The 1,153,433-nt window shown below is 35.9% G+C and overlaps 5 protein-coding genes across 12 annotated transcripts; 3 read left to right on the plus strand and 2 right to left on the minus strand.

The window, feature by feature from the left end:
* Positions 1-19,653: 19,653 nt before the first annotated feature.
* Positions 19,654-136,746, plus strand: Set1 (SET domain containing 1). 2 transcript variants are annotated; one of them, XM_081768803.1, is made up of 15 exons: positions 19,654-20,172; positions 53,866-54,113; positions 55,433-55,525; positions 59,650-59,827; positions 63,458-65,795; positions 68,930-69,059; positions 75,317-75,478; positions 83,394-83,504; positions 88,401-88,494; positions 97,088-97,298; positions 105,371-106,223; positions 117,802-117,924; positions 121,935-122,120; positions 124,324-124,581; positions 135,566-136,746. In XM_081768803.1, exons 2-15 carry the CDS (start codon positions 53,868-53,870, stop codon positions 135,737-135,739), a joined length of 5,157 nt encoding a protein of 1,718 aa, XP_081624929.1. In that variant the 5' UTR covers positions 19,654-20,172; positions 53,866-53,867; the 3' UTR covers positions 135,740-136,746. The 2 variants fall into 2 exon arrangements, with proteins under 2 accessions (XP_081624929.1, XP_081624930.1); XM_081768804.1 differs by having other exon boundaries at positions 19,654-20,031.
* A 759-nt stretch (positions 136,747-137,505) lies between these two features.
* LOC145692244 (histone-lysine N-methyltransferase SETMAR-like) lies at positions 137,506-137,880 on the plus strand. The gene has a single exon (XM_081767537.1). It carries the CDS (start codon positions 137,506-137,508, stop codon positions 137,878-137,880), a length of 375 nt encoding a protein of 124 aa, XP_081623663.1.
* A 16,930-nt stretch (positions 137,881-154,810) lies between these two features.
* Mhcl (Myosin heavy chain-like) lies at positions 154,811-700,431 on the minus strand. Of its 7 annotated transcripts, none has more exons than XM_081768806.1 (31): positions 700,199-700,431; positions 676,144-677,316; positions 652,220-652,354; positions 534,201-534,401; positions 520,581-520,757; positions 514,446-514,656; positions 510,884-511,026; positions 508,765-508,926; positions 508,026-508,170; positions 503,639-503,900; positions 499,528-499,720; positions 478,557-478,785; positions 477,411-477,573; positions 474,345-474,528; positions 470,129-470,293; positions 464,891-465,103; positions 389,059-389,187; positions 356,127-356,270; positions 304,407-304,496; positions 262,946-263,065; positions 257,243-257,482; positions 247,866-248,020; positions 245,794-245,917; positions 190,101-190,250; positions 183,901-184,066; positions 176,944-177,191; positions 174,577-174,774; positions 169,370-169,624; positions 162,702-163,024; positions 159,809-159,946; positions 154,811-155,838 (listed from the first exon to the last, which is right to left on the minus strand). In XM_081768806.1, exons 2-31 carry the CDS (start codon positions 677,299-677,301, stop codon positions 155,727-155,729), a joined length of 6,333 nt encoding a protein of 2,110 aa, XP_081624932.1. In that variant the 5' UTR covers positions 677,302-677,316; positions 700,199-700,431; the 3' UTR covers positions 154,811-155,726. The 7 variants fall into 7 exon arrangements, with proteins under 7 accessions (XP_081624932.1, XP_081624931.1, XP_081624933.1 ...); XM_081768805.1 differs by having other exon boundaries at positions 159,809-159,961; XM_081768807.1 differs by lacking the exons at positions 652,220-652,354; positions 676,144-677,316; positions 700,199-700,431 and adding an exon at positions 583,755-584,956 and having other exon boundaries at positions 159,809-159,961.
* A 164,394-nt stretch (positions 700,432-864,825) lies between these two features.
* LOC145692245 (zinc finger MYM-type protein 1-like) lies at positions 864,826-865,962 on the plus strand. The gene has a single exon (XM_081767538.1). The coding sequence runs from the start codon at positions 864,826-864,828 to the stop codon at positions 865,960-865,962; it is 1,137 nt and encodes a 378-aa protein (XP_081623664.1).
* A 282,344-nt stretch (positions 865,963-1,148,306) lies between these two features.
* LOC145692246 (uncharacterized) lies at positions 1,148,307-1,148,792 on the minus strand. The gene has a single exon (XM_081767539.1). It carries the CDS (start codon positions 1,148,790-1,148,792, stop codon positions 1,148,307-1,148,309), a length of 486 nt encoding a protein of 161 aa, XP_081623665.1.
* Between the last annotated feature and the right edge of the window lie 4,641 nt (positions 1,148,793-1,153,433).

Consider the following 1,153,433-nt stretch of genomic DNA (forward strand, 5'->3'; position numbering starts at 1 on the left):
ATACAAATGTAGTACCGTTCCATTTTGCTTAAAAGAGTTTCAAAATGTTTTAGGTCTCAATGTTGAATCTCATAGTTTCAGTAGAGTAGCGAAACTTGCAATTTGTGAATCTGTGTTCAATTTTAATTGTGAATATAGGAAAAACGTAAAAAAGAAGATCAATCTCCGCGTACGTGGTATTAAAAAAACTGCCCAGTACCAAAAATTGAAAGAGAAATGTGCTCGTGGCAAAAATATAGATTTTAACTATGTAGCTAGAAAGTTGAAACTTCAATGTGATGACATTAATGTCAAGAATAATGTTATTGAAATAATAGTGGAACGGTTACAGAAAAGGTATTCCAATGATGTTAGTTTTTCAGCAATCAGGATAGTACGTTCAATAAAAAGAAAAAAATATTTTTAAGTAGTGTTGAAAATTCTCCTAAAATTGCTCTTGGTGGTATCAAATCTATCCTTAAAAATCGTAGTAAAGATGTCAGTTTACATACTATGTCAGGTAATGTGGGTCAAACCGAAAAGAAAAAGAAAATTCCAAAAAAGGTTAAATTTGCAAATGAATTTAATGTGGACCCGTTAGCATATGTTTGTCATAGTTGTCCTTCCAAGGTTAGAGGCAGAAATCCTAAAAGAAAATTGGAAAATGTTACACATGATATTGATTTTTGTCCAAATCCTGTTAAAAAAGGTAGGTTATCTGAAGTCCAGGAGTTGCATTTTGTTCAAATTAATGAAAGTGAAAATGTTAGGTAGAATGAGTTTTTCAGTTGTTGAATAATAATACTGTACAATTACAAAGCATTACAACCAAGCTGAAAAGTATATCTGTTTTACATAGCAATAATGTATTTTCTCAGGGGAATGAAATAAGTAATAAACCAGCCAGTGTAAATACAAACACGGTGCAGGTTGACTTCATGGGGGTTACCTCCAACAGTAGTTCGAGTATGGTTTTGCATAACCAACACTAGGGAAATAAATGTGATACTGTTGTAATATTTTTAGACAAAATTAAAGTCTGCATTTGTCCCTTATGTAAAAAAGTGGGTAAATCAGCTGTTTCCACCCTCCGGCTCAATGCTACTTGTTCATAAAAAATGTTTGTCTATAAGTCCTGTATTTTTTGTGGTGTATACACTGCATATTGAAAGTTACCCTAGAGTAAGATGCATTAGCAACCAGTTCAGATTGATTAGTTCCGTTGTTTTTCCATTGGTGAGATATCTTTAGTGTTAGAATGTACAATATGTAGACTTGTAATTGTATGTTTTAGTAAAAATGAAACTATTTCATGTGCGCCTGGCATACATCGCACAAATCATAAATTCATAAAATTTAAATCCAGGAAAGGTAAGAATAAGCGTATTAAAATAAAAAAACGTTCAAATTAACTATCCACCAACCAATACTTTGTATTCAACTCGAAATGTTATTGAGAAATTTAAAAACAGTAATTTCTGTTTGGCAAACAAGAAAGGTAAGCAAAGGTTTTTCCACCGTGCGAAAATGAAAAATAACTTGAAAAGTTGCAAAGAAGTGCGTAAATTAGGAAATTATTCCGCCTACGTAGAAAGCATAAATTCTTCGCAGCCAATATTTGCAATGATACTCAATTGGTAAATGTTCTAAGTGTTCAAACCAATTACAAGGTATCAACTGATTCTTATGGTAAAATATCACAAATATCTAGTGCTTACAGAATATTACGTTCTTATACTAACAAAATCCAATGGATGCCCAGTACGGAAGTTAAAGCTAAAGTCTTTGAATGCATGAGAATTTTACTCTACGATGTTGTAATAGTGTAAATCCAATACGAAAAGAAATTGGGTAAACGACATTAACATATAGCCGAATTGCCCATTTTCCATATTTTTGACTCGCAATGAAAAATAAATCTTCGTTACATTGCAGAAATTTTTGTACAAAATTTCTTTTGTCGTTAGTAATTATTTTTCATACTATAAATATTTTTTAACATTGTTAGTATTTTAGAAAATTTTGAATGGTTAAAGCCGATAGATTCAGAAAAATTTTGAATATTAATTTTTTCGCTTCATACATTGTTGCACCTTATAATATATTGAAAATGTTGAATGAAAGATACCATTTAAAAAAATCTTTGATATTTCAAATATACATGGTACGAAATTACTTGTAATAGCATTTTTTTCGTTAACGCATTCACAACGAAATCTTATTTTCTGAATTATGGAAAATATAGTGTTTCTTTTTTTCAAAGTGCAAGAGTGAATTAGCGCAGTGAAAATAATTTCAAATATAGTAAAAGGAAATAAATTTAAATTGTGAAGATGTGGAAAATCTATAAAATATTCCAGCACAATGTTGTATATTTACAAAAAATGTTTCAAATCATAAATTCAAATATTTTGGTGAGGAACCATTCGGTAATAAACCTGAATGATTGTATTTTAAATCAACAAGTTAAATTTCTCAACTTTTAAATAACAATCATGCGTCAATTAATATTAATGTATACTTACAATGTGTTATGTCAAGTTATTTGTTTTACCAATCAGTATGCCTCTGGGATTACTAATCAGCTGAGGATACTTTATGTTTTGTGTGGTAAGTTATGGTAGTTACCTGTACCCACCTTCATGGCGCGTTGTTTAGTTAAAAAGAATATACTAAGAAACATCTTACTATAAATGAGTACCAAGTAAGTTGTGTATGTGATAATTGTGAGCAACTATTGTTGCATTCACTTTGTATTAATCTTTTCGTTAAAGAAGAAAATACTTCAAGCAGAACTTGAAAACATGGAAGCAAAAGTTCCTCCAATATTATGGGTTATTCATAGTATGTAATGCCCGGAGTAGGCAATTTTCTTATTAGTCTCCTCTATATTATTTTTAAATTGTAACCAAACATTCTATTTTTTCACTTTGCTTCGGGAATGGAAATATATTAACTAATAATTGGGGTAGGGTCTTGCTAACTTAATGCAGGCAGTATATTTTTATATACTTCAAGCGTAACAAGCTCGCATCCGCCCAGTTTATTTCATTTTTAAGTAAATGAAATATTTCCAGTGTTATATTTACACATGTTTTTAATATGTCATTTTAATAAAAATGAATCAATTGTGTGCATTATATCGTGTTTTAGTTGTATCAAATTACCTCGAATACTCTTGATAAATATTTTGTGTTGATATGTCAATGAAAGTACATATTTGAATTTCATGAATAATGTTAATATTTCAAATATATTAAATTTATCCATATAGCAGTAAGGAATATTTTATTTTCATGAAAAATAGAATCATGATTAGTTAAATTACTTAGTGATATATGCTATTCTTGAGTGATATTGTGTTTTATTTTAGAAATTAAGAAGTATTATTGCAAAATCTTACATTAATTTTACCATTTTAAATTTTTTGGTATACAGTTAGTCTGTACTATTCATATTTTGTTGTGCATTCTTAAATATGGCATTGAATACAATACCTCATTGAATACGATACCTTACCAAACTTAACATGTTATTAAATATAATATTTTATTAAATACATTATTGCAATAAATATATTCACATCTTTATACAATTTGGTTTGAATTTTGAAAAACATTATGAAGTACAATGTTGAATAGTATTTTAAATTACTGATAACTATTGTTTTATATTCAAACATTGAAATTAACTTTGTGTTTACATTCCAAAAAATAATTAAAATTAAAAACTAAAAAAACATTTACGCAATGGCCCTCGCGTTATCGTAAATGGCCCTCGCGTTCGTTATTCTTCGAATTTCGCGACCATGTGTGTCCGAGTAAGCTTACAAATTGTTCTTCTTCAATGTGAACGATCTTAAAATAACATTAACCCTTTATGGACCAATGGAGTGTTTTGATTGCGGTTGTGTTATTATGTAATTATGAAGATTTGAATTCCAGGGTTCTTGCCCACTTCTGTAATACCATTAGTGGACAGTCCGTTCGCCGCCATATATAACAAAATGGATTGGCATAAATTTTCAAATCAACCCTCGTATTTTTCCAACGTCAATTCTTAAAAATAAAATGCAACCAGTTAACATTTAAAGGAGAACAATGCTCAGGAATTTATTACCCAAAAGGTGCCTCACTTTTCCAGACAGTCTCGCTTCCTCCCGTCAGCCTATATTAGGAAGAAAAATTTAGCTACTCTCGTGCTAAACGCCCACGCAGTGAACTCTCATGACGATGACAGATTTTTACGTAATAATGTAAAATCGATCAATAATCGTCAATCTTACGACTTATTGGAACTATCAATGTTTTAATGTGATTTCTATTAACCTATAAATCATCTATTATATATTATTAACAATATAATAAAGCAAAAACTTAATGTTTTCTACAAACTATATTTCAGTTTGTTAGTGTATTCTTGCGCTATTAACTGGCAACTATGTGACGCGGAAAAAGACGCGTCAGAGCATATCCAAAACTCCGTAAAGCAAAAGGTTAAGGAATCTTGCTCTCATGTGAAATTAGTCAATTCAATTGAATACTCTTTCTAACAGTGTTACGCCAAATTCGTATACTTAACAGTTGTGATATTGTGAAATCAATAATGCATTTATCATATTATTGTAATAAACATCTTTACATTTAAAATGAATGAAGAAACTCATTAAAATTTCGTGCATTCCAAAAATGAAACCATATAACCAAGTCATCTTCAGTTAGCAGTGGAAATAAAATCTTTCTTATAAACATTTATCGGTGTTCACGTCATTACGTCCGCCTATCATAGATATTGTGCGCGTTAATAACATCGTAATCGTAATCTCGCCGCATAAGGGCCTAGTTACACAATTAATCCTTTAAAAATATTAGTGTTGTTTTATATCATATGTGGTTCATGTAGTAAAAATGAATATCAATACAATGTTTTCTACAATTCTTGTTATTTTTCTCAAAAATGAAAATAATAATAAAGAAATGCGTTTCATAAGTTATGTTTTCTTTTAGTGATTAAAGCGTATGCAATACAAAGTGCTTGTCATAAGGTAAGGAATCTATAAATAGAAAAGTTCAAACATTTATTTTCGTCTCCCACTACTCGTCTGGTGTTAACAATGCACGACCATCCCACCTTATATTCTTTTGCAAGCAGCGGGCAGCATATCTCTAAACTGACGCATCAGCGACGGTGGGTATACGGCAAATGTCTCTAATTTATTATAACACCCGAATCCTAAAACCGTAAAAGTGATATTATTTGTTTTGTTACCAGTTTCTTACTATAATCTATTAATTTGTGTAAATAAATAATATTTTAAGAAAAACTCTTTAAAAAATCCAAGGTTCAAATCCTAATTACATTATAAGTTGGTCTTCTCAAACTAAAACAAGCAAATATCAAACCCCAGCACCATTATACCCCCTCTGCCAGCCTGAATCGACATTATATTACCAAATGTTATCAATCTTTAAGTTCAAATTAAGTACTTTATGATTTTTTTGCAATTATAAAGTCTCATTAGTTTCTATCACCGTTGTCCCTTAGGACAAGTTATTATAACAAAGGAAAAATATATTAATGGTTCCTCTTGATTACTCTTCAAGGCTTTTTCTTATAATTCACTTAACACGTTAGCCGCCAAGCCATATTTCGGGGTATTTTTCACCCCACTATTTGTACATCAGAATTATGCACATGGCGGCCAACATCATTTTTTTTTTACAAATTATCATATCCACTTATTTCTTTTTTTTATAAAATCGTTTTCAACACATTATATTATCATGCGGTATTAAAACAAATCTGGAACAAATCTGGAACCTCCATCATTCCATCTGAAAAATTAGTGTGCTCTGTACACGAGGGAATGTTATCGGGCTGCTAAAATTAAGATTACTGGTGCCATGCTATAACTTTGAGTTTCGCCTTATCTCAAGTAGATGCAGACATGTCAGAAGGTTTGATCCTTGTAGATACACTAGTTCAAACGCTGTCCAAGGTGAGGTCTGGTGAATATGACTCTCAACGAACAATAATCGAACAAATTTATCAAGAATGTTTGAAGATGTGCAAAGAAAATGGTCTCGAATTCCAGAGCCGGAAACAAATAGAATATAGGGGTTCCTCGTGGAAACGAACTAGAAATCCGCCATCAAAATATCACAAATTCATTTTGGATGAATCTTTTCTTTCATTGGATGCAGAAAACGAATTTTCTAAATATATCTATCAAGAGACATTTTTCTCCCTACTATTGATAGACAATCACTGATATGGAAAGCTGCTTTGTATCATGTTGCAAAATCATCAGATCAATCACCACTCTACATTCAAAAAGTAAAACCTTTTTTTAAATTACAACATTGTCGAGCCTATAACCCAGCATTATGGATTGATATGCAAACATTAAAGTGAGAACTCAAAATCCTCCCAAACACAATTAATAGAGAAACCCAAAAGCATATAAAGCATAACAGCAATTTACACATATGGTTGGTACTTTGAACATGATTGTGATTGTCTAAGGGTCCAGAAGAAACTAGTTTTAAAAGCATAATTTTAGAAAATAAAGCATAAAGCATAATTTAAAATATATAGCACAATTCTTGGAAAATTCTCTTTAACTGATAGTTTAATATACTGTGTTAATACTTTTTAAAACCAATATTTACAATGCAAAATAATTGAGAACATAACAATGCAACAATGAAAAGCTCATTTTTATTTCTGTAAACTTTTCGGTGTAATCCTTTGATGTGGAGAAAAGAGAAAAGTAAAAGAAGAACTCTTTCCGCCAACAATGAATGCTACGCAAGAACTCCATACTATATTGTTATGTTTACTTTTTGAACTTAAGCACATTCTTTACTTTTTGGTGGCATCTTCTACTTTTCCTTTGTGTATATATGTACCTGTAAGGCGCACACATATGATAGAAAAAAATTATTCGAGCAAAGCACATCTCTTTACAATGAATTAAGTAGACAGTTCATTAAATATGAGAGAAACTAGTTGCGAAAAATATCAATAAATAGATCAAGATATTTAGAATATTTAATGTATAATAAATATTATACATTATACACGATTAATGTAAAATAATCATTGAAATTAACAATAAAGCATAATTTAAAAAAAAGCATAATTAAACAAGAAATAAAGCATAATGTGGGTTGATCTAACAATTAAGTTGTATGAAGACGAGAAGAAAACCAAAGCTGATTCCTTAACGAATTTCGTTGATCTTCTTTGTGTCTACAAAAACGCATTCCTAGAAACCTACAAGCTAGGTATCATCTCTGTGATTATATAAGTTTCTAGTGCTACATGTGAAAGGTCATTCTCTTCTTTGAAAAGATTAAAGACTTGTATACGCAATTCAATGACTCATGATAGGGTGAAAAACTTAGTGTTAATTTATATTGAGAAGAAAATTGCTAAATCGTTAGATCTTTAACAAGTTATGGATAAGTTTGCTGCTGCCCACACGAATAGAAAGATCCTCTTCAAGTAGAGGCATGAACCTATAAGTTATTTTCTTTACCTGTAAAAGTGTGTTTGCTTCCATTTAAGTCAACTAGCTACATATATTTTATACGCCATGATTAAATAACTCTTTACTTATATCAGAAATCAATTGCATTAATGAATCCTAGTTGTTTGAGGTACTAAATTCTTATATTTTCACTGTTTTCCAAAGAGTAAAATCATGAACAACAAAGATGGAAACATTCACCTTGAATACACACACACACACACACACACACATATATATATATATATATATATATATATATATATATATATATATATATATCTTTTTGGGCCCTTCATTGGCCCCCCTGAAAAAAATTCTAGTTACGCTACTGGGCGTGAATTCAAACCCGGCTCGAGGAGGGTTTCTTTTACATTTTTATAACACTTATTAAATTAAAATAATATGAAAATAATACTCAAGAAAGTGATTTACTTACTTTTCTGCAGATAAGTAGTAGTAGTAGGAATGGGTTGGAAGCCCCGCAGGGCTCGTTTTGTTCCCCTTGTACTCCATGATATAAATTTTGTGACCAATTTAAAACAACTGGTTAAGATAGCGCGTAAAGCAGTTGGCTACAGTAGCGAGCGGAAGAACGTACTTCCGGGAGAATTACTCTCCCGAGCAGGTCGTGTCAGTACCGCATATTTTGTGATCTATTCACAGACATTTACATACTCATCACTGCAATCTTTCAAAAAAGAAAAAAAATCTTGCGTTGCGAACACAAAATTCACATAGACAATAATAGGAGGAAACTTAATACAATAATAGTGAAAAAGTATAAATCGAATACGTACATATAATGAAAGTACAAACTTACGTATAATGAAAGTACAACTATATACTAGCGGGTCGAGGGAAGAGTATGGTTAGCAACCATTTCTAGTGAAATTGAGTTATCAAGTGGAATGGGTTGAGATGGAGTCTCAAAACAGTATGTAGGTAGCTTTATTTGGATAATGTACCTACTGATGATAGGGGAAGCTTGTTTGGTATGGGTGATTGCATTGAATTTCACCGTAATCTTGACTCAAAAATTAGAGAAAAATTCATTTATTGCTTTCCTTCGAGCCACACATACATAAATCCAATAAAACACTCATGGCAAATTACGTAAAGAAGAAAGAACAGATCCGCGATCACTACTCAAAATAAATATTAGGTTGAAAAATGATATGTTTAGCGGAAAATATGATAGTGTTGGAAAGTTCATATCATGTAAACAGCAGGGGCGTCATTAGGGGCAGTTTCCCCCCCAAGAGTTTGAGGAATACATATCGATGGTTGAGCGCCAAAAAGGCGTAACTGCAATTTTATTAGTTTAGAAGCTTAAGTGATATGTGCCTCTCTGGCACAGAACCAAATGCTAGTAACTCAGTTATACCTTTATATCTTTTTCGAATAACGTTCCAAGGATAGAGATTTTCATTAAGGCGTCTTGGCACAAGAAAATTCAATCCATTATACATGTCCTCATTGCATTAACTCAAAATATGAAAATTCAACAGTTACGCCCTTTTGGCGCTCAACCATCGATATACTTTAATCGATTGTCTACTAATATAATAGTACAAAATGTGAAAGTCTTATGTCGATGGTGCTCTTGCCTCCCTCTAGGTAATGCTTGTTTGTTGTAACCAGGTCCGTCACAGCTGTGTAACTAAAAGCATCGATGAGCACTGTAAGACATGTGGTGATAAGAGTGGAAATCGTTCGTTTTCTTTTAAGACGATGACAGCTTTTACTAATCATGTATTAGTAGAGCGTCCCGTCTTTAGCTTTGTAGTTTGCATCGGTCACAACACTAGTAGATACGATGGTCTCTTCTGCCTTAGAAATCTAATAGAAGAGAAGCATATTATTCCTAATGTCCTTATTCAGGGTCTGAAAATTTTTAATATTAACATTGGAAATCGTATTTTTTCAGAAATTCTTCTTTGTTTATCGGTTGCTAACTATCCAAATTACCAAAAACTTTAGGCCCTAGTGAAAATTTAAAGAAGGTAGATTTCCCATATTTATTTAACACAGAATAAAATCAAAATTATGGTTGTCCCTATCCCTCACTTGAATTCTATGACCCTGAGGGGCGAAGTACAGATGAAAAGAACAACTAACAGCCTGGCACAAATAACGTGCGTTAAGTGGCGAGGAGTTTAACCTGCAAAAGGAAATGCTCTCTTATTGTGAGAATGACGTTAGAATTCTAGCAGAAGGGATCATCAAATTTACAGACATTATTGAGGAGAAAACGAATGGTTTGGAATGTTTCATTACATCATCCACCATTGCAAGTCTTGCGGTGCGCACATATCGCATTTGTACTTGCCTGAAAACACTATTCCCGTAATTCCCGCGTTGGGTTTCCATCATAAAACAAAGTATAGTACTAAAGGTATGCAATGGCTTATGTATATGGAAGAATAATTAGGGATAGAAATTCAGCATGCTAGGTGAGGTGGAGAAAAGTGTATTGGTAGGTACAAAGTGGATGGATGGCACGAAGGACTCATCGCTGCCTTCGAGTTCATGGGGTGTTTCTGGTACAGTTGCCCACGTTGTTACCCTTTTAATCACGACGCCATTTTGCATGACGCTTATGACTTACAATACGATGGAAAAAAGATAAGAACAAACAATCCTCCGCCGGAAGTATCTCAAAAGTTTAGGTTTAAACCTATACAAAATCTGGGAATGTTCTTAGGATAAGAAAGTAAAGACGGATAAGGACTGCAAAGTTTTATTAAAGAACGTTGTAGTAATCTGCCTAATTTTCTTATTCCCAAGAATTGTGGTCGCACTGAAGTGTTTCAATCTTAGTCGAGTGTGGGGGGTGGTAATGCCATAAATTACGCCGATAATACATTGCTATACCGATTTGTGATGTCACGTGAACCTATGTCTGTTAAATCACCTAAGATACATACAGGGCCGCACTTTCCAGATGTGGAAAGTATTCATGGTGTAGTAAAATGCACTATTTTGTCCGCAAAATACCTCTATTTTCCAATCCTTTCGTATGTTGCGGGAGGCCGATTACTTTTCTGTCTTTGCCGTACATGTATGGAAAAGGAAAACCGTAGCGATTGTACTCATAGTGAAGCTGAGTGTGCTCTTACAGGGACATTTTGTACTCCAGAGTTACACATTGCTCTTCAAAAAGATTACAAAATACTCGATATACACGAAATATGGGAATTCGAACTCAATTGTCCTGAAGAGGGGCATTCAGGTGGTTTGATCGGAACTTATGTGAATTCTTTCCTTCAGATGAAGCAGGAAGGAAGACAATCAAAGATATATCGAGGAATATTATGCCCATCAAGACATACGGTTGAATTATGATAACATTAGGACGAACTCGTGATTGAGGCAATGTAGAAAATTTTACGTCAACTCATTATATAGCAAATGGGGACAGCGTACTGATATGTCACATAATGTAATCGTTAGTGATGAAGTCACGTTTCTTAGGTATTTAATAACGCCAGGGTATGATGTTGAAACTGTGGTCCCAATTAATGATGATCATTTAATTATCACTTACAGAGACATTAAAACTGAAAATTTCCTTTACAAAATGTCCTTTTTCTTTATTCGTTTGCTTCCTATGGAAGCTCTGAACAATCGTAGATTGTGAAAATATTAAAATTTAATTTATTACTAATTTATTGTTAATTAATTAATCAATTATTTTTTGTTGGATCGTTTCTTATAGAAAGTCGTTAATTATTTATTGGATCGTTTTCTGTGTAAACACCAAACAATCTTTGTGTAAATATTTAAAATTCTAAAGAAAGTCGTTGTTATTTATTTATTTGTTGGATCGTATGCATTGCATACTCATTGTTAATTATTTATTGGTTCGGTTTCTGCGAAACGTCGAGAGCTTTAATTTTTAATTCGAAAGCTTTAATATTCCTATATTCCCAGTGATTTTTCTTTCTTTCTGTGTTGGTGTGTATATAAACCAAATGCTTTATTATTGTATGCATTCATTTGAGGACATGATGTTAAAGTTTCACATGCCTCTACTATTTTAATCACTGGTCCGTCAAGGGCGGGGAAGACATGTTTTGTTAATCGATTACTTAGTGATCAAATGTGTAGTAATGAATATAATGATATTGCGTGGTGTTATGGTGCAGTAATATAGGGACCATTCTTTACAGCGGCTATAGAAACCATTACATAAGCAGAGAACCATTCTTTACATTGGACTATAGGCACCATTACATAAGCAGGGAAGCATGGGAGGGGTCTTGGATAGGAAACCATTGGATGGGTTCTGGGAACCATTGGGGGCCATCATACTGCGTACACCATGCGCCTAAATTGGCACAACAACCATTAAGGATCACAAAATGTCATTCACCCTTTCCAGGAAAAAACTCCCCACAGCTGTCCCGTTCCCTCCAACATTATTATTCCCCTATTTTTCAACAGTTTAAATTTTCTCAGCAGCTTTTACATACATAAAAAGAACACAGTAAAATAACAAATAATTGATTGCTCGTCCAGCAAAAGTGACTTACGTGTTAAGTTCTAAGATGACAATCTTCGAAAAATAATAATTCGGAAAATCACTAAACACACACACAGTATATAAACACGCTGATATCACAAAATAAGGATGAGGGATACGAAACAAGGGTATTCTATATATATATATTTGGGACAGTTGGTGGACCTTAATCCAATATTACTTAAATTTTTCTCTGCAAAAATTTATAGTTGATTTATGGTTATTACAAAAATATTAGAATATATTTTATTTGACATGTTAGGAGGACATCAACCTTCATTTTCTCTACATGTACATCATCAAATTTTTACTATAATTGGAAAATTGTATTTGTCTGGAAATTTTTCAAGATGTGATCTACAAGTTAGTTTAGGAATATTGCAGACATAGATTCTAATTTCAATCTATTCTATGGGACTTAATGCGTGCTCAATCAATGCGTTCCATCTGACATTGCTTAAAAATTTTCTCTACATGGGGAATTTCAACTTTTAACAGCAATTGGGAAATTGTATTTTACAACTTATCTAGACAAAATGACCCCTTTGTTAATACATATATATAAATTGGAATTTGATACAGTTTGTGTGATAAAATTTCATTCTAGTGTATGATCATCAGGGCCTCTTGTTGACCTAAAAAAATTTAAAAAGTGACCTATAAAATGACACTAAAATTCCTGTAAAATGGCCCTAAAAATCACAAAAATTGACCTTAAAACTTCCGTTTTCTCGAACTTTTATTTCATTAAACATTGACATTTTTTAATATCTATTGGATTTTTAATTAACATTTCTCACTCATATTCAAAAAGTTTTGTTTCAGTTAGTTGCAGTCCATTGATCACTTATGTTCATTGATCAGTCCATTGTACGGCATTGTAAGTATTGAAAGCGTCAGTTCACTCCCGAGTTGAAACTAGGAAGCACTCTTAAACAATAAAACTTAGCAAGTTTAGACTACATGAAAATAATAGATAAAACACGTTTAAACCCCTTGTACGCCTTCTAATGCATTTTTAGTTATTCACGTGATCACATTCTTTGTGGTCAATAACCCAAAACTATCTGTTTGGCCACCTACCAATCCCCACCTTTCGTTAACCAGCTACAGTTTAGTTTTCATTAGCTTGTTAAGAATGCAGTTTTTCCACTCCAATAGTCAGGAAGTAAGAAAAGAGATTATTCAACTTCGTCTTTTCCACATCTGTAAACCGTGTTCATTTAAAGATTTCCTTATGTAGAAAAAAAGAATAGAAAGACCATAAGTGACCTAAAAGTTACCTTAAAATATTAAAAATGACATGAAATTTCAAAACAGCAAAAAGAGACCAAAAGTTGATCCTAGAAAACTATACTTTAGAGTTGATAGATAACGTTTTTACTTGAACTTGCCTTCTCCTATGCGTAACAGAAGAAAGTTGACTTGTCAACAAGATCCGGGCCCTGATGATCATTATTTTTGTTGATTTGAAATGGTGATACTGTAATTTGTGTTTCATCTGGCATTGCTTAAAATATTCAAGTAATCGCTTTCTCTCTCTGTAGCAATACATATCTTAGTGCATTAATTCTGACATTCATCCAGTTCCGAGTATCCCTTCGGGTTCTCATGATGAGGGGGAAGGGGAAAGTTCTCTGGTATGTGGTGGCTGACGTACAAAAGAGAAAGTATGTCAGCAGAGGACATTCATATATATTCACCGTAACCAAGGAGGAAATGCTCCACCAGTACACGCATCAGAGGTCATTCCTTCTGAAACGTCATAGTCAACACAGATACTTTCACTTTCAAAAAAGCAAGCTTCCTCATAAGTTCAGTTTGTCTGAAGTGTTCGGCGATGAAGAAATGGTAGGCTAAGTTCTGCGTTCGACTAAGGACATGCAAAACCCATTCTCTGTATGTAGTATAGCCTATCATGCAAAAGTATACGTACACAACGTCTACCAACAACTTCTTCACATATTCACGCCATTTAGTACGTTCATATCGAAGCAAAGAATAAATAATTAATTGGAAAATCGTAATCATAGGCTGTTCTGAGTTTACACAGTAAACGAAACGGTTTAAAATAAAAAGGAATGAAATAAATGAATAAATAAAGATTTCAACCCTATTCGTTCCTTCCTTTCTTCCATATCATGGATTTTCTTCCTCCGCCACTCCATCTCCCGTGTTCGATTCCTGTTCTGTTAACAACGAGTGTTATTATAAATAACACGATAGAATAAAGAAATGCTCCTCCCTCCTCCACTCCAGCTCCCGGGTTCAATTTCAATTGTCAATACATAAGCAGGAACCAATCTTTACAGAGGCTATAAGAAATTCATTGGAGCCATTCTTTACAGGGGCTATAAGAAATTCATTGTGGGCCATTCTTTACAGGGGCTATAAGAAATTAATGTGGACCATTCTTTACAAGGAATAGGGACCATTCTTTATATTGGGCTATAGGGACCATTACATAAGCAGGAACCATTCTTTACAAGGGAACAGGGACCATTTTAAAGATTCTCACCAATACATAAGCAGGAACACTCTTTTCACAACCAAAGGTTTATGGAACGATTATCTTTATATGCTCACACAACAATGTTCAAAAAACCAATGGAGGGGACCTGGGAGAACATGGACCATGGTCCCTACACAGAGACACTCTTCAGGGGCTATCAATGGGGTCCATGCGGCTGCGTGGACACAACAACCATCAAGGGTCACAAAATGTCATTCACCCTTTCCAGAAAAAAAGACTTTAAGAAATCATGACATACTTTCAGATGTCAAAATTAACGTCATACACTTTCTCTAACGTGTCAAACATCTTAAATACATTAAAGTAACGGGATTCAAATGTCTTTGACGAACCGCTGCCATCATTCTACTATGTACTGTAACCGCTCCCCGGTTCTATAAGTACGTTTCCCCAATATATAATGCAACTTAAGGAAAATTCATATTAATAGATTTTCTTTTCTTTTTATGCTCAAAAGACGTGAGTTAATCTTTTATTTTCCTGGAATAATACTAACACTTTTCTTTAGTAAACTTGAATAAGAACCAAATCGCCTTTAGTTCGTTCCTATTCTAGCAGATAGTCAGTTTTGCCTTTTGACATGATGCTTCGTCATCAATGAATTGCATGATGTTCTGCGGCATTTTGTCGCTTTTACAGAAGAGTAGTAATGCATTTTGCAATACCTTTATGTATTTCGCAGGATAGATATGCCTATAGCAAAAAATGAGATTTCTAAGGCAATCCTTCAAAATTGTATCCTATATCGTGAAACTTAAGACACTATATTTCACTGGAGGATGGTTAAATTAGGTGAATCGTTATCTGCTCGAAAGCTTTTACGTCCAGTGTCGACTATCTGAGAATTGTCAACATCGGTAGTGTATTATCTACAAGACTTTTATTAGACCAACATCTATAAGTCTAAAGTATGTACTCAGTTCACATTTGTCAGTCAACAATCTTGCCATTTCCCCAGCAAAATTCGCAATGACGCTACTGCCTGTTTGTACTGCTCTAACATTTTGTTCACAGTTGCTTACGGTACACATAACCAGTGCTCATACTTTGCTGATGTCTCCCACAATGTTAATCTCACGTATTGCAATTTATTAAAGTGTCACTTTTTGGATACCCTAGCTCGAAGGTATGCACTTTCTCGTACAGGTTGAAATAAACTTTATTCTTATTTTAATTTGAGGTCAATTTATGTCTGCATAGTTCATTAGCATCCTGTGTAACTTTTATGTTTCTTTTATATAGTTTTAGGGATGACCAATTCCGGAATTTTTATTTTCCGGACCGGAAAATAAAATCGATATCATTCCAGAATTCAGAAAATTCTGGATTTCGGAAAAATGGAAAAAATCGATTTATGACCATTTCGATTTACTAAGAGTGTTACGGAACGCAATATGTTCGTAATTCGTGAGTCTACTGTATATACCAGTATATAAAATTAAGTAAAATTCTACCACTAGAAGCTGTTCCATACTCTTGAAATCGAGAAAGAACAGCGATGAGTAGTGATTTCGGGATAGGTAATAAGTCCTTGCGGACCACCTTTTGTACCAGTTTGAGTGAAAGGAATGAAAATCTGCTTCACGATAATCGGCATTACGATTACAATTACTTTTTGCATTACGTTGCAATCCACAAATTTGAAGAAGACCGTTACAGAATGAGGCCCTTTATTGTTAATTAATTGAGAATGAAATATAATGAAAAATGAAATAGGTGTAAAAGAAACCTGTTTTTCTTTATCTAAACTTATGAATAATTTATTAGAGCTGTTCAATATCTTGCTGATATTTTTGTTGGGTCCTATTATATATGAAGTTTGAGTTTTCTGGGTTTCATTATTTTTCTCATCTTGTATGTTTCTTAATACCAAACATGTGAAAACTAAGATTTAAATGATGGATATGTTATATATAAAGGTAACCAAGAAAGTTCTGTAGCTTTTTTTTCACTCACCACTTTCGAACATCGATATGCCACCTAAGACTACCTGGAAGATTTAAAATAGTCTCCATCAGTATCGACGACCCTCTGCTAACGTTATGAAAGGCCATAGATTCAATCGCGGTAAAAGTTCGTGGGCTGTGAAGCGAAGAAAGTATCAAGTGCAGTTTGCACCTCTACTAGGGATTTTAACTGGTGTCGTTTAAGATGATTGTACGAGGAATGGAACAGGTGATAATCGGATGGTACAATGTCCGGGGAGTATGGCGGATCAATGGTGTTTCCCAACCAAGGCATAGAATTGTGTCCCGGTCATCCTAGCCTCGTCGGGCTTAGCGTTGTCCTGTAACAGGAAGAGCCCTTTACGATTCAGAACTGCTGGCTCCAAAGTTTTGAGTTTTTCTTGAACACGGCTCAACCTCTCACAGTACACAGTTGCATTGATGTTTTGGCCAGCTGGTAGCAGTTTCCGATGCAGGATGCCGCGAGCAGTCCACCAAAAACACTAGGACCTTCTTCTGGTGCAGTGCTGTTTTCGGTTCTTTTTAAACTGGTTTTTGGGATGCTAACCAATTATGAAGGCGACGTGGAGCTTCGTACAGAATCCACTTCTCGCCATATGTCAACACCCTGTCCAGAAATGGCCCCTTCCTCAGACGAGACAGCAAAGAAACACAGATGTCTGCTCGCGTTGCCTTGTGGTCCGGAGTCAAATCATGTGGGACCCATCGACCGAACTTGTAGTGCTTCCCAAATTGATGGAGTTACTGCCGAATGGTTTCTCTACTCACACTGAATTGTAGTTCCAGTTCCTCAAATGTCTGGCCACTGTTCGTCTCAATTGCTGCCTGCAGATCTTCATTTTGTACATGTGTTGCTCTTCCGGGACGTGGTGCGTCTTCGAGTGTTTCGTTATCGTCCTTAAACTTGTTACACCACTGCTGCACTGTCTACGTAGTCTGGACACACCCTCACAAAGGCCTGAGATATCTTCCGCCCCAATGCAGTAGCGTTCGACCCCAGTTTGAACTCAGCATATATGCCCTTATGATGCTCTGTGGAGGTCCCATGTTCATTCTGCCCTTACGCAAGTTCACGGTGTAACTGAAATGCCACAAGATAGTATGTTAGATATACCAACACCAACAACTGAACTTCGCCTTTTCTCCATTCGCTTTCAACTCACGCTACTGCCTGTTTTTACTGCACTAAAATTTTGTGTGAGTTGATTGGTGTGAGCCAATTGAACAAAAAAAAACCTTCATAAAAAGCGACAGAACTTTCTTGGTTATTAATATAGAACAAACTGACAATTGATACGAAAAGAAAGAACTCATAACGTAATCATATGGTGCTATCTCAAGTAACTAAATGAGTGTTGGCCAAAGATTGATTTTTAGTTCATTCACAACCTTTTAACGTTTTTTAATACGTTGTTGATATCCGCTATGCCGCATTAGTTTTCAATGATTCCTACCGGAAAAACAACAAAATCGATAACCATAAAAAAATAAACGTTGGTTGAAATCAACTAAATTAGGATCTATAAATTGTAGTTCAAATTCATTGGTTGAAATCAACAGTTTTGACTGCTATAACATTTTTTGTATCCCGAGTTGTTTTACGCACGAAAAGTCAACTCCACGACAAAGTAACGTTGAGTCGGTCATTTTGGTTACTTCTGATGACTTCATTTCAAAAAAAAAAAAAAAAAAAAAAAAAAAGAATAAAAACATTTCAATTGAGACTGCAGGATTAGTAAATGCAATGAAGTTCAAAGGAATTGAATGGCAAGAGAAGTGTTAGAAATGAAGATTAGTAAGGATAGTCTTAATAAATAAAGTGGACTAAGCTTTAGTTTCACTTTTAACGATTGAATAGTAAGTGAAGAAATACTCAGAAATAAAGAGTTAGGCGAGAGAATAGGGAATAAATAATGCTTAAAGGAGAAAGCAGTTGCATGAAACAAATTTAACAGCAATGGAAAGTTAGTTAATAGCAATAGCATAATGAATGTTAGATTAAATTAAAATTGATCGTTAATCTGAAAAACCTAATGGGCCTTATGCATAGTAATTCTAACGTGTGATTAGTGACATACTAAATAGATTGACTATCATATATTTTCTGCAATACTCAGATCTTTAGAATTACGCTAATCATATGTCAAAACCGCTCTACATAAGACGGAATAAGATTATGTGCTTTCAGTAAAAGGAAACGATGAGAAATTAATAATGATAATAATGAAGTGAATAGTGAAAGAGCATTGTATAATATCAATGTAGCCTACTGAGCATCATCCAAACACACACAAATCTTGATATCGCCATCCTAATCACTTAGACTACTTGAAATCGTCTGCGAATAGTTGTAGAGTTTTTAACTAAACAATCGCGAACAAAATTAAAGTAAGCATAACGTAACCTCCCTAAATTACTGTGTTATTAAAAAGACATTGTAATTTTATTTTATCTCTACCATGTTCCTTGAGTCATATAATTTGAACTTTGTTAGTTTCCAACCCTGCGTCAATTTCTTTCTTTCTTTTTTTTTTTACTCTTAGATTGTGTATCGTCTGGAAATCCTGACAAGCTATTTTTTATGGACTTCGTCGTGCTATTAATTATTTAGCATTTGTAGTGTCATTAAACTATTTGTATATATTACTAAGTTATATTACTAAGAATCTACCTATCCATTTCAAACGGGCATGAAATAAGGAAAAGAAGAACAAATTAATTTATTATCCTTCTGAATATTTTTCAACCAACAACTTACTACTTTAGTTTTCCGGATAATAATAATAATAATAATAATAATAATAATAATAATAATAATAATAATAATAATAATAATAATAATAATGGAAGTTTTATAAAATGTCTATCCCTTAGCTAAGCTTAGACAAACGGAGTTACGCAATAGAATGCAATATTAAAACAAATTAGTTTGTATTTTCTTTTTTTTGTCTTACACAGACATTCCAGATCAACTCAATGAACATTAGATTGATTTCAATATGATTATCATGAATCTGTTAAAATACAATAATTTTCTTTTGAGGGAATTTTTTGTCAGCTATTATCCCGTTCTAAGACCGCAAGGGAATTTGTTTGGGAAGGGGTCGTTATAGGTTATGTTTGTGTTTATCACAGGATGAAAAGAATTGAAATCTTACTTTATTGTTTTATATATGTATTCATAACTTTGACTTATAGTAGTCTAAGTGTTAGTGGTCTTCTTTAAGAATACATGTATACCAAAATAATCTTAAAATGATATGCAATTCAAGAAAGATTGATTATAATAATATGGAAAATGGGCACGACAGTGGCAACACTGAATTGGATGTATGAGAGAAAACAAGATGGGAGGTGGATGTATCGTGTAATGATTGATGATCGAAGAGAGCTACGATCAGCCATGGGATGCTTTAAAATATTCCAGGGCTCACATCAGAGAATATTGTGTAGCATGGACCAGCACTTCAAGAGATTGAATGCGCCTCAAGTGAGCCATAGAAATTACTTTAATAATTTTATAGTTCGTAACAATTGAAAATCGCGTGTGTGTATGTGTGCTGTGACTTATGCATGGCTTAATGTATACAAGATGTGAAGGTGTTATGAGACGAAGGTGGTAGTGTATTGTGTACGTATGTTTATTTTATTTAAGATGTAATATATTTATTTTCACTGCCTAGTTTTTCTTTAAATGTATATGTAAAAATGGATAGCCTTATAAACAGTTCCAAGTAGAAAGCGTTCAGAAGAAATTGCATCAGGCTCGTTCACTTACTATTACTTTGTTTATTACGGTTTTGTTTCTAAAGAATGATGTCCTATATGGGAGTACTTCTTGATTATGTATGCCGTCTGAATATATTTTGATAGTTCCAGAATCAAATATCTCTCTGTAAAAGTTGCAACATTTTTTTGGGAAGCAGTATCTGGTTTTCCTTTGGATTAGGGTACAGGTATACTATTGATGTTAATTACTGCACAACTACATACAGGTAGTGCAGTAATATTGCATTGAATTTGAAACTCGAATTATTCACACCTAATGCATTCGATTTTTTTTCTAAACTTAAGATAAACAAACACTGTTGGGAAGTTAGGCGTGTTCATTTGTGGCCAAGTGGCTATTGCTCTTTCTTTGTGGATGGTTCTGGGTTTGAATTAGATGGGGTACTTGCCTCAAATAAAAACACAAATAGTGGTTCCGGCTTTAGTGTAAACAGGTGGCTGGATCTGGAATTTCAGTGTTAAAAGAAAAAAATCATTCCAATTAGTCGAAAGTTACAATACTATTTTTGTTTTCTCTGTTCAAACATTATTTTGGCTGCTTGAGTAATACTTCGGGAGATAGTATTGTAATGTTATAATACCACTATATGCTGTAATATTATAATAGTGCGTATAATGACCCTATATATTTTTGAAATAATTATTAATTTATTAATTCTAAGTAACATTCGTCTTACGAGATAGTCGTATCTCTTAAAGTGGGATCGGAAACTCCGTTTTATCCGAGGATAGTAGGCCTGCCTCTACTAAAATTTGAACCTGGGAGCATGGTGAACTTGCGCAGTGAGGAATTCTTCACTAGGCAGATACCAAGAATTTTTGATTCTAGTTCAAGTTTGTACCACATAAAAATGGAAATTTAATGGTTAAAAATTCAAACTAATGTGTACAGTATCAGAGGCAACTAGAAATAATTGGTGAAACAACAATACATAACATCTATGTCGTGAACGGAATTCGGACCCGCGACTGACAGGTCTTCCGATCAGTAGCCTAGTGCCGCAAAGAGCTCGATCATGCCACCTGGTTGTTTAAAATGCTCTGTGACGTAACTACTACTAGCTTTCCAGGTCCAGTAATATATTAACTTAAAAAAAAAAAACTAATTGTGCTACCCTTTGAGCCGTCCTGCAATCGCGTATCAGTATAACCTACAGGCAGAAGGCAGCACGCCTGTCATTGTCTGCTGATGAGTTCATGTCTTTGGAAGCAATCAGCTGTTCCATGCCACGCCAATAAACAAACGCCGTACAGCTGGGGGAGTTCATGGGTGTGCGCAAAGTTGTAACATAACATTAACCCACGTCATAGCCGTCTTTAGGAAGGCCCCGGCCTTCGGTGTGGCAACGCTGTTCCCCACACCACTCGACGTCCATCGCGAGCAACACGAGGACAAATCTTTTTCTGCAGATTGTTTTTCTTTCTTTTTTTCACTTCCTTGTGTCAACTTTTTGTGATTGTTTTGTCCAATAAACAAATGGAATATTCTTGTTGAATTTAATAAGCGATCTAATATAGCGAATGTTACCTAAGTTAGTAATAAGTAATCAAAGAGTGATTGACTAATACAATATAATTTGTAAGATATGTTTCAAGTACAGGATCATGACAACAAATTGACTAGAATAATATAAAATCCATTCATAAAATTACAAGTACACATAAAATAAGATTACAAAATATATTAAAAGATGTAAGTCAAAGCAAGAAAGGGTAAACGAACAGTAGGATAGGCTTATATAACTAAATTGACAATTAAATTGAAGTTCAGCGTCCTTTTCAGTACTGAGGCTATCTGTATGAATGACGATGATATATGCATAAATTCCTATTCTAGTTTTATATACGTTTACATAAGTATTCATAAAACATACGCACACGAAGGTGGGGGCAGGGAGCCCGGTGCCCCCTGGTTCACGAAAATGTGTATTATAACAACTTAAATTTCTTAAGGGGTCGCGGTGGCTCAGTGGTAGAGCGTTCATCTCTTGTGTTTGGGGTCCCAGGCTCGATCCCAGCTCGCACCAAGTGAACTTTGTGGTGGGTTTCCTCGTCGTTCTCCCGTTTCCTCCTATTTTCTTCATTCCACCATTTCACTCATTTCTCATCATCACCGTTTCCTTTAGCCTAACCGGCATTACCGTGGGACGTAAACCTCAAAGATTTCATTTTAAATTTCTTAAGGTTTTCTTAATATAAATAATAAAAAAAAAGTATCAAACGTAATATGGCAACCACGGAGATGTCCTCCTAGAAAATTTTCTTCGGTCGCCCATATTCTTAAGTATTGTAGATAATGCATATACAGTACATTTACAAATTTGGCAGAATTGTCAGAATTTTAGGTCTATTGAAGGCCGCTCTCATGCTGAAAAGATATATAACTTCCTTCTATTCCTTTCTTTTATAACTGATTGCTTCATTAATTTTGAATAGTTATTTAAAAGAATATTACACAAACATTGTTTGCTACCAATTTTTCACTGTTGTGGTGGCATGGATTTACAATAATATTACACAATCAAGCATGTTATTTTCTGTGCTTATCCCTAAAACACTTAAGCGATGCAAGGCTAATTTCTGATTATTGTTTGAAATTAACTTGTTTTCATATTCTTTAGACATTAACACCTGCATAATTGCAAATACATGTTTGCATACTCTTACAATAAAATCTGACTGTACCGAGAATTTGCTTCGATTTATGTTAGTGAAATATTCATCTTTTGATTCCTCTTTATGTATCAAAATATCATTACACGCATCACAGTTAAGTTTGTGTGCTGTCTTGAAACACATATTACAGCCACATACGTACAGAAATGCAGAATCATCTAATGTAACACTGCTCAAATAGTCTTTGTTTAGAATCTCAAGAAACAAACTATTAATATAATCTTTACTGTTTACAAATTCGTAATGATCACCCAATATTTCGCTTGAGAATGGAACGCTTTAGAAATCGGAAACTCTTTACATATTCTTCCTCCTTAATTGTTTTAGTGTAATTACGTTGATACCCAGGCATAATACATTTATCTGGCATTCTGTCCTCTAATTCCCATGAATGTGACACTTTACAGCATCTAAATACCAACGCCTTTTACTGACAGCGTGCGATTGTCACCATTTACTGAAAAGCAAATGTTCCAGCCGATAGGACGTTCGCGCTGCGTTGCCAAGTTTCTATGGCGGGGCCTTCCTAGAGATAGCTATGCCCACGTGCTTCCGGGTCAACGAGGATAAACAGGTGAGTTGGGCCAGGTCGGGAGTAGCAGCGGCGGAAGTATAACAGTCTTGCCAAGTAACTGTTTCAGCTCTGCTAAGGAAATAATCGATATTTTTTTCTGTGTTTTCATGGCCGATGTTATGGACAATGCTGTTGGGTACTCTATTGACAATAATGGTGATTAGGCCTATGTAGTCATAAGGAAAAACGTTTATGTCACTGGTTCGGGTTCCACTTGTCAAGATTTAACATAATATCATATATCATAGTTGGTGCCGTTGAATTGTTTACTTTTGAATCCATGTATCGTAGAGTACAGTAATCATGGTGTATTGTGTATAACATAAAAAATCATTCTTCCAAATGACTGAAATCGTGAATAGAATTATTTGGATGGCATTTAGTATCACCCCGAACTCTATAATTTGCCCATTTTATGACGAGAACAGAACCCAACCAATCCCTGCATGGCTTCTAACTCGTTCCTACTTGGGTCCGTATAGTAAAACTGCACGCTTATATGTGCAAGATTGGGGGAGATACTAAATATGGTATCACCCGAATTATTTCAACGATCTAAAGAAACTTAAAAGTAAAGAGCGATAAACAACTGAGTACACATCTCGAACTTTACAAAAAGTAAAGTTCGGTAGAATGGTAAATACAAAGAAAACAATGCCCTTGATACATTTATTACCAGAGATACAGTACAGACGACACTACTTTTCAACATATTCAGACACTTGTCATGCCGTGCAATCAACTTTTGTATTCTAGTGTCGTAAAAATCAGCGGACTGGATATGTCGGTTGCCTCAGCATCCCTCTTACACACAGTTTCTTGAAACCCAGATGTGACATTTCGGTGCAAGAGAGAGAGATAGATGGGGAAATTTAGGAGCTGGTTATCAGGGATGGCTGGTTTAACCAGCTGTTTAAAAAAAAAAAAAAAAAAAAAAAAAAAAAAAAAAAAAAAAAAAAAAAAAAAAAATCAAACCTAAAAAGAAAAAAAACGAAAAGATGCTTTAAATCTTGTGTGAACTTCATAGTGACGTTTCCACATCTCAAACCATCTGCATTAGTTTGATCTTTTCACCTTGTAATCAGGGCGTCCCATATTGAATTCTCGGTCGAACCACAACCCTCCCCCCCCCCCCCTTTCAAGTATAAACAAAGTAGCGGTTCGGATGTCATTTTAAGCGACTTATTACTTAAGGATGTTAAACCTAAACATACGAAACGAAACCAAATTGTATATTTCTGCTTGCCTGAATGCCTGTTGTTTTATAAGGAAGAAAATGTTGCTTAACCTTTCCTCCCTTTCAAGTATAAACAAAGTAGCGGTTCGGATGTCATTTTAAGCGACTTATTACTTAAGGATGTTAAGCCTAAACATACGAAACGAAACCAAATTGTATATTTCTGCTTGCCTGAATGCCTGTTGTTTTATAAGGAAGCAAATGTTGCTTAAACATATTGGTGGACATTGGCAAAATTTATCTACTGCCTACATAGCTTCCAACATTAGCTTGGGTTGGACTTTGTTTTAATTTTATTGAATGATATCTATATAATAATTTTTTAATTTAATACCTCAGTTTTAGCATACTGATTATTATACTTTGACCTTAAAATTTTACATGCAAAGTAATAACAGGATTTGCTTTGCATTTAAAGTAATTACAGGATTTTCCCAATGGCTAAGGGGGAATTCCACGATTTATATGTAATTCTTTATAATGCTTTCACTTGTGCAACTATATCGTTTCGTCCTTCTGAAATGACTCTTGACAATTATATTAACAAGTATGTTAAGATCGATACAACATATATTTATCAGGAGTCCTTCGTGTGTGAGTCGGCAGACTCATTGCATTTGTGGTCAATTTGTCTCGGTTTCGAGTCCAAATGGAGGACAATTTTTCTTGGATGTAAGCCGAGAGCGATTTGGATTCCGCTTTAAGTTTATGTGACCCCTTCCAGCATAACTCTGTTGTGTAATAACACCAAGGCGAAACAAACTTATTTCTGTCCATATGTAATATAAATACATAGAACAAATTATTTAAATAAAAAACCGGGTTAAAAAAAAGACAGGTTTAAACCAAGAAAACGTTTTTTTTTAATTAATAAAAACCATGGTTTTTGTCAACCCTGCTGGCTATTGAGTTGCGAAATGGGCAGCTATCTCTCGTAATAGAAGACGTGATGAACCTCGTGCGACAGCTCGTTCTAAAGAACTGTTACATATGATTAGCGTCATACTAAAGGTCTGACTACTGCAGAAAACGTATGTTAGTCGAACTCTTTAGTATGGCACTAATCACGCGTCAGAACGACTTTGCATAAGACCCACCGAGTTTAATTTTAGTTTAATGACTCAAATGTGTGATACTGATGATAGTCGAAATCATTGTTTTTGAAATCGGGCAAATAGTCAAATCAATCAGCTGACTTCGGAACAGCTCGACGGCAGAATTTTCTGCGATGAGCTTTTAAGTCAAAAATTTTCTGCAGAAGAAACACTTGTGATTGTAAAAGTACGCTTTACGCGACGGAGAAAAAGTTCAAAATATATTTATGCGAGTCGTCCGTGCATTTAAGACATCTACACATAGCAGGCATGTTTTTATACTTTTTCCCCTCTGGCAACTTTCCTGCACAGGCGCGGCAAATTTTCTGCGATCACATCGCAGATCGTGGCATGTTCTGCTATGGGCGGAACAGGTTCGCAGCCACAGTGACTATCTGGCAGAAATAAAGGTGGCGGTAAGAACCAAATCAGTGCATTTGTATCTAGTGGTGAGACAGGGCAAATAGTGAAGTATTTTCTAAGTTGGTGTACATTTATACATGTAAAATACGCAAATGAATTACGTAAGAATAAAAGGACATCAGCGCCTAGGTTTATTATTATTATTATTTCTGTATGGAGAGAACTGTTCTATTTGTTGAATAGTGAGAAATTGCTAAGTGTTGTGTTGTAATGCGCTTCAGCTCGGAAAGAAAAAGAAAAATATGTCATTATTCATAAAGCTACTAAAATATATTTAAGAGGGAGAAGGCGGCTATGCGAACATCACATAACCACGAGAGAAATTAAGTTAAGAGCCTATATTTTTCTGACATTATATACCCACTATAGGTATAAATTGGAAAGGTACTACTGCAAATGATAATTAAAACACGAGCAGCGAAAGGGCAGTATACCTAAGTTATGAACTTTCCTTAAGCATATTGTACCTAGAAAATTGTGTCGGAACCTTCAGCTGCAAAGGAGCTCTGTCTAGATCAAGTATCTGACTTCAAAGCTGTCAGTTTAATACCTATCACAGTTATGTGATACATCTAGAATCTAACTGGCGACAGTCGGCAGGAATTCCAGTGCTTATTTGTTGACAATTGATGCCCATACTGACATTTCCCAATATCACTCAGCTGGCAGATTTGTCAGAAATATTGGAAAAAGTCGTCATATAATAATAATAATAATAATAATAATAATAATAATAATAAAAAGAAATCTTTTTTTGCAATGAATAACACAATGAGGTCAGTAATTTACCGTGCAGAAGCCATCTGTGATAGTGCTCTCGTTGTGATTAGAATTAGTAATTAAATACATCGTGCACCTATAGTATCTCTGGAGTAAACACGTAATTCTCACTAGTGTCGTGAATTGCGTTAAGACGATAAGTATCATCAGCTTCGAAGTCTCCACCACCGAGAGATCAAGGGATTTCTTGAAGACTGTGGGAGTAAACATTCCGAACTGTCCAACATTATGAAGTACAGAAACGATGATGTTGGAACAGTTCTTTGAGCTGACAGAAAGAATAACAGCATTTGTGGTAGTTCTCGGTGAGCCAGTGCTAGAGTTAACGAAATGACAGATTGTTTTATGTTTCGTTTCTTAAGCAGTCTACGGAAAACTTAACGTAAGCTCAATGCTTTTTCTTGAGGAAAGAGACACATTATCACTGAATTGCAGGGTTGGCAAAAACCATGGTTTTTATTAAAAAAACCAAATAAACCGGTTTTTTTGGTTTAAACCAGGTTTTTTTGGTTTAAACCAGGTTTTTATGGTTTAAATAATTTGCTCCATATATTCATATCATATATGGACAGAAATAAGTTTGTTTCGCCTTGATGTTATTATGCGACAATCGAGTTATGCTGGAAGTGGTCACATAAGCTTAAAGCGGAATAAAAACCGCTTCTCGAGTTACATCCGAGAGAAATTGTCCTCCATTTGAACTCGGAACCAGGACTAATTGGCCACAAATGCGATACGTCTGCCGACTCACTCACGAAGGAATCCTGATAAAAATCGTTGTACTGATCTTTACATGCTTCTTAATATAACTGTCAAGAGTCATTTCAGAAGGACAAAAAGATAAACAGTTGCACAAGTGAAACCATTACACAGAATTACATATGAACAATTTCAAAGTACTACGGAGTACAGAAGAACTAATTTAGTTCAAGTTAGTTAACAACGACTTTTGTTGGTCCAAATTAAAGAAATACACCGACTTAATCTGCATATCAGTAAGAAAAGTGAATAAAGATACAAATTATTTGAGTCCACTTTGGCTCAGACTCATTTATACATAGATATATACCAAAGATACTTATTTCACCAAATGCCTCTCGTGAGGCCCCCCCACACACACACAAAAAGTACGGCATTTTCGATGTATTTTATCAATAGTAAACATTGAAACGAAACAATATTCAGAATTTTTCTTCGATTGCAATTACATAACAATAATAACTACAAAAAATCACAAAATAAACATTTATAAACTTATAAAAAAAAAGTTGCTTTTGTAGTATAATCTTTTTGAGTAATGAATGGAGAATTTAGGTCTGAATATAATACGAATAATATACGGGAGTGAAACGTGATAACCCACAAATGTGTGTTCATCAAGATTTTACAAACACTTACACTTTTACGAACATTTTTTGTTTTTTGGTTTAAACCAGTTGGTTTTTTTGAAAAAACCAGCTGGTTTAAACCTTGGTTTAAACCATGGTTTAAACCACCTTGGTTTAAACCAGCCAACCCTGCTGAATTGTATATAACAAATTGAAGAGATGTGAATTAAAATTTGGAAAGGAAGATGATTAGTGAGAACATCTATCAAATGTGGACAGGACGATAGAGCAGTGTACCAGTGGCTTTTGTCTGGCGCAGTGCATTAAAAATCAGAGATGATGTGCATTTTCTGTGGCACATTTATATTGGAGGTACAATACTAGTTGGAAGTTCTTAACGAACACAGTTTTCACAACAATTTACTCTTAGTTGATGTCTCCTAAACTAAAGTAGTAAAGCTGAACGAACATAACTGTGGATGTCACATCCATATAATCTTCTGTAAGAGAAACCTTACACGCAATATACACATTCCAACACAAAACTTTATATGTGAATGCACAGTATATAAAATTTAAGATGTTGCTGCAGCTTTGAAAACTTTCCAAATGACTGCTTCTAGGACGCCGTAATCCTCTCATGTGTTCATCTGTCAGTGAGACACGATACATCATCTTGCGCAAGCATATTATTGAAAATATAAGATTGCTAATAGAATAGGCCTTTTTATTTATTAAGACGTGTCGAATTTTTTTTTTTTTTTTCCCTCAAGAAACAGCTCATATATTGCCATTAATCCTCTTCACGTCTAAGCTGAACATGCGCGACAACTTTGTGAGGTACAAGGGATAACTTTAATTTGTTTCTTTGTTGCAGCATTCATTTGAGGAGTAGAAGTAGTTATTGTGGTAGGCTCACTTAACTTAAAATTTCTTTAGTAGAAATTTAAGTAATGTATAGTGTTGAATGATTTTTTTTTTTTTTTTCACTGTAACTTGTTGAGACAAGATTTAGTTTGGGCTACAAAAGTGTGTGGAATTTTACGAACTGCAGAATTATGCCATGGCTGATAGCATGATCCTGTAGTCCTGCTCTTGGAGGCGAGATTGAAGAGGAGTGACTTTTACCTTTCAGGACGGTTTGTTCATCTGGGAACTACATCGGATTCAGGTCTCAGTCGTGATTCGGAGCCGACGTTAATAATGTCCCATCATTCATAACCTCGGTGTTGCACAAGAAAAAACTGCAGAATCATGTATTCTTTTTAAGACTATAAAGACGTTAGTGTTACTGCGGTAAAAACAATGTAACGAGGTAGGCTATTACATCGATTATTATTCGATATTGTGCTGTAAAACATGAATCATTGTATATAAAAAAGAGTCGTATGAAAGCTTTAGAGACCACTGAGTATGGTCAAAATATTGTAGTGTCATTAATGGCACCTAAATATGGAATTGTTTCTTAATCGATTCACCGCGAAGATAGTACAGGTGAACTCAGTATATATGAGGAATGGAGGAAAAAAACAGTTGCTTTTTAGGTGTTAGTTCAATCTGAAGTTCTACAAAGAGAGACTAATTTGGTAGTGTTTCAAATTCTAACCCAGTCACGCTTTTTCAGTGTTAGTGTCATTATAATGAGTAAATAATAATCGGAATAGTTGGTAAGGCAAAAAGAAAGAAGAAGAAAATAAAACGCCTAAAATTGAGATGCTAGTCAAATACATAGTTTCATAATAATAAAACTACCAGGGACGTAGTTCCATTGAATGCCTTTCTCAGTCAGCGAATCTTGTGGAAATTCTTTTCACAGCCCTGATTCGTATGTTAATATCTTCATTCTAGCTACAGTTTATGGTTATTATGCTGTTGAATGTGTGAAATTGTTCCCATGTGTTCAAGTTAAGTATACTATTCACTTCCTTCCAATTCATTTACTGTAAACATCTCTTCAATGAGGAAGATGTAAATATGGTAATCCGTTTGACTAGGGGAGCAAATTCAGCAACATTTTCGTCAAAAAACTTAACGTTGTTTCTTTAGGCGATTTTTAGGTTTCTGACTATGCTGACTGTTTTATTACAGGTCACATTACACATGAGTCGAGTGTTTTTAATTTAGCGTTCCGTTTCATCTCCAAGGGTATATGAGACGATCTAAAATTCAAGGTGGAGCCTTCAGCAATCATGTCAAATGACAAGTACACTGCATTTCCGAGTAGTTACAGAAATCAGACTTAGGCGAGAGGGTAATTAATTTATAATTGAAGGAATCAGTTTGAACAAGAACATATAATTTATTGTAACTAACTAACTCTATGGCCTATGGAACCCGGAGGTTCAATGCCGCGTTCACAAAAGCTCTCCACTGACTTCTATCCTTAGCTAACTGCATCCAGTTTCTACTTTGTATTCCTATCTCTGCGAGATCCATCTTAATATTGTCCTCCCATCTGCGCTTAGGTCTTCCTAATGGTCGTTTTCCGATTGGTCTTCCAGTCAAGACTTTGAAAGCGTTTCTACTTTCTTCCATTCTAGCTACATGACACGCCCACCTAAGCCTCCTAGACTTGATGACCCTAACAATGTTGGGTAAACCGTATAAATTATGTAGTTCCTCGTTATGAAGTTTCCGCCATTCCCCATTCCCGTTCCTCTTGGGTCCGAATATTCGTCTCAGGATCTTGTTCTCAAATACTTTCAGTCTATGTTCTTCCCTCAGAGTAAGTGACCATGTTTCGCAGCCATACAAAACAACAGGCATGATTATCGTTTTGTATATTTTAAGCTTCAAATTCCTCGACAGAATTCGCGACGACAAGAGATTTTGAACCGAATAGTAACACGAATTCCCTGTTTTTAGTCGACATTTAATTTCTTCGTGGATATGATTTTCCTCTGTTAATATTGATCCTACATATTTGAAACTATCCACTTTATCAAAAGTATTATTTAATATTTTAACGCATCTATAATTTGCTGTATTACGGTCCCGACGCACTTCCATGTATTTAGTTTTCTCTGCATTTACTTCTAAACCCATGTCCCTGCAAACGTTTAATAAGATCTCTACATTTCTTTCTATTGTTCTCCTATCATCCCCTATTAAATTTACATCATCAGCATATGCTATAACCTGGTGAATACCGTTCAACGCTATTGGAGACCCGGGTTCGATTCCCGGCAGGAGCTCATGTGGTTCGGATTCCACGTTAATCAGTAGGTCCACGTCTCATATAGCCTCGCTGCTGAAAGGGACGCTAAACTAAAATCAACTCAACCGTTCAACTCTAGGCCCTGGTTGCTATCTTTGATTTTCCTTATAGCGTATTCCAGAACAAAGTTAAATAATAATGGCGACAACGCATCTCCTTGTTTCAGGCCATTTTCGACGTGAAAGCTCGTGGACAAAAACTTTCCTACCCGGAGTTTACTTTAGAATTCATTTAAACATATCTTAATTAGTCTAATTAGCTATCTCGGTATTCCAAGTTCTGTAAGAACTTTGTATAATGTTTTTCTCCTAACCGAGCCGTACACCTTTCTAAAATCAGTAAATAGTTGATGCACCGGGGTATTGTATTCCCACTTTTTTTTTCGAGTATTTGGCGAACGGTAAATATTTGGTCGATAGTTGATCGATTTCGTCTAAATTCGCACTGATAATCTCCAATAATTTCATCTGCGTATGGGGTCAGTCTTGCTAATAGAATATTTGAAAGGATTTTATAGGATGTTGACAGAAGAGAAATGCCTCGATAATTATTACAGTCAGATTTATCGCCTTTCTTGTGAATTGGAACAATGATTGATCCTTTCCACTCTTGTGGCAATTCTTCCTTGTTCCATATAAGGAGAATGAGTTAGTGTATCTTGTTCCACAATTTTTCGCCTCCAGCTAAAATTAACTCAGCCGGAATTTCATCTACACCCGGAGATTTGTGTTTCTTTAATTTCTTTACAGCGGTTTCTACTTCTATTCGGTTGGGTTCTGGAATATACGGTTCTGCGGTGTGTATCTCCTTTTCTCCACGCACACTAGTTTTTGGTTGCGTGTTAAGCAAATCGTCAAAGAAATCTTTCCATCTATTTAAGATGCTATCCGTGTCAGTGAGAACTGTACCGTCAGATTTCTTTAATATATAAGCACGAGGTTGATAGCCTTTCTTAAATTCGTTGATTCCCTTATACATGTCCCGGATGTTTTTATTTTTACTATTATCTTCAAGTTCCTTAATTTTAGTTTTCAGAAAATCGCGTTTCTTTGTTCTAAAAGTTTTGGAAGTTTCCCGCCTGATATCTGCGAAATTAAAACGTGATCAATTTGATTATGAGTTTTCCCGTCTGGTGATGTCCAAGTGTATTTATGAATGTCGCGATGTGGGAATTTTGTACTCTTCACGATTAGGTTTTTGGATGTTGCAAAGTTCACGAGTCTAACACCGTTGTCATTACTTTCCTTATGCAGACTTTCGTTCCCTATAATCGGTTTGAAAATATCCTCTCGTCCTACCTTCGCATTGAAATCCCCTAATAGAATTTTCATATGGTATCGCGGAAGTTGGTCAAATATCCGTTCCACTTCTTCGTAAAAACTGTCTTTTATATCGTCATTCTTATCTTCAGTTGGGGCATGTACATTTAAAACAATATCACACCGCCGTCCCTTAAGAGTAATAAAAGAAAGTCTGTCAGTAACAAATTCAACCCATTTAATTGCTGGTAATATACGTTTATGAATGAAAAACCCTGTTCCTAACTGGTGATTTTTATTTCCTTCTCCGTAAAAGAACGTAAAATTTCCGGAATTTACAGATCCATTTCCATCCCATCTAACTTCCTGAACTACTACTACGTCCATCCTGTATTTCTCTAACTCACTCGTTACGGATTTTAACGTGCCTGCCCTATAAAGACTCCTAATATTCCATGTTCCAAATCTCATGTCCATTTTCTTTTGCTGAGGTCGTGCCAAGTTATCAGTCCTTGTCCGAGGCTTTTGTGAATATTTCTGAACAAGTGCTTTTTTTTTACAGGATGAGGTGGTTAGCCCTACCCAAACCTTCAAGCTGGAGGACCACTCCTAGTCGGCTGTCCGCGACTGCTTATTCAGTATATTCGCAGCTAACCTCTATATCTAGAGGCCTTCTCCTCGATCCGCAACCTGAGGACGCGCCATGCCGTGGTGACAGGAACCCACGTTACACGGTATAATTTATTATAAACAAATTAAAATGATTCCTGTATTATAGTGTTCCGTTGACTCACGGTTTGAATGTCGGAAGATGATCAAACTTTAATATGAAAACAACATTTAATAGATAATTTAATATAAATTTTAAGTCCAATTTCTGATGTAAATAACTATAACTGATTATGTTAATTAGTCAATTATAACCAATGTTAACAGTAACAAATATTAAAGACCTCTGGTTCATATCTCGATCGAGTGCCCATTACAGGCTGTAATGTTAAGTCGAGTAGACTAAAAAATAAAAGGGTTAGATTTTAAAATAAGCATATATTAATCACTCAGCAAGATATCATCCTTAAAGCTTAACACGAACCAATCATTATCACAATTTATCGAATCATCATCGCGATACAATATAACGAAACACTTTTCGCTTTTAACACAAGTACTATTAGATGTTGAAATCAGCCATTACCTTTATGGAATGCAAGGTACGATAGGTCATCTCAAGCGACGTAAGTTCATAGGTGGCAGCACTGTTAAAAACAAAAGAAATGTTCACTGTTTCCATCTCAGATTCAAAATCCAAAACTTTTTTCTTCTTCTTTCAATTATGCTGCAAGCCCGAACCAACATATACGATCAATGCGCTCCCACTGAAATCGAACCTGTGACAACATGCACCGAAGGAGCACGTTACCACTATATACCAGTGGAGATGGCTGGAATTTACTCATATATCTATACGCTTAACATTTTAGTGCGTCTGGAAAGAAAACACTTTAATTGGTGTCATTAACCTTATTGAGTGGATTTCGTGCTGCAAAGCCCAACTCCCACTTTGGAAACTTGTTTCATAGGGAAAACATAGGAATTTGCAGTACATTTACTTTATTCATTCCAGTATTCTATTTACTTCTCACCATCACCCTCTCCTTAAGGCTAGCCAACATAATCGTGGGACGTAAAGCAAAACAAAAAAAAAATGTCAGTTGTTTCAAGTTTTAGTGATGAGATCAAGTGCATATCTAGTTGCTTCATCGTATTTGCCTATAAATATTTCTTTTGCTCCTCATTCACGGTCTGAGTATTGTACGTGTAAGACAAATATTCCTAATATTGATGTACGAGGTGAGAAACTGTCGTTTTTTTTTTGGGGGGGGGTTCGAGGGGGAGTAACGAGAGTCTTACTACTGATTTTAAAGTATTGATCTCTTAGCCATTATTTTCTTTTCTTTTATTTCCTGATATTTAATTATGCTTTTATCGAGTATTTCGCTTTTGGATTAATTAATTTCTATTTTTTTGTATCGTATTTGTATGAATCTTAACTGTGAGAGTTATTTTTGGGTTACATTTCTTTATATATATATATATATTATTATTATTATTTACTTAGTTTCTAGGACGTTGTTTTATTTCGGAAGATAGGCAGTATAGCGTTGAATTGCTGCCCTCCGACCCTTATCGTGACGGGTCGAAGTCTGGTTCATCACGTTTTCATTAATTTTCGTAATCAATAATTTTAAAGAAAAGTAAAGATTTATTCAGTTAGGATAATCTTTCAGTAGCTTTATTTGTGTTGGTACTTAAATTATTCAAACCTTCTTAATATATAACATGTCCTCTAATATATGAAACACTTTAATGAACGCGATTATATCTTTAAAGTAACTAGTTCTAAACCAGAAAATATTTAGAAATGTTGAAATGCAATATAAACAAGGTTATTACATCCCCCTAGTAATAACCAAATGCTGAGTAAAATTGTGACGGTAAATAGTAAACTGTCATACTTAAATTTATGAAGTCATCCCATATTGCCTTGTTTATTGATGTTATTTTACAGATAAAAGCTGTTATACGGTCTCTTAAAACGCGCTAACTGAGACATGTAGAAAGTGAAGTTGCACATTAATAAAACACAAACACTTCTAAAGAAGATAAATTAGTAGATATTTTAAATACCAGTAGACACAAAACAGCGACGGAATAGCAGAATAATCTGACTACGGAAGTGACGGAGATTTGAACCTCGGTATCGGTGCTTGGTGACCGATCTGTCCGATTGGACTTCCAGTAACAGGACCAGTTGTTACTAATTGACAGTTCGATATACAGTATATCAAGGTGTCTATCGGTCACGAAAGTCACGAAATCAGAAAACGGTCATGAAAGTCACGAAATTTAGCTTTTGGGTCACGATTTTATTTTAACTGTGCACATGTAAGTACAGATTGGAAAATTTTGTTCTATAAAACATCAAAATTCAACACCAAAAATGTCTATGGTCGGCTTTAGACGCTACCAAATCGCAAGCAAAGTACGTTTGTATCGCATGTATGAAAATTCGGCCTAATTCGCACCCAAATTCGCTCTTGAAAATGTTAGGAAATTTGATGATTTGGTAAAGAAAAGGTCACGAAAAAGTCACGAAATTTCATTGTGGAATTTTAGTAGACACCCTGTATATCTATTAACAGTAAATACAAAGCCTCATAGATAAAAGATCCAAGACACACAATTTGAGAATGATTTCGAAGCTTTTCTAATCTGTTTTCGTCCTATCTAAAGAAAACTTGCCGTTTCGGAAAGACGTGATGTATGAGAGTCGCGACTTATCCTTCCTGGAGAATAAAAGTGATGAGATAAAGTCTTGGTTTCTCAACCTGAAGGTCGCTAAGAGAGTTGAAATAAAGATAAATGTAATTAGAATATTGTAGCATTTTTTTTAAAAGAGATTATTTCAAATTTCGTGTTTTGATACACAAATTTTTAGTCAGTACTTATTGTGAAATGCAGCACAAAATTTTAAGCTGGTAAACAATCATAGGAGAGAGAGTTACTTTGTGCCTCTGTGTTTGTTACTTTAATTGAATATTTCCTTCTCCGGGAACGTCATCAGCATTGTTTTTATTATTGTATCACCGGATCCCTACTTTTACGTCTCCTATTGTAAGTTTTGTTATTTAAAGAAAGATAAGTGCAAAGTATTCAGTAAATTAATTACGATTTTTGATTGCCTGTAATAATTGTTCTTGTATTTCCCGTCAATTCATTGTGTTTACAAAAAACATTATTTACATTAATAACTTACGTTTGTGCTTTATATGGTGGTCTCAAGTTATTTTTGGTTTGGTTGTTGTAAACATTAATTTCACTGGCAAGTTTAATCGTTAAGTTTGTGAATTGTAGTAATAAGGTGATTGAACACTTATTTTGGCTTGTGTAGTTTGTCAATAAATTTCTTCTACATTTTTGTTGGCATCACAGGGTGTCCATGAGTCACGAAAAAGTCACGAAATCAGAAAATGGTCACGAAAGTCAAAAAACTTAGCTTTTGTGTAACGATTTTATTATCTGTACAAATATGAGTAGAGACTGGAAAATTTTGTTCTATAAAACATCAAAATTCACCATCAAAACTGTCTATGGTCGTATATAGACGCTACCAAATTGCAAGCAAATCACACTTCTATCGCATGCATGAAAATTCGGCTTAATTAGCACCTAAATTCGCTCTTGAGAATGTTACGAAATTTTATGATTTGGGAAAGAAAAGATCACGAAATTTCATTTTGGAATTTTAGTAGATACCCTATATTGGATGTAAATTTATGAAATGATTTTCAGTTGACATTTCAACTCCCAGTAAGGGTATTATGTCCAGGTCCAATTTTTGAAGTACTGTAATGTAAATATCCTCAGAAAACATATTGAAGTCGTATTTAGGTTCCTTAATAAGACTACTGATCTTAACGGTGAAGTTGTGTTAACTGGAACGATCTGTAAGAAAAATATAGCTTAAATATTTCTAATAAAATATAAATAAATATTATCCATAAATTTTCTGCTTTACTTCAGATGTTTATATTATGATCCATTGTGATCTAGGTTGTCCTTATCTAAGTTGAGTTTAGATCCTTTAATCCTAATGAAAAACGACTCAAAAACATTTTTTTTTTTTCTGTATTATTGGAACGTGGGTATAAAACTGGTGCATTCTATGTTATCCTGTATGTGTTTCGAAAGGCCGGAAGTGAGAGGTTATTCTCTCTTTCGATCTCAGATATTCTCTTTAACCTGGTTGAAATATTCCTCTTTCTCATATTTAGGTACCAATCACGACAATTATTAAAAGCATTCAAAAATCGAAATTAAATTACTGAACACTTTGGACTAATTGTTCCTTAAAGGAAACAAAATTCATAATAAGAGATTTAAATGTAAGGATATGATGATACAAGAATAAAAATGGTGCTGATGACCTTCCGAAAAAGGAGGAAATATTCAATTAAAGTAACAAACATGGAGGCATAAGGTGAACCACTTTTCTATGAATATATGCCCAATAACGTCTGTAAATAAATAGTAATGAATCGTCAAAGATATTTCAGTGTAATTTTCATCCCATGTTGATGTGTTTGAGAAAGAAAATTGATACTTGTCAGTTTATTTGAAATATTGAATTAAATAACATCGGTTGTCCAACTGCTATGAAATATAAGAGTTGGAGTAATTTAAAGGATCGAAGCAGATACGGTTTTATATTTCAGACTTACTACCAGGGTTGGCAAAAACCATGTTTTTTATTGAAAAAAAAAAACAGTTTTGTTTAAACCTTTTTTGTTTGTTTAAACCAGGTTTTTTTATTTAAAAAATTTGCTCTATGTATTTATATCACATATGGATAGAAATAAGTTTGTTTCACCTTGATGTTGTTATGCAACAACCGGGTTATGCTGGAAGGGGTCACATAAGCTTAAAACGAAGTCCAAACCGTTTCTCGACTTACATCCTCCATTTGAACTCGAAACCGGGACTAATTGGCCACAAATGCGATACGTCTGCCGACTCACTCACGAAGGATCTCTGATACGCTGTACTGATCTTTACATACTTTTAATATAATTGTCTAATTGTCAAGAGTCATCTGAGAAGGACAAATAGATAAACAGTTGCACAAGTGAAACCATTATACAGAATTACATATAGATAATTTCAAAATACTGCAGAGTACAGAAGAACTAATTAAGTCCAAGTTAGTAAATGAAATGAAATCTTTAAGTTTTACGTCCCACTGTTATACGGGTTAGGCTAAAGGAGACGGTGGTGATGAGAGATGAGTGAAATGGTGGAATGAAGAAAGAGGAAGGAAACGGGAGAACTCCAAGAAAAACCCACGAGCACGGTGTTTGTTCACCACAAAGTTCACACGGCGCAAGTTGGGATCGAACTAAGAACCCCAAGCACCGGAGGTGAACGCTCTACCACTGAGCCACCGCGAAGTCCAAGTTAGTTCACTACGACTGTTATTAGTCCAAGTTAAAGAAATGCAACGACTTAATTTGCATACCAGTAAGAAAAGTGAATAAAGATAAGAATTATTTGAGTCCACTTTGGCTCTGACCCATTTACACATAAATAGATACCAAAGATACTTCTGATTTCGGTAAATGCCTTTCTTAATGTTTGTATGACCCCCCACCCCAAAAAGTACGGTATTTCGATGTATTTTATCAATAGGAATTATTATTAAAACGAAACAATATTTACAATTTTTCTTTGATTGCAATTGCATAACAATAATAACAAACTATAAAAAATCACAGAAACATTCATAAACTTATAAAAAAAGTTGCTTTTGTCGTATAATCTCTTTGAGAAATGAATGGGGAATTTAGGTCTGAGTATAATACGAATAATATGCAGGAGTGACACGTGATAACCCACAAATGTGTGTTCGTCAAAATTTTTACGAAAATTTTTCGTTTTTTGGTTTAAACCAGTTTTTTTTTTAAACAGCTGGTTTAAATCATGGTTTAAACCAATCAACCCTGCTTATTACTGTTTTTTTTTTCTGTATTTTGAAGATATATATTTTACATGGCATCTTATTATATATACGTACTGTCAATAGTAGGGATGGCCAGTTCCGGAATTTTTCCGAAATCCGGATAGTTAAATTTTTGATTCCGGAAAATTTTGATCCGGATTCTGGAAAATTTTGGCCATCGCTAGTCAATAGAGATTCTCGAGATTATAAAATGAAGAACAATGCATTTATTGATTTTTGTGAGGGAAAAAAAAAACTTACGAGAAGCGAAGTTTTGAATTCAGTTACAAAATAGTAATGAATATACATATTTACTATAGGCAGGACTTGAATTCGCAAAGTGGGCCGCGGTGGCTCAGTGGTAGAGCGTTCACCTCTGGTGTTTGGGGTCCCGGGTTCAAACCCTTCTCCCTCCAAGTGAACTTTGTGTTGGACAAACACCGTGTGCGTGGTTTTTCTCAGAGCTCTCCCGTTTCCTCCCATTTTCTTCATTCCACCATTTTATTCATCTCTCATCATCACCGTCTCCTTTAACCGGCATAACCGTGGGACGTAAAACTCAAAAAATTCATTTCAATTTTTTGAATTCGCAAATACCATTCATGTCTTCAGCCTAGAGCTTTATACACTTTCCTGTCCGTTACACATGTTTAAATTTATTTGTACTAAAATAATATGCTGTGCATAAGAATAGTAAGTCTTGTAGAACTGCTCTTTTCGTGTCTGTCGACAGGTATCAGAACAAACATGGTAAGAGATAGTGGTAGGTTTTCGGATTCATCTCAGTGTCTCAAGAATAGGTTTCATTTTCTCCCTTAGTCGTCTACTCAATTCGGTAGTGACGGAGATCAGCCATTTCCGATTTCTACGTTGTTTATTATTTTGGTTCTGCGGAATGTCGCAGTAACAGGCTTATAACTGTGGAAAAGGAACACTTATGTCGAGAGAATAGTTCCTACCGTCCCTTTCTTGTACTATTATTTCAAAACAATCGTAAGCATACACACATACCAGCCGAAACCTTATGATCACTCTCTAGTTCTTGAACGAAGTCGTTGGGCAGATGTAAGAGTCACGGGGCACAGCAGGGCCGCTTGCCAGACAGTGACAGGGATCTGACTCGATCAATTATTGTGATGCCTGTGTGTAGAATGGGGAAAGCCGGTGATATACCAAAGTTTAATTGGGTCAGATTGTGATGGCAGGGAACGAGCATCTCGGAAATAGCACGACTTATCCGGTATTTGCGAGCAGGTTTGGTTAGCGTTTTCCAAGTGTGGGAAAAGGACAAAGAAACCAGCAACAAACAACAAAAAGTGAAGCGGTCACACCTGATTCACTATCTCGGACATCGTTGACTGTCGAGGTTGGTACAACAGGAACGGATACAAACTATGACATAGGTAATAACAATCTTTTAATACACCGTATACTTTAATAATGGACAAAGCATGAGTGTGTCTGAACACACAGTTCACCGTATATTATGTATGGGCCTCCGCACTCGACGTCTTACACGTGTACCAATGTTAACCGCACGAGATTGTCGGTTACGACGGGAATTAGAACGTGCCCATCGTCATTGGATCACCGACGAATGACACAACATTGCATGATCCAATGAATCAGCGATATTCCCTTCATGACATCGATTGTCGAATCAGAATTCGTTGTCTTCTAGGGAAATACCTGCTCAAGACGTGCATAGTCGATCGACAACAGGACAGTGGTGACTCCATTATGATTTGGTGAACCTTCATATGGTCATCATTACAGGACAATTCCTAGCTATCGGAGGTCTTTCCTGATCTTGTGCACCCATTTATAAGGGCTGAGAGTGGTATCTTTCAACAGGATAATGCACATTGTCACAAGACCAATGTTGTGGTGCAGTGCTTCGAGGAGCACAGTGGCGAATTTTATTACAAAAATAGCCCCCAACTCATTCAATATTATTCCAGTTGAACATCTTTAGGACGCCATTGAACGTCAGATCCGAGCTCATAGACTCTCTCTGCGGAATTTACAGAAATTAAGTGAATCCGGGTGCGGACGTGACGCACCATCCCTCCAGCCACCTATCAAGACTTCATTGCGTCCATGCCAAACCGCATTCCTGCTGTCCTGCGAGCCAAAGATAGACATAATATATCAGATATTTGGTAGAAACTGTGGATATTTGTGGGGAAAATTTCGAAAATTATTTCTATTGAGTTGAAGAGCTGATATTGCCCAAATCCTTTAATAGTAGAGAGATTTCAAAGATCTTTGCAACTAAACATTTTGATACAGCTACACTGTGTTTGTGTATCTTCTGTCCAAAATTGCAGATGTGTAGGTTATTTCCGAAATATGGTTCTGTGCCATTTTAAATAAAGGCGTCATAGGAACACTAGTTATATAAAAATGTCCTGTGCAAAGGCCTTTCAAAGAATATTACTCGTGCTATTTTGCTATTTAAAAATTTTGTAGTGCTCTCCGAGTACTCTGGTGATACCCTGGTCGACTTCAGTTAGATCAAAATAGCTTCTCAAATTAATGAAATTGAGTTATGTTGCTTTTCGTAACTAAAATTCATTGTTGGAGATTATTTGATAACCTCTGTTATTAAATACAACATTTATTTGTGTCTCTCTCCTGTGATATCTTTCGTAAAATATATGCGATTTTAATGAAGCTTGGTATGTATTTGGTTCTTTTTAAACAGGAACATTGTGGAGTTGGGTTCAGTGAAGAATAAGGATGAAAATTTTTCTGAAATAGGAGTTTGAGCATAAGTATTGGTGAAATTGGCATGGTATATTATTTAAGCTTTCCAGTCATCCCCAATGCGTAGTGTTGAAATCGTTTGAAAAGCGAATACAAGAGAGTAAATACATCCCAACTTAGAACGTTACGTCTATACATAAATGTGATTACAAAACAGTATCTCATAATAATTCATAACATCTCATAATAAAGTTATCAGTTTTCATGAAACGTGTCGTATACGTCTATATGTCCTCTGAGGTTTCGCAGTGAAGCGTATTACTCGCAGTTGAAATTAGTCAGGGGCAGAAGGAGTGATTTCATTCATTCTTAGAAGCATATTTAATGATAAATTAAAAAAAAATAAATAAATAAAAATAACAGTTGGAGTTTGCACTTTCGACAGCTACGGCTGTGCTTCCCGTCTCGTGTGATGGATGATGTCCCTTGGCGATTACACTACCTGGGAATTCGAATATAGGAAGTGGCTTAGTACCATTCTGTTAGGTACCATCCCGGGGTGTGTAATCTGAAAAAGCTTTTACACTTTTTCGGCCGACTGCCCCCACCGAAAATCGAACCTGGGACCACTTGTACCAAAGGCGAAAGCATCCGCATCTACACTACGCAAGTCCACTGGAAAAAGGGTTGTTACAGTTTTTATACTTCTCAGTAACGCCTGTTTCATTGTTTGAAATTAAGGTTCAGGTTATTCCCTCCCTACTGAACAAAATAAATAAAAGTGCTCTCTTTCGTTCATAAGACCACTAGTTGCCTTTTATAAAGTATTGATGTAAAATTTAATAATATATATCAAACTTAGACATACAACTTGCGAGTTCGGTTTACACTAAAATCATGAACAATCAACACATAACAAGAAATGAGACATAAGGTGAAAGACATGGACAAGGACCTGTAATAAAAGTCACTATCATAACACTCACCTGTTAGAAACTTAGGAAAACTTGGGAAAAATTAGCATTCTGCCGTCGAATTCGAACCTAGGACCTTCCGATTATGAAGCAAGAACACTAACCACCAGGCTTCTTTCATAAGGTTAGGACACAAGAATGGAAAGAAATCTTCAAGCACAAAATGACATATAATGTGATCAGAAGCGTCCTTACACTTCTCACAAAGAATGTTTTCCGATGTTGTAGGCATAGTGATGACATTTATAGTCAACGCGGCCAATCGATTCCCTGCCGGTTGCTTGTGTGTTCAAGCAAGATATATCCCGGTGACCGCAGCTCTCTTAACACAGATGATAAGTGTGTGGTGTTTTGGTGGTGCGTTGTTGTAGTCACTAAAGGCATTTTAAAAATCTAAGAATTCTGGAATCTGGACGAGTATACGTATGTGTATATACAAGTGCGGGGCATTCATAAAGTTGGAGTAGAGTGACCAGATATTTCTCCTGGAGTTTCAGATTGTATAAAGAAAAGAAACGAGAAGCTGTAGTGAAGAAATAGGGAGAAGATTAGTATTAGGGATACTACGTATACAAGAACAGTGAATATGACTTATCCACGAATTCACTTACACATTCAATTACTATTTATCCAATATAAGAGTTTCTGGAATAACCAGGAAGCCAGATCTTTAAAAGTTGTTTATGTGTGTATAGCATAACCAATAAAATTTATTATTATCCAGAGGCGTGATATTTGATCCCTGTTTTTTCTATATCTATTTTTGATCTAATTTGAAAACTTCTGAAAATGTCCTTTTTCATTTTTTTCCTCCATCATATTTGTACCCATTGCATACCGAAGTTTAACTTGGTTTGTTTGTAGTTTCGACCGAGACTTCATAACAGTTCATGCTTGGTTGAGAGTCACTCTCTAAGATTTGAAAGTTCTTTTATCCCAAGGCATATTGATTCTTTTCGCGCCTCGCGAGGATAGATGTGCAGATCGAAAAGCATCTCATATTCACATACAAGATAACTAAAGCAAATTGGAAGTTCGATTTTGAAAATTGTTTAGTGAAAAGGAAAAATATGGGAATCACATATCTCCTTTGTCATTAAAAAGAAAGGCCAAATCTTGTATACAAAAACTGTGTAAACTTGCAAAGTAATAACAGAATCTTACTTTGACGTCTTAACAAGTGTCCAGTAATTTCAGCAGTCGCCGTGCAACGGATTTAGTGTTTTTGTGGCTTATGGTATCTTATGCTTGACGAAGGGTGAACCGTCGTAGTTGATAACCGTCGTACTTTATACTTGTTAAAAGGTAGTTTTTATATGAAAATATGTTTATTGTGTTTCTAAATAACATTTCGTACTTTCAAACTTCGGAATTGTCCAAGGGACTCCCCAAAGAAAGGAGAGAATCCCCAAATATCTTGAAAGTAAAAGTAAATTGATGTTCCGATAAGGGTAGATCGCGATGAGGGTAAATTCATGTTCCAGCTCATCTTAGTTTTGTCATTTTGAAAACACTTAAGATTCACTACACCACTCTTTCTGACGTTGTTGTATTTGCGTTATAGTGCCCCAAAGCTCTTTTTCTCGATATTTTGGCTGCTTATTACACGAAAAGGATGTACTCTGCAGTAATTTTGTACCTCGGTTTTCTGGCTTGTTTTCCTGCATAGATTCATCCCTCAAGTGTTGTAAAACGGTATTTTGCAACAGCTTGTTGTACATATAACCCTATAAATAAAAGAAGTCTTGACTGACAGACTGCCAATGCTCAGGCTAAACCGCTTAAGCTAGAAACTCGAAATTTGAACAGGGAATAGGATTAGTAATGAAGTCCCACTAAGGAAGGATTTTTGGAAATTCGGCGGGTAGAGGGGAGAAAGAGAGGTCGCAATTATTATCTTAAAATGTCCATATTTGTGAATGTTAGAAACATGAAATTTGATATATGAACTTATCATTTAAATAATTAGACACATCCTTCAGAGTTTTTTGGTATTTGACGTTGAAGGGAAGAAAAGCGGGTGGGAGTTATAATTATTATAATTAGATGCCCATATATCGTAATCTCTTAAGGTTAGAAACTTGAAATTCGATATTAGAACTTCTCATTTGAAACAGTTAAGAACGTATTTAAGCGTTTTTGATACTTGTAGGAGGGAAGAAAAGGCGAGTCGGAGTTACAATTGTTGAAATTAGATGGCCATATCTTAAATTTCTGAAGGTTAGAATCATGAAAATTTGTGTTTAGGCTTGTAATTTAAAATAATTAAAGACGTGTTTCAGCGGTTTTTGATGTCCCTCTTAAGAGAAGGATGGGGGTTGTAATTGTTAAAATAACATGGCTATAACTCGAAATCATTTAAGAGAGTAGAGACATGTTAATTAAAGACATGTTTGAGGTTTTCCGGAGTTTTCCTTATAAGGTAAGAAAGAGGAGTGAGGGTTGTTATAAGATGATCATGTCTCGAAGTTCTTTAAGATTAGAGATATGTTACTCTGTTGGGGATATGGGAAGTGCAAATTCGTAGGCTCAGGAAATGCGGGAGTCTGGGGCCGAAGTTCCAAACTAGCCGATCTTTGTATAGCTCTATTTTTGGGGGCTACACAAAATCCTAGAAATGCGATGCAAACGAAAAATTATATCAAAATGCAATGCATCTATTATCATTGTAAACTTCGTACCGAAGTGGGCTATTTTTTGCAACAAAAAACGGTGTATCATTTCTTTCCTTTATGAGAGAATGGGTCACTTTCGATCTTACGTACAGTAAATCTCAGTAATTAATCATCTCGGAAATCTGACGTTTCTCTTTATATGTCTGTTATGTTCTCAAGAACACGATCTACTACGGACTACAAACCAAAATATTTGAAACAAGCCGTATAATTGACGATAGAAGCCATACCCTCTTTGACACTATTCCATCTGTAAAAAAAAGCGGCTCAGTGAACTCGAGAAATTCAAAACTCGAACTTATTTTTCGGAAACTGGATTACTAGTAGAAACAAAAGCCCTGAGAAGTACTAATTTCTGCCCTTCTATATTTTCATGTTTGTTTCATAGCATTAAACCATAAATATATATATATATATATATATATATATATATATATATATATATATATATATATTTATTTATTTATTTCTGGTCTAATGCTATGAATATATTCGTTGTGCTACGATCTCTTATTTTAGATTAAAATGACAAAAGAAAATTAGTGTTCGGTTTATAATGCTTAAAATATGCAAGAACGAACTGGATTCGAGTAGCAGTTGTTTACAATTGTTTACAATTTACATACGTTTGTATGAATGTAAGCTATTTGTTTTTGTCGCAGAAATGAAGGTTCACTTCGTAGACTGCGTGATTCCAATTCCCCGCTTCTTAAAGTCATTAAGAATTCAAAACTTAATTTTTTTAAAAAAAATCATATGAACGCATTTAAAAACAGGTAGTCCTACCAGCTTAAACATCTATAGAATTAGAAGCTTTTAAAATCAGTTGCTATTACTTTTTTTTCCTTTTCGTTATCATACCTATGACAAAAAATAGTTTATTATTTCATGTAAAAGAATAAAATAACTAAATAATAATAAAATTCCTTTTGTTAACGAAAATCGACACAAACGTTATATATAAATTGCGATGCAAATTTAAATTTGTTTCGCAGTTCGCTACGCAAAAACACACACACACACACATATATATATATATATATATATATATAAATGTAGGAGATTAAACTTAAGTAAGAACCTTCTGTGTTTATTATTACACTTTAATGCGTCCTCTTAAGTAGTTTACACTATTAAGCAGGATGTGTTGATTTAAATCACTTGATTTTTTTAAATAAAAATCATTAATTTAAATCAAATTCCGAAATAAATTAATTTAAAGTGAAAATAAGTAAAATTTCGTTTCTTTTCTGTTATTTTGATTATGGAAGATAATAATCATAATACAATAAGACTCAAATGTATGTACAGCACAGTATGGAAACGAGTATTTCATGCAAAGGATGATTAGGGAAAATCCAGTTTTGAGCGGGTAACTGGGGAATCCTGCTTTCGTCTCTTCGTAACATAGGATTTTTAAATCGTCAACTATTCCAACGGGGAGATCACCATGGTCATTTAAGACGAAAATTCTTTTGTGTGCGAGTCTTGTTTGTTTGTTCCCAGATAATAGGGGCGTATTTAGAGGGGTGCGATCCCCTCTCCAAAACTTAAATTTTTTTAGATTATATAACTTAAGATGAAATTTATGTACTTTATATGTATTTCGTGCCGCAAGCTAGTTCCGATTTTTTAAAAATATGTCCCTGCCAAATATCAGTAACGTTTGTGAAAAAAAAAAAAAGTTTTATGTTGATAAACGTTGCTGTACTTTTTCCTTAATGCTTAAGAAACATTGTTTGGGATTGAAATAGGTTAACGATTAGGGTTTAATTCAAAATTGAATCCCAATAGCTTCACTTAAATGACATAATTGACGTGTAATACTAATTCGTAATGTTTCGTCTTCAGTTCGCGACTTGTATTATATGAGGAGAAAGATTTGATTTAAATAATAAAAAAATCAATTTAAATCAAAAGATCAACAAAAATGTTTTAAGTACAATTTCTAGTTTCTATACAACTTTCTTATGATGTAGTGAAAACGTTACGAGATTGTTATTAAGCCGTAATTCTCAGACTGTCAGTTCATTTAGCAAGACGGTCAGTTCAGCTTCAGGAAGAGGACTGATTCGATCCTCGACCACTAAATCTAATATTCTACTTTCATTGTCTCTGCCGCCAGCGTACTCAGCTTGACGACTTTTTGAATCGTACATCGAGTGCTGAATTGATCCCGGTTATGAAAGAAACACACTCTATTTCTCCCTAATTTTATTTCTCCAGCTGCTTATACTGAACGTTAGTGTTAAAAAAGTTAAATCTAGAACGAAGATCCATTCAATCCCCGACTGGCTAAATAGATTATTTTCTAGTTATCAGTCCTAAAGTTTCTCTGAAAAGATAAAAATTGAGCAGCAATGCATAATTCAGATAAATAGAAAGAGAATCTTCGAAATACAATCGAGATAACTTCTTTCGAGATAAATCTAAAACAGTATCTCCACAAGTGACATCATTCAACCAACCGGATAAATGTTAAAAGGTTTTTTTAATAGTACGTCCCTTCATTAGAAAAGAATCTTATTAAAATCCGGAGTTGATACCATTCAGTCAACTAGGTACCATTAGAAACTAATGAAGAACACGGAACCCTCACTCAAGAGAATATATATATATATGTACATCATTCAGAAACAGTCCATAAAACTATAAGAAATAAAGTAAGAGTAGGCTTCCTTCTTATAAGAATTTGCTAAAAGTTGCTCTCTTAATATTAAACCTAGCTATCACGTACGTAACAGAGCAAAGTGTTTGTGGTTTAGGTATCTACAGTAACCTTAGAGATCTTAGAGCCAGCTACCATTCTGTAAATCCGATGGAGACAGTACAAGATTCATCCTTACGATTCCTCATTATTGGGACCCAAAGGGGTAAGGATCTTCAGAAAATGTTTAGAGGGCAATGATCAAGAAGAGAGTGCTTCACCCTCCACTTGCAAAAGCTGTACTTACGTTTTTGCCCATCGATCAAGCCACTACGCGTCTCAGAGCATGGTAAGGTGAATAAAAAAGAAGATTTCACCCTAAAAGTTCAATTAAATTCCAATCCTAAAGCAAACAAGAAAGTGCTAAATACAGAACAAGATTCAAAGTTATAAAACTAATTTTACTGTTATTGTCATTACACAGAGCAATTAATAATGAAAAAATAATTGTGTGATATATTACTTATTTATCTGTGCTTTTTTTTTTTAAGGGAACAAAAACATCTCAAGAGATAGTCTTAAACTCTTGAGAAAGAAATCCCCTTAAATTAAAATGGTAAAAGAATAATTACTCACGCTGTTAATATAATGTAATCTCAACTCGTTTCCACTCTGAAATATATGGTTTGACCAGGAATACAGTAAACTAGCAGAGAAGAAAATCAGATAAAACTGCATTGACTACAAAATCTGAACGATAGAACTGCACAAACTTCCATTACCATCAGGGGGAAATTTATATTTAAAACAAAGAAACCTGTTATTTTGAAAGCTAAAGCTATTAAAGATAATAGAAAAACAAGAATATTCGGGGCATGTTTAAAGGTATGAAGAATTTAAGAAAGGCTGTCAACCTCGCGGTTAAGAGAGCAGACGGAACAATTCTCATAGGTACGGATAATATTTTAAATAGGTAGAAAGATTTCTGTGACAATTCGCCCCAAAATAACGTTTGTGGAAAAAGTAAAATGCATACATCAGAACCGTATATTCCAGAACTTAGCTAAACAGAAATAGAAGTTGCTATAAGGAAATTAAGGAAACATAAATCTCCGGATGTAGATGAAATTTGCACCAAGTTAATTATAGCTGGGGAAGAATAATTGTGGTATGAGATACACATAATTCAACCTCCCCGTAATCCCCTAATTTGGAATAACGAGGAATTGCCATAAGAGTGGAAAGAGTCAATTATTGTTCCAGTTCACAAGAAACGGGACAAGATTGATTGTAATAATTATTTTGACATCACTCTTTTCTCAACCTCGTATAAAATTCTTTCAAACATTCTGTTAGCAAGATTGACCCCACACACGGATAAAATTATGGAAAATTGTAACTCTCCAACAAAAAGTAAATAAATAAATAAATAAAAATAATAAATCTTGGCTTTAAAAAAAAATGTTTGTATCTACCCAGAAATAAATAAATAAAAGAAAATGTAATTACGCATCTGACTTGTGTATTGTATGACGTTCACCTTCCCCTGATTGAGGTATGCCCAAATGCATTGCAGGTTTAACCAGTCACAGACCTGTTTGGGCCCCCACAGAAGTGCGCCTGGCAACCCACAAAACATTCGTGCACTCCACTATCATGTGAGAACGCTGAACTCAAACGGGGTAATGTGTGAAATATTTCTTTGATTCTACGCAACGACCGAAAGAAAGAAAAAAGAAATAAAAATAAATTTTGAAAAGGTTGTTATGTCTACTTTTGGGTTCCCCTCAAACGCTATCTGTACCGTTTCACTTTCAGTTGATCTTTCACTATAATTATTACAGACCGTTGTTACTGAATCTACCCTTTTACCATTTGAACGTACCTAAAATTCCCTAAACTACTGGGTTTCTCTGTATTTATTCGAAATGAAAATATTAAGTTTCATATTTTATCCATTTAATGGGTATCTCAAGAAAATTTTAATTAAAATAAACAAATAAAATAAAATTGTAATGTATACAGTTATGCTACATTTCTTTTGTTCAGCTGCACGTATGCTCACCTTCTCTATCTGTATTACATTTACTATATTGAACGTTATTACATGCTCTTTACCACAAAATAAAAAAAAAATCATCTTTACAAAAGTTCGCTTTCAAATCTTAAAAAAAAATCCAAATTGTTACTACATCGTCCCGGTTACTTATTAGAATCATTATGAATCATAGCATTCAGTTTTATATTTTATATATATTGCAGGGAATTAAACATCCTGCCCCTTCAAGTTTTGTGTGTGCTATATTACTTATTTTGTCATAAATTATTCATTACAAATTATTCAAGCAGGAATATTCAACTGCTATCACCACATTCATTAAATTTGCACACATCAACATTACATTCTTACCCTAACTTAACCTAATCTTAACCTACGCACAAGTACATACATAAACAAAACACAAAATATCACACTATATAGCTATATATGCACATATTAAGTATAGGGACGTGCCAGAAAGCGAAAACGGATATCTTACCATAGTCTAATTTTCATCATTTTATATCTAAAATTAGCGTTAAAAAAAAATCTTTCAAGGTGAACAGCAAACTGATGTTTTTAAATAAAAGTATCGAAGACGGGATACGAACTTCGTACCATCAGTGACGTGGTGCAGCTGTACACACAATAAATTTTCCTTTCTTTCGAGAGTGTACAAAATATTACTACAATGTAGATACTTTAGAACGCGTTACTACCGAATTCTCAAATTTTTCCTTGTATGAATCATTATGGTACTACCTAATTAATTTGGTACAGGATGATATTAAGTAAATTTTGTTATGCAAGCCTAAAGAGATATCGAAATTTCTATGGATTTAGTTACCTTCTACATTACATACGAAAATGAGAGACTGTATGTTACGTACATTTTTGATAACCCCCCCTTTTCCAAAGAGAAACTGTTTGGCTTACATGTGAATGATCGAAAAGTAGCTCTGTAGGGAACGGGGTTCTTTACTCGCACATCGTGAAAATAGTAGCTATCACTAACATAACTTCTAGATCGTCAAACTGTACTGTAAAGTAATATGAATTTGGTTCACTAACCTGGTTTCCTGTTTACACTTTCCAAACCACTGTTATACTCACAAACTCGAACACAATATTTTAGAACAAATGTTACATCAAAAACATTTTGGATTCCACTCCTCGGACATCGAACCTGGACAATCTGCAGGAAATTACTTTATTCCAGTATTCTGCCTCTACCCATAGTTTATTATCTAGGCATTTGGAGACGGGTATTCCTCTTTACGTATTCATTTTCTACGATTCGCTAAGTGCGAACAAAACCGTAGTTACAAAAAAATTTTATCCGAAGATACCAACTTCATCACAATAGCGTTACTGCGCCATGAAACCTTCAGCACCGAAACACCAACTTGCTATTTTGTCCTCGTTTCGCTCCGTCACTCGGTCCTTTGTGGGTTTTTTTCATAACTTCTTTTAACATTCACCACTTTGGTTTTCTTTCGAAGTTAATTTTTCACTTAAAATCATCCAAAATCTTTTGTATTTCGCCGAAAATTATTCACACTAATAAAATCCGTACCATCCACTATGGATGCTACTCTTCAAGGCGTCTGTCTCACAAAGATGATTACGGGGATTGGCTGATAAATCTCGACAACAATAGGATGAACAAATCGTGATTTAAGATGAAAAATACCGACCAATTAACTTTTGACACCTGATAATTCTTCGTTTACGTCAGATGATGCATGTAGAAGAAAGTAATGTTCGATTTAAAGGACTTTTTAAGAATTTATGTTAAGATGGCCGAAAATATAGAAACCAGAAATTATTAAAAATTTACGTAGAAAATTATGAAACTTTTATAGATGACTCCTAACTTCAGAATTCGATAGGAAAATGTTCTGAAGACATGAAAAACACTAAAATATGAAGTTTTTACCACAAAAAATCATAAAACCCAAGAAAATATACAAAATGACACAAAAATTCAATATACTACACTTCTACGAACTAAACTAACCTAACCAAGACACCATTTTTCCTAATGACGCGAAATACGAACAAAAATAAAATTTTATACCATGAAATACATATCTATCTACAATATCTAAATTATTTATATATATAGGGTGTTCCAAATTTTCGTCACATGATACCTGTCATCTTGGGAGGTATCAAAATTATCAATGCGAACTAAGGCGAAATCGATCAGATATTTACCATTCGCCGAATACTCGAAAAGAAATGGGAATACAAGATCCGCTACACAAATTATTTATTGAGTTCCAAAATGCCTTACGATTCGGTTAGGAATAAAACATTGTACAACATTCTCACCGCATTGGTATACCGAAAAGCTAGTTAGATTAATAAATATGTGTTTAAATGAAAATCAAAGTAAAGCCCAAGTAGGGAAATACTTGTCTACGATTTTTCATGTCAAGAATAGTCTGAGTCAGGGAGATGTATTGTTGTATTTATTATTCAGTTTTGTTCTGGAATACGATATAAGGACAATTAAAGATGCAACCAGAGCCTATAACTGACTGGCACTAATCAGGTTATGGCTTATGCTGATGATGTTAGTCTAATATGAGATAATACGAGAACAATAGAAAGAAATGCAGATTTATTAAACGCCTGCAGGGATATAGGTTAGAAGCAAATGCAGAAGAAACTAAATACGTTCAACTTATAAACACGTTAAAATTTCAAGTAATACTTTCGACAAAATGGACATTTTCAGGTATATAGGCTAGGATCAGCATTAATAAACCATATCTACGAAGAAATTAAATATTGACTGACTAGGGAATTCGTGTTATTCAGGTGGGCGTGTCATGCAGCCAGAATAGAAGAAAGTAGGGGCGCTTTCAGAATTTTAACTGGAAACCCAGTTTGAAAGAAACCATTAGGAAGATGTAGGCGCAGATGGCAAGACCATATAAAGGTGGATCTCACAGAAATAAAAATGCAAGGTAGAAACTGGATTCAGTTGGCTAAGGACAGAAACCAATGGAGAGCGTTTTCAAATGCGATATTGAGCCTTCGGGTTCCATAGGCCATAGAGTTAATTAGTTACAGTTTGTATGTTGAGTAATCCTAGTATTTCCTGCTGATATATTTTGTAGCTTTAATCTTTCTATGTAACATAAACTGTTCCAAAAATGAGAATGTGTGGATTGTTTAAAAACGAGTTTCTTTTGAGATATGCAAGGAGATATGCAATTTCTTGATTGGAGTACAATTGCATTCGTAATGGTAATACGAAGAAGATAGATTTTGTAAATGTAATTTTATTACAAATAATCTTATCTTGTTTCTAATTATGAAGTTTGTTTACAGTTATGAATGGTACAATGGAATCAAGTCATTCAGGTTCACGGACGGGCTCTCATCATCATAGAGCACGGAACTATAAGTTGTTAGTGGATCCTTTTCTAGTCAAAGGGGCTTCAAAGCTGTATCGATATGATGGAAATGTACCAAATGACCCCACTTACCCACAAGTTCAAGTAAGAGATCCACGTTCGGCTTTAACAAGGATATGGACAAGACTAGAAGTATTGGACCTCCCAGTACCAAGGTTTAAGGTGAGCTTATTAAGATGTATGGAGGAAGTATTGCAAGGTGTATTGCCCAGTATTCTAACTTTTAATATTTTACTACAGTGTTTCACAACCATTTTTGACTGACGATACACTTTACTGAGCGCCCACGGCATCGCGACACACTTATTTGATTTTTTTAAATAATAATATAAATTAAAATACAGTATTTCAAATTTCTGTAAACTAGTACTGAGTGTTGTTGCTCAACTGAAATTGATCTTAACTAAATATTATATGCTTCAGTATTTTTAAATTCAAATATTTCGCGACACCTTTTAGGAAGTACTGTTTTACTATATTTTGACAACCTCGTTAAGTTACCATAGAACCACGTGAGATGACGAAACGTGGATGAGACGAAGCAGTTCATTGGACGTTGCCCATCCCCACACCGATAGACAGCCTCCGTCGTTCAATCTTTATGGAGTAGCGAGCGTGAAACAAATCGGTTAACGACCAATGAACAGCTTCGTCTCATCCACGTTTCATCATCTTACGTGATTCTTTAGTAACTTAAAGGAAGTTGAAAATAATAGCCCACATATAAATAACATTCCCATATCAACTGACTTACGATTTATATTTTATCTTTTATAGATGACGTTTTAGTCAAAGATTTTGCCATATATATATATATATATATATATATATATATATATATATATATCGTTAATGAAGGTTTTAACTGTGTGTCCAGTGAGAGATAGTTTTTACATAAATTATACACGTAAGGATACATATTTCAACTTCTTTATTTTATTTTTCATCCTTTGACTTATGTACAAGGGCGTTGAAAAACGTACTTTTATGTACAATGAAATTCGTTTATGTTAGATACTCTTGATTTCAGAGAAGACAGACCTGCTTCTACGAGTCGCTGATAATAATTTATTATTATAACTTTCCTAATTAAATAAAATAATAGTTCAGCTTTACATCGCGTTTTGTTTCAATACTGATAAAAGTTGTAAACAGTAGTAGTGTCAACTCAAATATTCTACATTAAGAAAGGAGAACAAGATATTAAATACTATCTGTTTCCTATCATTAGTTTCGTTAGCAATTAATTTTCCTAGTTCATAATTTTATATATAAAATAAGACAAGTTTGGACAAAAGAAGACTCTATGTCATCATATTGACAATGTGGGAATTTGCTTAACGATATTCACAAATGAAATGTCGAGGACGCGATTTCTTTCTTGTTTCCTAACTCATTTTCGTTTTATTAGTTTGTATTTTGCATTTATCTCAATAATTGGACGCTTGAATTATTTAATTTATATTATTCTCTTATTACAGATTGACTCAAATTATGTCGGAACGCCACCACCTTTGGAAGTAACAATATGTAATCTCAATGACAATATTGACAAGGCTTTTCTTAATGATATGGTAAGCAATAGTAACTAATATAAAGAGAACATTACTACTTCAATCATAATATTAAAGACTTCGAAAATTCTTATTTTATTATTTAAATGAACGTTGTTATGTGTAAATTAACACTCTTCGTTATCAGTGTAATAGATAGCCAGGTCATTACTTGGTTTGAATTCCGTTCATTCTAGTTTTGGATCTTTTTTACCTAATTAGAACTAAAATTTAACCAAAGCAAATTACTTTTAACCTTTTTAAATTTTGGCTTTTTTCAGGTAAATTATAGATTTTCAGTCAAGCAGCTACAGCATCATCCCTATTTATCCTAGGATCATGGTTCGTACTTCATTCTCTTCAGAATGGAACAGCTTTTCAAATAGTATCATTCATATTTCCCTATCATGTCCCTGAGGTGGGAAATTTTGAGAAAAATCAGGATTTTTTTCTGATTTTCTCTTTTCAAATTTTAAACCCCTCTGGACTCTCCTGTTAACGCGTAGATCTAAAAAAAGCAGTAAAGGGTATACAAAATCTTAAACTTCTATCTTGAATAGTAAGGGTGGGAAAAATCTTTCCAATAAGACTCACAATGCCCCAGATTACTCCAAAAGACCCGGATGTAATATAAAGATTTCCTGAGACATCCCTATTTATCCTAAGGTCATGATTCGTACATCATTCTCTTTTGAATATTACAACCTTTTAAACCTTTTGACATGTCTCCATCGTGTATCTGAGGCGGGAAAATCGTGAAAAAGGGGATTTTTTGTTAAAAATATTACATTTTTTACCTTTGCCCCTTGTGTTAACACAAATATCTGAAAAAAAAGTGAAAAATACGAAGGGGTGCACTAAATGTGTGTGTGCAAAATTTCAGTCTTCTAGGTGCAAAAGTAAGCCCGCCAAAAAATATCCCCACAATACCCCAGATTCCCGTATAAAAGAGTATCTCAATTAAAAACTTCATGAGATATCCCTGTTTATCCTAGATTCATTGTTCGTACATCATTCTCTTCAGAATAGAACAGCCTTTCAAACGATACCATTCACATTTTTCCATTGTACACCTGAGGCAAGAAAATCGAGAAAAAAGGGATTTTTGTTTAAAAATATCCCATTTTCTAACTTTCTTTTTTATCATTCTGGATCCCCCTGTGTTATCGCAGAGATCTGAAACAGTCTGAAAACTACTACGGGGTGCACTGAATACGTGTGTAAAATTTCAATCTTCTAGGTGCAAAAGTAAACCCGCCAAAAATTTTAAAAATAGGTATAACAAAAATTTTTTGTAACTTATGACGTCATCCCCCCCTATGTCTCGACGCAGAAAGGCGTGAGACCTTACGTAACGTGTACTACAATGCCTCCATGCTTGAAAAAAAGTAAAAAGTTTCATTGGTTCTTTTTAATCGAATAAGGAAAACACTAACCAGTATACTAAAAATAGTATATATAATTTAAAAGGATTAATTAATAATAGTGTTACAGTTTCGGTATTGTACATTCCGCGGCAAAAAACCTGCAACATGAGGATGTAAGTTTATTGTGAAACTACGCCTAACAGCACAGGGAATGAACATAACGTCTAAGTGGAACGAATCACACCAGGATAAGTCTCGGCCTCCTTCCGTGCACACTTATTTTAGAGCAAAAGACTTCGTCAATTCTCAATAAACTTATATGCTCATGTTGCAGGTTTTTTGCCGCGGATTGTACCATTGCCTTCAGTAGATAATTTGTCTGCTGAAGGCAGTGATACATTGCTGAAACTGTAACACTATTTTTTAAAATTATTATTATTAAAAATGATTTTCTTTGGTCAGATTTTATTTTTAATTAAAAATTTGTAAGGCTTGCGTAAAATTAAGTGATTCAAAGATATAACTTGCTTTGTAGATAAATTCCCAACTTTCAGTACCACTTTAATAACCTGCTTTCGCTCTTCAAAGCTCAAACGTCCGTCAGCCATGTTCATGTTTTTTTTTCTTGCTACTGAGTTGCACAGCTAGACCGACGTTTCTGCTGCCACGTGTTGAAGAAACATAACGTTTTTTCCCAAACCTTATAAGTAGGGGGAAAAAATCTGTGATAGTCCTGTGTATACATTTTTTGACGCACCCTGTTATATAAGCGAATTTGATTGGAGTGATTGTGCTTCTATTGAACGAAAATTCGGTTAAGCCGGAATGAAGTTTTTTTTTTTTTTTAATGTATTTTACTGTATATTATACAAATCTCAACTCACATGTGTCTCTACCTTTAGAGTACAGTTTAATACTATGGTAATAATAGACGGGGATGAGGAGTTGATTAGTACAGTGAACGCATCGTAGAAATGAGCTTATCCTTTGATAAATAACCGTTAGACCAAAACAAATACTGTATTCATTGCTGATGTTTTAAATAAAAGTCGCGTACGAGTAAAGATTTTATATAAACAATTCGGTTAACTCAGAAATTCTGTTAATCGGGAGTCGGTTAAACAAGACCCTGTAGTATATACAGTCATTGTCAAGTCTGATCACATCACTGATTTTTCAAATAAAAAATAAAATAAAAATATATAAATAAATAAATAAAGTATCCATACAAAACCCAATTTGTTGGACTTGCTCGGTAAAATGAACATCATTGCTCATGTAAAGAAACTTAAACATATGGTACTGTTTCCACTGAGACAAATTTATTGAGTATGTTGTTTTCGCGACCCTTAGCTTTGATAAGAGCTTTACAAATTCCAGGCATTTGTTTGATTAATTTACCCAACTTTTGCGACTCTAGTAGCTTCCAAATATCTTCAGTATTCGTTGGCATCTATTTACGGACTGGCCTGTCAAGAGCTTGATGGGTAAACACTCCGGTGACAGTATCGAGTATTCCATTTTTTAATCATGTAAGCGTCTTTGTATTGCAGATAATTACTGCATAGCTTGGAAGAATGTTTGGGATGGTAATCCTGTTGTAGTACAAAGTTACTGCCTCAAATCCACGTTCTTGATGGAATTCTGTGCCGCATTTAAACGTTGTGAAACAAGTTTTTGTCCATTATTCCGTTAATTCGAACCTAATGGTTAACTTAGTAGTCTGTCAAGCATCCCCAAACTATGACAATACCTTCTCCGTGCCTTGCATAGGTATTACACGGTCGAGATGAAAGCTTCTTCGGGACGACGACACACAGACTAGCATTGGGAGGCAAAAAGTTGAAATTCAGATTTGTAGGTCCAGAGTACCCTTTTCCATTGTTTATCGTTGCAGTCTTATTTTATTTATTTATTTATTTTTGTAATGTTTCCTGCTTAAAGGAATGGTTTGTTTACTACAGTTCTACTGCAAAGACCATAGATCTGAAGGCGCTGGGCCACCGTTCTATTTGATATCAATTGGAAATGGCTTTTCTGTAGTTCTATTAGTTCTTCCGGAGCGGTTAATGTCTATTCTGTTTGCTTGTTTTTCCAGTGAACTCTCTTTAAGAGAAGTTATTATTTTGGACGATCAGTGAATTGCCGTGTAATATTTACTACGCTACTTTGAGACTATCTCTCAAGAGTACGACACACTGCTCCGCCCGATTACTGAGCGATTTTTCGTAGAGAATACCTCTTTTATCTCAAAATAACCACTTGAACACGTGCTTCGACTGTTAGTTAACAGTTCCTCTTCCTTGTTATATAGTATTTGCGTGTTCTTCATGCTATTCAGCAGGTTCACGCGAATGAAAACAGTAAGGTCACATGTCACAAATTTACATCGAATTTTGCCCATATTACGACACATTGAATAACACACACACAACTATTCGTCGTAGTAGATAACTAGTCACAAGGATTCATACACACACCACTAGGTGTCGTTGAAACGGTGCATTATCAAACAAAGCATGCGGTTAGTTGTCTGTTCATTAGTTACCTGTTTATTGCTAAGCAGCTTTCCTCAATAAATTTGTCTTGATGTCAACAGGACTATAAATCATCGTATCCTTATATGAACAACGTTGTTTATTTTCAAAAAGAGTAAACTTCGTTTTGTATGAAAACAGTATCTTTTATTTGGAAAATTTTGGAAAATCAATAGTGTGATCAGACTTTTGGCAACACACTATTAATTATATATTAATTATGCTCTTCTCGTTTTTCTAGGTTCAAAAATTTGGTATTGTGGAAGAACTTTACATATATTATCATCCAGTGACGAATAAACATTTAGGTTTAGCAAGAATTGTCTTCGACAATGTTAAGTCTGCGAAAACTTGTGTCGAGAAACTTAATAATACATCTGTAATGGGAAAGGTTTTAAAAGTCTTCCAAGATGCTTTTGGTAAGTGCAAGTGTTAAAATTTTGAAATTGCTTCTATTTAGTAAAAATTAGCATTACGTAAATTGTGGCAGGTAATAAATAAAAGTATAGTTCAACTGTAATGACTTGGTAGCAGATGTAATTAGGAATTGTATCAGTAGTAATAATAATAATAAACAGCTATATAATCAAGTTTAGGAAATTAAGCAGTTTTTTTTAAAATAATAATAATAATATATGTCAATACAATATTGTGTCTGTCTGTAACAGGCTTCAAAATTTCAGTGTTTTCAGCTTCTCAGGCATCGAGTCAGGGCGGTCGAGCTATAGCGTATGAGTAATTTTTTTTCTAAGTATCGTTTATAAGCTAAATATTGATTACTTGTAAAATATAAACTCTCGTGATTCCGGAGAGAAGGGAGAAATTATTATTCTGTTAGGTACAATACAGCGACGACCGAACTAACGATCGCGTGTTACGAAGACAACAGTGTCGTAAAGAAACTGCGTTGTATTTTATATTGTTATTATTCCTGATTGCTGCAATTAATTTAGTAGTTTTCAGTCAGGGCTGTAAAGTGGCTGTTTAGTCGTAATAACGGTATGTACTAATCGAACAGGACCTGAGCGGCGCGGATCATATGTGGAACTACTGTGTAAAGGCCACCTACGATCAGGAAAATTAGTTAGGAGACAAGGGAAGAGACGACATGGGAGCATACGAATTGAGGAGATTGGATAGTAATAATAATACATGCTGTTTGATAAACCTTAATTGCTTTCACTACGTGCAAGTTCGAGCTACATGATGTATTTCAGATCTGTATGGATAGTCTTAATGTATACTTCCTGGAATTACTGCAAAGGATAAGAAGGATGATGAATGGACGTACTGTGGATTGGAAGTTGACGTATTCGTATTTTACATAGAGCATTGTGTGTTGCATTTAACAAAAATTAAGTGAGGATTGGAAAATTTCTTATATGCTTTTTAGAACTTCAAGAATTCATATACAAGAAAAGGAGATTATGTGCATATTCACGTGTCAAATTTTTTAAAGTAGTTTTGCCGCGCACGCTTTGTGGAAGATGTATTTGGAGTTGTTCGAATACTTCAAGTACTGCTAAGGATTAGAAAATATTGCACCATTATATAAAACCGGAAAATGTAATGTCACAACTCCATTATGCAAAACTTTAATGTAACAAATACAAAACTAAAACTTGCCTGACGATCACCATTTCTGGAAGCAAGGTTAAGATTACTGAATTGTTCTTCAAAAGAAAAGTCAGAAGATGGCTTGAAATGTAAAGAGAACCATAACCTTTCATACTTACAGTCGTGTAGTGATAGAGTATTTTTGTTAAGTTACTACGGAAGAATTTCTTTAAAGCTAAATCTGACAGTATTGCAACCAGTGTATTTACCCTATTTGCAAGACCATCGACCCTCAATTGTGGCACGTACTATGCAGAGAAAACTTTCACCGTATGTTTCGATATGATCCTTGTTGACCGATTTCTTCTGATTAATTAAAATAATAGAAGTTCCTTTTGATTTCAAGGAAGGTAATTCCGTGGTCCGTGCTATGCTTAAATGAGGCGGGAGGGGGAGATTTTACTGAACATTAACACTGTAAGTCTGCCAACTGTATGATTTAGTCTTCTCTTCTCCGTGTATGTGATTTTTAATCTTCCTGGCAAATTGGAGAAAATCGTCTACTCAGTGAGAAACAAAGGATGAGAAAGAATGGAATACTAGAACATCACAGATACAGACTGAACAAATACACACTTAATATGTTTACTTCTTCGTTTGATTTATTTCTCTCCTTCTTCGATATAATTCAAGATACGTATCGTTCATAATATGACAACCGTGAAGAAACATTTTAGAAGATAGATAATGCAGTTACAGTTTTCTCCGTTGTGACTTAAGAGTCAGGCTTTTGTATGTTAGCTCCCATGTAGTCGTATATTCATCGGGCCTGCCCTCGATTCGAATACGGTTGAAGTCAGTGTTGACATAGCATCATGAGATAATTAGGTACTTAAATTATGAGATGTAACAAATCCCAATCGACAAGGCCAGAAATAATGGATTTGGAAGCTTTTATACGAACCGCTCATCACGCAGTTTATTACCCGTTTGGTTGGTTGTAACCTTTCATGGTTGTAATGGGTAGGAGTTAATGTTAATTATGAATTCCGTTTAGAAAGTGAAGCTCAAAAGGGGTGCTAAACTTGAACCGTTAGTAGATTTAGAGATACAAGCATATGTAGAGATGAAAAGTCTCGAACATATATATATTGCCTGGTAAATTTGGGCTGCTTTAAACATTTCAATTCTAATAAAGTAATGATACATTTCTCCTTTATTTTCCCATTACAACACTAAGAAACGTTTAAATACTGTAAAGAAAAGAAGAAAAAAACATGCAAAGTTGATGAATTGAAGAAAATCGGTTAGTCGATAGGAAAGGAAAAGATGGACGCAGCGACTTTCTAATCCCATTGAATTGTTTGTAGAACTATTAGAGTGAAGTTCAGCTGTAAAAATGTTTTAGTAAAACCTCTAATAACGTTGTAGTAGTTTGATTTTGGGGAACAAATTATCATTTACAGTTTATGCATAAACTGAAACTTCTGTAAGTTCAGTTAGTAGCGTTCCAGAAGTTAAAGAAACGTTTATGTAGGGAGTAAACGCGGAACAAGAATTGTAAACTTTCACTACCATTAAACTACATACTCAAGTTGCCGTTAGTAGCTGTAATTTTGTAAACTGAACTTACATTAAATTCTCTGAACAGAAAATGAGATATAAGGGACTTTAATACCAAAACGAAAACAGTTTTGTGTCTGTTTCATGGTATATTGTCCTATATTCTTGCATGCCAGCTAGAATTTAAGAAACCCATAAAATACATGACAAAAAAAAAAAAAAGTTAGAAAGGCACTTCATAAAATGGTTTGGCAACCAAGATTACACAAGTGATATATTGAACTACATAACTTACTCTTACTGGCGATCATTGAAGTACCAATTTGAAACCAGTCAAAATAGCCAGCCCGGACTGAACTTGGGCCTCAGCGTACTGAATGTTGTAAAAGCACTTGTAGAATTCACCACAGGAAATCAAAGGTGATATTTACTTCTCGCTTAATAAAATTCTTTTAATAAAGCTAAAACTCCGTTTTTTTGTGGGAGGAAAAAGCTCCATCCCAAAAGAGCTGTTCTTTTTATCTGTAGCTATAGATATTAGTCAGGTGAGGTTTACGCTAATTTTTTCTTTCTTTTACGTTCAATAAGTGTTCTGCATGATCGAGAGATACATTATTAAAATAATCTAGGATTTCTTAACCTATCTATAAGAGAAAGATATGTATTTTTTTTTTTTTTTTTTTAATAGTATTGCAAAACAGTTGGATATCATATTCTGAGTTACGTTGTAGAGGGAGATGTCAAAAGTAAATTTTGATATAAAATCAGATATTATTCATGTGAACATTAGTTACAATGTAGATATGTGACTTTTACAATAAGGATCAGTGTGTAATGAAGTAAATTAAAACATTTTGACATAGGTTTTGAAGATGAACATACAGGAAAGATTAAAGCAGGCTGAGTGACACTATAATTTTATTTTGTAGGTGAAGAATGTCGTCGCTTATTTGAAGAGAAAACGCAGGATAAGAAGGGTGAGAAGGAAGCAGAAGAAGAAGTGGATAAAGAAGATAGAAAGAAAAAGTTACTGAAGAAACCTGTGATAATTCCAGCGGAACGAGATTCTGCTGATGAAGTAGAGTTCGTAGGAGATAAGGAAGAAGCATCTAAGAAAGATCACGATGTGCGGGACTTTAATGGTGCTCGTGAAGGGGACCATCGATTTTCGCGTCATGATTTTCCTACTCCAAGTTCTAGTGTTAGTGATATAGGATATGGAACGGGACAGAGCGAATCAAGTTATGCTGGATCCGAGAGGAGCTATAAAGACTACGGATATCATTCCAATCACTCAGCGCGGTCTACTCCGGTGGGGTATGAGTTTAATCATTACCCGACAGGTGGATCACAAACTCCTCATCTTCCCTATACTTCCTATCCACCTGGTCATCCTCCACCTCCAACATCGCATTCTGTTGTACCTCCTAATCATCCTCCGCCATCTTTGCCGCCATCTGCAGGCCCGCATATTCCCGGCCTCAGACCGACATATCCACATCAGCCCCCTATGCCACATCAACCCCCTCATCCTGGCTTGCCACCCCGTCATCAGTTGCCTCCACATGCACTACCACCAACGCATCAACCACCTCCACCTCACGGTCATCAACCACCCCCCATTCATCATCATCCACTTCCACCACTTCATCAACCACCACCTAACGCCTCCATTCCTCCTCAAGTACCCATACCACCCTGTCATCCACCTCCCGGACAACATCATCATCCTCCAGCAGCCCATCATCCGCCCATTCCGCATCCATCGTATCACCCGCCATCATCGCATCCTCAATGGGGACAAAGTTGGGACACTTCTCAGCCGCCTCCTACTGTGCCAAGTGTTAGTATCCAGCAGAGTGATGTTCGAAAGTCCCTGGGGCATACTCAGGTTTCATCGTCAAACAATTCGTGGAATAGCAGCCAAGATACCGTAGTGAACAATGATCGAAATGAACTTTCTACGGATCATAAAGTAAAAACTCTTAATGAAATAAACTCTTCAAAAAGTAAGATGAAAAAAGAAAGAAGTGGAGAAGAATATGATAAACCGTCACAGGGAAGAGAAAAGAAAGAAAACTTAAAAACATGTAAAACGAAAAGTCGTAGCTCATCTCCTGAATCGAGAAAAGGACTAGATTTAGATACTAGAATAGAAATGTTACTGAAAGGGAAAACGCCATCAGGCATGGCGCTTTCTTTTCTACAGTTAAGTGTTAGTAGTGACTCTGACGAAGAAAGTAAATCATCCAGTAAGTCGGGTAAAAATAGGCTTAAAAGATGTGAGAGAGTTCCTAGCTGTCAGTCACCAAGTGATTCTGATTCAGAACACCCAGTTCCCCCGTTAGAGCCGCCAGTTCCGGCTCCACCGCCACCGGATGAGGAACCACCTCCACCACCACCTGAATGGTCTCACCCCGATGAGTTGGACCAAGAACCTCTATCGACACCACCCTCTCCATTTCTTTCGCGAGAAGAATATCTCAAGTGGCATAGAATTGGCATCGAACAAGCGAAGATGGCGCGAGAGCGAGAGAAACGGGAAACATCAGGACTATTGCTGGATAGCGTAGACAGTGTACTACAAAGATTACAACCTAGTAAACTCAAGGAAATATATCAGTCGGACTTGGAGCAAAAAATTAACAAATGTGAAAAATTTTGGCCCGGTAAACCTCTGAGTATGCTGGAGAATTCAGGTTATTATAGTCCACAACACAGTAATAGTGATTCGGAAATTGCCTTGATAAGGGAAAGTAGAAAGTCAACACCACTTCAGGATGAAAGGAGCTGTTCAGAAAAGGGAGATGATGATGATCGGATGAGTCTTTCAAGCTTAAGCTCAGGAGGTGAAAAGATCGTAGAGCATCAGGAGGCACCGGTGATGAGAACAGATGGTGGTCCGGCCACTCAAGTGACTTCATTTCCTACGTATCCCATGAATGCAGTGCAGAACCCATATCCGCCAATTCCATTTCCGGCAGTGCCTGCTGCATACTTTCCACCTGGTGCTCCACGCCCGCCATACTTAAACACATTGTATACGTCAGACCCTTATACTTGGAGAGCTGCTATTCCCGGCTATCCTATACCTCCTGGAGTCCCCCCTGCTCCGTATCCACCACCTTATCTTCCACCAATGTCAGGAATCCCCAGTCATTATCCTCCATTGGGACTTGGAGCGCCTCCTATGCCATATGGATATTCCGGGTTTCATTCACAAAAGCCACCACAGCCTTTGGATGATCCTCAGTCACGAACTATCCAGTAAGTTTATATTTTTATTTTGATTTAATATCAATGTTATGCGGGATGTAAATGAAGTACATTGACGAAATTTGAGAGTCTTTCTTGTGGTAAATGGAATAAAAAGATCTAAAAAATATAGATCGAAAATGCAGATCGCTTCTTAAAAAAATACAGTATTCCTATAAAATCTGTAACTATATTCAGAATCTCAGAAATGCCAGGATACTTAACTTTAAAAATAATCCTCACTCCAGTGAGTGTCATAAAAAAAGTGAAATAGCAAGAGGCTGAGTAATAAATCGTTTGAGAGGTTGTAATTTAAGAAATCGATAAATGTAACTCCGAGTTCGGTATGATGTTTGTGTCCAAACCATTTTTTTAACAAGTACTTTCATAGCTATATTATTTGATCCCTTGCTGTTTCAAATTCTGCAGTCACCTGCTGCGTCACGCTCCCGGTGATGGAATGGAGTTGTTTACCCTCCCTTTTTCGGGGGAAGTTATATAGATAAATTATCTTCTTAAAATAATAAAATAAGTATCTTGGTTTACTTATTTTATAAATGGATATACTTTACTTTTGTAAGAAGACATTTTGCAATCCTGTTCAATAGATCTTTTTGTTCCATTGGAAGGAAGAAATCGTTTCGAAGATTGCACGTTTTCTTTACAGTTTGTATATCATGACAGTTTTACTGCGTGTTAATACGAGGGCCCTATTTATATTTTGACCCTTGGCAACACTGATTGCAGGTAGGCGCTATTTTCGTGTGCATAGAAACGTTTGACATTGTTGACCATAACGTACTTCAAATGTTTTGTCAGCTCTATTTGTGTTGTTTACGTTGACTTGAAGATTGCGTGACAACAGAGAAACGGAATTAACTCGTAAAAATTTTCGTGCGATTTATTACGATTTTCGACGTGGATTATCAAGACAAGAGTGCATCGATCAACTTACTTCCACAGTTGGCGATAAAGCCTTATCCTTTGCCACTTTGAAACGCTAATATAACGATTTTACTCGTTATCGTAACATCTCGTCTAACAACCGACTATTTGAACACTCAAAAAATCGAATTGATGGGCCATCCGCCGTACATTCCTGATTTGGCACCCAGTGACTACTACTTGTTCCCGAATGTCAAGAATAATTGTGGACAACGATTTTCGGAAGAAGTTGATGCGTTCAAAAACTATATTATGAAGGTGTCTCAAGAAGATTTAAAAAAAAAAAAAAATGCTTTGAGAAATAGTTTGAACGAATGCAAAAGTGTATTGATCATAAAGGAGAATATTTCGGAAAACACTAAATTAATTTTCAATGATAAATTATTGTTTTTTGCATTGTTAGGCTCAAAATATAAATAGTGGCCCGTACGGAAGGTATTTCTGTATTAGATAAATACTAGTGCGGTAGCAGTTATTGAAAGAAAATAAAATAAATGTATAATTCATATTAAATGATTTGTTTTTAAAATTATATACAGCAGCATTTATAAGTTTTTGATAAGGGTGCCACCAGGAGTTTGTTAGAAATGCGCCAGGTGAAACGGCAGGTGTAGTATAGCAAAACTTATACTATATTCCGAAAAAAAAAATCAAGGTAATACCTCCTCTTTTCGATTAAATACAACTGTATAGGTCCCCGATGCTAGGGCAACGAGACGACTGATGTGTCCCACATAAAAGATATTTTCAGTCTAATGATACTCATACTCAAGACGACTATTCGAAGCAGCGAATATGGAGCCACCTGTCGTAGACTGCCCTAGCAAATACTTACTAGTCCTACTGAATATTTAGAAAAGTTTGTTTGTGTGTCATAAGTAAGTAAACACCCGCAAAGCAATACGATTTCGTGAACACTTCTAGCGCGTGGAATTCTTGGTTCGATCCCAGCTCGCCAAGTGGGCTTCTTGGTGGACAAACACTGAGAGGTGGGTTTTCTCGGTGATTACGGATTTCCTTCTGCTTTCGTCATTCCTCTATTATTATCCATCTCATCATCGCCAACTCCCTTAGCCTCGAAGCATATTCGTGGGACGTTAAACTCAAAAAAAGATTTCGAGGAAACACCAAGTGACTGCTAATGACCGATGACTATGCGTAGGTGGTGGTACGAGCATGCAGTGAAGTTGAATCGTGGTGCGCGAACATGTATGTGAGAAGCTGAAGGAGCTTACTTGAGGTCGCATAATTGAGAATTAAAAGTTTGGTAGAAGGCAGCGCACCTTCAGTACTGTATTATATGCCGCTAGCAAGTGGTAACAGGATGATAATGTAGTCCACCGAAGCGTAAACGTATTCTTTTAAATTATTCTTTTTCCATTGTATGTGTTCAACTTTAGAGTAACAAATCATGATTAGAACTTCAGTTTTAGATATTTAATGTATATATGGATATTCATATCGGCTGACGATTGTAACTTGTGGGTAACGAGTGTCTCTCGTATTTTCGTTGTAGACAAGATTTCACTTAATATAGATATATCTAACTTAAACTATGTAATTTATCTGTAGCAATGACTATGCGTAGCAAAGCCAGATAGGAATGTGGCAATGTTGTGCATAGCATAATTTATGTATTTTTAGCGCTATATATATTAGGTGAACATTAATTAATGTATCGATTGATATGTCAGCAGAACAAAATATGTCATTAGTGAAAAAGAATTTCGAAAGTATTGAAATGAACAGGGCTTCTTCATCTTCTTCCTTCAAAACGATCAGTAAGAATGAACTGGCTGAAAACATAGGCTTATTCAGCTACAATTCGTTAAGATGTTTCTTCTCTTTACGAAGTATCTGCACATATTCTATAAGTCACTATGAGTAATGGTAAAGGAAAGTCACACTTTTATGGTAGCACCATATGTTTTCTACTATTGAGTCAGAATAACGTTCTTTCCTGTTGAACGAGCTCTGCTTAGTATAGATTTAATATAATTGAATTACATATGAAAATTCCTGTTTTTTGTCATTCACTCATTATGTTTATGTCGCTGTTGAGGATAGAAGTTTCACTGTATTTTAATTCCCATGTGATTTCACTGAGACCTCTGTTTTAACGACACAGTATAATATATATTTAATGTATGTTTGTATGGTCCTAAATACAGCACGTATTAATTCTGAATTTTACTTTGCAGTGGGGTTATAGAGAAAATAATCAGTGAACTAAAACAAATTCTCAAGCGAGATTTTAACAAGAAAATGATCGAGAACACAGCTTTTAAGTCTTTCGAAACATGGTGGGATGATCAGGAACGCTATGCAAAGGTAACGTTATATGAGATGAAGGCTTCCACTTAGTTATAAGGATTTTGTGTCTAATATTTTTTGGTGTTCAGAGAAATTCTAAGCATTTACAATTACATCAACAAAAATCGTGTCATCAATTTCTCTTTTAAATATCGGTATGCTTCATTCGAAAGTAGAATTGAAGAAAATTAAAAGGTGTAAAATGCCATTCATATTTGAAGGGTAAGGGGAAAAAACAAGGAATGTCCATGTATGTGCTTTTGCCGGTGCTTTGTCCTATCTGTTGGTTACTCTTGGTACTATTTGACTGTATATGCTATGCATGCGTAGATGTAGAAATGTCCATGTAAAAAGAGGCCAAAGATTTAATAACCCTATTCTTTGAACGCGGTTTGCAATATTAAAACGCCGTTTTCTCGAAAATGCAGTTTTGTGACATTCCTTCTTTATTGCCCTTACCCTTCATTTGAAGTAGATTCTGTAAAAGTATGAATTATTATTGGCTATTTTTTTTTTTAATAATAATAATAACAACATATTACCAATTACCTCCACCAATCGCAAATCTTACACAAGTAAGTTGAGCGAACAAGATTCGTGAGGTATCTGTTGCACAAAGGATGAATGAAAGCAACTTCCTAGGGCTCTAATAGTCAAAGTAACAGGCGCTTAAAAACATACATTTATCAGATTCTTACCTGGGGACAACTTTGTTTAACGTGGTTAACTCAAAAGATCTCGGTTTTAAGTAATATTTTGTTTCAAAAAAGATTAACAAGAAAATAAAAAATACGTAATAATAGTAAAATAAAGCATTAACTTTATAATAATGAACATAATCATCGGGCACATTTTCATTAGCTATTTCCCCATAACTTTATATCCGGACCTTAAAGGCAGAGGGGAGTAAATTATTTTTGTCAAATTTTCAAGAGAGACATAAAAGAGTGTAAAGTTGTGTTTCACTCTAAATAAGTAGCAATTGACCTGAATTTAATTCAAAATAATTTGTGAATGTTCCCTACTAAGAGGTCTTATTGCGACAGTTGTCTGTATTTTCACCGTTTAATAAAAAATATTTTTAAAAAGTGACATTTCTTTCAAAGGCAGGATATTTATCTCATTTCCTCTATTTTTTGAGAAGGTTTGTTGAAAGGATTACAGAGATTTATTTTGAGGTTTGCTTTAAGTGAACAGCTACATATGTAAGAAACATGGAATGCAACAAAAGTGCAAGCAAACATCATTATTCAAGTTCTTGAGCTTTAGGATCATCGATCAATTCAATATCTTCTTCCTTCTGTCCTGCTTGCGGAAGTGTTTCAAAAAAGTGATGATATACATGGTGATCCACTTCTTCAAATTTTGTAAGTCTTTCCATTTGTTGTAACTGATTGAATGTTGCTTATCTGTAACAGGATTCAATGTTGTGGGTAAGATGATGATCGATCGGCGGTTGCGCTGAACGTTCACTGTAATGAAATCATGTGCAAATGATTTCTTGTATAGGTAACAAAATAGCAAATCTCTGCTGACACGAATACACACAGCGTCACTGATTCTCACTGCTTCTGCAGACACTGATATCTTGCGGTTTATTAACTGTCCTCCAGTTTGTGCAAGGGGCTGAAATTCAAAAACTGGCTCAATAGTTGTGTATGGACAGCTATAGAATTTTTTGTTAGCGGCAATAAAATTTGCCAACTTCTGACATATAGTAATCGTTTGGTGAGTTCTTCTGTTGTCTTTCTTAATAATGGCATGAGAACCATCAACTTCACTATGTGTATGCCTCTTCAGTAAATATTTGTGATCGATAACTTCTAATTCCGGACCTTGTGCAATGATCCGTATGCAAAACAAGATAAGTGAAAAGTTCTTGTTTTGAGCAGCACAGTTGTCCGACCATAAGATTATACTTTTCACATTGTGAGGATGTCCCTGAATAACAGAAAGCAATGCTGAAGCAAAGTCATCTCCACCTCAACCACCAATACTTTCATCTCAAACAACACAACAGTATTTTCCGTCTGTTGCATCAAAAACTGTGTAGTTGAATGTTCAGAGCTTCCGTTTGTAAAAACTTTGGAGTTGATAAGTTTTCTCGTTGGGGACACGTTTGTAAATCCACCAGCAGAGTACGATGAAACTTGTTTTCATTGGATCTATCTTTGTCCGTAGATTTAAACTTGTAACGAAGACGTACTTCATCAATGTGTTTCCTGTACCTTTTCTTCTCAACCAGTTTTTCATCTGTACAGCTTTTCAGTTTGATATTAAATTCTTCACAAACGATCACAAGAATCCTTGGAGGGAAATTTAAAAGGGATATTGAAATCTTCATTGAATAGTCGACGATAAATTGGTTCTTTTACTGGGGCCAGATTTCGTTCATTGCACATTTCAGTGTACAATTGATACATCTTTGCTACATTCAGATCACTTCTAAGGCAAAGCTTCTGACCTTTGTTTCTGGTGTAGTGGCTCTGAAAAGATGGGAAGCTTTTAATGTGTTCTTTTACAATAAAGATACTTTGTTCGCTAACTTTGCTTGCAGGTATATAATGTTCTCTACCATCTTTGGGAATTACTCCAGCTGATGAGCCGCACCTTTTCAGCATTACGTTTTCTATGAACTTGCTTGAAATTCTTAGTGTGGTAATACAAGTCTAGGCAACCTGTCCGGTGATCCTACCATAAACGTCCACAAGTCAATCTTGTGCCGCGCTGTGCAGCAGTGCAATGTGTTGCAATACAAGAAAAAGAAAGTTCAACCTCGACTCACCGCCGATCACAAGCGCAAGAGACTACGATGGGTGAAAGAGCATGTGCACTGGAAAGAGGAATGGAAGCGGGTTATCTTTATTGATGAAAAGAAATGTAATTTAGACAGATCAGATGGTTGGGCATATTATTGGCATGATTTGAGGAAAGAAGAAAATATATTTTCCAAACGGCAGCAAGGTGGCAAGTGTATAATAGACTGGGGTGGGTTTGATGCTTATGGTAAAACCAATCTTGCTTTCCTTTCTTGCCGTATGGAGGTCACTGATTCAAACTTCGCTCGAAAATAATCTGCTTCCCTTCGCTACTTTGTTAAATAATTGGTGAACCTTTATGGGTCTTTCAAAAAGATGATGTCTCTATACATGTGGTCAAATCCACCAAAGAATGGTTTGACTATAAAAACATGCGCGTAATGGATTGGCCTGCAATCTTCCCAGACCTGAATCCAATGGAAAATGTTTGGGGTGTGTTGTGTCGGCAAGTGTATGCTGGAGGTCGACGATACGATAGTATCGAGTCGTTGAAAGATGCTATTATTCGAGCATGAGATGCACTTGACATTTCCACGTTACAGAACCTAGTGAATACCATATTTGACCGCGTGTTTCAAATAGCAGTGAACAATGGTTCATACATAGGGTATTAAGTGCAGTGGTCGTATCACTTTAGCAGTGCATTTCTCTATATACCCATTGTTTCTTGTATTTCTACACACTTTGCCTTACAATGTAGGTACTACTTGCTTGATTTCCTGTGATTTATTGTCAGTGTTACATCAACTATCCAATGCAGTTCATTTCCCTTATTTTGCATACACTTTTCGTACCTTAATGCACTGGTCGTATCATTTTGCAACGCATCTTATGACGATTCCGAATCAACTAACGATTCTTCATCTGAAGACTGAATATTTTTTGACAAATTAACATCTTCAGTATTGTGTTTTTGTATCAGATTTCGCTTTAACCATTTCAAGTATTTTATACCCACGAATGAAACGGGTGGACACCTTCCACTGAGAACAAACGCGACTGGAATGTACAAAAAGTTATAAGTCAGATATACTTATGTATGAAAGCGCCATTTACAAATTACAGTTGTTTAAAAGCAGAAAGGAATGAGTCAGATCTTGTTGACTTACTTCTTTTTGCCTCTAAGTGCCTTCGGACTTATATCCAGTTTTATTGTTGCTATCTCCTAAAGTATGCATAATACAAGTACAAGCTTTCTAAGAATAAGAGATATCAGAACACGTGTCTCAAATCTGGCAATAACTCATTTTCATTAAAAAATAACTTACCTTTAAGGTCCAGATATGTATATAGTTTAAATAAACAGTTTTTAATGAGCTTGAAATTAAACACTGACCGGAGCAGTGTGATAATCAAGGCTACATTCATATCTTAGTAATTGCAAAGGCATGCCATATCTTTGAAGTCAAACTGGTCGTGCAAAGAAAGAAAAATAGAAAAGTAATGTCCTGACATTATATAGTCCAGATAACAAGTAATAGTTACATATAAGGCATGTCCAAATGAAAGTGGAACTGAAGGCAGCAATAGCCCAAAGCGGCCAGCTTTGGCCAATAGGAGAGACATTGTGTTCCATCAGGACAACGTCAGGCCACACACATCGATAGTGACTCGCCAGAAGCTCCGGGAGCTTGGTTGGAAGGTTCTTATGCATCCACCTTATAGTCCGGACCTGGCACCGAGTGATTACCATCTGTTCCTGTCCAGGGCAAACACGTTTGCTGCTGAAAAAGTCGCTTCAAGAGAGGCTTGTGAAAATCGACTGTCTCAGTTTTTTGCCACTAGGGACAAGGGCTTCTATGAGAGAGGCATCATGATATTACCTTCCAAATGGCAACAGGTTATCGAACAAAACGGCGCATATGTGACCTAAATCGGATAATTCTAACTATGGTAAGTCAAGCCTTCAATGTCATGCCAAAATAATGGACATATATATATATAATCAAAATTACCAATATCAGTGTCGAATTCTACTTTTCGGTGTCGCTGAGATGAACAATGACACTTCCGATACTGTGGCCCGCAACATGGGGAGGAGAGGGGATAAAAAAAAATTATCGAAAATGACCAATATCAAGGAGCGCTTTAGTAATAGTAAAAAGTGACTGACTAACGAAACATATTACTATTTTTTCTTAATTTAACCCAGCGAAGTGGGTAATTGATGCTAGTAAATTATAAATGTTTTAGAGTACGGATAAAAATATATGTACTATATTTCTGAACGTAGTACAACCATGTTAAAAGGTGTTGTTAATTTGTATCAGTTTATAAAGCTCCGACGAAAAGTATTTTTTTTGAAAATTAAACACTGTGTTCTTATAGTTCCTGGCTATTCATACAAAACCTACAACAATCTTCAAGTCTGCGAACTAGTACAGGTGGCATCATCATGCAAAGTAATTACAAGAAGATTGCGATATAAAGAGGAGTAAAATGATTCGTAACTAACTTCTTTGTATCAATTTTTCCTGTTCATGCCAACAGTTTAAGTTTGTTAATATTCGAAGATAATTGTTAAGATTTATATGGATATAAAAGATGCACTAGATTTCAAGTTCTCTTTAAGTGCGATTAATCACTTTTTAGTTGATAATCTCTAAATTAATTGACCTATTCGATCATAGTGTTGTTCTTTTCTTACAGGTAAGTCATAATCTTTTTACTACTGAAAATCATAATGAAATTGATCCACTCATTCGAAAATTGTTTGATGAAAAAGTTAATCTAACTACTTTTAATCGTGACATTTTATAAATGCCTCGGAGATAATAAGTTGGCGGAGTTGAATATAGGAAGTTAAGTTTGCTGTATATTAGTGAAGGAAATGTTCTGGAATGAAATGCTGTACTACATTAAAATAAAATACCACTCTTGGTCGTTCGTTTTACATACTAATAATAATGAGTTATAATTATTTATGTCGAGTTTCCGGAACAGGATGCATTAATAGAACTTCCGTCATGGTTAATATTTATGTACTGCCTAACACGAAGAAATGGAATTTTTTCTTAATAAAACTGATATTGTGCTTATATATTTATCTAGTTTTATATACATGAAGAATTCTTTAAATTATATCATTGGATACAGACAAAAGAATACCAGTCTTATTATTAAGTTCAGAATAATGCACTAGACATTTTCTTTATTGCATGTTTTCCTACTTGACATACAACGTGTATAGTGGAATAATAATAATAATAATAATTTATATATTACCATATTTACTGTGTTTTATCCGAGTGTGGATTTAAAAAATAACGGCGGTATTGTATGTTATCAGAATAGGATAATCCGCATAGCTACTTGAATCCCGATCACTTTTTTTTTATTATTATTATTTGTTATTATGATTGTGACATTTGTTCTTCATAGTATTCATAAATTCTTGTTGTTTCACTGGCGCCATTAATTTCCACTGTCTGTTAATTTCCTTTTTCTGTTTTTCAGAGCCAAGTTACCTCGTTAGAGATAGAAGAAGCTTCTAAAAAAGAGAACGTATTAGCGTCACTACTAGATACGAATAGAGAAAGCTTGGGACTGGATTCTGTAGGCCTCGGCGGTATTGGTTTAGGATTTCGTGCGGCTATGCCGAAAATGCCATCCTTTAGGGTAGGTTCAATTGTAATATTTAATCCATTTTGTAAAAGTTTTATTTTGTGTATCAAACTTTTTAAGTACTCAGTTTGAACTTCTGTTGCAATGATAACATGAAAAATAGCATTTCAGCATCACATTTCTTATTATATATATATTAAGGAAGAGCAGTGAAGTAAAATTTTAATTAAAGTTAAATTAATTTGTCCATCGTAAATAGACTTATCTTATTACTCAAAATATTTAAAAATTTATTGCTATTATTATTTGGAAGGGTTATCAGTGCGTTACAAGTAATAAAAGACTGTGTGAATTTTACTGTATCGTGTTTAGAAATGTTCTCAGCAGGGTTGAAAAAAGTCACGATTTTAAAAAAGAATTTTTGATTTTTTATTTAAATCACTTGCACTTGAATTTTTTGACCGGAATAAAATTTAAATGATGTCCATTTTCTTAATTGGGAAACTACAGAGGTTCCTTTGTTAAAGCGAAGTCTTCAATTTCCCGATATTTTTACTCTTTTCTGCAAGCAATTTCTTACACGTGGTAAGTTACTCATTAGCAGTACAATATTGTTCATCAAACATCTATGGTCCGTTATATGTATATGGTCCATTACATGCATTTCATTTTCTCCACAAACTTTTTTTTTTTCTTGTTTTTTTCCGTGTTAAGCAAATTATGAAAGAAATGTTTGCATCTATTCAATCCATGTCCATGAGAATTGTTCCGTCCGCTTCCTTTAATGTATAAGCGCGAAGTTGGTAGCCTTGTTTCCTATAATATATTTGAATTTGTTGTTGCTCTTATAATATCCCGAATATTTTTCATTTTACTATTGGTGGCTCAGTAGTAGAGCGTTCACCTCTGGTGCTTGGGGTCCCGGGTTCGACCCCAGCCCCCGCCAAGTGAACTTTGTGGTGGACAAACACCGTGTGCGTGGGTTTCCTCGGGGTTCTCCCGTTTCCTCCCACTTTCTTAATTCCACCATTTAATTCATTACTCATCATCACCGTCTCCTTTAGCCTCACCGGCATAACAGTGGGACGTAAAACTCAAAGATTTCATTTCATTTTCTTTTTACTATTATCTTCAAGCTCAGTAATTTAAGCTTTTAAAAAGTCACGTTTCTTTGTTTTAAAAGTTGTGGAATTTTCTTTTTAATGCTAACGGAGTTTGGTGTGTTTTCTCTTCTCAGCCAGTTTAGTGCATTCTTGGTCGAACATGGTTTCATCCTACGTATTTCCGCATGCTTCAGTTTTTCTTTGCTGAGACTTCAGTTTTTCTTTGTTGAAGTGTATCCCTAAGTTTAACTCAATTGTTCTCAACATTAATGCATTCGGAATATTTTAAAATCTATTCGACAATTCAGCGTGGTATTCCTCTCTCGCCTGACCCTTGATCTAATCTCTTTAAATTAAACCTCGCCGTTTTGAAATGCTGAATATACAGGTTGATTCATTTATATTGAGCCGAAGTCAATAGACAACTGTGCAGCGCATGCGCTCCCCCATCGCCGTGAGATTGTCACGAGGCAAGCAACAGTATCTCGTTTGTCACACAGTAGAGTAATGTGGTCAGGCGTAGTCCGATGCAGCCAAAACAGAACAGATTCTCAGAAGGGTTTATTGTAGCCCATTCTGACGCTAGGTTCACGGCGTCACATATCGTAGAAACGTGTAAAGTGTGTAATCTTCATGTAGGTCGTGCCACTATGAATCGTATTATACGGAAATATACAACACAGAATCCTGGGCCCACCACATCGACGCGAGCTGTTAAAAAACTGGCTTCCCAGGAAGAGAACCCCACCGCTTGTGGTAAAGTTCTTGCCATTACATATAGACCTATTGAGGCCAAGGCTGAGGCACGTTCTTCTGCTAGCACGCAGAGAGTTTCCCACAAGAGATCATTATTTGTTGGTTTCTCGTACAGGGTCGAACTGTGTCCCCGGAAGGTGGAACGATATGTCAAAATCAGTACTACGTACTACAAGACTCATGTCCTGACTGAAATATTCCAGCAATTTACGGACAAGACGTGAATCAGGTTGAACTATACCAAGACAAAGCATCCACCCTGACGTCGAAAACATCGCGGGAATTCTGTCGCCGTATGGAAGAGGAAACTCGAATTTCGACAATTCTCTTCTCTGATATCCCTGGCAAGAGTATAGATGCCAGCCTAATTGAGAATTGTGCTTTCGGGCTCCTCAAGCGGCGCTTGTCCCGTCATCGAGTCGTCACTGTCCCCGGTCTATGGAAAGCTTGTAATAACAATAATAATAATAATAATAATAGTAAAGTGGAATGCAATACCCATGATTCAGCTGCAACGCAGTGTCCTGCAATAGAAACTCCGATGCCAGTTAGTAGTTGGTAGAAGTGGCCAGCCGATCGTGGTGGAAACGCGGCATTTTTTAGGTAAGTGACACATTCAAATTCGACTCAATATAAATGAAGCAACCCCTATATTTCCTTTTTTGTCGATAATCTCTCTCTCTCTCTCTCTTTTATCACCGTTACCAAATAGTAGTAAGTGCCACAGTCAGCTCTTCTGAACAACCGAATATCGGTTATACTAGACTGTCTTCTTCTGTCTACTATAAACGTGATCACAATTTGATTGTTTTTCTATCTGCTCAGGTCCAAGTATATTTATGATGTGACTTGTTTTTCCTTTCAAGATTAGATTTTTTTGATTGTTGCGAAGTTCTCGAGTCAAATGCCGTTGTCACTACTTTCCTTATGCTAACTTTCGTTTCCTATAATCGATTTGAAAATATCTTACTATGTCTATCTTCGTATTGAAATCTCCCAATAGAGTTTTCATGTTGTGTCGCTGGAGTTTGTCAAATACACATTCTACTTGTTCATAAAAACTGTCCTTTACATCGTCATCCTTATCTTCTGTTGGGACGTTTAAATTTAGAACAATAATATCGCACCACCAACCCGTAAGGGCAATAAAAGGAAATCTGTCAGTAACAAATTCAATTGCTGATATTTTTCTTCTACGAACGAAAAAACCTGTTTTAGTTTATGATTTTTATTTCCTTCCCATAGCTTCCTAAACTCCTCCTACGTCCATCCTATATTTTCCTTACTCATTTTAATGCGCCTGCTCTATAAAGACTTATTATATCCCATGTTCCAGATCTCATGTCCAGTTTCCTTTGCGGAGATCGCGCCAAATTATCAATCCTGGTCTGAGACTTTACAGGATAAAATTGTTAGCTTCACATCAAATTCTCAGGGTGGAGGTCTACTCCTTGTCATCCGTCCACAACTTCTCATTCAACATATTCCAGCTAACTTCCATATCTAGAAGCCTTCTCTCCTCTATGCATAACCTGAGCACACATCATGTTGTGGTGACAAGAACCCATGTTGGGAATAAAGTTACGCCACTTGTTTCGTAATGAATGAATGAATGGGGACGAGCGAGTTGTTTTGTCACTTGGAACAAAAAGAGGGTATCCTCAGCATAGAATCAATATTCAATAAAACGAAACCCTGGCTTACTCCTCCCCGCTTGTCTAATGCTATCGTGTGGGATTGTGGTGATCGTGGTCCCTAGTTTGATTCTTGGAGGGAAAACACTAAAAATTATAAATGCATTATGGTGGTTCGGATTCCACCTCAAACTGTAGGTCCATGTCTATATAGTCTTGCGCTGAAAGGAGTTCTACACTTCAAAAACCAAACAAAAATCTGGTTTACTGAAATATTTTGTCCCAGAGACTTATATAATATAAAATGGTGGAGGAGGATTTCCCACTGCTAATTTATTTTGGAAATACGCTACGTTCTTAATCTTAAAGAAATAGATTTTTAACTACTTATTCAATAAGGGCAGGATTTCTTGTATTTCAGAAAAGGGCACGCCATATTTTAGCAATAACGCATTCAGATGTAATGCCAAAAGAAATACAGCAACCGATTAACGTCTGTCGTCACAATATATATAAAGATGTATTTGGTCAGAAATTTGTATCTTGAACTCACCATATACATATATAGGAAAGTGTGTTTTTTCATTGTGTAATCTTAAACAGCTTTCCGATCTTCAAAAAGCGTGAAGAAAAATTGACCAAATGTAAGAGCAATTTTACAGACCCTGATGTTCACTTGGGGGTATGGGGAAAGATATGTAAATATGGCGAAGTGGAACGTATACTCAAGAGCGAAGGTGCACGTTAGGTATTCAGGATTCGACCCCATCAGGCATAAGGGATACCTAACACAGTAAATGAGGAGGGGGTATTAAATAAAAGTAAGAATGATACAGAAATGTAAAGCTCCTCTACTTTTTTATTAAATTAAAAGATCTAGAAAAGTGGATGCAGAGCCCCTCAATAATATGATGTTTCCTCGTACCATCACACTCAAAAGGCACATTCTGGAAAGAAAAAGCTAGAGATTAACATGGAATATGCCTTCGCTGAAAATAAAATGTCTAGTTTTACGTAAAGAAACGGAAGAACTTTGATAAAATTAAGTTGTCCACCACAAACTCACTTGGCCTAGGACTTATAGCAGCAGAGGTGAGCGCTCTAGCACTAAGACCGCGTGCCTACGCGGTCACTGTCTGAGACATTCTAGACTTGGAGGTTTATTATAACGGTGTATGTTTCTGACCACATCATTTTCTCTGTATGTGTTGAAGTATAGAATGTGTGTAGCCTTATTTCCACTCTGCCTTGGGCCTCTATGGCTTCTGCAGATTATGTGTGTGGGGAGGGGGCTTCTTAAAGGCTTATAATTTTTGTGAGAGCTATTTTTCCTTTCCTTTTAATTATGTTAGGTCTCATGCTTTGCGTTTTCAGTTAGTTCTTAATATATATTTAATTAGTTATTGTTGTCAAAAGACTGAAGTTCGTGAATTGCTTTACGTTCTGCCATTTACTCGCGTATGGGTCCACTCTGAATATATCTATGTATTTGTGTTTAATTCACACCTTGGTTTTAATGCAGAAAAGCTTCGTAAATCTGTTAAACTATGTAAAGCAAATGCCTGTATAGTAATTTGCCTGTTGCTGTATAGAGCAAGACGGAATATTTCAGTCTGTGGGAATACTAAATATTCCCAATCAAACCTGTGGACGTAATTTGTACTAGGTTGGTGCAAATGAAATGTCCACACCATGTGCATCATTTCCAAAGTAACCTCCCAAATAAAATCTGCAATACTTGATTAATGAGAATAGTCGTCATCTGCAACCACATATTTTACCATCGCTCAGCCAGTGATTGGATTCCGTGGCTCAACTGCACGTTACATTCCCCGAACGTCAGTGAAAGTGATCGAGATGCCGGAAGAAGTACTGATCAATGAGAAAGATATCGGAAGAATACACTGGGCGAGAAAGGGTTTCATACTGCAACTCATGGAGAGCATGAACTGTATTTTGGGTGACATGTAGGCAAGCCTTGTCGATCAACATGAGGACATAGTGTCTGTTGACCATTGCTGGATGCTTGCGGACAAGTATGCAGTAGATTTCATGGAGTTCAGCTCTGTAGCGATCTGCTTTGATGGTTTCACCTTGCTTGAGAAAGACATGATAGATCACTCCCAACATAGACCACCATACCAGCAACACCACCACCTGTGGGTGGAGAGGTGGTTTAAGAAACTGGTCTGAAACGTTAATCACGATCCAACCATTGTCCTGACCATTGCGATTAGTCATAGCAGAGTCTTCTTTCATCTGAAGTAATATTTCGATGCAGGATACTCTTTCCGCTATTCCTACACCCACAGAACGTACTCCTCGAGATGACGATTTTTGTTGGCTAGTGTCAACTCTGTGTCAGGAGTCCAAGCCCAACCTTTCCACCTCACCAATTGCATGGAGCTGCCGTGCGTACACGGTGGTATTATGATGGATGAGCCTAACTCGTTTGCAATGGCACGAAGAATTTTCTAAGGGTCTGCTAGCATGGTATTTCTGAGGTGCTCATTCGAACATAATATTGGTCAATGCCCACGGGAACATTTCGCGTGTCGCCGAAGCGAAATTCGGTGAATGGTGCGTTCATTTGCCATTCGTGGCTCAAGTGCACTGTGAATGGTTGTGACTTGCTGTACAGAATGTCCCAGTTTGAAATCGTAATGAAATATGACTCGCCAGTGTGTGTTCTCTATGGTGCATTTTCACCCTGTTCGACAACGCTCTGACTGGCTGGGTACTCGTGCCTGTTTGCTGGACGTTTAAAGAGTTTGTGACGTTTAGACGCGTGACCTTAGTTGTGTCTGTTGTGTTGTGTTGTTGAGGCGAGTTTCCCATCAAACGTCAAAGCGGACATTTCATTAGCACCAATCTAATGTTCTTTATTGATAATTACGTGTTATATGCAGTGACCGATTATACCACATACATTGCCATGTAGGTGTTATTAATATTTCCATGCAGTGGGCAAAACTTGTGCTTTATACAGGCCGAAGTATAGTATGATATAATTTGTGGTTATTGCTTGTAAAGTAATAGATGAATAATGGTGAATTTTATTATTCATTCAATAATTGATTCTGAATTGTAAGTTTGAATTGAACGAATATTACGTATTAGTTCACTGTAACACATACAGTAGACGTGCTATGGCAACACGAAACTACGAGCAGAGTGTTCTGCATTAAAAGTAATTTTATTAAGACTCTCAACCAAAGCCAAGTGGAAAGAAAGAAAGAAGTTGCAATACACTCTCTCAATTAAATACTAATTTATTTAAAAGCGTTGTGTTAGTTGCTTGAGTAATCTGCGTGGTGTCGGTGGAATGCCATTATTTCCGTATCAGATGTTAAAAAATGAAATAGCTTCGAGTTTTACGTCCCACGGTTATGCCGGCTAAGCTAAAGAAAACTGTGATAATGAGAAATGAATGAAATGGTGGAATGAAGAAAGTGGGAGGAAACGGGAGAACCTCAAGGAAACCCATGCACACGGTGTTTGTCCAGCACAAAGCTCACTTGACGCGAGCTGGGATCGAACCAAGGATCTCATGCACCAGAGGTGAACGCTCCACCACCACCGCAGCTCCTATATTAGATGTTAATTTCAGTTATTGGTATTTTTTTACGTAATTTAATAATTAGCTTAGCAGTGTTTCCTTTCACTAATTTCAGTTACTATCCAATTATAGAAGACATATTTAAAATAACTGTTTAGGTGCTCGTACATGTCTTAAACTTCGCGTTCTATGGTGATTATATATATGTGAAAAGACTTGACACATTATAAAAATTTTACATAAAATATTAGAATATACATCATAAAAACTATAATACATTTCATTGTTTATCAGGAAGGTAATTTATAATACAGGACGTGTTAATGTTTACATCTGTGTATATATACTATTAGTTCAATTATTAGTGATGCAGTAACCTCCTCATGATTTTGTGTATTATAGTAAGCTGGGTACAGTTTAATTAATAAGGTTCTTTCTGTTTGTATAACTTGGTTTTGATATTGAATTGTGTTTCTTCTGAGTGCAGCGAAGTAATATAATGAAAAATGAGTAATGTACGTGATAATCCTCAAAAAGAAGTTCTAGTAAGCTTTAGTACAATATTCTTTTGCTTTACTGCAAACATTCTCAGTAATTTAGAAAAGGTTTCAGTGATAAATGATTGGATAAGTTTCAGTTAATGGATAATGAGAGTGACCTCAAGATATAATGAATCAAATTCCTATTTATATGTACAAGAAGAATCGAAGACAACATGTATATCGTGTGATTCTTCTCTTTATCATTTGTGGCTTGAACTTACTTTCAAACTACAGACGATGCTTACAGTAAATCAAGAAAAAATTATAGTGTATTAAGTTTATCAAGATTTCCTTTGGAGAATTAACAGGTACGTTATTTGTTTTCGTAATTATTTTTGTTGGTTAAAAAAGAAAATAAAAATTATCTATTTACAGAGGAAGATCCAAGTTCAGTCACCGCCACCACTCGATGAGGATGATTCTCGGAAAGGTCTGGATGACGAAAGTGATCAAGATGTCGTTCATCCTTCAGATTCGGAAACTCAGGTATGGATTTTTATGCTTTGTAAAATTCATTTGCTGACATAGATTCGTACTGGTTGTTACAAGAATACATTTGACTTAACGCTAAAATGACTCACGCAGTTAACTGGAAGAAACAAATGTATAACGTGACACTTGCTAACCGTAATCATAGTTTACATACAGGGTATCCCGAGAGGAAGTGGCAGTAGTTTGGGAAATGGTAGTATCCTTGATTCTAAGCGTTCAAAATCGGACCCATATTCATATGAACTCTTCTACTTAGAATCATACATACTAGCATTTCCCAAAGTATCGCTACTTCCTCCTGGGACATCCTGTATTTGTGTGTGTTTTAAAATCTATACACATGTAAGAATTTTGCTTCATTCCTCTTGGTTAATAGACTTTGTGCGTTGTTAAACAATATTGTTGTCGACATAGAAATTATTCTTTGCAAATAATAATAATAATAATAATAATAATAATAATAATAATAATAATAAATAAATTAATTAAATCAAATAAAATAATAAAATAAATCAACATTTATTTCTGATTTATCTATTTTTCACATTTTGAAACGACTGCTATATTTTTTGTCGTAAATAAGTGAACACGAGGTAGTTTTTCTTCGTTTTTAATATTATAACTTTTGATATTGGTCATTTCTGTACTATATTGTTGTTCAACGTTGTAGTCTTTAGTATTTGCAGATGTACGCTTTGGTGCTTCTAAGAGCTATTTACAGAGTTTTATGATTAAGAATTCTTGTTTTGAATGTTTAATTACATTTTTGTTTAAACTCGGGAATGGTTGCTCGCAATATATTAAAAAAAGAAATCAAACTTACCATTCAGCACTTGAATATCGTTTGCATTGAATTATATTACTCTTTGGTTTCCATCTTATAGATACCAAAAAGAGTATATAAAGAAATATGAATGATTCAGAAATTTAGGTGTCATTAAAGCTAAATTTGGAAACTATGCAAGAACCGCGTCAATTCAGTCTCTATCTGTCGGCTGACTATCACAATAGTAAATGTTAATAGTGTCTGGCAACTTGCATGCTTTTTATACTTATAAAATATATTACAACTTTTGTTGAGCTGTCCACTCTTATACGAGGGTGAGCTTTCGTAGAAAAACAAGTCAAAGTTTTATGATGGATCTATTCAACATACTTCCCTTTCAATTCGATGTATTTTTGCTTCGATCCTGCAGATTGTCAAGCCATACATTTGCAGCTGCAATCGCTTCAGAAATATGCTGATTTCTTGTCCCATAAGATACATGTTCTTTCTTTTTTCCAGTTTAGGAATAGGTGGTAGATGGGGTTAGGTTAGATGAATAGTGTGGGTGATTCAAAGGTTCAAATCCTAATGTATCCAACTTGTCCGGTACAAGATCGCTTTTGTGAGGTGATGTATTGTCTTGAAGGTAGACAATTTTCCGAGACAACGTTCCATAGCACTTTTTGTCAGCTCTGAGTGGAGCTTATCTAGTAATAATGCATAGTAAGGCCTGGTTATAATATTACCTTACTGTAGATAAACAATAAAGGTTATCTCCATCCTGATCCCAGAAAACACTAGCAAGAATCTTTGAACTAGACTTTTATACTCGAAACGTTTTTGTTCCCGGGGAACCACTGTAATGCATTTCTTTTGAATATTGTCTCTGGATCATACGAATGAACCCATATTTTACCCTCGGTCACCAAACGTGCAACACAATTAGTGGCATCCTGCTCAAAACGTCTCTGGAAGCAAGTCCCCTTGCATGCTTCTAGTTTGCATCCGTACATTTGAACACCCGCTTGACGGAAAGTTTTATCATGTCAAGATGATCACGAGTAATGATGCTAACACGTTCATGGAAGATGCTTGATCCTCTGCTATTCTTTTAGCAGAAATGTGTCGATCAGAAAAATTCATTTCATGTACCTTTTCAACTATTTCGAGCACAATCACTAAGGAGGTTCTCCCGGAGCGGGTTTCATCGTAAGTGCCAAAATGTCCTGTCCTAAATTTGACAACCAGTTCTTATCAGTAGCATAGCACGGAGCATGGACTCTGGCATAGCACAGGGTATGAATCTCTACTGTTTGTAGTATGTCATCGTGGATGAACTTTGCAGATTTCCTGGAGGAAGAGGAACTTGACTGCTCTAGTTTCAACATCATTGAACTTGCTGACCAGTCATCTCTACTCCTCACTAGCAACAAAAATAGGTCCATTAGTCTCAGTGTATTGATTTTGGGTCACAAACAGAAACATGTAGTCTTCAAACAAAAGAAGATTTGTTGAAATCATGCAATAGGAAGGGAGCAAAGCTAAAGAGTTTCCAGCATCTCCTCGTATTTCCACGGCTAGAAGTAGTCTGAAACGCAGTGCAAGTGATACTCAAGTATTAAGTGGTGAATAACTTTTAAAAAGTCGTAATTATTTACTATAAAGCTTGACGTATAAACATATGAATATTTTGCTCGAGTGTGTCATATATTTTTTTAAGAAAAAAAAAATATTATTTCCTCAAATCAGTTGTTAAAATATCTGAAATTGGAGAGGTGAAGAGAGCTTGGGAGTCAGAATGACGTCACATAATGCAGTATAAGTTAAACTAATCGTTATATGTCGGATGTTTTTGAGAATTTTTTCACCAGTCGTAACAGTGAATGTTGCAGCTGCTACGAAGGGTTAGCCATTTGCTGTTGTTACGAGGAGCAATAAAAATGAAATGAAATTTTTAGTCTAACATGCCTTTAGGCTAAAGGAAACAGATGATTAGTCAAAGTGAATGGTCATGAATTCTTTTTGCACCGAGAATCGAATCAAGGGCCACGTGCACCAAAATTACTCGCGAGACCAGTGGGGAGTACTGCAACAACTATGAATATAAAGAATTTTTTAGTTCCTTTTACGAGTGTTATTACAAAAGTTATAAGCCTAGCTATAAACGGAGCAGTAGAGAGTTTATGGTTGGTGTTACTTTTCAACGTAAGCCCTTGGCAAGTCAACACATTTTGTGCATCGATCTTCAAGTGCGTTAATGCTGCTGGTAAAAAAAATAAATAAATAAAAAATACATAAAATAAAATAAAAAAATAATAAAACTCGAAGGTATGTAACATTTCATCTGCGGCATGCATGACATCATCATCGGTGTCAACATTAGTGTCTTCCAACTTCTCTTTGAGCTTTAGAAGGTGGTGAAAGTCAGAAGGTGCGAAATCAGGTGAATAGGGAGAGTGGGGGACCAATCCGTAGCCGCAATCGTGAATTGCTGCTATTGCGATGACTGACTTGTGGCTCGGGGCATTGTCTTGATGGAGAAGCGTATTTACTGTTAGTTTCTCACGATGCTTCTGCCGAATATTATCACGCAGCTGTCGTAGATCTGCATAGTACTCTCCAGTCACGTTCCCCCCTTTAGAAAATAATCCACCGTCACTATCCCTTCCGAATTCCAGAAAACTATAGGCATCACTTTTCCAGCTGAAGGCACTGACTTGGCCTTCTTCGGAGGGGGATGAAAGGTGTTTTTACTGCTTGGAACGTGGTTTAGACTCTGGTTGGTAATGGTGGACCCAGATCTGATCAAATCGAGTGCGAAAGGCACCTGGATTTGTCCGGAAGAGATAAAGATTGTCCCTTGAAATGGTGCGTATGGTGAGCTTTTCATCACGTGTCAAACATTTGGTACCCATCTCACGGAAAAATTGCTAATTCCTAGATGCTGGGTGATAATTCGGTCAACACTTGCAGTAGATAAATCAACTATCTCAGCAATCTGACTGATGGCTGTTTGCCTATCATTCATAATGATTTCATGCACTTTGTCAATGTTCTTCTGAGTTAGTGCTTCCGCTTGTATTCCTATCGAATATCATCTTCAATGGAGGTTCTCCCTCTTTTAAATTCGGCTGCCCATTTCTTCACTGTGGCGTATGAAGGAGCACTATCACCTGAAGTAGCACCCATGTTGGCGAGGATCTCCCGCAGTTTTAAACCTTTCTTATGGAGATATTCAATAACAGCTCTCGCCTTCAATTTCTCCATTTGGTCACACTTCGCTCATTCTTCTGTTTTATTCTGTTTTACACGTCCAGAAAGATTCGATATTAATGCCAAATATGGTATGACATCATAGGTAGGTTCAATGAATACGACCTAAAAGTATTACATGTCTAGTTCGAAGATTTCTTTTTTTGATTTAGAATTTATGTAACAACGATCGTAAATATACACAGTCTTAGTGAGAATTAGTGAGCAAATGCGTGCTTGTTTCAAGTGGAAAATAGTGTTTTCAACTTTATTATTGGCCAAGGTTAGATTAGAAAAAGAACAAGCTTCCAAAAAACCAAGTTATTTGCTCTAGATTGACATATAAAGTAATTCATTTACTATCGTAGTTAGTCTACCTGATGTGCCTTCGAACTCACGCATGTAGTATAATATCAAGTATCAGGTAAGCACTGATTGCGCTTGTTCGATCACATTCTAATTCAGTTCCTATATGATGAACGTGACATTTTTTCTAATTAATAAATGTAATTAATTAGAGTAGTGTCTGCTTTTATATTAGTATTTTTCCCAGAGTTCCTTTGTAAATTACTTCTGAATTTCCAGTGGTGTAGACTGCTACGTTTTTCGAAGCATTGTAGCTAGAATAGGACTGGATTAAGCCTTAAGTAAACTTTAGGTAAATAATGAAAGGTACAAATTATAAGCTTTGCGATAAATCAGAATGTTGACTTTCAGGTAGTAATTCTTTTCACATTTCATCTCACTTCTTCCATTTTTTTCTTTCTTAATATTTTATTTTACAAAATTCAATATTTTTATGATGCATACTATCATTACAGCTGAGAAATTTTGCATGTTGGTTTTAAATTTGGTTATTGTTTTATTTGCAGTGTGAAACATCATTAACCAAGTTCCCTAATCAAGTGGCGTCATCTGAGGAATCAGAAGGAAGTGAGAGCGAGAGCGAGCAAGAGAAGTTCGCAGGTAAGTATTTATCTGTATATCTACGTCAGGAAAAATGACAATATTTCATCTCTGGAATGTTCCTTCCCTTGATGCGCCAAAACAACTTTACATAATATTTTATTGCTTAACACGTCAAATGACTTACTGCATAGAAGAGATTGCAAGCAAAATAAAGCTATTCTACTCTTTTTACTTTTAGCTAGCATTTAGAGTTGGTCGTAATTTTTTTTATGGGATTATTCTGCGCATTAAGATCGAGACACACATTGAATAGTGACAATGTCGAATGATATTGTTGAATATGCTTAGGGAAGTAATATATGATTTTACTTTTTTTTTTTTTAATTCTTTACCAACCCGATTGCTAATCCACTTGTAGAATGAATTACATTTTTTTTTCTCATTAAATTTGTCGTCATTTATTATAAGGCCTACTTGGCAGGTTCGTTTGCAGTGGTCCCTTGTGGCGTGCGAGTAGCATGGATCGTTGTGAACTGGTAACTCATCGTCTTTAGTGGCGGATCAAACACCTGGCATGGTCGAATGATCTGTGGTGCTCGAATAAAAGGAGCAGCAGATGTATCAGTTGTTATTTTTCTATTTGACAGTGTATATTAGGGTAGATTAAAATACATAATACGGACCACCGGTCTAAATTTCCTGGTTCTCACTTCTTAAATTGAATAATATCATGCTGTGTTATTACGGAAACATTTCTAACTAAGTATTTTTAATAAGACCAAATCAACTGAGAAGTTTGCGAGCAAATTGCCTGAAAAAGAATAACCCATCATGAATTTTTTCAGTAAATATGATTTACCGTATACCATAATGTGGATATATTAATGGAATATTTATTTGTGAAATCAGTACAAAATTGCCTGAATCGTTTGAGAAAATCATCCGGGAAAAACGTACCACCAAGAGTAAACTATCCCTTGTGATTTTTAAAATCAAAGATGATGTATACATATTGTAGATTTCTTAATACAACATTTATGAAATATGAATAAAGTTGTGTGTATCGTTTTTGAGAAAATAATCTGGGAAAGAAAACTCCGAAGAATAAACTACCTCTTGTAAATATTTTAATGAAAAATAATAATAGATTTCTTGATACAACTTTCCTTTACGAAATATGAACAAAATTGCCTGAAAAGAAAGCTTACTTCCAGGAGTAGACTATCTTTTCTGGATTAATTTAGTCCAGAAGTTTTTCCAGTTTAGTAATCCAGAAAAACTAAATTCTTAATTGATTTATGGAAAATTGTTAAAGTTATTTTCGAGAAAATTACATTTTTTTTTTCTTGATTTTCACCCTTTTGTAAATTACCCTTAATTTTAGGGGTAGGAAGAAAGCTCAAGAAACCTCTTAGTTACAAAAAAAAAAAAAAAAAGTTTAAAATTTGGTCTCGATACGTTGAACGCTATGGCCTTTAGGTAGTGCATATCAGGACGAACGGAAAACAGACGGACCAATATCGAAAAATCAATTTTTCGGTATTAGGGTCTTTGAAACTTCCGTTGATATATCGAATTCGATTTTTATTACGATCGCCATACGTTTTCTCCTATCGTGGCTCGAAAGTAAAAGAATGTGGGCAGAAGTAGATACGTATAGTTCGTATAGAGTATGAGTTTTCACTCTCTTGAATGAATACCTTTTATCTTCAAATTTAAGATGAAGTTTTAGAAGTCCTAAGAAGGCAATTCGTAAGAATTATTGTAAAATTGGATAGTTTTAACCACAAGCACTTTGGCAACACTGAGGGGTATGAAATACAAAAACGACTTTTTCTTTTCTTGAACCTCAACCACTTACTTAAGTAAATAAAGTAATGAGACTGGCAACGCTGCACACGAACCGGACTTGGAGGAGAGGTGGATGAACACGTGATAATGCACCATGTAAGTCATAGTCATTATAAGTGGGAATTCGCTAGCATCACGTTGGTTGTTCGTAGCGATTGTTTAGTAAAGTAGGTTTGCTTATCCGTTCTGCTAATGAGTGACACGAATATCGAGCAACAGTATGCGATCAAGTTTTGCTTCATACACAGCGGTAACTTCTGCAAAACTTCGCTAGGCCTATGAAGACAAGTGTTTTGTCAAGGGCCCAGGTGTTTGGTTAGTTTAAGGCATTTTCAGAAGGAAGAGAGTCATTTGAAGATGAAGTCGCTGAGAAAGGCCTTCGGTTGCAAGAACGGGTGCAAATATCGAAAGAATCCAGGAACTCGTACGTTCCGATCATCGGTTGACAGTGAGAATGATCAGGACAGAGTTGAATTTGAGTCACACTATCCTTCTTCAGCTGTTGACCAATGAATTGAGGATGCAAAAAAATCTGCTCCAAACTGGTTCAGAGAATCCGCAAGAATAAAAGGACATGCGGAGAAATGGTGCGTTGATTTTTTTGAATTCGATTGCAAATGATACCCATTTACTGGAACGTGTCATTACGGGTGACGAGGCTTGAATGTGCCAATACGACCCACAAACCAAGCGCCAAAGCATGGAATGACACACTGCAAGCTCTCCAAGGCCAGAAAACGCAAGAATGACTAAGTCAAAAGCACGTTGTTTCGCCTTTTTACTAGCCAGGGAATAATTCACAAAGAGTTCGTGCCTCCAGATCAAGGGGTTAATCAACGCTTTTACCAAAAGTTTCTGGAAAGACTGCGAAAAAGGATCATACCTGTGCGACCAAACATCGAAATGAACTGGATGTTGTATCACGACAATGCGCCTTGTTACACGCAATTTCAGTTTTTTTTTTTTGGGGGGGGGAGCAATAAGAACATTCGTGTGGCTCCTTAGCCTCCTTATTCCTTCGACTTAAGTCGTTGTAATTTTTTCATATTCCCGAGATGGGACGTTGGTTTGGGGACGTGGACAACATTCAAAGGGCGTAATCGATTAGTTGAAGACTATTCCAATATCTACGTTCCAGCACTGCTATGTGAAGTGGAAGAACCGTCTCCAGCGTTGTGTGGCTTTCCAAAACAATTACTTGGAAGGAGACAATGTTACATGAATGTTATTGTAATATTCTTGGAAGAAAACAGGAAAAAATCAATCTCATTACTGGTGAGAGACATACTTAAAACTTATTTTTTAAGAAAAAGAACATTTTAGCCATTAAAAAAAGGCAACACAGAAAGTAAGTGACAAGTTCATTTTTTTTCTTCTTCTAATATGCAGTGTAAATCTGTGTCTTGGATGGTGGAATTAGGGTAAACAACCTGGAATCCAAAAACCATCCACTTTCGCACAGATTATAGAGTATTAAGTTCGTATTGGTATTGCTAAAACCTTCGTTGAGGTCTCGTAATGTGATTACTATATACTATTACGTATCAATGTGATCTGCATATTATAAAGCTGTAGGGTATTACATTTTCATACACACGTTAAAATTAACGGACAGAGCAAACTGGTGGAAATGTGATAGTTGAGATATGACGAGTTTTTACTGAAGGATCAGAATTTTCACTCACACAAGAATACTAAGGACAAAAATGAAAATTTTCTTTGCCTGCCGTTATTGTGTTTATATAGACAGTTGTCAACTAATCATTTATTTTTTTTGGGGGGGGGGGGCATTTTTACGGGTTTTCTAAATCATTTTTACTTTATTTTAAAAATAAGTAAAATTTTGGATTCTTCAACGCACTTGCAGCTGAAGAACATTCAATACGAAAATGAATTTCTTGTTGCATATAAATTCGTGTATACTCTTTTCTTAGTAAAATTAATGTATAAAATTATTTTAAAAACTGCTTTCTTGACTATTTATTTACTCTTTCAAAAATGTGTATCAGATACGCGGAGAGGATATTATTTGAGGGTGGTAATTATTCCACTTTTAATATACTATAGTCATTTCAACTTTTTATCTCCTATAATTCCTTTATTTATTTATTTATTTACTATCCATCGTAGTTAGGCCAGTCGAATTAGAATTCGCTTTTATGGTCCACGTGGACATAATTAAACAATGAATTTTTTCTACGCAGAATTGTTGAAATTGTTTTCCTCATCAACACATTAAATGTACTTATTGGTTTGACTGGCGCTAAGGCCGTTATCGTGAAAAATTGGCAGACGAAGAGGCACATTAATGTTTTTAGCTATTTTCTTTTTCAAATACCGCTAACTTGAGAAAGAAAATAAACTGGACCAGTCAAAGAGCAGAAAATTTCCTATAAAATACAGTTAGTTAGATTTTTCTCAAAGTAGACTGTTCTCCAGACTTAGTAGTCACTTTTCGGAAAATCATAATAAATACCTGAGAATTGCCGCTTTTACCTGAAGATTGAAATACTTGTAATGGCCATTATTGTAAAACGTGAATTTTAGGATACTGCTTGTTTCTCCTCTTCTTCGTCGAAGTATCTCGAGTACTAAAGCTATAATTTAAGTTTCATTATTTAAAATAATAATAATAATAATAATAATAATAATAATAATAATGATAATAATAATAATGAAAACAGAAGTGCTATTTATTTCATTGTTCAAAGTGTTCGTATGGTTCTGTCGTTAATATCAGAGACGAAAAAGAACCTAAGAGGCCCCTTACTGAAACATTGAAATTTTTAACGTGATCGCATTGCCCGATAATGCCTCCAAGGCATAACTTGAATTACTATCGCAACAATACAATAAGTATCTTCTGTTTAAGTTAGTACATAAAACGTCAGATATGCTCGCCTCGAAAGTATCGTGAGGTCGACACTGGCCCCATCCTACTCAGAAAATTCCTGAGTACGACCATGATTCATATAAAATAATTCTAGTCGTAATCTTTTTTCATTTAACAGTCTTGACTAAAAGAAGTACTGTTGGCACATTGATATTTATACTGCATTTGGAAAGCACTGAATAAAAACTCTCAATTAAAATTGTAACATGAGTTTAATCGAAGTATAGAATTGAAGAGCGCTTATTGTGAGTCATTTCATCTCTTATTGATTAATAAGAATAAGAGATTTTGAGATACAGCTGTTGCAGAGCGCGAAAATTCCTTTCGCCATTAGCGACCAAATATTTTAGTTTGGCGTTTGGGCTTTTGTTTGTCGTACAGAAAATGTCGGCCACGCCCTTTAATGTGGCTATTGGATTCAGCCTTGAAATTTTGCGCCCTGGGCTTGTGGATATATGATACGATTTAACTAATTGCTATAATTAAAAAAGGTTAAGGAATTTAAAGATATATTACTTTGTAAAGGGCTCGATAAAGAAGTAAAAAACTTCTTATGTATAATTTATGTTACTTAGTGTTCGTGAACCTTCAATGAACATGTAAATACAATATCTAATTTTAAATTAAAAAATAAAATAAATTGCTGGCGCAACAGCCCTTAGGTGAACAGGGCGTATCAGATGACTTGTAGCACTCATCCCTTTAGGGCGGTGTGTGGTTAGCACAACGGCTCCTCTCACAACTACTAGTAGACCAAAGGCCAAGGGGGTGATAACTCCCCCCACTTCGGAACTAATGCCACTATATTAGGAATGTTCCTTAGGATCCTTAGAATAATAATAATAAAAAAATAGTTGTTGCTCAACATATACACTATGTGATCAGAAGTATCCGGACACCTGGCTGAAAATGACTTACAAGTTCGTGGTGCCCTCCATCGGTACTGCTGAAATTCAATATGTTGTTGGCCCACCCTTAGCCTTGGTGACAGCTTCTACTCTCACAGGCATACTTTCAATCAGATGCTGAAAGTTTTCTTGGGGAATGGCAGCCCATTCTTCACGTAGTGCTGAACTGAGGAGAGGTACCGATGTAGGTCGGTGAGCCCTGGCATGAAGTCGGCGTTCCAAAACATCCCAAATGTGTTCTATAGGATTCAAATCAGGACTTTGTGCAGGCTAGTTCATTACAGGAATGTTATGATCGTGTAACCACTCCGCCACAGGCCGTGCAGTATGAACAGGTGCTCGATCGTGTTGAAAGATGTAGTCGCAATCCCCGAATTGCTCTTCAACAGTGGGAAGCAAGAAGGTGCTTAAAACATCAGTGTAGGCCTGCGCTGTGAGAGTGCCATGCAAAACAACAAGGGGTGCAAGCCCCCTCCAAGAAAAACACGACCACACCATAACACCACCACCTCCGAATTTTACTGATGGCACTACACACGCTGACAGATGACGTTCACCGGGCATTCGCCATACCGACACCCTGCCATCGGATCGCCACATTGTGTACCGTGATTCGTCATTCCACACAACGTTTTTCCACTGTTCAATCGTCCAACGTTTACGTTCCTTGCACCAAGCGAGGCGTTGTTTGGCATTTACCTGAGTGATGTGTGACTCATGAGCAGGCGCTCGACCATGAAATCCAAGTTTCCTCAAATCACGCCTAACTGTCATAGTACTTGGAGTGGATCCTGATGCAGTTTGGAATTCCTTTGTGATGGTCTGGATAAATGTCTGCCTATTACACTTTACGATCCTCTTCAACTGTCGGCGGTGTCTGTCAGTCAACAGACGCTTTCGTGCTGTACGTGTCCCTTCACGTTTTTACTTCACTATCACATCAGATACAGTGGACCTAGGGATGTTGGTAGGAGTGTGGAAATCTCTCGTACAGACTTCTGACACAAGTGACACCCAATCACCTGACCACGTTCGAAGTCCGTGAGTTCCGCGGAGCGCTCCATTCTGCTTTCTCACGATGTCTAATTACTACTGAGGTCGCTGATAATAAGTAACTGGCAGTAGTTGGCAGCACAATGCACCTAATATGATAAACTTATGTTTTTTGGGGTGTCCGGATACTTTTGATCACATAATGTAAGTGCAACACCTGAATCCTTGGGCCCTTAAAACTTTAGCACCCGTACATTTACAGCCATCGATGGGATCTCTTTAAATGACCGTAAATCTGACCGTTAGTGCAACACTGGAACAAGTTATACCTCGATCGATTTGCAAGAGTGTAGCTTTCACTTTACGTAATGAAGGAGTCATTTCTGCGCACAAGGAAAAAGTAATTGAAGCATATATAAGAAAATTTCCCTTAAGAACGTCCCTTCTCAAGATACTTTTAGTTATTACGTGGTAACACTGCACACTAGGTGAATAATAAAATGTATTTGTGTGTTCTATTTTATGTTCAGGTTAAACTGAAAATTTCGTCTTGATCTATCAAACAGCAGCAGAGGAAATATGTTCTTTTATAGTTTTCACAGAGTTCATAATAATAGATTTTCATGGAAGTATGAGTATGACTGTGTCAATGTTCCGTTTTATTTTTCTATAGAAAACAAGTTATACAAATTATTCTAGTTGATTTTCTCATTCGTTATATTATGGCAGATTCCCAGTACCGAGAAATCTCCCAGGAAGGTTGTATGGTTTGTTGGTCCATGATATAATAGAAAATATTTCAAAGCAATTATTTTACTACTGTACGGTTACATTATGTTCTTTTGAAAATACTTGTTGTTCTGCTATTCTACAATGAATACAACTTCCAAACATGTCGGCTGATACGTGAAGTTATTAATAGCTCTAGAAGTTATTGCGTAGGGCATGTATTCCTATTACATGTGCACACAGATAATCGCACTTAATATAATATGTAATACGTAATTTTTTTTAATTGCCATAATATTAAACAATTCGTTATATTTTTTATGTTTTTGTCTGTCTGTAAGTTGATAATAGTAGCACATTCGCCCTGAAATTCACGTGTTCTCAGTTATTCTTGAGAATGGCAAACAAAAAGAAGCCAGTCAGAGACGACAATTGCAACAAAAAAGGGATTGCTGTTGTGAAAAATCGAAAATTCTTTGTAATACACTACGCATAAAAGGAAACTGACATGAGAACGAGAAATTTCATCGAAGAAAGCTTCCATAAAAACTTTCAGGTCAAAGAACTGCGGCAAGAGAGTGACACTGCAAAACTGCACCGCTTAACACCAATTTACATCCAAATTAATACGAAATATGACACAAACGAACACGGTCTATCTCTGGGACTACCAAGTTTCACAAAATTACCACGATTGCTAAATCATTCTGCTGAATAATGTGTGGCGGAAAAGTGTACACTCTTAGTGGGTAATTCACCATATTTGGAGCGTAGTGCTATACGACTGTATCTAGCAGACATCCTGTTTAACGAGGAGCAGTGTGTATTTTGCAAGAAATAGAGCTAATGGGGATCACGAAAAAAGGGAAAAGATGTTTCATGGAAAACTTTAGGGACATGTGTCACTAGAGCAGCTGAACGTGCCATTAAAGGAACACCTATTCGATAGGAAGATGAATCACTACTGTTACATATTCAAGAAGTGGATCTCTTACCGCAGTTCTTTGACCTGAACTAAATATTGCACATTATTGCAAAATAATTCACTGAAGGAACGATATTTACTCGAGTGATAAATACGACATTACTGTATCATTTGAAAAATCAAATCCGTTTCAAATAAGCTCTAAACGCAGTAACAAGTTAGTGAATATCTTCGTGCACTTCGCTGTCCTTTAAGATAGTGAAAAAAGAAAGTTATCATGTTTGCAGTCTGTGTGATCTTCTTGTCATGAGTCATCATTTGTAACTTTTTTGTTTCCTTATCCTTGTATAGATGCTAGTTCTGAGGGCTCGTCGTCATCTGAGTCCTCAGACGAAGAGTCTGATTCGGACGCGGAGAGCAGTTCGAGCTATGAAGAAGAGGATGAAGAACATAGGGAGAAAAAGAAGATGGAGGAAGAAGAAATGTTGGAAAAGAGAAATAAAACTATAGAGTCCCTTATTAAAGAAGGCTGGACCGATTTGGAGATACTTCAGAGGTTTAGGTGAGTCAAAGTATTTAACTATCAGGGTTAGGTAAAATCATATATATATATATATATATATATATATATATATATATATATATATATATATATATATATATATATATATATATAATATTAATTAGGATAATTCAGAAAGGAATGTAAACATACAAGGTGGGCCGTAAGTCAGTTGACAAAAATGCATTTGAAATGAAGTACACATCAGCTACGAAATTGTTACAAGTTCTGTCTTAACATTAAATTAGGTTACCCACATCAAATATTTAAAATGTCCTCCATCATTTTTAATGCACATTATATCACTTAAGCATAACATAACTAAATCACTAATGTTGTTGGATGATAATTTGTCAAATTTAGAAGTAATACGCTCTTTTAATGCTCTAAATGTTTAATTTTTTCAGTTTATTATCCAAGTTATGTCTTTCTTGTCAAATGTAGAGCTTCATTAATTAAACAATTACCAAAATGTGATTATGTAACCATCATTTTGAAGTAAGAACACACGTTCATCCTTTGGTAACTTTATATTTATTGAACTAACTAACTTACAAGTGTTACACAGTTTAAATTCTTTATAAAGAATTTAAAAGAATAATTTCTTACAACGCATTGGGCACATCAATCAGCTACTGCTACTCTAGTCAGTTGAGCTGAATAACTGCTAGTGTTGAGCGACTTATGGCTCACTCTGTATATTGTTTCAGCTAGTAGAGAGGGGAATTCCAACGCTTTCAGAATAGAGATATCATTTGGTGGTGCATCGCTTGACTGGTGAGCAACGTAATGCCTTCTGTGTTCGTACATTTTAATACAAGAGTAATTGCGTAAAGAAAGTAAAACTCCTAACTTTGTAGAACACCGAATTCATAATATGGACTGCAGTAAAAAATCCCAATAAATTATTGGATAATTTCTAGAGGAATGTTGTGGGTGCTTCGTAACGAATCCCCGTTCTCTCACACAGGAAATGTGAGCACAAGTACGTCGTCAACCATTGTGTGAACAATCTGGATGAAGTCAGAATCGAAATAGAATACAAGTGAATTGCAAAACTCACTTCCGTATGTGATGCCGAGGCAGTTAATTACAACAAACCAAATAATCATGATCAACAAACTTGTACTTTAATACTGAAAACATATTCAGGATGGGACCATTCAGCGGTACCGAAGCGTAAATCTAGGAAAAGAAATGTATCTTCGAATTGCTCCAAAGACAACACCATAAGTTAGGAAAGGCTAACAATTTCTCTTCAATACTACGGATCAATTGAAATAACTTTATATATGACGAGGGGAATATGAAACCTTTCTAGTTAATAATTAATACAAAATTAAGCAGACAGTTACCAACAAGTGAAAGTTTATCAAAGTATTAGACCGGAAATTGAATGGTAGTAATCAGATTATATTGATGAAAGAACAATTATTGAGTCTTGTTATAGTGTTTTCAAAGCTAGAAACAAACTGACGTTTGGAGAAGCACGTGGTACGCTGTTGCCACTTCGTGCGCATCGTGAATCATCAGCTGGAACTGTCCTGTGAGTCTTAACGAAAAAGAAAATCTCAAAAAAAAAAAATCATTTCCACGTACAAAGAAACGAAAGACTTCTTTCATTCTGAAAACACGTGTTTACTATTTAGTGGCAACATTGAAATATTGAGATCTGTTGCCAAGGAAACCCTCCACCCACTGTTGCTAAAATGACGTTTATGATTCGATCCTTGCTGAGTGATCGCGATAACTTTGTGACATAGATTCCCTTCTTCAAAACAAATCTGCACGTGTTTTTGAGCTTCAATTTGTTTCTAGTTTTGAAGACACTTTAGATAAATTGATTGCCAGTTGTTCAGCTATTCTTTAGTTAAAAGATAATACCTTTTCTACTGGCTTCTCCAACAATATTCTGTGATTTACTGATCAGACAGTTCATTAAATGCAACTGATATTAATTTATTTGATTCAACTGCAACACAATATAAGGGGCACAATGGTAGACTGCTCCCTTCTGGTGGGAGGATCCCTGGCTGTGTGAATTTGTGGTGGACAACATCGTGTCGTTGCATTCTCCGATTGCCTCACACATTCACATCTCACCAATTCTTTTTATAATTCACTGCCATTAATCACCCGTCTCCTTTAGCCTCAAGGGCAAAACTGTGGGACATTAAATTGAAAGATTTCATTTCACTTCAGTTTGCAATGCAATATACAGCAAGTTACATTCATATAATTTAATTGAAGTACATCAGTCAAACAAAATGTTTAAGACGTTGATTACCATGTGCATCACCAGTGATTCGTAGTGAATGTACTTTGCGAAGCCATGTGCATCATATGTGATTTACAGGCTTTACATCCTTGTTTTTGAAGCCGTGTGAATTACCGGTGATGCACAAGCACGTAAGTTTTAAATGGTGAAATAAATTGTCTGACCCCAGAAAGATGTTCGACATCCTTGGTTTCCGGCTTCTGCAAGGTTTTATATATATTTTTTAAGAAATTATTTGATCATTTTGATACATGCTTTTCTCCAATAAAAATGGCCCCACGATGTACCTTATCCGATTTCGCTCTGGCAGTCAACGTGTTAATAGCAAAATTGCCGATATTCCACAGCAGTTCTTATAAAAGCACAAGCTAGATATATACACAGTTATGTACATATATATCTTCAGATTTATTTTGTTTATCACAAGCACTTCGAACAAAAGAAATAAATTAACGATTTTCAACTACAAACTAAATTTCCAGAAAAAAAAAAAAGTGTTTTAAACTTGACGAAACTCTTCAGTGCTTTCAATGTAACATTGGTTTCATTCAGCTCTTCTATATATTAGCAATATACAGAGAATTCCATAGTTGTATAGGTATTCTCACTACATGCTTGTTCTTTGGCTGCCTTTCGACTGAAAGGCATTTTCACGTAATACAGGAATTTTGTATTGGCGAAGCAGATTAAATTGTTACAATGAAAAGTAGCCCAGTCTTGTCTTTTTGAAATGCATAGGTGTACTAGACAAATGATGATGAGGTGAACGTGTGAGTCAGTTGGCCCGGCTAAGAATGCATTACATCATTTTACGACTATTGTACTTAAGCATCATAAAATCGACTTTACACTAGTGCTAACCACAGTTATGTTGTGCTTCGTAGTCCAATAGAATCGAGTTTGTACTAATACTTACCACAGTTATGTGCACCGTAGTATAATTAACTCACTAATATAGAATAGTTCTTTAACAGCCTCGTTGAGTACCACATTTTATAACACTTTCCTGGCACATATGATATATTGTTTTTGCAACCTTTCTACAATCTGCATTTAAAAATTGATTCTTAGACTTCTTCAAACTCATTTGACGTCACTCAATGACGCATTTAGAAATATCTTAGAGGTTATTGGATCCATAACTGAAAGATTTTAATATCACTTGGGGAGTGCTATTATTGACCAAATTCGTTCAACGTACAGGACAGTCTTCTTTTTTATCCGTGAAAGAGTGAAAAACTTAAAGTGCAGAACCTATCACATTGTAGAGTTGCCTTCAATTCATTAATACCAAATGCCAGAAAACTTGAATTCCTTAAATTGAATTGATTGTATACGAATTGAATGTCGAAGTTTAAATCAAAAGATACTTTTATCTCAATTCAAGGTTTTTCTCATTTCATCAATATGTAATTTCTAGTATTAATGAGTTGCAGGCAACTCCATAATATGATGTATTCTGCAGTTTCAGTTTTTCACTCTTTCACCGATGAAGCCGAAGATTGACTGTTGAAAGAGTTTTCAATTGAATAATTTAACGCTTTAGTTTTTTCAATAAATAACACTGTTTATTACACTCAAAAAGTACAATATAACAGAGTAGCGGACTACAGTCTCTTTTTTCATGCAATTATAACTTTAGTATATATTCTGTTGCACGCGGGATAAAATACCATTAGCTTTATTTAAACGCATCTACATGCTCACAAAAGCTATAAATTTAGAAGTTTTACTTGGTAGACGAACATTCTAACTTACTAAACATAACTAATCCTCTGACAATCAGTATCACAAAAAGCGTAATAGCTGCGTTGGGAAAAGTGCGAATATTGGAGAGAATACAGTCACAACAATAAAATAGGCTTGGAAGATTTGTTTATACCAACGTCATTACAATAAAATTCAGTTCGAAATTCTGGATGATTCAAAACTTGATTGTCGTCCACTTACAGACTTTGATGTTGTCAGCGTTGGAACACAGTATTACGAAATTGGATGTACTAGCTTGTTGCGAAGAGGCTTGCTACGCTTTTCCTGGAAGAGTTAACCATTTGAAGAACTAGTCTTTCAGGAGTTCCGTTTATACTATGATATATTATGAAAGGATTCGTGTGAATTGATTTTTATTTATTTATTTATTTTTAGTTCAGTTTTCAATCTTATCTGATGATGTTCTCAAGGATAATAATTGAAGAATAATTGAAAGCACAGATAAAATCGATTGAGAAAGGAAGAATTTCGCGATCGTTGAAATCTATGCCAATAGTTATATGGTTTAGTAACCCACTGACATCGCGTAAAATTTCAACAGTTCTGATGCTAAGAACTGTTTGGTATTTTAAACCTGTGTCGGAAGTTTGGAAACATTCGTTTCAGATGTGTGTGTCTTTTTCATGGAGCAAATTTGATGACTGTTCTTGTTCACTTCTGCTGATTGTGGATTCTGTTGGTAGTGGAAGCATAGCCTGTTCCTACAAGGCAGAAAAATTAGTCAATATTAAACGAAATAATTAAGAATAAAAACATTTCTGAATCTTTACTTCGTATAAAATTTGTATAAAAACGTAAGCATTTGTTGGAAATGTGTTTAGTCTTAAGAGAGATACAGCAGATTTCTTATTCTTCTTATTTATTTATTTTTTAAAATGCAGTTTATGCAGTCATATACTTTTGACTTGAAGCGTTTCTAATAAATTATTGGCTGATCAATAATCACATTATTATTATTATTATTATTATTATTATTATTATTATTATTATTATTATTATTATTATTATTATTATTATTATTATTATTATTATTAGGTATATTCAAAATGCCAAACAAATGATGGTTCTCGTAAGCTGCTGGCCGCGTGTAGAAAAGTCGCTAACGCTCTTGCCTTCGGTGCGAGCGGTCCCGGGTTTGATTTCTGGTGTGGGCACTCGGTCGAAAAAATGTAAAAAGCTTTTGCAGGCCAGCCATCCTGAGGTTTTCGTCGGTTTTCCTCATTTACACTAGGCAAATGCCGGAGTGGTACCTAACATCGGTCCCAGGCCGCTTCCTTCCCTTTCCCTGGATAGTGTGCTTCCCGAGGGACGTTATCCCTCATACATGACGAGATGAAATGGCCATAAATGCCGAAAGCCCAGAAATCTAAATCCTAAATCCTTCTCGTAAGTTACTTCTCTTACTATTTTGACATCACGAACAGTGAAAGCTATACGGTATAGCTTTTAAACCCGTTAATTGGCAAAGCGTGAACGAGTTGTGTTAAAAATTTCAAATTTGGTTGATTTGCATATTTTAGGTACTAAATCAAACATCAGAAATTTAGGGAGAAAATGAATTTATTGTTTACAATAAATGAAATATGATAACGTTGCCCACAAGCAACAATTCCCTTTTGTGTGTGTGTGTGTGTGTGTGTGTATGTGTGTGTGTGTTTTCCCAAGTAATTACATTCTGATAATGTTCTAATGTAAAGATATATTTGGAATATACACATCATATAATATATATAAGTATACATTTTTGTAGCTATATTTGTCATGATATATCTTCTTCTGATTCTTCAATGACGGTTACATCCCTTGGTTCAGCAACCAATCTTTGCACTGTATCGTCATAACTATCTGGAGCCCAGTCTCCTGTTCATCTTCGGATGAACCACCATCTGACTGGGTTGCATTGTCGGGTAGTAGAAGTGTCTCCGTGTTTTCCGGTCCCATAAAATGAGATAGGATCCATTTCTGGAGCTGAAAATAGAAAAAAACATATTTTAAAATTTCAAAACTATAATAAAACCCTGCAAGTTATCAAGTAATGTTGATATCTAAAGACCAAATGGGGGATTGTAACCACTTACAATATCTCTTACCTGCGCCACTGAACTTTACTGAAAACACATCCTTCCTTGTAATTGATTATGTAGATATTCGACCTCATGAAGCCGTCCTCATCCTTATCACATGACCAAGGCTGAGGTAAGTGAGAGAGAGAAAAGTGGAAAACTTGAGGGTGAGTTTGAGTGAATGAGGCGAGCAAGAAGCGTGACGGTGAGGACCAAAAGAAGACATGAGGGTGAGTTTGAGAAGGTTAGAGGGGAAGTAGAAGACGCGAGCGTGAGATGAGGTCTAGTCAAAATGAACACCTATTGGCGATTATATCATTATATCAAATCGTTAGTAGTAAGTCATTTTGTAATATAAACAAGATTTACAAAATGAGGGCTGATCTATACGCACTTCCTTAGCATTTGCATTCTGAGACAGAAAAATCATAAATTACTATAGCCTCCCGTGAAATAATAAGAACCATCTCATTACGAGCAATGAACATCAATCATTACGCGATGTCAGCTTTTGAAATACTTTATTGCTCTTTTGGTGTGAGGAAACACTACATTGGTTTGCCCAGTAGCAACACTGTCTATATGTATACTGTGATGTTCCGGTGTTCTTCCCGAAGACAGGTTTTTCCCGAAGGTCACTGGGCAAGTTGAACCTCTGGAGGATTGCCATTGCTTTTCATTGAATGATGATGTCCTAAGGACGGAACTTTCAGTTCAACGTGAGATCTGAACCAATATTGTGCCCCACAGCGAATCGAACCCGGGATCCCTTGATAAAAGGGATTGAGTTAATCCACTTATACACCGGTGATATTGTGTATATAGTAGAAGTACGTAATGTATTGCTTTACTAACCATAAATTTATCTGAAACAGTTTTTTTCACTCTTGCTTGTGTTTCAAACAAGTGGTCGTAATAGATTCAAACCTCATGGACGAACCGAGAAAACCAGCGCTTGCGCAATCGTGCAATCGTAACAGCCTGGTAGTAGCGGGAATGCACTAATTTTACACCATGTGTAGTAACGTAGCCAGAGTTCTGATTTTGAGGGGTCATATTTGCAAATGGAAACGACTTGGTCCCTTAAATATAGTGAATTTACAAATAAATATATAGTAAACTCACGACATTTGCGGGAGAGCCAAGCGAAGTTTTTTTGGGGGAGAGGGCGTACCCCCATGCTCGCTCCCCCTCTACGTCCCTGACTATGTGGGTGATTGCTTCCAAGTCCGGGGGAGGAACAATTGTGCAAGCGCCGGCTTTTTAGATATGTTGCATGTCATTTTCATATAAATGGATACACCGACGATGGTTTTGAAATGCATCATATTCTGGCATTGTTGCTCTCGAGCAACACAGTTTTCAAACGCGTAATTGCTACTATAGTAAGTTAAGTACTGCATTACAATTTTACACAGATATCAAATGAACCATCACTTACCTTCTAGTTAAACCGCAAAACGAAACCGTTATTTCTTCACTGCTGCACACAACAAAACAAACAAGACGGAAACGCAAGGCGCCAAACGTTGGAAACACGTCACCACTCTAGTAACATTTACCGCTAAATTTTCGAATTTCGCGAGAAAATGTTCCGACAAAAAAGATCATTGCTTGTAGACATCATTGCCAATTGGAAAACATACAATAAATACGCTCGTGAGAAAAACATAAAACCTTTGTGTTGCTCAAGAGCAACAAGACCAAATAAAGGGTTAATTTAGATGTAATAGACTCTTGTGTTCGGAAACATTCTGAATTAAAATTGTATGAGGTGAAATTTTCGGTTACTTTTCTGAGGTACCTTTTTGCTTTATCCGTTTTTGAATCATACTAATCTTCGAGTTTTTTAACATGTCTTTTTATTGTAACAATATTTACTTAGAAACATTATCTTCAAGGAGATTATTCATTTGTGTGAAATATGTAATTTTTAAACATTATCATAATTTTAATTCCAGGGAAAGAACACCAGAGGGTAGTACAACTCCAATTCCACCGGACACTATTTCGGAAACTGAGACAGAAGATGAACTCGGTCCACCGGCAGAGAAGGAATATTCTCCACCACCAACGCCTGAACCGCAAGAGGACAGCCTCAAAAACGATCTGATACCATCTGGTCTGATCCCAGTATCAGATGAATCAACGCAAGATGCTCCTGAGACGCTACATGCTACCCAACCAGACGAGAGTGAAAGTGTGTTAGTGCCAAAAAGTGAAATTGAGTCCGCGCGGATAGATAAAGTGGTGAACGGTGAAGCTCTGCCTGCGGAGGTTTCACGAACGAAAAGTGACGATGAAATAGAGGAGGTGAGTTCGGGATCTCCAGTGCAACAGGTGGTAATGGAACATAGTTATTGTTTGCCGCCAGTGCAAAGGACAGAAGGTGGTCGGGATCGTACCACCAGTTGTAGCTTAGATGACGTGATTGACTCAGTAGTGAAGGCATCTTCGCTAAAGGAGAAGCAGGACTATAATAAAGACTACGATTATAGCAAAGCTTTCAACCACGATCATGGTTATACGAGAACTCATACGCCACCGCCGCGAGAAGTGGAACCTCCTCCCAAAGTGAAAAGGCACAAGACTTCATTGGAAAACTTGTTGTTAGACTTCGATCGGGCTCCTGTGAAACCTCAGTTAAAGTTCGGTAAAAGGGATATTTTAGCTGAAATGTCAATACTCTATGAATTCCTTACAAAAGGTATTGATAGTGAAGATATAAAATACTTAAAGAGAAGCTACGAAACGATGTTGGCCGACGATGCTCAAGGCTATTGGCTGAATGATACCCATTGGGTGGATCATCCTCATATCCTTTCAATACAATCGTTTTTAATAACGTAGTGCCTTGTGAAAATGAGTAAACACGTTTCATTTTTTTCTAAAGTTGTGTAATGTAACACTATATGGAGGTTGGTTAGCATTAAGCAGGCATATTTTATTATTTTTGTAACCAAAAATATGAGACCGCGTCGTGAATCGATCATCTACTAGTTGATTACAGAGCCGTAAGTAGTACATTAAGTGTAGTACGTACTACGTGCAAAGAGTTTTTTCTTCTTCTACTTCTTGGTAATTTATATTCTAACTTCGAGAGCGTAATATTAACGATTAATTAGAAACATAACCAATGAAATATTAAAATGAGGGAGATAGTGATATAAACATTTTACACATTTCATCGAAGTAGAAATTTACCTGATAGTATGTAATGCTTGATTCTGCAGTGAATTCTTAACACGTTCGCAGCGTTACGAGTCATCGGTGGCTCGTGCGATATCTCATTTCTGTACGGTGCCATTTTATGCATTGTATTACCTCTGTGCGTTTCCGGTATTTTCTTTTGTACAGATTTTTATCATTACTAGCACCAGGGTGGATTGATTTAAATCACGATATAAATCAAGATTAAAATCACTTGATTTTTTAAATAAAAATCGTTGATTTAAATCGAATTCCGAAATAAATTAGTTTAAGTGAAAATTAGTAAAATCCGGTTTCTGTTCTGTTCCGGGGAGTTTCTTCTTTTCGTAACATTGAGTTTAGGTTTTAAAATCGTTAACTATTCCAACGGAGAAATCACCATCGACATTTAAGACGAAAATTCTTTTTTATGCATGTCTGTTTTTGTTTGTTCCCAGATAATAGGGCGTATTTAGAGGGGTCTTATCCCCCTCTCCATTTTTTTTTTAAATTTTATAACTTTAGGCGAAATTTATGTATTTCATGCCGCAAGCTAGTTCTGAGTTTTTAAAAATAGGCCCCTGCCAAATATCAGTAACTTTTGTGATAAAAAGTGTCATTTTGATAAAAACCTTTTAAATTATACCACCTATTTTTAGGTGATAGGGTAGAGTCTTCATTATTCGATTAAAAAAGTACCAATAAGGCTTTTTACTCCGTTTTCTTCAAGACTGGAGGCATTTTAGAACACGTTACATATGCTTTTACGCCTTTCTGCGTTGAGGCATAGTGTGTGATGACGTCATAAATTTAAAAAGATATTTTTTGTTATGCGTATTACTACATTTGGGCGGGTTACATTTTGCATTCAGAGGACTGAAATTTTGCACACTCGTTCAGTGCACCCCTTAATAATTTTCAGATGTTTTCAGATCTGTGCGTGGAAACAGCAGGGTCCAGAGGGGCAAAAATTTTTTTTTAAAAAAGGATATTTTTAACAAAAAATTGCTTTTTTCGTGATTTTCCCGTCTCAGATGGAGACGTATGAATGGTACCGTTTGAAAGGCTGTTCTATTCTGAAGAAAATGATGTACGTACTATGCTCCTAGGATAGGTAGGGATGTCTCAGGAAACTGTTATCTGAGATCGTGTTTTATACGGGAATCGGGGGTATTTGGAGAATATTATTTTTCGCGGGCCTACTTTTGCACCTACAAGATTGAAATTTTGCACATTTACTCAGTGCACCCCTCAGTATTTTTCAGATTTGTTTCAGATCTGCCTTAAAACAGGGGAAGGGGTCCACAGAGGTAAAAATTAAAAAAAATAATAACAAAATTCCTTTTTTTCGTGATTTACCCGCCCCAGATACATGATGGAGACATTTGAAGGGTACCGTTTGAAAATTTGTTTTATTCTGAAGAGAATAATGTACAAATCATGATCCTAGAATAAATAGGGAAGTCTGAGGAAATTTTGATATTACATCCGGGTCACCTGGGGCATTGTGGGGTTGTTCTTAGCTCATTGTTAAATAGTTTCCTCACCCTTACTACTCAAGGTAGAAGCTTGAGATTTTGTACACACGTTTAGTACACCCCTTAGTATTTCCCAGTTGATTTTGAAATATGTGCGTTAACACAGGGAAACCCAGAGGGGATCTTTTTTTTTTTTTTTTTTTTTAAGTAAAAAAAATGCCGATTACTCTCAAAATTTCCAGCTTCAGGGACATGATAGGGAAAGGTGAATGTTACCGTTTCAAAAGCTGTTCTATTTTAAAGAGAGTGATGCATGTACCATGATCCTAGGGTAAATAGGGATGATGCTGTAGCTGACTGAAAGTCTATAATTTACCTTTAAAAAGAGCCATAATTTAAAAGGGTTAAGATACATTATTTGGGATTGATATAGGTTAACGATTGGGGATAATTCAAAATTCAACCCCAATACTTTCACTTAAATGGCATAATTAGCATTTAATACTAATTCCTAATGCTTTTTCTTCAGTTCGCGACTTGTATTATACGAGGAGAAAGATTTGATTTAAATCAAAAAATCAACAAAAATTATTATTAAAAAAAAAAAAATTTCCACCGTGACTAGCACCGACGGACAAACCTTCAACGAGACACACCGTGACTCGTATAGCACTGATATCCAAACTCGGTTTTACACTGTCGCAGCGAACGTGTTAAGCATTTTTTTTTCTTTTTTTTTTTTAAGGATAAAGTGCACTCAATTACATATTTAAGAAGAAAAAGAAAGACAAAAAGAAAAAAAAAGAAAAAAATGCTAAGCCGAAAAGTCAGTCAGAAGCAGGGTATTACTTAACGCAAGACAAAATATTGTACTTATAATTCCGTACTTGAAGTAAAAGGCTAATGATGTAGGTTAAAATACGGTGGGAATATGAATAATCAGTACAAAGATGAAAACTAGAATACGATGAATTCAGTTCAGTACAAAGAGCATGGAAAAAATTCCATTAAAATCTTCCTATAGTAGGGAAACAGTGTTGAGATGGTGGACATGGGTGGTGTCGTTCGAAAAGTCTGGGTCCCTTGAGCACAGCGGTAATATCAGAAATCGGGCCCTGAACTCGAAGCCCCAGAAATGGTCCTAAAGTTTTGGGCACGGGTCATTCTATTTCTCTTTTAAGCATGCAGTTGTTGAATTCGAGTGGTGGCATTGTAAAGGTCCGGATCTTCTGAACATAAGAGTGATATCAGAAATGGGATCATGGCCCAGAGGCCCCAGAAGGTTCCAAAGATTTGGATTCGGGTCCCTTTTATTTGCCTATTAAATATAGAGTTGTACGAGGGTGGTGGCGTTGGAAAGATCCAGATCGTTTCAACACAGCAATGATGTCAGAAATAGGGCCCTAGCCTGGAAGCCTGGAAATGTGGTACTGAAATATTGGGCCTAGGTTCATTCTATTCGCCTATTAAACAAGAAGTTTTTGGACGCAGGGGTTGGCGTTGGAAAAATCTTGGTTGTTTGAGCCCTGCGATTATGTTGGAAATTAGGTTCGGGCCCCGAAGTTTTGGGTTGTGTTGTAAACCTTTGCTGTGACTCAATCTCATTACTTGATAATGCGAGAGAAAAACGTCAATTCATCTGTGTATATATACAGGGTGTGATTGAAAAGTACCGGAACTTTTCCCGCCGGGCGGCTCCCTGGCGTTCGAAAAATGTGAGGGGTGGGAGAAAATGTGCGTGGGACCTTCCTCTTTCAAGCGGAACTTGGCCCAGTGCGCTGCGAGCAGCGGTTGAGAAAGCATCGCTGTCCGCGCGAACGTCGTTTTGGTCGTCGGTCACGTTTTTTGAGCGCCGTAAATGGAGTCAAAGATTGACCAACGCTACGCCATCAAGTTCACCGAGGGGTCGTACTCGTAGCACCATGTTCATCACCACTGATCACACTGTCTAATAACTCTTCGTCGGCTTCCACACAATCCAGCACTTCACGACTCATTTTCACTCGCAGTTCTTTTTGCTCCTCGGTCAACACCTTGGGGACCAGTTTGGCGCACACCTTCCGCATGTTCAATTCTTCAGTCACAATTTTTTTGCACTGCATAGTATGTCAAATTAAGTTCTTCGCTGATCTCCCGGAGAGTTGTCCGACGGTCCAGGTTCAGGTATTCGCGAACTCGGTCGACGTTTTCATCGGTTTTCGACGTCGACGGCCTCCCAGAGCGTGGTTCGTCATCGGCGTCCTCCCGGCCTTCCCTGAAGGCCTTGTGCCACTCAAAGATCCGTGTACGGGACATCACATCTTCCCCAAAGGCTTCCTTGAGCAGGTCCTGGGTCTCGATGAACGTCTTTTTTAGTTTGACACAAAACTTGATGGCGTAGCGTTGGTCAATCTTTGACTCCATTTTCGGCGCTCAAAAAACATGACCGACGACCAAAACGACGTTCGCGCGGACAGCGATGCTTTCTCAACCGCTGCTCGCAGCGCACTGGGCCAAGTTCCGCTTGAAAGAGGAAGGTCCCGCGCACATTTTCCCCCACCCCTCACATTTTTCGAACGCCAGGGAGCCGCGCGGCGGGAAAAGTTCCGGTACTTTTCAATCACACCCTGTATGCGCAATCAGGTATTGAAATTGAGCCACAGCAAAGGTTTGCGACACAGTCCAAAAATTCGGGGCTCGAATTTGTTTTTCTTCATCACCGCTGTGCTCAAAAGACCAAGACGTTTCCAACGCCACCACCTGCGTCCTAGAGCACCATGTTTAATACGCAAATAAAAGGAACAGGAGCCCAAGACTTCGGGATCCCATTTGTGAGGCTTCAGGACACGGGCCTGACTTCTGACATCACCGCTGTGCTCAGAGGTCTAGAACTTTTCCGATGCCACTACCCGTGTCCAACAACTCTAGGTTTAATAGACGAATAGAAGGTCTTGAGAGGAAAAAAGAGAAGAAAAAACTGGTGGACACCATTTCTGGAGCTTCAAAGCCAAGGCTCGATTTCAATTCAATTGCTTAGAAGACCCGAACCTTTCCAACGCCACCATCCTCGTACAACAACTCCATGTTCAATAGGCGAATAGTTCAAAACTTCATGACCTCATTTCTGGAACTACAATTCCGAGTCCCATTTCTGACATCACCGATATGCTAAGGGGATTCTGACTTCTCGAATGCCACCACCCACGTCTAAGACCTCTATATTTAATAGCGTCCAAGAACTTTAATAGGCGAATAGAGGGAACCCGAGCCCAAAACTTCAGGACTCCTTTTCTGGATCATCGAGTCAGTGCCCGATTTCTGACATCGCTGCTGTGTTCAGGAGAGACAGACCTTTCCAACACCATCATTCATATCCAACTCCATGCTTAAAAGAGAAATAGAACTCCGAGCGCAAAATTTCAGGACCCCATTTCTGGTCAAGCCCTATTTCTGAGATTACTACTGAGTTCAGACGACCCCGACGTTTTCAACGCCACCACGCTCGCGCAAAACTCCATGTTTAATAGGTAAATAGAAGGAACTCGAGCCCAAAACTTTCGGACCTCAGGTCTCGGGTTCCATTTCTGACATCACCAATGTACTCAGGGGACCGGACCTTTCGAACGCCATCACCGGAGTACAAGAACTCTTTGTTTAATAGGTGAATAGAGAGAACCCGAGCCGTAAACTTAAGGACTCCTTTTCTGGGCCCTTAGGGTGAGGGCCTGATTTCTGGCATCATCGCTGTTCTCAGGGGACCCGGACCTTTCCAACACCACCACCCACGTCTACCAACTCCATCTAACACAGTTTCCCTACCGTAGGAGAATCGGCTCCATCTCTTTTAAAGAAAAAAACAGTGTATTTTTTAATGATTTCTCGGGTTTCATTGTACTGCAGACTAGTCAATTCAGCATATCACTTAGCGCTTCTACACTAAGCGGTCGGATAGAAATCCTGATGATTTCCAAACGCACGAAATTTTATTATGGGAAAATTTATTACTACGAAAATTTATTAGCTGTTTTAATTATGTTGTACATATTTTGGTAAACTACGAGGGTTATTTTTTCAGTCTTCATTAAGCCACTACAGAAGAACTACATGAGGTAACAAAACTGGGGTAAAATAAAGTTGTTCATTGAACATCATATCACTCCTCATCCAATAGACAGATTCTTCCGTTCTAACATTGTTGAGTAACAGTTTGGAGCGAGCTAAAAAGCATCGAGTGCAAACGAAGGAGCTCCCTCCAAGTTTGAACTACATAATGCAGTCCGATTGCTTCAGGAGGAAGGGCACAATAAAGCTGTAATTCATCATCATCAGTGTAAGGGCTACGGCGGACACCTAATAAGTGATGAGTGTGTACACGATTGCTGTGGACGGTGGGTCAGTGGTAGAGCGTTCATCTCTGGTGCATGAGGTCCCTGGTTCGATCCCAGCTCGCGCCAAGTGGACTTTGTGGTAAACAAACACCGTGTGTGTGGGTTTTCTCGGGGTTCTCTTGTTTCCTCTCACTTTCTTCATTCCACCATTTCATTCATTTGTTATCACCACAGTGTCGTTTAGCCTATCCAGCAGAACCGTGGGACGTAAGACTCAACTTTTCATTTCATTTCAAACGATTGCTGCGAAGATTTTAAAGATGGACATACCAATGTACACGACGAGGGAGGCCAAGGGTGGAAAACTGTGGCGCGGATTACCTTGCAGAACACGTGAATCGTGTGGTTCGTGAAAGGCTTAGATTACGAGTTCTGAACTGTTTCCTGAGTTTCCAGTTTCAAGATCAGCATCTTGAGAAATCGAATTACACTTGGCGGGCGCTTCGATTACATTGAATGTGTTAAAACTCGCTACTCCACAACGATTGAATGGCAGTCTGTATCAGTGGTGTGAGGGGGGAACGTCCAATCAACTTTTTCATCTTATCCCTTTTTCGTCATCTCACGTGATTTTTCTCTGATGGCGTAGTGGAGGTCGGGAAAAAAATAGCGCTCGTACATGAGAGTGCTTTCTCTTCCTAGTAAGAGCTCATGTGGTTCAGATCCGACTGAAAAGGGATGCTAAACTCCAACCAAGCAGTGAGTTTTCTTAACATGAGTTTCTATTTTTACTGTTGGATATTCTGCAGGTACATTATTAAGAACTTTGTGCATATATTTCAAGTATGTCTTACATCGTAAAATCGGAGAACAGATGACCGAGTGTTTATGCCGAGTCTGCAGTGCTGTATAACTAGAACAGGAAACGGAAGTTTTCTTTCTTCTATCATGAATTGCGAGTGAATAATAATAAAATGAATGATTCATTTGTAAAATTCAACACACAAAATATGAAATAGTAAAAAAGAAATTCGTGTTTCGTTCAAAAGATGTTGGTGGAAACGCATTTAAGAACATTCATTATACAGAGGGTAATTTCATCCTAATGGTAGAGAATTGCACTTGCCTGCCATAGGCTGTAAAACCTTTTTTTCACCATCAATCATGTTCGCTATGGTGATCCTGGCGATAAACAATTGCATGAACTTATATTGAAGAAAGCTTCTGTTCAACATAGCTTAGTCTAGTTTAATCCACTGTGCATACTTCTAAAATCCCTCAGGCGTTGTGGCTTGATATTTTGTGATGTTCCGTTGTAACAGGCCAAAGGCCCAGAAGTTCATGGACGATGCATCTGGCGACTTCACAGTGTGTGTGTCGAAATGAGATATTTTCGATACTCATCTCCTATTCCATACAAGCCATATAACCTACAGTTATTTTGGCGGTGTTGGTGTTGTCTTGGTGGATGTGGATTTTTGCTGTCTCATTCTCACACAAATAAGGGGCATGTTGGCGATATATAGGATCTAAGACGTTGTATATAGTAAGCATTTCCCTTCACATTAGATGCCGTGAAGAAGCTTTCCAATGGCACAGAAACCCGCCATTACTATAAGCTCTTTGGGAAAACTTTCCTTGCACGTTTGAGTTCACTGTGCGCTCTCTTTTCCATCGGTAGGACCGGAAAATCCACCGCACACCTACTTTCATCTGGTCAAGTAGACCCATGTCTCATCTAGGATGATGACACATCATCATTCGCCCTCTAGGTAGCACTCTTGTGCCTTTGTCGTATAAAACGGAACATTACAAACATCGAACCACAACACTTGAGGAACTCTGGAAGTATGCAAGGACGAATGGGCTAAACTGGAGCAGGCTATACTGAGTAGTAGCTCCTGCAATGGAAGGTCTGATGTCTTACAGTTGTGTATCGCCAGGACCATCATATTGAACATGATCGGTGGTGGAAAAGGGGTTGCACAGCCTAGGAAAGACGGTGCGATTCACTATCATAAGAATGAAATTACCTTCTGTATATTGTCCGTTTCGAATGAAATTCGCATCACAGAATGTGCGTCTGTAGAGGACATATTCTATGATGCGAATTTCATTCGAAACGCGTCTGTAAAGGTCATGCTGGTGGTAGTTTGGAGACGGTCAGTCAAATGACGAATGTAGCTAGTTCGCGAATCCATGTGTATGGATCACAGTCTTTGTGAACAATAACATGACATCACCGAATGCCTATTGTCTAGTTAAATAACTTAGAGTGTAGCCATATAGCGGGCTATGAAAAGCAGGATGGTCGTTTTCTTGCGTGGGTCGCGACGGTGTGTGCACGATGGAAAGCAGAGATCCTACAACAGATACCTCCGAGACAAACCGATGAGTGCATGAACAGCTGGTCGTTTGAGTCGCTCTACAGTCGAGACAAGTTTACGGCTTTGCGTTCACTTGTACGGTTACCCTTGAGAGCTATTTTCCGCTGACATATTCCATAGTATCGGGAAAGAGTACACTGGCGAATGAATGGAGGACGGTGGTATTCTGTTTTGAAGTTATTTCTGTCTCGGACACACTGACAGTCGTATGCTTGTCCGTAGACCTGCAAGGGAAGGAGGAATGCAGCATGCGTAACTTTCTTGAAATACAAGAGTGTCGCTAGTGCATCATTCATTCGTGATGTGATCGATAATTTTTTTTTCTCCTATTACCGGGATTCCTCTCCTAACAAGATAACTCGTATCCGCTAAATTACCAGGACAACCCAGAATTCTGTACTCGGTGTGCTCTCTCATCAGGACTGCTACGTATGCGGACGTAAACTATGTCGAGGGGCATGTGTGAACCATGCTTGAACGGTGCCTAACAACTAGTTTTGCTCCTTTAATGACCATCACTCCATCTACGGTGAGCGTGGTATACCATACCCCAGGTAGACATTCCACATTGTGCACCCGACTAACTGCCTCAACAGGTACTTGTGTGTATGGTTGCACGTGCTAGAAAGATGAGTCTGTTTACTGTGTGTTTATTGAACAGCCTGTATAATATGTTCGTGATGACGCACGAGCGCCATGTTAAGATGACTACCATCGTTGTTACCAAGTTTTTGCTCTCTGACCTGTCTGCATTGATGTAATTGTTGTTTGGTCAGATAAGTGTTAATAAATCCATAAAAATTGTTTTAAAACTACAAATTAATGCTCTCGCGTTTATAGTTACTTTGTTGTATCAGCATCTATTACTAAAATTCGGGCACATAGATCTTAAATCATTTAACATATTATGAAAACGCAAAATTGAATAACAGATAGACATAAATGAAATCTTTAAGTTTTACGTCCCACGGTTATGCCGGTGACGATGAGAAATGAATGAAATGATGGAATGAAGAAAGCGGGAGGAAACGGGAGAACCCCGAGAAAACCCACGCACACAGTGTTTGTCCACCACAAAGTTCACTTGGCGGGGGCTGGGATCGAACGCAGGACCCCAAGCACCAGAGGTGAACGCTCTATCACTGAGCCACCGCGGTCCCACAGATAGACATAGCTAAATTAGTATAACGCGTTAATATGTCATTATTAGGTATGCATGTTTTCAGTTCATTTAGTAATTTAGGTAGACATACATTTATCTTGAATGACAGAAATAGCAGTATACTGAGTATACCTTACTTAACGTAGAATTGGATTTGTGTATACATGTTAAAAGAAGGGTCAAGGGCGCTTTACTTGATACGATAGATTAATAGGCCTGTACTTGAAAAATAGAATTATCTACCCTCTTACCATTGGCACTTGAATATGAAGACAGTTTCCTCCCAGATTCATGAAAGTAGGCATATTATAGTAATACATCGTTATACTTTATTTCAAATGATGATAAAATTTTCATTTCACAAGCTCACCTCATTCTTTTGTTTTAATCTCAATACATTTGATATCAAATTGCTCTTGAAGCAGCTTACATTGTAATGGATGTAAAGATTATACTTTATTGAACTGTCTCTGTTGAATGTGCCATTTTCAAATTTCGGGAAGATAGAAGCACCTGTCTAGTCAGAGCAATTCATGTTTTGCTGCCATACATTTGACATCCTTGTAGTAAAGGGTAGATTTCAAACTGAAACATGAATAAATTTTCTGCAGTGAGAAGGCAGTGGTGTCAGCAAATTTTCTGTGGCTAAGAAAGGATTGAGGTAGGAGAAGTTTTATTTACATAGGTGAAGATAATTCAGGAATATTGATGTGTTTCACAGTACAACTCATAAGATTGTCCATCATCATGACAGTGTGTCTCAATCAGTATGGGAGATGCTTAAAGGAAGTCAGCAATCCATCACGATTTGCAATACGATATTGATCTCAATTCGATAGATAACGACATGAAAGGGTACTGGGCAGAATATGAACTTGTTTCATTATGTGACAATTGCACTGAGTGTTTACGACCGTTGTACTAAAATCATTCCATCCCATCATACACAACACTAAAATGCTGAGAAGTCCACACTTCCATAGGATATGGCTTGTATGCCAGTGCCCAATTTCTTCACTTTGCATAGTGCCTTTAAATATTGAATAACTGTGATATGATGTGTACCAACCTTATCGGCTGTTACACAAAAACTTTATCCTCGAGCTTTTACTTTATTCTCGCAGCGATCTCTCTTGGTCTCGTAGTTAGAGTGCTTGTTTTTGGTTCTCTTGTCCACAGTCAGGTACAGTACCGGGAGTGCAACTTCTCAGGTACAATCCAATAATATCTGCAGCTAGATAGAACTGGTTTGAAATTTTTAATATAGACGTTATATTTTGTGCGATGGTAGGGAAATCACAAGAGGATCGCAGATCACAGCTCAATGTTCAGTTTTCCACCGGTTCGGAAACGTTCATATTACTGATTCATGGTATGCTCTTTAAACTCTGTGTTCATGTAATTCGTTGCTAGTCCTATACAATCTTTTCGCCTAATATTAACAGTATACTTGAAAAGAGCTCTTAAATCCACAGTTTGACCTTGACACGGTTCTTTTCGTTAGCAGTATGACTAACCGCTCAGATTGTACAGTATGTCTGGCAGTTCTATGGAAACATGGGCTAAAAGGTTCGTTTTAGGAAAGCGGCATTGGACATTCTACTCCCACCAACTCCACTTATTCAAAATACTTTTATTATTATTATTATTATTATTATTATTATTATTATTTGTTTTAACTCGTTATAGTATTAAATATCGTCTAATATCTCGTCCCCAGTTTTCTCGTACTTACATTTTGTACTTTATTGCTAAGTATCAGAAAGATGTAATGAAGTGTAATTATTTTATTACCTAATTCGTTTCTGTTTTATGGACGAGATATTAGTTTCCAATTCAGTTCTATTTTTGTTCCTTAACTTCTGAGCACCTACAGAAACGTCATATCCCACGAAGAAGAGGAAAAGAGACGACGGTAGAATACATGCTACTGGCTGTGCGAGAACTGAAGGATATTATAAAATCGACGTCAGGGAGAAGGCAAAACATAAGGTAATAATAATAATATATATATTTCAGTGTTCTTCATATTAAAAGTCTTATGAAATATACTTCATAAAGTAGCATGTAAGGAAAAAGTATTGAATAGGAATCATGGATGACGTAGGAGTAGGCTTACCACAATTTCAGAACACCAGTCCCGGACATTTTTTAGAATGGACTGGGGTGGTTTTTGAGAAGTGAAAAAAAGGTTAACTTTAAATTCCAAAAATGTTTTTACTCTTTTTCTTTACTTAAAATACATTTTTTACAGTTGCCGTAATTATTTTGTAAATTATTATTTCCTGATTAATAATGTCAAATTCAAGTACAAAAACGCCCAAACATTTGTTTTGAACTGGGTTCTACGATTTCAGCATATTTATTATTTGGTACTTGATATTGCCGTGGATGGATGTTATATTCTTGTGATGAAAGTATTTTCTAGAAGAAGATCGCTTGACCAAACAGAGCAAAATTTCTTGGCCTTCCATTGTCTAACCCGAAAATCTCTGACTGTCTGGTCTAGTACTGGATGTGTGGTTAGCCTACTTAAGGGGTATAAGGGGTATCTGACAAGGAATAGGTATATTTGAAAGCTTTAAAGCATTGGAAACTTTGCTTTATTGTTTCAAACGTTTTGGTTCATTAATGAAAATGTTATGTTACATTTATTTATTTGCGTGGAAAAGATCGTGAAAGATGTTTATTTAGAAATAATGTACAGTAATCCTACATATTTCCAGCAATACACTTCCGGCTGCTAAACAATTCTGTGAGATCTCGTAAACTTTATTGGAACATTTTCCAGCTACTTCGTCACATTTGGCAGATATGCTTTCCAATATATACATTTTCTTTTGACAATGTATTCAGAATTTATTACAACGTCAAATACAGTTTTCGGTAACACACAGAGAAACTTTTTATTATTATTATTATTATTATTATTATTATTATTATTATTATTATTATTATTATTATTATTAAGAAAATTACATTTAAATGATTTAATCTCAAAGCCAGTACGAACATCTAAGTTGGGATTTTCGTTTTTGCTTGATACTTGATAACCTGTACGTACAAGGTCTGTATGATAAGTAATGAGACTCGCCGCGCCGCGGCGCGCGTGTCGCTGGAGCGGGTTTGTCGGTGATGGAGGATGTAGGGGGGGGGTCCGAGCAAAGCAACGCACCGCGCGTCAGTTGGCTCCGAGCCTTAGTGGAGCGCGGACAAGCCTTGGACAAAGCCCTTGTGAACATTCTTGTCACGGCGGAAAATCAACAAACATGGAGGGTTCCATCGAACAGCGTTATGCGATCAAATTTTGCGTTCGCCTGGGGAAAACGGCTACTCAGACGCTTTCTCTCATCACGGAGGCCTACAAAGAGGAAGCCCTATCCAAAGCCCAGGTGTTTCGTTGGCACAGTGCGTTCCGGAACGGCCGGGAAAGCGTTGAGGATCTGGAGAGGGCTGGACGCCCGACAACAGTGACTACGGACGAAACTGTGGCAAAAGTGAGGGATCTCCTGAACTCAGACCGTCGATTATCGTTGAGATTGATTGCTGATGAACTCGATATGAACCACACAACAGTGCACAAGATTGTGACGGAACAATTGGGAATGAGAAAAATCTGTGCGAAACTGGTGCCGCGAGTGTTGACTGACGAACAAAAGCAACGACGTGTTGATTGTTGTCAGGAACTGTTGAACCTCATGAACAGTGACCCTAACTTTGAAGATGACGTCATAACAGGTGACGAGTCGTGGGTGTTCCAGTACGACCCTGAAACGAAACGTCAAAGCGCGGAGTGGCACACTCCTGCGTCCCTGCGCCCCAAGAAGGCCAGAATGTCGAAGTCAAAGGTGAAAACAATGTTGATTGTTTTTTTTGACAATGTGGGGGTGGTCCACAAGGAGTTTGTACCCCAAGGACAAGCCGTCAACGCCGCCTTCTACAAACAAGTCCTTGAGAGACTGCACAGGAGCGTCAAGCGGAAAAGACCGGCGATCGCTAGCCGGTGGAAGTTGCATCACGACAATGCCCCTGCCCACACCGCCTTCTTAGTGACCTCCTTTTTGACCCGGATTGGGGTGGAAGTCCTTCCACAACCACCCTACAGCCCAGATGTGAGCCCGGCCGACTTCTTCCTCTTCCCGAAGCTGAAGCCACGCTTGAAAGGAACCCGTTTTGCAGACGTCACAGCCATCCAAGCAGCCGTGACCACATTTCTAAAGGACATGCCGGCTGCTGACTTCCAGGGGGCGTTTGCAGCGTGGAAACATCGATTGCAGAAGTGCATCGACGCAAGAGGAGAGTACTTCGAAAGCTTTTAAGTCCCTGTACAGATCAGATCAATAAAACAATGTTTCCAGACCTGGTCTCATTACTTATCATACAAACCCTGTAAGTTGTTCTTTTTTTATGTCCTTGTAACTATATGTTTACTTTAGCAGTGTTTAACGGCGGTTTCTGAAGCGAAAATACAATCTTTGTACCAAGAAAAATTTTAAAATCCGACAGTATCATCTATACAGAACACTGTGCAGGTACTAAAATTGGATAGATCACCTGTTTTGTGACATTGTCAGATTAATGAGATATTAATTCTGTTCCATCATTATACACTTCTTGTCGAAATCCGAGATTGTTTTATGTTGCCTCTAACTAAGGAATTAGTGTTAATTGCCTTTGCTGAATATATAGCATTCATTCAGAAATTTCTCAGCTATGTGCATACAAAATCATTTGTCAAATTGAAATGTTACTTCACAAAGAAACTTATCAAAGTACTGTCCTAAAATGTAGCAAATCGTAAACAATATATTATCCTTAGCAGAGTGAATGTACAAAGAATGATCAAATGAAAAATTCTTTTTGCTTGTAGATACTATATTGCAGAAAATAATTACGCATACTTCCCACTTGCATTAAAATACTTTCCCACGGAGAAACTAAGTGATGAATACTCTAGAAGAAACTCTTCCTCTGGGATCGAACTAATATGTGGCATTATCGATCATTTCTGTAATTGACACTTGGTGGTGGTCTTTACTGTGTTTTTCGGGCGATAAAAAAATGTAGAAATCGCAAGGGTTGAGGGAGAGGTATAAGGTAGGATGATCAGGCACTTCTCAGCCTAATTTTGCAACTGATTCTGACGTGTCTTAGGCAACATACGAGCGAACATGATCATTGATGCATAGCATACCTTGCCACTTACTGATTTCTGCTCTCAGATTTTATACTGTCATAGTATTATGATTGTAAGTTGATGGCTTGCCTTTGCAGAATTCCAGTAACAGAGAAACCCGTTAATAGAAGAAGACTGTTAGTATAAATTCTATCCTCGTAATGTTTTGTTTTACTTCGTTGACAGACATTTCGCTACCTTTGGCTATCACTTTTTGTAGCATAGTCGTTTCTTCTCAATATGCTGTATTTTGTCGTAGAACACACGAAATGTGTCACTGATGGATGTCAGGGAAACTTATATTTGGGTGAAGAATTATGTGAATTTCAGCTTCCTCCTTATTAGGGATCTAATTAGACATCTGGCTAGGTCGTGCTTCGTTTTTTTTTTTTTTTTTTTTTTCCGCATATTATATCCTGTACGAAACCATCGGAAGGCAAGTATTCACTGGTTTGATCACCCATCATATATAGGAAGCAAGTTACAATTCGCTCTTCCCCTGTGGTGTAGTTCAGCAGTAACAATTATGTTAACTATGCATCACTACCCATTACGTGGGAAAGAGAGAGACAGTTGATGATTTTGCATGCTACATAGTAACTTACATCACTCGCATGCATCGGGTTCCACAACACCAATGTCATATATACGTACAATCATCCATTGTAAAAGAAATTAGCCTTTCATGAATTACATAATAAGCTGCATTTTAAAAGGTAACTTTTCACTTGGTCATGACATTTTTAAAAAATATCATATCCAATTGAAAACTTTTTACAAATTGATTTAATAAGATTCTCAAGACATTCTAAAATATTTATTTCAGCATCATTATGGTCAAACTATCCAGCAAGCAACGTCTGAACAAGCAGGAGTTCTTGACTTACCAAATAAAACTGTCTCAGGAAAGATGCAAGCTCTCTCTCGAGAAGCGAGGAGTAATCAGCGACGATTGTTGGCTGCATTTGGAAATGAGACTGATAGTGATCTGCTCAAATTTAATCAATTGAAGGTGAGTTTAATTCTTCGCAGATAATGGTTAGCATTACTTATTTCTATTACTCTTACACCACTGTATTATTCGAAGATTAATTCAATGCGCCATACAAAAGTAAAATATTAGTCCATTCTTTAAAAGGTAATAGAGTATATACCGACAACAATCTGTACGGATTATTGATTTTTGTTGATTCCAATGTATATTAAGGTTAATATGTTTGTTTTGTGTTGTAAGTTGACTGGTGTGGTAAGTAGACTGCTGACAAAGTAAAGCTACTTGAGTAATTTCAGTTTAGTTGGTTCGTGTAACTTACTGTAATTTGCAATATTTTCAAGCATAGAAATGTATACAGTAATTGCTTTTTTTAATGTATGTTTTTAGTTAAACAGTAAGTAATGGTTTTGATTTTATTGTATTATTCCGTCAAACTTTATATTTAAGTTTCGTTTATATTAAGTATTTCACATAATTTGTTATTGTACAGTGCTTGTAGGGCACGAACTAATTGCTTAATGCTGTAAGTAATTATCTCTAATTTGTTTCAAAGACTGGCTGATTAAATAGTTTAAAATTAATTGATTTCTGTTCTGTGGATTAGGAAAAAAGAAGTTGATGGCTACAGTAACGAAAGTATGCTAGTGGTTTTTAATTTTTACCGTTATCGAGTGCAATCAGAATAATTATTATCCTTATCTTATCTAAAATCCAACTTTATATTTTCTCGTATCGTATCAGCGATTCATAGACTTTCGAACTGACATTCATGTGCTTATTTTCAGTGAAAGCTTCGCGTTCTGTCCAACTTAACATTAAGTAAAAATAATAAATATAATTATGATTATCGAAAAAAAATCCTCTTACAATCCATGCTAATAACGTTATTTTATTGTGTTTTTAATTTTAAAAAATATTTTCAAATATGTTAATAACGACATTCGTAGATTACCATGTTAGCAACGACAAGTAACGAGTGATATAGCTTAGAAGTTCGAAAACGCAGTGGGTTCCAAACGGAAGGTGATCAGCAATAAACAACATGATCGAAAATCTTTAAGTTTTCACGACACTGAGTCCCCAACCATTGTTCTGGAATTCCAGAATTACATGATGACGATCTTTCATTTGGAATGTCCTGAAAAACATACGAAATATTTCTTTTAAGTCATACGTATTTAAAGGTTTTTCAGAATACATTTGTTTTAACAGCTCCGCAATGAAAAATCACAGCAAATCTGAAAATGTGAAACGAGAAATGGGTGCCCAATCCGTCTCTCACTGAGCTGTGTTCAGGTAATCTCATTTGAAGGACGAAGCATGGATGGAGAGTGCCCGTCTGCTTTCTCTGTGTAATTTTGGAATTAGAGATGATAGCAGCATTTACAAATGCTTATTTCTAAATGTCTTCGGGGAAGGGGGGGTCCATTAAATGTTCCATGGAAGTAACATAACACACATTAAATTTTGGGACTCCTGTTCATGTATTACGAACTCATGGATTCTTCTTCTCCAGGATTTTATCCTATGTCTATTCGTCTTACCCAACACATGAAAACGCAAATAAATCCAGCATTGCAACATCATGTCAAAAAATTTTTATGATTCCTACAGCGACCGGTAGATGTCGTAAAGCTAGATAAGATACCGGTGTAGTCAAAACGGAAATTTTGAGATACGCCTATTTGTTATTTCAACGACAATATATAAAAAGAAAGGGCATTAAGAAGCAAACAACTGACTCTCTATCATTCTCTTGCTTTCGTTCTTTCATTCATTTGTGTTTCCTTGCTTTTTGTTTTTATTTGTTTATAAATGATAAACTTTTATGGTCAGAAACTAACTTAGACAAAAAAGAAAAATAACAGGATGGTTAGCAGTATTTACCACTTCTAGTTCCTTACTGGAATGTTATACTTACTGAGGGCATACCAGGAGAGTATCATATTAATATATTTTAAAAATTTCTATGTGAAAATAAGAAAATGTATAAAAATATGTTACTTAGAATAAAAGCTATTCTTGTATAGTTCTAAAGAAATACTAATACTGCAGTGAAGTTTTAAAGGTTATCTCTGCAGTAGAGCGTAACGTGTAGGAGTGAAGCAAAACTAAAAATATTTTAAAGAAACAAAATAATTGCCTCTGATTTTATTTTACCAAATCAGTTTCAACTTTAAGTAGGCTTTCTGTATTAATGGTGTTTATTAATTTATTTCAGTTCCGTAAGAAACAGCTGAAATTCGCAAAATCAGCGATCCACGATTGGGGTCTGTTTGCTATGGAGCCAATTGCTGCTGACGAGATGGTAATTGAATACGTGGGACAGATGGTTCGTCCTGTGGTAGCTGATTTGCGAGAGAGGCATTACGAGGCAACTGGAATCGGCAGCTCTTATTTATTTCGTATTGATGTGGATACAATCATCGATGCTACGAAATGTGGCAATCTTGCGAGGTTCATCAATCACAGTTGCAATGTAAGTTCCTTTCATAATAGACTCTTCTGTTTTGCAGGTACATCTCTAGGTAGTTTGTAATAGGTAATATATTATATTTTCTTGCTTCTTTCTCACTATAGTATTAGCATCTCCGTATGATGGTTTTGATTATGGTTTACTCCAGATAAGTTAATAGGAGATCAGAACAAGTTTTCTTCCCACCATACTCATGCACGTGGTCTGAAAAACGTGAATTTTTGTGTCCTTTTTATTTGTATAATGAAATAAGTAACCTATCTTTAATATACAAGAGGGTATCAAAAAGTTAGTGCAATCACCTAGAAGAAATCCATTCTGGAGACCTGACACCATGATGGTGTAAGTACTTCCCTAAGTAGTCACCGTGCCTAGCGACACATTTTTACCAGTGGTTCTTCACTTTCCGTAAGCCCGTTTTATAGAAGTCTGCAATTTGGCATTGAAACCACAGTTCAACCTCAGAAATGATGCCATCCCTAGTGTCAAAATAGCGTCCTCTGAGTAAATGCTTCATTTCTGATAAGAGAAAGGAGTCACTTGGTGCTAGGTCCGGCAAATATGGGGGTAGGTCAATATTTCATATAATTACATTACCTTCATCATAGATGCATGAGCGGAATGAGCTGGTGCATTGTCTGCCAACAGCAGCACCCCTTCTTGTGATCAGTCCACGACGTTTCTTCTTCAGTTCCTTGTAACTTACCTAGGTAGTTAGGAGATGGGAATAACAGGTACTAGTAATAGTTTGCCCCTGTGGTAGGAAATCTGTCATAATGACTCCTTCACAGTCCCAGAAAGCGGAAAGCATCACCTTGGCGGTAAACCTGCACTCATGCCTTTTTAGGAATGGAGGAGGGATGTTTCCATTGTTTGCTCATTTCCTTTATTTCTGGGTCATGAGGATAAATTCAACTTTCATCCATTGTCACTAGTCTGCCGAAAAAGTTCTCTTCATCCTCCTCACATCAATTCATCATTTCTCTTGCAGCGTCCTCGCGATTTCTCTTTTGGAAAGGTGTGAGCATCGTGGCACCAACGAGCTGACATTTTGTAAAGATGCAGCTGGCTGTGAATGATATCCCAGGCAGACCATAAGTCATACCTATTGCACGCATTCAATGGTTATACTGCTGTCTTTCATTATGATCTTTTCAATTTTCTCCGTCAAGGTGACATCATCAGTGAAAGATGGTCTTCCAGATGTAGAAACGTCCGCGGTGGTCATGCGTCCAGTTTGGAATTGCCGTTTCCACTTGGATACCATCTCATAGGAATGGGCGTTCATCTCTTTCTGGACCTGCTTTGCTGATTTTCCGTGAAAATGGAGGAACTTAATGACGCTCTGTTCCTCAAGCTTGTCGATCATCGCACCTTCAGTAATTTACCTTTCTTAAAAAAGAAAAATGTAACGAGTCCAGAATAAGCATGGTTGACGAACAAAGACCTAACTATAAAATGCATGTCTAAGGGGGTTCATAGTTCGTCACCTTCTAGGTCAGCGTTTCCCAACCGGTGTGCCGTGAATGGGCCGCTGGTGTGCCGCGAGGAATTAAAACAAAATTATTAATTTTATAGCAATCAAATTGCAAAACGTAGGGGAAAATGTATATTTGTATTGCACATTACTATGAATCTGTGTTACTTTTCTATACACTTGTGATGTTGAAAAAGTATTTGTTATGACCATTATTGCTTCTTTATTGTTGCAGACTATTTCGTAACTTGAAAATTTAAAATATCATTCAATCCTTTCGACAAATTACCTACATTTGTGTTTTAAAAGTAAAGGAGATCTGTTTGTTCGTTCGTTATTTAGTGATCTTCCTTCGTAGTAAAATGTTGGATACAGTTTTCGAAAAAGAAAGCTTATTTTTAAAAACCTAAATCCAATATTTCATTGCAATTGTTTTTTGTTATTAAATTAAAATGAAAAATAAGCATAGTGATTTACCACGGAGGAAAACCAGTGATCGAGCTTTCTTCTCTGTGCGAAGGAGATCAGTAATCAAAGAAAAAATACCACTGTCTTTTATATTTACAAATAATAATATCTATAAGTGTGCCGCGAGAATCCAAGTTACATCCGTAGTGTGCCGCAAGTTGAAAAAGGTTAGGAATCGCTGTTCTAGGTGATTGCACGAACTTCTTGGTACCCATCGTAATGGTAGATTTAATTGAACAGGTGTCGTTGTTTTGGTAGTCGGGATTGTGAGATTATGTTGGAATTGCAAGCAATAACAAGGTTGGTAATAAATTAGTACTTACTATGGTCATACAATAATTTCGTATTAATATGGGATTTATGATCAAAGTATCTGTGTGGAGAAAAGTACCAGAGCACTAACATGATAGTGCTGGACAGCGGAACTAGAAATGATAAGAAAAAGTAACAGTATTTCGTCCGGCCCTCTTATAAATAGATGTTATTTCATTTTAAAAAAAGAAACATACACTGACAATATTGTTCCAGTAATAAACTTAATTGGACCTCTTCTGCTAAGAGAAATAAAGTGAACTTTATTGTTTTAGAAAGATCATCGGTCTCAGTCAAAAATAGGAGTAAATAACTATCTACGGTAATTTGTTTAGCAAGAGAGAAATAGTCATGACCTGCACAGTATTCTAATGTTGTAGCAAAGAGTGAAATTAGTGTATAAGAAAAAAAGGGTAAATAGCAAAATTCTAACTAGAGTAATTCACTTATTTATTAAAACTAAAACAAACAATGTGCAACAGTTTCAACAACTGAATTTGTCTTCCTCGGACACTGTGTTACACATTATTTTAGTTTTAATAAATAAGTGTATTACTCTGGTCAGAATTTTTTATGTAGCTAATAAGTTCCAAAGTCGTAATAGATAAAGAAAAGGTACACGACAAATACATAACAATTTACTCTTTGGCTTGAAGAGGCTGAAGGTTCATCGTAGGAGAAACACATCTTCCCATTAAATTCTATCCTGTGCCAAATCAATCAACTATGAGTGAGTGATTCGAAGATCATCGTTAAATTATCGTCTCATCTTCTTCCTGATCTATCCAAAAGTCTTTTTCTCATAGGGTCTTTGAGTAGAACTTGAAGATTCGACTTTAAGATTAACAAATTAGCACTTGAAATTTTGTTATGTCTTATAACTTACACTAATACCCTCAACGTGTATTATCCATGCAAGCGACGTTTCACACCTAGGTGAATTAACTGTATTATCCGTATAATATTCAGCGACCTATAGCTGTTGTAAAGTTCATCATTGTGTATCTTTCTAAATTCACCTGATTGTTTGCCTCTTTCGCGCCAAATATTTTTCTCAATATTTTATTTTTGGGAAACCCTCGGTTCATGTTCTTCGATTCATGTCAGCAACCAACTTTCACATTTATATAACATAATGGGCATAATTAGCTATTATTGGTTTCGATTTTTTCTATATTTGTGAAGACAGTCAAATGTTCTGCATGCAGTAGTAGACTAGACGAATTTCCCGCCATTAGTTTACCTTCATTGACGTCATCCGTATTTGTTACCTGTACACTTAAATACTTAAAATTGTATACCTCCTGTATATTATTGTTATGACGCGTTAAGAAAAATATTCGCGATTTCCTATACCGATTTCATGTCTATCAAATCTAAATCATACACGTACAAATATACACGAGAAGGCAATAATACCGAATAAAAAAATATTAAATACTTACTCTATCAGTCGCCAAATATCAGAGACTTTGCATTCATACTTTAGTCTCGTCACTGTTGTCACTAAGTCTTGAAGCTTTCGACTGAGTTCTCAAGTTTCTAGTATATATTTTATTTCCTCCTCCTCTACTATAATGTGCACACACACACGCTCCATTTTCCACCTTTTACCACATCTTATTCCTTCTATAAGTGCCTTCACTAAGTGTAAAATTTTTATTGTTACATGCTACAAGTCACTTTACGTAACTCAAAATCAGTTCAGTTAGATTAAATATGTAGTGGTATGCGGATATTCCGAGACCGTTTCCTGAAAAGGCCGCAAATTTCGTTGTCTATATACATGCAGCATTTATTTTTGACTGCAAGAGGTATAAGTCTAATTAATTTAAGTTTTAACAAAAGGATCTTCAAAAGAACGTTTTTACTATACAGACGTTCTTTTATTTTCTCCTTCGTGCAAGACATTGTGGGAAACAGATTTTCCTTCAAACTGTGTAAGGCGCGTTGTCCATGACTATCCCGCATTCGGTTCAGGATGTGGAAGTATGTTCTAAAACCAAGCGACAGATTTTGGTCCATCCATTCTTTCGTGACATCCCTTAGTGGATTTCGAATTGAAGAAACACTTTATTCTCATATTTTAATTTTCAAAGGTTTATTAAGGAACGTTCATAAATTAAAAATAATAATAAAATAAATGCAAATAAGAACACTGTCAGATATGGCCAGGACCACGGAACATACGATATATATATATATATATATATATATATATATATATATATATATATATATATATATATATATATATATATATATATATATAGGGTGGCCCTAAAGTAGGTATACAGTCCCATACTGATCAGCTCACTGTATTTCATATCATTTCTTATTGTTATCAAACAAGTAGACCTAGTTTCTTTATTATTTGTTCTTAATGTCTTTTTACTTATACCTTAAGTCCGGAATAGACGAAGCAAATAAACCCATAAGCTAGAATATTATACTTGATCAATGCAGGGTTGGTATATACTTACTTTTGGGCCACCATATATATATATATATATATATATATATATATATATATATATATATATATATATATATATATATATATATATATATATATAATATAAGGCAGGATTCTTAAAGAATTAAGTCCAGTCGGGAGTTCAGAAAGAAAGGTTTGTTGACTGAAATTCACAGTTTCATCTACCATTCATTGCATTTGACATCCTGTAAAAAGCATATATCCATGTCGTATCAAAACCCTATCCTATCTGAAGTTCGTAATAAAACGGAGATTTCTTTTCCACAACGCATTGTCTTTCCTATAAACTATAACAAACATCCTGTTGCGCGATACATACTTGAATTTTACTATTTTCAGCAGCAATAGAGTTCTGTGAGGAAAAAAGACGGAAATTTATCATTCGTGTTCGTAGCCGCAAGAAATTCGTTCGATGTTGGCAATTCATTTCGGAAAAAGAACTGAAACACCATCGATCGAATTGCCGATTATTCTACTTTTTCGAGAGAGAAGTACGTGCATGCGTGTTTTGGGAACTTCTAAATTGATTTTTTTATTAAGCAGATTGTAGGTCCTTCCACTCAATTCTGTAAAGAGTTGCCTTTCCTACGGCCGTCTATTTCCTACTCATGTAGGTGATTTAAGAGTTAAATTAAGGTGCTTTTCACACAAAGAATTGAAGACATTCAAAACAGTATCATCATTTCATACTTTTTTGCACGACTTTTATTAGTATATTACCATGCGTTTCATTAAAAAAAAAATATGTATTTCTCAAACTCAGGGTGGGACAATTGCCTTCCCCAAATAACGCCCCTATTTCAAAATACAGTGCTGTCACCACTACGTTTTTCAATATTCATATTCTATCAGAGAACTAAAAGACAATATGAATGTGTCGCTTTACTAAGCACTAAATATGTCTGAAAATTATTATACACTACAATTTCTTTCAAATAAATACAGGGTGATTTTTTAAAACACGGATTTCATTTGAGTCTAGAATTTCTAACTGAAAACCGATTTTCATGTGGTTTGTGGCAAATGATCAAGGAAGGATCGGAGATTTATGGGATTATGTTTGCTTGTTTAAATTCATCCGGGGTAATATCGACTACGCCTCAAGGAAAACGGCAAATATTCACCAGTGTACCTTACAATTAGAATGAGGCTTTGGATTTTTGAAGCGAAATTGCAGAATACAAATTAAGTGTTAGTGAGAACACAAATTAAATGTTAGTGGTAACACCCATAAATAACATGTTGAAAAGCTATACCCGGTTTCTTACGACAAACGACAGAGAGACTTCTTGGGCGACTACGGAGTCTATAATTGACATTTTCCACAACACCCTCCTGCGGGTTCCGATGCTTCCCTGTATCACTAACAAGGAGACTTACGGAAGTGTCTCTCAACGATTTGAATGAAACTTTGCATACTTGTAGAACATCGGAAAATAATCGACATGTATTTTGTTTTCTCGGCAATGGTGCGGGTTTAAGGGTAGAAACCACCCTTTGAACGGCAGGGGTGGTCTCCAAGCATATACAGAAAACAATCATTTAATGTAGAAGAAAAAATACTGCCAGGAGGGTTTAGGACAGCTAATGCAGAATCTGACGTCAAAATTACAAAATTCAAAATGGCGGTCCCAATATGGTGATTCCAATTTTAAAAAAGTCTTTAGGTTTGAAATGCTCAGTAGTTAAGCAAGAACAGTTATTGGCAGGGGTTACTGCGAGAAGGTTGCAGACCGATTTGAAAATCATTTCTGTACGTACTTTAACGGGATACTTGATTAAAGTGTGTCTCTGCACCTCTCACTATTAGAGGTGCTTATTTATAGCGTGCCCCTCGTCTCTCACTTTCGGGGTCCCTTCAGCTCTCACTAGTCGGAGTGTTTATTTAAAGTGAGTCCCCCCGCCTTTCACTACGTCAGAACTTCATATATCCTCAATTGTTATAATTATGAATTTATCAAGAAAATGTTTTTCAGTAATATTAAAAAAAAAAAAAAAAAAAAAAAAGAAAAGAAGAAAAAAGAAAGAAATGTGTGTAATGTTTAAACATCGTTTATACCACTCATACCTATTACAGAAATAACTGTAAATAAATCGCAAAATGCTGCAGGATCATTGAAACAAAATGTTACGGGATTTTCAAACGCAAGTGGTTTTTCTTCCAAATAACCGCATTTGTACCATGCATACCTAATAAGATATGCACATTTGGGAGAAGAAAACTGAATCAATGATTGGACCATAATTATATTATTACGAAGATGTAAATTTATGTTATAGTTGTGGAGAAGGACAATGTTAGAAAAATGTCTCAAGAAGTTTTTCCACGGCCTAAAAAAAATACGTCAAGAGGCTGAATCCTACCAGTTGTTCCTGCAAGAAGGCTTTCTATTTTGAAGAATTCTTTGTTCTTAAAATAGGTTCAAAAGTTGATGAACTGTGATCACTCCACGAATCAAATAACAAAATGGACTTTGCATTAGACGCTGAGGGAAAAACCTCTCCATGATTTCTCAAGACTTGTTCTTAATGTTCCCCAATTTGATGCTTTCACAAGGACATTTTCAGATTTAAAGAGGTTGTTTTGGACTATAGTGAGAGGCGAGGGGACTCACTTTCAATAAGCACCCCGGACAGTGATAGGCAAGAGGACTCACTTTAAATACGCACCCCTAATAGTGAGAGATGCAGAGATGCACTTTAATCAAACATCCCGTTAAAATACCTTCAGAAAAGGGGTTTCAAATCGGTCTGTAACCCTCTCGCAGTAACCCCTTCCAATAATTATTCTTGCTTAACTACAGAGCATTTCAAACCAGAAGACCTTTTTGTAATTGTAATCACCATATTGGATCCACCATTTTGAATTTTGTAATTTTGACGTCAGATTCTGCATTAGCTGTTATAAATCCCCTTGGCAGTATGTTTTCTTCCACATTAAATGATTGTTTTCTGTCTATGCTTGGAGACCATCCCTACCGTTCAAAGAGTGGTTTCTACCCTTAAACACACACCATTGCCGAAATAAAAAATACGTGTCGATTATTTTTCTGTGTTCTACAAGTATGCAAAGTTTCACTCAAATCCGTGAGTGACACTTCCGTAAATCTCCTTGTAAGAAGGGATTTTTTTTTTTTTTTTTTTTTTTTAATTTATTCACTAGTGACAATGTTATGTTCCGCTCTGGGGCAGAACATGATGCAAATTTGTTTCTAAATGCCCTTTGCGTAGCAACAACAGATTCCATTCTCCAAAATCTTTTAATGATAAACTCATGTTGTTCCAAAGATACACTATTGTTACTGTTGCCTGATCATACTCACACAGCAGCACAGAACTATACAGCATAATTCCGAATATAACGGCCCAGTTTTCTAATAAAACTCCAACTGACCAAAGCAGTATATACGTTTTAAGATATATATACTGCTTTGGTCAGTTGGAGTTTTATTAGTAATCTTGAATTTTCCAAAGCTACAATGAATAATTTATCCAGTTTCTGTTTCTTATTGATCTTGGTGAGGTTGCCACCTAACAAAGGAAACTCAAATTTCCACACCGCACCGCACCCCACCCCAATTGTAAGGTACACTAGCGAATATTTGCTACTTTTCTTGAGGCGTGGCCGTGGTTATCCCGGATGAATTTAAACCAGTAAACATAGTTCCGTAAATCTCCCATCCTTCCTTGATCATTTACCACAAATCGCATGAAAATCGGACTTCAGTTAGAAATTCTAGACCTAAATGATATCCGTGAGTTTTAAAAAAATCAATCTGTATATAAATTATAGAATATTGTGGATAAATGTATGCAGTAATTACATAGAATATTATATATAATATCTTTACGCTCGCTACACGCGCTAAGTACATATAATATGTGCATATGTCAGCACTTTGTACATTCGATTACTCAGCAACCTTTCTTGAAGTTGAAAAAAAAGTGGTAGAATTTGGACAGAATTGGTTTGAACCACTCCCGACTCTTAAATCATGAAAATTAATTTTATAATGAATGAGTACTTATTTTTTCAATTTATTGTCTCTTCCCTCTTACTCCCACCAGGTGTTTTTTTTTTTCTTTTGTTTAATACTTCGACAGTACTATTTTCAGGTTGTAATATGTGAACCAAATTTGGTTAAAATTGCTCCAGACGTTTGAGTTATGCTTGAACACACACACACAAACATACGTCCATTTATATATACAGGGTGTTTGAAAACAACACCGACAACGTTTGGGAAATATCTGACACCAAAATAAGACAAAAAGTACAGACCAACCTGTTTGCAAAAATGTTTCCTTTCAGAATTTAGGCTGCCGAAAACATGGAAAAATTAACTTTATAGGTCCATAGCTCTAATACTATGGGATCTACCGTAGTCGCGTCAAGATTTCACTTAGGAACTAATGTGTGCCCTATCCAAATATCGATGTTTCAGAATCCTACAGTACTCATGCAACAACTTTTATAGAAGTAGTTTTTGATCATTTCGAATTATATGCTCGTAGCCAAACTCCATAAAAATTGTGTGAGTGCCGCAGTATTCTGAAACATGTATTTTTGGATAGCGTACATATTAGATTCTGACGAGGAAACCGATTCAAGTGTGACACGAAATTATGGACGAGTTTACGAGCAAACGAAGTGTTTTTGTATACAATTAAACCCATTAGAGTTAAAAACCCTGGATCTCAACCGTTCCGGAGATATAGAGGGGTGAGGGGAAAGCTGACGCTTTGGTATTTTGTGTGTTTCGAGTGAATATGTTTGAAAATTGCATTTAAATGTTAAGAAAGATGCTTCAGAATGAATAAAAGTAGAGTTGAATGTTGAGGTGAGTGGCGTAGCTTTTACCCGGGGCCGGAAAAAGAAGCGGCTATGAGGAATAACAAAGACCATTGACTCGAAGAACAAAATTGTATGATATTACTTGCTAATATATCATGTCTTTAATTCGTAGAAAATGAGGAAAGGTGAGATGAAAATGTATTAAATTATATTGTCAAAGAACAGAGACGTTATTATTTGAACAAAAATACAAGATCATTATCTGTGCAAGTGCTATACAAAAACAAATCAAATAATATGTAATATACACATATTGTTGCAACGTTAGTACGACAGTGTGTAGTTGTGGACATATGTATATTAAAACGCAAAAGCATGAATCAATAAACAAAAATAGTATCTTCCGCTTAAAAAACGAAAACCTGTACGCCTTATATACTGAATATCACAAACAGTTCCGATTGATTAAAAATTGTAGAAATCATAAATGTTTGGAAAGGTCGGATAGCCACCATTTTTTACATTTTTGATCCTATTTGACTGATGATGCTTTTACTCGATTCAGCGGACTAAGATACCTGTACATAGACACCTTACACGCCTATTTTACGCAACAATGAAACTCCGGCATTTTCGCCTTTCCCCTCCAAAACATTCTTCCCCTAAGATTTTTATGGACTCTTCGGTTTTGTAACCCTCATGTCTAAGGCGATGTATTACTATAGTTTCGTGGATGAAGGAATTCCTCATTTCTAAAAATCTCTTTTACTTGTACTATCGCTACATATTCAAAAATTCGCAAAATATCAGAGCACAGCCTTCCCATTATTCCTCTGTATCTCTGGAATGGTTGAGATCGAGGGTTTTTCCGTCTAATGGGTTTAATTGTATACAAAAACACTTCGTTTGCGCATAAACTCGTTCACAATTTCATGTCGTACTTGAATCGGTTTCCTCGTGAGAGAAGTCTTACCCCAACAACGGTAGTTCCTATAGTATTGGAGCTATGGACCTTTAAAGTTCATTTTTTGATGTAACTCCGAAAGAAAGCATTTGTGCACCCAACTTGGTCTATACTTTTTGTCTTATCTTGGTGTCAGGAATCACCTCTCAAACGTTGTCGGAAATAGATATAGATATAATAAAGATACTGTGGGGTGAACTGTTCTAAGGAAAACATGAATGTAAGCTGTCGTGTGGCTAAATGACATGGTTCGAGAGTTAAGTGCTCATGTGGTTCGAATTCCACCTTAAAATTTAGATATGTGTGATACAGCCTCGAGACCGAAAAGAAAACTTACACAAACATACACTTCTTCCAATGGAGGTCTTAATTTGTCTAGTGTGTTTATAGTAGCGTAAATATAATGTACTTTAAAAACAAGATATTAAAATAACTGAACATGTGTTTATATTTTCTTCTTCTTTTTTTTTTCAGCCTAACTGCTACGCGAAGATAATTACTATAGAAGGTCAAAAGAAAATTGTCATATATTCAAAGCAGCCTATAAATGTAAATGAAGAGATAACTTACGATTATAAATTCCCAATAGAAGACGAGAAGATACCCTGTCTATGTGGAGCTATTCAGTGCAGAGGAACGTTGAATTAAGAAAATGAACTACCCTCATTGTTGATTGTGCACCTCTGTAAGAAAATGGCAAGCGTGGAGAAGGTAGAGGATTCTCTCGAGAAACAGTGGTAGTAGATGATCATTCACTTAGGTTGGATGGTGTTGCCACTGTTCTCATATGAAGCCTTTCGCGCAAGCACTCCATGTTAATTAATACCATTCAGGTACAAATTACCAGGAGAGACAGATGTGTTCTCAATGTGAAAAATGAAATTCCCCTTAATCTGAAAAATCAATTAATAAGAGACGAACTTAATGATGTATTTATGTGTAAGGATCTCTCGTAACGAAGAACTAGTATTTCGTTTTCATGTGCATATAATAATAATAATAATTCTTACTAGATAACCGTATGCTGTGAACATTTACAGCTCACACAATTTCAACAAAGTAAATACAAGTAAAAGAGAAAAATCTGTCCGTGGTACAATTCTGTACAAATTTACCAAGATGAACGTGATTCAGACTTTTGATTTTTCATTTTGTGTGTTGCAAATGTGTACAATGCAAAGTAAATAGTTGTTTTCTTTAAAAAAAAAATGTGCGTGTATGAAATTTTCATCCAATTTATATCTTTTCTACACCCTATTCCGAATTATTTTCAATGTTTTTTTTTTTTTTTTTCATCAATCAGTTTTTCATACAATACGTAAACATGTACATAGCTAAGAAAAGCATGGTATGTATAAAATTAATGTTCAATTGCGTCAAGCATAAGTTAACATAGTGCTCTGTAAAATATAACTTAACGTTAAATGTGAAAAATTATTTTGGTGTGATGTGCAGGATCCTTTTTTTTTTTTTTTTTCCGCAGTTTCAAATGTTTTTCTTTATTTGTTCTGTTACGAAAAGGAACTAGTCGTATATGTAATCGTTTTATATAGGAGTTAAATGTGCGGAAGTGAGCGTATGAGCAAAGTATATGTCTTAAAAAGCTTATTTGTTTTTTAGATACTCGTATTATATATATTTTTTTATTTCTATAACTTTCTTTCATTTATAACTTTCTTCTTTTTATACCATCTTTACAGTTATTACAAAAAGCTAACAGAGATTTGCACTTAACGGATATAGGGATTGACAGACGCTGATCAAAAAGATTTTACACCATGAAATTCTCTTATGCTTTTGAATCTGAACATGCAATCAGATCGCAATCGTCGTGTACACTTGTTCTTTTCTAATACATTCATATATCGTGACGTGCAACTGTATGCTGTTGTCACGTGACGAATTTAAAATAAAAGTGCTATTGACACTGATGTAATTTAAGTACAGTATCACGACATACCTGTTGCTTTTCAAGTAGCGAAAATTTTATTTTTTTAATATATATAACAAATTGTGTGGTTGGGTTCTGTAAGTGAATTCTGCAGCAAGCAAGGCAATTTTGATGTTTGTCAAAAAAAAAAAAGTTTATAGTGTGTTTATTTTGAGAGGAAAATTGGCTGTATATATACGAGGGGCATACTGAAAGTCGTGAGCAACATGTTTTCACAACTGTAATCTTTAGTTATAAATAAAACCAAGTATATCATCTCAATCTACAGGCCTTTCTTTCTTTTTTTTTCTTTCCAGATGTTGACGCTGTTTGTTGCTAGCACGTGACCACAGGCAGGATTTCCAAAATGACGGGCAGCGATGTTTCGGTTCGACAGCGTGCTGTGATTGAATTCCTCGATAAAGAGGACCAATCTGCTTCTGAAATTCACCGTAGACTGCAGCGTGCCTATGGATATGTGTGCATGAGTGCCAGCAGTGTTAGGAAGTGGGTGAAACATTTTAAGTATAGAAACACGATTATCGAAAATGAGCCTCGCAGCGGGCCCACTCGAACTGTCTCCACGGAACTCAATAAGGTGAGGGTTGAGCTGATTAGGGGAGATAGACGTATCACTGTCAATGAGATCGCTGGTGTTGGACATAGTGCGGTGCAAAAAATGGTTCACAGTTTAGGTTATCGGAAGGTTTGTGCCCGTTGGGTATCACATTTATTAACCGAGGACCACAAACTTCGGAGACTAACCATTACCCAAACCCTTCTTCAGAGATTTCCGCATGAAGATGATGACCTTTTGACGAGTATTGTGACTGGAGATGAAAGCTGGTTCCATCATTAAGAACCTAACACAAAACGACAAAGGATGGAATGACACCATTTGAATTTGCCCCGAAGAAGAAAGCGAAGACTGCAATCGGTAGGGGAAGTTATGGGGTGCGTCTTCCGGGATCCACAGGGTTGCATTCTGCTTAACTTTCTTGAGCTTGGACAAAACATAAATTCTGCCTGCTACATCCAGACACTTTTAAAAATCCGTCGTGCCTTGCGTGATAAACGTCCTGGAAAGATCATCCTTCAACAGGATAATGCGCGTTCGCATACTGCACACGCCACTATGGAGCAGATCAGGAGATTAGGGTGGGAAACACTTGCACATCCTCCCTACAGCCCCGACATGGCACCTTCCGACTACCATCTTTACTGTTTTGTGAAGGAGCGGATGCGAGGCCATCGCTACGAGACACTGGAGGATATTCGGCAAGCAGTGCGTCAGTGTCTATGGGCAGCTAGAATGGAATTCTATCGCAAGGATATTTTCAGACTTGGAGAACGATGAGGAAAATGTGTGCGAAAAACAGAGACTATGTGGAAAAGTAAAAGAAAGGTCTGTAGATTGAAATGGTATATTTGGTTTCACTTACAAATAAAGATTACGGTTGTGAAAAAATGTTACGATTTTCAGTATGCCCCTCGTAACATACGTGACTAGTACCTGTTCACAGATTTCTCACATGTAAGCTAAAAACAAAACTACACCATAACGTTAGTAAATTTCCCATAGCTTTCTGGCTGACGTAGCAGATTTCAGAGAAACTTATTACAACATTAAATTTGTTCTGGAGAAAATTTCTTTTGTCTGATGGGAACATGTCTTGGTTCCTTCGCAGATATCGTTTCGCTTTAAGAATGTAAATCGATTACATAATGGTTGGTTGTTTCATTCGCAGATCTATAAGTGGGATGAAAGAAGCATTGAATTTGTCAGATACGTTGATTTTGTGTGATTGAAAATTTGAATCTTAAAGTACTCGTACATTTCTTGCAACTCAAAATTACACTAAGCGTTTCTCCTCCAAAGTTGGAATGTAAAAGTAACAGAAGGTTGAAAGATTCTACCAGTATATTGCACACGATGAAAATGTTTTGAAGACTAGTAGATCTCTTCACATTCATTAATTGTACGTGAATTCTGAAGAGGAATGTTCCTTAAGTGAGACACAATTGTAGAACATATCGCACACCCGGTGGAAGACTGTTACAAGTCAAAAATACACATTTGTGGGAACATGACTTTTAAGTTCGTTATGCTATCAAAATTGCTCCCTGGAATACTGATATTTCTACCATCTAAGGTTTAATTTATTTAGTTACGTTTCTACGAAAATACCACTAGGTAGAGCTCGCTTCTCTCTCTCTCTCTCTCTCTCTCTCTATTCTCTTTTGAGCGATGATAACTCAAAATTTCCATTTTTTGAGTTGTAACACTCTTGCATCGGGTGTGCGATATATTAAAATGTGAGTAAAGTTTTTACATTTTGTTATATACAGTGGTGTCCAAAACATAAATATGATGAACATATTGATGTCTTATTCTATAATGGAGGTTTAATTAGTATTATTTAGGGACAAAAGTATAATACATGATGAAACACAATATATCACAGCCACTGACCATCTAGCAGTGCAATAGAGTACTACGAACTTTGATTAGGCAAAGCAGACTTATCCACCAGCTAAGCGTATGTCCTAAATAAACCAAAAATTCGCATAATAGTGACTGTACGAATAAATCACTATGAATATCTCTTCTTCTTACCCTAACATGGCGTACTGTAAACGACTATTAAGCAGTTCTTGGGACAATGCTTGCCACTCCTCCATAAGCGCCTTCAGAGCTTAGGAAGAGATTGTAGTAGGAGTCTCGTCTCGGGAACATATCTCCTCAGAGCAGCCCAAGCATATTCTGTCGGATTAAGATTTGGGAAGTAGATGGACCACACCATCAAGTGAATATTCTCTTCATGGAGGTAACCCACAACCGCTATCCGATGTGGACGAACATTACCATCCACAAAAATGAAATCCGGATCCACAGCTCCATGGTGAAGCGAACATGACTGACGATAACGTCATTATAATATCTTGCATTATCTCAAACCGTTGTTCCAATAGTTGCTACTCGCTACGCCCGTTGATTTTTGTGATCGCCTAAACCATGATGCTACCAAACGTTTTGTTCCATTCTACATTGTTTTCTTGGAGGTACCAAGTTCCAGGTTGACGCCAGACGTACTGACTTCCCGAATCAGATGTTAGATTAAATCTGCTTTCAATCATATTCATAACCCTACCCCATCCTTCATTTGGTAAGGCATTGGACTGGGACTGTTGACAAGGCATTGAACTGGGATTGACATCCCAGACATTTAATGGCATAGATTTTAAAGATTTATGTCCATAAAATCCTGTACCATTCAGTTATCTTGTGATAGTTTGACGCTATACATGCCCCAGTACTAGCATACATTTCATTACGCAGCTAATCAGCCATGCTTCGAAGATTCCGTTTCCCAGATAATACCAAATAATAGTCATTTGCTGATAAGGTACACTCATGTCCAAAATTATTGTAGCATGTCTATTAATATGTTTTTGTAGGAATATACTTTGATAACGAATTCGCCCGGTATTTCTTATAATATTAATATATGTATGGCAAAGACATGTATGTGGCCAAGTTCATGCCAAAAGAGCAGTAAATAAGAACAATAAAACGAAAATAAAATTTTCTTGTCCATTTAGCAACATTTTGTTTTACTCATTCTAATTTTCGAATTTATATTTCTTTTCCTATGAAATTTCCTACAAATATACATTTCCCAAATACACATATAGTATCAGTATTAAAAGTACCCTGCAAAATCATTATCAAATTATATTCTTACAAGAAGACAGTTATAGATATGCGACAATCATTTTGGACATGAGTGTACATCGCTCCTCCGGCATAACTCGAGACATTGCGGGTTATCTTGTACCTTCACTACACTCTTGACACTATACACATGTTATTAAAATAATGGAAATACGAAAATGCTACTCACTTACTTAATATGGTGTAGAGCCACCGTTAGCCTGAATAACAACTCTGATTCCTCGTAGAATGGAGGGATATAAGTCATGAATTATTTCCTGAGGAATATTGTACCATTCCTCATGTAGTGCAGCACTGACTTCTATGAAAGTGAGTGGATGAGGATTTCTGCTTCGTATTCTGAGCCACAGAAATGGATATAGGTTTAATAATATTTAGATTTGGGGATTGGACGGAGTAGGAGAGGTGTGTTAAGTCATTCCATTGTTCGTGAAACAATGTCATAGCAGTTCCAACAATGTAAATTGGTAAAAACACTGTCATCTTGAAAAGTTGCGTCATTAGTTGGAAGCAATATCAGGACCATAGGGTGCACGTGATCACCAAAAAAAATTAGTATAATCTTGGCAGTAATGATACCTGTGACCATAGTCACAGAACCTATGTAATATCAGGAAATTGCGGCTCACAGCATCACAAAACCGTTTCCATATTTGGAAGAAACAGTTCGTAGTATAAACTTCTTCGGACGTTCATACAGAAACACAAACTGTTGGAAATAAGGTAGAAAATGACTCGTCGGATCATTTTACGTGTTGCCTGTCACTTGTGGACGACTATGCATATTCCTTGTGCAATTGTCTTTACGCTAAACAGTTATTGGCAGCAATCAGTGATTTGGAAGTTGCAACAAGACCGCGGATGTTCAGGTTTGCAACTCGTGTCGGACTGTGATTGTGTCACAAGGTGTATAAATAAAATAATAAGGCTGGTAACATTGCACACGAACCGGCAACACTAGTGACGTGGGACTTGGCGCGGAGGTGGATTTAGTGAAGCAGGTTTTGCTTCAGACTTGGACATAATTCAGCAGAAACTTAACAAAACATCGCCAGACCTAGGAAGACAGTATTTTGTCAAGGGCCAGATGTTTCGTTGGATTAAGGCATTTGCAGAAGGAAGAATCAATTGAAGATGAAACTTGTCCTTTAAAAGACCTTTGGTTGCAAGAAATGATGCAAATGTCGAAAGAGTCCCTCCGCATGTCCTTTCCTCTTGCATGAAGATTCTCCTAACCAGTTTGAAGCAGATTTTTTGCATCCTTAATTCATTGGTCAACGGTTGATGAACGGTGGTCTGACAAAATTCAACTCTGCTGTGATCATTCTGACTGCGAACGATGATCGGAACACATAAGCTCCTTGATTCTTCCGACATTTGCATCAGTCTTGCAACTGACGGCCTTCCGCTGCGAGGTTCATATTCAATTGACTATCTTTCTTCTGCAATTTCCTTTTACCAACGAAAACCTAGGCCCTTGACAAAACACTGTCTTCATAGGTTTGGCGAAGTTTGCGAAAGCTTCCGTTGCACTGTGTTCAAGCCTGAAGCAAAACATAATTGCATATCGTCGCATGAGAACCAGAGAAACGTAACTCTAAAAATGCGGTTTTCGTTTTCTTCATGTTGGGACATAATTTTGAAAGTCCCATTTGGTGTTAATGGAACGTAAGGCCATCTGTTCTCCATGTCGATCATCTGTTGTAATATAGCTCAATTACCATCTTATTTAGAACACATTTTTCCAAGAAAATAATATTTTTGTTCTCTCCTGTAAACCTACGAAAATGGAGTTACGTTCCGCTAGTTTTCATGCGACGATACACTGGTCGATATTCGTGTCAATCATTATCAGAACGCACAAGCAAAACCTGTTTCACTAAAACAATCGCTACGGACAGCGAACGTGACGCCAGCGAGTTTTCACTTATACTGATATTGTATTACAATGTTCATTCATTTTCCTTCAGTCCCACGTCACCAATGTTGCCAGTCTAATTACTACTTGTAAGTTATTCCAGATGCTGATTGAGTTAAACAGTCACTTGACTGCATTCGTTCTACGGCATTTGATGATAATTTTCTTTAAAGCTCGACAATTACTGCCATTAAAGCTTGTCTTCCGTTCACAATTACAATTTGCCGATATTATTTTGCTTTGACATGCATTGTGTAGGTCACTATCACCTTGGATATTATTCTTCGCAACACACCGAACACTGGACACAGATATACTTGCACCAACTAATCGCGCACTCAGAATTTGAAATTTAAATTTAAAGAGGCCGATCTCCCGTTTAGTATCACTACCGTCTTCCCGCTTCATTACTACTCCACCTGATCACTCAACACCCCACTAACAGCGGCCATGCGCTGTACATGCATCCTCAGTATTATTACCTTATACTGTACATCTTATTTGTTGCAAACAGGAGGTGCTTCCATTATTTTGTTAATCATAATCACTACGGATAACAGATGTACTGATTTATTTATTTATTTAACTATTGGAAGAACTCGTGAAGTGTGTGAAGCAATGCGAGAAGTGAGTAGATTTCCTTTGTGCTGCTTTGGTTGCCCACAAATGACAAGGCGATATTCTTAATCTTGCCAGGTGTTCTGCACCATCCAAAGCATGGAGGATTTACTACTATGGATTTCTCGCTGCAAAAGATCGTTTAGCCTTGCACCTACTTTGATATACTTGGGAGTTTTTATGTATTACCCATTGAAAGAAATCAAGAATATAAATGTGAACTTAGCAGGTCATGCGATTGAACCTTTCTCAATCAGTCTCTGGAAATAGTTTGTTAAAGAAGCGTCATACCTGAATCACGTAATACAGTGAAACCTCTGAATAACGGACACCAATGGGACATGAACTTTTGTCCGCAATTGAGAGGTGTCCGTTACAGAGAGGTTATAGAAATGTAATTTCTCACAACTGTAATTGTATGCAGTAATATACAGTAAATACATTATGTATGAGCGTAAATACATAAAATTCAATATGAAAATACTCTGTTTAGTATGTATTTGAATTACTGGAAGGGATGAAGGAGAAATTCATTTCTGTTAAATAATATTATTTCTGGGAAATGTGTTAATATATTCGTTCTTTGGCGGAATGGATGAAAAAGGCAAGTTATTGGAAGTGCATATGTTTGTTGACCCGGTCCCAATCACAAAGAATATCCTCTTAGTGAAAGTGAAAAGGAAGCCGAGAAAACCCCAAACCCAGACTTGTTCCAGTATCATAAGTAAAAGAAAGATGTTGCTTTTCCAAAAAAGTAAGAGAGGAAATATTGTTCGTTGAAAATGTTATCAACAAACAATATTTCGTTATTTAAGAAATTGTCGGGAAAGATGCAAGGCCCAGATGAAAAAGAACTAAATTTGTTAGGGAAGATCTTTTGCATAGAATTCTTGGCCTTACGACTGACCCTGCATGAGTGTTATTACTTATTTGAAGGTTTTCTAGGATTTCCATCAGAAAGCAGTTTATTGCGGGCATAAACAAAGAAGAATTTCAAGTTCAGCTTGAAGCTGTTCTGTTTGATGGTTCATCAGGACTAGACTCATGATAGATACACTTGTGGAGAAAAGACTTTTCTGTCTCCTGTAATATATCGCAGAATCAAGAAAAATTCCTGTCCATTATGAAGAGGTTGTTGAAACGTTTGGGAAAAAAAAAAGGACTGTCCGTGTCCGTATCTGAGTGTCCGTTAAAGGGAGGGTTTTGTTTCGTAAGAGAACATATAATTTTGCCGGGACAAAAAACTCTGTCCGTATTATAGAGGTGTCCGTTAAGGGAGGTTTCACTGTATTGTGGAGTCTGTCTAGTTGAAATATGCATCCATGTGGTAGTTGAAAAACTGTATAATTTCATGGCAGATTAAGGTGTTTCTTTTGTAAGTGCTGCTTCGAAAAAAGAAAAAAAAAAAAAAAGAAAAAAAGCCCAATCACAGAATCCGAGGTCATAGCACTCCATACTCTACACTTTATCACAAGTATGGAAAATTACTCCATGGGAGAAGACAATGCTATTCAGAAATTGATTGTCATCATCAATTAGAAAATGAATTGCAGAGGAAACTCAATCCCAGTGGATTTAATATTTGCCTAACCTTCTGCAGGGTCTTTTGTATACAATGTAATGTGCAGTGGACTGTGGAATGCTCAGTTCTGCATTGGCCCATCACGGTGAAAGGCTTTCGAACCATTTATTTCAATCACTTAACACAACTCATTTCCAACAATTGTCGATGCAATTTCACTATTGTGTGTCACTCAGGAGAATTCGATTCATATTTCTGCCTGAATTATGAATATATCTGTTCTGATTTGAGCTTTTTCCATTTTTTAATTTCTCTTTGCAACATGACTCGGTCCATTTTAGTTCTTGCAGGTTCCCCAGATGGTAGACTTCAAACACGTAACAAAAGACATACATAACTTAATTAATCCATTCAGACTAGACCAACATATATCTTTGATGTAGAGAATATGAATTGAAAAGCATCTTTTTATACGCTCGTCGACAACATACATAAAAAGCAATAAATTGTACTATCGTGGGCTATATTCATAAAGAACATGTTCCTATGGACAAGTTTTTCTTGCGTTCATTGACCTTCCAAAGCAGTAAGGGTTCGTAAAATTTCTGCAAGGATTCCTAAGAAATGATGACCACGTATACTGTTGGATTTTCAAGTGAGTTTAGGATTGACAACTTAGAACACACGTTGATTCAGTGAGGTCAAGTTCCAAGCTAGGCTGGTGGACAATGTATCTTATGGAAAAATGTAGGTTCCACAAAACAGGCCAAATTAAGTAGGTGGCCAAGTTTACAAATTTTACTAAGATAATCAGTACGTATTAGATGCGAGCGAACACTGAAACCAACAGAAACCTATACCACATCTGCCACCAGATATATGCACAGATAATTATCAAAATAATGGAAATCTTAACAAAATACAACTCATCTGATTAATACGGCATTGGACTATCTTTACAGGGTTTGTCCAAGAAGTAAAGACTGAGTATATAAACATGAATTTATTTATCCGATTTTAACAACTCAAAATTCTTCAAAATAGTCCTCTTGGGCGTCGATGCACCGCTGCCAGAGAGATTTCCATGATTCATACGCTCCCTGGAAGTCAACTTCCGAAATGCCTTTTAAAGATTTGGTTACGGCCTTCTGGATGGTGGCAATGTAATCAAAACGACCATCTTTCAGGTCGGTTTTCACTTTGGAGAACAGGAAAAAGTCTGCTTTGCTTTCCATAGCCTCTCCCATTTCACAGCACACGTGAACTCGTCGTTGTTTTTGTTCATCATTCAACACTTCTGGTACCAATTTTACACAAACTTTTCGCATGTTCAAATTCTCAGTTGCAATGTTGTGTACTGTTGACTTGCACATGTTAAGTTCTTCCGCTATTAATCGCAGACGCAATCGACGGTCAGAGTCCAAGAGTTCTTTCATCTTTGACACGTTTTCATCCGAAGAATTCGTCGAAGGGCATCCAGATCGATCTTTGTCCTCAATTGTCTCCCATCTGTCTTTAAAGTCCTTGTGCCAGCGAAAATCCCGGGCTTTCGACATGGTACGGGAATCCTGAGTCGGGGTCAGGGCGGGGATCCTGGGTTGTCTTGAGTGAGGAAGTTTGGAGAACTCCGAAGCAAACACATTTGTCAAGTCTCCGTAGGCCTGCTCAATCAAGGCAAGAGTCTCTGAAGCAGTTTTGCTCAAGCGAACACAGAATTTGATGACGTATCGCTGCTCTATCGTCCGCTCCATTTTTCGGTTTTTATCCCGTGACCAAAATGAAAAAAAAAAATACACTTTGCGCAACGATCGATCCTCATTCTCTCACTGCTCAGAAGCGACTGCCGCGCGGTGCGATGCTTAGATAAGACTCCCACCACTGATACATCCATTGAGTGCGCTCTGGTGGCGGCCAATCTCATTACTTCTTGGACAAACCCTGTAGCTTGTATTTGTTGCGGAGCTGAGGTTTATAAATCGTTTTCAGTGGAATAATGGACCATCTTCATGCAGTGCAACACTCAATTGCGTCAGCGATGATGAAAGAGAAAATTGCGGCGGACTTGGTGATCCAATATTGACTGAAGATACTCATAATGTTCAGCTCAAGAATTGAGCGGGCCAAGGGAAGTGTTTCAGTTCATTATGGTGTTCCTCAATTCATGCCTGGATTGTCATCTTGGAAGGTTAGGTCGCTGGTAGGGAACATCATTTGTACCATAAAATCCACCTAGTCACCTAAAATGTCCAGATAATCGTTAGCAATAATTTGCCGTTTGAGAGTAATAGCAGGACAAACGGAATACATTAAATTACGGTCACAACAGCCAAAGTCGCCAACATGTTTAACAATATGTAATAGGTAGTACATAGTATGCGTCTCTTTAGCCAACCACCATACATACATCCGGCCTCTTGTTGGAAACTTGAAAAAGTACCATATACCCGTCTTCCAATTATCGGCGGCTCATATTCTTTGTTCTCAGCATGATCTTTTTGCGCTATTGCAATCTCGTAATGAGGGTGTGAAGATTGAGGTGTCTTTAGTGAATAAGTTTGGGTCGGGGCGGGAATCCTGGGTTGTCTTGAGTGAGGAAGTTTGAAGGACTCCGAAACAAACACATTTGTAAAGTTTCCCGTCATTGTCTCTTACCACCCATGCCCATGCCCATGTTCTTTCAGAACAGCTGCTCCCTTTCCTTCTCTTGTAACACTATTTAATCGAGCCATCTTCGCTGGGCTAGTAGCTAACTTGTGTGCCTTTGATGCACAAGGTTTGATTTTCAATGGGAGAGCATCGAACGGATTACAATGGTTCAAATCGAAACCATAGATGTATGAATATATCCTCGATGCTGACAGAGAACAACTCAATCAACTGTTGTCTTCGACCAAATACCAACGTTTCAACCCAAAATAAAACCACATCAGAGAATCGCAACGACTGTCACTCACATAAAACAAATAACTTGAACCAGTTCTTATTCTCTTATCGGACCCTTATTTACAATGCGAATGTAATATGTGGCGTTGGATAAGTTTTCGAGTTGAGAACGATTTTAGCGCTGTACACTTGCATGTCTGAACTATTATAGCAAACTCCTTTACCGTCACCTGATCCACACCCGAATTCAGCAACGTTGATGACTTGGCTAGTGCAACGGACATGTGAATTAGACGATAGAAGACTAGAACGTACTTTACTGCCTGATGAGTTGGGATATTTACTGTTTTACATGGGTGGGTGTATGTACGTATGATGGAAAAAATAATCAAGGCTGGATCTCTCGTGCTTGGTATCAACAGTTCAGGCCTGTATCGGCTACTGTATAGTGTGTGATATAAGAACTAGGCGCCTAGGTCATTGTAGACAAACCGATAACTAGTGAACGGTATTGTAATGTCTTGGTAGACTAGATATTCCTCCAAGTTGCATTTTCTTCTCATTGCGATGCTGTCTTGCAATATGATAATACGAGGGTCATTCGGAAAGTAAAGAACGTTTCTGTATAAACACTTTAATAACTGATATATAAAGGCGAAATTTGTGTTACATACTATGTGATACTTAAGTTACTTTTCGACATAGTCGCCGTGTAAATTTAAACACTTGTCATACCGTGGTACAAGTTTTTCTATGCCTTCGGCATACACAGTTGCCGCCAAACTGTTGAACCAATCACTAACAGCTTCCTTACGTTCTTGAAATTTCAGGAAAGAATTCGTGTAGCCCATTAATAGTGAATCGCCTATCCTCTTGAATTTTCCGCTCAATTCTTCCTTTGAGTTCGTCAGTCACAACAGAAGGCCGACCCGAGCGTTCCTCATCGTGAACATTCGTCCGTCCGTCATTAAACATAATGCACCACTTACGAACTGATGCTTCATTCATTACATTTCCATACACCTCAGTGATTTGTCTATAAATTTCTATCGGACGCACTTTTCTTGCATTCAAAAATCTTATCACACTACGAACCTCACACTTGGCGGGATCAGTAATTAAATCGCACATTTTACAGTCGCACAGCGAAGCAATAACGGACCGTAGCGGATCGCAGTTGGTGCCAGACTGAGGCTAAAGCATGCCCAGGTCAATAACCCAGCGGCAGCGGGGGTGGGGGAACACGCGCACGCGCTAGCGCAAAACGTTCTTTACTTTCCGAATGACCCTCGTACATTTTCCCTTCGCACACGCCCTGTGAAGAAATGATTCGAGAAACAGTGCAAACTTCCAAGATCTTCCCCTCGATCCTCAAACTCTCTGAATCTCAACACCGTTGAGCATCTGTAGAATATTATGGAATGAGATATCCCGTCTCGAGACACCTCCATATCCAAATTGAAGACAATATTAATCGCAGGTTGCTTGGCCATACGGATGGACAATAATCAGTACCGTATCTTATTGTATCACTATTAATCGTTACTGCGATGCAGTGCAGAATATGAGCTGTTTTGACTTGGGATTCCATAACGAGTCTTCGAAAAGATACAGTCAAGGTACACATTATGATATTATGTACACGCAATACGTAATACGAATGAAGTGGTAATACTGCGAATGTGTGTGCTACGACTAACCGATGTTGGTGGTATGCTAAATGATCAGGCCGAATATTGAAGAGGCTCCTAGAGCGTATGCGATGAAGAGGACCACGAAACTTAATTAGCACCTGAAACAGTTTATTGCGACAATCGCAGTCCGACACACCTTGCATACTCTGAACAGCAATGGAATTGAAATTTCCAAATAACCGATTATCTACAATACTATTTTTAGAGTGTGAAAAAACATGTGAACAGCCGGTGAAAGAAAACGCTAACTATGGTCCGATGAGTCTTCTTTTTCCTTATTTCCAACAGACTGTGCTTATGTATGGCTGACACCCAAAGAAGCTTTTGCTCCGAAACCACGAAGACTCTGTGATGCTATGGACCACAATTTCCCGGTATGTAGTGGGTCCTGTTGTCACGCTCACAATACGAATTACTGCTAATGATTACGTATGTGGACATTGTATGTGACACGTGCATCTTATGGTCCAGAAATTGTTTCCAGTTTTCAAGATGACAATATGCCTAATTCACACTATTGGAGCTGTTAAAGCGTGATTTCATGAACATGTGTGTTAACTAGGGTACCTCCTCTGGCCTGCCCAATCCTCGCAGCACAATATTATTGAACACCCGTGGTCAGGTCTGAAGCTCGAAGTCCGAAACAGGTATCTTCTGTAAACCATTCGTGACTTAATGGATTAATTCTACGACAAATGAGAACTATTTTGGAGGGTAACTGTTGTTCCACACTGTATGGTGCATTGTATTTTCTTTAAGTATTTCCATTATTTTCTTAGCCATCAGTAATGAATTCAAGCAATACATTCTCGACTTTTTATTAGTAGAAATTTGTTCAGTACAGATGGCTCACGCAACGACTTCGACTGTAACAATTGAAACATACTCGTAATCTTGACTGCGACAGATGACAACACAAGCCTAGTTTCCAACACGGCATCTGCAGCAGAAAGAATTCTGATTTGGAATAAGATTTTTTTTTTTTTTTTTTTACTGCATTCCGTAGATAGTTTACAACTGCACCGCTGGGTCACCAAAACATTCAGACATGATATCGACAGTTTAAGGACGTTGGCTGCCTGTATAAAGGAGAAAGTGCATGTGTTTGCTGCAGTGTCTAAATCAAAGGTGTAGGTCCACATTTCTTCAAGAAGAAGATTGTGAGGGGTATGTCATTCCTCGATATGCTATAATTATTGTTTCCAAAAAAGAAAGAGGACTCCAGTATCTCCATATTCCAACTCAATGGGGTGGTGCCCCATTTGCACATTGAAGTAAGTCATTACCTGAACGAAGAACTCCCACGTCGTTGGATTGAGCAATATGCTGAAGATGACTGACTACTTTTCCCATGGCCGTCTAGATCTCCTGAAGACAATGTATGCATCTCCACTATCAACAACTTTGGGAGAGCTCCAGGATCGCATTACAGCTGCATTTAGATCATTAGTAGAGGTATGCTAGAGTATATGAGAGGCGAACCAAACTACCAGATAGATGTGTGATGAAAGAAAGACATCAATCATTTGTAACACAATGTCTGAAACTTGATCAGTTTCTGTATATTTTCATGTATCATTCATTATTGTGTGTGTTAAATTTGTTTTAATATAGCCCATTCAAACCCAATGAATCATTTATTGTCGCCCTGTATTTCAAGTTTATACATTAGATAACACTATATTCACACTTCAATATCTAAAGTTCGAGCCAACTCCGTTTTGAGGAATGATACAAAATGGATTGTTAGGAATAGGTAGTTTTAAATCTATAATGAATTTTTCCAATCGCATCAGACATTTGAGCTCCACACCAGGGTGTCTACTAAAATTCCAAAATTAAATTTCGTGACCTTTTCTTTCCCAAACCATAAAATTTAGTAACATTCTCAAGAGCGAATTTTCATGCATGCCGTAGAACCGTGCTTTGCTTGCTATTTGGTAGCGTCTAAAGCCGACCCTAGACATTTTTGATGGTGAATTTTAACGTTTTATAGAACAAAAGTTTCGAGTCTATACTTATATTTGTACAGATAAAAAGATTGTGACCCAAAAGCTAAATTTCTTGACTTTCATGACTGTTTTCTAATTTCGCAACTTTCATGACTTTCATGACCGAAAGACACCCTGTGCACTGGTAAGGCGCCCTATGTTGAATAATAATAATAATAATAAGCAACGTTGCCAGCTCAGTGAATTTCACGCCCATTCAGCAACTAACGAATAGAAAGTTATTGCATACCTCCATGAGGGTGAAAACCTGTCGAACCGCATTCCTTCAGTATTACCATTCTAAAATTTCAAAGAATTTGTCTGATACTGTACTGTTTGTTCTTGGGAAGTTCGACTGTCCGTTCACTTCCTAACCTTCCTCATAATCCATACTCAATTAACGGCGTGTTTGCTATCTTACAGGGTTTCATTATTATTCTGTGCCACACCAAGAGTAATAGTGGTAATGATTGCTCAAGTGACAGGTATGAAAAGCAGTGTTGAATTCAGACATTTTCACCCGGGGGAGAATGTCAACTCCTGGGGAGGGAGGGTTGTTTTTCTGTATATTTGCAAGAAAGCAGCATATTTAACAATTCCATTCACATGCACATCTTACCTAATAGTGAGACTAATTGCTGATAAATATTCAATGTGAGATTATAATTTTAAAAAAATCGTTTAATTTTATTTATATCTAACACATTAAATAAAGACTGGCAAAAATATTCTAGACTAAACTTTAACTGCTATTTACAGTAGCTATTTTTATTATTATTTCCTATATTCAGTAGTTACTGTTTGTTACTAATGTAGAAGTTTTTAAAAAGATTTAAATTAACTCAAATATTTTTTGTCCTAAAACAAACATACATAGAAATGTCTTAACAAAAAGTTATCATTCTTTCTCACACTTCTGATTCTAAATCAAGCATATTAGCCTTGGTTTCTTCACTGCATACACATCAATAGTTTACTTTACGAAATCTTCAGTAGGATTAGTGCCGTGTTGTGGAAAATCAGCGCTTGGCGCGAGAGTATACGACGGCACCCCCGTATATATGAGTGAGGCAGTGATGTAATGCTAATATTTTAGGTGGATATACGCTCCATCCTTTGTCATATATATACTCCCTTATCATATGGACGTGGCAATGTCCATGGAGCTAGAAAGACGGAACAAACGCCACTCGTAAGCTTTTACCCAACTGAACCCAAACGAAAGAGGGCCTAATTGCTGCACCATGCGTACTTTTTTAGATCTAGCATGAAACATATCCGAACATTTCAATTTTTGCAGGCTACGATCATTGTCATGCACGTGCTTTCTTCGCATTTTTTACCATGTTCTTTTTCTCCATGTAATATCAGTCATGATTTTTTTTTTTTTGCAATAGTTTATTCACATACAGAATTACTTTGTGGCCTAAGCAGCAATTTTTAGCACTTTGCCCTCCTAAGATATTACGCCCCAAAAATGGCATCAAAATCACAAACTTCAACTTTCGGAACCCCATCTATGGTGCCAGTAGTATCATAGGTGTGGATATTTCTGCAGACTCTTCACATGCAATAGTATTCTAATCATGGGAACTTTCAACATTGGCATGAGTGGGTAGTTCCTTGCCTAACATTACTCTTCCACGAAACTATGTATGTAACATTCGTAGACATGAACTCAACGAGTCTACGTTGCTTTTTACCTCTATCAAGTAACTTTTTATATGTATTAATTTTTCTTTTTTTCCTGCAGAGTATTATAGGTAAAGGTCTTTCCTTGTTACAATGCAAACAATGACATGAAACAAACTTTGTTTTTACTCCTACAAGGATCGCCATCCCATAATCCTTACGCCTCTATGCAAACATACATATATCATGAAGTTGAAGGCTTGAATCATTCTGTCTTGAGAACACACTTCGTAATTATGGAAACAATACCGGGGAAAAAGAAAACGAAATATAACAGTCAAATTACGTAAGATGATTTAGTATGAGTGATCCAGCGGTCTAAACCTGAGCGTTGCTTCCTTCCTTAGCAACGCTGCAAAACAAGGGATGATCGAAAAAAAAAAGTTACAAAGTATAAAATTTTTATGTTACTCACTGTAACTTCAGGAAAATTTATTTGTATTTTAATAACATGTCTCTCTTGGTGCAAGTTTGAAGACTTCGGATATTAAAAATGATGACTCGTCTGGAAAATTGGTCGAGAGTAGAATTGAGGTCAGTAGTACAGTTCTTGTGGGTCAAAAACACTACACCTACAGACATTCATAGGCAGATTGTTGTACAGGTGTACGGAGAGGGCTAAATTTCAAAACAAAATGTAGGGAAGTGGTCTCTGTGCATTCAAATGAAAGACGAGCCAATACTGTTAATGACAACCCTGGACACAGTGGTAGACCCAGTACTTCAACCACTGAAGTTATGCTTGAAACGACTACAGTACTCCTACAGCCCTAACTTAGCCTCAGAGACTTTCACCGTTTCTCTGTTCTAAAGCAAAAAATGGATGGCCACCATTATCTGGCATGTGATCATGTCAAAACCGCTGCCTCACGGTGGCTACGAGAACCTGCCATGGATTTCTATTAAAATGTTATACGAATCTTTATTTGCCGTTGTGATAAGCGGTTGAACAAAACTGTGATTAATCGAGGATTTGTTGAGTGCCCTCTATCATCAGGTGTGTTGATCTAGCTGTGTCTCACACATAAGCCATAATGCACTTTGTATTTATTTTTCTTTCGATCATCCCTCGTAGTTGCATGGCAAGCGAGTTGTCAATAACCAATGTAATGTCTCCTAGAGTTTAGTTAATTTTAATGCCAAATTTATAAATTTCTCATGGGCACATCGATATTCGTTCCTGTAAACCCTTCCGCAAATGCAAGTTTTCTGAGTTTTTTCATACTTGAAGACCGACCTGCTCCAAATCGCAGACTGTGGTACGAGCTAAAATCAGAAGTCTTGTCAAAAACTAGCAACTAGTTAACTCATTGCGTAAAATAAACATAGGAATATAATACAAACAAACAAACAAATCAATATTGCATTGTGTCCCTTTGTTCCGTATCTTTGTTAATATTGATTTTATGCGAGATATTCTGACAGTGAGTAGTATGGGCGACCTCTACATATTGAGTTGATGCTGAGTTTCCCATTACACCCGGAACACCTATTATAAATGTATGAAGTATTAATGAGTAACATACAATTATTACAGTTAAGTTTAAATTTAATTGTAATTTCTTCTAGAATTTGCTGGCTCTGTGCTTTATTAGACAGTGCTGTTTTACGGAGGATGTCGGTTTTTTTAAAAGTTTACTAATTCGTACTTTGTTTAAGAAAAAAATAAAGACAATGGGACCATTGACACCTTGAAGAAAATATGGTCACAGAAAGAAAAAAAAAACAATCATCATTTATCATTTTTTTAATAATATTCCATGAATTCACACCAAACTTCACAATTAACTTCAAAATATCATACATATGTAAACATGTACACAGATTCGCACATATGTAATATATACATACATTCACACACGCTCACATACATTTCTTTCGTTATATATATATATTATATATATAATGTATACGCGCATATATATATATTATAATAATATATTACTCAAAGCATACATCTATAATCTCACTTATTTGTTGAACGGCAGTCGCTTATACATGTAAATATATCTGAGGTCTTTTCTTTGTTTCCGAAAATTCTTATTCTACAATAGAGAGACAGAGGAAAAAGGTGAAAAGAAATTGTATAACTTAGCACATGTACAATTCGAAATTACAATGAAATATATTAAAAATAAAATACACTTTTAAATACATAAGTACAGACTCCCTGCAAAATGAAAAAGGACTTTCTTTCCTTTTATATGTAACAGCTAGAATCACATCTTAATAACCATCTATATGATGATTAATTAACTTTGTATTACTATTTCTATTATTACTAAATGATGTTGGGAATGGAAATTACTTTACACTACTTAGGATTCCCAACTAATTTTTTTTTCTTGTCTAGCGATTTGTAAAAATGTAATATTGAAACGGGAAAAAAATTCGAATCATGTCGATTTTAAAAATATATAACAGATATATACAGACTTTATATATATATTATAAAAATTTAATACAAGAGCAAAAGAATCAAAATAGCCCTACTTATGTCTTTTAATTCAGTAGTGTATATTACAGGATTTTTTTTTCCCTAAGTGACCCCATTTTCATGCAGCAAAGAAGAAATGCTGAGCAGCTACGAGGCACTTTTAATAGGTTCCTTTGTATTGTCTAGTTAATATATAAATTATTTCTTTCGATTTTCACGCGTAGGATTCTTTGGTTGTTCCTTTGTCCACTTCTTTCAAGCCAACAGCCGTTTGGTCTCTTTCTAGAGGTGACAGGGGCCCAGCATCGCTTAATGCTTCTGGAGACCTAAAAACAAACAAATACATAAGTTAATTTGTCTATTTACTTTATTGAAAAAAGACAATTATACATACACATGGTGGCGTGGAGCCGACTGGCACATTTGAAAGTTGAATATTGCGCAGGCGAAAATGCTTGGAGTGGGTTGTGGGTAGGGGACTGGAATAGGATACGATGCCATTTCATAACAACCATAACAGTCATTATGGTCCTTTCAAGCAATATCAGGAAACAAATGTTGTTCAAACAATCGTTGCAGTTTAACTACTGATTTCATTTCGTAATATGCACGAACACAGAGAACACGTTGTTCAACGGTCCAACGTTATCTATGGTAACTGTTATGGTGTTCTTATCAAATGACATCCTATCATCTTCCAATCCCCCACCCGCAACCTACTCCAAACTATCGCGCCTGCGCAATATTAAACTTTCGAATGTCTCGGAACCTGCCACACTGTATACAGGATGTTTCAGAACAATATCGACAATGTTTGGAAAGTAATTCCTGACACCAAGATAAGAGAAAAAGTACAGACCAACCTGGGTGCAGAAATTCATCATTTTGGAGTTATAGGCTGCCGAAAACATCAAAAAATGAACTTTAAAGGTCTACAGCTCCAATAAAATGGGACCTAACGTAGTGGGGTTAAGACTTTACTTAGGAACTAGTATGTGCGATACACAAATATCCATGTTTCAGAATCCCGCGGTACTTCCGCAACAATTTTTATAGAGGTAGTTGGTGAGTACTTCCCATGATATGTCCGCAGCCACAACTTCCTCTATAAAATCTGTTGTGTGATTACCGCAGGATTCTGAAACATGGATATTTGGATAGCGCGCATATTAGTTCCTAAGTGAAGTCTTGACCCGATTACGGCGTAGATCCCATAGTATTGGAGCTATGGACCTTTGAAGTTCATTTTTTCATGTTTTCGGCAACCTATAACTCCGAAATGACGGGTTTCTGCACCCAAGTTGGTCTATACTTTTTGTCTTATTTTGGTGTCTGGAATCACCTCCCAAACGTTGTCGGTGTTGTTTTGAAACACTCTGTATATCCTACATATTCCCGAGACTTGTTCCCTTGAGAAGCGTTCTTCGTGATCCGGAGTTTGACTCCCGGTGGGGTACTTCCTTTGATACAACCTTGAGCAGTGCTTTGGAACCCTCTAAACAGCGGTTTTTTTTTTTCTCTCTCTCTCTCTCTGATATAACCTTGCTGATGAAAAGGGATGTTACACTCTAATGAACCAACAAGCGTTCTTTCTCGACACAATAGATTAACTACAACATTCTCAAATTTTTTTCAAGTGGACCACTTCTATTAAAACCATAGAATGTTTTACGGACCACCCTAATTTTGTCCCCTTTGAGAGCAAATTTGCATTTTTGTCTGTTTGTTTTGTTTTCATCGTACCTTAATACTAGTGCACTTATGTTTATAAAATACAGTGATGCCTTGGAGTACGAACTTAATCCATTCCAGAACCCTGTTTGGGTTCTAAGACAAGTTTTCGCTTTTAAAATAATAGAAACTTAATTAATTCGTAGCTGAGTCCCACGAACTCGAATGATTTTAACAGTAAATACACTGGATTTAAAGATAAAATATATTACCAAATAATATCAAAGAAAAAAAAAAAACTTTCGAGGACTCATGGTGAACAAAAATAGGCACACGTGCATTAAATTAGCAGCGAAAAGCACACGAAATGCTTTCACTCCAGCCTCTGTCAACGAATTGAACGAAAAGGAAACGGGAAATGTACGCAAAAGGACACGAAATACGTGCTGAACATTTGCATTCCAAAGAAGCTTTCGTATTCCAAGTTGTTTGAGTTCTGCGGCGTTCGGATTTCAAGGTACCACTGTACTATTAACTAAAATTCCCATAATTTGATATTGGTATTAATGGAGGAAAATACATTCAAGAATATTTTATAAAATGTATATACGATATCAGAATTAGAATAATCTTTACTTATTAAATTGTATCACCTATTATTTGTGTAATTTTGTAATCTTCACTCGTTTGAGATTCTCCACTATAGTGTGTGATACGAACATCACTTGAATTTTGTTTTCTCCTCTCTCTCTCTCTTTCTCTCTTTTGACTAATGTTTAATCTTAAAAGGATTACGAGGGCAGATCTCGGACCGGACAAGTAGTCCTCAGACTTAGCTTGAGAAACGCTGAATTAAAGTATATCCAATTATTTATTTCACAAGTTCCTCACAAAAACGGACAATAAAGAAAAATTATTCTGAGAGATAGAAGAGTGTCTATTTCTTCTATACGGAGACTTTCGGTGGTGTGGCGAAAGAAACATTCATCACAAGTATGAACATTCATCCACGCTGTGCATTACGAACATAAGCAGTAAGTTCTTTTCTTATAAAATGTATAATCCAGCTGATTGCAGAAGTTCAAATATTGTCATATTTTAAAAATTCTGACCACTCCTCTATCTATGAATGTCTATGTTACCTATAGGTGGAACTACAGGAAAATCATGTTTGATTGTGAGACCTCCATTAAAATAATACCTTTGCTTTTAACACATTTGTTACCAAAGCAATGACATTTTCGCATACAGTATTCTGATCGACCTATAACCCCTGTGAACACTGACCTCGAAGTTCAATATTTCATATGATACAGCATGCAATACTGCACATGACATATCGGATTTTCGTAGTCAGTGTGTGAAGTATCTAAGAACCTCACAGGCAGCAGATGAGCCAGAGAATCTTGGACCTTCCTTAGCATCCTTGGACAATTGATCCATTAAGTATATGAAGGGTGTAACTTCCTGAAAAGTGTAGTGATGCGCGACGAGTTCTGGTATTCCTTTTGGATTTCCAAAACACAACTGTCTAATACGGCACGAAACTTTCCGTCTTCCGAGAAATTCAAATCATCCATACTGCTCAAGAAGTATAGACAATACTGTGACAGCCATTTTTCTGGTGGAATTTCGTCTACGTAGGACCACTGCAACTGCACCCAGTTACGCTAACACAACGAAGTCGTGTCGTACCGTTTGTGATAAACATCCCGACAGATATGCTTTAAATGCCAGATTGCTTCACGGCAACGTTCGCTCCACGTTACTCAACAAGTTAATGTTAAAATTGTTCAAACTGCCTGGGAAGTGATCCAGCACCCATCATACAGTTTGGACTGGCTCCTTCAAACCTACCTCTCTAGTTCCTGAGATGAGTATGGGTCGTCAACGACTCGATTCGTCTGAATAAAATACATCTGTAATCTGCAGGTTGTTGTCAGAAAATCACTTTTAGTAAAAAAAAAATTACTTAAACTGATGCCAGGTTGGAAGAAAAATTCCTCAAGTATCATGATTCTTATTTTCAAAAATAGCTGAGATATGGAGTTTCATTGCATATATGTTTTCATTTGATTATCTTCAGGCACAAAAACTAATGTTTTCACAATCTTCTTTCGTATGAAAATGTTTTTCATGTATATTACTATTATTTCAATGAAACAGGTAACGAAATTAATGAATATGGTGACGATTGTTAAAAGCGAAGTGAAAAGGAGTGTGCTCTACACTTATTGGAATAACTATTTTTTCTTTCTATGAATCTATCATTCGACTACTGGGTCCATATTCTCGTCAGTCATGCTAATATCGAAAAGAGTATCACAAATCTACAACTTGGGAGAGACTAACATACAATATATAAAAACTTACTTGCATCAAGTAAGAATATAATATCTTAAAATGTACGGATGCAGGAAGTTCGTAGCTTCATTATTTTTTCAAAAAAAACAAAATTATATTCAAAATTGCTACATGCATCCAAACATCTGCAAGTATTCTTACACACTTTTAACCATACTTGTATCCTTCGAAATAGCTTTACCACTTCCTACTTGAAGCGTTAATATTTTATAGATAACAAACACTCAAATAACCATTAAAGAAAAAGTTCTTCCCGCTAACCTGCCACTGATATCCAAATCCAATGACTCAGCTCTGCTTCCTGCCCGAGGAGCAATGGCGGCCATGTGACGAGCTCGTAACTTGTGATTCGCCAGGAAAGTATCAATAGATTCGTCTGAACTATCGCTCTCCCCATCACTGCAAGAACGAAAACTGATTAAAAGGTAATAGGCATGCACGTTTGGAAGGTAATGTGTAATGTCTTTTAACACGTATAAAGACATGCACAATTAACACCCAGCCTTACCATAGCTGTAGCCAAGTGTAACCTAACCACACACTAACAACATTTTTGTATGTATTTCGATGTAAGGTGAAAGCGAAGAAAATTATTGCAGTTTTAATTTCACGAAGCACTAATTGTCACTGAGACATCTATCCAAACGTTTATGACCCGTTTCCTTCATATTTCCAGAAAAGCATCCCAGTCTCATGCCTCTCAGTCGCATCAGTTATTCACGTCCAGAGGGGCTCGATATGATACTAACCTCTGAGCCCAAATGTTCCATGAAGTGTTTATATACCAAATTTTTAGTTGGTAACTCATTTCATTTTTACCCACACACATGAAAGCGGCGATGGCTGAGTTAGTGGTCTTGATACGACGCCTAGAATAAGTAAATATATTATACACAGAGTTCAATCTTAGTAGCAGGTTAAACCATCCCAAGAAGCTACATAAGCAGCTGGTCGTACGAGTGCTGGGTATTTGGCGAGATATGGTATACCACGCTCGCTGTAAATCAGCATAGCTGGGAAACAACTAGAGGCCAAGCAATATCCACACATTTCTCTATCTACTCCATAACGCTTAATTCCGGAGACCTAACAGGCAATGCGGAAGACATATCGGGTAAAGCACATGAGATTGTCCCAACCTGATGGTAGGAGGACGCACATTATCCTCCCGGAAGATAACCTCGGAGGTCAGGAGTGAAGTCACATTGGTCATACTGTACTCAATGAAGACTATTGGTTTAGCTTATTGTTACCTACAACAGAATGTCACGTGTGGGTCCAACCTGACGACTGCTTCGTCACTGCAGTCTTCAGTGGGAATACAATGAACGCATCTCGTTAGTTCAATTTCCACGTATAGCCACGGTGCTCAAAAAGGACGCTCAATTTCAATGAACAACGAACAATCTTCTGAAGCTACTGAAAACGTTCTCAGCTAGGAGCAGCTGTAAAAGAGAATCGTGCAAAAACAACCTATCCTTGAGTTTGTGCACTCACATAAGGGAAGAGGGAGAACTTTGACAGACTGCATTGGCATTCGTAGTCTTGTCGTTAGGGCGTCCCGAATCCTTTAGGCACTTTCCGGTGTATCAAGGGAACTGCAGCATGTCTAATGTGGGATCCTTTTGCCTCTCATCGTGTATACCACTGGCTGCCCACTGACATGTCATGACCCACGCGAGCGACCATTCTGCGGAACAACCACCCGGTCTCTGACAGTTCCATTATATGGGCGCGCTCGAAGTCACTTAATTGCACAACGCCTTCGCTGGAATCCTTGCATTCCATCCACTCGTCGTGTTATGGCATCCTCTCACACGACATGAGAGATTTCACTTCGGTAACTATGCGGTAGGCGACAGGCCACGGAGATTTCTATTTTTACTCACAGGGTTGTTGATATACTCTGTCAACAGGGAACCATGAAGGCAAAAACGAAACTCTCCGTGACCCGTCGCCTACCACATGGCTACCGAAGTACGGAAATCTTCGCAGTTTCTCGTCAATGTGCTAATAACACCCTTTACACATTCTATTGTGCGAATTTTATTTTAGACACACGATATGTATACGGTGTTCTTAAATGCATTTCTACACCAGTGTATATGTTCCTGTATGAATCTTAGGAACTAGGTCTAAGGTCTAACGGTACGTTAGTGAGTTAATCCCCATAACTCCAGTTAAACTTCGCTATTTCAAATAATAATAATAATAATAATAATAATAATAATAATAATAATACTTATACTTTCCGAAACAGTGATAAACGGTCTCTAAAAGAAGTATTAGTGTATAAGTCCTTTCATCTTTGTATCAGTATATAATGGATCATTTGTTTTTGAACCATACCCTCAAGTCAAACACGATACTGAAAGTTTACGAATGGAACAGACGTAACTTCCTTCAGAATATAATATATCTGCGTTTTTGCAGCTTATTGTCCATCTGAAATTAACACAAACGACCAACGTAACTGAAGAAACGATCTGAAAAACGGACAATGCGAACCACAGTCTTAAGTACTGTATTTACATCCATGTGCCTTTCTAATCATATGTATAATGTATACATCCTTCAAAACAACCTATATCAGTGCAATGTGTTTGTGCTATCAACAAATAGTACGGTAAGACTAAGTGGAAAGAAACTGTTATGAATAACATGCAAGTTCGAAAGTAGGACTAAAATGATAGTTAAACAACGTATTTTTAAAATGAGATTTTGTAATGAAAATACCTTCAAACCAATACAGGCCACGGTTACAAGGAATCCATTAAAATTCATCTTCTCATGTATTTAGGCATATATCTCTAAGCATTATGACCTATATACATTACGTAAGTACATATTATTTACAACAAAAGTGTTACTATACATTGAAAGCTGAAATCCATTCTAAACTGTTACACACATTAAACAAGAAATGCAAATTCCTGAACAAAGCAACGTTTATTTTAAATAATATATATATATTTTTTTTAAATAGATAAATTATATTTTCTAAAATAAATTATATTATTATTATTTTAAATAAACGTTGCTTTGTTCAGTGATTTGTATTTCTAGTTTAAGCTATTCAGGATAGCAAAGCTAATATGAACCAGTTAGTATATTTTTTAAAAGCAAGAAACGAGTCAAAGGTTTGATATCTCACCTATCACTCGGTTCTTCCGAGTCGGTCTCTATTTCTCCTTGAATAGCAGACTGAAGATCTTCTATCCGTTTGAGCGCAAGCCTTAGATCTCCTTTGGCTGCAGTCGTTTCCGCTTCAGCAACCTCAATTTGCTTCTCCAGGTCTCGCTTCTTCTGAGCAGCTTCTGCTTCTCGTGCCTGTAGTGTTGCGTGGTCCTCCCACAGCTCTCGCATCTGCCGTTGGAGTTTTCGGATAGTATCCTGAGCTGCCTGCTCTTTGCCACGTAACTGCGTTGCTTCTTGCTGAAGCTTCTCGATAGTTTCTTTCAATCTATTTATCTGGACCTATGTGATAAAATATTTAGTAAGTTTGATTCAGATTAGCATTAGTGCTTAAAAATCACTATATTATTTGTACAGTTAATCAATAGAGTACCATGTGATCTATAAGTCTTCCCTCTCCCTAGAAATAAATATATATAAGATTTGAGGTATAGGGCAGTTTGTGTTTGTATCTATTATCTTGATTTGCAACAATTCTTATCCACGTATGTTTTTTGTTATTTAAATTTTGAAATCTAGACTACACGCAAGTTCCCTCGGTTCTGGAAAGAGATTATAGTTGCTGAGAGTCTTATCAAGGAACTAAAGTAAATGCGGGACTAATTCCCAGCGCAGACCATTTTAAATTTTATGTTATTTGGTGAGCAGTATATGGTGCTTTCGATGTTCAATAAGCACTTCTCGCAATGGACCGGTGAAAAGGTTCTCAGTTAATTGTGGTTTTCTTTGATACAAAATCCACCGAGATCATTCTAACAGTCCCACAATACTGTAATGATCACTCTTTACATACAGAAGGAACGAAACGTGCTTTAAGAGAAATAATTCTTTGGTCTGCACCACTCATTAAACTTTAATTTTATTTTTTTAAGACTAAGTTTCAATTAGTTAGATCGAATATTACTCTCGCGTTCACTTGATCATAGATCTGGTAGAGAGGCTAGTTTTTTTGAGATTTCTTTTTGTTTGTTTTTCCAGTAATTTTCCATTGCTGTAGAATTTTCCAGAACCGTTGCTAAGTTAAATTTTTCTTCATTTTTCCTGTCCCCGGCAACATATAAAAAGGCGGATTTTTTTTTTTTTTTTTTTTTTTAATGGCTTTCGCTGTTTCAGCTAGGGAGGCCTGTACGGTAGAGGTCTATACTGGTGGTTGTGCAGTCCGAAGGGAATTAGCAAGTGAGCTTTTTTTTCCGGGAATCTGTCTTTTAGAGTCCAGTCCCGCTGGCCATAACTTAAGTGAATTCTCGAGATAGGAGTAGGATTTAAAGAAGAAAGTAGGATTTTTGAGCTCTACGTCTGAATAATGGTTTAAATGGACTCTAGTTTAATGGTTAGAGAGAGTAAAAAGTAATTTGCTCTTGGGGTGATCCTAGGGAGAGAGTGAACCCAGGACACTTAGATTTTTGAAATCTCCAGGTGCTGAAGGTTTTTCCCATGAAATTTGAATCCAGGTTGCCATTTGAGTTCGATCCTCGTACGGTCAGGCGGTAGTGAAGCCTGGCTGGTGTTTCTATTTTCACACTACGACTTTCGTGCACGAAAGTATTAGTGTGTACGGTTTACATTTGTAACCTAGAGCCTTAAATGATAGAGGTAATATAATAGCTGGGCCATGAGTGACGGCTGCTACTCCTAATTCTCTAAGTTTACCAGTCCTTTAAGATTTTAGTTAGTTCCCTATCTGGATTTCTCTGCGTGTTGAGAGTCCAAACCAGGTGTAGGGCAGATTGTTACTGTAATGAAGTTTAACAGTCTTTGAAAGCAAGGAATATGGACCCTAGAGTAGAGAGAGTACTAGTTTCCATATTACCGCAGATCCCAATGTGCTCCTTGAACTCTTACGATGAGTTCTTTGGGAAGCCGAGCAAGATATTAAAGTTGTCTTTCAAGGGCAAAGTAAGGCCCTTTGAATCTATATATTACTAGTCAATCACCTTACCTAAATTAGAGGATACCTTAACAGTGTTGGGTAAGTTACTTGTAAAAATGTAACGCGTTACAAGTTACTTTACTTTCTGTTAAAATGTAACGCGTTACTTTCCCCCAAAAAGTAACTGTTACTTTACTTCGAAAATAACGCGTTACTTTTAGGTCCGAAACTTTAAAAGTGTGAAAAAAATTATGACTTCAATTTTCCGTACTATTATTACTAGCGCTACTAGTATTATTATTATTATTATTATTATTATTATTATTATTATTATTATTATTATTATTATTGATTATTATTATTATTATTATTATTATTATTATTATTATTATTATTATTATTATTAAATGATTCCCATGAATAAAAATTCTATAATTTTAAGAAAACTGACAAGTTCTTTTAATATATTATCGAGATAATTGTATTTATTGAACTGACGTATAGATTTTAATAGGTATGTATGTTTTATATAGTATATCTGTATGTTTGACGGCATCCTTACTTTAAGGACAATTTTAAGAAAATTGACTAACTATTTTAATGAATAATGAATTAATTATGTTTATGCAGACAAGATAGAAATAATAAAATTATATGTATATTATAAGATAGACAATGACCTCCTGTCGTCGAAACAAATGTATTGTTAATATTAAAAGGAATATAAGATGTGTGTTATAACCCTTAGTTCTATGACTAAGTGCTGTATTTTTGCTATCTGGCTGTTCATGGCACTAAAATAAATATATTATTATTATTATTATATTGCACGTTCTGAATCGCTTTATGTAAATGCAAGGACAAATTTTTACTTGATATATGAACATTTTCATATAATGTAACATTGATAAAATGCCATACTGCGTTACTCGTAGGGATGGGGACGAGCGAGTTCGAACGAGTTTTCTTTGACACTCGATTCGACTAGAAACAGACTTTGAGCTCGACTCGAAAAATTTCCTTCAACTCGACTCGAATTGGAGTCGACTCTAGCCAAATCCGCTGTGTACTTTCGGGTACATTCTTCAAGTATATTACATAGATAGTATAATTATTATCAATGACACTACTACTACTATAACTTATTATTATTATTATTATTATTATTATTATTATTATTATTATTATTATTATTATTATTATTATTATTATTATTATTATTATTATTATTATAACAACACTGTATATAAAAAAAGATAGGCGGTTTGTATATGAATACTAAAAAAAAAAACTAGTTGATTGCCAACCTCGGTAGTCGTGAAGTCTAGGAGTCAAGAACATTGTTCAAGAGCTTCTGAATTTGGGTTGAGAGTCTAGATTGAGTATTCGGGCTCGAGCCAAACACTGTTAAAAGTTAGAGGACACTGGCCAAATATCTTCAAAACTGCTTGGCCCGGGTTTAGAATTGTCAACGACTCGAGCAGCTCGGCTCACAGCTCATTCACTATCGACCCGAACTGTGAAGTGAGCCGAGCCAACAGCTCACCCAACCGACTCGGCTAGCGCCCTCAGCTCAGTTGAACCGAACCGAGCAAATGGCTCATCCCTACCAAGCCAGCTCGAGCCGGTGGTTCACCCCAAGTGAGCCGGCTCGAGCCATCTTCTCAGTTGAGCCGAGCCGAGCTGAGCTTGTTATAAAAAATCTCTTGTGGTCTTGCTATCAAGAGGAGACGAGATGCGAGCCGTTCCCACTCTCGTGAGCAACACTAAAAGTATTCCATATTACTGTTTAGCTTACATTTCTCATGGCTTTCGTTTTCCAGTGTAATCAGGCCATGATTTCAAGACGACTTAAAACGAACAAGCCATTTTTCAAACTCGACTGAACTCGACGCGAAAAACTGAATCGGCTCGGAACTCGACTCGAGGGTATTACCCTTGACTTGACTCGAAACTCGACTTGAATTCGAGTCGAGTCGAGTTTTAGCTTGACTCGTGCTCATCCCTATACGTTAGAAAAAATGGTTGCTTATTATTATTCTGTTAAAATAATTATATAATAATAACAATGTTGTTGTGTAAAATTAAAAATAAAGAATATAGAGAAACATTACACTACTCTACGAGGTATAATCAACGGGACTCTAGGATAAGCAAACTGATCTGAAAGAACTCCAATATTACATACCATCAGCAAACTATTTTCTAGTAATAAAGTAGGCTTGCTCATCAGAACACAGTTTATTCATATTAACACCTTACTGTAAATTGTTAATTATGGCACCCTAGTTGTTGATAAATATTTTCCGTCGGGGCACTTCAAACACTTTACTTTTAAACTCTGTCCACCATCATCTTCAGCTCTTAAGAAAAAAGTATTCTTTCAAATGTTCAAACAGTAAAATATTGTCCTTCTCCATCTTTATAAAAACAACACCAATCAAAGTAAAATAGACTACCGGTATCATTGCACTCCTAGTTCACTCACCGAATGTATTGATTTGGAGCTGTCAAAATCTACGACAAAATCTTCCAGGTGCTTGCAATCAGTACACGTGATTTCCCTAAGGCTGTCCTCATCTTCAGAAAACAGCAAGTGGTACTACCAACTTATCTGTTTCTCTGTGTGTCTGTGACTGTCGGTCACTGACATGCGTAGTTCATGCTCGATTGTTTTATTCTGAGAAATTCACTTACAGGAAAGAAACATTTCTTTCCGAAAAAATATATACATATATTGTAGTTACTCATCCGAAATGTAACGCGAAAAAAGTAACGCAAACTAGGTACGTTACTTAAAAATTTGTAACGCGTTACCGTTACAGTTACTTTGGAAAAAATGTAACGCGTTACTAGGAAACGTTACTTAAAAAGTAACGCGTTACAAGTAACGCGTTACTTGCGTTACGTTACTTCCCAACACTGTACCTTAATAATAAACTAGTTATCTACCATAAATTCCTCGAGTTTTTGTTTTAACTCAATCGTATTTAGAACCTGTTACCTAGACGATTTATTTCTTGAGGAGTTTATTTCTTTTGTTGTACGGTAAAAATGGCAGACTCATTAGTTTGAGTGGTGATAAAGAATCTCTATTAAATTTATAATTTCATATATATATAAAGATATACCAAAACTGGGAAAAAATATTTTAATTTTTTTTTTTTTTTTCACCTTACAAATGGTCTTTATATGTAAGATATTTTAAATGTGTTTTTATAGAACGATCTATTTGTTTCAAAAAATAAAGTTACAAATTTCTAATATTTGGAATAAGAGCATACAAAGCACACTGAAAACCATTAAAACTTCTTTATGAGCTTATGAGCACTAAAGTACCACTTCCTTCACTTCTAGAAATATATGTTTTAAACAGAAAGTCGAGAGGTTTTACGAGCAACACCAAAACTTCACTTACTCATTTCAGCACACCAAGCATACGTATCTGATTGCTAAACAAATAACAAAATATGTCGAGTTTTAGTTTTTGAGAAACGAAGCCAGAATATTTGATCATTATTAGTTGCTTATATATATTACAGGTAATTCACGTGCGAAGTTTGTTCTTATTCAACTATTTTAAACCTTCAACGTTACAAGACTACCTACTTGATTCTCTATTGATATGAACATACTGAAAAGCTCACAAAAGGCTATGTTTCGGCATTCTAGACATGACTACAATTCTTACTATTTTCATGTTAAATATATTTGAAATAATTATTTCATAATGTAATTGCTCTACATTATGAACTACAGAAAACTTTGCACAAACAAGCAGGCGTACATTTTTTAAAGTAATTATTTATTTAATGAATTTCCCGATACAATTTACAGGACACGGGATCATTAAAATTCAAAGGAAATTAAATCCGTCACGGCTTATATTTACGGATACTATTTCAAGTGAAACTGGCTAAAACCCTTAAAAAACATCACTTACGACGGCTGGCCACAGAATTCAAACTGATTGGATCCAACTTTCATACTTGTCCTTTTCATGGTCTTGATATTGATGGTACATTACAGCACAACACAATTTCTATACTGTGTTCAACAGCGAAAAATTAAGATTATGGATTGTCTTGGTGAATATAGTTCGTTCGAACAACAGATTCTTCATCTAAAGAAGCTCATACTATGGCAAGAGGAGGAGGAGGATGATGTCAAGAAAATGAGATTGTAAAGTTTGTCTAAACAGTTTTCTAGAACGGGGTTTCATGTAGTAATAATGAGTCAATGGAATTTGCTACTATTATATCCGTACCACATAACTTTGGATTAAACGTATCAGTACTATAGCAACAACTGAATAAGCTTGAGGTAGAATGAGATATTCTTGGAACATTACTCAGCATTTAAAGCTTTTCTTCCTTTTTTTAAAAAAAAATATATAAATAAATAGTACTGGCAGGACAGTTCGTGTCATATTTGTACGGTGAGTCTTATCTTATTTCTATTATTTATATATTTAACTGAAAAGCTTCTAAATTACTGTAACAGATTTTTGGGTATTGGTGTTTTCGCTGAGTCCACGTCAAAGCTCACTTCAAGTAATGTACTTCTTATAGCTACATGCAACAATTAACATTATGTATGCTGTAACACAATTCTGAATGTTTTAACATAAAAGAAAAAATCAGTTATTGTTCAATACATTAAAACAGTAAAACATTCGAAACCTTGAAAGATGCACTATGAAAGTCTCAATTTTACCTTAACGTGTGTACATTAACATTCTTAATGAGCCTACATACCTCCATTCTAGATTTCGTTGTCTGCTCTAACTCAAGCTTTGATTCCAATTCTCGGATCTTGAGTTCTAACCTCTTTTGAGCTAAAGATGACGATGGGTCTACTTCCATTGTTTCTAGCCTTGTGTGTAATTCCGCCAATTGTTCACGGAGAGATCCACGCTCCTGCTCCAACTCAGCGATTTGAGCCGCTTGCTCTTGCATTGTGATCTGATCGACAGACAGTTGTTGCACTGCTGCTTTGTACTTTTTCATCACCTATAAATAATTTATAAAAAAAAGGTAAGTATCCCACAAAAATAAACATATAAAACATAGAAACTCGCAATCACTGTTAAGTATCTTCACTGATAAATAGATCGGTTCTTACCTGCAACAAATATAGGGATTAGATTGTTGATGGGAATACAGGTAATTAGGTTTTTTTTTTCAGCTTAACATATTAGGGAGATGGTAATGAGATGAACGATAATGGTGGAAGGACGAAAGTGGGAAAATCGAGAGAAAACCCACACACACGGTGGTTGTCCAATACAAAGCTCTCATCCATCTCGGGTATCTGGGTTCGAACCAGGGACCTCACAAGGAAGAGGTGAGCGCTGCCACTGAGACACTGCGGGCCCAGTTAAGAATCCACGTCTCGTCTAGACTCCGCTTAAAGGGAACATCAAGCTTTTAAAACCAAATTATTGGCTCAATAACTCGAAACTTGAGGTATTTTTTTTATAGTAATTCGTGATGAGTCGTTAATATTATTTGAAAGAGTGCGTATCCGACATGAGAAAGTTAACATAATACAAATATAAACAAACAAAATGAGGTTTAAGATGTACTTATGCATGACGTATTGATTTAATTATTTTTTTTTTAACCTCTGTTGTTTTGGCAGCTAAATGTAGTAAGAGAATAAGACATAATTAGAAAACAACCACGTTGTACACTACTATCGTATTTTTTGGAAGCTGAATTAAATGTTTAAAAGGTTTTAACAACGTGCCAGACTTCTAACATATCTCAGCTTCTCTTTGAGATTTAAGAATTAACTCTTGTTTAACGCTGGCATCAGTAAAGAACAAAGGCAGTGGCGGCCGGTGCTTTGTGGTTTCGGGTGTTGCAGTACGAACGATCGGAGACAGAAGATATAAAGTGGACTCATTGACTAATCAGCATAAATTTAGATGCAAATACTATGTGACATGTTAAATTAAATAAAAATCTGTTTTTAAAAAATAAAAAATGCAGAACATTTAATCCGATTAATCACCTTATTTAATTAGTAAGTTCATTCTTCTCTCTTTGCTTGGAACAAATCTGCCTAATACATGCTGGTTGAACTCTAGTATTCTTATTGTCAGGTCTTTTTCGATGGAAAGCATAACCAATGGTGATAACCTTTCTTGGGACATTCATTTCTTGAAAGTGTCAATTCTTTTTGATGTGAAAAAGAACTTTTCTTCTTTTACTGACGCCATAGGTACAGTTAATATTAATTGCAGAAGCTTTGTAGATTCACTAAATATTTTTTCTAGATTTTTGTGAACAATTCATTCTAGCAAACTCAGTCCCTGACAGTGATCCGAATTCCTCTTCAGTGTAGACTGAAGAGTTCGTAGCAGATATTAATGTTATAAAAAAACTGTACATTGAACACGCTTTATTCACAATTTATCTAGGAAAATTTCAAATAAATTGTGGAAATGTACCTAGTGCATACAACATTACTGCCATAAGGTGTCCTGTAAACTTCAACCGTTTTTTTTTTTTTTTTTTTTCGAACACTCTCCTAAAATGCACTTTGCTTGTTTTGTCTAAGCCAAATTGTTAGTTTTTCCTCAGTTGAAAGCTGGGCATTTTTTTTTTTTTTTTTTTTTTTTGTAAGTTATTTACAGAAGTCATGATATGCAATTCATTCAGAATTTGTAGGTTATGTACAGAATTAAAGCACACACAATAAAATTAAATCTAATAACTAATAACCAAAACAGCTGATACATAAGAGATACTAGTATATGAATTGCGAATGTCACATATTCATACATAGGGCTGTAAACTGGCCGGGTTTTCATTGGCCTGGCCGGAAAAATTGATGTTATTTTGATTAAAGCCGGTAACGGGTACAAACTTCTCACCAGCCCCTTTAGAACCTTTTTTTTTTTTTTTTTTTTTTTTTTTTTCAAATTTGTATCTAGTTCGAAGTATAGATATTGAAAAGTAGCTGTCATTCTGTAAACTCAAAACTGTTACCTTTCACCATGTATCAACGATTAATATACTTTGTTCACCTGTTTAGAAAATTTTAGAGAGATGACAGGGACTGTATCAGGGAAAATTTAAAATTTACTTTCAAGGAATTTTATACATTTATTAAGAGTGGAAAAGGACTTCTTAAAGCAATTTCCTATAGTTGAAGTAGAGACTATATGTTTAAAGAGTGAATTTCATTTTCCAAATCCAAAATTGTCACGTAAAGATTAATCTGTTCATCTGTTTCGATAATTTTAAAGGAATGGTAGTTACTGGTAAATACAATAAATTGATCAATTTCAGTTTCTCATATATAGCACAATGTATCTATTAAGCTTATTAGTGGATGTTCTAAGGACATACAGAATATATGTGTTAATGCACTTTCGTTCACGATAGTACATTTCCTTTCCATGGATAGGTCCGAACAGAGATACTTCACGCTGAGATCTATATCACAGAGAATTTAGACGAAGTGTCGTTTTTTTTAATTTTTATTTTACAGAGTTGGCAACCCTATTCATATATCAACACGCATACTTGTGCGTAAAAGAAAATAAGAACTACATTCCAAATCATCCGTCTTGGTTGTTACGCAATGCACGATGAACACAATATACTGCCACATGAGGCGAAACAATATTTATCAACGCTCTGGAAAGCAACCTTGAAACCCGCCAGATATAGGAACAACTTGTTAGCTGGGAGGGGTCAAAAGTATTTGAGGAAGGTCCAATACGTCTACGTAATAACGAACCTGTCTTTTACTGTACCCGAAAAGATAAGTAATTCTTAATTACTGTCACCTACATTTTTAGAAAAAATGATAGAACGATTATTTCTATAATGAAAGAGTACATGATGAGGCGTAAAATAAAATATTTAGCTTACATCAATTATTTCTCTGTTAAACAAGTATAGTTCGTTAAGAAAGTCTACAAATGCTAATCGAGTTTCGAAATTTTGGGGAGGTCCGGACCCGGTGGACCCCCCTCGTGGCTACGCCTCTGAGCATTGCTAACTAGTCCCAAATTGAATGTGGCGTTCCCCACCATACAGTTCTATCAAGAGTATAAAATATACTTATTTTATAAAAGAAATATGTATATACTAAAATACTATCCACAGAGGGGTGGGGGGATTCTGCATATTGACTTATTAATATTTGGTTCACAAATTACTGTAGAAGAAACCTTCATTTCTATATAAGCTAAGAATTAACTTGTAAATGCGGATCTACTTTCATTTGATTTCTGCTCTACTATATATTTTCTTTTTTATTTTGTAATTCTGCTACCACTTTTTTTAATTGTCATTATATTGATTTGCTTCAGTATAAGTACCGTAATATAAAAATATGAATGCATAAAAACAAATTCCATTTGTTAACTGCTAGTGAAATAAAATTTAGAAATCTTATTTAGCGCGAAAAACCTTCTCGTTCACTGGAAACCGTGCTGTGTTGCACAAGCACTGCAACGACCAGACTCTAACTTCTGAGATAGGGGAAAGGAGACTTAACATTTGCTCCAATTCCCGCGCTGAAGGAATCTGGTCGTTGCATGCTCGCTGCAACACAATATAAATTAGAGAGACTGTGTCGGATTATTTTTCGCTTTTTAAAACGGATTAACGAAACGAACAGTTAGAGAAGTAAAAAAATATGTTATTTAAAGTATATATGGAGTATTAGAAAGTATTTTTTCTGTTCTTTATTACTATTGCTAATAATATTTTTTTCTTGAAATACTTTGGTCGTTGCGCAACGCTGCAACACTAACATTAGCCGCCACTGAACAAAGGGATTTCTTCACCCACTCAAAACGAAATATGTTCCATAACAACTTCCATAAAAATCGCCTGATTCTGATTAATCTTTATGTTTTCTTTGTTTAAGAATTACCCAAGTCACACAGTTTAAAAATTAATCTACGGGGTACAGTGGAACCCAATTTAGAAGTTCACGACATGAATTACAAACGACGATATAAATAAAAATAACTTTTACCTCTTGTGTTTCACTTTACCTCCTTGATTAATTTTAAAATTCAAACAATAACGATTGTTACTAAAACATTCAAAACATTAAAATTATTCAAGTTCGAGCAATTTTTTACGAAAGTAAAAGAAAAAAATGTTTATCCAATTTGAATATAAATATTGATTCTTTATTACTAATCCAAATTATTTTCAATATCTACTTCCAGACCAGTGATTCCCAATATTTTTTTGTTTTTTTGACTGACAGCACACTTTACAGTGCCCACATCATCACGACACACCTACTTTATGTTTTATTAATAATAATATAAATTCTAGTAGTGTAAGAATACAAGTTTTCATGAAATAGTGACTATGTAGTGTAGAGCATTGTTTCTGCTTCTGGAGGAGTTGACTGCTACAGTAGGTCTCAAAACTGATTTTAACTAATTATTAAATGCTTCATGATTTTAAAATTCTGAAGTTTCGCGACACACTGGTTGGGAACCACTGTTTAGTTTAATCTGGACTTAGCATTAGTACATCTTGACTAGAAAGAACGACATCTCTCATCTTAAGAAAATATTAATAAATTTCAAATTTTGTTGAACGCACCAGTTTGTCAATTACCTCGTTTTGACAGAAAATGTTGGTTTCGAAAATTTTTACATTGATTAATATGGGTGAACTTAATGTCAGTGGTTCGATACAATAAACGTTACAATATACCTACATCAATTGAAATACAATAAATATGCATAGACATGTTCGTATCTTTCTCAACATATCTCTCAACATAAAATTCGGAAATCTATCGTATTTTAAAGTGTTGCAATTTTCTCTCAAATATGAGCACTTATCAGTATTTACAATACATAATAAGACTGTAAACTGTGATCGATATTTTTCTCTTTGAACGATCGATATGTATAATTTATACTTTCGAGACAGTTGAATACATGGACGTAATATGAAAATATTCTTACTTCAGCTAATTCCTCTTCATTTTCCTCTAGCTGCCCTCGAAGTTCTGTTCGTTCTCGTGTTGCGGCCGAGGCCTTTTCTTCTGCCTCTGATCGCTGTCGCTGAGCCTCTTCCAATTGAGCCTGCATCTCATGGAGTTCCATCTCAGTACTCTGTCTCGCTTTAACAGCTGCGTTTCGGGCGAATTCTGCGTCTTCCAGCTACAATGACATCAATATAAATGTTTGTTACAGCACTAAACATAATACAGGAACAGGCAGACGGCGATATAAAAAAGAAAATAGTTTATGGTGCTACAGTCGACAGCATTACAACGTTAAGGAAGCTTTCTCAACAAAGTGTGGTGCTCGAACCACAAATGGTCCTCGGGATCTGCTTTTGTGGTCCTATTACACTGAACACTAGTGCAAAGAAAGAAGAAATAAAATTCAAGTGAATTTTATATCGCTGAGAATCTCAAATTTAGTTTGGAAATTACATAAGGAAATGTCTTTCACTTTCCCTCCTCGACTGACATTTTATGAAACGTATTATCCTTGAAAATCTTTAATCATTAAAAGAAATAAATGTGTGTTTTCATCTATTAATACCAAAGTAAAATTAGGGGAATTTTAATTAATTTTACTTTTAAAATATGAGTATGCTGGTATTACCGTTCGTTCAAAAGGAAGAAACAGTTGATAGATTTGTTTTCGAAGGGGACAAGGGTTTCGTGGTCCGTAGATCAACGTTTGAGAAACGCTGCGTTAAGACTACGTTGCTGGCATTGAGCTAATCATTTTTACAAAGTACGTAACAGATATTTGGCCATTATTTCACAAGTGCTATGCACACTACAGAAGTGACAACATTTAATGTTTACAAACAACGCATAGCGCAAGAAATTAGATACTAAACAAATTTCACAACGGGTAAAGTTGAGTTCAAAAACACGACTCCGCCAATTTCTACACATGTCAAACTTTCCCTATTTCGTATATCATGTACTCCCTTTTATCACATCCTCTTCCCAGCGAACCAAATATGTAATTTTCGGTTTGCAATAAGCTTTTTGGTTATTGCTGCTTATCACTTATATAAGTATGGAAATGAAAATACGTCTATCGAAATTAGAAATTCAAAATAATCTTTGGAAACATTTTTCTCTACTAGATCCTCATTACATTTATCTTGTTCACTTCCCTTCGCGACCTCAATGTATTTCTATTGCGACTCTCCTAGGGATTCTGACCGTAGGCTGATAAACCCCGAGATTATTAATACACCCATCAAGGTGAATTAATACAAGTAATGTATGTTCAAACTCTGTCTTTACAACTTCCTCACATGAGTTAACTTTTAAGTTACCTGGACAACGCTTTTAATCAATGGTTTACTACAAATTCGTAAACTGCGAAATTATTTTCCTGGAGCTACAGCTTATTCTCCCAGTTTCTGTGTTCATTGAGGCTCATAACTATCTTTTGTCCTTTTCAAACCTTCAACTAGTGTACTTTGTTACATCGGCTTAAGTTCACAAACATTATTTATGTAATACTTTTTCTACTGTTATTTCAAGATGATAATAATTTGAAAAGAAATTTTGTTTGAACTGAGTTTCCATCTCATTCTTCGGTAAAATCACATCCCACCACAAACTCTACGATAACCTCCACGAACACAACGGAAGTACTTGTCCGACAGTACTGAATGTAAGAACTGATAAACTTTTGGAATGATCGATGTGAACAAGACTTTCATAATAGACTCTCAGACTGGTCCACGTCAGTTTCATACATGATTTAATTTTCCGATTATCTGTATTGATAATAGTTTATTAGATTTTAAATTTCACATCGAATGAAACTATCTATTGTCTATCACTTACAGAAATTACGAGAAAAATTTCTAATTTTCATCCTAAAAAGGCAAATAAGACACTGTTGCTTCTAAGCTGTTACTAAACTCAATCTTCTACGAACTATCAAAATACAAAGTAGCTGGTTGATCCTACTGAGAACTAAATACATAAACAAATCACTTTTAAAAAAAGTCGTTTTGAACTATTTCGTTTTATACGTTTACCTCAACGTTAGTGATAACCATACTTTATAAATAATTACTTTTTTGGGGTGAGGGGAAGGATATATGACACTTTTCAAATTATTCTTATCCAGATATGAGTCTGTAACAACGTATAAATTATTTCTTTCCCACCTAGCACCAAAATAATGCATTTACATTTCCTGCTAACAGACAGCTCTTTTAATAAAGTACTACAGACGAATAGAAAATATAATCTATGGAAAGTTTTCCACTTTATTTTCTTTTGTACTCACAATACATTTTCCAATATAAATTACAGTAAGACCTATTCAAGACCTGCATACCTGATTTCGCAGTTGCCTTAGCAATGCTTTTCCTGGCGTCTCGTTCCGCGATCGTTCCAGCATGGTCTGGGCATCTCGTAGCAAAGCTTTCGTTCGTCTCAAGTCTCGTCGTAATCTTTGAAGTTGCTCCTCATCCGCTGCCTGGGAAGCTCTCTCCTCTACCTCACTCAGCCTTCGCTCCAGTTCATGCTTCTCTCTTAACAGTTGCATTCGCTCCTCGTGCTCATTTTCCAGCTGAGCTTCCAGAGCTAAAATTATTCAACACATTTCTCAAGTTACAATAAAATATTCAATACTGTTTCCAGTCACCAAAATTATGCGAAAACTTTTACACAAAAGCCGTAATGTACTTAATCAGCATTTCAATTCCTTGCTAGCTTATTCTAAAGCTAATAACAATTATATTTAAATAGTTAAATTTTGTTAACAGGTGTTTCTGGATTGTTCATAGCATACCAGTTAATATTTACATTCATATACAGTCAGGCCTTAATATCTAGATTTATATAATTTGACGACTACAAGACAATCATGTAAAACAAAATGTATGGTTTCCTACAACATACACATATTTTTTGCACTCATGTGAATCACTTCATATTCCATTATCCTTTGGTTATTTCATATAGTTCATTTCATACATTTGTTATTGGTTAATTTATATCAAGTTTAATTCCACCATTGTCATTTCGCTATTGTACTGGAAAGTTCAAAACCAGTTCATTGTATTCTACTTAACTACACAATAAATTCATAATATTTAAGTCTCGTCATAGAATATTTTCCTTTGTCATTGTAGGAATTGAGCAGGAAGTGTTATGTTTGAAATAAGAAATAAACTGGCACATTGGTAAGAGGTGTTCATCGTGTTTATCAGGGTTGGCTGGTTTAAACCAAAGTGGCTTAAACCAGCTGTTTTTTTTTTTTTTTTTTTTTCAAAAAAACAACTGGTTTAAACCAAAAAATGAAAAATGTTCGTAAAAGTGTAAGTGTTCGTAAAATCTTGATGAACACACATTTGTGGGTTATCACGTTTCACTCCCGTATATTATTCGTATTATATTCAGACCTAAATTCCCCATTCATTACTCAAAGAGATTATGCTACAAAAGCAACTTTTGTTCTTTTTATAAGTTTATGAAGGTTTCTTTTGTGATTTTTTAATAGTTATTATTGTTATGCAATTATAATCAAAGAAAAATTATAAATATTGTTTCGTTTTAATAATGTTTACTGTTTGTAAAATACATCGAAGTGCCGTACTTTTTTTAGGGGGGGGGGGAAGGAAGTACTACGACAGACATTTAATCAGAAGTATCTTTGGTATCTATTTATGTATAAATGGGTCAGAACCAAAGCGGAGTCAAATACTTCGTATCTTTATTCACTTTTCTTACTGATATGCAAATTAAGTCGTTGTATTTCTTTAACTTGGACTAATAAGAGTCGTAGTAAACAAACTTGGACTAAATTAGTTCTTCCGTACTCTGCAATATTTTGAAATTGTCCATATGCAATTCTGTATAATGGTTTCACGTCTGCAACTGTTTATTTTTATGTTCTTCTTAAATGATTCTTGAAAATTATATTAACAAGGATGTAAAGATCAGTACAACGTATTTTTTATCAGGAGTCCTTCATGAGTGAGTCGGCAGACGTATCGCCAGTTAATCCCGGTTTTTGAGTTCAAATAGATGACAATTTCTCTCGGATGTAAGTCGAGAAGCGGTTTGGATTTCGCTTTAAGTTTACGTAACCCCTTCCAGCATAACCCGGTTGTTGTATAATAACACCAAGGCGAAACAAACTTACTTCTGTCCATATGTGATATAAATACATAGAGCAAATTATTTTAACCAAAAAAAAAAAAAAAAACTGTTTTTTTTTGGTTTTTTCAATAAAAACCATGGTTTTTGCCAACCCTGGTGTTTATTATTTACATACTCATGATATAAATGACGCGACTATTTTCAAGATTAATGAAATATAGGTTTCTTATGTTGATTACTATCGCTTACAAGTTACCTAACTTTTTGGCATTGTTATTATCGAGACCGTATGCGCTTCTTCTCAAGAATAATAAATAATGGAACAAGATGGTCAAACTACATTTACAGTTTCATTAGAAGATATTTTTATCGGTAACGCTGTCACACTCAAGTCAATTTTCGCAATAAGCAAGTCCCTTTTAACCATATATATATATATATATATATATATATATATATATAAGGATAACGTTTTTATATAAACATTTAGAATTAATTTATTGTGTTACTTATTTGGGCATCGGAATAAATTTATTAGCAGCATAATATAATCTTGCACAAGCTTATAGTCCTTATTTAGGTATATTAGAATCACGTGATTTTTAAGATCATGTTATTACCTTCTCGATTATCACCATATACACTCGGATAGATTATCAACAATGAAGTATAGTCAACATCACAAAAACTCGCTATTTACAATGAGTGAAAGAAGTGGAAACTACGGAGGAAAATAAATCCGTTGTATGCGTAGTTGGGATTGTATCGCCAGTATTGGGACATTGATTGATCTGTATTTACACCCTCTGCTTGAAGAGATGCTATATACGATGAGACCTAAGTGGAATCTTAATGACTGTAGTGCATTCGCTGTTCTCTCCCCTGAGAATCAAACGCAGGACTACGTGTAAAAAGATAGGCGCCAGCCACTAAATTACATGAGGTTCCTGACCCTGAGACGCGTATTCCAAGGAAATTGACCATACAATATTATATGAAATAATATTATTCAGAATATATTTTGTCCTGTCCGCGAGGTAGTTGTACCAATCGGGACAGTAAAAACTTTTTTTTTTTTTTTATTTATTTATTTACAAGTGAAATTAAATTTAATTTCTAGTTTAATGTCTCAAGATTGTCCTTTAGGCTAAAGAGGACGGGCAGGCACGTATGCAGGGGTCCAAAGTTTATTTTAGGAGAGTCCAAATTCAGTGAGGATAAATTATATTTAAATTTGTAAAACCGTTCCTAAAATTAGACTAAATATACAAAAAAAAAAAAAAAAAAAAAAAAAAAGACAATTTTGGGGCGGCCCGGATTTCCAGGACTCATCTTTTGCGTATGTCCATGAGACGGTTAGTAATGAAAATAAATCATGAAAAAATAGTGAAAGGCGACTGTGGGAAGAAAGGGTGAACCTTGAGGAAACCCATGGACACGATGTTGCCCACCACAAACTTCATAGTCTAGTATCGAGCCAGGGATCTCTTGCACTAGAGGTGAGCGCTCTACCACTGAGCCAGTGTCCCCAGTTATTTCAAGTGAACGGAAACATACGATATACGATAGGTTCAATAAAAAAAAGTAGTTTTATTTTGTCTACTTTTCCGATGCGCAATATTTTTGCCAGCTTTTAAAGTCAAGATGTACGTCCATGAGTAATAATGAAGTCAAAAGGATGGATTCTACTACAGAGTGGGACGAAACATAATCCTGGTTGTTTCTCAGGAATCGTACTTCCAACAGGATTACAGTCTGTGGATACGCTAATCGTCAGATTTGTAGAAGAAAAGATCTTTGAAGAAAGAAAGAAAAAAAAAAATGATGAACTTAACACAACACTGTAACTATAAATAGGTAAACTGTACATTTTGTGAAACGTCAAATGTAAACAACGTCTTTGTGTGAAGTTAAACCTTAACTTACAGCATATTTTCTTACGTTTAGTGATTGGATGTTAAGCAAAATGCCTTTTACTTCAAGTTAGAGATACGATAAAAATGAACGTACTTAATTTTATTTAGGGGGTGTCTGTGCTTCAATTGCAGCAAAACTATTCTTGCTGTTTTGCTCTACATTGCCTACATTATTGCTTAAATGCATGATATTGCCCGTTCTTAGAATTTTCTTCAGTATTTAAACTTCAGTGGGGTAACTACATAAATCACTTGTTAAATAGAATGTTTCTGTCACTTCCTAGAAAGTTAAAAATAATAGAAACCAACTTCCTCAACAACAAGTTCCACCCTAATACATGAAAAGAACACTACCACAAGAAATGGGGCGAGTTACTGCGGCTAATATACAGATGATGATCAGAAAAATGGAAACATCTGTAGTTGGCAACACGTCAGATGTATGGGTTGGCAGTGGTGTCGTGGCGCCCGCAGCGCCGAACCGCTGGTGGTGGTGTGTTAGGTCGGTCTCCATACTACGTCAGGCGCAGTGGAACAGCAGTGTCCAGTGGCTGCAGCAGACGGAGGGAGTGTAAAATGGGAGACCTCTCAGGTTTTCAAAGAGGGCAAATTCTTGGTGCGCGGTTATGTGGAGTGAGTGTAACGGCAGCGGCTACTGTGTTAGGTGTGTCGCGTGGGACAGTGTCGAAGGTGATGACGGCCTACACAACACACGGGAAAATCACATCAGGGAAGCGGAACAGTGGGCGGAAGAAAATCATGAGTGACAGGTCACGCCGGGTATTAAAGCGCATTGTCACGCAGAACCGTCGTGCCACTGCGGAGCAAGTGACGGAGGAACTCAATCAACACCTCCCCCACCCTGTTTCGACAATCACAGTCCGCCGCAAATTGCATGACATGAACTTACGGGGTCGTGTTGCACGGGCCAAACCGCTCATCAGGGACCATAACGCTTTCGCACGCCGCAAATGGTGCCGCGACCATGCAACTTGGACCGTTGAGGACTGGAAACGTGTGATATGGTCGGATGAGTCATCCTTCACCCTATTCCCAACCACGGGCCGTGTTTATGTGTGGAGAAGGCCCAAAAAGCTTTCGATCTGCAGTGTCTCCGCCCAACTGTGAAACATGGCGCGGTTCGGTGATGCTGTGGGCCGCAATATCATGGTGTTGACTAGGTCCTGTGGTCACACTTAGCGGACGAATCACTACCAACGATTATGTCGCAATTTTAGGAGACCACTTGCATCCTATGGTCCGGATGTTGCTCCCGGACAATGACGCCATCTTCCAGGATGATAATGCACTCATTCACACAGCTGGCGTTGTTGCAGCGTGGTTTGAGGAACATCGGGATGAAGTTCAACACCTCCCCTGGCCCGCCCAATCCCCAGATCTCAACATAATTGAACATCTGTGGTCCGTCTTGGAAACACGACTCCGGCGACGATTTCCACCTCCATCCTCTCTCACAGAACTGGTCGATGCCCTGCACGAGGAATGGTGTAAAATTCCACTTGCTACCATTCACGACCTCTATGCCTCCATCCCACGTTGCATCAAGGCTGTTCTGAAGGCGAAAGGTGGCCCGACACCATATTAATCTGGTAAGTTGCAATTTCGTTCAGGTGTTTCCATTTTTCTGATCACCATCTGTATATCTGAACAAATTACAGAGACTTGGACAAGTGCTCAAAGGTTAAAGTGTACCAATCAATTCACGTTCTTGCTTATTTTCTGGTCACGTAGATGAAAATAGGAACATTGCTTTATTTTTACTTTTAATGTATTGTGCGAGTAACATTGGCAAATTTGAAGAAAGAAAAGAAAAGCTATCATGTGCAATGTTTCTTTGTAACCAACTACTACAATATATTAAAAATTAAAATAGGCTTAATAATTTACCTTCTCATTAGAAAGTAACCTACAATTTCTTTCTTTGGACAGTTGCTGTAAACTTCGAACTGCTATACGAAGTGACAAAATGCTATAATAAAAGTATTCTATGCACAAAGAGTGTTCAAAAAGTTTTGCACAGTGGTCTCTAATTTTTTTTATTTGTTGCAGGAGGAGAATATTTTTTTTTTGTGAACATACTTGGAACATTTAGTTATAAGTTGGTATATAAAAGTATTTTCTTTTATTTACAGGTGAGCCATAATGGACCGTGAAGTAGATGTCAGGTTGCGACAACGGTCGGTGATAAGAGTTCCTCTTCAAGACCGGCGATGACTCTGCCACATCGATTCACAGAAAGTTGCTCCCTGTTTATGGGGAGGACACATTGGATCGCAGCAGTATCCAGTGGTGGTTGCAGAGGTTTAAAGGTGATGATTTCTCTCTACTGGACAATCCACGATGCGGTAGACCATCGACGGTAGTGAGTAATGTGAATAAGGAGACCACTAATGAAATCATCCAAAATGACAGATGTGTGACGACACGACAGCTTGCTGAAATGACTGGTTTGTCATTGGGTAGTGTGGTATCAGTGGTACAGTCACTAGGGTACAGAAAAATCTCTGCACGTTGGGTGCCTAGATTATTGACAAGAGAAATGAAAAAGATGAGGAAGGATGTGTGCGAGGGTCTCATGACGACCTTTACTGAAGAGTGGAAACAGTGCTTTGCCGGTGTCATTACCCAGGATGAAACATAGTTGTTTTTGTCCGAACCTGAGAGCAAAACACGTCTGAAGGCCCACCTGCGCGGTAAAACATTTGATAGTGAGAAAGATTTTATTTCCTGTGTCAAGCGATGGTGTAAAAGTCAATCCCCAGAATTTTACCAAACTGCATTTACATCATGGAAAGAACGTTGGACAAGATGCATCACAGCTGATGGAGGCTACATTGCGTAGGCTCAGTGTATAGCTAAATGTTCCAAGTATGTTCACAAAAAAATTAATTTTCCTCCTGCAACAAATGAAAAAAAAAAAAAAAAATAGAGACCATTGTGCAAAACTTTTTGAACACCCTTTGTATGCTACTTTATTTAAAAGGTATCTACAAACACCACAGTTTTTGTGTGGCATTGTACACCTTTCTTCATCATTGTTTTGAGTTAGACTTTAGTGCCTATTTTCCATGTTTTTAAGAGCCTGGTCTCTACAATATATATATATATATATATATATAGAGAGAGAGAGAGAGAGAGAGAGAGAGAGAGAAAAAGAGTACTGTTTAATCAAAACCAAATTATATTTTAATGTTTTTAGTTTCAGTCTTTCTTATTATTTACTATAAGCAATGCTTCCAAACAAATTTTACCTTTTACTTTTTTCTGAGCGTTGCATCTTACGTCTTCCAACTCTTCTTCACGTTGAGCTATTTCTCGTCGGTTCTCCTTGTTTTGTTGTTCGAAGTTCATTTCCAACCGGAGCTTTGCTTGTTCCAACAGCTGAACTTGAGCAGCTAGATCATCTAATTCTTCTTCCTAATAAGACAATATATAACAACATATGAAACAATTTGTCTCGTTCAGGAGAGATTAAACTCAATATTTTACAGAAGAAATAATTTTCAATTTATCGTGACTAAATGCACTTTTGTCTCTATACCTTTTATACAATGTATGTGTAGTAGCCAATGTACAATGTATGTGTAATTTATTTCTAGTATATGAGGAGAGAAGAAAATACGATGAATATAATTGAGATTAAAATTCAAACTAGCGTAAACTTACTACTTTTCAAATAAATATAAAAATGTACACAGCAACTGCCAATTTATCTTTTTTAATGTCCATTCTAATGTTATTAGGTTGATGCGAAGGAAATGCTCGCCCCAAGTTCGTTATTTCCAAAGCCTCCCCCCAAATGAAATTACAATAATTGGTTAATCAAAATACTCGCCGTCTGCATCTACGAAAAAGTCTTTAACAGCAAGTTGCACCGCCTGATCATCAGGGAAGACCTTCCCTCCAAAAAGCTCAAGTTACCAGAAGAGATGGTAGTTGGTGGGAGAGACGGCAGGAGAAAAAAAAAAGAAATAAAATCTTTGAGTTTTACGTCCCACGGTTATGCCGGTTAGACTAAAGGAGACGGTGATTATGAGAAATGAATGAAATGGTGGAATGAGGAAAGTGGGAGGAAACGGGAGAACCCTGAGAAAATTTACGCACACGGTGTTTGTCCACCACAAATTTTACTTGGAGGGAGCAGGGTTTGAACCCGGGACCCCATGCACCAGAGGTAAACGCTCTACCACTGAGTCACCGCGGCCCCTAGAGACGGCAGGAGAATATGGTGGATGAGGAAGAGTTTCATACTGCAACTCTTACAGACATTTGTGCGTACATTGTTGTGCAACATAAAGACACCATATCTTTAGAACATTTCTGAGTGCTTGTGAGAAAAATTGAGGTGCATTTTATGCACGATCCGTAGTGATGATTTGATGAATCAATCCACCACAGACCACCATACCAGCAACATGTTCTAGCAGGTCCTGGGCATTGATCAAGATCTTACCACTGTCCTGTCCGTTTATGACTAATAGCATCCATTTTTCATTAGAAGTGACAATCCATTGTAGGAAATTATCCAGGTTATTCCTTACACTCAGAGAACTACACACTTTTAGACGTCAATTCTTGTTGGCCGGTGTCAACTCATATCGCACTCATGAGCCCAATTTTACCCAACTGATTTCACGAAGCTACCAAACAACAGTGATATGGTGTATCCGTAACTCGTCTGCAATGGTACGAATGCTTTCCCGGGAGTAAGTTTCCCCAGTATTTCTGCGGAGCTCATCCGAACATGATGTCGGTCAGTGTCCACGGGCCTGGTTCAAATCCACTATTAATATTTTTTTGCGACTTGATGCACAAAATGTCCAAGTTTGAATTCGTAAGGAAAACCACTCGCAATTGTGTGTTCTCTACGGTGCAATTACGTACGACCTAGTTTAACAACACACTGCCTCCTGACTATCTGGATAACTCAGGTGTTAGCTGGGCGTGCGTATAGTTTCGGATGTTAGACGCGTGACCTTAGTCCATCCTCAGTATTGTGTTGTCGAGGTAAGTTTCCCACCACATGAGATTGAGAAAAATTAACTTTTTATATAGTTTTTAAATAAATCATTCGATTAAAATTTTTAAAGTTAAATATAACGATACAGTTTTGACATGTTAGAGTTAATTTGTATAACAAACTCTGAAATTTCCTACATTCTTTGATTTAAAAAAAAAAAAAATTCTTCGTTTACTTGAAAACTTTCTACCATTCACTACGTTAATAACTAACTCTGTAACTAAGAGTTTTATGGTAAAGAATTCTATGAATAGTTGAGAGTTAGGGAGTACCTACTTCCGCTTTTATGAAAATTAAACTAATATTTGTGTATAGTGATTCGAGTTTCTTATCTTAATATATCCACATGTGTTCCTTGAGATATGGGAATTTTTACAGGAGACAGGTATTCAGAACACTGTAGCAAGACCTTTTATCCTAATTTTGGTCGCGGTTAGGTATGATGGTCAGGTTTATTTATGTTTTTCCAACTCATCACATATACTGTTTTCCTTACGATAATAAACCATCTATATACAGGGTGGCCCAAAAGTAGGTATACAGTACCGTTCTGATCAGCTCATTGCATTTTATATAATTTCTTATTGTTACCCATCAGGTAGACTTAGTTTCTTTATTATTTGTTCTTAATGTGTTTTTATTTATATCTTAAGTTCGAAAGAGCCGAAGCAAATGAGCCCGTAAACTAGAATGTTATACTTGATCAATGCAGAGGTGTATACCTACTTTTGGGCCATCCTGTATACATTTTAGATTTTAACATAGTACAGTGGATTCTCGTTAATTCGAACTTCGATAATTCGAAATATTGGATAATTCGAACAGAAGTCAATTCCCCTGGAAAACTGTATTGAAAACAATAGTAAAAAATCGTGGATAAATCGAACTTTTGAAACTATGTTTTGGATAATTCGAAGTAAATACAGTTGAAAATTTTTTTATGTTGGAGAGATGTAAATAGAGAAATACAGTTTTAACGTGTTTTCAGTTATCCAGATGCAGCCATAGGGAAGAGTAATACAAAAGATAAATAGAAAATCTATGTAATGATAAAGATGAAGGTGAGTTGGGGAAGAAGTAAAGATAGAGAACGTGTGCCAATCTCATCTTGTTTCAGAATTGGTTGAAAATTTAAGATGAATTATTGATGAAGTCAACCAAATGTTATTAATATCGTATTCCACGCAATGCATGAAATTCAAGATTTATTGACCGTACAAAAACAATCAAATTTAAGCAAATGAGGTTTACGACTTCTTAAAAGTGAGAACAGAATATTCAAATTGTTACTCGTATTTAATTGTTTGGGCTATTCAATGTATGTTGTAGTGTTGTACGTAAATATATTTTCCATTGTACACGTAGTTTGAATTATATGGAGTCAATGTCGTTTGTTAGTTTGCGGTATTTGATTACAGAAATAATAAGCTGCTTTAAAGGTAAAGTCTACATCATATGAATATGTTTTTGATGCACAGTGCTTTGGTGTGTTTGTTGTTATGTATGTGAAAATGAATGTTGTTGGATAATTCGAAATTTTTTCGTGTCCCCCTGGACTTCGAATTAAAAAAAAGTCCACTGTATATATATATATATGTGTGTATATATATGCATATACATACAGTGGACTTTTTTTTTAATTCGAAGTCCAAGGGGACACGAAAAAATTTCGAATTATCCAAAATTCGAACTATCCAACAATACAGGGGTTGATCAAAAAAATCTAGAACGTTTGCAAAAGTGTGAAAATCATACCTAGTATGGTGTGGGGCCCCGTTTACGTCCAAAACAGCTTGGATCCAACATGGAATGGACGTATACAGCTCCTGAATCGTGGTGTGTGGAATTTTGTATCATTGTTTCTCCAAAACATGCTCCAGTTCCTTAAGGGATGCTAGTGGAGGGTAATGAGACCGAACACGCCTTTCTAACTCAGACCACAATGGCTCAATGATGTTCAGATTTGGTGATTGTGGGACCCAGGGGAGGTGTGAGCTCATGCTCCTCAAACCACAATTTTACCGTTTTTGCAGCGTGACAGGGTGCCAAATCATCTTGGTAGATGACATCACCATCAGGGAACAATATTTGGGCCATGGGTAGAACTTAGTCCCCCAAAATGGCCTCATACGCCTTAGCATTCATCATTCCATACAGGGCTATGATGGGACCTGCGGTAAACCACGATACACTATCCATACTGTAACAGAGCTCCCTCGTGGCTAAGCGGTTAGCGTACACACCTTTGGCGTGGGAGTCCCGGGTTCGATTTCCGGCGGGAGCTCATGTGGTTCGGATTCCACGTTAATCAGTAGGTCCACGTCTCATATAGCCGCGCTGCTGAAAGGGACGCTAAACTAAAATCAACTCAACTCAACAATCATACTATAACAGAACCACCCCCATGTTTACAGTTGGGAGCAGACAGTCTGTATCATAGGCCTGCGATGGTGTTCTCAATACGTCAACACGACTGGTTGTTGGAAACAAGGTGAAGATCGATTCATCGGACCACATTATGTGTTTCCACTGCTCATAAGTCCACGCCTTGTGGTCCTTGCACCACTGGATCCGCCTCTTCGCATTTACTGCTGTGACCAGGGGTTTCGCGATAGCGGCCCTGCCATGAATTTTCATTTTATGAAGTTCCCGTTGCACTGTTTTCGATGAAACCGGGTTCTGTAGGCCGGAATTGAGTTCAGACGTAATTTTCATTGCAGTGGTCTTCTTTTTAGCTGCTACAATCCGTTTTAATGCCCTCCGGTCTCTACCTGACAGGATTGTCTTTCGACCACTGTTGTGCTTTGCAGACGTCGTTTGTCCATGAATTGTGTATGCCCTCGTGACATTGGACACAGTGCATTTCGATACCCTCACAACGTTCGCCACTGTTGCCACTGAAGTTCAACCAGACGGGCACCAACGATCATGCCTCTTTGGAAGTCTTGTCAGGTCACCCATTTTACCGCACCACTTTCACACCACAACACTCACAGATGAACGGGTTACTGCTGAGGGAAGAGGAAGGTCCACATGACACATTGAAAACAAAACACGATCGGCAACCGCAACACGCGTTTTACAGTGGAGGGCCAAACTTACGTGTCCTGTATGAAGTGTGTTTAGATTTTTTTTGTCCACCCCTGTATATATCTATCTATATCTATCTATCTCTCTCTCTCTCTCTCTCTCTCTCTCTCTCTCTCTCTCTATATATATATATATATATATATATATATATATATATATATATACTGATAGCAGTGTTCCAATAATAATGTTTGTTTGCTAAATCTCAATTGCAGAAGAGGAGAAATTACTTTTTAGAAAGATAATCGGTCTCCATTAATAGGTATAATACTTTGCAATAATTAACTTGCAAGAGAGAGAGAGACAGTTATGGTGTGCAGGGTAGTCTAATGTTGTAACAAGAGTTGATTGTTGTATAAGAATAAAAAAGTAATGATACATACGAGTTCGTTCAATTATACAAAAGTAACAAACGTTTTGGCTTATAGAGCTCAAAGGCTCATCGTAGCAGAAACAAACTTTTTCATTAGATTTTAACCTGTGAAAAAGTCAATGCACCATATTTGTTATCAACCATCCTTCATAGATCTTGCTTTACATTGTCCGCTCTTTCTCCCACCTAATAGTCTATTTGTCCTAGGCTGTTTGAATAGGACTTTGTGAATTAGTGCGTAGGCCCTATTTCTCATACAAGCAACGTGTCATGCTTATCTTACACGTAATAACTTTATTATTTCTATAACACTCGGTGACCTGTAGTTGTAGAGAATAAAAGAGTTTTAGGGTTAGTGAGCATTAGAAAAAGAAGAGTAATCTTCATATGCGGGGTATGAGCCCTTGTCAAATCAAGGCTTGTATAGCGTTTTAATTCACCTGAATGTTTGCCTCTTTCGCTCCAAATATTTTTATCAAGATTTTATTTTCGAAACCCCGCAGTTTCCGTTCTTGTATTCGTGTTAGGGACCAACTTTCACATTCATACAAAATCAGCGGATTGAGCTCTTATTGATTTAATGTTTTCAATATTTCTTAAGACAATATGTTAAATGTTTTACAGTAGGGTAAACTTTCGTACATAAATAATATGCAATACTTTTCTTCAAGACAAAAATTAAAAACAGTAATTGTTTGTTATTCGGAGTTGATAGCTAAAAGGAAAAGCAACAAGCTTTCCCAACATCAGGTGAGGGCAAATTGACGTACGAATTTAGAATTTACAGGGTTCTGTATTAGAAAAGCTTCCCTCCCTCTGAAGGTCAACGACTTGCTTTTCCCTTCTGTAGTGGAAAGTAGTGGGCGGTAGGGGAGTTTCCTATCAGGTTGCCTGAACAGACTTTAGTAAGCATATAGTACAATTTAAACATTTAAGATTACATTGTAAGTCTGACAATTAGTTCATACCTGTTCCTTAAGTTTTACTTCCAATTCATGTTTCGCTTTTTTCAACATAGCTACTTCTTCTTCTGTCTTGCCGCTGAACGTCAGGTCATCCAATTCCTTCGCCAGCGCTGTTAGCTTCTCATCTTTCAGCTCTAGTTCAAGCCTCATCGCCTGCGAAATAAACAAATAAAAATTACTTATTTTAAATGCAAACACTTACAAATGTTATGTCATTGTACTTATGATAATGAATAAGGGTAATGAATAATGGGTAATGATAATGATAATGAATAACATGCAAAATTTCTTGGGCTTATATGTACAGTCGTCTCAAAGTATATTCTCTTTAATTTCGGGACACTTCTCAGGCCAACTCGTACATTTGCGCTTGACGAGAGAAAATTTTATTATCCGTACACTCTAAAAATGGTACACATATTTGTCAATCGGTATCTCTGCTGATTGTATGGAAGTTTATATACAATCTGTAAATCCATATACGCTGTATACAAGGATTAGCGACAGTGATCACACAACCAGAAGAAATAAACATGGTATAACGTATTTTGAGAAAATTGCTACAAAAATCTCAAATAATAAAATAAACGACTAAACAAATGCTAGCACAAGCAACTATAAATCCTAGTCTACTTTAACAGAGAAAGTGCGCGCTGAAGAAGAAAAAAGAAAGCAAATTTCCTCAATTAGATGTAACAGCAATAAAAGTACGATTCAAAGGTCCGGTTGGTATACACTGTCTTTACAGAGTGACGAAATGTGCTTGGGGGTCAGGAAACAGAAATACTAAACTTTGAAGACCAGCAGCAATAATGCCAACCTCCAAGACAGGCAATAAGTAGAAACTACCGTGGATTAACACTAAAGGTCTAATTTTTGAAAATACTTTACAACAGTGAATCTAAGACAACACGTGGAATACAATATCCGACGAGCAACACAGCTTTAAGAAAGGGAGATCAACAACAGCTATCTCATAATGCACTGAGACATTTATATATATAAAATGGAATAATAGTACACAGTCATGATAATCATAGATTTAAAGAAAGCACATGACAATATTCCTAGGAAGCACATATAAAACTTTCGCAGATTGTGACCAAGAACGAACAATATCGTGAATCAAAACAACTCATCAGCGTATAGTTTCGTACAAATGAAACACAGAAAAGCACAAATGGTTCGGAGTGAATGTGTGAATTTTGCTATACTATTAAACGTCATTATGGACATAAAAACAAAAAAGAACAACAGAACGTGAGATTAGAATATATCAAGAATAGTTAAATGTCACTTTATAACACGCACATCGTACTCATAATATCTTACGATGCGGAAACGTGAATGAAGGTGGGAGCGAGAAATGAGGAGAAAGCCAGCAACGAAAATTTGATTTCTTAGAAGCATACACATAAAAGTTGAACAAAAAATACAGTAGGAATATACTCAACCAGAAGAGTGTCCTAGAAATAGAGAAATATCGATGTGGACATACATAAAGAATGAAATAACGTCGGTAAGAAATCTCGACACATAACCGTAAGAATGAGTAAGGAAACGTATGCAAAGATGAAATACAAAATCACGTGAGAAAAAAGTGTTACAATAAGGAGAATAAAATGGAAAATGATCCGTGATAAAACGAATAGTTCCTCTGAAGAAGTCTTGTACATGCACAGACCAGAAAGATATTGAAACGAATTTTATATATATGATATGATATGATTAGCATGAATTAGCTGAATGAGATCTTTACCACCTTAAGGTTTATAAACAAACTCTATGTGTTTTTGAATTATTTTTGTATTTAGTTACTTAATTTAATCTGTATTATTAATATTGACGATGCTCTTAGCCGCGCTGATCTACTCTTTTCCGTCTGGTCACACTTCAGTTCAGCGTTCACAACGTCGTGAGGATATACAAGGTGGTAATGGAATTAAAAATTATTTAACACCAGCAACAATGTGATGGCAATCGCGATGTGTTGGCTATACATTGTTCAATTTAAAACAGCTTAAGCCCTTCGGGGATTAGTTTGTCGAGTATCGAGTATCATTGTTTGTTGGTTTCGACTTTTTAACATTTCTTTCAGCGCTGAAGCTATACGAAACATGAACCTACAGCTTAATATGGGATCTGAATCACATGAGCTCTCGCCGGGTATCATTTACAGACCGACAGTAACGTGGAAGGGAAGGTCAGGCAATGGTTTAGTGTTTGGGGAAGGGGATTCAAATGTTCATGACAAACGTAGCGGAAGGCCTAATGTTCAGACGGAAAATCTGGTGGAACGCGTTAACGAGAAAGTGTGATCCAATTGCCGGTTCACAATAACTGAACTAGCCAAAGAGTTTCCAAAAGTGTCTGCGAAAACAGTACATCGACTTGACTAACAAGCTATGGTGGAAGGTGGGTGCCAAAAATGTTGACAGACGCTTATAAGGAGCAAAGAATGACAACTACACGTGATGTCTTGGTCCGCAGGAGGGAAGATGGGGACGACCTCTTTCCTCACATAGTGACTGTTGGCAGTTGGTAGAAATGGTTTTGGAGTTGTTATACAGGTCTGGTAGCTAAGATAAATTGTATGTGATTACTGATTTTTAACTGAACTGTATGAAATATGAATTAAGATTTAAATTTGTATGTATGGCATAATATTGTATTTAATATCTATTGATATAAGCTATAGAATGTATAATTATAGTTGAGTGAGCTATTGAATACAATGAAGTTGGAAGAAATGCATCCTTTTTATGATTAAATTGTAGCAGTTGAGTATCTATAATTTCAAATATATTCCACTGACTTGAACGTTTTGTGATTGGGAGTGTCTGGGTAGTTACATATATTATCTATTAATTTGATGAATGGCACCTGGAAAATATATACGTAGCTAGACATCGTTTATTAAAGATAACAGTGACGGGGGATGTAACCTGGATATCGTACGGCACTGGAAAGTCGAAGCAGCGGCAATGAATGACCGCACTCTGATTGTCCTAAAGCGAATAAATTTAAACAAATACCATCAGTTCACAAAATCATGACAGCTGTGTTTTGGGACGAAAGGGTGATTTTTTTTTATGGAATTTTTGGAACTAGGAGCAACTATTACAGCAGATGTATACTGTCAAACACTGAATAATCTGCAACGTGCCATCAAATATCGGCGGACAGGAATATTATGCTCTGAAATTCTGATCCATGAACAACGCCCACCCACACACAGCTGCTTGTACTGTTGAGACAATTCAACAAGATTTCGATTCATTCCCTCTCACAGCCCCGACCTTGTCACTAGCGATTTCTTTCCTTTTGTTCATCGGAAAAAGTGACTTGCATCGAAGTGTTTCAACATCAGTGAAGTGCTCAAGACATCAATTCTGCCCGACTGAGTTACCGAAGCTTGCAGCACGCTACCAGAAATGACTGGAGGTTCGTAGTGACTATGGCAAAAAAAGCATACCTGTACACCAATCAGAATAAATTTTTCCTTATATCATTTTTTTTTTTTTTTTTTTAATATCTGCCCTTGTTAGACATGTGTCTTATATTCAATCACAGAATTCATATTTCCAATTGAAAGAGGGAGAAAAAATAGCTTTATAATGTTACGACGATTCAGGATTTAAGTAACTGCTTCAATTGTAGCACACACTTAAAGTGGTTTCCCTGTATTTGTTGCTTTTTGATAATTATTCAAATACTATTTCGAAGAGTCAAGATTGTTTGAAACATATAGGCAATTCGTTTAGAAAACTCGACGCGAGTTCGAACCCAGTTTCCCTTCCCATTCGTCCTTAACCCTTAAAAGGAAACATGGGTGAAAATTCATCCATGACTAATAAATGTTACATTATTACTGTATATTTTGATGCATTTGCTTGAAATTAAGAATATATTTTCACTGAATAGAATCAAGAAAAATGGTGAAGAATTCAATATAGAAATTTAAAAGATTTTTGTATAATACTTATATTTCTGAGGTATTAAATTTTAGCTATATTAAAGTTGAAACAATAGTTTGTAGAAAAATGCTAATGTTTAACAACAGAGGACTTTCTTTACTGTTCACCTTGAAGCTGGTGAGGGAACATCTACAAGTCTTGATTAAGGGGTCATTTTTTTGCAAATAATATCCCGATGTTCTCCAAAAATTACTCACTCGAAAAGCAAACATAGGTGAAAACTCACCCAACAATTACGTATACAGCGTAAACAGAAAGCAGTATAAACAGGTTTGCACCACGATAATAAAGAGGCCTATACACGCGCACACATCCATGAAGAAACTGCTCAACTTGTATGAAAAATGATAAAACCACAGGCAAGTTGATAGTGTATGGCCTCGTTCATGCATGTTGAAAACTTTCAAAATCTTCTGTAAACTGCATGATAATTTTGCCGTTCTTCATGCATGTGTTTACCGTGTGTGTGCCTGTTCATGCAAGTTGGTTGTTTTACATTTAGGTCCGCCAATCACGATAGCGGAAGAAATCATGTGATTCTGTCCTCCGATTCATTCTTCTAGTAAGATGGACATTAAGTTGGTACGTGTGTGGAAAAAAAAAAATCCAACATGCACGATGAAACAAATCTTTCAAGCATGTTGATCACGCAAATGTGTGCGTCTATGTATCCCTTACAGTTACTACCAAGGAAGAAACATAGCATGGAGAACAAAGGTCAACGCAGCATTGCCAGTCTGCAGCAAAAGAAATAACTTTCATCTGGATGAATTTTTACCTGCGTTTCCTTTTAGGAGTTAATAATGTTGGCTACCTACGCCATCTTTAAGCCTACCGGTATTGATTTCTATGGAGAATTATTTTAATGTTTTCTTTGAAATGAACTAGAATTTTAATGCTGTTATTTTACTGGTTTCTTCAAATCTAGAACTCATGCTTTGTCAAAATAATTTGCATTTTATAGAAATTGGTATTACTTAAATTTAAGTTTTAGGAAATAAGGAACGTTTAAATAGGTTTGAAGAAACCAGTACACTCAAACCATTAAACTTCCAATTCATTTCAAAGAAAACTCAGAACTCAAAGATAACGCAGGTAGTTCACACCTTAAGTGTAGGGATGGCGAAAGTGCAAAACCTCGTACCTCCACTTTTTTTTTTTTTTTTTTTTTTTTAATGGAATTCTCCATTTTGGTTGCATTCAATTCCCCACATCTGAATCTGTGTGCAAAAGCTCGTAAACGAAAACCCAATTATATATATATATATATATATATATATATATATATATATATATATATATATATATAAACGTGAAAACCCCGTATCGCATATAAGATAATGTAAAAGCAGAACAGTTTTATTGCTCTCCTGAAAAGTTTGGTTTTGATGAGTTACGAGGTTTTACACTTTCGCCATCGTACCTCACTTCCATGTTTACGCAAATGATATATTCATTCCAGTGCGGTTCTTAAGGGATGTTACATCGGTAAAAAAAATGAATTTTATCGCTACTAAGGGAAGAAAACTCACATAATGTACTAATTTCTGTATTTCTGTGTAAGGCAAGCTTTGTTTCCTTAATTTGCAGCGATAAAATTCCAATTCTCATCGATGTGATTCCTCTAAAAGACGCTACTCTACAGAAATTAGACATTTAAATTGCAATAAATTACTCGAAATCTATTTACTGGGATTACTTCTGACATTATAGACTACTGCACAGTAACCAATCATCACTGAGATACTACTGAAAATGTTGATGAATATACCTTATTGAAATCGATCCAATAATTTTGAGTTAAAAAGAACCAAACATTCTTCTTTAGAGCAAACAAGCGGGATTGAGACACCTGACAGGGTACTGACAGATTGTAAGGATAGTTAAAGGAGATTAAAAAGAAATGTATAATGTATTCTGTGATTTCGAACCCGGGATTTTAAGTTTGAGATGAACGCAACATGGTAGTAGGCAACGAGAAAGGTACGCGGTTTGCAAGGTTTAGGTGGGGAAGCGCAGATGAAAACGGTTGCGAATCCATGATTACTTTTTCATAAAAGAATCAGGGACGTACGAAGGTATTTATTTCGAGAGGGGCCCAAAGCTTTTCGGGGGGTCCAAACACAATTTCAGGCTATATTATATTAAAAATGGTAAAATTGTCCCTAAAATTAGACTAAATTTACAAAAAAAAGTCCGGATTTCGGGAAAGGGGCCTGGACCACCCCCTGCGTAAGTCTCTGAACAGAATATATATATATATATATATAATCTTCTTTTCAGTTTTGCCCCATACTTATGCCCAGTAAGCTAAAGTGGACGGATAATTATTCAATTCTTGAATTGTTGGAGTGAGTGGGAGTAAAAGACAGAAATCCGAGAAAATCTACGGAGACCTACTGTCCACCACAAACTCACATGGCCTGGAATCTAATCAGGAATCCCTCGCACCAGAGGTGAGCGCTCTATCACTAAGCCGCCATGCTCCTTAAGAGCATAGAGCAGACATGTATGAATTAAGCAGGTAACATTATTGCACTATTAGTTTTAATAATAAATTTCGGGCTACATCTAAAATCTTAGAGTAACTCACGACAAAGAAAACTAGCCTATATTTTCTTGGCTATTAAAAAAGAACTAGAACTTCTTTAATTTAACGCACCTTAAATTCTACCTGTAAACTAGCTATTTAAACAGATTCCCTTTCGATCGAACAGATTACTACTACCAGAGATGGAAAGTTAAGAATTCGACCACTCGAAAACTAACAACAGACTAGAGATTATGACGAAATAGTATATACAATAAAGAAAGCCTTCTTCATGATCCCTTATGCTCACCGTTCTAAAATACCTTGAGGTGTTCCTACTAGATTGATTATCATGTGTTGTGATTAGTCGACTCACATTTACACATTAGTTGATTACTTCGATTTTGATTTAATCTGAATTTTTGAGTAGCGTCTCTTTCAGCAGCGGGCCTATATGAGACGTGGGCCTACAGCTTGAAAAATGAATCTTTTAAGTTTACGTCCCACTGTTATGCCGGCTAGGCTAAAGGAGACAGTGATGAGAAACGAATAAAAGTGGGATGAAACGGGAGAACCCCGAAAAACCCACGCACACGATTTGTGCACCAGAAAATTCACTCAGTGTGAGTTGGGATCGAATCAAGGACCCCATGCACCAGAGGTGAACGCTCTACCACTGAGCTACCGCGGATCGGCCTAAAGCTTAATGTGGGATTCGCATCATATGAGCACCCGGCGAGAATCGAAACCAAGTCTTCCACGTCAAAGGGGTGTACGCTACCCGCTTAGCCACGAGGGACCTATTCACTTCGATTTTATTAATATAAAGATGTAGCTAATCAAACTCAATAGGCATTTGAATGGGTGCTTATATGATGCCTAATAATAAATCGAATGAGTTTGTTGACATTCGTCTTAATCTTATGTCTGCTCTGGTTTTATTCAGAAATTTGACAGTTCTTTTAAAATTACCAAGGTTATTTTTTCTCTCCTCCAACAAAACATAAATGACCCTAACTTATGTGCAAGTTAATTAATTTAAAAAAGAAAGTTTCTGTTTTAGTGATTCTATGAACCAAATGACCTTTATTTTCATGAACATATTTTATCCATGGTCTTTTGGAGATGAGTCGTTATCATTCCCTTTTGTTTCTCTTTCACTTGTCAAACAGACTGACCTTGAAATACAACACGCATTGATAATTCGTGAGAGAGAGTAGAAGCTTGTTATCTTCCTATTCTACTAAACTTCCTGAGTTCGATTTCTCATCTGGTTTCCCGCTGTCCTTGACAGCTCGAGAATCTTACAATGTTTTCTGGTTTCAACGATAATTTCAAAATAAATGACCCAACAGACATCGTATTATTTGCTCCTGGGTAAATATAGTATACGATTATTTGTAAATTTAACTGGATAAATTAACAACAGCTCAGGCCCGCAGTCCGTCCAAAAAATATAGAAAAGGGCCAATCCAACCATATTGTAGATCATTTGCAAGTCTACAGTAAAAATTTAGGGGGTCTCTCTCATGGATAGGCCTACGGTCCTGCAACAGCCCATCTCAAATATCTCAAAATCCTGTGTTGCAGTTTTAAAAATAAAAATGATTTTACTTTGCTTAAAGTTGACAATTTATCAGACCTGCATATTTTATTTTATTAATAGTTTCCGTGTTTCCACTGCTCTTGAATCTGAGTACTACAAACAGAAATAAACTCAACTTCCTTGTACAAATTCGCGTACATTTTCACACGTTGATTTCCTCCTTTCATTCATTTTTTCCTATTATGAAACTCGATACACATTGTCTAAATATTATGAAACAAACAAGAAAAAAGTCATATAACAATTTATCGTAAGTTGTTTTGGTCAAAAATTATTATCCCATGACCTTTTACCCAATGTTAACAGAAACCCGTTATGCACTGCTTCACTTTTCTAGAACTAAACGCTACGCTGATCATACAAAGGTCTTTTTAAACACAATATCTACATTTTCATTCCAAGTGACTACTACACTCACTTCCTCTGTCCAGTAACGTTTATCTTCTGATCTTTCTGTTCCTATGGATTCCCACAATTCGATTCTTTGCGCCACGGTTTGCATTGGCATGGTGCTGTTGAAAGTTTCGAAACAAACACACAAATGCACAATCACTACCACTAACTATGTATGTTTTATATAGAACAATAATACTATTTTCATACAACTATTCACTATTTCCGTTTCTTGTCATTCAAGAATTGTCTCTTGTGTTTTTCTGGGACACTTCTTGCCACGTCTCTCTGTCCATCTAGAGTTAACGGACTAATCACACTACACTCTGCACAACACGCACGCTTTCCATCAACGACACACATTTCACATCGCCTCTGGAGTACCAGGAACGAAGGTACACAACACTGTGCAAGCACGAAGGGAAATTTCCCTGCGAAGCGAAATTTCTTCGGCAGCTTCTATACAACAGAGAGGGAGGGACTTGCGGCGAAGGTCTACCCTGCCCTTGCTACACGCAAACTTCAGTGAAAACTTTTCGTTAAATTTTTGTTCCACGACATGTAGTTTACCAGCATCTCAGATTTGAAAGCAAACATCTTCAGAATTGATTATACTTTAATACAATTTTAGTGTTTGAGACTTTTTACATTTTTTTTTTAACTTCTGAATATTTTTAATCAAGTGTGGTTACTAAATGTTCTCACTAATTGATTGGTTACCACATGAACATTACATCTTCATATGCGTAATCCGAAATTGACGCCTAATGCCGTAAGGAAATTTCCGGTGTTAAAATATCACAAAGAGCTAGTTGAATAGACAGCATATCCGGTTTGAAAAGCTAGAAATTGCGACCACTGAGACGTATCAAAGGGGTGGTGGTGCAAAATATAGAGGAGCTGCACTAGGACACTATTCAGCAAGGGACATGCCCTGCACAAAATGACATAATTGTAATTTAATACATTTTAGCTCTCGCGGGAAGTATGCATGGCTAATAATCCGACTGATTCTTGAAAATACAAAACACTTCATGAGAGAGAGAGAGCGTTATCCTCTTCATTCATGGCAATGTCTTCGACCTTCTTGCCGTGATTTAGGATAGCTGCGTACTGCAGCGTACGCTAATTTTATTAAGACGGCATCAGGAACGGGAGAATTTATTTATTTTTTCATAAGAACACAACACGCTTAATGCCCAGTTATAGTGTCGTATACATAATTATTTAACATACACTATTATACATACACAAATATACGTCGTCTAATTATGCATAAATTATTGCCTGACAATTCCTTTGAACTTGTTTTCTGACATACTAATTACATCTACTGTTCGTAACATTTGAGGTGTTTGATATACTGTACATATTTTATGGTACATGTTTAATTTTGCATAATATCTTGTTCAAGAGGGTGTTAAAACCTGGACCCCCTTGCGTATGACCATGGTTGTGTATACAATTTTAGAACGTATTTACTCATTTATTATCGCTCACAGCTAACGTAAAATATTTCACTTATCTTGGACTTCTGACGTTGAAATTTCTTTAGGCTTTAGGAAGACAAATGCTGTAATGTCACCTTAAGTACACAGGAGTACTTATTGTCTGGATTTGAAAGAAAGCTTTGTCATACCATTCTCCGGCCATACTAGGCGAATACATGTAAAAACATACTTCAACATCCGAGAAAATGGAAGGGAGTTCACAATCAAAAATTGGGAAATTAAGTAATATTCTCCAATGGAAGGGGATCTATGCTGTATAGTAGTGATCGCCAAAACCGCCGATCGCGAACTACTAGTAAATGGTTTTCGGTATATCGTTAACGCTCCGATTGGCTAACCTTGATGCCTCCACTGATTCCCCCATAAACATGTAGCCTAAGATTAAAAAAAAAAAGTACTTCTTTTGGTTGGTATCTCATAGCAGGTAGCTCAGAAGCTTCATAAGTTTGACGACCACTTCTCTATAGGCTAAATTGGAATGAAAACAGCAAGATGGAAGGAATAATAATAATAATAATAATAATAATAATAATAATAATAATAATAATAATAATAATAATAATAAAACTTGTACAACACAAGTGCTGCAATCGGAGTATTATGCTATTCAAATTTCTGCCCAGCTTTATAATATTAGCTCTGTCAAGTGTTAATTGTATGCGTATCAGATAGATGTATGTTATGAACTTTGAAACAAAACAAAACCAGACACATACGTATGAACGCATTCGTATCGTGTATCCTATCATTTCCAAAAGAGATGGTACAGCGTGGAACCACTGGCGATGTATACCTATCCTGTTGCCACGCCGACTTTCTCTTTGGACAACTGGTACGTCCGCGTTGATGGATACAACGGAACAATCAACTTCCATTATTACAATTCAAACGTAATTGATTAGCAGGACAAAATGAAATACAAAGGAAGTTCATCGCACTTTTTTTCTTTTCTAGAACTTTCACTTAGTTTCCTTTGGCATAAAACGTTGCAGTTAAAAAAGGTAGAATACTGACTTGCTTAGGTATATGTCTTTCTTCTTACCTTTCTGATCTGATGAAAACCCGAAACGGGACCATACGTTACGTGTTCATCAGTAAATCCTCTGGATCACTAGTCTTGTAAAAGAAACTATTTTACTTTCTTCTACTAGTTGTAATTTTTAAAGACCCAAAATGCATTCGATTTTTATTGTGCAAAGTCAGCCTAGAATGACCGCTAAAAACACAAAAGCACGTGCTGAAAATCAAGTCTACTCACGGAACTAATGGATTGGTAAGCTGGTTTGGAGTTTAACTCTCTTTCTGCACATAGTCTATGTAAGACATGGATCTACAGTGTACCGTAGGATCAGAATCAAATGAGCTCCCACCGGGGATAGAATCTGCTAAGCGTCGAGGGAGCTCCCTACGAAACCAATAGAAATATTACAGGCTAGTAATCCAAATGAAAAATTTACATAGGTGTAGTTATAACAAGAACAACGCTCTTTAAGAGGAAACTAAAAATGAATTAAGGCTAAGAAATGCCTGTACTGTTCCGTAAAAACCATTACATCTCGACTAATATCAAGTGAGCTTTGTAGTGGACAAATACCGTGTGCGTAGGTTTTCTTCCGGTTTTCCCGTTTGCTCCCACTTTCTTCATTCCACCCTCTCATTCATTCTCATCATATCTGTCTCCTTTTGGCCTAGCCGGCATAATCGTGGAACGTAAAACTTCGAAGATTTCGTTTTCGACTAATATCCACAAAATAATTCAAGGGACTAGAAAGAAAGAAAGAAAAATCTACAGCATACAAATTTTACTGCTAGTAAAGTAAGGCTACATCTGAATCACTTTAAAGTGAAGCAAATTATATTATAGGGCAACACTGCGTGCAACAAAATAGCATCACATTGTAACATTGCATAGCATGACCTTTGTCATATGAGTTAAGAAATGAAATCTTTGAGTTTTACGTCCCACGGTTATGCCGGTTAGGCTAAAGGAGACGGTGAGGATGAGTAATGAATGAAATGGTGGAAGGAAGAAAGTGGGGGGAAACGGGAGAACACCGAGAAAACCCACGCACACGGTGTTTGTCCACCACAAAGTTTACTTGGCGGGGGCTCGGATCGAACCCAGGACCCCAAGCACCAGAGGTGAACGCTCTACCAATGACCCACCGCGGCCCCATATATATGAGTTAAGGATTATACTATTAGAGTCAAATGTGCATTTAACCAAAACAAACTAAACGCAATACATGTTAAAAGCTTACAAGGGAGGGTCACGCAGTGGCTCCGCTGAGATCCGAATGAGACACTTGTGTTTGCATTTGATATGTTTATAACTAGACGAATCCCAAAGTTACACGTGCCACCGGACAGAATAAAGTGGGTTACAACATATTTCGTAATATAAAAACTAAACAAACACGCAAACAAACAAACAAACAAACACACACACACACACACAATACCTGGCAGAATAGTTTCAACCGAGTCATTTGTTCGGAAACGGTTGGGTAAATGGAAAACTCGCCAACACGTATCCCATCATTTTCAAGGACTAACTTTTTGGGGTTAGAAAAAAAATCTTTGTCCCAGGGTCCCCCGCAGGGTCCGAGGCGGGGTCCAACCCAAAATTTTCAAATGAGAAGGGGGGTTAAGTAGCACATCGTTTGAAAGCTGTTGTAAAATGAAAGAAAATGGAGCAAGTCTCGACTCTCTACGACAACCCTGTGCAAAATGACGGCGGGTCAAAACGTAAACAAAAACAACTGAAAAGTCCATAGTCACCCCTATAAATCGGAAACGGTGAGACAAATGTGAAAACAGGAAAGGAACTGTGGCATTATTTTTAAAGTACAACGATTTAAGTTAAAACATCTTGTCCCAGGGCCCCCACAGGGTCCCAGGTGGAGTCCAACTAAAAAGTTTCAAATGGCAAGAGGGGTTAAGTAGTAAATTGTTTGAAATCTCTTGTTAAATGAAAGAAGATGGAACAAGTCTCGACTTTCTACGACAACCCTTTGCAAAATGGCTGCGAGTCAAAAAGTAAACTCAAGCTTAATTGAAAATCTATGACCACTTTGAAACCAAGATGGGCGCTTAAAACCTATATCGAAAGGATAGTCATACCAAACTGCTGAAGCCAGGAAAACCACATTTGGCATTAATGTTGATTAGTAGGTGACGAAAAGATAAGAAATGTTTAAAAACGCGACATCTTGAGTTCAAAATGCCGCACTATCTATCGAACGCATGTTCTGCTCAAACCACTGGTGTTGAAGAAGCAAACTATATTTACGTTTATTGTTAATAGGAGATATTCACAAAATATCAAAGAGTATCATCTGTAACCCAAGATGGCTGTCAATGTGAAAAATGGGTTTGTATAAAAATATGCTATTTCTTGGAATATTGTGACCAAACCAACGAAGTTTGACGCAGCTCAATGTACTGAAATAACTTACACGTGGTTTGGTACTGCTCGCCAATTTTGTAAATGAAGGCTTTTTTTATATTTGGTATTGCTTGAAATATTGCGATCAAACCAACGAAAGGTACAGAAATGCAACCAGCATGAATACGTTACAACAGAGCCCCTAAGCTAATTGGTTCAGCAAGTCCTTTATGTATGAGCTACGTATACCCGAAATACCCGAAGGTATTCAACTTTTGTTTAGCAGTATGAGTAGGAAGTTATTTAGCAGTATGAGTAAGAAGTTATAGTTGTGTGTTCATCGCATATTCGTTATATTCACGTAAATGATATCGAGAGAACCGTGACGAATGTGCATTAGGAACAAAACATACGTTTGTTACAGAATGAAATAGTAGTTGAAGTGAATCGAAATTCAATTGTTCTTTAGTCTTCGTATTGTTTCTAAATACATAATAGAGGAAAATAGTGATTTAGATGTGTAGTGTTATGAATGACATAGGTTTTAAGCGGTCATCTTGGATTCAAGGTGACCACAGATTTTCCTGTTTTCACATTTGTCTCACTGTTTCCGATTTATAGGGGTGACCATGGACTTTTCAGTTGTTTTTGTTTACGTTTTGACCCACCGCCATTTTGCATAGGGTTGTCGTAGAGAGTCGAGACTTGCTCCATTTTCTTTCATTTTACAACAGCTTTCAAACGATGTGCTACTTAGCCTCACTTGCCATTTGAAAATTTTGAGTTGGACTCCGTCTCGGACCCTGCGGGGGACCCTGGGGCAAAGATTTTTTTTTTTTACCCCAAAAAGTTAGTCCTTGAAAATGATGGGATACGTGTTGACCGAGTTTTCCATTTACCCAACCGTTTCCAAACAAATGATTCGATTCAAAGTATTCTGTCAGGTATTTTTTTTCGAAGTTTTTACATTACAAAACATGTTGTACACTTTATTCTGCCCGGTGGCACTATAACTTTGGGATTCGTCTAGTTATAAAATATCAAATGCCGACACAATTGTCTCGTTCGGATCTCAGCGGAGCCACTTCGTGACCCTCCCTTGTTAGTAACTGTATGAGAAGTTAATATTTCCGTCCCGTTAAAAGAAAACCGAAAGGAAAAGAAAAACAAGAATTTTAAGAATGATAAAAAAAAAAGATAAAAGATTGCGATCTTGGCCAAGAATGTTAGGAATGATCCAAAAATTGCATCAAAAGATTGCGATCTTGGCTAATAATTAGTTAGGAGCTACAAAAATTTTTGAACGGCCCCTAAATCGAGTTTTCGTATTTTCTAAGGAATAAGCACATCATACTGAGTTAACTGATAGTTTGGGTTTGGCTATACTATATGTAGTTCTCCAGATATAAGGCGTATAAGAAAATTTTTTATTGAAATATATTGGATCGTTTGATCCCAAAAGACACACACACATATTATATATATATATATATATATATATATATATATATATATATATATATATATATATATATATATATATATATATATATATATATATATATATATATATATATATATATCAATACATGTGAGAAAATCCTTGCAGGAGCATTGACGACATGGTATAGGTTTTCTATCCGTATTCCAAAGAATATATAGATTTATCAATTACCTAAAAATTTGTCTAGTACACACTGAAATACAGTAATCAACACTTATCTTCACGCTTTAAATCACTCATTCTTGCAATACCAGAAACATACATGAATAATTTTTTGAGCTCTGTTCTCCCAACGAAGAAATGGTTATAATTTTCATAATAAACAGTGAAAAGTGAAAGCCTTTATTCCCGTTATGTTTGTTCCACTCTGGCAACTTCATAATTATTTTGTTTTTAAATATCGTTTATTCTTCTACGATCGTGCTACATGAATTTTAACATAAATGCTTCAGTTTTATTCCACGAAGAAAACATATAACTTGAGTTTCCTTTTTCAATTAATGAACATTTCTATTGTTTCAGATAGTTTTCTTATTCTTCATTCATAAAATTCAGATACGATTAACTGAGTCTATTTTTAAAAACCTGAATATAATTTGTTAATGAGCATATCTAGGAAGCGTTACCACGATCTTAATTAAAATTATGATCACCCGACCGCTAATTCTTCTTCTGTTATCAGGACTCATCTGTAGCAATTTGGCTAGTTCACATGCTTTCTATACAATTTCGACTTCATGTTAAACTGTAGTTCACTTGTAGACATTAATGCTGACATGGGACATTAAACTCTAATAAAACTCAATGTTTCATCACCAGACCTGAATTAAGAAATATCTTCCTCTGGATGGAACTTTTATTTGTAATTGAAATCATTTATAATATTCAATTAAACTATGCAGTTGTTTCAGGCCGCAAAATTTCCGGTAGCCAGGTCGCCAGTGGCGATTAGAAATTTAGAGCTCGCGACCAATATTCATTAAGAATGGTTTCAACCTAAACTCAAAGGGCTGCACAATTTCTGTTTCGTACAAAACTAATTGTCGCTGAGTGAGAGAAAACACGGAATGTAAAGTCTTTCTTTTTTAAACCAAAGGCCGTGGGGGGAGAATCTCATAATTTGTACGTAAAATACTGGCGACCATCATTTTTGGATTAGCAAGTGCGTCTGAATTTGAAATTTTGCACCCTGATGTAAGAAATGGTGTTCTATTTAATAGGACTATTGAAATTGTCAGCTCAATGATTCTTACGACAGATCAAAAGTCGATGATCTGGTTCTCGAAATCAACAATTGAGTACGAGCGGTGTTAAGTGGACACCAAGCCAATAGTGTTACTCATTAAACGAAAGCTAAGGTTTTATCGTCTCGTCTCGTCTAGATTCTCGAAGATTTTTTTTCGTCCAAATCAGAAAACTTTTCTCGAATCGTTTTGTAAATTTACGTATAATATTTTGAAATTTTCTTAATTTTATGTAGAAGTTATAGAATCTTTCCGTATATGAAGGGCGTGATAAAACATTTCAACAATATTTACTATTGGAAGTACATTGTATAAGCGAATCTTTTAAACGTTGATAAATGCTCTTCATTATGTTCGTGTAATTATTCTATCAATTTATAGTTTTTGTACTATGAATCGTGTAACACTAAACGAGTGTTGCTTCTCCTCTCGTCTGGGATTTGAAAATACAATTCACGTTCCCATTTTGTTGGACGGGAGCAAAACTAAAAGCTAGAGCCTAGGGCCGAGTGAACGCAAACCCAAATGTGATTGGAGAGTATGAACCAATATAAGCACCATTGAGCGTGAGAGCCTGAGCCCGCACGAACACCAATTACAAAATGGATATTTGTACGACACTGATTAAAATGCTGAAACGGTCGCAGTCTTGAACTGTTCTTGTTTAAGGCTCATACTTTGAATGACAGGTAGTGCTTTAATTTTTAAAGACAAATGTACACTATTAAGATTATTAACGTACACTATAAAATTATTTCTTATCACATTGCAACAAATCATTGGAAAATATTCTTTTACATCGTTGTTACGTTACACCCTAGAATAACAAGGAAAGTGTAGTTGATGTTAAGATTCTACCATAGTTAGCGTTTAACAACAAAATCCAAGAAGAAACATATATCAATTGATGATATATCTCATTGAGAGGAGTACTTGTAAAATGATATGAGTGAATATAAAACCTCATGAACAGTTTTTGAGAAACTGAATTTCTTGTAAACCTAAAAATTGATGCAGTACGAGAACCATTTCACTTATTTACATGAAACTGACACTGAAATATAAGCTCATCGAATAGCTTAAAATTATCATTATCTCTTACTGTTCATTAAAATTATTATTCACACTTAAGACATAAAACAATCGATAAATCACAGAACTGAAGAAAATTACATGGTTGCCACTAAGTTTTCATGTGCAGTTTTCGAAAAAATGAACGCATCAACTTTTGTGGGCTTAAAGTATGCCATTCCTAGACAATAACAACTGTCAGATTTTATTTTGCTGCTATAAATTAATTATCTGCTTACTGTATATGCTGCAAAATACATTAAGTAGTAAATTCTACAGTATCTATCGTTTATTTTTCTAATAGTGAAAAAAAGTTCCTTTACGCACATACTATTTTATATAGCCATTAACAATAATGACTCCTTCCTTATTCCTTTCTTCCTCTCCAATTCCCAAAGAAGTGTGATCACCGAGGGGCATCATCCCTCATATGTGACGAGGTAACATGGCCATAGATGCCGAAAGCCCAAAAATCTAGTTTCTAATCCTAATCTTATTTCAATATCAACCGTAGTTCTTACATAACTTTATCAAAGATGTTCTGGCAGCATGGATGTCGGCTTTTGCTCGTGAATTCACTAAAAATCTGACGGTATACATTACTGTAGTTGACTTCCCAGTTGTTATTTGTTCTATCTTACAATTGTTATTTTTTCTATCTTAAAATGGACAATATCAGGGTACTCAAGTACTTTGTTTTCCTTTTTCAACTGAAACAATATTTTAGTCAAACACCGTTCTTAAGTGTACTTATATTTGTAAGATACAACTTATCTGCAACTTAATCAGTTTTATGTTTGACTCGCAAATGACAAATTCCTGGTTCCTATTCACACACGTTATTACCGACTTTTTCTTTGTCATTCAAAGAAAACTATAATTTATTGTAATAAATAGAATCTATTAGATATGGACTTCAGAAAAGTAATAATTTAACGGATAATGTATATATATAAAAACTTTTTGAAATCGTTCTTACACAATTAAATTGTAATGCCAACTGCTAAACTGTCACTTGATACAAATTTAGTTTTGCGGGAACGTTAAACAGAGGTTGTTCAGCCTACATCTGGCCGATTTCGTTCCTTCCCCTTCCCGGGCAGAATGGATTCACCCGACCTGGCTCGTGGTGTCCTGCAGTGTTGTACCGTGGCTTCCTGGGAACGGAGTTGTTTTTCCGCGCGGACGACAATAACGCAGAAAACTGGACCACTGTTGGGAGTGCTGTGTTAAATTTGTTTCCAAGTGTGTGGGTTTCCGCTCTGACCAAAATGCCGCCCAAACTAAGCCGGTTTTGGGAAGGCTATGTTGCGGCTCTTTGTGACGCCCACTTCAGTGTTTCTGTTATTAGAAAACAGTGCAAAAAGAATGGTTGCAACATCAGTTTAAGTGGAATAAAAAAAAATGTTATTAAAAAGTGCAGGGGCAACGAAGCTCCACCATTTGAATCACCAACGAAGTTGCCTAGGAAGCGGGAATGCAACAAGAACACCTCCACCATGCAGAGGAAACTTCACAAAATGGCAATGCAAGAAAATCCGCCAACACAAAGATGTATGGCTAATCGTCTTGACGTGTCTTTGGGGATTGTGAGCCGGACGTTACACCATCAACTCAAGCTGGAAAAAGTCATGAAAGCTCGCGGCCATCTTCTCACGGATGCCCACCAAAAGGAACGAAACTGTATTGCCCGGAAGCTGTACGAACGGCATCTGGCAAAACAAAGGTGGATGTACGTCGTAACGCTCGATAAAGCATGGATTTACCTTTTCGACTGCGGCAAACCGAGAGACATCATGTACCGAGAGAAAGGCGCCAAGAACTTCAGAAGGTGGGTTCGTGTCTGTGAAGAATCCTTCCCAAAAGGGTTCATGGTCGTTACTGGCTACTGTTACCGAGTTAAACTGAAGATTCGTAGGGTGACGAAGAACTGCAAAATAAATTCGCAGTATTTCCAGGAGCAGATCATGCGGCCGATCTACGAGCATGAGATTCCAACAATGTACGGAAATGACGCCAATCTGGTTCTCATTCACATGGACAAGGCCTCATCACATACCTCAGGATCGTTCCTCGCATTCTACAGGGAGATGGAGGAGGCAAGTGGTATACAGGTGATACTTTTCAATGATGTACTTGTTAAATCTCCAGATGCAAATCCTATGGACTATTGTGTATTTGGATTGCTGAAGCGGGCTTTGGGAAAACGGCGTGTGACACTGTGGAAGGACTTCGGAAAGCTGTGCAAAGGGAATGGGACAAGATTCCCCGCTCAGTTTTTCAGTGAAGTCTATTACAGTGGAAATTACGCTGTCGGGCTATTGTTAGGAACCAAGGGAAACACAGCGAGCACTACGGACCTGGCGCCATGGATTCTTCTAAATTTTTAGGTAAGTCGAAATTGGCCAAATGTAGACTGAACAACCTCTGTAGAGTATGAGAAGTCATCTAATACAAACTCCGAACTATGTCCAAGTCTTAAATTTGAACGCCTTTTGCAGCTAAAAAGTCAACGCTTGTTATTCGGGTTCGATTCCAGGTAGCAACACAACACGTCAAGTAAAAATAAATGGTTCAACCACACTAGTATTAGGTATCATGTTATATAACCTGAGTAGTAAAAAGACACTTTAATTAATCAACTTTAAAAAAATGAATCGAGAGATTTTGTTCCCTGTTCACAATTCTGGGATCGCTTATGTTTATGGTTTCTTTGAATCCAATTCTTTCTCCGAATGGCATTATTAAATGCATAGGGAAAAGAAAAGAGTACAGTACTTCTGTTGCCTCTGTTTACTATTTTCTTCCGACAGGTTCGTGTACCTCTCTAAGAAACAAACAAAATTTTTGTTAACCATCACATGGGAGGGAAGACCTATCATTGGCATTATCATCTGAATTACAAGGAAACCTGACCACGCTGACACCCTTGGTTTCACAGAAATATTCTACCTTATTCAAGCACTAAGTTATTCAAGTAGTGAGCCCATCACTGTAAGCAATGACAGTGAGCTTATTCAAGTCGTGAGAACGCAGCTGTATCTGCGTGGTTTCACAATATGCAGCCGTATCTAGGAAGCAGACGAGAAAAAAAATCTGAATTGTCAAAAAGACGATTCATCTATACATGACATTATTTCATTAGAGGAGAATTAATCCTCTCCAGTGTTTTCCTGTTGTACGGTAGGGGCGGATTGAGGAAGGACTTCTGGCGGTGGGTTTTTAATACTCCTACTTAGAGCTACTTTTAAGAGCTCCGAACTCTGAGATGGGTTTTATTTATATATAAAATAAGAAAGTGTCCTCTTCAGAAGGGGGAGGGGCAATTGCCCCCCTCCCGGATCCACCACTGTCGTACGGTAGCACAAAGTTAAGATTCAAGATACAGTAAATAAGTCTAACTTCCAAAATTATCTTTTGAAATGAGAAGTGAAGTAAAATCTTTCATTTTAACGTCTCACAATTATACCCTTTAGACTAAGGGAGACGGATGATTAAGGCAAGTGAACGATGATTTAAAAAAATGGTGGAATGAGAATGTGAGAGGAAATTGGAGTACTCCAAGAAAATTATCTTTAAAAAGAATAATGATAAAAGTGAATAGAAAATACAATTCGGGAATTTCATTTTTCATGGATTATTATTATATAGCAGCAGTGACAAATCATAACAATAACCATAAAGAAAAAAAAAACTATATTCGTACTACATTGTAACATCAGACATTCAATAGCGGTGGAATACAAAAAAGAACAATCTGCAACAAAATTTCCCTTCTGTTGGGAAATTTCGTTGCTAAAATAACGTGATTTAAAATACAGTAATCCCTCTCTCGAGTTCATGCACATGTTTTGTTGCTCCACCAGAGGGCATCAACAGGTTTTCTTCATCCTCATCCTCCCTTCCGTTGCGCAGCTGTCACAACGTTGCCAACTCGTTCATTCCAAGAAACATGCATTCCAGTATGATTTTTCTTCTTTTTTTAATATTCATAATTCAGTGCGGGTCGCTGTACTTTAAGAGATTTTTATTTAAAGTTCAGACGGCAAAACCATCTTTGAGATATTCTTTCGATTTATTTGTTTAACTGTATGAATGAAAAAGCTACGAATTTGATTAGAAACTGGCCGGGCTAGTGTCCAGTACTTGACCTTGTTTTCAGAGTATGACTTACTTTTTATTATTGATTAGCTTGTTCTCAGGAAGTAGAATTTAAAAAAGAAAAGAGAAGAATATATATGAATAAACGGTAGTTGTACTTAATGTAATAACATGAACATGCTGCCTATATATTTAAATAGAAAAAAAAATAAATCTCACGTCTAGTTGACATATCCTTATTGCCCAGACTAACATTTCTCAGCTAATTCACTACGACAGTTCTCAATAATTTCGAGCTTAGTGTCTCCCTTGGGTGAATGCGAATGTCCTGAGCTCACCCTGGCATAACTGAACACATGACTTGGACGAAACAGCCTAAGAACTAGAAAAAGGCTTCAATTCTTAAAATTCTACCTTGAAGAATTAACATTATTGAAAAAACGATAATTTGTACAATTCACAATGACTTTCATACAATAATAATAATAATAATAATAATAATAATAATAATAATAATAATAATAATAATAATAATAATAATAATAATAATAATAATAATAATAATAAACGTCACGGAATCTCAAACGCCCCTAGAAGGCATTGAAGCTAACGTTGAAAACCACTGCACTAATCGACCACTAACACACCATTTTGACTACAGTGAACTAAAGTGATCCATGCAATAACTTCAAATAAATGAACTGGAGTGGAATAGTACTAAGAAACCCCATTTCAGATTATAAGTTAAAGAGTTCGAAAACTGACCTATCCATGGACATTATCATGGCTTTTCAACATACTCCAGTTTCCTCTCACGCTTTAACATGCTTTGGCCTGCCTAACTTTCACTTCACTTCACAAATTAAGCAACCTGTGCTACATTATAAAGAGGGTTTCTTCCATCAATACAATCTATTGAATATTGGGTCATGCCTCAGACCTTCTCTAAATTCACACATCTTCGCTCTATTTTACCAAAGTTCTGCAAATTTACTTCGCATAACAAATTAAGTATAGGAAAGAGAATCTATATTCAAGATACAATAGTTCCATTCTGAGTACGGCAAAAAAAAAAAAAAAAAAAAAAAAAAAAAAAAATCGATACAAGAAAAAATGTAAGATGAATGAAGAGCTTTCTATAGTATGAAAACAGCTGGTTTAACAGAGTGATCCACAGTTATGTCCCTATTTATAATGCACTATACAAATCTGTCATTAATGAACTTACATGGTTGCTTTCAATTGTACATTGTACTATGGTTCTCATCATTTCATGTTTCAACGTGAGTACCAGCACCAGTAACGAACATATTGCAGGCGGAGTCCAATGTTCATGATAGACTGTTGCTACATTTCGCTTGACATGGACGCACACTCCTCCCTAATCACTGCTTCCTAAGTTTCCAAATCATGCGGTTTCCTGACATAGGTCTACATTTTTTATTTAAAGTACCCCAGAGAAAGAAACCCAATGGAGAAATCTGGGTTTTTGGCAACCACTCAACATTTCTGCCATGTCTGATAACGCGGCATGGAAAAGCATTACCAAGCCATTCTCGCGAAATCAACGCAAAATGGGGAGGTGCACCATCACACAAAGTGCATTGTCTACATTATCTCAGGTTGCAACAATGGGATCAACAAAAATTTCTAGCATATGCATATACCTCTCTGTATTCACTGTTTCACGAAGAGTGTTTAGACCAACAAGAGTACCATCACGAATATAACACACAGTCAACGAAATACTGCCTGTGATTGCAATTTTTCAACTGTGGCACTAGGATTGTCTACATCAGAGAACGGCAGTTATGGCGATTTATGAACCCTCTCATATAGAACGCAACTTTGTCTGACCAGAAAACCGTGTGATTTGGACCCTTTACAAACAATGATTAGGAAGGAGTGTGCGTCCGTGCCAAGAGATATGTTGCAACGGTATATCACGAATTTGGACTCCACCTGCAACTGTGTGTTACTAATGCTGGTACCCACGTTGAACTATGGCATGGCCATATTAATCATCCATTGTGAATAGGACCGTACTATATCATACAATTGAAAGCAATCATGTAACTTAATTAATGACAGATCTATACTACATTAAAAATGGGGACAATAATGGGTCACCTTGTATACACTCTGCAACCATTTTTTTCAACTTACGTATTCATACAATATTGTCACGATATAAAGTATTGAAGGAATTCAGCATAATTAATGACAATATATGCAAAAGTAGTGTTAAGTGTGATGCGTTAATGCAACATTTCTCAAACTGTGGTCCACGGAGCTGTGTTTTTGTCTGTCCTTGTGGTGGATAGTCTGAGAGAAAAGTGACCATGTTTTCTACGAAACATAATAAGAAAAAGATGATATTGTAATTGTGAATATATATATAAAACAATCTGTCCTGAAAGGAATGCAATTGAGTGCTTGAAACCTCCTTTAAAAAAAAAAAATCTGCTTACGTCATTGCAAGCGATCAATGTGCGTCCTTTCGACAAACGTATAAACACAAAATGGAAAGCTATAACAACTGTCAATGCCTTTACAAGAAGATTTTAGTAAATCTATTTCAAAATTGCAAATACATGATGTTTAGTCTTTTATATTGAAAATTTTTACTCTTTGTTTTGATATACTATACGTACTGACATTGGACAACTGTAAAGAAATGTTGCGGACAGAAACACAAATTAAGAGAAAAAAAGTTTCATGAAGCAACTTCCTGAATAGTCAATAAGAAGTCTAACATTAGAAGTAAACTACTTTGAATATCTTACATCATATCTTCAGGCCCGTATTTAGGTAAGTGTTATTCTGTGCTCGAACACAGGGCGGCAGAATTTTGGGGGCGACAAAATTTTGGATCTCTTTAAAATTCACAATAAAGTAATATATAAAACTAGTAATCCGCAGGGTTCCGCGCAAGCGCGAGAAAATATGTTTAATTCGTTCTAATTACAGTACTTACTAATTAGCTAGCTTATCTGATTATTTTTAAAATGTCATCCTCTTCCAACACCCATTCCAAGGAGTAAGGATGAACTTGAACATCATGAAAACTGATACCGTTAAACTCAGTGACCTCGAAAACTATGAATTCAACACTAACATCTGTCGTTTTCGATTACGTTTAAAATCTCGCCCCCTCCCTGGCCTTGTAGTTGAATTGGATTAAAACTGTCACTACTCATCTCAGGGACACTAAAAACTGTGAATTCAAATCTAATATAGGTCGTTTTCGGAGGGCGGCAAATTATTTAGAGCACAGGGGCGCACAATATATAAATACGGGCCTGCATATCTTGTATGTACCCTATTAGATATACACAGAATGGAACTTTTGGTATTTTAAAGGACAATGAATACCACATTTCTACTTTCTGCCATTAGTAAATTAAGATATTTTTAATACTCGAAGCATTCGGTGGATAGAAACAGTGCCACTATTTTTGTATAACTTCGGGAAGAGCAAGCTACATAGATTCACAAGCAATCAACGTGGATTGTAATACAAACATGGCGGATCCAAGCAAATTTATTATAAGTGCCCGGGCCCCCTCGGCACATCCTAGGATTGGTGCCCATAAATAAAAGGAGTGATTTACTTATTTTCAATGGAAGTATAGAATGTTGGTTGTATAAACAAAATCTTTTGAGGATTTAAGAATTCAATATAATTTAAGTAATTGCCTCTATACTACATATAAGATACATATTCTCCTCTTAAAAGTCAATGCGCCACTCCATTTTATGATTTATCAACTGCTATTATGGACTATCATGAAACATTTATAAAAACATAAACCTCAACAGCGGTTTAAAATTTCCCAATGTAGGCCCCTTATGACTAAAATGATAACTTATCAACTTGGAAATATCCTTGTTTACATTAAGGAAATTTTTAAACAGATGTTTTGAATTCTTGTTTACGTGTGATAGGGAAATTATACTATCTTTTCCTCGTGAGTCATAATACATCTACCATCTACATCTAAACACTGAAGCATTCAATTATAAACACTTTATTGATTAGTATAACTAAAATCTTTTATTTAACCTACAGTAGCGAAACTTCAGGAGAGGCAGGTACATTGAGCTTACCAAAAAATATTTTGATGAATTGGTAAAATTTCATTCCATGACAAAGTTCCACGAACATAATAACAGATCTCCCCCAGCATACAAGAGTCGTTAGCCAGGATATTTTTTTTTTGGGGGGGGGACTAACTTGAGTTCAACTTACATTTATGTTTCAGACGGGCTGAGCACCGGCCACTCCCTAAGTACAGGCCTGCTCATACATACATACAAAATTAGCGCCACTGCCCATATATATATATATATATATATATATATATATATATATATATATATATATATATATATATATATATATATATATATATATATATATATATATATATAAAGTTTGAAACAATAAGACAACATTAAAATTTAAAGATCATATAGTGGTCTATAGCGTAGCATGTACTGTGAACTATAGTGATAGGACTTTGGATATGCTATTTTCAAATGAAAAATACGACATGATAACGTTGTGACGTTATAAAGCTATCATGTCATATTTCTTAGCGGAGAATAATAATGTCCGAAAGTTTATTTCAGAGTACACGCTATGCTGTAGTACATACGTTCATACGTTTTCAAACTTTTAATACTGTCTTGTGCTTTACGAGGAAAGAAGGAAATGATGTAAATTTTATGGCAAATAGTTCTTAACAGCAATTTTAAAAGGGTTTTTAATAGTGCTGTCGAAATCGGTTTTTAAAAAAAACCGAAAACCGGTTTTTGAAAAGTGAAATTTCATAAAACCGAAATGTCGGTTTTGAAAATCGATTTTGCGGTTTCAGAAAACCGGTTTTCTCAAAAACCGAAAACCGCAAATGTCACGAAAATTCAACAGCACTAGTTTTTAACTTACTTTCCACCTACCGGACCTTCTGTGAACTCCTAGCAGACTAACAAACGTGACTTCTAGTCACCCTAGATTCGATTTCCAGTGTGCGCTCTACTTCCAGCGTGTGCTTTGAGCAAGACGACCAGTCTCACAAAGCCTCCACGCTAAAAAGGCACGTTAAACTCACATTAAACTCCCGAGTTAAAAAGGGACGTTAAACTAATACATATATCCTACCAGATAGGTCCGAGTACTCATTCCAACAAAACCACATGAAATATAAACTGTGAGTGGCTTTCAGAGAACTCGTAGTTTATAGTTGAGCATGTTCTCAGTATGCAGTCGAAATAGCTCTTTTGGTTGTTCAATTTGTTGGATGACGTTTAGTGTTCCTTTTCAACATCAAGGTTAGATGAGACATGGACCTACAGTTTGAGGTGGAATCCAAACTACCGTAATGCGCTTAATGTTATTCACTAGGAATTGAACATGCGATTCTGTATATCAAAGGTGGATGTTAGCCACTTGATCAGCGGGGAGGACTAAAAGTCCCCAGAACCAACTAAAAAGCAAGTTTGGAATTATACCAGGCGTATCAAAAGTCGTGGGACATAAGCCAACTCGGTTATGAATAAAGATACAAAAAAAAAAAAAAAAATGGAAACAGAGGGAAATTATTGGGAATATGTGATTTTCAACCTAAAATAATGTACGTATGTAATTTTTCCAGTAGTTCCAGCCATTTGGGCTCAACACTGGTTAGGCGACGTTATATTAATGAAAAAGTAACGCTCCCAGTTCAGCAGGCTGATCGAACGGAACGTAAAGGACACTCAAAAATGACACAGTGAACACATGGATGTATGTGGGAACCCACAACACGTCAAATCCGTTTCCCTACTGCTGTGTTGTTGTTATGGCAAGATTCAAGGGAATAACCTGCTGAAATTGGCAACGTTACTTCTTTTTCATTTAACACAGGGCACATTACAGTGTGGAGTACAAATGGCTAGTGCAATTAAAAAGAAACCACCATTTTAGATTAAAAACCACCTTAAACAACTTCCTCTTTTTCAATTTTACCTATCTCTACTTATAACGGAGCTAACCTATGATCCTGGATTTCTGACATACCCAGATAATAAAAATTAAGATGGTTTCCTGGAGAGTTTAGTAGGTAACGCACGCGCCTTTGTACAAAAAGACGAGTGAGGATATACATTTATTCAAATACACCATATAGAATCGTCTAACGCACGCTTTGATTCAAATAGAGAGGTGGTGCAGTAGTCCAGTGATACAGCGTTCACCTCTGGTGAACAGGGTGCCTAGTTTGATCCCAGCTCGCGCCTAATGGGCTTTATGGTGAACGAACACCATGTGCGTGGGTTTTCTCGGGATTCTTCCGTTTCCTCCCACTTCTTATTCCACCATTTGATTCATTCTTATCATCACCATCTCCTTTACCCTACACGGGCATAATCGTGGGATGCAAAACTGAAAGATTAATTTCATTGATTCAAAATAGCCTTCCCGAATCAATAATTCTGGTTGTATTTATAAACATCTAAATTATTTGTTTAATGAATACCTTTAGTGCTGCACTTTGGGCACCTATGATTCGTGATTGATTGGGATCTTTTTCAGCACGGAGGCTATACGAGATATGGACCTACACTTGAAAGTGAGATCCAAATTGCATGAACTCACTCGGGTTTCCCGCACTGGATGCAGGTTTATAGTAAAGCTCAATCACCTTTGGTGCGACCGGTCTCGGGTTCGATTCCCGATGGGGATACCCGATTGAAAAAGTGTAAAAGCTTTTCCAGAACAGCTATCCTGAGTGAGGTTATCCTCATTCACACCAGGGAAATACCGGGATGGTACCTAACATAATGGTCCCAGGACGCATTCTTACTTCTCCACTCCTTTCTTCCGCTCCAATTCTCCGGGTAGTGTGATCGCTGAAAGACGTCATCCCTCATACGAAACGGGCTAATATGGCCAAAGATACCGAAACCCCAGAAATTTAATTCCGAACAATAAAGCTCAATATAAATTTCAAGATAAAAGTCGTTAATGACACGTCTTTTGACGTAAGATTGGCGAAATCGACGAGCATGCCCTCAACGATTGTCGTATTTTAAGTTTATACGCAAGCAAGTTGAGTTTTGTTGTAAACGATTCTACAGAAAAAAACTTTCAAAACTCTGAAAATCAACATATTTTCACGTTGTTGTGGAAAAGGGTAATAACGCAATGAAATGAGATTACGAAGCACGATGTCTAATGCAATAGCACTCAGACGTAAACAACAACTGAAGCAAAACAACTTCGCGATTGTTCTAAGTGTCTTTCATAATCCACGGATATAAAGAAGCGACTCTGTTTTACAGTGCAATAATCAACCGTAATCGCAGCTATGTGAATGTTTTCTCGAGCACAATGTCCACAATGGAAAACTCGCCGAATAACTTTAGCTTTTACTGTACTCCCCGCAACACACACACACACACATGGTCCAAACTACATCCTTCTAAATTCTCTTGACATGTCTGATGTCTCCTCAACAAACGGTATCTGCTTTTAATCTTACATCTTAAAACTCTTCCTAGTTATATCCTTGATTAAGATACGTTCTCGCAGCACTATTTATAAAACTTTTTTTTTTTTTTTTTTTTTTTTTTTTTTTTTTTTTAGGTATGGGGTGAACGTTAAATGGCTCTACGACTTGCTTGAAGGTGGGTTATCTCGTTATAAGATACACTTTGGACACACACATACAAAAGTTTCTTTCGCGCAATCAGTATACAGAACTATTCTATTACGGCACAGAAATGTTTGAAATATTTAATTTTTCAGGTTTAGGGTTGTGCGCGAGACGAGATGAAAATTTTCGTAGGGGGACAAAGGTCTTCCAATCCAACAGATACATCTTTGGATCAAAAGATCCAAAATATTTGAATCAAAAATTTTCCTGCAGGCTTATCACTGAACTCAGTATGATTCTATGATGTGCTTATTATGTAAAAAATACGAAAACTCGATTTAGGAGTCGTTCAAAAATTTCGTGGCCCCTGGTCTAAAAATTAATTATTGGCCAAGATCACAATCTTTTGATGTATTTTTTTGCATCATTCCTAAAATTCTTGGCCAAGATCACAATCCTTTGACCTTTTTTAAAAATAATTTCTAAAATTCTGTGATTGTACGATAAAGTTGGTTTTGACGTAGTTTCTATTCATTTCGCATTTGTTTTCTAGATCATAGATATCTAATCTAATCATATATCCTACTCAGGTTAACGTTCGCTAAGCATAATAATTCAAATTTACTTTGATAGTTATTACTCTTACACAAGAAGTCTCACAGTGCATTTTACATAAATAAAACAAAAGAGCGTATAATTTGTAAGGTCATGACTTCTAGACTAAATACCTATATTCAATTATTACAAGTATTTATAGACGTAAGCAATGTTTCAAGAACAAGTGCAAATGTTCGGATTAAAAGAGAAAGCTGAATAATTTTAAGTTAAAGGGAAAATGTGTTAGTGTAAAAATAGTTCGTTGTTCAACACAATTCCCAACCATATGTTTCTTCGACGCTAATTTTTGAAAGGTGAGTCGCTAGTTTATTGGCCCACTCACGAGGGAACCTATCCAAGTGCAACTCTGACTTCGAGTCGAGACTATGGTCGTTGGATACCTTGTCCCAAAAGAATATAACACGAAAAGTGATACATCCTCGATCGCAACCGTTGCAGAGATAGAAGCGTGAAAAGTTAGAAATTGAGCTCCATACTATACATTACAAAGTCAGCTTCCGGGTCAGATTTTTCGGAAACCGTCAGGTAAGGAAACTCAGCGAATACATATCAAATTAGTGTTGGGAGCCCACCACCTTTTGAATGAAAAAATGTTGCCCCCGGGGCACTCGCAGGATCCCAGGCGGGGTCCAACTCAAAATTGACAAATGGAACCGGGGGTCAAGTAGCATATTGTATGAAAGCTATTGTTAAATAAAAGAAGATAGAACAAATCTCAACTCTCTATGATGACCCTGTGCAAACGGGCAACTGGTCAAAATGTCAATACAACCTACATCAGAAAATATATGGCCACTCTTCTAAATCCGTTAAGTTGTGACAATGCAAAACAGAAAAACACGTTTAAAAGTGCAAGGTATTGAAGTTAAACAAATTGTTGCAGAGTCTCTCACAGAGTTACACAACGGACCTTATCCAAGTATAAGTGTGACTTCGAATGACCAATGGACCATAGAATGACCATGGCCATTGGATTGCGTGTCCTAGAAGAGAAAGGATACATTGTCAATCGCAACCGTCGTGGAGGGTGAAAAGTTCAAAAGGCAAAAGTTTCTGTTTTGTTATTGTCACAACTTAACGGATTTAGAAGAGTGGCCATATATTCTGATCGTCTAGATAAAAATAAGAAAATAACACGGCATAAAAATTAGTCTCTGATGTAGGTTGTATTGACATTTTGACCAGTTGCCCGTTTGCACAGGGACATCATAGAGAGTTGAGATTTGTTCTATCTTCTTTTATTTAACAATAGCTTTCATACAATATGCTACTTGACCCCCGGTTCCATTTGCCAATTTTGAGTTGGACCCCGCCTGGGACCCTGCGAGTGCCCCGGGGGCAACATTTTTTCATTCAAAAGGTGGTGGGCTCCCAACACTAATTTGATATGTATTCGCTGAGTTTCCTTACCTGACGGTTTCCGAAAAATCTGACCCGGAAGCTGACTTTGTAATGTATAGTATGGAGCTCAATTTCTAACTTTTCACGCTTCTATCTCTGCAACGGTTGCGATCGAGGATGTATCACTTTTCGTGTTATATTCTTTTGGGACAAGGTATCCAACGAACATAGTCTCGACTCGAAGTCAGAATTGCACTTGGATAGGTTCCCTCGTCAGATAGAAATGACGAATTGGAGCTGACGTTCTTTCCACCTTTGGTGCATCGTTACCTTTCTCGTCTTTTCTCTTCCAGTAAAGATGTTTCCATAAAGACTTGAGCAGAATACCGATTAAGTTTAAGACATCAATATTAACTATTTATCTAAGAAATAAACTTGGTATTTTGTTACCTCTTCACCTTGATGTAAAAATTAGTCTCTTTCATCACTGTTCATTAAATACGATTAGTGATGTCCACGAGAGGGGAAGGGCATTTTCAAATTCGAGAGGAGATGAGAAACGTGATAAGTCTCATCTCGTTTTCTAGGTGAGAAATTTCTCGGGTCTCGTAGGCAATACTAGCTCACTGAAGTCTTACATTTTAAATACTGTTTTAGTGTTACGTAATTATTATTTTAAAAAAAAAGATGACAGAGTGATTTGTACGAACATGAAGAAGAATATTTGTCAATGTTTAAAGATATGGAAGACCTTACACAACATACTCTAACAATAACTATGGTTTAAATGTTTTTATCACATCCTTTGTAGGCCTCTCGAGACGCAGAAGGGTTCTGATCGTCTAGATAAAAATAAGAAAATAACACGGCATAAATTTTGTATATACATTTACAAAACGAGATGAGAAGGTTTTCCGAGACGAGACGAAAAAATGTTATTTCTTGTCTCGTCTTGTGGGCTACACTAACTGTAATCTTTTTGGTCTCCGTATATTTCCTTCTATTAAAGCTCCTACTCACCCTTCTCACTTTTCCCAAGTAGTGTTCTTATCAGTTTCTCTCTCCTTTTTCTTATCTTTTTCCCAAATTTCTTATTTTTCTCTTCTGTTTATCCACATTTTGTCATAGACTGATTATGCCAGAAAACAAACATGGTGCAAAAATGATAAGTAGTTTCGTATCATTAACCCAGGGATGCAAATAACCACTCGCCCCGGGTCGAGTGGTTCATCAGTGCGGGGGAGTATTTAATATCATACCGAAGGTAAGCAAATGGTTTCTATTGTGGGATTTGGGCTAGTAGCTTTTTCCTTGGGCTAGTAAAGATTTGTTGTTTATTTGCATCCCTGCATTAACCCTTTCGGAACTGGGTGGCCAAAGTGGCACACACGGGTGTGTCACTTTTTTAATCCGCTCCAGTGTGGACACTAATTAAGATATTAGGGTATCTTTTTTTGGTCAAATATGGTTGGACCATAGTTTATCATATTAGTTTCTATTTCTTCTGGGTGTCGAATTTCCTTCTCAAATTTCAGCCTAAAGTAAAAAATTCGAGAATTTTCTCTTCTTTTTTACTTTTTTCCCTGTAGCTTCCTTCGTTGCAGTGAAATCTTAAGACTTGTCAGGTAGATATCTCGGATGGATACCTAATTGCTGACATCAATTGGACCGGCCCGCACGCAGTGTTCCCAACTAGGAAAATTAAAATTTCCCTAAATTTGGGTAAAAAATTTCGAAAGTTTTGTTTATAAATCCGTATCTATACGTCCAAGCGCAAGTCAACTTACGCCAGTCGAACATTGATCCTTATTGAACAAAAGCGGGTACAGATCGTTACAATGGGGTAATTAGGGGGCGCACAAAAAATTCTTATTTATGTTCTAACCCATGATTTTTCTAGTTTTTTTCGTAGTTTTCTGTTTACCGTAATCTATTTTTTGTAATTAGACGCTTTGTTTCTTAAATATCGCCATGATACTTGTAGGATATATCGGTGTACCAATGTTTATTTTAGGATAGTTTGCGTCTGTCTGGTAGCAGTGTTGCCAACTGCAGAAAATTCCGATTTTAGGGGGGAAATTTTTTGAAAATTTTCCTATTTGTCTCTATTATTTCTCTCGTGTTGGCTACAGTCGAACAAACGTACCACTGTCTGAAATCCTTGTCCTTATCCTACACAATGCACTATAATGTTTCAGTTGGATAATTATGGGAACAGCTGAGGTTTATAATAAAGCATGTTCTGTCAACGGTAAGAAAATGGTGATATTCTGAGGTAGAATGAGGATATTTTTTTTTTTAATTTCATGCTTACTTTGTTCGATATATCCATGGTACTTGTAGAATATATTAGTGGGGTACCAAGGTTTAAGGTTTATTTTCAGATAGTTTGCGTCTGCCTGGTGGTACTGTTTCCAGCCCAAAAAAGTTAATTCCCGATTTTAGATGAAAAATTCGAAAACTTTCCCCTTTTTCCCCCTCTTGCTAGCTACACTGGAACAAACGTATCACTATTTGAAAGCCTCCTCTTTGGCCTACAGAATGCACCATAAACAAATTCAATAGGATAATTAGTGAAGCTTAGCCTCGGCATATTTTTTGATTTTTGCTTCTGAGGCGTAAAAAGTGTCAAAATTTCATGTGTATGATGACAGAGAATCTTTCTTTTTCTGTTTGCATTGCAGCCAGCGACTTCAAGTTTTCACTGTACTTGTCAACACACGAAATAGTTTCTTTAGGTGACTTAGCCTATGTGATAAAAGCGGTGCCTGCTACAAAAAAAAAAAAAAAAAAAAAAAAAAAAAATCGGTTAGGGAATGTTTTGTAAATTTTTACCTTTACATTTCCCTCAATAATTTCTCTCCTGTTGGCAACCTTGCAATGTAATTTACACCAAAAAATAACCACATCCAAGGGCGCCCATGTTGCTTTTTCCAAGAGAGGGCAGTATAAGCGACATTTCAAATGTAGTCTCAAATTTTGAAGTAAATATTTTAAAAAATCTTTTGAGTTTTCGATCTTCCGAAGTATAATTTCCTCTAGAGGGCGAGCGCCGCACCTTGCCCCCCTCTGATGGGCGCCCTTGACTACATCCCTCTTCTAAAAAACAGTCCTTAACTATATCAATCGGTTAAAATTTTTTTGAGCAATAAGTCACTAACTGAAAATGTAGGAAAACGCAAAAAGTGACCTCGGTCCGAAAGAGTTAAAGCATTATTTGCCTCTTGATGTGATTATATCCAATATTTGCTAGCATTAATGATTAATTAGTTCAAACCACACCTGTAGCTAGTGCGTGCTTAGATCACAAAGAGCGATGAATAGGTTGGACAATGTATAATGGACAAGAACCAGAAAAGGAAGAGACGGTCTGTTGCTCCGCCAGACATTAGAAATCGAAACATGTAACACGATGGCTACAACAGAAGAACACATTATAGTACTTAATAATAATAATAATAATAATAATAATAATAATAATAATAATGTGATAATGTTGCCGAGTCCCCTCAACGAAAGTATCAAGATGTACTTCAGGAGCTCGTTTCTTTCTAAGTTATCAAAGCAATGGTATTTTCGCACAAAGTACAAAATAAAAATATTAGCTAGAAGCTAATTTATCTTCAGATTTAGTAACCGAATAACAAAATATGGCGGGAAATTGTTCAATAAATTTCGATTGTACGAGAAGGAATTAACACAATTTCCCTATAGCCTACGAAATATTTTGTGCGTAATATACACAAAAAAACAATATAGGTAGGGGTAATTGAAGTAGAACGCAGGGGACGTCGTACACCAACTTCCAAAAATATCTATGGCGTTCCCCTGCTTCCTAAAGTAATTACAACAGGCAAATTTAGGCACGGGGATGGAGTGACGTCTTGCGTACCCCTACCTTTTGAAATCCACTTTTACCCCTGAATATAGCCCTATAAATCTTTTTATACATGCTAATTTAAATAACAACCTTATTTCCCATCAGATCTAACTTATCAATAAATTAAGTCATACAGCAATAGTAATCCCTTACCTTATGTTGACTTGGAGAAGGCAAACGTACTTCTCTGGTGCCTGGCATTTTTACGACAGTTTAGTCTGAAATTGTATTTGGTTTCAACTGCTTAACATGACGGAAAGCTATGAAACAGGAAAAAAAGGTCTCGTTGTTTCGCTTGGTACTCGGAAAGAAAATTCCTCAGAACGATTAATTCAGTGCTTCCGTAACGTTTCTTCAAGGTTCACAAGCGGTGAGGTGGTTTCTTTGCGAAATTAATTAAAAAAAAAAATCTTAACTTACAAACAAAACGTTATTTGTTCGTTATATGACGAGCTAACACACACATACACATGACAAGAAACTTACACCGCGCTTACAGTTACCAAACGCCCACGTGCAGCATAATGCTTTCTTCTTTCCCAAAGAATACATGACTTCATACGATTTTCACAAATATATCGGTGAAAGAGGAAGGAATAAACAATCAAATGGTCTATAGTAATATTTATATACCTTTATCAAAATGCATCAACATTTGATAATATTACTATTAACGTAAGTATTTATCATGGTCAATGTTTTGTAGAGATTACAATTACTGTTGCAACGAAGCAAATATTTCAGTGTTCTTCCATTGCTTAAGTGAAAAAAAAAAAAACTTCCTTTCTTTAAAAGGTTCATATCCCCACAGGTGAAAATGTCTGAATTCACCACTGCTTTAAGATAAGAGTAGGGGAATAGATGTCAATTCCGTACTGTGAAAAAATAAATAAATAAATAAATAAATAAATAAATAAATAAATAAATAAATAAAACGTACACAGGAATATGCTCGTAGACAAGAATGTTTTATGTAACGGTAACTTAAATTTATTAATTTACGATCTTCATATTACATTTGTACTCCTTGGTAATTGTATTAAGTTTTGAAATCTTTGAGTTTTACATGCCACGGTTATGCCGGTTAGCTAAAGGAGACGGTGATGAGTATTGAATGAAATGGTGGAATGAAGAAAGTGGGAGGAAACGGGAGAACCCCGAGGAAACCCGCGCATACGGCGTTTGTCCATATTAAGTTTTACGTAATTAAGATTACATATTACTGAATTTTCGAACTTCCAAGATAATTCTCTATCAGTTGAAGGATCTGTGGCTCTTGTTTAAAATTATCGTATTATATATATATAATACTAATTATATATATTATTATGTGATTGATTGCGTGAGATACAATAAGTGATTCACGGACTTTACATAGAGAGAGTCTTAATGCTAAAAATTAGACAAATTTCATTTTCAACTGGATCTATGAACAAATACTTGTTTCACTCAGTTGCATAGAGAAGAGTATCATGAGTTACTCAAAGCTTCATTCGAAATTTACGAAAATTCCTTCTTTACACAGCAGAAATTAACCAAAATTCAACAGTTTAGTCTAATACAAATACAGTATTTCGTAAATCTGTTTTCGATGGGAGTTCATTTGGTTTGGATACTACATTAACGCATGGGTTCGCCCATGTCTTATACAGAGGTTGTTCAGTCTACATTTGGCCAATTTCGACTTGCCTAAAAATTTAGAAGAATCCATGGCGTCAGGTCGGTAAGTACTCGATGTGTTTCCCTTGGTTCCTAACAATAGCCCAACACCGTAATTTCGACTGTAATAGGATTTTCTGAAGAACTGGGAGGGGAATCTTGTCTCATTCTGTTTGCACAGCTTTCCAAAGTCCTTCCACAGTTGCCACACGCCGTTTTCCGAAAAGCCGCTTCAGCAATCCAAAGCCACAATAGTCCATAGGACTTGCATCTGGAGATTTAACAGGTACCTCATTGAAAGGTATCACCTGTATAACACTCGCGTCCTCCATCTCCCTGTAGAATGCGAGGGACGATCGTGAGGTATGTGATGAGGCCTTGTCCATGTGAATGAGAACCAGATTGGCGTCATTTCCGTACATTGTTGGAATCTCATGCTCGTAGATCGGCCGCATGATCTGCTCCTGGAAATAATGCGAATTTATTTTGCAGTTCTTCACCACCCTACGAATCTTCAGTTTACCTCGGTAACAGTAGCCAGTAACGACCATGAACCCTTTTCGGAAGGATTCTTTACAGACACGGACCCATCTTCTGAAGTTCTCGGCGCCTTTCTCTCGGTACATGATGGTTCTCGGTTTGCCGCAGTCGGAAAGGTAAATCCATGCTTGATCGAGCGTTACGACGTACATCCACCTTTGTTTTGCCAGATGCCGTTTGTACAGTTTCCGGGTGTTACACTTTCGTTCCTTTTGGTGGGCATCCGTGAGAAGATGGCCGCGAGCTTTCATGACTTTTTCCAGCTTGAGTTGATGGTGTAACGTCCGGCTAACAGTCCCCAAAAACACGTCAAGACGATTAGCCATACACCTTTGTGTTGGCGGATTTTCTTGCATTGCCATTTTGTGAAGTTTCCTCTGCATGGTGGAGGTGGCCTTGTTCCCGCTTCCTAGGCAACTTCGTTGGTGATCCAAATGGTGGAGCTTCGTTCCCTTGTACTTTTAATAACATTTTTTATTTCACTTAAACTGATGTTGCAACTATTCTTCTTGCACTGTTTTCTAAAGACAGAAACACTAAAGTGGGCGTCATAAAGAACCGCAACATAGCCTTTCGAAAACCGGCTTATTTTTCCGCGCAGACAACAATAACGCACAAAACATGACCATTGTTGTGAGTGTTGTGTTAAATTTGTTTCCAAGTGTGTAGGTTTCCACTCTGTGACTAAAATGCCGCCCAGACTAACTCCGTTCCCAGGAAGCCACTGCACAACACTGCAAGACGCCACGAGCCAGGTCGGGTGAGTCCATTCTGCCCGGGAGGGGGAAGGAACGAAATCGGCCAAACGTAGACTGAACAATTTCTGTATTAGCCTCGATGCTAAACGGGACGTCAAACTTGAAATCAACAAGCTATTTAATAAATTGTTACGATTTTATACTTGCAAAAGGAGTTAAATGTTGCATTTAGTAAAAAAGAAGAAAAAAAAAAAACACTTGGGTGCGTCATTTGCCTGTTGTTGGGAAATTAGATGCAAAGGTAGTTTATTAATTATACCAGGTCCTTGATGCCTAATTTGTTTTAAGCCGCTTCACTCTATGCACCTTTGAAAATTAATGGACTAACTCTAGAATCTAACAATCTCTAGACAGAACAGATATGAGGGAAAAGCTTGTATAACAATACACATTTCCCCTCATATCTATTCCGTCTATCAATACAAAACTTGGTATATACATTTCCTAAACCGTATAGTATTTTTAGAGATAAATTTGGATTGTGTGCTTTTAACCAGGGCCACTCCAAAGAGGTCCAAAGTTGATGGGAGGGATTTCTGGAGCTAATTTTCCAGACATTCTCACAATTTTTCCCGTTCAAGTACATTATGGGCCCCAATACATAGATAGCACCTCTGGAAAGCTTGTTTCATGCTGAAGAGAATGAACTATAAACCATGACTTTCCAATGAACAGTGTTGATACAATAGCTATTTCACCGCGAGTCTACGATTTTCTATACACTAACAGGGTTAATGGGCCCCAACGACTTACTCCATTGTCCATGGCACCTAATTTTTTGTGCATGAACATAGTGTTATGTTTACCGAATGGATTAGGTTTGATTTGGATGTCCGGATGATATGTTCATGTCCTTCCCTTGTCAGTTCTCGAACACCAGAGAACATCTGTTCCATTTCGTTAGTTCTCGTAGTTTTCATACGAAAACTAGTCTAGTCTTTGTCATAAACAAGTTACTTATCACTGAAGGTGAAAACAAGTTTTTTTTTTTTTTTTAAAAAAAAAGTTTTAAGAAATGTAGAAGGAAAATCAAGAAATAAAAGAGCTAGTTGCACTGGAATTGCAAACTGGTGTATTGGATTGAAGCTCGATAATGAATTCTATAAAAAGGATTATCATTTTTCCTCTGCACGTGTGTTTGTTTTATCTTTCACTAACACAATAGATTATTACTTAAAGAACAAATACACACACAACGAGATTGTATTTGTAGTGCTTAGACCTTTCTGAGTGCGCGTGCGTTTTCCTTCACCTTCGTTGTTCATGATGGGGTAGCATACTTAAAATTGTGGCTTTTAAGATTTGTTCTTTCTGGAGAAGAGGGGACTGCCTAGGAGCGATCCTGTCCAGGAGGGATGGATTGCAAGTAAAGTACTGCATATCTATTTCTCTTTCCGATCACTCCCAATAATGAAATCCTAATTCGCACCTAGCTGACAGATTGATAATTCTGAATCTCATATTACTGGAATCACAAGAAAAGCCCTCAAATTGTCGCAAAACACTGTATTAGCACAGAATTATTGTTCATACAAAGTTTTTCAGCTGATATGTTCATTGTGATGTTATCGTTCCATTATCTACTTAAGAATCAAGTATGACTGCAATTATTTTTTATGTCTTTTAAATAACAGCCTTTCATGCTTCACACCATGCATGAAGAGTAAGAATGCAACCATGAAAAAGCAACACAAAGCAGTGTTAATAACCTTATTCACTTTCAATAACTGATGAAAGCGAATCAGAAAGGAAAAGTTAACACAATCAATGACCAAACAAAAGTTATTTTCTTTCCAACAGTTTAGAATCACAGAGTGCTCACATTCAATGAATGCTACGCCTCAATTGGTAAATTGCTTACAACAGGAAGTGTCACATTGAGAAAGCAGACGCACAAAGGAAGAACGCAGACAGTCGGTATATGTCGCTGAGCTGTGCATTTAAATTAATTTAATTTACACAAGAAGCATTTCGTTGAGTGTTAAGTATTCAGGAATGTAAGAAATAAAATAAGTCTGCCAAGTGTAGCGTTTTCACTATGTTTATTTATTTCAGACAGATCTAGAATATACGAGGATCATACTAGAAATAAAAAGCGAAGTTCCGGTTTTACTAAAGAAAATGAAATGAAATATTTGAGTTTAACGTCTCACGATTATGCATGTTAGGCTAAAGGTGACGATGATTAAGGCAAGTGAATGATTATGAAAGAATTGGTGGAATAAGAAAGTGGGAGGAAACGGGAGTAGCCGAGAAAACTTACGAGCACGATGTTGTCCACCACGTACTTGACCGGGGATCGAGCCAGGGACTCTATGCACTGGAGGTAAGCGCTCTACCAGTGAGCCACCGTGTTCCCCGGTTTTATTAAAGAAAAAAACACATCTCAATCTACCGACTTCCCAACAAATTCTTTATTTTTGAACGCATTTCTCCCACCCTTATGGGCGCTTGAAAACACCTCGCAGTAGAACTCCTCCAGCTGCTCTCAAAAGACACAGAGACCGTTTTCTCTCTCTTTCATCAGCTTGTAGCATTGGTCTCTGGTCCTCCAGACCAGTGGTTCTCAACTGATATGCTGCGACACACTAGTGTGCCACGTGGTTTCCAAAGTGTGTCAAGAAAATTTAGAATTTAAAAAATCATGAAGAATTTAACAATAATTAGTTAAAATCGAGAGGACTGTACCAGTCAACACCTCCAACGATAGAAATAATGCTCAATTCTATATAGAGTCATTATAAAAACTAATTGGTTTCACTATTATAGGTATAAAGATATTATTATTATTATTATTATTATTATTTGTAATAAACATATCAAACAAGTGTGTCGCGATGTCCTGTACGTTCAGTAAAGTGTGTTGTCAGTAAAAAAAAAAAAAAAAAAAAAAAAAAAAAGAGTTGAGAACCACTCCTCCAGACAACCGAACAGGTTATAATCGGTAACTACAATGTTGGGACTATATGGAAGATTAGGCAGATTTCCTTGGTGTATTGGGCAGAAGTACCGGTACTTGTAAGTAAACAAATAAAAGTATCCAGTGGGACCTATTCGGTGTGCGGTGTCGAATACAATCAGAAGCTTTATTATTATCACTCGAAGAGACTGCTTCGTATTTCCTCCCGATTTCCTTTGAGCACATCCAAAGCTTTCCTTCCCACAGGTTTCCCAAAGAATTGAATTACCCGCATGTTTTCTATACAAGTGACATATCTTGCTCTCGTCAGCGCTTTCATTTACAAGTAGTATGCGCGTCACTGTTAGGAGTGTGTGTGTCATCGTTACATGAAAACAACGCATACGTATATTTGCTATTTAACAGTGTACTTTTTAAATATACAGTACATAAATAAATAAATAAACATGTTTCAGCAGTATAAAAATTATCAGTTTATTGGTAATGAACGACATACGTTTTAACGCCATAAAAATTAGTCTTCTCGAATACTATACACGAGAAATTACCCACCAAGCACCTCATTTTGTTCAGGTTAATATGGTCTATCCAATGATATATGTCTCATATCAGGACAATATTGCAATTACACAAAAATTAAAGATTAAGAACTAATTGTAATTTTGGGCTATATCTCATTAACCACATTGTGTACTCACATCTGAATGTCATAATGAAAAACCTGATGACAATCATTCCAGATTTTGTTTCATCTTAATAGGTATTGCGTGGCTAAGCGGTTAGCGTATGCGCCTTTGGCGCGGGAGACCCGGGTTCGATTCCCAGCGGAAGCTCATGTGGTTCGGACTCCACGTTGATCAGTAGGTCCACGTCTCATATAGTCTCGCTGCTGAAAGGGACGATAAGCTCAAAATCAATTCAATTCAATTAATATGTATGAATCTTTAAATTTACATAAAAAAGATTTTACCGATTTTCTTGAAAACTACGCATGAGGATTTACACTCACCTATGTCATTTTATTTACAAAATAAAAGGAAATCTTTGAATTTAATGTTCCACGATTATGCCCTTTAGGCTACGAGAGACGAATGATCAAGGCAAGTAAATAATGATGGTAGAATGATAATGTGGGAAGAAACGGGAATATCCTGGAAAAAACCCATGGACACGATGTTGTTCACCACAAATTTACTCGAACCAAGGACTCCACACACCACAAATAAGCGCCCTACCACTCAGCCCCGTGTCCCCCTCATTTTATTCAGGTCGATGAGATACATCGATTGGTTTATCATCATCTTTGGATATTTTTTCCCGTTAAATGCTAATAATATTGTAGAAATTATGCGCTAACCAGTACAGCTTGTTATAGAGGAGAAACACATTTTCAGCTGAGGAAGTGAAGAATGAGGATATGCTTCTTACTCTCCCTAAATGATCACAAGTAACGAACGAACGACACTATTTCAGAGTTGCCACGGATATGGTAAGTAACATGTTGCTAGTGATCATTACCTTTTCATTTCGTTTTAGTAGAACGTACGAGGCGTGTTCGGAAAATAACTTCCGATTGGTCACTGTGCGTGAAGTAGTGGGAGCAGTGCTACCATCTTTGCACAGATCTGCGCGTTAAATCAGTCTGCATCCAGCTGTAATAGAGCGAAGGTTGGCTGATCACTAGTTACACTTTTGTAGTAGCGTCTCAAAATATGTGCTGCAATAGAAAATCCCACCAATTGCGAGGTGCGAGCTGTTACACGCTTTCTTACGGCAAAACCATATTCATCGGGAACTTCGTTCTTCGTGAATGGGTTCGTTCATTTAAAAGAGAACGAACGAACATTTATGACGGAGAGAGAAATGGGAGGCCATCAGGGGTCAGTGATGAACTCGTTCAGAAAATTGATGGAAAAGTTCGTGAAAATCGACGTTTCACAAACTCGGAGCTTAACGATGAATTTCCACAAATTTCTAGGACTGTATTATATGACGTAGTGACACAGAAGTTAGGTTACAGGAAGTACTGTGGCTTAATGCACAGGCGGGAGATTTTTATGCTGATGGAATTTGTAAGCTAGTGCAGATATGATAAGTGCTTGAATGTTTACGAAAAAAATCAAGCAAAGTAGTAGTTTTCAGATGTATATAGCCTAATAATTTATTTTGTTATTTACTTTGGTGTTTATTTTTTAACCAATAGGAGGTTACTTTCCGAACGGCTCTCGTATAATAAATCAGGCTATAGTGACATTTCACACTATTCAGAGGTATGCGAACGAACAAGGGAACCAACTTAATTTAATCAATAAAAATGCAGCTCTTATTTTTATTAACTGGAACAAGTACATATTTCCATACATAAAATAGTGTTGGTTAAAATGCTACTTACAGGTTTTTGTAATGTGAAATCGAACCCAAGAAACACACATTGAAGTCATTAATAAAACTCGCATTTATTGTAGGAGGACCCGCGTGGCGTAGTCGCTAACGCTCTCGTCTTTGATGTGAGCGATCTCGGGTTCACTTCCCGGTAGGGACACTCAGTCGAAAAGGTGTAAGATTTTTCCAACCAGCCATCCTGAGTGAGGATTTCCTCATTCGTATCAGGCAAATGCCGGGATGGTACCTAACGTATAGGTCCCAGGACGCTTCCTTCCTCCTCTTTATTTGGATAGTGTGATCGCTGAGAAACGTCATCCCTCATATGTGACGGGCTAACATGGTCATAGATGTCGAGAGCCCAGCAATCTAAATCACAATTACATATATTGTAGTACCATGAAGATAATTAATAAAAACTTCATTAGGTTGATAACGATCAGGGTTGGCAAAAAACATGGTTTTTATTGAAAAAAACAACAAAAAAAAAAAAACGTTTTTTCGGTTTAAACCAGTTTTTTTTTTTTCGTTTAAATAATTTGCTCTACGTATTTATATCACATATGGACAGAACTAAGTTTGTTTCGCCCTGGTGTTATTATGCAACAACCGGGGTATGCTGAAAGGGTTCACATAAGCTTAAAGCGGAATTCAAACCGCTTCTCGGTTTACATCCGAGAGAAATTGTCCTCCATTTGAACTCGAAACCGGGACTAATTGGCCCAAAATGCGATACGTCTGCCGATTCACTCACGAAGGACTCGTGATAAAAATACGTTGTATCATACATACTTGTTTACTTTACATACTTTACATACTTGTTAATATAATTGTCAAGAGTAATTTCAGAAGGACCAAAGATAAACAATTGCAGAAGTGAAACCATTATACAGAATTACATATAGACAATTTCAAAATACTGTAGAGTAGAGAAGGACTAATTTAGTCCTAGTTAGTTCACTACAATTTTTATTAGTCCGAGTTAAAAAAAAAAAAAAATACGACGACTTAATTTGCATATCAGTAAGAAAAGTGAAAAAAAGATACGAATTTGAGTTCACTTTGGCTCTGACCCATTTATACATAAATAGATATCAAAGATACTTCTGATTTCAATAAATGCCTCTCGTGAGGTTTGTATGATCGCCTCCCCCCAAAAAAGGTATGGCATTTCGATGAATTTAATTAATAGTAAACGGTATTAAAACGAAACAATATTTAGAATTTCTTTGATTGCAATTGCAAAACAATAATAACAAACTATTAAAAAATCACAAAAGAAACATTCATCAAGTTATAAAAAACAAATGTTGCGTTTGTAGTAGAATCTCTTTGAGTAATGAATGGAGAATTTAGGTCTGAATATAATATACGGGAGTGAAACGTGATAACTCACAAATGTGTGTTCATCAAGAGTTTACGAACACTTACACTTTTACGAACATTTTTCGTTTTTTGGTTTAAACCAGTTTTATTTTTTTTTTTTTTTTAACCAGCTAGTTTAAACTACCTTGGTTTAAACCAGCCAACCCTGATAACGATCAATTTTAGTGTTCATTTATTCCAATTTTAATAACTTTTTCATAGTGACAGTTATGAAACAATTTTAAAAATACTCCCCTTGGTGTCCTTTTTTATTCTGTTACAAGGCAATAGGGAAAACAAACGCTTACGTCGAGTCGAATCTGACGTTCCCAGCAATTTCTCTCTTCCTTAATATTTCTCTTCTCTTACATATTATCCCCCTTATCCTCTTAACAAAAGAATTTTCTTGTTCCCTTATTACCAAGATTCTTGGAACTAACTAACTTTCTTTCTCTCTCTATTATCCAGATAAATCTGAGCTTTTCGGACTGATAAAAATAATGTAATAATTGGTCTTTCTCTCTCACTAATATATATGTTTAAAACACACGAAAATAAACCTTTACAGTAAACCACTAAAATTAGTAAAAACTTTCAAGTGCCTGGGTTCAGACATGACAACACATGGCCGAATGAGAGGAGAAATACTCAGCTATTCCAGCAAGGGGGATTTTACCACATCTGGTAAGACAACAAAACCCTAGGAAATTCAACAGCTACAATATAACGCGTACTTAATGCTAAAAACAGCTGACGTTGTGGAGACATTGATAATGATGAAATCAGAATGGAAGTGAATCCAAGCAACGCGCAAGATTCTAAAGAGTAATTTTGAAAAGGGAAGAAAAATTCGAACGAGAAATGAAATCAACAAGAATACACGCAACAAAAACAGTGTCGAAGAAAGAGTGGAAAAATGTAAGCTACACTTGTACGAACAAATAAAAGAATGAAAGAAGTTGCTACTTATGAAGAAGACATGAAAAAGAAGACCCAGAAACATCGCAGACTGATGAAATGAAAGAGGTTGCTGCATATGTCTCGCACATACGGAATTGGGGATTTATGGTGACAATGACCCGTACGTATGACAGATGCACGTTGGAATAAAATTTATTACGGTTATTAACTACAAATATGTTCAGACATTAGTCAGTCAAATGAGGTATCTTCCCGTTTGGCCTATTCTTGTTTCGCCTACTGACCTAACTACCGATTTACATTATGTTTATTTTATCTTAGATGTAAGTGAAATGGGTATCCCCGTTATTCCTATTCCTGTTTCAGTTACGATCACTCAACGAGAGATCTTTAATGTCTGAGGGAATTTCTTATAAAAATTGTAAGAAGATCCATTTTTCAAAGTAAACAACAGCAGCAACAGTCGTCTGTAACAATAGATGTGATTAGCAGTAAATCTAGGAACTTTTTACGCCCTCTCTGGAACTTAAAAGACGGGGCGTGTGATTCAGATAATTACAAGTATAGTTTTTCTTCCTTTAATAACAAGGGACTGACAAACCACTAAACAAGGAGGAACATCAGAAGCTATGGCAAGCCAGTATTCTTTTCGGGAATTGAATTATAAAGTTGAAATATTTTGAAGAAGGACTTCATCTTCTATGCTTCTTTAGCAGGGACATGTGTATCAGAGCGGTCCAGTAAGCCGCCTCCCAAACTGCATACGATTTTTTTTTTTAACTTTTACTTTACACTGAAATGTGTTCACTTATTGCTATTAAAGCTATTATTAAGTATTTTGCCTTTAGGCAGGTCCTGGGATTAATGATGCTTTATTTATTTATTTACAGTATTTATTTAAGTTTGGCTTGGAAATGTTTCTTCCACGTTTCTCGATCTTCAGCATCTTTTAACTCCCAATATTTTCTTCTATTCATCAAACAATCGATGCTCTTCTTCTTCCTTGTTGGCAAAACATCAATTAGTTGTCAGCAACTTTGAATAATAAATTCCAATGACAGTAACAAACTAAAGAGACGTACGTCCATTAAGCTAGTATTCGAATAATCTTCTGAGTAAATTACTGTTTAATTGTATAGATAATAAATATATTTTGCTTAGCTTCCCGTATTAGAGGTAATATGTTTTTATAGAGAATGGCAATACTCGATTTATCCCAGCCCCTTTGTTTCGTTACTGCTGTGCTCAGACTGTTTGATAATATACGCTACAATTGCTCAAAGTTATGCATTTTTCAATTTGTGCCAAATCACATTGGTCAAATTTAATATTGATCAGACTTATATTTGCACATCATCTGCATGCTTGAACAGTATCTTGATATTTAATTACTACTGATGTTACTAACTGCTGTGTAATGGATAATTGCATGCCAACTCCAAGTCTAACATTCAGTATGATGCTATATGAGACGTGAGTACACATATTGACGTGGAAACAAGATCTTAATGACGAAAGACAAAAAATCTTGCCAGTTATTTACAATGTAAGTCTAGTTAGTATTACTTTCTTTGTTTACCCCTGCTTTTGTTTACATTGGAAAGTGAGATTTTAATGAATCATTTAAAATGGCTGTTTCTTGCTAGTAAAACGTTATCTGAAAAGCCAACTTAACATTTCGAGGTATCATTCCTAAGAACGAGAGCAAATTTTGAAGTGGTGCACTTCTGAAACCACTAGTGGAATGTGATTGGCTGGAATCAGAACCAATCATGTCACAACTGTTGTTTGAGTTAAGAAATTAATATTCTTAATGAATCTCTGTAAGACGATGAATTGGTAGTTTGGTCAGTTGACGAAACGAGAATGAACTCCCAGATAAAGTGCGCAGACTGTCTTTTTATACCTAGGTATATATCATATACACCCTAAATACATTAATTGTGATTTGAAAGTAACATTGTGAAATTGTATATGCACTATTTTGTTCGATTATCTTCTGTCCTTACCCGACAACACCATATTCCTGTCGTTATAAAATTTCTGTAGTTTCTGGTATTTAAAAAACATGGGCATATGGGTTTTACAGGCCTCTCTAGAAACTTAACGCCATTTAGTGTGTTCTGTAGAGTTCGAATAAAATGATAGTTTGATGGTGCTAGGTCTGGCCTATATGATGGATAAATTAAAACGTTCCATCCAAATTCTCACAATTTCTGACGGATTGTGAAAGATGTATGTAATCTGGTGTTGTCAATGTAGCTGATACACATCCTTTCTGTTGGCCAGTTCCGGTTGTTTCTCTGTAACTGCTATGTGCACTCGTATTAATTGTCAACAGTGTGGATTCGAGTCTATAGTTCTAACCGGCGACAGCAGCTCGTGATGTACGACACCCTTCCAATCCCAACAAACATACAGCAAACCTTCTTCGGCATGCCATATGGGAATTGCCACAGATTGTGGAGCGTCTCTTCACTTCGACCATGATTCTTGAGACACACTGTTGTCGTAGGTTATCCACTTTTACCCACTTGTGACCAACAGAGTCAAAAACAGCTCGAGTTCCTAATGTCACAGGATATGGAAATCCGATCGAGTAAACGTTTTTGAATCAGATCATGTGTCACCCATATATCGCACTTCTTCTTATACCTAGCTTTCTCCAAATGATTTAATATTGTTTGGTGATGGATGTTTAGGTCCTTGGCGATGTCATGACTGTTAAACGCAGGTCTTGCTGGGCTTTTGTCAGAATATTATCCACTTTTGCTGTAGTTGGTTGCCCGTTGCGAGAAGCTACTTGGACATCGAAATTTCCACAACGATAAAGACTGAACTATTTTTTGACTGTTACTTTTGATAACTTGCTCATAAACAGCACAAGCTTCTTCACGGATCTGTGGGGCATTTGTGGCGTTGTCAACACAAAATTGTAAAATGTAGCGCAATTTTGCGGAAACATCACTCATTTTCACGGCGCAATACCGTATGTCTGCTTAAAAGAATTCCATCCCTTTTCTTACACAGCTACTAACATCAACTGTCAGCTGTCAAACGATGTTAGACCTGACCTGCTGCGACGCATACCCTGGGATTTTGAACACTAACGCCATTTCGTGTGCAAAAGATTTACTACTTTTTAGACTACATGATACAGAAATAGCACACAAAGGTTTTTCTAGGATTAAACCTCAGTTTTAATCTTTGCAAATTAAAATTTTAATAAATGATAATTGATCTTTATGGTAACTGAGAAGCAGTACTCATCGTTAGATTAAATATTAACACGAAGCAATGCAAAATATACTCCCACAAAATACTGAAAAAAAAAAAAGGCATAACTTTAGGGGAAGGGTAGAAGGAAGGAAGGGAGGGAGGGGGATAGTTATTGTGCAGCAAACTCTCTGAAAAGCAATAATCAGAAGATCAGAAACATTTATAAGTCACTAATCAAAACGCAATATTTTCTAATGAGAAAGAGAAGTTAAAATTATTTTCTCCTACGTATTTAGAAATTCCCAATCACGACACATTCTGAATCCAACAATTACTTAATTTCAAGTGGAATTTCCAATTAAAGTACAGGATATACTAAAACATTTATTACTTTTTAAAAAAAGTCAAATTGTTTTAGCGCGTCTGAGTGTTTTTCAATTTAATGAAAATTAACACAGCTCTGAAGTCGTTTTATGAATACTTTGAAGCTCAAAGATGCAAATTCGCTTTATAGGTATGTCAACCATATGGTGAAGGAATTTCGGTTTCCTGAGTTTTTCCAGCACTTCAATTTCTTCTACATTATTAAAACCTACCAATCATTTCACTATCATGTAACTGCGTTTACTATCAGTCTCCTTTAGTTCAGTAGGCTTAATAGTACGCTGCAACTTCTATTACTGAAGTAGATTTGACAAGTTTTACTTTTATTCATTTTTATTTGAGACTTAGCACGATATATTGTACAATGTCATACATCTTTCTATTCTTCTCTCATTGATTCTTTTCTTTCTTGGGCTTAATACCGGTTATTTTAAAAATGTTTCGAACTAAATGGTTCTACGAATATGGTAGAATTTATAATTTTGAACTGGCAGTCCAAAACAAACGGAGAATAGCATAATAATCGTAATTATTATTTCCAAAACAAACGGAGAATAGCATAATAATCGTAATTATTATTGAGTTATATTTTAATTATGTCTCCCCCATTTAAGTACTTCCAATGATGTCTCTAGTTGTAAAGTCATGTACCTTGAAATAGAGAGGTGTAGTGCTTGATTTGTACTACATGTTATCATATATACACGCCACTATTGATTTTTCTGTCAGACTACACACATATGTCGGAAGGTTAGGGCCTCTCTATTTCTTTTTCTATTTCCTCAAATACAGTGAAACCTCTACTAACGGACACCTCTATAAAGCGGACACCTCCCTTAACGGACATATTTTGTAATCCCCAAACACTGAAATAGGAAAAAACACATTGGCAAACCTCTCTAAAGCGGACACTCTCTAGTACGGACACGGACAGTCTTTTCTGTCTTTTATAGGTATCATTTACCTCCGTATTACGGACACTTTCTCTAGAAATAAGTTGAAAGGTGTAGTAAAAATACATTTTTAGTAATTCATACATGTCACCAAGGAAGCATTGTGACATTTTACCCCCTCAATTGTCTGCTCAGCAACCCAGACGAAGCGTCTCTGTTTAACAACACTCTTATGTCCTTTGCTTGCATCCCACTCCCACTCAAGCTGTTTTAGACACAATAGTGATTGACAGTTGCCCGCCGTTAGGGATGACACGTTATGCTACTGTCGCGTTGGAGTTTCTAACCAACCAGAAGACAAGTTTAGTATTTTTTGCCCTCATGTATATATATTGTCTCAAAAAGGACACTTCAGGACTGCAATTACCCCACAAATTAAAGCGTCATACTGAAAACGAAGGAAGTACTGATAAGTGTAAAGTGCAGAGAACTATAACATATTTCCATTTTGTGCCTCGAACATAGAGAATTGGTGACAGGGGATAATGCATGTAATATTCGTAAATACGTGATTTATGCAAAAATATTTTTTTCTAATTGTATATTACCTTGCTCACTAATTTATATAACAAAATACTGAAACCTCTTGAAGGCGGACACCTCTCTATAGCGGACAATTTTTGATTCCCCACGGCTGTCCGCTTTAGAAAGGTTTCACTGTATATATTTTCTGAAGGAAGCCTACTCTCATATTTCCTGAAGAAACCAACTCATACTTCCAACAATTTGACGGATTTTTAGAATTACAAAAATATCGAAATGGATATAGAATTTTCAAACACTGTGAATCTGCGAAACTCAATTAAGGACACTCTCGTGGCTATATAGTAGCACCTTTGGCGCGGGAGACTGCGACTCGATTCAAGATGGAAGTCCATGTTATTCGGATCCCACGTTAAGCTGTACGTCAAGTTTCATACAACCAAAAGGGACGTTACACTTAAAAACAATCAACAAAGCAATACCTCAAATACTTAATCTTTTACTTAATGGTTAAATCTGAAGAATAGATGCTTCATCCGCGTTGTAAATTATGTTCATTCTATTAAATAGTTAGTCGATTTTCTAAATAACGCACGTACTGAATCCAACTTTTCGAGAATTATAAAACCTCACGAAACACAGGACCTAGTCACTGCAGTTAATGTGCGGGAGATTCAAACACATGTTTAGAAAGAAAAAAAAAAATCTCCAAATCTGTTTTCGGTCAAAGATTTTCACAGTAACAACTATTACTCTGTTTAAAATCGACGAGTAAATTATTTCATGATAACGAAATTAATACAAAGGATTTTTACATTTGAAACTGTTCGACTACCCTGCAAATAACAACACAGCAAATATCTAGAAAAAAATCCTCAAACATATCCTTCATAACTTTAATATATTCATACACACTACTAGCTTACTATATATTTTTTCTCCAAGACCACCTTCGAGGTGGATGGAATTTCGTAACTTACACAGAGAGCGCTTACCAGAAAATCAAGACAGCTCTATTCACATCTTTCTACTCGCTACTAAGCTATTGACAAAACAAATTCTGAAAGGAAATATTCAATTCTATAGGAAACTATATAACAAAAATTAAATGAACTAGAAAATGTCTGCCTTCTTATTAGGGATGGGCAAAACTGGTTTTTGCAAAAACCGGAAACCGGTTTCTAGAAAACCGGTTCGGTTTTCACCGAAGCCGGTTTCGGTTTTCTTCAAAAACGGTTCGGTTTTTCACCGAAATCGGTTCCGGTTTTCTTCAAAAACAGTTCGGTTTTCACCGAAACTGGTTTCGGTGAAAACTTTTGGAAAACACACAAAACTATTTCTGTGGAAACTGAATCGGTTTCCGGAGAACTACGAAACACTATTGTGCTCAGAAGTAGAACAAATTTTGGAAAAAACCGGAACCGGTTTTGAAGAAAATCGAAACCGGTTTTTGTGTCCACCACTACTTTCTATGCTCTTTCAATGTCAAATGGAAATAAGTTAATCTCCGTTAATTTTAGTGGAGTAAGATGTATGGGAATCATAAGAAATAAAATATACGAGTGAATGTTAAAAAGTACAAATCACTTAATAAGGTTGAGAGAGTGATGGTGTGCTCTGGTTATTGAATGGTTATGTTGTTACAACCAGAAAACTTGTCACAACTCGTATCTCACCTCAGAATGGCAACATACAGCAATCTTCTGATAGTAAACTTTATTTCCTTCACTCCCTAACTTAGGTTATAAACACTGACCTTTCTTCAATACTCTTTAAGCGAATATTCATGCTACAACTTCGCTTACATCTCTAAAACACTATCACAATGTGGATACCATCGTGATTATTCCTTCTAACAACTCAACTGTTTCCACAGGATACATGTCAATTTCAAACGACAGAGCATGTGTCTACTTCACATAACACTTTCTACGAAACACATTACACCCACAACTAACTACTACATCCAACAGTGAACAAGAACTTTTGAGGCTTCAAAGTAAATGTTCCTGTTCCTTCTTTTGCAATTGGTAACGACGTTGAAACTTCAAATGATATTCTAACTTTTGTTCCGAGTGCTCATTTCGGAATTTAATTTTGATTCTTTTGTTCGGGTGGACAAGTTCTCGTATGCCTTTCTATGAATTATGAAGATGTTTTATCACTTCAATTTTATCCATGTTGTGCATTGTTAACTTGGCATCACGAATATATTCTTTCAGAGTGTGTTTCTTTTCGTCATGCCTATATAAGTGTCCTGGCATAGAGATAAGACTCCATAAGTACATGTAGAATTGAATGGATTAGAACAACAACTTTAATAACATGTTACGCTTATCTCTATGTTCTTTGCGAGCACTAACGTTGTGTTGAAATTATGATTTCTGAATATATATGGCGGAAACCCGGCGCGTGTATATGGCGAAAACCCGGAACGTATATATGGCGGAAACTTACCCGTTGTAAACAAATTCCATGGTCCCAGAAAAGAAAGAACGTTGAGGATGTTAATTTCTTTGCACAATACGGAATCTATCCAACTCGGAAACGAAAAGCAATAACTGAAGAACTAACCAGAAATTATATGCATAATGCAGAAATATTTTCAGAATAATCCACGACAAAGAAATTTATTTATAGTATACTACAATACTTATACTACTTTCATCTTGTTTGCATGTTACCCACTGTTTATGGGTAACTTATTATAAATCGTTTGCGAGAGTGTGGATGAAAGTGCATCGGTAAGTAGTGAAAGATGCAAGAATGTCCAAGTAGCACGATTTGGAGTGTTATACAAAATAAAATAAAATAATAATATAATACAAAATAATATATAATAACAGTCCAAATAAACAGAGAAATGTCGAGACTGGAAACTCGTTAAGCCTACTGATCTTCCAACACAATCCACTGAACTTTTACATACATCTTACCGAGCCAGTCTGTTTTCAAGTTTGTAACAATGAACATGGCTAAGTCTCATATCTCATAGTTTCTTTCTATTAATAATTTTTGATATCATTTATTATTATTATTATTATTCCATTTCTTAGTATTTCCAAACTTTTGGATGGCAGTGTATGTACGTGGACATTTATGTGACCCTTTTCTTTTCTACCTATAGTAAGGCCCAGGAAACAAAATACTACCGTCTTATAGACGATATGTTATGCGTATTTGTATACAGAGGATTCTAAGTTGGAATTCCTATACAACTATCTAAACTACATACATCCCTAAAAAGTTACTGAAATTAATAGCATACATTTACTAGACCTGACATCTCTGTATTATTTTATCAGCGTATTTGTAATGTTTTATGATTCTGAACTTTTTTTTTTTTTTTAATTTTATTTTCAAAATGGCTCACGACTATGTTTACTAGTAAAAACGGGTTAGCCGCGCTCAGTCCTTCTACCTGTTTCTGCACCTTGCCCTTGAAGATAATATAATTTACCTGTAAACACATTTCCAAACTCTAAAAAATTTCCTAACTTTCCAATTTATTAAATTTATTAGTTTTAACCATTGTTGCATAAATTACGAAGCTAAATTCTGTGAAAACGAGTTAAATAGGTCAACTATATGAATAGAAGCCAATTTTACTCTGTCCATATTGACTACGAAACATAAATTGATTTGTCGATTCAAGTTGTTGCCAACTGTATACTTAAACTTGTCAATGTTATTAGCATGGGTGTCGCCGGGGGACGACTAGGACAAAGAATATTTGCAAACCTAAACCAAAGTTACTTCAAAATCTTGCGGCGAATAAGAATCTACTTGAGTTAGCGGGATCGGGTTTTACCTTTACCAGTACAATTATTACAATTTTCTTCGATCACAGGTAGATCACTTAGTACATATTTAAAAGTTTCTACAGGAACTTCTCGATGTAGGAATAATACTATTAATACTATCCATTAATTATATATTTCTCTATTTTTCTTGTTTTCCTTCCTAAGTCACTCAAAGTACAATTTGTTCTCCAATTCTGAACATCATTTTAATTATTTTACATTAAATTCTTTTATCTTTATTATTACTGATGCCCCTTATTCGTGTATTGTTCTAATCAGCTAAGTTTTTCCGTTCTCCTCATCATACAAATTAAAGACATTATTTTTGTCGTATTTTCTTAATATAAGGTTTCTGCTCTGTGCAATGTAAAACTCCTTTGAGTACTTCTTATCGTTATGTCCCAATCATCTTACAGATATTTCACCATTTCTCACGCTGCTTTTTATTCAATACACATTTCACACCTTCGTTAATAATACCACCTAACTATAGAAAACACCCGTTCTACTTTCTTTCCTTAGACTTATACAATTGTCACAGACTCGATTAGCCCAGCCACTATTTCCTGAATCATTATTTATTTATTTTAATCTCAAGTAATTTTTACAGTTTTTCTTTTATAACATCATGTTAATTTTCGATTCAGATTCCGCAACGGAAGCTATATCATATAAAGATCAAATTAACCTGTACTCTAAACTATTTTTCGAAACTCTTTTAGATAGTTAATAATGTAATGTCATTGAAAGGCAAATCTTTTGTCGAACAAATTAACCTGTTCCCTAACCAAACTTTTTTTCGCTATTCTTCTAGATAAAATACTGTAATGCCATTGAAAAGTAAATCTTTTGTCAAACACCTCTTCCACCTTTTGCCAAATCCTCTTCTTCCACCTTCATTACCTTATGTAATTTTTTGTATTCTACCTCTTAATGGTTGGTTCATATGTTAGTCTGATCTTTCATTTTATCCGAAGCATCTTTCAAATTACCCAGCTCAAGCAGTCAAAACCCTTTTCTAAATCAACGAATTCTTCATTCACTTCCTTCTCTTGTCTGAAAAGTTTCATCTAATTTATTCGATGGAAACTAATTGCATGTGTACTAAGTTTCCTTCCGAATCTTCCTTACTTCTTGGTACATAAAACCTCTCTCATATTCGGAACTGAATTTTTGCTGCATATGATGTGAAACTAAGAAAATGGTGTTAAAGTATTTTAGATTTGTCAGTATATGGTACACTGCTCCACTCGAACGAAATTCGCACCACAGAATGTGTTTGTAAAGGAGGTACTACTCTTAGTTTGAAAATCAAAGTGCACTGGTTACAGTAAACGGTAAGCTGATCGTATTGTCTATAAAAAACATGCTGCTGGTAGTTTAAATGTCTGACAACAAGACAAGTGTAGTTACGCGTAGATCATTTCCAGGATGATACCAGCGAACGTTTATTGTATAATCAAGTGTCTTCAAGTATAGAGAAAATTTAAATAAAATGTTGTACTTACATGTATATTCTGATCCATGCTGTATTTTTCAGCTAAAATTAACTCCTTTTCTCTTGCTATTCTTTCCTTCTGTTGTTTCTCCTGCCGTAATTCATCCTGCATAAGCTGGAGTTCCGAATCGAATCTACAGAAAAATAAATAAGGAAATAAATAAATAAATAAATAAATAAATAAATAAATAAAAGAAAACTTTTCTACCATAGAAAATATATGATTTAAATACTCTGAATCATTATTACTTTCATGATGATTCATGGATTACTTCATATGAATGTATGAAAAAAAAAGGCATTTGAAAATTTTATTCGATATATTATGGCTACTACTTTTCAATACCGTGGTATATACTGACTTTCAATGAAAAATGAAAATACACAGTGCTAATGAACTATACCGACAAACTTTAAGAAGAAGTAATTCCTCACATCAAAATAAGAAGAAACAAAGTTCTTATGGACCTGTTGGAAGAAGTGCAGTTTCAAAGCTAGTGCCGTCCTAAAAGGTGGGGAGAAAAAATTGCAATACGAGTTATTTCGAACACGACGCACCGTGAAGTGGCGATCCCTATCGGTGTAAAGGAAATCACACATAACGCCATCCAAAAACGTATATATCAGCAATGTGCAATGAGTGCGCAAGGAATTCCTCACAGGGCATAATTCCCATATATGCATGGAGTTAAAGTAGGTTCAAAATAGGCACAAAGTCAGTCTTGACAACAATGAACACGCAAAGCGTCGGTAGGAAATCGGAAATGTTAGGAACTGCTATAGTACTCGCGCCCAGTCGTGAAGCTTGGGCTCTAAACCAATCCCAGCAATATTTTGCTTGAGCTCCGATGCATCGGAAAACTTCGGTACAATTCGTGGAATCGCTTCCCGAGCGCACACTTAGGAAAACGTCAAACAGCTGAAATTCACCAACAATGTTGCCAAACTTTGAAGAGAGAGAAAATGAGTATTGAGAAAAGCATTTAAAAATTACCAACAATAACACTGTACAACAATAACCACTGTAACAATTATTCTAAAACGGTAACAATAACACAAATAGTAACAACGAAAATATAACGCAAAAAAAAAAAAAAGTAAAAACGGAACTTGGCGCCAATTCGACAACACTGTACTCTCGGGAGATGTTTTCCGTGTAGCGCGAGAAACGACACTGACAAAATTTGATGGGTGGGGGTTGACGACTGGAACACCCCCTCGCGTTCTATTGGGTGGTGAAATCGATAGATCTAGGTCAATCTTCACGACTCGGCGCGAATACTATAGTTCCGCGGATTCTCATGTTCGGAATAACGCGCTTTGTGATGTATTTTTTCACGCTTTGGATGGTCCTAGCTTCGAAACTATGCATTTTTCCTCACAGATCTACATGAACTTCCTTTTTCTCTTCTTATTTTGATGTAAAAAATCTTTTAGTTCATTAACACCCTGTGTATTGAAGAAGATCACACTAAATCTAAAGATATTATAGCAAAAAACGTAACTTAATGAATATAACTGACTCTGGGGATCGGAGGTACGAGTATCTGATGTCAATGCCTTTTCAGATATGTCAGATCAATTCTAACGCCTATTTTGATCGTTATGAGTTGTAAAACATCAATTCTCTCTGGAAGTTTAATATTACAAGGGTGGGGTTCGCTCCACATCACAATAATCTTAAGTATTCTCATTTCAACACTTAATTACTACGTGGAATTTTATAAAGTTTCGGCTCTTCAAAAAGACAATAATGTGTATAGATTTAAGTTGAATATTCTATTGAGCATGTTTTCCAAAACACGCATTCTTCTTCTGCATTACGCATTACTCTTTAATTTTGTTGAAATTCATCTGACGGAAATTACGTAACTTGATTCAAGAAAGCCATTTGACGCACCAAATTTGCAAGTAACCTGAAACTCACAATTATGGACATCCACTACCAGTTTAACTTTCTATTTAGTTTTTCTGTTCACTTTATCTCAAGGATATACTGGTTTCTAATTTGGAATGATATAACGGACTTAAGGATAATAATATCAGACTTAAAAAGAAGTTACGTGAATAACCTTTACTTACTTTCTCTGTTTCTTTTCCAACAGATTGTTTCTTGAGTTCTGTTCCTCTAACAGAAGCCGTAAGTCATTCATTTCTCCGGTGAGCTTTTGAACCTTTCGTTTCCATTGTCCAACTACTTGTCGCTGTTCTTCCACCTCCTCATACGCATCTGACAACTGAAAAGAAGCAAAAACAGCAAAAAACATGATTATTTTATAAGCATTTAATAAGCAAAATTTATGCTAACACTTAAAAAAAAAAAAAAAATATCGTGAAATTTCACTTACCAACCAAGAATGAAAGCAAAGTATAGGCAGGACAACACTGATACCTACATATACATTTTTTCTTGTTTGAAACGGAAGTAAAGCAAGGTTAACGGTTAACGGTTACCAAACAATCATAGATTTAAGATTTATTTAGGACAGATCTAGACTCAGAATGTAACACCCCTCCTCCTCCTTTATATATACATACACATATACACTACATTCATCCTTACTGGCTCCAGAGTTTTTCACCTTTTTTATGTGGATTTTATTTGAGTTTAGCGTCTCTTTTAACAACGAGGGTGTAAGAGACGCAGAAATATAGCTTAACGTGAGATCCGAACCACATGAGCTCTTGCGGTGAATGGAACCCGGATCTCGCACGCCAAACGCGCGTACCCTATCCAGTCTTTCATTAATATTTAAGTTTTAAATCTAAGACTGATGTCTATGTAAGTCTTCATGTGTGGCCGATCTCGTGTGTTAAGGGCGGATAACATTGCAAACCTTTAATTTTGAAGACAAAACAGGTCCTTATTCTCCTAATATTACTAGTCTTTTCCATTTTCCATTAGATTTTCAGCGTTCATACTTTTCAACTTACTAGTGTGAGGTTGTATACTGTAACCTTCGTTTCACGTAACGGGCATGTACTTTCTTCGTACCTTTCCAATCAGGCCTATTTATTGTTTGGAGTTGAAACCGGTCAGTACACTCCCAACTTCCCTTTCCCTCCGCAAAAAGTTCGCAATAATTCTCGTAGTTGTTCTACACTGCTTGACAATTGCTATTCTAAGGAACAACTGATTTGTGCCACGTCCCGGCAGCCGACCAATTACAGTCAAACGCAATGCGGAGGGCGTAATTGAGAACGGCTTGTTATCTGTACAAAAGGCAATGCACGAAAGCTCGGTATTTTTAGTCGAAAGTGCGTGCAATGAGATGTTTGACGTAAATAGCGGTAGTGGAACTGAGTTCTGTAAAATTCAGTGTGGTGGGGCAATAATTAAATGCAAAATGGCTTCAAGACAGCTTTTGAGTGCGTACGATTGTGGACGTGCAGTTGGACGACTGCAAGCTGGTCAAAATATCAGTACTGTGGCGATAGCAATGGGAGTGTCGAAAAGTGTCATCTGGCGATTGAAAAAGGCCGCGGAAGGTGGATATGGGATGCGAAAACATGCCAGTGGTCTTCGAAAGAAGACCACACCTCAAGACGATCGATATGTATCCCTAGTGGATAAAAGGAACATACAACGCACTCCGTGTCAGATAGCTGCAGACCTTGCAACATCTACCAGTACACATGAATCTGCCAGAACCATTTCGCGGCGCTTAAATCAGGTTGGTATGTATGCACGGAAGTGTTAAATGCATCCCACTTCAACCACCCCATCTTCGCCAACGATTACAGTGGTGTCAGGAACATGTTGGTTGGGATCAGCAATATTGGTCCAGAGTGTTGTTCTTCGACGAATTCCGTTTCTCTGTGACAAGTGATTGTGACCGCCAGTTAGTGTGGAGAGAGTGGAAAACACGTTATGCACAACAGGATGTTCATGAATGTGATCGCTATGCCCAAGGCGTGATGGTGTAGGCAGGCATTATATACAATGACAGAACCCAGCTTAACATCTTTGAGTGAGGTAGCGTGACATCGCAGCGGTGTTGCAAAAAGATTCTTCTGAATCTTGTTAGTCGTTTTCAGATTGAGATAAGTTCGGACTTTCTCTTTACGGTTAACAATGCACATCCACACAGGAACGCTGAAGTATCGGACACATTCGTACGTAAAGATATTACATGTATGCAATGGTCTGCTTACTCTCTGGACCTTATCCTATTAAGCATGCCTGGGATGTCCTTGGAAGACGTGTTTCTCAATGAACTCTCCTCAAAAACTGACACACGCCTTATGAGAGGAGTGGGACAATATCCCCAAGTACCCCTCACAAGTTTAGTGGACAGTATGAATAACAGATGCAGAATGTGGATTAGTATCCACGGAGATCTCACATCTTACTGAGGTATTCACACGTGTGTCCTTCTGGCAGAAAGACCTATTTTGCGTGGCTGTTCGGACATCCTCCTAAGAGCATCTTTTTCGTTTTCTTCTTTTTCCATATGGCGCAATCTCTGCCTTCTTCCATTAGAATTATTGCACATTATCTCTACTGCATATGTACTGTGTTTCATTTCATTCCTCAATGTCTATTTTGAATTATTCCGAAAAATGGCACTGTTCCTTAGCATTTGTCAAGCAGTGTATTTTCACTATATTGGCATGTGTTCTCTTGAAGGCTTAAGAATTACCCCTCCCCTAACGTAAAAATAATCTCTGATAGCTTTTATCATGCACTAGTAGTGATACTTCAGTAATATATTTGTATAGGTGACTAAATAGTATAGGTGTATAGGTGTACAACTAGTTACTGGCAGCGATTTCTGTACATATCTAACTAACCAACTACCGCGAAGACTCAATGCTGCATTCACAAAAGTTTTCCATTAACTGTTCTTAGCTATTTTGTATTCCTACCTCTGCGAGATTCATCTTAATATTATCCTCTTATGTGTGCCTAGGTCTTTTTTCAATTGAGTTTCTAGTTAAAATTTTACACGCGAAGCGAAATTTTCAAACCTACTTTTTTCTATTCTAGCTACATGATCTGCCCAAATTAGCCTCCTAGACTTACTGACCCTAACAATGATAGGTAAACGGTATAAATTGTGCAATTCCTCGTTATGAAGTTTCCGCCATTTCCCATTCCTCTCTCTCTTGAGTTCGAATATTCGTCTCAGGATTTTATTTTAAAATATTTTCAGGTTTCAGAATACGTTCTTCTTTCAAAGAAAGTGACTATCTTTCGCAACCACACAGCACAAAGTGCATGATTATAATTTTATATACTTTAAGCTTCAAATTCATCGATAGAATTCTGCACTCATCTTCTAGGCAGTTTTCAAACTTCTGTACTCATTTTCTAGAACTTTTTTCAAATATATATAACGAGATTAAAATCCTGTCAAAACATATGTTGATATAAAGACCTTCTGAATCGACTGTATAAGTCAAAGATGAACTACCTACTGAAATAAACTTGGATGATTTACCATGAGTGATAACATGTTATAGTATCACAATAAATTAAGTCATCTACTTCACTTATAGCTATTTAAAACATAATTAGTAGTTTTATCGAGGACAAGAACAATAAAAATTATACAGGTCACAATTTATACTAAGAACATACAATTTAAGAGCAGTTATGTTTCAACTATATATAAATATATACAAAAAGTAAATACAGAACATACTTAGAATGTAAACTATTAAACTTTCAAATCTTATGAGCATTTATTTATTTATTTATTTATTTATTTATTTGAGATCGAAATATTCTTAAAATGAGAACTGAAGATAAACTTTTGTCACCGAATTAAATCTGTGAACCTTTTTGCTTCTAAGTAGTTGAAAGGTCTGTATGATATATGATACATGCAATCTAAACTAATGGCATTTTTAGTTTAATATCTGATGGTTATGTTCCGTAGGGCAAGGAAAACATTTTTGACACAAGTGAATGATGCGAGATGTAATGAAAGAACCTCGATGCTATTCTCCATAAACTTACATGGATTGGTGTCCACCATACGATCTAATATGTAAACTTGAATTAACTGAACCGATCCACGATAGCAAGAGAATGATTATTTATCCCAATTGTGTAACTTACCATTGTTACATTTTAATATCAATAAAATAAACTTTCACGGTTTTATTTAAATAACTGAATGAGTTGAAAGAAATTAACAACATTAAATTAATTTCACACACAGTTCATTCAGAAGTTTCCTACTTTAAGTTAGATTTGAGTGCATGTTTGAAATGATATGAAATCTGTAAGTTTTATGCCCCACAGTTATGCTGGCTATGCTAAAGGAGACGGTGATGATGAGAAATGAATGAAATGGTGTAATGAAGAAAGTAGGAGGAAACAGGAGAACCCTGAGAAAACCCACGCACTCGGAGAGTGCATATTTAAATTGCAGCATTTGTAGCTTTGCATTCATTGAAGAACTGCATTCTTTGCGAGCAGCCAAAGACAGCGACAGATTAGAGATAGGGTTTCCTTTGATTTAGAAGAGACGTGGAGGAAATTAATGAAGAAATAAAAAAATATGTAATTCATAAAAATATATGTATAGATTAATCTATGCTTATATATAAAGTAACAAGTATGTCTCTCTATTATCAGACTTTCGTATAGGAAGTAGTCACCTAGAGTCATCGAATTTTATACACAGATAAAGCTTCACCAGATTTAATCGCGCACAAAGACGTTTCTTCAATTTTCGACTCGAGGGAGATTTGGGGGGGAGTCACACATTCTGGATGTCTAGAAAGTATGTAGTATTTCAGGATCCATTAAAGTTATACGAATCAAACTATTCTACGTGTTTCAGGTAACATACTGTTCTGTAAGTAAGAATATTTGCATGAGGGGCGCGAAGAGGAGATATTGTGGAGTTTATCATTATATTTTCAGTGAAATTCATATTCTACGGGCAAAAAAGAGAGATCAAATACTTTCTAAAAACCTATTCTCCTCGTACCAAGAACGGGCATTTCAGCTAGTAAAGCATAAATGGTGGAATGAAGAATAAACACAGCGAATTGAAAACGGAAGCGGCAAAATAATCACACAACTAAATGATTTCATGAAGGAAAGAAAGATCTTTGAAACTGCTAAACGAAAATTCCACACGATAAAATGAAAAAGAGAACACACGCCAGCTCGAACAACTATGGATATTAGCCTGACAGAAGTAAAGATAGCACCAAAAAGATAAAAACAGGCAATGCTTCCGGGCTAGACGAAAGTGCTAAAAATTACACGAATGGCAGTTCCAGGAAGGAAATAAGAAAGAAATGTAGTAACTATTATTGAATAGTGTTGACGAGCTATTATACTTACATGTTTGAAAGAATTTCACAACAGCGAATTCATGTTAAATGGAACACACTACATACAAAAAACAACACAGTTTTAGGAAAGCAATATCAACAATGGAATTCATATTTATATTAAGGCAGCTAATTGAACGTGAAAGGAAATACAGTGAACTATTGACTATAACATTCATAGAGCTAGAAGAAACATGACAACGTACTTAGTGAACATATGTGGAAGTGCAAAGGATTAAAATAATATGATGGATTGTGTTTGGATTGATAGAAAGAAAGAATTCTATGAAGACTACTAGTTTAGTGTGTGGGCAGACCATGGAAAATGGTTTGAAGTGAAATGAGGCCTGTAAACTATTTCTTACATTATTCAACGTTGTTAGAAGTTATAAAACAGAACAAAGGAATAATTAAAAAGTTAATTATATTCAGGAATGCTAAAATGACCTAAAACGAAAAAGTACAAAACGAGCCTCACAGGTACAGAATAATATGTCCTCCGTATAAGTATAGACAGTAATGACACTGATTATTTTCAGAAAGAAACACCAACACGACAAGCAAATAAACTACAAAGAAAACCACTGAAAGAAGCAGAAACTTTCAACTACTTGGGTTCACAAGGATGGAATATAATCAAATGAGAGAAGAAATCACTAAGAAACTATGGTAGGAAGGAAAATTCTATCAAAGTGTGAAACACCTAGGACAGTGCTTTCCACCTTCTTCCTTACAGCGACACTATTGGTATACACAATTTTACACTACACCCACTCACTGGCACACATTATAAAACAGATTCTATTGCAATAAAGATGGTTTATATTAAAGAAACGTTAATTTTATAGAGTATTTTCCAACTAATGTAATACAATAAACACCTTTTTCACAAATACAAAACTTTAAGCTTACACATTCACAGTAATATAGAAATGTTACTTCTTCATCAGACATTGACATGCATCGGTTTGACGAGTTTTACAAACTCTTAGCCTCATGATTTGTTAAGGTGTCAAACCTCGAAGAGTTAAAGCATGAACAGAAAATAGCGCAAATATACTTAGAACGTACATGTCAAGCACCATCACTGAATGTCACTCCCACAAAATGGTAGAAACAACATCTTGATCACGCAATTTTAGCACCAATGGTATTTACATGAAGATATTTTTAATCGATTACTCCTCGCAATATGTTTACGTGAGACGAATGTTAGTGATACTAATTATTCTGTTAAGTTACTTGATTACATTTCATGTATAGATATACTTTGTGTTTTCTGACTTACAGTAGTTGCACTTATTGTAACTGCTCCATTGGCTTGAAAATTTCCAGATTGGGAAATTAGCTTCACAATAGATTGGCACAGATAAAGGCAAAGCATGATCTCTAAATGCATACCAAAAATGGCTTCTGTAGCAACATTTGAACCATTCTATATCGAAAATAGCAGAATTCAACCTTATATTGCATTGTTTGATCAAATGTCCAGAGCAGCAAAACAGGAAGAATATAGGGTATCAACTTTCCTTTTAGTGTTCGGCATTAGAACCTATCTACAACTGAGGAACCTTACCTTGCTAATACCACCGACAAATAAGAAGTCTGAGAAACTAAAAACGCTTATGTTAAATCATTATGATGTGGTTACAAGTGTAATTCCAAAACAATATAAATTTCATTTGATGAGGTAAGCAGATCATCAAAGTATTATGAAATTTGTGTTAGCTTTATGTAATTAGGCAGCCTATTGTGATTCTGAACACTACTTGGATCAAGCCCTGAGAGATCAGTTAGTTGTCAGAGTCAATAATGAAGTGGTACAACTATTAGCATCAAAAAGTTCACGTTTAGGAAGCTATTAATATCGCTGTATCAGTCGAACGTTCAGAACAGCAACTACCCATTTTCCGTCCGAAAGAACTGGTGATACAGATTTGATAGTGGTTAGTCGTGGAAATAGTTGTAAGTCATCGTTCAGTTCGTATCACATACACCGATTACAACACCTCCAATCTGTAAAATTTGATTTTTTAAGTGCTGAAGACGATAAAGATATTGCGTCTAATTCAGCTTCTACCTGTAGTACCTGTTCATGTGGTTCACATTGATTTAACGAAGATGAGAATTCATGTTGGAGTAGAGTAGAGTAGAGTAGAGTATTGTCGGGGTGCGTCCACAGCTAGGTCTTTTGCATCCAATTCATGTTGGAGATGTGAAAAAAAAAACATCCTTGTGGCAAGTGTAATATTTGGCAAGACTTGACTTAGATGTTCAGGGCAGAACCTTTTTGCGGACAAATGTGGTCAAAATGTAATTCGTCACGAAATGGAAACTCATGTTCATCTCTCATTTCTCAACGAAGAATCCGAAATTGCATAAGGGTTACTTAAAAGCATAACTACTGCTGAGCAAGTTGAGGATTTCCCTAATATTACACGATGGTGTTTAGAGTTTGATGAACGAAACAATGAAGCAGATTCCCCAAATGCAAAGAACAAATGTCTCGGAATAGTTCACTTGTCGTAAGAATAAAATTCTCAAGAACAAAACAAAGCGGACAAAGCAGAGTGTCTACAAACCGAAACGATAGACTATCTGAAGAATCAAAGTGAACATCCTAAAAACGGCAATCAAGACACAAGAGAGAACACATATACAAAGCTGGACAATATAGAAAGACGTCAGAGGCACATAAACTGGCTGACGTTGAGAAATATCTGAATACAAGAATAGTCAGAAGAAGAGAGAGAAGAAGGAAAAGCAGGACACAGTGCGGTAAAAGTTGATCGTTCAAGGTAGAGAAGCGTCGGCGAACCTGACTGGAAGTTTAATGCAAACGAAGTTGGCCATATATTTCAGAAAATGACAGTAGTAATAAGTTGCACAGTGAGGTATCAAGTCGATGTAGTTTGTGATGAGTTGTTATAAATATTTAAGGAAAAGCTTAAGAAAAGGGATTCCATTATCTTGCAGCTGCAGATCAAGTCTGAAGAATATGAATATCGACTGGAGAATGTTATTTGCCCTCAAAATGGATTCGAAAATATGCTCAGAAGTTCTACATAACTCACTAATTTTCAATGTCATTCTGGGGGCAAAAGAGACAATATCAAAAATATTTGAAACCAAGCAAAGATGAAAATTATTGCATTTCAGAATCATCGATTTCTAGACTGACTGACAGACAACTTTCGGTCTGTTGCTGAAGTTGGAAAATTTCATCATTTAATGCAGAACTCAGGATTTAGTTATCATGACATTTGAAATTTTCAAGGATCATACTTCTCAATTTTAGAAGCGATGAATGGGTGGTTTCCTGCGTACTACGCTAATTTTTCTATTACAATTTAATTTTGTACACACGGGAGGCATTTTAGAAATATAAGTTTGATACAAAAGTTTATGTTCTTGGGTATATTATTCGTTCTTCTTTTCTTCTTCTTCTTCTTCTTCTAATAATAATAATAATAATAATAATAATAATAATAATAAATCAGCACTTTCCATTTTGAAACAAAATGACTTTCGGTCTAAAGACCCATTTCCTATCTGTTTTAGAAGTTCAAAATACCACCATTAAACTTAGCATATGTAGCCTATTTTACATATATAAGATGTTTTAGTTTCTAGCCTCTACATGTATAGCCGCCCATATATTGATCAGACGACAGGACAACCGAGCGGAAGTTCAGTACTGTGACTAATGAAACAAAGCCTCGTTATCATATATTCACTCGAGGCACACAGCTGTAACTGAGGCACACAGTCAATGCACTCAGGCCTTTTTCTCCGCATCCCCTCCTGTTTCGGTTTGGCTGGCCTTCCCTTGGTCAATATGTGAGCGGCCAAATACTAGCGAAGTTAACGAGACTAGTACGAACTGACGACCTCATCCTTATATGTGTATCGTGTTACACAACTCAGAATAAATTGAGACAGTTTCGCGCAACTGCCGTGTATCTTAAAGATTTTGAATAAGAGAGAGGAGTAAAAATGCTGCACCTGTAGGACAGTGTTACAATGGATATTAAGTGGTTAGGGAACAACGTGCTGGATGCAAACCTTCAATTAACAAGTGTCCACGCACTGATGTTAGATCCTTTCTGATGATGTGTTTACACTGAAGAAAAAGAAACAACAAAACTTAGTTAAATTACCTTCTTTTCCAATTGTTTCTTAAGCCCTACTAGCTGCTCAAGATCGTCCTCATGTTGTTGCTGGAGCCTTCTTCGTGTGAATTCCAATTCTCTCACAGTCCTTTCGTACTTTTTCCTATATATACCAGCGTCTTCTGATTCTTCTTCAGATCCTATATCACCATTCATTTCTGCCGCCCTCGAGTACAATAATTCCATTTCTAATTTTTCACTGGTCTCTTGTAAAGCCTTATTTTTACCCTATAAGGAAACGTATATTACAATTAGACACACATCTGTTACTAATAACAAAAACTCACACATAACAAACAAAACAAAAAGTACTTTCTACTAACCCTTATTCTTGGTAGATGACATGATCGTCATTCTCATAATTAAAAAAAAAAAAAAAAAAAAAAATCGGACAATGCTTAGTTCTATATCATTAGATTATCGTACCAACAGAGTAACTGATGGTTTTGTTTAACAGAAACAAATTACAATGAAATTGATACAAGAATAAATTACATTGAATATTGACGGAAACGAGCCATCAGTAGGTCAGCTTTGCTCTTATACCGAATTGAATGAGACTAAAAGTGTATAGACATTGGTACTCATTTCAATAATGACATCAAAATTTTAGGGAAAAAAAAATATTTAGTCAAGGTCCACTTAGAAGGAATATATTGGGACCACACTCCCTAAAATGCCCAAGTTTACGCTAGATACATGGTATTTTAAGACAACTTTAAAAATATTTTAAAACATAACATCCCTCGATTTTTTGTCCGCCTTCAGCTTAGGCTGTCAAAGATTGTACTTAAAAAAAAAAAAAAAAATGCAATTAAAACTGTACAAGAAAATACTTTCAGTAAGTTATTTTCTTTATCCAATAAAACCTAAGAACTAAATTTATACAGATAAGCACAGAAGTTTTGTCTGATTTGCTTGTAATGAATTTCTCTGGTATGTTTATGATAGTTTAGTTCAGTAATTATGCACACCATGTTACGGAGAGAGATTTTCCCACAAGTTTTAGAATATCTCCAATTATTTTGAAGAAATAGTGTAGCATGTAGATGATGAATGTGGTCTCCACTCCAGAGTTTTAGTCTCTCCCCTTCTTTCGATATCGAGAAGATTATGTTAGTTTCGTTCTTATTTTAAAAACCAAATGGCCTCAGTATTATTATGCATTTTATATAACAAATTCTACTAGAGTTTTATCGTGACCACATGATTAGCATAGGGAAACTAGGGTTCGACTTCTGGTGGAAGCTCGTGTAGTTCGGATTCCATGTTCTGATATAGATCCATATTTCATATAGTCTCGGTCCTAAAAAGTATGTTAAACCCAAAATTAATTAATAAAGTCTATTAAAGTGTGTTTTGAGTTCTACAAAATTCTATATCACTCATAAACTATATATTCATAAGTTTTAAGTTTTAAAACGCTCACGCTTAGTTCTAAGGGTTGTGAGTACGAACCCAGTTCGTTTCATGTTTTGTTTACTATTGGACAAACATTACCTGTGTATGTGTACTCCTGTGTTCAGTTTTCTCTCCCTTTAGCATTAGCACAATTAACATATTTTAACATATACCAATCACTCATTTGTATTTATAATAGTTATTTTTCTCCTTAGATATAACCGCAGAGACAGATTCCAAACGATTTCAAATCAAACTTACAATTTCAGCTTTAACAAGTTTTTAAACCTATTTAGTACTTTACTGGTTACTTAATATATTAAAAATAAATCTACAATTAATATTTTACGTACTCAAACTGAAAACAATGACATGATTTTGGCAGATTAAGAAGGAAATAATGAATATTGAAAGATTAACTTATCATAAGATGCTACTACCAAAGTATCTCAATGATGTCTTACCCAACCATACTTCAGTTTAAAAATTAAGTTTCAGTTTGATGTACACATGTATAGAACTAAAAAATTATAACCAATATAAATTATTTCTCTTTTAGCAAAGGCGTATTTTGTTAGTAGTGTAGAGGACATAAAATGTGAATTGTAATTTAAGAGCAAAACTCGACTTTTTATCTTTACGTAAGTCATGAGTTGCTTAAAAATTGTAAATATAGTGTTTTCTAAAATAAATGCACAAGATACATAGTATTCTTTTATGCTTCACGCCATTATCTTGTCATTTTTTTTTTTTTTTTTTTTTTTTTTTTTTTTATCGTAGCTTTAGCCTAAAGGGCACAATTATGGGATGCAAACCGTATATAATACAATACAAAAGAGATGGATTATATTTACATATGAGTTTTATAAATATTTCATTTTCATCACGTTCGAATTTCAATGTTTAGTTTGCTGTTCAGGTACCTAAGTTTATAAACACGATTTTTATCACACTGACTTTTTGTTGCAATAACAGTAATTCATTTTAAAACTCTTATTTATTTACTTATTAAGACGTTAAAAATATGGTTGTGAAGCCATTTTACGCTGAAAAACAACAAAACATATAAAGGAAGTCTGCCAAGAGGCCATATATCAAACAGATTATCTCAGCATTCGCCCCGTGCAATGAGAGGAAAACTTCTGGGGAAAATTCAGTCAGGATGGCCAGTCGCAAGATTCGAATCCAGAAACTTCCACTGCAAACCAAAAATGCTAACCTTACATCTGCTCGGTATTTTTTATTTTATTATTTTTTTTATCAACATCTTTAGTATTATTTGGAACGAACAGTTAAAGAATGTTTGAAATCTAAGGAAGCTATTTAGTTTTAACTTGGGTTCTTAAGTAGTAAATGACAATACATCACGAAACTTTTCGATTTTCAACTTAACTCAGAAGAAATTAAACTGTGAAAGCATCTATGCATGACACCATGACACTTATATATATATATATATAGAGAGAGAGAGAGAGAGAGAGAGAGAGAGAGAGAGAAAGAGAGGGAGGAAAAGATGGTAGTATGGGGCGTGGTTGGAAAATGGGACACATGGGTATGTCTGAAAGTATTACTGCATTCTATTGGTGGTGCTGTCATAGTACGTAAAAGGCTACTAGAAGGTCCTAGAAGGCATAAGGCGCCAGTTGGTTAAGAAGTGTTGTTCTGGCAAGTCGACATTAATTTTTGCACGAGTGAAAACTTTTGTAGAGGATGATTGCAACACAAATATCTTGATTAATGCGTAAGTTGTAATAAAGAATTCATGTGTGTTTCTGTACTACAAAGTAGTGAGTTAAATGTAATATAATGTGAATCCGATAATTTAATGGATAGGTTAGTAGTGGTAGTGTGTTAAAATGTTATACGCGTGACCTGGTATTATGGGACACACAGGTAGGAGGTGTCCCATAATATAACCCAGTGGTGTCCAATTATAATGAGCCTGAGGGCCATAGCGTCTTTACTAGTAAGGTGGAGGGCCACAACTATTATTATTATTATTATTATTATTATTATTATTATTATTATTATTATTGTTTATGAAAGGAAGTGGTGTATTTCTTGCGCCTTATGGTTTCTAGGTAGAGTTCGAGGAAGAAAGGGCCTCCTTTTTTAAAGTTAGAATACATATATTGGTTATTGAAGTAATCGTCCCTTTCAGCAACGATATTTTGCCTGTAGCTACATTACCGACTGCAATGTTGCTGTGGATGCTCGCGCCTTTTTGTTGTACAGAAGCGCTAAATGGATGCCTTATTTAGAAAGAAGTGTGGAAACATTAAAAGAATGAATAAATATAAATGAAAATATTATTAGTAATAACACTCGTAAATCGTGAGAGCTTTGTGGGCCGCAGAAAATGGTTTGGCGGGCCGCATGCGGCCCACGGGCCGCCATTTGGACAGCTCTGATATAACCTCTTCTTTTATTTTACAGGTTGCCATGCTGGTGTCTGTGGATATGCCGATGGCTAAGTTAGGACCAGCGCCTACGGGAGTTCGAAAGAAATGGGGAAAGAAACAAGTAATCAAAAACTGAATGTCCGTAGTAAATTCACCCAAACAGAGTAATCATCTGATTCCGACGACTCAGATATGTCAGTATCTTCAGACGCCACAGTTCTATCAATTCCAATTAAAGTTGAAACAGGAATCGGTGATGCAGATGCTAAATGAATGTTTTGTGGCGTAAAGTACAATAATTCAAAACCTGGTGAAGTATGGATTCGGTGTATTGTGTGTAGCAGATGGGCGCATGTGGAATGCTTGGCCTGCAGGCGATGTGTTTTCGTATATGTTTTTGTTTTCAAGTAAGACTTTATTGTATATCCCCCATTCACAGTCCTTCGTGAAACACTTTCTTGTCCTGGCAGAGTAGAAAACATTTCTCTGCTTGATCTGTAGTTAAACACAGAAATGTAGTTCCGTAAAGTTACTATGTGCAGTTGCATTGCTTTATTTGGTCTACTGCAAGCATTTGCTTACAAGTATTGTAAATACATTTATGTTTTAGTTACATGTACGATCTGTCCCATATTACCACCTCTTTCTGCAGGATGTACATTTTGAAGCATGTTTAATTTTTTGTTGTATACTTCTGGTATTTTGCGATGTTTAAAGTGGAACTTTTCGTATATGATGCTCAGACATACGACAATAGGACTTTACTTAAATCAATACATTTCCCTTAATACTTCCGATTTTTGCCAAGGAATAAAAGACTGTCCCATATTACCAACTTCTTCTTCTTCTTCTTCTTCTCCTCTCTCTCTCTCTCTCTTTATATATATATATATATATATATATATATATATATATATATATATATATATATATATATATATCAGTGGTGCCCACCCCCCTCATGACCATGACGCACCCCCCCTCAATTGTCTATCCGTAGGTGTTCTTTCATGAAAAAAAAATCTTTTCGATTAATTTTGACACCTTCTCAAACATATTTATATAGATTTTTACCCCCCCCCCAAATATTTCAATGACGCAGTTTGCATCATAGCCTCCCCCCTTGTGGGCACCTCTGTATATATATATATATATATATATATATATATATATATATATATATATATATATATATATATATATATATATATACAGTGGTCCTTATTTTTCGACTTCCGAGTTTCTTTGAGTGTCACCTCGTAAAATGGTTTAGATTAAAGTTACCCATGAGAAAAATTAGCTCAACTGAATAATATTAAATAGTGTCCCAAACGACCTCAAGTTTTCAACGCATTTACAGTATATACTAGAGGTAAAGATAAGTTATAAGTTTGGAACAGTTAAAGGGAGTGACATCATACCTTGGATAGGGATAATATAAGTAGAACCGCATCTATTACTGTATAGTACCGTCATGACAGCCATCTTGAAGGCCGCCATCTTGGATTCAAATTCAAAATTTTTAATAGGAAGAGGATAATTTGACAACATTGAGGGGTAACGTTTCACCACAAATACACATCTGACGTTATTTCTAGCTTATCTAAAAATCACTTAATAGTTATTGCCTTCATAATATATGTTTATTAACTTACAATTGTCTTTCCAAACTTACATAGCAACTCTGCTTCATATTGTATACTGTAAATGGATTCAAAACTTTAGGTCACCTTGGACCATTTCATATTATTCAACTGAGCTAATTTTTCTCATGAATTATCTTGGTCTGATAGGTAACCACTTTAGCAGGTTAGACTCAAAAAAGCTTGGGAAGTCGAAAAATACGAATCACCCTAATATACATACAATTTTGTATGACAGTGCATACCTGAAGTTCCTGTAAGTCTTTCTCTAATTTCAGTCTTTCTGCCATCTCAGCCTCTAGCCTCTCGGCAGCTAGAGTGGAGGTAGAATGTTCTTCTGCCAAATCCGCTGTCATCTCACTTAACTGAAACAGCAAACAGAAAAACAGTTTAGAACTTCGTAAATATCTTCCATACAAACACAAGATCTATTACAAATGCAGAACCATATAATATAATTATTTAAACTGTATCACATTCGCTAAATCCAAGCATACACAATAATGATGGAACAACAGAAAAATCTGGTCACTACACCGGCGGAGACATAAACCTCTATTTCTCTCTTGCAAACGGAAACAATTTTGTTATTCCATAGAACATACGCAAAGAAAGTTATTGAGTGGCAACTCTTGAAGGACGTCCCATCTATTAAAAAAAAAAAAAAAAAAAAAAAAAAAAAAAAAAAAAAAAACCTCTATAGGCTACGAGAACAAAACTTACTTGTTCTAATTTCTTGTATAGGAACATTAGAACATTAGGTAAGGTTTCTTCCCTTAGTTTGTGAAGGTAATATTTTAATTTTTACAGTTGCAACTTCCCTCACGAGCCGCCACTGAAATAAGGACAGAAATTAGGACATACAAAACCAACTATCACCATTAAAACTTTCCCCTGGAAAATCAAAACCGATTATCTGTTTCGAACATATAATTGTATGAATTAAAATGAGTTCTGCACTACATATTAAGCGGTTTTTATTATCTGTGTTTTAAAAGGGACCTACTTTAACGGACACCATAGTACGGACAGATTTTCTTTTGTGCCGTATATGTATTATTACGGGACAAGGCACCCTTTTACGGACACTTTTCAGATACGAACACGGACAGCCTTATTTTCCCCCTAACATTTTAATAACTTCCCCACAATTGACAGAAATTATTCTCAGTTCATGCGTATTTAGCACAGAAAATACCGCAATGTAAAAATCAAATCTGTGATACAGTAGACAGTACAGCAGATTTCGAACAGAAGCTACTATTTGTAGGATGCACTCTCCAAACAAGTACTGAAGATTTCCCCCCAAGACATTCATAAACCGTCATGTTTGGTGAATTTTATCTTAATTGCAATATCTAATAAAATATTGCATACTTCTTATTACAGTGCTTTTTCTACAAGGAACTGTATATGAGGAGCAGTCAAATGAAAATTGAACACCTCCATACAACACATTCTTTGCAAAAGTTGGCAACGCTGCTGTTACTTATTGATATTGCCATCTCTCGGGAGGAGAAATGCATAGTGACAACGCACAGGTAAGTGTAGTGAAAAGTGTGTTCGCCCAGCACTAGAAATGGAGGCAAGCAAAGAAGAGCAGAGAGGTGTGGTTTGTTTTTGGTGGCTGAGCGTGCTATAACACGAGAAACTCATCGTTGCTGTGTATGGCGAACACTGCATGTCACTGCCAAGTATGCAAGAATGGCATAAGAGATTCCGAGAAGGGATGCACATGATTCGCGCTCAGGACAGGGTCATCGACCCATTACCCCTGATATGATTGCGCGGATTGATGATCTTACCCGTGAAAACCGACGAATCACAGAAGAGGAAATTCGTGTTCAGGTCGGAATTAGCCATGCCTCCGTGCATGCCATTATCAAAGAACACCTGCACTTCCGAAAATTTTACGCGAAGTGGGTTCCGCACCAACTGACGGAGGGACAAAAGGCTGACAGAATGGCTTCATGTCTGGTGCATCTGGAGCGTTACCATGACGAAGAGTATGCGTTTCTGTCCGTATCGTCACAAGGGCCGAAACATGGTGCCACCATTTTAAGCTCGAGAACAAACGTCAAAGCCAACAATAGAAACACCCGAATTTTTCTCCTCCAAAGAAATCCAAAGCTGTTCATAGAAATTCCGAATATGACCATTTTCTTCGGCTGCAGGGGCCCTCTGCTTGTTGACTTTCTCAAAGGTAGGGCCACAATAAATGCGAAGCGCTATGAAGACTCTTTGTAGAAACTGAGATGCGCCATAAAGTCAAAGTGCTCTGGAATGCTGTCAGACGGAATCATCCTTTTGCACGATAATGCCCATCCTCATACTTCCAATCTGGTTATGGATACACTTCAGACCTTTGGCTGGAAAACGCTTCAACATCCTCCGTAGAGCCCAGATCTTTTCCTGTTTTTGGTGACCTGAAGAAAGACATTCGTGGATGTCGGTTTCAGTAGGACGAGGAAGTACAAGAGTGGGTAAGGTTGTGGATCGGTCAGCGACCTAACTCCTTTTACAAGACTGGAATTGGTCGTCTCGTCTCTCACTGGGATAAATGCATTAACGGGTCTGGCAATTACTTTTGAGCAAAAAAACATTCAATTGCTACTTTTTCACTTGGGTTTGGTTTTCATTTGACTGCCCTTCATAGTAGATGATATGTATTTGAGAAGACAATTACCACACATGAAGCATATTCTGCAGTAGGCCTACATCGTTTTCCCAACGATACTTCTGTTCTTTACGGAGAGTATTTTCCTCTAATTTCCCCAGTAATTCGAACTCTGGGTACTATTTCAATATTACTCTATGTTTACATTTACAATTAATCTATTTTCTCCATTATACCAGCCTTGCCTATTATATACTATAATTAGATAATAAACTAATCACTGAGCAAAATAAACCGATTTTTATCATAAAACTAATATCGTGTAACAGTTTCACCAACTAAACACTTTGGCTTCATCAGCTACTATGGTTCTAGTATCGACTGTCTGATGAAGCCAAAGTGTTTAGATGGTGAAACTGTTACACGATATAAGTTTTATAATAAAAATCGGTTTATTTTACTCAGTGATTAATTTATCTAATTAATCTATTTATTGTATACTGCATACAATTACCGCGTGAGCTGAGTAATGTAATTTGTGTAACCTTCTTGTAAGAAGACTTGCCATTTATAGACGAATAATTGTGTCCCATTGGTGTCCATTATTCAAAAGTTTTATTGTAGATAGAAGAAATAACCAAATACTCTTTAATAAAAACAAAACATTTTCTGAAGGCCATGTACGTTAGAGTTGTCAGAATTAACACACCCAATGTCTTAAATTATGTCCGTATGGGTAAAACAAGCTGCATTTAACAATAGATCACATACGATATTATTGCACATGCACGAAAAATTATTTAAACACGTAACTATGAATCAACTGAAATTTAATTTTTGACAAGCTCTAACGCAGTATAGTTAATGCAAAGAAGACAGACATGACACTACATGCTAATTTTCATTGTTCACATACCTTTACATCTCGCTTTCTCTTATACATAATAGATAAATACACTAGGTACACTGATCACCCACTTCCGAATTTGGGTATCACAAAAAAAGAAAAAAAGATCGCCTACATTTTACACTTCAGAGCGAGGTATTATTAGGTCTTTCTCTACGCTAAGTTACAAATAAATTCAAGAAAGCAAAAAAAGAAAGTGAATTTACAATAAAATGGAACACATAATCCTTACTTGTAACACTTTGAATAAATAATAATATTTACAAACATACATACATATGCATAAGTTTATAACACGTGACTAATCATAGCATATATCAGCCACAAACGTCAACGGATTGATTCATAGTTCTAAGAGAGGAAATAGGATGTGGTACACTTGATACCGCGACGCTACAATCTAAGCAAATTTTTTGATGACAAGTATTTTCTTTGTAATTCTTTCGGAAGGGAATATACGTCATTTGTTAAACTATGTTGAAAAATTCGGTGACAAACATCAAGAGAAGATTCCTTACACCAAATATTCTTATAAACGTAGGTCGACTTGCCGAAAACAAACAAACAAACAAACATATAAATAAATAAATAAAACATCGTAGTTTGGAAACCAGTAGTCTTAATTTAGGCGGTTTAACGAATTACGAATTTTAGGAAGTTTTACGAAATTCATCTAAATTCCCTTTCAGAGTCCTGCCCTAATCGTGCAACAAAATTTACAAGGTTATGGGAAAAGTGCTTAGTAAGTTATAATTTGTAATGTATTTAGTAGATATGTAATGAATGTCATTTCCTCCCTTTGTTGTTGATCGCAAACAAATACCACCTCTTATTTTCATGGAACACCAAATTATTTTTTCCTATAGTCGTGGCCAGCCTAAGTTTACAGTGACGTAATTTCAGTAGCTCCAATATATTTACGACAATCCTATTAGGCAAATGACTTACAATGCCAAGTTCATACAAGTATTATCAACCTTGAAAATAACAATAATAATAATAATAATAATAATAATAATAATAATAATAATAATAATAATAATAATAATAATAATAATAATAAACTGGTTATTTGTCCATTTGGTACCATTTCTCAACAGATTTCACTTTCTTCCTCTTATTAAAAAAAGAAAAAAGAAAGAAAGAAAGAAAAAAGAAAAAAAGCTGTTGGTCACATAGACATAGGTACGGTTGTCAGGGCAATCCACTACATTTTGTTACAGGAGTTTCTAACCTACCCATTATTCGTCACACGTCACAGTTTGGTCCAAGAATGTCTTCTTTATGTGTTTAGAATAACTGCTGTGCAGTGCTGAAATACTGCCAACTTCTGTCTTTAAGCTAACTCACCGCAGAAGGAATAAAGATGTACAGGAAGCTAAACAATAAATTACGAAGGGAAACACAAAGCATATTATAGAAGTGAATGTGAAGAATTATTACCCTTAACGAGTTTTCGTTACCATTTGGCTACACATTTTTTGATCTTGCCTACTGAAGATTATTATTTTCAGGTATTGTTCGTTGTGCTTATTTGTCTACAAACTTTCTGTGATCGTAGAGCAGCTATTGCCCCCTGGTAACAACTCTGGTGAATTTTACACAGGAAGTAGTCTGTGGATATTTTGTTTTGCAAGCAAAGCCGGAAGCAGACAGAAAAGGTAGTGAATCACTAAGGTTAGTATTATTGAGTTTAACATCCCGCGATTATGCATCCAGATGGTGATGACAAGATGGATGATAATGGTGGAATTAAGAAAGTGGGAGGAGAGGACAACTCCGAGAAAACCCACGCATACGGTGTTTGTCCACCATGCACACACATGACGTTTTCTTCGTCGTAATCCCTTCAAATTAGTTCCTCCTTTCACGAGCTACCAAGCACCGAATTTCATAGACTTTCTACTGCTGGGAACAGCTCTGGAATCATACATTGGTAAGTCTATGAGCGCCGCTGTCGTGTTGCACTAGATCTTTCTCGAGTGCGAAAGAAGTTTCTTTCTGGTACCTTTTGATTTTTGGGAAGAGGTAAAAGTCTCACGAGGTTATACCCGAAGAGTAGGAAGCTTGACGAAACACGGAAATCTTGTGTTCTGGTGAAAAGGACAACCACATGAGCTGAAGAATGGAATCATTATCCTGGTGCAATCTTCGATGCCTTGAAGCCAAGGGCGCCAATTTCTCTGTAAATTTGGGGAGGGGGCATTCAGATACAGAAGGTATATATATGAGGATTTTAAGACAAATTGCATTCAAATTATGCCAAATATTGTATATTCATAAATACAATAGGAGCCCCACAAGAGCTTTGGGGGGCTCGATGCCCTTGTTTGAAGCCCACAGATTTGATCATTTCGGGCAAAAAGCGTCAGGTAGACGACGGGAAATGTCTGAAGAGAAGTCTTATATATCTATACGCAGGGGTGCCCACAAGGGGGGGCTATGACGCAAACTGCGTCATTGAAATATTTGGGGGAGTTAAAATCTATATAAATATGTTTGATGAGGGGGGGGTAAAATTAATCGAAAAGAAGATTTTTTTCATGGAAGAACACCTACGGATAGACAATTGGGGGGTGCGTCATACACATAAGGGGGGGGCACCACTGCTATACGTCCCTCCTGTATGTACTCATGTTGCACATTGCCTTGGCAATCAAACAACCAACACTGTGTTGATTTTGCTACGCAATGGCGATCTTCTCTGAGTCTTTGCGAGATTTGTCACGCCTTAGAGAAGTCGGATATTCACGGAGTCGATTGTGACTTCCTTGTCACGTTCTGTCCGTACACCCGTGTTTTTACCATTTTAGCCGCGCCGAGATCATAGAAGAGCACCCAACATAACCATTCCTCTACAACAGAAGATGCAAATGAAAGTAACGCCATCTGCAGGCTAAAGACATCATGGACCCCTCTTCCATGACCCAAAATTTGGCTAACCTATCCCCATGTAGTTCTCCCAAAAACAAAGATGGTCGGTTACTTTCTCGACAGACTTCGTATTTATTTTCGAATATATTTTATAAACTATAATCCACGATTAAATGTTTCAAAGACCAGTCTTTCAGGTTTCTTTTTAATTGGGTGACACGAGGTCAACCCACACATTTACTTTATGCTTGTGTAAAGTTTGTAAAGGAATTGTTATTAGTAAATTAACATGTTAGTATTGCTTGAGTATGCTTTGTAACAATACTACGTCATTATAGAAAAGTTAAATTTGCAGTTTTTGGGAATTTAATAGAAGAAACCACATTGAAAGGAAGAAAGCAGGTCTTCAGCAGTTGGGGTTTAGAGTTCATGGCTCCAGGACACAAGAGCTTCTAAAAATGTCCTCGCCACAAAGGAAAATTCTAAATAGGGCCTACTCTGTGCACGAAACAGGTGTAGCATCTGGTTTGTTATACATTTATTTTTATTTTGCTTTCTGTGAACGCAACTTGGCATTTGTACAACATAATATGTAGAAATATGAGATGTGAAAATATAAGCTTTATGGAAAAAGAAAAAAAATATTACATGGAAAACGCTTCTGACTGAAACTGAGTTGAGGTGTTTCAATAAGTTAACTTCACAGAAAATGGGCGACTCCGAAGAAGATAAATCCGGACATTATTTACAGATAGTACAATAATAGCGCTGTATTTTAATAGCGCAATACAAATAATTAATGTTAATCTACAACTGCTTCGTAAAAAAAGATATTAAATTATTTGATAGGGATTCATAGTGCCTTGAGGTCGGCGCCTATAGCCTCCTAAATCTCTCTAAATGATATATTCTCTCTCTCTCTCTCTCTCTCTCTCTCTTTCTCTCTCTCTCTCTCTCTCTCTCTCTCTCTCTCTATATATATATATATATATATATATATATATATATATATATATATATGCTGTGTATAGGTATGCTGTGTATAATTGCACGCATCGCTATTTACAAAGAAGCAGAAGGAGAAGGCCTATATGGTGCTCAACCCTACCAACAACGTGCCCAACGAACCTCACTTGAGTGGGAGAGCGCTGCAGAGAACGTACTGCGGAGTATGACTATATATTGAAAATCTTTGTTTTTCTTTAAAATTTTCACCAGTTTTCTTTAGTGGTTAAGTTCAAACTTACTTCTGGGGTACGGTATTTTTGTAGTCAATATGTATGAATAGTCAATTTAGAATAAATATAGGGTTAATATTTTGTTATAATATTTACGCATGCCAGTCAAAAACAAAAAAGACTGATTTGGGCCTGATTTGGGGTAATAGCACGCATGAACACAAGAGTGCGTGTGGTTAACAATGCCTCATCAGGCTTTGAAAAGTGTGGTACGTTCCCCATGAATCCAGAAGTTTTTATAGATGCTGATTTTGCTGCAAGTGATTATAGTGCTGCCAAAATGTCTTGAGCCATGGAACTTAAGCTCACCCCCTCGACACACCCACGCGTTGAGCCAATAAGGATTCAACTGTTGCTAAGCGACAGAGCCTTAGCGAAAGAGAGTGGAATTCCTTCTGCCGATAGCAGGGCTTGGAACGGAAGTCTAGGTGTCAAGTCAATGTGATATATCTATAATGCTGTAGCCAGACTGAGGAGAATATGGAAGCAGACCTTTCTCATGATGCAATGGACTCGACGAAACAAAAATTTAGTGACTTTTCTGAACTGTCAGTCGCTGGACCAGTAAGGAAAGTCACCAATTCCGAAAAATTCTCCGCAACAGTCCCGTTAACAGCAATTTCTTCAATTTCTAGGCAAAAACCACCAATAGTGAAGCAGAAGGGAAAGCACCAAAGTTCAGAAATTCTAATAGCAATGTGTCGTAAGGCTCTGCTGCAATAAAAAGAGCGAAGAAAACGAATACGTTTAGGGAATATGATCATATGGAAATTTAAAAACGAATTTAACTAAGAACTCAACTGTTGCGTGCTATTACCCTCAACTGCAGGGTAATTGCACGCAATGTAAGGTTTCAGATTTCTGTCTGTATTTTATAATTACGCAATAGTTCCGAGTTATTTCATAGTAAACATACGTAGGTATATACAACACTATTCATAAGATCCCATGGTGCTCTCTCATTGCTGTTCTGACAGTGAGCAATTAAACAAAACCGCTTGTCATTACCCCCTTTTCCCCTATATATATTAATAAATACATTTTAATTTTACGTGCTGCTAATCGTGAAATCTTATAACGGCATTATCCTCGCTGATCAATTCTATAATCATATTCTGTTAATACAAAATGTATAACATAAGACAGAAAGAATAGTAACAATAACACAAAGGATATGACACGGGACCTACTGATTAAACAACTACTCGAGTTCGTATCCGACGCAAGTAGTCCCATCGGGAATCAAACTTAGGGTCACACGCATCAACCACTCAGACAATCGAAAACAGAACAAGTACAATGCACTTTTGAAGAGTCATACATCAACCTCATTAATATATTTTTTTTTTTTTCGTTGGTTATAATAGTAAAACCTAAGTGTGTGAAGAGGTAAAGCATCAAACCGAACTTACACAAATATCACAAGGCATTTTCAAAGATGAAAGCACTTCAAAAACAGTAAAAGCATTACTGAAAATAGCGGTAGGACAAGTCTTAATTCAAGTCTACGGAAACAACATTCGACACACATATATCGTATCTACACACACACACACTTCATGACTTCCAGTAACCTTGGCAAGGTACACCAGAAATAGGAACTTTCAACAGACGCAAACGTTACATAACAGATATTACATAGCTGATTTATAATTTACAAACAAACTATCCCACAATTAAGTAATTACAATGTAGAAAGCGAATACTTCACAACAATTAAAACACACGGTGAGAGTGTGTGAAGAGGGGGAAGAGACAGATATCTCCAGAACTGAATCACCTGTCATTTCACTAGGGGTGCCCACAAGAGGGGGGATAAGACGCAAACTGCGTCATTGAAATATTTGGGGGAGATTAAAAATCTATATAAATGTCTGAGGGTGTGTAAAAATTAATCGAAAAGATTTTTTTTTTCATGGAAGAACACCTACGGATAGAGAATTGAGGGGGGTGCGTCATGGACATGAGGGGGGGTAGGCACCACTGATTTCAGCAAAGGCTGGTTCAGTTAATTAAAAGCAGAACCCCAACATTATAGGGGCATGGGGCTTCAGTGGTAGAACGCTCATCTTTGATGGTTCCATCCAAGGACATGAGAGTTGGAGTTTCTCGTTTTCTGACACATTCTCATTCCACCAATTATTTTATAATCATTGATTTTCATTAATCAACCGTCTCCTTTAACTTACCGTTTCATTTCACTTCATTTCCAACAAGAAATATCTTCAATTCGATAAAATGAACGTAGATATGGTGACTTTCAACATCTCCAGTAATACAGATCTCGAGTGGCTAGTTTCATTACGACTGGGGCAGTGTCTTGAATCTGCACAATTTTCTTTCTTTCATTTTTTTTTTTTTTTTTAATCTTGAGACGCTTAACAGATTTCAGAAAACCGCTTCTCACTATCTATTGCTATTTTTATTCTATAGCGATGAACGTTAAAACTGAAAGTGATTGATTTCTACTACTTCCGGTTTGAATAGAGGGTTAAGAGAACAGATAGTACCTATTCTTAAAACGCTAAATCAATTCTAAAAAAAACTACTTCTCGTTTTTGCTCGATGTAGATCAATATTAAAAACGGAAATCGCAGTGGGTTTGTCACTTCCGGTTCTACTAGACAGTTAAGGATGGAGAAAAATGTATTCTTAAGTTGCTTGATCGATTGCAGAAAACAGCTTCTCACTAGCTATTACTGTTTATGTTCTATATTAATCAACGTAAAAACCGGAAATGACTTATTTCTACCTCTTCTGGTTTAAATATCGTCTCCATTAACCAAATTGGTTTCTAACTCCTGACCTCTACATCCTGACAAAGTTTGGTGGTGATTCATGAAGTAGCTCCTGCGACTTTTGTCTCCCGGACGGCCAGATGGATACAAGACAGGGGAAATATATAAAGAAGTTTTGGTAAACTGAACTCCTTGAAATAATAATAATAAAAAAAATAATTTATCAAGAATCATGACAATAACTTTTTATGAACACACTAATAGTGTTGGAATATCTAATGTAATATTACTTTAAGACGCTAACGAAATTTTAACAACTTGCACGTTAAAAGAGATCCAACGAAGTAGGGGTTATTTCTTTATAAGTCTGAAACAGAACTAAAAGCAAAAATTCACTCCTGGCTTGGTTGGTTGAAATGAAATGAAACATTTCAGTTTTCGTTCCACGTTTATGCCGTGTAGGGTAAAGGAGATGACGATGATGAGAAATGAATGAAATGGTGGAATGAAGAAGAAAGCGGTGGGTAACGGAAAACCCCGAGAAAACCCACGCACACGCTGTCTGTCCACTACAAAGCTCACTTGGCGCGAGCTGGAATCGAATTAAGTACCTCATGCACCAAAGGTGAACGCCCTACCACTGAGACAACATGGTCCCCTTGGTTGGTTGAAGTTCAGTGTCCTCTTTCAGCACCGATGCTATATGAGACGTAGATCTACACTTTAAGGTTGAATCAACCACCGTAATGCATTCAATGCTCTCTTACCGGGAATCGAACCCACGACTTCGTGCACCAAATGCAAGTCCGCTAACCACTAAACCAGTAGGGAGGGCTGAAAGCAAGAATCACACACACATTGTTTTATAATTAATAACAAACTACATACATATATTGAGTAAAACTGTATTCTTTGTAGGTTACACAAATGTACATTGTAGCCGGCTGGTTTGGTCGAACCGTAAAAAGCATTAGGTTGGCAATTACTATACATTGTCTGACATGGGTTCGAATTTCGCTCAGGGGCGTCTTTTCACCATTCACTTCATTAGTATCATGCATTTCTTACTCTCTCCTGTAGTGTTGAGCAGTGATGGTCAATTTATAACTCCTTGATAGCCAGGATAAAATACAAATCATATCTGACCCCCCTTCCGCTGAATGTGTCATACATTTTCTGAATCTTTGATTCAGTTTTGGGTATTCTGCTTATTTCATGTGTCTAGGACAATTAGAGCAAAAGTTACTGACATCTGAGGGTAACTATATAAAAGTTGCATTTTCCCCATATACAGTGTATATAAAATCAGCGAAAATGTCAGAAAATAGATTCACTGTTAAAAATCAAGTCTCGAATCAGCTATATTATGATGGTCAGCAACATGCATGGAATTAAAAGAAGGGATAGATCACACACTTTAATTTTCACTCCCGGGTCGAATGAAATATACTCGCGTGCCGACATTTGGGCATCACTGGTCTAGAGAATATAACCTGGATATAAAACTAAAAAATACAATACCAATATTCCTACATAATACAATCATTAAATGTCTGTATATTGTTCAGGTCTAATGATAATTTCCATCAAAAATTTTCGATTTTGTAACTCCTAATTCAAGTGCCTTACGATGCTGGTTTACCGAAGGAAAAAATCCTAATAGAAACCGAACCTGGGCCAACACATCAAAGGCGAGCCTTCGCACAACTGACTGATATCACCTTCCTTACGAAGTCAAAGTTGTAAATACTACACCGCTTACATCTACAAAATGCAGCAAACTCGATCCTGGGATGAATACAATAAAATTGACGATGAATGAGTTTTCTTAGCGTAACTACTTCTGCTGGTTTATTATCCATTAGTTATATATATATATAAATTAGAGCAGAATGTCGAATACATTACATCTAATGAAATGTAAATTTTCTGAAAACTGAACGTGCTTTGCCTACAAACTACACAATAATTACAAGACGTTCAATGTGACATACTTAATTAAACACACACCAATGGAACCTACCTCATCTGCTTCTGATAATGCCCACTCACTTTGGTCATCTGAACTTTGAGACATTCGCGATGCACTTCGAGATCGGCCTATACTGCCTACAGACCCTGCATAGTGATAGCCTCGTATCAGTATATTTGTTGCACTACGGCTCTTCCCTAGATGTCCAAGATCCATAGTATCTTTATCAGACTTACCAAGACGACGCCATTCCTCCATTACATGATCAGTCTTTTTAAGGAATTCTTGAATTTTGCTACTTAACGCTGAAGATTTTGTGGTGGATTGCATGTGTGCAGCTTGAGGTTCAAACTGATGTTTCAAACGAGATTTGCAGTTGACAAGAAAACTCAACCCGGCGTTAAAAACCACAGGGTCTTCTTCCTGGTCATCAAAATCATCATTATTATAAGAACTGCTTGTTTGAGGATAAACGCGGCGAGGAAATACTCCAGAAGTGCTAGTAGGCGTACCACTACGGCTGCTGCGACCTGTTGTACTACATACGGATCTCGCTGGAGAAGCACGTGGGGTCAAAGAAATGGATCTCATAGGAGACCGTCGAAACGTCATACTTCTGGACGTGAACAACTGGGGTGGGTTAGAAGTCTTGGTTGACTGGAATGCACTTTTGAAGGGTCTGGGTTGAAAGCCCGGAGGAAGCGGAGGACGACCAGGCATTACTTTATCCATAAAGCTACGCGACGACATATTTCGATTAGAAGTTGGAGTATATTTCCGTTCAAACACATCGTGTCTTCCTGACGATAACATATTCCGTAGATTTCAGTACTCACTTCTCTCACGAAAGACAACCACATCAATCGAACAACGTTTGAGACGAACGATGTAGAACACGCGCGGGATGCGCCAGAGAACTCGTCCCAGGATCCGGATATAGAAGTCCCATCGTCTCAGACAACTAAACAAGACGCACAGAGCAGGCAGACAACGCTCTTCAATTGGCAAATTTCCATCGGGAATCCCCCCTTTCTTTTATTTTTTTACACACATGCACAGTAGGTCAGTATTATTTTTACTGCTACTTCAACAGATGCATCTCAGTGACAGACATCAATAGACAGATTCCGGCAACCTATTGACTGAACCACCTTAAGATTAAACCAGTACACATATTTGCTAAAATGAATAGTCAGAATGTTGACAGATTTGATAGCAATACATACAAAAATTCAACCCCCGGAAGTGTTGACAATGAAATCTCCTTCTGCATGTCAGACAACAAACATCATTCAAGTTCTTTGACATTACGACACAGACTGTCACCAAAACTTAGAAGAAATTCCAACACAAACAAGATAGCGCACAGACACTTCAAAGGCAAATTTGCTATAGGCCTTGCTTATTTAATTTAAGTTTACGTCTATTTTCCTGAAGATTCCGCGTCGATATGTTTGAAAGCAACAATTTATACAGTAAAATCTGTTTTAAATGGCCACCATTGATTCCACAGAAAATGTCCAATTTATATAAATAACTAACTTACAGAGTATACTCTACCTAAGTAGGTAAATCAGGCATTATCTGTTTGTACATGGTCATATGAACATGTTAGGTTTTTACTGTACTTGGTTTCCTTCTGGAAATATGCAGACAAGTGAACATCAAAAGAGTCCCAATCGCATTTAAAACTATAAATTTATAACTAATTATTAGAGCAACCCACATTATGCTTTATTTTTTGTTTAATTAGGCTTTATTTTTTTTCAAATTATGCTTTATTATTATTAATTTTAATCATTGTTTTACATTAATCGTGTATAATGTATATTTACTATACATTAAATATTCTAAATATCTTGATCTATTTATTAATATTTTATGCAACCAGTTTCTTTCATATTTAATGAACTTGCTACCTAATGCACTGTAAAGAGATGCTTTACTCGGGTCAGTTTTTTTTTTTTTAAATCACTTGTGTGCGCCTTAGAGGTACATATATACAGAAAGGGAAAGTAAAAGATGCTACCAAAAAGTACAGAAAGTGCTCAAGTTCAAGAGATGGTACACATAACATTATACAGTAGTGTGGAGTTCTTGTGTACTATTCATTGTTGGCGGAAGTTTCCTTCTTTTTTTTTTTTTCGTTTCTCCACGTCAAAAGATTAGACCGACAAGTTTACAGAAATAAAAATAAGCTTTTCATTGTTGCATTGTTATGTTCTCAATGATTTTGCATTGTAAATACTGGTTTTAAAAAAATATTAATACAGTATGTTGAACTTGTAGTTAGATTTTTTTAAGAATTGTGCTATATCTTTTAAATTATGCTTTATGCTTTATTTTCTAAAATTATGCTTTAGTATGCTTTTAAAATTAGTTTCTTCTGGACCATTAGGCAACCACAACCATGTTCAAGGTACCAACCATATGTGTTAATAAGCTATTATGCTTTTGGGTTGCTGTACTAATTGTTAAAAGAAATTTTAATATAGAATTGGTGGTAAAATTTGCAGAATTTTAGTATTGTATTCAACTTACGAGATAATTTCATATATGTGTACTTTTTTTTTTTTTTTTTTTTTTTTAGCTGACTAGCATGGACAAGCCATCAAGGCATAAGGGGCTGGCATAACACATATCTGTCATATGTTCAATCATATTCGGAGTATGGATGTTACGCACTGTTCTTTCATTTAATTATCTTAATTCATTTCTCATGATTTTCTTCAGCCTAGAGGTCAGAGCCGTAGGGATACAAATCTCGTATATATTTGAAGGTAAATTATAACGCAACATTGGCCTCATTACAGTAGCTCGAAAATACTGGATAACATGTATTTGCGAGATCGACTGAGCACTACATGTACTTTTTGTTTTCAGTGTTGAGTTGGACATGCATTCACATAGCCAGCTCCTTCGTGGTTAAGCGGTTAGCGTACGCATCTTTGGCGTGGGAGACCAGGGTTCGATTCCTGGTGGGAGCTCATGTGGTTCGGATTCCACATTAATCAGCAGGCCCACGTTTCATATAGCCTCGCTGCTGAATGGTACGTTAAACTCAAAATGAAATTAACTCATTCACATAATCTATACTCTAATCATAGGCATATATGGAAGGCTCTCTTCCAAAAGTTACTAGTTGATATTACTGTTTCAACTTGTACAGTCCGCAGCAAAAATCCTGCAACATGAGCATGTACGGTTATTGTGAAACGACGAAGTCTTTTGCTCCAAAATAAGTGTGCAAGTGAGGACGCCAAGGTTTCTCCTGGAGTGATTCGTGGCACTTAGACGTTATGTTCATTCCCTGCGCTCTTAGGCGTAGTTTCACAATCAACTTACATGCTCATGTTGCATGTTTTTTTGCTGCAGACTGTACCTCCCGACTAGCTTAGTTTAACTAACTCTGCCCATAGTACACAAACTAGGAACAAGTGAACAGTGGCGTACACAAGGGAAGTTCCTGGTTTTGACTCCCCCTTGATAAAGGTATGCACAAATAAACATGTACCATATTAACCCTGCAGTGGTTGCTTGCGGACTCTCAGTCCGCAGTCAACAATGGTTGAATTTTTTCCCCGCGTAAATCACCGCTCCCCATTCCTGTTTTTTATACCTCCCAACAATCGGCTTCTGCTTATCAGTACGGATTGCACTTCGAAGCGTGCACTAGTGTTGGAGATATTAGCTAATGCGGAGCGTGAGTCCGCAGCGACCATTAACGTTAGCTAAATATAGTGGTGACCAGAAAGATGTGGAAAGCTCAGTGGGAAATAAATATAAATATGACAAGGAGAAAAAGCGTATCCAGCGTTTGTTGGATGAGTGCTCAGTCGATTTAAACGATACCGTGTATGAAGATGATGAAGATGAGAGAGAAGACGACAATTTGACTACTGAAATCATGAACACGGACACCGAACAGGAAATATCTGATGAAGAGGAAGTGCCACACAACAAGCAGGTTAGTCCATTTTATCTGGGGAAAGATCAGAAGACAAAGTGGAGTGTGCACATACCCCCTAAAAACGTGAACAAGATCAGTGAACATAGTGACGCATTTACCTGTTGTAAAACAAGCCACGAAGGATTTGAAAGACCCAATCGAAACTTGGAAATATTTTTTCCGGAAGAAATAATGAACGCTATTGTAGACAATACACACAAAAAATTGAATGGTAGAGAGCCTTCTGAAAATTAGAGCAACTGTCAGAAATATTTCCGGCAGTCTGAAGGACCGAATTCATGAGCCTCTTGGAACGGAAGCTACTCAAAACTTACCTGAAACTTCCAAAGGCGCCCGGGGAAGGTGCAGTAAATGCCACAGAAAGAAGGACCGACCTACTAGGTATTTTTGCATTCGATGCAAAACATTTTTGTGCCTAGAACATTCATCAGTAGTGTGTGTAGAATGCATTGAAAGTGCCTCGTGGGAAAACTAAGTGATTGGGAAAATATTTCAGAATGTTATCTAGAACATACGTAGTTTGTATTGAAAGGCCTTCATAGAAAAAAATTCAGTGTTGACGGAAAATATTTTTTTTTTTTTTTTTTGTGAATGACACTATAATAACACAATATGCTTACTATCTCTTTTATATTGTTAAAGCTCTGAGTTACAATAATGCTAAACAATTGGGATTTTAATTAAACTTTATCACGTAAAACATGTTTTGTAACTCATTCTAAAGCAACGATTTATTACAAGAAAATTAATAAACAGAAATACGCTAGCGATAAATACAATCACTAAATCAAGTGATGAAATAATAATAGTTTTATAACGAGTGTTTTCGTGAAGGTGAATATTTTTTCAATAAAATAGTTAATATTCTTTGCGATTTTTGTAATATCATTTATTTAGTATGCAATTAAACACTTTAATTTACCTGCGGAGTGCCAGTCCGCAGCGACTACTCATGTCATAAAATGAGCGCGACTACAGCAGGGTTAAGATATATGAGGGGCTTGGTGGAAACAAGTCATTAAACATTTTAACCTGTTCCATATCAGATTTTGTGCTAGTAGCAACCATGGTTTTAATTACATACTTTCACTCAAGCTACCTACTATAATAATAATAATAATAATAATAATAATAATAATAATAATAATAATAATAATAATAATAATAATAATTGAAATGTTTATTGGGAACAAACAACTTTACAGCCACAAAGTGCCCCCCCAAAAAGATTTATACAAATATAGGGGGAATGCATATAAACACAACATACAAGTGAAAGCATAAAAAAAAAAAATCAATGGCTATTACAAATGAAAATACAATGAAAGTCATAAAGAAAAAGTATATAAGTATAATTATCATCTCAAGTAACATCTCGAATAAAATACACTCATTCATAAGACTAAAAATGATAACATAATGAGTATACAAAAGAGTAAAGAAATTGAATATGACATTAAAAAAAAAAGAAACAACTCGTGACCAACGTAAAAAAAAAAAGTAGTGTCCGAAGAAAAAAAGAACAAGGATAAAAGAGAAGAAAGATGATAGGAAAAAGATAAGAGAAAAAAAGCAACTTAAAAAGACCAAAAAAATATTCAAATGTCACCTTACAAATTAAATAGGAAAACATTATAATTATAAATCCTTTAGAATTTTAATTAATTGTGAGCGAATTTTAGCAAAGTTACTTTGAAAGATATCTAGAGCATAGTAATACTTGTTGGCTGTATCTATAGTTTTATAAATTGAACATTTCAAGGAAGAAACATTCGAAACAAAAGGTACAAAATTCCTGACATTGCGATAAGGAATTCTTATGGACCATAGACCATCAACAGAAAAAAAAAAAACACCTTGAAGAATATTATGAAAGAAACTCACATCAAAAATACACCGCCTATCAGAGGTAACAGATATGCAAGACAAGCTCATATCTTTGAAATTTTTAAATGTCCATCGTAACCAGGCTAAAAAATTGTTTCGAACAGATTCTATAGCATTTATAAAGTACTTAGCTCCACTATTCCAAATAACAGTGCCGTACTCCAAGTGAGAACGCACGATGCAAATGTATAAAGTTTTACAGGTGTTAATATTCGAAAAATTGCGGCAAAGCTATTTTAAAAACAACATAGCTAAGTGTTTCCTAGTCTTAGAAGTTATTACCTGTAAATGCTTACAAAATAATAGCTTGTTATCTAAAATTATCCCTAAATCCTTGGCATAGGTTCCAAAATCGATTCTCTGTTTACCGACTGTGTAGTTATATAAAAGATCAGTTCTCCTTGAGAAAGTAATACCTTTAGTTTTGGTAATATTCAAAGCCAAAAAATTGTTTTCAGACCACTTAACAACTCATTCAATATTCTCTTGTAAAGTAACTTATCTTGAAGGGTTTTAATTTCCTTTAAAAAAATTATGTCGTCGGCATACATCAAATATCTACAAGTTAACTTCTCATATAGATCATTTACATACAGCAAAAACAACAAAGGACCGAGATTGGAGCCTTGAGGTACACCAGATGTTATATTATAAATAGAAGACATATAGCCGTTATACCTTACTTTGAATTTCCTATTATTTAAGTACGAATCTAGCCACTTTATTATTTGATTCGATAATTTATACTTATACAACTTACTTATTAATAAGTGATGAAGTAATTTGTCAAAAGCTTTGGCAAAATCGAAGTAAATAACAACAGTCAGACCACCCGATCGAATAACAGAAAACAAAGTATGAACAAAGCATGACAAACTTGTAATAACTGATTTACTATTTATAACTAATGTTGATTTATGTCTAACTGATCACATACAGTATTATACAAGTAAGTGTACATTATTTTTTCAAAAATTTTAGGAATAACATTCATTATAGAAATTGGTCTATAATCATTAATTATGTCACCTTTAGTCTTGGGCATTGGTGTTACGGCTACAATTTTCCAAGCTTCAGGATAAATATCTTCATTTAAACTCCAATTAAACAAGGTGAAATTACCTCAGCCACATCTTTTATAACAAAAACAGGTATTCCATCTATACCAGGCGCAGATTTGGTCTTTAAGGATTTAATAGCATCTCTTACATTTCTAGTTTTAATAGGAGGTAGTTCCCTCTCACAGAAAGTTTCTGGTGATGCTGAATAATTATTTGTATTATTAATAATTTGAAATGTCTGGTAGAGTGATGCGAAGTACTCTGCAAATAAATTTGCCAACGACTCTCAGTCAGTAACCAAAGAATCATTTACTACAATTCCAGCTGCAGTTTTGTTTTTGCCCTTGGATACATATCTCCAAAATTTCTCAGGATTACTATTTAATTGATTCTCCATTTTAATATAGTAAATACGTTTGTCATCTTTTAATTGGATCTTAAATGCCTTGCGTTAATTGACAAATAATAAATAGTCTTCATGATTTGATGTAATTTTATACCTTTTGTGTGCTAAATTCTTTCCTTTTAATAAAGACACAGATTTTTTGGAGTACCAACAAGGATGTTTAGATGTTCTTGGCCTAGATTTCGAAATATTTGTTTCCACGCTAATACAATTGCTTTTTCAAAATCCAACGCAGCTTCGTTTATATCTGGTTTTAACAAAATATTATACCAATCAGTGTTAGCTAGTTGTTGATATAATGCGTAATAATCACCTTTAACAAATTGAAAACGTTCAGAGAATTTATTTATTTTACAACCCTTAGGTATAAACACAATGGTTTCAATCGGATAATGAAAAGTATCAGGATGCACCATAGAAGTAGGATTTGTGATAACAAGATCAAGAGCAAGGGTTCAACACACAGGTTAATATTTTCTTAAAAGAAAAAAAAAAGGACCATTGCTGAAACTTCAATTTGGAATAATAATGTATTACTGGAAGCTGTTCATTATTTAACCAATCAATTTTGGATATGTTGAAATCTCCAAAAATCAATATACGATTTTCTAGAGGATCCTACTAGAAATGTGGTTCAGGTAATTTTCAAAATTCACAGGGGAAAAGGTTGGTTGAAAATAAACACACGATATTACGAGATTATTTGCAGTATTCAGACAATTTTAGTTCAATTCAGACACATTCACTTATAAATTCAAGATCAGGCCTGCGATTCACCATAAAGTTTTTCCTTACTGCTATCAGAGATCCACTACCTTTTTGACATGACTCTTCGTTATATAATGTATGGGCTTTAAAACATATAAGTATCTGGGAAATAATCGTAGTCTCTATGAATATCGGATAACCATGTTTCTGTTACCGCGATTATATTATATTCACAGTAGGAGATTGAAGATATAAAATCATTACTTTTAGTTCTTAGTCCACGAACATTTTGATACCAAATTTTAAGGTTTAGGTTCGCCATGCCTAGTAGGAGAATTATGATTGGTAAATTCACCATAATTCCGTAGTTTACCATTGAAAGGTACAATGAGAATACCTGTAGGCCACACTTTAGGATCGTTGATTCGGGAGAAATCTGATTCATTCACCTCTATATGGAAGGTAGAGTAAGAATTATGTTTGGTTTTCAATCTGGTGCAAATCACTTCTTTCACATTGAGTTCCTTAACAATTCCTTCAACTTCTTTACTAGTAACTAACGGGTTAAATCTTGTAACTAAAAGTGCTTTTTTTCTTGATTTAGATACCAGGTTTGAGTTTTACCTGAGCTACAGCCAACGGTGAGTTTCCTTGGTTCTCTCTCAGAATCTGAAATCGGCAAATTGTTAACATTCCGAGCTTGAAATGGTTTCTTATTTTTAGATATTACTTGAGACCAAAGTGAAGATGTTATAACTTAGAGGATATTTGCTCATCTTTTCCAGTTTCACTATTATCCGTTAAATTTGGGAAACGATTTTGGTCATTGATGTTAGGAGTCAGTGTAAAGTCTTGTTCTAAGTCCTGGTTAGAAGTTGAAATCTTACGGGTGTACACTTGTTCTCCAATTAACAGGCCTCTCAACAAAGAGTTTTCTTTCCTCAAACTTACAATTTCATTTTTAAGTTCAAGAAGTTCGTGTAAAACTTCACTCTTGATCTTGTTTACACTAAATTCAAGTAATTTTGATATCATTTCAATATACATAGAAGAACCCTTACAACATGATAACTGGTCACCTTGTCTCTGTTCATTTTCAGAGATACGTAATTGCCTACCACTAGCTGAACTACCACAAACAAACAAACAAAAAAAAAAAAAAAAAACTTTTTGAACACAACCATTACATTTAATTTCACTTAATTGGATATGTTTTTTCTTACTTATTTGTTCAAAACAAGCTGAGTGACATTTTCTTTGGCATGCATTACATTTAACAGTCTTTGCTTTCCATATATACATTGATTACATTGTGGATAATCATCTGCTAAAGCTACCATTTAATATAAACATAGTAACACTAGTTAAAAAAATAAAGACAATAATAATAATAATAATAATATGGACATTTCAAAAACGTTTATTAACCCGTACAAAAACTCCTGTTATATGTTAACTCTTGAGAGATTTCCTGTAATGAAATGCTAGGATTTTAGTAGCGTAATGGAGCTATTAATTTTCTTTATCAACTTTTCTTTCACGTCCACAATTTCTTTAATCTCAAATATTAATATTGAAATTGTTTTATTATTAATCTGGGAAAGGTAAATATGGAGGACTCTTAATACTACTCTTACTAATTTAGTAACTTAAAATGGAGATAGTTTAGATTAAGTAAGCACAATACTCCTGACTTTTAAAAAACATTAAATTTATGATATCCCAGAAATATATTTACAATACATATTAATAGAGAAATGATGAAGATATGGGGGACATTCCATGTCAACTCAACAAGTCATCAGACTTGACCGTCTCAGATTTTTGAAAAAAAAAAATAAATAAATAAAATGCACAGCTTTATTAGAGTGGGAGACGAAAAAATCCCGAATATTATCTCTCTCCTCCTAAAAGTGTCCTCATATAGGGTGTTCAAAAATTTCAAAAAATGACATTTTTCCTTACAGTGATTATCACAAATTCTCATAAAATGGTTAACATGTGCAGTAGAGACACAGAACAAACACCATTAAAAACCTTAAAGATTGCTCTATAAATTGTACTAATTTTGAATCGGATCCCATTGAGTGCCCAAAATGGTGTTTTAGTACATATATGAGACTACAATCAGGACAATTTTGAACAAATTCACAGGGACATTTCTGTGCGAAATTCAAATTTTAGTTTGAATTTTGAAGTATTATTTTTTATTGTACAGATTTTTTCAACATAGTACAATTTATAGAGCAATCTTTAAGCTTTTCAATGGTGTCCGTTCCATGTCTCTAGTGCATAACCATTTTACGACAATTTTTGATGGTCACTGTAACGAAAATAAAATGTCATTTTTTGAAATTTTTGAGCACCCTGTATGAGGACGCTTTTAGGAGGAGAGAGATAATGGCCACTGTGAGAGACTCTGCAACAATTTGTTTAACTTCAATACCTTGCACTTTTCAACGTGTTTTTCTGTTTTGTTATTGTCACAACTTAACGGATTTAGAAGAGTGGCCATATATTTTCTGATGTAGGTTGTATTGACATTTTGACCAGTTGCCCGTTTGCACAGGGTCATCATAGAGAGTTGAGATTTGTTCTATCTTCCTTTATTTAACACTAGCTTTCATAAATATGCTACTTGACCTCCGGTTCCATTTGCCAATTTTGAGTTGGACCCCGCCTGGGACCCTGCGAGTGCCCCGGGGGCAACATTTTTTTCATTCAAAAGGTGGTGGGCTCCCAACACTATTTTGATATGTATTCGCTGAGTTTCCTTACCTGACCGTTTCCGAAAAATCTGACCCGGAAGCTGACTTTGTAATGTATAGTATGGAGCTCAATTTCGAACTTTTCACGCTTATATCTCTGCAACGGTTGCGATCGAGGATGTATCACTTTTCGTGTTATGTTCTCTTGGGACAAGGTATCCAACGACCATAGTCTCGACTCGAAGTCAGAGTTGCACTTGGATAGGTTTTCTCGTAAGATAAATCTTTATTTTTTGAGTGTTTTGCCCAATGAATACCATATATAACTGACATTATAATTAATTGTATATGTAATGTATTTGCTTATTACATACTGCATGCAAGAAGAAAGAAAACACTGGTCATACATGAACTCCAACCGGAAGTAGGCTCAAATCTTGCAAACGGTGCGAGATATTGAGAAAAAATCGAAAAAAAATCTCCCCTTTATGATACCCTTTTTCATATATATATATATATATATATATATATATATATATATATATATATATATATATATATATTTTAATCAAGACGTCTTTTACTTGTGTCTGTAATGGGACATGTACATATGTTGTGAGGAATGAGAAGGAGATCTATGCTCATATGCGAATGATGCGCTGTGTAGAGAGCGCAGGTTCAGCTAGTTTTTACAAAAATCTAAGATTGTCACGTCAGATTTTGCCATTTCATTGGTTGATTTCACATGGAATGCTCCACGGACCACTGTACTGAACTTTCTCCTTTCCACTTATTAAATTAAATCAAGTTATGTTAAAGTTATTACTAAAACGTTTATTTATGAAATATCAACAAAATTATAATGGAGGTTTCCAGAAAACTTATCCCAAGATTAAACTACTCCTTGTTAATTTTTCACTTGAAATCATAAGGGCCATATTGTAGGACTGTTATTGTGTTTATTTATAAAATATGAGTAAAAGAGTCAGAAGATTTTTTCTTAAAGAAAATTATCTGAAAACCTCCCCTCTCTAATAAATTAGTACTTGTGAATATTTTCAGAAGAAACTATTCACATCACATTATAGTGTTATTTGAGATATGACCAAACAGACTAAAGAGTTTTTGAGGAAAACGATCTGAAAACAAGATTTAGATTTTTGAGTTTAAGGTCTCTTTCAACGGCGGTATTATAGGAAACATGGACTACAGCTTAATGTGGGACTCGAACCATGTGAGCTCCTGCTGCAAATTGCCAAACCATGCCAAAAGTGCCTTCGGAGACCCGGGTTCGATTCCCGGTGGGAGCTCATGTGCGAAAACTTACTCCTAAAAACAAACTACCTGTTGTGTATATCTTCAGAAGATATTGCTTACGCTATATTATAGAGCTGTTAGTCAAATATTTATGCATGAAATTTGAACAACATGGCTTCAACAGTTTTTGATTAAATAGTCTGGAAAAACTCGTCCCAGAAGTTCATAACCCCTTGTTTTTCCAGAAGAAACAGCTTGAGAAAAATATTATACGGCTGTTTTTTGTTTCTCAAATATGTACAAAACCGGCTGATCAGTTTTTGAGGAAATCATCAGAATAAAATCATCCAAAGCTCCCTCTAGACATTTTCAGAAGAGACTGCTTACGCCACATTATAGCGTTGTTAACGAAATATACGTATCGTATTTATGAAATACAGTCGTCAGACGAACAAAATCGTCTCAGTTATTTGTAAAATACTCATCAGAAGAAACGCCCCAGAAGTAAAATAACGCTTGTAATTAAAAATAAATAAATAAATAAATAAAAAAGGGAGAAACGACTTAACGACTTACACCATATATCTATTAATGAAATATTTGTTTTTAAAATATGAACAAAATTACCTGAGCCGTTTTTGAGACAATCGTCTAAAAAACTTACCCCTTTTGGATATTTTCTAGAAAAATGATTGTCGTGCCGGACCTGTGAAATGTGAGTAGAGACAAATTCCCAAAAGTTCGCACAGGGGCGGCTCGGCAAAAATAAAAGAGTGGAGCAAAATCGTTGGTCTCTTAACACTAATGAAAAGCACTTAGAGTTCTTCAAGGTTCGAACTGAAACTCTCGGATTCCCTTTTGTTGTTTATTTCCAATAATATTTGACTATCTACAAAGTTATTTACAGAACGGTGGTGTTTTACAGAAATCTCACAATACTACGTAGGGATCCGCAAAACTGGCGAGGTACTCACATCATGATGCGTATTAGGAAGAAAAGAAAAGAACAAAAACAAATGAAGTAATTTTGATTAGCGAAACTCAATATCATTTGGCCTATGACCTGTCCTTCTTTAATATTGATATGTTGTTGCTCGCGTTGAATGACTTAACTAAATCTTTTATTCAAAGAAAAATCCCTATTGCAATATACGACTACCTGAAGAAAGAAACGAAAAATGAAACAATAAAAAAGTCACCTGCTCCTTTCTTTAGTTGTACCCACACAGGTGAGAAGCTGGGGGTGCGACATGATATATAACGTATTAAAGGTTGTGAATGGTATATTGATTTACGAAAAATAAAATTGTCAGAGCTGTTGCACAGAAAATACGGAATTTTGGTTTTCAGTCTCTCGCAAACTATTCTCTTAGGGGTAGAAAGAAAATTCGAAAACTCTTAAAACTGTCGAGAATCTTACAGAACCCGTAAGTTTAAATTTCGATCTAGATATGTTGAACGGTATGTCCTCCAAGCGAGTGTATATACATCCGGAAGAACAAACGAATGGAGGAACAGACGGACAGACATCCAAAAATAACTTTTTCGGTACAAGGTCCATGAAACGTGTAAGTTCGTTAATATCTCGTTCTCAATAACATTCACGAATTCCATACATTCTTCTTTCCTGCCGACATTTAAAAGTAAAAATACAGAGAAATAAATTAGCATATTAACAGGATCATACGTATGTACAAATTCCACTGAAATTGATTTTCCAAAAAGTAAGGAAAGCACAATATTGCACAATCTTCCCGAGGTAATGCATTCTTAGTCACATCAATCTGCACTACTGCAGTAGCACAATTTTTAGCTAAAGTAACAAATTTCTTCCAAAGTTCTGCAAATTTGGGGCTGGTGTTCGACAGTAGCACTTATTAAATCTGAAACTCAATTATCGCATTTTCATAGCTTCTAGCAAATAATAATAATAATAATAATAATAATAATAATAATAATAATAATAATAATAATAATAATAATAATAATAATAATAATAATAATAACGATGTTTTGAAAAAATATGTCTTCCCTGTTGGTTCTAATTGAGTTACCCAATTTCCTTTTCTCATGTTAGCTTCTTGATGACTACTCAGAAAGAACGTCCCAACTTCAATGAGAATTCGCAGGTTTGAAACTTGTTTTGTAAATCCTTTCCGACTTCGACCTTTCCTAAATCCATGTGTGTTTCGCGCCATTCTTCTTAGATAGTACAATTAGGTCTACCGTCATTCCACTCGCTATATTTTATTTACGAAGTCATTGAGATTTTAACAAGAAATTTGTAAAAGATTTTTAAAAACGCTGAAAAGACGTGTAAAAAATGGTGAGCTTCCTATCATTCGATCCTAGCTGTTTACATTTCCTCCTCTTGAATTTTATAAAAGGGATTAAAATGAATTTAAAATAAATGATTTTTTACATATATCTAAATTGTATTTTTGTACAGCACAAAATGACGCATTCAGGTCTGGGGAAGGAACGAAAATATAAGGAGTCCTACTCCCCGCCCTCCTGGTTGCGGGTTTGATACGTCACATTTCCTAACTTTCGAGTACCTGGGAAAGAAGGTTTAACATTCCCATGCAATTGAATGCAATGACATACCAAGCAAGCTTCCCCTGTCATCTGCAGTAGATTTCCGAAATTAAACTACCTACATACTGTTCTATGGTTCAATCCCAACCCATTCCACCTTATAGCTAAATTTCACCGAAAGTGGCGCTTACCATTATGTTAGTCCAAGACGCTCATATATAGAAATACATGGTCTTGGTAAACGAGATGTAAGCTGGAGCGAGTCACGTATAACATCGAGATTTGTAAAGAGTACAGAAATTATATGAATCTGGGAGCTTAAATACTTTCTTGATGAAACTCTGCATACGCCATTGCATTCGGCACATTTTAATGTTACGTATGAACTAAACCATGCTACCTATATGCAGAGTAAACCTCATTCGAATTGATGTTCCGGTAATAACATCAAAACAATATTAATTGAAATGAAACCCTTGTTAATTAAATGAAATCATATGAACTGCTATTCCCATTTGACGCAATCAACCGAATTTGCGTAACCACATTGCAATTTTTTGCCATAGTATTTAAAGATTTATAATATAGTAGTGTTTGTTATACATTGTATGTGAATCGATGTACACTCATGTCCAAAATTATTGTCGCATATCTATAAATATGTTGTGGTAGGAATATAATTTGATAACAAATTCGTTCGCTATTTTTTTTATAATGTTAGTATGTGTATAATCGCCAAAGACATGTGTGTGGCAAATTTCATGTCAAAAGAGCAGTAAATAGGAACAATACAACGAAAATAAAACTTTCTTGTCGATTTAGCAACATTTTGTTTTACTCATTCTAATTTTCGTATTTATAATTATTTTCCTATGAAATTTACTACAAATATACATTTCCCGATTATACACATAGTATCAGTATTGAAAGTACCCTGCAAAATCATTATCAAATTATATTCTTACAAGAAGACAGTTATAGATATGCGACAATCATTTTGGACATGAGTGTACATTTGTACTTCCTACATACGGTTAAGTGCACTATAACTGTATTCGTCTAGTGCAGTGGTCGCCAAACTTATGAAGCGTATGGTTTTTAAATCCTACTGCGAGCTACCAACCAAAATAACTACAAACTTTTTTTTTTTTTTTTTTTTTTTTAGATCTTACATTTGTTTATTTTCTATCGTGATCTACAGAATTTGTTAACGCGAACTACCGAAAATGTCCCCGTGAGCTACTGGTCTAACGGGACTGATCTGTGTATGGCCGAACACCAGATTTGAAACAACAATACCCGATCTACTAGCAGGGACACTATTTACATAGCGTCCATCATCATCTTCTCAGTAAACAGTCTTTCTTCAGTTGAAATTTAAACACTTTCAGTGGAACTACTATTGTTCAATTTAACTGCACGGATATCATTTCCTCAAAGTATAGTAAGTTCAAATTAACTTCAACTTACTCACTTTTATGTTCCTAATAACAGCCAATTGTTTTTCTAAGTATTTTGAAAACTACAAAAAGGTATAAACAATCTTAATTAGCTTCTGGAAAACATAACTTATTTCCACCGAATTATGGAATGAAAAAAAGCCATGTCCCACTGAGGATGAATTAACTGATGAGTTAATCGAAATATTAAGGAAGAAAGAAATGATTGGTTGTCATTAAAAACATAAAGGTGAATAAAGTGGATGTTAATAAATATTCCTTACATTCTATTAGTAATTATAATTAGTTTGTATATTGTAAGGCACAAATCAGCAAAATATCCAGGCTACACTTATTACACGATATTATATAATATAAAGTCGCGAAATACCTTACATTTACTGTATGATATTACAGGTATTACATAAATTATCCTAACTCATTTATCTCCTTAGGTGAAATCCGGTTCAGTTTACGATTAGTCGAACGAATGGGAGGAGCGCTGCAAGACCTTGAGATTCATAGTTTAAGGGCATTCTTAGTTGTTGTAGACAAGATAATTTGTACCTTTTTTCCCTTTCAACAGAAAAGCATCCTCCTCGCTCCTAGTACACAAAGAAAATGAACATATGAAGTGGCTATAATCAATTATTATCGATCGGCATATACAAGAATATTTTCCGTGCTTTGCATTACAACACAAAATTTCTAGACATTATTTGTAATATTTGATACGATAAAATGTTTCTTTTTCATTATTGTATTTTTCCTTCGAGAACGAATTTAATTGTGAAATGATTTTGGTGTAATATGTCGATTTAAAAAAAAAAAAATCTTAATCATTCACTCTGCATGAAGCTAAATCAGTAAAGAATAAAATAGGGGATTAACACCCCTTAATTTTTCTATTCTTCTTTTTTAGTATCATAACTTTGTAAAACACATTCGGTTTTGATACAATATTATGCATCCCTTAACCCTCAGTGCTTAGAATTGAAATCAGTTCAGAATGGGCGGTGAATACCCCCTAATATGGGATGGATTACTACCCTTCCCGTCCGATTAAGAAATATAATCTATGATTTCTTTCGTAAAAGATATTAGATTTTTAGGAAATATGGCGTATATTTTTTCACGCTTCACAATCAATTCCACTACTGGATTTAAAATCAGTTGAGATGAATAGAGTGAATTCCGTTTTCTCCTGGATTTAAAACAAATAAATTTTATATCATATGTTTTTATACAAAATTATATAAAAATTATCGATTTCAATGCAATATGATGTACGTGTTCATATATTCACCATATTGTGTCAAAATCGGTGAACTTATTTCACTTCACTGCTCGAAGTCAGTCAAATATGACGGCTCACTTAATTCTCTTCCGCCATGATTAAAAACGTGTTCTATAAGAACTTTCGTTTTTTTTTAAAAATCAATTTTGGTCGAATGTTACAATTTATTTTTCCTGAGGATTTCAAATCGTTTGAATTGCTTGGAGCTGAAATGAGTCAATAATGAGGAAGTGCATTCTCCCCGATTTCGTACAGGGAGAGGTTTCTTAAAACTTGAGACTGTATAATATCTCCAGAAGTAAACAGTAGACAAAAAAAAAAAAGTTCAAAATAAAATATTAGTTTGAATAAAAATAGCTAGAACCTGAATCCCTAGGAATAGAGTGGGAGCAACTTTGAAAACTTAAAAAGGGACATTCATTTTTATTGCAGATTCTGATTCTACGGAAAAGATAAGTAAATTTCATTCGAAATATTTTTTTTTCGACTCGTGATAGATGGCAGTGTAATATGTGGGAACTTGTTTCACTAAGGTTTCTTCAGTTGGGAGCTCCAACGTTTTATTCGAGAATAAATCTGGATAAACAGTCCCAATTTTTTGTCTTAAGTATTTTACTTGACTCGTGATAGATTGTACTCCGTTCAGCAAGTAGCAGTTAAATTTCTTCTTTCACGGGGAAAACCCATATTTTATTTGTTTATGCTTGAAAGTTGTTCAAAACTTGGTAAGACGAAAAGTGTTTTTTGTACGTTAACTCGGTATAGTGATGTTTGTTTCAAGTACATTCTCATGCTTCTCACTTTTCAGTTACAGTAAGTGCTAAAATTGGTTACCTTCAACTTCCCTCCATTTACTGATCCAAGTTTCGAATGATTATACACAATAAGTGTTTGCAGTAATTTGGGCGCAAGCATTTTTGATTCTCCGAGACCTTGCATCTCTAGATATAACCAAATTTAACCTTAAAACGGGTCACTGTACAACTGAATATTGGTTATGTGAAGATATTTACAATCATCTCCCAGAAGACAAACAATAGAATTTAGAAGACACAGGCAATATTGAAACAGAACTTGATCAAGAATCAATATAGGCTCTGTAAGTCAACCTTGATTATACATGAGTTAAGATTCCAATTTAAAGTAATTTCAAAATGAATATCTTTGCTTGAAAATACAAATAATTTTATAATAAACTGTCTTGTGAAAATTCCACCTATTAAGAAAAACAAGTGCGAGGACTGATTCTACCAAAATATTCTTGAAAACAGAGAAATGCTTCTTATGTGAGGAAAGGCATTTTAAGAAGAACAATGGTCAATTGCTTCCATGTCGTTTACAGAACGAGGCCTTGGGCAAATGCCAAAACACGCAATGCAACGACCTTGTAAGGCTTGTACTGATTTCTGCATGTGTCCCCTGTAAGGTGCTTCTCAGGAATTTGGCTTTCAGCTCTCATTGCGTAAAGCCTCCTACTTACTTCAGCCAAAACATATATCACTCCAACACTCACCTGTAGCAATTTCTTGACCCATTGGTTTAGCTTCCGTGTAGCAAACGTAACTATACTCACGTTTCAAAGTTGGATTGAATAATATTCATTATAACTTTAACAGCTAGGTATATAAGTACTATCTTTTAAATTTCTTTATTAAATAAATTTGGTTTAAAATCACACAATTGTGCTGCTTAAGTTAAAGGGAAAAGTAGACAAATGTAAGTGAATGATGGTAACAGATTTGGTGACAAGAAGTGAAGGGGGGAAGAAGAAGAAGAGGAAATACACGTACAAAATGCTGCCCAATGCAAGTTCACGTTGTCTCAAATTGATCATTTACTTCCCATTAGAAAACATCTTCGCTTAGCCACATGTTTCTTTAACATAATTCAATAATATAATGCAAACCATTTACTATATACTTTGTCAATGAATTCCACTCTAATTATGGCATCAGTACTCATTTATATTGAAATAACTCATAATACCATAATTCGAATACTATTTACTGGCAGAGTATGCAGCAAATGTTATTACATTTCTGACTTCCAGTATAGTTAATATACATAGCGAAACGTGTGCAGCAAAAAAAGATCCATAGGGAATATGTCAACCAATGAAATATCAGAAGAAATTAGAAATATATCAAATGATACTTTTGCTGCTGGAAAATTATAGTGTGCTTGGTTGATATATTCACATACCTTCAATGTGTTTGATTTTATCCAGATGAAAGCGTATAACTAAAAGCGAAAATTATTATATTATGCATAGCAAGTGTGTACTTCAAGTCGTTATTTGTTACATTTCGCATTCTGTACTTATAATAATAATAAAAAAAAAGTACTGACTACAGCTACTCATATTTTTGAAGGAAAAAAAAGGCTATCTACATAGTGAGAAAGAAGTTGCTGTACCCTTGATAATTATTAGTCCAGTGAATCTACATATAAGGCCTAAACCATCGTATTTTAATAGCAAAGCATCGCGATGTTCTTCGTGACGTGCAATGTAACGTTTCTGGCAGGGGCGGACTGGGATGAAAATTTCAGTGTGGAACAATTCCACCAACCGCCCCCCCTTTTTTTAAAAAAATGTTATCCAATAATAATTTTATATCTTTATGTTTTTAAATGGGTCCCTTATAAATTAATGAATATACTCTTTTGTAAATGAAAATATATTCAATTCGATAATGGTCTACTTTGTGGTTAGTATTCTCAATGTTCTGCACACAATCGTATAATAGTATAAGTATTCTACTGTTTTAAGAGAAAGATTTTTTTATGTATTTAGTTTTTCAGTTTCAACTCAATACAAAACAAAATTTTGGGAGTTGGCTTGCTGTTATATATTTTAGCAAGTTTTATGAAGTTGTGAAGTGAATTAGAAATATGAGCACAGAGCTACAGCCAGACATTGATACATACGTACATATCTTTCAGATTACATTTTCAAGTTATGAGTAATTTTCTTAGGACACCATTTTTTTGTGCTACACTATGATATGTTGTCTACATCAGGCATGTGCAAGTTTAACAGAGGGTGGGCGAATCACAAGGCCTTAATAGTGTCGAAAGCCGAACGAGAAAATGTATAACATTTTCACAAGAATTGAGTAGCCAAAATTGAGAAATTTGTTCAGCATACAAGCATAGGAACCATAAGAACAGTAAAAGTGCTATAACAGCAACCAAAATTCTTACTTACTAAAAAAACACACATAAATCTATTTACTTACTATTTTAGTGAGAAAATTAATCCTTCATGCTTTTTTTGAATTTGTCTCTCAATATACGATGATAAATTCGATGGTCGAATGCGAAAGATATTTTTAGGGTGGACATGTTATTCAGGAAAAAAATAAATTCAGGTTAAGAGGTTACGTAAGAAATACAATTACAATAAGGGGTCAGGCGGGTCGGATGAAAAGGTTCAGTGGGCCGCAACCGGCCCGCGGGCCGGTTGTTGCACATGGCTGGTCTACATCAATATGTTATGTATTGTTTAGATCTACGGGTCCCTTGAAATTGTAATAGACAGGCCTCTGTGGAAAGCTCCACAATTCCACTATGGCCAGTCCGCCCCTGATTTCTGGTCTGAGAGTGCGAAAGGGTCTATCATAAGCATCACGTAGATATTCGATTGTGACGTAGCGACTGCACATATAGAGAAAGGTGGGGTAACAACCGAGTAGTCGGGTCTAAACCAGGTACCTCTTTTTAAGGTGAACGAACGCTTTTATATTCCCCTAGGTGGGTGAACTAGATACTCCTACTGAAGAAGAAGCAGCCATTACAGTGATCGCCTACCATCAGTTGTGTTGTGTCCATGATGTGTTTTGTGTTGTAATGCATTTGCATTTGTACGTTAGATTTTAGTTTTCTTCAACGTTTGCTGCACAGAATGAACAGGTAAAACAGCATTACTCATACGGTATTTAATAAGGATAGTTTTGACACTAAGCAATCGTATGTAATCCTTTGCTAGGGTCGGTGATACCATGTTTTCTTTAACAAGTACAAGTAGAATGAAACTGGGTATCTATGATGGGGGCAGGACTGGGCAATGCCCGATTGTACCCCACTGAAAACAAAAACAGCTTAATTGTTTTACTGTTTAAGTAAGCCTAACTGTTCAATCTGAAAATAAAAGAAGTACTTCAATAAGTAATACAGTGAAACCTCCCTTAGCGGACACCTCTATGATACGGACAGACTTTTTGTCCCGGCAAAAATATATGTTCTCTTGCGGAACAAAACCCTCCGATTTACGGACACTCTCAGATACGGACGCGGGCAGTACTTTATTCCCCCAAACATTTCAATAACCTCTTCATAACGGACAGGAATTATTCTCGGTTCTACAATATATTACAGTAGACAGAAAAGTATTTTCCCCACAAGGTAAGTATCATGAGTCTAGACCTGGTGAACCATCAAACAAAACAGCTTCAAGCTAAACTTGAAATTCTTTCTTTCTGCCAGGCCCGTAGCCAGCCCCAAAATTTAGGGAAGGGGGCAGTAGAAGTTAGGGGGGGCCCGACCCAATCATATTATACTTCATCACCATATTATAGTTCACTTGCAAGCCTACCGTGAAATTCTATGGGGGCCAGCCAAAATTTAGGGGGGCCCGGCCCCCTCTTGCCCCCCGTGGAAACGGGCCTGCTTTCTGCCCACAATAAACTGCTTCTGGTGGAAATCCTAGAAAACCTTCAATAAGCAATAATCTCATGCAGGTCAGTCGTATGCTAAGAATTCTATGCGAAAGATGTTCCCTTCCCTAACAAGTTTAGTCCTTTTTCCTTTGGGCCTTGCATCTTTCCCGACAATCTCATAAATAACAAAACAAATATTGTTTTACAATAACATTTTCAACGAGCAATGTTTCCTCTCTTACTTTTTTGGAAAAGCAACATATTTTTTTACTTATGATACTGGAACAAGTCTGGGTTGAAGTTCTCCCGGTTTCCTTTCCACTTTCTCTAAGAAGATATTCTCTGTGATTGGGACTGGGTCAATAAACATATGCACTCCTAATAAATTGCCTTTTCATCCATTCCGTCAACGAAGATACCGCGCCACTACACAAACACATACAGTCACACACACACAAGAACACACATGTTTCTTCCGCAACCGTACTAAGGATTCTCAGAGGACATTTGCTAATGAGTTTTATTAGCCTTGTAGAGAAAAAAGCATGCCTTTTTCGCTAAACAACAGAGTTTAGCCAGTTAGTTGTTTCCTAACGCATCTTTTGAGAAGGTTCTGAGATTTGAAATAAATGAAAAACGCTTTCTCTCCCGCTTTCCCGTCTCATGAAGAAGAACATCTTTGGCATATTATTCTTCATCAGGTTCTTATTCGTCCCTCCCAGTTATTTAAGTATGTACTAAATAAAATACTTTCACATTGAATTTTACGTATTTACGCTCATACATAATGTATTTACTGTATATTATTGCATACAATTACCGTTATGAGAAATTAAAATTCTGTAACCTCTCTGTAACGGACACGTGTCAGTAACGAACAAATTAACTTATTATGTGTTTGGCTTATAAGACCGAAAATGTTGCAGACTAAACAATTTGTAACAATAACATCTATAAAGCATCAGAAGTGTTTTAATAAATGTATTAATTAGTTGTACAAACGTACAATATTATTTTAACAAGTGAGTTTTATTTCACCGTGTGAAATTACGGTAGACTTCCAAATTATGTGAATGGAATACTCAAACTTGAAGTAATACATCCACAACTACTGGTTGCAATAGAGTAATAAAATCAGATATATAAGCCCTGTTCCTCGAACGCTGAACTCTTACCACAAAACTATTACTCGCTATCCCTTACTGCTTCTGTTCTATGGCGATAAAGACTGAAACCACAAATCGAAAATTTGAATCACTTTCGGTTTGAATAGAAGGTTATGGAACAAGGTAGAAGCTAGTCTTGAGACGATTAAAAAAAAAATGTTGCTATCTGTTACAGTTCCTAACACAAATGTTAAAACCGGACATAGTTAATATAAACCACTTTCAGGTTGAATATACAGTTAATGAAAAAGATGGAATCTATTCTTGGAAAACTGAATCAATTACAAGAAAAACGCATCTCGATATCTCTGACCGTTTTTGCTCTATGGAAATCAGTACTAAAACCGTAAATATATATAAATATCTTTTGGCTTTAGTAGTGTTGCGAAAATTTGCAGTGCGCAACAGGCTTTCAACAATAATAACACAATAATGACAAACTCTATGACCAATAAGATCCGGATTAAAACAAGTTAAAAAGTGTTGCCATGATTATAAGGCACAGCACAATTGCTACGTACCGTGACTACACAGAATCAAGCGCACGCATCAAGGGTCGGGCAAACCGGGCAACCTGACGTTGGCGCCCAAATGAGCACTCGAAAATAAATTTTCAAACCTATTTTCTAAAATCATTGTAATAAAATGCAAAATATATGCTAGGAATAAGTGGAGAGCGAAGGAAAATTTTGCCTTCGTCTGCTCCTGATACTGACTATAAGATGACATAATGTAAAATGGATGAGGAGGATACTGACCTATTTTGGCTCTAATTTCAATATTATTGGAGAGTAATAATACTTACAATATTTTTGTGGACTGGACGACTTTTCGTCTTCTTCGTTTTCTTTTCTTTTCTTTCTTTCTTTCTTGTCTTTCTTTCTTTTTTTCTTTGATGCAGTTAGCGAAATCTTAGCCCTGTTTTAGCAGCAGGAAAAATCCCATGTTGGCAACACTACCCAAAGTTAGTCAAATGTGGGAAGTCATGCGCAGGATGTGATGCGTGCGCATAAGTTATAGACTGTCATGCATTGACCTATTCGATGGATGAGGGGGCGCCACTATGAATTTTGCCTAGGGGTGCCAAAGGACATTGTTACGCCACTGCAAAAAGCTTCTTAATATTCGTTTTTGCTATATAAAAATCAGTACTGAAACTAGAATAGTAAATTTGAACCACTTTCGGTTTTGGTAGAGTATCGTAGATAATATAATATGTTGTCTTGAGACGCTGATCATTTGCAAGAAACAGCTTCTCGCTGTTACCGTTTTTGTTCTATGGCGATAAAAGTTGAAACCGGAAACGGCTAATTTCAACCACTTCTAGTTTGAACAGAGAGTTAACGGAGGAAACAGAACATATTCTTGGGATGATGAATTAATTGCAAAAAAACTGCTTCTCGATATCTCTTACCATTCTTGCTCTGATATCTGTCGACAGACGGACGGATGGACAAAGCCATTCTATAAGACTTCCGATAGTTTGTAAGTTTAATAATAAATACAAATAATAATAATAATAATAATAATAATAATAATAATAATAATAATAATAATAATAATAAAATATTATTGTTGTGAATGTCTAAAATGCTACAAAGTAAACTTAAAAGCTTTATTTACATAAACCCTCAGAAAGAAAAAACGTTGAGCCTAGCCTAACTGTAAACTGAAGACTAGACCTACTGCATATTTTTCGTGCTTTTCTTTTGCACCTTGAAATCTACGTTTTCTTTCTTTTGATATTTGAAAATGCCTAGAAGTTACAAACGCAAGTCGAACCGACAATAATGGAGCTAAGGAAGTATGAAACAAGTAAACATGACTATTTCTCTTGTGGATTTTACGGTAATTTACCACTAAACATTAACTTTATTTGTGTAGACTAGACAAGCAGCTAAGACACAAAAACAGGGGATCTGAGGTCATTTTTGAATGGCCTAACTGAGTTAATCTTACATGCATACCCTACACAACTAGAAGTTTCAGAGGCCTGAACCCCTCTGTTCGCCCTTGGCTACGGCTCTGGAGCCTATTTCTCAAAGCTATTGTTGGTAGTACTAAAAGAAAAATACTAACTGAAAGCATAGCAAAGACAGAGGTAGAGTGTCACTAGAGAATCATTAGAGCTTCGAGGGGAATATACCCTTTGTTGAATGACTGCAAACTTTCATTCAGCTAGATCTATTATTATTATTTTTTTCTTAGCAAAGCTCAAGATTTATTTAACACTTCTTTGTATTTAGTTATGGACGACTGGCATGATCAAGTGGTCTAAAGCAATTGGATGGAGACCGTTCGAGTCCCACTCAGGGCATATGCTAGTATTGCTCTTGCAATGCTCACAATATAGGGGAAAAAACTTTTTCTCAAACTTGTAGGCAAAAAGGAAAGAATACTTCAAGGAATTAAAAGGAATTGTGGTTCACAGAAATTACAAATATGTTAAAAGAAGTAATAAAAATGTCAAGAAAAGTATAACCAGTTTCCCAGACAAGATTCACGTTTTGACCTCGTGATTGAACATTGTTATAACATATGTATAGCATTACGTGCTTTCAGTGCAATAGAACAATGTGGGTAGTCCCCGTGGTCTAGTGGTTAGCGTGTGCTCATTTGGTGCACGTGGTCCCGGGTTCGCTCCCGTTAAGACAGCATTAAAAATGTCAACGTACTATGGTGGTTGAAATCCATCTTAAACTGAAGGTCTATATCTCAAATACTCTCTGTGTTGAAAAGGGATGCTACAAACAAGACAAATACATGCATGAATCAATATAATGAAACTGAAACGTCAACATTCTCCTTGAGATAACAGGAGTCACTTCCCAAATTCAACCTTCAATTCAAATATAAAGTATGTCATCATATATATATGTATTTAAAAGATCTGAATTATTTCCAGAATCAAGCATGGGATGGTTTTAGGGAGATTTACAAAATGTACGCTACTAATTGCTTAAATCAAATTACCACCTTAGAAAGTAATCTCAATTAAATCAGTACAAAATATGTTCTTTTTATTATTAAAACAAAGCCGACCAGTTTATATTAAAATATGCAACTGTAACAGAAACAAATATTAATATTGTACTATATAGATTAGAACGGTTTAGATGTACCACTATTTAATAGTTTCGTGTCATATTTGAAACGTTAATAGTGCATATTACGAAACTTTCAATCTCAATAGTGAAATAAGTCCTTCATGGTTCGTTATTTATATGCTAATTAGACCTCATTGTTATGTATCCAGCCGGTAAAGAATGTTTTGAATATTCCAAATAATTTCCAGACAGTAATTTACGATGCTTTAAAGTAAGTTATAATATATAAAACTTACAGACAAGTAGATGAGTTATACTTGACATATTACGATCTATGGGTATGGCTATAATTAGCGAGATTAAAGATGATGCACTTTCCGTCCAAAAGACAGAACTCTCTGCTACATGCTGTTGCGGTATTGTTGTTGTGGAGAGATATGAAAACAGACGGAATTCTGACAAACTTACACACATCAACCATTCGCTAACCACTTTTAAATAATCTATACATGTATAGAAATTGGAATTGATGCTTCCTTCAAAATAACTTGATTGAATGGTAGAGAATTCACGAACTTCAGGTAAATACAAACAGAACATTATTATTTCCAATGTTTATTACACATCTAATGATTTTTATTTAATGCCTATTTTAGCATTGGGGCTATATGAGACGAGATCTGTTGCTTAAAAGTGAAATCCGAACCATCCCTCTATCTTGTATCCGAGGATAGTACCCAAACCGGAGATCAAACATGGGATCACGGGTATAGAAAACATGCACTTTAGCCACTTGACTGGGAATGAGCACTAAAGTTAAAAGTGATATATTTCTATATGATATACACAAACTCCAGGAAATTATTATTTTGAGCCTCACATTGTATTAATATATCAGCGGATGCGGAGTACGTATCAGTTTACAGAGTCTAGCTCACCAGCGTTCTGTTTGTAGACCCCAATAATTTCCTCTTTTTATTTAAGAGTAACTAACCATTCCATCGCTCCTGCTCCATATCCACTATATATTAAATGCAAGCTAACGACACGCTTTACTGAACGACCCCAACATCGCGTCACATTTTATTGATTTATTATTAATAATATGATTTTGTATTATAAGTAGATATATCTATAACAATCTAAGACAAATTTCTATATATAATTAAGTATTGTTGCTGTCATTATAGGGGTTGACTGGTATAGTCTGTTTGAATTTTTGTTATTGTTAAACGATTCATGATAAAATGTGTTGTACAAAGTGTAGCCTTACAGGCCTTCTGGATAAACAAAATTTATTTTAAATTCTAAAATATTGCGACTCAGTCGGAAAGGCTGCATTAATGAAATGTGATCTAAAACATTCATTAGAAACTTCATTCACAAATTATGACCCTTTTTGTCTCCTCTCGACATGTTTTCGGCGTGCTATAGCTTTGAAATGACTCATCCCGACTGTGTGTACCTAGATTCAAATCTTCGTTGTGAGAAGTAATTTCCCAGTGTTTGTCGCTGTTATTTCCGAACACACTGCATATAACTCAATCAGCTACTGAAACGAAATCTCGAGCTCTCTGGATTTCGATTCTCATTATAGATTATGAATCTGAATCTGAAACATGGCTTGGTTTTATGTTGTTTCGTAGGTAAGGAAAATTGGAAACATCAATCTAGAGTTAGATCTCACAGTCAGCACGAGTTACGCGCAAACGACATTTTTCTCAAGGCTCTTCGATAATTTCACCTCTACTTTTTGAATGTTAGTAAATATTTTGAAAATAACAATATCAAGTATAGTTGAACGTAGTTATAACAACACCAAAGGGATTTAAGAAATAAAGTCGTTGTAAACGAGTGTCATTGTAGCCGAGATGTATAGTATCAGTGTAAGTTATCGAAGGTGACCACTCAGTCAAGCCAATATTACAGATACCAGTTTGAAAAACGTTATATATGCGTTTGATGCATTTGTGTAGGTTCCACTAAGCACGATATATTATCGCTTGTCTTATGAGGAATTACCTTGTCTTACTGAATATTTGACGCACCAGACGAGGTGTCGCAGAAACCGATGTTATAAGAACCAAGTTCAACTGCATATGAAAAAAGTATCTACAAAACGCAACTAAATAAATGCAAAATGCAACCAAATCTTTTCTTATAGATCACAAATTTGCGTGTGCAATTTATGATGTTATAATTGTTGGATAACAAATTTATACACTAGAGAAGATCACTCTTAACTAGCAGGCTTAATATAGGACTAAAAAAGTTGGTCAAGTGCTATATATGGAGTATTGGACTGTATGGTTCAGAGTCTTGGACATTACGGAAGTTAGAGAAGAAATATTTAGAGAGTTTCGAAATGTAGTGTTGGAGGAAGATGGAGAAGATAAAATGGACAGACAGATCAGTAAAGGAAGATATAACTAATAGGAGAAAAGAGCTTTTAGCTAGCATTCTTCGTAGAAAGGTCAGTGGATTGGACATATTTTGTGAAGAAAGTTTCTACTTCATACCGCCATAAAAGGAAAGATGGAAGGAAAGCGAGGAATGGGAAGAACACAATTAATCGATGATTTGAAAATAGAAGAAAATATTGGGAGTTAAAAGAGGAAGCTGAAGATCGAGAAACGTGGAAATATTTCCAGGCCCAAATCTATTATTATTATTATTATTATTATTATTATTATTATTATTATTATTATTATTAAAGAACATTATAAGTCCCAGGACCTGCCCAACAGCAGAATACTTAATAATAATGAAAGGTCTTGAAAATATATAGAGTATTAGTTCAAGTAATAGTGTTCTGTAGGTATTAGCTACCTAACTTTTTTAAATTTTTGATGTTCTTCATTGCCTTTAACTAAAATCTTTGAAAAGTAAAGTGAGCTTAAAAAAAAAAAAAAAAACCTAATCTCTATATACTGAAAAGTTGTGTGTTTGGGAAATAACTGTGCCATGATCACGAAAACATTTGAGAAGAACTTAGGTATACCAATGTACTTGCGTTGGTATATTGTTGTTTTTTCAAACGTTGTCTTTATCGTTATTGAATACAGCGAGGAATACTTCTATGCCGTGCATTAAATATAATAATAATAATAATAATAATAATACACAGAGGACAAAAATCTGATTATGTATTAATTTACTTTTCCTTTTTTAAGTAATATCGATTTATAGTCAGAAGTGCATTGAAATTATTTGCTTACCTTTGCTTCCAGTTTGTCGTTCTCGTGCTTCAGCTGGCTTCTTTCTTGCTCCAGTTTCTCCACTTTGGCTCGCAGGGTCTCCAGCTCCTCCTAATGACAAAGGGAGAAAGTGATGTAAATGTTACGCTCAATTCCACTAACAACATAATACCGTATGACCAATTCCACAAGAATTATAACATTCATTCAATGAGTGCCTTACTTTCGACAATGACTCGTAATTCTGTACTTGTATTTACGTTGGAGAAAATAAATAGTTCAGACGTAAAGAGGAAGGTGAAGGAAAACGTGCTGTCAATGAAAAGAACTAATTGGGCGTTATTATTATTGTCCCCAATGACATTAATTATACTTCAAATAGGACACAACAAAGAAACAAACGACAACGTTCACAATACTCTTTCGTCGATAGCTGAAACTATGTGCATGATGAAAAAAAAAAAAAAAAAAAAAAAAAAAAAAAAAAACAATGAAACCTGCCTTTGGCTCCCGAGTGGCCAATTTACGGAATGATAATTGTATAGCCATATAAGCATTATCTTCACGATTTCAGATATTACCAAATAAAGTTGTTGGCAAATTTAGTATATTTTGCTATATTTTGTGCGAGTATTTTTTTGTTATGAACTTCGTGCAGTTCTATCGCTTTAGCTTATCTCTAAAACAATGAATAATATATTATGTTATTGAAGACGTTTATTTTTTCAATAAGACAGTGTGAGTAAAATCCATGAATTTTCATTAAAACTCGAATTAAATTAATTAAAAGAGAATTTAGGTACGAACCACCATATGATAGCTTCTTGGTCTAACGAATAAAATAGGTATTGAACTTTCACATCCGAACTTGATTCCTTCGCACGCTATCACACATATGAAGGATATGTTATTTCGGAAGCTTGATCTGCATCTCATTGTTACGCTAAACATTTTCAATTTTAGTCCTACTGATAACATAAACATAGTAAGTAAATATACAATCACGATTTAAGCTGGCTATAAAGTTTCATTTCTATTAGCAATGATGTACCCTATATTTTCAGTCAAAGATAGAACCTTGACAAATAATGGTGTATTTTATTAATAATAGCTGACAAATAAAATATTTCACTTAAGATCTGACAGAAGACTTTTCATTGGAGAATTATATGTGAGACGTTAATCTACGATTTAGTGTGGAATTCGAACGATCGTAATTCGTTCATATTTTAATGCTGACGGGAATCAAAACCGGAATCGCGTGCACGAAAGAAGTGCGCGCTATCTACTAGACCTACAAGGAAGGTAAGGGAAGAATTGATGTAATGAGAAAGTGCAAGGTACACAATCTTCACAAAAAATGGGTATAGTTTACCAATATACAACATAATAGATATGTATCTACATACCGTTGCCCTACTTCTCATGAATTCCTATGATATATTTCTTTTTTGTTCTTCATATTATTGCAAATCTTTCTGCAAGATCTCCTACAGACTACAAAAATATAATAGATTCGACATAGTTCTTGATTAGGAACTGCTCATTACTGACAAGGTGAGAAGCACATGTTAAGCCAATCATGGTACGATGAATTTAGCCAACAATTCGTCAATAATGATTCAAACACTCCAAACCAGTTTTTAAAAAGCTGCAAATTAATTAGTACTTCTTATTTTATTTAGAATATTGTATTCTGAATAACGTAAGAGAAAGAAAACATATTTAACGGATACAAAAAATATTACTATCTTTGAATTTCCATGCAAAAGCTGCAAAAATTCCAATTAAATGCATGCATCAATTTAAGCGGTGTACGTTTTACCTTGCAATACATTATAATGAAATACAATGCTTAAGCAAGATTCGTCACCATAATGTGAATAAAATGCAATAGAAATCTAGCTGCTATACTTAGCTTCAGATTAGTTTGTGAATATTTTTCACATGCACTTCTGAGTTGAGCTGTTTATTCATAAGCTGCACCATATGTGCGGTGGAGTAACTGTTTCTAAAAACAGACAGGAGAGAGATTCGTGACTTATAAAGCAGAATCGATAGACTAAACCGACCCACTTTCAAGTCTCAAGTTGCTGAGATTATTTCCTTAGAAATCAACTCAGATAGTTATTTTAGGCAGACATTTATTGACACAGGTAAGGTTCACTGCATTTATCATTCAAATCCAATAGTACACCTGTTCTATACCTCAAGTCAGAAACGTGATAATTTCACTTGTTTGTTATCATTACGAAACCAAGTTCTCAACCTTTCTTACCTGGTTCCTCCTTTTATAAATCCCGAATAAACATTGAACTGTATTATATTGTATTTTTGAGTTTCCCACAGCTCTACCCTTTATGCTAAAGGCAAAAACTGAGAAATGGATGATGGTAGTGAAACAAACATTTCAAGTATACTGAATATTATTTACTCCGAAAGGGAATTTGAACTGACGACAGGAGTCTTTGGATCAGGGGGTAAAAGTGTGGGGGAATGCGGGTGGACGCCGTTACCCTACTTCCAAAAAATATCTATGGCGTTCCCCCAATTCCTAAAAAATTACAATGTGCAAAGATAGGCAAAGAGGGGTGACGTGGCGTCATGCATCTCTCTGCCTTTTTCAGATCCACTTTTACCCCTGCTTTCGATCGCCAGCAGGCATAAATCCTATGAAGCTTCTTCTGTAGCGTTAAGTTTGAAATGTGGTCTTTTAATTTGTTAATTACTGATCATATAGACAAGCGCAATTAGGAAAAAAAAAAAGCTCAAACCGGAATTTTACAAGCTGAAATCAGTGTTGTGCTAAACAACATTCTAAAAGTCTTTTTTTAATTTTTTTTTAAAGTACCGTTTAGGGAAACCGAGATATGGCGTCATCAAGATGGTCGGCAACATAATGTATCACTTCAATTTTAAAACGTCATATCTTCTCAACATTTCAACTTTATTCTTAATTCATTTGACAGAGAATACATTACACATTGTTACTTATAACAACCGCTTGTCATAAACTCTCATCATCTCCAAATACGGATCTTTAAGTCAAACGAATGTATACCCTCGATTTGTGTTCTAAGATTTAACTATGCACAACTCTGAAACAAATGAATATACGAAGAACAAAATCCTGAAGCAATCGTTATTTGCTGTTTCAAGAAGCTTCTAACGAGCCCAAAATATTTCTAAAACTAACGGACCTAGTCAAGGTTTTGTTGAGCAACCAGTGATTGCGCGCGATACTTTATTGTGACCCTGTACTTGTTCCATTTGTTCAGCTGATCACGTAACAGCTTAAATCATCATAAACAAGTTGTGATATCAACTCTAAGACGGATATATCTCCTGCGATCTCCAAACTGTTCAGGTAAAAGATTTCAGCGCAACTCTCTCGCAACTACAAAGATAAAAGATCGACTGGTTGATCTATCCTGGATGTTGGGATTGTGAACGCAGCGGAACAATGCATACAATGAAATAAACATTCTTGTGTTATGAGTTTTGATTAGACGCTGCACGCTGAAACCTTAGATATGTTTCTAATTATAGGGAAAACAATCTCTCGCGCGCATGATTGTACGCCTAGGTGGGTTTAATCTACTAGGAGGTATCAAAAAGTTCGTGCAATCACCTAGAAGGTGACGAACTACAAACCTACATGGACATGCATTTTATAGTTCTTGTATGTTAACAATGCAAATTCTGGATCCGTTGCAACAACTCCCCCCCCCCTCTTTTTTCCCCAGGTAAATCACTGAAGGTGCGATTATTACCAGACTTGAAGCAAGGTGCGTCATTAAGTTTCTCTATCTTCATTTGAAATCAGCAAAGCAGGTCCAGGAAGAGATGAAAGAGGTTTATGGGGATGAAAGCCCATTCCTATGAGATGGTATCCAAGTGGAAACGGCAACTTCAAGCTGGATACATGACCACCGCGAACGCCTTTATATTTACTGTCGTGTATTGTTAGCAACTGTTTTCAAACTTATGGTGAAGTGATCGAGTTCACTGAGACCAACGCTACTTAGTTCCATAATGCAAGGACCCAACTATTCAAATATGCCGATGACATCGCAGCCAAAGTTGAGAAGTCAACACGAACAGTTCGCCAGTATATGCATACTGCAGGAATGCACTAACTGTCGAAGAAGAAGAAGAAGAAGAAGAAGAAGAAGACGAAGAAGAAGAAAAGGCCTTTGCTTGTGAAACTAAAATGTCACGGAAACAAACTGTAGGAGCCCAGATGTAAGCTGGATATTTTATCCAAATTTCAATTGTGAAAAATTAGGATGCTTTTTACATTCGCGATCTTATAGCAATTATGACATTTCGTCGTTACCAAATACTGTTAAAAATATGCCAATATGTAATATATACGTAACTTTTAGGAGAATCTGTGTCACTGTTAGAAGAACACAAACAACAAGGATACAATCTCTTAGTTATTACTCTATTTTTACATATAGAGTACATAAACAAACAACATTTTGTAGCAGAATATAAACTCCCAGTTAATACTGGCAACGAATAACATACTTTTTAGTGCCATGGAAATTATTTTTTCTCGAAACATATGCATTGGGAATTTAGGTCTACCCTGAAGCATGCCATTTTGTTTAGTATGATGCCATCTATCGACTGATGGTTATATGTGTAAACTTTTGACATTAGTTTAGTTAAAGAGAAATCAAATTGAAAGAAATAATTATCATTTTGGGCCAGGCACGTACGCAGGGGATGATGAGCTTTGGAGATGCAGACATCCAAGAAATCTCGTCTTTTCTGTAAATTTAGTCTCATTTTTGGGGCGATTTTACAAATTTTAATATATCCTCATATTGCATTTGGATCTCTCCCGAAATAAATTTCCGTGTATGTGCCTGTTCTGGGTTATATCTTACCAACCATACTATGCACTATCATGTTAGTGTCATAATAAATAATTTGATGATGGTAATTTTGATGTCAGTTTCACCTTAGGTAGCGTAATTCTCACGTAACATCAACTTTTAGGTTTACACACAAACCTGTTTTTTTCTTGAATATCTCGAGAATTACGCATGAGATTTTACACTCACCTATATGGTTTTGTTCAGTCTAATGAGATTTATCAATTGATATAAGTCTCATCTTTGGACCTTTTTTTCTGTAAAGGCTAATAATACTGCAAAATTCAAATACAAACACTAGCAATAGCTACGAGTAGTGTTGAAATGATAAGAAAATTTCTTGTTTCGAAATCGAGGCAACTGCATTTTCAAATCTGAGACGAGACAAGAATTCTCGTCTAGGTCTAAACGAGATAGGACGAGAAATTTCTACAGTGTCGTAGGCAACACTAGTTAACTGAAGTCTTCGAATTCACACACTGTTTTCGTGTTACACAATTCATTGTATAAAAACAATAAATTCATAAAGTGGTTGTACGAACATAATGAAGAGCATATAGCTTTGTCCATCACGACTCTGGAACTTACTATGAGAACAACTAAAACTTTTCTGACCGGAGTATATATATTTATTTATTAAAAGTATAATACAGTGTTACGGTTTCGACAACGTAACACTATATTTTAGTTTTAATAAATACCTGTATATATACTCTGGTCAGAAAAGTTTTAGTTGTTCTTAATGAAGAGTATTTATAAACATTTAAAAGATACACAAGTCATTATACAATATACTTCAATAATATACCCTACATATGGTTTAAGTCAGGGGTAAAAGTGAGGGGGAACGCGGGGGGACGCCGTCCCCAACCTCGAAAATATATGTACGGCGTCCCCTCAGTTCTTAAAAAAATATAATGGGCAAAGATAGACAGGGGGACGGCGTGATGCCATGCTCCTACCTACCGCCCCCTACCTTTTCAGATCAAGTTTTACCCCTGGTTTAAATGTTATGAACTTTGAAAATACACTTAAAAACGTTTCGAGAATAACTTGACAAGAATAGAAATGAGACGAGAGTTTACGTACAAGACGAAGGAGAGAGAACCTGATTTCTCGTCTCGTGTCGTGGGCAACACTACCTACGAGAATGAAGAACAACCATATTTTTAATTTTTAATTTTTGCTGTTCTCTTATATTCGTATAACAAAAAAAAAATGCCACACTGGTACCGTAAAGGACTCCATACAAGTAAAGAACGAATTTTATTCTGGAACATGTAAAGAACAGATGATAGATAGATATGATAGAATCATGCATTGCATGAGTTATTTTTAAAACTGCATTCCTGCGCTACTTTCAATACTATTATGAGTTCCGATTGGCCACAAATAACTCTATCATCATCGGATAAAGATGCACCGGGAACTGTGATGAGTTGGATCAAACTAACTTCCGTGTTAAAAGACACATAAACAAATCTGGTCACGCAACACATGTAAAAACATTTTTTATTCGCGGATGTTGAAAATACTGTACGCCCAAGATAGTATAGCCAAGATCAACCCTATGAGTCATTGCACGCTTTAGTGTCTCTGACCACATTTACTTCCCCAAACATGAAATGACAATGAATCAATATTTATGTAAATATTACATATTAGTGGCAGCTGCAGTCAAAAACTACAAGCAAGAGAATATAGATGTTACTGAGAATGTAAACAATACCTAGGGCATCCTTATATGTGTTTATTATTTTCTTTAGAAAAGAGTAAATAACTAGGTATATGTCAGATGTTGGAAATATGAAACAAAATTTTCTTTTTCAATGTGCTTTCATGTGCATCTAGTTGGAGAAAAAAATGTGCATAAGTTTTGTTACAACATCCAATTTAAACAATGGGAAACACTGAGCACGTATCGTTCCAGGAACAAATTCATGCATGAGCGAATACTTTATCTCACTATTTATTACTCGAGTTGTCTAAAATCTAATTCTAGATCTAAATTTTCCTAAAAATATAGGGAGAGGAAACATTACATATCGATTATTACATTGATCCACCTTTCCAAATAGTGTAAAATATTTTTTCGTGAATTGTACTTATCTTTTGCAAAGCGATGATCAATTATCCCTTATGATTTACAAAATAGTACATATTTTCTATCTCTTAACACAAAGGAAATCCAAGAGCGACAGTGGCTGATCGGTACAATGCTCCATTTGGTAGGAAAGCTCTCTGTTTCAGCCCACTTCCTTTTGGGTTGAATATCATGCTAGTGGATTTTCTTGGCGTTCTCTCGTTGCCCCATCTTCCAATTTCTCATTTCCTCAACTCTTCTATTAAAATAAACTCGCATGTATCTTCATCCCATTTATAGCACGGCCAACAAGAGATGGTCTCTGACGTTTCTTACCACATGCGGTGGGACATTGCAGCCCCTACTTTGAAACCAGTGTTACCAACCACGATCACTCTGTCTTATACCATTAATTAAATTGCCACTACAGTTGCACCGAAAAAAACCTTGACACGCGAGTAGTGGCAATGTCACTGCGAGCTGTCAGAGACGTTCTCTTACTGGACGCACTATAGCTTATGACAATGAAATGTAATTTATCAGTTTTACGCCCCATGATTATGCACTGTATATTCAAGGAGATGGAAGGTTCATCAGTGATTATAAAGAATCAGTGAAATTAGAATGTGGGAGGAGGTGGAAACTTGAATAAAACACGGCACGATGCTGTACACTAAAAACTCATATAAACCTGGAATGGAACCTGGGTATCAGAGAACCATGCCGAGAACCGTAATATCAGTGTAGTGCAGTGTAAATTGACACACTGTTTACTTGAAAAATTATATCATGAGTCGTAAACAGCATGTGGACCATTGCATGCACACAATCACCTTAAATGTCCATAATCTCAGGACGTAATGAGCCCTGTAAACGTAATCACAGGACCCACTGAATACATGCGGTCCACAGCATACAAATGCCGCTCTGTTTCACGTTAGGGAGAACATATTTTGGAGTGCAAGCTTCTTTGGACATTTTCCATATACAAACACAGGTTGGAAATAAGGTGAAAATAGCCTCATTGGACCATATTACACATTTTCCAGCAAGATTTTAGTCGCACTAAAGCGATGTCGGAAGTGATCAGCTGTCTGGAAATTGCAACCCGACCGGGAATTTCACGTTATATAACTCACACCGGACTGTAGTCGTAACAAGTGATGTGATGGCCAAGTGCCATAGTCACTTTACTGCATTCTTGGTGATAATTCTCTTCATTGTTCGCTGGTTCCTGTCACTAACTCTTTCGTCCACTATTATTCATCGACGATATTTTGCCATGTATTCCGAACAGGGTTGTGAAAAACCTAGGACTTAAAAAACAAACAAAAACAGTCCTGTGGATTTTCTTAAATTTTATACGTATATTTAAAGCAGTGGTGCCCCCCCCTTATGTCCATGACGCACCCCCCAATTGTCTATCCATAAATGTTCTTCCATGAAAAAATCTTTTCTATTAATTTTTACACCCCTCAAACATTTTATATAGATTTTTAACCACCCCAAATATTTCAATGACGCAGTTTGCGTCATAGCCCCCCTTGTGGGCACCCCTGATTTAAAGCCATATCCCTAACTAAAATATCATTTAAGCATTCATGCTTTATTACTTACAAGAAACAATGGAATTCCCTTGTGAAGCAGCGATGGCTCACCTCTTGCGTCGATTCCCGGTTCGATCCCAGCTCACACCAAGTGGGCTTTGTGATGGACAAACACCATGTGCATGTTTTTCTTGGAGTTCTCCCGTTTCCTCCCACTTTCTTCATGCCACTATTTTCATCCATCTCACCATAATCTTCCTTAGCCTCGGTGCATAATCGTAAGGCATCAACCTAAACTTATAAATAACAAGAAAAAATGTCGCAAAAGGGAATCCTTGAAGCCCCATCCCATTCGTGAAACTTTTCGTGGGACTCCGCACCATTCATACTCGATTATATTTTGATTTCTAAAAACAAGGAAGTAGAAAATTTTACAGAATAATTGGGTGATTCTATATAATGTAGAGTAGGAATAAAATCCCCTACTTCATTCAAGATTTAAACCCCTAAGCCAATCGTTATGATTGAAGATTCCTTTAATTTGTCTCAAAATACGCCAGAAAAATAGTGGAATAATACCTCAAGTCCAGGAACCAAAAATAACAAAAGGCTTTATTAAATGGATTTTTTAAAACAAAAAAGGTCAAAAGTAGTATTTTTTTTTTTTAAGAACTGATTTGTTGGAAATTATTAGACTATTATTATTTTTAAATTCTCGTTTCCAAGTTGCCAATTTGCTTTCTTTCAATAGATTTTACGATTAAAGCGGCCTTGTAATATACGATAATCATACTATACATCACATACTCCACTAGATGCGCGAAAAGAATTCGAAGTTCCAGAAACTGATTGCCGTTACTGATAGGAAGACAAAGATATTGGGAATTTCCTTTTTTAAGTGGTGTTTTCGACTCTAATTAACTGATACGAGGAGAAAGACATTTTATTATATATTTGTACTAATACGCGAGTATATACTACAAAAACAAAGGGAATCTAGTCGCACTGCTTTCCATTCTAGACTAGCCGAAATGCCTGTTCTTTGCACGGGAAGAACTAGGTTTATGGAAAATATGTGAGTCTCCTCTCCCCATTAGGTACGTATACTAATGAAAGTGTAATAATATAACCTAAATAACAGATTCTATTTTTGATATAAATTTTGAGCCTCTTCTTCCTCAGGATACGCCCTTCAAGCAAAGTTACACGATAAAATTCCAGCTTCAGGTAGGTACTACGTTCTAAACTTATTTCAAACTGCTACACAGCGATCGCAAACAAGCAACGTCAATTTAAATGTGAAGGAAGGTATTACAGAAAATCCCCCTCCAGTTAAAACAGAAATTTGTTCTCTTTATTTTTAGTAACGAGTTTATATACCGAGTTTCATCTTCGTAACTTGGGCAGATCATGACATACTCTTTTTCCTTACATAAATTTTGAATTTATTCTACGGTACCTTTGTTTTATCTTGGCACACCTCCCGTCAGTGCACTTGGTTGGCCTTTAGACTATTTTCTGCTAGCACTCATGTGAACGTTTTAGCCCAATAGACGTCTTACTGGTTTTGTCGTATAGGTGACGTTAGTTGTCAGCAGCCCATCAAATGAGGTCATTGCTATTTGGCGGGTATTTGATGTGCTTAGTTGCCACACGTCAACAAGTGTGTTACAGTGATCTGTGAGTGGTGTGGCGTTTTGCTGTGTTTCCTAGCGTATTGTAACTCTCAACTTAACTGCGGCGTGGCAACAACGTGTTGCAGACAGATCCATCTTTTAGGCAGGAAGCATGCTAAATAAAAACAAACGTACTCTAGCTACCACCAAACGTACAATGCATCCTTGAATAAAAGTGATATGATCAAGGCTCAGCTCAAGGTTCGCACTAACTATGTTTAAAAATTGATTTCAAAATGTTCAATCGCGTCCCCTTGATGCGATCACAAACAACACGCAACATTACTTTCAACGTGAAGAAATAAGTAATAGAAAATGTCCCCCTTTAAGACGTGAATTCTGAAGAACATTGAGATATAGGTCCACTTATTTTTAATGAGGAGTTTATGTATCGAGTTATCATCATCTTAACTTGACATGATGGTAAGATACTTAATTTTCCGCACAGATTTTGACCCTCCGCTCTCCCCTTAAAGTACGCATTTTAATCAAAGCAACATGATAATAATCCAGTTTAAGGTAATTTGATAACTACATCCTAAAATTCATTTCGAACAGTTTAGTCGTTTCCCCAAGATGCGATCACAAACAAGATTCTTCTTATTTTTATATAATAAATTATAGCTGAACACTTACAACCAATTTGATCCAGCGCAAACAAAATTCGTTATGAATTATTTTCAAACTTTTAAAAAAAAAATTATATTCTGTTCTAGTGGTGATCTCTTGATAAATAAGTACTTTAAGCCATTCTGATACAAGGTGTGCACTAAGAGACACGACTGAAAATAATTACGAACACTATTGAGCTGGTGAAAATTCCAACAACCCTGGTTCTGAAGGTTGTCACCAACTTGAACACTGTTTTTCACGACGCACACTTTTCATTCCAATCAATCAAGTAGAGAAGATAAATACATTTATACATCTCTAGCAACCATTTTGACAAAGTTTCATCAGCAAATCAAAATGCACGCTACTGATATATGAAAAATTTTATATCGCCGAGCAATTAAAAACTGAAAACCTACATACCCACAGTTTTATCTGTTGTAATGTATGAATGTAAACGTTGGACAATGAGCGGCATGGATGAATACGTGCTAGGATGTTCGAAACAAAACCTTGAAGTAAAATTTTCGTAACAAACTTAAAGTAACAAAATCAAGAGTGAGGAAGACTGCATAACCTGGAACTCCACGTTTGTGCGTATCGTTGAATATACTGTGTGACCGAGAACACTAAGATGGTGAGACATGTACTTAAAAAAAAATCCGAAAGGTGTAAGAGTGTTTGTTGTAAGACCAGTGAGAAAAAGATCTTAGGAGAGAAGGAGGAAATTAGAAAATAAATGAAGAGGATATCTGAGTTGTAACAATCTTAAATGGAATGGACTAGCACAATATATGATTTGATTGAAGACGGGTTTCTGTGACACTGAACTTGTAAATTACTTAAGTCAAGAATTGGGTTAATGTAACATTTTGTACAAAATCATTTTTGTTCTAATGTTATCACTGAAACTTCTTGGATATTAAGTTAAAATAGACTTTTCAATGTCACAATTTCTCTAGCAGATGATGTTGGCTCTTTAGTTTTAGGATATTTGTTTTGTTTCTTTTTCTTTAAATCTGTTTCTTTTCAGCACGTAGCTATATGAAATGTTGGCCGACACAAAGCAGAATTCGTACTCCACTCCCATCGGGAATCGAATTCGGGACCATGCGCACACAAAGCATGCACGCAGGTACTCGACAGCATACTATTCCAAGTTTAGCTCTCCCAGCTGGTTTACTGGCTAGCGCGTGTGCCTTTAGTGTATGTAGTCCCGGATTCGATTCCCGGTGGGAGCACAAAAATTAATTTCACTTCAGTCTCCTTTAGTTTAAAGGACATACGAGTGAGACGTTAAACTACGAAAATCATTTCAAGTTTAGTTTAAATTTAATGATCAAATATTATTTCCATTTTAAGAAAGTGGTTTTTAAAATATGCATATCACACAGACTTATTTTATGTAGAGTAATAATATTTCTTTTAAAGTGATCTTATTAACATCAAACATCTGGACAACATAACAGACAAAAAGAATAAATATTTAATATATAATTCTTGATTTAATTGATGCTGTGACATTTATGACGATGGAAAACAACATTACATTTGAGATATGGTAAAGATGAACTGAACTTACGAAACTGAATTTACATAAAAAGACATAACAAACATCTCTTGGATCTCAATACTTTTATCTTCCTTCCAAGCTTTCCTTTATTGCTTTTCCAAGTGTTCTTATACAAAATTTACTTTTACAATGTGGATTTCTCAAAACTGTAAATTGATACTTTATAACGAACATACATTCGTTTTGAAGTATACATTTTGCAGTTTTGAGAGATCTAGAGGATAAAATAAATTCCGTATAATTGCAACCAGATTCGATTCGATTTCACCTTATTAGTCAAACTGTGAATAGCCTCAGAAGGAGGATTTTAAAATTTTCAATTTGAGACAGTCTAAAGTGTTTCTGGTTGAAACAGAATTTTAAATACTGTACGTACTTTTTAATTTTCTTGTACTGTGGTTAAAAAAAAAAGAGTAAAATCATGTACTTTGCTAATAATCTTGATAAGAATAGGTGAATCTGTATGCGTTACTTTGGCATAGAAAAGTGTAATTCTTGACTCAAATTGATCTATTTTTTTCGGAAGTTACTGACAAGAAAACATATAGAAGAGGTATGTACTTCTATGGCGGCTATGCATCCGATTTTATCTCACTCTGCAATCGAAGTTTAGGAATCAATCTTATGGTTGCTATTATAACTTTTTTTTTCTCAGCAGGAAAATCCAGGTGGACCCTTTTGAATACAGACTATCCCTTTGACTCCTCCCTTCACACCGCTATTAATCTAAAATAATATAATATTGGCTTGTTATGGAATTTAATCCTAATTACACATTTACGGAAATATAATTTGTTTGGTGAAAGGTAATACACAGACTATGCAATGAAAAATGACGCAATACTTAGACACAAGGTTTCCATTGTAAGTAACCTACTTCAGGAGTCGACTGCACAAAAACAAATATGTGCGTCAATACACTACTGTTCTATTAGTGCCGCCTAATCAACATTGAAGTTAATCCTTTATCAACGTGCTGGCAGAAATGACCACATGTGATCTTGATCTGATGCATAAGGAAGTGCTAACTGTGTGGTTTTCATACACCATATTAACCAACAGGCGTGTAACGAGTGATAGAAAATTCAAGGAAGCTAATCCTATGCTACCACCAGGATTTCTGGCACTGTCATCGTCTTCCGGCAAATCTGCACTATCTATTTTGGTTTCTAGTCCATCATTCGTGTGCCAATACGGCTTAAAAAGAGAAACAGATTGAGGAAGTCAGTCAGTTTCAAGCATATACACATGTTCTTAGTAGTCTATGAAATCTTTCCACTTTAATTTGTTTTTATGCGAAATGCACCATCCAACTAATAGACAACTCCCTTGTTATATGTTGGCACCTTTCCCTGTACTCTCATCCTTCGACCTTGTAGTTCGAAGTCAGATTAATGGCATCACTAAAATAAGTTGAGTTGCTAGCGAAAGAGCCAACCAGATACACCGCTCAAACGGAAGTGTCCAATCTTCGTTTAACGCCCGGGTATTACCTCTTCAGCTCTTTCAAGTTCAGACTGACTTACATTGCAGTAATAATTTCTAAATAGTGCAAGTTCTACAATTTATCACTGCAATCAGTGATTTATGTATGTTAATTGCTCATGAGGTAACTCACATGATGCTTAATAATGACTTCTTTACAATTTCTTTCATTGCACAGAAAGAATTATGTAAAAAGCCTGCACCATACGCTACAGAATATTACTGTTGTAATAAATAATAAGAATAATAACTCAAGATTTCCAATGGCAAATGAAAATGTATCAGAAGTAATAATGGAACTGTATAAATTTTACTAAGATTTGTGTTTACAAGCGGATAAGACAACTGGAAAGATATGATTAATACACTTTCTTAAGTACTTGGTACTTTCGCAACTATTGTGTAAATCAATTTTTAAAATTAAAATAGTTCTCTTGGGAATTTGCATCGTGTATATTTGAGTAATTATGTATTCCTGACGATTGCCCCACTAGCATTTTCATATAGAATAATGATTTCAGGGATTATCCGGGGGAATTCCCTCCCAGAGAAACAAAATTCCTTTCTCGGAGCATATCACCAATTCTGCCTGGATTACCAGTATTTTTTGGAGTACTACTTACATCCTTGTGTACTGAAAGTTTCTCCGAAGAAAATCTGAAATCATCATTGCTCATGTCAATATAACGCATTAGCTTCTCACTAATTTTTATGATTTGCCACTTCCAACGATGCTTATGCATTTAAAAAATTCGCTAATTTACCGATAGTAATGTATCTTTGCACTTGTTTGCTACTCGTTTATGACATTTTCTCTTTGATTATTGTACTACAGCGAAACCTCAGAGTAACACTCTAATGGGACATTAATATTATTATTTGTCCATAAACGAAGGGTGTCTGTTACAAACAAATGCATTAATTATAAATGTAAATAAAACTACTACTGAAATGCTGTACTCCGTATTAGAATTATTGAGGAATGAGGGGAAAATCTCCACACACACACACACACACACACACACACACACACACACACACACACACACACACGTATACGCGTATTTGCGTACTTGTTAGCTCCGAGTTGGGAGACCGACTTGTTGGAACCAAATGTGCATAAAAAACTAGAAGAGATACAAAAACGAGAGTGAGATCAAAATGCATTAATTTTATTCATATTTGCGGTGGGAAAATACTTATGTCGCTATTTCTGGCAGTTTCTTGGGAAACACGTGTGGTGCCGTACTATATTTATTGGATCCTGGTGCCAATATCACCTGCAAGATATAATTGGTACCGGTACCAATAACATATCTGGATGATCTAATGTCACACACATACACACTATTAACATTCTTCTACAGAATTGCAGGCGCTGTTGGGACCTCTACAATGTTGCAATATTTCAGTTATCTACAGTGTAAAATAATAGCACAAAGTAGATAAGTACACGCAGTTTCGGGGAAATAAGTCTACAAGAATTTAAAAGTATGTGGAAAGAAACTACATATTATTATATTTAAATTACCAGATATTCGTCAAGTAAACTTCCTACACTATTCCTTAAGCCTGGCAACCACGTTAAACCGGGAGACACTCTGTATGTTTGGTCTCCACTTCGCTTTATCGGAGTAGAAGTGGGTATTTAAAACAAGTTCTACAAGGAAAGAAACAACTCGTTCGTAAACGGGCGAGAGGCAGTTTGAGGTTTGCTATGATTACAACTGCTCGCTGCATTTGTTAATAAACGCTCAGAAGAATATATCCACCTTTTCGATTAACTCTCCCGCCATTCAAACAGTTCCTTTCCCTTCTGCGTGACGATGACGTAGAAACATTCTCACGACAGTGAGACTCGTTTTATATCACATTCGTCGATAGAAAGGAAAAACATAAGATCTGAATTGTTTCGAAAGAAAAATGTTAATACAGAAACATAAATAGGATATGCTGAGAATTTTAACGCGTAGCTACTTTTTGCATTTTTTTGCTAAGCACTTAGACGTTCAATATGGGACATTTGGAATTGCTTTTCGAATAGATGAACTGGACTTTTGATCGGACTCTTGTACTGATCATATGAATTTAAATGTATTCCACATTTGACACTTTAAAGAACAACTTAATTACATTGAAACATGAGCACTCAGTACAAAAATTGCACATTAGAAAATGACTGTGACAACTTTGTTTCCACAGTTTGTATGTAAATTCTAGAATTAGAAAATATTCTTGTAATAATCCTGGTCACTGTGTAAGATTATTCTTGTGGCCATCATTATTACATTACTGAATACGTCTCTAACAAGGAAACTTACAGAAGTGTAACTCACCGATTTGAATGAAACTTTGCAGATTTGTACAACGTCGAAAAAGAATCGACACGTATTTTTTTTAAAAAAATTCGGCAATGGTACGGATTTAAATTCCCTCGTTAACCCTTTGAACGTTAGGGAAGGTTTTGAAGCATAGACAGAAAACAATCATTTAATATAGAAAACATACTCCCAGGGAGGTTTTAGGACAGCTGATTCAGAATTTGATGTCAAAATTAGAAAATTCAAAATGGCGATTCAATATGTTGATTACAATTACAAAAGTATTCTGGTTTGAAATGGTTTGCAGTTAGCCAAGAACAATCATAATTGGCATGAGTTATTGCGAGAAGGTTGCAAACCGATTTGAAACCCCTTTCTGTACTTATTTTAGAGGCATGTTTGATTAAAGTGAGTTTCTGCACCTCTCACTACTCGGGTGCTTATTTAAAGTGAGTCCCCTCGCTTCTCACTATTAAAGGTGCTTATTGAAAGCGAGTCCCCTCGCTTCTTACTAGTCGGGGTGAGTATTTAAGTGATTTATATTCCTATTTGAGTCCCGAGTTAAACCTCAAAAGTGTATCTCAAAATAGAAACCATTCCTGCAGGAACAACTGGATTTAGTATCTTGATGTATTTTCATTATGAGTCCCTGGAAAAACTTCTTGGGACATTTTTCTGACATTGTCCTTCTCTATAACATAAATTTACATATCCGTAATAATATAATTAAGATCCAATCATTGATTCATAAATAGCTTTTCTTCTCCCACATTTGTAAATATTAGGTATCTAGGATACGAAAGCGGTTATTTGTAACAAAAACCTCCTACATTTGACAATCCCGTAACATTTTATTTCAAAGATTGTGCATCATTTTGTAATTTGTGCGCAGTTATTGCTGTAATAAGGTATGCGTTGTGTGAACTATGTTTATGCATCACACATCTTTTTACGGAATATCATAACTGTAAAACGTTTTTTCAATAAATTCATAATTATAACAACTGAGGACATATGAAACTCGGAGATATTGACAAGCGAGGAGACTCACTATAAACAAGCACCCCGAATAGTGAGAGGTATAGAGATGCACTTTAATCAAGTATCTCGTTAAAATAAGTAGAGAAAGGTGTTTCAAATCGTTCTGCAATCTCCTCGCAGTAACCCCTACCAACTATAATTGTTCTTGGCTAACTGCATACCATTTCAAACCAGAAGACTTTTGTAATTGTAATCACCATATTGGATCCACCATTTTGCATTTTCTAATTTTGACGTCAGATTCTGAGTCAGCTGTCCTAAAACCCCCTGGCAGTATGTTTTTTTCTACATTAAATAATTGTTTTCTGCCCACGCTTCAAGATCACCTCTAACGTTCAAAGTTTGTTTCTACTCTTAAACCTTCACCAATGCCGAAATAAAAAAAATAAAAAAAAATACGTATCGATTATTTTTCGAAATTTTACAAGTCTACAAAGTTTCATTTAAATCGGTGAGTTTCACTTTTGTAAGTCTCCTTGTGAGATAAACATCTTATCCATAAATGTTTAATCTGTCTCTGAAATTAACTTTTTAGATTAACATTTATCTAAAACATGTATTTTATATAACGTTTGATAACATAGTGCTTTTCTCAATATTCACTATCGCTCCTGTGCCCTGGAAAAAAATAAGTTGTTTAATGTAATCTTTTGTCGTGCTGAACGTACATGGACATCTCATGTGCTTCTGCAGCTTGATTGATTGGTTGGTTGGTTCGGATTTTAACATGCCTTTTGAGCACTGAATCATTTGACACAAACTTCCGCCTTATCGTTACGTCCTAACCCCTTCAGTTCCCAGCCGGAATGTTGTTGATTTCAGCTGAGCGTCTCTTTCACCAGCGAGGCTATATGAGACGTGGACCTACTGATTAACGCGGCAATTGAACCACTTGAGCTCCCGCCGGGAATCAAAATTGTCAACTTGTGAGGTGGAAGTGGTCGGATCAAAATCACAATCTAAATCGTTTTTTGAATTTGTATCCGAGATCTGGAATTTAATCTAAATTGGAGATATAGTTCTTGTGATTCAGCGTGTTAGTAAACAAGTAGTTACCCAACTCTTTCCGGCATTTGAATCATATCAATATTAGTAAATGGAAAGTATTGGTAAGATACCGAAATAGAACATTTATATTTCTTTACAGGTAATTTCAGTGAAATTAGGGTTGCCACCCTTTCGGAGTTTGCCGAGCATGTCCGACATTTTGTGATTTTTCAATGTCAAGACATCATTTCAATTATTTTTGAATAGTCTGACATTTAATCATATTTCTATTTGTTCAATATTTTGGTTGAAACATTAGTATGTTTCTCAATTGCGTTAGAAAACTGTCCTTCATTGGTTTTTAATGAACTCTTTATTAAAATTGATTCTCGAAAATGTGTCGAAGTCCAAACTTCAAATTTGATCTCATCTAACTCGGGAACTAAAAGCCTGCAAATCATATTTATTTCATATGAATACAACGTTGTCAAGATTTACAACCATGCCAAATTTAATTCAGATCAATGAGTTTGATTGAATTTGTACTGAATAAGTCCCTTTGATCTTTCAGAAAATAATCAATGAAAGATGAAGCTATAAATGACGAAAGTTATGTAAGTAGTTATATAAGCATAGGCGTATCGCATATAGCCTAGTCCTAATAACTCATTATGTGTCCGTTATCTTATATGAGTTCTTAGTCTAGAATGAAAATTTAACTCTTGCTGAAGAGTAGTGATGGGCATTTTTCAGAAATAACAATAGCATTGAAATTTCCAGTGAACTTTATCAACTTTATTTTGCGATTTTAGCAGTACGGTAATGCAGAGAGTAAAGAGTGTTTTCTCTAATCAATGCTTAGTGTAAAAAAAAAAAGGTCGTTAATAGAGTCAGTTACGGGATCGATCATTGTCCTAAAATGTACGTAGTTTTATGCACATGAATTATGAAGAATTTTACAAATACTTGTTGCAACAACATAATGCATTACTTCGGTCAAAAAATGCTGGCTGGGGCAACTACAATTCTGATTTAAGAACCAATGCAGATTCAACATCATCCACACAATTATAAGGCAAAACGTTTTCAAATTTACATGTAAAAAAAAAAAAAAAAAGTCCAGCTTTTTAATAAAAAGTCAGCTATTTCCTGAAAGAATGTACATCAAATGCAGACTTCCCACTACCGCATCAGTTAAAAAAAATCATAATAACAAATCACTGTATGAGGGCAGATAATAAATAATTAACATGAATTTCGGTAACTTTCGGGATGAACCTGATAACGAAAGCACATGCATCAACACCAGGGCCGGATTAAGGGAGGGACTTAGGGAGGGGGGCCAGGCCCCCCAAATGATCTCTTGGCCCCCCTAATGACTAGCTTCTTAAAACATCATAGTGAGATTACCTCGCTTCAATCATTTAAAAATAACAAGGTTTACACATGATTAATAATTTACGGTAAAATAGTACGGAAAAATAGTATATAGTATTTTACCATACCGATCGGAAAACAGTATGGTATCTCTTTCTTATAGCGATCGGAAAATAGTATGGTATACTTTTTTGTGACAGCAGATTACACAATTTACGGTGATTTGTATTTGACAGTTTGAAGACAAACGTTTTAACAAGGTACTAGACATACTACCATTAAACAATGGTACTAAACTAAATTGTAAGTACATTACGTTATTTATATGCTGTAATTATTTTTTTTAAATTATCATATGGAAAATTTGGTGAAAATAATTTGGTAGTTTTTATTCAGTTTTTTAGTTTAGATTTCATTCGCTTTTTTAAAATGCTACTTCGTGTAAAACAGCTGTAATATTTTTTTTAGTCACGAATAATAAATAAATATTTTTTTTTAGAAAATCTTAAAGAAATTAAGTGCAATTTCAAACAAAACCAGTCTTATGTATAAAGGTAACCAAGGAAGTTCTGTCGCTTTTTGTGGAGGTCTGTGTTCAATTGGCTCTCACACCGTGAGTTAAACGAGAATGAAGATAATGCGAAGATCAGTTGCTGGGGGTGGTACATCCAACGTACTAGAGCCTTTCTATCTCAACTATGCCCTTTCTTGCGCTACTGTCGATGTGTGTTTTCCTATACCTTCCCTCGAAAGAGGAGGGACAAGTTGCTGCGACCAAGATCTTTCAATTATTGGATGCAGAATCGTTGCCAGAATGAATTATTTCATGCACTTCGCTGTGCGCTATCTTGTTAGCCATTCTAAGTAGCCTACGATCTTCACTCGTCAAGACCAAACGACTGACTTCTCCCTACGCAAAGGGAGGGTTTCATCAGTCAGAGGGTGGGGTCGAAGTACCGTTCACATAGTTTCCGAGGGCACAGGTGGAATAGACAGTCTCTACCTGCTTCTGGCAGTTCAGTTACACCGTGAACTTGCGTAACGACAGAGTGAACATGTAACCACCACAGAGCGCCATGTGCTGTACGAGTTCAAACTGGGATGAAAGATATGCCACGGTGCAGTAGAGTAGATATGCCAGGCGTTTGATGAGCGTGTCGTGACTACGCGGACAGTGCAGTGGTGGTTTAATAAGTTTCAGGACGGTGACGAAACACTCGAAGATACACCACGTGCCGGAAAACCAACACATGCATTTAATGAAGATCTTCAGGCAGCAATTAGGCGAACAGAGGCCAGACATGTGAGGAACTGGGGCTACAATTCAGTGTGAGTGGTGAAACCGTTCGGCAGCATCTTCATCAACTGGGGAAACACTAGAAGTTGGATCAATTGGTCCCACATAACTTGACTCCGGAGCAGAAGGCAACTTGAGCAGACACCTGTGTTTCTTCGCTGTCTCGTCTGAGAAAGGAGCCATTTCTGGACAGGATGTTGACTGTGATGAGAAGTGGGTCCTGTACGAAGTTCCACGGCGCCGTCATAATTGGTTAGCATCCCATGAACCGGTTCCAAAACAGCCGAAACCAGCACTGCACCAGAAATTCCTCCTGTGTGTTTGAAAAACTGCTCGTGGCATCGTGCATCGGAACTGCTTCCAGATGGTCAGATAATCAATGTATCTGTGTACTGTCAACAGTTGAGCCGTGTTCAAGAAAAACTCAAAACTCTGGAGCCAGCACTTTGAGTCCCAAAGGGGTCCTCCTGTTACAGGACAACGCTCAGCCCCACGTGGCTAGAATAACCCGGGATACAATTCTACGCCTTGGATGGGAAACACTATTGCATCCGCCATACTCCCCGGACATTACACCGTCCGATTATCATCTGTTCCATTCCTTGGACAGTCATCTTAAAGGACGCCAATTCAAAACCCTAATAGAGGTGCAAAATGCACTTGATATCTTCTTCGGAAAATGCAAGTTCTACCGCGATGGAATCCATGGGCTTTCAGAACGTTTGCAGAAGTTGTCGATGGTGATGGAGACTATTTTTGATCTTTCAGGTACGTCTTAGGTGACATATGAATGTTCGGAGGTAGTGGGTGAGAAAGCGATAGAACTTTCTTGGTTACCTTTATAGATAGGTTCTGTGTATTGAAATATTTATGCACAAAGGTATAATGTTTGGTTCGGGGCAGTAGTTCTTGGTTAAATATAATAAAAACTACCTGGAATATAATATATAAAAAAACAATAAATAAATAAATAAATAATCTAAAAAAGAGTGGTTTTAGTTTTCCGGAAGGATATTAAAATTTTCCAGTTTTTCAGGCTTCAAAAACACTAGCTGCAACACTTTTTTCTTTTTTTTTTTTGGTTTTGTATATTGTAGCTGGCTCCCCTTCTAAAACTACAGGCCCCTCCTACAGAAACCTGCTGGCTACACCCCTGGCTATAGCCCCGGGCGTCTAGGTGAATAGGGTCCTCCAATCTGATTAAAATCTCGGGTGATATCAATAAAAATAAGTAACTACTCCTGAGAAGTCCTGCTCGAGAATCGGAGTAACTACAGCTAGAGTAATATCCTCCCTCAATTTCGTATCAATAGAGCAAGCCACTACTCAGGTCTAGACTGCTCCAGATTTATGAACGTTCGCTCGCGTTTCCTCTGCGCGTGGCAGAGAGTCGTATCAATAAAAGAAGTGATTATTCATTTCTCCCATCCGTCGCGCGGTCATTTCGTTGTTTTTAACCTATGGCGTAGTATCCTAAACGCCATGGAACGGGCAAATAGCAACGATAGCTTCAAAGTTCATTTGTGGATGTTATAAAAGAGTTTCCAGTAGTACTTTAAAAGTCACAGTTACCAGAAAGTAAACGAAGGAAAGCCGAAGCTTTGAAGGCAATTACAGTGAAATGCAACGAAATATCAAATACATCGACGACTGAGACACAAATCAAAAAGAGAATATTTAATATTTGAGCGAGAATAAAACAAAAATAAAAAAAGAAGAAAAAACGGGAAACAAGAAAGTAACACCGAAACCATGGGAACGAACCTATTGGAGCTGATGGATGTTGGTTCGAATCCAGCAATATCAAGATTAACACGACAAGTGCATGTCACGTGTTGCCAAAGGTCTTTGTAGATTGTTTGGCTTTAAGAACGAAATCAGACACTTGGCCCCTTTGTTTTCTTTTTAAAAAAAGTTAAGCCAGTCACGTCATAAAGCACGTCCATCTGATTGCGTTTTCTACACCATACGTGTCCCCTTTCGCCTTGACATAAACAAAATACATTCTCATGTATATACCCTTCCTATCAACGTTGAGTTGAGTTGATTTTGAGTTTAACGTCCTTTTCAGTAGCGAGGCTATATGAGACGGGACCCACTGATTAACGTGGAATCCGAACCACATGAGCTCCTGCTGAGAATCGAACGCGGGTCTCCCATGCCAAAGGTATGTACCCTAACCGCTTAGCCACGAGTGAGCTCTTCCTATTAGTGTATTCGTCTCCAAAATACTAGGTTTCTCAGATTTCGCAATAATCGCATTCATTACACTTGTAGTAGTCATAGACACAGTACCTTGAGCCACACCAGAATCCCCTGACATTCCGATCTGGAATGCCGGATCACTCATGTAATGCAAGAAAACCCGCATCTTTTCCTCATTACGTAGTGCACCACCCCGAATTTCGGTTGATTCTCCTTTAAAAAAAAATGTTGTGCTAATCACTTTACATTTTCTTTCATGAACCTATAATGTTTTTTTGTAATTTCCATTTGCAACATTACTATGCAGTTTACAAGTTTTTCTACGTAGCAAAACAATCATATACTCTGTCATATTTCGCACGGAGTCACCTATTGAGCTTGCTCCACAAATTTGGAGAAGTTACTAGCATCACAGAGGAATCTTGGATTTTTATTGATATCAAACGCGGAGTAGTTACTTGGCTTGAGACTAAAGGTGTGGTTACTTCAAAAGGGCGGGGCTTGTCCGAGGTCAGCTGAGACGAATAGTGCTCAGTTCTCTTTTTATTGATACCAATGCGAGTAACTACTACAAAACTGGGAATAATGAGTAACTTCTCCGTTTTATTGATATCACCCCTCAACTTGCTTTCTAAAAAGAATCATGGATATATAATAATCATCATAAAATAAAATATGACCGAAAATATTAAACATATTCCATTAACTTTCCTACTGTACTTTAAGAGAAATTTATTAGGTGAAGTCAGCAGGGGCCACATATTTTTTTCCTAGCCCCGGTCCTCCAGATATGTTAATCCAGCCCTGACTAACATCTTCCGTACTACGGAAAAGCATTAGAAAAATGAAAATATTTCAATTCTTTTCCCTGTTAATCTATCTTAAACCAGACTCTTAATAAATTATCTTGAAATACGGAAACTGAAGTGACGTTCTATTAAAACAAAGATTCTTCTTCTCTTGTAAACTTAATTCCTTTCACATAGCACGAGTGCGGAAAAATCCGAACAGTGGAGAGAGTTGAATTGATTTGGCTATGTATTATTATGACTGTGTGGAACCTAGGTACATCATTGCGGTCCAGAGTCCAATCAACATAGCATGCAGTGGCGGCTTCATGATGTCCACCCCTCAAGAAATTCAAGATAATGCAATCAGATGGCAAGATTATGGCAATTATTTTTTTTCTGGGAGGGGATATAGTAAGGGCATACTTTTCATTGATTATCTTCAGGGTCCAACGACAATTACAAGTTACTACTATTCCCAACTGATTCCAAAAGTAAGGCAGGCAGTCAAGGGGAAACGCAGCTACACATGAAAGTGCTGCTGCTGCAGTACAATGCTTCTACTCACAAAAGTCACCTTTCCTCCACCGCTATTGCCGATGTCAGGTATGAAATACGTAAGCACCCTCCCCACTATCCAGATCTTGTCCCAAGTGACTTTCACGTGTTTCCCAAGATTAAGTAGCACCCGCAAAGAACAAAGTTTGCCAACAATGAGCATGTTATGCAGGCTGTCGAAGAATGGCTTCCAGTATAGCCGTTAAGGATTTTTTTAAAACTGGTATTCATGCTCTAGAACATTGTTGGGAGAAGTGCATTATAGTGAAAGGGGACTATGTGGGAAAATGGAAGATCTTCTATATCAGGAATTATCGAACACTCCTCGTTATATCATTCATCACTGCCTACATTGCCTAATTCACCTATATATACCGATTTCCCTTCCTATAGAACGTGAGAGGGGCGGTTTACAACTCCTATGCATGAAATTTTGCCTCTGCCGTCTCCCGCATTGTATGGAGAATATCTCACGAGGATACAATGTCTTTAGATTTATTTAGTATGTGTTTTTGCGAAACCAAATCATCATCACGTCTTCAAAGTTTGGTAATATTGTTGGTGAACTTTTGGTGTTTGACGTTTTGTCAAGCGTGCGTTCGCAAGACGGCTCCAAGAATCGTATACCGAAATCTTTCGATGTGTCAGAGGTAAAGCAAAACATTTATGTGATTGGTGTAGAGCCCAGGTCGTTTGGTCACTGCAGTTAAAGAAAGAAAACAATCTATAACCCAAGACAGCAAAGAATAGGAGTGCAGACATGCCAACACCTTACAAAAATAAACAAAAGTTTTCAGTGCATAACTAAGGTCTGACACTGATATTAATTATGCAGCAACTTGGCACAGTGGTGACGGAACCGGTTTTGTCTGATCCATCTGTAGACTAGAACAGTGATGGGCAAACTACTGCCCACGGGCCAGATGCCACCGGCTGAAACATTCTATCATGTCCGCAATATGAAAAATGAAATGAAATATTTAAGTTTTACGTCCCATGCTTATGCCGGTTAGGCTAAAGGAGACGGTGATGATGAGAGATGAGTGAAATGGTGGAATGAAGAAAGTGGGAGGAAACGGAAGAACCCCGAGAAAACCCACGAGCACTGTGTTTATCCACCACAAGGTTCGCAGTATGAGTCCTGATCTATAGAATTTAACTTCACTTCTGAAAATCCGTGAATCCCACTTTAATCAATATTGTGAGAAACTTGTAGAAATGTTGTACAAATTTCATTTAGCACTTCCACTTTACAGTCTTTCAATCATGGGCTTAGTATTACGTTTTTTTTTTTTTTAAGAAAATGTATAGGCCACTTAATTGTTCTTTTTCTTTGAATATTAGCCCGCCAAAGTGTTTTTATTGTTTCTTTTGGCCCCTTCCTAAATAAGTTTTCCCATCACTGGAATAACACCCAAGCCCTGTGCAAAACAGTTTCAAGCTTCACCCCTCCTCCAGGGGTCTGGAGGATCGTTACTACCACCTGTTTGCTTGATAATATTATTAGCACTGTGGGTTTAATTAATAATATGCATGCTTGCAATAGAAGAACACAAATTTATCGAATTAAAAAGTTGGTGATTTAAAAAAAAGTTGGATCATTATATAACAGTTAAGAAGCAGTTCTTATCAAAAACAGAAAACCATTATGGCAGCCAAGTTTTGCTTCTCATCGTTCCCTCTAACTAGACCTGATACAAAGAATGTATTGATTTTATTATATTTAAGTCAGATATACGAGGGTTGTTCAAATGGAAAGGTGAAATATGACACTGTGGATATAATCGAAGTCTTTGTTCGAAAGTAATTACCAGACGCCTGAGCACAACTATCCCACTGTTAATGCTATCCAGTGGATGTGATAGCAGCCAGTCTTCCACTGTTTCTTTCAGTTCTTGTTCGAGTTCAAGCGCTTGGCTTTGAGATGTCTTTTTAGCGGACCAAACAGATGGAAGTCGCAGTGAGATATGTTCAAACTGTAGGGCGGAGCTGCTCCCACTTCAACTTATTCAGTACACTTCGTGTGACCTGCGAGACGTGTTGACAAGCGTAATCGTGGAGCAGAATCACTCCACTTTCTCACTGACTTGTTGAACACACAATCTTTCCCGTATACACTCACCATCCGGCGATGAATATCGACCGATTAAACCTCTTTTCCCAGTCAGAAATCGGATAATACCTCGCTGCTCCTCACTCATCGAATGTTTCATTGTGAACGCTATTATTTCCTCACACACACTGCCGAGTCAATTGGACTTGGACGGAACACATAATTGCCTGATTCTCTCCTGCATCATGTGAAAGGCAGGCACACATGGGCACAACCAGGCCGGACACTACATTCTCTCCTTAGTTGTCGCAGTACTTAATTTCAAAGCGATATATTCCTATTTCAACATACGACGTTTGGTTTCTAGGACGTTTCGTGCCTTTTCATTTGAAAATTCCTTGAATATATGACCTCGGAGTACGGGTCATAACAATGAGACCGCGAATGCACTTTTGGTATACGTAGTCCCGCACACATTATCAAGAAATCCACATAATTACCGCCATTGTATGTCCTTCGTGACAGATTATGATTATGGTTCCAAATCAGTTATGCTAACTTCAAACGTTATAAAATTCCACTCGTGGTGTAGAAATTCCCATTTTGCTCTTGAATTTCCCATGTTATGCTAATTATAAATTTACGAAACTTGCAAAATAAGAAAAACAGAAGTTCTGAATGTTATTTTCTGCGATATATAATTAATTATCCGCAAATATAGATTTTCTACGTTTATCAAATAACTTTTAAAGAATGATTTTCCTTGAAAGAAGCAATTTAGTATGTTGACAGAAACAAATATATATATATATATATATATATATATATATATATATAGTTTCCAAAACTTATTATTTCTGCCTTTCCTTTGTGCCATCATCTTGTACTGGATGTAACAACAAAAATGAATATGAAAATAACAAGTAAAGGAAATAGGAAAAATAAAAAAAAAATCTTCATTTTGCAGTATATATTTTCAATGCCAGAGCACAATTTAAGTTTGTTGGAGGCCGATAGCAGTTTTTTAAAGACATTTTCCTCTACCATGTGTTTGTAGCAGAAAATTACAATTAGCCTGATTTTAGATTGAAGATTTATTAAACTATTTTCGGTCCATAAAATAATTGTTGGCGTCGATAAATTGTTAAAATCCCACATAAACCTACGCTGCCAATTTCGATGAAAACTTCCTTTATCCCTTTTCTAAAAGCAAATGTTAAAAAATCCTACAATAGGATTTATCCCACAAGTTTGTATCATTGGTTCAAGCTTTAGTGGTGGTAGTTGCTTCAAATACAAACCCGAGCAATGTGTTTTGGACATTACATTAGTGTGCCTCTTGTGATATAGCCTAGGTGCTAAAAAGGGAGACTTAATTCCAACCAGTCGATCAATGAGCGTCGTCAGTCATTGGTCACTATCACACATTAGAAAACCAAAAATAATTTGAGATTGAAACCATAGTGCTAATGAAATGTCATTATAAAAGCCCTCCAAATCTTCGTGGGTTGTAATGTTAGAACTTTTATCGTTATACAAACACCTAAATCAACTTCTTTTCTTAAAAACAAATCTCTTCTACATGAAATCTTATGTCAAATTTCCATTTTTAATATGAAGTTTTCCTTTTAATGAGCATTCTCCCGGTTTCTCCGCAATTTACCTATTACACTTCTAGGTTCGGTGATTTTTCGATATATATCCGTCCGCCCGTTCGCTAAGTTTTCTTCAAATTAGAGTAGTTTACTGAAGAGTAAAAATCGAAAAACACGATTTTCTCAAAAATGACCAACATTTTTTTATGTTTCATAAATCAATATTTAATTAAGAACCCTATATTGTGGTATAAGACATTTCCCTGGGAAAAATCTGCGAGGGGTAGTTTATTCTTGGGGTTGAGCTTTTTATCGATGCTTTTCTCAAAAACGGCTCAGGCTATTTTATTCGTATTTCATAAATAAGTATTTCATGAATAACATGGGAATATGGCATAAGTCATTTGACGTGAAGAAATATAGTAGGGGCAGTTTGTGAATTGGGGGTGAGTTGTTTATCGACGATTTTCACAAAAATGTCCCAGGCGATTTTGTTGATAATTTATAAATATTTCTTTATAACCCTATATTGTGGTAAAAATCATTTCCCTGGGAAAAATCTACCAGGGGTAGCATATTCGTGTATTTTCGGCTACTTTTCGTTTTAGAAAACAACTCAAGTGGTTTCATAAATAAGTATTTCATTAGTAATCTAATAACATGAAATAACTCATTGTTCCTTAAAAAAAAAGGTAGTTTACTCAAGGTTTTTCCCGACAATTTTCTCAAACGACTCAGACTATTTTGTTCAAGTTTCGAAAATAAATGTTTCATTAATTAGCTAAAATATATGGCTAAACTCGCAGGATCGAAAATGATCCACAATATGTAGTTTACTCTTGGGGTGAGATTTCTAACGATTTTCTCAAAAATGGCTCAGGTGCTTTAGTTCATAAGCATTAACCATTATTTTTATAATCATGCATCAAATTAAGCAATCATGTTGTAATTTTCAGCTGCGGTCGTGAGATTTATAATCAATAAAATCCTACTGGTGGTTTTGATTGTATCTAAATCAGTGACATAGTCAAGATATATTTAGGAATTTCGACTTTATACTGAAAATAAAAAGAGTTATCGAACCTACATTACAGTGTGAGTTATAATCTTCGCCTTACTAACGTATTTCCAAAGTCCTGACCTGTTTGGTGGTGACGTCGCCGGGAATCTATCTTGAAGCAGCTTTGACAATGAGTATTATATACGATATATACGGTATACTCGTATATCCTTCAAATTAAATAGAAAAACACTGTCAACGTTTAACACTGGATGCCTTACAGTGTGGAGCGGAAACGGCTGGAGCGATTGGAATAAATCCGAGATTTTAGATTGAAAACCTTCTATTTCCAACAACCTTCCTTTTTCTGTTGTTGCATCTTTATCATAACAAAGTTCCGGTATTTTGATGCACCCAGTATACTAAACGAGTGATCTGCAACCGCCGTACCTCGGCACCAGAGTGCCATGGCAAGGTGGAAAATGTGATACAAAATTTTAGACATCGTAAGAACTTATTTTTTTCGTTATTATTATTGTTATTAGAGTCTATTATTATTCCAGTTACTATGCTTCATACGCTTGTATAGTATTTCGTTCTCTGTCGTATTTTATTCTCTATATACTAATTTCGTCGGTTGTTGGAACAAAAAAAGACGTTTATGACTGCTACGCAGTGACGACACTAGAAGGGACCAGGGGAACGGGCGCCTTCCGATCACATCGTCCGCCTTCCGTCCTCGTGACAACCCACGCTTCCCAGGCAAGCTGTATTATCACACAGCAGTTTTTGGGTACACAAAATATAACTGGGTTTCCAAAAATGTATCTGCCTATTCACACACACCCCTTCCCCCAAGAAAGTAAAGCTGGTGTCGTCACTGCTCCCACGGTGCGTGTTTCGCAAAAAGTACAGATAGCTAATTATAAGATATCCGAACTTACCGTTAAGACCAATAGATCACACACAACAGCTGAAACGTTGTTAATGCTACTTGTAAATAGATGGTGAAAATAGTCCTAGGCTTAGCTAATAGTGAAATTCCAAACTTTCTCTCTCAACCGACAATCAGTCTCCGAGTTCGTTTTCAGCTAGGTAAGGGCACGAAAGATACAATTTTGTTATTTAACAATCAGTGAAATGCAGTTCGTAGAAGGAGGGACTATAACAGAGGCCAGTTGTTGCATTAATGTCATTCTCCGTTATGTTCGTTTGTTGCGTGGAGCTATCGGTTCGAAGTTTCGTTTTATGAATGTCAATGCTTGTCCGCATCGTACAGCTGCCGTGGCCGCCCTCCTTGCAAAAGAGGATATTCATTAAATCTGATTGCCAGCGTATTCCCTGGAGTTCAACCCATAGAGCATGCTTGGGATGCTCTAGGGAGACGTGTTGCCGAGCGTATACCTCTACCAAGTACTCTTCCAGACTTTCGAAAAACTCTTACGGAAAAGTGACAGACCCTGCAACAAGAACTGCTTGCCAAAATACGATTTTTATTAAATGGTCTGTATTTGTAAAAAAAAAAAAAAAAAAAAAAAAAAAAAAAAAAAAAAAAAAAAAAATAGGAGTGACAATTACCGTCTATGCCCTCCCAAAATGTAGTTCCTGGTGGTGAGGATTTTTGTCTTCTAAATCCGCGATTATTTTACGAAGCTTAAATTTTAATAAATTCACTTAAAAATTTGGCATTCTTAATAGATACCATTTATTATTATTTTCGTTTAAGAATATAGAACAGAGTAGAACGATAAATACTTATAGAATACTGATGGAGAGATATAGAATATAGAGAGATATAGTGATATAGAATACTGATACGAAGCTAAATCTACTGATACCTCAGTTGATTAAGTTATGATAAAAAAAGGCAACTGAAACTTTATCCAAACTGAAATGATCAACAAAACTTTTAAATACATTTTTCTTACGTATTGTTGTGTTTGAAAATAATTGAATTCAATGCTTCATAATGGCCTAACATTTTATGATAAAGGGAAATATTCCTGTAAAAACTAAAATGAGGAAACGTGTGAGCGCGTCCTGACACGGGTACTGCTGAAGCTCTAGGCTACTCAATCGAGAAATATGAAAATGTACAAAGTAAAAGAATAGCTCCTCATAAAAGACAAAACGTTACTGGATGAGCACAGAATAACTCCATATAAGCATGAGCGTCTCTTGAATGTTATAATTGATGGGTACAATAAAAGCATTATAATGCTTGTAGACTTAACTAAAGTTATGTTGAAATGGTAAGGCAATTAGATGGATATTTGAATTAAAAGCTAATGAGTTTCAATTTTTAGTCTTCCAAACTATGTAATACAGTAGAAACTCGATTAACCGTCACCCTCGGGACCGGGACCATGACGGTTAAGCGAATAGACTGATAACAGAAATATCGTTATAAACCTCTACAGTAAGTAGATTTAAAAGGTTCTGGAAGAAATAAATAACCTTTTACAAGTGAATAATACATGTCCATGCTTTTTTCCATAAGGGTTTCAATACTGTACCAAGTTTTATGTGGAAACTAGCATGACCGGAAGTGACGCATGACTATTTCAGTCCATTTCGCTTACACTTTATTCCGTGCTCTGTACGGCGCACAGCGTCAATTACGGCACATTTAAAGTACGGTGCTGTCCGGAGCAGTGACGGATAACAGAGAGTGACGGTTAAAAGGGTGACGGTTAATCGAGTTTCTACTGTACATAAATATCGGAAGTTTTACAAAATGGCTATACCCGTCCTTCCATTTGTCGACGGGGATTAGAGCAAAACTGGTGAAATATATTGAGAAGTGGTTTTCGAAAATCGATTCAGCGTCTCAAGAATAGACACCATCTTATCCTCCGTTAATCCACTATTGAAGTCCTAAGTGGTAAAAGTCAACCTTATGCAGTCTCAACATTGATCGCCTTAAAATTAACACAGTAATAACAGTAATAATCAAAAATCTTTTCAAGACTTTTCGCAATACTATGATTATTCTCAATGCCAGATGAGCTACCTGGAAACATCTCGTATCATTGGCTATCACTCATGTAACTTCTCACTTGAAAAGAGCTGCAGAACATGTTGTTTTCAGGAATAAATTCCTTTTTGAAAGATTTTAGAATCTTCATCCATATGGTAGTAAAACCGAAAGCATTATAAATTTAATGTTACTTCCGGTTGAAGTATTGATATCCATAGAAAAAACGGTAAGATATATCGAAAACCAGTTTTTTAATCGATTCAGCGTCCCAAGATAGGGTTCTTTTTACTCCGTTAATATGCTGTTCAAACAGAAATGGTAGAAATTAAGCATAACAAAAGCTGTCCTAGATATTGGCAAATAGTTTCCAGAAATCGATTCAGTTTCTCAAGAAAAGAATCTGTATTTCTTTACTATAATTCGAAATTGTATTATTTTACTACTGTTTCCGGTTTCAATATTAATCTACACAGAGGGATGGAGAGATAGAGAGCGAAAGTAAGATATAGAAAATGCGGTTTCTGGAATCTATTATGCTGCTGAAGAATAGATTCAATCGGCTCTGATAAGTCTCTATTCAAACTGGAAGTGGTAGAAGACAACCGTATCCGGTTTCAAGATTAATTGCCGTAGAATAAAAGCGTCAATATATAACGACAAGTTTTTTTGGAATGGATTGAGCGTGTTAAGGAAATATATCTGTCGTCTGTCTGCTAAAACCAGAAATTATTACTATACCTTTTTTCACATGAAAACCTACTTGAGCGGTAGCCAATGATACGCGATATTTCTAGGTACTGCGGCAGATATTGACAAAAATCATAGTAGTACGAAATTCTGTGTGTCTATATACTGTCTGTCATCTGCCCCACAATGATGACAACTTCGCTTCACTGCTATTAAAGGAGCAGGAAACCTTCTCAAAGGTATTTAACTTGACATTTGAAAAGAGCTATAGTCAGCGTTTCAATATCAATCTCCGTACAGGAAGAAAACCGTAAGGTATATCAAGAATGGGTTTTCTGGAATTGATTCGCCATTCCAAGAATAGCTTCCATTTTCTCCGTTAACACTTTTCTAAACCCGAAGTAGTGGAAATAAATATTTTACGGTTTCAACACTGATTACCATAGTAAGAACACAGTAACAGATAGCGCCAAGCGGTTTTCTAGAATTAATTGAGCATCTCAAGAAAATATACCATCTTCACTCTCTCTCTCTATTAAAGCGGAAATGGTAAAGGAATTACTACTGCTGCTAGTGTCAGTATTGATCTGCATTGAGATAAAACTAAAAGTTATGTATGAGAATCGGTTTTCTGTGATCGATTCAAGGTCCCAAGGATCCATTGAGTCTTTGACCATTTTAATTAAGAAGTGGTCAAAGTAGACAATTTCTGGTTTTAACGTTAATCTCTATACAGCAAAAATGGAAATAGATAGCAAAAATCTGTTTTTTGTATTCGATTCATCGTCCCAAGAATATTTTTTTCACTCTTACCTCGGCACTAAAGGCGAAACCAGTAAAACCAAATACTACTTCCGGTTTCATTGTTGATCTCCATAAAGCAAATACGATAATACATAGAACTTTTTTGTTGTGTATTCAGCGTCCGAAGAACATGTAACCTCTAATCTTATTCCTCTATTGTAATCGAAAGCTATATATCTCCTGCAACCAGTTTTAATATTGAATGTTCATAGTTTCAAAGTGTACCGTGTTCACTTTGCGACACGAAATACAGTTGTTGTCTCTACTACAGTATTATATAATTCATTATAGCTGTTTGCCATCTCAAGTAGACCACTTGAAGCGAATTTTCATCGTTGCGATTCTCAGCAATTTTATCGTCCTGATATGCGAATTGTCAGCTTTAATACCATCATAAATTGTAGTATTTATCCCTTTTCCTCTCCCATGTACTACCGACTCTCCCACAATACAATTTGTTCAGCAGTGATGGCCTAACCTATTTTTGTCTCCAGTTACGTTCATTTCTTCTATATTATTCCCTATGGGCTCCTGTGAGTAGGATCCCTGGTTTGATTACTCCAAATAAACTTCGTGGTGGACAAACACCGTGTGCGTGGGTTTTCTGGGGGTTCCTCTGTTTTCCCCCATTTTCTTCATTACACCATTTCATAACCATTACTGTCTCCTTTAGCCTAGCCAGCATAACTGTGGCACGTAAAAGTGAAAGATTTCGTTTCATTCCCAATGGGCTCTTTGGTTTTATGTTTTGCATAGCTACGGTCGCATTTTTTCCAACACAAAAATTTTGGATAATTTTAGTTTCCTTCTTAAGTTCCCTTGTAGCTAAATCACTGTCGTTACAGTCTTCGATGCAGAAAACCTGGATTCGAAAAACATTACTCATATTACTGAATAAACTAAATTAACCAACGCTACTATTGCGTATACGCGCTACCTACAAATAGCTTTAGAGCACCACCATACAAAGACAATCAGACGGCAAGGCCATTCGACAAGAAATACTGTCACTCATGGCGCAGACATAGGTCGAATGCTTTCATGTCGCAGGTATGCTTATCGTTTGCATGAGCTTGTATAAGGCTACCGAGTAGTCCCTTCTTAAATTGTCATAAATAAAGAGTCCAGGGGAAAAGGAGATGTCCATTTTTACAATTTTTTCAGGAAACGATTTTTAAAGTTCAAAACATTTTATTTTGGAAACTAGTCGTGGAAAATGCTTCAGATTTGGTTTACAAGTTATTTATTATATTGGAAACTAGCTTACAAAATCTTATGTTCAATGTATATTATTGTAAGTAAAAGAATACAAGAAAATTGACATGAGGTTGGTATATACTGGGAAAAACGGGTCTATTGCAGGCAAAATAACGGAAAAAAGAGGCAATTGTTTATCAAATTATAAATAATATTATTAAAAATATGACATCTTTGTTCTCCTTTACTCCGCTAATTACTTCTCTTTTGAGTTTCGTATAGAAGGCGTAAGCGTATAGGCTGCATAAGACATTCAAAGCATACAGATACTACCATTTTTCTTCCTAGATAGGCAACTTCCCTTTAAGAAAGAGGAAACGATCTTGTAAATCCCACCAATAATTGATGTTGGTCATAGCATCCTATTCAAACTGTTCTCAACCGATTTAACCCAGTTCCTTAATGTACAACGAAAATCTTGGAAATGTACTTTTATTCTCTAATCAATATCAAGTATGGAAGAGTGAAACAAGTATATGCGGTCCTTTGCGCATTATTGCAGTGTTATTGAGTTGTTGAGTTGAATTTCAGTTTAGCGTCCCTTTCAGCAGCGAGGCTATGAGACGTGGACCTACTGATTAACGTGGAATCCGATCCACATGAGCTCCCACCGGGAATCGAACCCGGGTCTCTCGTGCAGTGTTATAGTACTATATTTCAACATTAATACAATTTATGGTATAAGCGTCCAGCTTTCCGACGCGAGTCATTTATGGATTAAAGAATTCTCCCTCCAATAAATCTGGTTGTGGTGGGCCATTTGTTAATAGTAGGTGAATCACAGAAGAAAACCAAAGTCCATTATAAGTCTCCCTAGGTATCACAAAACATGGGTGACTTTTCTCTACTCGAAGCTCATTATTGGCCTAGAGTGGAATGAGCATTTTCCCAAGTACAGTGATTGTAAGAATGATATCCAATCTCGAATTATGAAACTGTACATTCACTTACTTTATATGGTGAACGTTTCACTCTGCTGCCTTTGATTACATTATTCCAATCCTCTGGTATTTGATCTCTTGATTTTATGTTAACCAGTCTCATGTTCTTATCACGTTCAAGGTAGGAATGACACGAACTGGGAATGTCACTTGAAAGAAAATGAACCCCTGCCTTTCATGTGCAATGCAATGAAGGCATCTGAATAAAGTATAATCCTTATTTTGACTACTGCAAGAGTAACAGAAATGCTCAAGAGTAACAGAAATGCTCAAGATGAATGTTGGGAGATGATTTGTCTTACTATTTTTTTTAAAGAAATAGATTGTTGAAGCTACATTTAGCTGTATGATCAGTCAACACTGGAACATAAATACAGTTGAACGTTATCGACAAGAGACAGAAAAATAAGAGTAAAATGAATTCCCCTTTCTTCCACTGCAAGTGATGACGATATCTCCTTCCATTTTAAAAGGATTTTTAAACTGCTATAGCAGGCTAACAGTAACCCTTTCCCCTTTTCGATATATTGAATGAAACTCACAGCGTGCTCAACAAGATGGCATGAAAATCGAAATTTCACCCAAAAGTGGACATCCCGCATTTCCCCGTGGACTCCTCAAACGTTAATTAGACGGTTGCTATCTTTTCTTTAGTCGAGTTCTTTCTATAAAATAACATTTTTCTTCGTTTCTAAATTTCTCAGCTGTGAACAGTTTCAAAAAATCATGACCTTCGTTGATAGTCGGATTTGGAATGCTTGGTTTACAATTTTGTTACAAGTTCTCAACGAAATTACTCGTTCTCCAGTTATTTTTTCCTGTAAAGATTTGTAACAGCGTGTTAATGTCTTTGCTCTGTCTGCAGGATGCTAGGAGGGTTGAGCTTTTGCATTACCTACCCATACCTCAGGTGCGGAAAAACTTCTTTGTATTCAATGTTTTTTCTCGGTGTTCTTCTGGTCCATAACGGAGACAATTGGACCATAAAATACCTGATTCCCAAAATTGACAATATAATCACGGGCACTGGCACAACCGGTATGCGTCAGCACAGAATCTACTGAAAACAGCATATTTGAGACAACAACGACACAGAACCGTCGACATGTTTCACTGTTGACATTGTGCCAAAGCGTCATGGTCCATTATGAAGGCCATCCATGTCAGGTCACATTCATGTCATGTAACTTGGCAGACTGATTGTCGACGCCGGTTGAGGAAGGTGCTATTTGTTTCTCCATTATTTGCTCCGCACTCAGACGATGATTCAAAGTGACAATACGCCGTAAGGCTTGGCGAGATCTGTCAACGGCGGTATTGTTCCATCCACTGTTTCACTTCGCGGATGAGGATTTGCCATCAGTTTTGTCGCGCTTGCAGAACGTGACGGAGAAACAATTTTCCTTCCTTCAAAACTAAATAGAACTCTCATTTTACACTAACACTGCTCAGCTCACTGTCCATTCACGTTCTACTACCCCTCACGTAGTATGGAGTTGCCCGTAACACGCCACTACCATCGTCTCAGATCTGTGGTGGAAGCGTAATCTTTGGTGACCCAGATATATGACGTGTTTCCAACTCCAGGTGTGACTGTTAAATAGTTAAGCATTTGTAGATCTGGAAGAACAAATATTGGTACGTTGGGTATATGGGCATTGAGTGGAAGCGTATTTAGTGAATTCGTTGATAGTCCATAGAAAATACAATTTTAATTTCGGATACTCTTAGAAAGACTTACTAGACTTCCGCTTTCATATTCTCTAGTGGTTACATGGTTAGTATGCGCGCCTTAAGTGCGTGAAACCTGGGTTCGATTTCTGGTGGGACCTCATGTGGTTAGGATCCCGCGTTAAGCTGCATTTCATGTTTTCTATAGTCTCGGTGCTGTATAGGATGCTAAGCCCTGAATCAACCAACAACTCTTGCGTAAGGATCTGAAGAAACGGATGAATGTGATGCAGATATGTAAAGAAAGAAAGCTGAAGACAAAAACTGCCAAAGATGGACTAAGGTTGGGTGTTCGAAATCAAAAAGTTTCAAGTGCGCTAAGTGAAAGATTTTTTGTGTATTGAGAAAACAGAAACTGTCCTGATGATTTGCATGTAAAGTAAAACAGATATGAAATACAGAAGAAAGAAGGGACATGATAATAATAACTATTACAATTTCAACACCAGACTCGGCTTCGGAGGGAAGTCATGTCCGTAAAGCTTAAAAGTTTTGTCGCATCAGACTGAGAGAAGAAATGTTACTTACTGTTCCTATTTTTGTAATCAACAGTCAGAACACGAGAAAGTAATACATCTGTTTGTTTTACGCAATATCATTTTATTTTTTACTGTCGTAATTTAACTTACAAGCCGCCTTTGCTAGACACCTTTAACATATTGTGCTCGTATTTTGATAGTTGAACAACTCTAATATACATAGTGCACTAGATAACAAATATACTGAAATTCACAGGTTTTTATTTTTTCGATTAGGCAGGTTCGGGTTATTTAAATAAATATACCTAGGTACTGTCTTCTTACAAAACGTCATTTCTATGTTTTATAACACTCCAATTTTAAAATATACAAATTTGCTTTTCCTACGATACAAATACACAAATATATAAATTTGTATGATTGCAGATAATTACCTGGGATTGAAAAGGTTAAATAGAAAATATCGTCTTATTGTGAAATATGGATATATTAAAGCATTAAAAGTATCGAAGAATCGTAATATCGTAATACTGAAAAATACCGAAATATTGAAAAATATTGAAATATTAAAAACACCGATCTTAAAAGTTTTCGATACTTAAAAATATCTACTAATCGATATATCGTAATATCGCACAGCTGTACGTGGGACCTGTCACCAAGGATTTTTTTAACCACTGTTCCTCTTCGAAGATGTGGTTTCCCCGTAAATTTTGTAGAATTTCATCACTTTGACCGTCACCTAAATGTTGTTACTCCTGACACTGTCAGCATACTTACCACTTTCACCACGCTAACACCATATATCCGAGCTTTAATAATTTGACCTGTTTGGAAATTAGTTAATTTATTTTACTTTATGACCGCTTGCTCGATACAGGCACACTACTATTCTACTGAGACTCACAGAATACGTAGTTAGCCCTATCACCCCCACCAACAATCAAGGGCTGCGGTCGCTGCCTATCCTTTGCCAACCCAGACATCTTACGTGTTTCCTATTCCATATGTTTGAATTAATTTAATTAATCTGTATGCGACATATCTGTAAACTATGGTTGTGCTTTTTTATTTGTTAAAGGTTAAAATAAATATTTAGTTTATTATTATTTTTAAACTAATGAGTTCTGTTTGACAAAAGAAGGAAATAAAATAGTGTGAAAGTTGGAACATATAGTATGTAGGTATGTATGAATCTGTGCTCTGTCAATGTGCTTGTAAGTCTTCAATCTTAGACAACTCTAGTGTACCTCTTAGGATACATTTGTTTTTGCTCTTGTTCAAATAAATTAACTTTCGCTTCAGACACTGGTCCCAGACCTTCTTACATGGAGCAACAGAAAATCGAACTACGCGTGTAGATAGAAACAATAATTGTGCCCCGATAAGATCACGCTCTGTGTATATGTTTTACGCTAGCCTATCTTCCATTCATTTATCACAAACTTTGTTTCTGTTCCCACCGTTTCTGGAAGTACGAGTTGTAAATATATGCATATACGTTTCTCCAATTGTGATCAATGCCTCCCCCTGATTTCAACCCACCTTCTGCTCTTTAACTATGTCATGTGACAGGCAGGCTACTGTGAGTAGACGCGACTGCGCAAACGAAAATTTCAAGGTTGCGTCGGTACCAACAAGCACTGTGTAAATTTGCTTGTGTGTTTATTCCCCCGCACGACTCACCTCCTCTTTCCACTCCCCTTACGTTTCTCCATCCCGTAAGCAGGGCAGTGCTAATAAATGCGGTATGCGTCATATTTACACACCGTTTCTTAGTTAAAGTGTGAGACCACCAGGAGGCAGCTAATTCGGTAGAGCATACACACGGTATACACAGATTCTCACATTTTTCTATAATTATTGGGACCTTCCCGAAATTCGGCCAGGAGGCCCAGGACGTCGCCACGAAGCTCCTGTAGGCTTAAAAATTGTTGGCACCGGAAAATGTCCCAACAATTTTTCCGGTCCCAACTGGTAAGGTGTTAAACCATATGCAGGTGCCAACAAGGATAGGAATGCGGGCACACACACACACACACACACACACACACACACACACACACACACACACACACACACACACACACACACACACACACACACACACACACACACACACACACATAGTATCGCTAGGGAATATTTTATGGGCATTTTCTGTAAAATATGCCGCATGTATCATTGCCTTCTCAAGCAGTACATCTCAACTCCTGTAAACATCCCTTAATTCACAACTGCTTTGGTGGTTCATCAGGCCATTGACTTATGACAAAGACATTTTATGAGGACATTATTTTCTGCTTACTACACTGTTGACCTATTTTTCAGTGCTAAATAGTATGAACTGAGAATTCCTATCCGTTATGAAGAGGTTCCTAAAACGTAGAAGGTTAAAAAAAAGTGTCCATGTCCTACATGAAAGGGGACTTTAAAAGAGAGGGTTATGTCCCATAATAATACATGTACTTTTGCCGGGATAAAAGAAAATCTCTGCCCGTATATGGACGTGTCCGTTACATAAGGTTTCACCGTATTATTACTGCTCTATAATTCTTTCTTCTCGGAATTCTGAGTCTTTCGTACAATGAACTTGCACGTTGTATTTTCTTGTAAAAGTTAGCTATTAACCTGAAGGGATGAATACAGGCAGACAGCGTCCGAAAAGGAAGTTTCGGAAAGTATTTGGAACTAAATGGAGCAAATACACTGATAAATGTGGTTACGTAGAGCATAAGACCACCATCTTTAGGTAACGTTAACTTGAGGAACTTGTAATTCGTATGGCATATACTCATACCTGTGTGTATGAGGTGAAATCAAGTTTAGTTTGGACGTTCCTGCAAAATTAACTTCTAAGCAAGCCACACGAAAGAAGGGACAATCACATAAAACAGGATGTGACCGAAGGTGGTAATCACAAGCGCCACTAGATTAGGTTGAACAGGACACAGTCCACAATCATCTGATCTCTCCGTCCTCAATTATTTTCTATGGTTACCTCTAGTTTCAGGTCTATGAGAGTAAGCCATGAACAATTTGTGAACTGAAAGGAAATACTGAATGCACCGCTGTGAATTTACTGCATAATATATGTGCAAAAGTGGACCTTCAGAACCCATTCCACTCACCGAAGCAGAGGAGTACATTTGGACGACACACAATGCCATAGATTGCTTTTAATAATAATAATAATAATAATAATAATAATAATAATAATAATAATAATAATAATAATAATTTATATTATTATTATTATTATTATTTCATTGCCAGTTATAATTTTCAGTCTACTTCATTTTAAACTTCTGATTTTTTTTTTTTTTTTGGTAAATCCTATACAAGAAAGATATTGAGTTTTGTCCGATTATAAAAGAAAATTTAACATGATTAATTAACGGCTTCTGGTTCTGGTGCTTGGCCTCGAAGATTTTAATGCAACTATTGGGTAAAAACTAGCATATAGAACCAATTAATATCAAATTAATTTCCAACCAAGGACTGCCACGCTACACCTTCTTATATCCTATGTAACTTGTTCTCAATTGCTTTTCAAGGACTGTTAGTTTTTTCTGCTCATATTGTAAATTAAATTATAACTTTCTGACGTACAAGTGTGCTCACAATGACTTCCTCTCGTCTAACATGATTCTTCTCATTTAAGATAATTATCTTTCACAATCTTTCCCAATGTTAATCATTTTAATAACTAAAGAGAGTACTGAAATTAAATTGTTTTCAAGTAAAAAGTAATAGTCTATGAATAGTATTAATCTATCTATATCATTATTTTTCTTTTTTTTTTCAGTTCAAACACACTGATTTTGATATAACTTTTTATTTGCACTCTAACTTATTTATCCACTGAACATAAAGTTTAATGTATATATGCAACCGTATTTTTATTTTTGCATTTAAGAAACAATATTATACGTACACTCCGAAAGAATTATACGAAAAATAACATTTTGTGTTTACGTTTATCTACGTTTGAATGCTAATGATGTTGCTATTATATTAATAGATACAGCAGCTAAAGTCCAAGATGCGCGTGGCCTTATAACTCCTAATTTGAACGACACTTACGTTAGAGATAAAAGTCTAAGCGGAATGAAATTCGGCGAAAGTCAGTACAAGAAAATGATTATATTCACATGTCAATACTCCTCGTCATTAATAATACACATTTCCCGTTGTGACACTAGGTGACGGATGCCTCTGAGGCTGTCTGAGAGGAACCAATGCTGCATCCTCTCTTACATTTCTTGGTCTAATCGAGAGCGAGTCGTCTTCAAAATTTCTTCAATTCTCCAAACAGAAGGAAATCGCCAAGAAAAAGGCAGAATAGAGATAGATTACGTATCAGTCTTCATAAAATTTGCGAACTGCAACGCAAAAAATGCAACAAGTAAGTACAGATATTATGCGGTTATTGAAAACTAAAACAAATTTTGTGTTGCATTGATGTCAGCAGATATAATGAGGACCACTGTCTTCCATGAAATTTCAGATTTCAATTTGTGTACTGCTTGCTACATAGGTTATAGCGTTGTCGTAATGAAAGATAATGCTCCTCGTTAAGAGGCCATATCCGTTTGTCTTGACAATGCAAGGATGCTGATGTATTGATAGGTACTGATATCTGCACATTGCATAAATTTCGTTAACCACAGATCTGCACAATAGTATACTATTTTGCCGGTTTTTCCTGAGTTTCATGTCTTCTTTTTAAATAACTAAACTCTCTAGCACAAAGGCTTGAAGAGTCTAAACCGACTAAAATGAAAAAAATGAAATCTTTCAGTTTTACGTCCCAAGGTTATGCCGGCTAGGCTAAAGGAGACGGTGATGATGAGAAATGAATGAAACGGTAGAATGAAGAAAGTGTGAGAAAACGGGAGAATCTCAAGAAAACCCACGAGCACGGTGTTTGTCCACCACAAAGTCCACACGACAAGAGCTTGGATCGAACCAGGGACCCCAAACACCGGAGGTGAACGCTCTACCACTGAGCCACCGCCCCCCCCCCACCTTCTAAGCCGACTAGCCGAAGATTTTAAGTTGGGGGATGTGTGATCAACACCTCGCCAATCTCATCGGTGCTGTTGCTGGCTTTCTTAGCTGGAGTCCGCTATTTCTTTCATTTCAGGAGCTTCCTGTCTTTATAGTAATAAATGAACGCCGCACTGCCAACTCCCTCTAGTTTCCCTAATGATTACTCATCTAAGTATTGAACAAAGCTGTTACTACTTGACTCATGAGAATCGGTACACCGCTTTGAAAATCTATTTAGATGAGAAATACTTAAAAACTGATTTTCATGCCACATTTTTATTTCAACTCTGGAAAGAAAGAAGGTAGGTTTGCACCTGTCCCGTCCTTTTTTATTCTATTGTCCACTTGAAAAAGAACCAACAACTACTTATATTCCATTTCTTCACTATTTTCATTATACGCATTTAAAACTGGGATCTCGATTTCGGGATTAAAGTTCCATTATCTCAAGACCACGCACCAGTCAGTCTTAGAACAGTGATTCTCAATATGTGGATCACGATCCGCTAGTGATCCTAAAGAAAAAATAATGGGCCATATAGTTTCGAAAGGAGCTAGAAGATCAATACGTCCACAGAAAATATGTATAGATAACTGAAACGCCTGAAAAAGTTATTAATATGGTGTTGGATCAACTTTCTCCCACAAAACATCTCAGATGGAACACGGAATGGAAGCAAGTGAATATTGCACCATTCCGCTTGCGATGCATTGTTAAGTTCGTGAGAGAGAATAAAGGTGAAAATCTGCGATGGATTCGTGACTGAAACGGACCAAGATGTTACATTGTGTTCAGGTTCAGGGATTGGGCGGGCCGGGGGAAATATTCAACTTCATCACAACGTTCCTCAAACAATGCCACAGTGTGAATTGACGTGTTATCATTCTGACATATGACATAATTGCCCAGAAACATTATATAGACCATAGGATGCACATTGCGCATGTTCTAAAATGGTGACATAATCACGGCCAGTAGAACTCAATATTTTCTTCTCGTCTTCCAACATACACATCACCTACATGTTTTGTTTGTTTGTTTGTTTGTTTATGTCTTCATTCTCTTTCTTATTCCACCCTAACCGTTCTCCTTTTTTCTCCAATATCTTGGGTACTTTCACACTAAAAGGAATCTAGCTCTAGCGCTCTCTCTCTCTCTCTCTCTCACACACACACACACACACACACACACACACATCAGATTACAAAAAGACTTTAGCTGTTTCTTAGTATTTAACCTTCCGTTAATTGTCAAGTAAGTCATAGTGTTTGATGAAGCAAAGTGGTTAATTGGTAAAACCGTCACAAGCTATTAGTTTAATAATAAATTGGTTTGCTTTGCTCTACGATTAGTTTATTTTTCGTTATACTATATAACAGGCAAAGCTGATATAATGGAGAATATCGTGATAGTTGATTTATTAATACTACTAGCTGAAATATCCGTTCTCCACATGAGGAGGATACAGTTTATTCAATAAAGCATATTTGAAGGTAAAACAATCAATGAAGATAAGTGAAATAAATAATCATGAGTGAAATATGACTTTTAATATGAATGAAATAAATACCGAAAACTCTGGATTCGATATTAATATCGGTCATTTTGAACATGTTATTTTCAATGCTCCCTTCATAACGATAGGAGGTAAAGCTGGACTTGAACTGCATCGGGAGTGTTACTCTCCGTCTCCTCGACCATGAAAAATGAATTTGACTTTAATATCGGTCTCTTTGAACGTATTTTTCATGCCTCTAACTCCCATGACAATGAGGACTAAAGTTGGACTTGAATGGCGCCAGGAGTGTTACTACTCATTTCAATGACCCCGAAAATCATGAATTTGACACCGATATCAGTTTTGGACACTTCTTTACGCCCCTCCTACCTAAATAACGACGGGGACTAAAGCTGGACTTAAAAGGAGTTGAGAGTGTTATTATTCCCACAGAGATATCGGAAACAATGGAACTGACATTAATATTGATCATTTTGGACATGTTACTTTACACGCTCTTCCCGTCGACGACTATGGGGGCTAAAGTTGGACTTGAACGACGTCGGGAGTGTTATTATTTATATCCTCGACCCCGAAAACTACGAATTTGACTCTACTATCCCGTGTCCTAGGTATTTATTATTTTCTGTATGGATACATTTGAGCCTTCCATGATATTCTCCCCGCGCCGAAATTTCGAAAAAAAAAAGGCTTCGTACAGAATTAGCTCTGGCGAAGATTTATCCGTGTGCCAAAGTTGGTGACTTTAGGTGACCCTTTGAAAAGCTGCTGACAGATAAACAGTTACACATTATTTTATTACTATTAAAGATAAAGATGAGAGCTGTGATTACTTATATTATTATGGAAAACGAAATAGAATTACGATGATCGAAACATCCTGCTTTGAATGAAAGAGTGTTACGGAAATAAATAAGATATATAGCGGAAATGTTTCTTTAGTTATAGTCATGGCCGCATTTAGAAGTATAAATTATAAATAGAGGAATTAGCAGCGAATGGAACAGTTTCGATAAAAAATCAAGTAATGCCGTATAGAGGTTAACTTCACACAATTTACATTAACGTAAATATATAACATAAGTAAATAAATGTCTGAAAAATCTATATCTTGGTACTTTTTTTTATTTCCGAACGACGATAGGAAGGAAGAGCATTTTAACAACGAAATACGAATTCAACTACACAACGGATTCCGTACCAACGGAATTTCTCGTCACTGTACCTGTTTTCGGATTATTGTTTTTGTTTTGTAAGTGGTAATTTAATTTGTGATTTTAAATCTTTGAATTGCGTTTTGTGTATATACAGGGTGTTTCAAAACAACACCGATAACGTTTGGGAGGTGATTCCTGACATCAAGATAAGACAAAAAGTATAGACCAAGTATAGGTGCACAAATGCTTCCTTTCGGAGTTGTCAAGACTTCACTTACGAACTAATATGTGCACTATCCAAAAATACACGTTTTAGAATCCTAAGGTACTCACACAGCAATCTTTGCAGAGACAGTTTGACTACGGGCATATAACTTGAAGTACTTACCAACTACCTCTATAAAAATTGTTGCGGAAGTACCACAGGACTCTGACGCATGGATATTTGGATAGGGTTGGCAAAAACCACGGTTTTTATTTTTATTTTTTTTAAAAAAACGGGTTTTTGGGTTTAAATACTTTGCTCTATGTATTTACATTACATATGGAGAGAAATAAGTTTGTTTCGCCTTGGTGTTATTATGCAACAACAAGATTATGCTGGAAGGGGTCGCATATGCTTAAAGCGGGATCCGAATAGCTTCCCGGCTAACACACAACAGAAACTGTCTTCCATTTGTACTCGAAACCATGACTAATTTGACCACAAATGCGATGATTCTACCGACTCACTCACGAAGAACACCTGATAGAAATACTGATGAAAGTTATACTGATCTTTACATACTTATTAATATAATTGTCAAGGAGTCATTTCAGGAGAAAAAGATAAACAGTTGCACAAGTGAAACCATTATACAGAACTGCATATAAATCGGGAACTCCCGCTTTAGCAATTGGGAAAATCCTGTTATTACTTTAGATGCACAGCAAATCCGTTATTGCTTTCCACGCAAAATTTTAAAGTGAACGTATCATAATCAGTACGCTAAAACTGAGGTATTAAATTACAAAGTTAGTATGTAGATATCATTGAATAAAATTAAAACAAAGTCCAATCCAAGCTAATGTTGGAAGCTACGTAGGCAGTCGATGAATTTTGCAAATGTCTATCAATAAATTGAAGCAACATTTGCTTCTTTATAAAACAACAGGCATTCAGGCAAGCAGAAATACATTTTTTTTTTCGTACGTTTAGGCTTAACATCCTTACGTAATACCGAGGTTATCAAGAAGAATACTTTCGCTTAAAGTGACATCTGAATCACTACTTTGTTTACACTTAAAAGAAGGGTTGTGGTTTGACCGAGAATTGAACATGGGACACTTTGATTAAAAGGTGAAAGGGAGATAAAACCAATGCAGATTGTTCGATACACTATGTTATCAAAAGTCTCCGGACTAACTAACTAACTAACTGTATGGCCTATGGAACCCGGAGGTTCAAGGCCGCGTTCACAAAAGCTCTCCACTGACTTCTATCCTTAGCTAACTGCATCCAGTTTCTACCAGGGTTGGAAAAAAAACGTTTAAAAAAAGAACGATTTTTATGTTTAAAACATGTTTTTTTGTTTAAAAAGTTTTAAACGTTTAAAACAAAGAGGTTCTACTGGTCGTCTGTATTCTTAATCTTTCAACGTCCATTGACGCAACTGCTGTGTCAGGGCTTTAAACCTCAATGGCTGAGTCTTAAACCTCAAATTAAGGCTGGAAGATGGTTTTGGTACCAATTTATTCCTGAAAGATGCAGCTTTGATGGTGTGCATTTTATGTGTATGGGAAGGGGGTAAATATCGTGTTTTTGTTTTTTCAACAGTTTTTTGGGGGTCATTCCCCCTCTTGGGGGATGGATTAATAAAAAAATTGTTACGTGAAGCAATGAAGTAGGCCACTACATGGTAATATCATCTATTTGTACTTCTTGCTTATATGGGGTAGCAGGAAGGGGACAAAGTTAGCCAATTTTTGGAGTTTAAGATTTTTGACGTAAATTATATTTATTTTTACAACAAACATCAATAGCTCAGTCCTTAATTAAGCTAGAAAGATGATTTGGTACCAAAGTATTTTTGAGGGATGAAGCTTTCCGTCAGTTGCATTTTATGTATATAGGGGGTACGTATGTACGGCTGAGAGAGGGAGGATGAAGTTTTTTTTTTTCATCAAATTTTTTTCATCAGGTTTTGGCGGGTACATCCATAAAACCTTTGTGGTACATCCATAAAAATTGGTATGTGAAGCAATGAAGTAGTCCCCTACATGATAGTAACCTGTAAGTGTACTTGTTGTTTATAGAGGAAGAGGATGGGTCAAATTTGGTTAATTACATTTATTTTCGGGACGGTCCCATATAACACAAGATATATTTCACTGAAGTGGTCTAGAAGCATAATTCTTGTTCGTATACATGATGTATGCAACACAAATGATTTGCATATGGACGTGGTACTATAGTGGGGGAGGGGAGAGAATGTCTAATTCAATGAATGTTTTCTGCGCATATTTTGTTTAAATATTTCTTACTCCTACATAAAACGAATTCATTACGCAATGGTAGCAATGGCTACCATTTCTTATATTGTTGTCACAAGTATGTGGCCTACACATTAGCATCATTTTGTCAGCGTAGGGTGACTGCAAGGGTTGCCAGGGCCCGCAAAGTCAATATTTTCATATTTTTAATGATTGTTTATGTCTGTTCTTTTTCTACGAATACGGCGGGAATTTCACGAATGTTACCTCGTTGGAATTTGTGGTCTATAAGCTTTCCAATGGTGTATAACTCATGACTCTGTGATAATTAGGGTGGTCACCAGAGCCCCAAACGTGAGAGTCTACCATTTTGTTAAAATCCCTGGCGGATGTCTAGAGTTAATTGTGTTGTTATGCCGTAGACACTAATCATTATTAGCTACCCATGTTGCAGATAGAGATGTATCTTGAAAATTGTTTAGTTAAAATATGTCATTTGTTCCTTGTAGGCTAGTCACTGCTCTTTTGTATGAGTTGTATTTGTCAGATCTTTCTTCCAGCTTATGATCTGAGAACTGTTCATTATTATGGAAACGATAGTGAACAAAAAATACCCAAGTTTTGAATTTGTGAATTTGGATCTTAGAATAGTGTATAGTGTGTTTAATCTCCGTTATTGTTGGAAATTAAGAAATGTTCAAATACTTCACTTCAATTCCTGTTGGTTTAGTTATACGCACACTGATGTGCAGAATTTCGTCCAGTAATTGCTGTTATAATAAGTATATAACTCTGCTTGTAATTTACTCCATGCACAAATCCTGCAGAGAATGGGTTGTTTGTTAGAAAATTAAAAATTAGCTTCTTCAATCTGATATTTTAGTTGTTTTAAACATGTCCAACCAGCATCGAAAAAAACACGTTTAAAACAATTTGTTTAAAACATTTAAAACAAACTGAATAAAATAACAGCCCTCGTTTTAAAACTGTTTTAAACACTTGTTTTAAACACATCAACCCTGGTTTCTACTTTGTATTCCAATCTCTGCGAGGTCCATCTTAATATTGTCATCTCATCTGCGCCTAGGTCTTCCTAATGGTCGTTTTCCGATTGGTCTTCCAGTCAAGACTTTGAAAGCGTTTCTACTTTCTTCCATTCTAGCTACATGACCCGCCTACCTAATCCTCCTAGACTTGACGACCCTAACAATGTTGGGTAAACCATATAACTTATGTAGTTCCTCGTTATGAAGTTTCCGCCATTCCCAATTCTCGTTCCTCTTGGGTCCGAATATTCGTCTCAGGATCTTGTTCTCAAATACTTTCAGTCTATGTTCTTTCCTCAGAGTAAGTGACCATGTTTCGCAACCATACAGAACAACAGGCATGATTACCGTTTTGTATATTTTAAGCTTCAAATTCCTCGGCAGAATTCGCGACGACAAGAGATTTTAAAACGAATAATAACACGAATTCCCTGCTTTTAGTTGACATTTAATTTCTTCGTGAATATGATTTTCCTCTGTTGATATTGATCCTAGATATTTGAAACTATCCACTTTATCAAAAGTATTATTTTATATTTTAACGCATCCATAATTTGCTGTATTACGGTCCCGACGCACTTTCATGTATTTAGTATTCGGACACCTGGCTGAAAATGAGTTACAAGTTCGTGACGCCCTCCATCGGTACTGCTGGAATTCAATATGGTGTTGGCCCACCCTTAGCCTTGATGACAGCTTCCACTCTCGCAGCCATACTTCAATCAGGTGCTGGAAGGTTTCTTGGGGAATGACAGCCCATTCTTCACGGAGTGCTGAACTGAGGAGAGGTATCGATTTAGGTCGGTGAGGCCTGGCACGAAGTCGGCGTTCCAAAACATCCCAAAGGTGTTCTATAGGACTCAAGTCAGGACTCTGTGCAGGCCAGTCCATTAGAGGGATGTTATGGTCGTATAACCACTCCGCCACAGGCCGTAGGACTCTGTGCAGGCCAGTCCATTAGAGGGATGTTATGGTCGTATAACCACTCCGCCACAGGCCGTGCAGTATGAACAGGTGCTCGATCGTGTTGAAAGATACAACCGCCATCCCCGAATTGCTCTTCAACAGTGGGAAGCAAGAAGGTGTTTAAAACATCAATGTAGGCCTGCGCTGTGAGAGTGCCACGCAAAACAACAAGGGGTACGAGCCCCTTCCAAGAAAAACACGACCACACCTTAACACCACCATATCCAAATTTTACCGTTGGCACTATACACGCTGACAGAAGACGTTCACCGGGCATTCGCCATACTCACACCCTGCCATCGGATCGCCACATTGTGTACCGTGATTCATCACTCCACACAACGTTTTCTCACTGTTCAATCGTCCAATGTTTACGCTCCTTACACCAAGCGAGGCGTCGTTTGGCATTTACCTACGTAATGTGTGGCTTATGAGCAGCTGTTCGATCATGAAATCCAAGTTTCCTCAAATCACGCCTAACTGTCATAGTACTTGGAGTGGATCCTGATGCAGTTTGGAATTCCAGTGATGGTCTGGATAGATGTCTGCCTATTACACTTTACGACCCTTTTCATATGTCGGCGGTCTCTGTTAGTCAACAGACGAGGTCGGCCTGTACGCTTTGTGCTGTACGTGTCCCTTCACGTTTCCACATCACTATCACATCAGACACAGTGGACCTAGGGATGTTTAGGAGTGTGGAAATCTCGCGTACAGACTTCTGACCCAAGTGACACCTAATCACCTGGCCACGTTTGAAGTCCGTGAGTTCCGCGGAGCGCCCCATTCTGCTTTTTCATGATGTCTAATGACTACTGAGGTTGCTGATAATGAGTACCTGGAAGTAGGTGGCAGCATAATGCACCTAATATCAAAAACGTATGTTTTGGGAGGTGTCCGGATACTTTTGATCACATAGTGTATGTGGAAACATCACCATGAAGTTCACACGATTTAAAGCATTTTTCGTCCTTTTTTTTTTTGTTTAAACCAGTTTAAAAAAACAACAGCTCGTTTAAACCAAGGTTTAAACCAGCCAACCCTAGAGCACATACTAGTTACTATGTGACGGTAGGTCTCATAGTATTGGAGCTACGGACCTTTAAAGTTATTATTTTTTTTCGTTTTCGGCAGCCTATTAACTCCGAAAGGAAGCATTTGTGCACCCAGGTTGGTCTATACTTTTTTTGTCTTATCTTGGTGACAGGAATCACCTCCCAAACGTAGTCGGTGTTGTTTTAAAACAACCTACATAACTGCTCTTGAGATTATACTCAAACAGCAATGATAGTACTGTTAGTATAGCGAGCCACTTTACGTTTCAGATCGAATAATTGCAAATATTTTGGTTACGACTATAAAGACGAAATCAAATTATTTTCTCTTCCATTTTTTAATATAACAGTTTAGAAGAAAATACCAGACGATTCGGAAAAGAGAAACAAACTCTTAGGGGTATACTCTGTTATGAGATTTGAATTCAGAAGCAACAAATTCCAAAGTACTAACACTATTAAAAATATATGTTGTTTGCAATAACTAAAAAAGAAATTCCTTACCGTCTTTGTCCGGAGTTCTTCTTCCGTCCGATGAACATTGAGCAGTGGTGTAACTTTGACAAGCAATCTCCACCATGGCCATTCCCGCACAGCCATAAATTTACGAACATTTCGCTGAATACACCGAACAGCTAAGTCCTGGACCTAAAAATACATTCAAAAATTTCATTTACATTAGACATGTATCTAATCGGCAATACTGAAAACAAAATATAATGATTACTGATTGGAGTTTACCATTTCTTTCTCAGCATCGAGATTTTATGAAATTGGTTTTACCACTCAAAGAAAGATTTGAGCCACTAATCGTAATGCATCTACGACAAGTGCATCTATAAAACTATCGATATTCTTATTTGACTGTTACGAATGGCTTTTATTAACGACAACTTTACTATCGGTTTATTTTTCTTTCTAAGAAGGGGAGCAGCACACGATAACGTCACAGAGCGTCCAGCTGGAAATGACTTGTCTAGTGCGTCTCAGTTCTTACGTTGAAAACAGGTCAGATATGTAGTTTCATTATGCATATATTTAGATTTGGCTATCTATAAAATTTTTGACAGGAAAGGACAGTGTGTAATATTTTCAATTTTCCCGTAAATAACTTTTTAGAAGTCCATGAAGCGGAAAAAATCCTGACGGTTAGATATGACAGTTCAAAATGGCGTTAGACGATAAAATTAATAAACATCCGTTCCTCTATACGACTTTGGTACAATATTCTTTCGGTAAGGGATGTGGTGAACTCGACCCGAAATCTATTTATTGAAGTATTCACCTCGAAAAGTAAATTAGGCGAAACAGGGTTTTTCAAGAAGCGTTGTAAAGAATATCAATGGTAGTCTCTAGTCTACAGAAAATGTCAATAATGGAATTCGATAAACCGAATATGGTGTTACAATATACAGGATGGATCATATTGTTGGGACATGTTTCTACTTTGAATACTGTGGATATGGGATCCGGTCAGTTGCTCAAGTATGTTTTGCCCAACCGCTAAAATGTTGGACATTTGCTGAACTAGCTTATCTTGCTATTGATCATGAACTGAAAATTCATGACAGGCACTAAAATCTTGACTAATGGCCAAAACGGGAGGTTGAGATTTTCATATATGATAAAATATACGCAAGGTTACCACAAGTTAGATAAAAAAATACTATGATTTTTTATTAATAAGATTGAATGTTTTCATGAATCATTTGTGTCAAAGATGATCTGAATATTCCTGAAGTATGTACATGCGCTTGCAATTTAGGACTCAATCCTAGCAGTTATTACGTTCTCACAAGTAAACCTTACGTTTGGGTGAATCGAGTTGCTGACTGAGACACATATGAGAAAGTAGTACTAATTGTGGTCAGTATTTCAGTGAAGTTATAGGTGCGAAGCTCCAGGGGTTTAGGAGATACAGCTACCAGAACATCACATGGAAGTACAGAATAGTCTTCATACAGTTGGAGGTAAAAGCTCTGTAAGACCTCTTGGAACGACAAAAGATGAATAAAAAATATATGGGTACATATTAGGACTAGGTGGAAGTCATATAGTAAGGGTATACCTGACGGCGGCCATCTTGAAAGCCGCCATTTTGAATTAAGGTTAAGTTTTTAAAATAGGAATAGGGTCATGTGATACATGATTTAAGGCGCAAATTTAATCAGAAGAGCAATGGTGACGTTAATTTTGATTTACGCGCAATTGGTAAAAAGTTACAGGGAAATTAAGTATTGTTGCAGCATATGTATTAGTCCTTTACCCCACCTTGTAAATTTAGTGTTAATGATAATAAATAAAAAGCAGGTAGATAAATGTTAGGTCTATGGTAAGAGTTGCTTTGCTGGCGGCCATCTTCAAATCCGATATTTTGAATCAGACAAAAGTTTTAAACAAAACGCATAACATTGACACCTTATTAATAGCAAATTTTACCATAAATCCAACGGTATAAGAATTTTTGCTTTATCATTAACCAGCATTTGTTATCGCGTAAACAAGTTGCTAATTTAAGGAAAAATGACCAAAGTGGAATTGAGTCATAATTGACCTTGGGTCTTTCTTCCAGAAAAATCCTCAATTAGTACAATCAATATGTAGTTCAGAAAAGAGTGCATGACTTGCACAAATGCTCTGCTCACAGTGAGCACACCTGACAAAGGCAATCGAGTTATACTTGACACATTTGTCGTTAACATTTCCGTCAAAGCAGTAGTCGTAAGGGGCGATCCATTTAATTTTGTGCTGGTTAATGATAAAGCAAAAATGGTTATACCGTTGGAGTTATGGAAATAATTGCTATTAATAAGGTGTCAATGTTAGGCGTTTTGTTTAAACCTTTTGTCTGATTCAAAATGGCGGATTTGAAGATGGCCGCCATCAAGGCAACTCTTACCATAGACCTAATATTTATCCACCTGCTTTTTATTTAATTATTATCATTAACACAAAATTTACAAGGTGGGGTAAAAGACTAATACATATGCTGCAACAATATTTAATTTCCCTATAACTTTTTACCAATTGCGCGTAAATCAAAATTAACGTCACCATTGTTCTTCTGATTAAATTTGCGCCTTAAATCATGTATCACATGACCATATTCCTATTTTAAAAACTTAACCTTAATTCAAAATGGCGGCTTTCAAGATGGCCGCTGTCAGGTATACCCTTACTATATGACTTCCACCTAGTCCTAATATGTACCCATATATTTTTTATTCACTTTTTGTCGTTACAAGAGGTCTTATAGAGCTTTTACTTCCAACTGTATGAAGACTATTCTGTACTTCCATGTGATGTTCTGGTAGCTATATCTCCTAAACCCTTGGAGCTTCGCACCTATAACTTCACTGAAATACTGACCAAATTTAGTACTACTTTCTCATATATGTCTCAGTTAGCAACTCGATTCACCCAAACGTAAGGTTTACTTGTCAGTATCATATTATAAAGTTAAAACACTGTATCTGAGCAATTCAAGATACAAACTGGATTTCTTTCATTGCTTAAAAGACTAACGAAAAAGGGAATAATTAGTCACAGATAATATTGTATTTAAAACAAACTGTCCTTTTACACCGTATGTACGAATTCTTCAATAAATCACATTAATTTTTTAGGTTATGTACAGTATAATTTAAATAAGCTGTATTGATGGAAATTATATTAAATTTTCCATTGTTTGAAACAAAATGTTTTATGCGTAGAGTACAATAAAGATTAAAAATAGTGTTAGACAAGAGATGAGATTTAAGGCTGTTTCGTCTTGAAAAGAAGGCGTGAAAGTGTTGTCTTTAAAAACGTGTTTATTGGAAGAGTTCGGTGTCATCTCGAAAATTCTCTCTCGACATTATGTTGGGTAATACCACTATCTATATAAAAGAGTGGAAGTGATTCGCTCATCAGCTCCTAGATCATACTTCTTTAGGTAAAAAATAAATTATCACTACGTGATCCTAATAGTTGTAATACTTCGACTAGCTGGGTGCTTCGCCCTCAGACTCTTGCATTTGTTCAGCAACTGCCTCACACCTTATAAACCTACAAGCATGCCGACTTTCAGTTCAAATACTAACCGTCCTGAATGCCGAGATACACAGAACATTTCAAGTACCAGGGGACTTCGCCCCCAAACCCGCGTTCGATCGGCCTACGGACTCAAATCCCATGAACCTATAGAGTACCGAATTTCAGTTCAAATACCAAGTTTTCTGCCTCTAATCTTCAGGGATCCCAAAATTATGAACATCTTATTGTAATTATGATCCTCACCTTTTTTCTATCCTTCTAAGCCACATATAAAAAATACGTATAGGGTGACATCTTATTATAATTGCAGTCCCTACCTTTTTTCCTCACCACTTTTCTTTCTCTTTTTACTAAAATATCAGAAAACGCTTGAACACATCTCAAATTAGTTTAAATGAGAAAGACAAACACCAAATTTTAAGTCTCCAACCTCAAATTGAGAAGAGGAGAGAAGGAAAGAAGGGGAAGACAAAACATGTCAAATGAGATGAGAATATTAGAAAGACGTGCGCAGAATATGAAGTTGACAGAGATATTAGGAAGTTCCTGAAAAAGATGGCTTACATTCGAAAATTAATGTAAAACCCGTGAAATTTCTTGAGGACCGCTTCACATGTATATAATTTATTAGAAACTACAGTAAACTAGTGAAAAATTTTTAGGACTGCTTCACGTGCAAATAATTTATTAGAAACTAGAGTAAACCGTGAATTTTTTAAGAACTGTTTCACATGTACGTAATTTATTTGACAAAGGAAATAGCTTGCAAATCTTGTAATTGTAGTTCCTGCAACTTTTAAATCGCCTGTTTTCTGTATCACATAGAAAATAGCTAGTCCCAAGCCTAGATAAAGTGTGAGGGACACTTGCAATAGCATTGATTTGTCTAATAAATTCTGCCAGAACGTGACGAGATGTTTTATATTATGAGGAACAATTTCCTTTGCAACCTGTGAAATTTAAAACTTTAAAGTTTTGAGTTCTAATAATTTCATATCTTCACTGAGATTCCCAGTTTATCCTAGATGCAACACCCTCGAAAAATTACAATTCTCGCCTTCCAAAAGTGATAGATGAGACAGGAATTGTTTTTGATTAAACCATGATAACTTGCTATGCAGACTAACTTTTATTCAATTTCGGGAATTTTTTTTTCCATTCTTAACAGCATCATTATGGTACAATTCAAGGTTGCGCCCTAAAACCTACCTGTAGATTTCTAAACAATAAAGAAAAAACAATAACAATGTACATCTTTTCTAAATCAGATACCCCAAATCTTGTTTCCAAGCAATACTTGTGGTGCATAAAGTAGCTCACTTCTGATCAGGGCTGTTTAATCCCGGCAAGTGCAAGTTATATTTTGTGGTAAGCAAACCTCTTGGGGATGGTCGCCCTTGGGAATATTGTTAACGTATCTTGCATTATCATAAATTCTTTCATTCATTAATGTCTCCCATAGCCTTTGAGCGTAATTGGGAGAAGTTAAATTTGAATATAAATACTACATAGGCTTAGGCAGAAATATTCGATGGGAAAGGATATGTAATAACTATGATAATAATAATATCTTCCTATTGTGTTTCGTAAAGTGCATGTTCACTTCTCTTCCTAACTCCCCCTCTCCACATAAGGATAGGTGCTGACTGCCACGGGTGCTGACTGCCACAGCCAATTATTGGTGCTGACTGCCACGACTGTCACTGATTGCAAATATAAAGGTGCTGACTGCCACGACGGCGTGCTGACTGCCACGAGCCTGGGAGAAACTGTATTTGGAAAGAGAGGAATTAATCCCTCATACTAAATTTATGATTATTAATTAATTTAGTAGGGATTAATTTAGTAATCATTACAGCAAATCTATGTGGCATCCTATAAGTTACAAAGTTGCTCACTAAGTGGAACGACATACACTTGGATGTTTATAAAGGGATTGTCTTTTCTGTAATATGTACAATTTGCACATTTCATTGTTTATATTAATTGTTTTATTGTATTATTTAATGGATATGATGGTCTGAAGCCAGCTGACAAGGGAAGTTTGAGAGAAGCACTCGCCTGCAGAGAAATAAGCATGTCATTTGAAGGACCGATTCATGCTGATTACAACAGGTAATAAAACTCCTCGAACAGATATTCAGCTTGGAAATTTATATGAGAAAATGAGTGGATGCACGTTTCAATGCGTTAAGTATTCTCACCCATGACGAAGCCTGATGGTTTGAACTTGCTATTGCTTGATCACTGGGGTCCATTCACAAACAATTTGTCTATTACAAGTTGCATGACGGATGGCAAAGACCTAATGGTTGAGAAGATACCAAAGAATTGCACACGATTTGTGCAACCATTTGATGTGTTTTGATTCCGATCAATCAAAGATTATGTAAGGAGATGTGTACATAGTATGAATCTTCTTCATCTGGACGTTATAATGTACCAACGAAACAATCAAATAAAGTTCGTGTCCATACGAATCACTTCCGATCACCGCGATACATTGGATTGTTTCAGTTTGCGTTCTGCAAGACAGGTTACGAACAAATTATAGGCCTATAACTTTTGAATCACTTGTCGAATTTGCTTTTTGCTTTGGTCCTGCGAACTGTTCTCTTGACGGATGCAACACAATTGCACACATAAAATGTTCATGGTGCAAGGGAGTATTTTGCCTGCGTCTTTCTTCATAAAACAGAAGAACAACAATGATCAATTTTTATCTACAACCTATGATAACTGTGAACAATGTAATGACTAATTGTATCTAACAAACCCGTTAGTTATTGCGAAACACTTTTTTCTGTTACTTCCGATAGCTTTCAATTCGTATGTCAATATTCGTTACTAATTACGTCGTACTTAACGCGTATAAATGTGTATATCCTCATTTTCTCATATAAACTTCCAAGTTGAATATCTCGAACCATTCTCAACCGTACAGGAATTTTATTAGCTTGTTATAATCAGCATGAATTGGGACTTCAAATGGCATGCTTAGTTTCTCTGCAGGCGAGTGCTTTTTCCTGAACTTCCCTTGTGAGGTACAGCCAGCAGTGCTTTTTTGATGGAACTTTCAAGAGCTGCTCGAAACAATTTGCACAGCTGTACACAGTTCATGCTGACATAGGACGTTCAATTGAGAATACATAAATCGTACTAATTTTATACGCACCGCTCCCTGACAAAACTGAAAGTACACTCATGTCCAAAATTATTGTCGCATATCTATAACTATCTTCTTGTAAGAATATAATTTGATAATTTTGCAGAGTACTTTTAATACTTATATTATGTGTATAATCAGGAAATTTATATTTGTGATAAATTTCATAGGAAAAGAATTATAAATACGAAAATCATAATGAGTAAAATAAAATTTAACTAAATGGACAAGAAAATTTTATTTTCGTTTTATTGTTCTTATTTACTGCTCTTTTGACATGAAATTTACCACATACTTGTCTTTGCCGATTATACACATACTAACATTATAAGAAATACCGGGCGAATTTATCAAATTATATTACTAGAATAACATATTTATAATCATGTGACAATAATTTTGGACATGAGTGTACATACAGAGACCTGTTTACCTTTGTTAGGTGTTGGTCTGAACAACACGATCCTAAGGATCATCTAGTTTCTTTCATGCTTCTTGGCGTCCGGTAATGTTACGTCTAGCAATTTTCTCTCAGGCTCGTGGCAGTCAGCACGCCATCGTGGCAGTCAGCACCTTGATATTGGCAATCAGAGCCAGTCGTGGCAATCAGCACCATTAATTGGCTGTGGCAGTCAGCACCCGTGGCAGTCAGCACCCCACCCCACATAAATATGAAGAGTACGTGGGACGAACGATGAAAGTCATATTTTTACATTTCTGAGATACAATTTTTTTAAAAAACGGTTTTACATGGGAAAATTGACTTTCATCGTTCTTCCCGTGTACTCTTCATATGTTTCTTCCACTCCTTGATATTCAGGTTCCAAATATCAAATCCCGATATTCCGTCTAGACATTATTTGTTTATTTAACTAAAATAAGTAAACTTGTATTTTCCTTCTTTATTTAAAAATGATAAAATATTTGGAATCTTATCTTACCTCCCCCTTTAAAAAGTTCTTGGGGTACACTATGCAATACAATACACCACTCTGGAAAACTTCGGAAATGTATAAAATACAATCGGGGATCTCATCCAGGTCTCCTGTCCAATGCAGTTATAGTGTGGTGCTTGAAGTAATCGTCTCTACATTTCCTTCACGGTTCGGTTAAAATATCCCTTTAATTCGTTTCCCTGGATAAGTATATACTGTAGCCTTTTCTAAACATTTGGAAGCGATGTAATGTAATGCCTATAAAAATAACCATCTTCCACACATTAAGATAGTCACTTTTCCAAAATTTAAGCCTGAAATCCATTCTATTTAAGTAGTACATGAAAGTTCAATGCAATGGGTTACAGCCCCCATCAACTTCCCTTAGATACGCCCCTGATTTACTGTTACTAAAGGAATTTCAACCGAGAAGCAAGGAAGAAATGTAGATAACATACATATACGGAAGGGGTTTGCAAAACATGTTGGATCCGTGTATTGTTTCAGTCTGGAAGTAGTATTTGAAATAAACTTAATTTTGAAAAATTATACTAAATTCCTTTGTTATTGTTAACCTGCAACTTTTGGTTTATCTAGATTGGACGCTAGTGATATGCGAGCACGAAGCGCAAGTATGAACCTTACTGAAGTTACAAGAAAGGATGTTAGTTACAATTAATAAATCTAAATTGAAATATAATACAAATAATATTTAACGTACGTAAAAATTATGCATATTATTTATTATTTCAATGTTCTGATATGCTGCGTGGTTAATTTAAAACTGCATTGTAGAATTGAATCAGTCATAGTTAAAAAGGATTATGTGTCATTTTGGGCCAAATTGAATTATGAATAGATTCGTAATGTAGTACCCGGCTATTTGGTAGCGTTTGCAAAGCGTATTTATTGCTCATGCGTTCGCTTGGAATATGCTGACTATGTATTTAAATGTGGATGGCTAATCACAAACGCGAAAGCAATAAAAAAGCGGAGAAAACTTCAGCTCGAGCGTATTTCGTGCGTTTCGGAACAATAGATCGCCTGCTGTTTAAAAGATGTCTAAAGGACGGACAAAAAGGAAAAACGTGTTACCAGGCAAGGGGGATTTTAGAAAGAAACAGCTGCTTGGAAGATGCTTTGTGCAGAGTATTGGAACTCTGCTATTATAGACCTGGACCTGGCAAAAAGACCCGGAAACCAGGCCCGTATCCAGGGGGTCTAGGCCCCCCCTAAATTTTGGCTGGCCCTCTAAAAATTTTACAGTAGGCTTGCAAAAGAACTATAATATGGTGATGAACTATCATATGGTTGGATCGGCCCCCCCTAACTCCAGCCGCCCCCCCTAAGTTTCTGGGCTGGCTACGGGCCTGCCGGAAACCCTGACTGGCTCACAGTATGATTCATTACTCTGGTGAAAGTAAAATTACCGAGTAGCCAGCTTGACCGCGTTCCATGCGGGGGTTAACGCATTCTCAAGTAGCCATACGCGTAGTGTATATTAGTAAACCTGTATGTCAATGTGAAAACTATGTTGTTATTTCACTCATAACTCCGTTTTTAAACACTGAAACAACTATACTTAGTTTACCACATTTTTAAAAACAACACAATTTTATCTGACACTCTGCAACCTTGTCTTTGGGAGATATTTCATAATAGCCTGCAGCGAAATATCACCCATTCCCTTTCTGATATTTGCTAAGAATGCAGCAGGTGTCCCTTCTGTTTCGGTTGATGATCATCAGATTAAGAAGAAAGATAACCACTGTAGGAATGACTCTGGTTTAAACCACATTGCCACGTTAGAAGAACTTGTAGCTGTCATAAAAACAAAAAAAAAAAAAAAAAAATTGAAACCCTACCATATTTCACCATGTACACACAATCTTGCAAGGGTCATAAAACGTTTTTTCCATCTTGCAAGGAGTTGAACGATGCGCAACTTTCTGGGACGTCTTGCTTGCTACCTGCTATCGCCCTCCCGCTGACATAAAAGAAAAACCAGTTTCGCCGCTTCCGAAAACAACGGATTCTTTTGGACAGGGAGGGGAAGTGCGCCAAAATACACGTTCTTAATGAGGAGGTTCACTGTTTGTCCATTAGAGTACAGTGCTGCATAGGTGGAGAAATCTTGCTTTCAAGAAGTTGTAAGATTTAAAGAGTAAATAGAAAGATCGGGTTGCATTTTTTTAAATGACAGCTACAAGATTCATTTAACGTGGCAATGTGGCTTTAGAAACTTGAGGAAATAGACACTTGGGCAAATGACCCTATTTCGTGGATATTTATACTCAGATTTCAGTATTTATATTCTGAGTAAGTCATGCATGTTTTTCACATTGCATAACAGGAAGTTCCTGATACGTTTTTTCATTGTTGCAGAGAATCATCGTGAAGTGGACCGCCGTTGAAATTTCGTACGTCGTGGCGGTGTTCTTCACTAGTGGAAGCACCATCAAGCACAAAGGCGTTTCAAACATTTTAAGAACTGGGTAGCACTATCCTGAAAGGTCATACTGCGTGCAGTTCACAACTTCCGTGTCACCGCAAAAGCGAACAGAAAAAGGATCCCTGGGAGACCTCGATTGTCGCGTCGTGCAATAAACATTGAACTTGTGTCGAATGTCATGGACCTGTGTCGCTAAGTACATATTCCACGCACCAGTCAGTATGCGGTAAACTCTTAAAAATGACTTACAATTGTATCCATACAAGTTACAGGTGGTAAATAAATTGTTCGAACAAGATGAGGTTCAACGAACCACATTCTGTGGTTGGCTAATGAGCAAAAGTGATGACACTTCCCAGGACGCCTCATCTCCAGATTTGGTGATATCTATTGGCCACCCCAATCCCGCGATATAACTCCAACGGACTATTTCCAGTGAGGTTACCTAAAGGAGATGCACATCACAAAGACCACTACTACCAATGAACTGAAGGACAGTATCCGAAGGAAGATAGCAGCCCTGCGAAAACCCTTCGCCAAACTATGCTGAACACGACTGTTAGGGCCAAGAATATTCTCATCAAAGTGGTGCCCATCTACGGGACGTAATCTTCAAACATTGTATACAGCGAAAAACTTCCATCTTTTGGCAATGTGTTCCTCAAAATGGTAATAAATGTTCAACACGTTTTACAAATACATTTTAAATGTGTTCAATATGACCTCCTCTATACAACATGGTTACTTACGGATATTTTCAATAATATTTGATAATATCTTGTACTTTTCAAGTATGCAGACTTGTCATTTCCGAACATCTACCGTAACTTAAAATTTACAGCATATATACATGAACATCGGACCTTTTTAGTTATTCATAAAAACAAGCTTACACCTGGAAATTCGGCAGAATCTGAGACTCAATCAGTGGTAACGATGCATTACTAGTTTTAAATACTAAAAGGGGGTTGCCACGTTAGAAGAACTTGTAGCTGTCATAAAAAAATCTTGAAACCCTATCATATTCCACCATGTACACATAGTCTTGAAAGGGTCATAAAACATTTTTTTTCCATCTTGCAAGGAGTTGAACAGTGTGCAACTTTCTGGGACGTCTTGCTTGCTACCTGCTACCTGCTATGCCAGCCCTCCCGCTAACATAAAGGAAAAAAAAAAAAAAAAAACAGTTTCTCCGCTTCCGAAACAACGGATTCTTTTGGACAGGGAGGGGAAGTGCGCCAAAATACACGTTTTTAATGAGGTTCACTGTTTGTCCACTAGAGTGCAGTGCTGCATAGGTGGAAATACCTTTCTTGCTTTCAAGAAGTTGTAATTAATAAGTATACAGTAAATAGAAAGACTGGGTTTCAATGACAGCTACAAGTGCTTGTAAAATGACAAGGCCTATTAAGACCCGCAATGATTTATTGCCTGCTAGCCCAAAATGTGTTGGTAACACATTGTAAGCTCTCGTTCAAAGGAAGAAGAACACAGTATAAGTAAAAGGTCAATGAACAGCAACAAGGAACCACGTTGTAGCCAGGGATGTTAATATCACGTTTTGTATGAATTGTGGCATGTTTCTTCATGGTCTGAAAACAAAATTGTCACTGATGGATATGCCGACGGACTTGGCAGTTGAAGCGCGGATCGACTCAAAGAGGAAGCACGTCACTTTCTCTCTCTCTCCCTCTTTTTTGGAACTGTGCCACACTCACAAATTGCATACGAATTGAGATGCAGACAGAAGAGAGGACGAGCAATAGTAGGAAGCACACAGACCAAGCCAACAGTTTACTTCCCATCGCTAGATTATACGGAATCATATACACTTTCATTATTTCAGTTTCACGTTCTACGAATATTCCTTGTATGATAAGGGGATAGATGTTTAATGAGATTTTATAATTATGGAAAAGTTGGCGAAATGACAATGTGGAAGAATTACGAGAAAACTCACTGACATGATGTTGCCCAGCACAAACTCACTTCATCTGAAATCAATCCACGGACTTCTAGCACCAAAAGTTTATCTGCACTTCCAAAACAGAGAATAACTGTTTTTTAGTTTATAACCAGAACTTTAAGAAAAAACTTTATTGAGAACATTTGTCTTTAATGATTAAGGTTGTTAGGTAATATTTACACTGTCGAATTTTCATAAAACAAGTATTTTCACGATTCTAATTCTTGAGTGGTACATCAATAAGTTAATTATGACATCACACCCTTTGGTGGATTGCTGTTTAAAATCGAAGAAACGCTTTCTACTGATTTAATACAGTAAACTTCCGATTATTCGCGGAATTGGGTGACGAGACAATCGCAGATAAGCGAATTCCACTGACATTCCGAATTAAACTCAATTTTTTGTGCCTACAAGTTTCTTAGTTTATTTTCTCACGGACACACAAATTGGTCAAATTTTACTGAGTTTGGTTTAACCAAAACTCTTTTATACCCATGTCCGTCCAAGAGACAAAAACATCTTGAACTACTTGATCAATCATCACGAAATTTGATCAGAATATAGAGGCTCAAACGATAGGAACTCAGTTCGGTTTCGGACCCAATAATTCAAATAAGAAGAAGTGGTAGAAATTAACAATTTCCGGTTTTAACATTGATCGCTATAGAGCAAAAACAGTTATAGATAAAGAGATGAAAATTTCTGCAACCGGTTAAGCGCTCCAAGAATACATTCCATTTCCATCCACAACTCCCTACTCCAATCGCAAGTGGTTGAAATCCACTATAACTTCTAGTTTCAATATTGCTCTATATATTGCAAAAACGATACAGTTCCATTTTAACGTTGATCGTCATAAGTTAAAATGGTACCAAATATCGAGAAGCAGTTTACTGCAATCGAAAAAGTGTTCCAAGAAAATATTTCATCTCCAGTCGCAAAGCTCTGCTACAATCGAAAATGGAAGAAATCAACCACTTTCGTTCTTAACATTGATAAAACTGGAAGTGGCAGAAATTAACCAGTTCCGGTTTTAATGTTGATCGTCATAGAATGAAAACACTTCCATATACCAAGAAACGCCTTTCTGCAATCGACTAAGCGTCGCAAGAATATATCTCCTCTCTGCTCTAAGCTCTCTACTAAAATCGGAACTGGTATAATTCAACTACTGCTTCTGCTTTCAATAATAATTGGGAAAATATCTCGCCATAAAAAAAAAAAAAAAAAAAATCTTTATGTAGTGTACACATGATATCGCTGCTTGCTTTGTTTATATTTAAAAAAAAAACTTCTTTATTTGTAATTGAAGTTTTACCGTTGTAAATTTTCTTTCAATGCCGTAATTCATTGTTGCAAATAATAATAATAATAATAATAATAATAATAATAATAATAATAATAATAATAATAATAATAATAATAATAATCGAGAATTTACTGTACAAAAAATGTTTTTTTGTCAATAATTTTGCTAGGATATTTTTTTCAGCGCTCTTAATATTACAAGTTTTTTCTTGCAACATCAGAACCTATAAAATGTCTACGAACAGACTAAAAAGTAATTTCTCGATAAATTATATATATTTAATCTACAGCAGTAGTACATGTGCTAATTGAGATTTAGTATTGAGTATTTGAAACGTGTTTTATTGGTTTTACACCCATTCCATTGGCAGTTCGAAAACGCTGTATATAGAAAGAATGTAAAACTATATAAAATACGAAACAAACACACAAAAAAATACTGCAATTAATAGTGTTATCTATGTGAAAACTTTCAAAGTATTTATATCTTAATACATCTCATCACAGTAGAGCGAAACAGTAGACGAGAACATGTGATCGAATTGACAAGCAAGTCGTCGTAATTCAGGGGTACAACACTTATTTTTTTATACTGGGGTCAATCCATTCTAAGTGATCAAGCATGTGCCGCTCGATCATCTCCAAAATATCTAATTTTTTCATGAATGATTATCCTATTTAAGGAGTATTTCAGAACACAATTAATTATTTTTCTCGACATCGCATGGCTAGACAGCGGCTGCCGCCATTTTGCGTCTTCCCGATTTTAAGCGTTTACGTTGTTTTGAATATCTCAGCATGTATTTGTCCTGCCAAATTGAAAATTGCTGGACGTCTCCAACTTGTGCAGAGATAAAATTTTGATCTCTTAACATTTTTGTCTAAAATCACTTAAAAGGGATGAAATCAGGGCCTATAGTAGCAACAATTTTGGACAATGAAGATATGTTTGGGAAGAGGAAGCAACTGACGTACAGGTCTGAATTTGTGTGTGCATGTAGGTGGGGGTCATAAGTTTATACTCAAAAATTTGCAGACCTGTACCTGTTCCCAAAGGCCTGAAAAAAATCGTAAAATTGGGGAATTATGCCAATTTAGCACATTTCACTGTCCAATATCTCCAATGGGCCTAGATAAAAAAAAATCTGAAATTTTGGGAATAGTTACTCTTTTAGTAGGTATACCATAATATACAACAAAGTAAGTTTTATGTTTTTGAGCGGAAGGGGGTCAAAATATTAAGGAATGATGTCATACTCTAGGAGGCGTTTTGTTCACAAATCAACTGGAAATTCGTTGTTGTGACGTAAAATAAAATAGGATGAATGTCTAGTCCAGTCAAGGTTCTCAAGCTCGTTTCTTTCCTTTAGTTGTGACTCACTGTCTTATCACATCAACAGCAGCACTAGTGAAGAATGACGCTATCAGCAGAAAGCGAAAAAGAAAAAAAAAAAAAAACATAATAACTGGAGGATGAAAGAAAAAAACCTTTATATTAAGATTCAAATGAGTCCTTTCTCATATATGAGGATTTATGAGTGAATTTTCGAGTCCTATCTCGTAGTTAGCAATGAGCGTTCATATCGCACAAAATATCAAATCACCCTTTTTGGGGGTCTAAACATTTCATTTTGCTTTAATTTGCGTATACACACAATAGTAGGTTGTAACTAGGGATGGCCACAAAGTTCCGGTTCCGGCGAAACCGGTTCTCGGAGATCTGGTTTTCAGAACCGGTTCTGGATCCGAAAACCCGGTTCCAGAACCGGATCTTAGAACCAGTTTTAGATCTGGATCTGAAAACCCAGTTCCAAAACCGGATCTTTGGAACCGGTTCCAGACCTGGATCCGAAATCCCCCAAAGACTCGAAAAGGAGGCACAAAGTTCACCTTCAAAACACTGCAAAGAGGACCTTGCGCTTGTGCCATCCCCGTTCAAACCCGCTTGTGCCCCCAGAAAAAAAATTGGTCCACCAGTGGCTGTTTAGCCAAATGAGACAAGCGGCCGCCGCCTGGGCGCCTGCCTGTCGCTTCCACCATTTCACCTAGCACATTGTTCACAGCCTGCCAGCACCTCGGGTTTAGCATAGGGATAGTCACAAAGTTTCTGTTCCAGCGAAACCGGTTCTTGGAGATCCGGTTTTCAGAACCGGTTCTAGATTTGGATCCTAAGAACCGGTTCCATACCTGGATCCGAAAAACCGGTTCCATACCTGGATCCGAAAAACCGGTTCCATACCTGGATCCGAAAAACCGGTTCCAGGGCTGGATCCGAAAAACCGGTTCCAGAGCTGGATCCGAAAAACCAGTTCCGGAACCGGCTCCGTTCAGGCCCGAATGTAAAAAACAGATATTATGTTTATAGGTATATGGTAAAGACGGGGCAAACGGACATGCTAAGCAGTTTTCTGTTGCTTGTATGAATACGAATGATCGAAGAGAACTCAAGATATTTCTTACAAACCAGTAAGTTTTGTACAAAGTAAAAGTATAAGAAAGAAATCAGTTTGTCAATTAGTCAATGATATACTGAACAATTAGTATACAAGGGTGCAAGATGTCCATATGCCCCATGGGGTGGGGCAAACGGACAGTTACAGTTACAGTTTATAAACCACTAACACTGTTACAATGAATGCGTACAAAGTATGCATCACGACCATTTGGATCGAATTTCACATGGAACCAGAAAAAAACATGTACACATTACCCAGTCTTCTCCATCGAGATATCGTTTCCACGAGTTAAACTTCTAGCTGTAGCATAGGACAATGACTGCGCTAGAAGTGCTTTGTGACGTATGAAACCATGCTCCCAATCTTTACCAGCCATTTTTGCATCATTATTGAATATGTTTTTGTATGTGTTCTCAACAGCAAAGTTGTACGACAACTTTCGTAATTCGCGTAGAGTTAGCCCAAATCCTATTTCGTCCAAGGCAAGTAGATAGATGCTTTTCTAATTCATTTTCTGCTGTGCTGAGAATGATGTATGATTTCCAAACTTTCGGATTATGTGCGATGACATAACGCTCGTCGTACTGTATTACGAGGGACATTGAAAGTTGTCGCTGTAGTTGACAGAGGCATCTTGTCTTCACGTACGGCTCTAACAGCAGCGGCTATGGACTCATTTTCCTATTTGCATCTATGTGTTGTACGAGATCGATAACGTACCATCTTTGGAAGAAATGGTAGTATCTACTAATAAGAAACCTCTTAAGTAATATACATACACAAAAAATATTGTTTTTCTAACCATTTAGGTCACTGTCCGTTTGCCCCGCTAATTGCGTGTCCGTCTGCCCCGCACACACATTGGTTTCAAATATTTCTGACCCTACTCAATATATAGCACGCAACATTCATTTACTCTAGTGGTGCGTGTGACTATCATCTATTGTCTGCTGCTCCTCCCGCGAATGTTTAGCAATTTTCCTTTCTTGTCAAATATTTAATTCCTGAAGTCGAGTTTTTAGAAATCACGTTTTGGGACACTTGCCTCCGCGTAATTGTGCCAATTTCTTCGCAATAGCGCTGTACACATACGATATTCAGTGAATCCTACTCCTGCGATGTGAAGCACGAACTATCACCAAACACCACACACGACTCAACTCACTGTTGCCAGGTTAGCATATTTCCTATTACTATATTTCTTAACTCCTGTCCGTCTGCCCCCACCGTCCATCTGCCCCGTCCTTACCATACTTATTAATATGTTTCTCCCACTTTTAGATTACAAGGACCAAGCGTCGTCTCTACTATTATGGCGATTATTTCACTTCTCTGGTCATTTCTATTACTTTACTGGTTCCTTGACCACGTTTAAATCACTATCACTTTTTATCATTAAATAATAATCACATTCAACGGTACATTCGCACAACTCGAAAAAAAAAAAAAAACTAGAAACAAGAATTTCTCAATTAAATCTCGCGGCATTAAATGTAATTTTATAATAGGATTTCAGTTTACTGGTCTGGGGATAGATTTGGTAGTAAATTGAAGTTACGGAGACCTGCCTTAAACCCATAATACATGCGGCTAGTACAAATGATGTTAGTGCTTACGTAGGTTATTAATGAATATCACAGAGATTGACGAGAATATACAGCATGCGCCGGTACTTTCAATAGTTACTCTTTACATTTATCGGATATTTCACCACCGTGGCAACCAAGAACCGTTTGGGGTAAGGTACTAAGATCCTCTTCACTTATATTCATTTACTCTATTCAACATTATATATTTTACTTCAATATTATATTCATATTCAATACATATTCATATTCATATCTCGACATATACATATATTCAACAATTATTCAATCTTTTAACTTATTAACCGTGACAAATCGAATTTTGCGGTTGCAACACATTACATTATAAAGCCGATATGTCGTACATATTCAAATGAACTAATTTCCCGCGCATAAAAATGGAGTTCATATTTTCAGGTATTTTAATTAATATAGTACACATTCAATGTGCAAGGCAGGCACGTAAAAAAAATGTAGATATAAATGCGATAAAAAAATATTGATACTATTTTTGGGCCCAAACAACTACAACAAGCTTTATATTCAGAGTTACCAGTGGAAAACAAATGTGGGAAAATTAATAATTTGACCAGAGATTCTACACGAATAATGATAGAAGGAAACGCAAGAAAATTTAATCATAGATCGGTCCATCGCTCCCTACTACAGTCTGTCAATATGGTGGAAAACGTTCGCTTTACACCTCACACCAATGAATACCTCTACGAATCGTGTCTCACAGTGTCTCAGCTGGTAATTTAGGTTCAAAAGCTATATATTACATGGTCGATATTTGTAAAGTTCAAAACTGGGGGGGGAGGTTAAAATAAGAAAAAAATTGAAGAGAGTAGAGGAATAGATAAGAAAGAGAAAGAAAAAAATGCGGCGCCAAAGGAATAAGTTAGGACACTAAAACTACAAAGATGAGTGGTCGAATTTCAACATACAACAATCCACAGCCAAATGTGCTTTTATATGCCGAAAATGGTTGGCTTAATAAAATGTGTAGCCAAAAATAAGTATCTCCAAAGCAACAGTAACTCTGTGCCCTCAAGGGTTTTTTTCATACAGACAAAAGCTTTAGGGAAATCCCCCTCCTCGCTGTAATCCGACTGAGATCTCGGAGACTCCGGCACTACCGGAAGGATGGCGTGGTCTCTAATTTAAAATTTCTAAAATAAAGTAAAAAATATCCGACCCTTCAGAAACTAAGAAGAGTTTCGAGGAAAAGTATGGGAAACTAGACTAAAGTCGATAAAACAGAAGAAATGCTAACAGAGAATTGCCTAATAAAAAAAACTAGATTTTGTACTAGTAAGTTGTCCGCCAAATGTTACTAGTCGCTCCCAGTACTCAAGATTCGCTAAATCTTGAGGCGTCAACTAATTTCAAACTCTATATGCTAGAAATAAAAGAAGTGAAAATTCATAGATATCGGGGTTCAGACGCTCTAGTACGTTATTACTAGAGTCTACTGTAATATATTTACTAGTTTTATTTGATCCTATCCACTCTGCCGCCTCTACGAACAATAACGAACTTCGCTTGGTCGGGTGACGTGAAAAAAAAATTCGAAGTTGCCAGGTATTGTCCTAAATACAAGTTAAACGCATATATCTAAACTGTATTAATTCTGCCAAATAGCTATTTTGTTAGGTAAATCACTGTGAAGTATCCGGGGTCATTTGTCATATGGCTATTATTTGTATTGTCGGGCCGGTTGACTAATTAACTGGTGTATTTACTTTAGAATAGTCGAACCGCTAAGTAAAAAATACTGTCCGTCATCTTTCATAATGTACTACTCTCATGTAAGATCTGACGTGGTAACTAATGCACTAGGGAAATCATTATATTTATTATCAGTTCTTCACAACCAACTTTATCATTGGTTACATCTACACATGGGCGTCTTGCTATCTACTAATATTCATTATTATATACATTCATATACTAATAATATTATCATTACTCATTTATTTATTTATTCACTTTTCTTTACGACGTCGATTTCTTTTTAGACACCCTATACTTCATTACTCAGCCCAAGACTGTTTAAAGCAGTCTAAATAACTATGTTAAAAACCAGCAATTGCCATAATCTATCAATTAGCACGTGTGATCCTACATGAACCAAATATAAATTTCTGTCGTAACAAACCACAGTATTATTCACTTCACAGCTTTAAAATTTAATTTTGTATGTAATGAAAGTTCAATGTTATGAATAAGAAGCAACTACATATCAGAAAAATGTCAATGGAATTACTCGCTGCACGCAACGGATAAAGAGGATTTGTATATGCCGTCCGGAGATAAAATAATGTCATAAAGACAAACTCCAAATTAAATAGAAATGTAAAGATTATTATTATTAATAATAATAATATTTTGGTTACTAAGTTATTTAAATGATCATGCTTTTCAGAAATGTTCAATTATAAATCAGTTTGTCCAAATACCAATTCGTATGTGCCTAAGCTAATGTTTACTTGTAATTTATTATAAAAGAAGGGTAATTTCCGAATAAACCAGACCACTAAGTATTTATATAATGGTACATTAGCAACGAATGGTTCTAAATTTGGACGTGATGGCGCTGGCAGTCTAAAAACAGCTTGTACATGACTAAATGATTTTTGCACTAGTAAACGTATTCAGGGGCGTCATTTAGGGGGGAAGGGAGGGGCATTTGCCCCCCCCCTGAGTATGAGATTTGTATAGATTTTATCAATATAATAGTAGTAAGTCAGTGAAAAACGCGAAATTTTACTTATATCAAGGGGCTTTGCCCCCCCCCCCAGCTAAATCTGAAATGACGCTAGTGAACGTATTTTGCACAATTATTATTATTCATAAGGAATGTCTATATAGTTACTGTACGGAATTTCTATGCAACTCTTCGAGAAGGAGTGATGCACTCATTACGACTGATTGAAGATGAATAAACAAACAATAATACACTGTCCAATGACACATATTTCACACGTTGCTTTACATTTTTACTACCAAAATCTATACTACTTACTTAAACCCCTGCACGCTACATTCCACATACACAAGAAAGTACATATTGATACTCATACTATACATGTTCACACACATTTTCACATCACTCAACTATATACGGACCAAATAAGATTATCTTATGTCAACAATCGGCTCTAAGAACTGAAGAAAAAGGGAGACGAAAGGATCAGGGCCAAGTGGCCCTTCTGCAAAACTAAATCATGTTTTCAAATTACTATATTAATGAGAAGGGTCCCCTTCCTGAAGGGAAAAGAACCTTTACGAAAACTCGTTTTAACCCATCTGGTTGGAAGTGTAATCAATTAAGGAAGGAATAAGAGCCCCTTTGTACGTTTACACTACCATAATGAAAATTAACTTAACTACAAGAAAATATACCGATACCGCCATATAATGACAGGCCTCACGTAACCGTAACACTGAATTTTAGGAGGGGAAAAGAAGATTTTTAAATGTTATGATCATTAAAACATCATCTGGAATCCCTTAAAATCAGAAGACTATTGCACTTTTCTTCTTGCCTGTCCTTAAACGATTTCAACTCCAAACATGGCGTCCCTGAGTCAGATTTTATATCTTACTAGTTTTTGACTGTTTTAATGCTGAATTTGACTATTCAAGGCTCTCTTTTGGCTTCCAACATGTTTATTTCTTAAATGAAATTAATTTTACCTTGGTTTTGCTGCTAATTCTTCTAGTTATTCCACCTTTTGAACGAGCAGCCGAATAGAGTTGTAGTTTGAATTGTGGCAACTTCTGGAATGAACGTTCTTACGCCTCGATATGAGAGCGTCAGAAAATAGTGCAATCAGAAAAGAGGGTTTTGGCGGCGGAAAATTTTAAAGCGAATGAAAAATAGAAAAAACTGGATAAAACCGGATCTTGGGAGGATATGGGCATCTCAGAGGGATAAAGGGGGTCTAAATTATTCTGCCAAAAATCACATTGGTGGATAATTTTAAGAATTTGTCCAATAGCGGGCCTATGTTTTTGTATAGCATTAACATGATAATTTCAATACTTATCCATCTGAAATGTCCATATACGGGATTCATAATGAAATAAAGAAATATGATTACTACTAGATTATTTAAAGATTCCACATTAATTTTGGTTTGCATACGCAACGAATGAATACACTACACGGACCGAAATTATATTTTGAAAATCACATAGTACAGTAGGTGCAAAAATTATGGGATCCCTCCAAACAAAAATTCCATTCACTGTAATGGTACATTATACCTTTGACCTGGAAATTGATTGATTTCATTTGCATTGCCCCAGCTGTCAATTTTGTCAAAGATAATATAAATAATGATTTGAACTACAGTAAATTTCACAATGAACTTGTGATTATCAAAGAAAAATTCTGAAACTACGTCAAATTCATTTTCAAGCAAACTTTTTTTTTTTCTGTTTTCAGATTTATTTTTTGATTGAACGATTGATTGAATGAGTGATTACCTATTTCTGTTTCACCTATTTCTAAACAACTGCGAATTTTTACTAAATTAGAAAGTATACACATTTAAATAATTTCTGTGCTTCTTTCTGGCGATACTGTAGTAGTGTAAAAATTTTGCCAAACTAAACAAGTTATAATTTGTAGCACTCAATTCGTGCTAGCAGACGTGATAAAGTAGCGTAACTTGTTTCTCAATTAATATAAAAATTCCAGCTGCCAACTACTGGAAAATATTATTTTGAAATTATGTTTAGAGCAAATGTAGAATTCAACGATTTCTTTCAATAACAACCAAAAGAATGCTGTACCATTTGAAGCAACAGTTGGCAATATTTCCTCGCTCACTGGTTATATATAAATTGATTTTTTTTTTTGTTGTTGTTGTTGTTGTTGCTTAGTAGTTAACATTTTCGCAATCTTTGAAAATTATAAAAGTTTATTATATTCAATGTTTGATTATCGATATCCAATTTTTTCGTATCGTTGCTTTGGTATCCTTGGTGTTTTTATACTATATACTAGTCATGCGTTGCTTGTCAATTTTATGTGGTCAATGTTATATGTATTCATTCTTTTGGAGTGGCCTCGTGTAGCGTACTCGCTACCGCTCTCGCCTTCGATGCGAGCGGTCCCAGGTTCGATTCCAGGTGGGGACACTCGGTCGAAAAAGTTTATCAGGCCAGCCACCCTGAATGAGGTTTTCCTGGATTTTCCTCATTCACACCAGACAAATACCGGGGTGGTACCTAACATAGATTTCAGGCCACTTCCTCCCTTCCCCAATCCTTTCTTCCTTCCCTTTTCCCGGATAGTGTGCTTGCCGAGGGACGTCATCCCTCATACGTGACAGGCTAAATGGACTGAGATGTTGAAAGCCCAGAAATCTAAATCCTAATCTTAATCTTTCTTTTGAATGTCGATCATCGCGAAGATAGGTCAAGCTGGCGCTGCACAAGACCACACACGAACATTTATATATACCTAGGTACGCCTACACGTATATGCAGAGAGAGAGAGAAGGGGAGGGGCGTGATCCAGCGCGTTCAGTGGTCAAAAAAATTGGCGCTCTCTGCTGTATCATTGCTCCGAAGCTTGACCCGTCACCCCATTATTTCACACTATGACTTACTTGACAGAAATCTGTTACCTCTTAATTCAGGGAGCTCTCCAGTTGCTTCACGATGTTGGGCCAACAGCGATAAATCTCTAAAATCGGGGATCGACCAGGAATCGACCCCGAGACAACAAATCAGGAAGGAAGATGCGCTGATCATTCAGCGAAATTAAAGTTTGCAGTAACAAACAGCGCCAGTAAACATAAAGGCGGAATGTTAGTTCTTGTTTGTTATCAAAAGCGTTCTGGAAGAGTGGACACACACATATTTAGGTATAACACAATAATTAAGGTGTAAAGAAAACTAATAACTGATGGTGTAAATTTTTAATTTATTTACATCACTAACGTGTTCTAGATTTGCTAACTAAATCAAATACTTACAAGAAACTACTCCTGAGGAAAGACACATGGGAAAAACTGTTTCCTCCTTTTGTTGGATTAGTGTTCAATTTAAGAGGACCTCGAGGACGTTTTGTGGTCCGCGAACCACAGTTTGAGAAATTCTGATCAAGAGCATTAAAGAGGAATGACGGAGTTCACAGGATATACAAGAGAGGCTAGTTAAAAAATAAACAGAAGAAAATACTGGAAATCTATGTTATAAGTCATCAAGCTCCCCATGCATTCAAATATTTTGTTATCCACTTAAACAGTAAAGTAAAGTAAAATAAATGACACAGCAAGAAGTAGAGACCAATTCGTTGCAAACTCAGCTCTGGGCAACAAAAGGGTACATTAAATACACATTCTCACTGTTTTTCAGAAATCAAGTTTCTAATGCAGCGTTTCCCAACCTTTTTCAACTTGCGGCACACTACAGGTGTAACTTGAATTCTCGCGGCACCCATATATATATATATATATATATATATATATATATATATATATAATTACCGTGGTATTTTAATGTGATTACTAATTTCCTTCTTACAGAGAAGAAAGCTCGATCACTGATTTTCTCCCCTGCTAAATCATTATACTTATTTTTCATTCTAATTTTAAAATAGAAAACAATAGCAATGAAATATAGGACTCGGGTTTTTAAAAATCCACTTTCTCTTTCGAAAACTGTATCTAACCTCTAACTAAAAGGGAAGATCACTAAATAAGGAACAAATAAACAAATCTCCTATACTTTTAAAACACAAATGTAGGTAATTTGTATGCATGCTTGCTTTGTTGAATTTATTGAATGATTAATAAATTCAAGTTACATAAATTCAACGTTAAAATTTCAAGTTACGAAATAGTCTGCAACAATAAAGAAGTAATAATGGTCATGACAATGATAAATACGTTTTTTAACATTAAAAATGTACAGAAAAGTAACACAGTATGAAATTTAAAATTGTAGATTTATAGTAGAGGTTCATAGTAATGTGAAATATAAATATACATTTTCCCCTGTCTTGCAATTTGGTTCGTATAGAATTAATAATTTGTTTCGATTTTCTCGCGGCACACCAGCGGCCCATTCGCGGCACACCAGTGTGCCGCGGCACACCGGTTGGGAAACGCTGTTCTAATGAGTAATTCATATTCAATTACTACTCGAAGTTGCAAGTGCTGTAATGCAATTTACATTTTAGAAAACAAGTTATAAAACAAATTTCCTTATTTAAAAGAAATGGGAAAATCTACTTGAAAATGTAATCTACAAATCCACAATTTTAACATTCATGTCTTTATTTTATAAGTTAGGAAACAATCTTTCTTTCTTTGACGGCGTGTGTTTAAATCACAGTCATTACTGAACAAACTACGCCTATTCACATTTATTTGCTTAATAAAATTCCTGTGTATCATGTCATAAAGCAATCGCTTTGTACGGTTCTTTGGATGCTGTAAATACTGCGAATGAAGCATTCCAGTTAACCGAAACCATTATACAAGTCAACTCATTTCTTTTTATTTATCCTATCGTATATACATTCTTACTACTATTACGTGCAGCGTTTCTAGGCAGAATTTATGTCTCTAGACATTCCAACCAATGTTTGTTTCTAGTTTCCTGACTCACATAACAGACTGATGAAGAAAATAAAGAGAGTAATCTGTTCGCCGTCGTTCTATTCATAATAATGCAACGCTTATATTATTATGGTCGTGCATACGTATCAACACGAAGATTCACATGGAAGGTCAAACTCCAATATAATTATGTATACACATTAATGAACGATATGCAAACACGAGTTCCACTTTTTTTTTCGTGTCAGAAGTAGCTCTTATGAACAAACGTGAGATACCTAACAGATCATCTTCCTCAAAATGAATTATGGCATGTCAAAGAAACGTGCGTTCCTTTCTAAAGAATGCGGATAATGATACCTCAAATTCGAATTTTTAGCATAACGCACTTACAAAGACCATAGCTTTCATCTCTATCATGAATACAACCAAATGAAAACAAAGAAAAAGTAATAATAAAAAAATAAGAATTGTTCTGATGTCTGCAAATTATTTTTCTGATCTATCCCAAACACGATCCTAACCTTTAATTTTCCCCTTTTGTTTTCATAATCTACGAAACGTGACGTTACAAGCTATTTTGACTGAAAAAGCGACTAAATTACAGTGGGTAAGAATTACGGAACAGTGGTAGGTGTACAGTATATCGCAAACAGGTGTGGAAAGGATGGAAATTATCAGTATGCTTGTCCCAATTTTTCTGACCCAGCTATGCAACAGTCTCCACCGTAAATTTGGGCCGAAAATTATAATCCAACTGGGACGGAGACAAGCTCATGCACACCATTTTCTAAATACTCTTTGATATTAATACTAAAATCTATAGTACCACCAAGGACTTCACATCAAAGGGAAAGGGTCAAAATAAATTCTTGGGAAAGATTTCATAACAATTGTTTGTATTAGACGGAGATATAATACTGCATTTTGAAGAAAAATACGAATACGTTGTACTATTACACTACAATTACAGAGATCATTTTTAAAGCTATACATTTATTAAATTTGAGAGTACTGAAAACAAATATATTAGTGAAAATATGTCGCTGAGAGTTTGTATTCCAATTTCGCCTTAATTTTATTATTATTATTTTTAAAAAATACCATTTACGTTAATGATCAATTCAAGTATTCAAAGTACTGGTTATATACGAGTCACATTGTAAAGAATAAAGGTAGATTTTTTACGCGGTTAGCGTACGCGCCTTTGGCGCGGGGGACCCGGGTTCGATTCCCGGCGGGAGCTCATGTGGTTCGGATTCCACGTTAATCAGTAGGTCCACGTCTCATATAGCCTCGCTGCTGAAAAGGGACGTTAAACTCAAAATCAACTCAACTCATTTTTTACGCGGGGTTGGCAGCACTGATGATGAGCATGTGCAGCAGCATGCCCTAGTATTCCGTGCCTGCAACAGAGGTGAACAGAGATGGAATCGTTCGAGTGGCGTTGCATAAGTGCAAGTACCAGTAAGGTGAAATGGCTGCCACAATATAAAATCGCACCAAACATGAATTGAGATCTGTTATACGATTTGTGAACGCCAAATGACAAAATGCAGTTGACATCCATCGGGAATTGTGTGCCATTTACAGACCGACAGTAATGAGTGATGAGAAGGTCAGGCAGAGAGTTTCAGCAAGGACGTTCAAATGTTCATGACGGTGAGCGTAGCGGAAGGCGCAGTGCTGAGACGGACGATCTGATGGAACGCGCAAACGAGAAAGTGCAATCCAATCGCCGGTTCACAATAACTGAACTCGCCAAAACGTTTCCAGAAGTGTCTGCGAAAGTAGTGCATTGAATTGTGACTGACAAGCTGCGTTATCACAAACTATGTGCGCAGTGGTACCGAAAGTGCTGACAGAAGCTACAAAAAGTAAAGAATGACAGCTCCACGTAATTTTTTGGTCCGTTGAGGGTGAGGATTGGGATGACCTCTTTTTTCTCACATAGTGATAAGGGATGAAACCTAGATATTGTACGCCACTGGGAAGTCGAAGCAGCAGTTACTGCAATGGCGCCACTCTGATTCTCCTAAAGTGAAGAAATTCAAACAAACACAATCGGTTTACATCATCACAATCGTGTTTTGGGACGACGAGGATGTGATTCGTGTGGAATTCTTGAAACTAGGAAGAACAATTACAGAAGATTTGCCAAACCTGAATAATCTGCAACATGCCATTCTAAATCGGCGACAACGTCAGCCTCCCCACACAGCTGCTCGTACTATTGACACAATTCGCAGATTTCGATGGGAGCTATTCGATTATTCCCCTTACAGTCCCGACCTTGCACTCAGTGATTTCTTCGGTTCTTTCTTTCTTTTTCTTTTTTTTTTTCTTCACCTGTAAACGTGGCTTGCATCGTAGCATTTCAACGACAGTGAAGTGCTCAAGACATCAGTTCTAGACTAGTTGCACTCTCAGGCGGCACATTTTTACAGAGGGAATACGGAAGCTTGTGTCACACTAACAGAAATTTCTTGATATACAAGTACGTACTTTGCTCATTTTTTGACGTCGTCACCATGAACCTCCAATCACAATAAATTTCTTCTCCTATCATTTTCTTTTTCTTTTCTTTCTTTTTATTTAATATCGGCCCTTTTCTGACATGTGTCTCGTAGGATACTACTTAAAATAACACTTCCTTCCACCGGGAAAGTTAAAAAAAAAAATAAATAAATAAAAAAAATACAACTTTCTGGAAAATAAAACTGTTCTAAAGGGAAACAAATTATTCAAGATAGATGCTTCTCAAAAAGTATTGGAGAGAACGTTAATCCAGTAATAAATCGACAATTGTTGATAATGGTAGGCCCTATGTATGCGATTCAAATATAAATAATCCTCACTACTACACTCATGTGATCCCAGTTCTCATTCTTGATATCAGAGCATTTGAGATTAAGAAATAAAACCTTATACCTTGTTTTGAGAGATCATATGTTTAACCTAGTAGCTGTAAGAATTTCTAAAAAACAAAGATAGTTAAACTAAAATTTACTGTTATGTCTGTGTATAACAAATGGTTCTGTGAACTCGAAATACTTTAACAAGCGGATTTAGCGAACCGGCTGAATAGCACCACTGGCTATAATTCTATATATTTCCCTCTTTTTACTTCCAGAACCAGCTCCACCAACCAAACTTCTAGCAATACAATTATTTTGAAACAGTGGCTAATGAAGTTTTGTTTCTCTTTTTTAATATTCTTCTTTTCCCCATTCCCTCGTTTTAGCACTTCCTCACTAGCTTTCCATTCCATCTTGTTTTAACTATTTTCCATCAACTCCAAATAAACACATTATATTTAGAAGACGCAGTACATGCAGCTTGTCTCCGGTCCAGCCGGATTATAATTTTCAGCCCAAATTTATGGTGGAGGCTGTTGCATACCTGGGCAAGAAAAACCGGGATAAGCATACTGATAACTTCCATCCTTTCCACACCTGTTTGCGATATACTGTACTACTGTTCCGTAATTCTTATCAACTGTAATTTAGTCGCTTTGTCACTTAAAATAACTTGTAACATCACGTTTCGTAGATTATGAAAAGAAAGGGGAAAATTAAAGGTTTGGATCGTGTTTGGGATAGAGCAGAAAAATAATTTGCAGACATCAGAACAATTCTTATATTTTTACTCACTGCTTCAACACCATACACTCAGGGGCGGATCCAGGGGGGGGGCGATCGGGGCGATCGCCCCCCCAGAAGAGGAAACTTTCTTATTTTATATATATAAATAAAATCCATCAAAAAGTTTGGAGCCCTAAAAGAAGCAGTATGACAACCCACCGCCCCCCCCCCAGAAGTCGGCCCTGGATCCGCCCCTGCATACACTTGCACTAACATTCCATGAGATTTCGTCGCAGCTTTCCTTAATATGAAGCAAAACTTTATGTTAATGTGTCGCTCCATTTAGGAATGAAATGAGTTCTTACACTGACTCCGTTAGCTTAGTCGCAAGTACACCGCTGCTTCACTTTGGTTAGTTGCAAGATAGAAGGTGCTTTCATATATCTTTCAATGCGTATTGCCCGGGCGCGTCATCTTAACCAGTGCGGTTTTTAACCCTACAATCACACCGTGGGGTCACCGGCGACCCCAATGCATATAAAATGCGTTCTGCGCCAGCGCCGTTGTGAGACGGAAACACAACACTTTGTCTAGCTTCAGTTCGGAGCATGCTGTTGACACTGCAAGTTGCATTGTTGTGTTGGTGCAGAAAGTTCTGTGTTATTTTGAGTGCTCGGGTCATATATGACCCCACGGTGTGATTAATGAAACATAGTTTGTTTTGAATAGCCATATAACAAATCATTTTCTAGTGGGCGATTTTTTATACGAATGGCGGCTTCAAGGAAGTTTTCTAACCAGGAAGATATTGTACGCATTCTAGAAGAATCAGATGATGATCTGACAGATGCTGATGAACTGTTAAGTGAAAATGAGGATAATGAGGAGCAGGATGATCAATCGGAGGATGAATTTGAAGCTGATGTTGATAACGATGATGTTGCCGACTTGTTACAACGTCATTTATGGGAAGAATGGCAGTAAGTTGTACACTAAACCCTTCAAAAAAAATCCACTAGAACGTTGAAAAAAAAACATTGTTATTCATCTCCCAGGGCCCAAGAAGGAAGAGAAACAAAGAACCAATGCAAAGGACATTTGGCTACTGTTTTTTTCAGATGACATTTTGAACACAATTGTGATTTTTACCAATGAAGAAATAGAAAGACAAAAGTGTGTCTTCAAATCAGATCAGAGTTATCTATCCTCCACTGACAAAATTGAATTGTGCCTTATTTGGTTTGCTTTATCTAGCCGGTGTTCTAAAAAAATCTCACCTGACAGTAAGTGATATGTGGTCTGAAGCGTTTGGTCCACCTGCCTTTTAGGAGCACTATGACAAGAAAGAGATTTGAATTTCTAATAAACTGCTTGCGCTTTGACGATAAAGCTACAAGGGCCCAAAGGAAATCTATCTAGTCTAATAAAACGACTTTCCAGACTGGGGTCGTATATGACCCCACGGTGTGATACATGTCCTAATAAAAGCACGGTGTGGTTGTAGGGTTAACATATGGGACCATTCACTGAACTTTTCAGAGGAATATATATATATATATATATATATATATATATATATATATATATATATATATATATATATATATATATATATATATATATGTGTGTGTGTGTGTGTGTGTGTGTGTGTGTGTGTGAGATCACGAAAAGGATTTGAAGGAAGGAATTGAGAAGTATTGACGGACGTTCTAAAGAAGAGTGGATTAGAATAGGAAGACCAACAAACAACTTAAATAGGAAACTTACATGAATCAATAAGTATCAGAATAGAGAAATAAATGAAAGGAAAATAGATTTGAAAGAGGAGTTCGGTTAATGTTCCATCTCATCAATACTAGTTAATATACGTATATCAACAAGGGACAATGAAGAAAGGGTTTACATAGAGGAAGTGTTATTGTTGTAGGAGTTAAAATGATTAGGTGTAACAGTTTACAGATGACGTGGCTTTTGTTGCGGAATCTGAACGAACTTAAGACTTAAAAGAAAAACTGAGATGAATTTTACAGGAAAATAAACGTTAGAAAGACAAAAACAATCGTGATTAAACGAAGCAGCCTGCATCATACATGTCCATCGAGGATACAGCAGAACAGACTAGCTTTCGGTGAAAGAAAACGTCATTAATGAAGACATCAAGCACGAACATAAAACAAAAGGAAAGAAAATTAATGAAGAAAGACTTTTGGAAGAAGAAAAAGTGTGTAGGTGTCTTTGTAAGGAAAAGGTTTCATTAAATGTTTTGTGTGAAATATCGTACTCTATTTAACGAAAATATGGACACTTCGCATGAATGACGAAAATTGATTGATTGATTGAGTTTAACGTCCCGTTCAGCAGCGAGGCTATATGAGACGTGGACCTACTAATTAACGTGGAATCCGAACCACATGAGCTCCCGCCGGGAATCGAACCCGGGACTCCCACGCCAAAGGCGCGTACGCTAACCGCTTAGCCACGAAGGAGCTCATGAATGACGAAAAATCGTTGGAGAATGTCGAAATATGGGTGAGACGAAGAATGAAGATTAGTAGAGTCGAACGAAGAATCAACGAGGAATTGTTGGAAAACAGGGAGGAAAGCAGAGTATAAGATATAATTAAAAAGATAAATACAAACTTGTCGGGTAATCGTCTAAGAAGTAACTGTAATTTTTTGGCCCACAACGATATTCCTAAAGATGATAATGGTTTACAACTTAATAGGATCTGTCTAGATCTTCCATCTTGATCTTTTCATTGCTCAAAATTTACAGCTTACACATACTTTTACACTGTTACGCTAATTATAATAATTAATAAAGTCATGATTTAAAATTGAACCAGTATCATAACAAAATATTATTTATAAATCATTAAAATATTATTTATAAATCATTAATCTTATAACCTCATTTGCACTACTGCATGTTTAGGAAATCATCCACTTTACAGGATTTAAACATACTAACAATAGTCAAAATACAATAGCAACAATTATCCTTAAGGATGTGATAGAAGACACGATGGAAGGAAGAGAGTAAAGTTGCGAAAGATGTTACAATCGATGGACGGTATATTATATATATAGAATATACATAAAAGGATCGTTACGCCAAGACAAAGAAGTTACTTAGTTTATGACAAAAGCTTTCCAATAATATAATAATACAGATATTTCTACACCTACGTCAACTATAACTCTACACGAAACATTTGACTAGTCTTTTTTGGTATTTCTTATTTCACCTAGACTGCTTACGAAATATGGAATTGGACGTAAAAGAAATAAACTCTAGTAAAGACAATAAAGAGAATCACGCGAAAATCTATGCTGGTAGTTGAAGCGCTCACAATAGCCACCATTATCCGTGAAAATGTTAACGGATGGACTTCTTTACGAACTCGATACTCTTCGGATAATCGATAATCGCTCTATCTATCTATCGCAAATAACAGAATTCACAAATTTGCTTTCGCTCAAGTTATCGTACGGAGTAACAGACGGACGGACTAATATTACAATCTTTAAGGCTCATTACTATGATCCTAGTAACAAATATGGTATTTGATAACAATAAGCACAAGCAATCGATCATATCACAAACTAAGTAAATATCCTATGTAGCCTATTATTGAAAATATCGCATGGGTTCGTTAGTTTTGCCCTAACTTGCATCCGGCTGCACAGTCGTGGGTGGAACTGATTGTAGATTGATTGACCAAAAAGTCTTATTTCATAATATATTCTATGCTTACAAAAATGTTGACAGTGGAATTCTTTGTGATTGAAGTCTCAAGTTCTTCCTACTCGTAGCCGCAGACAGCATTTTCTGATGTAAGTCATTGCTAGAATGACTTTATAGGGCAAAGAATATAACCCCTCGTGTAACCCAATCGTATCGACGGATAACAAGTGGGTATTCTTTCTAGTTTTCTTTTCGTTTTCTCTTACAAAGAGAATGGAAAATATTTTTCAATATAACTGTACAATTAAACGGGAATTTCAATACGTCGAGATTTATTTAATACCTACAATTTCTCGTCCCACATTATAATATATTCTTCTCGCTCTCAATTAGAAATGACGATGGATATTTTTTAAATGTTTGGGAATAAAACCGTGTAAGCTCTAATGCGTATTATATTTCCTTTCACTGCTTTGAATTTAAAATAAACATAGTATATTCCTCCTACAAGCACATATATAATCTTAGTTTTTATGCAATTCACGCACTGTACAATTTGTATACCAGGTACAATTCTCACAGTATACACACACATCATTGTTATGGAATGAAGATAGCATATACGGTTAATAAATCATCAGGAGATTGTTATTATCATACAAATGCCTTACCTTTAATTTAGCAAGTTTCCGCCTTGCTAAGTATCCTCGACATCTTGCCTGGAGCCTGATTACACGGTCTTGGAGCTTCTCATCTCGCTGGGACTCCAGCTGAGCTAGAACTCCTGACCGGAAGAATATCTGTAAGAAATGACATTGGAATTATTATTATTCAAATACCAAAAGGCACATATATTCAAATTAAAATACAAATAAACAAACATCAGAGTGAAATATTAATTGAAATATGGTACATAATTCTTTCTGTATTTGAATGGGAACATAACCAAACTACACAGGAAGAGACTCATGTTTATTTTCTCAGCATGCCCCTTTCAAAACTTTATACTGTTTTAAATTAGATCAAACTAACACGAATTTTGGAATGCATTAAAATCTTAAAGATTTAAGCATTTCTATAACTTGGCCAAAAGGTTCCCCACGAGACAATAGTTGAGGCTGCCTCGTCGTAAAAAGTGTATGTATCTCTTGGAAAAGCTCTGTCCTGTTACGAAAATTGTGTTTCGTTTCGTAAGTAATTCTACTTGGATATTTGGATAATTCATCTGCACATCTAATCATATTAATATAATCATTTATTCTTAGTGAACCATAATTTGGTCATCTCTGTAACTAAAAGTCATCATCCAACTCTGCAATAATAATAATAATAATAATAATAATAATAATAATAATAATAATAATAATAATAATAATAATAATAATAATAATAATAATAATAATAATAATAATAAAGGAGGATAAATGAGTGTGGAACATATTGTTATAGTATACAAGAAATAGTATGTGCTGTTATCTTGAAAATACTGATCGTGTTTGGAAAGAATTTTATTCATTTATTAACAGATACAGCTTTAAAGCCAAAAACACTGGACACAGAAACAACGGAAAATGAGAACCACGTAAGCTCATGTCCCAGCTGGAAATCTTATAATTATTTCCAGACGTGAGATTCCAACCAGGGTCCTCCCAAAGAAGTGAGAACGTAAACGATTTACCTGAAGCTCATCCATAGCTGGAATTGTATCATTCTCATACAATGTGTTTTTTCGACTTCTAAAACCAAGTGTTATAATATTCCACTTCTGACTAAAAGAACAACTATATTTTAAAGAAATATAATGTCAGATCTTTCAACCACTAGTTAGTTTCGTTGTCAATTTCTACACAACATCTTTCTTCAGTCAGTTATATGAAACGTATGCCTAAGACTTTAACGTGCAATCTAAACATGCACTCGACTCTCTCGTTGTTATACAATCAGGTACACGTCGTTGGCGTGGGGAACTGGGGTTCGATTCCCCGGTATACGCTCATGTGCTTCTGATTCGTTAAGCTGTAGGTTCAAGTCTCATGTAGCCTCGGTGCTGAATGGGACGCAAAAAACTTCAAACCAATCAACTAACAAACGAAAATCAAACACAGGTCCCCCTAACAAATAAACAAACAAAAGCTTCAAAAAATTAATGTTCACCTTTAATACTGATACCAGAAATTAGAGTTGTGCACGAGACGAGACAGGATTTTCATGAAGAGAGCCGACATGAGACACAGCTCTTCCAATAGAAACATATATATTTTCCAAAGCATCACATTTACCATACATTTTCGAGACGCGACAGCCTCAATTTTTGTCTCGTGCACATCCTCACAAGAAATCTTCATTAGGCAACAGTGTTAAAGAAGGAAATTCTCGTGTAATATTAAGGAGACATGTGCGCTTTCAACAAACGAAAATGTGGGCACACAGTAGTGCTGCTAAAATGATTTGTTATTCGAATATTTTTCTATTATTATTCGAATATCGGAATATTCATTTGCAATATTCAGCAATGAATTATTCGAATTTTAACAGCATTGTCCACAATGCCAAAACATTTGAGCACTGTAGGCTACTTAGAAGTTTATTCACTAATATTAAGTTTAGAGCGTTTCCAATTTAGTGCTACTAGTAAGGATGGTAGCTACAAATAGAAAGACGGATAAAGGAATTGTCCTTATGTAGATCTATAAAACTTGGAGGATAATGAAAATCAGTACTTGCAGAACTATACTAGGTGAAACAAGTTTCAGATAATGGAAACATATTTTTCCTCAATCTTATTAAGTATCTGGGATATGCCATTAAAATAAACAAATAAATAACTAAAGCTGCTCGAATTTATGAATGAACTGTAAAGAAGTGAGTTTCGTTTCACAATGTGAAACTACGCAGACTTTCAAACTGTGCAAATTCAATACTAAAACCGGAAGTAGTAGATCTATAACCGCTGGTTGTAATATATGGAAAAGGTTAGAAAGGAAATTTATTCTTAGGACACTGAGTTTCTCGCTGCCTCTTACCGGTTTTGCCCTATGAACACTAATATTGGATCCGTAAGTGGGGAGTAAAATCTGAGGTGGAACGTGTTCTTACGGTACAGAATCCATATAAACAAATCTGCTACTCGCTTTTTTCACCATGTCGATCAGCACAGAAACCGAACCGGAAATTATAGTGTCAACACTTCCGGTTTGAATATTTTTTTTCTGGGGCCCTGAAGTCATTTCTCGTTGTCTCTTACGGTTTTTAAAACGTAGGTACTAAGTTGTTGGGAGATAACAATAAGAGACTAGTTGTGATATAGTTACTGGCGGGTAACGAGTATTACAACTCTGCACAAAATATCTATGTTCTCGAATGGAAGTTGCGTGTTATGAACATAGAGTTCAAAAATAAACTCTTGTGGAAAATATTTGTAACAAAAAAAGAGATGAAAACAAATAACATGGTTACGTGAACTTATAATCTGTATTCATTACGTTAGCGAATAAATCATCATAGGTATTCTGCCAGTATTGGCAGGTCACTTGCCGCAACTGAGAAGTTTCCATGCTCCACGTTCTTCCGCTAACCTCTTCATGTACAATTTTTCTGTTTCGATATCGTCCATTAATCGTATTCTCCTTCGCCCCATCCCTCTACTGCCACCATACTCTCTAGGACGTCCTTCATGATACAGCTCCTTAGCGAATGTCCCAACCAGTTTTCCTTCCTCTTCTTGATAATGTCTAAAATTGTTCTTTTGTCCCCACCATTTCTAACATCATCTTATTCGTTTTCCGTTCGACCCACCTAATTCTCTTCATTCTTCTCCACACCCACATTTCTTGTCGTCTTTCATTTTTGCGTAATGTCCATGTTTCTGAACCATACAGTACAATACTCCACACGAAGCATTTTATTAGTCTTTTTCACAACTAACGAATAGATGATCCGAATAATTAGAGACGTCTAACAAGGAAGGGATATCAATTGGTTGGTTGGAATGAAAGGTTAGCGTCATTTTCAGCACACTCGTTACAGATCACTGAGACGTAGGCCTAAAATTTAAGATGGAATTTGAACTACTGTAATGCATTCAAATTTCAAGACTCTTCCCATCGGAAATGGAACCCGGGAACCCATATACAAACTGGCGCACCCTAGCCACTAGACTAGGGGAAGGGCATATGCGAGATAAATATCGTTTCAATGAAAAGTATGATGGGTGAGCACATCGTTTCCGTTATGACTGTTCTATCGATTTGCCAGGCCTGAAGCGAAAGTAAATTGCGAAGCCAATGATGTAGATGAGAATTCCGTATCTGACATGAATACTTTATTTTGCGCTAACTTTAATTTTTACAATGAATGATAGTGTTATAACACTATGAGTGTACTTCACGACATTAACAGCATAAATCATGAAAACGTTTTAGAAAATAATGGTTCATCATCACTAAATATTTTGAACTGCAATAACAAACAAATTAAATAATAAAGTAGATATAGTAAAATTGCTACTTTCCGTGATGGGATAACTCTTTTCTCCTTTGGCGCGGGGCTTGAAGCAATTAGCTCACTTCCCTACCCAGGATACCTTAGTTCTAGGTCAAGACGTCAGCGATTAAAAGATCTTCGGGTACGTCAACAACATAAAAGAAAAAAGGAGGGGAAAATAATACAAAGCAGGATTCTGAACAGTGTCAACAATCCAGAGAAGGTAAGATTGACAAAAAATGCGATTAAATCACGAGATTTTTTTCTGTAGTGATCAACTTTGGAGCTTCTTACACCATGAAATCAAAAGATGATTTCATCTAGATTAACATGATTTTGATTACTATATGGAACTTTTGATGTCTACAGTTTAACGTATAATTTAGTTGTTCGGCAACAGCAAAAAATTTACAACATACTGGCTAGAAGTCTATGTTATTTTTCTAAACACTAATGCCGATTCATTGGTTATTACAAAAACAAAATGTGCTTCCATTACCTCAAACGTGCTTCACTCAGTAGCTATACTTATGCAAGTAATGATTTTCATTAACTCGAACCTTTTATATTTTTATTTGACATATCTGGTGGCCATTAAATACATTAATGCTTTTCTTTTATTTTTCTATTTCATTACCCGTTACAGGTACAGTGATATCTTTGTTGCATATTAACAAATGACATAAACCGGTTGAGCGGGAATGTTTCTTTAACCTTTAAAACCACAGCAAAACTCTCAAGAAGGTATTTCTCTTTCCAGGTCACTGTTACGTGGGTTTTGTTTTGACACTGCAGAACTTGTTTGTGAATTCTTCCAACAAGAACAAAATAAATAAATAAATAAAAGTAGAGAGGGCGGGGAGACATTGCTGAATAACTGTATAGTAAAATACGTGATTAGGCTACTTCCGGGATAAGGTGAGTTGATTGATTCACGTACGCATCGATAAGATATTATATCCTTTCACTAACACTATTTCGACACACGCCTTTTCTTCACCCACGGATACCTTATAGAAAGACAACTCAGATGAGAAAGGAAAAGATGATGATAAATATTACTATCAAAATGGTAATCTAGGTCTACAAAATTAAAATTTCTATTTACATATGCCCATTTTACACACATTTCTCGCTGTTGAAGTGAACTGCAATTTCCATTTGTGAAAGTTGTGGTAGGTACTGAAAGAGTTTCTTTTCAGTCAAACGAAAGATCTTTCCATCTGCAGTGTCTTAACAATGAATGCAATGACCTACGGCTGTCATACACGCTTTCATTGGATTTTTATCCCACGGCTGTGTTTTCCGCTTTCCTTGAATTTTTGTAAATAACTTAATGGAAACATATAATCATGTTGAAAACTAAGTGGCCGACTTCATGCTCTTAAAAACGTTACACGTACTCACAACTAAAAATAGAATATTTTAGTGATGTACTTAGGCTTATAATTACGGTCTAAAACGTGTGGTTCGTGTGATTATATAGGCTGTTTCACAATTCCTGTTACAGCGCATAATTCTATGTATGACCCTGTGTTCGCTCTAGGTGGGGGCCCTTCCCTCGTACACAACACACGCGAATAATAATTGAAATTCTACTTTAACCAATGGATCTCGTCTCACATAGCTTTGGTGCTGAAACTGGACATTACACTACAATCAACATACAAGACTAGTTAAAAGGAAGAATCGACTTGGTAACATGCGGGAAAATTAACTGACAGTACATACCAGAGATAGAAACAATGCTTGCATTACTAGTAAGATCACTCAGCTCAATTTTGGATTTTGTGTGTCACTATGGAAAACGAATGAGAGAGTGTTAGAAATGGTGGGTGAGAAAAGAACACTTTTAGATATTATTAGGAAGAGGAAGAGAAACTGGTTGGGACATTGCCTAAGAAGAGATTGTATCATGAGGGACGTTCTAGAGGGTATGGTGGCGGGAAAGAGAGGGAGGGGGCGAAAGAGACTACAATTAATGGATGATATTAAAACAGAAAGATCATACGCGAAGACGAAAAGGTTAGCGGAGGATCGTGGAGCATGGAAGCTTCTCAGCTGCGGCAAGTGACCTGCCAATAAAGGCAGAATACCTATGATGATGATGATTACGTAGTATAGTATGAGAGATGAAATGAAATCTTTTAAGTTTTACGTCCCACGTTTATGCCGGCTAGGCTAAAGGAGACAGTGATGATGAGAAATGAATGGAATTGTGGAATGAAGAAAGTGGAAGAATCCCGAGGAAACCCATGCACACGGTGTTTGTCTACCACAAACTTCACCTGGCGCGAGCTGGGATCGAACAAAGGGTCCCAAGTACCAGAGGTGAACGCTCCACCACTGAGCCACCGCGGTCCCTTAAAGTGTGTTGGGTATAGGGTAAAGAGCGTTAGGTATCTCCGAATCCCTTATAATCGTCACCACATTCTACCTATTTTGAAAACTATTTGTTTTCTGCGTTCCACATAATTTTCACAGAGGCGTTTATAGTTTAGTAAATAATACTTTTCATAAAGCATTCATGATTTATTTTATTAGAATCAACGTTTCAAAGGCATCTGATTAGCTTCATCATCAGAGTTGCACCAATTTAGAGAACATTTGTATAATATTCCGTAATAATTTCATTTTTCAATTTGTAACAGTCACATATTGTTAAAACTTTCTGTTTAATTTAAAATGTACAATTTTGATCGCTTTTTGATAATGATGATTATTATAATTATTATTTTCCTTCACTCTTTTGTTATTTATTACTATTATTATTGCAACAAAATTTGCCAAGTGTCCCTCATTTTTAAATCATAATCTCCATTCATGGCACTATCCCTTAGTTATTTCCATTTCTTGTCTAATAACTAATGTGCTTTCAAACAAAATTTTATGATTTTCTTTCGTGTTGCCTATGCTGATTTTTCTGATTTACTTATTACTGATGCTATTAAGTCAAAATTGTAACGTTTAAATTACACTGGAAGCTTTAACAATATTTGATCGTTACATACTGAAAACTAAAATTATAACAACGTAACAAAATTGTAACAACATATATCACCTGTTTATTTCAAGGGTGACGTAACTAAAAAAATCGACCTTATTGACTTATGGACAGAAAATGAAAACTAATCTTGATGTCTATCTCTGGTGAAAATTTCACAGATATGTTTCCAAAGCTGGGCATTAGTGAGTAGTTTGTGTCGTTCTTGTGCCAAGTTTTTTTTTTTTTTCAATGCGCTTCAAAACTTTCAAGCGCTTCTCCTGAAAAGTTAGGAAGTTTGAGTTATGTCAGTCTTGAAATAAACAGGCGAATATATATATACAAATATCTTCTAAATTAGTATAACTCTAATAATGATAACTTTTGAAACGTTTGTTGTAGTAAAATAAAACATGGATGAAATATTGGAAGTCTTATTTATTGATTTATATTGTTTTCTCATTTAGTAATGAGTATTAAACAAACACTTTTCTAAATTCTTCTCATGGCCCAGAAATTTGTCGGTCGATCAAAAATAACTACAGCCTTATCAACTACAGGAGTTGTGTCGAGAACATTGCCAGTTTTTATTTTCTATTTCAATCTCTCTATTTATTCAAATGAAGAGTCTTCAGTAGATGAATAATCAGTATTTTCACTTTCGATGCCCAGGTTCTATTATTGGATCAACTATGTTCTGTAAGGGGATACCTAATATATGATGTAAATGCCAAGTTACAAGAAACAAATAACTGTCCTTCTTACGTTAGGCTTCTAACATTATGTTTGACTATTTGGACTAGCTGAAGCCATTACCTTTCATCGTCTCGCAGTTTTGAATATTAGAAGCACCATGTGTCAATAGTCTTCAATGGTTTATCATATTAATAATCTCCACACACGCACAGCCGTAAAATTATTTGTTTAAAGATAATTTTCATTAGGAATTTTATTTGCTGTTTGATGTCTCTCTTAAATACTGTTCTTCGAGGTAAAGTGTTCATCTCTCGTTCCACTTTTTTTTTCTTTTAAATAATCATTCGTTATTGTTAATTACTCATCATCTTTAACTTAAATCTTTTACAGTAGGTACTAAGAGAATGGAATAAGGAACATCGTAGTCTAGTGGTTAGAGCGTTTCCGGTGGTTCCCAATTTTCGGTGACCAGCCAGCGTCGTGAGGCAAACTGGGGAGTCACGTGAAAACAAGACGTGATGGCTACTAGTTCTAGAAAGCTCGTGATGCGCCTGTTACGGACAGGGCGTCGCAGCGTGTTGACCACGTGATAGACGCTAGGCTGGAAGTAGTTCAGCCTCTCGCTAGCGCAGCGTTTCCCAACCGGTGTGCCGCGAATGGGCCGCTGGTGTGCCGCGAGGAAATGAAAACAAAATTATTAATTATATAGCAACCAAATTGCAAGACAAGAAAAATGTGTATTTGTATTTCACATTACTATGAACCTCTACAATGGAAACAAATACTGTAATTGTAATATATTATTGTACATACATTACTACTACATAGATCATATTTTGAAAACAGAATTTTATTAATATTTAAAAATTGTGACGTATATTAAACATGCCAATAAATTATTAATTTCACACTGTGTTACTTGTCTCTACATTTTTAATGTTGAAAAAAGTATTAATTATCATTGTTATGACGATTATTGCTTCTTCATTGTTACAGATTGTTTCGCAACTTGAAATTTTAAAATCTCATTCTATCCTTTCGACAAGCAAACCCACATGCAAATTACCTCCATCTGTTTTAAAAGTACAAGAGATTTGTTTGTTCGTCCGTTATTTAGTGATCTTCCTTAGTGAAAGGTTGGATACAGTCTTCGAAAAAGAAAGTGTATTTTAAAAGCCTGAGTCCTATATTTCATTGGAATTGTTTTCTATTTTTGATTAGAATGAAAAATAAGCATAATGATTTACGACAGAGGAAACCAGTGTTCGAGCTTTCTTCACTGTGAGGTGGTCAGTAATCATGGAAAAAAAAATACGACGGTATTTGCTATTTACAAATAATAATAATAATAATAATAATAATAATAATAATAATAATAATAATAATAATAATAATAATAATAATAATAATAATAATAATAATAATTATTATTATTATTATTATTATTATTATTATTATTATTATTATTATTATATCTATGAGTGTGCCGCGAGAATTTAAATTACACTCTGTAAAGAAAAAATAGCGACACTTGCTCGGAAATGGTTTTCGCAACATACTTTAATTAATATGATTTTTTACATGAATTCCTGATAAAATTACAATTCATATTCCTAATGAGCAGTTCATTCTTAATACTTGCGCCAGAGGTTCAGGCTTTTGACATGAATTTAATGAATTTATATGCATATATAAATAGCTATGTGTGTTTTGAGCAAAATCGTTTATAGGAAGAGTTATACATAAAACGAAAAGACCAACAACAATAGCAGAAAACAAGAAATGGAATTCTTTAAGGGTAAGACATATTGTGTGCAAACATCGGGAAGTACGATACAGCAAACTACTATTTTGTATGTGCACCATGGGCTTTCCGCAGTGCAGCGAATCATCGGAGCCCTTTGGTAACAAAGCTATTGCAAAATGCAACCTCGATATCACAGAATAACACCCGGATTATCTGTTCCTTGAATTCCATTCAATTTGAGATAGTTGTCTATTGAATCTTCTACTCATATTGATCCACAAATTTTCAACTGGGTTCATGTCGGGTGAGTTTGTAGATACATGTGTCTCTAAATAGTCATATTTTTGAACTACGTATTAACGATTTTCGCTCGGTGACATGTAGCATTATCGTCCTGGAAAAGGAAGTAGTACAAATTTTCTTCAGAAAAGTCATCTTTTGCTGTTATAAGGACTTTTCGTACCAGAATTTGAAGATAGTTTTGTGCATCAAACGATCCTTCACATATATCCGTCGTTCTGACATCTTTAACGGTGAACCATGCCCATACCATCCCTCAGTAACTGAATATTTGTATCTCTTAAACAAAATCCTTGTCAAGTTCCTTGCTTGTTCGTATCCACAACTTCACACCACCATCGTTTCCCACTATTCTAAACTTCTTTTCAACGAAGAAAACGACGTGCTTTCAGTCGACAAACTCACAAAACTACATGTTGAAGTCCTCTGTGTTTTGTCAGTTTCGACTTTCTACGCGGTTTCTTCTGTGTAATATCCTCTTTATATAGTCAAGACAATATAGTTGTACGAGTAACTGCGATTCCAAAATCATGTCAAACTACAGAAGCGATTTTTGGGGAAATCACTCCTTAAACCTGCGGTGCTATTGATTTCATTTAGCAATCTGCTCTGGGTGATGCTTTCTTTTTTCACACTGTTGACGAAGGGACGATTTGTTATGCTGTTTCCACTTCTAAATTACTCTTCCTGCCGTAGAATGATGGATTTTCAGTATTTCATCTATTTCTTTAGAGAGTTGCCTTAGCTGCGCAAAGCAAGAATTATGTCTTGTTCAAATGGCAATAAGTCACATTTCTTACCCATCTTATTTGCTTACAGTCCACATGTAGCAACAATATCACGCACAAACAACGCTGCACAACAACAAATTTACCACTTGATACTGTCCAAACAATGAGAAAGCAAAGAACAATCATAAACTGCTATTTACGTCAGCCTACACATCACAAATGTAATGCAGAATTCTCACTACAATAATTTACGAGACGCACTCAGTGCCATCTATCGAAAATATTACTAATACACAAACAATTGACAAGCGATGTCGTACACCACAGGTGTCACAGATAACGCAAATGAATTATTCCACTCTTCATTTACTTCTATTCCTCTTCAAACGGGCTGCAACTATGGTTTTTTGTGCAAGTTAGCTTGAGAATTGAGGTGTCGCTATTTTTCCTTTACAAAGTGTACAACCATAGTGTGCCGCAAGTTGAAAAAGGTCGGGAAACGCAGCGCTAGCGGATGGCGCTGAAGCAGGCTTAGGCCCACAAAATGAGCTGTTACACCAAATGTTCTTTTTTTTTTTTTAAAAAAAAAAAAAAGAGTATGGAATTCAATTCATGATACAATCAGAAACATGCCAACTATTTCTCTATTTAAAAGAAAACTGATTTTTTTTTTCCGGACAGATCACAAGTAATCAGTACAGCCTAAATTGCTTCACCTTGTAATTTCTTCTTTATTTTTATTATTTATCTCATTTTAGTATTTTTATTTCTTTAGCTATAATATTCTTTCTATGTATGTTGTACATTTTAGACGAATGTATTAAGTGGCTAAGTGTAAGAGAAGGCAAGTGCCTTAACTTCGCCATTTAAAATTACACTCACTAAATACAGGGCATAATCGTGGAACAGTAAACTAGAAATTTAATTTAATTTAATTTTGATCATAGATTACTTTTGAACGCCACATAATGTTTCAGTATTTTCTTGTTCATTTGAGCTTCCTGTTATGCGTGATAGAGAACACTACGCAAAATGCAGATTAATAATTCTTATGTTTTAATTTTTCAACTCCTTTAAAAAGATCATGAATATTATTGTGTACTCATTATAGAGACGATGATAGAAATACTTGTGAAGAATAAAGGAATCGGAACGGAACTGCCTATCGCATGATGTTCTAATAAAGACAGAAATAACTACACCAAATTGTTATATGTATTTAATTATTCTATAAAACAGCTTTGTTTTCAATTGCATTATATGAAACATAACACGCGAGTTTTTGTGCCGAGAATGCATTAAAAACAAAAAGAACAATTCAACACATTTCTTGAACTAAAATGCGTTTATGATAAAGATATTACAAAGGAGCTTGCTAACTTACGTAATAGCATGCTTCCTTCAATAATGACTTGATTTCTTTATTTGATTTCCAGTCAAGGTCAAAATTACTTATTGCAAGTAAACCCATTTGTGTGTTTGTAGAAGAAAATAACTTAAGAAAGGTAAGTCGATCTCGTAAAGTAACATTCATAAGTGACGACAGGCAGGACCAACCCCAGGAAAGAACAAATCTTAAAAGCCACGATTTTTAAGTACACTAACCCATCATGAGCAACGAAAGGAGGGAAATTAAGAAATAGACTTGTTTCCGCCTTCAATGGTAAGGAACTTGTTTGTGACAAAGACTAGACTAGTTTTCATATCAAAATTGTGATAATTAACTAACTTGAACAGGTGTTCGCTACTGTTCGAGAACCGAGTTATTGTATTTGATAATCAAGCAATTAATGCTTGGATTTGACCATTTGCTTTAGCACTGTCCATGTGACCTTAAACTAACGCGTTCTCAACATGATTTATGAATGCCATATTCAAATAGAAGGGTAGCTTAATAAATTTTAACTACTATCACCATGAAGTCTGTTTCCAGCAAGAAATATTTATTTTAAATAATATAGTTATGACATATTTTGCCGCCCCTGGTAACAAATTTACAAAGAAAATAAAGAGAAGGGAGTAGTAGGCCCCGGCGTATATTGAGCCGAGTCAGCAAAAATTTTTGTGACGTCATAGGTCAAAGGTCAATGACCTTGGCCCGGGGTCAATGACCTAGGGGTACCTAGGACCACCCCCTCTAAATTTTGGCAGGGGTACCTTGGCCCACCCCCTAAATTTTGGCAGGGGTACATAGGACCACCCCCCTTAAATTTCGGAAATTGCCAAATCTAAAAATTTGGTATGGTAGCCTAGGACCATAGTATGTACCTCTATCAGTATTGGGGGTCTATGTCGTTCCCTTTTATGGGTAAAAAATTGCCAAAAATTCAAATTTCGGGGGTTTTTGACCTAATTTATCCCCTTGGATGAGGTATTATTACCCTATATAGTTATATGGGCGTATACAGGGGTTCATTACCTTTCATAAGACATGGGTACATTAATGCACCCCTTGAAAAATTTGGGAGGGGTACCTTGGCCCACCCCTTAAATTTTGGAAATTGCCCAATTTAAACATTGGGTATTTTAGTACAGGACCCTAATATGTATCATGATAAATTTGGGTGGTCCACCTCGTTCCCTTCTAGGGGTACAAAATTGCCAAAATATAAACGTAAGCAATACGTAGTACCACGTGTTTGGTTTTTGGTCGATTTTATCCCCTTTGATGACGTGTTATTATCCTATATAGTTATATGGTCATGTATAGGGGTCCATTACATTTCATAAGATATGGGTATATTTGTGCACTCCTTTAAAAATTTGGGAGGGGTACTTTGGCCCACCCCTTACATTTTGGAAATTGCTCATTTTATATATTTGGTATTATAGTACTGGACCCTAACATGTATTATAATAAATTTGGGTGGTCCACTTCGTTCCCTTTTAGGGGTACAAAATTGCCAAAATATAAACGTAAGCAATACGTTGTACCACGTGTTTGGTTTCGACCCAAGTTATCCCCTTGGATGAGGTCCTATTACCTTATATGGTTATATGGTCATGTATAGGGGTCCATTCCCTTTCATAACATATGGGTATATTGGTGCACCCCTTTAAAAATTTGGGAGGGGTACATTGGCCCACCCCTTAAATTTTAGAAATTGACCATTTTACATATTTGGTATAATAGTATAGGACCCTAATATATATATATATATTACTATAAATTTGGGTGGTCCACCTCGTTCCCTTTCATGGGTACGAAATTGCCAAATTGTTAGTACAACCACGTGTTTCGTTTTTGACCTAATTTATTCCCTTGGATGAAGTCCTATTACCTTATATGGTTATATGGTCATGTATAGGGGTCTATTACCTTTCATAAGACATGGGTATATTGATGCACCCCTTTAAATTTTTGGGAGGGGTACCTTGGCCCACCCCTTTAATTTTGGAAATTACCCATTTAATATATTTGGTATTATAGTATAGGACCCTAATAGAGATTACTATAAATTTGGTTGGTCCACCTCGTTCCCTTCTAGGGGTACAAAATTGCCAAAATATAAACGTAAGCAATACGTTATACCACGTGTTTGGTTTTTGGTTGATTTTATTCTCTTTGATGAGGTGTTATTACCTTATATGTTCACATGAGCGTATACAGGAGTCTATTACCTTTCATAAGACATGGGTATATTGATGCACCCCTTTAAATTTTTGGGAGGGGTACCTTGGCCCAACCCTTTAATTTTGGAAATTGCTTAATTTCATCATGTGGTGTCATAGTACTGGATCCTAATATGTATCATGATAAATTTGGATGGTCCACCTCGTTCCCTTTTAGGGGTACAAAATTGTCAAAATATAAACGTAAGCAATACGTTATACCACGTGTTTGATTTTTGACCTAATTTATCTCCTTGATGAGGTCCTATTACATCATATAGTTATATGGTCATGTATAGGGGTCCATTCCCTATCATAAGACATAGGTACATTTGTGCACCCCCGGGAGGGGTACAATGGCCCACCTCTTTAATTTGGAAATTGCTCAATTAAACATTTGGTATTACAGTATAGGACCCTAATATGGATCACTATAAATTTGGGTGGTCCACCTCGTTCCCTTTTAGGTGTACAAAATTGACAAAATATAAACGTAAGCATTACGTTGTACCACGTGTTTGGTTTTGACCTAATTTATTTCTTTGGATGAGGTCCTATTACCTTATATGGTTATATGGTAATGTATAGGTGTTCATTCCCTATCATAAGACATAGGTACATTGATGCACCCCGGGAGGGGATTCGGTATCATAGTACAGGCCTCAACATGTATCATGATAAATTTGGGTGGTCCATCTTGTTCCCTTTCATGGGTAAAAATTGCTAAAATATAAACATAAGCAATATGTTGTACCATGTGTTTGGTTTTTGGCCCAATTTCTTCCCTTTGATGGGGTTCTATTACCTTATATGGTTATATGGTCATGTATATAGGTTCATTTCCTATCATAAGATATGGGTACGTTGATGCATCTTTTAAAAATTTGGGAGGGGTATCTTGGCACATCCACTCGGTTTTAGAAATTGTTTAATATAAGCATTTGATATTATAGTACAGGTCTTCAATATGTACCACTATAAATTTGGATGGTCCACATCGTTCCCTTTTCATAGGTAAAGAACTACCAAAAATCAAATTTCGGAGGTTATTGACCCCTATTTAGCACGTTATATGGTTTATTACCTTTATATGTTTATGTTCCCTTTTAAATTTGGGAATTATCGAATAACAAAATTCGGTAAACGTTTTCTAGGACCCGTTGGTATTCCTCTTATGGCCAAATATTCAAAATTTAAAGGTTATTGACCGGCTTTATTATTGAATAAGTACAGGATTTATTACTTTTTTCATAAGACACAGGTGTATTTGTGTACCAATCTTAAATTTTGGGAGGGGGTACATTTCTTATTGTCATATCAATAATTGGTAAATGTTCTTTGGGTAAATCATTGTGATCACGTGATCAGTTATTGACCTATGATGGGATTAGGAGTCCAGGACATTGGTACATTGAAACTTTGTAGGATAATTTGAGAATGCGTCATTGGTATTGATTATTACAGCCAAATATAAACGTAAGCAAGACGTTGTACCACGTGATTGACCTTGATGAGGTAGTGTACAGGGATACATAGCTAACCTTATTGAAACTTATGACTCATAGTCTTAAGGGAATACATGCTACAACACTGGCAAAGTTATTGTTGATGCAATTTGATTGGCTGATCACTATCTTTCGTGCAATCTGATTGGTTGATCACTATCTTTCGTGCAATCTGTTTGGTTGATGAGTTTTAAATCTTTGCTGTATTCAGTTTTTAAGTTTTGTTTTACATTTAAAAATCTTGATTTTGTTCAACATTTTGCACTCAATGATAAATATGATCAAAACCGTTTATTTGTTAATCGAATAGTTAAAAACCGGATAAAGTTTGACGGTTAACCGTGAAACGTAAAAATTTTTTTTAGTTTGAAATTTTTTTTGCTTGAAACATTTTGTTTGAAAATTCTTGTTTCAAATTTTTTGTTTGAATTTTTTGTTTGAGAATTTTGTTTGAAATTTTTTTGACAACTTTTGTTTCAAAATTTTTTTTGTTTAAAATTTTTTTGTTTGAAATTTTTTCTCGTTTCAAAATTTTGTTTAAAATTTTTGTTTGAAATTTTTTCGTTTCCAAATTTTTTGTTTGAAAAAATTTTTGTTTGAAATTTTTTTGTTTCAAAATTTTGTTTGAAATTTTTTTCGCTTCAAAATTTTGTTTGAATTTTTTCGTTTGAAATTTTTTGTTTAAAAATTTTTCGTTTGAAATTTTTTCGTTTCAAAATTTTGTTTGAAATTTTTCGTTTCAAAATTTTGTTTGAATTTTTTTTCGTTTGAATTTTTTTTTTCGTTTCAAAATTTTGTTTCAAAGATTTTTGTTTGAAATTTTTGTTTCAAAGTTTGAGTTGACATTTTTAAAAGTTTGTGCACCTATTAGTAAAGAACCGGAACTGTTTAGAACAAAAACCTTTGACAACATTGTGGTGCAATAGTACACGTCAGAACCTGGGGTTGTACTTGAAATGAAAAAACACAATTCATTGAAATGGATCATTTTATTACACTCCACATACATCCATACCAGATAGTGGTTCTGGATATTGTCGATACAATGTATTTTGAACTTCTTGCACTAGTTTGTCTTTAGCATATAATTTTAATTCCAGTTGAAGTCTTTTAAGGTCTAATGCAATATCAATTGGTGGAAACTCAATGTCCATTTGATCACAAATAAACTGTTTATCAATACAGGTATGCACTAGCCGGAACTGTTTAGAACAAAAACATCTGGCAACATTGTGGTGCACGTCAGAACATGATAATGCAACGTCATCAGTTTTGCATCATATATAAGTATCGTTCGAGTTAGTATTCATGATAACGTCATCATGGCTACTTGTCTGCAGTTTCTAAACACACGTGATGTGATGAAATCATTTACCAAGATTACTGATTTACAACAGAATGTACCTTATAGAATCTTAGCTAGCCAAATGATCCCTACAAAGTTTGGAGTAAGAATCGTAGTGAAGCTTGAAAATGATAAGAATATAATTTTACCAGCAAGATATTTACCCATGGAGGCATCAAAACAAGAAGAACTGCTGCGTTTCTTAAATACTGGATCTGTATCTTTATGTTACAAAGGATTCTTGGGTCGAAGTCATCAACTTGAATTTAGTACACAGCCAGATTCGTCAGCAAAATCATGAATCAGCACATTTCTTTCCAATGACGTCAGCTGTAGTTGTATGAATGTGGTTGGTCGGCATGACGTCAGCAACTGTGATGAAATCATGAATCAGCACATTCCTTACCAATGACGTCAGCAATAACTATAAACCAGCAAATACAGTGTCATCCCACGAAATCATTTGAGCAAGTGCTTTTCAGGAGGAAAGATGTGTACTTCTAACGATAAAGAGTTCATCTTCGCAAGCTATTATCCAATAAACAAAACATGTGATGATTGGTATCAGTGGTAGAACATTTGAACCTGTGATTCGATTGGGCAAAGCAGAACAATTTGGTGTACAACTGACCTGTGAAGAATGGCAAATATTATGTTCACGAATCGACCAAATGAACGATTATTTTCATGATGAGCTAAATGTGACCATAGTCAAATCATTAGGCTCAAATCATGAAGTGGTGCTGCGTACAGTCCTCGAAGAGAAGATGGTGCTGTTACGTAAAAAGAGTACATTCCATGTCCCTCGTAACATGGTGTATCTAACACAAACTGAATGGAACAAATTTATCAGCGTATTTCAGTGTGTGAAACATGCAGTGGAAATGTGCAACAAAACAAGTATATTCCTGAAAAAGTACTATTTTGAAAAATGTGTTATGCATATTGTACAACATGTATCTAGATATTGTGATGGTTGTCAACATCGTTCGTGGGTGCATACATGTATTGATAAACAGTTTATTTGTGATCAAATGGACATTGAGTTTCCACCAATTGATATTGCATTAGACCTTAAAAGACTTCAACTGGAATTAAAATTATATGCTAAAGACAAACTAGTGCAAGAAGTTCAAAATACATTGTATCGACAATATCCAGAACCACTATCTGGTATGGATGTATGTGGAGTGTAATAAAATGATCCATTTCAATGAATTGTGTTTTTTCATTTCAAGTACAACCCCAGGTTCTGACGTGTACTATTGCACCACAATGTTGTCAAAGGTTTTTGTTCTAAACAGTTCCGGTTCTTTACTAATAGGTGCACAAACTTTTAAAAATGTCAACTCAAACTTTGAAACAAAAATTTCAAACAAAAATCTTTGAAACAAAATTTTGAAACGAAAAAAAAATTCAAACGAAAAAAAATTCAAACAAAATTTTGAAACGAAAAATTTCAAACAAAATTTTGAAACGAAAAAATTTCAAACGAAAAATTTTTAAACAAAAAATTTCAAACGAAAAAATTCAAACAAAATTTTGAAGCGAAAAAAATTTCAAACAAAATTTTGAAACAAAAAAATTTCAAACAAAAATTTTTTCAAACAAAAAATTTGGAAACGAAAAAATTTCAAACAAAAATTTTAAACAAAATTTTGAAACGAGAAAAAATTTCAAACAAAAAAATTTTAAACAAAAAAAATTTTGAAACAAAAGTTGTCAAAAAAATTTCAAACAAAATTCTCAAACAAAAAATTCAAACAAAAAATTTGAAACAAGAATTTTCAAACAAAATGTTTCAAGCAAAAAAATTTCAAACTAAAAAAAATTTTTACGTTTCACGGTTAACCGTCAAACTTTATCCGGTTTTTAACTATTCGATTAACAAATAAACGGTTTTGATCATATTTATCACTGAGTGCAAAATGTTGAACAAAATCAAGATTTTTAAATGTAAAACAAAACTTAAAAACTGAATACAGCAAAGATTTAAAACTCATCAACCAAACAGATTGCACGAAAGATAGTGATCAACCAATCAGATTGCACGAAAGATAGTGATCAGCCAATCAAATTGCATCAACAATAACTTTGCCAGTGTTGTAGCATGTATTCCCTTAAGACTATGAGTCATAAGTTTCAATAAGGTTAGCTATGTATCCCTGTACACTACCTCATCAAGGTCAATCACGTGGTACAACGTCTTGCTTACGTTTATATTTGGCTGTAATAATCAATACCAATGACGCATTCTCAAATTATCCTACAAAGTTTCAATGTACCAATGTCCTGGACTCCTAATCCCATCATAGGTCAATAACTGATCACGTGATCACAATGATTTACCCAAAGAACATTTACCAATTATTGATATGACAATAAGAAATGTACCCCCTCCCAAAATTTAAGATTGGTACACAAATACACCTGTGTCTTATGAAAAAAGTAATAAATCCTGTACTTATTCAATAATAAAGCCGGTCAATAACCTTTAAATTTTGAATATTTGGCCATAAGAGGAATACCAACGGGTCCTAGAAAACGTTTACCGAATTTTGTTATTCGATAATTCCCAAATTTAAAAGGGAACATAAACATATAAAGGTAATAAACCATATAACGTGCTAAATAGGGGTCAATAACCTCCGAAATTTGATTTTTGGTAGTTCTTTACCTATGAAAAGGGAACGATGTGGACCATCCAAATTTATAGTGGTACATATTGAAGACCTGTACTATAATATCAAATGCTTATATTAAACAATTTCTAAAACCGAGTGGATGTGCCAAGATACCCCTCCCAAATTTTTAAAAGATGCATCAACGTACCCATATCTTATGATAGGAAATGAACCTATATACATGACCATATAACCATATAAGGTAATAGAACCTCATCAAAGGGAAGAAATTGGGCCAAAAACCAAACACATGGTACAACATATTGCTTATGTTTATATTTTAGCAATTTTTACCCATGAAAGGGAACAAGATGGACCACCCAAATTTATCATGATACATGTTGAGGCCTGTACTATGATACCGAATCCCCTCCCGGGGTGCATCAATGTACCTATGTCTTATGATAGGGAATGAACACCTATACATTACCATATAACCATATAAGGTAATAGGACCTCATCCAAAGAAATAAATTAGGTCAAAACCAAACACGTGGTACAACGTAATGCTTACGTTTATATTTTGTCAATTTTGTACACCTAAAAGGGAACGAGGTGGACCACCCAAATTTATAGTGATCCATATTAGGGTCCTATACTGTAATACCAAATGTTTAATTGAGCAATTTCCAAATTAAAGAGGTGGGCCATTGTACCCCTCCCGGGGGTGCACAAATGTACCTATGTCTTATGATAGGGAATGGACCCCTATACATGACCATATAACTATATGATGTAATAGGACCTCATCAAGGAGATAAATTAGGTCAAAAATCAAACACGTGGTATAACGTATTGCTTACGTTTATATTTTGACAATTTTGTACCCCTAAAAGGGAACGAGGTGGACCATCCAAATTTATCATGATACATATTAGGATCCAGTACTATGACACCACATGATGAAATTAAGCAATTTCCAAAATTAAAGGGTTGGGCCAAGGTACCCCTCCCAAAAATTTAAAGGGGTGCATCAATATACCCATGTCTTATGAAAGGTAATAGACTCCTGTATACGCTCATGTGAACATATAAGGTAATAACACCTCATCAAAGAGAATAAAATCAACCAAAAACCAAACACGTGGTATAACGTATTGCTTACGTTTATATTTTGGCAATTTTGTACCCCTAGAAGGGAACGAGGTGGACCAACCAAATTTATAGTAATCTCTATTAGGGTCCTATACTATAATACCAAATATATTAAATGGGTAATTTCCAAAATTAAAGGGGTGGGCCAAGGTACCCCTCCCAAAAATTTAAAGGGGTGCATCAATATACCCATGTCTTATGAAAGGTAATAGACCCCTATACATGACCATATAACCATATAAGGTAATAGGACTTCATCCAAGGGAATAAATTAGGTCAAAAACGAAACACGTGGTTGTACTAACAATTTGGCAATTTCGTACCCATGAAAGGGAACGAGGTGGACCACCCAAATTTATAGTAATATATATATATATATTAGGGTCCTATACTATTATACCAAATATGTAAAATGGTCAATTTCTAAAATTTAAGGGGTGGGCCAATGTACCCCTCCCAAATTTTTAAAGGGGTGCACCAATATACCCATATGTTATGAAAGGGAATGGACCCCTATACATGACCATATAACCATATAAGGTAATAGGACCTCATCCAAGGGGATAACTTGGGTCGAAACCAAACACGTGGTACAACGTATTGCTTACGTTTATATTTTGGCAATTTTGTACCCCTAAAAGGGAACGAAGTGGACCACCCAAATTTATTATAATACATGTTAGGGTCCAGTACTATAATACCAAATATATAAAATGAGCAATTTCCAAAATGTAAGGGGTGGGCCAAAGTACCCCTCCCAAATTTTTAAAGGAGTGCACAAATATACCCATATCTTATGAAATGTAATGGACCCCTATACATGACCATATAACTATATAGGATAATAACACGTCATCAAAGGGGATAAAATCGACCAAAAACCAAACACGTGGTACTACGTATTGCTTACGTTTATATTTTGGCAATTTTGTACCCCTAGAAGGGAACGAGGTGGACCACCCAAATTTATCATGATACATATTAGGGTCCTGTACTAAAATACCCAATGTTTAAATTGGGCAATTTCCAAAATTTAAGGGGTGGGCCAAGGTACCCCTCCCAAATTTTTCAAGGGGTGCATTAATGTACCCATGTCTTATGAAAGGTAATGAACCCCTGTATACGCCCATATAACTATATAGGGTAATAATACCTCATCCAAGGGGATAAATTAGGTCAAAAACCCCCGAAATTTGAATTTTTGGCAATTTTTTACCCATAAAAGGGAACGACATAGACCCCCAATACTGATAGAGGTACATACTATGGTCCTAGGCTACCATACCAAATTTTTAGATTTGGCAATTTCCGAAATTTAAGGGGGGTGGTCCTATGTACCCCTGCCAAAATTTAGGGGGTGGGCCAAGGTACCCCTGCCAAAATTTAGAGGGGGTGGTCCTAGGTACCCCTAGGTCATTGACCCCGGGCCAAGGTCATTGACCTTTGACCTATGACGTCACAAAAATTTTTGCTGACTCGGCTCAATATACGCCGGGGCCTACTACTAAGGGTATATGGAGGCTCGAAAAATAGCAGTACTGTGCATATGCTTTATGACTATTGTTAATCACAATGTAATGATAATTTCATCAAGTCCATTTAAAATAGTAACGTTATTTCCTCCTACTTTTTCATTATACAAAACAATTTTTTAACCACTTAAACCTACTTTTATTTCTGATTCATAGCTAAGAATGTTCTTTAGATCTACTCATTCATTCACTCCAACTAAACTGGTGACTACTGGATTCAGAACTTATCGAGCTCGGGAAGTTCAACAGATACTATCGAGTGATGTCCCATGAACTGCCCCTAGCCCAAGCTTCTCAGATAATTTGTGAACGAAACATCAAATTAATTGTTACATGTGATGAGAAATTAAATTTTCTCAGCAATCCTGACTGCAGATGCCAAATGGTTGAACCTCTAGGACTTTCCGCGAGTGGTGGTCAAACGGGAATTATTTGAGCACAAGGGTAGTTTTGTGTAACTTCAAAGATATGATCCGTTATGAATTAGTCTCCGATGGTCGCACCATTAATGCCAACCTATAATCACAACTCGATCGAATATACGAATATCTGGGTCGAAAGTGTCCGGATTTAGTCAGCGGGAGATAGGCTTCTCCAAGAGGACAACGCTTTGGAAGATACTGCCGCTGTGCCCCCCCTCCCCCCCAAAAAAGTCCCGAGATCTGGAAGAAATCAAACTTCTCCTCAATCCTACTTTTTAACTCAACCTTGTACTTGCCCGATCGATGACACATTTTCCCCGTGCAAAATAATCTACGAACCTAAAGGGGACGAAAATCGCAATCCAAGTGTTCCTTATCTCTACGCCCGCTCAACGATGCCGAACCGGACTTGAAAACTTGGCTCAAAAATGGTTAAATGTTAAAAAAACATGATAGACTGTGCTTTGCAGATTAAACCTATCTATCTTGTTTCAATCTTAGCGTTTTCATTCTTGTTCAAGAAGTTCCGAACTTATGTAACATTCTTTATAACACCCATAGTCTTATTAATTATAATGACTTACTTCCATAAAACTTGGTCACCTACTTAAATGTCTTATTTGTGGCTATATCGATGACTAGGGTCCGGAAAAAGGTACAGTACATACTTTCAAAATAAGAACGACTTAGAAAACAAATGTAATGTCAGGTCGCCTGCTAAAGAACGATAATGTAACACATTTATTTCAACTGAGCCTTATATATTAATCTTTAATACAAATAACTATTAAGTTTCCCTATAGTGGAAAAATGCCCTTCAATGACTTATAGCCTATCTTAATTATAAATACACTGCTTGGTTCCCGTAAGCCCAAGCCTCAAATTTGGTCCCCAATAATTCGAAAACTAAAGGTCTCCACTTGACCAAATTTTAAAAGTTGGTAGACCTTAACAAGCTTAATATGAGTGTGAAACACCGAGGTGTGCAGGCTTTTGGTTCTTGAGTTTGGACTCAAGTAAGTTGAAACCTCAACTTCAATGGCCAGAAACAAAGTCTGCACACTATAATATTTCGTATGTGTACTAAGCTCGCGAAGTCCTATTATCATTCTAGTTTGATCAAAAGGACGAGTTTCGTTGATCACGTAAGATATATATATATATATATATATATATATATATATATATATATATATATATATATATATATATATATAGGCCTACTGTTCTAATGTCAATTTTTTTTTCACAAAAAATAAAGGCAGAGGCGGATCTAGAAGGCAAAAACTCAGAGACCAGCCAGAACCCAAACTACGATAAGTATATCATTACTTTACTATAAACTTTCAAAAATATATAAATAATAGTTTCTATTATTTTTGTCACAAAAAAAAAAACTGGGGGTCTAGGCTCCCCGGTTCCGGGCTAGATCTGCCACTGAATAAAGGACGACAGTTATACATAAATTCAATGTAAATAAAATACCCTGGAAGAAATTTAATAGTTTCATCCACTATGGAACTTCACTAATTTGTTTTAAAAAGGATTATGCTCTTCAGTGTCATCCATCAAGTGTCATTTTTCTTTAGCTCCCTTTTTTACTTTCTATAACATATAATATTTCCTTTCCAGCAGGAATGTTCTAACAAGTTTCTATTTCTTTCTTTGAGCGTTTTTAGTACTGTTCTTTGATTCCTAACTTTTACTAACTTATTGGGTTTTCGTTCCATCATGTTTTTTTTTTTTTTTCATTTCCCCTCCAAACCACATGAATATTCCATCATAACTTATCTATAGGTGGAATATTAAGGATATATAAATTCAGAAAGTATTGTTAAGATGTAGTTTGTTGAAGTTTAACGCCTCTTTTAAACGCCGTGGCTATAGTAGACATGGACCTACAGTTTAAGGTGAAGCCCGAACCATCATAATGTCTTAAAATGCTCTCCCACCGGGAATCAAACCCGGAACTCCGTGCACCAAAGAAGCATGAGCTAGCCCATAGAGCAGTGGTGAGGGCAAATTATTATTTAGAGATAAAAAAAAAAAAAAACTAATATGACTATGTAAACCGTATGCCATTTCATGTACGTCTAGAAATTTACAGTTTCTTTCTAAATAGGGACAGGCTTGTATCCACGGGGGTCCAGGCCCCCCCCTAAAATTTTCACGGTAGCCTTGCAAATGAACTATAATATAGTTGGATCGGACTACCCTACCTTCTACCGGCCCCCCCTGCATTTTTGGGCTGGCTAACGTGTGTGAATAGGGATCCTGCGCATTTGTAAATTTGACACCAGAAAACCTCAGGCAAAATATCAATTACACAACTTCTTAAAAATATCCGCGTTTCCCTTAATCTAATTTCCCTTTCTATCAGAAACAAATATCTATTAGAAAACGTGTTGATACAATGAACATCTTACCTCCAACTCAGTTCTATAACGCTGCTTTGAAATTCGACGTCCTGTGTTGGCGCGCACGACGCCAATGCCTCCAGCGTCCGATTCAACAGCACTTTCCTCAATCAAGGATTCACTTTTAACACTTGAAGACTGTGGTTTCCGGGTACCATTTTCTAACAATTTCACGTTTTCTGAAGGCGGTGGTGCCTCAATGAGGCTGTTATCTACTACCGAACAAGGACTATGAATTCGATCCAGATTCACCAAAACACATGGCATCTCTCTCACTTGTTCAATGCTTTCATAATGATCACTTACACTGACATTTTCCGGGAAATCATAAACGCTGCTAGGAAACTCATTCACTTCCAGTGATTCCGTTTGCGTAACTGTTTCATGGTTTATGTTTACATCATTAGAATCATTTACTTGTGGTTTTTCGCCAACTTTTTTACTTTTGTGTGTGCAGAAATCATTTACAAAGTATCCCGACACCGGAGTTCGAACTCGAGTTTCATTATGTGGGCGTCCTTCTGGTGGCCACCTCGTGGATTGTTTTTTTCCGAAATAGAAAACATGTCGTCGGCTTTTGGCTTTGGGAGATACTGACAGAGGGACGGGCAAACCATTATTTTCAGGAGGAATGTGTTGTATCAGAGGTTCAGCCGCAGGACGATCATTATTAAGGGGTGGAGGGATTGGTGGTGGGGGACAGCTGATAACATCCGGAACCTTGGTTACGTCTCGTGAAACACGACGATTTTTCCACAAAAAGCCACTAAAAGACGACCTTTTCGTTGCGGTTTCCGGTTTATCAATACGACTTGATGAAGACTTCTTTCCAAAATGGATGTACTCGAGGGACGGCATGCTGCCACTGTGACTGAACAACAGCAGAATACAATATAAGACTAACACCGCCCCCACCACCACCACTAAAGCAAATATGAAAGGATCTATGATAGCCAACACTATATATTCACTTGACACACTGATGATGATGACGATGATCACAACCGCCGGGAGATGATTGTGTTGTCTCGAGATGAATAGTAAACTATACAAGCCCACACACAGCACGCTCACTCACGCAGAACCTGCTCCGGACGGCGCTTGTCACTCCCTGACTGGTCTGACCACTTGTTGGTGCTCGTTGCGAATAAGTTCAATCGCTCCCATTTTTCCGAGCACGGTTGCATAGAGGGCAGGAGGAAATCTCTCAAGCATGTCATACCTTAGCTAACTGTATTTCGATTGCACACTGAATTTGAAGTCAGTAAGAGCGGCTCATCTACTAGGCTATATCATGCTGTACCTATACACAATCTCTAACGTAAACATAGACGTAAAGTTCACCAAAGAAAGAAAGAAAAAATGTTTTATGTATAAAACTTACATAAGTCTGCCAGTTCATTATATAAAAGCAACATTAATGTATGTGTAACACCTGTGCCCTCCTTAATAGTCAAACTACTTGGTGCCTAAAATATATATATATCTTTCCTAACATACGCTTAACACTGGGAAAGATTTTTTGTTTTTATTTACCACCACAAGCTCTCTCTCCTTCCTCGTGCCTTTCTTTTTCACTTTTTTTCAACACATTTCTCTTCAGGGTCACCGGCTGTTGATTAAGTATGTTTGTCACGAAAACCTCTCTCAAACGGCGAGAACTAAAAACAGGGAATTTTATATGGATTTCACTTATTCTTCTTATACGGTCCAAGTATTACTAATCGATCCAACTGACCCCTGTGACATGCTTTCGCACACTCAAAGTCACACACCTAATAAAAAAGTAGTTAAAGGTTTTTGCTCTTCTTAAATGAAGCCATACAAGTTATTTCAACTTTAATTTACTTTGCATTTCTAAGCTTTCACGGGATATTTGAGGACGAGGTTTGATGCCTTCCGACAAGTATACTGTACATTTTCAAAATACGGACATGGGATATGAAACTTTGCTTTGAAATCTACTGAGGGATAGATATGCAAGGGTTCGAAAAGAAAAGTCTTTTTTGAAGGAAAAACAATTCCTCTGCATTTTTGTCTGAAAAATTTTGAGCTTTTTAAAAAATATTACGATTTTAGAGGAAAAGTGAAATAAAATGCAATATTTCAATTTAACGTTCCACAGTTATGTCCTTTAGGCTAATAATATAGGAAAATTAGGCCCAAATTGGGCAAAGTGCGGAAAAATAGTATAACAAGCTGAAAATTGGTGGATGTGTTCTTTGAATACCCCTGATTAACATACTCAAAATCCCAAAAAATCCCACCTGGGCAACATGCCGCCATCTTGGAAAATGGCCGCCATTGATTTTTTTTTTTTTTTTTTTACTTAGGTTCCTTTTGAAGGCCATAACATCGGACACAAGAGAGATATTGATGTGCGGTTTGCGCGAGGTTATCGCAGACACTCCAGACTATTCACTGAAAACAACATTTAAACCTTTGATTGGAAATCTATGTAAACAAAGTATATAAAAATTACAACTGCGAAAATTTTTCGATACATATTTTCAATACAACTCGATTTTCGCTCTTTTCCGTCCGTGTTATCAAAAAAAGTAATGAAGCAAATGTTGTAGAGCACACAAAAATACACAAGAATATATCCTAGTTTTGTCCAAAAACTCAAGTCTGAATGGTTTAATAGAGCGCACAGTAAACGCGGCACCATGTGTAGTGCAGTATTTTTTCTTCGGTTGTTATGTGCCTTTTTCATTTATATGAAAAGCAATCAAAATATTTGCACTTGAAAGTACAAAACTATATCTTCACAAATTATAAGTTCGTTAGTTTCTTACGTACGAGAAAACCAAGTATGTGAGTATATTTATTTTCCCAAATATGGAAAAGAAAATTTGATAAGCTAGGTTCTTTAATAGTGCATACCTGGCAACGCGTAAATTTGGCAACAGCGTTAACACATGTTAGCGTTGTTGTATCTATTACCTGACCAGGATATTAGTGCGGTTTTTCGTGGAGGGCGCTAGTGTAGTGTTTACATGAGTTTGTAGGTAAGCGCGGTGGGACAGGGGAACGGAGAGCGTCACTCTGCAGTGTATCCAACGATTTTCAAAAGTTGCAGTTTACATGTTATAAGTAGCCTAATCGGTTTCGCTTAATAAAGAACTCCATAAATTATATAGTTGTTACTGAGTGCAGTAATGCAGATGTATTGTGGATAATGGCATATGCACGGAAATTAATAATTTAAGAACAAAATAGCATACAAGTGAGTTTCTACCGTGTATTAAGCAGATTATATATATATATATATAAAACTTGATTACGTTTTATTTGATTTCATTATAAAACAGTAGAAACCTGTAAAACTCAGTAATAAGATGTAATGACTAAAATATTAATTATGGGTTGGTAGCTTAGATCAGGGGCGGATCCAGGACCGACTTCTGGGGGGGGCGGTGGGTTGCCATACTGCTGCTTTTAAGGGCTCCAAACTCTGGGATGGGTTTTATTTATACATGTAAAATAAGAAACTTTCCTCTTCTGGTGGGGGGGGGGCGATCGCCCCGATCGCCCTCCCCTGGATCCGCCCCTGGCTTAGATACTTGCGCAATATCTTGTAACTGTAAGTTTAAATCAAGTTAAGGCTCGCGATGCTTGTATTTGTTTTAATGTAGGTCTATTGATTGACAACTAAATTATTTTCTTCAGTTGTAGCCAGGAAAGAATTCCGATACGTTTCCACTCGAGAACTGTGGAAGTTCTCTCCGTTGGTCTATTGGCTAGCGCATGTGTCTTTGTTGTACGTGGTTCTGTGAGAGCCCAACAATTAATTTTACAATGTTTCACTTTTATTAATCATCTGTATCCTCTAGCATAAAGAGCATAATCATGGGACGTTAAACTAAAGAAATTTCATTTCATTCTTTCATGTGAACCCTTTGGGGGAAAAGGAAATGAAGAAGGTTCAATACACAATAAATTCACAACTTTTATTTATGAGTATAGAAATTCCCTTTGAACTCCCTCTGAATTTCTTTCAGACCCTAGGTCTCTTGTGACAAAGAATTAATTCTATTATCTGTTTTCATACACTATAAGTTTGAAACTTAGGAGCCTAGTGTTGTCTTTGTGTCTGTAATACGTAATCATTTGTCTATTGACTTCAGAAGACTGAGTTTAGCCCGTGAGCATAAGTTGCATATAGTTCAAACATATCAGATGTACGGTCTTGTTTAACAAATCCTGTGTGCACATATGAAATTCAAAGACAAAGGTAATCAATCGTCTTTAAACAGTTGTATTTTTATTTCAAGTGTAAGTACTATAATGTGCTACGTAGATTTCCGGCCAATTGTTTCATCGCCGGTATCTTTGAGCAATGAGATAGCAGTGGAAGACAAACTTCGTTCTTTTAACTTGATATTTTGAAAAAAATACGCAAATGGTTGTGTTACTTAAATACGTATATATTCACTCTAATCAATTTCAAAAGTACCATTAACTTTATAATAACATAATGAATGTAAGAGTTACCCTGAAAATGTATTGTGTATTTCTTTTTTAATATGAAATTCATTTTTTCTGAATTTCACGAGCTATAAGAACTCAATTATCACGCTCCTCACTTTAAATTTTAATCGCTCCCCTACCGCCTCAATGTAACATTGGGTTTATTTCTTTTAAATATTTTTTTTCAAAATACGGTAGAAATACTGGATTTTTAAATTACCAAACCATCCTAAATAATGACAGGTTAGATATCAGAAAGTTATCTTTATCTACCTTGGGGTGGGCGGATCCAAATCTCCTTCGGAGGCGGCTAGATTAGCAGTTTCTCTCTCACCAGTCTTTTGCAGCACATCCGAAAATGATCTCAATGCAAATTTGTTACTGAAGATACTGTCAATCGATCGATCACATGGTCCAAATTGGTAGCAATTTCGAAGACGCCTTATCTCAAAACTACACAATAGAACTTGCTTTAAACAATGAAAGCGCAGTTGCCAAAGTATAACTTTGATTCACAAAGATGAACTTCGAGGTTTCGTTAACAGATGAATTAGGAATTCCTTACACTCTAATGCTACGAAGTTCTTAGTGTTCTCTTGTACAACACTGAGGTTAGTTTATTCGCAAGTTATTGTCATATTAATATGGAGGGTGTATGTACTTTTTTTTCAGTTCCTTAAAATGTCCTGAAAATAACTTCCATAACTTTTGAAATTGTGTTTGTCTTAACTTGAACATATGCGTGAAGTGGTTTATTATGAACAGGGCAAAAACAACTGTGATAGATTAATTACAAGTGATCCGGTTAGAAACACTGTTGTTTGTATTTTAGTTCCAAAATCGGCCGACCGCACTCGTTCGCTGGTGGACTAATACAACAGTTCGAAGTTTATGTTTGTAACTCTGTCTTTATATGCAGTTTCGACAGCGTTAAAAAAAAAAAAAAAAAAAAAAACTTGACTAGTGAACAGTGTTTGGTGGGATCAGTGGTTTTGGCTTGAAAATGAGTACCAAACTGTGCTAATTTTCTTGTTGAATAGGGTTTATAATGGATATGAAGGAGAGTGTTGTATGTGTGATATGCAAAGACCCGATATCCGAAAATGAGGCTGTGATCGTGACTAGAGGGTTAGAAACTATTCGCTCCATAAGCTTAATTCGAGGAGATGACTTGCATAAGAGTTTAGTGGACAAAGAAAAAGTGACAGTGCATAATAAATGTAGGAAAGACTACACACGTCGAATTAAGAAAGTTACAGATAAGGGACAAGATTTTAGCATAAACTTACGTAAAAGTGTCGATGCGTTTGATTTCAAGGCACACTGCTTGCTGTGTGGAAAACCAACCCAGTTTGCCGAATTGAGAAAACATCCCGAACGTTTTCTCGCAGTTAGTTGTGTTACTACATTGCCATTTAAAGAAACTGTCATTGCACAGGCAAAAAGAAGAAATGACGAATGGGGAAGCGAAGTTTTTCTACGGGTCTGCTCTGTGATTGACCTTGTTGCAGTTGAAGCTAAGTATCACCGAAAATGTTTCTCTACGTTTGCAGCGAAAAATCAAAATCGTCCATCTTTGGGTTATCACAGCAGGGGGCCTGAGTTGGAAAAGGATACAGCGTTTGAAAAACTGTGTGAATTCATGGAAAATGATGATGAGTGCCAATATCGTTTAGCCGATCTTCATCGGGTAATGAGTGAGTTGTCTCCTGGTGTAGAACTGTACAGTGAAAGGCGCCTTAAAGAAAGACTGCAGCAACATTTTGGTCCAAGAGTAATTTTCACACACATCAAAGGCAAATCGGGTATCGTAGTGTCATTTAGAAGTGTAGTGAGCCGTGTACTAACGGACGACACCACATCGACACCTTTCAAAAGAGGAAAAATACTCGCCTTTAAGACACTGGAAGCATCTCCAAACCTTCGCAAGAAAGTGGACATTTTTAATAAGGAGAATGCAGCAGTTGATGAGATCGTGACGCCTGGTGAAGAAATTCTTGTCGCTATGTACGGTGGAAAAATTTCCGATGGGCAGTGGCGTATTTACGATTTTGTTTCGGGGAGGGCTTTGCTAACTTTCGGGGGGGGGGCTTTGCCTGAAAATGTGAAAATTCTGCAAGATATTTCATATACTTTACTATAGTAAGTAAGATTTCGGGGGGGGTTAAGCCCGGAAGCCCCCCCTAAATACGCCACTGCCGATGGGCTTAACAAAACTCGATATAAGTGCTACGTCAGGACTGTTGCTAAACAGAAAATAGGTGCAACATTCGATTTAGCAACCTTTCCTCCAACATCAGCAGCAGCGAAGCAACATTGCTTAAGAGTGTATCATCAGGTTCAGGAATGGCGTGGTGTGTCCTTCCTCCAGTCGAATGGGGCTGGAAGAAAAACAGTAATGATGAGTTAATACATGTCCCTAGCACTCAACCTCCAGCTCCAGATATGCTGATGAACCTTGTAAGCTGCAATTGCCACGTAGGATGTGAAAAATATTGTGGTTGTCGGAAAGATGGACTTCGATGCTCACCAATTTGCAGCAACGGTGCAATTGAGGGATGTACAAATCAAGAGGATACTGCAGATTCAATCTATATATATAAAAGAGAACGTACAAAATCCTTTGTCCGCTCATCACGCTAATACGGCTGAACCAATTTCTTTCATTTTTGGGGGGTTATTAGGATTTGGACCCTAGATGGTTTTTATCATATCACTTTAATTTTTAATTACCAGTGTCTTGAGATAATTGACCATTCAGGTGTCCACAAATCCTTTGTTAGTTCATCATAGGTAAAAATAAACGTATTTATATGCAACCCGCATGACCGTGTCACTCGGCGGGTTAACATAAATGACAGGCGATATACAGCGGAAAATAGCTTGAATCTTCTGTTTAAAATTTTTTAATTGATTTGCTTATTTTTACAGACACTTTTACAATATGCCAGCACCGGGATGACCGCAGCGAAGCGGGGCGGGTTAACATAAATGACAGGCGATATAATGTTAAGATTTACTGCAATCTTCTATGGTTTTTATCATATCACTTGAAAGCGAAAAAGTAAAAATTATCTAAGTAACAAAGTTTATTGCGTTCCGGGGTGACCGCAGCGAAGCGGGGTGAACGCTGCTAGTGATCTATGAAGAAGAACATGAAGACCTGACCGATAAGGAAATGCCGAACCTGATATCAACCGCAAGCAAGCGACGTGGATGCTCTAAATCCGTAGGTTCCTTCAAAAGAAAATGCTCGAAGTAAAATATTTGGAAGTGTTGCCCATCTGGAAGTTGTTTTGTTACATTCTTGTTACTAACTAAGGCTAAGCAAGTGACACTGCGTTTACTGCGCGCTCTATTTAACCATTCAGACTTGAGTTTTTGGACAAAACTAGGATATATTCTTCTGTATTTTTTTGTGCTCTACAACATTTGCTTCATTACTTTTTTTGATAACACGGACGGAAAAGAGCGAAAATCGAGTTGTATTGAAAATATGTATCGAAAAATTTTCGCAGTTGTAATTTTTATATACTTTGTTTACATAGATTTCCAATCAAAGGTTTAAATGTTGTTTTCAGTGAATAGTCTGGAGTGTCTGCGATAACCTCGCGCAAACCGCACATCAATATCTCTCTTGTGTCCGATGTTATGGCCTTCAAAAGGAACCTAAGTAAAAAAAAAAAAAAAAAAAAATCAATGGCGGCCATTTTTCAAGATGGCGGCATGTTGCCCAGGTGGGATTTATTGGGATTTTGAGTATGTTAATCAGGGGTATCCAAAGAACACACCCACCAATTTTCAGCTTGTTATACTATTTTTCCGCACTTCGAACTAATTTTCCTATACTATAAGGCAAGTGAATGATAATGGAAGGATTGGTGGAATGAGAATGGTCTAGGAAACGGAAGAACCCTCAGAAAACCTACGGACACGACATTGTCCACCACAAACTTGGCCGGGGATCGAACCAGGGACCTCACACATTAGAAGTAAGCACTCTAGCACTGAGCCACCATACCCCTTAGAATTCAGTGGAGAGTGAGAGAGAGAGAACAGCACGTTTCACCTTTGTTTTCTCATTATAACACACACACACACACAAAACATTTAATTACTGTATTCGTGAAAATCCTGAAGAAAAAACAAACAAAAATTGGTCTTCCATAGAATAGAAAAGTGCAAATCGACTGAAGTGGGTTTTCTAGTTCTTACGAATTGTTTATATTCGTTATTGTTTTAACGTACAACGACAAAAAAGTTTTTTTTTTTTTTTTTTTTTAAACAATAACTTCTGAAAATGTAGTGGATTTCGTGGGAAAATTGTCATTTAAATTTTACGAATAAATTTAAACTTCATTACATTGACAAAAAATACATTAGGAAGGAACGTCTAATTCAACTAGTATTCGGTAGATGTGTAGCGCTATGAAGGGTGTGTAAACGATCAGTTTCAGCCCTGGTCGTGTCAGTAGTTGAGAGAGTGAGTAAGTACAGTGTAGGAAGGACAACAAATACACATAATGCCTTGTCGTAGCATTACCAGTATTTGACGGCGTTCGAAAGGTGCCGTATCATGAGATTTCACGAGGCCGACTGGGCGTTTCGTGAGATTATCGGACATACTGTGCATTCCGATGTCACTGCGGCTCGATCATGGGGCCAGTGGACAATTGAAAGCACCAACGCATGACGGAAAGATTACGGTCCACTACAACACGGAAGAATCGTTCTATTGTGCGTTAAGCATTACGTAACCCTGTGACGCCTGCACCTGCCATCTGGACACAAGTATAGTGGACTCTCTGCAACACTGTCATCTCGCACCTGCCTCGACGACTGGTATCAGCCGGGTTGCCACTGTCCTCTGCGTAGGTTACCATAAATGACAGCGTGTGGAGTGGTGTTGCTCTCGGGCACAATGGAATCGGAATCCTTATGAATGGCAAAAGATCGTGTTCGGTAATGATCCTTGATTCTCATCACAAAAGATGACCATTACTTCTGGCATCATGGTATAGGAAATTATTGCGTATGACTTTTCGTCACTTTTCATAGTAATTCCCGGAACCTTGATAGTACGTAGGAGAGGTTCTGCGTCTGTATGTGTCACTCCTCCTGCAAGAGCATGCTGGAACAATATTGCAAGACAACACTCGGCCACATGCGGCACGTGTCTTTGACTTGTTGAGATTCTTCTCTGACCAGCAAGGTCATCTGATCTCTCCCCAATTGAACAAGTTTGGGACAAGCTCGGACACCACTGCCGATCTACAAAATCTCGAGGCGCAGTTACAGCAGCCATAGACTGGCTTGATTCAGGCATTGATACGACGACACTACGACTCACTCTAAGCCGCATCAACGCATGTATCTATGCCCGAGCGGGTGTTACAACTTACTGATCTGCAACACGTATTAAACTCGTACAATCAAACCAGTTGTTGGATTAATCTGATATTATAATCACTACAACAATATTGTATGCCCTTGCAACCCGTGAAAGTTTCATCTAATTCCCTCCATTCCTTCTGGGTACTTTTTATTTATTTATTTATTGTCAGTGAATGTATAACATTTACCGAGGCTCTTAAAATGCGAAGTTTTCTCCTGCTAATCTTACTTGGTGCTTTATGAATTTCTTCGAAGTTACATAAGTTCAGGTTTTATTTGGAATTCGAATGTAGTGCCTTCGATTTATAAAGAAGAGCATATGCTGTTCAAAATGTTCACTCCAAAGCGAAAATATTTACAATAATACCTTGGACTTAGTTTCAAATTTAAGTTGATGTGCAAGGATCGTGAATAGTCTTTAAATTCGAAAATTCACACTTTAGCTTGCAATTTTTTAAAATTAAGGTTAATTTATTATTGTTAGAAACAAAATCTCAAATTTGAATTGACACTCATATTGCCGCACTACATACTAAAATTGAGAATATATGGTGTATATATTATGATTTGGAAATAACATTATGAAACCACATATGCACCATTTTGTTCGATGATCTCCTTTTTCCCGCAACACCACAATCCCATCGCTATAGAATTTCTATACTTTCTGGTCGAAAAGTTGTGTAGTTTTCACGGGCCTCTTTTGAAATTAACTTAACACCATTCAACGAGTTCTCCAGAGACCGAAACAAATGATAGTCTGACGGTGCCAGATCCGAGCTATTTAGTGGATGCATTAACAGCCCAACCAAGGTCTCTCAATTTTTGGCGGATTGTTAAAAATGCATGTGGTCTGGCATTGTCTGCGTGGTATATGATATCCTTTTTATTGACCATTTCCGATATTTCTTTTTCAATTAGTAGGTATATTCCCATTAGTTGTCGACATTACAGGTCCGAGTCTAATGTTCGGCCCGGTGGTGGCAGCTCGCGATGCGGGATACACAATTCCACAGCATAATCTTCCTGGGCGTGATTGTAGACTTTACCATAGTCTGTAGAGCATCTCCTTGCTTCGGCCACGATCATTTTCGCACATTGTTGTCACAGTCCACTTTTCATCAGTCGTAACAAACCGCTTCAGAAATGGTTCGAGTTCGTTACGTTTCAATAGATTCGCAGATAGAAATTCAACCGAGTAAATGTTTTATACTCAGACCATGTGGTATCCAAACGTGAGTTCTTTTTTATGGCCAGCTTTCTCCAAATGGTTAATTCTATTTGGTGATCGATGATGTTATGCCTGCTTACATGCTGGTCTTGTTCGACTTTTGACAGCATATCACCCACTTTTGCTGATTGGTCACCCACTGAGAGAAGCATCTTGTAATTGAAGTTTCCAGAACGAAAATGACTGAACCATCTTTTGGCTATTGCTCGTATGTTGCTCATCAACATGATAAATTGCTTACTGGCATGAGCAATATTTGCGCGTTTATCGAGATAAAATTGTAAAACGTAGCGCAGTTTTGCGGAAAGTTCATTTGTCTTCACTATGCAATACGTCTGAAGGAATTCCAACACTTTTCACACATTAGCTTCCGCTACGACTCATATACCCTAAACTGTGGGGCAATAACGCAATTTCATGCGCAAAAGCGTCAATACTTTTTAAACCCGTCAATTCAATGGACAGACGTCAGATGTCTAGGTTGGCAACGGTTAGGCAACGGCGGCAGCGCCAGGTTATTGGTAGTTATATGCAGCCGCGTAACAACATTTCCAATATAGGAGGGGGCAAGTCTTTTTGTTGCGCCCCTCTCTCAACAGCGCCCCCTCCCCATCAGCGCGTAATTTCCACTATTCTTTACAGTATAACCGTTATGTATTTTTTCGTGTGTGGGGGAAAATAATTGTAATTTACGAAAACAGCTATACATTTGAAAAATTAAAATATTATACTTACTTGAAGTAAAGACAGCTTCTTCACTCACCCAATGTATTCATTCAACACAAGAGTCGTACATTAGTAAAACTAGTAAACCTCATTTGATTTGCGTCGGGATACGTATGGAGTACAGTTTACTATTAATTAAACACTAAATACTACGACATGATTGTTCCGTATACGTTCGGCACTAAAGCCACATTCTCACTTTCCAGAACTCATAGGCTGAAGGCATATCAGAACCACAAAAATTTTTCCTAAAGTGATCAACAGATTCTCACAATACACCTACACGCACACTTTTTAAATTTTACTTTCACACCACATTAATCTTAAAATGTTTCAGTACATAGATTGAACTGCACTTTGTATTGATATACCGGGCTAGAGATGCAAAATAGCCGGATTTTTGAGCTTTATTTTCATTAAAAGAAAAACGGATTTTTCAAAGAAAACGGAAATTTTCGCTCTTTTGACACAACTAGCATCTCATAAGTCCCACGTTGGTTGTCTAACCATGATATCAAGTTCTTGAAATTTATACATCTTGAAATGTGTTGTTTGGGTTGCTTAAAGTCAAACTGGCAGACAAGAAAAAGTATCACACTATTGTTTCAGATACTCTTCAATACCTAATATTAGAGCCGAAAAGGCTTCATAATTTTGTTCATATTTCAGAAGAAAATGTTTCACTAATAGCAGCAGCATAATATGATTTAGTTTAAGGAACTGGAGCAACAAAGCTTAGTGTGGTGGCTCTTACCTTTTATTTTTCTTCAGAATACAGTATTTTTTTTTTTTTTTAAGTTAGACTATGATGGGAAAAGAAAGCTGGAACACACTGTTGTTTCTTCACTAAATATGAAACATTAAAAGAAAAAATCCCAAGCCAAAAAAGTATGGAAAGATATTCGTTTTTTTTTTTTTCGAGACCTTAAACCACTATTTAAAACAGTTACTGTTCCCACCACTAGCTTTTCACTAAAACTTTTTTTGTCGTTAAACATTATTCGAAAAATTGTACAAACAATTCGTTCGACTAGAAAACCCTATACATTAACCCTTTTGAGATTTCCACATTTTTAGGTGAATTTTAGACTTTCATTCAAGCAGCTATTACGTCGAGACTATTTATCGTATAATCATGGTTCATACACCGTTTTATTCGGAATGAAACAGTTTTTTCCTAATTTGTAAATTTTCCTAATATGTACCTAAGGCAATAAAATTCCTGTCCAAATTGGGAAAAAGAATTTTATTTTTAAAAAAAAAGAGTCCCCATTTCCTGCGAATTTCTTCCCTCCGGTACACAACACGTACATGCGAATGTTACAAAAAAAAAAAAAAAATATCTTTGCTTCACTCCAAACAAAACGAGGTATGAACCATGATACTGGGGTAAATAGTCTTGGTGCTAAAATTCATTTATACTATTTTTTCCTAATATCTACTATTGTTATTCAACAAGCTCTAATGTCAAGACTCTTTATCGTAGGATCATGGTTCATAACTCTTTGGATTTGTAATGAAGGAATGTTTCCAACTGTGCCATTCAAATTTCCCCATTATGTACCAGAAGTGAAAAAATCCCGCTCAAATTGGGAAAAAGATATTTTTGTTAGAAAAAAAAATATTTTTGAAAATTTCTTCCCCCAGATACATGCTAGTGCCACCGCAGTGGTACAGTTCGAAACGCTACTTAATGCCAAACAAAATGAGGGACGAACCATGGTCCTACAATGAACATTTTTGACGCTAGAGCTTATATAATAACAATACATTAGTAACTATTACCCAAAAATGGGGAGGGAAATTTAGTAAATCAGCTCTAACACCAAGACTATTTATTCTAGGATTATGGTTTGTACCTTTTTGTTTGTAATGAACCAGCGTTTTAAATCGTATCACTTGCATGTCCATATCATGTACATGAGGGGAGAAATTCCCGCCCAAAATGTATAAAGAAAAGCGGGAAATTCAAATTTTCAAAAATTAACTTTATCGGAAATTTATCTTCTCAGGTACATTACATGACAGCGCAATTGTAGTGGTACCGTTGGAAACGTTGCATCATTACGAACAAAGTGAGGTACAGACCATGATCCTACGACAAATAGGTATGACTGAGAATAGTAAAGTAGCAATTATGAATAGCTACTTTACTAAATACGTTGACTAAAAGTTTGTAATAGGAGAAAAATTCAGATTTTTAAAAATCACTATTTACCCTACGATTATGGTTTGTACCTTGTTTTGTTTGAAGTGATGGTAGGTTTCAAACGGTACCACTCACATGTCCCTGAGAGGAGGAATTCCCGAAAAAGGAAAAAGATCTGAAAAAATCCCTATTTCTACTTTGGGTGGGATATTCCCAATAGGGAAATTAGGGTGGTACAGTTGGAAATATTTCTTTATTACGAACACAACTAGGTATGGACCATGATCCTAGGATTAATATCGATGTGTTAGGATTTTTTTTTTTAAAAAAAAGCTCTAAAATGTATCCTTTTCTTTCTTCCTTCGTCCATGTTTGTGACGTCACTGCCCCCAGGCATCGCAAGCGTGACTGCAAAATGCCTATGAAACAGATTCTTTGATGTCTCCCTGCTTGAATGAATGCAAAAAACACAATGTGAAAAGCTTTACTAGAGATTTATAAAGCAAATCCCGAAGGTCGACGCCATGGTTCAGATCTGTACCAAAAGTCCCCAAAGGGTTAATATATTTGCCCTTCTTTTTCTTATGAGTGATCGATTATTCTTGATTGTTGAACATCTCATATTTATTTTTCATCAGAATGCAGTAATTAAGTCTCTTTTTCTTCTTATAATGGGAAACAAAGGTGGAAAGTACTTTCTTCATTAAAGTTGAAATATTAAAAAAAAAAAAAAAGTTCAAAATTTGACAGATCTAAAAGCGGTGGAAGAAACTTTCTAAAAGCCGTTTTTTGAGCCCTTGCGTGCATAACATCCAACTTTTAATATATTTAACAAGAACGGAATAATATAGTTTCAATTTGATTAAATGTTCAATGTAAAAAATTACGAGCCACTGTAATCTTATAGCTCATTTCGACACAAAAATTGCACAGTTCAAAGAGCAGAATTCACATTTTTCCGAAGACAGTTGCACGGTAGGAGCTATTTGTGAATTCTCTACACAGTTCCTTCACATCCAGTGAGTCAAGCCTGTATGGGTATGCATTAAGAACTGCAAAATGGTTCAGTCTTGCCTGGGTCATTATGGACCTCAGATAAATTTTGAGACGCCACAACATCGAGAAACTTCTCTCGGTTGTTGCAGGTGTCGCCGGGATGATAAGCAGGAGACGGACTTTCAACACTTCAGGAAACAACTCTCTTGTTTCTTTACAGAGTTTTTGAAGTTGTCAAGCAGGTCTCTCAGATTTTTTGAAGTGAGAATAGTGGTGAGTAACTGTTGCATCTGTAGTTGTAATCGGTCCAGATTGACGTGATATTCTTTTAAAATGTCACTAATGTCTTGAGAAAACTTACCTTCCAAAATTACATCCTCTACTGCACGATATTTCTTCAGTGCAGGCTGATCGAATCGACTACATTTTGCAAATGAAATTGTCCAAATATTCATAGTAGGTTGCGCGTAATTTCTCTTCTGCGGTATTGAATTGGTAATTTTTCGCGGATATCTGCGAGTGTTCTAGCCTTTTCGGGGTCTGTTTCCTGCGCGGTAGCTGAACAGATCCTTGTTTGTTCTATCGAAGGCCCCCCTATACAATCAGGGACGACAAAAGGAATAATTAATACATCTGCAGCCCCCTTGGCGCAATATTACATCCTTGTTTGTCTTATTGAAGGCGCCCCTATACAATCAAGGCGACAAAAGGTATAATTAATATATCTACAGCGCCCTTGGCGCAATATTACATCCTGTTTTGTTCTATCGAAGGCGCCCCTATACAATTAGGGGCGGCAAAAGGAATAATTAATATATCTACAGCGCCCTTGGTGCAATATTATTTCTTTTTTATTCTATCGAAGGCGCCCCTATCAAATCAGGGGCGACGAAAGGAATAATTAATATATCTACAGCGCCCTTGGTGCAATATTACATCCAGTTTTGTTCTATCGAAGGCGCCCCTATACAATTAGGGGCGGCAAAAGGTATAATTAATATATCTACAGCGCCCTTGGTGCAATATTATTTCTTTTTTATTCTATCGAAGGCGCCCCTATCAAATCAGGGGCGACGAAAGGAATAATTAATATATCTACAGCGCCCTTGGTGCAATATTACATCCAGTTTTGTTCTATCGAAGGCGCCCCTATACAATTAGGGGCGGCAAAAGGAATAATTAATATATCTACAGTGCCCTTGGTGCAATATTATTTCTTTTTTATTCTATCGAAGGCGCCCCTATCAAATCAGGGGCGACGAAAGGAATAATTAATATATTTACAATACTCTGTCATTGTAACATTATTTCCTTTTTTATTCTATCGAAGCATTATGTTGCCCGTACATAATGAGGGGTAAGAAAGGATTAAGAAAATGTTTATATCACTGCTTGACTGTCATATAGATAATTTTTATTTCTTTATTTTATTGTATCAAAGGTACCCTAGACAATCATCACAAAAGGAACGGAAAAAGTGCCCATTAGTTATAATAATTCAAAGCACTGCACTCTATATTTTGTCGAAGGTTTGGCAGTGCATACAAAACACTGCTTTTGTACGTAAACTTTTCATTCTTCAATCTGCTTTAAAAAAGGCAATCATTAGGCGCCTTCGGCGCCCCCAATAACTTCTACCAGAACTTTGGGTGGGGGCAATGCCCCCTTGCCTCCCCGTCTTGTTACGCCACTGGTTATATGTTACGGCGAACTCTGTGGTATGTGAGGAGCAGTAGAACGCCAGCGTGCGGTAAACTGAGCAGACTTCTCTGATATCCAAGAGGGCAAATTATTGGAGTCGGTTGAGGTGCGAGTGTGATGAAGGCGGTCAGTGTGTTGGGTATTTCGCGAGAAAGGTATCCAAGGTGATGATGGCGTACAAAAGTCACGGCCAAACCACATACACAAAGAGGAACCGTGGTCAAATTAAATCCTCAGTGACGAATTCTGATGAACATTAAAAGCATTAAAAGCGGAGTGTCACTCACAACTGTCGTGTGATTGCTGTGCAAGTGACGTAAGAACTCAAGAAGTACCTCCCACAGCCTGTACCGACAATCACACTTCGTCGCGAGTTACAAGGTCTGGACATACAGAGTCAGGTTGCACGGGCTAAACTACTGATACGCTTTAACAGGATGGCAATGGTGCGGCGAACATGCATCATGTCATGACTGGAAACGTGTGATATGGTCAGCTGAGTCACCATTTACCTTTTTTCAAACCATGAGTCGAGTTTATATCAGAGCCCTGCACGGGTCGGGCATGCCCGGTTCAGCCCGGTGCCCGGCCCGACCCGTTTCAAGTAATATCAAACTGGACCGGGCCCTAACCGGGCCGAACCGGGCCGGCCCGGATACTCTGAAAAGCGGTTCGGAAACTAATATTGTCAGCCTACTTGTTTTTTTAAATGTCCTCCACTGCCTCTATTTTTGCCGTGTTCGTACGTTCTTACTGTCAGCCTATGTCATTCGTAATGTGTTAGGGAAATTGACTCTTTATTCAAGACTGCGATGTACTGGTAATACTATTACTATTACTACTTCTACTACTACTATTACTACTTCTACTATTACTACTACGACCACTGCTAATACTACTACAACTACTACGACTTCGCGTCAGAGTTGACATGTCTGTTGGTACCGAATTTACCTTCTAAATACAGAATAAAATGGAGAAATGCTAGTTATTATGGCCGGTCTGCCTAGAATGTGAACCGATGCTTGATCTACGAGGGAGAACAGTGGCTTAGTAGAAAAAACACTCACATCTGGTGCTAGAGGTCGTCGGATCAATCTCTGCTCATGCTATGTGAGCTTTGTGGTGGACAAACACCGTGTGCGTGGGAGTTTCTGGGGTGGTCCCGCTTCCTCCCACTGTTTTCTTTCCACCAATTCATCCCATCATCATCCATACAGCCTGAGCCGTAGTTACCTAAAGAACGTATGATAAAGTCAAGCACTTGACCTAGTAAGTAGAATTTGGTACGCTACCATTGGAGCACGGAGGCCAAACCCATGAACTGGCGTGCTCATAAGATCAGTGCAATTTGTAATAATGTTCAATTAGCAAGCCAAATATCGAATGGTGTTACATGTTCATGTATTGTTTATAGTATGATGCTACAAATATAACAAAATATAATGATCAAATAAATCACCAAGTCGCCAGGGTCGATTAGGTGTTCCTGGAACGGTGGCTCAGTGGTTGAGCGTTCACCTCTGGTGTATAGGGTCCCTGGTTTGATCCAAGCTCTCGCCAAGTGAACTTTGTGGTGGACAAACCCGTGCGGGGGGTTCGCGGCGTTCTCCTGTTTCCTCCCACTTTATTCATTCCACTATTTCATTTATTTCTCACCATCATCGCCTCCTTTAGCCTAGTTGGCATAACTTGGAACCACCTGCCAAGAAGAATAAACTAATGGATTGGGAAGATAGACATTCAGTCTCTGATGAATTTGATGATGAAGTAGACATCTACCTCAACATGTCATCATATGTAAGAGAACTAGATATACTGCAGTGGTGGAAGCAACAAGAACAAACATTACCAAAATCGTGTAAATTAGCGCGTCAGTATCTCGTCATCCCTGCTTCTAGTGCGTCTACTGAAAGAGCTTTTAGTACTACAGGCTATATAGCTCAGGAACGGAGAAATTGATTTATTGATTTATAGACATATCAGGCACAGGCCTAATTACAGTGTTACATAGTATATACGTTATACAGATTATGTAGGTTAATAAAACTATTGGTAATAATTACATTCGGCTTACATAATTAATAAAATTCTTAAAACTACTTACATCCATTGCCAGTACATCAAGGTTGGAATTTTCTTTGACTAACTTGTTGTAGGCTGCACTAGTTCTCCATATAGGAGATCTGCTTAATGTATTTTTCGAAGCAGTGCGCAATTTAGTGGATGGTACATGGATACATATTTGGTCGTTAAGATCAGGACAGTCTATTTTGCCATGAAAGAGTTTGTGTAAAAATAATAAATCAATATTTCTTCTCCTGAGTTCTAATGTTTAAAATTTAAAATTTTCAACAAGGTTAATGTAGCTTTCAAATTTCGGGTAGAATTTTGTTTTCTTAAGTGTAAGAAGCCTTAAAAACTTATTTTGAGTAGGGGAAGGTCGTCTGGTATCGGACAGCGGGTAGTATCGGACAAAAGGAGTTTTCGTTATTTCCCGCTTAGGATTGCACCTAATAAGCTTACAGTGAGTTGATCGGAATGAATTAACCAAGCCCACACCATAGTGGATTTGTCCCATGAACGGTGTGTCTCGTGCTTCAAGGTTTTTGTATTTTTGCGAGTGATCAGGTGCATGGAGATAGATTTATGTGGCTATAACTTATTACAAAATAAGTGTTTTGATATATTATTGTTATCACAACATTTATTAGGATGTTATAGTTGCATTCGTGTTGTTACAATCCGGTAGATAGCCATTCATACGTTGCAAGTCATTCGGCTGGTATCGGACATTACATTGGTAAAGAAATATGACGTTTCTGGCTTTTTCAGGAAACCATTGGGAAAGTACATGGCAATTGGGATGAAGAAAATATAAGGTTGGCCATGGATTAAGTTATTTCCAAATAAATGGCACTACGTCTAGCCGGTTTTAGATTTAGTGTTCCTAAGAGTACATTAGGAGATTGTGTCAAAAAAAGAAAAAATCTGTTGAAAGGAAAAGAAGCCTTGCTTCTCGGATAACAAAGGCACGTTTAGTAGAACGTTTGATCGCGACCAAGAGGAAACACTATACAATCATGTAAAGGCATTGGATAGTCAACTAATGCCACTAAGCAAACCAGAATTATTAAAACTAACTTAAAAACTTGCTGAAAACTAAACAGCATAATCTGTGGGAAGTCTTTTGATGAAGATTGGATGTAGTGTAACGTATATAAAGACTGGGTCCATGAACAATATACCAATGTTGATGACAAACTGTTTTATCATTGTGATTTGTGTTACAATAAAAAAATAAGTGGAGATGAGACTAAGAAGTTTGAAATTTGTGTTTTACTTTTATTTTAGGCTGTTTCAAAGCCTAATAAAACTGTATTTTGTGTATAAGAACTCCGGTAAGTAAACAGCTAGCAATTGTAAGTGGTTCTATAAGTAATTGGTTTATTAAATTACCTCAAAAGAGCGATTATCTATAGTTTTATGTTTGTCCGATACCACCCTCCACTTTTTAAGGTCGTTAATTTCTATTATCTTTGATTTTTTACAAAAATAAATATTATTAGTTTCTACCTGTCAAATCACCTTTAGCATGTTCCGTATAAGATACCAAGGTATCGTTTTGTGCATTAAGTAATTGGATATAGGTATTTTTCAGCCTGACAGACTAAAAAAAGCTAAGGTGTCCGATACCAGACGACCTTCCCCTACACTTAATCAAGAATGAGTATTTCTGTATATTAGGGTTCCATATATTACTACAATATTCTAATTTCGACCTGACGTATGCATAATACAGTACAATTAAAGTTTGGTCATTTTGGAAATCTTTACTGACTCGATAAATATATCCAAGATTTTTGTAGGCTTCTTTGCAAATAGTTTCAATATGTTGAATAAAGGATAATTTTGAATCAAAAATAACTCCCAAATCTCATAAAATCAAGCTTTTTCAGTTTTTCCCCTAAAGCCTGAGACTGTTGACGTGCTATTCGATGCGTACAAGGACATACAGTAAAGCGATGTTCATTTTGCACTATTGGTTTCTTAAGAAACCTTATATTTTCATTTTCTTAATATCAACTATCCCTTCTATTATGTGTGATCTTAAGAGGCATTTATGATAGCTGATATCTATACATTTTTCATTCAGAGGACTTTTGAGGTATTTTTCGTTCAACAATGATATGTGTGGATTTTGTTTTGATTTACTGCCTCGCATTCTGTCATATAGCTCTGTTATCTTCTTGTTACGAACCGTTCCAGGAACACTTCATCGACCCTGGGGTCTGGGTGATTTATTTGATCATTGTTTTTTGTTATTATTATTGTAGCATCGAATTATAAAGAATACAGGAACATGTAACATGATTTGGAATCTGCCGTGCTAATTGAACATTACTACAAATTGCGATGGTTTCGGCTTCCGTGGTCTAATGGTAGGGAACAAATTCTAATTAGTAAGTCAAGGACTTGACTTTCTCATATGTTCTTTAGGCAATTACAGCTCAAGACGTATGGATGATGATGGATGAATTGGAGGAGTGAAGACAGTGGACGAAAACGGGCTAATCCGAAAACTCCCACGCTCACGGCGTTTGTCCACCACAAAGCTCACATAACACGAGGAGGGATCGATCCGACGACCTCTAGCACCAGATGTGAGTGCTTTACCTACTGAGCCACCGTTGCCCCTAGTCAAGCATCTGTTCGCATTCTACGCAGACTGACTATAATAACTAGTATTTTTTCTGTACTAAGATTGTAAAGTATGTACCACCAGACATGTCAACTCTGACGCGAAGTCGTAGCAGTTGTAGTAGTAATAGTAATAGTAGTAATAATATGAATAATAATAATAATAATAATAATAATAATAATAATAATAATAATAATAATAATAATAATAGCAGTAGCAGCAGTAGTAATAATAAGAGTAGTAGAAGTACAGTACTTTACAGTCTTGAATAAAGAGTTAATTTCCAAAACACATTACGATTAACACAGGCTGCCAACATTAGTTTCCGATCCGTCTTTCACAGTGTTCGGGCCGAGCCGGGCCGGCCCGGTTACAGCCCGGCTCGAGATTCGGGCCGGGCCGGGTCGAGCCGGGCACAGAATTCAGATCCATCCGGGCCGGGCCGGGCCGTCTTCGGGCCTGGGTTTGCAGGGCTCTGGTTTATATGTGGCGGATGCCAAAGAAGCGTATGATCTGCAGTCTCCGCCCAATCGTGAAACATGGCGGTGGCTCTTTGAGATTGTGGGCCATAATATTCTGGTATACATTGAGTTCTGTGCAGACGCTTACTGGCAGCGTCAATGGTCGTGATTTTAGGGGACCATGTGAGTCTTATGATCTAGATATTGGTTCCTTGCAATGCCATATTCCAGGATGGTAATACGCCTTTCACACAATTGGAGTTATTGCGGTGTAGTTTGAGGAACATCGGGATGAAGTTGAACACCTGTCCTGGCCCCCGAAATCCCTGAACATGTAAATAATTGAACCTTTTTTTTTTCGGTTTGAAGACCCGAAACAGAGATGTCCGCCTTCATTCTCTCTTACGGAACTGACTGTTGCACTGTACGTAAATATTTCACCTGTAGCACTGTACGAATGATGTAAATATTTCACCTGCTCCATTCACGACCTCTACGACTCATTTCACGTCTCATCAAAGCTATTCTGAGGGCGAAGTGGTAGAACGGCATATTAATCTGGTTAAGATCGACTTTTTTTCAGATGTTTCCATTAAATTCGAGGTATTATCTATTATCAATTTGCCGCAATTGTGTCGAAAGGTAAATTGTTTTCCTTGCGCTTCGTTTGGCTTACAGTTTGCTTGCTTGCTACGGTAAATTTGCTGCAAGCTTAAACTATTGTTAGAAATGTTTAAAGAAACATATTAATATGATAATTTGCATCTAATAACTGAAGAGACTGGATCGAGTTGGGATAACTTCCGACATATTATGCAATAACTTAGCGCACAATTATGCTTCTGATATTAATCGTCGTTTATTAATCTGATACAAATCAATTGTAGAACTAATTAAGCGTAAATATCAATTACCTTAGCAGCACTTTATTAACTTTGGTACAGCGGAAAGAGTTTATTGTGTTAACAGCATGGAATCCTTTTTATTGATATGTCTACTACAAAGGAGGAGTCGTGTTTATTTTTCTACCTGAATACAGTTTTGACCGCAACCACTTAGGAAGGGTTAAGAACTAGAATGTAGAGACAGATACATCATTCAGTCGATCGATTAATTTGTATGTACGTCTTTAGTTAGCTTCGCGACTACATATGACAAGACGTATAGTTTAAAGTGGGATCTGAACCACTGTAGTGCAATCAATGTTTTCCAACCGGGAATAGAACCCAAGACCTCACGCACCGAAGTCGCACACACTAGCCGCTAAATCAAGGGAGAGGAGAAAGTCCACATTACGGAAAGCAAAAAGGTTTATATAAAAACTCGATAATAATGACTTTATTCTCCTGCACGTATAAATTAATATTTCTTCGATATAATGCATTCCTACGTTTTAAAGTGTCAAGAAGTTAGAGGGTATCACTATACATGTCGTTGCTGTTGTCCTGTCACTTGTGAAATACAAATTTGTTTCTTGACATTTAGCCTGCCCATTGCATTTTCTGGCAAACGCTTGTGAATGAATAACAAACGGGAGTGCATTTGCCTTTTGTCTGTGTGAAGGGTAAGAAAAAAGGACGTTGACTGCATGCTCTAATGTGCCACATTTCAAATTCTATTCATGGATGTCAACTGCTGGAAACCAGGAAGTTCAACCAGCAAGAAACATAAATGGACAATCCCCAATTTCTTCTTATTATGTTGAGGTCTTCTTTATCGATCAAAACTTCTTTCCAGAAACAAGTTCTTACAACAGATGAGGAGAAAAATCATAACCTACACAGCAACAATAACAAGTTTTACAGTTCTACTGTTCCACATTTTACTACACTCGTTTTTATCGATTTAATTACCTATTTTCTGCTATCTGCAAAGTTAACTAATAATGTAACAAATTATGATTTGGGTAAATCGATTAGATATTTCAGTTTTAATGGAAAATACTAGACCTTAGTCTGTAACAACTGCGAGGGATGGGCTCCCACGTATTCGCTTCATGAATTTGATTATATCCCGTGTCCGAAGTGAAAAAAAAAAAAAAAAGCTTAGGAAGTATATTTTATTACGATTTTGACTCGACATACCAGCTAACTAAATGCTGAAATACAGTGAGGTGTGTTGCCTAAAAGATTGCATTTCTATTTATATAATGACTGAAAGCAACTGGAGAACTTCTCTTTAGTTACGGGAAAGGGGAGCATGGAGAGACTGATCCATCGCCAACAACTTTCCGAAAAAAAAAAAGTATATTGTATTATAGAGAATTATACACAAAAATGCTCACAACCCGAGTTTTTATATTAAAAATTTCCTGCGGGAAAACTCCCGGACCCCCCACTCAAATGAGGCGTTTTTCAAACTCCATAAGGTCCGCCCCGACAGCAGACAAGTCCTAAATCCGCCCATGCTCAAGAAGAGACATTTATATTAATTACGACAAGAAGACACATCCACACGAAGGAAACAATTCAATATGGGACATACTAGATGAACTTCTTTTTAGACATCCCATTTTAAAAACAAAAGGTAGAAAAAATGCCAGTGTTGTGAACTTAGAAATTATTTCTACATACGAAATTAAATCTTTTTACATGCAAAGCTATTCGTTAATTACCGTGCACAAAAATAAGTTTATTAAAGGTATTTAGCATCTACTCTTCCGTGACGGTGTGTTCTTTTCACCGAAAAACCAGAAGCGGTATGGCATATCATCGCACACCGCTTCACTTCGACCATTGATTACATCAGATCCCTTCAACAAGATATTCCAATATATTGTATTGATTACACAGTTAGAATAATGTTGTTACTAATTATCTGTAATATCACTATGGCGTTACAGAAAAGGATTAATCTTATATAAATCTTATAACAAGAACTTAAAAAAACACTGGGTTGAGTTGAGTTTTTGTATTTTACCCTTTTGTATCTCGCTTACAAAAGAGCAGGATCACACCACCACGAATTATAGGGAGGTAAAATCAGTGGCAATAGGAAAGGATTTGGACATAATAAGTATTATACTAGAATGTACAATTGGAAGACTTTATTCGAGTAAACTGATGTTTTAGATAGTTGCTAGAAAGAACTATATGAAATCGGCCATGTAGTGTAGGCACTAAATAGCGAAACGAAAGAAATAATAAACACTTCTGACCAGAGTAAATACACTTGTTTATTAAAAACTAAATTACAGTGTAACGGTTTCGACAACTTAACGTTGTCTTCATCAGACACTAACTCCTGAGGAAAGGGAAAAAGAATGTGTGTAGTATTTGTTCGAATGAAATGGAAAGATTGACGATTAATGAAAAATTTACCTATAAACCAACAAATGAGAGTCAGAATAGAAAAATAAAAAGGACCGAGAGAAATGAAATGAAATTTGAGGAGTTGAAGAAAAGAAATAGAATGTGTAAAATAAATAATAATCAAGGATTTGAGGAATATGACATTTTGACAGGAGATAGACGAGTTAAATGATATCTGTCTAAAATTAACGAAGTGTTAGGAAATTTGAGGAAAAGCTGTGAAGAGCATGAAACGAAAATACTAAGGAGACGAAAGGAATAGTAACTGGAATAAAGAAACAATAGCAACTATAAAGGTTGCAGGGAGAATGTAGAAAGGTGATCCCCTCACACAGCCAAATTATCGCTGATATTCTACAGGCGGATGGAAGCTAGGACTAGGATTTGTGTTATTCCCTTCACCGACATCCAGTGAAGAATATCGACGTTACTGTACCTCTGGACTTTTAAACTTCGTATTTCTTCTCATAAGGTGCACACAGTTTTGGACTGTAGAAAGTGTTCCAACAGGAGTGGAATAAAATACCACTTGTACACCTGCAAGGATATCTTCTTCGATGGAAAGTGCGTTGCCAGGCAAATGTCAAGAGTGTTGACCATCACATAGAACACAGCCGGTGGTGGGAACAAAAACTATCATAGTCAGTGGCGTATTTACGATTTTATTTCGGGGGAGGCTTTGTTAACTTTAGTCCTGGAAATGTGAAAATTCTGCAAGCTATTTCATATACGTTAATATAGTAAATACATTTTCGGGGGTGAGTCTTAAGCCCGGAAACCCCCCTTAAATACGCCTCTGGTCACAGGTTATTGAACACTTGAAAATTATTCACACGAAAGCTTTATCAGTCTCTGTACATTCGTTTTTAGGGTTGCCTACGAGATGAGAAGATACAAAATTCGTACCGAGATACAAGATGAGACATTACTTTCACGACAAGTTTTAGAGTTGATGCACTTTCAACTCTCGTAGGCAATCCTACTTGCTCACAGATAAAAAAATGATCAATCTACTGGTACACTGTGCTTTTCGATTCTATAGAATTACTATACAGGTTTAAAAATTTCCGTCGATTTTATGCTTTCTTTCCACAAAAAGAAAAAAAGTTGATCTTTAAGATTTTACTGCATCTTTCAAAGTCACAGTGTAAACATCTTAAAAACACGTCCGTACTTCCAAAGTGGTCGGGTTATACTGATCGGCTTCGAGGAAGATCGGTAGAAAAACGTATCAGAGCTTGCCTAGTGCCAATAATATTGTTATTAATAATCCAGTATTCTGTTATTTAGAAATGTACAGCACTTCAGTTACATCCATCGTACTATACAGAACAGAATAATGTACATTAAAAAATTGAATAAAAATATCTAGACATTTTCGAAATGTGGGAGTGGAGAATACATTAAAGTACTTGATGTGAGTCTCCCGGTATACTGCGGTCGAACGGAGAACCAATTAAGAAATACTACGAAATAATAACACACAAGAAGAATACTGGTGTAACTGAAAAAAAAAAAGAACAGATTAGAATACTACCTGAGAAGAAATTGTATATTCGGGGTAATGAGAGAAAGCAAGATAAAAGAAATCGGCATGGTGGTTCTCTGCAGTTAAATGACCTGTCAGCATTACCAGAATGCTTAAGGTGATGATGGCTTGAAGGAATTTTCATTTGTTTATATTTATTCAATATTGTCCTATTTATTTATCGGCTAATACTTGGCTATAACATGTATGTATCGGCTAATATTTTCAGAGATTTAAGAAATGTCCCAAGATAGGTTTCGTAAAAATAATTCGATTTCAATACAATATGATATATATGTTCTGTGAGGCTTTTCCACAATTTCTATTGTTTCCGGATTGTTTAATATACCGGTATGTTCTATGAGGTTTTCCCACAACCCTTATTGTTTCGGGATTGCCTGTAACGAAAAAATCCGCGAAAATTAAAAAAAAAAACTGACAGCAAAATTAGCAAAGAACAAGGTGATGAAAATTGCAATTTTTTTTTTTTTTTTTTTTTTTAAGAAAAACTTTAGGCTCATTTCTATAATATGCATACAAGGTTTATCCGGAAAGTAGGACTGAATTTAAACAAACATATATTCACAATTTTGACACAACGACTTAAGTTTTCCAAATATGCCTCTTCTGCATCAACACAGCATTTTCAGCGACTCTGCCAATCACTGAAGGCTCCCTGGAACGCAGAAACTGAAATGCTCTCAGCTCCCTCATTACGGTTTCTTGAAAGATCTGGACCAAGTCGTGGTGCCATCCTTTCTTGACCCTTTTTAGTCGGGGGAAGAGGAAGTAGTCTACAGGAGGCATATCTGGACTGTAGAGTGGCTGAGGGAGCTGTGTGATTCCATGTTTGGTTACGAAGTCCATAACAGCAAAGGCGGTGTGGCTCGGCGCATTGTCGTGATGAAGCTTCCATGATCCAGTGATTGCTGAACGGACACGGATGACTCGTTTTCTGAGTCTTTCAAGTACTTCCACGTAGAATGCAGCATTCACAGTCTGATCAGGCGGTACAAACTCTGTGAACTACTCCTTTGTTGTCGAAAAAGATTATCAACATCAATTTCATTTTCGACTTGCTCATGCGGGCTTTTTCGAGCGAGGTGAGACAGGAATGTGCCATTCAGAGCAGTCTTGATCATGTCATGGGTCTCACTTGCAGTTTTACGCAGTTTGACGCAAAACTTCACCGCGTAACGCTGCTCTAGCAAATGATTCATTGTTGAGATGACAAGGCACCTTGAAAGGGGTTCACCTTAAACTCGAACTACACCTGTGAAGGCTTTGAGACGACTAGTGACTGGTGCGTTAGTAGCTAAGACTCACCACTACCCAACCAGCACAGTAACAACCCCCTCCTTCACGTTTTGGCGGGAAAAAATCAGTCCTACTACTTCCCGGATAAACCATGTAGTTAAACTAAAATTTTTAAAATCTGTGATTTTCTAAATTTAAAAATATGATTACATCCTCTTAAACGTACACATGAAGAACTCGACACAAATTAGAATATATACTAACAACGAAGGATCTCGGTGGTATTACTGCCCATGAAAGGCAATGGTCGGCCAGGTGGAAACAACTGTGTAATGCACACATCACCCACAAAAACCATCACTATCATTTCTAGATTTCTAGACTAAAATTATCTATCTGTTAATTATAATAAACCCTAAATTGTCTCACAATAAGAAGCGAACTCCGAAATTTCAGTTTCCTGTCTGGAATCGAATTCGGGACACGCGTAGCAAATGTACGCGTGCCTACCATTTAGTTATGAGAAACCAATATTGCACGAGCCAAACGAAAGTCTTTCGACTTACTCGCTACACCTGCATTTTACAGTATTTCACATCGTCCAATTTAATTAGTATCCAAAATTACGCAATAATCGTGGAAGCGAGGTCGTGGAAACGTTAAAAAACCACATGAGAATGAAAGTAGGTAAACTGCCGCAAAAACGCATTCTTGTGTGCGCTGCAGTCTTGTTTTGTGCCTTATCATTGTAATAAAATTGTTTTCTGTGAACACTGGGAACTGCATTCATTTTCCAGTCAGTTGATTTGTATACTATATGCATAAACTTCCTAGGTAGGCATGTTGGTCAATGACCTTTTCAAGGGCATGCATTCAAAGTGTAAAGTCTTGTTTATACGTGTTCAGTATATTAACCTTATTTTTCCTTTTATTTAAAAAAAAAAAATCAAACTATTCATCACATTTACTCGATCAAAATTTGCTAATATATTACACAATTTGATATTAGTTTCACTGCAGCGTACATTGGCATACGGTTGAAAAAAGCTTATTATTTAGTAATATTAAGAATGCAGTTTCGCTAGAAAGTTGTGTTTGTAAACTAAGAAAATGCTCTACAAATAACAGGAAAAAGAAAGAAAGAAGAAAAGAAAAAAAAACAGTATTGAAATAATTTGCCGCGAGTTTCATTCAGTGGCAACGCTTTGTTACTTTCAACTTGCATGAATTACTGTATATTAAATTTTACACATGACTAATATAAATTAGAGAATCATGCCAATTCCTTATTATTATAAAATAAGCGTTTAAAGAATGATGAAATAATTGATACAATAATATGAAAACTAAAGCAAATAGCATAATAACACACATACGATATTAGCAAAATTCACCAAAACCAAATGTCACGATCTAGATCAAACTTGGTTTCTGCATTTTGCAAGTGGATGCTTTTTGAGCAATGTTATCTAAGTTGCAAGTTTAAGAATTAAGTACTTCTCCTACACTATTCTTTAAAAATATCTTTTGGTTTGGAACAATCAACCAGGAAATATTTCGGTTTAAAGATTTAATAAAGCATGAGATTTTATCCATGTACAACACTATAAATGATTCTTTTGCATCTGAAAAAAAGACTGGTTTAGCTTATATTATTCTGCAACAGATTACCCGAAACTCTAATTTTGTTTCTTTCAGTTTTAGTGGAGTAATATATTCATGAGTTATAATTAATTATTTTCCAGTTAAACATTCAACTAACGTATCTTGACGTGAATCAGAAGTAAACCGTACTGTTTTACACATTGTATTGTCAATTGTTAAAAATTCATAATTTCGTTTTTTTAAAGAGGAAATTATTACCGAACAGACATTTAAAAAAAAAAAGTAGAGTTGAAAATAATTAATTAATTTTGACTTGTTAATTTAGTAACAGACTTGATCATGATTGAAGCAAGTTAAGTCACGAACTGCCAGATCTTTGAGAACTATAATTTATAATCTTGGTTTTAATTTACGAAGGAAATAGATATTACAAAGCTTTAAAATCCTGATATTATTTTATATACAGCCTATTTCTATGAACTTTGACTTGCAATAATGAATTACAGATAAAATGAAATAGTAGGCTCTAACACATGCAGTTTTTCCTTGCGTATGTTTAATGCGAGTAAGTTTTTCTTGCGTGACACATCTGACCGAAGGCGAGTCCTTCCCAAATTTTAATCAGCATGTGTGGAGAATGGAAGCGGCAGCTGCTTCAATTCTGCACAACAAATCGGGTAAGTCAGTAGCTAGCTGAGACACATACACATGATCATCCGGTCTACGGCGATCAACCCAGAGGTTGGGGACTACATCATTCCCCGATACCCGTAATGAGTTATGCCAGTAAGGGGCGCAACATCTTGTTGACAAATAAAGTTTTCTGCTTCATCTTGTAGCTGCAAGAAGTTTTATATTTGTAGCATCTCTCTTACGTTGATTTTTCCTACGTGTCTGGACAATCTTGTGGAAAAGTCGTGGCTGGCCTTTTCCGATAAAAGTCGTTGATAACATAATCAATGTTTTTTTTTCTTTCTTTCTTAAATACGGACGTTAGCATCATGTGTTAGTCAAACACTTAGTACGACACTACCCACCCGTGAAACCGCTTCCGAATACGGCTGATTATGACTAAAAAATGTACATCAACTAGTCAAAAACATGTGCTGTGCAACACTTGTGTCAGCTTATACAAGGGTCGTTCAAGGTTGACCAGGATTTTCGTACGTAAATAATCGATGCTTGCGGGTGACGTAATGTATTTCTTCTCGAGTAACTAGCGCCCGGCACGATGTATTTGGCGCATGCGCAGCAGTTGCAGCGAACATGGCAGCAAGCAGTGTGTCTGTGGCTGTGGAGCAGCGGTGTATAGTCAAATTTCTTGTGAAAGAGAAAGTTAAACCAGCTGAGATTTTCAGAATATTGCAAGCACAATATGGTGAATAAACGATGTTACGGACAAGAGTGTACGAATGGTGTAAACAGTTTCGTGAAGGACGGGAGCTGGTGACAAATGAAGCGCATGGACACATTGGCCCGACTGCAGTCACACCAGTGAACATCGCACGTGTTGAGCAAATGATTCTTGAGAATCGGCGAGTAACAGTGCGGGATATGCTGCCGAAGTAAATATAGTGTCAGGAGTGTTGAGACAATCATTCACGACCACTTACGCTTCCGCAAAATCTGTGCAAGGTGGGTTCCCCGCCAGTTGACATTTGATCAGAAGTGGACACGCATGACGGTCTGTGAAAAGCTTCTGAATCGGTTCCCTACATTCCAAATTTAGCTCCCAGTGATTATCATTTGTTTGCACCGCTTAAAGACCATCTGGGACGGAAGAAATTCACGACAGATGAAGCATTGCGGAACAATGTTCTCCAGTGGCTACAACAACAACCAAGTTCTTTCTACGCTAAAGGAATCAGGGAGCTGCCACAACGATGACAACGGTGCCTCGACGTGCACGGAGAATACTTTGAAAAGCTAACATAGTTTGGTGCTTCTTGTGCTATCTGTTTCCTCTGAAGAAATAAAAGTCCCGGTCAACCTTGAACGACCTTGTACATACAATTCCTGAACTTTTGGAACTGTTACAATACCTTCAACTGGAACGGGAGGATAGTCTGAGGAATGAACTGATACTTATACCGTACTTAAACGTTACAAGATTGGTTGGTTGGTTGGAATAGAGTCTGGCATCCCTTTTCAGCACCGAAACTATATCAGACGTAGACCTACAGTTTAACGTGGAATCCAAACCATGAAAGCTCCCACTAGGAACCGAACCCGAGTCACCCACGCCAAAGACGCCTACGCTAACAATAAAAATGTAATAATAATTGCAAGTTTTTATCATATGTTGAAACCATGGCTCAAAAGACACGAAAGGATATCGTGCATGCAAAGAATTACTATCAAATAAGACGATCTACAAACACAATCATATACTCTTAATACTCAAAATACTGTGAGCTGTATTTAGTTCGAAACCAGGTAATGATCACGAAATGTACATCGACCAGGCGTTGGATTCAGGTCAATTAGTGAAAGAAAAACATTACTTGATTCACTTCCAGTTGGAACCAGTAAATATTGCTAGCAAGAGGGAACAACGGCTCCATTGACTCTATAAAGATGCTAATGGCAAGCATGGAACAGAAAATCTTCCTACTTCTGTACTTATCAATGGCATCTCTACTCTTTAATTTCCAAGACTGAACGCGAACGGAACGATTTGGTGCATGGAAACAGAATCAACTTCATTTAGTTTGGATAAATAAAGAAACACTGTTGATAATATACCACGGAGTCCAGTTTAAATTTTAACTAAAGCTTTACCAATAAATACAGCTTTCTAAATAATTATACTTTTGAAAGTTTACTGCTTCTTAAAAAAATACTGATTACGTTCAGAATTTTTGCAGCTTTAGTAATATAATTTGAGAAATACTCACTCAAATATTCTAATATAGATCATTTTAAGTTTTCACCTCGTTACTACTACAACTTCTATAGCACACTAATTTGAAATACTAGGAAATGCCCTTGCGTGCTACCGCGGACAATGTTTTGAGCGCTCTTTTCTTCTGGGCTCCCTCTGCGATTTCATCATCCATGTTAAATTCGTACAAGGTACGATCACTAAATTATGCACCAGGGTGTCTACCAAGCAAGCATAATCAAATTCCCTGACAAAATTATAATTTTCTCTGACTCTGTCATTCTTTTTTTCTTAGTATAACTCATGAAAAATATTTTATATTTAAAGTGAACTGTAAGTTTTCATCATTGTTTATATGCTTATACAATATTCTACAAACATACAAACGAACTAACGTACAAACGAACCAATACATTTACCTGTAATTTATGACTATTTTATTGACATTCCTTCACCCCTCACAGCCTGGGAAAGATTTTTCCCTGACACACAATGAAATTCCCTGACCTTCCCTGACATTTTTCTGACCCTGCAAATTCCCTGACTTTCCCTGACTGGTAGACACTCTGTGTACACTCATGTTCAAAATAATTGGCGCATATCTATAACTGTCTTCTTGTAAGAATATAATTTGATAATGATTTTGCAGGGTACTTTTAATACTGACACTATGTGTATAATTGGGAAATGTATATTTGTGGTAAATGTGATAAGAAAAAAAAAATATAAATGCGAAAATTACAATGAGTAAAATAAAATGTTGCTAAATGGACAAAAAAGTTTTATTTTCGTTTTATAGCTCTTATTTACTGCTATTTTGACATAAAATTTGCCACATACATGTCTTTGCCGATTATACACATACCAACGTTGTAAGAAATACCGGACGAATTCGTTATCAAATTATATTCCTACAACAATATATTATAGACATGCGACAATAATTTTGCACATGAGTGTACAATGCTGTCTAACCAAAACACAAATTAATGTATTATAATGTTATCAATGTAGTTTATATATACAAGACATTCTTCTTTTCACATCTATAATCAGATTTTTTTTTTTTAATTATTATTTTCTTTCAGTTATGAAGCCCGAAGTAAACGTCAGAATTCGACAACGGTATGTGATCGAGTTCGTAAGTTAGTGTGACCAGATGTACTGATTTTCGCAGTACAGTACTATTTTTCAAAGAGCTGTCCTGCGTGTTGCACACACACCTAGAAAATTAAGAAATGTCCTTTTTTTAGAATGTTCTGCTAAATGTCCTGATTTAATATATCTGCAATACTTTAATGTTTTATTCCTTATTCACATTTCAAATCACAGACACTCTTCTGAATAATAAACCGCTGGGTTTTTCAACACTACTCAAAAGATTACGGTTGAGAAAGGAAAAACTTAAAAAATATTGTTTTGCAATACATTGTTTTTACTGAGAAAGCCTAGTTGAGATGTCGGTAAGGCAGGAAAGGTTTCTTATTTCAAGTTACGACAGTAATGTTAACCAAGTTCCCTCTAAGTCGGTCTAAATTTTCCTTCCATTTCTTAAAATAATCTCATTCTCCGAAAATAGCTTTTAACAAATTAATAATAAGTCTTTAGCCCTGCACGAAGTTTCCATGTACGTTCAAAAAAATTAAATCACAAGCTCAAAAATATTGTTTACGTGTCTAATTAATTATAATACAAACGAAATTATTTGATTATAATACAAATAAATTTGATTCGCCCATTTACGACTTGCGGTGCAGTGTGCTTCGCTTCCGTCAGTAGTATTATTTGTTGAAGTATTGGTGACAGAGAGGGCGAGTTACAGCCTGCGAGAATTTTTTTTATGGTTTAATTGTGGCTTTTTTTTCTTTCTTTCTTTCTTCCTTCGAGAAAAGATGGGAATGGAATTCATGACTTTCTACCTATTTATTAGAGAATGAAGACAGATAGTTATGCACAATGTGAAAAACGTTCACCTCAGCTTCTCATTGCCAACATGGAACATCTGAAATAGAACGTCATCTAGAAACGAAATCATATATCGGCGGCCAATGCATCTACTCCTTGCAGTGCAACAGTTTCTACATTTTTTTCGGACAGAAGGAACAAATGCTCGCAAGAGCAGAAACATGTTTTGCGATTCACACAGTGATGCATAATGAGTCATTTCATTCAAAGACTGGTTCTAAGCTCATTTAGAAATGCTTCGAATCCCAGTATTCGTGCCCAAGAACAAATCTTCAAGCTATTGTTATGAATGTGATTAGCCTTTTGCGCGATTTCAGAAACGCAGAAAGACTTAGATCATAGTCCAATCAACATATGGTTTGACCCCAACAAACTCCAAGAAAACCTTTTTTTCAATTTTTTCTGGTAGAAAAAAGCATTCTGAACAACATATCAAAAATTAGCAAAAATTAGACGTCCATTTGGCCGCCATTTTGGATTTTGTTACTAAACACCTTTCTGACAAAAAGAAATTATATCTTCTCACAGAATTGAGATAGAAACTTCGTTCTTGTGTCAAATTGTTGGTAATAGATAACATAATCAAGAAAAGGTGGTAGTCTTGTGATGATGTCGCCATATTTAAATATGGCTTCCGTTCTTCCAAAAAATTAGTTGTATTCGGTTCGTTATCTGTCTTAATTGGCACATAACTATGAAACCGTTGAAGTTTCCAAAAAATCATCCGAAATGATCGTTATAGAGTAAAATGTCCTCTTTCCATTGACAGCAAAATCATTTCTGTATCTTAAAAACTAAGCGAGCTAGACCATTTTCTGTGACGAGAGTGTTGTCTTTTATAACACTGAACTCCCCTATGTAAGGCAACATGCCTTTCTTTTCTTTAAATCATGTAATACTTTAATTTTATGAAGAGAAGTACCTGAATAGTTCTTATAAATTAAAGAAAACAACTACAATAATAATAATAATAATAATAATAATAATAATAATAATAATAATAATAATAATAATAATAATAATAATAATAATTGTGATGCATATCGTAGGAGCATTACAAAGGGGTGTAATTATGATAAAAATGGTGTCAATTTTACGAAAGTGTTTCATTACCAGCTGTCACATTTACAATATGATGGTCACGAATCATGTTATAGAAATAAAAAAAATAATTGGCATGCGTAACACTGGCATGTTTTTTTATACATTAAAATACATGTACCTTACAACCTATGTAATGTTATTTATTAACAATCACTTTTTGTTTTATTGCTTTTCTCCTAATGTCTGTTAAAGAATTGTCTGCAACTAAATTCCTTTTATTTGTTCATATTACGTTTATATTAAAAAACACCCTAAATTTCTTCATTACCCACATGAGGTTTATTTATGTTGCTTTCACAGTTGCCATTATAGCAAGATCCATACGTTGCTGTGCAATCGAGACCATATTTCTTACACGTACATTTAAGTATGATACATCCACATGAACAGCTGCAGTGGATCATTTTTAGAAGGCTGTCAGGAGCAGGTTTATTATCCATTATTATTGGTATCAGTTTGTCCCCTTCATTAATCCAACCCCACTTAGTAGGATCCATGTCTTGATTAAGAACCATCCATGTCATGGACTGAAAGTGAGTGGTATTTTATAATAGAAGTTTTGGGTGAAAAGCGCTCGGGTGTTACAAATGAATTGGGATCCGCTTTTTTTTTTTTTGCAAAGGTATGTATACCTAAATGATTCTAATGTGTCGGATTCTTTCCCACTGAACAAAGCCAACATTGCCTTACACCACACGTGATAGTAGTTTCCACAATTTTTTGGGCTGTGTTTGGAGAACAGAAAATCTGCACATTCACGCAAAATACCATCTTTTAAAATCTTTTCAAAAACTGACTTTTCCCAATACCAAAAACTCGTGAAGTAGTATCTGATCCAGTGGAGGTATGTGCAAATAACAGGCTTGCACATATATCTTTCCCCAGCAAGGTCTTCACGGCAGTAATGTTGTAAACATGAGCTTTCTCTTTGTCCGATCGTAGATACAGACTCTTGTTATCTATACAGTATAACCATAATAGAGAAGCAATATTAGTAGAACCGTATCTTCTCCGACGAGGGTTGTTGACTGCGTAAATGACTTAGCAACTGTAGCTTTTACAATGTCAACATCTGCATCTCCCTCTTCTTGTATTACTTGAGTTATCAGGCACAGAATAATCATTTTTATCAATAATTGTTTGTCGCTTCCATTGGAGAGAAAGTCCTCCTTTTTCTCAGCAAATTTTGTTGCTTCCGTGACATTGACTACTATCCTTGTCTTCCTTCGTTCACGAGTACTGTCCGTTGGGATAGGTTTTCCATGGCCATCGAAAATGAAGTTGCTTTTCCATATCGATCTGCAACAAAACATGCATAATGATCTGCAATGAAGCTGTAAGTACTTCCTTGAGACGAGTTAAGCCTATGTAAGAGGGAACCTTCATCCGAAATATACTGTTCAGTATGGAGAAAAAGGTTGAAGGATGGCACCATTCCTAAGAGTAGAATGCTTGCTTATGGCTTCAAGAAGTGCAGGTTTGTCGGCCTTTCTAAGTTGTGGTTAGCTTCAAACAATGCAGATAAGTATGGAAAAAGCTCATATTTCATCACCTCATTTAAGAATGCATGTCTTGTCTCCAGGGTACATATCAATCATGGGTAGGAATTGCATAGATGATTGGCCTGGATGTGTACATGAGAGTGCGACACACTGCAGAAAAAAATCCTATGATATATTATTACTATTATATTATATTATTATTATTATTATTATTATTATTTATATTATTATTATTATTATTATTATTATTATTGTAGTTGTTTTCTTTAATTTATAAGAACTATTCAGGTACTTCTCTTCATAAAATTAAAGTATTACATGATTTAAAGAAAAGACATGTTGCCTTACATGGCAGAGTTCATTGTTATAAAAGACAACACTCTCGTCACATAAAATGGTCTTGCTTGCTTAGTTTTTAAGATACAGAAATGATTTTGCTGTGAATGGAAAGAGGACATTCTACTCTATAACGATCATTTCGGATGATTTTTTGAAAACTTTAACGGTTTCATAGTTATGTGCCAATTACGACAGATAACGAATCGAATACAACTAATTTTTTGGAAGAACTATCACCATATTTAAATATGGCGGCATTATCACACGACTGTACCACCTTTACTTGATTATGTTATCTATTACCAACAATTTGACACAAGAACGAAGTTTCTATCTTAATTCTGTGAGAAGATGTAATTGCTTTTTTTAGAAAGGTGTTTAGTAATAAAATCCAAAATGGCGACCAAATGGACGTCTAATTTTTGATATGTTGTTCAGAATGCTTTTTTCTACCAGAAAAACTAACAAAAGCTTTTCTTGCAATTTGTTGGGGGTACAGCCCTAATTTTCCTTATATTTACTGGACTATCAAGTAAATTATATTACAGTATAAACAGATTCTTCAAATCATAACTCTACGAAACTGTGTCCACTGTTGGTTCGCTACTTTCGACCTGAGAGTGGAATCCGAGTTAAACTTCTCGATTTTCAAAATCAGTGTGACGAAACATATGACTGTTCACATTCTTCAGACATTACAGGAATACAAAATTGAAAAGAAAGTCGTAGGTTAGTGTGTTGATAATTCCAACTGCAACTTTGGAGGTGCAGCAAGGAAAGCTAAGAATATTATTTACATTATTCTTCAGAATTCTTTAAACACACCAATTGCGGGTATTGGTTATGCTGCACGTATGGTGAATAACTGTAAAATGTTCTAGACTGTTTATCAGTTTGTATAGATAGTATGATTCAAAAGATGTGTTCCTACTTTTTTAATACACCTATATACCGTACGCGAAGCTAGATTATGTAAATTTTGTGACTTCGTGGAAGTCGAGTACTTGAAACTCCTTTTCTTCAGTAAACCTAGATGGCTTTCTTTGTTGCCAGCTATAGAACTTAAACTTTAACCAACCTTCTATCACAGGATATTTAGGATATTTTCTATCACAGGATAAGTGTGTCGCAATCAATTGCGGGTATATTTAAGATAGAGTGAACTATTCAAGCATTTTTTAAGAAAATTCTATTCCATATTCCTATGTATGTGATATTGTGGAGTTAACTATTTGCCTCCCTCCACACATGCTCTGATTGGAATGGAATTTTCTTTAGTGAAAGATTTGTTGACTGAGAAATCTCAGTTGAGAACTAAAACTCTTAAACATCTAACAATATCCAAATAAATAATAACTATAATTGCATGATATGATTTTGCAAAACAGTACGTTACTGCGCACTGCAATTCAAACGAGAAATATGTTAGCAAGTATTGGTGTTTAGTTGGTAAACGGACGTCACATGTTATTAAAAAATAATTTAACTTTTTGGAAAAAGTTTGCAATGTAGTCCATAAATAACCGTTTAAAATGAACCGCATTTTTATTTTTAATTAAAATTTTATGTTTCAACATACTTAAGTTTTATTTTTCATTAAAGTGACTTCTTTATGTTACTTCACCAAATTATTTTAGATTGTTTCATCAATCTTGTATTTGTCACTCATGAAATTATTTGGAATTGTGTTGAATTTCTTAATTTTTTTTTTTTTTTTTTTTTTTTTTTTTAAACCAAGATGAATGATTAACATAAGGTTAACGTTAAATGAAACATAGACAAGCGTATTGCCAACTCAGTAGGCTATCATATACTATTCAGTTACTATTCAACTACTGTTCAGTTACGTAACAGCTCAGTGATAATTACAGTTACACTAGATATAAGCACAATAAGAGATGGATTCAGTGCTTTCACATTGATGATTTTGATATGTTACATGGAGAGTCCAGGCAGACATTCCTCTGCAGCAACAGAACAAAATTTGGTTCGTGTGGAGAACATGTAAGTAAAACTGGACAGTAGCGACTTATCAATTGATGGGAAGATTGTTCATGTTGAAAGGAAGTGTTCTTACGCTTTTTTTGGATTTCGGATATCGAAAATTGTGCTCAAAATGGGCGCCATAGTTTCTAACACGAGAAAAGCAACTCGGAAGTAAATTTGTTTAGACCTCATCCAATCTTTCCCTGGAGCACCTACTGAGGCGTTTAAAGGTGTTATAACGTCTGATGAAACTTAAATCTATCATTATGACTTCTTCAAAGTGTAAATCAGTGTCATGGACTCTTATAACATCGCCAGTCAAGAAAAATATAAAAATAAGTCTTTCCCTTTTCAAAGACAAAACCATGATCACCGTCTTTTGCGACCAAGATGGGCTCATCTTCATGGACATTTACAAAAAAACACCTAGGAGCGACACTGTAAATCTTTAAAAAACTTCAAAGCTCAATTACAACTAAACGACTGGACCTAAAATACACTCAAATGGAATTTCATCAGGACAATGCAAGACTGCATATTGCGCACTAGACGTTGGTACGAATTGCAAGATACGGGTGGAATTTAATATCTCACTCAGCTTACAGTTCCAAATTGGCTTCCTTGCATTTTTACCTGTTTAATAGATTCACGAATTCTCTACGTGGTAGAACAATGACAAATTATTCCAAGAGATTAGAGGGCGGTTTCGAAAGCAAGACGTAGCATTTTAAAAGTGCGCTTGTGAGTTTCAAAGAACGCTCCACCAATTGTGAAGGGAAGAATAGTGGATATATTGAATGATCCTATCTGTAGCCAATAGCTGGCTTCATTTGTATCTCTTATCATTATTGTGAATTATCAATATATATATATTAAGGATTGTGGATTACTTGCTGACTAAACCTCGTACAAAAAAAAAAATGTATTTCTCTCTCTTTCTCTCTTGGAAGATATAACTTCGAACTCTTATCACCAAGGCTCGGGTTTCTATGGCATGTCATTTTTATCCTGATACCCTTTTCATCTATAATTAAATATCAACACATTCCTGACTCTTGTAAATCGAAAAAAGATAGTGTTTTTATTGCTCATATTTGCGACTGAAATGATATAACATATATATATCATATTTTAGCTGAGTTTAACTTCTTGCTCTAAAATATTTTTGTCGGTATTGTGAACGAGGCTATTTGAAACTTCTTTTCTTGGAAATATTTGACTTTGTATAACGCAATTTGAAGGTATACTGTACAATGTGAAGGTTAACGGCTCTTAATCTAACGTAGCATCACCCACTTTCAAAAGAGAAATGACCATCTCAGCCTATGTTTGCGTCCTTCTCCCCTGCAGTGATACCCAACGTTCAGTTTCTTTGCTCTATGTTAGTAGACAATGTTTTTATCTACAACCAGGGGAGACTAAATGCAGGAGGGATAAAAGTATAAAGTAGGGTAACCAAAAGAGTTCTTGCCGTTCTAGAGCACTAATAAACAAAGAGCAATACACTGGACGGTACATCTTTTAGGTTTCAAAGTAATTTCCATTAGCATCCAACAACTTCTGCCAAAGTTCCTGCAGCTACACATTACCCCGATAGTAAAAACTCGGCAGTCGTGAAGGCAAAGAGTTCGTGAGTCATTCCACAGGTCTCCCTCATTTGCGAATCTTCGACGGAGGTGGATGTCGAGGGAATGAACAGGTATAATCTGTTGCCTCAAGGTCTAGTGAATATGGTACATAGTGTCTCCCAGCCAAGTTGCTGAAAGGTTTCCCGCGTCCTCTTTGCCACATGTGGCTTGACACTGTCGTGCAGGAACAGCACATCCTTTCAATTCACTAATGCCGGCTCCTTCTGCCGCAATGCAGGGAGTACCATTTGCAACTACTGAGAGTACAGGTCAGCAATGGTAGTCTGACCAGGTGGAAGGAGCTCGTAATGCACCACTTGCCGACAATTCTACCATAAAGAGAGTATAACCTTTCGTGGGTACAGAGGTGGTATTGAGATTTAAGGAAAAGCGTGACGTGGCAACAACCAATGTCTGTTGCGCTTGGGAGTGTCATAGAGGACCCACTTATCGTCACCAGTCAGCAAGCGATAGGTGTGTTCACGTGCCGAATGAGCAAGGACAAACAGGCTGTGACTTGTTGTTCCTTATTGGCTGCTGACAATGTGTGGGGTACCCACTTGATTAATCTGTATGACTTCCTATCCCATGCAGGTGCAGTCTGATTATTTCTTCAGCGGAAACATGGAGCCTTCTGCAAGTTCATCACATGGCTGTCCTCGATGGCTGCTTTCAAAGCCTCGCTATCCAACACACGTGGTCGTCCACTGCGAGGTTCATTCGAAAGGCTTACATCTCCCGAATGGAATTTCTGGAATCAATGCCTGACGGTGCGTTCGTTCACGGCATTCTCCTTAAATGCCTGGCATATGCAGCTACTTGATGAGGCAATTGACAGGCCCACTTTCAGGTTACACAACAAACACACGCGAACGAACTACTTCAGTACCTCAGTTTCTCTTTGACACTGGACCAGTTACGACTGCTGCATATGCGCAACGTACCTGTATTACCGACGGTCGATGGTCAGACTAACTCCCAATCGCCTGGCAGGTACTGCGTCATTTCGTTTCCTCTCTGTGAGTGCATGATTAATGGGAACAGTTTTGGCTACCTTGCATTACTGCAAATATATTGGTAACTCACATTGAGTACGAGAGAGGAATGACTTGAGATTTTCCTCCGGGCTACCCACTAAAATCATCACTGGTACTTATACACCCTGGCTTTTTTTTCTGAGCGTAGGGATAATTTTCGAGTATGCGGACTTTCTGACATTCGTTGCACGTTTTTCTTTTCTTTCTTCTTTTTCTTTTTTTTTTCCCAAAAAATCCAGCATCATTGAGTATATAGTTTCAAGACGTTTAATTCAACTGTTCCACTAGTGTGAAGTTGCGTGTTTTAAGGTATTTTGCCAATTTTAGGGCAGGGCATAGATCTATACATCTTTACGAAGTTTTACGTGCCACAAATCCGAGCCCTATTCATCACATTACACTTTACCTGAAGAAATCACTGTTAAATGAGCAGGCATATATTTGCTCAACTTCAATGTGTCTTATCTATATGAACAAAGGTAGTTCAGTTTAAATTTGGCTTTCTCTTTACTCATGCTAATTTATGTCAATGCACTGGGATAGATTGTGTAGAATAGAATAGAATAGGGGGATTAATGGGGACGTCAGCATCGAGGCTATATGTCCCAGTCACGATCAACATGGTTGCTCAGAACTGTAAGATTAAAAGAAGAACAAGCTAAAACTAATAGAGTTTAATGAACCAAAGCGCTGCTAAATGATAAAAACGAAAAGCAAAAGAAAAAAGGAGGGAATAAAAGAATAAATAAGATAAAGTATATAACAATAACAATATATAGAAAAACAATAAAAGGTGACATAAATATAAAAGGCTTCCGAGTGAGGAATTATAACGAACAAATAGTAAGCGGACGAGAGAAGTAGACTCGCACCGCAACTGCTTGCAGTCGAGAGACAAGGTAAGTCTGCCGAGAATAAACAGAACCGGAGACACATATGGCCAAGCCGCCAGCAGCGTGACCAACATCCGGCTTATCACATCTGTATATAGTGTACCCAGAAAAAAGGAACGACTGGGTAGGCTTAAAATGGGTTTCTTGCAAGCAGACAACAACTGGCGAGTGGTCGGAGACCAGTTGTATCAATTCTTCACGATGACTACAGAAGCCATTGAGGTTCCACTGAAGGAGCGCCATTCTAGAAGAGATAAACGTTTGAGGCGAACTTTCCCACGGAGTTCAATCACAGCCCACTCCGTATCCATGAGTTCATCCTCCACCATGTCAGACTTGAGAGAAGCTGCAGGTGGCTACGAACTGGTGTAGATTTCGTTCTCCTCGGCGAGAGAATCGTCTCGTTCAGCCTACAGATATGCGACTAAGCTTTAGGCCAGCGATATAAGATAATCGGCGATGGACTGAAGTACGCCGAACACCATCACTAACAGAAACACGTGGGATCTTGGGATGTTCGCTTGTCGTAGCAACTGGGGTCTTGGGATGGTCGATTGTCGCAGTAACTGGGGTCTTGGGCTCATAACGATTCTCCGGGACCAAGTCTGTCTGGGTGGAAACGTCAGACGTCTGGGTTGCTACAGATTTCTGAGAAGTACCTGTAACTGTAGCGAATGGAACTGAAAGCGAGGAAGGAAGGCTCTCTTTCAAACGACGCTTCGCATCAGCAGTAGAAATCTTCTCAACAACCATGAGTTCTCGGATACGCTTCTCGCGCTGAAAGGCTGGACATTCCCGAGACCAAGCAGAATGTTCACCCTTACAGTTGACACAGAAGGGCTTGGTCGCTTTACAGGGTTCCGCACCATGACTTCGGCCACAATTTGCACAAAGAGCAGCACTCGCATTACACGACGTGCTGGTGTGCCCAAAATGTTGACATTTAAAGCAGCGCAAGGGACTAGGTATATAGGGACGAACTTTTAAACGATAGGAAGCAGCCTTGACATATTCCGGAAGCGTTGGCAAACTAAAAGTAAGAATCAGTGACTGGGTAGCAACCAGTTCACCCGACTTCATCGTCTGCTGAACGTTTCTAGAGGGCTGATATCGTGTTGGGATCTCCTCAATGCTACCGAGGAGGAGATTAGCGGACCAACACTTTATAGACGTAGCTCGTATCAAAAGTAAGGACTTCTACTGACACGTTCACCGGTCCAATAACAGTTAACTTCAGGAGCTTTGCCGTTTGCCTCTCGTCTGTCGTTTCCACCAACAAGGTACCATTCCGCAATTACTTGATGTCTTTTACCTGTCCGGCATTATATGTGATAACTTTATGAATGACAAAAGGGGATAAGCCCTTAATAGCACTCGGACGGGTTGTATTAGAATTGGCACTATCATCGTCATCTTTAATTACAAGATATCGGACAACAAGTGTCGCGATACTTGTCTTTTCCACTATCTCATTTTCATTCGGTTTGGGCTTCTTCCATGAAGGGGAGGCCGGATCAGTTTTTAAGTTATTTTTACCCGTAGAAGTATGATTATTTATAAACACTTAGATAGGAAAAAAGGGCGTTAATGAGGAGACCTAACGCTACCCTCTGTCAATCCTCTTGGCACGCCCGCACCGTAGGATCAACGTGAGGCCGACGCGGTCAAGGGGAATGGGAGTGAAAAAAAAAGAAATCCCGTCGACAAAAACACGTGGCCCCGGAAAAAGAAGTAAAACGAAAAGAAAGATCCTGGCCAACCAAAAGGTAGACCCCCACCAGCCCAGAAAGCACAGAACAAAACAAAAAGGTGCGGATATTTTTTTTTATTTTTATTTTTTTTTAATTTTTTAAAATTATTTTTTTGTTTTACGATTTTTTTTGGGCTTTTATATTTTCAAAGGCTCGACACACCGGACAACACAAACACTGGACGCACACAACAGTAGGCTGGGTGGGTCAACGTCCTCCCCAACTGGAGGAAGACGTCCACTAGACCTTCCTCTTCCCGACTCCCACCAACCACCCGCGAGTCCGGTAGAGTATTGGCGGCTGAGAGGGCATGCGAAATATGCAGATGAGGGGTGATATATGAATGAATAATGAAGCCGCCCTCTCAGCACCACCCCATCTCCGACGATGACGGTCTGCTACATGGAGGGGGTGGGATAGATTATGCTTTTAATATAATCAAATAATGATAATCCTCATACACTCAACTGACTAGTTATTCTTGAGCTACGTTCGGAATTTTGGCTGTCATTACTAGAAAATGTCTAAATAAATTTAAACTAACTAACTAACTGTCTAAATAAATTTAAACTAACTAACTCTATGGCCTATGGAACCCGGAGGTTCAAAGCTGCGTTCACAAAAGCTCTCCACTGACTTCTGTCCTTAGCCAACTGGATCCAGTTTCTACTTTGTATTCCTATTTCTGCGAGATCAATCTTAATATTGTCCTCAAAAACAATAATAAGGATTACTAAAGGAAGTCCCACATACGAACGTTTTCATTGTTGCGCGCTCAAATTTCATTCAAACTCAGTAGACATATTGGTGGTCAATTATCATGAACATGAAAATTGATTGTATTACCCAAGGCCTAAGGACGCAAAAATTCGAAAAAGTCTGACTCGAGGATTGTTTCTAATGAAGGTACAAATAGACACAATTTCATTTTTGTTTGTATAGGTTGTAGAGTTTCCAGTTGAAAACATGTGATTCGAAAAACAGTCATATTTCCTCAGAGCTGAAAAGAATTGCTAAATTTCAACCAAACAAAACACCTTACATATTCAGTACTCACGTACTCTTTTGTAGTCTGCAGTTAAGGTCAGACAAACACGTTAAACGTCGAAATTTTAGCAACAGCTATTAGCATTGTCACAATATAGGTAGGATGTATGGGAATAAGTTATATTTGAAATATATATTTATTCCTTTACACTGGTAATGAAAAGCTACAAAATCTGGCTAAAATAATAGGACTGGTGCTAAAAGAACGGTTTATTGTCAGAAACTTACAAATTAAATATGACTCCCTTTAACATACTCTCCTTCACGTTTTCATACGAAGTTTCCACTGCTGGAAGCTGTTGTGAAAATATTCACGTGTCACTGTCTGTTACTTCCTGCTACTGTTGTCTGCTTCACTTCTTCCAGTCCGAAAACGAGTTTCCTTGAGGACGGATTTCACTTTCGTAAAAGGAAAGAAAAACGGTCCCAAGTCCGGCAAATAAGGCCGGTGTTCCAACACGGAGTCTTCTTAGCCACTAGAAACTGCTGAACGGTCAAAGCAGTATGCCAAGAAGCATTGTTGTGATGCACAATCTATTCATTGTTCTCCCATAGGAGAGTTCTTTCTTTCTCACTCGTTTTCGCAGCTTTACCAAAACCTGTTGATAATACTGCTTATTCACTTTCTGACCTCATGGTGTGCATTAAATTAGGAGCAGGCTATTATTATCAAACAACGCAATGAGCATGAAAACGATTTGCTCTTGCGTGCCTTTATCATTCGTGGTGATGAGAAAGTTTTCTTCAGTGCATGGGTTGCCTTTTCGTTTCAGAATCCTACGGAAAATCTGCGATGTTTTCGAACAATGTCAGTCACTTTTGCCACATTTTCCTTTGGTGTTGCTGTGACAGGTTGACCCAGTCTTTCATCATCATCAACGTTGTCGTGTCCCTCGCTGAAACATAAGCACTCGCGTACGTGACATTGTGTTGTCACCATACACATTCCGCAACAGTTTCACACACTCACTCGGTGATTTCTTTAATTTCACATGGAATTTCAAGTTAATGCGCTGCTCAATTTTCACTCTTCCATTCTTTCGGCAACACGATTGTACATCTCTCTCTTCAATCGCTGCTCACAGACTAAAACCCACTGAGAGCGGCAACTCACGTACATCATTCTCTTTTCGAACGCCCAAGGTTGCTCTGCGCAATGCGCTCTCCACTGTTCCACGTATACTACTGGCAAGGTTGCCAGTCCCGTTTGAGGCAAGCCTCGTATCTGCTGTTGCATAGTATACACATCTTAAATCTTTGTTGTGTTTCTTCAACGGATGGTGACGACGATCAATGATGCTGCTCCAACTTCTGTCTCAATTGCTCATGTCGGAATTATATTCTGACTCTGTTAGGAAGAACGTTTCGTATGCCTGTCTTTCTATGGATAATAATGAGTTTTTTGATCATTCCATTATATCGATATTGTTCTCTGTATATGACATATGTTTGGAAGATCCGATGTCGAGGTATCATTGTGTTTATGTATGACATCACGAGTATTTTCTTTTTGTCCATATTCCTTTTCGTCATGTCTATATACAAGTGTATTGGCATGTACATGACGCTTCATAGGAACATGCAAAATCCAGCGGAGTACATCAAGCAACTTTAAAATATGTTAAGTTTGTTTCTATGTTCCTTAGAGGCACAAATGATGTGTTAAGATTCTTCTTCTTCTTGTTTACCTCAACCATAGGTTGGTGGGCAACACGGAAATTTTAAAACTTTTCTCTTGCTTGGGAGAGCTGTTTCATACTTTGATAAGGCCTCTTCTTCGTAACTGCATCTAGATATTCTATCCTTGGTCTTCCTCTTCCCGGTTTTCCTTCTGCTTTACCCTCTATCAGCACGGTGATCCAATCGGAGTGCCGAATAAGATAGCCAAGCATGGTGTTTCTTCTTTTTCCTATTATCTTCATGATCTGTCGTCTTTCATTAGCTTCCTTTAGTGTTAAGATTATACTTCCTAAAAACCTTTTGTAATCTGTTTGAAACAGAGTGAAATAAATACGTATCTATCCATTTTATGGTTTCATCAATTCCTTTAATACTATCCGTTCTGAGCGATTTCTCTAAATTCATGCAAATATATTGCAAAGTGCCAACACTGTAAACAACAATACTTTCTTTAGTCTGGTTTATTAGATATATATATATATATATATATATATATATATATATATATATATATATATATATATATATATATATATATATTTATTTATTTATTTATTTATTTATTTTAAGTGTCAATCCCGTAAACGAAGAACTTTCTCTACTACTACCGAATACATTAAACAAAAGAAAAAAAGACGAAAAGAAATTTGTATTTTTCATATACAGATACAGTGAAACCTGTCTATGTTGGCCACCATCGGTTCCATCCAAAAGTGGCCAACTTATAGAATTAAGTGTGATTTGTGTATTTTTAGAATAGGATTTCTAGTATAACTTGATTGTAAAATTTTAATAAGCAGTGACACGACAGCTACTTATAAATAATGTACATAGAGTAATCATAAAAATATACAGTACTAGAAAATATTACTATAGTATGCAAGAGCGCCGATTTCTCTGTAAATTTGGGGGGCCCATTCAGATGCAGAAGGTATATATATGAAGACAAATTGCACTCAAATTATACCAAATATTGTATACTCATAAATAAAATAGGGGCCATATGAGCTTTGGGGGGCCTGGGCCACATGGGCTTTGAGGGGCCCGGGCCCACTCGGTCCCCCCAGGATCGGCGCTCTTGATAGTATGTTTAATATATATGCACACCTTTCTCTTCCTGAAAACTAGTCTGGTACATTGGATTATTCGGATTGAAAACACAATAACACAAACAACCATGAAATGGAAGTTATGTACGCAGTTTATTAAAATTGATATTATAGCACACTGAGTTATTCAGATTGAAAACAAGAAAAGCTAAGTTATAAATTGAGAAATTCATATGCAATTTATATGACTTCCTTTCAGTAGTTACTGAATGGTGGTTCATTCTAGACATATTTGCGTTATTCTTTTTGGCAGATATGCACATTCTAATATTGTAGTTAACTACCTCTTGTTAATGAGCTAAGTGTTTCCCTCGGAGCAAAAGATGTTTTAAGAAAATCTTGAGGGAATTCATATCTCAAAACCTCCTCTACCTTTTGACATGCAGTCAGGTGCCAATAAATGACAACTGAGCTTTAACCTTGAGAATTTTCCGGAATTACTAAAGCTTCCCACTGATGAAAGGAGCCGATATACCTAATGGTTTTACCAAAACAGACAGGGTAAACAAATACATACAACCATTTCCTGAATTCCTGTACGTGCTTTTTCTTATTCACATCTTCCTTCACCACCCTTTTATGAGGGTAGTGTTCTGGCCACTGACCTCCAAGAACAAATCGTGCCAATCTATGCTTCTTTGTGTCAGTCACAAATACAGAACATCTGCCTCTCATATGGGAATTCGAAAGAGTTAAGAAAAATAACAAAATTGTATTTTTCGTGGCCAAGATACGCAGGTACATTTATCATTATCATCATAGGGTAAACATTGCTTCAGTGTGGCCAACTTCCAAGATAGACAGGTGGCCAACTTATAGAGTAGTAAGTAATGAATGTTTTATGGAAAAATGCAGGTTCAAGACGAACTAGGCCAAGATAAGCAGGTGACCAACTTAGAGAGGTGGCCAAGTTGACACGCAACTTATCTGATTAATACGCTGTGAAACTATCATTAACTACAGAGTAGCAATGATTGGTTGTGGGATGGAGGCATATAAGTCGAACTGACTACTCAATACACGTATTCAATATTGTTGGGTTTGGGCATGGGGCGGGCCATGGAATGTACTGTATTTTATCTTGTTGTTCACGAAACCATTGCTTAACAACTCTAGTAGTGTAAACTGGGGAGTTATAATCTTGGAATATTAGGTCACTGACTGCGAACATCTGGACTACAGTATGCTCGTGGTCATCTAAAATATCCATATAATGCGCCCTATGCACATAATAATAGGACTCATGGAATACCAGGAAACTGTGTCCCACAGTATCATAGAGCCGACGTCTAGTTTCTCAGTGAGGTAACGACAATTAGGAGCTTAAACTTGCTAAGCACACCAGAATGGAAATGCATATTACATATTTTAATTACAAAAAGCGAAGATATTAACGGAATTAGGAAGGATACTTTGCAACCTGCAATTCTAAGTGAGAGAGTACATTCTCCATTTGTGCAGTGCAAGTGATAATGAAAATATTGCTGTTCTATCAGGATTGTACGCTTACAGTAGAAATTTGCATATCACTGACGAAGGGAAGATGCTTTCTCGAAACCTTTTGAAATTTTTACAATTAATTCACTACTAAGCATACATTCGGTTGTTTATCGAACTACAGTTAGACTCTACTCTTTCCAACTCCCTTTACGACTTGTAAGTGTATATTTTAAAATATATAAATTATCATATTAATATATAAATTATCATATTTCCAATATTAATACATCCATGCTCAAGCGCTTAAGTCTTGAGTTGCTTTGCATAGTTCAGACCAAATAATGTATGCAATAGAATTTATGAATCTGACAAGAGCATTTACTCTTCAACAAGAACTCACAACGGGAAATCTACAAAAAGTTGAGGTTACATTGATAAACTGTCCGCAGCAAGTTTTGCAACTGGTACGCTTTGTTTTTGGTTTTCAATGCGTTCAATGCATTTTTCTTGATGTAAGTTTGAATTTCCTCAGCAAACATTCATCATTCATATTTGTATCAAATACATATCGAAGAATTAAATCTAGAGTCACGGTCAGACAGGAAGCAAGCGCTCTAACGAGGACGCTTCAAGAGAGATTTTTCATTTTAATGGAATCAGGCTTCGATTTCTTTCTTCCCCACAGAAAATGAATTATTTCTTATGGTAGAAAAAAGAAGAAGAAAGGAAAAAATTTCCATTCGAAGACTACTCAACTTTTCTGAAGAGGTGGAAGTAGTAGTAACAACTCCCATCATAGCTATCACACCATCACCTGTAATTTCTTAGTAAATCGAAAAAAAAAAAAAAAAAAAAAAAACAATTTTACTTTAAAAATAAATTCATCTATCAAGTTTGCCGAGGACTCACGAAAGTTAATTGAACGTGGCAGACCAACAACTTATCGATGAGATGTGCCTATCTTACTGAAACAAACATAGAAATACACATGTGACAAATTATATAAAATAATAATAATAATAATAATAATAATAATAATAATAATCCACCTACCTGGCTAAGGCCTACTCTGTACGATGAAAGGTCAAGGTCTATAGCAAGCAGCATATCTTCCACTGCTTTCTTCTCATCGAGTATAGGACTTGGTGGCCTTGAATCAATAGGAGCCAAAAGACGAAATCTTCGTCGGAACTCAGATAAAGGCATGTGATCCGGGAAGCCCTGCTTATACAGACGCACAGCGTCTAAAATCTGTGTTCCTCGTAACTAGAAAAAATAAACAAATAAATAAATATAACTTACATAAAGAAAAAGTAAATAAAACTTAGTACATCAGCACTAAGTTTTAAAAATTTAACATAAAAAAATATCAGAGGAAACTCATGTTATTTCTCTTGTTAATATTATTGCTTCTTTCTTTCAAACATAAAATATTAATTACGATTATAATGTTGTCAATATCATGAAATGCACTCTTAGATCAGGAAAAAGTGCTATTCCGCTATGATATAATTTCTTATGTGCAGTCGAATTTGAAGAAAACACTTAATAATAAATACTTTTATTTTGAAAATGAAAAATATTAGATCAAAATTTAGGAAATATACTCATCTTTCTTTACAAAACTAAACTTCTTAAAATCCTCCTTATCATACAAAATCCGGTATTTTAGTTACTAAATATAAATACAAATACAATACAATACATGCACTTCTCGACATAAACCAAGTAAATTGTTCATTCAAAGTTCATATATATCAAGCAAATTATTCAATTAGTATATGTGGCAACTTAAATCGCGACATATATACAGGATGTTTCCACGACCTGAACAAACTCAGATGATGATAGGTGATGACAAAGAAAACAATTTGAAAAACAGTAACAAGTGTACAGAATTGTGTAGTTCGGAACCGAAGCCACTGAAAATTTGTCGCAACGGAACAAAAAACAGACGTAACGCGAGAACGAAATGTCGGATTAAGGTCCAATCAAAGGCAATACGCATTATTCTTATTTGAGATTTCATTATTGTAAGAATGAACTGGAAGCAGGGGTGCCGCAAAGGTAGCCCCAAAAGTAAAGTAGGATATACTATACATCTGAAATACAAAATGTGACGAGAAATCGTAAACTGTATGAAATAAAATTCTTTCGGGTAGAAAGATGACCAATACCTGATCAAATTAGGAGAAAACATGGGTCCGCGAAAGCATACGCTACGGATTGGATAAGAACTGTGACCGTGGGAATCATTGACAGGGATTGTGGTCACCATTTGCCTGAAATGCTTCGTGACCGAGTATAAACTGCCGAAAAGAGAAAGGAATACACAATAACCGACAATAACATCTGGTCCAGTCAAAGGAAATACGAGGGGCGTTCTATATTGATTTACACTTATTTTCTTCTTTCAGGGTCCACCATTGAGCTCTTCATTACAGTTGGAAGGAAGTAGTACTTACGTCTGCCTTTACTGAAAGAACAATACAGAGAAGTGTAATCCCTGAAAACTACAGCACATTTCACCAACAGCTGTAAGTACGAGAGCGGACAATATGGAAGGTGATCAGCAAGGAAGCGCGCAGTGTGTGGAAAGTGCGCACCGTCACGCAAAACCGTATACAATTCGGAGCACGGAACCGTATACAACTGGGTGGACGGCTGCAAAAGTGGCCGAACATCAACGGAGGAGAGACCAGTTCGGGAAGGAAAGCGACTGTGACAACACCAGTGAATATTTCAAGAGTGAAGCGGCTTACTCAGGACAACAGGTGCATCACGTTCACGGAACTGGAGGCGGCCACAGGACTTGCCAGAATCACTTTGCACCGCATAGTTCACGAACACCTTAAGATGGGTAATGTGACTTCCAGGTAGGTTCTCACATCCCTGAGTGCGGTACAAAGACGTAAGCAGTGATCTTCTGCAACGGTACAGGCAGGATCCAGAAGGCTTCAGGTCCAAACTCGTTACTGGAGACAAGACTTGGCTGCACTACCATGAGCCACAGACGAAAGCCCAATTAATGTAGTGGAAGCATAAAGGCAGCCCCAAGCCAAAGAAATTCCGTACACAGCCCTCTGTAGGCAAACACATGACCACAGTCTTCTAAGACAAGGATGGAATCATCCTCATTGACTGGCTGGAACCCAGGACCACCATCAACAGCGAGTCATATGTGACAACGCTTCGGAGTTTACGCCATGCAATTCAGAGGAAACGACCAGGTAAATGGGCGAAAGGTGTACTCCTGCAACACAACAATGCTCGTCCTCACACGAGTCGGCCAACCACCACTACCATTAATGAGCTGGGGTTCCAGGTGCTATCACACCCAATTTATTCTTCTGATTTGGCCCCATCTGATTACCCCTACTCCGGATTGAAGAAACCGCTGCGCGATCATCATCATTTCATCGACTTCCAGGAACTGCAAGACGCTGTCCGGACGTGGGTGCGACAGACTTCGAAAAAGTGGTTCGCAGAGGCCATAAAGAAGTTGCCACATCGGTGGCGCAAGTGTGTAGTTTTTAATGGAGACTATGATGAGAAAGTGGATGTATCTGCTGAGGCATAAACTTTCTTACAAGTGTAAAAAAATAAAATAAATAAAAAATAATAAATAAAGAAAATGTAAATCAATATGGAACGCCCTTCGTACGTGCGAAACTGTTTCAGTTTTCCCAACGAGAGCAAGAGTACAGTTTTCTCGTTTCGTTTTGTAGATGTTGAAGGAAGTTTCGCCTCGTCTCTAATACGCATCTTTCAGATTTCTTTGTAGTCTCGTCGCGATTTGCATGAGCTGTTTCGCGTCTCAGTGAGGTTCAAAGCAAAAGATGTGTATAACAGTAGCAGTGCAGTGAACATGTTGTCTGTTGAAAACAAGACAAACACATGGAGTGTCAGGAAACGGCCAGTACATGGAGTGCTAGCCTGAACTAATGATAAAATGAATGTAATCACGTCTTTGCTACTACAATAGTGCAGTTCGTAGGGGTCACTTGCCCATCGAATCGGCATCACTTGACTGCGAAGAATTTTGTTTTCATTTCATGCAGTTCTGAAGGCTTGTAGCCAATCGTCTGACAGAATAGTGTAGTGCAGTTATTCCCTGTGTCGTTTGTGTGACGGAAATGGAATGGAGTTTGCAACTGATGAGCCTGGAGATACGGCGTTTACCTATGGAATGATTAATGAAACGGTTAGGTTACATCGTGAGAAATTTCTACAAAGGAGACATCTGAAGCATTCCATGTTTGCGGGAAACCAAGGGGGACGATGAACCATCGAGACTACTGCCTTCGAAAAAGCGGTGCTTAATCGTGTGGAGAAACAGCTTTCGAGAAGTAGGAGAACATAACACATGAGATGAATGTGACACAAGTACTGTGTAGAAAATACTACATGAACAGCAGTTTCATCTCTATCATCCACACAAAGTACAAAATCAGACAAGCGACTTCGACTTTCATGTCATATTTTGTGAATTGCTAGTGCAGCGCTGTGTGTGGCCGATCCTCAGTTTTATGTCTCTGTTCTGTTCACCGACGAAGTCTATTTTACTAGAGACAGATATTTAATAATTGGAATAGTCACGTGTGGGCCAATGAAAACCCTTACATAACTGTCAAGAGGCATTTGCAGTAAATATGAGGGCAGGTATCGTTGGTGATCACTTAAGCGGTCCTTATCTTCTTTCTCGGCGTTTAAATGCACAAGTATATGCACTATTTCTGCAGCATAGGACTCAGAATTAATTATCGATGTTCTGCTAGGTGTTCGTCAGCATATGTGGTTTCAACATAAAGGGGCACCAACCCACTTTGATCTTGTTTCTCGTGTGTATCTCAATCAACTTTCTCAGATAGATGGACACAGACGAGAAGGTAGCTTCCTGGCCAGCTCATTCACAGAATCTCACCCCAGCTGACTACTTCTTGTGGGGTTACCTCAAAAGTCTTGTCTACGAAAATTCCCGTCGAAAGCGAAGAGGAGCTGGGAGTGACATAATCAGAATGATGCCAGAGAAATTTGGGCTTGTGTGACAAAGCTTCCTATAATTCTATGCTCACATCGACGACGAGGACGTCATTTTGAATATCTGTTGTGAAGCTGTAAGTACATTTCATACTGCTTCAATGTACTAACATAGTAGAGCTTCTTCGTCGTTGTCTTTAGCCAGTGAGTAGCTACATTCCGTACTGTCTTTCGAAGGTATTTTCGTCTTCTTTGTTTACGATCAGGGCTGCAAACATAGGAGAGCAAGCAGGACACGTACCCCGGACGCGTAGTTGAAAGGGAGTTTTAAAAAGTCATATTATATATATATATATAAATTGGGGGCGCCGAATTTCGTATTTACCCGAGTGACACAAACCCTACATGCGGACCTGCTTACGATACCCATGGTATTATGTAGCTTGCTTCCCTTGTTGCCCAATTTTCTTTCCTTTCTCACATAGGTCTTCCCGTAGGGAACCAGCTTTCCAAAATCATTTTTGTTCTTTTGCGAAATGCATGTATTGACGTCACATGATGTACTGCTCTCGTAACCATTTATATCGTGTAACTGTTTTACCGTCGTATGCCCCGGTTGTAGTTCCGAACCTCAGATTGCTTTTCTTGTGATTACCCATCATGCCTATCAATGTATTCCACGGTCACAATTCAAATCCAATCCGCAGCTGATGCTTTCGCAGTCCCATGTTTTTTCTCACTTGATTCATGAATTTGACATCTTTCTACCCGAAACAACTTTACTGTGTACAATTGACAATGTGTTTATATATTTCAGATGCACGATAATATCCTATTTTTCTTCTGGTGCTATTCTTGCGCCACCCCTGCTTCCAATCCATTTCTACAATAATGAAATCTCAGGTACGAATAATGTATATTGCCTCTGACCGTACTTTAATCTGATATTTCTTTTTCAGGTTATGCCCATTTTTGCCCAGTTGCGACAAATTTTCGGTGGCCTCTTTATTTCCGAAACGACGCACTTTCGGATACTTGTTACTATTCTCAAAATGCTTCTCCTGTCATCGTCTATCATCACCCCGAGTTTGTTCCTAGGTGACGGAAACACCCTGTATATAATATATTTTTTTACGTTAATTTTGTGCTGTACCCTCCCCTCCCCAAAAACGGAATTTTCTTATGTACATATACATATAAGAGACTAAATATAATAAAGAGGTTCATGAAATGATAAATTAGAAATTCAGGAGGAAAAACTTATAAAGGATCTTTAATTAATAAACTAGAAAAATTTTGATTACTCTTTACCTGAGAACGAAGAAGTGGAATATTCAGAAGAATATCTTCTGATGTACTAGTCTTTCTAGGTAACAAAAGGGAAGTTTTCACATCACAAAGGCCTGCATTGTGTTGGGGTAGGAAACAGTGGACGAATTTCAACCTTGTTCTCCGCAACGTTTCGATAATGCCGTCCTGGAAAAGAGAGAATATACATATATACAGGACAAAATCTCATATACAGCCTCAATGCTAAAGAATTAGATTTACTAAATATTTTTCCCATAAATTTTTCTTTTTATTTCATGACGCTTTGTTACAAATTCAACAAATATTATAATTAAAATCTTCATATCATAATACACGAAAATACACGCTTTTTGGATCATGTTATCAAATTATATAACTATAGCCTACAACTTACTAATATCTTAATTTATGAAGTTACACCGGATCAATTCTCAATGAGAAAAATATACATATATTGTTAGAATAGATGTATCTCGAAGCAAGCATAGAAAACAAATTACTCACTAGAAATAGTACGAATATTAAAACAGAACACAGTTAAAAGAAACTATAAAATAGGGTTTAGCATTACATTTCATCGGATAGGGAAGGGGAGAAGTAGGAAGAAGAAAATGTTATAGAAGAGATAAGAACCAGAGAAGCGCCCCCATGATGGCATTTAAAGTCACGTGTTAATTTTTCAAGTTGAAAGTTGAAAGAGTGTAGTAGAAAATGATAAAATCCACAGCTCGATGGTCTGTAACTGTGCAGAGGAGGAAATAAATAATTAGCGAACAGACTATATACAGGATGTCTCAAAAGTCCCCTGACAGGGTTATTCCCAAAATTACAACAAAATGTAAGAGGGGAAACCGTCTCCAAATATGATGTTTTCAATCTAAAGTGAAGGTATTTTTTAAATCGAAGGAGCTGTTTGAGCTGTACCCTCTTTATGACCCAATGTTAAATGAAAAAGCAACGTTGCCATTTACCTGGACCCACAACATAAGTGAATAAAGTTACTGTCTTTTACGCTAACGTGTCGATGGCCAGCCCCTATACACCATACTCTTACAAAATTTATCTACCTTGCAATCCAAAATTATCCACTTATCCACATTTACAAAATTTATCAACGTTGCATTTTCATTTAACATTGGGCGCATAAAGAGTGTATAGCCCAAACGACTCGTCCGATTTAAAATGAAATCTTTGAGTTTTACGTCCCACAGTTATGCCGGTTAGGCTAAAGGAGACGGTGATGATGAGTGATGAATGAAATGGTGGAATGAAGAAAGTGGGAGGAAACGGGAGAGCCCCGAGAAACCCACGCACACGGTGTTTGTCCACCACAAAGTTCACTTGGCGGGGGCTGGGATCGAACCCGGGACCCCAAGCACCAGAGGTGAACGCTCTACCACTGAGCCACCGCGGCCCCCTCGTCCGATTTAAAATGATCCTTTCCTTTAGATTGAAAACGTCATATTTTGAGACGATTTCTCCTCTTACATTTTGTTGTAACTCTGATAATAACAAAGTTACCCTATGTCAGGTGACTTTTGAGACACCCTGTATATACAGGGTGTGTGGGAATTAAACTTTCTATTGAACATTGTTTATAACTTTTTTTTAATACTTAATCGATTTTCATGATATAAAAGCCATTTTGTTCCTTACAATGGTAGAATTTATTACATATCTTATTTATGTCACTGCAGGTATCAGTTACATACCATGGTGCAACGTCTAACTTTGCGTGAGCAGGCTCAGCTGCCATTCCGGTATTAAGTATGACAGTCTGTGGAATAAGTACAGAGACGGTGGCAAAGTGTGAATGAACCTCGTGCCTCAGTTGATCAAAAAACCATAAGCAATTTCTATTAGAAGCTAATGGACAGCAGGTATTAGGAGATACGATCGTCCCTCAACATTTAGGACGGACGAAAATGTGCAAGTGGTTCACGAAATGCTTACTCGAAGTCCTCAGAAATCACAAATAGAGGCATCTTGCGAAAGTGATTTAATCTTACACACAATCCGAGCTGTTCTGAAGGAAGTCTTTAATTCTCCTCCATCGAAAATATTATTGTTAGGAATTATCACCGGAAGACAGTGATCATCGGTTGGAGTATGGTGATCTTGCTTGGTATGAAGACTGATCCGATATTTTCGGTAATATTCTGTAGTCGATTGTCTGATAGATAGATAGTGTCTGATGAAGCCAAAGCAGATAGTCGGCGAAACTTTTACACGTTAGTATTTTTTTACAATAAACTTATTGTTTCGCTCAGCGTGTAGTTTAAATCCGATTTACGTCTGTTAAAAGCAAAGCTTGTGCAATGGAAAATATTTTAAAAACTGAAATCAAAGGAAAAGTAAACATTATCCAGGGTGTCTACTAAAATTCCAAAATGAAATTTTCTGACTTTTTCGTGACCTTTTGTTTACCAAACCATACAATTTCGTAACATTCTCGAGAGCGAATTTGGGTGCAAATTAAGCCGAATTTTCATGCGTGCGATAGAAGAATGCTTTGCTTGCAATTTGATAGCGTCTAAAGCCGACCACAGACATTTTTTGGAGATGAATTTTGACGCTTTATAGAACAAAATTTTCCAGTCTGTATTTATATTCGTACAGATAATATATATCATGACCTAAAATCTTCATTTCGTGACTTTTTCGTGACCAATAGACATCATGTTATCTTGAAAATATTACCACAAAATATACAGATTTGTCATTTCCTTGGCTTGGAAAATGAGATACATCGAAACCATTCTGAGTGATAAGGGTCCAACTAGTTCTGTACAAAGACTCATTAACACTGAGTTGATCACTGTTCTTTCCAAAGTCTTTAAGCACAACGAAAGACGAAATGATGCTTCTAAAACCCAATAATACCTCTAAAATCCAGTAATTCTCATTATTAACTCACGCATCCACTCTACGACTTAAGATTCAAAACAACAGAAACAATGGAATTTATCTTGTACCGATTCAATCTAGTCAGGATTATACAGTCATTCATCTCTCTAACACACATTTTTATATTATCTTGCCCTTAACTCAGTGTCCCGAAAGTTCCTCTTCCAAAGGCTTTCCAATTAACACTATAACATACCCCATGTGCATCCCGCCTATCTTAGACGTCTCAATTACAAGTAGCATGTGCGTCTTTTAGAATTGTCTACGTCACAGTTAGGATAATGTGTAACACTGTTACGAGAAATAAAACAATAGATACCAACTGCTACTTCATACTGATATTTTTCGTATGCAGTACATAAATAAATATTTTTTTCTAGTAGAATAAAATTTATCAACTGCAGGGGTGCGGTGGATCACTGGTAGAGCGTTCACCTCTGGTGCATAGGGTCCTGGGTTTGATTCCAGCTCGCGCCAAGTGAACTTTGTGGTGGACAAGCACCGTGTGCGTGAGTTTTCTCGGGGTTCTCCCGTTTCCTCCCACTTTCTTCATTCCACCATTTCATTTATTTGTCATCATCACCGTCTCCTTTAGCCTAGCCAGTATAACCGTGGGACGTCAAACTTAAGATTTCATTTGATTTTCATTTCTATGAACTGCATCGGACTGACAACGAACGACATTACTTTTAACGACATAAATATTCGTTTCTCTCGATTTTCTCGAAAATTACGCATGACAATTTATTCTCGAAAATATCATTTTATTCAGATCAATAATATAATCTTCTATTTGGACAATACAAGAGTTACAATCATAATTTTGGACTGTATCTCATTAACCATCTCATACACTGTCGTCTTGCTAGTGCTATAATGATAAACCTGATTAATGTATACTTTAGGATCAGTTTTATTTTAGTGAGCTATGTTCTTACCGTACAGAATCATCGTTTAGGTAAAAAAAAAAAGTGTTTTTTTTTCGCAAACTACGCATGAGAATTTATACTCATCAATATAATTTTATTCAGCTCAATGAGATCTATTAATTAGTACGTCTCATCTTTGAACAGTTTTGTTAAATGTTAAGAATAATATAGAATTAAATTCCATATTACATTTCATGGCCTGTTGCTACGGTAACATTTTTCATCACAAGGTCTATACCTTTTTTCCCTTTATCCATTTTTGTCCTCTCATTTCGTATCTACAACTATTTTTGGAAACCCTCGACATTTGTTTCTCTTTGCAAGTTAGCGCATAAACCTACATAATTCTAAATATATTAGTAACAGATTTTAACACTCACCACTCGAAATTTGACTTGCAAACACACTGATTTCCGCTTAATTCCAGCCATGCCCGTCGTATACGTGCGCCGAATACTGGAAGCTCTTCGTAATGACTGAGTCCCCTCTATTCCAACAACTGAACCTCCCAGAGTATTAGAAACAGGGCCTCGTACGGTTACAAACAGCTTACTTATCTCTTCCCTGTAAAACAAAGTCTCACTATATTACAAAACAGAACAAAACTGGATACAAAAACAATATCACTAAGGAATTAAACTGATGCACAATTATGACTATTAAATTAATCTCAGGAAAGAGTCTAAATGCCAAAATTATCATTGGGAATCCCACCTTCGTCAGTGGCTTATTTATTTACATAAACACACATTGCTGTTTCAATCACATCTTATGGCTTCCACTACACAATGAAAACTCATTTTAGGAATGCTTAAACTTATCTGTAACATTCTGAAAACAAAACGCGTAAACCGTATCATAATGAATATAACAGCTTCAAATAAATTAATGTTCCTGTTCCAGTTATTTATTGAAGTTTCAACTGTACTGTGAAAACATTTCCACCGGAATATTTGTATTTGTTGATAACATGCTGAGCAAGTTAAGTAGTTTTTTAAAAAAATACCATTAATATATATTTAGACGCATTCCTGAGTTTAATTTAATAATCACTACAATACATTAAAATTGATGCGAATACTGTTATAAAAGGAAAGGAACAAAATACAGACAATAAGTTCCATAAGATGTTTTTAGAAACAATATTACATTGGCTAAAGCATTAGTAACGTCTTTTTGTTCGTTTATCAACAAATGCTACGAAATGGACACATAGTGAAAGAAACTTATTCGGAGTTCTTAAGCAAAATCATAAGAATTTTTCCAGTATATTTCCGTCAAATATACTTCTCCACAGCAAATTATTACAGGGTAGTACATATTACTTACAATAATAAAACTCGTAATAAAACGAAGTATAGGAGATTATGATTATTGTATAATATATACACAGATGGTATTAAAATAATGGAAACACGTGAAGAAACGGCAACTTCAGTTAATATGTATTAACAGGTACTTTTAATGAAAATATGCGTGTTCATTCATTTCCAATTCCAGGAAACAATAAACATAATCCCTTTTGGTTGGAATACACACTATATTTGCATCACAGTCAGCAGATCCCGGATTAAGCTATTGGAGGCAATTATTTTGACCAACGTTTTCCTATTCTTTTTCTTTCTTGAATAAACGCTGGGGTTTTGTTGTGCATATATAACTATTTAAATTATTTGATATGCACTAACCACAGGTTTCAAAAAATTAAACAAATCAACAAATTCTTGATGTGTCTTATTAAAAGCATTAGAGATTTAAAAGAAAGTTGTCCTTTGCATTATTGAGGAAAGAAAAAAAAAAGAGAGAAAATTATTTATAAAACGTAAACAAAACATTGTACTACACATTAACCAGCCAAAATATTGTCCACCCAGTACTTTTTGAACTAAGTCATTGAGTGGAAATAAGAGGTACAGTGTACAGCAAAATCATTCGCCAGACAGTGACACGAATCTCACTTAATTAGTCAGTGTGATGCTTGTGCGTAGAATGAAGAATGCCGGCCATATATTAGTTTGATAGGTGCCAGACAGCTGGGAAAGAGCATCTCGGAAACAGAGCGACTTGTCGAGTGTTCGCGAGCTCCAGTGGTTAATGTTTTCCAAAGGTGGGCGGCCATACCTCATTACGTATGTCGGATGTTGTGGATTGTCGAGGTTGGTGAAACATGCTAGGGGGCACATTATGGTACAATTAACTACAGACTTTGATAGTGGACAAAATATGAGTGTGTCTGTTCACCGTACACTGTTAAATAAGGGCCTCTGCAGCTGATGTCCCACATATGAACTAATGTTAACCGTACAATATTAGCAATAACGACTGGAATGGATATATGCCCATCGTCATTAGACCTCAGAGCAATGGTACAACGTTGCATGGCACAATGAATCACAATACTGCCTTCATCGGATCGATGGCCGGGTCAGAATCCGTTGTCTTCCTAGGGAAACAGCTGCTCGAAACGTGCACAGTAGGATGACAACAGGTGGATTTATTATGATTTGGGGAATCTTCATATGATTATCCATGGTCCCGATAGTGCATGTGGAGTGCACCATGACTACTTCTAGCTATTGTCAGGTCATTGCTGATCACGTATACCCATTTATGTCGGCCATATTTCCAGCTGGGAATGGCATCTTTCAGCACGGCAATACTTCTTGTCATAAAACCATTGTACTGCAGTGGTTAGAGTAGCATAGTGATGAATTTCAATTGTTGCAATGCCCCCAAACTCACCCGATATTAACTCATTTGAAGGGATGCCATTGAACGTCAGATCCGAGCTCATTGACCTCCTCCACAGAATCTACAGGAATTAAGTGATTTTCGTGTGCAAATGTAGTGCGCCATGCCTCTATCCACCTACCAAGGCTTCATTGCTCCCACGCCAAACCGCATTGTTGCTGTCTTGTGAGGTAGATAGTCACAATTTCTGTTTGGTTAATGCATGCAGAAATAACTATCCTTCTTAGTATTACTGTGAAAACAATGTCATTACAACATTGATACTTAGTTGCTTTAATCAAATAACCATCGCTAAAAGGAAAGCTTAAAAAATAAAGCAAATGTTTCTTAGATGCTGTCAAAATCTTATTCTCATAAATAATTCCTTAATGTATTACTGGACACTTTATTTTCATTCAAGAGGAATTAAATGAACGAGAAATATTGTCACGAATGTGATAAAAGAAGTGACTGAAAGTAAAAAGGCAATTGAGGGACAATTAATAAGTAGTGGGTAATAAATACGATAAAAGGAAGCGATTAGATGATGTAGGTCATGGAAGCTTCTACATTTGTAATATCTGCCAGTAATGACAAAGTACTTCTAGTGACTAGTAGTTGGTCAGTTGTATGACTAGTTTAAAAAAATTATAAATTTATTAATTCTTAAAATTACAAAAGTTTTAAACAAACTGTAAATAAGAATCAGTAAGTACCTCGTGGATTCTTGAAGCAAGAAGATCGCATTTCTTGCAACAGGATTCTCCCGCGACGACTTCAGCCATCCTGAGGCAGTATATAAAACAGGATTTGTTCCCTGAAAATGCTGAAGGATGAACTGGTTGTTTCCTGGTGCTTTTCTGATTAACAATTGGTGTTCTGTGGAAAACGTACAATATATTATTAAGGGAAAAGAATGATCATTTCTTATTTAAAAAACTGAAGTAACTCCCCCCCCCCCTAAATCCGTGGTTTTATATTGTTTCAACAGCTTAGATACACTGAAAGTGATTATTCTGCTGACTCGAGATGTTCAACGAGTACAAGAGAAGGAAGAGATCGTATCCAAAATTAAACCACATACACATATTTTCAAAATAACCCAAATATCTCAATTACCGTGGAACGAAAAATGAATTCTTTAAAACGAAAAGTGTGGAAAAACTACTTTTGGAAGCTGAAACTCGAAAACCAAGGAATCTGATTAAAACGGTTCGAGAAATTATGACAAACTAATATTTATTATGTTTAAATAACAATCTTTCAAAATCATGGGGTACTTGCATAGAACCTCTATGTCAGTTAAGTCTAGGCATAACAATGATTTGCAAAACTGACTCAACTATTATAAAATTTGTTAAGTAATTACTGTGTGTTACGAAACATAAATATTCGCCAAGTGGGCTTTGTGGCGGACAACCATTACTGAGAAAAAGAACATAGCATAGATATGCATTTTTGCTAGGAATTTAAAAGTCTTAGTTAAATTCCGTACGCTAAACTGTAAAAGTCGAAAATAGACAAATAAATGAATTATAATTTGTCATGTAAATTTAAACATACTGTAGTTAAACCTAAAAATCCATTTTTTTTTTAAAACTGTTTTTCAGATAATAAACTACTTCCCTAGCTTCATGATACTGGTGTTAGTATATGCCATTTCAAGGCACCTTTACCAAAATACAGCAACATTCAACAAAAAGTATCTGTAGTTAAACGTGCAGTAAGTTTGCGACAATCATTAAGAGATTTCGCACCATTTGATTGGTATGGATATGAAAATTACACATAATTACACAAATATGCACTCAGTATCTAACCAAGAAATTGTTAATGTCAGGAGACTGTAAATAAAACAGTACCTCTATCTCCATAATGAGCAAACAATCTCTCGAGGAAGCTTTCGTCGCTAGCACCAGGGAACACAGCTTCTTCGTCCAATAACCATAGAAGTCCACGACGATCAATATCCCGCAAGTCAGTTTGTGATGTTCTCAACATTGCATGCTGTGAAGTTTTGTCCATCAATGATACTAGTGAAGCCGGTGTTGATAGCTCTCCCATGTCCTCGAAGTTGTAGTCGATGTTCTCCTAAAATTAAATAATGATAATTAAGTTACATACTAAAAAATCAAATAGGTTATTTCTCTTAGCAATAAACGTTAAGCAAATATGTATGCAGGATAAATTGCATTATTATTGTTTTAAAAGGACTATTATTCTTACAAAACCAGCTGCTTTTAACTTTTCTCCTATTTATTTTCCTTGTACCTTTTTCTTTTATTTAAGAGTATTCATTTGGCTCCCACCTACATTTTTACGTTTTCACCACATCACGTATAAACGTCGTGTAAATGGATTGTTCATATCACCCTTTAATACGGAATTCTCAAATCCAACCCAAAGTTTTAAGAAGGCTTTTATACGAATAAATAATTATTAGTAAGACAGATTTATGAGGTGCTGCTGTTTACTGTTTAACAATTCATTTACAAACATATGGCATGCAACTGACTTATTTAACAATATTAAATAAATTAACAATATTTAAGGAAAGGGAAGACACCCCATTTCTTTATAAACAGACTGTTGATATTTTCATTTCATTCTTGACTTTAGGTAAAGTTTCTGAATCTATACTATTATGCTGTTTCTTTTGAAGATTTCGAAACGACTTTTTCTCCTGTTTTAATTTTGCGTGAACATGACTTTACGGAGAGCAGAAAACTTAAAGTACAAGGTATTTTTAGGAATGAGAATTTCAAATAAATAAAACTAAATTAAATAGTTCATTAGCGGACCTGATTTGTGATTCACGTCCATTTTTAAAGGTTCATAAGTCTTTAGGTAATATTACTGCATTCTGTGAATTAATACCTCGACGGTCTAATTATACACTTGATTTATCATTGAGTTAAGCCATTATAATGAATTAAACCATTGTCTTTTATGCGTATTTGCCGCATTACTTTCCAATACCATTATTTCTATTTCAGTCACCAGCTCCCTATAGTCTCCCTTCATGATGATGAATGGACATCGAAAATCTAGCAGCCATCAAGAGCGAAACTCATATCCACATATAAACCACCAGAAAACGAGCTACCCACACGATTAAAGAAGTATGTTATGGTCTTATTACACGGTTTGCTTAATGAATAAGTGTCAATTGACATATGACTTTGGTTTTGGCACTAGTGGATCCAGAAGAATCACTTGGAAGGTGTGAATCGCCTCCTGGACGATTAACGTAGGTTCGAGATAAGGAATATAAGTATAAAGGTACATTTTAGCTTAAAATCCTCGAAACTATTTGTTGGACCCCTAAAAAAACACGTATTAGATGGGAGGGTCCATGTAGCTCTGTTTATCGCAAAACCAACTGGCCTTAGAAGAAAACAGCAGCTTTGAAGGGAGAAGGGGGAGGTTGCTCCTTCCGTTCTCCCCATGGATTCGCCATTGATTTGTAGAGATACAATCTATATTGCAAAGACTAAAAAAATATGCTTTCCATACTGACAAATGTTCGACAATTATAAACAACAAACTTTTCATGCTATTCTATTCTTTTAAGTTCCACTGAGTTAAGGATTATATATATATATATATATATATATATATATATATATATATATATATATTCTAGGCATTAAAAACTTCTATAACGTTTCGGCATTATTTTCAGATTGTCTTTCTTTCTTTCATGGAGGACTACTGATGAAAGAACTGTTGTAATGCCAAAACTTTACTAGAATTGCGTGTTTTTGTTATTTACAAGCTCAGTAGAGTTTACATAAAACTTGGGATATTGTACATGAAAGAGTATACATAGAATCACACTAAATTGTACACTGAGGAAATAAATTCACTTAAAAACTATAATTAAAAAAAAACTGTTTTCAAGAATCTTTTTGGAGATGAGAAATGCGTAAAGTACTTGAAGACGGTTCAATAAATTTAGACAGAAGAAACTTTAGCTGAAAACAAATATTGGTAAGGACTCGTAACTACGCTATTTTGAACGCTTCATGGGATTATCATAATCAATTTCCAACGCTATGGTTGTAGCTTAAATAGCTAAAAATGGAATAAAATGGTAAGCGAAAGCAGAATGTTGATAATTATTCCAATTTATTAGTTCTTAATGCTCTTTTATTTTGTGTGACTTAGATATTACATAAATCATTTACTGCTATGTATTATTATAAAATTTATAGAAAAGCTCCTTGTAACACATGCTAATTAATATTTCGTTTTGACTTCGACTACACTCACAAACTAATCAGCATATGAATACTGCTCATTCTAGTTTTAGAACTATGTGTAACTATATATAAATATAGTTTGTCTAAAGTAAACATAAGGACAAACATTCCGTATCATTTTCAGTAGTATTCATAAAACCAATCTGGGGCCACTTCCTCAAACCAGGCTTTTTTATATATGAAATCCTCCAGCATAGAATCTAATTATACACATCGAAAATTACAAATCCACTACTAACCATAGTACTTTAACAAAGTAAATTGAGTAATTGCACTGCATACAGGTATTTATGACATTTAAAAATCAAACAAAAATGAACTAAGTATTTTGAATATTTTATATTTAATAAATCATGAAAAAGTGTGTAATTTGTGGAGAATTAAAACAATACCAAGAGTTCTCTAGAAATGGTAATACAAGACGAGATGAGTGTAAAGCATGCCGGAATAAAATGAGCAAACAAAATGATGAAACAGAAAAAATGGGCGCGTTTGCTTATCATGTTGTAAATCCTGAACAATTATCTGAAAAAGAATTTAGAGACTTACAAAACGAATTGAATGATATCAAACTAATGTTTTTAGAATTTTACATCGACTACAAGAATGGGAAAGCTCAACTTGATGAAAGAGCAAAATATCATCTTAATAAAATACACGAGCTGTGGAATAATGCATTACCCTATAAGAATTTAGACTACTATTTTAGTTTTAAGAGCCATCATATTTTTATTAATCATATTAATAATAAGAAGTGGAGTGATTATATAAGTGCATTTTTGAAATGGAGGGTAAGGATGATGCCTTATTCAAATTGGGAGTAAAGATAAATAAACTACTGTTTTTATGACATTTAAAATCATAAAAACTTACATCTAAAAAACTTACAATGGAATCCTACACAAAATATATTTATTGCATCTTAATCTCCAGTTTATAAGCTTTCATTTGACACTTGAAGCATGAAAATCCGTTAATAATTAGCTTTAAAAACTCAATGAGAAGGGATACATACAAATACTATATCTACTTCGGAACAGGTGATCTGTCACTGATTCATTTTGAACGATTCCAGTATCAGCACAGGACCGTTCAATCCAATTCTCTTTCCTTCTTCCCACACCAACATACATATATACACATTAGCCTGTCTTCCTTCAACAAAACTTTTTAGCTAGCACTCGTGAGAGATGGAGCTGTATACCGATGACGTAGTATAATACCTGTTAGACAACGTCATATATACATATTCAAGCACTCTTTTTGTCTTCACCAGAGGGAGCTGTATACTGATGACGTTGTATAATAGCTGTTAGACTGCGTCACTGAATCCACAAAAAAATATCTCTCGAGTCTTTTTCTCTCCTTCCTTCCCATCAACACTCAGTGATAAACTACATGATATGGGACACCATCTATTGAGTAGGTGAGTAACTTCTTGATCATAGCCATCTAGCTGGTAAATATAGCTACACATGATTTCCTCAAATAAAAGAAAGAAATTCACAACTCACATGCTGTTCTCACTAGATCTTTTTACCATGCAGTGTCTCCAACTCAATATATTTTTTCGGAACGTTCCAGGATTTTAATTTTTCAAGATATCGCTTTAAAACATATCGGGATGAATTCACCCCATTACTAATAAATATGATAATTGTTAAAAGTGAGTTGGCAACACTTGCAGTCCCACCCCCAAATAACGTTATTATTTAATACCTCGGTCCCTAATTAACCGATTTTCAAAATTCAAACGACAAATGAATACTAATAACATAACGAATTTTTTAAAATGCATAAATGTTTGCATAACCCAAAGGATACTTTTCCTTTTTTCAATATCTCCACAAAATTTCAACAAATCGAAAAAATAAAAATACTACCATAAGTCAAATAAAATTTTAAGACTTTTTTAAAGAATAACATTTTCCCGAAAACTCAAAAATAAACCCGTAAAAAATTCCCAAAATTTTGAACTTGCTGTAACATCGTCAAATATTAACCGATTTTCAAAATTCAAACGGCAATCGATAGACAAATAAATTTCCTATCTACTGAATGTCTTATAAATTGCATAACTCTAAGGATATAATTACAAAAACTCAAATAAATCCCTTATTTATACATGTATCTTTAAAATTCAAATGACATTGTGTTCTAGGTCTTACACTCTAGGTTCAAAAAACACTTATACACTTAAAATTACAAGTTCGGATATTGATAATGAAATCATAAAAACACTTATACACTTAAAATTACAAGTTTTATTTTTTGGATTCATTTCTAAAATAAAACTGATGTATTTTATAACCATTATCTAAATCTTTCAAACCTTCATACTTAACAAACAGCTTACTGTTTTTCAAATCTTTCAATACTTGCTCAGTTTCATCATTATATCTTTGTGGTAATAACGTCTTATATTTCTCATCTAAATGTACTAAAACTTTTTGACCATAACGCTGTGTTTGAATCAATTTCCATAATGTTATCTCGTACGCTTTACCTTTTTCTAACTCATCTATGCGAAGGAATCTCAATGCTTTAACATCATTTTTTTTATTCAAATAATTAGCCATAGTTTATTTATTATAAGGAAAATGCTCGTTTTATGAGAAATTCATAAAACCAATCCTCATTTACATATAGAAAATTTACATAAAATTTACATACAGAACTCAACAGCTGGATAATTATCTTTTAAACCAGTGTATTTGATTTTTATTCCATCTTTAACGATCTCATCAATCATTTTATCTGTTAAGTGTTTTGTAAATCTAGGTGGAAGAAATACCTTAAACTCTTCACACTCAATTAATATGCTTTTTCCATACTTAGTTTTAATCTTTTCCATTTTCACAATCTTATATTCTGTATTTAATTCTAATTCTCTTAATCCAATAACTTGTTTTTGTTCAAGACTTCCAAGTTTATTTAAAAGCTCAATATGACTTGACATCGTATTTATTATATAGAAAATCAATGAACACTCTTCAATTTTTATCTTCACCAAAAAATATTTAATCATTTTTTATCAATTTCGTTTATGGAAAAACTTTAATACAAACATACATTTAACTATCTAAAACTCTTCTACTACTTTCTCATTCTTAGGGTCATATGTAAAGTTCTTTTCTCCAATTAAAATCGCATAACATATAGTATTAGCAGCCACAGCTTCTGCAAAGTCTACTACAATCTTTATGTTTGTTCTCTCATTTACCGATACATTCTTCCTCTTACTACAATTAATCACATACATTGGTCTGTTATCTATAAACTCTTTAGGATCATAGTACATTTCGGTATTGCCACATGTTATTCTCTTAAATGCAGTATAATCTTCGTACATCTTAAAATAATCCTTGTTAGCAATATCTAAGTTTCTTAATTCTTTTGGAAATACCTCATTCCTTCCATTCTTAAGATAGATATTCTTTACCTTACAATTATCAAACTTACTTGCATCTGCTGTTTGTTTGCCACTTCTATCAGTTTGGAACATTACAACTACAAAATCAGGCATATCAAATTGTCTAGAATTAAATTGAGTAGTAACATCAAACTCCAAGAAAGAACCTACAACAGTCTTCAGAACACATTGATAAGTATGGAATGAAAACATGATTTTAGGTTCTTTAAGAATATTCAACTTTAACTTGTTTTCATAATTAGATTCGTATTCAACAATAGGCATTCTTATCTCCATACTTTTTATTGTTATTTTTTTATCATGAGGAGCTGCTGCATCTGCCCCTGTTCCAACCCATTTGTACAAGACATCGTTATTGTTGTTAGCTTTTGTAAATGTTACTCTCAATCCACCTTTCCACATAACCTCTTTATAATCACTTAAAAAGCCAGGAATTAATCTTAATGGGTACAAAACACTAAAGTCCTTTCTTAGACCAAGTTTATCATCTGTTTCAAATCCTGCTTGTTTTAGATATTCAACTTCTGGTTTGGAAATCTTTAATGTTCCGATAGCTGTTGATGTTATTCCTGGTAGCTCAATCTTATCTATAACAACACCATGCTTTCTAACCTCAATTTGAGAAAAGAAGAATGGTAAGAAGTTATCTACAAGTTTTATAGTATCATTTGCACCAAATGTTCCTCCGACTGATGCACCAACAATTTCAAAAGTCAAATGACAATCTGCTTTGTGTGGATGTATAAAGCCATCACCCACATCGAAATCAAACTCAATATCTTTGTTAGCTTCATTCAAATTATTAAATGTTCTTGTGTTAGCTTTAAAGCTCTGTAACTCGTAACTCTCAACACTATCCATTTATTATAAAGAAAATCTTGAAACAACGCTTTTATGGGATATACCCATAAAAGAATCATACATAATAACAATTAAAAACTTATAATCCCCATCCTAACTTAACCTTAGCATTCATAGCAGTACCAACCCCAAAAGCAGCTAATCGTTCACCAATTGACGCATCACTACTAAATGCTCTTTTCCATGCTTTAGTTTCTAGTTCCTTATCTGCAATGTCTTGACTCTGTATCTTTATTATCTCTGTAGTATATATCATGTTCTTTACAAGCCTCATCTAATGGGTTAATACCTTCATCACCTCTCTCTAACCTTTCTTGTAGCTTAGTCCCAGGCCCGCAAAATCTAAAACCTGGAATATGTAATTCAAATGGGAGTTTATTAATCAAATCATTTACTAATCCTTTTCCAAGCTTCTCATCATTCCAGAATCGTGGTGGCAGCGTATTCAATATCTTTATCAAATAACCTATACCTTTTGGATCATTAGGAATAAATTGTGAAAGCTTATTATTAATCATACTCACTATACCTACTTTCTCATTATAAAAGTTATTATTACCAGCCTTTTCTTCTCCATCTATAACTATTAGCCGATCAATTAACTTTCTCACATCATCCATCCATATATATTCTTTAGGTATCTCTGTATATTGTTTAATTCCTTCGCCAGTCCTTTTAGGAGTTGGAGGTAAAGATGGTTTAATATAATTATCCCAAATAGGCTTGATAATATTAATGTACTTAGAACCTCTATTAGATGCTACTTTTTTATCTCGATTATATTTTTGGAAGGCAGCATCTGATTCTATTATTATTTCCTTGTACTGTTCAAAATCGTCATCATCATAATCTTCAATGGTTTTATTAGTGTTCGTCGTTAACAATTCCCATAGACCTTCTGTTCCTTTATAAGTTTTACCATTAATTATCAAATCATCACTATTCACTTTAACTTCAGAATTTCCTATCTTATTTATTATTTTTCCATCTTCTTCTACAGTTCTTATTCCAAATACACTATCATTTCTTTTACTATAATATTTCGTTGCAATCTTACCAAATGATTGTGCTGTTGTTAAAGGCTTTACTCCTTCAACTTTGTCTTTAATTTGTTTTCTCATTTGTTTTATTTCTCCCGTTATAGGTGTATCACTACTACTTGGAGAACTATCATAAGTTATCTTTTTAGGTGTTTCTAGTAGACTAGGATCTATTGAAGCCGTCTTATGTACAACTGGAACAAGTTCAGTTATTAGATTTTTATTTTGTTCTGCTACTTCTTTGATCTCACTTCCCAAGTTTTGAATAGCATCAATTACAGGTTGTTCTTGTGTTTTAAATTTATCATATATACCTGCTCTTTCTTTCTTCCAAGATTTGAAGCCCTTTATCAAGAACTCCTTTAACTTGATATTCTTATTAATATCTTTCTCATCCATTTATTATATAGAAAACGAACAAACGTCAATAAACGTCAAAGAACATCAATAAACGTCAAAGAACATCAATAAACGTCAATAAACATCAAACGTTTAAGAAGTGTTTTATCTTGTTCCTATACTTACCATTGTTTACCTTCCTTGTCATATCAATTACTATAAAACCATAATCTTCTTGTCAACATTTTGAACATATCTCTTTAAATTTATCATAAGACATATCTCCTCCAACAAACTCATTATACACATGTTTAAGATTAGTATCATCTTGTCTGAATATGCATAGGAAGTTAACGTTATCTCTTATAAGCTGTTTAGGCACTTTTGAATATGTTTGTGCAAGATAGAAACAGTCTAAATGTCTATGCCTACCTCTTGTAAAGTAATTTCTAACAGTATCTTGATTCTCCAAAATGTAATCATCAAACACAACAACAGAGTATTCTTCACATTCATCAATAGGTACAATAGAATCATTACCGCTTAAGAACGTTGCTATTTGCTTCTTAAACTTTAGTTCTGCTTTTTCAAATCGATCTTTTAACTGTTCATACTTTGGCTGATTCATGCTTTTAGAATATATGTAGAAGTAATTATTGTTTAACCAACCTGGCTGTAATAAGAAGTTAAATAACAAAAACGTCTTACCAACCCAGACGGACTCACTATAAGGCATCGAACATCAGGTATAAGCTCTCCATTTCTTTTCTTAGCTGTTGTTTCTTCTATCATCTCTTTTACATCCCAATTAATAGTTTTCTTACTCATTTATTATAGAGAAAATCGACTTTGTATGATCTTATATCTTTAAGTTGTTCTCTGATCTTAAGCAACGTATCTTTTATATATTCGTTATCCATTTCACCATTTAATGTTATTATCATCTCTAACTGTTCTTTAAATGAGTTAATACAAGTGACAATGGTTTTATATTCGTCTTTTCTTTTGCTTATGTTTAACTTAGAAGACAAACCTGTTATTATAGCACTTCCAGTTGCAAGAGACGTTGTTAATATTGAGTAAATTGTTACAGGTATAAAAATATTAATAAATCCAGTTGTTGCAGAAAGTATGACTGATAACGTGATCAAAGTGTAGTATGCATATTTAACAATTCGTAGTTTTCTCTTTTTCTTTAAACTGTATTCTAACTTTTGAATAACATCTTCTATTAACTTGATTGATTTACCTAGAGATATTCCAAGAGAGAAAGTAAACTCATTCATTTATTATATAATAAATGGCTAAGGTATTTAAGTTAACGAGTGATACTTCTGTTTTAAAGAAGAAACTCCACTACGAATTAGACAACAGTAGCAACTATTTAAGTATAGGACTAGTTGGGTTTTACAGTACATATCTAACTCCAAACATAACAACAGAAAAAAACAGTTTCTCATATGGTGACAGACAAGTTTTTATACCAGAAGGGCAATATAATTTAAAATCACTTAATGAATATTTAAAATCTCAATCCATCAACATAACATTATCAGAAGATCATTTAAGAAATAGAGTTAAAATTGAAACTGATAGTAATGATGTTACAATTGGGAGTATAAGCACTGTACTCGGGTTTAATGTTTTTGAAGTTTTAGAAAAGAACAAAACACATATTGGAAGTAAGTTGCCAAAGTTTCATCCGTTTGATACTATAAATGTTCACTGTAATATAGCAGATGGCATGTTTGTTAAAGATACAGAATACACACATAGAGAAACAGGGATCATAGCATCATTTAAAACAGATGCTGAGTTTAAACATAGCATCATTTACGAACCTACTTATCCATTATTTTTCCCTATATCCAAAGACAAGGTTGACAATTTTGAGATAAGGATAACAGATGAGAATGATTCCTTAATTGATTTTGGTGGAGCAACAACAACTGTATTTTTACAAACTAAGATTTTCTCTTAAAGATATGTTTAAGATTTTCTCTTAATGTTGTTGTTGATTTTCTCTTAAATAAATAGGAAGATGTGTTCTATTAAAGGTTGTATGTTTAGTGTTCCTTATAACGAACTAAAGGATTTAAATATTGATCATGTATTAACAAAGAAACAACTTAACGATAAAGCCAAGAAAATTAAAGAAGGTAAAGGAATGGATTTAACTTTAACTACTGCACAAATGAAAAAGATTAAGAAAGAGCATATGGGCGGTTTTATCTTTACAATTCCAGCCATTTTAGCAGCTTTAGGAGCAGTTGGCTCATTAGCAGGTGGTGCAGCAGCGATTACTAAAACTGTACTGGATGCTAAGAAGAATAAACAAGAACTTGAAGAACAAAAAAGACACAATATGGCTATGGAAGAAAAGCAGGGGGCAGGTAAACCAAAGAAGTCAAAAAACTAAAACCATTGACCAACTTCGATATAGAGAGGTTGGTTAAAGAATTAAAGATAAAACAATTTAGAGGCGTATTTATGAGTGATGAACTTCCACAAAAACCCTATATAAATGAATGTGGTGTAGTTAACTTTGATAAATCAGAAAACATTGGTACTCATTGGATATGCTATTGGAAAGATAACAACATAAAGTACGTGTTCGATTCTTATGGTGGTGTTCCTCCTAAGCAGCTAGTACAATATCTTGGTACCGAAAACTTATTTTACAATGATGAACGAATACAAGACTTTAATTCAGTTATATGTGGTCATCTTTGTGTTAAGGTTTTAAATCTTCTAAATCAAGGGTATTCTTTTAGTGACGTTATGTATATGATTAAAAATGATTAAATATTATTAAGTTTAAGTACTTTTATGGTTTATATTCATAAAAGTTTTGTTTTAAGATAAATATGGAAGCTATACACAATAGATTTTTAGATTATTTTGAGAAAAATGAGGATGAACTAGATGCACTAGTTAGATTTAATTTTAATTGGTATTTTCGGGATGTTAGTAAGATAGACTTAAAAGATAAAAACAACGCATATACAGTTGTTCAGTTATGGAAAATGTTAATACCTAAATTTTTGTATACGGAAGAAGAGTTGGTAAAGTTATATCCAATAATTACCTTAAAGGATATGTTATCAAATTATAACACCGGACCATTAAAATGCAGTAATTGTGGTAGTAAGTCATTAACAAAAGGCAGGAGTACATATATTTGTCATAATTGTTTTGTAGGGAATGGTTTTGTTTACAGTACTTGTGAAGGAATGAGAGCTGCTTGCGTAAGAAAACCATGGTATGATACTATAAAAAGATTTAAGTTACAGTTATCTCGTTTATACAAGCTTTACAGTATAGAATTATTCCTGAAGAGGTGTTCAAGGTGTTAAATGATGAATTTAGAAATATATCAAAACATTTAATATCAACAAAAGATGTTCTAGAAGTATTAAAGAAAAACAAATACACAAAATATTATGATGATGTTTATTTAATACACTATCACCTTACCGATCAAAAACCATTAAACTTACGACATATGGAAGAAACACTTATAACGGACTTCGAAAACTTATACAAAACCTTTAAAGAACTGTATCCGAAAAGAGTATTGTTTATTAACTTAAAATGTGTATTGTACTATGTGTTGAAAAAGCACGATGTTCATGTTGATATTGATTTTAAACACTCATCTAAACAAATAGAGATGTTAAAGAAATGTTTTGAAAAATTAGGATGGACATTTTCTGTATAATAAATGAGTATGGATATATTTGGTAATGTTAAAGATAGAAAAGATAATGTTGATATTAGTGAAGAAAAATTAAAATTGTTGGAGAATTTAAATGATGTTGTTAGCGTAAGTCAACTTAGATCAATAGAAACCCAATTAGAGAACGATAGAAAACGATTTGAAGATGCATTAGAAACGTTACAAGACACATACATAAAGAAAGAAGATCTTCAAAAGGTTAGGATGGATACTACTAAATTGATTATGCAGAAAGAAACTGTACCTCTACTATATCGATTAAGAGCTAAAAACGTTAAGGAGCCAATCTTTAGAATATTTAATCTCTCTAACGGTTACAAATTTCTCTATAATGGGAAAATAATGCACATGGATTTAAGTTTGGATAAATACTTTTTAGACATACATTTAGGTGATACTTTGATTGAAAATATACCTTTTGATTTTAAGAAGAATGATATAATAACGATTAAACCAACTAAAAATTCGGCTATGGAAGAAGGTCAATTATTGTTTGTTGTGATGTACATAGAAAGAGAGCTTTCCTAAAGACGTTTGCTATATAATAAATATGGATATTTTTGGTAATGTATCTAATGCTATTGATAAACAAGATCTTGTAACATTAGAACAGCTTGAATCAGTGAAAAAAAAGAGTTTAATTTACTTACAAGAAAAGAAATTGTTGAAGTTCCATGTCGATTGGCAGAAGATGATCTTGGGAAACTAGTCTTTTTTGTACATAATTTAGCTGCTGCCTATAAATTTCTTTATAGAGGTAGGTTAATGCATATAGAATCGAGTTTTAATAAACATCTTATAGACTTATTTTTAAATGACGTTTTAGTTGAAAGTTTTCCATTACACTTTAATATAAATGATCAGTTAGCAATTAGACCATCTAAAGATTCTGAATTGAAAGAAGGTAAGTTATTATTGATTATTATGTATGTAGAAATAGAAGATGAAAACGAATCAAGTGATGATGATGATAATGTTAAAAGTATAGTATTAGGTAATGATAAATTTTAATTTTTTTTTTTTTTTTTATTTTCTATACAATAAATAATGATGATGTATTGTGTTAAGTGTAAGAAGTTAACAGAAACGGAGAAAGATACCATTAGAATTGAACAAACAAAGAATGGAAGATATCTAAAGAAAGGTATTTGTTCTGTATGTGGTGTTAATAAAACTCAATTCGTTAAAAAGCCCGATTGACTAGAAGAAGGTAAAGGTGTTAGAGAAGACATTATAGAAGAAATTCACAAACCATCTAGAAAAAACTTTGACAGATTAAGTGTAGTTATAAAAGGTATCGATGATCTTTGGCAAGCTGATCTTGTTGAAATGAATAGTGGAGTATTAAAAGGTGTTTCCAAATTAAATAAAGGTTATAAGTATCTGCTAACGATTATAGATGTGTTCTCTAAATATGCGTTTGCTGTTCCTGTTAAAGATAAGAGTGGGAAAAATGTTACAGAAGCATTCGAATCCATATTAAAAACGAGAAAACCTAGTAACTTACAAACAGATCAAGGTAAAGAGTTTTACAATAAAGAGTTTAAGAAGTTGATGGAAGAAAATAAGATTAATCATTACTCAACCTATAGTGGTAAGAAAGCTTCTGTTGTTGAGAGATTTAATAGAACACTTAAACAAAACATGTGGAAAAGGTTCACAACACAAGGAAATTATAAATGGATAGAGATATTACCAACACTGGTTAGTGAGTATAATAATAGAGTACATAGAACAATTGGTTTAAAGCCTATAGAAGTTAATAAGAAGAATGAGCGAACAATATTGGAAAAAGTGTATAAAAAAGAATATAGGCGTGTTAAATCTAAATACAAATTAGGTGATTATGTTCGTATAAGTAAATCGAAAGGGTTATTTGAGAAAGGATATACACCTAATTGGTCAACAGAAGTATTTGTTATTAGTGTAGTTATTCCATCTAATCCACCTACATATAGAATTAAAGATTTAGAAGAAGAGGATGTACAAGGTAGATTTTACGAACCAGAACTATTACAGACGAAACATAAAGATGAATACTTGGTGGAAAAGGTGTTGAGAAAGAAAGGTGATAAAGTATATGTTAAATGGCTAGGGTTTGATGATTCACATAATAGTAGGATAGATAAGAGTAATGTTGTAGTGTAAAATATAAATGTTTGTCTTTTATGGTTATTATTCCATAAAAGGTTAGCGAACCGTTACTCTCTGTGTTAGATGATTATGTAAGGGTGTAACGATTTCGAAAGAGTTAATACTTGATATGACAAGATGGTGAATGAGAATTTATTTGTGTGGGTAAAAACTCCGAAAATGATTAAATCAACATTTTTATATAATAAAATATGAGTACTATGGATAATTCGTGTAGTTTAAATGATATTTGTTATGAACAGATTAAGGGTAATTATTGGTATGGTATTTTTGGTGATTTTAAATTGATTATAGATAAGAGTACAGGATACTTTAACGCTACTAAGTTATGTCAAGATGGTGGCAGGAGGTTTGATAGTTGGCTTCAAAATAAAGAATCAAGAACATTAATAAAAAGATTAGAAGAAGGGCATCAATCCCAAAAAATATATTACGTGGTTAGTGGAGGAAGAATAACAATAATCACGGGTACATATGCTCATCCAGACTTGTTCCAAGAAATAAAAAGATGGTCTCAATTGAAAAAAGATAATGATAAGTCAGGTTTTGTTTATATAGCAACTACCAAACAGCACCAAGAGAAGAATATATATAAAGTGGGTTATACAAAAAACCTTGAACAACGCCTAGGTCAGTTTAATGAGTTTAGACTTGACTTCGAGCTATTTCATTATGAAGAAACGTATAAGACAAATGATGCTAAAAAGTTAGAGTCACTTGTGCATAAACAATTAGATGAATTTAAATATAAAGGTGAATTTTTCAAGTGTGAACTCAACACGATCAAAGAAGTTATAGAAGAAATTCAGGATGATGAAGTAATCGAAAAATTAAAAGGATTGGAGTTAAAAGATGAATAGGTGTAAAAAGGTAAAAACAATGAGTTTTGGACATCACTATCAGAAGAAGAATTGATTTTTTATATGATCAGTTAATATCTGATAATTAAAGTTACAACTTTTATGATATAATAATCATAAAAGATAATTAAGGTTAATATCTAATAATTAAGGTTACGATTTTTATGATATAATAGTCATAAAAGGTAATTAGTTAAACATTAAACAAACCATCTGCTGTAACATCGAATGCTAAATTCAATATACCACCTAAATCAGGATTATTACGGTATTTTCTTATTATAACTCTCCAATCTACATAATGTCTATATAAATATATAAACTCTACAGAGAGGTGTTGAAAAATTGAAATGTTATGCCAATGAACTCTGTCTTTGAACTCTGCAATAAATCCTTCTGTTAAATTTTGAAATATTGAAATTATTTCCCAATCTACTTTGTCAGCGTAATCTCTTATAAGGTTTTCTGATAAATGTTGAGTTCCAGATAAGCGTCCCCAAGAAACTATCTGCATGTTCTCGTATAAAGACTTCAGAGAGTTTGTTTCCATAAGATATAGCATCAAAATCAACTTTATCTATAAACTCATTAATAAATTCTTCAGATAGCTTTTGGTTATACGATACTTCCTTCCAATCAACTCTATCTGCAAATTCTCTTATAAAGTCTTCTGATAAGTCTTGGCTTCCTGAAATAATCTCCCAATCAACTTTGTCAGCTAATTCTCTTATAAACTCTTCCGATAACTTTTTCCATAAACATATTTCGTTCAAATTAACTTTCTGCAGATATTTACGTATGAAGTCTTCTGTAATGTGATCATAGTTATATCCCCCTTCATAATCATCATAACCTATAGATAACCATTGTTCATTAGTCAGTGAATCTAATATCTCATCTGACAAATTCATAACATTTGCATAGAGAATGTTTTGTGTAAGAAATGAGTTGTTTTCTTTAGTGGCTTTCTTGAACAAATGATCTAACATACCTATGGAGATGCTAAAATTTATTTTGTCTTCATCATTATAACCACCAATATCTAAATATTTACATACACAATCAAATACAGGTTTGTAAGATAATATTTTCTTAGCACTAGTCATGTTTGTTTTTATTCTTAGATTTTAAATTTATTTCATTTTTTTTGTTGGTTTTCTATATAACAAATATGGAGAAATAATTTGATTTATTACATGATGGACTTAAACTTATTCATCATGATCTTAAACTCTTAGCAGCACTACTAGAGAAGCAAATAATGTTAAAGGAAAAAGAATTATTAATAATGCAACAAAAAAACATCTAATTTGAGTAGTGATGATGAATATAAATATGGTAGTGATGATTATGATGATTATAATGATGAGTAAGTTTACAAAAATGATTTAATTTTAATATGTGTATATGTGACTTTGATGGGTTATTCTCATCAAAGTCGTGTTCTAATACAACGTGTAATATGTAGACAATGGCAGGAGTGTACAATGTTAAGCGTTGTATTAGGATATATGGAACTAAAAATAGTACAAAAAATGAACCGAAATAATCCGGCGAAGATAAAAATTGAGTAGTAGAATTTTCTATATAATAAATAAGATGAGTAATTATAGTAAATTTACTGTAATAGAGTTAAGACGACAATGTAAAGAAAAGGGAATCAAAAAATATTCCCGATTAAGAAAAGCAGAACTAATAAACCTTCTTAAACAATATGATGATGAACAAAGCAGAAGGCAGATTAGAGATATATTCCCCTTTAAACAAGAAGTAATTGAAGAACCGAAACCGAAAAGACCTAAGCTAAAAGTTGAATTGAAAGAAACATCATTGAAATATAGATTACAGACATTTAGAATAGAAAACATTGATGGTTATAAAGATCCTTTGAAATTCTTAAGTGCAAGTAGTAGGATTGTTAAAAATAAAATCAAGGACAGTTTTAAACTTTTCAATGCGCTTAAAGTTAATATGTCATTTATTTGTAAATTTAAAAAAGAAAATACGATACAAGAACATAATTTTAAAACTTCAAATGAAATAATACTCGAATTTACAGATTTAGATGACTTGTAAAAAAGCTTCATACAAACTCATAAGAGAAATGGAAGAGTTTCAAAGTAAAAGATCTGGATGGATGTTACATTCTATAGACTTTTTAGAATTAAGAATTAATAAGTATGTATCAATGAGAGGTTCCTCTTACATAGAACTTCCATACATGATTAAGAAGAGAAGAGCATGTGTTAATATAAAGAATAATGATCAAAAGTGTTTCCTATACTCAGTCATATCTGCATTATATCCAGTTAAACATGGGCAACATGGAGACAGGGTCTCTACATATAAAAAACATGAAGATAAGTTTAGAGATGTTTTTAAAGATATCCCATTTCCTGTACAAATTACTGATATAGCCAAGTTTGAAAAAAGACTGAATTTCCATTAGTGTATTTAGTTTTGATGATAACTATTCAATTTTTCCACTTCGAATCGCACAAGAAAAGAAAGAAAAACATATTCATCTGTTATATCTTAAAAGTGAAAAGAAAACTCATTATTGTTGGATTAAAGACTTGTGGAAGCTTGTAGGCAATCAAATAACTAAAGATGGTCATAAAAGATTCCTATGTGAAAGATGTTTAGCTAAGCATTTTAAATCAGAAGAGTTATTAAAAGAGCATGAAAAATACTGTGGATTATATTCAGCTGCAAAAATCGTTTTACCAAAAGAATGGAATAAGGTACTTGAATTTATTAATTATAAACGATCTTTGAGAATTCCATTTACAATTATTGCTGACTTTGAATCACTATTAAAGGAAATTATTACATGCCAACCTGATCCAGAAAGATCTTATTCAAACGCATACCAAGAACATAAACCAAATAGTTTTACATACTATGTCAAAAGCACTTTAGATTCTTATAAAAGCAAACCAGTATAGGAGATAATGTATCAGATGTATTTGTAGAAAAATTAAAAGAAGAAGCTATTAAAATTGCAAAGATTTATGATACTTATAAACCTATGAATCACCTTACAGAAGAAGAAAGAAATATATTTGAATCATCTGAGAAATGTCATATTTGTGAAAGAACTTTTGAAGAACTTCCACGCTTATTAGAAAAGAAAATAGAGAGGTTAAATATTTTAACTAGATATTTAAAAAAGAAAATCGAAGAAGGTTATAAACATCTAGAAGAGGAATTGTATATGAAAAAAGATGATGATGATATTAATGATATAGATGACATATTAATGGATATAAAAGAGCAAAAGGAGGATATAGAAGTTATACTTGATGAATGTACTAAAGAATTGAAAAAGACTATAAACAATATAAAATCATGTATAACCAAAGTTGCTGATCATGATCATTTAACTGGAAAATTTAGAGGAGCTGCTCATTCTTATTGTAAGATAAAATATACAAACCCAAGATTTATTCCTGTGTTCATTCATAACTTATCTGGATACGATACACATCTATTTATAAAAAGTTTAGGAGGCGGAGAATTAGAAGAAAAGATAACTATAATACCTAACACAGAAGAAAAGTATATTACATTCTCAAAAACGATAAGATACAAGAATAAAGAAAATAAAGAACGATCAATCCAATTAAGATTTGTAGATTCGTTTAGATTTTTATCAAGAAGTCTAGCTGAATTAGCAAAAAATTTAAAACCAGAACAATTTAGAGAAACATTAAAATTCTTTCCTAAAAATGTAATTGATTTAGTAAAAAGAAAAGGTATCTATCCATATGATTATGCTGATTCACCTGAAAAACTAGATGAACCTGTTCCACTATCTAGAGACAAGTTTAAGAATAGATTAACAGGAGAAGATATAAGTGACGAGGATTATAACCATCATCTATTAATCTGTAAGATATTCAATTTAAAAACTTTAAGAGAATATACTCAATTCTACAACAAAACAGATGTACTTCTATTAACAGACATTATTGAAAACTTCAGAGATACAGCTCTTAATACATATAAATTAGATCCTGCATGGTATTTCACAAGTCCAGGCTTCTTCTGGGATGCAATGTTAAAGATGACACAACAAAAATTAGAATTGTTAACTGATTATGATAAACTGCTCTTTATAGAAAAAGGTATAAGAGGTGGAATTTCTCAATGTTCAAATAGATATGCAGTAGCTAATAATAAGTATCTAGAAAATTATAATCCTAAAGAGAAAAGTTCTTACATAATGTACATGGATGCAAATAACGAATATGGATGGGCTATGAATCATCATATGCCTTATGGAGAATTTGAATGGAAAAAGGTTATTAATGGTGTAAATGATAAATACTGGATAAATAAAATATTAGAGACAGACGATGAGTCTAATACTGGATATATACTAGAAGTCGATTTAGAGTATCCAAAAAAACTTCATAATAAACATTCAGATTTGCCATTAGCTCCTGAAAATTATATAAACAACAAGAAACTTCCAAAATTATTAACAACACTTTACGATAAAGAAAACTATATATTGCATTATCAAAATTTAAAATTCTATGTGTCACAAGGTCTCAAAATTAAAAAGATACATAAAATATTAGAATTTAAACAATCAGGCTGGTTAAAGAAATACATAGAATTAAATACAGAACTTAGATCGCATGCAAGGAATGATTTTGAAAAAGACTTCTATAAACTAGCGAATAATGCAGTATTTGGAAAGACTATGGAAAACATAAGAAAGAGAGTAGATATAAGACTAGCACATAATGTAGAATTAGCAGAGAAACTAATAGCTAAACCTACTTTTAAAGATAGAACTATATTTTCCGAAGATCTAGCTGCTATTCATATGTATAAGACAAAAATTACTTTTAACAAGCCTATCTATGTTGGGATGTCTGTTCTGGATATATCTAAAATTTGTCTATATGATTTCTATTACAATGTGTTGAAGAATAAATATGGAGATAAAGTCAAACTATTAATGAGTGACACAGACTCGGTTATAGCACATATAGAAACAGAAGATGTATATGAGGATATGAAAGCTATGTATGAGCATCTAGATACATCTGATTACAAAGATAATAACAAATATGGGATAAAACAAGTTAACAAGAAAGTATTAGGAAAATTCAAAGATGAACTGAAAGGTGAAATCATAGGAAAAGTCGTAGGTCTCAAATCAAAGATGTATTCAATACAAGCACCTCAAATAAACCTCAAAGATAAAGACTTTAAAAGTAAATTTGATAAAGACAAATGTTGTAAAAAGGCAAAAGGAATAAAATCGAATATTGTTAAATCAGAAATAACTTTCAAAGATTACGAAGATTGTGTCTTAAAAGATTATGAATTATATAAAATGCAAAATACTATTAGGAGTAAAAGACATAATGTATATTCAGTAGAAGAAAACAAGCTAGCATTAAGCTCTTACGATGACAAAAGATACATATTAGAAGATGGGATACATACTCTAGCTTGGGACCATTATTCGATAGATTTAAGGAAAGAAGATTTACTAACAAAGCTAAAAGAACTAATGGATAGCTATATCAAAGGGAGACAAGAAAAAGAAAAGCGAAGAATAGAAAGTTTAAGAAATGTTTAGATATAAGTTTTAGATGTAAGTTTAGGTGTAAAATTCTTTTATGGTTATATATCATAAAAGTAGATTGAAGATGTATCCTGTATGGGGTCAATGTGGGGAAGATGTAATTTTCGATGTGTATAATTAGATTATATGCTGGGGGATTTCATATATAAAAAAGCCTGGTTTGAGGAAGTGGCCCCAGATTGGTTTTATGAATACTACTATTTTCCAATTCAAAAATTTTAATTAGGTACACGTTTAACTTTTAAATCATTTTCAAACTTTCAATTTTTAAAAATTGCGAACATAAATTGCTAGAAATTACATAATATCATTTTCCGAGGTTTATAATCTGTAGCTTTAAGCTGTACCTTCATAACATGCCTCATGAAGGCAATGAATATTGTCCAAAACTGTAACACAGATTACTAATATAAGATTATTAATATAACTATTTGCTTTTGTAAGATTTTATTTTTATTTAAGTAATCAGTGTACTTTGGTTGTCTCTTAATTTCTGTCTATCAGTTGTAAAGGATAATAAAAACAACTGACCTGAGTATATCTATCCTTAGGAGCAACTAACGTAGTATGATGGAATAGAAGTTGGAGACGTTCCTGCAGGTAATTGTGACAGAGATCTTCAAACGTAGCACCACCCTGTCTGCCACACGATGCTGGATTCTGAAATCCAGGGGAGTCCACTACTATCAACGAAGACACAGTGTGGATTGGAGTAGATATTGCTCTGCAAAAATGACAATATTAAAGCTATATAAGCATCACATATCACGAAGCCGAAAACAAATACCAAAAACGTAAAAACACATTTATTTATACGAGTATTATAATGTTTTAAGAATTAGCACTAAAAGTTAATGCTCTACCACTGTGCGACCATGTTCAAATGTCTCTTTCAGACTAAATATTCATGCGTTGAAATATTATATCTACTTACAACATAAATACATGTGCTACCTGTAAGTTTCAAAAGAACTCTTGAACAATACATACAGCATATATACAGGATATGAAGAAAGGAAGAAAGTTCTTACTCTTCCATGGTAGAGATGTGCTAGTAATGTATAAATTTACACAATGATATATTGCCATTTCACTAATTACTAACATGTGCTCTTACGGATCCTGCTGCATTTATGCTACAGCCAAAAAACTAGGCGGCAGAACACCAAACTGATTAGATTTCTCCGATACATGAAGAGTTGGTAGCTGTGTATAGTGAGTTCTGTATCGGGAATTCTTGGATTACCGCAAAATATTCGTTGATGTGATTTGATTATATATGTGATATGATTAATATATTTCTGGTGCATCATATTTTAAAATGGTATTTCAACGGTTTATTTCACAGACAACATTTCTTTGTGACTAATCAAAAACAGATGATCACAATTAATTGAGATAATTAACTAAATAATAACAACGCCCTAGCCGCGCTGGAATACGATTTCTCGTGAAATCAGCGAAGTCAGGCAACAGCGGATCACGTCACAGGAAAGATGAGTGACGCTCGTCCTCACCAGTAGTGCTTACCCAGCGTCGTGAGGATAATTAAGGAGCTAATTGAAAAAAGGAGCGAACTATGATCTTGAAATCTAGCATTAACAGCGAGGGGAGCCGATGTGCTGAATACGTATCACCCTAAAGCATGAGTGACATAAGCTGGCTGGTAGTCCTCGGCTCCCTAACAGCTTTTGCACCAACAGTTTAGTTTTTAACTTTAAAAAATTATTCTCCCAGCAGCAAAAGGGAAAATCTCTCTCTGCCAACCAACTGAGTAATGTAAAAAGACTAGAATTAATTCTGATATCAACACTGATATTTCTTTCTTTTTGATACTATGGTCTTGATTGTTGCTTGGCCGAGCCTGTGGACAGATTTGGTAACTTACTGTTCCAGATACATGGTCAACTTCATACACATTTTTTTTTTTTAATTGTAAATACAAGGTTTAATGAATAAGTACTGGAGATTGCATATAACATATTCATTAACGCGGGTTAATGTTATAAAATCTCCTCTCTCATGCAGTGTCATTAGCGTGTACAGAGCACAAATTGATGCATTATACAATTTTGAAATTCGGAGTGTATTACATTATAAATTGTTTATTGTGAGAAGAACGAGTTATAGTATTTTTCAATTTGGAGTGTCTGGTTTATATAGCAAAAAAACGCTGAACAAACCTAGCACAAGCAGCATGAGGGCTCAGGATTCAAGAAGGGGTAATTGAGATGTACATTTTTATTTTATTCTATATTTATTATTAATGCGCATCGATCGAATCTGAAAGTGTGGATGATCCCGATGCTTGATCTCAATGAAGAAATACCACCATATAATACATAAATGCACTTTTACTTATGTTTCACAAAATAAAATCATACTCTTGATTTGGGCGGCATTGGCTCAGTAGTAGAACACTCACCCTTGATGTGTCACTGGTTGGATCCCAGCTCTCGCCAAGTAATGTTTGTGGTGGGCAAACACCTGTACGTGGGTTTTCTCGGAGATCTTTTATTTCCTCCCACATTCTTCATTCCACCAAGTCATTCATTAATATTACCATAGTCTCCCTTAACCTCTGTGAATAAAGGTGGAAGACTAAAAAAAATAATAATAAAAAAAATAAATAAAAATAAAATAAAATAGATTCCCCCTTTGAGCGCTGTAGGTTAAAGAGGATAGATAATAACCATAAATTAAGAATAATGAAAGAATTAGTGTAGAAGGAAATAGGAAATCCTCGAGAGAACCCACGGACATGCTTCTACCACAAGTTTATTACGGTTTAAATCGCCACTTAGCATCAGAGGTGAGGTGCTCAATCATTGACCCATCGTGTACTCCGTATTTATATTTCATGAATTGGTGCACAATACGTGATTGTTTCCTTGTACAAGATTTTCTATGTCTCGGGATAAAATTAATAAATATAAAAATAAATAAAATTGTAGCACGTGATCTTTGGTTTGAGGGTCCTAAGTTCGATCCTCACATGAATCTTAACGTGGTTATAAGTGACGTCAACTAATTTACAGCAAATTTACATTAACTTGCTTATCTCATGAACTTCCGAATCAAACGAAGTATATTATGTATTCGCATTTGTCACAAATAATAAATAAAAAAATAAATAAATAAATAAATAAAAATAAAACCCGCATGCTATGATGATGTTATTAGTGTCATATTTTTGTGTTGCTATAACATACTAGATGTTGCTAGTGAAACGAGTAGTGATGCAACATTTGTTCGCTGAAAGCTGACTTTCTCATAGGAAGTTTGGCAACAGCATGCTGCGGACTTATTGGTTGCAGCCATCATCCAGTTCAGCTGACGCGGACTATAGTTTACTTCTATCTTGGACAGGTATGTATGAACTCTGTTAGTACGAATTCTCTTATATGAAAAGTAATGTATCTCTAGGTCTTCTTTAATTGCATACAAGATTGAATTATAACTCCTGAGCTTCCTCACAGTCAAAAACTTAAATCGACCTTCTTGTCTCTGGCTCGAGATTCAGATCCGATTCCCGGTGTGAATTCATGTCACAATATTCAAAAATATGGCCACAGTATTCAAGATGAATGTAAATATCGAAGGCCTCACATAATTATTGGCTCTTTCCTAACTGCACTGTGTGTTATTCTATTAGAAACTAGCTACCCACATAAACTTGGTCTAACTACTCACACAAACATTTGTGAAAACACGAAAAAGTGTATCAACATATCTATAGAGCACTTCACAGAATATACCTAAACTATACTTATTATTACGTACAAAAATGTTCCAGATTTCCATATTTCTAAGAAATTGCTCCTATAGCTTCTTTGAGCATAAACAAGAAAAAGAGCAATTATGTAGGATTAATGTCAATGGAACCCAAATAGTTGAATGAAATTATTAATGACACAATCTCAGTACTTATCAAGACTGACATCATCCAAATTTAACTTAGGACTTTTAATTCAAATATAATAAGACCCAAACAGTTTCTTTCAATTTGTGATTTGGTTTTTCGAATTATTTTGACTCCTTTAATATTATGTTTGAACATACAGTGATATCTTGGAATATTAAGTTAATCCGACCCTGAATCCTTGAACTATGTTTCAGTTTCAAGGCAAGTTTTGCCCTTTAAAACGGGATTAATCCGATCCTGGGTCTTATGAAAATACACTGCATTTTTTGATAAAATATTAGCAAATAATAACAGTTCTTAAATAAAAATGAATTTTTTAAGGACCATATGAAAACACTATACAAGAAAATAACACAAAAGAGATACAAAGACATAACATTAGCAGCGAAAATCATTCGAGATGCTTTCATTCCAGCTTCGACAACGAACTCAACGACAAAGTGCATGGGTGCAAGGGAGAAATATACGCAAAAACAGACACGGAATAGTGCTGGGCGTTCGGATTACAAAGCAGTGTCCGTATTTCGAATTCTTCATTCGTATCCGAAATGATCGAGTTGTGAGGGGTTCGGATTCCGGGATATACTGTACTGAGATGTCTGAGAAAGCAGAGGACTGTAAAAATCTTTATCATATAATCATCAGAAGTTCATAAATGAAGAATGAAATTACGGTATTTTCCCTTTACCAGAGTAGTAAAGTTTTCCAAATAATTACCTATTAATCAAAGCAGCTAAAGCGTTGAAAACTTCTCCATAAAGGCCAACAGCCATGCCCTCAAGTGCCTCGAATCCTGTAACGTCTCTTTCGGGGATGTTCTCGGTGGGCGAAGGTGTACGGAAAGGAGTACGAGGAGTCGATGCACCCGCTTGGCTACCATAAAACAGATACCGGCTGAGCTCTTCTACTGTTGTTCCAAGAAGAGATGCTGCTCGCTGTGCAGCCTGCGGATTCGCAAACTGCCATCTGTTACTATTGCCTAAACAGAAAACAAAAGGATTCTTGTTTATTGAATTATGTACCGTAATTGCATATGGTGTGTATTGAAATCAGTCACTAAGTAACGAATTCAAATCAACCTTGCTTCAAAAAGTTCTTTACTTACACTCTTATTTTAATAACAAAGATTTGTACCTCAGAAAATAAATAACACTACTTAGAAATGAAAATACAATGCTTCATTTCAAAATGGTGAGTGTTCATGTTTCCAATATTACTATTAATCTTTCTGGTGTTACAATATTGCACACAAGATAGAAATGTATGAACTACTCACCAGATTAATTAGTAAACTGAAAGTACGAGAAGCTTGGCAGATATTACTGAATAAGACCATGAATCTCAAGGAAACGACCATACACAATAAAAAGAAAACACACCTTATGATCTTCTTGAAATTGCAGTGAACAAATCTCTGCTCTCATTCTAATTTTAACTAAGTTAAGTTCTTAATATCCCAAGAACCTGAGGTACTAAGTATAAGTTAGGTAGGCTCCTGTAGATCTAAAAGTTTAACTTAGCAAAAATCAGAGTTTTTAAGAATCATCCAGGTACGTTCTCTCTTGACTGATTCTCAGTAGTTCAATCATCATAGCTACATATATATAAACAAAATAGAAAGAAATTAATCATGACAGTTATCAATTAAATAAGACTCAATTTCCCACGATTATAAGCAAAATAGCATCTTATTTTATTCACATTTCGAAGTATATCTTGTTCTTAGCTTTATCTCACACCTGACAATAATATTCCTCACGATCTCAGAAAAATGTGAAAGAAGACAATATTCGAGGTAATCTCTCTACATGTGCATGAATGAATTAAGGAAATTTCTGTTAAGTCAATTAGAATGTTGACAAAGGCAGCAGCGTCTGAAGTACTTAAATTACATGGTGACGTAAATAATGTCAAGCCCATAACAAAAGGAGCTTGCCAAAAGTAGAAGCAATTCCATACTCTATGAATATTGCAAACTATGAACATGCAGCTATTTTATCTACTATATTAAATAATCCAAGGGAGATTAGTTGTCTGAACGTGCCCCCAGCACAAAGGCTACAGGATACGTAAACCTACAGCCTACTACTTTAATCGTCATGGCCCAAAATCAGATGTTTTATTCTGGAGCAAGCAGTGTTTACTGGTCTATTGAATAATACGTGGAATGTCCATAACATATATGCACATTACCTCCAGTAATAAACCAAATGTATAATGTACATGGGGCTAAAAGCGTTAATGCAGGATTTGAAACCCAAATCTCTCCATAATAACCATGCAATCACGAAAAAGCTTGGTAGACAGTATATATTCGAACTCTTCTCATTTGAATAAAACCAGTCAGCTGGAATCTTTAGTGTTTAGAAGAAAAATCTTCATTCAATACGACTAAACTCAACTTGATGTATCAGTGCATTGCTTTCACTTGATGAAACTTTTAACAGTCAATTGAAGAACGTATTGTGCTTCAAAGTTTAACAAGTATGAAAGGTCTCTGACAGAAATAAAATGTTTAGGCCATATTACTAACGAATCTAGAATTAAATTCGATTCTAAAATTAGAAGCAGTATTTCATATAAGAAAATAAATAAATAAGCTTTTAGGTGCTCGAGATATATATATATATATATATATATATATATATATATATATATATATATATATATATATATATATATATATATATATATATATATATATATATATATATATATATATATATATATATATATATATATATATATATTAAACGAATTTTGTAGCCACTGAATCTTCTCTTTTTCAGCTATTTAAGAAACAAAAATGGCCGTTTGCATTACAGAAACATCCGTTTGCATTACAGAGAAAAACAGATGTTGAGGGTTAAACAAACATTGGTAGAAGTTTCTACTTTAACTCAACAGAATTTACGCAAACATTGGTAGAATTTTAGAACCCATTCATAATATTGACTGATGCTATATTGCAGGGTGGGTTAAGAGTAGATTTTAGTACAAGAATTTCTGGAATCCAGCAATACTGGGGTTAGAACTATGTCCAGACCTTTGGTATATACAAGAAAATTTAAACCAAATGTATTATTTGATAACTGACACCGAATTCTCAGCTATTATATGTGCTGTGAAAAACTCAAATGTTCTCAAAGGTCCAACATTTTATATATACAGTATACAGACCATTAATGCTTAACGTGCATACTAAATAAATAAATAAAACTAACAAACGTACAAAATTGGATATTAATTATACAGTATGATTACGAAATTAAGTATTTCCTTAGGAATGAAAAAAAAAAAAAAAGTTACAAGTTTTAAGCAGATACTCCGTCTCAACAGTAAATGTAATACCTAATACGATATCTTTGGAAGTCAGTCAACGCTTCAAAAGGCAAAGATAAAATATCCTTTGTTCTTTGCTAGTCGACAAATTACAAAATAATCAAAGCAACTCAGAAGGTCACACACAAAAATATTACTCTCCCCAGAAAAGTTTGTGTATTACTAAGCTTCTGAAAAAACACCTTGGAAAGTAATAGTTCCTGAAGCATTTATACCTGGGTTGTTGTAACAATTTCATAATATTTAATCCTTAATGGTTGCGTTGGACTTGATCAAATGTATTCTAAATGTCAGCTAATTTTCTTTTGAAGCAATATGAAAAGCAGTATAAACAGGCATTAAAAAATCTTAGTTTGTGCCAGGAATAAATAGAAAACCATATCAATTTAAAGCAAAGTTTTGCATACAGAAACTTCATATGAGCATGAAATATTGTCAATAAACTTAGGCAAATTTCGCTTGTTTAAGGAATATTAAGCATATAAAATGTTATTCAAATTTGTTAGTTTATCATTTGCGTGAAGTCCACAAGAAAAACAGCTCACTTATTACGTCGTAACTATTTTACGTCGTCGAGCACAAAGGATCTTAATTTACACTTGTAGTTGGGACCATATCTAAAAACAAAGAACAAGAAATAGTACATACTATTGCTTACTTATAACCCGCAGAGGATAGTAGAAAGGACAGATAAGTAGGAAAGCTATAAAGATTTGAAAAGGGTAATTACAATGACTAAGTGACATAGCAAGTGGTTTATTTACTTCAGTATTTAGTATCTTTGACATGAGATTATGCCTAATGGAAAATCCGAAAAGAATTCTTTAGCAAGAAATAAATAAAAATACACAATTAAAAAAAAAAAAAGACAGGCTCTCAGTTTTATGGTCGAAACGCAGACATGAAGTTATTAATCAGAAGGCAAGAAAAGAAAAAGGAAAAAGAAGGAAAGAAGCGGAATGGAAGTATTACATGCAGAAACATTTTTCAAGAAATGGAAAAGACAAAGTTGTTTTTTCGATACAGTAATTAAAAGAAATTCTTTATGCTATACACGGCATTTATGAAGTATATAAGATAATCATGTAAAAATGAAAATAATAATTAAACAAGAATTTCTGGAAAGGAAAAAATTGTAAATACAAGAAACTCAAAGAAATTCAATCAAGATATCGAACGATTACAACCATATAAGTTTGTTACTGTAGGTATTGAATATTAATTACAATGTTTACAAATTTTTGCAAGCAGTACTTTGAAAGAAGGGTAGTAAGGATAGAAGTCAGTGGAGAACTTTTGTGAACTCGGCATTGAACCTCCGGGTTCCATAGGTCATAGAGTTAGTTAGTTAGTACTATGAAAGAAAATATCTGCACCTTAAGTAAAATACTTTTTTCTTAGATGTTTATTTGTACCCAAGGAATAAAAATGTTCTTCCCACAACAAAGAGGAAATAAAACCTGATTAGCTTTGGCAGAAAGTATTTTAAAATACTTGGAATAGTAATTAGAATAGATAAATTAGATATATTATCGATGTACTACAGTATTATGGCTATTAGAATTTAATTATTGATCTACACGTTAGTCAGGAATAAACACTGTTTTCAATCTGTAAGTTTTGATGTCTACGTGCGCCATTCTGGTTAATAATTGTGGTGTTAGATTATTTAACATTGTGTGTCAACAGTGTGAGGCAAGTTTAGCTCACCTTAAAACTCCGAAATTCTGTTCCATCAATATTTGGAAATAAAAAAAATTACCTTTCACAGCTCCAGCAACACCTAAATGGTAAATAGCTGCCACAATGGACCAAATTACTTTCGTTTCAAGCTGAGAAAATCCGAGTGTTTCTAAAGCTGCGCACACTTTAGTAAACTCCAACATAGCTCTTTGTTTATCTTCATGCTGTCAACAAATCAAAAACATTGAAAAATTAATGAATTTATGACTATAGTAGACGACTTTATATCTTATCTGATACTAAAAGGTACTAACAAACCTGCATTGTAACTTTTTGTGTATATGAAATATTACTCAAATAATTATGAATGATTATGGTAAGTTGTCAATTAAATACATTAATGACAGAAAGATAAAATAAGCATATATATATATATATACCTGTACTATCGGTATATTATGAACCAATATATGCATATTATGAACCAAAAATTTACAAAATATATTACGAAATTTCATATTGAACAACAATACAAAAAGCTTTAACATTTCTACAAAACATTAATACAAAAAGTTTTTCTTGTTTCTTTTATTTAACAGTTAAAATAATACACCACACCATCTTTAGGTTTTTAATTATTTTTTGGTTTAGTTTTCCCTTTGTTTGACGTATTAATTATTATGACATGTAATTATTATTATTTACAATAACGAAAAATGTCACCATCATATACAAAAGAAATTAGGGCTGCTTTTAGAAAATAACTAAGAGTATCATTTCAAGTTACTTATCAGATATGACAATCTAATTATGCTCACCCTTTGTAATGGAGTCATAAAAAGGTTTGGATCAGTAATATTTTCTAACTGTAGATCTCTTCGTAGTTGTCCTTCAACTCCAGCCAGTAACTGATAAAATATATGGAATGTAGGTTCGCCTTCGGGTCTCTGAGCAATACGTGAACGCTCAGGCATTAATACCTGGAAGATAATAGTAGCATATATAATGAAGTGAAATATAAACTCCACTCTTTACAGCATAAAAATACTTCTTATAATAATCCAAAACCGTAATTTCATTCTTAAGCAATTATCAATCAAATGAATTAGATGTTCATACTTAAATTATGGAGAAAGTACTACTTGCGACTTCAATGGCAGATCATAATTAGAACTTCAACTTGAAATTTTTATTTCTGTTTGACAGAACACCTACAATGGGTAAAAATGATATCTTAGTTAATTAGAATTTTTAATCTTAACAGTAGAAAGAAACATTACTAGTACAAGTTAATTCTGTCATTTTAGTAAAAATTATAATCGAGTCAAAAAACCTCTTACGATTTTAATTTTTGACTTCATAAAATTTATCATTCATTTTTGCTTTCAAACTGAAGTAAAGGAAACAAATAAATAAATAAGCAAGATTCTCTGATATCCATACTTTAATATAATCGAATTACAAATGATTTCTCGTAACAGCACACAAATAACCGGCAATACCAAAATCGATGGCACTTTTATATTCATTGTCGAAGTTTATAAGTCCAGTATGAACGCTTCGTATAGTAACTTACTCTATGCGTCTCACTGGCTAAGATAGATCACATGGGTTCCTTGTACGTTACACAGCCGGAACTCGAGCCAATAAACTTCATTCGCAAGTAGGTCAGCATATACCTCTATGCTGAGTTTACATAAAGACATTTTAAAATCTTAGTTCACGTGGTGCCGCTGTAGCTACTCCCGCAAAACGGAAATGTTAAAACTTGAATTGCTGGAGAAAATGGATATACAGTATATACAAAAAATATATGTAGTGTATATGCGGCAAAATCTTGTACCCGGAAACAGCCAAAACACTTTGTTGTCGGTTACGACATATCTTACTGTGGTACATCAAGCTACCTATCTTGATTTAACTGATACGAACATATATTAAGTACAGACATAAATACAAAATATGGCTCTTCTTTATGTTTTAATATTATACGATTACATCAAAAAATGAAATGAAATTTTTTAGTTTTACGTCCCACGATTATGCCTGTTAGGCTAAAGGAGACGGTGATGATGAGTAATGAATGAAGAAAGTGGGAGGAAACGGGAGAACCCCGAGAAAACCCACGCACACGGTGTTTGTCCACCACAAAGACGATTACATCAAATTATGTAAGTAAGTATATATTAAGAGCTGCTTTTCAATATAGTTGACAACTCAACTAAGCCATTGTAGGCTACGTTAAGAAACTTCTTCAACATAAGTTGCTTTGCCTAACTACCTTTCTATTTCCTTTCCTGTTATTTCGAATTCAAGTAGTCGGTCATCGCATTGCATCAGCACTTCTAGTTATGTTACAATGTTAAAGCACCGTAAAAATATATGGCTACTAACTGACAATTTCAATTGGTGAGATTTTTAATTCAATTGAACTTCTTACGTTCGTTCACGTAACATGCACATTCTTCGGTGTATTTATCAAGAACATATAACCTGAGTGTTAACATGAATCTGCAATCTATCTATAAAACGTGTACATTACGGATACTATTATCATGTCGGCACAAGAGGTATATCATACGAAACATTTTTTAATTTCCGTTTATCTTTATAGTTTAAACTTCGCTGTTAAAATTACACAGTTAATATTATGCAACTCGACCAGATCGTATAAATACATTAGGTAAAGCAAGACCTGAAATGTCGCCTTTTAATAATAAGGAACTACCACCTTAATCACGGAGAGACAGTCAGTGTGATATAGAGATGGAACTTTCCATATAAAATCTTAACACCCAATAATGATTACATCATATTCTTATTACTTCATTCTATACCAGAACAGTATAATAAAACATATATCACAAAAAATGCCACTTATCTTTTGTTTACGTGTTTGCATTAAAAATAATTAAGTTGAATGTAAAACTAACATACCTGAACTGAAGCTGATGCAATCTGTCCTGACTGATCGAAGTCTAAACTGAACATCTCAGTGAAACGAGTTGCATTTGCATTCATAACCGTCCTGCAGTTGCCAAACATTTCCAACACAGTTGAAATTGCATTGAGTTTTTCCACTGCGTAGAAAAGAAGGAATGAAAGAAAAAAAGCGAGAATAATATGTGATAATTTCCCATTTTCGAGATAAATATTTCATCAAACAAAACACACATAAAATAAGGAGAGAGGTAAACGTATTTTTCAGTAAATTCTTCCTTATGTTCAAACTAGGGAAGACTTCATTTCTACCACTTTTTCACAATTAAAAAAAAAAAAAAAAAAAAAAAAAATCACATTTTACTTCAATTGATTTTGCTAAATCTGAGGAATAACGGTCGTCGGTTTCCTACTCGAGAGAAATGGCAAGCAAGCAATCCACTTATGCTTTACGTTAGCAGTAATCTTCCGGAAGATGAACTGAGGGCCGCTCAAAGCAATTGTTACAAAGTGAATGGGTTTTAGCAGCAACAACTATCGAATATAGAATTTTAAGAAGATATTATCAACAAAATGAAGTAACAATTATTATTTTGAAACTAAATAAAATAATATCTTCCCCCTTCCGCAGTAAGATTAAATTAATGGAAAACTGCAGTACGGACGAATTACCTTAAAAGTGTAAAAAATGTAATGTTTCAGTTTACAAGAAAGGCGACAAAACTGATTGTAATAATTATAGAGTCATCTCGCTCTCTTTTGTCAACATCCTATAAGTCTTGTTCAAACATTCTGTTAGCAAGACTGATCCTACACACAGATTAAATTATTTTATATCATCAGTGCAGATTTAGGCGAATTCGATCAACTATCGACCCAATATTTACCATTCGCCAAATACTCAAAAAAGAAAAAATAAATAAATAAATTAAATAAAATAAATAAATAAATAAATAAAATAAAAAATAAAAAATGGAAATGCAGCATCCCAATTCATCAATTATTTATTGATTTCAGAAAGGCTCACGACTCGGTTCAGAGGGAAACACTGTACAGGGTGTTCGCAAAGTTGCGCATTACTCACTTTACAGTCAGAACTTTTGAACTGTAAATGGAATGAAATGAAACTCTCACCACGGAAAGCCTGCTTTGTAGATACTTTTGAGATATAAACCGTGAGGTGAGAGTTCAACGTTCGTCCTCACGAATGCCACAAACAGATGAGGGTAAAAACTTTTTTTCACAAAAAGTGAACAATCACGGAATAAAGGTAGTTCTTTTTTTTCGACGAATGGGAATGTTAATAGCTAGGCTGGATAGAAAAATGTATCGTTCTGAAGCAAGAACGACACACTAATACCAAGTCTAGATATCCTACAGCTGTTATAATGACATGTCGTAAAAAACATTTTTTTGCGGTATTATGGCGTAATATGGCAGCACTGGCGGTACCAGACAGTGTCAACACATGTGCCTGGTCACAAACTAGATTGCTGCAAACACATAAGAAACTTAAACCATTAAAGATACATAATAATCTATCTACGCCTCGCCATGACTTCCTGAATAATTTGCAATTTTCTTGCTTGTTTGTAGCTGTATATCTGTAGAATAGTTTGAAGCCAGTCACATGTGATGACACCGTCTGGCACCGTCAGTGTTGTAATATTATGCTGTAATGCCGGAATACAGGTGCTTTTTTGTCACGACATGCCATTATTATTTGGTATCAATGCGTCGTTTATTCAACGGGAGAGAGTCACTCGTGAAGTACCTAACAAATACCAAAAGATGAAACCAGTGAAGAAGAGTTAGACATTCATAATTATACGGAAACAATAACGGTATGAAGGAGATACATGCTATGAACAATTACACGAAGAATAGTTTGATAAATATAGGATGAATGAGTCGGGGAAATGTCTCTGTACGACAGATCAACGAACGAGTTGGGGTCCGGAAGTACTTACGGAAATCAGCGAAATATGGAGGTGTATTCTGGAAAAGAGTGAAGAAAGTTATACAACTTCTCTATACAGTAACTTGAAACTACAACTTCTCTATACAGTAACTTGAAACTAACTTAAGTATTCTATTTTCATATTCTAAATGAGAAATTATGATGATAATTTTTTTAAAAAAAAATAATTAATAAACTCTTCCAGCAACTCCTTGGAAATCTTAGTGAGTCACAGGATGAAACTTTTATTATCAGGAAAAAATCACACAAGAACGGCATAATAATAAAGAGAACAAGAATGGCGTAGAATGTGAATAGTGATACGGTTGCTTAATCACAATTGCAATACAAATTAATAAGATAATATAACAAATCATGAAATGTAAACTAATTAACTTATTAATATATATTTTCTTTCCCGAAAGTTTAAAGAGGAAACACTAAAATGTGATGGCTACAATGCCGTAAAGATAGTAAATTACAATAAAATATACACATTTTTTTCTAAAAGTTTCAATTTTTGTATGTAACAATAAATAGCATTTTGATGGCAAACGACTGAACATTGACAAAATGTTAATTTTATTGATTCAGAATAGAATGACTGAACCCAATCAATACGAGCTTCCGTGTTGAAATCCCATTTCTTTCTCTTTTTTTTCTTGAAGAAACAGAGAAGAATTCTTTTCCGCAATTTATAATTCTTAAAATTGTGTCATTATTCTTCATTTCATTTACCATCGTTTACTTAAGCCTACAGACAGGGCGCTCATCATGGACGACAGGATGAGGCTTGTCTCCTTACCTTAGCACAGGGTTGGCCATAACCATGTTAAAAATGGGAGGGGGGGGCATAGATTTCCTTTATTTATTAGATTACATACAGATAAAAAATAATTTGTTTGGCTTTAACGTCCTTACGCAACAATGGGGCTGTGAACAATGGGAACTATAGCTTAAATAGGGTTGCCAGATCTTGTAGTTTTACGGGGAAAGTAAAAACGTCTAACGTAAAACATACACACACACACACACAAAAAAAAAAAAAAAAAAACGTAAAACGTACAGAAAAAACGTCTCTTCCATCCATACCTATTCTATGCACAAATATCGGAAATTTTATAGAACGACTTTGTCCGTCTATCTGTCCATAGGTATGAAGAGCAAAAATGGTAGGAGATATCGAAATGCTGTTTTCTGCAATCGATTCAGCGTCCCAAGGATAGGTTCTATCTTTTCCATTAACTCTCTAATCAAACCGGAAATAGTTTGTTTCCGGTTTCAACGTGTATGCCAAAGAACAGAAAGTGGTATTGGAAAGCGAAAACGGCTGAAAGAAACGAAGATTTTTTTTGCAATCGGTTCAGCTTTCCAACAGTAAGTTTTATCTCCTCCCTTAACCCCCTATTGAATCCGGAAGTCGTTAAAATTAACAACTTCCGGTTTCAACATTTATCACCATTAGAGCAAATATGTTAATAGATAGCGATACGTAGAATGGATACCAAAAATAATATGTTTCTACTCGGAATTACGTAGGCAACGATTCATTAAACGAATTACAACATAGTAATATACTCATCGCTTATTAACCCTTACCTGTTAGAACCTTATTGACAGACCCTGCAGCCAAAACGAGGTAATGTAATACATGTCTAAAATTGGTAGTTTTTCCACTTCCACTCCTGCCAATAAATACAATAGATTGGTCACTTCTTGAAGCAAGCATATTTCTGTACGCAGATTGAGCAGTAGCGTATATATGAGGAGGCATATCTTCGTTCTTACAGCCTTTGAACATTTGAATGACCTAGACAGAAATAAATTAAAATTATTAATTTCGAAATTAATAATAACTTGGTTAGCTATTACAAGAATAGTTTTTGTTCAAATTCTTCCAATTATCTTTACCATCTTAACTATACACTGAAGGAAAAGATTACCTCAAACATCTTACAGAGTTTCGCTACAGCAAATAAGAGTATGAAGTATTGAATAGAATATTTATCTAAAGCAACTAATATTTGAAGCAGAAATAATAATAATAATAATACGCGGGAAGTTTTGAGCACAAAGAACATGGGATTGGTACCAGAAACAGAAGACGACGGACAAGAGATGCTACCACATTTGAGTGTGAAACTCAGATGAAAATGAAGCTACAAAAATCGTTCAGTACACGAAGAAAGAGAGAAGCTAGTCTTTACAGTGGAAAACATTGAAATCTGGATAACCCACAAGCAAAGAAAAGACTCTTGGTATCGGGAACCGTAAGAAAAATATTTATTGCGAGTTTTGTATGAAGTGTGGTTATATATAGGGTTGTTATGAAGTCCTTGCTACAAAACTAATGCTTATAACTTTTTTTTTTTTTTTTTTTTTTTTAAATAATGATATTGCAGTGAAATAAATGTTAAGAAATTTATTGAGACTTACATTTTGTATCGTTATCCATAGACAAACTGCCGCCATCATCGCCACACCACCAGATGGGCTCCGTTGACTTCCATACATTGCTGCAACCTACAACGAAATCCGTGAATGCTTTTCCGTCTGGCGTCGTCAGAAATGTCATGGATCACTTCATTAATCTTAGTTTTCAGGTCCTGTAGGTTCTTTGGTTTTTCCGCATACACTTGTGTCCTAACGTGACCCTATAACCAAGAATCAGGATGCTAAATCGAGGGACCTGGGAAGCCAAAGGATCCAAAGCCCAATCCACCTGCCAGGTAGCTCACCGTCAAGGTAGTGTCTGACGACTTGAGTAAAATGTGGGGGATGGGGGCTCCGTTTTGCTAGTATTGGATGCAATCCTTGATTCACAACCTAACCAATTCGGGCATAAGGAAATTTGTAAGCATTTGAAGGTATTTCTCCCTTGTTCAGTGTTTCCGTCGAAGAAAAACGGGCCTATGAGGTGGTCCACTGATACGGCACACCACACATGTACTTTCGGCCTGTCTCTTCCGTTTGTTTCATATTAATGAGGGTTTTCAGTTCTCCAAACAAGACAGGTGTGCCTGTTTACCCTCCCTGAAACATGGGAAGTTGCCTCATCTGAGAACATGAGTAACTGCAGAAGTTCCTTCTCATCACCCAGTTGTTTCAGCATCAGTTTACAGAACTCCATCTTGTGTCTTGGTCTTCTTCTGTCAGTTCATGCACAAATTTTGTACGGTTTGATTTTCAAATGTTTACGCATTATCTTGTGAGTTGTTAACTGAGGGATTCCCAACTCCAGCGACCGTCACGGAATCGATTTTCATGGACTTCTCTCCAGGCGGTGGGCAACCCTTCACACCGTTTGGGCTCACTTGCGACCGACCACTTCTCTGCATATCACAAACACTCCCGGTCCCAGAAACTTGCTCTGCCAATTCTTTATTCTTCTGACATCAGAAGTACTTTTTCGTACACTCGTCTCAAGTTTCGCTGCACTAAAACACCTGATTTCAGTTCTGAATACCAACACACACACACACACTGTGCTTTCTCTTGTACCGTCGCCATTTTCAGGACCTTTGTTGTCACCAATGTTGCCAACCTAATCATTATAATACCGTTGTCAACCAAAAATTTACAGACCATCGCACAATTTAAAATGTATTTCACTGCAATATCATTATTTAAAAAAAAAAAAAAAAGTTATAAGCATTTGTTTTACGGCAAGGACTTTAGAACAGCCCTGTATAGACCACAATTACGGAAATAAGAAAATGCTTCAAGTATCATGGATGGATAGAAGTACAAGATACGTACTGGAAGAAAACAAATGATAAAAGATAAAGATAAAGTAGGGGGGTTAATGGGGACGTCAGCAACGAGGCTATATGTCCCCGTCACAATAAACAGGGTTGCTCAGAATTGTAAAAAATAAGAACAGGCTAAAAATAATAGTGTTCAAGGAACCAAAGCGCTGCTAAATAAGAAAACGAAAAGCAAAAACAAAAAACGAGAATAAAAGAATAAATAAGATAAAATAGATAACAATAACAATATATAGAAAACAATAAAACGAGACAGAAATATAAAAATTTAGCAGCAATAAAATAGTAGGAACACACTAAAAGAGCTCAGAGAACGTGAGCAACCCCAGAAGCACGAATAAACGCAAGTACCCGGCTAACTATATCACTGTCATCACCCAACGCACGGGTAAGAATACAAGGCAGTCGATAACGTTCTCTGACATCTGAGTATTCAGGACATTCAACGAGAATATGCTGAATACTCAGGGGGACAATGCACTTTTCACAGTACGGACGGTCCGTGCCACGCAGCAGATAACCATGTGTTAGATGAGAGTGTCCGATACGCAAACGCGCCAGGAGCACTTCATCTCTACGATGCAAGCGTGAAGACGTTCGACAATTACCGAAAAGGGGCTTAACGGCGTGAAGTTTATTCTCATTTGCCTGGTCCCAAACTACTTGCCAGTGAGTGCGCATCAAGCTGGAAAAATGACGACAAATATCAGAGCACGGAAGGCTATGCTCCAAAGCAACCCCAGCCAAGGCGGCGTGCTTGGCAGCTGTGTCAGCACGTTCGTTTCCCCGAATGCCGACATGACCCGGCACCCAGCAGACAACGACGACACAACCCTGTAGCTGTAATTGATGGCACCTCACGAGAATGTCTTGAACGAGAGAATGCGTAGAGAAGACATTCTGTAAGCTCAGAACGACGGACTGTGAGTCGGTGCAAATAAGCACACGACGTAATGAAAGCGTGAGAGCATGGTCCAAGGCAAGTTGAATTGCAGTCAATTCAGCAGTGAACACGGAACACAGGCGATGCAAATGGAATTCTGAGCTGCCCTCGTCGGTGACAAAGGCACAGCCCACAGAATCCTCATCCTTAGAACCGTCCGTAAAGAACACACTAAAATCGGGGTACTGATCTAACAGTGCGGCAAACTCTTGCTGATACACCTGGGAACTAGTCTGCTGTTTGGAATGTATAGACAAACGTAAATCATGGCGAGGTAGACGAAGCAGCCATGGGGGAATAGCACAAAAGTGAACCAACTAAAGAGAGGGCCACACGAAATCGTTGGCAAGGAAACTCTCACACGCACGGATGTACCAGGGACGTGTAGAGCGAGGACGTGCAGCATAGCGCTCGTATATCCTATCACCACGGAGACATGGTCTACACGGGTGGTCTGGAATACAACGCACATGCACAGAATAATTAAGAAGTAGTCTGTTGCGACGATACGCTAACAAAGGTGCATCGGCTTCAACATACAGACTGGCAACGGGACTAGTACGGTAGGCGCCAGTAGCAATACGAATACCCAGGTGATGCACTGTGTTAAGTTGTCGTAACAGAGAAGCACGAGCAGAACCATAGGCAATACAGCCATAGTCTAACTTGGACCGAATTAGACTACGATACAAACGAAGCAGAACAGTACGATCAGCAACCCATGTGCGGTGGGAAAGAACACGAAGGAGATTCAGAGCACGAAGACAAGAATATTTAAGATTCCGAATATGTGGTGCCCACGACAAGCGACGGTCAAAGACCAGACCCACGAAACGGACTGTATCAACGAATGACAAACGGGTGCCATCGAGGTACAAGTCCGGGTCAACAATGCAGGTACGCTGCCGGCAGAAGTGAACACATTGGGATTTCTCGGTGGAAAAGCGAAATCCAGTTTCATTCGACCAGCGGACAAGACGACTGAGAGTCAGTTGGAGATGTCAAGTAACGCCGCGAAGGTGGCAGGAGCGACAGAAAATTACAAGGTCGTCAACATAAAGCAAACCAGACACAGGAGCCTGGATCTCCGAAAGAACGCTGTTGACGGCGACAGCAAACAACGTGACACTAAGGACACTGCCTTGTGGAACACCATTTTCTTGTACAAAGCGCTCTGAGACATTAGATCCCACATGCACTCTAAAGTGTCGCTCGTGAAGAAAATTCGAGATAAAGTGGGCCATATGCCCACGGAGACCCCAGTCATATAATGTTTTAGGATTCAGTAACGCCACGTGGTGTCATACGTCTTCTCTAAATCAAAAAATATAGCGACAAGATGTTGACCGTTGAGAAAGGCGTCTTGAATATGACCCTCAAGATAAGCGAGATTGTCTGTAGTGGATCGGAAACGACGAAATCCACTTTGAAGCTTGCTCAGAAGTGAATTGGATTCCAAATACCACACCAGGCGCTTGTTGACCATGCGTTCAAACAGCTTACAGACGCAGCTCGTGAGAGCAATGGGTCTGTAGCTCGTGGGGCTAGTTGCGACTTTGCCTGGCTTCAAGATAGGAAGAACGAGAGCCTCACGCCAAGCCGGTGGAAAAAAACTCCTCGACCCAGAAGCGATTATACAGTTGCAAGAGAGCAAGCTGTGTATCGCGGGGGAGGTTGCGCAACATCTCGTAAGAGATACGATCAAGACCTGGGGCAGTATTGGACGATTCACGAAGAGCAGAATCGAATTCAACAAGGGTGAAAGGAGCATTGTAATCTTCGCAGTTGTCGGTACGGAAGTTTATTGGTGTCCGCTCTAAACGGGCCCTAAGGGGAATGAACGCAGGAGGATAATGTGCTGACTCAGAGATAGAAGCATAATACTGGTCCAAAGTGTTAGCTATCTCCGAAGGGTGAGTAACTAAGACACCATTCACAGTCAAGGCAGGAACATCAACAGGAGTAGTATAGCCAGTAAGAGAGCGTACCCGACGCCACACTGTGGACATCGCTGTTCGACTATTGATGGACGAAACGTAATTCATCCAGCTTTGGCGCTTCGAAAGCTTGATAAGGCGTCTAGCTCGAGCACGGAGAATGCGGAAACGCTGCAGATTGTCGGCAGTGGGATGACGATTAAAAGTGGCAAGAGCGTGCCGACGAGCCAGGATAGCCTCACGGATTTCCGGAGACCACCATTGAACACGCCGGCGGGAAACGTCGCCACCGCATTCTAGAATGGAACCATGAGCAGCATCAAGAACAGTCTGCTCAAAAGCCGCTGCCACAACAGCTACAGGGAGATCATCACGACAATGAAACTCACTGAGCTCACGGAATTTACGCCAGTTAGCACGCTTCAAATTGAAGGGGCGGAGAGGAAAAGGAGGAGTAACAGGGAGACCTTCAACAAACAACGTGGAAGAAAACAAAAATCTACATTTCAGCTAAGATAGGAAAAAAAAAAAAAGCATACCTGCCCACTTAATACAAAACTCAAAATGAACTCACGCATTGCTGAAACAAAATTTGAATCAAAAACCGAACGTGAAAAAGCAACAACGAAGTGTCTGGACGATATCAGGAGCGGACTGGTATGAATATGGCGAGCACCCAGCACTAGATAGACAGAAAATTTAATATCAATCCTTTCGGAATGAAATGAAGAATACTTTAATATCATATTGTAAGAGTTTTTTCCAGTAAATAGACAAATACAATGTAAAATATTGAACTACACGGCTTAATTGGTAATATATTGTGCTTTCTTGTGACGGCATATAGACATACATATTATCTGTGTGCTTTTATGTGGTATCCACTTGCTTAGCGATTGGAATAACAAATGAATAACATCTCAGCACATTTCTCTCCTATATTATATATATATATATATATATATATATACAGAGAGAGAGAGAGAGAGAGAGAGAGAGAAACAATTTAAGTGAGAACAACTTCATCATTTGTCTACAATATCAGAAGGTATCAATCGGTTAAAACAAAGATGAAGAGGATACGTACCTTTTCTGAATATATTGCTAAGGGTGCCATTGGGTTAATGATGAGTGTAGAGGATCCTGCATTCGTGTGAATTAGGTTGCTGCCATACCTTTGGCGCAAGGTATGCAACACGCTTGATTCATTCAAGTATCTAAGCTCGGCTAAGTCTTCGACTCGGTCAAACTGCGGAGGATTTGCCTAAAGAAAGAAAAGAATTCAATGTTAATCATTATTTATATAATTTTCAATTGTCTGCTCAGCGTTTACTTCATTTTACTTTTAATGAGAAAGCTATTTGAAACTCAACTATCAAGCATCAAATTAATTTAAGGAAACATACAAATGACGAATTTTTAACCTTCAAATTACGATACTCGAAGCCAAGTCAAGAGCATCATTTCACTTATAAAAAAAATAATAAAAAAATAAAAATAAAATAAAATAAAATAAAAAGTGAAGGAAAAATTACAACTTTCCCTGAATGGTATCACGAGAAAAAAACAGGAATTTTTTCCACAATTATCTCACATACATATCCATAATTAAATATTAAAATTATTAATCTAATCATTTAATCTATATTTTAATCATTTTGGATGAATGAAATCATATATCTTGAACACATAAAGAAAAACAATCCAACCCCCCCCTCAAATGTTTCTTATTTCTTTTAAATAGTAAATTAAAAATACAAATATATGACAATAAAAATATGTAACGACGTTAACTTCAAAACGACAATGACCCAAATCTTATAAATACACACTGAATTAATACTTTATTTAACTCTCAATGTTTCCCGAAGTTTACTCTTTATTGTTAAGAAGTAAAGATATAAGAGATGGATTTGAAACATAAGGACAATGAATATCAATGAAAATGAGCGTTACGGCATACTGATTGTTTACTAATGCACTTGCACGAATGTCTTCCTTGTTTAAAATACAGTGTTCTAAATCATTTCTTTTGTAAGTTACACGCGATTTTCTTTAAAATTCCTTAAATATTGTGCAAAGTATGGTATGTAAAAGGTAAGACAGCATAATTAATGTGTAACAGAAAATGCTCTTAATATCATTTCTTATTTTCATGAATTACTGTCACTCAAAGTGATTTTCCCAAGTTATAGTTACGGAATGATTGTCTTCATATATCGTATTTAAATGAATAGCTACTCTTGAGTATTAATACTAAAGTCAGGCTTGTGTATCAACTTTTTATATCATTTACTAGCCGTGGGTAGCTCTATCGTATCATGAAATGCAAATGCAAGTTTTATTTAATAGTATTCAATCAAGAACATGCCTTTATTTTTCGCTCATTCTCTTTAAACGTGATGAGCAAGACTTCCTTTTAACTTCAAGGTTGTATGATTAAACATACTCTTTTTGCAATACCGAAGTGCAAAGCGTTCTAATAAGACTAATATGTCCTTACATGAATGCCACACAACTACCACAACAAACTTCACACCTCATACATGCATGCTCAATTCACTTTATCTTTCTTCAGCCTTCGACTGCATACCTGTATGCAAACTCCTTGTATTAAACAAAAAGGTAATTTACATGGATTTTTACATCACTCTGTCGTAGTAAACTTACAATTTTGTTGCTACGCGTCTTATAGAGCATTGACAATGAAACAAGCCTAGGAAAATAATCCACATTTGAAAATTTGTATTTTAAAATAATGGAAACACATGTAGTTTGTAACATGTCGGATGTACGAGGTGGTAATACTGACAATGCAATTGCTGTGCCTAACCACTGTTAGTGGTGCATTAGGTAATCGTCTGTAGTATGTCAAGCAGGGTAGAATGCAAGTGCTCCAAACGATGCTGAAGCGGGCAGACGATGGTGATCCAAAATGGGAAACTTCTTGGAGCTTCAAAGAGAACGAATTGTGGATGCGCGATTAGATTATGAGAGTGTACCTAAGGTGGCCAATGTGTTAGTTGTGTCACGAGGGACAGTGTCCAAGGTGTTGACGATCTACCTAATTCATTATAATTAATATAGACACACCGCAATAGTGGATGGGAAAAGAAACCTGAGTGATACGGATCATAGAGCGAATGCGGTGAAAGTAACTGCGAACTGTCAGCACCTGGAACAGCCTATTGCAACAATTACAAATCGACTTCTCGACTTGAGCTGAATAACTAGAACATACGCGGTAGGTTGGAATTTCCAAACCGCTGAGGGAGGCACTTACCTCTGGTGTATGGGGTCCCTGGTTCGATTCCCGGCCAAGTAAGTTCGTGGACAACAACGTGTCTGTAGGTTTTCTCGGAGTATTCCCGTTTCCTCCCACAATCTCATTTCGCCAATTATTCCATCATGAATATTTCATTTATTTTTTCGTTGATCAACACAACTGTTTGGAAACACGCAAAGTTATAAGAAATAGAGTAATGTTTTAGTGTATTCCCAATAATAGGTCGTATTTATGCATGGTGGACGCCCAGCGGTATTATTCAAAACTTTCAACAAGCGGCTCTAAGCTGATTTAGTATTAATATTATTACTATATTAGCTGTATGCACTCGTCAGTGTAGGGTCTTAATTCAGAATATCGATTAAGAGACAAAAAATGTTTTTACTCCATTCCCGTGTTTATCCTTTGTATAACACAAGCCTGCACAACCATGATGTAACAAGGTTTACATACACGCAAGGCGTTCTTCGAAACATGCAAACGTTTTCGTATAGTACACATTTTCACCTCCCTCCCCAAATTTGGTCCTTCGAGGCGAAAGTCGAAAAAAGGCCTTCGTACAGAAATAGATCTGTTGAAGATCATACGAGTACCAAATTTGGTAGCTTTAGGTCAGTCCTTTCTATGCGGCAATCTGACGACACATACACACGTTATATATTGTGTATTTGTATATTATTATGATTATTATTTACAATAACGTAACTAGAATTAAGTCCTGCAGTATGCTTATATTTGCATTTTATTGGCAGAAGTCACCAAATGCTGAAATAAGCATAGAATTAAAGAAGGGACTATCATTAGGGGAAGATTACTGTTCGTAAAAGACATAGCTAAATTGTAATATAATGTGTTTCAAAATTGCTTTACACAATGCATAGAAACTCGAGTAACTGTTTAAGTCCCAGCCCACTAAGAGTAGAAATCATCCTTCTGTCGTTATTGCATTAGGACAAAAAGTAAAATCACAAACCGAAAAATGTCAGGCAACGAAGACTTAGAAGTGTGTATTACTGTGGTTTAAAATCCTTTAGAAATGTCGGTACGTGATATTTCACGAAGACTTCCACCTATGAATTATTATATAGACTACACTATTCGTTGCATTCATCAGAATGAAGCAAGTATTCAATGTAATACGAAACTCTGATTTTTATTATAATAAAGATTGAACAATCTTAGACGGGGCAAAAGAAAAAAATGAAAAATGAAATTTTAAGTTTAAGGTTATGCCGGTTAGGCTAAAGGAAACGGTGATAATGAGAAATGAGTGAAATGGTGGAATGATGAAAGTGGGAGGAAACGGGAGAACCCCGAGAAAACCCACGAGCACGGTGTTTGTCCACCACAAAGTCCACAAGGCGCGAGCTGGGATCGACCCAGGGACCCCAAGCACCGGAGGTGAACGCTCTACCACTGAGCCACCGCGCTCTATAAAATGCTTATTCTTCCCTTGTACATACCATAACTATTTTTCTTCCTGCTTATTCGTATTTTATATATTCACCTCAGTAGTGCATTAAGGTTCGCAAGAGACTGTTGCAACTCTTTACCCTCTTCTGCTATAAGCGCTGACAAATGCGAATCTTACTGTACAGAACCATTTACCGTTCACTTACACAACTTCCGTTACTTGAAGAAAGAGAAAGATACTTCATTACCTCTTCTATGTAAATCTTCAATAAAAATTGTCGTAATATACATTCCTGTTTTATACTTTCCTTATTCTTAACCTCCGTTTTTCCTTTCCCTATTAGAGCTGTTAATTTGTATAATCCATGTTAAAGTTGTCTGTGCTTTGAACCTAATATTTAGTATTGCTTACGAGACGAGAACCACATTTTTAAATTTGAGGCAAAACACATGGCAATTCTCGTGAGAGAACAAATTTTTTGTCTCATGGACAACACTGAACACTAAATCTTAATTTCATTACTAACAGTAAAAAAGATTATAAGTACAATGTAAGAGCACTTATCAACGCTTAAAGATACAAAAGTCATAATAACTTAAACTAATATTAATATGGTTTAAATGAAGATCTTGCAACTTCATATATTATCATCGTGCTCTATTTCTTATATAATTTAACAACTTTTGAATTTTGAATAATTAATATCCTTTTGCATATAGGTTAGATAAGAACTAATGAAGAACCTACATATTAGATAAAAAAAATTAATATCATTCTAAACTATAATTACCTCTAACTCGGATTAATTCTTTTATGATGTATGCAGTGGTGCTATGCAGCCGGTTCGGGCGAACCGTTTGTTAAAATACTGCGAGCAGAACCGTTTGTTATACCGAAATAAACCTACATACACGTACACACACACATTACTAAACCAAACGGGAAAGAAAGAAGCCAAACAAAGTATGTGTTTAAACCTGGCAGAACCCATTTTCAGAATTTGAAAATTAAACCATGCAGATCGTTTGTTTACGATTGTTTTCATAAAATTTTCGTTTGTTCAGGATTTATAAACAACTTATATCAAAAGCAAAATGGGCGGTGGCAACTTGGCGCAGCAGAACCCATTTACTGCAATCGAAAATAACCATGCAGATAAGATTTCTATATCTTTAGCGTTTCAATTAGCATAGCAAATGTGTGCATTGCAAATTTCAGCTGGAAGGGAGAGCTTGTACAGAAGGTCGATCCGCGTATATGTGTTCAATTTTGAAATAGCACTAACCTTATGAAAATCCATGGGACCACCATCCGTTGGCCTCAATGTGATGGCCATGTGTTCTGGCAATAGCCCTGCACCGTAACTTCCACTGTAGAAGACTACGACGAAGTACAGGAAGTGGAATCTTCTCCCATTCCTCTCGGCAGACTTTCCACACGCCCCCGAGAGTAGTGACACGACGAGAAGAAAGTGCCCTTTTCAGTAGACCAAACCCGCAGAAATCCATGGGACTGGCATCTGGTGATTTCACTGGTATATCATGAAATGGAATAGCACGAATACCGGTGTCTGTCTCCATCTGCTTCAGACAGTTCTGGGTAGAACGAGATGTACGTGAGGAGGCCTTATCCATATGCACAAACACTTGCTTTATGGCATGCCCATATAAACGAGGCAGATCTTCTGTATAAATTGGGGGTTGCTGAAAGAATGCAGAGTTGATTTTACAGTTTTTTGGGACCTGACGAATTGTTAACTTGCCCTGATAAGAGTAACCGGCGACAACCACAAATCCTTTCGAGAAAGTTGCTTTGCAATGACGGATGAACGCAGGACGGCTTTTTGCATCTCGCGAAGTGTGTTATAGAGTGAATTTTGCCACAATCTGATAGATACACCCATGCTTCATCTAGTGTAGCCACAAACTTCCACTTTCCCAGATATATGGCGTTCATAGAGGCGCCTGCTGTTGGTATTTCTCTCACGGCGATGGGCCGCACTTAGGTAATGTCCATGACTTTTAAAGACCCTCCGGAGGTTTAATTTCCCATTCAGGGCGCGGTTAACAGTGGACTGTGGTATGTGGAGTCGAGCTGCCATCACACGTTGCGGAGGGGGATTTTCTTGTAAGGCCACTCGCCGCAACTTCTGAGCTACTTGTGGAGTCACTGTGGTACACGCTCGCTTCCTCGACCCCTTAGTGGGTGAATGCTTACCTGGTATGTCTTCTTTTTTATACTGCTTGATTATGTTCTTGATAGTCGTCGAACCCAATGCACAACCATTTCCTTTGCACTGCTTTTGAATTTTAAAAAACGAATATTTGGCGTGGAAAAGTCCAATTACGTAGCCCTTCCAAAAACGGTTCACCTTTGGAGCCATGATGCACACGATACATAGTTTCGCTTGGCAGACGATAGAATGGACCTCCAGGTATAGCAAACGCGTTTAACCACTTGGTTCGGTCGCTTCTGTGCTCAGGGGTACGGGTGTAAAATTGGACACATATACGCGGATCGACCTTCTGTAGAATACAATTTTTTCACAGCCAGAAACAACTGACCTATTTGTAGAACATTACTTTGCTCTGTACATACGAGAAGATTAATGGAGAACGGGGGGAAACGGTAAATTTTATTTTAAGTGTCTTTGTTCTTAGAAATTCTGACAGCTAAAGGGTTAAGTACGATCTCTCAAAAGAAGGTATAGACCTTTATTCCTTAATCTCAAATGCTCAGATATCAAGAATGAGAACTGGGATCACATCGTCCCTCTCGAGACAAAAGGGCATATCTCATTTTCTTAACTTTTCCAGAAGACAAGTTTAAACCTTTCTCATTATTTATTATATCGTCTTCTTTCAAAATTTAGTTTGATCTCGTACGTTATATACCAGAACGAAGGAAATCAAACTAAATTTTGAAAGAAGACGATAGAATAAATAATGAGAAAAGGTTTAAACTTGTTTCCTGGAAAAGTTAAGAACATGAGATACGCTCTTTTGTCTCGAGAGAGACGACATGAGTGAAGCAGTGACGGTTATTTATATTTGAAACTCATGCATACCATTATTAATTGTCAATCCATTGCTGAATGAAGGTCTTTTAAATACTTTTTGACAATTATCTACATTGGATAATTCGTTTTCAAGATATTCAAAGTGCAACATAATTACGTCACACCATTTGCATAAGTATGGTGTATAGATCGCTACATGTCACAAGATAATTATATCTATTTATCTACCTATCCGTCTCTCTCTTAGATACATACATATTATATATATATATATATATATATATATATATATATATATATATATATATATATATATATATATATATATATAGAGAGAGAGAGAGAGAGAGAGAGAGAGAGAGATTGTTAATACTTCATGTGTAGAATTGTGTTGAGTCTTAGTTACACGATTTCAACATAAGAAGAAAATCTCGTATTCGTACAGCTATGTATTCTAGTATCTTTACTGGACATATAATCAGTGTTCGAAGTGGAAGAAAAGCAGAAGCGGTATATTTTATTACGTTTTTGATTCGATATACCGGCTATCTAAATGTTGAAAAACAGTGAGGGTATGTTGCCTAAAAGATTGTATTCCTTTTTACATAGTGACTCAAAACCATGGGAGAACTTTTCGTAGTTACGGGTGGGTCATGGAGAGGCTTTGTCCCCGCCCCCAACTTTCTGCGAACAATAAAAAAAAAATCCCTTATGTTCTATTATAGACAATTAAACACAAAAGTGCTCTAAAAACCGATTTTTTTACTGTATAACTTGAACTAGAAAAGAAATCACTGAACAAAGCAACTTTTATTTTAAAATAATAACTGTGTGACAATTTTGAGTTTAACGTCCCGTTCAGCAGCGAGGCTATATGAGACATAGACCTACTGATTAACGTGGAATCCGAATCACATGAACTCCGGCCGAGAATCGAACCCGGGTCTCCCACGCTAAAGGCACGTACGCTAACCGCTTAGCCACGAAGGAGCTCTGTGTGACAGATTCATCAACTAACTGAACATATTGGCTTCATCAGACACTGTCACATAGTTATTATTTTAAAGTAAAAGTTGTTTTCTTCAGTGATTTCTTTTGTAGTTCAAGATAGCAAAGTTAATACGAACCACAAAGTTATTGGATTTTTTTTATATTAACCATTTCCCTAGGCTAAACTTCCGGACTCCCCACTTGACTGAAGTATTCCTGAACCCAAGAAGGTTGTTATCCAATTATTATAAAGACGCAAACATACGTTTTAATGAAAGTATATAAGCTCCATCAATTTAATATTCTTGGCACACTACACAATAACAGAACAATTAAGCAAAATAGCATTTTTTTTTATTGCATAAACTATATTTTTCCTCGTAAATAAAGTCCTCACTTGTCAGACACAGAAGTAGCCCCGGCGATCTCATAACAATACTTCCGATTTCAGTTTAAACGAGTAGCATCAATACACCGCCTTTTGTTTGAATTGGACCCTTGACTCATTCCTTTCTGTCATGTGATTTATCTGCAACTAACGCGAGTTCTTGTATAGGAGTAAGGGATGAACTTCTTTGTTCACCTGATTTTTGAAACAAAAGATAGAAAAAAATATAACAGAAACGTTGGTGTTGCCAATTTAGAAATTATTTCTACATACGGAGTAAAATCTTTGACGTGCAAAGCAATTCGTCAATTACTGTGTATGAAAATGGATTTATTATAAGTATATTAGCATTCATTTTCCAGTGACGGTATGTCTTGATCACTGAAAAACCAGAAGCGGTATGTCTTCATTACTGAGAAACCAGAGGCGGTATGGCATACCACCACATACTGTCTCACTTCGACCACTGTATATAATAATACGGATTTACTTATCTTAGCTTGCAAACATTAAAAAAAAAAAAAAAAAAAGGTTTGATTCTTAACAATTAGATTTTGTCTTATAACAATGGTAAACTTAATATTTTACTGCCCTCCCCACTAATTTAATGGTTAGCGTGGACATCTTTGGTGCACGATGTCCGAGTTTGATTCCTGGGGAGTGAGTATTGAAGCCATATGCGTGGTTCGGATAGCACTTTAAACTGCAGGCCCACACTTTATGTAGCCTCGGTACTGAAAAGAGATGGTAAACTTCAATACAAACACAAAACATTTCATTACGTTACAAATATGTTGAAACGCCATCGTTCTTTTATACCAATTATTTTTTTTTATTTTAGTTTTTTTAAAATTATTAGACTACTGCAATTAAATGTTTTTTGTGAAGGAGCGAAGTGTGAAGAGTGAGGGTAGTATTAGTTTTGTTCCTATCTGATTCAATAGCAGTGATGTATGCATTTTTCTAAGTATTATTTACACTGTGCTGCAATTCTTCAGTTATTTTAGGTTATCTTCATTTAACTTCAATGACATGGTAAGGATTGAGATATTGTATGTACTCTGCCTCGTACAGCTGAAAAATACTAGATTTTAAAACATATCTTTCCTGTTGGTTATGTTGTAGTTTTTTCTTTCTTCCTTTCTTGCAAAGGTTTAAAAAATTTAATGCATTTCTGATAACTAATTTATATTTGTCATTTTATGGTAAGCTTCATTCAACATGAATTAATTTTTAATGAAACACTTTTTTTCTAATATTTGATAAATTATATGCTATTACTTCCGTTACATTACTGATATCCATAAAAGGAGAGATATTTCGTGAGTATCTCTTTCATTTCACATATACAATTCATATAGTCCCAAGAAAATTTCCTTTTTAAAATTATTCACTAGTATGTTTATACTGTCAACGACTCTTATGTTCGTTTGGATATTGAACACTAATTAAGGAAATTGAGTAATGTATATTATTTTTAAAATTTTTATTTTAACTTGAACAGTTATCCATATTTATATTATTACTAAACGAAATATTCGTTCATGATTACTGACCAAAAGTCAAGTACATAAATTTACGAGACAAGAAGAGGTTTTCCAGAATCGGGATGATTCCAGAAACATTATTTTTCGTCTCGTCTCGTCTCGTGGGCAACAGTACTGTTATTTTAATCTACCTTATATTACGTTGGGGCGAATCAAATTTCCGCCCGACGAACGTACTGTTATTTCCAAAGGCCAAGAAAATGAAGACTACAATACATAACCAATATACTCGCCGTCTGAAACCACATACCGGTACTCTTGCCATCGCTAAGCCAACAATTTAATTCCATAACGAAAGAAGTCTGGAATGTGCGATGTGAAGGAGTCTGCAACCTATGTTACATTGCCTAATTATCAAGGAAACTCTCCCCCCCCCCCCCCTCAAAGAAGTGATTGAGATTTCGAAAAAGATTGTAGTCAGTCGGACAGGTATGGGGGAAATAAGGTATGCGAGGAACTCATGGAAAGCCTGCAACATCTTTTCCGCGATCTGTGGTTGTGCTACGTACGGTGGATGATTGCAGAGCAGCTTGCGGCGCATTTAATGGAATTCAGCACAATAACTATTAATGGTTTCACCTTGCGTGAAAAAGGCATTATAGATCACTCCCGTAAACCACCATACCACCAGCCATAAGCCACGTTTTGAAAGGAGTGGAGAGGTAGTTGAGGAAATAGTCCTGGACGTTGATTACGATCCAATTACTGTCCTGGCCGTTTAGGATTGTCGTTAACAGATCCATTTTTTTCAAGTGAAAATCAGCTATAGGAAACTTTCCAAGGTACCTCTAACTCAGAGATTTGCGAACTTCCAAATGATAATACTTGTTGGCCAGTATGTGGAGTGTCAATTACGACTCCAAACTTTTCACTTTACCGATTGCACCGAGTCAAAGAACGACTGTGGATGATGCATTCCTTACTCGTTTGCAATGCACGAACACTTTTTCTAGAGTCTGTTTCCACAATGTTTCTCAAGAGCTCATTCGAACACGATGTTGGACGGTGCCTACGGGGCTTATTTTGCAAGGAAATTTAACAAACTGACGGCGAATAGCGAGTTCATTCACCATTCCTAACCCAAATGCACAGTTAATGTTTTCTATGTGTGCAGAATGTTCCATTTTCAATTCACATCGAAAAATCACTCGCAATTTTGTGTTCTCAACGGTGCACTTCAGTACGACCCTATTCAACAATGCATTGCTTCTTGACTGTCTGTTTGTGGTACATGTACAGAGTTCTTAACTTTAATCGCGTGACCTTAGTCCAATCCTGTGTTGTGTTGGAGTTTTTCGGCAAAGACATCAAAGCGGACATTTCATTTCCGCCAACCTAATAGAAGCTTATTTTGATATCCGTGAAAGCTCTCAATACTTGCCTGTTGACTTGGAAAGCTTGTTGACTTAGAAATCATATTGGTAGATGTACATGGCGAGCAAGAGGGCAGTTACACTCTGAATTTTCAACCGCAGCAGAAATATTTTTACAGGATACATATTCATTCTCCTTTGTAGAGTAAAAATCTTCATGTGTTTATGATACAAATAATCAAGACCCACTTTATCATTGCAGTTTATTTTAAACACATTTTAAAATAAAGCTTATAACGTATTTTGAATTTCTTATCTATGGGCAAAATCACTCTTCAGGAGCCCTGTTGCTGATATAAACCAAAAATATCTTTTGTGGTTGAGACGAGAAATAAATATAATTATTTTGTTGTTATATAACTCGAAATATATTAGATCTAAAGTAAATTATAGAATAATAATTTTGTAACTTTTGAGTGATCACATAAAATAATTAAGTCTTTTGTCAATTATTTAAAAACAATAAGGAAATAGATTGTTATGTACAGTATTTTCCTTCCTACTGGAACTTAATATTCTCAAAGCGTGGAACACAGCTACAAAGAAAATTCGTTTTAATAACACTTTATCAATGGTTTGGTCGATAAAATAATGAGTATGCTGTGGACAAAATAACTTTACATGTCTGATCTTCCTGCTAATAATTGCTCCTAAACAAGCCTCAGCAAGGACAACCTGTTGTTTAAGAAACCGTGGCCGAAATTAAATGTTAAACCACACAAAGACAAATGCATAAAATTTGAATATTTTCTGGCATATATATTTCATAGTTTGCACAACAGTTTATTATACGTACTTAGCTGTTATTTGTTAAAGACATTATTAGAACTTTTTTTCCTGGTTCTGTTAGAGTTAATAAAGCATAGGCTATATTCACTATATTGCAGCATACACACAGTTACAAACTGTCTATAATTGAGTAATCAAGTATGATATACATTTTTTCACAATTTAAATATTTTACTTCCTATTATTCTGTGTGAGTAGTCAACAAATCAATGTTTTAATTATTTTCCACGAGAGCTCTGTAAACTGGGAAGAACTTAGAAAATTCACTCATAATAAGTATCTTCCGATTAGTGAACCATCATCTTGACAGTTCAGGACAAATTTAGTGTACTCTGACCCAATTCGAAACTCTGTTAATTTAAATTTTAAAGTTTAAATGTTAAATTTTAAATCCCGTGGAATTCAGGCTACGAAGACTATGAATAGCGCAGATTCTATTCTGCATAAAAATTTCTGTTCTACATTAGTCTATAATTTCCTTGCTTATTTAATATCAGTAATCAAATTTACTACTTGTTATTGCAGTAGATAAATTATGTACAAACACATGTTCTAGCGTAGTATAGAATTGAAGCCTAATTACAGTCAACAAATCTAATAGAAGATCTAAGTTCTACTCATGTAGACCTGTCTTGGTAATTGGACTGGATTGGATTTCAGTTTCGCGCCTTGTTCAGCAGCGAAGGTGTGTGAGATGTGGACCTAATGTCTCATAGCTTAACGTGAGATCCGAACTACATGAGCTCTCGCTGGGAATCGAACCTAGGCCTCCCATGCCAAAGGCGCGTACGCTATCCACATAACCACGAGGGAGCTGATATGGACTGGTAACTGATATGGAAATTCGTAAAAATGCTTACATTGTGTTTAAAACAACGTTTTATATGCACGACAGAGAACTTACTGCACAAGAAAGGAACAGTCACACATATCTCTCGGTGCCGAAAAAATTCCCTCGATCAAAATTCAAATCAGAATCGAAGTCTGCTCAAAATGAGAACTGGCCGTTTTTAATTATCTATGATCAATCCTAATCAAATTCCAAACCCAAAGAATAATAGTGTAAGACTACGATTCTGAATGTTCTTCCTTCTCTAATGATACAACTGATACACATTTGATTGAGTCAAGTTTAACGCCCCTTTTGGATATCACTACACAGCTTTTAGTCACATATTTCACCTTTATATATAAGATATGACCATCCAAAAGTTTTCTGAACGGAAATTAGTTTGAATTGGGAAAGATTCTAGTTACGGTCTTCTACCAGGAACTTCTTTCATCGTTCTAGAGTGTGTTGACAGGTAGCGGTGGCCACGGGCGTCTCTGGTGGGGGGACGAGGGGGACGCATCCCCCAATATTTTGAAGTATAAAATATTCAATATTTTATTCTAATTTAATTTATTTACTAACGACAGAATATCATATATAAATAATAATTATTATATTTATTTGAAATATAATATTCAGGCTCTGAAACGATTGTAATTGAGTTCTTGATAAACCTTAGGGGTCCGTGAAGGTAAGCAGAAAGGTAACAAATGGAATCGAAGCTAATAAACAGGTTGGGCTAGGTAGTACCATTTAAATCACTTTCTTTGATGTCCCCCCCCCCCCAATTTTACATGCCAGAAACGCCAGTGGTGGTGACTGATAAAAATATCTCAACAAATGTAGAATTAAATTTAATTATTACTTAACTGTTTTCCTTACGGACTCGGTTCACATAAGAAAATGTATTTTCACAGAAAATCTCACTACAAAGCTAGAGATAAACATTCTTGTAGGTCACCATTGTTTCATACACCATTTCATCTACATAATACAACATCAAATATCAAAATAAATCTGTAATTTAATTGTATACTATTATATTAGAAATTAAACTGAGAGAACCTACCTTCTCGACATCATCCTCTTCCACCAATAAAACATCCCCTGTAGTGCAAAGTTGGATCCGAATTTTACTTTCTTGCGGTGCCTCCCCATTACTGGATTCCCTTAGTTGTTTCGCAGCTGAGAAGCCTCCTCGATGAACCAACCAAACCTTCTCTGCCTCTAACCATGCTCTCTCATTTTCCAATTGTTCCTGTGATCTCGCCTGTAACATAAAATATTACCAACTAATTAACAGCAATAAATAAATATGTAATCTACTGTCGCGCTACATGTATTCTCATAATTACGCTCCCTGTTTCGATTATAAATACATAAATATATGATTATATGAAAACAAGACACAATTTTTTCATAAAGACTCTTCACTTAATAATATGTTCAAGTTTATATCATACGTTGATAAGTTTGTGGAGAGTTACAAGTGTGAGAAAGTTCTTTCGGAAAGACTTTACGGTCGACGACAGTGGACTGGAGACTAACTGATGGAACCAGAAACTAAATCCCCTGTAGTGCAAAGTTGGCTCAAGTAGCTCAGCGAGCTAACCGAGCGAAGTAGCTCAAGTGGTAGAGCGTTGGCTTCGCACTCGGGAGGTCGCGGGTTCGAATCCCGCTGCCGACCATCCTGACTGAGGTTTTCCAGGGTTTCCCTCCGTCCTACCAGGCAAATGCCGGGATGGTACCTATTAAAAACAGGCCCTGGCCGATACCTTCCCAAATCCTTTCCATTGTTGTTGTTGTTGTTGTTGTTGTTGTTGTTGTTGTTGGATATCCAGTGTAAAATGGCCTCTGAGCTGTATCTGGTGATTGTTAAATAAATAAATAAATTAATTAATTAATTAATTTCCTGGAGCTATGGTTGGGCACATTGCTCAAGTTGAACTAGGTGATATGTAGTCAGCGTATCGTTTCAGAATTCTTAACTTTTTACACAACGTGTAGAGTTGACAACTTTTTGAATTAAGTAATATCTCTAAACTGTCTCATGACGCTGGGTCAACAATGAAGCATCCGTGTTCTCACCAGAAACAGAACTTGGGGCTACACGTATTACAGGATTTGCAGTTTAATTTTTTAAAACTACTTACCCTTTTCTTTCGTTTTTTTTTATTTTTCCAGCAAACAAAGGATTTCGTTATATATATATATATATATATATATATAAGGAGATTTTCCACATGGTGAATTGCTGTATGCGAAAATAGCTTGGTAGGTACATAAAATGAAATTAAACCTCTGCTTCAGTCCCACGGTTATTTCCTTTAAAGGCTAAAGAGAACGGATGATAAATGTAAGTGAACGATTATGGAAGAATAGGTGGAACGAGGAAGTAGAAATGGTAGGAGAATCCCGGAATTCCATAAATATAATGATATTAATCCGAACTATGGTCTGGGATCAAACCAAAGAGAGAGCGATCAATCCATGGCGGCACCCATTAGTAGACAACGAAAGAATGTATCAATGGCAGTTTCTCAAATGAAAATATTTCTAGCGAGGAAGATGATAGTGCGATGAGTAAAAAACAGGAGTGTTGCCAATCCATTTTACAATTTTCTTCTTCTTTCTTTTTTCTCTACAATTTACGAAACCAATGAATATTTCCTACAGCTCAATTGTGGCTATATTGTTGTGTACGGGACACCGATTTATATTTCCAGTAGAAGTTCATGTAGCTCGGAACTCAAGTTATAACTATGTCCACATCTTACATAATATTGGTGCTAAAAAGTTAGGTTGAACTCCAGTCACATTCCTTCCCATTCCTTTCTCTACAATTACCATCAAAATGGAAGTTTCACGTTACTAGATTGATTAAAGTGACGCCACATATCCATAATATTGCAGGTCATAAAAATATGACGCGCTTAGCAGCAGCAACAACAAAGCTTCAGAAGTGTATTCCCACCAGCAGAGTTATTTTAGATTTTGCTTCAGGGGAAGATACTCAACCGAGATAAGATTTTGACGTTTTTTGTTAGTATTATTCAAAATACAAAATATATGTATTACTCAAACTTAGAGTGACAACTGTCCCTTTGCTCTTCCCATATGACGCTTCTGATTCCAACATAAGAAAAATATTAAATGTTCGGCCTATGATTTTATGACTAACAACATTATGGAACATAATATTTTTAAAACTATTTTAGTGTACATTTGAATAAAATCTCATCATTTAAAAACTTCTTCACGCGAACATGATGATGACGATGATATAGCGGAAGTCTGTAGTACAGTTCTAGCAAGAGTCAAAGGAAAACAATGTCCCCTTTCACAGTTGAATGCGGTTGTGTGCTTGTACTTTATTATAAAGATCATGACGTATTCAAGAACATGGAGATTACCATAGCAATAGTGGTCGGATTTCGTATAATCTAAACAGTCTATTTGAAATCTGATACTCTAGGAGCGACTGCGGAAGACAATTATAAAAAGTGATCTTTGATGCGAAACTTCAAGCAACTTCAGAGAAAAATCGTGATGCGGGAAAATGCTTCAAGCTTGGTCATTCATTACGCTTCCAACCATAGTTACTCAAGAAGAGCTTTGTTTTATAAGTTTACATTTGAAAACTTGTCTGCAACTTTGATATATTGGATATGAAGTTTATATGGACAAAGGCATGTCAGTATATAAATGTAAATCATGTACCGGTATTCGTGATTGGAATGTGGACACACCTCTCTTACCATTAAAAGATAAGGTTGAGTCAAACCAAAATTCTGTCCCGAGATGAAGTGTTCCGTAGAAATGTATGACCAGCCTGCTAACAGCAAGAAAACATTTAACGCATTAACAACTAACACTATTTAGACATTCATTTCACTGTCACATTTATATTTATACTTATATTTATAGAAGGCATTTAAAGGATAAAAGAACTTATAGAACCATGATTTACAATTTACCTTTTTTTCTAATGTCTAAGAGAGGAATAATAAATACTTATTATTTAGATATAAAGTTCTCTACATTTGTAGGTACAAGGCTAAAGAAATGTGTATTCCATCAAGCATATACAGACTGTTGGATGGCACTGTGGTGTCATTTAGATATATATTAGAATCTATGCAAAGAAATACTAGAAATATTACGAACGTACTTAATAAATTACTCTTATACACTTTTAGAACTATGGATTTTCGTAATATACTTTAAATACCTCTTTGTATTCACTCTAATAAAATTCCCAATATCTCGTAATGCCCACAATGACAAAATTACTTGAACCACTACATCATTTAACTCTAAAAATATGGCCTGCTCTGGCATTGTCGCCATTATTATTCAACTTCGTTCTCGAGTAAGCTATAAGGAAAATCAAAGATAGCAACCAGGGCTTAGAGCTGGATGGCATAAGCTGATGATATAGATCTGATAGGGCATGATAGGAGAACAATAAGAAGAAATGCAGAGGTCGTATTAAACGTTTGTAGGGACATGGGTTTAGAAGTAAATGCAGAGAAAACAAAGTTCGCTGAGATCATAATACTGTATATTGTGGATGCGTTAAAATATTATATAAACTTTCGACAAAGCGAATACTTTCAAATATCTAGGATCAATATTACAGATGAAAACAAGAAGAAATTAAATATCGAATAAAAGCAGGAAATTTATGCTATTAAGTTATTTAGTTTAAAATCTTTTGTCATCGCCAATGTTGACGAGGAATTTGAGCTTAAAATATATAAAACGATAATCACGCCTCTTATGATGTATGGTTGCGAAACGTGGTCGCTTAATTCGAAGGAAGAACGCAAACTGAAAGTATCTGAGAATAAAATCCTGATACGAATATTCGGACCCAAGAGGAACGGGAATGGGGAATGTCGGAAACTTCATAACGAGGAACTGCATAATTTACACTCTTTACCAAACATTGTTACGGTCATCAAGTCTAAGAGGCTCACATGGGTAGGTCATGCAACCAGAATGGATGAAAGTAGGAACATCCAATTGGAAAACTATTATTAGGAAGACCTAGACGCACATTGGAGGACAATTTTAAGATGGATCTCGCACAAATAGAAATACAAAGTAGAAATTGGTTCTGGTTGGCTACGAACAGAAGTTAATGAAGAGCTTTTGTAGACGTGGTATTGAACCTCCGGGTTCTACAGGCCATAGAGTTAATTAGTTTGTCAGAATATAGCCTTCAATAGCAAAGAAAAACTACACTACATACCACAATTTTCTTACCGTACCTTACTAAAACAGCAAAAGCACGAAAAGATTAAGACAGTTTTCCTTCTAGAACATAAGCCTATTTGCAGAAACAGATTTACGTACAATACTCCGATTGAACTCAAACATTACGGTACCGTATAACTTATTTTGGTGAATTTAAGTTACAATTACGTGCAGTAAATACTGCTTAGATAGCATCTCACTAGTAATCTGGATAAACCAACTCACATTTTAAAATTATGTTTAACCATAGCATCGGCAGACCTTCCCTAGGAATATAGTTGCATCCACTTTTTCCTATTTTCCCCATTCTATTTGAGAGGGGGCGATAAATAGGAAAGTAGACCCTAGTTTGATTGCCAATGGAAATCCACGTGGTTTGAATTTATGAATTAAACTTACAAGGTACATTCACGAAGTGTCCCCTTGGAATTCGTGTAAAATTGATTTAAATGCAAAGTTTTCCATGGCTCAATATGTATTGTACTAATTTTAGCGGCCCATATGAGTAATTTGCATATTTATGAGCCTTCATATACCCGGAATTCAATCATACACTATTATAACCCTCGGTCACAAAATTGCTTTTAGTTTTTTTTTTTTTTTTTTTTTTTTTTTTAGATGTAACTGAACATGAATGTGGTCATATGCAAACCAAATTGGATCAAGTACTGCTTCCCTGACACGTGTTATCTACACCGGCCGCCATCTTGGATCCGCCATATTGATTCAACTTTCAGTTTTTGAAATGGGAATAGGTGCATGTGATACATCAAATTCATATAAAATTTTCTGGAAATTCATTGGTGTAGTGAGTTTTACGGTAGCTTGTACCATTTGCGAGATAATACATGTTAAATCCCTCTAGCACTTCGCGAATAGACATTGCAGAGTAATATCAGTTACGCTTACGTTTTTGATGTTGACAAATCAAAACAATTTCTAACTGGAAAAGTACTGTAGGTATAAACAAACTCTCTACAACATTGGTGTCATAATCTTACAACATTTCTGTGAGTGATTGTTATTACTTTCATGTTATACTATAACAAGGAAGTATTGTATTACGAACAAAATGCCTGATGTAAATTTAGATACGACTAGATTTTGGTGAAGATCTACCATATCCTATTTACGTCTGTGTCTGTATGTATGTACGTTCAGAAAACATTTCTCTAATAATAAATCACGTAAAAGATCACATATACATACGAGGCACTACACAACTTTTTAATGGTTGAATTTGTGAAGTGCCTCACATTTAACACTTCACGCAATATCTTGCAAATGGTACAAGGTACCGTAAAACTCACTACACCAATGAATTTCCGAGAAAATTTTATATGAATTTGATGTATCACATGCACCTATTCCCATTTGAAAAAACGAAAGTTGAATCCAATATGGTGGATCCAAGATGGCGGCTGGTGTGGATAACGTGTCAAAGAAGTAGTACTTGATCCAATTTGTTTTGCATATGCCCACATTCATGTTCAGTTACATCTAAAGAAACTAATATCCGGAATTCATACACTACTTAAACGCTTGGTCACAAAATTGCTTTATGAAGGTCCATAAATATGCAAATTACCCGTATGGGCCGCTAAAATTAGTACAATACACTTTGGGCCGCGGGGAACTTTGCATTTAAATCAATTTTAGATGAATCCCGAGGGGACACTTCGCGAATGTACCTTGTTAGACAGCACCAATGCTCAAACGGAAAACCAAACTCTAGAATCAAGTGATATATAAAAATTAAGAAAAAGAAGAATATTTTGAGTTAAAGTCCCAAAGGGAGGCCTGTGTAGTCTGAAATTAAACAAGTGTGAATTCTATTTGACTGAGTGCGAGAATCAGGCCTTTAAATAAAGAAATGGATGACCAGATTTCTTTTACATTCAATGATTGAATTGCTCAATAATCCATTTCCATATCTCCCTAATACAGTGTGCATACTGTATTGGGGGTGGACAAAACTACGGAAGCACCGTGTGAAATGCATACCTGATATTGAAGTTTTCTCATAGCAAAATGTACAGGTGGTTATGCCATATTTGCCCAATTCAATCACCTGTAGAGTCTCCTTAACACATGGCAAGGTTCATTTCTAATTGAGACAGTGTTCTGTGTATTTTCCAGGGAATCATGTCAGAGCTGACGGAATTTCAACGAGGTCAAATTGTTGGAGATCGAATGGTATGTGCCTCGGTAAGCAAAGTAACGGACGTGTTCGGTGTATCATGATCACGAGGTACAATATCCAAACTATGTAAACATACAGTAAGACTGGGAAAACTACATCAGACAAATTTAAGCGTGGACGAAAAAGTGTTTTGAGTGATAACGAGCCGAAGAACTCTGCACACGATTGTGATGAAAAATGAGAAGAAGACAGTCACAAAAGTGATCGTTGAAGTGAATATCGTGCTTTAAAATTCTATAGGTACCACAACAGTATTAAATGAACTCCAAGTAATGTATTTCTGAACGATCCCCCATTTCCAAAACCCTTATCACGGCTGCAAAAGGGGTGAAATGGTGCCAAAGCTATAAAATCTGGACACAGCACCGACAGAAGGTCGTTTGGTACAAAAAAGGGTCGACATTTATATCTTTCGGCCGAGTTTACGTCTGGAAAATGCCATCTCAAGCTTACCATACAGATTGTTTGCTACTGTGCGTGAAACATGGCCGAGGTACCGTTATGATAGGACAACCATATTGTGGTAGTCTGCTGGATCCATCATTACCCTGCAAGATCACGACACTGCTAACGACTACGCGACCATTTTGAGTGACTAGGTCTATTCCATGGTGCAGTGTCTGTTCCCTAATTGTAATGCTGCTCTTTAAAATGACAACGCCTCTGTCCACACCGCTCACATCGTGCAGAACTGATTTTCTGAGCCCAACAGAAATTGCATAGCTACTATAGTCTCCCCAATCTCCTGATCTCAATATTATTGAGCTCTTGTAGTCAGTGTTCGAGAGTAATGTTGGAGCACGCTATGCAACAGCATCATCGCTCAAGGAACCTGCACTGGTTTTACAAGTAGAATGTACACGATTTTCCTGAAAACTACACAGAATTTGCACATAGGTTGGACAGAAAGTAATAACAACACTATTCTCAAATCAGGGGGCTGCGTCTCAGCATTACAAGAGTTCCGTAGCTGATAAGAGAATATGAGGTGATGAAGTGTAGCAAATGATAATGACTGTGTGCCTGGTTGAAATTAATCGAAAAACGTGTTTCTACCTTCTCAAAAATTCGACTTCTAGTATTAAAATTTTCACTTAATGTGCGAATTCGCTTATGTTGAAGAGGTGAAATTCGATTTATAATCTATTAATAATGATTAAAAAAAATGAATGGCATGTGTTGCAGCGTTTTCGAAAATTCCATTTCTAAAGGAAACGAGGGACGATTTTTAACAATAATTAAATTTTCGGTTTTATATCCATTAAGTCTTAATCTTCCAGTTCGAAGAACGGACACTTCTACTTGCTACGTTCTTCATTTGAACAGACAAACTCCGTTTCAGAATGGGGGCACAAGAAGTCATCTGAGGGGCCTAGACATTTTCGTCCACGTGGTTATACACCTGCTAACTCTCTTGCAAGCGAGATAATGTGGTGGAAATTAGTTATGCTTAAGGATTGAACTGGCATAATGACATATGCACCCGCCAAATGCATCGGATTTAGGCCCTGGTCGTAGTTCGAAGTCCACATCAATTGTAAACCTTGTCCTTCATAATCAGTGTGTTGCATGAAAACTAAAACTAAAACGAAACAACAAACGTTTTTTCTATACCACAATAAGATTATGACAAAAAAGAAGTAGAGAATAAGCAATGACAATTTGCTGGAATTTTGCATCTACATAGAAAGTCCACGGAGGAACTTCATTTCTACATGCACTAAAGTGTCAACGTGCAATAGTCTCTTTGCCGTCAATTCTACGGCCAATCTTGAGTAATATGGTGTGTGGTCTGTAGTTTATGTTGATTAGTTTGTGTTACTGAAATCTAAGATGCACCTAAAAAGAAACGTCGGGTTTTCGAGGGGGATTTTTGCTGAATTTGAACTATGTATGAGAGAAAGAAAGATAACTATTCGGTCATGAAGGATGGCTACTACAAACCTTATATATATATATATATATATATATATATATATATATATATATATATATATATATATATATATATATATATAATTCTTTCGCAAAAATAGCATCCACGCGCAAAAACAAATGCAAGCAATATTTTAATCTTCATGGCCTTAAACATTTCTGAATCTGAATTTGATGCGAATGACGTGTGTCATGGTCTATGAAGAAGCAAAAACTAACTTTCTGAAACTCCTAGAGAAAATTTCTGGTGATGCCCATGAGTCCCCCCCCTTTTTTTTTAAAGTGCTCTCAAGATGTACTGGAAAGAGTATTCTCACAAGTGCATAACCAAGGCACGAGATAATAACGTCTGTCTGACCATCCAGTCGCCATTACAGCTAGAGTGCTCCATGACGCTCAGTTTGATAGAGGGCTAAAATTAAGCTCCGCAACAAACTCGGTGTTCTTTACCACAAACACGCAATCAGTGTTACAACTCGCGTCTGTAGCTCTTTGACTAGGATTCCAACTGCAATAATCTGAATATGTACAGCTAGCTTGTAAGTATATAAATAACCTGCAACAATTCGTTTTGCTTTTAAGTTTATATGGGGCGGAAAATTAGGGTGTAGTTTTCTGTAACAGAAGCGTATTACGTACGGCAAAGCTTTAAAGTAGTGTAAATATATGTATGGATTAAAGCCAAGCACAGATTTTGAACTTAAAATGTTAGTATATGGACCTACAATAACAAGAAAGGAAAATCTTAATACTTTTGATCATTTCGCAGAAGACTGTTAAATACAAATAATGCATTTGTCATCCTGCTGTACGGTTGTCGGTAAAATGCTTACAAATATTATTTCAATATGTGATTTGCTATTAAGTTCAGAAACAATAGATCAATTTGAGCGGATTTCGGGTACGTTATATACACAAAATTACGTTCTATCTTTCAGTATAAATCTGAAAACTTACGCACGTCGTATAGAGCCCTTCACTAGGTTTTTATTTTACGCGTAACTTAGAACCCAACGGACTGCTCATAGTAATATTTCCCAAGCTTGTAAGCAAGTCAAGATCTACCGCCATACGAAGTTTGATCCAGATCGGCCAAGTTCGGTTGAGCTTATATGATATGAAGTTGTCTTGTAATTCTTTTTACAGGAAAAAAAAAAAAAATCATATGAAAGGTGAAAAGTAAATAGTACTCAAACTGGTTCATTAGCTTCAAAATTTTTAATATAAAAGTGTAATCGTTATATGGACGGATACAACCCTTTGAGTACTGTATCAGCAGGGGTTTTTGGTATATGAATACGAAACCATGTTTCAAGTGCTGTGCCAAATTTTTCTTCTGGAGTATTCTGAATCACTTTGTTTAATAATAATAATAATAATAATAATAATAATAACAGTGGTGCCCACCCCCCCTCATGTCCATGACGCACCCCCCCTCAATTGCCTATCCGTAGGTGTTCTCCCATGAAAAAAAATCTTTTCGATTAATTTTTACACCCTGTCAAACATATTTATATAGATTTTTTACCCCCCCCCAAATATTTCAATGACGCAGTTTGCGTCATAGCCCCCCCTTGTGGGCACCCCTGATAATAATAATAATAATAATAAAAACAGGTAATTCCAGACACAGAATATCTCGTGGACATCTCACACACAATAATATACAATTTCCTTTGTTTTATTTTCAATTTTTACTTTCCGGGGAACGATGGGAATATCGAAAAGTGTAATAAAACTTATTATTTAAAAAACTACCTTTGAGCGTTTATCCACATCTCAGAAGCATTGCTGCCACATAAAACATTGACCTAATTTTAAAAACTTAAGATCTATAGTAGTGGTCGTCAAACTTATGAAGCTTTTGAGCTATCGTACTGATTTTAAATCCTGCTGTGAGCTACCAACCAAAAGAACTACCAGCTTTTTTTTTTTTTTTTTTTTTAAATCTTACATTTATTTATTGCCATCTCAGTGGAGGAATCAAGGTTAGCCAACCGAAGCGTTAACGCAATGTACTGAAAATGTCCCCGTGAGTCACTAGTAGCTCGCAATCGACGGTTTGGTGATCACTGGTCTATAGGATATCTTTTAGTACGATTTTTATATATATTTCCCTGACCCTCTATGAAAGAATAATTTACTTCTTACAAAACAAGTAAAAGCAGCTTGTAATTACAATTTATTTGTCCAAATTCAGCTTTATTCAATAAACAAAGTTGCCTTATCCATTCCTAACCATTAACGAATTTTAAAAACCAGTTTTAAGTCACTAGACTTCTTACAATATATTCACCTTTTCTATTTTTTTTTCTGAAGTGCCCCGATTTTCAACCTCAACATATGATTACCTTATTTTCTACTTATTGTTGTAAACTTAGGTGATCGTGATCATTAGTTTAACGAAATCACCTACTTCGTTAAACGATATTTAATTGACCGACACTAATCTTAAAGTAAAATTCAATTGAAAATCTGGCAAGTAACTTGTACACTAAACACGTAATTTAAACCATAGGAGCTACCGGTAATTTGGAGCTACTTGTTAAATCATTTAATAATAATGAATGTCACTGAAATATTTAGGATATAAAGATGATGTAAGAAATGCAACGGAAGTAACAGGTAATTCAGAATCTTAAATATGATATAAAAACTTGTACTGAAACACATTTCTACTGCTTCTAAGTGCAAACTCTGTTACGTGAGAATCATCATTGCGCTGTACATTTGTAACTGATCAAATTACAGATATTCAAAAACTTGTATAATTTATTGAGAACTGCTTTAAAGATTCAATTTCATTTAATAGGCTATTTCTACAATGACTAATAAAACTGCCCAATAATAAAGTAGTAATTCCCCCTTTTATAAATGTTAGGTTCGTTTACTCATCAACCTACTGGGGCAAAATGAAAGTAAAACTAAATAAATTAACATTCGTTGATGAATGTTTTTATGTCACACGGTTATGCCCTGTACGGGTTAAAGAAAACAGATGATTTATGAAAGTAAACGATTATGAAACCATTGGTGGAATGAACATGTTGGAAGAAACGGGAGAACTTCGAAAAAACCCATCAGCATGATGGTGTCCACCACAGTGTGGGATTAAACAAGAGATCCCTAGCAGCAGAGGTGAGCACTCTTTCACTGAGCTGAAGTGACAACTATAACATTCGTTGCTAGACTAAGCTTATTATTTACTGAGTCATAATTATTAATTATCTTCGCCGTATCAGTTTAATATGCATGATTACAGTAAATTCAGATTTTTCAACTATAAAGGTAACCAAGAAAGTTCTGTCGCTTCTTCACTCACCACCTTCGAATATCGATATGTTACCTAAGATGTACCTGGGAGATCAAAAATAGTTCCCACCAGCTTCGACGACCTTCTGCCAACGTTCTGGAAGGCCATGAATTCAATCGCGGTAGAACGTAGTGGGCCGTGAAGCAAAGAAGGTATCAAATGCATTTTGCACCTCTAATAAGGATTTGAATTGGTGTCCTCTAAGGTGATTGTCCAAGGAATGGATGTCATCTAAAGTGATTGTTCAAGGAATGGACACGTGATAATCGGACGGTACAATGTCCGGGGAGTATTGCGGATGCAATAGTGTTCCCCATCCAAGGCGTAGAATGGGTGTCCCGGGTCATCCTAGCCACGTGGGGCTTAGTGTTGTCCTGTAACATGAGGATCTCCTTCGCGATTCAGACGTGCTGGCTCCAGTTTTGACTTTCTCTTGAACACGGCTCAACTGCTGACATTAGACAGTTGCATTGATGCTCTGACCAGCTGAAAGCAGTTTCCGATGCACGATGCCACGAGCAGCCCACCAAACACACACAAAGACCTTCTGGTGCAGTGTTGTTTTCGACTGTTTTGGAACCGGTTCATAGGATGCTAACCAATGATGACGGCACCGTGAAACTTCGTAGAGGACTCACTTCTCATCAAATTTCAACACCCTATTCAGAAATGGCTCCTTCCTCGCACGAGAGAGCAAACAAACACAGGTGTCAGCTCGCGTTGCCTTCTGGTCCGGAGTCAAATCATGTGGGACACATCGACCTAACTTGTAGTGCTTCTCGAGTTGATGGAGGTGCTGCCAAATGGTTTCTACACTCACACTGAATTGAAGTCCCAGTTCCTCACATCTCTGGCCATTGTTCGCCTCAATTGCTGCCCGAAGATCTTCATTTTGTACATGTGTTAATCTTTCGGCACGTGGCGCGTCTTCGAGTGTTTCGTCGCCGTCTTTAAACTTGTTACAACACCTCACTGTCCGCGTAGTTACGATACCCTTACCAAAGGCCTACCATGTCTTTCATCCCGCTGCAGCGGCGGCTGACCCTAGTTTGAATTCGTACAGCATACACGCCCTTATGACGCTCTGTGGAGGTTCCATGTTCACTCTGTCCTTACACAAGTTCACGGTGTAACTGAACTGCCACAACCAGGCAATATTGGAAATACCCACACCAACAACTGACATTCTCCTTATCTCCATTCGGAATCAACTCAGGTGTGAGGGCCAATTGAACACATATGTCCATAAAAAGCGAGAATTAAGCGAGCTTGATTAACTTTATATATTTTTAATTTATTCCTTAATGAGGATTGCAATTTTTATGTAAATAAAATAGTTAATTGATTGGCTATTTGTTTATTTCACTTCGTTTCCAACACCGAGCAGGCACGCAATCAGATTTTTTTTGTTGGGGAGCTTGGAGATTTTGGAGGAGTTCGGACATAGTGGACCCCCATGAGTGTTCCCTGGTGCAAACAAAACACAAGTATATTATTTAAAAAGGGTTACGAAGTTTGGAGGTCCAGACTCGGTGGACTTCCGTGGGTGTACCTCTAGCCCAAAGGGTATGTAAGACGTGACTCTATAGTTAGTGTGGAGCATCCGAATTACATGCATCAAATCTCCGAAGACACTCGCACAAAAGACGTGGACAATCAAATGCTTATTAACCGCAAAGTTATCGTCAAGTCGTAATATTTTTTTTATCATCCACTCGGAAACATATACGTACAAAACATGGTCGTAGGCAATTCAAACATATTTGGAAACAGTAACGTGATCAGAGCAAGGCTGTGTAGTGGGTTACCGAAGCAATGCTGATGATGGAGAGAAGAATACAAAAAGGGCGATGCATTAGAAGGGTAAACAAAGACGGGGAAGCATCATTAAAAGTAAACGTGAAGAGATAGAAAAATTAACTTATAGAGTAAAGAATTATGAAGAAAAATGAATCAGAAAGTTAAATTAATGAAAACACATAGAGAAAGTTAAGGCAAGCACGATACTGACTGACTAGTTGGGGGAGAATGGGGACAAAAGCAAGCTGGCCAATTTTCCCCGTCGCAATAAACATTACTGTCCAAATATCTCGAACATGAACTGATGAACTTGATAGACAAATACGGCAGTATAAAATTACAATTGCAATGGGAAGATACATATTGAGGGGAGGAAAGTTTTAGATGCATGGAAGGAACATATTGGGGGATTACATAATAATAGGAATAGATCGTGTCAAATGTTGAGAATTATACTCCCTCTCTCTATTGCCTATAGAACCCAGAGGTTCAATGCCGCGTTTACAACAGCTCTCCATTGACTTCTGTCCTTAGCTTGTGAATGGATTCAGTTTCACTTTGTATTTCTATTTCTGTGAGATCCATTTTAATATTGTCCTTCCACCTGCGCCTAGGTCTTCCTGATGGTCGTCTCCCGATTGGATTTCCAGTTAAAACTTTGAAAGTGTTCCTACTTTCTTCCATTCTGGCTACAATGACCTGCCCACCTAAGCCTCCTTGATCACGATAACAATGTTTGGTAAACGGTATAAATTATGCAGTTCCTCGTTATGAGGTTTCCGCCATTCCCCTCTTGGGTCCGAATATTCATCTCTGAATTTTACTCTCAAATACTTTCAGTCTGTGTTCTTCCCTCGGAGTAACTAAACATGTTTCGCAGCCATACAGTACAACAGGTCTGATTATCATTTTATATGCTTTAAGCTTCAAATTTTTCGACACAATTCACGTCGATAAAAAATTTTGAAGTGAAAAATAACAGGAATTTCTTACTTTTAGTCGACATTTAATTTCCTCGCGAATATGGTTTAGGTCTGTTAATATTGATGCTAGATATTTGAAAGTATTCACTTTGTTGAAAGTAATATTTGATATTTTAGTGCGTCCATAATTTGCAGTATTACGATCCCGACGAACTTCCATGTATTTAGTTTTGTCTGCATTTATTTCTAAACCAATGTTCCTGCAATCGTTTAATAAGACCTCTGTTTCTTTCTATTGTTCTCCTTATAATCCTTTATTATATTTACATTATCAGCATACGTCATAACCTGGTGAATACCATTCAGCTGTAGGCTCTGGTTCTGTCTTTGATTTTCCTTATAGTGTACTCCAGAATAAAGATTGGATAATAATGACGACAACACATATTGTTTCCCGCCATTCTGGAGATGAAAGCTCGTGGACAAGAACTTTTCTACTCTGACTTTACTTTGGGATTTATTTAAATATATCTTAATTAATCTAACTAGCTTTTACGGTACCGTAAGACGGGGTTACTTTGCACATCAGTGGTTACTCTGCACAAAATATGAAAAGTTTCATATTCCTATGTCGGTAAAACGATGAACAGTAAAGAGGAAGTTTCAACTGGCACCGTAAGATAGAACATCTAAGGGTCAATCCATTTTAAGTGATCAAGCATGTGCCGCTCGACCATCTTAAAAAAAAAAAAAAAAATGTTTATCTTATATCAGGGTACTTCAAAACCACAATTAATTATTTTTTACAACATCCCACAACGACACAGCGGCTGTCGCCATTTTGCATTTTTTTTTCGATTTTAGGCGTTTACCTTGCGTCTCATCATGTATTTGCCTTACCAAATTGAAAATTGCTGGACGTCTCCAACTCGTGCAGAGCTAAAACTTTATGATCTCTTAACATTTTTGCCTAAATTCACTTGAAGGGAATGAAATCACGGTCTGCAGCAGCAACATTTTTGGACATTAAACAAAGACGAAACAACTGACGTAGAGGTCTGAATTTGTGTCTGTAGTCCGGGGTCATAAGTTAATACACAAAAATTTACAGACCTGTAGCTGCTCCCAAAGGCCTATAAAAAAAATCGTGAAGTTGGGGAATTATGCCAATTTAGCATTTTCGCTGCCCAATATCTCCAGTGGGCCTGGATAAAAAATAAAAAAAAAACGAAATTTTGGGAATAGTTAATCCTTTAAGTATACCATAACACACAACAAAGTTCGTTTTGTGTTTTTGAGCAGAAGAGGGTCAAAGTATTAAGTAATGACGTCATAGTCTAGGAGGTGTTTTGTTCATTAGATCTACTGGAAATTTGTTGTTGTGAAGTAAAATAAAGTAGAACGAATGGTTAGTCCTGTCAAGGCTCTCAAGCTCGTTTCTTTCCTGTAGTTGTAACACTGTCTTATCACACTAACAGCAGCACTGGTGAAGAATGCCGCTATTAGCAGAAGGCGAGGCAAGTCAAAATGCACACTTGACAAAAAAAAAAAAAAAAGTCTGTAAGTACTCCTTTTTCTTGCTGCTTGCTGATTCAATGATATTCAATCATGTTTTAAATGTCAACTCATGCAGGAGACTGTTGTCCTTTCGTTTGATCTACATTCTCAAGTCAGTAAACACTTATTCGTTGTAAATACTGACTGGGGAATGTAGATCAAACGAAAGGACAACAGTCTCCTGCATGAGTTGACATTTAAAACATGATTGAATATCATTGAATCAGCAAGCAGCAAGAGAAAGGAGTACTTACAGACTTTTTTTGTCAAGTGTGCATTTTGACTTGCCTCGCCTTCTGCTAATAGCGGCATTCTTCACCAGTGCTGCTGTTAGTATGATAAGACAGTGTTACAACTACAGGAAAGAAACGAGCTTGAGAGCCTTGACGGGACTAACCATTCATCCTACCTTATTTTACTTCACAACAACAAATTTCCAGTAGATCTAATGAACAAAACACCTCCTAGATTATGACGTCATTACTTAATACTTTGATCCCCTTTTACTCAAAAAACACAACACGCGCTTTGTTGTATGTTATGGTATACTAAAGGACTAACTATTCCAAAATTTCGGATTTTTTTTATCCAGGCCCATTGAAGGTACTGGAAAGTGAAATATGCTAAATTGGCACAATTCCCCTACTTTACAATTTTTTTCTGGATTTTGGGAGCAGCTACAGGTGTGTAAATTTTTGTGTATTAACGTATGACCCCGGACTACATACACACACACAAATTTAGACCTCTACGTCAGTTGTTTCCTCTTCCCAAACATGTTTTCAATGTCCAAAAATGTTGCTACTGTAGGCCCTGATTTCACTCCTTTCAAGTGGTTTCAGACAAAAATGTTAAGAGATCAAAGTTTTAGCTTTTGTACGAGTTGGAGACGCCCAGCAATTTTCAACTTGGTAGGACAAATACATGCTGAGATATTCAAAATAACGTAAACACCTAAAATCGAAAAAAAAAACGCAAAATGGCGGTAGCCGCTGCGTCGCCATGGGATGTAAAAAAAAAAAAATGTGGTTTTGAAGTATCCTAATATAGGATAAACAAACATTCATGAACAAATTAATTTTTTTTGAAAAGGTCGGGCGGCAATTTTTCTTTTTTCTCGATCACTTTGCATGGATTGACCCCTAATTGTATTTTGGCTATAATGTTCGCGTCCTTGACAGTTAATATCGGTTCTAATTACATGAAGGGTTTGTTGTTGTAGATGTATGGAAAGCAGTCACTGTAAAGGCTGACAAAATTTGAAAGATATCACATACAAGAATTTCCGTCAGAGTTAAGTCAATTTCATAAAATACTACTGCGTATAATGGGATTTTGATGCAATAGTTGAAATTGAAATGTGACACGTTTTAAAGTCATCAAAAAGTAAAACTGGGAGAAGGTGGTTTCAGCCTCTAATCGGGGTTACTTTGCACCGGTCCAAAATACCGCTTAGATAGGAAATTATTACTACTGGAACCTCTTGCATTGTAAATTTAGGTAAATTTCCTATTTAAGTAGATGCCGGAATGAATTTCTTGTTGGAAAATAAATTATGAACAGTGGCGGATCCAGAAAATTAGTTTAAGAGGGGCTTCACTAAAAAAAATGTTTTTATGAAATCACTAGACTTTTGTGGGGCTTTGAAGCTTACACTCATACGAATGACTAATATTATATTTTTTAAACAAAGAAATCAAGCTATTTGGGTGGGCTTCAGCCTGAAATTCCCAAATCCCGTAAATCTTCCTCTGATTACGGTTGGGATGATATTCTTGGACATAAGGAATAATCAAGGCAAATCAGTCCACAGGGATTTTTTCTCTTCCTGAGTTGGTATTTTTGTGGGACATAGGCAACTATTAGAATGCGGTTTCTGTGCCGGTACCAGAAAATACATATTTTTCTTTACAAATATCGATAATTCAAACTAAAAACTGATACTGGTACCATCATTCTAATCAGTGGCAGCGGTTAGACGTTAAAAGTGAGGGGGGGGGGGACATGATCTTAACAATTGTATATCAATGTTAGATTTCCTGGTTGTTTCTAACACTGATGAAAGGTTGTATAACTAATATGATACTATCTTTTTTCACTTAAAATGCCACATATCGTATTTCTATTTTATTAAGTAAATTCATAAGAGCAATACAGGTTGGTACTAGCCCTTTATACTCTTAAACAACGAAAGTGTAAGAAGAAATTTGAGTTCTTACTCAAGAACATCTTAAAATTCTGTCTGGAAAATTGTGTGATCAGATTATTTAATAAATTTGCAAAACACACAAATAGAAGGGATAATATTAATTACAGTAATGAATAATGACGCTTGTTTTGCATAAGTTATATTGAAACTGGGAATTAATGAACAACTTATACTTTTAATTCTACACATTCCATTAAATGAATGTTTTTAGTCTTAGAAAATGAAATACAGTAAGTACTGCAAGCATATGCTATGACATTTAAGGAAATATGCAATTTCAATATTAATTGCTTTGAATTGCAATTAAAACGCAATTCATGTAGCTTTCTTAACTCCACGGGAAGACAAATATCCAATACGTACTCACGCAACGGCAAATATCATATGGCACATTTTTTTTTTTTCTATGAAACAGTAATACATACAAAACCTTTACCAGGGTGTCCACATTCTGGAAAATAGTGAAAGTCAGGGAAATGGCAATTTGGTCAGGGAAAGTCAGGGAAAAATCGATTTAGGTTCATTGTTCAATTATTGAATTTATGAAATAGGGCTGATTTCTTTACTGTTACTGGATGCAAAATGTAGTGTTATCAATGATGATATTGAGGGAGGCAGTGTTCTCTGATATAGTTGTTGAAACTAATTTTCTGCGAAAAATACATATCTAACTGCATCCTGGCATATTTGTTCAAAAGGGTAGACGCTGTTCTAGAAGAAGTGTATGGTGCCAAGAGGATATCTCGACAAGTAGCTGAGAACGCGAAGAAATAGTATCTCCAGCTCACAGTGAAAGCTCAGCCTGAAGAATTTAAAGTACACTCAAATGAATTCATAGCCAATGATAGAGATGGTATTGGACTTGATGAGTTTTTTACTTAGTCTTAGGAAATGGGAAGAACTTCGTTGACTTATGGTCAGTTATGAAATTGTGTTTTATCTTCTTTTACGGAAACGCATGTTTTGAAAGTGGTTTCACAATAAATAAAATTCTCACATTGTTGACAACTTACAAGAAGAATCTTTGGTGGCTCAACGGATCATATATGATTCTGTGATGAGAATAGGTGGATCTTCAGGATTAATAATTACAAGAGGTATGATAAATTCAGTGAGAAGTTCAATGAGACAATATCAGGTGTATTTGGAAAAGAAAAGAGAAATAAATGCTGGAGTCGAGAAGAGGAGAGAGAAACAGAAGATTCAGCAACAACTAAAGGTGCTGGAGGGAGAAGAAAAGAAAATTAAACAGCGGAGACAACAAGAAGGATATTCAGATCAATGAGAAGAAAACTATGCGAGAAAGGATAAAAATACATTTCTAAATGGGTTGCATTTAACAACTGCACTAGCAAAAGCATGTGTTACATAATGTGTGTGTGTGTGTGTGTGTGTGTGTTTTTTTTTTAATAATCAGTAAAATCATGTATGAACTGTTTATTACTATAGGCAATATTATAATGCTGTGTAATTGGTATTATAATGTGTAAGCATATAATGTGTATTTTTTTCATATCTTAAGTACTCTGTATACTGCACACTTTCTTTTTTAACTTTACATTTTGTGTAATATGTAGGCCTAATCAATATCGGCCTAATGCATATGTTTGTAAATTTACATTCCTTTGGAAAGAAAATTGAAAAAAGAAAAACAGAAGCGGAAGAGAACAAGGCCAACTATGGGGAGTATGGAGGCTGGAGTTTCTCTCTCTCTCTCTCTCTTTATATATATATATATATATATATATATATATATATATATATATTAAAGTTATTCAGGGGTCAGGGAAATCTGGAACTTTCGTCATGGAAAGTCAGGGAAAAGTCAGAGATCTTTCCTCCAAATTGTGTGGACACCCTGTTTACATTTCCAAATGAAATTATATAAATTAGGGCGTCACTTCAAAAAAGTGTGGGGCAACTGCCCCCTCTTGCCCTCTTAATCGCCGCCCATAATTCTAATATCAATATTTGTAGACTACATGCAGTTTTGTGTAGAAAGTAAAATGTATAAATACTGAAGGGAAAACATTGCACAGAAACATTATGTTCGTATGTTGAACATACTTTATTGTATCTTGTGCAAAGTAACCCCACCTATGGTGTTATGGTCAGACTGAATGTTTACTAATGAACTTCACTAATGTTTTCTTTATATATCTAGCTATTATATGTTTAAAATACAGTGTTCTAAATCATTACGTTTGTAAGATACATGCGATTTTCTTTAAAATGGCTTAAATCTTGTGCAAAGTCTTACGGTATTCAAAATTTTGCAAGAATGTTGTACAATGTTTTCCTTCTAACCGAGTCGTAGGATTTTCTAAAATCATTAAGTATTGAAAATTAAAAGTGCGTGGAAATAAAAGTTTTATGGTTTTAAGTGAAAACTCGGACAAGATTATGAAGATGATACAAACTGGTAACAATTTATTTTGAATTCATTAACGATTTTGGAATGTTTGATACATCTTATGAAATTCATACATGAAACGAGAGAATGGTCTGTGGTGATTCTTAAAAAGACAAAAGAGGCAAGGATGCAACGAACAGAAAAGAAACAATTTACATCACATGCAACAGAAATTGTACTGCAAATATTTAACGACACACTATATACCACACAAATAAAGAAACTGTGAAGGAATAGTTTAGTTTTAGAAAACAAAAGAGCACAAAATACACAATTTATTTTTACAGAGGTCTATTAGAAAGGAAGTAGTGTTCATTGATTTACAAAAGGTTCTTAACCAAAAAGAACGGGGACAATGTGACGAGCATTCTTGTGCCACTTACAAAAATGTAGATAAAATTACGTTAGCAAGTATAATCGGAAGGGAAGTTTAACAGATATGTCAGTTTTCTCCAAAAGTATACATTATAAGTATTTCGGTAGGTAGAAGGAAGAAAGTTGTGTATTCGCTTTTTAGATGGCATGGTTCTTATAACAGATCTGAAACGAAAATGAGCAGAAAATTGCGGAAAAACTGTAAAGAATGAAAATAAATGCTACAAGGATGACAGTAATGTTGACTGGAACGAAGAGAACTGTGACAACTATACAAATACGAGGGGAAACCACAACATGAAAATAATTTTAAGTTATTGGGTAGATCTGAAAGTCGCAAATACAAGGGTGAGAATGTAAAATACAAAAATAAAGAATAAAAAAGAAAGTGTGGGTTGTAGGATGAAACGTAACAAAAAAGTCTCATCCAATGTTTCGTGTGGAGTATTGTCGTGAACGAGGCAAAAACGTGGATAAGAAGAATAGAGAGAGAGAAGTTGCTAGAGGAACGAAATGCTAATGTGAAAATTTCATCAAAAGTTGGAGTGAAAATAGGATTAACGGAAAATTTAAAAGAGAAGTAACTACCTGAATGGGAAGTTTAAAAATTGACATCTTACAAGAGACGTGATAGTAACATTGATATCTTACATGGTGGAAGGTAAAAGAGGGAGGTAAGGAACAAAGTTGTGATTGATATAGGATATTTCTTGTATGAAAATACATACCTTAGGAACGTAGTGAATGGAAGCTTCTAAACTTGCGGGAGCTGGCCTGACAGCAATTACGAATTATGATACCGACATAGCAACACAAATATAGTACTACATCAAAAAGAGAATCACATGAAACGCGATGGACCTTCCAAAAAAATCACACTTAACAGAGCTGAATCAAATTAGATTATACTTAATGTAGTCGCATTTAGTCACAATAACACTAATTTATTATTTTTAAAAATAAAAAAAGATTGCATTTTGTTTTTGCTTTCATTGTACACACGGTATTTGACAGTTGACAAATTTTCTTTTGCCAATAACTCGGGAACAAATGAATTAATTTGAATCTTTTTGTTGTTATTCATAGGATCGTTATACTTTGATACCTTGCGAAAATCGGTACTGTAATAGGTTAACTTATTATTGAGTTATTAAGAAAAGAATTTTGTCAACTGAAGAATACTTTCTTTTGTGACTGTAAATTAACTACTACAGTTATCGTCTATTACAGCAGTCGATGATAAAAATTACGTGCTACATATACCGACATAATGTGTTATGTTAAAAAAAAAAAAAATCATGTGTGCTGTCAAACGCGACCAATCTGACATGACACTCTAAATCCTCACCTTACTTATATGATACCGGTAATCTCATGGCAAGAATTTACTAATTGCAAAAACAACTGACACCATTGCGTTTGTCTGATGAGCTGTGTCAAACTGAAAAATCTTAAACAAAACGATGAGCTACGGAAAGTAAATTTGAAACCTCCTTATTATGAGACCGAAAATTCAGTCAATTTAGCTAATTTGTACGACCTCCAGCATTACTTATACTTTCAATTGTGATTTCCATATTTTGATAAAAATTCTATTTATTAAGGCTATTAAAATTCAGCCAAGGACGACTTTCCTTGTGTTTTACCATTACGTGGGATGTGATTTTCAATTCGATTTGACTCGCATAACTTTGTGGTTTGTGGTCGCCTGGATTTTGCAAGACAATACATTGTCTGTAGCCTCAATTGAACTACGTAATGAAATTGCTGTCCATTTATGCAGCGCTGTTCCTGACCTCGAAAATAATCTACTTTGACTGCTCACTCACGCCAATCTTCATGGCGTAACTGCAGCCTCTACTTGGACCGCGTAGAAAATTAGTTGACATCCTCCATTTAAATCGTATATGTTAGTATGTGTGTTACGTAAGATACATTGTAATGATAGGCATATCATTTTTGTTGAGCAAAAAGGCTGTGTCTCCACTTCCCACGTATATTTTTCTTCGCATTCTTTCGCATCCTACTTACGAAAATCTAGTTTGACGATATAAGTACATATGCGCACCTACTGGTAGGTAATTTGTGGAAAGCATATACGTCGAGGGTGCAGAATAGCAACTTCTTTTCTTTTTTTAATCTACAAAGATGCTGCTGAAATTTCCTGCCGGTGGGTACAATAAGTGTTTATTAGCTTATACACACTCCTTCCGTACTTGGAATCTCTGTGTATCTGAAGCTACACCAAAAAACCGGTTGTCAATGAACATCCACCCTAAACTTTCGCTCTTTCCTAGTATATTGACGTATCCTTTAAAGTTGCTCCATTCCCTCTCTTTCTGCCTTCCGTAAAACATGTTTGCTGGAAGTTCGCTCCATTCCCTCTCTGCCTTCCGTAAAACATGTTTGCTGGAAGTTCCTCTGTTTTATTGATATTAACCTTACATGCATCACAGTTACATTCTTATCTTCGAGCTAAAAGTCAGGATAATAGGCTTTTTGGTCTGATATAATGGAAACTCTCTGAAAAGCTTTCTGGTGTTCTTTTGGTCTTCTGCCAATCCACTCCCAGTTTCTTGTCTCATAGTTTTTGTAGCCAAAGCAAACCTCGACGTCTGATTGGAATTTCATACGAGCTTTCTATCTCCAGAGTATTACATCTTACGTCCTCTTTTTCTCAAAGGACGTATCTTCGTTCATGCTTAATCAATGGGAGAAAGAGGTGCTCTTACCTTTCGTCACGTGTGTACTAATTTGCTACAGGTTTTGGTTTTCTTTTTTCAAAATTAATGTCACTTTTTTTTTTTTATATTTCGCTCTTGCATAATACTTGGATCAGAATAGCAATGACCATATCCGAATTCTTAACAGACTCTTTAATCAGAGTTTTAGGTCATCAGATCCAACTGGCCCAACTGTTGGAATTTCTTTCACAATCCTGATTATTGTTAATAGCATTGGAACAAACAATTGAAATATTATATATATATATATATATATATATATATATATATATATATATATATATATATATATATATATATATATATATATATAGTCCTACCAATCCATCAGACTAAATATGGGGGTGTCATCACCAAAACCCAATAGAATCAAGAATCTGAAGAAACAATACAAAACAAAGCATCTAGAAGAGAATATATGCATATATATAATTTGTGTCTGAACCTATCCAGAATACGAAGAGAAAGATACATAATCTTCCAGATATCAAGAAGTCATGCTACGCAAGGATGTTATCATTCTCTACTGGGTTCGAAAATGAAATACAATACTCCTGATTTTAGCATCCCACTATTATAGCCTGTTATAGCCTGTAGACAAAGGGAGAGAGAGAATACTGAGAGTTAATGGTGATTAATAACTGGTGAAATGAAGTGACAAAACGGACGTGATTCAGGATGGCTATCCATCACTAAGACTTTACGGAATCGACAGGCTTCGCACTGGCGGATATACGCGGAAATATTATATATATATATATATATATATATATATATATATATATATATATATATATATATATATATATATATATATATATATATATATATATATATATATATATATATATATATATACTTAATTGTAACAAAAATGGAGCATTAGAAATCTTAAATTAATCTACTGTAATTGCATTAATTTAGAAACTATTTGCAGGACACCGACATCTAGTATTCTTATCAATGTACTTAATCAGAAACGTTCACCATTTCTTTTCACAGCATCTGCACATGATGACTCTCCAACTCTTTATCGTTCATCAAAGTCTTCTGTAAAGCAGGATGCATACAATTAAATAAAGGCCAATGTAACTTCATTACATATGCTGGAACATATATGAGAAAGGATGCAACGAAAATTTTCATGCCGATGTAAATCAAATATTCTATTCCCAATTCTTGTGCGCTACATGTAAATTTTCACAGAGACATGAAACTACCAACTCATCTAATATATTTATCCAATCGGATTCAAACACATATGAATTCTATAACGTGTGTAATGTTATATTTGCACAATATATTCAACGAAGGAAAAAAAAACGCCTATAACTTATTTTATTGTACTTATAAGCCAGATATCAAGAACTGATTTCTGTTAAATTGGAACAGCGGATAATACAGATAATATAAGGATGAATCGTAAGTCTTGCAATATTCTGGTACACAGCATACCTGTATTAATTACAGTACAATGAAAGCACGTTAATATAGTCCTCGTGTTGACTGTCTGCGCCTACCCTCCTGCCAGTCTCTCGATATCGATACCATGTCTTCTCCTTAGAGGCAAAGAGGTGCTGTTTCCACCTCTGCTGGTTGGTAAAGCATCATGATTTCATGAAGTAAGCCATAGACCGAAACAAGTAGTAATCCGAAGGGGCAAGGTCAGGTGGCATCTTAATCCTTACCCTAGTAGCAAGGTTGGTGAGCTCACTGTTGAGAATTGACTGGAATTTGACAAAACGGTGGGTGATGGTTGGTGCGAGCCTACAGCGATAAAAACTTACGTTGGCCTAACGTTGGATACATGTATGGTTATCCAACCATTTTCCCGACCTTCACGCAACGATACTAGAATTGACTGTTTTCCCAACCAAGAAACACGTTGCTTTAGCGTTGGCTAAATGTCGGGGAAACGCTCTATGAAAAGCACTTTTTCCACCACTCGACTACTGTGTTTTATCGTTGGCTAATGATCTCTATCTCCATCATACCTGATGCTGGTAGAGTGCGTCAAAGCTCATGTGCAGTTCTTCATCGCCATCTTGTTGTGTTCCAATTACATCAACAAAAGATGAGTTCGTGTTGTGTGTGTTGAATCATTTTCCTAAACAGAGTGTATAGTGAGCATTTTTAAAAAGATTTACAACGCATAACAACTGTCAAATATCCAACACTTGCAGAGTGTGTGATTGTGGCCGAGTTGTCTTCCCTACTGGTCTAGTGGCTAGAACGTGCGCCTTTGGTGTAAGGAATCCCGGGTTCGATTCCCGTTTGGAGACCCTTCGGAATTTTAACTGTCCTCGATATTTGTGTGTTCGTGTCCTTATCGTTCTAGGTTAATGGGAAAACGAGCAAAACAGGTAGAATTAAGTAAAAAGCTATTAATAAGTAGTTAAAAGAAGTTGGAAGCATAGCTGCTCGCCAACCGGGTAACTGGGTTCGCGTCCCGTACTCTGCTGCTTACATTTTTTTCTTTTCCTGTACGCTCGAAGTATAACTTAAAATTAATCGAATATTTAAAGACCATAACTATATGAAATAATCGAAATATCTCATGAATACCATATAAAAAATCAAACGCGCCAAACCAAATGCATCATCATCCTACCTCACCCGCCGCAAGGACATGGGGAACGTCAGGGAATTAATTGGCTGGGTAAAAGTCAGCATTTGGAGGGTAAACCACCATTCAATGTCGAGGTTTGGTCGGGCTAACTTTGGGAGACTGTTGGGATTTGGTTGGATGAACGAAGGCCCAACATTCTCAATGTCGTGAGGTTTGGTTGGCCCAACGTTGGGAGATGGGTAAACGAAGACCCAACCTTCGCTTGGTTGAGAAATCGGTGGGAAATGGTTGCCAAAGCGGCCAGACATGACCTTGAGCCACCGTTGGTATGTCGCATCGCCATCATTTTCCCAACGTTGGGCCAACCGATTTTGCTACTAGGGTATACATCACTAACTCTTCACGGAGTCAAGCTTTGAACTGGCGGATATGTGCAAAGATGAATGTTCTAATACTGGTTTACTATAGCTTTCTGACGTTTCAGTAAGAATGCAATCGAGCAGATCACTTCTAATTAGAGATGCAAAAAAGCCGGCTTTTTTGGGGGAAAAAAACGAGAATTTTGGAAATTTTGGCTTTTTTCATTTTTATGATTTTTCTATTTAAATAGTTTTCTTATAGTATATTCTAAAGTTAAATAAGATTTCATGACCTAAAATGCAATATTTCGCTCTGGAATTCACCATCATGATGGATGGAACACATGTTTTATGAATTAAAGTAAACATAAAGTACGTAGTATTTGAGGGCAACTGTAGAAGATATTTAACTTTATTTTAACTTCTGAGTTATCGACATTTTTTTTCTTTTCTACATCATTTCTTTTTAGTCATCCGTGTTTCATTTCCTAGAGATTAGTAGCCCTACTCTAGCTTCTAACACATAAGTTAAACTTTTGTTTTTAATATATCCGTCAGAGCGTACGTTTGTCAGAGTAATCTGTCAAAGCGTACTTCCACATTCTTGTTATACTGTAGTTGTGCAACGGTTTATTAACAATAATCTTCCGGATACAAACTTGAATACCATTTTATACAAACAATCAGTAGCGGATTCAGAAAAGTATTTTGGGAGGTGTTTTTTCTGCTTAATGTTTGGTTTTTCTAAAATTTCCTAATTTTTATTTGGGAGTTTATGAGTACAAGCATAACTAATATTTAATTTTGTTTGTATATTCAGCAATAACCTTCCGGATACAACCTTGAAGACCATTTTATACTGATAATCAGTGATGGATTTAGAAAAGTATTTTGGGAGGGTTTCTTCTTATTAATGTTTAGTTTTTCTAAAAATACCTAATTTTTATTTGAGAAGAGCTTGAAGTTTATGAGTAAAGGCATAACAAATATTTCGTTTGTTTTAAAAATTCTGTAATTTCGGGGTACAAGCTTCACCCGTAAATCATCCCCACCCTAACCCCCGTCGCAAATCCGTCACTACTGATAATTAGTAATAACGATTTAAAAACGATAAGAAAGGAAATAGGCCAGAACTCACAGTACATGCATTATCTCTACATTCACAGATACAACTTTTGTCAAAATGGTCGAATGCGGGGTTGAATCCCGGATTTCCCGACAGAAGCGCAAAAGCTAACCACTCACTCATGGTTGTTGTGCAGTTGTGCTTAACTTAAATATATTCTCTCTCTCTCTCCCTATGGCTTATAGAATCCGAAGGTTCAATGCCACGCTCACAAAAGCTCTCCACTGACTCCATTCTTAGCCAACTGGATCCAGTTTTTACTTTGTATTTCTATTTCTGCGAGATCCATTTTAATATTGTCCTCCCATCTGCGCCAAAGTCTTCCGAATGGACGTTTTCCGAATACATTTCCAGTTAAAACTTTGAAAGCTTTCCTACCTTCTTCCATTTTGACCTGCCCACCTGAGCCTCCTAGACTTGGTGACCGTAACGATCTTTGGTAAAGCGTATAAATTGCAGTTCTTCGTTATGAAGTTTTCCTCATTCCCGTTCCTCTTGGGTCCGAATATTCGTCTCAGGATTTTATTTTCAAATACTTTCAGTCTACGTTCTTCCCTCAAGCGACCATGTTTTACAACCATAAAACACAACAGGTATGATTATCGTTTTATATATTTTAAGCTTTAAATTCCTCGACAGAATTCGCGACGGCAAAATACTTTGAACATAATAATAACACGAATTTCCTGATTTCAGTCGACATTTAATTTCTCTGTGGATATGATTTTGGTCTGATGATATTGATCCCAAATATTTGAAAGTATCCACTTTGTCGAAAGTATTATTTGATATTTTAAAGCATTCATAATTTGTCATATTACGATCCCGGTGAACTTCCGTGTATTTAGTTTTCTCTGCATTTACTTCTAAACCAATGTCATTGCAAACGTTTAACAAGGACTCTGCATTTCTTTCTATTGTTTTCCTATCATGCCCTATTAAATTTACATCATCAGCATACGCCGTAACCTGGTGAATACAATTCAGCTCTAGGGCCTGATTGCTATCTTTAATTTTCCTTATAGCGTACTCCGGAACAAAGCTGAACAATAATGGCGATAACGCATCTCCTTGTTTCAGGCCATTCTGAACGTGGAAGCTCGTGGACAAGAATTTTTCTACTCGGACTTTGCTCTGGGATTAATTTAAACACATTTTAATTAATCTAACTAGCTTCTTCGGTATTCCAAATTTTGTAAGAATGTTGTACAATATTTTCCTCCTATGCGAGTCGTATCCCTTTCTAAAATGAATAAGTAGTTGATGTACTGGGTAATATATTCCCACTTCTTTTCGAGTATTTATCGAATAGTAAATATCTAGTCGATAGTTGATCGATTTCCCTAAATCCACACTGATAATCTCCAATAATTTCATCTGCGTATGGAATCAATCTTGTTAATAGGATGTTAAGAGAAATGCCTCGATAATTATTACATTCAGTTTTGTCGCCTTTCTTGTGAATTGGAACAGTGATTGATTCTTTCAACTCTTCTTAAATGTATTCCATAGTTTTTCTCTCTCTCTCTCTCTCTCTCTCTCTCTCTTTTTTTTTTTTTTTTTTTTAAGTTTCGTAATGATATGTTGAATTCCTTTCGTTAAAAATTCAGAAACCTTCAGGACTGGGTAAACTATGACGGTGGTTATAAGTCTAGGAAACCGCACAATCAGATTAACAGTCTATTACGCATATTATCCATTAACAGAAAATTTCCCGATTCTGAACAAGCTTAAGAAACAGTCAGTGCATTATAGAATTCGGAATTTTACCGATTTTGCAGATTCCAAGCACCTGATAGGTGGTAACATTATTACTTATGTGATCAATGAATGAAAAATTTGTTCGAAATATTCATACAATGTATATGAAAGTTAAAACTTAAAAATTTCAAGACTGTACAGAACCACCTGAAACCAAGCTCTTGATGTGCAGCTTTTAAGATTATCATATAAATGTCTTTGTCTCATATTTTATTTTTTGTTTCAGAGAGAGGGTGTGTGATATTTTGAAATAAAAATAATACATACAATTTTTCTAGTTATTTGTCTTTTTTTAAAAAAAAGAAAGAAAGTACTTATTTTTGTGTATAAGAAGTTAAAAAATTTTATATATATATATATTGGTAAATCCTTTGGAATTCATAATGTAAATATGTTAAGAATTTTTTAAAAAAATATTTTTTCGATATTCATGGTTTATTTTAGAGGTTCTATATTATCTACATCAACCACTAATCAAATGAGTTCTTGTGCTGTAGAGAAGCGAAACAAAGTATGCTTTATCAATTTAAAGCAAAATTTTGAAAAAAGCCCAAAATTTCCCAAGCAAAAAAGCGAAGCAGAAAAAAACTTTTTTTCCCAAACAGCCGTTTTTTTTTTTTTTTTTTCGAGCCCTTGCATCTCTATTTCAAATTACTTCAGCTCTTACCAAGAAAAAACTCACAGCTTATGAAGTTTAACTTAATTAGTACAAGGAATTGAATTGTAACAAAAATGGACATTAGGAAACTTGAGGGGAAAAAGAACTTCGTGAATTTTTCTTCCATCAAGTTCCTGAATTTTTTGTTGCCTCTTTTGAGCTTAGTGTGGTTCTGTGTTAGCCTGTTGCAGCTGGGTGCGCTATTCCGTTCACCACTGAAGGATATTTTTGGCGTACTGCAGTACAAATCTGCTTCAACTGTTCGGAATAAAGGTCGGTATTGATGGGACGCCATTAGGAACAAACTCAAAGTAAATTACGAGCTCCATCACAAGCAGAGTATGACTTTACTCTCGAAACGACCCTGTTTGACAACCGGCTTTGGAAGTTGGCTCTTGTTAAACCAGTTTCTGCATATTTGTATTTCGAAAAACGTTACTTTTCGTCGCATGTGAAAATCCGTTTCAGGAAACTAACATCACGCGGATTTCTCAGCAGTTGTCGGTATATATCCACTCTCCTCTGGGCTAGAGCTGGGTCAACTCATGTGACACAACGTGGCAGCCCTTGATGCTTTTCCCGAGTTCATGAAGGTGACACACTACAGTGGTCTATTACATGACTAGTAGGTTTGTTATCGTCGCATGTTGTGAATGAATTTCCTTCAATGGCCTGCGTATGGCCTAATATTTGTTACCCTGTTACCTTGACTAATTTCGATATTTTTACAGCCTGCACGAAATTTCTGGAACCAACGTGTTTGATGTGCTGTGGTTCACTGCATCTTCCCCATTCGCATGACTAACATTTTGGGTTGCTGCCGCAGCGTTATGTTCGAGTTAGAACTCGTACAGTAACAGTTCACGTATCAGACAATGTTAAGTACTCATTGTCCCTGCTACCAAAAACTGACTGAATATACTGACGGAATGGTAGCCTCCGTGTTAAACAGTCCGCTTACCACACTATCTCTTGACCTTGTACTTACCATTGCGTCTGCTGTTTGTAGAAATATTTGAAGACTTATGACTCAGCTTTGTACTTTTGTATGTATTTTGAACATTTAGGGTATATATTTTTCTTACAGGAAGTTACATCAAACCATATTAGTAGTGCTACTGCTCTGTGAGTTAGTAACACTACATAGGCATATATTGCAGCTGTCTTGCGTTAGTATTTTGATACGTGAGACTGTTAGCACTGATTCGATTGTTTAACAGGCCAAACACTAATGGTGCAAAATGGGAGGCCTTTCTGATTTTCGAAGAAAGCGAATTGCGGGTGTGTGGTTATGGGCGTCTGGTTGTATGGATTGGCACATTGTCATATTGGAAGATTGTGTCGTTGTTAGTGAACAACATGTACCGTAGGGTGCATCTGGTCACCTAAAATGCCACATTATCACTATCGGTAATTAGTACTTTGAGTAAATAAAACTGTCAACTTTCAGAAGATTAGAATGTCAATGGGCTAAACATTAGGAAATATTAGAATGAACTTCAACACCTCTATTCCGCTCAACTTCCCCACTTGAACATTACTGATCATTTATAGTCAATTTGAACGCATCAAGTTCGGCGCATATTTCATCGTCCATCATTGCTAACGTAACTGATTGCTGTCCTAATATACAATAGCCTACTATTCACCTGAAAACGACTGATGAGTTATATGCCTCAATTTCGCAAACACAAACCGAACTACTGGCTAAACGTGTTCCAACGTCATACATAAGTATTATTTTGTCAAGATGTTTCCATTAATTTGATAAGTATATCTGGTTATCCAAATAAAGGAAATACCCATAGTATGCAACACGTAAAACTTCTGAAGTAGTTGAGAATGTGTGTGCAGCTCCTGTCCGCTGCTACTGGTGCGTTACGTTATCGCCTGTAGTAATCAGCTAACCAAAGTATGTCCGCTCTTCAATGTGCTAACTTGGACTCTATTGACTGCGTAGGAACAAACATAAGAGTGTAGCGGAAAGGTGAAAAGTGTATCTGTAGTAATCAAACTATCCCATACCATAAATTTGGAAATATCCATTATTCTGGCATAATATCTGCTCTACTAGTACAGTCACGAAAGAAAGTATTCTTCAGTTGACAAAATTTCTTTTCCTAATGACTCAAGAATAAATTAATCTATTAGAGTACCGATTTTGGCAAGTTATCAAATTATGACTATTCTAAAGATGACAAAAAGATCCAGATTAATTTATTTGTTCCCGAGTTAATGGGAAAATGAAAATTTGTCAACTGAAGAATACTTTCTTTTCCGTGTGTACAAGTTGAGCACGAAGGTTTACATAGCAGTCGGAAAGTAAATTTATGTAAGATGTTCAGGGAGAATGAAATAAATTTAATACGAACCCAGAAGTGGTTCAGAAAAATTTTATTGGGACGAAAATGAACCTCGCAGAGATTCAATATAAAGGTTATGGATTGAAAGTAGCGATCGAAACAGATTTATGCGATACTTGTTAGAAAATTCTGAAAAAACAAGTAAGCGATTTTTTTCTTCGTTTCCAATCACACTGAATTGGTAAAGTGTCCACATGCAGGGCCGTCGCGTGGGTTGTAAGCGCCCGGGGCGAGAATTCCAAGACTCCCCCTTCCCCTAGTGTGTTATGAGAAACAACTAGAGTTTATTCTGTACTCCTAGATTTAAATACAAAATGCAAGATAAAAGAAATTATTATTATGCCAATTTTTAAAAGTGGATGGTTTTCGTAGTTAAAACATAAAAGTTAATGAAAACAGGTTTTGAATTATTGAAATCGAGTGCTATCAAGGGCGCCCATGTTGTGGTTTCCAAGGAGGGGCAAGTATAAGCGACGTTTTAAATATAGTTTCAAATTTTGCTGTAACTAATGTAAAAATTCTACTGGGTTTTCGATATTCCCAAGTACAATTTCCTCTTAGGGAGGGGGCAAGCGCCACACCTTGCCCCCCTGATGGGTGCCCTTGAGTGCTATTCTTTTTTATTTTGAGCTTGATACACATCAACATAGTAATAGCATAGAATATACAAATAACGATAAAAATATTAAATTCCAAGATTAAAAAAAAAAAAAAAACTCTCAGATTGCTGCAGAGAATTCCAGTTGAATAATCGTAGATGATATTTTACATTACTGGTAATCTTCAAGTTCAATATTCTATCGGGAGTCCCTCAAGGATCTAATTTAGGTTTCCTGTTGTTCCTTCTTGTTATTAATATAATAATATATGTTATAACTTATTCTTGTTATCATATCATATCACTTCTCACGTTCTTTTTTTTCGACAGTCTCAAATTAGGGGAAGTCAGTTTAATATAAGCAGCACGAAGCTTAAACTCTCACAGCACACACATACCTTGCGCAAGAAGAAAACAACGAAGTTCATAGCATTGTTTGGAGTTTTATGAATTTGCAGAGTAGCCCAAGTTCGTTCGCTTCAGTTGTTGTGAAATAAGAGACAAGTTTACAGGTACGGAGAATAAAAAAGTGTAGCTTTTTAGAGCTATAGTTAAATCAGGATAATGGATAATAAGCTAAAACTTGGTATCTATGAATTGTATATAATTTGAGACTGGTTTTATAGTCAGTTCTGTCTAGGAACATAATGCCAGTCTTTTGTTCACTTCTTTTCTATAAACAGAGATGTTAACCACAACACATTAAAATATCATTAACAGTCAGTGAAATATGAGCTTTTGAATTCAGTTTAATATGGGCACACACATTTTTTTGAAAGTAATGAGAGAAATGGACGTAAGGAGCTTTTGCAGATGTTAACTAAAGTAGACATTCCATAATAACATAATTTGTAATAACATGGATGATATCTACAGTCTTCAATTTCATAATCAAATTGGATACATTTCATCCATTTCCAGTCTATCACCCCCAGCCCTGTGTGGGATGGGTGTTGTCACAGCCTATGCGTGCGGAGAAGGTGAACAAACAGATATCTATAAATAAATCTAAAGTTCGCAGACATCCATAAATAAATCTAAAGCTCAAGTGTATTAGAATAATTTATTGAAGAAAACGCCAGAAATGCTGCGCCAAGAAAGAGAACAGTCTCACCCACACAGTGTGAGGAGAATGAAAGTCCTTACGATATTTGTGAAGAAAAGTTTAGTAGAGAATCCAAAGGGTAAGAATGGATGAAGTGTGATATGTGCCAAGACTGGTATCATGTTCTTTGTGTGAACGTTCAGTGTCCTGAGTTCTTTGTGATTACATATGGTAGCAGATTTAATGCCTAGATATTTAGGTCACACCAATAGACAGGACTCTTGAAACGAACTGTGCTTTACGTGTATGTGCAACTATTTTTTGCTCGTTATTGTAATCATTTACGTTTTATTTCTTCTTTTGTACATTTTTTTGTATCTGCTTTGTATTTTCTGTGAAAATATTAAAAAAGAAATGCTGCTTATATTTGCCCTACGAAGTGCTCATTTATTACCCTTGTACTACGGAAAATAAGAGCACTGCGCACCTACCTTATTAACCTGTTTATTACTCACGAACAATAGTATGTATAACCTTGTACTTTTTAGCGTTTGTAGACGAAAGATCAGGCCTTCTTTTGGTGAGACTTTTTTCTTTCTGTAATACATCATTTTTTAGATATATTAGTATTTTCATTTCATTAACTATGCTCATATTCAACTGACTTCCCCTATACGATGAAGTCAGTTCAATTGATGACTGCGTGAAACTTTAATAGAATCTACGAAAAGTTTAAATATGGTGTGATAAGAATAAATTAGTCCTGAATGTGTCTAAATGTAAATTTATATCTTTTATGAGGGAAGAAAATCCAATTAACTTTACCTATATAATGTCACTTTCTTCTCTACCCCAAATACTAACAAAGATCTAGGAGTTATATTTGATAGCAAATTAATCTTTGCTCAGCACGTTGACGCAATAACAAGTAGTGCATATAGCAACCTAGGTTTAATTTATAGGACAGGGAGGATTTCTACAAAGAATTAACATTTATAAGGTTATAAATTAGAATACTGTTGTACTGTTTGGACACCAATGTCACTAAATACTCTGATGCAAATATATATATAATTTTAAAAAATGCTTGCATACGAGAAAACCGGTTTCCATCCAAAGTATGTCCACTATGAAGACTTAGTAACAAATTTTAGTTTTCAAACATTAGAAAAAAGGAGATAGATCTTTGATCTGTTGCTCTTACATACTTTATTAAACTGTAAAATAGACTGTCCAGAATTAGTTTCAGAAGTATTCTTACGTATCCCAATAGGTAAGACTAGAACGGCAAAAACTGGGATATTCTATTGTAAAAAAGCAAGAACTAACATATTACATAGATCTCCTCTGTGGAGAATGTGTGCTTCATATAACGAAACAATTAGATTTCATGTAGTAGATGCATTTGTTATGTTTGAAAACAATAATTGTCAGACAATAACTTCTGTATAATTAAACTATGTATATTTGTGTATGTATAATTATGAATGATATGTATTTATGTACACGACACTATAACTTGGCATTAAGCCTGTTGTGTTGTCCTTATGAAATAAATAAGTAAATAAATATTTTACTTACCCTTGGAATGATCATTATTAAAATATGTGAATTAACATTATTTTTTAAAAAAATTAATTTACCAACATAATGTGAATTCCTTGAATTTTGTTGATTCGTGGTCTCGGCACTCCCTGGTCGCGATGTCCGGGGCAATCGCCCCGGTCGCTTCGCCCACGCGACGGTTCTGTCCACATGTTCACATGGATGAACCATGAATTGAGATCAAACATAACTTCAATATGTCAACATATGTTCCTCGATACTATCCTGACAGATTTTAGCATCAAGTTTTAAAATGGAGTGAGAATTGATGTTATACACAAATTTCATACAATCATATAAGTGGTTGAGCCAGGTGAACCGGCATCACTCACATTAAAGTTCAAGCTGCACCCGAAGTTGTTGTTCTGTTTGGTGATAGGCACCGGAATTGACCATTATATTATTAAGTTGTTATCCGATGATCAAACTGGCACTCAGGATGTACATTCAACTGTGCCCAGCTACAATGAGTTGAAGATATACACCAGTATCGATTGTATGGACTGTTCAACACAAGAGCTGTTCTCAATGTTCACGACAAGATACGCACTCGTACGGTGCGGATGCCATGGACAAGATTTTTAAAAAATGGCTGGGAACTGTTACCAAATTCTACAAATGCTCCAAATATCTCACCAACTCCTTTCCTGTTCCTGGATAATCATATGGAAAACAGATTATTTAGGAACAGAAAAGGGGACCACAGCGGTTCAGTGGTAGAACGCTCGCCTCTGGTGCGTGGAGTCCCTGGTTCGATTCCAGTTCACGTCAAGTGTTTTTTATGGTGGATAAACCAAGTGTGTGGGTTCTCGTGTTTCCTCCCACTTTCTTCGTCTCCTTCATTATATCAAAAAGGTATGGAACTGCAAGTATCTCGTTGACAAAACGTAGATTGCGCAGGCCATTACAACTAATAAATACATTGTCACAAAAGTAGGAACGTTTTACTTCCACCTCCCAAATTTGCATACTTTTTTTGGTTGGCACATATATAGAGTATGTAATTATTACATATTACTTTATTCTTCCTCAGTTATTTACTATAACAATAATAAGAAATAAACACAATGTGTAATCGTAATAAATTCATAAATATAACGTGAACGTATTGATTGATTGATTGATTTCTAGTTTAGTGTCCCTTTCAGCAGCGAGGTTATATGAGACATGGACCTACTGATTAACGTGAAATTCGAACCACATGAGCTCCCGCCGAGAATCGAACCCGGGTCTCCCACGCCAAAGGCGCGTACGCTAACCGCTTAGCCACGAGGGAGCTCAACGTGTGCGTATGTTTACTAAATCAGGTTAATATATTTTCCGCTGTTATTTAATCATTCACTGTAACAAAGCAATTAAAAAAAAACTACGAACTAAATACTCAATATGAGACTTCAATGTTATTTACGGTACACTGTTCGAGTTTAAACAATGAGCAATCTGAAATTCACATAACAAACAAACATTTTTCATTCCAAAGAGATAAAAATACAAATGATCGCATTCGATTTTGCCTTCAGCTTCATCTTCTGAATGTACGTACTATGCCCTCCCCAACGATTTAGCGGCTAACACGCGCGAGCTTTTGGCACACGGGTTCCTGGGTTTGATTTTTGGTGGGAGAGCATTAAAATTTGAAGACACTAGAGTGGTTCGTATTACATTCGTATTAACTGAAATTGCAAGTCTACATACATACATACATACATACACACACACACACACACACACATTATATATATATATATATATATATATATATATATATATATATATATATATATATATATATCGGGTGTTTCAAAACAACACCAACAACGTTTGAGAGGTGATTCCTGATACCAAGATGACAAAAAGTATAGATCAACCTGGGTGCACAGATGCTTCCTTTCGGAGTTATAGGCTGCCGAAAACATAAAGAAATGAATTTTCAAGGTTCACAGCTCCAAAACTATGGGACCTCCTGTAGTCGGGTCAAGACTTCACTTAGGAACTTGTATGTGCCCTATCCAAATATCCAAGTTTTAGAATCCTGCGGTACTTCCGAAACAATTTTTAAAAAGGTACCGTAGTTGGTAAATACTTAAAATTATATGCCCGTAGCCAAACTACCTCTATAAAAATTGCTGCGTGAGTACCTTAGGATTCTAAAACACGAACTTTTGGATAGGGCAGATATTAGTTCGTAAGTGAAGTCTTGACCTGACTACGGTAGGTCCCATAGTCTGGAGCTATGGACCTTTAAAGTTAATTTTTTTCAGGTTTTTGGCAGCTTATAACTCCGAAAGGCAGTATCTGTGCACCCAGATTGGTCTATATTATTTTGTCTTATCTTGGTGTCAGGAATCACCTCCCAAATGTTGATGCTGTTTCAAAACACCATATATATTTCTAAATGTAATACTTATCATGCTACAGGGAGCAAATTCAGATAATTTGAGAGACAAGGGTAAATAATTTACATTTGATGCAGATATGTAGGCTAAATTTACATGGAAAGGAAATGGAGCAGTACGATGCAGACGGTATAAGTTTCACGGTTGCAAAGAAAGAAATCTAAAATATTGATTACAGCGAATACAGGTATTTATTGCAAGATACTGTATATTACATTCATTTAATGTTTAACCTCTAATTAAGTTTAACAGGATTCCATGATTGTTCCATGATTCTCCGTAAGTCTTGTTCTAAATAGCAGTTAGTGAAGGTCCGTGTGCTATCCACATAGCTACGAGGGAATTTCTGTCTTATTAGAGATATGACAGAAGATACGATCAGTAAAGTGAAGTTAATGACTGATATGAAAGAGAGAAATTGTTAAAGTCAAAACAAAATAATGAATAAAGGACGATTACTTACGGAACTGAATATAGAAATCCAATATGGTTTAGATGCGAATTTACCCTCAACACTATATAGAACATTTATTATTATTTATTTTTATTGTTTTACATAAAAATAATAGTCGCAGTAACTAACTGCGCGTCATACTCAATATTTATGAATGAGGCTCAGTCTATACCTGGCAAAAGTATGCATTGATATTCATTACCACGAACTTCAACTTAATACTGTCGTAGTCACTATTAGTTAAGCCCACCTCAAGTCTCGTGAAGGCCAACCACACCCAAACAAACTCCATACCTCCAACTCTTGAACTGTGTTCAGTCTGAAAATCCCACGAACAGTCTGTTTTACTGATTAAAACTATTAGGAAGGAAGACACCATGGATTTCTTGCTCTCTCGCATATATTCATAATGGAAAGTTCAAAGGAATTTCCAAGAGTGTAAATATATGCATGAAATGAGGTCAAAAACCCTGCTCGGAAGTAATGTACACTATGTGCAAAGTTACCTTCCTCGGACCATTACAACCAGGTGCAATACTTACTACTTAATGTAAATGATCCTCCCACAGTCCCTCTTTTTTTTTTCTAACGTACAATGCGTGTTGCCCTTTTCCCACTATTGTTCTCGCTTCTGAGCTCCTACAGTAGTTTTCTAATTGCTGACAACGTTCTAACATGTCATCGCCATCTTCCTCTCATTTTCTTTCATTCTATTGTAGATATTCAAGTTTCTAAGTGGCTATGTCATTTTCTGTATGTGTTTCAGTTAGTGAATGAACAATCAAAGGTGGAAACATCAAGCGAGCACAAAGGAAGAGTACAACTAAAATAGAATTTTATTCTCACAAGACATTTCCGGATGAAAAAGAACAAACTTAGGTCGTCTTAACACAAGCTATTAAAAGAAAGAGAAATAAAACAGTTATTTAAAAACACAGCAAAAGACACAAGTTCACAGACAGCTTTAACAATAGAATTTGAGGAGATGGATGTACATCACTTGGAGATGAGATCAAGGTTGCACAGGTTAAATTGAAACTGATACCGGTACTCTTAATCAATTCTAGGATCTTGACGTTAGAACACCCATTGCATTTACCGTAATCAAAACAAGTTCCCTTTCAAATAGTCACCTTAAAGGATATTGATCACTGAGATGAAACCTGTCTTGTATGTTGTCATCATTCCACAAGTAATTCTGGATTTCCCATTCGCGAAACCCGGACTTGAAAACGCATTAAGCTACCTGCTATTGGTAAAACATGTCAAAATCTTTCTCTTCATCCATTTTTAATATTCTGGAATTGAGTTGAAACAATCTGAAAAGCGATTCTGATAATTGGATCATCATTCTCCACAGCGAATCAAAATCTAATATAAAACAGTAACGAGGAATCTTATGCATAATAAACACATTTTTACCTTATTACATTTCAAAGTGAAATTTCAGAATATTTGCAGAACGTAGAAAAATTCTTCGAGAGCATATTTCCAACCTAAATCTATTGTCCGATATGGATCAATGCTACAATTAAATACAGAAATTAATGAGCTGTAACTCACCATATTTACTGTTTATACTTAGAATTGACAAAATAAGAAGCGACTACAGAATGGTAAATTGTTATAAGGCAGATTAAAACCAATACTCAGGTTACATTAGGTCTATAATGTATAAAACATTAGTGATTAAAGAACTTCAGAAATTATACGTTATTCAGTCCTAAATTCACACTTATAAAATTAGATAAATAAAAAAATATAGAGTAAAAGTAAATGCTGAACTTGTACAATCCGCGGCAAAAAATCTGCAACATGAGGATGTAAGTTTATTGTGAAACTACGTCTAGCAGCACAGGGAATGAAACTAACGTCTAAGTGGAACGAATCACGCCAGGATAAACCTCGGCCTCCTCCCGTGCACACTTATTTTGGAGCAAAAGACTTCCTCATTTCACAATAAATTTATATGCTCATGTTGCAGGTTTTTTGCCGCGGATTGTACCAATGAAACTAAATCGTTAGAAGAGAAAAGAAAATGCTAATGTATTCACCAACTGAACACGTTCCTCATTGTTTCTAAAATCATACAAAGTAAACTTACGAAGCAATATGTCAAAAGAAATTTGAAAAATTATTCTCCAACTATCCTATTATTTCTACATGATTCTGTTCACAATACATTGCAGCGCACACTGTAACTAAATGAATACCTTTCAACATAGAGTTGCTCGTATTTTACAGCAATGACTAAATTGACCTTTGGTTAGCTACGAATATGTAATGAGCAAAGGCTTGATCCAGTAAAAGAATGGCTGGTTAGCATAACAAAGCCAATTTTGCAGTCGTGTATAGTTTCTAGGCAAATATGATGTTGCAATGCATGTTCCCTTTATTTCTGAGGAATTCTTGCTCTCCGTCAAACTGTCATCCAATTATCTTAAGAGCGATTCATAGACTTAAATTGCTTGCACTTTTTTAAAAATTTATTTTCGTTTCGTCTTAGGGACCTAACGCAATCACTTTATGAATCATTACTGAAACTGAGTAATCAACGAATGAATAAAAGGCAACTTTCGAAGATCTTTCAAAGCCTGTTTTTAACATTCTAAAGTTACGCTCTGTAGTCTCAAGGACAAAATGTACAGGAATGATAAAATAATTTGTCAAAATCAATTGAAAGCAAACCTTTTTTTAATACAAAATCATCCCGTGTTCTACCATAGTGGTGCTGAGACCAGGAAAGAGGATACTGACAAAGCTGGCTTGCATCTTATTCCATTACAAGCTCGTATAGACTCTGAGATATTTGAATTTGAATATGTATTCCAAAGTTAGCTACCTTCACGACTGTGTTTGATGATACAGCTGAATATTCAGGTACTGTGGCTTTTCAAAATACAGATTTGTTCTCAAGTTTATAACATAATGTGCGTAGATACAGAAGTATCATTTTCCACACGGAGAAACCTCCACCGAATTCATCTACAACGTGCACTGTATCTGAATACAATTTTATTAAGGTTACTTATGACAAGATGACACTGTAATTATCAGCAATTAGAACATTCGTTAACTTTTTATTCTCACTCAATGCTTTGTTTCATTAGACTGTATAAATTAACACTGTAAGTATACTTGTTTCGGAAATTTATTGAGTTATTGTAGTGGTCTATTACAACTCTTATATAATAATTTATTCTGAAAAAATGTACTTAACTCCTGCGCTACTACAATCTAATCTACATATCCAGCCATATTTTCACTACTAATATCTTTAATGTGTACACCCATATTGACACACCTAGCATATGACTGAAACAAAATTGAATATCCAGTTTAGTGAGTTATTTAGATCATATAGTGTGAGATCGAACCTGTAGCACTTTGTACCAAAAGTAAAGCAAGTGTAACTACAATACCTTGATCGTGTACATCGAATATGATCCAAAATCACTAAATCTCCTACAGAAATGACAGAGGGAATACAATATCCCTTCTTGTATTAGGTTTGGAATCTATCTGCCTAATTCAGGTCTTCGTGCGTTCTATTACGTTCAGGAAAAAGTTAAATCTTTAATAGTGGTGGGAACAAAACCGGCTATTCGATCTTTAGAAGAATCTAATTCGGTTTTCTGAAAACCTCCAAAAATCCAATTTTTTAAAATTAGTTCGATTTTCTACCAAAAACGGTCTCGATTCTAAAACAGGTTCGGTTTTCTATCGAACCAGTTTGTGTTTCTAATAGTAATCTCTTCCTTCTTCGTTAACTTGTTTGTAAATGAGTACTACAGAACAAGAAAGGATACCAGCTTCGGCAAAAGTCACGGCTTCGGATTTCAGCATAACCCACAATTACTGGAGAAAATTTAAAATTGTTTCAGTGAAAAAAATTAACCGGTTTTTGGAGAAAAACGATATGTCACTTTTTCGGTTTTTCTATAAAGTAACCAAGAAAGTTCTGTCGCTTTTTCACCCACTACCTTCGAAAATCGATATGTCACCTAAGACGTACCTGGAAGATAAAAAAAAAAAATCCCTATCAGCATCGACGACCTTCTTCCAACTTTTTGGAAGGCCACGGATTTCATCGCAGTAGAGCTTGGTGGGCCGTAAAGCAAACAAAGTATCAAGTGCATTTTACATCTATATATATAAAAGAGAACGCACAAAATCCTTTGTCCGCTCATCACGCTAATACGGCTGAACCGATTTCTTTCATTTTTGGGGGGTTGTTAGGATTTGGACCCTAGATGGTTTTTATCATATCACTTTAATTTTCAATTAGCAGTGTCTTGAGATAATTGACCAATCAGGTGTTCATACGTAGAAAAAATCCTTTGTCCGCTCATCACGCTAATACGGTTGAACCGATTTCTTTCATTTTTGGGGGGTTGTTAGGATTTGGACCCTAGATGGTTTTTATCATATCACTTTAATTTTCAATTACCAGTGTCTTGAGATAATTGACCATTCAGGTGTCCATACGTACAAATCCTTTGTTATTAGTTCATCATATAAAAATAAACGTACTTATATGCAACCCGCATGACCCTGTGACTCGGCGGGTTAACATAAATGACAGGCGCTATAAATCACTTGAAAGCGAAAAAGTAAAAATTATCTAAGTAACAAAGTTTATTGCGTTCCGGGATGACCGCAGCGAAGCGGGGCGGGTTGGGGTGACCGCAGCGAAGCGGGGCGGGTTAACATAAATGACAGGCGATATAATGTTAACATTAGTGCAATCTTCTATGGTTTTTATCATATCACTTGAAAGCGAAAAAGTAAAAATTATCTAAGTAACAAAGTTTATTGCGTTCCGGGGTGACCGCAGCGAAGCGGGGTGAACGCTGCTAGTCTCTAATAAGGATTTGAACTGGTGTTCTCTAAAGTGATTGTCCAAGGAATGGAACAGGTGATAATCGGACTGTGCAATGTCCGGGGAGTATGACGGATGTAACAGTATTCCATATCCAAGACGAGAACGATGTACCGGGTTATCTTAGTCACGTAGGGCTTAGAGTTGTCCTGTAACAGGAGTAACCCTTTTGCGATTCAAAAGTGCTCCAGAGTTTTGAGTTTTCCTTGAACACGGCTCAACTGCTGACAGTATACAGCTACATTGATGCTCTGATAAGCGGTAGCAGTTTCCGATGCACGATGCTGCAATCACTCCACCAAACACAGGAGGACCTTCTTCTGGCAGTGCTGGTTTCGATTGTTTTAAACGGGTTCATGAGATGCTAACCAATGAAGAATGCATCATGGAGCTTCGTATAGGATTTACTTCTCATCACATGTCAACACTCTGTCCAGAAATGACTCTTTCCTCAGACGAGACAGCAAACAAACACAGGTGTCTTCTCGTTGCCTTCTGGCGATGAGTCAAATCATATGGGACATATCGACCTAACTTATAGTGCTTCCCAAGTTGTTGAAAGTGCTGCCGAATGGTTTCTCCACTCACACTGAATTGTAGTTCTAGTTCCTCACGTGCCTGGCTACTGTTCGATTCAATTGCTGTCTGAAGATTTTTATTTTGTACATGTGTTGGTTCTCCGGCACGTAGCACGTTTTCGAGTATTTCGTCACCGTCCTTCATTTTGTTCAACCATCGCTGCACGGTCCGCGTAGTCACGTCACCCTCACCAAAGGTCTATCTTCCGCCCCGCTGAAGCGGCGTTTGACCCCAGTTTGAACTCATATAGCATACACACCCTTATGACGCTCTGTGGAGGTTCCATGTTCACTTTGTCCTTACGCAAGTTCACGGTGTAATTGAACTACCACAGGCAGTATGTTGAATATACTCAAACCAACAACTGACCTTCTCCTTAACTCCATTTGCATTTAACTCACGGTGTGAGAGCCAACGGAACAGACCTGCATAAAAAACTACAGAACTTTCTTGGTTACCTTTATATAAATCGATTTCAGTTGTTTTAAATAGAGATGGGAAAACTGGTTTTTAAACTTTAATTTAACGTCCCACAATTTTCCCATTTCGGCTAATGACGACGAATGTTTAATGAACGTGGATGGCTTTGAATTAGTGGAACGAGAATGTGGGAGGAAAGGAAAAACCCACGGACATGATGTTTTCACCCAAGTTCACATCACCAAGGATCGAACTAGGCACTCTTCTCACCAGAGGTGTGAATCCCCTTTATGCACCACGTATGGATTCTAATTTAAGCACTAGATGATGTCCCACTATCTTGATGATGGAGAGAGATGTTAAATTCTAATCAATCAATTCGTAGTAGGAATAAAATAATAAGCTTTATTTAACACATTTCACAGATACGGTTGTATCGTACAAGCACGATGGTACAGAAAGCAATTAGTTTTTCTCTAATTATTTTCAATAAGAATGACTGGATATAGAGAAAAACCACTACCACCTACTTGAGAGTAGGAGGTGACTACCATAACTGGAATCTGGACTGTTGTGAACCATAGGTAGTCTAGGAAAAGTAGTTGCGCGGCTGACAATGCAACATTTGCTACAATTTCCACATATAGTCATGGGCGAAAGAACGCGGAATCATTCGTTTCTCTCACAGTTGGTGCACTTAGTCATAAGACTTCGTAATAAGCACCTGTTACTTCATCAATGTTCTTTCAGCATATTTGTGCTCTCTTCTCTATTATTAGCATTAGTAATTCGATCATGAATATGTAATTAGGCAAAATAAAAGTAACAATTAAAGCAAATCATCTCCCAAGCTTATAGTACTTGTTATGAAAAGAAAGGAAAAAAAAAACAACATATATTTCGCTTGAACCAACACATAGTACAATACAACGCTCAGACAAGGATTTTCATGTTTAACTGTCAGGGCACTGAAAGGTGGGCAACTGTAAATTTTAGAATATCCAAGAAGATTTTTATTTTATCTGCAGTGCAATATCAACGTTTAATGTCACATGAAAAAAAATACCAATGATAAATTAAGCTTTATCGCTGAAATGTGTCTTTCAAGAATGTATGCTAGAAGTCAATTAGAAAAACTACGAGTATAAATTTGCATACTGTTATAGCATAAACATTTGTAACCACCTTATTTCACAGGCTGCACATTGGGCCAGTATTACGATGTTCACACAACGTAAATAGTCGCTAGTTCGAATCTGGGGTGTATGAGCTTCTGGTGGACAAAATCACCTTCACCGTCTTTCGAGTTTCTACTCTCTTTTTCTTACTTCCTACATCTACAATATTCTTATATCATCATCTCTTGCATGTTTCTTTTGCCTATCGAGTATAAAGGTCTACATGGGCCCGAACATTGCCTATGATCTCATATTTTAAACTCATTAATTGGTTGAACTGTCCAGGACGTGCAGACTACGGACATGCCATGAACACGAAACAACAAACTAAAGATAATATTTCATTTTCAATTTGTTTAAAAAAAGCGTTAGAATTTTCTTTTCTTAAAATTGTATTTATTTACAAGGCAGGGTACCTCGGTGTATCACATCGATTTTGATAAGATTGCACAGACATAGACAACATCCAAAAAGAAGCAACATGTAATTTTTTATATCGACCAACAAACGCATTGAAAGGGACAAATAGGGGCATAAAAATAGGGTCAGAATGAGATTATTTGGAACATAGCGAGAACAAGAAGAGATATCGGAAAAGGTTGAAAGTACGAAATACTACCCATAGCCGGCGCAAGGCAATGAGATAGAACAGAGCCATGCGAAGAAAGGAGAACATTCGGAAATGGACCAATCACGTGTACAAAATTGTCACAATGTGTTATGGAAATGAGTGAAGAGGTTGGCAATGAGCAGGCAGAAAGAAGAAACGAAAACAGAAAATAAGTGTTTTTGCTTTGGGTGTATACATCGCCCGTATGCGAAAGAGATGCAAATTTATCTCAATGCACAAAGACGGGAGAACACTCAGGAAGGATACAAACGCCGTTCGTATAGATATCCAGCGAGACAATACTGCGCAGTGGGTTGCATATATCGTGTCAGGGAATAAGCCTAATAGTTGGGATTTAATATCTGTCAAGAATAAAGGGGTGAATGAGTAGGGATTAAGCCTATGTTGCATGTCTGTGTATGTGCATAATATATAACAAAATGGTTTTCAGAATATCTTTGGTAAAAATTATTCAATTTTGACAATATACAGGGTGTTTCAAAACAACACCGACAACGTCTTTTTTTTAGGTGATTCTTGACACCAAAATAAGACCGAAAGGAAGCATTTATGCACCCAAGATGGTCTATACTTTTTGAGTTATAGGCTGCCGAAAACATGAAAAAATGAATTTTAAAGGTTCATAGCTCCAAAACTATGGGACCTACCGTAGTGGGGTCACGACTTTACTTAAGGAACTAATATGTGTGCTATCCAAAAATACATGTTTCAGGTATCCCAAGGTACTCACGCAAAATTTATAAAAACAAGTTTGGCTACGGGCATATAATTTGAAGTACTCACCAACTACCTCTATAAAAACATCTTTACTTGCGGAAGTACCGCAGGATTCTGAAACATGTATATTTCAGAATCCATGTATATTTGGATAGGGCACATACTAATTTCTAAGTGAAGTCGTGACCCCACTATGGTAGGTCCCATAGTTTTGGAGCTATGAACCTTTAAAATTCATTTTTTCATGTTTTCGGCAGCCTATAACTCAAAAAGTATAGACCATCCTGGGTGCATAAATGCTTCCTTTCAGTCTCATTTTGGTGTCAAGAATCCCCTTTAAAAAAAAAAAACGTTGTCGGTGTTGTTTTGAAACACCCTGTATATTGACAAAATTGAATATTTTTTACCAAAGATATTCTGAAAACCATTTTGTTATATATTATGCACATACACAGACATGCGACATGCAGACTAACAGCACGTCTAAAGCTGCATGTGCAATTTTAGAATAAAAATGAATAATTAGATCTTTTCTTTCGTCAACAGCTTTGGAATTAACTAACCAATTTAAATGAAGTTTTCTTTGACACAGATACAACACAATTCTCTGTATGTTACTGAAAGTTGTATTCAAATTGGTCAAATTATTTCTAAACCTGAGCAAAAGAAAATCTAGTTGTAGGAAAGCAATAGTGCTTTCGACTGTATTATGTAATAACAACATGGAAAAATGTCTGAAGTACTGAAGGAAAAATGTAACTGAAAAGAAAGAGAAAAAGAATACAAGTCCATAGTTTACATGTTTTCTCAACTATGTGAATTCGAATAATGTTTCGGATTCAAAACAACAGGTTCCGTCTCATACACCTGCTGCTGGTACATACACCTGGTGTTGAAAGAGTCATTAATGTGTAATCAAATCAATCAATGACGAATTTGACAAATATAGATACATCTAAAACTCTCATCATTGCAGTATTTCATACACTTAAGTTTTAGTGGGGTCGCCAAATTTCAAAATTATTTTTGTCTTATTTTGATGAATGCATGGCGCAAAATTTACAACTTTTAACGCTATTGATAATGCTCTTCAAGTCTTCTTTTTTAAATTTTAGTGGATAATGCAAAGGCATGAATATTATTAATAGAAATTCGTTTAATTATCGAACTGCAAAATACATCTTATAAGACCAATTTTACTGCAGTCATTAACAACATGAGAAATGAAGTAGATCAGTAGATTTAAACAATTACCGGGGGCACGGTGGCTCAGTGGTTGAGCGCTTACTTCTGATGTGTGAGGTCCCTGGTTTGATCCCTGCACAAGTATGTTTGTGGGGGACAACATCGTGTCCGTGGGCTTTCTTGAAGGAAACGGGACATTCACATTCAACTAATTTTTCCATCATCATTCACTTAATCATCCGTTTCCCTTAGTCTAACGATTATATCCGTTGGACGTTAAACAGAAAGATTTCATTTCAATAATCTACTGTTAAACCTGGAAATTTCCGATGCTAAGAAACTAGCGTACGTCCGCTCGGTAAACTTTAAAAAGTAAGCCAACTCCTTGGTATTAAATATTAATATATCATGACCTGTCGCAAGTCAGCAAGGGTGACAACGACCGAAAGAACAGCTCCATCATGGCTAAGTTCATGTTTCCATGTTTGGTGAGGAAGGCACGGGAACACTTCTAGGTAAAAGTGCAAGTTTGCAAAAGCCGTAGTCCGCATTTCATATTGACTAGGAATTCAAAATGGGGTCCAACCGACTTAAAATAAACGCCTTTAAATTGATACCCACGAATACATAAAATTGACCAGTTTACAGCCAAAACATACAGACGAGAGAGAGAAATTATTGTGCTGTTTGATGAAATCTGGCATCACAAACAAAATACAGGTAAGAGATATTCAAAGCATAAGTATCCTTTTGCACATGCTACACAAAATTCTCCTGATTTCCACATAGAACTATATCTCGGGGTAATGGGAGGGGGTCAAAGGAAATAACCAACTTCCCCGAGAGAAAAAAAAATCCCTAAAAATATTCCTTCTGCTACAATGTTCTCTAAAAAAATTCATTATAGAGGCGGCTTGTGAGGATGTCACATCTGTAAATAATAAAGTTTTACCTATCCAACTTAAGGGGACAATTGTTACCTGATGTTCTAAATACTGTATATAACAATCAGAATATTCAGAAACTTTTCTTCTCACAGTTAAAAGCGATAAAATCTTAATAAAGCGACTTCTTGATCATGTCTTAATATTTATCTATGCGGCTTCCTTCACAGCCGCGTCTAAGATCAAAGAATCGTGATCAAGACTGTGCCCAGACCTTTTTGTCAGCCGTTCCTCATAATCAAATCTTAATTTCCAGTATGTGAAGATTTCTCCCGTAGAAAGAACGATAGATTTCTTTCTCTTTCTCTATTATATATATTACAAGTAGTGAAATTCAGAAATTCAATGTCTATCTCTCTCTCCTTCGATAATCTGTAAGAAAGGAATAAAAACGTATTACTGACAATTCAGAGACTTACCTTTTCCAACAACTCCATTTTGGTAAAGAGTAATTCCTTAATATCCTTGTAAGGCATCTTTGACTTAGGTTTCCAATCGAATAATATTTCATTGAAGACATCACTTTTAATAATGCTATGTGCCGATGATGCTCTTCCCGCATATCTTTTAACACGACGGCCTACTTCATTATCACTGGAATATTTTACTTGAGGAAAATGAGCACTGGTGGAACGTCGGTTGAGGTTTTTAACTTTTTTCGGAATATCACGAAAATGTTTTTTGCGCCCAATGACGGAGTCCTGATCATCGTCCGATGTCACATCGGAATGAAAACCACGATTTGACACTAATTTTTGGCTCCGACCAACTTTGTTTAATCCCTCTACAATGTCATTATTTAGATGTTTTTGGTGGTTTTGAAGGAAATCATTATCAACTTCACCCGATGGAGGCAATTTATCAATTCGAGATTTTGCTGCTGAGGACAGAGTTGGTGTTTGATATAAACGATCGGTAACTGAGTACGAAATCACAGCACGAATGTTTGGAGACTGGACTAGGGAACGTTCTGAAGGTGATCTCGATTGCATACGAGTCGGGGACGAAGAAGCATTGGAATAATTTGAATCACAATAATCATTAGATCCACGACGATCACCCTCCAAAATGAGACCCGGAAAAATTTTACTGGATCTCGGAGAAAGTGGTGAAAGTAATGATTCTTGACCACTATCTGCATCGCTCAACGTTTTTAACGATATATTACAATGATCAAGCAAACAATTACGTTTACAAGGGGGCAAAATTACATTTTTTCTATCCTTTTGAATACCATTCCCATGTGCTTCACCACTGCATGCCTTGTGTAACTGTTTTTTCTTTGGTGTTCTCGGAATATCACCGCCTCGAAGAGAATTTTCAAAAGATCCCAACATGTCTGCGGCCTTTTAATTTCCATAAACACACATACACCCACACTGTTGATCGTAATGACAGAAATACTGTCGTGACCACACGACACACAACATCATAAAAAGTGACAGGTCACTTTTCTTCACTGTAAACAACTTCTTTTATTTTGAACTTAAAATATCAACAGTCACTGACACAACACTTAGGTGACGTTCACTTCACGAACGATTTTGTTCAATGAGGATGACATATTTTTATTCACGAAGAAAAGATCGCACGATGAGACTTCTTGAAAAGACATGTCACTGTCATATGTCACAGGAAAATCAGAATGAGTGGGAAATGGGAGATCACTGTACAATGCTTCTCTTCTCACTTGCCTTGCTTCAATCTCATTTCCACACTCCCTGATGAGTATCCTCTCACGGGAGCTTCGACAATGTTCGACTACGGTCGGAACTTTCCGTCAATTTCCTGGCCACACGCGTGAAGCCCAACCCTTTTCCCGCCCAACAAGAAAAGTTACTTCTCTCTCACATCTGCACTAAGAACATTAATTACAGAATGGATAACTAGCTTTGTTAGGATGTATTACATGAAAACAAAAGAATAACCAAAATAATGATGACCACCAACAACATATGCAGACGTACTGTACATATAAAACAAAACTTTGAACAATAGTTAACAGGATAATTTTAATGTTCAACAACATAAGTGATGACATCGTACAAATCGTACAAATTATGGGCCAAACAATAATATATATATATATATATATATATATGTATGTATATGTATGTCCCCATTTGAATTCTTTATGCAACTCTCTCACACATTAAAAATATCACCCTCATTTATAGGACTCTCGACTAGCCAAATAAAAAGCGCGTACAATTTTTGATCATATGATCCTGGATTCGATCCCCAGTAACAGCATATGTGACTCAAATCTCACATAAGATTTTAGTTCACATCTTCTATAGTACCGATTACGAAAGCGCTTTTAAAAAAATGAATTAAGAAGAAACAGTTTTACACAAACTGCCAGAAAAAAGAATACTGTCAATAAATACTTAAATAAACAACGCACGATAGGTAGAGGTGGGCGGATGGAATCACTTCCCTCAAGAACAAGGTTATTACGTGTTTAAAATTGCATTTTTTTATCGGCTTATCAATAAATACTACCACAACAAATCCTAAAAGGTAAGAATTGGCTAATATGGTTGTGAGATCTAAGGGTATTATAAAATCTGTTGTAGGGGGTTCGAATCTAGCATGGTTATGTATTGTCATTTTCACCATTCACTTCATTATCATAATTTATTTCTCACCATCTTCTTGACCATGGTGCTTCTAACGCACACAAACACACACACACACACACACACACACACACACACAATGAGTTTCGCAGTGTGAAACTAAGATAGACTTTCGAACTGGGACATTCCATGTCAAATCAACAAGTCATCAGACTTGACCATCTAACATTTTTGTGAAAATTGGTGCACAGCTTTATTACAGTGGGAGATGAAAAAATCCCAAATATTACTTTTCTCCTCCTGAAAGTGTCCTCATACAGGGTGATCAAAACTATCAAAAAAGGACATTTTTTCAGTTACAGTGATTATTAAAAATTGTCATAAAATGGTTAATATGTGCAATAGAGACATGAAACAAACACCATTGGAAAGCTTAAAGACTGCTCTACAAGTTGTACTATATTAAAAGAACCTGTAAAATAAAAAATAACACTTCAAAAATTCAAATTAAGATTTGAATTTTGAATTTCGCAAGAAATGTTCCTGCGAATTTGTTCAAAATTGTCCAGATTATAATCTCATATGTGTACTAAAATACCACAAAGTTGCATTTTGGGCACTCACTGGGATCCGATTCAAAGTTCAACATAAACCTAACATTGCACGATACTATGTAAATATCTCGGTTCAGATCGATAACCATTTGCCTGTAACTATTTACCTGCAGCATCAAAGGAATTTATAATCAATTTCATTTGTTTCCTGATGTATTCATTTGAATTTACAGGTTTGGGTACAAAACCTCGCGGACCAAAACCTCGCCTGGCCAAAACCTCGCGGCCCAAAATCTCGCCGGGCCGAAACCTCGCCTGGCCAAAACCTCGCCGTCCAAAACGTCGCGGGCCAAAATCTCGCCTGGCCAAAACCTCGCGGGCCAAAATCTCGCCGGGCCAAAACCTCGCGCCCCAAAATATCGCCATACCCAAAATCTCCCCTGACCAAAATGTAAATGTTCCAACAGATGATAAGGATGACAGTATAAAAGACGCTGTTTCAGAAAAAGTATCACAGGTATTTGACCAAGTCCCGCGATACCAGATGAAAATTCTGTTTCTGTATTAGAGGATTTCAATGTGAAGGTAGGGCGACAGGATGCTTTTAAACTGGTTATAGGGAACGAAAGTCTGCATAAGGAAAGTAATAACAAGGAACGGAGTTAGTTTCGTGAACTTTGGAACATCCAAAAACTTAAAATTTCAACAAAAATCTAATAATATTTATGAAAGTATGAAATAATATATGAGTTTTTACGACGTCCCTTGATTATGTCCTGTAGGTTAAAGGAGACGTAGATGACCAGGATGAAGGAAATGATCGAATAAAGAAAGTGGGAGCAAACGGGAATAACCCGAGAAAGCCCACGCACACGATGTTTTGTATCTTCTTCTTCTTCTACTTCTTCTTCTTATTATTATTATTTGTAATGTGGAATTGCATATTAAGAAACTCACTGGGTAAATTTTAAAGAAAAGTTTCATTCGCGGCGAGGTTTTGGCCACGCGATATTTTGGGTGGCGAGGTTTTGGCAACGCGAGGTTTTGGCCCGGCGAGATTTTGTCCCGTGAAGTTTTGGGCGGCGAGGTTTTGGCCACGCGAGGTTTTGGGCGGCGAGGTTTTGGCCACGCGAGGTTTTGGCCTGGCGAGATTTTGTCCCGCGAGGTTTTGGGCGGCGAGGTTTTGGCCCGGCGAGATTTTGTCCCGCGAGGTTTTGTCCGGCGAGATTTTGGGCGGCGATGTTTCAGCCGCGAGATTTTGTCCGTATCCCGAATTTACACAATTATCCACCCTTCGAGTTATTTAGAGAGGTATTACGTTTCTTGACAGTACTCAATACAGGTCATTATTCTTGTTAGTATGGATGCTTCTAAATTTATATTGGCTACATTGATACAAGTTATTTTCATTCCTTTGTTTCAGGATTGCTGTCACGGACATGTGGAAGTGCATAATTGAAATAGGAAAAATAATTTATTGACTAATTGTAATGATAGTGTGTAAAATTTTTGTGAACAGTGTCACTGTGTTTCATAATACATTTGATAAAAATATTGCGAAACGGAGGGAAATATATCCCTAACTTTCGTAAGTTCTGTAACAGCAATCCTGGAACAAAGGAATGAAAATAACATGTATCAATGTAGCATATATAAAGTTAGAAACATCCATACTGACCTATATTAAGTACTATTCGGAAACGTAATACCTCTCTAAATAACTCGAAATGTGGATAATTGTGTAAATTCAAATGAATATATCAGGAAACAAATGAAATTGAATATAAATTTCTCTGATGCTGCAGGTAAATAGCTACAGGCAAATGGTTATCGATCTGAACCCAGATATTCACATGGTCAATATCGTGCAATGTTTGATTTATATTGAATTTTCAACCGGATCCCATTGAGTGCCCAAAATGCAACTTTGTAGTGTTTTAGTACACAAATGAGATTACAATCTGGACAATTTTGAACAAATTCGCAGGGAAATTTGTATGCGAAATTCAAAATTCAAAATCTTAATTTGAATTTTTGAAGTGTTATTTTTTATTTTACAGGTTTCTTCAATATAGTACAACTTGTAGAGCAGTCTTTAAGCTTTCCAATGCTGTTTGTTTCATGTCTCTGGTGCATACATTAACCATTTTATGAAAATTCTTAATAATCACTGTAACTGAAAAAAATGCCATTTTAAACATTTTTGAACACCCTGTATAGAGACACTTTTAGGAGGAGAGAGGTAATATTTGGGATTTTTTCATCTCCCGCTGTAATAAAGCTGTGCACTAATTTTTACAAAGAGATGGTCAGATCAGATTTTGTCACTTCATTGGTTCATTTCACATGGAATGTCCCAACTACAAGAATTAAATACGTAAGCTTGAAGTAGTACGTCTATAACTACTCGAATAGAGGAATAAGATCAAAGACAGAACCTGTTCCTCAGACGCTGAATCCATATCAAAAAGCCATTACTTCATTTCTCTTACTGCTTTTGCTCTATGACATTAATATTGAAACCGGAAGTGGTAATTGATATTTATCACTACTGGTTGCAATAAAAAAGAACAAAATCAGAGATTCTTGGTACAAATTAAATACATATAAAAAATCTTGGGGTGCTGAATCTGATAAAAAAAAACATTTTCTGATATCCCTTACCGTTTTTCCTTTACAGAAATAAGAATTGAAAGCGGAAGTACTAATAAATTCCAACCACTCCCTATTTTGGTACGGTGCTGCTAATGACTTGATACCCTGAATCGATTACTGAAATCCACTTTTCACTATTATTACCGTGTTTCTTCTATTGCTAAAATACGAACCGAAAATCAAGGATAAGAAGTTTTGTGGAGAAAAACTTTAATTCTTATGAATCATTAAACGAGACTGAGAAAAGACAATAAAAATTTCGTACAGAGCATTGTGAAATAAGAAGCAGATCCAACAAAGTTCATTACTACAGAGGGATGAGAAATTATCGTATGCATGAACATAATCATATGGAGATTTTAGAAAATTAACTGAGTCGAGCGAAAAAAATCTTCAGAAAATTATAATCAAACTGAGGAGAAACGAAAAGCAACTAGAGTTACTCAAAACGGAAGAACATAGACTGAGATGAAGAGTCATCAAAGAAGAAATGACTTTATTACAGATGCGACATACAGATGGTGATCAGAAAAATGGAAACACCTGAACGAAATTGCAACTTACCAGATTAATATGGTGTCGGGCCACCTTTCGCCTTCAGAACACCCTTGATGCGACGTGGGATGGAGGATAGAGGTCGTGAATGGTAGCAAGTGGAATTTTACACCATTCCTCGTGCAGGGCATCGGCCAGTTGTGTGAGAGAGGATGGAGGTGGAAATCGTCGCCGGAGTCGTGTTTCCAAGACGGACCACAGATGTTCAATTATGTTGAGATCTGGGGATTGGGCAGGCCAGGGGAGGTGTTGAACTTCATCCCGATGTTCCTCAAACCACGCTGCAACAACGCCAGCTGTGTGAATGGGTGCATTATCATCCTGGAAGATGGCATCATTGTCCGGGAACAACATCCAGACCATAGGATGCAAGTGGTTTCCTAAAATTGCGACATAATCGTTGGCAGTGATTCGTCCGCTCAGTGTGACTACAGGACCCAATGAAAACCATGATATGGCGCCCACAGCATCACCAAGCCGCCGGCATGTTTCACAATTGGGCGGAGACACTGCAGATCATAAGCTTCTTTGGGCATTCTCCACACATAAACACGGCCCGTGGTTGGGAATAGGGTGAAGGATGACTCATCCGACCATATCACACGTTTCACGTCCTCAACGGTCCAAGCTGCATGGTTGCGGCACCATTTGCGGCGTGCGAAAGCGTTATGGTCTCTGATGAGCGGTTTGGCCCGTGCAACACGACCCCGTAAGTTCATGTCATGTAATTCGCGGCGGATTGTGATTGTCGAAACAGGGTGGGGGAGGTGCTGATTGAGTTCCTCCGTCACTTGCTCCGCAGTGGTACGACGGTTCTGCGTGACAATGCTCTTTAATACCCGGCGTGACCTGTCACTCATGATTTTCTTCCGCCCACTGTTCCGCTTCCCCGATGTGGTTTTCCCGTGTGTTGTGTAGGCCGTCATCACCTTCGACACTGTCCCACGCGACACACCTAACACAGTAGCCACGGCCGTCACACTCACTCCACATAACCGCGCACCAACAATTTGCCCTCTTTGAAAATCTGAGAGGTCTCCTATTTTACACTATCTCCGTCTGCTGAAGCCACTGGACACTGCTGTTCCACTGCGCCTGACGTAGTATGGAGACCAACCTAACACACCACCACCAGCGGTCCGGCGCTGGGGGGCCACGACACCACTGCCAACCCATAATCTGACGTGTTGCCAACTACAGGTGTTTCCATTTTTCTGATCACCATCTGTAGATAAATATGTTAGAATGTAAGAAGGAAACCTACGCAGTGCAGTCCTCCGCTAATGCGTTCGGTAAAACCCAAGAATACCTTCCGTAATATTGTCCATGGATTGAAATCGTCTAAGCTTCTTAATTTGCGCTAACTAACCTGTTACCTTGTGATAGCAAAATATTTTGATATTGGAAATGAACTTTGGATAAATACTGTACAAAGTGGTGTAATTCAAATCATTTAAACAACCAGTTTTTTTTATCAGTATTGTACGTTAGCATAGTATTAATACTACAGTGTGTCCGTAAAGTTGCGCAACCCAAAGTTTGACTGCGTATATCTCTTGATCTAAGAATGATAAAGACGTGAGACTTAAAACAAATGTAAGCATGTTTTATGTAGATATTTTCGAGATCATGACCAATGCTAAAACTTGTAATGTTTTTGTGCAGTAACGAAAGAAATTACCGGTGTAAAATAAAAAAAATGTGCAAAATGAAGAAAATCAATATTCAGTTGCAGGAAACTAATTTCCTGTGGGTGAATTCCTGTGTAAATGTACAGTATGCTTTAACATTTATCCACTGGTGCAAAAATGTGACAAGGTTGATGCTATGTTGCCATATAAAAAGGCTATTTGATGTAAGTCCGTTTTTTTTTTTTTTTTACATAACGCGTTCCCTGGCAACACTGTTGTCGTAAAATTACTGCAACAGGTGTGTTTTAGGTTTAATTAATGTTAAGCACTAAGAATTTGAGCATAATCAATAACATGAATTTATATGCAAAAATTTGCGATATAGTTTTTGTTTTTAAACCTATCCCACCGTTTCAGATTTATACGAGTGGCCATAGACTTTGCAATGAAGACTGTGTTGATATTTTGATCCACTGCTATTTTGAAGAGGCTTATTGTACAGACAGAGTCGAGATTTATCTTCTTTCATTTAATACCAACTTTCATACGATATGCAAGTTGATCTCCCCCCTTTCCATTTAAAAATGTTGAGTTAGACCCCGTCTGGGACCTTGCGGGAGACCCTAGGAAAATTTATTTTACTTTAATACGTTATGCTTTTGAAATGATGAAAGATATGTTTTTCTGTTTTCATATCTGTCTTATTGTTTCAGATTTTTCAGGGTTGCACCGGACTTGAACGATAAGCTTAAAGATTTTAATAAAAATGAGTAAAGTGCTGCCCCCAAGCAGAATGCATGAGACCTCCCCAATTCTGGTAACCGGTTTTGATCTTACCTTGATCCAAACTTTCAGGAAATATATGCATCCTCCCCACTTTGTTGGTTCAGCTTCAAGTACTTCCCGGGTAAGACTAGAATAGTTCAAAGGATAGGCGGATTGATTATAAGAATAGCTTTTGAATTTCCGCAAAATGTAAATGAAAACCTTTACGTTGATTTTCATTTAATGTCAAGGCAAAGCATACAAAAGAAATACAAGAATTTATTTAACTCTACTAAGCTTGAATACTAAAGTTTCTAATTAGTGTCTCGTTATTTCATTTATAAATTTTATCTATCTTAAATTGTGAAGTCAGGCATATGTTCCTTTGGAAAAGACTGCGTAAAATATTTCTCGTGTTAAATTCTATCAGCCCTAACTAATGAATATGTATTAACTGTTTAGAGATACATTCCACCGGAGTAAAGATATATGTATGGTGTACGATGAAATATATAAATCAAACTTGCAACTCATTTGCTCGTTTATATTAAGTTTTGAAGATGCAATCTCACACAAAGATTCCTACTGTTAAATTTGTTTTCTTTTTTAATTGTTATAATACCTTTTCGTGGCATGAGCTGTGTTTCTAACGCTGGATTCCAATTGGTACACGCATCTCCACGCCTCTGCGTATTCACCACTCAGTCTATTTTGGTGCGCCTACGCAAGAAGGAGAAACCAGACAGAGTTGTTGGAAGTAGTTAGTGCTGATGTTAAAAGATCAATCTGAGTTCAACTTTGTTTTCTAACAAGTTTGCACCCGCTCCATATATCAAACCCTTGACGCATGTTACCTCTGGCTGTACTGCAACTTACACTGCTAACTGCTGTGAATAATTTCGTTATACATTATTTGAACAATCGTGTACAACATTGCATTTGACTATATTATGTCAGAAGGAACTTTTCCCTTTTACTTAACAGGAACTTTGATTTTTTCTTTAACTGAGAGAATACACAAAGTACTGTCAGCATATATGGCACCTTTTAAACACATGATATTCTACACAGTGTATCGGTATGTTCTTCCTGCAAAAGAACCCGTCAAAATTACCACGACATTGTTTGAGATGCTCCACTGCGATTCTTTTACATCTCCAATCACGAAGTGAAAGACTGAACGTTTTTTTACTTTTGCGTGAATGATTAAAATCTAGCACATTTAACCAAAAAACCATTTATAGCCACTAAAATGGTGTAATACGACTCACTTATTCTTTGTTGACGTCATTACAAGGGTTTAAAACGATTTTAAAAGTAAATTCTAAGCTGTATTAAAACATATGTTTGTTTGGTTTAGTTTTATATTTCACTGTTACAAGATTTAAAAGAAAAAACTAATTTCCAGTAAAAAATATCTTCAAAGACTAGTAGCAAAAACAAACACACTCTTCTATTTGAAAACTCGTATGATGGTATTTAATCATTCCCGAAATATTTAAATTATTCGGTAGGTGCAAACGAAATACCCCCCTGCTGTTGAATCATTTCCTGTAGCCGAAAAATAATTATAATACATAAAACTACAATACCTGGTTAGTCGAAATAAATGAAATGTCATGCAACAAGGACACCTTGTCTATTGAGCATTGCTGAATGCTTGTGGACTAGTTTGCAGTGCACCTCATGGAGTTTGAAACTATAACTATCTGCATTGGTGGTTTCACCTCGCCAGAAAAAAAAAAAAAAAAAAAAACTCCCACCACAGACCAACATACTAGCATCAACACTTTTTCGGGTGTACAGACGGTTTACGAAACCGTACTGAACGTTGGTCACGATCCAATTATTGTCATGATCGTTTACGATTATCATGGCAGAACTATTTTTCATCTGAAGTGACAACCGATGCAGACAATTTGCCGTACTTTTCTTATACTCAGAGAACTGCACACTTCTTGTTGACTCTCTGGCGTTAACTCATGTGACACCCTTGAATCTAACTTTCTCAATTTACCCACTGCATCGAGCCACCGAACAAATGACAGTAGTATGGTGAATGCCTAGCTCATCTGCAATAGCACCAATTTTTTTTAAAAAAAGGATCTCCACTTCCACCGTGTTCCTGAGAAGCCCAGTGGCTTATATTATGTCAGTGCCCAGGGACCTTTTTGCAATGCTGTGTCACCAAAACGAAATTTGATAAACTAATGGCGCCATTTCTGGTGTATATGAATTGCTTGTTTTTCTTGCGGTTTGCTGTGCAGAATGCTCCAGTTCGAATTCGTATGTAAAGGAAATCACTCGCAATTATGTGTTCTCCATGGTGTACTTTCATACGACCCTGTTCAACAACGCACTGCCTCCTGACTGACTGGATGTCTCAGTCTATTTGGTAAACGTGTACTGAGCTTGTGACGTTAGGTTAGAATAATCTTGTGTTGTGTTGCTAAGGTGAGTTTTCCATCAGATGTCAAAGCGACCATTTCATTTGCTCCAAGCTAATACTCTATATCACTGGGTGACATATTTCTCTGAATTAGCGCGGCGACATAGTGGAAAATTAAAAGTTTGTTTCGACCGATATCCTACATTTACTATAGTATTAAGTAAAACGTCGAAGAATAACGATCAAGGAAGTAATTTGTGAAAATCGATAAAGGCTACGAAGGTACGAGGGAATAGCACGTAAAACCTCATTTGAAACTGTCCCGTAACAGTGCAACAACAGCAACAAAAGAAAGATTTGACATGTTCTTCCCTTGAGACCTTCTGTTTCAAGTGAACGATAATGGAAGAATAGATGGATTAGAGATAGTCCAGAGGAAACAGAACCATGTTGTCCACATGAAATGGAATCTAACGAGGTTCCCTTCGTACTAGTGAGCGCTCTAGTAAGTAGTGAAGTAGTCATGTGTCTGAATCTACGAAGAATCGACCATATACACCCACACTTTTCACTTTGAATAAATTATAACTACCAATCACTTATCGAAGTATTTACAATTTTCCTCGTATGTAGCGCCTGTCTTTAATCAGTGTACTAGTGCCTGTCAGAAAGGAAATATTACGTGCATTAACCACGTAATTTTCAGTAATGTAAATTAATGCAAATACTTCAAGTCTAAGTGGAAAGAGCTAACTCGAGGCTAAACAATTACGGTTCTCGCCTTTGGTGTAGAAAACTCGGGTTTGATACCCGATGGGAGTTCGTGGATCACTCTCCAATCACTGGAAACACAATCTCCAAATAAATGAACAAATAAAACACCATTTACGAAAAACAAACCAATATTTTGCTAAATGAACAATAGTATCAAGAAGGAGTGTGTATTTCAAAGACGGCTGATTTTTAAAAAATATAATTATTTATGTATTTATTGTGTAAGGAAAATATCTCAACCTGATATTAATTTTAAAAATATTTGTTTTATGTTGCGCTACTACATTATACGTAACATGTACAACTAACGGCAAGAACAGGAAAACTTTCGCAACCACTGTATGAAGTCACTGCACCAACAAACTTTCTTTATATTAAAAAAAAAAAATCCTACATAGAGTTCCAGTCTTACGTAAACCAACCTGTAATATAACTACTACGTTAATGATTGGGAATCCGGAAATAATTGGGATGTCCGAATTGTACGGAAAAAAATATATGGGTGGGTCCACCCACACACATACACATACACATACGGCCATTCACAAGTCACGAACTTCAAAAATTTCAAGGCGAACTGGTATTTGCTGTTGCAGCATCCCAAAAAATAGCCATTTCCCCACTTTTCCTTTCTCTTCATAAAGATGAAAATCGCAAGGAACATCCGCAAGCAATCAAGAATACTACGAGTGATTTTAATTCCAATTATAGATGGAAGCACCGGATTCTGTATCACGTTTTACTTCATTAGAATATGTAAAACAATGTTATACACGTGTAGAATAATTTTTGTTAGCAATTTTATAATCTGCAAGAATTTTTCTTACTTAAAAAAAAAAAAAAAAAGGCTTGGAAACTATGGGAAGTTAAAGAGTATCATGTATAGAAAGAATTTGAATAACTGATGTGTGCAAGTGAATATGTAGTTAATTAAGCCATAGTTACTCAGTTCTTGTATATATTGTGTTTGTAATCTACACTGTCAATCTATTCCTTCACTCAAGCTTCACATTCTGTTTTTTTTTTTTTTTTTCATATTGTTTCTTTAACCATAGGGAGGAAAAATACCCATTTTACCCTTCTTTACTGGGTTAGTGGACCTGCCTAGCTATACGGTACACGAGATAAACAGGTTACAAATTGTTATCGAGCAGAACAATAGACAAAAGGATGTTGTCTTATTAAATACAACCACTACTTTGCCTATGCGGTGACACATTTTTACTGAGAACACATTGTTCGGCACAATATGAAGAATATCTCCAACTTCATACATAAATCCAGCCGCAATGTCTTAATGACTAAAACGTTGAAATTATTGGAACTTATACACTCACTATAGTTGTTACAACACTGTATTCACAACTATTTATGACAGCTGAAGAACAGATTATCTAGCTACTAATGTAATTTGACTACATTATGGCTTATTATGGCATTTTTTTAGTTATAGGGTTCTTCACTCTCGATCGGAACTTTGGCAACAAATAAGTCATCGCAGTGGGACTTATAATTTTATTATTTATTTCTCAAACGCTTACATTTTCCCTGATATCTAAGATCTTTTTTTATTTTTTCCGCTACCTAACGAACCGAAAATGATCTAATACTGAAAAAAAGTATGATAAAGATACGTAATTTGTATAATTCATCACTGTCAAACCAAACTTCAATTTATTTATTTAGGTTCGATAGTTAACGAAATACTCTACAGAGTTACTAAAACCACTGTAAAGTGAGAAAATAACAATGAAAGACTGAATTTTTTTTAATTACTTCGGCCAATGGATACATATTTCAATGTATCCATTCCATCATTTGTCTGATGAAAAAAAAAAAAAAATCCTATCCTTAACGCTAAATTTAAACTCGGCATGATACAGCTAGCGAAAGCGCAAAAGTTATCTATATCCCAATTTAAACTGCGCTTATTTTGCAACTGAAACCAAAATAGGAACTATTTTCATAATTTAATAGATGGAATATGTGTATTTTTAATTTCTGCAAAAATGTTAATATAATCAGCTTAAGTATAGTATGCGAAAATGAAATTTCTTTACGAAACTTGTAGCAAAAATACATAAATAGGACACAATTTAATGAAAAAGGTACAACAAATTTTGATTTTAGCAACAATATTATATATATACAAAATTTTATCATTATATATGCCTCGCTGGATCTACACGTTATTTTATTATTTTATGTAGACCCCTAAGCTTCTTCATCAGGTCACGGGAGTTGATACGGAAAATTTGATTTATTTTATGTGACCTAAAAGCTAATAAATTATCGACCTTTAATATACCTCATTACTTAAACTTACAAAATAACTGGGATAAATAAAATGTAATATTTTCTATGTGTGATCACTCCTTGAATTTCTATTATTGCATTTATTTTTTAATTTATAGCTAGTTCACAGAAAAAAGTACAAATTATATATTACCCAATATATTATAGTCCAGTATTTCCCAATCTGTGATCTGCGGTACAAAAGTTAATGCATTAAACTTTATCATATCACGTTTTCCACACCTTATTTGTAATATACATTACCTATGTTTCAACCAGCTGAGAAGAATACAATACTAAGAGACAAAGAAGAAACAAGAAACATGTTATAGTCTAAGATGGTCACGAAGTGTACAAACTACACGCAACTTAATGCATATTTTTTAAACTTTGATTCAAATTTGATACTAGTTTTTATCTCTGTAAATTTCTTCTTCTTCCTATTATTATTATTATTATTATTATTATTATTATTATTATTATTATTATTATTATTATTATTATTATTATTATTATTATTATTATTATTACTGGGTTCCAAAAATGTTTTAGCCTCAACTACAGTACTTAGAAGTTTAGATTCTTCATTAAAAACCCCATACTGACATCTATGGCATCAACATCAAGTAAATCAATCTCCTCACCAAAATATCAATTTTATAACTATATACTGGACAATAAAGGTAACTTTTATATTCTGGAGATAGAGGCATTTTTTTCTTTATATGGATATAGCATTCAAAGAATATGGTTCACTCTCCGCTCTCTACTGAAGCTGGAAACGGCAGAAATCTATCGGTTTCGATCCTGTTTGCAATTGAGAGAAAATGTAAAAGGGACAGCAGTGCTAAAGGAGTCCCCACAAAACAGAGAAGAAACAAGAAGAAATGAGAAAAGAACCAAGAAGAAAAGAACGAGGGATAGTTCTAAATTTACATTTCTTAAATGACCGTAGGACCTGATATTTTTACAGAGCAGACAAGGAAGAGGGGGAAGGATACAGACTTTACCTGAGATGAAAACACGTAAAATTCAGACGCTGAGGGTTCTTTAAGTGATCAACTGAACGAGCGTTTCTCTATGTTATTTTGAGCTAAGTTTTTTACACTTCTTATATGAGAAATAATCGGCATTTAGAATGGCGTGACTAAAACTTAGATTCGAGGTTAGAATCTTAGAACATCCCTGGTTACGCCATCATACTTTTATTCAAGAATACAGATTTTCCATCTGTGAAAATGTTAAGAAAAGGAAAACAAACATTTAAAAAATCAATTTCCATTCAAAAATATTTAAATCGGACATTTTCAGTAAGTCCAATTTTCAAAATGTTCAGTGGGGAAAATCTCCGGGTCCTTCCCTACGCCTGAGTGGTATTCTACATCCCGATATTCTTCAATCATGAAGTGTGAGATGACCCTCACCAATTTTTACAACCTGGCACTCTTGAGGGATAGAGAGAATTTTTAAAATGGAATTTAGAGATGTGCATAAATCGATACGCGCTTTATGGAATTCGAGACGAGGCGAGATAAAGTCTTGACTCGAATTTTCGAGCCGAGATAGCTCGTGAAAAATCTTGTCTCGTCTCGAATGTCTAGAAAAATTTGATACATATTTTTCGAAGGAAGTATTCACTCAGAAAGAACTATCTGCCTTGAAACTAATACCACAATATATTGCTTAAAAATTATATAAAATACGTAAACTTAATAATTAACACATTTGTTGTGTATTACACATTACGGCATGGATAAACGAATAATATATTACATGGTATAATTCAATAAATATTGTAAGACAATATAATATACTGTCTCTATATCTATATACTCTAGTGTCAGTTTGTTGAGGGGCCTGGTGATGGTACGTACCTTCGAATAAAAGTTGAACGATTGCTTTGTAAATGCTGAATACAGAAAAGTATTAACGTCATACTCGATTTCATCAAGCACTTTTGTCACACAGTCAGTATCGTTTCTCATCCTTTCTCAGCTCATCATTTGAAGCCTGTATTCAAAGAACGATTTATATACACATTTACAGTTTCCTAATGCCTGTATTGTTTGTGTGTATGTAGATTTCTGTTTTTGTTAATTTGATAACGATTCCTTGCATCACTGAAGGGATAAATTTACTCATTTCTTGCTATTATATATTCAGGTCTTTTGTCAAAAGCAGCGCTTTATTTATTGTGGTAATCTGGTTGCGCTGATATTTCCTTTATTTTCTTTAATGAAAGATATAGATGGTTTTGTATCTTGCAGTCACCTAATGGAATTCTATTCACCTAATAGAATTATGAATTTATTTTGAAATAAACTAATTTCAACTAATTCAAACTAATTCAACATTAAACTAATTGTTTAATGCATTTCAAATACTTTTGTTTCTCCGTAGTCCATAAGGAAAATTTGATATCATATTGCAGTGAAACATACCTATGTTGGCCACCATAGGTTCTATTAAAAAGCAACCAACTTACAAAAAAACCTACACGTAATCCACGTATTTAAAATCAGAACTTCTAATGTTGCTTGATAGTAAAGATGTTTTCCAACTCACTCTTTCATCCTTACAATATTTCTTTTACTTGTCTTTGTTTTTCAAATTCTAAGCTGAATTTTACCCGAGTGCGGTACGAAGCTAATAGTTTTCTAGTCTTTACATTTTGTGTTCGCTTTTTAGCTGATTCTTTTGCTTGTCTTTCTTTTTCAAATTCTAAGCTGAATTTTACCCGAGTGCGGTACGAAGCTAATAGTTTTCTAGTCTTTACATCTTGTGTTCGCTTTTTAGCTGATATAACCATAATTTTTTCTATCGATTTTTATGGTAACTCTTTTGACATTTTATTATAAATTTCTAATATTTCATCATTTTCTTTCTTCTCCTATATTCTTAATAAATTTAATTCCCTTTCTGTTCTTCATTTAGCTAAATTCCCTCGAACTTCTCTCTCGCTATCGCAAATATTTTGCCAATCTTGCTGTCACAAAACTTTTCAACGTATCTTTTAGTTTGCTTCAAAACGTATCTCACTCATTAGTTTCTGTATTATAGTAGTTGTTCTTTGTTGCTCTGTTTCTATTTCTATTGAATTTAACTCCACAAAATAGTTATTGAAATTTCTCTATCGATTTAAATTTCTCTTGTAAATGCACTTATATTTCTTGAAGATTCGCTGACTTTCTTGAGTTTCCTTCTTAATCCGCTGACCATATATTCTTTTCCTTTCTTCAATCCAAAATTTTCAGTATACTAGGGAGAACAGAAACGGACGCGGTGGCTCAGTGGTAGAGCGTTCACCTCTGGTACTTGGGGTCTCGGGTTCGATCCCAGCTCCCGCCAAGTGAACTTTGTGGTGGACAAACACCGTGTGCGTGGGTTTCCTGGGGGTTCTCCCGTTTTCTCCCACTTTCTTCATTCCATCATCTCATTCATTTTTCATCATCGCCGTCTCCTTTAGCCTAGCCGGCATAACCGTTGGACGTAAAACTCAAAGATTTCATTTCATTTCAACATAAACGCTCTCATGTGTGCAATGTGGCAACAATGGTGCCGATACTTTCTTTCTAAGCCTCGTATTATTCTCTCTCCTAATAACGTCACTTTATTAATTTAGTGTTATATTGTATTATACCGTACTAATCATTCTACACGTCTGCTCGCTATTGACTAATGATCGCATACCTTTGGCGCACGAGGCCCTGAGTTCGGTTTACGATGGGAGAGCATAAAACGTATGATAATGGTTAGGGTCTTGTTTTAGACTGTAAGTCTCATCCTACATATATCATACTATCACTGCTAACAACAAATAACACAAACACAAATCAATTAACTAATCATTCACATCTGTTTCTAAACTTCTTACCGATCATGTTAAAAGGACACTAATAATCCAACAATAATTGCGATAAGGTTCTAACGATAACTAGGTGACCTTAGGAACAACACAAAAAGTACAAACTTTTTAACATACGAATCGTAATGAAGTGGAACTAGTATGTGAAGGAAAGTAAATGAGTATCAGCTGATGCTGATTCATACTCTTATGTTTTACGTTTTAGTTGAATAACGTCAATTGCTTAGAAACGTACATCACGAAGACCACTACAGAGTGATATCCATAATTAATTAATCTCGCAGGAATACATGGGGAACTGATTTTTGATTGTCCATATCTTGAGAATGACTGGCTGTACCACGTCCACCAACGACTCGATTCCTAACTTTTAACCCTCTACATTATGAACAAAATTAATGGTTATTCATCTAGTTCTTTAGATTATGTGCATGGGCGCCCGAAGGGGAGGGCAGGATGGGGCCCGAACCCCCTCTGACTCACGAAAATGTATTAAATATCTTAAGATTTTCTTAATACAAATAAAGAATACCAAATGTAAATAGCAACCAGGGATTTGAGCCTCCCCGCCCTAGCAAATTTTCTTCGGGCACCTATGGTTATGTCTCTCCCGGACGGACATATGGACAGACGGAATAAATATAGAAAGAGTTTTGGTAAACCAAACTCTTTAAAATAATTCGTATCTTTCTTAAACAAATCAGGATATAAGTTCTTATATCGTCAATATTGTTGGAAATATTTATGGTATTCCCATTATTTAAGAAACACGACAATCCACTTCCGTAGTCATACAAAATAGAACAATATTTCGGTAACACTATCTACTAAATACACGGACACGATCTTGTCAACAACAAGATCCTTCTAAATGCTTCTTTTTCCATTACTATCCTTGCTTTTGTTTCACGTTCGCACTTCATATCAGAACTAATAATGCTACTCAGGTATCAAAAACTAGTTACTTGTTTTATTATCTCTCTCTTCCTACTTCTATATTTAGTATCGACCGCTTTGTTGAAATCACCATGACTTTTGTCTTCCTACCATTTATTTTTATTTCATATTTTTCACAGGTCTTCAAGTTTTATAACAGCTTATTGAATTTCTTCTTCTTTTTCTTCTTCTTCTTCTTCTTCTTCTTATTATTATTATTTTATTATTATTATTATTATTATTATTATTATTATTATTATTATTATTATTATTTTGATTCCGCAACAAACGTCGTATTATCTGCAAACTGTATACACCTAATTGTTCTACCTCCTACTGAAATCCTTCTTTAATAATTCTTTCTCATTATCTATTCTAGATTGATATTAAATAACATCAATGAGAGACAACATCCCTGTCGAACTCCCCTTCCAACTGCACTCTCCTCAATTATTTCTTTCCATATTCTAACACTTACTAGTTGGTTCACACACAATTTTTTTTATGAATCTACGATCTTTCTATTCCAATCCAATCTTCTTTAAAACTCTCAATAATTTCCAGTTTACGCGATCAAAAGCCTTTTCTAGATTAGTAAGTACAATATACACCTTTTCCCCTTTTCTATAAACCTTTCACCGATTACCAATAATAAGCCAATTGTATTACTGATAACTCTTGTGTCCTTACCTTTCCTAAACCCGAACTGCTCTTCATTGAAAAAAATATTATAAATTTGTTTTTCAAAGATGACGAGAGCAGGGTGATCCGTAGAACATTCCATGAGAAACGCTCTAGGCTCATTACGTGCCTTTGCTGTATGAATTCCTGAGTCCGGTTTCAGACGGAGATTTTTTTCGTCTTAGTGTTCATACGTCCCAATGGTTTTATTGTTTAAAACATCAAACACAAAAGTAGGTCTAAAAATAAAATAATAAATGTCACAATGATGAATATGGAATATAACGTCGATACTGTTAGAGGAAAATAAAGGATGCATAATAAGGTTACTTCCAAGTATTTTTAAAATAATGTATTGTGCAAGTTATCAGAATAAATCGTTGATTTTTACTTACTTTTTATTATTTTGATGCATTTAAAAATTACTTATCATCATCATTTAACTAGCCTACACGGCTAGTGTTGTCCATGAAACAAGATTTTCGTATCTCGTCTCGCAAACAATTAAAAGTATCGTCTCGAAATTTTTCTCGTCTTGTTCTGTAAATATGTACAAAATTTATGCCGTAACTTTTAACTTAATTTTATCTTTTATCTACAAGTTACCAGAATCCTTCCGCGTCAAGAGAGGTCCACGAAGGGTGTGATACATCATCACTTAAACTAAATTTATTATTCGAGTATATTGTATCTTGATAATTGAGTATATTGATAAATGCCTTTCAAACTATTCATGAAATCACTTTACCTACTTATGAATTTTATACTATGAATCACATAATATTAAAACTGCTTGAGATCTAAGACTTAGGAGAATTAATGCTACTTACGAGGATCGTGAAATTTGTTGTCTAGTCTCGAAAACAACACGAATTGTCGTGTTTCTAGTCTCGTCTCGAATTTAAAAAGTACTTTTCGTCTCCGTATTGGGACAAAACATTTCTAGTCCCGTGGGCAACACTATACACGGCACAATCTTTCTTAAAACCTATTCCCCACCCCTTGATTTCCCAATGAAACAATACCTCTCTCGAAAAGGTATCGTGAAAATAGTGTTTCTTTTCGCAAAGTGTATCTGTTCTATTGGAAGAACTTTGCCTCGTCTCGTACTTCGTACGAAAGCTTTGTCGTCTCGTCTCGTGGACAACTTCCCGTCTGCAGACATTTCGTATTGTATAAGTTGGAATAACTCTTTAGAAGCCACCGCAAATCTCGTATTCAAATAAACCTGCAATCTTAATACTTGGAATTCCTAGATTTATGCGTGTTTAGTACTATTATTACAACTGAGGGAAAGATATTTTGTGGATTTTTTCCCAACCCTAACTCCCTTGATGGGCCAAACCGTGCAATGAATTCTGAAAAAATCTAACGTAGCATACACGCCAAATATGAATTCATTGATTAAAACAATGAAATTAAAATTTATTTTAGAATAATTTGCGGGTCTATCTGTTACGAACAATAGCAATGTTATCTGAAGCAGGGCAGATCATTGTAAATGTGGAAAACCTTTAGTTCAGTCCTATATCATGTAAACTTATTGAACAAAAGTTATATATTTAAGTTTTACTGTGCTTATTCCAGTTTTTTCCACCATCTCCATTGCATTAATATTTGACCATCATTCACTTGCTTGGTTGAGTTCAGATTCGTTAGATTTAGATTTATGATTGAGATTTCTGGGCTTTCGGCATCTAAGGCCATTTAGCCCGTCACGTTTTGAGGGATGACATCCTTCAGCGAGCACACTATCCGAGGAAAGGGAAGGAAGAAAGGATTGGGGAAGGAAGGAAGCGGCCTGGAACCTATAAGTTAGGTACCACCCCAGCATTTGCCTGGTGTGAATGAAGAAAACCCAGGAAAACCTCATTTAGGATGGCAGGCCTGAAAAAGCGTTCGATCGAGCGCCCCACCGGGAATCGAGCCCGGGATCGCTCGTACCGAAGGCGAGAGCGTTAGCGAAACGCTATGCGGGGCCACACAGTTCAGATTCGGCATGATTGCATTCATTAACACTCCCTCGTAGTCTTGTCCAAATACTGTTCTGCAGAATAGATCGTTATACAGATAAAATTATTATTTTTTATTTTATTTATTTATTTATTTATTGGTAGCGCGATTTGCGGCGCAAGTCTGAATGAATGGTTTATCATATGCACTTCGCACTCCCAAGATGGGTCATCCTGACGGATTCTTCCAATACTCTCCTAAAATTTACTTATATATTGAATCAAATAACTATCATCCCTTCTATATTTAATGAGTTTATTAATTATTGTTATTGCTCTGGAGTAGCACTTTTCTATTTTACTATTACTATTTGTATTTCTTCTAAATGATAAGGGTTAGATATTAAAAAGCATTGGACGAATCTCGTCTGCTTCAATAAGAATTTGAATGGTACTAGTCTAGTCGAATGTTGAAGGACACCTTTATTAATTTATAGGCATTGGTGAACTTCCAATTTGTTATTGTTAATGTTCCTTCTGTATCTGAAACTCTGTTTAGTGTATCTGAGCGTAACTAGGATCCTTCTCTGAAAATATGCTAGCTGAAGAAAAAAGCATTGTTTAGCCTTTCACACATTTCTGGGTTAAGATATTTATTTTACATTTATTACATCATTTATCCTCCAATCATTTCACACGATGCAATGTTATGCACACTCTCCTGCCATCTATTGAGCATCCGTTGTACTTGCTGTGTGAAAATACACTCGCGCACAGTAAATGGAAGTTATACAACTATTGAAGTAGTAGCCGCTATAGAGGTGTCTGGAAATTGTTAGGTCATCTGCATTGGTTAATCGCCTGTTTCTGGGTTCTTTATTACCCAGACTAAAGAATAACTTGGCATTTACTCGTTCAACTTCCATTTACTATAGTCGCATGTACTACAGTTCACTATGTTGAGAACCTACAAAGCTAAATCATATTAAAAACAAAGAACCGTAAGTGCATCATAAAGTAAAGAGAGACAGAGAATAGGTATGTAGTTAACCACTGGCTTCGACTAATACAAAATCGTGGAGTTTACATTCACCTAAAAAATCTGTCACTACTACGCCTTTCGTCGCAGCTATATAACTGCTAGTCAACTGCTCTTTTGCAACAGTTTAATACTACTAAAGTAATTATATTAGGTCTCTAATTTATAAAACCCACTATATATTATATCTATCTATTCCAGTTTTCTATAAAATACCATTAGTGGTCTTATAATAATTATAAAAAACATATTTCGGAACTTCCTATTTCTCCTTACATCGATGATTAAAGTGATCCGAAGTTTCACATATTTGGGACTACTAGGCGTCCCGAACAGCTTATCAGAACTTATCAGCTACCCCAATTATATCTTTCAGACTTAATATACACTTTTTTCTTCTTTTTCTTTTTCTTTCTTTCTTTTTTTTAAGCTCCGCGTAAGCATGCGAGAGCATATCCAGTGTCACTCTGATTATATATATGTGTGTGTGTACATGGTACTTTGTTTTTCAGTAACTTTAGGTAGTATCTGGATCAAATTTGGTGATCAAGTTGCTGACCGTCTAAAGAAAAAAAGATCGATATATTTGATGACCGAGCTAGGTCACAGACAGGCTCGGCTCGGCAACAGATACTGCATTCCATAGTTTTGCAAGCCAGAAACTTCTGAGTTCTATTCACCTTGGCTTGTTTTTATTTTTTTTATTTAACATTCCACAATTATGTTCCGAGACTGAGATGGTAATGATTATAACAAACGAAATGGAAGAAAATGGGATGTACGAGAGATCTCGGAATAAACCCACACGGACGGTGTTTATCCACGACAAGAACTGCTTGGCGCCAGCTGGGATCGAACGAGAGACCACACGCACGCACTATATATATTTCCTATATTCTTTAATTCATCCATCACTGGCACAGTGAACAATTCAAATCATTTGCGTTTCCTCGTGGCAACATGGTTAGCGTACACGTCTTTGGAGTGGAGACCCAGGTGTGCTTCTCGGTAGGGACTCATTTGGTTTGGATTCCACGTTAAGCTCTTGTGAACCAAACTAAAATATTTCAAGAATCTGATTTTTCTCCCGTGTTATCACTACTAATTTTATAACTACATTAACTTCGAATATCTACATTAAATAATATTGTGATAAAAACTCCTATTTACACTCCTATACACACATGAATAAAAAAATCCATTTTTAAAATTGTTTCATAGTTAAACTACGGATGACTTCCAAATTATGTGAATTCAATACTTGAACTAGGACATCTATAACTATCGGTTCCTATAGAGGAATAATATTAAAGAGAGAATCAGTTCCTTGGACGCTGAATCCATATAAAAAGAAGCCATGTGTGGCCCCGAGTAGTGTAGTCGCTAACGCTCTCGCCTTCGGTGCGAGAGGTCCTGGTTTCGATTCCTGGTCGAGGCACTTCGTCGAAAAAGCGAAAAAGCTTTTTCACGCCAGCCATCCTGAATGAGGTTTCCACCATCACACTAGGTAGTACCTATATATAGGTTCCAGGCCGCTTCCTTCCTTCCCTTTCCCCAGATAGTGTGTTCGCTAAGGCACGTCATCCCTCAAACGCGACGGGCTAACATGGCTATATATGTCGAAAGCCCAAAAATCTAAATTCCAAACCCTAAAAAGAAGTCATTACTCGATATCTCTTGCTGTTTTCGCTCTATAGAGATTAATGTTGAAACCGGAAGTGCTAATTGATGTCTATTACTTCCGGTTGCAATACAGGAATAAAATTACAGATGAAACAAATTCTTGTGTTAGCGAATCCATATTTTTTTAAAAAAAAAATGCTTGTTGATATTCATATCCATTTTATCAAGTATGCGTGCGATCAATGAAGTAATCGGAGACCATAAATTCTCACCACCACCTGTTAGAACAGATAGATGAATGCCTAGTGTCTTGAGACGCTGAATGTGAAAAAAAAGAAAAGAAAAACGCGTTCTGGTGTTTCTTACCATTTTCGCTCTATGAAAACAGTATTGAAACCGAAAGTACTAGTAATTTTCAACCACTTCTGGTTTTGGTAGAGTATTGCGGGTGGTGACGGAATGTTTTCTTGAGACGTTGAATCGATTCCAGGAAAACACGGTCTCTACCAATTACCGTTTTTGTTCTATGGCTATTAACGTTGAAAATTGAAATGGTTTATTTCTACCACCTCCCGACTGAATAGAGGGTAACGGAGGATATTAAACCTATCATTGTAACGCTGAACCGATAGAAAAAAAAATGCTTTCGATGTGTACTGTCGTTTTTGCTGTGGATATCAATACTAAAACCACAAATACTAGTAAATTTTAATCACTTTCGATTTTGGTAAAATGCTATAGGTAGTAATGGTACGTTCTCTTGAGATGTTGAGTCGACAGCAAAAAACCGCTCGTTGCTGTTTATTCCGTTTTTGTCCTATGGCGATCAACGTTGAAACCCACCTTTCTACCACTTCCGGTTCGAATAGTGGGTTAGCGGAGGAGATGGAAACTATTCTTGCAACGTTAAATCAATTGCCGCCTCCACCCCAAAAAGTTCTTGATATATTTTTTCAGTGTTGTTCTGTGGAAATCAGTATTGAAACTAAAAGTACTAGTAAACTGTAACCATTTCCAGCTTTGGTAGAGTTTCGGCTGGTGATGGCACGTTTCCTTGAGACGTTAAATCGATTCAAAAAAAAATGTCATTATCTGTTAGTTTTTGTTCTACAGGCGATAAACGTTGAAACCAAAGGTGGTTGATTTCTACCACTGGTCTGAATAGAAGACTAATGGTGGAGATGGACTGGGACGCTTAATCAATTACAAATAATCCCTTTTCCATCTCTCTTACTGTTATTGCGCTGATATCTGTCGACAGATGGACAAACGGACGGACAAGGCCGTCACTCCAAACCTTAATAATTTTCCTTTCTTCACAATGTTAGTTTTTTCTGTTAGTTTGTTACTAGTCTATTATTATCCACCAAATTCCCTATATTAATTCATAAATCTCGTTTTCCCAGCAAATTAAATATAAAATCCCACAAAAAATCGAAATTATAGTAAAGTATACATAAAAAATTATCTGCCGAACAGATGAAAAATTATATTTGCTAGAGAAAATGGAAGCAAAATTTTACCTCCTTATCATCTTCATTCTCGATTTTATAATCACTTTGAGTTCTAATCGTAGGTCAAGTGGTATGCAACCTGGAATACAACAGAACTCTTTGGGTTGTCTATGTTCCGGGTCTTCTGAGACACTAAACTCTTGACCCTCATTAGGACATAAATTTTAAAAATTCATAATTGCCCGCGGTCCCTTCCCTACGGTAATCTAGAAGTTGCATGTCAAGCTAATGGAGAGAACATACGACATTCTGCCTTATCTATAAGATTCTTATACAGTGGGATGTGAGCATTATCATAGTGTGAATTTACCAATGCCAATATCCTTCTTGGTAAAAAGTTCTTCCTTGAAGAGATGTAAATTTTCTTCGATTATCTATTATCTGTTATCCTTCGCTGCAAACGTAAGGTTGTAATAACGTACATCTTTCGAATGCAGTTTCTTTTACTTCGGAGCTTCCCCAAAACAAACAATAAAAGTCAAATATTCAAAACCCAAGCCTTATAGGAAGGGCTGTTATTGGCCGGGAAAGATGGACAAGCACATTGTTTACATTTCTTCTAAGAATGGTAATGCTTGTAATTTAGCGATAGAATTGTAGGCTTTCTTTCCAGCTTTTCCGAAGTTATCCTGAAGCAAAGTATTGTTCGTTACATGTGTATTTATGGTTAACTAATTTCATTTTCAATAGATAAGCTGTACAAAATAGTTTGATTTTTTCTTTCTATGCAATAGTAGCCAGTTTGGTTGTTTCTCAGGTCTACATTTAGCAGCAAATCTTAAGTTAAAAGGCTTAATTGATTGTAGAAAGCCGCTCCTCACCAAGGGCGGAGATCCTGTGGGGGAGAGAGCGGGCCACCCTAAGCTCATGTGGGCCCCCTATTGTATTTATGTATATACAATATTTGGCATAATTTGAATGCAATTTGTCTTAAAATCCTCATATTATATATATATATATATATATATATATATATATATATATATATATATATATATATATATATATATATATATATATATATATATATATATATATATATATATCTTCTGCATCTGAATGCCCCCCCCCCCAAATTTACAGAGAAATCGGCGCCCTTGCTCCTTGCTATCTATTAACTACTTTTGCTCTATAGTACATTGCTCAAATCATTGCTATACATATGTCTACATATAACTTGTGCAGTCTTATCTTGTGCTTCAAGCTGCGTTTTTATCATATAGCTAGAGAAATGAGAGATTTCATCTTTTATATTTTCATTTTCCACGTCCTTCTTGTATACTGCAATGAATTGTTAGACATCAACTTCATCGCAGTTTACAAGGAGACGCATTGTTAGACATCATCTCCCTAATTTTGGAATAAAGTGGAAAATAGAACAGACTTATTCATATGCGGAAATTCTTCCCTTGCTTTCGACAAGAATTGTGTCGATAATAACGGTAAATGTCTCAACTTGGAATTTTTTCCTTCGCGTTAAATAAATGTCATCATTACCGTATGGGAACCTTTTAGTTCTGCTTCTTTCAGGTGCATGAATGCCATTTGTTATATTTTCTGTATATAGGCCTATCTGTAATACTACTTCTTCAACTTTATCTAATTTTTAACTGAAAGTTTCCGGACTTTTCATCAAATTAACTGCTGTTACAATATCCAAGCCAAGGTTTGCAAGTAGTTGCTGGTGACATTAAATCTTGTTAATATTCTGTGCTACAAAACAAATATGAAATGCAGTCCACATTTCATCATCGTTCTATGAAGAGTGTTAGCATCTCGTTGAGTGTCGGTGCGCTCTTCTTCATTCTTGCTTATTTCCTCAAGGATCTTCATTATTGTTTGAAAATTTAAAACTAGAGCCTTACGTGATTTAGTGTGGTTTGACCATCTAGTATCACTGAGCAGTGCCGTGCCGTGAAAAAATAGCGCCCGGGGAGAGAGTATAAGACTGTGCCCCCGTACCTATGAGTGACGTCGACAGACCAGCAGGTCTCTACCGTAAACACACTCTTAGCGTAGGATCAGCGTGGGGCCGACGCGGTCAAAGGGAATGGGTATACATTGTATACTATACAAGAAAACAATTTTCGTCGACAAAAACACATGACCCCGGAAGAAGAAATGGAACTAAAAGAATAGGAATTAAAGCGAACTAAATTATCAAACCAAAAGGACATATCACCACCAACCTAAGAGAACAAAATATGCAAATTTTAAATGTTTTTGTGCTTTTTCTTTTTGTTTCTTTTCTTTCTTTCTTTTTTTTTTACTTTTTTATATTTCAATATATATATATATATATATATATATATATATATATATATATATATATATATATATATATATATATATATATATATATATATATATATTGTATTTTGTTGGGCTCCGGACAAGACAAACACTGGACGCACACAATAGCAGGCTGGAATCGGTGTACCTCCACCCTAGATGGAGGAAAACGTCCACGGACTATATCCATTTCCCAAGACTCCGAACAACCACCCACGAGTCCAGTAGCCGCATTCGCGGCTGAAAGAGCATGCAAGAACATGCGGATGATACATGAAGCCGCCCTCAGTTCTAGCCCTTCCCAAATGATGTGGTCCGAAAGAATTTAGGATCAAACGTGATAACCCTAGAACACCCACGAACACGATGCTGTTCACCGCATGGCTTGGGACACAACCAGGGACTCCTTGCACGATGGGCCTGGTTCGAAAATTCGAAAAAACTGGATCTATTTGTGATGCACAGGAGGGACGTATCGGTGCATCAAGGACAGCGGCCAACGTTGAAGAAGTAAGGACACTGTAAGAAGAACCTTCAACATTAACGAGAAAATTACCCATTCAACTGGACGTCAGCGTTGTTTCTGCACATAGAATCATAAAAAAAAAAAAAGACCTCTGGTTATTTCCATACGAAATTCAAACTTTTCAACATCTGCGTAAGGTGTCAATTGAAAAGCAAATGGGATTTACGAATATAATCACTGATCTGGTCGATAACATCGAATTGGGTGTGAAGTTTGTTGTTTTAAAACGAAATCCATTTCTGGCTAACCGGGTAAGTGAATAAACACAATTACTGGGTATGGGGATCAGAAAAGCTAGTTTTCTGTGAAAATCACCCTCTTCATCTAGCCAAGGTTTTTGTTTGGGCAGATGTGTACCACGATAAGCTGGTGGGTCCACTTTTTTCGACTTCACAGTGACTAGCAAAGCATACCAATTTGTGCTGGAAAACCAATTTATCCCTTAAATTAGCCGCATAAATTACTCTTTGGCTTTTGGTTTATGCAAAATGGAGCAACGTCGCACCGGAGTATCAGGCTTCCGGGTTACCAATCAACATTTTGGAACACGTGTACTCGCTATGAGTAACCCAATTATTATCTTGGGCTATCGAATGGCCTTCATATTCTCCCGATACAATCTCTTGTGACTTCTGCCTGTGGGTGCACGTTAAGGATCTGGTTTACAAAATGCATCCTTCTGCTGTGAATGACTTCAAAATTGCTATCCACTGTTACTTCAGAGATGTTATGAAAGATGATCTTGAAAACTTTGAAGATCAAATGTGCCATCTTGTGGTAAGTAATGGCTCACTCTGAAAACCTTATCGATTAATTCCCTTCAGGAGACAATGCACAACCATCAAACGTTTATACATATATATATATATATATATATATATATATATATCTTTGCTCAGTACAAATTTATTTTTAAAAAGTGTTCGATTCTTTCTTCAACTCCCTGTATAATAAAAAAAATCTAATAAATGTTTCCCGATGGTAATCCACACACAGGTTTCTATAAAGTGTGTTGATAGTAAAAAAAAAAATATTGGGAACCTCTGCCCTATTCGACGAACTACCTATGTACGTTAAACGTTCTGTTGATTTTCAGACCTATGACAACGATTAAATAACAAATGCTTTGTTGCAATTAACAATAAAGGCTCACAATTTCTCCTCATTAAATTAATTTTACAAAAAGATTCTGAAATTCTTTATCAAGAAATTATTTAACTGTAGATTTGAAAAGAAAAAAATCGCAAATGCTTTCACATTAAATCCAATCGTGAAAATTAATTTTCAACATGCGAGTATTAACCTACTTACTTTATGATATTTCTTCAAGGAGAATGTCAGATCATATTTTCATTTTAGTTTGTCTTGTAGCTGAACGAATATCATTAGTTGCATTATTAATAATTCCAGAAACGAATTATAAACACAATAATTATGAATATTCAGTGCCAATATAATTTTCACTTCTTTAATATTATGCATTGATAAAATAGAAAAAAGCAATATTAAATCAGTCCATTTTATGTTTCTTGATTTAGTAACGCGTTTGCACCTCTCATATTACGTGCTTTTTCTGCAGAACAATATCACTACTAATGAATTTCATAATACTCGAACTGTATCATTCAAGTCCTCCCTTCGTGATAGCCGCGCACAAGACTCCATTAAACTACTAATTGAAGGCTTAATTAACCCTTTAGATGGTTTGTTTTACTTCTAAAAGAATTAGTACGTTAAAATATGAATTCTTTTGCGTCGATAATTATTCTCTGACGACGTCTTGCTCTGTTTGGTTTCAAAATTATTTCAATGGCCATTAAGGATGCAAATAAATTTCGTAAGAACGTCTGAAACGGTAGGCAGCAAATTTGATGTATTACACGCCTTATTATGTCAACAAGAATTGACGCAACTAATTTTATAGAAGTAATTAATAATGTAAGCAATTCAGGGCTTATTCAGGCGGATTCCACTGTTACGCAAATTTAAGTGAGATCCGAAAATGCTGTTCACAGTAAAATGAGTTACATTTTGCGTTTTGGAAAACTAATAACAAAACGAATGACACTATTAAAATTTTGCCTTTGATTGGTTGAAGGTTGTTCTCTTTTCAGCTCTAAGACTAGAGGAGATAGGACCTACTGTTCTAAAATAGAAGAACTATTCGGGCTTTGAATCCGGGAAAAGTATGTACGAGAATGAAACCCGGGACCACGTGTGTTAGTCAGTTGGCCATGAAGAGACACTAACATTTAGAGAACAAAGGAGCTTACAACATACGAAATACATATTTAGTCTAAAGTAGTATGTGCATTACTACTATTAGGAGTATACGTGTCACTGTTAGGAGAATGTACATCACTATTAAGGTATATATGTGTGTGTGTGTGTGTCACCGTTACAAGAAAATTAGAACATATACAACCAGCTTCTATTAACATATACAACACACATCAAAATAAGCAATTTTGTCTATTGGGAAAGTTAGAAAATGTGAATTACGGACGTAGTGTTTTTTTTTTTATGTATTGTACACTGTGGTTGATTTGATAGATTGAATGCTATATCGTTTTATGGAACCATATCAACACTTAAAGCAAATAAATGAATAACTCATTTCTGTACCATTCAATAAATGAATTAAATAAGCAGAAAATTTATTGAATGATACAGAAATGAGTAGCAAGAAGGTAGATTACCATGAGTAATTATTATTACTATAGGAATGTATAATAGTAATTGCAGTATTTTAAGAAACTGGATTTACGATTAAATACCACTTGAGAGCGTAGATTCAAATCCTACCAAATGCGCCATTAAAAAAAATAGTCTGTAGGTACATCAAAATGACTTAAGCCTGACCCAAGTTCATTTTCTTAAAGTGTCACAATAACTGCTATGCAGTTTAGTCACATACCTTTACAATAATAATAATAATAATAATAATAATAATAATAATAATAATAATAATAATAATAATAATAATAATAATAATAATAATAATAACTCATGGTAAACTACGTTCTTGTAACTATAAAATAAACGTCACATTCGCGGGAAAATCTCATTCTTAAATTAAAAAAAAAAAAACTTACCTTTAAGTATAAAATGTTACATAAAACGACATAGTCTAACAAATCAACCACAATATACAATAAATGAAAAAGAAAACAATAATCCACACCTTCCTTTAACCTTATCAACATAATTGAACAGAGTAAAAACTATCAATATTATTGGCAATTAAAGATATAGCTTTTAAAGCCATAACAATTTTTTTTTTTCAGATGAAATATCAGTGTAACATTCCACCTCATACCCTTTAGGCAACAATAGACAGATGATTAATAAAAATGAATGGTTCTAAAATTATTTTTTTGTCCTCTCCCGCCAGAAATCGAACCCGGGACTATTTGTACAGAAAATACAGGCACTGGCCATTTGTTTTTCTCAATTTTCACGAAAAGTACATATGAGAATTTGCCCTCAAGCATACCATTTTGTTCAGCCTGATGTCATCTATTGATTCGTAATGCTCATCTATGTACAATATTAAAGTTTTAATATTTAATAACTGTCGTCTTGGTAGCATTTATCGATCAGCATTTAATTTTGACAAATTAAAATGGATTTTCTCCAAAACTGCGCGTTAAGATTTAGAAGTTAAACTTAACACATCATTCTGTTCAGTTCAATGAGATTTATCAATTGGTGTGTGACATCTTTGGACTCCTTTTTAAAAGAATTTTCAACCAAGAACTAAGACATGATAACTTCATGATGTTTCCGAAAACATTTTCTTAAGTTTTAAAGGTCATACCATGATCTATTCAGCCATGTGCAACAGCCGGCCCGCCTAACCCTATCTTGTGGCCCGCTTGTGGTCAATTATTGAATATGATAATTATTATATTTTTCTTTTTTTGCAAAATCTGTTAAGAGTGAACCAGAAATTTTAAGTCGATCACGCAGTGCAAAACGTGGAAACGCCATGAAAACAAGCACCTGACATTCGCAGGTAATTGGAGAAAAATTTCCGTCGATATAAGGATTGATAGATGTAGCGACAAAGTCGTCAGTCGACAACACCAACCTCGAGTCCGACTCACTAGATAGATAATGGTTCATAGTCACTGTAATTCGATTTTTTTTTCTCGCCTGCGTAAGTATGTTTGCACACTCATAACGACTTCCTTGTGTGTGAGGCAGTTAGATGACTGTAAGGGGTTGCAAAAAAGTTGTAAGAAAAATTGGTATCAGTAACTAGTGTTTCTTTTACTGCATTTTACACCAGGAGAATCTTTATGTCAAAACATTAAAAGTTGCCCATGTTATGAATACAGTGGCGTTTTGTGTGAACTAAAAGTCGAAAGGCATCAGGAGCACGAGGATTTGATCTACTGTTCTGAAATACGTTGATTGAACAAAGGAAAGATGCTGCAGCGTTTTTATAATCTGATAAAAGAGGTGCCACTTTTCTTGGACATGAAAAGAAAACCCATGTCCCAGTTAAGCGATAAAAAGTAGTTGTGTGGTCTTGCATTTCTTGTGGATATTACGTCACTTGGCTCATGAACTTTACGGCCATGTCAAATACTTTCAAACGAAGCTAAAACTGTGGGAAAATCAAATGAAGAAGGAAAGTCCTTCCGACTTCACAATTACAACCCTGTTACAGGGGGATAAATCATTCTGTAACTTTTTTTGGCAGATTTGTTTTAAGAATTAATGTCCGATTTAGAGACTTCAGTAAGGAGGAAGTGAAATTCAGTATTTTCTTATCAGCATTAAGCGATGACATTAGTAGTACACCTAACAATTTGCAGATAGACCTTATTGAATTTCCGGAGGATGTTGCTTTGAAAAGGGTATTTCAGGATATCTGTTTGTAAGAATTTTGAGAAATACTTTTCATGCAACAAGTACTCCAACATAACTCTTTTCAACATGAGGGCCATGGCATTGTTTGGTAGCACATATCTATGTGAGCAATTCTTCTCACACATGAAGCACGTTAAATTCAAGGAGAGGTAAAGGATAACAGATGTCCACCCTGAAAACTACCTCTACATTGAAACATCTAGTTTACCCCTGAACGCTGAGAGACTGGTTTAGGATACGAGGGGTCAATTTTCATCACTAAAATTGTTGTAAGTAGACACACAATTCTGCTCCTCTTTAGTGAATGAATATTTTCGTTACAAGTATAACAGTTTTGCGTTGTTGTAGTGTAATTTACGATGAACTTGCTCCATCATTGAATGCAATATTATTAAATTGTCGTAAAATTGATATACCAACATTGTGGCCCGCGATGCCAATTAGTACTCTATGATTGCCCCACCCACTGTTCCAAGTTGCACACCCCTGATCTATATTAATTAGAAGTATTGTTTAGCGCGCGTCACCCCGGGTTTGATATTTCCGGCAGAAGTATAATTCCGTTGATCCAGTATCCCCTGAGGCAAATGCATAATACCTTCAATTAAGTTGTGGTTAACATAGTTTAAATTAAAAAAAAAGAAAGAAATATACTAACTGCACATAACTACAAGCTATCTGGCTGGGCAGTCCTTCGCGGACTGTAACATCAAGGAGTTTATATTTTTGCTAGAAATCCAAAGTTTTGCACAAACTCTTATGGTCACCCTATATACTAGACTGAATACTCATTATGTGAAGAGAAATATTGAACAGTAGTATCACTACTGAAGGTACAGGATACATGCCTCTCGCGTCCGCCGCCTTGAATTATAATTACTTAATTTTTAAATTCAACAGGAAATACCAGCTGTAACTTTTCCAACAAAAACTTCCACCTTAAGAAACCTGTTCCTTCCGTAAGATCATTTTCGAAAGAACTTAAATATGACGGCGTTCCACAGAATTCTTTAAACTGGAATGACCACAACAACTGTGTCTTTTTAGTTCTGCACCACTTCCGCTGCGCATGATCCATATCCTAACGAAGGAGAAAAAAAGAAGGCATACACACGAAAGCAAGACAGTTCAATCTTTACATTCTTAATGATTTATAGGTTGAATATAACGTGATATATTTCTGTGAATTATAGAATTGTTCAAATGCAATATAGGTCTATGCTGTATCATGTCATCCATAAGAAGAAATCTAGATTTTGTCCCCAAAAGGATTTCCTATAGTAATATTTTACTGATATTTTCTTAGCTCTTTCTGAGAATCTCTTAACAACAGTGAAGCTGATTTTATTTGGCTGCTTTCTCTCCCTGTACTTCTACATGAAAGTATGAGAGTACTCTAACAATTGTGGATATTTTAGCACAATTCAAACGTGTGTGTTTTGCCTCCTTGTAAACACTACCACTCTTTCTGAAGAATCACAAAATTCCCAAAATTCAGGGGAAAATGCCAAATTTGTGAATATACAATATCTAAAGGTGTTATTGTAGTACATATTATGAAGAAATATTTCTTCCATAAAGTCCTATCTCACTCTAAAAATAAAAGTATTCGAAAAGAATGCAAAAACTGTAAAAGGACTAAAATAAAATAACTTCGAACAAGAAATAAAGAACCAGTAATGAAAGGATTAAAGAACAACTCTAGATAAAAATTATAATACTAGCAAAATAAGAAATAAAATCAATTCTAACAAAAGGGTAGTTACATTTTGATTTGATTTGAGTTTAGCTTCCCGTTTAGCAGTGGGGCTATATGAGACGTGGACCTACAACTTAACATGGAATTAGAACCACATGAGCTCCAGCCAGGAAGGGTAGTTACAGGGGATGCTTTAGCTCCATCTTCATAATATGATAATTCCCTAACATGTCTTTCTTTAAATGTCAATTCGTTTCTAATTTTGCTTCAAGTATAGTCTCACTTTACAACTCTCAAAATAACTCTAAAATTAAAAAAAAAAAAAAAAAGTAATACTTAAAATTTAAAGAAGATTTGAAACGTAGAAAGTATAGTGAAACCTAGTGATGACACTTTTGAACATGCTACTTTACACTTACAAGTATATGATAACTTTTGTAGTACTGTATGCATAATTTCATCAAGTAAGGGTTCAAGCAAACTCCAGAGTTCATATATCTCAGACGTTTGTATACGTATTTTAATATGGTAAAGGTTTATTTTTGTACTATATCTTGCTAAAGGGGGAAAACAGAAATCTCCCTTGGGTACGCCACTGGTTTTATGACACCATAGCATCATAATGACGGATTTCTCACCAAACAACTTGCTACAACCCTTACTACTCTATTTCATAGTAGCTCTCTGCGCTGGTCTAGTAGCTAGCGCGCACACGTCTTTGGTGTACGTGTCTTGGGCTCGATTCCCGGTAGGAAAGCCTTGAAATATGAAGGTATTACGGTGCTTCAGGTTCCACCTTAAAGTGTAGGTCCACGTCTCATTTAGTCTAGGTGCTGAAAAGGATTGGTAAAACTTAACCAACCAACCGACTCTATTTTAAAGTACCTCATATGTTCCGGAGAACTCTATTCTACAAATTTTTATATTGCCTTTTATTTGTTATTTTAAAAATAATAATAATAATAATAAAAATAATTTTCCTGAATTTCACTTGAAAACAGAATTGTCCTAAATCCACGGTAGAGTGTGTGTGTTCCGGTCAATTCCACAGAATTTTATTTATTATTTATTATACGTCGCGATCTTCCGTAGTAAGTGATCTTAATGAAGATAGACCGTTTGATCAAACTATTAGGTTGAAAACATTCGTTAATCAAACAGAGCTTGGCACATGAAAAGTGAGTATTCCTTTTTAAAACGCTCTGCCTCAGATGAGTATTATTCAGAGCTTCTCAAGACAGCAGTTTTACTTTTCTCTTTTAGGTTACGGCTAATGTCGAAAGTGTGTCAATGATAAATATTGAGATTGAGTGGACTAACAACAAAAATAGAATATCATCAATTAGAACTACTGAGATTCAGTATAAGATGGCGTTTGTAAATTGCTCTCACGTTTTTCAAACTGAAAAATATAACTGATATATGAAACACAATTACGAAGTTATGTTTACTAAATTAAAATAGGTTATATAAACTGATGTCACTGGAGTGTTTTTACCATTTTACATAAATATAATCTGTGCAGTTCAATATCATACAACTTTTTGCCAGTTTTTTTTCTTTCTTCCGAGGGGGAATGGCAGCTCTATCTTTAACAAAATTATTAATGAAGAGAGTTTTTCTCACAATCTTTACAAAAGTTACCATCTCCTCAAGGAGGAAAACAGATTTTATACGATTTTTGGTCAAATTATTTACGGTGAAATATCAACATTATTGCATTTTACTTATAACTAAATTAACAATGATCAATTCTATATCACTAACCTACCACCGGTTACTGAACGAAAACTTTGATATCTTAATCATAATCCATGTTATGATACGCTTAATACGTAAGATCATTTGGTAAATGCTTTGATTTTGCCTGAGGCTAGCTCAAGGATTTCTCTAGTCTTTATTCTTAGCCTAGGTCATATCTGCTGAATGCCGGCGTCTTAATTGAACGACCAAGGAAACAATAACCTACTTTTATGTTGTTTTTGAAATACAATATGTTCCATCAAACAACAAGGCGATATATAATCAAAAAATAAAGTTAAGCCAGTGGCGGCTCTGGAATGAAGTTAAATCTGTAAAAAAAATTACATTTTATCGCCAAAACTTAAGGTAAGAAATTAATTTCTGTAAACAGATTTTTGAAGCTGTATGAAGCTTTCTTCCCTTGGCTTGTAGCGACAAAATTTAAGATTTTACCGATTGATTTCCCTCAAGTGCCGCCACTGTAAACATATCTTTCATTATCATGTCTTCTTCTAAGCTGGCAACAGAATACTACGAAAGCATGACAACATTTGAAATGCTTAGTAAATCATGAAATATTTTGTTTAATTTTATTAATTTCACTTTAAGTATTAAAATGGGAAAGTAAAAACTGAACAAAAAGAAAAAAAGCGTCTACATCACATGACTTTATAACTTCGTAATAATAATAAGATGCAATTTTGTTATAATTACCTAATTTAAATCATGATTTTTTACTGCTATTTACACGAAAAGATTTAAGTGGAATTTAACTACTCAAGACCCTGAGAATATTTCTTGAGACTTAAAAAAAATCACAATATAACTTTTCAATGATTGTTGAAAGACAATATCATTAAAACAAATCACACACATTTATCAACGTTGCATTGTCTCCAAGTGTTCCACAAGACTTCATAATTATGCACATACGACTTTTGAAAAAATAGAGAGATGTGAACATATAAAATAGGAAAATCCTGTTTCAGAAACATAACAACACACTCATTGACATATTAAACACTGCACATTTTTTTCTTTGTCACATACATATCTGTTGTAAGTTAAATGAAATAATGTAGTTTTCATAACTATGCACACACACCTACACATGAAGAAAATGTCCACATTTTGTATTGACGTTATTGGTATTTCACGAGATCACAGACGGTTGTAATGTCTTCTACGGAGAAGCAAGTATGTAAACCAAGAATATAACAAGTGTCTTTTGTTCGGTTCCAAATTTGAGTAGCACTGATTACTAAATGCCCTTGTAGGCATAGCCACAGGCGTCAGAATTTTAAAACAAACTTTTCTAGTGCCATTAGACGTAGGTATTTTCACGGTGAACGTGTAGCAATACATTTTCGTTGATTTAAGAAAATTCAATTAATTAAACATAGGAAGACAAAACTGTTGATACTGCTTTTATCTTATTAACTAGATACATCCAACAGATTGTCACAGTATGATATTTTGTTGTAGGAATACCATTAAATGAGGTAATTCAAATTTCACAAGCACATATCTCTGGACTAAAATTTTTAAGTTGTAACAATTAAGCAATAGCGTCTCCAGTCGAAATATGCTTCCACATGTCGAAACCCACTGGAACGCGGTCTTCTATGTACATGCTACATATACGTAACTACCAAACTAAGTAGCTTGAATACTTTGGCATTCATCTGAACTAACCGGTTGATAGAGCCCGCGGCTTCTCACCACGCCCGACTGAAATCACAACGCACGCACTGTTTCTTTTAACGTCTAGCATGACATCCGGTCTGTAAGTTAGTTAGCTTTTGGTTTTGGTTTTCTCACACAAGAATGAGCTTTCGGAAGAACAATCACCCCTGTTCATAAAAAGCACAACAATCTTCTTCTTAATGTCTTTATCTCTCTCTGTAATCAGTTACTTCACATATCGACGCACAATTGAGATGTTCTCTAAAGGCACAAACAACTATATCGTCAAAATTACGATTAAACACAGTACATACTACTGTTAAGAAATATCCTTATTTAGAAGAATTCAATAGTATTTGAATACGAAACTACCAGCTAGCACAAGTCGTACAACGACTGTAAGCTATAAGAACTCTTCACCAGACAGTTCCTTACATGAGCACTTAATATGCACTAGAAGCGATGAGGTAAGATTGAAAGATTAATAGCAGTGACTTTTCTTCCTCTTCAATGAATGCGAGGAATTCTTCACGATGTATGTATGCTCTCTTAAGTCTTGAGTTCGGAAAGTCATGCGTGGGTGGACTCAGCAATGTGAAGACACGCTCTTACAAGCAGAGGAGGACCAAAAAAAAAGCGTCGAAGAACTTGTCTAGTAACTGTTTCTTCATGACGTAACAAGATTTACCTTGGAGCAGTGAAAGAGAGAGAGGTAGCAAATAGAATCCTCACACATATGTAAATTATTCAATACTAAAGAAAGTTACCGTCTATAGTATCTAGGTTAGTTCATTCATAAACTATTTTCTTTCCACGTTAAGGTCAATCTGGTATTATATTTGTGACGGTGAGGATTTTCATTAAATTACTTCTAACCAAACAATATAACTATCAGAAAGCCAATCCTGAAAACCATACAACCTCCTTTATCACACGCTCTAAACCTTCGCAAACAGTTCCCTTTATTACACTTTTAAGACCATATGACAAACAAAACAAGAAACTGTTTACAATCCATTCTGTATTTATAGTTCACAGCTGCTTTCTAAGCTATAAATATGAAGCGCAACCCCTTAAGGATATTTTTTGATACACTTCTCCACTATGCCGCTGCTGTATATTTTTAAAACCACAAACACCAAGAACAGTATTAGAATATATATTATATAGAATTAGAACTATACAGTTAGCTTCCTATTATATTTACATAATGTTACTTTGTTCTATATATATAAAAAAAGTGACAGAGTTATTCATAGTTTCTCACGTAAGATTATATGTCACAATTACAGATATATTCGTGAACAATAATATCTTATAAAGCCACACTTTGTCTGATTAATCCAGTCGAAACATTCTTTGACTAACCATACAAAATGAAGTTTAGAGGGTTACTTATTAATTAGCCGTGTAAAATAATGTCGAGATAGTTTTAATAGTGTTTAATACTCAAAGAGGAAAATACTCACGCTCACCAACCCAGAAACAAAGAAATAATAATAGTAATTATATATAGAAAGTATGTTCACGAACTATGGGGATAACTTCGAGAGCTGATTCTGCAAGTTAGGGGATAACTTAGAGAGCTGAATCTGCAAGTTAAAACAAAACAGACTCTATTAACTCGTGACCAATAATGAATAGTTGGAAACCCGGTAGAAGTGATAAGTTACCGAAATTGTAGGAAAATGAACTGAGCGGAATATTGTCCGTTTTAGACTCCGTCATAACCCGCTCCACCGAAAAATATACGTTTATACAACATGCAGTAGCGCCGCGAGGAATTTCCTAAGAACATGGAAGGGATTCTGGGTGCAAATGAATATGTGTACCAGTGTGTGTGTGTGTGTGTGTATGTAACGTATCTTTGTGTCGCGGTCCACTTTTATATAGATTTACACTGTTATTTGGACCTCACTTTCCAGAATGGTGGATCTGTCGTATGGCCTCACGGATTTCAGGGCCTCAATCATCAGGATTTTACCCTTTCAGGATATCGCTGTTCCACTTCCTGGAGAGCATCATGTTGCTGAGTAACATTTGTATGATATTTGTCATGCTCTTTGCCATGTTCCTGGAATATCTGAACGGATTCCACAGCCGTGTGAAGCGTTGCAATGTTTACATTACCGCCCACGATGGTCATTTAGATCATCTGCTATAAGGTAAAAAAAGGTCCATCAACAAAATTATTAATACAAATGTCAAGTTTTTGCTGGTTTTGATAACAATGTTTCCCATAGTTTATTGGTCCACTTCCCATTCGAAGCGAATATGAATTTTCCTGTCCGTGAGGGTAGTTACCCTGGTCACTTCAGGTTTTAACCTTTGAAAAAAAAATCATTTGAAGCTGAAAATTGATGTATTTACTTTACTTCATGCCCTGAACATCATATCAAAAGTCCTGAACTCTCCCCTGTCCGCGTCATGGCTTTCCAGGCGATTCAATGAATGGAGTGTTGGAGAAACGCTGGAATAGTTGTTACATGCAAACAGCTGGGCACCGGACCTCAAATTCGATTTAAATCAAAGTACTATATACGCCTCAGATTCAATTACATATTGAGTTATTTACACATTTTATGGTGCCACAATAAATTATCAAAGTCTGCAAACGTTAAAAGAAAAATATCTTTATTTCGTTTCCTTGCTCTGAACACTAAAGTATCGTGGGCATTGTAAAATCGCTCAGTATAAAAGTTTTTCTGCAATATTTTAGCTTTTCATTGATACGTATTTTATGCATGTCCAGGGGGCACGGTGGCTCAGTGGTAGAGCGTTCACCTCCGGTGCTTGGGGTCCCTGATTCGATCCCAGCTCGCGCCGTGTGGACTTTGTGGTGCACAAACACCGTGCTCGTGGGTTTTCCAGGGGTCCTCACGTTTCCTCCCACTTTCTTCATTCCACCATTTCATTCATCTCTCATCATCACCGTCTCCTTTAGTCTAACCAGCATAACCGTGGGACGTAAAAGTTAAAAGATTTCATTTCATTTTTATGCATGTCCGACCGATAATTACGGAGATATACGCTCATGAATGAAACAAAACTAAGATGTAATGAGATTACTTTGTGGGTAACTAGACTACCCACGCAGTTATACTTTGCAACACAAGCACTATGTAACCATGTATGCTTGATGATTTTAGAAATAATATATAATACAAATTATGATTCATGTGATAATGAAATGAAGAGATATTTCCTTCCGTTTATTCATAATTCCACTGAAGTTCATTTTTGATTCTCGTGAGTGTATATTGTTACAGTGCTTGTGTGTGTGTGTCGCAGAGTCGGTTAAGGAATATTTATTTGGGAATCTACATATATGTTAATTTTCAAAACTGGTGCAGAATAACAAATACAGTATTTCACAATGTTTTATTTGGATTGAAATCCATTATGATCGAATTTACTAATGTGTTAAGTTTTCGAAACATATGCATAATGATTTAAAAATCAAATAAAATAAGCACTAAACATTAGAGGAATCTCCAAGATCAATACTGACTCCAAGAAAACTTCACAAACTATATAAATAAATATAGTAATATAATCGATAACAAAAAAGTTCACAAAAGGTGCGGGGGAACATAGATTGGTCGAAGCTTCATCCTAATTATAATTACAATTCTAACAAGAAACTGATATTCTTACCTTCTTTTATTAAAGTTGAAATTGTATGAAGTCTTCACCAAAATTTCCATTGTCAATAAAGTATTTTGACATTCTGCAGAATCGTCCGCACATACGTTGTATTCGAACATAGAAGTCCTAATCTTCTACACTCATACCTGCTTCTTGAGATGCAACTTTCCTTTCAGTTACAAGATATGTGTACGAGATCGTCGGGAGCGGGTGGCAACAAGGTGAGCTAAGAGTGTATTTACTATTTAAAAGCTTCTATCCTCATTTCCAAGCATCCAGATTATTTTTCAGCTAATACTGTATTTGCTGATAAGCACGAAAAGAATGTTGACGTGCTGCAACTGACGTTGAAGGAAGAGTCCTAATTTGAATTGAGTGGCTACTAACGCTTTTGCTATACGCTGGGTGTACATGAAAATCTGTATGGCCTACAACGGACGCGAATATAGATCTCTAGATGAGTTAATCACTCCAAATACCGCTCCACAATTTTGTAATTTTTTTTTTTTTAAATTGTAAAATAGCATCCAAGAATGAATTTTACGTAATCTTCCACGAGGATTTTAGATTTAAGTCTTGCATCTCTTGAACGTACAAATGCGCACACTTGGCATAATTTAGTCGATCTGAAGCGTGTAAATGAGGCAGTGTTTTTGAGGTTATGAAAGAGCAGTTTCTAATCAGCAGTTCTTTCCGCCATAATAGAGCTACGAATCAAGCTTATTCACCGAATATCCTTACCCAAAGTGCTTATATGAAACAGTTAGTTGACGGATAGTTGCATTCATCTTTCAAGGCAGTACACAGTGCTCCATGGGCATTGGATATTGTATTTTCGTGAATATGGGACGCACCTAAACTTTTGACACGAGATTATAGAAAAAGGAAATCTCGAATATAAGCCGCACTGCTAAATTTACAAGGAAATTCAATTAGAGAGTACATTGAGTTGCATTTCTCTCCCTCCCCTTCTTCAATTCCCACATAACTAAGGGCAACTCATCACCAACAGGACAGGGTTTGCGTATTGGAAGATCTGGTGACGTGACTAATTTAAGTGACAGCGTAATTGAAGTTTAAAGTTGATTATTTGGTTTGTGAGTGACGATGGACAAGAAGTGTATTAGTTACATAGCGAAATTTAAACTTCAAGTTATCAGCAATGCAAAGAAACACGGAAAGCGAGAAGCTGGGCTCAGATTTGATGTTGATTAAAAACACATTCGTCGGTAGTGTGCAAGTGAAGAGCAACTCTTAAATAGTTTGAAAAGTCGGCGTTCATTTCGAGGGCAAAAGTGTAAATATCCAGATGAGAAAAAAGATTTGCTAGATTTTGTAGTTAAAAATAAGAAATATGGATATGCCGTTACAATTCAAATTGAAGGCTGCAAAGTAATATATGTACATATCACTTTGAAGCTGACGATTTATGATCTGAGGGGGGAAATCTCGATTATAGGCCGCACATGATTTTTCAAGTCAAAATTTAGGAAAAAAGTGCGGCCTATATTCGCGTAAATACGGTATGTAAACATAATCACAATTAACTTAATTATTCAGGAACTTCATATGCTAAGTTCGTATTTCTCGTACAGCAACTGGGCAAATATCTTTTAGACAAGAAAACAGAAGCATAATTAAGGCCTCTTGAATAAGAGAATGCGCCCTGAGGGCTCGTGATTATGAATATCCAATCAGCCTATGAACTATCAAGACCTCGTGTCCTTCACAGGTAGATTTCGTGCTATAGATCTGCTACTCCTCTTCCTTCCCTGATATACCCTATTGATCCCATGAAGTACATGAGAAGATGGAATCACCCAGATGTACAATCATTTCTTCCATGTGGAGATGCAACCATATCAGTAGCACAGTTGATGTAGAACAGTTGATCAAATACGATAAAGTACATTGAACATTCGTTCTGACAAATGTCCAGAGTAAACTGCATAGCTATATATAAAGTATTCAGATTTCCGGGATCTAGGTTACTGAAAGATAAAGCATCAATCTGTGATAGCTGATATGAACAATCGTTATCAAATGCCACTTCCACGACAGAGAACAACTAGGTAGCTTCCATCCTCCGGCAATCCACAACATGTCCAAGCAAATGGCTCTTGAAACACCTCCTACAGAATACTTTCCCAACTCCTCTATGGTGATGTTGAAACCTGAATTTTGAGGTTTGTGGTTATCATTTAATATTTGCTTTTATTTTTGTCTCTGCAATTTCTTTGGCTATAGGGATCTTCGAAATATTGTAAGAACATTTTCTCATTTTCCCTGTGAGGAGCTACGGCACGTTGCACAGTCCACAGTCCGTAACGTGCCGTAACATTCAGACTGTGGAACGTGCCGTAACAATCTATGTCCGAATGTTGAAGTCTGAATTGTCCAAAAAAAAAAATGTTGTACAAAAGATCCACAATATTTCCTCTTATCATTGCTTTGTTTACTTATGGATACTTTGTATTTTTGAACTTCTTAGTACAGAGCAAAATCCTAGACTGTGAAGAAAATTGACTAGTTATTTCGATGCAAAGTGCTGATGAATCCACACACCGAGAATGAGCAAAACGGAGGGAATAACTGAATGCTGTTTACAATCACTTAAGATAGCCTGACCAATAGATATTTGCTTTTTCTATGTAACTAACAAGAATTGAAGTGAAACTGGTAACATGGGAGTACCCGTAGAAGACAATTGGTCTGCATCTGGATATGTGTTGCAATCGTAAACTGACTGTCGTACATCATTCCTTATAATGTTTGCTGTATAAACAATACGCATTCTTTTGTCTGTCTCGCTTTTTTTTTTCTCAGAATACCACTGATCAAAGAATGTCTTCGTAAGTTTATCTCATGCTGTCTATAGTCAATCTTCCCAGTATCAATGAAACTGGTCCTATTGTCGAAATGGTGTTGTTGGTGAACAACTACTATTGTTCTTCATCTAGTGTTTAGAAAATTTTTGATGTCAATATCGATAAGAAACAAAGAAAAAGCTATATACAGGATAGTCCAAAAGTAGGTATACAGTTCCGTACTTATCAACCCATCACTTATTATATCATTTCTTATTGTTATCCATCAGTTAGACTTAGTTTCTTTATTATTTGTTCTTAATGTCTTTTTACTTATATCTTAAGGTCAGCCGAAGCAAATAAACCTCATGCAGGTGTGTATACCTACTTTTGGGCCACCCTGTATAACAGTGTAGAGTAAACGGTGAACACAGACGCAGTGCTTAATTCACATGCACGCGTCTCTGCGATTATTGGTCGCACATACACGACATAGTACTACACCAGAGATTTTTTTTCTTTAGAAGCATGGAGCAGAGACACTGCAGTGGCAAGATGTAACATAAGAACTTGACTTCTAGGCTTCTGTTCTTCAATTTGCTGTACTGTACAATACATCGGATAATTGTGTAATGTTATAGCACACGTCAAAAGTGCGCAATTGGATTGCATTGTATTCTGATTTAATATGCTGTTCTCAGTGGCGAAATGTACTTCTTTCCCGGGTACACGCAACGCAATACGGACTACCGTCCCTTTTCTCAAGTCCATTTTGAAAATAATAATAATAATAATAATAATAATAATAATAATAATAATAATAATAATAATAATAATAATCTAAATGAGTTCTTTACAGCATGAGAAAAAAGTGAGGCAAAACAAAGCAAAAAGTATTGTTGACGCATGTCTCCGTCTACAGACCTCTCAACGCATAACCAAATCGTTTCTGAATAAAAAGTTCCTCGATTATAAATAATAAAGGAACCTCTTTTTTTTTTTTTTTTTTTTTTTTTTGGACAATACCTTATTCTGGTATGTGATTTTCTAATACATCGAGAACTATATCGATTTGAAAAAGAGTACATATTAAATTGGCACGCGAAAAGTTTAGGTCAAAGTCTTTGTGAGTAGTGAAGAAAGTTTCTTGCTCCATAATATGCTCAACTGTTCCCTCTGTGCACGTTACGCCTTCATTATATTTTCAGACGGATTCACATAGAATTTGTATTCGAAAATAGCTATGACAAATATACTGCTGTAATTTCATCTTGTGGATGCGACAGCGAAAAAATTCCTTAAAGATGATTTCTTGAAAGAAAAATATTCTGCCCTCTTTGATATTATCCCTGAACTATTATATTTACGTTAAATTCACTTATACGCAAAACACATAAAAAGTAGAGCCACCATACTAAACACTTTCACACTCCCATTTCTTATATAAAATCACTCCTTATTCTATATTTCAGGGCTATTAACGAAATATCATCTGAATAATCTTTAAGAAAATCATCCGAAAAAAACTTACAACATTCCTTTCAAATATCAAGTAGTCCATGTATTAAATTTCACTTAAAAAGAAAGTACGATTTTTTGTTTAGGTTTGATACTCCCTTTGTTCAGCTCGTCTGACCATGAAGAAAAAGGAAGCTGGCGAGATCAAGTCAGTCTGGCAGAAAACTTCAGTTAAAACGGTGAATGAGGGGACGGTGCAACGGTAGTCCATTTCGCTTGACAGCTTTACATGAATTAAGCTGTAGCTTTGGAATCTTCAGCATAACACATATCAGCATTTTCAACTATCTTGAACAAATTTAATTCACCTGGTATCCCGATATTATTACTTCTTTCTCATGCTTTAAACTACGAGGAGAAATAGCCTTCGCATGAATTTGATTTTCTTTCATATTTCGTGCAAACAAAAGTAATGCAGCTGAAGCTCTATGCGAAGATAAATTACCTCTCAATTTTATAATAAATATATCTTTGAAATTATTCCATATATCTGTCAATCCAACGAGAATCGTATCAAAAAATAAATAAATAAATAAAATAAAATAAAAACCTGCAGGTGGAGTGAAATATTGGACGAAATTAGAAATTAGACCGTGAATTTGTATTTAATATAAAATCTTAGTTTAGTGACAAATTGGATTTCACTCAGATACTCAGTTGATCAAATTTATTTATTGAGAAACCGATTGTAATCCTAATGAGCTATACGAACATTAAAGTAATTTTCGCTTTAATAACTTTCTGCTAAACATAAGTATAAAATAAATCGTGTGATACTCTGAACAACCACACTATTCAGAGCAGTTATTTTCAAAAATCGTTTGACACGAGAATGAAGCAGCTGGGAAGCGGAAATGTAGAACACAATGTATAACGTTGGGGAGGGTTTAGCGAGCTGCACACAAAAGTAATTTGTGCAGAATTAATACAGATTGCGAGAAAAAAGGTAGAATGTCTACGCGTTAAAGAAGTAGATGAAAACAAGACGAACGGTTGTTGTATTGGCTGTGAGGTCAGTGGTAAAGGCAGTCGGCTCTGGAGCGTGGGATCGCCGATTCAAATCCCAGCGTTAGTTATTATTATTATTATTATTATTATTATTATTATTATTATTATTATTATTATTATTGATTGATTGATTGATTGAAACAGTTTTGTATACGAGCCGATAGCCGTTAGCCAACTTAGTGGATAGCCATGTTTGGGGAAACGAGTTTGGTACTGTTGTCAAACAGACAACTGATCGCGTGCAAGGGAGTTCGATCAACGATTGCCAGTGCTGTGTGTAATGCATGCTTTTGCTACCATCATTTTGTTGTCCTTTAGCATGTCCATTATTAATCATATTTTTCTTTGTATTCATTTCTATAGTTTGACGTCTTGCACGATTCCGATGCAATTACATGTATCTAGGACATTATACCTTTTGTATCCTCGTTTGCATGTTGGTGTATACCGACGTGTTTTCACCCTTCTCACAATAATTACCGATTTTCACTACGATGGATACACAGTGTCATTTCATCACTGATTTTTCCACACAAAAAATAATAGTCGATGGTGAGATCTGAAACCACGACTCCATGCTTCGGATCGGCAACACAGTCACTACAGCAACTGTTACTCTTGCTTTCATCTACAGTACTTTGTCACGCGCAGACATTTTGCCTTTTCTCCCGCAATCTGTATTTATTCTTAAAAAAAAAAAAAAAAAAAAAAAAAAAAATCATATCATTCCGTATACAATTCGCTGAATCCTTCCCAACATTATATATTGTTCTAGATTTCCAACTCCCAATTGCTTCATTTGAATGTGAGTTATTTTTGGTGTGGCGCACTGAAAACACTAGCATGCAGGTATGACATTAGCGAATATAATACACGCCGCACAGTGGTGTCCCGATTGCCAGAAACGTAGCCAAAACTCCCTAAATCGAAGTTTCTGTATGAAGAATTTTAAGACCTTAATAGTCACGTTGAATCTTTATCGCTAGAAACCATCGTTTTTGAAGGTCATACGCACATACCTGACTGTCTAAACCTATTACAATCTACAAGTCGAATTATTCACACCGGATCTCGCTCAGAATGCAAATGAACGCAGTTTTCAATAGCTTTCCATTTTCTTGTTTTCAGTTATTCCTTTTTTTTTAAAAAAAAAAATAGAGTCAATGACCGAAAGTAAATAAATTTCAACTAGATAGATAAAATTCAATAAAAAATATTAAATTACTGGAGTATATACACAATGTCGATTTTTGTCTTTTCAGTTTAAATCACAAATACTAAAATACGCAGAAGTCCTACGACACTCCAATCTCAAATTTTTTTCTGACTTTTTATATCATTCTTCATTTACATACAACACAAAGTGGGTGCTCCTGTTGGCCCTATTTTGTTTTATCGAAATTTTTCGGCGGCGATACACGAATTTAATTTTAGACCCACATTGCAAGTTTTTTTTTTTTTGACGTAAAGTAAATAAAAAATATTCAATAAAATGTGGCAATGAATTTATATTGTCATTAATTTAGCTGAAATTCAAAATCAGTGACCTGGGAAACCTTTCAATTTTTCTTAAAATCTATTTATTTAAATTTTAAGATCGCCATATTGGATCTGCCATTTTATATTTTCAAAAAATAATATGAAAACTGAAACCAGCAACCTCAAAACTCCCCCCGAACACTTTTTTTTTTTTTTTTTTTTTGTGAAATAAAATTATTTTTATCCGCCATGTTGTTTTTGCTTTTAGATGTTTAAAGAAATGAAATGTAACTTTTCAGTTTAAGGTTCCACGCTTATGCCCTTTAGACTAATGGAAACGGATGATCAAGGCAATTGTAAGATGATGGAAGAATTGGTGGAATGAAATTGTGGGAGGAAATGGGAGTACTCCGAAAAAAACCAAGGACATGATGTTGTCCACCACAAACTTACTTGGTTGGGGATCGAACCAAGGACCCCCCACGCACCAGAAATATACGTTCTATTGCTGAGAGCCACCGTTATATATATTTGACATGATCGATCAAAAAACCCTTTTGTACGGAGTTTTAGAAAGACTAAAATACGTCTTCGACTCTTGGTCACGTTTTTGAGAATTGGAACCAGTGTTACGTATAGAAAAGTTTATTATTAATACTTTGAGAAACGCTAGTCATTATTAGTAATTACCGGGTGATTGTATTCTAGGGGTGATGGTTCCTACATCTGCCGCTGGATCAATATCGATGTATTAATAGTTCCACGTAATGTTTCCTTAGAAATTGGTGTGTCTCTTTGGGACCAAATGGATAACGCGTGCGCTTTCTGTGCATGTCGTCTCCACTTCAATCTTCAGCGGGATGCTTGCCTCGGATACAAATCCGAGTTTAAGCGTCAGGAACGTTAACTTTAAATTAGTCAAAAATTTAAAATCTGCTAAAAACAATTACGAATGATCTTGTTGGAAAAATGAAATCTTTAATTTAACGTCCAGTGATTATGCCCTGTAGCTAAAGGAGACAGATGATTAATGGAACTAAAAAGTTATAAAAGAAAGATGAAACGAGAATGTAGAGGAAACAGAATCCTCAGAAAACAAGCGGACATGGCCTGACATCGGATCAGGAAACCCACACACTGAGCGCTCTACCGTTTAGTCCTCCAATTATTTTGTTGGAGCTTATACAAAACCGGGAAACTTCTGTGTCTTGACTATCTGTTTGTGTTGACCACATTTTCTGAACTTAATGGTCATCAAACACACTGATTTCTTTATTATTATTATTATTATTATTATTATTATTATTATTATTATTATTATTATTATTATATAAAATACGAAGATTTTATCTCATAGTAGGCCTATAATTTGATTACTAATTTGCTAATTCCGTTTGAGACTCTTCTTTTAAGCAGACAAAGCTATCTCTGAGATTCTTCTTCATCCAAAGACGAAGATACATATCGTGCAAAAAGCATGTCACAAACATCCATAAAAATGTTTAAAATGATATATTGTTTACTTTAATTTTCTATCTTTTATACATGGAAGTACGCAAGAGGGGTCCAGGTAGGGGCCGTGCCCTCTTCCTGGAATTCAAATGAATCAATAATTTAGTTTCGGTACGCGTGCAATATTTTCTAAATTTAACTATCCATTTTTTTTTTATTTCATTTTATTTTCGCTGCCAACAGGCATACAGGAGCTAACAGTCTGGCTCCATGTGTATGTGTGTGCGGTGCTCGTCATTTCTCAGAAACTATTGGCCTGATATGAGCCAAATTTCGTGAGCAAGTACCCCATCGTCTAAGGAATAAAGATCGCTATATTTGTAGGCTGGGAGCGGCTTGCCTCTTTTGTATGTGATACTTTGTTTCTTAGAACCTACTGGCCAGATCTGAACCAAATTTGGTGGGCAAGTACCCCATCGTCTAAAGAATAAAGATCGCTATGTTTGGAAGCTGGGCTCAGCACGGACCGGCTCACCTCGTCTTGTATGTAGTACTTATTTTTTAGTAATTCCTAGTCGGATCTGAACCAAATTTGGTGGGCGAGTAGCCAATCGTCTACGGAATAGAAATCGCTATATCTGGAGGCTGGGCTTCGCAGGCACCGGCTCGCGATCCTGGAGACTATGATGTTTCTGTAGGAACTACAACGGTGACCTTATTTGTTTTACAAATATTACTTGCTGGAAATTAGTTTAAAATAGCACATATACACATGAATTTTTAGCCACAAATGAATTTTTAAACACTCAAAGCAAACAAAATAAAATTACGTTGTAACCGTCTTCACTGGCACTTCACCAAAGAAAGGAGTAAAAAGAAATGCTAAAAAAAGGAAAAGAAAAGAGGAAAATAGAAATAAGTTTTTTAAAAAAACTTCAACTTGTCGTCAAGAAAAAAAAAAAGTTGTAAGAAACTTCTAGTCCTGCACCATATTGACTTCTAAAGTCAAGTGAAAGAATTATAAGTTTAAAAGCGGAGAATGTTTGCTGGAGAATGTCGAATAGGAAAGAATGGCTGGTAAAAGCACGAGAAGGAAATGAAATAATTAAAATATATATATATATATATATATATATATATATATATATATATATATATATATATATATATATACAATATAAGAAACAGGATTGACTGATTTAAATCAAATTTATTTTGCTTTAAGCATCCCACTAATCATCCCAGAACACTAATCGAATGTCAGGCTGAAACTAGCATCTTAATCCGTACTATGTAATGATATGATTTTAATAATAAAGTTTAAACAAAATATCTAACTTTTTGTATTAAAGTTAATGGCCCATGATTGTTTTGACAATGTACTTAATTTTATTATTACATATTGTTCAGCAGACTTAAGGAGAAAGCTTGAATCCATTTCACATTCAATACTTACAATTTTTAGTCCAGGATTTTACATACCGTGGTAATACATATCATAGCCTTTTTTACCGTAACTGAAACGTCTACGTATATATTTACTGGGCTGATCAGTTTGATTATATATATATATATATATAGCGTAGTAATACCTAGCTCAAGTTGGGTTTTTATCATGATTAAAATAACTATCCTAAGGAGGGGAAAGGGGAATTTAAAATTTATACAACAAATAAGTAACCTCTCAGAATACGCGTACTCTTAGTCAGGAAGATGAAATTCGTTATATAAGTTCAACATTAAAAATAATTTAACTTTTTCGCTTTCGCAAATTCCGATTCTAGCTAAGGAAAGAAGGGCAAATGTCTGTATTTTTTTTTTCCCTCCCACATTCAAATCGATGTTGTCTGTGGTGTCGACGTGTCCGATCACGACAGAACAGTTGAACCGTTTTAAATAAATTTTTGATTATAGCACTTGTCTCGAACTGGGATTTTATCATATCACTTTCATAAATGCTTATCCTAACGAGGGAAGGATGTTTAAAACGTATGCCAACAACAGGGTACCTCACATTCGGAAGATGAAACTTCGTATATAAACTCTTTATGAGAAATAAACGGACACATGCCCAAGCATTTTACAAAATTCCGCATTTCTTACGTGAGGAAGGGGTAAGGCAATGTTTATCTCAATATATTAAAATAATATAACAATTTTCTCTCATCACCAGCGGAAAACACCTGAACTGTTTAAAATGGATTCTTAAACGTATCAACTAACTCGAGCTGGCCTTTTTACCATGATATCTTCACTAAAATGCGTACCTTAAGCGGACAGGGGAGTTTAACAAGTACACTAAAATTGTGCATCTTATGACCCTGTCTTGTTAGGGAGATGGAACTCAGTATATATCCTCCTCAATGAAATAAGTTAACAGGTGCATCAAAAAGGATGATCCATTTAAAATAAATTCTTAAACATTGTTAGCACTTGGGTCGATCTGGGTGTTTATCATTAGTCCTCTACTGACTGAAATACGTTTCTTACGGTACGTGACGTTTGGGCGCCGCCATTTGGGCGCGGACGTTTGGGCCCCGCCGTTTGGGCACTGGACGTTTGGGCGCGAAGCCATTTGGGCGCCAGACGATTGGGCGCGAGTTAAATTAAAAAGACTTTATGTTAGGCGCTGCGTACTAAGTTCGAATCAAGATATCACAAGGTGTCTACTGTAGTGGAAGTCCTAGAATTATACTGGATTTTGTTTTATATACTAGAAATACTGGAATTTCAAAATTCTAAAAACTGAATTAACAATTAAATTTTGTAAATTTAAGTTTCAGCCAAAGTGTGCTTTTTGTTTGATAACTTTTCAAGCTAAGGTAAGTAGACCAGACTAGATAAGATTGCCTGCATTACGTACATAGTGAGCCTATTCCATTAAAAAAACTTAAAGCAGACCTTCTACTGTAGTTATGCAATAAGTGTAAATGTCAAACACATTTCTAGTGGCCCAATGACCAATATATGTACACTTAACTATTATTTTTCACTTTGAAATCGTTCTTTTTTTTTTTTTCCTTTCGCTACTTTCTTCAATGCAGATTAAATGCTTACAATGGGACGAAAAAAAAAGTGTGTTAAGTTTTGATTTTTATATTGGAATGTTAAAAAGAAGTGATACCCGAAATACGGCATACTCCAGTTCCTAAACTCAATATCTTAGACACCCTGTATTAACATCTTTCCCTCAACTCGATTAGGATTTAGGATTTCTAGATTTCTGGGCTTTCGGCATCTAAGGCCATTTAGCCCGTCACTTTTGAGGGAGTACACTATCCGGGGGAAGGAAGGAAAGAAGCGGCCTGGACCTATAAATTAGGTACCACCTAGTGTGAATGAGGAAAAATCAGGAAAACATCATTCAGGGTGGCTGGCCTGAAAGAGCATGTTATAATTTTTCGACAGAATGCTCCACCGGGAATCGAACCCGGGACCACTCGCATCGAAGGCGAGAGCGTTAGCGACTACGCTACGCGGGGCCACTTCTCTCAACTCGAGTGCGCGGAAATCTTTTATTGGTAGTTCTTTATTGGACTTAAGGAAGAGAAGAGTTTGGCATACGTAATACGAAAGAAAACAAATTTTAATATTCATAAGTATGTAATTATTAACTTTAAAAAAATATGAAAAATAAATCAATATGTTTTAATTAACATTAAGAAAATTGTTAACAGTTCGTCTGATTCCTTCATTTCCTAGCTTTCTTATATAATACAAAAATGAGATCATTAGATCAGAAGTACAAGAATCGTAAACAAGCGAAAAATCAATCCATTTCACGAGGTTAGGCAACAAATGCCACAAACGCATTAAACTATTTAATTTAGATGAATAAATAAGATAGAGATAGAAAATATACAGATAAATGAGGTGAGGTAAAGATAGAAGTGTATATATCTTGATTCGCGCTTAATTTTCAATGCCAAGCTTACTTTATATGTCGTAAATTGTGATTTTTACTATGTACCTCACGCCCAATCGTCTGGCGCCTAAACGGCTTTGCGCCCAAACGGCAGCGCCGAAACGTCCGCGCCCAAATTGTGGCGCCCAAACGTCCTGTCCCGGTTTCTTACGGGTATGAATTTTTGAAGGTAGTTAACACTTGGGTCAAGCTGGGATTTTATTGTTACATTTCGATCCTAATATGCATCTCTAGAGGGTGTGAAAGGGGATACAACTGTATCTTTCAAATATTTGCCATAAATCAATTCTTCCCGTGCTAAGAACGAGCGTTTCTAAGAGTTCTTTGTAAAAAAAAAAATATTTAAAAAAATGATAAATACTAAGAAGCTATTCTTGAACACCTAACTTTTAAAATATCTTTCACATTGTGCTGGTATCGTTGACATACTAAGTGCAGATAACTTTGAAATCAAATATTTATATTCATCTATAATTTACACCAATAATGCAAATTCTAATTGCATATCTTGAACGATTTTACAATTTTAAAGGAAAAGATACTGATATTCATGATGAAAAGTATAAGAAATGTATTCAATTTATAAACAAAACAGAAAAGATATATATATCTTAATTTGCAAAATGGTAATATTCTACACTGCAGATTTTACTTTGGTTATTTACCGATTAAGACGTTTAGAAAGAAAAATTAAGATCACTATAAATTGAATTCGCAAGATAACGGTAACCGCGCCCGCTCTTAAATGTTGGGTGAACAATATTGTACTGTTACTGAATTGTCACATGTGAGAAAAGCATTGCAGAAAACAAAACATAAATTTTGGAAATTCCTGATTTTGTCTTTATTCTAATACTACTTAATGAAGAAACCCGAAACACCCGTAATTTACTAATTAAAGAAACAAACATTATTTAAATTTTATTTCATTTTCTTAAATGTAAGTACGAGTGATTTAAATTTAAAAAAAAAAATTAAATTTAAAAGCTCAACAAAAATGTTTTTGAAGAAAAACGTGATTTTTTAACCCTTATAAGAAACAATAAAAACCGGAAAATATAATAAAAGCAGAAATAATAATGAAAATAATAAATAAAACCCATATGGCCAGGGTTTGAAAAAATCCGTTTAAAAAAAAAACACGGGCCCATATGGATTTTTTTTTTTTCAAAATATTTCAATATCTTTGGGGTAAAAGTGTTAAAATGTGATTTATATTTCAAGATTGTCATTGTCACAACTTGCAACAATTTTCTATTCACTCCTGTTTTGAAAAAATGACCGCTATTTTGAAATTTTACGTTGGATCCACACCAAAATACATATACAGCTAATTTAGAGTGTCTCGTGTTTCTACTCTGAAAATTTGTTTTTAAAAGACCAAAAATTGCGCTTTGTAGCGTGGACACCTGCTATTTTGTATAAAAAAAAAAAAAAAAAAAAAAAGCCACTAGTTTGAAATTTTACGTTGCTATGCCGCCAAAATCTATGCAGGACATCTAGTGTGTATCGTGCTTGTACCTTGAAAATTTAAACTTAAAAAAACGAAAGTTGTACCTTGTAATATGTGTGTGGTACAGGGAGACACACAGACAAATGTAGATGGAATCATTCCAGGAGCCTCAGTAACGTTCGCCAAATACAGTATGAATACCAAATATATTATTTTAAAACAAAGATATAATATATGTATTATAAAATAAATGTTTCAAAATATCTTATATGGCAAATATTTTCTAGCGTAAAATAAATGGTTTTATTGTTGAAGTTCACTTCCGATACTTTGCGCGTTCAATTACGGGAACTTCCCTGGCACTAGCAAGATGGTACTTTCTCGAAAATGAATTTAAAACAATTAACAAAGAGATAATTCTTATTTGATACAGTAAATATTTCAAAATGTCTTAAATGAAATTAAATATCTTCCAGCTTAAAATAAATATTTTATTGTTGAAGTATTCAATTCTGATGCTTTGTGCGTTCAATTGCGGGAATTTTCGAAGAACTTTTTCCATGACGGGTTTTCCCCGAAAACGCAACTTTCTTTACTGTACATCGACACTTCTACTAGTACGGAAGTTTAAATTCAGCACCTGAAATAGCAGGGTTAGATACTCTTCGGAGCACTGAGCATTAAGCTTCTTAAATTTGACAAGAATTTTTACGCTTTTGCTGGTTTTGATTCTACAGAATAATACTTATTTGAAAAGTAGCAACTAATGACGGAACTAAACTGTTGTTGTTCGAAAGCTAAATTTTACTGAAGAATACTTGTGTTACCATCTAATGTACGAAATAATACTAATAGCTTTACTAAGGTATTTACATAGTTACTGGTGGTACAGGCGCCTATTAAACTCGTCAAATGTATGAGGAATAACGTCCCAAAGTGTCACCAAGCACACTATTCACAGAAAGTATTTTCTGAAATATAAAATTGTGTATTTTACCTCAAATAGGCTATAAACACAATTCATACATTAATTTGTTCTATAATTATCTCAAGCTAAGGTAAGCGTTTTTATTCATTCAGTGCATTTAGAACTTTATATAGGTCTAACATTGAATGTTGTATACTTTAACATGAAAACATCTGATTCGCTCAAGAGATATCCAAAATCTGATAAAAGTCACTTTCAATGTGATCGCCTTAGTTGTACCGACAATATACTAACAAAAAGCTCAAAAACCCAGGTGGGTTTTAAAGTTTTTTCTTTTTTCTTTTTTTTTTTTAGTTGGGTTCAACTCTGGTATTAATAATATACTAACAAAAAGGTCAAAAACCCAGGGGGTTAAGGTGGTATTTTCAGGTAGGTTCAACCCGAAAAGACCTGCGGGTTTTTGCGGGCTGGGCCTACTTGGGCAAACCCTGCACATAGACCTATCTAACGATGCTTCTCACGAAGATTTATTCCAATATCCAGAAATCCCTTCCTCTAAGGTCTCTCTCCCCTTCCTAACAATTATTCCCTGATATAACTACTTTTATTTTTAAACAAATAGCTGACGCCTATTTCTCGAATACCCTCGTGCTGCATTCTACCCCACCATCACCTTATAGTCAACACTTACTCGATCAATCCAAGGCCTACAGTAGCTTTCCAACCACATTTATTATACACCTTTCGAGAAGTACTCCACTTATGGTTCCCTCATCATAATATAATTTTCTCTGGCTAGCCATGGTTCACTTGAACAGGGTTTCAAAAGTCTCGTTAATAAAAATTGTGTTCATGTGGTTTTCTTTTTTTGGAGGGGGTAATTCTTTTTATTTTTTTCGGATACTCTTAAATTTCTTTGGTGCAACAATATTAAAATGTGATTTTATATATGAAGATAATATCATTATTATAATTTACAATTTTCTTGTTCTTTTGCCGTGTACGCCAGAAGGAAATTTTTCAAGTACTGTATGTATATGTATGTGTCCGGTGAGGAAGTGCAGATACTTTGGAAGATGATAGGGGGAGGTTATAGGGAGTGGGAAAGCAAGCAAAAAAAAAAAAAAAAAAAGTATGAGTATATGGTCTATTTCTCTTGATTTCCTACATAGGGCGCTTATGAACCTAGTGAACGCGATTTGATGGATTGCTTAGGAACTACTCTAGGCTCTATCTAACACGTTTTTTACGAAGAAAGTTGTAAGGCAGAGTAGTTCTACGTATAGATAATGTATTACTTAAAAACTTGCAGATAACCTGTAAAAATAATTTCATCTTTTTACTGTATGTATCTCTCAATAGCTATCTTCACCTTCACAATGTACCTTAGATTGTTTTTTACAAATTCTATAAAGAACAATTGTTTATATATGTGATGTTCTTCGAAGAAATTTTGTTTGGACTTCAATTTCTTAAGCACAAATATGAAATAATATATCAAAATATAAATGCTCATTAAATACGGTTTAATAATCCTAAGTTTCTGAGGTAAAATCAAGGGGAACCCGCTTCTCAGATCTATTTTCATGCTAGGTCGTGATTAAGAACTAACTCCTAGATTCGAAGTTTCATGTCGGTTTGAAAGAAAATTTATCAATTTTCTACTGACTTGCTACGCCAGACATACAGAAATCTTCGCTCTGTTAGCCCCTCATATGGGAGCTGCCTATCTGCCATCACCAGAAGATAGATTTTGACAGACTACCACTGAAGAATGTGGATGAACCATGGGAAAGCAATTGGTTCAAAAAAAAAAAAAAAAAAAAGTGTAAAACCAAACAAGGCACTGTGTTTGTTACAGAAGACATAGTTAGAACGTATTACAGTGAAACCTGTCAACTTGGCCACCTCTCTAAGTTGGCCACCTGCTTATCTTGGCCTAGTTCGTCTTGAACCTGCATTTTTCCATAAGACATTCGTTACTTACTACTCTATATGTTGGCCACCTGTCTATCTTGGAAGTTGGCCACACTGAAGCAATGTTCACCCTTTGTTGATAATGATAAATTTACCTGTGTATCTTGGCCACGCAAAATACAGTTTTGTTATTTTTCTTAACTCTTTCGAATTCCCATATGAGGCAGATGTTCTGTATTTGTGACTGGACAAAAGAAGCATAGATTCGCACGATTTGTTCTTGGAGGTCAATGGCCAGAACACTACCCTCACAAAGGGGTGGTGAAGGAAGGTGTGAATAAGAAAAAGCACGTACAGGAATTCAGGAAATGGTTGTACGAATTTGTTTACCCTGTCTGTTTTGGTAAAACCATTAGCTATATCAATTCCTCCCATCAGTGGGGAGCTAGTAATTCCGGAAAATTCTCAAAGTTAAAACTAACCATCTCAATTGTCAACTATTGACACCTGTCGGCTTGTCAAAAGATAGCTGAGTTTTTGATGTATGAATTCCCTGAAGATTTTCTCAAAACATCTTTTGCTCCGAGGGAAACACTTTTAGCTCATTAACAAGAGGTAGTTAACTACAATATTAGAATGTGCATATCTGCCAAAAAGAATAAAACAAATGCGTCTAGAATGAACCACCATTCAGTAACAACTGAAAAGAAGTCATGTAAATTGCATATGGATTTCTCAATTTATAACTTAGCTTTTCTTGTTTTCAATCTGAATAGCTCAGTGTGCTATAATATTAATTTCAATAAACTGCGTACATACGCTTCTATTTCACGGCTGTTTGTGTTATTGTGTTTCCAATCGGAATAATCCAATATACCAGACTAGTTTTCAGGAAGCGAAAGGTATGCACATATATTAAACATACTATAGTAATATTTTCTAGTACTGTATATTTTTACGATTACTCTATATACATTATTTATAAGTAGCTTTCGTGCCACTTCTTATTAAAATTTTACAATCAAGTAATACTAGAAATCCTATTCTAAAAATACACAAATCACACTTATTTTCTGTAAGTTGGCCACCTGTCTAAGTTGGCCACTTTTCGATGGAACCGATGGTGGCCAACATAGACAGGTTTCACTGTAATTATATTCACAGACGACGTAATGATTCGAGGAAAATATACTACAGAATATGGCATTAGCATAACCCATATGGTATAAGTATTAAGATTCAGTTTAAAGTATCATAAAATCTGCAAACAACTTGTTACTAAGTGACTATTCGCACATTTCATTGCATAGCATGAAAAGTACGTTATGTTGCTACAAACACAGCATGCAAAATATGACTATATAATATAGTTTCAAAATGTGTTATCTGACGTGGAAAGGGAAGAAAACTACCTCATGTTCACAGAAACCATCTGGCACTTTTTCTTAACTAAATTATATGACTAACTTTACAGTGCCATTGTGTTTATTTCACCAAAAATATTTTCGAAAGAGTAAGGATCTTCTTTACTAGGAAGTGAATGAATCTGATACTTGAGAAAGCATAAAACAAATATCACGTAAATGATATGGCTAATTTTACACAGTATCAATATATTTACTCCAACAAAAATAGTTTCGACAGTGCTGCTGTTCTCATCCTCAGTCACTCTAAGCACGAAACACGATAAATACATTGTACTCTCATATTTATGAGTCCTTAATTAACCTTAAATGAAGCATAAATTATCTCATGTTGGCATACAGTAAAACTATCACAATAACTATATAACAATATCGGCTATGAAACCTTCACAGAATATAATCCTTGTAGATTTCACCAGTTAGTACATGATAAAATCTAGATAGGTTATATTCTGTGAATTCAAGGAATGATAGTGGATAAACTACAAGTAATGTTTCAGTTATTTACTTTATGATATTTTTACAGTGTTGATCAACTCATTATAATTTAAGTTTTGTTTAATGTTAATAAAGGATTCATAGATTAGTGAGTTTAGAATATTCGATTTTTTCGGTACTTGGAGTGACTAAGGATGAAAACAATAGCCCTTTCGAAAGTATTAACGCTAGAATAAATACTTTGGCATTATGTAAGCTTAGCCATGTCATATACCAGATATTTGTTTTATGCTTTCCCAAGTATCAAATTCATTTACTTCCTAGAAAAGAAATCTTTTTCAGCAAAATGAATGTTTCCCAAGACGCAAATGTGCTAAATGGATTTCAAACTATTGTAAGAGAAACCATTACTGCGAAAAGAACGCGAATTTATTACACCATATATTCAACTTATTAACAAGTTGGGTTGTCTGAAAGATACGCAACGCAATTGAAAACACGTATTCTGTAAATGTGTTTCAAGATAATTTTTGAGTAACAATATTTATAATTTATAGTGTTCATTTTCTTATGCCCCTTGTTTTTCCCTTATCTAACTGACAAACATGTACATACAGCAGCATACTACTACTTCGATGGGAACATTAAGACAAACAAAAGTCCCTACATAAGATAAATATTCTGGCACACGCAAGGTGTTCTTCTGGTGGAGTTTCGCCCACCTGGGATCACAGTGACTGCAATTACCTATGCCAACATATTAAAGAAGTTCTGTCGTGACCTTCAAGGAAACCGCACAACCGACACCTTTACATGGTACATTGCTCCATAACAACGCTTGCCTCACATTGCTCAACTGGTCCGCGTCAAAATAGCTCAACTTGGCTAAAAGGTGCTATAGAACCACACATAGTCTGGGCTTAGCTTAATTAAGGCTTTCACTTTTTAGATTTTCCAAACTGATGTTTGATTAGTTAACAATTCGATTCGATGAAAAAAAAAAAGTTCACTCTATCGTCCATATATACTCAGAAAAGAAACTTTTACGCGCAAGTACACTTTCACTAGCGTTACGCTGAATGAAATGTCTCGGCAGTTTTTTATATTGAGAAATATGTAAGGCATGTATTAATATATTCGTACATTTTGGTTTTATGATCTTATAAAACCTGTTAAAAAAAAAAAAAAAGTGTGTTGTGTTACTTTTCCACCTTCCTTTGTGTGTGTAAACAAATATGAATAGAAAGGCCGTTGTGTGCTGCATTTACTGACTACGAGAAAGTAATGCTTATGTACGTTTTAAATCTTGACGTATAGAAGAAATATACTTGAAATACAAGTCAATACAAATATACAACTATTTGGCTGTACAATGACGTAATAACTGAGAATGGAAGTACAAGTGGGTGAATACTATTTCCCTGCTATGTTTCAGTTTCTGAACAAGGACGAGAAAGGAATAAATATACACGGGGAATATTTGACTTCTTCATTCCACTAATATCGTGCAAATAGCATCACAGATTGGAAATATGATAGAAAAGTTAATTTGAAAAGCAAGGATGTAAGGTTAAAAATATTGAAAGAGAGAGAGAGAGAGAGAGAAATGATCTTTAACAGCTTCGCAAAGTCAAGAAAACTAAAAGGAAGAATTAGAGGAAGTAAGTACCTATATCCCCATGCGACAAAATATTTCCACGGATGGCAATATTACAGAAATTGAGCTAGGTTGGAATACTGGATTGAAAAGCTTCACATTAAAGTGTAAAATGCCAGTATGTCTAATGCGAAAGATTTTAAATGAATGCATTCAGAAAAAGATAGGAATCGTCTGCAAAAACAGGAAAATACATTGTAATTAGATAAATCACGTAAGTGACAAATATTATCGTAAAAATAAATACACTGAAGTGGCAGTGGGCCGAAACAGCTTTAAACACAGGATTAAATCATACTTTTTAGTAAATTGGTCACATGTTTTGTTATAGCAACGCCAGTGGAAATACTGAACGTATATGAACTTAAGGGTATAGAGACTAGAAAGAATTGAAGAAAGAGAAATAATACTGAAAACAAAAGATGAATCGTTTGTGATCATTACCCACATTAACTATCCATTTTTGTAATCAGTATCAAGTTGCTTACCGCTATCGGAGAACCTTTCATGTACTATGGTTTCGCTACTTTGTACATGCTAAAGACATTTTCGTTTTGACAGCAGTTGTTCGCTATCATACCGCCCATTTTTCCTATTTTCCTATTTCTTTCTATCATGTCTTCTAGCACATTCTGCCAAAATAATTTCTTCTCAAACGACATTGTAACAAATTTTCTCTTCTCGTTGTAATTATATCCAATATTGTTCTTTTATCTGCTACTACTCTTAGCACTTCCTTGTTTGAAACAAAGGTTCCTCCTCCTTTAACCCTTACGCAGGCGCATCAATTTGCATAACATTAACAGATGCGTAAGGAAATATCAAACCCTCCATGTTTATTTTTGTGTAGCTTAACAACATTATTCTGATGAACACTAGTGTTATAATACATATCACATTACTTAAAGATTAATTAATAAAGGTACTGATAAACCCACGGTTGCAAACTACATTGATTTTTTTCTAACTTTCCAACTGATGACATTTTCCTGTAATGTCCTTATGCTCTCAATTCACAGTCAGCTGAAATAAACTAAGAATAAACTAATACTACCGTATTTTCCACTCAAACGCGAATGAAACAAATTCAAACTTATATTCAAAGGCATACAAAATGTGCTTTTCTTCTTCCAAAAGGCTTCTTTTGGCCACTTTACAGTTGCATTTACTTCATATTTTCACTAGATCTATTACCTAAATACCGAAAGCTAATCAACTGTTCTTCCCCTTCCCTCCTTTCATAATTGATAGATACTGATCCGTAGCCATCATCATCGCTACTGTCTTTTTAATAATAATAATAACAACAACAATAATGATGATGCAGTGTACTACTGTTAGAGTCTTAAAGTAATTTTCTTGGAACAATATAATTGAACAGATACGTTCTACAAACAGCCAGAACGCACATTTAAGATGATAATAATGTCGGCATCAAAGGGCTAGGTGAATTTAACAGGAAGATTTACTTTTTTTTTTTTTTTTTTTTTTTTTAAGAGGTTGTAGAAATTGTTTCAGTGTCTAGATTACAAAAATACTATCATTGTATCTTAACCTCTCGAAAGATTTTGGCGTTACAGAGTTGAGTTCCTTGCAGAATAAGGTTATGCATGGTGTCATGTGGTAAGTTAATAAATACGGCACCATTTTAATATATATATATATTATTTCGAGTTTTCGACACAAATTGCACTACGTGGCAACGTCGCAAATAAAGAACCATACATTAGATCTACCAATCTGTCAAATAGTTATAATGACAGATGGCAGCTAAAGTCGATATTGAATGAAACTAGCATGACTTATTAGTGTAGCAGTCGATTCAACTGCTTTTTGTATTCGTTGAGTAATGCTAATGACTCCAAGTTAATCTGCGACGTTGCCACATTGTGAAATTTTGATTCCTCATAGCGGCTGAAAGAGGCCCCGAGGGCATACAATCATCTAACATTTTCTCTTTATTTTGGCCTGTAGAATAATGCTCTGTTGTCCGTGGACACCATTTTTAGAACACCCGATATATATATGAATGACCGAATTTAGGGGGTGCAGAGGTGCACGTGCACCCCCCTTCGTTTCAAATATACACTATCTAAAATGAGAAACTAGCAATGAAAATAGCAACACTTTCTCCCATCATGTTTCCGTTTGGGGCTTAAAACAAAGCAGATCTTTGAAAAAGCAATAGTTTAAGTCAATTTTCGAAAGGTTGAATGAAAAGGATTCAAGCAAAACAATAATAGCATTTGTCAAGTAGGGAAGAAAACAGAAGCCAGCAGGAGAGAAGAACATTTTTTCTTGCATAACATTTGCGACCCTATTTAAAATACTTTTCCCAGTTCTATGCATCAGTGTTGTCAGGGGTAAAGAACATTGTCACATGTCACTGAAGAATTTCAGTGTGATTGGTTATTTTGGTAGTTATGTATAGGGCCTGATCCAGGATTGTCTGAGGGGGGTGAATCAAAATTATATATATATATATATATATATATATATATATATATATATCTACGTCTTAATGTATAAGAATATCATTTAATGCATTTTTATGCCTTACTTTTTTTTTTAACTTTCTGACATTTTCAAAACATAACATGTTAAGTATATACAGACGTGTTCAAATTATTAGACTCAACATTTAGTTTCTGAATGCTTTACTGTTCTTACAATATTACGTCAGAAAACGCGCTTGACATAGTTTAAATTACTGTTCTGTAACTCTGTTCTAATTTCTTGTGGTCATGGCAAATATTTTTCAATATTAATAAAACAAATGAGCATGTGACATTCAAATATAAATAGTATACAGTGTGTGTATCTAAATTGGAAACAAAAAATGAAATGGAATACTTACAAGAAAATTCTCTCTCACACAAAGATTAATATTTCGTATGAAATCCGTTGTTCTTTATCAAGTCTTTTATCCTTTGTGGCATGCTATATACGAGTTTAGCACACTTTGACTTCAATTCAGCATCATGATACCACAAATTGTTGATCTTCTGGATCAATTGGTGTTTGGTTGTAATATGCTTCTTGTTTAGCTTTTTCTTCATAAAGCTCCAAGAGTTTTCAATCGGGTTCATATTAGGACTATTGTCCGGTCACGGAAGAACACTAATTTTGTTGTTCTCAAAGAATTTTATCAGTTTTGCCCCGGTAGCATTGGGCTCCATCGTGCATAAAGATGAACTATGTGTCATCAAACCAGACTGCAGTCTAGGTAAACAGTTCTTCTTGAAACACTTGTAGGTATTGGTAGTGCTTCATTGTTTCCTCTTTTATATACAATTTTCCAGGCCAGACCGAAGACATCACACCCCACACCATGACTGAAGTAGGATGCTTCATGGTTTGTTGGAGGCATCCCAACTTGAATTCTTTCCCAGGTCGACGTTGCATATATTGTGAACATTTATCACACACGAATACCCATGAATCATCATTGAAACACCTATTCTCCAATCATCAGTAGTCCAATGTTTTAGGCCTCGTGCCTATTCTAGGCGTTTCTTTACCATGATTGGAGTAATTCTTGCTTTATTTCTTGGCTTGAGTGCTTTTATTCCCTCAGCATAAAGAATCCTTCGAACATTTTCAGACGAAATGTCTACACCATACTCAGCCATTTTTAAGCTTAAGTCTTTAGAAGTTGCGTTTCTGTTTTCCAGACAAACTTTTTAGTTTTTTGATACCTATTAGCGATAGTTTTGGTTTCCGCCTACACTTCCAAACTCTGTTTTGCTGATACATTTGCTTCTTGCTCATCGCAACGGAGATTTTACTCACAGATTTTTGTCCTACCCCAACTTTACTAGCAATTTTTCGTTGCATATATATCTTCCTTCCGCCAAAAGTGTTTTGACTACTTTCAATTTACGCGGAGAAAGGTCTCTGGCTTTTCTCATTATGCCGCGACTACAGGAGTTCACACAATAAAAGATTAGTACACAAAACACGTCACGATTATTTTAAACTGGCCCATTAGAACTGTTGAACGCTTTGAATATCGTAACTGCTGACGACTGCAACCACAATGCTTCAGACTGTAATATGTTGATAGAAAATGCACTAGCTGTCTAGTCTACAACTGAAATACCACTTTCAGAACTCCCTCCCCTCTACTAATGCCATCTGCTGTTCAATGATGGTATCACTACTTCAATTGTACAGTAAACAAATGAAGGATTATATTGTTGGTTTAACCATTAAATTACCTGTTCTAGAACTACGAAATTAGGATTGCAACATCAACTTTGCATTTTTCGAGCGTTGAGTCTAATAATTTGAACACGTCTGTACATGTATAATTTAATAAAGAGGTTCACAGCGAATAATAGTACTTGTAATACTATGTTGTATTTACGACATAGTTAAAACCACAACAAAGAAGTACATTATATACAAATGAACTTGTCCTACACTTCTTCCATTCGTAAACATGGCAGCTAAACAAATGCAATCAGCTTCCAGCTCTTTTAATCACGACGATGACGGATAGGTGTATACATGCTTAAAATAGCAACTTTACGAAAGAACAGGAAGAACAGTTATCGTTCAGGAATTAGGATTCCTACTTTTGTAGAAACTTATACATGTCCAGGAACAAATTCCTATGAATCATATTTTTAAAACCCAACTTGCAATTGTGGATTAAACTATCTCTAATACATTCTTCTGTGTTATGAACCTTTGTCTTTGTCTGCCAATCTACTGTTGGCACGAACCTCTAATCTGATAAACCCAAGATAAATTCGGATCATTGAAGCAATGATTTATCCAGTTATTATTTTTTTTTTCTAAATATTTTTCGATAGGTGATAAGCTACATCAACTTGTCAGAGTAAGAAACTTGTAATTTATTGGGGAAAAGTAGCATGTTCGCCAATTTCGTATAATTATTATCAATAGCTATGTCAACATAAGTATGTACACTTCCGCCTTGAGATACACATTTCTTCGGGTTTCTTCCGAAAGAGATGTTTATTATGAACTCAAACTCCATGTACTTATTTTACTTTTGGGAGGGGAGGAGGGGGAAGTTTTAGTTTGATATAGATGCTGACGGAGATGACTGATATCAGCTGCGGATTATCTGTGAAACTTAATATTAATTCTGTCATTATATCTAAGTTAAACGTCCAAAAGTTAATTAACGACGCATGTGAAAATGTAAACCGAAAACAGAATATAGCATGACCATGCGTGAAGAAATTCTTGTAAATTTGGTCAATATGTTGTATCAGTCTAGTTAATGATTTTCAATGGCAATGGTTTGCGCATGTTCTGTTTCTTTCTGAGTGCGAGGCTGTCATATGGCAACACGTGCGTCTTCAAGGTTACTGTTAGGTTGTTGGATTGGAGTTTTTAGTTACATTCAGCACCGAGGCTATCTCAGACGAGGGCCTACAGCTTAACATGAGCTTCCACCGGAAATCAAAACTATGTCTCCATTGACGAAATCGCACCGCTACCCATAATTATGAGAAAGATTTCCACGACTACTGTTATAAACTGGGCCCGGATGCTTTCTGAAGAACAAGAGGAAACAACAGACCACTCCACCTAGTTGAAGCCCATGTGGTTGACATAAAAACGAATGCCCGTTACAAAATAAAAAACGTAATTTGCGCCGATGGAAGCATTTGATCCATTTCGGTACAGCCATTTATAGTATTTATGCAATAGTACAGAAACTTGGATACAAGATGTGTCCCTAGTGGATTCTTCAAATGCATAGAAATAAGCACAAATTACAATGTATGGAACTTGCTGCATTACTGCAGATGGAACTGGTGTCATCAGTTTAAATCAAATGAAAAAATCGTCAACCATAAAGTAGAAAATCACCACGTCCGAAAACTTTAAATCTCAAAAGTCCGTATAAAAGGTTATGTTTATTGTATTCATCGATTATCGTAGACTACTATTGCTGGAGTTCAAAGACCGAGACTAAACCATCAACACACTTACATTCAACAGCACCAGACATAAGCCCGTGCGATTTTGATCTGATCCCACAGTTGAAAGGATTCCTCCGAGTCAGTACCTTTCTACATATTCTGTCTGTGCTACGCGCCGCAGGACAGTCTGTCGCCGTGATCAACGAAAACAACCTCCCAAATGCTATAAGACGACTGCAATGGATTTTGGAAACAATGCATGGAAACGTACAAGATTATATCGAAGGTTTGTAATATGGTTGACATGGTTGACAACGTAAGTTAAATAATAATATGTCTGTACTCAAAAATAATGTAGAATAAAACAAGATTCAAACCTAGCAGCAGTATTACCTACTTGAGAAACAACTCTTCCCTATCTGTTTCTTTCAAATACCATTTCGTAGTGTTTTCTCAAGATAGTGACCATCTACTTACCGCAGATTCGCGCATTGGTAAGTGAACCGAATGTACGCCGAACAAGATAGATGAGGTGTTACTAAACAGGACACGACTTTCGGATGTTCAGTTAGCATTTCTTCTCTTTCATTCTTATAATTCATTTTTCTCAACACAGAAATTATAGTCGAGGATCACACCTAGAGTATAAAACTGAAATAAGAATTTAAGGACCACAGAATTACTTACCGTTGTTTTGTGAAACCTGCGACTACCACTCCTTCGTAGAGTTCCACTTCTGATATTTGCATCATCGAGGTCGACTTCTCTGCCATCCAACCCAGATCGGCGAGTCAATTCGCAAAGCTCTTGAACCGGTTGAACCTAGAAAGCAAAATATTAAACATTTACTATTAAAATAATATTTTGTGAAATGTAGTATTATAGCAGTAATTTTATGACAAGTTAATATTATTTATAAATATACGAGAACACATATTTCAATCTAGTCTGATGCTACGACGATGAAATGTACAAAAACAAAATTTTACCAGTTCTAACTCTTCAAAGTATTATATTTTCATTACTAATAGATCAACTTTTGGTAGACACTTATATCAGACTCCTTAATTAATAATAATAATAGTACGGTATGTTAGACCAAGGATTTTACCATTTATTTGCTTAACAAAAACTTACATAAAGCTACTGCCATTCAAAGGATACCAAAAACGAATACCATCTAAAACAAGAAAATAAACTTATCTGTGCGATACATTATTCCTAAAGAACTATTACATAACATTTAAAAAAAAGAAAGAAAAAAAAAGCTTCTCCCGGCCTTTTAGCAAAGAAAACTAGTTTATTATTGAAAACTAACTTTCACGGCTATTTAGTGCATGCGTTGTGTTATCTGCGTATAGAAATCACTGAGTATATTTAACCTCGAAAAAGACATGTAAATGTACCTCTTCTGGTACTCCGCAAGTGCACACCAGAAATTTTTGTTAGGGGGAGTTTCAAAGTCGAAAGATTGGAGAGGGTTTTGGACTGGGTAAACCCCCTGTGAGTTGCTGCTGACAAGCACAAGTATATTATTTAAAAAATAAAAAGCGTTACGAAGTTTGGAGGGATCCACATCCGACAGACCTCCTTCCATGGTGCGCTCCTGTTGAGTACATATTTTCGATACCACGTATAAAGTGGCAGGTTTTAAATCAAAATACTGCAGAATTAAACTTTGAAAGTTCAAACATTAGAATTACATCTAGATTTCATATTTCATGTACAAAACAAGTTCTTGTTAGCAATTATGAAATACCAGCTGTATAATGTATTTGACTTGGAAGCAATTGACCTTCCTCGTAATTTGTTTGAACAGGCAACTGCAATGTTAGTTTATGATGATGTAATGAAATGACGGAAACGCTGACGCAAATTAATGAACACACCTTAAGTATGTTTGCTAAATCAACACATCAGTTTTAAAGTGATATCAACATACAATACTTATTTTCCTTTTTAATGATCCACAGTATCTAATTGATAACCGACAGCATGACATGACCAGCATAATTTGAATAAATTAATTGCGTCCTTTCCACGTTCCTCAAATGCTTACGAGCCAAACATCGCCCATTGGAACGTTTACAACCCGAGTACGAAATTATTAGTGTAACAGAACCATATGCATGTTGGAGTTTAAACTATAGGTACCATCTCAAACATCCTTGGCGCTGATAAGAAATGTTAAAGTGGGATCCGAGGCACTACTTGAGTTTGTATTAGAGACCAGTACCAGAGATCGAACTCTGGACCACAGTATAGAAAGCACTCACATTAGTCACTTGACCATAAAGAACACAATAACAAGGGCACAACATACTATTATTAATTTCATAATAATTCCATTTGATTAGCTGCGACCACTATCGATTAAACTTAAAAGTGCTACACAGATGGCCAACTTACACAAAATAAATGTATTTTGAAATATATATACATATACAACTGTAATAAATCGTAACAGGCACTTCTAATACAGCCACTAATTTTTATCTATTTATCAGTTTGTATTCTATAAACAACATATACTAAATATTATTTCTGTAATATAAAAGCATCGTATGTAATAAATATCTTAGTTTGCCATTTGCAAGTACCTTACGCTAATTAGCTACAACATTAGCTAATGTTCTAGCTTATTAACTACAAAACGCTATAATACATGCTTTATTCTTGTCTATCCTCTACCTCTAATGATAAAAGCAGATAAGATCGTAAGTTCGATGTACTCAAAACATCCATACTGTTCTGCCCCTTTGAGCTGTTAACAGCAAATCCACCCGTTTGTGCATCTGGAGGAACAGCTAAAGTTCATTCAACGAACCTTCTGATCCTGATGTAAACATTACAGAATGGTATTACTCCGCCAGCCATCGGATGATTGGCTATCGGTCAGCGCTTCTTTCGAGAAGCACGTGCTTGTACCCTGTAGGTGTTTTACATATTTCTCGCACGCAGCCATACTGTAAACCGTGATTCGCGCGTAAAGTGGGTCAAAGCCACTTTCTGCGCATGCGTATTCTCTTTTATTGCATTAATTCAATTTAGTTCTTAGACACCGTGTTGTTTCTGTTATATAACTGTAAGGAAATTGCATTTCTGATAATGAGCCTTACAAGCAACACGGTGTAACAGCTTATTTGACAATGGACTATTTTCTTCTGCCGCATGGATGTTCCAAGGCTCTTTAACCAATAAAGTGAAACAATTACTACGTGTATCCGTTTACCTGAGGTACTGAACGTTCCTTGAATAAACTTTATACTCGCTCTGCTCAAAGCTGTTAAGCACCAAGTAACGAAAATGAAGAAAGAAAAAAAAAACTGGATTTAATGTCTTCCTTTCTTGTAACACTATGCAATAAGAATCTGAATGTCACTTCCCTGTAAACTTCCAAAAGAAAAAGGATTTGCAAACATGACGAAAAGAAAGGACATCCAAATCTATCTAAATGTAACTACGAAATGATCTTGCAACATAGAATATGCATGGAAAGTCTTAATACGCCAACCCATTGACACAATCACCGACAATGGACATATGTAAAAGCAAAAATGAGTGGAACCGCCTGTTGTATTTTTGAAGTTACTTTAAATTAACAATTTTTGTCCCTTCTTCCTCAGCTTTACTGACCTTGTGAAATACATAACAGTAAAATATGTTCTGAAAGAATTTCTAAGAAATTAAGATCACATAGAAGTCCAACATACAGAGGTGAATTTAACATTAGCAGCATAGGAACAACACTGTTTCAAGCAACACACAAAATATTAAATTATGATGTATTACGTAGCGGTAGAAAAATGAAATATGCTCCTTTCAACACTAGACAACGGAGTAGTACAATGAAGAATGTTTTGACTTGTAGCACACAACAACCTTAAAATAATTTAGAAGACGACATTACAAGAAACCGTATAGCGCAAAAAGAAATAAGTACAAGCAGTTATGTCGCCAAAAGAAATCGGAAAGAGACACATGGTGGGCTAACGAATTTAGTGTGTTCATAGAAAATAATGATCGCCTGCAGGTGTGGAAAATGATCCACAATCTAGAAAGCCGGGTGAAATACCTAGGTACATGCAGGTAATAACAGCACAGGAGTGGGAGGAGCATTATACTAAGTTCCCCGGAGATCAAACACGAGTGGAAAATAGAACAGCCGAGCCAAGCTCTATTACTAAAGGACGACATCTTAGGCAAGCACATAACCAGAAAGAATTGACAAAGGCGATTACTGCATTCAATGAAAAATGATAAGACGGCTGCTACAGATGCTATGCTCTCAGAACTCTACAAGCACTTAATGTAAAACGAGCCAATTACAACCACATTCTAAGTTTTCTTTAACAAATTACCAGAGAAACAAGAAGCGAATAGTATGTCAGTTTAAACGGAATTAGATAGGCTAATAGATGACACCAAAAACATAAAACAGAACATCAAACAGATTGAATTGGGTATAGCAGAGACTTCCTTTATGACACTAGTCCAAGGGACAAAATAAAATCTAGATACAATATAAAGAATTGGGGGAAAAAAGTATCACGAATGGAAACGTACGCAGATTTAACTAGGAAAAGCACGACAATAACAGCTATTTTTAGCCTAGGCAAAAAAAAAAAAAAAAAAAAGCCTCAAAGACGAAAACGGAGGGCGAAAATGTGCCACGTGCGGGAAATGAGAAAACGAACGTGTGCGGGATTCAATGAAGTACCTAAAGGTACATTAATGCAAACATACGCAGCAAAAGGAGAAGAAGGGCCATTGAAATACTAAACACGGAAGGAGGTACTGAATGCAACTTTCGAAAAACACAAAGAAGATGCTGACAAATTAGAAAAAGAGAGCAGATGATGATGATTTTAACACGATATACAGTATTTTTGATAAAACCCCACAAGAGGAAAACCAATGGTGTGAGTTCGAGGATTCTTGAGAGGCCAATGTGAACCATTAACAATGTGAATCATCTGAAAGCAACGAATCAATAAGCCAATCAGAACTGGTGTACTCGACAGGGGCTGGTATGAAACTGATTATTATTGCCTGGACATGTGTCGTACTGTACATGTTGTACACACAGAAACACATTGACATGCAAACGCACTTGTTTTTGACACGTTACACTGGATTCTAGTAGCACTGCATTTGTTTTTGCACTGAATAAACTATCTGAGTTACCAAACAAAACGGTGAATCATTTAATCATGCAAGTACTATCACTCTTGCAAAGCAGTCCCATAAAACCCTACCATTCTTTCTCGAAGACCTAGTATATTTTATCATGATTCAGCTGCATTTTTGCAGCGTCAGGAAACATGCTTTAAATACACGAGTTTCGTTGATGCACTAAATTCCTGCTTTAATTATACCTTCATTTAAAAAAAAAAAAAAAATCATTTCACTGTCAGCAAATAATACTGAAAGTTTACTTCTAGTCTTGTTCTCAAAACTGATGTTCGTAACCGTTGATAATGCTGACTTGCTGCCTAAAGTGAAGCCAGAGGATGGTAGTGGGTGATGTGTCCCAGGTTCATAAGAAGACAGAAAGGAGCGATTGACAATATTATTTCTTTGCGCTAACTTGTGCTTTTTCCTTCGCATATGAATTCTACACGTTTATTAACTTATATCGTTTAGGGAGAAAACACTATGATAGTTCCTATATTTTGTGTTTATTCTTACGTACTTCCAGGTTCTTGTGCATACGCTATGATTAAAGAATAATGTGGTACATCAACACAATATTCAAAGATCGCCCTTCTACACCCCCACCCCAAAAAATAAAACTGTGTGCAATTCATGGGCAAAAAATATTTTGATGCATATTGGTGCTGATTCCTCGCTTTTCAAAATATGAATTTAACTCCCTGATAAGAACACTTCACTTTTATACAAAAATATTAGGATTCCATTACGTAATACTGGTCTTGGAGACAGTAACTATTAACAAGATCTCAGAACCATATTTCTTAATGGAGAATAACAACAGAATCACCGGGGAAAATATCCTTTTTATGTTACTTGTGATAGGTTTGACTTCACGTTTCAATTGATTTTGACAACCTCGTGTAATATGTTGAAATGATACAAACTTCTGCACCAGAAACATCGTCGTGGGAGGGAGTCACAACCAGATGAGTAATATTATAAAACTTACAACTGAAAAGTTACATGCAAAAATTAGTTAGCTTCACGTACATAAATGCATAAAGTTTTTCAACTTCCCTTCTTGCTGCTTCAAACCCCACAGGGCAACTCAACTTTGATTACTTACAGCAGCATGTATAGTACAGCAAAATATATGATAGCAGTTTTTCAAATGTCAGTAACCAAGGATTAAATTTGGACCGAAATTAGAACTACCTGAATTTTGTATCCAACCCTTCAATTATAACTTTTTTTTTTTTTTTTTCAAATAGTTTCTTACTACCCTGTATATATATTATAGGGTGGTAAGAAACTATTTGAACAAACTTCCGGAGCTGATTTCCGACACCGAAACTAGCAAAAAAGTCCTCTGGCACTTCGGTCAGTGAGGTATAGTTTCAGCGATATAAGGGTGCCGAAAGCGTGGGAAAATGAACTTCAGAGGGCTGTAATTCAAAAACAACGCAACGCAGTTTAGAACATAACACTGGAAGTCATACATTTTTCAATTGATCAGGTATGTTTCAAACCTCCGCAAGATGTGTGCAAGGTATTCAACAATGGAACTTACGGATTCCCTATAACCTGGCAAGTAATCCGTATGTTCGTCCCTATGTGAGTTTTGATATAATATGACGCATAAACATGTGTTATCACGATCAATATTCTGTGTCCCTTCACCTCTGCGTCCTCCATATTCACAGAAATGCAGCAAGATACATTCACATTCTTAGGACCAAAACGTATCCATGGATCTTAACTTCTGTATCCTTACGTCCAACAGTTCACAATAAATATACGTATAAAGAAAAAAATCCCCTTTCCTTCAGGGTGTTACTTTAAAATCCGCACAATTGACTAATATATTATTTTCCTGCATATATGGAACCCCTACGTCAAATTTAGTAGTTTTAAAGTCCCCTGATAAGTATTGTCACCATTGGCAGACCGCCTACTGCAAGTTACGAGTTTCCATACGGTATTCTCTATTTTTCTCTTTGTTTCATTGTAAAAACTGCTCTATTTAATACAACCCATCAGCTACCTTCTTTCTGCTTTCTCTTAACTTCCCTATACCATATACAGCATATGTAACAAAACGATTTCTTGAAGTAACTACTTCAAAAAAAAAAAAAAAAAAAAAAAAAAAAAAAAAAAAAGGCAAATATTTCAGTTTTAGTCCCACGGTTACTCCGTGTAGGATAAAGGAGACTACGATGGTGAGAGTGAATGCAATGGTAAAATGAAGGAAGTTGGAAGAAACGAGAGGACCTCGAGAAAATCCATATATACGGTGTTTGTCCACTACAAAACCCACTTAGTGCAAGCTGGAATCAAACCAAGAACCCCACGCACCAGAGGTGAACGATCTACCACTGATCCACCGCGACCCCGAAATAGCCACATATGCAGTACATTCAACATTCATTCAAAAATGTACTGAAAATTTGGTGCTGATTACGAAAAACATTTCAAGGCACAGGCATTTTTTTCTTAACTTATGGTAACCGTTTAAATACGCGCACAAACTTTGAATATGCAGGTCAGGAAATAACAGGGTTCTCTACGTATAGCTTCAACTGTATCAATTTTCTTAGACCAATCATGTTATTAGTAAAGTGAAATAAGAGAATGATGCAACAGTGAGAGAGAGAAGCAATGTTTCTCTTCAGCTACGTAAGATAATGGTTGGTACTTACGATGAAGAGTATTAGTTACACGGAAATTTTATGGAAGACTACTGATATTCGGAAGAAGATAATTAACGGGATATAGTTTCATAAACAACGTTAGTATTCCAAAATGACATGTGCTGAAGAAGGCAATAACATTTTGCCGAAATGTTCACAATTATGTAATTTTGGGTCAGTACTTTTTTAATGAAAACGATTTTTTCTTAATATTCTACTCCTAACTGATATGACTAACCTTAATACTTCCAGTGTGTTTATCCCAGCTAAGTCATTTCGAAAGACTATGATTCATGTATGTAGTAACGCATTATCACCGAAAAACTAAACCGCTATTGGGAAGAGTACTGTGCTTTGTAAAACAACCCCGTCGAGAAACATGTTGATGCTATAGTACCCCTTATATTAAATAAGGATTAGTTAAGAAACAACCACTTAAATAAGTATCCACACTATGAATCCAATGAAAGTAACGAAGTGATGCGAGACCTTATGTTGGATGGTTTGCCAAGAAAATTCATCTCCAAAGAGAAAGATAGCTCGGGTAGTCTATATGCGTTCAGCCAGTGTTAACTAAACCATCCATGGCGTCTGAGGCTGCAGTGCTATTGTGAGGCCCTCAAACCTCCTCCACTCTGAGTAGAATTGAAAAAAAAAAAAAAAAAAAAAAAACTAATTCCCGATGACTGTGCGTATTCCACCTAGCAAGTGCCACATGCAAGTATGTGCTCACACTACAAAAGGCATACAATTAGCTGTTCTACGAGTCAGAAACAGCCATCATCTTTCAATCTAGTACAGCAAAGGGATGTGACATATTTGTATCCTGCTCCAAGGCAGCTTTCCTAAAAGGGTTCACTTTTGTTGCGGGATAATGCTAGGAGACTGATAAACAGTCAGGTTGAATAAAAGGCAAAAAGGTGTAACCTTAAACTACAAAACTACAGAAGGTAGCTAAAAATTTGGTTTCAGTGCAGCTCTTAAATCTCCTAGAAGCTTATACATATAGTTGACAAATTTTAAAAATTACTGTATTAGTGAAGAGTATATTCAGGAATTTACCAAGTGACATGTGAATGCCTCTAGTCATATAAAGGTATAACAAAAAGGAACACTTACACCAGAATTAAAGAACATATTACGGATGCAAAAAGAGGACACGGCAGTTTCCGGTTTATCTAAGCATTTACAGGTTCCGAAACACACCACTACGGAATCAAATATTATCCATAAAATATCTTCATATACTGAAAAGATGAATAATTTTTTATAAGAACTTAACGACCTAAATTGAATTTCAATAAGGGCAGTATTGATTGAAAAAAGTGTGATTATATTATGCATTTATAAAATAAGAATATCTCGAAGAAAAATACATAAAAAAAAAAGAAAAACTGTCTAACAACCTTCTTTTAATCTAATTGGAAAATGTGAATTAATTCACAGTAAGGAACAGTACATTTGATGATAATGGGCATAATAATACCAAGAGTTCAAGTATCAGCAAAAAATAATAATAATAATAAATGACAACAGTAAATCACATTACGTTTCAAACGAGCACATTTTAGTATTGCAGTAGAGTCAATCCATTCTAAGTGTTCATGCATGTGCCGCTCGACCATCTCCAAAAAAATCTATCTTTTTTTTTTTTTTTTTTTTTTTTTTCATGAATGTTTATCCTATATCAGGGTACTTCAAAACCACAATTAATTATTTTTTACATCCCAAGGCGATGCAATGGTTGCCGCCATTTTGCGTTTTTTTTTTTTTTTTTCAATTTTAGGCGTTTACGTTGTTTTGAATATCTCGGCATGTATTTGTTCTACCAAATTGAAAACTACTGCACTTCAAACCGTGCAGAGCTAAAATTTTGATCTCTTTAACACTTTTGCCTAAAACCACTTAAAGGGTAATGAAATCAGGGCCTACAATAGCAACATTTTTAGACATTGAAGCCATGTTTGGGAAGAAGAAACAACTGACGTAGGTCTGAATTTGTGTGTGCATGTAGTCCGGGGTCATAAGTTAATACACAAAAATTTACAGACCTGTAGCTGCTCACAAAGGCCTGGAAAAAATCGTAAAGTTGGGGAATTATGCCAATTTGGCATGTTTCACTGTCCTTTATCTCCAATGGGCCTGGATAAAAAATACCTGAGATTTTGGGAATAGTTAGTCCTTTAGTATACCATAACACACAACAAAGCGCGTTTTGTGTTTTTGAGCAGCAAGGGGTCAAAGTATTAAGTAATGACGTCATACTCTAGGAGTCGATTTGTTCATAAATTCAACTGAAAATTCGTTGTTGTGAAGTAAAATAAAGTAGGATGAATGGTTAGTCCAGTCAAGGCTCTCAAGCTCGTTTCTTTCCTCTAGTTGTAACACTATCTTATCAAACCCACAGCAGCACCGGTGAAGAATGCCGCTACCAGCAGAAGGCGAGGAAAGTCAAAATGCACACTTGACAAAAAGTTCGTAAGTACTCATTGCTCTTGTAGTTTGCTATATCAATGATATTCAATCATGATTATTCTTGTTTTAACTGTCAACTCATACAAGATACTGTTGTCCTTTTGTTTGATCTATATTCCCAAGTATCAAACAAAACGACAACACTATCTTATATGAGTTGACAGTTAAAACAAGAATAATCATGATTGAATATCATTGATCTACATTCCCAAGTATCAAACAAAACGACAACAGTATCTTATATGAGTTGACAGTTAAAACAAGAATAATCATGATTGAATATCATTGATATAGCAAACTACAAGAGCAATGAGTACTTACGAACTTTTTGTCAAGTGTGCATTTTGACTTTCCTCGCCTTCTGCTGGTAGCGGCATTCTTCACCGGTGCTGCTGCTGTGGGTTTGATAAGATAGTGTTACAACTAGAGGAAAGAAACAAGCTTGAGAGCCTTGACTGGACTAACCATTCATCCTACTTTATTTTACTTCACAACAACGAATTTTCAGTTGAATTTATGAACAAATCGACTCCTAGAGTATGACGTCATTACTTAATACTTTGACCCCTTGCTGCTCAAAAACACAAAACGCGCTTTGTTGTGTGTTATGGTATACTAAAGGACTAACTATTCCCAAAATCTCAGGTATTTTTTATCCAGGCCCATTGGAGATAAAGGACAGTGAAACATGCCAAATTGGCATAATTCCCCAACTTTACGATTTTTTCCAGGCCTTTGGGAGCAGCTACAGGTCTGTAAATTTTTGTGTATTAACTTATGACCCCGGACTACATGCACACACAAATTCAGACCTACGTCAGTTGTTTCTTCTTCCCAAACATGGCTTCAATGCCTAAAAATGTTGCTATTGTAGGCCCTGATTTCATTACCCTTTAAGTGGTTTTAGGCAAAAATGTTAAAGAGATCAAAATTTTAGCTCTGCACGAGTTGAAGTGCAGTAGTTTTCAATTTGGTAGAACAAATACATGCCGAGATATTCAAAACAACGTAAACGCCTAAAATTGAAAAAAAAAAACGCAAAATGGCGGCAACCGTTGCATCGCCTTGGGATGTAAAAAATAATTAATTGTGGTTTTGAAGTACCCTGATATAGGATAAACATTCATGAAAAAATTAGATTTTTTTTTAAAAAAGGTCGAGCGGTAATTTTTCTTTTTTTTCGATCACTTAGCATGGATTGACCCAGTAGCAATAAATAATCTTAGTTTTCACAGTTTTCAGTGTAGATTTCAAAATTTTTAGAAATAAGAGGAGGATTATTAAGATACGAAAAATTCACATACGCCTCTATTTGAAACTGTATTTGCCCAGAAAGTTGGCAGCAGTCTTAGCGAATGAAATATAAGAAGGAAAAATCGATTTCAATGAGGAACAGGATATGGAACCTATGTAAAATAGTTTCATTATACTGGTACAAGTTGTGTATAAAACTAAATCATTAACGTTTTACTTTACAAAGTGTTGAAAAAAATGGAAAAAGCAGAAAAAAAATCCACTGAAATATGTCACAGGAATTGACGGAACGCTATTATGAACAGATAGTAAGACGGAACGCAGACGAAATTATGAACAGATAGTAAGAATATTCTACAGACGAAGAAAATGGTTTACGAATAGTAGAGGAGAAAAGCGAGCAAAGAGCTGAAACAACATAAGATAACATCACAATAGCCAACCTGAATACAAATTAGGAAAGCAGCAGGACACGACGAAATCACACCAGAGATAATAAAGTTCTTGTTGTTACATATACTACAACTAGCGTAGAAATACAAAGAAATACCCAAGGACTGGAAAATAGCAGTAATTACTTCGATATTCAGGAAAGGAGTCAACCGAGAATGCCAGAACCACAGAAGCATCTCGTTGCTCACCATCCCACAGAAGATATATTCCAAAATCCTAGAAATGAGACTCAGAAAGGAAGTACAAATCCAACCAGAAGAGAAACAATGAAGATTCCACGCAAAGAGAAGTACATAAAGAGCTAATTTTCACACTCAGACAACTAACAGAAGAAGAAAACAGACTAGAGTTCGTGCTTTTTTCGATCTGGAAAGAGCATCTGACAGGATACCAAGAAAATGTTTGAAGAAACAAAAAAGCTAGTGGGAAACGAACAAAACTTTTAGAACAAAGAAACGTCATTTTTTAAAAGCTAAACTTTTGGATCTTGAAGATGGCGGACGGAATAATTCTTACTGACATTTGTAGTATACTGAATAGGTACAAAAGTTTCTTTGACAATTCGCTAAAACATGCAGCGAAAAAATAATGTTCATGAGAACGTAAAATGTATACATCAGAACAATATATTTCAAAGAAATTATTGTAAAGAAATTAAGGGGACACAAAGCTCCGGGTATAGACGATATTTTCGATTAGTTAATTTTAGCTGGGGAAAAAAATTGTGAAATAAGATACATAAACTCCTCCTCATCTGGAACAAGAAGGAATTGCCACAAGAGAGACAGAATTAATTACTATTTCAATTCACAAGAAAGGCTATTGAGGCCTCTCAAACATTCTATTAACAAGACTGACCCCATCTGCAGATAAAATTATCTGAAATTGTTAGTGCGGATTTAGACGAAATCCATCAACTATCGACCAGATATTCCCCATTCAGCAAATACTCGAAAAGAAATGGGGATACAACACTACAGACATCAATCATTGATTGATTTCAGAAAGGCACACGATTCAGTTAAGAGGGAAATACTGTACAACATTCTTACTGAATTTGTTATACCAAAAAGCTACTTAGATTAATCAAGTTGTATTTAAATAAAATTCATAATGAAACCTGAGTATGGAAATACTTGTTCATGAGCTTTCATATCGAGAATGGTCTGAAGTAAGATATGCGTTGTAGCCATTATTATTCAATTGTGTTTTGGAATATGCTATAAGGAAAATTAAAGATAGCTCCCAGGGCTCTGAGCTGAATGACATTCACCAGGTTATAACTTACGCTGATGCCACTCGGAAGCAGATGACGTAATGAAATAGAAAGAAATGCAGAGGGAGAAACGCCTGCAGAGCCATGGGTTTAGTAAATTGAGAAAAGAGTAAATATATGAAAATCTGCAATGACCGTACTACTTCAAATAATGGATACATTAACAGACCAAAATCATATCAATGAAGAAAATGGAAGTCATCTGAAAGCAGGAAATTCGTATTATTATTCAGTCCCAACTCTTCTGTCGAAGAATTTGAAGCTTAAAAATATATAAAACGATAATTATGGCTGTTGTGCTGTATGGTTGCTAAACATGGTCGCTTACTTTGAGAGAAGAGCGCAGTCTGAAAGTATTTAAAAATAAAATTTTGAGGCGAATATTCAGACTCAAAGGAAACGGGAATGGAGAAAGGCGGAAACATTCTACCGAGAAACTGCATGAATTATACTGTTTACCTAACATTGTCGGGATATTAAGTCTAGGAGGTTCGGGTGAGCAGGTCATGTGGCAGAGTGAAAGAAAACAGAAACGAATTCAAAAATTTAACTGGAAACCCAATCGAAAAAAAAAAAAAAAAAAAAAAAAACATAAGGAAATCCTAGGTCAGATGGGGGGACAATACGAAGATGAATATTGCAGAAATAGAAACTAGATCCAGTTGCCTAAGGGCAGAAGTCAATGAAGAGCTTTTGTGAATGCTTCATTGAACCTTTGGGTTCAAATGCTATACAGTTTATTACGTGCTTCTGTCACGTGAGCCATTGTTTTAATTAAAGTTACTCTCCACTCTAGAGTTCGGATTATCACCTTAATTTCAAATTTCAACGCTTTCAGTTATTTGTTGGCTCATGTATTCGCTATTTTGGAGTTTTACATTAACACCGGCATGCTGGATCGGTGCGAGACTCCCACATCTTCACATCAACATATGCTTTCGGACTTCGCAGTCAGTTCGCAGGATCGACATATAAGTAAGAAGTTCCGAAATCATCAAGTACCAAGATAGTTTAACCTCACCATCCGAGGGAGAACAACTTTATTCTCCATTGTAAACAAATTCAGCTACTCTTGCATGTATACGACGTTAATCATAGACTAACTGAACACACACATAAAAATTACTAGCACCATCTTTAACGCACGTCACAGATAGCTTTAGTTAACTACTTTTATGCTCAACACACAATTATCGTCGTACACTTTCATTTATTTGAATAATTTAGCTACTCTCGATTTATACTCTCTCGAATATACTCTCGATCTATCATACAAGTATAATTAAATTTTACATATTTTTAACGTCACAAGTAATCGACAAAATACATAAAACTTATTATTAATATTGTTGTCGTGTCATGTCAACATCTTTATCGTAAACAGCACACGTTCATACTATTAGAAACATCGCTACTGATCTTTTAATAAGAAGGTTCGTGTATTTCATAACAATTATTGGTAAAGACGAAGTTTCCAGAAAAAAACTGAGTTTCGTACAGATTACTTTAAAACTAAAATTTGAGATTGATAAGACATCGAGAATGGTCTACTCGGCCTCAGGTCTAACTTATTAGTAAGCAATTTTGTCGCCACTAGCTATCACATTGCAACAATAATGTATAATGACACTGAAACTTAGTAGTACAAGTTACTGCACTGAAAGCCCGTATCACATTAGTTCGTCCTGTAACGATCTTGAATATTAAGTTTATTAAACACTACAAAGTTTTGGGTTAGTAATTTTAACAATTCTTAATATTTTTACCGTATTGTTCCGAATATAAGTCGACCTTTTTTTTTCCTCAAGAATCCTCCTTAAAAAAATAAGGTCGATCTATATGCGAAGTCGACTTATATTCGGTGTCGACCTGTGGTATATTCAGATCGACTTATATTCAGGACAATGCGAAAATAGAAAATTTGCATTCTCTGTAGATGTTTATAGATGGCTCTTACGGAACTCTTAAATTATATCACGTTGTAGGAACCTTCCCTTAGCAGAGCTATATGCATCTGAGTTCTGTTTTTCTCCTTTATTATTTTAAGTCATTGTTAGTTGATTTTTGTCGTAAATATGTTTCTTTATAGAAAGACGAAGTGTTTCGCCATAATTTTTGCTGGTGTCTTTTCTGTAATCTGACTTATAGTGAATGAATGTGTGCTTTATCCAAAAAGTGGCGTGTAGATCTCCAGTAACATTAAAAATGGATATCAAAAAACTTGATAAAGTGGAAATAAGGGATACACAGCAAAAGCAGTTGAACCAGTAAGAGCGAAGATCTTACGATGCAAATTTCAAGCTCATGGTGGTGAAATATGCAGAACGACACAATTGTGAAACGTCCAGACGTTTTGGGGTGTCTGAGAAAAATGTAAGGAATGGAAGAAAATATCACAGCAACTGAGGAACTCTTGTGCTACAAGGAAGACTTTTAGAGGCCCAAAGTCCGGCAAATTTAAGAACCTGGAAGAACAGATTGTGGTGTTTATTACAGAAAAGCGTGATCAGTGTCTTTCTGTTATACGTAAAGTTATTCACCTTAAAGCTTTGGAACTTGCATGTGCAGCCAACATCCAAACTTTCAAGGCTAGTTTAGGATGGTGCACGAGAATGATGAGAAGAAACGGTCTATCTCTGCGAAGACGGACAATGTTGACACAACGTCTTCCCAATGATTTTGATGAAAAGTTACTTAAGTATCAACGTTATATGATAAACTTAAGAAAAACTCACAATTACCCTTTGGAACAGATTGGAAATGCAGATGAAACTGCAGTTTACTTCGATTTGCCGACTAAGGTGACTATTAATGTTAAAGGAGCAAAGTCTGTTCCCGTTAGAACAACAGGAAGTGAAAAAATGCGTATTACAGTGATGCTGTGTGCTTTAGCTGACGGAAGGAATCTCCCATCTTTCGTTATCTTGAAGAGTAAGAATTTGCCGAAGGAAAAGTTGCCGGACATTGTTATTGTGCGTGCTCAGGACAAGGGATGGATGACGGAGGAACTGATGAAGGACTGGCTGGAGATCGTTTGGAATCGACGTCCAGGGGCTTTGCTTGAACAGCGAGGAATGCTGGTGCTCGATGCTTTCCGTGGGCATGCCACTGATGGTGTCAAGAGGGAGCTCGAGAATATGAACACTGATTTGGTCATTATTCCAGGAGGAATGACATCACAACTTCAAGTTCTTGATGTTGTTGTAAACAAGCCGTTTAAAGACAAAATGCGATCCTTGTACACGAATTAGCTTCTTGAGGGAAACCCTCCCCTAACCCTAACAGGAAAAATAAAGAAACCGATGGTATCACTTCTTCTACAGTGGATCATCGCTTCATGGAGAAGTGTATAAAGCGAAAGCATCATCAAGGGATTCAAGAAGTGTAGTGTGTCTAACAGTCTGGACGGGTCGGAAGATGATGTGTTGTGGGACGATACAAACAATGAGCAAAATCATACCATTTCAAGTGAGGATGAAAAAGATAGTGAGAGGTCAAGTGACAGTGGAGAGGCAGGCAGTAAGAAGTCAAGCGAAGATGAAGAGGAAGACTATAGCGGGGGATCAACTGGAAGAGAGTAAATCATGAAAGGAAGTCTTTAAAAAGGCAAGAAATGACATTGATGTGATTGAATTACGCTAAACACACTACTAACGCTACCTATAGTACGCACACATACATAATACAGTATATTGAGGTTTAATAAAATTTGCAAAACCTTCTGTATTTTCTCAATAAAAGTTGTTAATTACACAAATAAAAAATCGACTTATATTCCTGTATATATTTTTTTTCCTCTGAAAGAGGTCCTATAAACAAAAGTCGACTTATATACGGGGTCGACTTATATTCGCAACAAGACGGTAAATATTTTTAGGAGAAAAAACTTTTCATATGTGTATGCACAATCATGTGTGCAGATTTCAGCATGATTTAATACAACATATAACTATAAATTATTAACTTAAACAAATAATATAAATGTTAACAGATAAATATATCAATAGTATGAAATATGACTTGGTATTATATATAAATACGATAAGCGAGCGGAAAAATTAAACAAAAGATTTATTTCGCAGAAATTCTACGGGATATTCCCGGAAACTGTCATAACTTCGATCACTTGGAGTTAATAGTTTTGTCAGAGAATCAGCACTATGAATTACGAAACCAGAACTCGTACACTTATTGACAATATGATGACAACTAAAATAATCCCCTTTGCTGTAAGCTAAACACTAACTGCAATATGGTGCAACACCCATCTTAAGTGCATTTGTTCGTTACGAACAATAACTTACTGTCGTAATATTTCGATGTTACATAATTAATACTCTGTATCTACATTGGCAATATTAAGATCTTAACAACAAAACCAAAATGATACATTATTGCAAATCGAGCAAAAAATAATGAGATTTTTCATAATCAGTGATTCTTCTATTTTAAAAAATAAAATCCTGCGTACCTACGTATTATTAAAGCAGTCGAATGAAATTTGTACGTAGTTCTAACTAGGTGGGACCAAAGTCATTTTCAGGCAATTTCTAAGCGACTCTTAGAACTGTTCAAGATTTCAGTCCTGAACAGACTTCAGAGCATTAATACAATTTTACAATTAATTTCGACTTGTGGATTTACTTCTTGAAAACAGATTTCAATCATAACTAAAATAACTTCATTTAGCAAATAATGGAGTTTGTTGTTAACGACTAATGTAGTTCATCGTATCTAGGATACAATAATAAATTATTAAAGTCGTTTAAAGAGTTCATACTAAGCGAATTCGTTCTAACACCAGTGTCCCCTTTAGGTGTTAGGAAACTAATAATAAATAAATAAATAAATAAATAAATACCACCAGGTAAAAATATGAGGACACTACCTACACCAATAAAATCTAAATTCCAGTATTTTCTTGGTGAGCTGCTTCAAAATCTCACTTAATTTATTGTTCACTATACTTATGTTCTTGTTAAGGTTACTAAGTTCTCTATACATGCAATAATTTTTTGAATAAGTTAAAATTCCTGCCCTACTCTTCCGAATCCAGTTTTAATTTTAACTCATTGTGTTTTTACCGTGTAATTTTACCTTTCCTTTCTTCCTTATACCTATTGAAGGAATCCGTTACAAGTTATATTCCTCGAAATGTATTAGAAACAACATGTTTAATGTGAATGATACGTCGACAATATTTCATTCTTATTATGAACAGACATGACTACAGTTAACCTCTAGTTTGTTCTTCTTCTTCTTCTTCTTCTTCTTATTATTATTATTATTATTAATAGAAGAAGCTAGACCAACGTCTAATTAAAGCTAGACCAACAGGAAGGAACGCTTCTGACCCAATGCAATTATAATTTTCCTTAGCTTAAAGGATGGAACAGATTGTACTCTTTTTAATGTTAACAGTGCTTTTATTTCCTATTTTTAACCGTTGCCCACGCTCATTCTTTGGAGGTGCTTATTATTAAATAAAGAGGAACAAAAGTTAATTAACGAGAAAAGACTAGAAAACCTTAAGAACAAGGTCAGCTGTTGAATATTTTATCAAGCTAGATACTCTGAAAACCTTGATTAGAACTTTGTTAATATGAACAAGATATATTGACTTTGCTGCTCCTTTTAAATTTCCACGTTTCAATTGGTACAGCACGACCAATCATCTATTTTCTTTAGTCCAAAGAACATAATCTTGGGACGTTAAATTAAAACTTCATTTTTTTAATTTTTTTTTTCAATATTCGAAAGTACACAATTTCCCTTTTCAACATATCACTGCAAAATATTTAAATTCAAATTAACAGTCAACTTTTATATTGTTGATAGCTGCGAAGGAAACAGGAAACAAGCTATCTACAATGTGATAGGAAACGCATTTCTTTACGGCCAAAATTACTTAACCACTAAAAGATAAACAATGTCAACAAAACCATGTGACGGAAGTTAACAAACGGAAGAGCTTGAAACTTACAATATATTTTTCAAACATAATCATTTTATAGCATCTCATTATATTTCCGATAGTAGATACACGTACAAAACGCTTTCCAAATGCATTTACGCAACAAACTTTTGAATCAACGTAAATTCTAAATAGTTATTATTATTATTATTTTCAAACTTTCGAATCTACCTTCGAGGTTCTGTTACTGGTAATGAAAATAAATATATGTATACTTTACATATATAAAGTATGCATCCCAGAGAAGCTGCTGCAAATTAACTTTGTCGATGTTACCGGTATTTTAAAATTATACGGGATACGTTACAATGTTCCTTGGAATTATTGTCTGTTTCTTTTAGTATACATGAATTGGAGTGTTAACTCTCATTTGTGCTGCAGTTAAGAGTCTCCTCTCACACAAAAAGAAACTGAAACGACTAATCAATCTACTGTATAAACTGCCCTGTTGCTTTCTTTCTTTTTACTAACTGCCACTGCAGTTCTTGGTCAATGTTTTCCAACTCTAATGTCTGATCTTTTGTGTAAACGAAGACTCATTTTTAATATATATATGTGTGTGTTCCAAAATAAACATCGGACAGCTTGAGAAACAAAATCTTTCGTGTCTTTAACGATTCTGAGCAACAAAGTAAAATCTGTAGATAATGTTGCTACCACTCCCAAAGTTACCGGTATTAGCCATGACTTCCAAGATTTTATATTTATCCAAACTGGATTCAAAACATTCTTCATGAACATCGTCAAAGTGGTTGTCAGCCTCCTAGGATGTCTCTACTTCCGTCTTATTGTGGGTTATAGAAGAAAAATCTCGTCCAGTTCTTTACCAGGAGGTAATGTGTCTAAGATCTATGACACATTCCCGCGCTGGATGGCGATGCTGATACGTTGGAAAAGGAATGCAGTAGCTCGGGGATCACCAGTTTTGATTGCTATTCGATGACCAACTTCATTAATGAAATTAGATCCTTTGTGACCTCAAGTCCCACTGGTTTCTATTGCTACTGTTACAAACCAATATTTATCCAATAGGTTTGAGTATTTTAGTCTTTTGTCTGATTCTCTGTGAGCAGCGACGAGACCTGCCTGAATTGAAGAATGAGGTAAGTTGGAAGGAGCAAACGTATCGGAACATGTGAAATCCCAGACTAGTGCTTTTCCATTTTTCCACGGTACCAAGGTCATGCCATCAGGCCTTTTACCATCAGAGCGGCAACAACCATTTGGTTCTTTTATTGAAGGAACTCCCACTGATACGAGGGCTCTACAAATGATGTCCACGAGATGATGTCGAGATTGTCTTCCCGCCCTTTTTTTTTTTTTTTTTTTTTTTTAACATGAAAGACCATATAATCCTTTATTATCAACATATGCGATGCAAGCATGACAGTAGTGAGGCTCACAAATATTAGCACCTAAGCGCAGAGCTGTAACAATACGAAAGCTCTCATTAGAAAGTTGTAGGCCGAGTGTGTGAGAAGGTAGGGCTTGAAGCCATACTCCGTTTTTGGAGGAGGAGACAGCTAACAGCCTGGCTTTGTCATCTGGGTTATTAGTTGATAATACGAGTGAAGATAAACGAAGCTTGACTATAGGTTCATCCCAAACAGACTGGACATGTCTTTTCTCGTTAGGTGGGGGATCCATTCCAACCAGACTAGTCCATTTATCGATGCATTCTTGTACATCTCGAATCGAGTCTAAGTCAACCTCCTGTTGAAGAAGAGATCCAATTAGTTCTCGTGAGCCATAGAATGATGCGAGAAAAGAAGGTATGGCGATATCCATGGCTCGACGAATCCCAAGACCTCCATTCTCAACTGGTAAGGAAGCTTGTAACCATGAACTGTCTTTCAAAGAACAGTTTAGAATGGATTCCTGTCCTGTTCTAAGTGTGTGGTCGAATTTGTCAAGTAATTTATCATCCTGCCAAGATGGGGAGCAACGGAGGAAATATAGTAATCTTGGAAGTGAGAGTGAAGCTCGTAGTATATAATAAGCGGTGTGTGTAGAAAGTTTTGATAATTGAGAAAAGAAGAATTCTAATTTTGATATCTTGTCCAATAAAATTTTGCTCCTTAATTCGGTAGAGATGGTAGCACCTGAAAGTTCCGCATTGGTAGGTGATAAGAGTTTGATACCAGGTGTTACTTCGTTAAACCTTTCATAAAGGTCATGGACTTCATCAACTCAGGCGCTCAGAAAACTCACTTCCCATTTGGCAGAGTTAAGAAACAATCCAATAGATGAAGCTTCTAGACGAATTTTATTAAAAGTGCGTAGTATTATGTCGATATTTCCAGCTATGGTACCGTCTTCTAAGTACCAGATATTTAAATCTGTTTAATATCATTAATAATGTGATGGATGGTTAGGGCGAACAGTGCTGGTCCAAGTGGGTCGCCTTGCTGTACTCCACGTTGTGAGTGAATTATGTTATCACTTATACAAAGATTGCTTGGTTTCAAGTAGCATTGGTAGATGTATGGATAGTAAGTTGAAAAGTTAGTTTTAACAGATTATAACATTGAGTCGTGGTTGAGTTCATTAAAGGCGTTGCGGAAGTCAATTTTTAAAAATGCTTTCACTTCAGTATGGGAAGATGAGTAGTACATTCTGGCAGCATGTACGGCTGATTCTGGTCCGAATGGTATACAGACCCCTAGTTGGTGTGGTGATAGTATATTAATTAATGTATCTCGTATCTGGAAGCAGATATTTTTTTGCTGATAAGCGTCTCCAAACATTGCCTACAGCTATTGGGCGAATTCCACCCCTTTTCTTCTTCAGTGCTATAAGTAAAGCACACACACACAAAAAAAAAAAAAAAAAAAAAAAAAAAAAAAAAAAAAAAATCGTAAAATGGTCGACACTTTCCCAGATATAATTAAGTTCATAAATTCACAAGTGGATGTGATTTAGCGTTCCTTTGCATCAAAGTCTTGATTTATAAGTAGATCTTTTTAAGATTGAGGGACGGAGATGATCCATTCCACCTGCCGAACCAGAGGGGAAGGATTTTAAGGCCTTTAATAATTCGATGGAAGAGACTTTAGTTACTGTAGTCGAGTCCTCAGGTGGTTCAGGATTGATGAATGAGTGAGCGTGGGCTGGATGTTTTTCTCCGAGAGCATGTAGTACTGACGTATCTGGCGTAGCCACAGTGTCATCGGACATCACTAGTCTGACAGCGCCACGTATATCACCATCTGCTAATTTTTGTTCGATGCTCTTGGCACTAATTGAACCGGATTTTTGTTGTTTGCAAGGTTCGTTGGTCCCTCGATACTGCTTCGTTAATACTTCACAATGATTTCCCTCCAGTTTGACTCTTAGCTTCATCCAAGTAGTGGAAGTCCGCTTACTTTCTCAGAACGCGGTGGGATGCAAAGCACTGCGTAAGGGAAAACTTGAAGGTCGATCCAAGAATCAACATTATTGGTGTTGTTGATATTACGAATAATATCACATAGAGAATCAGCTACCGATGAACGAGCACTGCGAGGGACACGACGATGAACCGGAACATAGCCTTCAAATGAGACATAAAATCATTCATTTTGGATAAAAGTTCAGAAGAGTTGTCATTGAAATCTAAGGTTAATATATATAAAATTAAAATCAGCTACAATTGATATACAAATAAAATTCCTGATTTATTAATATTGTGTTTACTTCCTTAATGTCTGTTTTGGTGTACTAGAAAGCGAGTGCATTGTTTTATCATCTCTAAGATTTTTTTTTTTTTTTTTTTTTTTTTTTTTGCACCGGTGTTATCATTTTTCTTGATATATATATTATAATTACTTTTTTTAAAAAAGAAAACAATCTGAAAGCGCTGCTTTTACTACACATGTTTATTTAATTAATCTTATTTTACATGGCGAAGTTAAAGCTAACTTTGGGTGACTTCTATGACATGGGCATACAAAAACTTGTCGAACGCTATGATAAATGTTTAAACAAATATGGTAAATATATAGAAAAACAGCTTAATGTGTACACAGGAAATAATCAAAAATATATGGCAACATCTTTAGTAAGTTTGCTTCTATTGACAATCAGACATTAGTAAATAAATAAATAAATAAATAAAAATAAAGAAATTTTTTTAAAAAAAGCCCACGTACTTTTCTTTTTCTTAAATCATTTTTATAAAATCTAATGTACAACTTTCATCAATATTTTCTTAAGTTTTTCTTATATTTTCTGCATTAAATTTATGGTTTATATTTCCTCCATCGTTTCCGCAGGTTACTCGATACATAAAGAAACTTTAATGTATAGAGTGCCTACGTGTGAATCTGATAGTGACCAACGTTGTGATCTAATCCCGTGAAAAGTATCATTCTTGACATGGATAAAGAACCAATACATAATAAGCCAAAATGCGGATAATTCTGCAAAGTCCTCCTTCTACAAAATTCACGAATATTCCCAAATTTGATAGCTTCAAAATTGCAGAATTATTCTACTCCAGGAAACTCGCCCATAAAATAACGAATTCGAGTGCACAATATATACACATGGACAAGGAAGAACAAACGGGAGGCAGTGATTAAAAATACAAATTAATGGCTGGTACACAAAATACTTCATAATAATAATTCAATTCGATTATACGTTTTTTGAAGTAATAACAGGTTATTCTCACAGCGTGACCGCTCTTGGGAGTTCGAGACAAGATGACGCCCGTATAAATATTTCGAGTTTTGAAGTCCTATTTACAATTAAATTCACGTTTTATTGTATACACTTTTTTAATAATAATAATAATAATATGTGGAACATATCCGGCGACAAACTTTGTTTTCAAATCATTTATTTTGTGTCAATTTCTCATTTATTACAAGTAGACTAGGACTTACATCTATACTATTTTGGTTACAGCACATGCAGTGACTAATGTACCTTATTTAATGCAAGTATTATTTAATACAAATTTTAGCTCTATCACAATCTTAGTGCAGTAGTCGACTTGGTCTAAGTGGTGCGACTGTAATTTCATAACCACATGTGTTTGAAAGGAAGAAAGAAAGGACTGTTTCTGTATTTTGGAATTCATGCTTAGGGAGAATCGAAAGGTTATCAAAGATTATTTACAAACGTCGCCGCATTAGGTCTTTATCTCCAGGTTCCTGGATCCGATTTCCCTGCTATCTCTAAATCAAAGTATCTCCCTGTTGCCTCATAATGTTGGGTCAACACCGAGATATCAGAATTCTACGACAGCAAGATTATGAAATAGCTGGAAGTGCTAAGACTTAAATAAATGTAACACAAAAATGTAATGAACATATAGCAAACCACTTCGTTTAGAAAGCGATCTTACCTTGACAATAACACTGTCACCAGAGGACCTGATCATATCAATGATTTCTTCACGCGTCTTGTCGTCCACTCCGACGCCATTTACTTCCAACAGCCTGTCTCCAGGAAGAAGACCCGTTTCGTTATTGTGAGTAATTGACCCTGGTTCAGCGAATATCACGGCTTGACGACGCTCACCCACAGAATCACTGATGCGTTCAACTACCATTGCTCGACGTAAAGAGAAACCGAAATCTCCACGAGGCTGACGTCTTATGGTTAGGACACGAGGTTTCGGTAAAGTAATAGGCATCACAGGTGGCAGAGGTAATTCGATATCGAAGCTGCTTGCACGGCTCAAAAAGCCCTGGCTTTCACCCACAGGACTCGTGCTAAATGGTGGAGTGGCAAAGCTCGTGTCAGTTAGGCTATCCGCACTTGGACTGGTGATAAGTTTAGGAGGAGTCAGATAGTCACCACTTCCTAATGATGGAAATTCATCACTTGCTCTACTCGATTCAGCAGGACTCACGTGATTTGAAGTAGGTTTTCGCTGCATATTATCACCAACATCATTTGTCTCTTTCTGTTTTTGTTGAATCATAGTCACATTCTGATAAGTTATCACCTCATTTTGAAGAGTGTTTCGTACCAAAACACTGGTATCATCTTCTAGTAACGGAACTACGTGATTCGCGGACCCATCCGACCCATAACTGGAACGACCACTTTGTTTTAAAATCCCGCGTTTCGGTGGTTTCGGAGGTATAGGAGGTCGGGGCATTTTAGGACCATCTCGAGTCAAAGAAGTCAAACTCGCTTCACTGCTGTCACTCTGAGTGAGTGTGTCACGGAACCACGATGACGACGATGGTGACGGGCTAGCGGGAGCTGGCCGACCACCTTCTACATCTCTGTCACTCGAACGATCTAGTTCTGCAAAGAAATTCGCACTATAATCCGCTGTTATACCACTCGGTAACTTTTCTTTTTCCTTTCTGCGACCACGAATTTTTAATGACCGTCGAACTTCGTCGAGCCTAAGGAGTTCATCTGCAGACATTCGTTCCCTGTCCCTTTTCTTGTTTTCTTTCCGTTCCTTCTTTTCTCGCTTCTTCTTCTCTTTCTCTTCCCGGTCCTTCTCCACTCCTCCCCGATCTTTCTTCATAAAATTAAACATGGTTGTTGCTCGAACCTGGAAAGTTAAAAATAAAATAAATCTATAATATTTGGGTTGGTATCATAGAATCATCATCTTAAGCATAATACATACATAATATGGGAAAAGACAGTTACCAACTACAATTGGTGACTTACTTAACATTTAAAACAACGTATCAGTAATGCAACATACACAGTGAGATCTATCTTGGCTACCATCAATTTTTTGGGAAGTTGCCAACTTATGAAAATATTAAAAAATAAAAAAATACTATTATAGATAGTAATAAGCACTTCCAATGCAGCTACTAATTATTGTCTATTAACTTGTATTTTAAATAATACATAGTATTTTTTTTTTCAAAATAAAAACATCATATGAAATAAATATCTATTTAGTTTGTCATTCAAACAGTATGTTCCATATGTAATTTCAACATGTTAATTAGCTATAAAATGTTACGGCATATTTGTTATTTCTTTTCTCTCCTTCCCTACGATATAATTATATAAATTAAAATGTCAATTCCAAGAAGTACTCAGAACATCCATATTGTCTCGCTCGCCGCTCTCAGCAGTGAAGAACCAAAACTGATTTGTTCTGCATTTGAAATATGGTTTGAACCACCGAGTAACCAAACATCTGTTCTCTTATTTATCAGTCTTTTTAACTTGCAACGTATCTTAAACCGTCATTTTTTTTTTCTTTCTAAATTTCCTGCAAGCTCCCCAGGAGGAAAAAGATTCGAAGACAACGAAAACAAAAGTTATACAAATCCGGCTGGATTGAACCACGAAATGGTTTTGCAATATAGAATACGAATAGGAACCCTTAACGGCACCAATTTATTGATCCTCTCGCCGATAATAGTTACAAAAGCAAAAGACAGTACCATTGCCTGCTGTATTTTTGGAGAAGTTACTTTCAATGAACAAGTTTCCCCCGTTTCTTCTTTAGGTTTACCGACCTTGTGAGATACACAACAGTAAAGTATGTTTTGAAAGAATTTCTAAGCAACGAAGATAACGTAGGTGTCCAACATGCAAAGGTGAATTTAACATTAACAGCATAGAAACAACATTATTTGAAGGCAGCAAAGTTCCAAGATAGATAGGTAGCCAACTTAAGCAGTAATATGTGTCTTAACGAAAAATACTGGCTGCATAGAAAAGAGGTCAATTGATTGATTGAATAGGGGGTTTAATGGGGACGTCAGCATCAAGGCTATATGTCCCCGTCACGATTTACATGGTTGCTCTGGAATAAAACATGTAAAGAAAAAGGTTAAAATACTAGAGCGAAATAAACGAAAGTGCTGCTACATAAAAACATAAAATGAAAAAGAAAATAAAAGAATAAATAGTCTAAAACAGATAACAATAACAATATATAGAAAACAATAAAATATAACAGAAATTAAAAATTTAGCAGCAATAAAAATCGACAACACATTAAAAACGCTCAGAGAACGTGAGCAACCCCACAAGCTTTAACAAAGTCAAGTACCCGGCAAACTATATCACTTGCATCCCCCAAGGCGCGGGTAAGAACAGAAGGCAATCGGAAACGTTCTCTGAGAGCTGAGTATTCAGGACATTCAACAAGAATGTGCTGAATACTCAACGGGACTATACACTCCTCACAGTACGGACGGTTCAATTTTTGCAGCAAGTAACCATGCGTCAGATGAGAGTGTCCGATACGCAGACGCGCCAGGAGCACTTCATCTCGACGACGATGGCACGAGGACGTATGCCATTCTCCTAGGATTGGTTTGACTGCATGTAACTTATGGTCCCAATCTGCTTGCCAGTGAGAGCGCAACAAAGAATAGAAATGACGCTGAACATCGGAGCACGGAAGGCTATGCTCCAGTGCAACACCGGCCAAGGCGGCGTTCTTGGCAGCTGTGTCAGCACGTTCGTTTCCCCGGATGCCGACATGACCCGGCACCCAGCAGACAACGACGACACAACCCTGTTGCTGCAATTCATGGCATCTCAGAAGAATGTCTTGCACGACAGAGTGCATACTGAAGACATTCTGCAGACTCAAAATCACACTCTGAGAATCGGTGCAAATAAACACACGACGGAGGGAAAGCGTGAGAGCGTGGTCTAAGGCAAGCTTAAGTGCAGTCAATTCAGCAGTGAACACGGAACACAGGCGATGCAAAAGAAATTCGGAGCTGCCCCCGTCAGTGACAAAGGCACAGCCTACAGAATCCTCATTCTTAGAACCGTTCGTAAAGAACACACTAAAATCGGGGTACTGATCTAACAGTGCGGCAAACTCTTGCTGGTACACCTGGGAACTAGTTTGCTGTTTCGAATGCATAGACAAACGTAAATCATGACGAGGTAGACGAAGCACCCATGGGGGAACAGCACAAAAGTGCACCAATGAAAGAGAGGGCCACACGAAATCGTCGCCAAGGAAATTTTCACACGCACGGATGTACCATGGACGTGTAGAGCGAGGACGTGCAGCATAGCGCTCATATATCCGACCATCACGGAGACATGGTTTACACGGGTGGTCTGGAATACAACGCACAGTCGCAGAATAATTAAGAAGTACTCTGCTGCGACGATATGATAACGAAGGTTCATTGGCCTCAACATACAGGCTGGCGACGGGACTAGTTCGATAGGCGCCAGTAGCAATACGAATACCCAGGTGATGCACTATGTCGAGTTGTCGTAACAGAGAAGCACGAGCAGAACCATAGACAATACAGCCATAGTCTAACTTGGACCGAATTAGACTACGGTACAAACGAAGCAGAACAGTACGATCAGCACCCCATGTGCGGTGGGAAAGGACACGAAGGAGATTCAGAGCTCGAAGACAAGAGTATTTAAGATTCCGTATATGTGGTGCCCACGACAAGCGACGGTCAAAGACCAGACCCAAAAAACGGACTGTATCAACGAATGACAAACGGGTGCCATCGAGGTACAAGTCCGGGTCAACAATGCAGGTACGCTGCCGGCAGAAGTAAACACAGTGGGATTTCTCGGTAGAAAAGCGAAATCCAGTCTCATTCGACCAGCGAACAAGACGATTGAGAGTCAGTTGAAGCTGTCGAGTAACGCCGCGAAGGTGACGGGAGCGACAGAAAATTACAAGGTCGTCAACATAAAGCAAACCAGACACAGGAGCCTGGATCACCGAAAGAACGCTGTTGACTGCGACAGCAAACAACGTGACACTAAGGACACTGCCTTGTGGAACACCATTTTCTTGTACAAAGCGCTCTGAGAGATTAGATCCCACACGCACTCGAAAGTGGCGCCCGTGAAGAAAATTCGAGATAAAGTGGGCCATATGCCCACGGAGACCCCAGTCATATAATTGTTTTAGGATTCCGTAACGCCAGGTGGTGTCATACGCCTTCTCTAAGTCAAAAAATATAGCAACAAGATGTTCGCCGTTGAGAAAGGCGTCTTGAATATGACCCTCAAGATAAGCAAGATTGTCCGTAGTGGATCGAAAACGACGAAATCCACTTTGAAGTTTGCTCAGAAGTGAATTGGATTCCAAATACCACACCAGGCGCTTGTTAACCATGCGTTCAAACAGCTTACAGACGCAGCTCGTCAGAGCAATGGGTCTGTAGCTCGTGGGGCTAGTTGCGACTTTGCCTGGCTTCAAGATAGGAAGAACGAGAGCCTCACGCCAAGCAGGTGGAAAAAACTCCTCGACCCAGAGGCGATTATACAGTTGCAAGAGAGCAAGCTGTGTATCGCGGGGGAGGTTGCGCAACATTTCGTAGGGTATACGATCAAGCCCTGGAGCAGTGTTGGATGATTCACGAAGAGCACAATCAAATTCAACAAGGGTGAAAGGAGCATTGTAATCTTCGCTGTTAGCGGTACGGAAGTTTAACGGGTTCCGCTCAAAACGCGCCCTAATGGGAACGAATGCTGGAGGATAATGATCAGACTCAGAGATAGATGCAAAATACTGGCCCAAAGTGTGTGCTATCTCCGAAGGGTGAGTAACTAAGACACCATTCTCAGACAAAGCAGGAACATCAACAGTAGGAGTATTGCCATTAAGAGAGCGGGCCCGACGCCACACAGTGGACATCGCTGTGCGACTATTGATGGACGAAACGTAATTCATCCAGCTTTGGCGCTTCGAAAGCTTGATAAGACGTCTAGCTCGAGCACGTAGAATGCGGAAACGCTGCAGATTGTCGTCAGTTGGATGACGATTAAAAGTGGCAAGAGCGTGCCGACGTGCCAGGATAGCCTCACGGATTGCCGCAGACCACCATGTAACACGCCGGCGAGAAACGTCGCCACCGCATTCTGGAATGGAACCATGAGCAGCATCAAGAATAGTCTGCTCAAATCCCTCTGCCACAACAGCTACAGGGAGATCATCACGACAATGAAACTCACTCAGCTCACGAAATTTACGCCAGTCAGCTTGCTTTAAATTGAAGCGGCGGAGAGGAAAAGGAGGAGAAACAGGGAGACCTTCGACAAGCAACGGGAAGTGATCACTGCCACAAAGATCGGGATGCACCCTCCACGACAAGGAGGGCAAGAGACCAGCACTGCACATGGAGAGGTCGATACAAGAATATGTGCCGTGGGCAGTGGAAAAATGAGTAGGACTGCCGTCATTTAGGATAAGCAAGCCACTCTCCTCAAGAAATTCGGTGACCTGTCGGCCACGACCGTCGGTACGGACAGAACCCCACAGACGGTGATAGGCATTAAGGTCTCCGACAAGCAAGACTGGCGGCTCAAGCTGATGGAAGAGCTGAAGCAGATCGGCGGTTGTAAAGGCTTCAGAGTGAGGAACGTACAATGAACAAACTGTAAGCGGGCGAGAAAAGTATACTCGCACCGCAACGGCTTGCAGTCTGCATACGATGTGAAGTTGCTGAGAATGAACAGAATCAGAGACACAGACTGCCACGCCGCCAGCAGCGTGGTCAGTGTCTGGCTTACCACATCGATACATAGTATACCCAGAAAGAACGAAGGACTGGGTAGGCTTAAAATGGGTTTCCTGCAAGCAGAAAAGCACAGGCGAGTGGTCAGTGACCAGTTGGGTCAATTCCTCACGGTGAGTAGAGAAGCCATTCAGGTTCCACTGAAGAAGCGCCATAGTAGATGAGATCAACGTTTGAGGCGAACTTTCCCACGAGGGCCCATTACAGTCCACTCCGTGTCCATCAGTTCATCTTCCACCATGTCAGATTTCAAAGAAACTCCAGGTGGCTTACGAACTGGAGTAGATTTTGGTCTCTTGGGAGAGAGAACCGTATCGTTGAGCCGGCGTATATGCTGGCTAAGCTTAAGGCCAGCGATGTAAGGTGAGCGGCGAAGTCCGGGAGTACGCCGAAGACCACCACTAACAGAGACACGTGGGGTCTTGGGGACTTCGCTACTTTTTGGAACTGGTGTCTTTTGAAGGGCGCTCGTGGTTGCAACTGGATTCTTAAAAAGGTCGCTCGTACGTGCAACTGGGGTCTTGCGGTCACAATTAGGCTGTGGTACCAAGTCGGTTTGGGTGGAAACGTCGACAGTCTGGGTGGCAACAGATTTCCGAGAACTAGCGGCAACAGTCGCAAAGGGAACAGAAAGCGAGGAAGGAAGGCTTTCTTTCAAACGACGCTTCGCATCGGCGGCAGAAATCTTCTCGACAACCATGAGTTCTCGGATACGCTTCTCACGCTGAAAGGCTGGACAATCCCGAGACCAAGCAGAATGCTCACCCTTGCAGTTGACACAGAAGGGCTTCGTCGCTGTACAGGGATCCGCACCATGACAAGCCTGGCCACAATTGGCACAAAGAGCAGCACTCGCATTGCACGACGTGCTGGTGTGCCCAAAATGTTGACATTTATAACAGCGCAAGGGACTAGGGATATAAGGACGAACTTTGAGACGATAGAAACCAGCCTTAACGTAATCAGGAAGCGTTGGCAAACTGAAAGTAAGAATCAGTGACTGGGTAGCTACGAGTTCACCTGACTTCTTACTTTTGATGCGAGCTACGTCTACAACGTGTTGGTCCGCTAACTCCGACTTTATCTACTCCTCGGTGGCATTAAGGAGATCCCAACACGAGATCACACCTCGAGAAACGTTCAGTAGACGATGGGGTTCTACGGACACGTTCACTTGGCCAATTGCAGTTAACTTCATCAGCTTCGCAGTTTGCCGCTCGTCGACGGTTTCCACCAGTAAGGTGCCATTCCGCAATTTCTTAATATCTTTAACCTGTCCGGCGTTATAAGTTATAACTTTATTAATAACAAAAGGTGACAAGCCCTTCAGAGCACTCGGACGGTTATCGGTAGCATCGGCACCATCAGTTACTTTATCTTTAATTACAAGATATCGGACCACGGGTGTCGCGATACTTGTCTTTTCCACATTCTCGCTGACGGAATTTTCGATCTCGCTCTCAGTCAGTTTGGGCTTTTTATTAGAGGGCGAGCCCGGACCCGTTTTGTTTGTTTTTATACCCATAAAAGTGTAAATATTAATAAACATGGATAAAGGGAAAAAAGGGTGTGAGGTCACACCGGGGCGTTAATAGGGGAACTAACGCTACCCCCTGGCAATCCCTTCAGCACGCCCGACACCTTAGGATCAACGTGGGGCCAACGCGGTCAAGGGGAATGGAAGTGCAAGGAAACCATTCCCGTCGACAAAAACGCGTGGCCCCGGAAAAAGAAGAAGTTAAACAAAACAAAAGAAACCTGTCCAACAAAAAGATAGACCCCCGCCAGCCCAGGAAGAACAAAACAAAACAAAAAGGTGCGGATTTTTTTTATTTTTAATTTTGTTGTTTTTTATATTATTTTTAGTTTTGCGATTTTTTTTGTTTTTTTTTTTAATATATTTGCAAAGACGCAACACGCCAGACAACACAAACACTGGACGCAGACAACAGTAGGCCGGGTGGGTGCACGTCCTCCCCAAGTGGAGGAAGACGTCCACTAGACCTGCCTCTTCCCGACTCCCACCAACCACCCGCGAGTCCGGTAGCGGTATTAGCGGCTGAGAGGGCGTGCAATGATATGAAGATGAGGGGTGATAGATGAATGAAAGATGAAGCCGCCCTCTCAGCTCCACCCCCTCCCCGACGATGACGGTCCGCTACATGGAGGGGGAAAAAGAGGTCAAGTTAAGAGATTTCACCCAATCAATCAATCAATCTATATATATATATATATATATATCACGCATGCAGTAATGGAAGATGCGAGATTGTTCTTAAACTTATTTTTCACTTCCCTTTCTGACAGTCGGGGTTGAAACAAACAAATAAGAGTAAATTAGATTAGTATTTCTTAAAGATTGCAAGTAAAATGGATGGTAAAGTACTATCAAATGAGTTGTTTACACATCTTCAGTTGAAATGTCTCTTTTTCCAGTGTTATAGTATCTAGATACTGTATTTTTAATTCACTATTTAAAAGAACTATAATAATCCAGAAGGATAGTACGTTTATTACTAATGGCAGATGATGTTGAAAGTGCATGTATTGAATGAAACATTCTCTCATCAGGCGGAGCTGATGGCGTGGTCCTATAATCCAGGTCTCTTGCAAGACGAGATTGTGTGGTGGGGAACACCCAATACTGTGAAGGTTGGTTTTACCAACTCTACCATATTCATGTCCAGTTAATAATAGGGCCTGTCCTTCATAATCTCGATTTGGATAAGAATGCGTAAAATAAAAACTTACGAACACTATCTCTTAATGTGAACACAATAGTCAGTTTGTCAATATGCTGTCTGGTTAAAACTTTAAATCTTCAAATTTGCAGTTTTGAGAAAACGAGTTTATATAACGATAGCTAAATCATTTTACTGAGTTACCAAATGTTCTCATCTTACATAACGCATTCTATTATATGTGGTTATATCATACTTCTATCAAATTAAATCAATCATTGTTCCGGCGGAATATGTTTCACTGTTTACACGACAATACTATTCAATGATTCAGGTCATATCTCTCAGGCAGACAACAAAGAGTGATATTGGAGAGATCCGAAATGTGCAATATCAAACCCAATCAGTTTTCAAAGAGGAATGCCACAAGGGCCAATACTAGGACACCTGCTATTTTGTCTATTCGCAACAGAAATACCGAAGTTGCATGCTAAAATGCATCCATATGCAGACGAGACACAACTTTGCTATCCACATGTCCAAAGCACGCATCACACACTGCCGTCCTCATAAATGAGGATTTAGAAACATTTACTGAATAGTGCACACCAAATTCCTTGAAAGTAAATGTAAGTAAATGCATATTAACTATCACTAAAACTAGAGAAATATCCGAAAAAATTGCAAAATGAGTAAATTAATATATCAATACGAAACACGCTTTTAAACTACTGACCCATAGTTAAAAAAAAAAAATAAAAAATAAAAATGTTACTAGACGAGAAGCTAAATTGGAAAAAACACTTATCTACTGTAACTAGTAAATCATTATTAACTCTTCGATTACTGTACAAATATAATGAACCCTTAAATATGAACATAAAGCTGTGCTTGGTACACACGCTCATTTTTCTACTATTCCACTATTGTGACTCTGTATGTGGACTAGCCATCACAAAGTTCTTACCAACATAAATCCAAAATACCTGCATGCTATTTATCTACCTATAACACACAAAAATCTGAACATATTCTACCCCCTCCCCCCCTCTAAATAAGAACGAGGTTCTAACAATGTCAAGAATGCGGCTGTTTCATCTGGACTGCCTGGTATATAGTTATAAACAGTAATGGCCCATTTTACCTTAAAATTAGGCTGACGCTTCGGAATGAAATCTACTCATACCAAACAAGACTTTCTCGAACACTCGACATCCCACGTTACACAATAACAGATTCAGCGAAAGTATTTTCTTTCACAACTGTGAGAGCTCGGGATTCATTACCTCCCGATATAAACTGAGTACAGAAAATTCTTGACCTTCAATCGTAGAATAAAGGGTTTTCTCTTCTCTCAACAAATCTTAGCTTGAATGCCTATTCCTTGGACTGTAGCAAGTAATCTACTTACATATCCAATATATAGTATTGAGTAGTACAAATATTAACTTATTTATAGTTTTTCTTTTTCATTTTTATATTAACTTGGTTTTGATATTACGCTCTGCTGATAAATAAACCCTATCTTTTTATCCTGTATATGTGATTTTTTTATTTTAATGTTCATGTAACATATTCTTATGTTTTTAATGTAATTTGCTAGGTTAGGCAGCAGAGCAGCTTATGGCTGAACTCTGTCTCATAAGAACATTTTCAATTCAATTCACTATCCTCTTTTAATAATGAGCTCGTGACGGGGACATATAGCCTTGATGCTGACGTCCCCATTAATCCCTCCTAATCAATCAATCAATTTTAATAATGAGATATTCAATAATAAATAACATTTAGAGCTGCAGGAAATACACGTAACTCAGAACTGTCCATTTCGAAGGTTTAATTTGACCAGAAACCCCCAGAACACAGCTTGCAATCAAACAAATAAATACAAAGAGTGCATTGTTCTCCAGTTGTAAACCTATATAATGTACAGTCTTTTATACATTTACTAAGCAAAAGGATAGTTCTGAAAACAGACACTGAAATATCTGGAGTACACATTTTTGTCATTATGTATATTCACGAGGCTTTTATTTGGTCTAGGAATTAATTCGTGCGGTTGGTACGCACACATTGAAGCTGTAGTACAAACACAAAATACATAAATACCTTAAGAAAAATATTGTCCATCGCTAGCCACCACTTTCGCCCATCTGTCAGGCAATGTACGGATTCCGTGGCGAAAGAAGTCCTCATCCTTGGAAGCGATCCAGTCAGAGACCCATGTTTCGATATCTTCTGAAGAAGTAAACCGCTGTCCAATCAAATCGTTGTTCATGCAATCGAACAAGTAGTAGTCCGAAGGAGCAACGTCTGGTGAATACGGCGGGTGGGGTAAAACTTCCCATCCGACATTTTCTAAATAGGTTTTGACCGGTTTTGCGACATGTGGGCGAGCGTTATCATGTTGAACAATAAGTTTATCATGTCTGTTCTCCCATTCTGGTCGTGTTCTGGCCAGAGCTTGCTTCAAACGTATTAATTGTCGTCGATAACGTTCTCCATTCATAGTTTCACCCGGTTGCAGCAGCTCACAGTACACCACACCTTTCATATCCCACCATATGCACAGCATAACCTTTGCACAGTGAATATCTCGTTTTGGTTGTGATGGACCTGGTTCACCTGGTTTCACCCAGGCCTTTTTTCATTTAGGGTTCTCGTAATGGATCCACTTTTCATCACCCGTAATAATTCGATGCAGAAACCCCTTTCTGCTCTGTCGTTAAAGCAGCAATTCGCAAATGGTTTTTCGTCTTTCAACGTCTCTGTCTTTCAATTCATGTGGAACCCAATATGACATCTTCTGAATCATTCCCATGGCTTTCAAGCGTTTGGAGACTGTTGTTTGATCAACGCCTAATGCTGCTGCAAGTTGTTCCTGCGTTTGACACGAATCCTACTCGAGCAATGCTGTCAATTCTTCGTCTTGAAATTTTTTTGGCTGTCCAGCTCGCTCTTGGTCTGCCAAGCCGAAATCACCACTTCTAAACCGTGCAAACCACTTCTGACACGTTCGCTCAGCTAGAGCATGGTCACCATACACTTCCACCAAAATACGATGACTTTCAGTCGCACTTTTCTGCATGTTAAAGTAATGCAGCAGGACACCCCGCAAAAACACTTTATCAGGCACAAATTGCGCCATGTTCACTTAACTACAAACTGGTGTTGTTGACGCTTTAATCCACTGCCCTATACTACGAACGATACGCGATGACAGGGGTTTGCAACACATGTGTGGATACACGGAACTGTGGGACGCTCCGTTCGTTGCGCCATCTCTTGTCCACCCGCACGAATTAATTCCTAGACCAAATACTAGATATATGAGTAACAATTTATTTTGATTAAAAAAAAAAAAAATGTAACACAAATTAAGTGGATGAAATAAATATAGATAGTATTAAAAGCTCAATTTGCAGTACGTATCTGATGATATTGTCGTACAACTTACACAGTTTAGTGAAGATTACGAAAGTTTGACAAAGAGTGTTAAGGAAATCAAACTACCAGTAATATATGCATCACAGTTAATAATATGTGTGTGCTGTTACAAGAAGACAAAAGAGAGTAGGTTCAATTTACTAGTTAATACCATATATGCGTTGTACATATACAATACATAAATCAATGAAAAAAATCTATTCCAGCAGGATAAAAATTATCAATTACTGGCAAATGAATTAACTTATATACGTTTTAGCACCACAAAAATTAGCTTTTCTCAAAAACTACGCACGAGAATTTAGCCTCAAGTATCTCATTTAGTTTAGCTTGATCTGATCTATCGATTTATATATATACACTTTACCTTTAGACAATATTACAATAAAGGAAAAATTAAAACTATATATTTACTCCCTAACATAGACTGGTACCCGTTAAAGGCTTATCACATACCGTACTTTGTGTTTTTCATTTACAAATTTTATATCATCATGCATGTAAATTTCTAACTGAAAAACTAAAACGAAAATGAAGGATAAAATATGTACTTACAACTACATTACAATACATTTGAAAGAAATACTATTACACTTCAAAAGGTTAAAATACCCCTTATAATATACATTTAACTTTTACGCTTTAAAGTCAATTCTGTCTGATCCTTCAGCATAGAAAGTTTAATTTTTTAAGTTCACATTATGAGGACATACATGCTACTCTATTCTGTTATATCGAATGTATCGACCCAGTAAATACATTCTGAACTACTGGTACGTACAGCACGTCTTTACCTTTATACCATAACTTCGTTGAGGATAGCGTGTAGAGTTTCTTTGACCCATGTCTTATAAATATATATATAAAGCAAACAAAACGTAATAAAGAAAAGCATACACTACACACGTAATTCCTTGAAAGCTGCTGAACTGGGTTTTATGGAAGAGGAAATAAAGAGAAACACGTGACACACTACTTCCTCATATTAGATTCACGCCTTATCTAACAAAAACGTCTATGCATTTACAATCACCAATTTATGAAATATCCTACAAGAGGAAGGGAACACATTTCTCTAAAGTATAATTTTATAATTTTGATTTTTCTTTTTTTCTTTTTTTTTTTTTTTTTTCTTTCTTCATAGATTTAGCTTGCAGCAAACCTCCATATATGAAGATAATCCTGAACAATACATGAAAGTTCTACATTTTTGGGATTTCTCTTTAAATTGTATATACAATCATATTTTAGCTGAACGAAAAAGTACGAAATATAAGTTTGCTACTATCATAACTACTAACAGATATTACTGAACTCTTACCTCAAACACTCATTAAAGGTTTGTTTTTCATATAGAGTTTCAGATTACCAGAATTGTACGACTACTCTCGACTGTACCAATTACTTGTGGAAAATTCTTAATAAGACAGCAGTGTTCGATAGTAGTGCAGGAAATTTTTAAAAAAAATCTTATAAAACAATTTTTTAAAAAAAAATTATTATTTTTTTAAGTTTTAGATCAGCTTGAATCTCAAGTTTTACCTATAATTTGAATAAACATAGTTTTGCTTTATCTCATTACGCCGACACGCATAATTCTTGACTTGCTAAGAAAACATTAAATCAACACTCCTGAGTTCTGGTTACATTTGTTTTTCAATGCAAGTATCTTTCTGCACCTTTTCACAAAGTAATCACCCTGTAGTATTTTTCTTTGGTTCCTTTGCCCCATCTTATTCCTATCATAATTAAACAAGGAACACCGAACGTGTGAGGCATTACGATGGCCTTATTCTTCACTTCCAACTTGGAGGGCACGTTGGCTCACAGAACTTTTAGACTATTGAGAGGAACATGTCTCTCTGTGGTATATCATTAGAAAAACATATATTCACCATTCATAAACTATGTTACAAATACATCTATGCCCTTCTATTACAAAATAGACAATAGAAGATTTCCCTAATGAACTGGACCATTACTTCTGTTTTCTCTAGATCTAAATTCAGTGCCCCTTAAATTCAACTAGGTCTGCGTTGCGAATAATTTCACTACTGTTATTCTGTAAACCAGTGTGTATATTTAATAATAATGCACTGAAATCTTTGAGTAACGGACGCCGGTGAGACATGATTATTTGTCGGTAAATAAGATATGTCCGTTACAGAAAGATTACACAATTTGAGATTACTAATAGCTCATACGGTACCTGTAAGCAGTATAAGTCAGTACATTATTTACTAATCTGAATATAGACTAAAATTGATATCCTGTACTTAGCGTTCGAATTACTACGAGGTGAGGGAGATATCTGCTTCTGTATAAGTATACCTACATAATAAAGTACTACTGGAAGTAAGGTATGTGTTTGCACAAGTTGCAAAATAGATTGCATGTGCAAATTTTGTATGTAGGACTGTGTTTTTTGTTCAATAGATTCAGACCATTGCTCATTAATTTAGGACAGATACTTCGTCGGGAATGGATTTTCTGTGTTAAATAGTATGAACTAAGAATAGTTCCTGTCCATTATGAAGAGGTTACTAAATGTTGAAGAGACAGAGATTAGGTTACACTATATATGCCCAAATATTCACGCACTTCGAAAACAATTAAATTAAGGGGTATAAAAGTTATGAATGGTGATTTAATTAGAAACGTGACACCACAACCTGGAGTAATACTGCAATAATAAAGCAATAAAACACTACTGAATGAAGTCATATCAACTTTTACGTGAAGTGGTTTACGAAGGAGTGACGACTCGCACACAATACAGAGGTGTAAAGGAGTTCACATTCTAACATTTTATTGTGATATGTAAGTTTCAAACTAGATAAACTTGACAATCAAAGTGGACGCATTAACGTACAATCTGTAGCTTAGAATATACTATATTTGTGACTCGAATGCTTCAATAATCAGACTCAAACCACAGCTCATGTAATCTATAAATTTTGGGTAACAAGACTTGCATTTCGGAAACCATAATAAAGAACTAACTAAAACCTAATGCTATTTCTTACGACATACTTAAAGAAATAAATTCTTTATATCGTTGTAAACATACTATTTTTTTTTTTTTTAAATAATTTATTTATTTTGTTACTACGAAGCAATCTTGTCAATAAGTGTCACATCTTCCTTCAATCAGTTCCTATCTACATCTACCGTATCTTCGATCACCCAATTTTCCATAACTTCTACTCCTTGGTACTCACCTTTCAATGAAAAATGAAAATATGTCCTTTCCAGAGATCAATTAAACAAATTACTTTTTGCACGAAATACTTCGCGAAGGCAGAATTGTACACAACGTCTATAAAGACAAGTCTGTGACTATAAACATAAAATTGCTCTCTCTCTCACACACACACATACTTGCGTATGGACAGTTTCATCATATTCCACCACGATCTACTTTTTAGTTCGTCTATACAGTAAGATGTTTTGGAAATGTGAACTCGAGTATGCAAGCGACTACACATACCACACCTGTTTCTAATTTACATGCTGAAGTTAAAAATAGAGAAAACATTCTTTTAGTTTAAAATGTTTAAATCTCAATAAGTGGCGGAAAGGCACAAATAATCCAAGTTAAACAAGAACTGACAAAAATTAATTCAACTCTTTTGGCAGGCCGTCTCCAAAACGGCCACAATATATTGATTATCCTTTTTTTCTTCCCACCAATATACAGAAACTTAAATAACCAAGCAATGAACTTTAACCTAGTATATTTTGTTAACATTCTACTTCGTAAAAACAACTGAATATATTTTTATAAATATCAAATTGTATCCTTGTCTGGTCTTTAAACAGATAATAATGGTCTCCATTTGATCATTAATAAATATAGCCCCTTTATAGTTCTCAAATGATCTTTATTCAAATCTTTATTCAAAGATTTAGTGCTAAATTATTATTCTTAAACCATCCCATTTCTTTGTGATTGTGTTAATTACCACTTATCTTACTCCTGTGATATTTTCTAAATTATCCTTTAATTTCAAATTTAATATTGATTTCCCTTCTCTCTCTTTCTACACTTTTAATTTCTCGATTTGTATCTTCCCTCCGCTACCTATCCTAATCGTTCAATTCATCAGTTTTTCTACATATTTATTTTTTAAAAAAATCAATACCACATTTATTGTCTCTGCAAAGTATGTGTCGTTCCCTTTACTTATCTAAAGTACCTTTTGAAGTTAATATAGGAATATTTCCTTTTATTATTATTATTTACATCAAACGATTTGTAATGGAGTGAGAAAAAGCAAGTTTCCCTCACAATTTATCTTCTATTCCTCTTACCCTGTTTCGTAGGACGTAAAATCAGAAATTTAATATTTTATTCTATTTGATGCCATAAATAGACGATAGAATGCGCTTTGAGCTTTAAATGTTGGCAGTCTTCAAGAAATAAGAATGACAACTATAACAAATAATGTCAAATACTGAATAACGTGTTACAGTCATCAGATATTTTAAGCCCAGGTATGATGTCAAAAACAGGAAAGAAAAGCTTTATTTTCATACAGAATGTAATGGAATTTTATTGTCACCTGTTATTTGGTCTATCCAGCATGTTTTATAGATATTAGGTTAGCATTGAAAATGAACTAAAAATTACATGACATGATTATCCAGAATCCACTAGAATCACAGGACAAAACAAGACTTCGTCTCAAATATTTATGCATAACACTAAAGACAAATATCACCCATCCATAACTTACTAAACTAGACAGCACCAGTTTATTTTTCCAAGTTTTTAGCTGTCATACAGTTTCTGTCAATACGTTTCGCGAAGAAACGGTGGACGGATATGTTGATAAGGATTGATGGCAGAACCTAAAGCTTCAGTTTATTGTTCCTCAATTATTGATTGATTACGGTGTTTAATGGAGAAGTCAGCAGTGAGGGTATTTGTTCCCGTCACGGGTTCTCTGTTTATATATTTTTCCCAGAAGGAAAGAGCTGGAAAGTGTAGTCATAAGGAATTATACGGTCGATGCCATGATGAAGTCGTTGCTTGTATTCATCTCCAAAAGTGAATCACCCTCTCTCGCATTGGAACGAACTCATGGTAGGAAACCATAATTCAATCGAACTACTGTCTCCGAAATTACTGTCGAGATATCATGTAGGGAAGTGGGGGTATGAATTTTACCTTGTGAATTACCATATTAAAAACATTTCTAAACCAAGTGGGTATACATAAACCACAAACTGCTCAACTGTACATTGACTGCACTGAAAAACTATTACAGGTATTTTCTCAAAAACTTAATCAGAAGCGTCCAAATATTAAATTCACAACTGAACACAATTTGAATTTTCTGTTTTATGAGTAGATTTAACAATTTATTGCTAAAATGTAGAAAACCAACTGAGTGTGACTTTTACAAACATACATACAGGAAAAAAAAAAGTTCAACTAAGGAAGATATAAACTATCAACAAGAGATTATATTTTAATTAGGTTAAAAGGATGGATATACCCTACGGAAATTTTGAATAAATTACGGTAAATGGCTTTTGACTTCATAACTCATCTAATAATGTCAAACTAAGCCCCCAAAAAATTGGGATTCTTTTTTTATATTGACCTAAATTGTTATCGAGTCTGCAAAAGTAACGAAGAAATGTAGGTTTTAAGCTAGATGCAAATCACCCATAATTACTGAAATGCAGTTTTCAGACTATCAAGATTGTCAATGCGACTGTTCTTACACTGAAATTAATAAAAACAAAGTATTTTGCCGGTTGGTACTAACGAGTTAAATTAAAAAAATCCTTTTTTAAACAATTAAAATACAGCAAATGAAATCTTCTATACCACTAAAATAGCATATCTTCCTTAATCTCTTTATTCTTAATCTGTGCTTGGATTGTCTTCTTCATTCATTAATATCTTTTCATTACATGAACTCCATATCATAATCTAAATCCCAACCTTTTTTTTTTTTTTTTTTTATCTATATCTTTGTAATCTTTACCTTTACAATCTTATCTTAAGAAATCAATGTATTTTCAAAACTGAATCTTATTTCTGCCTTACTTGCACATACTATCTCCTACTTACTTAGCAACTGTCAGTGTCACATTAATAAGTACTTTGTGCCACTCTCAAATCCCAACATTTTTTTCCACGTTTCTCGATCTTTAGCTTCCTCTTTTAACTTCCAATAGTTTCTTTTATTTTTCAAATCATCAGTCAGTTGTGTTCTTCTTCCTATTCTTCGCTATCCTTGCATCTTTCTTTCTATGGCAGTACGAAGAAGACAATTTCTTCACCAGATGTGTTCAATCCAATTGGTCTTCTTACGAAGGATGCTGGCTAAAAGCATCCTCTTCTTTTCTATCCGTTTTAGAACATCTTCGTTTGTTACTCTCTCCCTCCATTTTCCTCCAACACTACGTTTCAAAGCCCTCCAAATATTTCTTCTTTAACTTCGGTAATGTCTAATATTTCACATTGTAGGAATCCCCCCCCATCCCCCCTTTTTTTTCAAATTTTCCTACAGGGTTACTTTTTTTATATAATATTACCATAATTTGTTGCAAATTTCGTGTATTAATAATATTTATTTAATCTTTTCACTTTTCGTTTATGTCAATTAGTCATGTCTTGATTTGACTAGTTTATATGTGGGCGTAGTTATTCTAATGATCAATTTTGTTACCCACTGAAATACATATACTTAGGAAAATTCTTCTAAATTGCGTGAATTTACATCATTTTAGTATTATACTATTCTAAATATTCAATTTCTTTAATTGAGATAATATTGTCAAAATTGTTCAATCAGAAAATCCGATGATTATTAAAAATAGGCGGATTATATTCATAGTCTTATACATATTTACACGTCCATATGTTTGAATGTAAATGTTGCTATGGAAATCAGCGTGTGAACTCCTGAGGGTTGAGATTAGTTAGTTGCTGGTGATGTAAAATGGAAGCGACTTGTGTTTAATGTCCGTTCTGGAATATATTTAGCGGTTTTGCTAATTGCATCAGAAGTACGCTATGTTTGGCAGAAGTGAAATACATATATACATATATATATATCAGGTGTTCTAAAAAAATGGCGCCCACGGACAACAGTACACTATTCTACAGGCCAAAATAAAGCGAAAACGTTACATGATGGTATGCCCTCCGTGGCTTCGTTCAGCCGCTATGGGGAATCAAAATCTGACAATGTGCAACGTCGCAGACTAACTTGAAGCCATTAGCATTACTCTACACGACAAGCAGTTGAATCGATTGCTAGTATCAATGAATACCAACTTTAGCTGCCATTTCGTAACGATCGATATAACATTTTGATAGATCTAATTTATAATTCTTTATTTGCGACGTTGCCACATGATGCAAGTTGTGTCTCCAGACGAGGACTCAAAAATATATATATATCTTTATTTTGACTTGTAGAATCCGTCGGCGTCATTTTTAGAACACTCGATATATCTTAAGTGAGACAGTACCTCTAAATTCTTCATTGACATTCTAAATTATATAATCTTGTTTGTTAGCAAATCTTCAGCATTAACGTAAACTGAACCCTTATTTTAGTTTGAGGATTCTTAAAAATTAAAGTAAACCTGAACATAACGTTTTAGAAGTTTTTAATATTACAGTTCAAATTACTTTACTGCCAGAAGCTGGAATTTTGAAGAATGGAAAGGGCAAATAACATGATTTGTGGTTAGTTTTGTTTTAGTCTCTCCTTACACAGAGTAAAGTGGCTGTATTTCCAAGCACTGCACAATGTTTTAATACTTAACCGAGTCATCAATATGTTGGTAAAAAGAAAGTGTTTTGCTGAACAAAACTGTAATTTTGTTTTTTAATTCAGCGACTTTAAATTCATAGCAGGGATAAAATTCTTCAATCACTTTTGTTCTGTAGAATATTACTCATTATCGCACAGTTTGTCACAACAAAATAATATCAATGGAACAAGTACAGTTTAATGGATACTTTCATTTAAAATTATTCTTTGCCGGTGTTTACAAAATTAATTATTACAAATATATAGATTACCTTCCTATTTTTATTCTGGTACAGATGCATGCTTAGTGGTCCAGGTTAGTTATGTTTTGATAATACTCATGTTTAATTGTACGTAATGAAATGTGAAGTATGGAACACAAATAACCCATAAAACTTCCATTTATGTAGGGGCCAATATTAGAGTAAGGAAATGATGTATGTAATAATATGTGTAGAAAGCATGCAAGGCTGTTACATAAAACAACGATTTAGTATTTTATAAACTATGCGTGTAAATACCTAAGCACAATCTTGTAAGAAAATGTGAAATTTATTCTATTAAAAACTTGAGAATTGCATAACTATTCAAAATTGATTACAGTGACAACTATTAAGAAAATTGTGAATCAATTCAGATCAGCTGTCATTAAAATGTTTATTACAGTTTTTTTCTTTCCTTCTCATAATGCCCATATATATATATATATTGCTGTGAATAAGATCAATCTAATCAATACATACATTTATTTCTGCACTTAGCTAGATAATTTCTTTGCATTTTAAAAGTTGTGTCATAAAAATTCCCATTAGGAAGACCTAGGCCCAGATGGGAGGATAATATTAACATGGATCTCGCAGAGATTGGAATACGAAGTAGAAACTGGATGCAGTTGGCTAAGGATAGAAGTCAGTGGAGAGCTTTTGTGAACGCGGCATTGAACCTCCGGGTTCCATACGCCATAGAGTTAGTTGGTTAGTCATAAAAATTCTTTAATGCATTTCCCATATATATATAGAAATAACAAATGCCAAATGTGCTCTTGACCATGGTGCACTCCGCAAGGAAGACACGATAAAGTAAATGCTATCTGGAAGCAGTGTTGCTAAGCTGTGCCACACGCAAGGCACGTGTTTTAATCTGTATGAAATATTTTTCCAACATCATCCTTTATGCGTACACTTACAGTCGCTGACACGCCTGCTACGCTCCTGCCGAGTCATCTCGATAGCATTAGTGTCTTTTAGTGACCACCTAGCACAAATTGGTTTGTGTTTTTAAGTTGGTTCGTGTATTATGCTAGACGTCCACATATTGTATTTATACGTAGTCCTCCTAAAGTCAATCTGCACCCATTCATGCAATTCCTCCCGTAAGTAACATTTTCTAAAGCAGTAAGGGTGCATTTCCTGCTAAGAGAAGTCAATATCTTATGAATGTAAGTGACCCCTAAAATAGAAGAGCTTGTAGGCCTATTTCAGTATCGAAACTGGGCGATAAAAGCCAAGAAAATGAATATAATACGAACCTTACATTTGCTATTTAAAAAGATGTGGTTTGTTTGGGCTTTTGATAAAGCATGCAATGTTAAGTAAATTTATGTGTAGAAATCCCTCTTGAATCCCTTAAATTCTCTCTAGGGTATTGATGTACTCAACATACTTTATTTATAGGTCTTTTTTAAATCAAGTTGGCAGTAATGACTTGTCACTTACACCAAAATATAAAGAAGATTTAAAAAATAACAAAATATAAACTACGTGAGATACACCCGGTAGGGTTACTAATAAGCTTCGCTCTTATACTGGAAAACGTCAGATTAGAATAAGTAAGCTCATGCTACATGTTTTTCAGATAATCCACTGGAAATCGGCTTCGGAACCTAATCGGAGCGTAATCTATCCGTAATGCATTCGCACCTACAGCCTACATCGATCCCATTCGGGCAGGAGTGCACTTTATGCAGAACAAGTTATTTTGTCACGTTGTTGATATGACGCAGGGTAGGAATAAGTAGGATAGGGTTGGGTTAGATTAGGGTTAGGGAAGTTTGGACCCATTTTGTTAAAATTAATAGAATATAATTGCTCGTATTGCTATTTATTGTATCGGTTCCTGTGAATGTTCTGCACAAAGCGCACTCTTACCCAGATTCGTTTGCAGCAAACCGAGTTGCAACATTATAAAAAATACTTATTATTGATATACGGCCAGTGAATTAATCAAATACAACGCGTTGTGGTAAGAGTTGAAGGGTCTAAGTAAAATAAAAACAAAGTCACTGACTCACCGACCTTAAAAGTAAAAATGTGATTGGCCTAGGGAAGGAGGAGGTAAAGTACCGCAGGGTTGGCAAAAACCATGGTTTTTATTTAAAAAAACCAAAAAAACCGGGTTTTTTGGTTTAAACCAGGTTTATATGGTTTAGATAATTTGCTCTATATATTCACATCATATATGGACAGAAATAAGTTTGTTTCACCTTGGTGTTATTATGCAACAACCGGGTTATGCTGGAAGGGGTCACATAAGCTCAAAGCGGAATAAAAACAACTTCTCGAGTTACATCTGAGAGAAATTGTCCTCCATTTGAACTCGGAACCAGGACTAATTGGCCACAAATGCGATACGTCTGCCGACTCACTCACGAAGGAATCCTGATAAAAAAAAAATACGTTGTACTGATCTTTACATGCTTCTTAATATAACTGTCAAGAGTCATTTCAGAAGGACAAAAAGATAAACAGTTGCACAAGTGAAACCATTACACAGAATTACATATGAACAATTTCAAAATACTACGGAGTACAGAAGAACTAATTTAGTTCAAGTTAGTTAACAACGACTTTTATTGGTCGAAATTAAAGAAATACACCGACTTAATCTGCATATCAATAAGAAAAGTGAATTAAGATACGAATTATTTGAGTCCACTTTGGCTCAGACTCATTTATACATAAATAGATACCAAAGATACTTATTTCACTAAATGCCTCTCGTGAGGTTTGTATGACCCCCCCCCCCACACACACACACACATACAAAAGTACGGGATTTTCGATGTTTTTTATCAATAGTAAACATTGAAACGAAACAATATTTAGAATTTTTCTTCGATTGCAATTACATAATAATAACAACTACAAAAAATCACAAAATAAACATTATAAACTTATATAAAAAAAAGTTGCTTTTGTAGTATAATCTTTTTGAGTAATGAATGGGGAATTTAGGTCTGAATACGGATAATATACGGGAGTAAAACGTGATAACCCACAAATGTGTGTTCATCAAGATTTTACAAACACCTACACTTTTACGAACATTTTTTTGTTTTTTGGTTTAAACCAGCCAACCCTGAAGTACCGGTTTGACAAATAGTAGACTCGGGTTCACTTCCTTGCCCAGTCGCATATTTTCAGTCTCTGAAATTCATTCTATAATGGCTCATTTATATCAGGACGACCCAGCTATCGTTATATGGATTACGAAGGAAACATACATATTTCTTTTTATCAGCCAAGGTTAACGTTATACTGGGTAGGCTTTGGTTAAAAAACTAACCAACAGTTGTTGAGGGCACTGTTTTGTTGACAGGAGAGAAATGAATCCAAGATCATACGCACACTGACCCCCACTAACGCAAAAGTAAATGAGTAACGCATGGATCATGCTTCTCACGTAGCACTCAACTAGAAATTATTTGAAGAATATTTTCCCATCTCATCAAATCAATTAGATATTTTACGCAAAATATCAAACCTCTATAGGAAAGAAAAAATATAGGGGCATGTCAATATAATAATAATATAACAATCACGTAGAGATAATTATCGATTTAGTAATTGTGCTTGGCCTAAATGAAGATTTCGTTTATTTTAAAACTTCCACACTTGTACTCATATTAAATACATCCGTACAAATGTTTCTTATGTGCACTGCATCAAAGTGTCGGCCCTTTAATTATTAGAGCTGTAACATCATCCCTTTCCCATAACAAATGACAATCGAATTAACAATTTACACACCTGACAAGCGTAGTTGTTCACATCACGGCTAGTAAACAAGATTCACTTATCATTCTAAAAGTGGTTTCACACTTTATCTGCATGATGATCGACACTTCACTTCACACTTTCCAAGGAAAATTGCAAACAACACATAAATGACACATCACGATAGATCTTCCTATATGCACTTCCTGGCTTCCGCTCTCCTGCCTGACCGCTCCTAGAACTACCTTACCATGGACCATGAACACGGACACACTGCGCACTGATGTTTGACGGCGCGAATTTTTCCCACTGTCGTGAAAATTTCCCTCTCACGCGAAAATTCACAATGCAGATGTTCGGCAATGATCCTCTCTCCAGCTACTGGAACGATACATTCATCTCATAAAACATATGTTACAAATTTCAAGCGTCTTTTACAATATCATCAAAACTTTTATATAAGTTTGAATAAGTGGATACTTATAAGATATACAGATGTCCATAAGCATAACCATACTGCCTTAGTTATTTATTAAAAAAGGAAACGAAAGAAAAGACAAAAAAAAAAAAAAAGGAAGAAATTAAAGTATCTACTCCAACTCCAATTGAAAACTCCTTTGGTTTCTTTTCATTGATACCTTATATTGACTGTGCGTTTAGTAGCGGATGCCAACTACAAGTTTATTAATCCTCTTAAAACTTCTACTTTCTGACAAACCATAAACGCGATATAAACCACTCTCAAAGATAAGGAAGTATAGACAACCCTATTGCTCGTCTTATCAAATTTGACTTTCTTACACATTTGTTTTCGCAAATTATCCTGGGAAGTCTGACATGATGAAGTCGTAGTAATTTTGGTAAAATACGAGAGAAAGAAACATCTTAAGTCTTTTTTCAAAGTATTGAACCGTATTCAAATTTCAACGTAACTATTTTTTTTCAATTCCTTAAATTGGCATCCGTTTCTAATTGAAACTTGGGCAATAAATAGATTTGCAATTGTAATCAGAGGAGCACAGGGGTATCAGGCCTCCCCTAGAGTGCTGTTGCCCCCTTAGAATATCGTTGGGCCATAGCTTAGATTCTTTCAATTCTTGGAAGTAAGTGCCTCCCTAGTAAAATATCCTAATTACGCTAATATCCCCACTAATATTGCCAAAAACTGTTATCAAAGCACGTGATTGACAAAATGAGAGCACGGCTATCACACTGCTATCGGGAATATTTTTTTTAATCCCATGAATTTACCCTTTCTCCAAGTTAAAAGTGTTGGCGTGTATCTAAGATGCCGATCATGTCAACCAAGAGACTGCGATGGCTCAGTGCTAGAGCACTCATCTCTGGTACGTGGGGTCTTTGGTTTGGATTCGGTGCCAGATCCTTTTGTGGTGGACAAATACCATGTGGGAGATTTTCTTGGGGCTCTTCAGTTTCCTTCCTTCTCTGCTCCATTTCTTAATTCCATTATGTTGTTCATTATCATAATCAGTCACTTAGCTTCGGAGCGTAAGGACGTTGAGCTTAAAAAAAAAAAAAAAGACGGAGGCTTATAAGACAGTAGCGGAAGTAGGACTTCTTGTGTTCTCACAAGATGTCATTACTGTGTCTTCTTTATAATAGATAAAACTACATGAACTGCCAAAAAATCTTCTTTATAATTCAACTCTATGCAACCTGACTTTCCTGCTTAGAATCTTTAGATCATGGCACCTCATTCCCCGGAGTTTTGTGGGAACTGTGGAATTCCGTCATTGATCAAGCCTCCTCATCAGTGGTGATAATAGAATATTCCCCTTCTGATTGGGAAAACTTTCAATATATTGGGTTGGAGAGTAGTACTATGAAAATATTGGTAAATTATAACCCATGTTGAGGATGAATGGAAGTATGGTACTGGGGAGAACCTCTTCCCCAGGCCACCTCTTGAAATCATCATTGCTTCTAAACATAATCACTAATAACAATTTGATATCTCTCTCTCTTTTTTTTTAGCATGTTTTCAATTTTGCTTCAACTTTTTACACTTTTGCAACTGTAAATAATTCTACTGTTGACACGAGGTATATGTCTAATCACTAGTGGAACTAATCCATTACATGAAATGTAATTCTACATCTCTTTTCATTTGCTCTACTTTTTCTTAATTCATAATGGGGGCATTATATCTCAAGAATAGAAAGCAAACATCTGATATTAAAGAGTTCGAGTGCTATTGCTTTTCATGGGCAAATCTTCCATTTCCTCTCCTAACACTAATTTCTAGGGATAAAGGATGCGTAAGGATATGGGAGCTTATAGTTTGATTCGAGATGTATGTGTGTGTGATACTTTATTTCTCCGATACTACTGGTCGGATTTGAACTAAATTTGGTGGGGAAGTAGCCCATTGTCTAGGAAATAAAGATCATTATATTTAGTGGGTGATTTCGACCAGAGACAGATTCGACTAGGCTTTTTTTTTATATCATTACAGCTTCTCTTGCATGGGTAGGGGCATGATGTCTCAATGGTAGAGCGCTCACTTCTACTTTGAGAAGTCTCTGGTTCAATCCTGAGATCAATATTGTGTCCACAAGTTTTTACGAGGTTCTCCCGTCCCTGCCACATCCTCATTCCACCAGTTATTTTATATAATTATTCACGTTAATTGATCATTCGCCTCCTTTAGATTAAAGAAAATAATTGTGGGCGACGTAAAACTAGAAATTTAATTTCATTTCATTTTCCTTTAACCTTCAGGACACCAGAGGGACGTTAAACTGACATGTCTACTTATTAGGTCTACATCAATGGATGTATCCAACAATCTATCATTAGGGGGCGCGGTGGCTCAGTGGTAGAGCGTTCACCTCTGGTGCTTGGGGTCCCGGGTTCGATCCCAGCCCCCGCCAAGTGAACTTTGTGGTGGACAAACACCGTGCTCGTGGGTTTTCTCGGGGTACTCCCGTTTCCTCCCACTTTCTTCATTCCACCATTTCACTCATCTTTCATCATCACCGTCTCCTTTAGCCTAACCGGCATAACCGTGGGACGTAAAACTCAAAGACTTCAATCTATCATTAAACAAAGTTTTTCATATTTCTTATTTTTTTTTCTATTATAGTTATATAATTCGATATGGGTCGAATCCAGTTACATTCTAATGTTGTGATAAGTTATTTATTTCCATTGCAACACATTTGAGTTGATGAGTTGATTTTGAGTTTAATGTCTCATATGAGACGAGACCTAATGATTAACGTCGATTCCGAATCACATGAGCTCTCGCTGGGAATCGAACCCGGGTCTCTCACACCAAAGGCGCGTACGTTAAACGCTTAGCCACGAAGGAGCTCTGCAGCACGTTTGGTAAGCCCTACGTGGGCTAATGGCCAACTAGTTGATGGGAACTATTTAAGTGCAAAAACAGAATTGAAAAATACGTTGTCCCAACGTAGTTTAAAGTATGCATGTCGACCAACCAATAAGTTGCAGTCATTTATCCAACAATAGTGATCGCAGTTTTACTTCGTTAGTAGGAGTTACGTTGGCAAATGATCGGCAAAGCAGCCTATTACAATGTAGGTACACACGGAAAAGAAAGTATTTGACAGTTGACAAATTTAATTTTGCCCATGACTTGGGAACAAGTGAATTAACATGGATCATTTTGTTGTTATCCTTTGAATAGTTATAATTTAATAACTTGTCAAAATCGGTGCTCTTATAGATTAATTTATTGTTGAGTTATTAGGAAAAGAAATTTTGTCAACTGAAGAATACTTTTTTTCGTGACTGTACAACAACGTTGGAAGTTGATCAGTCTATCGTTTCCCACTGTTGGGCCTACAGTCTGTTTTGCTAAAGTTAATATTTGTAATAGATGTTCAGACTATTATTAATAATAATAACACTAAGAATGATATAACAATAATTCCATACTTATTTTTCGATATTCTATAGAATGTAATGCCCCACGATTATGCCATGGCACACGCGCTAGCTACTAGAATATCGCTAAGGAATAATAATAATAATAATAATAATAATAATAATAATAATAATAATAATAATAATAATAATAATAATAATAATAATAATGTATGCTAATTAAAGAGATTCTCACAGCAATAAATTATTATACTCTATCTATATGAACTTAAAAGTAGTATAGGCCTGTATGTAAATGACAATTACATATTCAAATTAAAATATGCAATAAACTATTGCATTAGCTAACACGATCTCAAACACATCATACATTATTATCATTTTATTTCTTTACCTGGGAAATATATGTAGCTTCTGCCAAATATATTTTGAACGTAATAGTACCATGTCACAATAAGCCATCACTGAATAATGCATTCATTATGTAAGATTACATATGACACTATAAAAAATATGTTAATTCTATGTTAAGAATCACGTCATGTCCTCACAGCACCGTTAGCCTCTAGAAATGAATCTCAATGAGCTGTACGGTAAGTGGATGCAAGTTAATAAATAAACAAGTAGACGATTTTATATATTTGTATGGGAACGTTCAATCACAAAATAAACAAGTCGGCAGTTTATACAACCAAGTAATTCAACATCTCTTGCATAGTAATACATTTTTTCTTTCTCTCTCTTTACGTGGTTGATAGAAAGACAGGCACAATTTTGCACTTGCAAACAGAAACAGAAAGATATTATCACAGGTGTAAACAAATTAGTTCTATTTTATATTAATTTCGAATAGCTGTTTGATTTAACTGACATTTTCTTTACTTCTACTTAAAAGAGCACCCAAGGACTACGACATTTTGTGAAACTTAGAAAACAGTACACGTCACTTTTAGAAACTTAGAAAACAGTACACGTCACTTTTAGAAACTTAGAAAACAGTACACGATGCAAATCCAATCATTCTACAAAACATGTATTTTTTCTATGTATTAAAACATGCACAACATGTATTAAAAAATTTCCTAGCATCTGGTAATTGAAAAAAGGATAAGAAAATTGCCATTACTGAGTTTTCGATGTAATTGTGCTACTGAAGAACACCTGCCCCAAATTTGCCTAAGTTAAGAAGAAATTTGTTATTTTACCAAGAAATAGTACTACTACACTGAAACTGTGCAGATTGATATGACTAAGAATGCATAATTTAGGGTAGGTTATACAATACTGTGTGCTCCCTTTACCTTTTATAAAATCAATATCACTGGAGTTTTCACACACACGTTGAATGACCGGGAGCCGCAGTAGCTCAGTGGTAGAGCGTTCACCTCTAGTGCATGCGGTCCTTGGTTCGATCCCAGCTCGCGTCATGTGAACTTTGTGGTGGACAAACACCGTCTGTGTGGGTTTCCTCGGGGTTTTCCCGCTCCATCCCACTTTCTTCATTCCACCATTTCATTCATTTCGCATCATCACCGTTTCCTTTAGCCTAGCCGGCATAAACATGGCACGTAAAACTTAAAGATTTCATTTTTTTTTTTTTTTTACTTTGTATGTTCGATTCTATTCTGTTATTATATCCTAATTTATGTCTGTGTATTTTTACTTTCAAGCGTCATTGGTGGGAAAAAGAAAGTATGGAATTCGTGAAAATAACAATAATTTTAGGAATGATCCAAAAAATGGACCAAAAGATTGCGATCTTGGCCAAGAATTTTAGGAATGATCAAAAAACAATGCATCAAAAGGTTGTGATCTTGGCCAATAATTAGTTTTTTTTTTTTTTTTTTTTTTTTTTGGATCAGTGGCCACAAAATATTTGAACGGCCCCTAAATCGAGTTTTCGTATTTTTTATTTATTTATTATTTATTTATTTATTTATTTTGTGGAATAAGCACATCATACTGAGTTAAGTGATAGTTTGGGTTTGGTTACACTATATGTAGTTCTTGAGATATAAAGCGTACAAGAAATGTTTTGATTGAATGAAATATATTGGATTTTTTGGATCAGGGCTACAACATTTTTGAACGGATCCTAAATCGAGTTTTCGTTATTTATTTATTTTTTTATTTATTTATTTATTTACGAAATAAGCACATTATACCGAGTTTTGGTTTGGGTACACTATATGCAGTTCTCCAAATACGAGGGCCACTATTTATATTTTGAGCCTAACAATGAAAAAACAGTAATTTTTCTTTGAAAATTGATTTATTGTTTTTCGAAATATTTTCCTTTATGCTCAATACACTTTTGCATTCGTTCGAACCATTTGTCAAAGAATTTTTTCCAATCTTCTTGAGACACCTCCATAATATGATCTTTGAACGCATCAACGGCTTCTTCCGCCGACGAAAATAAATGTCCACGCAATTTACTCTTGACATTCGGGAACAAGAAGAAATCATTGGATGCCAATTAGGACTGTAGGGCGGATGACCCATCAATTCGATTTTTTGAGTGTTCAAATAGTCGGTTGTTAGACGAGATGTGTGAGAGCTCGCATTGTCTTGATGAAGAACGATCCAACGGCGCTTGTTTGTTTTCCGTCGCTTGTTTCCGGCGGCACTTGTTTGAAGACCTCCTGCAAACAAATTGTTGTGTACCATTCACAGTTAACTGTTCTGCGTTCCTCTAAAGGCACAGTTGCCACAAGACCAGTTTTTTTTTTTTTTCGAAAAAACAGCCGACCATTTGTTTCGATGTGCTTCGAGCGCGGACAAATTTGTTGGATTTGGTTCAACTTGAAACACTCATTCAGTCGATTGCTGTTTACGTTCCGGCTCATATGCATATATTCATGATTCGTGACCTGTTACAATCTTATATACGTCTTTTGAAGCATCGCCATTGTATTTATTGATTTGTGTGCTCTAATCGACGCGAGCATCTTTTTAATTTTTTGTCAAATGTGGGATCCAACGAGAACAAACCTTTCTCACAGCTAAATGATCATGTAATATTTTATATATGCTGGTGGAACTAATGCATAGGGTTGCCTCAATCTCACAGTATGTCACATGACGATCTATCTTGCAGTATTAGGTTTTGCACAGCATCAGTGTTTTCTTGAATAACAACTGATTTTAGACGACCTTCGCGAATTTCGTCAGTGAGCGAATGGCGGCCAAGAGTAAAATCGTTATACCAGTGTTTCACAGTGACAAAGGATGGGGCTTCATCGCCAAATGTGGATCGTAATAAATCATCGCACGAAAATTTTCACGAGTTAATTCCATTTTTCTGTTGTCACGCAATCTTCAAGTCAACATAAATAACACAAATAAAGCTATTGACAAAACATTTGAAGTACGTTATGGTCAACAATGGTAAACGTTTCTATGCAAACAAAAAAAGGCGCCTAACTACAATCAGTGTTGCCAAGGCTCAAAATATAAAGAGTGGCCCTCGTATAAGGCCTACAAGAAAGTTTTTGCCTGAAATATTTGGATCTTTTGATCCAAAAATAAAAGAATGAAGTTGGAGACACCAACGAGTTTATATGTTTCATGGCACTTATGCCGAAAAAGTTATTTTTGGACGACTATCTGTCTGTTTGTCCGTTCTTTCGTTCCTCTCGATGTCTATATATTCGCTTAGAGATTATACTGTGCAAGCTATGCTGACCAAATTTTAAACTTAAGGTTTTTATAAGATTCCCTAGAGGTGTTTCTTTCGAATTTTCTTTCTACTTCTAAAAAATAGAGATAGTTTACTAGAGGGTAAAAATCAAAATTTGAGATTTTCTCTACAAGAGCTCTAGCAATTTTGTTTACACTTCTTATATCTATCTACTATTAACAACCCTTAATACGTTTTAAGTCATTTTTCTAGGAAATATCCAAAAGGAGTAAGTTGTTTGACGATTATCTAAAAACGACTCAGGCAATTATGTTTATATTTTATAAACAAATATTTCATTAACAGACATACAGTGTAAGTCGTTTCTTAAGAAATCCACAACAACTGTTATTTAATTTCTGGGGTGCTTTTTATGAGTTTTTCTCAAACAACTGAGGCGATTTTGTTCGTATTTCGTAAATAAATATTTCATTAATTATTCTGCAGTGCTGTGTTAGACATTTTCCCTGAAAACTTGCAAAAGGATTAGATTATTCTTGGGAATGAATTTTTTCCTGACGATTTTCTCAATAACTTCTCTGCTAATTTCGTTCATATTTCATAAATACACATTTCGTCTAAGTACGCAGTAAGGTGGCGTAGGTAGTCTTTTTTTTTAAGAAGGTCAAGGGATAGTTTACTTTCGGGGTGAATTTTATTCAGATGAATTTTTAAAGAACTGCTCAGCCGAATTGGTTCATTTTCAGAAACAAAAATTACAAACCTTATAATTTTCTTCCGAAGCTATTCCTTCCAAAAAAAAAAAAAAAAAAACAAGGGACAGTATACGCTTGCGATAAGTTTTTTCATACGGTTTTACAAAAAAAAAAAAAAAAAAAAAAACTGCTCAAGCCGTTTTGTTCATATTTCGTAAATAACAATATAATTTCCACAAGGGTAGTTTATTTTTGAGGTGACCTTTTCAGACAATTTTCTAAAAATAAATAACTAAATAAAAATGAAATAAAGCAATTTTGCTCACGTTTTGTAAATAAATACAATAATAATTCCACAATATGACACATGCCGTTTCAAGTGAAAAATCAACAAGGAGTAGTTTAGTCTTGGCGGTAGTTTCTTCTAAATTTTCTGACAACTTATTTTATAATTTTGTCCATATTTCAAATAAATGATTTAGTAATAACTGTAACACAGCCTGTTTTACCTTCTTAAGCGTGTGCATAAGTTTCCTGTGCTACCTTTGAACAGCTCCATTTAACTGTCTGTGGAGAGGGAGTAAAAAACCTACGCAAGGTTACATAACTTTCTCAATAAAACGGACTCACAGTTAATTAGTCTTGGCTGCCTACACGATACACGTTGGAAACTACATTCTGTTCCTTTTCAACCATGAAAACTGCTTGAGGAGTCAAAAGAATGATCGATGAAGCTTATGGGGAGGACAGCATTAGTACAAGTACGGTGAACAAATGATTTACTAAGTTCAAGAAGGGAGATCTCAACCTAACAGACAAACCAAGAAGTAAAAGTTTTTAAGAATTCGAGAACGATGATTTGGAAGAACTACTGGAAGAAGAACCGTGCCAAACAAGCAACGAATTGGGCAAGAAGCTTGGAGTCGACTATTCGGCAATCGTTAAGCATATGCACAGTCTTGGCAAAATCCAAAAAGCAGGCAAATGGATCCCACGTAATCCTACAGATCTCAATATAGAGAGTCGTCTGAACGTTTTTGAATCAAGTCTTTTCTGTGGAAAATCGTAACTGCAGATGTAAAGTGAGTTTAGAACGATAACTAAACGTCGAAAATCGAGGACAAATCCTTCCCAACCGTCAACTTCCGTCGTTAAAACGAACATTTGTCGCAAAAAAAAGTTTTGTTGTGCATCTGGTGGGATATGAAGGGCGTGTTCTATTACAAATTGTTGAAGCATGATCAAACTATAAATGCCGAACGATACAGCAATCAATTGCTCAGTTTGAGCGAAAATATTGAGAAGAAATGACCATTTCCTGGTCAACGCGGCAGATTATATTGTTGCATGGCAATGCTCATCCATGTCACTTTATCAACAAAAGAAACAATCTTTAAACCTGGGTTGGGAAGTTTTTCCACATGCGTTATATTCATTTGATCTATCTCCTTCAGATTATCATCTGTTTAGGTCCCTACAACATACATGTCGACAAAGGTTTCCTATGCCGTAAGCGTTGGTAGACACCGATGGGCAACTAGTGATATCTCGCCAAAGATTGGCGGCCCCATTGCAGACGTAATTTTATAATAAAATGATGCGTGTCTATTTACTTTATTTCATAGTTCTCCCATATTCACTTTCTACGACAAGTGGGCCACTAGGTGCTGGAGAAGTTTACGGCATGGGGTCGACAATTTCAAAATTTGCATCCGCAACTTTATCGCCTCTAAGCCGGGCGATGTTTCTTTGAGCAGGGAACACGTAAGCAACCATATATGTGGGCTCAAATGATAGATAGTCAAAGAAAATACTTTAATGATTATATTTCGATGTTCTAAAATGTAATTTTTATTCACAAAGCGCGAAATTTATGCACACACTTAATAATAAATGGAAACTACAAAGAATGTTTTATACGGTGTTACGTGCCTTTTATTTCATTTCTCTTTAGATACGCATTTAAATAAATTTCTCGCAGATATTAAAATTAAAATATGAATATTATGTTTACTTAACCTACTCTAACCATCTAATCTCCATTTCAAAATAACTAAATTAGTAAGAGTAGTATTAAGAGCCCCCACATTTATCTTGTCCAGATAAGGGATAAAACAGTTTAATTACACTGGTCGGCAAAATGAAACTTTTTTTTCGCTCCCACGAACGAAAATATGTGATTCCTGTAGGTTTCGAGCTCCTGAGTTCAAATTCGTAACCCGTTTTTCTCCAGGACGTACCAGTTTTCAGGGAGGAGGGGGTGTTTCAATATCCGCCCAAAGATGCTATTCTCCACCCATAATAATTTGCACGTTATAATTTAAATATCAATATAAATTATGCAGATAAAATTGCATAAAAAGTTAAACACTTACGTTTCACTTGGTTTTCCTACTCCTATTATTTATTTTATTATTTATTTTGTTTTCTTGTTTTCTGGTTATTTTAGGAATAGCTTGTTTTGTCATTCAACGTAAGCATTTACTAATAGTTTTGTTAAGACTTGAATTTATTGTGTTGATAAGTTTTTTACTTTTGTCCTATTCTTTAGGAAGCTTATATGTTGAAAACTATTTTTGTTTATTATTTTTAACTTTTAGTGTTTGTGAAGGTAGTTTGGGTTTATCAATTTTAGTGTCTATTGTTCGAACTCATGGGGGTGATTACTTGAATTCTTTAGTTGTATTGCGATGCTAAAGTATTTACTGTTTATATTATATTTAATACCTTTGGTCAGCGCATACAGACCACTGGAACTGTACGTACTTTATTATCTGCAATAGGTTTCGCATGTTCTCGTATGTTTCTTTCATATGTACAGCATAAGCAATAGGAATGGCTGGCTTTTCATTGCCATTGTGTAGTAACACTGCCTTGAGACTTATCCTAGAGGAATCTACAAATAGCCTCCACAGTGTTGTAGTTTAACTTCAGTTGTCCCATAAGCGATGGAATGTCACTGCAATACACCAAATCACCATCCTTTGTAAAATTAGGAACTAGGATCACCTATACATCGATATATTCACATCTTGGTTTAGTAGATTCCATTGTTGAAGTCGTGATGCAAGCAACAGGGCCTTAGGTTTGGGAAGGTTTAAGTCTCTGATCAGATCATTCAGCTCTTCCTGACTTATCACATGTGGTTCATTAGTGTCAGGCACTGGAGCGTAATTGGGATCTGACTGTGTACTCGAAGATTGTGCAACATCCTCACAAGCAGCAGGTTCTTCATCGGATGAAACATTGCACAGGGTGTATGAGTCTGGTGGTATGGGTACAGGCAGACAAACATCATGTTTCACAGGTCTCTTCGCGGAATCCAAGTTAGGATACTGTATTTTATGCTTCATGTTTTTTGAGAAACCTTTTATATTAGTCAGGCAGAAGTAACAGTCTGAAACATGATCACGAGGTTCGCGCCAAACCATAGGTACGGCGAACGGCATCGATTTATGTGTACCTTTCAACCATCCTCTAAGAGTACGCGAACACAAGTTACAACTTTGTTTCGGAGCCAAAACGCGATCCTGGTCGCCGATTTTACACCCGAAGTACAGATGGTAGGCTGTCTTCAGGAACGGTGACAATGATCTACTTTGTCCCTTGAAAATCATTTCCCCACATATGTAGCAAAATTAATCTGTCGAATTGTTGCAAGTTCTCGGCATGTTCGTTTAACACAAACGTCAATATTTCACGCAGAAATATTTTTCACCTACGGTATACACAGACACAGCGTAACACTACTTCTAACAATATCAACTCGAAACTGAAATATTTATTTCACGCGCCAACGTGGTGTATGTCTTGGCGCTTTTTTTTTTTTTTCAACAATATGTCTGTGGTCTATACAAAAGGTAGCCGACGAATGATCGCAAGTTGATTACGAATCCTTTCTCCGTCATTAACGCCTAGGTTTTAGTGTATGCAGTGTGAAACGATAATAAATCTTTGCAACCCAAGGCGAGGGCGCACGTTTCCGGGGGGTCGTGAGCTAGAGGAAAGAATGTTCCTGGGATATATAGCATAGTAACAGTTCTTTGATTAAGATAAAAATTCAAAATTATGCACTCCAAACACGGAAAACACATATTAAATACTAAAAATTCGATTTTTCTGTCAATTATGGAAACAGCAGCCCGCAAAAAAATCCTTACATGCTGGTACTTTCTCGATGAGATATTCGTAATCAGCTTCTCGAAATCTATTTGGTACACCCTTTCACCCTCGTAAAAATTCAGAATTACATACTCCAAACACGGAAAACATATATTAAATACGAAAAATATGATTTTTGTGTCAATTATGGAAACAGCACCCCGCAAAAAAATCCTTACGTGCTGGAACTTTCTCGATGAGATATTCGTAATCAGCTTCTCGAAATCTATCTGGTATACCCTTTCACCCCCGTAAAAATTCAGAATTATGCACTTCAAACACGGAAAACACATATTAAATACGAAAATTACGATTTTTCTGTCAATTATGGAAACAGCACACCGCCAAAAAAAAGAAAAATCCTTACGTGCTGGAACTTCCTCGATGAGATATTCGCAATCAGCGTCTCGAAATCTATCTGGTACACCCTTTCACCCATGTAAAAATTCAGAATTATGCACTTCAAACACGGAAAACACATATTAAATACGAAAATTACGATTTTTCTGTCAATTATGGAAACAGCACACCGCCAAAAAAAATATATATATATATATATATATACTTACGTACTGGAACATCCTCGATGAGATATTCGCAATCAGCGTCTCGAAATCTATCTGGTACACCCTTTCACCCTCGTGGGAGGATTTTCATGCCGACCAGTCTTATATTTGGAGTAAAAGAAATTGTTGTTAAAAAAAGATTGATAAAATTAGTAGTTCCATTACGCTACCAAAACGCTGAATTACAACATACTTCAATAATTAGAACTTCATTATAGAAGCCTCTCAGGAATCTACGCATCACGGGAATGTTGATTTTTGTACGAGTTAATAAAAGGTTCCTGAAACATCTATTATTATTATTATTATTATTATTATTATTATTATTATTATTATTATTATTATTATTATTATTATTATTATTATTATTATTATTATTATTATTATATAAGATAGCTTGGGAGAAGGTATATAATTAAAATTATAGTTACCACGTATTCACAATCTCAATAATAATTGTTATATAGCGGTTAAAATTTTTAATGATTCATGCCGTCCTAACATTTATATCCCCCCGAAACTTTTGTGGCTGGTTGCGGGCCTGATATGCAGTACTATTAAGTTGTAAACAAAATTAACGATTCCCTTCAGTGAAAGAGAGAAAGTTTATACTCCTATAATTGAAATATACTGTACTAAGCAATTGACTTTCATATTCGTATATTCGCTGTCGAGTGAGAAATGAGATTGGTAACTTACGTATGTTAGATGACTGTCGCTGGGTTTTCCGGTGAGTTAATTGATCCTTTTCTATTGAATGTGTATTGATTTCGACCTTAATAACATTTTTCTTTTCAGATAGAATAGTCAAAACAAAAATGTGTAGAGCTTGCATATTGTACGTATTTACAGGAGCGATGCTAGAATTTTATTTCAGGGGTGGAGTGGGGTGATATTTTTTTCAAAACATATCGCTTTCTTAGATAATGATTGACTTTCTTATATTATAATCCAATATTTTGATTTTTTTTTTTTTTTTTTGTATTTCGGGTTAAGGTGTTACAGACCTTTATCTCCCAATTTTCCACGGCTTCGCCACTGTATACTTAGTCGCATATTCTAATGAAGAAAGTTTTTTTTCCATTGCATTATATGCATTAGGATAAATAATTAAGTTTCTTCTATCGGTATAAAGTGAGCAATTAGAAATGTGGACACTTTTAATATTGATATCAGCGGGGCGGTACTTCAATGACATCAATTGTGAGGTAATTTTCCTCGTGACGTCATGGACGGATAAATTTAAAAATAGTTTCATTGGCTTCAGCATCATAAAAAGCGCAAATTGAAATTTATCCAGACGTGGGCACTTTTAACCAGTAGCATGATCGGATGGATGTTCTTCATTCCTAACATTTGGTTAACTTTATCCTCTTCCACTCCCCTTATTCTAGACGGATTTCTATTAGCAGCGTCCTTTGCTTGTGGGTGACTAAGGGGAAGTTTATCTACCGACAAGAGTTTCACGTTTTTTATTAGTATATTACTACTAGTATCAATTACACGCTTCGCTGCGTTAAAATAAGAAAAGTTAGTCATATGTTCCGTTACTCAGTTACGTTTTTTATTACTGAAGCGCTCTCTGATATCGGTAATTTTTGATCATTTATATATATATATATATATATATATATATATATCAGGGCGCAAAATTCACGGTCGCCAGGTCGCCGTTGGCGACTAGAAATTTAGAGCTGGCCACCAGTGTTCAGAGGAATGGTTTCTGCCTAAACTCACGGGGCTGCACACTTTCTGTTTCGCACGAAAATAATCGTCACTGAGTGAGAGAAAACACGGAATGGAAAGTGAAGTCCTCACAACGTTGTAATTCTCCCCTCCTTTCATTACGAGATTCCCAAATTTGCTTCTATTTGTCACATTTTGTGTAGTTTTACCTGTGAGTACCGCTTCATGTGAGAGAAGCTTCAGCAGTCTCAACAGACTTAAGATTACCTACAGGAATTCACTGAAGACTAACACACTTAATGATTTTCTGACAATTTCCATTAATTAAGGCTAAAGTATACACTGGATAAAATGGGCTTCAATCTTTCTTTCTTTACAGTCTATATGAAACATGAAGTAAACATTCAAAAAATCTTATCCAAATATGGAGAGTGGAAATTCCAAATGTGAATGTGGATGTATTTATGTCGTTTCCTGTCAGAATATCCAGTTGGTTCATCATTTTTCTCCGCAAATGTAGCAATTCTGGGTGGATGTTGAAGTAATGGCACTGCATACTTTTCCATCTACCATCGTTAATGAAAGTTGATGTTCTACTTGAATTATTTTGCCCTTAATTGAATATTCAGTTTCGCTGAGATTCTTAATTTGCTGTTCGAAGTTGGAAGCTTGTTTTCTCACGAGGTTCTGGAACTGTTTTCGCAACCGAAATTTAATAGGTCAACAAAAAGAGTGTGGAAGATGGTTTAGGATTGTGCCATATTACCATTTACTCAAATTAGTCGTTCGTGAAGTATAGTTCCAATGAGATTAATGACGTCAAAAATATGTCGTTATCTGAAAAGTCATCTTCAGTCGATGTGTAGCATGATCTAGTAAATCTTGAATATTAACTTCAGTGTTTTCTTCTGATGGTTACATTTTGAGGATAACACCGCTTTTTAGCAACCAGAATTCTTTTATACTGTATGATGGATAGATATGAGCACTTAAATATTTCGCCCCTTACCTGCCTCGAGGAACAGAGTTGATGCGTTATCTTTTGTGTAGCTCCCAATAGGCCGGCTTTACGAAACAGATGCTAAGCTCTCCTAATTTTGGTTACTAATGTAGGAGATATCTGCATTTCGTCAATTAGTTTTGCAGAGTCTATGTTGCCACTTTCTCTTTTCTTCATAGCTGCTACAAATATTAAAGATTCTGCACTCTTGAAAACTCGAAGGTCCACAGTTTTCCTTCTCTTCGATCTAACGCAGCTCTCATTGAAGTCCGCTTGCAGTCATCCTCTCTTAGAAGTAGAAGAGGATGGAATTTGAACATTAATTTTAAAAGTAAAGTCTTGATAGAACCACTTTGCGTTATTTTTCACAAATGTCTGAATTCCTACCCTCCTTGTCCAGTCGGCGAAATAACTCGGTACAAAATCGCGAAATACTCTTGTCAATATGTTCCCGCTTCTTGTCTGAATCGTCTATCCTTGTTTCTTGTATTATGTGGTTTAACAAGAATGTCTTTTGTTCTTTCCTCCTACCAGAATGTAATTGTAAAATTCTATACAACGCATCTTGTAGGCGTCGATATTCCATTTTCAACCTGTGTACAGGAAAATTTATTTGTAATAATCACAACGATACCTTGTATTTTTAACATCTTTATTATATCTTTATTTGTATTTATGAGCAAAATGTACTTTTAAAATATGCACAAGCTGTTCAAGAAAGGAAGAAGAAGAATATGAAAAGAGAAATAGAAGTAATTTCTTTTCTGTTGTTATGCGATGATATTTTGTTATGATAGTGATCTGACGATGTGAGTTTAGTTGACATAGTAACGAAAAATAAATAATATATAACAAAGGATCCATCTCGTGAAAACTACATGTATAATTTTTAAGGAGTTTAATTTGTTACGTACTATAATAAAAAGGTGAATCATGATACTGTGTTCATACGAATTTTTGATAAAGCAGTAACCTTGTTTATATAAATATATGAACTGTGAACTTTACGTTATAAATTGGCGTCATCCGCTCCAGGATTACGTCTTATAAAATGTTGCTGCAATACTTAATTCTGAACAAACACAGCTCATATTCAATTGGAAACAGAGTATAACACCCGTGCTTACATAAAATCGATAGAAATGACTTTCTTGTTTTGCTACAGAGTTAATCTCTCCTTCTGTTTCATATGACATAGGCAGATACTATTTACAATATAATTAAAAATCGCAGAACGCCGCAATGTGTTTTTTAGGAGATAAATCTAGAAGAATAATATACATTCAGCATCGGGAAACACTGGGAAAATTTTACAGCTCTGCATAATTACAAGAATAGGATTTCAAATTAACTTATAGCCACATTGCTATTTATTAACTCAAGAACCAACTGTGTACCTTAAAATGTATTACTTTATGGATATAGCTAGAAAAATATACAAGTTAATTCACATAACACAATAATCACCAGAAATAATAACCACGGATGACAGTATCTTGTTTTGCAACAACGGGTATTTTACCACACTAACGCTGGAGATCAAACCACATACACAGAACCTAATACTTCAAGCTATTAGCACCCTCTGGCGAGAGGCTTATCTCTCCGTGTCCTTCAGTTTTATTACTGCCACATAACTAGAGAAAATATGCAGTCGAAAAGCAACGATATTCGTTCTTTAAAAATTGCATTTTTGTCCGGGTTTTGGGCCTGTTGGAACCACTGTGCGCTGGTATGAATTATTGTGGATTGCTTTGTTCCCGAGTATATGTATAACAGTGTTGCCATTACAAAAAATCCAACTCTTGTACCAAATTTCACAAAATTAAATCCCCACGTTAAGCGGGTTTGCATATCCAGGCTCCTAACTATGAAAACATTTACGCTCAGTCCAACCTGAATCATTTCACGAATTCAGCCTGTTTTACGTATGTTATTAGGACATAATATCGATTGTGATTTATTCTAAAAACACTTTTATACGTTGCAAGAGCTGTAACGTCCAAATATTTACTGAGAACTCATAGTTGTATCGGAATAAACAAAAGCGAGTATGGAACAGTAAACTGCTTTCACAAAAGGAAAAAGAATAAGTGCAAAAGGCCTGCAAAACGGTCGAGTGGTTTGGGTCGATACACTATCAATCACATGTTTGTGAGTTCAAACCCTGTAGCAAGTCGTTTCTTTTTTAAGTGTCTTCCTATTTTCATCCGGAAGCTGAAAATGTTTCTTTGAGTAACTCATTGAAAATTTCTTTTGTTTCAAATTCGATTAAAACGGAACATTATGTGAATTGCGAATCTTAAATTCATAGCTTAAAAAAAAAAATAAGTATACTCACTACTCCATTATCCTCTGATTTGTAACGAAAAACTATTTATAAACAGTGGTGACTTCAGAAAATTATTCTCGGGGGGAATTTCAATATGCGGGTGGAGGGCAAACATTGGTAGTCCACATTGAGCGAGATCGAATATATGGTCCTGAAGGCGGAAATTTCTTAGCTCGAGAGGGGTCTCAAATTCTCCCTCAGATCACGTCCCGAAAGCATCATTGCTTAAAAGCTTTTCGTAACAAATATAATATTACACTTGTTTCTCGTTCTAGAATTGGTAAAATCATAACTTATAGAGGATTATAATAAAAGCATAAAAATTACAATACCGATCATGTATAAATTATCCTGTAAGTTACCAACTTTGGGTCAGATTAAAACTCAAATATTTGTTTTCGGATTGCACTTAGAAGTAAGTCCTCTCTATATAATCCTGATTGGAAAGCCATGTTTAACACTAATTAATTAATCAATATTTATACGAATATTTTTTTATTTTACTATTTTTACTATTCAATATTATATACACTTCATTTCCAAAATCAAAATCTCGAAAATGTATATTGTACGAGTGCAGACTCGCAAATAAATGATTATTTATCATATATATTGGTCTCTATTCGAAATTCTATTTAATCGAATCCGACAGGAACACAGACAGAAATATCGAGAACAGGTGACAAAAAAGAGAGAGAAAAACGTTGCACCCGGCGGGGACTCGAAGTAAGTTCGAATGGTTCTTTGCAAGCCGAACGCCTTAGACCACTCGGCTATGGTAACAACTAGTGATTACAGCAAAGGCTTCGAGTAGTAGTTTTTATTACAGAATAACATTTTCTATTGCCTAAAATTTAAACCTAATTTACTTTGATATAATATATCTATTAATTTGTTTCATGAACGTTTTCGTTACTTTGATGAATGATGTATGTTGTTGATATAGATTCTATTACACATTCTTTCGTAAATATTATAGAAAGTATCAGGGTTATTTATGATCTTTTATGGAACTTGACTGGCGCATGCGCAGTACACAGACAGTTCAATTGGAAGGCGAGGAATGAAACGCTTACACACTGTTACAATGTTTCCCTCGCAAGTAGTAGTTCCCAACCGAGGGACGGCGGGACGCACTTCCTCCTCCTGGGGTGGCGTGAAGGATTTACGAAGTCCCTTCGTTGTCTTATATTTCTTGAATGATTATACACAATATCCAGTCACATCTTTTACATATTTGGAAGTGATAAATCGTAGTATAAATAAACCGTCCTCCACATACAGTGATTGTTGCTTTTCCAAGATTATAAACTGAAACACTTTTTATTTCAATAGAATATAAAAGTTTCAATGGGAGGGGTTACAACCCCCTCAACCCCCTGGGTCTTCGATATGTCACCGTCTAAACTGTAACTTTCAAGTTAGAATCGAAAAATGGAGACATGTGACCTACTAAATATATTTTTAGCTAATTATACATTTTCATAAATAAAATATCCACAATTACAATGACAGTAAATGCTAAGTAATCATTGTAAATCTTTGTATTTTCATTTTCCCTCTTTCTTCTCAACTGAGCTTGAAAAATGTAAAAATGGGAGGTTAAGAACTTCAAATATTACGTATATTTTAGCGTATTACGAAATTATATTTAATAGAATCCGGTAGGATCACAAACAGAAACGTCAAGAAGAGGTAAAATCAAATTATACTGTGGTGGAATTCGAACTACTCTTGAATGATGCTTCAGAATCTCTAACCGAATGCATTAGTCCACTCGGCTAATGTGACAAGTTGAAAATATAGTAAGCGTGTTTCATGTTCAATCTTTTGTTACAGTATGAAATTTATTTTGTATTCTCTGAAGTTTAAGCCTATTTTGGCCTGATTAATAGTCTGTTGAAATTGTTTTATGTTTACGGTATTCTTTACTTTGACGAATGATGTTAATATAGGTTCTATTACGTATTCGTTCATAAATATTACAGCAATTGTCAGGATTATTTATGATCTTTCATGAAAATTGACTGGTGCATGCGCAGTAGAAACAGAAAGATGCACTTTACCGACATTTGTCATACACGCCAGAACGCAAATTTCTAACAGGTTCTCAAAATGCCTCGCTCTAAAGGCTCTGGAGAACTGTCTGTTGCTCTGAGAGGAGAAATCATAGGCCGAGCAAAAATGGGACAAACTGTGCCTCAGATTGCTAGAGATCTGGGATGTGACAAGAAAACGGTCAAGAAATGGGTTCAGCGACATGAAGAAGGTGGTGAATGGTTCAGGTCTCGGTCAAGAAGTGGAAGGCCAAAAGTGACAACTTCAGCTCAAGATCAAGCTTTAGTTACAGAAGTAATCAACAGACCTCTATGCCACACGTCAATCCTCTTGGACAAAGCCAGAGAATATAATTGTTCTTACGAAACAATAAGAAGAAGATTATTGGGGCTGGTCTACACTGTTCAAGACCCGCTAGGAAGACTCTCCTGACTGAAACTCACAAGGCCAGACAAATGGAATGGGCACAGAATAACATAACCCAACCTCAATCATATTGGGACTTAGTCATCTGGACCGACGAGAAGGTTTTCAAGTCTAACCAACAATTCAGAGTTATATTGTATAGACCGCGCGGAAACAGGTATGCTGAACAAAATATTATCAGAACTTCTTGTTCAGGACGAATATCAGCACACTTTTGGGGATACATGACGGCTGCTGGTCCTGGAGATTTAGTTGCGGTGCCTGAGAGAATGAACAGCAGTGTTTACATTAATATCCTCGAAAATACGTTGTTAGCGTCCTTAGAAAGAAACTTCCCCGAACAGGAAGAATATATGGTGCCTTCCATTTCAATTCAGGCAGAGCATGTACCATCACCATCTCAGATATTGTTGAAACTTTTTTTTATAGCAACTAGACATGTTTTTAAGAGACCCATATTTTTTTGTTTTGTCGAAAAAAAATTTCCCGCCAAGTAATGGGCCATCAAAGACGGGGAGTACAATTTATGAATTGTAGAAGACATGGAAAATGGTCAACTTCGGAGCCTCACCATTCGGCTATGGAGGCAAGTAGAGTTATAATTCTTGTTGTGGTATGTACATAGGGATATAAATAAACTATATTTTATTATAGTTTGGTTTGCGCATGCGTATCTTTTTGTACATAAATTAACAAATGAACGTCAATTTATCTGAAAAGTCGAAGTTTGCGAATTTTTTTCGAGCACTTCCGGTTCGAATTTTAAAATTCTGTTTTCACGGTTGGTAAGACCTAGTTACCCGCTTTCCGAAAAAAAATTGTATCGCTTCTGTGGTCAACCGTTTTGTCGCAAAAAATTCGAGAAATTGTAAAATTTTCAAAAATCGCCATTTTTGGGCGCCATTTTCTCGAAAACACCATTTTTTAAAATTCTGAAATTTTGTCAGATGGTTCAACTTTACCTGAATAATAAACACACCAAATATCATTCTCGACCAATGCTTCATGGATTAACTGCAGCCTTTTAAAGTTAGCGAAGTTTCGCTAATTTTGATGTCACAGTTAGCAACACTGGGAACAATAAAAGTGCAATGATTTGATGATGTTTGTGGTTCATATTCATTAAATGAAGAATAAAAGGTTTTCTTGGCTAGTTTTTTTATTATTTTGAACAAAGAGGCTCTCTGAAATAGTAAAATGAGCCTCCCTCTACTCCTCCGTTTTCTTAAACTGAAGTAAAATGAAATGAAATCTTTAAGTTTTACGTCCCACAGTTATGCCGGTTAGGCTAAAGGAGACGGTGATTATGAGAAATGAATGAAATGGTGGAATGAAGAAAGTGGGAGGAAACGGGAGAACCCCGAGAAAACCCACGCACACGGTGTTTGTCCACCACAAAGTTCACTTGGCGGGAGCAGGTTTTGAACCCGGGACCCTTAAACTGAAGTAATCTGAGGTGGAAATTACGATTACGAAACACACAAATTTTAAGTTTACTTGAAATGGCCATCCAATGAATTCTGATGATCTATAAAAGGCCTAAACTATTACCTCAGTATGATTTGGAATGCTCCAGACAAAGTCTCAATTAAGGTTACTGTGCCCACCCCCTTGTCCGAGCACTTCGCCTTTTCGCCACCAGATGCTCACTTTTTCATTTAGCAATCACTGCTGGCACCTCTACTGCGAAGAACTGAAAGATCGTACCGCTCAGTTTAAATGTGTCCAGGATATCCACAATTGAAGTGGGCGGGGAGAGGAATCCAACAGTTTTTTTTCTTCGTGCACCTGCAGTCAGTCAGAGTCTAGTTTTACAAGCCGTGTTGTTCAGCCGCAGGGCAAAATCTCAACCATTGACGGGTAACAGAAATCTTTTCTTTTTGCAGGTAGGAATAGAGTTTTTGTACGAAAAACGTGAATTAGGTTGCAGAGAACGTCATTCGCATCGCGTTGACAAATTTTCTTTCGTCCGTTTATCACATGAAGCTATTTTCTTTTTTTTCGATTATTACCAGAATATGAGATAAAAAACCTAAATGGTACTTTGTATACAGAAAACAAACAATACCAATATTTTCTTACATATCAGTATTATATGATTTTTTTTTTTCTGAAGTGTATGATGCTTGAAAAATGGACAGAATGAATTTTGATTTTTCTATTTGTCCCTATCCTTCTGAGTAGAGAGAATGCTGTGGCGCAACTAAAGGGCCTGCAGGGCCGGCAACATTGAGAGGCCCAGAACAGAAAGAGGCCCATTTCAGTTTCGAAGTTAAACTTTATAATGTTAGGGTGTTAAAAATTATGTGATGTTCCAACTATATCTCATTTTTACCTGTGAAGACGGTAACACCTGAGCGATTATTTAGTAAATTAGATGCCAACAAAACTTATACTGACCAGCGAAAACATTATGACCACTCGCTACTTTTTGAACGAAATCATTGTGCAGAGATAAGAGCTACAAGGCATAACACAACCGCGCGCCAAACGTGACAAGAATCTCATTCGATTAGTCAGTGTGGTGCTTGTGCCTTGAATGGGGAAGGACGACGATATATCAGGGTGAGTAAATGGCTGGGAGCTTCATTTCGGAAACAGCGCGACTTGTCGAGTTTTCGCGATCTGCCATGCTTATGTATCTCAAAGGTGGGAAAAGGACAGTGAAACCAGCATCGAACCAAACAACAAAAAGTGGGGCGACTACACCTCATTAAAAATGTCGTATGTCGTAGACTCTCGAGGTTGGTACAGCAGAATAGACGAAAACTATAGCACAATAATAATAATAATAATAATAATAATAATAATAATAATAATAATAATAATAATAATAATAATAATAATAATAATAATAATGTGCATTTTTTTTGCATATGAGCAAGTTGTGACTCACTAGATAGAACATAGAAAGTCAAAACTGTTCTCTGCAAATTTTACGTGAATGGATGTGGATAGAGGGGGTCCGTATAACATTTTTGCGGGGAGGCCCATTCATCCTTACTTAATCTACTGAGAGGTAAGGTAAAATAATAACACCAATATATATATATATATATATATATATATATATATATATATATATATATATATATATATATATATATATAAAACTCCTGGCGCAACAGACCCTTGTGATCTGAGTCTGCAGCGGGCTTATGTTAGTGGTCAGCACAACTACACCCAACGTAGCCGGCTGTCTAGATTGAAGTCCGCTATCTTTTAGTTTCCCAACTTTTCTCTCGATGTTTCGTCAACACAGCAATGTTTGAGTACCACACCGGGAATTAAACCCTGGATGACGCACACCGTATCACTTTCGCTAATCTTTTGGTAAAATTCAGGTTAGGGTGGTACTGAATTATTTTTGGAATATGCCATTTCTCATAAGGTAAAGTTCAAAAGTATTGTGACATAATTAAAAAGCTCATTATCAACAATGTATTCTTGCCTCTAATATCACTAAAAGTTTTCGAGATATGTGTCAAAAATGGTTGAAACACTTGAAGTTAGTTTAGTAACTTGAAGAAGATAGTGGCCTTATACATACATAATTGCTCCAATTTTTATTTTTATTCTTCTTTCTCGTAAAGAAATACAAAATCATAATTTCAACCATTTTGGTACATTTTTCACAATTTGAAGGGCGAACAGCCGGTTTCTTTCCTTACGTTTTGAACTTGGGATTTATATTCTTCTTGTCACTTATCGTGAATGTCATATAATGACATGGGTCCCAAAGCTAGAATATATTATGCGACAGAGGTAATGACAATTTCATCTCTAAGATCTTTTAAATTTGACATTTATTGAACGATAGCGGTTTTATAATACGAATAAATTTTTCGCAATAAGGTGCATATAGTGGTCGTAAGAAATGACAAAAGCTACCATTGACCTTTATAGTTTGACTGATGCTTTTTCGATCATGGTCTTCCCCTTAAATTTTGTAAAGGACAGTATCATTTTAATTATCTTGGCCTAATTTCCTAAAGCCTCTCATTCGTACACTAAAAGAAAGATTTCTATTTTTTATGTATAAGAATTCAGGGAATGCAAATTTATTCAAAATTCGTTCACAATTAAAATCGGCTAAACAGATATTCCTTCGAGATTTCTGTATTTTGAAAACAAATTCACGATTTCAGTTCTTTGTCTTTACTTGTTTCCATGTTATATATTCATCTACTATGTAAACAAACATCAGTGAAAGAAAGAGGCTGAGAGCTAACACGTGCTCCGTGAGGAACGTTGTCATTCCTTTTACTGATATATCTAGAGAGTCTAGTGTTGCCACGAGACAAGACGAGATTTCTGGCTGTGTCGTCTCGTCTAGAAAAGATGTGCCCGTCTCGTCTCGTATCGAATGGTTCTGTCTCGTCTCGTGGCAACACCAGAAAGGCTGAGGCCCACAAAAGAGCTGTTATACCAAGTGGTTAAAATTACAACTTTTAACCAAGTTTTGTTTGGTAGCACAACACACAACACGACTGCAATCTTCCAGCAACGACTGCTTAGATTCGACTGAACCAGTAATTACTTCGATAGGAACATTTGTCAACACCGTCAGTAACGTCGAAAGGCAAGATTTCCCCATTTATTCTGATATTCTTTTTTCAGAACCCCTGGCGCCACTTCAACAAATAAGGAGGCCTATGTAACTTTCCCATTTAAAAAATGGTTTAGCTTCGAATAACACCATAAAACAATAAAAAAGATAAATTTTGTTGTCAAATCAGCATCTTTTCAAAACTCAGTATCGAGAAAGGCTGACACGTTTCTGTCTTGGTTCGGAACGAGAAAGACCATGAAACAATAGTTATTTACTGATAAATTGCCACTTCTACTTGTACTTCTATAAGAGGATTTTATCCGTAGATATCTCCACCAGCCCCTGGAATAAAATCTTCTGAAACACTGATCTCAATGAACGCTTTACATTTGTATTTGAATCTGGAGCACTATCACAAAATAATTAAACTTGAATCGATTGAAAAATGGAAGTGAAAGCTGTTTGTAAGAATCATTTTTAAAGAATTCTTTAGGTATTCCCTGTTCTTTGTAGGATTTGAAACATTGAATCATTTCGATCATTTGAAATAATAAAAGATGGTATGCATTTCGAAGGCAAATAATTTATTCCGAGTTAATAAATTTTTAAGCAAATTCAGAAACTGTGTTCTTATTTTTCGAGACACGAGACGAGACATTTCACAAAACGTTTCGTATTGTATCGTGTCTCGCTTCAAAGAGTCCTGTCTCGTCTCTTTGCAACACTAAGAGAGTCTTACGCATTCTCTTTCCAAGAAAGTGAAACTTGAAAAGCACATTCAGTCAATTGTTATCATAGAATATACTATGGGCATAGCCACTGATGTGTAGAAGGTGACACAGGCGGAATTTGTTCTTATGGAGCCCTTCGCGAGTTGGAGCCGTGGGGCTCTATTATTTGGATTGGAAACATTAGTTCAAAAATATTTTACATTTAGCATACATATATACAGACATATATATATATATATATATATATATATACATACACACACACACACACACGTACATGTGTGTTACATATACTTTAGTGTGGACCTGCGGACAAGGTATAGTTCGCCCGTCCAAAACACCGCCTCTGGGGGGTGGGTTCGAAGCGCACTCCTGAAACATAGAATTATGCTAATCGTAATTTTCTGAGATAGACTACCCCCCGAGGAATAAGTAAATAAATAAATAAATAAAAATAGTTTCGTAATGTTTATCTTCCGTATACGAGTAATTGAAAAATTTTAGTGTCTCAACAATGAGAGCTGTATACAGGTGATTCTGCGTTCCTGGCGGAACTTCCCTAGTTCCGGCCCCAAATTTCACACTATACCCTCTTTCGGCTCTCTCCCCCACGGTAGTTTTAAGAATTTTTATCTATTATCTACTCCCTTGGAGTAACTGTTGCTCTCTATTTTCACGGGCTTGCAACCGTCAGAATGAATATTGGCTGCTTTCCCAGCTACCCATTCAGCATGCAATAGATACATGCAATAACAATCAAATCCCATACAAACTACTCTACCCATCAAATATTTTAACATGGAAAGTTCTTTTACGCAACGTATTTCGTTTGTTTAAAATGGAATAGACCTAAATACAACTTTTTTTTTTTTTTTAATGTTCTGGAAATTCGCTAGCGAGATCGCTCACATCAAAAAATGAGAGAATGAATGCTCTGACAATCTGGTAGAAATACAACATGCCATATATACACATTACTGTGATTACATTGCTATTTATTCAATGATTATTTTGCTTAGAGCTTTCTTACTCTCCAGGGTACTCTTCAAGGGTATATAATTACTCTTCAGTTATGTCGCGAAAAAATATTCAGCTTGCAAATTTATTTCGAGAACTTCTCATTCCCTAATACATGTTTATTCTCTGAATTTGTACGTACAGCCGACAAACTTACATAGAATCTCAACAGAGTTCAAATGTGAGGTGTCTGCTGGGAAGCACAGGTCAGTTGTATGGGAGGGGCTTTTAGAGTGCAATTCTAGGAACACTGTGGGCTTTTAGAGTGTAATTCTAGGAACGCTGTAGGGGGCCATCCCGCTCCACTTGAGAGAAAAAAAATCTGAAGGCACACAACTAGTTCACACTGGTTATAAAACAGGCGCAACAAAGTTCTGAATGAAATATGTTTATTTATTTATTTATTTTTTTACTATTCCATTTTCCGAACAATAACATTTACCGATGACCTGTTAGCCCCTCCACCACAGCCACCATGAAAACAAATTCAATCGGAATTTGTCCAGCTCGTTTGATCACGAGTAATTATCGTTTGATCCCAACGCATACTGATGTATTACACACAATTTGTCTAGGGCTTGTTTGCCCTTGATAATCGACATGTATCATTCCATAGATATTTCAATCGTAAATAGGTAAGCAAAGTTTGCTTAGTTTCTGGTAGCAGGTATGGAAAATAGTTTACTGTTTATTTAAAAATGGAGGCCTCCAACAATGACACTAACAACAATATGAGAAATCGACATGTACCATTCTCTAGATATCTGAATCGTAAATATGTCAAGTTTGGTCAGCTTCTGGTAAAAAGTATGGAAAATAAAGTGAATCGTTTATTGAACAATGGTAGTCTCCAACAACCTAACTAAAACAATATGTGAAATCGACATGAGCCATAGGATAGATATTTCAATCTTACATAGGTACGCAAAGTTTGGTCAGTTTCTGGTAGAAAGTATGACAGATAAAGTTTATTGTTTATTTAACAATGGTGGCCTCTAACAATGAAAGTAACAACAGCAAGTGAAATCGACAAGTACCATTTCATATATATCTAAATCGTAAAGGAGTGTGCTAAGTTTGGTTAATCTGTGGTAAAAAGTATGGCAGATAAAGTTGATTGTTTATTTAACAATGGAGAAATCCAACAATTACTTATGGAACAATGGTGGCCTTAAACGATAAAACTAACAATAATATGTGAAATCGACAAGTACAATTCCCTAGATATCTCAGTGGTAATCCGATTGGTGTGCCAAGTTTGGTCAGTTTCTGGTACAAAATATAGCAAATAAAGTTGATTCTTTATTTAATAATGATGGCCTCCAACAATGAAACTAAGAACAATATGTGAAATCAACACGTACTATTTCCTACATATTTCAATCTTAAATGAGTGTGCAAAGTTTGGTTAGTCTGTGGTAGAAAGTATGGCAGATAAAGTTAATCGTTTATTTCACAATGTAGAAATACAAGGATTGTGTATTTAACAATGGTGGTCTTCAACAATGAAACTAACAACAATATGAGAAATTGACACATATCTTTCCCTAGATATTTCAATCTTAAATGAATGTGTAAGGTTTTGTCAGTTTCTGCTAGAAAGTATGGCAGATAAAGTTGATTCTTTATTTAAAATGGTGGCCTCTAACAATGAAATTAACAACAATAAGTGAAATCGACACGTACTGTTCCACAGATGTCTCAATTGTAAATGAGTGCGCCAAATTTGGTTAGTTGTGGTAGAAAGAGTGTAAGATAAAGTTGATTGTTTAGGTAACAATTTAGAAATTCAACGATTGTTTATTTAACAATGGTGGCCTTCAACAATGAAAGAACAACAATATGTGAAATCGACACATACCATTCCATAGATATCTCAATCGTTCATGAGTGTGCAAAGTTTGCTTAGTTTGTGGTAGAAAGTATGGCAAATAAAGTTGATCGTTTATTTAACAATGGAGAAATCCAACTAATGTTTATTTAACAATGGTGATCTTTACAATGAAACTAACAACAATATGAGAAATCGACACATATGTTTCCCTAGATACTTCAATCTTAAATGTGTGTGCAAAGTTTGGCCAATTTCTGGTAGAAAGTATGGCACATATAGTTGATTGTTCATTTAACAAAGGTGGCCTCTAACAATGAAAGTATCAACAATAAGTGAAATCGACACGTACCATTCCATAGATATCTCAATCGTAAATGACTGTGCCAAGTTTGGTTAGTTTGTGGTTGAAAGTATGGCAGATAAAGTTGATTGTTTATTTAACCATGGAGAAATCCAACGATTGTTTATTTAATATTGGTGGCCTCGAACAATGAAACTAAAAACAATATGTGAAATCGACTAGCACCATTAAGTAGATATCTCTGTGCAAATCCGATGGGTGTGCTAAATTTGGTCAGTTTGTTTTAGAAAGTATGGCAGATAAAGTTGATTGTTTATTTAAGAATAGTGGCCTTCAACAATGAAACTAACAACAACATGCGGAATCCACACGTACCATTCCCTAGATACTGCAATCTTAAATGGGTGTGCAAAGTTTCTTCATTTTCTCATAGAAAGTACGAAAGATAAAGTTGATTGTTTACTTAAGAACCGTGGCCTCTAACAATGAAACTAACAACATGTGAAATCGGCACGAACCATTCCATTGATATCTCAATCGTAAATGAGTGTGCCACGTTTGGTTAGTTTGTGGTAGAAAATATGGCAGACAAAAGTTGACTGTATACTTAACACTGGAGAAATCCAACGATTCTGTATTTAACAATGGTGGCCATCAATAATGAAACTAACAACAACTTGTGAAATTGACACATAGCATTCCGTAGATATTTCAACTTTCAAGGGGTATGCAAAATTTGGTCAGTTTCTGGTAGAAAGTATGGCAGATATAGTTGATTGTTTATTTAAAAATGGTGGTCTCTAACAATAAAACTAACAACAATAAATGAAATCGACACGTACCATTCCCTAAATATCTCAATCGTAAATAAGTATGCCACGTTTGGTTAGTTTGTAGTATAAAGTATGGCAGATAAAGTTGATAGTTTATTTAATAATGGAGAAATCCAACGATTGTTTTAAAATGGTGGCCTCGAACAGCGAAACTAACAACATGTGAAATCGATTAGTACCATTCAGTAGATATCTCTGTGGTAATCCGATGGGTGTGCCAAGTTTGATCAGTTTGTGTTAGAAACTGTGTTAGACAAAGTTGACTGTTTAAACAATGTAGGCCTTCAGTAATGAAACTAACAAGAATATGTGGAATCGACACGTACCATTCTTTAGATATCTCAATCTTAAATGGATGTATAAAGTTTGGTCAGTTTGTGGTAGAAAGTACGGCAGTTGATTCTTTACTTAAAATGGTGTCCTCTAACAATGAAACTAACAACAATATGTGAAATCGACCCATATCATTCCATAGATATCTCAATCGTAAATGATTGTGCAAGTTTGGTTAGTTTGTGGTAGAAAGTGTGGCAGAAAAACTTGATTGTTTATTTAACAATGGTGGCATCTAACAATGAAAGAACAATATTTGAAATGACACGTACCATTCCCCAAATATTTCAATCTTAAATGCGTGTGCAAAGTTTGGTCAGTTTCTGGTAGAACGTGTGGCAGACAAAGTTGATTGTTTTTTTAAAAAATGGTGGCCTCTAAAAATGAAAGTAACAACAATAAGTGAAATCGGCACGTACCGTTCCATTGACATCTCAATCGTAAATGATTCTGCAAGTTTGGTCAGTTTGTGGTAGAAAATATGCAGATAAAGTTGATTGTTGTTTAATAATGAAGAAATCCAACGATTATGTATTTAACAATGGTGTCTTACAACAATGAAACTAACAACAATATGTGAAATCGACACATAGCATTCCATGGATATTTCAACTTTAAATGTGTGTGTAGTTTGGTCAGTTTGTGGTAGAACGTATGGCCATTCATGTTGATTGTTTGTTTAACAATGGTGGCCTCTAACAATGAAACTAACAACAATATGGGAAATCGACCCATACCATTCCATAGATATCTTAATCTTAAATGATTCTACAAATTTGGGTTAGTTTGTGGTAGAAAGTGTGGCAGAAAAACTTGATTGTTTATTTAACAATGGTGGCATCTAACAATGAAAGAACAACAATATGTGAAATCGACACATACCATTCCCTAGATACTTCAATCTTAAATGCGTGTGCGAAGTTTGGTCAGTTTCTGGTAGAAAGTGTGGCAGATAAAGTTGATTGTTTATTTAATAATGGAGAAATCCAACGATTGTTTAACAATGGTGGCCTCGAAGAATGAAGCTAACAACAATTGATTGGTACCATTCAGTATATATCTCTGTGGTAATCCGATGGATGCGCCAAGTTTGGTAAGTTTGTGTTAGAAAGTATGGCAGATGAAGATGATCGTTTATTTAACAATGTAGAAATCCAACGCTTGTGTATTTAACAATGATGGTCTTGAACAATGAAACTAACAACAATATGAGAAATCGACACATATCTTTCCCTAGATATTTCAATCTTAAATGAGTGTGCAAGGTTTTGTCAGTTTCTGGTAGAAAGTATGGCAGATAAAGTTGATTCTTTATTTGACAATGATGTCCTCTAACAATGAAACTAACAACAATAAGTGAAATAGACACGTACGGTTCCATAGATGTCTCAATTGTAAATGAGTATGCCAAGTTTGGTTAGTTTGTAGTATAAACTATGGCAGATAAAGTTAATTGTTTATTTAACAATGGAAAAATCCAGCAATTGTTTGTTTAACAATGGTTTCCTCGAACAATGAAACTAACTACAATACAGTGAAATCGACAGGTACCATTCGCTAGATGTCTCTGTGCTAATCGGATGGGTGTGCCAAGTTTGGTCAGTTTGTTTTAGAAAGTGTGGCACATAAAGTTGATTGTTTATTTAACAATGGTGTTCTTCAACAATGAAACTAACAACGCTATGTGAAATCGACACGTACCATTCCCTAGATATTTCAATCTTAAATGGGTGTGTAAAGTTTGGTCAGTTTCTGGTAGAAAGTACGGCAGATAAAGTTGATTGTTTACTTAACAATGGTGGCCTCTAACAATGAAACTAACAACAATAAGTGAAATCGACAAGTACCATTCCCTAGATTTTGTAACGTCCATTAACCAGATTATATCCGTTTTTGCTTAATTTTTGAATTGTTCATTTTATTTTTGATTGTTTTAATTTTGTTAGTTGCACATGTTAACATTGGTGATGGTGGCGCCATCTACCGTTTTAGACACAAACTATTTGGACGTAATGAATAACCTTAAGTGCGATGTCATTACAGTGATCGAAAAATGACAAAAAGTTAAAAAAAAAAAAATCGAAACGTTTTCTTACGCGTTCCAAAGAAATTTACTGAATATTTAAACAGAACAATCCCAGTATAAAAATGGGTCACTCGGAATTTTATAGTATTCGACTAAAGTGTGTCAGTCCGCAACCTGAGAGGGAAGTGTGTGTGTGTATTGTGCAAATTTTAAGTTAGCTGCTACTGCGTTGCTACAAATCAAAGCTACAACCTGTATTGAAGCTGTCATGAGTGACCTATTTCCTTTAGTAGTATGATCCGTAGAAAATGACAGCTGTCTTCTTCAAGAATGTGGTGAATGTCCTGGAGTGGAAGAAATAAGTGTGGAGTCTTTAATTATTGATCCTGATGAAAATGAAAGTGTTACGTATGCCATATGGGAAAACAATAATCTCGTTAAAAAACTGTGCCACTTTCTGTTTTCGTATCATACATTGCTGGTTTAACTGTAAGAATTGTAATTCATGACTACATCAAGAAAAACCAAAGAGAATCAATTGCTACCGAAAACCATCGTATAAAATTTCAAGATACAAATTCTATTTTACTTCATATGGACTTCGTTGAAAACTGGACTGTTATTCTGCAAAGTGAAATTCAGAGTTATCACCGAAATATGAAACAATTGACAGTTTTGTTGTAATAAACGACGATAAAACACACGATTCGGCTCATGTACTCATAGTCATAGACAAGATTCTAAACATACTCGAAGAAAAGCAAAAAAAATATTTTATAGAAAAAGGTTTGAATACGTGAAAATAGGTGTCTACAATTTCCCAAATCGTGTCAGTGATTTCTGATGGTGCTGCACCCCACTTTAAAAATCGCTTCCAGATGTTCGAGATGCAGACAGGTCCGATAAAGCAGTGTTTTTGCAGTGAAACCGGCCATGCAAGGGTCTCTGCAACGGTAGTGGGGGCAAAGAATGTGGCAACGCGCCATAGCCTTAGGCTAAAACAGATACACAGTATTAAAACCGCAGAAGAAAAAAATGAAATAAAATCTTTAAGTTTTACGTTCCACGGTTATGCCGGTTAGGCTAAAGGAGACGGTGATTATGAGAAATGAATGAAATGGTGGAATGCAGAACGGCACGAGCTGGGATCAAACTAGGGACCCCAAGCACCGAAAGTGAACGCTCTACCACTGAGCCACCGCGTCCCCTCTAAAACCGCAGGAGAATTCGTGAGTATAGTGCAAGTACAAACTCCGGCTATTACTCTCGTTTTGTTACCTGGAACTGAATTCGACGACTTCCGGAAGAAAAAAGGGAAAGTATGCGACCGGTAACTGGTATTCAACGAAGTTATCTTTGGCTTTCGGAAAATTGCGAAGTTTTTATATCAGTAACGGGTCACCATGAACTAACTTCATACTTCCCCCAAAATCGAACTTTTGCAATTCAAAGTGTAGATTTAAGAAATCTGCAAAAAGGAACTTTTGTTATATACATATATGTATGATAACCAGTGGTGCGTAGCAGAAACATTATGAATAAATCATGAATTACGTGAAGTTTAAGTGCTGTTTATGCTTCCACATGAACCTTCAACAGGGTACAGGTTTCCAGAAGAGCATAAGAGAAGTGAAAATAAGTGTTTTGTGACTATCGACAATGTGCTACGCAGGGGCGGATCCACGACGGACTTCTGGAGGGGGATTGTAATACTGCTACTTAGAGCTACTTTTAAGAGCTCCAAACTCTGGGATGGGTTTTATTTATATATAAATAAGAAAGTTTCTTCTTCTTGGGGGGGGGGGGGCGCAATTGTCCCCCCAGATCCACTCCTGGATGAGTTATGAGTGAACCAACATCTATTGGAGCATCTGCACGGTTACATGCTATTAGCAAAGACAAAAAAAAAAAAAAAAAAAAGTGAAATTTTGTTTTCGAAGACCATTTTAAGTAAGTGAACTTGAAATTTCTGTGTTTCGTAATCGTAATTTCCACCTCAGATTACTTCAGTTTAAGAAAACGGAGGAGTAGAGGGAGGCTCATTTTACTATTTCAGAGAGCCTCTTTGTTCAAAATAATAATAATAAAAAAAAACAGCCAAGAAAACCATTTATTCTTCATTTAATGAATGTGAACCACAAACATCATCAAATCATTGCACTTTTATTGTTCCCAGTGTTGCTAACTGTGACATCAAAATTAGCGAAACTTCCCTAACTTTAAAAGGCTGCAGTTAATCCATGAAGCATTGGTCGAGAATGATATTTGGTGTGTTTATTATTCAGGTAAAGTTGAACTATCTGACAAAATTTCAGAATTTTAAAAAATGGTGTTTTCGAGAAAATGGCGCCCAAAAATGGCGATTTTTGAAAATTTTACAATTTCTCGAATTTTTTGCGACAAAACGGTTGACCACAGAAGCGATACATTTTTTTTTCGGAAAGCGGGTAACTAGGTCTTACCAACCGTGAAAACAGAATTTTAAAATTCGAACCGGAAGTGCTCGAAAAAAATTCGCAAACTTCGACTTTTCAGATAAATTGACGTTCATTTGTTAATTTATGTACAAAAAGATACGCATGCGCAAACCAAACTATAATAAAATATAGTTTATTTATATCCCTATGTACATACCACAACAAGAATTATAACTCGACCTGTCTCCATAGCCGAATGGTGAGGCTCCGAAATTGACCATTTTCCATGTCTTCTACAATTCATAAATTGTACTCCCCGTTTTTGATGGCCCATTACTTGGCGGGAAAATTTTTTTCGACAAAACAAAAAAATATGGGTCTCTTAAAAACATGTCTAGTTGCTATAAAAAAAGTTTCAACAATATCTGAGATGGTGATGGTACAATTTTATATTTTTTTGCCTGAGTTGAAATGGAAGGCACCATATATTTATGCATGACAACAGTGCTCTTCACCCTTCCCGGCAAACACGAGAGTGGCTAAATGAACATCCAGAGTTAATTTGTATTGAGTGGTCCCCTCTATCCCCAGATTTGAACCCAAATGAACATCTGTGGGCCTACATGGTGCAAGAATGGGAAGAGAGACGTGAAGACAGAGACCAAACGTTTCTTCAAAATCATGTTATGGAACTGTGGCAACATTTTCGTGACACACCGTCGTATTGCTCGAGACTTGTATCTAGTATCCCCTCCAGACTTCAAGAAGTTACTGACTCTGGAGGTGACTACACGAAGTTACTGACTCTGGAGGTGATTACACGAAGTACTAGTGTGTTATTTTTTGTGTAAACAATTATTTAAGTTTCATTTATTTATTATATTTTTTTCAAGAGCAATACTTTCGTTCTTCATTCTTTTCCTTTGCTTGTTTACTTATTAGTTCGTTAAAACGTAAAGGAAGAGTAGTATATCTTCAAAAAGTATTTGTGAATTTACTTTGAACGTTTCTAAGAATACATTTACTTTTTTTCCTTACTCTATATCAGCGTTTCCCAACCTTTTTCAACTTGCGGCACACTACGGGTCTAACTTGAATTCTCACGGCACACTCATAGGTATTATTATTATTATTATTATTATTATTATTATTATTATTATTATTATTATTATTATTATTATTATTATTATTATTATTTGTAAATAGAAAATACCGTCGTATTTGTTTTCTTTGATTACTGACCTCCTCCTCACAAAGGATAAAGCTCGATCACTGGTTTTCCTCCATCGTAAATCATTATACTTACTTTTTATTCAAATTAAAAAGTAGAAAACAATTCCAATGAAATATAGAACTCAGTCTTTTAAAAAATACACTTTCTTTTTCGAAGAATGTATCCAACCTGTCACAAGGAAGATCACTAAATTACGAACAAACAAACAAATCTCTTGTACTTTTAAAACAGAATTGCGGTAATTTGTATGAGTGTTTGCTTTGTCGAAAGGATAGAATGAGATTTTAAAATTTCAAGTTACGAAATAATCTGTAACAATAAAGAAACAATAATGGTCATAACAGTGATAATTAATACTTTTTTCAACATTAAAAATGAACAGATAAATGACACAGTGTGAAACTTATAATTTATTAACATGGTTAATATACGTCACAATTTTAAATATTAATAAAATTCTGTTTTCGAAATACAATCTATGTAGTAATAATGTATGTAAAATAATATATTACAATTACAGTATTTTTTCATTGTAGAGGTTCATAGTAATGTGAAATTTAAATACACATATTTCCTGTCTTGCAATTAGGTTCCTATATAAGTAATAATTTTGTTTTCATTTCCTCGCGGCACACCAGCGGCCCATTCGCGGCACACCGGTTGGGAAACGCTGCTCTATATCATGCCCAATATTACTTTCATTTCAGTTAATTAATAACTTTATTTCACATCTCGGATAAAAGTATTATTGTCTTTTTAACGATATTTTCCCTTTTGATTGTGTAATTTCTAGTTTCATTGAATTATCTCAATTCTAATGAATAAATCACATTTTGTTTATTGTCCCTTCCTTAGCTAAGTTCGAATTCGAGAACAATTTGGTGTAATATACGTTCTTTATTCTTCATATTTTGCAGTAATGACAATATTAATTATTTTTCATGAGTCCAGTTGATTAGTGAGAACTTGGACAAACATTAACCTGGTGATTCTTTACGCAATGACAAGCGTAAAATACATTTTAGCTATTCTTTATACTTCATAGCGATGAAACATTCTAACAGTCTGTTAGCGTTTCCTTCCTCGCCTTCCAATTGAACTGTCTGTACACTGCGCATGCGCCAGTCAATTTCCATGAAAGATCATAAATAACCCTGATACTTTCTATAATATTTACGAAAGAATGTGTAATAGAATCTATATCAACAACTTACATCATTCATCAAAGTAACGAAAACGTGTTCATGTAACAAATTAATAGATATATTATATCAAAGTAAATTAGGTTTAAATTTTAGGCAATAGAAAAATGTTATTCTGTAATAAGAACTACTACTTGAAGCCTTTGATACAATCACTAGTTGTAACCATAGCCGAGTGGTCTAAGACGTTCGGCTTGCAAAGAACCATTCGAACTTACTTCGAGTCCCCGCCGGGTACAACGTCTTTTTCTCTCTCTTTTTTCACCTGTTCTCGATGTTTCTGTCTGTGTTTCTGTCGGATTCGATTAAATAGAATTTCGAATAGAGACCAATATATATGATAAATAATCATTTATTTGCGAGTCTGCACTCGTACAATATACATTTTCGAGATTTTGATTTTGGAAATGAAGTGTATATAATACCGAATAGTAAAACGAGTAAATAAAAAAATATTAGTATAAATATTGATTAATTAATTAGTGTTAAACATGGCTTTCCAATCAGGATTATATAGAGAGGACTTACTTCTAAGTGCAATCCGAAAACAAATATTTGAGTTTTAATCTGACCCAAAGTTGGTAACTTACAGCATAATTTATACATGATCGGTATTGTAATTTTTATGCTTTTATTATAATCCTCTATAAGTTATGATTTTACCAATTCTAGAACGAGAAACAAGTGTAATATTATATTTGTTACGAAAAGCCTTTAAGCAATGATGCTTTCAGGACGTGATCTGAGGGAGAATTTGAGACCCCTCTCGAGCTAAGAAATTTCCACCTTCAGGACCATATATTCGATCTCGCTCAATGTGGACTACCAATGTTTGCCCTCCACCCGCATATTGAAATTCCCCCCGAGAATAATTTTCTGAAGTCACCACTATTTATAAATAGTTTTTCGTTACAAATCAGAGGATAATGGAGTAGTGAGTATACTTATTTTTTTTTTAAGCTATGAATTTAAGATTCGCAATTCATATAATGTTCCGTTTTAATCGAATTTGAAACAAAAGAAGTTTTCAATGAGTTACTCAAAGAAACATTTTCAGCCTCCGGGTGAAAATAGGAAGACACTTAAAAAAGAAACGACTTGCTACAGGGTTTGAACTCACAAACATGTGAATGATAGTGTATCGACCCAAACCACTCGACCGTTTTGCAGGCCTTTTGCACTTATTCTTTTTCCTTTTGTGAAAGCAGTTTACTGTTCCATACTCGCTTTTGTTTATTCCGATACGACTATGAGTTCTCAGTAAATATTTGGACGTTACAGCTCTTGCAATGTATAAAAGTGTTTTTAGAATAAATCACAATCGATATTATGTCCTAATAACATACGTAAAACAGGTTGAATTCGTGAAATGATTCAGGTTGGACTGAGCGTAAATGTTTTCATAGTTAGGAGCCTGGATATGCAAACCCGCTTAACGTGGGGATTTAATTTTGTGAAATTTGGTACCAAATTTCACAGAAGTAAATCCCCACGCTAAGCGGGTTTGCATATCCAGGCTCCTAACTATGAAAATATTTACGATCACTCCAACCCCAATCATTTCACAGATTCAACCTGTTGTATAAAAGTTATTAGGACATAAAATTGAATGTAATTTATACGAAAAACCCTTTTATGCATTGCAAGATCTGTAACGTCCAAATATTCACCACAAACTTATAGTTGTATCGACATAAACAAAACAAAAAAGTGTGGAGCAGGAAAACACTTTACAACACAAAAGTCAAAAGAGGTCACTGAAGACATACGAACTGGTCGAGCGGTTTGGGTGACTAGTCTGTCAATCAGAAGTTTATGTGTTCAAACCCTGTTGAAAATATTCGTTTTGTTTTTTTTTTTCTTAAAAGTGTGTTCCTATTTTCATCAGAGGACTGAGAACATTTCTTTGAATAAATCTTTGGAAATTACTTTTCTCTCAAATTCGATTAGAAGCGAACATTATATGAATTGCTAATCTAAAATCCACAGCTGAGAACAAAATATTAAGTATGTTCAATATGTCATTATTATCATTTGATTTGTAATTAAAAAGTAATTATAAGCATTGACGATTTCAGAAGATTCTCCCCGGTAATGGTCAAGATATGAATGAGAAAAAACTGATAAAACATTATTAGTCTACTTTGAGCATGATCGAAAATAACTTATGGCCACGAAGGGGAAATTTATGTCGACAGGGTCTCAAATTCTCCGACGGGTCATGACCTGAAATTATCATTGTTTGAAAGGTTTCCTTAACAAATAAAATATTATATTTATTTCTCCTTCTACGTTTTGAAATGGAAAAATCATAATTTTAAATAGAATTATAATACGATAAGCATAAAGATTTATACAACTAATGAAGTAAATATCCTTGTGTAAGTTATCGATTTCTATTCGGATTAAAACTCGAATATTCGTTTGCATCACACTTTAAAGTAAATCCTCTCTATATATAGTTCCTACTGGAAAGCATGTTTAACTCCAATTACTTAATCAATATTTTTAATAATATATTTTTATTGTAATACTCTTACTATTCAATGTTGTATGCACTTAATTTCCCAAAGCAAAACCTCACAAATGTATAATTGACTAGTAAATATTATCAAATAAATTATCATTTAGTTTACGTAAACATTGCATCGCCTGATTTGAAACTTCGTATTTTAAATAATAATAATAATAATAATAATAATAATAATAATAATAATAATAATAATAATAATAATAATAATAATAATAGTAGTAGTAGTAATAAAATCATAGCCATATCTTTATCAGAATTTCAGGCTTAGTCAATAAATGAATTCAACATAGTCTCTATTCGAAGCTCTATTTAATCGAATCAGATAGAAATACGAAGAGGAACTTCGAGAACAGATAAAAGAAAAATGTTACTTTGGTGGGTTTGGATGTAACTTTTAAGAGTTAGTTTTTTTTTTTTTTTTTTTTTTTTTTTACAATTACAGACAAATGCCTTGGACACTTTTTTCCTTTCTTTAAGTTAACTGATTCACCGAACGTATCTGACATATGAGTAACTTGTCTCTATATTCTACTCGGTTATACACGTTTTACAATCTTTTCCATTAACCTTGAACGACAAGAACACGAACACAAAAACATCCATATAGGTATGACAGTTAAAATTCCTAACCTCCCCCACGGGGAATCGAACCCGGGACCACATACACCTGAGGCACACGTGCTAGCCACTAGACCAGCGGGAAGAGCAAATAAAATGTATTTTGTAGTGTCTGAAGTTTATAGCTATTTCACCCTGTTGTAGTATGTTTATTGATTTTTTAATGTTTACCGTATTCGTTACTTTGAGGAATGATATATATTATTGATATAGGTTTTATTACATATTCGGCCATAAATATTATATAAATTATCAGAATTATTCATGATCTTCCATGGAAATTCACTGGTGCATGCGCAGTAGACAGACAGTGTAATTGGAAGATGAGTTCAACAGAGATTATAGGGCTATATTCCGCCGATTATATTTTATTTAATAACTATTTAGAAGAGATAACGAAAACGAGTCTACATAATGAAGATGGAATTTCCGTAGAAGATAGAATGGTGAGGTGTATACGGTTTGGGGTTGATATGGTTGTTGTTGTAGAATCTAAAAAGAAAATTAATAAGATGTAGAAAACTTGAGAAAGGCTTGTGAAGAATATGGGATGAAAATAAATGTTAGAAAGACAAAATCCATGGTGATTGAAACGAAGCGATCGGTGTGAAATATAGAAGTAGGAGCGGGAAAAAACAACAAGTGATTAGTTTTCGATATCTGAGTACTATTACTAGTGATGATTTGACATGTGAACGTGAAATAAAAGCAAGGATAGAAATGGCGAAAAGAGCCTTTAGGATGGAGGAAATAGTATTTTGAGGGGTATGGTGGCAGGGAAGAGAGGGAGAGGACGAATTAGACTATATAGAAACAGAATTAGGCTATTGGCGATATCAAAACAGAAAAATCGTATGTGAAGATGGAGAGGTTAACAGAAGATCGTGGAGCATGGCAGCTTCTCAGCTGCGGTAAGTGACCCGCTGGTAATGGCGGAATACTTCTGATATAATGATACTGATGATGCACAGTAGGAACAGAAATATCCACTTTACTGTCATTGCTAATACGAATCACAATGCAAATTTCTACAGGTTGTCAAAATACCTCGCTCTAAAAGCTGTAGAAAACTATCTGTTACTATGCGAGGGAAAATCATAGGTCGAGCAACAATTAGACAAATTGCCATTCAGATAGCTAGGGGTATGAGCTGTGACAAGAAAACAGTGAAGAAATTGATTTAGCGGTATGAAGAAGGTAGTGAATATTTCACATCTTGGCCAAGAAGTAGGAGACCAATAATAATAATAATAATAATAATAATAATAATAATAATAATAATAATAATAATAATAATAATAATAATAATAATAATAATAATAATAATAATAATAATAATTATTATTATTATTATTATTATTATTATTATTATTATTATTATTATTATTATTATTATTATTATTATTATTATTATTATTATTATTATTATCATCATCATCATCATCATCCCAGGAATTTATATTTATTTCCAGCAAAACTTTTGCATACCCTCCTAGTGCAATATGATGTTTTTGTAAAACGGCAATTATAAAATTGTCAAGCTGAATTTGAAAGTCATAATAAGTAGTGCTTTATTTACTTATTGCACAATTCTTTTATGCCAGTAGCTTTCGCCACCTTACTCGCTCTTCATGCTTACTCAGGAGGAAGCTGCAGGTCCCTAGGTTGGGAACTACTGCTTTCCACCAAGGAATTCAGACAGCCTGTTAGAAATTTGCGTTCTGACCAACATCAGAAAATTGTGTTCTTCTGTTTCTACTGCGCATGCACCAGTGAATTTCCATGGAAGATCATGAATAATTCTGATAATTTATATAATATTTATGGCCGAATATGTAATAAAACCTATATCAATAATATATATCATTCCTCAAAGTAACGAATACGGTAAACATTAAAAAATCAATAGACATACTACAACAGGGTGAAATAGCTATAAACTTCAGACACTACAAAATACATTTTATTTGTTCTTCCCGCTGGTCTAGTGGCTAGCACGTGTGCCTCAGGTGTATGTGGTCCCGGGTTCGATTCCCCGTGGGGGAGGTTAGGAATTTTAACTGTCATACCTACGTGGATGTTTTTGTGTTCGTGTTCTAGTCGTTCAAGGTTAATGGAAAAGATTGTAAAACGTGTATAACCGAGTAGAAAATAGAGACAAGTTACTCATATGTCAGATACGTTCGGTGAATCAGTTAACTTAAAGAAAGGAAAAAAGTGTCCAAGGCATTTGTCTGTAATTGTAAAAAAAAAAAAAAAACCTCTTAAAAGTTACTTTCAAACCCACCAAAGTAACATTTTTCTTTTACCTGTTCTCGAAGTTCCTCTTCGTATTTCTATCTGATTCGATTAAATAGAGCTTCGAATAGAGACTATGTTGAATTCATTTATTGGCTAAGCCTGAAATTCTGATAAAGATATGGCTATGATTTTACTACTACTACTACTACTACTACTATTATTATTATTATTATTATTATTATTATTATTATTATTATTATTATTATTATTATTATTATTATTATTATTATTATTATTATTATTTAAAATACGAAGTTTCAAATCAGGCGATGCAATGTTTACGTAAACTAAATGATAATTTATTTGATAATATTTACTAGTCAATTATACATTTGTGAGGTTTTGCTTTGGGAAATTAAGTGCATACAACATTGAATAGTAAGAGTATTACAATAAAAATATATTAAAAATATTGATTAAGTAATTGGAGTTAAACATGCTTTCCAGTAGGAACTATATATAGAGAGGATTTACTTTAAAATGTGATGCAAACGAATATTCGAGTTTTAATCCGAATAGAAATCGATAACTTACACAAGGATATTTACTTCATTAGTTGTATAAATCTTTATGCTTATCGTATTATAATTCTATTTAAAATTATGATTTTTCCATTTCAAAACGTAGAAGGAGAAATAAATATAATATTCTATTTGTTAAGGATACCTTTCAAACAGTGAAGATTTCAGGGCATGACCTGTCGGAGAATTTGAGATCCTGTCGACATAAATTTCCCCTTCGTGGCCATAAGTTATCTTCGATCATGCTCAAATGGACTAATAATGTTTTATCAGTTTTTTCTCATTCATATCTTGACCATTACCGGGGGAGAATCTTCTGAAATTGTCAATGCTTATAATTAGTTTTTCACTACAAATCAAAGGATAATAATGACATATTGAACATACTTAATATTTTGTTCTCAGCTGTGGATGTTAGATTTGCAATTCATATAATGTTCGCTTCTAATCGAATTTGAGAGAAAAGTAGTTTCCAAAGATTTATTCAAAGAAATGTTCTCAGTCCTCTGATGAAAATAGGAACACACTTTTAAGAAAAAAAAAAAAACGAATATTTTCTACAGGGTTTGAACACATAAACTTCTGATTGACAGACTAGTCACCCAAACCGCTCGACCAGTTCGTATGCCTTCAATAACCTCTTTTGACTTTTGTGTAAAGTGGTTTCCTGCTCCACACTTTTTTTTTTATTTTGTTTGTTTGTTTATGTCGATACAACTATAAGTTTGTGGTGAATATTTGGACGTTACAGGTCTTGCAATGCATAAAAGGGTTTTTCGTATAAATTACATTCAATTTTATGTCCTAATAACTTATATACAACAGGTTGAATCTGTGAAATGATTGGGGTTGGAGTGATCGTAAATATTTTCATAGTTAGGAGCATGGATATGCAAACCCGCTTAGCGTGGGGATTTACTTATGTGAAATTTGGTACATGACTTGTGCAGCAATTTGTAGATTTTAGTGCCGAAATAAATGTGAATTGCTTTACTATGTTTTCTGTGCGTTGTCAGTGTCTATACAAATGTAGAAACAATATCTTCAAGGTTATGAGATATACATGAGCTTTTGTTTCCGTAATTTTCAAGACTAAAATGTGATAAGGTTATATTAACAAATGAAGAAAATAACCGACTTTTAACACATTAACTCCTCTATAGGAGCAAGTTCAATGATACACAAAGTGTGAACATACATCTTGATACTCTTTGTGTATCATAATACCTAAGCTTAGTAGGCCACGGTGCCTCATTGGTAGTTCTTACCATAGGCATGTCCACCAAAAATTTTCTGGGGGGGGGACAGTACCCTTCACTCAACATTGTGGGCCAAATTTAAAGAAAGGCTGATGTCATTGCACCCCCCCTTAATTTTCAAAATGTCACACAACATGAATTAAAGTGCCGCAAAAGATAGATAAATCCTATCAATAGTGATAACAGGTTCTATTCCAGCGACACAAAAAATCCTATTTATGGTACTGTTGACAATATTTATTATAATTAATGGGATTTCCAGGGCGATGATATTAATTTGTAGGTTTCATGACAGTACAATTAACTTATGATCAGTGACTAAGCATAATATTCAAGTTCATATTTTCCTTTATGATTTGTATTGTTTCCCATTTTGACACTGAAATTTGGTCTTTAAGTGTCCTGTTAAAAAGGTCCAACCTCTGATAATATCTCTAGTCATATGAGCCCAAGAAACGTAGATCCTTCTTCAAAAAGCCTCAAAAGCCCAGCTGCTGATCCTGAATATGTATTGACAATTCCGCCAGTCTTCATCTTTCCAACGTAGAGAGAATTTCTTCATAATGTTAAACAACTCCCGTTATTAGACTAAGTCTACAAATTCACCTAGTGGGACACAAGGATTTAATGTTTACAATGTTTAAGACGAGACCACAAGCATTAGCCTCGATTAGAGCAGAAAATTGTGACCTCATTGAAAGTGACTGCAACAATAGTACTCATAGTTCGTGCACCCACTGCAAAGAGTTTCTCACTACTTCTGACGCACTACAGGCACCCTTAATCACAAGATTAGTACTATGAGCTCCACAATGTACGTACAAGGCAAGAAGTCGCTATTTACATATAATAGATGGAACACTAATTCCAGAGCCATCATAAACTTGTCCACTGAGTTGAGCAATGGAAAGCTGGAGTCTCACCATCTCATCCAGAATAACTGAAGCTATAAACTCACCAGTAGTTTTTTGATATACTGTAGAACACAAGAAAACTTTCATGTGAACAGAGATCTTCATCAACTCCCCTGGCACAAATATCTAATTGTTCTTCGCTATTCACATCTCGGAACCATCAGACACGATAGAGTACGGAGAAGAGTTTTGAGATTTGATTTTGTTACATATATGAAAAGCAATTTCTTGGCCCATGGTTTCGAGATTTCGTTCTGGATTTTAACATCCATAAAATTATATATCTTCATGTTTCCCTTTCTCCGGCTTTTCAATTGTGGAAAATCTTCACAGCAAAGGCTCATCAACTGAAATAAATTTCTGAACCGGGAATCATGTCCTCTAAATGTGAGTCGTTGTCTTGCAAGATAACGTATACTTGAGATCACATTTTTTAAAAGGAATTTTCTGGTTTTCAGTTGTTCATCTAAAATTTGTCTTAGTTGGTTTTCTATTGGAATTTTTCTCTGGGTGCAGCGCAGCCAGTTTATGGCATTCTGAAGTTTTGTATATGTTTAATTTTTCTTTAGCTTTCTTCCAGTTGCAAAATTCTACAGTATAGATAGCGTCTTCCACGGTTTTAGTAAGAACTGTTTTTAAAATGTTTTTCAAGATGTTCTACAGTAAAAACAGAAAATGACGTTAATTTTGTTTGGATCGACGTGCAGCCACGGAAGGAACCAAGTTGGCACGACCTTTTCAGAGGCTGTTGTGGAAAATTTGTAGGTAACACAAAAGTCTAATTGGGCTTTGAAAGGTTCGAAGGGTGGGAAAAAATCTTAACCACTTGCTAGACGTGGAGATTGAGAGGTTTCTTCTATAGACACTGATTGTGATGGTGACCGATACCAGGTTTGAATTTCCGTGGTCAGTTTCAGGTTGTAATCCATCAGCTGAACTATCATTTGAAATATTTTTTTTTCTTCTTTTCTTCAACAATGGCACTGCTTTGGCCCACGTGCTGTCTTCTTTTCTTTTTCTATAACAAATTGATCAATTTCAAACAATAAAACAACACTAAACAGAAACAAGAGATGAAAAACTTCATATCAACGTTATATTCACAGTAACACATATAAACACAGCTGTTTAAATAACGTTATTGTTGGAGAAAACACTCTGCAAAACATGTCCTTTCAAAAACAGTGGTGCTCTTGCGCACAGCCCAGTTGACGAAGTTCAACAATACATTAGAACGAACACGCAAAGAGATCTACGTTATCCGCACACGAAGAAAAAAGTCTTTTTAGGCAGGTTTTGAGTTATATTTCCGAAGCTAAACAGTGTTATAAGTCTTCCATCGATTGTCCAGGTTGGCACAATAATGGTGGTATTTTTACACGAAGCCGATAAAATAAGAGTCGGTATATTAAATAAAAAAAAATTTAAAAAATCATTCCACATTTTCTCTTTTCTCCTTGTAATGCTATAAGTGTAGAGGGAAAAGAATCGTTTTAGATACTTAGAAACCGACATTTTTGTTTCTTGCAGCTACCGCTTTCTTGGAAGACTAAAGATAAAATCTCAAGGCAGAAATGTTTGAAACAGCATGAAACTTTTGATAAGTACTAAGTCAAATTCGAAATATGTTTGCCTTGGAACCAAGTTTTAAATCTTTCACAAAGTGATAGTTGTTCAAAATGAAAAGACACACTAAGAATTGCGTACTTTCAATTAGAATCTACTATTTTCATAAAGATACTAGCCCACACACACAATTAATTATAATATCAGTGATAGGTTATATGGTGTTCATTGGGCCAAATACTCCAAACAATAAAGATTCATCTTACACTGGAGAAATAGTTATGTTTCGTTTTTCATTATCATTTGACCATGAAACAAATGCCAGAGAGATATACTAACCTCGTATACAAATGTGCGGTGTTTTGATGTATAACTCGTTGTGATATGATGCTTTACTTTTTAAATTTTCAATACTTCCGCGTACTCCTAAAAAATGTAATAAAGAAATAACGTCCTTTAAAAACAATATTCAATTATAAGTCAACAATCTTTACAAAATTTGCAACGATCAGTGAAAACGGCATCTTTCCAGAGCTTGTAGTTTCCAAGATATCATTGTTAAAAGAATTTGCCACAAACATATAGTATAAACTTTTCTTGACCACAAATATATAAACGTAGCATTTTAATATATAGATATTTCCAAATTTTCTTTTTGCTGCAAATGAATGTGTGCACGCTTTATGGTAGTTTTCGACGTAGCTAATACAGTGTCGCTACTTTCTGTACCATACTTCATTTATATACTTTGGTAGTTGTTACAGAATTTTCTTCAATGAAACTGTAATTCCTTTCAATTTCAGGAATTATTAATTGACAATCGACTTCCCATTCCAGTATTTTATCATTTTTGCCGAGATATTTGGGAAGAATTCCTGCTATACAATTTTCTGGGGGGGGGGGCAATCCCATCCTAGAAAATTTCCGGGTGTGACGCGTCCTCCTCATCTCCCCGGCTGGCACTCCCATGTTCTTACTTGTGGTTCGTGGGGTCCCTGGTTTGATCCCCGTGTAAGTAAGTTTTTATGAACAACATTGTGTCTGTGGTTTTCTCCCGTTGCCTTCCACAATTTCATTTCACCAACTAACTCTTCCATCATCATTCACTTGCCTTAATCATTCGTCTCCCTTAGATTAAAGCACATAAACGCGGGACGTTAAGATGGTTTGTTCACACGATATTAACTTTACCGTCATCTTTCATTCAAATCGTCATTAGTTATAACTATAATTTTTAATTTTTATCCCACTGAAGATTATGCTAAATGAAACTGAAAAAGAGATTCACAAATGAAAGTGGCGGAAGAGAATTGAAGTTAGAAAGAATAAGTTCAGCATGACAGCCATCCAGTTATGACAGGGAGTACATGTACTTGGAGAAAGGTAACATAGTTTTGTTATAAACCAGATGGAACGGTGCATTACTATGCAAAGCGTGGTTTAAGTAAAGTGATGACTAAGTAACTGTCGACTGCACCAACAAGGTTTCAGGGAGAAAGTGAGCTCCGTGTGACCTTTGTGAAGAAGGCGGGGAGAACTTGATACTCGAGATGCTGTTTTGCATCTGTGACAGGCTGCAACCAAAGACATGAAGCAGACATTGCGGAAAAAAAAAAAGAATAATTAAAATGTTTTAGAATATACTTGGTTTATACATGATATGGCTAACTAAGTAACAGAATGTTCATCTTAGGGCGTATGGTCGTGAATTAGATCACAGTTCCTAAGCTTTATAACTGAATGCGAATGATTTAATCACCGCTACTCGTTTACCTGATTCTTTTAATCATATTACTCTATGTAGTCTACCAGTAATAAGGGCGTACAAGAAGTATGATAAATATACACGGCGTTTCAAAACAACTCCGACAACGTTTGGGAGGTGATTCCTGACACCAAGATAAGACAAAAAGTATAGGCCAACCTGGGTGCACAAATGCTTCCTTTCGGAGTTATAGGCTGCCAAAAACATGAAAAAATGAATTTTAAAGGTTCATAGCTCCAAAACTATGGGACCTGCCGTAGTCGGGCCAAGACTTCACTTAGGAACTAGTATGTGCCCTATCCAAATATCCAAGTTTTAGTATCCTGCGGTACTTCCGCAGCAATTTTTATAGAGGGATTTTGGATACGGGTATATAATTCAAAACACTTACCAACTACCTCTATAAAAATTGTTGCGGAAGTACCGCAGGATTCTGAAACTTGAATATTTGGATAGGGTACATACTAGTTCCTAAGTGAATCTTGACCCAACTACGGCAGGTCCCATAGTTTGGAGCTATGGACCTTTAAAGTTCATTTTTTCATGTTTCGGCAGCCTATAACTCCGAAAGTAAGTATTTGTGCACCCAGGTTGGTCTATACTTTTTGTCTTATCTTAATGTCAGAAATCATCTCCCATTGTCGGTGTTGTTTTGAAACACCTTGTTACAATTTATTACAAGACAAAGACCTAGGTTAGAGTTCTTAATATGCATTTAGAAAGTCACAGGTTCGAATCCCGCGAACAGTCATCTCGAGTGAGGTGTTTTTCCAGAGGTTTTCCTCAATTCCACCAGGCGAATACCCGGATTGTATCTTTAAATATAGTCCTTGGCCAATTTCCTTCTATTTGTTTTCTAATTGTTTTGTTATTATGTTTGATTGTTATTGATTCCAGGGTACATTGGCTTACCGGTGACGTTTTAGCTCTCCCATGGAAGCAAAATTGATCGGAATTAGGTCAGATCGTTGATCACCACGTGTATTGACGTAATACACTATTGACGTAATACTGTACGTGGCTGATCCTATTGTTATTATTATTATTATTTTTATTTTCGTGCTTTTTTTTTTTTTTTTTTTTTGAAGGAGAAGCACGTAACACAATTTAAAACTTAAGCTTTACTAATTTCCAAAGAACACATAACCTTCACTAAACTACAAATTTGGAACTTACAGTATATGTCTATACAGTAATCTATAGTGAAAGCCTTTTTCGCTGGTCTAGTGGCTAGCGCGTACGACATTGATTCACGTGGTCCTGGGTTCGATTTCCAGTGGGAGAGCATTAAAATTTGAATGAATTGCGATGGTTTGGATTACACCTTAAACTATAGATTTCTGTCTCATATAGAATCGGTGCTGAAGAAGACGCTAAATTCTAATTTAATCAAATAACAGCTTTGATTTGAAGTAGAATAGAGCTACACATGTATAAGTCTTGTAGGATTCCACAGTAATATTGTACCGCGTCTCATACAACCTCGGTGCTGAAAAGGAGCGCTAAATTTCAACAAACACTGCTGTGAAAGAGTACGAAATAGATTTATGATGGGAAATTCATAGGGAAAGGTATTAGGAATATATTTTTAAAGTGTTGTGTTCGACTCCTGGTGAGACCAAACGTGTCTCAGATTCTACCTTTCCTGCAGGCATGTTTCATGTTCAAAGTTGCTAACTAATTACAAGCTCTATCATTCAAACAAAACTGTGTAGGATAAGTGTAGTAGGTAATGGATACTGCTTACCGTAACACTTTTACTTCCGAGTGACGAAAGGACAGAAGGAGCAGGGAGGTATAAAAAATCGAGATTTCAACAGATTTACAAGTTTCATGGCCCATAGATATCGATGTGATTTCTCAACATCTATCCGTCTTATCTGAAAATGAAATGAAATGAAATCTTTGAGTTTTACGTCCCACGGTTATGCCGGCTATGCTAAAGGAGACGGTGACAATGAGAAATGAATGAAATGGTGAAATGAAGAAAGTGGGAGGAAACGTGAGAACCCCGAGGAAATCCACACACGCGGTGTTTGTCCACCATAAAGTTCACTTGGCGGGGGCTGGGATCGAACCCGGGACCCCAAGCTCAAAGTGGACGAGCTAGTTATTTCTTGGCTGAAGGATGAACATCATTGTGCTGCAAATGATTTACCACTTAAAAGTTCTGGAGGCCAACAGGAAATAAATCCGATTTCAGATTTTGTTTTAAGGTGGCAAATTACGAGTTTTGGGAAATGTTATAGAGAAATAAAGATGTATATATCAAAGCTGTGTCCGAAAAGTATAGAACCTTATTTTTTTTCCGCGTTAACCAATGAAGCGCGGGAGACTTTCTTTCTTCACTGTAGACGTAGTCGTGCGCAGACAGTCATGCGCAGTCGTGAATTCTACCCCGCCCGCAGAAAGCGTCAGTTGCTGGCAGTCGGCCAACGAGTGAAGATGTGTAGTGAGCAGTCGTCTGATTTATTTATTTATTTTTGTGAAACGACAGAAAAGCTTGAGCAGCGATACTGCATCAAATTTTGCCAAAAGCTTGGCGATACTTAAGAGGAAACCATTCAATCTGATCAGTACATTCAATTTTGAAGGAGAATGTGGACATGAGGAAAGTGTTCGCGAAATTTGATGCAGGCTTTCATCACCAAACACAACATTCCTGTGTGTCGTCAGGATCCCTACTCACCAGACATGGCTCCGTGTGACTTTTGGTTATTTTTCAAGCTGAAAATGCCACTAAAAGGGTCTCGATTTGAGTCAAGACAAGACATCTTGCGGAATGGAACGGCACGGTTGCTCACCATTCCAAGAACTGTATTCCAGAAGTGTTTCCAACAATGGCAGGAGCACTTGGAGAAGTATGTGCATTACCAAGGAGACTACTTTGAAGGATATTAGTGTTTCGTATTTTCAAATCAATAAATGTATTTTTGCTAACCAGATTCGATACTTCTTGAACACGCCTCGTATATATAACGCTAATATAACTTCAGAATTTAGGAATGATTTTGCTAAATTTCGCCACAACATAACTTTACAAGCTGTCACAGCTTATTAACAAATAATCTGAAATAAGGACATTGTTTTAAGAAAATATGTCGTGCTTCTGTAGTCCTTCTACTATTTTAACATTCTGAAGAGAACCGTACAATCGTTCTTATTACGTACTGGAGGAACATTAATAGATACTTACACGTAACATATTTTTGACATTTTCAATATAATGAAATATTCCTTTGCATTGACTTCTTATGTAATGCAACCAGGAAAAAAATACGGAAAAAGGGATTTACTTTTCATATCTACAAAGAAAATAATGACACATACGCAGAGTTTCCACACGTGATATGTACAGGGCGTATGCATAAACATAACAATACAAACACTTTCCTTACATTTTTCAAGATTTCAAATATTGTTCCTGTAAGTAGTCATAGTTGAACATTATTCTTGATTCATATGAACCACTCATCTTGTAAAAATCAAAGCATTATATACGGTGAGTCATTTATTTTAACTTAATGCGCTCGAAACTTTGTACGAGGCAAATACCAGGAAGTAAAAGAAAATGGTCTGCCATAATCTGAAATACTAACAGATGAGCAGTATTGCCAACTCAACAAACATAGTTGTATTTTTTCAAAGGACACTACGTCAAACTATTACATATTTTAAATCTAAATATTGAATAAAAACTTACAACATTACAGGTATTATTTAGTGTTGTATGCTGAAGATGATACAGTATCATTAACATCCAAATTTTGGAAGCCTTTATCTTAGAGACTAACTAATCGTGGCAATACTAAGATACTTTGGAAGTGCATTGCTCCATCGGTCTCATTTGGGCGATTAGATCTTCATTTGCAAGGGCCTGCAACGTATTGATATTTGTGATACTGTAGCGTCCTAAATTTGTAACAATGAGTAATAAATACAGTATTGTAAGTTTTCGTTTAACACTTACTGGTAAATCTGAAATAGGTGATAATTTGAAGTAGTCCGTTTGATACTTTATGCTTGAATGGCAACATTTGTTGGTATTGCAGAATATGTCAACTATTTTCCCCTGTTGATATTTGTATCGTACAAAATTTTAGCGTTTTTTTTTTTTTTTAACGTATGGTTTGGAAATTACCCGGACGTATCAATTTTAGAAACTCACCCGCACAAAATACAGTTCAACCTGGATAAGTGGAATCGCACGAAACTGCCAACTTAATTCTACTTTTAGAGTTATATCATTTATAAAATTTATTACTTAGCAGATTAAAATAGGCTATGTTTCACTTAATGCTGAAGGACAAGATTCCCAGTAACAGAAATTTCTCAATAATTCAAGTCCCATTTATCCAGGTTTGACTGTACTTTAAAATTCTCGCAATAATGTGAGTGGAATTTCACAAAACTTCGCATCTGAGAAAGCAAAACTCTCCAAGACTACATACGACATCCTCGTCAAGTAGTGAAGTACACAATACTGTAGAAGTGAGAGTAAAAGTTTTTCAAGGAATAAATTCCTTTTATTGTCAGTTTAAGTCACAAGCAGTGAGAACGATTGACAAACTTCAACAAAATATTCGTCATATTGAAGTATTTTTTTTAAATAATGTAGAAGCTTCTTCAATATAAAAACACTTTCACTTTGAGGTTGAATTTAGACTGTATTTATAACCGGTTTGAACACCAAACAATGAAGAGTATCGATGAATTCTAGGGGAAATATTCAGTACAATTTATCAAAACCGAATAATTATCGAGAAAGTTACATTTTGTTTTCATATTATTTATGTTTTTGAACTTGCAAGGTAGCGCCGCACCTTAGATTTTTTCTGGGGGGGAAGGCAAGCATTAATATGAGTGTTTGGCCCCCCTAGAAAAAGTTGTTTTTCTAATTCTTGGGCCCTATCTTTCCATATTTCTCTTACTCTTTATGGGCCCCTGGAGCCTGTGGGCTCTTCCACACGGCAAGGTCTGCGGGGCCGTTAGTTCCATACATAACAAATTCATTAAGGGGACAATGCTGACAAATCTCAAAGCCATACGAATAAATATTATTTCTAGGGCCCCCTAATAGTAGACATTTTTTTTTACTGAAATGGGCCCATGACTCATTTATGTTTTATTTACCTTTTGTGTGCTGTTTTGTTTATGTAATGTAGTGAACCTGTTTGATGCTTCATTTATAATTTCATGTTCGTATCGTACATGAAGTAAGAAAATTTTGTCTTAAAATGGGCCCCTTCGAACGGCGAGGAGCTTCCCTGAGGGCAGTTACCCCTGTCCCCCCACAAGTTCGGCCCTGCTTGCAACTTAGGATTCATTTTACTTCCTGTTACCCCTTATTTCAAAATAAAACACTATGTTTATTCCTTAAGGTTGGAGGAAATACATGTCTTGTTTCATCAAAATGGGACAAATTTTACACAACTTACTGTGGAGTAGACTCAAAGGCGCTGATTAAGCTCAATTGTAGAACTCGCTTCAGTTACACGCTTATTGTTAATTTCACACATGGTACTTGTAATTAAAAGTAATGAAACACTGGAAAATGTATAACGATTTTTATGGACCAGTTCTGTAAAAACATTCCCCAATTGTAAATGTACTTCTTACAAAATGTAGAATTATTGCCAATGAGTGCAGAATATTACTTAATGCAATATGGTTGTTTCAATTGATTGATTTTTTAAATATAAATATTTAACTTGGAAACAAAGCATTATTTTCGGTTTTCTCACAGCTCACCGGATGAATTACGTCAAAAGCAAAAGACCTAAATTTAAGACTACCAGAGCAAAAGATCTCTTTTACCCGGACCTGTCCTCTTTTTCGTGTCCTAAAGAAGATTTGGGCGGATTTTTAGAAAAATGGGGAAATGTCCACTACTATAGAAGACTAGTTATATCACGCACTCGATTTTATTACCACTTTTATCCATGAATCCGCTGATCGTCACATTCCTAAGTCAACAGTTTACCCTTCACACTTTCAGCTTACTCCACATCATCTCCTACTTATTAGACGTTCCAGAGAACTTCATCGAGATTACCATCATACTGGGAATGTTGAATCTCTGAGGTTTCACAGACAATTTCAACGGGCTATTCGTGATTACGTAAGAAAATATAGGCAAACACCACTGGGTAGACACATGCAATATACATTTTGACTCAACTCACCCCACGAAATTTTGGAAAAATTTTAACATCCTTACAGGTAAATAGATACGTACGCCATATCCATTAATCCATGAGGACACAGCTCTTCACACTGATAAAGATAAGGCTGACGCATTTACTGAGTACTTACAAATTATTTTTACTCCTATAACAGCAATGAGACGCACAAAGATCATCCGGTAGAGAGAGTTAATTTTCAATCCGTCAGTTTTAATCAAATACATCTCATTCCCTTCCAGTCAACCACCCACTTGCAGCTTCACTCACCACCGATGAAATCATGAAAGTCATAGACCGGAAAAGAAACACTTCAACATGCACAAATGCAATCACATACCGTCACATCAAAGAAGGACCGTATATTCTTCTCTACTTATTATCTCGTATACATTTGTGCTCAGAATAGAATATATTCCATCATACTGGAAAACATCTCAATGTTTCTCAAACCAGCCAAACGTGCCAAAAGTGATACTTCCTATCAGCCAATTCAACTAACATCTACTTATAGTAATTCTTGAAAGGGTTCTTGTCCAGAGACTTCCTCTGCACCTCTCTGTTGAAAGACTCCTTCCCCATCTATTCTACTAATCACCAACCAAGTTTTCATCCTAACTATTGCATTAATGAACAACTTTTAAGATTACTCACTAGCATAACAGATCATTACAATACTTTCAAACCATCCTGCTTAGTAGTGGTTGATCTTGAGAAAGCCTACGATAAGGTATGGCATCAAGAACTCATTGCTAAACTGTTAAATTTCAAACTTCCTCTTGCCTACATAATATTTATTTTTACCTTTCTCTTCTGTAGATTGGCCTACATCTCTATCAACAACTCGCTTTCCCACTCCATCTTTCTACGCTCTGGTGTGCCCCAGGTTTCAGCTCTATCTCCATTGCTCTATCTACTATATGTCACAGACTCATCGCCACTACACCTTTTTAAATATGCAGACGATATGGCTGTCATTGCATTGGGAACAACAGTCCAACAAATCAGTAGTTCTCTGCAATCTGCTATAAATTCCTTCGTTAGCTAGGACAATAAATGGCGGTTAAAGATCAATCCTGACAAAACACAAACGTTATTTCTCCTTCCGCCCAAGAAACGCAGTAAAGTTTAAAAAAAGAAAAACAGATCACCTCAAGGTAGGGTGAAGATGCCGAATATCGGATGGTTTCCCAATATCGGATACCGAGAAATATTCCGTGTAAGGTGCTGCAGCCCAGCGGTTGCTATCGTAACTGCACACCAATTGGTGGGTCATTAGACACCTGAGTTACGATATCTCTCGCAACATGTTTATTTGTGTGGTGAAGGGTTTTGTGATTTTGACCTTATGAAATATTTCCAATACTGCAGTTGATTGCGTTATATCGTCCATAAAGGTAACCTAATCATATTCATACTATGATTATAATATAGGCTAAAAAGAGTAGTTTTAAACTACATGATGTTTTGGTAGTTCGTTGCTGTTTACATGATGTATATAGTTGAAAGTTGCTATATGACCTACGTTGCCAAATACCCGTTAGTACAGAGGTTCCAAATATCGGATATCAGATATTAGGGAACGGTATTGCTGATGTCACTCTTCGATTATTACAGATGATAGAAATCGCTCGAAGGAAGAAGTAGGATCCTGAGGCTATGCTCCAGACTATTGCTGCTTTCAAGGGAAAAAATGTGTTTCCTCAAAGCATCCAAAATCTTTAATGTTTTGTTCGCAGACGTATAAACTTGACAAAGGTGGTGAACGATGGATACGGTGTATCCAATGTCTTAAATGGGCTCACGAGCTATGTACAGGCACTGATCCCAAAACGTTGAAATCATTTGTTTCTGATTTTTTCCAGTAATTTAACTTGTTTGTAGATCCTGTTTGTACAGATGAGCAGAACAACGTTTAGTTACAAATAAATCTACATTATTAGAAAGTAACCTCTTTAGTTGAACAATGTTTAAGAACAAGAAAATCTGCATATTTAGAAAGTTGTCTGTTTGATAGAACAATGTTTAGTTAAAAGTAAATCTACATGTTGAAAACGTCTACGATTTTGTAGAACAATGTTTAGTTAAGATAAATTTACATATGCACATATTTAGAAAGTACAGTAAAGCGTCGTTATCCGAACGTCGGTCAACCGAACGACTGCTTAACCGAACTGTGTACTCGCTCGCACCTGTTACTCTCCCACCCTACCGTCCATCATCCCCCTCACTCCCAAACCAAGTTTCCCACAATAGTCGCCGCACTGAGCCACCGCTGGCGGAACATTGTTTCTAATGGGGCCTTCATAAGGCAATGCTGACCGGCCAAGCCGCCATTCGCTGTGTTTCAACAATCAGCACACTTCTGTCGGTTTGGCACTGGCTGTAGAAGTAGCGGCAGTATCAAAGCTGTTCACAGCAACAGCTGCGCCAGCTTAGAGTTGAGGCGTGCCGCTCCGCGCATGGCAAATAAACATGTACAGTTCGATTATCCGAACAAACCAGTTTTCCGAACACCCATGTCCCCCAATTACTTCGGATAATCGACGTTCTACTGTAGTTTATTTTGCAGAACAACGTTTAGTTAAATCTACATGTTTTGCAACTTTAGGTGTAATATAATTAAAATAATGCACAGTCTTCTCCAATTGTGGTTTTCCTTAAACCGTTCTTGCCTAATTTCCATCCGATATTAAGACTCCTTACTATCCGATATTGGGCAACCTTTTTCCGAATTGAGAAAAATGAGCCACTTTATACCAAAGAATATGAGTCTGTCCCTTAATATTTTCTTACTGCTTCGAAACTTTCAAATTGTAATCTACAAAGATAACAGAACAATTAGAAGAGGCTTAGGGATGCGCTCGAGTCGAGACATGTCTCGAATCTCGACTCGACTCGACTCGATTACGAGTCGAGACACACTTTGTAAAATTCGAGACGAGTCGAGACAAACGTATTTCTCGACTCGAATTTTCGAGTCGAGTCGAGACGGCTCTTAAAAATCTCGACTCGACTCGAATGTCTCGAAAATCTTTCTATAATTTTTAATATTATTTTGAAGAAAGTATTCACTTAGAAACAGCCTTGAAACCAATTCCAGCTTTTATTCCTTCAGAAAGGTACAGAACGCTCTGTAAAGATCAAGATTTAATTTTCAGCTCAATTCAATTAATTAGAACTAATAGTTAATGTCGTTGTATTTGGTTGTACTGCAAATATAATGATAATAATAATAATAATTGGTTATCTAGTTTGTATAAAACTATTATCCGTAGTCTAAATCTAGTTTGTATAAAACTATTGCGATAAAGTGAACTTCATAAATTCTCTGAATGAGCAATTGGTAGTCTATAGTAATTTAGCATAGTAATAATTATTGTGTTTTCGTTCCCATGAACACAATAGGGTTACGTAACTTCTGGATTATTCGCCTGCCCAACTATTTTGAGGCTTTAATATGTTGCAGCATATCACGAGCTACGGATAATGTATATAATGTAACATTTGTTGTACATCACATATTATGATACGAGACTATTTTACATAGTATATCTTATCTAATATAAATAAAATAAAGAGTTTGTTTGTGTGTTTGTCTGTCTGTTTGTGTGGACCTGGGGACCAGACGAGTGGACCGAGAGTTCCCAAAATTTGGTCACGGGTACCTTGGTCCAGGCCCCAGATCAAGACGAAGCGTTTTTTTTAAATTTCGAACCAGGGGGTCTTGGGGGGGACGTTTACTGGGACCGACCTGGGGACCAGACAAGTTGACCGAGTTACCAATTTTTGGTCACTTATGCCTTGGTCCAGGTCCCAGTCTAAGGCGAAGCGTTTTTGACAAAATTGGAACCAGGGGGGTCTCAGGGGGGCGTTTACCGAGACATGTAGTAAAAGTAATCCAAATTGATCGACATCAGTGTCAAATCCATAGTTTTCACGGTCGCTGAGATCAATGGTGACACTTCCATCAGCGATGTTTTGCAAATTCAGCTACCACTGTATGCGGGCCCGGTGTCAGCGGGTGAGGAATACCGAGACATGTATAAATAGCCCATATTGATTGATACTAGTGTCAAATCCATAGTTTTCGCGGTCGCTGAAATGAATGGTGATACTTCCACAGGTGTTGACTTCCAAATACAGCCCCCATGCGAAGAATGGGTATATTAAGCTAGTATTACAATAAATGGACTGCTTGGATGCCAAGAACTAGTACAGATAAGTACCTTCCACTTCTGTGAATAGGTATTTTTTTAAAGGATTTTTGTAAACACTAAATTATAAAACAATGACCTACATACAGTAGTTATGGTTTTGGTTTCCAACATAAAAGAAATATGGATTGTTCAGGCACGTAGCCAGGATTTCGTGAAGGGGGGGGGGTCCGTGACATGAAATACTGTGGTAATCACAAAAGGGGCTCGATCACTCTAAACTATTTTACTGGAACATATATTGGTTCGTTTAGCCAGGATTTCGTAACGGGGGGGGGGAGTGGCATGAAATTCTGAAGGCCCAGGAGCTCGATCAATCTAAACTACTTTACTATCAACATATATTGTTTTGTTTAGGACAATAAAATGAGGATATGTTGGCAAGTATTTTAATAACAAACTATGAAGAAATTTCGAGCAAAATAATAAAAAAAAAGATTGAAAAAGATTTTGCAATATTTACGACCTTCTCCTGTTTATTCAAATTTAATAATTTTCCTTTCGTTATGACCTCAATTATTATAAAAAGTACACACTGAATACTGTCTTGTAAACTATCTTCTAATATAAATAAAATAAAGAGTTTGTTTGTGTGTTTGTCTGTCTGTCTGTGTTCGACCTGGGGACCAGGCGAGTGGACCGAGAGTTACCAAATTTTGGTCAGGGGTACCTTGGCCCAGGCCCCAGATCAGGACGAAGCATTTTTTTTAATTTCGAAACAGTGGGGTATCAGGGGGAGCGTTTACTGGAACCGGCTTGGGAACCAGACAAATTGTCCGAGAGTTACCAAATTTTAGTCACGAATACCTTGGTCCAGGCTCCAGACCAGAGTTAAACGTTTTTGTCCAAATTCAAACCAGGGGGGTCTCAGGGGGGCGTTTACCGGGACATGTAAAAGTAGTAGAAAATGACCGATATTTATTTATTTATTTAACAATCACCAGATACAGCTGAGAGGCCATTTTACATTGAATATCCAACAACAATCACAATGGAAAGGATTTGGGAAGGTATCGACCAGGGCCTGTTTAGTAGGTGCCATCCTGCATTTGCCTGGTAGGACTGAGGGAAACTCTGGAAAACCTGTCAGGATGGTAGGCAGCGCGATTCGAAGCCACGACCTCCCGAATGCGAAGCCAACGCTCTACCACTTGAGCTATTAGTGTCGAATTCATATTTTCGCGGTTGCTGAAATCAATGGTGAAACTCCAATCGCATTAACTTCTAAATTCACGCTATGCGGCTCCGGGCCGGGGGTCACCGGAGAGGGGTGAGATACCAAGACATGTAAAAGTAATCCAAAATGACCGATATTAGTGTCAAACCCATAGTTTTCGCGGTCGCTGAAATCAATGGTGACACTTCCATTAGCGATGACTTGCAAGTATGCGGGCCGGGAGTCAGCGGGGGTGGATACCGAGACATGTAAAGAAATAGCCCAAAATGACCGATATTAGTATCAAATACATAGTTTTCGCGGTCGCTGAGATCAATGGTGATACTCCCACAGGCGTTGACTTCCAAATACAGCCCCTGTGCGAAGCATGTGTATATTCAACTAGTTTTACAATATATGCGTTCCTTTCTCTGTTGAATCAAATGCTAACAAAACTTTCTTTCAACATATTTTTTGTTTTTATTATTCCATCAACTACTGTCGGTTCCAAATGACAGGTTAAAGGATCAACAGAAAATTGTCCTTGAAATAACATGTTTGATACTGCAAGGATGCGATGACGAAAAGTTATGATTTAAAATGTCCATGCTGTTACACAACGGCACTTATGCTTTCGAAAGCTTGAACTCTCCCTGACTAGTAGCAGGAATTCTGAGAATTCTATAACTTTTCTTGAAATTTCAAATTCCCTGACTCTTCCAGAATACCTCGCTTACCTCGCCACCATATTGCAAGTAATACAAAGCTCCTCATAAGAAAGAGTAAGCAAAAGATTCCTGTAGTTTTCTTTTTAATTTTTAACGCTGATCCTTCTTTTTGTCATTTCATTTTGTTTTATCCTTCCTTAATTTTTTCATTTCTGGTCTCGAAGGGGGGGTCCGGACCCCCCGGACCCCCCCCCCCTTGACTACGTGCCTGGATTGTTCATGAGATATTGAACTTTAACTTTCACTCCTGGAAAATTTCAATTTTGGAGTTAGGCCACTTGGCATCAAAGCAGTTCACTGTAAAATAAATACATTCCGCACATTAGTAACATAGTTGTTCAGGAGCCTTCGATTTCCATCCTCTCAAATGAAAGCTGAACGATTGCTTGATATATGCTGACTATATAGGAGAAATAGTGTATTAAGTTTTCGAACTTTGGTGCGTATCCGTATTTACATTCTGATATAACTTTAAGTTCACACTCAAATCGAGCTAATTGTTTAATGCATTTCGAAAGCTTTTGTTTTTATGTAGCTCATTAAGGAAAATCTATTTCATAATCGTAACATTTATGTACTAAGAAACTATGAACGTAAAGTGGACTCGACCTAGCCCCGTGGCTGCTGTGACTCAGTGGCACAGCTTTCACCCTTGGTGTGTGAGGACTCTGATTCTGTGTGTGTGTGTGAACTCCGTGGCTAGTGTACGCGTCTTTGTCGTGGAAGACTCGGGTTCAATTCCCGGCGCGAGCTCATGTAGTTCAAATTCCACGTTAATCAGTAGGTCTACATTTCATATATCATCGCTGCTGAAAGAGACGGTAAAGTCAAAATCAACTCAACAATATATATGTGTGTGTGCTTATGTGAATTTCCTCGTGGCTGTATGGTTAACACATACGCCCTTATCGCGGGAGACTCTGGTTCGATTTACGGTGGAAGCTCATGAAGTTGTTACCGGTATCCCACTTTAAACTGTAGATCCATGCCTCATATAACCATACATATAATATATATGCCTTTGATACACTTATTTTCCGACTTGGAAGCCATCGAAAATTTCCGGACACAGAGTCCCGTAGACCGAAAATGAGAAGTATGGCTACAGAGTAAAACTGCCATAAAAATTTAAGCTTTTTAGGCTAACTTAATCCTTATATATAATGCAACTAGCTTGGCCAAGTTATAATGGAAGAAATGCTATCATTTGCAACACTCTGAGAATAGAAAATGTTCGCCAGGTATTGCTATCCCCCCCTCTCTTGCAGAATGAAAACCCTGACTAAAACTCAATATTATATATACAGTATATATATATATATATATATATATATATATATATATATATATATATAACTATTTTGTGTAATGTAACAAACAGTGGCGGATAGTATTCATGTTTTCTTGCAGAGGTCCTTACGAGGGTTCGCTTCCATCTTCCTCTCCCCAAGAACTAAGATAAATTAAAAAAATTGCGATTACTTGTTAATCTTGTACAAAGGACGCAATTAAAGTCCCAGTGTAACACCCCTTCACATTTAGATTTTTCCCCTGGAAGAAAACCAGTTCTTATTGTTTCTTGATTTCTCAGTCTCACCTACATAAACATACAAATAGAATTAAAGGATAGGACATGTTTAGAGTGCTTGCACGTGACATCTAACTATATTTCTCATCAAATGTGTCACAGATGAAAATGTCCGTTTGTACTGCCTCTATTTTCTGGTACATATGTTGCTAAAATTCGTTAGGAAACAAGTACAGACTGCACCTGTGTGTGCCTGACAAAACGTAAATGTACTGGATAATTATTTCTTCACTTTCTTAAAAAAAAAGTAACCCATCTCATGTCGGCTAACAAAAGGAGGTAGCGGACCAAAGATAGCCGTTGTTTACCTAAGGTCGTTACACAGCAGGAGTTTCATTCAGTCAGAGGGAAAAGAAAAAATAATTTAAAGTTTCTACATTTGTTTTGAACTGCAATATACTTCTTCCTTTTATTTTAAGAACCATTTCCTTGTCATTTGTCTGCATCAGAAAAAAATGCAAAAAAATCACTAGAATGTGCCCATTTACCCAAAGTACGTACTAGATCACTAGTTCAATAGTAAAATCACTAAATCTAGTATTATACGAAATCATAAATGTGGCATCCCTGGGTTGGAGCGAAAGTAATGGTTGGAGTAAAAACTAGTCCGTATTTCTACTGCGTTCTGTTGTTGAATTCACAGAAATGTTCAAAAATAAATTCAAGAAGTAAAACACGATCCTACAAAAGACTGTTTACTTGCTCACTGGTTTTAGTATTGTGAACTGAAACTCAAGTGCGCAGTCATGTTGAATACTTCTGTCCCTTTCTACTTTACAACTTGAGGTGGGATGAGGGTCATGATAGATCTAGTGATATACCGCTAAAGGAAATGCTTCAGTACAGAGTCGGAAGCGGTATGTATTGTTTATACTACTTACAATGTTACCCCCCCCCATAAAATATAAGTTCACCCTTTCTCCCTTCCCTTTTTCGAATACAATGAACCGACTCTTTTGCTGAAGAAAGATGCTAAGAGAAAATTGAAACATCTGTGTCTAAACTTTCTTTGAAGCGCAGTCTTTTGTATTTGTAGGGTTTTGCGAGTGTTTTCACATCAATATCAAGAGATAGTTAGCCAAATCTTTTACCATGGACTCCTGCTGCGAACTACCAGTGAGTAAACACCCGATCTCGCTGTGCTCAATTTCTCTCGCACACGTGAAATGGGTTTGTTGTTTCCAAAACAAATAGGAAGTTATCTTGTGCTTTTGCATTTCTGCACGCACACAGGTACCATTGCTATGTTTTAATGATCAGAAGAAATATCAAAATCATCCGATATATGTGATACGAAACAGCTAACAGAGGGAGGCAAAGATTATAGTATACCAAGTTTTCCGCGTGGTACCATTATGGAGAATAAATATTTGATAAAGTCACGTAGATGCGCTTAAACCTATTACATCTGTCCTTATAATTTTTCTGGTCTCATCAATTTCTCAGGAGAATACGTACAACATATGTCCAAATTCCATATATACTCTTTCTAAACTAATGAGTAAACTCATTAAGAACACCAACTGATATCAATAAACAGGAAAGAAAACAATACTTTATACTTCTATCATTTGGTACACATCTCTATGAAGCATAGCTTGTTTCTTTTCGAAATAGCTCCTTCGTGTCACAGCTGTGGTTAGTTTTTTTTGTGTTAGGATGAAAGAGAGAAATGCAACATTTGCTTCGTGGTGAAGTTTTATATACTATTAAGATGAGCGGTAATAAGGGAGGTTTAACAAAGAGTGCCTTTCGGATGAACAATTTAACGGGTAGTTGCAGTCCGTGTTGAGAATCGAACCAAAGCTATGTAAGACATGTTAATATTGAGCTCTTTTGTGGTAAAAGTGAACTTCAGAAACACACAAAAGACTTGAAACATCAAGCTAATGTAAAGCAATTGAAAAATAGCCTACCTATCGCTGCATCTTTTCTGTGGCAAGGAACATGCAGTGCGCAGCAACAACAATCGTGTTAAGGACTTTTTTTCGAACATAACATTCCCTCCCTCACCATAAAAGACAATATAATGTTTGTTAAAAGAAAGTTCACATAATATTTTTAAATTATGTTTGTGATCCTATCATGCATAATTATAAATAATGCCTTTCATACTACGAGAATGAGTTCAACTATACGTCATGGCCCCTCTAAAGCGGGGCCGCGGTGGCTCAGTGGTAGATCGTTCACCTCTGGTGCTTCGGGACCCTGGTTCGATCCCAGCTCGCACCAAGTGAACTTTGTGGTGGACAAACACCGTGTGCGTGGGTTTCCTTGGGGTTTTTCCGTTCCTCCCACTTTCTTCATTCCACGATTTCACTAATTTTTCATCATCACCCCTCTCCTTTAGCCTAACCGGCATAACCGTGGGACGTAAAACTCAAAGATTTCACTTCATTTTTTCCCTCGAAAGCGATACTTTTCAAAATTATTTATTGTTAGATATTGTAAATTTACGGTATCTATTTTAGTGGACGGGAGATTTTGCATCTAATCGGATAATTTCATGGCTTCTAACAGGAATTCGCAGTTACGAAATTTGCATCACTGTCTTTTGAAAGGATGCCTAGAAAAAATACTACTAGAAAATAACTGAAAACACAAAATGGATTTGATAGCCAAATTCACGTCATCTTGGTGTGTCATCATTTTTCTTTAAATATTTGTATTTAGTATTAGATTAGAGTTTAGTGTCCTTTCAGCATCAAGGCTATATGAGACGTGAACTTACAAATTAACGTGGGTTCAGAAGCACACGAGTTCCCATCGGAAATCGAACCTAGGTCTCCCGCACCAAAGACGCGTACGCTAAACATAAAGTTGTGAAATTGCGCTTGTATAATGGAATGCAATTCCTTCTACTGACATAAACCTTCACAATACTCAGCTGGACAAAGTATCTTTAAAAAGAAAATGTCACTCTTTATATTTCAGTTCCTGGTTCGACTGAAGGATGGAACAAATTGCAATGAGCGTTTTTGGATCCTACTTTGTGTAGTTGATTCATCATAAACTTGGTATTTGATACGGATATGAACTAAAAGGTACAAATATAAATTTAAGTCATTCAGATACCTTTAAACAAAAATTGAATATATATATATATATATATATATATATATATATATATATATATATATATATATATCGTTCGTGAAAGAGTAATGTTATTTCTTTAATACAAGTACATGAATACAGTTAGCTCCTCTTAATGAAAATAAGTGGTGGTTGGTCTTTAAAACTAGTGTGGAAAGATTAGTAAAGAATCTGGCATAATTTAGAAAAATATATGGTAATTCAGGCCCGTGTTTGGCATCATCGATTGTCTCAAGAGTGGCAACCCTCACCTAAAGGTTTCGCTTCGAGAATAATGGATTCTCTGGGATATATCAGATATACAACTCGAGTTGGAGCAGTATTCTCTATAACAAGCTTTGAAGCAGGCAGCATATCTGTTGAAATAAGTTATTTCTGAGTATATGAGTGGAATTCAGAACTATTTTGAGTCAGTTCGACTTGTTTCTAGTTAAGGCAAGGTAAATCAATCCCCGGATAGAGAAATAGATTACTCTTATATTATTTCTTAGTAGGGAACATCTAACATTTTCACGGGAGACAGTGTCTTTTTATGGATATTGACATTTCCACGTATATTTAAGATTGCTAGTAATACCTGGTTTCCATATGTGACATGTTGTCACAATAAAATTTAGTTTTTCTTTTTAAAAAAGTAGAGAGAAAAAAATGTAAAGGAAAAGTTCCGTAAGTCATTGTAAATCGAATGGTGAATTACAATTGTTTCGCATTTCCGATAATAGATGGCAGTGTTCTTCACTCAAGGTTCGTTGCGCGAACCTGTTTCCCTCCCCTCCTTTTTCACCTTGGTGTGTGTGTAGCGGAAACTGCCGTGTCATTCACGGAAGGATTATTAGTTGGGTTAACATCGCTAGCTGATTCTGGGATTACTAGTACTAGTTGATTTTCGCCCGTTGATAGCTGTATCTATGTTCGTCGTTTCTTTAGCATTGAAGTTTGTAGTTTGAAGCTTTCGTACAAAGTTGTGCATTGAAAGTTTTGTGTTAAAATGGAGTGATGAACAAGAGCAAAATGTAGTATGATTCTAGTGTCTTTTTGGAGGAAAAACCAAGCTATTGAATTGGCGTGGAGTACAAAATGTTGCCTTTGTCATACAAAAGGATTCTTGACTGAGTAGTGTCGTTAGGAAAATGGAGTTTTTGACTAGCTTTTGCTAACAACTCCTTTTGTGTTTAAAGAATGAGTTAGAGAAAAATTAAGCTAAATTCTTTTTGTTCTCTTGAACCAAAATTGACTTAAAAAACTAAAAATAGAAAAATTTAAAGTAGCTATTAATTATAAATTTAAAGTTGGTCTAAAGGGAAGCTAAAAATTAACGTCAAAGATTCCTTCTTAATTTTCATAAATTTCTTAAATTTCATTAAATAGAGAATTTAAGGGGTTTTAAGAAGTATTTGAGTTTTGGGTATAAAATTTTCTTGAATCTATAAAAACTAGTGATAGTTATTTTATTGGTTTAAAGGGTATCATTACTAAAATTTAGGGACATTAAACCACGTTTCTGAGTAGTGGCAAATTCTGAAAGGAACTTTAAAATACGACTAAGATATGGTAAATTCGGGACGTTAATCTTTTGTAGATAAAACCTATTACTATTCAAAATATTTTAACGCAATTAAATGCCATGATTTAGAGATTCTAAAAACCGACATAAGGGTGAGACGTTAAATTGAAAATTTGTGTTGGTTGTAAAATAATTATTAAATCAATGTTTAATCTTTAACAATCTCATTAACTTGGATTAAAACTTATAACTGAGTGAGTGGCTTATAAAATTTTTAAAGGGATTAAGTAAAAAATTAGAGAAAACGTTTTTCTTAAAAATTAAATTTGGATAAAATAAAAAATCCTAAAATTTGGAGTGAATGAGATTATTGGTCAGTCAAGTAATTCCTTCATGGCTAGAGTCTTCAGATATTGAAGTAAGTGTCTACTACAAAATTGGTGAGTATCAAAATTTTCTATATTTGTAGTTTTGGTTGAATTATGTTCACTGCACGTATGAGTGAGAAATTAAACCCTAATTAAATAAAGGTTCAAATAAAAAAAATATCTACACCTAAATTTTCTTCCTTTTCGAAGTAATTAAATTTCTGGAGTTATTCCTTTTGAACTTTATATACAGAATTTTGTTTGATATTGCGAAACAATTAGTAACGAGCTATTTGATCCTTTTCTTTTAACGGAACTCTTTCTCCTTGAGATTTTTCAATTTAGTAGGAAAAATAGTAAAGTAGTATGCCTACCCTCCTACGTATTTGTTAATAAAGTTTTTGTGAAATTAAAGTTCTGGAATTTATACAAATTGTTTTGATTTTCAATTTAAAGGCATTTCTATTACCTAACATTATAACCAATGTGGTGCAGTGCACATTATGGTGAGATTGGAGTGTGAGAGTGGCATAATATGTATGATTTATTTTGCAGGATAAATTCTTCATAAATATTTATATAAGATCTTGTGACTTGAATGAATCATAATCTACTTTTCAATTTGCGGTCAAGCCCACAAGTTGCGAGGAGAATAGTTACTATTAAGTTTTATACGTTATTTGGTTATCGTTGGCGTGATTATACTTTAATAGAACCGGTGAATCCTCAAGATATGCGACAATAATGATAATCCTTCCGTGAATCACACACGAATAGCTATGGGTCTCACGATTTGGTATGAGTGACTCGAGTAGCCGTAAATTTAAAATAATAGTATTGAGTAGGCTGAGGATTGTTCAATGAATAGAATTTTGTTCAAATGAAAATTTAGGATTGTAATAAATTAATAAATTTTGAATTGTTCTTTTAATTAGATTGAAATTGATCAGAGAAAAAAAATTAATGGCCTTTTTGGAATGGCTGTATTGAGTATAGTTCTTACTGATTTTGCTTGGAAATTTGGGTCTGAGTACTGTATGAATGTTCAATTTAGAGATAATTATTTTAAATTAAATGTGTGTATTTATTAGGTCGGGTTATAGCTGCGAAAACCTTTTCGGAAACTGTTCAGCAAAATTAGTTAATTGAGTTGTGGGTTAAAAATTATAAACACTAATTGATTAAGAATTAAGAATTATTTGTAACTCTGGTTCTACGCTACGTTATAGTTGAATGGGTTCACAAGTTAGGCGAATGGTGAGATAGTATCTTACGACCGGTTAGAAAAAAAAAGATGTATTAATGGATTGTAACTTTATTCCTTCCCTTTAAATATTAACGAATTTTGAACGTTAGCGCAAAAATTATGAAAGTCCAAGATATTTTCTGAAGATTGAATGCAGAGAAGCAGAGCATTTATTGTTTATTGTCATTTAATAAAAATAAATGAATTGAAACTGTTTGTGAATCTTGATTATTAGATAATAGAATTATTTTGAATTTTGATGTATTTTGGTGTGCTTGTATGAATGAGAGAGTAGTTAGGAGTAGTTTAGTTATTAATAGTCTGTATTTAAATATTTGTATTGTAAACCTTTTCCTTTTCATTTATATTCAAAAGCAAATTTTGTTTTTGAACTTCCGATATAAAAAAATGGCAAGTTATTCGTCATTTACTAATAGTAGTATGAGTTTGGAACCAGATACCTTTTATACGATTGATAGGACGGGGGAGGTTGAACCATTAATTAGTTCCGATAGTTCGGTTAATGCTTTTTCTTCATTGCTGAGTTCGAGTAGTAGGTTTGAAATATCTGAGTCATCAAATGCCATAGCCGGTAATGGTTCTGACTTAGCTGAAAATAATATGAGAAATTTTTCAGTTCTGAATAATTTCGAGTTTGGAAATGGATCTTCGAGGTGCAGTGGTGGACTTGGTGTGTCAAGTCATGTACCTTATTCGGATCCAAATAGAGTGAGTTTAATGAGTGCTCATAAATATGTTAAACCTAGTCAAACTCCTGTTAGTAGAATCCCTCCTGTTAATTATGATTTAAGAAGAATAAAATCTGAATCGTTGTTGACTTCAAATGAAAACAAATCGAAAGGTCAGAAAGTTAATAATAGACTTGTATCAGAATTAGAAAAACAACCGTTAGGTTTGGATACTAATTTACCTCGTTCTTTTGCAGTTGATAATTGTGAAACTGAATTAAAGAGCCTTAATGTTGAAAATCCAATTATGGGAAATTTTCAAAATTATTGTCAACCTGTATTTAACTCTGGTCCAACTCAAACTCAGGCTAGTACCATTAATGTTGGTCAACCTCAAACAAATTTAACACAGCCTAGTATGTTTAATGTTGGTCAACCACAAACAAATTTAACACAGCCTGTTTTCTTTAATGTTGGTCACCCTCAAACAAATTTAACGCAGCCTAGTACGTTTAATGTTGGTCGATCTCTAGATGGACAACCCTGTGTCCCACATGTAGAAGTAACTGGAGGATTTAGTATTTCTGATAAATTGATGGATAAATTTATTTTTGATAAAATAACACAAAATTTAAATGAACGTGTTGGAAAATTAAAAATTATTGATGGTTCAGATAGTGTCTCAGTTTTTGAGCTTTTGGTAACTCTTAATGAATTAATTGAAAATTATGAGTTTCCGTTGCGGTTAATTTTGTTTGCAGTGACTACTAAAACTCGAGATTTGCTTTTAGATGAGATTAAAATTTGCATACGTTTACAGTTGAGATGGCCTGATGTTAGGAATAAGATCTTTTATAAATTCGTATCGATGAATGCTAGATCTAGACTGATTGCAGAGAGAGTTTATAGGTGTATGAGACTGAATGAAGATGTTAATTCTTACATTCATAGCGTTTCACATTCTGCTAAGGTATTAGGCGTTGGGACATCTGAATTTGATATAGTTTCGATTATTTTGCATGGAATAAATCCAAGCTATAGATTTAAATGCTTTAGTAATTATTGGCCTCGAACTTTAATTGAGTTGGAACAACGAGTCGAAGCCTATAACTCATATAAGCGTTCTAAATTAGAATTTTTGAAATATAACAATAAATTTAAATTTGAGAATAAGGAAAAAAATTTTATGACAATGCCAACTAATGGGGGTTATGGGTTTGAGACTCGACATAATGCTGTTTTTGGTTCTGCTCGAAATGATTGCAAGCAAAATGTACCTAATAACGGAAATTATAAAGAGAGTAAATCTTTAAATAAAGAAACTAGTAAGAGTACTGGTAATTATGAAAGGTTGGGAAATACTCAACGACAGTTTAGATCTGAATTTCAAAATTCGAAATTATGTAATAAGGCCTTGAACTTGGATTATAAAGGTAAAGGTTATAAACGCTCTAATGCAGTTTTCAATCCGCAATCAGATAGAAGAGTTGTTCCTGCGAATATTCAGGGAAAATCGGCATCCTTTGTTTTTGGAAAGATCAATGGCAGTAAAGTGGCTCTATGCATAGATTCAGGGTCCTCTTTGAATTTGGCGAATAAAAATTTTTTGATTAAAAATTTCAATAATGAGGTCATTAGTCAACAGTGTGATCCAATTAAGGTGGACTTAGCCAACGGAAAGCAACTTGAAAGTAATCAAGTGGTCACCCTTCAGGTTGAAATTGCTGGTATAAGAAATACAGTCTCATTTATAGTGGTGGAAACGCTCCCTTGCGATATTTTATTGGGTGTTCCCTATTTAACTGTGGTTAACGCTCTTATTGACATGAGTGAGGAAAAATTAATTTTTAAAAACTCTGGAAGATCAGTTCGTCTTTGTTGGATGGATGATGGTGAGGTTCGAGAAAATGTTGCTTCTTCGCACAAGTTTGTGTCATCGTCAAATTTGGTTTGTGTTTATCTTAGAGGAAGATCATCACCATCTGGATTGAATACTCAAATTAGGAGTGTTTTACCTAATCAATTGGGTGGAAATTTTTCGGTTACACCTGAAATTTTTCAAGCTCGTGAATGTATGGTGGACATTGGATTGAGTACTAGTAATGAGGAGGTGCATCATCAAGGAGGAACTTTGCCTAATCAGATTACGGTGGTCGAAGGAGTTAACAAGAAGAGTGTTGCATCACAGACTGTGAATAATTTAATATCGTGTGGTACATCGAATAGTGATTTGAATGAGAAGGTGGAGTGGACTGATAGTTTCGAGGAGGAGTTCGAACTTCGATTTAATCGTCTCACCGGACAATTACGTGGTGATGTGGTGGCAAAGGTTGAAACACCTAATGATCAAAAGGAGGAATCACCGTTGATGAATGAAGTTGAAAATTTAAATGAATCTGATTGGATTGATACTGACATTAGGGATTTTATAAATGAAATAAAGTCAGAATATTCTGATATCATCAGTAAAAAAATTGGTTGTCTTAAAAATTTTAAATGTAAGTTATATTTAAGAGAAAACAAATTTATTAGGGAAAATCCATTTCCAGTTCCTAGAGATAAGCGTGAAATTTTTGAAAGGGTGATTAAAGATTTAGTTGAACAGGGTGTTTTAAAAGAAGTTGATCATTCTAACTACGGGAGTACTTGCTTTATTGTAAAGAGTAGAGATGGGTCCTTTCGTTTAGTTGCGAATTATATTAAACTTAATTCTATATTAGCAGATTACTTATATCCGATTCCTAATATGGAAGAGTGTCTAGGAAACGTCACAGGGTGTCAATATTTCAGTAAAATTGATCTTTCGAAAGCTTACTTCCAATTAGAGATCGATGAGGATAGTAGGGACCTTACTACGATTGTTACACCTATTGGATCTTTCCAATATTGCAAATTGCCAGCTGGAATTAAGATCGGATCAAGCGTTTTAGCGAAGTGTATGAGGGATGTTCTTGGTGATTTGGAAGATCAGGGAGTTTATTCCTACTTTGATGATGTAGTCCTGGCCCATCAAACAAAGGAAGAACATATGAAGATGATTCGCATGGTGCTTGATCGTTTACGGCAAGTTGGACTAACTATTTCCCCAACTAAATCCTTCTTTTTTAAGAGATTAATGTATCTTGGGTTTATTGTAGATGGAAAGGAAGTCAAAATGGATCCGAGCAGAATAGATGCCATAGTAAATTTACCATCCCCCAAAACTAGGAGAGGAGTGCAGAAAATATGTGGATTGATGCAATTTTATGCTCGTTTCATTCCAGGTTTTCAAGATATAATTGGACCTATATCTGAATTAAGATCTGTTAAAAAACCATTTGTGTGGGGACAGGAACAACAAACTGCATTTGACAATATAAAAAGATCATTCATGGAAAATGTAGTATTAAAAAGTCCTGACCTAAATAAAAGATTTATTATCCACGTGGATTCTTCGACCCGAGGAATTGGAGGCGTGATTTCCCAGTATTCTGAAAATAATGAATTACAACCTGAGGGTTCTTTAATAGAAGACTTTCAGAAGCAGATAGGCATAGGTCCATTTATGAATTGGAATTCATAAGTTTAGTTAGAACTATTTTAAGGTTTAGACATTATCTTTTCAGGGAATTTGACATTTATACTGATAACCGAGCTTTGTCTTGGATTACCAACAATCCGAAGAGGTTATTAAATATGGATCTATGGTAGAGCAATTGTCCCAGTTCTCTTTCAAAATTCATCATATTGGAACTAAGGAAAATTTAATAGCAGATGTATTGTCCAGAGTGTATGATCCTTATAATTTTGAGATGCAGGAGATGGTTGGTTTACATCTTCTTGGTAATTATATATCTTGTATTAATGTATGGAATCTTCCTTATTTAAAGGAACCTCTTCAGAACTACCAACGTAAGGATCCGCAACTACATCAAATTATTGAAAGTTTTGAAGCAGGTAGGCCAGTGGAAGGATATGAATTCCATAATGGGTTTTTGCTTAAAAGAACTAGAGCTATTAAATTTCCATTGAAGATTGTAATACCAAAGGAATTAACTCCGTACATATTAGAATATTTTCATCAAGAGAAACTAACGGGGAGACATTCTGGTATGCAGAGGACACTAAGAAAAATTTTAAAAAGGTTTACATGGGACCAAGTTATAAATGACGTCAAGGAATATGTAAGATCATTTGAAATATGTCAAAAGTCCAAACAAGCTAATACTGCAAAAATGGGACGTCTAGGATCTATTGTTGAAACTAGAGTTAATGCAAATTGGATGGCGGACTTTGTTGGCCCCCTTCCAAAGTCAAATGGATATTCCTTTTTGTTATTAGTAGTAGATCATTGCTCTCGGTTTGTGATGGTAGAAAAATTGAGGCAGATAAATTCTAAGGTAATTTGTGATCGTCTATATTCCCTATTTATTAGATATGGGTTCATTGAATCCTTATCTACAGATAATGCGTCTGTTTTTACCTCAGAAGTGTTTGAAAGGTTTTGCTTTAGTTTGGGCATAAGACATATTAAATTAAGTCCGTATCACCCGGAAGCTAACATATCGGAACGTTTCATCAAAACATTGAAGGTCTGTATGAAATCGTACTTTGCTGAAGCGCAAGATAAATGGAGCTCTTATGTTGAAGATCTTCAGTTTAGTATGAATCTTTGTGAGCACGATGGGTTGAAAGCGGTTCCATCAGAAATATTCTTAGGTAGAGCTCTTATGAGTCCTCTAGAAGCCCGATGGAAAATATCTGAAGCAGATATTGATGGAGGAAGACAAAGGGAAATTTGGACGAAAGCTATGGAAAATATGCGTAAAAGCTGGGAAAAACGTCGGCTTTTATTTGAAAAGACCAGACGAGAAGTAAATTTAACCATAGGAGATCAAGTTCTAATTAAAAATCATGTTAAGTCATCCTTGAAAGATAAATTTGCTAAAAGTTTAGCTTATGTATGGATCGGTCCTTTTAAGTTAAGTAGGTTTCTTACTGCTAATACATTGCTCGTTGAAGATATTGACGATGAAAATAATAAACGAAGGGTTCATGTCTCGGACGTTAAAAGGTTTATTCCTAGAAGAGATCTTTAATGTAAAAAAAAGGTTAGGTAATGTCTTAAAATTATGAAATAGTTATACAATGTTAATAAATTCTGTAAGGTGTTGTGTAAAAGGGATAAGGAATAAAGAATTAATTAAATTGATGTATGAGATTTGATAAAGGTGGTACTTTTCTTCCGAACAGTTTCTGAAATAAATTAGAATTGTAAATATGTAGAAATATGTATATATATATATATGATATTGTTTAAATTGTATATAATATTGTTATTTTTAATATTTTCACAGAGAAAAATGAGGCTGGTCCTTACTGTGATGATTGTAAATTTTTCTTCACCTGTTTGTTGATGCACGTTAATGTATGATGGATCCAGAAATGTTCAATGTTTGTCCATTTGTATTTTTGGTTGGAATTGCTCAGATATGGTACCAAAGATGAATCTCCATGGAGAAAATTTGGAAGACTTCCAGAAAATTGACCTTAAACTTCCAGAACTAGTCTTGAAAATACAACATATTAAGACATTCTATTGAAATGAAAATATCAAAAATTGAAAATTGGACTCTCCAGGTTTGGAAATTTGTTAAGTGTTAAAAACAAAGTAATAAAATAGTTCAAAGATAGAGACTTTTGGAAAAAATTTTGAAAGAATTTCATTCTTATTTATATATTACAAAATTTTTTTTGGTAGGAGGGACGTTGTGACATGTTGTCACAATAAAATTTAGTTTTTCTTTTTAAAAAAGTAGAGAGAAAAAATGTAAAGGAAAAGTTCCGTAAGTCATTGTAAATCGAATGGTGAGTTACAATTGTTTCGCATTTCTGATAATAGATGGCAGTGTTCTTCACTCAAGGTTCGTTGCGCGAACCTGTTTCCCTCCCCTCCTTTTTCACCTTGGTGTGTGTGTAGCGGAAACTGCCGTGTCATTCACGGAAGGATTATTAGTTGGGTTAACATCGCTAGCTGATTCTGGGATTACTAGTACTAGTTGATTTTCGCCCGTTGATAGCTGTATCTATGTTCGTCGTTTCTTTAGCATTGAAGTTTGTAGTTTGAAGCTTTCGTACAAAGTTGTGCATTGAAAGTTTTGTGTTAAAATGGAGTGATGAACAAGAGCAAAATGTAGTATGATTCTAGTGTCTTTTTGGAGGAAAAACCAAGCTATTGAATTGGCGTGGAGTACAAAATGTTGCCTTTGTCATACAAAAGGATTCTTGACTGAGTAGTGTCGTTAGGAAAATGGAGTTTTTGACTAGCTTTTGCTAACAACTCCTTTTGTGTTTAAAGAATGAGTTAGAGAAAAATTAAGCTAAATTCTTTTTGTTCTCTTGAACCAAAATTGACTTAAAAAACTAAAAATAGAAAAATTTAAAGTAGCTATTAATTATAAATTTAAAGTTGGTCTAAAGGGAAGCTAAAAATTAACGTCAAAGATTCCTTCTTAATTTTCATAAATTTCTTAAATTTCATTAAATAGAGAATTTAAGGGGTTTAAGAAGTATTTGAGTTTTGGGTATAAAATTTTCTTGAATCTATAAAAACTAGTGATAGTTATTTTATTGGTTTAAAGGGTATCATTACTAAAATTTAGGGACATTAAACCACGTTTCTGAGTAGTGGCAAATTCTGAAAGGAACTTTAAAATACGACTAAGATATGGTAAATTCGGGACGTTAATCTTTTGTAGATAAAACCTATTACTATTCAAAATATTTTAACGCAATTAAATGCCATGATTTAGAGATTCTAAAAACCGACATAAGGGTGAGACGTTAAATTGAAAATTTGTGTTGGTTGTAAAATAATTATTAAATCAATGTTTAATCTTTAACAATCTCATTAACTTGGATTAAAACTTATAACTGAGTGAGTGGCTTATAAAATTTTTAAAGGGATTAAGTAAAAAATTAGAGAAAACGTTTTTCTTAAAAATTAAATTTAGATAAAATAAAAAATCCTAAAATTTGGAGTGAATGAGATTATTGGTCAGTCAAGTAATTCCTTCATGGCTAGAGTCTTCAGATATTGAAGTAAGTGTCTACTACAAAATTGGTGAGTATCAAAATTTTCTATATTTGTAGTTTTGGTTGAATTATGTTCACTGCACGTATGAGTGAGAAATTAAACCCTAATTAAATAAAGGTTCAAATAAAAAAAAATATATCTACACCTAAATTTTCTTCCTTTTCGAAGTAATTAAATTTCTGGAGTTATTCCTTTTGAACTTTATATACAGAATTTTGTTTGATATTGCGAAACAATTAGTAACGAGCTATTTGATCCTTTTCTTTTAACGGAACTCTTTCTCCTTGAGATTTTTCAATTTAGTAGGAAAAATAGTAAAGTAGTATGCCTACCCTCCTACGTATTTGTTAATAAAGTTTTTGTGAAATTAAAGTTCTGGAATTTATACAAATTGTTTTGATTTTCAATTTAAAGGCATTTCTATTACCTAACATTATAACCAATGTGGTGCAGTGCACATTATGGTGAGATTGGAGTGTGAGAGTGGCATAATATGTATGATTTATTTTGCAGGATAAATTCTTCATAAATATTTATATAAGATCTTGTGACTTGAATGAATCATAATCTACTTTTCAATTTGCGGTCAAGCCCACAAGTTGCGAGGAGAATAGTTACTATTAAGTTTTATACGTTATTTGGTTATCGTTGGCGTGATTATACTTTAATAGAACCGGTGAATCCTCAAGATATGCGACACATAGTAACGGAGCAAGTCGTAGGAATTTTAGAGTATGAGCCTTATTTGAATTGTGAGCAAGAAGGATGCTTGTTTACGAGGTTCAAAGACTGTTTTTAAACCACAGTCTGACTGTATTCAACTGTGTGTGAACTTAAAGAATACTGGACTAGTTCTCGATGCGAACCTAACCTCAAACGAAGATTCTGCTGAAGGCGCTTCACTTCTCTGGTGAGAGGAATTTTCTTATATTCAACCAACTCAATCCTATAAGTAACAGAATTAGCCTTTTTGATGGAGAGTCTGTTTATAGACCATTGCATGTTTAGGACTTTAGGCCAGACAGCTTTCTGATTATTGAAATTGTCTTTTAGATGTGAGGGAGTATGATGTAAGAAAACACATGTTCTGCTCTCTCATGATTAAAGCACAGCTTAGCTGCATTAAAGAAAATCGATTTGAAGTTATAGTTTCATGAAGGCTTAATTAGGCGACTTCTTCTCCGGACTGAAAAGTTGGTCTTTTATTTCATGACAGTTAACTTAAAGGAAATTCTTCTCAAATCAGAGCACCATTCTTAAGCACCAAAATATCCTCTATGGACTGTGGAAATGCTTTATTTATCAAAATTTCCCTAAACATGTGGTATGTACTACTCTGTGCTTGTTAATTACCCTAGACAAACTTACCGGGCAGTTCAAATTTTTACAGTTAAAGAAAATATTACAAGACTAATAGTTATTTACTATATGTTATTTTAAATGCGACACTAGTAGCAATAGAAGCCACGAACTCATTTTCTTTTATTTTCTTTTCTTTCTTTCTTTTTTTAATCGCACACACAAGAACACCAGTACACCAAAATGATCATGTTCGACAATGTTCCTGGGTTCATTGCGTGTTTTTATCACTTGGTAGATGAATGTTTGTCCAGAATCACTATTGGAAATCGGGTTGCAGACCGGGAAATGCATGTTTAACCCTTTGAGACCTGGTGGTAACATTTGCGTACATCATATTTGCGAACACAAAATACTACTTAGTAAATAACCAGTGGTTTTGAAATAGTCTTTGTTACTACTTAGTTTATTATCTAAACAAATTAAATGGAGCACTATGGCTCAGTGGTAGAGCGCTTACCTCTGGTGCGTGGGGCTGTGGTTCGATTCCCGGCAAAGTAGTTTTGTAGTGGACAACATCGCGCTCGTGGGTTTTCTCGGGGTACTTCCGTTTCCTCTCACAATTTCATTCCAACAATTCTTCCATCATCACTCACTTACTTTAATCATTATCTCCCTTAGCCTAACAGGCATAATCCTGGGACGTTAAACTCAAAGATTTCATTTCGTTTTTTAAAAACCAATTAAATCATAATTAAATTGAAGGCTTATTCTTTTAGTATGGGAAACATATTGACACCCATGGCCGTAATCAGGCTTGAAGATTTGGTCGGACAGACATCATTTAGGGTCAGGCTCTTAAGTAGTCTTTTAATAAACAATGCTGAACAAACTAGACAATCGTGTTTTAGGATTGTAGAAAACGACCGTGAATTATGTTCAAACACAATTATTACTATATTTATTTCTCTGACTATTGGATCTTTATATTACAGTGTTAAACAAAAGAGAATAATTGTTTGTATAATAGTATTCAAGAGTTTTCTCATCATGATTAGTTTTGTAAACAATTCAATTACACTTATTTGGTGTTTATTTCTAAATAATAAGTCCTAATACAATTTCATAAAGATGTAATTCTTCTTTAGTTTGTATCACGTTACACAATGACAAATCCAAAAGGTGTGTTGTATCGGTGCAGTACCAGTTTTTCACGTTTTTCAAAATTTTCCAAAACCCAAAGAATAATCTTTAATTTCTGATATTTTAGTCGTCACAAATTACAATTTTATAATGTAGTCAATGTTTATAATTACTGGGTAGTTGGGCGTTTAAACTAATGACATCATAATAAAGTCAAAACCATAATTTTGAGTTGAATTGATTCTGAGTTTAACGTCTCGTTCAACAGCGAGGCTATGTGAGACGTGGACCTACTGATTAACGTGGAATCCGAACCACATGAACTCCCACCGGGAATCAAGCCCAGGTTTCCCACGCCAAAGGCAAGTATGCTAACTGTTAGCCACGAAGGAGCTCCACTATAATTTTAGTGGGCGATAAGAAATATCTCGCCAGTGCTTTTACAATAAATAAAATTTTATTAGTATTAAAGAATAGTGGTAAGAGATTTTTTTTATTTATGAGATATGAGTATTTTGAAAAAAAAAACTAAAGAATAGGTTGGCGGAACCACAAAAGACTCGTAAAATAAACTTTCTTATAAATACATATGCACCTTACTCACCTTTTATAATTGCTATGCTTACGTTCTCCATAAAAACATAAATTCTCTTTTAGTGATACTTTACACAAGATCACGAAGTGGATTCCAATTTAGTTAAAGGAAAAATACAATACAATAATCCACAAATATTGCCTCAAGTGAGTTTAAAGATTTCTAAACATTAGTGCGAAACCGGGCTCTGCCGTTGCGATCGATTTGCAGGTCTTGAGACGAAAGTAAGAAGGGACTTACGCACACAGTAAGTAAAAACAATTAATATGCCTGTAACTTAATGCCTGTAATCTTAAAACTAACCTCACCATTGTTTTCCTAATTAAATTCTAGCCCGAAATTATGTATCATATTACCCTATTCCCATTTTGAAAACTTGACCTTAATTCAAAATGGCGGATTTCAAGATGGCTGCCGCCAAGGTCATACCTACCATACGACTTTCCCCCAGGACTTATATGTATCCACATGGTTGTTCTTCACTTTTCTTCCTTAACGCTCCGTTTACAAAGGGTAGTAAGGAACTTCTGTAGTAATCTCTAATAACCACATCACAACTCTTAAAAGTTATTTAAAAAAATAGAAAACATGCACCATGGCAAAAATTTGTCATCACAAGTAATGCATTCATGCCTTCTATCAGCAAAAAAAGTTTCATTGAAATTGGAGCCGGACATTTGAGTGATGTCCCTTGTGGGATGTGATTGAACGTGACGTCAGAACGCATCGCCCCCCTTCCCGGAATTCACGGGAATTAGGCGACCTGAGTGTGCACATGTGGTGTCAGCTCTCTCCAGCGACCTATCAAGGATCATTGCGTGTATGCCAAGACGTGTCGCCGTTTTTATCCATGCCAAAAGTCGACATACTGACAATTAGGTAGGTAGTCATAATGGTCTGGCCGATATGTGCGTATATTTTAACTCGTACATTTTGTCTCGACTCGAATTTCGAGACGTCTCGACTCGAATTCGAGTCGAGTCGAGACAGAGACTGTCGAGTCGAGACAGAAACATATTTTCGAGTCGAGACAGAAACATATTTTCGAGTCGAGACACGAGTCGAGACAACATTTTCTCGAGACGAGTCGAGACAGGCTTAAATCTCGACTCGACTCGACTCGTGCGCATCCCTAAAGAGGCTATATTAATGAAATATCTGTTGGTAAAGTTTTTATTCCTTTTTTGAAACAGTATCCGATATATTCGGCACCTTTGCTATACACATTTCAAACCAACCAATTATGTAAAAATCTCGGTCTTATCATCGACACACTCCTTACCTGGCTCCCCCATTTGAAGACAATTGCTACTAAAGCCTATAATAGGCTGAATCTTTTACGGCGGCTAACTGGCACAACTTGGGAACTCAAGTCATCAGTCATCCTCAATACTCATACATACTCGATACTCATATAACGTTTTCCTGCGAACATACGGGTTCATGGCTTGGATCAATACATCTTCCTTTTATTATGAAAAGCTAAATATCCTTGAACGCCACACATTACGTATTGCATTTCACATCAAACTACTTAGCCCTACACTCGAACTTTATGAACTTCTGTCTTTTCCACATTTACCATCTCGAAGCACTATATCAGTAAGCGGTTCGATGAACGACACACCTTTCTTTTAGATACCACAAATTCCGATAAAGACTACACCCTTCCTTATTCCCTTCATCATTCTCTACTTTCCCTTCTATTTTCATTATATCATTACTCTTTTCCTCCGGATCATCCTTACATTCACGCTGCTGCTTACAAATCAGACTTCTCTTTACTGTTCATACCACCTTTTTTGTTGCACAGTAATACATTCGTTCTAACAGGGTACCCACTCTCTACATTAAGATCTTAAGCTATGAAAGGACCGGAAGATAAGCTCATTTGTCCTCTAACATATCCCATGTGTTGTAACGTCCAGTGCACCTCACCTTCATTTCATTTCCCCCTCATTTTATGATTATAGCATTAACGCTTTAATCAATCACATATTGTTAATAAATTTATCTCCACTCCTATGTATGCCAAATGGTTATAGCTTCAAGGCTCTGACTAAATTCAATGCATTTTAAAAATTTATTATACATCACCTACTATCTCTACCCAACCTTATGATTATAGAAAATGCTGTCTGCTCTATATATAACCATAGTTTCCTTTATTTATTTCTTTTTTATTTGTTTAATAATAATAATAATAATAATAATAATAATAATAATAATAATAATAATAATAATAATAATAATAATAATAATAATGGAAACTACTCTTAGACCAACAGCCTATACCCATTGATCCATGTCTCTCTTACACCACTTCCCATATAAAGGGTGTTACCCTTTGGGAGCTAACCTCTATGCTAGCACTAAAAAAAAACTACTGTAGATTATGCTTTTCGCGTAAAAATTGCTAAACAAATTTAGATTTGTATAGCTATTTATAATTTTTATATCACATTTTCGTCAGCAAAAATAGTAGTAATAATAAAATTTAGTAGTAGTAGTAGTAGTAGTAGTAGTAGTAGTAGTAGTAGTAGTAGTAGTAGTAGTAGTAGTAGTAGTAGTAGTAGTAGTAGTAGTAGTAGTAGTAGTAGTAGTAGTAGTAGTAGTAGTAGTAGTAGTAGTAGTAGTAGTAGTAGTAGTAGTAGTAGTAGTAGTAGTAGTAGTAGTAGTAGTAGTAGTAGTAGTAGTAGTAGTAGTAGTAGTAGTAGTAGTAGTAGTAGTATTGTAGTGGTATTTCATGACATGATGGACATGATATGCAGAAAAAAAATGAAATCTTTAAATTTTACGTCCCACGATTATGCCGGTTAGGCTAAAGGAGACGGTGATGATGAGTGGTGGAATGAAATGGTGGAATGAAGAGAGTGGGAGGAAACGGGAGAACCCCGAGAAAACCCACGCAAAGTTCACCACAAAGTTCACTTGGCTGGGGCTGGGATCGAACCCGGCACCCCGAGCACCAGAGGTGAACGCTCTACCACTGAGCCACCGCGCCCCCCACATGATATGCAGAGATGGAGTGGGTCATAGGTCAAGTGGGTTAAGATTTGTGAGTGGGTCAACAGGACGTGCCCCACTACGACCCACTCTGACCCACCGTCCCAGTCTGCTGCGTGTATTGTAGACAGCATCTTAACAATGGTGAATTTCTCAACGTTTATTTTCAAAGCCTCCCTTTTTTTTCCTTTTCCATTTTTTTCTATTTATTTACCTGAGACGAGTATATCTAAGTGAAAAAAGAAGTTCAGGCACTTTTAGATATTAATATTTGAGATTGTAATAATAGCAATATGACTTACAACTTGGCTTTCGAGACACAGTCGAATTTTAAACATTCTTCCTTTACGTTGGCCTACTTTACCTTGATTGAGGCTTTCAAATTTAATCCTATTTTCCACTGAAATGTATGTAATTCATCAAGGAAATAATTATAAATGATAATTAAATTGAAATTCATCGTAATATGGCCCATGACAAACATTTTCCCATTCCATATCGTAAATGTCAGATCCATCGGTTTGTAACAGAGCAGTGCTTGCGCAATTGATCGCAGAAATTCGAACTCCGATTAGTGAAAATTTCAATTTTGTTTTATTATAAGTGTAAAGTCAGTGGAGAGCAGGGCATGGAAAATGGGTCAGAGTTGATAACGATGGATTTTGGCGGGTGGTGGGTGAGTTGCTCACGGTGGATGGTGGGTCATGGGTAAGTTTTCATTAACCCACGCTATCTATGTTGATATGATATATACCACAAATAAGAATGACAATAAAAAGTGAAATAGAGAAATGTAATGACACAGAATGTGTACGAAGATATTTGAATGTGTTCATATGGAGTTCTTTTATTAGATACTGAATTCAAAATGTCATCAAGAAATGGGAATTGTAATTATATAGTACCTGAAGTGAACGTTCATTCTTCTGGCACGCACCACTTCCAGTGACATTGTGTTACTAGATGGAATGGGTTGGGATTGGACTACAGAACAGTATATAGAAAGTTTTATTTCAAAAATCTACTTGTAGATAGCAGGGGAAGTTTAATTTCTTTGTATCATTACATTTGCATTGCATGGGAATGTTAAACTTTCTTTTCTAGTTTACTCGAAAGATAGAAAATGTGACATACCATTGTCTTCCCCGAGTCACCCTATATATCTAATAAAATCTAAATATATCCTCTTTTCTGAAGTCTCTCAAGCGATAACCCTATCTAAATCATATAGTTTAATAGAAATAGCTAAGTGAGATCAGGTGTCGTAAAATTCATGACAATCATATAAAACGCATAACTACCTCAAATCTTCATTTGATGCCGATTTGTGTTTCTTCTCCTTGCCATTACTGCTCACAGAAGAGAAAGTGCATCAAGCAAAGTTAATACGGATTAATATAGTTGTATCACATAATTTCCTATTTGTTTTAGCTTTACCATCATTTGTCACATCTCTAGCAGCACAACAATAGAGCCAACAGTGAGGAAGCGGTAGATGAGCCAGTCTGTTAAAATTGACAGTACATTGTACTTGGCCACTTTACCGAGTATTTACCAAAAGTCAATTATGAACGTAACTCTTAGGATAAAAGTAAAATTGCGATTGTTAATGTGAGATCGAATTGTTCGTTATTGGACAAACGACAGCAAATTGCTAGTTGGCAACATATCCTTGAGCACGAGAAGCACCAAGCAGATTTCTTGGTCGCATAACTAAGAGAAGATGGTTAGTTAGATTTGAGTTTAGCGTCTCTTCCAGCAGCAAAGCTATATGAGACGTGGATCCCAATCACATGAGCTCCCACCGGGAATTGAATCCGGGTCTTCCACGCCAAAGGCCCGTACTCTATCTACATAGCTATGATGGAAGTCAACTAAGTAATAAGAAAAAAAAATAATAAAATTACTATTGATTGTCGAGGTTTAGTTTAATAATATCTAAGTGAAGCAACATGGATACTGTGAAAGGCAAAAGGGATACCATGATCTTTAACGTAGTACGAGATTTTCGATGTTTATTCTCCCCTTAAGTAAGATATATACAAAAATCACGCTTGTCCTAACAGAAAATGAAACTGAGTGCTTGAACCTGCCCGCCTTCCTTGATGTTCTGCGTACGCCCTGGAACACGATTCGTTATTATACAACTGAAAAAATCTCAGAGTAGTCCAAAATATCGCTTGGTGTTTCTCAGGAGAAGGGCCGTCTGAAAGCATTAGGCCGATGGTCACTTACTCGGAAGTCCCACAAGCGGAATTAAATGTGATATGTGTAAAATTTAGCACACTGATATGCCCCAGAGACTCATGTTGTTAAGACGGCACTGCTCAGGGTAGAAAATTTCCGGATTTATAGCATTAAACAACACAGGGCCAACGCATTTTTCAAGTCTATTTTTGCAATTACTAATTCTAGGTCGGCGTAACGCAGTCGCTAATGCTCTCAGCTTTGGTTCCCCGGGTTCGATTCCCAGTAAGGACATTCAGTCGAAAAGATCTAACGGCTTTTTCAGGCCAGCCATCCCGAAGTGAAATTTTTCCTGGGATTTCTTCATTCGCACAAGGCGAATACCGGGAAGATACCTAACATAATAGTCCCGGCTGCTTCTTTCGTACCCCATTCCTCTCCAATTCTTCGGGCACTGTGATCAGCGAAGGACATCACCCTCATATGTGTGATGGGCTAACATGGCCATAGATGCCAAAAGCCCCGAAATCTATCTCTAATTTCTAATCCTAAGCAATTCCCAACCACGCCGACCATTAGCCTACGTAGAGCTTACCAAGTCTGCTCCTGACTCAAGATAGTACCTTAATGTGTGCATGACACTATATATGCATGCACATATGTCTAATCTAACTTGTAACAAATCTAACTTGTAACTAGTAATCACCTTCACACATTGCTCTAGGATTATACTGTATAATTTTACACCTCGAGTTATGACTGGTATATAACGCACTTGCGTATTGCATAAAGCATTACATATTTATTCACTTAGATCAGTGATTCCCCATATTCTTAGTTATTCCTGAACTCGACTTTGAAATACGTAGAGCAATGACGTCACGTGCACACTCTAAAAAATAAAAATAAGAAGAAGGAATTAAAGTTGTCATAGATATTAATAGGATAATTTTTATTTACAATGAAATGTAGGTATTGGAGTCTGAGCCTATAGTTTTAGAACCATTAATTTAAGGCAAGCAAAGGTAAGTTGGTGACAGCACAATCTACTGCAGGAAAATGCAAGAAAGCCTAGTTCAGCCAGTACCTCATCGTACGTTACATTTCCACCTCAAAACTTCAGGAAGATTAATAGCTGTTCAAACTGAAATAACACAGATTAATATGAAACTCTAAAGCACAGCAAGTGTTTGCGAATACCTTCATATGAGGAAGTACATGTCACGTAAATGTCCATACTTCCGAAGCGCTTACAACGTTCATTGTTATTAAAAAAAAAAAAAAAAAAGTTCCGTTGCTTGCGTGCCTGTGTTTCAATGCAACAGAATAACAATGAGGTATTGAAAATGGACATGTCATGTATAGATCATTTTGTTAAATGAACGGAAGGTTATACGTATGCAAAACCTTTGCCTTGCACTAGCTACGTAGACCCCCTCTATATTCAATTTCTCTCTTCTAGATGTTCCGGTACAATGAACTTAAGGATTACCTAATTTAACCATATTTGTCCACAAATTTAATCCTCATATAGACAAGACTACTGCGAAGAAGCAAAATGAAGGAATTTTTCACACACCGATCACATTTTTGACGTAAACTTACGTGGTTTTGTTCCCACTTGGAAGTCTAAAAACAAAAATATGCTGAATAATTCAGTGGTTCTTAAGTGAAACCACATCCGTTCATATTCAAAGTTTATCGCTACACGCTCAGGGAAGAAAGCTTACCTAATGCTAATTCTCGTATAGCTACAGATTTCTGAAGTTGTATAAAGCTTTCTTAGGGATGAAAGTTTTTCACCGACATGATTTTCCTCAAGAGCCGCCACTGGTTTGTCAAATACAAGTAATATTGGATGTATATTACGCTGTGCAAAATTCAGTATGGCGGACGTAGAATACCATAAGATAAAAATACAGATTTTCCACAAGGAACCTAAATGGTTCACGTAAAATTAAGGTTGCCAACTCTGGAAAATAAAATTACTGGTAGTCTCTTAAAATTGAATTGAATTGAATTGAATAGGGGGATTAATGGGGACGTCAGCATCAAGGCTATATGTCCCCGTCACGATTTACACGGTTGCTCTCGACTAAAAGATGGAAAGAGAAACAGGTTAAAAGATTAGTGCGCAATAAACAAAAGTGCTGCTAAATAAAAGGAGAAAATGAAAAGGAAAATAAAAGAATAAATAAAATAAAACACATAACAATAACTATATATAGAATAACAATAAAAGCTAACAGAAATTAAAAATTTAGCAGCAATAAAAAGCGACAACACACTAAAACAACTCAGAGAACGTGAGCAACCCCAGAAGCTTTAACAAAGTCAAGTACCCGGCGAACTATATCACTTGAATCCCCCAAAGCGCGGGTAACAACAGAAGGCAATCCGAAACGTTCTCTGAGAGCTGAGTATTCAGGACATTCAACAAGAATGTGCTGAATACTCAGCGGGACTATACACTCCTCACAGTACGGACGGTTCAATCTTTGCAGCAAGTAGCCATGCGTCAGATGAGATCCCTTAAAATTCAATATGATATTGGCTTAAGTGTGAAATATCTCTGTTCGGACTAATCCATGGGAAGAAAATGAAACGGGAAAGGAAAAGTAAGTTCCAATCAGAGCGCTTTAGTGCCCTGCTTCAATGAACTATGAAATGTTTAGATTAGTGAAGCAAAGGACCATTATTGCACTCGTAGCCACGTAGGTGCTGGAAAGAGAAAGTACAGATGCTGGATCGACATTAACACATAAAACAGTGGTTGAGGCCATTGTCAGGAATGAATAACTTTTTTAAAAAAAACAAAATTTGTCATTATGCAGCAGCTAGGAGGTGAAACTTAACAATGCAATGAACATTGTACTAATGAAATGCCTGAGTTATTTGCCAACAATCAATGGACAAATTATCACTATATTTATGTCGTACAATTATTACAAATTATACACTATTGTTGAAAAGAATATTTCATAATATAAATAATTATTATGTAGGTATAATGTAAAGGAAATTTTATCTGTAAAGGCACTGCTGAAGAATGTTGATGTTTGATGTTTTATTCTGGATTACCGGTTTAGTTCAGTGCAATTAGACCAAAAAAGGGCAAAACCCGGACATACAGACAAAAAGCTGAAACCTTTTCTAAAATGATCATGATACTCTATTCAGCAACTCAGAGAAAGTCCCAAAAAAATCCCGCGTCGGCTTTTTTCAATATGGCCGCCATATTGGGTAACCTATTTCCAACGCCAATAGTTTTCATGTAAACCATAGCAACAACTGACTATAAGACAGTTGTAAATACAGCAGAAATATAAACTATACATAGTTGAAAAGATATTTACTTAGTTGTTCTTATTATGTGAAAATTGAGGAAATTTACACTTTCCCGAAAGGGGAAATTTCATAAAATCTCTCAGCAGAGAAGTGAAAATTTGAGTTTTTGGATCCTTATTAGTTATTACAATATTATAGGGAAAACAAACATAAAATATGTACAAAATTATTGGCTACACCCTTCTCAGTAAAATATTAAAAATATATTCTAAAGCTGGGATTTTTAAATTAGATTCATGCAATGCACTAAATTCTCTCTTGACTAGGATTGCCATATGTCCGTATTCTGTAAGAACTGTTTGCATTTTTGGGTCCGTGTCTGTGTCCGTATCGTACAAAGCATGAAATAGGAAAATGTCCGTATTTGACAGTTCTTGGAGCTCCCCGAAAAATTCCAAGTCGGAAATCGCTAAAATCTCGGACGAAAGGATTTGTGCTTTCATCATTTAACTTATATTTTAGTTACTAGTAATAAGGTAGGTTATGTTTCTAAAAAAGTGTCTCGTTTTTCCATTCCAGGGTTCTTTTGGTTATATTTAATATACGCAATTTAATAGCATGATTTATTATGTTTGTGTTAATGAAAAAAAAAATAAAATATGTTAGTTTAAAACAGTATTTTAAGTTAGTTAGTTTAAAACAGTATTTTAAGTTAGTTAGTTTAAAACAGCATTACAGTAAACAATTGTGTGATAATCTAAAAAGGTTATTTTTAGATAAGAAATTTCAAAATATTACCGTAGTTCTGTGTTTGGGCACCTTATCTTTGATGGGTCGTCATTTTAAGTCTCTCTCTCTCTCACTGTGTGTGTGTGTGTGTAGAAATAGTCGGAAAAATTAACGTGTATCTGCAATCATTGGTTAATTTTTCTGTAGTCAGAAAGTCAATCCAATTCCTAGATAGAGATTTTTTCCAGTGGTTGTATATTGATTTTATTTTTTTTAAACATACATTTATCCATTTAGTCATCATCATCCAATGGAAGGCAATGGTAAACTACTATGGATTCATCTTGCCCAAGGACCTTCTGGTCAAAGACCTGCATTTGGGTAGAACATTACATCATAATCAATTCAACTAAATATGCGCTAGAACTAGAATCTATTTTACCAAAAGAAGAACTCCGGAAGTTTATAAAACAAGCCTACTTCACAATTAGACAAAGTGAGAAGTTTTGGTGCAGAATTTTGAGTGACCTGACCCGGGGACGAAGAATTTCACCTTCAACACTTGCTACGTGGGTTCACTCCATGCCTGTATCTTCAAAATTAGTGGAAACTGCAGAAATTCACTGATGTTCGCCTTCTCCGAACAGCATTTTGACTTGTGAAAGTCAAGTCAAACTTGTGACGCAAAATATGTTCTCTGTTAAATCAACTGGTTCCGGGAACATATCCATTCGAGAGATAATTCCAACTTACATCAATATCTACTGGTTTGCTTCCTGATGAAAATGTTTTAAATTGCCGCGATAAAAAAGATTGAGGGAAAGCAATTCAGTGAAATTCATCTGAAACACAAGTCAAGTGTGAAGTCTTTGAGCAACTTAACAAGATCAGTGACTGTACGTAATGAAAAAAAAAAAAAAAATGTGTAAACCCCCACTAGCTTCTGCATCGCATGGTATGCACAGTTAGGTCTGAAGTAGGGATGGCCATTCCCGGAAAAAGAGTTTTCCGGTTTCCGGAAATCACATTTTCCGTTTTCCGTTTTTCCGGAAGATTTTGAGAAATGATGAGAAATGAAGGAAATGTTGGAATGAAGAAAATGGGACGAAACGGGAGAACCCCGAGAAAACCCACCAACACAAAATTCTAGCTAGTTAAAATATGTGGCCCTTGCTGAATTAACCTAATATATTTCTGTGAAAGTGCAGTAGGAAAGTTAAGTCGAATATCTATCATATTTTATTTTATGATGACGATTGTATAGCATGATTCATTTTAGATTGCCAGCTGAGATTTTGATCAGAGATCCCGAGAAAACCGGGGCTATCTCTTTCCACCTAGAGGCCCTGCTATAGCCACCCTAAGCCCCTTCCTTAATCCGGCCCTGCCCACACCCCAGAGATGAACGCTCTACCACTGAGCCACGTGCTCTCCGAAAATCAATAAAGATATCCAGCCCTAAATTAAACACAGAACCCATAAATAGTGAATGTTGTTAAGTAACTTCTTGAATTATAGAATCCTCTACAGGAAAACAAAGGTGATATTTGACAAAGCAAATCATTAAAAGTCAAAAAATGAGAATTTCCGTTTTTTTCAAAAAGCATGGGTTTTAAAATGAAAAAGCTCCGTTCCAAAAAGATATTTTTTTTTTCATTTCTACATATAATAGACCAGATAGTAACAAAGTGAGTTTGAGGATGGGTATATATAAGAAAGAGACTAAAATCTGTAGTGGACCCTTCAAGTAAGTTAAGGCCATAATCTAAGTATATATTAGAATTAAAAGGTTTTTGATAAATGAAAAGGCGATACAAATTGCCCGTAAGAATTGGTTCTTCCAAATATTGCTCAGAACCGGAATCCCCCCTTTTAAATTTAGTAAAAAAAAATCTCGAAGTTGGCAACATGACTTTTAGACATTCGCACATCCTCTGAGAAACGCTGGACCAGACTGAGTCAGCGTTAGCGGGTTACATAGTTAAAAAAAAGATACATAGACTTCAATATTTAAAAAAATCTTCAATAAAAACTGACGTGTAGGCGCACAATTTAAGAGAAAGATTACATATTCCAAACTCTAATATTGACAGCATTGCAAATTAACAGTGAAGGTCAAAGCAGAAAAGTATCTTACAATGAGATTGCGCAAGTTTAAGGAAGGAAGAAAGATGATTCCATACATAAGATAAGTTAGTAAAAGTACAATAGCATTTGTTTTTATCAGACCCTGTGGAGCATTAAACAACTTGTACAGTCCGCAGAAAAGAGCCTGCAACATGAGTATGTACATTTATTGTGAAATGACGAAGTCTTTTGCTCCAAAATAAGTGTGCAGGGGAGGACGCAGAGGTTTCCCCTGCGTGATTCGTGCCACTTAGAAGTTATGTTGATTCCCTGGGCTGTTAGGCGTAGTTTCACAATAAACTTACATGCTCATGTTGCAGGTTTTTTTTGCTGCGGACTGTACAATCTCGAAAAAAAATAGACATCTCTATTTTAGCCCTTTAATTGGCAAGCATTGATAGCATTACCATTAAAATATTTAGTTTGCTTTTATGGTTGAACCATGTCTTCCTGATCATAATTTCGTAATTTTTAAAGTATTTTTGTACTTTGGTTATAAAATACAGGGTGTTTATTTTAAAGCAACATTGCCATAAAATAGCTCTTATGTGTAGCTACTGGGCATAATTGCCCTATTATAGTAAAATATCATAAGAATACTCTCAGTAATTACCAACAGTTTCATTGAAATATTTTCCTACAGCTACAGAGCAAGAAACCACAAATAAAAAAATAATAAAAAAAAGAACTTTCGCGGAACGTAGGAGATTAGAAATATCCAAAGGAGTGATCCGCAAATCTTGTATATGAATATTGTATGAAAGCAATAATGCCAATTAAACGATCACTGAAGTTACAATTCGTGCGAATAACGCAATAGAATGCGATGTTGCTTGAGAGCAACACTGCCAAATAAAGGGTTAATCTCCATGTATGTACACTAAAACTTCATATTAGATTATATTTTGAGTTTAGCATAGCTTTCAGCAACAAGGCTATATGAAACGTGGACCGAATCACATGAACTCCTGCCGGGAATCGAACCCGGCCAAAGGGGCGTACGCTAACCGCAATGCCACGAAGAAGCTGTAATTCCGGCTTCACTAATTTAGAATTTGATATAGCTCTGAATTAGTGTTGCTCACGAGACGAGATAAGACTAGAAATAAGGTTTTCTCGTTGTCGTCTCGTTTTCGTAAATTGTAGAACTATCGTTTCATCTTCTTTTCTAAATTTATGTAGAATTTTTTTGATCTAATTTTTTTCTTAATTTCATTAGAAGTTATTAGTAGGGGATTGAATAAGTGAAAAGTTGCAATCCGTAGGCTTTTCTTTGCTACAAGTGGCAATCATTGTTTTTGTGATTCTTAAAACTGGTTTTAACAGAAAATTGCGTTTGCCACCCGTCAATTTCTTGGAGTCACCAGAAATCAAAGATGGCGGACAAGATGGCTGCCCAAAAAGGAAGTAAGTTCATATCGCATAAGCTTTTCTTTTCTACAAGTGGCAATCATTGCTTAAATGATTTTTAAAACTGGTTTTAACAGAAAGTTGCGTTTGCCGCCCGTCAATTTCTTAGAATCACAAGAAATTCAAGATGGCCGCCCAAAAGGGAAGTAAGTTTAAATTGGCATATGGCATCAAACGTGGTGTCGATTTTCATGCTTTTGCGGCTGTTGAACTAAAAAATTATGTTGAAAATGTTATGAGACATATACAATGTAAGGTATTTACATGATTGGAAAGGATATCAAGGAAATTAACATATACACAAGCGAAAAATGTGATTACATTTCAGTAAAGTAAATTTAATGTATTTAAAGACATCAAGTCTCAGCAATAGCATGTATTCCAAATACAGTATAACAAGTTTTCTTTAGTACAAAAAATACTATAACTACGTTGTTTAATCTTGATAATGTTTCAAGTTTTAAATTTCCAATATGTATATATATAGGGTGTTTCAAAACAACAATGACAACGTTTGGAAGGTGATTCCTTACACCAAGATAAGATAAAAAGTATAGACCAACCTGGGTACACAAATGCTTCCTTTCGGAGTTATAGGTTGCTGAAAAAATGAACTTTTAATGTCCATAGCTCCAATCCTATGGGATCTACCGTAGTCGGGTCAAGACTTTATTTAGAAACTAGTAGTGCCCTATCCAAATATCCATGTTTCAGAATCCTGCGGTACTTCCGTAATAATTTTTCTAGAGGTAGTTGGTGAGTACTTCAAATTATATGCCCGTAGTCAAACTCCTCTATAAAAATTGTTGTGTGAATACACAGGTTTCTGAAACATGTACTTTTGGATAGTGCACATTAGTTCTTAAATGAAATCTTGACTCGACTTCAGTAGGTCTCATCGTTTTGGAGCTACGGACTTTTAAAGTTCTTTTATATATATATATATATATATATATATATATATATATATATATATATATATATATATATTTCGGCAGCCTATAACTCCGAAAGGATGCATTTGTGCACTCAGGTTGATCTATGCTTTTTGTCTTATTTTGGTGTCAGGAATCACCTTCCAAACGTTGTCTGTGTTGCTTTGAAACACCCTGTAAATACATATATTATACGAACTGATGTAACAAGCGTTCATTTTGAGTTGTTGGGTTCATACTTCAAATGCAGTTATGTGCCGCGCGGTTACTGAAGAGCATCCGACTTCTGAATCTCAATCACATGAATAGTTATGCAAGTAAGCAAGTCATTAACTCAAGATCCAGCACATTAAACATAAGAATACGTATCCACAACAATATTTATTCAATGCTATACCACAATGTTTGTATATAATTAGACCACCAAGTACCGGTATTCCTGTATCATAACGAACTTAATAATATAATAATATAACTTCACTTATTTAAAGAAACGAAAAGTTTACTTCGCTTCAGTTAGTTTGACAATATAATTGTATTCAAATCGTCTGAATATCAATCTTAATTAGTAAGATGCCAACGAACTTTATGTAAAGAATCCAATACTTGAAAGTATAATTTGAAGACTTTTCCTGAATGAAATCAAGGAGCAAGTGCTTAATATCTTGTAGAAAGGACGGGAATCCCTCATCAATTTGAGCTTGCATAAAATATCTACTCTCAAAGTCTTTATAGATATGTTTTACATTGCCATCAATTATATGCTGCTCATCTTCGTGATTTTTAAAGGAAAGCCAATTTTTGAATGTCATTAAAGGTCTCAATACAACTTCAGAAGTTATTTTATACAGTTGCAAACAACGATTGTAGTGCTTTCTCTTCAACACAGAAGCAGTTGCCGTTTCTGACACTATACCATCCTCTACCCAGCAGTCTTCAAGGCCTGAACTGGCATAGTGCTCCTTAGGAGCGGTCAAATAAACCAGTATCGAATGAAAGCTACCTAGTAAAGGAATAACATTTTTTGTTTCATTTGATGGGAGTCACATCAACATTTTTAATTTTGAATGAAGAGCTTCATCAAAGATTATTACAACATCATTTTGGTTTAGTTTCTTAGAGATCATCTTACACTTGGTAACGACAGTCCATAATATGTCATACTCGTGAGTTGGATTAGATATTATTGGGTACTACCCTATAGTAATTTTGGGCTGTTCACCTTCTGCAATACACTGGTTAAATACTGTTCATGATGGCACTACATTCTTTACATCATTTTCTCTACATGATCGACTAAATAGCCAAGCGAAGTCCAGATTGGTGGAAACACTGATATACGCCGCCTTATGCAGAGTCGTTTTGACGTATGATTAGAGTCATACTAAAGGCCTGACTACTGCAGGAAACATATTTTAGTCGAACTCTATGGCACTAATCACGCGTCAAATCGACTCTGCATAAGGCCCATAGTCTTTAACAGAAAAGTTAATATTTTTCTTTGGAATTGTGTGCTTTGATTTTGAAAATGTTTAAAGTCTCCAGACACACTTTTCAAAGTGCTATTTTTTCCTAGTGGCAAAGACAGAGACAACATTAGGTGAACCTTCTTGATATGCAACAATTTGTGTGGCATGAAATGTTTCTCTTCTATCTAATGTGTCCTCTAAAATGTCAATATTATCTGCTGCATAATAGATAAACCGATTTGGTACAAGATTTTGAGGAATCCCTACATTATTTTCTAAAAGCTTGTTCACAGTTTTTTCTGTAATAGTAGTGTCAATACGCCGAATCACATCATAAGTAACACAACCTCCAGTAGCATGTAGTGTGTTAATTAGCTTCTTTGATCTGCTTGATGAACAAGTAGGCATGTGCTAATTAATATGTTTTAGAGTTATTTTTTTCCTTTCCGAAGATGCATAAAGAATATCTTGATCTAGTTAAACTATCTGTCTGTTAATTTTGGCTGTGGGAGGTTCATCTTCAAAAATTTTATCGTCATCTTTATCAGATCAGAAATAATTTCTTGAAAATTTATGCTTGAGCCATCGTGATCCATGGCACCTTCTACAGCTTCGATTGTGCTTAATTTTCTTGGGTAGACAAGCGAAGGGAGATTTCTGCATATTTGTTTTTGAAATTGTATATTGTTTCCATAATATTTGGATAGCATTTTCTTCATATCTTTGTTACTAAGTACACGTATGTGAAGTACATATGTGTGAGTTATCCTACCATATGTGAAGTACAAGTAGTTTCCACAGTATTTTTCAATTTAAATTCCCTCTCTTCATTCCTTCGACAAGTTGGATGATAGTGTGCCTCCATTGCAATCAAGTCTTCTGTACTTATTCGACATCGAAATAGTTAATTGGAGTCTGCAAGTCTGCGGATAGTAGAAGCACAATCAAATGTTAAATCTTGAGATATTTGCCATCTTCCCTTTTCTGACAGAAAATACAAAGCTGCCAATTAACATTACGGACTAATGACCGCATAAATGCTTTCGCAGGCTGAAAAACCTCTTCACCTGTAGTTAGAAGCCTATCATCTTGACTCTCTACTTCCGCCTTTCTTGTGTTCATCTTTTCTTGTTTCTTCATCAACCGATCAATATGGTCTTGGTGTGTGAACTGACTAGCATTTTTTAAATGCCAAAATGAGTTCTCATATAAAGGCAGTCTAACAATCCATCTTCCTAGGTGTACAATAGTCTTTAAATTCAGTGTCAACAGATGATAATGTTTTCCTCTTCTCTAAACATTTCTTCACTTTATTTACACCATTTAACGTTGATTTCATTAACTCATTTGTTGTCACTACTGCCACATACGAGGCATAATACAGGATTATCTTCTTCAAAACGAGGTTTCTTGATAGAATGAGAAATTGTTGCCAAAGGCTCCATTATGTAGGTTTTATAGTAGTTCCAATCTAATTACCATCATAAGAAAAAGCAAAACCTACTTTTTAAAGATAAGAAACAGTTAGAAAGTTTAAATTATGGGAAAAAGATTCTTTTTAACAAAAATCTATATAAAAGTGTAAACTTTTCCAGGAACAGAACTCCAGTCGTCTTAAATGGCAATATATAATTTTAAATGAATGTTCCTTAAGTTTTACAGTAATTTTATTGTTTGTCAAACTTTTCTATGTCTTTCTGTATGCATCTGGCGCTATTTCTGATATCATTTTTTAATCCTACGACTATGAAAACATAGAAATCGATACCAAACTTGATATTACATAACAACTAAATTTGTTTTTGTTTTCGGACCACCATATTATCCGCCATCTTGAATATTTGGTGACTCCATGAAATTTACGGGTGGCAAACATGATTTTCTACTTACATAGGTTATGAGAAATAATAATAATAATAAAAAAACAGTTGCCACTTGTAGCAAAGAAAAACCTACGGATTGCTTTTTGAAGCCTTGTTTGTGAAAAATTTTACCCTACTATATCAGAATTTTTCTGCATCACGAAAGGCCACGAAGAGAGTGATATGACAACATATAAACCAAAATTGAGATTGTAGGAATATAACGAAGAACATTTAACAACGTTTAAAGATACGCAAGTCATTGCTCATTATACTGCAATCACTTTACCAATGAATAATTTTTATCCTATAAATTATGAAACATTAAAATAGGGTTGGAGTTCTACGCAAGTAAGACTTGAGTGAACCAGAGTTGCTCACTCGAGAGATTTCTCGTTTCGTCTTGAAAATAAGACGAGAATTATCGTGTTTTTAATCCCGTCTCCAATTTAAAAAGGTACTATTTGTCTCGACTCTCGACTCGGTTTCAGGACGAGACAATAAATTTCTCGTCTCGTCCTGCAACACTATTTTGAATCCATTTTTTTTTTTTTTTTGACAGTTTCGACCTGATTATAATGAAAAATCGTACTTAAAATTGCTTTCGTCATGATTTACCATCCTCAGAGGAAGCATCGGTATTAGGGTTGCCAACTTTGAAAATGGAGATACGAGACACACTCCTGGAGTACATATACTCTTTAACATTGTGACATCATCACTCGTCAAAAATGTGAACACCCTGCAAGTGGTTACTTCACATAAAATTGAGCGATTCGTATTTCGAATTTAATAACTTTGGTTACTTTTGAAGCATTTATTAAACTAACTTATTCCAGTTTTGGTTGAGTCAGCACATGTAATTTTTGTAGTCTACCATCAATGATACATCCTATTTAAAACAGAAAAGCAAATATAATTGGCAATATAATTATGGTATGCACAAAATATACTAGGAAAATAAGTCTTACCAATCTCGCTGGTAATGTCTCATATTGTCCACACTTTTACTGGATCATTTATACTGGTCATAACTTGGTATACTGGTCGTAACTTGTTGGGGAGAGTGCAGGGGGCAACTGCCCTCCAGGAAAGCTCCCCGCCGTTCGAGGGGGACCATTTTAAGACAAAATTTTCTTACTCAATATACGACACGAACATGAAATTATAAATAAAGCATCAAATAGGTTCACTACATTACATACTCTCCGTTGATTACTGTTATAATAGTGTGTACAGTCGTAACCATGTGATAGTGTTTATAAACAGAGAGGAACCTTTTCTTCGTTTTATTTCTTGAGCGGAATAGTAAGTTTTATCTCTATTTTTTGCATATACAATCTTGTATTGCCGATAAAAGCATATGAAGGGTAAGTTTAAAAAAAGAAGGAATGTCACAAAAGTGCATTTTCAAGAAAACGGCGTTTTAATATTGAAAACCGCGTAAAAAAAGAATAGGGTTAGTCAAATCTTTTGCCTTTTTTACATTGACATTTCTACATCTACGCATGCATAGCATACCGGTATACAGTCAAATAGTACCAAGAGTCACCAACAAATGGGACAAAACTAAAGCACACACATGGACATTCCTTGTTTTTTCCCCTTACCCTTCAAATGAGTACTATAATAAATAAATGCAATATGATTTAATTTTCTAGACGATTTTGCGTCCCAGAATCATTAAAGAACGAACATATTTCCCTTTTTAAAGGAAAATTTCCCTTTGTTTGCTAACTTTCGTTTTACATCACATATTGTTATCTGCGCTGTTGCCAAATGTACGAAATCAAGAAGCGCGAAAGCGTACTCTATACTTTGCCTTGTTTCATCGTGTAGTTATCGGTAGTTTTATCTTGGGTGTTTTTTATAAACCATTGAAAAAAGTGTATTCTGTCTTTCTTTATCCTGTGAACTCGTTCTGACGAAGCTGTTTACTTTTGAAGAATCAGCGACATTATCTAATGTGTACAGATGTGAGATATAACTACGCAAAGAATATTGACAAAACAAGTTACTGCAAAGATGGTACCGGTATTAAAAACTTTCCGTTTAGTTTTCACCCTATTGTTTACATTTTGGTTTTTGTGTACGTCCTACTTGAATTCATGATTGATAAGCGAGAGAGAATGGTTGATCTCCATCTGACGTAATGGGAATATAGGGAAACTTCTTAAATAATATCATTAACGTTTAATACAAAAAAGTCCAAAAATGGGACATATAGAAATCAATACACATCATTGAGCGAAACGAAATGATATGAGTGAGTCTAAATTCTCATGAGTAGATTCTGAGAAACTCGATAAATACGATTTTCTTTTGTTAACCTAAAAAATGACGCTATATGATAACCACGTCACATATTAAGATGAAACTAATACTACAAGCATGTTCTCATCAAGTTTTTCGGTACCACTTTTAGGATGACAAAATACAGGGCGAACCTGAAAGATGTGCACAAATTTCGGGAGGTGATTCGTGACGTCAATGGAAAACAAAAAAGTCCTCTTGCATATTGTCGAATTCCGCGTCGTGTAAGAGACACAGAAATGCCAACTTGGAATCAACAATCGAATCGTGACACTTGCAACGGAACAGAAAGATATTCACATTCTTTGGGAGATGATTTGTAACATCAAAAGAAAACAAAAAGTTCTTTTGCATGTTGTCGAATTCTGCTACGTGTAAGAGTAACAGGGGTGCCAACTTGGAATCGAAAAGGGAATCGTGACAATTGGAACGGAATAGAAAGATGTGTACATACTTCGGGAGGTGATTCATGACATCAAAAGAAGACAAAAAGTCTTCTTGCACGTTGTCGAATTCCGCGTCGTGTACTCTGTGCACATCTTTTTATTCCGTTCCAACTATCACGATTCGATTTTCGATTCCAAGTTGACACCCCTGGCATTCTTACACGACGCGGAATTCGACAATATGCAAGATGACTTTTTGTCTTCTTTTGATGTCACGAATCACCTCCCGGAGTTTGTGCACATCTTTCAGGTTCACCACGTACAGAATGGGTAATAAGATATAGCTCAAAACTACCTTGAACTCTTAGGGCCTTATGCAGAACCATTCTGAAGCGTGATTAGTGGCATACTAAAGAGTTAGACTAACATATATTTCCTGCAGTAGTCAGGCCTTTAGTATGACTCTAATCATACGTCAAAACGACTCTGCATAAGACCCATAAACTTTATTATTTTCTTGTTTAACTATAAAGTGGTCTAGAATTAAGTTACGAATCAATCGATTGATCACATCAAGATGGACAAAATAAATATGCTAGAGTCTTAATTTTGATGTGTAGTTCTTGCGAAATCGAGATAAACTATAGAATTTTATGGCGTTAAAAAGTATTCTTCCGTTGCCAATCTGATGGAGTTGATAGTTTTTATTACGCTCTAGCAGGTTTATTTATATAATATGAAAAATATAGACTGTTAAGTAGCACGTTGTATATGCAATTGAATTATTAAGTGAAATGGGTGGGGATCCGACCACAGAATAGTATATATGAAGTTTTATCTCAGAAATATACCTCCAGATGGCAGAAGAAGTTTGTTTGCTATGTATCATTGTATTGTGTTGCATGGGAATGTTGAACTTTGTTTTCTAGTTTACTTGAAAGGTAAAAATATTGACTTAGCTTTGTAAAAATTGAATTTTTTGAGTTTTACGTCTCACGGTTATGCCGGCTAGGCTAAAGGAGACGGTCATGATGAGGAATGAATGAAATGGTGAAATAAAGAAAGTGGGAGGAGACGGGAGAACCCCGAGGAAACCCACACACACGGTTTGTCCGCTACAAAGTTTACTTGGAGCAAGCAGGATTTGAACCCGGGACCCCATGCACCAGAGGTGAATGCTCTACACTGATAACTATTCCTTAGCAAAATATCATAGTTACGCCAATGAATATTTTGCTCATAAGACGAGACAAGAACCTTGTAGAAGTCTCGTCTCATGAACTTTTATAGAAATCTAGTCTCGTTTAAATTCTTGGAAAGCTTTTCTCGTCTTGTAAATAAATGTACAAAATTTATGCCCTGATTTTCTTCTAAATTTGACCTGACGTCCCTCAATCATACCCTTTAGCCTAAAGGAGACGGATGATTAAGAGAATTAAAAAATGACGGAACAATTAGTGGAATGAGATTGTGAGAGGAAACAGAAGTACTCCGAGAAACCCACGGAAACGACGTTGACCACCACAAACTTACTTGCTAGAGCTCGACCTAGGGTCTCCACATATCAAAGGTTAGCGCTCTATCACTGAGCCACCGTACCATGGGCGGAGTTAGGAATTGTCTCCTGGGGGGACACGGTTAATACAAATGAGAATTGAAGGATCTTATAGGTTGCATTTTTATTTTTTGTCAAAAAGTTGGGGGCAATGATCAACCTCTTAGCCCCCAGTGGCCCTGCGTGCCGAAGTCGCTGACGCTCTCGCCTTTGGTGTGAGCGGTTCCGGGTTCGATTCCCGGTGAGGACACTCGGTCGAAAAAGTGTAACAGCTCTTTCAGGCCAGCCATCTTGAATGAAGTTTTTCCTGGGTTTCCCTCATTCACACCAGACAAATGTCGGGATGGTACCTAACATAATGGTCCTAGGCCGCTTCCTTCCTTCTCAATCCTTTCTTCTTTCCCTTTCATATGATAATGTGTTCGCCGAGGGACATCATCCTTCATGTACATGATGGGCTAAATGGCCTTAGATACCGAAAGCCCAGAAATCTAATTCCTAATCTTAGCCCCCATGCAATCAAAATTGGGTCAGATCATTTGGTCGTCGTTTGAGTGCCACGAGTAGTAACGTAATACTAATAATTTTGTGGTGGGGTTAACAAGTTAACCTGTTAACCCCTACGTGGAAGCAAAATTGATCTTAATTGAACCAGATCGTTAGAATTTAACCTATTACCCTCAGTGTAAGCGTAATTGACTTAAATTGAGCCAGATTGTTAGATCGCCGAGAATCTTGTTTGATTAACATGTATAGTGACGTAATAAGCAAAACTTTATACAGGGTTAACAACTTAACCTTTAAGCTTTCATGCAATAAAAATTGAACAGAATTGGACCAGAATGTTTGATCGCCAACAATTAGCATCTGATTGCCACGTGTACTGACGTAATACGCATAATTTTGTAGGAGGGCTAACAGATAAACCCTGTTTCAACGTGTATGCCAAAGAATTATTACAAAGAAAGAGGTATTACAGAGCGAAAACGGCTGAAATTTATACTACTTCCGGTTTCAATACTGATTTCCATAGAGCAAAAACGGTAAGAGATGGAATTTTTTTGCAATCGATTCAGCTTCCCAACAGTAAGTTTTATCTCCTCCCTTAAGCCCCTATTGAATCCGGAAGTGGTTAAAATTAACAACTTCCGGTTTCAACATTTATCATCATAGAACAAATATGTTAATAGATAGAGACAAGCTGTTTTCTGCAATCGATTCATTTGTTTGTTTTTTTTTTTTTTAAAAAAAAAACGCCATCACATCCTGCAACATGTTACCAAAAATTGAAGTGGATGAAATTTACTGCAACTTCAGGTTTCAATACGGATTTCCGTGGAGCAAAAATGATAAAGAGATATATACTGTAGATGCCTTTTTTTTTTTGTTGTTGTTGTTTGCAATTCAACTTCTGAAGAGTAGATTCTATCTTCTTCCTTAACCAGCTACTCAAACCACAAGTGCCTTAAATTATCGATTTTCGGTTTCAACCTTTATTACTATAGAACAAAAACAGTACGGGTTAGTGAGTAATACCCTTCTGTTATGGATTCAGTGCCCGAGGAACAGGTTCTATCTTTGATCTTATTAACAATGGCGTCTCTGGCATGTAAAAGTTCGGAGGGGGGGGGGGAATAAAAAAGATTTAAATTTTAGTACCTAGCACAACCTGTTTATTATCTTCGAATCCATTTCTTACCTTTCTGCTTACCTTTACGGATCCCCTGAGACATATCAAGAACTCCGCTATAATCGTTTCACAGCTTGAATATTATATTCCAAATAAATATAAATTATTATTATTTATATGTTATTCTGTCGTAAGTAAATAAATTTAATTAGAATAGAATATTAAATATTTTGTACTTCATGCGTCCCCCCCGCCAGAGATGCCCGTGCTTTTAGTTATTTTAGCTCCTCCCCACTCTCACTCAGTATTTTCATTCCACATACCTAGAAGTGTCATTATACAAATATTAAAGGAAGGAAAATGAACTTCATTAAAATTTGTTGGCACCCAAATGGAAAAAATAAAACTGCTTATTCACGCGTGGTGAATATTCCCCCCCAAAAAAACAAAATCCTAAATACGCCACTCATTATATAAACCTAATAAAGTAACTGGTTCATATTAGCTTTGTTATCTTAAATAACTTAAAGTAAAAATATAATTGACTGAACTAAGCAACATTTGTTTATAAATAATAAACCTTCATATTGGTAGTGTTTGATGAAACTAATATATTCAGTTAGTTGGTGAAACTGTTAAGCATTTATTATTTTTAAATAAACGTTGCTTTGCTTAGAGAATTGCATTTGATGTTTTAAGTTATATAAATCTATAAATATAACACATTTAATAATGATACATTACTAAAACTCATTGCAAGCTATCTTTCTGATACATAACGAATTATTTCTAGTGACATACTCACCTTTCTGCAGTAAAAAAAAAAAAAAAAAAAAAAAAAAAAAAAAAAAAAAAAAAACTGGTGTTCTACAAGGGAATGTGCTTGGTCCCTTACTTTTCTTATTGTTCATAGATGATTATCCCGATCATCTTCAATCCACACCCAGTAACATTTTCCTGTTAAGCTCATCACAGAAATCTCGACAGCAAAATTTTATTAAGCTTCAAAATGATCTCTCTCAAGTGAATGCTTTTTGATATAAAACCTGAGATTTGAAGTTAAATGTTAGTAAATACAGTTCTCTTACAACCTATCTCAAGAAAAATCTTATTAAACAAGACTACACTATAAGTTTATTATTATTAGATTTTAATGGGACGTCAGCATTTAAGTCATTTGTCCCCGTTACATCACAATCGCACAAATACGGACCGCTATATAAAAAAAAAAAAAAAACGAACTCATTCTCCACCCCGTCGCCTCTCTCCACCCCGAGGCTCTCGTCAGAGCCTCAGAAAACCTGCATTACAATGAATGCAGATCCAGGATCCACTACGAGGAAGTGAAGGTTAGCATTTGAGCACTCTCAAGGGAGCGCGCCTTACATCCCTATACTATTTGTAATATAAATGTTCAAAATGTTTAAGGACATAATGATCTTCGTGTTACTTTTGGTAATATGCTTACCTTCAGTGAGCATATTAATGCTGTTAGAAAAATATATGCGAATGTTACGAATGATGTAGAAGTTTACAGGAAATCAAAATTTGATGGTACTAGCTATTTATTATAAGGCTTTGATATCTCCTGCAGTGGAATAGGTTACTGTATGCCTATTTGGTCTATGGCCTGTCCCATACATTTTTCCAACCTAGAAATTATTCGTTGTGGAGTTCCATAGCTACATAGGTCCAAACGAAACTACTGAGAAAACACTCAAACAGTACCATTATACAGCACTCGTCAAAAAGAAAAAAAAAGAAAAAAGAAATGTAAAATCAAACTTTTGCTTTTGCTTTCTGCTTCCTACACGAAGTATGAGTTCACACAGAGTATGTTCCAAAACCTAGACTTGCAATAGTCCAAAGGTCTCGCTCATGTATAGGCCTCTGAATTCAACATTCGAATATTTGTTAACATTTTTGTTGATATTGTTTTATTTTTTCCATTGCTGTTCTCACTTGTTTCTGATTGATTTTTATCATATTTTGCTATTACTAACGTTACATATTTCAGCGTAAACTGGCCAACATGCTGTATCTGGAACTATACATATAAATACATAAGTAAATAAAATTTAACTTATGTTCTGTTTTTCAATTAGACACTATATATACATTAAACAATAACCAGTAATTCATTACGACTTTAATTCCTCGCGCCTCGTGCTAATCACACTCCGTTGTGGGAAAATTTCTCATAGCATGTCATAATATACATAGTGAAGAAAAATATAGTACACTATTAATTTTACTTTCAAATTAGACGTACATAATAGTAATAACGAAACAGTTAACAGAAAAACGTTATAAATGCTCCTTCCTCTTCATATGTAAACGAAAGTCTTCCGACTTCCGTCACCACAGTAAGAGTAATACCTACACTACAACATTCTTGTGAAAATTATGAAATCTCTGATCTTAAAGTAAACCGAGACAGTCAGAAGCCAAGTTTTCACGATGCTAGAATAACTTGGAATGTTGATGGATATCAGGAAGACAGAGCTAGTTGTATTCATTTCAAGCCAAGTCCACACAAGACGTAATAAAAGAAGTTGCGAAAGTTGTCTTGTTTGAATAACTTCATTTTTCACTTTTCTTTTTAACAGTAATTCTTTTTAAACTTAAGCGTTTTGTAGAATTATCAGGATACTATCTTCATGAAATGTGAATATTATTATCAGCTACGTATGAGTATAGAGACTTATTACCTGTCTCTGCAGATCTGTTAAAGTGGAGATATAATTTGTTAAAAAAATACTTGAAGTCTACACTAATGAGAATTCTGCCATCTAAGATAGCTTAAAATACTTTACCATTTTGATTTGATTTTGAGCTCAGCGATCCTTTGGGCAGTGAGGCTATGTGAGAGGTGGACTTTAGACGTTAGTGAATGATTACATTCTTGTCTCGTAACCGGAAGTTGCCAGGTTCGAATTTTCACAGCCGGTCATAATGTCTGGTGTTTACCACAGATTTTCATTTAGTCTCACCAGGCGAATGCTAGAATGACGTCTGTAAATTATAAACCCTGTCAGACTTTAACCAAAAGAAAATATTTTTCATCGATTATTATTAATATTCTTAGTAGAAAATTAATCCCCTGATTACTTGGAACAATGTTTAATAATAATAATAATAATAATAATAATAATAATAATAATAATAATAATAATAATAATAATAATAATAATAATAATAATAATAATAAATTAACTATCTATTAAAGTACTGCGAACTTTATTTTTTAAATATTGTATTGTTAACTGAAAAAATATTATTCTAATGTGACGATTAAAATACATATCTGAAAAATTCTACAATATTTAATAGTGTATATAACAAGAAAACAAGTGTCTAAAGATAAGACATATAGAAATCGAGAAATCTCATTGGCCTGAACAAAATTTTATATAGCTGAGTGCACATTCTCAAGGTTGGTTTTGGAAAACTCGAAAGAAGTTATTTTTTGTAAACAAAAAATGCTGTACGATATTCAAGCGAACTATTAATTTAAGATGAAACTGATCTAGAAGTATTATCTCGTCAAGCTTTTCATTATGATACAAGGAAATACACAGTATTGTAAGTGATATTAGCGCAAAATGATGTTTAACTATAATTTTCCCCCAAAATGAGGCATATGGATACTTACAAATTTTATGGAAACACCTGGAAATAAGTTAGATGAACGGGTTGGAAATGGTCTGTTGGTGATCGCAGCGGCAGCCTATGTGTTAAAGTAAATTCCGTACTACGTGAGGAGCAGTAGAACGGCAGTGTGCAGTCAAATGAGCAAACGGTGATAGTACAAGATAGATCACATTTCTGATTTCTGAAAGCGGCAAACTGTTGGCTCAGTTATGTGCTGCGATCGCGAAAGTGGGAAATGTGTTGGGTACATTACAAAAAGCAGTATTCAAGGTGATGACGGCCTGCAAAACTCAGAGGGAAGAGGAACAACAGTCGAAAGAAAGTGAATTACATGTCTCTGCCAAGCATTAAAGTGATTGTCAATCAGAACCACCGTGCGACTGCAACGTAAGTGACAGAAAAACTGAAGCAGCACTTCCCACAGGTTGTATCGACAATCATAGTCTGGCGCGAGTTACATGACATGGAGATGTGAAGTTGGGTCGAAGGGACGAATTTGCAGATAAGAGACCATCACGGTTTAGCACGACGCCAATGGTGGCATGAACATACAATACTGACCGCTGATAATTGGAAAGTGTGATATGGCCGGATGTATCATTGTTCACCTTATTTCAAAACACATGTTGTTGGACACGTAAGGAAGCACATGACCTGAAGTATTTCCGCCTTATTGCGAAGCACGGAGGTGGCTCTGTGATACTGTAGGTAGCAATATTCTGCTTTTCAGTGAACTCTTGTGCTGATGTTTACTGGACGCATGATCGCCAGTGATTGTGTCGCCATTTTAAGGGCCCTGTGCATCCTATGGTTCAGATATTTTTTTTTTCGGGCAATGATACCCTATACCAGGACGATGTTGCACCCACCACAGCGTGGTTGGCAAAATATTAAGATGACGTTGAACACCTCCCTAACTCACTAAATCCCCAAACCGAACGTGATTGAACATATGTGGTTCATTTTAGAGACACGAATCATGCACAAACTTCAACTTCCATCTTACTCACGGAAATGAATGACGCACTGCACTGTAACCAATAACCGTAAAAATAAGTGCCTCCTACCATAAAAAATATACGGTTTACCGTTTTTTTAAAATAATGGTAGGAGACCGTTTTCCTGTTAGATGCTTGTGTCGGGCATGCGCATTGGAGAGAAAAAGCACATGTTCGAAGCGAGGATTGGTGGCGCGTAGGTTCGGATGTGTTGTGCTTTGTTTTGTTTTGTTTCTTTCTTTTGTTTGTTTGTTTGTTTGTTTAGTGTGTGGTTTTCTGGTGTGATATATACAATAGGCTTACCACTGTTGAAGATATCCTGGAAATTCATTAAGCAAAGTAATGTATGGGAAAGCACCATGTTAATATTTGAACTTTGTTCAGTGACAAACAAAACTTTAGTTGGCTATCGTGGCAAGCAGATCGCTCCAAAGTGCAACGATTCGAAACCAAGAAGCTGCTGGATGTATAAAGTCTTATGATAATGTAGCCAACTACGAGTGGTTTGTGAAGCTAGAATTAGAATCACAATGTTGAAATACTTTTTTTTTTTTTTTTTTTAAACTTTTAGGAAAAGTGCTCCGTAGTTTACCGTAACAGCATTACATAAATTGTGTTGCATCAACAGGAATTTTTCATGTTACAGAAACAAAAGTATACTGTCACTCATGTGTGCCCGAAGGAGGAGCAGGGGGTCGCTCCCCTAGCTAGTGAAAACGTATTAAATTTCTTAATACAAATAAAAAATATCAGGGTATATAGTAACCAGGGAGTTGAGTCCCCTAGAAAATTTTCATCGGGCGCCTTGCTGTCATTATTTTTTCTGGATAAATAAATTGTTAGATTTGAAAAATATTTCTGTAAATGTTTTTATCTTTAATTTTGTTCTGAGTACCTATAATCTGTTCTGGTGTCTTGTTAATACATTTGAGCGTTTAATAGTCTAAATATGCAAAAGTTCGATACTCTGGAAGTTTGGTGATTTTTTTTTTCTTTTTAGCATTGATGCCACTGTTACATAATTATGCAAACACGTATTTATTAATTTGAGATAGCGGATACTGAATACTGTAGGCAGTGTTGTGAGAAGTCATATGGTTTTAGACTTGTTTAGTCGTACTTCTGGTCATTCTAAGCTATGTTGTCGAGTGCCTGCTTGGTTATCTGAAACCGTAATAATGCGACTAATCGAATGAATCGCTGATTAGAATATTTGCGGTCTATTAGTCTACTGGTACTCATAGCGAAAATACATGCAATAAAGCTAGTCTTAACACTGTAACAGAATATCGATTTATGAATATCTTAAAAGGGCATGGATGTTTGTTCCAAATACATCTTCAAAGCGTGCGAAAACTCAGCTATAAAATTCAAGATTTTTTTTTTTTTTTTTTTTTTTGTATGTAATATCGAATCCTCTTCTGGTGTTTTGTTCAATACATGACAAAATTAGTAATTTTGAAAAGAAAAAGCAATGTATGTTCAAGATGATATCAGAAAAAGGGTTCGATATTACAAACTAAAAATTAATTTCAACTTTTATTCTTAAGGATATTATGCACGTCCTAGGTGCAACGCTTCTTTCGTTCACTTTTGTTTACTTTAGTTAAGTAGTCTTTAACAGCAGTGGACCAGTGTGCACTCTAGTTGCATCCATCCAGAAAAATTATTGCTAGCCAGTGTGTGTACTGATACAGTTTCCAGCAATTCGATGAAAATTGGGTCAATATATTGACCAACAAGAATTCTTACTGGATCTAGCAAGAGGGCACAGGTGTGTATTACCGTAAATCTTGTACGGTAATAACACACCTGTGCTTTTTTTTTTTAAAAAAAAACGACCCCTAAATATTACGGTAAATTACCGTAAAATATACGGTACCAAATTTGTTTCTAAACACGGTCAATATTATTTTGCTTCTAAATATACGGTCTGCCGTTTTTATGAAAAAACGGTGGTCCGTAAAATTTAGGGTAATCGGATGGCAGCGAGAGTTGACGGTAATCGGTCAGTAAATTTAAGGCGAAATTTTTTACAGTGTGCAAACGAAATTGTGTAATATTCCACTTGCTACAAATTCGCGACATTTATGACTCCATTCAATTCGCATCAGAGGTATTTTGAAGGGAAAAGGTAGTCCAACACCATATTAATCTAGTAAGGAACAATTTTTCGTTTGTTTCCATTAGAGTGATAAGAATGTAATATATATCAATCGAAATACGGCATCAAATTAAAAAAAATACATGATTAAGGTAAAACTCTCATATGTACTTTTGAGAAACTCCAGTAAAATCAACTTCTATGGCGCTAAAAGAATGTTATTCGTTGCCAGTAACAATCAATAATTTTTAATTTGGAGCGATGTTATATAAAAAAAAATGTTAACTAGGAATTTGAATGTATTGTTATTTGTTTCCTAATAACAGTGACACACATATTCCTAACAGTGATGCACGTACTACTTATAAATTAACCTTTTAATGACCCTTGGCCCATGCATCTAATGCTTGATTAAACTAACCTCTGCTAAGATTATCTACGCTTAGGGCGTCCAAACTTTCCGGTTTAGCCAGGACAGTCACGGATTTGCCCCAAAAATTGTCCAGAACCACAAATGTTTCGGCCTTTCTACAAGACATAAGCTAATATCATTCGTGCATTTTTTTAAACTGCTTTTATTAGCCATCGATACTCAACTGATAGAAACAATCTACTCTCTCACTTACGTTTGGATTGTGTTGACCTATTGTAATGCTTTCTGATGAAATTTCAGAATTAATTACAAGTGAACAACTATGACTATACTGTAATTTTCATTGGGTATCTCAGGCTTTAATTTTAATTTTCATAAAGTGTCCCAGTTTCTAAGTCTGAAAATTTGGGAGCCCTACCTATAAATCAACTCAAGCTTTAGTTAACTAGAAGACGTGCTATTAAACATATTATTCAGAAATTAATTCAGCTGACTTCATCTGAGTGAATTTGTAGTCTTTGTGGACGGGGGAACATTTGGGAGAAAAATAAGGTATAACTTATTAGGACATACTCCTTGTAAACGTAGGTTGCAATATGCATTATGAATTTTCTTTCTCTATGAACCTAAATACAGGATTAATCTCCATACTAAGGTATTATTTAAAAGTAACGTTTATTGTAAAAGTACTTTGTACACAAACAAGAAACATATAGCAATATCTTTAAAGGAATGGAGAATATTAGCAAAACTTCACGTTTTTCGCACAGGAAGAATAAGTTTTATGGAAAAAATTAAAAATAAATGTACATTCAGAGTGCAAAATTAGTTGAACCCATAATTGCTATAACTCCATTAGGTCCGGTCCAGTACTTTTGCTGGTATCACAAGCGTCTTGACACATGCAATTTAACTTAAAGGTACCTTTGCAAGCAGTTGGTAAGCCTGGGAGCACCGAAACAAATTTTTGCTGTGCAAATGATGAACTGAAAATCTATACTTTAAAATCAAATTCTATTCTTTGGAGCGTGTAACATGAATGCCATGCATCAAAGATATTATAACCCTAAAAGCACAAGATATGCTAGGCATGTGCCATTTAGGAGTCCCAGCCACTTTTTAGGTACCGGACACATGACACATATGATATTAATGTGCTAGGTATGTATTTCAGCTACCTACAGTTTTACGTACTTTTACACCTAATTGATATTTGCAACTATGTACCACATTTATATATGTGGCTCAGTTTCACACTCTAACAGGCAATTGTTTTTATGTCGTCACGGTACGTCCTTCAGGTACATACTGTCTCAGATATCTTAACAGCACAAAATGCGCTAGGCATGTACTATTTAGGTGATCTAAATTCTCCTCCCACATTTGATGCATTTGTTGCCTTATTTTTCTAGTGATTGTGTACTAGAAGCAACAAACGCATCACCTTTATTAGATGGCAACTGTCGCCGATCATTTGAAAGTGAATATGGAAGAACCATGAAATAAAGTAAATAGACACTCGTTATTTTGTTATAAAATTACATGGAGAGCAGATCTTATCTGATCCCAAACGGTTATAGTCGAACATATGCGGTTAAAGGAGTACTCTGATTAGCCAAATTCAAAAGGCCTCAACAATTTATCCCTCTACAAGCGACGTTCTCTTTATCGCTTCCGTGGTCAAGTCGGATGAGCTCGCGGCTAGTAATCCAAAGATCGGTCGTTCGGGCCCCTCTGGGGTCATTTTTTTTTACTGGTTTAAAGTGTTTTTTAGACTAACCTTAACGTAAACACATGCATATAGGCGATCTAACATAATTTGGGGGAGTAATTTTGTGGTTCATTAACGCTTATGGCATGAGGAACATACCTATAACATACTAGGCACCTTTCCCAGGTACATGTCAGGCATGTGACTAGGAGCGGACATAGACTGTGACTATCACTTGCCATCCATGTGATTTCTTTCTCAGAGTACATAAGGCACATAGTGGACACAGTCCCATATACCTGAGAGAACATGACAGGCATATGCCTACTATGTGATTGTGCTGTTAGGGAACTCGTTGTCTCTATAATGTATTATTTGTCTGTATAATGAATGATTTAACTACATACTGCAGTTGAGAAAAAGAAAAAAATAATATTGAATGTTGAAATTAAATCAAAATATCAAATTTGGAAGAATTAAAGGAAATACTTGTACGTTCCTAAATCTATATCTCCATGCACAGTCCTACTCCAATTCCCCATCCTTCTTGTCATTCTAATATCTCTTTCCTTCTCCACAGAAAACAATCTTGCTAATCAGACAGAGTACTACTTGAAACTTAAATATGTTAAAAAGTTCGGTCAGTCCATGACTCGAAATTGGATCTTCTGCTTAGAAATCCAATGCATTAAACAGTGACCATCATCAATCAGATCCTCGAGTTTACATAAAGACTGCTTAAATTCCTTTCGTGTAAGCTTAGACGAGCCATTAAGACCCTAAGAAGAGATGATTATCAGTTGAGTTAAATAATTTAATTCATCAATTTTTTGTTTGGGCAATTGTTATTGCAATATTATTATTGTTTTATTGTTATTAACAATCACAGCAACCAACCCCTATCATTTTTACAGATTCAACCTGTTTTACATCTGTTCTGGTGACGTAAAAGAAAATGTGACTTGCGTGAAAATTTATTTATGCACTGCATGAGATATAATTTTCAATTGGATGGTGTAAAACCAAAGTGAACCAGCTCCACTTTCAGCGAATTTGCAGATATTGGTAGTGTCTGATTCTTGAGTAGGCACAGTACAATGACTACGCCGTAGCAGCACTCGTAAAGTGGTGTACTCTTGTGGTAAACTAGTGAAGCTTTGAGTCAAGCTCATTTTCGTTCCGCCAGAGAGCACCAAGTACAAACTGCAATCTTGCAGCTGCTGCATTGACATCTAATTCAAATATGGGTAAAAGAAAACCATAGAACATATTTAATGGAAACAAGTGAAACAGAGGAAGAAATTCATACCAGTGATTCAGAGTACATACCACAGATTGAAAATACAGATGCGTAGAATGAAATGTTATTTATTTATAACCAGGGCCGTGCCGTCGGGGAGCGAGCGGGGTGACGGCCCCGGGCGCCGAAGTAAGGGGGGCGAAAAAGGAAAAAAGATAGGAAAAATTGCTTGGAATATATGTATGGGGGCGCTGTCGTATACTCTCGCCCCGGGCGCTGATTTTCCACGGCATGGCCCTGTTTATAACCAAATTATGGTGAAGCTCATAAGTTCTGCTTGTTTCATTTCAGACCGAAGTGAATCAAATGAACAATTAAGTAGAAAATAGTCAAACAACAATAACCGTAAACAAATATGTAATAAAGGTAGGGCCTATGTTGATTTTCGTTGATAATTTCAATTATTCATTTAAAACAAAAAAGGAGGTAGTGAAGATACTATGTGGCCCTTATATTATATTTTACAATAAGCAACGAATGAAATATTTCATTAATATGAAAAGTATTGATCAATTTTCCCTTCTGATCCAGTGGTTAGAGCGTGCGCCCTTGGAGCATGTGATACTAGTAGATTTCCGATAGGAGAGCATAAATAGTTTGAATCAATTAAAATGGTTCGGATTACACTTTAAAGTGCGAAGTCACGTTTCATATAGCCTTGGTGCTGGAAAAGAATTCTAAGCCTCAATAAACAGTGTTCCTTGATTTATTAATGTAATTGCAGGAAAAGTTTGCTTTAGTATTCGTATATATATATATTGTAGTTTCCATAAATACGTATAATGCATTTCTACCCGTACTTTACTATAAATTAAATATATTTTTTAAATCTATACCTATACACTGTGCTAATAATCTAATCTGATTTATTTTGAAGAATATCATTATTAAAAGAAACACGAAAGACTTTCAACCTTTCCGTGGGACAGTCACTCAATATCTGAAGAGAAACAATGGACTCCACTTTTAGTGGTTGTATTTTCGGTGTGACATTTCCCAGCGCAATAGTTCAAGGGTACTTTCTGCCATTCTTCGAACGAGATAGCGATTATGCTGTTGTATTATCTTACTAAGAGCCAGTTTCAAGCTTTCTGGAAGAATCATATTCCCGAAATAGTAGTTGTTAACAAGAAGTTTGACATTCAAAAAAAGATACCTAAAACATCCTGTTTCAAATCATAATTTTATATTATATTAATTTATGATATTTTAGATTTGCTATAAATGTATCTTGGTCTAGGATTTATTACTTTATCTTGTCACTGATAAGTAAAGGAAAACCTTTCTATGTTGGCATCCTTCAGTAGGTCTTATTGTCCGTTCGTTTTATTGAAAAGTTTCCAACTTGGACACGTTGCCAAATAAGATCAATTATATGTATTTTGAAGCAAAATGTATTATAGATTGTAACATAGGTGTTTGTAATGAAGTGAGTAACTAATTATTTCCTACGTATTGGTTTGTATTTTGAAAATAATATGTAGTAAATCTATTTATGTAATATATATATATAAATCATGTAATATGGTTAACGTACGTGCCTTGGGCACAGGATATTCAGGTTCCATTTCCGGTGAGAGCTAATTTGCTTCAAATTCTGCGTTAAATTATAAGTCCACATCTTACACATACTGAGTGTTGAGAGGTTTGACTTTAAACTAAATATCGATCTTAGTTTAGTGTTCGCACAATGGTTTCAAGGTTGCAATTGCAATATGCTAGTTACCTACAAATCACTACGAATTAGTGTTGACAACGAGACGAGAGACATTGAACTTTCGTGACGATACAAGAAGAGATGAGCATTTCCCATAGAAACAAATGTACTTTTTGAGACGACGAAGCACTATTTTTACTGCAACTTTACGAGACGAGATAATCCCCAAACTTGTCTTGTAGGCTACAAGATTAAGCATATCCTTTATTTATTCTTTTCTCCCTTCCTCTGCAACAATATGTAGTTAAAAGATCGTCAGTTTGACGAAATAACGAAACATTCATGTTATCTCACTTTTCTAAATAGCGAAACACTTAAAGCGGCCATCCTTTTTTTTTTTTTTTTTTTTGGATTACTAACAGATTCATACACCCTCGTAATTGAATCTGACTATCAAGCTATGGGGAAAAATTGTGCTCTTCCTCTTTCGTTTTTTACAATTTGCAAGATGGATACGATTCTCATTCTGCAGTGGTTCTCAGAAATTCTCAAACGCGTGACGGAAGTGCAGGACAGCACATGTTTAACTACTCCGTTTGGACGAGACTATCAAATCCTTTGCAATGTAGAATATAAATATCGCCGATCTATTCATATACTCACCGACGAAAGACGGAACAAACAACAAATAAAACGCTGTGTACATATAGGGCGTTTCAAAACAACACCGATAACGTTTGGGAGGTGATTCCTAACACCAAGATAAGACAAAAAGTATAGACCAAGTGGGGTGCACAAATGTTTCCTTTCGGAGTTATAGGCTGCCGAAAACATGAAAAAATGAAATTTAAAAGTCTATAGCTCCAAAACTATGGGATCTACCCTAGTCGGGTCAAGACTTCACTTAAAAACTAATATGCGTACTATCCAAAAATCCATGTTCCAGAAACCTAGAGTACTCACGAAACAATTTTTATAGAGGTAGTTGGTGAGTATTTCAAATTATATGCCCGTAGCCAAACTCCCTCTATAATATATATATATATATATATATATATATATATATATATATATATATATATATATATATATATATATATATATATATATATATATATAACGCTAATTCTGTCGTGAACTATGTTACATATGCCCTGATTCTAAATGTTTAAGCAATACAAGAGATTATCTGGAATAATTCAACACATTAATGCACTTCATATATATATATATATATTATTATTCTTCAACGTATATCTCATTTGACACCTTAAAATATTGAACATTCAGTCTACACAATATGGTTCCTCGTTACATTTATACCTTTCTAGTTACTATAGCAAAGACATTAAAACAACTAAACAAACCGTCATAGCAACGATAACAAAATCTCAGTATAATACAAAATATTTAAATTATTTCTTTATATAATTTCTTCTTCTTGATAGCTTGTGCCTTTTTAATAACTCATTTCGCCCGTAAATACAAATAATACTTAAAAGTGCATAAAAATTATACATTATCGTTGCATAATGGCTCCCAAATTACTCGGACTTCTTTACATTGATCACAATTAAAGAAAGAATCCTGGACCGTTAGACATTTCGTATACAAGTTACCTTGGTTTTTGAATAATCCTCGTATATATATATATATAAATTACAATTCTTAAAATAACATCATTTTCATTTTATCTCAGTATCATTTTATCTCAGTATTTATTCTATAATCAATTTTATTTTAACTCTATAAAATTACCGACGATAAGGAGATATTCAAAATATGGTGCATTTTTTGGTTATTTTTAGGTTCTAAAAATTCTTTAATTCTATGCCATTTGTACATATTAACAATAAATTTGTTGTACATTAAAATACAACTTAACCAATTTCATTTATTCGGGCATAGTTAGCATAAATTTGATAGACAACGTTTGTATCGATGCGTAGATGTAATTCATAGAATATCAACGAAGTAGCATTACAATAAAATCAAAACAGTGTTCAAAGTGAAACAAAACAAAAGCAATTAATATTACAAAAACAATAACACTTTCAAATATATATTATTATTAGTTACTATCATTTAAAATATTTAAAACATTGTCATTTAAGTTTAAATTACTGTTTTTATATTCTTGCGAATCCATTGCTAACGTGGCTTTAATCCAATTCACTTCAACTCAGTGGCGGCCGGTGGATTGTGGTTTAGGGTGTTGCAGTACGAACGATAAGAGACAGAAGATATAAAATTGACTCATTGACTAATCACCATAACTTTAGATGCAAATGCTATGTGACACGTTAAATGAAATAAAATTTTGTTTTTAAAAAATAAAAAATGCATAACATTTTATCCGATTAATTACCTTAATTAACTAGTAAGTTCATTCTCCTCTCTTTGGTTGGAGCAAATCTCTCTAATACATGCTGGTTGAACTCTGGTATTCTTATTGTCAGGTCTTTATCGATGGAAAGCATAACCAATGGTGATAACCTTTCTTTCGACATTCAATTCCTTTAAAGTGTCAATCCTTTTTCACGTTGAAAAATACTTTTCGTCTTTTGCTGACGCCATAGGTACAGTTAATATTAATTTCAGAAGCTTTGTAGATTCACTAAATATTTTTCTAGATTATTGCGAACGATTTATTCTAGCAAACTTAGTCTCTGACAGTAATCCGAATTCCTCTTAGCGTTGACTGAAGAGAGTTCGTAACAGTGATTAGTGTTATAAAAAATGTCCATTGAACACACTTTATTCACAGTTTATCCAGGAAAATTTAAAATAAATTGAGGAAATTTATCTAGTGCAAGCAACATTACTGCCATAAAACATCCTGTAAATTTAAGCTGGATTTTTTTTCGAACAATCTCCTGAATTGTCCTTTGCTTGTTTTGTCTAAGCCGTAATTGCAAGTTTTTCCTCAGTTGAAAGCTGGTCAATATTTTTTTGTAAGTTATTTACAGAAGTCACGGTATACAATTCATTCAGAATTTGTAGGTTATTTACAGAATTAAAGCACACACAATAAAATTAAATCTAATAATTAAAAACCACAACAGTTGATACAAAAGAGGTACTGGTATATGAATTCCGAATGTCACATATTCATACATCAACACACACACACATGTGCGTAAAAGAAAAAAAAATACATTCCAAGTCATCCGTCTTGGTTGTTACGCAATGCACGATGAACACAATATACTTCAACATGAGGCGAAACAATGCTTTCAATGCCATATGTTCTGGAAAGGAAACCTCGAAACCCGCCAGATGTAGGATCAGCATGTAGGCCTATACCTAACAGAAGGTAAAAGTCGAAGAACATCAAAACAAACAACACTGCCAGTTCTACACCCAGTGTTGGGAAGGGTTCGATAAGTCTATGCAATATATACACCTTTCTTATTCTGCATCCGGAAAGACGATAAGTAATTCTTAATTACTGTCACCTATATTTAAAAAAAATGATAGAACGATTGTTTTTAAGAAAAGAGAGAGTACATGATGAGGCGTAAAATGAAGTATTTAGCCTACATCAATCGTTTCTCTGTTAAACAAGTATAGTTCGTTAGGAAAGTCTACAATGTTAGTCAAGTTTCGAAATTTTTGGGAGGTCCGGACCTGGCGTACCCCCTCGTGGCTACGCCCCTGAGCATTGCTAACTAGTCCCAAATTCAATGTGCCGTTCGCCATCATACAGTTTTATGTGGAAACTATGAAGAGTATAAAATATACTTATTTTATAAAAGAAATATGTATATACTAAAATACTATCCACAGAGGGAGGGGGCGATTCTACATACTGGCTTATTAATATTTGAGTTGAGTTGAGTTGATTTTAGTTTAGCGTCCCTTTCAGCAGCGAGGCTATATGAGACGTGGACCTACTGATTAACGTGGAATCCGAACCACATGAGCTCCCGCCGGGAATCGAACCCTGGTCTTCCACGCCAAATTATTAATATTTGAATCACAAATGACTGTAGAAGAAGCCTTCATTATCAACATAAGCTAAGAATTAACTTGTAAATGCGGGTCTACTTTCATTTGTTTTCTGCTCTACTAGATATTTTCTTTCTTATTTTGTAATTCTGCAATCACTTTTTTGATTGTCATTATAATGATTTGCTTCAGTATGGTCCTGTAATTTAAAAATATGAATGCATAAAAACAAATTCCATTTGTTAATTACTAGTGAAATAAAATTCAGAAATCTTATTTAGGGCGAAAAACCTTCTCGTTCACTGGAAACCGTGCTGTGTTGCAGAAGCACTGCAACGACCAGTCCCTTTAACTTTTGAGATAGGGGAAAGGAGACTTAACATTCGCTCCAATTGCCGCGCTGAAGGAATCTGGTCGTTGTATGCTCGCTGCAACACAATATAAATTAGAGACACTGTGAAGGATTATTTTTCGCTTTTTAAAAACGGATTAACGGAACGGACAGTTACAGAGGTAAAAAATATGTTATTTAAAGTGTATATATGCGAGTACTAAAAAGTATTTTTCTGTTCTTTACTACTATTGATATATATATTGAAATACTTTGGTCGTTGCGCAACGCTGCAACACTAACACTAGCCGCCACTGCTTCAACTACATTTAGGTTAAGAGACATTACTAAAAGATTCGATTAGGTTACATTGAATAGCACAATCTTGATTACAGTCCTGTGTGTTGTTTACTTCACTAATTCTTTGGTTTCTATTTCGAAAATATCTGCCACCTAGGTAATTATTACGGAACCTGGCAGTGCGTGAGTAATTAACTCGATTATGTACATTATTTCTACAAACGGTACTATATTATTTTTGTTCCTCTTCAAGTTAGGTTCTGTTGTATTGCCGTTACGAGTAAATTTAACATTATCTCTTGTACTAGGATCACAATTCTCTCTAACATGTATATTTCGAACAGGAACATAGCTTGATTTCTATTACTATTACTTTGCAACCTAACCTGACTTTCATAATTTTGAACGACCATAAGTAAATGATTGACATTTATGAGTATGAGTAGGGGAGTAATGGGGACGTCAGCAACGAGGCAGTACGTAGTGCTCTCTGAGATCTGAGTATTTAGAACATTCAATAAGAATGTTCTGAATACTCAGGGGTACAATAAACTCTTTATAATACGGACGGCTCACTTGATGTAACAAATAGCTATGCATGAGATGAGTGTCCGATGCGCAGACGCACAAGGAGCACACCTCGACTACAGGAACAAGACGTACGCCACTCTCCTAGCACCGACTTAACTGCATGTAATTTATTCTCAAGGGCCTGGTCCCAATCTGCATGCCAGTGAGAGCGCATCAAAGAATAGAAATGGTTCTGAAGATAGGAACAAGGAAGGCTATGCTCCAGTGCAACCCAGCCAAGGCGGCGTTCATCGCAGCTGCGTCAGCACGTTCGTTTCCCAGGATGCCGACATGACCCGGCACCCAGCACACAATGACGACACAACCCTGTTGCTGCAATTGGTGGCACCTCACAAGAATGTCCTGCACCATAGGGTGCGTACTCAATGCATTCTGTAGACTCAGAACCACGCTTTGAGAATCGGTGGAAACAAGCACACGACGTAACGAAAGCGTGAGAGCATGGTCCAAGGCAAGCTTAAGTGCAAGTAATTCAGCAGTAAACACGGAACACAGGTGACGCAGATGGAATTTTGAGCTGCCATCGGCCGTGACAAAGGCACAGCCTACAGAATCCCCATCTTTAGAACCGTCCGTAAAGAACACATTAAAATCGAGGTACTGATCTAACAGTGCGGCAAACTCCTGCTCATACACCTGGGGACTAGTAGCCAGTTTCGAATGTGTCAGTTTCGAACTTAAATCATGACGAGGTATACAAAGCAGCCATGGTGGAACAGCACAAAAGTGAACCAACGAAAGAGGGAGCCACACGAAATTGTCAGCGAGGAAACTCTCACACGCCTGGATGTACCATGGACATGTCGACCGAGAATGTGCAGCATAGCGCTCGTAAATCGAACCACCACGGAGACATGGTCTACAAGGGTTGTCCGGAATAGAGTGCACATGTGCAGAATAATTAAGAACAAGTCTCCTGCGATGATACTCTAAAGAAGGTTCATTGGCCTCAACATACAGGCAGAACCAATAGAGGAGAAAGTCTGACTCTCAGGCAGTACCAATGGTCGGCCGCTACGCGGCGCGGTTATCGCTATAGACGAAAGAAAGGAATCTACTTTCCACTCTGCAATCAGCTGGCAGCCAGTTTGGAAAGTTTGCGATGGGATTTCGCAGTCTTTGATGATTGGAGCTCTCTTCTAAAATTCCTTGCCGTAAAAAAAATCTGCACTTAATGTAATGTATAACAAGTTTTGGAATAATATTAATAGAATGTTGCACAGAACAACCGACTTCCGAAGTTCGAGCATCAATATCTGAAATATTATCTAAACAATCAAAAAATACATCACCCCACATTCTACGTGTAGACTTAAGTTTTTCTGCAATGGTATTTTCTACATGTGACAAAATTCTATATACACTTTTGAGTGGATACGTTAATTAGTTCCTTTTAGTTTTGGAGCCATAGTCCTTAATCAATGTTAACTCTGCTGCATTTGGAAGGTCTATTACATCTCTACGCAACAAAGTTACACATTTTGTACAGTTTGTCACTTTAGAAATATGACGTACAACATACCCAGTCAAATAGAACACTAAGCACTCCTTACTAAGATTCACCCCGGTCAAAACTGGCATCGTGTTTTCCCAATCTGCTATATCACTATCGCTCTCCTTTAACACTATTTTGCTTTTTACGATAAATTCCGCGTCTTGCTTTATTTTCTTGTTACGCAGTTCTGTGTCTTTAGTCAGAGTTCGTATTTGGTGCACGAATGATGTTAATGGTGCGTCGGTCATTTGTTCACAATCTTGTCTAGATTCCAGAGCCAATTTTATAGGGACGTAAACACATTGTAGCATATGCAATTGTAAAAAGTCAATTGTTGATGGATGGTCGTTGCAGCTCATGGATCGTAATATTCCAAAATGCCGTTCCAGGGGATCTTGTGTAAACTTAGCTGTCAAAACATATTTAAGCCCTTTCTTCCACAGATATTCTGACACTTCCAAAGTGCTTTGAAGTGTTACTCTAAGCGACTCTTGTGTCCCTTGAGAGGCAAACGTGTTCTCGTTACTGCTAAGAATGGTATTCCATTTTTGCAAGACGGAATAAGATATGCAACCTTTATAGAGTGCATTTTTTGGTGTTGTTGCATTCAGGGCGTCAATCAAACTATTTACATCTCTTGTAAATTCTTCTGTTGGTTCACTTCCTGTAAGTTCTTTTATCTTAACGACATCTCTGTAAAACTTCATTCCGTTTGCCATAGAAGTACTGAACAACTGAAAAGCTATTCGTACATTCATCCTTTGAAATGAAAAAGGATTTATATGAGAGGAAGTCAGTTTGGGACAAACCCTCATTCCTGCATATGCGGATGTAATGTTAGTTTCATACATTCGCCTATAAAAGTCGTAATTCATGGTCTGGTTGCAGTAAAGAGCTTCTCTTTTGTCGTGAAAAGAATTTCTCATACCTTTTATTATATACACAGCATCCGAAAAGGCTCAAAGTTGTCTGGTTTCGTCAGCAGGATTAGGAATGCAGCATTTTAAGTTTTCTTTCTGTCCAGAAATCCCTAAACTTCTCCAAACTTTCTTGTTTGACTGACTATCATCTGCGGTAAAGCCAATAATTCTTGCACCAGCCCGTTCAAGTTGTACAACAATTGTTATTTGTAATATTTTACAAATAATATCTCCAGGAGAAGCATTTTTGCTTGCGTAAACAGCAACCGGCTGAACCCAACTATGCATATGAAGCACAAACATGAACACTAGTGGGTGGTTTGCGATATCACCTCTGCTTTCTTCTGGAGTGTAATCACCGAAATCTACGAAGCCCCACTTTCAAAGAGTTCGAGTTGAAACGCACTTCTTCTCGCAGTTTAACTTCGTCAAATATAACGATACCAAATCGTTTGCTTTCGTCTTCTTCCCCGCGAAAATAATTTTCAATAGATTTCAAAGCGTATTCATCGATTCCGTAAAGACATTTAAGCCCCTTCACAAGCTTTCGCAAATGTTCTTCAGGAGGAAGTGGAAGTAGTTCGTGCTTTAAACAATGACGATAGCCTTTGGGAGATTTAACTTTCAACAACAACTATCTAAAAGAAATTCACTACTGAAGAGCATACCTTTGGTCTTTTGAAGGTTACATTGCTTCAAGATTGTATCAACTACAATTTTCTGTTTTTTAGAAAGACGTTCGAGTATGTGTGAAACCGAATGTTGTTCGTTAGTTTTTAGTAGAGCAATTTCTTCAGTTGAACAATTTCTGTTTTTGCCCTACGAAGATTACTTTTTGTTCTAATGACCATGCGATTTAAATTTTTAATTTTTGTCTTCAAAGCAACATTCTCTTTGCGAGCATTCCAGTCATTTCCACATTTGCAAAAATTTTTATGATCCGGAGGGGATAAGTCACTTTCATTACTTTTCGAAAATTCGTTTTGTTGCCTGCTATTTCTGTCTGCACCAAATGAATCTCTTCTTGAGCGTTTTAGATCACGTTTTGAAGGAGATTGACGTCTTTGTCATGGGTTTTGAGAGGTATTTTGGCAGATTGGTAAATATGTGGGGGAATGCGCCAGGTTTTAATTTTCATCTCTGTCTCGGTATTTCAATGGTTTCTCCCTTTATTATAAAAGAATCTACTTATTATAATAAATTCGTCTGCAAAATGAATATCACAAACGAAACACTTTCCTGTAAGATTTCTATCACTTCGAGGAATAGCTCTTACCCACTTCGAAAATTCTTCTTCGTTTTTAGGAGGTGCAAAAAAAAATGTTTGCATCCCAAACCGCGATATCCTGACTTACAGCCAGGAACAAAGCACGTAGGCATTTTAACTTCGGCTGTCCGTCACGTCGCACAAAAAGCAAAGAAACGTACACACACACACACACACACACACACACACACACTAAGAAACTTGTACAACAGATTCATTTACAAAAGTCTCCACAACACAAAAATTAAAATGATCAAAAAACAAAAAAAGAAAAAAGCCACCAAGCCATTACATCACAACGCGCTTTCTTCACAATACGCGCTCCCGAGAATTGCATCTTTAGCGACAATGCTGCCGCCGAGCGTGGGTGGACAATATTTCAGTGCTATAGTCTATTCAAACTACGAGGAGAGCTCAGACTTTCTCCTCTATTGGTTCTGATACAGGCTTGCAACGGGACTAGTATGGTAGGCGCCAGTAGCAATCCAAATACCCAGATGGTGCACTGTATCAAGTTGTCGCAACAAAAAATCACGATTAGATCCAGTCTAACTTGGACCGAATTAGACTACGGTACAAGCGGAGCATGAGTGAAATATATACATCGTGACGAGATTAATAATTGCTGAAGCTTAAACGGTAGTAATATTCGTACTGAGGCGATAATACGCGACTCCTGTTGGTAGGGATTCACTTGTTTCAAATCATTATACACGTCTTTCACAAAATCGGGAAGGCTTTTATCGACTGTTGGATCAATGAGTGAATGAATGAATTGGGGTTAATGAGGACGTCAGCAACGAGGCTATATGTCCCCGTCACGATCAACAACGTTGTTCAGGACTGAAAGATTAAAAAGGAGTTACAGGCTAAAACGAAGACAGTGCAAAGGAACGAGAGAGCTGCTAAATGAATAGGAAAAAGTAAAAAGCAAAAGTGGAAGATAAAAGAATAAATAAGATAAAACATAACAATAACAATATACAAAAATAAACTTAAACCGTGAGAAAATATAAAAATTTAGCAGCAATAAAACAATTACAACAGACGAAAAACAGCTCAGAGAACGTGAGCAACGCCACTATCATGCACGAACTCAAGCACCCGGCCAGCAATATCAATATCATCCCCCAAAGCACGGGAAAGGAGACAAGGCAGTCTGTAACGTTCTCTGAGATCTGAGTATTCAGGACACTCCACAAGAATGTACTGAATACCCAGGGGGACTATACAATCCTCACAATACGGAAGGTTCCGCCTCCGCAGCAAGTAGCCCTGCGTCAGATGAGAGTGCACTTCATCTCGGCGACGATGGGACGAGAACGTGCGCCACTCTCCTAGGAGTGGTTTGGCTGCGTGTAATTTATTCTCAATGGCCTGGTCCCAAAGCGGCTTGCCAATGAATGAATGAATGAATGAATGAATGAATGAATGGGGAGTAATGGGGACGTCAGCAACGATCCTATATGTCCCCGTCACGATAAAGAAACGTTGCTCAGGACTGCAAGAGTAAAAAGGAATTACAGGCTAAAACGAAGACAGTGCAAAGGAAGGAGAGTGGTGCTAAATGAATAGGTAAAGGATAAAAGCAAAAGGAAAAGATAAAAGAATAAATAAGATAAAAAATAACAATAACAATATACAAAAATAAACTTAAAACATGTGAGAAAATATAAAAATTTAGCAGCAATAAAACAACGACAACAGACTAAAAACAGCTCAGAGAACATGAGCAACGCCAATACCATGCACGATCTCAAGCACAAGGCCAACAACATCTCTATCATCCCCCAAAGCACGGGTAAGGAGACAAGGCAGTCTGTAACGTTCTCTGAGATCTGAGTATTCAGGACACTCCACAAGAATGTACTGAATACTCAGGGGGACTATACAATCCTCACAATACGGACGGTTCAGTCTCTGTAACAAGTAACTGTGCGTCAGATGAGAGTGTCCGATACGCAAACGCGCCAAGAGCACTTCATCTCGACGACGATCGGACGAGGACGTGCGCCACTCTCCTAGGAGTGGTTTGACTGCGTGTAATTTATTCTCAATGGCCTGGTCCCAATCGGCTTGCCAGTGAGAGCGCATCAATATGTGAAAATACGAATGAAAATCGGAGCAAGAAAGGCTATGCTCCAGTACAACTCCGGCCAAGGCGGCGTTCTTGGCAGCTGTGTCAGCACATTCGTTTCCTCGGATGCCGACATGACCCGCACCCAGCAGACAACGACGACACAACCCTGTTGCTGCAATTCATGGCATCCACAAGAATGTCCTGCACGAGAAAGTTCATACTGAAGACATTCTGTATACTCAGAACCACGCTCTGAGAATCGGCGCAAACAAGCACACGACATAATGAAAGCGTGAGAGCGTGGTCCAAGGTAAGCTTAAGTGCAGTTAATTCAGCAGTAAAAACGGAACACAGGCGATGCAAATTGAATTATGAGCTGCCCTGGTCGGTGACAAAGGCACAGCCTACAGAATCCTCATCCTTAGAACCGTCCGTAAAGAACTCACTAAAATCGGGGTACTGATCTAAAAGTGCTGCAAACTCTTGCTGGTACACCTGGGAACTAGCCTGTTTCGAATGCAAAGACAAACGTAAATCATGACGAGGTAGACGAAGCAGCCATGGTGGAATAGCACAAAAGTGAGCCAACGAAACAGAGGGCCACACGAAATCGTCGGCAAGGAAACTCTCACACGCACTGATGTACCATGGACGTGTAGAGAGAGGACGTGCAGCATAGCGCTCGTATATCCTACCACCACGGAGACACGGTCTGGTGGGACGATACGCTAACGAAGGTTCATTGGCTTCAACATATAGGCTGGCAACGGGACTACTTTGGTAGGCGCCAATAGCAATACGAATACCCAGATGATGCACTGTGTCAAGTTGGCGTAACAGAGAATCACGAGCAGAGCCATAGGCAATACAGCCATAGTCTTACTTGGACCGAATTAGACTACGGTACAAACGAAGCAGAACAGTACGATCCATGTGCGGTGGGAAAGGACACGGAGATTCAGAGCTCGAAGACAAGAGATTTAAGATTTCGAATATGCGATGCCCACAACAAGCGAGGGTCAAAGACCAGACCTAAGAAACGGACTGTATCAACGAAGGACAAACGTGTGCTATCGAGGTACAAGTCCGGGTCAACAAGGCAAGTACCCTGCCGGCAGAAGTGAACACATTGGGATTTCTCGGTGGAAAAGCGAAATCCAGTCTCATTCGACCAGCGAAAAGACGATTGGGAGTCAGTTGAAGCTGTCGAGTAATGCCGCGAAGGTGGCGGGAGCGACAGAAAATAACAAGATCGTCAACATAAAGCAGACCAGACACTGGAGCCTGGATCTGCGAAAGAACGCCGTTGACGCCGACAGCAAACAACGTGACACTAAGGACACTTCCTTGTGGAGCACCATTTTCTTGTACAAAGCGCTCTGAGAGATTAGATCCCACACGCAATCTAAAGTGTCGCTCGTGAAGAAAATTCGAGATGAAGTGGGTCATATGCCCACGGAGATCCCAGTCGTATAATTGTTTTAGGATTTCGTAACGCCATGTGGTGTCATACGCCTTCTCTAAGTCAAAAAATATAGCTTCAAGATGTTCGCCGTTGAGAAAGGCGTCTTGAAGCTGACCCTCAAGATAAGCGAGATTGTCTGTAATGGATCGGGAACGACGAAATCCACTTTGAGACTTGCTCGAAGTGAATTGGATTCTAAATACCACACCAGGCGCTTGTTGACCATGCGTTCAAACAGCTTACAGACGCGGCTCGTGAGAGCAATGGGTCTGTAGCTCGTGGGGCTAGTTGCGACTTTGCCTGGCTTCAAGATAGGAAGAACTAGAGCCTCACGCCAAGCCGGTGGAAAAAACTCCTTGACCCAGAGGAGATTATACAGTTACAAGAGAGCAAGCTGTGTATCGCGGGAGAGGTTGCGCAACATTTCGTAGGGTATACGATCAACCCCTGGAGTATTGGACGATTCACGAAGAGCAGAATCGAATTCAACAAGGGTGAAAGGAGCATTGCAATCTTCGCTGTTGGCGGTACGGAAGTTTATTGGTGTCCGCTCTAAACGGGCCCTAAGGGGAATGAACGTAGGAGGATAATGTGCTAACTTAGAAATAGAAGCAAAATACTCGCCCAACGTGTTAGCTATCTCCGAAGGGTGAGTAACTAAGACACCATTCACAGTCAAGGCAGGATCATCAACAGGAGGAGTATTGCCAGTAAGAGAGCGGACCCGACGCCACACTGTGGACATCACTGTTCGACTATTGATGGACGAAACGTAATTCAACCAGCTTTGGCGCTTCATAAGATGTTTAGCTCGAGCACGTAGAATGCGGAAACGCTGCAGATTGTGGTCAGTTGGATGACGATTAAAAGTGGCAAGAACGTGCCGACGAGCGAGGGTAGCCTCACGAATGTCCGGAGACCACCAGGGAACACGCCGGCGGGAGACGTCACCTCCACATTCTGGAATGGAACCATGAGCAGCATCAATAACTGCTCGCTGAAAAGCTTCTGCAACAGCACCTACAGGGAGATCAGTACGACAATGAAACTCACTGAGCTCACGAAAGTTACGCCAGTCAGCACGCTTCAGATTGAAGCGGCGGAGAGGTAAAGGAGGAGCAACAGGGAGACCATCAACAAAAAAGGGAAAATGATCACTGCCACAAAGGTCAGCATGAACTCTCCATGTCAATGAGGTTAGTAGACCAGCACTGCACATGGAGAGGTCGATACAGGAATATGTAACATAAGCAGTGGAGAAATGAGTAGGACTGCCATCGTTTAGGATGAGCAAGCCACTCTCCTCAAGAAATTCCGTTACCTGACGGCCACGACCGTCAGTACGGACAGAGTCCCACAAACGATGATAGGCATTGAGGTCTTCTACAAGCAAGACTGGCGGCTCCAGCTGATGGTTGAGCTGAAGTAGGTCGGCGGTGGTAACGGTTTCTGAGTGAGGAACGTATAAATTACAAATTGTAAGCGGGCGAGGGAAAAATACTCGCATCGCAGCTGCTTGCAGGAGGGAGACAAGGTGAATCTCCCGAGAATGAAAAGAATCAGAGACAGATTGCCACGCCGCCAGCAGCGTAGTCAACATCTGGCTTATCACACCGATACATAGCGTACCCAGAAAGAAGGAAAGACTGGGTAGGTTTAAAATGCGTTTCCTGCAAACTGATGAGAACCGGCGAGTGGTAGAATATTAGTTGTGTCGATTCCTCACGGTGACTACAGAAGGCATTCAGGTTCCACTGAAGAAGCGCGAAACTGGAAGATGTCAACGTTTAAGGCGAACCTTCCCACGAGGACCAATAACAGCCCACTCCAAATCCATCAGTTCGTCCTCCACCATGTCAGATTTCAGAGAAACTGCAGGTGGCTTACGAGCTGGCGTAGATTTTGCTCTCTTTGGAGTGAGAACAGTCTCGTTCAGCCGGCGAATATGTTGACTAAGGTTCAGGCCCAAAGCTATAACTGAAAATACATGGGATCAGATTGTGATTTGTTTAAGGCTTATGTTTTTTACTTAATAAAAGTAAAACTCAACATATAACTTTTAGTTTAAAATAAGTGCCTCTTGAGAATAGTTCAACATGTGTAAAATTTCTAGGTATTTATATTGACAAGTTAACTTGGGAATAGCATATTCATTGTATTTCTGGTAGACTCTCAAGGGTAATATACCTGTTAAAGCAACTAAAAAATCGTGTTCCTTATAAGTGTCAGATCAGCATATTTTGCTTTTCTTCAGAATATAATCTTGCATATTATTTTGGAGAAATAATTGCCATGTAAATAACATTCTTCTAATATACGAAAAGGCATCATAGTTATTTCAAACGTAGACAAATTAGCTCATTGCAGACCTTTGTTTATCAATCTTAAAATTATGACAATAGTCAACAGAGCATTCCTCTATGTAAAAAGTAATCATCAAAATTTACAACTTAGACAAGATATCAATTCATATAATACTAGAAGCAACAAACTCATGAATGTCCCATATCAACGACTGTTCAAATCGTTAGTTATGAGACACTCGAAATAAAAGTATAGAACAAGTTGCCTGCAACAGTGACAAATAAACATATAGATAGATTTAAAAGTAAGTTGTACAATTGGTTAGTTGGAACGCCCTTTTATTCTTTACAGGAGTATTTCTAATGTTCAATAAAAATGTAACGTATTTCCTAATTTGGTGTTGAGCTAGTTTTAATTTAAGCATATAGTTACTGTCATTCATTTTGTAATGTCACTATATCATTAATTTCGTTATAGATTATTATTCATTTATACTTATGTACCAATATTACCATTTTGAAGTTATCTATTGCTATGTATAGCTTAACGACAATAAAATCCATTATTATTATTAGTATTATAGTCGAACCAATTTGGCTATAAGAAATCCAGGAGGAGAAAACGGAGAGATTTTCAGTATCAGGAAAACATATTTTTAGATTGATGTTCAGGTAATTTTACTTTAATAATAAATGTTTTCAATGAAAGCTATTTACAGAGTCTGATGGTTATGTAATGATAAAAGTATTGTAGTTTCAGAAAGAGCTGTGTGTTTACATTTTAACAGAACAATTTTTACTTTCTTTAGAAATAAGGTGAAGATAGTGGTTACCTCAAACCATATTTATATACAATACTTTTACCGACGAAGTATTATGGTAGGATTAACAATGCACCAGAAAATGTGCTGAATTCCACCCATTTACAAGCTTACAAGTGTGGTATGTACTATTTCTAGGAAACAATTAAGTAACATTAAAATCCTAAAAAAAAAAAAAAAAAAAAAAAAAAAAAGTATTTTGTCATGAAACGAAGGGTAGGCACAATACATGGACTTCATGGTCTCTCTAAAATAATGTGTGATAACTGTCCTCTATCTGTATAGCTACTTATTTAGAGAGCGCGAGGAATTTACATGGTTTAACATAATGTTTTGTGAAATAGTTCGTATTTCAGGACTGACCTCTTGTATGTAAACCATGCGCAAAGACACTCTTCTCTAATTAACCAAAGGAACTAGTCCAGAGATGTTAAGTCCGGAGGAAGAGGCGAGCAAGTCAAATTACCGAAGCGGGATATCTAAGAATTGGTAAACAATTAGAACCAGACATGTTTGTCGTTGCACCACCTTGGAACCAAAGTGTGCACCGATTATCGTGCCTCTCACAAGAAAATTTCGTACTTTGACGTCGTTCGTCGTTAGATATGAACAATTCCACGTAACACAATAGTACGCTTCTCATGCGATATCCAACAACAAATTCGTGCGGGCGAAGGGCATTTAGTGGACATTATTTTCAATACACCTGCATAATATATTAAATGCAAGTATGTAACGTTTCACGTCACTCACTACAAAACTTGTTGCTAGTTTTAATTGTTCTGTCCCTGAAATTGATACATTTGATATATGCCCTCTTGCACTTAAACTACAAATCACAAGACAGAGATTCATTTGAAGGATGAGTATCTTACGAATGAGTTAATCCCACATTCATAAAATTTTGGTGCAAATTCTACCTGGCCAAAATAACCAAAAACCTTGGAAATGCAGTCGACGTTTATTCATTTGTCTCTTTTCACGTAGTAGCATCTAACGTATGTTTGGCATATCCTTTGTCTTTATGAAAGTTTTCCCTTTTTCATCCATAATTCTATCAGACTGAGAAAGATTTCTTGAAAATGGCACCCCTTTCTAACGAAGAGATATAATAAAGGCTGGTATCGATGTGAGTCTTTGTGGTCTTTTGCTAAGTCGGTGTTCTGAAACATTACTTAAGTGCTTACTTGAAATCAAATGAAGACTGAGTAGGCATGTCCATTACCAACATGTAGTTATCATGAAACTAGTTCTCCACAGACTGTTCAGTATGAATGGATGCTCAATCATGTTGATACACTTAATGTTCGTTCGCGAACTGGGTTTCGATTGCAGACAGCAAATTAACAGTTAGAGCAGATGGACTGAAATCTGTAATATGTAATTACATTTGTGATTCACAAGTACTTTGGAAATTCGTGAACTCTATAAAATGGTCTATTTTGATCTATTGAGATGTAACGTTATGCCTCCCGACTTTATTCGCCTATCATAAGTGGTAGGTGACATCATTGTGTCTAGCAGGTACTTTTGATCGCATATTTTACATTATGTATAATGCATGTGTAGCACATTTAATAATGATAATGTTATTATACACACCACACATTAACGTAGATGAAACGAATCAATGAATCAATCAAATCCACAAGAAATATTATTTACATTACGGACGATCGGTAACCTTGTAACTGTACTCTCCCAAATGTATTTGTGTTTAGTGCAATTATGAAACATATTACAATATTTTGAGCAGTATCTAATCATTAAATGGCTGGAGCACTTCGTGGTAAAATTATTATCTCTGAATTCAAGAAGTGAGTGAATGTGAGTTAATTCTGTGAACATAGAGGAGACCGGGGCTTGTTGTGACAGTTATGTTTCCATTAAAAGTGCTAAGAATATACACGATCTAGCGACGCTGATTGACGCCTACAGTCACGAATTCACAGTATATTGTTTCCCATCAGTGTGAGCTGCGCCGAGCCAGAGCAAAGAAGAATGTTGGTTTTGTGGAGGTCTTGATCTATTTTTGAAGGTAAGTTTGATTTCTGTTTTCTTCAATATAAAATAGTTGGAAATATTAATGGTATTTTCTAAAACTAAAGCAACTATAATACGCATTTAAACGGTTTTGTTTCTTGGTAAAGTAAAACTGAAATACTGAATTGCCAATAAAAGCAAAAAATACCCATTGGGGTTAGTTGTGACAAACTGCTAGGGGTAAATTGTGACAAATGTCACAACTGACCCCGCAGAAAACCAGACAATGGAAGTTCATTGTCTAATTATAGGGCTGCAAATTGAAAAAAAGTTCATGTTGTTTTTTGATTAATAGGTGAACTTAATTCTTTGTTCCTAGCTCACTACGAATAATGAATTCGTTTTTCCCTGTCACGTAAGGTTTTCTTACAAATCAATGTCAAAATTTGGGCCTTCTTCCGTATTCAATACTGTTTTATTATACCTTATTTCTTATCTTCTATCAGACTAAAGAGCTTATTATCCTAAATAACTGAACATGTTTTGTTTAATGTGAATGCAGACAGACAAAGAAAAGAATATAAGATTCTCTACATATACAGATTACTACATATATTCATATAATATGGAAATATATACATAAATATATACGTTGTAAAATGGAAATCAACACAGTCATATAACATACTTATTTTTCACATCTTTTTAGCACGCTTTCTCTTATAAGCTTTCCTAATTTTCTTGTGATTTTCTTCTGAAATTTCTCTGTGCAATGTGCAACAGTAGTCAGCCATCATGCTAACACTCCAAAGTGCCTGATACCTTTTCTCCATATCCCTCGTGTCTTGGCGGAACCGTTCGCCTTGTTCCTCACTTAATTCTCCGAAATTTGGTGGAAAGTAATTAAGATGAGAATGCAAAAAATGCAACTTGAGATTCATGTTGCAACCCAGTTCTTGAAATTTAACTAACATATTCTCAACAACTTCTCTGTAATCAGCACTTTTCATGTTTTGCAGGAAGTTCACAACCACGCTTTTAAATGCTATCCAATCATCCTTTTCAGCATTAGTCATTGTTGCCTCGAAGTTCTTATCCTTCATTCTAGGCTAACGAAGACACCTTGTTTCACTTTGGCACATGTAAGTGAAGGAAATTTGTTGCATATGAACTAGAAACATTCGCCTTCCATGTCGAGTGCCTTAACAAATTGTTTCATCAATCCTAATTTTATGTGAAGGAGAGGAAGTATAACTTTCTCAGGACTGACTAAATTTTGTTGAATGATGTTTTTTGATCCCGCCTTCAATGTTTTCCGTAATGGCTACTGTTTCCTTCTCCAGTGGTCATTTCGTGCCCTTCTATCCCACTCGCAGATGTAACATGGTATTTTTGTATACCCACCTTGTTGCACAAGTACAATGCTCAAAATCTTCAAATCAAAATCTTTACACACCACCCAACCATGTACCTCGTATTTAATTTTATTAAGAATAAATTGCACATTGTCATATGTTTCTTTCAGTGACACAGAATGAGTAGTACGAACTGAGGGGAACTTATTTCCATTATATAAGAGAACAAATTGTAAACTTGTTTTATTCGAGTCAATGAATAATCTCCAATCACTAAAAAGGCAAGGGAAATTTAATTTGGTCAACAAACCGGACACATCTAATAAAACACGACAGAACCTTCTTTTGAGAAATACTGCACAAATTCTTTTTCCCGATATCTGTACCAGGAAAATGTTTCACAGGCCAGCAAGTTATTTTCATTAAGTCTGGAACCAACAAGTTCAGCAGAGTCTTTAGACAGATTTATGTCTCTAAGTAGATCATTGAGCTGGAGTTGAGTGAGTGGTATAGGGTCACGAGATCCGCTAGGGAGGTTCTAAACTTCATCCTCTATTTCAATATTTTCCACTGAATCACTGTACGATCTAGGATCACTTACAAACTCAAGACTTGATCGAGGTGTCGGAACAGGCAAGTCTAGGCCGTGCAGCACAGGTCTCATTGCAGAGGGAATATTGGGATACACTATCTTTGTCTTGTTTCGAGTATTGTGTCCTACAATTTCACAGGAACAGAACTAGCTGTCGTTGCTATGGTTTTCGGGTTCTCTCCACACCATTGGTACTGCGAATGGCATAGATGGCCGCTTTCAAGTGCTCCAGCTCTGTAACGATTCCACACAAGATCTACACAAATTGTGTTTATCTTGATCTCCAAGTTCCATACGGAAGTATGCGAAATATGCCCGTCTTACAAAATCTGTAATTTTCTGTCTCTGTGTGTAACAAATTTACCACAGATGTAACAAAATAAATCTGGTCTATTCTTACAACCACGAGATACCATGGCAACACAGTATTCAACACAACTACAAAAAAATAACTAGCCTACGATATTAACATTTCATACTATTAAAGCACATCTAAGATTTGCGATAATTGAACATGAAATTTATTTGAAATGAGATAACAAGGTTCATTATAGAAATATTTTAAATATTCATACAGGCAAAATTTTAGTTAATTTAATTAAATTAAATTTCCTTACATTTAAGACACATTCATTTTTATTACCGCCTGGATAATTTCACCACGTGCTTGTGACAGCTAGCGTCAATCAGTTGAATTACGCTTAAACATGCATACTACAATCAACATATATAAATCGTGAATTGTAAGAAATTCTTACGTGATACGAGAAAACTAGTGCCAGTTTCGGCTTCAGCATGTTCAAATCACTGGCGGATCCAAGGGGGGGGCGAAGGGGGCGACCGCCCCCCCCAAAGGCTTGGATTTTACTTCCAGCATTTATAGTTGAAAAATACAAATATGGTCTTTTCCCGACCGATTCAATCTGTGTGACAAGCCTAGCAAAGTCTAATCAAAATGTGTGGTATTTAGTAGTATTTAATACAGACAAATTTGAAGTGTGAATACTTATGTCCCTAGTTCCTTGAGGCGGCCACCATAAGCCCCAAAGGAGTGAGAATATGATTCATTCGTTGGACGAACAGCTGTAGGAAGGAGGGTAAGACTCCTCACTCTTTGAACTAAAAAGATACATTTTAAAATTGTGTCCTAGAAAAAGGATATGGAAATGGAATTCGCATCCCGAAACTTCAAGTACCTGTACCTTGAATAAAGAGAAATATAGAATCTTACCTAAAAGCTGTCTGAATTTGAGACTTTTCGGTTGGTTGATTGATTGATATGTATTTACTTCGTTTGTCAAAAGCGATGCTTTACAGAACGAGAACTAGAGTTTAAAGTTGGATCTGAACCACTATAGTGCCTTCTATGCTCATTCACCGGGCATCAAATCACAGAACCTCATGCATCAAAGATACGTTCGCTAGCTACTAGATCAACGAAGAGAGCTGTGACTTTTGGGGTTAGAACACGAAAACATTAGGAAGGGACCAGGGATTTATTGTGACTTTTAATGGCATTTCATCTTTTCTTGGGAAATAACACAAGCTGTTATATAAAAGACGAAGTCCTGAGTGAGTAACTGATCGCACAGGCCAAACCGCTCAAGCTAGAAACTTGCAATTCGGACTGTAGATAAGATTTCTGGCGTAGGGTATCACTAAGGAAGGATTTCTTGGAAATTCGAAGGGAAGGGGAGGCCATCTCTCCGAATCCCTTAAGGATGAAAACTTGAAATTTGGTATTTGAATTTCTCATTTTAAATAATTTGACACATGTTTCAACGTTTTTTGATACTTTAGTAAAATGTGGAAAAAGGGAGGGGAATTAAAGGGGGCGGGGTTTGCAATTATAAAAATAAGATATCAATATCTAAGAATCTTTGAAGGTTAGAAACATGAAATTTGGTGTATGGACTTCTCACTCAAAATAATTCAATATGTATTTCAGCGTTTTTGATATTTTACCTAGAAGGAAAGAAAAGGGACGATTATTATTATTATTATTATTATCATAAGATGCTCATATCTTGGGATCCTTTACGGTTAGAGTCATGAAAGTTGGTAGTTTTATTTTTCATTTAAAATAATTAAACATACTTGAGCGGTTTTTGCCACTTAACGTAGAAGAGAGGGAAAAGAGGTGGGGGTGGTTCACTAAAATGCCTTACGAGGTGTTTGAATTTCGTGACAGAGTTTTAGCTCAATCCAATGCTATATAAAAGAGATACGTAGAAGGAAGAACGCGAAAATTGTGCCACGGTAAAACGTAGGAACATTTGCTATACTGTGTGAGGCCGTATTCAGAGCAAATTGGGGTCTGGGGGCGAAGCCCTAAGGCGAAGGCTAGTATAATATAATTTTATTGTTGTAAGCATAGCTATAATTATATTATGTTTCTAACAACTACATTTAAGAAATTACCTAATAGAGCCAATTTCCAACCCCGTTTTCCTAGTCTGGTATAATGCTTTTATTTTCTTTACGTGCTCAATTATACCACTGCAAAAGAGGGAGTGTATTCGTACAAAATACCCTATACAAAGCATCAGCCGAAAGAACATTTTAACACTAAAGAGATTGAAGACATAGCTACGGTCCCGGATGGGTGCAGATCGACTTAGCGACCTGGCACTACTATATACGCACCAAGACAAACGTAGATTACGCTCGTGTCATCGACAGATTTGCCAGGAACAAGATAGGGCGTAGATTTGAATTTGTGCTGTAACTTTCACAGAGATGGACTGCAAGGTGACTAAGGCTGTTGTTTGGTTTTTGCCCGTCGTGGTATTTGCTCGTAATTATTTTCAACTCGTGGGTACTCCACAAAAGTCATGAGCCTGAGTATAAGTTGAACTCCTTGGATGTATCTGAATCGCAAACAAAATCAAGAAAGATGAACGAACTCGAAAAAGTTTCTGAAATTGCTTTTTAAAAGTCTTTAATTGAAACAAAAGGGCACAACCACAATCGTAAAAGATGCGTACCGGTATATAGGCAATATTATATTTCTAATAAACAGTTATATATTATACATATGATATTTGTTTGTTTAATGTCCCACGTGTGTGCCAGAATGGCTAAAGGAGACGTGGACCTACTGATTATAGTGGAATCCGAACCACTTTTTCGTTCAACTGTACCCCCACCAAGAATCGAATCCGGGATCACGCGCACAAAAGGCAAGCGTGTCAGCCATTAGGCCAAACGGGGTCCCTATTATATCTGAGATGAAAGAAAAACAAGTGATACGTACTTTATTCTCTATTGGTAATTTCGTTTAAAGGTGATATTTTTTTTCAAAATTAAATTTTAATTTGCATTAAAAATATCTGATATTGTCAAATAATATCGCCAGTCGGTATGTTTTAGGAAATATAGTTTGTGTGCTGTAATGAACGGAAACATCACTTTGGTTTTACATTTCTGATCTTCTTTCGTTCATTTGTTGTAGACTTTGCTAATCTTTCATAATCTTTCAGTTGTTTTTTTTTTTTTTTTTTTTTTTTACTTGTTATACATTATAATAGCTTATATTGTTATTCTATATAATTTTAATTCGTGTAAAATTTATACACATTTCGTGCTAGATCCGACAAAATTTGTGTTGAGTTTGTGTAAGAGAAAGTTTAATATTGATATTTTTGTTATTACATTATTTGCAGTATTTTACTGAATAAATTGTGCGTTTATCTTCGTAATGATTTATATTGTTAAGGAGTACTGCAATATATTATTTTTATGTAGGATTTATCTTCACAATTCGTTTCTTTGTATGTTAATGCTGTAGGTTAACTTCAAATCGTCGCTCTGGATTCCTGTTTGTAGTACAGTACAATGCTTAAATGCAGCTATGATTAGTATTATGTATTAGAAAGTATATCCATTTCATTCTCCTGTACTTGATCTGTGCCCTTGAAAGCGCAGGCCATAATTCTTTTAAGGCAAAAACCATAACATCCTTATTTCGGGGGGAAAGCCACGAAATTCAAGTTCGGGCAACCACTACTACGAGGAATAATCACGGAGCCACTAAACATCCTTGGAGTTCAGTTTGAATATTATATTTCTTTCTTTTCAATTTTCGATTTGCTGAATTATATCTGATATAAACAGTAATGAAAGCAATATGTAAAGATTGCTCCCCTATATTTTGGCCTCTTTGAAGACTATGTGCCACATACTATTAAACATCACTTTATAATTAATGTACCGTATTTTTTAAGCTACCAAGAAACGTATACAGAAATATCATAATGTATTTTGTTATTTGTTGACATTTTGTATTATTCTTTATGCATGTATACATTTGATATTGATTTTTGCGTACACCGAATCTGTCGGTTTTGTTTTTTTTAACTGCTGTTCCGCAATTGTTATTCAAAATATAAATGATTAGTGCAAATTGTACACTTTTCCGCTAAAATGAATGCCATAGTCAATACAGTATTTTCTTTTGTGCAACTACTGTGCAAGACAGCGCATCTGATATATTGCGGTAACTAGTAAATTATGACACCGCCATGTCTCCGAAATGAAAGTGCGCATTTAATTTAAATCTTCAGAATACTTTCATATATATATATATATATTTAAAAAAAACTTACAAATTCGGGTATCAAAATGGAATCTGGGAATCAGAATTAGCTAAATCAGGTTTAGATACCCCCTCAAGTCCCGCATTCATATGCGTCCGATTTTTTCAAAGCAAAATTCTGGTCACCTTGAGGCTACGCTCATCTTCCAGGAAGCGAACCGCCCCCCCCAAACAATCCTTCTGGATCCGCTAGTGGTTCAAATAGATATAAAACACCCAAAAGTATAAAAACAACAGAACCTATGTGGCCCGGTGTTATTTTTATTAATTTTACATAAGGGGTATTACTAATGTTTTGTTAGGAAGTGGATACGTTATTAGTATTGGGAAGAAATTTCCGATTTCTAACGCATAAAATCATGAGCACACTGTTGATTGTATATGCATCAATGTTTGCATATTTATACTGGTTTCTTTTGCATATGTCTCTCGTGGATGAGTGTACTCAAGGGAACCCGGGTTCGATTCCCGGTGGAGACACAAATGGTTCGGATCCCACCTTAGTTGTAGATCCCTCCTTAGGACGTCATCACCATCTCATGGAAAAGAAAGGCAAACCGCCATGGGTTCACCATGCCCAGATACTTTGAATCAAAGACTGGCCTTTGGACAGAACACCACATCATTAACAATAACATCCTTTTGCATGTAATTTGCAGCAATTTGAATTTGCATTTTAATGTTTGCTTCAATCTTTCTCGTTGCAGATGGTACGAACATATAAGAGAATGGCCAGATACCAATTGAAGTGCACATAGATGCAGCACGAGCATACCAAGAAAACAAGGGATCTTCAAGACGAGTGCAGCATAATATGAGGTTAATAGACAGTCACTGTATAGATTCTACAAGAAGCAGTTTGTTGCAAGTAATTAGAACCTAGGACTCAGCTTAATTTGCATGGAGAAGAGATTCGACCGACTTAGATTTCATGGTAAAGGTCCTACTGGAAGTATTGCAGGAAATAATCCATCAGGTTGGATGATAGGAGACCTGTTTGTGCAATTCATGGAGCATTTTGTCAAACATACAGGTAGTTCTCTTCAACATCGTGTTCTTTTGCTGTTTGATAACCATGAATCTCATATCTCAGTGCAGGTAATCAATTATGCCAAGAAAAATGGTGTAATTCTTCTGTCATTCCCACCTGACACTCCCATAAGCTGCAACCCCTGGACAGAGGAGTATATTCTTCATTTAAAAAGTTAGTTGCAAATGGAATGGATGCATGGATGGAAAACAATCCTGGGTGTGCATTTAGTATCTATGACATTCCGACTATTGTGAAAACGGCATTTCCTCTTAGTGCAAATGCGTCTTATATTCCTAATGCATTCAGAATAACTGGTATATATCCATTTAATAGAGACATTTTTACAGATAATGAATTTTTGGAACCTCAGGCAACTGATCTTTACATTGAAGATGATGACCACATTATAAAGTTAGCACTAGGATGTACTTCGCTAACATCACTTAAGTTCAACATCATCATCCTCAACGAACTTTTCAGGTCATAATGAAGAACAAGGACCAACTAACATTACACAAGAAGTGAATTCAGAACTCCCAGATTTACCTGTGAGGAAACAAACCAGCCTTATCCAGCAACAAACCTTATCGACTGTTGTCAATAGACCTTCTACAGGTAAAGAAAAACCACAACTGTCGTCTATGCAAGTAATGCCTTAATACGAAACGTCTAGAAATGACAGTAACCCTCATCAGTTAGTCCCAGCGTCCTTCGCCCGTTACCAAAAGTTATACCCAGGAAAACTAAACGAGGAAGGAAGAAGCGAGTGTCCGCTGTACTCACTGATACTCCAGCTAAAGAAGTATTAGAAGCAGAAGAAGGAGCAAGACGTGAAAAGTCTCTGAAGAAAGGTATAAGCCGTAATATTCTGAATGGCTCTATGAAAAAAGGGGATGAAAATTTCAAAACGTAAAAATGATAGTCACGATGATAGTGAAGATGATTGTTTTTGTCTTGTGAGTCTGGAACCATTTTCTAATTCCAAACCCAGAGGATCGTGGGTTCAATGTGTTGACTGTAATCAGTGGTCACACGAAGCGTGCACAGAAGGTAATCCTATTTATGTATGCCACAATTGCAACTCCGACGATGATAGGGGGTCTATGTGGTCTAGGTTTGCATCATAAGTCATTTATGAAAGAAATTGTGATTCTATTATAAAACAGAGTATTAGGAAGGAAGTATTGTTGGCGCATTTAACTGTGTACGATAACGATAATTTAGAAAGAGTATTCACATGAGAAATTGAAAGTAGTTTCTTTATGTATGCAAAATATTTTTCTTAGGAAACATTACATTTGAGTTATGTTTAGCACAATTTATATCAAAATTACATTGGCGAAATCGGGCACATTTCTTTCTGTCACAACTTACCCGACCAAGGTCACAACCTGCCCCAGCAAGGGGCATGTTATGACAAAACATTTGTGTTTGTTTTTTCTATTGTATTGTTCTTATAATGAAAAATACAGATGCAGAAAAAATTAGGGAAGTAGTCTAATGTCCAAACTTTATTTTAAGACAAAATTTTCTGACAATTAATAAAAATGAAATCCTAGAAAAAATAAAAACCTATTTTTGTCAAAACAAGCCCCGGTCTCATCTACAGCTTTACATCTCTCGAAAAATATTTGTAAACATGGCGCCTAGAAAACGCACTGCAGACTCTGGTACCATTCCCATCAATAAAGACGATCTTTGCAGACAAGTTTGCGAAGAAGTCAGAAATGCTATTCAAACTCCAGAAATCATAAAAGCGATTGTGGAATCGATAACTGAGTCTGTCACAAAACTTGTAGTGCAGCATTTAGAGGAAACAATAAATTTCAATACAGAAGAAGTTATGGAACTGCGAAGAGAAATTAAGCAAAGAGACGACACCATAGAAGAACTTAGAGATAAGGTTGACGAACTAGAACAGTACCAACGATAAGATAATATCAGAATATTTGGTATCCCAGAAACCCAGGCAGAAAACACCGACAAAATTGCTGTTTCCTTGCTTGAAGAACGTCTGGAAATAAAAGTCGCCGAGGAGGAAATATCCAGAAGCCACAAAATTGGTCCTAGAGCAGCTGACAAACATCGACCCATAATCGTGAAATTCACTAGTTACAGGACACGGTCCTTGGTTTTCAAGAACAAGAAAAAACTTTAAAAAAAAAAAACCACACAGACATCACAATAAGAGAAGATCTGAGCCAGGCAAGACTAGAGCTCCTGAGGAAGGCTTCGAGCAAATATGGAGTTAAAGAGTTTTTACGCAAGACGACAAAATCGTGGTTGTGAATGGTGATTCTAAGCATTTCATAACAACATTGCAACAGCTTTCGAAACTTACCTTTTAAACAAAGTGAGTGATTTAAAGTGGGATATTGTTTACGAGTTACTTCGGGTAAACTTCCATAGTTGGTGTGCTATAATTTTTCAATTGCGAGGTACTCCAACTACGGAAGAAGAACTTGATTTATGCTTATCACAATTTTAATACAGAACAGAAATGGTGTGTAAAATTTCGTGTGTAAATTGTGAAACTCGCATGCCAAAGTTGTTAAACCACCATTGTAACGTTCCGTCCAATGTATGCCAACTTTGGAAGAAGAAGCGTTTGTTTACTCTTGTCACAATTTTAATACAGTAAGACTACAGATAAAATAACCTGTTCTAAAATGGCTCCATTTTCTATTTGATTGGTCGTACTATACTCTTGATAAAGTAATGTAAAATCAAAATACTAAAAGCACAACAAAATGCTTTGTGAACTAAAACAAGAAAAGTATAGTAAATGCAGATTGTTAGGTTATTCCACTTGTTTCACTCATCCAAGTTTAAAGGAGAAGCATTACATTTTCAAAAATATATGCAGAGGTAAAGAAAACCAAATGTAACCTACTCCAAATAAAGAGCATGACCTGTATATAATTTGCATTCACAATGCTATAGCAAAAAAGTCTTCAGATTTATCTCCTGAATGTTACTACAAGTGGCGTAGGGAAGGCGGGGGCCAGAGGGGCCGCCTCCCAAAGAGGTCCGACAATGTACTTAGGTACTTTGATGTTTGTAATTTTTAATACATTTTTATGTTTATATATTTTTTGTTTCTAATTACTCTATATGTACCTATAACAGCACTTGCCTCACCCAAACACACATCCTGGCTACGCTACTGACTACAACATATGTAAACCTTCTGCGGAGTGGGTATGTAAGTTAATGTAAAGAAACTGATGCTATGATTGTTATAGTGCGGTTACTGGGGGAAAGTGTCGTACCTAAGGACAGTTGTACCTGTGGACAATGGTGTTTTCAATAGGAAGATTTGTGACTAAATTGGGTTTGGTTGCCTTTCAACATTGCTTCTTTCACATTATCAGTATAGGCTTACGACGACACTTGTGTTTGGTGATTTTGCTCTGTGGGACCAATTTGAAAATTTTTGGAGTTAAAAGTAATATATTGAGTTAATTTCTCTCATTAATATTACTTTTATTATATGCAATTTTAATGTATTGGGTTGTTAATCTATATTAGCAATTATTTGGCTTCTTATACACTAAGATTGTTTTCAGTAATACTTATTGTAGAACCAATGGTAGCCATTTCTGGAAAATGTGGCGGTGGACAAATCTTATGATGTACCTATGGACGTCCGTAGGTACATACTTAGATTTTAAAAAGTTTTCGTCTCTTTACAGATGCCACGTAGCAAGGAAAAGAAGAAAAGAAAACAACCGTCCAATGAAATTTTATCTAGTGCTGTGATGGACGTAATAAAGAACAGATTAATATCCGTGAATCGGCCAAGAAATTTAATATTTCAAAAAGTTGTTTAGCTTTCCATGTTGCTCAATTTAAGAAATCCTCAACGAAAACATATGCTTACTCACCACCTTATGATAATCATAGGGTGTTTAGTGATGAACAAGAAGCTATACTAGTTGACTACATAAAGCAATGTGCCTTTATGCAGTATGGACTTACACTAAAAGACATTAAAAAACTTGCGTATCTCTTTGCGAAGGAGAACAAAATTCATTATCTTTCTACTTGGGACAGGGATCAAACAGCTGGTGAAGGATGGGTCAAGTGGTTCAGGGCTCGTCATGAGGCTGATATCTCACTTCGAACACCGGAAGCTACCAGTCTTTCAAGAGCTACATTCTTTAACAGAAAATGTATCAAAATGCTTTGAACATTATATAAGTGTAATGGAACGCTATCATTTCGATCCCTCAAAATGTTGGAACATAGATGAATGTGGTATATCAAGTGTCCATGTTTCGCCAAAAGTTCTCGCTCCAAAAGGTGTAAAGACTATCGGAGGAATGACGTCGGGAGAAAGGGGAGGGAATGTAACAATGATTGCAGTTGTAAGTGCGATAGGAAATAGTGTGCCTCCTATGTTTATATTTCCAAGAGTGCATTTCAAATCCCACATGCTGAAAGGTGCTCGCCCTGGTTCTATTGGTGATGCAACACAGTCAGGATGGTCCAATGAAGACATGTTTTTTTTAGCTTTTTGAATCACTTCATAAGCCATAGAAAACCATCACCAGAAGATCCTGTACTTGTACTACTCGACAATCACGAAAGTCACATGTCTTTCAAGACAATCTGTCGTGCTACAGAGACGGGAGTGTTTATGGCACCTTCCATCCTCATTGTTCACACAAGCTCCAGCCTCTAGATAGGACAGTTTTCGGTCCTTTTAAATCATACTATAACAGAGCAGTAGCAGATTGGATGTCATCAAGCAGTGGGTCAAATCTAGATGATAAAACATCAGGTAGGCCAGTATCCATATATGAAGTAGCTGAGTTCGCGGGAAAGGCATACTCATTAGCGTTTATTCCATCAAATATAACGAGTGGTTTTCGAGTGACAGTACTTTATCCACTTAATCGGGACATTTTTCTGGATCACGAATTTTTACCTTCGTCAGTGACTGATCGCCCAGAACCATCAACGAATCTCACAGAGTTTACTGAAGGTGCTGAGTTTTCGGCTACTTCAGGTTCAGTCTCTGGATTTACAGATTTCTCTACTGTAAATGAACCATCAACATCGAATAGTGTCACAAATCCAGTACCTTCCGGAACCATTGAAAAACACCCTGTTGTCACGCCGGAACAGATGCGTCCTTTCCCGAAGGCTGGAGTACGTAAAACTGTAGGGACCATTAAACGTCGCAAAGGAAGATTAAGGATTTTAACAGATACTCCCGAGAAAATGGAAATTGAAGAAATGAAGAAGAAGAGGAAAGGTAAGCAACAGGGATATAGAAGTTGTAAATCCATACCGAAAAGAGTGAAGTCAAATCTTAAACTACTACTTGATAACAGCTCTTCAGAAGAGGAAAACCTTGAAGATTTATTTCAACTATATGAAGAAAGTAGTGAGGGAGAGCTTGTTGACCTATTAACTGAACATCAAGACTTAGCAAAGGACCTAGAGGGTGGTTTCAATCCACAAGAACTTAAACCTGGCGATTATATCTTAGTTGAAGTGACAGGCAAAAAACATTCGAAGCATTTTGTGGCTAGAATAAGAGAAAAATCGGGAGATGGTTTGTGTGCAGTGGAGTATCTTAAAAAGTGTTCAAGCGACGATTCACCAAAATTCAGAATTGAGAAAGACCCCAGCATTTATGATGTTGTCTTAGATCAAATAAAATTGAAACTACCTAATCCTTATATCGTAGGTGGTTCGGAGAGGCAATCAAGGCAATTGTCTATTCCAATCTCATTTATGGGATACAACTTGGGTTGAGTCATTCTATAGAGGATACGAAATCTAAAAGTAGACCTAAAAGTGTTTTGTTCATTTTCCCGACTTATTGCATTTTGTGAACAATGTTTTTTTAAATTTAGAGAATCAGTTTCTCTTTGTTTATCATATTTTAAGACTCGTTGTTATGGGCTTGTATTTGCCAATTATATGAACCAAACTTCTTACATTTTTACACAACCGTGTTTTTTCTTATTAATGGATCAAACTTTGCAATGAATAAAAACCAGAAACACGCAGTAGATGTGTTTTCTATTACTTATTGCCTTCTATGCCTTTTGTCCTCAGGTACATCACCCCATGTCCATAGGTACATGCCCCCGTTGTACCTCAGGACACGAAATTGTAACTGTACCAAAATTTTGCTTAAAATATTTTTCGTATAAACGCAAATTCTGCGTTAGTGCATTATGTGACATTCATCTGAACTTGTACACTTTGTGTGGTATATGTTTCTCATTGATTGTGCTGCCGCCTGGTGGTGCTAAATGACAGGGTAGAAGAAGAGGAAAAGGAAAGAAATGAGAGGCAATAGTTAGTTTTTCGACGTAAGTGTGTGTGTGCATAGAATGACTCGACAAAAATTCTAGAACAAAGTCGAGCCTAGAACCCAATATACTTTGAAAATATATAGGTATAATATACTTTTTTAAGAAACTTCGATATTCGTAAAACCACGTAAACAATCAGTAAAAATAGTGTTGTTGATGTGGAAGTTTTGGTGATTTTTACGTAAGTCGTCGTCAAAGTAAATCAGCCCCAAGTAATATTTTACAACGACAAGGGGGCGTGATCGAGATTACGAGCGAAACAAAGGACTTCGCAAGTTGTACTTGAAGATAATGGACTCATGATGATTGACTAATGTAAAAATGTTTGAATAACATAGTTTCTTCAACAGTAGTTGCATCATAATGCTGTTATTACGTCAGCCAGGATAGACTGTTTCATAAACTCTTAAAATTGGAAGAAAGGACAATCTCTACAAGAAGATTATTCCGGATTCGTAGTGTGTCTACCAAAATTTGATTACAGTAACAGGCGCCACGACGAATTAGAACTGTTCTTGTAAACGATTTAAAAACGTTTTTACGAACTTGCTACGTAATTGGGGCAATATATTCAAAATAATCAGTGTGTTACAGGTATGTTTAATTATTGAATAAATGGCACTCTAATGTTTAGATTTGTTTGTTTTCTCTTTTTCTAGATCGCATGACGAAATAAGATTATGGTTGTTATGTCACTTATAAGTAAACTATGAAAGTGGGTGATGTTCTCATCTATTTTTCATAACACGCCTTAGGTCTTCGCCCAGGTGATTCCGTCCGAATCTGGACCATTACGGTGAGGTGTGTCGCGCCTTCCTTAAACGATTGTCGTGGAGACGAACTTTCTGAACCCACAAATAAAATAGTGCAAAGCTATATTATTTGAGGGCGAAGAGTAGAGAGTTCTCCACGGTGGCTGGTTAAGGATGGTGTGTACCGGGCAGCGCTATGCTGTACCGTAATAGAATGGCGTTCCCTCTCAGGGACGGATCAATTAATAATAATTCACGTTTTTATTAATTGATTCGTAACGGATGTAACATCTGGGAGAGGACCTAGGTGTTGTGATATTTGACAGGTTTTATTTCTCATGATATGCTATATGCGCTAACTTGAAGATATTGGTATTTATTGTGTCTGTGAATTTGTAACTTGTAGTCATGGCAGAAAGTGAAAATTTAAGTTTGCAAACTTTGCTTGAAGCTATTAATAAAATTAACGATGCTGTTAATGACACTAAGCAACAAATGCAATCACTTAATGTTAGTGTTAATGATACTAAGCAACAGCTCAATGATGTCATTAACGAGTCGAAAACTGAAACCCAAGCTCAGATAGAAAAATTTTCTAACGACCTTACAGGTAAATTAGACACATTAGAACATAGGATGGATGGGCAAATTCAGACGTTGTCGACTGAGTTAGTACAAATGAGAAGTGAAATAGACAGGGTTAGTCGCACTTGTGCGGATAACTTTAAAAAACTGTCAGCACAGTTTCAGGAGAAATTAAACGTAGAAGAAACAAAAGTTGACGAGGTTAAGCTTGCCGCGAAATATAACGAAGACAAAATACGTTTAGTCAATGCTAAAGCTAATCAGTTAGGAGATCAAGTTAGGGACACCGAGGAACGTATTATAATGATTCGAAATAAAGTTAAGGATTTAAGTTCCGATGTCAATTTAGTAAATGATAAAGTTGAGCGAGCGCAGGAAAAAGTAGGAGAACACGAAAGTAGAATCATGAAGTTAGATCAAAATGTTCGCGATATTTATGATGTTAGTATTGCAACCCGTGAAATAGCTCATCATACCCAAACAATGATAGACGATGTTAAGAGTGAAGTAGAAAGTAAGTTCGATATAGTGAATCAAGAGGTCAGAAACTTGCGCGTAAGTATGATTGAAAGTCAAATTAGGTCATCAACGCTTGTGGGAAATGTAAAACCCGAGGTGGAAATTAAAGAAGAAAAAGTTGACACCAGTGTACGTAAAAACACCAACCCTTTTCTTGATTACGATGTTAGTTCTGTGTTGTGTGAAAATGATTCTTCGGATTCTCACAGTGATAATAGCTTTGTTGGGGTAAAAACAATCAAACGGAGGAAAAAGCGAGAAAGAAAAGTAGCTATAAAGTTACGAGATTTAGAATCTTTCGAGAAATTCTCTGGTCACGAAAATGAATTGACTGCCACTGCATTCTTACGTAAGTTTGAAGATCAAGCTTCGCTTATGTCAATTTCTAGTAGTCACTATTTAGACATTATCAAATTTTTGTTGACTGGTTCTGCGCAAAATTGGTACATAAACAATTGTGGTTTTTTCACTTCTTACGATCGTTTTGCCGAATTGTTCAAATTAGAGTTTGAGAACGAACAGGTTCGTGCTAACAAATTAATGGTACTGCAATACAAACCATATGATGCAAAAGTCGACGGAAGTGTGTACAATTTTGTGTCATATAGATGTAATAAGATTCAAGAAATTAATCCCGACATAAAAGAATCGTTAGCTATCAGTATGATTCTCAATTTGATTCCATCCTACTACCGACGTCAGTTAACAACTTTGTCTACTATGAATTTGTCTTCTGTATTGTCCGTTATACAAAGATTAGAAGCAATTCCCAGGTCTGATAACCGTAACAACAGCAACAATCATAGGTTTCTGAAAGTCAACAAGGTGTCTGTTAATAAGAACGGTAAGCGTAAAAGTAATCAGAATAACGTTAATGACTGTGATGAGTGAGATCAGGTACATTCGAACGAAAATTCAAATAACAGAGGCAATCGGAAAAGAAAGAATTCCTTTCGTAGAAACAAAAAGAAAAAGTGGAATAATAATAGTAGTTCTGATAGGCATGAAGAAAGTGTGTGTTTTTGTAATCATGGTTCAAATGTAGATAATAACAATGCTGACGTAAACCAAAGTGAAGCCACTAGTGGTGTGACTAATAGGCCAGTGAATGGTAATTCCCAAACGAGAAATTCACCTCAGACCGGTTATAGTAATGGAAACTTTGTAAATTCTTTGAATTTTGGGAATCCTACTGGGTTTAGGCCACCGAGACCGAATTTTATGAATGCCACTGCAGGTAATTTTGGGTTTCAAAATAGATTTCCTTCCCCAAACTAGAAACACCCTGCCTGAAGAGTGCTCATAGCAGGGAATTAATTCAAACGTGTAGTAATGAGTTAAATAATGCACTCCTTCCAAATGGTCAGACTGTTTTTGTAAACCTTGATAAAAATTTAATAAATTTAGTACAGTGGGATGATGTTTTCTCATCTGACGAAGAGGAAACTAAAGATTTTTGTAAAACTAATGTAAGTTTGTGTGTCACTGCTGAAATTCTTGTCAAAATCATGAATGAAAATCTGTATGCTCTGTGCGATTCAGGTGCTTCGGCTAGCTTGTTAAGTTATAATACGTGGAAGAAAATATCTAATATAGTGTCAAACGATGTATTACAACCCGCTCCTCAAATTGTTCTAGTAGATTATAGTGGAAAAAGAACAAAATCTGTTAAGGGCGAGGTTACCCTCTGTGTAGAAATTGGACCTGTAACTTGTGATGTTAGATTTATTGTTGTCAGTGACCTTAATTGTAATTGTCTGCTAGGCAGAGATTTCTTATCGCTAGCTAATGCGAAATTAGACTTTGGCGAGAAATCTGTTACTGTAGGTTACGACCCTAACACTTGTAAGGTACCAATGAAAGAGTATGTGCACGGATTTGGTAGTGACCCCCTTCTGAATAATGAAAATAAAGGTAAAGTAAAAATACTTACTAGGGAGAGCGTTAATAAGGTTGGTATTCATTTAAAAAATGCGAATTGTGTTGACACTGATTCTGCTATTGAAAGCGAGAACGAAGATGTAGTCGAACCTGTGCTAGAGTGTCCGATAATTCAGAATTTAGAAATTCATAAGAAACAGCTGACGCAGGAATGGATGGATAGTTTGTTAGAAAACAGTAAAGCATTTGAACATGTAGATAAGTATAATATCAATAATGATTTAAATGTAGAGCAAATAAAACAAGCACGTTTGAACGAAGCTGCTGAAGTAAATTTTTTGTATCATTTTTATGGGGAACAAATTCATAAATTGGATGAGGAAATCCAGAAATCTCATAATAATGTAAAAGTAAATCAGGATATTTGTAATTTAAATAAAACTACTTGTAGTACCCAAAGTCACTTTCCTTCTGTTACTGAAATTAGAACAAAAGTTCTTGAAATTGAAAATTTATCTAATGTTCAAAAACAGCAACTATATGATTTGTTATTGAAACAGATTGGTTTTTAGCGATTTGCCAGGTAAATGTAATAAATTTGAATACACTATCGAAGTTGAAACTGACCAACCGATTGTAAAACGTCAGTACCCATTACCCTTTAAGTATAAAGAAAACATTGAACAACAAATAACTGAATCGCTAGAATGTGGCGTGGTGGAAGAGTGTATCTCCGTGCATTGCCATCCTTTGTTATGTGTAGCTAAGAAAAATACTAGTAAACTTCGTACTGTTGTAGATTTAACTCAATTGAACAAATTTGTGAAATTAAAGCAGTTAAAAGTCAATAAGATCGATGATCTTCTAATCAAATTTCAAGGAATTCAATTCGTTTCTTGTTTAGATTTTGTTGGAAGTTATTTACAAGTATGTTTAAGTGAAGAAAGTAAACAATACACAGCCTTTTGTTGGAACGGTAAAATGTATCAGTATACTCGAGTTCTGTTTGGTTATATAAACGGAGGAGCTGCTTTTATGTTGTGTTTGCAAACTGTCCTTGGGGCAGGTTTGTATGAAAAGGTAGTCTCGTACATTGATGATGTCTCAGTAATTTCCATGACTTTTGAAGAACAGTTACAATTTTTGGATCAAATATTTCAGAAAATTTACGAGGCTGGCATGACTTTAAATCTACAAAAGTGTACTTTTTGTAACACGAAATTTAGTTTTTTAGGGTTTGACATTAGCCCGCAATGCATTACAAAAATTCCTTATGTACAGTGTATCAAAGACCTACTGAGGCCTAGAAATTTGAAAGAATTAAGAGTTTTAGGTTTATTCCAGTGGTGTGCCAAATTTGTTGAAAATTTCGCTAAAAAATCTGAACCTTAGTTTGGTTTGCTAAAGAAAAATAAAAAATGGATCTGGCTGGGATCAATCTTGTGAAAATAGTTTCAATCAATTGAAAAGTGATTTAGTTCAAGAGGTGATGCTTGCACATCCTTTGTTAGATCATGACTTTTGTTTAATTACAGACTGTAGTTCAGTTGCTTTGGGAAATATTCTTTTTCAAGAAGTAGATGGTAAGAAACATATTTTAGGATTTTATAGTAGAACGTTAAAACCTGCAGAGAAAAATTACACGGTAACAGAACGTGAATGTCTTTCAATTGTAGTCGCGCTTAAACGTTGGTCTCAATTGTTGTATGGAAGGCATGTAAAAATGTACACGGATCATAATTCATTGGTTTATTTGCACAAAATGAGACAGTGGAATTCTAGACTTGCTCGTTGGAGCTTACAAATTCAGGGATTTGATGTACAAATTGTGTATATTAAAGGCCGAGATAATCAAGCTAGCGATGCATTGTCACGTATTATTCTGTTTCCTGAGGTTGAAAAGCATGAAGTTAATAAGTACGAAGTGTTGACTTCTTGTTTTAAAGATTTGTCTGTACAAGATTTAATCAGTAAACAAAGAGAACACCCAGAGTATGAAAATATCATGAAGTACTTAGAGAATCCCAATGATCCTTATGTTAAAGTTAAGAATCGTAATATTGGTGAATTTTACAAAATTGAAAATGGAATTTTGTTGAATCGTAGTTATTATTTTCCTAATCAATGGAAAATTTGTATTCCTCCTTCACTTGCGAACGACGTAATTCAAAATTATCATGAACAAGGGCATTTTGGTTTCGAAAAGGTTTTAGGTTTTATAAGCGATTGTTGTTATTGGAAATCTATGCGTAGAGATATCAGCAATTATTTGCGTGATTGTGTTGTCTGTAAACGTACGAAAGTTGAAACTTCGCCACCAGCTAGACCATTACAAACTGTAGCTGTAAAGAATGTAAGAGACATGGTCTCGATTGATTTGTTAGGACCTTATCCACCTTCTCATACTGGAAATAAATTTGCATTGTCAATTTTAGATGTATTTAGCAGATATTACACAATGTTCCCAATCAGAAATGTAACGACCAAATGTGTTTTGAGATGTTTAGAATATTACTATTTTGTAACCATGGGAATTCCAAAATCTATATTGGTAGACAATGGTGGATGTTTTGTATCGGCAAAATTTAGATCTAAAATGGAAGAGTATGGTATTAAAATTCACTATGTAACTCCTTACCATCCGAAGAGCTCAATTGTAGAAAGAATCCATAGGGAGACGAATAGGTTGTTCAAATTATTGTGTAACGAAGAACATTTTTGTTGCAATCACATTTGAGTTCAGCAGTAGACAAAAAAATTCGCAAGTTTTTCATGCTTTACAAAGGTACCCTGTTTTGTAAAAATAAAATTTCAGATAGTCTTTGAACTTGTAGATCCTTTAACTGGAGAATCTTGTGGCGTACATTCTATTGATCGTATGAGAGTGTGGAGACTCACTCAGAAAACAAGGAATATCTGGTTAGAATTAGCTAAGAAACATATTCATCAAAAAGAATTTGATTCTGTAAAAGAAATTAGTGAAAAAACTGATTGTTGTGAACCGGAAACTTTAGTGAATGTGAATTCTTTGAATGTAACGAAAGTTAGTTTGTCTGTTTTCAACAAGAGCGAAAGTAATAAGTTCAATGTTCAGTTGTTGTTGAAAGAGCTATTAAAATGTGACACGTATTTGCAGTATTTAAATGATAAGCTAGATTGTCGGTATCGTACTCTCATATTAGCTTTAAATCATTTGCTGAATCTTAAGCTAAGTAGACGTGGCATATATATATATATATATATATATATATATATATATATATATATATATATATATATATATATATATATATATATATATAAAAGTCACGGACATGATTGTTTTCTAAATGCTAATATGTATGAAACTGTTGTTCATAAGTATTCTCATGTAAAAGAAATATGAGTTAAAAACTCGTTTACATAAATTATCGTATTGTCTTGTTGATGCTTTGCGATAAGTTATCGAAACTAACTGTAAGATCTTAAACCACCAATTGTACGAGGTGAGTTGTTTAGCATTCATGTATTATTACAAATGTAAACGATGAAAAGCTCTAATTTTATTAGAGTGAGAGCAAGTTTTTGTGTGTCAGTGGAATACTGTAACACGAGTATTGAATTATGAATGGCAACTCCCCCCTTTTATTTTTAACCTTTGGGTTCATTTTTCTAGGTTATATTCCTACCTCACTAGAAGGTCTTGTTGCCATTCCAAAGGGGTAGGATGAAATTATAAATGTATAATGGGGAAGGGAGACTTAAAAATTTAAGTGGATAGGCGCTTATTAGCGTAAAAGTGTGGCAGACTTACTTCTATCCGGCCTCACTCTTGTTGTAACAGTACAAGAGTGGTAATTAATTTATTTCATGTAGTTATTATATTTAAGTGATGTGCAATCCTTGTATTTTTGAATAACAATTTTGTTTTTGTAACTTCTTTGTCAGAATAGCGTGAGAAGTGCAAATGCTTCGTCATTTATGCAATTTAAGTATGACATGTGTAGAATAAGTTTATTCATTTCCTTTAGTGGAATATTGGAATATGTTAATAAAATAATATTTGTTCTATCTATTTGTTGAAAAGTTGAGTAATTCGTAATGATTATTTGTCTATGTTCTATAGTTTTTGCATAATATCGTAAAGTAAGTAATGTGAATATTTTATGCTTAAATAATGCCATGATTTCGTATAATGTTTGTGTTATTTTTAATAATAAGAGCTCATATAGTAATATTGTAATTCAAATATTAAAGGTATATCATGAGAATTATTTGTATATCAATTGTGAGTCATGCACATATAAATGTTTAACTTAGTGATAGTGCCGAATGTAAAAAAATTATATAAAAGCCCCATAAACTTTTATGTAAGCGTATAAATGCCCCACTCGTTTGTTGTTTTACTACGCTAAATGAAACTTTTTCATCTGATGAAGTGTAACTCGGCGAAAGCTCTTATAAAATTCCTTGTGAACTAGTGTTCATCTTGACTTTCGAACAGTGATGATTATTGAAGTGAAACTACAGTCAGGGTTCTTGAACGTTTTCCATTATTCAATGGTGCACGTACATTCCTTTCGACCGCCAATGTAACTGTACCAAAATTTTGCTTAAAATATTTTCGTATAAACGCAAATTCTGCGTTAGTGCATTATGTGACATTCATCTGAACTTGTACACTTTGTGTGGTATATGTTTCTCATTGATTGTGCTGCCGCCTGGTGGTGCTAAATGACAGGGTAGAAGAAGAGGAAAAGGAAAGAAATGAGAGGCAATAGTTAGTTTTTCGACGTAAGTGTGTGTGTGCATAGAATGACTCGACAAAAATTCTAGAACAAAGTCGAGCCTAGAACCCAATATACTTTGAAAATATATAGGTATAATATACTTTTTTAAGAAACTTCGATATTCGTAAAACCACGTAAACAATCAGTAAAAATAGTGTTGTTGATGTGGAAGTTTTGGTGATTTTTACGTAAGTCGTCGTCAAAGTAAATCAGCCCCAAGTAATATTTTACAACGACAAGGGGGCGTGATCGAGATTACGAGCGAAACAAAGGACTTCGCAAGTTGTACTTGAAGATAATGGACTCATGATGATCGACTAATGTAAAAATGTTTGAATAACATAGTTTCTTCAACAGTAGTTGCATCATAATGCTGTTATTACGTCAGCCAGGATAGACTGTTTCATAAACTCTTAAAATTGGAAGAGAGGACAATCTCTACAAGAAGATTATTCCGGATTCGTAGTGTGTCTACCAAAATTTGATTACAGTAACAGGCGCCACGACGAATTAGAACTGTTCTTGTAAACGATTTAAAAACGTTTTTACGAACTTGCTACGTAATTGGGGCAATATATTCAAAATAATCAGTGTGTTACAGGTATGTTTAATTATTGAATAAATGGCACTCTAATGTTTAGATTTGTTTGTTTTCTCTTTTTCTAGATCGCATGACGAAATAAGATTATGGTTGTTATGTCACTTATAAGTAAACTATGAAAGTGGGTGATGTTCTCATCTATTTTTCATAACACGCCTTAGGTCTTCGCCCAGGTGATTCCGTCCGAATCTGGACCATTACGGTGAGGTGTGTCGCGCCTTCCTTAAACGATTGTCGTGGAGACGAACTTTCTGAACCCACAAATAAAATAGTGCAAAGCTATATTATTTGAGGGCGAAGAGTAGAGAGTTCTCCACGGTGGCTGGTTAAGGATGGTGTGTACCGGGCAGCGTTATGCTGTACCGTAATAAAGTATGGGTTTCAAAAATCGGTTATTGCTTGGTTTTAAAAAGCGTTCAGGAGCTGACAATTTTTGTGTAATAAAGAACGAATGTCTAAAGGTTTTTAAAGCAATCTGGCTCCCTTGGTGTTATTTTTTAAACAAATAAAAAATAAAATTCAAAAAATGTCCATAGGTACGACACTTTCCCCTATATTCAAAAGATTGATATCGGTTTTTAACACTCACCCATAACATAATGTCAGTGTAAACATCATTTACTAAGCATAATTGTAAAAATTCACTACAGCACAACAAGCATAAACCATGCTAAATAGTAAGCACGGACCTTTTGCCGCAAAGTTTGTACTCATTACCGTCTACTATATTGATACGTTTATTCTTTTGCAATTCTTACTTTCTACTTTTTGTTTAGGTGTAATATTTATAATGTGTTCAAATTTGTGTATCTTAAATGGTTGTTTGGTTGCTGCAGGTCAAGGTAAGCTAATAGAATATCTTAAGTTAAATATCTACATATATTTACATTGTCATCCATGCACTCAGGTTATATTCAATTTTTATGCAATACCCAGTAGATTTCTAATTTAGGAATAGAACACTATATATAGTAGGAAGCAATACAACTCTCACGAACAGTACTAATGAATCTTTTATACTGCATAGACCTCCCGATAAAAAATCAACGAAGCTTAGCATTGCTCAAGCAAATGTTCGTTCCCTTGCTCCAAAAATTGACGAATTGCGAATCTTGGCAAACGAGGAAAAATACGATTTTATTGTGATAACTGAATCATGATTCGATAGTGCCCTAAAGTCATCAGCCGTTGAAATAAACAACTATCGTTTGTTGAGAAGTGGTCGGACGGGCAGGCAAGGAGTAGGAGTTGCTGTATATTTCCGTAGTAATTTAAATGTGAAACTGTTTAATGTTGATGTCTCGCATAAAGACGAAATTGACAGTGTATGTCTCAAAATTACCAAAAATTCGGTTAGGTTGGATATGTGTGCCATATACAGACCACCCAGCGTTGCATACACTAAATTGGCGATGCTTGAAGAACTAATCACGAATGTAGGTTCTATGACTGATAATCTGCTCATCATAGATGATCTGAATTGTGATTTCCTTACGCCTTCGAAGCGTGACACAGCTTATTTATGTTCAATACTTGATAGCTTTCAACTGCCGCAAATCTTAAACGAACCAACACGCATCACTGAAACCACTGAAACACTTCTTGAAGTATTTATTACTAGTAATATCAATATAATTCACTCCAGTGGAGTAAAACTACCAATCGGTACTTCACATGACTCTTTAGCATGAATATGTTTGCAATTAGAAAAAACAACAAAAGACAAGGGCAAAATAAAGACATATCGCCATTTTAAGTATTTTGATCAGTCTAAATTCACTAGTGATATAGAACGCATAGATTGGAAACCAATTGAAAACCTACCTTACGTTGATAAGAAAGTCGAATTCTTAGAAACGCCATAGTTAGCATTTTTGATAAACATGCCCCTCTATGTTTTTCAGAATTAAAAGAAACAACAGTCCGTGGTTAACTGACAGTTTTTCAATAGTAATAATCTGAGCTCCAAGGATGTATGGAATAAATTAAGAACCCTCGGTATTAGTAGTCGAAAAAATTCTCAAGCATTACCAGATGATCTTGCAGACTGCAATGAGATTAACGCGCACTTTGGTGAAATTTGCAATGATAGAAATATCGACGAGAATGCAGTTCAAAACCGCATAACTGTATATAATAATACTAAGGGCCATATGCATAGTCGAGCCCGTAGGGGTCCCCTAGACGAACCGTACCTGTGGGATGCCTCAACCTTCCCCTTGACTATGCATTGCACAAAGCTTCCAAAGTGATCCCTCAGGTACGGTTAACACTGAGGGTTGGTTTGTCTAGCTACACCTCGTGCGAGGCTAAAATTGTGTCAAAAAAGTTGAAGGTAACGCTCCGAAGCTCAGTTCGGTCTTTGGAAAGTTGGTGAAGTGAACACGCTTACAGTTTGGTTCCAAGTGTTGTATTTAGGATTGTGTTCCTTTTGTGTTTTCTATTCCTCTTATTTTGGTTTTCTTTCTGTGTATATAGTGTTCTTTTGCTGGGCGTTCTCCTTTTGTGTGTGGGTTTCTTCTTGAAACCCCAGCATGGCTGATGATGCTAATTTGACTTTATTGCCTCCCCGACCTTCGGATACTTTAGACGTCAACATGGACACCGATACTAATTCAGTTGTTCCCGAGTCAAACCCCTCTTGCACTCTTACTGCGGTCCAAGAAAACACTTCCGTACTTGATATCCAACGCCGAAAAGCACCTACTGCTACCTATCGTAATAAAGATACTAATTTCACAGAGTTAGAAAAAAACAAATACCAATCTACCCATTTGGCCCCAGATTATGTTTTTCTCAAATCAACTATTGATGATATCGGAAAAAAGCATGTTATGGCTATCAGTAGGAAATTATATCTTGCTGATATTTCCGGTATTGATTCCATTACACCACTTGGCCGCAACTTAATTAAACTTCAATTCCGTTCTGGTGCCGAAGCTAATACTTTCCTGGACCACCCCCTTCTCAATCAAAATCAGTGGGATGCTTATATCCCGAATCACCTCTTATATTCTACTGGCGTTGTACGGGATATAGATATTGATGTCACAATGGACGCCTTACTTACTGATTTCTTTTGTGACGTACAGGTCACGTCAGCTCGGAGAATCTATCGTACAGATAATAACAATGAAATTCAACCCACTAAAACTGTCATTCTCACTTTTAATTCCCAACTTCTCCCTGAGGATATTAAACTTTACTATGTTCGCCGCACTGTATCCCCATACATTCCCACGATCCGTCAATGCCTTCAGGGCTGTTATAAATACGGACATCTTAAACGTAATTGTCGTTTAAATAAACTTCTTTGCAAAAATTGTGGGGCTCCCCACGATTTAGACACGTGCACAAACCCCCTCAAATGTCTTAATTGTGGCCAAGCTCATTCGGCGGATAGTCCAGACTGCCCGGAGCGCACCCGCCAGAAGAAAATAATGGAACTTATGGCCCTCAATCGACTTTCTTTTAACGAGGCCTGTACCCTTATTGCCAAACCATCGGACAAATTGCCTCCCTATCAATTCTCAGCTGGTGTACACTCTACTAACCATCGTACTTCTTCTGTGTTACCGTCAACATCATCTTTATCATCTTATGCCGGTATTGTATCTTCTACATCCACGTTTCCTCCCCCTCTTACCATGGCCCCTGAAACACCTCCGTGGAAGAAAAGACGCAACATGCCTGAACCGTCTTCCCCCCCTACGGAATCAACTTGCACCTCGTATAGATACTCCCCATCGTCGGAAGTCTTTCACTTCCTCTCCCGCATTTCCTTCAGCCGTTCGTTTGACGGCTCCACCTGCGTTCCAGGACGTTTCCAAACTTTTCAAACGAAAGATTGTACGGCCAATATCTGATCACTCTTCTGCCTTACCTGTTCGGCCTTTGCCTCTTTTTCGCGGTCAGCAGCCATCTTCCACCTCATCTTCCCCTTCGTTGCCGGCTTCCACTCAACCTTTCACTTTCAGCACGGACGTCAAGGATTTCTCCACTCGCTCTCCTCAGAAATACAAGGATGCACTTCGAAAATGTTTATCCACTTTTTTGGTGGCCCTCTGGCAAACAAATATGATGCTCATCTAGAACCTTTATTATCCACTCTTTATACTTCTCTTGACATCCACTAAAATGGCGCAGCAGCGACTTCGACGACTTACTGTCCTACAATGGAATTGCCAGAGTGTCTACGGTAAAATTCATCATCTCTACCATCTAATTAATATTTTTTCCCTGATCTCATTTTACTCCAAGAAACCTGGTGTAAACCTACCTTTCCCCTACAACTCAAGAATTACACTGTAATGAACCACTTTCGCCATGACCGCCATGGAGGCATTGCGATTTGTGTCAAACATGGTCTCCCTCATAAACTTTTTCCCCTTCAGTTCTCTCACAATAACCCTCACATCCAAATGCTTGGAGTCACGGTGGATACTGTTCACTTTGTTAACATTTACATACCGCCATCGATTCATCCCGATCTCGCCTTTTGGACTGATTTTTTTCAAACCAATTCACATGCTGATTACATAGGTGGCGACCTTAATGTTCGTAGTACCCTCTGGGGCAGCAATCGCACTGATGTGGCTGGGAAAACCTTCCTTACAGCATTAGCAAGTTCTCCGTATCTTTTTCTCAATAATGGATCTCCTACTAGAATTTCTATTACTGGTAATAGCGCACCTGACCTCACGTTAACCCGCAACCGATATTATATCGACACAGAATGGCATACTTACTTCACTCCTTGTAATAGTGATCACTTACCGATACTTTTCACTACTCACCCCCTTCTTCCTTTTCAGGGTTGTTCTCCCTCCTCTGCTTCAGCATTCAATTCCAAATTACAACATATCGCCACAAACCTAAACTGGACTCATTACTCTCACAATCTTGCTAAACAGATTTCTCTTTTGCCCCTTGATGCATTTCCTTCTTGCAAATGCTTGTGCAAATGAGAAAAACAGGGAAAGGTGTTTAATGAATATTTTGATAGTAGCTTTGCTTCATCCCTTCTCACCTCTCCTTCCTTCCACTACCCTCTTCAACCTGTTTGTTCTGAGTCTTTGTCTTCTATCAGTCCCACACCGACCGAAGTACTTTCTCTTCTCCTGACATTGCTCCCGCAGCGCGTCTTAGGGTCAGATATCTACACTTGCTTCCTACGCAGTGTTGCCAGTTTGCTTTTTCAAATCCTTTTGGATTTACTAAATCTCTGTTTTCCAGAAGGTGTCTTCCCCACCTGTTGGAAGAAGAGCTACTATCACTCCTATTCATAACTCTGGTAAAAATAAAAATGGTTGTCCTCCTATTGACCAATTTCTTTATTATCACCTCTCTCACTTGTTTGTAAAAAGATAATCTAAAACAGGATCTTTGAATTTGTTGCTCCATTTATAAACTACTCACAACACGGCTTTTTGCCAGGAAAATCTTGTCTTACTAATTTATCTGTTCTTCTGTCCCATGCTGTGGACAGCATCTCAGAAAATTCTCAACTAGACATTTTGTATTAGTCCCTGGCTAAGACTTTCGATTGTCTTCCACACTATCTTCTTGTATACAAACTCAGTTCTAGATTCAATATACATGGTAAATTACTCAGTCTTCTGGAAATCTATCTCATTAATAGGACACAACGAGTTTCAGTTTCAGGTTACTCTTCTGACTTTATTCCCGTAACTTCTGGAGTTTCTGAAGGCAGTGTTCTGGGTCCACTTCTATTCCTATTATATATGGACGATCTGTCTTCTTTGTTCACAAACAGCTCAAACAATATTCCTCTATTCCTGATGATTGCAAATTCTACAGCCAAGTTTAATCCGAGTACGATGCTTTTGCTCATCAACATGATGTTTCAATTCTTCTCAACAGATGTAACTCTTGGAAACTTAGCTTAAACATCGAAAAATGTGCTTCTCTCCAAAAAAGGGGCCTATTAACCACATTTACAAAATTGGTCATAGAACATAAATCCTGTCACCTTTTTCAGAGATGTTGGTGTTATCATTGACAATAAGCTTACTTTTGCGGATCATATAAGCACAATATCTAGTACTGCTATGAGAAAACTGTGACTCCTTTATCGCATCACTGACATAAAAAAATCCTAATTCCTTAAGCTTGTTCTATAAGTAATATGTTGCTCCCACTATTGAGTACTGTTCTCCTATCTGGTTTATGGCCTGCCCTACTCATTTTTAAAAATCCGTAATTAATTTCTTTTAGCCACTGTATTCTACCGAGTACCTCTCCTCCGAACACTTCCAAAAATGACGTGTTAAAATCCCTCAATATCAATCGTCCCGTAGTGAGAAACAAAATTTCTGACTTAATATTTTTGCAAAAAATTGTAAATAGCCATATATCATGTGAACAGTTAGTAAGATCAAATTTCGCGTACCCGCTAGAACAACATAGCCTAGTGATCTCTTTTACACTCGAACTACAAGAGTTAATATTGTTCAAAGATCCCTTCTAAACCGAATTGTCAGTTCTTATAATCAGTTATCAGTTACCAGTTTTTTCAAATGAGTATACCTTCAGGTCATCTATAAATAAGCTATTTTTCTAATGTTGCTGTTGCGCTGTACCATCTTGAGCTCAAATTGTTATTCAATTGTAATGATATCAAACTGTTAAAATGTTTCAGTGTAAAATGGCCTAGTGCTGTATTTGAAACCTATTATAAATAAATAACTTATTTGTCTTGAAGAATCAACAAGAGGTAGTTTACTCTCGGAGTAAGTTTTTTACGACAATTTTCTCAAAAAATATCTTAGTTGGTTTTGTTTATATTTCATAAAGTTGTCATTACTATCCCCACTAAACGGAATAATCCATTTTCGTAAATCAATCAAGGAGTAGTTTACTCTTGAAGTGGGTTTTTCTTCGAATGATCTTCTCAAAACGACTCAAGCGATTTTCTTCATAGTTCATAAAGTTGTCACAAATAACCCCACAATACGGAATAAGCCATTTTCATAAATCAATCAAGAAATAGTTTACTCTTGAGGTGGGTTTCTCTTCGAATAATTTTCTCAAAACGGCTCAGGCGATTTTCTTCATATTTCATAAAGTTGTCATTAATAACCCCACAATGCGGAATAAACTATTTTTCGTAAATCAGTCAAGGAGTAGTTTACTTTTGAGGTGGGTTTCTTTTCGAATGATTTTCTCAGAACGACTCAGGCGATTTTCTTCGTATTTTATAGTTTTCAGTAACAACCCCACAATACGGAATAAACAACTTTTTTTTATAAATCAATCAGGAAGTAATTTACTCTAAAAGTGGATTTATTTTCGAATGATTTTCGCTAAACGACTCAGGCAACTTTTTTTTTCATATTTCGTACATAAGTATATAACTAATAACTTATGATGCTGCATAATTTGTTTCTTATGAAAATATCAAGGAGAGTTGTTCACTTGAGGGATGAGTTTTCTTCAGACGGTTTCCTAAAAGTGCTTTATAATTGTGTTCATGGTCTGAAAATAAATGTTCCACTACTAAATACAGCATAACCTGATGTACTTTAAGAAACTGGATCAAGAAAGGCCTGTATCTTTTGCTTTAAATTCATAATTATCACAATTGAAATAAGTGAATATCTATTCATATAATACGAAACACGTTTTTGGATTATATAACCACTGTTCATGTACACCCCGTGATTACCAACATAATTTTCATGAAGTGTTTATTGATCTAACGTTTCCCTGTTTACAACGGTCTGATACTGAAACATGGGTTTTAATGGGTGGATGGAGCCTATAAATGTCTTAACACTGTAGTAGTAAAGAAGACAATGATAAAATGCCAAACAAGGTCTGAAACAGTGCTGCTATGGATCTTAGGCCCTATAATGCAAAGTTGGATTTAGCATTTTGTTCTAATAATTGATTTCTTTTCACATTTGAAGTTTTATATATTACTTTTCTACTCAGAACGCATGTATTGTTTTGTATTACAATTCGATAATATTTTCTAATGATTTTCAGATAGTGTGGCTCCCGAATTGGGATAATGGATATTATTGAAAAGTTACCCAGTAGCATGCACGATAGCACAATTTTCCAAAACAATGGTTCAAGAAGATAGTTGGAAGAAGGTCGAATGCAGAGTCTTCTACTCGGTAACAATGTGTATCCGTGTAAGAGATACCTATTCACATTCAAAGTAAACCCTCGGACAGAGGCAGAGCGAAGGTATAATGTAGCACATAAGAGAAGAAGAAATGTATTGAGAGGTAATTTGGATTGTGCAGAAATAAATTTCCGTGCTCGAAGAAGAAATTATGTGTAAAAGTAGAAACAGCACGTGTACAATATCTCAAATCGTTTGTATAGGCCAGATGAATATGAACCTTACTTCCTTGGTGAGGATATGTTGTAATAATGGGGTCTAGAAATTGAGCGTGAAGAACATGATCATGCACTGCTCTGCGCTTTCATTGTCAGGCATTTTATGTTAATCCTTTTTCTTTTTATCGAATTTGTAAAAGAAATGTAATTAATTCTTTTCAAATATACTGATACATCTCCATGTGTGTACCTGAAAACACTAATGATCTACTGCTTTAACTTTCTTGTACTAGACTTGCTAAACGATGAGCGATGAAGAGACATAGGCAACTATGCCTTGAGTAGGATTCGAATCCGCAATAGGAATATCTCACGATCCCCGTTCATATACATTTGATTTAGAATGTTCGACTTTGCCTGTCAATAAAGGAACTTTGTATATACACAGTGATTTAGAAATTACATGGAAATATTCTACTAATTGTACTCTGTAGGCTAAAAGATATGGATGATTGAAGTGGATCATCAAGGTATCATTTGAAAAATAAAAATTTGAGATAAAAGCGGAAAACCCATGGACAAGATTTTGTTCCCCGCAGCACTCCAAACACAGAAGCCTTGAAAAAAATGTGGCCGAAGTTAGGCTGGCAAGGATAGAGTCTACAGGTTAGTAAGCATTCATATTTTACATGCATAGTTCATATTTCCAATTCCACGTTTATTTTAAGATTTATGATTTAAACAGCTTACTTATAAATAACTGCCTGAAGTGAGTACTGCGTTGCACTCTATGCCTACCAACAAAATGGAATAAAGAAGTGCAAACAAATGAGCCTCAAAATTAAGTTCTGCATTTGATCGTTTGTAGTGCGTGTAAAACTTTTAGCCAATTAATTTGACCAAATGACTATCAAAGATAAATTTGATACAGCATTTGATGAAAACTATGACCACGTATATTGGGCTTTAAACACCCTAAGAAATAAAAAAATATTCATTTCTGGCAACTTTCTGTGAGTTAGTTTCGGGAGGCTACGAACGTACCAAACTAAGGGATCCGAGATATGGACATCTTACTATAATTATTGAAGTCTCCATCTCGTTTTCTCTTCCGACCAACGTTTGTTTCCCTCTAACAAGCAAGGTTTTCCGAGTGCCACACACCGATTTGCTTGAAAATCTTGCAGTGAAGAAAGGAATCAAACGTAAGACATATGTGTTATATATATATATATATATATATATATATATATATATATATATATATATATATATATATCGGCCAACGTGGGGGATGAAGGGGCAAACACTCCCCTATAATGAGAACACAGTGCAATACAACACCTTTCAGCCAGTGTTTCTTCCAGACACGTTTTTTGGGGGGCACTGCCCCCCGGAGCTCCGAGAGTGCCCCCCGGAGAGACCAAAGTAATACATCTATAATATAATAAATAGAATAGTACCAGCAGTGGGAAATAAATATTTTCAGAAGACAATAAACAGATAAACAAACGGTTTTAATCTTGCTACTTTAACAAGGTGTTCTAAAGCTCGTGCCGATAGTTGTTTTCTTTTTCATATTTAGCGATTAGGTGGTATCTTGTGTCTGTAACTGCCAACCTTGAACGGAAGAGTAACAATTGAATGTCGTGTTGCACGCATATCTGAAACGAATAACACATGTAAGTTATTCTGTTTAGGTTAATATTGGCGATTATAGTTTTGTGCTTTCAATTAGTGTGTCTTGTTTATAGGTGAGTGATTTGTTCAGTGTGTCTTCTAACAAGAAAAGGAAAAACGAAAGTCAAACATCTATCTTGAATTTTGTTATAAAGGAAAAAATGTTGGACATTAAGCTTGAAGCATCTGTGGACCCTGGCCCATCGAATTCCTTGTCGACTGACTGTACAAGTTTAAGTGATAATACGCCAGATAAAAGTAAGTGTAAGGGAAATGCAAACGGACTAGAACAAGAGAAGGATGTAAGTATTGATGTTGAGCAGTCGAAATGTATTTCAAAGTGTTCAGATGACAGGGCAAATATAAATGAGCAAAACGTTTGTTCTGTTGAGAAGAAGTGTTTGTATAATAAACAGTGGGAACAACAGTATGAGAGGCTGTACGAGGACAAAGTACGTGGAGGTGCCTTTTGTAAATATTGTGAGCGATATATGAAGAATGACCCTAATGTGCAGCAGAAAACGGGAGGTGTTTTTGTGACTCATCCATTCACAGCATATAAAAATGCATTAGGAAAAGACGGAAAACTGGAAAAGCATAATCATTCAAAAGCGCACATTGCAAGCCTTGAGATGGACAGGCTGCGAATGCAAGTAAAAAATAACCCTGTGTACTCTCAAGTTCTTCGTCAAAGTGAAGGCGAAAAAGATCGAAACCGCCAATCGCTGGGAATGCTTGTTCGTGGATTGTACTTCTTGGTTAAAGAAGAAGTGCCACATACAACAAAATATGAGGCACTAGTGAATAATTTGCTTGTACAGTGTAGTCCAGAACTAGAAACGTGGAAAAATAAACAAAGTGAACGCTCTAACTACTGCAGTGCTTCCGAATTGTTGAGTTGTGTTGGTGAAGTCCTACGTTTTAAAGTGACTCAAAAAATCAGAGATAAAAAGTTTTCGATAATGGCTGATGAAAGTACATCAATAAATAATAAAGTGGCCCTTAGCATGTGTTTGCGATATGTAGAGGACAGTGCTCCGGTTGAAACATTTTTGGTGCTGGTGACCATACCTGATTGCAAAGCCTATACCATTGCTAATGCTATAGACACTGAAATGAAAAATCACAATTTGAAATACGAAAATCTCATAGCGTTTAGTTTCGATGATGCGTCTAACTTTTCTGGCAACAGTTCTGGTGTTCGCAGGATTCTGTCAACAAAAGCTGGCAGAGATATACCGTATATTCACTGCAGAGCTCATTTGCTGTCACTTGCTGCTGCTACGTGCAGAAACTAGAATCCCAAAGTTAAAAGATTTTTCCATACATTGAAAGATGTATACAATCTGTTTAGTAGATCACCTAAGCGGGAAAACATTCTGCATGAAATTCAGGCAATCATAAACGATCCTATATTAAAAGTACCTGAATGCATTGAAGTACGGTGGCTAAGTCACTATAGAATTGTGAATGCAGTGAAAAGGTGCTTCTCGGGAATTTTGTTGGCTCTTGAGCATATTCACAAAGAAGGGGTTGATTTTGCGTCACTTGCGGGAGGAATTTTAGGCGAAATAACCAACAAAAGCTTTGTTATCACACTTTGTGTTATGGATGCATTACTAAGTGCGTTGTCTTACTTGAGTAAGCAGCTTCAAAATGCAACCTTGTCATTTTCATCTGATGTCTATGATCGATGCCACTAAAGAACATCTTACGAAGATAGCGGATGAATGTTGTAGCACCAATAGCGATTTGAGGACTATGATTTTGGAGGTCATGGAAAAGCCTGAAGAATTTTCGAAGACTATTGTGGAAGACGAAGATCCTGAGAAAACGCTTAAGGACCTGAAGAGTTATGTGTTGCAGGTTGTCGAAGAGATATCAAATAGATTCAACGACCGCGCCCTTGGCCTAATGGAAAGTGCATCCTACTTCGAAAACATAGGCATGTTTTTAAGTATCAAGTGTGTAGGTGATGTAAAGAAACTGTGCAACTATTTCGTCGATGTTGATATGGAACCGTTATGGGCAGATATAAAGTCATTCCAATTTTTCCTTCGGTCACTGATGAAGAGCACTGAAAATGCTTGTTTGGATATAGACCCCGTTCTTCCAAAAGTACTTGAAGTGAAAATTGGTTATGAAAATTTACATAAAATATGTGAATCGGTCATGTGTGTACCTATATCAACAGCCAGTGTTGAAAGGTCTTTCAGCACAATGAACAGGATATTAACAAAATTGCGATCTCGTATGGCAGAAGAAAACTTGAAGCACTGTATGTTGATCAGCATTGAGGGTGAAGAAGTGCCAAATTCGAATTTTATCAATGAGGTAATCAATTCATACGCCAAAGCAAAGATGAGAAGAATACGTCTTCTTTAATGATTAAAAACAAACTACGAAGTGAATTTTTGTCATACGGACGAAGTTACAATGTAAAACTTTTATAAATGTGTATTGTATTTAATATTATTAAACATTTCTATTGTATTTGCCAATTAGATTTTTTTGAACCGAAAAAAGAAAACTTTTACAGGCCATGAATAAATATTTTAACTTTATGGTGATGATTGGGATCATACACTTCAATATTTTCGTGGACAAGAAATAACAATATTGACATTTTTACATAACTTTAGAAAAGAAGCTGCTAAGTTATACCGAGACCACATGAAAATAATATGTGCCCCTCCGTATACTATGTGTGCCCCCCGGAACATTTTTTCTGAAAGAAACATTGTTTTCAGCAATTCCATAATTAGCAACGCACAATGCAGATTTGGTTGAGACTCTAGCAGTGAATAAATATCGCCCAACGTAGGGAGTGAAGGGGACAAACATCCCCTAAAATGCGAACATAGCGCAATACAAAACGTTTTACCAAAGCCACAAGTAGCAACGCACAATGTAGATTTGTTTCAAACATGAGCATAACATGGGACGTAAAACGGACGTGAATAGATCAGGAGACACAGTGGCTTAAAGCGGTAGGACCTCACCTCTGGAGCAAGGGGTTCCTGATTCGATCCCAGGTCATATGAGTTTGTGGTAGACAACACCATGTGTTTTCTCGGGACTTTCCCTTTCCTTCCACGATCTTATTCCATCAATTATGTCATAATTTATTTCACTGTCTCCGTCTCCTTTAGCCTAAAATGCACAATTGTGGTCAGATGTAAAATTAGAAATTATATTTCATTGTCATTTACTTTACTGTAAGCACAACTCCCTAAAACCCTGCTCGCTAACATGCAAATAGCACAAAAATGCATTTATTATTTCCCTTAGACTTTCTACAAAGGCCAATAGATAGGCCTACCTTTATATTTGCTAGGACGGTAGTGTTGACATTCCCGCTGCAAATGTACAAAAAGAAAAATGGTAAGATGTTCTAAGATTCAACTGAACTGCCATTTTCTCTATTTCATGTTTTGAGAAACGATTCCACATAAAATTTCATTTCATTTATAGTAGGCGATAAATTCACAATACAGCAACTCAAGTCTAATTTCAAATATTTTCAGATCACAGTTTTCTGTAAGAAGTGAAGCTCTTCCATATCTCTCACATGACGCACAATTCGGGTCGAAAGAATAGCAACTTGAAGCAGAAACTGCAAGAAGTCAAGAGTGTGCTGCAAGTCATGTTCAAGTAAACTTGATTGAAGAAACTCATCTGCCAGCATCCCGAACTACTGTTGGAGATAAACTACCTGAATTGTCAATTGAACAGGAAAAATTGTTTAATGAAGTGCCAATTACAAACAGCCGAAGATTAGTTGATATGAGTATATTTGTAGAAAACATTCGTCATATCGAAAGGCATGTTCATTTGGGGGATATATGGTGCATGAATCATCTATACATTATGGTATTGGCAGTATATTAAAGTTCAGGTCTGTAAGGAATTGTGTCCAAGAAACATATGTTTCTAAAGCCGAGAAGAAACTGTTCATATTGATACCATTTGGGGAGCACTAAGCATTGGTATTAGGTTTGCGCAAAGTCAAGAGCTTTTTTTTTTTTTTTTTTTTTTTGAGTTATGCAAGCTCCATGATGCAAGGTGTGCAGAAGTAATGGACAATTTGAAAGTAGACGTAATATAGAAAGCCATTGCAGGAGAAAAGGCTGCGGCCAACACTAAGGGAAGCGTTGATGAGAATGAAAATGCCATGATTGCGGTCATTATTGATGGTGGGTGGTGTAAAAATTCTTACGGACATGGCTTCGATCTCAAGAGTGGCATTGCAGCAATTATTATTGGTAAACAAACTAAGGCAGTATTATACGTGGGCGTCAGAAACAAATATTGTCGTATTTGCAAATTCTCTTAACAAGAGAAAAAAAGTCAAAAAAGAAATTGGAATTCTTCATAATCTTCAATGGAATCAGATATTATAACAGGGGGTATAAGGTGGCTTGCATATCATGCACTAACATAATTGTTGATGATGACTGTTCGACAATAAAAAAGGTAAGAGAAGAAGTTATTTCCCCTAGTAACAAACTCAATGAAAAAGTCGAATGTAGAAATCATACACTTAGAAATTTAAAAAAGACACTCATTGCAATTAGTGAGAACAGCAAAGCATTCCCAGGCAAAAGTGGTTTACTAGCACGAAAACTTCTGAAGTCAAGAATAGTGTTTCAACACGTGTTCGTCGCCACATAAAGTAATTCGGGTCCAAAACAAATGAGTTTACTGACGAGGGAGTTAACAAATTTAAACAGTCGATTCATGCAATAGCACTGCACAAGTTCGATGACCACACATTATTTGGAGATGATAATGATTGTAATTTGAAAGGCGACAAAAAAAAAAAAAAAAAAAAAAAAAAACAATTCGAGTTATTGAGAGAAGTAGGGATGTATACGCAAATACTGTACGTGAAAGAATGATCCGACTAGTAGCATTGACCGATAGTCTGCTTTAGAATAAAACCAACAATCCAGCAGAATCATTCATGTCATATGTATTCAAGTGTATAAGCGGAAAGCGTATTGATTTCGCTAGAGGCAAAAGTTATATAAGAAGAGTCTCAGCTGCTCTGCCGTGTCGCGACAAAACACTGTAACTTGAGTTACATTGTTTTGTCGCTATAAGCATTTTTGAATTTCCCGCCACCGATATTTATGTTCACCAGACCCAGCATTGAGCTTAGTCAAATAATTTTGAAAATATACCAAAGAGAATTTCGATGTAAGTAGGAAATTAGCTGGTCTGTAGCGACTTTACGGCTCTTTTTCTCAAAACTGCTACGCTAAAGTTACAGCGTTTTGTCGCGACAGGGCAGTGCTGTACTATCATTTAACATTCCATCACAAAACTGACATGGAGACGTTTTTAAATCGAAGTACAGTGACAGAAAATGATCACCACTCCAAAGCCTACTAGTGAAGCGTGCGAAGAAACTAAGCAGAAATAGGCAATGTAACTCACGTAGACGGTTAATTGATGCATATAATGGAGATTCTGAAACAATGACAGAATCTCAAAAGCAATTTAATCTTGAACGAGATTTGGATTACTGTGCCTGCGATGGAAATCCGCAATAAATGCAGGCCCTGGTTAGTGAAGATTTAGTAAATACATTGAGCGTGGAAAAGAAAAACAGAGAAACAGAAGAGGACACAAGGATGCAAGCAAAATACCAGAAGAGGAAGGAAGAAAGAATGATACATATAACAGCATGTAAAAAAAAAAAAAGCTTGTAGACCGACTGGAACAATGCCAGCACCACTGGTAAGGGCATTATTATACTCAACTACCTATTCAAATCAACCCACAAGCTGGGGTGGAGAACATGAAAAGACAAGGATTCAGAAATATGTGGAAAAGGTAGGCGTTACCAAATATGCCAGTGTGAGAAGAACCGAAAAGAAAGAGTCGTGTTCCAACGGAAACCTAGTGGAGCAGTGTTTCAGACGAATTCTATGGATTGTGAGTACAGACAAGTAAATATAAACGTCAATTGTAATGTAAAGCCCGATCCCATAGGTATAATTAAATAATAATGATTTTAATGAATTGGTAGCACTTATTGTAGACCAGAGTGAGTTATATATGAAAAAGGGCACTCCTTTCCAAACTAATGTGCAAGAAATACGTGCGTTCTTAGGAATGAACTTGGTGATGAATACAATATTGTTCCATCCTTGAGAGATGATTGGTCTACGACCCTGAACATAGTTAATATCATGCCTGGAAAACGTTTCAAATTAATAAGAAATGCGCTACACTTCGCAAATAATGAGATGCTCCCAAGAACTAACCAAAATTCTAATACAGCACACGGGCGTGCCCGCCGGAGGATGAGGGGGACGAGTCCCCAAGAAATTTTCCAGGAGGGGATTCTCCCCCCCCCCGAAAATTCTATAGCAGGAATACTTCCTCAAATATTTTGGAAAAACTTATAAAATACTGGATCAACGTGCTTTCTTCTGTTTTTACTGTACGGACTTGAGAAACAATAAAGAAACGTTCTTACTGAAAACATGGAAGACACTTTCACTATGTAGGGTTCTGCAACTGGACGAAGGTTAAAAAGAAATACCGTATACACGAAATTTCACAATGCCATAAACTGGCTGTACTGTGCTACAAGCAGAAAAAATCTAATAGGAAAACAAACAAATTTCAGATGAACAACTGAAAGCCAGAAAATACCTGGAAAAATAATTTCAAGTATACGCTATCTTGCAAGATAGGGACTCGTATTTAGAGGACATGACTCCAGGTCTGGGAATTCCTTTCATTTGATGAGCATTTTCCACAACTGAAGAGCTAGATAGATGGAAACATGAAGAGATGTAATTTGATGAACGAGATTCTGAAATCATGGGTCAAGAAATTATTTTCACATATGTAAGAAAATCAAATCTCTTATGTTCTCTATCATGTCTGATGGTTCACATAATGGAGTAGTGAAGAATAATTAAGTATTTGTGCGAAGTGGGTTGATTAAGATCTCTGTCCTCATAAAAGTTTTCTTGGGTTCTACTTTTAAAAAAAATTACTGATCCGTTTATAGCTTGTTATTCTGGATGCAATGATGAGACTCCTGTTTTCCATTGCTCAACTCAGAGAACAAGCTTATGATGGCACTAGAAATATGGGCGGTGCAAACATTGGTGTTCAATCTATCATATGTAAACAACAACCTCTTGCCTTGTACGTACATTGTGGAATTCACTGTGCTAATCTTGTAATTAAGGATGCCTATAGTGCATCAGCAATTGTGAAAAACTCTTAGCAGTGAGTGCTTGAACTGAGAGTACTTTTCGCAGTCACTTCCAGCGAGTTGAAGGTTGTCTGCTCTGATCGAGGTTAATGCTGATGGTCTCGTTTCAAACGTTGAAAACATTAAACCATTGTGTCCCACTAGGTGGCTTTAAAGTACAATGGTATGTTGTATACTTGTATTCGAGCAATAGTTGGTTTATAAATAGGTACAAGCCAGTTCATTTTATAGAGGAAGAAAATAATATAAGATTAATATATGTTTTTAAGAGATATATAATTAGAATGTTGATATGTAACCAGAACGACGAACTGATGGTTGTCATAGTAACAAACAAACAAGATTATAATGTTATGTAATATCATGGAATCGCTGTTATGTTGTATTTGAGCTAATGTTTTACGAAGCATCTAAAGATAAAAAAGAAGGATTTAACAAGGTAATTTAAGAATCGGTCAATTTACGAACCAGTGAGTTATATAGTTTGTGATTGATAAATATATTTTATTACATTTAAAAGGTGCCGAAACGTCGGGAAACTGTGATTTAGATTGGAAGAACAGTAAATCTTTATCACCATTGACCGAGACGTAAATTTCACTTTACTTCGTAGAGGAACAAAAATATACAGGAGCATAAAGATGAGTGTCCCGAGAAATGATTCTATTGAGAATATAGATACGGAAGATGGAACGAATACTTCTAAGAATGTGGTTAATAGAATGTCATAAGAAACAACTCAACCGCACGTTACCTTGGAAGTAATCCTTCAACAAATGCAACAAAATAATTACAAGAACCAATGATTGGACCGAATGCAACAACGAGGTGAGCATAAAGATGAGTGTCCCGAGAAATGATTCTATTGAGAATATAGATACGGAAGATGGAACGAATACTTCTAAGAATGTGGTTAATAGAATGTCATAAGAAACAACTCAACCGCACGTTACCTTGGAAGTAATCCTTCATCAAATGCAACAAAATAATTACAAGAACCAATGATTGGACCGAATGCAACAACGAGGTGATGAACAGTTGAAACAAACGCAACAACTAGGTGATGAACAGTTGAAACAAATGAAACAACGAGATGATGAACGGTGGGAATAAATGGAACAACGAATACAACGATTGGACCAGATGCTACGAGATAATGAACGGTGGGAAAAAATGAAACAACGAGATGATGAATGGTGGAAACAAATGCAACAACGAGATAATGAACGGTGGGAACCAATGCAACACCAAATTAATCACTTGAACCAACGATTGGACCAGAGGCAACAGAGAATTGAGGAACGGTGGGAACAAATGCAACTACAAAATCAGCAATTTAGTGTGAAAACGGAGTTACAAGAAGGCCTGCTAATTATTGAAGAAACTCCATTATCAGTCAGCAGGAATGCGATAAATGACCTGATCATTCTGCAGATCCTGAAGTTGCATCGACGAAGAAATATGATATTATTGATTTGAATGTGTGGATGAAATTAGCTGAATGTTCGCAGAAACATACAGCGGTATTGGTTGGATCAGATAATCCTAACTTCTTTCCTCATTCGAATGTTTTTGACTGCTTTACTGATACTGTGTGTAACGAAGATTCTGGTATGTATCAGTGTGCGAAAAGTTATGATCATTTTCGTCTTGGGAACGCTATTGACTGTTTGTATTCCCCGTATATTCAACATGATATTAATCCTGTGGTTCATGTAGCAGGAAGTAGATTCTAATATTCGTGAGGGGGCGCGGTGGCTCAGTGGTAGAGCGTTCACCTCTGGTGCTTGGGGTCCCGGGTTCGATCCCAGCCCCCGCCAAGTGAACTTTGTGGTGGACAAACACCGTGCTCGTGGGTTTTCTCGGGGTTCTCCCGTTTCTTCCCACTTTCTTCATTCCACCTTTTCACTCATCTCTCATCACCGTCTCCTTTAGCCTAATCGGCATAAGCGTGGGACGTAAAACTCAAAGATTTCATTTCATTTTTCTAATATTCGTGAAATGCAGAAAGAAAACGTGTGTTCCTACTAGTACTTGTAGTGATTGGTCGATTGAATTGAATCTGATTCAACGAAAAGACCAAAATGGTGTTAGTAAACAATCCGATGATGTTTTCACAAAACGTGATGCAGTACATTGACTGCAAAGTTGTGAAAATCCATCAATGGTGCAATACAGTACTAGCCTGAATCAAACTAACCTTAATCGAAACCAAGTTCGAAGTGTCCATGTGAGATTAAAGTGTGATCCCAATGTAAAAGGTGATGTTAAATCCATATGTACCGGTATGTAACCGAACCTAATTACAGAAGAAACAGAAACCATGGCAGGACAGATTGCCGTGGATGTCATGTAAAGGACAAGTACAGATCCGTTAGGAGGCACGATATTTCACCACCAGTGAAACGAAGGAGAACAACCTAATTTTACCGGTAATACAACACAATCTAATCACAACCGAAATAATATGGTTTTCCAGAAACGTTGCGTAGATGGCAGGAATTACGGTAATAAAAGTAAGAACCTAAGAACTGTAGAAGTAAAGAACGCGGAAAGCCGTATTCCGATTTATGATTTTCAATGCAATTTGAATGAATTTGTTGGCCATGTAACTTAGGCTAGCGTTCCGATGTCAGATAAGACCGTATTGATTTTGCTTTAAATACCGTTATAATTTTGTTTGTTATTCGTACCTTATTTGAATTCTATAAAGTTAATATAAATGATATATATAACAGATGGTATTTATTTTCAAAAGGAGAAAACTAAGAGTTGTGGAGATGTATAACGCATAATGTTATATTTTAATTTATGACATCAAATCTTTAAATTTTTATTTAAGATAACAATTTCTTTATTCATGTTAATGTAGATTCTGATGTTATGTCTTGTTTTCGATATTATCAATGTTTTCGTCTTCGTTTTGTATTTCTTTTGTATATATTTGTGTTATGATTATTTCTTGTTTAAAGCATTACATAAAGATGGTCCTTACTTCAGCGAAATGACAACAAATTGAGAGCCAAAAGAATAAATGGTATATTGTTTTAGGTATCAAACAAAAGTATAACTGAAATAACTTATAAAAGATATCTTTGTAAACTTTCTCTTTTGATTGTGCTCGAACAATTTTGATTTGTTAATTAACATCTTTAGGGCTTAAAAACGGACGTAAAATAATTTATAAACTGGACTTCTGACGTGCCCATTCGTCGATATAAAATGTAAGAATATAATTAATTATAAAATTGAAAATAAATATAATATTATTATTGATATAAAATAAATATAATGAATTATAATTATGATACGAAATGTAATTTGTATATACAAGGGTTGTCTAAAATATGTAAAAGTTAACGGTCCAGAGTTCTTTTTCTTTTAATTGCTAAACCAATAAAAGAAAAGCCCGTTGAGCGCCATATACAACGGTATGTTGTATACTTGTATTCGAGCAATAGTTGGTTTATAAATAGGTACAGCGGGGGACACTTCTAAATGGTACACCTTAGCCGTAAATCTCCATATGGCTGTACCATTTAGAAGTGTCCCCCGCTGTACAAGCCAGTTCATTTTATAGAGGAAGAAAATAATATAAGATTAATATGTTTTTAAAAGATATATAATTGGAATGTTGATATGTAACCAGAACGACGAACTGATGGTTGTCATAGTAACAAACAAACAAGATTATAATGTTAGTAATGTCATGGAATCGCTGTTATGTTGTATGCGAGTTAATGTTTTACGAAGCATCTAAAGATAAAAAAGGATTTAACAAGGTAATTTAAGAATCCGTCAATTTACGAACCAGTGAGTTATATAGTTTGTGATTGATAAATATATTTTGTTACAAAAGACTCTTTCAAATAACGGGAGCTGTTGATTACATAAGAAAATCTACGTTGGAAGAGATGAAGACTGAAGGAATTGTCAACACATCTTCAGGATCAGCAACTGGGCTTTTAAGGCTTTTTGAAGAATGCGTTTCTTGGCCTCATAATGGCTAGAGGTATTATCAGCAGTTTGGAGCTATCAACAGGACACTTCAAGGCCCATTATCAGTATCAAAGAGGGAAATAATGCAACTCACAAATGGAGACATGAACTTGAATAATATGCTGTCACTAACCATAAATTCATTGTATAGCCATGAAACCTACAAGTCAATAACATAGCCTGGAAACCCCATTAATTTTCATACATGTTGTCAACAGTATTATAAATAAGATTTTTCGTGATGTTGGAATAGAATCTGTTACCCACCATTGATAGGATTTATTTCAAATTACAGCACTTAAATTCATGTCATGTGACATTTTGAAAATTTGCGGAAGGGAGCACTGTCATCAGCCTTTCTTTAAATTAGACCCACAATGTTGAGTAAAAGGTAATGTAACCCCAGAAAATTGTTGGTGGTCACGCCTATGTAGAGCCTTCAAGATACGATCTGTGATAAATCACTTCAATTTTCAGAACGCGAGGAAACCAAGCAAACAATCCATAGGTGAACACATGATTATGTTTAAAGGACGTAACATAATGAAGCAATACATAAAGAACAAACCAATAAAAATGTGGCCTAAAGATGTGACTCAAGACTGGTTACTTACACTAGTGCGACCTGCATACGGGAAAGAAAACGACCCCGAACTATGGACTACGAGAGTGTAGTTACTATGCTAACTAAATCTGTTTAGAACTTACGTGATCTACATTGATATTTTAAAAAATTATTTAAACTCAATGCACAAAGAAAGCAAACATATTTATGCAGAACGGTGCAGTCTGACAGAAAGTATAAGGTGTGATCAAAAAATACGGTGAGTGATTGTTTTTAAGCACCAACTGCTGACGCTTCAACAATTTGATGTAATTTGTCTGATAGCCTGATCCGTTGAGACAGGCAGCGTCAAGTTGCAACATGTTATGACTTGTCAGTCAGTGTCCAGAACCGTTAAAGCGAGGTTGCTTTTACCGTGTCCGTTACGAATCATGGATTTCGAACAACTCGTGAACATTAAGTTGTGACTCAAGTTGCAAAAAAGTGCCAGAGAAATTCATGAAATGTTGAAATTAGTGTATGGCGATAATGCTTTAACTCTGAAGACTATTTACAAGCGGTAAGAGCGATTTAAAAACGAAAATGAGTCGGTAGAACACGAGCAACGTTCGGGACGTCCATTAACCTCGAATACAAATGAGAACAAGCAAAAAGTTGCAAAAGTTGTTCGTTCAAATAAGCAAATAACTATTCGAAAGCTTAACGAAGAACTTAGCATCCCGTACGGGTCTGTGCGAAACAAGGAAAATGACAGTTTACACGGAGTTGAAGGATCGTCCTTATTCAGATCTGGACCTCATGTCCAACGTTGTAACTCTATGTGAAAGTTGGATCTATGGGTATGACCCTGAGACGAAAAGTTAGAGTTCCCAATGGAAAACCAGTGAATTTCCTCGCCCTAAAAGGACACGTCAGTAAAAATCGAATATCAGTAATACTCATTGTTTCTTTTTCGATAGGAAGGGCATAATGCGATCAGAGTTCGTTGCAAGGGGAACCACTGTAAAAGCCGAATTTTACAAGGGTGCACTGCAACGTTTGCGAAACGATGTACGAAAAGAAACCAGAAAATGGGCTAATGCCTTCCTTCTTTATCACAATGCACCGTGCCACACCTCGCTTTTGATTCGCGAGTTTTTTGCTGAAAAAAGAGTTCCTGCCTGTCTCAGATTTGCACCATAAAACTTTAACTCTTCTAAAAATTTAAAACCATGTTTAAAGAAAAATGTTTCGACTTCATTCCTGACATTGAGAGGGCCACGACAGAGCAGCTGAACGCCCTTCCAAAAATGCTTCCAGTCGTGGATTCAACATTGGGTTAAGTGCATTGTAAGCCAAGTACAGTACTTTGAAGGAGATTGAATTAGTGTATTACTTTATTTCTAATAGTTATTCTCCGTATTTTAAATCACAATCTCTAAAGGCGAAGAAATGAAACGAGGGAAAAGTGAAATCTTGTTAGCAAATGGAATAACATGTGCTAAGTGGATATCTAACAGATTTGTAGTGCTGCTTTACGACCTTTTGCATTCCAATTACATAACACCAACCAGAAGACAAACGAATAACAATTACATGAGTGGTGTTGATCTCATGGATCAGAAAAACCTTACCTACGAAGTTGACAAAAATCGGGACTACTTGAGAATCTTCCTAGATTTGATCAATATATCGGTGATTTACATACTGCTAAAACAGAACATGAATCCTGAGTACCAGGACATTTCATTGCTAAGACATAGACAGATCATAGCAAGATTCCTCATTGGAACTTACACGAACAGGAACTGTCTTCGAGAGGTCCAGTTCGAAGCAGCAGGAATGTTTGCAGCTTCCAGACCAGATTATAAGATGGTGAAAGTGCAAAAACGAAAAAGATGTGCCCAATGTGCAAAGGACAAAATCGAAAATAGGACTGAAAAATGTGTAACACGTGTGCAGTACACTTATCCTACATATCATCACGTCATTGTTTTATCATTCATCAGGATGAGAATATACACGGGAAAATGAATAATCTATATCTTCTCCAATATTTCTAGTAGATTTCTTTGTAATATGTTCCAATCTTATTCGTTTATCTTAAGAAAAGACATATATTCCTCTATAATTGATAACAATCTTTTTTTTATAATTTACCACACGCTTGTACTTCATTCGTTAATATGTAAGTAAAATTACTGTCATAAATGAAATATTGATGGTGCTAACATTGTGTGGAAGAATTAAAACCTTTAACAAAGACACATAAACTAGAATGGTTTATGCTTCGTTATTTAAAAATCCTTTATCGTCCATCGGATTTTATTTGTCCTAGGCCATACCCGGTTAACCTTTTAAGTGAGGAACTTGAGATAATGATTAATTTCTACGTTAGCTTTAGCTTACACAGATAAAATATATTTTTTTCCTCACCTACAAACCTTATAATCCTGAAGGTATTAAAGAAGCTTGAAGGGAAATCTTTTGCGGACATAAACTATCAGCGGAAGGACGAGGTGGTCATTTGCAGCAATGACGAATGCTATGACTGTTAGGGCTGAATTAATTCCTGTAAATTTTAACCAGTTCTGTCATCGGATTCCATATGTTATTCGCAGTGAAGAACTGGAACCTTAACCTTAAACTGGCACCGATGCAAACACCTCTCTTCGACGTAATTACACCTAGGATATATACAAAGTTAGTAGGTGTTATGGAAAACGATGCCCCCCATTTGAAAGTTTCCCTGATCTCTGCTTCAAGCTTTGCTCTGGACGGAGGAAATTTACTGCGTCGAGTGCACTGACCAAGACCAGGAAACTAGTATATGTCAGAGTTACATTTCGTTCATCAAAGCCAATTATAAAGGACGTGTTGTAATCTTAGTTACTTAAAGAAAATTTGTACATGTGTTGACAATAAATATGTCTAAAAAGTTATGTAAATTGGATACTTAATACAAGGCCCTATTTTAGCAGCTCTTGGAGAAATATGTCCCTACAAATTTAAAGTATCAAAATTCTACTTAAAAATCAATGTTGATTATTCTTCCACAGCTGCAAAAATGACTTATTATAAACCTTCGAATTTTAATTCAGGAAATGTTCCACGTTGTTTGCACACATGAGAACCATATTGCTGTTACTGGTTTAAAAATTTCTCATAATTGAAAATACACTGAATACTTATGAAATAAATTATGAAGGGCAAGAAAATTATCTAGCTAAGTACGGAAATAAAATTGTATAATTAATTTTTATTCATAACAAATTATATAAAGCATTTTAAAAGAGAAAATTGCAATGAACTTGTAGTTACAACTGATATGAACATAATTTACAATTTTGTTAAAAGTTGACTTTGTAATAAATTTTTAATAGTTATGTAATTCTCAAACTATAAATAAATTTCAAATTTTCATTCAAGGATGCGCTTAAGGTTTACACGAATAGCTTATGAAATATTAAATTTGTTATTTTGGGTACATACAATGCTTACATATAAAAAATCAAAATCGAATATACAAAACCAATATTTATTCTTTCTACACATAGCATACATCACTACCTCACTCTAATACTAGCCCATACATACAGAAATTTAATATACTATTCATATTCTATAATTTACATTTCATTACGTACAACTAACAGAGGTCAAACCACAATTTAACCATCTCTTCTGGGAACTAAGAGAAATATCAATTTTACAAAATAAGTATTTTTATATATTGCGTTATCCGACCTGTATCTGATCAAGGAGCACAATTCACGTCTAAAAAATTGGAAGCAATTTTGTGAAAATAATATAAAACGTCATAACTTCATGTAGTCGTTTTTCTAACGGAGTCCTGGAGAGGGTGCATAGAAACCTTAATCAGTTGATAAGAATGCAATATCACGATGATTATAATGCTCTAAATAATTCTGTATGGAAGTCATTAGGAATATTTTCCCTAGAATCATTTTTATCATGCTCAGCTTATGTATATTTTCGTAGAATGTATCCGTGGCCAAGATGTTTGCAAGAAATAGACATTAAAAACACTATATTTCAAGCAGAATTTTGTATAAAATTAAGGAAGGAAAAGTACAAAAGAAAGATCTAAGAAAGAAATAATATTAAAGGAACATTACTTGGTTCTAATAAAACCTCATTTCCAACCTTCAGGAGTTAACATTATAGGTAAGTATATGCTACGTTATTGTGGTTCGTACGTTGTGGATAGTTTTATGAAATAGAGGCATAATAAAAGATTTAAATGGAGAGGAGATTGGAAGCCAAAACTTTCCAGATTTCAAAATTTTTAATTGTTCTGAAGAGAAAAGATACTTGATGAGGAACTATAAAGTGAATTAAATGAGACATAATAAATAAAAGAAAGGACAATATGATTGTAATTTATGTAGAGTAGCTTCAGAGATTCCTTTCCAAATGTTAGTTGATAACGTTAGGATACGATGGATAGAAATTAAAGATTTAGATTTTGTTCTATATAAAAAGTTTAAAAGAAAAATTATTCCACTGATAAATTACAATTTATTTCTTTAGAAATGGATTTTTCTCTCGGGGTGAGAGGAACATGCAGGAATCTTATTTTAGATTTTCCCTAGTATTATTTTTTTATAATACAATATTTTGTTTCAACTTTTGTATACTAATATTTAATCATTTTCCAAATTTTCATTTACGTCAATTAGTTTGTCATGTTATTTAACTACCTTATATGTGGTAGTAGTGATAAGAATGATCAAGTTTGTTACTCATTACAATGTACCGGTATGTATTTAGAAAAATTATTCTAAATTGTGAATTATTATTTTAGTATTGTCGTATTCTCAATACTCAATTTCATTCATTGTGATATAGATATTTTCAAAATTATTCACTCAGAAACTTCGATGATTATTACAAATAGTCAGATTATATTCATAACCTCGTACATGTTTACATTCCCATGTTTTGATATAACGTTGCTATGGAAACAGACGTGTGAACCCCTGATTTGCTGAACGTTTGGGGTTGAGGTTGGGGTCAAATCGATGGAGTTTTAAATGGAGTCAGTTTTGTGGAATTCCTGCTCCAGCATATTATGCAATTTTCTTCTTCTAGCAGATGTAAGATACTGTATACATCTCAAGTGTAATTAATAAAATCCGAAAGTGAATATTGACCTGAAGTTGTGAAAGAAAACCTACTCAATGAAACAACAGGAAAAATATCAGTGCAAAAATATCTTTAAATTCTTCAGTAGACAAACAGACTAGGATTTCCTCAATTACATAACTTGTTTTATCGGCTTGCTGGTTAGTAAATCTTGGGCAGTACCGAGAGCTGAACTTTATTTTGGTTGAGTTTCTTCAAAATTAAGGTAAAACTAACTATAAGGTTTTGGAAGTTATATTGGCAGAAAACAATTCAATTTTACAATTCATAGTATAGACGAAACTCTTCAAACCAGTTTTATTCCGTGGAATAATACTTACTATTCATACATAGTCACAAATATCGATGGAACAAGTAGTTTAATGGATACTTCAATTTAATATAGAATCTTTCTTTGCTGATACTTACAAAAATAATTCCCACATACATATTTAGATTTGATATTGTTCCTATTTTCATTCTGGTACATATGTATGTTTAGTGTCCTAAAATACGTGGTTAAACTCTGGTTTGTTAATATCTGGTTTATGTGAATTATAGAACACGAAAAGTACAAGAAATTTCTATGTATGTATGGACCCATATTAGAGTAGAATAGTGATGTTATAATGTGTAAAAATTCATTGGAAAATTTCTTTTAAAATGCTCATATATCATTTGCTGTAAATCAAAATTAACCTGATTATTACATAATTTTATTTCCGTATTTAGCTAATTTCCTTGCATTTTATAGATCATTTCTTCAGTCAAATAGAATTCTTCAGTCCATTTGCAATTATGGAGTTTTTAAAACTAGTAACTGAAATAGGACTGTAATAGTATGTGTGCAAAGAGAAGCGTGGAACATATTTTCTTAATTATAATTTGACAGGTTTATAGTAAGTAATTTTTGCATTTGCGAAGGAATATCTTATTTTAAGTAGATTTTTTAGATCTGTAGGGACATATTTCCTAACAGCGGCTAGAATGGCGGTCCTATATTAAATATCCAATTTACATAACTGTTACATGTATTTATTATCAACACATGTACACATTTTGTACAGCGGTGGACACTTCTAAATGGTACAGCCATATGGAAATTTACGGCTAAAGTGTACCATTTAGAAGTGTCCACCGCTGTACATGTGCACGTAATAATAATCCGATAGTGGGTTATGACTCCAGCCAGACCAAAACTACTAGCATCAGAGAAGACGTGTAGAGGGCTTTTCAGATTATAGTGCATTAAACAAAAGTCTACTTAACCTTTGCAAAGAAATATTGGTTTTTACGTATAAGTCCATCGAAATGGAGCCTGTTTTTGAAAGCAAGACGAAGTGAAGTCTCAGAACTTTCAGGAAAAAGAAGGCAAGAAGCATCTAACAAAACTATTCAAGGCAAAAAACTTGTTTTCGAAAGTTGATAAATATGAAATCAATGATCTTTTGAGAAATGTTTATACCTTGGTACGAAAAATTATGACTCAGCACTGTCCATGAGGAATATGTCAGTTCTTTTTTCTGGGGATAGTTTCAAACCACATTCTCTAACTCGTGGAAACAACTTTCTCGTGAATCTGATACCTTGAAAATCATTCACTTCCCAATATGTCATCGACGTATCCGAACACTTTCTCAGATCCTAAACCTTCTAGTCATTTTTACCAACCTATTCAATCCTGCAGCAGTAGTTAGTAATCCTTGCGATAAGAACATGAAACGAAGATCGTAATCCAGGAATGGAAAATACCGTGACGTACTGTTCTCAGACACCTTTATCTGAAAGAACCCATTGATGAGATCAGATTAAAGTAACAACACCCGCTTAAGTGTGGAAAAGTCACGTCAATAAACAAAAGGAAAAGCTGTCTTTATTCACCTCATATTTAAAATAAATTGGAAGTTTTATCTTTCTTCTTCAATTGCTGATTATATACGAAGATGGCAATAAACTATACTGACAGGACATAATTCTTAGAAGTAGAAAAAACAGTAAAACAGGGCACACAAAATGAAATTTGCTGCTCATTACATTACCTGTTCACGTTCCATGTACTACTGAATTACACAAATTATATTAATTCATTGCTGATAAGCATGGTAAGCGGGCTTTTCAATACAGGAAAGATCAAGAATTGTTACCACAACTAAAAGTACAATGATGCAACTATATCGTAACTTCATTGAGGATACGAGATCTGAAGATATATTGATTTTGAAATAGTGGAGTATTTTATTGATGATGGGGATGATCGAAAGTGTTTGGCTGGCGCGTCGACAGCGAAGTCTTTTGTACCCTTCTGTGACATTAGAAATAAGAGAGAAAAAAGAATATTATTTCCGGAAAAATGCAGTTTAAAGCATAATAAAAGGTGTCAGTTCACTTAAGAGTTAAAATGTTGTAGCATTTAAAAAAATGTGCAAACTCAATACACCAACACAAGATCTGGCTAATAAACAGACATGTTAATCTACCCTGCTTGGGTAACTCGGCAATAGGTAAATACACGTGAGGCAGTCCGTAATTAGTACTGTATATGACTGCAGGAAAGAAGATAAAAAGGAAGTAAATGCTACAACAAACATAAAACCACCATGCGGATACAAAGAAGCACTAGATAAAATGAAAAAAAAAAAAACACACACACAAAAAAACGTGAGAAATGCTTTCACAAAGCAGTCAGGACTTGAGCATGGTGTAGGGAGGAGAAAACTGTAAGGATCATCTGGGCATCATCTGCAAGCAAAGTAGGCATATCAGCTCGTAATTCAAGAGCAAGAGGAACACTCCACGAGATGATGGCGGATAGTGAGTAAAGCACCACAAAGGGCGCAGGAAGGTAGATTCTGCCTACGCAACAGATAGCCATGGGTCAGATGGCTATACCCGATACGCAAGCGTGCAAATCTTTCTTCTAGCCGTTAAGGACGAGAACTCATGGCAAACACCAAGCCGAAACTTGACAGCCTGCAGTTTATTATGTAGGTGCTCGTCCCAGTCTGTCTGCGAGCGCTGAAGGAGACTACAGTCGATGATCTGAGCTGCGGAGCGGTAACTGGTAGTCACATCCTGTAAAGGCAACACGCTCAGCACTCTCGTTCCCTGGGATACCAACATGACCAGGTACCCAACAAAATTGTCCATCACAGCCTGTCACACGTAAGGAGTGGCAGGAAAGTAGAATTTACTGAACAAGTGGGTGCAAAATCGACACATCAGTAAGACTACATAAAGCACTGCTGGAATCAGTGAACACATGTCAAAAATGGCATCGACTAATATAATGCAGAGTCTATAAAATAGCTACTAATTCAACAGTAAACACCATAGAATTCGAATGGAGCTTGAAACGAGCGCTATGACCAGTCGTAATGAAGGCACAACCAACAGAGTCTGCATGTTTCGAACCATCAGTGTAGGGTCGATACTGGTCCAAAAAAGAGAACTGACAAAATTCTTGACTACTTAAACTGCGCTTCATTAAAACTAATGACTGGTAGAAGAACTGTCCACGGAGAAATAGGTAGAAGTCCAATGGACAAGGTATGGGGAATCCATTCAAGAGAAACGACAAAGTCTATAGCAGTAGGCCAAGTAGCAGTAGGGCGTGCTTGATAACGGTCATAGCGAGCACTAGCTTCAAGGGCGAATGTTGAAGGGCGACCAACTTATATATGGATATGGATGTAATACCACAGGAACAGGCAATCCCGACGATATGAGAGATAAGGTTCATGAGCCTCAACATAGAGTAGGAATAGGGCTGGTCCGGAAGGCTCCAGGGGCTAGTCGAAGTCCGAAATAATCAATAGTATCCAGAACGTAAAGGTGAAAGAAAAGGTTAAACCAGTATTGGCAGACTATCGGTGAAGGCCAACTGCAACTGTAGAGTAATAATACGGAGATCATGTGAGCGACAGTAGATCGTAAAACCAACTACATAAGGCAGCATGAACAGGAGTGGAAAGCTGAGACATCACGCTGTTCACCGCCACAGCAAACAAAGTGACACTCAACAGACTGCCCTGCGGAACTTCATTCTCCTGTGGAGACTGAGCAGAAAGCGTAAATCCAAGCTTGACTCTAAAATGACGTCGTTGAAGAAAGTTCTGGAGGAAAAAAGCCAAGTGACCACGTAAGCCCAAGTTGCCGCAAAATGCCATAACGCCAAGCCGTGTAGTAGGCCTTTTCTAGGTCAAAGAAGATTATCAAATATTCTTAATGCCGACAGGCATCCTGGATGACACTTTCAAGATGCGCCAGATGATCAGTAGTTCAACGGAAAGTGCAGAAAGGCACACTGGAGATTGGAGATAAGTCCATGGTGTTCAAGAAACCAGATTAAGCATATATCGATCATCTCAAAGTTTACACACAGTTAGTCAAGGAGATCGAGATCGGTTGGTAGCTTCTACTGGAAGTAGTAGGTTTGTCAAGGTTTGTCAAGCTTCAAAATAGGAATAATATATGCTTCACGCCAGGCAGCAGAAAAAAAAAAAAGCGAAATACGATTTACAGTTCAAGATGTTGCTTGCCATCTGCAGGAAAATGCCAAAGCTTTTGAGCCAAATTATCATCAGTAGGAGCACGATGAAAAGTACGGAGAGCTCGACGTCCAGCCAGAATAGCGTGAATTGCCTCAGACCCTCAGAGGTCTGTGCATTTATTGAGAACCAGCATAGATAGCAATAGTCGTGTGCTGCTGCCAGCATACTCTGCTGAAAGCGTCTCGCAATAGTCAACAGAAAAACGGGATTTGACAGTAAATTGAAAAATTACAGAAAAACGACCCAATCAGCTTTATGAAAATTATAAGCGGTGAAAGGGGCTGATGGGATGAGCGGAAATCCAGTGGCAATGATGGGAAAGTGGTCACTGCACATAAATCGTCATGCACTCACCACGTTAGACGGGCTCCAAATTGTGAACAACAGCTGGAGGGGTCCAATTGAGAGCACGTACCGTACCAGTGCTGAAGTGAGTAGGAGTGCTATTATTGAGGAGCAATAAATTAGCGTTGTCAAGGAAAGTGTCAATTTCTGCACATCGAGGCTTATTTATGGTACGAATTAGTCACCTGCAGAAATGGAGGTGGAAGTTGACGGGCATTCAGTTCAAGATCCCAAAAAGACAAGGAAAGCTAAAAGTGCAGATCACTGTAAACATATGAGAGAGCAGATACACCAATTGCCACATCACCTGCTGCACGACCAACAGTGAGCTGATCGTGATAAGAAGTGCAGCGAGAGAGAACTGAATTGCTTGTAGCAGTAAAATGAGTTTCCTGAAGACAGAAGATCGCAGGTTGAAACCATGTCAACACTTGTTTAAATTCTTCATAGTGTATAGAAGCGTAGAATAGCCATTCAAATTCCATTGGAGAAGGGACATATTTAACAAGCGTCATGAACAAGAAGCGGAGTGATGCACTTCCCTTTCTTACGACCTTCAACAGTAAAGCTATAAAGCTCCTCCACCATACTATTCATGAGACTCATCACCCCTAGGCAGACTGCGTGATGTTTGTTTCTTCGTCCTAAACGGGCTAGAAGACTCGGTGCGTGGAGATTTCTCCTTTTCCTGGGTAGAAGCAGCAGCTGCTGAAGAGTCGGAGGAAGCCTTTGAAGATTGAGATTGGGCCTGAGGCTGCTTTTTGGATAGGTGTCAAGCAGGAAGTAGGCTGTTCGACTGCTTCAAAAACAGGTCTGGCAGTGAACAAGAAGTAGAGGCAGTCGGGTTGGAGCCGGCGGCTGGGGGCTGCAAGGCAGAAGTTTGCTTAGACGACCGTGAAATGAAAGCATCAGCCTGTGTAAGGTTAGGCTGCGAGGCAGAAGTTTGCCTAACCGACCGTGAAGTGAAAGCATCATAACGGTAGGCTGCGGGGCTGAAGACCTGGGCTTGGAGAGCTATATACCAGATTTGCCAGATGTAGCAGTGGCACGGGAATCCTAAGAGACGGGCACTTTGGGAACATCAAGATCAGTTTGAGTAGAAATGTGAACTGTTTGGGTACCTTGAGGTCGAGTTGTTTGCAATAGTGAGAAGTTGGTGTCAAATGAAACCCTCGGTTGAAGACAGCGTTTGGCCTCACCAGCTGAAATCATCTCGGTCAGAAATTCAACACGTTCATGTGACCAGGCTGAATGGCCACCTTTACAGTTAATATCTGGCTGTACATGGGACCGGACTATGAGCAGGTATACCAGTTTCCACAGTGTAGAAGCATTACATAATGGGGCGGAATGGCCAAAATGCTGACAGCTGAAAGATCGTAATGGTGATGGAATATAAGGTCGGACCTTTAAACGATGGTAAGCAATTCAGGTATGTTGGAAGGATAGGCAAGTCAAATGTAAGGATGTAGGAATCTGTTGTCTGCAATGTACAATTTTTCTTGGTGGAAATCCGGTGCACAGCAGTGACGTAGCTATTAGATCTTTACGTATTTCCACCTCCGGTAAATTTCTCAGGTGAAAACATAATGACACCCTTGCTTCTATTAATTGACCATGACGTTCAACGAGGACAGGAACATGCCCTAATTGGGTACAAGCTAACAGCAGTCAGGATTGCTTGTCTGTGACAGTTTGGACTAGTGATGTCCCATTTCTCGATTTTCGTATATGTCCAGGCGGAAAAGTACCCGTTGCAACATGCTGTAATTGCTGATACACAATCAACGGTGACAGTTTACTAAGGGCTCCAGCAGTGTTAGCTGATGTATCTTTGATAAGTAAACATCTTGGTTCCAGACAAAGCGTTTCCTCTGTGCTGCGGATAGTGCCAATATTCGTGTATTGGGTATGATGAGAATCCATAATTTGCGGAAGCCCAAAATCCTCTCTTCTTCCCCGCTTTCGTTCGGAGTGGCCAACAAGGCTGGCAGGTCCAACCTGCGTGACCCTTGACAGCGAGCTGAACCATGACTCCAAGGGGAAGTGACGAGGAAGCAGAGATACTTTCACAGCCGATTGATGGGTACTGGCGAAAGGATCCACCTTCTACCGTCTAAGAAGAGGGACCAATGGTTCTTTGGGTTTCTGCACTGTCGATTCCCAGCATTTTCTTTCAGGGCATCACTACATCTGTTCGTACTGGGTGTCTCACCTCCATCCAATGGCTCCGGGTCCAGGCGTCATACAAACACAAAGCCAGTGAGCATAACCAGTCCACAGCGAGGTTGACATAGAGCAGTCCACATACAAGGCTTATTTGGAAACTCAACCGCAGATGTTAAATGCCTGGGATCTGCCCGGCACAACCCCCAACCTGGAGAACCAGTGGCTGACTGCTCTTCCGAGGAACTGAGCGAGGAGGCATCACATCCCGACGCCGATGAGTGTTTTTCTTGTGGAAGATACTCTTACTTACTGAAATTCATGAAATCAAGACAGCTAGTGAACTCACGCATAGCCGTATTAATGGATTATAAAGAGAACAAGTTATTTTTTAGTACAATTCAAGTGAAAAATTTTCGATTGTCATTATCATCATTGTCATACGCCATTCCAGGTATGCGTTAGCATATTTCAAGGAAGACACGAAAATTGGCTATATTGAAGGACAGCTTAGGAAAGTGTTTGCTTGAATAATCAGCTACCAATATGGTAAACGATTGTGCAAAAAAATTATGCATCCACTCACGAACCCGTGTTTCCCCGAAAGGCAAGAACACAATATTTTCGTAACTGGAAAGTGGAAACAAATGCCTGTCACTTTAGACCATGGTGAAGAACATATTCCCTACTTTCGATTCTAGACTCATACACCACATCTCATTCGTTACTTGTTACTCTGGATTAATAGGGAAAGTTCAAAGTCAACTCACTACAGACCTGGTTGTACCCACAACGAACACAAAGAAATACTTGTATCCAGAACGAACACAAAGAATATACAACTTAAAATCAAATTAAGCAGCTGCCATGTAAATCTATATCAATTGCTTCAGTCCCAAAGAGAGCAAATTTAATTCGATGTTTTCCTCCAAAGATATTCTGAATCTTGAGTAATTTAAATCACTTGTAATCCATGTGCAGTAGACTGCTATGAACCACAACAGGTATAACTACTACTATTATTATTATTTAAAAAAACTGCAACAGCGCGTTGCAGCAAAAATATTGTAGAGAAACTATAATTCTTATCAGCCACTGATTATCCTGGAGTGACCAGTCGCCAGAGCCTCGTTAGCCTGCACTGCAATGAATGCAGTTCCCAGGGTGCACTGCGAGGAAGTGAGGTTGACATTTGAGTGCTCACTACGGAGCACCCCTTACACCCCATTTCTAAAAACTTGTTTATACTTCAATAGTCAAAAAGCTGAAACTAAAACACTCGAACCACTTGTAGATAAGTGTAGCTGTTGGATCAAGTACTTAGTAGCACTAACAGACAGTGATGAGATCCGTTACATAACGATTTATCAGAAAGCTTTCATTCAGATTATTATTCTCATTTTCACATCAATAATTCTAATGCGAAAAGGGTGATGATCGTTCCAAGGAAAATATATCGGAAATGATTCATCAATGTACAATGAATCAGCAAAGACATTATATTATTTAGATTTCTTTGACAGATAACGTTGAATGGAAGCGGCACTGATTAGACGATGTTTCAGTTCAACTCTCAAAGCTTAGTGGAAAGAGTGTGCTATGCACAGCAATACGATTTATATACAGAGCGGCCCAAAAGTAGCTATACAGTCCCGTACTGACCGGCTCATGGCATTTTATATAATTTACTTATCCATACAAGCAGTGACTTACAGTTTCTTTATTATTTGCTCTTAATCTATTTTCACTCATACCTTAAGCTTGGAACAAACAGAAGCAAGTAAACTAATTATCTTAATAAACTAAAATATCATATTTTGCAAGACTGTATACATACTTTTGGGCCACCCTGTACAGTGGGCGGGAATTAACTTTCTATTGAAAATTGTTTACAACTTTTTAAATACTTAACCATTTTCTATAAAACAAAAAGAATTTTCTTCCTTACAATGGTAGTTATAATGTACTGCTAAAATTCTACATAAACACCACCATTATTCACCAGTTTCCGTCAACGGTTGGGGATGTTTGTGACAGACTTCAGTACCTAGGTAGATACTCTAGCGGAACGTTTGTAAGAACTTGGAGAATTTGCTCCTCCAATTCATTAAGAGTTTTTGGTTTTGTTCGATAAACTACTACTATCGTCCGCCCTCAGAGGAAAAAGTCGCAAGACGATAGGTCAATTCAAGGAGACCCCAATCAATGTACTGGAAAATGGACGTCGAGCCACGCACGGACAAACGAAATGGAGCGGGATCCCACCTTGCATCAAGATCAGGTTGTTGTTATTGTCCCAGTGAACATAATTTTAATTTTCATACATAGCAGGGTACCATTTCCTATTCATTGTGTACTCAATGACATATAAAGCCACAACTTTCGTAGATATAATGCCAAACCACATTGTGACCTTTGAACGACGATGGCTTTTTACGAGGGGTGCTGATAAAGATTGGGTCTTACCAAGAAAAAATTGAGCTAGGAAGCTGAAATTAGCAGGATATATAGGGCAGGATCTATATAGACTATGTTGCAAAATCCAATGTTCTATGATATAAACATCCTTTTCTTTTTCATTTCAGAAGTGAACATGGCAGCACCTTCAGCAAGCTTCAGTCCAGAGGAGCGTCATGAAGTTTCTCTTGCTCCTAGGAAAAGGTGCGACGCAGATCTACGATGAAATGAAACAAACTTTTGGGGACCGACCGTGGGCCGTCATATACAACTTTCAAATGGATGGCAAACTTCAGACACCGGCCATTTTGATGCTGAAAGTTCGAAACTCAGTAACAGGCCTGTTTCTGTGTGTGTTCCCGAAAATGTGCAAGCCATCCAGGACATGATAACGGAAGATTGTCGAAAATTAGTCAAAAGGATTGCTACATATTTGGGCATATCAGGTGAAAGAGTTGGTACAATCTATATATATAAAAGAGAACGTACAAATCCTTTGTTAGCTCATCACGCTAATACGGCTGAACCAATTTCTTTCATTTTTTGGGGGGTTATTAAGATTTGGACCCTAGATGGTTTTTATCATATCACTTTAATTTTCAATTACCAGTGTCTTGAGATAATTGACCATTCAAGTGTCCATAACGTAGAAATCCTTTGTTAGCTCATCATAGCTAAATCTAACCGTATTTATATGCAACCCACATGACCGTGTCACTCGGCGGGTTAACATAAATGACAGGCGATATAATGTTAACATTTACTGCAATCTTCTATGGTTTTTATCATATCACCTGAAAGCGAAAAAGTAAAAATTATCTAAGTAACAAAGTTTATTGCGTTCCGGGGTGACCCCAGCGAAGCGGGGTGAACGCTGCTAGTTATTTATAATGATGATATGAGAAAAGTTGTAGCAAAGTAAATCCCCAAACTTCTGACGAAGGAACAAAAGCAGGAAGGAGTGAAAACTTCGCGAACAGTTTTGGAACATTTTGCAAGAAGTGAGTTGATCTTTTGGAGAAACTCGTGACCAGTGATGAGACATGGATCTATTGTTATGATCCCAAGACTAACGAACAGTCTAACGAATGGAGGCACAGTTCTTCTCCCCGGCCAAAGAAGTGCCGTGTGCAGAGGTCTGAAATAAAACTGGCATCTTTTGGAATAAAGACGGAGTTCTGCTGATGGACTATCTTCCAGTGAGTGAAACGATTAATGGATCATATTACTGTGGTCTCTTGAGGAAGCTGCAAGAAAACACCACGGACAAACGTCGTGGTAAGATCTCCAAAGGTGTTCTCCTTTTGCACGACAATGCCTCCTCACGCACGGCATCTGAAACTCAGGACACATTGGCCACCCTAGGCTTTCAAGTGTTGCCTCATCCCCCTTATTCGTCTGGCTTAGCTCCATCTGTTCCCGAATCTCAAAAAATATCTAGAAGGACACCGTTTTCAGTGTGTTCAAGCGGCAACTGATGTTACAGATGAGTGGTTACAGCAGCAGACAAAAGTCTTCTATTTACAAGGACTTTAAAAAAGTTGCAGGACAAATGTCGCAAATGCATTGATCTACTAGGGGAATATGTGGAATAGTGTGGGAGTTTCAACTTCCTAGCTCATTTTTTTCTTGATAAGGCTCAATCTTTATCAGCACCCCCTCGTACAAGAATCATCCTCGGATCCTCTTCTCCCCAATAATAACAATTGTACCGGTAACAAATCCCCCAACATGAAACATGGCTTCATCTGACCACAGGATATTACAGAGAAAATCCAGTCTTCACATCAAGGAACAATAATTTCCTCATATTCAACCGATGATCACAGTCTTCCAACGATAATTCCTGACAGTAATGTGGTTTCCATGGACGAAAATTCAACTCTTGCTTCAGAACAGATCGCATTGTGTGTAGGATTAAACCATTTTCTTGAGATGTCTGTCTGTGATTTCTGAGGACTTCGAGTGAACGTTTACATTTTTCTCCGACCTAGATGCTGAGGAGCGACCGTGTATCTTAATATCTGCTATAGAACCTGTGTTTATTAGCTTCGAATGACAATTCCTTATAGTCTTTGCATCTATCAAGGGACGAGATCCTTTCACACTTCGCTACCATCTTTATATTTGTACCACCGGACTGCCATACTTTGCACCGACACGCCAGCTGAGCCCGCTGACCAAGGTTGGACGTTGTGCCATGGTCCGACACTGATACCTGTAATTACATGAATTCTACCATTGTAAGAAACCAAATGCTTTTTGTTTCATAAAAATTGGTTAAGTATTAAAAAGTTACACACAATTTTCAATAGGCGATTATTTCCCGCCCGCCCTGTAGTTATCAAGAACGTATAAATTCGATAACGATTAAAAATTCAATCTAGTTTAAATAAAATTATTAAAATTTTCGCTAATTTTCCAAGGTGGTGAATTCATTTTGTTCAAGGAAGGATTAGGAGTTAACACATTTGCAAAAACAATTTATTCTTTTTAACAGTAAGTATTATTAAACTTTCGAAATACACATCTCAACAGAATTCATCGACTTTTCATTTCTAACTGTTATTTATTATTTTATACAACAATCACTTTCGGTTAAATCTATAATATGCAGGAGCGTCATTTCAGACTTCGCTTGGGGGGGGGGGGGCAAGGTCTCTTCCAACATAAGATATTTACGTTTTGCACTAGTATATTAGTAGACAATCGATTAAAGTATATCGATTCCTCAAACTCCTTGGGGGGGGCCATTGCCCCCTCCTGCCCACCCTAAATGACGCCTCTGGTAATATGCCTAAACCAGCGATATTCGAATAGAGCTGTGGTGTAAATTATGAATACGAGATTTTCGTAAATGCCTGTTCATTATTGTGATGCAAGTCACCAATTTTACCTGAAATTTTATTAACTGCTTTACAATGTATTTTATACCATTCATACGATGGAGTAGCAGAGATTGTTATGACCCAAATGTAATGTCGTGTTGTGGTCACAGATTGTGTTGTGATGGTCCTAAGAGTAATTGTTCTATTATAGTGGATTACACAGTATTTGTTTACACTTAGGTCCTATTTATAAATCTTCCCTAGGTGTTACTCGACCAGGGAATACCCAAAGGTCGCATAGAAACTATAATTATAAACCCCACATAATATTATCACGCCCCTGCGCAAGTATCTAGGTGACTATAGAACTGAAATGTGACAATGCTGTTTTGGCGTATTAAGATAAGGTGAGAGAGCTGACCAATGTAAGAATATTTTCATCGTAATGTTACATAATCATAGTCACGCCATTATGAATCGTCCTCCAATCACGTAGCATTATCATCTAAAGCAGACGATAGCGCTTCACGTTGACTGGAAATGAGTTCATGTCGTAGAAAGCACTCGGCTGTTGCCACACCACGCTAATAATCAAAAGCCATACAGCTGGGAAACTTCAGGCGTGTGCGCCTAATTCCAACACAACATTAACCTACGTGCTTCCAGGTTAACGAGGGTGAACATGGTGATTGGGCTAGGCCAGGAATGATAGTGGCGAAGGTATAATCAAAAGTAGCGAAGTTGAAATGTTATAAATTTTGTTTAGTTCAGTGGAACTATCATAACGTATGAAAATCAATTACTGTTTAATTTCTTATACATACAAAAATTCTTTACATTTATGTCAGAACGTCCAAGTGTTGACGGTAAACAATTGAACTCCCTGAAGAGGACGAGGATTGTTGGGAATTTGCCCATACTTATTTCGGTCTTCATTCGTGACACATCAGGTACTGTAGAAAGAATTGAACATCTTGCGTACAAGATGGCGTTAGTATCTCAAATCGCACAGTATATGAGTAGCAGCGTGTCAATCCTAACGTCATTTCTGGCAGCTAACAGTTGAACGTAGTAGATGTGCAAGAAAAGTTGGATTTCTTATAATCTGACGTAAGACGTAAGATATTAAGTCCTGAAGGTGAGTGAACTTTCTCCAAAGCTGCGCTACATTTTCCGATACAGACGCAAATGCAGCGCAGACCCTTGAAGAAATATGTGCTGTTTATTGGCAAGATACACTATAAAACGGAACAGTCAAAAGATGGTTTACGACTCGCTTTCGTTCTGGAAATTTCGATGCCCAAGATGCTACTCGCAGTGGGCGACCAATCATAGAGAAGTGAATGAAATTCTAGAAAAAGTCGAACACGACCGGCACATACGCAGTCATGGCATCGTTAATGATCTAAACATCCATCACCCAAATCTGTTAAACCTTTAGGAGAGAGCTCGACGTTTGGGTGCCACATGGCGACTCAAAAAACCTCTACTCCATTGAATTTCTATCTGCGAGTCTCTACTAAAACTAACAAACTCGAGACATTTCTGAATAAGTTGGGGCTGCATTGCAGTACTATCTGATATATCTTAGCTTCGGCGCAGGTCGATGTTCCAACTCCGAGAAGAGAGGGCGATGAAGTATAACCGGGAAGAACACTGAACTAGCTCCTGACTATGTTCAGCATTCAAACATTTGGGAACCTATCTGGCCGATATTTTCCTCATACTCTGCCAAAGACCTATATCCTCAGCATTTTTTCGTCAGAAGGTGTAAATTCTTATACGAAAGATCAATAGTTGTATTAAAATATAAATTTAAAAAGTGAGATTAAGAGCACGTTTTAAAATTTAAGGTAACGTGCTAAAAAGAAAAATCGCCACTACTTAAAGGAGAAAAATCGAACGAGAGAAGATAAAAAAAAGTAGAGAGAACATATAAGAGTAAGAGGTAGTAGCGTCCGCTCTATACGAAATCCTGATGTTTATAATACGGTACGCTGAAATCGTAAGTTTTCTTTCTACATGTGGATTTGCAATATATAACAACATGAAGTACTCCCATTTGAAAAAAAAAAAAATGCAATCCAGGGTGTCTATTGAGTTTCATTTTCAAAATTCCAGTATATACAGTATAACTATCAGCAAAATTCCAGTACCTAATACAATGATTTTTTAAAAGTTCTTTAGGAATAATCACACTTTTAATGTCTTCAGGTATGTAGTTTTACCATCAAAAGAATATTTTATTTTTAATAAATTTAATTACCCTTGATTTTTTTCGAAATACGAATGATTTTTAACATTTTTTAAAGGGCCTCGCAACACCCCTCACAGCCCTCCACTCCACCCATTACTTTAAATGCCTAATTACAAAATCTATACAACTCTTGCTTTGGAAAAATTTACAATCTCAATGAATACAAAATTGTTTCTAAGACTATTAAAAGAATTACAGAAAGTATTGACAAATTACCAATTTCATTATTTTTCCAATATGTGGATCAAATTCCAGTACCTTTCCAGTATCAAAATTAAATTCCAGTATAATTCAAGGATTTCCAGTATCAGTAGACACTCTGCAATCTTATATTCGGTTGGCAACACTGTTAATCTGATGACATTGAAGAGTATATTAAACCATGTCCCGCTGTCGATATTTGCATGGTATGAATTTTCAGTTTCTTAACTATTAATTTAAAAGTTACAAGGTTGTATCAAAATAAATGATACTAATACAAAAATCGTCAACTTTTAAAATAATAGATAAAAAGACGCTGAAATTTTGTACGATGTGAATGTTGCCAACCCAATATAAAGTTGATTTCTTTTCAAATGGTACTAAATCAAAATATTATATATATTTTAAATATACTTGTCAAGGCTCTTCGCTAAGCTCGTATTTTAAAAAAAAAAATTATAGTGAATAACTCAATGGTGATGAACTGTATCACAAATTTGAAAAGTAAACCACGTAGTGTCTATAAAACGTTATCGCACAAACTAATAGTCGTTTCCAAACCTTTTCTTATAGATCAGACACTTGAGTGTACAGTTTTTGATGTCATGATTGTTGGAAACTCAAATTTATACACTATACTAAAGGTCTTCGAAACAACTCTTAGCTTATACAGCATTTTGTAGATAATATCTGGCTTACTTTCAATACTTTTCATACTTTTCATTGTCTAAGACAGAGTTTCTCAACCTGGGAGTCGCGACCCGCGAATATAAGCGGAAGAGATACATATAACGATACATATAACCTAATACCGAAAATATTTTTAAATATTATTTTGAATTTTGTTCTCATAAGCATATTATTTTTATACATATTGTTCCGAACAACAAAAAATAGGTCTACTAAATATTTTCAACAGGTGGAAAGTTGTTTAAAAATCAATTTAAATGAGAAAGGTACGATATGAAACTAATGGGAGCTGCATATTGAAATACCAGAAAAATACAAATGCAACAAAACCTGTATATTGAAATACAATTAAAATTGAAAGCTAATGAGATACCTGAGCATGGTGTGATTTTACTAGTGCGGCAATGTCCGGTTCAATCTTCGTGACGCACATTATCAAGTCATTTTCAACTGATAAGCGATTTCTTGTCTTTGTTTTAATGCTTACCATGGAAGAAAAAACTTTCGCACAGGTACAACGTAGCAAACGGAATTATTACTTTTAAAGCAGCAGATACCAGACCAGGATAATCTCTCCTCTTCAGCCAGAACTTGCCCAAGTCTTCGTCACAGAAAACCAGTTGCAATGACTTGTCGCACAATAATTCTATTAGTTGGTCAAGAAGTTGTGGACTTAGATCAGTTACTTTGATAGCCTCTTCAATAAAGAAGTTTAATATCCATATTGAACCAGCACTTTCATCGTAGGGAATATATTCTACCGTCTGCTCTTGAAGTCTTTCTAGATATTTGCATATTAAACTGGACAGCCCTTCCATATCAAAAGAATAACTGCCAGTTGAAATAAAGTCTTGCATCACAGGAAAACTGTCAAAACTGTGGGTTTTAACTTTGGATGCTCAAACTCATAATTCTTCTGAAAAGCATTTATATGTCTTGAACAAATAAAATAGTCTTGTTCCGTTCTTGTAAGGTCAAATTTTAGTCATTTAGATGGGCAAAGATGTCGGCCACGTAAGCAAGTGAAACAGCCATGTTTAACAGTAGTATATACAAGAAATGGATTCTAGTGTACTATTATAGAAATAGATAGATATCGTGAGATCTCCGCAATAGGTATATTAAAAATCTTACACAAGGTTATTACAACCACAAATTATAAGGGGGTCGCTGACAATAGGATGTGATAAAATGGGGTCGTGATAGGAATTAGGTTGAGAACCACTGGTCTAGATTATTTGCTAAAACTAAGAGATTGTGAACGAAAACTTCCAATAATATACTCACTATTCAGCTGCAAAGTACGCGCCAGTATTACAAACACACAATGAAGGCCTCTACAACAGCAATAATGCTAGTAAGATGCATGGAACAATGTACAGTCAAAGTAGGAGGACACGGTAGCTCAGTGGTAGAGTGTTTGATCTTTGGTCTGTGGGGTTCCTGGTTCGATCCCCGGCCAAGTAAGTTTGTGGTGGACATCATCACTTTCATGGGTTTTGTTGGGTGGGGGTACTCCCACTTCCCCATTCTGCCAATTCTTCCATCACCATTCACTTGCTTTAATCATCGTCTGCCTTAGCCTAATCGTAGGACGTTAAATCGAAAGATTTCATTTCATTTGTATAGTAGAAGTAACTTGGGAACCAAGGCCAACTATGGCCATGATATATTTTTCGAAGGGTAACAACGAAGTTACAAGGGGTTGAAAATATTACTTTTTCGAAAGGTTTTATTTAGAAAAATTTCATAAGTATGTATCATAAACAATCACGCAGATGGTTCTCAATACATGTAAAGATTACAATGCCATTCACAGCAATTTGGTATCTCAAATTGTTCTGGAGATATGATAAACACTGGTAGAGCTTGCGGCACTGCTTAAAATTAAATAACTGCGAAAACATGCAATTACAACTACCAAAACCTGTCGCTGCAATGTTACACAATAGAGTCCACAAACTCGACTCCCGATACCTTGCCATTCCAGATAACTTAACGAGAGAAGCAGATCATTATCTTAAAAACAATGTAACGTGATGGCTGTTAATACCTAGACCGTAATCGCTTCCATCACCTATATAGTGTAAACAATATAGGTACATTTTAGTCATTGTATTAATATAATTACGGTACATATGTATTTATGTCCGCATGTTTTCCTGCTCTGTTCAAAGATTTTTACGGTATTCAATTTTTGCAATCCTTGTCCTTTTCCCTTTGTGGCACCAATTCTTGAAACTGTCTAATTTTATAACAGATATTGTTCTTTTCTGGTAGAATCTACCCCATCCCTCTCTCTCAGTAACGAAGCACCTGAAAAATGTCAGGTAGCCGCTGTCAATCACCACTCACATACTTTTTAATTCGTGCTAGCTGTTAGCAAACTTGACTGAAGGTTTATCAATGTAGCCTATGTGCTCTAAGCTTTCACATTCGAGTAATATGCTGTAAAATATCATGAGTTGTGAAGAATACATCCTTTATTCCGTCAAGCTCGATAATACCGGTAACTCGTCCCCTTTTAGTCCACATCAGGTTGAATTCGCATGACTCTACTGTAGAAGCAAGTATATTAGCAACCACTTTTAGATATAAATCCCCACATGTATGTCATTTAAAGTACAGGGCGGTTACAAAAATTACAGGCAAGAATTAGGCGACAATCTCTGGTTCTCCACAATTCTTTTACTTTTTAATTCCCCTGATATGTAATTATCCATAAACTTTCCCGTGTTGGAAAAACAAAACCAAGAAAACATAAAAACAATGATACCAAAGTTAGTAAGTAACTAGAATAATGAATAATATACAAACAAATACAACGTATCGTATTATGAAATTATGGAACAGACCTAATAAAAATTTCTGAATAAAGCAACAAATTAAACAAGTTTCCTGAAACTTTAATCTTTAAATCAGATTTTTCTGGAATTGTGTTCGCGTCGAAAATGAATTTACCATTGTAACGTTGATCCACCTACATTTTGCAGATGATTCACTACGATATTCCACAAGTGAAACGCAAAAGATAATGCACGTAGTAGTAGAACGTAAGTTTGCTATACATCATACACTTAAAATCTCATATGTTCGTACATCGAAATTCTACGACTCTTGACAAAATTCCCTGATATTTCCTTGTTTTCTCAAATTCCCAGGTATTTACAGGTTTTTTGGGTCTGTCGCTACCGAGAAGCAGTATTGTAATCGCCACTCATGTTTCTCAGATCTCCAAAAGGTTTTAAGATATCGAATTACTGTAAACGGAATTATAATCTTCACAGGGTTCCCTACTTATTTGGCAAGTACGAATGCCCTGACATTTCCAAGTTTTCCCAGGTCGTAAGGAGAGGGATGTTTGAAATGTTTGCCAAAATGTAATATCTCATGATTTCCTTATGTTCACAAGATGAAACTTCGTATATGAACTTTCAATGAGAAATAGGTGACAAACCGTTTTAGAAAATTCCGCTTTTCTCAGGTGAGAGGGGAGGGGCAGGAAATGTGTATAATGATTTTCTTAATACGACATTATTGCAATATTTCTCGTCTTGTATATTACAATAATATAGACATACTCTCTCATGATCACGAGAAAACAGCTAAACTGTTTGACATAGCTGAGTTTTGACATATTTTTTTTTTTTTCACGTCATTTTCATTAAATTACGTATTCTAAGGGGTAAAGGGAATTAAACAAGTAAGCCGAAAATTGAGTATTTCACGATCTCCTCATGATAGGGAAATGGAATTTAGTATTAAACTCTACACTGAAAATAAGTTGACATGTGCGCCAAAAAGACCTGAACCGTTGAAAATGAATTTTTAAACATAGTTAGCACATACGTTGACCTGGCGTTTATCTTTGGTTGAAATCCGTTCCCTAGGGGTAGAAGGAATGTGGCAAATCTTTTTGCAACCAATAGTGACTGCACCATTTGAAATGGATATTTGAAGATAATAAACACGTAGCTCGAGCTGGATTTTTATTATTTCACTTCCATTTAAATATGCATCCCAAGTGGGTTGGAAAGGGAGTTCAAATGTACTGTCAAATATATGCTATAAACCTATTCTTCACGTGCTAATGATGGGTATTTAAGCTACTTATTAATAAACAATGAAAAATATTTAGAAAGGAACACATTTTTAATTACAAACACTTTACTTCTAAAATATCTTACATATTGTACTATTATCTTTGTCATACTAAGTGCAGATAACTTGAAATCAAATATTTATATTCATATACAGTTCATACTGATATATAAGTCTCGATTCACCAGACTTTTCCTTTTTTCTTTCGGGGGAGAGGGTATGCTTTTACGGGTTTTACTGCTTTTTAGGGGAAGACTTTGGTTTCTTCATGTATGAAAATGAGTATCAAAAAGTGGTAGCCCATAATGACAAACACAACAAAACTAAAACTGTACCGGTTTTGCATGTTGAGTCCTGTTGTCCTGGTTTTGCATACAGTAGACTAGACTGCAAGGCAAAGACCGATTTGCTTACTATTAATATTGACGAGCAAAACAAAGGAAGTGTCATCTTCCTCTTGTATGCAACACCAAGACTTAGACTGCATGTAGAATCACATCTCGAAGTTTTTCGGTCTATTTTGGAGTCTCTCTCTCTCTCTCTCTCTCTCTCTATATATATATATATATATATGGAATAACATGGAAACAAACTGCCCAACATACTGTTAAAATTCGATTCTGGAGAGGTTTTTCTCAAACACTGACGGTGTGGTGTATATATAAAAGAAAGAAAGAAAAAAAAACATTTAACGAACCAAAGTACTAAAATAAGAAAATCAGACCTATCGGGAAAGTACCGATTACACGGCACCTGACTACTATACTGCAAGAGTTTTATTCGCATGATTTACTATCGTAACTCGCTAAGACGTAAGAACAAGTATTAGCAGGTGTTTTCTGTTTTGATTTATTGTGCAAGAACGAGAGAAATATACAGAACTTTTCAAACATCGTTATTCTTCGAAAAGGCAAAGTGTTGATTCATGTTTGCTGTATGTAATTTGAGATTAATTTTAATATTGTAATTCTGCACTGAAAGGCTTGCTGGTTTTTAGACTAATTTATTTCAATTTTGGAAGTGTACTTGCAGATATGACCTAATCCCATCTTTAAAGGATGAGATCTTTCCCAGAATATATAAGATTGGAGAAAGAAAAGTCCGGGCTTTTTGATACGTACCATGCAGGTATTTATTTGGAAAGGAGTTTGTGATACTTGTAGTTTCATTTTTGAAAATTGTTCTTATCGTGCTAAATGACTTAAAATTATTGGCAAAGTGGACACCGAACCTTTGCGTTCAACAGGATCCCCAGCGGTGTTGAACCCGCAATCATGTGTTCCGAAGTGAGTTCGTAACCGTCGGAAATCCTGGTCTATTTAGAAACAGCAGAAGAAACCAGCTCCTCGCCTCATATTACATATAATAAATATGTCGAAAATCAGTTTCAATTTGGAAAAATTCACATTACTCGTTACTTATTCATCATTTGCTCCTAGTAAGACAAGATGTGATTCATTCTCGTAATTAGTTATTTCATCATTGCAGGTACAGAATGCCGAAATTGGTGGGATCAGGTAGGAAAACCAGAAACGTTAAAACTTGAGGGGAGCTCAAAGTGCACGTGTAAACACTACAACAGTGAAATCAGTTGTAAAATTGAAAGAATAAAACCACATTTGAGTAAGTATGAAGCTCGTAAAAGAAATGAATCCCACCTGTTAGGAAAGTTCTTGGAAGTATCTTCTGTCACAGAAGAATCTGCTTCCAGTGTTTCTCCCTTCACAGAGCCACTTCTTCCATTCCTAGTATATGCTCAATCCCCCCCAAAGAAGTGCAGCGAACAATGAGTAAATTCTAGTAAAAATCCCTGAAAGACAAAAGAATATATTAGATACGCCAACAGCAAATTATTTCTACGCAGCAAACATTTCTTTCAATGCTGCAGAACTAAAATCAATTTAAAACAATGATCGACATATTAGGACCCGGTTATAATCCTTTCGCGAAAGCAATTGTAACATTAAATGGTTGGTTCAGTGTTCGAAATGATCCAATACCAAGGAGTTAGCACCCATACATGAACTGAAAACTTTTCTACTAAGCGCGAGTGATTCTGAAGAAAGAAAGAAAAAAGAAAGAAAAAAAAAAAGCAAGAAAGTGCGTGGCTGTAGTTGACTGCAATTACAGAGTCTAACAGGGACTTTGGAATTAAGGTTTTCGCAGTGGTAAGACAATGAGAACAAAATGGAAAAAATAAAAGTGGAAATTCTACAAGAAAAAATCCCACACATTATTATGTACAGGTGCTCAGCCCATCTTTTAAATCTAGTTGAAAAGAACGTTTCACCTCAAATAGTCTTCAAACATATCGTTGAAGTACAAAATATTTTCGAAATACACATTAGGCTCATGGGTGGCTGAAAGAAAAAAAAAATGACTGATGTCGCAGATTTCTACTTACACGCGATGGAATTCTCATCCTGATTGTATCAAGACTTTCATTGGAAACTACCACAAGTATAGAGAAATAACTAGTGAACAAAGATAAAACTGATAAATCGATGTAAAAAATTTTAGACAATGTTAATATTTACACCGAAGCTTTGCATCTGGAGAAACAGCTGAAAGTTGCTGCTGCTGCGTTGAACACACTGCAATGTGAGCAGGGCTCATAGTGGTCTGGTCTCTTGTAAATAGTTGAAAAGTGACCAAAAGCACACGAAAAAGTGACCAAAATCTCATCATGCCCTTTTTTTCCTTTGTCAATTTCTCCATAACCTCTCTCTTTGTTTCTTGTTTTGTTTCTTCTTTTCTTTACTTTTTTTCTTTTTGAGCTTCCTCATTTCATAGGTTTTCTAAGTATGCTTTGTAGTTATGGTAAGCAGATTTAACAGATGTAAGAAGCTTCTGAGTAAGTGAAACCAGTTCTGGCCTAAGAGCTTAAGCATCCACCAACCATCCACTGTGCTGTAGAAAGAATAAAAGTTGAAGTGAGAATAAAGCTGACTGTTTCACATGTGGCAGCAAGTACTGAAGCTTTCAGAAGAGTAATGAGTAACAAGTGTCTGCCTTTTTCCATTTATTTTTATATTTTTCTTAGAAAACTGCCAATGCAAAACATAAATCACACGAAAAAGTCACTTTACCTCCCACAAAAGTAACTTTTAGTGCGACAAATTTGAAAAAAAAAAAAAAAAAGTAATTTTTAGTTTAAAAAAAAAAGTAACTTTTAGTTAAAAAAAAAAAGTGACTCGCTATGAGTCCTGTGTGAGTCAACGACTTTATCACGTGCTGTTGAAGTCTGGTTGTATTCATTAAAAAGCGCTACAACCATCTTATAGTTATTTCTAAAAGAGATTTAATCAAGCACTCCAAGCCTTCCATTTTCGTGTCAATATGACGGATCCTAATTACATGGGACATCGCTTGAACAGTGGGCAAGAACGCATAGCACAAGAATGAAGTTCGGGAAAAATCCAAATACTTTATAGGAGTTACGGCTTCTAAAATTAAAAGTTCCTGAGAATTTCGCCCCATCTATGTTGCAAGGAAGTGTGATAAAGCAATTTCACCACGCAAAGGAAACCATTGATATAAAAGCAGAAATGTGTACAAAATTGTCAAGTGCGTTCTGTGATATTTTTGCTTTCCTTCATTCAGCCCCAGCATGATCAGCATCAAATTTTCTTTTTTATTTACTATTATTATTATTATTATTATTTTCTTTCGAATTTGAAATAGACTTGGGGTAGAAAAAGGTGTTAAGTTAGTGAAAGTTTACAGATTTTTGAAATCAAGAGATACCGAAAAATCTAACATTGACTACAACGATTATGTGCCTTTCGAAGAATGTTACTGTCTGTATGTGAAATTATTTAGTGAGTAGGCCATCTATCTATGTTCTTCAAGTTTATTTGTGATTATTAAAAAACAACAAACTGAACGTTCATGTTGTTTCCGGACAATCAGTTTTCAGATACGAATTTCTATCTATGCATGGAAATAAATCAGTCAATCATAGATGCTCCATAGTTCATTTGTCTTTTGGTAAGCGATGGTATATTTGTTCGAATATAATGATTTATGTATGAAACGTCGTTGGTTGTCATAGTAACTCACAAAAACAAGTCTCCTATATTTCAAAATTCCAACTCAATGTTTTCACATAAAATTTATTGTTTTAACACGTTCAGGTTTACGTTTGAAAGAACACTATATAATTACGTAAATGAGTTCACCATATTAGCTAGTTAAATTATCGTTTGAATAAATAGGCCTATATATTCGAATAGTAGGCAGTCAAGAATGTAAGGTGAACTCAGATTAGCTCCCCAAAAATTATCTCGCTTTAGCCCCTGTCCTAGTATACGGACCTAAACGGATGCGAAGATGTTTTAATGCCGATACTCATTATGAAATATAATATTTCAGTACAAAACCAGTGACGGCTTCAAAGTTCTATTTATATTTTCCTAATTCTGCTTACAACGGCTGACACATTTCCTGAGGATCACGGACAAAAGCATCTCGCGCAAGTACATCCGCTTGAAGCGAAAGCAGACAGTACCCACTAGGCTTGTAGGAATTTTTCCAGCCCCTATCCTCCCCAAAAAATAGTTTTATTGGGTAAAACCACGGTTGGCTGGTTTAAACAAACAAACAAACAAACAAACAAAAAAAAAAAAAAAAAAAAAAAGAACGAAAAATGTTTAAATCGTGTGAACTTCATGGTAACGTTTCCACATGGCAAACCATCCGCATTACGTTAATCTAGTTTTCACCTTTTAATCAAGGGGTCCCGTATTCAAATCTCGGTCGAACCACAACCCATCTTTCAAGTGTAAACAAAGTAGCGATTCGAGGTGTGTCTTTAAGCGAAAGTCTTCTCCGTGATAACGTTGGTATTTCATAAGGATTTTAAGCCTAAACATACGAAATGAAACCAAATTACATATTTCTACTTTAATGAATGTCTGTTGCTTTATAAAGAAGCCAAGGTTGCTTAAACATATTTATAGAAATTGGCAAAATTTATCAACTGCCTATGTAGCTTCCAACATCAGCTTGGATTTCACTTTGTTTTAATTTTTTTGAATAATACCTACATACCAAATTTGTAATTTAATACCTCAGTTTTAGCGTGGTGATTATGATACATTGACCTTAAAATTTTACACATAAATACATTTAAATAACAGGATTTTCCCAACGGCTAAGGCGGGACTTTCCTGATTTATACAGAAGTATATAATTCTGCATAATGTTTTTACTTGTGTAACTGTTTATCTTTTTTCTCCTTCTGAAATGACTCTTGACAATTATATTAACAAGTAGGCCTATGTAAAGATCAGTACAACGTATTTTTATCAAGAGTCCTTCGTGAGTGAGTCGGCAATCGCATTTGTGACCAATTAGCCCCGGTTTCGTGTCCAAATGGACAATTTCTCTTGGATGTAAGCCGCGAAGCGGTTTGGATTCCGCTTTAAGCTTATGTGACCTCTTCCAGCATAACCTTGTTGTTGCATAATAACACCAAGGCGAAACAAACTAATTTCTGCCCATATTTAATATAAGTACATAGAGTAAATTATTTAAACCAAAAGAACCTGATTTAAACAAAAACAACAACAACAAAAAAAGGGGGGTTTAAACCAAAAAAAAAAAAAAAAAAAACTGTTTAAATCGGGTTTAAACCAAATGTATGTAGTATTATTACTTCAAAATATTTCACACACTCTTTCTGAAATAAAAAAAGTAAAACGTGAGAGAAATACATTTATATGATACTCTTAAAGGCTGCACATCAAAAGCTTTGTTTCGGGTGGTTCTAAACATTCTTAAAAATTTTCAGTGTAGTTTTAACTTTCATATACATTGTATGAACATTTCGAACAAATTTTTCATTCATTGATCACATACGTAATACTCGGTTACCACCCATCAGGTGCTTCGGACCTACAAAATTGGTAAAGTTTCGAATTATGCAATGCACTGACTGTTCCTTAAGCTTGTTTAGAATCGGGAAAGTACCGAATTTTCTGTTCATGGATTATATGTATAACAGACTGTTCTTCTGAGGGTCTAGTTTTCTAGGTTCAAGAATATATAACCACCATCACGGTTTACCTAGTCTTGAAGGTTTCTTAATTTTTAACAAGAGGAATTCAACATTTTTTTATACGAAAAAAGAAAAACTATGGAATACATTTAAGAAGAATGGAAAGAATCAATGACTGTTCCAAGTCACAAGAAAGGGGACAAAACTGATTTCGAGGAATTTCTCATCTGTCAACATCCTATAAACTCCTCCCAAACATTGTATTAACAAGATTGATCCCATACACAGATAGAATTATGGGAGATTATCAGTGTGGATTTAGATGAAATCGATCAACTATCGACCAGATATTTATCATTTGACAAATACACGGAAAGACATGGGAATATATTACCCAGTACATCAACTACTTATTGATTTTAGAAAGGCATGCGACTCGGATAGGAGGAAAATATTGTATAACATTCTTACAAAATTTGGAATACCGAAAAAGCTAGTTAGATTAAAATGTGTTTAAATTAATCCCCGAGTAAAGTCCGAGTAGAAAAATTCTTGTCCACGAGTTTCCACGTTCAGAATGGCCTGAAATAAGGAGATGCGATATCGCTATTGTTATTCAGCTTTGTTCCGGTGTACGCTATAAGGGAAATCAAAGATAGCAACCAGGGCCTAGAGCTGAATGCTATTCACCAAGTTATGGCGTATTCTGATGTCAATCTGATAGGAGAACAATCGAAAGAAATGCAGAGGCCTTATTAAACGGTTGCAGCGACATTGGTTTAGAAGTAAATGCTGAAAACTAAATACATGGAAGTTCACCGGGATCGTAATACAGAAAATTATGGCTGCGTCAAAACATCAAATAATACTTTCGATAAAGTGGATACTTTCAAATATCTAGAATCAATATTACCAGCCCAAAATCATATCCACAAATAAATTAAATGTCGACTGTAACCAGGAAATTCATCTTATTCATATCTTCGCAAATTCTTTCTAGGAATTTAAAGCTTAAAATACATAAAACGATAATCATGCCTGTTGTGTTTTATGGTCGTTAAAGATGGTCGCTTAAGAACGCAGACTGAAAGTATTTGAGAACAAAATCCTCAGACGAATATTCGGATCCAAGAGGGACGGGAATGAGGAATGGAGAAAACTTCATAACGAGGAACTACATAATGTATACGGTATACCAAAGACCGCTGGGGTCGTCAAGTCTAGGAGGCTCAGGTGGGCAGGTCATGTAGCCAGAATAGAAGAGTAGGAGCGCTTTCAAAGCTCTAACTGAAAATCCAATTGGAAAACGTCCATTAGGAAGGCCCAGGCGCAAATGGGAGACCAATACTAAGATGGATCTCGCAGAAATAATAATACAGAGTAGAAATTCGATCGAATTGGCTAAGAACAGAAGTCAATGGTGAGCTTTTGTGAACGCGGCATTGAACCTTCGGATTCCATAGGCCGTAGAGAGAGAATACATTTAAGCACAACTGCGCAGCAAATATGATTCAGTGCTTAGCTTTCACGCTTCTATCGGGAAGTCCGAGATTCAACCCCGCATTTGACCATTTTGACAAAAGTTTATCTTAATTCCATCTGTGAATGTAGAGATAGTGCATATACTGTGGGTCCTGGCCTACTTCCTATGTTATCGTTTTTAAATCGTTGTTATTACTAATTACCAGCAGTGTCGGATTTGCGAAAGGGGTTAGGGTGGGGATGTCTATCGAATTGAAGCCTGTACCCCGAAATTACGGAATTTCTGAGTATCTAGTGAAATATGTGACTTATATTACGATTATCACATTTTAGAAAGGTCCACTGATCGTAAAATACGTTAAAAAAAAAAAAGATTTAACCATTTACCGTCTAACGTTCCCATTTTGGGAACATATACATTTTAATGTCCTAGAGAGACCACATATTTTATTTTAAGCTCTGTAGTAAAGCAAAATGCTTAATCTTAATCGTAAGGTCTTCTTAGGTTAAGGTAAGGTAATCTTAACCACATCTTACGATACGGTTTTGAGGTATCCAGCATTGTAGGTAATGACGTCATAATTTTCAGAAATTTCATTTAAAAAAAAATCTCTTCAGTTGTTTTACAAAAAGTGATTTATTTTTGTTTTAAATATTCATTTATCCCGTTGATTCTGACTTCTGGAGGATACAAATATTACAGTTATGTACCTTTGTTTTCACTCAGTTCTGGTTTATATTACAATGTCCCAAAATGGGAACGTTGGCATGTTTCGCTAGTTGAATTTACGGGCTCACGGTAAATTCATTGTTACTTTTTTCTCTGTAGTTTGCAAGTATGGAGGAATTTTAATTCTCAATACTGCACGACACTCTTTTGTTGATTGTCACTGAATACAATGGGTTGTTGGTTTGCTGTTCTTTTTATCGGGTTGAAATGAAAAGAAATTGATGATCTTGAAGAATTCTGAACTTGCAGTTTGTATCTTCAGGAAGCTAAATGGATTCCAACTTATTTTATGGGTAAGTTTATGTTTCTATTTATACTTTTTTGTAATATAACTCATGTCACACCAATTTGAAGTTATAAATTATCACAACTCTCAGCGTTTCCTACTTCATGACAGTAAAATACACTAAATTTTGCTTATGATCAAATCAGAATTTTTAAGTGTTCTTTGTACATAATTTACAACTCTGACACTTGGGACTTTTTGTTGTGTTCTGAACTTGAATGTAGCACTCAACATTTACTTCTGTAAGTTTCGAAACTTTAAAAAAAGCATTTTAGTGAAATTTTTTTGTGCTCAGAACGAGAATATCCAAATTGCAGCTTTGCTTTATTACAAAATATTCCTATTTTTTGTCTTTTCACAAGCCAGAAATTCCCCTATTTGCACGAAGCTCTGGATTATGTTGAGTCTTCCAACAACGGGGAAATGGGCACCGTTCTGTTCACTCCTGATTCGGGAAGTACGAATGAGGAAAGCGACAAAGAACTTCCTGACAATATCCTCGACAATGAACAGTTACCAAGTGAAGTTGCTGGCGAAATAGAAGTGCACACTCCTGAAAGAGTAGAATTCGAAGACACAAGAGGGAAGTAATTCAATACATTTCGAAAAAGAAACAAGTGGTGTGCAAAAAGTGGAAAAAAATGAAACAGTAGGAAAGTGGTTGGAGCATTTTGGTAAGTCTGAAGGGATTAGGATTTAGATTTCTGGGCTTTCGGCATCTAAGGCCATTTAGCCCTTCACGTTTTGAGGGATGACGTCCCTCGGCGAGCACACAATCCGGGGAAATGGAAGGAAGAAAGCGGCCTGGGACCTATAAGTTAGGTACCACCCCGGCATTTGCCTGGTGGGAATGAGGAAAACCCAGGAAAACCTCATCCAGGGTGGCTGGCCTGAAAAAGCGTGTTACACTTTTTCGACCGAGTGCTCCCACGGAGAATCAAACCCGGGACCGATCGAATCGGCTCGTTCGTAAGTCTGAATTTGAGATACTTTTGTTGTTCATGGATTCTGACGTAATCAATGAAATTGTGAAACAAACACTCTTGTATGCTTGGAGGAATAAAATGACCATGGGTTTGACATTTCTACTGAGGACATGTGCCAATCTTTTAGTTTACTTTCAATCAGTGGTTACCATTTTCTACCAGGGGAGAATGATTACCGGTCAATGTGTGAGGACCTTAGTGCCGTGCCACAATTTTTGGGAAAACAATGTTCCGAGACCGATTTCGCAGATAAAGAAATATTTACATCTTGCTGGCAATAACTGTTCAGCAGATTCGAAGGTAGGAAAGTGATTCCTTTTTACGATAGTCTTACTTTCAACAGTTTTGTATTTTCCATCAATTCTTGTGCATAGATGATTCTATGGTTCCATACCATGGGCTTCACTCAGCAGAAATGTTTATCAAGAACTAGCCAATTCGGTTTGGATTCAAGATACGGATGCTATGTGGCCCGGGGGATATCCATATAACACAGAAATCTACTGCGCCAAAAGTAAAGATACCTCTACTCTTGGTATTCGTGTTTTCCAGGAAATGTTATCAATTGTCGAAAATCCATCCCATCATGTAGTCTTCTTTGACATTTTTTTCACTAGCAACTCAGTTAGAAAGGATTTCGTGCATGCGGCACAGTTAGACAAAATCGTACGAGTAATCATCCACTAATGTCAACGAAGGATCTCAAGAAGATGGATCGTGGAGCATTTGACTACCGTTTCGACGGAGAAACTCTACTTGTAAAGTGGAATGATAATTCAATAATAACGGTTGCAAGCAATTACTTCACGATTCAACCGTTGCAAAAGGCTACAAGGAGAGTGAGAAACGAGAATAAGAATGAAGTGGTTCAACCAAACATGATACGTCATTACAACGATGGCATGTGAGGAGTTGATCTGCTCGACAGACAAGCAGCAAACTATCGTCCAGGGTTACGTTCCAAGAAATGGTGGTGGTGCTTATTTGCAAATAGACTAAACTTGGCAGTTATTGCAGCTCGATTACAGAAGAACTGTTGCATTAGCACTGCTAAAGTCCAGTACACCCTCAAGGTAATATCTTAGAGGCTCAACAGCACCCGTTCTGGGAGACATCCGATTTGATGGAATGAGTCATAATCTGGGTGACACTTCATAAGAAAAATGTGTGTTGTGCAAGAAAAGCACTAGATTGATGTGTGTGAAATGTGGAAAGAGACTACACAGAAAAGTGTGTCACCAAATATGCATGGCAAAAAGAAAATATAGTGTATATACAATTCAATACATATATCTATATAAAAGGTGTTTACTAGATTACATAATATGTTCTTCTGTTATACCATGATAATAATATCATGTATAAATAATCTCCTAACCTATATAGCTTTTAAGAAAGAAATAAAATGTGTTTTATATTATAGTCTATCGTAGATATTTTCTATTCTTTAACATGCGAACGTTCCCATTTTGGGAACATAGCGTATCTCGGAAACCCCAGAAGATAAAACAAAATTTCAAAAAGAATGTGTTGTTGTAACACTAAGACAAGTTATACACAAGATTTTATCAAAGTTCAACGAGTGCTTCTTAGTTCAGCCCTTAAACGGTTAAAGAAGGGGAAAAAATTCCAAGATTTTGCTTCTTGCAAAAAGAAAAAAAAGTAGTTTTTTTTATTTTTTATTATTGCATTTTCTTTAAATCTTGGCTTTCAGGCTTGCTTACTGCTTCATTACTATTTATCCATGTGAACATAATGTACGAGAAGGGAAATTCAGGATAAAATACGGAATTTTCCCTACAACTAATCCTTTCTTTGAAATTTGGTTTCTCCCTGAAGTGGCCTCGACTATAGGTACCGTAACATGATCTACCCTGAAAAATGCTATGATCTATACGTAATGTGTATGCCAAGTTTCACTGTAACATCTACAATAGTTACGAGTGAACGATAGAGCCTATTACAAAATTTCATATATTGTATAAAGAAAAAGTAGGATATACAAAATAAAAGTTTCCAGAAACAGTACTATTTATTTGAAAAAATGAAATGAAATCTTTAAGTTTTACGTCCCACGCTTATGCCGGTTAGGCTAAAGGAGACGGTGATGATGAGAGATGAGTGAAATGGTGGAATGAAGAAAGTGGGAGGAAACGGGAGAACCCCGAGAAAACCCACGAGCACGGTGTTTGTCCACCACAAAGTTCACTTGGCGGGGGCTGGGATCGAACCCGGGACCCCAAGCACCAGAGGTGAACGCTCAACCGCTGAGCCACCGCGCCCCCCTACTATTTATTTGAGTACCATGGTTAATACATCACTCTCTTCAGAATGAAACAAGCTTTCAAGTGGTATTAAAGCATATGTTGACAAGAAAAGGAAAATTTGGATAAATAGGAAAATGTCCCGGCTACTGGCAGCTATCCGAATATAATCTACACTGAAAAACTATTACGGCCTATACGTAATGCGTATGCCAAGTTTCGGTGCAATATCTGGAGGAAAAAATATTTCTCCATCTTATTTGCAAATACAAATGCGATTCTTTCGGAGAATAGGGGCCGCGGTGGCTCAGTGGTAGAGCGTTCACCTCTGGTGCATGGGGTCCCGGGTTCAAACCCTGCTCCCGCCAAGTGAACTTTGTGGTGGACAAACACCGTGTGTGTGGGTTTTCTCGGGGTTCTCCCGTTTCCTCCCACTTTCTTCATTCCACCATTTCATTCATTTCTCATAATCACCGTCTCCTTTAGCCTAACCGGCATAACCGTGGGACGTAAAACTCACAGATTTCATTTCATTTCATTTCATACTTTCGAAGAATAGACCTAGTAACAATTATCTTATCCTTCTAATGTACCCAAGCATTACATTCAAATTACACTACCCAATTACCACCCGCTAATAAAAATGCAAAAAACCCACGTAAATAGCAGCTAAAACAATACCCACTTCCCTTATTTGGCTCAGAGCTAAATTATACAAAAATTTGTGGATGTAAGGAGGGGAATCAGGAGAGAGGAAGTGGAAAACGCTATAATATTCATTTTTTAATATGTGCGCAAAAACTGTAGACATAAAGCACCAACAAATAGTACTGATGAACTTTCTTTTCATTCCATTTTTGCGAAGCAAAGGGTGCCTTTCATTTCAACTCAGGCAAAAAAAAAAAAAATAAATAAATAAATAAATAAATAAAAAATAAAAATAAATAAATAAATAAATAAAATAAAAAATAAAATAAGACTGTACCATCACCATCCCAGAAGTTGTCGAATTCAGTTCCAGGCAACAAAATGAGAGTAACACCCGGAGTTTGTACTTGCACTTTCACTAATTTTTCTGTGGTTTTAATAGTGTGTATCTATTTTCGCCTAAGGTTATGCCGCGTTACCTCAATCTTTACCCCCCCTCCTCCCAATACCGTCGCAAAGACCTTTGCATGGCCGGTTTCACTGCAAAAACATTGGTTTATCGTACCTGTCTGCATCTCGATCATCTGAAAGCGTTTTTTTTAAAGTGGGATGCAGCACCATCAGAAATCACTTGACACGGTTTGGGAAATCGTAGATACTTACTTTCACGTATTCGAATCTTTTTCTATAACCTATATTTTCGTTTTTCTTCGAGTATTTTTAGAATCTTGTCTATGGCTATGAGTATATGAGCCGAATCGTGTTTTCTGTCGTCCCTTATTACAACAAAATTGTCAGTTGTTTCATATTCCGGTGATAACTGAATTTCACTTTGGAAAATAACAGCCGTTTTCAACGAAGTCCACATGAAGTAAAATAAAATTTGTATCTTGAAATTTTATACGATGCTTTTCGGTAGCAATTAATTCTCTTTGGATTTTCTTGATGTAGTCATGAATTACAATTCTTACAGTTAAACCAGCAAATGTACGATAGGAAAACAGAAAGTGACACAGTTTTTTTTTTTTTAAACGAGATCATTGTTTTCCCATATTGCGTACTAACACCTTCATTTTCAACAGGATCAATAATTAAAGACTCGACACTTATTCCTTCCACCCCAGGACATTCACCACATCAGGCCCGCAACCAGCCACAGAGGTTTGGGGGTGACATCAATATGGTAGGGGGAGAAAATCAATAAAAATTCTCTTAGAAATAGCTAAATTGTGTTTTTTTGTATTAATAATAGCATTTTATGTTAAGGTTTGGAGGGGCCACGAAAAGTTTGGGAGGGCCAGCCCCCCCTAGCCCCGTCTAGTTGCGGGCCTGCACCACATTCCTGAAGAAGAAACTGTAATTTTCTACGGATCATACTACTAAAGGAAATAGGTCACTCATGACAGCTTCAATAAAGCCTGCACCTTTGATTTGTTGCAACGCAGTAGCAGCTAACTTAAAATTTGCATAATACATACACACACTTCCCTCGCAGGTTGCGGACTGACCCACTTTAGTCGAATACTATAAAATTCCGAGTGACCCATTCTTATGCTGGGATTGTTCAGTTTAAAAAGTCCGTAAATTTCTTTGATGGAACGCGTAAGAAAAAGTTTCGATTTTTTTAAACTTTTGTCCTTTTTCGATCACTGTAACGACATCGCACTTAATTGAGACTTTGTCTGGAGCATTCCAAATCATCACTGAGGTAATAGTTCAGGATTTTTATAGATCATCAGAATTTATTGGATGGCCATTTCAAGTAAATTTAAAATTTGTGTATTTCGTAATCGTAATTTCCATCTCAGATTATTTCCGTTTAAGAAAACAGAGAAGTAGGGGGAGGCTCATTTTACTATTTCAAACCGCCTTTTTGATCAAAATAATAAAAACCAGTCAAGAAAACCTTTTATTCTTCATTTAATGAATGTGAACCACAAACATACATCATCAAATCATTGCACTTTTATTGTTTGCAGTGTTGCTAACTGTGACATCAAATTTAACGAAACTTCGCTAACTTCAAAAGGCTGTAGTTAATTCATGAAGCATTGGTCGAGATTGATATTTGGTGTGTTTATTATTCATGTAAAGTTGAACCATCTGACAAAATTTCAGAATTTTGAAAGATGGTGTTTTCGAGAAAATGGCGATTTTTTAAAATTTAACAATTTCTCGAATTTTTTGCGGCAAAACGGTTGCACACAGAAGCGATACAAATTTTTTTTTTTTTCGGAAAGTGGGTAACTAGCTCTTATCAACCGTGAAAACAGAATTTTAAAATTAGAACCGGAAGTGCTCGAAAAAATTTGCAAACTTCGAATTTTCTGATAAACTGACGATCATTTGTTAATTTATCTACAAAAAGATACGCATGCGCACACCAAACTATAATAAAATATAGTTTATTTATATACCTCTGTACATGCCAAAATAAGAATCATAACTCTACCTGTCTCCATAGCTGAATGGTGGGGCTCCGAAGTTGACCATTTTCCATGTCTTCTGCAATTCATAAATTGTACTCCCCGTCTTTGATGGCCCATTACCTGGCGGGAAATTTTTTTTTCGAAAAAAAAAAAAGTTTCTTAAAAACATGTCTAGTTGCTATAAAAAAAAAGGTTCAACAATATCTGAGATGTTGATGGTACATGCTCTGCCTGAATTGAAATGGAAGGCAGCAAAGGCAGAAATTTTTACACTACTGCACAACAGGTGGCTTCGTTTCAAGCCCAAACTCGAAGGGACAACGTAGAAAGCAAAGAGTGGAAAATACATTTTGTTATAACGTTCCTACCCTCTGCACATAAAAGAAAGAAAATGTCTTTGAAGCAAGCAATAGCGGATGATAACTGACCATACGTGACACAGTATTTATGCTAAAAGGGTTAATAAAACCACTTTCTTTGACATTTAGCTCCTGACTTGGAGTATCTGCCCGACATGTTTTGAGAGAAGTTAAAGAAATCCTTAGTTAGAACGACTAGCACTTGAACCCTGAGTAATAGTGGATTTTATTCCTATTTTATATTATATAGAACTAACCACCTTTGTTCTACAAAATTGTCTACTTCGTTTTAGAAATCAAAAAATATAAGCGAGTGCCAAGGGCAAAGGTGTCCAACGAAACATGGATGGGTCTTCTTACATTCCATTGTATGACAAGAAAACTCGTTTCACTCCAAATATGTACAACACAACAACAATGCGTAAATAGTATTTTACGTAGGAATATGGCTTTAAACTTACATACAAAATTAAAAAAGCTCAATAAGACCCACTGAGTTTCGTTTTTCACAACCCTGGTGCTCACCTACTCTTAGGAACGCTACTGTAATCATATCCAACCCAAGTTAACCCATGCTACACATACCAAAGCATACATAAGTCAAACAAAACTTACGCAAGGGCTTTGGCAATGAAGTTAGTACCAGTTGAATAAAATGAATGAAAAAAGTTCGATGACAAAATCACAGGGTAGATATCAGAAGTATCTGTGTGGCCGCCATCTTGAATCCAATATGATAGATGTGTTTAGCTCGACGAGCAGAGCCTTCCTGACCAACTTTCAACCTGTTCCCACTTCTGATTCAAAAGAGGTAAAATATTTATTTAAAATATATATATATATATATCCACAAATTATTACATCTCACGGGTTAACTGCTGTATCGCCAGACCAACTTTAGAAAATCTACCAGATGAATTAGAGAATTTATTTTGGTTTGTGAGGAAGAGGGAGTGAAAGTGAGGTAAGGGAATAGTTCAAGTTAAGAAAATACTTGTTAGTTGTTTTTGATGGAGCTCCTTCGTGGCTAAGCGGTTAGCGTACGCGCCTTTGGCGTGAGAGACCCGGGTTCGATTCCCGGCGGGAGCTCATGTGGTTCGGATTCCACGTTAATCAGTACGTCCACGTCTCATATAGCATCGCTGCTGAACGGGACGCTAAACTAAAATCAACTCAAACTTGTTTTTGATGATGTAAGCAGCACTATATATGGAAGAAGATGGGACTATTAGGCGGAGAGATACACTTGTTATGCAAATGGTGCGTAAACGACAAGATTGTGACATATCGTGTATGAGTTTTATCGAGTTATACAAAAATAAGGAGTCAGCTGTTGAAATTGTGTGAAAGGCACGGACAACTAAACATCCGAAGAGTTTGCCGTATAAGTGCGGAATCGAATTGAAACTACAGAAAAGAAGAACATCTAATCGAATCTCACCTAAGTTAGTACATCCTGGTAGGCCTACCATTTGGATGGCATGTAGTATCTCCCCCAAAGCTGTGCAACATATAAGTCATACATTTTATGACATATAAATGGTTCTTCCACTATTCTCGGTTATACGTATACCCACCCCCGCTGACGCGCCTGCCCTCTATGGACGCAACCCATTGCTATCGCTAGACCCCCCTGTTGCGCTCCTGCCCTGACTCGATTAGATAGCATTCGTGCTTTTTTTTGTGGCCACCTAGCACAAGCTGGTTCGTGCTTTATACACTAACTTTTATGCCATACACCCACACTGTATTTCAAACAATAATTGCTACCAAGTGAGCCAGGGTCACAACCTAGTATTTTGCGGAGAAACTAAATAATATTCCCTTTATTATTCTATTTTCTTGTGGCCCGGCGATACAGCAGTAATGCCCATCCCACGCTCGGATCAGCGTAGAGTTGATCTTTTATCTTTGATCTTTGAAAGATAAAAAACAATCAAAAGTGTGGGACACATAAGGCACAGCAACGCAGTGTTTTTTCAATATCTTTGTTTACCCGCATTTACTTAGCAACGCAATATTTACTGCGTGCGGGTCAAGTTTAGTACACCGTTCGAAAGAACTGTTCAAAATTCTCTGAATAACTCCTTTCTTATTTTCCTCCAAAAGATTTACACACATTATCTCATTTGGCATACGTACGGTACATTAAATTAACGGGTTTTCGCAATGATACGAGTTTCAATAGCACATTTAATATTTTCACAATAGTAACGTACACTTGTTAACATAAAATACAGCTTCAATAAAGTGCCGAAATATTTCGCAGGTGGAAAATAGCATTGGTTATAGTTACGGAGCCGTACTTCCCGTTTATGGAAGGACGAGAAACGCCATACTTTCAGGAATTATTCATTGACTATCTAGGATGTTAAAAAGTAGGCAATAGACTGAGTTCTCTCTAGTTCGCTCTTCGCGGAGGTGCCATTTTTTCTGAATAGTGTCGGCAAATGGAAGTTGTACATGGGTCTGAGTACATTGACGTAGTTGCCCTTGTACTCAAGGGCGCTTCTCAGGGGGGCAAGGTGGGGCGCTCTTCCCCCTAAGAGAAAATCGTACTTGAGAATATCGAAACCCCAGTAGAATTTTTACATTAGTTATAACCAAATTTGAAACCTCGCTTATATTCCCCCCCCTGGAAACCACAACATGGGCGCCCTTGCTTGTACTTAAGGTGTTTTTCTAGGAATATCGTTTTTTTATATCGTATGGGAAGAATAATAATGTGCCCTTGTACTTAGTGTATGACTATGTGTGGGGGGTATGCCTGTGGGGGATTTAAAACACATATCGCATATCCCGTGCACGTGGATACTTGTTACTGTTGTATTACGTACAAAAATGATTCTATTCGATGTAGAAGTGGTAATACAACACATAAGAAACGCAGATCACGGTGTATTCTCACTCCATGTTGGTTTGGGTTTGTTGTGTGTTCTATTACATGATATAGAATCATTTCTGTAGGTAGTTCAACAGTAAGAAGTACTCTCGTGCACGGAAAATGAGGAGTATCTATTCTTAACTATTACCACGGGAAGTATGGCTCCTCAACTACAACCGATGCTATTTTCCACCTGCGAAATATTTCTGCACTTTATTGAAGCTGTATTTTATGCTTACAAGCGTACGTTACTAGTGTGAAAATATTAAATGTGCTATTGAAACTCGTATCACTGCGAAAACCCGTTGAATTTTCTGTACCGTACGTATGCGAAATGATTTTACACTAGTATCCCTGCACTTTTAAATCTAAAATCGGCTGTATTATTTAGTATTAAATTTTGCCGTTTGCAAAAACGGCTTGTGTATAGCCCGATCCCCCCAGTTCTTTGTCACCGGATCTGGAAGTCTCTACTACTACTACTACTACTACTACTACTATTGCTGCTGCTACTACTACTACTATTGCTGCTACTACTAATACTACTATTACTACTACTCCCACTATTACTACTACTTATATCGAGAACAGAACTCAACCAACCCCTGCGGGGCTTCTAACCCGTCCCTACTACTACTACTACTAGTATTGCTACTAACTACCACCACTACTACTTCTACTACTACCACTACTGCTACTACTACTACTACTACTACCGCTACTATTACTTATACTAAAGCCTCCTTACCACAAGATTTACATCTTAAATCTTTATAACATATGATTCCGATTCATTATGAACTAATATGAACCGTTAGAATCACTATGATACGTTAAAAACCACTGGGGGGAGCGAGCTATACTCAATCCGCAAAAACTCATTCCTTATAAACATGTATTGTCTAAGCATGCAGAGTATAGAAATTTACCTGTAAATTTTGCTGGATGTGTGCGCCTAAACTCAACCAGCATCATTTACTTCCTACACCTATAGCAAAATGAAATATGCACACATTACACTAATTTACATGTTTTCTTCCCACTTCTACATTGCAAGACTTCGTCCATCCATTCGAGCCCTATTGTATTTCTATTCCACGTGCACATTTACTATACGGATCCACACAGAAATTCATACATAAACATATTAGTCTCAGCTATAAAGTCATGTTGACTTTATCACTAGAATTGTTTCAATATACAAATTGGGGTAAGCTTTACAAAGCCCGCTCCAGCAGGTATACTCACTCAGACACGAGAAATTACACACTAATAATTTTATGAAAATGGATCAAAACTGACAACCTAACCCCTACCCTACTTATATCTTACTCTACTCTACCCTACCCTACTCTACTATACTTTTTAAAAGGGTCCTACTTATCGATGCGCAGCTGAAGCGTGTCTTGTAAAGTGTACCCACAAATTGATTTAAAAGTTACCGTTTAAAACACAGAGAAAGTCTTGTTCTTTTCTATGTGATCAAAATGCCCAAGTGCCATGAGGCTGAGGAGCTGGTTCTAAATAAAATTCCTTACACTAAACATTATAATAACTAACGAGGAATAATGGCGTTAGACACGTACAAATTATTCTAAGTAAATTCAAGGGATTGAGTATAGCCCGCTCCCCCCAGTGATTTTTAACGAATCATTGTGATTCTAACGATTCATACTAGTTCATAATGAATCGGAATCGCATGTTATGAAGATTTAAGATGTAAATCTTGTTGTAAGGAAGCTTTAGGGTAATAGTATACAACAGTGCCTCATGATATGTGCGCGTGGATACTTCCTACTGTTGCACTACGTATAAAAATGATTTTATTACATTTAGAAGTACTAAGAAGCATCCACGTGCACGTGACATGCGATATGTGTTTCAAATCCCCCACATATACTCATACACTACGTACAAGGGCACATTATTATTCTTCGCATACCATAAAACACAACGAAACGCAACGCAAACCGACGTACATTTTATTTTATATTACTCAGTAATTAAATGGAAGTCGCCTTGTTACCTCATTTTCAAGTTCCTATATCCTCAATGAATAATCCTTAAAAGACTGCACTTCGTGAGTCCTCGCTAAATGATGAGGCACTCTCGTATACTATATCCAGCTTTAGTATAAGTAGTAGTAGTAGTAGTAGTAGTAGTAGTAGTAGTAGTAGTTAGTAGAAATAGTAGTAGTAGTAGGAACGGGTTAGAAGCCCCGCAGGGGTTGGTTGGGTTCTGTTCTCGATATAAGTAGTAGTAGTAGTAGTAGCAGCAGCAGTAGTATTAGTAGAAGTACAGGAGTAGTGACTCTTCCAGTTCCGGTGACAAAGAACTGAGAGGAGCGGGCTATAGACAAGCCAATTCAAGATTCTATCAAACACAAAAAAAAGTCTAAAAGTAAAATTCTTGAACAACTGAGAAATTGGAAAAACACATAAAGAGTTTCCCACATTCAAATTCCTACATGCTTACCCGCCATCTTGATTCCAATCACCAATGTTGTCATAGTGTTGCCAACACTCAACGAGAAAAAGTGCCTAAAATCAATAGTTAATTCTATCCTCTTCATCTAACAGAAGACTATCTTCGTCATCTCTATTCCAACAAACCCTTGAAGCCACACGTCACAGTTTCACCACCCCTACTCTGCACACTCCGGCCAATGATATCGCAATGTTTTGAGCCAACAATCATGGCGGAGACGAAACTAGCTAATCAGACGATGGCGAAAACGAGAGTAGCCAATCAGACTTGCCGATGCTCGGTTGTTTTTTGGCTTGATTAATTTAATAGGATGAAGATACATATAGGCAGATCCTCTAATTTATAAGATCCTTGATTCCAATGATTCCAAGCCTCTAAAACTCGAGTTACTTCATCAACAATAAATAATTCTCCTTCTTGAACACATTACCTGAAATGGAATTTAGAAATAGATATACTACTTTATAATCTCGAAATTTCTTAAGAAAGAAAAAAAAAACGAAATAGAGGATAGTCATTTTTATGCTATTAAAACTCAACTCCCCGAAAAATTCCGTATTTCTAAAGAAAACGAAGACAAACCCCTCCTACAATATTTTTCTAGATCCGCCACTGGTCACACTAAATGAATCAGGGGATAATACATGTGTAAGAACTGACCGGTACCCTTTCGAATCTTTAAATTTTCTCACATCCAGGGGCGGATCCAGGGGGGGATCGGGGCGATCGCCCGCCCCCCAGAAGACGAAACTTTCTTATTTTATATATATAAATAAAACCCATCCCAAAGTTTGGAGCCCTTAAAAGTAGCAGTGACAACCCACCGCCCCCCCCCAGAAGTCGGTCCTGAATCCGCCCCTGCTCACATCTCGGACTAGAACTCGTATACCTGTGCAATTATTTTAAAAGACGATTTCAAAATGAGCCTAGATTCTCAGACCATTGTATATTGTTTGAAAAATAGGTTACAGTTCTAAATAACGAAAACAATGAGTTGATCTCGAGTATGGTTCGAATATGAATAACTTTAGTATGAATAACGAACTTTATTATATTTCATCGATGAAATCTTTAACACAACATTTATAAAATACTTAGGAATTCCTTGAATAAACCAGTACTCAAGGAACTTTGGTCAGCCATGACAGGTAGTCCAGACTTTTAAAGCCCACAAAGAGACAATTCCGAGAAGAAAGTAATATATATATATATATATATATATATATATATATATATATATATATATATATATATATATATATATATATATATACAGGGTTTGTCCGGAAAGTAGGCTCCTTCTGCGTCGATGCAGCGCTCCAGCGCGATTTCCAAGCATTGAAGGCGTCACGGAAGTCATTCTCCGGAATAGCCTTGAGAGCCGCGGTGCAAGCTGCTTGGATCCCCTATGTAGTCTCAAAATGCTTGTCTTTCATCGGGCGTGTCAGGCGAGGAAACAAAAAAAGTCCGGGGGCCACATCTGGGCTGTAGGGCGGCTGCGGAAGCGTTGGGATGCCGGCCTTGGTCAGGTAGCTGTTCACAAGAAAGGCGGTGTGAGCCGGGGCGTTGTCGTGGTGCAGCTTCCAGTCGGCTCCGATGTCTGGTCGGACCCGATTGACCCTTCGTTTGAGTCTCTTGAGCACTTCCACGTAAAACTTGGCGTTGACGATTTGTCCAGGAGAGACAAATTCATGGTGGACGATGCCTTTGATGTCAAAAAAGACAATGAGCATCGTTTTCACTTTGGATTTGCTCATTCTTCCCTTTTTTTGGGCGAGGAGACGCCGGCGTGTGCCACTCGGAAGATTGCCTCTTTGTCTCGGGATCATACTCAAAGATCCATGATTCGTCGCCTGTGATTACGTTATTCAAAAATTGGGGGTCACTTTCACACATGTTCAAATTTTCTTGGCAAAATTCCACTCGCCGCAATTTCTGGTCGTCAGTGAGCACTTTTGGGACAATCTTCGCGCACACCTTGAGCATGTTCAAATGCTCCGTCACAATTTCATGAACCACAGTTTTTGGTAAATTTAACATCTGGGCAATTAAACGAATACTTAGTCTGAGTTCAAAACTTCGCGCACACGAGTCACATTGTCGGTGTTTGTCGAAGTCGAAGGTCTTCCAGCACGGCCTCTTCCCGGCCCTCCGAAAAGGCCTTGTGCCACCGAAACACACCACTTCTTGCTTAGTGTTGCCACGAGACGAGACATTTCTCGTGTCCCGTCTCGTCTCGTCTCGTAAACAAGACGAGACACGAGACGAGACGGAACCCTTTTATACGAGACACGAGACGAGACAGACTACTTGTCCCGTCTCGAAAACGACGTATCGTGAAATGTCTCGTCTCGTCTCGTGTCTCGAAAATGAAAAAGCTGGCAGGAATGGCCAAGATTGAAATTGCCAATGCTCATATAGATTGCAAAAGGAAAATCCCTTTTGTGAGAAAACATGTTGAAAAGCCTTCATAGAAAAGTGTCCTCTGTCTATTGAATGAATCAATCGTGATACATGAGCTTCCAGGAATATCATCCTTAATGTCTTGTCCCCAATTCCCCGTGCTGTAAACTGAGGAATTCTCTTTTTTTTTTTTCATTTCTGGCTGGAATGATGACAAACAAAATTAAAGACAGGGAAGATTTTTACAAGGTCAAGAAACCGAACTACCACCCCATCTATTCAATTTGAAAACTGGATAAGGTCTACACTCATTACAGGCTGTAGTTGAAAGTTCTGGTTGAGATGGCGGATTCTCTGGTGGCGGTATTCTTTTTGCTATATGAAACGAAATTAACCGAAAACGGCAATTGAAGTATGTCATCTTGCAACTAAAATTTGTCTTCTCTCTCGTTCTCTCTCTCTCTCTCTCTCTCTCTCTCTCTCACACACACACACACAAACATACACATAAAAATGCACTTTTACCATTTTACCAATCGCTCGCTTATTATACAGCAGTCATGTTGTAAAATTCACCTCTTCGTTTGGAAGGCGGGCGCAGGACAAAAAAAGCAGATATTATCGACGAACCCTTCAAATTGTTTGCTTTTAGCAAATTTATGATACTAACAATAACACTTTAAATGAAGAGGTTTCACAGGGTGACCTTCGTTTTGTTACGCGGAAATGTTTGATCTGACCAGTGTGCGAAACTGCCCTCTGCTTCCAAGGTTCGTTGACCCTACTGTTCCTTTCCTCTTTTAAGGTCGCGTCATAACTACCCTTCTTTGAAAACCGAAGATGCAGTAAAATTGTGACGTCACGGCGGGAGCAGAAACAGCTTTCGCCCAAGGTCCTTGTCATTCACCCTTGTTTGTTTCTTTGGTTTTTGCAGGAAAGTGAGTGATTCTTGCTTTCCTGTATTAAGAAAACATTAATTACTGTAGTGGTCGTGTTAGCCTATAAGCATGTCGAATTCTACACTAAGTACTTGTCGCAATTATAGTAGAAATACTACGGGTTCCAAAGTTATTTATCATGTATTTCCCTCGGTTCCTTTGCGGAAAGTTTGGCAAAAGAAATGCTGTCGGAAAGACATCTTTAAAGTTGAAAACGCCAGCGTCTATTCCGATCATTTTATTCCCGAAGCTTATGGACATAATTTAAAATGTGAGCTTCTAAATATTCTACCCAAGAAAAAGTTTAAACAAGACGTGCCTTCACTAAACTTACCTTCACTATACGGAACCGTGTTGATGTAAATACTGAAAGAATTAAATGTACGTAAGTTAGGTGTTTAAAGAAAAAACAAATCAGACATTGGTGTGCAGCCAGATGAAATAACTATTGTGACTGAAATAAAAAATAACTCTTTGTTTATGTTATTTTTCGTTTGTTTTGTGGAGAGTGAGGGGCATAAACCAAAGGAAGAGCTCTCCTTTTTGCGTAAAAAGAAGGAAAAACTGAAGTCTAACAGTATGTACAAAGCCAAAATAATATGTTTACAAACGAAGTTAAAAGAATTGGAAAGCAAATATAATAAAGAATTAATTTCAAAGGCCAGTTCTAAAATATAATATTGTGATCGTTTCAATAAAGTGATTAATAACCGGTGGTGGATATATTACGAAAAAGTTTTATACAGGACCAAGTAAATATGCTAATGAATGGCAAGAAAAAACTAAGATGGATTGATTAAGATATCATTCGTGCATTAACACAACACGCCTCATTGATAAATTATGCAATCATCTGTGGTTACAAGTTCGAATCCCCGTACCCAATGTGTCGACATTTCGACGTCCTATGCAAAAATTACAGTTTTTTCCCGGTATTCCTACCCCAGTTTTGAAAATTTTGACTTAGCAAGGACGCTACTTAAAGAGCGTGGAAAAATTTTCAGTGCTTATATTTGATGAATTGAATGTTAATAGGCGTGTATGCTATGACCAAAACGTTTATTTATTTTTAGGACCACACAGAAATGTACAGGTGCCAATGATTCGAGGCTTAATAGATGTGTGGAAACAGCCAGTGTATTATGATTTCGATAAGACTATGAAAAGTAAAAATTACTCTTCGAAATCATATCGAAAGTTGAAGTCTCAGGATTCAAGATAGTTGCGATTCTTTCGAAGTTCAATGGTGGCAATATGAGGCTATGTGGTGGTCTCGTTTCACCTTCTTCCAGGTGGATGGAAGCAATAAAATAGTATGAAGTTATATTTCGAATATTTCACAAAAAACTGTAAACCGAAGAAAAGAAAAAGAATGTGATTGGCTGACCGTTTTATGTCCTAAGAAAGACACTTCGATCTTGAAACTATTCGACAAGGCTAAGACATACTTCAGAATTCGGTTTTTGAGTAGAAAAACACAGGAACTGCGCAGGAGGAATGTTCTTTAAGACAGTGGATGCAAAGCTGTTCTTCAAGTGATACTCAATGCTATAGTGAGTACATATTGTATCTGTATGTAGTCTTTACTTTTATTGCATTTAAAATTTTCCTTTGCAAATCGCTAAGGCGGAACATAGGCTTACCACACGATATTTGTCCCAGGCTTACCACACGATATTTGTCCCTGCTTCACCACGGTGTCGTTACACTACAGCTGGAGAAAGTGGCTACGCAGAAACAGCGAGTTATGAAGGGACCTGTAAAAGCATGGAACAGTACGGTCGACGGACCTTGCTCTGCTTTCATGTTGAGAGGAGGGGAATACTTCCCTTTCCTAGTGAATAATATTCATTAGGACCTAAATTATCTTTAGAAATGGTTTCTTACAGAGTAAAGAACATTTGGTATAATATTCATGGAACTCCATAGAAAGCAGAAAATATCATGAGAATGATCAAAATTCGAACATTGAAGAACATAATTAACAGAAAAGAAATAGGATACCCAAACCATAATTTTAAACCTGCTATAAAATGTATATCATATATTTTTACTAATTCCTTACTCCCATGAAAGTATCCTGGGGAGGATATTCTCTCCAATTTTTTCAGACTGAAATCCTTTTATCCCGTACGATTTCGCCCCCTGACGCAAGACGAAAAAACAAATGCTGTTAAAATCCATACACATGACCCTTCCGGGACTCAACCCGGAGCCCGGAGCCGATGGTCTATCGCCGCAGACCGCTCAGCTTGGTATGAAGATGTACGTTGTATGATTGCGAATAGATCACGACAATATAAGAAACTTTAATCCAAAATGGCCACCCAAAAATCAACTTTTTTTAGACCACTAGCTAATCTGGGTGTACTGTCATGAGTTTGTTACAAACGGGGCAACCACCATATAGTGGCACACACCCCGCGGTTATGGGAACAGATTTGTACCATGGAGGTGAAGACTGGCCCCAAGCATTCTTTGGTCCGATGTGTCGTTCAGCTCCCATTACTATGGCACTTTAAGTAGAGCTTATTGTGCAGTAACATATAAAATTTCAATCAAATACTTTCCATTACTCAATAAAATTATTTGGTTCCGAGCTTTTTAAAAAAAATAATAATAATTATTGCAACAAATCTAAACATGCTAAAATGGAAAGTAGTTTTTGGATTGGTATGGAAACCTAAAGGCTGGAATATATGAAATCAAAGTGTACACACATATCTATCTCTCTATTTATCTATATATCTTTCCATCTCTCCCTCTCTCTCTCTTCTCTCTCTCTCTCTCTCTCTCTCTCTCTCTCTCTCTCTCTCTCTCTCTATATATATATATATATATATATATATATATATATATATATATATATATATATATATATATATATATATATGCAGGCACTATAAAGCAAGTGGGCTGATAGTATACGATAGTGTCGTGGATGGTGACACCTTTACATCGAACTTTGCTTGTCGTGTAAACATTATTTGACATTAGTGTCTTCATCTTCGACGTACCTATGAGCAATTTACTGTATATTCGTGTATTGAAACTGGTGAAACAAATTTCAGTTTCAGAATGTAAAAAAAAAAAAAAAAAAAAAAAAGGCAGGGTCGAGAAGCCTCAGACAACTAACAGCAGAGATATATTATCTTGTAAACTATTTGTCCTTGCCTTGTGAGCTTATTTCAATTTATTTTTAAGACCTTTAGGCAACTTTGGCCCACCCCGAATGGATGATGACGGGAAAATTAGTGGAATGAAGAAAGTGGTAGGATATTAGACAACTTCGAGAAAACACACACATTCGAAAAATGAAATGAAATGAAATTAAATCTTTGAGTTTTAGGTCCCACGGTTATGCCGGTTAGGCTAAAGGAGACGGCGATGATGAGTAATGAATGAAATGGTGGAATGAAGAAAGTGGGAGGAAACGGGAGAACCCCGAGAAAACCCACGCACACGGTGTTTGTCCACCACAAATTTCACTTGACAGGGGCTGAGATCGAACCCGAGACCCCAAGCACCAGAGATGAACGCTCTACCACTGAGCTACCGCGGCCCCTACACACATTCGATGTTTGTCCACCACAAAGCTCACATGGCACTAACCGATATCGAACCGACTATACACCAGAGGTGAAGGCTTCACGGTGTAGTTACCGTGACATTTCTTGTCTTTGTGTTCTGGTTAATACTTGTAACTTAGTTGTATCTTGATTAGCATGGTGCAGCCTGCTACATTTAACTTTCGTTCCCATGGTATGCTGCTATATTTTTTACGAGACAAGACGAGACAAAACGAGACGGGACGAGACGAGACGGGACGATCACATTTTTTCGAGACGAGACATGCTTTGCACGAGACGAGACGAGACAGCCTGAAGTCTCGTCTCGTCTCGTGGCAACACTATTCTTGCTAAAGCATCATCTGGGTAAGCCTGCTTGATCATATCAAACGTCTCTGTCGCAGATTTACCGAGTTTAACACAGAATTTAATCGCGTACTTCTGCTCTAACGAACGCTGCATTTTCGGCTTGCACCACTCACAGAAACACGTCGCGCGAAAAAGCCTGTCCTGACTCTCCGTGTGCTCGGAGACAACTGACCAGCCGCTCGTTCGTTAGCTAGGAACGCCCTCTACCGGATCCAGTCGGTGCGCGCACGCTCCGAAGTACAGTCATGGCGGAATAAAATCAATCCTATTACTTCCCGGACAAACCCTGTATATATATACCTGTCATTATCATCTGAAGTATAGAATATAGGCAATATTACAATGAGCATTTGACTTGCGATTACCGCTGTGGTAGCACATAAGGACAAATATATGTCCCATTGGATAAAACTCTTTAATTCTTGTTGATTATTATGACCTATTTTTAAAATAACTATTCTAAAATAATAAATAAACTTACCTCAACAATATTTCGCTTCCTCTTAGTGAATAAATAGAAAAAAAAATATGGATGTTCTCAATACAAACGCATCGAAGGGAACAATCATGTGAGTGAAAAGTATATTTATACTCATTGTTGCCAGAAAAAAACACGGAATGAGAGAAAATAAACATTCCTAATTCTAAAACCTCATTTACTTTTAAAATATAAGACATTATGGGCCAGTCCTACAATATCCTGATATTCTTTTTGATTACTATCAGTCAGAATTAGATATCAGGAAGTTGTCAGTTACTTTAACCCGTGGTTCGTTCTACAATATACTGTGCCTGATATTTTCTCTGTCAGATAGTTAACCCGAAGCAAGGTTTTTACGGACCATTTGATTGGTTGGTTTTCTATTGATCATACTGAAAACAATTGAAACGTCAAATTTATAACTAAAATTTATAACGTTAATTTCGTTATATATTACACTCCATTTTATAATACTACACGTAATAACACAGTCTGAGCTTTTAATTAATACATTTATTTGATATTCCACCTCTAAAAATATGTAAATTAGATTAATAATTTAGATATGTTTTTATATATCATTCAATTTCAATAATTAAACTATATTTTATATAGAATATATTTCTTCATCTTCTAACGACACAAATTACATGGCGCTTATGTGCGGGCACTTGTAGCCAATGGGTACTACTTATTGTTATAAATTGGCATATATTCGAGCTAAAATGGTCTTCTAGGCCTCGCTATATATTGAACAATCTCCTCATCGTCCTCGGACACCATCAACAATTCTTCGATTTCGTCCATGATTCACTACACGTCAACTAACATGTAGCTGATAGCTGTTAACAGGCAATTGAACTTCCTGTCAAAGTACCAACCAGCTGATAGGGTTTATCAGCCACCTGATTGTTATCAGGACATTGTAGAACACTTATCGGAAAAATGTCAGGAGGATATTTATATCAGACAGATATCAGAAGATGGTAGGATTGGCCCTATGTGGGTAAAACAGGATTAAATGTAAAAGGGACAAATACCAGGGGCTGCTAAATATGCGATTCGAAGTTGCATTGGTCGCTGGAAGTGTGACGTAATGCGGAAGAGAGGAAATCGCATCTTCTGCTTTTAGCATATACTTTTTGTATACTCCGAGCATATTCTAACTTCATTTGATTGTTGAAACTACATAGAGACAAAAATATTACTAATCCTAACATTACAAACACGCAGGGTAAATTGCTATATTATAATAAATTTGTATTAATGTTATCATCCACTCATTGTTGTTGTTTTATCAATATTGATAGGAAATGTTAGTGGTAATTCTAATTGCAGCCCTCAGAAGTCACAGATCCCGGAACGCACTGATTGCTTTTCCTTGCACTGTGTTTCTTCATTGTTTGGGCTTTATTATTTTTTTTAGGTTGAGATTGTTCAAATAAATGTTCTTGTTTTTACGTGTTTCTACTATATTTTGGGTTTAGTTCGCGGAAAATGTGCCCGAACAAAATTCGTAAGCGCGAGTGCCAGGAGGCTAATAACGGCAAATCTCATTAAAGGATCTGAGCCAGAACCTGACTAAGCACGAGCCTAAATGAAGGACGTGAGCCCAAGCAAAAATGAGTACAAGCCCTACTCACTCCCACTCGAGTCCCACTGAGTGTTGAAGTCTGAGCCCAATAAGCGCTTGCCCGAAAGAGATCAGAGAACACGAGCTTCAAGGAACCTAGTTAGTGCAAGCCTCATTGAAAGATATGAGCCCGGGGCTATAAGCACGAGCTTCAACGAGAATAATGAGCAGGAGGACACTAAAGGTAATGAACCCAAGCCCATATTAGTGAAAACTGCAATATCAGTGAGCTCGAGTTATATTGATGGTACTGAGATCGAGCCCAGCTGACGGAAGTAAGCCAACACAAGTGAGCAGGAGTCCAATCCAGATTAGTGTGCCCGAATCCAAGCAAGTGCGTGACCGAATGAGACTAGAGAGCGCAAGTTCCAAGAAGCCTAGTGAGTTCGAACCTCATTAAAGAATGTGAGTCCTAGACCAAGAAAGCTCAAGCCTCAACGAGAATAAATAGCGCGAACCCCACTGGAAATATGGAACCCGAGCCCACATTAATACACACTGGTATCAGTGAGTTTGAGCCCCATTGATGAGTGAGCTCGAGCCCAGTTGAGGGAAGATAGCACGCGCGAGTGAGCAAGAGTCTAATTAAGATTAGTGACCCCGAACCTAACTAATCGCGTGCTCGCTCGAAATAGATTAGGGTGCGCGATCTCCAAGGAACCTAGTGAGAGTGAGCCTCACTGGAAGATGTGAGACCGAGACCGAGTAAACGCGAGCCTCATTGAAGGATATGAGCCCGAGCTTGAGTAAGAGCGAGTCTTAACGAGAATAGTGAACGCTTTCCCCACTGAAAGTAATAAACTCATTGCAAGCCCCTAATTTGATATGAAGGGGTGGTAAGAATATTTTCTCCGGATCCACAAGACGTTCATTAGCCACGTTCATCTCCCCTGGGACCAGTTGCTTCCTTGGCGGCCATTTTGTGATGGTACTGATCTTTGGCTCGACTATCCCAATGACAAAAGAAGCAGCAGTGCTTTGTGTAACCTCCTTGTAAACGGGTGAGGATGGCAATAACCTTAAGGTCAGCGCATACAGACCACTGGAACTGTTCGTACTTTATTTTCTGCAATAGGTTTCGCATGTTCTCGTATGTTTCTTTCATATGTACAGCATGAGCAATAGGGATGGCTGGCTTTTCATTGCCATTGTGTAGTAACACTGCCTTGAGACTTATCCTAGAGGAATCTACGAATAGCCTCCAATCTTCAGTGTTGTAGTTTAACTTCAGTTGTCCCATAAGCGATGGAATGTTACTGCAATACACCAAATCACCATCCTTTGTAAAATTAGGAACTAGGCTCACCTCTCTTTTCCTATACATCGATATATTCACATCTTGGTTTAGTAGATTTCATTGTTGAAGTCGTGATGCAAGCAACAGGGCCTTAGACTTCGGAAGGTTTAAGTCTCTGACGTAAAGAAACCATCCTATGGTGATCATTGTTTCCTTCTCTCCTTTAGGATGTTTCTTTCCAACAAGAAGAAAAAATAAAGAAAGAAAGAAAGAAATAAAAACGAGGTTTAACAGAAGGATTAATATCCTTACAATATGTATGGAAGATATCCAACAATTATGTAAATTAATTTGGTTTTATTTAAAAAACAAGTAACGAGTATTCAAGGACAGCGCCAATGTAAGAGTCGTTGCGGGAGATTGCGCGCGAGTCGTAGGAGGCGTGGTTTTGCTCTGACTACCTCGGACCGGACGGTGAGCTATGAGGAACCACGTCTTACGGTTTAGTTTGGTTGGAGTGGAGTGAGGATCTCCTTTTCTTCTTGTGGTTGTATGGTCTGCTTGTGTTACTGGCATGGTGTAGCAGTACGTATTCTGTTGAATGAAAGTGAAAAGAACAAAAAGAGGTTTTGAATGCCACGAAATATCAGTCATTCTATATTGAAAGTTTATTTTCAATGTTCGGGAGTAAAACTAACAGTGCATTATTTTTAAGAAAAGAAAGGAGAGTGAAAAAGTTGTGTTTAATGAGTCACGGAATAGTGGGACAAACAGGTCCGATCATCAGAAAGCTTGATATTAGTGTTGTAAAAAAAACGGTTTTTTCTGTGAAGTTTTTTTTCAATAAAAAACATTGTTCTTTTTCATGTTTTTTTTCAAATGTCTGTTTTTTTTCTGGCAACTATTATTTATTGATTTATGTTCCAGATTATTGAAATAATCAACAGAACTTGAGTCGAAGCCCTCGTAACTTACAAATCGTTTGTTTCTTTGTACCTATACGAGCAAAATTATGTGATTATTCCTTTCGGACCCAGGTCATTTTTGGCGTTTTCCTACATTTTCAGTTAGGCACTTATTGCTCAAAAACCATTCATTCGATTGATATGGTTAAGGCCTTACTTTTTAGAAAATGGATATGGCTATTTTTTGGTGTAAGTTGCATTGCAGTGTTTCCAACGGGTGGGAAATTATGAGGTAAATGTAGGGGTGAACATTTACAAAAAATTCCGTAACCGAATTTCATTTTTTTTGTATTTAGCACCACTTCTGCTATATGAGTTCAAATCACCTAAAAATTTCTTTGGTGTGTTGACAAGGTACAGTGAAATCCTGAAATCACTGGCTTCCATTCAAAGAGGGAAAGAAAAAAATCTCTGTCATCATGCATATGAAAGTTTGACACTTTTTACGCCTCAGAAGCTAAAATCAACAGTTATGCCGGGGCTACAGCTTCTCTAATTATCCTATTGAAACTTTTTATGCTGCGTTCTGTAGGGCAAAGAGGAAGCTTTCAGGTAGTGGTACGTTTGTTTCAATGTAGCCACAAGAGGGCAATAATAGAGGTAAAAACGGAAATTTTCCGAATTTCTCACCTAAAATCGGGAATTAATTTTTTTGGCTGGAAACACTGCCATCAGACACACGAAAACTATCTGAAAATAAACCTTAGTACTCCAAGAATATATCCTACAAGTATCATGGCGATATATAACAAAGTAAGCACGAAATTTAAAAAAATCTCTCATTCTACCTCAGAAATTCACCATTTTCTTACCATTTCCAGAACATGGTTTATTATAAACCTCAACTGTACTTCTTCTAATTATTCTAGTGAAACTTTTTATGATGCGCTGTGTAGGCTAAGGACGAAGCTTTTAGGTACTGGTACGTTTGTTTGAGTGTAGCCAGCAAGACGGAAATAATACAGAAAAAAGGGAATTTTGCCAAAATTTGCCCACTAAAATCTGAAATTAAAATTTTCTGTAGCTTGCAGCGCTGCTATCAGACACACACACACAAACTATCTTAAAATAAGCTTTGATATCCCTCTAATATATCCTACAAGTATTGTAACGATATCTGATAAAGTAAGCATGTCAATAAAAAATATCTCATTCTACCTTAAAAAAAAATCACAGTTATCTTTCCAATTAGAGAACAAGGTCTACTGTAAACCTGAACTGTACTTCCCCTAATTATCCTATTGAAACTTTCTATAGTGTGTTGTGTAGTCCAAAGACGAGACTTCCAGATACTGGTAAGTTTGTTTCGATGTAGCCAACAAGAGGGAAATAATAGCGAAAAAACATATAATTTTCCCAAAATTTCCCCCTAAAATTGGATTTTTCTGTAGCTGGCAACACTGCTACCAGACAGACACAAACTACGGTATCTTAAATTAAACATTGGTACACCACTAATATATATCCTACAAGTATTATGGCGATATTTAAGGAACAAAGCTTCTAATTACCGAAAATATATTACGGTAAACAGAAAAATAGGGAAAAACTAGATAAAATCAAGGGTTAGAACCTAAATACGAATTTTTCGTGCGCCCCCTAATTACTCCATTGTAATGATCTGTACTTGCGTTTGTTAAGTAAGGACAAATGTTCGATTGGCGTAAGTTGACTTGCACTTGCACATATAGGTACGGATTTATAAACAAAAATCACGAATTTTTTGCCGAAATTTAGGGAAATTTTAATTTCCCTAATTGGCAACACTGCGCGCAGGCCAGTCCAATTAATGTCAACAGTTAGGTATCCATCCGAGGTATCTACCTGGCAAGTATTAAGGAGGTCATTCTACAACGAAGGAAGCTACAGGGAAAAAAGAAGTAAAGGAAATTCGAAATTAGAAAATTCTCGAATTTTTGATTGGGGTGAAATTTGAGAAGGAAATTCGACACCAGAAGATAAGAAATTAATATGATAAACTATGGTCCAACCATATTTGGTAAGAATAATATCCCGATATCTTAATTAGTGCCCACACAGGAGCGGATTAAAAATGTGATACCCGTGTGTGCCACTTTGGCCACCTAGTGTACATTTGATTACATTTTTTTGAATACTAACTCGTGTTGTTGTTCTAGTTATAGTCTCGATTAATAATATCGTTGTTGTAAGCAATAACTTTATAAGGAAAATTTTCTCACCTTTTTACATCTTAGTTCCAACACTGTTGGTGAGAAATACAGGGTGTTTCAAAATAAATTTTGGGGTCTTAAGTCTTCGTAGTACTTATTACATTTTATGTACAATTATAAGCATTGCATCAAGTAAAAGAGCACCTCAAACAGTCCTTGCTACAAGTGTTCGATGTGAGATTCATTTGTCACACGGTATACATCTAGTCGACAGGCGAGAAAGGCCCATAAACTTTCCGCCATATGGCACAAAACGCATTCAATTTAGGGGAGTCTCGTTTCAACTGTATCTCCTGAGGATTTGCTGACGGCCAGATGCAAACATTGTGAGTGTTCACATTAGCTCTTAGGTGAAATGTCGATTTATCACTGAAGACGACACGATCCAGAAAATCTTCATTGTTATGCAGCAATATTTCACTTGCGAAACTGGCACGTAAACCGTAGTCTGTAGGCTTTAGACCTGCAGCAACTGCAAACGATAAGGAAGTAGTTGCAAGCGTCTCCTTAATATTCTTCACACAGACGGTTGCACTGTACAGATTCAGTCTTTATTAAAATACAAAAAGCTTTCTGCTCTCTAGTCTCCATCTTTGTTACTTGCTCTTTCTAACGGCAGACAGAAGAAACAATGCATGTACATGCGTGAGTACAAAACTGTTTGAGTTGCTCTTTCATTTGATATAATATTTATAATTGTAAGTTAATTGTAATAGATACTACAAAGTTTCAAAACCCTAATATTAATTTAGAAACACCCTGCATTATTTCAAATTGAGTCATCCTATATTCATGTCTTGTATATACATATACAAGAAATGCCATTATTATCAACTACTAACTTTCATCATCATACACACGGAAGGCCCTAGGCAATTTGTCACCCCGTGGAATGACATAATTTGCCGCCTCCCCCTTTCTCCAGAAAGAACAAATTTTAAAAGTCATGATTTTAAGTATGCTACTCCAGCATGAACAACGAAGGGGAGGGTAAGTGTAGTCGCACTCAGAAAGGCTTAAATACTTACTTAAAATGCAATCCCGTTGTGTCTGTTTTTTTTTTCTTTAAATATGAATCTATTATGTTAGTGAAAGATAAAGTAAACACACCTGCAGAAAAACGATGGTAATCCTTTTTATAGAATTCAATATCGAGCTTCAATCTCAATGTATCGGTTTGCAATTCCAATGCAACTAGTTCTTTTATCTTTATTCCTTGATTTTTCTTCTACATCTGTTAACATTATTTAAAAAAGTTGTTTCTATCTTCAGTGATAAGGAACTCGTTTCTGACAAAAACAAGACTAGTTGTCATATCGAAACTGTGATAACTTACTAAATGGAACAGATATTCGCTACTATTCGAGAATTGAATTCTTGCATTTGAAAACAATCAAGCAATTTGTGCTCGGATTGATTCGACCATTTGCTTTAGCATTGTCCATGCAACCTTAAAATAATGCAACCTAAACATAATTTATGAATGTAGTATTCAAATAGGTCATCTTAGTAAATGTAACTACCATCATCATGAAGTCTGTTTCCATCAAGAAATATTTAATTTAAATAATATACTTATAACTAGAGATTGGATGTTAGGCAAATTGCCTATTCTTTAATGCTAAAGATATGATCAAAAATAACGTTTTAAAGTTTATATCAGGGATTATAGTTTCGATTTAAGCCAACTTTATTTTGCCTATTTCGCCCCTCACTGCCTAAATAATTGCTTTAGTGCCTAATGTTGCGTATTCTATGCATTTTCTTTGAAATAAGATTTAACTGGGAAATATATACACCCTCCATTCCAAAAGAAACCGAACTTTTAAAAAAAACAAAAAAGCAATGTACATTTTGGAACAAATCATTTTTATTAATCAATGTATTCCCCTTCTGCATCGATACACATATTTGCACGCTCCAACAAGTTGTCAAACGACTTCTCCATGTCCTTTATTGGAATGGTCTTTAGGACGGCGGTCGTCGCCTTCTCAATGGCATCAATCGATGCGTGCCACTTTCCTTTCATCGCCAAATGCAGTTTCGGGAACAGATAGAAATCGCACGGAGCGAGATCTGGTGAATAGGGTTGATGATGCAACCGAATAATGTGATTTTTGACCAAAAATTCAGTTACAAGTCGCGAACGATGTGATGGTGCAGTATCGTCCAAAAGAGTCCAACTGCCGATTTCGCGATATTCGGGCCGAATACGACGAATTCTTGCCAGCAAACGCTTCATGACGCCCAAGTAAAACTCTCCAGTGACTGTCTGTGACGATTTTTTGTTATGTTTGATGAATTCACGAACTTTTTCGATGTTTTCTTCCGATAATCCGGTTCTGGGACAGCCTGATCTTTCGTCATCATCCAGCGTCTCTCTACCCCATTTTAATCGCCTGAACCACTCGTAAACTTGCGTACGGGATAGACACTCATCACCATATGCATTTTGTAGCATTTGGTGCGTTTCACTAAAAGTTTTACCCTGTTTAACACAAAACTCAATTGCAGCTCGTTGTTTGAAACTCATTTTCCGACCGATGTACACAACACACTGACAGTTGAAACGCAATAACTTTGTTGCCGTGCATCCAAATGTCATGACATTTATACCAGTTGTCAATGAGGGACTACGCCATCTACCGGTAGAATATTACAACAGATGGCACTAGTGGTACTATTTGTTTTCAAAAGTTCGGTTTCTTTCGGAATGGAGGGTGTATAATTCACACACTGTAAATAACACAAGCACATCGTACATTACAATCTCTCTCTCTCTCTCTCTCTCTCTCTCTCTCTCTCTCTCTCTCATATCAAGCTTCATTCTTTACATATAGAATGAAAGAAGACATTAACAAACAGGTATGTTGCTATATTCTTTGAACACTATTTATAACGAATCTATTTTTTAAATGGTATTGAGTATTTATCTTCATTATTTCGAGTTACATTTTAGTGCCTATTTTACTGCTTATTTTTTAAATTTTAAGTGCCTATTTGCCTGCCTATTTTCCAAGTTTTTAATACCTAAACATCCGGTCTTTACTTATAACAGATTTTGCCGGACCCTCCAAACTTGCCGCTCCATGCAAATGCACGTGTTACAGATATTGTAGAGCCGGCTCTGCATATCATTAGTCGACAAATTATTTATATATGATATTTAGAAAAATACTAGTAGGCAAATTAGTATTAGTTTTTACCTTTAGACAAGTTATTTGAATTTTATACTGTTCGTGACATTATTTTCGTACTTATTAGAGGCCTGCCTTCACGAAAAAAACAAAATTTCATTTCTACTTTTATTTCTTAGTTGATATTGATGAAAACTGCTGAAACCCGAATTGTTAATGGGTATGTAAATTGTAAAATATTTGTAGCGTATTAGTATCTAGCGTTTAATTTATGTTGCATTTTACGGTGATTACACGTACATAAAAATATTTTATACTTAAATAGACGTAAGATGCATTACAAATGACTATTTGAAAAAAAAAAGACGAAATTTAGAAAAAAACGAGAGGCAATGTTTTTTTTTTCTAAAAGAACGTACATTTCTGAAAAAAATACGAAGGTTTTTTTTTCTATTTACACCACCACTTGATATATTTTTAATTAGAATTACTAAGTCCTTATTAAATGGCAATAGCCTTCTGTAACGTTCCCATTAACATTAGCTTTCGTAGTGGTGTAGTGGTTGCATGCTTATTTTCTTCAAAGAACAAAAAGGGTCCATTCAGAAGGCTCGTGAAGTTACAGTTAACCCGGGTTTTTAGAGATCTTTTGAGCGTCAGTAGCCTTCAGTTTCTTTTTTTTACATAACTTTTATATATTTCTTTTCATCAGTGGCCTAGTGATAGCATGCTGTATATTGTGAGAATTAAAAATTCTACTCAAAAGGTTTAAAGCATAGTCAAATCGTTTGCTAAGTGGTCTATGGAATGCTTATAGCCTTCCATAACTTTTTCTTACCTTTTGAACGTTCATAGTGGCTCAGTGATCACATGCTCAAACCGAGAGAACAAAGATATTGTTCAGAGAGCTTGTAAATGCCTAAAAATATCATTCTCATAACTTCTAACAAATTGTCATTTGCTTTCGTGCATTAAATTTCATGCGGCATTTGCATCGTGGCTCAGTGGTAGCATGCTGACAAACAAGTCGAATAAGTGGAAAATCAGTTGAAGTAGCCATTTCCTTTCGAAAGTTTCAATTGTCTTTTATTAATTCAGACTTGAAACTAGGCTAACATTACTCCCTAGTGTTTAGGCATTCCTTATTAAAAATTGTAATTAACGGCATTCAAATCAAATTTGTTCTGAGAGCGTGAATGAAAAGCAAGTCAGTGAAAGGTCTATAGAAGCTGCCAAAGGAGTTAATACAGGAGGTAATTTAAAATACGGAAATAATTTATTCTGCGTAGGGATGGTACCGAGACCGAGACTAGTCTCGGTCTCGTCTCGGTCTCGTCTCGAATTATCGAGACGAGACCGAGACCGAGACGGACTTTTATATACCGAGACGAGACCGAGACCGAGACGGACTTTGAAATACCGAGACGAGACCGAGACCGAGACAGGCCTCTATAAATCGAGACGAGACCGAGACGAGACTTAGGTCAGTCTCGAAAGTCTCGGTCTCGTCTCGAGTATTAATAGATACTAAAATTGCCTTCACTCAAAATTTCTTTCGTTGCTGTGTTAGATAATATGAGAACGGTTGACTGATGTACAGTGGCGTATTTAGGGGGTGGTTACCGGGCTCAAACCCCTCCCGAAATAAATTTATGATCATTTTTTGCATTGTACGTACAACGCAAATGTTTCTTACTCGTTCTTCAAGCCTCCCCCGAAACAAATTCCACTGCTCATGCAAATAGAATTCTCTCTCTCTTTCTCTCTCTCTCTCTCTCTCTCTCTCTCTCTCTCTCTCTCTCTCTCTCTCTCTCTCTCTCTATATATATATATATATATATATATATATATATATATATATATATAAGGTCGCGGTGGCCCCCAGGGCCGCCCTACATACGTTCCCGGGGCCCAACTTTAATTTTAAATGGAAGCAAGGGGTGAGTGGTACCTCATTCGATAGATCTTTAAAAACTAAAGAGTGCTGTTGCGAAAGATTGTTCAATGTTCATATGGGTCACCGTTTTCAAAATTACCACCAAGACATGGTACCTGCATCAGATAAAACGTCCAGTATCACTAATATGAAAACACCAGAACAAATATTCGAATAGGAAATCACAGAGGGTATTTATCATTCTATAACTCGGAAATGTTGCAACAGTCGAAAAGATGATTAGAGTGAAAGTGCCATAATGGAAAGGAAGAAATCTAACTTCTAGAAATTTATCCTAACCTCACTTCGTAAGTGAGTGAAGCGGGAAGGATCGGTAAAATTCCAAATGAGAGCCTTAGTTTTAGCAAATTTTATCTACGAAACAAAGTTATTTGAAATGTGTTTTTATAAGGGATAAATGTCTCTGTAATGGGATAAAGTCAATGAAGAGCTAAGAATAGAAGTCAATGGAGAGCTTTTGTGAATGCGGCATTGAACCTCCGGGTTCCATAGGCCATAGAGTTAGTTAGTTAATGGGATAAAGTATGTAAAATTCTTGTTAAATGGTATCTTCCATTTTGATTGCAGGCAATGGTTTGATGCAAAAATGAATCAACTGAAATGCGAAACAAATTTGTCGAACAATGCAATTTTAGAACAATGTTTACAAACGTTGGTTTTGTTCAACAGTCGTCTGCATGATATTGGTTCGCTTCTTTTCCTTCTATGTCTTCTTGCATGGGATAGAATATGAGTTTCACTGAGATGTCCACAGTTACATTCCGAATATCTTTCAACGGTAATTTCAGTTGTGATCCTTTGTAACGAAACGATACATACTGATGCAGATATATCCCCAAAATCTTGCACGCATTGCGTTAAATTATCAGGGGCGGGCAAAATGTTGTTAAACTTGAATTTCACCTTATTTTTATTCATCTTATTTCACTTTATTTTTATTCATTATAGTACCAGTCATTAGTACACACAAGTGTTTCAGACAAACTATATCTATTGCAAATAAAAGTGTTCTCATTTGAGATTTTACCATTCATTCCCGCTTCACCTACTTACGGATAGAGATCGGAAAGATAATTTTCTATCATTTCCTCTTGCATCATGTCAATTACACTTTAATAATATTTTTCTCCGTTGCATTATACTCCAGCCGTGAAATGATAAATTCCCTCTGTGCTTTCCTATACGAGTATTATTCTGTTCATTTACCTCCAACTATTTTCATATTAGGGGTCTAGTGGTACTGGACGTTTTATCTGATACAGGCACCATGTCTTGGCGGCCATCTTGAATACGGTGACCGATATGAAAAGTCTTTTGCCACAACGCTTTTTACTTTTTAAAGATCTATGGAACGAGGTATCACTCGCCCCATGTTTCCATTTAAAATTTAGAAGTTTGGCCCTGGGACCCTATGAGGGGCGGCCCCGAGAGACGCCACGACAACACCATTCGGTGTGCCCCATGGCATTCCCTATTTGAGTTTTTGTTCGGTTCATTTATGGTCAACCGTTTTCGAGATATCTCAGTGAAAAGATTAAAATGGGCTATCCTGTGTATATATATATATATATATATATATATATATATATATATATATATATATATATATATATATATATATAATATATAGCCGCGGACCCAGTATATGATCAAGGGAGGGGCTAAACCATGGTTTGCCGCTTTATCCAGTGTAAAGAAAGTAGGATTGAAGCCCATTTTATCGAGTGTATACCTGAGCGTTAAGGGGGGCTATAGTCCCTATAGCCCTCCCCTAGGATCTGTGATATATATATATATATATATATATATATATATATATATATATATATATATATATATATATATATATATATATATATATATATATATAAAATGCTGAAATTTTGTACGAAGTTGGGAAATTCTTCTAAATGCTCTGCAATACCACTAGATAAACAAGCAATGTTGCTAAAGCAAAATAAAGTTGTATTTTCTCAAATTGCGCTACGTAAAGTATGTTATTACATATTTCTAATTTAGTTATTTAACAAAACCACAATAGCCCATACATTATTTAGTGTAACAAAGGACAACACAGTATCACTAACATCAACATTTTGGAGATCTCTAATAACTCAAATGGCATGGCCGGTGCAATGCGGATCAACTGTATCTTAGCGTCAAATACTATGATCATGGAATAATATATTTCGAATGAATGAAGGAACGAAGTTACAAGAAACGAAAAATTTAAATGTTTCTAAAGACTTTACTTTAGACGCGCTGACATATCACGTCTCATCCTGTAGATGCTTCCAAAAGACTTAAATGTTTATAACACCATTTACAACAATTGTTATTTCAAATCATTTCAGAGATCCAAACACATTGGTAGTGATTGCATACTGCTTAAAATGATGTAATTGTATTTAATTTTCATAATGATTATTGCTTTCCTTTGCTTCTATAACATTACAAAATAGTTTTTGGTGGTTTTAATTACAAGTCGCAATTACATTACTTTAGGCAGTGTTGCCCACTTAAATATATTGCTAAATATTATTCTAAATATGTGCAAATAACGTAGATAAACTGCAAAATATTTTAGAATTACTCGTAATTTGTTTTATGGTGCAAGAATGCTTTCAAGAGACGACGTTTTTCATAGTCTTTGGGTCATTAACGTCATAATGTTAATGTTTAAGTCTTCGTTCCAGCAATACATGTAAATGCAAATTGTAACTGAAATTAAATGTAACTGATACATTTTCAGTAACACTAATTCAGGGGCGGATCCAGGACCGACTTCTGGGGGGCGGTGGGTTGTCATACTGCTACTTTTAAGGGCTCCAAACTTTGGAATGGGTTTTATTTATAAATATAAAATGAGAAAGTTTCCTCTTCTGGGGGAGTGATCGCTCCGATCGCCCCCCTGGATCCGCCTCTGCACTAGTTGTTTCCCCTAAGCCTTAGGCCTGTTGTACACTTTATATTAAGACCGTGCTTAATTAAAAGTTCTAATTACACCCTAATCACATTTCACATGTTTTAGTTTGACCACCGACCACCTCAAACTCGATCCATACCATATAGCTATATGCAATTACTCAAGGACTTACAGTTAGTAATACACATTGTTCATTCTTGTTTTGTTTTGTTTTAGTTTAACGTCCCACAGTTATGCTAGGGCGGCTAAAGGAGACATGGAGCTAATGCTTATAGTGGAATACGAACCACTTCAGTCGTTCAACTTTATCCCTACCGGAAATCGAACTCGGGACCACGCGAACCGAAATCAAGCGTACTAGTCGCTAGACCAAATGGGGGTCCTCACATTGTGTTGATTTAAGGATTTAGGATTTAGGATTTAGATTTGTGGGCTGTCGGCATCTAAGGCCATTTAGCCCTTCACGATTTGAGGGATGACGTCCCTCGGCGAGCACACAATCCGGGGAAAGGGAAGGAAGAAAGGATTGGGAAAGGAAGGAAGCGGCCTGGGACCTATAAGTTAGGTACCACCCCGACATTTGCCTGGTGTGAATGAGGAAAACCCAGGAAAACCTCATTCAGGGTAACGGCCTGAAAAAGCGTGTTACACTTTTTCGATCGAGTGACCCCACCGGGAATCGATCCCGGGACCGCTCGCACGGAAGGAGAGAGCGTTAGCGACTACGCTACGCGGGGCCACTGTGTTGATTTAAATCATCCAGTCAGTGTTGCCAGATCCGAAGATTAAAAAGTAGAGTGTCTGTACTCCGAAAGTAGCGAATTCGAACTATTTGTAGCCCAAATATATAGAAATGAATACTGATGGTGCTAATGAAATAATTTAATATGAACTGTAAAATGTGCTGCACGTATTGCAAGAGGAAATTATGATCGGCGGACGAAAACAATTCTAGACTGGATACCACGAGACAAAAACAGTCTAGGAAACCTCCGCATACAAGAAGGTGTGACGAAATCAAGCACCACTGAGAAGTAACCTGGAAAAGAATTGCCCAAGTTAGATAGTTGTTGGAGAAGACTTGGAAAGACCTTCATCCAGCAATGGATTGATAATGGTTGATTATGATGATGGTGATGATCTTATTATATCTGGACCTCGGAGGTAAACTAAACCAAGTCATAATTTCGTAATTTTAGAGAAGCGGGTTTCTCAACTAAGACCTATAGTACTGTTTTTGAAACTTACTAAGTAGTTACAAAGTAGTAAGATACTTTCAGACCTACATTATTACACCACTAGAAAGAACATAGTCTATTAAAAAAAAGTATTGTTAACTCAATTTCGACCAAAAAGTGACTTAGCATAGTCTACCTCTAAAGTTCATATATATATATATATATATATATATATATATATATAACTTTTACTAGGTAAGGTAGGATAAAAATGGATCCAAAATTTAATGAAAGTCGTATAGCGAAAAAAAATATATTTGACTATTCAATCCATCAAGTTGCAGCAAAACTAAATAATAATAATAATAATAATAATAATAATAATACAGAAGAAAACTAGAAAGTTAAGAATCACTTGTTTTGGCGAGTGAGAAAAAATAGATACAGATAACTCGAATTACCTATATACTTATATAATATGTATGTTCAAGTTTCGCAAGTAATTTTCAATCAATATAAAATTTCAATGTAATGAACGCACGATTAGTTTTCTCGAATAAAGATTACATGCACCGTTGAGAGCTCAGGAATAAGATTAATCTATGCTACGGCACTGGATATGTGCTTACGTAATGCTTTACGACATTATGAACTTGTATAACAAACAGAATGCACTTAATATGAGACGCAAACTATGCGAAACATCGGACTTTGAATCTAACTCGAGACCTCACATAGCAAAGATGAGTGTAGTAGCTCCCACCAAAAGGTTCAGGATGTTCGTGTTATAAAGTGTCGATTAAACACGGAGATGTGAAACGGTAATAAAGCATTTCATCAATTTGAAACAAAATACGTATATTGTAGTAATAATTTACCCTATTTGTTAAGATAATGAACGTTATATTCTGTTTTTAAAATGACAGTCAACGCAGAATGTATTAAATAATAAATGAGAAATTGTAAAATATAAATTTCGGTACGATTTAATAGACCTACATTCGTGCTGCTATGGTGTTGCGTTATACGTTAGGAGGTATTGAACAATTCTGATTCAAAGGAAGGAAATGAACTACTGTATAGTACTGGGGTTAATTTAATAGAGTTTAATTGTATAGGCAGTCCTGAGGCTATATGAGACAAAGTCTATTGCTGAAAGTGAAATATGGGTTACTATTAGGGTTTTAGGGTGATATACCCACTGATCATCGAATCTGGAATACACACATGGAAAGCATTAGCACTAGCAAATTAGCTATGAAGAGGTACACCATACCATAATTCTAAGTCAAAATGAAAGGAAAAAATAAGCGGAAACGACAGACTATACGAGAATAATACTTTCACTATTTTAATTTCACACGATTTATTTCGAGACTTTCGAGACGAGACCGAGACTTAGTACTCGAGACCGAGACCGAGATCGAGACAAGCATCTGTTGACCGAGACGAGACCGAGACCGAGACGGTGATTTTTTACTCGAGACGAGACCGAGACCGAGACCGATCCTTATCAACCGAGACGAGACCGAGACCGTACAAAGTCTCGTCTCGTCTCGTCTCGATACCATCCCTAATTCTGCGAAGTGAGTGAATAAATTGTTTTGTTTGGTAGTTAATGTGTGGCGTTCAATTCTTGTACGTAACGGTTGTCTCAAATAGAACTCGTTTTTCACTCCGCTTTGTATTGGCGAACATCCAATTTAATTTCGATAATCTTATCCATCTGGATTTTGAATTACTTACTTCCGTTGAATAATTTGTCCTCCCACATTATCTTTCCACCATTTTTTTAACTGAATCGATTTTGTATTTTTTTTTTTTTGATTTAAATAGCAATTCGATCAATCCAGTATTCCTCTTCAAAGGAAAAAAAAAATTATTTTATAATTTTTTTTCTTTTTCCTTTCCATAGCAATTAAGTCTCGTTATTATATCCTTCGAGTTATTGATAACGACTACTCTTACATTGACGTTTTTTCCAAATTGGTGCATATTGAAAATTAATATTTGATTACTTCTAGATATTGAGAATAGAAGAATATTAATAGGGTATTCAGGATTTAACTTTTGATGGATTTAAAGATTTTTGAATTAACTTATTGAATTGGAAGCTAGATAACTTGTTTGACTGTATAATTGAAATTCTAAATTAAATTAAAATTGGATAACGTTAATTAAATTCAAATTTTGAGAATTCTATTTAGTGATTGTTTGCTATTTAACGAATCGACTTAGACTTTGTTTCCATTAAAAAAAATAATAATAAAAGGAGAGAATTAGTTTGTAAAGGAAATCATTCGCAGAGAAGGATCAGACTTACTACAGTTTCAGATATTTATAATAAATATTGTTTGATAGTTATTATTTTTTATTTATACTATTAATTTATTGGTTGTTAACGATAGTGTATATGCGTCAATCTAACGCATTGGTGCATATACACAGCCCTCTTTTTGGTTATTTAATAAAATTGTTATTAGAAATTGAATTCTTCTTGTGTTATTATTGTTTGTATTATTATACTGATTTCTGTGTTCACCTGGAAGAGGAATATTGGGTTCAATTGATTAAATTAAGTAGACATCACACCACTGGAGGACGGTTGAGGTCTTTACTCTGCGAGTTCCGTCTTCTTGGGTTTGCTGGATTGGAATCGGATTTTTTATTTATTTTCTTTTTCCTGAATTCTATGTTCGGCTGTACCCCAGGGGGGACAGGGGCGTTACACTGATCAGATCATTCAGCTACTTATCACATGTGGTTCATTAGTGTCAGGCACTGGAGTGTAATTGGGATCTGACTGTGTACTCGAAGATTGTGCAACATCCTCACAAGCAGCAGGTTCTTCATCGGATGAAACACTGCACAGGGTGTATGAGTCTGGTGGTACGGGTACAGGCAGACAAATATCATGTTTCACAGGTCTCCTCGCGGAATCCAAGTTAGGATACTTATTTTATGCTTCATGTTTTTTGAGAAACCTTTTATATTAGTCAGGCAGAAGTAACAGTCTGAAACATGATCACGAGGCTCGCGCCAAACCGATGCCAATACGGCGGCGAATGGCATCGATTTATGTGTACCTTTCAACCATCCTGTGAGAGTACGCGCACACGAGTTACAACTTTGTTTCGGAGCCCAAACGCGATCCTGGTCGCCGATTTTACACCCGAAGTACAGATGGTAGGCTGTCTTCAGGAACGGTGACAATGGCCTACTTTGTCCCTTGAAAATCACTTCCCCACATACAGGATTGAAAAAACACGATTTTTTTTTTTAAAAAAAGGACGTTTTATATGTTTAAAACATGCTTTTTCTTGTTTAAAACGTTTTTAACGTTTAAAACAAAGTGCTTTGTTTTAAACAAAAAAAAACACGTTTAAAATGTTTATTTTGTTTAAAACAATAATCTAAATAGGCATATATATTCCATTTTTACACGCTCACAGGTATTGCTTGCCATCTATATTCAACCGTTAGATCAATTTTCGGGAACTTCTCTAATCTCGATCCGTCCAAATGTTCAATTCCGGAGAAAGAAATCGGAATTTTCCCGATTTCTGTTCACTGAATATGTAGTTTCTTTGTAATACGTTCTACTGGTCGTCTGCATTCTTAATCTTTAAACGCCCATTGACGCAACTGCTGTATAAGGGCTTTAAACCTCAATGGCTCAGTCCCTAATTAAGGCTGGAAGATGGTTTTGGAACCAATTTATTCCTGAAGGATGCAGCTTTCCGCTGGTGTGTATTTTATCTAGGTGGGGGTACCATGTGGCGTTGGGAGGAGGGTAAATAACGTGTTCTTTTGTTTCTTTTTAAACGGTTTTTTGGAGCCATTCCCACTCTTGGGGGATAGATTCATAAAAATTGGTACGTGAAGCAATGAAGTAGGCCACTATATGGTAATATTGTGTATTTGTACTTCTTGCTTATATGGGGGAGCAGGGAGGGGGGCAAAGTTAGCCAATTTTTGGAGTTTCAGTTTCTTGAGGTAAATTACATTTATTTTTACAACAAACATTAACAGCTCAGCCCCTAATTAAGCTAGAAAGATGATTTGGTACCAAAGTATTCCTGAGGAATGAAGCCTTCCGCTAGTATGCATTTTATTAGGGATGGGCACGAGTCGAGCTAAAACTAAGCAAATTCGAGTCGAGTCAAAGGTAATTTTCCGAGTCGAGTTTCGAGTCGAGTCGAGTTTGATTAACGGCTCGCTCGTTTAAACTCGTTTTGAAATCATGGCCTGATTAGACTGGAAAGCGAAAGTCATAAAAATGTAAGCAGTAATATGGAACATTTCTAGTGTTGCTCAGAAGATTGGACACTGCTCGCATCTCGTCTCGTCTCGATTAACAAGACGACTATGGATTTTTATAACGAGACAGCCTCAAATATAAGCACCAATGTAAACACCGGTATGTACTGTAGCCCTTACCAACAAGGCTGAGACCTGCACGATCTAACTTTTGAGCCAAAGCAGAAGCCCAAGCCAGGTAGTGATGTTAACTGGCTCAGTTCGGTTCAACTCAGGAGCAGCTCGAGCCGGCTCGGTTGAGATGAGGCACAGACTCGGCTCAGGTGAGCCATCGGCTCGAGCCGGCTTGGTTGGGTAGGCTGTTGGCTCGGTTCGATAGTGAATGAGCTGTGAGCAGAGCCGCTGAGAACCCGAGCCGAGCAGGTTTGAACATGTTTGGCCGACGCAGTCTAACTTTTAACGATTTTTGGTTCGAGCCTGGATACTTGCTCCTCCGTAACTGAAACCCAGAACTCCGTGAACGATGTCCTTGTCTCCTTGACTTCACCTTTTCCGAGGTCAGCAGTCAACTAGTTTTTAGTATTCAGATACAAACCGCCTATCATTCATGTTGATTTATGCATAATAATAATAATAATAATAATAATAATAATAATAATAATAATAATAATAATAATAATAATAATAATAATAATAATAATAATAATAATAATAATAAAGTTGTAGTAATTGTAAGTATTACTGATAATAATTATATTGTCTATGTAGGATACTTGAAGAAAGTACTTGAAACTACACACAGCATTTGGCTCGACTCGACTCGAGTTTCGAGTCGAGTTGGAGAAAAATTTTTCGAGCCAAGTTCTCGAGGCGAGCTCAATGATGTCGGTTTCGAGTCGAGTCGAGTTTCAATGAAAACTCGTTCGAACTCGCTCGTGCCCATCCCTACATTTTATGTATGTAGGGGGTATTTATGTACGGCCGAGAGAGGGAGGGTGAAGTTCTTTTTTAAATTTTTTATCAATTTTTTCATCAGATTTTGGAGGTCATTCCTCCCCCTTTGTGGTACATCCACAAAGATTAGTATGTAAAACAATGAAGTAGTTCCCTACATGATAGTAACCTGTATATGTACTTGTGTTTATAGAGGAAGATTTGGCTAATTTACATTTAGTTTCAGAACGGTTCCATATAAGGCAAGATATATTTTACTGAATTGGTCTAGAAGCATAATTCTTGTTCATATATGTATATGATGTGTGCAGCAAAAATGATTTGTATATGGACGTGGTGCTGTCGTGGGAGAGGGGAGAGAATGTCTAATTCAATGAGTGTTTTTCTGCACATTTTTTAATACTTCCTACATAAAACGAATTGATTACGCAATGGCAGCAATGGCTACCATTTCTTATATTATTGGCACAAGTATGTGGTCTACACATTAGCATCATTTTGTCAGTGCAGGTGACTGTAAGAGTTGCCAGGGCCCCGCAAGTCAAGATTTTCATATTTTTTAATGATTTTTATGTCTGTTCGTTTCTACAAATACGGCGGGAATTTCACGAATGTTACATCGTTGGAATCTGTGGTCTATAAGCTTTCCAACTGTGTATAAATCATGACTGTGTGATAATTAGGAGGGTCACCAGAGCCCCGAATGTGAGAGCATACTATTTTGTTAATTGGTAAGGCGCCTAAAGGTTAATTGTGTTGTTATACCGTAGAAACTCATCATTGTTAGCTATCCATGTTGCAGATAGAGATGTATCTTAAAAACTGTTTAGTTAAAATAAGTCATTTGCTCCTTGTAGGCTAGTCACTGCTCTTTTCTATGAGTTGTATTGTGTTTGTCAGAGTATTTCTTCTAGTTTATGATGTGAGAACTGTTCATTATTATGGAAGTGATAGTGATCAAAAAATACTCAAGTTTTGAATTTGTGAATTTGGATCTTAGAATAGTGTATAGTATGTTTAACCTCAGTTATTCTTGGAAATTAAGAAATGTTCAAATACTTCACCTGAATATCTGTTGGTTTAATTATACGCACATTGATGTGCAGAATTTCGTCTAGTAATTGCTGCTATAATAAGAATATAACTCTGCTTGTAATTTACTCTATGCACAAATCCTGCGGAGGATGGGTTGTTTGTTAGAAAATTAAATTAGCTTCTTCAATCTGATATTTTAGTTGTTTTAAACATGTCCAACCACCATCGAAAAAAAACATGTTTAAAACAATTTGTTCAAAACGTTTAAAACAAACTGAATAAAACAACAGCTCTCGTTTAAAACATGTTTTAAACACTTGTTTTAAACATATCAACCCTGCCCACATATGTAGCAGAATGAATCTGTTGAATTGTTGCAAGTTCTCGGCATGTTCGTTTAACACAAACGTCAATATTTCACGCAGAAATATTTTTCACCTACGGTATACACAGACACAGCGTAACACCTTCTAACACGAAGATCAACTCGAAACTGAAATATTTGTTCGCAAGTTGATTACGAAACCTTTCTCCGTCAATAACGCCTAGGTTTTAGTGTATGTAGTTTGGAACGACAATAAATCTTTGCAACCCAAGGGGAGGGGGTACGTTTCCTGGGGGTCGTGAGCTAGAGAAGAGAGTGTTCCCGGGATATAGCCTAGTAACAGTTCTTGTATTATGATAAAAATTCAGAATTATGCACTCCAAACACGGAAAACACATATTAAATACGAAAAATACGATTTTTCTGTCAATTATGGAAACAGCACCCCGCCCCAAAAAAACTTACGTGCTGGAACTTTCTCGATGAGATATTCGTAATCATCGTCTCGAAATCTATCCGGTACACCCTTTCATCCTCGTAAAAATTCAGAATTATGTACTCCAAACACGGAAAACATATATTAAATACGAAAAATACGATTTTCTGTCAATTATGGAAACAGCACCCCACAAAAAAACAAACAAACAAAAAAAAAAACCTTACGTGCTGGACTTTCTCCATGAGATATTCGTAATCAGCGTCTCGAAATCTATCCGGTACACCCTTTCACCCTCGTGGGAAGGTTTTCATGCCGACCAGTGTTATGAGAAATGAATGAAATGGTGGAATGAAGAAAGTGGGAATTACCGGGAGAGCCTCGAGAAACCCACGAGCACGGTGTTTGTCCACCACAAAGTCCACACGGCGCTAGCTGGGATCGAACCAGGGACCCCAAGCACCGGAGGTGAACGCTCTACCACTGAGCCACCGCGCCTCCGCCTCCAATGAATTAGTGAGCACGAGCTCCCAGCAGTCTAGAGAGTGTGATCAGGGCCGGATTTAGGGGGGTACACCGGTGCACGTGCACCCCTTCGTTGTAAATATACACTATCTAAAATGAGAAGCTAGCAGTAAAAATACTAACACTTTCCGAAACTTTCTGCCATTTTTTTTTTTCCGTTTGGGACAAGAGAAAGCAGAGCTTTGCAAAAGCAATACATTAAGTCGATTTTCTGAAGGCTGAAGGAAAAGGATTCACAAAGTAAAACAATATAACATTTGTCAAGTAGGACAGAAAACATGCGACCTTCTTTAAAATAACCGCCCCCTCTCCGTTATATGTGTCAGCGCTGTCAAGGGTAAAGAATATTGTCACATGTCACTTTGAAGAGTTTCAGTGTGATTGGTTAGTTTGGTAATTATTGGTGAACCCCCACTCAGAAAATCCTGGATCCCACCCTGAGTGTGATCCTTATTGGAGGATGAGTCCTAGCCCAAGTGAGCACGAGCCTCAACGGAAATAAGAACGCGAGCCCCATTGAGGGTAACGAACACGAATCTATAAGCTGCACATGTAACCATTTTAAACGTTAAAGTGAATATTTAAATAAGAATAAACGCAATGAACACTACATGTTGGCATACGGAAAACCTAGTTTTGAGCGAGCATTACTGGCGGAAAAGAGAGCAGCCAATCAGGTTTGTCTCGATTAATATTATTATTATTATTATTATTATTATTATTATTATTATTATTATTATTATTATTATTATTATTATTATTATTATTATTATTATTATTATTATTAGGCTTCAACGAGTTATGGGGACAAAATGGGCAAATCCTCTTTTCTAACATTTTTGCTCGTCCTACAGAATCTGCATCCATGACTAGCTATTTAAATTTCTTTCAAGTTCTTCAACTTCATATGTTTGAAAAATAAATTATTTTCTCAACCTTTTACTTCTGTTCGTTCTTAACAATTCCATGCCAATTCGATATATGCAGAGAAGAAATTGCATGAGAGCGGAACATTTTTTTTCTTACAGGTAGCTTATGAAGTTTGTGTTGTAAGTCTGTCTCATAATCTTTCGGTAAGAAATGAATAGAATAAATATTAGCATTGTTTACATCGATTCTGTCTGCGCGTTTACACCGAGAAACTCACTGTCGTTGTACCAACATTTTAGGAAAGGGGTGCTATGCTATACATGGAGTATTCCTTTCTCAATTCGAACATTGAGCAACAACAAAGTTATTTTTATTCATTTTTGTCTCAATAATTACCCATTCTTTATAAATTTCACGCATCGATACCGCTTACTGTGTTCCCTACATTGTGTTTGTTTCGTGCTCTCTTTCAGGTGACGTCACGTCGCGCAAGAATTCTGGGTATTTTTTCTCTCGATAGCAGAAAATGTGCTACCTGTAATACTCTATATACATTGGACAAATATATCCCTTGTGCCTGAAAGGGTTAAGGATACCACACCATAGTTTATCTGGTAGGATTGAAAAATAAAACTCAGGCAGCAGGCCACGATACTTGAGTCCATGAATATATGTTGCAAACCGCTTACCGTGGTGGAATATTGTATGTAGATTGAATATTATAACTTCATTGTGGACTTGGATTTATGTAATTTGTTTGTAGGAAATCATTTCACTGCAAGAAGGAAACTTCGATATAGTTACAAAATCGTCGCGAGATAGCAGCAGTAAGCACATGCACGCTACGGCCATCTAGAGCACATTTAATGAACTAGCTGCACAAGGATCCTGTTTGATTTACTTACAGCAAAGGATTTGTTTTCGAGTCAGATGTTTAATGAATACATCATACTCAGTGGCGAAGCGTAATACCACAATAGGGTAGGCCCGACAATATTTAATGTATTATAAAATGTTTAAAATTACAGTCAGAATGTATTAATGGAATATTCTCATTTAACTTCACAACAAATATTTTGAAGTAGTTCATATTTTCTTCTGTCTTGGATTTGCAGGGGGAATGAGGGGGAATTGCCTCCTAATTTGCTGTTTTCATTTCCTCTATATTTGAAAATGTAGAGGAAAAAGAAAAAAAACACATTCTTACAGTTAGCTCTCAAATTTTTTGGATAAGTGTTTGTTAATTGCATCTCCCACTTTAAAGTATATACAATACTGCATTTACTTAATGCACCACGTGATAATGACTTTACTAGAAATGTTGATGCTCAGAATGAATTTAATTTGAATCAAAGCAAGATATTTAATATTGTATTCTACGCAGTGGCATATTTAAGGGAGTGGCTTCCGACCTTAAGCACTCACCAAATTTTATCGCAACTTTTTATTGTTTTACGTACTGTGTATTGCAGAATTTTCACATTTCCAGGAATAAAGTTAGCAAAGCCCTTTCCGCGATAAGCAAAGCAACCTGAAACAAAATCGTAAATATCCCACTGATTCTAGGAAATGAAAAACTCAAGTAAAATTACACACAAATATTAGTTTATCCTGTAAGGTAGCGTTTGGCAAATTTATGTATCAGACTTATATTCTACAAGCTGTTATGGACCAGGCCCCATATAGGAAAAAAAGAACAGCTGCTCTGAATGACTCCTGAAAGTATATACTAAAATTAAACAAGTTATTAGCAACAGAAATACACAATTCTACACAGAAACTTCTTACTCTCTGTTAAGGAAATCACTTTATAGCATATTAACATTGAAAGATGCCTTCAACTCTAAAACTAAACTCCCAGAGGGGAGCCTTCGCGCCTTTCCAATAGTGTGTGCAATCCCCAGCGATAATAGCTTCGCTCCCTAAACAGCATAGCCCGTAAGCCTGTCTAACTAGCTGGTGAGGCTCAGGAAGAAGAATCCGAGTGTTTCCAAACTATTAATTTGTTACCGAAAAAAAAAAAATGTTGAAGTATTAAGAAACCAAAGATAAAGAAGATATACGGTAGAAAACAGGGTAGGCTCAGTCTCAGAGCCTCATAGTACTCTTCACCACTAATACTTTTGGGGCTAATTTTAAGTTTTAGTTACATTGAGGACGCAGATATTAACAATGTCTTCGAATTTTTTTTAACTTAATCACGATAATCTAGAAAGATTATTCTTGAATAAATAAATAAAAAATCGAGATTTCAAGGATCTTTACACCTAACAAGCAAACTTCTGATGGGAGCAGAAACAAAAAGTAAATCTTTCTTCCTTAATTGTACTCAGCATGTCAAAATACGTGCTTCTGTAAATTTTGTCAACTCAACTGCAGTTGATTTAAGTATTGCAGAAAAAAAAAAGAATTTAGCCCTTTCCACTCGTTGTCAATTTTTTAAATTATAGACATCCCTAGTAGCAAAATCGGTTGGCCCAACGTTGGGAAAATGGCGGCGACTTACCAACGGTGGTCCAATGTCAGGTTTGGCCGCTGTGGCAATCATTTCCCAACCAAACGAAGGTTAGACCTTCGTTTACCCAACCAATCCCCAATCATCTCCCAACGTTGGGTCAATCAAACTCCAACGACATTGAGAATGTTGGGTCTTCATTCACCTAACCAAATCCCACCAATCTTCCTCTGTTAGTCCAGCCAAACCTCGACGTTGAATGGTGGTTCAGCATCCAAACACTGATATTTACCTAACCAAATCTAGCGTAATTTTTTGACGTTCTCCAACTTGTTCTCGTGGCGGGTGGGGTATTTCATAGAGTTAGGGTCTTTAAATATTTGATTAATTTTTAGTTGTATTTCGACCGTGCAGAAAAAGTGGACACAGCAGTGTATAGGACGCGAACCCCAGTTGCGCGGTTGGCAAGCAGGCATGCTTCCAAATTTATTTTTTAACTACTTATTACCAGGTTGTTACTTAATTTTACTTGTTTTTCCACTAACCTAGAACGACAAGGACACGAACAGAAATATCGAGGACAGTTAAAAATCCAAAGTCTCTCCTCGCAGGAAGCGAACTCGGGACCCCGTATACCAAAGACGCACATGCTAGCCACTAGATCAGCAGTGGTTGCAACTCGGCCAGAATCATACATTTTACAAGTGTTGGATGTTTGACAGTTGCTGTGTGTTCTAAATCTTTTTTAAAAAGCTCAATATACACTGTGTATAGGAAAATGATTCAAAACACACAACACGAACTCCTCTTTTGTTTTCGTAATTGGAACACAACAAGATGGCGGTGAAGATCTGCGCATGGTAGAGTGTGTGGCAGATACACACTCTTCCAGTATCAAATATGATAGAGTTAGCGATCATTAGCCAACGATAAAACAAAGTGGCTGAGTGGTGGGAAACGTGCTTTTCGTAGAGTGGTCTCCCGACATTAGGCAACGCTAAAGTGACGTATTTCTTGATTGGGAAAACAATCAATGCTAGTATCGTTGTGTGAAGGTCGGGAGATTAGTTGGTTGGCCAACCATACACTTAACCAACGCTAGGCCAACGAATTTTTCCGCAATAGACTCGCACCGACCTTCACCCACCGTTTTGACCAATTCTCACTAAATTCCCAACGGTCGGCCAACCAACCTTGCTACTAGGGATTAAGGTACATCTACCTCTCAATCCTTAATCAAAACAGAGATAGAAGTTTTACTTCATTTTAATTTTAAGTAAGTAAATTTCTTAGATATAAATCTAGTTGGAATACTACCAAAAGGAGGGAAATAACAGAAAAATTCTGAAAATTTCCTAACTAAAATGTTCACTTCCTGGTTTTATTCATTTATAACTTGGTAACATTGTCAGAGGTAAACGAAAAAAAAAAAAAATGCATACGTTCAAGGGTGTTATAAAATAGAGGATCTGCCCATACGTATCTTCCTCCTATGAACTCAATGAACTCAAAAAACAACCGAGCATCGTGTGACCTGGTACGTCTGATTGGCTACTCCCGTTTTCGCTATGATTGTTGGCTCGAAACATTGCGATCTTCGTGGTGCGGAGCGAGTGAAATGTGGCGAAACTTTGATGTATGGCTTCACGATTTTGTTGTGTGGGTAGAGCCTGTATTTTATAACATCCTTGCATACGTTGTTATATCTTTAAAACATTCTGTGAATATTATTTCTTACTTCAATAGCACCTGAGCAAAGATACACTGTGCTATTATTGTAATAAATAAATAAATAAATAAATAAATAAATAAATAGAAACTTGAATTTTGCGAAGTGGAAGATAATTTTCATCTACTTATACACAAACGATATCTATCGCTATCTGTTTATCTGTATAATTTATCTATTATCTATATAAATAAAGTTATCTCATGTAAATTGTTACGCTTATAATTCATGCTTGATTAGTTCCATATACGAAGCTCGTAGGACCTTCCTCACGTTTCATCACTTGCAATAATGCGGTGCAAGAAGTCATCACCTTCCTCATTGTAACGTTAAAGGTGTAGGCGCGCGCATTCCTATGTCACTTTTGAACCTCGGTCAGAGCATGGGGTACCCATCTGGGTGTAATTTTTCGCATGCCAAGATCTTGTGTTAGCATGCGGAACACTGATCCGGAAGAAATATTCAGCTCCTGCGCCAATTCACTACAAGTCCAGCGCCGATCACCGTAAAGCAGTTTCTGTAGTCTTACAAGATGAATTTCGTCCGTAACCGTTCGCATATGCCCTCCACCGTGCATTTTGTCTGTTGACTGTCCTCCCGCCTGAAATGCTGCAATCCATCTCGCCACTGTCCGATACGGTAGAGCAGCTTCACCACAGGCCTCGTCCTAGCATTTAACCCTCGTGCCACCTGGAATTTCATAAACACACGCTGTATTGCGTTAGGGCGGTATTTCACACGAAAATCACTTTAACAATATCTACTCGCCACACACACCGTAATATGGGACCGCAGCAGCGTTGAACTGACTCGTACAAATCCTCGGAACACACTACTTACGTTATTTGTCTCCTGCACACACGACACTCCAATCGTAGCAGTGTTGTCAGTTCGAGTTAAATGACCCTCGTACAACGAAATAAATTAGGAAGACGCTATTCTTTTCTAAATGCTGAAAAATCTCTCTATTGTTCCCTTACATATATTGTATCTAAGCATGACATACGAAAAAGAGAAGAGAAAACTTTTAACTGCAACTCTAATGAGATATTCCAATCAAAATTTGAATTAGATACTTAGATTAGATTATATTATTTTGGAAGTACTTTTGTGAGAAACGTGCGTTTTCTTTCGGTAGTTTCATACCAAAACAAATAGTCTCTTATTTCTATTAAATTATCAACCAACCAATGTCTACCTGTGCCAAGAAGGTTGCTACTTTTTCTTGATATCAATGGTACATTGATATATATGTGATTCTTATTGTCAGATTTTAACACTCTTTTTATACGAGATGTGTCTATAGCAATGAAAGGAACATGCAGTATCGCATATGGAAGGTGTTTTAAGAATGTAGTCATGAACTTCCTGTTGGTAATAAATAAACAATTATATCAATGCAAAGAATAAATAGGCTACTAAAAAGGGGCGCCATTTACGGGGCAGCAGGAGTCAATTGCCCACCCAAGACTTTGGGGAATATATACTTCAATCAATTGTTTACTAATATATTAGCACAAAATGTGAAAGTCTTATGTCGGTGGTGCTCTTGGCCCCCTCAAGTGAAGTCTGAAATGACGTCCCTGCTACTAAATGGTATAGAGTTAATAAAGAAAATAAATTTGATAAATTGTACGTAAAATAAATTATTCAAATTAGAGACTTTTATCTTTGTATAATGTAGACTAGATTTTTTAAATGACTACATAGCTAAGCAAGTTTAATAATAAAATTTGCTAAAGTTTAAAGTTTATATTAAAAAATCAATATTGCACATTTTGGTGCGCACGAGATATAGGCCTAATTTATTTCTGTAGCTGATATAATAATTTGGAAGATACCCTTTACTTGTGATATTGCATCATTCTGAGCCACATTCCGCAATGGTTTGCGACAACGCAGAGAAAACTGCGTTTACGTTTGCGATACTCAGCATTACACTTTTAATTGCCTGTTGCATCTTTCACTTTGGACTTTGCATTGCGATTCGCGAAATTTGTGAAGACTTTTACGGAATGAGGCACTCTATCAGTGCTTAAACTAGAATACTTTTATTATCATTAAGTATGCTTACAAGCTACCAGGTCAGACGAATATAAAGCAATATGCGAGTACAAATGAAAAAAAAAAAAGAAATGAAATGAAATCTTTGAGTTTTACGTCCCACGGTTATGCCGGTTAGGCTAAAGGAGACGGTGATTATGAGAAATGAATGAAATGGTGGAATGAAGAAAGTGGGAGGAAACGGGAAAACCCCGAGAAAACTCACGCACACAGTGTTTGTCCACCACAAAGTTCACTTGGCAGGAGCAGGGTTTGGACCCGGGACCCCATGCACCAGAGGTGAACGCTCTACCACTTTTTTTAAAATTAAATACTTTATTGTACTGTTATCGATGGATTACATCAGAATCAATAAACAAACAAAAGTTGTACTCTTAGCAGTCAATTACATCAGAAAGCATAAACAAACATACAATGGACACATTAATAAATTGCTGCAAGAAAATTAGTAACCTTTTGTTTACGAATTGGAAATGCAATAGTGTGCATGCGTAACAAAAGTTGGTGGATGTACAAAGTCACATTACCATTAAAATCATTACATAAAAGAATATCTATAGTATGGGACGTGATCCACAGATTTGCATTATGTTTAGTACAGGGATAAAAGTGATAATCAGGAAATAACATTAGTGACGGACAAGTGATAGTAGAAGGAGTTGTTCGGGATATACGGGCAATAATTTTTTGATAGTGAGACCAAATTGTAACGTTCTTTGAACAACTATCGAGCCGGTGTTGTAAAGTATCGAGAGCATGACAGGTGCCGCAGAAAGAGAGGCTGCGGATACCCAATTCATAGAGTCTCCCGTTTGTAGGGTATATATTATGAACAACACTGTACCACAGAGATTGCAGAGCAGGGGACAATATCGGTGCATTAATGTTCGCCCAGATTTTCGTCCAGTTTTTCATTGTAATGTTCTGCTATACGGGGAACAGAAACTGTGATAGAGTGAAATTGATTATATAATTGCTTTACGGAAAGGTCTTCAAGGTGACTCCGTGCGATAAGCGAGTAGCTAATATCAATAAATACGTCCTTGAGATATGGCACAATACTAGCCCATGGTTGTTTATGCAGGGGAGCTTGTAGCTCAATATGACGTAATGTTACACACAAAGCCTTGCTGGAAAGGGAGTCGGAATATAAACATAATGTTTGACACACGCGATTCAGTAACAGCGAGTAGCTCTGAAGTTGAATATTTTTAAGACCGAGGCCGCCAGCATCTTTTGATAAACACACAGTCTCGTGACTTACTCTTAGGCAGTGATTATGCCACAGCAGTTGCCCTGTGTGTTTTCGTATCACACTGAGGTATTTCTTCGGCAAGGAAAATAATTGTGTCAAAAACCAAAGACGACTAAAAATAAAAACATTTAACAGGTAAACTCGGCCTGCAAGACTTACATGCCGGGCTTTACTTTGGTGAATGAGTGCAACCAAAGTACATGTTGTGGTATGAAAATTGTATTCTATAGTGTCTGCTATGCGACGTTGCCAAGTTACACCTAAGATTTTGATGCGATCAGTACAAGAAATCGTAGAAAAATACACGTGTTGGTCAGCCGGATTTATACACATCAGGCGTGACTTTTGTTTATTCAGAACAGCACCTGAAATGCGCTCATAGTTCGATATGAGATTTTCAACACGTGACAGTTCTTGTGGACTGTTAAGAAAACAATGTATATCATCGACGAATGCTTGTAATTTTAAGGTTGTTGCACCAATCTGTATACCTTGAATGTGTTGTTCCAGTTTTAAAAGAAAGGGCACGAGAACCAAGCTATACAGAATGGAAGACAGGGGGCAGCCTTGTGCAATGCCTCGACGTACATTGATGGGATTTGTAAGTGCACCATTAACTTTTAATTTTACATATCGTTGAGTATAAAGAAATTTAATCAAATTAAGAAAACTGTCTCCGAAACCATATTTTGCAAGTACTGTAAACATATAATCATGTGACAACCTATCAAATGCCTTATGGAAATCAAGAGCTAATATAGCTGCCTGTGGAGAACTAGTTTTCTGACACCAATGAATACCTTCTCGTATATTACTTAATGCTAAGTACATAGGTTTGGTATGCTTTAAGCCATACTGATCATTATGTAAGACCTGATTTAAAAACGGTTCTAAACGAGAGGCAAGACAACGTGACAAAATTTTCTGATCAACATTAAGGAGGGTAATCGGTCTAAAATTATCAAAATCATGCGCACCTGCATGTTTAGGTACAAGGACCATAATGCCAGCCGTAAAAGAAGAGCTCCACGTGGGTGTGACTCGGAGTTCGTTATACATTTCTGTGAGAAAAGGCGTGAGAATGCCGTGAAATTGGCGGTAAAATTCTAGTGTAAGACCATCAGGTCCCGGAGATTTGTTTAACTTCCCCGCAAAAATAGCTTGGCGAACTTCGCGTTCTGTAAAGGGCTCATTGAGGATGTTACGAGCCTCCGGGGTGATAGAATCGATCGGATGTTCGAAGCAAGGTTCAGAGGATTGGGTTGGAGCGGGGGAATATAGGTTCTGGTATGCATCATACAGAGCTGAGAGTACGCGATCATGCTCGTGAACGTCACCGTTAGGAAAGGTGACCTTGGAAATAAGGTTTGGTTTACCTCTTCGCCTTTCACGGCTAACTGTATGTAAAGAGGCAACTTCATGCTGAAGCATTGTCGTTTTGCCTCTCGTGAAAAAACCTTGATTCTTTTTACGATGTAAAGTTAGTAGGAGTGCCTTAATTTCCTTAATACGAGGAAGTACGTCTACTCCTTGAGCAAGTTCTTTATAATATTCACATAATAAGTTATAGTAGTAATTATATTGCTCTTTAAGAAGAGAGGACCTGTCTTTACTGTGCTGTTTACAGATAGACTGAAAAGAAGGCTTAAGTTGATATAACCACCATGAAAACAAACTTTTCTTGTGAGGTTTAAATTGCATTAAATAATTCCATCTATTGGTAATGAGCAACTGAAGATCCTCGTCAGTTAAAATGCTGTTATTGAGTGACCAAACAAAGGAGGACTTTAAGTACTTACGGATGGGTAAATCAATTGTGCAAACCACAGCACAGTGATCAGAAAAGCATACTGGTTGAACGTTTATGGAGCGCACAAAATTAATTAAGGTGGTACTGACATAGATCCTATCCAAACGTGAGGATCCATTTTATCGAAAGAAAGTGTGCCCTGGGGTGTTACCTTTATAATGACGCCATACGTCAACTAACTTAAAGTCTTGAACCAATTTACGCAGTGTAAGAGAAGTATTGTAACCAAAACTTGAGTCTATAGGATCTAACACTGCGTTGTAGTCTCCTACACAGATCAAATCTCGTGTACCAGAATGTAACTCCGTGGGAACGTCAGTGAGATAGAAAGAGTTGCGCTCGGAACGATTATTATTGCCTGAAGGTGAATATAAGTTACAAAAATGTATATTTTCATAATTGGCTGTAATAATGCGACCTGACGGAAATTTAGAAAAGTCGGTTAAAGAAATATCTTTACGATATAAAATAGCTGTGCCAGAACCAGTTTAGGAAGGATTGATTTCCCACATGTGATTAAAGAGATAGGAGAAATGATCAATATTGCACTCTTGAAGGAAAATTATGTCCAGATCTGATTTGGTGATGTAATCGGCTAATGCTTTTTGCTTAGTAAGACTAGAAATACCGTTGATATTAATGGTGGCTATACGCGTTGCAAACATAGTTAATGGCCACAAAAGAAGAAAAATACACCAAATAAACACTGCACCAAGAAATGGCATAATGCACTTGACACAACAAAGACGGGTAATGTCTGTCCCACATATTCCCATCCTAAAGTGGGAGGTGCTATGATCACTTCTCTGGAGGGGCAACAACATCGTTTACCTTAGTGCTTAGTTCACTTTGATGGGGATCTGCTCGTGACCTCGTGAAACCAGACACACAATTATGGTTCACAGGGAGAACACTTTTAGTTTTCTGATGTTTATTGACTCGATCGGGTTTATCACGAGGTGAGGACTGAGATCGGCCTTTTCTACGCCTCTTTTCGGGTAGAGCGGAAAACTGGGATGCTTCTGTAGTTGGAGAATCCATCTCACATGAAACACTCATTTCCTGGCGGGAGTCATCCGTGATCGCTGACAACGGAGTATTTACAGCGGTTTCAGGTAACTGATCCTCTTCCGATTTTGCAAATGCTGGAGCAGGAGGAGTTTGTTGTGGAAGATCCGGAGAAGTCGTCACAATGGTACTGGAGGTTGATGAGTCACTCTGAGATGTTGTATTGGATTCAAGGTTTCTCTGGGAGACAGTAGCGGGAGTACTAGTGATAGGTGCATTGGTAAAACTCTTGGGGACATCGAGTTGACAAGTAGGTTCATTTATAGTGAGTGCACTTGGAAGAGTAGGATCACAAGTCATAGTTGGCGATGGAAGGTTTTCCTGTAAAGTCGGAGGACGTTTCTCACTTAATACGGGAAAGCTGGTAAATGAATGAACATCCGGTAAAGTATCCACTTTGTTCAAAGAACCGGGCATGGGCGGTGATCTAGATGTTGGAGCACTGGTGAGGGAAGCCGATACGGCTGGAGGGAGACGGCGCTTCGCACATTCCATCAAAAAATGATTCGGGGAGTCACAGATAGCGCAGGTTTTAACTTGGCCTCCATACGTTAACCACAATCGTAAACCACATATAGTCACATAAGAAGGTATAGGGCGCTTAATACACATGCGTATTATCTTTCTACCAGTTCGGACTTCGTAGATATGGCCAGTAGAATACATTTCATCTGTAATGGATTTGATATCACCATACTGAGATAGGACACGGGTAATATGTTGATCTTCTAATTCGGTGGGTACCAAATGTAAACGAACTGTCACCACATTGGAACTTGCGGAATCTATTAAAATATTGTATGTACCAAGCTCATCTGAATAAGTGACCTTTCCATTCACTCGAAAGAGAATTTGTTCACAAATCACTTGCGATATTAACTTTAGATATAACTGTTTGCGACTATAATCGAACTCAATACTGACAACTTGATCTGGAAGCAAATTGAAAGTATTACGAATCCATTCATGTAACACTAATGTATTAGGCTTATTTACTACATCTTGGAATGATAAACGTAAAGTATTCACTCGAATAACTGACATGGTTCACTGAGAATGGAAAACAGTACTTCGCACTAGACTATATAATGAAATTAGCAAATAGCAAACACTAAGTACTTGATAGCAGAAAATACTCCACTTGACAATGCGGCGTGAGTTGAAAAAAAAAAAAAACACTCAACACTGCCACTCGCACACCTACAGAGACAGCGGTGTGAACAGCACGGCGTCTGGCGAGCAACTACCACTGAGCCACCGCGGCCCCGCGAGTACAAATGAATTGTGCCTACATTATAATAATAGTATAGTACATTTAGACTTTGTTCAGACATTAAAACGTTCCTGAATCCAAAACAAAATCACTACAAAAAGTATAAACATATAATGTAGTTTTTATATTATAAATGAATGATTGATGATACAAATTGGTAACATTATTTCAGCTGGCAATTCTGGTTTTACCATCGAAACCAGGGATGTTACAAAATAGAGGATCTGTTCGTAGCTATATTTGATCCTGTAACTCGGTGAAGCTGACAAACAGCGAGCATCGCTATATGTGGTTAGCTTCCTTCTTTTCCGCCATAATGTTCGCTCAAAACATTGGGTTTTTCGTATGTGAACATGTAGTGTGTATTGCGTTTATTTTTTATTTAAATCTACGCTTTAACGTTCAAAATTGTTGCATGAACAGCTTACGGGCTCGTGTTTATTAACTTCAATGGGGCTCGCGCTTACTAGAGCTCGGACTCAAATTCTCCAATGAGGATCGGACTCACTAGTCTCCTTGGAGCTCACTACTTTCGTTGGAGCTCATTACTTTCGTTGGGGCACGTGTTTACCTGGACTTGGCGTCACTATACTCAGTGAGGTTCGGGCACGCTATCATCAATGGGTTCATGCTTAATGACGTCACTGGGATTTGCACTCATTTCTGGTCGTGTTCATTACCTTCAGTGGGGTAAGGGCTCACTATTCTCGTTGAGGGTTGAGTTTACTCGGGCGACTTCATTATTTTCAATGAGACTCGCACATACTAGCTTCCTTGGACCTCGCACTCACTAATTAGTTTCGGTCACGCACTTACTTAGGCTCAGGCTCCTACACCCGCGGGACTCAAACTCGCCAGAGTCAGTAGGGATTATACTCATTTGTGCTTGGACTCACATCCTTCATTGAGGCTGTACTTACTTGTGGTCGTGCTCAAATCTTCAATGAAGCTCGCGCTTACTCGGTCTCAGCTTCATAGATCCTTCAATGAGGCTCGCACTCACAAGACTCCTCGGAGTTCACACTTTCTAATCTCCTTCGAGCACGCGCTTACTTGGTCTCTGGCTCACTAACCTCAATTGGTTTCATGATTGGGCTCACTTCCGACATTTTGCTTAATTTTCAAGAAATAGCACATTGCAGTTTCTAACTTTAACTTACGGGACATTGATTATAAGTTGAGCCAACAAAGATGGCTTAACGAGGCTGTGACGTATGGCGTCATGAATTTGCAGTAAGGGCACATTCTCTATTTTATAACATCCTTGATCGAAACGGCGGCCTTTAATTTGGGATAACTTTTAGTTTTCACTGCCGTGGAATGCTAGAAGCATGGCTCTTCCTCTTATTAGTTGAACGTGTTTCACACTACGATTTCTCTTATTGTATATATAAGCACTCTCCTGCATCATACATTATATACTGTGAGAATTAAGATCTTAGAGAGGGAAAGAAAAAAAAATCAGGTAATAGCTGAGCAGCCATGTTGTTTCTGCAACAAAACAAAGAAAAATAGATAAATTAGTATTGAATTCTCATAGCATCACCAGTACAGTATAACCTTATGATATGCGTCGGCGAAAGACAATTTACACAATCTAAAGACATGTATGATGAAAATTCTAATAACTTTTTACTTTTCTTTTGCTGTCAATATGAGAACCTATATAATTGACATACTTATTACTTATTTATATTTGTTACACACACACACACACACACACACACACACACACATATATATATATATATATATATATATATATATATATATATATATATATATATATATATATATATATATATATATATATATATATATATATATATATATATATATATATATATATATATAACCGCGAAGCCGAACATTATAATGGGTAAAAGGCAGAGAACGATCACAAGAATTTCGTTCATTGTTGAAAGAGAATCTCGGGCTTTAAGTCCCATTACATGAAGGGGAAACGGAATAAATAGCAGGAATACTTGGAGAGAATTTTAGCTTTATTTGAGCGACCATTCTCTTAGTCCATGCTCTCTTGAAGAAGAAGGCTTTCCCAGAATTAAATTCCTATTCCTATGCCTTTTCAATATCGCTGTCCTTACTACACAAATGTCGTCTCAGGAACGACATCGCTTCTCTATAGGAATGAACAGCTCAGATTTGTAGGCGCATTTATTTTGTGGAAAATACTAAGACTGCCTTATAGACCAATTTAGAAACAAAATGGACGAAATGAATATAGCGAGAACAATAAGCCAGAATGTTGGGCATGCATTGGTTTGGCTTAGCTCTGAAGCCGGAAGGCTTAACTAGTACGTTATTGTGTTTTATTAGATCTAATGGGTAATACTCTCCCACGAATCATGATTGGGCGAGAAATGCAATATCCTCGCAACACTCAATATAGGAAGTAGTTTATATTCTATGTATTACTTATTATGAAGTGTAAGATGTCTTTGTGATTAGTAAAACTGATATCAGTGAATATTATTAGGATTTTGAAAATAATTAGGGTTGATGTCATGAATATTGGGTATCAACAAGGGCACACGCACAGGAGGGTCCATTCGGTTCTGAGAAACATTTTTTTCATTTTCTTAAAAAAATATACTTCGTTTAGAATAGAAATGACTGATGTGGCCAGGACCGAATTTCCGGGCTACTAGATTCTGGCTACGGGCACAAAATTATTAGAGGCGCACGTTGGACGAAAACTTAATAAGCAAGACAAAAATGCAAATGTTGAATACTATACTACTACTACTACCGATAATAATAATAATAATAATAATAATAATAATAATAATAATAATAATAATAATAATAATAATAATATACATGTTTAAAGTAAGGTTAAACGCCCTCCAAGTAATAAATCCTTTAATGTGTCTATTGGCTTCAATAAACACATTAATATTATTTTGCGTTATTTTGTGTTATTTTGCAGTAGACAGTTGCATAGGAGCGGGCTCGTAGCGTTGCTGTGTTTGTGTTTGGCACGCCTTATCAAAATTCATTAAAATTTGTACAAAAATGTTGATTTGTACAAAACTGAATGATTTATATAAAAAAAATTATAGTAAATTATTAAACCCCATGTTATATATGTATGTGCTGAAACTTTCAAAATAGAATTAAATTTATCCCATTTCAGTCCACTATACCTTTCCTTACCGATTTCAATCCCACAATAGGCAATACATATAACCACGCAGACAGTACAAACAGAATTGAATGTCATGTCAAAAGATAGAAGCTTATTTACTCCCTCTTCAAGTAATTATGATGTTCGAACTAGGATGGAGCAGAGAACGATTTGTTAATTTGAAAAGGGAAGAGATTTTACCCTTTTATGTTTTACTAACGTTGACTGGAAGCAACAAGGGTAATTCTTGTGCAGGGGGGGAAATCGTAACCCTTGTTTCCAGACAACTTCGAAATTTATACCAAATATATCATAGTACATACACTGAGAAAAAAAATGTAGGTGGCGTATTTAAAAAGATAGGTTACATGTGTAATTCCTGTAGTTTTTGGACCTAACGTACAGCAGACGTGTAACTGGAAACGCATGTTTTATAATACTTTCCGTATAAGAGTTTCATCTATACGTACTTTCCGTATGAAACAATATAGGCAGTCAGGATCTCACATACAAATGGACGTATATAACATATAGCTGAGGAATGTAACATAAGTATATGCATGTGATATACGGAAAACTGTTAGATGTCAGACATCCTGCAACGGCATGATGTAATATCTAAGGGCAGAGTCTATGTAGCATACGAGTAACGTATGTTCCGTGCTGATTTCTGTAGTAAGCAAGAGGATACCGTATATTTGTACCATATACCGCTGTCTGGAGAACGGATTTTTCTCAGTGTAGTTGTATAAGTTGAGAATGGATGCATTTCCTTATTCTCAGCCGAATATCATTCAAAGCAATGATGTCAATCTGAAATGTTACAAGATTCCATTTCAATTGGCTGATTTGGAAATTAAAGTCTTTTTCAACTTGAAGATTTTATGAGAAGTGGATATTCAGCTTAAAGGGACATCACCCAATTGGCCGACTCCGATTTCAATGAAATTTTTCTAGCTGACAGAGGACATATATGTATTATTTGTGATGACAGAAATTTTTGCCATGGTGCATATTTTCTATTTTTTAATAAATTTTAAGAGTTGTGATGTGGTTATTAGAGATTACTGCAGAAGTCCCTTACTAACCTTTTTAAACGGAGCGTTAATGAAAGAACAACCATGTAGATACATATAAGGCCTAGGGGAAGTTGTATGGTAGGTATGACCTTGACGGCAGCCATCTTGAAATTCGCCATTTTAAATTAAGGTTAAGTTTTTCAAATAGGAATAGGGTAATATGATGCATAATTTCGGGCTAAAATTTAATCAGGAAAACAATGGTGAAGCTAGTTTTGAGATACACTCATTTGGGGAAAAGTTATAAGCATTTAATTGTTCACTTACTACGTGCGAAAGTCCCTTACCTCCGCTTCTAACCCGCGTATTAATAATAATAAGTGGATAAAAGCTTCGGTAATACATATTATGCTAGAAGGAAGTGATACGGTAAGGGTAACCTTGACGGCAGCCATCTCAAAATCCGCCATTTTGAATTAAAGTGAAGTTTCAAAAATGAAAAGGAGCTTTTAAAGAGTTGAGATATACAGATGGTGATCAGAAAAATGGAAACACCTGTAGTTAGGAACACGTCAGATGTATGGGTTGGCAGTGGTGTCGTGGCGCCCGCAGCGCCGGACCGCTGGTGGTGGTGTGTTAGGTCGGTCTCCATAGTACGTCAGGCGCAGTGGAACAGCAGTGTCCAGTGGCTGCAGCAGACGGAGGTAGTGTAAAATGGGAGACCTCTCAGATTTTCAAAGAGGGCAAATTGTTGGTGCGCGGTAATGTGGAGTGAGTGTGACGGCAGTGGCTACTGTGTTAGGTGTGTCGCGTGGGACAGTGTCGAAGGTGATGACGGCCTACACAACACACTGGAAAACCACATCGGGGAAGCGGAACAGTGGGCGGAAGAAAATCATGAGTGACAAGTCACGCAGGGTATTAAAGCGCATTATCACGCAGAACCGTCGTGCCACTGCGGAGCAAGTGACGGAGAAACTCAATCAGCACCTCCCCCACCCTGTTTCGACAATCACAGTCCGCCGCGAATTACATGACATGAACTTACGAGGTCGTGTTGCACGGGCCAAACCGCTCATCAGGAACCATAACGCTTTCGCACGCCGCAAATGGTGCCGCGACCATGCAACTTGGACCGTTGAGGACTGGAAACGAGTGATATGGTCGGATGAGTCATCCTTGATAGGAATCGAACCGGGTCTCCCATGCCAAAGGTGTATGCTAACCTCTTAGCCACGAAGAAGCTCGATGTCATACTAAAGAGTTCGACTAACATATATTTCCATGTAGTAGTCAGACATTTAGTATGACGCTAATCATACGTCAAAACGATTCTGCATAAGGCCCTATGTGTTTAGAAGTAGAACCTAACTGTTGTTTTCTTTACGATTTTGTAAACTATCTTAACGCAAACTAATTTGTTTGTTTCTTTTGACTAATACTTTCGTCAAGCATAATGTTAAATAATATTTTTGTTGTAATACATAGGTGATTCTTTTCCCACAAAATGTTCCCCTTGTTATATTGTATTGTTACAGAAGATAAACGTGGCAACCGCACTTGATCGCACGTGAGAGTTGTCAGAGCTCTTCTTAGCGCGGCCTTACTCTAACTCTATGGCCTATAGAACCCGGAGGCTCAACGCCGCGTTCACAAAAGCTCTCCACTGACTTCTATCCTTAGCTAACTGCATCCAGTTTCTACTTTGTATTCCTATCTCTGCGAGATCCATCTTAATATTGCCCTCCCATCTGCGCCTAGGTCTTCCTAATGGTCGTTTTCCGATTGGCCTTCAATTCAAGACTTTGAAAGCATTTCTACTTTCTTCCATTCATACATGACCTGCCCACCTAAGCCTCCTAGACATGACGACCCTAACAATGTTGGGTAAACCATCTAAATTATGTGGTTCCTCGTTATGAAGTTTCCGCCATTCCCCATTCCCGTTCCTCTTGGGTCCGAATATTCGTCTCAGGATTTTGTTCTCAAATACTTTCAGTCTATGTTCTTTCTTCAGTGTAAGCGACCATGTTTCGCATCCATATAGAACAACAGGCATGATTATTGATTTATATATTTTAAGCTTCAAATTTTTCGACAGAATTCGCGACGACAAGAGATTTTGAACCGAATAGTAACACGAATTCCCTACTTTTAGTCGACATTTAATTTCTTCGTGGATATGATTTTTCTCTGTTAATATTGATCCTAGATATTTGAAACTATCCACTTTATCAAAAGTATTATTTAATATTTTAACACATCTATAATTTGCTGTATTACGGTCCCGACGCACTTCCATGTATTTAGTTTTCTCTGCATTTACTTCTAAACCCATGTCCCTGCAAGCGTTTAATAAGATCTCTGCATTTCTTTCTATTGTTCTCCTATCATATAGCTTCGAACAAGTGAATAGCTTCTTCTACATTTCCTACGAAATGGAAGATTAGTGACGTCTGTCCCATTCCCAAAACAGGCTGTCCTACAGACCAAATAAAAAATTATCGACCGGTAACGCTACTATCTGCCCCATTGTAAGATATTTTAAAATATTATATACGAAAAAAATTATTCACATGTACGGTCAATAATATCTCCCTTTCAACATGGTTTCATGCCAAAGAGATCAACTATAACGAATCTCTCAGAACTTACACATTTTATAGCTAATCAAGTTGATAAAAAGGAACAAATAGATGTAATTTATACAGATTTCTTCAAGGCGTTCGACGTAATTAATCATGATATACTTCTCAGCAAACAAGTGACATTCAATTTTTCACAAAATCTTCAACAACTTATAGCATCCTATCTTTGCCAACGGAAACATCGCGTTCGATACAAGAATATTTTAACTAAGGAATATGTGGTAGGCTCTGGTGTGCCTCAGGGATCGAACTTAGGACCTCTGTTATTTATTAACGATTTACCACCTGTAATAACATCTTCCCACAAACTTTTGTTTGCTGACGATCTAAAAATCTATCGCAGTATCTCCACGGAATTAGACGCAATTTCTTTGCAAAATGACGTTAATGCTATTTCCCAATGGTGTGAATCAAACAAGTTGCTACTAAATATTTCGAATTATGTAAAGTAGTATCATGCACCAGAAAAATAAACTATGTACGCAATGTGTATACTATTAAGCAAGCGCCAATTGAGAGAGTGGATTATGTTACTGATCTTGGAGTCACTCTGTAGTCAAACCTATCATTCGATATTCATGTCAACAGAGTGATTGGTGAGGTTTTTAGGAATCTTGGCTTTGTGATGAGATTAGGAGGTGATTTTTCTAATACTAATGCTCTCAAAACATTATACACTGCCTATGTACGGTCTAAGGTGGAATATGCAGCGATAATATGGGGTTCTAATAGTAAGAAATATATAAATAAAATCGAAAACATTCAAAATAAATTTGTGCGCTTTTTGACATATAAAGAAACAGGTATATATCCAAAATTTGAGAACTACGAAGGTCATCGAAACAAATATTCATTACAATCTCTTGAAAACAGAAGAAGTCATTTCATATTATCTTTCTTACATAAAATAATGCATGGTGCAATAGATTCAGAATATTTGTTATCAGAAATAAAAACTATCGTCCCACATAGAGCAACGAGACCCTATAATGACATATTCCATCTCTCAGCCCAAAGGACTAATGCATTATATGTATCGCCTGTCAGAAAAATGTGTATATTGTATAATAAGATGTCACAAGAACACCCAGATATAGATATTTTTAGTTACAAACAAAATTTTCATTCTACATAAATTTGTTGTATCATGTATATCGTGCTACCTGTATTTTAACGTATATTTTGCTTTCATATTATTATTTTATTATATGTGTATTTTAGAGTGTATTACGATAGAATTGAGGTCATATTATTATGTTATTATATGTGTATTTTAAAGTGTATTAAATACACTTTACAATAAGGAAAAACTGTAATTAGGCATTTGCCTGTTGTTTTTCCGAAATAAATAAATAAATCATCCCCTATTAAATTTACATCATCAGCATATGCCATAACCTGGTGAATACCGTTCAACTCTAGGCCCTGGTTTCTATCTTTGATTTTCCTTACAGCGTATTCCAGAACAAAGTTAAATAATAATGGCGACAAAGTATCTCCTTGTTTCAGGCCATTTTCGACGTGAAAGTTCGTGGACAAAAATTTTCCTACTCGGACTTTACTTTGGGATTCATTTAACCTATAAATAGTCGCGCCATTTTTTGTAACGTAAGCACTCGCGTGGGGGTGCCACAGACCCCCATATTTTTTGTTGTTGTTTTTTTAGCTGTTAATTGAAATATTGCGGTGAGAATTGCTAGAGACATTTCTTATAACCTTTCTTTTCGGGTCTTGATAGAATGCTTATTCTATTTTAGGAAGGTACTGTAAATGGCAGCAGTATAACCAACTCTATTTTCAAGAAAATCATTAAGGAAACTTGCTGGGGGTCCAGGAGACCCCCACGCGAGCACTTACGGGTTAAACATATCTTAATTAATCTAATTAGCTTTCTCGGTATTCCAAGTTCTGTAAGAACGTTATATAATGTTTCTCTCCTAACCGAGTCGTAGGCCTTTCTAAAATCAATAAATAGTTGATGTACCGGGCTACTGTATTCCCACTTTTTTTTTCGAGTATTTGGCGAATAGTAAATATTTGGTCGATAATTGATCGATTTCGTCTAAATCTGCACTGATAATCTCCAATAATTTTATCTGCGTATGGGGTCAATCTTGCTAATAGAATATTTGAAAGGTTTTTATAGGATATTGGCCATAGAGAAATACCTCGATAATTATTACAGTCAGTTTTGTCGCCTTTCTTGTGAATTGGAACAATAACACTAGTTAACAAAGGTTTTGTTACATACAAAGGAAATACCTGTTATTAAAGGAACTTTTTGCGCTGAATTCGAATATGCACTCGGTTTTCTCCATCATGTACGATTTTCCCGTAACAGAGGGATTTTCGGGAAAATCCCTCAAAAATTTCCCTTTTCGTTTATTTTACACCCCAAAATCTTGTCCCCTTGCATATACTAACATAGAAATTATACCTAAGTATACTTTGATTCATATTTAACAAACCCTCCAAGTTTCGTAATAATCGCTTTATTCTTTCTAGAGAAATAAATATGTTTGTATGTATACCGTGTGTACTGTTTATTGCACCTTATGGCAATGCTTTCAGATCTCTTAAGTTGAGGTAAAACGTTTTGCTTTATTACCACAAACACATATATAAAATATAATACAATATAATTTACAAGTGTGACAATTTACAATAAACAATAATACAAATGTACCAAAAGGTCATGAAAAGACTATCAAAACTATCACAATATATGAAACTTCCATTGGGTTACAAAAACGTACACTACTTCCTTCTTTTGTAAGAAATGTTGCATTCTCTAACAAGACCCCAACAATAGTCCCCCATCATTGAAGGATCCCATCGTCCCTGGTACCTTTTCTCCATTGCCATTATATCTTGGTGGAATCTTTCCCCATGTTCGTCGCTGAGAGCACCTAGGTTAGCAGGAAAGAAGCTGAGGTGGGAGTGCAAAAAGTGGATTTTTAAAGACATCCTACAACCCAAATCTTTGTATTTCTGTATCATGTCCTGTACGATTTCTGTGTAACTCTCAGCTTTGTTATTGCCCAGAAAGTTGCGCACAACACACTTAAATGCTGTCCAGGCAGCTAGCTCAGCACTGTTTAACTTGCTGTCAAAGCTATCATCAAGCATTAATTTCCTAATTTGGGGACCAATAAACACTCCCGCTGAAATCTTAGCATCACTCAGGTTAGGGAACTTATCTCGCAAATACTTAAAACCTTCACCAGATGTGTCCATGGCTTTGACAAAGTTTTTCATAAGTCCTAACTTGATATGAAGTGGCGGTAGTAATATCTTATTAGGATCTACCAAAGGAGCGTATTTGACGTTGCATTCTCCAGGTACGTAATTCACTCTAGGTTCCCATTCCTTCACTTCATAATGTTTGTCATCAGCTCGGCTATCCCATAAACATAAAAAACATTGGTACTTCGTGTAACCGCACTGCAGTCCTAATAAAATACCAACTACCTTGAGATCACAACATATTTGCCAACAATGGTCCTTGTAATTTATAAGATTTAGCAAAGTTGACATGGTGTCATAGGATTCCTTAATCTTCACTGAGTGCGCAAGTGGTATAGAAGGTTTTTAATTTCCATTATGTAAAAGGACAGCTTTAAGGCTGACCTTTGACGCGTCGATAAATAACCTCCATTCTTCTGGAACGTAAGGAATTCCTAGCTCCGCCATCAACCCATTTATATCCGTACATACGCACACATTATCTTGCATTGAGAAATAGCTTGAAAATTGAACATGCCTTTTCCTGTACACTGATATGTTCGTTTCTGCATCCAATAAGTTCCACTGCTGGAGCCTTGATCCCAGAAGTTCCGCCTCTTGTTTTGTCAGGTGCAAATCACGGACTAGGTCATTAAGTTCACATTGCCGGATGAAATGTGGCTCGCGAACACACAGTCAGGGATGAACGTTGGATCCTTGGATTTACATGTTGATGTCGATGGTTCATCAAGGTCATGATCATCATCAGAGTCTTTTGGCCATATCTCTTCCCAGTTGGTAGGGGGCTCGGGAAGTGGAAGTTCATCCCCGTGCGGAATAGGTCTAATTGCGGATTTAACGTTGGGATAACTTATTGTGTATTTGCTTTTTTTAGAATGTCCCTTAACTACTGTGAGACAAAAATAACAATCATCTAGATGGTTGGTGGGTTCTCTCCACACCATTGGTACAGCAAATTTCATGAACCTCCGTTTCCCTTTGGCCTATGCAAGTAAAGTGACGTAGCACGACGCACAAATTATGTTTGATAACATAACATAACATTTGATAACAAATATTGATAACCATTTCATGAACAAAACGAAAAAAACTTGGAGAATTGTATATATATGTATTAAGATATACATATACTGTACGTTTAAAAAAATATACGTTGGAAGTACATTCTATTTTTATACACGTTTCTAATTTACAGAGAGCAATACAAGTGTGTTGTTGACTATTGTAAATATTCATTTTTATGTCTGTGTTTGTAGTAATAAAGCAAATCGTTTTTACCCCAACTCAGGAGATCTGAAAGCATTACTATCAGGTGCAATAAACAGTGCACACAGTATACATACAAATATATTTATTTCTCTAGAAAGAACAAAGCGATTTTTACGAAACTTTTAGGGTTTATTAAATATAAATCAAGGTATACTTAGGTATAATTTCTATGTTACTATATGTAAGGGGACAGGAGCTAGGGGAATAAAATATCTGAAAAAGGGAAATTTTTGAGGGAATTTCCCGAAAATCCCTCTGTTACGGGAAAACTGTACGTGATGGAGAGAAACCGAGTGCATATTCGAATTCAGCGCAAAAAGTTCCTTTAAGATCAGGTGATTTTTCTCATGTAACAAACAAAAAGTTTAAATTTGTTATCTAGTGTAATTGATTCTTTCCACTCTTGTGGCAATTCTTCCTTGTTCCAGATAAGGAGGATGAGTTTGTGTATCTTGTTCCACAATTTTTCGCCTTCAGCTAAAATTAACTCAGCCGGAATTTCATCTACACCCGGAGATTTATGTTTCTTTAATTTCTTTATAGCGGTTTCTACTTCTATTCGGTTGGATTCTGGAATATACGGTTCTGTGGTGTGTATCTCCTTTTCTCCACTCACACTACTTTTGGTTGCTTGTTAAGCAAATCGTCAAAGAAATCTTTCCATCTATTTAAGATGCTATCCGTATCAGTGAGAACTGTACCGTCAGATTTCTTTAATATATAAGCACGAGGTTGATAGCCTTTCTTAAATTCGCTGATCCCCTTATACATGTTCCGGATGTTTTTATTTTTACTATTCTATTCAAGTTCCTTAATTGTAGCTTTCAAAAAATCGCGTTTCTTTGTTCTAAAAGTTTTGGAAGTTTCCCGCCTGGTATTTGCGAAATTTTGTGTAGTTATTTCATTCGGATTTAGTAGCCAGCGTAATTTTGCCTGTTTTCTCTTCTCTGCTAGTTTAATGCATTTCTGGTCGAACCAAGGTTTGTTCCTACGTATTTCCGCGTGTCCCAATTTTTCTTTTGCTGAAATTTTAATGCTATCTCTAATTTCAATCCAGGTATATTCAACACTACTGCAGTCCGAATCTTCTAAAGCCGAGAATCTATTCGAAACTTCAATCTGGTATTCCTCTCTTACCTGGCTCTGTTCTAATTTCTTTAAATTGAATCTCTCCGTTTTCGGACAATGAATATTACCTTTATTCAACGATAATCTCTCTCGTATTATCGCTGCTACCAGGTAGTGATCAGTGTTACAATCAGCCCCTCTAAACGATCGGACATCAATTATGCTAGATTGCCTTCTTCTATCTACTAAAATGTGATCAATTTTATTATGTGTTTTCCCGTCTGGTGATGTCCAAGTGTAATTATGAACGTCGCGATGTGGGAATTTTGTACTCTTCACGATTAGATTTTTCTATGTTGCAAAGTTCACGAGTCTAACACCATTGTCATTACTTTCTTTATGCAGACTTTCGTTCCCTATAATCGGTTTGAAAATATCCTCTCGTCCTATCTTCACATTGAAATCCCCTAATAGAATTTTTATATGGTATCGCGGGAGTTGGTCAAATATCCGTTCCACTTCTTCGTAAAAACTGTCTTTTATATCGTCATCCTTATCTTCAGTTGGGGCATGTACATTTAAAACAATAATATCACACCACCGTCCCTTAAGAGTAATAAAAGAAAGTCTTCAGTAACAAATTCAATCCGTTTAATTGCTGGTAATATTCGTTTGTGGACGAAAAACCCTGTTCCTAACTGGTGATTTTTTATTTCTTTTTCCGTAAAAGAACGTAAAATTTCCGGAATTCACAGCTCCATTTCCTTCCCACCTAACTTCCTGAACTCCTACTAGGTCCATTCTGTATTTCTCTAACTCATTTGTTACGGATTTTAACGCGCCTGCCCTATCAAGACTTCTAATATTCCAAGTTCCAAATCTCATGTCCATTTTCTTTTGCTGAGGTCGTGCCAAGTTATCAGTCCCTGTCCGAAGCTTTTGTGAATATTTCTGAACAAGTGCTATTTTTACATGATGAGGTTGTTAGCCTTACCCAAACCCCCAAACTGGAAGACCACTCCTAGTTGACTGTAGGCGACTGCTTATTCAGTATATTCGCAACCAACCTCTATATCTAAAAGCCTTCTCGATCCGCAATCTGAGGATGCGCCATGCCGTGGCGACAGCAACCCACATTACACGGACCTATATACTAGACCTAAAATAAATCGACACGTATTTTTTGTTTCTTTCGAAAGATAGGTTAAGGGGCGCAAAGGGCAACTTTTCAAAAAAGGTTCCCCTTGACTAAAAGGGGAACATTAAAGAAACTAAACTCTGCCGATGCAAAGATGAGTTCAAAGTAGGAAATACGTGTTTTGTTATTTTTCCGAGAAATTGGTTATAGGGGCAATGGCCCACTTCCAAATGACAAAGAACTGCACAATCCTTATGGAAATTGCATTTCGGTGAAACTGCTTCAAATCGTGATATGCTGTAGATATGGTGTTCCTGAGAAAAAGTCTCAATTTACAAAACCATCCATCACTGACCGTTTGGCCACTACAGGATAACTTTTTTTTTTTTTTTTAAAGAACTGAAGGTAACGGTATTCTCAAGGGGCACATTCTACTTTTATACACGTTTCTAATTTACAGAGAGCAATACAAGTGTGTTGTTGACTATTGTAAATGTTCATTTTTATGTCTGTGTTTGTAGTAATAAAGCAAATCGTTTTTACCCCAACTCAGGAGATCTGAAAGCATTACTATCAGGTGCAATAAACAGTGCACACAGTATACATACAAATATATTTATTTCTCTAGAAAGAACAAAGCGATTTTTACGAAACTTTTAGGGTTTATTAAATATAAATCAAGGTATACTTAGGTATAATTTCTATGTTACTATATGTAAGGGGACAGGAGCTAGGGGAATAAAATATCTGAAAAAGGGAAATTTTTGAGGGAATTTCCCGAAAATCCCTCTGTTACGGGAAAACTGTACGTGATGGAGAGAAACCGAGTGCATATTCGAATTCAGCGCAAAAAGTTCCTTTAAGATCAGGTGATTTTTCTCATGTAACAAACAAAAAGTTTAAATTTGTTATCTAGTGTAATTGATTCTTTCCACTCTTGTGGCAATTCTTCCTTGTTCCAGATAAGGAGGATGAGTTTGTGTATCTTGTTCCACAATTTTTCGCCTCCAGCTAAAATTAACTCAGCCGGAATTTCATCTACACCCGGAGATTTATGTTTCTTTAATTTCTTTATAGCGGTTTCTACTTCTATTCGGTTGGATTCTGGAATATACGGTTCTGTGGTGTGTATCTCCTTTTCTCCACTCACACTACTTTTGGTTGCTTGTTAAGCAAATCGTCAAAGAAATCTTTCCATCTATTTAAGATGCTATCCGTATCAGTGAGAACTGTACCGTCAGATTTCTTTAATATATAAGCACGAGGTTTATAGCCTTTCTTAAATTCGCTGATCCCCTTATACATGTTCCGGATGTTTTTATTTTTACTATTCTATTCAAGTTCCTTAATTGTAGCTTTCAAAAAATCGCGTTTCTTTGTTCTAAAAGTTTTGGAAGTTTCCCGCCTGGTATTTGCGAAATTTTGTGTAGTTATTTCATTCGGATTTTGTAGCCAGCGTAATTTTGCCTGTTTTCTCTTCTCTGCTAGTTTAATGCATTCCTGGTCGAACCAAGGTTTGTTCCTACGTATTTCCGCGTGTCCCAATTTTTCTTTTGCTGAAATTTTAATGCTATCTCTAATTTCAATCCAGGTATATTCAACACTACTGCAGTCCGAATCTTCTAAAGCCGAGAATCTATTCGAAACTTCAATCTGGTATTCCTCTCTTACCTGGCTCTGTTCTAATTTCTTTAAATTGAATCTCTCCGTTTTCGGACAATGAATATTACCTTTATTCAACGATAATCTCTCTCGTATTATCGCTGCTACCAGGTAGTGATCAGTGTTACAATCAGCCCCTCTAAACGATCGGACATCAATTATGCTAGATTGCCTTCTTCTATCTACTAAAATGTGATCAATTTTATTATGTGTTTTCCCGTCTGGTGATGTCCAAGTGTAATTATGAACGTCGCGATGTGGGAATTTTGTACTCTTCACGATTAGATTTTTCTATGTTGCAAAGTTCACGAGTCTAACACCATTGTCATTACTTTCTTTATGCAGACTTTCGTTCCCTATAATCGGTTTGAAAATATCCTCTCGTCCTATCTTCACATTGAAATCCCCTAATAGAATTTTTATATGGTATCGCGGGAGTTGGTCAAATATCCGTTCCACTTCTTCGTAAAAACTGTCTTTTATATCGTCATCCTTATCTTCAGTTGGGGCATGTACATTTAAAACAATAATATCACACCACCGTCCCTTAAGAGTAATAAAAGAAAGTCTTCAGTAACAAATTCAATCCGTTTAATTGCTGGTAATATTCGTTTGTGGACGAAAAACCCTGTTCCTAACTGGTGATTTTTTATTTCTTTTTCCGTAAAAGAACGTAAAATTTCCGGAATTCACAGCTCCATTTCCTTCCCACCTAACTTCCTGAACTCCTACTAGGTCCATTCTGTATTTCTCTAACTCATTTGTTACGGATTTTAACGCGCCTGCCCTATCAAGACTTCTAATATTCCAAGTTCCAAATCTCATGTCCATTTTCTTTTGCTGAGGTCGTGCCAAGTTATCAGTCCCTGTCCGAAGCTTTTGTGAATATTTCTGAACAAGTGCTATTTTTACATGATGAGGTTGTTAGCCTTACCCAAACCCCCAAACTGGAAGACCACTCCTAGTTGACTGTAGGCGACTGCTTATTCAGTATATTCGCAACCAACCTCTATATCTAAAAGCCTTCTCGATCCGCAACCTGAGGATGCGCCATGCCGTGGCGACAGCAACCCACATTACACGGACCTATATACTAGACCTAAAATAAATCGACACGTATTTTTTGTTTCTTTCGAAAGATAGGTTAAGGGGCGCAAAGGGCAACTTTTCAAAAAAGGTTCCCCTTGACTAAAAGGGGAACATTAAAGAAACTAAACTCTGCCGATGCAAAGATGAGTTCAAAGTAGGAAATACGTGTTTTGTTATTTTTCCGAGAAATTGGTTATAGGGGCAATGGCCCACTTCCAAATGACAAAGAACTGCACAATCCTTATGGAAATTGCATTTCGGTGAAACTGCTTCAAATCGTGATATGTTGTAGATATGGTGTTCCTGAGAAAAAGTCTCAATTTACAAAACCATCCATCACTGACCGTTTGGCCACTACAGGATAACTTTTTTTTTTTTTTTTTTTTAAAGAACTGAAGGTAACGGTATTCTCAAGGGGCACAACCACAAATCACTGACCGTTTGGCCACTATAGGATCACTGTTTTGAAAACAACCGTAAATGACAACATTCTGGTTTTCGGTAAAAATGTATAAAACCGTTATATGTTTCAGATATTGTGGTCCTGACAGAAAGACTTAATGGGTATAACCGCTAATCACTAATCGTTTGGCCACTATAGGGCCACATTTTTGAAAAGAGAAGAAGGTAACGTTATTCTGGATTTCGGTGGAATTACTTGAAACCATGATATGTTGTAGATATTGTGACCCTGAGAAAAAGTCTTAATGGGCAAACTACCATTCACTAACTGTTTGGTATATTTTTAAAACGACTAAAGAATATAGGACGAGGATCCTATATGGCCTAAAAGTTTCTTCAAGTATGTAAGAACAACGTTAAAATATACTGTAAGTGTATGATATCTTCTTGTCGCGCATCGCTGTCAAAAAGTTGCAAAATTTGTGAATTTAGCAACATTTGAGAGTTTAACATTTTAAAAAAATTTTCTTAAAACAAGTAAGATAAGAACGCTACTCACCATGAGGAGATGGTTACACTTGGAGTTTCACTACCCAACCAGCCATGCAATGATTAGGATGTATTCTTTACAATTGTATTTACAAATTTATAATATCACATAATTTGTCCCCTACAAATTTCTATTTTTCCCTTTATTTTTGTTCATTACTAATGACTTTAAACTCTTATTTATACGGGGGTAGTGGTGGCACAGTGGTGGAGCGTTAACTTGCATTGGGTTCTTGGTTCGTTTCCAGCTCGCAGCAAGTGAGGTTTGTGGTGGATAAACACTGTGTGCGTGGGTTTTCTCGAGATTCTCCCATTTCTTTCCACTTTCTTCATTCCACCATTTCACTCATTTCTCATCGTCACCGTCTACTTTAGCCTATCTGGTATAATCGTGGGAAGTAAAACTTTAATATTTTATTTTTCTTTTTTTCTGATTTATGCAAAAATGTAGGCATGGATAATCTTGACAATAGTGTAGCTCTGATGAAGCCGTCTGTAGCACTATGTCTACATATTCTACCAGTTATTGAATTTGAACCTATCAATTGTGTGATTCCTGAAGTAAACAGACAGATACTCAGCAAAGACCAACTGTATTTACTGGACATATCAAAAGTCATCCAGTCAAGGCACTGTTCTGAAGACTTTACAGTTCGTTACTCTGGCCATTTAGCACATTTAAAATGGCTCAGTACAGCTAATAGAGTTCTGCGGCTATACATTAGTGTGGAAAGTCCTTCAGATAATGAATCAAATGGTCACCTTTACCTTAAACTTATATATACCTATGTGGTTTGCCATTAAGTTGAGCAACAATTTGACCGAAAGTCCACATGTTTACGAGACTATTCAGAAAACGCGGTATTTTGCCAGAAGAGCCAAAACAAGCTGTAGACCCTGTTATAGAACGGAATGCTTACTTTGCTCATCCCGAAAATTTGCTTTTGGCAATGGTCATTGATGACAGAAACCACATTCGAGACGACTTTTGAAGGCAAGGAAAGTAACTTGTGAAAGTGATCCTATTAGACATTTTTGCCACCGAACATGAACTTTGTACCTAAAGATTACACCGAAATAATACAATGAGATGCCTGTAATCTTACTTCTTCTTCTTTGTTAAGATCATTGACTACTGACGAAATAAGGTAGTTTATAAGCAAACACTAAGTTAGTTATGAATTTCAAGAAGTTCCCATGTCATACTCATGCTGTCGGAAGATGCGTCAAGCTTGTGGTGGAAGCTTCCGGTATAGTGTGCTAGAGACGGCTTCATCAGAGCTACACTATTGTCAAGATTATCCATGCCTACATTTTCGCACAAATCAAAATAAATAAATAAGTAAATAAATAAATAAAATAAAATAAAATAAAATAAAAAATGGAATCTTTTAAGTTTTAGGTCCCACACTTATGTCGGCTAGGCTAAAGGAGACGGTGATACTGACAAATGAATGAAATAGTGGAATGAAAAAAGTGGGAGGAAATGGGAGAATCCCGAGAAAATTCCCCCACACGATGCTTGTCCAGCACCGAACTCACTTGTCGCGAGCTGGGATCAAACCAAGAACCCCATGCACAAGAAATTAACGCTCCACAACTGTGCTACTCCTGCTCCTGCATAAATCAGAGTTTAAAGTCATTAGTAATGGACAAAAATAAAGGGGTAAATGTAAATTTGTAGGGGACGAATTATGTTAAATTATAAATTTGTAAATACAATTGTAAAGAATACACCCTAATCATTGGATGGCTGGTTGGGTAGTGGAACTCCAAGTGCAGCCATCCCCTCGTGGTGAGTAGTGTCCTTATTTTATTTGTTTTAAGAAAATAAAAAAAAGCACGTTAAATTCTCAAATTTTGCTAAATTCACAAATTTTGAAAATTTTTAACAGCGATGGGCGACAAGAAGATACTACATAAATATAGTTTATTTATTTTAAAGTTGTTTTTACATTCTTGAAGAAACCTTTAGCCTATATAGGGTCATCATCATATATTCTTCTGTCCTTTCAGAAAAATATTGAAAATTTATTGTTTTTATTGGATTTTTTAAATTTAAACGGCGATGCCGTATCGGAAGATATATAAATAAAAGTTTTTCTTTTTGGTTTTTATCTTGTCTATACCAACGGCAACTTTTGCGCACTATAGCGTTCCGGAAATAGAAAAAGGATTTTTTCGAACCACCCTACTGGCCACTACGAAGTCACTTTTTTGAAAGCAACCAAACAGTGGCGGCGGTTGGACGTTAAAAGTGGGGGGGGGGCAAGACTTGATCTTAACAATTGTATATCAATGTTAGATTTCCTGGTTGTTTCTAACAATAGTTGATGAAATGTTGCATAACTAACAGGATACTATCTTTTTCACTTAAAATGCCGTATATGGTATTTCTGTTTTATTAAGTAAATTCGTAAGAGCAATACAGGTAGGTACCTAGCCCTTTATACTCTTAAACAACGAAAGTACAAGAAGAGATTTGATTCCTTGCTCATGAATATCTTACAATTCTGTCTTGAAAATTGTGTGATCAGATTATTTAATAACAAATTTGCAAAACAAATAAATAGAAAGGATATTATTAATCATAGTAATGAATAATGATGCTTGTTTTGCAGAAGTTATATTAAAACTGGGAATTAATGAACAACTTATACTTTTAATTCCACACATGCCATTAAATGAATGTTTTTACTCTTAGAAAATGAAATACAGTAAGTACTGCAAGCATATGCTATGACATTTAAGGAAATATGCAATTGCAATATTAACTGCTTTGAATTGCAATTAAAACGCAATTCCTGTAGCTTTCTTAACTCCACGGGAAGACAAATATCCAATACGTACTCACGCAACGGCAAATATCATATGGCACCATTTTTTTTTTTTTTTTGTATGAACCAGTAACACACACAAAACCTTTACCAGGGTGTCCACATTCTTGTAAATAAGTGAAAGTCAGTGAAAGGTCAATGAAGTAAAATGTGTCAGGTGAAGTCAGGGAAATGGCAGATTGGTCACGGAAAGTCAGGGAAAAATCGATTTAGGTCCGATGTTCAATTACTGAATTTATGAAATAGGGTTGACTTCTTTACTGTTACTGGATGCAAAATGTAGTGTTCTCTGATATAGTTGTTGAAACTAATTTTCTGCGAAAAACACATATCTAACTGCATCCTGGCATATTTGCTCAAAAGAGTAGACGCTGTTCTAGAAGAATTGCATGGTGCCAAGAGGATATCTGAACAAGTGGCTGAGAACGCGAAGAAATATTATCTCCGGCTCACAGTAAAAGCTCAGAATGAAGAATTTAAAGAACATTCGAATGAATTCATAGCCAATGATAGAGATTGTATTGGATTTGATGAGTTTTTTACTTAATCTTAGGAAATGGGAAGAACTTCGTTGACTTATGGTCAGTTATGAAATTGTGTTTTATCTTCTTTCACGGAAACGCATTTTTTGAAAGTGGTTTTACAATAAATAAAATTCTCGTTGTTGACAACTTACAAGAAGAATCTCTGGTGGCTCAACGGATCATATATGATTCTGTGATGAGAATAGGTGGATCATCAGGATTAATAATTACAAGAGGTATGATAAATTCAGTGAGAAGTTCAATGAGACAATACCATGTGGATCTGGAAAAGAAGAGAGAAATAAATGCTGGAGACGAGAAGAGGAGAGAGAAACAGAAGATTCAGCAACAACTAAACGAGTTGGAGGAAGAAGAAAAGAAAATTAAACTGCGGAGACAAGAAGAAGGATATTCATATCAATGAGAAGAAAACTATGCGAGAAAGAATGAAAACAAATTTCTAAATGTGTTGCATTTAACAACTGTCCCAGCAAAAGTATGTGTGCCTGTGTGTATTTTTTTAATAATCAGTAAAATCATGTATGAACTGTTTATTACTACACTGAGAAAAAAAAATGTAGGTGGCATACTTAAAAAGATAGGTTACATGCGTAATTCCTGTAGTTTTTGGACTTAACGTACAGCAGACGTATAACTGAAAACGCATGTTTTATAATACTTTCCGTATATGTGTTCCATCTATACGTACTTTCCGTATGAAACAATGTAGGCGGTCAGGAACTCACATACAAATGGACGTATATAACATATAGCTGACGAAGGTAACATAAGTATATGCGTGTGATATGCGGAAAACTGTTAGATATCAGACGTCCTGCAACGGCATGATGTAACACCTAAGGGCAGTGCCTATGTAGCATACGGATAACGTATGCTTGGTACTGATTTCTGTAGTAAGCAAGAGGATTTCGTATATTTGTACAATATATCGCTGTCCGGAGAACGTATTTTTCTCAGTGTATAGGCAATATTATAATGCTATGTAATTGGTATTATAATGTGTAAGCATATAATGTGTCAGTCAGTCAGTCTGTCTGTTTATAGCTAGTCATAATGACTAGCACCCTTTTAAAGGGTTACGTCCTCTCTTAGGGAAGAGTGTTGCGTAAATAGAAGATTTAAGGGATTTTGTGACGGTCTCAGAGAAGTTCTTTATATAATAATTGCTAAGGTCTTAAGGATCTTTCCGAACCTGAACTGGAGCAACTGATATATCAAAGTAATATGAGTACCTAGTGAGAAGGCATACCATAGATAGATAGATTGTGAAATGAGCATGAAGGGTGAGGCGAGGCGTGCTATCACATCACAACACTAAAAGTGTTAGTGCGACAGATGAAATCATCTTCTCACCTAGGGGCTGCTCTAGGCTTCAAAGTAGACAATGGGAGTTCTGTTAGTAGCAGATGGATTCAGCGTGCAAATGATGGAAATATGAGTGGAAGATGGTCATGAACTTTATAGTCTATGAGGAGTTCCTGGTCTAAGGCGTCAGGAGGTAGAGTGTAGCAGTAGAGAGTATAGAGTAACGATAGCGGTGTAGGGTAATATCGAGATGGAGAAGGATGGAGAGCTAAGTGGTGCATAGTATTCAGAAGTAAAGGGTGTTGGGTGTTATAACGAGAGCATATGTATGTGAGACGTAAAGTTTCAAGATGAAACTGAAGGGTAGGAAACTGAATTCGGTTGTACAAGTCTGCTGTGGGACTAGGCAATTTGACTCGATATGCAATGCGGAAAGCATGTCGTTCTAATACTAATAACTTCATAAATTTTGCGGGTGGCCGCAATCCATGCAACGTTTCCGTAAGTCAGTACAGGCCGTAAAAAGGCCTTGTATGTGTTCAGAATTGTGTTCGCTTTTAGTCCCCAGGACGTTCCGGTGAGCCTTTTTAATAAGTTAAGTCTATTGTATGCTTTAGTTGTGACTGTTTGAAGATGTTGTTTCCAAGTGAGATGTTTATCGAATGTGAGCCCCAAGTAAGTTACAGTTGATCGTGCCTGGATGGGAGTTTGGTCTACTTGTAGTGAAAGGCAGTTAGGATTTCTTCTGACTCTTGATGTTCGTTTCGGAGGAATGAAGACAATGGCCTGCGTTTTTGTGGCGTTGATCGTTAGCTGCCATTTGTCGTACCAGCGAAGAAAATTGTTAATTGCTAACTGTAGAGCAGTGTTGATGGATTGGATAGTAGGTCCTAAGGCAAGAAACGCAGTGTCGTCGGCATATTGAAATAGGTGTATTTTATCAGGAAGTGGAGGCATATCGGCAACATAGAGAAGATAGAGAAGTGGCGACAGAGCCGATCCTTGAGGTACTCCACAGTGAAGGAAAATAGGATGTTAGAGGCAGTTATTTATTGAAACATATGACAGACGGCCGAATAAAAAGTTGTATATCAGTCGTATATATGGAACAGGAAATCGAAGATGAGCTAATTTGTATATAAGTGCGATGTGCCATACCCTGTCAAATGCTTTCTCGAGGTCAAATAATACAAGACATGATGGTTTGACCGAGTTATAGTGTCGTGTAACCATGGTGGTTAAGCGAAGTAGTTGATCGTTGATCGAATAACCTGGGCGAAATCCTGCTTGATGTATGGGAAGTAACTGGCGTCTTTCTATGTATACATGAAGATGTCTTACGAGAATACGTTCTAGGATTTTACTAAAAGTAGACGTTAATTGAATTGGGCGGTAGGAGGATAAGTTGGCAGGAGGTTTCTTTGGTTTTGGAAACATTAACGTCTTAGAAGTTTTCCTGGTGACAGGAAAATAGCCAGTTCGCAGAATGAAAGTAAAAATCGTGGCTAACAGAGTAAGCAATATAAGCGGGCTTTCTTTTATATGGCGATAGGTTATTGTATCAAAGCCAGGTGCACTATTTCTTTTGTTGCGAACAACTGTACTGATATCTTGAACTGTGATTGGCTCGGTTAGAGGTTCATTTTGCGGAAGAGTATGAAGGGCATGAGGTTGTAATGAAGGAGAAGATGGATTGACTGTGTCAGCTGGATGTCTATATGAAGATGTGGAACTGAGTGGTGTGAAGATGTCTTGGAGGAAATCAGCGAAAGCGTCAGCTTTGGCGGAATCTGTTTGTATAGGTAAGTCACCATTTAATAATGGATATGGTGTTTTAGCATGTTTTCCGCAAAGAGCATTAAAACGTTTCCAGTACTTGCTAGGATGAGTGACGTCAGAGAGTGAATTACAGGTTTTAACCCAACACCTTAGCTTGTAAGCACAAATGTAATTCTTGACCATCCTCTGACTGAAGTTGCCGGTGATGACGGAGTGATTCTGGATTTTTTGTACGTTGATAGTCTCGATAAAACTGTCGAGAGCGAGTGATAAATGTAAGATATTCTGGTGGCAATGTTGGTCGATAAGGCGTTGATGTAGTTACTGGTATGTAAAGTGAACTTGCTTCTTGGATTGAAGTTGTGATGGTATGAATGTCATGATACAGTTCGACTTCTGATGTAGGAGGTTTTAATGGTTCTATTGCTGCCGATAGATATGTTCGGTATTGTTCCCATATAATGTTTTTTTTTTTTAACTGTTAAACCGCAGACGATAACGTCGTCTCTTCGGGAGGGATATATATGGTAAACATTGGTTATGATTGATACACATATATGGTCTATGAGATTCGACTACAACAATAATAAAGAAGTCACTTTATTCATACAGAGGTGAATTATTATTGTTGTTGTGAACCATGTGATACAAAACAAGAAACAGATATGGATGGGGAAGGTTGAGATGTAAGTGCTGAAGACAGACAGTGGTCAATGTATGGTTAGACATAAGGAGTATTGAAATAATGAAAGATATGCTTATTTGAAGAGCTGAGCGAATGATGAGATGAAGTGCATGGACGCCACAGTACACAGGGAAGTGTTAGTATTCACAAATGAGCTTATCTTCTGTGTTGGGGCTACTCAACACTGATGGCAGACATGGGGGAAGCCCTTGTTAGAAGGAACTCACTGTGCAAACGATGGGTATATGTACGGATTGAATTCTGATGGATGATAGGTAGCGAAGAAATGATGGTCAGGGTTCTCCGGATGCTTCTGGCCATAGATGGAGAGTAGATGCCGCAGTGGAGGATAGTAATACTTAGGCGAGGTGGAAAAGCTACTATCAATAAATATAGTGTCCATAAGCGTATGGTGCTGAGTTCTCCATTTCTTATCTATGTAGCGGGAGCGAAGATCTTCCAGATGGCGTGTGATGTGCGGAAATGTGATTCTTTCGTATAAGAGACGTGTGGGACTAGGCAAGCTTATTCGAAATGCGAGTCTCAAAGCGTGGCGTTCTATAATACGTAGGCGCTCGTAGAAATCGTCATTCGCACTAACCCAGGCGGTGTGACCATGAGTGAGACATGGGCGAAGGAAGACCTTGTAAGTGTTTAGGACGGTATCCGCGTGCAGGCCCCAGGTAGTACCAACCAGGCGTTTTAATAGATTTAAACGATTTTGTGCTTTCTCCTTAATAGATAGAAGGTGAGGTTTCCAAGATAATTTGGCATCAAAGACTACCCCCAGGTATTTAACAGTAGAGCTGGGGTTGATGGGTACACCTTCTACGTTAATAGCGAGTAAGGATGGATTGCGGCGTACTCGACTGCGTCTCTTGTTTGGAAGTATCACTAGGGCTTGTGTTTTGGTACAATTCAATTTTAACTTCCATCGATTGCACCAGTTGCTAAAAGCATCTATAGCTTTTTGCAGAGAAATGTTGATTTGGTGCATAGTTTTGCAACAAGCCAGCAGTGCAGTATCATCTGCAAATGTGAAAGTGTAAATAGGCTCAGGCATCACGGGCAGGTCACTAACATACAATATATATAATAATGGTGATAAGGCTGAACCTTGTGGGACACCAGTACAAGGAAAAATTGGAAAAGATAAACTATTGTTAATGGAGATATATGCGAGACGATTCGTAAGAAAGTGGTACACCATACGTATATATGCGGCCGGAAGATCGAAGAAATGTAACTTATATATAAGACCATTATGCCACACGCGATAAAATGCCTTTTCAAGATCGAAGAGAAGAAGGCATGAGGGTGCAGTTCTATTATAATGGTTCGTGATGATGGTGCTAAGGCGTAACAAGTTATCGAGGAGGCTATGTTCAGGTCGGAAACCTGCTTGGTGTTTAGGCAACAGATTATGAACTAACAGATGGCTATGGAGTCTCCGGACTATGATGCGCTCAAAGATTTTCCCAAGTGTGGAAGTGAGCTGATTGGGCCGATAAGAAGCTGGATCTGTTTTATCTTTTTTAGGTTTCAGAAACATAAGTACTTTAGATACTTTCCAATCAGATGGATAGTAGCCAGTTCTGAGGACAAAATTGTACAGCGTTGCCAAAATATGAAGTAAAATAGCAGGACCTTCTTTAATATGGCGGTAGGTAATGCCATCAAACCCTGGTGCCGTGTTTTTCTTGTGACGTATCACGTCTGTAATATCCACTGGCGTTATTGGCGCCGTTAAAGGATGCTGATCATCCAGAGTATGGTCCATGTTAATTCCAAGGTACCCATTATGAGGGTTTGTATATCTGGCAATGCGCCTGTAAAGAGTTGATCCATCTCGGAAAGAGGGTTCTGGTGTGAAGGTGTTTTGAAGAACTTGGGCAAAGGCATCAGCTTTCGCAGAGTCCGTGGTAAGTGCAGAATTCTTGTCGAGTAGAGGGTAGTGAGGAGTGCTGGTTTTCCCAATTAGCCGGTTGAAATGTTTCCAATACTTAGTTGGATGGCTCTCCTCAGCTAAAGCATTAACTGTCTTTATCCAGTTGCGCTTTTTAAATGCTCGGATGTAATTTTGAACCATGCGAAGATACTGACGATGAAGTCGCAGTGTGGCTTCATTACGGCTGTGTAGGTAATCCTTGTACGCTGTTCGAGCTAGAGAGATGAGAGAGAGATAGTGAGGTGGTAGTTTAGGCCGGTAAAGATTACCTGTGGTTTCTGGAATGTGATTTGCACCGCTGGTTTGAATGCTTTGCGTAATGCGATCTAAAGTCATGTCGAACGTAGAAATGTCAGATGGAAGTTGAATATCTGCTAGTGCGTCGTGGATATCCTGCCGGTACATTATCCAATTGGCACGGTCAAAATTTGGCCGAGAACGGAGAGTTTCTTGAGGTGGTTTCGATCCATTAGGAAAAACTATGTCGACCTTTACAGGATCATGATCGCTACCAATAGAATCAAGATATGGGACTATACTAGATGAGGCAATTACCACATCAGGAGTTGTATTAGAGGATGGACGAGTTGCCCTAGGCAGTGGGCAAATTTCTCCGTTCGTGTGAGAAGTAATGAAATCAGAAAATAACCGTTTTTCAGTAGCATTTCTGCTATGGTAGTTAATGTCAGCCATGACAATATAGGAGCGAAAATTAGTATCCAGGTACGTGAAAAACGATGTAGGTATGCGAACATGCGGTCGAACGTATATGGTTGCTACAGTGATAGGCCTTGATTTAAAATAAATGGTGACAATATTATGCTCCGGTAGAGGTTCAGGGAATTTGTGATTAATGGTTTTGATAGGTAACTTATGTTTAGTGCCAATAGCTGTTCCGCCATTTGCTCTCTGCCCCGGTGGTCCATCGTGGCGTGTGAATTGATAACCAGGAAAATAAACGGATTGTTTTGGAGTTAGGAAAGTTTCATTTAAGAGAAAACTATGGACCTTATGTTCATGTAATAAAGCAGTAAGTAGGTCTTTCCTGGTACAGAGTGACTGGATATTGAGGTAAAGAAACGTTATAATAAAGCCCGTATCCATGATGTATGACAGTTAAACTTGGGTTGTAAGAGGATGAATTTGAAAATGCACTGTCTGTCCAGAATAGGTTGCTTTGACATCTAGGTTATAGAGTATTTTAGTTGCATATACAACTTGATGGATTATGTGGGTCCGCAAGAAAGGATGGATGTTCTGGAGAGCAAGACTAAAGAAGCGGATCATGTCTTCGACTGTAACGGGTTCTCGAAGAGAATTGTGCGGAGGCACTGGCGTATCTGGTGTACGTAAAGGCACTACTAGTTCGGGTTTAGTAGGCTCTGCTTGAGGTTTGGCCTTACATTTGTAGCTATATGTAGGATGCGCATCATGGCAAGTGTTGCAATTTGGTGGCGCTGCTCCGTTAGGGCAGTCTTTAGTAAGATGGTTTTGACCACAGTAACCACATTTAGAGGTGTTTGGACAGTTAGGTGTCAGGTGCTGGTTATAAACCTGGCACTTTTCACACCGAATCGGAAGAGGTGGAGGTGTACGAGACGGTTCTACTTTATGACGGCGTTTAAATATGTAGGCACCATATTGTAATAAATGGTCAATAGCTTGCTGTTCGTTTGTCAGAACTCTAACTAGATAAGTCGGGCCAGTATTGTTGGGTATACGGATACATTTTTGAATGTTCACGCCTTCAGCAGTAAGTTCTTCTTCCACTTCCGAGTCAGTTATCTCGGGATCGACACCCTTGATGACGACAGATAACAGCGGTGGTTTCCTTGGTGGTGGACCTTGCGTCTGGCGTTTCGGTTGTAAGACACTAATATTTGCATTCTTGCCAAAGATCTCAAAGGAAGCCTTGTTACGAACGTGTCTATGAAAATCGGGGTTCTTGGACTTGAGAATGACACCATTGTTAGTGAAACGGATCTCTGTTATTTCCAATCTTGGTACGTATTTAACAAGCTGTTGAAAAATATGCTTTGAATTCTTGAATTTTGTATCAAAGTTTGTGAGAAGGAAATTATAAATTTGATCCCGAGATGGAAGTGGTGTAGGGTCGGAGCTTGTTGAAGGTTGGATGTCCATACGCAAATCCTGGTCATCATCAATATTAACATTGGCCGCCTTAGGAGCAGACCCCGAACGGGGACGCTTATCAACCGACTTATCCGAAGTATCCGATTCCCGCCTAGTGCGCCTACGTTGATCCCTAGGCTGGGGAACTACAGGTGGTAGCCTATGCATTGGGCCAGCGGCCCTACAAAGTGATGGAGATAAGTGCAAATGTGTAAGTGATGATCGGAACCAGCCAGCAAGAAATGAAATGAAATGAAAGAAGATGAGAACAAAAATACAGGTTTGAACCCTCCAAAAGGCGTATAGACCTCTTATCCACCCTGTAAAAAGCGTACTTGCACCGATCTCAGAAATACGTATTGCAATACTTCGTCATCGGAAGGTGCAATAACAGCTTTAAGACAGGTTAGGCTTAACCCAAAGTAAGTATGCAATAATGTGTATTTTTTCATATCTTAAGTACTCTATACTGCACACTTCCGTTTGTAAGTTTAGATTTTGTGTAATATGTAGGCCTAATCAATATCGGCCTAATGCATATGTTTGTAAATTTACATTCCTTTGGAAATAAATTGAAAAAAAGAAAGAAACAGAAGCAAGAAGAGAACAAGGACAACTATGGGGAGTGTGGAGACTCGAGTTTCTTTCTTTTTTTCTATATTTTTAAGTTATTCAGGGATCAGGGAAATCTGGAACTTTCGTCATGGAAAGTCAGGGAAAAGTCAGAGATCCTTTCTCCAAATTGTGTGGACATCCTATTTACATTTCCAAATGAAATTATATAAATTAGGGCGTCTCTTCAAAAAAGTGGGGGGGCAACTGCCCCCTCTTGCCCCCCCTAATCGCCGCCCATGCAACCAAAGATAGTGATGTCCTGGATTCCGGTCAAAATGACAGAAACCGTAGTACGTATGTTGTAGATATAGTTATCCTGATAACGTCTCAATGATCTTGATCACAACCACAAATCATTAATCGTTTGTCACTGCAGCGGTACTTTCTTGAAAACAGGAAAGTATAACGATGTTCTGGATTTTTGGTAAACTTGAGCAAAAGTAAGATATGTTGAAGATCTTAATCATGAGAAATAGTCTTAATGGACAGATGTCATGATCCCGAGAAAAAAATGTCTAGAGCTTTCCAGGGTCTTTCTTTGTCCCGGAATATGAACATCTGAATGTTGTCTATGCTCAAATGATGTTGGCTGCTACTCTCCCCATCCCTTTTCCGGGTTGTGGGATAGGACTTTTTAGGGTTTCATACAATTCTACCAAAATTGCAGAGTATCCTTACCTTCTGCTGTTTTAAAAAATGTGGCCCGGATCCGAAAGTGAGCTTAGCTCCCCTTTAGGTTTCAACAGCGTAGTGTTAGATATGGTAGAATGTCTGTACGCAGTTACCTTGAAGTCTTAAGAGTCTTAAGAGTCATAAATATTGGTATGATCACCATCCATGTCATAACAAAGAGGAATTCTGGGCCAAGTTCTCGCAGATGTTTTGCAGAGATGCTTCGGAGTTACGAGCGTGAAGGCGTGTTCCACAGCTGCTCGTAATTCCTGCGTTATGTGATATCGAGTGTTTCTTACTTGTTGCTTTATGAAACCCCAGAGACCATTTTCTGATGTCGTTAGATCGGGACTTCTAGGAGGCCAGGCAAAGGGAGCTGGTGAAGATACACAACCTCTTCCAATCCAGCGGCCAGAAGCGTCTTATTCAGGTAATTGCCCACGTGTATCGCGAAGTGCGCTGGTGCTCCATCCTGGTGCTCCATTCCAAGCAATGTTACCAGACAATGCCAAAAACACCAATTAGGGGTACGTCCACTTCCGGACCACGCTGTATGACATATCACAGTTTGAAGTAATTACACCGAAATCCAGGATATCGTTACCTCCTACTCGTTTAAAAAGAGTGGCCCTATAGTGGTCAAACGGTCAGTGATGGATGATTCTGCCTCTTGAGACTTTTTCTCAGGATCACAATATATACCTCCACATATCACGGTTTTAAGCATATTCCATCGAAATACAGAATATCGTTACCTTCAGTTCTTAAAAAAAAAAAAAAAAAAGTGATCCTGTAGTGGCCAAACTGTCAGTGATGGATGGTTTTGCAAATTGAGACTTTTTCTCAGGATCATAATATCTACACATATCACAATTTCAGTTATTTTCATCGAAATCCAGAATATCATTATCTTCGGCTGCTTTCAACAAAGTGGCCCTGTAGTGGCCAAACGATCAGTCATTGGCCTTTATGCCCATTAAGACTTTTTCTCAGGATCACAATATCTTCAACATATCACAGTTTTATTCATTTTTACCGAAATCTAGAATGTTGTCACCTTCTGCTGTTTTAAAAAATGTGGCCCTGTAGTGGCCAAATGGTCAGAGATTGGCGGTTGTGCTTATTGAGACTTTTTGTCAGGAACAGAACATCTACAACATATCACAATTTCAGTTATTTTCATCGAAATCCAGAATGTCACTATCTTCGGCTGCTTTCAAAAAAGTGGCCCTGTAGTGGCCAAATATTAGTGATTGGCGGTTATGCTCATTAAGACTTTTTCACAGGACCACAATACCTGCAACATATAACCACGGTTATGCCGGTTAGGCTAAAGGAGACGGTGATGACAAGTAATGAATGAAAATGGTGGAATAAAGGAAGGGGAGGAAACGGGAGAATCCCGAGAAAACCCACGCACACTGTGTTTGTCCACCACAAAGATAACTTGGCGGGGGCTGGGATCGAATCCAGGACCCCAAGCACCAGAGGTGAACGCTCTACAACTGCGGCACCGCGGCTCCCTTAAAAAAAGTGGCTCTGTAGTGATCAAACGGTCAGTGGTTTGTGATTGTGCCCCTTGAGACTTTTTCTCAGGAACACCATATCTACAACATATCACGGTTTCAAGCAATTCTACCGAAATGCAATTTCCGTAAAGATTGTGCAGTCCTTTGTCATTTCGAAGTGGGCCATTGCCCCTATAACCCTTTTCTCTCAAAAACGACAAAACACGTATTTTTTACTTTGAAGCTATCTTTGCATCGGCAGAGTTTAGTTTCTTTAATGTGCCCCTTTTAGTCAAGGGAACCCTTTGCCCCCTTAACCTATTTTTCGAAAGAAACAAAAAAAATATGTGTCCATTTATTTCCGGTGTAGTATATATGTAGGTGCCAAGTTTGAAGAGAATCGGATGACGAGAAACCCTTGTGAAGCTATCTCCTTTACATTTTCACTTTTTGGACTTAACGGGTTTTTGCCCCAAAGTCTTCAATTTCTCAGAAATAATATTATAGCCCTATAGTATTCATGTTTTGTATATATTTTATTATTTTCTGTTTCAGATAAAATATTCATTCACCAAACAATCATTCTTGACCTAATATAAAAATAATTATTCAAACACTATTTCAAGCAAACCAAAATTACATTACTAGTGGATACATTTTATACATCTTCTACATGTGACTGGAAATTATTTTATTCTGTGTTGTCCATCGAGAACCAGCTGTGGATTCCCGGTGAGTCGCGCACTACTTTTTGAGAAACACAATTTTATACATTGAAAGTAAATTTGAAAATTATTTAACATACTACGATTTTACAGTCTATCCTTCAAGTACCAGGATAATTTTGAAAATAATAGTTCCGATCTTTGTTGGTTACGTATGTTAATATTCTTTTTCTTTCCGCTCCTTCAAACTTATCATACTTACTAGCATGATAAGTTGAATAATGTCACTTGTTGTTATTGAACTTCTTTGAACAAACCCTTAATATTATTAGACATATTAAACGTGTAATACTACTTCTGTCTTCTACGAAAAAAAAAAAAAAAACACAAATCCTCCCAAAAGGAGTTGAATAAACTCGGAATTGGTGTCACAAAGCAACGTGCTACTGTGTTTTACATAAGCAGTCTGAACCACTCAAACCAAACTAGTTGATATGATATCACAAATATCGGAGAGCAAACACTGACGTTACTTTGAAGCATTGGCGTCTCTGGCATGTAAAATTTGGGGGGGACATCAAAGGAAATGATCTAACTGCTAGTGAGTATCTAAATAAATTAAATTAAAATAAAATATTGAATATTTCGTATTTCAAAATATTGGGGGGACGCATCCCCCGTCCCCCCGCCAGAGACGCCCATGCTTTGAAGGCTCGCTCAGAGGAATTTCTGGCTGCTTGCATAAGCAAATCGACTCAGCAGCTTTTTGCGGACAAGCAGAAATCTGAAGGAGTGTGCTTTAATGAGGAGTGAGGAACAGCAGACAAAGAAATTTTTAGAATGAATTAGACCTAATATCTAAGCTTTTCAAAGTAACACTTCCTACAGTAATTCCACTTAGAGTAAACACTCACAAAAGTACTTAAAACTTTTTATATATAGAACTTATGTGGTTCACTACATTTTATTAAAAGTGTGCAATCTATTAAATTTAATATCAGGGAATCAAATAAGCAAAACATACTTATTATTCACTTCAATACATAATTAAACCATGTAATGAGTCTTGCAAATGTATTCCTTATTTACGACAAGCGGATTCTTCTTTGTCATTTGGATGCGAAGCGCTCAAGACTCTGAATTAAAAAATCACCACATGAAATATCTTCATGATCAATAGAGAATGTCATGGAGGTCTAATGATGAGTCTCCGAGCCAATTTCTTAGTGGTCTCTATTCGATTAGTTGTGCTGATTGACCTTCAACAGTAGCTGCTGGCACAGGCACAGTTTTAATACTTTTACTAGCATCTTAACCTAGAATTGAGCTCAAAATATATTATAATATTGGTACAATGTCATTCACACTTTTTCTAAGAACTTGAAAGGTTTAACATCTGCTTGTAAATGATTTTCATCTTTGTCATGAAAATTGACAAAGATTTCTGATCTGATTTTTCTATTAGCCGAATACGATCAAAAGCTTCCAAGAATGAACACAAGGAGATTACATATACTGCATCTCTGACAGTACTGAGTCGGTATATTTAAGTATTTCTAACATTTTCTTCCTCTACAAGGCCTTCTTTTACTTTACCAATGATAGCTTTAACAACTTTCTGCCAGGATAAATCTCGAAGTATGGAAGTTAATACAACACCGTCAAAGCCCTAAAAGAATCAGTCTTAAGGATGATTACATCACTTCAGAAAACACTTCTACATCAACGGCTGATACCAAATTGATTCCGAAACGGACGAGTTGATTCCCATTAGCTGACAGAGGATTTACCCCTAGCGTACGAGTTGATTCCCATCTGGTGAATGCGTATTTACCCTTAGCATACGAGTTGATTCCCATACCGTGCGATTCCGATTTCGCATACCGTACCGATTCACGTGTGCCAACCACATCTTGGCTGCTTGTGAAGCTGTAGTTAAGCAAACTATCCTAAATAATTCAAACTTTAAACTTTTGAATAACTCACTTGACAGATGCAAGTTGCAATATAAATTTGATAAATTTTATACAGTGAACTAACTACAGAAAAAGAAGAAAATTACTTTTGACTCACCATTTCCGCTACTTGGAAGATGCTGGAGTAAATATGTCAACTTCATTTGCATCACTAATCACACCACTGAAAATATTTTCAATCACTGAACTCAGTCATTCACTAAACACAGTCAGGAAACACAATTACTAGCAAAGATGCCGCGGACCACCTATTAAGAAACACTAGTTCACATGCATTACACATTTTTATTATTTTTTTATAGTTACTCTCATAATTTACGTGCTAAGTTGCAACTGTTAAGCATAAGTAATGGAATTATGTACTACCATGAGCAAAATAAATGACGCGTCTCTTTATTTTGAAGTTTTTTGAAAATATCTCCGTTTTCTTTATATGTTCGAAATTTCGGAAGGTTTCCCCAACAGGACAGGTTAATAACAAACCCGTTTTTAATATTTGTGTTAGATATTAGCTTAAAATAAATAAATTAGAAGCAAAAAACATTAAATCGACAGAAATCTCGAGAATTACCAACTCTGCTAAAGTGGGAAATTTTCAAGAACGCGAGGGAATTCTGCAGTTCAACACGAAGCAGCGACATCTATGTCATTGAGAGAAATGTGGATTAAATCTACAAACTAAACTTTTAACGAATATTTCTAGTATGTCTTATTATATGCATTATCTGCAAACTCCAAATATATGAATATATGCTAAGTATTAACATAAAGATAGAGCAAATAGTGGAAATTATCTATGGAAAAGGACGAATTGGTAGCACGATCGTAATGAAATATCGTCTTTACCGGAACAGGCTCAGTTCAGGTAAAAAAAAAAAAAAAAAAATAGCTCAGTTATTTAAAGCAACGAGTCTGTATGCTGAAGGTAGCGGGTTCGATACCATAGAAGTGCCGTTGTCATTTTTATCACTACACTACGGTTATTTTATTTATTTTTTATGTGGGAAAGAATCAAATTGTAACGCATGTGTAAAATTCATGACGATACCAAAAAAAGAAAAAATGCCGTTGTCGCACTTGCATTAGCGTCCCTAATTTTGTTTGCAGTTTCGTAATTATTTCCCCTGTGCTCACTGCTCACCATATGCTCGCTGGCGCATAACGAATGTTTCCCAGTAAATGTTAATTCTAATTTGGAGAATTTTATAAAGTTTCACAATATTTCTCACTAGATAGTCTTCTATCTACGTGTTTGGATATTTTGATAACAGATGTCCCTATTAAATGTTTAATTTTCCCTAGATGTTTAATTACGGAAAAGTTTTACAATGTATTTGTATTGAATTGAAATTGTTTTGAATTTACTACATAAGGTAAGTAGACCGAAGGAGGAGAACTCAAGTAATTGATATTCTACGTAAAAGCAACCTATTGTAGAATGATGATGCTTCTTACCTTCAGCACATAATCTTTACGTTAGAGAGTCAGACAGAGAAAAATCCTGGTTTTTCCTCCCCTATGACCACCCATCTTAAACCTCTACATATCATTGTTCGTCTCACAAAATTTCGGTGCTCCAAAAACATTCAAATAATAATAATAATAATAATAATAATAATAATAATAATAATAATAATAATAATAATAATAATAATAATAATAATAATAATAATAATAATAATAATAATAAATAATCCTGAATATGCCATCCTTACATAATGTAAGGATATCTTAGTTTCCTAGTTTAAATCTTAAATATCTTAGTTTAAAATGCTTTCTTTAGTACTTATTTGAGCAACCATGTAGGAGGGGGTACGACTTTTTATTTTGCCCCTCTCATTTCAGTACCCTTCCAACAGAAAGTAATTTTTGATAAGCAGGACAGACAAAATGAATAAGAAATATATTTACAGCATCCTCTCCCCTTTCATGATTAGAATATCACGTAATATTTTTTATTCTACGAAAGATGGCCCTGTGCGGTTAGGGGTAGGTAACTAAAAAAATACCAAATATATAGCGCCCCTTGATTGTAATATTACCGCTTCTTTATTTGTACCAGGGAGCCCCTACACAATCAAGGGTGACAAAAGGAATAGGAAGAGTGTCTATTGATTCCAGTGGTGGATCCAGCACGAACTCCTGGGGGAGGGGAGGGGAAGTAAAACATTCTTTTGATGATGTGAAGCTGTCACAAAATACCACTTAACTAAACTAAACAATAGTGGGGTGAACCGGAACCCAGTCAGTTTAAATTGATGTAAATGTTTAATTTTTGGCTTCATATTAAAGTTTTGGTTTCAAATGAGAATTGCAGTCCAAGTGGTCAATGATCAAATCTCGTGGGGCTCTTCAGTGTAGTCTAATACGACCCCCTTATGAGAAAAGGCAAAAATATTAACATGTTTATAACTTTCGAATTTTTCGTCTATTTTAAAGAAATATTTTGCTTCGTATTAAAGTGTTGGTTCCAAATGACAATTTCAGTCCGAGTGGACAATGATCAAATCTCCGGGGGGGGGGGCTCTTCAGTATAGGGGGCTACGGCTCCCTTATGGGAAAAGGCAAAAATATGAAAATACTTATAACTTCCGAATTTTCCGTCTATTTTAAAGAAATTATTGGCTTCATATTAAAGTCTTGGCTTCAAATGACAATTTCAGTCCGTGTGGACAATGATCAAATCTCGGAGGGCTCTTCGGTGTAGGGGTTTCGGCTTCTTTATGGGACAAGATTCACGTAGTTGATATTGCAAAATTGTTTTGTATATATGAGTGGAAACTTGCACCATTTGGTTAATTTTACCTCTTATGTTTTGCAGATTCATATTCCAAGCAATAGTTACTTCGCAGAGCTAAAAGAAGGCACTTACTAGTTTCATTAAAATAAAATGTCTTTTATGAGAGGAGCAGACGAACGAACAGGCACCCAAACGTTGGTTGAGTCGTACGGTTGAAACTCGTTAAGCTCGCTTCAATTATTATTATTATTATTATTATTATTAATAATAATAATAATAATAATAATAATAATAATAATAATAATAATAATAATAATAATAATAATAAAGCATTGCAGGGACCTTTGGTGCAGGGGGTCCGTGGCTCGATTCCACTTCGTGCCAAGTGAAATTTGAGGTGGACAAATACCGTGTGCATGGGTATGTGTTTTCTTGAGATTTTCCATTTTCCTCCCATTTTCTTCATTTCACCATTTCATTCATCATCATTCTCCCTTAGCGTAGGTGCATAATCGTCCAACGTTAAACTAGATATTGCAATTTCAATAATAATAATAATAATAATAATAAAAATTAATTCAACTGAAAGGACTGTAATTTATGTGGACAGCAATTATCATAAATATGCAACCATTATAACAACAATGCTTTGAGTAGAAAGATAATCCTTTCCAAGTCTTAACGAATGCGCACGAGATAAGACATGTCTCGAGAAAGAGACGAGACGCGCTTTGTGACATCCAAGATAATACGAGGCAAATGTTTTGGACACGAGATAGCTTATAAAATATCTCGTCTTGTCTGGAATGTCTCGAAAACAAAAGTCTAAGTTTTAAAATTATTTTTCAAGATCTATTCTCTCAGAAGTAGTTCTCTGCCTTAAAATTAATAACGGCATTTGTGATTTAAATAAAGATAAACAATGCCTAAAGTTAATAGTTAACTTTTCGAAAAGAAGCTTCATTAAGGGTGAACCTGAAAGATGTCCACAAACTTCGGGGGGTGATTCGTGACATCAAAAGGAGACAAATGGTCCTCTTGTAGTTTTCGAATTCAGCTTCGTTGTCGAGATACAGGGTTGCCAACTGGTCGTGTTTGAGAAACTCACTGGGAATAAATTCAAGTCCAAGAATAAACTACTACTCATATATTTTTCAGGTCAATTGATTTATACCATGTTGTAAGGTCAAATATTTATTTATGAAGTGTGTACAAAATTCGCCAGTGTCTTTCCTGAGAAAATCGTCGAGAAAAAGTCACCTCCAAGAATAAACTACCCCTCGTAAATTTTTCTAAGAGAAATATCTGATACTGCAATATAGGGTTGTTAATTAAATATTGATTAATGAAAAATAAACAAAATTGTTAAAACCATTTTTGAGAAAATAGCGTTTTTCGATTTTCGGCTGTTGGTAAACCACACTTATTTTAGGTGGTAGGAAAAAATGGAAAAGCTCCTGTAAGAATACTAAGTAAACCCTAAGTTTAAAATTTGGTGTAGATAAGTTGAACGGTATGGCCTCTAGGCGAGTGCATATAAAAGTGTGCCGAACGGACGGACCGGAAGGACGGGTGTCGAAAACTCACACTTTGGGTATGTAGACGCCATGAAACATGTAAATCCGTTGAAATCTGAATTTGATATTATTTTCACAATCACTATATTTTCTTCTCTCTTTTGTCGCTCGAAAAAGAAAAGCCTGAGTTTACCACAAAAAGCTAGGGAGTTTCTCAAAAAATATTCAATTACAGGGCCACCGCACTAAACTTTTTCAATTCAATTTCTTAACTGTGTTAGGCCGCAGTTGTTACTGAAGTGTGTATTTGGATAATACGAATAAAATTATCGTACTATTCAAATACATTGAATGTCAGATTATCGAATAAAAAACTTCGATTGAAGAAAATCCACACTACAAAACTAACTCACACTTTGAGCACATTTTCATTAGAAATATAATAGACCAATTAATGCAATCATTGTTTATGAAATATGAAAAAATCAAATGAGTCACTTTGGGAAAGTCGTTCAAAAAGAGCACGTCAGGGGTAACCTACCTCTTGTGAATTGTTTCGAACAATGAGTTAAGATATACTTTTGGTTATTAATGAAATATTTATTTGCGAAATTTGAACAAAATCGCCTGTCGTTCGAGAAAATTGTCGGGGAAATAACCTTGACCCCAAAAATGAACTATCCGTTGTAATTGTTTTTCATAGAAATGACTTATACTGAAATATAGGGTTATTAATGAAATACTTATTTATGAATTATCAATAAAATTGTCCGAGTAATTTCTGAGAAAATCGTGAGGGAAAAATAACTCCCCGTATAAACTATCTCTTGAGGATTCTTTCAGGGTAAGCGAGTTATTCCATATTACTAGGTTTTTAATGAAATATTTATTTCTGAGTACGAACAAAATTGCTTGACTCATTTTTGAGAAAACGGTGGAGGAAAAACACCCTCAAGAGTAAACTACCCCTCGCATATTTTTCAGGACAAACGAGTTTTTGCCATATTGTTCGGTTATTAACGAAATATTTATTTTTGAAATATGAATAAACTCTTTTGAGTCGTTTTTGAGAAAATCGCCCAGACAACACTCCACCTAGAATTAACTACCCCTTGCATTTTTTTTAGGACAAACGAGTTATGCCATATTGATAAGTTATTAATGAAATCTTTATTTATGAAATATGAACGAAAACACTTGAGTCCATTTTGAGAAAATCACTGAGAAAAAACTCACCCCTTAGTATAAACTACCCCTTGTAGATTTTTCTCAGATAAATGCCTTATACCACAAAATAGGGTTGCTAATTAAATATTGATTTATAAAAAAAGAAAGAAAACAAGATCGTTAGAGTCAGTTATGAGAAAATATCTTTTTTCTATTTTCATCGTACAGGAAACTACCCTTGTTTTGGGAGTAGGAGGGAAATAAAAAAAAACTATAGGAAATACTATGAAAATCTTAAACTAAAATTTGGTGCAGATAAGTTGAACGGTATGGCCTCTAGGCGAGTGCACAGAAAAGTGTAGCGAACGGACGGACGAACAGATAGACATGTATCGAAGAATAATCTTTTCGGTGTTAGGGGCTATAATACGTGTAAATTCGTTGAAATCTCAAATTTGATTTTTTTTCGAACACCATACTTTCTTCTCTCATTTGTCACTTCAAAGTAAAAGGAACTCAGAACTACAGATAAGAGACACCCACTTTTACACATAGACATTTATTGATTTAAAACTGTTTTAGTTTGTGTCATTTCACTTCTAATTGAAAGGTTTTACAATGATTAACGGCATACCAATGACGAGACGGAAGTTTTCAGCAAGTAAATGCATTCAGAAGTCTAGACTGCATTACAGCTATGAGTCTGTTTTTACTTCTGCAATTGTTAACAGCTGTAATTTCGTCCAAACGCTACATGAAATAATTTTTGGTTGACGTCATTGTGTTACTATTTTAGTATTGTTCTCTTCAGACTTGGTTGAAGTTTTGTCTTAACAGTTATACATTTTTTTCTTATTTCATCGTTACACATAAGAATAAAATGTTGTGGTGACCGGATAGATTCGAACCTACGAACATTGAGTTTTTATTCTTCAAACAATTTACCAATGGACCAAGCTTTGTCCTCACGTTAACCTACGGTTACAGGGTTTATTACGATTTAAATAAAATGGCTGGCTGTTAGAGTTTCCTGCTGACATATTTCGATAAAAAATTTTCATTGCTTCGTAGATACGTAGAGCAATGTTTAGATACACATTTTAGGAGAGTGCATTTTAATTTCATGCCAGAAAAAAGCTGGATAAGTTTTAATAACATGTTTCATATGTAGTTCTCAATAATAGACTTGTTGTTCGGGATGACGTTCCAAGGTTTAGAATTGACTAGCAGTTTTTGCTATTAATATCCCTTCTAGCAATATTGGCAGTGGACAAAAGTTAGCCCGTGTTGAAGCTTTTTGCTCCTAATTTAGTTATTTTACTTTATTATTTAACGAATATATTGAAAATTGTCAGAGACACGTATGCAGTAATTTATTTCGGGAGGGGTCCGACTTCAATATTAGGATAAATTATAATAAAATTTTAAAAGATAATCCCCAAAATTAGGCTAAATTTACAGAAAAGTTGGGGTTTCAGAGGGGTCCGGACCCCCTGGACCCACCCCTAAATGCGTCCTTGTTTGTCAGTAACGTTTCCTCATTTTGAAACCCTCAAAAACTTCGGATAGACTATATAAAGGAAAACGAGTTATTTTCGATGAAATATCACTTCATGGAGACGCGTCAGTTTTATTGCACATGGTGGTATCCCACGTTCACAAGGGCAAGAATTCCTTTCCTCTGATTCTCTGCCATTGTGCGCTATCGAAAGGTTAGGTTTGTAACATATTACTCCTACGAACAAGCATGACTGGCAGATAGGAATACTGAACACAACTCCAGAGAAATGCATGCTGAACTTACGTTTATAGCTACGCTTTGGTGATTTGCCCTCAAGGTCAATCGAGTGGTAATTCAGTTCCATCTCTGTTCTTAAGCCATGTTCGTATTACTTCGAACAGTTTTGATAATGAAAAGCATGCCTCTTAATATAACAGACTTCTTTCGCGTAAGAAATCAAAACTCAGTTGGTCAGAGCAACTAGTCTGTACGAATTAGATTGTTAGTTAGTTAGGAGCTCAGTACGAGTAAGGGTTTTTATTACTATTGTTTTTATCTTTTTTATGTGAGGAAAAATCAAATTGTATCGATCGGGCATCGCGATATCAAATGTATTTGATTAGGTAGCTTTGTCTTAGCTAAACTTTAAACATCAGTAACCGTCGAAATTATTTCACTAACCGATCACTTAGTGAACATTTCAAACACGTCAAACCAGTGGCATAACATGAAGGTTAACTTCTCCTCCGCAGTCCTTAGTTATGCGTCCGTACTTTCAAGGGCGGACTAAGGGCCGGGCGACTGCCCGGTGCGCCAGAGAAAGAGGGGCACCAAAACGAGCCTCAAAAAGTAAATTTTATAATGTGCTTTCTACTGACGTTTTTGATTTATATTCTTGTAAAGTAGTGGCAATTATATGATCTTTTTCCATTTCACTATGGAAGAAGAGAGTTTCATAGTACTAAGGGGGCTGTATCGAAAAATGAAGAGATGGATGTAGAATAAAGAGTGCCGGGAATTAAGTATTGTTTGTTTGTTTGCTTGAGTTTAGCATTCCACGGTTATGCCTTAATGGGCAAGGGAGATGTGGATACTAATTATAGTGGAATTCGAACCACTTTTATCGTTCAACAGTAATCCACCGGGAATTGGACCCGGTACTACAGAAGGCAGGCGTGCTAGCCACTAGACCAGGGGGGTGGAGTTGGTATTGTTTATAGCGGGCCATATTCTTTGTGAAGTTTTCCTAGGTAATGGATTTCTTTTTGAAAATGGGTTTAAAACAGGGGCGTCATTTAGGGAAGGCAGGGAGGGGCATTTGCCCCCCCTAAGTTTGAGATGTATATAGATTTTATCATTAGAATAGTAGTAAATCGGTGAAAAACGCGAAATTTTACTTATATCAAGAGGTCTTGCCCCCCCAAAGAAAATCTGAAATGACGCTCCTGGTTTAAACTATTAAAAACACTATGATAAAATGTAAAATATAGGCTACTACTAGGGGAAGGGCGCCAAAAAGTCACTTGGCCCGTGTGAAAATTTGGCCTGCTCCGCCCCTGCGTACTTTCTGTATATTTTTTGGCCTTGCAGAATGTGCGACCCCACGCCACATTGTTGCGGGTGCGCTATTTACGCCTACCCTTCGAACGTAATTCAATAACTGTTTAAGAAATTCTACCATCAGCGTGGAAACGGGAATATATTTTTCTAATAGTCCCATAGAACTTTCACTCAGAACGCCAGATGCAATTTTTCAGAGTGGGCTCTGGCTAAGTAGAAGGAAGATCTGTTTCCTAAGTAAGTTCCTTTCAGAAAGTTTGCTATTTCTTTAACAGTGATGTAAATAAACATACTCATCGTTATTAGCTCGACACCAAACCATCCTGGACAAATCCCTCTAGAACAATGATCGGCAAAAGTTATTCTGCCTAATTTTATAAGCGACTCAAGGGTGAAACACTTGTTAACGAAAGCAATGTTGTGTATATACTGCCTTGTTTCTGACAAAATATAAAGTCTTTTGTAATCTTTAGACACTTTTCCTATTCTTTTTGTCACCCTTGGTTGTGTAGGGAAGCCTCGAACAAATAAAGAAGAGGTAATATTACAGTTAAGGGGCGCTATAAATATATTAGGTATTTCTTTTGTTACCTAACCATAACGGCCTAGGGTCGTCTTCAGTAGAATAAAAAATGCTACGTGATATTACATTCACGAAGGAGGAAAGGATGCTCTAAATATATTTCTTATTCATTTTGTCTGCCCTGCTTCTCAGAAATTATATATCTTCTGTTGAAGGGTGCTGAAAAGAGAGGAGGGGAAATAAAACGTCGTGCCCCCTCATACATTTTAAATTTTGTGACGTGGTTGCTCAAATTATTACTAAACAAAGCACTTCAAACTAAGATGTTTAAAGTTACAACATTATGTAAGGGTGGCATATTCAGGAATAATAATAATAATAATAATAATAATAATAATAATAATAATAATAATAATAATAATAATAATAATAATAATAATAATAATAAATATGAATGTCTTTGGAGAGCCGAAATTATGTGACACGAATCATTATAGGTAGAGCTTTAAGATGAGTGGTCATAGGGGAGGAAAAACAGGATTTTTCTCTCTCTGACTCTCTAACGTTAAGATTATGTGCTGAAGGTAAGAAGCATCATCATTCTACAATAGGTTGCTTTTACGTAGAATATCTATTACTTGAGCTCTCCTCCTTCGGGCAACTTTGCTTATGTAGTAAATTCAAAACAATTTCAATTTAAGACAAATATTTATAGAGAAAATTAAAAATTTCATAGGGAAATCTGTTATCAAAATATCCAAACACGTAGATAGAAGACTATGTAGTAAGAAACATTGTGAAACTATAAAATTCTCCAAATTAGAATTAAAATTTACTGCAATTAACATTTCCAATTCGTTATGCATCAGTGAGCACAGGGGAAATAATTACGAATCTGTTTGCAAACAAAAATTAGAGACACTAATGCAAATGCGACGATATTTTCTCTCTCTCTTTTTTCTTTTTTCTTTTTCTTTTTTTTTTTTTTGGTATCGTCATGAGTTTTACACATGTTACAATTTGATTCTTTCCCAAATAAAAAATAAATAAAATAACCTTAGTGATAAAAATGACAACAGTACTTCCACGGGATTCGAACCGTCTACCTTCGATATACAGCCTCGTTGCTTTATCTAACTGAGCTATTTGCTTTCTTACGTAGGCTGAACCTATTCTACACTAAAGACGATTTTTCATTACGATTGGGCTAACAATTCGTCTTTTTCCATAGGTAATTTCCACTATTTGCACTATCTATACGTTAATACTTAGCATAGATTCATATATTTGGAGTTTGCTGATAATGCATATAATAAGACATACTAGAAATATTTCGTTTAAATTTTCGTTTGTAGATCTAATCCACGCTTCTCTCAATGACATAGATGTCGCTGCTTCGTGTTGAACTGCAGAATTCCCTCGCGTTCTTGAAAATTTCCCACTTTAGCAGAGTTGGTAATTCTCGAGATTTCTGTCGATTTAATGTTTTTTGCTTCTAATTTATTTATTTTAAGCTAATATCTAACACAAATATTAAAAACGGGTTTGTTATTAACCTGTCCTGCTGGGGAAACCTTCCGAAATTTCGAACATATAAAGAAAACGGAGATATTTTCAAAACACTTCAAAATAAAGAGACGCGTCATTTATTTTGCTCATAGTAGTACATGGGAGAAACTTGTAGTAGATTTTCCGAAGATATTCATAACGGGTAAGATATTCATAACTGTTTGTCCCGCATTTTTTGGGAAGTGGTCTTCTCGTTTCTCATTTTAACATAAGTTTCAGTCAGAACACCCTTCAATGTTTCTATCAGATGGAAAAGTTTGGATGGGGAGAGTAAAAGTGAGTGTTCAGTTTAGAGTGGAATGCTTCGCAACAGTTAGTAGCATGTTCAGAACTACTATTAAAGTCGGCCCACATTATGGGTGAGAAGTCTGTTTGCGAGAATATAAGTCTCAAGTAAATAATCAAAAAATTCATCCAGTGTTTCATGTATACGTTTGAGGGACATTAGATCTTGTACGAAGCAGTCTTCAATTTGATCTGGTGGGAGAAGAGGTAGTCCAAACAAGGTTTTGAGAAATGCTCCTAGTTCAGAGTCTTTTGATTTAAAATCATTTGACAGGATTGAATTTTTCTCAACCATGACTGACCGAGATGAAATCTGCAGCACTTTCTAGTCGTTTGGGGCCAAACGTAAGCAATTGCTTGATGGATTGCGGTCTCAAAGTCAACGTATATAATGTCTCGATTGGTGATATTTTTAATTAAGCACAAAGCTTCTTTGTATGTCTCAGAGGTTTGGTTTGAAAAAAAAAACTAACGGGAAATAGTTTTTTCTGATTTACACCGTGAATTATAAATATTTGGTGGAACAGCTTAGGGCAGCTCTTGAAAGTCCCATCTAGTTACATACGAAGTTTTCGAATTCTCAAGAAAATACAAATTACTTTTACACGAGAAACCAACAATATTCTTTTTTGAGTCGTTCACAAACAAAAAGTTTTCACCCCTGTTTGTGTTGAAAACACTTTTCTCTATGGCTTCGTGCAGTTCTTTTAAGTTATTAGGGAACTTCGGCAGCTTGCGTGAGCGAGCAGCATTAATAGTTTTCCTAATTCGAACTAAATCACGTGTTGTGAGTGTGTCGATATCACTATTAGCTAACTCGATGCGTATAAGTTTCGAAGGCGTTTATGCAAATTACTAAGTCTTTGCCGGTTTAGTGTACCAGAGTTATCTTTTTCATGATTATGTTCTAATTGCGAGCGAACAACACAATTTAAAGAGTTTAGGGTTACAAACACTTACATGTTCTTCTCGTACATTTATATCTTTCAACCCCACCGACGAGACACTTATGGAAACAAAATTTGTAACCATATATCACCAACAGTTGCTTGCCCTTTTCGCATGGCATCACTTCAAACTCCATCGCTGGCACACAATGAACTGGTTTCTCGCAAGTGAGTAGCGACACCTGCAGGAACTGTGTGAAAGCAGCTCGGGAATCAACACGGACAGTGAGGGTTAGTAGTGTTGGGAATCAACTCAGATGTTACCGTTATGGGGTGTTTACATTTAGTCAATTTAGTCGCACGACTAAAACGACTCGCTGCATTTGCCACTAAATCGAAGCAACTAGGCCGAATCAGATTGATGGATGTGTTCAATTATTATTTCAACTACAGAAAATAGAACGTCTTTTAATTGAGTTGCCAGTCGATTAGTCGCCTTCGATCAACAAGCGATTAAGTTGAAGTCCCGTTTACACGGTCGATTAAGTTGAAAGTGACGTCAATTCAACTGAATCGAACGCTAATCGACTAAGTGTAAACGCCCCATTAGACAAACTTGTCGAATGCGGAAATCAATTCGTTCACTACCAAAACCCCAAGGGACGCAAAACGTCAGCAGCGACATCAACACGGAATTTCCCAATTTGAAAAGAGAAAATGATATATCCTTCAAAAAAAAAAAAAAAAAAAAAAAAAAAGTAATGATTTCACTGCTACTGATGACACATTACCTCATCCTAAGTATGTGACCTGAGAGGATGATTTATGAACAGTGCTTTTTGTGTTAAATAGGCTTTTGTTTACAATCAGATTCGATTGCGTTTGCGGCGAATAATTAAAAGTTACAGCTCTTGTAGTAAATAAATGTACTCTTCGTATAATATTTTACGTCACAATAACTTAATTTAAAACAGGTTGAATCAGTGAAACTATTCGGCTGGAATGAACTATACTACTACTACTACTACTACTACTACTACTACTACTACTACTACTACTACTACTACTACTACCACTACTACTACTACTACTAATAATAATAATAAAGTGATAATAGAATTATAATAAGAAATACCTAAATAATAAAATTTGAGGGAAAATGTAATTGAGACGAGTGATTCGAACCCGGAATTGACACTTGACACCTTATAGTGCTACCATTACACAACAAATTCTTCAGTTGAAGCAGACAAATTAAATTGGTAGATAAGGAAGCTACACATTTGGGTTTGATATTCTTGCACGTCTTGATAAAATTCAAGAGATTCAAAAATATCATCTGCCATCTTTTCTCTTTACTGCGGATAGAAGTTGGGCCAGATTTAAACTGTCTTAGTCGTAACTTGAGGAACGTTTTGAGGTATTTTCCTCATTGAGGAAGGTATATGTAACCTGTTTGTGAGTTGAAGAAGGAAATGAGTAACTAAACTAAGAAACATCTCTTCATTTGGACTCTACAATCTCGTGTAGTCTTATATGAAAGGTTTTAAATTAGTTGACAGTTTTTTGCAACATTAAGTGACTAATGATCGTAGATTAGTGGTTACTGCATTGAACTTTCACTGAGAAGGTTTGGACTTCGAGTCCCGTCAACTCTAAACTTTTCAAAAGGCATCAATTTCAATTCATACTCAATGTGATAAGCAAGATCATTTCCTTTGGAGAACGAAAGAAATGTTTGAATAATGAGAGTGAAGGGAAATTGAAGTAGGTCAATCAATGGAGACAAAGATTTACAAACGTATTTAATCAAACGTAGATTTTACATTTTCAGGTTATTTTAGCCATTTCTAACTCATGTGTGATCAGTAATTTTCTTGCTTCTCAAATGCAATGTCTAATGAAATAATACATTATACACACAACGAGTTATAACGTCATTGATATATGGCATTCATTTGGATAATACGCTCGAAATGGAGATTTATCTTAGAATGGAGAAATGGTTTATACATCCCATACATCATACCTTACAGCAAAGACTACTTCAGGAATACCAACTACTTTCAGTTGTGTGTTGGGTTGCATATCCTTCCAGGAGTTTGAAATACTTAAAGAGTTTCCCTCTACTAATTCAATGTAAGCATGCAAAGGATCATATGCTTGTATGGTTGACTGCACTAATCGATAAATCTCGTTGAACTAACGATAAGTATGTGCAGATTTTATTTTTTCTATAAATTATGATTAAGCTGTCCTGAGCTTTCCGTCAATACAAAGTTAAAATAAAATAAATAAACACAATGGAATACCAGAAAATATATTTCTTTAATCACACATACAGTATCTTGGTGAAAAGCAGTAGCGGTTCTAGAAAGGAAAAACCGGGGAGAGGGCAGCCTGGCCCCAGATTATGATAGGTATATCATGAGTTCACTATACACTTTCAAAAAATATATAAATAATAGCTTAAATTATTTCTGTCACTCAAAAACTAGGGTTCTTGGCCCCCGGCCCCGGGCTAGAACAGCAACTGGTGAAAAGTATGTGGAATATATAACTATAATTAGTTGTTTCCCCCGTTTAGTACGCAATCGTCTTCCTGGCTAGTCTAGGAATTGCTGGTAGGCTAATGATATCTCTTGGCGTCAGGTAGAATACATCTTAGCTAGTGACATCTATTAGTTTTAGTATGAACTATTACGATTTAGTGTGACTGAAATGTATCTTGCTTTTGTAATATGCAGGTCATTTTGTCCTGTGTGATGATAAGGAGACTTTCCAAAGATGAGACATACGAGGAAGGACCCAAAAGAAACCGGACTTTCGTTCTAAAAAAATAATTTATTACATTTTTTACAAAATTCTTTCAGTCTCCTTCAAAGTACTCTCCATTAAATGCGATTCATTTTTTCCATAATCTTTTCCACTGTTTGAAGCACCTCTGGAACTCTGGAACTTTTATATCGTCCAATGCGCTCTGCGAAATTGTTTTTACAGCCTCTACACCATCAAAACATTTTCCTATTAGATTTTGTTTAATTCTCGGAAAATGTCATCATGTTGGTCAAAAAGTTTGGATCACTTTCTATCAGATTTTGCAAGTCCTGGATCAAATTCAGACGAATGATTTGATCCTGTGTGAGCAGGCGAGAAACAAACTTAGCAGCAACATGTCTCAGTTGCAAACCCTCACGCTGGCACGAGCTCCAACTCACTCCTGCCTGTTTTGAAATATCATCGATCATGAAACGACGACCCTCGCTGATTTTGGGGCAGATTTGTTCGATGTTTTCGTCGTTTCGAAATGATGAAGAGCACCCAGAACGAGCACGATCTTCAACACTCATCTCACCACACTTAAAGCACCCAAACTACTCAAAAAATTGTCTGCGGTTCATAGTATCCTTCTTGAAAGCCTGTTGAAGCATTTGGTAAGTTTTCGTTTCCGATTTTCCAAGTAGGAAGCAAACACACTCCTTGTTTCTTTGAATCTGCCATAACGATTTCGCAGGTGGCAAACGAGAACAGTTGAGAAAAACAATAATACGATCAAACGTTAACCTCCTACTTAGATGCCGCTTGGCCAATTGATCTGGGAAGGTCTCTACTAGACCCACCTAGCAGCAGAACTCTCTACTACGCCTAGGAACGGCAGCACTCTTTCAATCCGGTTTCTTTTGGGTCCCCCCTCGTATATGAATCAACAGACGATAACAAGTTAAACAAAAATACATATCTGAGAGGAAATTTTTATGCTTTATTTTCGATAAAAAAAATAACTTTTTATGGCGTTTGAAAGTCTGTCGTTTATTACCAATACTAATATAATCGTTTTTATTCTATTGTAGTAGAGTGTATCAATTATTATTCATCTTCTAACAGTGTTATACATACTTTTACTAGTGTAAGAACTAGCTGTAATTGTGTTTTAACTAAAATAAATGACTTATTTGTTGAGGATAATCATTTTGCAATATTACTACAGAGAGAAAAAGAGGGGCCTTGGAAATTTTTTATTTTCTTCTTCCTTATACATCAACTTTAGCCGTTTGTTGTTCTTTATATATATATATATATATATATATATATATATATATATATATATATATATATATATATATATATGAGAAACAACAACGGGTTGAAGTCAAGGATCAAGTCAAGGCAAGGAAAGAGAGAAGGGAAGGCCTTCCTTGAATCAAACTAATTTCTGTTCCTTGAACGCAGCTCACGTTGTTTGCCAGACTCTGCGTTTTGTTGATGACCTGCCAGGTATGAACCCCTGACTCGTTCATCAAAGTCGAGAAGGTTTCAAGAAACATGAAGCATCAGCTTCTGGCTTTAAACATTATTCCATTGGACAGGCAAAGCACAAAAGGATGCGAAGATTAACCGAAAAAGATGAAACACAGAAACTGAGATATCTTTCCAGGCTTACATCTTAATTATTTCTCTCATCACTTGGTGCACATTCTGGTTATGTAACTTTTTTTGCTAAATGTATTGTTACTAGTTTTGCAGGTGTATTTTATACCCAGTGTATTAATATTTCATATCAGCTGAGAATTAAAGAAAACGATTTAAGGAAGTGAAACATGTTAATGAACGGAGTAAGGGCAAGTGCAAACCTTATGTATTAGACATACGTTCATTGTTCTTTGGCAGGGCTTGAAAAATCTTGCTTGTAATTACTCGCCAGCCAAAATATCTACTAGACATTTGCATTCACAGTGCTTTTACAAATAAACATAAACCACTTTGCGACACAGTAAACTTATCAATACCATTTTTGCTTTGTTTAGTGTCATGTGTTTTACAAATAAAAGAAGAGTAACAGCTGTCATTTATTCTTGAATTCACGTTTTTGACTGATCGGACTTTACTCGCCAAATGTCTCCACTGGCGAGCAGGCGAGTGAATTTTTCAAGCCTTGTTCTTTGATTGGTTTGAGTTTAACGCTCCGTTCAGCATCTAGGCTATATATATATAAGGTTTTCATCTGTTCCTAATTAGGCGGGACATCCCGAATTTTAAGAAGGTTTACAGCCTCCCGATTTATGCCTAAAAGGGGTACCAAATTATTCAGCACTCTTCCAAAATATGCGAGTGACATTTGAAAAATCGAGATTTCAATAAAATTCTATCCAAGGGTAAAAGTGGATCTAATCTAATCTAGTGTCGCTAATCTTTGTTTACACTGTTTAATATGTAACTTTTATTCACCTAATCAATGCTAGAGTACTATTTAGTGTGTCTGTGGATGAATTTTTCATTGTAATTTTTACTCATGAATGCATGTATTTTTCTATTATTTTTAATAGATTGTTCTGTGTACAAAGGTGAGTATGAGGAACCGGTGCTAAACAAACGCTCCATAAATAATAGATATGTCCCACTTCAAACGTATCGAAAGATAACAACTTGGCTATAAGAGACGTGAACTCACAGCTTAACTTAAATCCTAATTACGTGAGTTCCCATTGGAAGGTACATTGCTGTTGCAAAAACATACATAGGAACAAGTACACAACATGTTTCCAATATATGACTAGGTAATAGGTAAAATAATTAGTGAAACACTTACGATACCTTTAGATTATTTTTCGGATCCTACACAAATGTATTATTTTGAAAAATGCATATATTTTCGTGGCAAGTTCCATAATCAATGCTCTACTTATTTCCGTATTTAATAATAATAATAATAATAATAATAATAATAATAATAATAATAATAATAATAATAATAATAATAATAATAATAATAATAATAATAATAATAATGTACGTTTTGCTTGCCAACAATAGACCAACAAATAAAATTTAGTTAAAATAGTAAAGGGCGCCATAGACACACACACTTGCATGACCCACTTTCATGAAAGATTTGCTTCATCATGCATGTTGGAATATTTGTTTTTTGCCCACACAGTACCAACTTATTGTCCAACTTAACGACCTTGGCATTACGGAGGAAAGAGTCACGTGATTTCTTCCGCTGTTTGATTGGTGGACCTAAATATAAAACAACCAACTTGCGTGAACGAGCACATATACGGTAAACATGCATGAAGAACGTCAAAAGCATCATGCATGTTTACATAAGATTTTGGAAACTTTCAACATGCATGGACGAGGCCATACACGATCTCAGATTTCTTTAAAACACCATATTCTTACGTCGGAAACGGCCGCCAGGTTCTGAAATTCAGCCTTCTTAATGGTGGTATGCTATGGAGAATAGCCTATTCTGTGAGGGTTCATTTTATATAGCGGCTTGCTCACCCGCAAATTCTTCAGATTCAAGTCCAGTCGTGGTTTCGGGTCCATGTTAATAGTAGATCCTGTACTTCATAACCTCGTTGTTGTATAAAGACAAAACAGACTCAAACTTTATATTCAAGCCATATGTACACAATCTCAGTATTATGACTTGCAATAAAGTTTTTAGCGATACAAAATTCACATGTGATTGGTTTGATGCCGTCTATGGATAAGAGTACAAGGAATTTAAAAAAGCATACGTTTAAGTCCAAATACTGTATCGTATATTCTGCCCTACCATCAGCAACCCTGTCTCGTACTGTGAAACATTACCAATACAGGAGAAACCAGTCGTAAGTGAAACTGATAGTCAAGAATGAAAACTGAGTTTGAAGCAACATAAACTGATCGGGACAGTGTACGATAAAAGTTGAAGATTTCTATATATCGGAAACACGAAATATAAATAAACATCTTTTGCAAAATGTTAATTCATTCTGTAATTAACTTATAATTAATGATTTGATCACAGTATTTGAAGACATGAATACAAGTCAGATGACTTTCCATAGTTTCGTCTGAGACAAGTTGGAAAGCATTTCTTCTCATAGAAAACAAACTAACATCAATACGTGTTGGTTACATCACTGACGCTAAAGAGATTCATTCAACAATCAAACTTCCTCCTCAATACATTGAGCATAAGAAGTGGAAAACATGTGCTAATTTCAAGATTATTACTCCTTGCATTAGGATGCAAACTGAATACACGAATTATACTGCTTCCTGTGTGAATGGGATAGGTGTGAGACCAATAGTCACTACCTAGTTTAGGGATGCAAAAATTTTCCGGAATCCGGATTCCGGAAAAATTCCGAAATTTAGAAAATTCCAGAATTCAGAAAAATTTCGAAATCGGAATCTTATAAATTCCGGATTTTTTCCGAATTCCGGAATTTTTCTTACATCGGAATTTTTCCGAATTCCGGATTTTTTCCGATTTTACTTTCCGGATTCCGGAAAGTAAAAATTCCGGAATTGGCCATCCCTGACGTAGATATTCCGAGAGATTGGCCTCTACAGATACATTACCATTCCGGAAAAATTATGTATCTGAAGAACGTCTAGTTAAAGCATTGAATATATTAATACTTTTATTACTTCACATATAACGTGTCCTCATGGAAAAAAACTTTATGAATGTGTTGAATAAGAGCAGAGAGGATTCAAATACGTAGAACAAAAATTTCCAAAATTAAAGAGAGGGGTATTAATCGGTCCTAAAATTAACTTACGAAGTCTTCCAGTAATAGGACAAAAAACACGGTTTGACATTGTTCTAAGATAGTAGCAGACAACTTCGTTTAGAACAATAATTAAGATCTCAATCACAACGAACTGCTGAAGAGGTTAGTAGAGAGTTACAGAGAGATGGGATCCAGATATCTGTAAAAGTTCACATCTTCACAGTTATGTTGAATTCTTGAAGAGACACTTCCTAAGATCTAGCGATGAACATGGTGAACGCGTTTACCAAGAAATATCAATAATGGATAAAATACAGGAAGGCAAATTAACACCAACACTAGTAGCAGATTACTACTGGAATCTGAAAAGGGACACTTCAAGTAAATACAGAAGGTAATCGATGTGAGAAGTTCACACTTAACCCTCGGACTACCAACCGGGGGAGCGGGGTAGTTTGTGCCCACCTCAGTATATTTTTTGTAATTCCACTTCTAATCGTTTCTTTAAAATTGTAAGAAAATATGTTATTGGTCAACTTATTTAGCTAAAGCGTATTCCTTACGGACGTTCAAATTGAACGTATGTATGTCTCATAAAATTTTCTATTTTAAGCTGATGGGCACAAAGTACCCCGTCCGTCCTTTAAGTTTAACGTCTCACGGTTATGCCGGTTAGGCTAAAGGAAACGGTGATAATAAGAAATGAGTGAAATGGTGGAATGAAGAAAGTGGGAGGAAACGGAAGAACCCCGAGAAAACCCAGGAGCACGGTGTTTGTCCACCACACACAAAGTACCCCCACCCCATCCGTTGGTAGATAATGTGACTGCCATTTAGAATTGCCACTCCCAAATGGCGGCATAATGAATAGTTGTTAGTCTCATCCTGTTTACTGTTCACCTCAGTCCCTGTAGATTTTTTGTGAGAGTTTCTAATTAGTTTCTTTGTTTCTTTGCGAGATATATTTGATGAACAGAAATATAAAATATTCGTTGTTATTCTTATCATTTAATAGTGTAACAACTATTCAATTATAACTGCATACAATGCAAATATTTATTATAATTTCAAATATATAACTAATTTGTCATCTTCTGTTTGGATATTATAAATAGCAGAGAAGGGAAGTAGTATTCTTGTAAGTTATAATGAGTTCACAACTATCATATTATTACATTTCGTGCTCCAGGTCACATTTCAGGATTCCAATGTTACTGAAAAACTGTGTTTATGCAAGAAAACTGATCTCAGACTCAGAAGATCAAAATTTAAATAAATAAACAAAATGTTAAATTTGTTGCACAGTGATCGAGTGTTTGAGTTTGCTATACTCAAAAGTTTATATTGCATATTAATTTTGGTCGCTTTGCTTATTTATTCAATAATATAAAATATTAATGAGGTACGTAAAGGAGGTTTCCAATGAATTAATTGAAGAATAACATTTACTTACGTTGATGTATTAATTAATATATGCAACAAATACAGAGACCAACATCCTTTTTCTACTGCATATATAGCTAACCAACTGAACTGTATGGTTTAAATCTCAACGCTCAGAACGTTCTACGATATTATTAACGATTAATGGAGGGAAAATGTGCAAAGATGAAACATACCAATCGTTTGTATCGCATTGATTGGAATAAAATGATATAGTTGAGTGTAAATCCTTATACGTATTTCTCGAGAAAATCGAGATAACTTTTGTAAATCCAAAAATCGAAGATAGCCAAGATACCTATTAAGAAGAAATTGATACTAAAGTATATCCTCATCGAGGACAGTCTACATCAGTGGCTCCATTGTTTCTTCCAGACGTTTTTAAGGGGGCACTGCTCCCCCGGAGCTCTGAGAGTGCCCCCCGGAGGAGATCAAAGTAATACGATTATAATATAATAATAAATAGAATAGTACCAGCAATGCCCTCCGGAATACGAAGTGCTCCCCCGGAACATAGTTTCTGAAAGAAACACTGAGTGCCTCTCAACCTAATTCTTATCATGACCCTCATTTTATTACATTATCTTGCCAGCGACCCCCTTATAATTTCTGGTTTGTAATAAGGTTGTGTAGGATTTTTTAATATACGTTTTGCAGAGATCTCACGATATCCATTTATTTCTATAATTATAGAATCCATTTCTTGTAAATATTGGGTACAGTAACTTCCCTAAAAGCGACTGGATTTAAACCAAATTTGGTCAGTTCATTCATATTACAAATATCGAATCCGATCGGTCATACTGTTTCAAAATGGAGAACGTTTGAAAAGTTTAAAACTTCGTAACTTCCCTAATTTTGGGTTATATGATTTCGACAGTTGTAAAAAAAAAGTTATTGAGTATTTTAAATGACTTGATATTGTGCGTCACGAAGATTGAACCGGGCATTGACGCACTAGAGTTCACTACTAGAGTTCAACCAGCATGTATTAGGCAGATTTGTTCCAATCAAAGAGAGAAGAATGAACTTACTAATTAAATAAGGTGATCAATCGGATTAAATGTTCTGCATTTTTTATTTTTAAAAACATAATTTTATTTAATTTAACATGTCACATAGCATTTGCATCTAAAGTTATGCTGATTAGTCAATGAGTCTACTTTATATCTTCTGCCTCCGATCGTTCGTACTGCACCACCCGAAACCATAATCCACCGGCCGCCACTGATAAATACGTAAAATACGAATATACGACTCTTTAATCGTAAAATAGAAAATTCCTACATTTCAGAGGCCTAACTGAAATCTTATCACAATCCATAACCACGTCAAAAATTCCTACACCGTTGGATTTCTTCCTCAACGTGGTAACTCTGACGACACTTTTTTTCATCATTCTTGACTCACTCAGTCTTGTTTTTTACATTCTTTTTAGCAGATAGCAATGACATTCGCATTTTAGCTTACCACCCACTATTCTAACCAGAGCTAGCCGGCTGAGATTTTCAACAATGTTTAAAAAAGTACGAAACCGCTACATTGCAAAGAGAAACAAAAATGGGAGGAAACAAATTTCAAACTATCCCAAATATCAGTTCAACCACGTTTTGTGTGTACGGGTGATGACCATCAACAATCCTTGTTATTCTCAAGAGTCTAAGATGCGTTAAATGAAAACTATTACAGATACTGGTTTAATATCTTTAAAGGAAGGCAATGTTGACCCAGATCTCAAAAGATATTAAGGTCACAATGTTCACTTTGGGGAAAAAACCTGCAGCATAAGACAAAATACTGTTGTAAAATCAACATGAAGTTTTTGAAATAAGTTGCGAAATAACTTTTGCAAATATACATTTCTCTTGGCTTCAGGGAGAAATAAGTAAAGATTAATTTTTTTAACGTTACAAATTTATTTTAATGATTATCAATGAAAAACTAATTACTGATAAATCTAATAGTTAATTTTTAACGGATTAATTACAAATCTGCATATGGCACATAATTTAAGGAGCGAAGTTCTTGTCCTAGCCCCAAACTTCATTGAGAACGACTCACAAAGTTCGTTACGTTGTGGCGCTTCTCCTTTACGTCAAAAGACTAAAATACGTAACAATAAATTTGGTTTGAAACGTGATCTACTCTGAGGCACCAGTATATACCTTACAACTTCGCGTTGATACTATTGTACGTGCTGTGAGCGGCCTCTGTTTTAAGACACAATTTTGAATACAGTGTAAATTCAATGAAATTGTATAACTATATTTTGTTTGTACTTTAATAAATGCAACATTAAAATTTCATGTAAGATGTTATGATTTGGACTTGCTACAAACATTCGCCTTAACATTGCTATACTGTGGCTATGAATCTATCAGCAGCAAGAATATTGACACATTACACTTACCAGATATTGACAAGCCTTGCAGTGATATTGTTATGTTAGGCGAATGTTTACTAATTGCTATCACGTTCTAATTGTATAAGAAAAATGATCTATCATTATGTCCAAAATGAAGCAATATTATTTGTTTGAAATATTTATTTCCATCTTCGGAACACTTTATGTTTTGTTTATTTTTGTTGGCCTTTATAATCCCCATTTCACTTCACTTTATATGGAGAATAACAGGAGATGATATCAGCTGTAAATACTCAGTCCTCTTGTCTTCTCAGTGATTTAAAACAATTTGGAGAGTAACATTCAATGCTATTTTACATCTGTAACTTTACAAACTGAGTAAATAGGTCTCGACATACGTTCTGAACATTACGCTGGATAGTAATATTACATTTGTTGCTTCACGGAATTTGCCTCCTTGGCAAAACGTAATAATAAATCTTACATACTAAGATAATATTTTTTAACACTTAAACTTGGCTTAGAATTACTTTAATATATATATACTGTTAAATACTTTCATGATACTATTTATGAAATTGAATAGTTGCTTATTTAACTAATTTTCATATTTGATTTAGCGTGTAATTAGAGCTCAGCTTTTGTTCACAATTTCGAGATTTTTTTTGAAATAGTAAATACAAATGTTAACAAGTTGCGTATTTCCTCATCACTTAGTTTGCAAAGTAGCTTTTTGTTTGGTATAAGAAATGAAACATTTGTAGGACGTTTGCTTTAATTTGCTGTTGAACTAGTTCGCAATGTTATTCAGAAAAAGAACTACACTGTTAGCAATTGCATTTCCACTGCTGTAATATATGAAACATTGTTTAGCACTGTGTCAATATATGCAAAACTCACATCCGTAAAAAGAAACTATTAGGAAAGCTGTAAAGCAAACAAAACTCTCTAACTGCTAGTTGCTAAACAGCCACGTTTTCTTTAAATGTTTGTTGTTCTGTAAATAAAGCACAGAAAAGACAAATCAATGCTAAGTACAAGTGAAAAGTGCTTTCGTAGAAACTCGTTCTTGATTTGATTTTTTCTTTATTACTATTTAAATAGTATTTATTATTTTTCATGTCCAAGATTAACCTCAAGCTGCTATTTAAACAGTATTTGTTATTATATTTTTTATTGTGGCCAAGATATTGACTTAGAAATCTGTGCATAAATGAGTTGCCAAAAACCTGCACAACACATTTTACAAGCTTATACGAGTATACCAGGTGAAACTCTACTACCACGCTAAGATTGATCCCGATTTATGGCAAGTATGATCCCATTCGGATGAGCTCAGTGTATGAAGTTTTGTTTTCAAAAATATGACTCGAAATTTGACTGCCCATAACTCGGAAACCGAAAGACCAAACAGCATAAGAGATACACAGTTTTATAGCTGGTCGAGGTCTATCACCATGTTATACTTACCAATAAGATGAGTTTGGTTGAATTCTTACAATATAGTATTCTTGATTTTTTAAAGGACAAATTAAATTAAGAATATAAATTATTTGTTATGACCAAGCCTTCTTCCCTCTGTACTTTATAGGTTACAATCGTGTATAATTAAATGCTATAATTGTTTACTTTATTTTTTTTTTAGGTAGCACAACCACACGAAACTCCATACCATATTTATGAAGTTATTTAGAGTATTCGTTATAGACAACCATTTCGCAGTAGTGACACCTAGGCAGACAAATGATAATAGAGCTAGGGGTATTTATTATTGTGACTGTTTACTATTAGGAATCAGCGTAACATATCAAAACATTTGCCTTTTTTATAAGGAACTCCCATTGTGCCCCTTGCCTTCTAAATCAGTTTTACAAACATATTAAGCAAGGTTTAGGACAGCGTGACGCACAAACTGACATGTTTTCCTTTTATAATTAGGATATTTCTTGCATGAGCTAGTCTATCTACAGTTACAAACAACTTAAGCCAACATAGTAAAATAGATACGAATGCAAACACAATGCACAAACTTACTAAATAATGAGAAGTAAATATTTTTTCTTGTTTTAAGATATTGAGCATTGAAAACTACGTGAAATTTTACATTCAGTCACCTTGTATTAGTCTTATATCTATCACTTTAAAAAACTTCGTTGTGCTCTCTTTCTACAGCAACAGTGTTTTTTTCGTTTCAAACTTCCACGTCTGTTGATGACTCTAGCACTCCTATTCGATGTAATTCTGTTGAAACATTAAGTTATCGTAAGTGCATTAACTTGTATGGAAAATATTTGTAAATCAAAATTTGTCTATCACGTACCTGTAATTTTAGTTTCTAATTTAACGTCTTGTTTGGCAACACTTTTTCTTAGCAGCTCAGCAGGTTTTCAAGATACTTTAAATGCTATAACACAAAAGTCGGTAGCTGAAGTTTGTATAATTGTATTCATGAAGAACGTTCATCATCTGCTCTAATTTAGGCTGGCATTATTAAGATCTACATTCTTGGACACTTTTATAGTGAGAATCCTATGAGTCTGCTGCTGCTGGCCGACATAGCAGCGTTGTATTATAGCGGCGTAATCTCGCAATGCACAATTTGCCAGCTACTCAAACTAGTGAAATTAGATGGCCCTGAATGGTGCTGAGTACTGTGGACGACGAGTGAGTTAAACTTAGATAATTTCCCAGTTGTGCTGCCAAAATATGAATTATAGAATAGATTGTGAGATCAACTGTAAGAGAATAATAACTGTATCAATTCTTACTTAAGAATTCCATGCTTTCTGTAATACACGAAATAAATATTTGCTTCCTGTACCTCTTTTGTATCTCATAAATAAACAGAGGTAAAATTGTAATATCAAAACTACAGAGCCAAATTAATTTGCAGACACCTGAACAAACAACCAATTAACAATGGAAAAATACATCTACATCTAGCTTCATCGGTTCTTTCATATTTGTTAAATATGATGCCATTATGAGCTTTTAATGATTTCATAATATTATTTTGTGGACGTTAATTTAATATTTATCAACCTTACTTAATTAATGTGATGTTTCCTTAATGGATGCTTCCTGTTTCTCTGTATCTGATAATATGAGTAGAATTATTGTCAGTGAAATAAATAATGCATTTGAAATGTCAGTTAAAGTAAATCCAATTAGCAATATGAAGAAAGATTAAAACGGAAGCAACCAAACCTGCCACAATAGTTTCACACGTTGATTAGGTAATTGGATCGTAAATGTCTACTGTTGAAATACCCATTATATTCCTTCATTATAACGCACTCAAACTTTCAATGAAATGAATTATTAATTCCTTTCGTTATACATTACATCTCAATAAACTATATGTTTTTGAAATGGCTTCAACAAGCTCTTGGATTTTATCTTAATACGACACATTTCATTTCTGCATTTTTATAATGTGGTGTGGTATCAAGTATGTTTGGTGCTTCAGTAATATTGAAAATAAAATGATCCTTACATCTACTGTTGTTTGGGAGATTATAACCGATCTACCCCTAAATGAATCACAAAAATTATATCAACTTATTTGGATTCTGCGTGGAAATTTTGGATTTTAATAGTGTTGCCTTTAGCGTGTGCAATGTTAAATTCAACATGGCATCATACGTCAAACGATAAAGCATACATAAGTATAAAGTTACTATAATTTTTGCACTTTCAGAGTGCACAAACTAACTCTCCCATACTACTATGCATTGATAAACACAGAATGTTTATTCAAGTCGAATTGAAATTATGATTTTGTAACTGTTCTTACACAACATTTTCTATTTAGTAAATAACCAATGAATCTGCTTGGAACACATCAATATTCATATATAAATATTAGAGTAGTTTAGGTTTCCACATCATGCTTTTCGAGTACTATAATTTTTAGTTCAGAAGTGCTACTACTGTATTAGCTTAGATATAGGACTATTTGTAATACTATACTACTACTATACAAAAAATCGAAATGTCATTTATTTATACAAAGTTTTATGTCGGGAAGGTGCTGAGATTAGTATCTTATCTACGGAGTTAGATGGTTTCCAGCAGATAAACCAATCATAATGTCGTTTACAGCAATTTGATATCTCAAACCATTCGGGAGATATGATAAACTGGTAGGGTTTGCAACACTGCTTAAAATGGCTACTTACGTTTATTATATCTCAGGAACAGTTTGAGATATGAAATTGCTGTAAACGGCATTATTATCTTGTCAGTTGGAAACAGCCCTTAGATAGGATAATTATCTTAAACTTTTTCGAAATGAAGCCTGCATAAAAATATGTTTTCGATTTCCTGTAACTTTGTTGCTATTTGTTTGAAATACATATCTTAGTCATACAGTTCGACGCTAAGTTACTTTAGATGCATCTCGTTCATCTCAGTTGCTTTATTATTGTTGCAGAACTGTCGGAAATTTTGATATTTGTGATACTGTAGCATCCTTAGTTAGGAACGTTGAATAAAAAAGTGAGGTATTTTAATGTTTTGTTTTACATGTAGATTTAAAATATGTAATAATATGATGTCGTTTGAAAAAATTCAAACTTCATATTGAGATAGGAGCATTGTTAATCTGGTGATATTGACTAGTATGTCAAACGTTTTTCCAATTAGTTCGGAAGTTACAAGGAGGGTTAGTCTAAGTAGTTCACCATATATATAAAGTATCCAATTAGTATACAGGAAAAAGCCTGTAATATGGACGTATTAATGTTAATCTTTTCTTTTAAGTGATGTTCAATGTTTAAAGTTATTTTTTAAATAAGACATTTAAATTAGCAGCCATCTGGACGATTTCATCTTTGATCCTAAAATAAATAGTTTGGCATATTAAAGGCAAAAGGACTATTGGAAACCCATGACTATTCTTTGGTTTTCAATCTTAGTGATTTAGTACTTCAATGCTGTTAAGTGTACTAATATTTGTTTTCAGGAAGTTTGGATATTTTAATAACTTACAATTATTACGGTAATTATGATGCCACATACAGTACAGCCACATTTCTGTCTTTTAAAAAATTACCTAGAAGCAGCCATAATTTCAATTAGTAAAATTTCCGTAGCACCACAAACAATAATTGCAACAATAGTGCTTGCTAATCTGTTGAAATTGGTCTACCGTGTAATATGGAGATTTACCAGACATTTAAAAAGCAATTGAGTTACCAACGTAGTCTCCACAAAAGAAGTAGAATTGCAAGCGGAAATAGTTTGGCGTAATAAAAACTATTGGATAAATGATGGTAAACTATTGGTTGGTCAACAAAACTTTAAATTAACATTGACTCAATGTATTTTCCCATTATAGTATTTTTGCAACTATAAATTCCAAACCATGACCATCATTAACATGTATTGCCTATCAACTGTAAGTTTCATTCCTTAGCGATTTACTTCAACGAAAATGGAAATAAGCGTTTTTGTTTGCGATAATCGGTTTTGCAGTTGTAATTGCTTATTGCATCTTTTGCATTGCGTTGCGATCTGCAAACTTTGCGAAGACGGATACGTAACAAAAGCGTGGGTTACTAGAATTCTACACATACCGTGCTCAGATTTTAAATTGGTTAATATAGTTTATTTCTTTTTATCCACTTTGGAACCGAAGAAGGAATAAAACGTAAATATGGGAAAGAAAATTATCGTGTTCTAGTTGAATCTTGTTTTGGAAGTGAAAATTCATACGACTTTCTGTCGGATTCTGTAACAATCTTATAGGCAAGTATTTCATACAACAGTATTCCCACTCAGTACAAAATAAACAAAAGGAAAGGAAGAAGATTAAAAAAAAAAAAAAACAACATAGAAAAGCATTTGATTTAGTACTGGTAATAAATGGGGTCGGATTCACTGTGCATTCTGTCAAGGTAGATTCAAAAACGTCCACGCTGTACGAGTTCCCTCTCTTTTCACCATTTTCCCTAACTGCCCACCACGCCGTACGTTTGCTGCTTTTCCGGCAGCGAAATCCGACACCAGGTGAATATTAAGTGAGATTTATGCTTGCAAATAATAGCTTTTGCACTCGCTTTTTCATCTAATTTATACATCACTGAGTAAACGGGAGAAGTTTAAAATATCACACGAGATTTACAAAAAACAAGTTTTAAAAAACGCTATAGGCGGGGGTCTTTTTGTTGGTTTTCGAGTGAGGTGGGAAGGGTAGGATGAGTAGAAGATCAGTCGCAAAAGCCGGAAGTCATCTTTGTTGACCCCACTTCGTTTTAGCATATAATTTCAATTGAAGAACGCTAGCGTTGCCAGAACATATAAAAATGTCGGATCTTACTTTTTTTATGTTTTTAAAAGTGTGAAAGTAGTAAACCAGATTTACTATATAACTGTTTTCTCTTATAAATTCACAATTTCTTTGGTACCTTTCGTTACTATCCCTTGTGTTACGAGCAAACCTTTAAAATTCTTTCACAAGCATACATTGAAATTAAAAGAAATGACTAGCATTGAGTTCCTTGCTATGTCCTTTAGGCTAAAGGAGAGTGCAAGTGAATTATGAAATAATTGATGGAATAAATAAATAGGAGGAAACGAGAGAACCTCGAGAAAACTCATGAATACGATGTTGTTCAGTACAAAATCATACGATTTGGGATCTAATTAGGAACTTCTTGCACCAGAGATGAGCTCCATATTTTATTTACTTTGTTTCACTTTTATTATTTGGTATTTGTATGGAGTCGTAAGCATTATGTAAACATGATAAGATTCTACTAGGAAGAGAGGGAAGGTAACATACAGTTACGTTTTACTGGCTTAAAGCAATTCATGTCGTAAAGAAGCTTCTTAATTATATTCAGCTTATTTCTTCTTGAGCTTCTTCAGTTTATTTCTTAGTTTTAAGAAAGACCTAATATGTATAGACCAGCGGTTCTCAATCTAATTCCTATCACGAGCCCGATTTAACACATCTTCTTGCCAGCAACCCCCTTATAATTTCTGATTTGTAATAAGCTTGTGCGGGGTTTTCAATATGTCTATTGCAGAGATCTTATGATATCCATCTATTTCTGGAGAGAAGAATATCCTGGTCTGGTATTTGCTGCTTTAAAAGTAATAATTCCATTTGGTACATCGTACCTGTGCGAAAGTGGTTTTTCTTCCATGGTAAGCATTGAAACAGACAAGAAATCGCTTACAGCGTTGCCAGACTCACGGCTCGGAACTATTCCAAAACCTGATCGAAATTATGCTAGATTCGGTCAAATTATGCTAGATCCTCGTAATTACTAATTCAAAAGTTTTTAAAGAAAAGAAAACCAAAATTGAGATACAATAATGCAACTTAAAATACGCAGAGCGCAAGAGTGCGAGGATAGAAGTGTCAATACTTCACGCACCAAATCTTTAATTCAAATAAACTAGTGTAGTCGTTGCCAGACTCATAGTTTGGAATTATTCTGAATAACCCTGGGTGGAGCTAGAAAAGAAAAAGCAAAAACAAAAATGTATCTCTGGAATGGACTGGGTCAAACACATGGCGAAAAGCCTTTGAGTCACCTGCATTTGTGTGCTATGTGTTTCATCTTAACGTCAAGAAGCTACCGTCTCCAATAAAACTCATTTTCAGAAACACTAAATTGTTTGTATTCTCTAAAGGCATCTGTAAAGGAATGATCTCCCGCCGTTTCGAACTTGCTTCGAACAATAAGACTGTCTGTATGATTTACAGACTGTATGAATCAATGGGAGAGCATACATTTCTGCCGTTCTTTTTCTTCCCACGACCATCTTCTTTCTTATCTCCATGTTTTGCGGCTTTTTGATAAACTTGCTGAAATTATGCTAGATTTGGGCAGGATGCTAAAAGCAAGATGCTAGATGCTAAAGACATGCAATTTATGCTAGATCTAGCATCATTATGTTAGATCTGGCAACGCTGATCGCTTATCAGTTGAAAATGACTTGACAATGTGCATCACGAAAATTGAACCTGACATTGCCACACTAGTGAAATCCCACCATGCTTAGGTATCTCATTAGCTTTCAATTTTAATTGTATTTCAATATGCAGCTTTTGTTGCATTTGTTTGTTTCTGGTATTTCAGTATGCAGTTCTCATTAGTCTCATATCGTACCTCTTTCATTTAAATTGATTTTTAAATAACTCTGCACATGTTGAAAATGTTTAGTAGACATATTTTTTCTTTTCCTTAACAATATGTATAAAAATAAAAAGATATGTCTCCCGATGAAACCCTCTCGCGACCCCCAGGTTGAGAAACCCTGGTATAGACAATGGAGTATGTGGCATAAGCAGTATTCATAAGCTAATACCAAGTTGGACCATATTATGAAATTGCTGTAAAAGGTGGTACGCTCTGTGTTATAAGAATATTTTGTAATATCATATCATATTTGTTCTACCTGGGGTCAAGTTCTCAAAGGTCAGAGTTGTGTAATACTAGTGTGAAATGAAAATCAAATATTTTACAATTGAGCGGCTTGAGTAAACAAAATGGCCATCTCCCTTAAAATAACAGATATAATCATCTGACGTTAAAATGAAAGATTTCATTTCATAATGGTTAAAATGAGTTATTAGTTGGGATGATTTGCGATCGAAACACAGAACAGTATGTAGGCAGTTTAATTTCGGAAATATGTCTGCCGATGGTAGAGGAAGTTTGTGTGCTATTTTCATTGTATTGAACTGTATGCAAATGGTTAACCTTCTTTTGACGTTTATTCGAAAGTTGGAAAATATGACATGCCATTACGTTCGCCATAGTACTTCAATTGCATATACCTGAGCTCGTAGCTAAGCAGTTAGCGTACGCGCCTTTGGCGTGTGAGACCCGGGTTTGATTCCAGACAGGAGCTCATGTGGTTCGGATTCCACGTTAATCAGTAGGTCCACGTCTCATATAGCCTCGCTGCTGAACGGGACGCTAAACTAAAATCAACTCAACTGCATATACCATAAAACCATAATAAATCATAGGTATCAGCATTAGTATTGGGAAAAGACATTTGCTATTATTCTAGTGTAGAACATATTACAAGACTAGTAGCTTTGAGAAACAGACCCTAAGGGATTTATTTGTCCCCTATCAAGTTCCATTCTGATAAAAAAAAAAAAATGCTATTTAGCACAATCAAACAAGAGCAAAAACTCCATTAGACTTACAAACTATGGAGAATCAATATTAAAACCAGAACTGTCACACTTATAATTTCCGGTAACAATATATAAGGATAAAGTCTTAGATGGAATATGTTCTTGAGATGCTCAATTAATATCAAAACCATCTTTCGGTTTATAGATTTTGCTCTATCATAATCAGAATTGAAACCGGAAGTTATAGCAGATTTCTGCCACTTTCAATTTCATTAAGAGAATAAGAGCTGAGATGAAATGCCAAAACCATAACTAAAAATCGTTTCTCACAACCTACTACTATTCTTGTTTGTTGCGGATCAATATTGAAACAGGAAGCCATAATCCGCGCAGTACCAAAGAATCCAGTGTTCCCACGAACAGTTGTATGTCGTTGTGGTTTCTGTTAACTACACAGAATAGATGTTGTACACTACAATAGTGTTATGAACATTGCACATGAACAGACGAACAGTGGGACATCCTCTTTCGACGAACTTTTCTTCTACCTGTATCCCATGATGGCTATGATGGCCATGATGGATATCCATATCTGGCGCTATTGTGTCACTAGATTGCGACATCTGCATTTTGAATTGCTATGTCAATCCGGCACCAGGTGTTACAGTGGAGAGTGCCATTGAATTTCGTTCCTGTTCGTGTCTTCTACGCCTCGACGGGGATTGGACCAGACAACGGTACATGAATAAGGTACTGGTTCCGATTGTGGCCCATTTAGTGCATGTTCTGTCTGGGACTACATTCCTCACGTTGCACACAGTTTTAGACTTCCAGGATGAATACAAGGTTGCATGTTTTGTACAACGTTTGCTTGCTTTGCGAGCAGAAGAATTCGGGGATCAGCTTCTTCTTGAGACTACTGAAGATCTTCATAAGTCATAATTTCTTTAGGAGTTAGACGAATGCATTCGGCTTTCAATGTCACAAGCAACTGTTTATTATCAAGTTTGTGGAGATATATGAGATTTCTAATTTTTAACAAGAATCTCGATGACTGATGTATTACTCAGAACAAGCATGTAGAATTTTTAATTATTTGGTTTTCTGATTGGTCATTTTGTTTTAGCACAGCGAACCATAGTTAGACCCTCGATTAATACTCTCAGTATTTTATTTATGGATTTATCCTTGTATACATAGATTACACTATATTGTCACTATGTGATCCAGCTTACAAAGATATATATACTTTGATATCTCTCCAAAAGCCTTTTTCTCCCTGTTAATCCTGACTAGTCACATCCAATTAATTACACAGACTGATGGTTGTAGTATATTTTCTGCAGTAGACACTTTTTCTCAAGATTTCTGCCAAGAATGACCTTGTTATATTCATGGTTCCGTCACAATTAGCTAAAGCTCATGGTAGTAGTCCTAAGGGTGTTGCAGAAGTAATCTCACATCCACTTTTATCTTTCCAGCTGCTAAGATCAAATGCCAAAATACCTTGTTTTCTGCTCTCCAAACAACCTTCCTTATTGTAAGTCTTAAATATCTTCGTCGTTTATGTATCACTAAAAGTCTTGAGCCCCAATTTCAGAAGACGGTCACGGAATTTGATGGATATCTCATTGGGTTTCGTCGTCATATTTAAAATTGATAAAAGCAATTTTTATCTTCTCTTTGGCATTTAGAAGAGACTTCTCCAACTTCGGTAGTAGCAACTATGCAAGTGAATAGCGACAAGAAGTGTAAATCATCAAAAGGAATTATCCTACTGCCATCCATTATGTAAACAAATAACTGTACATCCTTTCCATCTTCTGTAGCCTAGGAGATTCGAGATCAGCATGTAATAAACTACCTATGTGATCAAAAGTATCCAGGCACCTGGCTGAAAATTACTTATGAGTTCGTGGCGCCCTCCTTCGGTACTGCTGGAATTCAATATGGTGTTGGCCCACCTTTAGCCTTGATGACAGCTTCCACTCTCGCAGGGATACTTTCAATCAGGTGCTAAAAGGTTCCTTGGGGGATGGCAGCCCATTCTTCACAGAGTGCTGAACTGAGGAGAGGTATCGATGTAGGTTGGTGAGGCCTGGCACGAAGTCGGCGTTCCAAAACTTCCCAAAGGTGTTCTATAGGATTCAAGTCAGGACTCTGTGCAGGCCAGTCCATTACAGGATGTTATGGTCGTGTAACCACCTCCGAATTTTACTATCAGCACTACACACGCTGACAGATGACGTTCATCGGGCATTCGTCATACCCACACCCTGCCATCGGATCGCCACATTGTGTACCGTGGTTCGTCACTTCACACAACGTTTTTCTACTGTTCAATCGTCCAATGTTTACGCTCCTTATACCAAATGAGGCATCGTTTGGCATTCACCTGCGTGATGTGTGGCTTATGAGCAGCCGCTCTACCATGAAATCCAAGTTTTCTCACCTCACGCCTAACTGTCATAGTACTTGGAGTGGATGCTGATGCAGTTTGGAATTCCTGTGTGATGGTCTGGATAGATGTCTGCCTGTTACACTTTACGACCCTCTTCAACTGTCGTCGGTCTCTGTCAGTCAACATACGAGGTCACTTTTGCGCTGTACTTGTCCCTTCACGTTTCCACTTCACTATCACATCAGACACAGTGGTCCTAGGGATGTTTAGGAGTGTGAAAATCTCGCGTACAGACTTCTGACACAAGTGACACCCAATCACCTGACCACGTTCGAAGTCCGTGAGTTCCGCGGAGCGCCCCATTCTGCTTTCTCACGATGTCTAATGACTACTGAGGTCGCTGATAATGAGTATCTGGCAGTAAGTGGCAGCACAATGCACCTAGTATGAAAAACGTATGTTTATGGGGATGTCCGGATATTTTTGATCATGTTTCTAATCCAGTGTATGTTTCTAAGCCATGCTCACCTGTAGACGGTTGTTATGTAATATCTAAGCACTGACCTGGATGAAGACTATATCAGGAGCCCCAGAGCAAAAAGCGCTGAGTCCATAATAAAAAAAATCCAGGAGAGCAGAAAAACTAATAGCTCCTAAACTGTCACGGACTTAAGTAAACTGTTCGTGTGATATTTAATTAAAGTACTACAAGTTGAGATGGCATGATGACAAAAATCAGTTTTTCAGTAATAGCCGAGTTATCGTTAAAAACATTTTGGACAAAATGCATTTTGATGCGAACACACAGAAAATGATATATCTGAGACTCCATAAGTGAAATACAAAAGTACATTTGAGCATATTTTATTTACAATGGTACACACAACAGTGTATGAAGCATGTAGAGGTATAATTATCTCAGTCTGTATGCGAATATTAAAGGGTTACAAACCATAAAATGAACATACATACTACAAATAGAAAACTTTTGCTATAAGAATACACATACACATTAATATTCTCAGAAGTAATATGCTCTCAATTTCGTGTTGTGTTTCATACGATTTCCACTTCATCTTGCAAGCAGTCGCATCCGGACACACTTTCGTTTTCAGAACAACTTGCACGCTGTGCATCCAGTGCATCACTATAGAACTGCAGCACACGTTCATGTCTCAAGTGATCTCCAAATCATTTCTTCAGAAGATTTGCAACGTTAGCTTCCTTTTCATCTGTGATTCAAGTTTCCAGTGGTAGTGATGGGTCTGATACACTGGCAACCTTCATCCTTCGTTTCAGTGGTGACACATACTGTTTAGAAGGATCGTCAAAATTGTAGATCAGAATTGCCTAACGCTTTCACATCCCTTAAATGCCAGTCGACGCCTAGAACTTTCACAGTCCCAATTTCGCAGTACATTGCAGTGTAACTATCAGGATTCAAAATGTCGGGATGTTTTCGAAAAGACTTTTCTAACACTCCAAACAATTGGTAGGCTGGGAGATAGAAATGCCTTCGCACTGGAAAGTGCATAGTAATATTATTGACTAAAAAAGATCTTCGCAACAAACACAGATTAAGGCATGTACAACATATGTTTTTTATTTTGACCACGGACCGTCGGAAAAAATAGAATGGACTTCGTAGAAGCGTCAAACTATCGCCGTACAGACGCCTAGTGATATCAACAACATTCCTAACCACAGTAGACTCATTCATACTGATAACACGAGAAACAACTTATGAGCTGATGTGACTACACTTTCCTGCATTATCAAATAGCGCGTTTTCTTGCGGACAACACGGTGGACATATCGCTTTCTGCGTCAAATACTGTATTTCACGGCCGTTTTACGCAGTGGCACAGTGACTTTTGAACCAAATGGGTAGCACAAATCGGTTCAGCGCTAAAGATTTATAGAAAATCCGCATCAAAAAGCACATCGTCCGGGCATGACCTTAGTGCGTTTTGATCTGGAGCTCATCATATCTTTTCACTTCACCGGTCCTTTGATTTAAGTGTCTACTATTTCCTGGAGAACTGGAATTCAAATAAATAAATAAATAAATAAATAAATAAATAAATAAATAAATAAATAAATAAATAAATAAATAATTGGTTCCTCCAAGCTGTACAGAGAATTCTCTTCTGGCGATGTGATTATACAGTTGAGAGTCATCAGTCTGCAGCGAAGTCATTTCTAGGTATTGAACCGATAGGTATCTAGGTAATTTTGTTTATCGTATGCAAAACCCATGGTATCATCTCTTTAATTATAGCCAGGTGAAGAAAACTTTTTCGTTCTCTAGAGGTTCCAACTAGACAAAGAACAGTTTCTATTGTATCAATATAGCTCATATAAAATTATGATAAATCACAATTTTTATTTCAATGAAGTCCTGGTAGTTCCTAAAGAGATTCAAAATACGAATACAAGAATACATTGTCTAATACAACTTGTAGTTCCTCCTGACATCATTATCATGAAGTAATTGAGTCTGTGTGATAGCGTTGTTACATTTTAGGATGACATTTTGGATACTTTCTTTCATCTATCTAAAAAAAAAAAAAAAACTTTCGTTACCAATCTCATCAAGGCCACATAGACCAATTTTATCTACTATAATCTCTACTTTCCAGTATTTTATTAATAGATCCCTCAGTTGAGATTCCGTTTTCCACAGCCAAGTCTCGTGGACCAGCATTTTTAAATATCCTTCCCATAGTTCCTATCATGTTCAGGAATTTTCCTTGCCTTTTAGCTCTACCAAAGAAACTAATAAATCAACTTGAACATGTACTGGGTAGTTTGAACAAATTCATCATACAGAGCTTATTAATAGCAAAGGAGTCGTGGCCTATCACGACAACGTGTGACCACACATGTCACTCACTAAACATTATTTGAGCTTGGACGGTAGGCATTGCCAAACCCACCATACTCGTCTGATCCTGTGGCGTTAGAATCCATTTGTTTTGCTCTCTTCAAAACTTTCTTTGCTTGGTATTATGTTTAATTCAGATGAGATTGTAAATTGACACCTTGTTCAATTTTCCACCGATTAATAGTAATCCTTGTATCAACATAAAACTCACTGAATAACGGCAGAAGATTGACGAGCCTAACGGAAAATTGATTTTTATTCATTATATAAATAAATTATCTTTGGAAAACATGGAAAAAATATGTCATGAAGTTTCGATAACGAAATAATAAGGCACGAAATAAAATCTCAAAATCAGAAGAAAATTAATGACAAATTGAAATGCCATTTTGAAGTACAGTGTGGACCACAATGAAATTTACCATTATAAAGATTAATAACAGCGTACAGAGAACACGTATGCTAACCACACATGAAGGATCGTTGAATATTTTTCTTTTTGTTATTTGGCAACATACACATGACATCACACAATATGGTGACCTCGTACTATATTGAACAGCATGTTTTCACTGCGAACGAGTATATCAAAACTAAATGACCTATAAGAGTGCAGACAACATTCTAACTGCAGAGCTACATCCTCCAAGTCAACAATTTTGAACTTTGTGAAGACGTAGAATACGAAAGGGACAATTCAAACTTCCAGGAAGCACATGAATAACTTTAACAACACCTATGAGTATCGAATGAGTAAGATAAGATGTTTTGCGTAGTACTCGAAAATCGAGCCAGCGTAGATAATAATCATTCTTGAAGATTGCTAGAACCTCCGCAAAAAATTTAAAAATGAGTTGTCGAATGCAAGGTGCCTTACATCTTTAATGTTGGTGTTTCCAGTACAGAGTTATTAAAGTTATTAAGGCTGAACCTTATTGTAAAAATGAAATGGAATCTTTGAGTTTTACGTACCGCGGTTATGCCGGTTAGGCTAAAGGAGACGATGATGATGAATAATGAATGAAATGGTGGAATGAAGAAAGTGGGAGGAAACGGGAGAACCCCGAGAAAACCCACGCACACGGTGTTTGTCCACCACAAAGTTCACTTGGCGGGGGCGGGGATCGAAGCCGGGACCCCAAGCACCAGAGGTGAACGCTCTACCACTTAGCCACCACGGCCCCGAACCTTATTGTGGTCCACCCTGTACAGAATTGGTAATTATACACTGAAGTGAACTGTACTAAGTTGGTAAGTGCTCAGTAAAATGAATATCACATTGTTGCAACAGAATAAAGCAAAGTCTTTCACACTTTTAAGTAATTGTAGAGTTAAATAAGAGGGATCTGACATTAGTGTGCAAATCCGGATAAGTGATTGATTCATTGAATGAAGTAATGGTGAATAACAGAAACTATTAAAAAAATAAACAAACTGCTAACTCTAGGTTGTTGTTGCATGGTTGTAAGTAGCTTGTAAGGAGAAAGACCATAATAGTTGAAACTAGCATATATTACTCGCTTCGCAGAGTTCAAATAAATAATTTAAATGCACATCTTTGTATGTCACCGTTCATCTCAGCGACCCTAAAAAATGTGGATTCAGCACAAATATCGGTCATTTTCGATGATTTTTTAAATATCTCTTCCTCTCCCTCCCCGAAGTGGCGGGACTGATTTTGGATTTAAACCGGATCGGAAAAGTCACTGTTCATCTGAATGATCCCGAAAACTATGGATTAAACACTAATATTGGTCATTTTCGATCATTCTTATATAGAGTTCCCCCTCCCCTTCCTCTGTGCTGCGGTACACGGCATCAGAATTATCACTGATAATCTCAGCTACTGCTAAAGCTATGGATTCGACACTAATATTAGTCATTTTCGATCATTTTTAAATGTTTATCCCCCTCCCCTATGTTGTACCCTTCCTCTCCCCAACTATCAGGGCTGAACTTGGATTGAAACAGCATAAGAAGTGCCACTGTCTCTCTCATCGACCCCGAAAACTATGAATTCAACACTAATTTTTGTCGGTTATTTTTGATCATTTTTAAAATTCTCTCCCTCTTCCCCTCCCCTACGTTCCATCGTCAAAGTGAATAGCCTAAAGTAATCTCTGCCTCTAAACTCATGCATGGTGAAAATTTGATTAAGATCGGGCGGGTGGTTCAAAAGTGATGAAGTCAGACAGGCAGTCATTTTAATTTTATTTTTTTATGTATATCATCCCCCTCTACCTCCCCTACGTTGGCTCATCAAAGTGAAACAATAAAAAAACACCCAAGGGCCGACCCTCATATATGTTGAAAATTTGATCGAGATTGGTTGGGTGGTCCAAAAGTTATTAAGTTTTATTAGTTTTTATTTATACATCCCCCTCCTCTCCCTCTCCCCTAGGATATATCGTTAAAGTGAAATTACAAAAATATTTCGAGATCAGAACCTCATACATCTTGAAAATTTGAGTGAGATCGGTTGGATAGTTTAAGAGTTATTAAGCTTAGAAAAATAGTCTCTTTCAATCTCATATAAATGGGTTTTTATATATCTCTTCCTCCTTCTCCTCCCCTACGTTACTCCGTCAAATTTAAATCATAAAAACGATCCCAGGGCTGAACCTCATCAATGTTGAAAATTTGATCAAGATCGGTCGAGTGGTTCAGGAGTTATTAAGTTTTATTTATTTTTATATCCCCTTCTTCTCCCCCTTCCCTCAGTTCTAATACCAAAGTGAATAGCCTAAAACCAGCCCAGCCTAGAACCTCATCCATGTTACAAATTTGATGGAGATCGGTCGGGTGGCTCACGAGATTTAGAGTCACAAACATAGTGATTTTCAATTATATATATAGAGAAGATTACATGCAGGAAACGTGAAACTGTGTACATAAATTACATTATATACAAGGCTATGTGAAAAGTGATAAAGTAAAGTAGCAGTGGCGGCCGGTGGATTGTGGTTTCGGGTGTTGCAGTAGGAACGATCGGAGACAGAAGATATAAAGAGGACTCATTGACTAATCAGCATAACTTTAGATGCAAATACTATGTGACATGTTAAATTAAATAAAATTCTGTTTTTTTAAAAAAAAAAAATAAAAAACAGAACATTTTATCTGATTAATCACCTTATTTAATTAGTAATTTCATTCTTCTCTCTTTGATTGGCGCAAATCTGCCTAATACATGCTGGTTGAACTCTAGTATTCTTATGAGCTCCTTCGTGGCTAAGCGGTAAGCGTACGCGCCTTTGGCGTGGGAGACCTGGGTTCGATTTCCTGCGGGAGTTCATGTGGTTCGGATTCCACGTTAATCAGTAGGTCCACGTCTCATATAGCCTCGCTGCTGAAAGGGACGTTAAACTCAAAATCAAATCAACTGAACTCTAGTATTCTTATTGTCAGGTCTTTTTCGATGGAAAGCATAACCAATGGTGATAACCTTTCTTGGGACATTCAATTTCTTAAAAGTGTCAATTCTTTTTAATGTGAAAATAAACTTTTCTTCTTTTGCTGACGCCGTAGGTACAGTTAATATTAATTTCAGAAGTTTTGTAAATTCACTAAATAATTTTTCTAGATTATTATGAACAACTCATTCTAACAAACTCAGTCCCTGACAGTGATCCGAATTTCTCTTCAGTGTAGACTGAAGAGAGTTCGTAGCAACGATTAGTGTTATAATATAAATGTATATTGAACACGCTTTATTCACAATTTATCTAAGAAAATTTAAAATTAATTGTGGAAATGTATCTAATGCATACAACATTACTGCCATAAAATGTCCTGTAAATTTAAACCTTTGTTTTTTCGAACACTCTCCTGAATTGTCCTTTGTTTGTTTTGTCTAAGCCTTAATTGCAAGTTTTTCCTCAGTTGAAAGCTGGCCATTTTTTTTGTAAGTTATTTACAGAAGTCATGGTATACAATTCATTCAGAATTTGAAGGTTATTTACAGAATTAAAGCATACACAATAAAATTAAATCTAATAACTAATAACCGAAACAGCTGATACAAAAGAGGTACTGGTATATGAATTGCGAATGTCACATTTTCATACATAGGGCTGCCAAGTGGCCGGTTTTTCATCTTCGTGGCCGGAAAAATTGCTGTTATTTTGATTAAAGCCGGTGACGGGTACAAACTTCTCACCAGACCCTTTATGACCGTTTTTTTAAATTTGTATCTAGTTTGAAGCAATTTCATCTAGTTCGAAGTATAGATATTGAAAAAGTAGCTCTCATTCTGTAAAACCAAATCTGTTACCTTTCACCATCTATCAACGATTAATATATTTTGTTCACCTGTTTAGATAATTTTAAAGATATGACAGGGACTATATCAGGGAAAATTTGAAATTTTCTTTTAAGTAATTTTGTACATTTATTAAGAGTGGAAAAGGACTTCTTAAAGCAATTTCCTGTAATTAAATTAGAGACTATAGGCCTTATGCTGAGTCGTTCTGACGCGCGATTAGTGCCATTCTAAAGAATTCAACTAACATATGTTTCCTGCAGTAGTCAGGCCTTTAATATGTTGCTAATGATACGTCAAAACGATTCTGCATAAGGCCTTATGTGTTTAAAGAGTAAATTTCGTTTTCCAAATTCAAAATTGTCACGTAAAGATTATTATACTTTTGTTCATTTGTTTCGATAATATTAAAGAAATGGCAGTTACTGGTAAATACAATCAATTGATCAATGCCGATTGATCAATCAGTTTCTCATTTATAGCACAATGTATCTATTAAGGTTATTAGTGAATGTTCTAAGCACATACAGAATATATGTGCTAATGCACTTTTGTTCACTATAGTACATTTCCTTTCCACGGATAGGTCCGAACAGAGATACTGCACGCCTAGACCTATATCATAGGGAATTTTGAGGAGGTGCCGGTTTTTTATTTTACAGAGTTGGCAACTCTATTCATACATAAAAAAAAACACACACACACACACACATACACATGTGCGTAAAAGAAAAACTACATTCCAAATTATCCGTCTTGGTTGTTACGCAACGCACGTTGAACAAACAACACAATATACTTCGACATGAGGCGAAACAACGCTTATCAATGTCATACGTTCTGGAAAACAACCTTGAAACCCGCCAGATGTAGGAACAGCATATTAGCTGGGAGGGGTCCAAAGTATTTGAGGAGGATCCAATACGTCTACGTAATATCGAACCTGTCTTATACTGTACCCAAAAAGACGATAAGTAATTCTTAATTACTGTCCCTATATTTTTAGAAAAAAAAATGATGGAACGATTATTTTTATAAGAAAAGAAAGAGTACATGATGAGGCGTAAAATAAAATATTTAGCCTACATCAATCCCTTCTCTGCTAAACAAGTATAGTTCGTTAAGAAAGTCTACAAATGTTAGTCAAGTTTCGAAATTTTGGGGAGGTCCGGACCCAGTGGTCCCCCATCGTGGGTACGCCCCTGATCATTGCTAACTAGTCTCAAATTCAATGTGATGTTCCCCATCATACAGTTTTATGTGGAAATTATCAAGAGTATAAAATATACTTATTTTATGAAAGAAATATGTATATACTAAAATACTATCCACAGATGGGGTGGGGGTAGATTCTACATATTGACTTATTAATATTTGGTTTACAAATTACTGTAGAAGAAGCCTTCATTATCTATATAAGCTAAGAATTAACTTTAAACGTGGGTCTACTTTCATTTGTTTTCTGCTCTACTACATATTTTCATTCTTATTTTGTAATTCTGCTATCACTTTTTTAATTGCCATTATATTGATTTGCTTCAGTATAGTCCCGTAATTTAAAAATATGAATGCATAAAAAGTTCCATTTGTTAATTGCTAGCGAAATAATATTCAGAAATCTTATTTAGCGCGAAAAACCTTCTCATTCAATGGAAACCGTGCTGTGTTGCAGAAGCACTGCAACCGGACCAGTGCCTTTAACTTCTGAGATAGAGGAAAGGAGACGTAACACTCGCTCCAATTGCCGCGCTGAAGGAATCTGGTCGTTGTATGCTCGCTGCAACGCAATATAAGTTAGAGGCTCTGCGATAGATTGTTTTTCGCTTTTTAAAACGGATTAACGGAACGGATAGTTACAGAAGTAAAAAAAAAAAAATGTTATTTAAAGCATATATGGGAGTATTAGAAAGTATTTTTTCTGTTCGTTACTACCATTGCTGATAATATTTTTTTCTTGAAATATTTTGGGCGTTCCGCAACGCTGCAACACTAACATTAACCGCCACTGGTAAGTAGTAGGAAAAAGGCCTAGAGACAATCCTTTGAGTCCAATGTGGTTAGTTTGGCCATTCGCGAACTCAACTTGATGTCTACTGTCACAAATCCATATAGAGAATTTTCTCCAATGGTTTTAAATAGGGAGGACAATGTCGTGTATGGTCATGAACCTTTTAGAAGCTTATACTTAGTAAAATCAAAAGGGATATGACGTGATGGATAATGAACCGTACTCTGTTATTTATCAGTATTTCTTTACAAGATGATGATATGATTTAAGGTATTTTACAAATACTCTGTCAGGCAAATGTGCAACAAAGATAAAAAAGTGTTAGAATTAGATTGAATAAGATTTAACAAATATTTAACCACGATTTTCATGAGGATATAATCGTGGTAACTTCTCACGTATGAATCACTACGTTTTACATGTATAAACGTACAAAGGATTGCTAAAACAGAACGTATGTTGGTTGACCTTACAAATCCATCTTCAGTAAATAACATAGAAGAATTATATAGCAACAAATAAAGTACTTCCTCAAAAACAAAATAAAATTTAAAATGTCTGAACAAAGCAAGTTTTAATTAAAAATAATAATTGTATAAAAGTTTCGTCAACTAACTAAACTTCTTTGCTTCATCAGACATAATACAATACGATAGAGAGTTGCCTCTTCGTATAACAAAATCCCTGAAACTGGTTTTGAACGATGATTAGCTGCTCAAAATGTACTTCATCAAGAATTTTTACATCAAATTCTCAACACGAGTACTTAACTCTTCTTTGTATGAGGATCACTTTGAAGACAGACCAATTATGCACAATGTAATACTACAAGCTGTTCATAGTCTAAATCAATAGTAAAATCTCACCATTGTTTATTGAAACTTGATTTTAGGAGGTGCAACTGGCAACAACCTTCATGGATGTATGGTCAAAACTAAAATATGGACCACCATATAAAATCAATGAAACAACAGAAGCTTATCGAGGACTTTTAACGTTCCTTTAAAACGATCTCTTCAGACGTATCTCTTACCTTACCATTCACTTATAACATACTTTAGAACTCCGACAAAGTGGGACAACTTGATTTCCTTCCGTTCTATTTCGTTCCGGCTACCCAAAAATTAAGTGTACAATAGGAACACCACATCCGACAGTACGTCCACATTAAGGTGAACTTTCTGAATATTTTCCTAAGAAGTATAAGAAGCTAAGACATCTTGACATGAGAAACATAAATTCATTCATTTGAAGAAGGGACTACCTACCTCTTTATCTCAACCAGAAGACTCCCAGCTATGACTTGACTATTTACGGTGATGCTGAATTGTCTATTACCTTCGCTTTCCTCACTGAAGAATCAAGAACAATTTTCTCAACCAATATCATCCAAAGGAATTTGGACCTCAAGCTTATTTTATCAAGAGCAACGATAAAATTCTTAATGAATCTCGTCGAAACAAGCAAGAAGAAACTTATACCTGTGTCATCAAGAGTGTTGGCATATGAAGGTCAAACATAGCATATGGAAGTCAGATGAATCTTCGACTTGAACAGACTTTCAAAAATCATTTTTTGCAATATTATTCACACTCTCAACTCTGCTGGATTCACTCCACTGGTACGATTATTCTCTACAGATCCTCTCCAAATTAAGAAACTGATCTCAGACTTTATCACCATTAGAGTTGGAGCAAAGCAAAAACATTACATCAATGAAAGAATTTCGCAGACCACTTCCACCCTCCATGTTGGAATCCCTGTTCCTATAATTAAGCATAACGCCTCTATAAAACCAAACTAGTATGCTACAGATGTACTAGTTGGGAAATTCATGACACTCCCTGCAAAATACCGCTTATCAAGACTTTTTTGCTTCCTGCAAGCTGGAAAACATCAGATTGAACGTAGTATTATTTTGAAACGAGCATAGAAATCTGGTCCTCAAAAAATGCCAAAAACTCTCACTGAGTTTGAATGTTCTAATCATACACGCAAGTCCGGCATTTATTAGAGCCTTAGAGTCACATACCTTACTCATCTCCTGCTGAAATATTAGCAACAGATGCTGAGGATAAACATTCACAGGAGCTACCCAGAATCCGGCAACGAGAAACTCAAGTACCTAAAGAGAACATACTTGATGTAGAAGACGTATCTACTCATCAAGAACCTGATTGGTGTCACCATTAAGAGCTCGTTATCTGATTACTTCTGTGATAACCGACACAACTTTTCCTGCAAATCTACCACATTTACTGAATAGCATCACCTCCTACCAAACGCCTACTGAAATGGAATTCGAAGATCGTAACATTAAATAGAAGAACTTATCACCTCTCTTTTAATTCAAATTAAACAAGACTTGCATTCAAAACATTACTTCATTATTTTTTATAATAAAAAACCCGAGATCTGTTGTCTGGGCACTGTTTTATCAACCGAGCGACCTCATATCACACGAGCGTACAAACTTCGGTCCTTATAAGAATCATACACAGTGTTGCCAATAACCTCTGAAGAAAATAGGCTAGATGGTCTTCAGAAATAAGCTCTTTTACGCATAAAATGGCTAGATTTTGAGCCGCTAACCTACAACCTACATTCTAGATTTTAAACCCCTTTTATGTGTGTAGGATTATAAGCGAGTTATAGTGAAATTTGAAATGTTGGATTTTATTCAAAGCTGAAGACTAACAAGCAACATACATGACTTTAAATTACAATAAAATCCATCAACAACTTATCTGATTTGTGAAAGTCAACAGCCATAATTATCAGTTGCATTGAAATAAATTATCATCGATGACGTCGCAGCTAGCCGAGGCGCTCGAATTGGATGCATTATCGTTGGTTGTGTTTGTATATACTACCATTGTCCAAATTTTCAGTACTACTTCCTTCGGCAGATCATTATCCTTATTTCTCCGTATATCCACATGAATCATCATGATTGCATTGTGAGTTTTCAAGGTAATTAGATATCCTATTTGTTTCCTTTATAAACAAAAACAATCTCTATGGCTTGAAGAACCGAAAAGTTTACTAATTGTTTAATTAGAAAATTTTCTTGCAATGAAATGCGAAAATGAAAATAATAAAAAGTAGTAAACAGTGCTATTACGGGAGCGACATTAAAATTATTTCTGAGTTGATAAGTATCGTTAAGTAGTTGTAAATCTGTGGGTGGAGAGAGAGAGAGAAGAAGAATAAAAACCAAGTGTTTGTTGCATATAATAATATGTAATGACAAACAGGCTAATTTTTAAAAATTACATTTTATTTTCAAAGAAAAAGTATTTTTAGAATTAATTTAACGGGTAATAAAAACCCCAAAATGGCAAGAGTTTCATCAAATAGATATTTAAAGCTATAAGCATTTCGTACATTTGTAAGGCTAAATGCCTCTCCAAATATACTAGATTTAGCCACAAATAGGCTAAATTGGCATCACTGGCCATACACAGCCGCTAATCTTTGGTCACCCGTATTGCCAATCAGGGCGCAACAGCAACAAAGACAAGAAGAACACCCGTTCCTTCAGAAGACCGTTTTACCTTGTTCAGACTTCTATACACACGTATATCAATTGCCAACATTTTGGTCACTCTCTGAGCAAAGTAGTAAAGAAGCTAGAAGACCCTTCTATCTCTCATGAAAAATTGATAATTGACTTGACTTGAATGTAATTCATAGTATCTAGCGAAGCCAAATTGGATAGTTTGCAAAAAAGCTGCATGTTATTATTTTCTCTTTAAAATATCATTGTTTAAATCAGCAAGCAGAATTAAATATTAATTTCTGTACCAGGGGGTGTTGATAAAGTTTGGGTCTTACCAAGAAAGAAAAAAAAAGCTAGGAAGCAGAAACACATATACTATTCCACACATTCCCCTAGTAGGTCAATGCATTAGCGACATCTGTCCTGCATATTTGTAAGTCCTTGTAAATGAAAGTCTCTTATCTGCTGCTGTAATCAATCATCTGCAGCTTCAATTGCAGCTTGAACACTCTGAAAAGAACGACATTTCAGATGGTTTCTTTTTGAAGTTCGGGAACAGAGGATATTCGGATGGAGCTAGGTCCGGTGAATAAGGAGAATTAGGCAACACTTGAAAGCCTATGCTGGCCTATGTGTCATATGTTTCAGATGTTGTGTGTGAGGAGGCATTGTCGTGCAAAAGCAGAAAACCTTTGGAGATCTTCATCAGAAGTTTGGGGATCCACTATGCTGCAACCTTCCTCATATACAGATCATTATGAATAATGGTACCAACTCTTTTACGTGGTATGCCCAAATAGATAGCAATCCTTTTGACTGATATTCGAAAGGGATCGATTTCCGGAACAGACACAGAAACAGGCCTGTCATTTGGTTTCGCGCTTTCAACATCAAAATGGCCTGTTCTGAAGTTTGCCACCCAGTCGCATATGACGGTCCACGGTCGGCCCCCCAACGTTTGTTTCATTTCATCGTAGATCTGAGTCTCACCTTTCCCTTGGAGGAAGAGTAACTTCATGATGGTTCTAAGCTTCTCTGGACTGAAGCTTGTTGGAGGTGCAGCCATGTTCACTTCTGAAATGAAAAAGAAAAGGATGTTAATATCATAGAACATTGCATATTACAAACTAGTCTATATAGATCCTGCCCCATATACCCTACTAATTTCAACTTCCTAGCTTATTTTTTTCTTGGTGAAGCTCAATGTTTATCAGCACCTCCTCGCAAATATGGCTTATTACGGTTTTAATTTAAATTTCACTTTAGGCTTCTAACAAAATAAAATATAATTTCTGGCAACACTTGATATTTGGTATATATTCACCTATCTCTCTCTCTCTCTCCCTATTTATATATATAGTCTGTATGGGTGTGGTAGTTATAGTTATTGAAGGCTTAATATTGAAATATTGCCCTCTATTTTGAGTAAAAAAATAGTCATACATATTTGCCTTTTTGCCTCTTTTTTTCTACCATTATCACAGCTTTCTTCCTCTTTTTCTCTCCTACCGCACATCCTAACTAGCAAGGAGGAAAAATAGGTAGAAAAAACAATTCTCTAGTTTAATTAGAACATAAAAATGTCAAGTAACTCAAGTTGTATTGGTGAGACATTCTACAGAATAGCACTTTCTGTACCAGGCGGATAACAATTTATTGTTCTTTCGATTTGCTTTTTCGGGTGGTGTTAGTATAGGTGAATAGAGACGTAAGCTAAATAGAAATTAATAGTAGTCATAGTTTACATTTGAGCTTTGCAATAAACGACATTTCAACTATTGTGAAACATAAACAGAGACAGATTAAAAAAAAAAAAATACATATAAATGAATGGCAGTTAAAATGAGAGAGAGAAAGAAAGAAAAGAAAACACCCGGGACGAACCATTATTTTTATTAACAATGCTAATTGTACTCTGTTTACAGAAAGTGTAGAACAATATTTTAGCACTGACTCATGTTCGTTTGTTTGTTCCCGACCGAATTCAAGACTAACAAACAAAAGTGTAAACTATCAGAGAGACAGAAAAACAAAGGAAGGTTCCCTCTCTCATTCACATCAAAAAACTGTTATTTTTTTTTTTGAAAAAACAAAAACTTCAACCAACTTCTCTAGGGTTTTATTTTTGTTGTGATAGTATTTAACAATGAAATATTGTGCGTAGGTGAGGCAACCCTTCTATTGTATTCTTTTCTATCTGCATGAGTCGTGAAGTATAATACTTTACTCATATTTCATATAATTTTTTCTTCGCAAACATACCTCGTATTTTAACTTCTATTATTACTATTATTGTTATTTAAGAGAGGGTTTGTTTGGAAATATGGCATTAGGTATTTTCAGTGAGTATTTTTGTGGTTGTTTTCATATTGAATAAACGTTATTTAAAACTAGCGTTATTTTCCCCTTCAACGATTATTAAACACTCCTTTCTCCTTCCTCTTTTAAGTTTTCATTTTGCAAATACTTATCTATTGTTCATGTCCGAAACCACTGAAAACTGAAACCGTTTGTCTGACTCCCTTGCTAATTTTAAACAAAATGAAAGGTTTTTAATAAAGCAAATAAATTATAACATATTCTATATATAGTAAACACACTGCTAAAATATGACCATTTATTTTTTTAATTGCTGGGCTACGTACTTAATAGTTTTTTTTTTAAAACCAATATTGATCTTAAGGGAGACTCTTATTGCACCACAAAGTTCAGGTCAAGAATTGCTATAGCGAAGAAGCATTCAACAAGAAAATATCACTCTTTAACTAACAGGCTTAACATTGAACTAAGAAAGAAGTTTGTCAAGTCCTTTGTATGAGTTATTGGACTGCATGGTGCAGAAACATGGACATTACTGAAGTTAGAGAAGAAATATGTCGAAATGTAGTGTTGGAGGAAGATAGAGAAGATAAAGCGGACAGAGAGAGCAACAAACGAATATGTTTTAAAACGGATAGAAGAGGACAGGACTCTTTTAGCCAACATACTGTATTTCGTAGGAAGGCAAATTGGATTGGACACATATTGCAAAGAAATTGTCTTCTTCATACCGCCATAGAAGGGAAGATGGAAGAAAAGCGAGTAATAGGAAGAAAAAGAATACAATTGATCAAAGATTTATAAAACAGAAGAAAATATTGGAAGTTAGAAGAAGAAGCTGAAGATCGAGAAACGTAGAAGAAACATTTCCAGACTCAAACCTAAAATTAAAAAAGAAAAATGCCTTGTTAGTCCCAACACCTGTCAAAGTAAGGATACATAATACTAATACTAATAATGTAATATACATATTAAAAGTGTTATAATTAATGATTTTAGTACTTCGCTTAAAACCATTACAAGAAAAAGATCATGAGTGCCACTGATAGAATTATAAGTGTGAGTGTTAGGAATGTGTGCGTTACTGCTACAAGAAATCAAAAAAGAAATAGACAAAACTTTAACTTACCAGGGTATTTTGTTTGTATACTGTACAAAAGAAAAATTAAAATCTATTCTAGCAGAATTGAAACTATTAACTTCATCAAATTGTCACCTAACTACATATCTATTAATAAATTAAAAATAGTTTACTTTCAATTTCTTTTTCGAAATATACGTATGAGAATGTATCCTCCAGCGACTTATTTTGCTGAGCTTGATATGACCTGTTGATTCGTATATTACGGCCAATATTTTATGCAACATTATGGTTAAATAAAAATTAAAACTTAAAAGTGAATCAAACTTTTGAGCTAAAATCTCTATAATCGAACTGTATGCTGTCGTCTTGATAATGTCATAATAAAAAGATTGATCAATGCTATAGCGTTGCAAGGAACTTTGGAAAACGAAATTGAGGGCAGCCGCTAATAATCAGTAAAACAGATGAAGAATAATTGTATTTTAAACATGGACATACTCAGAAGGTAGATTTTGGGGGTTCGCATCTACCTCCCGAAATCCCGACTGTTCTGAATATTTAGTCCAATTTTAGGAGTGATTGTACACATTCTAATATAACTTGGACTCCCCCAAACCTTGTACTCCTCTCGAAATAAATTCCTTCGTACATGCCCGATTTTAAAGCTTAAAATATATAGTCGAGCTTGATATACATACTAGTATGCTGGTAAAATAACGACCAGTTAGCAACCTTAATAGTGTTTACTTCAATATCACATTTATTTTAATCGATGGCATGGTTATGGTATAACATCAATTATTAAGTCTAATAAAATGCCCTAAGCTGACCTAAGCTCAGTTGATTTTGCGATACATTGACTCACTTTTGTTCTCATACACAGGGCTTGAAGATTCCTAGGCGCCAGGTTCCATAGCAATTGAAAATACGAAGTCTGGTACTTTGATAATTGAAGCCAAAACACAAAGAATTGTGCGCCAAATTGGATTTGTATTATTGTACCGTCTGGTTTTAGAAAGTGTGCCTAAGTGAGAAAAACAGTTGGGAGCACCTTCGATATACATGGAAGAGTTTGATCCAAGCGTTGCTACTATACTAGATGTACTACCTATCTGCAAGACGTTGCTCTTCAGTTTCTCGTTGATAAGAAATTCAACACCTTCAGTCTAGTCACATTCTGGTTTTCTGTACACTGAGAAAAAATTGTAGGTGGCGTATTTAAAAAGGTAAGTTACATGAGTAATTCCTGTTGTTTTTGGACTTAACGTACAGCATACGTATAACTGAAAACGTGTGTTTTATAATACTTTCCGTATAGATAAGTGTTCCATTTATACGTACTTTCTGTATGAAACAATATAATCGGTCAAGATCTCACATACAAATGGACGTATATAACATACAGCTGAGGAATGTAACATGAGTATATGCATATGATATACGAAAAACTGTTAGATGTTAGACATGCTGCAACGACACGATGTAACATCTAAGGGCAGTGCGTATATAAAATATGGATAACGTATGCTCCGTCGTGATTTCTGTAATAAGCAAGATAATTCCGTATATTTGTATAATATATCGCTGTCCGGAGAACGGATTTTTCTCGGTGTAATATAAGAGGTGATCCTCTACTATCCTACTAATTTTGCTTAATTTGACTATGTTCCAATTGATCCTCGGTAGCCATTTTTCTTCTTATGACAGAAATTTAACGTTATATCTAACGCTAGTTAATTTTAAATAGCAAGGTAGTCTGTAACTCTACTCTGTAACTGAACGTAGTCTGTATTCTTAGTATCTCCAACCTGCATTTAATTTTGAACGTTACCTTGACCATTCCCAACTCAATTTACAGACAATGAGGACCTTCACTTATCTTGTCATGATCGGTGAAAGAAGTTTCTAGCTGTTTGAGAAAACTCAACGTGCTGGTCAAGCTTGTTAGCGGTAGCATTCCCTGTTCACCTGTCTATCATTAATTAAACCTGTAAGTTTCACCGTTTAATAATAATAAAAAAAAGTTTCAGTCTGCACAACTGGAAGACACGATATTTGGAGATAGGCCCAGCCAGTTCAACACATCTTCAATTGATTCTTAGTGTCTTTTTTCTGTCAGATATCAGACACTTTTTGCAGGCTTTCACAACGCTATCCAGAAAAGGGGAGTGGAAACATTTAAAGACTAAGAAGTTAGAGAGTTTAATAACAGAGAAAATAATTACGTAAACATTGTCATGAAAGATTTCTACATCAAAATAAATAAAAAGAGAAAACCTAAAACAAATCAAAAAGAAATTTCAGAAATTGCGAAAAAGACAAACATTGAAACCTCTTAGTAGTGTTCACTGTAGCTAACAAAATTTATGTTACGAATTTTCTCTAGGAAAAGTGCCCCTTCCCCTCCCGCTCAAGGAAAATGGACATGGCGGCATCCAAGTAGAGGGATAAGCAAAACGGAGTACATTTTGTCAAACACAAGATACAATGTTGAAGACTGAAATATTTTGAATAGGCTCAACGTAGGAAGTGATAATCGATTTTTTTGGTGTAAGCTTTACCTCTGAAAATCAGAAAGCTTATAGGACAAGAGGAATATATGTAGAAAGAGATTTTTCAAGAGCAGCATGCCGTCTTTAACTGGGACTGAAAAACTATTTTGACACACCCGAATAGGGCATGGACATTTCAAAAGCTAACAGGGAGAACCCGAACATTCTACCTAGGTAAAAATACAGCTACGAGGATAGGAAGTATTACGAGAAAGAAGAATGAGAAGGTAATCTCCAAGTAAATACAATGATATAATTTAACAGGAATCTCTACAAAATAATTGAATAAATATAGATCTTTTTAAGAAGGCAAAGCAGGGGCTAAGCAATGGACTGAAGTAAATCGAAGTGCTGAAAAGAAAAAAATGGTACAACCACGAAAACCAAAAAGAACTTAAAAAAAAGATTTAACTATTCGACAATACATTATATTGATGAGATGAACCTAAAGTGAAAGAACGTGAACAAAGAGAAGCGGAGATACACCAGTGCTGCAAGAAAAGGCTGAATTTGACATAAGAAGCATAAAACGAGGAAAGGTAACAGGAGATGAACTTATTAGATGTAATACGTTGTAAAATAAACTGACCAAGAATCGGAAAAAGTTAAGCGTAGCTTAATGAAAATTATAACAAATGATGAAGTTTTTCAGAAGTGGAGAAATGTTATAATTATGCTCCATAAAAAAGGACACAAATTATATTTACGCACTAATAGACCTATACATTTTCTTCTTGAGATTTACTGTACAAACTGTTATTCTTTTCGGAAATACTGACGCTCATATTAGATAAATTTAAACGTCTCCCAACCAAGAAACTGACCGCATTTAGAGGTCTTACAGCACAGTAGATTATATACAAGTGGTAAGGGAACATTTGACATGAATTTGGTGTATCACTTGTACCTATTCCTATTTGAAAAACCGACAGATGAATCCAATATGGCGGATCCAAGATGGCGTCCAGAAAGTGTTTCATGTGTCAGAGAAACAGAACTTGATCCAATTTGTTTTGCATATGGCCACATTCATGTTTAGTTACATCTCAAGACCCTAAAAGCAATTTTATGTCCGAGCATTATAGCAGTGTATAATTAAATTCCGGATATATGAAGGCCTATAAATAAGCAAATTACCGGTTTGGGCCGCTAAAATTAGTACATTGCACATTGGGCGGCGGAGAACTTTGCATTTGAATTAATATTACACGAATCCTGCGAGGACACTTCACGAATGTACTTTGTTAGTCTACTTGTTCACATGAGATAACAATAAAGTAGAAATTAGCAGACGTAGGCTGGAATGCATTCGTAAGGAATATTTTCATATTGAAAAGCAAAGACTAATAACTCAAAAGCACAAAATTCTCACTGAGTGTATGCTGCCTATTTTGAAATATGAGTTAGAGACAGGGATACGAAAACAAACATTCAACATCTCCAGATACACAAAAAAGAAGAGACAGATGTAACAGATGTATGCTGGGAATCATCCACATAGATAGGAAAAGGCCAAGAAGAAATTATAAAATATGGAGGAAAGTAGTTTCTGTACTGGAGACTAAGAAACAAGAAAAAACTAGAACACGTCTTTGTACAATGTACTGTGACGAATTCAATAAACACTGTAAATTAAGGTGGAAAAGAGTTGCACGAGATAGATGTTTGCCAAAAAAGGAGTTGGAAGATTTTCATTCACCTGTGGATTGACAAGAGTAGTCCTGTGAATATATATAGACAAAAAGTAGAGTATATTGTGACAAAAAGTATAGACCAACCTGAGTGTGGAAACGCTTAGTTTCGGTTTTATGGCCAATCGAAAATTTCTCGATTTTTCTAAAGCTGTAACTCGAGAACGATATGTCGGATCAAATTCGGATAAAAGGGAATGACTTTACTTTTAGTCGTAGAATCCATAAATGCACAATTGGACTTGGCACAAGTGTGACTCCCAAAGAAACTGAAGAATTCCTGGGTTATTTTATTAGAAGTTGAAAGTGGTAAATAAGCAACAATCATTTACAATCTTTCAACGAATAGAAATAATTCTGCATTGTTCGTTAGAAGAACAAAAAAGAAAGGTTAGATTTCGAAAGAATCAGAGATACACATATTTGACTTATCAACTTTGTCTTAGTACATAATAAATTCTCATAGGAAGAAGGGAAGTGAAACAGTGTGTAACGTTTTACGATTATGTCTTTTAGACTAATAGCGAGAGAAGAAAATGAAAGCTAATTATTGCGAAAGAATTCGTGAAGTGAGAGTGTAGTAGAAAATGCCCTAGAAAACTCACGGACACATGTTGTCTACCAGAAACTTACATGGTCTGAGCTCGAACGAGAGACCCCTCACACCAGAAATAATTACTCTATCACTGAGCTACCGTGCACTTCGCTTTGGAGGAAAAACTATGACTCCGATAGGTGTATTGGTCATGTAAATACCGTGTGATAAACCAATGTAAATACAGAAAGGACTGACATTCAAAATGTGGAATTCGAAGGTTTTTTTGGTCAAAAGTGGTAAGCGAATTTCTTAGATCAGTTATTTTTAACTGGTGGGCCGCGTCCCTCCAAGGATCGCGGACAGATTTTCAATGGTTTACCGTTAATGTGGTCTTCTTATTTATAAGGAAGAAATAAATGTAAACTTTGTTCAAAAGGCTGTGATATTTGTTCTAGGTTAATTCTAAGGAAATTCAAATCGAATGAATAACATAAAAAGACTTACAAGTCTCAAACATTATTAGTCGTATCATAGATAATTAAATAATTCAGACAGTTTTCTAATTGTGAAGGGACAAGGAAATAAAATTCTACGATGCTGAAATAGACGGCAAAACATGATGTAGTGACGGAAGACTGTGTCATGGAATGATTAGGGTAACTTGAATTCATATTGATAAAGTCTAATCTATGTGGGGATATTCTCTTGGGGCCTTTTGTATTACCAGATTTTACATTACGATGTACAGCAATTGGAAGGTGTTTTAAGATCTATGTAGTCATCATTCAGATCCATAGCTAGGAGGTAGTTAAGGGAGCTCAGCTTCCTTAACCTTTCAGTTACTTGTATACATGAATGTATACATGAATATAAAGAGAACTCAAGTCAGCTTCCCGAAAATGGTCTCGCCCCCCTCCTCCTGTCTTAATTTATTGTCTACAGGCCTGTCAATAATAGTGAACTAAGTGTATAGACTCCTCCTTTGACTCACAATAAGTATTTCTTAACTTTAAAACATTCAGTGATACGTATTTTGAATCCAGAAGAAATTGATACAGAAATTCACTGAATCTTTGTTAACAGTGATAATACCAGCTTTAATAACCCAAAACTAAAGAAAATCCACCAAAATCAACAAGGTGCCCTTTAGCCAATCCATATGAACCACAAAGAATGAAGCATTGTCATCAAAATTTATCAAAAACATGTACCAATTATAAATTTTGGACTACACCATTTTTGTTCCTGACCTGTTATTCTATAATTGCACCAGCCGCGTAAATCTGTCTTCAATATTGGGGGGTGGGGGGGACGAGTAAGACAGTACACATGACATTTTTTTAAGTGATGTTCGAAATATTTATGAAGTAGAAGAACAATGCTGTAGAAGATCAGGAAAGCAGAGTTGTCTTCGACATTGGAAGGCGGGCAGATTTGAGGCTTATTCTGGGGAACATCAATTTCATCTCACTTTCCTTCTTGGCAATCGGACACAAATCATCACATTTCTCAGCAAAAAACACATTTCAAATCGAATTATTGGGGGACAGTTCCCCCAGTTCCAAGATTGGAAAGGACATGTCCCCCTTACCCCCCGGGATTTGCGCGCCAGTGAATGGCACCACTACTACTTTTGCCAGATAGTCTTTCAAATACAGATATTAAAAAGCACTAATATAGGATCGTAAATTCTTCGATCAGAAAATATAGAGCACGAAGCATCTTCTATTCTTCACAATACAGCTGGATTTATCTTGCTACAGAAGCAATTTTGGAGAAGCTAAAAGATTTGACATGTGCATTGCAAAGAAATGAGGCATTCGAACCAACTCTAAAACAAGAAAATGGCAAATTAAAAAAAATATATGTATTGGTGAATTTTATCATGACTAACGACTGGTAGATCCTAAAGAATATTTTAGAATGACTGTAATGGTTCTTTACACATTGTTCTAGTTCAGTTAAGAATCAGGTTTGATTGTACGCATAACGTTAAGCATTTCTTCAAATTCTTTAAATTCTGCTCGGGACGAAGAAGGTAACAACACACTTTGATGCTAGTGGTCTACTGTGCCACGCTTAATTGCATGCATGGAGAGCATGCCCGCGACCGTTCGGTCTATTTAATGGACGGGTACCGCTAAAATGTGTCGCAACCCGCCCGTAGTTCCTCAATACGATATTGATTTCACATGCACAAAGTGCGCCGTCAGAATTTGCCCCTTAATTCTGACTCGCCTAACCCCCATTCACTGAGGGAGTGGGATACGCCCACTGCGCGGCCAGACCGAAGTCCTGAGTGCCTAACAGTAGACCTACTGGTTGAGGCAGACTGCTAGCGAGTCAGTCCTACCATGCTCTGCAGGCATGGCGCCCGAGCGTTATAAGGCAAGCTCACCTCCCGCCCGTGTTCACCGTTACCCAGATGCCTGGGATTGGCTCCCACAAGCTACCCAATCCCACGGTATGACCACAGCCCGGCAGAGTACAACCAGAGTCCGGGGCCCCAGACAATGCCCAAGGGGGCTTGTTCAATCCCGGCCCTGCCTACCTCTATCGTTCAACTGGCAACCGCCTTGTCATGTAGAGGTGAGTTTGGTTCCGGCCCATGTCCCACAGAGTTTCCTCCCTTTAGCAGGATCAGAACCGTTACCCAGATTCCTGGGATTGGCCCCTCCCCCACTTCCGTTCGGTCCCCCTGCAGGCTGGAATCCGACACTCCCCCCTCGGTAGGGTCGTCCAGTGATTCTTGAAAATGAATATAACGAAGATTTATGAATAAATGATTTAACGGGGACGTCAACAATGAAGGTATTTGTTCCCGTCACGATAAAACCAGTAGTCGACAAATGCTCCTCAAAAAACATCCAGAAGAAATCTTCTAAAAAATATATGGTGCAAACAAGAGTTCTAAAAAAAAAGTAACAATAAAATATGAATTGCGGAAAGATCAGAAGAAGAAATAAAATATCGAACACATGACAAGAAAAATATAAAAATAGAAATAATAATAAAGAACATTGCAAAATAAAATAAAATAAATATATATATAAATAAAAATGATAAGCTTCACAACGCATGAACTATTCTAATCTAATGAGTAAAGGAAAGTTTATCTAAGGGGTTTGCAGAACGAATAGTTGGTTTCCTTCCACTTTTTTATTCCACCAATTCTTCCATCGTCGTTCACTTACTTTAATCATCGTCTTTCTTAGCCTGAAGGACATAATCGTGGGACGTTAAACTGAAAGATTTCATTTTATTCTTATTCATATAATGTGCTGGGCTATAGTAGATATATGAAAGGTAAGGAAAACTCTAGAAATAAGGATAGTTTGCAAATAAGCAAGATATTACCGTTCCATTATGTTGATTCTTATGCCTTGGAGTGCATCGTCATTTTTGGAAAATACAGCTCTTTATTGCTGTTGAGTTTTACTCTTACTTGGATGCTGCGTTCCATTATATTTTTTCACATATATTTTCACTTCTCTTACTAGTTAGTGTTAATGATAGTTATGCATTTGCAGCCCTGATAATTTTCTGTATATTTTTTGGTAGATATCTGTCAAAGTAACCATTATTCTTGCAGTCAAGTTGCTCCTATCATTTTCCGTTAAATGTTCTCAAAGATACATAACTATATTTCTTTTTGGTTAAAACTGTAACAATAATACCCGCCCAGACGCTACACACGCATAATTTTCTTCCTGCCGTCTGACAAATAATGTATTCATTTCTTTATTTTTCCTATAAATTTTAAATTTTACACATAGTGGTTTTTGAAAGCAAAGTGAAGATATGTATATTCATTATTATTCTTGATATTTGGACGAATCTATCGATACACCATTCACCAAATTGTACCAAGCCATTTAGAATGTATGGGAAGTTTGAGTTTAATAATATGGTGCGTTTATTGTCCAACATATCGAATTTTATCGAATGAAATGTGGGGTGTTGAGTGTATAAGAAAATCAAGCTCACTTTGGCTCATTTTGTAAATATTTCATCTTTGGGATCTCTATCTCTATCCGAAGTTCCTTTAGGGCTTAAAGATTGACGTCCAGATATTGTAAATATAGTAACTTATAGAAAATAATGTAAATAGAGTGTTATTTTTTTTCATGTACTTAAGTAAACCGTATAAACTTTATGGTTCTTATGCAGAGTCATTTTAACGTATGGTTAGAGTCATACTAAAGACCTGACTACAGCAGGGAACATATGTTAGTATAACTCTTTTGTATGGCAATAATCACTCGTCAGAACGACTCTGTATAAGGCTTTATATCTCTTTGTCTCACAACTTAAGTAATGTAACTATTACTTTACGCCCTAAACTCCTCAAATGTATATTTTCGTTCCTACTTTTGATATTGCTATACATTTATTAGCACATCATTCATGAAATTCTTTGATTTTCTGTAGATTTTACATGGGTTAATATCACACAACTTTGTATCACATGAAATACATGTCAGAAACATTGCCTAATTTCTTGTTAACCTTAAAAGTAACATTAATAAACTTTCAGCATGTTCTGTTAATATGTCGCTCTGCTACTTTCAAAAACTCTAATCTATAGAAAATGATTTAGCTAATAACTTAAAAGGATAATAACTGCCATTAAGAGACCCAATACAAAAGAAACGTATCGTTTCTCGGTCTGTTTCTCTGCTTGTAGAAATTAATTAAATCTTGCCCTAATTTGTTAAGGTTCTTTGTGTTAGCTCCAAATAAGATAATCTTTTGTTTTATCAGAAAGGGTTACCAGAAAGAGAAGAGGTAAGAGTCGACTGATATATATATATATATATATATATATATATATATATATATATATATATATATATAACTCTGTGTGTGTTTTCTTTTGTTAAACAACCAATAAGATTATCTCTTTGAGATCCTTCTTCTTTCGTTGACCAGCAAGGCTTAAAATATAACAAGGGTAGGTACCAAGAACTGATAGCCCGGCATCCATTTTCTTTTGAAAGCTTTCAGATAGTGGTAGCCAACAATGGTTAAGATATTGCAAAAGATTTCCCCAGATTTTAACAAAGTGAGACGAACAGTAACAAAAAAGAAAAAAGTAACGCTTTGTAATTAATCGTTTTTCTTTGCCTTGTTGTTTCTTTGTTTCACATTCATTCTATCTATATCCTCTTATGTCTAAAGTTCTTCAAAGACTCATTTTAGTTTGGAAAGATACAGTCCTTTGTGTTACAAGAATCAGCGCCATCTTTGAGATCTCTCTTTCTTCTTCTTCCCGTCTTCGATTGTTGTCGTGCTGGAAGTGGTGGGGGAATGGAAACTCATTTAACTTAAGGTTCTTTAATCTAAGATGAAGTGGAAGGAGAGAAGCTAACACCGATACACAAAGTCTTCCAATTCTCCCACACAAGAAATTTCGACGCATTAAAACTACCAATTCTTTACTATCAGCTTGAATACCTCGTAGTATTGACAATTTCTTCCGGGTAAATTTAAGAGGTTTTCCACAATTTGTATGGTTCAGCAAGTTACTATATCGTATGAGATTAAGTAGAGGCGTTCAAGATATATAGGGCATGAGGCTCGCAATGGGAATGTACGTGGATTGCAGGGAATTTTTGTTTTAAAAACTTTGATAACGAGATCATTGGGCTGCCCAGGAGAATCAGGCGAAGTTATTTATCCCTTCCCTAAATGAGGGTAATCATGGTTTGATTACCAGTGGTCGAAGTGAGACGGTATGCGGTGGTATGCCATACTGCCTCTGGTTTTTCAGTGATGAATTCATACCGTCTCTGGTTTATCAATGATTATAACATACCGACACTGGAAAGTAGATGCTAAATACCTTTAATAAATTCGTTTTTATAAACAGTAACGGACGAATAGCTTTGCACGTAAAAGGTTTTATTTCTTATGTAGAAATAATTACTAAGTTCATAACACCGATATTTTTCTTACCATTTTTCCTACCTTTTGTTTTTAAACTGAAGCGTCTGCAAAGAAGTTCACCTAGTTTATATTTTGATGTGTCATATTGAATTGTTTCTCTGTTGTGTAAGTGTGTGCCTTCCTGCCTTAATGCATATAAATGTCGTGTTTTGAACTTGGGCGCGGTTTAGGGGTTGTCTGCTGTGACAGCGGACCTTCCGGGTGTTTAGAGTACCCCACAGTCGAGTGGGGAACCAGGAGTTTTCCTGCAGGAAATATCCTCATTCGGTTTTTGAGCATGTTCATGTATAATTCTCTATAATACAACATAAGGGAATATTTTTTTCCCCAGAAAGTTGGAGAGGATCAAAGTCTCTCCATGCCACCCTCCGCGTTACTACATAGAAGCTCTCAATGGTTTTCAGTCATTATGTAAATAGAAATGCAATTTTTTAGGCAACATATCCTCACTGCATTTCGACATTTAGGTAGCCGGTATGTTGAGCCAAAATCGTAGGGCCTAATAAAACATACCGCCTCTGGTTTTCTCCACCTCGAACACTGCTGATTACTGATAGAAACACTCAATTTGTTACTATTGACTTCCCACCACGAAGAAATTTAAGAATTTCTATCTATATAAATAAGAATGAAAGTGACCATGTTTTTGACTTAGTATCTCCTATCTCCTGAACCAACTAACCGATCTCAATCAAATTCTCACCAGGATGCTATTCTAGCCTGGGATGTTTTTTTTTTTATTATTTCATTTTGGTGGTGCAACTTACGGGAAAGGGAGGAGGGAATATATTTAAAAATGATCGAAAATGACTGATATTAGTGTCAAATCCACAGTTTTCGAGGTCACTGAGACCAACAGTGACACTTCCGATGCCGTTTAAATCCAAATTCAACCCACAATAGTAATATTTAATTTTTACTTATATAGATTACTAATATTCTCTGATTTTTACTTATATAGATTACTAATATTCTCTGATTTTTACTTATATAGATTACTAATATTCTCTGATTTTTACTTACATAGATTACTAATATTCTCTGATTTTTACTTACATAGATTACTAATATTCTCTGATTTTTACTTATATAGATTACTAATATTCCCTGATTTTTACTTACATAGATTACTAATATTCTCTGATTTTTACTTATATAGGTTACTAATATTCTCTGATTTTTACATATATAGATTACTAATATTCCCTGATTTTTACTTATATAGATTACTAATATTCTCTGATTTTTTATTGTATTTTGTTTGTTTCAATCGATTTTAGAGCGCTTGAGTAACAGTAAAAAGTGACTGGCAAATGGAACATATTACTAATATTTCTTATTTAAACCCAGTGGAGTGGGTAGTTGACACTAGTTTGAAATAAGAATGTGTAGATCCTACTTGGTCTAGTAAACTAGAAATAATTGTGATGGGACCACAATTACCAAACTAAAATCTGTGTGACTGTCAGTACCAAACTAAAATCTGTCTGACCCGTCACACCTTACTTATAGTAGATTATAATCCTAATAAGTTAAGTTTAGTAAGGTAGACAAAAATCTTGCTTAAATTAGATTTGAACGTAATACATCCATGTGCGGATTGATGTTTCTTGAGGACGAACTTTCAGTTTTAATATGTCCATAAGGTAGTATTTTAAATAATCACTGCACTGAAATGCTATATACAGTGGCGTATTTACGATTTTGTTTCGGGAGGGGCTTTGCTAACTTTCGGGGGAGCTTTGCCTGGAAATGTGAAAATTCTGCAAGATATTTCATTTACTTTACTATACTAAGTAAGATTTCGGGGGGGGGGGGCTTAAGCCCGGAAGCCACCCCCCTAAATACGCCACTGGCTATATACATTACATATCAAAAGTGACTGGTCACTGAATGGTTTGATTGGTTTAAGTTTAGAGCAGCACTAGCCATATGAGACGTGGACTTACAGTTTAACCCTTTCCGGCCCAGTGGTTTCAGTGTGAAACCACAGTTTTCACTCTTTTCTCCGTGTAGTCTAGTGGATTTAGAAGGAAACCATGTTTTGAAATTTGCAAGCCATCTAAGGACAGGAGTTTAAACTATTTCCAGGATTTTCATTCGTGCTGAAACTGTATAGCCAAAAAACAAAGGGTTAAGGTGAAATCCGATCCACCGTAATGCATTCAAATTTAAAGCTTCTCCCAACGGGAGTCGAATCAGGGACGCCGAGAACCAAAGGCGCGCGAGCGCTAACTACTGGACCAGCAGAAATGACCCTACTAAATGGAAATGATATAAAAAAGACAATTGAGTTTAAAAGTTACAGTAATCTAGTTACGAGGAATACTTGATAATGACCGCAAAACGTCCATTACATTTGGTTGACTTTAAATAATGGTTATTTATTTGACTTATTACTTAGGCATTTCTTCTGGTTGTCTTATTTGTTACCATTGTTATTGAGTTAGGTCCGCTACTATTTCTGTTCGGATATTTCGAATGTTATCTTGAATCTACAAAAAAACCTTTGTCATCTCTATGAAATATCATAGCAGAAATATATTTTTCGTGCAAGAAGAAAACGAAATGCATTACAAGATTTGGAATTTATTGACGAAAATTTCTGAAACAATATGTAAAAGAGAAAATAACAAATTTTCTAAACAGTATTGAGCTTTTGGAGATAAAAATTGAGATTACATTTAAAGTTATTTAAAAATAAAATGATGAAACTCTATACACACCATAATCCTGTCGCTGTAGAACTACGATTTCTGGTGAAGAAAGATTGTGACACTTGGTTTTCACAGATCTCTTTTGAAAGAAACTTAGTATCTTTCGGGGTGTTCTGCGCAGAGACCGAAACAAATAATAGTTTGACGGTGCAAGGTCTGGACTATACGGTAAAAGCAATAAAATCTCCCAGACAAGTTCACTCAATTTCTGACGAGTCGTTAAATCTATATGTGGTGTGGCGTTGTCAGTGTGGCATACGACACTCTTTCTGTTATCCAGTTCCTTCCGTTTATTTTGAATAATTACTATTCGCACTCGTACTAATTGTCGATAGCACAGATTCTAGTCTGTTCTGCCTGAGGCAACAGTTAGCGATGGGCCATTCCTTTTATCTCACCAAACGCGTAACACAATCCTCCTGAACGTCAGATGAGCTTTGCTACAGACTGTGAAGTTTCTTCTCGTTTCGACTACGATCTCTTTTGTAAATGGTTGTCTTAGGTTATTGCCATCACTCGTGATCAACCGCTTCAGAAATAACTCGAGTTCGTTACATTTTAGTAGAGATTCGCAGATAATAATTCGATAGAGTAAATGTTTTAAGAGTCAGATCATGTGGCACCCAAACGTTGAGCTTGTTTTCGAAGCCAGATCTGACACTGTTTGCCATGGTTATTTGATCATTAATACTGTCACGACTGCTTCAAGTTTTCCTCTACTTTTGCCACAATATTACATTTTTTTCTGTAATTGGTTGTTTACTGTGAAAAGCATTTTGGATATCGAAATTTCCAGAAGAAACTGACTGACTCATCCTTTGGCTCTTGATTTGCCCTGTGCAGCGTTTGTGGTTTTATTGAAATAAAATAAAATGCAGTGCAATACCTTATATCTAATTAAAAGATTTCCAACATCTTTTGTACGTCTACTAACGTTAACTATTAGCTATCAAATGACGGTATTCCTAAGTCGCTGTGACTCATATGCCCTGAGATTTGGGACACTCGTGTGTAAAAAGCTCACTACATATTATACTACTTGATAGTTTTGTTAAATTTGAAATTCATTTAAGTAGACTGAAGTTGCTGGAGTCCTTATAGGTTATAGGCCATATGGTTCAATGTTCGATTTACTGCTCTGATTGGAAGTGCTTTGATACATGAACTGTCATGTAAACAAGTGACAGTAATAGAAATGGTAAATCGGAATTACGTAAATCAATCATGGCGGCTAGTTATGTACGTGCTATTCTATCCATAAGTAAAAGTCCTACCTTACGTAACCTAACATCTTTCCTATTCTACTCTCGAGGGCTTCTGGAAAATTTTCTACAAATTACCACTAACAGTAGCGGGAGATTCTGCTATTATAAAATTTTGAAGAATAGGTGTTTCTATGCACAAATTACGTTTCTTTGTCTAGGTCTATTCGTTTATTTTTCATTGCATTTGAAGAAGTAGTTTTGTGTAAAAATTGGACATTTCTCGCGAACACTTTCGGGCAAAGATATTTTAAATATAATTTTAAGCACTTCATTTAGCATCTAGGGATGAAGCACCATGTTAATTGGTTTTCCTAATTTGAGTGTCGTTACACATTTCTCAGTAATAAATTTCGTGGAAGTTGTCCATCCACGTCTGTTGCTACCAGTAATGTTGATACTATGCGTGAAGTGATTGAGAGCTATCAGCTGCAACATTCCATGAGATTCAGCCTTCCTTGAACCTTGACATGATAGCTATACATGCGATTTTGAATGATTATCTGAATGTACGAAAACTTTTAAGCCATTGGACCTCGCAAAACTTGACCAAAGCTCAAAGAGCAGGCTTGTGTATATTTGTGTAAAAAATTGCTCAAGAAGTTCAAATAAGGTAAGCGAAATTTGGTATATTACATCGTTATAGAATGCTATAACTCATGTTGTAATCATCGCATGGACCTATTCTCTCACTACAATACACATACCCTTAATGTCAATGTTGGCTACATCATGACTTTATTTATATCTTCAGTAATTAATAACTTTTCATTACTGAGCTTCAAAACTGCAGCAAGCACTTTAAGACGTGAGGGTGATGATTGCAAGTCTTGATTAATTTTCTTCCCGTTAAACATGTTATATGTTATTACAAATATTTCACTTTTAATTACATTAACATTAGCTGCTTCTTTGTGATCTTGAGCTCATTTTTCAAAAGTGTGAACTATGAAAGTCAATCGTAAATAAATAAATTTTAATCTGCCAACCACGCCATCAAAATCAATTGTTGTTTGCGAAATCACTTCCATTAAATAACATAAATGAACTCATAACCTTGAACACTCTGTAGCAGACGATAAGCATTTATTTATTGGTTGCAAGTTCTAAGTTCTAAAAAAAATATTCTTAACTAAAGCTACTTATACACAAACTTGTCAAAAATAATGATACTAATAGATTGTTGAACTAACCAGTGGTTCCCAACCTTTTTTGACTTACGACACACTTCAATGAGGAATGAAATGAAATATTTAAGTTTTACGTCTCACGATCATGTCGGCTAGGCTAAAGGAGACGATGATGATAAGACATGAATGAAAATGGCGGAATGAAGAAAGTGAGAGGAAATGGGAGAACTCCGAGAAAACCCACGCACACGGTGTTTCTCCACTACAAAGCTCATTTGGCGCGAGCTGGGATCGAACCAAGGACACCATGCACCAAGGGTGAAAGCTCTACAACTGAGCCACCGCGGCCTCCCACTTCACTGAGTGCCCAAGACTTAGTGACATACTTTTTGCTTGATGCTTTATTATTAATAAGTTATAGAAGTGCAAGACTATAAATTTCTATGAAGTAGTGATTCTATGTAATAAAAATTACATTACTTTTTTTAACCACAAAATTTCCCATTAAATCTCAAAGTTGATTTTAACTAATTATTTAATGCTTCATAATATTTAAATTCTAAAATTTCACGACGCAGTGGTTGGGAACCACTGGACTATACAACTATATTTTCATGTACTTTTTCGCTGCGCTTATATTACTTTTAACTCCACACTTACCTACAAATATTAATTATTGTGATGATTTTTAAAATTTTAAGTAGTTCCTCCTATAAACTAGTACGCCATGATTTTGCAGGAATTTCTGCTTTCTATCCAAAGTTAAATATTTTCTTTCAAGCTTTAAATCCCCTTCGTAGGGAAAAGGGGATAAGGAGTTGTAGGAAGTAATGTTAGGACATACTGTAAGTCAAATCTTTGTGTGATAATCTGTATATTTCAACCAAACCCTAAATACTTTATTTATATCAGTTTGGAGCTAGCCAACATAGTGGCATCCATACCACCCGGAAATTCTCTAAGGACGTCTCTGGAAACACCAAAGTTTGTCTTCTTTTCTTTTTTCTTTTACGTAAGCGAATTTATATTATCATTAAATTTTACCTTAACTTTATCTTAAATCATTGTAGTCTATAGCATTGATTTAAAATGTCGATAGAAGATATCTTCGGTTTGTAAAGATATTATATTAAACCTAGACTCAATATTCTCATAAAGGGTCCTATCTAACTTCCGAGCAGAAAGTTTATCCATAAGTTATGTTTTGGTTCTCTCCTTTGGGATAGTAAAACTTGAGGAAATTCTTGTTGTTGAAGTGTTAGAAGTTTCACTTGCGACAAGAACCTTTCTCTCTGAGGAACTGGTTTGGCATCTGTCGATGGAGGTTTCCTCTCTCTCTTTCTCTAGTCTTCCGTTATAATTTCCCTCTCCCTCTCTGAAGAATAGTTGACTCTATGAAGAGTTCTGCCACAGTACTTCTTGGCTGTAGCTATTGAAAGTTATTGGAAGTTAGGTTGCTACATTACAAGGACACTTTTTTCAGTTACTAAATAGTTTTGTGTACATTACTGAATATGTTGAGTGTTTGGTTTTAAATATTCTAATGTATCGCTTTATACGGTAGGGACATGTACTAGTATAAAGAGGCAATTAATAAATGTACAGTAATAATATTAATGGCATAAACACGTAAAAGTTAAAAGAAGGAAACCATATACTATTTAACTATTCTATATCTATTTGCTTGAGTTTCAAGTCCTTTTAATCATTGAGACTATGAAGCACGGAACAAGATATTTAACATGGCTACGAAGCTGGATCGGGGCTTGAGTATGCTTCATTGGAAGATGCACAAACCATTATGTAGAATCATCCCTCACACTGTAAGTATTCTCCACTCGACTATTTTATTACCAAGGAAGGTACCACGGGCCCAACTACACTTGTCCGTGATCCGTGAACATAAATTGTAATAGTTTATTTGATTCTACCACGCGAACCTCACTATTTCAAAGCGAGGAATAGCCAAGCTCATTTAGCTTCCCAAATAGTCTTTTAAGTCCTCATTAAGTAATATAGTAATATTAATCTCCTATAGGTTAACGAAGAAATCGATTTAAAAGCATACTTTAAAACTGGAAGTGAAAATTTTGTAAATTAATATAATTCCTTATATATACACACAGACATCTAAATCAGTTTAAACACGGGTTTATAATAAACTAATGAATCCTCATCTTCTACAAAGTTCCATTACCACAATTCTGTACTCATTAATTCTCACAAGGGAACATCTTATATTGATAGTAGCGTTGCCCAATCAAACAATACGCAATCGATAGAGGACTGAAGAAAAGTGAGAAATCCAAAGTTTTACGGGCCGACACAGAGAAACACAGGAGATACAGAGGAAAGAAGGAGTTAGAATCATGGGAAGATAGCAATGCAAAAGATACACTGGCACAAAAAGAACTTCAAAATCATTATAAATAATCAAAATGACATTTACACAACAGTATAGTAAGCAAACATTGTACCCACTTACATGCTTAATAACATCATATGTAATACAGGTTGCAAACGAGCACCAAATGAAGTTTTGTTAAATGGCACGGAACACAAATTACAACATGTAGCAAATCTAATTGTGAATAGAATCATACCTGTGACGGTTTGACGTACAGTGTTGCCAACGTTTGAGGAGAGGCCTATATGAATTCCTACATGAATCTTGAATGTAGAAGAGTACACACAATACATAATTCAAACTAGTTAAAATAAAAATAAGAGACCACAAACAAGAATATAATCAATAAAGTACGAAAATAAGGGACGAAGCACAGTGCAGTTTTACCCAATTGGAAAATCAGAATAATACCAAACACAACACTCAAAACGGAAATCAAGAAATGGTCGAAAATGAGTTAAGAGCCAGAATTATGTAGCCTGAAAAATGTAGTTTGCATGGACTAAATCCCACAGTAAGAAGAAGGTTGGTCACTAAGAAATTTAATGCTTAATATTTCGCCTACAGGGGAAGAAATAGATAACTCAGTGGAAAACAAGGCAATTGTGTAAAATTATATAAAAAAACTAACTTGCATCCTTTTTCCCTTGTAGTCTTCGATTGTTAGTAACTCTTTTTAAAGATTCTCAATACACTTACCGTAGCTAATTTGACATTGGACTTTGTTGAATAATGAGCGAAGAAATCTTGTTTTGAAATTTCAATTCACGCAACACGTAATAAGAAGGAGTTTACAACACACAGTATGTCCGAAATAGTCAATGGCAAGTACTAGGATAATGACAACGTGCTCATGTCTCACCTTTACAAAAGACAGAAAGTACGACTCAAACGAAGAATTTGAGGATGAAGCAAACCAATCAAGTTGCCAGACATCTATGCGCTGAAGGCGTGAACTATCACTACTTGACAAAGTAGTTGATACCTATTATCGTCGGTGAAGGGGGCTAAGTGGAGTATCTTGATTTTATAATTTTAAAGGAGAGTAATTTACAATATTTTGTTTAACATTATGCAGTGCTATGCATTTCAAAATTCACAATTTTCATAAAGTTCATATCTCCGTTATTATAAGGAATTCAGCTATGAAATTTTCAGGGTTTTTAGAGCAGATTAAATAAGAATAAAAGGTAGTCGTAACTCAAAATCGCGATTTCAACCAAAGCCATTTGCCCCTTTAAAGACGATATGATCTTGAACCAACTGAACTTCAAAAGGTCGTTGTGAAAAGTATCAACAAAAGAATGAAAGATGTGGTTAAACAAGCGAACTATATTGACACCGAAGGAAAGAAGCGAAAATAATTTTGGTACACAGTCACAAGGAAAGTTGAAGTTCCATTTTCTGAGAATTAATGCGTGCTGTGGTAATGAAACTGTGTGCACAGATTTAACTTAACTAGTCAACCATAAACCAGTATTTGAAACCGGTCTATAAGTCTGTACTAGTAAGATTTTGATAAATTTAACCGAATTTCTCGGTGACCCATAAAAAATTCACATTTCTATGTTACTCAGTTCATAAAGCATACTTTCTGAAATTAACTCAAGTGGCTTGGACATACCTCCTTTGGGCTCGTGAGGTTCCTGTTTTAAGTGCTAATTTCTTAAAACTCCATCTTACTTATCTTACTCAAGAATTTCTCAAAACTTCATGTTATTTATAGTTTGAGGTTTAAGGTGAACATTTTAAGGAAAATTTCAAGTTTTAATTTGCTTCCAGATAACCAAATTCTTTCGAAAAACTAGTAGAGTCAAATCATTCATCTCTACTCGTAGGAGTTGCATTTCGCGATACTCTATCTTATCGTTAGCCTAAGATTCAAGTTGAACATTTGTAGAAATATTTCATTTTTATGTCTGTTTTGTGAATCTCGTAAACGACGAAGACAGATCCTAGCTCCCCTTACTCCCTTAGGAATCACATTTTCTAAAACTTAAAAATATCCTCAGCCTAGAACACAAGGGGAACACTTGTACAAAATTTCAAGTTCCTACTAACAACTGTTGTGGAAATCTGTTGAAAGATGAAACTGATTTCCAGCTCCCTTTCGTGCTTTAGGAGTTCCACTTCGCAAGATCTCATCGTAACATCTAGTTAGGGTTCAACAAGATTTAAACAAAATTTCAAGAGTTTATGCCTGACAGCTTTGGAGCTCTTGTGAAATGCGAAATAAATCCAAGTCTTCTTTCTACCCTTAAAAATCACGTTTATACATGATTTCGAGTTCCGAAGCTTAACAGTTTCGGTGTTTTGGTAAACGGCGAAAAAATTCCAAGCTTTTATTTTTCCTTTAGGGGGAAAGTTGTGTACCTTTGCATGCAACTTTACTTCATGTTCAACTGATGGCGATAGTAGTTTTGGAAGTAATTGGAGAGTTGGATTGCTTACTTGGCGTGAGTTGCATTAGAAACTTCTCCAGTAAATTTGTCAAGTTTACTTTGCAGGCTCATTTCATATACTTGCAACATATATGAAGCATTCACGGAAATTAAAAAAGAAACAGTTGTAAGAAACTTTACGAAGAGTCTCAATAGATCAAACATTAGGCTCGTTTGTTTCTTTGGTGTTGATCTAAAAACCATTGGGCAAGACTTGATTCGTTTTGGGGATGATAAAATCATCGTTTCATGACTTAATTACATTGATAAAATTAACATTTTCTGGCTTCTTAATCGAGCCATAGAAATAGGTTACGCGTCTTTAAAATATTTCTGCTAAGATGATGGATTTAGGAGAGTTTTGTGAAGTTAAGTTTAATTGCTTTGACATAAATTTAAGAAAAATCATTGTTTAAATGATTCATGTTGAAATTTATGTATTGAATTGGATCATATAAGTTTAACTTGATATAAAACAAATATAAATTATTTTGTTGTTGTTTTAAGACACTCTTTCTTTCTACGTCTTTTTCTCAAGTTGTGCGTACTAATATAAGTTGTAAATTAATTTGCTTCCGATTAATATACATAATTGTATGAATATCAACTTCCTTCAATCATGCTTCAATGATGTTTTAATTATTGTTTGACATTGTTCCGTTTACAGTATTAAAAAATTTAGGTAACCTGATCATATCACAAGAACACATCTATTATCTTTTGCACGTCTGTTGATATGAGCAAAGGCAAGTTTTTATGCATTTGCTTCTGAAGGCCCCTTCAAGACTGATGAACTTCTTGCGATAGGTGGTCACATTGCAGTGTTTTCCAAATGTGATTGTTATGGCCAATTATGTCTTGGGCTGTCGAAAATATATTCGATACCCTAAGCATCATGACTATAACAGATTTTTGTACTTTACTGAATGAATGAATCCGTAACAAGTATGGTGCATCAGACAAAGCCTGTGTGGCAATAGATATAGCGTATAAGATTTTGAAGTGAGATGGTAATAATGAGTTACCATCTGTGGTTTTCACGTAGCAAAAGTCAAGCCCGTTTATCATTTATCATTTATAACAAGTGGTAGTATTACAGTATACACCGTGTGAAGGATTTTTGTTTGACTTTAGGCAAACAAAACTATTTAACAAGCTACATTTTACAAGCCTAGAATTAAATATTACATTTTGGATCAAATTAAATGAAGTATATTTTAAGATTAATAAATCTTTGAAAAAAGAAAATACTTAAGTCTTTATATTAATCGAGTAGAAAGTCATTTAGTTTCGTTTTGGCAGTGTATTGCACATAAAGAACAATATTTTGGATTTGGATTCCAGTTCAGATTTGCTTTCAGCATCGAGGCTATATGAGACCTACAGCTTAATGTTTGATCCAAACCACATGAATTCCCTCTGAGAATCGAACTCGGATCTACCTCGTCGAAGACTAGTGTGCTAACTATATTGCAAACAGGACACTCTATATTAATATTTGCATCCTGGGCTTATATTAATAGCAATATGGGTAGTCTATTAAATAAGGATGATACCCATAATTACTCCTATTGAGGGACATGGGATTTTGGGATCATGCGAGGGGATTACCTCCATCAACGAACTCGATTTTTACCAAGGATGTTATAAAATAGAGGATTTGCCCATACGTATCTTCATCATATGAACTCAATAAAGCCAAAAAAACAACCGAGCATCGTCTGAGCCGGCACGTCTGTTTGGCTACTCTCGTTTCCGCCATGATGGTTGGATCGAAACATTGCGATCTTAGTGGTGCAGAGTGAGCAGGATAGGTGTGGCGAAGCTGTGACGTATGGCTTCACGATTTTGTTGTATGGGCAGATCCTCTATTTTATAACATCCTTGATTTTTACCTTTTGGTACTCTACATCCTGGTCAAAATTAATGGTGATTCGTCATGTAGTTTTTAAGATTTTGTCTGACAGAAACACGAAGATAGGAGTTTGTGATACATCAAGATTCTTATAAAGCTATGTTGGTTTGGAGTCAAGAAAAATATTCTCAGCTTTTAAACACAGAACCAAATTAATTTCAAGAGACTTAGAGATTTTAATAAGTGTTAATACAATACCGGCTAATTATCTCTTTTCATTAAATTATATTACTTCACTTTGAAGGGATTACAAAGATTGACACGGGCATCCTTATATAAATAAACTCTATAATAGTTTATTTCTCCAAGAGTTCTCAGTACCCTTAGCATAAAGAGAATTACTAGGAAGCTAACAGTTTGTGTTACATCCCGCCATAGGCGCTCACGGCAGTCTTTTAGGATTACACGTTCAGTTCCTCAACACTTGGAATTGAAACGAATTGAGAGACAGATTGATTTGAGTGACAATAGTAGTTAGCTGACAGTTCTTTAGAATTATCTTTCATTTGCAAAAATATAAAGTTTGAGCTCAATTTATTACATCAATTTGTAATCAATTTATTTCAAACTCATTTAGCTCAATATCGTCACTTTCATGCGTCCTATCACACATGCATTAGTGTCACAATTTCGTTAATATCACATATTAATAAACAAACCAATCAATTATACAAAAAACAAAAAGTCGGAGAATAAAATAAGGTACCTCAACAACATAAAAGATTAAATAATATTAATTTTCTTATCTAGTAAAAATTTTAAAAAATGAACCTACTTTAATAAGTACCGGTAAAAACCGAAAATAGTAATAAACCTCTCAATAGCAAAAAATGATTTGTTACTATTATCTACAAAGAAAATTGGAAGTTGAGCCAAACCGAACAAATTAATACGTAATATGAAATTAGTTTAATTGTGATTTTATGAGGCATTGATAGCATAGCATGACTTCAAACATATTATCTCCTGCTTTTAAGTACTTCATTGTTATTATATTTTAGGTTTAGTGTGTATTTTAAGTAGGTTATTTTTCCTTAATTTAATTTAAGACTTCCATTATTTTTCTTTATTCTAATTAACTTTTTTCACTTTTGGTATCCAAAATGCTTTCAGCAGTGGGCGACTAATCACAGAAAAAGTAGATATAGTAGCAAAAGTCGAGCAATATCGCAATAAGTAGTCATGACATCCATTACAAGTGTTAAATCATTAATGACCTAAACATCCATCACAAATGTTAAATCATTTGAAAAAAGCTAGCTACATTCTAAGTCCCTTCCTTGTATCGTCCCTCTCGAGACAAAGGAGCGTATCTCATTTTTTCAACTCTTACAGGAGACAAGTTTAAAGATGTTATTCTGCATTTATTCTATCGTGTTCTGTTAAAATTTAATTTGATCTCGTAAGTTCTATACCTGAAACGACTCGAGACAAAGGAGCGTATCTCATTTTTTCAACTCTTACAGGAGACAAGTTTAAAGATGTTATTCTGCATTTATTCTATCGTGTTCTGTTAAAATTTAATTTGATCTCGTAAGTTCTATACCTGAAACGACTCGACACAAAGGAGCGTATCTCATTTTTTCAACTCTTACAGGAAACAAGTTTAAAGATGTTATTCTGCATTTATTCTATCGTGTTCTGTTAAAATTTAATTTGATCTCGTAAGTTCTATACCTGAAACGAAGAAAATCAAATTAAATTTTAAAAGAAGACAATAGAATAAGTAATGAGAAAAGGTTTAAACCCTGGAAAATTAAGAAAATAAGATGCGTCCTTTTGTCTCGAGAGGGACGATATGTAACCCATCTTACTTTATTGATTATCTGCTTACCGAATATATTTCAGGATAACCTTTTTCTATAATCTGTTGCAGGAATTATTTGACTTTTCAAAATAATTCATTAATTAGAGCGTGTGATTATGAACATTCCGCAAAACAAGAATATGTGATTCCTGTAAATTTCGGTGCCTGGTGACGAGAGTGAAAACAATTTTTTTATATCATCTAAACGTTACTTCGTGAACGCAATTTTAGCAGCACACAACTCATATTTTTGTTGTCACGCCGCTCATCAGTACAACCATTTCCTAAGGGTGTTGTTATCAGTGGTCATAAAGTTGTAGACTGCCTTCCAGAGACTACGTTCAAAATAAATTAACATAGATCTTTAATTCCCTCGGATCTGTGCTTTCAGCGAAATTAATTATCAATTCATTCTGACGGAGAGTAATATGGGTAGTCTTACAAGAACAATACACAATTTTCACGTTCCCATATAGCAAATATATAATTGGCATATAGAAAATAACCATAACAGTTTGCAAAAGGAAATATATAATTTATATGTAGATAGATAAAAGTCCTAAACTTGCACACTTGGTGAAACGGGATGATTCTAGTTTGTACGAGACATGATCACCAAGAAAGCTTGATACCAATATATGGAGCACTTCCGAAGTCATGCTTTCGTCGTTTGGTGGTTAGCATCACGGGACTCTATAAAGATGCTTATTTTAAGCATGGGTTCGAGTTCTACCTACTAGAAATTATAGTTTTAAACTAAAGAATCTCCATTTTAGTGCAACGAACATTCAGGTTTCATGTATCACGGATAGATGCAAGGAAATTATAAATATGTCACAGCTGCGTAATATAGGAAATTAAATCTTATATATTAAACTAAATTACAACTCTTTCTCATCTTGTCTCTAATGTGAACGTGATCCCAGGTTTGATTCTCTGTGGAAGAGAAGAAACAATTAATATCACAGTCAGTTACTTTTATTAATCATCCATCTCTGTTAGTGTAAAAGGTATAACCGTGGAGCATTAAACTAAAAAGTATCATTTCTGTACTTTTTCTATTTATTTTATTTTTCTTTTTGGTTTTTATCTCTAGGGAAAGTCAAAAAGTAAATGAACGTTTGAGAAAAGGCACATTTATTCTAATGATAGAAAACTGAAATATACATAATTTTTCTATATATCTTTCCCGCACTGCAACGCACGTTTCCCAACATTTCACAAGTGTTTTGATTCTGTCGAAGAAGAAGAAGAAGAAACAAAGATTTTCGGTTACGCCTGTAACCAATTTTGCAGCGCATCAATGGCTTCTGCATCAGTTGCAAATCTTCCCCTGAGCGCTTCCTTCAATGCAAGATGGAATACACTGAACCATAACTGGTATGCAAAATATTGGCGATTTCGTCTACTGTGATTCGTCTGTTTTTCACCACCATACCCTCAACGACTTTCAAATTGTCCTCAGTCGTTGACATCGATAGCCTGCCCGATCTTTCCCCGTCACATGAAGAACTTCTTCCCTGCCATGTTTAAATATCTGCTACACTGCAACGATTAACACTGGAATAAGAGTGGCACATTGCATAGAAGTGTTGCAGAAAACACTAATTCAGCGCTGGATACTAGCAGTGTTACCAAACCTTAATGCAAGAAATTGCGGGTCCCTTCACTTTTTGACTTTTCTCGTATATTACTGAACACAGGGCAATATGGAAAGCTCTTAATGAAATATAGCCTACTACTTATTCAGAATTTTGGACAGTTGTTTAATATTGCATTATGTAACAAAATAAATTGTCTCTAAATTATATCTATATTATAGATCAATTTAGCACTGTAAAACTTGCTAGTTATGTTTGCTAATGAAATGTTGGCGTTTTTTGCCATCTCTTAAGTACTTGGAAAGAAAAAATCAACTTTGACTTTAAATTCGACATGAAGTAGAAAGAGTGTTGTTCTTTATGTTGATTTGCTAATAAAGAAAAGAAGTTTCAGTGGCGATCATCTATTTATGATGGCAGTCTAGTGTTTATGATTGGAAGTGTGCAACCATAGAGGACTGTGGTTGTAGAGGGAATGGATAGAAACCCACTTCGTGGAGATAGGTTCAGTTGTTTGCGTCAGTCAATTGCTAGTGGAATCACGCAGTGTCTATTCCTGGTGTGTGACCATATCGAAATATGACCAACGTTTACGATATAATCACTATGCATACAGACATACAGTTCACATTGAGAATCTTTTTTAAAAATCAATTAAAAATGAAGAAAAACGCAACTAGAAACATTTCTTTAAAGAAAAGTAAACAAATAAGTCAAGGTTTATTGTAAGCTGTTTCACTAGAAATACGAATATTTTTTTTTCGTTTAAATACTTGAAAGGAGCAGAACGGGTTAAAAACAGAGCACTTGAACTTTTAGAAATGGGCCCAAAGAAACGAATTAACGAAAATCGATCAGGAAGAGAGACAGACAAAAACAGCAAAAGTCGGACACAGCATCATATATATATATATATATATATATATATATGATATATGATAGATAGAAACATAGAACTCTTGTGACAGTTAACAAGACTCAGAAATAGTGTGTTTTCCTTTCTTGTTGCTAATGACATGAAAGTTGTCAGCAAGGAAGTTGGAAAAGCAGAAGTCCATTTCTTCATTATTTTTCTGTCTCTGACGAAGATTTCTAAGACAACAGAATAGAGAAAGAGAAAGAAAGAAGAGCTGAAGGAATCGAAGAAAAGTCGGAAAATACAAATAGATTTTCCTTTCAAAGATGTTAGTGGGTGCAACAGAAGAAGAAATAAACGGGGAAAAAGCAATTTGAAAAAAAATACTTATCCTGGGTAGAAGAAACAGATGGACAGTTGAAATAAGTCCAAGCACCTACCAAAAGAGTGGAAATTGTTTGATTCCTTTAGACAGGTTGGCTGAAGAAAGGAAAAAAGAAAGCTTAGGCTTTAATGGACTCCACTTGACTTTTTGTCTTATTTTTTCTTTCATTTTGTGTCACCACAACAACTTCAGCAATTATTATTTATTGATCTTTATTTGCTATATTATTTTCCTTGTTTATTTCCTTTATTCGGTGGTTTTAGTACAGTTAATACTTGAAAAGAAAACTTTACAATCAATAAATATATATTTTTCCAACCACCTTTTGTATGTTTATGACGTGGTTAAAACGGTTTTGATATTTCACGCTCTCTGTTTAAACACACAGTTACGTTAAATCGATTTACAGAGCGAGTGTAGGTATAATTAATGTCTTTGTTCTCTTGCAGTAAGGGAACTGTGAATTTGAACAGAGCAGTTATTTGCCATCTTGTTTATATGCCACTCCTCTCCGTGAATCCTGTATGTTTCTTGACCCCTTCATGAATCCTTCACACTTCATACCCTCTCTTTGAGCTCGTGCAGCATTGAATTGACAAATCTTCAATAATAATAATAATAATAATAATAATAATAATAATAATAATAATAATAATAATAATAATAATAATAATAATAATAATAATAATAACAATAATAATAATAATAATAATAATAACAATAATAATAATAATAATAATAATAATAATAATAATAATAATAATTATTATTATTATTATTATTATTATTTCCATGTTATATTTACTTTCACGAAAAGTTCTGCTTATCATCTTATTGCAGTATTATTTTTTTCCACTTTTGTTCTTAATATAATTTAGAGCTCCTTCGTGGCTAAGTGGTTAGCGTACGAGTCTTTGGGGTGAGTTACCCTGGTTCGATTCCCGGCTGGATCTTATGTGGTTCAGATTCTACGTTATTCAGTAGGTCCTGTCTCATATAGTCTCGATGTTGAAAGGGATACTAAAATGAATCCAATCCAATTAATATAATTCAACTGTCTTTGTTACAACATTTGTAATATTTGTAATTGTGAATGTAATTTGTCAGTAGCTTGCATCTTCTTGCTCACTCTTTACGCCCCACAGATACGCCTCAGGTTGGGAACCACAAGAATAGCGTGTTTGGTTATCTTGACTGACGTTGCCGTCAGTCTCGTTACGTTAATGTTTCAACGACAATTTTAAATATAGTCTCTGACCTATCTCATTTCGAATGATTTTCTTGTCAACCGACTATTTAAAACATGAGGAGGAGAGTATATCATTTATATATTATAGCTTGTTTAAGCACAATTTCCAAGTAAGTGAATCGTGTTCTTTATCCGTTTGAAAGAACATGCTATCCTGCTAATCCCTCTGTAAATAGCAGGATGAGTTATAAGTCTTTTATAAGTCTTGCAATATTATGGTACACAATATACCTATATTTATTTCAGGAAATGAAAACAGGTTAACATTCAAAGTATAGCCCCATGAGTTGGACTACTTTCTGGAACCACGAGCCTTCCTGCCAGTTCCCCGTTTCCATGTCGACACCATGCCTTGTCCTTAGAGGCAAAGAAGTCAGATACTAATGTTTCCCCTCTTGCTGGTTGATGAAGCATCGTCATTTAATACCATTTCATAGGTCGAACACCCGACTACATGATATGGTAAACCAAACGCCAATTTTCTGTAAATGCAGAAGCAACTCCTTCTGCACACTTGTGTTGTCACTGGCCTATACCGGAGAATTTTGGACATTAATGTATCTATCCAGGTGGAACCATGTCTTATCAGTCCAGTACCTATCAGCGAGTTACTTCCCTTTTGGCGTTACAGATTCTATGAACCAACGACAATAGGCTTGTTTTTTTCGGGCATCCATGTTCCCAGACAGCAGTTCCTGGGCCGTTCTAACTTTATAGGGGTACAATTCCACAGATTTCCGAAAGGATGTGTGTGCCTGTGAATAGAGGGCCCAGACTGACTAAATTAATGGAACTGATATTTCGTACTCGTAACACACGCAGACTGCACATCAATCAACTGTTTTTTCTGTTAACAACCTTGGACAACCAGTTCTCGATGCGTCCATTACACTATTTGTCTCCTGAAACTTGTCGCTACACCATCTTGATAGCGGATTTATTTGGAGTATCTGTTTCCTAGTTCTCTGTGAAAATCCTCTCGGTCAAAGTGCAATCACTGATGAAGTTGTACTCTACCACAATGAGTATACGCTGTTGCAACGTATAAACCCATGGCTGTTCAGTTATTCACCGCTTATAAAAAAAATCATAAGATTCTCCATTAGGCTGTGTAACGTTTTGAACATGGTGTATTTCAGTTTGGGGAATTCAAATGTCGTAATCAATATTGAACCCTACTTTGAAAAATGTAAATTTGTTTTGTTATAAAAGTATTGCGTACTTCAACGTTGAAAATCTGAATGAGATCTATTGAAATAATTGCTTAGTTCATCGCTGATATTGCACCACGTAATATGTTTAATCGTTGCTTACAAAGATGTAAATTTAAGCTTCTTGAATTTTTTGCTGGAGCCCATCAGCTTTGGAACGACGTAGCTACAAGATTTCTGTCTTGTTCCTACATATGCGTGGAGAGGGAGAATATCGCAAATTAAGTTTTCGATGACTAACTAGTTTCCTAATCTTTTAAGACAATCTGAAAGTAATCTCTCATTGGATTGGCTGATTTTTTTCCCTTCACAACATTGTTTCTTCTTTTCTTTTCCTGTTCTTTCTACTTTCTTGTATTACGATCTAGAAATCTTCTGATAAGAGAAAAAAGTTTCTGTTCACATTTTCAACCATTTTTCTAATCTCTAACGCTCGTTTTCCAGTTCGTTCCATTCGTCTTAGTCACGTCTAATAATACTCAGTTACAACAGAAGCAAGCATAAGGTTGTCTCAGCAATTTGATTTTCTTTCCTATGCTTGATTTGTACATAAATGAAATTGCATGAACCAACAATAAGAAAACGTATGGATATCTTTATTCAGAAAGTATCAATACTACAGTTGCACTTTTCGTTCGCTAGTTCTTACTCAAAGTACACCTTTCGCGAAGGTCTAGTGTTATATTCACACGAAAGTCAAAATCTAAACCTGACATTTTTTTTAGTACCAATACAAGAAAAATATAGAATACTTTGGAGTAATATTTATATTTTACATCTAACGTAATAAATATATCTGCTTCTAGTTGTTTTGTAAAGTAAGAACGTTAATTGAAGCATTTGTTACATGTGATTTTCAAACTGAAAATAAAGACGCCTCAAACGTAATGTTAAGCATTAAAAGTATTTATTTTTTCAGAAAGGACCAAAGGTGTTTTGCCATGGGATACGCATTACTTAAAGGTTGGTTAATGGGTAATTGGATATGCAGTTGTTCCTTGGGTAGGGAAGAAACATGACTTGGGGGAGATCATAAGAATTTGTGGTTATGAAATGATTTTGAGTATCTGTAACTTAGAGAGGTCGGGACATAATTAATATAATTATGTGAAGACGTGATAGTTTTTGTTCTAAATAAAGTGGTGATTAATTATGATTATTATTCATTTTATGTATGATTTTAAATAGATGCAGTTAGCATACTGAACGTAGATATTAAACATATAGTTGTTTGTATCCAACGTTCTTTAATGTGGTTTTATCTTAGATTTCCTCATCCCCTGAATAATCCATAAATTTTATAAGTAAAGGCAAGGAAAGGGAATAGCAGTATTTACGATTCTTATATTATGCGACCAAACTATGAACGTTACGAAAAATTATTCTAAGGTAACAAATGAACAAATCGAGATATGGATATAAATCACTACAAACATTGGTGGGAACACACGTTCTCTTTCTGAATTTCATGGGTACTGGAACCAAATTTCTTCTTGCTACATGAACCAAGTCGCGTACATATCATTAAACGGTTCTACTACAATTACTTCATCTCCTGGAATAATATTATTTTGAATATACCGTGAATACAAGCAATTAATAGCATTCACTAGATGAAGATGACCATAACTTTTCGCGTATTGATGCGTACTAAAATCTTCGTTACACGCATCATCAGTAAGGCAATCAAAAACATTCAAATGGAGAGAGAAGTTGGGATAATCTGATCCAACCAATACCGAATTATGTTTTTGCGAAAGCTCAGCACATTTCACCAATGCAAACTTAGGATCTGTATTCTCTATAGTTTCTGTGAAAGGTTCAGGTTCACTTAAAGCATTCATGCTAACCTGTGACGAAATTTCTTCGGTAACTGAGAAATCTTCCTGTAACTCCTTACTTTGGTTATTATACTCAGTGATTTCAGTTTCTACAACTTCTACAGAATTTTGAACTTCGGTGAACCTATGTAAAATCTGCTCCATTTTACGATCACTCTGCTCTAATTTCGAATGTAACTGTTGATTCGTTTGCTCTATTCGGGTATCCAATTTAATGTCCATCTATGACAACTGTTGATTTGTCTGTTCAATCTGTTGCTTCATTTGCTCCCCAAGTTGTCTGATAAGCAGTGGTGCCTACCCCCCTCATGTCCATGACGCACCCCCCTCAATTGTCTATCCGTAGGTGTTCTTTCATGAAAAAAAATCTTTTCGATTAATTTTTACACCCCCTCAAACATATTTATATAGATTTTTACCCTCCCAAATATTTCAATGACGCAGTTTGCGTCATAGCCCCCCCATGTGGGCACCCCTGTGATAAGGTCAGCTATGTTCGTTCCGGTAACACTCATTTTAATGTTTCTGTGTTCATAAGATATAATCCAGCGGCGGGAACACCACATAAAATGTAAGGTGCCGAGTTCGATCCCGGGCGGAAACACTATTTAAAATGTAATTCTCCTGGGCGGATGACACCATTAAAAATATATCCACCAATATATTTATCTTCTATATTTTTAGGGTTACACTTTAGCTCACAGTCCGAATATTTATAATCTAGTCTACTACTTTTACCAAAATCCACTTAAACCCTCCATCTTGATATTACCTTTCATTATAATACGTAATGAAGTAAACGTTTACACCTTTTAAATATCATACATGTTGATTCTACAAGATTGATCCTTTGTTATGTTTTATGTTTCTCGTTTCTATGACGACCAATAACACATATCGTCAGATTACCATGTCGACATAACATCAATCAAGGTATATAAAATAACAGGTAGCCCCAGTTCGCGATTAGCGTTCTGATTGGCTCCCGGTCTGTGACGTCATGTGGAGGTATCCGTGAAGATTTTTTTTTTCGCTTGCCTGCTTGTTACACTTCGAGCTTTACTCGTAAAAATGGATTCAGAACATAATTATGAACTTCCTTGTCTTTCCAAATACAAGTAATGAGATTTTTTCTACTCACAGATGAGACAATATGATTTAATAAATAAATAAATACCACCAATAATGATTAATTATCTATACAAATAAAAATCAATATAATGTTTGCTCGCTAACTTATCCTAGACCTTTGGGCCAATTTTTATAATTTTTAGTACATGAGTTGAAATGGCCTGACTAAAATTTTTATTACACTACTTTGATTAAAGGGCGATTCCTAAGGGGGAAGAAGAGGTTCAAAATTTGTAAAATATAGTATCTCACGAGCCTATAAAGTTAGATGAAACTTTGTATATAAACTCCTCATTAAACTTAAGGGAAAACATGTCCCATTATTCTGAAAATTTCTGTTTGAAGGAAAGGAAAGGGCATTTTCTATTCATATAAATAAAAATCATTACAACAATGTTTGACTGCTACGTAACTCCTCATCGACCAACTTAAAGTATCAAGTATTTTTGGTACTTTAATAAACCCAGGGCTAATTCAAGATCTTATCATTTTTCAGCTCGGGGGTGAGAGGAGATAGGAAAGAGACGACAAATAATCGAAAACAGTCGAAATTGGTGTTCAGTCCATAATTTTCGGTGTCACTGAAATGAATAGTGACCCTACCGATTCCATTTAAATCCAAATTCATCCTCTTTGAGCGTGGGGAAGGTGTGACATTATAGATTTTTGTCATTACACTTTCATTGAACGTGAATTCTAAGGGGGGAAGGAGTTCAAATACTTTCCATAAACCAATCCTCTCCATGGCAGCATTTCAGGTAGTAAAATACATAAACCAACATAATTCAAAATATTCAGAGATTCCGGGTATGTAATAACAAATTAGGTTAGGTTGTGTTAGGATATGTTAGGTTACGTTAGGAATGTAATCTACCCTAACCTAACATAACCGAACTTAACCTAACTTAATTTGGTTAGGTTAAGTTAGATTAGGTCAGAAATCTAACCTAACCTATTGTATTTCGTGTGTATTAAGCAAACTTTCAGATATCACTGCAAAATATTTCCTTTATATTACTAATATTCGTTTATTACTCAATACAACACAATTTACATTATATATTACAGGTTACAAGTTGCACAGATAGGCCTATCTATAGAGTGGTATATATACATAAAAGAACCACCTTCACAGGGGAAAATCTGCAGTTATTTGTCCTCCACTTTACCCTTCGATTTTTTGGAATTTAGTTTCCGTGGCTTAGCTCCCTCTGTAGGTCAGCCCTTCAATTATAAGAATAATGGGAAGAGTGCACTTTGAGCATTCAAGTGAATTTGTCTCACGATTGGCATTGGAGGGAAATAAAATCAATGTAATTTTTGCGTAACAAGTACGGTTCGTTTAGACAAGATTAATTAAGGTTATGTTAAGTTCGGTTCGTAATAGGTTCCTATGAATGTTCTGCTCAACGTGCACTTTGAGTACTTTGCCAGAATAACGATTCAGATACTCAACAAAATTTAAGAATATCATTTAAACTAAAGAATATATGAGAGTATACATTTATATTCTCGTTGGTACCCTCTTCCACTTCGCTTTACGTACATAAACTCCGTAAGTTTCAGCAACAAATGTCAATAAAAGCAAAATAAATTATTGTTGTTACACACCTGTTTTTCAACTTGACTGGCATCTAGCTTATTTTTTCCCCATGCCAGTTTGGTATCAATAATGAAGAAACAGTGTCAGATCTTAAACACTACTTTTGCGGGAAACCTACAAGCTCATTTTTCAAATCCTTTGATAATCCTGCGATGAAAAGTGAACAAAACAAATTCGTGCGTTATCTATATTAAACGTGTTCTTTTGCTTATAGCGGGAAATCTATCTTCTTCGAAGTACATCATTTTTAGGGAATCGATGGAACATTAATTCATTTGTATTGCATCCTCTGTTATTTCAATAAGCTACTGCGCAATTATGATTTTTGCCCATCTTGAAACAATAGCGTAATTGTTCATGCAGTATTTCACTTGTTATGTTGAAAAAATACCGCAATACCTCCACGTGACGTCACCAGCCTCAAAGTATCCTGGGAAAAACGAGAGCAGAAAAGCTGAATCAAGAGTCCCCTGAACATCAATAATAATAATATCAGAAAGAAATTAATTCTATTTCTTTTTTAATTTTCCTCTTCTTCTTCTAACTAGCTTGTACATATTTCAATAGCACATATTGCCCGTAAATACAAGAAAAGATATTTAAATTTACATAAAAAATACACAATATTGTTATAAACGAAACCTCACATGCAGCTTCATGCTCTTAGTCTTACTTTTTATCAGCACCGGGTACAGTCACGAAATAAGGAATATGTATTGTGTTACAAATGACAAAAGAGAGAGAAAAATATCTCCAACTTTGTTCGTATGATTTAAATCCATTGAAAGACCTGCGTCAACCAGATGGCTGTCCAAAACATACCCAGTGATCATTGAAAGCAATCTTGGTTTCCACATTAAGCTTAGTGTTTTCAGATGGAGAAGGAAAACAGTTCTTGAATTTGTTTTTGACAGAAATAGGGAAACAAGCAAAACAATTCATTCGCAATAGTTAACAAATGACCTATTACTTGTTATAATAAATTTACATATTAAAACATTTACGTTCTTTCTCAGCAGTAACATCGTCTGTAATTCTCCCAAATTTATCCCATCCCCGCAAAAATACATAGATGACTACTTAATTTGTAAGCCTCTGCCTCTTTTTTTTTTTTTTTTTTTTTTTTTTAAAAAAAAACAAAAAACAAAATCAGCCTGTGTCCGCTTACTTCTCCTGCCGCAATTTTGTCCTTTCCATCAAAAAAGAATCTTTTAGATAGTTTAACGTCCCACAATCATGCAAAGGGAGACATAGATTTGGTAATGAATGAAGAAAGTAGAAGGAAATGGGGAAACCTATGCACAATGTGTCTGTTTACACCAATGCTTAGCTGACGCAAACCGGAATCAAAACAGGAGATCCCACGCACCAGAGGTGAGCGCTCTACCACCCCAAAAGAGGATTCAATCTTTGTTATGTCAATTAATTATTAGGCTTGCAAACTGTGCTATGTATAAGTGTCGGAAATCTTATAGAACGGCTATGTCCACTCGTCTTTCTACGACAGAACAAAAGTCGTAAGAGATATTGAGAAGACTCTTTTTCGCGATTGATTCAGCGTTCCAAGAATATGTTTAATCTTATCCGTTAATCTTGCATTCAAATCGGAAGTGGTGTAAATCAAACGTTTTTAGATTTAACGTTGATCGCCATAGAACAAAAACAGTAATAAATAGCAACAACGCTCTTGAAACGATTCAGAATGGCAATGAAATACACAATCTCCTCACTCAGAACTGTAATAAAACCGGAAGGGGGGAAAATTTACTAGTATTCAATATTGATCTGTATTGAGACAAAACGGTAGTAGATATCAAGAAGTTATTTCCCTAAATAGGTTCTACGTTCAAAATCTACGATTCATTTTCACTCGTAACTACTAAAAGCGAAAGTGATAATATTTGCTTATACTTCCAATATTAATATTTTTATCAATAGCCAAAACGATAAAAGACCTCAAGAAGCAATACTTCGGAATAGATTCAGCGTCCAAAAAATAGATTTCACCTCCTCTGTATCCCTATATTCAAACTTAAAATGGTGCAAATCTTGATCGTTGATTACCATGGAACGGTAATAGGAAGCGATAAATATTTTTCTGAAATTCATCCAGTGTCTTTAGATAAGATTTTTATCTTTTCCTGTATCTCCAATTGATTGAAATTTACTACTAGTTCTGGTTCAAATATGTGTTTATAAAGGGAAAAAGTGGTGGGAAATATTGTGATACGATCTTACCTAATCTATTTAATGTCGAAAGTAAAATTTTCAACTCGACTTCTGTCAGCCAGAGGTGGTGGAAATATACTATTTCCGGTTTCAATACTGATTACAATAGTGCAAATTTATAATAGAGAGAAGCGGTTTTCCAATATGAATTTAGTATCGTTGGAATAAGTTCCTTCTTCAACTTTGTTCCTCTATTGTATCTCGAAGTCGTAGATTATACCACTACTCTTGGTTCCAATATTGTTTCCTATTGAGTGAAATTGGTTATACGAGCCGACAAATGATTTTGTTATATATGGATAGATCAAAAATTGACTTGATCTGTTTTATTTCTCTACTGAAACTGGAAATGTAGTTATTTCCCTTTAGTATTGGCCCCTTAATAGTAATAATTGCAAAAGATATCAATAAACTACTTTTGATACGGATTCAGCGTCAGATGAACATATTCATTCCTTCACAATATCCGTTTATTGTAACCGTAAGTTTCAATATTGTTGATTCAACCAATTTAAAATTGAATTCACATAGTTTGGAAGTGCACCGTGGTTTCATAATTGGTAAACAAAACTGATGTGTTTTAAATTGTTATTCATCCCAAGGTCTTCTTCACAATTAACGTTATTAAAGGAATTATCATGCTAAAATTAAAGTTCGTGTGTGCAACTTTGAATAAGAAGTTATGCCTTTCCTAAAAAATCTTACGGATGCATCCAAAGTTATAAATCTCGCCTGTTGGTGTCCTTGTTCTACCCATACCTAAGTTTTATAAGTGCTTAAGGAATATATAATGAAAAGTGATTTTGGAAATACAGCCAGGATTTGTGCCAGAAAATTTTGTTTACAGGAAAAAATAAAAAAGTTACACTGACATTGCTCGCTAAAGACTGAAATTTGATACTGACACTGCGGGAATGCAATTTGACACTGCTCGCTAAAGAACATGTCCTTCATAACAGTGGCATGTAATCGCAATTTAATTTATATTACCTCCGTGGGAGGGAGCAGGTTAGTCTTCTCCGAAAGGGGTGGACACTACTCTAAAGTGTGCCTGGAAGAAACACTAATTTTTTCATACAATACGATACACATACACAACAAGGCACTGAAGAACGACAATTTTGGAGTGTGAACACGCTATTGGTCTAAAAATGTGTTTTTTACAAGAATTTTTCTTTTAAATTTGAAACATGTTTTGTTCCAAACTAAAACTAGTACGAAGGTACAACCTGTTCTTGCGCAGAACCAACAATATATATATATATATATATATATATATATATATATATATATATATATATATATATATATATATATATATATCGCTATGTAAGGGGTGTCCCTTGTTTAGGGTAACTTCGCACACCCGCTAAATGCATTCTATGTGACCGTAAACACGCATTAGTGAATTAACAGCTCCCTACGAGAATGTTAGCTCGTGCCGACTTTACAACAAAGTCATGAAGTGACGTTTCTATATTATTATATAATTTAGAATGTTCAACTGGATAATGGAGAAACTAAATGAGACAGAGAAACTAAACTTTGCACGAAGCAACTAGAGAAAGGACGACATCTACCCGTGTATTGCCGAACATCACCGGATAAACAGTGTTGCCAATTTAAGAGAAAGTTGTGTTTTTATAAATCGAATGACCTAAATTGGATATCATCATTGGAAGCAACAATGGAAATAAAGATAACAGAGATGGTAAACGCAAATCCGTGTTGCGAACCTTTTCAGAAATTACGTGAAACTTGTGTTAAGTGCAAACGTCGTGGCGCACACAGTGAGTGAGGTACTAACGTTTTGTAGACCTTAAACTAAATATTTGCAAGAACTGTTTACGCTGACTCCAAGTCTAGAAGGGTCTGTTGAACAATGTTACCCTCAACAGAAGAGCAAAGTTGAGTGGAAAATGTAGAATAACTCGGAAAAGATCACTAGTGCAGTATGGTTTAAAAGCTATAATGCAAGGTGTAGAGAATGAGGAGTGCAGTAGTTATCGTAAGTCACTTTTGATGTCATCATCGCTATCAGCGACTTCGAAACCCCACGAGTATATAAGCCCATGCAAATTGCTCTGTTTTCATATTTTGACCAGGTTGTTAGAGCTTAGTCCACGAATCTCTGCTGCGGTTGACGTCAACGAAGAATTTCCTCAAAGGCAGATGCTATTGAAGTTACCTAAGTATAATACTTAAGATACTTCAATAGTATCTGTCTTGGAGGAAATTCTTCGTCGGCGTCAATCGCGGCAGAGATTCGTGAGCTAAGCTTTAGGATTCGAACCCACTGTACAGCGTTGAAATCTTTTACAAACCTTATTTCTCAGTTTTAACAGGATACCAAAACTGAGTGCGTGGCCTTAGATCTCACATAACCACGGTACTGCTTCTCATGCTCCACCGCCTTGCGTTATAGATCTTAAACCATACGACACTAGTGATCTTTTCCGAGTTATTGTACATTTTCCGAACTCTTCTCTTCTGTTGAAGGCAAGAGGTTGACTTGGAGTCAACGTAAACAGTTTTTGGCTAATATTTAATTTAAGGTGTACAAAACATTAGTACCTCATTCCCTGCGTGCGCCACGGTGTTTACATTTAACACATATTTCACGTGATTTCTCAAAAAGTTTGCAACATTGATCTGCGTTCATCATCTCTGTTGTCTTTATTTTTATTGTTACTTCCAATGATGATATCCAATTTAGGTCATTCGATTTATAAAAACAAAACATCCTCTTGGGTTGGCAACACTGTTTATCCGGCGATGATCGTCAATACATCGGCAGATGTCGTCCTTTCTCTAGTTGCTTCGTGCAAAGTTTCGTTTCTCTGTCTCTTTTAGTGTCTTCGTTATCCCAGTTAGACATTCTAAATTTATCTGTGAAACAAGTAATACATGCTTTTCTTTATATTTTGAAGGGGAATTAAAAAAAAAATAGATGATCCAAATCAAGGTTTTAAAGCGTCAAATGCCAAGGAACAAGTAAATATTTTAGGTTTATTTTGCTCTGTTCGTGAAATAAGTGTTGGAAGTTCTGTAGAATTATTTATTTCGTGATCGTATATATGAAATTATTTTAATTCATTAAAAAGTAGCTTAATGACCGTAAATATACTCTCATGCAATAATACGAAACAAATATGCACTTATCATCCTTCTGTTACTCAAACATCTTGATATATTAATTTTCTAGAGAATTAGAAAGAAAACTAGTTGACATTTCTAATGCAGAATATATGTCTTAATTTGCTCAAAATAGTATAATATACAACGCACTTAACCCGAGAACATGAGTTTAGCATGTTTAGTAGCTTGAGGGAAGAGTATTCTTCACATAAAAAGCACCCTTTAAAAGTAGTAGGTAGACTCTGTTTAGCACAAGAAAGTAAATAGGAAAATAGTATTTCAAACGCTTCCTCTTATTGTATGCCTTACTCTGTTAAGGAATTCTCATTTCTTGAAGCCAAAGAACTTTATAAAAATAAACCAAAGAAAAGCGAAAAGCTTAACAAAGAGAGAAAACAAAATAATTTCACAAAGATTGTGTATTGAGACCTTGTGAAGCGTCAGCAGTTATTCTCTATTGGTTCCGGGTGCGATTTTCCCACAGCTATTCGATAAGGAAAATCAATATTGTCGAATGCCCGGAAACTGTCCATTAGCTAAAAGTTCCTTTTCCGGAACAATCACTCAAGAGACGTTTCAAAAGAAGAAAGAAGCCAGCAGTTGACGCGGATTGTTTGCAGCGAGAAATCGACTGGAAGTGTTTCTCACAGATCGACAGATAAAGAGAGCGAGAGAAAGTTCCTGTAAAGGCTCTTGTAAAACCAACAGTTTGCGAAACTGCAGATTCAAAGACAGCGAAATGTATCGGACAACAAAGTATTCCTTGCATTTACTATCTACTCTATTATACAATATGCAAAGAAAATCAAATTAAAAGTCTTAAGTTTAAATCCCTGATGAATTATTCTTTCTCTTTATACAATACCTTTATCACAAGAAACGAGAAGTATTGTTTACTTGGGCTCTGAATCTCGCTGGGCTTGCGCCCGGCAGTTGCACGGACATCAAGCAGATTAGCTTTTTCCCACCATAGAACAGATTTTTCCCATCATAGAATACGATGCAATCCCAACTATTCAAAGTGTCATTGTTCTTACGTTTTATAGTCTTCGGAGAAATAAATGCTTGTCGCTATTTGCAAGCTAGATACCATGTTCCGAGAGAATCATTATTTCAAAATACCATTAGTAAAACTTAGTCTACATCATTTTTTAGACATTCCAAATGAAACAAGAGATCATAAATCTCGTATTTCACAAAACGTTTCGCATCTTATTTTTGAGACGATACAAGACTACACAAGGCATGTCTCGTCTCTTGCGCAATTCTAGTTATAATACAAATGCGGCTATCTTTTTGTAACTATCTCAAATCAAAACTTCTAATATCGCTGTTTCTTTAGCAATTTTCATATCGAATATTTTAAATTCAAGTCTCAATAAGCTCTCATGACGAATTCTCCATTTCTAGACGTCTCTCAGTGTCCTTTTTGCGTTTTATTTTTTCGATGACACTGCAAAGAAAAAGTTGATTTTTAGTCTTTGATATCCAGATTAGCAAAATTTAACAGTATTCTCTATCACACACAAGATTTTTCTATACCACGCTACGTACAAGTTAGTTGTTTATCCAGAACCAGTCTGTATAGACGCAAATAGATAGAAATCCTGTGTGTTCTCCATCGGCACGTACAGGATGCAGAAAATCATATTTATGCTGCCATAAAGATTACCTCGTGTGCATGGACAATAAACAATTCTATTCTTGTGTGGCATCAGCATCCAAAGGGGGGCAGGGGGCCCGAGCCCCCTGGTTGACGAAAACAACTTAAATTTCTCAAGATTTTCTTAATACAAATGAAAAATACCAAACGTAATATAGCAACTAGAGATGCAAAAAAGCCGGCTTTTTTGAATCGATGGTTTTTTTCACATAAAAAGCCGGCTTTTTTGGGAAAAAAACGAGAATTTTGGAAATTTTGGCTCTTTTCAACCTCATGATTTTTCTATCTAAATAGCTTTCTTATAGTATATTCTATAGTTAGATAAGAATTCCATGACCTGAATGTCATATTTCGCTCTGAAATTCACCATCAAGATGGATGGAGCACATGTTTTACGAATTAAAGCTAACATGAAGAATGTAGTATTTGAGGGTAATTTTAGAGGCTATTTAACTTTATTTTAACTTTTGAGTTATCGACATCTTTTTTCTTCTCTAGTTTGTCATCCGTGTTTCATTTCTAAGAGCTTTTAGTACTCTAGCTTCTAGCGCAAAAGTTAAACTTGCCCGTTTTTCTATTTATCCGTCAAAGCGTACGTTTTTCAATATATCCGTCAAACCGTACTTCCACATTTCTGTTATACTGTAGCTGTGAAGTGATTTAGCATTAATTTTCCGGACACAACCTTGAATACCAATTTATACAAATAATCAGTAGCGGATTTAGAAAAGTACTTTAGGAGGGGTTTTTCTGATTGTTTCGTTTCCTAAAAAGTCCTAATTTTATTTGGGAAGTGCTTGAAGTTTATGAGTACAGGCATAACTAATATTTCGCTTCGTTTATATGTTTAGCAATAATCTTCCGGATACAACTTTAAAAATCATTTTATACTGAGAATCAGTGGCGGATTTAGAAAAGTATTTTGGGAAGGGTTTCTTACTAATGTTTAGTTTTTTTAAACATTCGTAATTTTTATTTGACGGGAGCTTAAAGTTTATGAGTAAAGGCATAAATAATAGATATTTCGTTTGTTGCAGACATTCCGTAACTTTGGGGAACGGGCTTCAGTCCGAAAGACCGCCCCCCTAACCTTCGCAAAACCGTCACTGCTGGTAATTAGTAATAATAACGATTTAAAAACAATAAAAAAGGAAGTCGCCCAACTCACAGTACACGCATTATTTCTACATTCACAGATGGAATGAAGAAAAGCTTTGTCAGAATGGTCGAATGCTGGTTGAATTCCGGACTTCCCGATAGAAGCGCAAAAGCCAACCACTAAGTCATGTTTGCTGTGCAGTTGTATTTAGCTTAACTTAAATATATTCCGTAGTATTTTTTTGGGGGGTGGGGGGAGTTCCGTAATGATATGTTGAATCCCTCTTGTTAAAAATTCAGAAAACTTGAGGATTGGGTAAACTGTGATAGTGGTTCTATAAAACTTAACTGTAGAATTTCAAGAATATACAGAACCAAAAGCTCTAGATGTTCAGCCTTTAAGTGTATCATATAAATCTAAGTATTTCTCTTATGTTTTATTTTAATTTTATTTTGTTTCAAAAAGAGGGTATGGAATATTTTGAAGTAAAAATACTACATACTATTTTGCTAGTTATTTGTGTATTCTTTAAAAAGAAGTGTTTACTTTTAGGGTTGGCTGGTTAACACCAACTTTTTTTTTAATAACTGGTTTAAACCACAAAAATAAAAAGAATGAAAAATGCGAATCGTGTGAACTTCATGGTGACGTTTCCAGATATCAAACCACCTGCAATAGTTTTATTTCCCTTTCACCTTTTAATCAAGGTGTCCCATGTTCAATTCTCGGTCGAACCACAACCCTTCTTTCATGCGTAACCCAAGTAGCGGTTCGGATGTCAGTTTAAGCGAAAGTCTTCTCCTTGATAACCTCGGTATTTCGTAAGGATGTTAAGCCTAAATATATGAAACAAACCAAATTGTATATTTCTGCATGCCTAAATGCGTGTTGTTTTATAAAGAAGCCAATATCGCTTAAATATATTGATAGAAATTGGCAAAATTTATCGATTGCCTACGTAGCTTCCAACATTAGCTTGGATTGGACTTTCAATGATATCTACGTACCGGTACTAAATTTGTAATTTAATACCTCAGTTTTAGCGTACTGATTATGGTACGTTGACCTCTAAATTTTACATGCAAAGCAATAACAGGATTTCCCCGTTATTGTCTTACATTTCAAGTAATGACAGGATTTTCCCAATGGCTAGGGCGGGAGATTCTCAACTTAAGAAATTTACTGACCGCACTTCTTTAAGCTTATGGGGGTTCTTCCGGCATAACCCCGCTGTTGCATAATAACATCAAGGCGAAAAAAAACTTATTTCTGTGAATATGTAATATAAATACATAAAGCAAAAAATCTAAGTAAAAAAAGCCTGGTTTAAACCAAAAAAGCCTGGTTTAAAACATCCCCCAAAAAACGGGTTTTCGGCATTTTCAAAAACAACCACGGTTCTTGCCAACTCTGCTTACTTTTGTATATAGGAGGTTAAAAAATTCTTATTATATACATTGGTTAATCCTGTGGAATTCATAATGTAAATATGTTGAAGAAAAATTGTTTGAAATATTTTTTCGAAATTCATAGTTTATTTTCGATGTTTTATATTATTATCAGCATCAACCACTAATTAAATGATTTTTTGTGTTATAGAGAAGCGATACAAAGTCTGTTTTATCAATTTAAAGCAGTATTTTGAAAAAAGCCCAAAATTTCCCAAGCAAAAAAGCAAAGCAGAAAAAACCGAGTTTTTTTTCCAAAAAAGCCGGTTTTTTTCCGAGCCCTTGCATCTCTAATAGCAACCATGGAGATATCCCCTGAGAAATTTTTTTACGAGGGCTCATGTTGTGTGGATCTAAATTTTCCTTCTGGCAGGAAATAAATATCTAGGGAAAAGAACTGCATCTAGAAAATCTGTAATTGAGAGCATCTAGAAAATCAGTAGGGAAAATACCTTCAAACATAAGGAGTACATATACACCGTCTAGACCAACTTGGCTCCAACGCAGCACAGAAAATAAGCACCACAACACTGATTGCAGATCACCTGCCGTGGCAGTAGCAACGCCAAGAAAAGTCGTACGTAGCCAGAAAATACGCACAGAGGAAAAAAAAACATATGTAGCGTATATAAAAACGTAGGTTACAAGCGTAAATCCTGTAATTTTTGGACTTAACATACGACTAAGGGAGAGAGGGGGAAAACCGAAGACTTAATCATTTCGACCTTTTTCTGGAAGACCGTAAGCCACGTACAAAAATTTTCTAGGGTAAATGAAAGAATAATGTATTGTGCTTTAAACGGTTATAATGTTTGATCATTATTCTAAATAGTAGAGAGAACATGAGCAGTTATAGGAAACATGTCAAAATTCGGATTTACCCGACTAGTGGGGTAAGTCCGAACGACCTACTTAAAGTAATGTAATTTATAGAAAATGACAGTGTACACTGTACAATGACACGGTATAGAATATGACATTGGAAAATATGAATATGATGGCAATGTGAATATGAATATGACTGACAAAAACCTATATGAACTTAACATATGAATGAAAAACATGTTACAGCATAGCGCTTGTAACTATTTTTTTTTTTTTTAATGTACGTAAGTCTGCTGTACTAATATTTGTAACGGACAAAGTATGAAAATCTTTTAGTTCACTGTAGCTCTGCTCTGATACTACTACAAATTATATTTCTTTTAGCAGTACAGGTCCAAGTAAAGTTACAATTGTCGAGACTTCGTACTTCACACTTGACTCATCTACGACTAGTCAGTTTTACACGGGACAGGTTACAAGTATAATTGAAGAGCTCAATTCCAAAATAGGCCTGTCAAAAAAAAAAAGTGAGTTTTTCAGGAGACGAATTTTTGTGTATGTTTCCATCATTCTATTTTTTTGAAAGAAATGTAATCTACGTAAAAGAAAATTGTAATTGTCTACTTTCGTAAGATAACGGTGAAATTATCATCTATAGCAAGAGTTTTATTGTTTTGAGGCATGAGTCAGAAAATAACTTAAGAGAATACTGTTCACTAAGCTCATTTTGGAAAACAACTCTGTTTTCTTTTGCCTACAATTAATTTGATTTATGGAGTTTTCGCATGGAACCCAGTTCAATATGCAAAGATGCTGAAATGGAACTTAATAGAACCAATATCGCAAAATTGACAAAAAAAAAAAGTCTTAGGTTCTTTTGGAATCCATTCCTTCAATTGGTTCCCGAGGTTTCTGCGTCGAAGTCACTACAATCATCATGGCACCACTCCTTACATTTGTCGCACTGAATTCACTTTTTCCTGTGTGTAGTTATACAATTCTTTCCGTCATCTTTCTCCTCCTATCCCCATAATTCCCCCTTTTCCCGATGCGAACCCACAATTTAAAGCTGTGTTTACAGAAAAATTAGACCTCTATCTGACTCTCAACATTTCTGCTTAAATTATTGCATTATTTCATTTTTGAAATACGAACTCAATAACAACATTTTGGTGTGGAGGAAATCTGAAGGGGTTACAAGCCTTTTGTTTGTCTTTACCCTACTCTGTACTTGAATGGAATATGTTATATGTTCCACTTTCCGCCTGAACAAAGCAGAGTAATATAGATATGATGTTACGCATTAGTATCTCTACCTTCAGCAATGTCAATCATAAAATACAGGCTGTCCAATATACAGGGAGTATCTTGGAAACAATGGAGAAGAAAAAAGAATTTTTCATTTCCACCGATAAGTAATCGGATTAGGCCTCTGTAAGGAGGAAATAGGAAAATCGTAGTTATCATAAATTAACACTCTGAATTGGCTAATATTTCAGTGCATCAAAAGGTGTGTTAAGGATCTGTCTACATTACGCAATTCCTGAAAACAACGAAAAAGAAACGTTGAAATTAACATGATAAAACTTTTACTTACGTGCACCCGCCAACACTGCTATTCATTTCTATGGGGGTACTTAAAGCAAGGGGTATACAAGAACAATTCTCGAACCTATACAAGACGTGGAAATGAACATTCGCAGTGAAATCGAGAACATTAACATTTCCATTCTTCGTAAACTTGTTGCTGACATGATGAAATGTGTGAACCACTGTTTGAATCAAAACACGGGACACTTCCAGCGTCTGCTGTAGAGCGGATAACTCATTTCGTGATAATAGCAGTGTTGCCAAGTGCACGTAAGTAAAAGTTTTATCTTGATAATTTCAAAGTTTCTCTTTCCTTGTTTTTTAGAAATTGCATAATGTAGACAGATCCTTAACACATCTCTTGATGCACTGAAACATCAGCTATGTTGCCAATTCAGTGTTAAAAATGAAAAATGAAATGAAATCTTTGAGTTTTACGTCCCACGGTTATGCCGGTTAGGCTACAGGAGACGGTGATGATGAGTGATGAATGAAATAGTGGAATGAAGAAAGTGGGAGGAAACGGGAGAACCCCGAGAAAACCCACGCACACGGTGTTTGTCCACCACAAAGTTCACTTGGCGGGGGCTGGGATCGAACCCGGGACCCCAAACACCAGAGGAATTCAGAGTGTTACTTTATGAAAACTACGATTTTCCTATTTCCTCCTTACAGAGGCCTCATCCGATTAGTTATCGGTGGAAATGAAACGTTCTCTCTTCTGCTCCATAGTTTCCAAGTTACTCCAACTAAACAAACTGAAAATTAAGGACAGAACATCCATACGTATGAATTATGAGTCAATTTGCATGTTTCGCAAATAATAATAATAATAATAATAATAATAATAATAATAATAATAATAATAATAATAATAATAATAATAATAATAATAATAATTATTATTATTATTTACACCTTTGGTTACATCTGACAACACTGTGTGGTTCCTAGTGTACTTCAATCGTTGCTTCCTAGTTTATATATATATATATATATATATATATATATATATATATATATATATATATATATATATATAGGAACAAAGCTTCATCCTGGTATAACCATTATTTGTGTATCGCTTCAGGTTCAAAAGTTCTACTCTCCCAAACTTCGGGTTGCATTGTATATTGGACGCCCTGTATTATTGCCAACACCATAATGCTATTTGTGCTATGTGGGTAGAACTACTCACTTATCTGTATAACATGAAGGTGTCAAATTGTTTTTTGTGAATTCTTCCTACATGTGCAGAGGGTCCTCACATTTAACTATTTCTCGTACAAATTCGTCATGTGAAAAAACAAATGAGCCCTTCAGTCCACTTCGCATCGTTGCCAGTTCCTGGAAATTGTAGTGTTTGGAATTACCCGCAGTTCGGTTTTACCCCTTGCTCTCTTATTTGTAATATCGTGCAGCAGACGTACAACTGAAAACGTATGTTTTATAATATTTCCCGAATAACTGTTCAATCTGTACGTACTTTGCGTACGAAAGAAATAATGCAGATGGACGTATGTAACATACAGTTGACGTAAGTGACGTATGTATGTAATATAAGGAAGACTGTTAGATATCAGACATTCTGCAGCGGCATGATGTAACATATAAGCGAGAAAAAGGCGGTATGTATGTAGCATATGGATAATGTATGCTCTGTATAGATTGTCGTAATAAACATATGGATTCCGTATATTACGGATACGCTCAGTACGTGTTTTTTTTTTTTATCTAAATGCGCTCGAATTTTCTCTCCGGTGCATTTTACACCTTACCAGTCAATAATCATTTCATATGTTGAACCTGCTCAGGACGTAACAATCTCTACTCACATACGTTATGTACTGTTTACCACCATGTTGATAAGTTGACTTTTCTACTTCGCACGTAGACTTTATATAACATTTTGTGACATATATGGTTATACGGATTTCCATATATGCAGAGGTCATTGATTTACAAATTAAAAGAATGTGATCCAATCCATTTCTTTCTTTCTGAGTGAGACAAAAGAAGTCGTAAAAATAAGATTTAATGTATTCCTTATCCTTAAATGAAGGAATATTTTTCTAACGATTGGAGAGAAAGAGAGAAAAGAAATTTTGCTGGAAATAAAACGTCCGTAAAAGCCATAAAAATAAAATCTATCTGAAATTCATCATACGCAGACGAAAGAGAAAGAAGAAAAGACATTTCAATACAGGATGCAATATCACAAAATGCCATTTAAATTTATATATTTTTCTTTTCGTTTTCTTTTACCGTTTTATTTCTTACTCGGAAAGGCAGCCGAAGCTTAGAATTCTATATTTGCATGTAAAACCGATTGTATCTCGTTTTACCTTTTGTTATTCTATCTCAGTTCCGCGCACTGGCCGTTTTGTTGAATTCGTATTATTATGAATGTTATGCAATGCAACAGGTGGGTGTAAGAAATCCATAAAGGGCGATACGAGAGTTGTCTCCAAATATTCTAAGGCTAATTATACGAAAACAAACCTATTGAATAAAGAGTGAAAAAATAATATTATATAATCAAGAAAACATAACGAATAATGAATGAATGGAAAATGTTATACATGCGTAGTTTCGTAACGTCATTGCTGTATAATAAATTAAGTTAGTTGAATTAATTTCTGCATTTTATTACTCTTATTATTGACTAGCTGAAATGCACGTTCTTCGCAGGGGGGAAATATGTTTGTAGGTGATAGGTGACTCGCTATAAATTGATTTGTGACTATTTAATAAGTTTCGTACTTTTATGTATGAAGTGCACGGTTATGCAAGAATGGAAAATTTGGTAAACGGAAATTCATTTAAAAAGAAAAGCAACAATAATGCTATTAAATTCAAATAAAGAAAATTATAGTGATCCATTTTACCAATGACAACGTGTATGTGTTTGTTACACTCTTTAGTGGGATCATAACGGAATGCCTCACCTGACAAACTATAGTCTCTACTTCTTCTGCTTCGCACGTCTCGTACACTGTTTTGTTCATGCGCCTGCGATCGTTGTCTTTCACGAACTCCACTCATTGTAATTCTACTTAGTTCGATTTGTAATCTTGTTTCTTCAGCAGTTTCTCTGTGTGTGCTTGCTGCGTGTCTCAGTCGATCCTCTTCTTTAATTTCTTCTCGTTGTGCATATGTTAAGCTTTTTCTTAATGTATTCATTCTCTTCCGTTGTGACGCTAAACGTGCTTCGTGCTCGTCCTTTGTTTAATTTCTTCGCTGTTCTTTTTTTGTCTTTCTTTTAGAGTCACCAGTGGCAAGATTACCTCCTCTTTTACGTTTCGGCATTCTGTTTAACGTTATTATTACTTAACACTCTTAAATTCCACTTAATACACTGTTCACTAAGTTTAATCTTTAGCAATTTACTTTCACTTGTTACGTTTTAAACATATCACTGGTATACAATTAACTGTCTGGCAATTTCACTTTTCCTTAATCCGATCTTATATTTTAAGTTTCCCTGGCATATATTTAATTTCCAATTTATAGAGAGTAATTCATTTCCCATAAACGTATTTTCCTTGTGCGAAGAACGGCATTTTAGGTACTTTGTGATAATTCTCAAACCATCATTGTATTTTCAACGATGTCTGTAGACATTATATCTTCTTCTTGTAAACAAACTTATAAATAAATGTAATGGCTCAGACTCCGGTTCATCGTTACCTGTTAACTTTCTTTGGTGCTATTTGAGCACACTGGTGCCAAAGAGCATTAAGTAATTTGAATATGAAACTGACGTGTATTTAACTTTCTGCCAATGTACCTCCCAGGAAATTTGTTTCCGAGTAATCTATAATTTTAGTTAATTATGCTTCTGAATAAGTAATTGTTACCGTAACTCTGAAACACGTTTCTTTATGGAAATAGTGTCGCTACTCTATTATAGACTCTTCTTGTGATGACGCATGGTGATACTCAACCTGGAACAGTTAAACTTCAGGGGCGCCACAGATATAATTGTGTTTAGATATGGGAAGCAGCCCTTAGTAGAAGTAATAGTAGTAGTAGTACAAATAGTAATAGTAGTAGTTGGTAGTAATAATGGTAGCAGTAGTAGTAGTAGTAGTACAAACAGTAGTAGTAGTAGTTGGTAGGAATAGTAGTAGTAGTACAAACAGTAGTAGTAGTAGTTGGTAGTAATAGTAAGTAGTGCTAGTAGTAGTACAAATAATAGTAGTAGCTCGGATTCGGTTAGGTTAGGTTAAGGTAGGTTCTGTTGTCTGGCTTCCATCATCTAGACATAACCCCAACATTTTCCTGTCAAAACATTAAATAGGTTGAGAGAAATATGAGACCCCGTATTCTTAATGTGTACCTTCCTAGTAGTGCACATTCTAGAACATTTTCGAACCTATAGGAAAGTAATATAACATGTTGGCACATTCTACAACAATTTCGAACATCCTGGAACATCCTGGATCATTCTAGAAGGTTCTGGAGCATCCTGAAAATTCTAGAACATTCTCCAACCATTGGGAAACTTCTATAACAGTCTCTAACATTTTCCAAGATTGTTGATAATTGTAGAACATTCTGGAATATTCGATCAATAATGATTTGTGTAGAAAGAAAAGCAACATTGCAATTGAAAATAAAGAAATGAACGCATTGTCGTTTTATTTTATTTTATTTTATTTTATATAAAGATCAATAGAATTGCAAATTGCATTGACAATTAACATATATTAACGTTAAAATTTAACCCATTTTCTTTTTTAGCACATTAACACCGTTGCTAGGGCGTTTTCTCCCTCTAGGATCCCTGCTGGTCCAAACTGAAGCCTTCTTCATGGATGGGAGATACAGGGCTACAATACCATATACCTCCCATGGCGCTCCGGGTCTTCGTTTCGGAGCCTTTGTGGCACGCAGAAATCTCACTCAATCAATCAGTATGATGCCCTCAGAACAACTCTGATGCAACGTGGAATGTAGACACAGAGATTGTTAGTGATAGTAAGTGTAATATTACATCATTTCGTCTGCAATGCATCATTCATTTTCCTGGGAGAGGATAAAAGCGGGAATTAGTGCCGGACTCTTGTCTCCAAAAGGAGTCACAGATGTTCAATTATATACAAATCTGGAGGAGATTAGGCGAACCAGGAAAGGTGTTCAACTTCATACCGATGTTTCTTAAACCACGTCCCAAACAGTTCCAGCAGACTAAATGGGTTTATTATTATCTTATAGTATGTTGCTATTGCCCGGAAACAATATCTGAATCATAGAATGCACGCGATCTCCTAAAATAGCGACATAATCACTGTTAGTGAGACGATTGGTAAGCGACACCATAGAACTCATTGAACATCAGGATAATGAGGTTCACAGCATCACAGATCCGCTACCATGTTTTATGCTTTGGTGGGCACCGTGCGGATCATACGTTTTATTTAGGTCCAATCATAAACACGACCCTCGGCTTAAATTAACGTGAATATTTACTCACCCGACCATATTACACGTTTCCGGTCATAATCGGCTCACGTTGCATGTTTGTGGCATCAATGGCGTCGTGGTAAAAAATTATAGTTCCTTATGAACAATTTCGTCCGTGCAAGCCGACATTTTGTGCCCATGTTATGTAATTCGTAGCATTGTCGTTGTAGGTTGTTCTCTTATTTTGTTTTCAAGAGAACAAAATATGTCTGTATAATTGACTTTGATTGTCGAATTGAATGTCTAAATATATATACGAGGGTTGGGGCAAAAGTCATGGCAACTATTTTTTTCTTGCTGATATGTGAGCGGATCACAAACTTCATGTGTCGTGTGGAAGTTCTTCAGGCATAGTGTGTATGCAGAACAACAGATGGCTCTGTGATAGTTGGTAGTAGCACAGCGTGGCCTGTGAAATCAGTCAGTTGGTGAGTGTCGTGCGAGATGGAAGTAACCCGTGTTGAGCATCGCGCTTATATCAAAATAGCCGTTCTCCGAGGGTGAAATGCGATGGAATGTCACAGTGAATTAATGGAAGCGCTTGGTAATAATGCCCTACCATACCGGACAGTAGCACAGTGGGTAGCAAAGTTTCAGCAAGGACGTGTGTCAATCAGTGATGAGCAACGTTCGAGACGACCTGTCAGTGTGCGGAACGACGTGCCACGTGTCGTCATCCACCCACCATACTCTCCTGACATATCGTCCCGTGACTTTGATCTCATTCGAAAGATTAAGGAACCACTGTGTGGTAGGCGGTTTACAACACGCGAGGACATTGCTAATGTTGTGCGCGAACAGGTGACCCGATTCACACATTGGTGTGGCAAATGCTGAGGCGGATGGTATTCAACGCCTCCCACATTGTTGGCAGCGCGTGGTGCAAGTAGCAGGGGACTACTTTGAGGGTCTCTATGCACAGGTTTGTCATTACAACTGTATGCGTACTGTGTTGTCATTCTTTTGCACCGTGAAGGCCATATAGTCCTTTATACTACCATAATAAATTAGTGTGTTACGATATTTCAGTGGTATTCATTGTCCACTCATGTAGTTAACACCTTGTCCTTTCGTATGTATATGTCAGATTTTCCAACCGGACTAGTATCTTCAAGAAAAAAAAATAGTTGCCATGCCTTTTGCCCCAACCCTCGTACTATATATATACTAGGGCGGATCCAAAGGGGGCTAAGGGGCTATAGCCCCCCCTTGACGCTCAGGTTTACACTGGATAAAAAGGCAAATTATGGTTTAGCCCCTCCCTTGATCATATCCTGGATCCGCCAGTATATATATATATGTGTGTGTGTATATATATATATATATATATGTTTATTTAAACCTTGTAAATTTATTGCTTCTTCTCGTTTTTCTTTATTAAATATAATATAATTGTATGAAACTGTAGTTGAATTTTCCTTTCTGAAGTAATAAGTAATCTAATGTATGTGTATCTATTTTGATCGAAATGGCATGAATATGTGATCGAGTGAATGATAATTTCAGTTGTTAGTAGAAAATCAACGTCATAAGGTAAACATTTAATAACTATCTCATTGCGTATATATTCTTGAAATAATGGTTGTATCTGATGCATGATATAGGTCATGAAGAGCATAAATCTTTCTGTCTGATGAGTTATTGCTCTACGAGACAAGCACGAACAACGGAATAAAACTAGTGATGGTAATCATGAAGTCTGAAAATCTTCGAGAACTTCACAATATGAATAAAATAACGTTCCAGTTGATATTTTTTCTTTCGTATGCTCAAGATTGATTTGACGGGCTCAGAAGAAGCATCTAGTTAACGAATCAATACACCTTGATTACAAACATTGCTTACAGCAATCAAACTTCATATTTCTCACCGTCTGGGCTGAATTTGAGCAACTCCAGCATGTGGATTTAGTCGGATCCAAGTCAGGGTTGTATGGATTAACATGTGTTTCACAGCAAACAGTTTAACCTTGCTTCTCATGAAATCTAACGGGAATATAACGAGCATATAACACTTATTTAAATGCTTAACTATATTTCAGCGATTTTCCCGTACTCTTCTTCTTCTCTACATTTTCTCTTTCGTGCCCTTTAATTTTCTTCTATCTTCACTATAGACTATCTCACCTTCTTTATTTGTATTGCTTTTCCCTACGGTCTACTATTCCGAGAAAACTTATTCCCTGCATAGGATCGTTCCAACACTTTGTTATTCTTACCCTCCTTATTCTTCTTCCTCTCCTTCCTTTACCTTTCCCTTAACCTCATATTCTTCTCTCTTCGTCTTTTTCTATTTTAATAAAACTGAACGACGTCACAACTGGGAGTTATCGCCATTGTACGTGGTCAATTAATATAGATTCAAATAAATCTTCGGAAGTCCGATATATATGACAGTTAAAAGAAGCGCACATAAATTTTAATTAACAATGAACAATACTTGTAATTAGTCATGATATTCAGTTGTTTACTTGAAGTTTATAAATAGCAACGGCTCTCATTCTTCTTCTTTAATAGGTTATGACGACGTCTTCAACCATACAGTTCATTTCGTTGTTTGTATGATGTATTAAAACATGAATATCGTACGAGAAAACGTTGTAATTTCGAAGTCGCAATTGAAATATGACTTATATTTTTTAAAGTTTGAAATAGTACACTTTCCAAACAAAAAGGGATAAAAATAAGAACTATACAACTAGAACGCGACTATTTCACATATTTTGTTTATTATTCAACTGCCGATTCAGGTGTTCCCATGACACGCTCTTCTATGATATTTCTTGGAGCCAAACCAAGGAATAATTGTTCAAAAGCTTATCAAACTTAGCACGTATAATCAAGAATTACTTAAACTTTCAGCTGCACAGAGAGAACAATCAAGCGCGTTTGGAAGGAAAATCCGTAGATTCGTTTTACAGGCTGCTTTCCTGGTGCTGCTCCTGCCACACCAAGAGAATTCTAATCCATGTTGTGATATATATTTCGTACTCAGTTCGAAAATGAAAATGAAATGCATTATTTTTTGTTTAACGCCCCTCGTTTATGACTTTTAGTCTAAAGAGACGGCTGAATTATGAAAGTAAATCATGTTAAACTATTTCTTGTGTTCTAACCCGAGACCACAACCACCAATCTCTCATGCACTAGTCAATAGTCTAGTAGAGAAGTTGTACTTAGTATAGTCAACAAAGGAAGAAATAAGCTTTTGTCAAGACTAATTTAATTAGTAATTGCCGAAAGGGCACATGTAACATTTTGGTCGAAATTGTGGTAACACTAGCTTCACTATATAGCTACGTAAATAATCCCTTTATTTGCCACAAAGAGATCTCATGTATCGCCTTGTGAAGGCAGTTATTTTAATATTAAAAGCGGATTACAATGCAACAAGAGCACCTGTGTAACATATGTGTCGTTTTTGCAATGAACGCAGGAAACTTATATTGAACACGCTGTAGACATTTATTTGTTACACTTTTCGTTATAAAATACGTGTTTGTAATTAGATGCCTAGTACGACACAGTACATCGTAATAGTTATATCGTTCGTTCGTCGAGGATGTTGGCGCTGTATTCACCTTGTGTTGTGATTAGTAGTGCTGACTTTGCCATGTCTGGAAGCACCGACGATGAATCTTCAGAGACCAAGAAAGAAAAAGGAATTCGGCATATTGAGAAGTACCAGAGAAATATCATGAAACGAGCTCAAGTTAAAGGACTGCCATATACATCATATTGTGGCAAGTATATTCCAGTTGTAAGATCATGTGACGATTGACGGTGTAGATTAAAGTGATTTCCAAAAATTACCGAAATTGAGCGATGCAACATACTGGCATATTTCCTTTCTTTAGAAACCAAAGATTCCCATGATATCTATCTCCAAATTCGGACATTCCGAGTTCTATCATCGATGGCAGCAGTGGACGAGAACTCATGAAGATGTAGAGCAACGCATGAATGACAACAGTGGGGATGAAGCGGAATAAGGGAAAGGACTGATATCCAGATTATTTTTATATTATGAATCAAACTAGTTTTGTTTATTTTATTCGTTGCGTATTTCGAATATGTTCTTTGGACTTACTTCACGTGGCTTTATTAGCATGTTTACTCAGTCGACATGCAATGTTTTCTACTGTACTGTAAATTGCACGAGTAATGAACCCATGTAAAACAAAAAACCTTCTCGTTTATTATTAATAATAACCTACAGTATTCTTGATCTTACAATGACTTTGATTGGTCATTGTATTAGAGAGTGATCTTTAAAGATGTTTCTACGTTAAAGATTTATTAAGTTATCTTCTTTCAAACCTCAACTAAATTGCTTTAGGTTACGTTAAGATAGTCTTTATTTATTTCTCAAAGCAATTCGAGTACATCTATTGTTCTTACTCTTCGTAGATCATATAATATTCGTAGGTTACTAACGAATAATAGTTTATTGCTTCATTCTCAGTTCAGTTAGTGCAGAAAGGGCACAGTGCAAACTTCAAGCTTGTCTATTAGAAAAATGAACAACGATCGAGAACTATTGTTTTACACAAAATAATAGCGTACCGTCACTATCAAACCCCGTGAGAAGCCATTTCGGTAACAGCACACACGTACGAACGGTTATTTGCCTTTTCCTCGAACACATGGTTTTGTAACATGTGCCCTTTCGGCAATGACCGATTAAATTAGTAAAGAGCTGAAACTTTGCCAGTAATTATAACATCATATGGGGAGTATTTACCCAAAAGTCCCCAACCCTCTCAACTTTCTTGCTTTCCCCCCACGGACCTAAACATGCAATTTTACATACCTACATTGAAATGTCAATAACTGGATTAAGCCAGTTCGTATCAATATGATATTTTAAATTTGATTTCCACACATTATTTATTTATTTATTTCAGAAAACAACAGGCGGATGCCTAATTACAGTTTTCCATCATGATAATATAATTTAAAATACACACATGATAACAAAATAATACGATTGCAAAATACTTTAAAATACATATAACATGATCTACACCTTATTTATTTAGAGTAAAATTCTGTCTATAGCTAAAAATGTCTATCTCTGGGTGCTTTTCTGACACCTTATTATACAATAAACACATTTTTCTGACAGGCGATACATCCAATGCATTAGTCCTTTGCGCTGAGAGATGGAATATGCTATTATGGGGTCTGGTTGCTCTCTGTTGGACGTGAAGTTTAATTTCTGATAGTAAATATTCTGAATCTACTGTACTATGTATTATTTTATGTAAGAAAGATAAAATGAAGTGAGTCCTCCTGCTTTCAAGTGATTGTAATGAATATTTGCTTCGAAGATCTTCATACTTCTCAAATTTCGGATATATCCCTGTTTCTTTATATGTTAAAAAGCGCACAAATTTATTTTGAATGTTTTCGATTTTACTTGTATATTTCTTACTATCAGAACCCCATATTATCGCTGCATATTCCACCTTAGATCTTACATAGGCAATGTATAATGTTTTGAGGACATCGGTGTTAGAAAAATCACTTCCTAATCTCATCACAAAGCCAAGGTTCCTAAAGGCCTCACCAACTACTCTGTTGACATGAATATCAAATGATAGGCTTGACTGCAGAGTGACTCCAAGGTCAGTTATATAATCCACTCTTTCAATTGGTGTTTGATTAATAGTATACACATTGCGGACATAGTTCATTTTCCTGGTGTATGATACTACTTTACATTTTTTAATATTTAACAGCAATTTGTTTGATTCACACCATTGGAAAATAGAATTTATATCGCTTTGCAAAGAAATAGCGTCTAACTCCGTGGAGATACTACGATAGATTTTTAAATCGTCAGCAAACAATAGTTTGTGGGAGGATGTTATTACAGGTGGTAAATCATTAACAAATAATATAAATAATAGAGGTCCTAAGTTCGATCCCTGAGGCACACCAGAGTCTACGACATATTCCTCAGTTAGAATATTTTTGTATCGAACGCGATGTTTGCGTTGGCAAAGATAGGACGCTATAAATTGTTGAAGGTTTCGTGAAAAATTGAATGTCACAAGTTTGCTTAGAAGTATATCGTGATTAATTACGTCGAACGCCTTGGAGAAATCTGTATAAATTACGTCTACTTGTTCCTTTTTATCAACTTGATTAGCTATAAAATGTGTAAGTTCTGAGAGATTAGTTACAGTTGACCTCTTTGGCATGAAACCATGTTGAAAGGGAGATATTACTGACCGTACATGTGAGTAAAATTTTTCATATATAATAATTTCAAATACCTTAGATGGGGCAGATAGCAGTGTTACCGGTCGATAATTTTTTATTTGGTCAGTAGGACAACCTGTCTTGGGAATGGGACAGACGTCACCAATCTTCCATTTCATAGGAAACGTAGAAGAAGCTATTGACTTGTTAAAAATAGCCTGTAGGGGATGTTTCAGTATTTCTGAGCAGCCTTTAATGATGTACGGTGGTATTTTATCCGGCCCACAAGAAGACCGTGGCTTAAGTTTTTTAATAGCATTCTCAACATCTTCGATGTCTGTAAAGTTAATATTTAATTTGTCCAGAATTTCCGAATTATTGTATTGCTCCGTAGGAATAAGATTATAACTTGATTTATTGTGTGTTACTTGAAAATTTTCCATAAATGCATTTGCAATAGCAGCATCGTCACTCAAAGTTTGATCGTTATAGTGAAACAAATTACTTCCCGAATTACTCTTTTTATTCTTAACATACGTCCAGAAAGTCTTAGGATTGCTTATAATGTTGGCCTCACAGTTGTTTAAGTATGCATTGTATGCCTTGGAAATTTCTTTTTTCGAAAGAGCTCTCAATTCTTTAAATTTGTTGTAGTGATACAGTGCGTCCCAAGAACCCTGCTTCCATTTCTTATGGTGATATGATTTGCTCTTAATTAATCTAATTATGTCACTTGAAAACCAAATAGGATAATTGAATTTAGCTCTTTTTTTCGGAATGCACCGGTCAAAAATAGAATAGAGTATATTATAGAAACAATCCACAGAGCCGTCCACAGTCAAACTACCTGTGATAGGTTCCCAATTTGTTTGTGATATTTCGCGGTACAGTTTATCAAAGTAGCTTTAAAAAAATTATAATCTCTTACTTCGCTTTTCGTTGTACATTTAGCATTTCTAAAGTTATATAATATATTTATATTCGATTAGTAGGGCTGGATGGTAGGCATCCTCGGATACAAGGGGAGGGTGTTCGTGTATGACCTCTACGTTAGTAAGGTTTGAGAGTATTAAGTCAAGTGTTTTGCCGTATGAGTTTTTAATATTATTGAGAGTTCGTAAATTATAAAAAATCATTAAATGAAATAATTCTTGACAGGTTCCAGTAGATGCTAAGAAATTAAAATCAGTTCCCGTGACCTGTGAGAGATTATAATCGCCTGTCAGAAGAATGTTACTCCCTGGTTGTAGTACGCTAAATATGTATTCAAAATATTCTCTATATGTTGATTGATTTGACCCAGGTGCAATATACACAAGACATATATATATACAAGTAACCGTATCTACAAAAACTTTTACTGTAATACAGTCCACACTAGGAATGCTTGGGGGAGGAATTTTCTGTACTCGATATTTTTTATTTACTGCTAATACAACACCACCACCCAATTTTTTTTTTACCAGAAGTAATACTATTTCTGTCAGCTCTTAACACGACATACCGCGAATCAAATAGTTCAGAGTCATTGTGACTGTCAGTAAGCCAAGATTCAGTTAATGCAATTGCCTGATAGTTGTTACTTAATACATTTTCAGTCAGTACTTTTAGCTTGGTACGAATTCCTCTAACATTTTGAACATATATATTAAAATTATCACCTTTTCCCCTAACTATGTTGTCACTTTCACCTCTAACTTCGAATGTTTTTGTACTTACGGAAGTGTCCTTGGTGCACCACCCTCACGCCGATATATTTCTTCTTACCTTGGAATGTCCAGATGGAGGATTGGGGGAGGGAGCGGATGCTTCGTTTCCTTGTCGCAAGTTCTGTCCAGATTTTCCTTGTTCTTTATTGACAGGTGCCTTAGGCGGTTCAGGTGTCTGATTGTAAACTCCCTCGGCCTGGTCAGTTTCTTGGAAATACCTCCCTTCATTGTTCTGGAGTTCAGTAAGCGTGAATCTTTTCCCTGCAATATACAAATACCGGAAATTGATATTTGCATATTTCCCTTCTTTGCGTGCTTTCATTAAATAGTACTGTAGTTGTTTACGCTCTTGTCTTACTGAACCAGAGTAATCCTGATCCACGTAAATGTTTGTTCCACGAAGTTTATTTCTAATTTTTAAGACGTATTCCTTTTTCTTGTCACTCAAAAACTTACACACTATGGGTCTTGTTCTGCCCTGACACTTTCTTCCAACGCGGTGAGCCCTCTGTATAAGTTCGTCATCAGTTCTTAATTGCAGTCTATCACTTAACAAATCACACACTTTTTTCTCTGTAGTCGCCCAGTCTTCATTTTCTTCTTCCTTCACCCCGTAAAACACTAAATTTTGTCTTCGTGATCTGTTCTCGAGGTCATCAATTTTTTGTTCTAACAATGCATTATATCGATGTAGTTCACTTAATTCACTCGACACTTCCAATAATTTCGTCCCGATGGTATCTACCCCATCAACCAATTTCGTTACAGTTTCCCTCAATGTCTTGATTTCCGTTGTTAAGCGTTCATTAGCACCACAAAGGGATGCAACTTCGTCCACTACTTTTTCATTGGACGCGCGAAGAGATGATACCATGTCTTTGATTTCTGCAATATCATTACGTTGAGTGCTTGGAGGAGCAGGATGCTGTTCTACACCACCGATGATTAATAATGTAAATATTATTAATCCGTGGGCAAAAAATACCTTCGTAAAGCCTGATGTATTTACTAGCACAGAACATGATGACTCTTTCAAAGAAATTCTAAATAAGCCTATTCTGGCTCTGTAAATTCCAAGCTCAACACCTATCACGGTTCACTACACTCAGGAGCGAGAGAAAACACGTCCACTCACTACGGCGACTTGATGCAATTATGTTCTTCAAATTATGTCCGTATGTGTTATTAGCTAAAGTAAGTATATATTGCACTATTGAAGTAAATTGCTGAAAACAGATTTTTCAATATAATGTTCAACACGTTTGTTCGTAGAAACCTAATAACGCTGGAACAAAATATTTCAAATAAGACTTTTAGCTCGTTTATTATCTTTAAGAATGATATTCGCATTAATAGGTTTATAGGAATTTGAACGAAGTCCACAGACTACCTCAAATCAGGTCCATCGGTAGCGGAGAGGTCAACATAGAAGGCAAGCTGTTCTGGATACAAAAATCATTAAGAATTACTACATAAAATTAATGATTACCGGAAGTGTCGTGGACATTAAGACATCAGGTAGACCCTCGACTTTGATATCAAAGGAAAAGATGCCCGCAGTGCGAAACATGTTCCAGGGACGCGTTTCAAAATCAACAAGACAGGCTGCAAGAGAGATTGGCATTAGACAGTATCCTGTACGTGAAATTCACGACAAAGAGTTACATTACAAACCATGGAAGCTTCATTACGTCCAAAAATTGTATCCAGATGATTATAATAAGCGTGTTGTATTTTATGAAATGATGTTCACATAGCGTAAGATCATCCTCGCCTGTTTGAAAGAAGTGTGAAATGATGAAAGTGTGTTTGATGTAGAGGGTTTGTTAACCATCGTAATATCCATTATTGGGCAGAAGATGATCCCAACGAGACCGTTGAAAAATACAGGGCAAGCTGAAAATGACAATATGGTGTGGATTAACTTCTTCCCAGCATTACTGGACCCTAACAGTTGAGACACACTATGAACGCTGAAAGATACCTGTAAATTTTAGAAAATTTTCTGCGGACTACAATTTCTGAATTGTACGAATCACATGAGCTGTTATTGATGAAAGATGGAGCTCCCCCTCATTACGTCTTACCTGTAAGACAATGGCTTATTGAACGCTTTGCAGGACGCTGGATAGTTCTTCGGGTCCCCACAGAATGACCAGAGTAAAGTCCAGACCTCACCCCATGCGATTTACTTTTATTGAAGAGGGCTAAGGAAAACATATATCGTAGCAAATCACAAACTCTTGGCGAATCTGAGAATACAATTCGTGACGTCAAAAATGGTATTCCTATTGAGGTCTTGAGGAAGGTCGTAGCAAAAAAAACCTGTTCGTTTGAGACTGTGTCTAGAAAGTACTGAAGCACACATTGAGCTGCAACTTTTGGAGAGAATATGATATATAATTGTTAGGGTTTAGGTGAGTGTATTCGTACAAGGTGTTACGTATGTTTTATCGGACAAGGTGTTAATTTATAGCAAAATCAATTGAAGGAGGTAACTATATTCATGTTTATGTTTGTAATGAAAATTAGATTGAGTTGGAAGAATTGAGCCATATGTGGCTGAGGTTTTGGTAGTAGTTTTAAGTGATTAAAGTGGTTTGAGAATGAATCATTTGATGAGTAGTTAGCTTGGAGAAGTTACAAAACATAAAACACAAAGATTGTATTATTTGAGAAGTTGATGTCTTTGAACCTTAGTGGTTGTCATATGTATGTATATTTACCTAGATACTTATATGCATAGTAAAGATTGAAATAGGCTTGAGAAGAGTTTCGATATTCATTTTATTAGTAGTTACTCATACGGATAAGTTTAATAGTGAACAATCAGCGTTTAAGTACAAGTCATAGGTCTTGAATAGCCAAACAATAATAATCTACATGTGTGCAAAAATTGAGTTTATACCTACAATATTTTAGGAGGAAAAATATTAAAAATAGGGAATTAACTTCCGCCAAACCTGTATATTCAAAAATAAAAAGGTTTCACCCGTTTATCTTTGATAATGAGACAGAAAACTTTGATATCATTTCTATACAGTGATAAAGAAATGGCAATTGTATGGATTGTTGAAGGTATTCATTTTTAACTATTGTATTTGTTACTTCTTCCTTACTATTACATAAAAACATGTTTTTAAGTTTCTGTAGTTAATGTATAATTATTACAGATGCTATTATTATAGGTATTATTATTGCTTATTTATTTGTCCGTTATTATAAATAGTTTTAAGTTATGGTTTCTATTTTTTTTTCATTTCAGAGGATAAAAGAACAACATCGTGTGTGATCGTCATTATTATCATCATTGCACACTAAGACCTCTAACCTTGTTGTTGTTCACACCATCATCAGTATCAAGACTTTTCACCTAATATTGAAGTTACAACTGGTTCCTTTAAAAATGAAATGTAAACAATATTCAGAGATAGTTCCAGTTGCAGTTAAAGTGAACATTAAAACTTTCTAAAAAGAAACAGATGTAAAAACGTCTTCAATAACTATTTTAACAAGAAGAATTAATGTACTTACCACCATTTTCTCTTCTTCTTCGATATCATGAACTCTGTATAGTAACTTTTTTCGAGAATAGATTTTTCCTTTGTGTAAATATTACTATTATCAATAAATAATAATTTGTATTCTCATTTTCTAGAAAAATGTTTTATTTCTTTTTCATAAGGTATTATCTGTTTTCCATTCATAAAGAATGTTTCATGATCAATTAAGTAATTATATATATATATATATATATATATATATATATATATATATATATATATATATATATATATATATATCATAAAACATATTTTATACTTTGTAACACTGAATTAAAAAAAACATAGTATTTGAAATCGAGAACTTTTTAAAATTCCATGATAAAATTAAGTGTAATAATAATGAATTCAAATCCTTAATATGAGTTTTTCTTAAACATTAAAACAAGTATGTGAATTCATTCCTGTCATTCTTAGTAAACATTTTATTAAGGCAGAAACTTCATAACGAAGAAATACATAATTTATACCGTTTAACAAACATTGTTAAGGTCATCAAATCTAGGAGAATAAGGTTGGCAGGTCATGTAGCAAGAATGGTAGAAAGTAGGAGCGCCTTCGAAATTTTAACTGGAAATCGAATAGGAAAGTGTCTACTAGGAAGACGTAGGTGCAGATAGGAGGAAAATATTAAGATGAATCTCAAGTAGGAATACAAAGTAGAAACTGAATCCGATAGGTTAAGGATAGAGCTTTTGTGAACGCAGTATAAATCCTTCGGGTTCCATAGGCGTAGAATTAGTTAGACTTTAAGAAACATTTTAATAGTTAATCATTTTAAAGCTTTTATTTTCAAATACAAAAAGATCCTACCATACTTAAGAAAGATATGAGTAATAATGAATTCTAATACAATATTTTTCTTTTCTTTCTTTTGTTTTAGAAACAATTTAAGTATGTTATCTCATTACTATAAATAATAACAATATAAAAGTAAAATATAAAATGACTTAGTTTTAGAAACGTAAAATATTAAGGAACTAATAAATGATATTTTTTAAAAATGTATTAAAACCTCATCATTTTTAAGTGTATTAGACGATCACAAATATGAATTTATTTGTAATTTCTGTGAAACATTTTAATTTCACAATACTTTTTATTAGATGCACAAAATTCACTAGACTGCTTATTCTATAGCTGAAAAATCATTTTCGTTGTTTGAAAAGTCTCTTTAAACACATGCCCACCTCATTGATACCCTCCTATGGTTCAGTATCATTTTCCCCCATCATGATTCTGTTTGCACTCTGTCAAATAATTCATCCCGAACTGTTTGAATGAGCTTTTCTTTTAAAAAAATTCATTTCTACTTTTAATCTTTCACCATCAATTTTCACAACATCGTCCTTATTAGCAGAGATACGCGTGGAAAACTTGTGCTCATTGCATTAATTATACTCTGCTCATACACACATGTATGAATTCCAGTAAGTGCTCTACATGCATGATACTGCGATTATACATAATTACAAATAATATCTGTACACAATTTAAGATTTTCATGTAGCACAACACTGCAAAACTTAGTTTTTCACAGCATGTTCTACATATGGTAAACTCTCCACAAATAAAGCCAATCACTGGAACTTATTATACTATGTTTCGGGGAACATGAAATTTTCCTTTCTTTTCCATCATCACTAATTTTTAAATCCAATAGTTTTCGCAACAACAATTCGTTTTTCCGTCCAAGAGACTTTATAAATGTAATTTCCACTTCAGAGTTCAAATAGTCCGAAACAGTGAAGAAAATTTACAAGTTTCTTTCACTCTGCCAAATTTACATTCACTCCAAACACAAGTCCTTTGCCAATATGAACCACTGGATCAAATGTGTCACTATCCAATTCAACACAAATTAACCTGGTTTTCGTTGAATTAAGCCTATATTTAACATCCAACAAGTAAGCTTCTTTAGTAACCATAGCTGACGCATAGTTGACTCATATACTTGTTACTGCAGCAGATGTTATTGTCTTTTCATTTCCACAAGTTTAGTAAGACCGGAAAGATAAGCATTTTGTCTGTTTTAATTTTGTATTTCATGTAAATTGTCAAATAATTGGTATTTATATATCCTTTTGTATTTTTTTGAAAGCGTTTGCGTTTGCAGACAAATGCAGAAGGTAGTTCTGTGCAGTGGCTCTTTTAACTCATTTTCCTGGTAACATATTCCTTGCCTCTTGCTCTTTTCAACAAGATTACGTTTTCTTCGTTAGTCTTAGGCCTTCCTTTTCTCTTTTATGGATTATTTTCTTTCCGTTACTTTACAGTTGGTGTGTCACAGGAATGGAAGGAGAAACACTAATAGCTGTCTGCATTCACACTACATCGTTTGGAAAATGTGTTATTTCTGAGAAAGCTTCCTATCCCCTAGTACAACAATTTCTTCAGAAGAATTTATGATCCGGACTCCGTATGAGTGATACTTAAGTTTTTTCCCTTCCCGTGACGTACTTTTCGTCACCTCCCTTCCTGGAAAAGTACTCTATGCTTGATGTTTCTCCGGCTCATTGTTGACATCAAAGTGGCAACTTTAATCTTGTTGAGATGCCACGTAGGATAATACGCGTAGACCTGTGATCGCTATTCACTAAAAGATAATGCTCGTTTAGGGTTTCAGAAAATGAAATTTTTCAGTTTTACGTCCCATGGTTATGCTGGTTAGGCTAAAGGAGACGGTGATGATGATAAATGAATGAAATGGTGGAATGAAGAAAGTGGGATGAAACGGAAGAACCCCGAGAAAACCCACGAGCACGGTGTCTCTCCACCACAAAGTTCACACGGCGCGAGCTGGGATCGAACCAGGGACCCCAAGTACCGGAGATGAACGCTCTACCACTGAGCCACCGCGCCTCCCGTTTAGGGTTTCTTCGGCTTCTCGTCTATTTAAAGATTTCATTGGATATTGTGCAACTTCACCTTTAACCATATTTCGGGGACTTGACTCGACAATACATAGCCAGTCATTATTAGAGGTTAGAAGCAGATAAGTGGGTTACAATGCATAATATTGTTTGTTTAAAAAGTCCGACTTGGGTCGACGCGCTGCACATAACAGTAAATTAGCCAATAGGCAATAGTAGCGAGAGTGTGAAAACGTCTTTATCCAAATAAGCAACGTGTTCATACAATATTTTTGTAAGTAAGAGTTCGCTACGAAGTTGAGATATTGCCTTGACCGCACTTGGACACATATTGACAGGGTCAGACTTGACGAACACTGTATATATGTTGGATGTTCCAAAATATATGCAGAACCAAAGAATTCGCAGAGGCAAAATCTATTTGAAAATGTGTTCCAGAGAAGATGGAACATGCTGTTGAAAAAGGTAAGAGTATGAACACACCGACGAAATACATCTTTTCAGCTCAAACGAGTTGGTAAACAAAATTGAATTAGATATAATTCCAACTAAAAATAATAATGTGGTTCACTTCACAGCAATTCAGATTTAGAAAGGCAAAGAAGAAAAATAGGAGCTGTTTTTCACATTTTCTATTTTCTCACTTTTTTTGTATTTTTGAATCCCTTTGTTCTCATAAGGACATATGGTTTATTGCCTTTTGCTGGAAAAGTGTCTCTTTTTTTACAATTCTTCCGTTTCTCTTCATTGTTAAACTAAAAAAGTTTTTATATATTTTTTTATATCTTTCTGTTTGTGAGAAGTTTGAACAGAGAGATGGAGAGGGCAACCAATGTCTCCTATCGAACAAAGAAATAATAATAATAAAAAATAGGAATCAAAAGACAGAGAAAAAAACTGCCTTCCTCGACACTTTTTCATTCTTTCTCTGCAATCTGGACTCGTTTCACCTAACCCCCTTCCTACACCTCTTTTCACTATTTCTTTGGTTTCTCTTTCAAGAGCCGTGGCTCGTGAAATCTGAACCAGGGGGAAAATTAGAAGACAAACATTAAGGCCGTTTTTAATTCTCCTCTGTTAGCGTGCTTGGTTTGCTGCCCTCAGCTGACGTTTAATTTGAGGCGACAAAGTCCCTTTGGAATTCGAATTAGATCACGATTGGAGATGAGAAAGAAAGGGAAAGTGAATCCCTGCTCACCATCCTTTTCTCTCTTTCTCTCTCTTTCTGTATGTGTGTCCTCGAACTGTTACTGCTATTACTATTGTTAGATCGAAGGACATTAGGTAAAATGAGAAAAAAGAGTTTGGTTAATTTTCCTCCTATATACGCTCTGGTAACGCAGAGGTATTAGTGCGTTGTTACAATACAAGAACCATTCTATTAGTAGAATCGACAAAATTACGAAACGCACACATCTCCCTAATTATAAGGATGTTAAGATACAAACATAAAACATTGTTTAAGTTACTTCTTTTTAATAAACGTACTAACAAATCACTAATTCCATTCAGTTATTTATTTATTCCTTTATTCCTTGCTGTTCTAATGACTTTATTACCCTGTTATTTTGTTTTCTGCTTAAGAAACAACCCTCTCTTTGAAGACAGATCTCATCAGCATTACTTCCTCAAAGAAATGACATATATAGTCTGGTCTGTTAAGGATAGGATCGTGACAGACCGGACACAAGTATGAAACTTGGCAGACTGAAAGTACTTCGGTATTCAATTCGTTTTAGGGTCGGGTGCCAAAATTTTCTGGCCGCCATTTTGAAATATGCCGCCATATTGGATTTTATGTAATGTTCTCTTAAAAGATCATTATCTCGGTAACCAATGGTCCGATTTTGATTATTCTTTTTCTAAATTATAAGTTAAGCCCGAATTCAATTGATTATAACAGTAATAAAGTCAAGGTAATATGATAAAAACGTGAAAAATAGAAATATTTAAGATTTTATGAAACATATTTACATATGAATGAGTTTTTCTCCAAAATGGTCCATTTTATGAAAGCATGCACCCTATAACATTTTAAAGAGCATAAAAAGAGCTTTAATTTGGTGTATAATACGTTAAAATGCGATGAGAAATAGTCGAAATATAAGTCTTGAAAACAAACCCAATGCAAATAGGAAGACTGCGTAATCGGTCAACTTTGTGAAATTTAGCGGTGTCGGGCAGAAATTTTTGTCATTAAATTATCTAGTTATTATTCTTGTCATGATTACTTAATAATAACTACGTTTAATCATTACTTAGTATTGTTATGGGAGTTTTCATTGCAGCAGTTCTATGTAAACATGAACTTTTTTTTTTCATAATATTGGTTATTATAGTGTAACTGTGAACACATTAAAAGTGTATTGTGCCTTTTAAGTTGAAAAATATCATTCCTTGCAGTATTTGAAATAATATGTTTATTAAGTGTTTTCTAGGTGATTCTTGTTCAGAATTCCTGAGGATCTATAAAGATTTCGATAACTTAGAAGAAATCTGTGAAACTTGTCACTGGAAAAGAAGAATTAGTAAACACACTAATTGACAATGCAACGAAGTGGCATGAACAGAACAGACTGAAGTTTGTTGTCTCAAAACTAAAACGAGAAATCGCAAAAGAATAGAAAACAAAATGTCAACAGAAAATAATGAACCAAAGCGTAAGAGGAGAAATGAAAGTAGAGTAAACGTAATTCCACCGGTTTATATTTTTTGTAATTCTGGGAAAGGGATTAGAAGAAACTGTCACTTACGTTTGACAAAAATCTTAAGGAAATGGCTTAATAATTACAGGATATATTTCTGCTTTCAAAAATTTCCGTAGGAGACTTGGTAGCAATGGAGGCTACATACCGTGTACAGTGCTTATGGATGTATAAAAATAGGTACAGAAGTTGGAAAAGGGAGAACAGATCTTTAAATGAAACCGAAAGTCAAGATGATGATGTTTTAGAATCTCGCGTATTTGCTGAACTCATAGATTACTTGGAATGTAAAATAGAAGAGGTTCATTTCATTTTCAATTTGTCAGAGCTGCACAGTCTATATGAAAACAAGTTGAGAGCGGTAGGTTTATCAAAAGCAGTGAATAAAACAAGACTAAAGAACAAAATTCTCGTTCATTTTATTTCTGATTGTACTAAACAGTGATGGCAAAATATGTTATTGGTATTTAAAGAAAGGACGCTAGAAATAACTCAAGGATTCCATGTCTAAACGATTAAATGGAGAGAGGTTTTTGCCTTCTCAATGTGTTCAAAGTTTTTAAGAAGAAATATGATAAACTGAGAGTGCTAAACATTTTCAGGATACTTTGCAGAAAACTGTGTTCCAGAAAGTCTAAAGAATTTCGTTCAATTGCTGCTGTATGGAACTAACATAGAAAAAATTCTATAACATATTCTCAAACTGACCTAACAATAAGATAATTAATATATTTTAATTTTAAGAACAGAAGATTAGAACCACGAAAAAAAGGCACAACATATCTCATGAACCGCCACTCCCGCTGTATGTAGGTTTACAGATACACACTCTTACTTGCTAGAAAAAAGATCGTCAGTAATTTACATAGCTTAGAAATTTTTTTAACATATAATCGTGTGATCCAAATTGAAGATCTAATAGCAGCAGTGACATGCAGACGTTACAAATTAGAGGGTCTTGTGTGCCCCTTTCCATTAATGACTAATGTGTACACCATCGGTGCATTGGACAATTTAGACCACAACACATCATCAATTACTTCGACAGGATCTTTCCATGGAACAACTATTAGCGTATTCCAATTGCATTCTGATTCCAACCCTGGTTTACCCCCAATGCGAATTGAAGTTTCTTCATCAATATAAAATTACTTATTACCAGATATCTATGTTATTGTGCCATCAGAATCATCATGTGATTTTGACAAACTTCAAGTTCCTATTACTGTTCAAGAACAAATACTGTCAGGGCTCGAAGAAGCACTTGAGACAGAGAGGCGGTGGATTGAAAGAAATTCTTCGCTAGGTGAAAATAAATGCTTGTGGGCAGAGTATCATTTGACTCAATCAGGAAGTGTACGTTCTACTAAAGGTACCAACGTCATGTTGCCAATTTTTACTGAAAAGCAGAGTCTCTTTCAATGGTGAGGCATGGTATATTTATCATAAAGAAAATTACTGATCGATGTAATCCTAATCAAATACAGATTATTTTCCTTGACCAACCTCTCTTTGCAATAGCAAAACAAATAAAGTGGAGATGGTCCGATTCATACTATGGAGAAGTTGTATCGTTATGTTTGGTGGACTACAAATAGAAATGGCCCTTTGAAGAGTGTTAGGCCACATACTAAATGGTACTGGATGGACATCGTCCTTAGCTGAGGCCGGAGTAGCAGGTTCAGAGTCAGCTGATTCATTCCTGGATTGCTCACACCTAACCAGAATCAGAAGAGCACAGCAGAAACCAGCTGTAGTTCTAGGCTTTCTTCAAATGACAGAGTTTCATACAGAACAAAATTACAAAAATGTAAACAAGAATTCCAACAGTGGCGAAAAGGAATGATATAGAAAAGATCTATGTTTTCATATTGGGATCTTGAACTGGAATTGGAACTTCTAATTTTGATATTTGTTAGAGCTCACCGACAAAGTAACTTCCTATTATATGCAACTGTGTTGGAGCGTCTTCTGCCTCTATCTGTGCATCTCAGGGACATGAAGAGTTTAAATGAAGGAATGGCAGAATTTAAGAGAACTGGGTGTTTTCAAAGACTAACCAAAAGTTTTGTTTCATGCCGCTCGACCAAAATAACAGAAGTGTTAGAGACTCCAGTGGAGCCATTAACTAAAAATCTACGTGCTTTTCAACGATGGATGCTCACTGCTCCTGAGTTATGCAGACACACAAAAGAATTTGAAGATGCTGCACACATTGAGGAAATAATTAACGAAAATTATGTTGGAAATGATGTAAGTTTTAAGAATCTTTGTCAAACATTGCATGACACAATTTCTGCTGCAGGAAATTCTATTTTAGATACGTAACAGGTAATGAATCTATCACCACATGCGTATGCCTTACAGGATCTTCAGAAACTGTTGCAGAAATGAAAGTGATTGGTAAAAACCGATATGAAGAGCTTGTTGACTCGGTGTTTGTAAAACGAAGTAAATAAATTTAGTCTCCTATAAAAAGGAATAGTTTTTTCTTGAGAAAACTTAAAGAAGGGTAGGAGGTCATCCTAACAGAAGATAAATGAAGTGAGAAATGATTACAATTTGTTCAGTGGGCTGTATATGTCATGCAAACCGCGTGAGGGTCATCTGCAAGACTTTTTTCTCATGAAAATCGTAGTTGGCTATCATCATTGATCACGAGAAACTTTTACTGTCGTCAAACAAGTCTGAACTACTGAATATTTTCAAGTCCAGAAAACTTCAACTAGGTGAAAGAAGGTGGATCGTGGAAGCCCTTATGGATGACCAAACCAAAAGTTTCTAAAAGTTCAAGAGAATTGCTAAAGTATGGCTGCAAAGCTCTTCCTCTTTGCTCAAAACAGTGCGTATGTACAACGAATGGTGTTCAATATAAAGATCTTTACTGCTGCGGAAGCTCCTGTGATGAACAGCAATGTGACTAACAAGTATTTTTTCTTTGTGGAATAGGCGATTCGATGTTATCAATTATTGTCACTTTCTTAGCGTTTTGATTTGGAATATTCAGTTTTTCAGTAGCTATTTATTATGTTTGAAAGAGTTAAATTTAAAAATTGGCATATATGCAAAGACGTATTTATGATATGGCTTTTTAGTGTTTTACATAATATAATTTATATGAACAGTATAATGTTCATTTAATAACAATAGCAATAATACAAATAATATTGATCTGAATAACAATTTACAAAAGTGGAGAACAAATATTAATTTGTCAGGTTCCAAGGATGCTTGTTATCACATAACATCAAGATTCGTCTAGTTGACTCTCTGCACACTCTTTGTATTCTATTGTACTGATTTCTTAATTTAACTATATTTCTGTTATTTTTCATCACATTTTAACGCATTATACATCAAATTGAAGCTCTTTATATGCTCTTTGAAATGTTATAGGGTACATGCTTTCATAAAATGGACCATTTTGGAGAAAAACTCATTCATATGTAAATATGTTTAATAAAATCTTAAATATTTCTAATTTTCTCGTTTTTATCACATTTTCTTGTCTTTATTACTGTTATAATCGATTAAATTTGGGCTTAACTTATAATTTAGAAAAAGAATCATCAAAATCGGACTATTGGTTACCGAGATAATGATCTTTTAAGAGAACATTACATAAAATCCAATATGGCGGCATATTTCAAAATGGCGGCCAGAAAATTTTGGCACCCGACCCTAAAACGAATTGAATACCGAAGTACTTTCAGTCTGCCAAGTTTCATACTTGTGTCCGGTCTGTCACGATCCAAGCCTTTTTTGTTGTTAAGAGACCAGACTAATAGGCCAGTCAATAAGGGATGATTTAGGGTCGAATAAGGAAAAAATGGTGGAAAGCTGGAACAAATTTTATTTCCTTTATATGTGTCCGTAACAACATACTAATTTTGCACCGCTCTACCACCCCAAATTTGGCCGCCATCTTGCAAAAATGGCGCCAAAAATTAGTTTTTTGTAAATATCTCGCATGGTAAACATTTTAGAGCAAAACATGTTATTACAAAATATAATTTACATTAAATTTTCTACAAGAAATGTTCTCTTCACTTTTTCTCAAGGATTCACCGTTTAGATGTTATAGGCGTGGCAAATTACGCATTTTTCTTTCAGCATTGCTTTGTAGCGGAACTTTAACGAAAATTTTCTGATACTATTTTGTCTTAGTGATTTTTTAATATAAAATATAAATTAATATATTTTCATTCATTGCAGGTGTGACTAAGGATAAGTAATCAGGCCTATTAGATCATCTTTAGCTTAAGTGACATGACCAACAAGTTCATTTAAGTTGCATTGAAAGTCGTAAACCGAAATACAGTCTTGCCATTATTTACTTCTACAGTTCTTTGTTTCCTATTTTGAGAATTTTTGCCATCTATGAAATTTCTACGAAATCCAATTCGAGGGAAAAGAGATCTAATGATTACCTGCTTCCTAAGTGTAGTACGATTACTATTTTTGTTGCTCCTAAGATTAGGTTCGGTTACATTACCGGTACACGTGAATCTAACATTACTTTTCACATTGGGATCACACTTTGCTCTCACGTGGATATTTCGAACTTGGTTTCGATTAAGGTTAGTTTGGTTCAGGTTAGTATTGTATTGCACTATTGATGGATTTTCAAAATTTTGCAATCATACCTAGATGATTGAAGTCAACGCACTGTACCACATTCGGTAAAAGCACCATCGGATTGTTCACTACTATCATTTTGGTCCTTTCGTTGAATGAACATTTCAACAGGTCCAACTCAATCGACCAATCACTACAAACATTGCTGGGAATACACGTTCTCTTTCTGAATTTCATGGGTACTGGAGTCAACTTTCTTCCTGCTACATGAACCAAAGTCGCGTACATATGATTAAACGGTTCTACTACAATTACTTCATCTTAAGGATTAATACCATGTTGAATATACCGTGAATACAAGCAATCAATAGCATTCACTAGATAAAGTTGACCATAACTTTTCGCATATTGATGCATACTAAAATCTTCGTTACACGCAGCATCAGTAAGGCAATCAAAAACATTAGAATGAAGAGAGAAGTTAGGATAATCTGATCCAACCAATACCGAATTGTTTTAGCGAAAGCTCAGCAGATTTCACCAATGCAAACTTAGGATCTGTATTTTCTGTTGTTTCTGTGGAAAGTTCAGGTTCACTTAAAGCATTCATGCTAACCTGTGACGAAATTTCTTCGGTAACTGACAAATCTTCCTGTAACTCCTTACTTTGGTTATTATGCTCCGTGATTACATTTTCCACAACTTCTACAAAATTTTGATGTAAAATCTGCTTCAATTTAGATCACTCTGATCTAATTTCGAAAGTAACTGTTGGTCAATTTGCTCTAACTGTTGAGACAACTGTTGATTCAACTGTGCAATCTGTTGATTTCTCTGCTCAATCCGTTGTGTCAACTCTTGATTTGTCTGTGCAATCTGTTGATTTGTCTGCTTCATTTGTTCTCCAAGTTGTCTGATAAGGTCAACGATGTTCGTGTATGTATTCATTTCTATATTACCACTTTCTTCATGTATATTTTCACTTCCGGTAACACTCATTTTAATATTTCTGTAAATTTTTCTCTTACTCCTTAACAAAGTATTCTCCGTGTTGCTGGATTGGCTTAAACTGCTATGTAATCTTAAAATCAATCTAAAAGTTTCCCTGTCCAGTAGACTAGTTTCTATTAATTAACGTTATCTTGTTCTTGAAGTATACCCACTATATTTTATGTGGAGTATTTGGCACAACTCCACATAAAATATAATCCTGCGGCGGAAAACACCACTTAAAATGTAAGGTCCATAAGATATAATCAAGGGTGGAAACACCACTTAAAATGTAACGCCAAATATTTATTTAGTATATTCAGGGTTACACTTTAGCCCACAGTTCGAATTTATATAATATAGTCTACTACACTTTTCTGAAATTCACTTGATCACACCATCTTGATATTACCTTTTATCACTGTATAATGCGTAATGAATTAAACATTTACACCTTTTAAATATCATACATGTTAATTATACAAGATAGATCTTCTGTTATCTACTATGTTTCTCGTTTCTATGACGACCAATAACACATATCGTCCGATTACCATGTTAACAAAATATCAATAATAATATCAGAAAATAATTAATTTTTACTTCTTTTCATATTTTATTCTTCTTCTTCTAACTAGCTTGAGCATATTTCAATAGCACATATTGCCCGTAAATACAAGAAATTATATTTAAGATTATATGTAAAATACACAATATCGTTATAAACAGGCCGCAGTTCTATAATTACTCACTTCTTGTCCCATACTATTTAAAACACACTGCTTATATCAAGGATCGCTGTTATTAATATTGTCTGACCTCTTAACACAGACTGAAGTACTTTATGAATATTTGTTATGTATTGTACTGTACTTTAAAAAGTATTACAGAAAAAGGAAGTCCAACAATTCAAACATTCTACACATTTTAAGATGAGGGACCCCACACAATCCTTATGGAAAATGGATTTCGATGGAATTGCTTGAAACTGTGACGTGTTGTAGAGATTGTGATCCTAAGTAAAAGTTTCAATGAGCACAAAGACCAATCACTGACCTTTGGCCACTACGAGGCTACATTCTTTTTGAAAGCAGTCGAAGCTAATGATATTCTACATTTCGGTGCAAGTTACATGATATAATGTAACTTTTCCAGCGACGTACTACCATAAGTACCACCCAGCAGCGGCTCTCGTACCACAGGTTGAGAAAACATGATGTGCACTGTACATACAGATAACTTGAGAATAAACAAAACATTAACGTTGATAAATGGTTACAGAACTGTGAAAAGGTAGGCCTTAAAGTATCAAAACTTACAATTTTTAGTTTTTGAAAATGTTCTTGGTGGTTGACTTCTTCTTCTTGTATGGTTGCGTTTTTATGAAAGGGTTCAAGTCGAGTAGATCGTTTATAAAATAGCCTATGCCTCACTTTATTATTATCGACTTTTTCTTTTTTTTATTAGACCAGCTACTGAAGAGTCTACTGTACTTGACTTTTGGAAATAGTGCAAACAGTGGTGTTGATAGATTAAAATAGTAATAGGATCAGTGTCTAAATCCAGCATCACTGGGTGGAAAATGAAGTGATCATTTTCATAGAGGCTTCCAATCATATAATATTCTGATGGTCTGTAGGATATCCCTTTGTCCTATTTTACTTTAACACATACCAACGGCTATAAAATATCCTGACTGTATGCCTTACTCATATCACTCGAAAGATGACGTTTAGCACTTTTTAGATATATACGTCATAGAAAATATATTTATGCATTCGACATAGTAAGCAAAATTAAGAATACTTGAAGAACGATTATACAGCCTGGATGGAGAAAGAGTATACAGAGAGCACATATTCCAGTGAATTTATTTTTCAAATAACAAAATAATGTGCATGCAGATATTAGTACGGACAATATAGTTTTCTCATTTTGCAAATCATCTTGAAAATTCCGGAGAAAAAAAAAACAGTGTTTTTAAGTTGGTTAAGATTATATGTGTGATGTTAACAGGTGGTTATTGGCGAAAAGAAGTCTCTTTACCTTCTACAATTAACCCACTGTTAGAAAGGTAAAGTTCATTTTTCTGTTGTAATTTTGAGCACCAATTTCTGCTGAAAGTGCATAAGCGATTAAGGACAGAAGTCTCAACTGTGAATACATAAAATGGCTCGTAATCCACAACTTTTCCACATCACTAATGGTTTTCACCTAATTATCGACTTGTAACATCTTGAAGTAGCTACCATTAGTGCTGCCCTTGTAAACGACAGGAACCACTTAATGTTTAATAACCGTTATACATAAACTTTAAAACAGAAGATAATGTATGTGTAATGTTGAAGGAAACTTCTGAGCTTCTCTTTTGTGAAAAGAATTCATCCTTCATTGACTTAGTAACATTAAATTTACAACATAGCTAATCAATCAGTTTGTCAGTTATTTTCTATTTATTTATTTCATGGCTCAAATTATCGTCTAACAAGTTTGTCTCTTGTATATCAGTTCTAAAGGGCAATTAGAATTTTTTTTGCGCAAACTTTACTAGATCTAAATTCTATTTTGATGAAACGTAACTCGGGAATCAAGATGCGCATAGAAAAATATTTCACACGTAATAAGCATTTCAAGATCACCCAAACTATGGTAAGTTTGATGAAGATCGGGTATGTGTACCCGAGGAGCTACACAGTTTTTCCTCTAAATATGTTATCAAAAGCAACAGTCAGCCAACAGATGATTGAGTTACCTTCGTTCTTCAAATTTTGATGTTCAAAATGCTCCTCCCAATGGGCGACTAATCAGAGAAAAAGTTAATGATATTCTGGCAAAAGTCGAAGAAGACAGGCATGTAAGCAGTCATGACAACGTCAATAACGTAAAAATGCACCAACAGTTTTAAAAAAATTGGAGAAAGCTGGCTACAAAAAGAAGCTTCGCAATTGGATGTCACAATATTTATTCAACCATATTTCTACCTTCGAGCCTCTAGTGAAACATAACGAAGTCGAGCTATGAGGCAGTTGATTACAAGAATGAAAAGTGGATAACCTACTACAACCACGTACGAAAATATAGTGATCGAACTGAGGAGAAGCTCCATAATCTGTGGCAATGCCCACACTGACGCTCATGAAGGTGATGCTGGTTTATGGTGGGATTGGAAGGATATCGTCGCCGGTCATAATGATAGACTCGGCCTTGTGTTATTGACAATTAGAGCCAGTACAGCGAGCAGTTTAAAATAAACTGTCCAAGAGAAAGGGTGTCATATAGCACTCTGACAACGCCAGACCACATATATTTTTGACGAGCCGTCAGAAATTGAAGGAATTTGATTGGGAGATAATAATGTATTGACCATATAGCTCGGACTTGGCATCGTTAGACTGTTATTTGTTTCGGTCTCTGCAGAACTCGTTGAGTGCTGTTAAGTTAGTTTCAGAAGAAACCTGTGAAGACCACGTGTCACAATTTTTTGACCAGATACGAGAAAAGTTCTATATGCGGCAAGATTATGGTATTGCCGAAAAAATAGCAGAAGATTATAGAATAAAATGGTACATATGTGGTTTCATAATGTTATTTTCAAATCATAATAAACATATTCTCAATTTTGATCTCCAAAGGTTCAATGCTGTTTAGACAACGTTATATACTGTATTTACGCTGCCTGTCTGTGTCTCTATTCGTCTGGGAGACAAAAAATGTAAAGAACTAGCTAATGGATAACCACCAATTTTAGGCAGGATGCAGTAGGTCAAAAGTTCATTGCTCGTGTTTTTTGGTGGAGATGATGTTCAAACCGGAAGTGGTATAAGTTAAACTTTCCCGACTTTGACGTTGATCACCATAGAACAAAAATGTTAAAAGGTAGCGAGAAGGAGTTTTGAACAAATCGATTAAAAGTCCTAAGGATTCAGTTCATCTTGATCCTTAACCCTTTACTGAAACTAGAAGTGGCAGAAATCCATTACCATGTTCGGTTTCTACGTTAATCTACATAGGCCTTAAACAACGAGACAGAACAAAAAAAAAGTTTATAAATAAAAATTTGTTTATAACACCATATAGTCTATACCATATAGTCATATAGTCATACCCATATAGTCTATAACACCATATATATATATATATATATATATATATATATATATATATATGTATGACCTCTTGGAATGCTTCAAGGGTTCTTGAAAATGTTCAAATCATTCAGGTGTATAGCTATTTATTTGATGAGTGTTTCAACTTATATAGAGTGATTCATTTTACTGCTTGTGACAGCTTATGAGGCTAATGAGAAAAAATTGTGATAAATTTTTATTTTCATGAATACAATCAAGTTTATTTTAAAAATGCATACAATTTACGTATAAGAGGCATTCGTAGAAGTACTGCTATTTAACCCTTTAGGGATGATCTTGTACCATCTATGTGCGTAAGATAGTATCCAAGTAATAGTAGAATTGCAGTAATATTAAATAATAACAAACAAATTAAACCTTCAACTTGACATGGGATCTTGAAACTATTGTATTTTGCCACTAGTATTGAAATGTGGGGTATGCTTGTTAACCACTCAGCTATTCAAGAAATTTAGATACATAACGGTTTTATATAGGCATTTCAGTATTAAACTCATACGAAAAGAAAAAATCTAGAGACAATATCTTAATTACATTTGGATGCCAAATTTGGGAGAAATATCTCCCTATCTCTGAAGCCTCTGTCAATTATTTTCTTTAAATCAGTTACTTTATAGACTTTTATTTTTACATGGTAGTCTTCCTAATCAATCCAGATGCGCTAACAAGATTTAAAGATAATATTTATCTGCACAGGTCAGTCATCTTTCGATTGTTTTCAAGAACGTTTCCTCTCTCCTATCCTAAACCACTTTTTTTTAAATTTCCAGATAGTTTTTTTTCTTCCCTACATGATGTATTATTTGGTTCGTATATTTGAATTTGGATTCGACTTTGAGTTTATTAGTGCCCTGTTCAGCTGCGAGACTATATGAGATATGGACCTAGAGCTTAATGTGAGATTCAAAATTACATAAGTTCTCGCCTGGAACCGAACCCAGATCTCTCCTGCGAAAGACGCATAGTTACGAAGGAATTCTCTGTATATTTTAATTGCCGGCCTTCCTGTAAGTACTTTTCTTTCTGTCAATATTCCCATAGCTATTAGGGTGATTCCTCTATGTTTTATAATGTGTTCAATCATCCTGTCTCTTCTTTTTGAATCTTCTTCAGTGTACATTTTCTTCCATTGGTACGTTATTGCTAACTTTATAAAATGGAATGATGCTACTTTCTTAAAGGGTATTTGGCTAATGTTGGTACATAAAATAATAATTATCTTAAACTATCTGGAATTGTACTATAAATCAAACTAATGTGTTCACTCCTATATATAACCAGAACTCTTTATTCTACCTTTTAATCGTATCCTTGTTATTAAATCTTTTCACATGAATCTCTTTTGAATCTAATTCATATAATCTTTTTACTCTTTGTTCTTATGACATATATCTTCCTTACATCTTGTTTCTTGCTAATCTTGTTTATCTTAACAACCTTCGACTATTTGACATTAACCTTAGGCATGTGCAAACTTTTGTGACATTTCCTACCAACAGATATATTAAACATAAAATAACGTTTAAAATTACATATTTACGAATTTCAATTCTATTTTTTTCGATGAATAAAATGTTATGCACCAAATGCACAATTTTTAGTTTCTAGGGGGAATACTGCAATAGGGAACACAAGTTTCTAATATTACACCTCATTGTTTCTCTTTATTGCAGGCGGGGACTTAAGTGACATAATGATCCGGAGCGCCCTAAAAAATTTTCTAGAAGGGGGGCCCATTCCATGGTTGCTACATTACGTCTGGTATTTAATATACGTGGTTTGCTATATTAGTATAAATTTTTGTGAGCCTGGAGGAGGAGCGGGCCCCACCTTGCCCTCCCCTTCGGGCACCCATGATAATGATTAACCTGTTTACATATTTGTGCTCCCTAAAGGAGTAGATTTTTGCGCTCAATAAACGTTTATCTAACGTGCAGTAGAATATCCTGTGCAAGAAAAAATAAATTTATGTAATAAATATATGTAACAAGCTTACATTTAATAATTATAAAAAATGCAGTCTTACACTTTTAGTTAAAAAGTTTATTAAGTGTACTTGGATCTAGAATTGATGATCACGATAAGTCCTGGGCACACACTGTATTACATGTTCTACGAGTTCGATAAATTGGCTACAAGGAAAGCATGGTGCAATAAAATTCAGTCTTGCTATGATTTAGTGCGAACAAATAGATCATGTGCAAAATTGACACTTTTACTTGTGATGGCCCTTTTCATTTAATCCTAACCATCAAATGATTCAGTACGTTAATTTAAAGTCAGATAGTCGACCAGTTCTCCATAATATAGGTCTTCCGTACCTAAAGCTCCAGAAGACTGACTACACCGTTGGTTCAGAAGATAATACATTAGATGGCCCAAGCAGCAGGGAAGATGTAGACTTTCAGTTATCTACCACCCATTCAATGAAATATTATTTTACTATACAATAAGATCTTAATAATCATATACTGGACTTAATCAATACCCAGCTAAAGCGGAGATGTTAAAGTAAGTTTGCTTTAAAAAGTACAAAGTCAATTTGCGAGTTACTTTGTAGAAAATGGAGGCATGGTTTATTGCAAAGATGCAAATCGCTTACTTCAGTTTATGTCAACTGAATATAACCCCGGCGATATGTCGAAAGTAAGTGCGAAAGCGGTGCTTCTCCGTACTGATAATGACCATCAGTCTGTTCCTGTAGCATGTGCAGCTGAAACAAAGAAACGTTGATCAACGCTATGAGTGCAATCTTGGACTACATAGAATACAATATATCCAAATCACACGTGCAGCGGAACCTGAAAATTATCGGTACTTTCACAGAAATGCAACAAGAACATACCAAGTGCTGTTTTTTAAATTCTTATTTACGTTGCGTAAACTGTGAAAAAGCGCATTATGTCGTTTATAATAATTACTGGCCCCAAGATAATATTTCACTCCTGGCACCAAGAACATTTCCCGTAAACCAATGGTGAATCCTCTAGATGTTCATTTGCAATCATTGCTTTGAGTGCAGATTGGTTTAAAGATTTCTGTTAAAGTAGCTCTACGAAACAGAGCGTTCATGTACTTCAACGAGAAATGTCCAAAATTATGTGAGTGAAGACTTAAATATAGGATATTGTTGGTCCACAAATTAAAGCAATTAATGTTGGGTGTTTGAAACTAAACTCTTCGATATTGAGAAATTTGCTTGGCTGACATTTACATCGGTATGTTCAGGCATTATTTGATATATAAAAGCTGAAAATTGTAAAATCATTATTAGTGAATGATGCAAAGTTTTCAACTCATGGGAGTAACCTGTCACTAAAATTACACATTATGTACTTACATCTGTACTTCTTTCCTCAGAAACTCTGTCCTTACTGAATAAATAACACGGAGAACGGTTTCATCATGACATTGCCACATTTGAGAAGCGCTATAGTGAAAATGAATTGAAAGTGTGCTTGCTGAGAATTGCTGGTCTATAATCAGAAATACTCCAGAGGATAACTATAACTGTGAATGATCAAAAAAGTACATTTAAGTGTATTTCTACAAAATTGAATATTAGTATCATATGCTTTACTAACCTATACGTATAATGGATAGTGATCTGTTGAACAAAAATGGGATGCGATGGAACATTTTGGTTTTCACCAATGAATTCAGCACCTGCCATTTACTTAAAAACACATAATTTCATTTCAAGGACAGAAGAAACGTTTAAAATTGTACAATGTTATTTGTTGTCGTCGTAGTTTTGGATTTTAGAAAACTCAATATGAATTTAATTTTATTTAAAAAATTAATTCTAAAATCATTACCTCTAGTGTATTTGTTTTAATTGGTAGTACAATTAACCAATTCAGTAATAATTAGAATGGATAACTAACATGTAAAAGTAGACACTTGCATAGCATTATTTGTACTAAAATTCAATATTCAATATAACAATAATCGACACAAGACAATAAATTTTCAGTCTCGTTGGCGACACCACTTTTGTCAAGTCTTAGATTTTAAACTCTGTTTTCGTGTTACATGATTTAGAGTATACCTAAATTGGTAAAATAATTATACAAATACAATGAAAGATCATAAATGTGTGAAGATGCACAAGTCATTACTCAATATATTCCAATAATAAATATGATTTAAATATTGCTATATCACATCTCTCTTAATGAGGAAGGATTCTAATTACTTACTGATGAACCAAAAGTTAGTGCATAAATTAACAAAATGGACTAGGAAAGTTTCGAGACGATATTACGAACGTTTTGAGACGAGACAAGATTTTCTAATATCGAGAAGAAACGAGAAACATTTTTTCGAGAATTGAGACGAGATTTCTTCAAATTATTTGGAGACGAGACGAGATGAGGAAATCTTATTTCTCGTCTCGCCTCGTCTCATGGGAAACACTAATATTCTTTTAAGAAAATCATATAGACGAACTCTTTTTTTCCATCAGACTAGCGACAAGGAAATCTTAATATTCTTATACGAGTATTCTGCACAGAGCTTATAAATATTCTAAACATATCTTCACTTCACTTCTTTCCCATGACAAGAAGAAGATAATCTAATTTTGCAAGACAAGACGAAGCATTTCCGAAGAGACAGATTGCACCTCTGCCTCCATAAGGTTCTTTTTCTGATGAAATAAAAATCATTTTAGCACTGAAAGCGTCACTTTCAGCGAGAGAGTGACTACCGTGCTTGTCAATAGATGTCACCTTAATCAACATCTTCGATTGTGCACGGTGACAAGAGGTCGAGAAAGCGCTGTCGATGTCCGCTTCATCCACAATGATTTTCTATTGTTCTCTCGTCAGAAGTTTCTGAATAGAGAGGAAAGGGGCGCTCAAGAATCTGCTGTTAGGAAATTAACTTCATTTCTACCGACGAAAATTGAGGTTCGGAGCATCTTTAGTGATCACGAAGTTTGCCAGGATTAACGTCCTCACTGTTTCCAACTCTGTAACTCAGAATTACTCGGTCAGAAGACAACATTCACTTCTGTAACTGTACAACAGCTGACACTTTTCCATCAATGGCTTTTCTTTATATAACATTATTGCTTATGTTTTAAAGCTTATCATGAAGAAACTTACAATCTGTTTAGTATATAATAGCCGTATAAGAAAACTTTTTTCTTAGTAGCCTAATCAACAAAAGTATATCAACAAAAATAAGTCTGAGATTTATAATAGACAAACATAAATGCAGATGCTCCTGAACATTCAAAATCATCATTAGAGTTATTTGGGGTTTCATTAAAGACCTGTTCCCTAAAAATGTATGCGCATGTGTTGACACGGAGTATATGTAGTGTTAAATCCAGTTACATGAATAGGGTTGCTATCTAGGTATATGTGTACAGTGTGTAATATTCATATATACTCCATTTAATAAACAACTGTTTTTATCATTCAGCAAGTCAATGTGCCACCACAACTTTGGAATACACAGAAAAATATCATAAGTTATTAAACACCTTGTAATATGATGAAATTAATAATTTGAAAGTCATTAATGACTGCAATTCCTTTGTTATTCCAGGTGTGGACAGCGTGAATATTCCACAAGAGAAACAAAGATATCACGATGCAAAAAGTTGAATGATTTTGAATATGCTCGGATAATGATACAACGCGACCTCGATGTAACCCAAAGACAAACTCCCCGAAACATCCAACTTCCATTCTCCACCATCAATTAGGTTATTACCCAATTTAAAATATATGAGTGGTCCTGCGTAGCGTACTTGCTAACGCTCTCGCTTTAGGTGCGAACGGTTCCGGATTCGATTCCCGGTAGGGGCACTCGATCGAAAAAGTGTAAAACGCTATTTCAGGCCAGCTATCCTGAATGAGGTTTCCCTAAGTTCTCCTCATTCACACCTACCTTACTAACTTACAGATCCCAGGAAACTTTCTTCCTTCCTCAATCCTTTCTTCCTTCTCTTTCTTCGGATAGTGTACTCGCAGAGGGACATCATCTCTCAAACGTGACATGCTAAGTGGCCATAGATGCCGAAATCTAAATCCTAAATCCTAAATATACATGAAGAAAAGAAAAGAGTGGAGCATGTTGGCCGACCGGATCCAACGCAATAACAGTTGAGAGCTATCAAAATATGTGTAGAACAACATCCCAAGTGAAAGGCTGCAGAAGTGGCAGAACGCCTGAAGGTGAGACGGATTGTGTTCGTCAGATATCATTATAAATAAGCAATACGCGTGTCTCAAAATTTGCATTTCGACATTAACACCAGTGCCTTACTGATTCTAAGATCTACCAATTATTGTAAAAAAATCTGTAATAATCATAGGAGACAAAGGCTTCATTCCTGAGATATCGAGTTGATGAACAGACAGAGCAATTGATAGAGCTCGCAAAATCATATAAAATACTGGTGTTAACTCAAAATCGCAAATTTTGAGTTACGACCTTTGATTACTACAATGACAATATTTGAATTAACTAAACTATTATGCAAGAGCTGAAAGATGTAGGTCCTTGTTTAACAGAGCCAATATTGCTAAGCGGAAATAGTGAACAACAAACATGGCGCGGCACGATGCTAACTTTTGGTATCAGATAATTTCTCTTATGAGTCTCTATTTTCAAAACTTTCATCTAAAGAACGCACATGGATCTGAAGACAGCAACTTCCAAAATTCGTCTTGGACCCGTGACAACACTGAGAAAAATCCGTTCTCCGGACAGCGGTATATTGTACAAATGTACGGAATTCTCTTGCTTACTACAGAAATCAGTATGGAGCATACGTTATCCGTATGCCACATAGGCACTGCCCTTAGAAGTTACATCATGCCGTTGCTGGATGTTTGATATCTAACAGTCCTGCTCATATTACATACGTAGATATGTTACCTTCGTCAGCTATATGTTATATACGTGCATTTGTATGTGAGATCCTGACTGCCTATATTGTTTCATACGGAAAATACGGTCAGATGGAACACTTATGCAGAAAGTATTATAAAACGTGAGTTTTCAATTATACGTTTGCTGTACGCTAAGTTCAAAAACTACAGGATTTACAAATATAACAGACGATTTTACATACGCCACACACATTTCTTTCACAGAGAATTAATGGTCAAACACAGAGGGGTTTCACTGATGGTGTGAGGAGCCATTTTCAGTTCAGGACACTTCCAGTTGCTCGAAGGTGTTGGCACACTCAATCGCGACATTTTTCATAAGGGTCAGCTACCGATATTTTCCAATGGGTTTCTTATAAAGATATATCTGTTTATCAAGAATATTTCATCCCTTGCCCATACTGCCAAAAATACCTAAACTTGACAGTATCAAAACATTATCCAGAAACTTCCATGGGTCAGTCAGTCTCTGGATAGGAACTTAACTGAACATTTTGGACTATTCTAGATTATGTCATTAGACGGCATTCCTAAAATACCACTTCTCGTAGACAACTACTTTAATGTTTGCTTGAATAATGGGAATTTGTCACAGAACTCATTAATTCCATGTCCGAAGGGTTAAGACTTTGCTTCAAGCTAAAGATCGATCAAGAAGATATTAATTTCTAATCTGTGTTTACCATTTGATTTCTGTATCAAATGGATGTGGTTCAATGAAGGGAAAAGCTTAAAAGTAGAGATGTGTATTTACTTATGATATAACTCCGTATACAAGAGTTAAAGGTCACTGGTTTCAAGAAATAATTTACATGGGGCTTACACCCTCAAACAATCTATTATATGGTGTTGCTCCAATGTAGAGCTTTTCATCATTTACTGTATGTGATATTTGATTTTGCGATATGCTATGTAACTTTCTCCTGTATACATAAGTAGGAGTAAATGAGGAAGAGCAAGGGATATTTGTAAGAAACTTGGAGACATTAGAAGACGATCCATTGCTACATCTGGAATGATAAAAGATAACTCGGGGAAAATCTATCTGAAGCTGAAGAGGTAAAGAAAAGATGGAAAGAATATATACGAGAACGGTACAAGGAAGAATTGAACAATTCCAGCATTTATGAAAGGGATTTTTGATCCGAAACCAGATATTCAGACAGTGAAGTAAAGAGAGCTCTAGAATGCGATACCAACAACAAGGCGATGGAATACCAGTAGAATTACTCAGAATTCTAGAAGAGGATGTTGTAAAAGTGAACACTACCAGGTATGTATCACCAAACATTGAACACACAGCAGTGGCCAAGAGGAACGAGAGATCAAATTTCCAACATGCGCTGTATAATAGAAAAATCAATACAATTCCAGAATGAGCATGTATCTATTTTTATTGATAATGTCAAAGATCTTGACTGTAGCTGATGATAAATTATAGGATGCTCTTGAAGAGGTATAAATATCGGAGCATTTGATTCGTCTACTTAACAACTTGTACTCTCATTAAGAAGCTAGAGTGAGATTCAAAATTGGAACAACTGTATGGCTTAAGACTGAAAAAGGAGTCTATCACGGATGCATATTGCTTTGTTCATACGATTTTTACACACAATGCAATATATTTTGAGGTAAAAGGTTGATGGGGAAAGAAAGAAGGAGAAAGCTCAAATAAAGATGGACTCACAGAATTGAGGAAACAACGAATCTGAACATAGAACGACTTTAAGAAGTGGCAATATACAAGAGCAAATGCTGTGATATGGTTCATAGTACCACTGAGAGTTGGAAACGAGTAAACGGGTGAAGAAGAAAAATAAACAAATTAGTCGAGAGTTTTAAGTATAGGATATTAAAAATTAAATTTCTTAAGTATGTTTTAAATATTACTGTGAATATTTTTGCTTTGTGATTTTAGTATGCTTTGTTATTTTAGTACAATACTTCAATTACTAACATTTACCTTTCTTTAAAAATCACGAAAATATAGTTTTATTTTTTAGATGTTTACTGGGGTACTATACCCCTATATGCACGATAATTCTGATGTGTTTTAAAGATATTTGTAGAACTCAGACTAGCAAACATTTTGTGAACTGTGGTTTATACATAATGCTGGAAATATTGCTCTTAAGATGAGTCAAACACTATAATAAAAGTTAAAAAAGACAAAGAACAGCAAAATTTTGTTGCAGTGTTTAACAAGAGATCTATCAAGAATAGTTAACAAGACCGTGATTAACACGATTATTATCAATATTATCTCGATTAGTTATACAGGGTGTTAATGAGCAATACCGACAAACTGAAAGAGCAAATGCTCACATCAAAACAAGAGAAAAGTTCATATGGACCTATGGCGAAAAGAGCATAGTTTCAGAGCTAGGGCTGTCCAAAATCGCGAAAAAGTAAATTTCAATAGGCCCTATTTCGAATTCCAGAAACTGTGAATGGTGGTTCTAATCAGCGTAAAAGAAGTCACGTATACACAATCCAAAAGTGCATATTTCATCAATTGTCAATAGGTGTAGAGGGTATTCACTACAGGGTGTAATTCTCACATATGTTTTTAATAGAGTTTTCAGATATATCCTAATTTCCAGAAGGGTACAAAGTAGGCAGGAAGTAAACCTTGACAACAATGGACATCCAATTCTTCAGAGGGAAGGCAGAAGTGTTACGGACAGGTAGCTCAATGTTTCTTTGTGTTCGGAATAACGTGTGATGATATGTATTTCGTCATGGTATATTTCACGTTTTCTTCACTTATAAGCGTGAAAGAAAACATCGCACCATGCGTTTTCTCCAGTACGAGAAACTGTGCTGCTGACGATTCTTAACACTTCCGACATCGCACCAAAGGATTCCATGTTCAGTCCTATTAAGGCTTATCGTTTGCCTACTTTTTACCAATGATAATGCCAGAGCATATCTCAAAATTCGGTTGATGGCATGTCTGGGAATTTCACTCTGCAGAGAATAATCTTACACTAGGGTTTCCCTTATTTTGGGTAATTTCGTATTGCGATACGCACCCCCCAAATGTATTCATTGTGGCCATAAACACGCATTAGTGAAAGAGCAGCCCTCTACGAGAAAGTTAACTCGTGTCGACGACAAAGTCATGAAATTACCTTTCCACATTATAATACAATTTAGAATTTCCAATAATGATAACTGAGAAACTGAAAGAGACAGAGAAACGAAACTTTGCACGAAGCAACTAGAGAAAGGGCGACAACTGCTCGTGTATTGACAAACAGCATCGGATGATCAGTGTTACCAACTCAACAGAAAGATTTGTTTTTGTAAATGAAATGACCTAAATTGAACATCATCATCGGAAATATCAGTGGAAATAAAGACAAAAGAGATTGTAACATAGAAAAAAGTTGCAAACTTTTTTTTAAGAAATAACGTGTAATATATGTTGGCGCACACAGCGAGTGAGGTACTAACGTTTTATACACCTTAAATCAGATACTGGCAAGAACTGTTTGTGCCATCAACAGAAGAGAAAAATTGATTTTGGAAGAGATATAATGACTAGGAAAAGGTCACTACTGCTGTATGGTTTAAAGCCTATAATGCAATGCGGAAGAGCATGAGGAGTAGTGCCGTGGTTATGTGAGCTTGATAACTCACGTACTCACAGATATATTCGGTATCTTTTTAAAGCAGAGAACTTAGATTTCTAAAAGATGGCAACGCTGCACAGCGTCGGCTTTTACTCATGATGACATCATGGTTATCAGCGTCCTCAAAAGCCCATGAATACACAAACCCATGCAAATTGAATGTGTTTTCATATTTTAAGGTTGTTGGGATTCCAACCCTCTGTGCAGTGTTACCATCCTTCATTACCGCCTTGCATTATATGTTTTAAAGCATGCAGCACTAGTTACCCTTTCCGAGTTATTTTATCTCTTCAAAAATCAATTTTTCTCTTTTGTTGATGTCAACGCTGTTCAGCGGATCCTTCTAGACTTAGAGTCAACGCAAACAGTTCTTGTCAGTATCTGATGTAAGATGTACAAAACGTTAGTGCCTCACTTCCTGTGTGCGCCAACACATATTTCACGTTATTTCTCAAAACGTTTGCAACACTGATCTGCGTTTACAATCTCTTTTGTCTTTATTTACATTGTTGCTTCCAATGTTGATGTTCAATTGAGGTCATTATATTTACAAAACAAAACTTTCTCTTAAGTTGACAACACTGTTCATCCGATGCTTTTGACAATACACGAGTAGATGTCGGCCTTTCTCTAGTTGCTTCGTGCAAAGTTTCGTCTCTCTGTCGGCACGGGTTATCGTTCTCGTAGAGAGCTGCTATTTCACTAATGCGTGTTCATAGTCACATAGAATACATTTGGGAGGGGGATTGTGCGTCTCGCAACACGAAATTACCAAAAATAAGGGACACTCTACTGTACACCCATTGCACATTAAACAAATATGCATTTTTGGGTTGCGTATGCGTGACTTCCTTTACGCTGATAAGAACCACCATCCACAGTTTCTCGAATTCGAAATACGGCCTGTTGAAATTTGGCTTTTTCGCGATTGTGGAGAGCCCTAGCTCTGAAACTATGCATTTTTCGCTATAGGTCCATATGAACTTTTTATTTTGATGTCAGGAATCACTTCTTAAAGTTTGTCGTTATAGTTCATTAACATTCTGTATATCTAAAACTGAAATAATTTGATGTTTCTCTCACGATAAACCAATGACTAGCTGCCTGTAGCGTATTTAACAAAGTATATTGAAACACTGATATTCTTGCGGGTAGAAATAACTCAATTTATCCAACAGGCACCCTACTTACTATTATTACGTTTATTACTCTTATTAAAAATAAATATCACGAAAAAATCAATGAATTTCTCATATTTAGAATTTATGTAATGAAAGTACATAACTATATTTTTCAACACTTTTGATAGTTTAGCAATTGAAAAATGTATATACTGTAAGCTATGACGGCAATATTTTAGTAGAGATGTCGAAAAATATCATAAGAATAGATACGAAGTGCATACTAAAAGCACGAGCCGTTTCCCTTTAACTGCCACAGTTTTCTATTTTCGAAAAATATATAGTTCTGTGAGAGAAATGCTATTTTTTAAAAGTTTAATATCCCATACTTACATCTTTTAGGCTAAAGGAGACGGATCATTTATTAAGGGGATGATTCTGAAATTAAATTTCATGTGCTTTCCCACGGAGAATTTAAGCCGTGACCAGTGTAGGAAAGTAATACGCGCTAGCTACTAGTCCAATAGGGATGGCATAATTTTGCGTTTTCAACATAATTCTTGTCCAGTAGTATAGCCAGCAACAGAATACTTTGAACCCCTGACTGCTATAATCCCATTAGGTCGGGTCCAGTACTTTCGCTGGTATCACAGATGCAACCCAACTTACACGTAACTTTTGAAGCAATTCGTAAGTCGGTGGAGCAATGAAACAGGGTTTTACTATGCAATTGATAACGGAAAATTAAGCTCTATTGTTTAGCGCGCGTTGTTCAACGAGTTTCATACATCAAAGGCATTATAACTCGACATGTGTATAATGTGTTATTTTACTATACGTTGCAACGAGAAGAAAGAAAACCACTGATCGTGCATGAGTTACAAATGGTTGAAATAAACTAAAAATATTAAATATGGAACAATTGAAGGAAAGAAAATTATTTTTCTTTGTCTCAATTCATGTTCCTACTATTCGCTGATATTTTCGTCATTAGAACATCTCTTTCCTTCTCTACAGAAAAAGATCTTATATATCACATTGAGTGTGAATTAAAATTGAGGTTGAAATACCTTGTAAAGTTTTAACATGTCTGGACTCGAACCTGGACATTTTGCTTGAAAATTCAATGTATTAACTATTTATTTACTCTAATCAGTTCTTTGACTTTACACAACAATGCACACTAGTGAACTCTAGACGAGCCAGTAAGACCTTATGAAGAGATCATAATTAGTTCAGATAATTAATTTTCTTCAAATGTAATTGTTTAGGTAATTGTTATTGTCATTCTATCGCTACTTGATTGTTATTAACGATCATAGCAACCTCCTATCACTTCACAGATTGAACCTGTTTACATCAGTTATTGAGACGTGAAAGAGAATAGGACTTGTGCGAAAGATAATGTTTATACACTGCAAAGAATGTAATTTCCAATTATTCGCTGTAAACTTAGTAGCATCCGACACTCAACAAAATTTAGTGTGGACTAGAAAATCACTTACGCAAAACAACAAGTTTGACGTAACGTACAAGATACTCGTGTAGTTGGGCTGATTTTTTTGTTAGATCTGTGTTCCTGTGTTTAAATCCTGTAATAGGTCTTTCTACTATTAATCTACCAGGGGACAGAGAATATTTCATTGCATAACTCTTTTCTTTTCAAATTCGATTAGGAAACAATATTATACGATTTGTAAATCTGAAATGTTATAACTAAAAATAGGTTATTAATACTATAGAGATCAAAATTTTGGTTTACCTAGAAAGATCAGAAACGATAGTTCTGTTTTTTCAGTAAATGTAACTAATTACAAAGTGCGGTAATTTTATTTTTAAGATGAAGTGTTTTAACTTAATAAGAGGTAAACTTTAAAAGTTAGAAAATGCCAGTTCTAAGTTTTTGGAAAGAAGAATGAATCCAGTTGATACCGTAACAAACATAACTAGAAACTTGCCAACCAAGGCGTGTGTTTTTGTATTCCGTAGTGTGAATACAAGAAATGAGTTTTCATCAACAATGCGTTCGGTAATATATTTTTAGTAAATACCGTCTATTCTGAATTAAAATTTTGAGAACAGTAAAGACAAAATGAATAAATAACCATACAGAATTTACAAGGAATAAATTGAGTGTGTCTATTACACAAACATGCTCACAAATGCAATGAACGTATTACTTTTATAAACACTTCATGTTCATTCATTATTGATCTCTTGTAGTACATGCGACGGTTTTCACTACTTTTCCTGAGCACTTCCTATATATAGATCTTTACAAATACTGTGTTTTTATGCAGTTTCGTTTCTGTCGCTTCTTAAAAGTTCTTGACATTTACTTCGCTTTCGATTAGCTACAAAAATCTATGAAATATTAATAACTGTTTGCTATACTGTTTGGAATTCTTTGGATTTCACATTGTTCGATTTTAGGGTTACTATTAGTTGCATAAAAAATGCTTGCCTCCGCATTGATTCTTTCAAGATGAAGTATATTGTAGAAGACGTACACGAGCCAACGACGACACGCTGCTCGAACTGAGTACTTCCGAGACATTTAATCTTTACATCAATACCACACTTGGCCTCATTGTAAAACTGGACAGTTTCAGGTTTCTTCTCGCCACCTTCGGTTACTTCAACACTAGTATGCAGAGTACCAATAACTGAAACATTCTTGTCTTTTTTCCCCTGATAAACAGCTAGGGTTGTGTTGCTTGCTGTTTTCAGTACAGGGGTACTGTATAGACCCATTTGGACATTTTGGTAGAATTAAGAAATTTTCTTCTCACTCGATATACTATACAAACAATATTTTTTCTTCGCTTTTAGCCTTGTGCTTAATTTTTAAACTAGAGAAAAACTTGTCTGTCTTCACGTTATGCCATTTGTTAGTAAGGTTCCATGAGTTTCATTACAAACATTCTGCCAAGGGTTCAATGTTAAGTTGATGTTCAGTTGATGTTCACCTTTACCCAAGTATGAGAATCCATTACAAACATACTTTGAGTCGACATCAACTAAAAGCCAGAACTTAAACCCGAATTTATCAGGCTTGTTAGCCAAGCACTAAATGATTATTCTACGTTCTTTACAGAGAAGTTACTCATTGGTAGTGAAAATTTCTCCTGGTTTGTAACAGTCAACAATTTTCAATAAAAGTATTACATACGGTACCAAAGATGCTAATGCGAATTTACCTGTTTGAAGTCCTACACATTTGTTTGAGGAGAGGTCGAAACGAGATACCTCATGATTTCATTGAAGCTATTTTTGTCATTGTATTCCTTAAAATAGGTGGATCTCAGATGACTGGCTACATAAAATCCAAATCAACATGGCTAGCATTGTACATTCCTTGTGTACAAAGTAAACTACCAAAAGTATAAAATTCTTGAAGCAAAGCAGACTAAGAATTGTCCTTTGTTCTATTCTGTGAACCTGTTTATTTACATAACTTGATATGCCAGCAAAATATATTCATCATAAATTATTCTGCAAACTATACATATATTAGTATTATCAAAATTGCGTTTGGTGAATGAATAAGGTCCTGGTGAATCAAAATTTTAAAAAAATCAATAAATTGCTAATTTAATAAGTTGTTAATAAAATCACATTGTTGAAGCGGCAGCTGATTCTTGATTTTCACTCCAGAGTTCATGATAGCTCTTATCATAATTCTATCTTCATTGTAGAAATGAAATAGCATTGGACATGATGAACAATCCATAAGTACAGTTTCTTATATTTCATGAGCAATTTCTGAATTTATTACAACTGATGAAAAATAGATAACCTACAACCATGTTCGAAAAAGATTGTTGTCGAAGTGAGGAGAAACTCCAAGTCTCTGGTAAAGTAAAAACTAACATCCAGAAAGTATACGATTTCTGTTTGATGGGATCGAAAGTTTATCATGCACTACGAGCTGCTATCGCGCTGAGCAGAACGATAGTTTCGGATCTTTACTGTCGATAACTAGCACAAGTACACATAGCGATCCAAGAGAAACGATCGGAGCTGATCAGCAGAAAGGGTGTCACGCCGACAGCGCCAGATCACATACATATTGGAAGACCAGTAAGAAGTTGCGAGATCGTGGCTGGAAGATTTTACTGATCCACCATATACCTCGGATGTGATGCTGTTAGACTCTCACTTGGTTTGGTCTCTGTGCAATTTGCTGAAATGTTTTAATTAAGTTGAAATGAAGTTGCGAAAAACACGTCACAATGTTTTACTAGAAACAGCAGAATTGTTATAACAGTATTATGGTGTTAGTCGAAGATCATCCAATAAAATGGCGCATATGAGATTTCATGATATTATTTCAAATGGAATTAAATGTCTTCTCAATTTTGGCCTGCAAATGCTCAGTACTATTCAGACAACCTGATATTACCAAATCGTAACTAACTAATACTCGATATTACTCTTATTTTTATATAACTTGCTGTCCCCTACTTGTTACTGTGTCAGTCAGATTAATTAATTAAGATTTAATGTATTTTTCCAGCACGATATTTATATAGAAGAGATTCACAAGTGCAATATGAAACAGTACTCTAATTTTAATTCGAGTTAAGCACTTTTCTCGTGACTAAACCAGTATTATACACGGTATTTGTAATAAAAAGAATGTAAATGTTTCTCCGTACATTTCTTCGAAAGTATTGATTCGCCATTTCAAAATGCATAACAAGAAACAAATAAACTGTTCTATTTGTTGAAAGCACATTGAAGAATGATTTTGTTACAACTCAGAGATAATAGTTAGTTAACTAGAATTTAACTTCCTTTTAACATCGGACCTATTTGAGAAGTAACTCTACAACTCAACGTGCGATTCGAAACGCATAAACTCCAAGCGAGAATCGAATTCGGAAATAAAAGAGTTGATAAAGTTTTATTCAAAGGAATATTCTCAGTATTTGGTTAGCCTAGGAGCAGAAAAACCTATTCCAGGATTTGAACGCACGAATACAAGATTAACAAATGATTTTCCTAAACCATGCGGCTATTTTGTACTATAATTCAATTTTTTAAAAATAGAAAGTGTTTTCCTGATTCACAATAGATATTGTTTGCAGTCAGATACAACTGAGATTGACGTGAATCATTGAAAATTACATCTCTTGCAATGTAATTACATGGTTTGTTTGCACAAATCACATTCTCTTCCACGTCATAATAACTGACGTAAAACAGGTTGAATCAGTGAATGATAGGGGGTTGCTAGGATCGTTAATAATAATAATAAAGTATTAATAGAATTGCAATAACAATTGTGTAAACAATAACATTTGATGAATAAAAGTAACTAATGATCGTAATCTAATGATCATATTTTCATAGGGTCTTAGTGGAAAGTCTACACTTAAAAAAGAATTTTTAGCTAGTTAACAATTTTTATATAAACTCAATTAATTGCTTGATTAAGACGAGTGATTAACGCATTGTTCTTCCAATTAAAAGATCCGGGTAGCCTCGGTAGGTCTGAACATTTCAGCATGCTTTAATTTCAAATTCAATCCGTACTCAGTTTATTTATTTATTTATTTATTATTACCTATAACAGGGGTTTCCCCCCAATTACAATAGGTGTACAAGCATATGTTTCAAAATATTATTACAAGAAAAAAAAACAGAAGAGAAAAAGAAGACGTCATATATAAGTACCTATTACAGTATTAACTACAATAATCAAAAAGAATATTGCACGATGCACAACTATACAAACATTTTTCTACAATACATAATGCTTTTACAATTTATAATTACAAATAAGTTACTATCAATTTCATTTCCACATTACTTCTATAACTGAAACTTCTTACTTGCACTCCAGCAAATTTTAAATATATTTACCTAGATATGTATCAAAAATAAAAAGAAAATGTTTATCCAATATTAACAGCAAGTAAAATCTAAACTACTTCTTTAATCTTTGACACATATACTTTAAATGGTAAAGAAAAATCAATATTTGAGTTACGTTGTACGAGTTCATTATGTTTTTTACTAAGCCTTATGACAGGTGAAAATTTGTGAAAATTAGTGTGTGAAATACCATAACAAAAGGGTAACCTAAAACGCAATACATCTTTCTTCACATTAAAACAAAGTGAACCCAGAAAGTCGGGATTATTAATAACACCATTAACAATTTTATACAAAAAGATATGTTGACTTATTTCTCTTCTGGTATATAGCGAAGTTACAGCAAATTCTTCGAGTAAAGATTTATAAGAAATCCTTTCAAAATACGAGGATTTATTGTATTTTTTATAATAAAGAAATCGTAGAAACTTATTTTGTACACGTTCAATTTTCTCTATATTCTTTCTAGTAAGGAAACCATATCAGGCTAGCATATTCTAACTTACTTCTTATAAGACTATTAAATAAATTAGTCAAAGCAAATGCATTTTTCATCACCTGAGTATTTCTAAACATAAATCCAAGTAATTTGAAAGCCTCATCACACATTTTGTTAATATGAAATTCAAAGGTTAATTTAACATCCAATGTGACCCCAAGATCTTTTACAACATTACATCTTTTTAAACTTTTTCCAGACAATTGATAATCGTAACATAATGCTTTTCTCTTTCTAGAAAAAGATGTGACACAGCATTTATTTGAGTTAAAATATAACTTATTGTCTAAACTCCATTTGTATGCCCTTGATAAATCAGAATTTAATTCATTACAGTCAGTGAGTGTTTTTATATCTTTAAATAAATTGACATCATCAGCAAATTACAAACACCTGGAGTATTTGAAGATATCTGGTAAGTCATTAATGAACAATAAAAAAAATAAAGGTCCCAAATTGGAACCTTGTGGTACCCCAGAATTTACCTTATATATGTAAGAATTTGTATGTCTATATGTTACGAATTGTTGTCGATCACTCAGATAAGAAGAAATCAGTTTTAAAAAATTGTCACAAAAACCAAATTTAGACAATTTATTTAGAAGCATATCATGATCCAGAGTATCAAAAGCTTTTGAAAAATCCAAATAATTTGTGTCAACCATGTTTCCATTATTAAAGGAATTAAATATATATTGAACAAAGTTAACCAAATTTGTTACAGTAGATTTTCCTTGACAAAAACCATATTGATTAATAGATATATATGGTTTAACATGATTATATATTCTTCTGTATAATATATTTTCAAGTATTTTTGATGAGGCTGAAATAACCGAAATGGGTCTGTAATTTCCTATCTCTAAAGGATTACCTGATTTATGGATTGGACAGACTCTTGAATTTTTCCAGAGCTTAGGATATATTTGTGTTTTTAAAATTAAATTATAAATATGACATAACGGAATTTTCAACACTGAACAGCAACCTTTAAAAATGTATGCTGGAATAAAGTCAGGTCCACTAGATTTTGAGGGTTTTAATTTTTTTTACAGCTTCATTGTATTCCGAATCAGTAACTGGATATAGAGAAAGACATTGAGAAACTATCGTGTCAACTGAATCAAATTTACTATATGTGCAAGGGAAAGGAGAATACACACTTTTAAAGTAATCTGCAAAGGCATTAGATATCGATTCATTTGACATCAATACTTCATTTTTTATAGTCATACAGCAATTTGACTTTTTTATTTTTTTATTTTTTATAAATGCCCAAAGTGGTTTTGTATCTTTAACAAGAGTAGACTCTATCTGAGAGATATATAATTTATATGATTAATCAATCATACTTTTTAATTTCCTTCTCAATTCAACAAATTTATTATGATAATAAACCGAGTATTTCTGCCGTTTTCTACAAAATTCTTTTTCCTTTATACATTTAATGATTGAGGAAGAAAACCAGGGAGGATAACGATGTCTTGCATTTACCACCTTCTTAGGCACGTTCTTATTAATAATATTGTTAACAATGTCGTAAAATTTGTTTAATGCACTCTCAGGATTATGACTCATTATTACTACATCCCAATTTTCATTTCTTAAGGAAGTATAAATATTAACAAAGTCAGCTTTGCTATAATTAAACATTGTCACCTGACTCTGTTTTGCATAAGTTATTTTTCCTGTTACTAATATTTGCATTAGCAAAGATGGATGATGATCATCCTCTTTTAATAGTGCACAAGCATTTTTAGCAATACTACAATTTGTACTTTGATTAACAGAAACCAGGTCCAATGTTCTTCCATTTTTATTTTTAATACCATTTACCAATTTTAAATCACAAAGAGATAAAAAATTCGCAAGAGCAATACAAATGTTACCATTGTGTAGTAGGTCTGTATTATTATCTTTAACTTCAGGGATATTAAAGTCACCAGCAATCACTACCTGATACTGGTTAGAAATAATAATATTTTCCATTAATCAGTAATATTCAACATACTTATCTAATTTAGACTTTGGTGGAAAATAAACCGTTGAAATAACAAAAGTATTTATCCCAAACTGTAACTTAATACACACAGTTTCGACACCATTAATACTAATTTCTATATTTTCAGTTTGGTATTTATTCAAGGCAGCGACAAGAACACCCCCTCCTCCTTTAGATACTCTATCATTACGAAACACGTTATATCGATCGTCAATGAATTCATTATTAAAAATATTATCATTTAACCACGTTTCTGTTAATATTATTACATCATAATTTTCTGCAGATATACTAAGCAAGAGATCATACAATTTAGTATTAATACCCCTCACATTTTGGTAATAAATTTTTATCTCATTTAAAGCCATTATGTTGAAAATAGTAATGTATTACAAAGCTTGTACATCATCCAATGTTCTAAGAATTAAAACGTTTCTATCATCTTGACCTTTTTTTAATTTGATATTTCCTGTCTGATCAACCCATAAATATGCGTAATGTTTCTCATTTTTCTTTTTCTTTGCCTGACCAAAAATACGCTTTCTATAGGAGGTAAGAGATTGATTTACATATATAGTTTCACTCATAGTATAACCCAAATGTGTTGTGTTCAGATTTCTTTTCACTTTTCTCCTCTGTAAAAACTTTTCCTTATCCGAACGTCGCACAAACTTAACTACGATTCCACTAAATTTTTGATGAGGTAATTGTTTCATTCTATGACATGCATCTACCATATCTTCACTAACATTAACATCTAAAGCACGCCCTACATTTTTCACTACATCAAGGGTATTTTCATTTGTACTCTCCGGCACACCAAATATTTCAAGTGTATTGCGCCTTCCGTATTGATCTAGAGCATCTAGATCCATTTTAACCTCTTGAAGTTCTTTTTTTAGGTTTATATTCTCCTGATTTAAACGCTCAATTTCAGCTAGGCATTCACTGATTTTTTCATCCTGTTTTTTTATATGTTCCAAACTTTCATCCAGTTTTTCGCGATTCTGACTGAACAGTTGACTCCAATTGCATGCTGCTTCTACGAGATTTTTTACACTTATTGCAACGCCAAGACTCTCCGGTGGATTTTAGATATTCAAGATCAGTTTCAACTAACTGAGCACACTTTAAATGACATAATTTTGCACAGTTACAGCATTGTGCCTTAATTTCCTGCCGCGATACAGGTTTATCGCAGTCCAAGCACAGACTCATTTTAATACTTCGATATCTCGAATGATCGGTAGTTCGCTCCTACAGGTTTGAGTTTGTAACTAGCAACACTGTTTACCTTTCAAAACGATATATTTGATGCCACTAACATTTATGTTTTGAGCACGTATGCACACAATAACGCAAAAGGAATAAGTTCAAATTAGTGTACAGTACTCACCATTATTTAACAAAGTAACTTGTAGCACAAATTACAAAACAAACAGTAAAAATTATCCAAAATACGGAGCACAACACAACCATCACTCTGACATTTCTTCTTCTTCTTCTTCACTTCAGTTTGACAAGCATGATCATCTCCTGTGGAGAAAGAAATGTAAGGATGTTAGAATGATGAGAATAACGGGGAAGTGGAGTAGAACCATGAATTGAGACAAAAGATTTACAAACTTCTTTCTTTCAGTTGTTCCTGATTTGATTTTTCAATTTATTTCAACTATGGTTAACGTTTTTCTTTTTTCTTGTATGCAGTATATAGTTAATAGTGCATTATAACACAATGTCTCATTATAACAATGTCACTCATTGGATAACATTCTCCAGTACGTAGTTTAATATTAAAGTGCAGAATTTTACTTCGCGCATCAATTGGATTCAAAGGCATGTTTCTGTGCTCCACAGGATTGCCAACTACTTGGAAAGCTAAGTTATGTTCATCTTCAGGTGTTTGTGATACTAGGAAAAGTACTAGACCCAACCTAATGAAGTTATAGCAATCAGGGATTCAACAACTTTTGTCACTGATTGTATACGCCATTGCAATCTTTATATCTCACCACGAATTTGTCTGAAGAGTCTTATTGCGGTGTGTGTTTTAGACACAGGAAAATATCACATCCGATGGCATTTTTAGACTAACAACTTCTTCCTTACCGTGAGTACTTCAATTTTCAAATCATATAGGGGGATTGTTCTTGGCAGCAGAATAGCTGAGGTGTAGAAAGTCTTCTTGTCTGATAGACCATCTTCTCCTCGTCCAGCTGTCTAGGAATCTAACGAGAACCTATGTTGATAACTTCAAGTGACGTTTTTAAAATTATTTTCAGGATACAGCGAGTTTTCTGTAAAGTTATATAAAATTATTTTCAACGGTTAATTTTGTGTCTTTTGTGACCAGAGCCTCAAGAAGAGGTGAGGTGGTTGTGCAAATTTGGCTACCGGATCTTCGTTAGGTCTCCATTTATCTTTCTCCACCGTAAATTTTGGCACCCACTTCCGCATATTACAGTTAGTCAGTCAGCAAGGACAATGCACAAACTTCCTTGAATTGTAGATAAATATAGATATCTTTTTCACAAGATATATCTTTTTGACAATATCTTTTATTGGGCACCTCTATAATGAAACATATCATTTTAGGTCAATATTATAAAAAGCTTTCTTTCATAGGTAAATATATTTAAACCAAACCCAGTTAGAAGCTTGAAATTTTGTACAGTTAAGCTTTGACAACTAAAGTTAGTTAAGTTGCAATTATTGTACTCTACCCCTATTAGTGTTTAAATTATATAAAAATGGTTGGTACTTTTTGTTTGTTTGTCCCCAATCGTTTCGACAATGAGATCTAGAAAACCACAAGTGCTAGAAACGTGCCGTTTTCACTGGTCGATTTTAAATTTTGTAGGTTGTGCAGTTCTAATTAAATATTTAAAAATCATTGACGTTATTTATTATATTTTCTAGAGGTACTCTAGAAGTGTTGAATGTTAAAAAAGTAAAGCATCATATCCTACGAGTTATACATTCGAACACCATTCATTTGTATACGGGGTTAGTATATCTCTCCGGCGTTTCTTTCATGGCCAAATGATAATGAAAAACGAAGGATAACCATTTCTCCAGTCTAAGATAAATCTTTATTGTTTGGAATGTTTTGCCTAATGAACACCATATATCACTGACATTATAATTAATTATGTATGTAATGTATTTGCTTATTACATACTGCATGCAAGAAGAAAGGAGATACTGATCATACGTGAATTAGAAACTCCAACCAGAAGTAGGTTCAAATCTTGCAAACAGTGCGAGATATTGAAAAAAAATAATCGAAAAAATCTCAACTTTGTGGTACCCCTCGCACGTTTTATCAACACGTATTTCACTTGTGTCTGTAAAGGGACATGTACAGATGTTGTAAGGAAGACAAGGAGATTCATGCTCATATGTGAATGCTGAGCTGTGTAGAGAGCGCAGGTTCAGCTAGTAATGATATAATAAAAACTTGTGTGGATACATGCGAGCCTTGAGCTCAAGTCTCTTTTTCAATTGTTAAAGATAGCTGACTTATGATGGCACAAGTACTTGGGCAAAGCAAAGACAAATAAGGTCTTTACCTACCAACGAAAGGTACTTGCGTGAAATATATTGGCTATTGTAATTTTTTATGCTCAAGGTATGTAAAAAAGAAAATTATCATTCTTTAGCAAAGTACACGTGTTCATCATGGTTCAATTCAAACTCGTCAAAAGAGGCATGAATAATTTTCTCTTCCAGTTTCAGCGTAGACGTGAAGAGTCACTTGATAATGTGGTTTTGTGGTCCTAGCATAATGATACAGATAGTTTTGTTTATCGCTGAATCGAGGTACGAGGGAACAAATAGTTCTTCACAATTGTGTCGAAAACCATATACACTTGCATTTGTTCATTATTACTATTACTTGTTCTCAAATAAACGTTATTATCCATTACAATACTCCTATTGTATAAATGTATTTTTAATGTAAGCAGAGATAACTGCACCTTACTCCGTTACTAGACTTTCAACCACATTTGGAAATCAAACTATTATTTGTTGAATCAATCTATTATTTGTTATTTAATGCTACTATTTTGGTTGTGAAGTAACTTGTAGTATTTATTTTAAGAAGGACAAAATCGTAATAATCTCTATTGCCATTGGAGATCGCTTCAATGAGAATCTGGTGTAGAGCAAATATGAAAGGGAGGAATTTGGTATCCTCTTTCTGCTACAACTGCGTTCGAAACTAACCTTTGTGCTAATCCATTTCCTTAATTAGTTTTAAGTCGTACTTCTTATGCCCATAGTTTTAGTATCTTCACTGTTCTTATTGCTTTTCAGTGGTTCAAGAAAGAAACTTTTTTTCCTAACAAGCATTGTCTTATCATGCAGTGTAACAAACTCAATCAAACAAATACAAGTCCATATCGAGTTTACAACTAATAAATATAATAGTTAAGCGTTGTCTGATTTCATGTAGAGATATATTGACACTCCTTAATTCCATTTATAAATATATTTAGGACACCATGTTTATTTACTATTAAATAATATTCTGATGATTATAAAATTTTGATCTGATGGAAAAATTGTTAAAAAAAAAAAAGCAAATTCAGTAAATGGTTAGGCCCTCAGGACAGGTTGCCCTTTGAGAAAGTAAGGCATCAGCATTAATCATCTCTCCTATATGCAGTTAGTACACCTCATTAACTGTCGCGGGTCTACCTATAGTTCGAGCCTTGGTAAAAACATTTATCTCACTAATTGTTGCTTATGAAGGGAAACAAAAAAACACTATAAGATAGGCAAGTGCAAGAAGATCCGTTTTGTGTAAAGGGAAAACACCAACAGCTCAACGAAACAGCCGCTTGTCGGTCATAGTTGTTTGTCATGCTGAAGTATTTACCTGATATTGCAACTTAGGTAAAATGTCTTTAAATGAATTAAGCTGGAGTTTATAATAGAGCATGTTGATAGAAAGAACACCGTACAAAGAGCAGTCCATTTCCTCGCCTCTCTGATTTGGGTGATTTTTGATTCAGGACCCCCCGGACAATTGTTTATATAAGGCCAACAACCTAAACCAATCCTGTGACCTCCAGAGGTCACCAAAGGTCACACAACGGGTGTTGACAGAACTAGTTTAAACTTGGCATTCAAAAAATATTTGTGTATTATACTGGGCTACGGCAAATAAGGATTGTCTACGTAACTAACCATGTGATCTCCAGAGGTCACCAAAGGGCACAAGACCGGTTGCAATTGAAGACGAAGTACAACGTGACACGCAATATACGTTTGAGGTTCAATTAGAGGAGGCTGCTATTCTGCGTGTGCGAAATGTTCTTTCAGTTCTCAGGTTCCATCAAACATCAACTTTGGATTGCATTTAAAGAACCTAGCTACACGACCAGTGGCGAAGGGTGATAGTTTCAAGAGGGTAGGCCCAAGGTTTTACTACTAATAATAATAATAATAACGATAATAATAATAATAATAATAATAGTAAAATGAAACAGATTAGACATAAATATTTT

Source organism: Thermobia domestica, chromosome 8, assembly GCF_964235325.1.
Source record: "Thermobia domestica chromosome 8, izTheDome1.hap1.1, whole genome shotgun sequence".
In the NCBI taxonomy this organism is placed as follows: Eukaryota; Metazoa; Arthropoda; class Insecta; order Zygentoma; family Lepismatidae; genus Thermobia; species Thermobia domestica.

Excerpts from the sequence above, each read along its gene's own strand:
- Set1 (XM_081768803.1), top strand. The coding sequence starts at position 53,868 with ATGAATGGTACAATGGAATCAAGTCATTCAGGTTCACGGACGGGCTCT. Across the intron at positions 65,796-68,929 it reads CCTCAGTCACGAACTATCCA|TGGGGTTATAGAGAAAATAA; the intron begins GTAAGTTTATAT and ends TTTACTTTGCAG. Across the intron at positions 122,121-124,323 it reads TCAAATTTAATCAATTGAAG|TTCCGTAAGAAACAGCTGAA; the intron begins GTGAGTTTAATT and ends AATTTATTTCAG.
- LOC145692244 (XM_081767537.1), top strand. The coding sequence starts at position 137,506 with ATGAGTGCCAGCAGTGTTAGGAAGTGGGTGAAACATTTTAAGTATAGA.
- Mhcl (XM_081768805.1), bottom strand. The coding sequence starts at position 677,301 with ATGTTTAATTTTATGAAGAAAGATCGGGGAGGAGTGGAGAAGGACCGG. Across the intron at positions 511,027-514,445 it reads TGTCAATAAGGTTCTAACAG|TGGAAAAACTCAATGCAATT; the intron begins GTAAGGGTTAAT and ends TTTTCTACGCAG. Across the intron at positions 503,901-508,025 it reads TGTTGCTGGAGCTGTGAAAG|GCAATAGTAACAGATGGCAG; the intron begins GTAATTTTTTTT and ends TTTTCTGTTTAG.
- LOC145692245 (XM_081767538.1), top strand. The coding sequence starts at position 864,826 with ATGTTGGACATTAAGCTTGAAGCATCTGTGGACCCTGGCCCATCGAAT.
- LOC145692246 (XM_081767539.1), bottom strand. The coding sequence starts at position 1,148,792 with ATGGATCTAGATGCTCTAGATCAATACGGAAGGCGCAATACACTTGAA.